At 42.5% G+C, this 839184-nt stretch overlaps 1 protein-coding gene across 1 annotated transcript; it reads right to left on the bottom strand.

Annotated features, from left to right (window-relative positions):
- Positions 1–230940: 230940 nt before the first annotated feature.
- ADGB (androglobin) lies at positions 230941–719913 on the bottom strand. The gene is made up of 33 exons (XM_082252536.1): positions 719827–719913; positions 618475–618546; positions 618176–618379; positions 590590–590729; positions 546570–546656; positions 540392–540582; positions 538509–538616; positions 490975–491069; positions 489545–489716; positions 474314–474404; positions 470997–471111; positions 447155–447203; positions 445912–446023; positions 428990–429053; positions 400841–400949; positions 399238–399373; positions 393536–393650; positions 385371–385544; positions 382263–382398; positions 379328–379459; positions 368058–368151; positions 364444–364575; positions 364200–364353; positions 352182–352369; positions 351426–351610; positions 347807–347970; positions 339048–339159; positions 278394–278593; positions 271311–271475; positions 271098–271200; positions 255755–255845; positions 251029–251212; positions 230941–231159 (listed from the first exon to the last, which is right to left on the bottom strand). Exons 2-33 carry the CDS (start codon positions 618505–618507, stop codon positions 230971–230973), a joined length of 4224 nt encoding a protein of 1407 aa, XP_082108662.1. The 5' UTR covers positions 618508–618546; positions 719827–719913; the 3' UTR covers positions 230941–230970.
- Positions 719914–839184: the final 119271 nt, after the last annotated feature.

Raw genomic sequence — 839184 nt, 5'->3', positions numbered from 1 at the left:
ATAATTTGTTCAGGAAACAGGCTTGTAATCCAAAGCACTCGTATATCAATGCAAATTTCACCATAGGAAATAATGGAAACTCAGAGGATTCCTTCCACAACCATTTTCATAAGTTCTTCAGTTTATATTCCATATAAAAAGATTATAGCAATGCAGAGATGTATAGTAACTAAGTAGAACTACTTCACCGAAAGGCGGTATCTGTACTTTCCTAGAGTAGAATTTTTTCTCCTACTTCCACTTTTACTTTACTAAATTTTTTTCGATGATTTCAATACTTCTACTCCAATATTTTTTTTTTGTGCTGCATAGTTACTAGTTACTATTATAAAAATTACCACTGCCAGAACAGTAGATGGCAGGTTTCATGAAGCTCAAAACGTGTATTATCAGCACATACGAAAATAAATGCTACTGTATGTATAAATAAAAGCTGCATTTGAAAAAAAAAAAACAATATGATGTTCAAACTTTTGACTTCTTTCTTTAATAACTACATAACACAGTACTTGTACTTTACTTTCAGTACTTGAGTAGCAATTTTTTTTTTAAAAACTACTGGTACTTTTACTTTCAGTACTTGAGTAGCAACATTTTTAAAAAAACTACTTGCAATACTTAAGTACAAAAAATGTTGAATACTTTAGTACTTCTATTCCAAGTCACTTTTTGATAGACCACTTCCACTTCTACTCAAAGTCACTTTTTGATCGAGCACTTGTACTTTTACTCAAGTATGGGTTTCGAGTACTTTATACAACTCTGTAGCAATGTGATAGTTGTGAAACCATAAAATGTCCATCCACAAATGGCAGCCTACACAAGGGGATTAGAAGCAAAATCCAGCAGGAGCTACAGAGTATAAAAGAGAAGAGAGGTGCCTCCTAAGTGTAGCAAAATGATTACATTGAAACACTTTACCACTGGAGGATTTTGCTGTCTTACGTCCAGGCCACTTTTGCGATTCGGCACTGTGCGAATTTAACTGACAATTGCGCGGTCATGCAACTCTGTACCCAAACAAAATTTACGTGCTTTTTTCCCCCACAAACAGAGCTTTCTTTTGGTGGTATTTGATCACCTGTGCGATTTTTACTTTTGCGCTATAAACAAAAAAGAGCGAAAATTTTGAAAAAATAACAATATTTTTCACATTTTTTTTATATAAAATTCCCCCCAAAAAAATGTAAAAAATCTAAATTTTTTATAATTTTTGGCCAATTTGTTTTCTGCTACATATTTTTGGTAAGAAAAAATCACAATAAGCATATTTTGATTGGTTTGCGCAAAAGTTATTGCGTTTACTAACTAAGGGAAAGATTTCTGTCATTTTGGTGTTTTTTAACGAGTAATGGCGGCAATCTGCGATTTTTTTTATGCGGGACTGCGACATTGCAGCGGACAGATCGGACCCTTGACTGACATTTTGACACTTTTGGGGGTACCAGTGACGTTACTACAGTAATCAGTGCTATAAATATGCACTGTTACTGTAAAAATGACACTGGCAGGGAAGGGGTTAATTTTATTGGAGAGGGAGGGTTAATGTATGCCTGGTGCTTACTGACAGTGTGGGGGGAGGTGACTGAGTGACACAGGGACAGATCGCAGGTTCAGCTATGCTGAACCCTGCAATCTGACCCTGCCTGTCACTTAGGAGAGTGTCACTCCACACTCGATTCCCCGACGATCGGGGAATAGCGGCGGTGATCACCGCCGCTCCTCCCTGGCCCGACTCCCGCTGTGACTGAAAACAGCGGGAGCGAGCCTCCGGCAGCGCGCGCGCACCGCCCACAAGGGGCGAAGTCCAGCGACGTAGGTCTACGTCGCTGGACGATAACGAGCCACATTGTTGCAGTAGCAGCAATGTGAGCGGGGCTAAAGTGGTTAATGAAGGTACAACATTTAGCAACTCACATGGTTGATGATTAAAAGAGGCAACATCTAAGTATGCAGGCATCTGGGTAAAGCTGTCCACATAGACCATCCTCCTCAGTCGTTACTGGAAAGACTACCCCTGCAGTAGAGGCAATCTGAAAGAGAGGCTTGAAGCGCTTGTGGAGCGCAGCTTGGAAGGGATGACGAATCTATGTGGACAGCTTTACCCCAGATGCCTGCATACTTAGATGTGCCTCTTTTAATCATCAACCATGTGAGTTGCTAAATGTTGTATCTTCATTAAATGTAAGCATATTGCTACACTTAGAGGCGCCTCTCTTCTCTTTTATACTCAGTTGTGACGCTACTTGTATATCAAGACATCGCTCGTTTATCAAGTCAAAATTTATCAAATAATTTTGCTTGTCTTCCAAAACGCTCTCAAACCAAGTTACTCTCAATTCAAGGTTTTACTGTAACTATGTTTGTTTGTATAAAGTATTTGACAACTTTTTACCCTAATGCATTCCCTGAATCAAAGTAAAAAATGTAAAAAAGCAGTTGTATAGCCTGCTCACCCAGCTTATAATATATACTATTTATTATAATTATATATTAGGAATTTCAAAAACAAATTACTTTACTTTTCTACATAGTCACCTTCCTTTGCGATACATTTTTCCCAGGGTCGTACCAACTTTTTGTTGCTATCAGGAAAACACCTCCTGCCCTCACCATTTCCAGCAAAATATAAAAGTGCAGACATTTTTTAGAGACCTCTTGTAGTTAGTTACCTAAGTCCTACCTCGATCCAGCACTGTGCCCGAGTGAAGCAGCTCTGCTCTCTTTTCCTATCCTCATTGGCTCCTACTACTGTCAATCAAATCCTGTGAGGAGGAAGCAGGCTGAGCTGTGCTGAGGGTGTCTGTGGACATACACAGCCCAGCTTGGGAGCAAGTGTCCTGGTGTAACACCATAGGAAGCGGCTTCCTATGGTGGCACACAGAGAAGAGGAGGTGCTGATGGGGTGTCGGAGGGGGGGCAGAAGAGGAGATATACCATTGCACAGGGCAGGAAAGTAAAACAAATCTGTTATTTTAGAGAAAAAGTGTAGCCTGTACAACCGTTTTAATGTAGCAAAGGTAGCAGAATGCTAAGGGTATGTCCAGTTAAAAAAGTTAGAACTTTTTTCTGAGCTTACTGATATCCAGAGCTCAGTTAGCGAGATTTCCCCTTAATTTATGTTCTGTGGACATGGTTTCACCTGACAGGAAGTGAGGGAAAATCTGCAATGGCAACATCGAAATAAATAAATACATTTAAAAAAGGGGTAAGAATAGAACCCCACGCAGCTTTTTATTTCTGTTGCAAATTTTTTTTTTCACGTTCCGTCTTGTCAGTGGAATAGGAAGTAAAGGAAATCTCTCTAATAGAGTTCTGGATAGCATTAAAACCAAGTACAACCCCCCCCCCCCCCCCCCACCTGTATCCTAAACTAAACACTTTAAGTATAGCATTATTTGTACTACCAGCAAAAATTTTGCTTGTTTTTTTTTTAACCATATAAAATTTGTACATAACAGAATTTTAAGAAATTTAAGATAACTTAATGAGTTTAAAGAAATTAACTTTCATCTAAAAATAATGAGTCCATTTTAATTCCATGAAAAACATTGAGGTCATTTAAACATTTCTTTCTTACATGACGAATGATAACATATTACTATTATTAACACACTGACCAAGAAAATCTGTTGAATTCCATTTTTAAAATGTCAGTTTCAACTATTTTTAGTAAATGTTGACTCTTAAGCCATACAGTATTAGCATGTTACCATGGTAACCATGGGCAGCATTTTTGTACCGTGCTCAATTTTAGTAACAGTTTGATGGTGTGCAAAAGTTAGTTTAAATAGCTGAAAAATTATCTAGTTTACTACGTAAAATTAACAAAAGACCACAACACATTTATTCTGCGGTAACCAAAGTTTAACCTTTTGTGTCTCTAGACCTTTTTCTGCCTAAATCCCCGTGAGTGTTTATTTTTTTTAGCAATGTCTTGGTTTAGCACATTATACCTCTTTTGCATAGTACACAGGGTGACAAAATGGGACGAAAAATACCACTTAAGAAGTGAACGTATGATAATCTGATAGTTGGTAAAGAGCTTTCGAGAGCCGTTCATGACAGTTCATGCAAAATTATGAAGCATGGAAAATGTTCTCATACGATACCACAACAAGCGATTTTTGTTTAATCAGGACAGTCAAGTCACCAAGACCACGCATGCTCAGAAACGTAAGAATATAATACAATACATACAAAAATCATTTACAAAGTTGTATTCTGTCATACGAGAATTTTTGTAACTTTAGTAACCTTCTATATGAGACTAGCATGCAAAAAAAAAAAAAGGACAATCGTTATTTCGATATTCTCATTGTGTGTACGAGGCTTTAGTGTTTTTAGTCTGCCCTAAAGTATATTTATTGCTGGCTGCAATCCTATGAAGTTATCTATAAAAACATTGGAAGCCTTGGGGCTGATTGTTTCAGCCCCTGGGCTTAGAGCTGGATGTCACAGACAGCTGGCAGTTCCAGACTACAGAATTGCATGCGATACCTGGACTAATATATACTATGAAACACCCTGTTTTCCTAAGTAATGTGATATGCTGTGTAAAATTAAACTCGACCCCAACCAAAATCAAATATCACTAATAATTGCCAAAGAAACATTCCTAATCAGAGATATATATTTATTTATATATTTATTGTTGCACCAGTTCAGTGTTACATGCTAATACTTTGAGTTAACCACTTAAGCCCCGGAGGATTTTCCTGCTAAACGACCAGGGGGTATTTTGCGATTCGGCACTGCGTGACTTTAACGGACAATTGCGCGGTCGTGCGAGGCTGTACCTAAACGAATTTGACGTCCTTTTTTTCCTACAAACAGAGCTTTCTTTTGGTGGTATTTGATCACCCGTGCGATTTTTACTTTTTGCGCTATAAACAAAAAAGTGCGTACATTTTGCAAAAATAACAATATTTTTCACTTTTTTTATATGAAATTCCCCAAAAAAAAATGTAAAAATCAAAATTTTTTAACATTTTCGGCCAATTTGTTTTATGCTACCTATGTTTGGTAAAAAAAATCGCAAAAAGCGTATTTTGATTGGTTTGCGCAAAAGTTATCGCGTTTACTAACAAAGGGAAAGATTTTTGTCATTTTTGTTGTTTTTTTTTTTAACGTGTAATGGCGGCGATCTGCGATTTTTTTTTGCGGTACTGCGACATTGCGGCGGACAGATCGGACCCTTGACTGACATTTTTGACACTTTTGGGGTTACCAGTGACATTTCTACAGTAATCAGTGCTATACATATGCACTGTTACTGTAAAAATACACTGGTAGTGAAGGGGTTAACTTTATTTGGGAGGGAGGGGCTGTGTGTATCCCTAGGGGCGTGCTTTATACTGTGATTGGCTGTGGCTTGAGCTGTAAGGACACTGATCAACGGATCTACATACTAGATCCGTGTGATCAGTGTCTTTACAGCGAGGAGAATGACAGGTGGCTTGTTTACACAAGCTGCCTGACATTCTCCCTCTCCCCCGCCGATCGCCGAGTGACCGGCGGACATCGGGTCCGCTGGTCACACGCGCGGGGGGGTCCGTGACCGCGCGGGAGCGGGAGCGCGCCTCCGCGGGCGCGTTCTCGCTCCCCAGAGCCTCACAGGCGAGCGACGTAGACCTACGTCACTCTGCCTGTGAGGGGCTGACTGCCGCAGTAAATATACTGTGAGCAGTCGGCAAGCGGTTAAATCAGTATTGTGTTGCATGTCAATACTTTGCGTTATTATCTAGTATTTCGTAGGGACTACTAGCGTTGGGTGTGTGTTTGATAGGTTTTTATCATCAACCACAATTTTCTACAAAGAAACATTCCTAGTGAGAATGTTGGGGCTGCTTCTGCAATATAGGTGAACTAAACCTTATAGTAACTATATACTTATTTATAGCACTGTCCCTTTAAATACTCTTATACATACATTATTCAAAATAATTGCAAAATGTGTTTATATAAAGTGCAATCTTTAAAGTGCAGAAGTGCCAAGTGAAAAAAAAAACTCTTCAAAGAGCAAAGGTGTTCTTCAAAGTGCTCCACGGTACTGTGCTCCCTTCATGTGTTCCCACTCATCAGCAATAACTGGAGCCAGGCATTTAACAGTTTGTCCGTCCCAATTATTCTGATCTAATATGACTGATCCACAGTATATCTCTCCTCCTCCACTCCTCCATGTCCTTGCTAGGGTCAATTTGTTGTTGCCATGCCATACAATAGCAAGGAAATCTCCATAGTGTTATACTGTTTATTGTATTAAAAAATATATACAAAAATACACTTACAATGGTGCAGTAAGACAGAGCTTGTGTGTCCAACTTTTTCCGCTGCCTTGGCGTGCGTTCCCCCAGCCAGAATCTTTGTAATAGAATGTCCTCGCTTGAAGCATTTCGCCCCTCCCACTGGGTGTCATCAGAAGTTCCAGACTTTACCCCCCACTGGGACCCATAGGCTGATGAGACCAGGTGCTGCTTTGAAACAGCACTTTGACTATTTCCTACATTTTTCTGGCTTCAATTGAATTTTTTTTCACAACCATGTTCCTGGCTACATGCACTACATAGATATCAGTTGCATTTGTTTTTACCTAGGCCATATTTCCTAACTGTTGTTGGCTGCAATGAATTATTTCCTAGCCTATCATTGTCTACATTATCTACACTGCATCAATAACCAGCACAGGTGTTTTTTACAGGGTATATTTCCTGTAAAAAAGTGCCTTTTTTGTAAGAACAGTGTAATTTTCCTGGGAAATGTGCATTAGGGATGGACGAACATCAGACGGGGCGGTTTGCAAATGCGACCCGCAAACTTTCTCAAATGTTCGCGAACCGCAAGTTTGCGGCAGACCCCATTCACTTCAATGGCAGGCGAACATTAAAAACCTCCAGGTCATATTTGCAGCCACAAAATACTTACTAGCTGTGCACACATAGCCCCACAACATAGACACTGACATACCAGAAGTATTGCTATTGGAAAAGTTTTTTTTCCAGCCAAACATTTTTTTTTTTTTTTTTTCTAAATCAGCCAGAACTGACAGCAACCGGTAAATACATGTCAAATACATATAGGGTCCATTCACACGTCTGTAAAGTGGGTCCGCATCCGTTACACAATTTAGCGGAACGTTTACAGACCCATTGATTTTCAATGCCAGTCTGAAAAATTAGGCATTCACAGGATAAAGAAGTAAGTGTAGGCCAGTACTGGCCCCAAAATTTGCCAACAGGCGTTCACCTGACAGCAAAGAACTTTGTATTCTGTGGCTGGAGGTACATTAGGCATTCACAGGATTTAGAAGTAAGTGTCGGCCAGTACAGACCCCAAAAATTAGCCAACAGGCGTTCACCTGACAGCAAAGAACTTTGTATTCTGTGGCTGGAGGTACATTAGGCATTCACAGGATACAGAAGTAAGTGTCGGCCAGTACAGACCCCAAAAATTAGACAACAGGCGTTCACCTGACAGCAAAGAACTTTGTATTCTGTGGCTGGAGGTACATTAGGCCAGTGTTTCTCAACTTCGGTCCTCAGCGCACACTAACAGGCCAGATTTTAAGTATTATCTTGGGGAGATGCAGACTAGAATACTGCAATCACTGAGCAGCAAATTATATCACCTGTGATGTACTTCAGTTTTCTTGCAAACCTGGCCTGTTAGTGTGCCCTGAGGACCGGAGTTGAGAAACACTGCATTAGACATTCACAGGATACAGAAGTAAGTGTCAGCCAGTACAGGCCCCAAAAATTAGCCCACAGGCATTCACCTGACAGCAAAGAACTTTGTATTCTGTGGCTGGAGGTACATTAGGCATTAACAGGATACAGAAGTAAGTGTCGGCCAGTACAGGCCCCATAAATTAGCCCACAGGCATTGTATTCTATAGCTGGAGGTTGGTGCGTGGAGCAGGGACAGACTGTATAGTGACACAAGTCACTAGCTTATAGGTCCACAAAAGTCTTTTGTCAGTGTAGGGAAAGGTTGCTGTGTGGAGCTGGGACAGACTGTAGCAATTAGGCATTCAACGGACATAAAAGGCCTTTTATGCCACTGTATTTACCTAAGACAAGGACCATGAATCGTTATGGGTGGTGGCGGATATTTGTGGCCTGTCATGAGGAATTTGAATCAAACATGGTTTACTGGTCACATGTGTTGAATTCCTCCGAGATCCATGACTAATTCATTTTATGTTTTATATTTTATGCATTTTTACCTTTTTTGTTAATTTTTTTTAGTGGTAATGCACTAGGTCGGTGCGCCCCTCTTTTTGCTATCCTAGCCCGCCAACTACTGCCATATAAACTGGTGGACTCTGAGGCCTTTTCGAAAATTTGTGGCCATTGGAACACCACTATGGAAGGTCCCAGGAAGGAAATATTTCTCGCAGAAGAGCATCCCAGAGCTATATGGCCATGTTCAGCGTCAAGTGAATGTATCTCTGGCACACAGTGTCGGTGCCAAGATACATCTGACCACAGACACGTGGTCAAGCAAACACAGGCAGGGAAGGTATATAACTTTTACTGCCCACTGGGTGACCTTCTGACGGCCGTCAAGCATGTAACCCGTGGCACCCGTGTAGATTTGGTTTTACCACCACGGATTGCATGCAGGCCTGCCTCTTCTTCTCCTCCTCCTACTCCATCCTCCCTCTCCTCCTCGGCTGACTCCTCCTTTTCCGCTGATACCGTCTCTTCCGCTGCACCGCCCAAGATCCCCAGAACCTATTCGGCATGCGAGGTGAGACGTTGCCATGCTGTGATGCGTCTGTTGTGCCTGGAAGCCAAGAGCCACACTGGTTCTGCACTCCTTTCAGCTTTGCATTCACAGGCAGATCAGTGGCTAACACCGCTCAATTTTTTACAGCTGGTATGGTAAAGTGGTGTGTGACAGCGGTGCCAATCTGCTGAGCGCGCTGAAACAGGGCAAAATTACACACGTGCCATGCATGGCACACATTCTGAACTTGGTCGTGCAGAGATTAGTTGTCAAATACCCTGGGGTCCAGCACGTCTTGCAGCAGGCCAGGAAAATCTCAGGCCATTTCAGAAGATCTTACACAGCCACGGCTCGCCTTGCTGACATTCAGCGGCGACACAACCTGCCCGTCAGATGTCTTATTTGTGACTGGCCGATGCAATGGAACTCAACCTTGTATATGCTTGATAGGCTGCTCCAGCAGAAACGTTCAGTTAACGACTACCTGTACGAACTCTGCGGTAGGACAGGTTCTGGGGAGCTTGGTTTTTTTTTCACCGCGCCAGTGGCTGCTCATGCACGAGGCATGCAGACTTCTGCGGCCATTTGATGAGATCACCAAACTGGTCAGTCACAGCCAGGGCGCCATCAGCGACATCGTAAATGCCAGTTCACACTGATGCAATCACAGAGATCGCATTAAATTCGGAGCGCACTGCTCCTAAAATTACATGCGATGTCTGAATTTGCACTGCAATCGCAGTGAACACGCACAGGACCCTTTTTTTGGTCTGCAGCAGAATCGGATCGCATGGTGGTTCACACCAGTACGATCTGATTATGTGCGAACTGTCAGATCGCACTGCGATATGTGATCTGACCTGGGGGTGTCGTTAACTTTGAATTGACACCCCCAGCATATCGCATATGGCAGTGTGAACTGCCTGTGCTACGGATGCAGATATATTTGCAGTGTTCACGCATCGCATCAGTGTGAACCGGCACTGACAATCTGTCCCTGCTCCCCACAGCAAACCTCTCCCTACACTGACAAAAGACAGAATATAGACACTTAGACAGTACACCTATAACATTCCTTAAAAGGACTTTTGTGGACCTATTACCGAGCAATTCGTGTCACTGACAATCTATCCCTGCTCCACACAGCAAACCTCTCCCTACACTGACAAAAGGCAGAATGTAAAATGGCAGCCAGGTCAGGTCTATTTATAAGGTAGGGGTTATGTCCATGTGCTGAAATGTCTCAATTGGCTGTCCTTTACCACCTGATGGATGTGTCATGGGTCAAAGTTCTTCACAATGTAAAAGGATATGGCGGCCGTGAACATCGCCATATGTTCGCATGATCGGCGGACAGCGAATGAGCAAAGTTCGCCGCGAACCGACCGCCGAGCGAACCACAAGGCCATCTCTAATGTGCATCAACACAGAAGTTTTCCTTTGGATGAGCATGCAAAGAGGTAATTTAGAGGCAGGAGATTGAGGAATAGCATGCAAAGAGGTAATTTAGAGGCAGGAGATTGAGGAATAGCATGCAAAGAGGTAATTTAGAGGCAGGAGATTGAGGAATAGCATGCAAAGAGGTAATTTACAGGCAGGAGATTGAGGAAGGCAGTGGCAGAGCATTGTCACTCCCATATAACAAAATGCCCAGACAAGGATCTTTATATCAGTATTAGCTGCTGGCAAAGCTTATATGACATTTAGAGGTTGGATTTACATTTTTTATTGGTTGGGTGTGCCCTGCCTGTGTGCATTGGTTGGGTGTGCCCTGCTTTTGTGCACAGATTTGTACACCCAAAAATCATTTTGGAGAGATATCTGTCTGCAAAAAAATATTGCTAGCTCCTCAATTGTCAATACCTTAGATGCTTTTTCTATTAAAGAAGTTGTAAAGGTTTTTTTTATGATTAAAATAACAAACAAGGTATACCTGCTCAGTGCAATGATTTTGGAGTCCCCCAGTACTCTCTGCTCCTTCTTTTCTATGTTTACCCCATAGCAAGCCACTTACTTGGGGGCAAACGTGCATGCTCGCCAGGGGAGGACTGGGCCAGGGGGCAGGGGGGGCGATTTCCCCTGGGCCGCTCTGATGCCCCGTAAAAAGGCTACACCGCTTCTGCTACAGACATGCCTAAAAGATTCCTGGTGAAGAGAAGTAAAAAGCCCCTGCTGCTGACCTACCGAGTGCAGGTTGAAGACAACGACAGAGCGTAGCCCCCCCCCCCCCCCCCAGCATGGATGGTGTAAATTGTGTCTGAGCAGAGGCCGGTTTAATGCCCAACTTGAGACTCTCCTTCCCCCATCAGCCCCAACCAAGCTGTCCCAGCTCCCCCCAACTATCCCCTGCTGGCCAGGTTGGGAACCAGGATTCAGCCAGTGAGTAGAGAGTATCGGAGCGGAGCTTCAGCCTGGAATGAGGGTCAGGAGGAGGACAGGAGAGTGAGAAGGGGGCCCAGTGGCTGCACCATGGGCCTCTGGTTTGTACTTGCCCCCTGGGCTGAAAGTTGCCAGTCTGCCCCTGATTCTCGCTGATGAGCCAGGTTGTGTGCATCCATAGACAAACACTGTGTGGCTCAACCCTGCCCACTGCCTCCTCCTCACATGATTTGACTGACAGAAGCGAATGGCTAAATCTGTGAGAGAGGGGAATGAAGTGAAGATGAGCACAGCACTAGAGCAATACAGGACTCAGGTAAGTGTTTAAGGGGGGTGGGGGGGTTTGGGCACTGCTATTGGAAGGTTTTTTTTACCTTAATGCAGAGAATGTATTAGGTTAACAAATATGTTTTTTCATTTGCAACCACTTTAATTAAGGACATTGTCCCTTGTTTTTGCATTTTTTGAATTACATCGATAACATTCACAGCACCCCCTATCCCTATAGCTAAAATAAAAAGTAGGCATACACTGGTACTGTATACTCTGCAGTACCATCATTCTCATGGACAGGTTTCTGCCTTATCTATCTTGTTTCAGAGACTGCTGACCTCTCACTCCCTGGTTAAGAAGACCTAATCTGGTTCTCTCTGTGCTTCACAAACTGCCTTTTTCTAACATTAGAGACATTTCTCATTTCACTCTCACTGACAAGGTAAGATTCCTTGCAGCCATCACCTCTGCAATGCCTGTGTCTGAGCTGGCTGTCTTATTTTGCAAGAAACACACTTTTTTTTATTTTTGAATAGGGACAAAGTACTGTTTAGGACTAGGACTGCCTTTTTTAAAGGTAGTATCCCATTTGCATTATAACCCCCTGCCTGTGCTTGCTTCACCAGGACAGGAACAGCATTTTGATTAAAAAAAAAAAGAGAAACATTTTAATAGGAAACAAAACATTACTGTAAAGAATAAAATAATTGTATATATCAGCCACAAATACAATAAACCGTATCTCACAAAAGTGAGTACAACCCTAACATTTTTGTAAATATTTTATTTGATCTTTTCATGTGACAACACTGAAGAAATAACACTTTGCCTCAATGTAAAATAATGAGTGTACAGCTTGTATAACAGTGTAAATTTGCTGTCCCCTCAAAATAACTCAACACACGCCATTATTGTCTAAACCGCTGGCAACAAAAGTGAGTGCAACCCTAAGTGAAAATGTCCCAATTGTGGCCAAATAGCCATTTTCCATCCCCGGTGTCATGTGACTCATTAGTGTTACAAGGTCTCAGGTTTGAATGGGGAGCAGGTATGTTAAATTTGGTGTTATCGCACTCACTCTCTCATACTGGTCACTGGAGGTTCAACATGGCACCTCATGGCAAAGAACTCTCTGAAGATCTGAAAAAAAGAATTGTTGCTCTACATAAAGATTGCCTAGGGCCCTAGGCTATAGAAAGATTGTAAAGACCCTGAAACTGAGCTGCAGCCGGGTGGCAAAGACCATACAGTGGTTTAACAAGACAGGTTCCACTCAGAACAGGCCTCGCCACGGTCAACCAAAGAAGTTGGGTGTACGTGCTCTCAACACACAGCCATTCAGGTCTAAACCACTGGCAAAAAAAAAGTGAGTACACCCCCAAGTTGGGCCCAAAATGTCAAAATTTTGTGTGGCCACCATTATTTTCCAGCACTGCTTTATCCCTCTTGGGCATGGAGTTCACCAGAGATTCACAGGTTGCCACTGGAGTCCTTTTACACTCCTCCATGATGACATCATGGAGCTGGTGGATGTTAGAGACCTTGCACTCCTCTACCTTCCATTTGAGGATGCCTCACAGATGCTCAATAGGGTTTAGGTCTGGATGCATGCTTGGCCAGTGAATCACCTTTACCCTCAGGTTCTTTAGCAAGGCAATGGTCGTCTTAGGGATGTGTTTGGGGTCGTTATGTTGGAATACTACCCTGCGGCCCAGTCCCTGAAGGGAGAGGATCATGCTCTGCTTCAGTATGTCACAGTACATGTTGGCCTTCATGGTTCCCTCAGTGAACTGTAGTAAGACACACTTGTCATTGTGCTCCTCACCTGGGTGCCGCCACACATACTTGACACCATCTGAACTAAGTATGTTTATCTTGGTCTCATCAGACCAAAGGACAGGGTTCCAGTAATCCATGTCTTTAGTCTGCTTGTCTTTAGTAACCTGTTTGCAGGCTTTCTTGTGCATCATCTTTAGAAGAGGCTTCCTTCTGGGACGACAGCCATGCAGACCAATTTGATACAGTGTGCGGCATATGGTCTGAGCACTGACAGGCTGACATTTTCACTTAGGGGTGTACTCACTTTTGCTGCCAGCAGTTTAAACATTAATGGCTGTGTGTTGAGAGCACAGGCACATAACTACTTTGGTCGACCATGGCAAGGCCTGTTCTGAGTGGAACCTGTCCTGTTAAACCACTGTATGGTCTTGGCAACTGTGCTGCAGCTTAGTTTCAGGGTCTTGGCAAACTTCTTATAGCCTAGGCCATCTTTATGTAGAGCAACAATTCTTTTTTTCAGATCCTCAGAGAGTTTTTTGCTATGAGGTGTCATTTTGAACTTTCCAGTGACCAGTATGAGAGAATGAGAGCTCTACATAAAGATGTCCTAGGGCCCTAGGCTATAATAAGATTGTAAAGACCCTGAAACTGAGCTGCAGCAGGGTGGCCAAGACCATACAGTGGTTTAACAAGACAGGTTCCACTCAGAACAGGCCTCACCACGGTCAACCATAGAAGATGGGTGTACGTGCTCTCAATACACAGCTATCAATGTCTAAACCACTGGCAAAAAGAAGTGAGTACACCCCTAAGTGAAAATGTCCAAGTTGGGCCCAAAAATGTCAATAGTTTGTGCGGCCACCAATATTTTCCGGCACTGCTTTATCCCTCTTGGGCATGTAGTTCACCAGAGATTCACAGGTTGCCACTGGAGTCCTTTTCCACTCGTCCATGACGACATCACGGAGCTGGTGAATGTTAGATACCTTGCACTCCTCTACCTTCCATTTGAGGATGCCCCTCAGATGCTCAATAGGGTTTAGGTCTGGAAGCATGCTTGGCCAGTGCATCACCTTTACCCTCAGGTTCTTTAGCAAGGCAATGGTCGTCTTAGGGATGTGTTTGGGGTCGTTATGTTGAAATACTACCCTGCGGCCCAGTCCCTGAAGGGAGGGGATCATGCTCTGCTTCAGTATGTCACAGTACATGTTGGCCTTCATGGTTCCCTCAGTGAACTGTAGAAAGACACACTTGTCTTTGTACTCCTCACCTGGTTGCCGCCACACATGCTTGACACCATCTGAACTGAGTAAGTTTATCTTGGTCTCATCAGACCAAAGGACGTGGTTCCAGTAATCCATGTCTTTAGTCTGCTTGTCTTTAGTAACCTGTTTGCAGGCTTTCTTGTGCATCACCTTTAGAAGAGGATTCCTTCTGGGACGACAGCCATGCAGACCAATTTGATGCAGTGTGCGGCATATGGTCTGAGCACTGACAGGCTGACATTTTCACTTAGGGGTGTACTCCCTTTTGCTGCCAGCAGTTTAAACATTAATGGCTGTGTGTTGAGAGCACAGGCACTTAACTGCTTTGGTCGACCACGGCGAGGCCTGTTCTGAGTGGAACCTGTCCTGTTAAACCACAGTATGGTCTTGGCCACTGTGCTGCAGCTTAGTTTCAGGGTCTTGGCAAACTTCTTATAGCCTAGGCCATCTTTATGTAGAGCAACAATTCTTTTTTTCAGATCCTCAGAGAGTTTTTTGCTATGAGGTGTAATTTTGAACTTCCAGTGACCAGTATGAGAGAATGAGAGTGATAACACCAAATTTAACACACCTGCTCCCGATTCAAATCTGAGACCTTGTAACACTAATGAGTCACATGACACCGGGGAGGGGAAATGGCTAAATAGGCCCAATATGGACATTTTAAATTAGGGATGTACTTACTTTTGTTGCCAGCAGTTTAGACATGAATGGCTGTGTGATTAATTATTTTGAGGGGACAGCAAATTTACACTGTTATACAAGTCGTACACTAACTACTTTTCATTGTAGCAAAGTGTCATTTCTTCAGTGTTGTCACATGAAAAGATATAATAAAATATTTAAAAAAATGTGAGGGGTGCACTCACTTTTGTGAGATACTGTACACAACCTACAGGCCACATCTCCTTGCAGGAATGAGGAATTCATATTTGGACCTTTCTTACTGTATGAAATGGCATTACCATTTTGCAGTTGCCAGGAGTAGTTCCATTGACAACAGGATGAGCCTGTTCACTGGTTCACTTTGTAGAAACTTCTGACAGATGGAAATTTAGAGTTGTTAGTTACATAGCCCATGAACTGATGAACATCAGTATTGCTGTAGGATCGTGACATTAGTAGATTCCTGGACACTTAACCACTTCCCGACCACCCGCTGCCTTTTTACTGCGGCAGGGTGGCTCTCCTGCGCAAACCGACGTAGACCTATGTTAGTCGCGCGCGGGAAGCTAGGGGGCGAGCGCGCGCCGCCGCCGGCGCGCTCCTGCCCCCACTTGGCAGCGGGGAAGCCGATGCACAGGTCAGGCGGCTACGATTACCGCCTGACACCCGAGATCGCTCCCTGCTGAGAGAGAAGGACAGTCGGCTGTTGTAAAGACAGCCGACCGTTCTCCTCCCTGAAATGATCACCGAGCTCATGTGATCCTTCTATATAGGATCACATGTCTCTATGGTCATTTCACAAGCCACGCCCCCCCAAAGTAAGAATTACTCACCTAGGCTCACATTTAACCCATTGATCACCAATAGAGTTAACCCCTTCCCTGCCAGTGTCATTATTACAGTAACAGTGTCAAAAATGTCATTTTGCAATCCCGCAAAAAATCACAGATCGCCGCCATTACTAGTAAAAAAAAACAATAAAAATGACATAAATCTTTCCCGTAGTTAGTAGACGCGATAACCTTTGCGCAAACCAATCAGAATACGCCTATTGCAATTTTTTTTACCAAAAATATGTAGCAGAAAACAAATTGGCCTAAAATGTTAAAAAATTTTGATTTTTAAATTTTTTAGAGAATGTCATATAGCAAAATGTGAAAAATATTGTTTTTTTTCAAAATTGTCGCTCTTTTTTTGTTTATAGTGCAAAAATTGCACAGGTGATCAAATACCACCAAAAGAAAGCTCTATTTGTGTGAAAAAAAGGACATCAGTTTTATTTGGGTACAGCGTCGCACGACCGCGCAATTGTCCGTTAAATCAACGCAGTGCCGAATCGCATTAAGGGGGCAAATCCTTCCGGTCTTAAAGTGGTTAAAGAAAGTTTTGCCTTGTTGCTGTCTATAGTAGACTGAGATGTTACTTGATGTTCACTACATAAAGGGAAATCTATGTTACGGTAGTTGTCACTATATCTTCAGTACATAGTAGTTGTCTGTTGGTCTCAATAAATATACATATAAACAATAAATGCAGACTACTAAACCAGGGGTAGGCATATTTTGAGAGGTGGAGATCTACCTGAACAGTATGAAAGAAATTAAAGATCACCAGGGTGTGGAGCTCTTTTTTTTTTTTAAAGAGAGAATAATTAGTAAGGTCCCAATAAAAAGTAAGGACAGACCAAAGGAAACTGTATAAAACAAACGTTCAGTTACAAGTTTACATAGTTAATCTACTTGAAAAAAAGACACAAACTATCCAGTTCAACCAACATAGAAAAAAATAACAGTAAAAAAAAAACAAAAAAAAAACACAAACAGAACTAGAAAATTGCCATATATACAATCCTACACCCACAGTTGATCCAAAGAAAGGCAAAAAACCCCCCAATAAAGCGTTATCCAATTTTCTCCAGTGGGGAAATAAATTCCTTCCTGATCCCCAACAGGCAATCGGATATTCCCTGGATCAACTCTACCTATAAATATTAGTATCCCGTTATATTATGTGCATTTAGGAAAAAATTCAAGCCTTTCTTAAAGCAATCTACTGAGCTGGCCAGAACCAGCTCTTGAGGGAGTCTATTCCACAGTTTCATAGCTCTTACTGTGAAGAAGCCTTTCTGTATTTGGAGATTAGGTTTCTTTTCCACCAGGCCTAAAGAGTGCCCCTTGTTCTCTGTGATGGCCATAAGGTGAATAACTCTTCACTGCATTCACTATATGAAACACCTATGTATTTATACATGTTGATCATATCCCCCTTAATCTCTTCTTCTTAGAATACATTTAGTTCCTTTATGTTTTCCTCATAGCTGAGCTCCTCCATGCCTTTTATCAGTTTGGTTGCTCTTCTCTGCACTTTGTCCAGTTCCCCGATATCCTTTTTGTGAATTGGTGCCCAAAACTGAACTGCATATTCCAGATGAGATCTTACCAATGATTTGTACAGGGGCAAATTTATCTCTCTCTCTCTTTGCAGTCCATACCTCTCCTAATACAAGAAAGGACTTTGCTCACTTTGTAATCCCCAGCTTAGCACTGCATGCTACTTTTAAGCTTACGATCTACCAGAACACCCAGATCCTTCTCCACCATTGATTCCCCCAGTTGTACTCCCCCTAGTAGGTATGATGCATGCATATTTTATCCCCCAAGTGCATAACTCTACATTTTTCAACATTAAACTCTTAATTTGCAACACAGTTGCCTGATTAAATAGTGCACTAAGGTCGGCCTGTAAGTTTGAGACATCCTGTAAAGACGTTATACCACTGCATAGTTTGCACTGCAAATACTGAAATGGTACTTTTAATTCCAGACACTATATCATTTAAAAATATATTAAAAGCAAGGGCCCCAACACTGAACCTTGGGCTATACCACTAATACCCTATACCATTCAAAGTATGAATAAATATTATCCACTATTCTATGAATACGATCTTTGAGACAGTTTTCTATCCATTTACAAACTGATTTTTACAAGCCTGTAGATTTTACCATATATATTAGCCATGTGTGGGGAACTGTGTCAAATGCTTTAGTGAAATCCAAGTAAACCACATCCTATAGGAGGACAGTCCCCTACCCCAAACACATAATAGACAATCCCTGTAGATACCTCCATAGAGGACAGACAACACCCCATCTTACCGAATTTCCCCCTAAGGAAGACGTGTTATCCTGTCTCGGCACGCGTAGGGGAGCGGCGAGGAGGGTGAAGGCACACAGACACTTATGAGGAGGAATTAGTCAGGGGGCAGATAGTATATGTGCGGCTCTGGGGCAACATTATTACACCACTGCTTGATATAGCCTGGTGAGCTGGAAGCACCAGGAGTATGTGAGTACTTAATTTTGAACACGTTTTTAATAAACTTTTTAATGGCCTAAGCACTATTGGAGCTTTTTTTTTTTACCTAAATGCACCTTGATGCTATCCACTGACAGGGAGATTGCTATTTGGAAGGGCTTAAAAGCCGGGAAATCGAAACCTATCAGACTGAGCCCTGGAGAGGCTCACAGGTGCAGTTTGACCTAACTTAAATGTGGGGTCACATACCTTGAGTTGAGGATACACTCATAAGGGGGGGGGGGGGGGGGGAGCATGTGTGAGGTGGCACCACGTTTTTTTGGAGCACTCAAAAAAATAGAGTTATTGGAAGAAGGATCTTTCATGGAATGTGATTTACTGAAGGATTAGCAATTGCAGCATGCACAATTTAACACTTTACTCCTTTCAGTCAATAAACAGTCTAGGGGATGTAGTTTTTTTTTGTTGTTGTTTTATTTAATTATGGATGGGAGAAGGGAAGAGTGGGGTACTCCAAAATTAAAGTATTCACAATGGATGAGGAGTCTCACTAATGATGCAGCCAGGCTGCAGATTCACCTTACCACTAGATGAATTTGGGTTATGTCTCTGTATAAATTACTTTTTTGGGTAGATTATCTTCAGAATACACTCCTAGTATCCCCTTTCATTCAACAGACTGACACCCATTCTCTGACTATCCCACACCAGGGTGGCCCCTCTCAGGTCAGGCCCCTAGACACGATCCCCTGTACTCATGATACCGTTTTTCAAGAGTCTCCAGTGTCTCTACCCCTCCAGTCAGTTCTCCTGGACCTCTGGGTTCAGTTCCTTTCCTCTGGTCCTTTGGTCCTCAGGCCGACTGCCTATGACCACGTGCCACTGCTAGAGAGGAGGAGGCAGCCGCCACCCTCCCTCCGGGACTCTGCTCACCAGCCAAAGACCCAGCAGCACATGTGCTCCTGGCTTTTATACAGTATCGCATAATGCACCGAGACAGCCAGTCTCTACCAATCACCGGGACTGTATCAAAGCCTGTGTACCCATTGGTCTGGTTTCCTCCCACTGTCCAAAATGCCTCCCTATTGGACCAGTGTGAAACACTATCTAGACCCAATGAATCACACACTGAGCACACTGAGCAGACCTACTCACAGATCCTGCTAACTGGTAGGCAGAAAGCAATATAGATTTGCCTGCTGCTCCTCTGATAGGTAGACAGAGCCAAAAACTTTACTCTCTCACTAGCAACTACCTAGGAGGGTGCTACAGTACCATTTCCAATGGTTGTTTGTAACATGGGAACCTTCTTATCACCTGCCGTAGCCCTCCCTTCAACTTTCCCCATTCCATCTACCAATAGGGACTGACCCCTGTCTGACCCATTATAATCAAATTCACCCTCCCCTCAATCCTAGTTTAAATATTCCTCCAGTCTTCCCATAAACCTTTCCCCCAGCACAGCAGACCCCTTCCATTTAGGTGGAAACCATCACTGTAAAAATGTAAACTTTATCTGCCTTAAAAGCTAGTTTCAGTGAGAAATTCACTTAAATTTACAATTTTCATGTCTGGAGAATAATTGGTCACCCCCACAAGTCTGATGCAGAAGTCTATAATGAAGGCAGAACAACTGGCACTGCAGGCTTTCTTGCTCAACTAGTTTCAGGCCTAGCCATCTGGTCTGAGTTTTAGCCTGGTTGGCAGGTTTGAGTTTTGGCCAGCATCAGTAGGACAATGTACAGGGGTCAGTAGTACGTAAGGCAGAGTACCAGGATCAGTAGGATGTATTGTGGAGTGCAGGGGTCAGCAATATGTAGGACAGTGTACAGGAGTCAGCAGTATGTGGTGCAGTGTACAGGGGTCAGTAGTATGTAAGCCAGTGTACAGGGGTCAGATGTATGTAAGGCAGAGTACAGAGGTTAGTAATATGTAGCACTGGGTACAGAGGTCAGTGGTATGTAGAGCAGGGTACAGGGGTCGGTAGTATGTAGAGAAGAGTGCAGGGGAAAGTAGTATGTGGAGATATGTAAAGGGGTCATTAGTATGTAGGACAGAATTCAGGGGTCAGTGTCAGTAGTATGTGTAAAGAGGTCATTAGTATGTAGGGCAGAATGCAGAGTAGTTTCTTTGGTAGTGTACAGGGTTCAGATAATTTTAGGGGAGAGTACAGGGGCCAATAATACTGTATGTGGGGCAAAGTACAAGGTTTAGTTTTATGTGGGGCAGTGTACAGGGTTCAGTAGTGTGCAGGGCAGTTTACAGTAATCAGTAGTCGTCAAGCAGTGTATAGCGGTCATTTATTTTTAGAGTACAATACAGGAGTCAGTAGTTTGGTGGGCAGAATACAGAGGTCAGGAATATGCATGGCAAACTACAGGGGTTAGTAGTATATAGGATATAGAGGTCAATTCATTAAGGTTTACTGCATGCGATAACGTTGTCTTGTGACTCATTTGCATACATTTTGGGGTGTGTTAAATTAGGTCCAATTCACACACACACACACAAAATACCGATTATGCGGATTATTTACTGCAACATGGGAGGGTGGGTGATTTCTGGCAGGGGGGCTCTGCCCTCACCCCAAAGCATCTTGTCCCCATGTTGATGGAGACAAGGGTCTCATCCCCAGAGCCCTGGGCTGTGGTTGTTTTTTTTTTTTTTTATTTTAAATTTTATTATTATTATTAAGGCTGGGAATTACAAACACTGCATAACAACAATAAGAATAATTTCATGCAATTTTTATACATAAGCAGTCTTATATTCATATATTTATCCTGAAAAATATAACACAAATAGCCGTTAGAGAAAAAAGATCATATTAACCTATCCCATGCACCTTTATTAATAAAGTGAAAAAAACTAAAAAGGAGGGGGAAAAAAAAGGGGGAACCCCTCCCAGACCCCCCAGCGGGGCCACCATTGAAGTAACTAGCTACAAACCTATACGTTGCTCTAACCACTCAATAAAGCGGACCCTTCCTCGGTTGATAAATACCTTTCGCACCCCCCCCCCCCATATTGATACATAATTCTCATACTGGTGTCTTGAGGACCAAACCACATCCTCCATCTTACTGATGGCTTCCACTTTGTGCACCCAACTTGCCTCTGAAGGGGGGGGGGTCATCTGCTTCCAATATAAGGGTATACAAGACTTAGCCACACTGAGGAGATGGCTAATAATACCTTTTTGGAAAACCGACGCCGGTAAATCCTAGACATTTAATAAAAAAAAGGCTGGATCATTTGGGATCGCATATTCGATGAATATCTGCGTAATCCTACGGACTTCTGACCAAAAAATGTGTCAACCGAGGGCAAGCCCAAAAGATGTGTAGCATTGTCCCTTCTGCACTATTGCATCGCGAACAGTGATCCGATACTTCCGGGTAGCATTTATGAAGCTTCGCAGGTGTATAGTACCATCTAGATAAGATCTTAAAACTTGTTTCCTGTAATTTAATACACCTCGAAGTCTTCAATGCTAATCCGAGCATATTCTTGATCTCCCATTTACGTACCCAAGGTAGAGCCGGTTGTATCTGGGGATTGACTAGTAATCCGTACATAAAAGACAGGGTTCTCGACTTCGGGCCCTTCTTAGTACAGTATGCCTCAAAAGTCATCAAGGGACGGTGATAATAGTTTGGAGGTAATAACGATCTAAGGAAATGGCGAAGTTGCAGTGCCTGCCACAGGGCTAAAGCATAGGGTCCCTGAGGATCCATAAGCTCAGATATAATCGGGCCATTGATCCCTCAACAGGAAGTGCGTTGCCTGGAAGACGCCAGCTCTACGCAGGGCCAGGAAATGGCTGGATGTTAAACCCGGCTCAAATTTAGGATTGCCTAAGATTGGGTAGAGTGGGGATTCCCTCGAGAAGAGCTTATGATTCACTCGAGATGACTCACATGATCTCAATGTTGCACCTATCACGGGGTGTGCCTTCAGAGCCAGGGGCAACTCCCCAAATACCCATTCAATGCCACGGAGGTCTGGGCCTGTTCTATTTGAATGGACAATTTGTTAGTGTAGTGACAACCCCAATCCACCACTCTGCCAAGGTGTACGGCTTGATAATAGTGATGGACGAACATTGGGCTGGGGCGGTTCGCGAACGCCAGCCGCAAATTTTCTCAAAACTCCATGAACGGCGAGCTCGCGGCGGGCCCCATTGATTTTAATGGGAGGCGAACTTTAAAAACCTTTAGGTCATATTTGCAGCCACAAAAGACATACTAGCTGTGCACAAATAGTCCCAGCACATGGACAATGTCATAACAGAAGTATTGCAATTGAAAAAGTTGCCCTAAATGTTTTGTTTTTTTTTACAGCAAAAAATATATATTTTTTTAAAATAAATCAGCCAGAACTGACAGCAGCCGGTAAATACATTGTCTAATACATATAGGGTCCATTCACACATCTGTAAAATGGGTCCGCATCCATTCCACAATTTGGGGGAACCTTTACAGACCCATTGTTTTTCATTTCCAGTCTGAAAAATTAGGCATTCACAGGATAAAGAAGTGTCGGCCATTCCAGGCCCCAAAAATTAGCCCACATGCGTTTACCTGACAGCTAAGAACGTAGTATTCAGTGGCTTAAGGTACATTAGGCATTCACAGGTAACAGAAGTAAGTGTCGGCCATAAAAGGCACCAAAAAATAGCCCACATGGGTTTACCTGACAGCTAAGAATGTAGTATTCTATGGCTGAAGGTACATTAGGCATTCACACAGTATACAGAAGTAAGTGTCGGCCTGTATAGGCTGCAAAAATTAGCTCACATGGTTTGAACTGACAGCAAAAAAACGTAGTATTTGGTGGCTTGAGGTATATTAGGCATTCACAGAAAAAATAATTGTCGGCCCTGAAAGGCCCCAAAAATTTGCCATTCAATGGACATGAAATGCCTTTTATGCCGCTGTATGTAGTCAAGGACCAGGAATTGTTGTGGGTGGAGGAATTTCGATGAAACCTGGTCTACTGGTCACATGTGTTGAATTCCTCAGAGATCCATGCCTCATTCATTTTTATAAATGTGAGGTTGTCTACACTGTCATGAGCTAGGCGAGTGCGCTTATCGGTCACGATCCCCCCTGCTGCGCTGAACGTCCTTTCGGACAGGACACTGGATGGAGGGCAAGCCAACATTTCCATTGCAAATTGTGCAAGCTCTGGCCAGAGGTCAAGCCTGCCCACCCAGTAGTCCAGGGGTTCATCACTCCTCAGAGCGTCCACATCGGCCGTTAACCCGATGTAGTCGGAAACCTTTCGGTCTAGGCGTTCCCTCATGCTGGATCGGGAGTACAGCTGTCGATGGTTCGGCTGAAAGAAGGATCTCATATCTGAAGTGACCAAGGCATTTTCCAACCGCCCTCTTCTTGCAGGCGCTGTTGGATTGCTACCCGCAACCATCTCTGTGACTGGAAATTCTTCTGCCAGCACACGGAAAAGCAGAATGCAGCATTTCCCGCAGCAAGGCCTGGAAGTGCTGCATTCTGACCGCCCTCTGTGACTGTGGTAACATTTCCGCCATTTTGTGTTTGTACCGGGGGTCTAAGTACGTTGCCACCCACTACTGGTCCTTGGCCTTTATGCGTTTTATACGGGGGTCCCCCTTAAAACACTGCAGCATGTAGGCCCCCATTCCCACTAAACTGGAAGGGGTATAGTGGCCTGCTTCCAGCTCATCATCCAGGATAAGGTCGTCCTCGTTCTCCTCCCCCCCATCCACGGATAACACAAGGGATCCCAGAAAGGTTTAAAGCATGCTCTTCTTGCTCCTCCTCATCCCCCCAGCACCATCCTCCTCTTCCTCTAACTCCTCTTCAGACTCCTGCTGTTGATTTGTCTCAGATGGAGTAGCACCCCCTGGGAATTCATTCAACATTGCGACTTCCTGATCTTCCTGCTCCTCGACGGCTTGATCAATGACACGCTCCAGAAAGAAGGCGTAAGGTATGATGTCATTTATGGCGCACTGGCCGTGACTGACTAGTTTGGTGATCTCATCGAATGGCTGCAGAAGTCTGCATGTCCCCCGCATGAGCAGCCACTGGCGAGGTGAAAAAAACCCAAGCTCCCCAGAACCTGTCCTGGCTCCGAGTTCGAACAGGTAGTCATTAACTGCACGTTTCTGCTGGAGCAGCCTATCGAGCATATGCAACGTTGAGGTCCATCGCGTCGGGCAGTCACAAATAAGACGCCTGAGGGGCAGGTTGTGTCGCCGCTGAATCTCAGCAAGGCGAGCCATGGCTGTGTAAGATCTTCGGAAATGGCCCGAGATTTTCCTGGCCTGCCGCAAAACGTCCTGGACCCCAGGGTATTTGGCAAAGAATCGCTGCACCACCAAGTTCAGGACGTGTGCCATGCATGGCACGTGTGTTTTTTTGCCCTGTTTCAGCACGCTCAGCAGATTGGCACCGTTGCTGCACACCACTTTACCAACTGACAAATTCAGCTGTGTCAGCCACTGATATGCTTGTTAACGCAAAGATGAAAGGAGTGCAGGACCAGTGTGGCTCTTGGCTTCCAGGCACAACAGACGCAGCACAGCATGGCAAGCAACGTCTCACCTGGCATGTGGAATAGGTTCTGGGGATCTTGGGCGGCGCAGGAGAAGAGACGGTAGCAGTGGAAGAGGAGGAGTCAGCCGAGGAGGAGAGGGAGAATGGAGGAGGAGGAGAAGAAGAGGCAGGCCTGCTTGCAATCCGTGGCGGTACAACTAAATCTACATGGGTGCCACGGGTTGCATGCTTAATGGCCGTCAGAAGGTTCACCCAGTGGGCAGTAAAAGTGATATACCTTTCTTGCCCGTGCTTGCTAGACCATGTGTCTGTGTAGATAACACCCCGCTTCAATCTGTGGTATTGGGGGGCCACAGGTTTATCACACCAGTTCTACAAATAATTGGCCAGTATCTGTTGTCAATGTGAGTAGCACAGTTAACACAGCAAAAGAGGCCAACTTTTTGCAGGACTAAAATACAATCTTAGAAAAGTATACTGTTAAATAACACCCCGCTTCAATATGTGCTATTGGGGGGCCACAGGTCTATCACACCAGTTTTTTAAAAAATTGGCCAGTGATTTTGGCACTGTGTGTATCAGACTTAACTCAGCAGAAGAGGCAATATTGTTGCAGGACACAAATACACTTATGAAAGTATACTCAGATTACACCCCACGTCAATATGTGGTATTGGGGGGCCACTGGTTTATCACACCAGTTGTTCAAAAAATTTGGCCAGTGAGTTTGGCACTGTGTGTACCAGACTTAACTCAGCAGAAGAGGCAATATTGTTGCAGGACACAAATACACTTATAAAAGTATACTCAGATAGGCTCCAAAAATTAGCTCACATGGTTTGAACTGACAGCAAAAAACTTAGTTTTTGATGGCTATAGGTACAGTAGGCGTTCACAGTATACACAAGTTGGTGGCGGGCTGTTTAGGCCGCAAACATGAGCTCACATGGGTTGAACTGACAGTAAAGAACGTAGTATATGATTGCTAGAGGTACAGTAGGCGTTCACAGTATACACAAGTTGGTGGCGGGCTGTTTAGGCTGCAAACATGAGCTCACATGGGTTAAACTGACAGTAAAGAACATAGTATATGATGGCTAGAGGTACAGTAGGCGTTCATAGTATACACAAGTTGGTGGCGGGCTGTTTAGGCCGCAAACATGGGCTCACATGGGTTAAACTGACAGTAAAGAACATAGTATATGATGGCTAGAGGTACAGTAGGCGTTCATAGTATACACAAGTTGGTGGCGGGCTGTTTAGGCCGCAAACATGAGCTCACATGGGTTGAACTGACACCTTTTTTTTACGCTCCAACATTTGAGCAACAGAAGCCTGCCTTTTTCCAGAAAAATGTGACGACGGCATCATGGAAGGTGGAGTGTTGGACAACTGTGAGAAGACAGGAGAAGGAGAAGGGGGAGGAGAAGGAGAAGAGGCTGGATGGTGCGAGCATGGAGTGTGGCTTTTTGGGTTCTGACAGTTTTGCTCCCACTGGGCTTGGTAATGGGATTTCAGGTACCTTCTTAAGGCGGTTGTCCCTAGGTGAGTGTTGGGCTTACCGCGACTTATGAGTTGACAGCAAAGGCTGCAGATGGCAACACTGGTGTCAGCAAAGGACACATTAATAAAAGCCCACACTGCGGAGCCATGTGCCAGCATCCTGGGAGCGCCAGATGTGACTGTACATGGTTGATGGCTCGCTCCTGATACATTTGCAGTCTGCTTTCTACCTCTTCTGCAATGCAAGTTCTGCCTGCCTCTCCTCCCTATCTGCCGGTCCGTCAGTCTGCCAGTTCTACAAATAATTGGCCAGTAACTGTTGTCACTGTGTGTAGCAGAGTTAACACAGCAAAAGAGGCCAAATGTTTGCAGGACTAAAATACAATCTTAGAAAAGTATACTGTTAAATAACACCTCAATTCAATATGTGGCATTGGGGGGGGCACAGGTTTATTACACCAGTTCTACAAATAATTGGCCAGTATCTGTTGTCACTGTGTGTAGCAGAGTTAACACAGCAAAAGAGGCCAAATGTTTGCAGGACTAAAATACACTCTTAGAAAATTATACTGTTAAATAACACCCCACTTCAATATGTGGCATTGGTGTAGCACACCAGTTCAAAAAATTGGCCAGTGAGTTTGGCGCAGTCTGTACCAGACTTCACTCAGCAAACTAGGCAATATTGTTGCATGACACAAATACACTTGAAAAAGTTTACTCAGAAAACACCCCACTTCAATATGTGACATGGGGGGGGGGGGGGGGGGGCAATTGGTCTATCACACCAGTTATAATACATTATAAGTGCTTTTGTCACTGTGTGTAGTGTTGCTGCAGAAACGCTCAGTATCACCACCACACCTGTCACAATGCTGCACAGTGCACAATAATAGTATTAATCCAATATAATATGCTTTCTACAAAGTATATTATACTGTGGATTAACCCCCCCCCCCCCCTTTTAGTGCACTGCACAGCAATACCAAAAAATTTGCAGCCCTTTACATGACTTTTGTGGACATTGACAAAGCGATTTCTGTGCGACTGCAGACGATATCTAACTGGCCCTAAAGCAACCACAGGATACCTGGCCCGCATGTTAAAGAGACTGTAATAGACCCTAAAATGACATTGGAGCATTTTAAATGACTTTTGTGGTTATTGACAAAGCGATTTCTGTGCGACTGCAGCCGATATCTAACTGTCCCTAAAGCAACCACAGGATACCTGGCCCTCACGTTAAAGAGACTGTAATAGACCCTAAAACGACATTGGAGCATTTTAAATGACTTTTGTGGACATTGACCAAGCGATTTCTGTGCGACTGCAGCCAATATCTAACTGTCCCTAAAGCAACCACTGGATACCTGGCCCTCATGTTAAAAGAGACTGTAATAGACCCTAAAACGACATTGGAGCATTTTAAATGACTTTTGTGGACATTGACAAAGCGATTTCTGTGCGACTGCAGCCGATCTCTAACTGCCCCTACAGCAACCACAGGATACCTCTCCCTAAGCTCTAAAGATACTAGACCTATACCGAAATACCAGCCCTGAGAAGGACTCTTGTGGACATTGACAGTGCGATTTGTGACTGCAGCCGATCTCTAACTGCCCCTAAAGCAACCACAGGATACCTGTCCCTAACCTGAAAAGAGACTGTAGAAGGCCTATACCGAAATACCAGCCCTGGAAAGGACTTTTGTGGATCTTCACAGCGCTATATGTGTCTAGCAAACTCTCCCTGATGAGCACAGCAGACCTCTCCCTACACTGGCAGAAAACGGAATGTGAAATGGCCGCCAGGTCGGGTCTATTTATAGGGTAGGGGGACTGTCCATGTGCTGGAATGTTTCAATTGGCTGTCCCGTTCCACCTGACGGCTGTGTCATGGGTCAAAGTTCTCCCCAATGTAAACAAATATGGCCGCCGCGAACGACGCCATGTGTCCGAACATTTGGCGGGTAGCGAACAAGCAAAGTTCGCCGAGAAACGACCGCCGGGTGAACCGCAAGGCCATCTCTACTTGGTAATACTTTCTGACATCTGGCAGGGCGATCCCTCCCCATCTCCTAGGTAAGGTCAGCCAATGTCTTGATATCCTTGGCTTCCCATGAGGCCAGATGAACTTGATCAAGAAGGTATTTACCTGATTGGAAAACTTCAAAGGTATCTGTACCGGTAACATTTGAAATAAATATGAAAATTTTGGTAAAATACACATCTTTAATAGGTTGCACCTCCCGAACCAGGAGTGCAATCCCCTTTGCCATTTCTCTAACAATATCCGTGTCTGGGCAAGGAGTGGAGGGAAATTAAGTGCAACCAGGTGACTCAGGTTAGAGGGTATATTAGTGCCTAGATAACGTATCGCCTGAACCTCCCATTTATATTTAAAACTCTTTTGGAACTGGGCTGTGGTTGTGACGGTCGGCGGGTAGGGGACTAAGACCTAATTTAGAATATGCAATTCAGTTTTGGGCACCAGTTCACAAAAAAAGATATTGGGGAACTGGGGAGAGCGCAGAGAAGCGCACCCAAACTGATAAAAGGCAAGATTAGCTGAACTGAATGTATGAATGAAAGAGCAGATTAATGACTTCAATACAGGGTACTTTCACCCTCTTCCTGCCCAGGCCAATTTTCAGCTTTCAGCGCTGTCGCACTTTAAATGACAGTTGCGTGGTCATGCAACACTGTACCCAATTAAAATTGTTATCATTTTGTTCACGCAAATTCTTTGGTGAAAATTCACAATGAGTGAAAGGAGTCCACAAACTATGGGATCTATCTAAAAATTGGTCAATCCTCTCGATCTCATTTCTTGAGGCCTGAAAACAGGACAGTACATATACCCACCAAATGACCCCTTTTTAGAAAGAAGACAGTCCAAGGTATTTAGTAAGAGGCAGGGTGAGTTTTTTAAAGTTGTAATTTTTTTCAGAATGTTTTAGAAAAGAAGAAATTACAAGTAGTGTTCCCCCGATGGTCCCACACTCACCAAAAAGCAATCCTCTCTAGGGGTCTCAGGCCTTGAAACAATATGATGGTGTACGGGTCTCTTCCTCCGGATCCTTGCTCATCAGGTTTGTGTTGTTACCATGGAAAGAGAATACTAGGGATGATCGAACGGTTCGGGTCCACCATTGGTTCGGCCCGAACATTGGGTGTTCGAGGTTCGGCCGAATTTAGAACTTTTTGCCCAAAAAGTTCGGAATTCGGCAACCAGAACCGCCCAAAATGCAATGCTTCAGGAAATGGGCTTTAAAAGCCCGTGATTGGATCAGAACCATTAGCAAAAGCCAATTGAGGGGGCAGGAGAATGCTAGGAATGTGATTGGAGTGACTAGGGGGTCCCTAGACCAATCATTAGTGAATACGCCCCCCAGTATATAAGATCGCCCCCGCCATATTCCTAGCATTGTTATACTGGACATGGAAGAGAGTGGAAGCAGTTCTGTTAATTTTACTTTAAAAGTGTCATTTAGCATTTATTAGTGTGAGGAAAGGGATATCTAGTGTAGTTAGAGTGCTCCTTTACACTTAAGTTAGCTTCAAAAATTTAGTTTCTGTAGGGAAAGTGTTAAGTGTCAGGGGACCGTAGTGTAGTGTAGGGTTAACTGGCAGTGACTGCTATGGCAGGGTGACAAAACCCCTCCATAGCAGGGTGACCGCTATAGAGAAATGATCATTTCTCTGAATAGCTTCATCACACCCATATGGCTTCTCACCAGCCAAGCATTTTTTATGCTGCAGGGGCTGCCACTGCCAGTGCTTTTTTGAGGACATGTTTGATGTCAGACATGACATCTGAACATGTGTATAGGGGGTATATATAGACATATATGTCAGAATATATACCCCTAGACATATATAGGTGTGATAGTAGCAGAAATAAATGTTTGCGCTAATGAAATCATTTACAGTAATATATTTCTGCTACTATCACACCTATATATGTCTAGGGGTATATATTCAGACATATATGTGTATATATACCACCTATACACATGTTCCAAAAATGCCAAAAAAACGCTAGCGTCAAAAAAAAAAATGCCCAGGTGTGTTTTTGCTGGCATTTTTTGGGGGGTTTTGGAGGCAGGCAAAACATCTGAACTTGTGCACAGTACCACTATACACAAGTTCAGATGTTTTTCCTGACTGCAAAGATCCCAAAAAAATGCCTTCTATTAAACCGGCAAGTTGTTACAGGAGCGAAGCAAACCCCCTGTCAGAAATTTTTCTAATACAAACAATCCTTTTTTTTTCTGGTTCTGGACATGCTACAGAGCTGAAACTTCACAGGTACACCTTTTAGACCCCCCAGACACAAAATCACACAAAAGAAAGTTCATAAAAATTGTCATTTTTGATAAAAAAGCCAATTATTGAAAAATTAAAAAAAAAAAAAAAAAAAGATTTTTTGATTTTTTGGATTTGGTATCTGGGGGGTCTAAAAGGTGTGCATGTGAAGTTTTAGCTCTGTAGCATGTCCAGAACCATAAACAAAAAGATTGTTTGTATTAGAAAACTTTCAGATCTGATTTTTCACCAATATGGCTTCTCTGCTGTAACACCTTGCCGGTTTCAAAGCAGGCATTTTTTTTGGGTTCTTTGCAGTCAGGAAAAACATCTGAACTTGTGTATAGTGGTACTGTGCACAAGTTCAGATGTTTTGCCTGCCTCCAAAACCCCCAAAAAATGCCAGCAAAATCACACACGGGAATTTTTTTTTTGACGCTAGCGTTTTTTTTGGCATTTTTTGGGGTTCTTTTGAGGCAGGAAAAACATCTGAACTTGTGTATAGTGGTATATATACACACACATACATATATTTATATACACACCTAGAAATATATGCTTGCGCTAATGAAATCATTTACAGTAATATGTTTCTGCTACTATCACACCTATATATGTCTAGGTGTGTATATAAATATATGTATGTGTGTATATATACCACTATACACAAGTTCAGATGTTTTGCCTGCCTCAAAAGAACCCCAAAAAATGCCAAAAAAAACGCTAGTGTCAAAAAAAAATAAATGCCCAGGTGTGTTTTTGCTGGTATTTTTGGGGGGTTTTGGAGGCAGGCAAAACATCTGAACTTGTGCACAGTACCACTATACACAAGTTCAGATGTTTTTCCTGACTGCAAAGAACCCAAAAAAATGCCTGCTTTGAAACCGGCAAGGTGTTACAGCAGAGAAGCCATATTGGTGAAAAATCAGATCTGAAAGTTTTCTAATACAAACAATCTTTTTTTTTTCTGGTTCTGGACATGCTACAGAGCTGAAACTTCACATGCACACATTTTAGACCCCCCAGATACCAAATCCAAGTAAAAATAAAAAAATCTCTCTTTTTTTTTTTTTAATTTTTCAATAATTGGCTTTTTTTTTATCAAAAATGACAATTTTTAAGAACTTTCTTTTGTGTGATTTTGTGTCTGGGGGGTCTAAAAGGTGTACCTGTGAAGTTTCAGCTCTGTAGCATGTCCAGAACCAGAAAAAAAGATCATATAGGTGTTAAAGTTAAAGGAGGGTCCTGACCCACATCCCTGTTCTACTGAAAATTTATCTTTTTTTTTTCATGGTTCTGGACATGCTACAGAGCTGAAACTTCACATGCACACCCTTTAGACCCCCCAGATACTAAATCCAAAGTCAAAATCAAAAAAATCTCTCTTTTTTTTTATTTTTTCAATAATTGGCTTTTTTATCAAAAATTACAATTTTTAAGAACTTTTTTTGTGTGATTAATAGTTAATGGGGCATGACCCAGAACCCTAGGCACTTTTTAGGGGCATTTATTGGGTTTTGGGGCTTCAAAATAGTGTTATTTGATTACCGAAGTTCGGGTCCCATTGATTTCAATGGGGTTCTGAAATTCGGGCTGAACTTTCGGGAAGTTCGGATGTTCTGGCCGAACCAAACTTTTTAAAAGTTCGATTATCCTTAGAGAATACCAATAGCCCATAGTGTACCAGTAAAATATAGTTTATTTAAATAACATATCCACTTGTTAATCAACAGCGATGTGTTTTGTCAGAATGACGTCATCAGGCCGCTCCTGATGACATCATTCTGACGAAACGTGTAGGGCGGATTCTAGAGCATCATTGCGTCACTTCCAGTAACTTCCGGTTACAGGCTGTGGAACGCACGGAACCCAGATATCCTGTATACGGAGCACAGAACATTGAACATCGCTGTTTGATTAGTAAGTGGATGTGTTATTTAAACAAACTATATTTTACTGATACACTATGGCCTATTGGTATTGTCTTTCAATGGTAACACCACAAACCTGATGAGCATGGATCTGTAGGGAGAGGCCCGGACACCATCATATTAGTTCAAGTCCTGAGATGCCCTAGAGGGGATTGCTATTTGGTGAGTGTGGAACCATCGGGGGAGCACTACTTGAGCACTGGCAAGCACTGAATATGTCCTGAAGAGCATTTGTCACTTTATACTGTCAACATAGGAGGACTATTAATATTACTGGTTGACAACTTATAAGTGATATTTGTAACTGATTGATCACTGTACACACGGATATAAGTCTGAAACACTGTGAAGAGCACTTGTCACTTTTTTTTATTATTTTTTTGTTATTCAATATTTATTTATTTTTATATATATCCTTGTTTATATTTAGAGTACTTGTCACTTATATTTGATGGAAATGTATACATTTTATTTTATTTTTATGTATAATTTTTATCAACTATCTTTGCACTAATTTATTTATCAACATTGTATATCGAAACTATGGATTCAGAGAACTCTTAAAAGAATTATGGTTTTAAACACAGCTTACTTATATAACCAAATCTAAGCACACAATCACTTTATAGAGATCAAACACAAATATAATTTTACACCCATAGACCTTTGGAGCATTGGATATTTTTATTAGGAAAGATTTTAGGTACCATCAAAGACTTTTTAGATCATATCTTTGTTAGATTAATATTTACAGTATATTGTGTACTAATTGTAGCACAGTTGTGAGGATACCAACCATCAGCTTAGAGCAGCGCCAAAACCCACCAATTTCTGATTTTATTACCTACTTCCCTTAGAGTAAGGAGACAGGTGGGCAGCATTTCCATTTTTTATTTATTTATTTATTTTTTATTTGTTTAATGCCACTGCCATATGCGATATGCAGGGGGTGTCAATTGAAAGGTAACGACACCCCAAGTTGCGATCGCATATCGCAGTGCGATCTGCAAGTTCCCACAGAATTGGATCGCACTAGTGTGAACCAATATGCGATCCGATTCTGCTGCGGATAAAAAAAAGCCTCATGTGTGAGTTTATTGCGGATGCGGTGCGAATTCAGCCATACAGAGCGTATGGCTGAAATTCGCACCGCACATGAGATCGCATGTAATTTAGGAGCAGTGCGCTCCGAATTACATGCGATCTCTGCAATCGCACAAATGTGAAACGGTCGAAATTTGCTGTCCCTTCAAAATAACTCAACGCACAGCCATTCATGTCAGAACTGCTGGCGACATTAGTGAGTATACCCCTAAGTTAAAATGTCCAAATTGGGCCCAATTCGCCATTTTCCCTGCCCGGTGTCATGTGACTCGTTATTGTTACAAGGTCTCAGGTGTGAATGGGGAGCAGGTGTGTTAAATTTGTTGTTATCTCTCTCACTCTCTCATACTGGTCACTGGAAGTTCAACATGGCACCTCATGGCAAAAAACTCTCTGAGGATCTGAAAAAAAGAAGTGTTGCTCTACATAAAGATGGCCTAGGCTATAAGAAGATTGCCTGAAGACCCTGAAACTGAGCTGCAGCACGGTGGCCAAGACCATACAGCCGTTTAACAGGACAGGTTCCACTCAGAACAGGCCTCGCCATGGTCAACCAAAGAGGTTGAGTGCATGTGCTCAGCGTCATATCCAGAGGTTGTCTTTGGGAAATAGACATATATGAGTGCTGCCAGCATTGCTGCAAAGGTTGAAGGGGTGGGGGGGTCAGCCTGTCAGTGCTCAGACCACACGCTGCACACTGCATCAAATTGGTCTGCATGGCTGTCGTCCCAGAAGGCAGCCCCTTCTAAAGATGATGCACACGAAAGCCCGCAAACAGTTTGCTGAAGGCAAGCAGACTAAAGACATGCATTACTGGACCATGTCCTGTGGTCTGATGAGACCAAGATAAACTTATTTGGTTCAGATGGTGTCAAGCATGTGTGGTGGCAACCAGATGAGGAGTACAAAGCAAATGTTTCTTGCCTACAGTCAGGCATGGTGGTGGGAGTGTTCTGGTTTGGGGCTGCATGAGTGCTGCCAGCACTGGGGAGCTACAGTTCATTGTGGGAACCATGAATGCCAACATGTACTGTGACATACTGAAGCAAAGCATGATCCCTCCCTTCAGAGACTGGCAGGACAGTATTCCAACATGATAACGACCCCAAACACACCTCCAAGACAACCACTGCCTTGCTAAAGAAGCTGAGGGTAAACGTGATGGACTGGCCAAGCATTTCTCCAGACCTAAACCCTATTGAGAATCTGTGGGGCATCCTCAAACTGAAGGTGGAGGAGTGCAAGACCTCTAACATTCGCCAGCTCCGTGATGTTGTCATGGAGGAGTGGAAGAGGACTCCAGTGGCAACCTGTGAAGCTCTGGGGAACTCCATGCCGAAGAGGGTTAAGGCAGTCCTGGAAAAAAATGGTGGCAACACAAAATATTGACATTTTTGGGCCCAATTTGTACTAACTTTTGTTGCCAGCAGTTAAGACATTAATGGCTGTGTGGTGAGTTATTTTGCGAGGACAGCACATTTAGACTGTTATACAAGCTGTACACTCACTACTTTACATTGTGGCAAAGTGTAATTTCTTTCAGTGTTGTCACATGAAAAGGTATAATAAAATATTTACAAATATGTGAGGGGTGTACTCACTTTTGTTAGATACTGTATATGCATATTTTGTTTGGTAATAAACCAAGTGACACATATCAAAAGACTACGGTTTTACCAGTTCTCTTTTTTTTAAACCTATTTTTGTTTTGCAGATGACACACGTCTTTCATTTGGCATAAGAGGGCAATTATGTATTTTGACACAAAGTATACAGTTACAAGCTTAAGGCAATAAGTTGTCAAAATGCATTCATAGAGATGTCAGATTTCTAAAAGTGATATTTTTCCTGTCATTTCTCACAAAAATAACACCATTATGATTTGTTTTAAACAATCATTTTGGAAATTTTTTTATAAAGTTTAACATTTTAAACCATTCTTTTCTTCTACTTTGTGTTCATAAATGCTGGCAAACCAAGGAAATTAGCTCTTTCCATTTGATAATAACTATTAGCTATCCATTACCTTCTATATGTATGAAATGTCATTGTTGCAGTCCATACAACAAAAAGCACGTAGGGAAATTCTGCAGGGATAAAAAAAGTTTATTAGAAATAAATCCCTTTTTCTAGAAATACATTGAACATCATCTGTTCAAGTTAAGTGAGCATATTCGTTTTTAATTTTTTTTTTTTTCCTTTAACAGGGTGACATCACATTACTTAGGCTTCATGTAAACAGGCTTCATGTAAACACGGAACAAGATTTGAAAAAAAGGCATGTGAAAATAAAAGGGATTTTGTTTTAGCTCCTCAACACAACTCTTTAAGCCCTAACACCTAAGCTGGTCCTACTGAACTCCTACCCTAGCTTCTTAAAGCATTAGTAAGGCCTGCTTTGTGATTTTTACCTACAGGTAAGCTAAGGCTAAGGATATGGCTTACCTGTATGTAAAATGAATAACTCCTAAACGTGCACCATTTAGGAGATATTTACCTGGATGAAGCTGGTGGCATCACCTGTGCATGCGCCCTGAAGGTTTGGCATACCTTGCCGGAACTTCAAAGCTTCGTGTCGGAACTGAGGGCTCCTGCACACATGCCCGAGAGTGACGTCATCCCAGCTCCAGCCAATCACACAGCCAGAGTGCGCAAACCCGGAAGAAAGCCTGGGGAAGATGTCATCCCTCTCAGTGGTGACAGCGCGCTGTGGGAGGGCTTTGTTCCAAGGTAAGCATTTCATAATGTGCTAATAAGCAATGCGTACTAGCACATTAGGCAATTGCCTTACATGACCTCTAAACTAGCCTCTAAACTAGGCCCTAACACAAAAGGTACCCCTTTTTCGATATACTCACTTCATTCTGCACAAGGCACAGTCTGGCCATGACTTCATTTGGATGTTGGTGGCAAAAAGAAGAAGCTCTGTGTTAGCACCAAGTTACAGCTTAGAGCCTACACAGGGCTCTGGACCCTCAGCCTCCATGAGAGAGTTTTGGGTGCCAGAACAGTCAGCATGCACCAGTGCTGTCAAGTGCTGTCATTTGGGAGTAAAGAGATGAGCAGTTTTCTCCTGATATCTAAAAGCACCAGGTATTTCTTTCCACTACTGGTAGCTGAACTGACTGACCGGGAGTACGTGCAGCTGGGAAGGGCACGGTAGAGGATTGGGAACATTTTGCCCAGGCAATAAACACAACTTTCTGGTTCTTTCATTGTAGAGATAGATTTCTATAGGCTAAAAAAAAATATGTTTATATGTCATCTAAATAAGGTTCTAATTAATGTGCCAGCATTACACATAACCCTTATCATTAACCTTTCCCTAAGAAAATAGCTTCTAGTGGTAGTCGGGTAAAGGAGCGCCCAAAATCAGCAATAAGAATCCCACTTAGATCAAAAGATCGTCGTTTTATTTGTAGCAGAACATGTTAAATCCAACACGTTTTGGGGGAACAGAGACTACCCCTTCTTCAGGGCGTAAATGTTGCCGTTCGCATCTGCAACTGACAGCATACCAATGATCATTGGCTCCAGTGAAAATGAAATACAGCTGGTGGGTGGGGTTTGGATCTGACAGATGAGTAGGCCATTTATGCCCTGAAGAAGGGGTAGTCTCTGTTCCCCCCGAAACGTGTTGACTTTAACATGTTCTGCTACAGATAAAACGACGATCTTTTGATCTAAGTGGGATTCTTCTTGCTGATTTTGGGCGCTCCTTTAACTGACTACCCACCCGCAGACCCTCTATCGAGTAGGTCAGTCCAGCGCAGCCATCAACTTTTAAAAAAAACTAAGAAAATAGCAGAAATCTTCCAACTTCAAAGGAGAAGTGTGGGAATATAAAAAAAAACATACTTAGGTTGCACTTACCTGCTGCAGCATTGGTCTAATTCTGAAATGTGTCTCCCCTGGTTCTAAGCCCAAGAACTGAGCTCCCTGCTATTGCCCTCCAGTGCTCCCTGGATTTCCAGGCTGGATTGAGGACAGGAGTGGCTGGCTCAGGTCTAAAATGGGAGATCCCCCAAATAAAGATCTCCTCTGGAAGAGCAACAGTCAAACCTATTATATTATTTATATATTTTGAACAATTTTCAACGTTTATTTCCTGTTTATAATAAAATCATGCAATACAAGGTTCACCCATGGCACTGGTGTCACAGATCATTATGGATTTTCTAAAAAAAAAAAAAAGAGCCAGGATAGTGATTACTTTTATTACCAATATTATTAACATTATATCTCCTTTTTTAGTATATCTCCTTTTTTAATGTCCCGTATTAATCAAATGGCAAAGGGTCCAATGCTTTGGGTCATGCTTCCACATACACCCCTATGTGCACAATTCTAATATTCCATTTAAGGACTGTTAGAACTGTGCATGTCCTCCACTGCCAGGTTGTGAGGGTCAAAAGGGCTTCTGGTTGCAACTTTACAGAAGACCAACAGTGTGGCCTTTTAAATGGCTTTTTTCACTTCTGCAAAATGACAGAGGACAAACAGTATACAGTGCCAACATTCCATTAAAGTGGAGTGAAAATGCCTCAACTGCAACACTGAGTTGAGAGGGTGTAACATACTGAGGGCCACCACATTTTACATTGCATACTGTAGATTGCAAAACTCTGGACCACCACATTCTATATGATGCAATATACACCGCGTACTTTAAAGTGGAAGTAAACTTCCTCTACTGACTTTTAGCTACAGGTAAGCCTATAAAAATGCTTACTAATAGGTAGTGTAAATATCTCCTAAACGTGGACCGTTTAGGAAATATTTACATTACATGCAGCCAGTGACGTGACTGGCGCATGCTCTCTGAAGGAACCCAGAAGCAAGACGGATGAAGATGAAAGCGGCTGCAGCACTGGAACAGCTTTGTTTCAAAGTAAGTTTCACATATTGTGCTAGTATGTGATGTATACTAGCACATTATAACTTTACCTTGCAGGGGAAAAAAAAGAAAAAGAAAAAAAAATGTCCAGCGGTAAACAACCGCTTTAAACCAGTGGTCTCCGAACTGCAGCCCGGGGACCAGGTGCGGCCCTTTGCTTGCCATTATCTGGCCCTTGGAGCGCTATTCCTCCTACTGACATCAACAATGGGACAGTATCCCATCCACTGACACCAATAGTGGGTCACTTATCTTTCCCCTCATACCAACAATTGGCACTATTCCTCCCACTAATACCAACAATGGAGCTCTATTTAATCCAATTAAAGCTAGGGCATTTTCAACTCACTGGCCACAGTCCACCCTCTGAATGATTGATTACTGTTTGTTACATACTTTGGGCTATCACACTTCATACACTATGGGGTTGATTAATAGAGTTAATAAAGTTATGCTGATTTCCATCATCCAGTCATGTGCTAACAAAAATGCCTAACTTTTCCTTGCACCTGATTGTGAATGTTTTACAAGTGCAGCTTCACCACATTCACTAAGATCTGGAGAAATTAATACAACTGAGCTTGCAAAGTGCATAGTCTAAAATTAATTAGTGATCCTGCGAGCTAATACCGGACGGTATTACTGCTAAATCTACTTAGTAAGGAGCAGCACACAAGAGGGTTCCCATTCCCACCTGATTGCCATCACATCTAATCTATGCAAAATGCTGTATGTTTGGTGCACATGAGCACCCAATGCATGTGAGTACATTACTACCCTTTTAATAAAGAAACACTGTTTGAAAGATATAAGAACTATTGTGGCCCCCCTATTTCTTTCATGTGATTCCGCATGGTTAAATGAGGGACATCCACTAAGGAGAAATATCCCCCTGAAAAGCTGTTATACCATCAACTCCGCGAAGGGCGACCCTGAGAGGGTAACTTGTGCAGTGAGACCTTGCTTAGCGGCTTGGTCACATGACTAGGGTATAAAAGATGATTTTGTCTCTGTGAACTGCTTGACCAACCTCTCCCTTATTTCTTTACCCAAGTAAAACACTGGACACCATAATTGGAGTTTAATGGCCAAAGCAGCCTTTTATTAAACCAAATTGTATAAATAACATATATAAATCATACAAGCAACAGTAAGTACATTCTGAAATTTGGAGCCCCCAAGGTCCTTGTAGGCACCACTACTTCACGTACCTGCTTAACCAAACTTAGGCCTCCAGACGCAAAACACCGACTCGGAGACAACACCACTATTGGCAGGTACAAACCAGACAAACCACAGGGAGCCGTACCGAAGACGGGTCCCTACCAATTTTTATTTATCACATAAAGCACATACAAGGACCTTGTACCCCGCCAGCTTCCTTTGACATACCACCCAGGAAAACAGCCCAAAATCACACAAGAACGTAACCACCAAACAAAAAGGGGAGGGAGGGTGCAAAGTTGTTTCAACGTTGTCTCTCTCATGACTAAGGACCTCTCCAGGACCCTCCTAGTGTTTGACCCCTAAAGCCCCACCTATTCCCTACGCTCCACCAATCCAGTAAGTTTCCCTTACTATTTCCTTTTTCCCTCCTTAAATTGCCATTTCAAACCCCCTTTTAACCCTGTCATATCGGCCCTCCGTCTAGGTTTTTCTTTCCTTACTCCGGGCCTTGCTGGAGAGGAGGTGAGAACACAGACACACAGGTTGTTTGCGGTGGAGGTCGCTATAGAAGTTTTCTATGGATGCACATCTCTAATGGAATTTTTTGTATATAAAAATACCATAGCACTGGAAATTGGCACCCGGCACTCTATTCACTATTTATCTTTATCTTTCTGATCATTGTTTTTATGTGCAATATTCATTTACATTTATTAGTTTTATAATAATTTAAAAAACACTGTTAATGATATTAGCATAGTTTAGAAACACTATTAACAGATAATGCACTTTACTATTTATATATTATTTGTTTTATTTTTGTTTTGATCAAATGCACATTTATTAGACACTTATTGATTATATATTCATAAAGCACTTTATGTTGCACGGCATATTTTGTTATTCTTAAAGTGCATAGTCTATTTGCCTTAAGTAAATCAACCCAACTATGTTCCATTTCTAGAACCATATGCTGCTTTCCAAAAAGAAAAATAACCAAAACAATTCTAGATGTCCATATCAAAAATACGCAATAAAAGACTATATTTTCTGCAAATGGATATAATAAACCACCAAAAAAAATAATAGCATGATGATCAATATGTTTTTGTAGGTATATAAGGCTGTCCTCCTTATCCTCTTGTCACTGCTTGGTCAATGACTGACCGAAAACAAGCACCTCTCTCAGCATTTCACTGGCCGAGTAATTTTTAAAGACCAGTCTAAAAGCCTGAGATGAGAAATTTCTTGGTACCCATAACTAATTTGCTTCCTTGATTAATATTCAAACCTAGGCTCTAAAAAATGAAAGAATGAAACTTAGTGACTGTCATGGGTTACAAGAAATTGAACACACTTTTCATACTTTGGGCCCTTAGTCTTGAAGCAAGAATTTGCGTCTTCAAAAATAACTGCACATTTTTCTATCCTGAAAGGATTTTTTGCCAATGTGATTTTGCCTTATACGTTGGATGTGATCAGTTTGTAGTTTATTTTCAAGTTAATTTCAGACCTAACTTCAAGTATTGCAGTTATCTCAGAACTTTGCCTGGAGGAAGTTGAACATAGTAACAGAACAAAAAGCTAGAACAATGACACCACCCGTGGTGCCAAAGCTGTGAGCGGCACAGATGTTCCACAACCAAATGTTTTTAAATAGAATCTCTTTTGTGGTATTAGAGAGCAATCTTTTCAAGCCTGGATAACTTCCTGTGGTTGAGCACATTTAAAAAATGATCAGTGGTTCGAAAACATCTGTGTTCATTATAGTTTACTTGGCTATTATTTTTTACTGTACCATAATGGCTGAAGACCTGAAGTAAAGGATGTAATTGTTCTATTACTTGAGATCACATATAAAAGATTAGTTCAAGTTAAACAAGTTCACTCTTGAATAAAAACGGGACCCCGGACACATAAGCAAAACAGTAATGGTAACCAAGTACCTGCTTTTGATAGTAATGATTAGTAAAATTTTCCGGAATTTTTATTACATTTTTAAAATTTATTTTGTAATGCTGAAGATGTTTCACTGCTCATCCAAACAGCTTCTTCATTGCTAATTGAGTGTTAAGAATTTGCCCTGACATTTATTGAAATAGATGACTTAATCACCTTAACTCAATTACCATCACCTGCAACACTGAGTTGAGAGAGTAATAGCAAACAAATGGGATATTTATAAAGTTTTCACAGAACTATTCGTCCTGTGAAACTAAATGTAAATTAGTTTTGCATGAATGAGGCTTTTCATTTAAACAGAATAGAGTAAATCAAGAAAATACTGCTTTATCACCACTAGATGGAGCTGACAATAATAGTAAATACAGTATTCCTTATAAATATCGGCCCCCCTCTAATGGTCATAATGTAGTATTTTTCAATTTATTCTGTATAAATGAAAAACATTGGACCTAAAAAGTAAATAATCAAATTGTTTTTGCCACCATTCACACAGAACGTGTACATGCAGTTTCACATGATGAAAAGCTCTGTTTTTTTATAATTATACCCAAAGAGTCATAAGGCATAAAAAATTAAAAAGACATCTCATTTCTGGTTTGTGGCTACCCAGACTGGGATTTGTGGTAAAGCTGAACCCAGGAATTCAGCCACTTTCTAAAATGTGCTGGCTAGCTATAGGTTAAGTCTAAGAAAGTGCATGCCACTTCGTGGACTTATCTATTTTATTTTCAACTGAAATTACTACTGAGCACTAGGAGTACAGCCATCGCTATACTACCAGTGCTTTGGTAGGAGCGATGCTGCTTTCTCACACAGCAGCTTCTCTGCCCATTCCTCCCTTCTGCTGTCCATTCCCAGAAGGCTTTGTTGTTCAAATAACACAACGAGCTCCATAGGCGAGGATGGGCAGAGTGGCGGCAGATGATACTGTATCTGCAAGAGCTGGGACCTGAAGATCCTGCATCAGAGTACTGAAAGTATGGTGGTAGCTATGCTTTATGAACCTTGCTTTGTGCACTGGTGCTCAGTCATGTTGGAACATGAAGGGGCCATCCCCAAACTGTTCCCACAAAGTTGGGAGCATGAAATTGTCCAAAATGTCTTGGTATGCTGGCGCCCATAGAGTTCCCTTCCCTGGAACTAAAAGGCCAAGCCCAACCCCTGAAAAACAACTCCACACCATAATCCCCCCTCCACCAAATGATTTGGACCAGTGCACAAAGCCAGGTCTATAAAGGCATGAATTGAGCGAGTTTGGGGTGGAGGAATTTGACTGGTCTGCACAGAGTTCTGACCTAAACCCAATAGGACACCTTTGGGATGAATTAGAGCAGAGACATGAGTTGGGCCTTTTTATCCAACATCAGTGCCTGACCTCAAAAATGCGTATCTGGAAGAATAATCAAAAATTCCCATAGGCACACTCCTAAACTTTGTGCACAGCCTTCCCAGAAGAGCAGAAGCTGTTATAGCTGCAAAGGTTGAGCCAACTCAATATTGAACCCTACGGAATAAGACTGGGATGCCATTAGAGTTCATGTGCGTGTAAAGGCAATATATTGTATATCTCAGATGTTCAGGGTTACAGTTCTGAGCAGCAGGGCTGTTGCAGAAAATCAATAGATAATAGGTGGTGCCTTAAGGAGGGATAGTGCAATATGACTTTCAATCGATATTACTATAGAGTCAGGCAATGTGTCACAAAAGGTTAATATCCCAGTCACCAACTCCACAGTATTCATAATAGCAGGTCTCCTTCAGTTATGGACAGGGGCCCCCTTTCATATGAGAAAGATTTCAGGTAGACTTCTGCAGAAATTAGACAATGGTACCTCTGCAATGATGCAGTAACTTTTAGCTAGGCTTGGCAGCATTACAGCAGAAATCGGAAGGTCTGGATCTCTGGTGGCTCTGGTACTAAGCCTCAGGATGATCCCTGGTTCCAGTGGACAGTGGCCAGTGTTGGGGGTAACGAGTTACAAAGTAACGGATTACAGTAACTACATTACTTTTTTTGGTAACGAAGTAATGTAACTAGTTACAATACTAATATTGGTAACTACACTACTTTACTAGGCTATAGGAGGTAACTACACTACTTTACTAGGCTATAGGAACGCGTTTTCCTGCGTTACCCAAGCCATACAATACAATCGTTTTTTTCGAAGAATAGAGAGGGATGAAGTTTATGACTTTTTGTTGCACTTTATGTTTTATTCTGTTTTTTCAGGTTTTGTTCTCATGTTTCCCAAAGCCTGTGTTTATACAATAAACTCTATGCAGAAAGAGTGTAATGTATCTTCTTCTACACGGTCAATTAAGAAAGAGGAAGGTAAAGTAATAAGTAGTGAAGTTACTTTTCAAATGCAGTAACTAGTAAAGTAATCTCGTTACAATTTACAGAAGTAACTAGTAACTAGTTAAATTTTTTGAGTAACTATCCCAACACTGACTGTGGCACAGAGAGGACTTGGCAAATTGCAGCAGCTTTAGAACACCTGCCATGTTTTTATTGCTGTCTGTGTCCCCGTTAAGGAGATTTTTGCCTATAGTTCTACTTTAAGGCACACTTAATATTGTATTTCCCTGTGTCTGATCAGTAGATCAAATGAAGTTCCTTTTGGCTGGGACCACAATTCCCAAAGTACAATGCTCTCAACTGGAGATATCCACAAAACTCCATCTTGTGGCAGAAAAAGTGAACTTCTATCAAGAAATGTAAACTATGATACATTAATAAACCTGCACATTTAAGTTACAATGAACCTTGTTACATTTGCAGTAGGTGACTTGATACAGGGGGTCAGAAGCATTATTCAGTTGTATACACCTATTACACAAATTACATTATATGATAATTGCATTTAAAGAATATGTAAACCCAGATTTTTGTATTCCTGATATGTACCTGCTGTACAATGTACTTTTATGAAAAAGTATCCTTTTCTCTTTGTATTGCTTCCGGTGTGTGAAATCCCCAGTGATTCTGCCAGTCTCTCTGCTTTCCTATCAAACACTAGGCAGGATAGCATGGCATGGTCAGTTCTCTAGCTGTACTTGGAGTTAATCCAATTAATCCAAGCTGGCACCCCCCCCCCCGCATTGCCACTCACTGGGAGGATCAGTGTACTGTTGTTCCTCCTCCCGCAATTTGTTGTTCCTCCTCCCCCATTTCTCTGAGCTTCTGAAGCAGCTGAGAACAGAGGGTATGTGATCACTTATAAAAAAAGGGAAAAAAGGTATCTATGATGTGTGTGTGTATATATAGTGCTCAGCATGAATGAGTACACCCCTTTTGAAAAGTAAGATTTTAAATAATATCTTAAACAACACAAGAAAAAATTTGGAAATTTTGACAAAACGGAATGCTATAGCACATTTGTTTAGCTCATTACATGAAAGTAAGGTTACTATTATAACTTAGATGACAAAATCTTCAGTCTTACTCAAATTACTTAATCCAAAAAAGAAAACACCCCACAACAGAAATTACTACATCTAGTATTTTGTATGACCTCCATGATTTGTAAGGACAGCACCAAGTCATCTAGGTATGGAATGAACAAGTTGGCGACATACTACAACATCTATCTTTTTCCATTTTTCAAGAACAACCTCTTTTAGAGCCCAGATGCTGGATTGAGAGTGATGCTCAACTTGCCTCTTCAGAATTCTCGATAGGTGTACGATTGGGTTCAGATCAGGACAGAGGCGTAACTAGAACCTTCAGGGCCCCGGTACAAGAATCCATGAAGGGCCCCCTGGCCGGGGCCCTTTCCTTAAAGCCTGGGGCTCTTCCCACTGATCCTGGGGCCCTTTACTCCCGTTGCGGGGCCCTTTATTATGGTCCTGCATCGGGACCCTTTCACAAGTTCTGCAGTGGGCCCCCCTCTTGCCATCTTGGGGTCTCCCCACAGTGGTGAAATGCCAGGGCCCAGTCGCAAGTTTGACCTTTGCGATCCTAGAAGTTCACCCACTGGTGTCAGTAGTTTTTATTTTTTGGTATTTTAATTTGTATTATTTTTTATCATTTTATTTTATTTTTTACAATGTCACTGACTATGACTCTGTCCATTCAGAAAAGGAAGGATCTGGTAAATAACATATTTACCGACCCCTTCCTGGTTCTCTACTGTGACACATCCCCTGCAGCAGCCGGCAGAAGAGGGGAGGGAGGAAGCCGGCAGCACAGCATGGTAGGGGGGGGGGGATCAGTGGAGCACACAGGGGGCCGGGGTAGCCTGCAGCTACAGGAGGAAAAAGGAGGACAGTGATTTCTCTACATGCTACCCCCACCGCCCCTCCTATGCAGGTGTACAGGGGAGCCACACAGACCCCCTGGAGCATGGGACCCGGTTGCAATTGCAACCCCTGTAGTTACGCCCCTGGATCAGGAGACATACAATACTTGGCCACTGAATCACTTTCACCCTGTTCTTCTTTAGAAATGCAACAGTGGTCTTAATGCCCATTCACACTACCGCGACTTGTCAGGCAACTGGTCAGCCTGACAAGTGGCGGTCCATGCAGTGCTACGGGAACCATTCTAATAGGAGAGACTCAAGTCGCTCCGACTTAGAAAATAGTTCCTGTACTACTTCTGGGCGACATCGGAGCGACTTGCATTGACATTCTTTATGTGAAGTCCGTGCAAGTCACGCCAAAGTCGCGGTGCACGCGACTTCACAGGTCGCCCCCGAAGTCGTGCCGCAGTAGTGTGAACCGGCACTTAGCTGTGTGTTTTGAATCACTGTCATGTTAGAAAAGTGCACGATGAACAAGGGCACAGAGTAATGGTAGCATCTTCTCTTTCAATATAGAGCAGTGCATCTGTGAATTCATGATACCATCAATAAAATGCAGCTCTCTGACACCAGCAGCACTCATGCAGCCCCACAAAAGGATACTGCCATCACTATGTTTCACTGTGGGCACCATGCATTTTTCTTTGTACTCCTCACCTTTGCCACACTATTCAATTTTGAAGCCATCAGTTCCCCAGAACTTTTATCCTGGTCTCATCACTCCAAAGTATAGAGTCCCAGTAGTCTTCTTTTTCAGCATGGGCTCTGTCAAATTCTAGGTGGGCATGGGCTTTATAAGAGGCTTCCTTCATGGACGACACCCATGCATGCCATTCCTCTGCAGTGTATGCCGTATTGTGTCACGGGAAACAATCACCGCAGTTTGGCTTTCTTCTTCTTTAGCTAACTGCAGTGAACTTGCATGGCGATTTTCTTTTTCTTCAACCTTTTTTTTTGCAATTGTATTTTTACTGAAAAAATGTTATAAACAAGTAAAAAAAAAAATCCCAAAGGGACATTTCAAACAACAATGGAAAGATACAGTAACAAGAACAAATGAGACTCCAAAGAGCCTAAGCATTGCATATAATAGTAAAATGAATGAGAAGAAAAGATAAAGGTGAGAAAAAGGAAGATTAAAGAAAGCGAGAATAAAACCTGTAACAGTATGACCTGAGGGTTATTAGGGCTAGACAATGGAAAGCCACAAGCTACACATAGGAAGCTAAGCCATGGGATGCGGGGAGCGATTAGTGTGAAGAGGAGGTAGGGTTCCCTGAGGCCTCTATCAATTTGGGCCTGAAGGAGAACCAAAGGTGGAGGAGTCCCAAGCATCCCATGTCTTAGTAAAATGAGGGATGGCATCCCCCACCAATGCCGTCATATATTCCATTCTGCGTATAGCAGCAATCACCTTCAGTAATTGGGTTAGATTGGGCGGGGAAGTAGATAACCAATGTAGGGGTATTAACCTCTTAGCTGCCAGTAAAATAAAGGAAGCAAGTTTCTTCAACCCTTCTCATCAGAAGATGCTCCTGTCGAGGAGTTAACTTCCATTGACGGCCTGGATGTCTCTGTGAGATGGTTGCAGTTCCATCTTAGTTGCATTTTTGTACCACTTTTGCTACAGTATTCTGACTGATAAGTAAAGCTTTACTGATCTTCTTGTAACCTTCACCTTTCTTGTGTAAAGGAATTACAGTATTTTTTTTCTCAGGCCTTGTGACATTTCTTTTCCATGTGGTGCCATTGCTCACAGCATGAAATGGGAAAGGACTTTCTTTGTTAACCACTTCCCCTTCGAAAGATTTATCCCTCTTCATGACCAAGCCATTTTTTTAGATACGACACTGAGTTATTTTAGCTAACAATTGCGCAGTCGTGTGACAATGTACTGAAACAAAATGAATGTCCTTTTTCCCCACAAATAGAGCTTTTTTTTGGTTGTATTTGATCGCGTCTGCGGTTTTTATTTTTTGCGCTATGAACAAAAAAATACTAGACAATTTTGAATAAAGAAATTATATTTTTTGCTTTCTGCTAGAAAACATATCCAATAAAAAAAAAAAAAAATATTTAAAAATCTAATTTCTTCACCAGTTTAGGCCAATATGTATTCTGCTACATATTTTTGGTAACAAAAATCCCAATAAGCGTATATTGATTGGCTTGCACAAAAGTTATAGCATCTACAGTCTATGGGATATTATTATTTATTTATTTTTTATTTATTTATTTTTTTCTAGCAATGGTGGCGATCAGCGAATTATAGTGGGTCTGCGATGTTGCTGCAGAGCAGACAGTTGGGACACTAACTGACACTTTTGAAAATTTTTGGGTACCATTGACACTAATACAGTGATCAGTGCTAAAAATATGCACTGTCTCTGTACTAATGACACTGGCTGGGAAGGGGTTAAACATCAGGGGGAGATGAAATGGTTAACTGTGTGCCTACCCAGTGTTTTCTAGCTGTGTGGGAGGTGCTTTTACTAGGGGAAGGCATTGATCCATGTTCCTGCTTTGCTGGAACACAGGATCAATGCCTTTCCTACTGACAGAACGATGATCTACCTTGTGTACATAGGCAGAACTTTGCCTGGGTCCCACCAGCATTGCGCACTCATACCCGATACCTGGAAGTGCAGGATCATGTGTATATATGTGATTCTGCACAGCGCGGCCGCTCTGTAGTAAAACTGTTATAGGGCGGTCTGCAAGTGGTAAGGTAACGCACTTTGATAATTGACTGGCTGCTGGACACCTTGGAGATATTTGAGAGATTACACCTACTTAAGTTACCTACCTTGGAGATTATTAGGGTACATACTGGTACATAGGGTAATAGGGTACATACCAGTACTGTATTCCCACACATCCAGCCAGCGCTTTAAATGGTGTTGCCTCGGAAGGGAGGAAGTCTTATACGGCGAGTATAGTCCAAATTTATGTTTTAACTTGAAAATTAGGGGGTCGTCTTATACGTCCAGTCGTCTTATACACCGACAAATACGGTATGTAGTGAGTCTAAGACAAAGTCTTTAAAGCTGGCCGTACATTCATCATTTTTTTTCGGAAAACTAAACAGATTCCTAATGACATTGGCTGGGAAGGGGTTAAACATCAGGGGAGATGAAATGGTTAACTGTGTGCCTACCCAGTGTTTTCTATCTGTGTGGGAGGTGCTTTTACTAGGGGAAGGCATTGATCCATGTTCCTGCTTTGCTGGAACACAGGATCAATGACTTTCCTACTGACAGAACGATGATCTACCTTGTGTACATAGGCAGGACTTCATTCTGCCTTTGTAACGAATGATCAGCGTGGGTCCCACCAGCATTGCACACTCATACTCGATACCTGGAAGTGCAGGATCACATGTATATACGTGATCCTGCACAGCGCGGCCGTTCTGTAGTAAAACTGTTATAGGGCGGTCTGCAAGTGGTAAGGTAACGCACTTTAATAATTGACTGGCTGCTGGACACCTTAATGAATAGTTACACTCACCTGTAGTTAAATTATTGTTATTAGGATTTTGTTGTCTAAAATTTAGCTTTGCTCCTAAGACTTTCATTGGGGTGTAATCATTTTTACAACATGATCTTGAATTCATTTGTTAGGAAAAATACTTTGTTGTTGTTATTTTACAAGGTGAGGGTTTATATATACATTAAGAATTGTGGTTCTGTCGATTCTAATGACATTGTAACAAAATTCAAGACCTCTTGCAGCGAGGTCTCTAGTTTTCACTCAAGATTTGCACAACTTTTACATATTTTCCTATAAGATTCTATTAGAAAAATGGGTGTATTTTGAATGAAAGTTGTGTGTATCTTGGCTGAACACGTTGATACACAGATCCTTAAAGCGTAGTAGTACATTATATTAAACTTACTAGCACATTATATTAAACTTACCTGAAAATGACACTTTCCAGCTATGCGAAGCCATTGCTGGAGGCAGCGTCCATCTCTACCTGGTCCTCCTTCTGGGTTTGCAGCTCCGGCTCTGTCACTGACCAGAGCCGTGGTGACGTCACTCCCGTGCATGCCAGTCACGGCACACTGCTCTATAGAAACGGCACGGATGGCCGCTCCTTCAGAGGGCATGCGCCATTGACATAACTGGCTGCTAGCTCAGTAACTATCTCCTAAATGGTGCATGTTTAGGAGATTAGGAGATTTAAGCCTTAATATAGGCTTATCTATAGCTAAAACTTAAAGATGGAAGTTTACTTCCTCTTTAAATCTTGCACATTTGTATAGTTTTAATGTGAGTATAAAAATGTTCAAAAGGTATTACTGTGGGGCATCCTAAAAATGTGCTGCCTATCTTTTAACACTCATTAGCTTACTTAGCCACAGGACACAATTTGTAACAATCAGGGTATGTATCATTATTTCTGTAAGATAATTACCTTCAGGAAGCTATTAGTTAGCTTTAAAGATCCTTTAGATTGAAAGTGTTGTGATATCGTTAGGAAACTATTTAATTACCTCTAATAACGTATTTGTACTGGAAAAGTATTAACTTGCTTAAAGGGGGGGCCATTTACTACAGCGGTGAATGACAAGGTTCCAGTATATTATTTGTTTGTTGGTGTATAATTTATTTTTTGTGCAGTTCTTTTATATTCACTTAATACATGAGCACTACTCACACCCACAACCACCTAATTGTGTTGGGGGCAAATTCACTAATTATTAATTTATCTGAATAGTACATAAATTATTTTAGCCAGTGTTATTGACCACAAGTCAGGAAAAGATTGGCAGCAAAAATGTACCATATTTTCTAGCATATAAGATGACTTTTTAACCTTAAAACATCCCCCAAAAATGGGGGGGTCGTCTTATACGCAGAGTATAAAAATCTCCAAGGTAAGTAAGTAGGTGTAATCTCTCAAAGCGCTGGCTGGAAGTGCAGGAATACTGTACCGGTATGTACCCTTTTACCCTATGTAGCGGTATGTACCCTATTAATCTCCAAGGTAAGTACCGTAAGTAGGTGTAATCTCTCAAATATCTCCAAGGTAAGTAAGTAGGTGTAATCTTTCAAAGCGCTGGCTGGATGTGAGGGAATACTGTACCGGTATGTACCGTAGCTTTGGCTACATACAGTATACCGCGCTGAGCCAATCACAGTAAGCGATGTATTCTATTATTGAATACAAAGCCAGCTCAGATTGGCTGAGTCAGAGCGAGTAACATCAGACCGCCTCTCTGACTGCGCTAAACCGAGCAGGCTTTGTATTCAATAATAGAATACATCGCTCACCGTGATTGGCTCAGCGCAGTATACTGTAGGGAAGCCGAAGTTACGGTACATACCGGTACAGTATTCCCGCACATCCAGCCAGTGCAGATTACACCTACTTACTTACCTTGGAGATATTTGAGAGATTACACCTACTTACGGTACTTACCTTGGAGATTATTAGGGTACATACCAGCACATAGGGTAATAGGGTACATACCGGTACTGTATTTCCGCACATCCAGCCAGCGCTTTAAATGGTGTTGCCTCGGAAGGGGGATAGACTTATACGGCGAGTATAGTCCAAATGTATGTTTTAACTTGAAAATTAGGGGGTCGTCTTATACGCCCAGTCGTCTTATACACTGGCAAATACGGTATGTAGTAACTTGAGTCTAAGACCAAGTCTTTAAAGCTGGCTGTACATTGATCATTTTTTTCTGAAAGCTAAACGGATTCCTTATTCACACAAACGTGATGAATGGGGAGATCCTCCCCCCTGCACTGATGTTTTCTGACAGCAGGATTGAACGAAAACTCACCAGTAGTCCCAATCGGGAGAAGTCGATCATTAGATCAACTCCTCTCTAACGTGATTGGCCATAGATGGATTGAAATTTGCCCTGTCCTTGTTGAACTTGCTGAATTTTGATCAATCTTTAGATCATGTCCCACTGCAGATTCATTGAAGCATTCAACAGGTGGAAGGAAGGAATAGGGGAACCCTCTACACATTGGACAATATTTTTTGTCCGGTACCACATCCTATGTAGAAGCAAAAGAAAAAATACCTAATTTGAAAACTCAGGACTTTGATAGTACCACAAGAAGTATATTAAAATATCCAAAAAATGTTATTTCTACAAATGTTAGGCAGTATTATTATATTAAAAATCTTGAATAGTGCATATAATAATCCTATACAAATAAAGCTATATCATATATCACATCATGCTTTCATCATCCTTTCCACACTGCAGATTCAGTTGCTTACATCATCTAGCTAGCAGCACAATATTCAGAGGTATCAAACCCAAAAACAAAAATGTAATTTCCTGACAGACACTATGGCAGCATATGTTTGGGTAGCTCTAGCCTTGCTCCTACCCCATAGGACCCCAGTCCCATAAATTTTAAGGCTGATCCAGAGGCTGCGTTCCTTTTTTGTCCTCCTCACTGATAGGACCAATTTTATTTGAAGTTTTCCTACCTTTTGGAAATGTCAGCAGCCAGGTCTTGTGTGGGTGATGTGTGGGGAATGTAAGGAGCATCCTGTGGCATCCAGAAGTCTTCCAGGAAGGCTTGAGTGGTCACCGAGTCCCCAGCTATCAGTGGGGTGGTGTTTTGCATACATATGCAGAGGAGTGATGCCTGGAGAGTGGGCCCAGCCATTGGCAGGCATTTTCATTGGCCCGGGAGCCCTGCTATCAGCAGGTGGTTGTTAAGTATGCCCAGCGTGAATGCAGCAGCTGTGTTCCTGCCTTTGGGTTTGGGTCACCCTGCGGGTGTATTGATTGCCCTGCAGAGGAGGTCTAGAATACATTAATATGTTTACATTGAAGTCAGCACCAGATGCCATGCAGGCTGTTACAGGGTAACTCCACTTGTGATAAAAAAAAATGCTCTGGGTAATCAATGTAAATTGCAGCATTTTATCAAAGTTTCAGACAATCAGCTATCTTTGTTTTTTTTTCTATCCTGAATAGATAACAGCATGGTTTGTTTTCTGTATGGCAGGGTCCGTTTCATTAGTCACCTGTTGGAATCAGGTGCTCCGATGATGTGAGATGCTGCAGTGTCAGTATTCCTTTAGCAGTGTTTAACCCTTTAGGGGGGGGGGGGGTCAGTATTCCTTTAGTAACATGCTTTATGTCTTAGGGTGTCTCTCACTCTGGATGGAGAAGCAACAGAGACACCTTTGGACAGCAACATGGTAGGTTTAGGTAAACTAGCAGATTTAGATGGACTTAACAAATGAAACAGTTTTTTATTTTTTTTTTACTTTTGGGTTAAATGTTTTATATAAATGAATAAAAGCTGACCATTGTTACATAGTTAGTCAGGTTGAAAAAAGTCCATCTAGCTCAATCAATAAAAAATAATAAAAAAAAAAAGAAAACTCAACCATGCAATCCCATATACACAATCCTTTACCCACAGTTGATCCAGAGGAAGGCGAAAAAACTCCAGCAAAGCATGATCCATATTGCTACAGCAGGGGAAAAAGTTCCTTCCTGATCCCCTGAGAGGCAATCAGATATTCCCAGGATCAACTTTATCTATAAACATTAGCACCCAGTTATATTATGTACACCTAGGAAAGAATCCAGTCCTTTTTTAAAAAGAAATCTACTGAGCTGGCCAGAACCACCTCTGGAAGTAGTCTATTCCACTTTTTCGGAAGAAGGAAGCAGAGTGGAAGCAGAGTGGGCGGAGCAACTACCGGCAGCGAGGGAGCTGTGGTGGAAGACGGACACGTGTGGCGGGGAGCCGCACTAGGGAGCCGCAGGGAGCCGCACCAGAATACCGGGAAACCGGGTGCGGGGACCGAGTCAGAGAGCGGCGGTGGAGGAGACAGTCCGTTCTCAGTGTCAGAGAGTGGCGGTGGAGGTCGGAATCCGCCACACCATACTGAGGAGAGGAGGAGAAAAAGTGTTCCAGGAGCAGAGGAGGAGGAGGAGGAGACCGTCCATGCTCAGTGAGGAGGAGGAGACCATCCATTCTCAGTGTGTGTGGCAGCAGCTGTGAGTAAGGCAGCAGCTGCAAACAAGGAGAGGGAGAAAGCTGTGTGACTGTGCTCTGTGAACCAATAGCTGTGTGACTGTGCTGCTACTGATTGCTGTGTGACTGTCTCTGCGACTGAGTACCTGGGAAGACTGGTGAGTATCTTTGCGACTGGTGAGTATCTTTGCGACCGGTGAATCTCTTGCGACTGGTGAGTATCTTTGCGACTGGTGAGTATCTTGCGACTGGCGAGTATCTTTGCGACTGGTGAGTATCTCTGCGACTGGTGAGTATCTTTGCGACTGGTGAGTATCTTTGCGACTGGTGATTATCTCTGCGACTGATGAGTATCTTTGCGACTGGTGAGTATCTTGCGACTGGTGAGTATCTTGCGAGTGGTGAGAATCTTTGCGACTGGTGAGTATCTTTGCAACTGGTGAGTATCTTAGCGACTGGTGAGTACCCCAGGTTTAGTACCAGGGGAGATAGAGGTAGTGTAGGTAAGGAAAAGCAGGTCGTTAACATTATCCCCATAGAGTAGTGGGTAATAATGTCCGACAGGATTGCGGATGCCACTCAGTGCACTTCTTGCGCCATGTATGAGTTCCTTGATGAACCAATCGAGGGCGAATACTGCTGTGCAAGATGTGAGCGAATTGTTGCTCTAGAAGACCAGGTCCTGGATCTAGAAAACACAGTGGCAACACTGCGTTGCATCAACAACCTGGAAAGGAGCTTGGACATTACCCATCAGGCACTGGCAGGGGCCAGCATAGAGGAGGGAGGAGTAGAGGAGACACAAGCATCAGTGGTACGCAGCTGGATGACCGTTAGGAAGGGTAGTGGAAAGAGTGTCAGAAAGGCCAGTCCTGAGTTGGTAAACCCTAAAAATTAGCCAATTTGCAGGTTGACGGGGATATCAGCTCAGGGGTGGCAGAGCTGGAGCAGGCGCCCTCCCCCAGCTGCCAGGGGAGTGGCGGCTCCAGGAAGAAGGGGGGCCATGACTCAGGAAAGGTTAGACAGGTTGTGGTAGTTGGGGACTCAATCATCAAGAGGACAGAGAGGGCAATCTGTCAAAAAGATCTCGGTAGCCGAACAGTATGTTGTTTACCTGGCGCCCGAGTTCGGCACATCGCAGATCTGGCAGACAGATTATTGTGCGGGGCTGGGGATGACCCAGCGGTCATGGTGCATGTGGGCACTAATGACAAAGTAAAAGGAAGGTGGAGGATCCTAAAGAACGATTTCAGGGACTTAGGTAATAGATTGAGGAATAGGACCTCCAAGGTGGTTTTCTCTGAAATACTGCCTGTACCTCGAGCCACACAGGAGAGGCAGAAGGAGATCAGGGAACTTAACAAGTGGCTGAGGAATTGGTGTAGGAAGGAGGGGTTTGGGTTCCTGGAGAACTGGGCTGACTTCTCAGTCGGCTACCGGCTCTTTAGTAAGGATGGGCTGCACCTTAATGGGGACGGTACAGCTCTTTTGGGGAGAAAGATGGCCACCAAGTTAGAGGGGCTTTTAAACTAGGTGACGGGGGGGGGTGGGCTCAGAAGTAGAGTCAGTCAGGAGGGAGCAAAGGACTGAAGGCAGTTGTAGAGTCAGCAGCGACAGTAGGTCCATAACGTCAATTGGCTGGTCTGTGCGGGAAAACCTCAGACCAAACAGGAATAAACCTAACCACCAATCATGTTTAACTTCCGTAAAACTAAGGGGGGTATATGCTAATGCCAGGAGCCTAGCTAATAAAATGGATGAGTTGGAAATAGTACATGAGGATGACATAGACCTTGTGGGAATAACGGAGACTTGGTTCGACCCCTCACATGGCTGGCTGACCAATATCCAAGGGTATTCGGTGTACCGGAAGGACAGGGTAGGAAAAAGAGGGGGAGGGGTATGTCTCTATGTCAAGAACAATGTAAAGGTGATAGAGAGGAGTGACATTACGGAAGGGATGAGCATGGATTTAGAATCTGTGTGGGTAGAACTCCATAGGGAAGGAGAAAAGGGAAAAGTAATTGTGGGGGTTTGCTATAGGCCACCTAAACAAGGGGAGGAGGTAGAGCTGGAATTTTTAGCACTATTGGGTAAAGTGGCAAAACTGGGATCAGTCATCATATTGGGGGACTTCAATTATCCCGACATTGTCTGGGAAGAAGGGACTACACACTCACAGAAGGCCTGTCTATTTACGGAAACCTTACAGGATAATTACATGTCACAGTTGGTGGACTCTCCGACTAGAGAAAACGCAGTCCTCGATCTATTGATCACTAATGACCCAGACCTAATCTCTGAGGTAGGAGTCCAGGACTACCTGGGCTCTAACGACCACAGGATGATCACATTTAGTGTAAATAACAATATAACAAGGCAAGTGGGGAACATAAGAACCCTAAACTTCAGAAGGGCAAACTTTCCAAAATTGTACTCATGGATGGAAAGGGTAAACTGCGACCAAACCCTGGGTTCACTGACCACAGAGGAAAAATGGGAATGCTTTAGGAACATATTAAGCAAATGCATCTTGCAGTGCATTCCTATGGGAAATAAATTTAGAAGAGACAAAGCCAAACCTGGCTGGCTAAACCGTAGCGTTAAAAAACTTATTAGGGGAAAAAAATTGGCCTTCAAGAAATATAAATCAGAGGGCACAGTATCGGCTTTCGAGCAATACAAGGAGGCAAATAAGAAAAGTAAACACGAAATCAAGATGGCTAAAATCAACTTTGAGAGACAAATAGCGGAGGATAGTAAAAAAAACCCAAAGAAATTCTTTAAATATATCAACAGAAAAAAAACTAGGGCAGAGCATATTGCACACATAATTAACGACGATGGGAGATGGTTACAGAGGACACTGAAAAAGCAACCGTGCTGAATGCTTTTTTCTCGTCAGTCTTTACACAGGAAACGGAGGGGTACACTGACCATGACTGTATGGTTAGTAGTAATACACAGGACTTGCCACTATGGCTAACAGAGGGTGAAATCAGGGAAAGGCTGGATAAACTTAACACGAACAAATCACCAGGCCCGGATGGCGTACATCCGAGAGTACTCAAGGAACTCAGTAAGGTTTTATCTAGACCACTGTTCCTGATCTTTGCTGACAGTATTAGGACAGGAGATGTAGCAGGGGATTGGAGGAAAGCTAACGTGATTCCGATATTCAAAAAGGGGCAGAGGCATATCCCGGGAAATTATAGGCCTGTCAGTTTGACATCAATAGTATGTAAACTTCTGGAGGGGATGATAAGGGACTATATCGTAGAGTTTGCTAAAGACAACAACATCATCAGCAGTAATCAGCACGGGTTTACAAATGGGCGTTCTTGTCAAACCAATCTCTTAACATTCTATGAGGAGGTGAGCTGTGAGATAGATAGGGGGAGACCAGTGGATGTGGTGTACCTGGATTTTGCTAAGGTGTTTGATACAGTTCCCCACAAACGCTTAATTTATTAAATAAGGTCTGCAGGTATCGACAGCAGGGTTTGCTCTTGGATACGGAACTGGCTAAAAGGGCATGTCCAAAGGGTGGTAATACACAGCGCATACTCAGACTGGTCTGAGGTAGTAAGCGGGGTCCCCCAAGGCTCAGTTCTGGGACCAACCTTGTTCAATTTATTCATAAACAGCATTGAGGTCGGGATCAGTAATTCGATATCAGTTTTTGCAGATGACACAAAATTGGCCAGGGCAATAACTGCACAGCATGAAGCAGATATCCTACAGAATGACCTGGAAAAAATAACGGAGTGGGCAACGACATGGCAAATGAGGTTTAACGTGGAGAAGTGTAAGGTTTTGCACTCGGGGACTAAAAACATAAAAACACAATACACGTTAGGAGGGGAACCCTTGGGGGAATCAGAAATGGAGAAAGATCTGGGAGTCTTGGTTGATGATAGATTAGGCAATAGCATGCAATGTCAAGCAGCAGCTGCCAAAGCCAGCAGAATATTAGCATGCATAAAGAAAGGGATGTATTCCAGAGATAAGACTATAATCCTTCCACTTTATAAAACTCTGGTCTGACCGCATCTGGAGTATTCTGTCCCGTTCTGGTCGCCAGTCCTCAGGAGGGATGTGTTGGAGCTGGAGAGAGTCCAGAGAAGGGCAACTAAACTGATTAGGGGATTGGAGGACCTTAATTATGAAGAGCGTCTGCAATCGCTTGATTTATTCTCCCTGGAAAAGAGACGCCTGAAGAGGGACATGATAGCAATTTATAAATATCTCAATGGGGATCTCCTTAGAAAAAAAGCTGTTCAGCCGAAGGGATTGCATGAGGACACGAGGGAATACAATGCGATTAGAGGAGAAGCGTTTTAACCTCAGGCAACGTGGGGGGTTCTTTACTGTTAGGGCTACAAGATTGTGGAATTCTCTACCACAAGAGGTGGTTTCTGTGGGAAGTATGGTGGCTTTCAAAAGACTCTTAGACGTACATCTCAAGGATCAGAACATTCAGGGCTATGTGAAAAGATTACAGCCACACACACCTACACAGGTTGAACTGGATGGACTATTGTCTTTATTCAACCTCACCTACTATGTAACTATGCAACTTACTGTGATGAAACCTTTCCAGAGACAAAATCTCTTTTCCTGTAGATGTAAAGAGTGCCCCCTTGTCCTCTGTGACGACCTGAAAGTGAATAACTCAAAACCAAGTTCACTATATGGATCCCTTATATATGTATACGTGTTTACCATATACCCCCCTTACTCTCCTCTACTCAATAAGAATAAATTCAGTTCCTCTAATCTTTTCTCATAGCTGAGCTCCTCCATGCCTCTTATCAGTTTGGTTGCCCTTCTCTGCACTTTCTCCAGTTCCCCAATATCCTTTTGAGAACTGGTGACCAAAACTGACCTGCATATTCCAGATGAAGTCTTACTAATGATTTGTACAGGGGCAACATATCTCTATCTCTGGAGTCCATGCCTCTGTTAATACAAGGAAGGACTTTGCTTGCTTTGGAAACTGCAGCTTGGGATTGCATGCTATGATTAGGCTTATGATCCACCAGAACACCCAGATCATTCTCCACTATGGATTCCCCCAGTTGTACTCCTCCTAGTATGTATGATGCATGCATATTTTTAGCCCCCAAGTGCATAACTTTACATTTATCAACTTTAAACCTCATCTACCACATAGCTGCCCAATGAAAAAGTGCATTGAGGTCGGCTTGTAAGTTGGAGACATCCTGTAAGGAAGTTATTCCACTGCATAGCTTGTTGTCATCTGCAAAGACTGACATGGTACTTTAAATCAGAGACCCTATATAATTTAAAAAGGTGTTAAAAGTAAGGGTCCCAACACTGAACCTTGGGGTACACCACTGATAACCTTATACCATTCAGAGTAAGAATCATTAACAACTACTCTCTGAATTCTATCTTTTAGCCAGTGTTCTATCCATTTACAAACTGATCTTTCCAAGCCTGTAGACTTTACCTTACACATTAGCCATGTGTGGGGAACTGTCAAATGCTTTTGCAAAATCCAAGTATACTATGTACATAGCCACCCCTCTGTCCAAGGTTTTACTTACCTCCTCATAAAAAGAAATCAGGTTTGTTTGACAACTTCTGTCTTTCATGAATCCATGCTGTCTGTTGCCTAAAATATTTTTTCTCCAGCAAGAATTTATCTATGTGGTCTTTTATTAAACTCCAGTATCTTCCTGACTTTAGAAGTTAAACTAACAGGTCTATAGTTACTTGGTAAAGACTTTGCTCCCTTTTTAAATATAGGCACCACATTGGCCCTACGCCTGTCCAGTGGTACTATTCCAGTCCTTAAGGAGTCCCTTAAAATTAGAAACAAGGGCTTTGAAAGGACAGAGCTCAATACTTTTAGGATCCGTGGGTGGATGCCATCTGGTCCAGGTGCTTTATCCACCTTTATTCTGTCTAAATATTTCTGGACCATATCTCTTTTGAGCCATTGTGGATCATTTGGGGCTGTGTCAATACCATACCCATTGTGGTAATGAGCTCCCCCATGCTACTTGGTATACACAGAGCTGAAGAAATGATTTAATAAATTTGCATTCTCTTTGTTCCCAGTCACCCACTCCAGAATTTTTTGGAAAGGGCCTACATGCTCAAACCTGAACTTTTTACTATTAAAAAGTGTACAAAAAAATAAACACACTAGACAGTTTTTGACAAGTCCTTTATTCAAAAAAGAAAAAAAATAGTGTCCAATGTAAATCCATCATCAATCACACTGCCTGCCGCACCTGACGACCCTAAAAACGAAAAAGTTCTTATATAGGGAATGGGCGGAATTACACCAGTTATGTCACCGGGTGGTCTGGCCCCCTCCTGACATCACAGACTGGTGCATGCTGGGTTAGTCATTAGGGGCGGGGCCACCAGGTGACGTCAACCGTGTGGCCCTGCTAATTCCCTATATAAGAACTGTCAAACCGTGAACAGGCAGACCGCGGGAAGTGTTAAACGGGAGCAGAATTTTATTTTTATTTTTTTTGGGCACGCAGCCTGACAGGTCTGGAAAGGGGAGGGGACAAGCAAGCACCCCCCCTCCTGAACCATGCCAGGCCACGTGCCCTCAATATAAGGAGGGTGCTCTTGGGCAGAGAGGGCTCTGTCCCCCCTTCATCCCATAGCACCTTGTCCCCATGTTGATGGAGACAAAGGTCTCTTCCCGACAACCCTGGCTGTGGCTGTCGGGGTCTGCGGGTGGGGGGCTTATTTTAATCAGATGCAACCCCCCCATGTGAATGGGTATCAGGTACATCGTACCCCTACCCATTCACCAAAAAAGTGTACCAAAAATTAAACACACAAGTCCTTTATTCAAAAATAAAAAAATAGTTAATCCATCGTTAATCACGCTGCCCACCGAACCCCCCGACCCGAAAAAAAAAAAAAAAAAGAAAGCTCCGCTCTCGTTTAACACTTCCTGCGGTCTGCCTATTCGCGGTTTGACAGTTCTTATATAGGGAATGAGCTAAGTCACACCGTTGACGTCACCTGTCGGCCCCACCCCTAATGACTGACCCAGGGGCGTCACTGACCCAGCATGCACCAGTCTGTAATGTCCCAAGGGGGCGGGACCACCCAGTGACATCACCTTTTTATTTTTTAGGGTCGGCGGGTGCGGTGGGCAGCGTGATTGATGATGGATTTACATCGGTGGACACTATTTTTTTTTTTTAATAAAGGACTTGTCAAAAACTGTCTTGTGTGTTTTATTTTTTGTACACTTTTTTGGTGAATGGGTAGGGGTACGATGTACCTGATACTTACAAATTCTGGGTGGACCCTCTGAACACTGCTACACCTTTTCCAGCAAACTATGCAATGAAATACAGATATATTTAATTCACACATATATTGCAATACATGTTTAGGCTGACCAACTGCGTCAAAGTAATCCCTCTTTTGGTCAGTCCTACACTGCTTTGCCACTGCAAATGCTAAGGTGGACACCATGCCAACATGGGGCATAAAGACCCAAGGTGGGGGAGAGCAATTAGGTACAGATCTGGTCACTGACCTGCGTTACAACAAAGAAAAGATATACCTGTGCTCAAATCCCAATAGCTTGTTCATGTATTTGAACTATCTGGTACTAAAGCTGTGTGACTACATAGTAACACTACAAATTCTGGATGGTCCCTCTTCACACTGCTACACCCTTTCCAGAAAACTATGCAATGAAAAACAGGGATATTTAGTTCACATATATTGCAATACATGTTTAAGCTGACCAACTACTTCAAAGTAATCCCTCTGGCTAGTTCAACACTGCCTTGCCACTACAAATGCTAAGGTGGACACCATGCCAACAGGTCAGTGACCAGATCTGAACCTAATTGCTCTCCCCCACCTTGGGTCTTTGTGCTGGAAAGGGTGTAGCAGTGTGCAGAGGGTCCATCTAGAATTTGTAGTGTTAATATGTGGTCACATCCTTTTACATAGTTACATCGTTACATAGTTACATAGTTTGTGGGGTTGAAAAAATACATCAATCCATCCAGTTCAACCTATGATGTGTGTGTGTTTGCTGTTAACCGTACATTGTATACCCCTTTATGTTGTGGTCTTTAAGGTGCCCATCTAATAGTTTTTTTAAACTATCGATGCTCCCTGCTGATACCACTGCTTGTGGAAGAGAATTCCACATCCTTATTGCTCTGACAGTAAAGAACCCCCTACGTATTTTAAGGTTAAACCGTTTTTCCTCTAGTTTTAGTGAGTGGCCACGTGTCTTATTGTATTCCCTTTCCCTAAAATGTTTGTTCCTTATGCTAGGGTCCTCTCCAGTACAGTATTTGTAGATTGATATCATATCCCCTCTCAAGCGTCTCTTCTCCAGAGAGAATAAGTTCAATGCCTGTAGTCTTTCCTCATAGCTGAGATCCTCCATTCCCCTAATTATTTTTGTTGCTCTTCTCTGGACTCTCTCCAGTTCCAGCACATCCTTCCTGAGGACCGGTGCCCAGAACTGGACAGAATACTCCAGATGTGGCCGGACCAGAGTCTTGTAAAGTGGAAAAATAATCTCTTTATTTCTGGAGTGAATCCCCTTTTTTATACATGCCAGTATTCTGTTGGCTTTGCTTGCACCGGCTTGGCATTCCATGCCACTGCCAAGCCTGTTGTCCACTAGTACCCCCAGGTCCTTTTCCCTCTTAGATTTACCCAGAGGTTCCCCCCCTAGTGAGTAGCTTGCTTTCGTGTTTCTGACACCTAAGTGCATTACTTTACATTTTTCAACATTAAACCTCATCTGCCATTTAGTTGCCCACCCCATTATTTTGTTCAGGTCCGCTTGTAATGTTTCCACATCCTGCATAGAAGATATTGGCATGCTTAATTTAGTATCATCCGCAAATACCGAGATTGTGCTGGTTTTCCCCTCCTCTATATCGTTTATGAATAAATTAAACAGTATTGACCCAAGGACAGAACCTTGGGGGACCCCAATTTCCACACCCGCCCAATCCGAGTGCTCCCCATTTATCACCACCCTCTGAACTCTCCCCTGGAGCCAGTTCTCTATCCAGGCACTCACCCTATGGTCCATACCTACTTTCCTTAGTTTGTACATTAAGCGTTTGTGGGGAGCTGTGTCAAATTCCAAATATGGGGATGTGTGGCGCGCTTTCAGAAGAAGAAAATTAAATAAATAAATAATTGCTGTGATTAAATTATATGGTGAATAAATATTGTGTTGTGTTCTCTCAATTCCTTATCCTCGTGATTTGTAAAAATTTATAATAAAAAAAGGCTGAAATAAGGTACAATCAATCTTCAAGGTGTTAAAACCCAATAATATAAACTATAATCCAATAAATATATTATAGTTTATATTATTGGGTTTTAACACCTTGAAGATTGATTGTACCTTATTTCAGCCTTTTTTTATTATAAATTTTTACAAATCACGAGGATAAGGAATTGAGAGAACACAACACAATATTTATTCACCATATAATTTAATCACAGCAATTATTTATTTATTTAATTTTCTTCTTCTGAAAGCGCGCCACACATCCCCATATTTAGATTTCACTAACTGGGTTCTGGTACCAGTCCAGTGGTGCAGCAGTCGGAAGGGATCAAAATCACCTCCTTTGATAGCGCAGGAACCACCTACACATATACATGTGTCAAATTCCAGATACACCACATCCACAGGCCTTCCTTTATCTAGATGGCAACTCACTTCATCGTAGAAGGTTAATAGATTGGTCTGGCAAGAACGATTTTTCATGAATCCACGCTGATTACTACTAATAATACCATTACTAAAGTCTTGTATATAGTCCCTTAACATCCCCTCCAAAATCTTGCAGACTACAGATGTTAGGCTGATCGGTCTATAGTTACCCGGGATATATCTCGGCCCTTTTTTAAATATTGGTACCACGTTGGCTTTTTTCCAATCAGCTTGCACCATACCCGTCTGTAGACTATCCTTAAAGATCAAGAATAATGGTCTGGCTATCACCTGGCATTCCTTAAGCACCTGATATTTCAAATACATGAACAAGCTATTGGGATTTGAGCACAGGTATATCTTTTCTTTGTACCTGATACTTATTCACATAGGGGGAGCCGGGATCTGGGCGCCCCTTTGTTAAATAAGGCTTCCAGGTTCCGATAAGCCCCCCACCCGAAGACCCCGAAGACCCCAACAACCACAGCCCAGGGTTGTTGGGAAGAGGTCCTTGTCCCCATCAACAAGGGGATAAGGTGCTCTGGGGTTGGGGGGGAGACCCCCCACTGCCCCGGAGCACTCCCCCAAGTTTAGGGCATGTGGCCTTGTATGGTTCAGGAGGGGAGGGTGGCTGCTCGCTGATCCCCTCCCCTTTTCTGACCTGCCAGGCTGAGTGCCCGGATAAGGATCTGGTACTAATTTTAGGGGGGTCGCATGCATTTTTCTTTTAAACCTGGGGTTCCTCTTAAAACCCATACCAGATCTGAAGGGCCTTGTATAGACTTGGGGGAGGGGGACCCTACGTCATTTTTTGCTTTTATTTTTTATTAGCCGGGATTCGGTAATTATAAACGCAAGTCATTTTAAATGAGATTTGACTTTTTTTTTTCTTTAGAAATGTCATTTTTGCTGTAGCATGTTTAATGCATGCTATAGATACGCCACTTTACAGGCACATTAAGGGGACCCCCCACCCCCTTTAACCAGTACTTTTTTTTTTCAGCTGTCCCCACTGACAGCCCATCCGTAGTAATAAGCTTTGCATGGTCTGAGATTACCAAGTCCAGCAGAGCAGAGCATCATTCCTAGTTGTAAGCACCACTGTCAGTGGCAAATGGTTTGGCTTACCTTAATAAATGTCACATTTGCTGGAAAGCTTGGTCTGTTAAAGGAAGCTTTAAAAAAACACAGACCTACCTACAGGATCAACAGGAAAACAGGCAATAAAATTAATTATTGGTTTTGGGTTTATCTGCACTTTAACCTGGTGAACTGGCTAAACTAAAGCAGTATTTAACCCAAAACCAATGCATATTACCAATCATTAGATGTGGTGGCTGCATTAGATTATTTTTCTTAGGCTTTTTTCACTCTATTTTCACCTGGTGATCAGGCCAGTAACACACCTCCTGTATTAGAGTACCAACACTCTGGATGAACGAGCACAGGGGGCATCTTTGGACAGAAGCATTGTTACTCTGGGGGCAGGTGAGTGTTAGGTGTACTAGCAGATTTGGATACACTAACAATTTGAAACCTCACACTCCAGCTCACACTTTATAAGCATTTACAGCAAAGAGTTTGTTTTTCCTTTTGTGATAAAGGTTTTATATAAATACACAGTGTAGTATCTTATTAGAAAAGACCACCCCTCTTTCCTCCAATTCAACACTCACAATTAATTGTTTGCACAATCACCATAAATAATAACTTTCATAGATTTCAAAATAGCCATTCCTCCATTAGATTAATCCACGTTCTGGATGTCCACAAAAGTTATTCTATATAACTATAAGATATAGAAGATGGGCAAAGAAATGTCGTACTGTACAGGCCAAAACAAGGAGCAAGGGGTGTTGTAAAACCATAATATTTATTGGTAACAAAAGATAAAAAGAGTTCATACAAACATTTATGTCTCAATATATAATAACAAAAGTGGTGCAGATACAGTTCACTGTGTGTTAGATACGCATCAGGAATGAATGCTGATACAGAGGGTACTTACTTCCCATAGGCATGCACTATGGGAAGTACTATAATGGATAATATGTCATACTATGCACAATGTATAAATGTTATTGTCTCTTTATAGATGAGTGCTGTGTGGTTTTCATGAACCCTAATGAAGCAAATGTTGGCAAAATGCGTTTGTACATGAGGCCTCCCTCATCTTCCGTGACTTTTCTGGGTCCCTTGGATGCTTCATAGTGTGAGTCGAACCCAGCATTAGGGTTCCAGTCACTAGGGAAGGAGCCTAAGCAAACAAGCTCCTTCACCACCAGGGCCTTCCATCACCTATGCCAAGTCACCACCCTGTCCTGACTGGCTAGGTGCTTTTGCACTCGACATTAGTACTGCAGTCCAATGCCAATATAGCCTCCCCTTTTTAGCTTTGATCTCTGTGCGTTAGATCTCTTTCCGGTATCTTCTCTTGTCTTGTCCCTTGGTGCGATCCCTGTTCTTGTGATACACCAAGTGACGTGTGGCGTACGTAGCTCCGCCCTACGCATTTCGTCATTAGACATCTACTGGAGCCTCCAGTAGATGTCTGATGACGAAACGCATAGGGCGGAGCTGTGTACGCCACACGTCACTTCTGGTCTTAGTGGTTTGGAGCCGTGGAACGCGGAAGCGTCCCGGCGTCCTGCATACAGCTGATGTGATCGGTCCGAATGTTAGTTATCTACACTTGCTATTGTACTTCTAAATGCATACTAAGCTATTGGGGTCCCTTGTTCTTTCTGCTTGAGCACCACAGATCTGAATATCCGAGGGAGGCAGCTCCCGGTGGCTGAAGGAACCCCAGATTGAACCTTTCTCCCTCTGTGGCTATAGAGGAGGATTGGGTGAGAGTGTTACCTATTGGTTTCACCTTTTCAGGCACCTCACTCACTACACCTTGTTTTAAATCACCCATTCACTATTTTATTACACTTGGAAGGTGTTTTTTATTTTGTATACTGTCAATGATATTTTAACCACTGTTGGTTCACTACAATTGTATTGTCTGTACACTTTCCACTGGTACTGCCACAGGCAATAAATAACTATGATATTTTATGAACTTCCTATTTATTGAATGTATTTATATGAGCAGTCACTTATATTATTTATTTAATTTGCACTGTGCACTTTGTTTCTGGGGGGTGCATGTCAACCCACCCCCTGCACCAACTCTTTCAGCACTTCACCTACCATTGCGTTATTTGTTTTTAGTGCACACACATTTGTGTGGGGGCCATCATCCCCCTTTTTCCTGGAGAAACTGCTCAAACAGGTAGCGCTGTATACAAACTCCCCTTTTCTTATAATTATTCTGGCTACAAAAAATGCATTAGGGCTTATTATAAGGGGATGTCTTATTTGTCTTCCTTCCCCCTCTCCCTCCCTGTCAGCTCAGGAGTCAGCATCTCTGTAATCCCTAAAATAAACTCAAGTTAAAGTCCTTGTAAAATCCTTTAATCTGCTTTGTAAAGAGATTATTATTCCAGTGTGTGTCTTTATGTAACATTGTAGAAAATACCTTATTTACAGCGTCGCTGGGCGCTCACATGACCCGCCGGAGCTTTTCTTTCCTGCTCCACGCACTGCCACAATAAATGCCCAGATCCCCGCTGACGTCAGCCCCGCTCCGTGCACTGCAGAGGGGGGTGGGGGGGGGGGGGCGCTGACATCAGCTGGAAGGAGAGGAGGAGAGCTCCGGGCCGGGCACATGAGCACCCGGCGGTGCTATAAATAATGTATTTTCTACAATCATGTTACCTAAAGACACACACTGGACATTATATAATCCTTTTACAGCGTGGGTTACATGATTTTACAAGGACTTTAACTAGAGCTTATTTCAGGGTAGGGCTTATATTGCAGTCATCCAAGAAAAAGGAGATAGGCCTTATTTTTTAGGTAGGTCTTATTTTCGGGGAAACAATGTAGTAATTACCTTAAAGTGTTTGTAAAGTCTCCTTTTTTTTCTATTAAAATAACAAACATGTTATACATACATGCTCTGTGAAGTGGTTTTGCACAGAGCAGTCCATGACCCCCTCTTCACGGGCCCCCGGCTGGAGCTCCTCGCCCCTCCCTTCTGTTGAGTGCCCCCACCGCAAGCAACTTGCTATGTGAGTGCCTGAGCTAAGCCACAGCTCCGTGTATCCATTCAGAGACAGAGCTGCAGTTTGGCCCCACCCCCTCTCTCCTCATAGGCTAACTGAGTTTGATTGACAGCAAAAAAGTATTCCCTGTGTAGAGACAGGGAGGAAAGAGGCTATTTTGGTGACAAAGAATGGCAATTGGGATAAAAAATAAAATAGTATGTTACTTTATTTATCTCAATGGATACATTTATCAATAACATGTTTCCCCGGTTAGGGAGATACCAGAACCACATCCACTGTGCATGTTAAACATGCTAACATGAAGACTAAAAACATTACACTATACAACATAGATAAACAGAACCGTCCGGACGCCAGGTGATCCTAACACACAGGAAATTACCACGGCAAGTTGCCATATCCTAATTGCCTAAAATGTATGTATAAGGTAATATTCCTGTATGTGAGCCCCTGGAAGCTCGAGCTAAGGGATAGGACAGAGATGTCTATAGGAGGACTATCGAACCAGAAGATGCTGTTGTCTATTAGTGAGGGTGTAATAACCCTATGGTAACTGCAAAGTCCAATGGATAAGCCTATGTCTATATATAAAGTAACATAGGTGTATTGGGGAATTCCCTAGATGCTGTATAATCCAATTACTATGTGGATCCGCAGTCCATAATTCCGGTATCACAATGACCAATCCCTCTGAAACAGGGACTCAAAAGAGAAAGGTTTGTCTGCCCATATAAACCGCAAAAGCACTGTGACAGATGAATGTCCGTGTGGATCTACTTTACCCCCCTTATGGAGCCAACAAGCCGCAGATCACTGCCACGATCCCTACCGCAGTAATTTAGATGATATACATTCAGACTCCTGCTTTGCATTCCTTATTATTACTCCAGGATAACCCTTTATGCACAGCAGCTGTTTCTCCTGGGCAATCCATGACTGGTCACCGGCTTATCCATCTCTCCGCATAGCTCGCCACCTTGCTGGGGATATAATGAGTGGCGTCTCGGGCGTTGATGACCTCAATGCATTTCGCAGTGAGTTTGATTGACAGCAGCAGGAGCCAATAGCATGGCTGCTGTATCTCAGCCAATCAGGAGGGAAAGTCCAGGACAACCAAGGTATTTGTGGACATTGCTGGATCGAGAGGGGGCTCAGATAAGTATTAGGGGGGCTGAAGGGGGCTACTGTACACAGAAGGTTTTTTATCCTAATGCATAGAATGCATTAAGATAAAAAAACCTTCTGACTTTACAACCACAATAATTGGGTAAGAAAGTCCTTTTGATTCCATTAGTCCATTAAGCAATGGCATAAGTCCACATGCCTGGAACCCCCGATTGGGTTCCCACAAGGAGGATTTCAGAAGAAATAAAAAAGACATCCTGTCAGAGCTCCTATTCTCTTCCTATGCATGGAGCAGAATTGAACTCTTGCCCAAGAGGTAGTATCCCTTTTAACTCTACTCCCCTGTTGAGCTTGCTAACCCTTTCACTGCATCATGGTAGCATACTATAATATTAGCAGGAGCACACTTTTCATATGGGAGGGGACAGGGCCCTATCCAAATGATGGCAGTGAAACCAGGTAGAGCTAAGATGTACACCTAAGCTGGCCATAGATAAGAAGTTTTTATTTTGTTCCGCTCACTGTACAAAAAAGAACAGCTGATGTGCTGATGACACCGCCTCTTGGAATTTTCGGGATGGCGGTCATACAAATTTATCTGCTTGTCAATGCTGGAATCATTTCTGTGGAATTTTGTGATTCATCTGTTGGCTGCACATCCATGATGCGAATCTCCCATTCCACCAGATCCCAAAGGTGCTCTATTGGATTGAGATCTGGTGACTGTGGAGGCCATTGGAGTACTGGGAACTCATTCTCATTGTCATGTTCAGGAAACCAGTTTGATCTGATTTGTGCTTTGTGACATGGTGCATTATCCTGCTGGAAGTAGCCATCAGACGATGGGAACACTGTAGTCATAAAGGCAGCCCTAAAAATTTCAACTTGCCTGCTTGCATTAGCAAAAAAGACTCCCCATTGGGCGAGTGGAAATAAGCTAGGGCAAGAGTTCCGGCTCACCTTGGGCTCACCTTGGGCGAAGGGCAGGTCCACTCAGCTCTGGGCAGGGGGCGGGTCGGCTTGGCTCAGGTGGGGAGACGGGCAGGCCAGCTCAGCCCGGAGGGGGGGCAGGTCTGAGCGGGTCCGGGCAGCTTGGGCGGGGGGGGGGGGGGCTTTCTGTTGTTGTATGTGTCCAGGTATTCCTGCAGTTCCAGCACACTGAACTTTAGCTTTTCTAAATGTCCACAGTAAAACAGCTGAAAGGAAAACAAATCTTTACTAGTTCTGCATTGAAACATTCCAACAGACTGTGTTTACTGGCTGCACAGGCCTATCATGTCATCCTGGCAAATAACATTCCATAACATACTGAAAACCAAAAAGCTTCTATCATCTAGACACCTGACAAACAGTCCCATACTGAGTGGCAGGCCCGGATTGGCTAATCGGGAGCACCGGGAGAATTCCCGGTGGGCTGGTCAGTTTTTTTGGCCACTAGGGCCGTTGTCATGGCCAAGGGCGGACTGACCAAGTTGCCTGGGGGGCCTCACGCAGGGTGGCAATTTCCCCGATCTGATCCCCCAGGACACCGCAGCAGCACCTTTAGCGTGCACTAGACTGGTTGCTAAGATGGCCAGCCGCCTGGCGTCTAACAACCAGTGACGTGTAGAGAAGAGGACCCAGAATGCACGGCGAAGGAGGATCTTCCTCGTCCTCCTCTGTGTCTATTGGAATGTGTGGCATGTGGCTCCACCCACCTCCTCCCTGCATCTTCACTGTGCGGCCGACAGGGGCGGGGACTGCCGGTGGGAGGAGCGAAGGAGGAGAAGGCGGCACCCAGGGACAGCTAGCAGCTTTTTTTAATGCAGGAATAATGGCTTTTTTTTTCAGCCAGGACCTTCGGAGCTGCCTCCTTGCATTGCCGCCTACTACAGTCACTTATAATCACAGAAGCCCAGCTTCTGTGTTTTATAAGTGACAACAATCTCGGCAGCACAATCAAAACCCTCCCTGCTCTTCCTGCATATTCAACAGAGGAGGGGGCGTGGCAGGATGAGCAGGGGACGTGGCACGACGAGAAGGGGGCGGGGCACATAGCTCTTGCCTCGAGCCTACAGTATCACAAGAAGCCCATGGCATTAGCCTGACCTGACCTGTAAGTTACAGTCTATTCTTTTCTGTGGGGCAGAGGACAGGGAGGGGAGCCCTGTACTGCACTGGGCAGGGAGGAGAGAAAAGATCTGTAATGGGAGGGAGGGGGCAGAAATTTTGGAGAGAGCTCTGTACTGGGGGGGGGGGGGGGGGAGGGAGGGTTGACCTGTGAGATATGCACACCTGCCCTCTGTACAGAGCATAAGCTGTCCAACACAAACCTGGCAATTTTTCAGAAATAACATAAAGAACAATATTATATATTACTTTGCAGTGAAGTGACAGTGCTAACCTACATACACATATATATGTATATACTCAAGATCCTAAATAATCTTCCAAAAAGCATGTATAATAGTGAAACAGAAAACATACTATAATATCCTTAATATGCAAAATCAATAAATATAATGTGTGAGAAATAGAACGGCCATCTGTAGATCAGCAACTGTGTGTCAGAAAGCCCTTACAAAACACCTCCATGTGCAATGAAATTTTAACCCATTACAGGTTATATTGTGCCTTTTGTATGTTTGTTTATAGTCAGGTGTGGTTCCACTCAAGATGTATGCTCCTCTTCCGCTGAAAAACACTCCGCTGGGGAATGAGTACGCAAGGTATGAAAGAATAGGCTTTTAGCATAGTTGGTCTTAAAAATGAGGTATTTTAAAAATATTAAAAACACTTACATTTGCAGTACTTGCCAAAACGCATGTAAAAAAACAGTCCTTGGGGACTATAAATCTCCTCACCGCGATACTTCTGTGGGCACGGAAGTATCTAGGTGAGGAAGAGATTTACCACCCCAAAGGACTGTTTTTTTACATGCGTTTTGGCAAGTACTGCACTCCTGAACCCTGACATCTGTAGGTAGTGCGATCCTGAACCCTGACCTCTGTAGGTAGTGCGATCCTGAACCCTGACCTCTGTAGGTAGTGCGATCCTTAACCCTGACCTCTGTAGGTAGTGCGATCCTGAATCCTGACCTCTGTAGGTAGTGCGATCCTGAACCGTGAACTCTGTACGTAGTGCAATTCTGAACCCTGTAGGTAGTGCAATCCTGAGCCATGCACTCTACACATAGCACACTCCTGAACTCTACCCTCTGTAGGTAGTGCAATCCTGAACCGTGCATTCTATATGTAGCGCACTCGTGAACCTTACCCTCTGTAGGTAGTGCGATCTTGAACCGTGCACTCTATACGTAGTGCACTCCTGAACCCTGTAGATAGTGCAGTCCTGCGCCATGCACTCATCACATAGCGCTCTCCTGAACCCTGCCTTCTGTACGTAGTGCAATCCTGAACCTCGCACTCTGAATGCAATGTACTCCTAAACACTGCACTCTGCACGTAGTGCACTCTGTACGGAGCACAATCCGGAACCCTGCACTTTGTACATAGCACAATCCTGAACCTTGCACTCTGTATTCAGTGCACTCCTGAATCTGCACTCTGAATGTAACGTACTCCTGAACCCTGCACTCTGTATATAGCACAATTCTGAACCCTGCACTCTTTATCTAGCACAATTCTGAACCCTGTACTGAAAATTCAATGCACTCCGGAACCCTGAACTCTGTACACTGCACACTATATACAAAGCACACTCCTGAACTCTGCACTCTGTGCTTAGTGCACTCCTCAACTCTGTACAAAGCACAATCACACTCCTCAACTCTGCACTCTGTAGGTAGTGCACTCCTCAACCCTGCAATCTGTACATAGCGCACCGCTGAATTCTGCACTTTGTACGTAGCACATTCCTCAACTCTGCACTGTTTACAATGCACTGCTCAAACTTGCACTTTATGTGTAATACATTTCTCAACTCTGCATTCTGTACATAACGTCCCCCTAAACTCTGCACTTTGTGCATAATAAGCTGCTAAACTCTGTATGTATCACACTTCCCTCTTTCCCTCTCTCTCTCCTTCCCTCTTTCTTTCACCCCTCCTTCTCTCACTCCCTGAATGAATTACAAGGCTGTAGAGAACAGTGCGCCATTGCAAACTTATATTCTGAGGTTTTAATATTATTATTTTAATATAGTCAGTCGTGAACTTAAGTGGGCCGGTCTAAGGCATGAAACTCCAGGGCTGAAAATTAGTCCCACTCCGGCCCTGCTGAGTGGTGAGTTTTACCAAGTGTTAATCATACACATTTACATAACACATGCATTACTGACTAATCTCTCACCTTTCATTTTATTCTATAGTTTGTAAAAAAAAAAAAAATTCTGTAAAAAGAGTCTGTATATGGCGCACTTCTCAACCCTGCACTCGGTACGCAGTGCACCCCTCAACCCAGCACTCGGTAGGTAGCACATCTATTAACCATGTACTCTGTACATAGCGCACCTCTCAACCCTGCACTCGGTACATAGTGCACCTCTCAACCCTGCACTCTGTACGTAGCGCACCCTGCAACCCTGCACTCGGTACATAGCGCACCTCTCAACCCTGCAGTCTGTACATGGCGCACCTCTCAACCCTGCACTCTAGCGCATATTTACCTAACAAGGCAGTAATGATGTGTACAGTGCCTATAGTAGCCAATCATATTTTATTCTTATTTTATTTATCACTGTCAGATCAATGAATGCTTTATGTTGGTATTGTTAAAGTTGTTGTTGGTAATATTTATTTTTGCAACTTAATTCTGCATAAAACATTTAACAGTGTCATTTCATGAGATAAATTACGAGGGCATGTTTGGGGACGGAATTAGGGGCAGACAGGGAAGGGGTTGGGTGGGGCAACTGGTGGCGAGTAACTTTTAAAGCGGAGTTCCACCCTATTTTTTAACTTTACACCACCAGTTAGATGAAAACATCCTGAAAAAGAATTGGATAATTATTATTATTTTTTCTTTCACTCACCTTATTTTTAATGAAAATTAACTTACCTTCCTTCCACTTCCTCCTTATGCGGCCATGGCCCTCAATGTCACTTCCTCCTTTGCATTGACTCCTGGGAGATGAGCGTCATCAATCCCAGGAGTCAATGCGCCTGCATCAGTGTCCCTCGTCACTTCCGGCGCAGGCGCGTCATTCCCTGCTGAATGAATTAGAACAGCTTTTGGGCATGCGCAGAACCAGCTGCGGGATGACGCGCCTGAACCAGAAGTGACGAGCATGGCATTCTGGGACTCTGACATCCAGGAAGAGGGACACGAAGAGGGACACTAAGGCTTCAGCTGCCCACACCGCAGATGGCAGCGCTGGAAAGAAATTTTCAAGGTACGTTTTTCTTCTTACAGGTACAGTTCAGAGGCTATCGTTGCTTAAATGCACTAGCCCTGACTGTCCTAGGGGTATTTTTATAAAAAAAAAAAAAAAATTTGGCCGGAACTCCGCTTTAAGGCCTGGCTATAACTCAGGACTTGACATTTTTTGCCCTGATAAAGGGATGGACATGGTCAGCAACAATACTCAGGCAGGCCGTCGTGTTTAAACGATACTCAATTGGTATTAAAGGGCCCAAAGTGTGCCAAGAAAATATCCCCCACACCATTACATCACCACCCCCAGCCTGAACCATTGACACAAAGCAGGATGGATCCATGCTTTCATGTAGTTTATTCCAAATTCTGAATGTCGCTGCTGAAATTCAGACTCATCAGACCAGACATCGTTTTTCCAATCTTCTATTGTCCAATTTTGGTCTTTTTTTTTTTTTTTTTAGCTTCAGTTTCCTGTCCTCATCTGACAAGAGGATCTTCTGCTGCTATAGCCCATCTGCTTCAGGGTTTGATGTGTTGTGCTTTCAGAGATGGTATTCTGCATACCCAGAGGTGTACCTTGGGTCTCCAGCGCCCTTGGAGAGAAGCTGTATCGGCGCCCCCCCCCCCCCCCCCATCATTAAAGAGTTAGATATTCTGTTGTTTGTCTTTTTACATCAATTTCTATTAATTTTTCTCCACAGTGTAGTAAAACTGATACCAAGTTTGTTAAGGTGGAAAGATACTCACATAAATGACAGTAAAATCCACATATGGATACTGCTATAGTCTTCCACTCTTCGGGCGGACATGATGACGTCACCATTAGGCTCCATTCTGCATGTTTCGTCAGCACAGATGTTTTCAATGGGCACAAACATAGTGGTGAAGAGGGACAAGGGCTCTATAAAGGCTGACAACAACAATGCTTGACATAGAAAGGGCAATGAAACCGGCTATACTATAAAACTGCAAAGGCTTTATCAAAAGCGGCAACAAATTTACTTTATTTTATAATGTACAAAACACACTACAATACAATACAAAGTTTACATGCCAGTCAATACTGTATACTGTATACTGTTCATAATATTTTATTATTTTATGTATTATTTGTGGCCCTCATGATGGGCCCTTTAGACTCGCAAAACATATTTTTTTATGAAATAAAAATCTAGATCTGGAGTAGTTTTTATTTGAGAGGTGATGTGTTGTGACATTGATAGCTGGTAAATGATAGTTGACCTGCTCTGACATGTATGCCATAATGTCATTTTCTCACATACTGACTCTGATGAAAGATTTGCATTGACGGTGATGTATTCTTTTATAGTTAGGTTCTCCCAGTGATTTGAGTTGATATATTCTCATAACATCATGTTTAATGACAGAGTCATATTCTGGCAGTGCTGTGCACTTAAAAAGTAGCCTTAATTTATTATACTGACACATTTTTTTGAATGTGTCCACCCACGTGTGATATTTTAGAGATGTGTTGAGTCTGGAGGGCTGAGCCAGACCCTCCGTTTTTACTCTGTTATAGTTATTCTTCAATGTTGTTTTAAACCCAAAAGCAATGTGGTGGCTGATTTAGTTTTATTTTTTAAGCTTTCTTTCCTTTATTTTCATCTGGTGATTAAGCCAGCGAGCCTGTTGTTTTTCAACAGAACAAGCTGTCCTTCAAATGTAGCAGTTAAAGTGCTGAGATAAGCCATTTACCACTGATCAGCTTTTTTGTTTTATTCATGTAAAACCTTTATCCCAAAAAAAAAAAAAAAGTTGCTGTAACTGCTTGGGTAACTGCAGTGTGAGTGTAATTTGGCATTCATTTGTAAGTGTATCTAAATCTGCTAGTCTATCTAACACTCCCCTCCCCTAGACTCACAATGCTGCTGTTAAAAGGTCTAATAAAGGGTGTATGTTACTGGCCAGATCACCAGCTGAAAACAGAAGGCGAAAGCCCAAAAAAAGAAAACTAATACAGCCACCACATCTAAATATATTTAAGCTACAATATATTACATTTTGGTTTTAAGTTGTAATGCAGCTTTAGGTTACCTCTACCTCCCTAACCCCCCCCCCCCCCAAACACGTACATGTCCATGCTACTGTCAGTTCCATGCTGTGTGGTCCATGGGGGGCAAACTCTTCCAGATAATTCTTTCGTTCTTCTGCACATGTGCAAAATCCTATTTAGTCCTATGGAAAGGCCATCTATCACTCTGACACATGCACAGAAGAGCCTTAAGCCCCGTACACACGTACTGATCGTCGGCCGAATGATCGGCCGTCTTTTGTCCAGGACTGTCGTGTCTGTTGAAAACTGCAAAAGACTGCACACAAATTTTGTCGGCCAACAACAGCCGACTGCAGAAGTGATGTCATGTGATGGTTAACTTTCCTTGTCTTTTTTCTTTTCTGAGCATGCCCAGTCTTGCTAATCTGCTGTCTGTCGGCCGAAATCTGTACTGACTGGCGAACAATCGGCCGTTCTGGTGTTGGCCAACAAAAATTTTAATGCCTGCACGACAGATTCTGTTCGGCCGAAAATGCGCTGTCGACTGTCGGAAGCATCATACTAACAAGCCTACAATCGGCCGATCGGTCGTTGGCCGAATATTTACGGCCGACAATCGGTACGTGTATACGGGGCTTTAGACTATGCAACACAGATCTGGAAGGAGCACGGACCATTGAGTTTAAGACTTTGAGGGTGGGTGGAGTTAACCTAATGTATATTTATACAAAAGTCTAATTATCCATTAATTATTAGATTTCAACTGAATTCACTACAAAAGACATAATTTTGCCCCTGTAGAAATCATAAGTAAGACCTCATCTGAAATATGCAGTTCAGTTTTGGGCACCAGTTCTTAAAAAGGATATCGGGGAAACGGGGAAAGTGCAGAGAAGTGCAACCAAACCGATAAGAGGCATGGAGGAGCTCCGCTATGAGAAAAGTTTAGAGGAACTGAATTTATTCTCTATTGAGAAGAAGAGATTAAGGGGGGATATGATCAACATGTATTAATACATAAGTGGTCCATATAGTGAACTTGGAGCAAAGGTATTTACTTTCAGGTCATTAGGGAGGACAAGGGGGAACTCTTTAAGTCTAGAGGAAAGAGATTTAATCTCCAAATATGGAAAGACTTCTTCACAGTAAGAGAAAATGTGGCTTTGACTTCCTCAAGAAATAGTTCTGGCCAGCTCAGTATATTGTCTTGAATAAGATCTGCTGGATGAATTTCTAAATGTATAAAATATAGCTGGATACTACCATTTATAAGTTTATGGTTCATAAATGTTCTTGTTTGCTGTCCTCTGGATCAACTGTGGGTATAGGGTTCTGTATATGAAGGTTTTCTATTTATTTATTTATTTATTTTATTTTTTTCCAAACAAATTTTATTGTTTTTTATCAACATGTACAAAGGTAATGGTACAAACATTATATACAAACAAATACATTTTGATGGCCTATTCCACCACTAGAAGACAATCATCTCCTTTGTACTTTTATTTATGTTGCTACATAAAAGATTCAAAACAGAAAAAACAACAACTGGTGATAACTGTTTATAATAATGTAAGCATTTCTTTGAGCGATCAGAATGAAACAAATTAGCTTTGCTATCTTCGTGTGGTTTGAAGTAGGGCATGAGGGAATTGGACACTTGGGAGTCTTACTATAGTAATGTGTAGGTTGTAATCTTCCTCTTTCTGTTTAATTACAGGTCTCTATGTCCACACTTTAGACATTTAATGGTATTAGTGTAGGGGAGCATATGAGGCTCGGATTAGTGAGTAATCGGATGCTTGTGTAATCCATATGTGAGATTGCGACAAGAATTTACTGTAACGGTCGTTGCTTCCATGAGATAGTATCATGGATGGGGGGAGGGGGGAGAAAAAAAAGGGGGGGGGGGTTTGGGAGCAGAGTTAATGACATCGATCTCAGTTGTATTGAGCGGGTCCATATATGAGTGGGGGCTTTACATAGTTACATAGTAGATGCGGTTGAAAAGACAATAGTCCATCCAGTTCGACCTGGGTAGGTGTGTGTGGACATAATCATTTCCCATACTCCTGAATGTTTTAATTCTTGAGATGTACGTCCAAATGTCTTTTAAAAGTAGCCATACTCCCTGCAGCTACTACCATTTGTGGTAGAGAGTTCCACAATCGTATAGCCCTTACTGTAAAAAACCTCCTGCGTAGCCTGAGGTTAAATCGCTTTTACTCTAATCGCATTGTATGGCCTCGTGTCCTCTTACATTCCTTGTGACTGAATAGTTTTTTTTTCTATGCTTAGATCACTGTTGAGGTATTTGTAAATCGCTATCATGTCCCCTCTCAGGCGTCTCTTCTCTAGGGAGAATAAATCAAGCGCTTGTAAGCGCTCTTCATAATTAGGGTCTTTCATTCCCCTAATTCGTTTAGTTGCCCTTCTCTGGACTCTCTCCAGCTCCAACACATCCCTTCTGAGGACTGGCGGCCCGAACTGGACAGAGTACATAAAAAGGGTCCTGCACGAGTTTGGTTTGAATGCAATGCGAATTCAGCCATACAATCTGTATGGCTGAATTCGCATTGCACAGACATTGCGAGTGATTTGCACTGCGGTGCGAATCACATGCAATGTCTTCCATCACAAAAATGTGAACTGAACATTATACTGCTATAAAGTGATTGTAAAGCCTCAAGGTTTTTCATCTTAATGCATTCTATGCATTAACTACTTGCCGACCGCCGCAAGTAAATATACTGCAGCGGTCAGCCCCGGCCAGGCAAAGTGACGTATATATACGTCACTAGCCTGTCACCGGCTTGTGAGCCAATAGCGGGCGAGAGAGCGCCCGCTGAGGCGCGCGCCCAGCGCGGCTCGTTCACCAAGCAGTCAGTGCGTGTGACCGGTGGACCCGATGTCCGCCGGTCACTCGCCGATCGTCGGTAGAGCGGGAGAAAGGCAGGCGGCTAATGTAAACAAGCCGCCTGTCATTCTCCCCTGTGTAAAAATGGAGATCAGACGGTTCTACTATGTAGAACCATTGATCTCTGTTTTTACAATAGTAGACATGTCCCATCACAGTTAGAAACACGCCCCTAGGACACACTTAACCCCTCCCTCTCCAATACAGTTAACCCCTTCCCTGCCAGTGTCATTTTTACAGTAACAGTGCACATGTATAGCACTGATTACTGCAGTAATGTCACTGGTAACCCCAAAAGTGTCAAAAATGTCAGTCAAGGGTCCAATCTGTCCGCCGCAATTTCGCAGTACCGCAAAAAAAATCGCAGATCGCCGCCATTACTCGTTAAAAAAAAAACACCAAAAATGACAAAAATCTTTCCCTTTGTTAGTAAACGCGATAACTTTTGCGCAAACCAATCAAAATACGCTTTTTGCAATTTTTTTTACCAAACATATGTAGCATAAAACAAATTGGCCGAAAATGTTAAAAAATTTTGATTTTTACATTTTTTGGGGGGAATTTCATATAAAAAATGTGAAAAATATTGTTATTTTTGCAAAATTTACGCTCTTTTTTTGTTTATAGCGCATGATCAAAAAATCGCACAGGTGATCAAATACCACCAGAAGAAAGCTCTGTTTGTGGGAAAAAAAGGACGTCAAATTAGTTTAGGTACAACGTCGCACGACCGCGCAATTGTCCGTTAAAGTCACGCAGTAAAAAATCGCAAAAAACCCCCTGGTCAGGAAGGGGGTAAAATCTTCCGGGGCTTAAGTGGTTAAGGTGAAAAACCTTCTGCGCTGCATCTCCCCCCAGACTCCCCCTTTTTTCTTACCTGGGCCCGGATCTGATCCAGCTATGTGCATGTGCTCCAGCTGCTGTCTTTCTCCTTATTGGACAGATTAATCAAATCCAGTGACACGGGAGTGGGGGGTCGGGCCAAGTCCCACTATCTGTGTCAATAGATTCATCAGCGAGAGTCGGGAGTCTGTCCGCAAGGGCGCCCCAGGGCTTTCCGTGGGGGCACCCAATAAAGAGGAGGGGCCCAGAGCACCGGAAGGGCACCCCAGAAGAAGAGGATAGGGGCTGCTCTTTGCAAAATGATTGAACAGAGCAGGTAAGTATAGGCATGTTTGTTATTTTTATTGAAAAAAAAATGAGAGTCTACAACCACTTTAATGACAATCTCAGAAGATATGACAAAAAAAAAACAGACATTTTTAGCAGATTAATAAAAGTAACTGCATAGTTTAAGGAATAATGACCATGCGGAAGTGTTTTTTAGAGATTCTGTTCATGTATGTATACATTACATCTTCATACGATTCTGCAGGAACATGTGGGAGTCATTTCTCAAATTATAGGCCTGTCTATCACTGCACACTACAATCTGTTAAGAAAATAGAACATATAGTTTTCTTGTCTTCTCAAACAAGTCTTTACATTATCTTTTTAACTAATTACAGATTTCTTTTAGAATGTAATGGCTCATCTTAGGTGAAATATTGATAGTTTTCATTGTATATTGTAGGTATAGGGATAGAATGCAATCTAATCCAGGAATGTATGGTTTATAACTGGCAATAAACTCAGTGTTTGAGTCATCCAATGTCAAAGTAGTTGGAAATATTCCCGTGAAATTAACAGACATAAGCTTTTTAACAAAGCACACATGACAGGGGGAAAATATGACTTTGAAAATGTCTGATGTTGAATGGTGTTTCAAAAAGGAAAGAAAAGGAAAATAGGACTTTGAAGGTAGCCACTTGTAATACCATACGGAAACACAAGTACTCAATTAATAAAATGTATACATTTATTGTGACAACATTAAAAATGTATTAACACCAAATCATGAAATTACATGTGTGGAAAATACAAAACAATATCTCCCCAATCAGGATGAATGTATAACACGGAAATCTGTTAGAATGCCCGTTTCAAACTAGTAAATGCAGATATTCCCCCGTATAAACAGCACCTGTGATAATCTGACTAACCCTTCTTTCCCTGTTTCCATGTAATGTGTGCTAATTGATGTATGTATTTTACATTAATTATACTGTATCTCCTAGTAACACCAAATCACGAAAAGACATGTGTGGAAAATACAAAACAATATCTCCCCAATCAGGATGAATGTATAACAGGGAAATCTGTTAGAATTCCCGTTTCAAACTAGTAAACGCAGATTCTGCGATGATCTAGAGAACATCCGGGTCACACAGGTATCTCAAGTTGCAAAAGCCAATGGATCGTTACGCGTCTCGCTTATAGCTTCCTCAGGAGATCCTGTTGGTACTAGGAGATACAGTATAATTAATGTAAAATACATACATCAATTAGCACACATTACATGGAAACAGGAAAAGAAAGAAGGGTTAGTCAGATTATCACAGGTGCTGTTTATACGGGGGAATATCTGCATTTATTAGTTTGAAACGGGCATTCTAACAGATTTCCGTGTTATACATTCATCCTGATTGGGGAGATATTGTTTTGTATTTTCTCAGACATGTCTTTTCATGATTTGGTTTTAATACATTTTTAATGTTTTCACAATAAATTTATACATTTTATTAATTGAGTACTTGTGTTTCCGTATGGTATTACCAGTGGCTACCTTCAAAGTCCTATTTTTCTTTTCTTTCCTTTTTGCATCTTTTTACATCGTAAAAGTTGCCATTTACCTAAGTGGAAGGAGAATATACCCCATAGTCAATTTTGTAGGTTGCGTAGGAACTGTACAGAAGTTTCAGAGTACCTGGTGCAGGCTGATATATTGAAGAGAAGATTTTTAGATAAAGGTTATCGTGAGAAGCATATTGATGAGGCCATTGATAGGTACGCTACGGATGGTGAGAGTAGAAGGATTAAGGGTAAAAGTGAAGAACCCTTTAATACTTTGTTCATCACTAGGTTTAACAATCAACATTGGGCAGTTAAAAGGGCCATTCAAAAACATTGGCCCATTCTTATGCAAGATTCTGCCCTATGTAGAGCACTTCCCATTAAACCTAAGGTAGTTTTTAAGCGGGCTAGAAGTGTCCGAAATATTGTGGCACCTAGCCAAATTAAAAACAAGAAACAACAGTCAGTAAATAGTATCCCTCAGCTCCTTAATATGGTGGGTTCCTATAGATGCAGACTCAGGAGGTGCATGACCTGCAACTTCATGCACCATGGGAAGAAGTACTTTACTGGTAAAGATGGGCGGACATTCAATATTCAACAGTTTATCTGTTGCAGCACGCGATTTGTTGTTTATGGTCTGCGGTGCCCATGTGGATTATTCTAAGTGGGCAGAACAGTGAGAGCTATGAGAACCAGATTTGGCGAACACCGCCGGTTCATCGAACAAAAGAAAGATAAACATAGTGTTCCCCGGCATTTTTGACAAGTACATGGGGATAGCACAGAGGGGTTAGAGTTATTTGGTATTGAAGCCATCCCTATGACATTATCAGAAGGTGAAAGATTTTTGCGTCTATGCATGCGCGAAACGTATTGGATATTCACGCTTAACTCTATGTCCCCCAATGGCTTGAATGAGGAACTGGAGGTTGGCACCCTGATTTGAAGTCTCATGTTTATATACCCTTAAGGTTAACGGTTTGTCAGCATATATATTCTCTTCTATTTTTGATGTTATTACATATACATGTGTGCATGTGTGACCATTTATATGCACCCAGTCAATTCTTGCAGATGCGTGTTGAGATACACATGCGTACATGTATGGTTGGTGGGCGTCACACACACATATATATATATGTTTTTATATATTATATTATACATATATATATATTTTTTTTTACTTTTTTTTTTTTTGTTTAAATAGTTTTGTTTTTGGTTTGGGTTCCACAGTGTCATGTACTTTTTATATATATGTGTATATGTATTTTTATGGTATTTATTGTATTATGAATTTAGTCATTAATTTCTATCAAAATTGTACAATTTATGGATACATATTAATGTTTTGATATGATTGCCCTTGATTATAGGCTTGTTATTGCTATGTCCCTTTAAGAAACTATGAGGGGAGGAGCCGCTATATTACTATATATATGAGGGCATAAGATTGTTTGGGGTGTTGAGACCTGAAGAAGGAGGCCCCGCCTCCGAAACGTTGTCTTTAGCAACCCCATGAATGTCATGTCCTGGGTCCTGATCGGGGATCCCCCCTCTGTGTAACCGCACTGTCGGCTACAGTATCCGGCTCTTGCAGAGCGTGCAGCGAGCGGCTGGACCGTGTGCAGGCGCACCGCATTGAGCTACCTTGAGTCATCCGAGGTGGTTGCCTTAGCTGGACGTTATCCACTTATCAGTGCGTGAACGAACAGCTGAGCCGCCGGCAAGGAGGAGAGATCATTTCCATGCATGACACTATACTTGTTTGTGAGTACCTGTTTTTATGGCTCTAATTATTTTCATTAAATGGTGTTACACTAGGGCGGTGTGCGCTCTCTTTCTTTTGTTTTCTGCCTAGTTTCACTGCCTCATATCCCATGGAGGATTAAGAGAGCTGCCACGCTTTTACTCATGTGTTTCACCACTGGCCAAACTACAAGGTTTCCCAACTTGAGAATTAATCTCCAGGATCTGCGCAGGGACTGGTAATGTGTTTCTCTTTTGCATTTTTTTTCTAATAACTTTGAAATTTACAGAAATTTTACATCTCTTGCTCCAACCTTATTTTTCAAATTTTTGATAGGGTGGAGGAAGGTGTCAGGGTATTTTTTTTTATAAAAACCACATAAATACTATAGAGCAGGGGTCCTCAAACGTTTTAAACAGGGGGCCAGTTCACTGTCCCACGGACACTGTTGGGGGCCAGACTATAGTTTGAAAAAAATATGAACGAATTGCTATGCACATGTTTTATTTGTAGTGCACAAAAAACAGGAAAAACAATACAATATTTAAAACCATGGCCTCAGGAACTAATGTGCAAGCAGTGCCATGGGGTTTTCACACCCCGGGCCGGTAAAGCCATGACCCGATGTTCCACAGCGGGTGATCGCAGGACTCCGGGGTCAGTGGGACTGGGGGGGGGGGGGGGGGGTAAGATTACCTAACAGATTTTCAGTAAAGTTGAACTTACACTTACCTGTGGACATGGTACAGGGGGGAGATGGTTAGAGGCTGTGGACATGGTACAGGGGGGAGATGGTTAGAGGCTGTGGACATGGTACAGGGGGGAGATGGTTAGAGGCTGTGGACATGGTACAGGGGGGGAGATGGTTAGAGGCTGTGGACATGGTACAGGGGGGGAGATGGTTAGAGGCTGTGGACATGGTACAGGGGGGTGATGGTTAGAGGCTGTGGACATGGTACAGGGGGGAGATGGTTAGAGGCTGTGGACATGGTACAGGGGTTGTCACAGTCTGTGGACATGGTACAGGGGGAGATGGTTAGAGGCTGCGGACATGGTACAGGGGGGAGATGGTTAGAGGCTGTGGACATGGTACAGGGGGGAGATGGTTAGAGGCTGTGGACATGGTACAGGGGTGGAGATGTCTGAGGCTGCGGACATGGTACAGGGGGGAGATGGTTAGAGGCTGCGGGCATGGTACAGGGGTGGAGATGTCTGAGGCTGCGGACATGGTACAGGGGTGGAGATGTCTGAGGCTGCGGACATGGTACAGGGGGGAGATGTCTCAGGCTGCGGACATGGTACAGGGGGGAGATGTCTCAGGCTGTGGACATGGTACAGGGGGGAGATGTTTCAGGCTGCGGACATGGTACAGGGGGCTGCGGACATGGTACAGGTGGGAGATGTCTGAGGCTGCGGACATGGTACAGGGGGGAGATGTCTGAGGCTGCGGACATGGTACAGGGGGGAGATGTCTGAGTCTGCGGACATGGTACAGGGGGGAGATGTCTGAGGCTGCGGACATGGTACAGGGGATAGATGTCTGAGGCTGAGGACATGGTACAGGGGGGAGATGTCTCAGGCTGCGGGCATGGTACATGGGGGAAAAAAGTGCAGCGCTAATAAATACTAGCAATATAAACGTGTATATATATAAACCAAGAAAGGTAAATACAAATAAATAGCAAAATGAATAAAAGTGAACATCAAATCAACAGTCCCATATGTGAAGTGAAAAAAACAGTCCACAACGGTGATAATTGAAGTGCTCACTGGATCCCAACACCAACAAGATATAGAGATATAATGTGCTCACCAGAACGATAGGACTCAAAATGCCATATAGCATATGAGTCAAATCAGCTTGTTGTACAATGGATGGATAATCTGAAAGGGATGACTGAGGTCACTGATGTTGAGGTGAAGAGGTAATAGCAGATATGAACCGTCACACCAGAGAGGCTCTCACTCCGTCAGATGGCCAGAAAGGAACCAAAAAACAAGGGAGCACAAAATAGTGTAACACTGCTAAAATTTTAATTAAATAAAAATACACCAAATTGCACTTACAAACATCTCGTGGTAAAGAGCGTATACAGATGCAAAGGTAGGCTGTCAGCAGCGTGGCCTTGACGCGTTTCAGCATAAATGCTTTTTTCAAAAGATAGTGCCACTTTTTGAAAAAAGCATTTATGCTGAAACGCGTCAAGGCCACGCTGCTGACAGCCTACCTTTGCATCTGTATACGCTCTTTACCACGAGATGTTTGTAAGTGCAATTTGGTGTATTTTTATTTAATTAAAATTTTAGCAGTGTTACACTATTTTGTGCTCCCTTGTTTTTTGGTTCCTTTCTGGCCATCTGACGGAGTGAGAGCCTCTCTGGTGTGACGGTTCATATCTGCTATTACCTCTTCACCTCAACATCAGTGACCTCAGTCATCCCTTTCAGATTATCCATCCATTGTACAACAAGCTGATTTGACTCATATGCTATATGGCATTTTGAGTCCTATCGTTCTGGTGAGCACATTATATCTCTATATCTTGTTGGTGTTGGGATCCAGTGAGCACTTCAATTATCACCGTTGTGGACTGTTTTTTTCACTTCACATATGGGACTGTTGATTTGATGTTCACTTTTATTCATTTTGCTATTTATTTGTATTTACCTTTCTTGGTTTATATATATACACGTTTATATTGCTAGTATTTATTAGCGCTGCACTTTTTTCCACATTTTGCTATTCACAATTTTCTTGTCAGTTGTTTGGTGTAGCAGCTTTTTTATGGTTAGCGCAATATTTTTTGCTTTTCACTTTATGGTACATGGGGGAGATGTCTCAGGCTGCGGACATGGTACAGGGGGGAGATGTCTGAGGCTGTGGACATGGTACAGGGGGAAGATGTCTGAGGCTGCGGACATGGTACAGGGGGGAGAGGTCTGAGGCTGCGGACATGGTACAGGGGGGAGATGTCTGAGGCTGCGAACATGGTACAGGGGGGAGATGTCTGAGACTGCGGACATGGTACAGGGGGGAGATGTCTGAGGCTGCGGACATGGTACAGGGGGGAGATGTCTGAGGCTGCGGACATGGTACAGGGGGGAGATGTCTCAGGCTGCGGGCATGGTACATGGGGGAGATGTCTCAGGCTGCGGACATGGTACAGGGGGGAGATGTCTGAGGCTGTGGACATGGTACAGGGGGAAGATGTCTGAGGCTGCGGACATGGTACAGGGGGGAGAGGTCTGAGGCTGCGGACATGGTACAGGGGGGAGATGTCTGAGCCTGCGGACATGGTACAGGGGGAGATGGTCAGAGGCTGCGGGCATGGTACAGGGGGAGATGGTCAGAGGCTGCGGACATGGTACAGGGGGAGGTGGTCAGAGGCAGTGGAAGGGTCTTACCTGGCCGTGATGAGAGGCACGCGCCACTGCTGGGCCACTGCAGTTCTTTACTTTATATTTAAAAATGGCGCCCCGCCGGCGCCATTACGTCACTGCTGACAGAGAGGAGGCGGGACCGATTACTTGCCGAGAGGAGACAGGACGGAGAGGAGGTGGGGCGGAGGCGGGACGAAGTGCTTAGCTGGGAGGAGGCGGGACGGAGAGAAGACATCCTCGGGTCTGAGAGGAGGCGGGGCGGAGGCGGGACAAACTGCTTAGCTGGGAGGAGGCGGGACAGAGGTCGAGCATAATTGTAATAATGCAGAGCTGGCTGATTACATTTTTTCTCTACCTCCGTTCCATCTCCTCCCAGCTAAGCAATCCGTCCCGCCTCCTCTCAGACCCAAGGATGTCTTCTCTCCGTCCCGCCTCCTCTCAGCTAAGGAGCCGATTTCCTGCACTCACAGAAAAAAAAGCAGAGAGCGGCCGTTTAGATTATAGGTTAGGCAGTCTCGGCGGGCCGGGTTCCGGACCCTGGCGGGCCGTAGTTTGAAGACCCCTGCTATAGAGTTTACAGCAGAATTAAAGCAGGAGGAGAAGATCAGGAATGTCTGTTTCAAACAGCACCTAGGATTCGAGTGGTTAAAAATGAATTGCCTTCTGATATGCTTCAACGAATAACGCTACACCTACTATGTATACATGTATGCAGGGCTGCTGTTAGAAATCAAGGGGCTCCATACAGCCTACCGCACAGGGCCCCCTTCCCCTGGCCGAGAGTGACTGAGGACATACATTTATCAGTCCCTTTCTCTGTAGCCTCAACTGCACAGATTGAATAAATAGGAATAGGAAACGCTCTGAGGCTTCCTGCTGATTCACAAACTGAAGCATAGTGAACACACTAGACAATTTTTTGGATATTGTTTTCCAAGATATCTAGGACCAGCACTTTATTACGATTTTGCATGAATTTTTTGATCCCTGATTTTGAGATTATTTGCACAGAATGTAATTTGCACATTATAATTTGCACAATATTGTGATTTTGCACATGATTAATTTGAATGGATATGTTTACCCACACATTAATATAAGGATAATATGTTTATAGCACAATATAAAGTACAGTTTTTAGTATTTAATATGCACTTATTCTGTTGGTGATTTGATATTACTACTAATACACCCATGGTATCGGAAAGTAGGAATAATTAAGGCAGCTTCATTACCCAATATTTTATCTTAATTTCTAATAGTAAACACAGTTTACTATGCTTCAGTGATGAATGGACACACGATCTCTCACTGTATTCATTCAGGAATGGAAGGGCCAGTAAATTTTATTTACTGGCCTTCTTCCCCGCTCTCCATCCTGAAACATCCCCCTGTGTGTGCCCGCAGCAGCAGCCTAGAGGAAAGGAGGGAAGCTTGTAGGGCTGCTGGGGAAAGGAGCACACAGGGGGGCCTTGACAGAAGATGGAAGGGGCCCCCTTTAGTGCAGCCAGAGGGGTAAAGAAGAGAAGAAGCTGGCAGCACTGCAGGGGGAGGCAGAGGTTCAGTGTCTGCAATAAAGCAGTACAGCCAGACCTCCTGCTCAGCAGGTGCCTGAGCCCCCCTTTGGCACTGATGGGTCCCGGGCCCAGTACAGGAGAGCTGGCTGTATTGCCTTATCAGCAGCCCTGCATGTATGTATACAATTATGATTTTCAATTATCTTTTGCATGTTTGACATTGTTTTGTTATTGTTATTGTTTTGTAATAAAACGTTTTTGGAACAAAAAATAAAAAATACAATTAACTGCCTACCCCACACTTTCCCCCTTTTCCTGCTACAACATAATCACTTACAGGACCACCCTTCTATTCCTTCATGACTTTTCACAATTCAAATCCAGAACTATACTGCCACTTAACTCTTCCCCACACTTTTCTTCTACCTGCTCCCGCGTGCTCCTTGATTTTTTATCGAAGTCCCATTGGATAATTTCATAGATCTCTTCTAAAAATACAAGAAAAAAATGAGCCTCTGGTAGATGTAAGGAACAGATCCATCCCTATCCACAGGAGATAAAACACTCTTTATTTACTGTATGTAAAGCTCAAACATATTTGCATGTATGTGCATGTGTATATACAGTATAATGACGGTGTCAGCGGAGCAATGGACGGTGTCAGTAGGGCAGTTGAAAGTGTCAGTAGTTTTTATTTCTATTATTTTTTTTACTATTTTTTTAGTAGTCTGTTAGGGGGTTTGGTAAACTATCAGGAGGTCTAAACAGGGGGAATCTGCACCACATAGGGTGATTAGGCATACCTGGGCACACCTGGCACACCCTGTGCGCACGCCTATACTGTACCTCCAACAACATGCTTTCTCCACTATGTGCATTTGGTTGAAAACTCAGTGGTACTATACTTACATTGCTCCAATTGTGAGAATTGGTAATTGTGAAAATCATTTTGGTTTGCAAAGCGGTTAGGAAGTTAATGTTGGATAAACTGTAGCATATAAAAACGTCACAAAAGTTTTGATTACCCCTGGACATGAAAGGGTTCGTATAATACCTTGCATTCCTGTCATTAAGGTCTTTGTTCAGGCACTTCCTGTTATAAGGTGACAACACTCCACCCCTGACCTCAATATGTGTTCCTGTGCTGTCAATCTGTTACTAGGGCTTCCAACTAAGACTATAAATGCCCGTTTTAATACACATTATGCAGGGGTAGTTCATTCCTGTGGCAGTTAGGAAACCAATCATTAAAAAAATGCTAAGCAACCCTCGCTAGTATGCATGTATGTAGCCAAGAAGGGAGGTTACAGTAAATCAACAGTGCTGATATGAAACAGATGATACAAACAGGTCAAATGATTTTTTTTTTTTTTTTAATTAAAAAAATATTCATGATACACAGTGCTTTAGCAAGCTACAGTAGATGTCACCAATTTGGGAGGGGAGAACGTTATTAGATATAGTGCCTCCACGGTGCTTGTCAAATGTCCCCTGAAGAGCGATCCATCATAGATCACTGTTCAGAGGGCAACACAAGTGTAAATGAGGCCTGGCAGACTATACAACTACGTTTGCGACCTGACTTTTCCTTTTTGCAGTAAAGAAACAATGTCAGGTGACTTCTCTGCCCCCAACTTGTGATTGCACAGTGAAAGTACAACAGCTGTTCACCCCTAGACATGTGCGGTAAGTTTCGTTCCGAATAAATATTCAGACAAATTTTTCGTTATTTAGAGATTCGGATATGTCCAAATATCCGAATTCAGTATAAACAAAGTTTAACAATGCTCCAAATAACTAAACGAAATTTGCCTGAATTTCCGGAATTCAAATCGAATTTTACATCGAATTTCATTCGAATTGGAACTGTAAACCTGTTTTTGAAATCAAAGACCGTGTGTAGTATTAGAGTAACATTTCGAAATAATGCTGTTTTTGTTAAGCCAAAGATGATTTAAAGAGGCATTGTAATCATTTGATGAAGTTTTGTTTACTTTGCCACATTCGGATAAAAAAAATATAAAAATGTTCAATTCAACTGATACAAAATGTATCGCTTCTAACGTATTGAATCGGAAAAAAAAAAAAAATTAGTAAATTCAATGAACATTCGAAAAAGACAAAAAACCGAATTCTGAATATGAATTCCGAATACGAATCCCGACTACAAATTGAACGAATCAACCAAGTTTAATGAACCAAAATAACTAGATTAACAGATCTAAATGAAACAAAACAAAATAATTTTTTTCGTCATGCACATGTCCCCACTTCTCACACTGCACCCTCCTCCTGTCAGCGTGTTGCCTGTCAGCACATGTGCCCTTAGTTGTGTTCCTCCCTGTCTCAGTTCTGCTATACATGCAAGAGCCTAATACCAAAAGTCAAGCCCAGGTACTCCCAGGGCTGGCCCAAGACGTTGTGCTGCCTGGGTCCAAGAGTAAAATGCTACCCCCCCCCCAAAAAAAAAAAATCACACCCAACAAAAGCCCCCCCCCCCACATCCATTATTTTATGTAAGTATAACATTTAGAAAATATTATATGTATTGTTATCTTCTTCTATAACTCACCACTGGACCGGTCCACCAAACACCCACTGACTGTCCTCAGTCCTCATATCACTACTGTGTCTGCCACTGCCCTAGAAGATCCAGCCTGCCCTGCGTGAGATGGAGTGCGCTGATGTGTGACGTCATTGCGCACAGCACGATCACATGAGGGACGTTCCCTGGAGGAGACACTCCGCCTTCTCATACTCATCAGTTTGCGCTACAGGTGGCAGCATGAGATGGGGAAATGCCAACCATAACACACCACAAACTGATGACACACAAAACTGCTGGAAAACAAATTTTGGGAGCCAATTTGCTGCCCCTCTCCAAGTTCTGCCTGGGACCAATGGACCCAATGGGACCCATGGTAGGGCCGGCCCTGGGTACTCCCTCTAGATTAATTTAAAAATTATTTAAACTTTTGTAGCACTACTCCCTTGGGAGCTGCTGGTTACGGGTTCCCCTGGGTTACCATTAGCAACAGCACAACAGTTCAACATTTTCCAAGTGATTTTGGCTCAGTCAAGAAACAGTCCAGGAGTTTTAGTCTTTGTGTTTTTATTGAGAACTTGGATGGGAGAAGGGAATGAGTGTGATAACTATGCACAATTAGCTGGGACGACTGAATAATGCTGAGTGCGGCTAGGCCGCTGCTTCACCTTGTCAGTAGCAGTGAAGTAGTAAGGTGAGGTAAACTGTACTGTACTGCAGAACAATCTTCAGGGCCCTTCCTGGCATCCCCTTTGTTCCTATTCTTCAGGGTCAACTACACGGCACCCCCTTTACCGTTACACTTCCTGTGTGAGCTAGCTCCTTGATCCCCCTAACTTCTCTGGAGTGGTCCCCCTTCCTGGGCCAAACCCTTTGGCAAGTCCCTCAGTACTCACAGACACTGTTTTTCCCAAGAGACTCTGCCAGCGACTCCACCGTCAGCACTCTGGATCCTCTGCAGCACAGCTCCACACCCGGTTCACAAGGCCGACTGCCTAAGACCACTTTCCTCTCAAACTGCAGGAGGAGAGACAGCCATCCACCTCCTCCTGGGACTCTGCTTCCTGCCAAAGACACCCTGTCACATGTCCCCTCCGTATTTATGGTCAATCCCAGGATGCATTGCAGGAATGCCCTCCCACTGGGACTGCCATAAAACATGATGTGTCACTGGCTAGGTATCCTCTACTGTCCAACAAGCTCCATTATTGGATAGAGTATGGACACTCCCTCAGACCCAGTGAATCCCACCTGGAAATGTGACAGGCAAACTAACAGATCAGACTCCCCTGATTAGCAGAAGCAGCAAATAAATGCTTTTTCCTAGCACCTACCTAGGAGGGTGTTACACTTGTGTTTTTTTTTTTTTTTTCTTTCCTGGCTGAAGTTTAGCTTTACAATAAAGTAAAAAAATATAAAGACATGCTAGAGAAATTTTAGTGAAATTGTGTTTAGAATGACCTATTTTGATACATTTGAAATAGCAGAAATTAGAAACATCCTGTAGCTTTCAGTATTCAGAACATTAAATAATACGATTTCAGAAGACTGCTTTAGCTTACAGTTCTGTCCACTCACACGTCTTTTGTATGCTAAGCACCTCCACATTTCCCTCCTGACCTCTTCTGACATACTTTGATGGGTTTGGAATCTTTGAACTTTGAAAAATAGATAGCAGGAAATTTACAGTGAAATGAAATGAAACGCTCTAGAGCACAGCATGCTATGCGTTTTGCTGGAAGAAATACACGCCATTCCTCTAACTTTTATAATTGCTGCCTTCTTAAGTCGAAGTATACATTTACATAGAAATTGAAAGCGATGTCTGATAAGCCCACCTGGCCTGCCCATGTTCCTGATCTTCAGTAAAACATTAGCTTTTAGCTTCTGCTTGTTTATGTTATAAAAATGATATAAGAAGTGCATTTACCTTTTATGTCATTTATTAAATGCATTTGCACAATCATTAAGCAGACTCTGTTTTGTACATTGCTACAAGCACATTGTTACATTCCTTAGTGCTTTGGCAAATCCGACGGCAGGGTGGTAATGTAGGACCTTTATTGTAAAGAATATAGAAGTGAAGCCAGAAAAATGTAATCCAAATATTATATATATACATATATTTTTTAGCAGAGACCCTAGGGAATAAAATAGCGGTCATTGCAACTTTTTATGTCTCACGGTAATTGCGCAGAAATTTTTCAAATGCGTTTTTTTGGGGGAAAAAACAGTTTTATGAATTAAATAAAAAAAACTAAAACACTAAAAGTTAGCCCAATTTCATTGCATAATGTGAAAGATGATGGTACGCCGAGTAAATCGATACCTAACATGTCGCGCTTTACAATTGCGCACACTTGTGGAATGACGACACATTTTGGTACTTAAAAATCTTCATAGGCAACGCTTTAAACCTTTCCACAGGTTACCAGTTTATAGTTACAGAGGAGGTTTTGGGCCAGAATTGTTGCTCTAGCTCTAACGTTTAACACAGTTTACATATGTGGCCGCAACATACGCATGCATTCACTTCTGCATGCGAGCAGGCGGAGACAGGGGCACTTTAATTTTTTTTATTGTTTATTTTATTTTTATTTTTTTATTTTTACACTTTTCCTTTCCTTTCCTTTTTTTTTTTTTGATCACTGTAAACATCCCTTGTAATAGGGATAGTGCATGATAGGTCCTCTTTATGGAGACATCTGGGGTCAATAGGACCTCAGATCTCTCCTACAGGCTGGAAAGCCTGAGATAAAAAAAAAAAAAAAAAACGATCTCGGCTATCCAGCCAAGATCACGGCAGTATTGACAAATGCCAGGCCGAGCGCGACATTATGACGTTATTACGCCTCCGAGAGTCATAGAGACTGTCGGGAACCATCTTGTCCTCGGCAGTCTCTATGGTGTACTTCCATCGCTGGCTGATTCCTTCTCCGGCTCACAGATCACACTGACGAGCCGGTAGAAGCACTGGAGGGCGGCAGGAGGGGGAATGTCCCCTCCTGCCGCCTGTAAAAACGATCGAGCAGCTGAACAGCTGCTATGATTGTACTTACAGTGCAGGGAATCAGCAGCTAAAAAAATTATATCTGAATGAAATGCATGGCGGGTCATGGTACCTGCCGTGCATGTATGGGGCCGTGGCAAGACAAAAAAATAAATAAAAAATTTGTATAGAATATAACTATTTCTATTGGATAAATTATAAAAGTAAGGAGTGTAACAACTGTCAAAAATGACATGATAGCAATTTTTAAATATCTCAATGGGGATCTAGGCTTAGAAGAAAAGCTATTCAGTCTCAGGGATTGCATGAGGACTCGGGGGCATACAATGCGATTGGAGGAGAAGCGTTTTAACCTCAGGCAACGTGGGGGGTTCTTTACTGTTAGGGCTACAAGATTGTGGAATTCTCTACCACAAGAGGTGGTTTCTGCAGGTAATATGGTGGCTTTCAAAAGACTTCTAGACGTACAGTGGGTACGGAAAGTATTCAGACCCACCTTAAATTTTTCACTCTGTTATATTGCAGCCATTTGCTAAAATCATTTAAGTTCATTCTTTTTCCTCATGAATGTACACATAGCACCCCATACTGACAGAAAAACACAGAATTGTTGACATTGTTGCAGATTTATTAAAAAAGAAAAACTGAAATATCACATGGTCCTAAGTATTCAGACCCTTTGCTGTGACACTCATATATTTAACTCAGGTGCTTTCCATTTCTTCTGATCATCCTTGAGATGGTTCTACACCTTCATTTGAGTCCAGCTGTGTTTGATTATACTGATTGGACTTGATTAGGAAAGCCACACACCTGTCTATATAAGACCTTCCAGATCACAATGCATGTCAGGGCAAATGAGAATCATGAGGTCAAAGGAACTGCCTGAAGAGCTCAGAGACAGAATTGTGGCAAGGCACAGATCTGGCCAAGGTTACAAAAAGATTTCTGCTGCACTTAAGGTTCCTAAGAGCACAGTGGCCTCCATAATCCTCAAATGGCGTTTGGGACGACCAGAACCCTTCCTAGAGCTGGCCGTCCGGCCAAACTGAGCTATCGGGGGAGAAGAGCCTTGGTGAGAGAGGTAAAGAAGAACCCAAAGATCACTGTGGCTGAGCTCCAGAGATGCAGTCAGGAGATGGGAGAAAGTTGTAGAAAGTCAACCATCACTGCAGCCCTCCACCAGTCAGGGCTTTATGGCAGAGTGGCCCGACGGAAGCCTCTCCTCAGTGTAAGACACATGAAAGCCCGCATGGAGTTTGCTAAAAAAAACACCTGAAGGACTCCAAGATGGTGAGAAATAAGATTCTCTGGTCTGATGAGACCAAAATAGAACTTTTTGGCCTTAATTCTAAGCGGTATGTGTGGAGAAAACCAGGCACTGCTCATCACCTGTCCAATACAGTCCCAACAGTGAAGCATGGTGGTGGCAGCATCATGCTGTGGGGGTGTTTTTCAGCTGCAGGGACAGGACGACTGGTTGCAATCGAGGGAAAGATGAATGCGGCCAAGTACAGGGATATCCTGGACAAAAACCTTCTCCAGAGTGCTCTGGACCTCAGACTGGGCCGAAGGTTTACCTTCCAACAAGACAATGACCCTAAGCACACAGCTAAAATAACGAAGGAGTGGCTTCACAACAACTCCGTGACTGTTCTTGAATGGCCCAGCCAGAGCCCTGACTTAAACCCAATTGAGCATCTCTGCAGAGACCTAAAAATGGCTGTCCACCAACGTTTACCATCCAACCTGACAGAACTGGAGAGGATCTGCAAGGAGGAATGGCAGAGGATCCCCAAATCCAGGTGTGAAAGACTTGTTGCATCTTTCCCAAAAAGACTCCTGGCTGTATTAGATCAAAAGGGGGCTTCTACTAAATACTGAGCAAAGGGTCTGAATACTTAGGACCATGTGATATTTCAGTTTTTCTTTTTTAATAAATCTGCAACAATGTCAACAATTCTGTGTTTTTCTGTCAGTATGGGGTGCTATGTGTACATTCATGAGGAAGAAGAATGAACTTAAATGATTTTAGCAAATGGCTGCAATATAACAAAGAGTGAAAAATTTAAGGGGGTCTGAATACTTTCCGTACCCACTGTACATCTCAAGGATCAGAACATTCAGGGGTATGCAAGATGATTACAGCCACACACACCAACACAGGTTGAACTGGATGGACTGTTGTCTTTATTCAACATCACCTACTATGTAACTATGTAACTATGACTTAGTACTTGGTGGAGAAACCCTTGTTGGCAAGCACATAGGTAGGACTTTGCTTGTTAGTGACCAGGTTTGCACACATCTCAGGAGGGATTTTGGTCCACTCTTCTTTACAGATATTCTCTAAATCCTTAAGGTTTCTTGGCTGTTGCTTGGCAACTCAAAGTTTCAGCTCCCTCCAAAAGTGTTCTATAGGATTAAGGTCTGGAGACTGGATAGGCCACTCCATGAGCTTAAAGTGCTTCTTCTTAAAGCCATTTCTTTGTTGCCTTGGCGGTATGTTTTGGGTCATGCTGGAAGACCCATCCACAACCCATCTTCAGTGTTCTCCCTCCTCGAGTTGCTAAGTGACAGCCAAGAAACCTTAGGGATTTGGATAAGATCTGTAAAGAAGAGTGGACCAAAATCCCTCCTGAGATGTGTGCAAACCTGGTCACCAACTACAAGAAACATCTTACCTCTGTGCTTGCCAACAAGGATTTCTCCACCAAGTACTAAAGCCCCGTACACACGTACCGATCGTCGGCCGTCCGATCGGCCGTCTTTTGCCCCCGGGCTGTCGTGACCGCTGAAAAGTGCAAAAGACTGCACACAAATTTTGTCCGCCGACTGCAGAAGTGATGTCATGTGATGGTTAACTTTCCCTGTGTTTTTTCTTTTCTGAGCATGCCCAGTCTTGCAAATCTGCTGTCTGTCGGCCGAATTCTGTACTGACTGGCGAACAAAATTTTAATGCTTGCACGACAGATTCTGTTCGGCCGAAAGTGCGCTGTCGGCTGTCGGAAGCATCATACTAACAAGCCGAAGATCGGCCGATCGGTCGTCGGCCGAATCTTTTAGGCCGACAATCTGCACGTGTGTACGGGCCTTATGTCATGTTTTGCTTGTGGATAAAATATTTATTTTACTCACTGAACTGCAAATCAATTTATAACATTTGTATCAATTTGTATCATGTTTTTTTTTTTTTTTTTTTGGATTTGTGGTTGATATAATTTCTCTATCTCTATCATTTAAAATGCACCTATGATAACAATTACAGACCCTTAATTTCTTTGTAATTGCCTCTGTGCCCCTGTACTGAGTGGGTCCAATGGGAGTGGTTTCATAATTATCAATCAACTGGGCCTGCATCTCTTTAGACATGTTTCTATTGGGAGTAATGGGCCATACACACTATAAGATTTTCTGAAGACTTATTCCTTTAGTGTCGGTTCACACTAAAGCGGCACGACTTCGCACCGCGACTTTGGCACGACTTGCACGGACTTCATAAAATGAATGTCTATGCAAGTCGCTCCAGGTCGCCCCGAAGTAGTACAGGACCCTTTTTCTAAGTGTCGCTCCTATTAGAACAGTTCCTGTAGCAGTCAATGGACCGCTACGGTGCGTGACTTGTCAGGCTGACCAAGTCGCCTGACAAGTCGTACTAGTGTGAATGTAGACTTAGACTTACCAAAACCATATAATATGAGGTCAAACCTAAACACTTTCAATTTGTATGCAATCTGGCAGGCCCTTGCACTACATAGAAAAGGTAAATCTAAAGGAAATCTAACCACAAAAGTTGGATAGTGTGTATCCAGCTTAACTCACCAAAAATGTAATTTTTGTTGCTGGCCTGAAATCTGACTTAGGCAGACTTCTGGGAAAATTGGTGAGCCAATCACACAAGCAGGAAATGATGTTCCTGGGGTGTGGTCAGCAGTGTTAAGAAAAGTAATTAGTTATAGTTACTAGTTACTTCTCACAAAAATTAACTGAGTTAGTAACTAAGTTACATCATTAAAAAAGTAACTAATTACCAGGGAAAGTAACTATTGCGTTACTTTAAAAAAAATAATCAAATATGTCAAATAACTTGTATGCCCCCAATATTAAATGTTAGATGAATGAAATGGACACTAAATAGAATAAATTCTTATTTGAAAACATTGTACACTAATCTACACTATTCAATGTTGTACTACTCTGCCTCTGGTTGGTTGGCAAACGATGGAAATTATGTGTCCTGTCCCACCCAAGCAACAGTGCAAAATGGGAGTTGTTTCCTGGTGTGACGCTTCATGTGTGTAGTTATGACAAGTCTATGGCGCTGGCACACTGATACATGTCCTCCCTAGGATGGAGGCAAAGATACTCACATTTCCAATGGTCCCTCTGGTGCTGGCATAAGCTCCTCTGTGGCAGTTTTCAGGCCTCTTTAGTGGTGAGTTTGGAATCACATCACTACTGCGCATGCGTGGGAGCTAGTCATCCCGGTACACAGGATCAGGCCAGTCGCTGTAAGCTTGTGCAGCTCAGCTTACATTTCAGGGATCGCTGTGATAAGGTAGGTAGGTGTCATTTATTGCAGACGACACTTTGCATGCCTTTTCTGCAATGAATGCCTGCCTGCTCACAATGACTTACAAAGGAACTTTATTTCTGCTTTAAGAATTAGTAAACTGATATATTATTTTTTGTTTTGGGGTACATTAGGGAAACCACTGCACATTTTATACACAAACCAAATAAAACAAGGAAGAAACAGGGATACTCATTTAATACTAATCAGAATAATATAGGCAGCTCTAAAATAAAGAAATGCTCTGATGAAGAATCCCAGTAAAATCTTCTGGTGGGAACCCACCACTTCAATAAGCATAAGGCCCCTTTCACGCGAACGATCTAATCAGATCCTCCTGACAGTTTTTTAGGTGGACCTGATCGGATTCTTCCATGCATCCCTATAGGACAGCGCATGTCAGAGGTGACATGTCCGCTGACACCTGCTGCCATCCGCATCCAATCCTGTCCGTGAAATCTGGATGGATGGAAACCCTATTTTCCATCCGTCCAGCGTATGGGATTGGATGAGAATGGACAGGCATTACCCACCATCATTTCCCGCCAGCAGTACCCACCAGCATTACCCGCCAGCATTACCCACCAGCATTACCCACCAGCAATAACCACCAGCATTACCCACCAGCAGTAACCACCAGCATTACCCACAAGCATTACCCACCAGCAGTAACCACCAGCAGTAACTGCCAGCATTACCCACCAACACTACCCATCAGCAGTACCCACCAACACTACCCGCCAGCATAACCTGCCAGCATAACCCACCAGCAGTATCCGCCAGCTGTAATCACCAGCAGTAACCGCCAACATTACCCACCAGCAGTAACCACCAGCAGTAACTGCCAGCTTTACCAGCCAGCACCACCCACCAGCAATAACGACCAGCCCAGCAGTAACCACCAGCTTTACCCGCCAGCAGTAACTGCCAGCATTACCCACCAGCAGTTACCACCAGCAGTAACTGCCAACAGTACCTGCCAGCAGTAACCGCACCAGCAGTAACCGCCAGCAGTCTGCAAAATAAGTAGAAAAGGTATGTGCATTAGCGTGTGTAAATTGCTGCAATATGTTTTTTAATAGCTAGTTGTGTTTTGTCATAATATGTCATGTCCTTGTTCATACATGTATGAATAAGGACATGACATTTTCTGAATGCCACTGCAACTAGCCCCCAGCACATAATTGTAAATATCCCAGCATGTACAGTGTTTCTGACTCCTACCACAATGACCACTTAATCACTGAAATGGTCATGGTGGTTAGAGTGTTCCTTTAATATAGAAACAAAATTCCAGGGGGTCTCCACTAAGCAGACGCGGGATAACCCCAAGACCAGGCAGTGATAACGCCAAACCACCGTGTGGTGACAGGCCGTCACAACCGCAGTGTGGAGACTCCAAGGAATAGAAAATTGGGGGCTAGTGGGATTTTAATGGTGCCGTAAATATCAGTTTACAAAGACAATCATATAAAAGAAATAGAAATTTATTATTTAATTACAATAGACATTTAAAAACACTGACAAAGGAGTCCCAAGGTCTATACAGAGAATACATTAGTGCAAAAAAAAAGAAACATTACAAAGGATGGATCATGGAGAAGTGGATATTTCAAAGAACCAGAGAATCCGGTAGGCTGGTAGCAAAGAAGATCCATGTCCATCCGAGAGACTTTACATGTTTCGCGGTATTAGAGCCGCTTCTTCAGAAGTTTGTTGTGTAAAGAAATATATATGCTATAATCATGGATGAAACAAAAAAGCGTCAGTAACATGAACATTTAATACATTACATTTCAACTCATTGATTCCACAAAAGAGCCACCACCAGTATCAAACTCCATCCCATGCCATGTAACCACAGATGAAAATCAGATAGAGAGAGCCCCCAGGCGAGTGCGGTGGCATGCAAAAATAGACCAGCCCCATATTGGACAGGAAATTGTTATAAATGTAGAACAGGAGAAATTAAGAATAAGTATCAATGTAAAATGATAAAAAAGCCCACCTGTAGGCTATTTAGAGGAGATTAATAAGTCCTCTATATATGCACATATCCTCTTAATGTTTATAGTGATTTCATAAGGATGACCAATAACATGATGGAATTAGTCAGATGGTCATACCCTATACCTAAAAAAGAGATATGAAATATGAAAAAACAGACATAGGGGTATATGTGATAAAAATATAGCGTACTTGGAATCATAATATACTCCTACCATAAGTACAGCCTGTAATAGACCTGGAAGATGGATATAGGAAATGCCTTGGCAAATGGTCAGAAGAGCAGGTCAGAGGGCCATCAGCTAAGAATGTTGTCCAGACAAATAGCATATTATGATGGTAATCTGAGACAGTGAAAAACTCTCTGCAGAGTAAAGGCCCATTCAGTATGTATTATAACCTCCTCCTTAGGATCACAGCTCCCAGCAGAGAGGCTAGATAAATAGAGGACAGAAAAAAGGTAAGAGGTAAATATTTGTCCAATAGTGATCAAAATCCATACAGGAATAAGGAGGATTCCAAAGTTAAGGGTCAAAAGGCAAAGGGATAGAGACCATTACCTGATGTCTGGACACCGCTGAAAGATGGCCGCCTGTATCTGTCACCTTGCTGGAACAGCGTCTTAAATTGCACCACAATCCGGGCAGCATCCAATCCCGAAGGACCGGAAGTGATGCACCGGACCCATTGTCAAAGGATGCATGCGCAATGATGCGCGTACGTGCTGTGCGTCACTCAGCCGAGCCGGAGCGGAGCTCCACAGCCAGACGAACCAGGGGCTGGTCTATTTTTGCATGCCACCGCACTCGCCTGGGGGACCTTCTGATACGGCTGGGGGCTCTCTCTATCTGATTTTCATCTGTGGTTATATGGCATGGGATGGAGTTTGATACTGGTGGTGGCTCTTTTGTGGAATCAATGAGTTGAAATGTAATGTATTAAATGTTCATGTTACTGACGCTTTTTTGTTTCAACCATGATTATAGTATATATATTTCTTTACACAACAAACTTCTGAAGAAGCGGCTCTAATACCGCGAAACATGTAAAGTCTCTCGGATAGACATGGATCTTCTTTGCTACCAGCCTACCGGATTCTCTGGTTCTTTGAAATATCGTGGCATTGTTTTGTTACTTAAATACCTTAATTATAGTATATATTTTATATGCGGCCTGAGAAAATTTCTCTTCACTCAATGTGGCCCAGAGAAGCCAAAAGGTTGGACACCCATGATTTAAATAGAAGAAATATACTAACTCACTAAGTCAGTGGGGTCGCTGCAGCATATGTATTAATACAAAAGAAAAAAGATGACTAGAATACCGGTCAAAGGGAAGCTGCCTTCAAAGGAAACATGTGGTGTATCAAAAACAACCAAGTTTATTTAAATAAATGCAAAATATCTTTATAAATGTCAAATATTGAATGAAAACAGTATCAAAAATCACACACATATAAAAATACAATTTTTCCACCAATAAATAATACAAGTTGCCTTTCATTGTTGGAAGAAGGGTATTTGTATATGAGTGTGATTTTTTCATATTTTTTTCTTTAAATATTTTACATTTATAAAGACATTTTGTATTTTCTTAAAGTACAACTAACTTTTTAGTTTTAGTTTTAGATAGGGTGGAGAGGTATTGGAACACCTAATATATTTTGACTGCTGTCTGTGCCCTCATTAGGGAGATTCACCCTCTCTATTTGTCCTGTTTACCATTATCATTGAAAGTGAAATGAAAAGAAAATCCTCCCACTTCCTGTTTTGGCAACAGGATAATATGTAAAGGTAAATTTCCCCAATGGGACCAAGATGGCAAAAAAATATTAATATTAAAAATACTGATAGGGGTTCTAACCCTCCTACTCTATCCAAAATGAAAAAAACTGAAAATTGTTATCAGATTCTGGATATTACTTTAAAATTTATCTCTGGGGGTAGACGGAATATCACTATTTCTGGTAAAAAGAAGACACAAAAGGGCCCTTGCAGGAAAGTGTTGCAATCTTCAACATCCTTCTGTCTGAAGTAGTTGCTGTCAGAAGAACTCGTTTTATTGCGAGGAACTTCAATGGAAATAAAACCATTGGAGCAAAGAGTGCCACCACAGAGTGCTTTCAGATTCAAGCCTAAGTCCCACAGAGGGAACAAGGATTTCCTTTGAGGTTGTTTTGGATTGGGACCAGAACAGTCCGAGATTATATCTGCCCCTTCCTAATCTTAGACAGAGAATAAATCATACTCTGACACATTCGTCAAAATAGTTTGTTCTAATTTATTAGTTCCTCTTTTGTCTTTATAAAGACTCAAGAAAGTAATTTCCTGGAAATAGTCGTATATAATACGTATAAGTTGGTGATTGGATGATTGGAGTATCTATGTGTCTATGTTTTCCTTCCAGGACATGACAAGGTCTTATTTTGGGTGTAGTGTCCCTGTTCAGGCGCCATCTTGCTTCCACGAAGGGAGGGGTGATTTAGCTGCTGCATTTTGAATAAGGTAGTAAATCTCAGCAGTAACATATATATATATATATATATATATATATATATATATATACATAAGGTATGCACCATAAGGTGAAATAGGCATTTCACTAATATAACCATTATTACATCCATTACAAGGTCATATATAGACTGTCGCCTGCAAGAAGCATCTGGTCACTGGCTTTTCCACCCATTTGCAGCCTGTGAAAGAGAAGGTAGAGATCTGTACCTTAAATGAAGTTGTATGCCAGACCAACCTCTAGCACTGACTGTAAAATGTCCAGGGTATTGGCTAAAGCAGGGGACACAGGAGAGAAATCTTTTGTTGAACAAACAAAGCAAACTACTTTCATATGCTCTCATATGTAGTGTTTATGGATGATCTTCTGGTCTTCACAAAGGTCTGAACAACCTCAGATGTGAATCCCTGCACATCTAGTTTTGCCTATTCTATAGCCAGGCTAATAAAATAGTCTCATTAGATTGGAGTGCTGTCACTCACCTTGCCATAAAAGATTTAATTTAACCAGAAATGGGTTTGGTGGTGTTGGTGACATCTGGGGGAGCAGTGAAAGCCAAGGCCTTCTCAGAAGGTGGAAAGAACCTGTATGGCATTGACTTGTTCTGTCCAAATTTTCAGAAGCACCTTTATATTCAAGGAAACCAGAGAGAGACAAAGATCAAATGGAAAATTCCATGGTACTGTGAATCTTGAGAGAGTCTTTGCATTGGTATCCTGTTGCAAAGCTGTGTGTTCAGTGGAGTCTCCCTGAAAACTACTGCTGGAAAGCCTCATTGTGCCAATATTGGTTTGAGGCACTTGTTGAAAAATATTCTGCCTAACCAAACCGATAGTTATTTTGCTTTCCTGGCAAGAAGACCGTTAACTGGCTGTAAGTGGCTCTCTGCCCAGTGAAAAGTTTCTGTTGCAAGATGTAACAGGAACAGGCTTCTGGTCTCCCCTTGGCAAGCAATGTAGGCTACTGCTGTCTTGTTGTCAATCAACTTCACTCAGGCCCCCTTGAAGAAGATCCTGAAAGGCTTGTAGTACTAGAAAATGCTTCCTTCCATTCCAGATAATTGGGGAGTCTGCTTTCCACCGCACTCCAATGGCCTTGCACCGGTTTCTTCAGATTGTGGACTCCACGGAAACTGGGATCTGCCATCAGAATTATCCTATCTCCTGGGCTAAGAGGCATAAGTGGCGATGTCCAAAATTACAGTTCTTGCTGAATTTGTATAGGCACAAAGATGTTTTGGCCCACAGACAGCCCAGCTCATAAACTAAAGATGTCAAAATGAAACACCCTTCAAGAGATTCCTGGGGCTGTGCCAGTTCTGTAAAAGGCAGACACATATAATGGAAGTGACATCTGGCCACCGCAAATTCCATTTGTCTCTGCTGCTCGCCATTGATCGGTACATGGAAGTATGAGTTAGCAGGTCAATTGACACTAACTGGTCCTCCAGCCGAACTATCCCTGTGACTGTCTCATTGAACTCCATATTGAACCTCTTGGTGTGTATGTACACATTAGATTCCTTCAGACTGAAACAGGCTCCTGCCCTAGGTACTAGAAAAACTGGGGAGAAAAGCTCCCAGATGATTCCATGTCTCTGGCATCACTGGCATGATGGCCTTGTAGCAGTGTAAATTCCTAAATGTAATCTTGCAGACATTTTCTCTTCTGCGATCAGTCATAAATTAAATGGATTTAGTGGATAAATTTCTCCATTGTACCCTCGCATAACTGGTCTTTGAATATTGTTGTCCAAACCCTCCAGAAGGAGGCTACAATCTTCAACTTCACTCAGGCCTCCTGGCCCCAACTGGAAGAGACTATTTGGGCGCACCGTCAAAAGGCTTTCCAGCCATCTTAGCAACTTGCTCTAGACTTGATTTTATGTAAAAAAAAAACTTTGAGGCACCTCCACTGTGATCTGTCAAATCTACAGCCTGTCCTAAAAGATTTGGCCTCCTGCACCCTTCTGAAGTTCAATAGACTTGAGTGAAAGATGGCTTCTTTCTATTACTAGTCTGTGGCCACAGTTCAGACTTTTTCTCCTGTCATTCACTTAATTGCGTTGTTTAGCGTTTGATCAAACAATAACCTCCCATTATAGGAAATGTTGAAGGCTTGTGTGGTAGTTCCATTTGCCTTCCAGTGGAGTAACCACAATGCTCTCATGGCTGTGACTGAGTGTGCCAGCACTTGTACTAAGTCTATTAAAGCACCACCAAAAGTCAGCTGCCAGGTTCATCTCCTCCAGAAACTGTGCCAAATCTTGCAGTTCCCAGTCTTGAATTTATTGCCATTTCTAAGCAGTTTATATATCAAAGTTAACGCTGTTGCTGGTTGACAGGCAAAACCTGTCACTGTATATATTCTCTACAAGTCTGATGGCCAGATCACCACAATTTCTGAGTTTCAGATATGTTTCTGCATGAGTGTTTCTGATGCATTCCTATGCGTTCATAATGCGTTTTGCCACTTTCCAGGTGTGTTCCATACAGAAACAATGTAAAATATTCTACTTTGTTGGCTGCACTAGAAAGTGCTGCACTGGTGTTAACTAGGTCATTGGAATCCAAATTAAACACTGTCCATGCATTCTTGAGGCAGAATAAAAATGTACTGGACTGCATCTGGTGTGAACAAGTCCACTTTCCCATCCATAGGATCTTCAACATTTTCCAAATTTTTCTTTGGGATTATTACAGTATTCTGTATTCTGTAAAGGCAACTGAGTTATTAAAAGGCAAAGACACTGTGTACACTTAAATGAATAAACATGCATCAGAGAGAACCTGTTACTGTATATTGGTCTTCTAATAAGGTTTCTGCCACCCTTCATCAACAAGCTTTTTACGCTCTGTCATTATGGGAAAAGAAGGCCCTTGGAAATATCTGCATGCTTTTTGCAGTGGTAGGGCATCTGCCCCCCAGTGCTAAATAAGTTAATGAGATTGAAATCAAAAGTATGTGCACCTGACCTTTCTTCATCTATCCTTCAACTCTTTTTTTTTTAATTTTGTGTTGCTTGTGGCGTAGATTTATGCAGCATTCTTTCTGCTATAACCTCCTCAATAGGGCTTAGCATTTTGCACATCCACATCCTTGTGAAGCAATATGTGCAATTTCTCTGCTGCTGCAGACTGCATGCAGGCCCAAAATGCACCCTGAGCTGGCCGAGGCATTTCTGATAATGCTAAGATAAACGAATGTGAGCCCCAGTCACATGGGGTGCTTAGGGAGCATGAAAGCTGCCCTGTAAAGGACCTTGTGGGAAGCGTATTGTCCTGGGCAGGAGAAGATGATCATTGGCGGGTCTTACTTTTTTTGGAGCATTTGTGTTTAGGGTTTCTGCTCCTCAAATAATGCAAAACATCATAATTTGCAGCCCTTGAGCACTCTTTAAAAACATGTCCCACATTGCCCCCTCCTACCTTTGCTAGTCCTGGCTCCCCAGCATAGCAGGGGAGCCAGGACAGCACATCACATCTAGAGGCAGACAGGAGACACAGTCATAATCTGAGAAAAAAACAGACGGTCCAATCTCCAGGAACACACACAGCAGGGAGCAACAGCAACACATCTTTACCTAGCAGGACGGCAGAGAGAGAGGGAGAGGAGTCCTTTTCTCTGCAGACTTCTAAGACTGTTTACGCCATTGCTTGGTGCCTGGCAGGTACTGTCCCATGCTGCCCCATCTCTCTGCCCCCGTGACATCCTCCACAGCTGCTCTCAGACTGAAAATAAAGCCAGGAGAGCAGTGCGGTGAGCATATAAGACCGGAAAAACCCCCCAAGGGAGAGGCAATGACGACATTACAGAGCTTTTATAATACCACACCTGTACAATATTAATGCGGTTTAGGCATCATTTGCCCGTGGCCCGGCACACAGTTTTTAGGAAGGTTTACTTCCAGCATTTTGGGTCTTCCAACTCCATGAGAGGCTGAACATGGTTTGGCGGAGGGGGGGGGGGGATATACTTGCAGCAAATATAGTACTTACCAACTGCAATCAACAGGTGGCCTGGAGCATGACCAAAAAAGAACCCTTCAGTTGGGGGAGGGGCTGTCTTTTATTTAGCTAGGAAGAGGTGGTCCTGTGGGCTCCAGAGGAGGTGAGTGCTGATGTAAGCTAGGCCAGGAAGGAAAGTTTTGCCTTTTGTTACACTTCCAAGCAGCTTTTCTCAATTTTTTCAACACACAGGAAACCTTGAAATATTTTTGCAATCTCAGGAAACCCCTGTTAAATTTTCAAAATCGACATCTCATGATACATTAGTGTGATGGTCAGTGGGAAGAATGCTTCTTACACTTTTGGCCACTGGGAAGAATTACCCTCTTATTGATTGCTAAAAAGATCAAGGATGTCAGTGGAAAGATATCTCAAAAATAATTGTGAAAAAGCAAAGTATCCCCTCTACTAATGACATATGTTCTAACAAGGGATTAGACCATTGTTTGGAGTGATTGGGAGTTTTTTTGCAGCAAATGTTTATGTATGTACATGCATATGCTTGTATATTCACAAAAAAGAAGTCTCTAAAAATCTGGCGGAATGGCAGGAAAAATAAAAAGAAGAAGACACAGTCCCAATTTAAGTGGTGATATTTATTTGAATTAAAGAATCAAAGTGCTCCACTCGTGCGCTTCCTAGAATTCTTGTGCTTCAGGTGATCACCCAATTGTGCTCCACCCGATAAAAATTATAATTTATGGTAGAGTTTTAGAGATATAATGTAGTAAGATATATTTGATTGCCATCATCCCTATTATAGGTACCTAGAAAGGGGTTTGGTTCCTCAGGCCAAAGGGGAAAAAGTGGGATTTTGTAGGCAAATTGGTAATGTAAAATATATATAGATTTATTAGAAAATTGTATACATCAAACAAAAGTAAAAATTAAGAAAGAAAGTAGGTATAATACATGATCATGTAGGTACTGTACAATCAACATTATGAACCATTTTACTTAAGACTCGGAGTGGTGATTCCCGGTTGTAGAACTGGGGTTCCGACGCGTTTCGGAATTTATGTAATAGCCTTTATCAAGGAAAAATCACCAAACTCTATGAAGTGAAAAGTGAAGAAAATTGCAAAAAAGTAGTGACTGTTGTGCTAAACAAGTATGTTACTATATAATAATCACATCGTTTTTTCTGGTTGTGTACCTAAAATGAGGTGATTGTCCCCATAAAAAATGGTGGGAGGGGTTTGTAGTCTGCAGTTCCCGAGGTTGCTACTGGATCCTGAGCAGGTCAGTCTGGAAGGTAAGTGAGGTGTTAAGGCAAGCAAATTGCCAATTGTATGTGATCATTAAATAAATGAAGGATCAAGTAATGTAACCCACGGATGGTGTGTTCAGATAGGTGGGGGTCGGTGCTGTGAAGTATACATATATATATATATATATATATATATATCACTCTCATGCCCCAGATTTCCGGTCTTCTGAAAGATAGAAGAGGGAATATATATGTATGACCAAGGTGGAAAACTGGAGCAAAAACCTCAAGTGTCCAGTTTGAAAAGGGCCAGGTAACCTGCATCAGAGCATATTGTTTTATTTTAATTTTCAAAGGGGGATGCCTTCATATCAAAATTACAATTGAGGATTCCCCATGAATTCTTACTTGTTTGGTAAGGTCCTCAGTTGTGGAAGGAGAATCCCTTGTGTGTATCTGCAATGAAATATTGGCTTAGGTAAGAATGACAGTGTCAGTAATATCTGCTTGGTGCAGTAGGTGGCGCTGTGCGAGTTCTTACTTTGGCACGAATAGTCTTTGGGTTTCAATCACAATTCGGGAGGGGCCTCCAAGTCCTTGAGGAGGAGGGGAGGAAGAGAGGTGTCCAGGTCCTTGAAGGTGAGATGTCCAGGCCGACCGCTGGGGATGTGCACTCCTCACCGGCTGGTAGGGAGTGACGTCCTATGGATCCCCGGCGTCCTTTTTATACCCATCGCGCATGCGGGGTGCCACGCTGCGTGATGCTGGAGAGTCCAGAGTCTCGGCCGCGTGCGCCAGGTGGCTGCGCATGCAGCATGTCAGTCCAGTGCCGTGGCTGGTACTTAGAGGAAGCCGCCGACACTGAGTTGAGCTAGTGTGTCCCAGTGATGAACTGGGGAGGCTGCCAAAGGTGCAGATGTGGAATAATAGCTCAGTAAAGCCCCCAGGGATGGGGGCTTACCGTGCCGAGTGCAAAACTGGGTGAACAAGCGGACAGGGTGCTCCTCCCATGGGGTGTGAACCATCTCTGCAGGGTCAGGACACAATCACAATTATTCATTATTAAATATCACAATATAGAATATAAAATATCAACGGAAAGTAAATAATGCTTTATAAATCATATATAAGGAGAATACCTCCTATTTTGACAGCAATTTATACTGAAAGGGGGGGGGGAGGAAACAGGAGGTCATGGGTGTTGGATGGATAGGGGAGACAGGAAAAAGGTTTTGATGCCCGCAAAGAGATGCGGTTTTGCATAAAAAGAAGGAGGGGGGAGGGGGTTTTGGGGGGTGAAAGAGACTTTCTGCACAAGAGAGAAGAGAAGAGAAGAAGATCTTGTGTGTGAGGGATTTCTTTCATGGAACTTGTTAGTCCGTTTTCCCTGAGGAAAAGCCTTCCAAGAATGCACGGTAGCTTTCATTTTCATTAAGACCGGGGAAAAGAGGTTGCGCTGAGGCGTTTGATCCAATGCATTTCCCGTTGTAGTAGAGTCTTATTCCAATCTCCCCCACGTGGGGGGATATAGACTCTGTCAAGTACTGAGAATATTACTTTAGGCATTTTATTTCCGTGTGTGTGGGTGACATGTCTTCCCAAAGGAAGATGAAAATTGCCTATAGTCATTGTTTGCATATGTTTATTGACCCTGCGGCCAAATTCCTGATGCGTCTTGCCTATGTAGAAGGCTCCGCATTGGCATTCCATCATGTACACTACTCCTTTAGTTCGACAATTTGCGAAGTGCATAGGTTAAAAAATTTCCCCATTGGGGAGTATTTTGGAAGTACTCTTAGGGATCACTTGACATTGCATGCAACTTCCACAAGGGAAGGTGCCTTTCTGTTTACAGGGATCTTTGTTGTAACATTCCTTAAACTCACTGTGTACTAATGAGTTCTGGATGGAACCTGCTTTCTTATAAGTTATAAGTGGTCTTGGTGGTACAAGATTTTTGAGAAGATCATCTTCGGTTAATATGGACCAGTTGTTTTCCAGTATCTTTTTAACTTGTCGGTGTTGATTTGTGAATCTAAGGATTACCCTAGTCACTTCGGAGCTTTCTTTTAAAGGTTTTTTGGGTGGTTTATACAGTAAGTCCTGGCGGTCCAGGGTTCTAACACGGTTAAATGCTCGTTTCAGGCAGGATTTAGTATAACCTCTTTCCAATAGGCGTTTTGTGAGAGCATCAGCATCTCTCTGAAAGTCCTCATATTTGGTGCTATTGCGCTTAATGCGTAAAAATTTACTATATGGGATGGATTGTTTGAGTGATGCTGGAGGAAAACTCTTAGCGTGCAAAATTGTATTACCAGCAGTTGTTTTTCTAAAGAGTTTGGTGTGGAGTCTGCCCAGATGGTCTTTTTCAATGCTTGTATCAAGGAAGGTGACCTGTGGGGTACTGTGTGAACTGGTAAAGTACAGATTATAGTTGTTATTATTCATTTTCTTTATGCATTCTTTGATGAGGATTTCAGGGCCATTCCAGACAATAAATAGATCATCTATATATCTCTGCCAGAGTAGTATGTGTCTGCAGAGATATGCGTTCTCCTCTAGTGCTAAGAACTCCTGCTCCCATACTCCAAGATAGAGGTTTGCGTACGATGGGGCACAACTTGTCCCCATCGCCACACCACAGATCTGTAAATAATGTGAACCAGCGAATGAGAAGTAATTGTGGGTTAATATAAATTCAAGCATCTTTATTATAAAGTTGTTAAATTTGATGTCATGAAGACTTTCTTGGCTGAGAACTTGTTTGACTGCAACGTCAATAGTTATAAGGTATGCATTGGTCGGAATGTCCATTCCCTCTATAATTTGTAGGAAATGGATAGTGTCCTTGATATAGGAAGAAAGATTTTGAACGTGCGGCTTCAGGTACGCATCAATCACTTGGCTGATTGCCTCAGTGATGTTGCCGTTACCAGACACTATAGGTCTTCCTGGGGGGTCTTCAAGGTTTTTGTGTACTTTAGGGAGTGCGTACAGAGTTGGTGTCCGGGGGTGTGATATCCGGATAAATTCCCAAAGTGGTTTGGAAATAATCCCTTCATTCAAGGCTCTATCTACCTATAGATAGAATTCTTCATTGTATCTTTGGATTAGGATAGGTGAGATTTTTTGATAGCATGCAGAATTCTCAAGAATCCTGTGGCACATTGTTTTGTATTGTTCTTTATCCATGACGACAATGTTGCCACCTTTATCAGATGGTTTGATTACAATGTCGTCATTTTGTTTGAGGTTCTTGAGGGCTTTACGTTGTTCCGGAGTCAAATTGTCAATGCGTTGGTCGTCCTTCATTTTTTTTCAATATCCTTAGTGGTTTGTCTAATGAAGAGAGCTATAGCAGGGTTTTGATTTAGGGATGGAAATTTTTGTGATTTCTTTTTGAATGTCCTGGCTTGGCTTTGTGAATTGTGATGGTTCTGCCTCACTGTCATCTTCAGAGGATGTTTCATCCCAGGGGTCATCTGGGTCATCTAGTCCTCCCTCTTCAAGGAGGAGGTTTAAGTCCCTTATGGCCCTGTATTCTGTGGCTGTTAAATTTGTTTCTGGTGTTTTCCTGGTTAGATTTTTTTGTCATATAAACACTTGAATAGTAGTTTCCGAGCAAAAAGGCTGAGGTCTTTTATTGTTTCGAATTTATCGATTTTGCAATTTGGACAAAACGGTAAGCCTAGGGAGAGGACTTCTTTTTCCCCTTTAGTTAAAGTATAGGATGAGAGATTGATGATGGACATCCCTGCTAGTTGTCTGGTAGTGTTTGTGATTTCGGTGGTGCTTTGACTTTCCCTAAAAAAGGTTTGCATTTAACACTAGGTTCTTGCTCTCTCCTTCTGGATCTTGTAAAGATGTCATGGTTTCTTACGGTTGTGTTTGTGCCCTCTGCACCTTCCAAGCCACTACTATCATTCGGTTGATTTTCTGGGTTGTTATGGTCACCCCTTTTAGATTTGTGTGTAGCTTGTGGCTCCCTGTTTTGTTGTTTTTGAAAAGGTCCTCGTCTCCTGGCTGTTGATTCCTCGGTACCAGAGGCGTTGGAGAAGGAGGAGGAATCGGATGAATAGGGGTTTGTAGTTTTGTTGCCATGAACTTGTCTGGATCTTATTTTCCTGATGTTGTTCCACTGGCCACTGGGAAGAATTACCCTCTTATTGATTGCTAAAAAGATCAAGGATGTCAGTGGAAAGATATCTCAAAAATAATTGTGAAAAAGTAAAGTATCCCCACTACTAATGACATACAGTGGGTACGGAAAGTATTCAGACCCCCTTAAATTTTTCACTCTTTGTTATATTGCAGCCATTTGCTAAAATCATTTAGGTTCATTCTTCTTTCTCATGAATGTACACATAGCACCCCATACTGACAGAAAAACACAGAATTGTTGACATTGTTGCAGATTTATTAAAAAAGAAAAACTGAAATATCACATGGTCCTAAGTATTCAGACCCTTTGCTGTGACACTCATATATTTAACTTGGGTGCTTTCCATTTCTTCTGATCATCCTTGAGATGGTTCTACACCTTCATTTGAGTCCAGCTGTGTTTGATTATACTGATTGGACTTGATTAGGAAAGCCACACACCTGTCTATATAAGACCTTCCAGATCACAATGCATGTCAGAGCAAATGAGAATCATGAGGTCAAAGGAACTGCCTGAAGAGCTCAGAGACAGAATTGTGGCAAGGCACAGATCTAGCCAAGGTTACAAAAAGATTTCTGCTGCACTTAAGGTTCCTAAGAGCACAGTGGCCTCCATAATCCTCAAATGGAAGACGTTTGGGACGACCAGAACCCTTGCTAGAGCTGGCCGTCCGGCCAAACTGAGCTATCGGGGGAGAAGAGCCTTGGTGAGAGAGGTAAAGAAGAACCCAAAGATCACTGTGGCTGAGCTCCAGAGATGCAGTCAGGAGATGGGAGAAAGTTGTAGAAAGTCAACCATCACTGCAGCCCTCCCCCAGTCGGGGCTTTATGGCAGAGTGGCCCGACGGAAGCCTCTCCTCAGTGTAAGACACATGAAAGCCCGCATGGAGTTTGATAAAAAACACCTGAAGGACTCCAAGATGGTGAGAAATAGGATTCTCTGGTCTGATGAGACCAAAATAGAACTTTTTGGCCTTAATTCTAAGCGGTATGTGTGGAGAAAACAAGGCACTGCTCATCACCTGTCCAATACAGTCCCAACAGTGAAGCATGGTGGTGGCAGCATCATGCTGTGGGGGTGTTTTTCAGCTGCAGGGACAGGACGACTGGTTGCAATCGAGGGAAAGATGAATGCGGCCAAGTACAGGGATATCCTGGACAAAAACCTTCTCCAGAGTGCTCTGGACCTCAGACTGGGCCGAAGGTTTACCTTCCAACAAGACAATGACCCTAAGCACACAGCTAAAATAACGAAGGAGTGGCTTCACAACAACTCCGTGACTGTTCTTGAATGGCCCAGCCAGAGCCCTGACTTAAACCCAATTGAGCATCTCTGGAGAGACCTAAAAATGGCTGTCCACCAACGTTTACCATCCAATCTGACAGAACTGGAGAGGATCTGCAAGGAGGAATGGCAGAGGATCCCCAAATCCAGGTGTGAAAGACATTTGTGCATCTTTCCCCAAAAGACTCCTGGCTGTATTAGATCAAAAGGGGGCTTCTACTAAATACTGAGCAAAGGATCTGAATACTTTGGACCATGTGATATTTCAGTTTTTCTTTTTTAATAAATCTGCAACAATGTCAACAATTCTGTGTTTTTCTGTCAGTATGGGGTGCTATGTGTACATTCATGAGGAAGAAGAATGAACCTAAATGATTTTAGCAAATGGCTGCAATATAACAAAGAGTGAAAAATTTAAGGGGGTCTGAATACTTTCGGTACCCACTGTATGTTCTATCAAGGGATTAGACCATTGTTTGGAGTGATTGGGAGTTTTTTTGCAGCAAATGTTTATGTATGTACATGTATATGCTTGTATATGCTTGTATATTCACAAAAAAGAAGTCTCTAAAAATCTGGCGGAATGGCAGGAGAAAAAAAAGAAGAAGACACAGTCCCAATTTAAGTGGTGATATTTATTTGAATTAAAGAATCAAAGTGGACCACTCGTGCGCTTCCTAGAATTCTTGTGCTTGAGGTGATCACCCAATTGTGCTCCACCCGATAAAAATTATAATTTAGCCTCTTACCAGATATTAAGACCTCGTTACAAGGTCTGATTGTGCCTTGGTGAGAACACTACTCATTCAGGATAAAGCAGCATGGCTCCAATCGAGAACCACTTGGAATTTCAGATAGCGGTATACATACAATCTCAGTGCATGCTTCCTTGACCACCTTCCACAGCGAGGCTAGAGCAACATAATCGCAACGTATGGAGCAAGGTTTTCCTGCAACTCTAAATGTGTACAGAGAATGTGCCAAGAAGTGAAAAGAGTGAAAGTGAAAAGAATATGTTGCTCTAGCCTCGCTATGGAAGGTGGTCTAGGAAGCACTAAGAGTTTATACCGCTATCTGAAATTAACAGAGTTTCTTGGTTGTAGCCATGCTACTTTATACTGAATGAGGGGTGTTTTCACCAAGGCAGAGTCAGACCTTATAATGAGGTGTTAATATCTCGTAAAAGGCTAAATTATTATTTTTCTCGGGTGGAGCACAATTGGGTGATCACCTGAAGCACAATTCTAGAAAGCGCACGAGTGGAACACTTTGATTCTTTAACCACTTCCGAATCCGTCCACCGCATATAAACTGAGGCAGGGCGGCCCGACTGCGTATATGTACGTAATTTTGTTCAGGGGTTCTCGGTTGCCCGCGTGCCCTGCTGGAGTGCTGACTGCTGGAGTTCTGATCCCGCTGTGATAAGACACAGCGGGAGCCAATCAGCGGGTCCGGGGGCCCCGCTATCATGCAGGGGAATGACAGAACGGCAGTCTGCCTATACAAACAAGACAGTTGGCTGAAACACAGATCTCTCTTTTCCTCTAGCACATCCATCCCCCACACAGTTAGAAAGCATTCCCTGGGAGCACACTTAACCCCCTGATCACCCATAGTGTTATCCCGTTCCCTGCCAGTGTCATTTATAGAGTAACCGTGTATCTTTTTTAGCACTGATCACTGTTTTGGTGTCACTGGTCTCCAAAAAGTGTAATTTAGTGTCAGATTTGTCCGCTGCAATTTTTACAGTCCCTCTAAAAATTACTGCTCGCCGCCATTACTAGTAAAAACAATAAAAAAAAATCTATCCCAGTTTGTAGATGCTTTAACGTTTGTGCAAACCAATAAAAATACACTTATTAGGATTTTTTTAATCAAAAATATGTAGCAGAATACATATTGGCCTAAATTGTGGAAAAAATTTGATTTTTAAAAAAATATATATATATTTTTCAAAATTGTCGGCCTTTTTTAGTTTATAGCGCAAAAAATTAAAATCACAGAGTCGATCAAACACCACCAAAAGAAAGCTCTATTTGTGGGCAAACAAAAGACAATAAATTTATTTGGGTACAGCACTGCACGACTGCGCAATTGTCAGTTAAAACAACACAGTGCCGTATGGCAAAAAATGGCCTGGTCAAATGGCCAGGTACAACCTTCTGGAGCTGAAGTGGTTAATTCATATAAATATCACCACTTGTATTGGGACAGTTTTTTCTTCTTTTTTTTTCTTTTTGCTTGACATTGGCACATGGACTTCATGATTTATTTGATATATTGTATCCCTATTTATGAATTATAAGACACCTTATGAATTGCAGAAATATTGTTATACTGTATGTTTATATACTTTGATACTTTACATTTTTTTTATTCTATTTATTTGATGATTTATTTGTTATATTTCTTACTCATGAATTGGAAGGTCTTTTTATTTTTTACTATTTGTGCCCCCATTGGAAGATTTCCCATCTATTACTTTTCTGGGGACAACCCAAAATTTGGGTTTTTCTTTCACTTTCACTTTTAATGATAATGGTAAACAGGACAAATAGAGTGGATGAAGCTCCCTAATGGGGGTGAAGAAAACAATTCAAATATGACAGGTGTTATAATCCACTTCCACTCTATCCAAAACTAAAATGAAGGTTTTCCTTTAGTTATACATTAAGTAAATAAACCCCAATGACTTCCATATTTCCTATTTCCATATTTAGGTTTCTATGCATTACTGTTGAGAGAATTGATCCAAAAAGGCAATGACTACTCAAAATTGGCTATTATAGTTTTACATTACTTATATACTGCTTGCCTGGACCACTACTTACATACTGCGTGCATGTAAATATTTATTTCCTTCTGTGAATTGAGTTTAACACTTTTTCATGCAGTATTTACTGAGCATTTTCAGCTTTTTGCGGTAAATACCGCAAAATGGCAAAGTGAATTGACAGTTCCAGGATGGCATGCAATATTTAGGGAAAATGTGTCCGGAGACCTAAATACTGCATGCGCACTGCTTTAGTGAATGGAGCCCAATATCTCCTAACTTTACCAAGACACTCCACAAAGGAGGAACGCTAATGACAGGATGGTCTACTACTCTACTACTTTGATCAACAGTTCTGTTCTCAGAAGGACTTTTAAGTGAACAATTGTCATGTTGGTGGTGGACTGGCCTTCCACATAGACAAATTGTACAAAATAGGACTTTCTCATAATGTTTTAATCTAATCACTTTTCCAGGTGTACATTATAAAAGAAATTGTGTGTGGGAACTCAACACAAAGCATTTTCCTATGCTTTTTAAGGAGAAAAAAAGGTGTAAGCTTATAAAATAAACGTTATGAAAATGAGCAAACTACTGTGGATATTCACAAAGCAAACCAGATTGGATGTATCATCATCAGCATAATAAATTGTAACCCTTTGAATATCTTTTCTTTATGGTTCAAAACTGTTCGCAACAATTTCGACAATAATTTGTAACTAGGCAAAGGCAGCCACTGCAGAAAGTAATAAAAGGCTTTCTGTAATTGTGAGAGTATAATGGTTGTGAATTAAAAGCCAATTAGGAGCATTAATTGTATAGAATTATTAAGATGGTAATATTTTTCCCTCCACTTATTTTTTTTTGCTGTATTGTTAACAGTCATTGTAAAATGTATTTTATAAGGATAGATGAAAAGTTGTTTTGTATAAAAATCAAGTAAATCCAAACATGACAAAAATGTCATATAAAATAAAAGTCCTGCGAGCTACTAAATGAACAATGTTGTCCCAAAGGTTGTATTCAACTAAGCCACTTCCTTCATTCTCATAGAGGTGCCAAATAAATTCAGTTCTTAATAGTACCTTGCTAAGATATTTAAAGTAATAGAAAAAAAATATATTTTTTATACTGTATTTTAATAAACCAAAGTGCTCAATACACGAAAATCAACATGGATTAAATCCAATACCGGTGTAACAAAAAATGTATTTTGATCTGTGCAAAGCAATAGTTCTTGCAGTAAAATAATATGTAAAGTGATAATAAACAGATGGGAATGCAATCTCCCATTAACAGCTGCTATATCCAACCAGTGCTTCTTTCTCCCTACTGGTGCTCAGAACGAGTGCTCCACTTTTCATTAGTGCCCAAAATCAATCACCATGTCACTGCCAAGTGCTCCCTCCTCTAGGAATAATCTCACCTGAGGGAGTGTGATCTCTACACTTAAGTGAGATCAATGCACGCATTTTAGCCTTCACCGGCTTAGAAATCCCTTACTGCTGCTTCCTCACACATGGCTCATGATGATCCGTGATATCCAAAGTGCATGTAGAAAAAACAACTAATTGCGCTTATATCCTCCATAAAACTTTTACCAAATAAATAAATGCAGGTTACTCACAATGCTTAGGTGCTTCCAGCACACAAAGCTATGACATGCATTTCCTAAAAACCAATGTTTTGAATATGCCGCTCTCTCCACACAAGCCTTGCAGACAACGATCAGATTCACAGCCCCACGCTAAATACAGATGTCTCTACCATCCACTGGGGGCCTTGCACTGGTGCTTTCCAAGAGGGACAAGGAGGTAGTGCACTTTTATACAAATAAAAAAGGGGGTTAGACCGCGCTCAAATTACTGTGCAAAACAAACCGTGATTAATAAATACAAAATTGGCTGTGAGCCTCTCTTATTAATCAAAAGTGCTCTGTGCTACAGTTCAATTCCTATGTGAACAACTTTTTCTTTTATCTTCAATGCTGAATCACCAGTGCATAGAAAAAATGGAGTGTAGCCTGCACCAGGTGTCCTTCACCAGACCTTCAAGTCACACTAGCTGTTTACCAGATCACATTGACCCCTATTACAGGCGGTCAAATAAGGCATCAGTGACCAGGAACAGCACTCCTTCTCAGAATTCTTCTCATCAGATATATACAGATGTAGATGGCACCAGGCAAAGGTTAAATATACAGGAGACACAACAAGAAACCAGTAGTGGGATTCAAAAATTTTAGTAACCAGTTCCGACTTTCAATGCACAGTGACCAGCGTGCCCCCTTTCAATGCAGAATGACCAGCGCGTCCCCTTTCAATGCACAGTGACAAACGTGCCCCCCTTCAATGTACAGTGACCAGCGTGCCCCCTTTCAATGCACAGTGACCAGAGTGCCCCCTTTCAATGCACAGTGACCAGCGTGCCCCCTTTCAAAGCACAGTGACCAGCATGCCCCCTTTCAAAGCACAGTGACCAGCGCGCCCCCTTTCAATGCACAGTGACCAGTGTGCCCCCTTTCAATGCACAGTGACCAGCGTGCCCCCTTTAAATGCACAGAGACCAGCGTGTCCCCTTTCAATGCAGAGATCATCGTGCTCATGCCCCCCTTTCAAAGCAGAGACCAGCGTGTGGCGTGCCCCCTTCAATGCAGAGATCATCATTTGTGCCCCCCTCAATGCAGAGATCATCATTCATGCCCCCTTTCAATGCAGAGACCAGCGTGCGGTATCACGGCGTGCCCCCTTCAATGCAGAGAGAGACCACCATACTGCGTGCCCCCTTCAATGCAAATATCATCATTCCTGCCCCTTTCAATGCAGAGACCACCATGCTGCGCGCCCCCTTTCAATGCAGAGACCAGGCCATCGTGCTGCGTGCGTGCCCCCTTCAATGCAGACATCATCGTGCCCCCTTCAATGCAGAGTGAACAGCGTGCCAACTTTCCAAGCCCCCAGACCAGGCCAGCGTGCTGCGTGCGTGTCCCCTTCAATGGAGACATCATCGTTCGTGCCCCCTTCAATGCAGAGTGAACAGCGTGCCAACTTGCCAAGCCCCCAGACCAGTGACTTACCTGTTGTAGACTTGTAGGCAGCGGCTTCTGCTCTTCAGTCCCCGTGTCTCCTCTAGTCCTCCCGCGTCCCGCCTCCTCCTGGCCAATGGCATTGGCCGAGGAGGAGGAGGATCCGTGTGACAATAGCGAATTTTCATTCGCTATTGTCACACAATGGGTGGGCTCGGGGCGCACACTGCTTTGCGCCTCCGGTCCACCCTTTCCTTTCCTACTAGTGCCAATAGGCGGGGAGTCGGGGACTGTCTGGGAGGCGGCGACCTGCAGGAGAAATGGGTGCCGTCACTGGTTGCTAGACGCTAAGCGGCTCTAGCCTAGCAACCAGTGACTGTGTTGGCTCCGGCCGCCTCCCTGCAGAGAGACAGCGCCGACAGGGGAGGGAGCAGCAGAGCGGTCATCAGGAGAGTGTTTTTTTCCAGATCATGGTCAAACTCAAACTCACAGTTCTGCGAGCTTGGAAAAAGTTAGTAACCGGTTCAATGGAACCGTTGCGAACCGGCTGAATCCCACCACTGCAAGAAACTCCTCATGGTGTAGTATGGTAAAATCCCATAAAGCGATGATAGATCAGGGGGCACTGTTCCACATTCCACCTGCGTTCCAGGGACCGGAAATGACGTATGGCGTTCCCATGTCCCACTTTTATTGTTTGCTGTGCCATAATGGTGCCCTTTATTAGGATTGCCCATGAAAAGTGTGCCAAGGGGATTAGGGAATGTGTACCTGGGAACAACTGGGTATGTGTAATGAAAGCAGTGAGACAGCTGTGCATGAGGAGAGTGTTAATGGCCTATCAGACTGCATATGTAGTGACATACTACTGTATCATAAATCTAGAAACAGTGTTGGTTGCTATGATTATTCTTTGAGGAGAAAAAACGGAGACTTTTAAAGTGGTTTGACTGCCCCGATCCAGAGAGTTAAGTATTTCTTTTGTACTTTTTGTTACTTTTGTGGGTTTTTTTTAAGTTTAAGAACTTGTTGCAAAGAGTTAGAACCTTTGTCCAATTGCAAAATTTGGCAGTTTGGAGGAGGGTTATGGTCCCACTTCCCATCACTAAAGAAAAAGCTCCTCAACCAAGGATGTGTTTGCCATCATCCCGTTTAAATCTACAAAGAATATTCCTCTATTTTCTGGGATTGTAAAGGGCAACTTGTTCTCTTACTAAGGCGAAAGGATACTAACATTTTCAATGTTTTCATTTATTGGAGTTACATATTCTAAAAAATCCCTTGGATATAAATCATAAAAACCATATACAGACAAATTAAAATGAAAAAAAACAAAGGAAAGAAAAGAAAAACCATACAAAACTTGTGTCAATGCTCATATGACAACTAGCCCAATATGGTAATTCCATTTATTTGTAGTTGACATTCATCCTTGTTGCACATCCTGGTACAATAAATGCTATAAAGTGCTGGAAATTCCAATGTGTTTCAAACATTCAATTTTTTCTTCTTCAGTGATGATTTATCACTCTGTAAGCATAAATGGCCATTAATAAATATGCATCAATTTTTGTTGAATGGTATTCACTCATAACACACAAAAATACTTACATCATGTAAAACATTTAGGTCATATCACCTATTGAAAAAATGAATAAAAAGCACACCGTGGAAACAGATTATACATATTCCTTACTTGGTGGTAATAGTGGTGGGTATAATACTAGCACAGAAGGCAGCACTGCACAAGTAGGAATCACCCCATTGATCATGAAAAAACTTAACAAGACACATATAAAACTGAAAGACAAAACAAAAGAATTTAATCCCACCACACAAGAAACCCAAGGTTTTTTAGGGAAACAAAACACAAAACAAGCACAGAAATAACAGAAAGGGATAGAACCTTATGTAATAAGAACAATGGAGAAGGGGAATTAATCATTATTAATCTCCCCTCCCATCAACTTACAGAGGATGAAAGGCAGGTGCTATAATTGGGAGTATCCTTTTGCCCCTCGATAAATTTGAGACGGTAAAAGATATAAATCTTTTTATGTAAAGTATGTATACAAAGCAGACCACGGAGAAGGATGAAATTGGAGCCAACCGGCAAGGATGTATATTGTCACCCTACTTCTTTAACCTATATGCAGAGTACATCATGTGAAATGCCAGGATTGAAGAATCACAAGCCAGAAGTAAGATCGCAGGCAGAAAGCAAATCAACAACCTGAGTTATGCAGACAATACCACACTAATGGTAGAAAGTGAAGAATAACTAAAGAGTCTCCTAACGAAGGTGAAAGAGGAGAGTGCAAAAGCTGGCCTGAAATTGAACATTAAGAAAACTAAGATCATGGCAACCGGTCCCATCATTCCTTGGCAAATAGAAGGAGAAGAAATGGAAACAGTGACAGATTTTATCTTCCTAGGCTTCAAGATCATGGCAGACAGTGACTGTAGTCATGGAATTATAAGACGATTGCTTAGTGGGAGGAAAGCAATTGCAAACATAGACAACATTATAAAAAGCAGAGACATCACCCTACCAACAAAGTGCCGTATAGTCAAAGCTATGGTATTCTCAGTAGTAACCTATGGCTGATAAAATTGGACCATAAGGAAGGCTGAACGCCAAAGAATTAATGCTTTTGAACTATGGTGTTGGAGAAGATTTTTGAAAGTCCCTTGGATGGCAAGAAGATCAAACCAGTCAATCTTAAATTAAATCTGTGACGGGAGTCACTTTGGGCGCGGGTTGACCAGGAAACGGGGGGGCACTAGGAATATGGTTTGGATTGCTCCAAATGGGACAGTGATATTCAGGAAGGATGTCTCTCTTGAAATATGAAGATTTTATTCCCTGTACATTGTGAGGTCTCTGACCAAGAAGTACAACTCCTAATATGGCCATTCCAGGAAGTTTAATGTGGAGACCGACTGTCTAACGTTGTTGCTTTTGTCTGAATAAGTAAATTGTGATATTCTTGTCTGAGGTGGCTTTCCATTCACCTATTGTTAAGTGTGCTAACAAACTCACCTCTTGTCTGCTAAGAGATGTAGGGACACTCAGAGTAATGTGTATCGGGGGCTCCTTATGTAACCATTGTGTGATGTTGGGGGCTGGATTTGGGTCATTGTTCATGTAGTGACTGCATTACTTCTAACGTGTATATAAAGCGTGTATTCCTTTTCAATAAAGAGTCTGATTCCTGCCTGACCCTCAATACAGTGGAGTGTCCGGTAGCTGCCTTTGTGTTCAGGAATGAAATGTCCTAAACGACTGTAACCCCTTTCATACCCGGGGTGTCGTTACAAAATCAACCCTGAATATTCACTGGAAGGACAGGTCCTGAAGCTGAAACTCAAATACTTTGGCCCCCTAATGCAAAGAGAGGACTCATTGGAAAAGACCCTGATGCTGAAAAACATGGAAGGAAAAAGGAGACGAGGACGTCAGAAAACAAGAAGGATAGATAGCCTCATCGAAACAATGAACATTGTGGAGGACAGAAAAGCCATTCTTGCTATGGTTCATGAGGTCATGAAGAATTGGACACGACTAAACGACCGAACAACAACAACAAAACCTCTTCTGGGTTTTAGGAATTTATATAATTACACCCCACTGAAGTATAAGGACTCTCTCCTGGATGAATAACTTCTTAAAGCCAAGCCACTCGTTGGCTGTTATTTCTTTCCAGAAAGATTGTAACTCATGCTCTTGGTAACTGGCTGCTTTGGGCAAAGCAGTGGGGAGTAGGAAATAACACAGTACACAACTTATTTTTATTTGGTACTTTTGGTCTATTGTAATATACAATATGTTGGTACTTGTCCTTTAAACATGTTAAGCATACTTTCACACTATGCACTTAATTCTAGGACAACTATACATGCAATGTCCTGGCTGCTTTTTGTTATGTTGCTTATCTCGTTCCTTTTTATCCATTGTGCAAATAAAAAACACAATATAAATAATTGAATTAGCAAAATGCATGGTTCTGGTTGAAGTTTGGTTTTAAGTGTTTTTCCAGACAATCACATCATTAAAATGATCAGATCTGCTTTAATTATAATTTGTACCCACAGGGGTATATGTACTGTACTAATAATTCAGAAATAATGCATTATACCTTCTTACTATAAGGACTGTTACCAGTTAAGCATCTTAAATTCCTTGAAATGCCTGCCTTCCCATTGTGTTTGGCGCATTCTCCTTTTCTCAGCAATTAATCCAAAAATGTGTGACTTCCTGCAGCATAAAGTACACAGCTGTCATTTACAATGAGTATATGAATGCCTTTTTATTAAAATAACTCGTGCTGAGAAAAATATGGAGGCTGGCATTACTTTCTGGTCAGTAATTAAAAAATGATTAAAGCCATTAGATCAGCATTGCAGCTAGACAAGGCAAATACCACATTCAGGAGGAGTTAGCAATTGCAGCCCACATCATTTTTCCAGCACAGGTTTCTTATAAAGGGTTGTCCTATCACAAACCTGCTAGGAGAAATAATTAGCCACTGCACAAGCCATTTTTGTATAAATAGAGTAGTTTACTGTATACTGTGCATGCATTCCTAATGAAATGAACAGCATAAATAATATGAAAAATTCTATTACATATTCTGCTCGTTTACAGTGTCTAGAAAAAATTCCCACATTAAAGGTATAACTCAGACATTGTAACACGAATTAGTATAAAGAATAGCTTTAATACACAGATTTAAGAGTAACAATCCGTTTTCAGGTAGTTAATGTGGAGGGCTTTGTTCTGTTTGCATACTCTTGTCAATACATCAATAGAAACTGTACAACAGATGGTACTCAGACAGTGCTCTTAGGCATGGACAGCCTCCAAAGCCTCTCAGGAAGGGTTACTTTTCTGCACGTATTGATCTCCTTGTTCTTTTTTTTTTTTTTTTTTTGATGTTGCGATTTTTGGAAGGTCTAATTAGCAGATTTTATTTGTTTATAATTGAATTTTCAGGGTATAGATTTAGGCAACTTGAAATAAATGAAGGTCTACCTTATTACAGAGAAGATGAATAGATGTTTTTCACCTACAGTTCACATGAAAAATAGAGCTCTCTCTGTTCAAAACTTTTTACACAACGATATTACACTGATATTCACCAAACATTCACTGCAGGTGAATCTCCTAGTTGCATGTGTTTTAAATGACATTGATTTCTTCACCAAAAGTGAATTTTTGGTGAAAGCCACACTCCCTGCTTTATAAATATGCCCCAAAGTGAACTATTGGTATTTAACAAATGTAAGGTGCTTGCCAGAAGAGTCATAGCAAGTAAAACGGGAACCCAGATAGAGTTACATCAAATGTAGTCGATATTATGAAATTAGTATCAAATATCAAAGGCAAGAGACAAAATTATTAACACAACAGCCATAGGCAAATGACAGCTTGGGTATTCTTATGCACTTTTATTATTGCAATGAAGTTTAACACATGAGGGTTGATTGCCTTACTCAAACAATGACAACCACAATCAAGTCATGGAATAGGACCTTTGTTTTTCATAACACCTCATCTAATCAATTGTACCCTCATACTCCTTGGTGGAAGAACCACAATCTTCCACACTTAGGCTCCCAAAGCCAGTCATTTGGGCGTCAAAGGGCATTAGGGTTTCGGTGGATTTGTTTGATTTTAATACATTTCTGCAGTTTCCTACAATACACACTCGCTACTCTTTCACCGGCTGGTACTTTTTTTGTTTACTGTAGCTTCATCATGCTTGTACTTCTCAATTTGATAGCACTAGAACCACTCTCTCTGTCATAAGGTTGAAATCCCTTTTGGGTTCTGAGTCCCTGTCTAAAGCACACTGAAACATCTACAAGGCATAATCCTTCCCATCTAACATTACTCAAATTCAGACAGAAATGGTCACAAGATCTCGTCTCTCTGGACAATGAGGACTGAGACGAAGTCTAGGATTATCCATTTAAACTATTGATTTCAGCCAGGGACAGGCGCACACACATTTAAAATAGTTAATCGCAGTTACCTCACATCAGCACGGCTCTCTGTTAATCGTTATGATGCTTGCTGTAGGGGCCCCTCTGCCCCTGCTGATTTCAAACATGTTTTTTGATTCCGCATTGCAAAATCAGTCTACTGGACTTCGATTCTATAATGTGTTACTAACCGAACTAGCATTGCGGTTTAGGTATGGAAAAGCTATTGTCCTTTAATGGATTGCTCAAGCCCCCCTACCTTGGATAGATGTATATCACTGATAAATTCTGTATTACCTCTTTATAAAGCTATATAGCAGTAGGGGATGTCCCACTAAATTTGATAAAATATGGTCACCATGGCTGGCGACCTCAAACTAGCTGTCCTACCCTGATATTCCCTCCTTCTGATGGGTATGCTTCCTTTAAATGGCTCTTTGTTTGGTCTGAGTGATATCAGGAACCCTTTTTCAGGTTTATCCTGTCCCTCTTTATGGTTCGTTATTTGACCTGATTTCATACCATTCCTTCATGCTATTGAGTGCAGTTTCTTGCTCTCTACCTATACGAAGGCTTGAGTCTGTTTTCAATTTTATATATTACTTTAGCTGGCCTCTAAGAATTATCTTGAGCTGTTTCTACCTATGATGTCATGCAGAGCTAAATGTGGTGGATTAGGAAGCAGAGCACTGCAACATACTTGCTTCATGCACAGTTAGTTCTGGTGTTTTGTATTCTTTTTTTGTACTTCCTTCTTAGTTTTTGTTTTTTATAACATTGTATTAAACTCAAAAAAAAAAAAGCATACTTAATCTTTTTGATCATGTTTCATGTTACATTTACATTAAATGTAACTTGAAACATGGTCACATTCCTTAACCTTCCACCCTCAATCTGACCCACACTTACCTCAATTGAAGGGCTCTTCTCACTTCCGCCTTCTGTTTGAAATTTGGCATGGCTGTGCGTGGCTCCTTTCCACAAAGCAACATCATTTATTACCGGAGAGCCTGTAAGTCACATTTTGCTAAAGGAATCATAGACCTCAAGAGAGCAAAGTGCAGCGGTGTCACCATACTTGTCCATTGCTTACAACATACTTACTCAAGCTCAGTAATTGAAGGTCTATATCTTGGTTTGGACCTGAAGCTGGGGAAAGAGTTTGTAAGAGTCTGTGCATTGCATTTGCGATCCACTAGTTGCATTTGCATGGCTCTGCAGGCTCCAATTCAAAAGTTCAGTTTGTTATTAATGTAGGTGCATTTATTACATTTTTGCAAAAAGTGGAATTTGCCTTTAAAGTTCAACTTGCTGCTTTGAACTCATTAATATGAAAAAGTCCTAACAATAATTAAAATATGAAAAAATAGCTTTTGAAATGCCTAAAAGCATAAAAACAATTTAGAAATGTTATTTTTTAGTCATAAACATAATAAAGAAAATTTACAAAACACTTTATATATTGCTCTTTAAAGTTCTAAGAACAAACATGTTTTTTTGTTTGGTCACCCGACAACACTTACCCTTCAAATCTAGTTTGAATATACCAATATCATACACCGCTAGTAAACACTTCTATGCTCCTTCAATTCATTTAAATATATCTCTGGGCCATTCTGAGTTACTACAGCTGAGCAACACTGAATTCTACAGTCACCAGAGAAATGGTCACATCCTTGAAACTGACCACTTCCTTGTACAAAGCCATATCTTGCAAGTGGTGCTGCCCTAATTAAATTAGAGTAACCATTTACATATAAGCAAACTCGATATCTTTCGGGTGGCTTGACTGTAGTGGAATTAACTGAATTTAGTTTAAAATGTTTAAGCGATGATGGGGTTGTTTTTTCATGCTCTCCTATTGAGGTCTCTGGGATCTATGTCATATCAAAAGGTGCATGGGCCCCCTGGACAATCATGAGTTTTCTTATGTCATGCATTTTCCCTCAATAGTCGAAATGTGACAACTTGCACACGTGTGAACATGAGAGGAGAGGACTTTAAGTATGCAGGAAGCAGCACTAGTTATGTACTCTGATGTGGGATAGATGGTGAGATTTTGTGCTACAAACTCCTTCTAGTCAATACTCTGTACTGCAGCATAGTTACATAGCAGCTGCATTCATGAGTGCTGACTTTAGTCAGTGTCTGATCAAAAGTGCCTGTTACTCTTGTGTGGCTGTTTTCACTTGTTTTGATTTATTTTCTTATGACTCAGCCTTCTCTGTGATTTTACGTTTATTTGCCACTTGCTCTGACTCATTACTTGTTTTCTGACCTTGTTACGTGGCATCTACCCTGATTTCCAGTCTGCATAACTTAAGTACTGACACACATTTTTTTCATGCACCTGGTTCTTTTAAAGAGTCAGTTGTCACACATTGATGGCACAGAGAATTCACTGCACCCCATCACATAATTGCCTCTTCTCCTCACCTTCCGGTGTCCCCACTACAATGATTTTGTTATTTACCTCCAGCGCCTCCCTGTACTGCTCCTTTCCTCTGATTCCAGCACCCAGTGATACTGCTTACTTCCCTCTGTTTCCAGTGCCTCTCTGTGCTGCTCTAGACAGTGGAGGCAAAATTAAAAAAAATCTCAACCAAACACCAATGTCAGGACCCACGGGACTGAAGATAATGCCATCCTGAACTTCAACTATTGTGATATCTTGACACATTTAAGAACATCAAGTTAGGACCATGCAAATGATCTCAGTGATTATATTGCCTAATTTCTTAGATACCCTTTCAGTATATTCCATTGCGTACTATGTTATAGCACGTAGTAATTTATGTTTTGCAGTGTAGAATAAATTATATATGAGAGAATCCCAATAAAGCTTAGTATAGTACATTCTATTTACATCATGTTTTAGGCCTAGCTATAGCACTCCTCTGTGAAGTTTTCACACATGATCCTACCTCCAGCCCTGCATCTTATTGGCTGAGGAGGATTTGCATTGGGTGTGGGACTAAATTTATTCTTCTACACTCTAAGGGTGTGTGATATTGGGGGCTGCTTTGAACTGCACTGTTATAACTTAGCAAACAGATCTATTCTGTTCTACACCCTTCTTCAGAAAAGCTGTTTTTTTCTGAAGAAGGGTTTACGTTGAACTTGAAATGTATTAAAAGAAGGTGTTTGAGGAATTTAAGCATTAGGCTGGTCATACATGATACATTTTCTTGTACATTTTTCCTTTAGATTTACAAAAACCATATAATATGAGGTCAAAACAACTTTCAATTGTATCACTATATAGTTTAAGGTAAATCTAAAGGAAAACTATACAAGAACATTGAACATGTATGACCAGCCTTAGACTTGAGTAAGGTCACTTGTAGCAGTAGCGAGTGCTAACTGTGCTGAGAAGGCAGGAGGAGACCAACTTTGGGGAGGATGCTCTTTTTTATGTGAGAGTCTTCACTTCCATTCCAATTGCATACATGGCTTTAAACTGACAGTTACCAAACCTGTAACACTTCACCCGTTGAAGCACTAGGACTGATTATCAATAAATGCAACAAATGATGACAGGAACCTTGAAGAAGGAAGAGTAGGGGAGAAAATAGCAGGATATTAGAACTGAAAGTTTTACTGACTCTGAAAATGTTGTCCAGCAAGCAAAAGTAAGACTGGATCTTTCTAGGCATTATTAGGTGCTGTGAGGGAAGGATAATTTTACAAAATATTTAGAATTCCACTACTAGTTAAGCTTGTATAAACATCATGCCTAAAATCAACCTTGAAAATTTGTGTAGCGCATAAAACTGGTTTTAGACAACCTGTTACAGAACCTTCTACTTCTCTTCATTGATATTATACTCTATACCAGTCTTCCTCAACCTTTTTACTCTTAACACTTGAAATCATTCTGAGGTCTCAGGAAACCTTTGACAAAAAATATTACATCAACAGGTCGTGGTACATCCCCATGCAAGTTGTAGAATGTTTTCAATTAAATTAAAAAGAAAATGGCTTAACTAGGGTATTTGACATCCAGAGAATGTTATTTTATAACATGCCCCTGCTCTCTGCAGCAATAATAATTAAATTAAACAAATAATTCTGGCCAGAAAAGAAACACAAACTGTGAAAGTTATAATGTCCTCTTATATTGGTGCTCAATGGAAAGATGCCCCCTCACATTGGCGGCCAATGGAGAAAAGCCCCCTACACTGATCAGTTTAGAAGTGACACTTTACATTGGATGTCAGTAAGAAATTGTCCACTTACAGTGGTGGTCTTTATAGGTGGAAGATCAATCTGATACTGCTTACTGCTTGAAGAAACCCTAGCAAACTCTGGAGGAACCCTAGGTTCCACGGAACCCTGATTGGAAAAGCCTGCTGTATACTGTGGTTCAGGTGTTGAGGAGGATACCTGCCTGATAAGCTCTATTGATAGTCTATTATCTTACACATTACATATTTCCTATAATATATGGAGGGTGAGTACAGCTTTTATTTTCCATCTTTGGTCAAAAAATGAAATATTGTGTCATCAAGAGAAAGTCAAACTCCTTCTAGTTAATTAACTAAGCAGCATTAGTACAATAATATTAGCAAGATTTTTTAAAAATTGTTATGCTACTCTGCTTATAACAATGTAAAGGTAATTACTTTGCCTGGAAGTTAGCCTTTTTTATCATAATAAAAAAAAAAGAATAAAATACACTAGAGACAACTTTCCATCGCTAACCATTTGAATTTTGTGGTTTAAAAGAAACTTACTCTGCTTGTTTTGTTGAGAAGTAATTACTACAATATAACCTAATTTCTATTAAATTTATAGAAAAAAACTAATACATGTTTTCATTCAAACCTTCTTTCTCTGCTGTCTAATAATCTATTGCAATTGTCTTTTTTTTCTTCTGCTTTAGCTGAAATACAATTCAAACATAATTTAATTTGCATATAAATTACAAGTGCTCATACAACATAATTATCACTCACAACCAAAAAAGTCCCTTATGGTTGAGTATTAAACGTGAAACACAGTAACAAGCAAATCTGAAATTACCAATTAAATTGAAGTTTTTTGCTAAAAATTACCAATTGCAGACGCTTGTTTTATAGGAATTGCTATTAAAAGACATCAGCCCACCTACTTTCCTTCACCCAGCTGCATATTCAAATCGTGTTCAAAGACTTTCTATTTAAAGCAGATCTTCACTGCATCTGAGCACCAAAAACACTATTTACTTCATTTTTAATATTCAAAGCAAACTCACCCATCCATCCATGCTTTATTTTGGTGAGAAGTATCTTTCAAAAACACCCCCTAGCATTTATGGTAGTGGCCATCTTGAGTAAGGGCAAATGATTAATGTAGCATTTACTTCCTGGAATCCATCTAGCTCACGCATGCATGCAAGGAGAGTGTGCTTAGCCGAGAAAACGCCTCCTTCTCTCCTCTCCTCCTGAAGACTCCTGGGATGTATGAAATCATTTGTCTAGGCAGGAAACCAGGAAGTAAGAAATGTAGGAAAAAAAAGTTTAAAATAAATAATTATGATATACTTTCCTATCTATTTACTAATTCTAGCAGTATGAGGATTAAACATATTTAATATTGATTGGGAGAGTAAAGTTCCACTTTAAATACACTTTTTTTTTTCAGTGTCACATTTGCTAATAGCCTGAATTTTGAAGAAAAGCACAAATGTTGTATTTGAAAAGATTTTCCAGCTATATGTCTGATTCCACAATCAAAATATGAATTTCTATAAGAATTTAAAAAACTAGCTTTGCATACAGAAGGGACATCTCATGCATAAAATACAAGTGCTTAAAACTGTTTTATTTAAAATAGCTGAACACACCTTGAAGCTTGTGTCAGTGTTCTGGATTGTGCTTTTTATTGTTTGACTATATAAATCTATATAAATGGCATTGGTTTAAATCTAGTTTATTTTTGCTGAGAAGTCGAAAATTCAAAGACATTTATTCTTGTTTTGATTTTTTTAATTTCAACTTTTTTGCCTGTATAATTTGAGGCTAATAAAGATGAGATTGTAGTATTTTTCTACCGGTATTATTATTCACCACATTTTTTTATATAATATTATTTTGAAAATGATATAGGTATATCAAAACATACTGTTTTTATGCTCTCAATTACTTTTCTATGAACAGTATTCACTTTAGTACCATTGAGTGAGATTAAAGTGGTATTAAACAAAAAACAAAAATGTAATATATTTCAGCTTACCAATCATTAGATGTAGTGACTGCATCAGTTTTCTTTTCTTTGGCTATTTTCCCTCTGTTTTTAACTGGTGATCTGGCGACCATCCTGTGGGACACTCTGAATGAATGAGCATAGGAGGCACAGCAGACAGCAGCATTGTCAGTCTGGGGAAAAGAGTACTGTTAAATTTATTAGGGGACTTAGATACACTACCAAAGTGAAGCCAAACTCCAGCTAGCACTTTATAATCAGTTACAGCCAACTATTTTTAACTTTTGGGATAATGATTTTGAATGAATACATAAAAGCTGATCATTCTAATCAATCCTGCCAGCATTAGGTGGTTTGTCTCATCCCCGTAAATTGATACATTCTGCTGGAGAGCTTGAACTTATGAAAAACAGACTTGCCACCTGGATTACCAGATGAAAATAAAAGAAAGAAAGCCTTTCACTTTGAACATTCTTTCGGGTTTTTGTATGTCAGATGTTAGCTGCCTAGATATTTAAATTCCTAGCGCTGATTTTTATTACTCTATTTGCAATATAATAAATGTTTGCTTTTGTGTTTAATACCACTTTAATTCTGTTAACCACTTGCCGACCGCTGCACGAGTATTTACTGCAGCAGTCAGCCCCTCCTGGGCAAAGTGATGTAGATCTACGCCGCTCGCCCAGGAGCCTGTAGGGGCCGAGCGCGCGCCGCCGAAGGCGCGCTCCCACCCCCGCTCGTTCACTGAGATCCCCGCGTGTGTGACCGGCGGCTCCGGCACCCGCCGGCCACTCGCGATTTCCCGCAGGAGAGGGATGTAAGAACAGAGGCTATGCGATCGTCCTATGTAGGATCGTATGTCTCTGTGGTTACATCACAAGCCACGCCCCCCACAGTTAGAATCATGCCCCTAGGGACACACTTAACCCCTTGATCACCAATAAAGTTAACCCCTTCCCTGCCAGTGTCATTTTTACAGTAACAGTGCATATTTATAGCACTGATTACTGTAGTAATGTCACTGGTACTCTCAAAAGTGTCAAAAATGTCAGTCAGGGGACCAATCTGTCCGCCGCAATGTTGCAGTCCCGCAAAAAAAAAATCGCAGATCACCGCTATTACTTGTTTAAAAAAAAACAATAAAAATGACATAAATCTTTCCCCTAGTTAGTAAACGCAATAACTTTTGCGCAAACCAATCAAAATACGCTTATTGCGATTTTTTTTACCAAAAATATGTAGCAGAAAACAAATTGGCCTAAAATGTTAAAAAATTTTGATTTTTACATTTTCTTTTTTTGAGAATTTCATATAAAAAAATGTGAAAAATATTGTTATTTTTTTTAAATTGTCACTCTTTTTTTGTTTATAGCGCAAAAAATAAAAATCGCACAGGTGATCAAATGCCACCAAAAGAAAGCTCTGTTTGTGGGAAAAAAAGGACGTCAATTTAATTTGGGTACAGCGTCGCACAGCCACGCAATTGTCCGTTAAAATCACGCAGTGCCGAATCGGAAAATAGGGCCTGGTCTTTGAGCAGCCAAATCCTCCGGGGCTTAAGTAGTTAAAGAACTCAAGCTTTTAAAATTCTTTTTTTTTTAATTGTCAGTGACTGGTTGCCACTCAGAAGCACAATGTCTGGGGTTCATCTTTAACCTGTGTCTGCCCATGGCAGTCTTAGTTAGTTGATTATGTCTCTCTATCCAGCTGTTACAGTCTTGGTCTGTGCTTGTGTGTCTGTGCCTTTAAGCGCTATTCTTTGTCAATGAGATATCCACTCCAATGTACCTGTGTTTACTACAGCCTTTGACAGTTACTAGTCAGTATCTGTGAACAGTTAATAGGATTACACATGACTGACGTCCATCAGGTTCTGTACAACCCACGTTTTAGTCCATACAGAGGTCTGACCGTGACTACCAGGGTGCATGGGATATTGCAGCACTAGTTAACTGCAGCTTTAAAGTCATGTTGCTAGGAAACATATTAAAGCCTAAACTTAGTTACATTTTTGATTAAATCAGCACAAGGATTTTGGATTTCAATTAAAACAGCAGCCAGTAGCACAAGGGACCATTCTCAGTGAATGAAAGTACAGTCAATTATGCCAAATTATTATTATACTTTTTTTCTTTACTAAACTTAGGCTTTAATGTATTTTTACTAAACTTAAATTTGTGCAAACTAACTACAAGCTTACTTTTAGAGGGAACAATAAAACAAATGACAAATATGCATGCCCCAACTTTGCTGGCTACCCTGGCTTGGTGGCTGAACATAAATTAGCCAAAATGTAATTCTAACAAGACTATACTAAAACATTTAGCTGAGGTCAACTTTAACAATGATCAGTCCCATTCAGCAAACAGGACTTTGGGCAATAAGCAAGCAAAGGAAAACAACATGTCGAAGTTGGTCCTGGCCCAATGATAGTTGATTTCAATCCCTGCGAAATGTTTCTATTTGGTGCTTTTTATTGAGGTTTTTTAAGTTCCCCCAGGTAAATAAACAACAATCCTACACAGCTACTATAATTACGAATGTCTTTTGCCTGAAAAATTAGGTAGTGTTTTAACATGCTGAATGTAGCTTATTTGAAAAATCTTCTTTCATGTTGTGATTTCTGCCTGTCTGCTGGTCATCTCTTTCCATAACTTCCTGGATTCCCTGCATCCTTTGCCCACTTATTTACTTTATTTTTTATTTTTAAGGACTGTATATTCTATGGTATATTGCTGCTTGTAAGCTGCGATTCCTGTATTGACTTCAACCTTTTGTTACCACCACTGTAGTTCAGAAGGCAGGCTCTGTGAAATGTGTGACAAAGCAGTGCCTTCCCACTGTACTGTACGTGTTACAGAATTCCAGGAAGTAAATGTGTGGGAATATTCACAAAGTAAGCTTCAAAATCGTTCAGATCAATTTACTTTCTGACCACAGATACTGTCAGGTACGTGACAGATACACTATATCTGTATTTCAATAATATACATACATATATAGATGACCAATAACATATTTTCCATTTTTTCAAAGCTTTGGCAATTTTAAAGGAGAAAAAAGGATCCGCGCTTGTGGACGGTGAGCAGAGGCTGCAGCCTACCTCAAAATATGGCCAAAAAGGCTATATCAGAATATGTGGGTAAGGTGAGGTAAAGTGGCGCTGCCTAATTATAGGTGGTCTCAATAAATATGGTTGGGTTAAAGTGCAGGGGTGCAAATTAATAAAGTACCAGTGTAAAGGTAATATCAAAATTTAGATATAAATTGGTGAGGGTGTCTCTAAAGTGGTTTTGTGCAAAGTGCATAAATATGGTGTGTGCTGATCTCAAAAAAATATATAAATATAAAAATATAAATATAAATATAAAAACACACTTAATATAACATAAGCTAAAATATTTTAGCTTATGTTATATTAAGTGTGTTTTTATATTTATAAATTTTTTGAGATCAGCACACACCATATTTATGCACTTTGCACCAAACCACTTTAGAGACACCCTCACCAATTTATATCTAAATTTTGATATTACCTTTACACTGGTACTTTATTAATTTGCACCCCTGCACTTTAACCCAACCATATTTATTGAGACCACCTATAATTAGGCAGCGCCACTTTACCTCACCTTACCCACACAATTTTAAACTGAAAACAGCTAACAAAAGAGCCTCTCATGTACTGTACATTGTGCTGTGTGAATTTCTGTTACATTGAAAAACTCTGTTTACTGTCGATAATGTTGTTCATCCCAAATACTGAATAAAAACCTATTGAAATTACACACAAACATTTTTTTTTTTATGTTGTTGCCATAAAGGTATATGAGGATGGTATATAAAGCTACCTGTCAGAGTCATAGTTACATAGTTACATAGTTACATAGTAGGTGAGGTTGAATAAAGACAATAGTCCATCTAGTTCAACCTGTGTAGGTATGTGTGGCTGTAATCATCTCCCATACCCCTGAATGTTCTGATCCTTGAGATGTAAGTCTAAGAGTCTTTTGAAAGCCACCATACTACCCGCAGAAACCACCTCTTGTGGTAGAGAATTCCACAATCTTGTTGCCCTAACAGTAAAGAACCCCCCGCGTTGCCTGAGGTTAAAACGCTTCTCCTCTAATCGCATTGTATGCCCTCGAGTCCTCATGCAATCCCTTCGAATGAACAGCTTTTTTTCTAAGCTGGGATCCCCATTAAGATATTTATAAATTGCTATCATGTCCCCCCTCAGACGTCTCTTCTCCAGGGAGAATAAATCGAGCGATTGTAGACGCTCTTCATAGTCAAGGTCCTCCAATCCCCTAATTAGTTTAGTTGCCCTTCTCTGGACTCTCTCCAGCTCCAACACATCCCTCCTGAGGACTGGCGACCAGAACTGGACGGAATACTCCAGATGCGGTCGGACCAGAGTTTTATATAGTGGAAGGATTATAGTCTTATCTCTGGAATGCATCCCTTTCTTTATGCATGCTAATATTCTGTTGGCTTTGGAAGCTGCCGCTTGACATTGCATGCTGTTTCCTAATCTATCATCAACCAAGACTCCCAGATCCTTCTCCATTTTTGATTCCCCCAAGGGCTCCCCTCCTAACGTGTATTGTGTTTTTATGTTTTTAGTCCCCAAGTGCAAAACCTTACACTTCTCCACGTTAAACCTCATTTGCCATGTCGTTGCCCACTCTGTTATTTTGTCCAGGTCATTCTGCAGGATATCTGCTTCATGTTGTGAAGTTATTGCCCTGCCCAATTTTGTGTCATCTGCAAAAACTGATATCGAACTACTGATCCCGACCTCAATGTTGTTTATGAATAAATTGAACAAGGTTGGTCCCAAGACTGAGCCTTGGGGGACCCCGCTTACCACCTCAGACCAGTCTGAGTATGCGCTGTTTATTACTACCCTTTGGACACGCCTTTTTAGCCAGTTCCGTATCCAAGAGCAAACCCTGCTATCGATACCTGCAGACCTTATTTTATAAATTAAGCGCTTGTGGGGAACTGTATCAAACGCCTTAGCGAAATCCAAGTACACCACATCCACTGGTCTCCCCCTATCTAGCTCACAGCTCACCTCCTCGTAGAATGTTAGGAGATTGGTTTGACAAGAACGCCCATTTGTAAACCCGTGCTGATTACTGCTGATGATGTTGTTGTCCTTAGCAAACTCTACAATATAGTCCCTTATCATCCCCTCCAGAAGTTTACATACTACTGATGTCAAACTGACAGGCCTATAATTTCCCGGGATATGCCTCTGGCCCTTTTTGAATATTGGAATCACGTTAGCTTTCTTCCAATCCCCTGGTACATCTCCTGTCCTAATACTGTCAGCAAAGATCAGGAACAGTGGTCTCGATATAACTTTACTGAGTTCCTTGAGTACTCTCGGATGTATGCCATCCGGTCCTGGTGATTTGTTTGTGTTAAGTTTATCCAGCCTTTCCCTGATTTCCCCCTCTGTTAGCCATGGTGGCAAGTCCTGTTTATTACTACTAACCATACAGTCATGGTCAGTGTACCCCTCCTTTTCCTGTGTAAAGACTGACGAGAAAAAAAGCATTTAGCACGGTTGCTTTTTCAGTGTCCTCTGTAACCATCCTCCCATCATTGTTAATTATGTGTGCAATATGCTCTGCCTTAGTTTTTTTGCTGTTGATATATTTAAAGAATTTCTTTGGGTTTTTTTTACTATCCTCCGCTATTTGTCTCTCAAAGTTGATTTTAGCCATCTTGATTTCTTGTTTACTTTTCTTATTTGCCTCCTTGTATTGCTCGAAAGCCGATACTGTGCCCTCTGATTTATACTTCTTGAAGGCCAATTTTTTCCCCCTAATAAGTTTTTTGACGCTACAGTTTAGCCAGCCAGGTTTGGCTTTGTCTCTTCTAAATTTATTTCCCATAGGAATGCACTGCAAGATGCCTTTGCCTAATATGTTCCTAAAGCATTCCCATTTTTCCTCTGTGGTCAGGGATCCCAGGGTTTGGTCCCAGTTTACCCTTTCCATCATTGAGTACAATTTTGGAAAGTTTGCCCTTCTGAAGTTTAGGGTTCTTATGTTCCCCACTTGTCTTGTTATGTTGTTATTTACACTAAATGTGATCATCCTGTGATCGCTAGAGCCCAGGTTGTCCTGGACTCCTACCTCCGAGATTATGTCTGGGTCATTAGTGAGCAATAGATCCAGGACTGCGTTTTCTCTGGTAGGGGAATCCACCAACTGTGACATGTAATTATCCAGTAAGGTTTCCGTGAATAGGCGGGCCTTCTGTGAGTGTGCAGTCCTTTAAAAAAAATTGGAATATGTACTTTGAACAGCCTAACTTGATAAACACTTATATTAGCAATTAGTGCAGAAAATTCTCATATTAAAAAGGGTTATTTTCCCCACCTTGCAAGTTTATACAGAGGTAAAGGTTATTGTAAGTACTTATATATCCTAAATGGATTTCTAATGAACAACCACACAGTTTAAAGCCGTAATAAAACCCCCCCTTGTCCTCCTACCTTTCCCGCCCCCTCATTCCCCTCCTCCCCACCCCCTTCCTTGGTGGGGGGTTACCTGCTACCATGGCGGCCATGGCCCCCCAGACTGGGCCCAAATTCACTTAATTGAACAAGCGGGGCTTGGCAACCCCTGAGAAATGGTCCAGACTGCTCTCTGACCTCAAACGCCAATGGGCACGAGTGGCGTTCCTCCAGGAAACGCACTTCAAACTTGGAAAGGTCCCTAAATTGTGTAATCGAGATTACCCGTGGGGTTATCATGCCCCTTCGCCTGTGTCAAAGTCTAAAGGGGTTAGTATTCTCTTGGCTAGACAGGTTCCATGGACTCTTGTGGAGGAGAGGGCGGACCCCATTGGTAGATATCTCCTTCTAAAAGTGATAATTGGCACTACCACGGTCACGATTGTGAATACATACTTCCCAAATTCGGACCAGTTGCCCTTGCTGAGGTCACTGGTCCCCATCGATTTGGAGTTCCGTGAGGGTCTCCTCTTGATAGGGGGGGGGGGATTTTAACTTGACCCCGGAGCCGGAGTTGGATATATCCCGTGGCAGGTCGCACATCTCCTACTCATATCTGAAGAAACTGAAGTCGGAATTACTTTTGCTAAACGTGGTTGACCACTGGAGAATTACGTACCCCGCAGACCGAGACTACACGATTTTCTCCCCAGTGCACAATACCTACTCGAGGATAGATCTCTTGCTGATACAACATAAGGACCTATCCTCGGTTGTTAACACTCCGATTGACCATATTTCATTCTCTGACCTCATGCTGCAGTTGGGGCGCGACCATTCCACACAAGCGACGTGGAAACTGAGTGAGTCCCTACTGCAGAACCCAGATGTGCGAGGGGAGCTGACACAGACTCTGGCTGACTTTTTCCATGAAAATGTAGATTCCACCCGTAGCTCTGCTTCTGTTTGGGAGGCGCACAAGTGTGTCGTTCTGGGCGTCGCGTGTCGTTGGGAGGCGCACAAGTGTGTCGGAGCCCGACTAAAGAGGGACAGGACTAAGGAGGTTAAGGATCTTTTAGAGCAAATGCATTCCCTTAGTGTGTTACATAAGCGGTCCTTAGCGCGGTCCCACCTGTTGGCCCTGCAAAAAGTCAGGGAGGAACTGAGTGCCCTCCTATATCGGAAGGCCTCTCAGAGACTGGCCTGGGTGAGGCCCCACATCTATGAGTTTTCCAACAAGCCGGGGACAATACTGGCCAGGGCTCTGTGGGGACAGAGGAAACACACCTTCATCCCCTACATTGACACTTGGGGTGGACACAGGGTTCATACTTCTGTGGCCATTTCTTCGGAGTTCAGTGCATTTTATAGGGGCCTATATAATCTCCATCTAGACCTGTCCCCTGAAGCTCTGGCTGCTAAGCTTCTGGCCGCAGAGGGATATGTGCAGGAATCCTCTCCCTGGGGAACTGAGACGATCTATGGAGACTGAGCTAACTGTCGAAGAGTTCCATCTCACCCTAGCCCAGACCAAACCTCATAAGGCACCTGACGGGTTTACCATCGCCTATTACAGGACCTTTGCCTCGACCCTCACCCCACACTTCCTCTCGACCTACAACGCCCTATGCGAAGGTGGCGACTTACCTGTTGACTCTCTCAGAGCCTACATTACACTTATCCATAAAGAAGGGAAGAACCCAGCGCAGTATGGTAACTATCACCCCATCACATTATTGAATGTGAACCTGAAACTCTTTGCTAAAATCCTGGCGAACAGAATCTTACCACACCTTACCCGCTTTATCCACCTGGATCAGGTGGGGTTCATTCTGTTTGGGAGGCGCACAAGTGTGTTGTGGTTCGGGAGGTGCAGTGCCCTGAAAATGTTCTTCCTGTAGCAAGGTTTCCAGGCCTATGGCCTGATGTGGGTCTGCCATTAGTACTGGTAATCTCTCCAGCCTATGTGAGCTGTGACCCTGGGTGTGACTACTGAAGCAGCGACAACTCCGGCATTTTTGTTTGTGGTTTTTATTGGAATAAAGGGGATAGTAGAAGGGAATGAGTGGGATACTCCTTCAGGCTTAAACTAATTACAATTGGGACTTTACTTCTGAAATGCCCATTGGCGCTTCCTTGACGCCAGCCGGCGCCAGCCAACGCTCACTGACACTGAGAACAGAGAAGTGCTGAATCCTCGACTCATAGTCCAGAAGATCCAAGACTGAGAACTGTAGAACTCCTGACACTGTTGTACTGTGAAAGTCACTGAATACTTTCCCCCCCCTGGCACAGCTTGAGGTAGTATGTAGTAGAACTCTGTATAACTGTCACTGTAACTGGCACGCTCTGTACAATTCAGGGCCCAAATTGCAGGTGCCCCCTTTGACCTTGAACTCTTCAGGGTCCACTGACTATGTACCCCCTCTGTAGCTTCAGGGTCCTCAACCTAGGTACCCCCTTTACAGCTAGCTGACACTGGATCCCAGAACCTCTTCCGGAGTGGTCCCCTCTAACTTCAGGCAGACCCCCAGGGGCAATCCTTAGTACTCACGACCTGTGTAGGCTTTCCTGGGACTGGACCCCTCTCTCTCTGCAGGCTCTCGGCACACCGGATCCCCTCAGCTCATCTCAGCACTCTCTGGACACTCAAGCGACACCCTGAGACATCCACCTTCCTCAGACAGGAGGAGAGAAAGCCGCACTCTCCTTCCTGGGACTCTGCGCCCGCCAAAGACACTGTGCCATGCACTCCCCCCCAAACTTATACCCACTCCCAGAATCCTTTGCAGCATAATCTGCCTTCTGGGGTAGTTACAAGCTGGGATGTGTCCCCCTGATTGGGCTTCCCAAAGTGCCCTATAAGAATCCTCTCACAGGAGCCAGTGGGGATACTTCTCCCCTCAGCAGGCACATCTGGAAGCCCTGACACCCTAGCTAAATAAATCACAGCCCTGCTGTTAGGCAGACAAGGCCCACTATAGTTTTACCTAGCACCTACCTGTAGGGTGCTACATTCCCCGGTGTTATACGTCCTCCAGGCCATCCTGATCCGTATCCCACTCCCAATTTTTAAACAGTAACGGTCCCTATTTCGGACCTTTGTATGGTCACATAAGGCCCCCAGGATAAAACTGCAGCTTTTGTCAATGCTGAAGGCGAGGGGGGGGGGGGTGTGGGCCTTCCTGACCGCTTCGATATTACCGAGCGGTACATCTTTCCAGGGTGCTTGATTGCCATTGCCACAGGGAAGAGGGTGGCAATGGAAAGGGAGGACGTTGATGGGCCGCTCCAGTCCACTCCCTGGCTACAGTGCTCTGTGTCCGAAACCCTGCAGCAAAACCCTCTGGCGGGCACCATGGTGTCGGTGGTCCGGGTGGTCTTTCGCACTACGGACATTGCGCCTCTTCCCCCTTTTCCGCTGACCCCCATTGTGGGGAACCCTGATTTTGCCCCTGGCCTTCCCGGCGGGGGCTTGAGGAGATTGGGCCATCAAGAGAGATCCCTCTTGGGCGACTTCTGGCCGAGGGGGGACTTGCCCTCTCCGGCGGTCTTGTCTCGACTTTCGGATCCACCTCTCGACCCGCTACAAGTTAACCAACTGCGACACTTTCTTCAGACTTTTCTGAAACTAGGATACGCTCCCCGCCCGACTACGGCCGTTGAAAGACTCTGCTTGATAGGTAAACCACTCAGACATACGCTATCTCTAATGTACTCTTATTTGGTGGCTTCGATGCAGGACGCCGAACTCCCATTCATACGTAAAACGATGGGAAGCTGACTTGGGTATGACTTTCACTTCCCCACATTTGGAAAATATATTCCTTATGGCTCACAAATCCTCAACCAGTATCAGGTGGTAGGCTATGAAGTTCTCACCAGGTGGTACAGAGTCCCCTACTTGCTCCATAAATTTGATGCATCCATCTCGGACAAATTCTGGCGATGTGATTCTGAAGTGGGCACTATGTACCATACTTTCTGGTCCTATCCCGCGTTGGGCTCTTTTTGGAGAGAGGTGACAGACACAATTCAACAACTGATGGCTGTTGACGTATGACAGAACCCCGCGGCATGTCTGCTCAACCTGACGGGGAGACCCTTGCGGAAATACAAAAAGTCTCTGACCCTACAATTACTCAATGCGGCTAAAGCTTTTATACCCGGGCTGTGGAGACAAACTCTCCCGCCATCTCGTGTCCTGTGGTATGCCAAGATTAAAGAGTTTCTTTGTATGGAAGAATTGATTGCCACTATTAATAACACGGAGGAGCAGTGTGGGTATAGGTTGATGCCATGGTTACATTTCACTTGCACTGACGCCTACCTATAGGCGGTTGAAGGCTCCTAAATAATCTCCCAGGCACCGGCTCTCGTCTGTAACTCAGTCTTCTTCTTGTTCATTTGCTGCTAAGTTTCCCCTTTCCCCCCTCTTCTTCTCTCTCCCTTTCCCCCTTCCTCCTTCTGCCCCTCCCCCCCCCCCCCACCCTTCTTTTCCTACCTTCTTTCCCTTCCCTCACTCCCTCTGACATTCCGCAATTTCAATACCAGACTCAGGTGTCCTCTTTCTTCTTGTTTCTTCCTCTTTTTTTGTGAGATGACAGGTCTAATGAGGCAACAGGTGGAAACGCCCCCGGGCCCCCGTCTATGTTACTTCTTAGTTAACTCTCAGTTTATTGCGCTTAATGCATGGCATTTCTCTTAAAAATTTCAACATAATGTGCAAAATTTTTTATACAGACGGTGATCAGATGTGTACTCTACCCATAATGGGCTGTTGTTGTTGGCTCTCATTTTTATTATTTTCCTATTGTTCACCGCTGCTTTTTATACATACTGTTTATATTTTTGTTGAAAAAAATAAAAAGCCGTAATAAACCCCAAAACAAAAATATGATCTATCGCAGCTTATTAGTCCTTAAATGTGGTGGCTGCATTCATTTTCTTTATCAGCCCTTTTCCCTTCATTTTAACCTGGTGATCTCACCAGTAACACACTCCCTATCATGGGGTGTCTCTACTCTAGATGGAAGAGTAATGGAGACACCCTTTGACAGTAGGTACAGCACCTGGTATTCCCAGGCAGTCTCATATCCAGGTACTAACCTGGCCCGACCCTGCTTAGCCTCTGAGAACAGATGAGATTGGGCGCATTCAGGGAGATGTGATCGTAGGATGTGGCCATAGGATGTGGCCGTAGAATGTGGCCGTGGGACAGTAGCCTTGCCAATCTGGGGAGAGGGTAATGTTAGATGCACTAGCAGAGGGACTTGACTAACCAATTAAAGCCCAACTCCAACTAATAATTTTCAAGGAGTTCAAGCAACAGTGTTTCTTTCTTTTGGGATATCTGTTTTATAAAAATGAAAAACAGCTGACCATTGTAAGCACCCATGGCAGTAGTCATCTCAGCCCTATAGCTGCCACTTTTACTGGACAGCTGGTCTTTTAAAAGAAGACAGACTTACTGGCCAGACTAATAGGTGAAAATAAAGGAAAACAGGCCACAACAGTATACGGTAAACCCAACAGAAAATGAATGCAGTCAATACAAATTTGTTTTGGGGTTTAGTACTACTTTCATTTAAACCAGCGACCTGGTTTTACGTATCTACTGACGTAGAATTACCATATAGTTAAATCTGCCCTTTACTTTTTTTTTGACAATCTTCAGATAAGAAATAACAAACAGAAAATACATTTTTCATCTCTATGACAACCACATGGACAGGTAAGCGGTGTACAGTACTGTTGTCATGGAAACTAATATTTGAGAATATGGACATGCTAAAATCTCAAATTAATTCACATAATTTATTTAATGAGGTCTGATTTTAGAACACACGCAAAAGTTGACATTTAACACCCGTCATTCTTATGACTTTTCCAGCAATTTGTGGAGTTTCCAACTCTTCTGTGTAAATATCGCTTTCATAAATGTGGTTGACTGCACTTATAAGCATGAATAAAGCTGAAGTGTACAACAGTGGTCCAGGATATAGCAAGATTGCACAGCTGCTGAAGAATCCATATTTGTCTTTACATGTTAATGTACATTGACTGTAAGTTTATGGTGTGCAGTCAGGGCTTTTTGCAAAACAAAATGTGCTAATATATCTAAAATGTAGAGTGCGGTCACCTTTAACAACTGTCACATACCTGGCAGAGACAAAACTGATGACAGTGCTCTCCCTTACACCCCCTGTCTTGTTTGTCCCCTGAGATTGATGACAGGGTAGGACAGTCCTGTCCAGCAGAAGAACTGAATCTTCTGATGATGAAGAAGCTGAAGAGCAGAGCTTGCAAAAGCAGGAGGCAGGAATGGGGTCAGACAGGCAGAAGTTGGCAACGGGTGGGCAGCAGAGGTAAAGATTCAGAAGATGAGAGCATAAACATGAGCCAGGCAGAAGTTAGTATCACATGGGCAGAAGATAAGCAGAATGAATAGAAAAGGTGCGGAGTCAAAAAGCAAGCCAGAGGTCAGGTACTAGAAGGATCGAGATTAGGCATAGTCAGAGGGCAAACCAAGTATACCACAGGAACAAGCAGGGTCTGGTCACGGGTCACAGGAGCTGACGACCACTCAGAAATGATATTGAGTCTGCGGTGCTTCAAATAGGCCTCTGAACACCAAAGTCAATTCAACTCATGAGCACTCGAATGCTCATGAGCATGAAATCAATTTTCCTGACAGCAACTTGCTAACAATAGATTGTAAGCGCACAACTTTTTTTGCGGCCTAATAAAAGGTGTTAATGTCTCCATAAATGTACATATTAGAACAAAAGAGCTAAACTGATTATTATCAGATAAAGGAACGTATAAAAAACTAAGAGACCCCATGAACAAATTAAAAGCTAAACTAATAAAACTAGTGAAAAAAGCCGTAAAGAAGGCATACTTGATAAGAAAGAAACAAAATATCTAGTACTGGAAGCACCCAAGACCCCCATTATATATTAGGTACCAAAAATCCACAAAGATGAAAAAAAAAAAAACCTTGGTAGACCCATAACTAGTGGAATCGACTCAATATTTGCCAGGGTAGGGGAATATTTGAACCACTGTCTTCAACCAATCGCACACATTTATCCATCATTCATTAAGGATAGCAGGGACCTCATTAACACAATAAAAGATATACCAGCTAACAAACACAGCATACTGGCCAGCATTGATGTTATTTCTGTTTATACCAATATCAGACAAAAGGATGCTCTAAGTCTAAAGGCAGTTGAATGGGCTCTGAAAAAGAAGACTAAATTCAAATTAAAACAAAAACAAATAGACTTTATGTTGAACATATTAGAATTGGCCATGGGGGGAAATTATTTCTTGCATGAAAAACAGTATTATGAACAGAAACAGGGTGTGGCACTAGGAGTCAAATATGTTCCCATAGTAGCCAATATATTTATGAGCAAGTGGGAAGCAGAAGAAATATACTCAAAAGCCAGACCGGAACTAAAGATGTACAAAAGTTACATAGACGATGTATTTATGTATATTATGGGAGGGACCAGAAGAAACTTTAAAAATATTTTATTAGAAAAAAATATAAACAAATATAACATCTCTTATATGGCCAACTATTACAAAGAGATAGTAAATTACTTAGATTTGGAAATATATATACAAAACAACAAGCTGGGCACAATCACATATTTTAAAGAAACAGACCAGTTCTATTATACAGAGCAAGTAAGTAGAGACGTGTTTTTTATTTTTTTTAAAAAATGCCTTTACAACCTTTTTAAGTTGGATTCATTGTATAACAAAATATGCGTAGTAGTGGTATTCCTGAAGAAGCCCACACTGTCCAGTAATGACCTGTCAGTTTTTTAGGTGGACCTGATTGGACCACCCATTGCCCTCTTTGGAGCGGCAGATTTCAACAGACATGTTTCCATTGACACCAGCTGACATCTGATCTGATTCTTTCTGCTAAAAACAGATGGATGGGGGATCCATTCCCCATCTGTCTGGCAGATCAGATAGAAATGGACATGTGGTCCATTTCCATACAACTTCCCACAGAGGAAGGTGGGTTGTGTCTGTGTCCACTCTGCATAAACGGAGCAGACACTGATCTGTTATCCGCCTGCTCAGCGGAGATTAGTGGATGGAGTCCACCCATCTGAAAGGGGCCTAACACTGACACGCCTGGAACACATTGCCTATTAAACAGACACTGTCCTAAAAGGAAAGTTGGGTTAGATAAATAGGAGGGGAGATGTCAAATCAATACAGACATACAGTACAGGGTTAGAACATTCTCAATTACTGGCATGGGCAATGTCAGACAGCAGCACAATAGAAAAAAATCTTGAATAGAGAGCAACATATCTGCGAGTATCACTCTCTGGCTAAGCCACTGGCTAGTGAAGAAATGAACTAAAGTCCTGGCATCTTTGGGGCCCTTTTCCTCTGTCAGTATTTAGTTTACCTTTTTCAGTGGTGAGTTCACTCTGTCAACAGAGAGCACTTGTAGCCCACAGAGTAAAATAACAACACCGTCTCTTCTTGGCAGAATTCCTCTAGGAAGTAATTAACAGCAAACAGTGGGCAATTGGATTTTCAGTAATGGCCAATAGGGCTCTCATCACAATTGAACTCTGATGATGTCCCTCTGGGTGCAGATGGTTCCTCATCAGATGTTCCCTTGGACAAAATGGATGAGGATTTAGGCTAGCTTCTGGGTGAAGTCAGGTGAAAGGTGGCCTGCTATATCCCGGGCCTCCTTATCAAGCCTGTAACTTATTGGTGTTCCTCTTTTTGTGGCTCTGCCATGTATGGCTGTGTTACCCAAGATCTCTGTGAACAATCACTCTGCAGCTTCGTTCTCAGCACAGTAGCAGTTGGCCCTTTAACAGTAGAGGCAGCTCCCTCCGCACAGAACATCACATGGCCTTATGCCCCATACACACATGCAGATTATCTGCAGACTTTTGTCTGCAGACTTACCAAAACCATATAATATGAGGTCAAACCTAAACATTTTCAATTTGTATGCAATCCGGCAGGCCCTTGCACTACATAGAAAAGGTAAGTCTGCAGACAAAAGTCTGCAGATAATCTGCACGTGTGTATGGGGCATTAGACTCTCTAGCACAACTCAGTCCTGGACAGCTGCCACCCACCCCCCCATGTGCAGCTCACCTCCACCATGTGGGCTCAGCCTGCCTTCTGCAGCTCTGAGCCTGCACACAGCAGCACCCTGCCCAGCCTTCTTAGGTCCTCCTCTGGTCCCCTTCCTCCCTGCACTGTCCATCATTGCTGGGAGCAATGATAGGTTACCAAGGTGCAACATCCTACCTGGTGGCCTAAAGAGGCAGTTTGCCTGGCACCACAGTTTCATCATTGGATACATATATATTATTATATTAAGTCATTACCTTAGATAAAACTAAAACCAGGAAATTCATTTAACAATATTAATTACAATAAAGTAGCCATTCTCAGCTGGGTTCCTGCAGAGGTTGCTAAGGGTTCATTGAGCTCTGGTTTATTGACTTCTTATCAGATGGTGCTGCATAGTACTGGGGTCCGCTGCATTCAGACTGTCACTGAAGGGGGGCATTTTTCCCTGTGGCCACCAATATTATAGGCATTTTTCCCACTGACTTGCAATGACTGAGTTTTATTATGGGTTCTTTGAGACCTGAAAACTTTTTAAATGTTCCTCTGGGGTTAAAAGGTTGAAAAAGGCTGCTATTTATCCACAACATTTTCAGCAGCTGCTCTGACCAATTAGCTTTGTGATATATTAAGTTTCTGGATTGCCTTCCAAATTTGTAAAACTTAGAAGAAGCTGTTGTCACCAGTTTTAGTAGCATTTAACCAGTTTACATCCTGCGTGGTCAGAGGACTGTAAGATGGGAAAACTGACATCATGATCATCAAAACTTAACAGTCTGCAGAAATTTCTCTTTGAGAAGGACAGAACCTGAAATTAAAACCTGAGACTGCTATTTTCTCTAAAAAAAAACAACATTAAAAACATACAAATCTAATAACTGATTAGATATCTAAAAATAAAAAAATAGCATAGCATATAATATTAAAAGTCCCAATATTATAGTCCCAATGTGATAATACAATAAAGTGTCAGTGCTGCTTGTGAACTCCTTATGATGGAGATTCCTGCGGACGAAACAGGTTGAAACATGTTGAAGCTTGGTATACATAGCCATGACATAATTTCCGCTGACGTAATTTCCGGGTGGGGACTCACACCTCATTTCTGGTCGTGGAGTGGGAGGCGTTCATTATCCCCCCATGTTGATACATGCCCACGCCATGACACTACCACCACCATGCTTCACTGATGAGGTGGTATGCTTTGGATCATGAGCAGTTCCTTTCCTTCTCCATACTCTTCTCTTCCCATCACTCTGGTACAAGTTGATCTTGGTCTCATCTGTCCATAGGATGTTGTTCCAGAACTGTGAAGGCTTTTTTAGATGTTGTTTGGCAAACTCTAATCTGGTCTTCCTGTTTTTGAGGCTCACCAATGGTTTACATCTTGTGGTGAACCCTCTGTATTCACTCTGGTGAAGTCTTCTCTTGATTGTTGACTTTGACACACATACACCTACCTCCTGGAGAGTGTTCTGGATCTGGCCAACTGTTGTGAAGGGTGTTTTCTTCACCAGGGAAAGAATTCTTCAGTCATCCATCACAGTTGTTTTCCGTGGTCTTCCGGGTGTTTTGGTGTTGCTGAGCTCACCGGTGCGTTCTTTCTTTTTAAGGATGTTCCAAATAGTTGATTTGGCCACACCTAATGTTTTTGCTATCTCTCTGATGGGTTTGTTTTGTTTTTTTCAGCCTAATGATGGCTTGCTTCACTGATAGTGACATCTCTTTGGATCCCATATTAAGAGTTGACAGCAACAGATTCCAAATGCAAATAGCACACTTGAAATAAACTCTGGACCTTTTATCTGCTCCTTGTAAATAGGATAATGAGGGAATAACACACACCTGGCCAAGGAACAGCTGAGCAGCCAATTGTCCCATTACTTTTGGTCCCTTAAAGAGTGGGAGGCATATATACAAACTGTTGTAATTCCTACACCTTTCACCTGATTTGGATGTAAATACCCTCACATTTAAGCTGAAAGTCTGCAGTTAAAGCACATCTTGTTTGTTTCATTTCAAATCCATTGTGGTGGTGTATAGAGCCAAAAAGATTCAAATTGTGTCAATGTCCCAATATTTATGGACCTGACTGTATCTGGTCTCCCACAGTACAAAGAACATGGGAATGCAATTATTTAGTAAATATAAACTGCTAAGTACTTCTTCTCAGCATTATATAGCTTGTGTCTGGTTAAAGCTTGCAGGAGGAGCTTTCATTCTCCTCTGACTGACCTATGAGGCTGTAGGACCCCTGACCTTCGGTCTGGAGAGTGCTCATTGGCCCTGTGCTGCTCACATGCACCCCCCCAAAAAAAAAACTCCTCTCTAGCAATACACCAAACTAAGCATGTGCAGAGTGACTCCAAGGGCTCTGTACTATTATCAGGTGAATTGGGGGTAGTGGAAGAAGGGGAGGATCAGAGTAGACAGGATCAAACAGCCTTTTTACACAATGGGGAGAACTAACCGCTTAGGTTCTACAGTGAGTATAACAAGCATGCTTTACTGCATATACAGACTGATTTTACTGTTGTGGGTTTAGTAACACTTCAAGTTGTACCACTTTTATACACTATTTCAAATACTTTAAGAACTGTGTATCCAAGGTGCAAAACAATTTCTTATTTCATGTTTGCTATTTTCTCTAGTCTGTCATTTGTCAGTTAAGTAAATGTTATTTTTCATTCTTTTTATTGAGTGAATGTGTGTTATTTCACTGTGTTTGAAGACCTGAATCATATATAAAATCCTAAAAACTGGGTTCTCCAATAATATATTGGGTGGATTTTTATATGTAATTATTTAAATAGCATATGAAGGCCCCAATAATTGTGTTATTGCAAATTAACTTAGGATAAACAGTGCCAGACAATTGTGGATCTTTTCCAGATCTAATTAATACATTCTGAGATCAAGCACCATAGTGTTACAATGGTTTCAGCGACGTGGGCTTGTGTTGCTTTCAGTTATAACAGAGTGGCTGGATTTGACTTAATGCTGCTGTTGAAATAATAACTAATTAATGAAATTGCAATGTTTTTGTACTGAGTTTATGTGGGTTACAGGCAAGGTGTGGCATGTACAGGGTACATTTAAAGGATTAAATTGTCATGAGATTCATGTTGGGAGTTTAATGTGTAAGAACTGTCCAAGCTCAAAAATTAACCACTTAAGCCCCGGAAGATTTTACCCCCATTCCGACCAGGGGGTATTTTACGACTCGGCACTGCGTGACTTTAACTGACAATTGTGCGGTCATGCAATGTGGTACCCAAACGAAATTTACGTCCTTTTTTTCCCACAAACAGAGCTTTCTTTTGGTGGTATTTGATCACCTCTGCGCTTTTTATTTTTTGCGATATTAATAAAAAAAGAGCGAAAATTTTGCAAAAAAATGACATTTTCAACTTTGTCTTTTAAAAAATATCCAATATACTCAATTTATGTATTTTTTTTTGGCCAAAATATATTTAGCTACATGTCTTTGACAAAAAAAAATTCAATGAGCGTATTTTTATTGGTTTGCGCAAAAGTTATAGCGTCTACAAACTATGGTGTAAATACAGAAATTTACGCAGCTTTAATTTTTGACTGCCTATCTTATTTCATGAAGTGCTAAAATGGCAGGGCAGTACAAAACCCCCCCAAACTACCACTTTTTGGAAAGTAGACATCCTAAGGAATGTTCTGAGAGGCATGTTGAGCTCATTGAATATTTCATTTTTTTGTCACAGGTGTTTGAAAAATGACTAAAAATTTTTTTTTTTTTTTTTTTTTACACAAAGTTGTCATTGAAATGATATATTGCTCACACATGCCATGGGTATATGTGTAATTACACCCCAAAATATATTCTGCTGCTTCTCCTGAGTACAGGGATACCACATATGTGGGACTTTTTGGGAGCCTAGCTGTGTACGGGACCACAAAAACAAATCCCCACCATCAGAATTTCAAAGGGCGTACATTTTTCATTGCATTTTCTCACTACCTCTAACGGTTTAGGAGGCCCTGAAATGTCAAGATACCACAAAACCCCCCCAAATGACCCCATTTTGGAAAGTAGACACCCCAAGCTGTTTGCTAAGAGGCATGGTGAGTCCATGGAATATTTTATATTTTACCACAAGTTTTGGGAATATTACTATTTTTTTTTTTTATTTTTTTTTTTTACACAACGTTGTCACTAAAAGATAAAATTCTCACACATGACATGGGTATATGTGGAATTACACCCCAAAATACATTCTGCCACTTCTCCTGAGTATGGGGATGCCCCATGTGTGAGACTTTTTGGGAGCCTAGCTGTGTACAGGACCGCGAAAACCAATCAACACTCCCAGGTTTTCTAATGGCGTAAATTGTGCATGTCACCTCTGCACTACCTGTCACAGTTTCGGAGGCCCTAAAATTCCAAGATAGCACAAACCCCCCCCAAATGACCCCATTTTGGAAAGTAGACACCCCAAGCTATTTGCTGAGAGGCATGGTGAGTCCATGGAATATTTTATATTCTGCCACAAGTTCCGGGAAATACATATATATATATATTTTTTTTTTTTTTTTTTCACAAAGTTGTCAGTAAATGAAATATTGCTCACACATGCCATGGGTATATGTGAAATGACACCTCAAAATACATTCTGCTGCTTCTCCTGAGTACAGGGATACCCCATGTGTGAGACTTTTTTGCAGTCTAGCCGAGTACAGGTCCCCGAAAACCAGTCCCCGCTTTCAGGCTTTCCAAGGGCGTAAATTGTTGATTTCACTCCTGACTACCTATCACAGTTTCAGAGGCCCTAAAATTCCAAGATAGCACAAAACCCCCCCAAATGACCCCATTTTGGAAAGTAGACACCCCAAGCTATTTGCTGAGAGGCATGGTGAGTCCATGGAATATTTTATATTTTGCCACAAGTTCCGGGAAATATATATATATATATATATATATTTTTTTTTTCACAAAGTTGTCAGTAAATGAAATATTGCTCACACATGCCATGGGTATATGTGAAATGACACCCCAAAATACATTCTGCTGCTTCTCCTGAGTACAGGGATACCCCATGTGTGAGACTTTTTTGCAGTCTAGCCGAGTACAGGTCCCCGAAAACCAGTCCCCACTTTCAGGCTTTCCAAGGGCGTAAATTGTTGATTTCACTCCTGACTACCTATCACAGTTTCGGAGGCCCTAAAATTCCAAGATAGCACAAAACCCCCCCAAATGACCCCATTTTGGAAAGTAGACACCCCAAGCTATTTGCTGAGAGGCATGGTGAGTCCATGGAATATTTTATATTTTGCCACAAGTTCCGGGAAATATATATATATATATATATATATTTTTTTTTTTTACACAAAGTTGTCAGTAAATGATATATTGCTCACACATGCCATGGGTATATGTGAACTGACACCCCAAAATACATTCTGCTGCTTCTCCTGAGTATAGGGATACCCCATGTGTGAGACTTTTTTGCAGTCTAGCCGAGTACAGGACCCCGAAAACCAATCATCGCCTTCAGGCTTTCCAAGGGCGTAAATTGTTGATTTCACTCCTGACTACCTATCACAGTTTTGGAGGCCATGAAATGCCAAGACAGCACAACCCCCCCCCAAATGACCCCTTTTCGGAAAGTAGACACCCTGAGCTATTTGCAGAGAGGCATGTTGAGTGTTTTGCAGATCTCACTTTTTGTCACAAAGTTTTGGAAATTGAAAAAAGAGGAAAAAAAATGCATTTTCCTGTTTTTTCTTCATTTTCCAAAAAAAATTAGAGCTGCAAAATACTCACCATGCCTCTCAGCAAATAGATTGGAGTGTCTACTTTGCAAAATGGGGTCATTTGGGGGGGGGTTTGTGCAATCTTGGCTTTTTATGGACTTCAAAACTGTGATAGGTAGTAAGGAGTGAGATCAACAATTTACGCCCTTAGAAAGCCTAAAGGTGCGCATTGGTTTTCCGGGTCCTGTACGCGGCTAGACTGGCAAAAAGTCTCACACATGGGGTATCATTGTACTCAGGAGAAGCAGCAGAATGTATTTTGGGGTGTCATTTCACATATACCCATGGCCTGTGTGAGCAATATATCATTTACTGACAACTTTGTGTAAAAAAATTAAAAAAAATAAAAAAAATTTTTTTCCTCGAAACTTGTGGCAAAATATAAACTATTCCATGGACTCACCATACTTCTCAGCCAGTAGCTTGGAGTGTCTACTTTGCAAAATGGGGTCATTTGGGGGGGTTTTGTGCCATCTTGAAATTTCAGGGCCTCTGAAACTGTGACAGGTAGTCAGGGGTAAAATCAGCAATTTACGCCATTAGAAAACCTGAAGATGTGGATTGGTTTTCGGGGGCGCGTACACAGCTAGGCTCCCAAAAAGTCTCACACATGTGGTATCCCTGTACTCAGGAGAAGCAAAAGAATGTATTTTGGGGTGTCATTTCACATATTCCCATGGCATGCATGAGCAATATATCATTTAGTGACAACTTTCTGTAAAAAAACAACAAAAAAAAAAAAAAAATAATTTTCCCGAAACTTGTGGCAAAATATAAAATACTCCATGGACTCACCATGCCTCTCAGAAAAAAGCTTTGGGTGTCTACTTTTCAAAAAGGGGTCATTAGGGGGGTGTTTGAACAGTTCCGGTATTTTATACTCAATCTTATCCACACATCACCCACTCTTCTAACCACTTGAAAACCAAGCCTTTTCTGTGCCTTTTTGTTTACATGAAAAAATATTTTTTTTTTACTAGAAAATTACTTTGAACCCCCAAACATTATATATTTTTTTAAAGCAGAGGCCCTATAGAATAAAATGGTGGATGTTGCAAATTTTTTTGTCACACGGTATTTGCGCACAGATTTTCCAAACGCAATTTTTGCGAAAAAAATACATTTTTTTTTAATTTATTGCACAAATACACTATATAATTCCAATTTTTTTGGTAAAATTTAAAAGATGATCTTATGCCGAGTTCATAGACACCTAACATGACATGCTTTAAAAATTGCACATGCCTGCGCAGCGACAAAAACGTATGTACATTTTTGAAAACCTTTAAAAGTCTCTACAGGTTACCACTTTAGACTTACAGAGGAGGTCTACTGCAAGAATTACTGCACTCGATCTGGCGATCGCGGCGATACCTCACATGCATGCTGCAATTGTGGTTTACATATGACACTAGACCACCGCTTGCGTGCGCCATTGCGCGCAAGCACCGGGGGTAAGGGGGGGGGCTCAATTTTTTTTTTTTTTTTTTCTTTTTTCTTTTGCTTTTTTATGTTATTTTGACACCTTTCCTTTAATTTTTTTTTTTTAAATCATTTTTATTGTTATCATAGTGAATTTAAATATCCCCTATGATAGCAATCTGTAGTGACAGGTACTCTTTTTTAAAAAAATTGGGGTCTTTTAGACTCTAGATCTCTCCTCTGACCTTAACGCATCTGACCACACCAAAATTGGTGTGATAAAATACTTTCTCAATTTCCCAATGGCCCTGTTTATTTCTGGCGAAACAGAAGTCATAAAATGCTCGTAGCCTCCGGCATCTTAGGCCATAGAGATGATTGGAGCCATTCTCATCTCCAATTAGCTCTATGGTTAGATAATTGAACCACCGGCTGCACTCTCGGGTTAACCGGTGGGACAGGAGAGCCCGAGAAAAACCATGGAAGGCTGCGGAAGGCGGCGGTGGGGGGGGGGGAGGCCCCTCCCACTGCATGTAAAAGCAGTCTAGCGGCCAATTACCTGCTAGAATTGCTTTTACATGTAAGCCGACCGCTGGCTGTAAAAAACGATACCAAGATGATGCCTAAATCTGCAGGCATCATCCTGGTATAACCACTCAAAGTCCAGCAACGTACCAGTACATTGCTGGTCCTTGTTTGGCATATAGGTTTTTTTTTTTTTCATGCAGCCTGTGGGCTGAACGGAAAAAAAGAGAACCTATCAGAAATCAGCACAGGAATAATGCGTAGTATTACTCATCATTAACCGCCCAAACAACCACCCACTGAATTTAATGATGGGTATACACGACACTATCCACGTATACCAAAATAGGATTTTAACTGCAGTGCTGAAATCAGAAAATCACCACAGCTGCTATCAGCAAAGGTATCCATATATGCTGAGCGCAAACGCTGTTTGTGTCAGAATATATAAAATCAATGCGTGGTAGCCGACGAGGGACCTGCAAGAGAAACAGGTCACAAAAGAATGAAAAAACAAACAAAGGACATTGAAAAAAAGTATAGTAGGAAGGAGTAGAAGGACATATAAAATGACTGACAAAAACAGTTTTTGGATCTTCATCATTAACCGCCCAAACAACCACCCACTGAATTTAATGATGGGTATACACGGCGCTATCCACGTATACCAAAATAGGATTTTAACTGCAGTGCTGAAATCAGAAAATCACCACAGCTGCTATCAGCAAAGGTATCCATATATGCTGAGCGCAAACGCTGTTTGTGTCAGAATATATAAAATCAATGCGTGGTAGCCGACGAGGGACCTGCAAGAGAAACAGGTCACAAAAGAATGAAAAAACAAACAAAGGACATTGAAAAAAAGTATAGTAGGAAGGAGTAGAAGGACATATAAAATGACTGACAACAACAGTTTTTGGATCTTCATCATTAACCGCCCAAACAACCACCCACTGAATTTAATGATGGGTATACACGGCGCTATCCACGTATACCAAAATAGGATTTTAACTGCAGTGCTGAAATCAGAAAATCACCACAGCTGCTATCAGCAAAGGTATCCATATATGCTGAGCGCAAACGCTGTTTGTGTCAGAATATATAAAATCAATGCGTGGTAGCCGACGAGGGACCTGCAAGAGAAACAGGTCACAAAAGAATGAAAAAACAAACAAAGGACATTGAAAAAAAGTATAGTAGGAAGGAGTAGAAGGACATATAAAATGACTGACAACAACAGTTTTTGGATCTTCATCATTAACCACCCAAACAACCACCCACTGAATTTAATGATGGGTATACACGGCGCTATCCACGTATACCAAAATAGGATTTTAACTGCAGTGCTGAAATCAGAAAATCACCACAGCTGCTATCAGCAAAGGTATCCATATATGCTGAGCGCAAACGCTGTTTGTGTCAGAATATATAAAATCAATGCGTGGTAGCTGACGAGGGACCTGCAAGAGAAACAGGTCACAAAAGAATGAAAAAACAAACAAAGGACATTGAAAAAAAGTATAGTAGGAAGGAGTAGAAGGACATATAAAATTACTGACACCACAACAGTTTTTGGATCCTTTTATTTTTCTTTCTAACTGTTCCTTTACTTCTTGATTTGGGAGGGACTGCGATCATCTGCGATCTTCTCTTCCAGCTTGGGTCTCTCAAAATGTCGATGGACATCCAACATCCTTCGAGACCCTGTGTTTATGTGCCCTACACTGTGTCGTGCTGTACCCTACGCTAATAATCCACTAGTGTATGGTAGCGCTCGAAACATTCCCCGATGCAGAGACCAGGTTGGTCAGGACATTTGGGACAATAATAACGGGTGTCACGCCTAAATCCGCGCTTGCTACAGACACGACATCTTCTTTGGGGCCATCTTTGGGTAGGGGTACTCGGGAGGACATGTGAAAAATGCCTCTCATGCAGCCGGCTCACTGCATCTGGAAGGGGAAGTTGGGCAGGCATGCCTCCTGGGTACAGGTAGGCAAGGATGATCTCTTCCTGGAATTCCCGGAAAGATCCAGTTCGTCCTGACGCCCTGTATAGGACAAAGGCGTTCAGCATAGCCAATTGGTATAGGTAAACAGACACTTTTTTGTACCAGCGTCTGGCTTTACGGGCAACTAAATACGGCGCCAAAAGCTGGTCGTTAAGGTCCACCCCTCCCATGTTAAGGTTATATGCGTGGACACAGAGGGGTTTCTCCATAACGCCAGTTGCCGTAGGAATTTGGATCGTCGTGTCTGGGTGAAGGGAGGACAGAACATAAACATCCCGTGTATCCTTCCACTTCACCGCAAGTAATTTGTCCGTTTTCAAGCAGGCTCTCGCCCCCCGACTAAGACGGGAATCTACAAGCCGTTGGGGGAAGCCCCGGCGATTAGGTCGCACGGTGCCACATGCGCCAATTTGTAAATCGAGAAGGTGACTAAATAGTGGCACGCTTGTATAAAAGTTGTCCACGTACAAATGGTACCCCTTTCCGGATAAGGGTGACACCAAGTCCCAAACGATCTTACCGCTGCTCCCTATGTAGTCTGGGCAGTTGGGGGGCTCCACACAGCTATCTTTTCCCTCATAGACCCGGAAACTAACTGTATAGCCTGTGGCCCTGTCACACAATTTATACAGTTTGACCCCGTACTTGGCACGCTTGCTGGGGAGGTACTGTTTCATAGCAAGGCGGCCAGTAAATTTAATCAGGGACTCGTCAACGCAGACAACTTGTTCGGGGGTAAACAAGGCTGCAAACCGCTGATTGAAGTGGTCTATGAGGGGCCGAATTTTGTGGAGCCGATCGTATGCAGGGTCTCCCCGAGGACGACAGAGTTCATTGTCGCTGAAATGCATAAATCGCAGAATTTGCTCGTATCTCGTCCTGGACATAGAGGCAGAGTACATGCGCATATGGTGAACTGGGCTAGTGGACCAATATAGCCGCTATTCACTCTGTTTAGTTATGCCCATGTGAAGGGAAAGGCCCAGAAAGATCTTAAATTCGGAAACCGTTATAGGTTTCCAGCCGAATTGTCTGGCAAGGTGTGAATTTGGGTTGGCGGCGATGAACTGTTGTGCATATAAATTTGATTGATCCACAATAGATCTGTAAAGATCTTCCGTGAAGAACAGCTCAAAAAAGTTCAGGGGCGTAAAACCAGCTGTCTCCACGTGGATTCCAGGTTGGGCGGTGAATGGGGGAAGTACTGGCGCTGTAGTATCAGTGGGTTGCCAATTAGGAAATGCCAGCGCATCAGGGAGGGCACTATGGGCTCTACGGGCCTGTCTTCGAATACGCGGTGGCCGCGGGCCACTACTTGTGCTAGCCACCGCACCAGCTTCAACTGCACTTAGGGGACTCGCCACGTCACCAGGTCTTACTGCAGTGCTGGTTGTACTAGGTCCAGGTTGTACTAGGCCGCTGGCGCTTGCCAGGTCGCCAGAAGGATGAGCGGCACTAGTACCCACACTCTGCTCCATACGAGCACCCTGCGATTCCTGCATCACAACAACTTCAGAATGGGGTCGGGTACGCCTGGGTCTAACAGGGACCCATCTGTCGTCGGAGCTATCTGTCAGGGAGCCGCTGCCGTCATCAGGTTCATATACTGACACTAATTCGGTCATTGTAGCTTCCCCTTCGCTATCAGATGACTCGGTCAGCATATAACTGAGAAGCTCTTCATCCCTGTACGAACGTTTGGTCATTTTGGTAACTAAATTTACTCGTACAGTGATGCGACTCACAGGTAATAAAAGCACCTGGTTGTCGAAGATTATTTCAAGCGCTACAAAAAAAACTGCTAATGCTAGCAGGGATCAGGCCTGACTCTGCTAACACAGCGGTTTTGTGTCTTGTGTTTTTTTGCAAGTGACAGTAATCTATTGATTACTACACTTGCCTGGGTGAAAGGGTTAAACGCAGGTGCTGGCCGGAATCAGTACTGATCGTGCAAACACCGCGTTTTGGGAACCCTAAACTATGGGGGCGCTAGTATAGTTCTGATCAGATCAGATATTGATCTGTTCAAACACTATACTAGAAATGGAAGTGTAGGTGCGTGCGTGCGTGCGTGTGTGGCAATCAAGGGGTTACTTCTAAACTATGCGCTGGGGATCTGGGGGGGGTGGCGGGGACCCTAAACCTCCTTTGGGAAAGAAACTAGCTAGCTAGCGCAACCTCAAGTCACAATGACACCAATACAAAATACAGTAAAAACAGTATATTATGTGTGTATTAGTGCTAATGTGACAGAGGGTGTAGGGGTTAACGGGATGTGATCAGGGGGGGATCAGGGGTTTAAATCTTTATTGGAAGGGACTGGCGGGTATCCTAAGGATAAAAGGAACGGTGGCAAGCGCTAAACCTGGTCACAAGTCACACTTATACGGGTATATAGAAAATGCTATATACTGTATACAGTGTGCGTTGTGGCAGGGGGTGTAGGGGTGATCAGGAGGGGATCAGGGGATTAAATCTTTTTTGGGCGGGTGGCGGGGACCCTAAACCTCCTTGGGACACAAACTTAGTCGCCTGCGCTAATTCTGATCACAATCACACTAATACAAAAATACAAAAACACCGTATATTACGTTTGTATTAGTGCTGATGTGACAGAGGGTGTAGGGGTTACCTAGCGGTGATCAGGGGGGGATCAGGTGGGATCAGGGGCTTAAATCTTTATTAGGGGGGGGTGGCGGGTAATTCAAGTGGAAAAAGGGGGGTCGCAAGCGCTAGACCTGACCACAAATCACACTTATACGGGTATATAGCAAAATGCTATATACTGTATACGGTGTGTGTTATGGCAGGGGGTGTAGGGGTGATCAGGGGGGGGTCAGGGGCTTAAATCTTTATTGGGCGGGTGGCGGGGACCCTAAACCTTCTTGGGACAGAAACTTAGTCGCCTGCGCTAATTCTGATCACAATGACACTAATACAAAAATACAATAACACCGTATATTGCGTTTGTATTAGTGCTGATGTGACAGAGGGTGTAGGGGTTAACGGCGGTGATCAGGGGGGGGTCAGGGGAGATCAGTGGGTTAAATCTTTATTAGGGGGGGGTGGGGGGTAATTTGAGTGGAAAAGGGGGGGTCGCAAGGGCTACACCTGTTCACAAATCACACTTATACAGGTATATAGGTATATGCTATATGCTGTATATAGTGTGTGTTGTGTCAGGTGCTGTAGGGGTTAATTGGGGGGGCGATCGGGGGTGAAATGTGCCTATCTAACTGTGTGTGGGTGTGCTTGGTGCAGTACTCACAGTAAGATGTGCTCTCCTCTCACGCTGGATCCAAAAAGACCGTTGTGGGGGGAGGGCACATCTCCTCTAAGCCTGTGTTTACATTTCACAGGCTTAGAGGATGATCTGATTGGGCAGGACCGATCAACAGGTCCAGACCAAAAATGATTGGCCTGGACCTGATGACTGATCGGTTCTGAACCCAATCGAGTCATCATCGGCGGCGGGGACGCGCGGGAGCGCGCACAGGGCCGGCAAATTGTGCTGACGTAGGCCTACGTCAGTTTGCCTGGCCGGGGCTGAGTGCCGACGTAGATCGTCGTGCGCCGGTCGTAAAGTGGTTAAAGAGCTACCACTAGAAGAATATAAAGCATGTTAACCTCCTTAGCGGTAATCCCGAGCGTGACTCGGGGTTTGTTTTTCATATCAGGAGCGGTAACCCCGAGTCACGCTCTGGGTGGATTGCAGAGAGTGCAGCGGTGTTCTCTTACCTTATCCTGGCGATCCAGCGATGATCTCTCATTGCTGTGACCGCCAGCCGAGAGTCCCGCCGCTCCTCCGTCGGTCTCCGTCGCTCTGATCACTTCCTAGTTCCGTTCCCTGCAGCAGCAATGCTGCATGGGAGCGGAACTAGGGAGGGAAATTCAAAAAAAAAAAAAAAAAACGTTGCACAAAACACAAAACACATTTTATATTATATATATATATATATGCATATATATGCATATATATATATATATATATATGCATATATATATATATATATATATATATATATATATATATATATGCATATATATATATATATATATATATATATATATATATATATGCATATATATATATATATATATATATGCATATATATATGTATATATATATATATGTATATATATATATATATATATATATATACACCGGTATATATATATATGCATATATATATATATATATATATGTATGTATATATATATATATATATATATATATATATGTATATATATATATATATATATATATATATATATATATATATATATATATATATATATATATATATATATGCACACACACATATATCTATATATAATATATAATGCATGAATTATAATCTAATCAATAATATAATTTTATTATATATATTATATATTAAATAATAAAATAATATTATTGATTCGATTATAATTCACGTGTTTGTGTTTCAAATTTATCACATCTGGGATGTCTACTAGACTCTTTTTTGGTCTTGTTTTGGTCAGGTTTAAGTCAGTAATTACTAAGAATTGTAGGCCTATAATACATAACGCCAAATTTCCATGAAAAGAATTGTACCGCTTTTGGTATGTAATTCCTGACATAATACATAATCATGCCGCCAGGGAGGTTAAACCCCCCCCCCCCCCCCCCACAGGGGACATAGTATTTGTTTCCACCTAAATCTATGCATGGATTGCTGAGGGGAGCTACAGTGCATACAGAAAGTATTCACAGCATTTCACTTTTTCCACATTTTGTTATGTTACAGCCTTATTTCAAAATGGATTAAATTCATTATTTTCCTCAAGTTCTACAAACAATACCCCATGATGAAAGAAGTTTGTTTGAAATCTTTGCAAATTTATTAAAAATAAAAAATCTCATGTACATAAGTATTCACAGCCTTTGCTAAATACTTTGTTGAAGCACCTTTGGCATCAATTACAGCCTCAAGTCTTTTTGAGTATGATGCTACAAGCTTGGCACACCTTTTTATTGGCAGTTTCTCCTATTATTCTTTGCAGAACCTCTCAAGCTCCATCAGGTTGGATGGGGAATGTCGGTGCACAGCCATTTTCAGATTATTCCAGAGATGTTTAATCAGGTTCAAGTCTGGGCTCTGGCTGGGCCATTCAAGGACATTCACAGAGTTGCCCCATAGCCATTCCTTTGTTATCTTGGTTGTGTGCTTAGGGTCACTGTCCTGTTGGATGATGAACCTTCACCCCAATCTGAGGTTCAGAGCGCTCTGGTGCAGGTTTTCATCAAGGATGTCTCTGTAAATTGCTGCATTCATCTTTCCCTCAATCCTGACTAGTCTCATAGTTCCTGCCGCTGAATAACATCCCCACGGCATGATGCTGCCACCACCATGCTTCAACCATAGGGATGGTATTGGCCCGGTAATGTGCGGTGCCTGGTTTCCTCCAGACATGACGCTTGCCATTCAGGCCAAAGAGTTCAATCTTCTTCTCATCAGACCAAAGAGCTTTGTTTCTCATGGTCTGAGGGTTCTTCAGGTGTCTTTTGTCAAACTCCAGATGGGCTGTCATCTGCCTTTTACTGAGAAGTGGATTCCGTCTGGTCACTCTACTATACAGGCCTGATTGGCATTGGCATCCGCAAGTAGGGGCAAGGGGGGGAAATGCCCCCCCTGGAATCTCAACTTTCCCTTTAAAGTGGTTGTTAAGCCACATTATACCATCCTGTCTGGAATGTTTAATAATCCTGTGTGCCCCTGTGTCTGTGTATGTGTTTTAAAAAAAATAAGGCGTTCTTTACCAGTTTTCAGAGCGCCGCTCGCGTGACCCGTCGGCTCTCTCCTCTCCCCATCTGACAGCTGCCTGCAGCGGGTGGGGCCAAGGATTACTTGCTGTCATCAGTTGGGAGAAGGAGAGGAGGGGGAGAGGGGCGGAGGCGTCCGGTCACGTGAGTGGCGATTAGCGCTCTGAAAACTTGTAAAGAATGGCTTATTTTTATAAAACACAGACACAGGGGCACACAGGATTTTTAAACAGACTGTAGGCAGGATATAAAACTTTAAATAAAACTGGCATGGAGGGAGGGGGGAGAGGGCACAGAGGAGGACAGGTGAGCTGCGGATGATGGAGGCACATAAACTGACCACGGTGTCAGGACTCAGAAGTCATGGTATACCGTGGTCAGTTTACAGAGGGGAGGACATAGCCAGGTTCTTTGTCACCTCCCTGACTAAGACTCTTCTCCTCTGATCGCTCAGTTCATCCTGGTCCTGGTGGTTACAAACTTCTTCCATTTATGGATGATGAAGGCCACTCATTGGAACCTTCAAACCTTCAATGCTGCAGAGATTTTTCTGTACCCTTCCCCATATCTGTGTCTCAATACAATCCTGCCTTGGAGGTCTACAGACAATTCCTTGAACTTCATGGCTTGGTTTGTGCTCTGACATGTACTGTTAGCTGTGGGTCACTATATAGACAGGTGTGTGCCTTTCCAAATAGTGTCCAATCAACTGAATTTACCACAGGTGGACTCCAATCAAGTTGTAGAAACATTTAAGGATGATCAGTGGAAACAGGATGCACCTGAGTTCAATTTTGAGTGTGATGGCAAAGACTGCGAATACTTATGTACATGATTTGTTTCCTTTTTTTAAAATAAATTTGCAAAGATTTTAAACAATTTTCTTTTAACATTGTTGTCATTATGGGATATTGTTTGTATAATTTGAAGGAAAAAAAATGAACTGAATCAATTTAGGAATAAGGCTGTAACATAACAAAATGTGGAAAAAGTGAAGCACTGGGAATACTTTCTCGATGCACTGTATTTATAGGGCCTATTTATGAACCAGTCACACACATTTGTGCAAACTGGACACACTTTCCCTGTTTTTTTCTGTAGTTGTTGAATTTCTATGCTCTTCAGCTCCATCTAGTGGTAAAAAAGTAGTTTTGTTTTGTAAAAAACCTTAATGAGAGAATGTGCTGCATTTTGGCCTCTAGATGGAGCTGACAATCATAGGATTTAATCAATTAATGATTTCAGTAAATTGGCTGAACATGTATACAGTCATTTGTTCAACAAATGTTTTATACATTTATCCTTAAGTGGTTTGGGAAACAATTAAATCAGTGGGTCTGGTTCCACTTTAAGATAAACAGTGCAGTTGCAGTTGTAGATATCTTCACGATCTGATCATTAAATTATGAAATCAAGCAGCATAGCACTGTACAGCACAGTACATGAAAACATTTTCTGCTACTCTACCTTATCCTGACTGTAGTCAGTTAAATCACCTATGAATACACAAAATATACAGATATTACTTTTTCTTTTATTTGGCAGGCTGTGAGAAATAATTTAATAAACAGCATTTCCACCTACTCATATTGACAGCTGTTATTCTTCTAACACACACATTTACCTTTCTTTTATACACATTTATTCTATTAAATATTGGTTTAAAAACAAAGCGATCTTCTGCCAGGCAAAGAAAAAAAATAAATCTAAATAGCGACTTGAAAGTGAAAAGTTTCATTCTCACTATCTGTAGTCCAGAAAGTTTTCCCAAACGAGAATGTATTTGGAAGGATGGCATTTTTCATTTTCCGCCCCATTAAATCCTGCACATGCAGCTGTGCTGAGTCAGAAGGAGACAAAGATAGGGAGGCTGACAGGTGATTTCATAGGACTGCATTCCTAAACAGTTTCCAAAAATGTAAGCATGGATGACAACCAAAGGGAAAAACATCTCATGCCTCTTCCATGTCTTGATGAGTCTTTCCAAAAAAAAATATATAAAGGTGCTGAATTTGGTATCCGCTATTATTAACTGTCTCACACAAAGTGACAGATACTTGGCTATATATCAGTGCAGAGCTGGTATAGTGCCTAGGTATGTATTGAGTAATGGCCTATATTTATTATAGTTTGTGTTTATAAAGTAAAGAAAATCTCTAAAGGCTAAGTTCATATTTTCATATAAAAAAAATGTGAACCTCTTTGCAGCCTTCTTTTTATGGGACGATATCCCAAAAAAAAGAAGCGATTCTCATTGGTCAGCATGGTCATGTATCCGTGATGACCAATGGCAGCTCCTTAGTGCTTGCATTGTCATGGTACACAGCCTCTGCGACTTTGCAGTGAAACTTGCACGTGCTATACTGGCTGGCATGGGTACCAGGAGAAGCTAATTATGACAGAGAAATTCAGCAAGCGGGGCAGGCCCTACCATGGGTCCCGATGGGTCCATTGCACCCAGGCAGCACTTGGAGAGGGGTAGCAAATTGACTCCCAAGATTTTTTTTTTCAGCAGTTTTGTGTGTCATCAGTTTGCGGCATATTACGGGCGGCATTTCCCCATACCCGAATGCCGCCTGTAGTGCAAACTGATGAGAATGAGGAGGAGGAGGGTTTCCTCCGGTCCCTCACATGATCCTGGTGTGCGCAATGACGTCAGACATCACCGAACACCATCTTACGCAGAGCAGGCTGGATCTTCTAGGGTGGTGGACGTGGCAGACACAGGAGTGACAGGAGGACTGAGGACAGACAGCAGATGTTTGGTGGACCCGTCTGGTGGTGAGTTATGGAAAAAGATAACAGCATATATAATATTTTCTAAATTTTATGTTTATATAAAATAATATGTGGGGGCCTTTTGTTGGGTGCTATTTTTTTTTGGCGGGGGCAGCATTTTATTCTTGGTCCCAGGCAGAACAATGTCTTGGGCTAGCCCTGGCAGCAAGGAATAGGGGGTGGGTCCTCAGAACGTTGCCACTAAGCCCTAAATGAGCTTTAAGTTTATATTGGCTAAATTAATTCCAGGTGCACTGAAACAAAAAGGCGCAGGCAAACAAACTTTACATTCCGGCAAAACTCTATAACTTTTTTTTTTTGGTTAGAGTAATGTCCCTTTCAAATTATAGTTACATAGTTAGGTTGAAAAAAGACACAAGTCCATCTAGCTCAACCAATTAAAAAAACACAACCATACAATCCCATATACACAATCCTATATCCATAGTTGATCCAGAGGAAGGCAAAACAAACAGGGCGTTTAAAGTAGCTGTAAAGTCTCAAGGTTTTTCACCTTAATGCAGAGGTGTCAAACCTCAATTTCATTGCGGGCTGCATCAGCATTATGGTTGTTCTCAAAGGGCTGGTTAGATCTGTAGGATTAGATGTCCAGAGCAATTGCAACCCCTGTAGTTACGCCCCTTATTGGGCTGTATAGACTCACATCCCCCAGCCCTACACATAGAGGTTCTTCTGTTTTTTTCCTGTGTATTGGCACCAAGTTTTGGTACCTTGTATGTTCCTTACAGCTGCGGGTGTTTAATTATTTTATGGTCCACTATAGAGCACCTGAATATTTGCTCTAGAACCTTCTAGACGGTTTCGACTAGTGCCAATTTTAACCACTTGCCGACTGCCTAACGCCGATCTACGTCGGCAGTCAGCCCCTCACAGACAAAGTGACGTAGGGCTACGTCACTAGCTTGTGAGGGTCTAGGGAGCGAGCGCGCGCCCCCGGAGGCGTGGTCACGGACCCCCCGCGCGTGTGACCGGCGGACCCGATGTCCGCCGGTCACTCTGCGATCGGCGGGGGAGAGGGAGACAGTCAGGCGGCTTGTGTAAACAAGCTGCCTGTCATTCTCCCCCGTGTATGAAGGATGATCATACGGTTCTACTATGTAGAACCGTTGATCACTCTTCATACATCTGAAGCCACAGCCAATCACAGTAGAAAGCACGCCCCTAGGGACACACATAGCCCCTCCCTTTCAAAAAAAGTTAACCCCTTCACTGCCAGTGTATTTTTACAGTAACAGTGCATATGTATAGCACTGATTACTGTAGAAATGTCACTGGTAACCCCAAAAGTGTCAAAAATGTCAGTCAAGGGTCCGATCTGTCCTCCGCAATGTCGCAGTACCGCAAAAAAAATCGCAGATCGCCGCCATTACGCGTTAAAAAAAAACAACAACAAAAATGACAAAAATCTTTCCCTTTGTTAGTAAACGCGATAACTTTTGCGCAAACAAATCAAAATACGCTTTTTGCGATTTTTTTTACCAAACATAGGTAGCATAAAACAAATTAGCCTAAAATGTTAAAAAATTTTGATTTTTACATTTTTTTGGGGGGGGAATTTCATATAAAAAATTGTAAAAAATATTGTTATTTTTGCAAAATTGACGCTCTTTTTTTGTTTATAGCGCATGATCAAAAAATCGCACAGGTGATCAAATACCACCAAAAGAAAGCTCTGTTTGTGGGAAAAAAAGGACGCCAAATTCGTTTAGATACAGCGTCGCACGACCGCGCAATTGTCCGTTAAAGTCACGCAGTGCCGAATCGCAAAATACCCCCTGATCGTTTAGCAGCCAAATCCTCCGGGGCTTAAGTGGTTAAAGCAACCAGTCTTATGACAGATAACTATTACAAGTACTAATTGTCCCATTTAATATTTTATTGCTAGTATACCACCTAGTAATTATTTTTTACAATGAAATAAATGTATTTTTACATTTTGTATATATTTTTTTTTTAGTACAACACTACAAAAAAAAAATTATAAAGAAAAACAAACTTCCACTTAAAAAAATATTATCACAATAAACAGTAAGCCTCGGTTCACACTGGGGCGACCTGTGAGGCGACCTGGTCGCCTCACAGGTCGCCGCAGGTCGCCTCCCATAGGGAAGCTGCGGACCCGTTCTGATAGGAGCGACACAAGTCGCTCCGACTCAGAAAAAGGGTCCGGAGCTTCTTTGGGGCGACCAGGAGGCGACCGCCATAGACTTCAATGTTACGAAGTCCGTGGCGGCCGCTCCGAGGTAGCGGCGCGCTGCTCGCACCGCGACCTCGGAGGTCGCGGTGCAAAGTAGCGTCGCCCCAGTGTGAATGGGGGCTAAAAAAGGGATTAAATAAATCTGTATACATTTTTTTAGGTAATTAGGATAATTTAGTGGTTGCACAGAAAATAATCTTTAATGAAATGGGTTTGTTACATTGACTTGTATACAGACAGACTAATCTTATTAGTGAACTGCTGACTTTCGAAGCTCTCTTTTCTTGGAACAGATGGAGAAAAGCAAAGAGTAATAAGCATGTGAAGTGTGGTAATTCACAGAAAACAAATCTCACTTTTCTTAAAAAGCCTGTATATATACGAATCTAAGAGCAGCAAACCCCAACAGATTTTTACTTCCAGAAGACTTTATTATAATCTATACTTAAGAATTTTATTTCTGGGTATAATTTTATGTTTGGCTGTTAGTTAAAGATCTCCAAGCTTCAAGGATCGTATGTCTGTAACTAATGTGCTTAACAAAAGAAAATATGTTTTTATAAGTAAAGGCCATTGATGTACGAAGACCAAGTACAGTAAAACCTTGGTTTGAGAGTAACTTGGTTTAAGAGCGCTTTGCAAGACAAGCAAAATTTTCAAATAAATTTTGACTTGGTTTACAAGCGATGTCTTGATATACAAGTAGCTTCAAGTCACAGCTGAGTATAAAAGAGAAGAGAGGCGCCTCTAAGTGTAGCAATATGGTTACATTTAATGAAGGTACAACATTTAGCAACTCACATGGTTGATGATTGGAACAGGCACATCTAAGTATGCAGGCATCCAGGTTAAAGCTGTCCACATAAACCATCCTCTGCACCGCCATCTACGTCATCCCTTCCATGCTGCCCCTCGCTTTTAGATCCCTTTACTGCAGGGTGGTCTTCCCGGTCAGGATTACAGACTGGCAGCCGGCGGTGCAGAAGATAGTCCATGTGGAAAGCTTTACCCCGGATGCCTGCATACTTAGATGTGCCTGTTTTATTCATCAACCATGTGAGTTGCTAAATGTTGTACCTTCATTAAATGGAACCATATTGCTACACTTAGAGGCGCCTTTCTTCTCTTTGATACTCTGTAGCTCCTACTGGATATTGCTTCTTATCCCCTTGTGGAAGGGGCTATTTGTGGATGGACATTTTATGGTTATATAACCTATCGCAATGCTATAATCTTTTTATATGGACTATAAACTGAAGGACTTATGAATAAATGGTTGTGGAACGAATCATCTGAGTTTCCATTATTTCTTATGGGGAAATTTGCTTTGATATAAGAGTGCTTTGGATTACAAGCATGCTTCCGGAACGAATTATGCTCGCAATCCAAGGTTTTACTGTAATTGTTTTAACTTCCATAGATTGAAATAATATGTTACATGTATTTACAGCATATATAAAGGGAATGTACAGCTGTGTAGGACTTAATTTCTTTCTTCCTTTATCATGGTTAGTACTAAATAAAAAAAATATTTAAAAAAATATTGTTTTTTTTATAGTCAGGCAAATTATAAATACCATATATTCAGGTTATGCAGTAAGTATAATGCCTCATACACACGCAACGATTATCGGCCAACCGGTCATCCGACTTTTGTCCAGAGTGGTGTTTTGTTGGTTGGAATGTGCCTAGACTGCACACGAATTTTCTCGGCCAACAAAAATCTACTTCAGAAGTGATGTCATGTGCTCGTTTACTTTCCGTGTGTTTTTTCTTCTCTGAGCATGCCCAGTCATGCTCATCAGATTTTTGTCTGCCGAAATCTGTACTGACTGACGGAAAATCGGCCGTTGTGTTGGCGGCCAACAAAAATTTTATAGCCTGCACACCAGATTTTATTCGGCCGAAAAGTCGGAGTCGGTTGTCGAAAGCATCATACTAACAAGTCGAAAATCGGCCGATCGGACGTTGGCCAAAAATTCCCGGCCAATAATCGATGCGTGTGTACGAGGCATAACTCTAGTTTCCTTTTCATATGTGAAGCCTTGTATCATTCTCAGCTATGCTGCAAGAAGCTGGCTGCTTACACAACTCTGGAAGTTATTACAGCACTTACTTTATCCCTAGCCATACGGCTTAGTCCAAATTAATTTTTGTTGTGCTTTATTTTTAGCTAACTCATAGTTATCTGGGATTTATTGTAATGTATTAAATAATTTATTTGTAAAAAAAAAACTTTTTTTTGTATGTGTGCATACACAAAAGTTTTAAAATATGAATTGAAAAAAAAAACATATTTAAATACAATTATTATAGTCAAACTTGAAGCTGAATCTGTTTTTTTTTTTTTTTTTACACCTGTTAATGGTAAGAATAAACAATTTTAGAGTGTATGTCTGGCCAATTGGGAAGTGTTAGAACAACTTTGTATATTCTGCTAAGACAAAATGATCGTGGCTAATGTTCTGGCTATAATAGTTTTTGTCTTTGGTCTGTCTAGTACTCTTGTAAGTCAAGCATCCATAGAATTTGGTTGCCATGAAAGGATTCAGTGTGGCATGGACCTAACACAGACAGGACTTTTCTGATATCTGGGGCTCCCTTGGATCCCCACTTTGTCTTGTACTGACAATGTTTTATTAGAAAGGAAGTGAGGGAAGCTCTCCCTGCTTTGTGACACTGTTGACTAGATAGGAGAAGAAGGTTTATCTCTGTACTGGAGCCACTGATAGCAGTAAAAAAACAACTGGAGATCCAATCCTTTGCCATTCTATTCAAAAACTAGAAAAACATTTCTGGCTAAACTTACACTTGTAAGTTGTATTGCCTTGATCAGGACCATTGACAGTGTTTTTGCATGATATTGTGGTACTGAGTGCTAAAATAATAACGTGCACTTCTCATTATTGATCTCTTAGATTGTAAGCTTGAATATGCACGGCCCTCTGATTTCACTTATATTGAATTGTATTGTAATGGTACTGTCTGCTGTCATTTTGTGTAAAGTGCTGCGAAAACTGTATAAACTCTGTATAATACATAATATAACATTCTGGTTACAATGTGCATGTTTAGTAGGCATTAAAATACAATGCCAGGTAAAATATGTGTTTATAGATGTCCTTTTTTTATATACTGTCCTTGTATTACTATAGCTGTCCTTTATGGAAATGTATTAAACGAGAAGTTCACCTTTTCCACCTGTCCCAAAGGAAGAAGCCCCCTGGTGGCAAGGGAGTTAAAAAAAAGCACACATAGGGGCCTGGATCTGCGCAAAAAATCTTAAATAATAGGCTTTTGCAAGGCCGCCTGGGAGAGATTTTACCGTGGCTAACAATTCCATATGTGATATAGGGGCCTCTAAGGAAAAGCTAGAAGGCCTGGGGAAGAAAGGTATTCGTCAATTGCCGAGCGCTTTCGTGCAACCTCTGTCAGAGGCACCTGAGTCCAGGCTGTAAAAAGCCGCATAGTAGTCATGAAATAGTGTCGCCCTAGCCAGTATTCTTCCACATTTGTTGCCGTGCTCATAATACTTGTGAGCCACATAGCGTAACCGATGATTGATTTGTCTATCCAAAAGTGTAGCAAAAAGCGTTTGCAACTCTGTCAAGGGGCGAAGTGCTTCGGGGTCGGCCCTATGCTTATGTTCCAATTCTGCCAGTTGAAGTGCAGTAAGAACTCGCTGGAAGTCTATCACTCTTCTCTTCCTGCACGACGAGTACGGTGTGGGTCTCTGGGCCTACCTTGAAAGTCTTGGGAGGGGGTGGACATGGCCTTTTGGCTTAGTTCGCCCTCTCTCATGGGGGTCTCCCTTCGGGGGAGCCCCACCCAGTACTTGGGGTGGGCTGTTTCGGCAGTCCCCCTGGAGAACGGGGTTTGCCAGGTCTCGGCCAGGCAAACCATAGGAAGTACCTCAGTCCCTGTCAGGAGTCTTGCGCCCCGGGGGATCAAGGTATAGGTCCAACCTCTTCGGAGGCCAGACCATTTCGCACACCCTGTGCAGTTTTTGTGTGTTCACGTTTGCGTGTGTGCACTTTTTTATGCACCGGGTGCTAAGTCTTTTTTGAGTGTGATTTCACACGCTTCGGGCTAAAAAGAAAAAAAAAAAAAAAAAAAAAAAAAGAACTCGCTGGAAGTCTGCCTGTCTCTCCTTCTTCACCCTAGATCCTCAAGCAATGAGGGAGCCTCGAACAACTACCTTGTGACCCTCCCACAGTACGCCCTCGTTCACCTCACCGTTTGCGTTATCAGTGAAATAACGAGTCAAAGTTTCCTCCACTCCCGAGACCACCCTAGAGTCGTCCAAGAGGTTTTCATTAAGTCTCTACGACCAAAGTTGTGGCAGTGTAAGTCGTAGGGTCACTGGTGCGTGGTCGGAAATGGTGATCTGTTGAATGGTGGAGTCAGTCAACAGGTTTAGGGTGTCCTGGTCCACAAACAATAAGTCTATTATTGTGTACACTTCATGAACACTTGAATAATAGCTGTAATCTCTTTCAGGGGCATGCATTGCCCTCTAGCAGTCAACCAAGGCGTAGCTTTGGAGGGACCTGCGAAAATGTTGTAGAAAGGCATAGGAGTGTGTTGAGTGCCCTGCTGAGGTGTCTAAAAAGGGATCTGGGCAGGGCCGGAATGGCCTACCAGGATACCGGGAAATTTCCCTGCCCTGGGGCTGACCGACATCAGCGGCGATGGCCCAACATGTACACTGCGCATGCGCCGCCGCCGCTTGGTAAAGCCCTATGCACTTGGCCATTCTCGGGCAGACGCTGCATGCGCAATGACATGTGGCACCTCGGAGATGGGTAAGTAAGACCCCTGCACAGCCTCTACGTATCCTGCACCATGCCCTCAGCCCTGCACCATGTCCTCAGCCCTGCATCTCCTGCACCATGCCCTCAGCCCTGCATCTCCTGCACCATGCTCGCAGCACTGCATCTCCTGCACCATGCCTGCAGCCCTGCATCTCCTGCACCATGCCCTCATACCTGCATCTGCTGCACCATGCCCTCAGCCCTGCATCTCCTGCACCATGACCTCAGCCCTGCATCTCCTGCACCATGCCCACAGCCTTTGCCTCTCCTGCACTATGCCTGCAGCCCCTGCATCTCCTGCATCATGCCCGCTGTCCCTGCATCTCCTGCACCATGTCTGCAGCCCCATGCATCTCTTGGACCATGCCCTCAGCGGCTCAGCTTCTTCCTCTCCTGTGCAATGCCCGCAGCCTCTGCGTCTCCTGTACCATCCCCGCAGCCCCTGCATTTCCTGTACCATGTTCGCAGCCTCTGACATGTCCACCTGTACCATGTCTGCAGCCCCTGAATCTCCTGTACCATGTCCGCAGCCTCTTCATCTCTTGTACCATGCCCACAGCCCCTGCATCTCCTGTACCATGCCTGCAGCCTTTTGCATCTCCTGTACCATGCCCACAGCCTTTGCATCTCCTGTACCATGCCCGCAGCCCCTGCATCTCCTTCACTATGCCCACAGCCCCTACATCTTCTGTACCATGCCCGCAGCCCTGCATCTCCTGTACCATGTCCACAGCCTCTGGCATGTCCTCCTGTACCATGTCTGCAGCCCCTGTATCTCCTGTACCATGTCTGCAGCCTCTTCATCTCTTGTACCATGCCCACAGCCCCTGCATCTTCTGTACAATGCCCACAGCCCCTGCATCTCCTGTATCATGCCTACAGACCCTGCATCTCCTGCACCATGCCCGCAGCCCCTGCATCTCCTGTACCATGTCCGCAGCATCTGGCATGTCCTCCTGTACCATGCCTGCAGCCCCTGCATCTCCTGCACCATGCCCACAGCCCCTGCATCTCATGTGCCATGCACACAGCCCCTGCATCCCCTGTATAATGCTCACAGACTCTGCATCTCCTGTACAATATCCGCAGCCTCTGACATCTCCTGTACCATGTCAGGATTGATAGAAAAGACACAAAAAACATTAAAACAGGAAAAAAAAACATAAATACAAACACACTAATTCAATATTCGACAGAGGAGACCAAGGACCGCGGCATGTACCCCCCAGTCCCCAAATCAACTCCATGCCTGACCCCAATAGCCCCCCACCAGACGATTGGCCATCGAGATGAGGCATGATGCCCAAAAGAGGGCTAATACCTAAAACAGGTAATCCTATGTGGGGAAACTTGATTTAACACGAGAAGTAAGGTGCATCGCAGTCCCCGCAAAATACTTTCGCTAATCGTCACACCTAGGAACCTTGAAAGGGCAACGTGGTGGTCAGTGCTCACACTGTCTCTCTCTTAACAGTCAGGTGGAGGAGAAGACATCTAGGGAGGTCCATGCCCAGCTTTAGGCAGTTGCGTCAGAGAGAATGACAGTAGGCACCCACTGCAATGTAGACCAGTAGCCGGTATCGTTCTCTTGCTGTTGATAAACCGGTAGTGAGAAGAGGTTGGAGGGACAGTCAACGAACCTCAGTTCCAAGGGGTCCGGGGCGGTTAAGTGGTGCCATTGTGGTTCCCGGGGGAGGCAGCTGAAGAGGGGCATTTACGACCCTGCAAGCTTCATTTGGCTCGGGCTGGGAGCCATGGGTTGGATGCTGACGGGAGTTGTATATTTGTATCCTGCCGGCAGTCTATAAAACCCACAGGGTCGAGATCCTGCTTGGACAGAAATTTAGGAAGATCATCCTTAGCACGTAGGATAGCTGATTTGCCATCTCTCTCTGCCTGGAGTCTAAAAGGGAACCCACACCGATATGTGATGCCCACCTCCCTCAGGGCCTCCAGAAAAGGCTGGAGGGCCCGTCGTTGTGTTAAAGTGTGGCGTGACAGGTCCATCAAAGTCAAAGAAAGGGCGTTTGTGCATACATTGCATGATCTGTTCCGTGACCTTATATATGCAACATCCTGGGATGGGGGTCTAAGCGCCATGTGTGCTCTATCAATCTCCAATAATTCGGAGGAGGAGAGCTCCAGGATCTCCCTAAAAATGCCTTGCAGGGTGGGGACTATATCCTTGGCCGACGTTCCCTCTGGTAACCCCCTTATGCATATGTTAGAACGTGGACTACGATTCTCGTAGTCATCGAGTTGACATAAGGGCCTCCGTTCTCTGGTCCTGGGCTATACATTTGTCCCGAAGCTGAGCTATGGCTGGGAGAGTATCCTCAACCTTCTGTTTTTGGGTCTCCAGCCTGGTGCCTAGCTCAGAGATGTCAGCCTGTAGCTGTTCAATATCTTGTTTAAAGACAGTCTCTACCCTGCATATGAAGCGTTCCAGATCATCCCTGGTGGGGAGGGCCCAGATATGTTGCTTTAAGTCCCGGTCCCCCATGAGCTCTAAAACACTCAAGCCCTGGTCCTGTGAGACTGTTGAGCCAGGAGAGTTTGGAGGGACTGTGTCACTCACCAGTCTCGGCGATATGATGGAAGAAGCCAGGGGCTGTGGTGGAAGTGCAATCCACGGGAGCTGTGTCTCTGCCGCTGTTCCGGCCGGGCGCCATCTTTGAGGCCTCGCCATGCGGCCGCTGTCCAAAAAAGGAGCTTATAAGGGCCCTAATTGACTTTGCAGGGCCTCGAGGCCGCGAGTGGGCTTTCCGACGACATCACGTTGGGGGCCCGGAGAAGTCGCTGTGGATCCCGGTGTGCGCTGTTAAGGCTATTGTTTGCGAGGAACTGTGGAACCGTGCGTCCTCCCTTACTCATGTCCAAGCCATGCCCCGTTCTCATAATGTTTTAAATAGTACAGTTAGAATTGTTAAAAATTTTAACAAACATTTACAGTTTAAAATATAAATTTCAGATTCATTTTTTCATAAAGTATTGAGATAGTTTAAGAAAAGACACCATCCATCAAGATTAAAGCCCAAAAGTTTCAACTATATGAAAATACAGTATAAATAGGTAAAAATGAAATTTGTGTCCTCAAAACTTCTTAATGAGCCAAATGACTGCAAAAAAGATTTGAAAAGGTGTGAATAAATTACAGTACACACAGAAAAATGCAAGAGCTAGTCCTGCAGTTGATGCACTTTACTGGCACCACCATAAGACCAAGGCAATTTTTTGTATAAAAGTTTCAAATGTTTATTGGTCCATATATTTAAAAAGGACAGAAAAAAAACTTTAAAACCATAAATTTTGACATATGGGTCCTCAATAAGGCCCTTATACAGCACCTCCAAAAAAGGTGGTATGATATGGGTTACAAACTCAAAGAAGGTGTCTGTATATTGGGTCACCTCCGCTGATTAACCCATTTTGTTTTGGTGCATTCTGCTGAATACAATGAGAATTTATTAGATATACTTATTAGTACATTTTCATGTATATTTTTAAACTTTTACATCTTTAAACATTATCATAGTATATTGTAATTGGTTACTTTCCATGCAAGGGGTGTAGCATTACCCGAACTTACAGCAAGAGCGGCAGAGATTGTCAATTGTCACAAACAGCACGTCTGCTACCCAAATTACTTCTGGCGTGTGGACGGACATATCTTTTTCTGGCAGCATCAGAGGTAACCACGTTTAGCTTATCGCGTTAGATCCTTCTGTAACATATGTAACATGTGCGACTCACATGCCTTATGCTATATTTTTCAGTTTTTTTGTCCAGAGGCCTGCTACAAGCCTTGACTATGTTGAATGGAAGGATGTTTCTGTCATCTGAGCTCTGTGAAGGTACATGGCAAATTAGGTGGAAAAATCTTCTTATTTAATACCATGAAGAGACCCAATATTTGATCAATCATTTTTTTGTTGCAGATTTAGTGATCAAATATATAATTTAATTTTTTTTACTTTTTTTACTTTTTTACATTTTGGGGAATGTTAGATCGCCAATCTTATGATAATTTCTTCATCCCCTTGTAATGGGATCACTAAGCTACCCTCAGGCACCGCCGTATTCAAATTGGGGGGAACACTTCGCCCCTATGTCCGCCCCCCAGATGTGCTGATTGTGACCATTGACAATCTCTGCCGCTCTTGCTGTAAGTTCAGGGAATGCTACTTATTGAGCACACCCCTCGCATGAAAAGTAACCAATTAAAAATATTGTTATAATGTTCAAAGATGTGAAAGTTACAAAATATATATGAAAATATACTAATATGTATATGTAATAAATTCTCATTGTATTCAGCAGAATGTGATATCCTCCAATATTGGTCTTGAAGAAGCTACGCACTAAAGCGAAACACGTTGACCAGCAGAGGTGACCCAATATACAGACAACTTCTTTGGGTTTGTAACCCTTATTGTACCAACTTTTGGAACGTGCTGTATAAGGGCCTTATTGAGGACCAGTATGTCACAATGTATGGTTTAAGTTTTCTTTTTGTCTTTTGGATGCTATGTAGGCGTCATTTTTAAATATATGTACCAATTAACATTTGATACTTTTATACAAAACATTGCCTTGGTCTCGTTGGTGCCAGTAAAGTCTATCAACTGCAGGAGTTATTCTTGAATTTTTCTGTGTATACTGTACTTTGTGGGAGATGGCACGGGTAGAGGTCATCCTTTGTGTGAATAAATTAGCTCCAATAAGGGAAACTGGATTAATATACTACTCTGCATTACTTATACATAGAAAGATAGCCCTATAGATAATATCTCTCCTTTCTGGCTACCAACTACCTTTGCAACTGGGTCATTTAAGATACTGAGCCGCCTCATAAGTGGGGACTTGAACATTACAATGGCAGGCTTTCACTCAGTTGGGCCTTGAATAATTACTTAAAGGACTCCTGACTAACATTTTATTGTCTAAAGGTAGAATAATTTATGGAAACATCAGAATCTAATAATTTATTTCAAGTCCCAGAGGGCAAGGGTTCCTAAATGTCTGGGCTCCAACCCAACATTCTACAGCCCATGGCCTGCAGGCAAAGGACCCTTTGGACTTGCTCAGCATTTCTGTTAAAGAATGGTCCAACTTACTATTGACAAACTCTCTAGAGATTGGCCATCCAACAAACACCCAAGCTACATTTCTGATATTAAGAAAAAGTGTTTAGTGGTAAAAGTGAATAAACAACAATAAAATGTGAACACTGCATTATAAATGGACAACACATTAATATAAAGTCTAAAAAGGTGTTAAAGTGAAAAAAAATGTATATACAAGTCCAATCTTGAATGAAAATCAACAATAAAGAACCGATATAGTAAAAAATATAGATTTAAATGCACAATTCCCTGATAGGATCAGCAATAGGGATTGACCGATTATCGGCAAGGCCGATATATCGAGGGCTGATATTGACTTTTGCCGATATATATGTATCGGTCCCGGAACTGGCCGATATTGCCGATATTCCAAGTATTGCTCATGTAAGGGTAAAATGATCTCACATATCATAATTCCGTTTACAAATGTTATTGAATTTGCCACTCACATATGTACAAATTAAAGATATAAGCAATTCCACATTAGCAGATCTGCTGGCAGATCGGTATCTCACACCCACTTGCCATAAGTGATACCCGGCTGATACCGCTCCGTTCGGCATCCACTCAATACTTACTTATGGCAAGTTGGTGAGAGATACCGATCTGCCAGCAGATCTGCTAATGTGGAATTGCTTATATCTTTAATTTGTACATATGTGAGTGGCATATTCAATAACATTTGTAAACGGTATTATACTATGTGACATTATTTTAACCTTACATGAGCATCACCACCTAATAGTTGGAGGAGAAGACTAGTCCCAGGACCCTGACATAGGATGTACAAAATATTGGTCCATATCGGCCAATACCAATATGCAATGGCCAAAATATCGGTATCGGCAACATAAAAACGATATCGGTCGAGCCCTAATCAGCAACATAAACGTATTGGTGAAAGTACATAGTTCAGTGCACAGATGTGAAAAGTGAAGAAGTGATCCAGTACAGTGCTCCAGAATCATCCACCACACCCCTGTGAAATGGACACTCACCGGAAAAGCTGGCTGCCGTTACAGCAGCAAACACGCACTCAGTGTTGATCTGCCATCTGTTGTGGAGAAGGCTGTTCAGCAACTTGCACCATCCAGATGTAGCTGTGGAAAATAAAGCTCACCAGGAGCCAGATGAAGTCTCCATAGTGTAGTCTTTATTGGGTGTGTATGTTAAAAGCCAAAATAAAATGAATCATAAAACTATATGACAATGGGTGCCACTACCGACTCCGTATCGGACAGTGGCTTGACATCCGCACTAGTGTCTCCCCCCAGACAGATTTCATCCAAAAGGACATTATCAAGGGGTTCTTGAAGATTGTATATACATTTTTTTGTTCACTTTTTTGGACATTATTATAATGTGTTATCTATTTATAACCCGGTATTCACATATTATTGCTGTTAAGCCCCGGTTCACACTTCTACGAGTGCCGGGTTCGCATGTAATGTCGGAGCGCACTGCTCCGACATTACATGCGATCAGCTGTGCGGTGCGAGTTTAGCCATACAGTTTGTATGGCTAAATTCGCATCGCACCCGGAGCAAACACGCACAGGAGGCATTTTTGCAGCCGCATCAGGATCGGATCGCACAGCGGTTCACACTTGTGTGATCCGCTCCTGTGCGAACTGCAAGATCGCACTGCGATATGCGATCAAACTGGGGGTGTCGTTAAGATTACATTGATACCCCCAGCGTATCGCATATGGCAGTGTGAACTTCCGGGGGTGCGTGTGCGATGCGGGAACAGGCTGCGAATTCGCAGCCTTCCTGCATCGCATAAATGTGAACCGAGCCTCATTCACTTTTGGCATTACACAATTTTTCTTAAGATTATTTATGAGTTTGGTATATTACTTATCTATGTCAGCTGCCACCCCACAACAGCGCAGAGATACACCTTTTTTATTTCTGTTATATTTATGACATAGCACCCTGGGTCTTACTCAACAGAGGCTGGCAGATGAGGGAACAAACTCTCGGGCACAACAATCTGACAGAGACTTTAACAAAACAACAAAACAAAAAGTGCTTAAAATGGTATTAAACCTGATATACAGCCGTATACTTTTGAACTTACACTGTTTGATGACCTTTCTCTACCGAAGTATCCATTTATATTATTTGTCTTTAGTTATACAGTAAATCCAGTTATTTTTCATTTCGTTCTCCAAGAATCACATCCTGTGTTGTACATTTTCACAGAAATGAAGAACCCAACATGTTTGCAGAAAGATACATTTGTGTCTCTTACAGTTGCAAGATGTATCCTTGTGTCCTTTAGAGTCGGTTCACACTACTCCGACTCAAAGTCGCCCCGACTTTGGGCGACTAATGAAGTCGCCTGTGCAGCACGACTTCAGCGTGGCTTGCAACGACTTCTCATAATAGAAGTCAATGCAGGTCACTCCGACTTTGCCAAAAAATAGTGCAGGAACCTTTTTCTAAGTCAGAGCGACTTGAGTCGGTCTGATTAGAACGGTTCCATTGCACAGCATTGGAAGCTACTTGTTAGGCGACCAAGTTAGTGTGAACCGGCTCTTATGCTGACCTAAAGTGAACAATTTTCCCACTGAATTTTCTATAGAGACCATTTATATATTTATAAAAGGTGATCAAACCATTATATCATGTCATATTATACAGTAAAACCTTGGTTTGAGAGCGCTTTGCAAGACAAGCACATGTTTTTAATAAATTTTGACTTGATATACAAGCGATATCTTGATATACAAGTAGCGTCAGGCATAAAAAAGAAGAGAGGAGCCTCTAAAGTGTAGCAATATGGTTACATTTAATGAAGGTTCAATATTTAGCAACTATATAACAAAAAGTGCAGCGCTATCAAATATGGATTATGAAGAAGATATCGAGGAGAGCAGTCCACAGGTGAAAATTATGGTGAAGCATGCACAAGATATAAACATTCAGTGCTCTTCAATGTGCTGGTAATCCTCCACCCAGTCTCATTAGCCTCTCACCTCACACTTAGCCCCTGTGTCACCAGACGGGCTAGTAAGACAAACTTTCTCCAAGGATATCACCAATATAGATCAAATCAGTATTCCTCTTCATCAGAAGATAAGGCTCACAGGTAACAGATCACAGGTCCATAAAGCGGGTCACAGGTCCATAGGAAAACAAAGGTCCGGACATAGTGCATTACCGCAATAAATTACTTTATTGAACATAGCATAAAATCATAAAAATTACCTTGTAAAGCACTATACAAGTGCATGTGATGAGCAGATTGTATTACACACAGCGGTCTCGACCGCAATGGATGGCGGGTGACGTCACCGGCCCCTCCCCCTTCGCACGCGTTACGTCCCACTGCACGGGACTTCCTCAGCCTGGCTGAGGAAGTCCCGTGCAGTGGGACGTAACGCGTGCGAAGGGGGAGGGGCCGGTGACGTCACCCGCCATCCATTGCGGTCGAGACCGCTGTGTGTAATACAATCTGCTCATCACATGCACTTGTATAGTGCTTTACAAGGTAATTTTTATGATTTTATGCTATGTTCAATAAAGTAATTTATTGCGGTAATGCACTATGTCCGGACCTTTGTTTTCCTATGGACCTGTGACCCGCTTTATGGACCTGTGATCTGTTACCTGTGAGCCTTATCTTCTGATGAAGAGGAATACTGATTTGATCTATATTGGTGATATCCTTGGAGAAAGTTTGTCTTACTAGCCCGTCTGGTGACACAGGGGCTAAGTGTGAGGTGAGAGGCTAATGAGACTGGGTGGAGGATTACCAGCACATTGAAGAGCACTGAATGTTTATATCTTGTGCATGCTTCACCATAATTTTCACCTGTGGACTGCTCTCCTCGATATCTTCTTCATAATCCATATTTGATAGCGCTGCACTTTTTGTTATATATTTGTTATTGGGACTTTTGGTTTATTGATCCTTTAGTGCATAGCAGCTTTCTATTATATTATTTTATACAGTTGCGCTGAATTTGTATCTATTAATATTTAGCAACTCACATGGTTGATGATTAAAACAGGCACATCTAAGTATGCAGGCATCCGGGGTAAAGCTGTCCACATAGACCATCCTCTGCACAGCCATCTTCATCATCCCTTCCCCGCTGCCCTCCACGAGTGATTCGAAGCCTCACTTTCAGATCACTCTACTGCAGGCTATTCTTCCCGGCCATGATTGCAGACTGACAGTGGTGAGAGCTGGTGGTTCAGAAGATGGTCTATGTGGACAGCTTTACCCCAGATGCCTGCATACTTAGATGTGCCTATTTTAATCATCAACCATGTGAGTTGCTAAATGTTGAACCTTCATTAAATGTAACCATATTGCTACAATTAGAGGCGCCTCTCATCTCTCTTATATTCTGTAGCTCTGCTAGATTTTGCTTCTAATCTTCTTGGGAAGGCTGCATATTGTGGATGGACATTTTATGGTTACACAACCTATCACATTGCTATAATCTTTTTATATAGACTATAAACTGAATGAGTTGTGGAACGAATCATCTGAGTTTCCATTATTTCTTATGGGGAAATTCGCTTTGATATAAGAGTGCTTTGGATTACAAGCGTGTGTCCAGAACGAATTATGCTCACAATCCAAGGTTTTACTGTATATATCTTTCATAAGCTCAATTTTACATTTAGGACATCTTTGTAAACTTGTGCACGAAACTGAGAACCAAATTTTGGATGCTTTGTAGAGGAGCAAAACTCTCCATTCTCTATATCACATACATATACTTTAGGCATTAAAATATCTTGCTTGCTTTATAAATTGTAGATTTGCACGGTATACAGTTACAAGTTCATACAAGTCTTTGGTCTACAGAAATGCTCTGATCTTTGACCATAACCAATTTGTCTAATTCCCCCCTCATTCTTTATATTGTATGTTGCCTGCTTATTAGATTGTATGTTTCCTGCTTGTAATTTTATATTTATTTACACTAAACCCTCTTTACAAAAAATATTATATCCACAGACACACATCCAAATTTTTTGCTTACATCTTTACATAAAAAAAAAAAAAAGAAACCTGATTTTTTTTTTTTTTTTTTTACAAAATCTTTCATAAATTCATGTTCGCTGTTACAAATAATATTTTTTTCTATCACATATTCTTGTGATCCCCTAGCAACCCCTCAGTGTAGATTCACACCAGATGCGGTGGGACTGCACTGGGCAGCTATTCCAACACAGTGCCACTGCATGGACAAGGCAACATGTCTAGTCTTCTATATACCCGGTTCACACTACTGCACTGCAGTGGTATGCGGGCATAGTGCAGTAAAAAAAAGTACTGCATGTTGTACATTTTATCAGCGCAGCACAGGGCGAGGCAATCCACTGCGTCACACCACGCGACCGGTAATTGAAAGTTATATCTCAATAAAGTTCATAAAAAAAAAAAAAACAAGAAAGGAGACAGTGTAATCCACCAAGCTGAGCACATCATCACTGCGCTGATCTCAGCTAGATCGCACTGCACACCAGGCACCTCACTGCAGTGCAGTGGCTGGTGTAAACCCGCCCTCAGTATTTTTTCTACTATTGATGGGTTAGGCAGCCAGTTCTCTAGTTTTTGGGGGGAAGACCTCGATCCCTTTTAAAAAAAAGGTACCACATTTTCTTTACTTACAGTGCTACTAAACCCACAATAGTAAAATCAGTCTGTGTATGCAGTAAAGCATTCTTGTAACATAACCTGTGGAACCTAAGGGGTTAATCCTCTGCATTGTGTAAAAAGGCTATTTGTTTCTGTCTTCTCTGACCCTCCCCTTCTTCCACAGTCCCCACTCCATCTCCTGATACAACAGAACCTTGGGGGCACTCTGCACATTCTCAGTTTGGAGTGTACTGCTAGAAACTTTTTTTTTTTTTTTTGGAGGGTGCATGTGATCAGCACAGGGCCAATCAGCACTGTCCAGACAGAAAGTCAGGGGTCATGCAGCCTCACAGGAAAATTGGTGGAGAATGAAATCCCCTCCTACAAGCTTTAACCAGCGCTCAGCCAGACACTGATAGATATTAGAAGACTGCTATATACTGCTGATGAGAAAAGGCATTTAGCTATTTACATTTACTAAAAGTATTGCATTTCCATGTTCTGTGTACTGTGGGAGACCAGATATAGTGAATGCAGAGTCCTGGAGTCAGTAACACTTTAAATTCTTTGAAACCATTGCTAGTCATTAGCGAGAATCTAGAAGGTAATAATTAAACTTGTCTCTTTGTAAACAATGTGGTGCAGTCATTTATTTACATTTATTTTGTCTAATTGTTTCTGGACCCTTTGAAAATTGAAGCCACTGCGCCACTTTTGAAATTGTGTAAATGCCATCCTCTTTTTGTATGTCCGTACATTCACCATGTTTCCAGTGATCAACTCCTGTTTTCTACAAGGCCTACATGCACAGACTTTGTCAATTTTCATATTGAATGTATTTGTTTTCCAGTCTGACAGTTCTTTGTTTTTAAACCATAAAAGTGTACCTTTGGATTTATCTTTTATATACAAATTTCTCTTTTTTTTTAACCTATACCATATACAGTATCTCACAAAAGTGAGTACACCCCTCACATTTTTGTAAATATTTTATTATATCTTTTCATGTGACAACACTGAAGAAATTACACTTTGCTACAATGTAAAGTAGTGATTGTACAGCTTGTATAAGTGCCGGTTCACACTAGGTCGCTCCAACTTCTGGGGCGACCTGTAAAGTCGCGTGCACCGCGACTTCGGCACGACTTGCACAGACTTCATATAATGAATGTCTATGCAAGTCGCTCCGAGGTCGCCCTGAAGTAGTACAGGACCCTTTTTCTAAGTTGGAGCGACTTGTGTCGCTCCTATTAGAACGGACAAGTCGCGGTAGTGTGAATTGACACTTACAGTGTAAATTAGCTGCCCCTCAAAATAACTCAACACACAGCCATTAAAGTCTAAACCGCTGGCAACAAAAGTGAGTACACCCCTAAGTGAACATGTCCAAATTGAGCCTAATTAGCCATTTCCCCTCCCTGGTGTCATGTGACTAGTTAGTGTTACAAGGTCTCAGGTGTGAATGGGGAGTAGGTGTGTTAAATATGGTGTTATTGCTCTCACTCTCTCATACTGGTCACTAGAAGTTCAACATGGCACCTCATGGGAAAGAACTCTCTGAGATTCCAGTGGCAACCTGTGAAGCTCTGGTGAATGCCATGCCCAAGAGGGTAAGGCAGTACTGGAAAATAATGGTGGTCACACAAAATATTGACACTTTGGGCCCAATCCAGACATTTTCACTTAGGGGGTGCACTCACTTTTGTTTCCAGCGGTTTAGACATTAACCGGTTGCCGACCGCCGCAAGTACATATACTGCGGCGGTCAGCCCCAGCCAGGCAAAGTGACGTATGGGTACATCATTTGCCTGTCACTTGCTTGTGAGCCAATAGCGGGCGAGTGCGCGGCCGCAGAGGCGCGCGCCCGCCCTGGCTTGTTCCCTAGGAAGTCCGTACGTGTCACTCGGCGATCGCCGGTGGAGAGGGAGAAAGGCGGGCAGCTAATGTAAACAAGCCGCCTGTCATTCTCCCCTGTGTAGGAATAGTGATCATAGGGTTCTACTATGTAGGACCGTTGATCACTGTTCCTACACCAGTAGCCATGTCCAATCAGCACGTCCCTAGGGACACACTTAACCCCTCCTTCCCCAATAAAGTTAACCCCTTCCCTGCCAGTGTCATTTTGCAGTAACAGTGCATATATATAGCACTGATTACTGTATTAATGTCCCTGGTAACCCCAAAAGTGTCAAAAATGTCAGTCAAGGGTCCGATCTGTCCGCCGCAATGTCGCAGTACCGCAAAAAAAATCGCAGATCGCCGCCATTACGCGTTAAAAAAACCTACCAAAAATGACAAAAATCTTTCCCTTAGTTAGTAAACGCAATAACTTTTGCGCAAACCAATCAAAATACGCTTTTTGCGATTTTTTTTACCAAACATATGTAGCATAAAACAAATTGGCCTAAAATGTTAAAAAATTTTGATTTTTACATTTTTTTTGGAGAATTTCATATAAAAAATGTGAAAAATATTGTTATTTTTGCAAAATTGACACTCTTTTTTTGTTTATAGCGTAAAAAGTAAAAATCGCACAGGTGATCAAATACCACCAAAAGAAAGCTCTGTTTGTGGGAAAAAAAGGACGTCAAATTCGTTTAGGTACAGTGTCGCACGTCCGGGCAATTGTCCGTTAAGGTCACGCAGTGCCGAATCGCAAGAAAAACCCTGGTGGTAAAATCTTCCGGGGCTTTAGTGGTTAATGGCTGTATGTTGAGTTATTTTGTGAGAACAGTACATTTACACTGTTATACAAGCTGTACACTCACTACTTTACATTGTAGCAAAGTGTCATTTCCTCAGTGTTGTCACATGAAAAGATATAATAAAATATTTACAAAAATGTAAGGGGTGTACTCACTTTTGTGAGATACTGTAAATCCTGGCATACTCAGTAGCAACCTAACCATGAAATTTAAGATTGGTCCAGGCCAACAGTTGAAGTTTAAAGCCATGTACAGTACTGTGGAAGGGTTTATATGTCAGGGAATTTTTTTTATTTATATGCGGCCTAGCGTTGAACAGACCCATAACAGAGTAATTCTTTTTACTGTACATTTCACAATCAAGTAGTCCCATAGATAAACGGAGTTTTCTTTTGTTCCCTATAAACGGTTACGCAAATCTTTGCACCGTGTGATAGATAAACCTGGATGACTAGTGCATAACTAGTGACGAATAAGTCATCATAATCCAGTAATCTGGATGTTATTGCACAAACAAGAGAAGAAAGCAGGTCAAAGACTTCACCTTTCTTTAATCCTCTTATTGTCTGAGGTAATTACTGGACTACTCTTCCTTGCATGCCTTGGCCCTGTTATACCATGAGTAAGAGAATTGCATCATTTTGAAAGAAACCCTGTGAGAATGCAAATTTTTAGGTTTTCCTCAGTTTTAAAGGTGCAGGCCTTGGGGCTGTCATACTGATGCTGTCTTTGCTACCTAGAGACTAATTGAAAATAAAACTGAATGCAGTCAGTGATGTCAGAAAATCTGAAAATATGTACTGTATGCTTGTTTCAGGTAAGTGACTAGGTGTTCCCTTCCCACACAGTGGTGTACCTACAGCCATAGCAGGCTCCCGCGTGGTCAAGGACCGTCCCGCGCGTGTGACCGGCGGACCCGATGTCTGCCGGTTACTCAGCAATCGTCGGGGGAGAGGGAGAAAGGCAGGCGGCTTGTGTAAACAAGCCGCCTGTCATTCTCCCCTGTGTAGAAACAATGATCATACAGTTCTACTATGTAGGACCGTTGATCATTGTTCCTACAGCTCAAGCCACAGCCAATCAAAGTTAGAATCATGCCCCTAGGGACACACACAGCCCCTCCCTCTCAAATAAAGTTAACCCCTTCACTGCCAGTGTAATTTTACAGTAACAGTGCATATGTATAGCACTGATTACTTTAGAAATGTCACTGGTAACCCCAAAAGTGTCAAAAATGTCAGTCAAGGGTCCGATCTGTCCGCCGCAATGTCTCAGTACTGCAAAAAAAATCGCAGATCGCCACCAATACGCGGTAAAAAAAAAAAACAACAAAAATTACAAAAATATTTCCCTTTGTTAGTAAACGCGATAACTTTTGCGCAAACCAATTAGGTACAGCATCGCACGACCGCGCAATTGTCCATTAAAGTCATGCAGTGCCGAATTGCAAAATACCCCCTGGTCTTTCAGCAGCCAAATCCTCCGGGGCTTAAGTGGTTAAAGCTGAATTCCAAGTATGGCTTTCTTTGCATAGTGACACTGATTCACTTTGGACCCAAGTAAGTAAGCACATGTCATTCCTGTGGGATCCCCGTGGATGTTACAGTCACTGTAGTAGTCTCTGCTACTACAGTGATGGCCTCAATTGTCAGGGTCCAGTGCCAAGTGGCTGTCCTGCAGTACAGTGAACATGGGGGGGGGGGGGGGGGGGCACTCACTTGGTAAGTCGGCCATTACAGAATTTTTCTCAATGAATGTAAAACTTTCCCGATTTAACAAAGTGGAGAAGTGGGGTGGTAACGCCACAAACTCCACCTTGTCTGATCAGAGGACACTTTGAATTCTTTATGAAAAATGGAAGGTATTCTGTGAATGGTGTCAGTAAATTACCCACTCTGAGGATGCAGTGGAAAGAAACTCTTTGCCATATTTTTCTGCTCAGAGCCCAGCGCTCCTGGAGTAATACGTCACAGAGGATGTTTTCTGATCTCCTGTTACTGTTCATCCTGACATATGCCATGATGGTCCCTGGATATACAGTTGAGCCAGAGATAAATGGTATGGGGGGGGTTAGTATTTTACTGTTCTTGTACTTATGTTTTTCGTATAGCATGAAGAATATTTTTTAAAGTGGAGTTCCGTCCCCCCCCCCCCCCCCCCAAAAAAAAAAAAAAAAACTGTAGCTGCTGACTTTTAATATTAGGACACTTACCTGTCCTGGAGTCCAGCGATGTTGGCACCGCAGCCGATGTTTTCATCGGCTGTCAGGTGCTGCAACCTCAGTCTGCATTCCAACCAGGCCATGCCCCCCAGCATGTTTTGCTCCACCACTGGCAACTAGGCTTGGGGGGCAAAGCAAAGTCCAATGGGGCGTGACCTGGTTGGGGTGCAGGCTGAGGTTGCCACTCTCACACTGATCATAGGGCCATATGGGCTTTGCTATTAAACTGCAGAAAACTTTATTCAGGGAAAACACATAGAGCATACCATAGATACAGCTACAAACTTATAAACACTGCCATCTATTGGTTGAAAAATATATCTCTACTAAATACAAATGTACAGTAGTTGTCACACAAGATCCAATTCTGTATTCTAACACATACAAATATTGGTCCAAGCTTGACCAATGTAATTATGCAATAAAGTTTGTATTTGGAGTTCAACTTGAACAGATGGTGACACTGATATAAAAGTCCTTTTTTGGGTGCTTTGTTATGGGATAACAATGCTCATCCTATCTTTCACAACCTCCTGCCTGAAAATGATCCTGTCACTCACCTTCCTAAAGGAGATGTAGCACCCTCCTAAGTAAGTGCTAGGTAAAATATATTTGTGACCTTGTTTTGCTTATCAGGAGGGTCTTATCTGTCAGTTAGCCTGTCACATGTTTCCAGGTGTGTCCTGTTGAGGCTGGAGAGTCTCCCCACTGCATCCAATGAGGGACCTTGTTGGATAGTGGAGGAAACCTAGCCATTAGCACACCAGGGTTTATGACTGTCCCAGTGAGTGGGCATTGCTGCAATGCATCCTGGGATTGGGAATAAATCTGAGGGGAGCATGTGACAGGGTGGTGTTTGGGCGGGAAGCCAGGTCCCAGGAGGAGGGTGATGGCTGTCTCTACTCCTGTCGCTGAGGAAGGTGGTCCAGGCAGTCGGCCTCGGGGCCAGGGGTTGAGCTGTGCTGCAGAGGATCCAGTGTGTGCTGACCAAGTGGAGCTGCTGGGCAGAATTCTTCTGGAAAAACAGTATCGTGAGTACTTAAGCACCTGCCCAGGGGTCTGTCTAAGAGAGGGGACCACTCCAGAAAGATCAAGGGGATCAAGGAGCCAGCTACCCGGTGTGTTATAGTAAAGGGGGTGCCAAGTTGTGAAGCCCTGAAGATTAGGGGTTAAAGGGGGCGCCAGAAAGCGCCCTGAAGTTGCTCAGCAGTGCAGTCTGCTATTAAAGTCAGCTACCGGTGAAATACAGTAAGCGGCCTAGCAGTAACTAGCTCAAACAACGTTAATCGGCATTTAACCAGCGTTAATCAGCATTTATTAGATCGTCCCTGCTTATTGTGCATAGTTTAGTTCTGTTGGATTATCCCACTCATCCCTTCTTCTATCCAAGTTCCTAATAAAAACCAAAGAAACTGGACTGATCCTTGTCTGAGGTAAAATCACTTGGAAACATGTCTGAATGTTCTACTGTTGCTAATGGTAACCCAGGGGAACCCACACACAGCAGCTCCCTTGGGAGTAGTGCTACAGAAAAAACAAGCTTTTTTTGCTGATGCACATTGTCCAGGAATACAATACTGTTTTTAAAAGCAAAATCCCTTAAAAAAAAAAGTGCAAAAAGCAACAATTAAGAAATATGCTTTTGAAGAAAGACACGCAGTTACAGTATTTGACAGCAAAGTGCATGGACTTAGGGACAGGCTGTGAAAAAAAAATGAAAGCAAGCAAAATAGGAAATAGGTCCTTTTAACCGCTTGCCGACCGCCGCAAGTACATATACTGCGGCGGTCAGCCCCGGCCAGGCAAAGTGACGTATGGGTACGTCACTAGCCTTTGAGCCAATAGGGGGCGAGCGCTCCCGCCCCGGCTCGTTCACGGACACTTCCGTGCGTGTGACCTCGCGATCGCGACGGGTCACTCGCGATCGTCCACCGTGAAGGGAGAAAGGCAGGCGGCTAATGTAAACAAAGCCATCTGTCATTCTTCCCTGTGTAAAAGCACTGATCTAACGGTCCTGCTATGTAGGACCGTTGATCTGTGCTGTTACACACACAGCCATATCCCTGCACAGTTAGAAACACGCCCCTAGGGACACACTTAACCCCTCCCTCTCCAATAAAGTTAACTCCTTCCCTGCCAGTGTCATTTTCTACAGTAACAGTGCATATGTATAGCACTGATTACTGTAGTAATGTCACTGGTACCCCCAAAAGTGTCAAAAATGTCAGTCAAGGGTCCGATCTGTCCGCCACAATGTCGCAGTCCAGCAAAAAAAAAAAAAAAAATCAGATCGCCGCCATTAGTCGTTAAAAAAAAAAAACAACAAAAATGACAAAAATCTTTCCCTTAGTTAGTAAACGCAATAACTTTTGCGCAAACCAATCAAAATACGCTTATTGTGATTTTTTTTACCAAACATATGTAGCAGAAAACAAATTGGCCAAAAATGTTAAAAAATTTCGATTTTTACATTTTTTTGGGGGGAATTTCATATAAAAGAATGTGAAAAATATTGTTATTTTTGCAAAATTGTCGCTCTTTTTTTGTTTATAGCGCATGATCAAAAAATCGCACAGGTGATCAAATACCACCAAAAGAAAGCTCTGTTTGTGGGAAAAAAAGGACATCAAATTCGTTTAGGTACAGCGTTGCACCTCCGCGCAATTGTCTGTTAAAGTCACGCAGTGCCGAATCGCAAAATACCCCCTGGTCTGGAAGGGGGTAAAATCTTCCAGGGCTTAAGTGGTTAAAAGCATACATTCAGCTTGTTATGAGTGTAGACAGTACATGTGGAAAGGCTGCAAGGAGGCTGAAGGACACACATCAGCAGCATCAACATGCAAAAAACTCTTCGTTCCTCCACCCCTTCATTTCTCAATATGCACACAAATTTGCTACCTAAAGGACATTCAGTCAAGGGCTTACATCATCTTTAACAGACCAGTGCCTACAAGTCCTGCACTAATCTGTCTCTATGCACTTTATCTACAGCACACTCTATGCTTTCCTTATCACAGTTAAGCACATTGTCAATATGGCTACTGGAAACATTGCCTTTTTATAACAAGGTGCCTGTGCAGTGCTAGGTCACTTCCCTGCATGGACGTCTACCCACACATGCACATTTGATGTATTTCCTGAATTTTGAAGATTTTCTGTTGTGAAATACATTGAAAACACATATGCAGGTAAATGCAGATGCAAAGAAGTATTGGTGTTTGCAAAAGTAAGGCCGCATACAGCCATTCGTTTGTATAGCAGGTTGTATGCGGCACCTGCAGCTCCCCAGGCAGAGAAAAGCACTGGGAAATCTACGTTAGGCACATACTGTCTATAAATGTTTGTGTTCCAATATCTATGTAGTGTGAGGGTTTATCTAAACAATTCATTCAGTTTTCTTCAGTCAGATAGGCCCTCACACTAGATAGTTATTAGTTATTCTAAAGGATATTATAAAATCACACCATAACATGCTTTGCAATTTATACAGTATCTAAACCCGATTATCAAAATCTTACATAAGCTTTACCAGGTTAATTTCACTTCAAAGTTGTTTTTAATCCTTTTATATTTGCACCTTTCATTAATAAAATACCTGGCAATCCTGCCATCCTGCTATCCCACACTCCAAACACATGCCGGTAGGCTCATTTGCTACAATCTAAATCGGCCCCAGTGTTTGTATAAATATCCAAAAACAAAATGCCGTAAAGGATGGGTCACACGCCTACGTAATATTCAAAAACAAGGACAGAAAAAGATGGGGTTTTGTAGGCTCAAATGAGGTGGTCAAATTATCCAACGCCACACAGTGATAAAATTAAAATACATGTTTATTAATTTAGTTAGCATAAAAAGCATGAAACAACATGCCTAAAGGACACACATACATATAACAGATATAAAAATAAAATTGAAGAACAAAAGGTAGGTAACCGGATAGTGGGATCTCAGTCAAAAAAGATGGATATGGTCCCTGTACAGCCTTGTATAAATATTATTAAGGCCCTGTTCCCACCTGAACGTTTTTCAGCTTGTAAAACGCTCATCTCTTAAGTCTCAAAATGCCCAACAAGCAAAATCCCATTCATTTCAATGGCCCCTGTCCACATATGAGCGTTTTGCCGCCTGAAGCAAAACGCTTGAAGCTCAAAAAAGTACATGAGCTTCTTTTCTTTAGCAGATTACAAGCGTTTTTGTTAGATGTCAATGCCTGTCTCCAAACACCTGCAAAAAAGGCCTGAAAAAACGCCCAAACAAAATTCCTTAAAAACGCCCCAAAAAAAAAGGCCTGAAAAACGCCCCAAAAAAAGGCCTGAAAATGATACGCTCAGGTGTGAAGGGAGTCTAAGGGACCTTAGATTGTAAGCTCCTTGAGGGCAGGGACTGATGTGTATGTACAATATATATATAAAGCGCTGCGTAAATTGACAGCACTATATAAGTACCTGAAATAAATACATAAAGAACCCTGTTCAAGCACTTGATATTATCGGATGACAACAGTCACCCTATTGTGCTCCGGTGTTGTCAATCATGGACCTCTGGTGGAAACTACAAACACATTGATGATAACTACCTATCTAGCATGTTGCAATGACCTAATCGTGAAAATTATATTGACGAGATATGCACTTTATGACTGTATAACTTCTCTAGAGAAAAAATTGTGACCTCTTCAACTGTATTTTTGAGTGATGATACTAACTGATGCATTTATGAACACTGAAGAATAGAATTCAGTCATGCTGAACCTGCAATGTCATGTTTTTAATGGGTATAACTTCCCTCCCCATGTTATAACATGATAATTTTCCCAAAAAAGTCCATTAAAATAAAAAAAATAAAAAAATACCAACCCGCCTGCTTGATAAATGTTATACAGTAGGTGACACTAGGATGCTGCTTACAAGCATTCACAAATGAATTCCCTGCTTCTTTTGTACTTTAGTTTGCTGCTATTGGCAATTCTGGTGTGGTCTGGGATCAAGTTCAGGTAGCCCATATAAAGTATACCATTTTTTTTTTTTTTGTACTTTAGTAGACTAAGCCTTTTCTGGCACTTTTTGTTTACAAGTTTAAATCAGTATTTTTTTGCTAGAAAATTACTTATAATTAGGGAATAAAATGGTGATTGTTGTTTTATGTCACACGGTATTTGTGCAGTGGTTTTTCAAATTACATTTTTGGGGAAAAAAATACACTTTAAAAAATGTAAAATAAAGACAAATCATTATATATACACACATATATATATATATATATATATATATATATAACCCATTTTTTTGTAAAATATGAAACATGATGTTACACGGAGTAAATAGATACCGAACATGTCATGCTTTAAAACTGCGCACACTTGTAGAATGGTGACAAACTACGGTACATAAAAATATCCATAAGCCATAGGCGTGCGCACAGGGTGTGCTGGTTGTGCCTGGGCACACCCTAATAAACTGTGCTTCTGTTTGTGAATGAAGAGAAAGCCCCTCAGCTCAGAGCACTTCCCATTCATCCACTACCCAGTGCAGCTGAGGCTGCAAAGAAAGGGGCCATTAAAAGAAATTGTAAAAAAAAATACTGAAATAATTATAAAAAGAGTGTAAAAATAATAAAAAAAATAAAAAAAACTGCTGACACTGCTCTACTGAAACTATCTTCTACCCTACTGACACAGTCTATGTTTGAATACATTTTAAAATAAGGGTGTGTGTATCTATATATCTATATATATATATATATATATGGAAAAACACAGTGTACATTAATGGCTGTGTGTTGATAAAGACCACAAACACACCTCCAAGAAGACCACTGCCTTGCTAAAGAAGCTGAGGGTAAAGGTGATGGCCAAGCATGTCTCTAGACCTAAACCCTATTGAGCATCTCTGGGGCATCTTCAAATGGAAGGTGGAGGAGCGTAAAGTGTCTAACGTCCACCAGCCCCGTGATGTCGACATGGAGGAGTAGAAGAGAACTCCAGGGGCAACCTGTGAAGCTCTGGTGAACTCCATGCCCAAGAGGGTTAAGGCAGTGCTGGAAAATAATGGTAGCCACACAAAATATTGACTGTTTGGGCCCAATTTGGACATTTCCACTTAGGGGTGTACTCACTTTTGTTTAGACATTAATGGCTGTCTGTTGAGTTATTTTGAGGGGACCACAAATTTACACTGTTATACAAGCTTTACACTCATAGCTTTGCATTGTAGCAAAGTGTCCTTTCTTCAGTGTTGTCACATGAAAAGATTTAATAAAATATTTACAAAAATGTGAGGGGTGTACTCACTTTTGTGAGATACTTTACACACACACACACACACACGCATGTGTGTTTGAGCTTTGGGGTGCACACTCTAATGCAATAGGCTGTGCACACCTATGCCATAGGTGACAATTTAAACGTTTTTACAGGTTACCTGTTTAGGGTTTCAGAGGAAGTCCAGCACTAGACTTATTGCTCTCGCTCTAACGTTCACGGTAATACCTTACATGTGTGGTGTGAACGCTGTTTACATATGCGTGCATGACCTATGTATGCATCCACTTCTGTGCGCAAGCTAGAAGGGATAGGGACGTTTGAAAATGTTTTTCTTATTTTTATTTATTTTATTTTTTATTTTTACACTGTCCCTTTCATTTTTTGGTATAATTTTTATTCCTATTACAAGGAATGTATATGTACATTGTAATAGATATAAGGATGAAGTCCTCTTTATGGAGAGGTCTGGGGTCAAAAAGACCTTTAAAAGCAAAAGATCCCAAAAAAATAATAAAAAAAATGGATCTTTTGCTTTAAAAAAAAATATATATATATACTCCCACCCTGGACCGAAAGTGATACCATGACGTTTCTCCAGTTCTCCAAGGCCATAGAGGCTATTAAAGATGATTTAATAGGCTACACCATCGTATAGTTTCTCGGGCGCGCTGGTGGAAACGGTAAGCCTGACAGACACTGGCGAGCCGCGGGAGAGGGGACGTCCCCTCCTTCTGCCCTTCTGCTTCTGAATCTGTTCCAGTGGCTCAGGAGCCACTCGGAACACTTTCATGAGAAAGCCAGCCACCGGCTGAAGAAAAAGATAGCTTCAGCCAAAACCTCAGTAAACCAAAACTAGCAAACCGCAACGTATATACATTATGTTATGTGGTCGGCAACTGGTTAAAGGCTAAATCCAGGCCATTGAAAAATTATAAAAATTGTGCATCCCCGCTAATGCATAGTATTCTGATTATTTTGTCAAGTGGAGGATGTAACCCCTAACCCTTTCCCCACACACTGGTCCTGGTTATCGTAGCGGGTCTAAAATAGCTTCTCCTTTTTGTCCAACTGGTGCCACGGTCTCTAAGTGACATCCATCACTTCAAATTCAGGACCAGCGCCGGTTCTGCACTTTATATGGTGATGCTTGAGTGCCAGTCAACATTCTGGGGCGGGAAAGGAGGACTGATGCACCAGCTGTTGCAGGACCATAGAGTAGGCTGAGTTTTACTCTTTTAGGGCATCCCCTAGACAAAATGAGTAATATCCTGTGCATAAGATAAGGGGGTAATTTTTATAACTTGGTAAGGGCCCAGTGTTTCATTTTAGGACCACTAAGTTTAGCAGATTATTATATTTTTGGGAATACTCTACTGGACGGATATTTGAAACTTATTTGAACTGTACAGATACTCCGCACATAAAAGCAATCAAAGAACCATTCTTTTTCATTCTTGGATTCATTACCCTGATAGACAGTGCACAATTTTTTTTTTATTTTTGTAACAATAGAGGAATTGGACTATGTAAATCCCATATGTTGTTCAGAAAAAAATAAATAAAATCAAATGCTTTATAAAGTGGCATTTATTATCATTACATTTTTTTGTATTTTTATTCCCGATACTTTATCCAAAACACAAAAAAATGGTTGCTGGAATCCATTGTATATTTAAAATATTCCCCTTTTAAATTATATCTCTAAAAAACCAACAGGTTTTCTAGGAAGAGATAGGGCTTTTGTTTTCTGCAATGTACAGGACCAACTATGTCCTTATCACACTAAATTCACTTGCCTGCATTAGCCTTCTTTCCTTAAAAGATTACATGAGGGGACTCTTTCATTTTCCAGTGCCAAACGATAGCGGGTTTGAAGACTACTGTGGGAAATCGTTCATTGTGCGAGGGCTTGCTAACATCTCCTCCTGGCACATCAGCGGTGTATTTCTTTTGCTGATTAAAAATTAAGGTCCAATCATGTTTAAACAGTGTTTTCAAACGATAAATTGCCTCAGTGATTAGCAGATACACTAAGGGTTCATTCACATGCAGGTAGAGTATAGTATTTACATATAAGGAGGAGGTTTGTTAAAAAGAGTTTTAAATTAGTGTTTTAGCAATGAATTGACTGTGAATACATGTTATTTTATCGCCCTCTTGTGGCGATTTCTCAATAAGGAAATGGAAGTAAAAATGCAGCTTTATTGCATGGAATGCTTTGGACTTTTTTTTTTTTTTTAACAGGGAACATTTAACATTTTTTGATATATTAATGTTCTATGTCATACTTGTTGAGACCACTGAAGTGTAACTATAAGTGACCAAGACAGATATAAGGATGATATACTCACTCTTCATTTTTCATCTTTAGTCTACTCACTCTTCTTCTATTCTTTATTTTCAAGACAGTCACTAAAACCCTTTGGCTTCCTATGAACATTTTAACTGGAAAGAGACATGTACAGTAAAAATATCAAAATTTTTCTTCAACTTTTTTTTGCTGTAATGAAGTAATGAAAGTAGACAAACTATAAAATGTATTTGTGATTTATTTTCCCAGTATGTTGGCCCTCATAGGACGTGCATTGGCTGCTAATGTTAAAGTTGTTCCTTAAAATTAAAGTTTATGTCCAGCCAAAACATCTTTTTCAGTTTTGTATAGTACAATAAAACCTTGGATTGCCAGCATAATTTGTTACGGAAACATGCTTGTAATCCAAATCACTCTTATATCAAAGCAAATTTCCCCATAAGAAATAATGAAAACTCAGATGATTCGTTCCACAACCATTTATTCATAAGTCCTTCAGTTTATAGTCCATATAAAAAGATTATAGCAATATGATAGGTTGTGTAGCTATAAAATGTCTATTTACTAATGACAGCCTCCACAAGGGGATTAGAAGCAAAATCCAGCAGGAGCTAGTGTATAAGAGAGAAGAGAGGGGCCTCTAAGTGTAGCAAGATGGTTACATTTAATGAAGGTTCAACATTTGGCAACTCACATGGTTGATGATTAAAAGAGGCACATCTAAGTATGCAGGCATCCAGGGTAAAGCTGTCCACACAGACTATTCTCCTCACCACCAGCAGTCTGCAGTTGTGACCGGGAAGACTACCCTGAAGTAGAGCGATCTAAAAGCAAGGCTTGATGCGCTCCTTGTGCACAGTGTGGAAGGGATGACGTTGATGGCTGCGCTAGTTTCAGGGTCTTGGCAATCTTCTTATAGCTTAGGCCATCTTTATGTAGAGCAACAATTCTTTTTTTTCAGATCATCAGACAGTTCTTTGCCATGAGGTGCCATGCTGAACTTCCAGTGACAAGTATGACCTCCCCATTAACATCTGAGACATTGTAACACTAACGAGTCACATGGTCACCGGGGAGGGAAAATGGCTAATTGGGCCCAATTTGGACATTTTTGCTTAGGGGTGTACTCACTTTTGTTGCCAGCGGTTTCGACATTAATGGCTGTGTTTTGAGTTATTTTGAGGGGACTGCAAATTTACACTGGTATACAAGCTGTACACTCACTTCTTTACATTGTAGCAAAGTGTCATTTCCTCAGTGTTGTCACCTGAAAAGGTATAATAAAATATTTACAAAAATGTGGGGGGTGTACTCACTTTTGTGAGATACTGTATATATATATATATAGTAGCTCAGGAAAAACTGGATGACAGACGCAGCTTCATATCTGATTAGCCATTGGGTTATGCTCCTCCTATCAGGAATAGGACACTAGGCAGGAAAAAGCTTTCACCACGCCTAGGGGGCTGTCCCTGCAGGCATAACCCCACACACTCTGCTACAGCCCTTAGTTTCATTGCAAGCAGTGTTTAGAAGACAACCCCATTAGAGGGGCACGTGCTGCGTCTGTCAATGAACTTCAGAGAAAAGGATTTTACGGTAATTCAAAAATCCAGTTTTCTCTATCATTCATTGACAGGCGCAGCTTCATATCTTCTTAGCCATTGGGACGTCCCAAAGCAGTATTATCAAGAGGGGAGGGAAAACAACGCAAAGAAGAACAGAATTCCCCAAAGGCCTAATGTATCCAACCAGGTAACAAGGAGCTTAACCAGGAACAACTGGAGCTCACCTAGAAAAAACATACACCCTCAAAGAGAAAAAAAAATCTTTTAAAAAGCAGCCTGCAAAACCTTGCGGCCAAAAGAGGCATTAAAAGATGCCAACACATCTACCTCATAGAATTTTATAAATGTGTGCATAGACGACCAAGTTGCCGCCTTGCAAACTTGCATCACTGACGCCTGATGGTGAAAAGCCCAAGAGGAACTCAGTGCTCTAGTAGAATGCGCCTTTACTGGGAAAGGAGGAACCTAACCCTTCAATGAGTAAGCCTGAACCACTGTCTGCAACTGGATATGGTCGCAGCAGACGCAGCCAATCCTTTCCGAGGCCCTTCGGTAAGGACAAAAAGAGAGTCTGATTTCCTGAAAGATTCAGTAGCCACCAGGTAAACTCTAATTGCCCGACCCACATCCAAAGAATGCAAAGCAATTTCCTTGGCATGCTTCGGCTTATGACTGAGTGAAGGCAGCACAATGTCTTCATTTAAATTGAAATCAGAGATCACCTTAGGAAGAAACGACTGATTAGGTTGAAGTACCACTTTATCTCTGTAGACCACCAGATAAGATGAACGGCAAGACAACGCCGCCAGTTCAGACACCCTGTGGGCAGAAGTGATAGCCACCAAAAAGGCAACCTTCTGAGATAATGTAAGCAGGGGAATCTCCCTAATGTTCTCAAAGGGAGGTTTTTGAAGAACCGATAACACCAAATTCAGATCTCGTGGAGGTAACGGGGATCACCTCGGAGGTGCCATATGACGCACCCCCTGAATAAAAGTACAAATTAGGGTATGCATAGCTAAAGGGTGTTGGAAAAACACAGCCAAACCTGACACTTGGCCTTTGATAGCGCCCAAAGCCAAACGCTGTTAAACCCCATTTTGAAGAAACGTCAAAACCCTAGCGAGGGTGCACTTTCAACGATTCACACCATGAAATGTACGATTTTCACGTACAATGGTAGATCTTCCTGGAAGTGGACTTCCTAGCCTTCAACAGTGTAGGAATTACAGAGTCAGAAAGACCTCTAACCTTCAATACCAGGCTTTCAACAGCCACACCATTAAAGCCAGCAACTGAAAAGCAGGATGGAAGATCGAGACAGCAATTCTTCCCTGAGAGGAAACCTCCAAGGAACATCGGCGGCCAACTTTACCAAGACCGGCGAGGCCAGTCTGGGGCCACTAGAATGACCGGAATCCTTTCCACCTCTATTCTGCGCAGCAGCTTCGGCAGGAGTTTCAGCGGAGAGAACACATAGATCAGCCGATACTGACCCCATGGAGCTAGCAGTGTGTCTGTGGCATCAGCCAGAGGATCCCTTGACCTGACCACAAACCTCTGAACCTTCTTGTTGAGTCAAGAAGCAAACACCACCAGACACACAGAAGGTGAAACACGTCCTGGTGCAGGGACCACTCCCCCTGATCCAACACCTGACCACTCAGGTACTCCGTTTGCCAGTTCTCCCCGCCTGGGATGTGCACAGCAGACAGAGCTGGGACAAACTTCTGCATCCAATCCAGAATCTCTACCACCTCCTCGGCCCTCAAGACACTCTTGGTGCCCCCTTGATAATTGATGTACGCCACGGCCGTGGCATTGTCCGATTGAATCTGGACCAGGCAACCTTGCAGACGAGCCATCCAATGACTCAGGCAAAGCTTTATCGCTCTGAGCTCCAAGATATTTATCAGTAAGTTGGACTCTTCCACCGTCCAGGACCCCTGGGTGCAGAGTTTTCCCAACACTCCTCCCCAGCCTGACAGGCTGGCGTCCGTGATACTCACCGTCCAATACAACATCAGGAAGGACTTGCCTTGGCGAAGTGCTGACGAGCGAAGCCACCACAGAAGAGCAGACTTTGTGTTGCGACTCAACTGAATCAAAGTATCCAAGGATTTTGGATCCTTGTTCCATTTTACGAGAATCTCCTTTTGTAAGGGTCTCGTGTGGAACTCTTATAGTAATTATATTATATGTTGTGAAGTCAGAATTAGATGACTTCACAACATAATATCTGGCACTTACCCCAGAGAGTACAACCTACGACAGCATCCATATCCCTGTTCAAGCTGTATACATGCCGCTAGCATTATAGTGGTATGTAGGGTGAAGCTATATCACATTTTTATTTATATCTCTAGAATTGTCACCCTTCTATACATTCTATTTTTTCATCATTCCTATACCTTTGCAATGTTGCGGGATGTAGGAGGGAAGCACTATAGCCTTTGTCAAAGACCCTACTAGATGATTACATACTTTACATCAATTATCTTTTTTTTTTTTTTTGTAATTTAGCTTCCATACTCCCACATTCATCGGTGAGGCATTTAGGGTCTCTTTATCCTCTGTCCTTCCATCTGCACTTGGTGGTGATCATAGTGTCGGTCTGGGAATTTTAGGCCTCTGTATCCCCACATGTAAACATTATATTTATATATGTTTTTGTATTTTCTAGGTGTATTAGCATTGCATTGTTATTATTATTGAACATCTGCCCCCGAAGAAGCAGTGGAGAGGACTGCAAAACATGTCGGGCGCTAGTGTGGGATAGCCTCTTGGCGTTCTGGATTTGTATAGTATTGATGATTCTACAATGTAATTTGCTGTATCATTGTGATGTGATTTTAATGATGCACATATATGGTTTTATTTTAATAACATAATAAAAGATTTGATTGTTTTTTACATGGTGTACTATCGAGTCACATAATATATTTATATGGTACCACTAAAGTCCCCTAGAGCCCTCACCTTTCTTTATTCCTTCTCAGAGCCTTTAATCCCTTTTCTGGTCTTTTTTCTCTCTGGGAACCCTACTGTGCCTCCTGTGTGTACGTTGGGTCCCCGGTTTCTTGTTCACTTTTAATCTTTTGCCGTTTCATGGCTAGTTTTAGCCATAGATTCGATAGTCTATGTCTTTAGGTTTAGAGGAGAGCTGATCTGGGGCTCTCCTGACAGGGGGGTCTGCACTGGTAATCAGATCATTGATTACCAGTGCAGACCCTCAGAGGTGGGTGCCACTAGAACCACCAGGGATGCCCACCCATGACCCCAGGGATGCCCACCCATGACCCCAGGGATGCCCACCATGGCCACCAGGGATGGCAATCAGGGCTCAGGGAGCTCGCCAGTGCCCTCCCCATCAGTGCTGCCCACCAGTGCCCTCCCCATCAGTGCTGCCCACCAGTGCCCATCATTGCCATCTATCAGTGCCACCCACCAGTGCCCATTATTGCCCACCAGTGCCGCCTATCAGTGCCCATTAGTGCCCATCAGTGCCGCCCATCAGTGCCGATCAGTGCCTCCTATCAGTGCACATCAGTGCCACCTATCAGTGGCCTTCAGTGCAGCCTATCAGTGCCCATCAATGCCGCCTTACAGTGCCCAGCAGTGCCACCTATCAGTGCCCACCAATGCTGCATATCAGTGCCACATATCAGTGCTGCATTTCAGTGCTACCTATCAGTGCCACATATTAGTGCCACCCCATCAGTGCCACCCCATCAGTGCCTCCTCATCAGTGCCTATCAGTGCTCATCAGTGCAGAAAAAAAAACGTATCTATTTACAAAATTGTATAACATAAACAAAAAAACATTTTTTTTTTTTTCAAACTTTTCGGTCTTTTTTTTTTATTTGTTTAGCAAAACAAAAAAAACCTTGCTGTGATCAAATACCACCAAAAGAAAGCTCTATTTGTGGGGGGAAAAAATTACATAAATTTGATTTAGGTACAGTGTTGCATGACCGCGCAATTGCCATTCAAAATGCAACTGCGCTAAAAGCTGAACATTGGCCTGGGCAGGAAGGGGGTGAAAGTACCCATGTATTGAAGTGGTTAAAACTCATGATATATTAGTGTGATGGTCAGTTGGATTAATGCTCCTTACATTTGTGGACATTGGAAGAGAGGCAGAAATTGCTCATTGCTCAAGAAACCCTAGCAACCTCTGGAGGAACCCTAGGGTTCCACAGAACCCTGGTTGAGAACCACTGATTTAACCATTTTACCACCAGAGGATTTTGCTGTCTTACGTCCAGGCCACTTTTTTGCGATTTGGTACTGTGCAAATTTAACTGACAATTGCGCGGTCATGCAACGCCGTACCCAAACAAAATTTATGTCCTTTTTTTTCCCACAAACAGAGCTTTCTTTTGGTGGTATTTGATCACCTGTGCAATTTTTATTTTTTGCGCTATAAACAAAAAAATAGCGACAATTTTGAAAAAATAACAATATTTTTCACATTCTATTATATAAAATTCCCCCCCCCCCCCCCCAAAAAAAAAATGTAAAAATCAAAATTTTTTATCATTTTAGGCCAATTTGTTTTCTGCTACATATTTTTGGTAAAAAAAAAAATCGCAATAAGCGTATTTTGATTGGTTTGCGCAAAAGTTATTGCGTCTACTAACTAAGGGAAAGATTTCTGTCATTTTTGGTGTTTTTTTTTTTAACAAGTAATGGCGGCGATCTGCGATTTTTTTTGCGGGACTGTGACATTGCGTCAGACAGATCAGATCCTTGACTGACATTTTTGACACTTTTGGGGGTATCATTGACATTACTACAGTAATCAGTGCTATAAATATGCACTGTTACTGTAAAATGACACTGGCAGGGAAGGGGTTAATTTTTATTGGAGAGGAGGGAGGGGTTAATGTATGCCTGGTGCTTACTGACGTGTGTGGGGGGAGGTGACTGAGTGACACAGGGACAGATCGCAGGTTCAGCTATGCTGAACCCTGCAATCTGACCCTGTCTGTCACTTAGGAGATCCGCCCGCTTGTGTTTACACAAGCGGGCGGATCTCCACACTCGATTCCAAACTCGACGATCGGGGAAGAGCGGCGGTGATCACCGCCGCTCCTCCCCTGGCTTCTCCCCTGGCCCGACTCCTGCTGTAACTGAATACAGCGGGAGCGAGCCTCCGGCGGTGCGCGCGCACCGCCGAGAGAGGGGAATGTCTGGTGAAGTAGGTCTACGTCGCCAGAAGATAACGAACCACTTTGCCGCAGTACAGTCAATGTGACTGGTCGGCAAGTGGTTAAAGTGACAGCTACAGACTGGCATTTGTATGTTGTTATTGTTTTATTTAATTCTCCAATATTTATTCATTTTCAGTATAGATAAATGTTGTGATTTTCATTACAAACATCCTGATCATTACCACATTGACTAGTGTGAATGTGTTAAATGTCATTTATCGAGAAGCTGTAATAGTTTGTTACTACATGTATTTGATATGCAGGGAAGAATGGAATTCTTGCTCCAGAACCACATTCTCCATCTGTTAAGTGCAAAGCAAGATGTGAGTCATAGTTTTCCCTTCTTCTCCTTGTAAATGTCATTGATTATGTGCAGAGCTAATTATGTCATGACAAGTTAAATGGAATCAAAAAGACAGTTCACCCTCAGTCCTCACCCACAGGAACAAGTTAAAAAAGAAGACCTTTTCAAAACATATACGCACAATATTATATTTTCCTATATTAATACTTAGGAACTTTAAAGTTTATCATATAAACTTTCTGTGTGGATGAGCAAAGATTGATCTAGTTAATTTAAACATACATTTCAGCAGTCTCTAAGGCAGTGGGATAGTTTTACAATCTCTGAGTACTAGAGTTTGGCTTTGGTTCAGTTTATCTGAGTCCACTAGACTGGCATAGACTAAAGTAATTAGACTTCCAGGGTCCAGGAGAGCTAAAACACATTTACTGCCTCCTTCAAGACATATATCAGCTAGCCTGTAACAATCGTAAATAACTGCGATCAAACAAAGTCATCTGCCTAACAGCGTTACATTCTAAAGCACCCAGGTCTTCCCTTATGCTTCCCGGGAGAAGCACACTGAGGTTACATGCTTCCCAGCTGAAGCTTAATGAGCTAATTCTATGGTCTCCTGCATTCTCATGGTAGCTGCCTCTTTGAGGCTCCTCTCACACTATCCATTCGTTGGACGGATTCCGTTTTTCTCAGCGGGGGATCGAGCTGCCGATCCCCCGCTGAGCAGGAGGATGACAGCTGTCAGTTCCCCATGCATCTCTATGGGGGAAATCGGATGGGAATGGACCGTCGGTCCATTCTCATCCGGTCCCATCCGATCTGATCCGCTGGACGGATGGAAAATAGGGTTTCCATCCGTCCAGATTTGACGTATCGGATCGGATCGGGTGTCAGTGGACATGTCGCCGCTGACATCCGATGCCCCATAGGAATGCATGGGGGGACCGTTAAGATCCGCCAAAAAAACGAACAGGCGGATCTGAACGGTCCGCCTGTGTGATAGGGGCCTGAGGCCCCTTTCACACATACGGTCCGTTCAGTTCATCAGTACAGTCACGTCAAAATGTATCAGTTTTCCATCCATTTTTTATCCATTTTTCATCCGTTTTTCATCCATTTTTCATCCGTTTTTCGTCAGTTGTCATCCGTTTTTCGTCAGTTGTTATCCGTTTTTCATCCGTTTTTCGTCAGTTGTCATCCGTTTTTCGTCAGTTATCCGCTTTTCATCCGTTTTTCGTCAGTTTTTATCCATTTTTCATCCGTTTTTCGTCAGTTGTTATCCGTTTTTCATCCGTTTTTCGTCAGTTGTTATCCGTTTTTCATCCGTTTTTCGTCAGTTTTTATCCATTTTTCATCCGTTGTCATCTGTTTTTCATCTGTTATCATCCGTTTTCATCCGTTTTTTATCCGTTGTCACCCGTTTTTCGTCCAAACCGTTTTTTTTGAGGGATGAAAAATAGGGCATTCATCCGTTCAAAAAAACGGACATTGACGGAAGCGGATGAAAATGGATGTTAACTGATGATCATCCGTTTTTACATAGAGATACATTGATGTCCGTTTTTCATCCGTCAACGGATGGATGAAAAACGGACAAATGGACAGCATGTGTGAAAGGGGCCTTAGGTTCTTGTTTTCCCAAAAAACAGGCCTTCCTGTTGCTAGAGGAGATCACATCTTTTAACCTGGGCTTGCCGCATGAGGTTGAAGGTGGGGAGAGTAGGCTCTAAGCTGCTAGGTTTTATTCAACCATCTTGACCAACTGGTCCGCCAGCCACAGCTGCCACAGAGGACAATGGACTTTTAGAAACCTGACACCTGTGTGGCAAGCTTTCTGCTTGCTTTTTACTGACAAGCAAGCAGTATCCCAATACACGTTTCTTAATTTTTTTCCCAAGTGAACCAATCAAGACTCTGAACCTAGGAGAAGACGGGAGAACGTGGAAGCTCTGGTATTGAGGGAAAGCCTGGATGTTGCATAGAGGGGAGTGGTTTTGCAAGGTAGGTGTGCCATAACATGCAAATATGATGTGAGTACTTGTACATTATGGCAAAAGCTTCTGGGGCTCCCACTTTCTTTTGCAGTTTAGTTGCTGTTTTAGGGTTTCCTTAGCCTCTTTTGTTTTTAAACACTTAATAGCGAAGTTTTCTATTGCATGAGTACAGCAAATGCACACAAAAATTCTTCACTCCCAAAGGGACTAACCCTAACACACCAAGAACCCTAATTTTTTAGATACTTGAACAGGTACTCTTTTCTTGGACAGACTCAAGAGACCTAATAAGACCAAAATACGTTTCTACCTTCTTTCTTGTGATGTCTCTCATTGGAGCTTTAGCTACAGTATAACTATAGCTTGGGGGAACAAAACTATTTTAGCACCCGCCTAGGTAGGTAGCTGCTAGGCAAAAGCATCTATTGCTCCTTCTGCTTATCAGGGGAGTCTGATCACATGTTTACAGGTGCGATTCACTGGGTCTGAGGGAGTGTCCCCACTGTATCCAATGAGGGAGCTTGTTGGACAGTGTAGGAAACCCGGCCAGTGACACATTGGCTTTTGTGGGAATCCCAGTGGGAGGGCATTCTTGCAGAGGATCCAGTGAAGCTGACGGTGGAGCTGCTGACAGAGTGTCCGTGAGTACTAAGGGACTTGCCAAAGGGTCGGCCCAGGAAGGGGGACCACTCCAACAGAGTCAGGGGATCAAGGGGCCAGCTCACACAGAGAGTTACAGTAAAGGGGGTGCCGTGTAGAGAACCCTGAAGAATAGGGACAGAGGGGGTACCAGGAACCCACATGGAAGAGAAATACAGTTGAAATATATTAAAAAAAAACGTTTTTTCCTAAATATATTGGAAATGTATTTTTCTTCCATATGGGAAGGGCCCTGAAGAGTGTTCTACAGTGCAGTGCAGCTTATCTAAATACTTATTCACTGAATAGTCAAGGTGAAGCAGCGGCCTTGCCGCATTCAGTTATTCAGCAGTTCCAGCAAATTGTGCATAGTTATTCAAATTGGAGTATCCCACTCATCCCTTCTCCTATCCAAGTTCTCAAATAAAACTACAAAAAAACAAAACCCCTAGACTGTTTTCTGACTGAGCCAAGTACTTAGAACATGCTTTATTCTCAAGTTGTTGCTAAGGGTAACCCAGGGGAATCCGTAACCAGCAGCTCCCAATGGAGTAGTGCTACACTATATTGATATTGAGACAACATTGGCAGCTGACCAGCATTCACTGCATTTTGCCAAGAGTAGTTTTACACTGTACATGATCATAAGCACTGTAGTGCATTGTATTTGAAAACACACAGATTAAAGAATGGAACAAATGTGAATAAAAACTTTGCAAAAAGGCAATTCATTTTCTTAAGGCCTGATGATTATGACATTTACTGTTGTAGTTGCAGTTCTAATTCTTTTCCTTGCAAGATTAAGGTCCCTTTCACAAATTACAGTGATACTAAAGCAGGGGAGGACTGGGCCAGGGGGCAGGGGGGCAATTGCCCCCCGGGCCACTCTTATGCCCCTTAAAAAGGCTGCACCGCTTCTGCCACAGACATGCCTAAATGATACCTGGTGAAGAGAAGTAAAAAGTCTCCACCACTGACCTACTGAGTGCGGGATGAAGACAAGGACAGAGCGCAGGGCTCCCCCCAGCGTGGATGGTGTAAACTGTGTCTGAACAGTGGCCAGTTCCATGCCCCACTGGAGACTCTCCTCCCCCAGCCAGCCCAGATTGAGCTGTCCCAGCTCCCCCCAACCGCCCCCTGCTGGCCAGGTCAGGAACCCGGATTTGGCCAGTGGGTAGAGAGTACCTGGAGTGGAGCTTCAGCCTGAAATGGGGATCAGGAGGAGGCCAGGAAGAGGGATAGTGGGACTGGGGCCAATTTGCTGCACCGTGGGCATCTGGTTTTTACTTGCCCCCTGGGCCGAAGGTTGCCAGTCTGTCCCTGTACTAAAGTCTCTGTTTTTTTAGTTAAAAATAGCAAACATGGTATACTTACCTGTTCTGTGAATTGTTTTTGCACAGAGCAATCCCAATCCTCCTCTTCTCGGGTACCTCGTCGGCTCTCCTGGCCCCTCCCTCCTGTTCAGTGCCCCATAGCAAAAAGCTTGCTATGGGGGCACCTGAGCCGAACCACAGCTTCCTGTGTCCATTTAGACATGAAGCTTTGGCACGGCCCTGCCCCTTTCTCTCCTCATTGGCTGACTGACTCTGACTGACAGCAGCAAGAGCCAATGGCACCACAGTGCTGTCTCAAGCCAATGAGGAGGGGAGTCCCAGGCAGCCGAGACACTCCTGAAACATCGCTGGATCTAGATGGACCTCGGGTAAGTATTAGCTGGGCTGCTTCACACAAAAGCCTTTTATTTTAATGCATAGAATGCATTAAGATACAAAAAAACCTTCTGACTTTACAACCACTTTAAAGCTGATTCATATTGCACAGTTAGGTTGCAAAACCAGATGGTTGAGGCATGTTTTTAGCCTGCCTCAGTCGTCTGTCAAAACCTGGTAAATGCTGCTGTACAGCCCCATACACATTGAGCGGCAAAAATAGGACACGTCACATTCGGCAGGTGCTACCACCTGCCACTGTGGCCCATGGAGGTGAATAGAGACACAACTGTGGCATGGTGAAAAAGGATTACAGTGTAAAATCCCTCGTCAAATAGGCATGCAGGAGGCAGCATATCCCCTCCCTACTGCTGACAACGTGATCCACCATGAATCGCAAGTCAGCAGCTAGGCCCATGTGAAAGAGGCCTAACTACTAGGCCTCTGACTTGCAAAGCTTTTATTCTTTATGATTGTTACAGGAGTATGTCTTTCAAAAATACATTATGTATTGTGTGTTTGCTTTTATTTCTCCTTACAATTGTAGTATTTCATAGTTAACAATGTATTTGGATTGTAAGCAGCACAAATTGTTTTATTTTCTCATCTTATCTCAGTTTCTACAAAATGCTCTTCAGTTAATCTTGTGTAGCTGGTGAATAACACATTTTTCAGACTGGGCTGTGGCTCCCCAAGTAACCAAGATAGTTACACAGAAATCTGTTGCCATCTGGGAGCTACGGGCGGCTGTCTGGAGGCAGGTTTGACATTACTGTGGGCAGAGCGATGATGTCCGCAAGAGCAATTTGGCAACACCCACTGTTCGCTGCGGCACTCTATACGCACCGCATTACTACTCTCGTTGGGGCACCCAAAAGTGTTCCAGGCTGCTAAAGTGTTCGGGTTTGACTTGAATAAAAGGTGTCAACCCTAAAGTGACCTGATGTCTATAGTTTTATTACTCTGTAGATATGCACTAAATATTGGTGTATGTTGTCCAAAAAGTCTTTCACAAAAACAAGTAGAAAAAAGTTTTAATTTCTATGCTGTAGTACCAAAGGCGATGTAACCTTCACATAAGAGACCTCTTCTGTTACTGCTTGGGATGACCTAAATTACATTTTGGAAAATATAAACAGTACTTTGAATCAAAGAAAAATCTTTACTAAGTCCCGGTTCACATTTGTACGATGCGGGAATGCTGCGAATATACAGCGTGTTCCTGCATTGCATCTGCACCCCTGGCAGTTCACACTGCCATATGCGATACGCAGGGGGTGTCAATTAAAAGTTAATGACACCCCCAGTTGAGATTGCATATCGCAGTGCGATCTGCAAGTTCGCACAGAATCGGATCGCACTAGTGTGAACCACCATGCGATCCGATTCTGCTGCGGATTAAAAAAAAGGGTCATGTGTGTGTTTAGTGCGATTGTGGTGCGAATTCAGCCATACAAACTGTATGGCTGAAATTTGCACCGCTCACAGATCGCATGTAATTTAGGAGCAGTGCGCTCCAAATTACATGCGATCTCTGTGATCGCACTAATGTGAACCGGCACTTAAAGCAGTATTTAAAGTGATTGTAAACAATCACCTGTAAAGGCAAAACATTTGTGTATGTATATATATATATATATATATATATATATATATATATATTAAAAACCTTATAAATACAGTTTTCCACATTCCCTCTGTTCTCAGCTGCATAAGAGCTGGGGGGAGGAGAAACAGCATTACATTGAGCTTCCAAGTGAATGGCTGTGCAGGGGAGGCATGTCAGGACAAGTCTGATCATTGGAGGAGAGCAGGCTGGGTTCCCAGAATAGCTAGAGAACTGACCAAAGTGTGTTCTCCTGCTTAGTGTGGTCAGTTTTATTAGGAAAGCAGAGTGACTGGTAGTAACACCAGGGCTTCCAAACAAAGGAAGCAATACAAGGAGAGCAGGATACTTTTTCATACAAGTACATGGTACAGCAGGCACATATCAGGAATATGAAATGTTAGAGTAACAAATGCTTTAACTCCCCCCCCATGTTTTTTTCCCTTTTATCTTTTTTGCTGGGTTACCTTCAATATACAGTACCTACTTTTCCACACAGCACTGTTTGCGTGATATAGCCTTGGTCCCATGTCACCATCTCGGTCTTCTTCAGCTGACTGCCTCTTCTGGGTTCAGGCAGCCAGCTCTCAATGATGTGCTGGCCTGGGTTTGCCCTCCAGCCCAGTCCTAGCCACTCTGTGTCCCTGGTCCTGCAGCCTTCTGGGGGAAGTGACGTAGGTATCCCAGGCAAGTACCGGACCAAGAGCACATCCTTCTGGCCTCGGCCAGAATGGCATCGGGGGGCAGGGACCGGAATAGAAGTAAAAAACACACGCGATTGTGGAGGGGTTTGAAAGGTACAAACTCCATTTTTTGACTTAAGTTCTGCTTTAACCACTTAAGCCCCGGAAGATTTTACCCCCTTCCTGACAAGGGTTTTTTTTGTGATTTTTTACTGCGTGACTTTAACGGGCAATTGCGCGGTTGTGCGATGCTGTACCTAAACGAATTTGACGTCCTTTTTTTCCCACAAACAGAGCTTTCTTTTGGTGGTATTTGATCACCTGTGCGATTTTTTGATCATGCGCTATAAACAAAAAAAGAGCGTCAATTTTGCAAAAATAATATTTTTCACATTTTTTTTATATGAAATTCCCCCAAAAAAAATGTAAAAATCTAAATTTCTTAACATTTTCGGCCAATTTGTTGTAGGCTACATATGTTTGGTAAAAAAAAATCGCAAAAAGCGTATTTTGATTGGTTTGCTAACAAAGGGAAAGATTTTTGTCATTTTTGGTGTTTTTTTTTAACGAGTAATGGCGGCAATCTGCGATTTTTTTTGCGGGACTGCGACATTGCGGCGGACAGATCGGACCCTTGACTGACATTTTTGACACTTTTGGGGTTACCAGTGACATTACTGCAGTAATTAGTGCTATACATATGCACTGTTACTGTAAAAATGACACTGGCAGGGAAGGGGTTAACTGTATTGAGGAGGGAGGGGTTAAGTGTGTCCTAGGGGCGTGTTTCTAACTGTGATGGGACATGGCTACTAGTGTAAAAACAGAGATCAATGATCCTACATAGTAGAACTGTCTGATCTCCATTTTTACACAGGGGAGAATGACAGGCGGCTTGTTTACATTAGCCGCCTGCCTTTCTCCCTTCCCGCCGAACGATCGCGAGTGACCGGCGGACATCCACACTGACTTCTTAGGGAATGAGCCGGGGCAGGTACGGGCCTCAGCGGGCGCGCGCGCGCTCGCCCGCTATTGGCCCACAAGCCGGTGACAGGCTAGTGACGTACCGGTACGTCACTTTGCCTGGCCGGGGCTGACCGCCGCAGTATATGTACTTGCGGCGGTCGGCAAGTGGTTAAGAAAGCTTAGACAAGCTGCACAAGAAGTAGGGGGAAACAATTCAAAGTTATGTGAACAGGTTAGAATGTCAAATTTTAATTCTTGTGGCTATGGCACAAGAAAAAAAAAATCAAACTATTGAGAAATGTACCTCTCAGTAACTCATATTGAGAGAGATGGCTTAGCGAACCATATCTAGCATTTATTACTTTGCAAGAGATTGCAGAGTGTTGAATTGTCTGAGTTTCCGGCTTTGATAACAAAGAGTCTGCATCAGTTAATGCAATCTTCAAACCTGCTTACAATAAGAGAAAACCGAAAAGCAACTGATCCGTTAGAGCTACCCTACAGCTGTTATCGTACGTGTGAAATAAGTAATTTTTTTAGCTATTTCCCACAGCACAGTTAGTCAATTTGTAGCAATTTACCACAGCAAAATCGCTGACAATCACCAACCACTAATATCAGATAATGCTATGAAGTAAAGCACAGGTTAGTGCATATAGGAGCTATGTGTGATTCTGAATGACTTGTTGCACTTACCTAGTTATGATTCATTACACAGATTTCCTAGTACTGATTGAAAAGAACAACTTAAAACCAAAAAAACTGATTTACACGCATGGTTCTGATACCCAACTACAGCTAACAAAAACATGATTGTTCAAGCAAAAGGGCGTAAATCTTCCAAGTGGAATAAGTGAATATGGGGTAATTGGGATTGGCATTGTGCAGTGTCATTAAAAAGTCATTTGTCTAGGAACTGATAAGGAAGTGGAGAATATAGCTTTCTCGTGTGCTTTATTGGTTGACCCAGATGGACTTGTGTCTTTTTTCAACCTGACTAACTATGCTATCTTGTGGGCAAAAAACAAAAAAACAAAAACAAAGCCAGAACTTCACTGCGCTTACAAGTTCAAATCCAAGTTGCCAAGTATTTTGGCTCTCCCCTCTAAGGTTACTGTAAATTTCCAAAAGGTTGATGAGGAGAGAAGTTTCATGGTTATCAATACTATGTAAACTTGGAATGCCATTACAAGACCAGGGTCCTCTAAAAGTGGTATAAATTGATGCTCCAGAAGGATAGTCCTAACAAAATATTTCCTTCTTATGAATTTGGGCCATATACTGTGCAGGAGGAAATGGAAAATCATGTTTTGGGGCTAATCTACAGGGAAGCATAATGCTTCTTTGGTAAATAAGTTTGTTGTGCTAATGGACCAAGCAGTAGAAGATGAATAACAAGCTGTATTGAGCAATATCATGCTTACGTAGATACACCATATTAGAGCCAAAAAAAGGTAATGGGCAATCAAGCCCCCTTCATTCCTCAAATATCTTCTGTAGGGAGTAGGGACAAGACTTTAAAAATTTATTTTAGTGTGAAATTTGTATTTTTTCTACACTCCATGATAATGTTATATGTAGTTCACATTATATTTAGGGAAAGAAGGGATGTCGTATTTCTTGGTTAGCAATGTGTTAAATTGTGAGTAGTAAAAATTGCTACACCACATTGTGTGCAAAGTGTGGTTCATTTGGTTTATGCTGAATAGGTTTGAGGTGCACATCCCAATGTGTTGTTTATAGGGTCTGGTGTATGCTGGATGTGTTTTGTAATGGAATTTATGCTTCAAAATGTTAAGTGATATGGGGTCAATACTGCAGAGTGTTGAGTGTAATGGAGTGCATGCTGTGGAGTGCTGAGAGCAAAGGGGGGCATAATGTGGTGTGCTGAGTGTATTTTGGGTGTTAAAAAAAATATATAAATATCCGCGCATACGTCAGCATACAACATAAATTGCTAAGCAGCTATGCACTCAGGTTAAAATACAAAAACCAGCAATAGAAACACACAGTAGTTAGTGCAGCGCTAAAAATTATCATAAAAAGTCCATTAATAAAATCTATAGGATAGAAAACTAAAAAAACTGAGTGTACAATCCCAGCTGGAGATCCGTGAAGCAGGAGTGAAAAGATAATAAACTCAGGTGCTCTGAATGTGTCCACCACCACCACATGAATTATGCCTCGTACACACGCAACGATTATCGGCCGACCGATCGGCCGTCTTTTGTCCAGTGTTGTTGTGTTGGTTGAAATGTGCTCTAGACTGCACACTGATTTTTTTGGCCAACAACAACCAACTTCAGAAGTGATGTCATGTGCTGGTTTACTTTCAGTGTGTTTTTTCTTCTCTGAGCATGCCCAGTCTTGCTCATCTGATTTTTGTCTGCCGAAATCTGTACTGACTGATGAACAATCGGCCGTTCTGTTGACGGCCAACAAAAATTTTATAGCATGCACACCAGATTTTGTTCGGCCGAAAAGTCGCAGTCGGTTGTCGGAAGCATCATACTAACAAGCCGACAATCGGCCGATCGGACGTTGGCCGAAAATTCACGGCCAACAATCGTTGCGTGTGTACGAGGCATTAGCCTCTCACTTGAAAGAAAAAAATCAAATGCACATATCTCCACTCAGCAGCCTTCATATACGGGTCCACTACTCCAACAGGATAACAGCCAGACAGTAATCTCCACAGTGTCAATTATAGGATGAAAACAACACCATAGTGTGATATTGCTAAAGACAACTTTATTGCAAATAGTTAAAAAGCCTCTTACACTTTTGCAGTTAGAACAAGCAGGTATCAATACAGTTGTAGCGTAGCGTGTCTCCTCTTCCGACACTGCTACATCCGGGTTGACGGCGGGTGATGTCAGCGACTCCTATCTCCGCACGCGTATCGTCCCCAAGGGGCAGGGACTTCGTCAGTGGTCAACTTCCTCGTTCGCGGTGTGTATCCGGATGTGTCTATGCGTTCCAACTGCCGGATGTGCGTTCCAAAGTTTGCGGAAATTACGTAATTACACTCTATGCGTTTAGTCAGAGTGACTTCATCAGGGTCAGCGTCAATCACGCCATCTCCGCAGTCTAATATAGTCAGTGGGTTACCAGGCAGCCGGACAAAGCGCTGAGCCTAATTAGTAATCAGCCAATCATTAAATACTTAGCCCAGTGGTCAAAAGTTGCCGGGCAAATAATACAGAGTGTATTTGTGTCTCAGAAAAAACGGCCAATAGAAAAATTATCTGTGAGTGAAAATGGTTGCTAGGTAGATGTTGTACACTTGAGTTGCAGCTCAATGCGTAGTGGGTGAGGACAAATATGGATATAAATCGTAATAATATATATGTCAAGTGCATGATATAAAATTTAGACGTACATGTATATATAAAAAGGTTATTTGTCAGCACATTAATTAAATAGAAAGATCAAGACGAGTTGATATTAAAATTAACATTATATTATTTAAATATGTGTATATTTAATATATGTACATATAGTATACACCTATTTACAAGCATAGGGCTAAATGATCCCATGACCACCCTATTGTCGATATACACCTTGATTCTGGACTATCCAATAGTTCCCAATATAACGTAATAATTAGTGGTCTATTTAATAGATTCCTCATTCAATCTTAATTTGTCCCCTATCACTGCTAACTGCCACCAATGGTCTACATGATCATTTCGATATGCATTATTAATCAGTATATATAACTTTTTGTGTCTAATGTCCCATTTTTTAACATTTTGCCTAACAGGACATTTTATATATAAAACATTTTCTTAATGAATTTATTAATCTTTATTCTTTTTTAATCTCTGTATTATGACTATGATGTCACATTATATTATTGTTTACTTCAGGTGGTTACCAGACCACAGGAATGCCTATTTTCTATTTTTTCCATTTCCTTACACCAGATAACCTTAATTATATATATACGCTCACGGTGCTATGTTATTGATACATACCGTTTACACATAGATTTCCCAATTTTACTACATTTTATTACCCATTCACAATAATTAATGTATCTACCATTTTATTTGGTTAATTTAAATAATCGAATGTTCATTTTAATATCAACTCGTCTTGATCTTTCTATTTAATTAATTTGCTGACAAATAAATTTTTTATATATACATGTACTTCTACATTTTATATCATGCACTTGACATATATATTATTACGATTTATATCCATATTTGTCCTCACCCAGTACGCATTGAGCTGCAACTCAAGTGTACAACATCTATCTAGCAACCATTTTCACTCAAAGATAATTTTTCTATTGGCTGTTTTTTTCTGAGACACAAATACACTCTGTATTATTTACCCGGCAACTTCTGACCACCGGGCTAAGTATTTAATGATTGGCTGATTACCAATTAGGCTCAGCGCTTTGTCCGGTTGCCTGGTAACCCACTGACTATATTAGACTGCGGAGATGGCGTGATTGACGCTTCTCCTGATGATGTCACTCTGACGAAACGCGTAGAGCGTAATTAGTCATTTCTGTGATCTTTGGAGCGCACATCCAGCGGTTGAAACGCTTAGCATTCCGGATACACACCGCGAACAAGGAAGTTGCAGTTCCTATCCCAGTATATGCTAATTTACTTGTTTTTAAATGTGAGTATCGTTTCTATTTTGAATAAAATAAGAAGTTTTTACAATACTTCACTATAAGTGTTCTTCTTCTCATATATGGTCCGGACCTTGCTGCAATATATATGATGGGATGCTGACATGATACGAGGTATACCAATTGTATAGAGTACTCCATATACCAGGGAAATATGACCCATTAAATACCATCAAGGCTACCAGCACCAGGGCTCTGCCAGACACAGGGAATCCCTAATCACAACATGCTGATTACCCCTGTAGGGGTACCTAGTTCCAGTGAGTGCGGGCATAATTGAGAGGGGAGCATTTGTTTCCTCACCAGCATACTCAATTTGGATCACCCCGAGATTCACTCATCAATGTTTCTTTGGATTCTTTCACCAACCACTTATGGACTTTTATAGCTAATTTAACAAGTTTTTTACAGTCACTTTGTTTCACTCATCTGGCTGCCCCACAGTGCAATTCTTTGCACAGGCATTGGGCCAAGCCGCACCTAGTCACTTTATTGGTATTTAATAAATTTGAGCTTATTCACATATTTTGTTCACTCACTGCTAGTGAGACCGTTCTACTCATTGATATTTATTTAACCCACCTTGGATAGTTTTATTAATTTATTTCACGATATTCACCCACTACTGAGCACTTTATATTTATATTTATTTATGATTATTTTATTTATGCTGTTTGATTTGTTTATGCAATTTATATTTGACAATTTTTATCTATTTATATTTGATGATCAATACGTTATATATTTATTATCCTCTACATACTAGCACTTATTACACTTTTTACACTACAACCACATATTTAAATGTATTGATCACAATCAATGTAACCACATCAAGGCACACATACTTCTTTAGAGTACCCCTTTATACAGAGGCAGCGCCATTTACCTCACCCCCCCCCCCATTTATACTCTTCATACACCTTTTGGGGTGTATTTCTGAGGTAGGCAGCAGCCTTACATTTGTTCCTTAGCGTGGATCTTCCCAACCCTCTGACAGTACGACAGAGTGAGTGCGATAACACCAAATTTAACACACCTGCTCCCCATTAACACCTGAGAACTTGTAACACTAACAAGTCACATGACACTGGGGAGGGAAAATGGCTGATTGGGTCTAATTTGGACATTTTCACATATGGGTGTACTCACTTTTGTTGTAAGCGGTTTAGACATTAATGGCTGTGTGTTGAGTTATTTTGAGGGAACAGAAAATTTACACTGTTATACAAGCTTTACACTCACTACTTTACATTGTAAAAAGTGTAATTTCTTCAGTGTTGTCACATGAAAAGATATAATAAAATATTTACAAAAATGTGAGGGGTGTACTCACTTTTGTGATATACTTATATATATATATATATATATATATATATATATATATATATATATATATATATAAATATGTTTATACACATACAGTACATACATACAATACTATACCCAAATATCCACAGTACAGTTTACCAGTGGGAGGCAAAAAACAAAGCATGATCCAATTTGCTCCAGCAGGGGAAAAAATCCTTCCAGGTCCCCCGAGAGGCTATCGGATATTCCCTGGATCACCTTTACCTCTAAATATTAGCATCCAGTTATATTGTGTGTATCTAGGAAAGAATCCAGGCTTTTCTTAAACCAATCGACTGAGTTGGCCAGAACCAGCTCTTGAGGGAGTTTATTCCTTATGTTCACAGCTCTTACTGTGACGAAGCCTTTCCATATTTATAAAAGGAAATCTCTTTTCCTCCAGACGTAAAGAGTGCCCACTTGTCCTCTGTGATGAAATACGGTAATATACTACACTCGGAATGTTCACTGCTGTTCTTTTTCTATTTGCCTAGATATACTTCAGTTTCTTCAGAGGTGCTACATCTGGTGCATTGACATCAGTGGGAAGTTATCCTGAATACTCCGATTGGACTATATGAAATTTTAGCTGTTATGCGTAGACATTTATGTACACATGATGCTTTAGCACCATATACCTCATTACTAGGGTTGAGCGAACCCGGACTTTAGGGTTTTTGGTACCCAGACCCGAACCCGAACATTTTACTGTATGTTCGGTATCGAGTTTGGTGTTAGGCAATTTAATGTTGCGTTAAAAAATGCTGCAGGGCAGCCAATCAACAAGCGTTTAAAGCGGAGTTCCACCCTAGTTATACATTTTTTTACAAAAATACCCCCGGGACAGTCAGGGCTAGCACATTCCACAATGGCTAGCCTCTGATCTGTCCCGGGTTGCACTTACCTTTCAGGAGAAATACTTACCTTGAAATTGTCTTCTCCAGCGCTGCCATCTCAGGTGTGGGCAGCTTGAAGCCAGCGCGATCCTCTTCCGCGTCCTCTTCGGTCCTCTTCCTCCTTCTTCGGTCCCACGATGCACTGCACCGGCCCCGACGTCACTTGCGGGTCGCGCGCGTCATCCCTCCACAGCTTCTGGGCATGCCCAGAAGCTGTTTAGAAGGGAATGACGCGCGCGCCCCGGAACTGACGTCGGGGCCGGTGCAGGCGCAATGATTCCTGGGAGCGATGACGTTCAGCTCCCAGGAATCATTGCAAAAGCCAGGAAGTGACGAATCGCCGTGGCCGCCGAGGGGAGGAAGAAGGAAGTAAGGTGAGTATATTTTCTCTAAAAGGTAAGTGAAAAAAAAAAAAAAATTGCGATTATCCATTTGTTTTTCAGGTGACCGGGAGCGAGAAGATGGAGGTAAGTATAAATTTCGGGTGGAACTCCGCTTTAACTCGAGTGCCCTTAGAAGCCATCACAGCCATGCCTACTAATGGCATGGCTGTGGTTGGCCAGTGCAGCATGTGACCCAGCCTCTATATAAGTTGGAGTCATGTAGCGCCGCACGTCACTCTCCTCTATCTAGTGTAGGGGAAGGCTGCGGCTGCTGCTTTGAGGGAGAGAATAGGAGTGGACAGAATTAGAGTTGAGCGGACACCTGGATGCTTTATTCTTTAATCAGAACTCAGTCAGCGTGCGATCTACATAGATTTTGTTGTGTGGGTGCAGTGCACATAAAATTACTTTTATTTGTCTGTTAGTTAGGTGCGGCGGGCCTTGCTTGGTGCATCTGTGATAAAAACAAGCTTGAAATACTTCAAGAATTCTCAGGCTTTGAAAAAACACCCTTTTTTGGCAATACCCTCCAACCGCGGCCTCTGCAGCATTATTCAGTGTGCATTTTAAGCTATATAGCTATAATTTTCCGAGTTTTTAAAAACACCCTTTTTGGGATAAAACCCACAATTTTATAGCCCTTGCTGCATCTGTACGTGTAGAATTAAAGCGTTATATACTGCTATCATATTGTGTTAGTAAAAAAACACCCTTTTTGGGCAAAATACACAATTTTACAGCCCTTGCTTGGTGCATCTGTGATAAAAACAAGCTTGAAATACTTCAAGAATTTTTATGCTTTGAAAAAACACCCATTTCTGGCAATACCCTCTATCTGGGGCCTCTGCCGCATTATTCAGTGTGCATTTTAAGCTATATAGCTATAATTTTCTGGGTTTTTAAAAACACCCCTTTTGGGCTAAAATCCACAATTTTAGAGCCCTTGCTACATCTGTCCATATGAGATACACCCTTTAGATACTGTTGTTCTATTCTGCTATTCAAAAAAACACCCATTTGGGGCAAGATCCTAAATTTGAGAAATATGAGGAGAACGTCAAAAAAGGGACGTGGCCCTGGTCATGGTGCTGCTAGTGGAGCTCCTGTTGCAAGGAGAGGACGTGGTCGATCTGTGCCAGCTACACGCAGAAGTGAAACACCTTCCTCAGGTGCGAGTAGGCGACAGAACCTGCAACAGTATTTGGTCGGGCCTACTGCGGCTCTATTAATGTTGAGGCCAGAACAAGTACAGGCGATAGTAGATTGGGTTGCTGACAGTGCCTCCAGTTCCGTCACATTGTCTCCCATCAAGTCTTCTGCTGAAAGATCAGAGTTGGCACCTGCAGCTGATGTCCATCAGTCTTTCACCTCACCCCCTTGCAAATCAGCCAAGCAGTCTGAGCCCCAAGTCATGCAGCAGTCTCTTCTGCTTTTTGATGACTCTGTTAGCAGGATTTCCCAGGGCCATCCACCTAGCCCTGCCCCAAAATTTGAAGAGATTGAGTGCACCGATGCCCAACCACTTATGTTTCAAGATGAGTACATGGGAGAACAATCGCAGCACGTCTCGGATGATAACGAAACACAGGTGCCAACTGCTGCGGCTTTCGGGATTGTGCAGACTGATAAGGAGGGCAGGGGTGAAGATGATGTGGAAGATGATGAGGTCCTTGACCCCACATGGAATCAATGTCATGCAGCTGACCTGTGTAGTTCGGAGGAAGAGGCAGTGGTCGCCACCAGCACACCAGAAGAGGGAGCAGGGTGCAAAAGCGGAGCGGCCGTCCACTAGACAGTACGCCTGCTACTGCCCAACGCAGCAAGGGACCGAGCACACCAAAGCCAGCTCCAAGGAGTTCCCCAGCGTGACAGTTCTTCAGACAATGTGCTGATGACAAGACACGAGTGGTTGGCACGCTGTGCAATCAGAGCCTGAAGTGAGGCATAAACGTTCTCAACCTGAGCACAACCTGCATGACCAGGCATCCAAGTGCAAAGCACGAGCTGCAGTGGAGTAGACACCTCAAAAACCAAGAAAGGTCTCTGGCTCCTCCTGCTTCCTCTTCTGCTGCAGTCTCGGCCTTTTCATCCACCTCTGTAGTGACAGTGGCACCGCTGCCACCCCGCAAACAGAGGATCTGTCAGCAACACCACTACCTGGGTCACCAACCATCTCCACAATGTCCCATGGAAGCGTTTAGCTCTCTATCTCTCAAACACTGGAGCGGAAGAGGAAGTACCCCCCTACCCACCCACGATCCCTGGCCCTGAATGCCAGCATTTCAAAATTCCTGGCTGGCATTTCAAAATTCCTGGCATTGAAATGCTGTCATTCCGTCTGGTGGAGACGCAGAGTTTTAAAAGCCTTATGGCGGTGGCTGTCCCACAGTACGTCATGCCCAGCCGCCACTACTTCTTCAGGCGAGCCATCCCTACACAACCAAGTGGGGGACAAAATCAGGTGTGCACTGCGCAACGCCATCTGTGGCAAGGTCCACCTAACTACGGATACGTGGACCAGTAAGCACGGTCAGGGACATTATACCTTCCTAACAGCACACTGGGTAAATGCAGTGGCGGCTGGGCCTGAGGCGGATAGCAGTTTGGCGCATGTCCTTCCACCACCGAGGATTGCAGGGCGCTTCAGTTTGCCTCCTGTTGCTAACTCCTCCTACTCCACTTCCTCATCCTCTACCACCTCCTCATCCGGTCAGCGTAACACCTTCACCACCAACTTCAGCACAGCCAGGGGTAAATGACAGTAGGAAGTTTTAAAACTTGCCTGTTTGGGGGAAAAACCCCACACTGTGCAGGAGTTGTAGAGGGGCATTGAACAACAGACCGATGAGTGGTTGGTGCCAGTGAGCTTCAAGCCCGGCCTGGTGGTGTGCGATAATGGGCGAAATCTCGTAGCAGCTCTGGGCATAGTTGGTTTGATGCACATCCCTTGCCTGGCGCATGTGCTGAATTTGGTGGTGCAGAGGTTCCTTAAAAATTACCCCGATATATCAGAGCTGCTGCAGAAAGTGCGGGCTGTCTGTGTGCACTTTCGGAGTTCTCACCCTGCTGCTGCTCGCCTGTCAGCACTGCAGCGTAACTTCGGCCTTCCCGCTCACAGCCTCATATGTGACATGCCCACAAGGTGGAACTCCACCTTGCATATGCTGGCCAGACTGTGCGAGCAGCAGCAGGCGATAGTGGAGTCATAGCTACAGCACGTACGCGTGAGTCACTCTGCGGAACAGCACCACTCCACCACCAAAAACTGGGCCTCCATGCGCGACCTGTGTGCCTTGTTGCACTGTTTCGAGTACTCCACCAACATGGCCAGTGCCGATGACGCCGTTCTCACCGTTACTATCCCACTTCTATGCCTCCTTGAAAAAATGATTTGGGCGATGATGGAAGAGGATGTGGCACAGGAGGAGGAGGAGGAGGAGAAGGAGGGATAATTTACAAGGATTTCAGGGCAGTCATTCACAAGTGGCTCCGAGGGTGGGTTCCTGCACCCACAAATGCCAGGTACACAATTGTCCAGCAAGGGCACAGTTATGGAGGATGACGAGGTGGAGGATGAGGAGGAGGAGATGGAGGAGGAGGAACCATGTACACAGCAGGGTGGCACCCAGACCATCTCATGGCCATCACTGGTGCATGGCTGGGGGGATACAGAGGACACAGACGATACACCTCCCACAGAGGACAGCTTTTCGTTTGCCTCTGGGCAGCCTGGCACACATGAACGATTAAATGCTGCAGTGTCTCCGCAAGGACCGCCAAGTTTCCCACGTTATAACTGTGCTGATTACTGGGTGGCCACGCTGCTGGATCCCCGTTACAAGGACAACGTACCGTCCTTAATTCCCTCACTGGAGCGTGATTGTAAGATGCGCGAGTAAAAGTACACGCTGGTAAAAGCTGGTGGCATTCCCACCTGGCAGCGGGGGCACAGTGGAAGCACAAGGTGAAGGCAGAGGAGGAGGAAGAGGTAGCCAACACAGCCGGGGCACCGCCAGCACCTCAGAAGGCAGGGTTAGCATGACCAAAATGTGGAAAAGCTTTGTCAACATGCCACAACAACCAGCACCACCAGCTGACATGGAACATCTTAGCAGGAGGCAGCATTTCGCCAACATGGTGGAGCAGTATGTGTGCACACGCCTAGATGTACTGAATGACGGGTCTGCCCCCTTCAACTTCTGGGTCTCCAAATTGGGCACAGTGGCCTGAGCTTGCCCTTTACGCCTTGGAGGGTCTGGCCTGCCCTGCAGCCAGTGTATTATCTGAACGTGCATTTATCACAGATAAGCGCAGCCGCCTGTCCAGAGCCAATGTGGGCAAGCTCACATTCATTAAAATGAACCAGGCATGGATCTCACGGGACTTGTCCGTACCTTGTGCAGAATAGACAAGTATACCGGCCTTACCCAGCCATTGTTGTATTTTTGATCTTTCTCACTCTTTTGGGGTATACCCTAATTAAAAAAAAAATGTAATTAAAAACAAAAACCAGTGTTGGCTACCTCGTCCTCCTCCACCGCCACTTCCACCTACACCGCCACATCCACTGCCACCTCAACCTCCTACTCCATATGGACCTCGTCCTCCTAGATCAAGATTATTATTTTTTATTTTTATGTATTTTATGTTATTTTAAGTTATTTCCACGTTTGTTTGCAGAGCACTTGCCATGCTCTTAACAACATTTTGCTGCCATTTGCAGCCCTCTAGCCCTTTCCATTACTTTTTAAGAGCCATATTAGTGCTCAAAAGTTTGGGTCCCCATTGACTTCAATGGGGTTTGGGTTCGGGGTCAAGTTCAGGTTAAGTTCGGGTCCCGAACTCAAACTTTTATGCGAAGTTCGGCCGAACCCGTCAAACCCGAACATCCAGGTGTCCACTCAACTCTACTCATTACTACTGTATACATACATACTAGTTACTGCTACAATTACTATTTGCAGCTTCTTACAAATGTAAGCTAAAACAGAACAAAATAAAAAATTCTTAGTTATTTTCAGCTTCCTTTCGAACACTTAAATGTATGATTAGCAGACATGCAATCCATTTACAAAACCTGTGTTTATTATTATGAAAGGCAACCTGCTAAGCTCAGTGCCTCCAACCACTGCTTACTTAGAGCTCATGTACTCCCAGCTAATTAAATTGTGGCTGTGTCTCAAGGGATGAACTTGGCTATGTTTGCTGTCTCTAAGATTGCCAGCAGTTTCCACATCATGCAAACTTGTGGTGAATCTCTATTTATATAGACGCTATTGCATCATGTTTAAAACAAGCATTTAATGAAGACAATCCATATTTACTTTAGTAATAAACTAGAAAAGTACATTATATACTTGGCAAAATGCACAGTATATGGGAAATTGAATTAAGATGTACTGGCAGGAATGTTAATATCTACTCAAATGTATTAAGTTTAACCTTGTTACAAACAATTTTAAATAGCTGCACCGCTAATGCATAAATAGATACTCTACTAATATAATTATATGGCTAACATGCAATGGAAACCTTATTGGGTCATCGACACTGTATGCAGGTAATATACTGTAATACATACACTAACCTTCTGTTTTTGGTCCCCACTGTAAAATAGGTTTTTTACCCGTGGAATCTGCCAGTAGATGTTTTGTTTTTTTTTACTTTCTTTAATAGGCTGACAAAGAATAAGGTAGTGGTAGCAGGACAGGTTGTTTTTAATTAATGGAAAGCTCGACTTTCATTACAAAAATTTGCATAGCAAATGGAAATGTTACACAAGCCATTTTGTTATTGAATATTAAAAATAGTTTTTCCATTTTATTCTGCAACCACTGTATTTGGTGTGGTGACTTTTTTAGACATCCCCTGCAATAGGAATTTCATTTTGGTGACACCCTTAAAGGAGTTGTAAATTTAGAAGGTTTTTTTTTTTTATCTTAATGCATTCTTTGCATTAAGATAAAAAAAACTTCTGGGTGTAGCAGGCTCCCCAGCACCCCCTTATACTTACCTGAGGTCCTTTTTTGTCCAGCGATGTTCACGAGTCTCTCGGCTGTCTCCTTCATGATTGGCTGGCACACAGCCATGTCGCAATTGGCTCCCGTGGCTGTCAAAGTAAGTTAGCCAATCAGGAGAGAGAGGGGGCAGGGCCAAACTGCAGCTCCATGTCTGAATGGACACACGGAGCTGCAGCTCGGCTTGGGTGGCCCCATAGCAAGCTGCTTGCTGTGGGGGGCACTCAAAAGGAGGGAGGGGCTAGGAGCAGAGAAGAGGGACTGAGAAGAGGATGCGGGCTGCTCTTTGTAAAACCAACTGCACAGAGGAGATAAGTATAATATGTTTGTTTAAAAAAAAAAAAAAAAAAACACGAGACTTTACAATAATTTAAAGGCTTGTCTATTAACCACTTGCCGACCAGCCGCTGTAGTTTTACAGCGGCAGGTAGGCTCTATTACACTAAATGATGTACCTGTATGCTACTTCATGTAACAGATAGTGGGGGCGCACGTGCGATGTCTGCCGGGCACCCACGATCGCTCCCCATGGAGTGAGATTGGCGGTCTGCTGATGTAAACAAGGCAGACTGCTATTCTGTCAGAGATGAACACAGGGATCCTGTGTTCCTCCTATTTAGGAACACAGGTCTCAGTGTTCATCCAGTGAGTACAAACCGCACACAGTTAGAAAGCACTCCCTAGGAGCCCCTGGTCTTAACCCCTTCCCTAGCAGTGCCATTAGTACAGTAACAGTGCATATTTTTAGCACTGATTACTGTATTAGTGTCACTGGTCCCCTCAAAAGTGTCAGTTAGGTGTCCGATCTTTCCACCCAAATGTTGCAGTCCCGCTAAAAATTGCTGATCGATGCCATTACTAGTAAAAAAAATAATAAAAATTACATAAATCTATCCCCTAGTTAGTACACACAATACCTTTTGTACAAACCAATCAATATACATTTATTGGGATTTTTTTTTACCAAAAATATGTGGCAAAATACATATTGTCCTAAATTGATGAAAAAAATCGATTTAATAATTTTTTTTTTATTGGGAATGTTTGATAGCAGAAAGTAAAAAATATTTTTTCTTTCTTTTTCAGAATTGTCACTCTAGTTTTGTTTATAGCACAAACAATAAAAACTGCAGAAGTGATCAAATACCACCAAAAGAAATCTCTATTTGTGGGAAAAAAAGAACATCGATTTTATTTGGGTACAGTGTCACACGACACAATTGTCAGTTAAAGTAACGCGATGCCATATAGCAAAAAATGGCCTGGTCGTCGTAAATCCTTCCAGTCCTTAATTGGTTAAAGGGGGACAGACATATTACAGCTTTCCGCATTACAACAGTGAGTGCATCAGGTGGTTATAATAGAGGCTGACCCTCCTGTTCAGTAGAATCAGTCTGGAAAGGACATAGTGAAACAAACAGCAATTTATCTAGAGCAGAAAAAAGGAAGGAATTTGCAACAAAGTTTTTTTTTTTTACTTTGTTAAGGCCCATCTCCAGCTAACAGCTTTTAAGCAGCTACAACAAATGTATTTATTTTTTATTTTTTGCTCTGGAATTGGTGTGAAAAACGTGCCTGTCATTTAGCAGTACTTACAATCACTAATTGGATTTAAATTTGACTTTTGACTTTTGTTTGAATGGTGATACAGGAAGCAGAAACAAGGTAGACAGCACAAGTGCTAGAAAGTACACGTCTTTCCCTCTGTGAATTTGGGTGCTCTTATTCTGCAGGGGATTACACATTAGGATGAATACAGTAAACCTTTTACAGTACCTCACAAAAGTGAGTACACCCCTCACATTTTTGTAAATATTTTATAATATCTTTTCATGTGACAACACTGAAGAAATGGCACTTTGCTACAATGTAAAGTAGTGAGTGTACAGCCTGTATAATAGTGTAAATTTGCTGTCCCCTCAAAATAACTCAACACGCAGCCATTAATGTCTAAACCACTGGCAGCAAAAGTGAGTACACCCCCAAGTGACAATGTGAAAATTGGGCCCTATTAGCCATTTTCCCTCCCTGGTGTCATGTGACTTGTTAATGTTACAAAGTCTCAGGTGTGAATGGGGAGCAGGTGTGTTGAATTTGGTGTTATCGCTCTCACTCTTTCATGCTGGTCACTGGAAGTTCAACATGGCACCTCATGGCAAAGAACTCTCTGAGCGTCCAAAAAAAGATTTATTGCTCTACATAAAGAGGGCCTAGGCTATAAGAAGATTGCCAAGACCCTGAAACTGAGCTGTAGCACGGTGGCCAAGACCATACAGCAGTTTAACAGGACAGGTTCCACTCAGAACAGGCCTTGCCATGGTCGACTAAAGGAGTTGATTGCACGTGCTTAGCGTCATATCCAGTGGTTGTCTTTGGAAATTAGATGTATGAGTGCTGCCAGCATTGCTGCGGAGGTTGAAGGGGTGGGGATCAGCCTGTCAGTGCTCAGATCATACACTGCACACTGCATCAAAATAACCTGCATGGCTGTCCTAGAAGGAAGCCTCTTCTAAAGATGATGCACAAGAAAGCCTGCAAAAAGTTTGCTGAAGACAAGCAGACTAAGGACATGGATTACTGGAACCATGTCCTGTGGTCTGATGAGACCAAGATAAACTTTTTCGGTTCAGATGGTGTCAAGCGTGTGTGGCAGAACCCAGGTGAGGAGTACAAGGACAATTGTGTCTTGCCTACAGCCAAGCATGGTGGTGAGAGTGTCATTGTCTGGGGCAACATGAGTGCTGCCGGCACTGGGGAACTACAATTCATTGAGGGAACCATGAATGCCAACATGTACTGTGACATACTGAAGCAGAGCATGATCCCCTCCTTTCGGAGAATGGGCCGCAGGGCAGTATTCCAACATGATAACGACCCCAAACACATCTCCAAGACAACCACTGCCTTACTAAAGAAGCTGAGGGTAAAGGTGATGGACTGGCCAAGCATGTCTCCAGACCTAAACCCTACTGAGCATCTGTGGGGCATCCTCAAATGAAAGGTGGGTGAGCACAAGGTCTCTAACATCCACCAGCTCCATGATGTCATCATGGAGGAGTGGAAGAGGACTCCAATGGCAACCTGTGAAGCTCTGGTGAACTCCATGCCCAAGAGGGTTTTGGTTGTGTGGGAAAATAATGGTGACCACACAAAATATTGACACTTTGGGCCCAATTTGGACATTGTCACTTAGGGGTGTACTCACTTTTTTTGCCAGCGGTTTAGACATTAATGGCTGTGTGTTGAGTTATTTTAATGGGACAGCAAATTTACACTGTTATACAAGCTGTACACTCACTACTATACATTGTAGCAAAAAGTCATTTCTTCAGTGTTGTCACATTAAAAGATAGAATAAAATATTTACAAAAATGTACAAAGTATATACAGTATCTCACAAAAGTGAGTACACCACTCACATTTTTGTAAATATGTGTATCTGTATATGGATATATACACACACTATGCAATGGAAATTGAACAACTAGCATATGTAAAATATGTGAGAAAACACCAATTGAAATAAAGTGCTTAATCTACTTACAGTAGTTGTCTACAGTTCATTACTGAACTAAAAATGCGACTAGCACAATATATATTTATGTTGGTTTAATACAAACTGACTCAAGCATGCTATAAAATTTTCATTTAACACATAAATTTCTTTGTATAATATTAGATGAGATCCTTTACTGAGAGAAATAAGGAGGCTTCTACGGCTGATTTTCATCTTAGTTATATTCATATAAGTTCATATTAGTTACCTGACTGGTATGGCTTCAGTACTTTCTGAGACTCCATCTCAAAACAAGCATTGCATATTTTACTTTGTTTTAGCTCAGTCATTCAAAAATAACTAACACCACTGGATCAGCATGATGATTAGGCAGGTAGTATTTTCAGTAGAGGTCAGCAATGACAGCCTCTATATTTCTTTAGCACAAAAAATGATTAAAACGACAATTTTTGTAAAGGTAATACAAAAATATATTTTAATTTAAATGGGCATTCTAAAGAATATTTATTCTGTATCTTGTTTGTGATGCTATTACAGCGTCTTAAAGTTTCCACTCAACACTGATTTCAATAGTAGAGCTGTGAACAGACTACATCCTACAAATTGTAGAAAAATTTAAGCAGGCACCCACGACAATGAGCAAAACCCCAACTGTGGTATTACACACTTAATGATTACTAAAAGAGTATGTGAAGGCATAATGTTAGAAAATAAATACAGTATATAATGAACACTCTTTAGGGCTGATACACACCATTGAGGTGTATTCCATAATGTGGTGCCATTTATTTTGAATGGCACCCTAATGCAATATAGCATTGCACCTCCAATGTACATGCATCACAGCCTACCACAATGCACAATAATGCATTCCATGACTATATGATGCACTTCAAAAAAAAAAGTTTGGGTGCATTGCCAGCCCATTCATTTGGATGAGCTGCGTTAAAACTAGAAAGCCAAGATGTAATCGGACCCTTTCAGCTTTAAAGATTTCACTGTCCAAAATTACAGAATCAAATTGCCAAAGAGGTATTGTTAAACATTTAAGGGTAATTAAAACAAAAATGCTTTGTTAGGTTTTAAATAGAGTAGGGGAGTGTTAAAACTAGCTTTCTTTTTCTTTTTTTGGGTTCTGTGTCCAGTAAGGGGGGATTTCCCTTAAGGTTCTGTCCTGGAGACACATTAGGACAAACAAAATCTCTCTAAAGAGTGGGAAAATGCCCTCTTGGATGTCACAGGAACAGTTGCCCCTACTGGAAAATCCCCCCTCTATTCCTATTCCATGACAATGATACCATTTTAGATTTCCGATCCCTTTATCTCCAACTGTAAGTCGTCACTAGTACTAATAAAGACTTTCAACAGTAGGGACAAAGTCAATAATCAAGTCAGACAGGGCTTTACTCACTCTAAAATTAAAGAAATAAATGTTTTGCCTTTAAATATATTTTAAAATGTCTAGGTTTACTTTCACTTTAAATCATTAGTTTGGGTCAAGCTGGCCCAAACAAACTATTTCCTTCACTAACACGTGCGCCCACTGGGCATGCTGTATAAACTGTATGTAGATTTCTCTGATGGGCTCAGTCGTAGAGTTGGGATAATGACATCAGAATCTCCTGCTCGGCAAATCAGAGGAAGCTGTGTATTTAATGATAGAATACAAAGCTGCCTATGAATGGCTGAGTGCCGCCCAGCCCAACACTATTTTGCTCTGTATGCGAGAAAGGAAGGTCTTGTCCCACACCCGTAACACAGTTGAGGCTACATATAGTTCATACAGAGCGCCCAGTGGGCACACATGTTAGTGAAGGAAATAGTTTGTTTGGACCAGGTTGGCCCAAACAAACTATTTAAAGTGAAAGTAAACCTGGGCATCAACTTTAAAATAACGTTTTTCTAATTTTGGACTTTAAAGTGGAAATGGTATGGAAATAGCATAGGGGCTGCTATTGATGATCTACTTCTAAAAGTGCTGGCTACCTGTAATTCTCTGGCGTCAATACAGGAATTATTGAAGCCAATGCATCAGTATAATAGTCTTGCAACCAGCATTTTCAGTAGACATGATCAGCAATGGCAGCCTCCATAATGTTCTCATGACAGGTTTCCTTTAGCTTTTAGAGTGGAGAAGGGTTAGGTCCTCTGTCAACTTTTTTGAGGTATTTTCTTCCTGTCCTAGTAACACTTATTACCCCCCATTGTTTTCACTGGTGTCACAGAGATAGAAAGTGGGGTGAAGAAGTTTTCCCCACTTTTTCTATTGATAACTATAAAAATTTTGGCTGGAGTTAAATTATAAATCATATATATAAATATATATTTAGGAAAAGAGAGGCAATAGAAAAGCTATTTCTTCTTTTTAGCACTTTTTGCGCTTTTTCTTTTCTGCGCTGATGGACTTTTCTCTTTTTCTGCAGTAGCAACAGCATCGCCAGCTGTCTGATTTTCTTGCTTTTTTTTCTCGGCTTCCAACAATTTCTTTCGATATTGCTCCCGGGCACTGAGAATACTCTCACGGGCATGATCAAGTGACATCTGCAAGAAAATTAGATTTTATTTTACTTTTATTGGATAACACACATTTAAATTAAATGGGTTTTTGGACATGATTTAACTCTAGCAATAAGGAGTACTGATAACCTACAGGCTAGTGTGAAAGGAATATACATACAGAGACATTCGACAGGCCAGTGGAGGGGTTCATGAGGATGAAGCTTCCTATAAGTGAATGATCCCTGGTATATAAAAAAACACCCTGGTTTTACCATCACACTTAAAACATTTGCACCCACTACTTCCTACAACTAATATGCCAAAGCTGATGACAATAAATATATAACTTGAAAATCAGTGATCATGCACAAGATCATTACAGGGCTTTAGCAACGGGTTTTGATCCTAAGGTCAGTCACAACCACTCCATGTGAGAACCAGCAACAGTCTTACTGCTCAGATGGAATGAGCTGCAGATTTAAAAAAAAAAAATGTTTTGTACTCCAGATGCTGTATGTTTGTGTCACAAATCCTCATGAAGAGACCCCTAAGTCTGTTTCCCCTGATGAAGCCTGAAGGTCAAACCTGGGTTGGGAAACAGTAGGGCCTCTGATGAGGCTTTTTATATGCTCTTAAAGTTGTGGCTATTGTGAGTGCAATAAACTGCTATTTGTTTTACATTGTGTTTCAGTCTTCCCTAGTTGCCCTAGCCTACTTTGCAGCCTGTGCATAGTTACATAGTTTGTGAGGTTAAAAAAAGACATAAGTCCATCCAGTTCAACCTATGATATGTGTGTGTGTTTGCTGTTAACCGACTACCGTACATTGTATACCCCTGTATGTTGTGGTCTTTAAGGTGCCCATCTAATAGTTTTTTGAAACTATCGATGCTCCCTGCTTGTGGAAGCGAATTCCACATCCTTACTGCTCTGACAGTGAAGAACCCCTTACGTATTTTAAGGTTAAACAGTTTTCCTCTAGTTTTAGTGAGTGGCCACGTGTCTTATTGTATTCCCTTTCTCTGAAAAGTTTGTTCCTTATGCTAGGGTCGCCAGTACAGTATTTGTACATTGATATCATATCCCCCCTCAAGCGTCTCTTCTCCAGAGAGAATAAGTTCAGTGCTTGTAGTCTTTCCTCATAGCTGATGTCCTCCATTCCCGTAATTATTTTTGTTGCCCTTCTCTGGACTCTCTCCAGTGCAAGCACATCCTTCCTGAGGACCGGTTCCCAGAACTAGACAGCATAGTCCAGTTCTGGAGTGAATCCCCTTTTTTATACATGCCAGTATTCTGTTGGCTTTGCTTGCAGCGGCTTGGCATTGCATGCCACTGCCAAGCCTGTTGTCCACTAGTACCCCCAGGTCCTTTTCCATCTTAGATTCACCCAGAGGTTTCCCCCCTAGTGAGTAGCTTGCTTTCATGTTTCTGATGCCCAAGTGTATTACTTTACATTTTTTAACATTAAACCTCATCTGTCATGTAGTTGCCCACCCCGTTTTTGTGTTCAGGTCCGCTTGTAAGGTTTCCACATCCTGCATAGAAGATATTGGCATGCTTAGTTTAGTATCATCTGCAAATACCGAGATTGCGCTAGATATCCCTCCTCTAGATCATTTATGAATAAATTAAACAGGATTGGTCCCAGGACAGAACTTTGGGGGACCCCACTTTCCACACCCGCCCAATCCGAGTACTCCCCATTAATCACCACCCTCTGGACTCTCTCCTGGAGCCAGTTTTCTATCCAGGTACTCACCCTATGGTCCATACATACGTTCCTTAGTTTGTACAGTAAGCATTTGTGGAGAAAGGTGTCAAATGCCTTTGCAAAGTCCAGATACACCACATTCACAGGCTTTTCTTTATCTAGGTGGCAGCTCACTTCATCGTAGAAGGTTAATAGATTGGTCTGGCAAGAATGATTTTTCATGAATCCATGTTGATTATTACTAATAATACCATTTTCATTCCTAAAGTCTTGTATGTGGTCCCTTAACATCCCCTCCAAAATCTTCCAGACTACTGACCGGACTATAGTTACCCGGGATATATCTCAGCCCTTTTTTAAATATTGGTACCACGTTGCCTTTTTTCCAATCAGCTGGCACCATACCCATCTGTAGACTATCCTTAAAGATCAAGAATAATGGTATGGCGATCATCTGGCTGAGCTCTTTAAGAACCCTCGGGTGCAAGCCATCCGGTCCAGGTGATTTATTTATGTTGTTTCTCTAGTTTAGTTCTAAGTCTATCTTCTGTTAGCCATGGCGGTACTTCCTGAGGTGTATTATTTAGTTTAGCATTACAAGTTGGGTTAGTGTAACCCCCCAATTATTTTGTGAAGACTGAAGAGAAGAAATTATTTAACACTTTCGCCTTCTCTCTGTCCTCTGTGGCCAGATTTCCTTTGTCGTCTTTTATGGGACCAATGTGTTCTGGCCTCACTTTCTTACTGTTTATATACTTAAAGAATTTCTTGGGGTTTTTTTTACTCTCTTCCGCTATATGTCTCTCGTGTTCTATTTTAGCCGCCTTGATTTTTGCCTTTACATTTCTTATTACACTCTTTGTAATGCTTGAATGCTGCCAATGACCCCTCAGCCTTGTATTTTTTGAAGGCCTTTTCTTTAGTATTAATATGCATTTTTATGTTGGAGTTTAGCCACCCAGGGTTTAGTTTTGCTCTTTTAAATGTATTTCCCTTTGGAATGCACTGGCCAATCCCTTTGTTTAGTATGCTCTTGAAGCACTCCCATTTTGCATACTGTTTGCCTTGTGGAACAGAGGAGGTGAACGTTCTGGGTCAAGTGGTTGGGAGCGAGAAGCAACATCTACGCAAATCTGTAAATCACAGGTGAGAACAATACGCAACACATTTGTGTGTTTTTGAAGGTACAATCCACAGCTATGTATTGAGAACAGATTTCTGACAAAAAAAAGCATCTGGAGAAAAATGTTTCTTTTTAATATGGAGCTTATTCCATGTGAGCAATAAGATCGTTGCTGGTTCTTCTGTTTAAGCAGTGGTTGTAACTGAATTGAGACCAATTACTGAAGCTTTGTAATGATCTTTTGTGTTCTCACACAAACTCTTTTAGTAATGTAGGCAAGCCCTGGACCTGTCCCACCAATATATACACTTTATAGCCATTTCTTTGAGGTTCTTACATAAACTCTACCAGTTATCTATTACCATAATTGCCACAATGTAAATAATTAAAGTTTAAAAGTTGCCCAAGCATTTTTTTTTTATAATAGAGTAGTGAGAGATTAGAACCTTTGTCAGATTTTTTATGTTATCCTGGATTCTATTACTGGGATTCCTCCTCACTTTGTCACGGTGACAATGGCTTCACCAGAAATGAAGCAAGAGAAAATCTGCAAATGCAACATAAGCTGCAATAAAAAGGTGATGGGGTTCTAGCCTTCCTCAACCAAAAAAGCATTTTCGTTTTACTCTCTTCCTGTGGTGCATTGTAGTAACACATTACATGCTTCAGCATCTTCTGGTATTATTCATTTTGAATGACATCCCAATGTATTAAGGTAATCTGTCTCCAACATTGTTGTAAAATATATTACATGTACATTTTTGTGTCACTTCATGTGCTTTGACAGCCTCTTCACCAACCACTATATAGTTTGAGGACCTCCCAAAAAATTCCAATAAATTAACATCGAACCAGAAGGGGGCTTACACAATATATTGGTGGGTTTAAAGGAGACTGTAAAATCAGAAGTGTATGGTGAGCTTAAGTTTTTATCTCAGAAAACCATGATGCAATAACCTGATCATAACATATTAGCTGAAAAAAATAAAAGTGGTTAAATTAGTAAAGTGTGCCAGAATTGTGACATGTGACTGTCCAAGTCTGAAGTTCTGTGGAGCATAATTCCAATTCCTGATCAGGGCAAACCAGATAAATTGCTAGAAGATTGTCATGTATTATTTACCCCAAAACAACTTGGATTACAAATCAGCATAGTATGCGTTCAAAAACCCAATCTCCCTTTATCTGCTTTGCCAAGGGCCACATCATTCGGGTTTCTTTTTAAGAGGAACCAAACTCTGAAAGCTATACCCCAAAACATAGTAGGCAGAGGGTAATGGGCTAGTCAACAGTATTGCTCTGTAATATATATTTCCTCATTGCGTACTTATCATGCATTGCTCCTTGTGTGGAGGTGGCCATCTTGGTAGATGTGCCTCTGCCTCATATCAGAGCCTCCAAGAAAGAATAATGAGCAGCATTTTGGTGATATGACCAAATCTCACCCCAATTTTTGCAAGACTAGCAGTCAAAGGCAGAAATACAGTTAGGAGGCAGTAGGCTGAGGAGTGCCTAGGCACTTTCACATGCCAAGGAACAACTTCTATTTTGCAGGCAGGATTCTGGTCAAAGGGTATATTTTTGGAGTACTTCTTGGGTGCAATTACCATTTATAAATGTTCCTGGATAACACAGCAAATCTAGTTCAAGCACACTTTAAAATTAATGAAGGCGAGTGCGCATGCGCGCGGCGCCGGATCAGGACATGCACTGACCGCGCTCCGCACAACCCGCCGTCTTCATAGCTAAAATGAGGCGATCAGACCGGAAAGAAGAGTCACAGAACGGCAGCGGCTTGCGGGGGAACGGAGGATGCACAGGAGGAACACCGGAGCGGGCAAGAAAAAGTCTTCCACGCCGGCACAGCCCTCCAACAAGCAGCGCCTGTCCTCTCCTCGCCTGCCACAGCACACGCAGCAATCCAAGATGGCCACGACCCGCGGCTCGGCGGCACGAGGAGGCCCGCTCCCAGCCAAGTCTAACATCGCTAAACCACCAGCCTCGCCAACATTGGGGACGGTTACCTCATCCCCCCACCGCACAGGACACCCTTCGCCAGCAGTCTCCAGGACGGAGGAGGTAGGAGATCCCTTCTCATCCCAGTCCCAAGGGGCCAGCACCCGGTCCCCACAGGCTGCATCCCAAGTCTTCTCCCCATATCAGGCCTCACTTGATGGGGAAGTGGAGGGGGCATTGTCACCATCATCCTCTATGGACAGACAAATGGCAGACATAGCAGAATTAGCTCTCAGCCAAGGCAGCTCTGCAGCTTTCCCTCCCCCCCAGCCCTCATACTCAGGGGACTCTGTGCTCATAGCCAGATTCTCGGCCTTGCTACAGCAGGAACTCTCTAAGGCCTGTGCCACCATTGCTGCAGGGATGAAGGGGGACTTCCAAGAAATTGGGGGCAGACTTGATTCCATTGAATCCAAAATGGATGGGACAGTTCAGAGAGTCAACCAAAATCACAGGCTAATAGTCACACTCCAGGATCAATTAGTTGATGCCCAGGCTAAAATTGAGGATCTTGAAAACAGATCTCGCAGATATAACTTTCGAATCAGAGGACTTCCTGAGTCAGTCACTGATCTGGAACCAGCTATCCATACACTGATGACTGACCTCATCCCCGAAATTTCCCCGCACCACCTAGAGCTTGATCGTTTCCATCGGGCCCTGACAGCACCACGCTCGGATGGGTTACCACGGGATATCATTGTGAAACCCCATTTCTACAGGATCAAGGAAAAGGTCATGGCAGCTGCCCGCTACCGCAATGATGTCACCCTATTAGATCATCCAGTGCAGATATTCGCCGACATATCCCAGGCGACTATACAAAAAAGGCGCACTCTGAAACCACTACTGACTCATCTGATAAATCGCCAGATCAAGTACCGCTGGTCCTACCCGTTCAGACTGTCTTTCTCATTTAAGGGTAGATCCTACTCATTCTCCAATTTTCATGAAGGCGAAGATGTCCTTCTGGAGCTGGGAATTATTTCACGAGAGCCCCCCCTGGCCAGATCCCCGCGGGACTCCCCGGAAGAGCCATCCCGACCTCTGTCACCTTTGTGGTCACAGCCGGCCAAGAGGGGTAACACTAAACAACGCACCCCGACGTGAAATGCTGCGGCTCACCTGCTCCACTTCATTCTACTTCTTTTTTGACGAGGGGCCAACCTGTTTTGTTCGTTCACGCCTTCACTTATATTTTACATTTAGTTTTTTGGCCGAACTCTACCTGTAGACTGTGCTAAGCAGACGCTGGTCTGCCGGCTCCCACTACACCAAAAATTTTCTTTTTTTTTTTTGATGCAAGCCTTAGCTGAGAACCCGGATTCCAGAACTCGAGGGTTCCTATTGTTTATGACAGCCGTTCCAGGTTTATTATGCTGTCTCTTGTTGTTCGCACTTCAGAGGTCTCCGGACTCTGCTGTTCAGACACGGACGCTATTACCTCCCCACCACGGGGAATACAAGGTTGCAGTATCTGTTGGGATGGGAATGTTGGGGGGGGGTTTTTCCCTCTGGCTGCCGGTCGGCCATGCTGTGGTTGGTCGGTGGCGGAGGGTTATCAGGGGATCTGCGGGACTCCCATTAGTTTGACTGGTGATTCGGGAAGTTATGGTTTCACTATGTTTTTTCTCTTACAGTGACATGGTTCTATGGCATGGATTGAAGCGAGCCGGGTTGCTTCCGCATGCCACTTTCTGCGACCTTGCTCGCTGCTATGTGCAGGGAACAACCTCGCGAATATACATGGGGTGCTGGACCCCACAACCAGCTTACACTGCATAAATTGTTGGTACTACTAGCATACCCTACGCCCCCCCTTCCCGCCATATGGGCGGCGGGGGGGAAGGCGGGGGACCTTTTGTTCTTTTGTGTTCTTTTTTTTACTTTACTGTCTTTCTTCTAACCCCTTTTTCTTTTTCCCTTCTGACATGGCGACTACTCGACATCCGGGCCCCGATGGCTCATTCCCGGAGGTGGGGAGGAGAGGCGGCTCATCCATCATGACATTCAGGCGAGTACAACCTACCGAACCACAATGACGAACCCCTTGCCAAGTAACTTTAAAATTCTGACACATAATGTCCAGGGCCTTAGCGCACCGGTGAAGCGAACAAAGGCTTTTCAGTTCTACCATAAACAGGGAATCGATGTCCTCCTATTGCAGGAGACCCACTTCCCTCGCACTTCAGCACCCAAAAAACTTAGCGCCGAATTTCCCATCTGTTACATGTCCAATAGCGAAGAAACGGGGGGTGGCGGTCTGTATAGCCAAGAGGGTCCCGTTCACACCTAAAGAGGTGATCAGAGACAGGGAGGGAAGATACCTCATGGTCCAGGGCAGGATAAATGAGCACCACGTAACCTTTGTCTCCTACTATGCTCCGAACGTGGGGCAAATTCAATTCTTCCAGGAAATGCTGAGCGTGGTGATGCCGCGTGCGACGGGACATGTAGTGTTTGGGGGTGACAGTAATGTCCCCTTGGACCAGGTCATGGATAGGTCGGACGCCTTGCGTGCCTCTCTGAAACATGCCCCGCGTCTGGGGGTTAAATTGGCTAGATTGTTGCACTCCACAGGATTGGTGGACGTGTGGAGGAATGATCATCCCACGACGCGCGATTTCACCCACTACTCTCATGCGCATAAGACGTATGCCCGTATAGACCACCTCTTTGCATTGTCGGCTCTCCTTCCGTTTGTACTAAAGACACGAATCATTCCCACCCCGTGGTCTGACCACTCCCCCGTAGTGATGACCGTCTCTGACTTGTGGACTAAACCTAAATTTTCCGCCTGGAGGCTCAACGCCTCCCTACTGAATGACCCCCTTATACTTAAGGAAGTAACCGATTGCTTACATCAATATTTTCTGGACAACCCATCGACTGATACATCCCCGGCCATGGTATGGGCGGCGCATAAAGCGACGATTAGAGGCAAGCTTATCCAGATTGCCTCCCGAAAAAAAAAGGGAACGCGACGGGGAGATACTGCGTCAGGATGCGGAGCTGAGGGACCTCCTAAGGGAGCAGAAGAGACATCCGGGGGTGGATATCAGACACAAAATTGACGCGGCACGGGTGGCCCTTAATTTTAGCTTGACCACTAAAGCGGAAAAGTCCATTCGCTGGTCGAGAAATCGCTATTACACACTTGGCGATAAACCGCACACACTTTTGGCTCGCAAACTGGCCCCGAGACTCTATTCCCCAGCACTACCAAAACTGAGGCTTCGGTCTCGTCTCCGGTCACAGGACCCCAAATTAGTGGTCAACGAATTTTATCACTTTTACACAAAGCTCTATTCCCAACCGCAGCCGCTCGGACAGTCCGCGGTAGCGGCCTTTTTTCAGGGATATCTCCCTCCCTAGCCTTTCCTCCCCCCATATGGAGATTATGGACAGGGAGTTCTCTACCACAGAAATATTGGCAGCAATCAAATCCATCAACCCTAATAAAGCGCCGGGACCGGACGGTTTCTCTGGCCATTATTATAAGAAGTTTCACGAGACCCTGACCCCCCATCTCTGCTCCTACTTTAATTCTATTAGAACAGGGACCCCCATCCCGACATATGAAAATAATGCGTATATCCATGTGCTGCCGAAACCGGGCAAGGACCATTGGGACTGTCTCAACTACAGGCCGATATCGCTCATCAACGTTGACCTTAAAATTATGGCGAAGGTGCTGGCAACTAGGCTCAACACTTTTTTGGCGGAATATATCCATCCTGACCAGGCCGGCTTTGTGCAGGGCCGACAGGCGCCCGACCAGACCCGGCGTGCAATAGACGTGATTTCAGCCCTCCAATCTAACTGGGATAACGTAGGCCCCAGAAAGGACATGCTACTATCCCTCGATCTTCATAAGGCCTTTGATTCCCTGTCCTGGGAATATCTTTTACAGACACTGGAGCGCTTTGGCTTTGGACAACATTTTTTATCTCTAGTCCGCATGTTATATAGTGACCCAGTTGCGAAACTGTCTATTAAGGGTTACGGATCCCCTTTTCCTGCACATTAGGAGGGGCACTAGACAGGGGTGTCCTTTATCCCCGCTCTTATTTATCTTAGCCCTGGAACCATTGGCCATTAAATTGCGATCCAACCCGGACATTAAGGGCTTACATTGTGGGGGGGTGGAGCATAAGTGCGCCCTATTTGCGGAGGACATCTTGATGTACCTTTCGGCCCCACTGATTTCTATCCCCAATTTACTTAAGGACATGGCGGAGTTTGCGTCCATCTCAGGTCTCCAAATAAACCCCTCCAAATCTCGGGCTCTGAATCTAACACTAGATAGTACTACCCTATCTGCCCTCAGTGACAACTTTCCCTTTGCATGGCAAGAGAGGTCACTGCCATACCTTGGAATTCATCTCACGGCCTCAATAACTACCCTTTATGCTTGTAACTACCCACCTTTATACAAAAAACTACGGGAAGATCTTGCTACGTGGTCTGCTAGCCCCCAGTCATAGTTCGGTAGGTTGAATTCTGTGAAAATGAACATATTGCCTAGATTATTGTATCTGTTTCGCACTCTACCCATAATGCTTAACATGACCGATTTTAAGGATTTTCAGGGGTCGGTCATCCGGTTTATATGGGGGGACAAGAGGCCCAGAGTCAATAGACGGACTCTTTATACCCCTAAACTCAGAGGGGGACTGGGGGTCCCGGAACTGAGCAAGTATTACCATGCCGCTCAGTTGGCCCAACTGGTACGCTTCCACTCCCGGGACCCTCTCCCGATTTTGATGCACATGGAGGCGGCCCACTTGGGGGTTCCGGTCCACCACGCGTTGTGGTTAAGAGCTAGGGACAGACCGGGGGTGCTCTGTCCTGCCCTCTCCCACTCCCTGGGGGTTTGGGATAGGCTGTCGGGCAGGCGCTCCTTTAAGTCCCTCCATGCTCCGCTGGCGCCCCTACTGGGCAACCCTTTGTTTCCGCCGGGTCTGACCCCGGCAATGTTTGACTGGTGGACAAACAAGGGGTTTCTCAGGTTGGCGGATTTATGCGACCACCGAGGACTATTTACCAGGTCCGAACTGCAGGAGAAGTATTCCCTCCCTGAGGGGGAGTACTTTCGCTACGCCCAGATCTCCCATTTCGCAGCCTCCCTTAGGCGAAAAAGCGATATCACTACCTCCACACCAATGGAGTATCTTTGCCGCACACTAGACAAGCAAAAAAGCTACATATCTATGATTTATAATATACTCCACAGAGATGACAGTAAACTGCCATACATGTTACCCTGGGAGGAGGATCTGGGAGAGTCTCTGGAAAGGGCGGAATGGAGTGCTTTAGCACAGTTTAACTCTAGATCCATACTTAATACTTCCTTGATAGAAGCAAACTTTAAGGTGTTTTTGCGTTGGTACATGGTTCCGGTCAGGTTGGCAGCGACGGTGAGCACTGCATCCCCCAATTGTTTTCGGGGATGTGGCCAGGCGGGTACGGTGCTCCACACGTGGTGGACTTGCCCGAAAGTCCACCGATTTTGGATCCGAGTTTACAATTTTGTTTACTCCTTGACTCAAGTCAATTTAACTAAAGACCCCCAAAATGCCCTTCTGGGTAAACCAGTGGAGGGAACAACTAAGCCCGCTAAGCGCCTCATTGCCTTTGTGTTCACGGCCGCTAAAATAGCCATAGCCTGCTCATGGCGAACCCCCGTGGTGCCATTTGAGCTCTTGAAAGCCAAACTGACCTGGATCATGTTAAATGAACGGATGGTGGCAATATTGAATGATAGGATGCGCATGTTTGATAAAACTTGGGACCCCTGGATAAGGTAGCTGGCGGGCCCCTCATAGGGGTGATCGGGTGCCTTGGTAGCCTTGGATGAGTTGTTGTTGGGGGAATTTCCCCCGGTGGGGTGGGCGGGGCCTGGGTGTCGACCCTCGACCCTCTATTTTCTCCATAGCCGCTGATGTCTCTTTCTCCTCTCTCACTCTTCCATTCCTGCTGCCCTCCCCTGCTGTTTCCTCCTTTTCCCCCAGTCTGGTCCCTTTCCTTCTATCTATTTTTTCTCTTTTTTCTTAATTTCTGGTATTTTTTTTTTTTGACAGTGCACGGACGACAGGCTGTGCCCCCCACTAGTGGAGGGTTTGATATAGGGGTCGGGGTTGGGGTTCGTCCCCTCTGGGAGGGCGCAGTAAGTTCTCGTAGGGGCGCCATTGGGGGGTCGGGCCCGGACCGTCGGTCCTGTAGGGTGTAATAGCGGGGGCGCTGTCTGTCTGTCTATGTGTCGCTATGCTTTCACACTGTTGGTTGGATGCCTAACTTAAGTTTACATTTTAGGTTACAGTCTTATTGACTACCCATTTTGCTTTTGTGTTTTTCTGCATTGGCACCAATGTATGTCTTGTTTTCTGAGATATTTACTGTATACATAAGAAGTAACTGAGCCATGTTGGCTCCTAGTGCACTGTTAACACTTTCTTTCCAAAAAACTTCAATAAAAACATTGAAACATAAAATTAATGAAGGCAAAAGTAAGACAGCAATTAAAAAAGGGAAAATTCTGTCTGAAAAGTTAAAAGCTGAGGCACAAGCACTTTATAACTACAGTATCTCACCAAAGTGAGTACACCCCTCACATTTTTGTAAATATTTTATTCTATCTTTTCATGTAACAACACTGAATAAATTACACTTTGCTACAATGTAAAGTAGTGAGTGCACAGCTTGTATAACAGTGTAAATTTGCTGACCCCTCAAAATAACTCAACACGCAGTCATTAATGTCTAAACCACTGGCAACAAAAGTGAATACAGCCCTAAGCTAAAATGTCAAAATTGGGCCCAAAGTGTCAATATTTTGTGTGGTCACCATTATTTTCCAGCACTGCCTTAACCCTCTTGGGCATGGAGTTCACCAGAGCTACACAGGTTGCCATTGGAGTCCTCTTCCACTCCTCCATGATGACATCACGGAGCTAGTGGATGTTAGAGACCTTGCTCTCCTCCACCTTCCATTTGAGGATGCCCTACAGATGCTCAATAGGGTTTAGGTCTGGAGACATGCTTGGCCAGTCCATCACCTTTACCCTCAGCTTCTTTAGCAAGACAGTGGTCATCTTGGAGGTGTGCTTGGGGTCGTTATCATGTTGGAATACTGCCCTGCGGCCCAGTCTCTAAAGGGAGGGGATCATGCTCGGCTCCAGTATGTCACAGTACATGTTGGAGTTATTGGTACCATCAATGAACTGTAGCTCCCCAGTGCCAGCAGCACTAATGCAGCCCCAGACCATGAAACTCCCACAACAATGCTTGACTGTAGGCAAGACACACTTGTCTTTGTATTCCTCACCTAGTTGCCTCTACACATGCTTGACACCATGTCAACCAAAGAAGTTTATCTTGGTCTCATCAGACCACAGGACATGGTTCCAGTAATCCATGTCCTTAGTCTGCTTGTCTTCAGCAAACTGTTTGCGGGCTTTCCTGTGCATCATCTTTAGAAGACGCTTCCTTCTGGGACGACAGCCATGCAAACCAATTTGATGCAGTGTGTGGCGTATGGTCTGAGCACTGACAGGCTGACCCCCCACCCCTTTAACCGCTGCAGCAATGCTGGCAGCACTCATACGTCTATTTCCCAAAGATAACCTCTGGGTATGACGCTGAGCATGTGCACTCAACTCCTGTGGTCGACCTTGGCGAATTCTGTTCTGATGGAACCTGTCTTGTTAAACCGCTGTTTCAGGGTCTTTGTAATCTTCTTATAGCCTATTTCTTTTTTTTTTATATTTTATTTATTCATTCAAGAAAGAGAAAAACAAAAACAAAAAGAAACTGACATTTCACATCAAATAATTACACCACTAGATAGTCATCAACAATCAGTCATGTCTCTCTCAGAAACAAAAGCAAAAGATAGGCATATAAACGCTCAAAAATAGTATATCTATATCAGCAGGATATTAAAGTATTGCCCTTCATTATGCAATCTGACATACCAAACATTCAAAAGTAATAAAACAAGTTATATAATTCCTGCATTGATAATATTGTTCATTTTGCCTTCCTTTTTCTCCCTTCTTTTCTTTTTTCCCTTCCCCCTCCCTCTCTTTCCTCTCCCCTTCTCCCTCCTCCTTCCCTCCCCTTTATAAAAAAAAGCAAAGAGAGAAAAAAGAGGAGACACCCCTGAACCCCATTTAATGGGGAAGGGGGTTATAGATATGTATATTGTTATTCTCCCATTTACCGGCCCTATAGATTTCAGACTTGAGCCTTCCCCTGACTAAGCATGTTTTATCCTCTCTCTGAAAAGATAAAGGAGTTCCAAGGGCCCCAAGTCTTTTCATACATTCCTTTTTTGTGTAGTCTTGTGAATCGTAAATCTTCCATTTTGTTAGTATCTTCAATTTTACATATACAGTCCCTAATAGTAGGTGGTAACTGAGATTTCCATCTCATTGGAATGCATGATTTAGCTGCATTTAATATATGATATACAACTGACGTTTTATATCCTCTCAGAGGGGGTATCCAAAACATGCAATAGAAACAGAGCTGGGTCCATTGGGATCTCAAGGTCCTTAAATTCATGTGCCAGTTCTCGGACAGCCTCCCAAAATTCTCTTAGTTTGGGGCAAGACCAAAAAATATGTAAGAGTGTTCCCAACTCCTCTCCACATCTCCAACAGCTATCTGAGACATGTGAATAGTATTTATGCAGAAGAGAGGGGACACGGTACCATCTTAACAAAATGTTATAATTGGTTTCTTGGGTTTTGGTACAAATAGGAATTTTCAATGCAAGATTATACATAGCCTGCTCCTGTTTCTGTGTAAATGTACGGTTCAAATCCCTTTCCCACTTATCTAAGCATGATAACCGTGCATTTTCTGAGTGGAACCTGTCCTGGTAAACTGCTGGTAAACCTGAACCGGTCCTGGTAAATTGCTGTATGGTCTTGGCCTCTGTGCTGCAGCTCTGTTCCAGGGTCTTGGCAATCTTCTTATAGCCTAGGCCATCTTTATGTAGAGCAACAATTATTTTTTCAGATCTTCAGCCATGAGGTGCCATGTTGAATTTCCAGTGACCAGTATGAGAGACTGAGAGCGATTACACCAAATTTAACGCACCTGCTCCCCATTCACACCTGAGACCTTGCAACACGAATGTGTCACATGACATTGGGGACGGAAAATGGCTAATTGGGCCCAATTTACATTACATTGATTGTAAATCGATTGATACAATTAAATTACATTGTAGAAAAGTGTAATTTCTTCAGTGTTGTCACATGAAAACATATAATAAAATATTTACAAAAATGTGAGGGGTCTACTCACTTTTGTGAGATACTGTGTATATATATATATATATATATATATATATATATATATATATATATAGTTTTGCCTTTTTTGTAAAAATATAGAAAATATGTTAACACGTTTATTTTTTTTACTATTTTTTCTCAATAAAATCAAAGGAAATAAAAATATATGTAACAATTGTTACCAAAGTTAAAGCCCTATCTGTCCTAAAAAACACAAAGTATAAGACAGTAAGGTAGACTACAAATGCTAAAAGGTATATTGTACAGTATGTGTAGAACTAATACATCGCACAAAATGAATATTCTGGGATTCAAAGAGATTTAGGCAACAAAAAAGGTCTGGGACTCAAGTGGTTACAAAACCAAATGCTCACCGAGCATATCAGAGTGGTGCACCATGAGCCATCTGATGTCACATTGCTTTACATGTGTATGGTTTAATTCTGCATTTCTTTACACATATTGTGTTTTTTTTTTTTTTTTTTTAATTGAATTATCAACCTTTATATTTATCACATGCTTATGGTGGATGTTTTTGTACAATTTTATATTTCATTTTATTTTGTAGGGGGCCCTGTATTATTATTTAAGTACAGTGGGTACGGAAAGTATTCAGACCCCCTTAAATTTTTCACTCTTTGTTATATTGCAGCCATTTGCTAAAATCATTTAGGTTCATTCTTCTTCCTCAAAAATGTACACATAGCACCCCATGCTGACAGAAAAACACAGAATTGTTGACATTGTTGCAGATTTATTAAAAAAGAAAAACTGAAATATCACATGGTCCTAAGTATTCAGACCCTTTGCTCAGTATTTAGTAGAAGCCCCCTTTTGATCTAATACAGCCAGGAGTCTTTTTGGGAAAGATGCAACAAGTCTTTCACACCTGGATTTGGGGATCCTCTGCCATTCCTCCTTGCAGATCCTCTCCAGTTCTGTCAGGTTGGATGGTAAACGTTGGTGGACAGCCATTTTTAGGTCTCTCCAGAGATGCTCAATTGGGTTTAAGTCAGGGCTCTGGCTGGGCCATTCAAGAACAGTCACGGAGTTGTTGTGAAGCCACTCCTTCGTTATTTTAGCTGTGTGCTTAAGGTCATTGTCTTGTTGGAAGGTAAACCTTCGGCCCAGTCTGAGGTCCAGAGCACTCTGGAGAAGGTTTTTGTCCAGGATATCCCTGTACTTGGCCGCATTCATCTTTCCCTCGATTGCAACCAGTCGTCCTGTCCCTGCAGCTGAAAAACACCCCCACAGCATGATGGTGCCACCACCATGCTTCACTGTTGGGACTGTATTGGACAGGTGATGAGCAGTGCATGGTTTTCTCCACACATACCGCTTAGAATTAAGGCCAAAAAGTTCTATTTTGGTCTCATCAGACCAGAGAATCTTATTTCTCACCATCTTGGAGTCCTTCAGGTGTTTTTTAGCAAACTCCATGCGGGCTTTCATGTGTCTTACACTGAGGAGAGGCTTCCGTCGGGCCACTCTGCCATAAAGCCCCGACTGGTGGAGGGCTGCAGTGATGGTTGACTTTCTACAACTTTCTCCCATCTCCTGACTGCATCTCTGGAGCTCAGCCACAGTGATCTTTGGGTTCTTCTTTACCTCTCTCACCAAGGCTCTTCTCCCCCGATAGCTCAGTTTGGCCGAACGGCCAGCTCTAGGAAGGGTTCTGGTCGTCCCAAACGTCTTCCATTTGAGGATTATGGAGGCCACTGTGCTCTTAGGAACCTTAAGTTCAGCAGAAATCTTTTTGTAACCTTGGCCAGATCTGTGCCTTGCCACAATTCTGTCTCTGAGCTCTTCAGGCAGTTCCTTTGACCTCATGATTCTCATTTGCTCTGACATGCATTGTGATCTGGAAGGTCTTATATAGACAGGTGTGTGGCTTTCCTAATCAAGTCCAATCAGTATAATCAAACACAGCTGGACTCAAATGAGGGTGTAGAACCATCTCAAGGATGATCAGAAGAAATGGAAAGCACCTGAGTTAAATATATGAGTGTCACAGCAAAGGGTCTAAATACTTAGGACCATGTGATATTTCAGTTTTTCTTTTCTAATAAATCTGCAACAATGTCAACAATTCTGTGTTTTTCTGTCAGTATGGGGTGCTATGTGTACATTCATGAGGAAGAAGAATGAACTTAAATGATTTTAGCAAATGGCTGCAATATAACAAAGAGTGAAAAATTTAAGGGGGTCTGAATACTTTCCGTACCCACTGTATATATTGTAGCATTTCAGGTATTTAAACAGCTGTTAAATGAATGCCTATGGATAAACTTCCAGTGCAGAAACATTTTGGTTTATTCTCCAAATAAAGAGGCTCCCAATTTTTCAGTTGAAACCGATGCTTAAGCTTTCCTCCACAGCCTTCCAAAAAGTAATTTGACAGCTACACAGACACTACACAGCTCTATTACTGCTTGTCAAGAACTTGAAGGTTCATGATGAAGCAGCTCTGGAACTCCGAGAGGGCACTTGGGAGTTGTTTGTAAGCTGGGCTGCTATTTTGCTGTACAGGACATGGCTGTGCACGGATGGACCATGGAGCAGCTGCCCCAGCTGTCTTACTATAGTTACATATAGTTACACAGGTGATGTAAACCATGTATCTGTTGCAGCAGTAATGACAATTGTAGAGCATTTAAAAATGTAATGTTAAAGTTAAACTTCAAGCATAAAAACTTAATTTAAATATATTGCTCAATCACCTCAAGTTATTTAAATCCAATTTTTGTGCACTACATACCTTTGCAAAAAAATTGCAGTGACATCATTACTGTGATGCATAACCTATATAGAAGAGCACACCTGTGGGAGTCTCCCAGTAGGTGCACACAGTACAGACTGCCTGCAGAGAACTACAGGAAGGCAGATACTAAGTAATTCTAATCCTTACATATGCATTTACCAGGGCTTAACAAATATGGTATCGCAGTATCGTCAGCACTAGCACCATTTGGCTCTATTTAAAAAGACATACACTAAGCATGGCCCTCTGCTGTTAGATCAGTTAGTAAAGGAGAGTAGTAGAAGCAGGTGAGATAAAGAAAACTGCTCCACCAGCAGTTTACCTGATGTGATCCTACAAAACTCTTTGCAGGATTTAAATTTGCTGTTCTTTTTTTCTTGTTTTTTTTTTTTTCCTTTTAGTTAGTGGTTTATACTTTGCAAAAATTAGCAGAAAAACAGCTTTAAAGAAAAATTAAGTGTTGACAAATCAGGCAGTCAAAATGACAATATTGAGTACGATAATCTGCAGGTCTAATTACAAGCTCAAAAGCTAACCCATGGTATGTATGTGAGCCGCTCAGGCTGCTAGAAAGTGTAGTCCTGTGTCTGCTGCTGTCTGGCTGGGAAGGAGCCCCCCCAAGCTCCAGAAATTGACGGAAAAGAGCAGAAGATCCTGGGAGCCGCACATCAGAACAAGGCCTGCTGTGTGTAGACAAGTGGCAGTCTCAGCCTGGACCCCCACCAGGCCACACACAGCTGGTCTTGTTCTGAAGTGCGGCTCTCAGGATCTTCTGCTCTTATCTGCAACCTCAAAAGCTGATCTAAAAAAAGAAAAACTCCAGACCACCATGCCAATACAGAGCTGGGTAATCGGATTTCTTGATCCTCCATTTTAGTGTGGCATTTGCATATTAGTAGCCTGTATATCAAACCTCCCGACCAAGCTTATCCTAGCCTGCATCTTCTGCTATGGCACCAGGATATGCATGTAGAAAGACCTTAGCAGACCTCTAACATCATAGCTCATAATTAGACCTAAATCATTGAAAGAACTGAGTATAGTGTTTACTGTCTCTACCCTCCTACCTACTATGCCCAATACTAAATTACAGGTATAGTTTAGGACGATAAATTTATTAAAATATATGCATTTAAATTCCAACAGTTTTTAAATAATTCTAGTAAAGTCGTTGTAAAACACTCTGCAACCAGAGTTTTATTTGATTTTTCTTTTTTTACTTTCAATAGGCCTTTATTGAGTTTTGTAAGAAAAAACAAGCATGTGAGCATAGAAAAGCAACAATGCTTAAATATTCAGAAAACCAACATTGTAGCAGTAATGCACATACAAAATCAGAACAAACATTTGAAACCTCCCAACAAAATGGAGGTTCTTGAGCAAACATAGATAAACTAGAGAAAACACAGTCAAGAATCGGTGTATGATGACCATAAATGTGGATAAAGATACTGAAGAAAAATTAAAAGGTAGGTAGGAAGTATGTAGGTTTACCTTTAAGTCGCAATGGACTAACATTAGTAATCAAGTAAAACAGGATTCATGATACCACTCTAACCAATGTTTCCAGATGGTTAAGGCTAAATGATATTTCCCATTGGAAGTAGCAAAGAGCAGTTCGTAGTTGGCATGAACATGTGTCGTTCATATAGAATGTTAGGCTCGTTCCAGTGTTTGGTTAATGTAAGGCGAGCCGCTAGAAAAATAGGACTCACCAAATTTCTAAGGTTAGGAGGAACCATGTCAATGTCCAATGAGAATAGTGCCAAGCCTGGGGTCATAGGGATGGTTAACTGCGCTACTTGGGTTATAAGATCAAAAACTGGAGGCCATATTTTTCTTTTTTAAACTTCACCAAATAGGTTTTGAGATTAAACTGTATTATATGCATTTCTCTGTTTTCTGTGCTAAATAGAGTGGGGGGGATTTACCAAAACTGGAGCGTGCAAAATCTGGTGAAGCTCTGCATAAAAACCAATCAGCTTCCAGGTTTTATTTTCAAAGCTTAAAGCAGAGTTCCACCCAAAAGTGGAACTTACACTTATCTGACTCCTCACCCACTCCGGTGCCACATTTGGCACCTTTCGGGAGGGGGGGGGGGACCTGTTTTTGACAGGTACCTTGTCCCCACATTCGTCGGACCTCACAGAGGCGAGATACGTCAGCAGTTCAGCCCTCTCCTCCCCCCTTCTCCTTCCCTGACCTTTCAGGAGGGGGGGGGGGGGGATGAGGGGGTAGTGGCTACCTGTTTTTGACAGGTACCCTGTCCCCACATTCGTCGGACCTTGCTGAGGCGAGATACATCAGCAATTCGGGCCCCCTCCTCCCCCCTTTTCCTTTCCTTGCTGCTGGGCCAGTAAGAAAGAGTAGCGCATGCGCAGTAGGGAACCGACTGTGAACCTGCAAGGCTTCACTGCCGGGTTCCCTTACTGGCAATAGCGACGGCAGCACCTGACAGCCAATGGAAACATCGTATGGGGTGCCGACATCGCTGGATTCCAGGACAGGTAAGTGTCCTATTATTTTTTGGAGGGGGGGCAGAATCCCGCTTTAATTGAACAAGCTGAAGTTAGAAGCTAATTAGCTGCCATGCACAGCTGCACCAGATTCTAAGTACCTCAGTTTTAGTAATGGGTCATACACACTATACAATTGTCTTTAGATTTTCTTCCTTTAGATTTACCAAAACCATATAATATGAGGTCAACCTAAACACTTTCAATTTGTATGCAGTCAGTCAGGCCCTTGCACTACATAGTTGAAGGTAAATCTAAGAGAATCTAACAACAAAAGTTGTATAGTGTGTATCCAGCATAAATCTCCACCAGTGTGTACAAACCAGAAAAGAGCAGATAGAAATAAATAATTAAAATTTTTGTTTTTAGTTTTTAGTGTTCCTTGTTTTGGAGCTTTTCTTTACCAATTAACATTGATTTGTCATAAAATATCCAAATGTTAGCCTAGGAGGTTAATTGAAATACATTGTACGTTACCTGTAACTCTTCGTACATTTGCAGCACTTTCTGCTTCAGCAAATTTCGTGCATTTTTCTCTTGATCCCTGTGCTGTAAAACCTCTTCCCTTAGCTGCCTGAATTGTCGGATCTCCTCTGCTTTTTGCAATGCTTGCTGCTCAATGACACACTCATCTCTTAAAGTTGGTTCTGGCTTTGTTTTTCTGAAATAGGAGAAGGAATTTAATTTTGTACAGAATGTAATAAAACAATGCTTACACAAACAGCCAGACATATTGCAAATGAAACAGCAAGATCCATGAGGGTGGAGAGAACCTTGGCTATCACCTATTACAAATGTACTGTAGTAGGCTATAGTAGTAGTCTGCAGAAAGTATAAAAGGAGTTCTGATGTTTTAGGCTTCACTGACTCTATATACACTCATTGGCCACTTAATTAGGTACACCTGTTCAATTGCTTGGTAACACAAATTTCTAATCAGCCAATCACATGGCAGCAACCTAGGCATTTAGACATGGCGAAGACAACTTTCTGAAGTTCAAACTGAGCATCAGAATGGCGAAGAAAGGGGTTTTTAGTGACTTTGAACATGATATGGTGGTTGGTACCAGAGGGGCTGGCCTAAGTATTTCAAAAACTTCTGATCTACTGGGATTTTCACACAGAACCATGACTAAGGTTTACAGGGAATGGTCCATAAAAGAGAAAATATCCAGTGAGCGGCAGTTTTGTGGACGAAATGCCTTGTTGATGTCAGTGGTCAAAGAAGAATGGGCAGACTGGTTGTATGTTTCAGGTCTGTAATGCCCTAACTAGTGAAGCCAGGATCTACATGACTCAAACGATTGATGGCTCTTCCCCTGTATCTTTCATAACCAGTCAGGCATGCCCCCCCCCCTATAATTCTACATAGCATTCTTTCATAAAAAAACTATGAGGTAGTGAGGTAGTGAGGTAGTGTGGAGGCTGCAATACTGACTTCTCTTCTCAAAACACTAGCTATACAACCTGGTTGTCCAGCTGAGCCAATAGCTTAACTGCTTTGTGCTTGGAAAAAGTATGCAAACCAGGCGTTTATGGACCTTTCTTATTGGTATGCTGAGACACTTGTAAAAAGTATGCAGACCGGCCATGTACAGACATTTCTGATTGGCATGCTTACTCAAGGTTGGTGAAGCTGAGGACAGTCAAGCAATTGGCATTTTCAAAAAGATTTTATCATTGAATGCCTATGTATTTCTCTTAGTACAGGTTCCCTTTCATGTAATTAATATTACAAAGTGTGTTAATTCTTTAGAAACATTGAGGGGGATTAACAAAGAGTGGTGCAAGCACAAGCTTTCATGACTCTTCTAAACATAAAAACATGGAGTGATCTGTTCTCTGTATTGCCGTGTCTGTGACAGGCAGCACAGAGAACAGAGACCAGGATCTGTATGCTCTGATCTCTCTGACGTCCCTGCCCCCACCCAAATCAGAGCAAGAGGTTAGAAGGAGGCTTGTTAACCCTTCAAGCTCTGCTCGTGTAGGGCGACCACTGCACAGGCAGAGAGAGGGACATGAGCTGTCTACTGACAGCTTACATCCTTACAGGTCATACCAAGTTGGAATCTGTGGCGCAAGCCACTTTTGACAGTTTCCTGCTCCATTATAATGATGCAGAGAGTTTAGTTATTTCCCCAGCTTGTCTTTAGTAAAGTTTGAAAATAAATATGTACATTGAACATCCATATGTATTGATCACTATATACACTTTGCTTCCTTCTTACCAGTGCAGTACAGCTATGATACCTTCATACAGGGCTTTTTCTCTCATAAAATAGGTGCAGGGACTACACCACGACCCCTCAAAACCCCCTCCCCCCACACACACATCTTCCAAACTGCATCAAATAGTGGGTGTGGTCAAGTTTCACTGACAGTGAGAGGGTCTTAAAGGGGTATTAAATACCAGTAGTGCATTACATACAGACTGCAGAGTTCAGGGGTGCGCACACACAGAGTGCAGAGTTCAGCCTTCTTCCACAGCTGCTTGCCTGTGCAGTCCCTAACCACATCTCACTGTAACCCCTCCCCAGCTCTGACCTTTGCATGCAACCCCCCTCCAGACTGCCCGCATATCCCCCCCTTCCTTTAAAGCTCTACCATCTTCCACCTTACTTGCTGAAGCACCCAGCCGGCTCTTATTCCTCCCCCCACACAGTAGGTAGCTCCACCTCTCTCACCTGCAGGGAGATCATCCAGTGGAGGTGTTGGTATCCACACTGCATCCTGGGCACCTGCATCTCCCTTGTCCCCATTCTGCACTCAGTGGGAGCCATTAAGGTGATCAGATCTATGGCAGCCATTAGGAGACAAGCTGTCACTTGTAAGCACAAAAGCTGGATTTCTGTGAAGTGATGAGCAGGGAGCAGAAGGCCAAAGTCAGAGGTGGTGGAACTAAGTTCCACAAAGTTCCAGCTGAAAAATGTCCTACCTTTATAATTATTTTATCTCACTACAGGTCTACTAGACACAGTGTGTGTTTCCAACCAAGAGACTTACAAGGCTCCTGGAAGTTGAAGACCATTGGATCTTTTTCCTAGGCTTAAGATAACACGATGGAGCTTGGATTTAGTCATTCTTTCATGATAAAAAGTTGTTTTTAACCCAGATAATACTGTGAGTTAATTATACTAACCTGTGACCTAGTGATTTTTGTAAAGTGGGATTTTTAATTATAGCTCCACGTTTTTGGTTTCTTAGGGTGAGTACTATTTGCACACTGCATTTATAGCTGAAGTCCTGGCATAAAAAAAAAAAAAGTTGTTCCTGCAGTGGGGCTGTTAACTACTCATTTTTGTCTAGGGGAGAGATGAAGGGAGATATACTTACCTGATGCTAAAATTCTCCCCATACAAGACTGGTCCCTGTAGCTCCTGCACCCCCGCGCTCTAGCAAGTCCAAGCACAATATTTTCTACGCACACATTCAAGAAAATGGCAATTCAGTAATGCTGGATGCTGTAAGAACCATAGACTGGAAACCATGGATGATCAAAGTAAAGTAAATATCATCACACCAAGGATTCCTCAAAAGGGATTTATTTTTGTGGTCACATGATAAACATACAGCAAAGTTTTGGATCCACTTAGGGTCCCTTCGTCAGGCAAGTGTCATCCGCACTCTAGCAGTCTTGAGTGATGGACAGTTCCTGACGTCATCAAGCCAAGCACAGGCTCCAAAGACCTGTCCTGGACATGAGGATGAAAGGAACAGCAATGGAGCAGAGGATCAGATGAGTATACGCCATTCTACCATAGCCTGGACAAAACAAGCTCCTAACTCTTGCAGTGTGGGCAAAGCCCCACTGCAAGGGAAACCTTTTTTTTGCTTGGAGTGGGCTTTAACTACCTACATTCTTTCCCCTTTCTAGGTCTGAGAATATCCGTTTTTAGAATACTTATTACTAGGGATGCACTGATACCATTTTTTTTTTACAACGATTAAGAGTACCGATACTTTTTTTTAGTGCTGTCCGATACCAATTACCGATACCTACCCCAACTATCTTGTTTAGACTTCAGCTGTCAGCAATGGTACAAAGCATTGCAAAGTTATTGACAAATTAAATACATTTTTTTTTTTTACATTTTGCACTTTTTTCATTGTGAAACGTGTAAATATATGTTAAAGGTGTAAAAATATTAACGAACAAAGCAAACAAAAAAAAAGTTTTACTACTTTATAAAAAAGAAGTGAACAAAAAAAATCAGCAGGGAAATAATAATTAAATGGAGGAGAATAAGGAGTTAATTAGGGCTGATTAGAGTATACTTAAGGGTTAATAAAGGGTTAAAAAGAGGTACATTTTATAAAAAAAACACTCAAAAAAATGTTTTTTTACTTGACAGGTTGCTTTAAACTGACTTTATCTGCAGATCAAAGTTCCTCCCTTTGATCTGTAAATGAAGAAACACAAAGATACAAAAATGAACAATAATTATTTTTATCTTAGTGTTTAAGACCCCATTCACACTAGCACGACTTGTCAGGCAACTTGGTCGCCTGACAAGTCGCGGTGGGTCGCTCGCCATTGATTAGCACAGGACCCGTTCTAATAGGGGCGACACAAGTCGCTCCGATTTAGAAAAAGGGTCCTGTACTACTTTGGGGCGACCTGGAGGTGACTTGCATTGACTTCAATGATATGAAGTCCGTGCAAGTCGCGCCGCGACTTCACAGGTCGCCCCATCAAGTCGTGTCGCCCCTGTCTGAACGGGGTCTTAGCGGCTGCGCAATGTTATTGATAAACATTGCCCGGCTGCTTTTTTTTTTAACAGCTCCAATTGCAGGACTTCTTTAACACTTTAGCTCTCAACAGGAGACACCCACTGACAGCTGAACAAAGTCATCAGTTGTTAAGGACGCAGTGGCCCCGCTCCTCAACAACTGATAATCGTCGGCTTTTCTTTTTGCATTTCAGCTGTCAGTGGGGAAATCCCGCTGACTGCTGAAAGAACCAAGCCTGAAAATATAATTTTCTGGTATCGGTGCATTTGCACGAGTACCGATACTGGTGAAAATGCTTAGTATCATCACCAATACCAAATACTGGTATCAGTATCGGTGCAATCGTACTTATCACAGCTCTGTAGCAGTAGATTTATCAGTTGTTACCATTCTTAGGATGAAAAACACAAAGCCAAAGATCATAAATTACTGTTTTTTTATTTAAGGTGTATATATAATTTATATAACTTACCTGATAAAAGGTGTTAAATCAAAGTGTTCTTGTTTATTGAGAGCAAGTGGATTTGACAACACATTCTCCTGTGCTTTTGAAATCGGCAGCACTGCAAATAATTTAAAGTAGAATATTTTACAATGTTTGACACTTGACACAAGGTACTAAAAAATAAAAGGTTTTAAACAATTATAGACTGCTAATAATATTATTCCACACATTTATTAAATTGATTATATATTATAAATTATTATATAGAAATGTAAAAGTTTGCAAGTCTGGTACCCCAGGGCATCATAACACATGGGTACTAAGGTAAGAGGGACATTTATAATGGAAAGCAGATAACTCATTCTTCTGTACTATGCAGATTGCGGCCTGTATTTTACAGGACATTCATAAAATACAGGCTATGGTTGGTAATGTGACTTTGACATGTTGCTGTGCTTTTTAAATGTGTTCTTTTTAGGAAGTGGTATGATCACGATAACCCCATAGAAATTCTTTCATTTTTGGATCAGCCTTGTTTTATTGTTTTTAGTCAAATTTTTTTTTACTTAACTCACCCCTAAGAGTTGATTTACTTCATGCAGAGCTGAATGTGAACTCACATTTTGTGTTGATAGCACAGTTACTATTTGCTTTACTAGGTGTCCCAAAACTTCTACCCAGAGCAGCTATTGTTGAGCAGATGAACAATCTTATTTTATACAACAGCAGCACATGATGTATTCTTTGCAAAATTCATTTTCACCACATTCAACAAGCTATGGGGCAAATTCCCTTGCAAAGGGAACTTAGCCTTGGGGGGCATGTTTTGAGGTGGACTTTAGCAGATGTGTTCCTGTGGAGCTCCTGTCATTCTTTCACCATCCTCGGCTGCCTGTTCTTTCTGAGCCCACTCTGCTCTCTCTGCCCTGTCACGGGAGCTTCCCCTGCTTCTCAACGTTCCACCGATGCCTTCCAAACAGCGCTCAGCTGCCTCTCAGCCTCACACAGGGCCATCCACGGCCATGGCTTTTGCTGTAGCTCCACGTGCTGATGCCATCTTAATCAAGCAGCTCCAGGCACTGCTTACAGTCACGGAGGAAGGTGCACCTTCATCAGCCTCTGCCCCCTCACTGTCTCAGCCTCCAGTGGGTGATACCAGTGTCATTTTAGCTGCTAATGAAAGCAGCAAGACGTCACTTTTAGTCAGAATCCATCACCTAGCAGAGGAGTCTAATCTCATCCGTAATGATCTGGATAAAATCAGAGGCTGCCTCTCAGAGTCTGAGGCCCTGGTCTTGGCGGTGGAGGATCGCACAGGACAGCATGCAGGCAGGATCTCTGAGCTACAACAAACAGTAAAATTCCTGGACGCCACCGAAAATCATTTGAGGCGCAACAATGTCAGAGCCCTGGGTATTCCTGAGGGTGCAGAAAGGGACTGCCCGGCAGACTTTGCAGAAGCCTTGCTTAAAGAGCTTTTAGGCTTTGAAGAGGTCTCCCCCACGTATGGAGTTGAGTGAGCTCATCGAGTACCGATGGACTGCCCCATTGCAGGGGCTCCCCCTCGCCCTTAACTTATGGAGACCGTGATTGTATACTTTCCGAGGCCAGGAAGTACCAGAACCTGCGACACAACAATGCGTTTATCATGGTTTTCCCCAATTTCTCAGCAGAAATAATCGCCAGATCTTTACAGATGTTCGTCGCCAACTACGAGACCGCAACATCAAGTATGGGATGCTCTATCAGATCTGCCTCCGGGTCCAGCACAAAGGCACTACAAAATTCTTTGATATACCAGAGGAAGCGGATACCTGGCTTAACATGTTGCAATAAATAAATCTGCTCCTTTGTCAGTGATGCTGAAAGTCAGTTCTTTAAAGTTTGTTCTCCTGTATATGGAAAGGTACTGTTATGTTTTGCTTTTTTTTTTTCTTGTTCTTTCTTACCATTACCAACTGTCCTACAGATGTCCTAATTTCGACCTGTGGATGCCAAATACTTAGCCCCCTATTGTGCTGGAGGACTTAGAACTCAGCCGGGAAGCCCAGGTGTCATCTGCTCACCTAGGTAAGAGGGCTATACCACTGCTTAGCAGTCTGAGACATAGCCTGGCAAGGTACCCTACCCTATTTTCTCTTGTGCCAGTTTTGCCCTCATCCCTCTCTAGCCACAAGCTCTTATCCATTAGGGAGCAGTCGATAAGTAACTCTATACTGACAGTATGCAAGAAATCTCTACCCCCACTCCCACTGGCTCTCCTTGGTGAAAAAAGAAGGTTGCTACTAGAAATGTAGAACTGGTCCCTACTTGGACCACACTGTTAAAGCAATTACACTATTGTTATGGGATCTAAACTGAACTACTTGACTGTTGGAAAATATGGTCAGTAGGGTGTTTCTAATTGTGTTAACTGTAGGAATATGTGCTTCAAGCTTACTGTGATTATTTGGATATTTTCTGACTCATTATAATATCCTGTAGTCAGGGTCCTCAAAGGACTTACCCTTTTTTTCTCCCTTGGGACAACTACTCCGCTTCCATGTTGTTCTCCTGTTTTGGTCACTTCTATCCTTTTTAAGTCATGACCTTAAAACTAATCTCATGGAAAGTTAGGGGTCTCAATGACAAGTTTAAGAGGGCACTACAGCTCAAGTATCTGAACCGTCACAGACCCCACGTGTTGTTCCTCCAAGAAACACACTTGGTAGGCAACAAACTCCTGGCACTACATAGGCTGTCCAACAATCTTTCCATGCTACCTATTCAGACTATACCAGGAGTGTTGCTACCCTCCTGAATAAATCTCTAGCTTATAAAATGCTACACATTATCACTGACCCACAAGAAAGATATATTGTTTTGTTATTAGAAATTAAAGTGTTGGTTATTGCTTTTGTAGGTAGGCAACAAACTCCTGGCACTACAAAGGCCATCCAATAGTCTTTAGACACCACCTATTCAGACTATGCCAAAGGTGTGGCTATCCTCCTGAATAAATCTCTAGCTATCACTAGAAAGATATATTGTTTTGTTATTAGAAATTAAAGCGTTGTTTATTGCTTTTGTCAATGTGTATACCCACCCCCTCCCTTTAACCAAAAGGTCCTGTACACCATATATTATTAATATTATTATACAGGATTTATATAGCGCCAACAGTTTGTGCAGTGCTTTACAACATGAGGGCAGACAACACAGTTACAATACAAATCAATACAGGAGGAATCAAAGGGCCCTGCTTGTTAGAGCTTACCATATCTGATAAATTGGCACCTTTCAATTTTTCACTCCCTCATGGACCCCAGCTTGATTCTTCCAATCTTGCACCTTGAGGGTGCATCCCCCTGATTTACCGCAATGTGCTCAGGCCACATTACACAGATTACACAGAGCTCTTTCGTTAGAAACACCCAAGGGTCAGGGCATATTCCGGTTTCTCCTCTACACACAAATCTGGTTCTCGTATTGATCTGACTGTTGGTAATACACGTGCTATAGCAATGATGGCTCAGCTGCACCCCCAATGGTGTGGGACGCTTTTAAAGCATATATACGTGGAGAGTATACAATATCTCACAAAAATGAGTACACTCCTCACATTTTTGTAAATATTTTATTACATCTTTTCATGTGACAACACTGAAGAAATGACACTTTGCTACAATGTAAAGTAGTGAGTGTACAGCTTGTATAACAGTGTCAATCTGCTGTCCCCTCAGAATAACTCAACACAGCCATTAATGTCTAAACCACTGGTAACAAAAGTGAGTACACCCCTAGGTGAACATGCCCAAATTGGGCCAAATTAGCCATTTTCCCTCCCTGGTGTCATGTGACTTGTTAGTGTTACAAGGTCTCAGGTGTGAATGGGGAGCAAGTGTGTTACATTTGGTGTTAATCGCTCTTATTCTCCCATACTGGTCACTGGAAGTTCAACATGGCACCTCATGGCAAAGAACTCTCTTAGGATCTGAAAAAAAAGAATTGTTGCTCTACATAAAGATGGCCTAGGCTATAAGAAGATTGCCATGACCCTGAAACTGAGCTGAAGCACGGTGGCCAAAACCATACAGTGGTTTAACTGGACAGGTTCCACTCAGAACAGGCCTCGCCATGGTCGACCAAAGAAGTTGAGTGCACATGCTCAGCATCATATCCAGAGGTTGTCTTTGGGAAATAGACGTATGAGTGCTGCCAGAATTGCTGCAGAGGTTGAAGGGGTGGGGGGTCAGTATGTCAGTGTTTAGACCATACACCCCACACTGCATCAAATTGGTCTGCATGGCTGTCGTCCCAGAAAAGCCTCTTCTAAAGATGATGCACAAGAAAGCCTGCAAACAAAACAAGAAGACTAAGGACATGGATTACTGGAACCATGTCCTGTGGTCTGATGAGACCAAGGTAAATTAATTTGGTACAGATAGTGTCAAGCATGTGTGGTGGCAACCAGGTGAGGAGTACAAAGACAAGTGTGTCTTGCCTACAGTCAAGCATGGTGGTGGGAGTGTCACAGTCCGGGACTGCATGAGTGCTGCCAGCACTGGGGAGCTACAGTTCATTGAGGGAACCATAAATGCCAACATGTACTGTGACATACTGAAGCAGAGCATGATCCCCTCCCTGCAAAGAATGGGCCGCAAAGCATTATTCCAACATGATAACCCCAAACACACCTCCAAGATTACCACTGCCTTGCTAAAGAAGCTGAGGGTAAAGGTGATGGACTGGCCAAGTATGTCTCCAGACCTAAACCCTATTGAGCATCTGTGGAGCATCCTCAAACAGAAGGTGGAGGAGCGCAAGGTCTCTAACATCCACCAGCTCTGTGATGTTGTCATGGAGGAGTGGAAGAGGAATCCAGTGGCAACCTGTAAAGCTCTGGTGAACTCCATGCCCAAGAGGGTTAATGCAGTGCTGGAAAATAATGCTGGCCGCACAAAATATTGACAATTTGGGCCCAATTTGTACATTGTCACTTGGGGGTGTATTCACTTTTCACACCTCAGATCACCCCTACTCCACAATGTACACAGACTATACTGAAACTTAGACAAGAACTAAGGCTACTTTTGTTAAATAAACAGGAATATCATCTGAAGGTCCTTAAAGCTAAAGAATATGGTCTGGGAAATAGGGTGGGGCGCTGATTAGCTAAAAAAGTGAAGGCTAAACAACTTGGTAATAACATAGAAGCACTTCTTCACCCTCACACACATAACAGGTTAACAAACCCTAGAGATATTGCCAACGCTTTTGCACATTATTATCAGTCATTATATGATCTTCAAAAGGATACAATTATTCCCCAAACTACTACAGAGATTATTTCAAACTATTTGGCAAAGATTTCGTTACCTAATCTTACAAATGTTATTGCTTAAATTCCACTTCCACTGTGTGTAGCATATCGATTGAATGGATTGGCCACTATAGAATAATTTCAAAGTGCATATGGCCACCTTTTAGCTATTAGAAACTGACAGAAGCTGGACGTTAGAGTCTTTGAGAATAAATTACTATAAACTAAAGTTTGTCTTGGTTTCTACATGTTCTCACTGCCCATCTTAGGCAGGAAGAAATTTGCACCATTTCCCCATCAACACCGACAGTGCTGACAGAGGAAATCCTCCTGCCAAGCAATTGTCTGCTCCTGGTGGGCAGGGGCGGGTAGGGGAAGCCGTCCCTGCCGGGAGAAGACAGTGATTATTGCTAGCGGCTATAGCAGTCGCTTGCGATAATCGCAAGTGAATCAGGCAGGCTGGGTATACCCTAGTTGATCTATCGACAAAAGATCTGAACATACGTAGCTATAATTCACCATTGGCATCAGAGAGTGGATAGATGTGTATTCACAATCCAACTATTTTACAATACTTCAGGCCTAATCAGGGATTCTGGGGTTAATTTACTAAAGTTCAAATTTATTTTTTTTTTGTATTATTTTTTTTGATTTTTTAAAAGAGTAAGATACAAAGCAGAGCCTAATGGGCATACCCAGGTTCAAAACATAGACATGAACACAGCTAAGAACAAACAATAACACTAATGCCTAAACTATCACAAAAAAAAAAAAAAAACACCTGAAAACATTAGTGTGCTCCAGAAAACCTTGTGGACACCTGCAAAATGTCAGGAAAAAAAAAAAGGAAGGGTGTGGCCCATACTGTATGTTTCACTCATATCACAAATTCAGGGTATAGGCTACTTAGTCAGAAAGAATTAGATCAAAACATTTTAAATTTTTGGTATTTAACTCCCACTAAACCATCCAAATTTTACCCCTTAGCTCCAGCATTATGTTGGAGAGAGTGTGGTGAACAAGGGACGCTATTCCATATACTTTGGGAGTGTAAATCGATTAGAGCATTTTGGAATAAAAATATTCTCTATGATCTCAGAAGTTGTGGAAAAAAACATAATTCCAAGTCCTGAGATGGTGATCTTGCATCTAAATGTCCATGAGATACCTATAAAGTACATCTTTTATTAGCGGCAAAACTTTTAATCACAAGAAGATGGAAATCTCAGGAGATACCATCTCCATCTGATATTGTTATATTACTTAATCAGCAATGTAAGATGGAAAAAAATGGCTACTATAAGTTCAGCGAAGAAAATATTTGTAGCTAGATGGTATCCATGGTTAAATAATCTAAGATGTATGGTAACAATGGATTAGATATGGTACGTGTGTTTGGCTAGCAGTAATGAATTTATTGATCATGAGGTAAAACGTGAATGTGCTATGGGGAACAGGTCTCTTCTTTATTATAAGATTGATGTTTAGTGACGATAGATTGAAGATAATGAGCAAATATATATATGTGGAAACCCCATTGGTTGACTGTTAAACCAAGTTGGATGGAAGGTTCCCCCTTTTCTATTTCTCTCCCCGTCACTTTCTCCCTCTCCCCCCCCCCCTTTTTTTTTTTGTTTTGTTAGTTTGCTTGTAGGTAAAATGCCATGATCAATAATTTTATTGCAACATTTTGTGTTGATACTTCGTTGTTTTGTTTTTCTATGTGTATTATTATTTTGTGGAAAATTACAATAAAAGAGATATTGAAAGAGAAAACATGGTCTATCTAGCACAATACTAGACAAAGAGATGTACACATAGGATGCAGTTATGTCCATTTTTAGGAATAGTTAGTGTTAGGCTTTACTATTACTTTATTATCACTGAAGCATTGTTATGTGTCAGTGGAATTCCTCCACTTCTGTCTCTACCCAATGTTCATTATAATGGAAAATTGTTATCATACTTACCGTAATTTTCCTTTCCTGGCCTATCCTCACGTCAGCACACAATGGGTTAACACCTCCTCTGGAGCCCACAGGACCACCTCTTCCTAGCTAAATAAAAGACAGCCCCTCCCCCAGCTGAAGTGTTCGATAACCTAGCCTGCGACAGGCCACTAGGGAGGGAGTCTTGTGCTGACGTGAGGATAGGCCAGGAAAGGAAAATTACGGTAAGTATGATAACAATTTTCCATTTTCCTGGCCTACCTCACGTCAGCACACAATGGGATATACCCAAGCTTAATATAGGGCGGGATAGAACACATGAAAAGAGACACTCAAAGAAAAGTTGTTAAAGCCAAAAAGAATGAATCCCTCTAGTCCCAAACTTGCTGATCGCACATCTCGTTTGTAGGGTTGAAGGCCGCACAAGAATTTCAAGCTAGCTGCCTTACAATGACCTTCCAAGAAATCCTGGCACAATTGCCCCAAAGGCTACCGCCCCTCTTGTCAAATAAGCTTGTAACTATTTCAGAGCAGAAAAGCGTACTTCCAGCATGCCAATGTAATCACCCTAGAAGTCCATCAGTGGATGACTCTTGAGGACCTGATGGCTAAATGAGAAGAATTGTCCACTTTCCTCTTTGACCAAGTACACAGCAACTTGCCCATGTGTAAGGAACTGAAGTCTTTCTGCTGTGCATCCAGTGACTCTTGTGTGAAACTCAAAGGGACTACTTCCCAGTTTTGCTGGAAACTGGATCTCACTTTAAAATTGAACTCTGGAGATAAACTTAGTATCACTCTTTCTGGTAAAAAAGGAAGGACACAAAGGGCCCCTGCAGGAAAAGTGTTGCAATTGTCAAACCTCCTTCTGTCTGAAGTAGTTACTGGCAGAAGAACTTGTTTTTCTGTAAAGGAATTTTGATGGAATTGAAATTATTGGAGCAACGGGCGCCCTAGTGCTCTCAGATCCAAGCCTAAGTCCTACAGATGGAACAAGGATCTCCTTCAAGGTATGTATACTGTAGATTGTCTCCTGCAAAAGCATCTGGTAACTGGCTCTTCCACCAGTTTGAAGCCTGTGAAAGATAAGGTAAAGAATTGTACCTTAAATGGAGTTGTATGCCAGACCAACCTCTAGCGCTGACTGTAAAATGCCCAGGATATTGGCTAGAGCAGGGAACACAGGAGCGAAAGCTCTTGCTGAGCAAACAAAACAAACATTTCATATCCTCTCATATGTAGTATTTAGGGTCAGTACTCTGGACCCCCAAGGTCTGAGCAAGCTTGGATGAGAATCCCTGCACCTCTAGTCTGGCCTATTCTATAGCCAGGCTGTTAAAGTAGTCCCATTGGATTAGGTTGCTGTCACTGACCTTGCCAAAAAGATTTAATTTGACCAGAAATGGGTTTGGTGGTGCTGATGACATCTGGGGAACAGTCTAAGTCAAGGCCTTCTCGGTAGGTGGAAGTGACTTATATGGCATGGACTTGTCCTGTCCAAATTTTTAGAAGCATATATATATATTCAAGGACATCAGCAAGAGACAAAGATCAAACACAAAATTCCATGGCACTGTGAACCTATCTTATATGACAGAGCCTTTGCATTGGTATCCTGTTGCAAATGTCCGAAGCTGCATGTTCAATGGAGTCTCCCTGTGAACTACTGCTGGAAAGCCTTATTTGCCAATATTGGTTTGAGGCACTTGTTGAAAAATCTTTTGCCTAACCAAACCACTGGTTGATTTTGCTTTCCTGGCAAGAAGGCCACCGTTAACGAACTGTTAGTGGTTCTCTGCCCAGCAAAATTATTCTGTTGCAAGATGTAACAGGAAAAGGCTTCTGGCGTCCCCTGGGAAGAATCTAGGCTACTGCTGTCTTGTTGTCAACCAACTTCACTCAGGCCCCTTTAAAGTAGATACTGAAAGGCTTGCAATGCTAGAAAAGGTTACCTTCAGTTCCAGATAATTGGGGAGTCTGCATTCCATTGGTTTATTCAGATTGTGTACTCCTCAGCCCCAAAGGCTGGGATCTGCCATCAGAATCATCCTATCTCCTGGGCTGAGAGGCATGCCCTGAAAGTACAGTAGCGATGTCCAAATTTTCAGTTCTTGCTGAATTTGTATAGGCACAAAGATTTTCTGATCCATAGACAGCCCAGCTTATAGACTAAAGAAGGTAAATTAAAAATGACCTCATGTGCCACCTGGCCCAAGGTACCACCGCTGCCAACAAGATTTTCAAACGATTCTTGGGGCTGTGCCACTTCTGTAAAGGGCAAAGACCTGAACTGGAAGGGACATCTGGCCACCGCAATTTCCACATGCCTCTGGAGCGCGGCCTTGATCTGCACCTGAGAGTATGAGTCGGCAGGTCAATTAACACTAACTGGTCTTCCAGCTGAACTATCCCTGTGACTGTCTGCATGGCCTCTATCTTGAGCCTCTTGGTGTGTGTGTGTTTGTGTGTACACACATTCGATTCCTTAAAACTGAAAACGACCAGAAGGCTCCTGCCTTAAGTACTAGAAAAACCAAGGAGAAAAGCACCCAAAAGGATTCTATGTCTTTGGCATCCCTGGCATGATGGTCTTGTAGCAGTATAAATTCTTAAACACAATCTTGCAAACCAAAAATTCTCTCTTTTGAGATCTGTTGGTCATAAATGAAATTGATTCAGTGGTCAATGTTGGAATCTTCCATTGTACTCCCACTTAACTGTCTTCTGGACCCACCGGTCTTTAAGGATTGTTGTCCAAACCCTCCAGAAGGAAGCTACAATCATCAACTTCACTCAGGCCTCCTGGCCCCAACTGGGAAAGACTATCTGAGCCCACCTTCAAAAAGGCATTTCAGCCATCTTAGCAACTTGCGCTGGACTTTCATTAAAGAGTAACTGAGACACCTCCACTGTGATCTGTTAAATCTACGGCCTGTCCTATAAGACTTGGTCACCTGCACCCTTCTGAAATTCAATAGGCTTGAGTCAATGATGGCTGCCTTCTCATACTAGTCTGTGGCCACATTCCCGTCTTTTCTTCCGGTCATTCACTTAATTGCGTTGTTCAGTGTTTGCCCAAACAACTTCCCACTATAGAATGTGTTGAAGGCTTGTGTGGACTTTATATCTGCCCTCCAGTGAGGTAATCACAATGCTCTCATGGGTGTGGCAGAGTGTGCCAGGCTTGTACTAAGTCTATCCACGCATCAACCAGAAGCCATCTGCCAGGTTCAACTCTTCCAGAAACCGTGCCAAACCTTGCTGGTTGACAGGAAAAACGGTCACTGTATAGATTCTCTACAAGCATGATTGCCAGATCACCACAACTTCTGCATTCCAGATGTGTTTCTGCATAAGTGTTTTTGATGCAGTCCAATGCGTTCTCAATGCGTTTTGCCACTTTCCAGATGTGTTCAATACAGAAACAATGTAACATTTTTTATTTTGTTGCCTGCACTAGAATGCACTGCACTGGTGTGAACTAGGTACTGGAATCGGAAATTAAACACTGTCCATGCCTTCTTGCAGCAGAATAAAAATGTATTGGATTGCATCGGATATGAACAAGTCCACTTTGCCATCAATAGGATCTTCAATAATTTCCCAATTTCTCTCTGGGATTAAAGTCTTCTAAAAAGGCAACTGAGTTATAAAAAGGCAAAAACACTTGATGTGCAAGACGTTAGAAGGCAGCATCCACTCCTGAAAGCGCAGTGCATAAACATGCATCAGCCATCCTATTTGGATAAAGCTTAGAGAACCTGTTACTGCAAGTTGGTCTTCTGAGGGGGTTTCTGCCATCCTTCCTTAACGAGCGTTTTACGCTGTGTCATAAGAAAAGAAGGCCCTTGGAAATATCTGCATGCTTTTGTAGTGGTAGGGCATCTGCAGCATACCTTCTGCTATAGCCTCCTCAATAGGGCTTAGAAGTTTGCACATCCACATCCTTGTGAGGCAATTTGTGCATTCTCATTTCTCTGCCACTGCAGCTGCATGCAGGCCCACAATGCACCCTGAGCTGGCCGTGACATTTCCTATCATGCTGACAAACGCATAGGAGCCATTGCCACTTGGGGTGCTTGGGGAGCATGAAAGCCGACCTGTGGAGGACTCCATTGGATGTGGCTTGTCCTGGGCAGGAGAAGATCGTTGGCGGGTCTTATGTTTTTTGGAGCATTTGCTTTCAGGGTCTCTGCTCCCACAATCATGCAAAACTTCTTTCTTTGCAGTCCTTGAGCACTCTTTTAAAAATATGTCCCACGTTGCCCCCTCCTACCTTTGCTAGTCTTCAGTGCCACTAACAGGTGTGGCAAGCTCATATTTGCACAAAATATATAGAGCAAAATCATATATTACCTCTCACCAAAAACATGTACGCTGTTTCTTTAAGACTCATTTGCCTTCATCCACTTACTTCAGAAGCAGCAGCAGGTGAGCCCAAGCAACACTTCCCGAGGCAGACAGCAGACATATTCAGAGTCTAAAGCCCCGTACACACGTACCGATGGTCGGCTTACAAATGTTCCTCTTTTCTCCCCGGGATGTCGGTGTCTGCTGAAAAGTGCAAAGACAGCACAAGGACAGCACAAGAATTTTGTCCGCCGACTGCAGAAGTGATGTCATGTAATGGTTAACTTTCCCTGTGTTTTCTATTTTCTGAGCATGCCCAGTCTTGCAAATCTGCGGTCTGTCGGCCGAATTGTGTACTGACAGGCGAACAATCGTCCGTTCTGGTGTCGGCATACAAATATTTTCATGTTTGCACGAAAGACTTTTGTCCGCGGATTGTGCGCAGACATCTGTCGGAGGCACCATACTAACACGCGTACAATCGGCAGATCCTTCGTCCACCGACGTTTGTATGCCGACGATCGGTACGTGTGTACGGGCCTTAATGGGCCATACACACTATACAATTGTCCCTAGATTTTTTCCCCCCAGATTTACCAAAACCATATAATAGGAGATCAATCTAAACACTTTCACTTTGTATGCAATCAGGCAGGCCCATGCACTACATAGTTGAAGGTAAATCTAAAGGAAATCCAAAAAGTTGTACAGTGTGTATCCAGCTTAAGACAAAACCAGTCAGACCGTCAAAACCCACAGGGGTACACAGCATAACACAGGAGCCAGGACAGCACAGCCAGAGGGAGACAGGATCTGAGACAAAACCAGTCAGACCGTCAAACCCACCGGAATACACAGCATAGCACAGCCAGACCGGATCTGAGTCAAAACCAGTCAGACCGTCAAACCCACTGGTATACACAGCATAGCACAGCACAGCCAGAGGCAGACAGGATCTGAGACAAAACCAGTCAGACAGTCCCATCTCTTGGAACATACTGCAGCAGTGAGCAACAGCAACAAGTCCTTACCTGGCAGGACTGCAGAGAGAGAGGGAGAGAAATCCATTCCCCTGCAGACCTCCAAGTGTGTTTACGCCATTGTTTGGCGCCTGGCGGATACCATCCTGTGCTGCCCATCTCCCTGTTCGCTGTGGCATCATTCACAGCCGCTCTCAGACTGAAAATAAAGCCGGGAGAGCAGTGTGGTGCACTACATATACAAGACAGGAAAGAAAAAAAAACTCAAGGGAGAGGTAATGATGACATTGCAGAGCTTTTATAATACCACACCTGTACAATATCAATGCTCTTTAAGCATAATTTTGCCCGCAGCCCGGCACACAGGGCACACAGTTTTTAGAAAGATTTACTTTCAACATTCTGGGTCTCCCAGCACCATGAGAGGCTGAACATGGAGGGGTAGGTTCGGCAGGGGGGGATATCCTTGCAGAAAAGCACTTACCAACCGCAATACACAGGTGGCCTGGAGCATGACCAAAAAAGAAGAACACTTCAGCTGGGGGAGGGGCTGTCTTTTATTTAGCTAGGAAGAGGTGGTCCTGTGGGCTCCAGAGGAGGTGTTAACCCATTGTGTGCTGACGTGAGGTAGGCCAGGAAAGTGATATACCTTAAAATTACAAACACTTTAACAGAAAAATATGATAGATTAGAGATAACCAAAACCAAAAAAAATATTTACTGCATAAAAGATTTTCCCTGGAAACATCTGTAAGTCAATAACATCTGTACATCTTATGTGGATAGCAACAAATCAAATGGATAGTTTTCACTAATTGTATACAATTATATAAATAGCAAAAAATGTCATGTTAAAAATCATCCCAACAATGAGTCACAGTCTTTAAAAAATCGATATAAGAGCTGTGTTGTCCTGTGACAAATTCCATTGATTTCCTTGCAGTCTTCAAAGCTGCAGAGGCCAGAAAATCCCCTTATACCAGGAGACAATCTAAACTACGAAATGTGTTCTTTTCAGGTTCAAGAAAATTACATTTCCACACATTTTTAGGCAGCCCAAGTCACAAGAATGTATATCTGCATTTAGGCAGGTATAAAAAAAAAAAAGAAAAAAGAATAAAAGGTCATAATAGCCTTTACCAGCTATGGACAATTAATATCATAGGGTAATAAGGACACATTGTGAATTATGTAGACATAAAGATCCATTAATAGGCACTTGCCCGTTCCCCTATATTAATCCATTGCAAAAAGTAAAAAAAAAAAATTAAAATGGGAAGAAAAAATTCAATTGGGAGAAAAAGAGTTAGTGACAATACTTTCCCTTGACTTCCGTGGTGTAGAGGGTGACATTAGCATCCTTTTGGTTCAGACAGTGTCCCGGGTAAAGCAGCATAGCTAATATCTCATGACATGACACAACACATTGCAGTACCATATTCTTACTCAGTTGGGCTACTCTCTATTCCTCAGGTAAACACCCAAAGTTGCTAACATTACGAAATTGTAGCAAAAAATGAGATCACCTTGGGGTGTATACCTTCCGAAAAAGGGTCATTTTGAGGGTCTTCCTCATACAGTCCAGTTTTTCTTTTTTTTTTTTCTGACATGACAAAAAGTAAAGCCCCGTACACACGTACCGATCGTCGGCCGAACGATCGGCCGTCTTTTGTCCAGGGCTGTCCTGTCCGCTGAAAAGTGCAAAAGACTGCACACGAATTTTGTAGGCCAACAACAGCCGACTGCAGAAGTGTTGTCATGTGATGGTTAACTTTCCGTGTCTTTTTTCTTCTCTGAGCATGCCCAGTCTTGCAAATCTGCTGATTGTCGACCGAAATCTGTACTGACTGACGCACAATCGGCCATTCTGTTGTCGGCCTACAAAAATTTTAATGCCTGCACGACAGATTCTGTTCGGCCGAAAATGCGCTGTCAGCTGTCGGAAGAATCATACTAACAAGCCTACAATCGGCCGATCGGTCGGCGGCCGAATATTTGCGGCCGACAATCGGTACGTGTGTACGGGGCTTAAGGGAAACTGTTTTTTTTTTTCAAGATGTTTGTTCTTTTTTCCATTATATGGTATAAAAAACAGTGGTTTTTAAATATCACCAAAAGAAAGCTCCATCTAATATAAAATTGGGTATACTACTGCATGGCCAAGTAGATGTCAATCAAGCTATGACAGCACTGAAAACTCAAATGGTTAAACCAGTTATAACAGAAATAGAAGGGCAACCACTGCTGACAATCTTCTGAAAATGCTAGTTGCCATTTTATTCTGGCCCGCTGGCTCCAATGCTTTTTGAGAAAATTACCTGGTATAGGTATTCTGATAAAGATATGTGAAGTCTCAGTCTGAATACTTATTTTAGGCCAAAGTTTCAAGGCAAATGGATCTGAACAGCAGTAAGCAAATCAGCATTTTCAGATGTAAGCAAAGTCAACATTTAATGGTTTTTCCCTTTTACATTACTGTTACCAGATCCTTATTACATGTTTACTTTTAGCTACATTGATGCAAAAAAGTAGTGCAGTGATGGCGAACCTTGGCACCCCAGATGTTTTGGAACTACATTTCTCATGATGCTCAACTACACTGCAGAGTGCATGAGCATCATGGGAAATGTAGTTCCAAAACATCTGGGGTGCCAAGGTTCGCCATCACTGTTATAGGGCCATGTGGAAGTAACAAAAAAATACTGGAGGACTTTAGAAACAAATGGAAAAAAGCACACATTTGAAGCCTGTTTATAATTGCTGGTAATATGGGGTGGTGTAGGGCTTACCTTCCTCTACAGTAACATTTTGGCTGTCCTGAACATCTTCTGCAGCTTCAGTGCTGGGTTTCTGTATGTATTTGTTCACATACTGTAAGCGTGACTGCAAGGCCTGCATATACAGTGAGGTTTGATTATTTAATGATGAAAGAAGCATACTTTATTAAACAGAACATCTTCTAAAACTATTATAGCCATTTTTGGATCTTAATGAGAGGTTACCTTGACAGCACGACCTGGCTCTGCTGCCTCCCATGCTTGTTTCATGGCTTTTATTTCATCTATGCGCTCTGTGTCTTTCTTGACTTCCAGGGTCTCTGCCTCACTTGTCTCACTGACCAGTCTCAGGGTCCAGAATGGCTTGTTAGTGTCAATCTGCTGTTGAATCTACAACATTTTTAAAATATTTTAATTACAAATAAACCTATTTTACTTAGTAACACAGTCAGTCAGTCTGTCTGTCCAAAAAAATAAAAAAAGATATTCTTGGGGGAGATCTCTATGCTTAAAAGCAAAACTTTTCAATCTTGGCTTTTTAAGTTTTTTTTTTGTTTTGTTCTGGATAGAATGAGAAAGGGCTAGGGCCACTGTCAAGTTGTGAGTTTTTATTTATTTTTAGAAATGTTTAGCAAATGATCACAAATGGAAAACCCAACATTTTTCCCTGCAAATGTCTAATGCAGAAAATCAAATTAAAACAAACATCTTAATTCAAAAGAAAAACTTTACTCTTGGCATCTGAAACGTATAATATGGGTAGAAAGTGAATGTTAAAGTAGAACTATAGGCACAATTTTTTTTTCATTTTGGATAGAGCAAGGGAAGGTTATAACCACTATCAGATTTTATTTTTGCCTATTGAGTAGATTTCTCTTCACTTCTTGTCCCATAGAAAAACAGGAAGTGAGAGGAAATCTCTGCAAATCCAGGGAATTACCTGGGGACCCCCAGGTCACCAGAACTAGTGTACCCAATGGAAGATTTCCCCTCTATTACTTTTCTGGAGACAACCCAAAAATTTCTTTCTCGTTCAATAATAATGGTAAACAGGACAAAAAGAGAGGACGAATCTCCTTAACAGGGGGGCAGACAGTAATAAAAACTGTCAAGTGCTCTAATCCCTCTCCACTGCGTCCATAACAAAAAAAAACTTTTGCCTTTTGTCAACCGCAATACGTATATATGTTGCGGTTTGCAAGTGGTTTACTGGGATTATGGCTGAAGATATTAGCCATAACCCCGTTATCGTTTATTGCAGCCAACGACTGAGTTTCTCATGAAACCATTCCGAGTGGCTCATGAGCTGCTGGAATGGTTTCCAAAGTGGCGGGGGGGGGGGGACATTCCCCCCATCCTGCCACTCGCAGGTATCTTGGGCTTACTATTTCTGCCAGTTCACTCAAGAAATGATCTGATGGTGCAGCCAGCTGCTCCTATAGGCCATGGGTGCTCAACCTGTGGCTCTCCAGCTGTTGCAGAACTACATATCCCATAAGGCATTGCAAGGCTGACAGGTAGAAGCATGACTTCCAAAAGCAGAGGCATGATGGGACTTGTAGTTCCGCAACAGCTGGAGAGCCACAGGTTGAGCACCCATGCTATAGGCGATCAAAGAGTAGATACTCGTTGATCAACTCTATGGCCTTGGAGGACCAAGGAGACATCATGACGTCACTTCCGGTCAAGGCTACAAGTGAATTTTTAATTTTGTTTTTTTTTTGTATTATTTTTTTTAAGCAAAAGATAAAAAAAAAAAAATATTTTTTTGATCTTTTGCTTTTAAAGGTAAAGAAGAGATCTGGGGTCTTTTTGACCCCAGATCTCTCCATAAAGAGGACCTGTCATCCCTATTTCTATTACAAGGGATGTTTACATTCCTTGTAACAGGAATAACAGTGTTAAAAAAATAAATAAAGCGACAGTGTAAAAATAAAAAGTAAAATAAATATAAAAAAAAAAAAAGAAAAGCACCCCCATCCCTCCGTTCTCTCGCGCATATGTAAACGGTATTGGCACCACAAGGTAAGGTATTGCGGTGAACATTAGAGCTAGAGGAAAAATTCTAGTGCTTGGCGTGCGCAATTTTAAAGCGTGACATGTTAAGTATCTATTTACTCGGCGTAACATCATCTTTCACATTATAAAAAAAATTGGGGTACATATTGCATTTTGTTTTTTTTTTTTATTTGGTAAAGTGTATTTAAAAAAAAAAAAAATGCTGCACAAATACCATGTGACATACAAAACTGCAACAACCACTATTTTATTCCCTAGGGTCTCTGCTACACAAATACATATATAATGTTTAGGGGTTATAAGTAAACAAAAAGTGCCAAAAAAAGCCTGGTCAGCAAGCGAGTAATTATGCACCGCATCCTAAGGTTACTCTTGTTATCTGAAATATCGTGTATAGTACTTGCCTAACCTTGTAAAATGTGTCACTTGACTGTTACTGATTATACATATATTACATCATATGTTTATGTATAATCATTATGTGATTACACATATATACTAAACTAGCATTTATATAGCACTTAATAACAAGGAATAAAGTCTGTGTTAACTGTGGTAGAATTATATTATATTGTAATGTGATGCAATAATTCTTTTACAACACTTGGTGGCAGCATTTGCTTAAACAGTATATGCATGCAAATAATTTTAAGCATTATCAAATACCTACAAAAAATGTGCAATACAAGCAGAGCTGATTTAAGTCTAGCCCCTAATAACTTCAATCAAAAAACCTGAATGATAACATAATAATTATTTTTTATAATGATAGGTTAGGATATCACTTTTAACTGTATATCAACCTGCCCCCAAAGAAACAAAATGATTGCAGAAATGTCCAAGAGGGCAAGTTAGTTTTTAGGGATGAGCAACTTCCCAAGTTCAGTTTGCAGGATGTTTGGTAAACCCAACATGAAGTCAATGAACCCATTCAGTTTGCAGGATGTTCGGTAAACCCAGCATGAAGTCAGTGCACCCCACTACCACTGAAGTTTTTGTGAGACAAATCTTGTATTTTTTTTTTTTTAACCATCTTAACAGAAAAAAGGCAAGCTTTGGTTAAAAAAGGACATAGGGAACAGGACCCTGCTATAAGGGACATGTATCAATGCAAGAAAAAATAAAAAAAGTCAATACCGTACAGTGGAGAGAAGGTCTTTTATTGCAGCTAAGAGGGCAATATTGAAAACATACAAATTCTTTAAATAACATGCTTGGGTGGATGGTGTTACTAAACCCACAACAGAAAAAAACAGTCTGTATATGCAGTAAAGCATGTTTGTATACTCACTATGGAACCTAAGGGGTTAATCCCCCTCATTGTGTAAAAAAAAAAGGCTCCTTGAGCCTGTCTTCTCTGATTCTCATCTCTTCCACTCTCCCCAATTCATCCACTGATTACAGAGTCTTGGGGGCACTCTACACATGCTCAGTTTGGTGTGAGAGGTTTTTTTTTTTGGTAGGGTGCATGTGATTGGCACAGGTCCAATCAGTACTCTCCAGACAGAGTGTCAGGGTTCATGCAGCCTCATAGGACAGTCAGAGGCGAATGAAAGCTTTAACAAGTGCTTTGCCAGACATTGATAGAAGTCACAAGACTGCTATATAGCAGTTTATATTTAGTAATATAATTGCATTTCCATGTTCTGCAGTCACAATGTGATTTAAATCCACATCAATCATAATGACCCGTAACCTGGCAATCTTTACACATCACACTACTGATACTTAATGACAGATCCTAGGGTAAATAGACAGACGGGGACTTAATTTCTAAACTTCTACAAACATAGAAGTCTAAAACACTGATATGGTCTGTATAAATGCACAGGCGGTTTCAGCTTTGTTGGCCAGACCACGCAGGTGGTGCAGGCAGGCATTAGCAAACATAGGTGCAAAATCCCTACATTTGAGTGTTCATCTCCTGTTGCAAGAAATTTTGCAGAAGCAGGACTTAATTCATCCCAGTGAAACTTCAAAGTTATTAAATAAATGACAAAGGCCGAGAGAGGAGGTCATTTCCCTGGCAAACTCTCTCAGAGAAAGGCCTAAAGTCTTTGATGTTGTATGTAAACTTTTAGTCTTTTTATGATTTTATTGGTGTTTTTCCAACTTTGACAGCTGTTGTTATCTGAAAAAATTACTTGATTCATTTTATTTCCTTGGTTTTCCTTTTTATTCAACATTTGCATATACTTTGTCACTAGTTGGTATTCATTTGTTATTTATTTGTTATATTGCATTTTTACTACATTTCAGTGTTGATAATTCCTCTTCTTCTTCAAGAGTCACTCTACAAGTTTCTCTAACAATTCCACAGCCAAAAATGTGTTGCCAATGTAAATGGTCACTAAAGCTGGATACACACTATACAACTTTTGTTGTTAGATTTCCTTAAAGGGCCATACACACTATAAGATTTTCTGAAGACTTTTTCCTTTAGACTTACCAAAACCATATAATATGAGGTCAAAACTAAACACTTTCAATTTGTATGCAATCTGGCAGGCTCTTGCACTACATAGAAAAGGTAAATCTGAAGGAAATCTAACCACAAAAGTTGGATAGTGTGTATCCAGCTTTAGATTCACTTTCAACTATGTAGTGCAAGGGCCTGGCTGATTGCATACAAATTGAAAGTGTTTAGATTTGACCTCATATTATATGGTTTTGGTAAATCTAAAGGAAAAAATCTAAAGACAATTGTATAATGTGTATGGCCCATTAGACACTCTGTGAAAAAGGTACTGTCCTATAATACCACTGTTAGCTTTAAGGCCAAATTGTTATTTAAAGGAATTGTGTATTTTCAATGCTGTTCTTAAAGTCGCATGAAAAGACCTTCTCTCTGCTGTACGGTATTTTTAAAAAATTAGGTCTGTATTGGTACATGTCCCCCAGCCATGGCAGTACCCAGTTTTCAATGCCTTGCTTACAGTAGTTTGCCTATTGGGCCTAAAATGACCAGAATCCACCAACAAAATTCACCCCCATAGACTACATTAGGATTTGCCAGTAAATTTGAGTTTCCCGAATTGAAAACAAGATTCCCCAAACCCTTTGCAAATCAAACCCAGGCATAGTTACATAGTTGCATAATTAGTCTGTTTGAGCAAAGACACAAGTCCATCTAGTTCAACCAACAACCAACGGTAGATTCACCCTTCGCTATTCTACCTATCACCATTATATTATCAGAATTATTTTATCTATTCAGAGTATGGGATCCCATTGTTCTATCCAGGTGCAAGGATTTTTTTCTACACAGGCGAAGGAGTATTTTACTGCCCCCTTCATCCCGGCCCCTTAAGTTACCCGCCTAAGCAGCCTTATGCTGGTGCTGGCTCTGCTTGAACCTGATAACATCTCACAGCAGCTATGCTTGATTGTTCATCTATGATCATCAGAACCTGTATGTAACCAACCTTTGTTACTATGTTTGATATCCATGTGATACAATTTTCCCAAATTGGATCTATTTGTATGTATACTTTTGTGGATACTATTGAATAAACATTGGACTAGCGCGACTTGTCAGGCGACTTGTCAGCCTGACAAGTCGCGCTCGGTCGCTCGCCATTGATTAGCACAGGACCCATACTACTTTGGGGCGACCTGGAGGCGACTTGCATTGACTTCAATTATATGAAGTCCGTGCTAGTCGCGCCGAAGTCGCGGTGCACGCTATGCACCGCGACTTCACAGGTCGCCCCACAAAGTCGGATCGCGCCAGTCTGAATGGGCTGTTATACTACTCATACTTTTGTTTATGAACCCATATGTTTCTAGGTTTTATTTTACCCATTGTTAGTTGTCCTCCTCATTTAAAGTCCCAAACTCTTTTTTCCTCTTCCCTATCCTTGATTACCTTTGCATTAATTTCCCACAACGATCCAGACACCAAGAAACACACTCTTCCCAGTGATACCCTTTCTGCAGTGGGGTGGCACCTGAATAAAAAATGGCACCTGTTCACATTTCATCCTCCATGCCCCCCTCACCCATTTTGTTCATCTCCCATAATGACCCTGAAACCAACAAACACATTATTCCCAGTGGTACCCTATAGGGTGCCACCTGACTATAAATTGACACCAGATCACATTTCACAGCGGAGGCAACAGGGCTCACAGTAGAAGATGTCACACTGCTGGCACATGATGGTGGCCTCCTTCAGGCTCTTTTTGTACAGCTGCTGCCGGAGGGCGGCCGCTTTGCTTTGCCGGTAGGGTTCGATGACACCCTTCAGGACCTGGTTCTTATTGCAGCTGCGAAACCTCCACTCGTCCAGGAGGGGGGAGAAGTGACACTGCGGGCAGGCCAGGCACTGGTGGAGAAGAGGGGGAGAAGGGCCCGGGGGGAAGTGGCGGTGAGGTTGGTGCAGGGCAGGCAAGGTTGGGGGGGAAGACCCACACTCTGTTCAGGGATTTCTGGCATGGGGTGGTTGGCAGGTTGGTGAAGGCAAAGGCGTATTCTACTGCCCCCCCCATTGTGGCCAGCTGACTGAGTTGCGTTATGCCGGCGCCCTGGTTATATCCAAAATTTGACTGGTTAATGACTGAAACAAAAACAAGCTTAATGTTAGTTTTTAAATTACTATTACTAGAAATGTAACGAAATAACGGATAGATAAAAAAGATGGATTGGTGTTTTATAGGCCTGTGGGGTAAGCCTATGGCCCCTTTCACACGGCTCCGTTCCGTTGACGGAGTCGCTCTGCTCAGCGGGGGATCAATCCGCCGATCCCCGCTGAGCAGGCAGATGACAGCTCTGTCTCCGTGCTGTGTGCGGAGACGGAGGTGTCAGATCCCCGCTATCCTCTATGGGGGAATCAGATGAGAACGGACCGCCTGTCCATTCTCATCCGATCCACCAGACGGATGGAAAATAGGGTCGGATCGGATGTCAGCGGACATGCCTCCACTGACATCCTCTACACCTATAGAGATGCATAGGGCATCTGTTCAGATCCGCCTGAAAAACTGACAGGCGGATCTGAACAGTACGCATGTGTGAAAGGGGCCTATGTCTTTATAAAGATTACACCTCCACATTTACACAATGAGCATAGCAATAGTTCTACATATAATAGCTGCTATGTTAGTAGTAACAGGGTGCTGTCAAACTGGAAGTGGGAACTTGCATTTTAAAATAAATAAAAAGAAAGACTGTGGATTGGATTGGATTCACCAATCAGAGTTTTTAAAGATGAAAATCAAATCTCCATCAATGTCCTGATTTAAGTCAGATGAGCTTGTATGCGTCAATTCATTTATCTTTGTTATTTACCTGAGATTCTGGTCTGAATGTGGGAGTTGCTTGAAGCCTCTCTCTGTCTTTTTCCCTCTCTTTGGCAGATTTTTCCTTTTCAGGTTTCTCTGTTATTTTGTCTTTTCCCTTTCTGGCAGTTTTTGGTGTGCTTGCTGGTTTCTGGTTTTCTGAGCTGATGTATATCTCTGATGCAGTTTCTTCTTGCTTATCTGGATATACTAGGAAAATTGATAATCTTAGTTGAAAACATGGAACAATTAAAATAATTAAAGGCATCATATACACTATGGTTTCAAAAGTATTGGGACACCTGCCTTTACAGGCACATGAACTTTATTGGCATCCCAGTCTTAGTCCGTACGATTCAGTTTTGAGTTGGCTCACCCTTTGCAGCCTTAACAGCTTCAACTCTTCTGGGAAGGCTGTCCACAAGGTTTAGGAGTGTGTTTATGAGAATATTTGACCATTATTCCAGAAGCGCATTTGTGAGGTCGGGCACTGATGTTGGACGAGAAGGCCTGGCTCACAGTCTCCACTCTAATTCTTCCTAAAGGCCATTCAAGTTCCTCCACCCTAAACTCGCTCATACATGTCTTTATGGACCTTGCTTTATGCACTCATGCGCAGTCATGTTGGAACAGGAAGGGGCCACCCCCAAATTGTTCCCACAAAGTTGGGAGCATGAAATTATCCAAACTGTCTTTGTATGCTGATACCTTAAGTGTTCCCTTCACTTGAACGAAGGGGCCAAGTCCAACCCCTGAAAATTAACCCCACAACATAATCCTCCCTCCACCAAATAAGTTGAACCAGTGCACAAAGCATGGTCCATAAAGACATGGATGAGCGAGTTTGGGATGGGGGAACTTGACCCAAGTATACATGTTCTACCTGTGCTTGCATGGGTCTCTTTATTTTTTTGCATGGGTTTCCTCCTACACTTCACAGACATGCTTGTAGGTTAATAAACGCCTGTCTAAATTGTTTTGTAGAAGAGAAGAAACTTATGTTTACATGACACATGTAAATATATTACCAATCAGCAATGTTTAATTTAAAAAAAAATCAGTTAGGCCCCATTCACACCTCAGCGTTTTGTAGCTTGAAGCTCGAAGCTCCAAAACGCCAGAGGAGAAAAAAAAATCAATTTTTCTCTATGGAGATGGTTCCCATCTCCACTCTAAGTCACCTAAAGTTCAATGCCTGAAGCTCAAAAAAGTTCTGGAGCTTTTTTTGTAGCTCGAATAGAGCAGATTTGAGCGTTTTGGAGCGCTTTTGTTCCTATAGAAATAGATGAAAACGTATCATTTGCGTGTTTTTTGTGCACATTTTCGCATTTTGACACGCGTATTTGCATGATTTTCTGCTCAAATGAAAACATTTACAAAGTAAAATGGTAATGAATAAATGAATATTAATAATAATATATTAATAAATAAATGTAAAATAAATACAGAAATCTCAAAAATCATCTTAAGTAATAAGTAAATAAAATAAATGAATAATATGTAATAATACATACATAATAATTAACCCCTAGCCTTAAAAAAGTATGAATGAATTATTAGTATTATTATTATTATTAATAATAATAATAATAATAATAATAATAATAATAATAATACATAAACACCTAACCCCAAAAAAAATTACTATTACTAGAATAATAATGTATTTTATTATTTATTTATTTTGTGTTTGGGTTAGGGTGTTAAGCTATTTATTATTATTATTATATTTTATTTTTTTTAAGGGTTAGAGGTTTAAGTTAGGGGTTAATTATTTATTTATTATTACTTAGTACTCATTTATTGAATGTATTTATTATTATTATTATTATTAATATTATTATTATTATTATTAGTAGTAGTAGTAGTAGTAGTAGTAGTATTACCCTAACAAAAAAAAAAAAAATAAATAATATAAAACCCTAACCCCTAATCCTAACCCGGGATCAGTAGTTCGTTATCAGTTTTTGCAGATGACACAAAATTGGCCAGGGCAATAACTGCACAGCATGAAGCAGATATCCTACAGAATGACCTGGACAAAATTACGGAGTGGGCAACGACATGGCAAATGAGGTTTAATGTGGAGAAGTGTAAGGTTTTGCACTTGGGGACCAAAAACATAAAAACACAATACACGTTAGGAGGGGAACCCTTGGGGGAATCAAAAATGGAGAAGGATCTGGGAGTCTTAGTTGATGATAGATTAGGCAACAGCATGCAATGCCAAGCGGCAGCTTCCAAAGCCAACAGAATATTAGCATGCATAAAGAAAGGGATGTATTCCAGAGATAAGACTATAATCCTTCCACTTTATAAAACTCTGGTCCGACCGCATCTGGAGTATTCTGTCCAGTTCTGGTCGCCAGTCCTCAGGAGGGATGTGTTGGAGCTGGAGAAAGTCCAGAGAAGGGCAACTAAACTGATTAGGGGGTTGGAGGACCTTACCTATGAAGAGCGGCTGCAATCGCTCGATTTATTTTCCCTGGAGAAAAGACGTCTGAGAGGGGACATGATAGCAATTTATAAATATCTTAATGGGGATCTCAGCTTAGAAGAAAAGCTGTTCATTCGAAGGAATTGCATGAGGACTCGAGGGCATACAATGCGATTAGAGGAGAAGCGTTTTAACCTCAGGCAACGTGGGGGGTTCTTTACTGTTAGGGCTACAAGATTGTGGAATTGTCTACCACAAGAGGTGGTTTCTGCGGGTAGTATGGTGACTTTCAAAAGACTCTTAGACTTACATCTCAAGGATCAGGAGATTGAGGGCTATGTTAGATGATTACAGTCACACACACCTACACAGGTTGAACTGGATGGACTATTGTCTTTATTCAACCTCACCTACTATGTAACTATGTAACCTAACCTTAATTCTAACCCCTTACCCTAATGGAAAAAAAATAAAAATAAATTAATAATAATAGAAAAGAAATAAAAGCTGATGGAAAAGCTAAAAAAGCTGAAATGTCTAGCAATAAATGATGCAACAGATAATAGTTTTCTCTATCGGCTAATAAAAATATGGCAAAGCTCAAAAACGCTGTATAAAAATGCGCAAGTTGCACATACAAACGTGCCAAAATCGTGCATAAAAACGTTTATAGATGCTACACTCAGGTGTGAGTGCAGCCTGAAGGTTGAAATTTTCTAATTGCTGTAGATTTGGTATCTAAAAGCAAGTGCAGTGTTTTTTTTTTTTTTTCACTTTAGCTTTTGTAAAGATCAGCTCCACCAAATGTCCTTTGCTGCTTTGTCAGCTGCCATAGTGACTGCATTTAAATGTTTGTGGAATACTTTTATCACAGCTGCGCTGCTTTATTTTACAGTTCATTATAATGGATTTTGGTCCTAAATTATGTCTTAAATCTTTCTGAAAAAAAAAAAAAAACGTTTAGAATAGAATACCATGTTTCTTAAGAAAAACCTATAAGCTTTAACATTTTTTTTTTTTTTTTTTTTTTAGATATCCAGTATATAGAAAAGGTTCAGCTTTTCAGGTAACACATATTATCAACATTTGTTCATGTTTAAAAATGTTACATATATTGTAAGGCACTGGCTGACAGGATTGTGAATGATGTATATGTGATGCCAAGGTTTCTCACCAACACATGGTAAGGGGCTCCAAGGTTGATGACATAAGGAGTAAAAACTAGAATTCTTACAATCTTATTAGTCCTCCTATGGTTCCTGAAGCCCAGAAGCTTTACTGAAATTTGGGTGGGAATAAGACTCTATTCCTGGGACCAGATATTACCAGGTAGACAGACCTTGTCATTAGTCTCAGCAGTGCACAAGGCCACAGGCTTTTATACATGTGAATTGACTGATGCTCGGGGCTCTATTTCTCTGACGCTCTCTCTCTCACAGAACACTAAAGAAGCATGTGTTCTACCTGTTTATTTTAGTGAATTAATTAAGGGGGGCCGTGCTGGTCAGGAACTAACCTGAACTTAGTTGTTTGGATGAGCATATATTTTGCTTATTTATAATACAGACTTGCCATACAAAGCCCTTCTGTATTAAAACTGTTTGTTTGCTACCTTGCTGATGAAAAGTACAGGACAAACCTGCATCAAATGTTCCTGGGTGCCCCTCTCTCATGCATTGTTAACCAATGCTACTACCAATTGAGCCTTTCCCCTTGCAACTTGATACTGATGGATGATGCTTAGATCTATCTTGTCAACTTTTACAGGAGTTGTGGCACATGAGAAGCTGCTTAGAAGCTGATGCGCTTGCACATTCTATAATGGAGAAGCTCAAAGGGCTATTTGATTTACAACCTCAGAATGCCAAGGAGTATCCTAAACCCATAGGAGAAATTCTAGCAAGGCTTAGGATTTTCATGGCCCATGAAGTTTTGCATGTATTAATTTGGGAATATGACCCTTGAAAACCTGTGAGGTCCCAGATAGATGATTTGTTGCACTTTACAAACCTTTAGATATAGCTGGAGATGTTCAGTTCTGCTCATATTGTAGAGCGAGTAGCCTGAAACATTAGGGTATTGCTGGATAAGATACAGTGGCGCATTTGGCATAAAGACCCCAAGAGTGTTAATGAGCTGGTGTCCCTTGAGGAGCAGCATCTCTTGGAAATGTTCTTCAAACCAGCAACCCCTAGTAACAGAAAAACATCAACTTTGGATAAGGCTGTTTATTCCAAGGAAAGGGGTGACATACTCATGGGTATAAAAGGCTTCATTATTGTTACAAATGCGTTAACTAAAGCTTTAACTTCTGTAGCAGGGAGTCTGTCCCTGAAAGGATAGACTTCCATCTATCCTTGAAAAAGCCATGGCTTACTGTATCATGTTAGAAACAGAACAAGAAACAGAGCAAGAGTGTAAAATGAATGCACCTGTCAGAGGAAAAGCCAGAGAAGATGGGCACTAAGACATGGTACGCTTGCCAATATCCAGCATTGTTGTGCCTGACTGCGCAGGAATTCACACCGATGTAATGGAAATAAGCCGGCGCACGTTCGTTTGCGGTGCACGGATGTTCGTTCACATTCTCATTCTTGACTATGTCATCCAGTATCCAGAAAAGTCCCCTTTCAGAAACATGTCCTCTAAGGTTAAAGTCAAAGAGCTGTTCCACACTATGAGTAACAGAGTTTATATCCAGTCTTTTAAAATCAGAACTTTTAATCTTGAAGAGTATTAGTTTTGGTGCCTACTTTAGAGAGTACATTTCCCTATGAGATCAGACAGAATCAATGATCTCAGTTACCAGGTACAGTATATCTGCCCAGAAAGATAAAGCCCCTCCAAATATATCCTGTTTACCTAATAAAACTCTTAATTTCAGCAGGAAGTGACCCTAAATTATTACTACCAAATAGTATATCAGAGGTTAGGATGTCCGAGACCTTGTCTGATTCTCAGATTCATGAGAGTTTTTGCAGAAAAATGGATAGGTGACTTCAGAATTAGCTAATATAATTTACAATGACATTTTGACTGACCCTTAAGTCAACGTAAAGTTAAAACTTTACTGGCTCAGAGAAAAGCCATTTCAGAAGCCATTGGGGTCACAGAAGCATCTAACAACGAGTGGTTAAATGCCATGTTGCTCATTTCTAAGTTGAATAGTAGCCTGAGATTCTGCAATGACTTCAGGAAACACAGCAAAGCTTCCATATTTGATACGTTTTCCATGCCCTGGGTTGATAAGTTGATAGAAAGGTTGGGTCCTGCCAGATACATTACCATCTCGATCTTACTAAGGAGCATTGTCAGGTTCCCTTTACAGATAGGGCAAAGGAAAAAGGATTTGCGACAGCAGATGGGCTTCTGCATTTGGTCCTCCTCTTTGAATTTCATGGGGCCCAAAGAATTAATGACCACATTCTAAACTTCCAGAAAGCATATGCTTTGGCATATCTAGAGGATATTGTAATTTTTAGCCCTGGCTGGAATTCCCACTTAGAGAAAGTCTTGAGGTATTATATTTTAGGTAGACAGTTCTGAATGATTACAGACCATTCTCCAGTACCGGGGATGGCTTGGAGCACAGGGAAGCAAGGGCCTCAAGATTGTTTCTGGCTCTGTGGGACCTAAATTTAATGTGGAACATAGTCCAGGGACCCAGCAAGGAAATATTGACTGCATCCACTTTAAGTTGGCAAAATGTCCCATAGGTCTGAGCAAAGGGGGAGGGTATGGAAGGTACTTGCTGGTATAATTGTGGATTACCTATGAGCTAGCTTTCTCACCTACACATAGATGAGGGGCTCCAGAGTTGATTACTGACATTGATAAAACAAACTTGTGTTTTCAGAATCTTAAGTACTGTTCTGGGTTCTGGAGCTCAGAGGCTTTGTAGAGCTTTGGGTGGGAATAAGCCTCCTTTCCTGAGTCCACATTTACCTGGTAGCCAGGCCTCATTAGTCTCGACAAGGAGGCACCCCAATAAGAGACTGATGTGCCCTATGTATACTGGACAGAAAACCGTCAAGAGACCTATTGGGAATCCAAATAGTCTCAAGTGGTAAGTGGGGAGCAACCGCAGCCAATATTACACCATAAAAGAAAAATGTAAGGGGCCATAGTGTACCCCTAGGAACGGCTGCACAAAGGGATGCTCAAACCAACTTAATGAAATTTTCAAAAAACTTTATTGAAGATCAAATGACACATTGTCTAAAAATACCCCAGCATAGGGGAACAGTACAAGAATTACAAAATGGTGCAGAGGTTATTAACCAAAAACACACACGACACATAAAAACAATGACTCACACTCACAAGGCCGGCCACACATTCACACCGGAAGTTCTGACCTGCAGACATATGGGCGTGCCGCATATATTCCTAGGACGGAATTTGTGAATGTTGCTGGCCCATAAGTCTGCTGGTCGGCATGCCACAATTGAATAATGTGACCTTTTGTAGTGAATGACTAATTAGACTTCATAGAAATGCACGTAAATCATGGACATCATGCAGTATACTCCTAAATGGTCAACTCAGTGCTGCTTTGCCAGCATGGAAGTGATTCTAGAGTCCGCATGGCAGACAATCATGTAAATAGGGAGTGCTGGCAGACCATTCAGTCAGACTAAACCATGACACTTCTACTCATAAATAATTCAAATGTTTGAGAGCTCTTGATTTCCAGTGAAACTCCACTGTGGGGAAAGAAGGTATCCGAAGGAATGTGTGCGTGCCAAATGGAATAGGCTGTGTATAAAGCCAGTCCTGCAGAGTGGACACCAACTGATGTCCTTACAAATTTCGTCCTAGGAATATATGCGGCACGCCCATATGTCTGCAGGTCAGAACTTCCGGTGTGAATGTGTGGCCGGCCTTGTGAGTGTGAGTCATTGTTTTTATGTGTCGTGTGTGTTTTTGGTTAATAACCTCTGCACCATTTTGTAATTCTTGTACTGTTCCCCTATGCTGGGGTATTTTTAGACAATGTGTCATTTGATCTTCAATAAAGTTTTTTGAAAATTTCATTAAGTTGGTTTGAGCATCCCTTTGTGCAGCCGTTCCTAGGGGTACACTATGGCCCCTTACATTTTTCTCATTATTAGTCTCAGCTGTCCACCGGCTTTTACAGATGTGCTCAGTGCTCACATTCTTCTGATAGGCCCTGAGTTTAGTTAGATGCTCTGATGAGCAGATGTGTTGTTTGTTTTAGGCTATTTTACGCTATGGATTTGCGGTACAGGGCCTTCTTGCATTGAGACTGTGTTTGTTTGCTGCCTTGCTAGATAAGAGTGCAGGCAACCTGCTTGAGATGTTCCTGGGTGTCCCTGTGTTGGGCATGGTTTACCACTACCAGTTCAACCTGCCCCCTTTCATATACAAAGTATATATATATATATATATATATATATATATATGTATATATATATATATATATATATATATATATATATATATATATATATATATATATATGTATATATATATATATATATATATATATATATATATATATATGTATATATATATATATATATATATATATATATATATATATATATATATACAGTATATAGAGTGTGTACACTGCTGATTCTTTTCTGTTACTTATAAAGTCTGTCTTTTCAAAAACAACAGAATATCTGCAGTTGCTGATAATTTTAAACACATCAAAAATGCACTTAATAGCCAGAGATCATGTCAACTTCCCTTAGGTTGCAAGTGACATAATGAAGATCTGAATACTGCATTTTTCTTTATCGTTTGGCAAGAAAAGGTTACTTTTTCAAAAAAAAAAAATGTAATGTTATTTGTGAGGCTAAACACATGCCATTTTGATTCATGTGAAGTTTTTAATAATCTCCTTTGATTGCTTGAGGGAGCACAATATAGATAATGGTTACAACTCTGGAGAAAAGTATGATATTAAACAACTCTGCCTACAGGTGGCCACAGGTAGTGCAATTCTTGCTAGTGATGGAATCAGTTCAGATCAAACTATGGCTAAAGTAGGGGTAGGGGTGAGACTAGTTCACATGCAGAATTATTAGCGGTAATCAGGCCATGTACTATACACCAGCAAGAGATAACATGCATTTCCTCTGACAAAAGTCATTATAATTGATAATAGAGAGTTATAAGTTACAGGTTTTTGTCCACAGTACAACTAAGCTTTGTTCAGAAGGTAGGCCATATTTTATGAGGTCTACTAACAAGTTGGTGTTTACACTGATGATAATCAAACTTTAATTTTATTATTGGGTGTCAAAAGATTACACAGCTTTGTCCCCCTTCCTGGAGTTGACTTCTCTAAAATACCGTGTATGCTTTTTTTTTTTTTTTTTTTTATATCCCTGCAAGATTACTGTAATGTATGGAATAGCTCTTGAGCAACTTAATGTAACTGGACATTTCACTTTTTAAACACCATTTTTAGTCACAGTTTTGTGGAAGAAAAATCAGTTCTGACGTTTTAATGTATTATAATATGAGGGCTTTTCAAAAAGTTTCCGCACTTTTTTTTAAACTCTATTAAATATAAAAAAGTGCAGAAACATTTTGAAGACCCCTCATACATACTTTCGACTTCTCGGGCTCATCGTTACATCATCAAGAAACATAACTTAAAAATGTCGTCACAACCACAGCAGTCATATTTTCAACTTTTTACATTTCTAGTTATAAGAAATTATAAGCACATCTAGTATATTCATAATAGTATATTCATAATTGTAAGAGTGAACGTGACTTGAATATCATAATTTCCATGAGGACAAAAAATAGCAATTTTTAATCTTCAGAGTTTCAGCTAGAAAAAAAATCACAATTTTTTTTTTACAATCAGGATTATAAGAAAAACACCACTTTAGACATTTACAGTCTCCTTATGGGACCGAAAGCATTTTTTTAAAAAATCATAATTCACAAAAAAAGTTATAATTGTGATTTTGGAGTGTTATACTGACAATTTTGTCATTGAACATACCAAATCATATTTATGTTTCAAAGCAATTATTTTTTTTTCTTTTAACAATGTGAAAACAATCACTTTAACTTTACTGCAATGCCTATGTGCATATTTTTTTTCCATTGGCTAAGATCAGCTATAAAAAAAAAATATACTGTATACACAGTATATAGATAATTTACTGATTACTGAATTAGTGTCACTGGTGACTTCAGTTAGTGTGAGAGACAGTTAATGGCAGTTAGAGACAGTCCCAGATAGGTTTAGGGTACCCGCCATAGATCCCCTAATAAAGATTTAACCCCCTGATCACCCCCAGTTAACCCCTATATTGCCCTGTCACAGAGTCACTATTATATTGTACAGATCTTTTTTCTGATCACTGTATTAGTGTCACAGGTGACCTCAGTTAGCGTTAACGTTAGTTAGCCTCAGTACAGGACAGCGTCAGATTTCCTGCCGCATATTTAGTAATAAATTCTAACCCTTTTATTGCCAGTGACACACACACATACACACACACTAAACACCTCCATTACTAGTATAGTGTTTGAACAGATCAATAACTTTGATCTGATTAAAACTATACTAGCATCACCAATAGTTTAGTATAGTGTTCCTAAAACGCAGCATTAGCGGGATCAGCCCGACACCTACCAGCACCTGCGTTTTGCCCCTCCGCCCATCACCCAAATCACCAGGCCCGGATGGCGTACATCCGAGAGTACTCAAGGAACTCATTAAGGTTATATCCAGACCACTGTTCCTGATCTTTGCGGACAGTATTAGGACAGGAGATGTACCAGGGGAGTGGAGGAAAGCTAACGTGATTCCGATATTCAAAAAGGGTCAGAGGCATATACCGGGAAATTATAGGCCTGTCAGTCTGACATCAGTAGTATGTAAACTTCTGGAGGGGATGATAAGGGACTATATCGTAGAGTTTGCTAAGGACAACAGCATCATCAGTAGTAACCAGCACGGGTTTACAAATGGGCGTTCTTGTCAAACCAATCTCTTAACATTCTACGAGGAGGTGAGCTGTGAGCTAGATAGGGGCAGACCAGTGGATGTGGTGTACCTAGATTTTGCTAAGGCGTTTGATACAGTTCCCCATAAGCGCTTAATTTATAAATTAAGGTCTGCAGGTATCGACAGCAGGGTTTGCTCTTGGATACGGAACTGGCTAAAAGGGCGTGTCCAAAGGGTGGTAATAAACAGCGCGTACTCAGACTGGTCTGAGGTAGTAAGCGGGGTCCCCCAAGGCTCAGTCCTTGGACCAACCTTGTTCAATTTATTCATAAACAGCATTGAGGACGGGATCAGTAGTTCAATATCAGTTTTTGCAGATGACACAAAATTAGGCAGGGCAATAACAGCAAAGCATGAAGCAGATATCCTACAGAATGACCTGGACAAAATAACGGAGTGGGCAAAGACATGGCAAATGAGGTTTAACGTGGAGAAATGTAAGGTTTTACACTTGGGGACTAGAAACATAAAAGCACAATACACGTTAGGAGGGGAACCCTTGGGAGAATCAAAAATGGAGAAGGATCTGGGAGTCTTGGTTGATGATAGACTAGGCAACAGCATGCAATGTCAAGCGGCAGCTGCCAAGGCTAGCAGAATATTAGCATGCATAAAGAAAGGGATGTATTCCAGAGATAAGACTATAATCCTTCCACTATATAAAACTCTGGTCCGACCTCATCTGGAGTATTCGGTCCAGTTCTGGTCACCAGTCCTCAGAAGGGATGTGTTGGAGCTGGAGAGAGTCCAGAGAAGGGCAACTAAACTAATTAGGGGATTGGAGGACCTTGATTATGAGGAGCGTCTGCAATCGCTTGATTTATTCTCCCTGGAGAAGAGACGCCTGAGGGGGGACATGATAGCAATTTTTAAATGTCTAAATGGGGATCTAGGCTTAGAAAAAAAGCTGTTCAGTCGAAGGGATTGCATGAGAACTCGGGGGCATACAATGCGATTAGAGGAGAAGCGTTTTAACCTCAGGCAACGTGGGGGGTTCTTTACTGTTAGGGCTACAAGATTGTGGAATTCTCTACCACATGAGGTGGTTTCTGCGGGTAGTATGGTGGCTTTCAAAAGACTCTTAGACGTACATCTCAAGGATCAGAACATTCAGGGGTATGCAAGATGATTACAGCCACACACATCTACACAGGTTGAACTGGATGGACTTTTGTCTTTATTCAACCTCACCAACTATGTAACTATGTAACTATGTAACCCAAGGAATTGTCAGCAGATTACTGTCACTTCCGATACACAGCACACTAAACCGCAGCGCTAGCAGAGTCAGGCCTGAACTCTGCTAGCGCTAGCAGTTACATTTTTTGGTAGTGATTATACAGTCCTTGACAACCAGGTGCTTTTTTACTTGTGAGTCACACTAGGTACCTATAAATTTATTGGCCAAAATGTCCAAACAGAGGTACACTAGTGAAGAGGCCTACACGAAACTGAGCATGACAGATGAGAGCGATGGGGAAGCCTCACTGTCAGAATCAGGCTCAGCAATTGAACCTGTAGAGAGCAGCGGCACCCTGACAGATAGCTCTGATGACAGAGTAGTGGTCCCTGCTAATGCATACCTGACCCTGTTCTTCTGTTGCTGAGGTGCAACAATCGCAGGGTTCTTGTATGCAGCAGAGTGTCGGTACTAGTGCCGCTCAATCTTCTGGTGAACTGTCAAGCACCAGCGGCCTAGTACATCCTGGTCATAGTCAAACCAGCACTGCAGTAACACTTGGTGACGTGGCGAGTTCTTTAAGTGCAGTTCAAGCTGGTGCGTTGGCTAGCACAAGTAGTGTCCCGCAACCATCAATAATTTAAAGACAGGCCCATACAGTCCATAGTGCCCTGCCTGATTGCTTGAAAATCCTGATTGGGAGCCCACCACTTCTGCAGCGCCTGTACTTCCCCCATTCACTTGCCAACTCGGAATATAGGTGGAAACAGACGATTTTATTCCCCTTGGTTTTTATGAGCTGTTTTTCGCAGAAGATCTGTACAGATCTATTGTGGACCAATAGATTTATATGCCGATCAATTCATCACTGCAAATCCAAATTTGACCCTTGCCAGAGAATGTGCATGGAAACGTATTACTGTTTCCTAATTTAAAACCTTTCAGTGCCTATCCCTCCTCACGGGCATTACTAAAAAGAGTGAGTTGCGATCATATTGGTCCACTGACCCAATTCATTATATGCCTGTGTTCTCTGCTGCCATAGCCAGGACTAGATACGATCAAACCCTGCAGTTCATGCACTTCACTGAAAATGAACTCTGTCATCCTCGGGGACACCCTGGAAATGACCGGCAAAATTCAGCCCCTCGTAAATCACTTCAACCAAAAGTTTGCAGCCTTGTATATGCCCCAACAAGTTGTCTGCGCTGATGAGTCCCTAATTAAATTTTCTAGCTGCCTTGCTATCAAACAGTTTTTCCCCAGCAAGCGTGCCAGATATGGGGTCAAGATGTATAAGCTCTGTGACAGGGCAACAGGCTATACATGTAGTTTCTGTATTTATGAGGGAAAAGATAGCAATGTGAAGCCCCCCAAATGCCCAGACTACATAAGGGAGCAGCGGCAAGATTGTTTGGGACTTGGTGTCACCCTTATTCGGAAAGCGGTACCATTTATACGTGGACAATTATTACACAAGCGTACCACTTTTTATTAACCTTTTCGATTTTGGAATTGGCACATGTGGCACCATGCAACCTAATTACCGGGGCTTTTCCCAATGGCTTGTAGATTCTCAAATTAGACGAGGGAAGAGAGCCTGCTTGAAGTGTAATAAATTGCTTGCAGTGAAGTGGCGGGACACACTGAATGTTTTTGTTCTGTCCTCCATTCACGCAGATAACGACAGTCCAAATTGCAACGGCGACTGGTGTTGTTGAGAAGTCCCTCTGTGTCCAATACAACCTTAACATGGGAGGGGTGGACTTCAACGTCCAGATGATGGCGCCGTGCCAGGCCAGACGCTGGTACAAAAAAGTGACTGTAAATTTATTCCAATTGGCTCTGCTAAATGCTTATGTGCTATACAAAGCATAAGGAAGAAGTGGATCCTTCCTAATATTCCAGGAAGAGATCCTCACAGCCCTTCTGTATCCAGAAGGTGCTGTGGCCCAAATTTACAATCCAGATGCAGTGAGCCGGTTGCATGAGAGGCAATTTCCGGATGTCCTCTCTAGTACCCCTACCCAAAGAGCACCCCAAAGAAGATGTAGTGTCTGTAGAAAACATGGATATAGGCATGACACGTGCTTTTTTTGTCCCTCCTGTCCTGGCCAACCTGGTCTCTGCATTGGGGACTGTTTCCGTCGCTACCAAACACTAGTAGAGTATTAGTAAAGGCTTTTTGTTTTTTTGTTTTTTTTTTAAACAAAGTTGTCAGGTAAATTATATATTGCTCAAACATGCTATAGCTATATGTGAAATAACACCCCAAAATACAGTACACCACATGGGTGGTACAGGGATACCACATGTGTGAGACTTTTTGGCAGTCTAGCCGCGTACAGGACCCCGAAAAACAATCCCCACCTCTAGGCTTTCTAAGGGCGTAAATTGTTGATTTCCCTCTTCACTACCTATCACAGTTTCGGAGGCCATAAAATGCCAAGATACCACAAACCCCCCCCCCAAATTACCCCTTTTCGAAAAGTAGACACCCCAAGGTATTTGCTAAGAAGCATGGTGAGTATTTTTCAGCTCAGGTGATTGTTTTTTGGGGTCCTGTATGTGAATAGACTGCCAAAAAGTCACACAGATAGGGTATCCCCATACTCAGGAGAAGCAGCAGAATGTATTTTGGGGTGTAATTCTACATATACCATGGCATGCGTGAGCAATATATAATTTCAATGACGACTTTGTACAAAACAATGTTTTTATTTTGTTTGTCATTTTCCAAACATCTGTAACAAAAAAATAAATATTCAATGGGCTCAACGTGCCTCTCAGGGAATTCCTTGGGGTGTCTACTTTCCAAAAAGGGGTAATTTTTTTTTTTTTGTACTGCCCTGCCATTTTAGCACTTCAAGAAATGAGATAGGCAGTCAGAAAGAAATGTAATTTTTTCTCAAAATTTTTGGTCTTTTTAGTTTATATTACAAAAAAATAAACGAAGTGATCAAATACCACCAAAAGTAAGCTCTATTTGTGGGAAAAAAGGACATAAATTTTGTTTGGGTACAGCAGTTTAAGTCACGCCGTACCAAATTGCAAAAGATGACCTGGTCATTAAGGGGGTAAACCTTCCGGTCCAGAAGCGATTAAGTGACAATTGCGCGGTCGTGCGACACTGTACCCAAATAAAATATATGTCCCTTTTTTCCCTACAAATAGAGCTTTCTTTTGGTGGTATTTAATGACCTCTGCAATTTTTATTTTTTGCGCTATAAACAAAAAAGTGTGACAATTCTGAAAAAACAAAACAAAAAAGAAACAATATTTTTTACTTTCTGCTATAAAACATTTCAAATAAAAAAAATGTAAAAATCAAATTTTTCAATCATCATTTTAGGCCAATATGTATTCTGCTATATATTTTTGGTAAAAAAAATACCAATACATGTATATTAATTGGTTTGTGCAAAAGTTATCCCGTCTACATACTAGAGGAAAGATTTATGTCATTTTTATTTTATTTTTTTACTAGTAATGGCAGTGATCAGTGATTTTTAGTGGGGCTGCAACATTGCGGCGGACAGATCGCACACTTAACTGACACTTTTGACACTTTTGGGGGGGACCAGTGACATTACTACAGTAATCAGTACTAAAAATATGCACTGTTACTGTACTAATGACACTGGCAGGGAAGGGAAGGGGTTAACACCAGTGTATACATTGGTAGACCGTTCTGTCTCCTTGGGTGTGATCGCGGGTGCCCGGTGGACTTTGCATCTGCCAGACCCACTGATTGACTATCCCTGTGGCCAATTGGCGTGTGAGCACGCCCCCACTGACTGCTGTCTCACGAAGCAACGTACAGGTATGTCGTTTCACTGGACAGAGCCAACCTGCCGCAGTAAAAGTACAGCGGCTGGTCGGTAGGTAATTAAATAAGGGTGTTACATGTAACATGTTAGCAAAGATAAATGTAACCGTTAAGTTGGCGTGCCCCCAGCCAAAATTAGCTATACAGCTAGGATGTAGCCAGCCTGGGCTTTGTTTATATTATCTGTGTTTGTTGAGTTTTTCCTTGGCCCAGGGAAATCATTGCTTCTGCTTGCTGCTAAGTGTTCTCCAGTAGTCTGAGTGAGAGGTTACAATGTATTGGGTTATGAATATTTATTCTGCCTCGGCCCATTGCTTGGAGATTTTTTCCAGTAATGTGTGCTGGGGAAGAGGATAAATATTGGAGTGACCTTTTTGAAGGTCCTTGCCTCTCAGAATGTTGTCTGAAGATGACGTATCTACAAGTGGGTCCTTGCCTCCTAAACTTTGCCTGGTGAGGATGTGAGTACAGAGCTCCTGCCCTGTGTCACCTTTACCTAGAGGAAGAAGCCAAAGAGAATAGGGGCTTTATTCTCCTACCTGACTGTCTGTGACTAGAGTATTCAAACTTCCCTGTGGCAGAGACTGAAACTGTCCTAAACCTGACTAGTGGCAGAGGTAAAAAGATTCTAGAGAATCTAACCTTGCCTGGGGCAGAAGCTTAGGGAAAAGGAAGATAGCTGCCCACCTAGAGCATGTTCTGGGGAGTCTGATATTCAACTATCTAAGGTACCTGTGACTGTAGTACTACTACTTTTTAGAGTCATCGGTCCAAATTGGTTATTAGGAGGCTGCTACTGAATTAATGGAGCCATCAACAACTTTGTTGGTTGGTGGTTTTTTTTTTTTTTTTTTCTTTGCTATCTTTTGTGGGTATTTTGTGCCCTAACCCACTCTTCACATGTTACTGAGCAAATACATTTTTCAATGCTAGAAAGCCTGAAGCCTGGCTGTCACTTCTATAGGGTTGATATGTTGCTGGGTGCAGCTACATTGCCAGTCACCATTGGAAAAGCAGGAGTGTTCGTTAAAATTCAGCAGTCCTTTTGGGGGTAATGCTACTGTACATATACATGAAGACTTTCTATACAAGAAAAAGTAAAAAATCTATTACAGGGCCAGAGCCCAGCCAGCATATAATTCTAGACAAATCTGTGTTGATTATACCAGTAATATCCAAGTTCTGGTTTTCCTTCTCTTCTATAGGTCAACCTAACATTTAAAAATAGGTGTGAACTAAAATACTTTAACACATAAATCAGACGGACCACTTTTTGGAAACATAAAAAAATAAGTAATAGTATGCAACCCTCCAAAATATTTAAATTCTATTTTTCTAACTTAAAGATGTAATGCTAATTTTTGTAAAAAATATTTTCATTAACAGAGACTTACATGTGTTTTATTATCATTCATTGTTTTTAAAATCTTTTTTTATATATATAAGGTAAGAAATCTTACAAAATGAATGTACAGGGAAAGGAAATATCCACACACGCCTTATGCAGAAATCTCTCGGGGTTTATTCCAGCAAGTTCAAATAACAACCTTGAGAACAAATACAGCTAGCAATTTCCTTTTGTAAGACAATAGCTGTACAGTTATTTTATCTTATTATTCTGAGATAACAAATTGCTCCTACATGCATTGTGTTGATTAAACCATTATATGTTGTTTTTTTAAAGTAAGCCTGTCATAAGAGCAATATAGGTGTTGCAGCTGCTGAATATGCTAATTGTCTAGCATTCTATGTCAATTCAGTAAGTCAAAGAAAAGCTCAGGAAAGTCGGAAAAAAGTCAGCAATCCTGAACCGCATACTTATTTCTAGGTACATTTTTGAAGAAAAAAGAACAGCATGACAGCGAGGCAATTAGAATTAAAGAAGGGTCAGTACGTGCTTTTATGGTTATTTTAAAGTAGAACCATGGTGTAAAAAATTATACCAGGAAGGCTTTTATTGCAGAAAGATCTCTTCCTTAATACATGCTTCTTACCTACCTACTACCCATGTTTCTTTATATGATACAGTTGCAAATACACAGCCTAGCAAGGGAGGGAGAGAGATTGTGTACATTGCAAAACTGGGGGTAGGGGAGGGGATTTAAGTGCAACACAGTTAGGTTTCATTTAAGCAGCTAAAGACACATGTAAGGTGCAATAACTACTTTAAAAACATAATAATAAACTTGAATTTTAGTTATATGCTCCATTACTCATATTGTACATTTACATTTCCTTTGACTGCCACTGGCCTTCCACTTAAAGTAGAACTATAGGCAAAACTTTTTTTTTTCATTTTGGATAGAGTAAGTGGGGGTTATAACCCCTGTCACGTTTTTTTTTTTGCCATCTGTGTCCCATTGCGGAGGCTTCCCTTCACTTCCTGTCCCAAACCCAAACAAGAAATCCCTGAAAATTAAGGGAAATCCTTGGGGACCCCCAGGTCACCAGAACTAGTGTCCCCATTGGAAGATTTCCCATCTATTACTTTTCTGGTGAGAACCCAATATTTGGGTAATTTCTTTTACTTTCACTTTCAATATTATTGGTAAACAGAACAAATAGAAAGGCTGAATCTCCTTAAAGCGTTTGTTAACCTAAAAAAAACCCCCAAAAATTCCTTTAAAGCATTTTATACAGCACAGTGCTTGTAACACCTGAAAAACCGAGCTGATCCTGCCACTTTCTGCCCTCCCCTGTAAACTGACCACAGTATATCATGGCTGCTGAGCCCTGACACCGTGGTCAGTTTATGTGCCTCCGTCAGCCTCTGCTAACTGCAGCTGTCCTGTGTCTCCCACTGTCCTCCTCCCCCCTCCCCTCCCTGCCTGATAGCTCTGTGTTAGGGCCCGCCGCCCCCTCCTCCCCCTCTTGCTGCTGAAATAATACTAAGTGTCCTGTTTGTGTGCTTTATTAAAAAAAAACATTCTATAACAGATTTTTTAGCCCCGCTTGGCGGTCATGTGACCGGCCAGCTCTCTCCTCCTCCCCTCTCCTCCTCCCACGCCGAGCAGCACTATTAAATCAGGTATAGATAAAGCGGGTTTACAAGCTTAATAAAGCGGGTTTACAACCACTTTAATGGGGGCACAGACAGCAGTAAAAACTGACAGGTGTTCTAATCCTTCTCCACTCTATCCAAAACTAAAAAAAAAGTTTTGCCTTTAGTTATTCTTAAAGGGAGAAGTAAAATTCCCCATAAGAGACTATTTTTTAATAGACCTAAATCCAAAACAAATCATACACTAGTATAATTCCCATACAAACATTCATATGACCAATTGTAAGAAAATTCTCAGCACATCTGATGACTTGACGATACTCATACTTCAAAATTTTGTTTGTCTTTACCATTCGATTTTGAAATGAATGTAACTGCCCAAATAAATCACATCCACTGTAAGACATTCATTCTAGAAACATTTTTCATCCTGCTCCTTCAAATTTTCTAATCACTGCAGTCAAAAACAAACATGGTTTTGGCCCAACTAATAGTTAGAAAACATCAAACATTTGTTTAAGGAAAAATTTCACACAATATTCAATATAGTGTATGGACAGCTTAAAGTGATACTAAACCTACATTTTTTTTTTGTAATGAAAATAAAAATAATGTCAGTGATAGTAAAGGTAGAAGTGTACTGTAACTGTACAGGGATATTGCACAGAGCGGTGGATTATCTCCCCTTTTTTGGTCCCCGCCAGCATTGTTTCTTCCTCCTTCCTGCGGGTGCCCCTTCAGCAAGCCATGTACTGAGGGGGCACTGCTGCAGGCACACTTCCGAGCTGAGCTGAGCTGTGTGTGTGTCTAAGGTGTGGCTACGCCCTCACTCCCTCCTCACATGATTTGACTGACAGCAGCGGGAGCCTATGGCGAGACCAGGAAGAGGGAGCAGTGGCTTTGCAGACAGGACAGTGCTGGACTCATGTAAGGCACCTTTCACAGTTGTATGACTCCAAAGTTGCGCCGACTTTGGAGTGCAACTTTGATGCAACTTTGGATGGGTGCAACTTGGATATGACTTGGCTTTGACTAGTTTTAATGGACAACTGTTGCACACAAGTTGCATTGTATAACATTCATGCGACTTATGAGGGTTAACATTGAAGTCTATGGCCCTCAAGTTGAAAGTCAGACCAAAGTAGTGCATGAACTACTTTGAAGTTGCTGCAACTTTAAGTTGCGCATATATGAATGGTTATCATTGGAAAACATTGGGAACGATATGTCGTGCAACTCTGATGTCCAAAGTTGCATGACAAGTTGCACAAGTGTGAAAGGGCCCCAACTGTTTAGGGTGGGGGGGACACAAGAAGTGGTGGGACCTTAATTATCTTAAGGCAGGGAATGCAAAAGGTAAAAAAAACATTTTAACTTTAGAACCACGGTAAGGGTCCTTTCACACGGCCGCTCCGTGTGTCCGCAAATCATCCCATCCGTTTGCGGATGATTTGCGGACATAATGTAAGTGAATGGCACTGCGGATGTCAGCGGAATACCATCCGCTGACATCCGATTTTCCTCCTTTCAGTTCTGTTCCGTTTTTACCCTATTTTTTCATCCGTGTAAAAAACAGAAAGGAAGGAAAATCGGATGTCAGCGGTATCATCCGCTGACATCCGCAGTGCCATATACTTACATTATGTCCGCAAATCATCCGCAAACGGATGGGATGATATGCGGGCACACGGAGCGGATGACACAAATGTCATCCGCTCCGTGGAAAAAAAAAGTCCTGCAGCGGACCTTTCACACGGAGCGGCCGTGTGAAAGAAGCCTTAGGCTCTAAAATGTAGCTCTTTTGATCCATATTTCTAAACAACTCCGTGTGTGGTTTACAGTGTGAGAGACTACAAAGCACAGAATCACACACTGTACAGGAGCAATGGCAAAAAACTGCTGATTTTAACTGCAATAGATTGTGTAAATTGCACATTTCAGTTCACAAAAAAAGAGATCTAGTGCAATACCTTCAGACACCAAATAATTATGAAAAAAGTATCAAAAAGTACTCATAAAAGGCATAAAAACATCCTATCTTACACTTGCCCTTTCAAGATGTGATAGGTACAAGTCTGCTAACAATTTTTCGAGTGTCATGCTCTCTTCCTCAAAGCGCAAACATTTTTTATATTAAACTGATGTATGAAGGTGTTGCACTAAGCCAGTGCGCTCTCTCTTTTTTAGTATTAGTCATTTTAGTATTAAAGATTTCCTGGATGAAATTAGCAAGGCTATGAAGTATTCCCGGCAGGGGCTGACTGGCAACTTTCGGCCCATGGTGCAGTGACTCGGCCCCCCTCCCACCCTCCCTCTTCCTGGCCTCCTCCTGATCCCCATTCCAATCTGAAGCTCCACTCAAGGTACTCTCTACTCACTGGCCATGTTCGGGTTCCCAACCTGGCCAGCAGGGGGCGGTTGGGGGGAGCTGGGACAACTTGGTTGGGGCTGACTGGGGGACGAGAGTCTCCAGTAGGATATGGAACTGGCCTCCACTCAGACGCAGTTTACACCATCCATGCTGGGGGGAGGCCTGAGCTCTGTCCCTGTCTTCAGCCCACACTCAGTAGGTCAGTGGCAGGGACCTTTTACTTCTCTTCACCAGGAATCCTTTAGGCATGTCTTTGGCAGTAGCGGTGCAGCCTTTTTATAGGGCATCAGAGTGGCCCAGGGGGCAATTGTACCCCTGCCCCCTGGCCCAGTCCTCCCCTGATTTCCGGACATCATAGGAATTGGAGAAAAATATTAGATAAAGGATTTATGAATAGCACTTTTGCAATTTTTTAGGATAGAATGCATTGTTCAGTTCATGATTTTAGTTGTTGTTCGGAACTGCTCTTTTCTTTCACAGCATGCACTGGTAATCTTATTTAACATGCAATCAAACATAGGAATGGGTGCCCTATATGTATATTTTAGCCCTATAGTCAACATTCGATATCGCAACTAGATTGCAAATCTGTATACACTCTTAGCCCTGACATTTAGCTTACAGTAATAAAAATGCATTAAGTGTAAATGGCACTGTAGGTGGCACTGTTTCATTACCTTTTTCAATAATGTCAGAATACCCAGAAAAAAAGTTCACCTACAGTTCTTTCTGCCAGTTCATATAATTATACTGAGAGCACAGTACAGATCATATTATCATACAATTGCTGTAAATATTGCATAAGTAGGTGAATCAATGCAAAGCTTACAATCAAGAAAGTAAAAATATGTTAATTTGTAACTTGAGTTGTGTTCACAGGTTCTTATAATAAATCTCTCGTGTTATAAAAGGCATTTATTTTATTCAGTGCCAGGTTCTACATTTGACCAGGTTGTTTCATCCGGAGTAGGCACTGACAAAGTAACATTTGTGACAGAAATGGTAACAATGTAAAAGCTGAAAGATGTGAATTATCATTAACTACAAAAAAAGGGTTCCCATTACAGAATGGACAAAGTTGGGTGTATTACAATATATTACTAGTATATTACAGTATTGAAGAATTGTTTTCTTTGGTAAGATGTGCAGAAGAGCAGTGTGAGCATGACAGCAGGCAGTATGTGCAGGAGAGGAGTGTAGATGGTATGACAGTGTGCATTATGTGTAGGAAAGGAGTGTAGATGGTATAACGGTGTGCATTATGTGTAGGAAAGGAGTGTAGATGGTATAACGGTGTGCATTATGTGTAGGAAAGGAGTGTAGATGGTATGACAGTGTGCATTATGTGTAGGAAAGGAGTGTAGATGGTATGACAGTGTGCATTATGTGTAGGAAAGGAGTGTAGATGGTATGACAGTGTGCATTATGTGTAGGAAAAGAGTGTGGAGGGTATGACCGTGTGAAGTATATGCAGTGGCGTAGTGTGGGTTGTCAGCACCCGGGGCAAGGTAAGTAATTTGCACCCCCTACACAAATTTTCTAGACCACTATACTGACACCAACACTGACCTAGCTGACCACTACACAGACCTACCTTATTCCTACACTGACCTACCTGATTACTATACTGACAGCTACACTGACCTATCTTATTCCTACACTAACCTACCTTATTCTTGCACTAACCAACCTGATCACTACACTGACCTACCTAATTTCTATACTGACATCTACACGGACCTTCCTGACCACTACACAGACCTACCTGACCACTACACAAACCTACCTGACAATTACACTGACCACTACACAGATCTACCTGTTACCTGCACTAACCTACCTGATCACTATACTGACACCTACAGAGACCTATCGGACCACTACAGAGACCTACTTGACCACTACACAGACCTACCTGACCACTACACTGGCCAACCTAATTACTATACTGACAATTACACAAAAATAAATGAATGGGCTGCCTACATGCAGAACACAGGTAACAATGTTTTAAAGCTAGCCTCATATCCTTCACATTACAATCCTGTCATTACAATAGGGTTCTCAGTCCCCCCTGCACATCACATGCCTGTCCTCAGCCCACCTTCATATCTCCCTCCTCCTCTCACATCCTTGTCACCACCCCTCCCCCTTTACATTCCTATCCTTATGCCCCTTTATATCATGCCCCTCCTCCTTCACATGTATGTCCTCAGCCCCCCTCTGCATTCCTGTCCTTAGCCCCCTTTATATCACCTCACTTCCGCCTTTACATTCCTGTCCTCATCCCCAGTACCCCTTTACATTCCTGTCCTCATCCCCAGTACCCCTTTACATTCCTGTCCTCATCCATTACCCCTTTACATTCCTGTCCTCATCCCCAGTACCCTTTACATTCCTGTCCTCATCCCCAGTACCCCTTTACATTCCTGTCCTCATCCACTTCCCCTTTACATTCTTGTCCTCATCCCCAATACCCCTTTACATTCCTAGAGAAAAAAAGGATCCGCGCTTGTGGACGGTGGGCAGAGGCTACAGCCTACCTCAAAATATGGCCAAAAAGGCTATATCAGAATATGTGGGCAAGGTGAGGTAAAGTGGCGCTGCCTAATTATAGGTGATCTCAATAAATATGGTTGGTTTAAAGTGCAAGGGTACAAATTAATAAAGTACCAGTGTAAAGGTAATATCAAAATTTATATATAAATTGGTGAGTGTGTCTCTAAGGCTACATTCACACCTGAGCGTAGCGTTTTTCGCGCGTTTTTTACCGCGATTTTTGCGGCGTTTTTTACCGCGATTTTACCGCGATTTTTACCGCGATTTTTGTGCAGGCGTTTTTAGATTGAATAGAGATCAATGGAAAACGCCTGTAATCTGCCCAAAAAGAAGCTCATGTACTTTTTTGAGCGTTGGGCGTTTTGTATACAGCGTCAAAACGCTCAGATGTGAACAGGGGCCATTGAAATGAATAGGATTTGTCTTGTTGGGCGTTTTGAGAGCTGATCCTAGAGCAGAAAAACGCCCCAAAAACGCCCCAAAACGCCTACATGTGAACGGAGCCTTAAGTGGTTTGGTGCAAAGTGCATAAATATTGTGTGTGCTGATCTCAAAAAAATATATAAATATAAAAATAAAAATATAAATATAAAAACACACTTAATATAACAACATAAGCTAAAATATGGATAAAGTGCATTCACATTTATAAATAAACACAATCTTAAATAGTGCTCATGCAGTGGATAATCCAAAAACAATTCAACAGTCTATTAAGTTGCTGGGTGAGTCCGTGATTGAAAAAACCAATATGAAATAATTGATAGCCGATGGTTATTCAGGTGAAAATAAGGTGCTTGCAGTGCTTTTGGGGGTGATGTGGGTGATGGGCAAAAACACACAGGTGCACCCCTCCAATTGCTCCCACACTCACCGGAGGTATGTACCCCTGCAGGGGTAACAAGCCTTATTGCAGCGTGGTCTTTATGCGACTCCTATGGAAGGGGGGAGGGGATAGCCCCCTTTTTAATACCAGGTGATAGGATCTTCTCTCCTCCTAACTGGACACACTCTCCAGCTACAACCACAGCACTCTCTCCACACATCTTATCGCTGAGCTACAACAATATGGCCGCCAGACATGAGTCCTTCCTTAGTGTAGGCAAGCTGTCAAGTCTGGCGGCCATATTGTTGTAGCTCAGCGATAAGATGTGTGGAGAGAGTGCTGTGGTTGTAGCTGGAGAGTGTGTCCAGTGAGGAGGAGAGAAGATCCTATCACCTGGTATTAAAAAGGGGGCTATCCCCTCCCCCCTTCCATAGGAGTCGCATAAAGACCACGCTGCAATAAGGCTTGTTACCCCTGCAGGGGTACATACCTCCGGTGAGTGCGGGAGCAATTGGAGGGGTGCACCTGTGTGTTTTTGCCCATCACCCACATCACCCCCAAAAGCACTGCAAGCACCTTATTTTCACCTGAATAACCATCGGCTATCAATTATTTCATATTGGTTTTTTCAATCACGGACTCACCCAGCAACTTAATAGACTGTTGATTTGTTTTTGGATTATCCACTGCATGAGCACTATTTAAGATTGTGTTTATTTATAAATGTGAATGCACTTTATCCATATTTTAGCTTATGTTATATTAAGTGTGTTTTTATATTTATATTTTTATTTTTATATTTATATATTTTTTGAGATCAGCACACCCTTTACATTCCTGTCCTCATCCCCAGTACCCCTTTACATCCCTGTCCTCATCCACTACCCCTTTACATTCCTGTCCTCATCCACTACCCCTTTACATTCCTGTCCTCATCCACTACATCTTTACATTCCTGTCCTCATCCCCAGTACCCCTTAACATTCCTGCCCTCATCCCCAGTACCCCTTTACATTCCTGTCCTCATCCACTACCCCTTTACATTCCTGTCCTCATCCCCAGTACCCCTTTACATTCCTGTTCTGATCCCCAGTACCCCTTTACATTCCTGTCCTCATCCCCAGTACCCTTTAACATTCCTGTCCTCATCCCCAGTACCCATTTATATTCCTGTCCTCATCCCCCAGTACCCCTTTACATTCCTGTCCTCATCCCCAGGTCCCCTTTACATTCCTCTCCTCATCCCCTGTACCCATTTACATTCCTGTCCTCATCCCCACTACCCCTTTACAATTCTGTCCCCCACTACCCCTTTACATTCCTGTTCCCCACTACCCCTTTACATTCCTGTCCCCCACTACCCCTTCACTACCCCTTTACATTCCTTTCCCCCACTACCCCTTTACATTCCTGTCCCCCACTACCCCTTTACATTTCTGTCTCCCCAGTACCCCTTTACATTCCTGCCCCCCTACCCCTTCTCTACCCTGTTACATTCCTGTCCCCCAGTACCCCTTTACATTCCTGTCCCCCACTACCCCTTTACTACCCCTTTACATTCCTGTCCCCCAGTACCCCTTTACATTCCTGTCCTCATCCCCATTACCCCTTTACATTCCTGCCCCCCCCCACTACCCCTTTACATTCCTGTCCCCAGTACCCCTTTACATTCCTGTCCCCCACTACCCCTTTACATTCCTGTCCCCCTCTACCCCTTTACATTCATGTCCTAATCCCCAGTACCTCTTTACATTCCTGTCCTTCACTACCCCTTTACATTCCTGTCCCCCACTACCCCTTTACATTCCTTTCCCCCACTACCCCTTTACATTCATGTCCTCATCCCCAGTACCTCTTTACATTCCTGTCCCTCACTACCCCTTTACATTCCTGTCCCTCACTACCCCTTTACATTCCTGTCCCCTAGTACCCCTTTACATTCCTGTCCCCCCAGTACTCTTTTACATTCCTGTCCCAAAACTACCCCTACATTCCTGTCCCCCACTACCCCTTTACATTCCTGTCCCCCACTACCCCTTTACATTCCTGTCCTCATCCCCCATACCCCTTTACATTCCTGTCCTCATCCCCAGTACCCCTTTACATTCCTGTCCCCCAGTACCCCTTTAGATTCCTTTCCGCCCCTACCCCTTTACATTCCTGTCCCACAGTACCCTTTTACATTCCTGTCCCCCACTACCCCTTTACATTCCTGTCCCCCAGTACCCCTTTACATTCCTGTCCCCCCTACCTCTTTACATTCTTGTCCCCCACTACCCCTACATTCCTGTGCTCAGCTTTACCCCATCTTCAGATTCCTGTCCTCAGCCCTCCGCCCCCCCCATCTTCAGATTCCTATCCTCAGCCCTCCGCTCCCCCCTCCCATCTTCAGATTCCTGTCCTCATCCCCCCCATCTTCAGATTCCAGTTCTCACCCCCCCATCTTCAGATTCCTATCCTCAACCCCCCCATCTTCAGATTATTTCTGTTCTCACCCCCCCCATCTCCAGATTCCTGTTCTCAGCCCCCCATCTTCAGACTCCTATCATCAGCCCCCCCCCCCATCTTCGGATTCCTGTTCTCACCCCCCCATCTTCAGATTCCTGTTCTCACCTTCCTGTTCTCACCCCTCCCCCCCATCTCCAGATTCCTGTTCTCAGCCCCCCCCATCTTCAGATTCCTGTTCTCAGCCCCCCCCATCTTTAGATTCCTATCCTCAGCCCCCCCATCTTCAGATTCCTGTTCTCACCCCCCCCCAATCTTCAGATTCCTGTTCTCACCCCTCCCCCCATCTCCAGATTCCTGTTCTCAGCCCCCCCCCCATCTTCAGATTCCTGCTCTCACACCCCATCTTCAGATTCCTGTCCTCAGCCCTCCCCCCCATCTTTAGATTTCTGTCCTCAGCCCTCCCCTCATCTTTAGCTCCCTGTCCTCAGCTCCCCCTTCACAGCACCATCAGCTTCCTCCATGATACTCACAGAGGAGGCAGCAGCTGGACAGCTCCGCATGGACGGCAGCAAGCATGAAGCTGACATCAGAAGCAGGGCAGCTCTGGAAGGAGGGCGGGATCTGCACAACTTTTCTAGGTAACCAGCTTGTGATTGGTTGCTAGCAACCAATCACCTGCGGGTTAACTTGAAGTCCTGCCTTCCATCCGGAGCTGTACTGGCTCTGATATCAGCCTCCTGCCGCCCGCTGTTCAGGATGGCTGAGCAGATGGCTGAGCGGGCTCCTAAATGGCAGCGGCGGCCGCAGGATGCGCCCCCCAGATTTTGAGCCTGGCGCAGCTGGCCCCCCCCAGCACCCCCAACGCTACGCCACTGAGTATATGTAGGAGAGGAGTGTAGATGGTATGACAGTGTGCAGTATATGTAGGAGAAGAGTGTAGATAGTATGACCGTGTGCAGTATGTGCAGGAGAGAAGATTAGATGGTATTACAATGGGCAGTATGTGCAGGAGAGAAGTGTAGATGGTATGACAGTGTGCAGTATGTGTAGGAAATGAGTGTGGAAGGTATAACAGTGTGCAGTATGTGCAGGAGAGAAGATGAGATGGTATTACAATGGGCAGTATGTACAGGAGAGGAGTGTAGATGGTATGACATTGTGCACTATGTGCACGAGAGAAGATTAGATGGTATTACAATGGGCAGTATGTGCAGGAGAGGAGTGTAGATGGTATGACAGTGTGCAGTATGTGTAGGAAATGAGTGTGGAGGGTATGACAGTGTGCAGTATATGCAGGAGAGAAGTTTAGATGGTATTACAGTGGGCAGTATGAGGGTATGAAAACTGGCAGCATGTACAGGAAAGCAGTGTGGAGGGTATGACAGCCAGCAATATGTGCAGCAGAGGAGTGTGGAGGGTATCACAAAGCTATAAGTGCAGGAAAGGGATGTGTAGCATATGTCAGTGGGTGGTATGTGCAGCATAACAGAGGTGAGGGTATGATAAAACACAGCTCCAAAAAAAAATTAAGGAACACTTTTTAATCAGAGTATAGAATCAAGTCAATCAAGTCAATTCAACTCCAGGGATATTGATCTGATCTATTAAGTAGCAGAGGGGGTTGTTAATCTGTTTCAGCTGCTTTGGTGTTAATGAAATTAACAAGTGCACTAGATGGGCAACAATGAGAAACAAAGCCCCTAGGGGTCGATCGTTGCAATTTTTTTTTTTTTTTGCCACATGATATTTGCGCAGTGGTTTTGCCAACGCATTTATTTTTTGAAAAAAAAACACAATATATACCCCAATTTTTTTCTATAATATTAATAAAAGAGGATGTTACGCTAAGGAAATACATACCTAACATGTCACCCTTTAAAATTGACAAAGGAGACAAACTATGGGACTTGAAAATCTCCATAGGCGACACTTTAAATGCCTTTACAGGTTATCTATTTAGAGTTAACGAGGAGGTCTAGCGCTAGAATTATTGCTCTCACTCTAACATGTGCGGTGATGCTCACATGTGTGGTGCGAATATTGTTTACATTTGCGTGTGCGACTTATGTATCTATTTGCTTCTGCGTTCCAGCACGGAGGGTTGGGGGGAGGGGGGCGCTTTACATTTTTTTTTCTTGTTTATTTTACTTTTTTATTCACTGTCCCTTTAATTCAATTTTTTTTATCACTTTTATTCCTATTACAAGGAACATAAACATCACTTGTAATAGAAATAAGGATGACAGGTCCTCTTTATGGAGAGATCTGGGGTCAAAGAGACCCAAAATCTCTCCTTTACTTTCAAAAGCAAAAAATAAAAAAAAGCTATCTAATATACAGTTGTATTCAAAATTATTCAACCCCCCCAATGCTGTAAAGGGTTTTAGGAAATTTAGTGTACATTTGTAATTGTATTCAGAATGAAATCATACAAGGACTTCTTAAAGAACCATATGCAACTAAAATGACATCAATTGGTTTTGTAATACAGTAGTAAATGTTTCTTTTGTGAATTCTTCATTGTCACAATTATTCAACCCCTTAAAGACTACCACTCTGAAGAACAGAGGTTCATTGAAGTGTTTTCAATCAGGTATTGAAAACACCTGTGGATGTCAGGGAGCAGCAATAAAGCCTAATAATCACCAATTAGGCAGCTTTAAAATGACTGTGATACTCAGCTCCTTCTAGACATTTTCTGGTGTGGTTACAAACATGGTGAAGTCAAGAGAATGGTCCAGGAAGACAAGAGAAGAAGTGATTACTCTTCACAGGAAGGGCAATGGCTATAAGAAGATTGCAAAGATGTTAAACATACCAAGAAACACCATAGGAAGCATCATTCGCAAATTCAAGGCAAAGGGCACTGTTGAAACGCTACCTGGTCGTGGCAGAAAGAAGATGCTGACTTTGACTGCTGTGTGCTACCTGAAGCGTAGAGTGGAGAAAAGTCCCCGTGTGACTGCTGAGGAACTGAGAAAAGATTTGTCAGATGTGGGTACTGAAGTTTCTGCTCAGACAATACAGCGCACACTGCATAATGAAGGCCTCCATGCCAGAACTCCCAAGCGCACCCCCTTGCTGTCTCCAAAGAATAAGAAACGTCAACTGCAGTATGCCAAAAGTCATGTGGACAAACCACAGAAGTTTTGGGATAGTGTTCTGTGCACTGATGAAACAAAATTAGAACTGTTTGGGCCCATGGTTTAACGCTATGTTTGGAGGAGGAAGAACAAGGCCTATGAAGAAAAGAACACCTTGCCTACTGTGAAGCATGGCGGGGGGTCAATCATGCTTTGGGGCTGTTTTGCTTCTGCAGGTACAGGGAAGCTTCAGCTTGTGCAAGGTACCATGAATTCTCTTCAGTACCAGGAGATATTGGATGACAATGTGATGCAGTCCGTCACAAACCTGAGGCTTGGGAGACGTTGGACCTTTCAACAGGACAATGATCCCAAGCATACCTCCAAGTCTACTAGAGCATGGTTGCAGATTAAAGGCTGGAACATTTTTGAGTGGCCATCACAGTCATCAGACTTAAATCTGATTGAGAACCTCTGGTGGGACTTAAAGAAAGCAGTTGCAGTGCACAAGCCTAAGAATGTGACTGAACTGGAGGCTTTTGCCCATGACGAATGGGCGAAGATACCCGTAGATCGCTGCAAGACACTTTTGTCAAGCTATGCTTCACGTTTAAAAGCTGTTATAACTGTAAAAGGATGTTGTACTAAGTACTAAGATTGAATGTCACTTGGGGGTTGAATAAAACTGATAATGATGTGAGCACAGAAAATACATTTGTGGTTATTTCATTATAAATGTTATGTTATATTTGTCTGACCTACACTTGCCTCTTTGATTTAATTGTAAGCAGGATGACTGAATGATCAAAATCAATGTCAAACTGGCCAAAACAATCAATTTCAGTGGGGGTTGAATAATTTTGAATAGAACTGAATATATGCATAATAAATGTGGGTTTTAAATACTGTATTATTGATATTGGAAACTGCACTTCTTTTTTTATGTTGTATTCTGCTTGCACCTCTGCTTCAGTCTGGCCACAGCGCAGGTGTACTGCAGAATACCCGCGGTTTTCATGTGCATTACCTGTGGTTTCTCATAAACTTCTACCATGTCCTACATTTTTTGGTGCATTTTCTGAAAGCACACCAAAAATGAGGGACATAATAGAAGTCTATAGCAAACCACAGGAAACGCACATGAAAACCGCGGGTATCCTTTGCTACACCTGCGCTGCGGCCAGACTGAAGCAGATGTGCAAGCGAAGTACAACATAAAAAACAAAGTGCAGTTTCCATTATCAATAATACAGTATTTAACCACTTTCTGAACCGGAAGGATTTGCCCCCTTAATGACCAGGCCATTTTTTATGATTCGGCATTGCGTTACTTTATAAGAAAAAATGGTGATAAACCAAAAATGAACTGCGCAAAGTGGATATTATTTACAAAGTAACTTTGTAAATTCTTGGATGATAAATAAATAAATAACAAATAAATTAGTGAGTATGTAACTTGTGGGAATCTCTTCCACACTTGCGAGCAGCAAACAAAAAACGTGTAAAACGTGATATATGTGAAAAATAGGGATGGATATTGCGCTCAACAATAGTGCTCACAATAAAGTGCTAATATGCATAAATATAAAATATAAAAGCTGATATATGATCTAAAATTGCTAAAACCATTTATAGCTCAAACTACAAAAATGGATAAAAGCAGAAAACCAGCTGATACATATATAAATAAATAAATAAATAAATAAATGAAGAGTCCTTAAAGTGCTTGAATCAAAGTGATAAATAGTTCATCTCAGCAGTGAAAACAGCGTGGACTTGGTGAAATGATGGAAAGCCTTCACCTCAAAGAACCTTCACCCAGTGCTCTGATTAGGTACTTCTTACCAGAAAGATATGACCCCTTAATAAGCTCCAAGTCATCCCTGTCACTGTCTTCTCACAAACAAATGAATGAGACCAGGCATTGTAGGGAACTCCGACTATGGGGACATCCAAAATGCAAATAGAAAGAAGACTCCAATGGTGTAGTATGCCAATATAACAACAATTTAATGTCAAAATTGCACTTACTCCATTAAACTTGAATTTCCGCCTTCTATAGCAAAAAACAACAACGATGGGTTAGGTGTTTTTTATTAGAATACCCTTTTCTTTGGCTCTCTTTACCAATTTTTCAAGTTTACATTTCAAACTGTGAGTAGGGTTATTTTTCAATTGTTTGTATGTGACTTGATCGCCTACCAGCCTATCAAGCAGGAACTTGATAGGAGTTGATAGGAGATAAAGAGAGCCAAAGAAAAGGGTATTCTAACAAAAAAGGAGGCACAATACCTCGTACCCAAGGCACCAAGACTACCTACAATTTATCAGCTGCCAAAAGTCCACAAATATAAAACAAAGCCCCCTGGGAGGCCTATTATAAGTGGAATAGATTCCATATTTTCCTGCATAGGGGAATATGTGGATCACTTTTTGCAGCCGATAGTACCACTTTATCCATCCCACCTCAAAGACAGCAAACATTTAATCAATTTATTAGAGAAAGTAGAAGTACAATCAGATACGTTTTTGGTTACAATCGATATCGAATCCTTGTACACCTGCTTGAAACAAAACGATGTACTAAATACCACTATTGCTGCTTTGAATACTAAAACCAACATAAAACCGCCCCAAAAAAAGTTTATTTGTGATGCCCTAAGTTTAGCTATGGGAAACAATTATTTTTGGCATGACGGTTGTTATTATAATCAGGTTAGAGTTGTGGCAATTGGTGCTAAATATGCCCCGAGTGCAGCCAATATCCTCCTTGGACAGTGGGAAGAACAAGAGATCTTTAAGAACGTCAATCCTTCTCTTGTCCTGAACAAGAGATTTATTGACGATTTGCTAATATTATGGAACGGATCAGAAGATTCCCTGAAGCAATTCCTTGATAAAATTAACAGGAATCAGTACGGTCTGGTTTTCACGGCTGCATGGGACAAGGCGTCCGTAAACTTTTTAGACCTGACTTTGGTGAAACAGGGTGGATCTATTTCTACTATGAGCTATTTCAAAGAAACAGATAGAAATAGCTATATTCCCACCAAAAGCTGTTACCACCCCAAATGGTTGGGCGCCATACCCAAAGGGCAATACATGCGTATTAAACGAAATTGCAAAAATGATGAAGATTATCTTGCCCAATCAAACCTTTTAACATCAAGGTTTGTTGAAAAGGGATACAAACTTGAAGATGTTATAAAAACAAGAGATTTAGTATATCAGATGCCAAGGAGTGAGTTATTGAAAACCAAAATTAAGGATACAGAGAATAAGGGTGATATGGCTTTTTTAACAGATTTTAATAGGAATTATAAATAAGTTGAAGCAATTGTGAAGAAACACTGGCCCATTTTAAAGAAAGACAAAACTTTGAGTAAAATTTTACCTGATAAACCGTGTTTTATTTATCGGAAGGCCCCAAATTTAAGGCATATGTTGGCTCCCAATATACCTGACCCCCCAAAGAGAAAACCTACCTTCTTGGATGTAAAAGGTTTTTTTCCATGTGGCAGATGCAATGCCTGCCAAATGACAAAAAAGAACCCTAGGAAAATTACCATTTTTCAATCTAAAGCTACAGGTCAAAAATTCAAAATTAATAGACTCATTTCATGTAGATCCACGCATGTAACCTACCTAATTAGTTGCCCCTGCGGGTTACAGTGTATAGGTAGGACAACCTGCCAACTGTCTGTCAGGATAAATGAACATGTTGGAAATGTGAAGAGAGGCTTTCCAAAACACAGCCTCTCTAACCATTTCCGTTTGTACCACAATAGGGACCCTTCTTTGATGTCCTTTTGTGGTATAGACGCAGTTGACAATCACTGGAGAGGGGGAAACATGACCCAAAAAGTCTCTATGAATGAGACCCAGTGGATTTACAAAATGAATACTATACAACCTTTAGGTATGAATATCGATATTGATTTGAATTGTTTTATTTCTCATTTTTAAATTAATTTTAGCGGATTCGTATCATCATCTTTTAACTATATATTTTAATGATTATTTAAACTACTTCAGAAATTAAGTTATTGTGATAAAATAATATATTAATTACAAGATATCAATTTTAGTATAAACAATATTTTAAAATTATTTTGATTGATCCATCAATAAAGATATACATTTTATTAATCCATTGTAAACAGCATCCCATCACTTAGAATTATCTATGTATTAATTTGGAATCAATATTGGGCAAATAGCAATTTATTGCACATCGCGGTCCTAATAGGCTGAATGCTTGGCCGTAAGATGCGGTTTTTTACCCATATTCTCCTTTAAAATGACCCCGGGAGGCATCCTTAGCAAAAGAAGAACCTATCAATCTGCAATAGAATGGGCGGTTCGTGCACCGGAGGATCGTGATTGGATGCTGGAGAGTTGTGTAGTCTCTATATTAAGTCTAAGGAAATGTACGGTCACATGACCCCTGATGACGTCAGCACGGCCTGACGAAACGTGCGTCGGGAGCGTGAGACCATAGAGTTCCAGGTTGGCGGAACGCTGGCGTGGAGCGGCGTTCCATTCACCTAACCCATCGTTGTTGTTTTTTGCTATAGAAGGCGGAAATTGAAGTTTAATGGAGTAAGTGCAAATTTAACATTAAATTGTTGTTATATTGGCATACTACACCATTGGAGTCTTCTTTCTATTTGCATTTTGGATGTCCCCATAATCGGAGTTCCCTACAATGCCTGGTCTCATTCATTTGTTTGTGAGAAGACAGTGACAGGGATGACTTGGAGTTTATATGGATATCAATGCTGATTATGACCCCCTGTAATTAAGGGGTCATATCTTTCTGGTAAGAAGTACCTAATCAGAGCACTGGGTGAAGGTTCTTTGAGGTGAAGGCTTTCCATCATTTCACCAAGTCCACGCTGTTTTCACTGCTGAGATGAACTATTTATCACTTTGATTCAAGCACTTTAAGGACTCTTCATTTATTTATTTATATATGTATCAGCTGGTTTTCTGCTTTTATCCATTTTTGTAGTTTGAGCTATAAATGGTTTTAGCAATTTTAGATCATATATCAGCTTTTATATTTTATATTTATGCATATTAGCACTTTATTGTGAGCGCTATTGTTGAGCGCAATATCCACCCCTATTTTTCACACTGCGTTACTTTAACTGACAACTGCACAGTCTGCCCAAATAAAATTGACATCTTTTTTTTCCCCATAAACAGGGCTTTCCGTTGGTGGTATTTGATCACCTCTGCAGTTTTTTGATTATGTACTATAAATAAAAAAACACAACAATTTTGAAAAAAAAAAAAAAAGCAATATTTTTCACTTTCTGCTATATAACATTCCCAATAAAAAAAAACATGAAAAAATCTAATTTTCATAATCATTTTTGGTTAATTTCTATTTTGCCACATATTTTTGGTAAAAAAAATCCCAATAAATGTATTTTGATTGGTTTGTGCAAAAGCGTGCCAGCCAGCAGCTCCCAGGACCCGTGGCTCTCACCTCCCAGCAAGCACTTTGTATGCCTGATCACGTCATCGGTTGGCAAGATGCGGTCGGGAGGCCCACACAGCTTCTCGAGCGCATGTGGCAGCGGGAAATTAGTTTAGCCGTCCCTTCTGTCACAGCTAAATGGAAACTTTTTTTATAGGATTGCTGTAAGTTGGGGTTGTTTTGCCGTGGCACACCTGGGGACTCTTCATGGCACGCCAGGGTGCCGCGGCACTCTGGTTGAGAAACCCTGCTCTAGTGGACCCTGTGCTCACTGCCTGGCACTGTGGAGCACAATTGGCATTTGCCATTGAACACGAGAATTGGAAGCTCCACCACTGGCGCCCTGTGCTTTTCATAGATGAAAGCAGGTTTACCCTGAGCACATGTGACAGACGTGGAAGGGTCTGTAGAAGGAGTGGAGAACGTTATGCTGCCTGTAACATCATTCAGCAGGACTGGTTTGGTGGTGGGTCAGTGATGGTCTTGGGAGGCATATCCATGGAGAGATGCGCAGACCTCTACAGGCTAGACAATGGCACCCTAACAGCCATTAGGTATCGGGATGAAATCCTTGGACCCATTGTCAGACGCTTTGCTGATGCAGTGGGTCCTGGGTTCCTCCTTCTGCATGACAATGCCTGGCCTCATGTGGCAAGAGTATGCAGCCAGTTCCTGGAGGATGAAGGAATTAATACCGTTGAATGGACCTCATGCTCACCTGACCCTAATCCAATAGAACACCTCTGGGACATTATGTTTCAGTTCTGACAGTACACGAGGGCCATGAACCCTGACGATGCAGGTGCTCCTATGCTCCCAATGCTGGTTACCAGGCTCGATCAACAAGATCACCTTTTGTGTCAGTTTGCTCAGGAGTTGCAGACGTTGCTTGCACGCACAGCACACCTCGCTCCTGGTGCTGCTAGGCCAGTGGTTCCTCCTGTTGCACCTGCTGCTGCTCCTGTTGCCACTCCTGCAGCTGGAGTTGCTGTTACCAGAGGGATGTCTGGTTCTGTCCCCATCCCACAGCGCTATGGGGGTGTTGTAACTTCCTAAACTAAGTGGGCATTTATTATGAGATGGTTCCTCAGGCGTTTCCTTCTGAAAGGGCCAAGGTGGCGTTCCCAATTTCGTTGCTCTCGGACAAGGCCTTGGCCTGGGTGAATTCCTTATGGGAGAATGATAATCCTGCGATACTCAATTACCCGAGTTTTGTTGCCCCCTTTCATAGGGTATTCAATATGCCTGCTCGCTCTGCCTCTGCTGGTGAGCTGCTCCTGTCCATTTAACAGGGTATATGAGCCGTTGCCGAGTATGCCATCAAATTTCGTACCCTGGCAGCAGAGGTGGGCTGGAATAATGAGGCTCTGGTGGCTGTCTTCCCTCATGGTCTCTCCAATGCAATGAAAGACGAGATTGCGGCCAAGGATCTCCCTGACGAGCTTGAGGCTCTCATTCCTTTCCTGATTTTGATCGATACCAGGCTCAGGGAGAGATCATCATTTCGGGAGCGCCTGCAGAGACCTCTCACCAGATTGGCTTCCACGTTTTGTTTCCCACCCATTCCTCCCTCACCTCCCAGGGATGGTGCATCTTGCTGTGAACCCATGAAGCTGGGGTTTACTTGCCTTTCGGAGGCTGAGCGGGCCTTTAGGAGGAGGGAGGGTCGGTGCCTGTATTGCGGTCTTGGTGGGCATTTCCTGAAATTTTGTCCAACCCATCCTGGAAAGGCTCGCACCTAAGGTCCTGTCGTGGGCAGATCTTAGGTGAAATTTTCTCATCCCCGGTTTCCTGTAAAGATAAACCGCTAATCACAGTTGTCCTCTCCTGGTTACTCAGGCGTTGGTAGACTCAGGTGAAGGCGGTTATTTTATTGACAGTGTGTTTGCTACTGATAATTCCATACCCTTGCAGCCTCGTGTTTCTCCACTAGTTATCGAGGCAATTGATGGCAGACCTCTGCAACCGGCACAGGTTACCAACGAGCCTGTTCCGGTTGATAGGGCGATAGGGGCTGTACACAGGGAGTCGACCTGTTTCCAAGTTATTTCGTCCCCACATTACTCTGTTTTGTGGTACCCATGGCTTTAGAAACACAATTCGACCTTTGATTAGCAGTCGGTCGAGATCCTCTCTTGGTCTCCACCGTGTGGCGCAGTTTGTATCCATGGGCCTGTTAGGGTACTTTGGACCTCCTCAGATTCAGTGTTGCCTACTGAATATCGTGATTATCAAGATGTATTTAACAAGGTGCGTGCTGGTATTCCTCCTCATCGTCCGTACGATTGTGCCATACACTTGCAACCTGGTGCCACTACCCATCGTGGCAGGGTTTATCCTCTCTCGGTTGCGAAGAATAAGGCCATGGAGGAGTATGTTGTGAGTGCGAATTCGCAAGTCCTTTTCTCCAGCAGGCTTTGTAAAGAAAAAAGGGGGTGAGTTGAGACCTTGCATTGATTATAGGGGCCTCAATCGCATCACGGTCAAGAATGCATACCCAATTCCGTTGATTACTGATTTGTTTGACCACCTCAAGGGAGCAATAGTCTTTACCAAGCTTCACCTAAAGGCCATGTATAACCTCATAAGGACCAAGGAGGGCGAGGAATGGAAGACCACGTTTAATTCCAGAAGCGGTCATTACGAATCTCTGGTGATGCCCTTTGGCTTGTGCAGTGCACCCGCTGTCTTCCAGGAGTTCATCAATGATGTCTTGATATGTTGCGTGTAGTGATGGACGAACATCTGCCTGGGTGGTTCGTGAACAGTTCATGCGAACTCGCTCAAATGTTCGCGAACCGCAGGTTCGCGACGAGCACCATTCATTTTAATGGCAGGCGAACATGAAAAACCTCCAGTTCATATTTGCAGCCACAAAATACTTACTAGATGTGCACACATAGTCCCACAACATGGACACTGACATACCAGAAGTATTGCTATTGGAAAAGTTGCCATAAAATGTTTTATTTTTTTTTTCCAGCAAAAAAAAAATATATTTTTTTCTAAATCAGCCAGAACTGACATCAGTCGGTAAATACATGTCAAATACATATAGGGTCCAATCACACGTCTGTAAAATGGGTCCGCATTAGTTCCACAATTTAGCGGAACGTTTACAGACCCATTGATTTTCAATTCCAGTCTGAAAAATTAGGCATTTACAGGATAAAGCAGTAAGTGTCGGCCAGTACAGGCACCAAAAATTAGCCAACAGGCGTTCGCCTGACAGCAAAGAACTTTGTATTCTGTGCCTGGAGGAACATTAGGCATTCACAGGATTACAGAAGTAAGTGTTGGCCAGTACAGGCACCAATAATTTGCCAACAGGCAAAGAACTTTGTATTCTGTGGCTGGAGGTTGCTGTGTGGAGCAGGGACAGAATGTTAGTGACACAAATAGCTAGCTAATAGGTCCACAAAAGTCTTTTGTCAGTGTAGGCAGAGGTTGCTGTGTGGAGCAGGGACAGACTGTATAGTGACACAAATCGCTAGCTAATAGGTCCACAAAAGTCTTTTGTCAGTGTAGGGAGAGGTTGCTGTGTGGAGCAGGAACAGACTGTAGCAATAAGGCATTCAACGGACATAAAAGGCCTTTTATGCCTCTGTATTTACCTAAGACAGGGACCATGATATGTTATGGGTGGTGGCGGATATTTGTGGCCTGTCATGGGGAATTTGAATCAACCATGGTCTACTGGTCACATGTGTTGAATTCCTTTGAGATGCATGCCTCATTCACTTTTAGAAATGTGAGGTAGTCAACACTGTCGTGAGCTAGGCGAGTGAGATTATCGGTCACGATCCCCCCTGCTGCACTGAACGTCCTTTCGGACAGGACACTGGATGAGGGGCAAGCCAACAGTTCCATTGCAAATTATGCAAGCTCTGGCCAGAGGTCAAGCCTGCCCACCCAGTAGTCCAGGGGTTCATCACTTCTCATAGCGTCCACATTGGCCGTTAACCCAATGTAGTCGGACACCTGTCGGTCTATGCGTTCCCTGATGCTGGAGTCTTTGCAGTAAACGCATAAGTCGCGGTAAGCCCAACACTCACCTAGGGAAGATCCGCTAGACGGATGAAAAATAGGGTTTCCATCCGTCCAGATTTATCGGATCGGATGCCAGCGCCAGCGGACATGTCTCCCCTGACATACGATGCCCCATAGACATACATGGGGGGGACCGTTCAGATCCGCCAAAAAAAACCGGACAGTCGGATCTGAACGGTCCGTCTGTGTGAAAGGGTCCTAAGATGGCACCTGGACTCCCATCACCGAGCCCAGTGGGAGCAACGCCATCAGAACCCACAAAGCCACACTCCAGGCTCTCACCGTCCAGCCTCTTCTCCTTCTCCTCTCTCCTCACAATTGTCCTCCACTCCACCTTCAAAATTTCTGCAGTACCCAAATACATTATTATGAAATTATATTGTTATATAACACCCCGCTTCAAATCCACTATAATATGCTTTCTATATTAGAAAGTATATTATAAGTGTATTACAGCCCTATATACTGCACACCAAACAATAGTACACCTATACCACTCCTTAAAAGGACTTTTGTAGACCTATTACCTAGCGATTTGTGTCACTAACAGTCTGTCCCTGCTCCACACAGCAACCTCTCACCAGTCACAATGCTGCACAATACAAATCCACTATAATATGCTTTCTATATTAGAAAGTTTATTATAAGTGTATTACATCCCTGTATACTGCACACCAAACAATAGTACACCTATACCAGTCCTTAAAATGACTTTTGTGGACCTATTACCTAGCGATTTGTGTCACTAACAGTCTGTCCCTGCTCCACACAGCAACCTCTCCCTACACTGACAAAAACACCTATACCAGTCCTTAAAAGGACTTTTGTGGACCTATTAGCTAGCGATTTGTGTCACTAACAGTCTGTCCTTGCTCCACACAGCAACCTCTCACCAGTCACAATGCTGCACAATACAATCCACTATAATATACTTTTTATATTAGAAAGTATATGATAAGTGTATTACACCCCTGTATACTGCACACCAAACAATAGTACACCTATACCAGTCCTTAAAAGGACTTCTGTGGACCTATTATCTAGCAATTTGTGTCACTAACAGTCTGTCCCTGTTCCACACAGCAACCTCTCCCTACACTGACAAAAGACAGAATATAGGCCAAACAATAGGTCCACAAAAGTCCTTTGGTATAGGTGTACTATTACCTAGCGATTTGTGTCACTAACAGTCTGTCCCTGCTCCACACAGCAACCTCTCCCTACACTGACAAAAGACAGAATATAGGCCAAACAAAAGTACACCTATACCAGTGCTTAAAAGGACTTTTGTAGACCTATTACCTAGCGATTTGTGTCACTAACAGTCTGTCCCTGCTCCACACAGCAACCTCTCCCTACACTGACAAAAACACTTATACCAGTCCTTAAAAGGACTTTTGTGGACCTATTTGTTAGTGATTTTTTGTCACTAACAGTCCGTCCCTGCTCCACACAGCAAACCTCTCCCTACACTGGCAAAAGGCAGAATGTATAATGGCAGCCAGATCAGGGCTATTTTTAAGGTAGGGGGTATGTCCATGTGCTGAAATGTCTCAATTGGCTGTCCTGTACCACCTGATGGATGTGTCGTGGGTCAAAATTCTTCACAATGTAAACCAATAACTACCTGGATGTCAGATGGGTGCTGCAACGTTTACGTGAGAATGGGCTTTTCTGTAAGCTTGAGAAATGTGAATTCCACCTGTCTCAGGTTGCCTTCTTGGGCTACATCATTTCTGCTGAAGGGTTCTCCATGGCCCCTCAGAAGGTTTCTTCTGTTCTACAATGGCCTAGCCCCAGTGGTCTCTGTTCCATTTAGAATTTCCTTGGGTTTGCCAACTACCATCGGAAATTTATCAGGAACTTTTCCTCTTTGACCAAACCTACCTCAGATCTGACCAAGAAGGGAAGCGATTGCCACAATCTGAAGCCTGCTTCCATCCAAGCTTTCGAGGCCTTCAAGCCTGTCTTTGCTTTGGCTCCCCTTCTGTCTCATCCCAATCCTGGTTTGCCCTTTGTCCTAGAGGTGGACGCGTCTGAAATGGGAGTAGGCACCCTCCTGTCTCAGTGTCTGGCACCTGATGGACCCTTACTTCCGTATGGGTTCTACACCAAGAAGCTGTCTCCAGCTGAATGAAATTATGAGATTAGCGACAGAGAGCTCTTGGCCATTATCCTGGCTCTCAAAGAGTGGAGACACTTGCTCGAAGGTTCTGTGGTTCCAGTTCTCATTCTCACCTATCATAAGAATCTGACGTATCTCTCAGAGGCCAAGAGGCTCACACCTCGTCAGGCCAGAAGGGCCTTATTCCTATCTCGTTTTAACTATGTAGTCTCCTATTTGCCTGGCTCCAAGAATGTTAAGGCTGATGCCTTGTCTCGCTAGTATTCTGAGTTGTCCAGGGAGGACTCTGTGCCAACACCGGTCATACCTTCAGATCATATCCTTGCTGCCACCCGCACCAACTTAACCTCTCCTCTTGGGGAACAGAACTTGGCTGCCCAACCTGAGAGACCTGCTGGCAAATGTTTTGTACCAGAGGGGTTGCACATCAGACTGTTGTGCACGTACCACAATTCCAGGACTGCCGGTAATCCTGGTAAGAACCAGATGTCCTGGGCAATTTCCCATCAGTTCTGATGGCCATCTCTCCGCACTGATGTTGCTGCGTATGTGGCTGCTTGCTCAGCCTGTGCCCCGAATAAATCTCCTCAGCACATTCCCTTGGGCCTACTGCATCCCATTCCCAATGGGGAGCTTCCCTGGTCTCACATGGCCATGGATTTTATTGTGGAACTTCCCGTGTCTTGAGGTTACACGGTTATCCTCTGGTGGTCGGCTGGTTCTCCAAAATATGCCACTGTGTTCCATCAGCTGCCTACCGCTCAGGAGCTTGCCTCGGTGTTTGCAAGGGAGGTCTTCCATTTACACGGGTTACCTAAGGAGACTGTCTTGGACTGTGGGAGCCAGTTTGTCTCCAGGTTCTGGCATGCCTTTTGCTCCCAGTTGGGTATTCGACTCTCCTTTTCCTCGGCCTAGCATACGCAGTCCAATGGTGCCGCTGAGTGTTCCAACCAAGCTGTGGAGCAATTTCTCTGCTGCTATATCTCTGACCATCAGGACAATTGGGTTGATCTGCTACCCTGGGTGGAGTTTGCCAGGAACTCTTCCATCAACTCGTCTTCTGGAATGTCTCCATTCATAGCCAATTATGGGTTTCAACCCCTTGTGTTGCCCGAGTCTTTCTCGCCACAGGACATCCTGGCTGTGGAGGATCATTTTCGTGCCCTCTTGGGTGCATATTCAAGAGTCTATACGGGTCTCTGCACAGTGTCACAAGCTCCAGGCAGACCGGAGACATTTATCTGCGCTTTCGTACCATGTCAGGGAGAGGGTGTGGTTGTTGACCCGTAATCTCAACCTCATTGTGCCCACTCCAAAACTGGCACCCAGTATAGTTGGGCCTTTATCGCATCCTCCATAAGGTGAACCTGGTGGCCTATGCCTTTGGGCTTCCCCCTGGCATGCGTATCTCTAATGTCTTTCACATGTCACTTTTGAAACCACTGGTTTGCAATTGCTATACTTCTTCTCTTCCTCACCCTCGTCCCATTCCTGTGGGCAATCATGAGGAGTATGAGGTAAGCAGCATCTTGGATTCTCATCTGTTCCGAGGTCCGGTTCGGTTCCTGGTGAACTGGAAGGGTTATGTTCCTGAGGAGCGCTCCTGGGTTTCCTCTGCTCATGTTCATGCTCCCTTGCCCTCCTGTTGGCAGCCATCTTGGACATATGCAGACTGCTGCCTCTTAACCACTCTACTACCGCTCACGGTAATAGTACTGCGGCAGAGTGGCTCGTTCCCGTCCAGTCACGTAGTATTAACGTGACTGGACTCCTCCCCTTCTGGGCGGCGCTTGCGCGCCGCCGGAGGCTCGCTCCCGCTGTTTTCATTCACAGCGGGAGTCGGGCCAGGGGAGGAGCAGCGGCGATCGCCGCTGCTCTTACCCGATCGTCGGGGATCGAGTCTGGAGATCCGCCCGCTGTGTTCTCCATAGTGACAGGGAGTGACAGATCGGACTGTTCAGCATAGCTGGACATCCGATCTGTCCATGAATCACATAGTCACCTCCCCCCCTACACGTCAGTAAGCACCAGGCATACATTAACCCCTCCCTCTCCAATAAAATTAACCCCTTCCCTGCCAGTGTCATTTTTACAGTAACAGTGCATATATATAGCACTGATTACTGCAGTAATGTCACTGGTACCCCCAAAAGTGTCAAAAATGTCAGTCAGGGGTCCGGTCTGTCCGCCGCAATGTCGCAGTCCCGCAAAAAAAATCGCAGATCGCCGCCATTACGCGTTAAAAAAAAAACACCAAAAATGACAGAAATCTTTCCCTTTGTTAGTAAACGCAATAACTTTTGCGCAAACCAATCAAAATACGCTTATTGCGATTTTTTTTACCAAACATATGTAGCATAAAACAAATTGGCCAAAAACTTTTAAAAAAATTGGTTTTTACATCTTTTTTGGGGGGAATTCCTATAAAAAAATGTGAAAAATATTGTTATTTTTTCAAAATAAACGCTCTTTTTTTGTTTATAGCGCAAAAAGTAAAAATCGCACAGGTGATCAAATACCACCAAAAGAAAGCTCTGTTTGTGGGAGAAAAAGGACGTAAATTTCGTTTGGGTACGGCGTCGCACGACCGCGCAATTGTCAGTTGAAGTCGCACAGCGCCGAATCGCAAAAAGTGGCCTGGACGGAAGACAGCAAAATCCTCCGGTTGTAAAGTGGTTAAAGACTCTGATTACATCATCACTTGCCTGCTGCCTGGACGTTGCTCAGTGATGATGCTGCACACCTGATTATATCTATCACCTGATGGGTTGCAGTCCTTGCCCTTGCATTTGTGCTCCAAGGTGCATCTCTGCTAGCAGTCTTCTGTACTCCGTGTTCCTGGGTGTATGACCTGGCTTGGCTGACGACTCTCCTGGCTCTTGACCCCGCATCGGCAGATGACCCAGCATTGCCAGACGACCCGGCATCAGCAGACGACCCGCTTCTGGACTCAACCCCTTCTGGACTTTACTTGCATCCCTGTGTGGTCTGGTTTCCTGGCACCCTGACAGTGGGTGGTGTGTGTTGTGAGGTGGCTGGGGTGAAATGCATTCACTCTGTGTAAGGAATGAGTATAACTTTGGGGTGGGGAGTGGGTAGGATGGGGATGTGCTATGACCACTCTGAGCAGGTGCACGATGGGGATGTGCCGTGAGTACTCTGAGTACTGTATGTGCGTGCACTAATTTGGGAGAATAGTATGTGCTGGACATGTAGGGCAGGGTGGGGAAAAAAGATGTGTTGTAAATCTGCTGTGGCAAAGGGGTGATGTGCTCTGAGGGGTGCTCATTCCATGTCCCTTGCCTCCTGTGCCCCCTTCGCCTCTCCTGCCCACACAGTGTTGGGGATTGGGATCTGTTGGAGCTGGGCAGATGCAGTAGCACAAAAGTACACAGGATAGAGGAACAGGGCCCAGGAAACACAGTTCTTGTCTCTCTTGTCTGGCCACCCCCTGGCTGCTTTCTACTCCTGGAGTGGCGCCTCTGATTTGCAATCAGCTACTGCTGAGATTGATGCCAGTTTCAGAAGTTGTCACTGTAAGAAAAGGCTTTTTCTTGGGAGGCTGGTGTCTAGGGGGTCCCTTAGGGCTGCAGCTACTACTCATGGTAAGGGCTGTGATCTACCTCGTCACCTGCCATGCATGCTCTGAGGCCTTAGGTACAAGTGAGTTGCAGTGTAAGGGAACGGGTATAGACAGCTTCATCTTTATCCCAACACCCATACAAATAAAATCCACCTCCCTGCATCCCTTCTTTCTGTAATCTTCCGGTACCTATGGTACCCTTGTTCCCATATTTCTCCTCTCTTTGCATCCCATCTTGTATAACAAAGGACGCATACACCTTTAAGACCGGATGACATCACTGCCGAGCGCCGCTGTGAGCGGCTATTTCAATCGCCGGTTTGCTCTCACTCATCGCTCGTTCAAACCCACATGTTCATCGCACCTACGCCTGAGAAGTCGGAGCTGCTGACATACCTTCCTTGCTGAACTAAAGCCGGAAACCTCGCTGGTGATCCGTATCTCGCTACGGGATCACCCTTCTCCAATGGACACTGTTATTCCTAACCTATCTAAGTGATAAGTACCCCGCAGGGGATTCTTACTAACCAATCTCCTACTGTCATCTACTGCAATTACCAAGACTATCTGTATCTATCTATTCACTATCATCTGCATAAGACTGTTAGCTCTTGGTACTACCTTGAACTATCCTTGCACTAGGTTACTCTGTCTAAAGTATACTCCATCTGTGTCCTCTTACCATCTGCACTATACTTGACATCAGAACCTATCTGCTTACCATCACCTGCAACTCTCCTATACTACTTCTAGTGCTCACCATACAATAGCCTGTCTCTCATATATATCCTCATATACTCTATCCCTCCATTAAATATCTATTAATATATATATATAGTATATAACAGGCTGTACACGGTGATGAAGTCCTGAGAGTTGGATATGTTGTTCAACAGATTCTCTACAAGGCTACTGAGTGTAATAATTCTGCAGCTGTAAATCCATCCACAAACAAAAACGCATGAGCGTTACAGATTGAACGAGCCTTTAAAAAAAATATGGATTCAGCAGAATTATCCACTCATGTACTACAATTAAAACAGCAAGTAGATGCATTGATCCATGCGCTTACAGAGGTAAAAAATGACAATCAAACCTTGAGACAGCAGCTTGGCCGTCTCACACAGCCTCCTGCTGCTCAGCCCCGTGAGCAAATTCCGTGAATTTAAAAACGCATGTCAATTGTTTTTTTTGTTAAAACCTCTAACCTACACCACTGACCAAATTAAGGTTTGTACCATCATCTCCTATTTAACGGGTGAACCCCGGGCCTGGGCAGATGCTCTCTTTGAAAAGGATGATCCACTCCTTAATTCTTATCCCTTATTTCTAGCACAACTTGCTACTTTATATGAAGACCCCAACAAGCAGAGTACCGCTGACACCCAGTTACGGGCCCTAAAACAAGTAAGGAGACCTGTTGAAGATTTCGTGGTGAATTTTAAAAGATGGTCCCCTGATTCAGGGTGGAACGACACATCTTTGCGAACGCAGTTTAGACTCGGCCTATCTGAGGCCGTTAAAGACGAGCTCGCCCGAGCAGATTTACTTGGCACTCTAGAGGGACTGATCCAGACCAGTATCAATATTGACAGACGACTACGAGAAAGAAAGGCTGAGAAGATGGGCTAATCCATTTTCCAGTCCTTCTCGGATGTTGCCTGCTGACCCTACTCCTATGGAAGTAGGAATGATACGTCCACCTCTGACCCTTTCTGAACGTGCCAGGAGGAAAACCGAACATCTTTGCATGTACTGCGCATCCCTGAATCATCTGGTAAACGACTGTCCTCTTGTCCGCAGAAAAGAGGGTGAGTGTTCAAATGTCTTGCTAGGGGGACTCACAACTTCCTTTTCTAATCCTTATCTTTTTGTTCAATTAACATTGCAGTGGGACCAAACTAGGATCACCACCAAGGCTATGATTGACACAGGATCTTGTGGAAACTACATTGACATTTGTTTTGTCTCCCTTAATAAAATACCTATTGTTTCAAAACCCAAACCTGTCTCCGTTAGTTTTATTAACGGTACCCCTTTATCCTCTGGTCCTATCACCAGTCAGACACAGGCACTTCTTGTAACTGCTGACGAGTCTCATGTGGAGACCACCACCTTTGATGTATTAACTTCGCCACATTTTCCAATCATTTTGGGACTTCCCTGGTTACATATACATCAACCAATCATCGATTGGAAAACAAGAACGTTAGCCTTCTCTTCTCACTATTGCGAGACGACGTGTAACCTCCCCACACATGATAGGATCCTGTCTGTACTGCCAGATGACATTATTCCTAAGTGTTATCAAGATTTATTGGAGGTTTTCCTTGAGAAAAACGCTCAAATGCTACCTCCTCATAGGGACTATGATTGTTGTATCGATCTGCTCCCTAATAGCAAGTTGCCTTACGGACATGTATATCCTCTCTCACAGGATGAACTCTCTCACCTTAAGGAGTATCTGGATGAAAACTTGGCAAAAGGATTCATCCGACCTTCTACTTCCTCCACTGCTGCTGGGCTCTTCTTTGTCCGCAATAAGGACTCTAGCCTTAGGCCTATCATTGATTTCAGACAATTAAATGCCATCACAATAAAGGATCGTTATCCTTTACCCCTTATTCCTGAACTTATCGAACAGGTGCGTGGGACTTCTTTCTTTTCAAAATTGGACCTAAAAGGGGCATACAATTTAATTCGAATCCGTAAAGGGGATGAATGGAAGACGGCATTCAGAACCAGATACGGACTGTTCGAGTACCTTGTAATGCCATTTGGGCTATGTAATGCCCCCGCAGCCTTCCAACGGTTTATAAACGAGATATTCCGAGACTTGCTTGATGTTTGTGTGGTAGTATATTTGGACGATATACTTATCTATTCTCATTCCTTACCTGAGCACATAAAACATGTGAGACTTGTGTTGTCAAGACTACTTGCACATAACTTATATGTTAAATCAAAGAAATGTTTGTTTCATAAAGACGAGGTACTATTCCTAGGATATATTATATCTAAAAGTGGAATTAAAATGGACATGAGCAAAATATCCTGCATTCTGGATTGGCCTGTGCCAACCACCCACAAAGCATTACAAAGGTTCCTAGGATTCTCTAATTACTATAGGAAATTCATTAAAATCTTCTCTGCGATTGTGAAACCTCTCACACAACTTACAAGCACGAAGAGACCATTTAATTGGACAATAGAAGCAAATGGAGCATTCTCTCTGCTGAAATCAAACTTTACTACTGCCCCCATACTATGCCATCCAGACCCATCCCTTCAATACATCTTGGAGGTAGATGCGTCTAATATGGCAGTAGGAGCAGTTCTCTCACAACGACCAACAAACACCTCACCTCTTCACCCAGTTGCTTTCTTTTCAAAGTCAATAAGTAGCCCCGAGGTGAACTACCCAGTAGGTGAGAAGGAGTTATTAGCAATAAAATTGGCATTAGAAAATTGGAGACATCTACTTGAGGGCACTCAATTGCCAATTCTGATATATACTGATCACAAAAACCTCCAATACCTTCAGACTAATAGAACTCTTTCCCACCGGCAGGTACGGTGGTCGTTATTCTTTCTGAGATTTAATTTTTTAGTAACTTACACGCCCGCAGACAAAAATAAAAAAGCGGATGCACTCTCACGACTAGCCGAGAAAGATTGCACTGAGGTTCCCTCAGTTCCTATAATACCACTTGAACGTATTATCGGAGTCGTTCACTCACTGAAGGAGGAGATTTTGCACAGCATAGGGTTGGATTCACCTCCACCACAACTAACTACTGACGCAGAAGGCTTCCTCTACTACAACGATAAATTATACATACCCCCTACTATGCGAACCAAGATCCTAGAATTGTCGCATGATGTACCTATGGCAGGACATATGGGTATGACTAAAACTCTCAATCTACTCACTAGGCAATTTTGGTGGCCAGACATGAAGACAATCGTAAAAAAGTTCGTTTCATCTTGTGATATCTGTGCTAGGTCTAAAATTGACAACACAAAACCATCAGGATTGCTTTGTAGTTTACCGATAACCCAGGTTCCGTGGGAAGGTGTATCCTTAGACTTCATAGTGGAACTACCACCTTCCAAAGGATTCAACACCATCTTGGTATCAGTGGACCATCTGACCAAGATGGCACATTTCACCCCTATCCGAAAACTACCTTCATCCAAACAAACAGCGGAATTACTTGTGAAACATGTCTTTAAGTTACATGGTATTCTAAAAACACTGCTGTCTGACCGTGGTTCACAATTCATCTCAAAGTTTTGGCTAGCTCTATGTCAGATACTGCGAATAGAGCGTAACCTCACTTCTCCATACCACCCTCAGACCAACGGACAGACAGAGAGAGTTAACCAGTGCATTGAACAGTACCTGCGTTGCTATACTTCGTATCTACAGGACGATTGGGCAGATCTCCTCCCACTGGCGGAATTCGCCTATAACAACGCTACTCATAGCACTACTAAGCAAAGTCCGTTTTACCTGAATTATGGGTTTCATCCCACACTCCTTCCTCCACGTATCTTACCATCAAGTATTCCAGTAGCATCTGATTATCTTGCCCAGATAAAGGATTCTCTGGGATTACTCAACAATACCATATCTCATGCTCATAGCCAACAAAAAAAATACTACGACCTCCGTAGGAAACCCTCTCCCCAATATGCCATTGGGGATCTTGTTTGGCTTTCTACAAAAAATCTGAGACTAAAGATCCCTAGTAAAAAACTTGGACCTCTATTTCTGGGACCTTTTCCAATAGAGAAGCTTATTGGAAAAGCTGCAGTACAACTCACATTGCCAGCAGACCTCAAGATACATCCTGTCTTCCATGTGTCTCTACTGAAGCCCCATGTTCCTAACCAAGGAATAAGGCCTACTATCTCACCTCCACCTCCTGTACAAGTGGAGGGTGGAGAAGAATTTGAGATAAAAGAAATTTTGGATTCCCGTTTCAATAGAAGAAGACTCCAGTATCTTGTACGATGGAAGAATTATGGGCCCCAAGATGACACCTGGCTGGATACCTCCGATATCCATGCCCCTAGACTGATTCGCAATTTCCACTCGAAATATCCGGAAAAACCAGTTCTAGAGGCCTTCCGGAGCCGGCCTTAAGGGGGGGGGGTACTGTAATGTTCCGGTACCTATGGTACCCTTGTTCCCATATTTCTCCTCTCTTTGCGTCCCATCTTGTATAACAAAGGACGCATACACCTTTAAGACCGGATGACATCACTGCCGAGCGCCGCTGTGAGCGGCTATTTCAATCGCCGGTTTGCTCTCACTCATCGCTCGTTCAAACCCACATGTTCATCGCACCTACGCCTGAGAAGTCGGAGCTGCTGACATACCTTCCTTGCTGAACTAAAGCCGGAAACCTCGCTGGTGATCCGTATCTCGCTACGGGATCACCCTTCTCCAATGGACACTGTTATTCCTAACCTATCTAAGTGATAAGTACCCCGCAGGGGATTCTTACTAACCAATCTCCTACTGTCAATAAGTGTAATAATTCTGCAGCTGTAAATCCATCCACAAACAAAAATGCATGAACGTTACACTTTCATGCCATGCTGGCTCTCTTGCATGTCAACCCACATCACCACTCCCAGGCTTCCTACCGCACACATTTTGGGCTCCCATTTTATAGAAGACTGGACTTGTGCAGCAGGGGGTCTGGGAAAGGTGGTACCAGAGTGGGGATGCAAGAAAGTCAGCTTTGTTTTGTATGGGTTCGGGAACGAATGTGCAGGGAATGCAGGCATCACAGTTGATGTGTTTCTAGGAACAGCTTCCTGCTAGGGGCAGAGATGGGTGCCACTCTGGATTTGCACTCCACTTCTATAACTGCGGTACTTCCCCAGTGTTTCTGTTGGGAATCAGCCTGTCTCCCCTCCAGCCAGCCAGTGAGATTAGCTAAAGCTGGCCAGAGAGCCCAGTGCCCAGGTCTTCTTCTTACTGTGGAAGTTCAGGGGGATGAACAATGATAGTGTGAGCTGCTGGGACTGAGGGGGCTGGAGTTTTAAGTCTATTTTTGGGGCTGTCAAGAGTGGTGGACTTATTGGGGTTTAGGGCTGAATGAACCAGGCAGGAAGAAAGTGGCAGGCACAAACTATGTTTCCAGGACTATTCCATCGGAATTTGTATAGGACAGGATTGGGCAATAAAAGAGAATAGATAAGAGAGCGACAGGGGGAGACGAGAGGGACATGACCTATGCTCTAAGGTTAGTAAGTGGGTTTGTAGACAATGCACAGTGCATTGTAAGGTGCAGCAGAGCAGGACTAGGCTGTAAATTGCATGCACTGCCCATCACATGATATGAGCAGGAACAGACATAGAAGGGATTCACCTACTCTATGCATTAAATTAGCCCTGTAGACTGAGGACTACAAAGGCCAGTTACACAACTGTCAGGGCCGGATTAAGAGCATCATGGGCTTGGTGCTAAGGATTTTGAAGGGCCTTAAGGGCCGTGCCTTGGCATGCACCCAGAGGAGGAAGGGTGCAGCCATGCATGCCTAATTCAACATGGGATGCTGTCTCTGAAGCCCATAAACACATCCATGCATCGCCAACTGTCCCTCCTTGCCCTGCTGTGTGGGGAGGTTCTGAGGGAGCTGCATGGGGAAGCGAGCATAGAAGCCAGACTTCTGTGTTTACAAGTGACAGAAGAGCGGTAACAGTGAATATGGCCAACCCGGGGCCTATATAAAAGGTAGGGGCCTGGAGCTGCAGCTCCAATAGCCCCTACGTTAATCTGGCCCTGACAACTGGCTGCCCTGCACAAGGATGATAACTTTTCTTAGGAAAAGGTAATGCAGGGTCAGGGTCAATATTGAACCTACAATTATGACTGGATCTATGGTAAGCAACATGATGGCTAATGCACCTTTGATGCAGTTACGCATATGTTGTAGTTCCCAATCTCCCCTCAACCCCTCTGCAAGTCTTTTACTATGATGACCCAGCTCCAGCAAAACATCGCCAACTACACCACACAGAATATTAATTGTGTACTACACCCTCTCCTATTCAATCCAATTCACATTTGTATTCCACCCAAGCACGGTGATCCAGTATTCTGCTCACCAAGGGGATGAATTACAAAAAAGGGAGAAAAGGAACAAAATTGTTTTACTGGGCAACATCTGCGATATTTCCTTCTGTCTTATAAAACAGTTCCGAAGTGTATCCTTGATGACGCACTTCTTCAGCACTTCACAATTAATACATTTGAATATGTCTGTGAGCCAGAACTACAAACATTAGTCATGAACAAATCTGTTTGCAAATCAGATGCACTGGAGAAGAATTGTACGGTTTTCCCGACTTTATCAATGAGTTTGTTCAATCTTTGGTTGAACATGCAATACATGCTATAACATTGCGACGGACAAATCTGACACTAAGAGGGTTATTTATTAAAACTGGAGAGTGCAAAGTCTGGTGCAGCTCTGCATAGAAACCAATCAGCTTCCAGGTTTTATTACCAAAGCCTAATTGAAGAAGCTGAAGTTAGAAACTGATTGGCTACCATACACAGCTGCACTAGATTCTGAGTCTGAGTGCACCAGGTTTAGTAAATCTCCCCCCAATGTGACAGTTTTTGGGGACCAGTGACACCAATACAGTGATCAGTGCTAAATAATATGCACTGGTATTGTATAAATGACACTGGCAGGGAAAGGGTTAACATCAGGGGCGATCAAGGGGTTAAGTGCACTCCTAAGGAATGTTTTCAAACTGTGGGGGTAGTGGACTGACTGCAGTAAGAGAGAGATCAGTGTTCCTGATTACTAGGAACACACGATCTCTCCCTTCCTGTCTGACAGAACAGCCATCTGCCTTGTTTACATAGGCAGATGGCTGTTCTGTCAGTCTCCTTGATAATCGCGGAAAGCTGGAGGTGATCACGGCACCGTTCCCGCGGACTGGCTCCCGCTGTGTCTAATCACAGTGGGAGCGCGGCTCCGGCAGCGCGCGCACGGCTCCTAGAGCCTTAAAGCAAAATCACGTATATATATGTGATTTTGCGCTTAAAGGCCACCCTGCCGCAGTATTGTGGGTGGTTCTTAAGTGGTTAAAGCAGGGTTAGGTTATAAAAATATCCCAAGCTTTTTGGCCCAAAATCAAAATGCTATATGTGGCAATAAACTAACACTGCACATCACCCTGAACACACTATCCACACTGTGAAATATGGTGGTGGCAACATCAAGTTGTGTGGGGATGCTCCCATTCAGCTGGGACAGGGAAGCTAGTCAGAGTTGATGGGAAGATTGATGGAACCAAATACAGGACAATCTTTGAAGAAAACCTGTTAGAGTCTGCAAAAGACTTCAGACTGGGGCAGAGGTTTACCTTCCAGCAGGACAACAACCCCAAACATACAGCCAAAGGTACAATGGAATGGCAAGATCATGGGTGTCCAACCTTTTGGCTTCTCTGGGCCACATTGCATGTAGAGAAATTTTCTCGAGCCTCATATAAAATTTATATTATATAGTTAAGGTATATAAGTATTAAAACGCCGCTGCCCCCTTCCCGCGCTGCCGCGCCCCCCCAGCACTAATTTACCACAACTAGAGTATGATCCCTTCCAAGGCAGCCTCTGCCTATAGTTAGTTGGAAGCCGCTGTGGCCGTGCCCCCCCACCCAACTTCCTTCCTCCTCAGCAAAAAATAAATAAAAATTGTCAGGGGGCAGTGGGCCGCATTGCCTGCGGCCCCCGGGCCGCAGGTTGGACATGCCTGGTATAGATCAAAGCATTTCATGTGTTAGAATGGCCCAGTCAAAGTACAGACCTAAATCCAGTTGAGAATCTGTGGCAAGACTTGAAAATTGCTGTTCACAGACGCTCCCCATCCAATCTGACAGAGCTTCAACTATTTTGCAAAAAAGAATGGGCAAAAATGTCACTCTCTAGAAGTGCAAAGCTGGTAGAGACATACCCAAAAAGACTTGCAGCTGTAATTGCAGCGAAAGATGGTTCTACAAAGTATTGACTCAGGGGGGCTGAGTACAAATGCACTCCACACTTTTGAGATATTAAGTTGTAAAAGATTTTGAAAACCATGTATCATTTTCCTTCCACTTCACAATTATGTGCCACTTTGTGTTGGTCTATCAAATAAAATCCTAATAAAAGACATTTACATTTTTGGTTGTAACGTGACAAAATGTGGAAAATTTCAAGGGTGTGAATATTTTTTTCAAGGCACTGTAGATGAGGTAAGTGCTCCCAGAGAGGAAAAAAGGCATAGCTTAGAGCACACTGATCCCACGGCGCTATCAAGACATCCACCATCAAATCCCTTACCCTAGACATGAATCTGTCTAGCTTCTTGTTGAAACAAGATGCTATAAGCTCCACATGGAGCATCTACCTGCCAGTTCTCCACCTCAGGAATATGCACTATAACATGAAGCTCTGCCCAAGACAGAATAAACTCTACTTCCATCTTCATTGCAACACTCCCATGAAGTATTGTCAGACAAATCCCTTGAAACTCCAGGATGCCAATCGGAAATTTGGATTTCTTTACCAATCAACAACCTTGACAAGACACATGATCCAGAACTACACCCCAACCCAGAAGACTGGCGTTCATCACAACCATCCTCCAATGTATATGAAAAATAAACCTTACCCTCCGACAATGCCAAGGGCAGAAACCACCATGACAGAGACATCAATTCAAGCACTCACATGCAGCTCTGTAGAGAAGTTAGATGTCAGGATTCAATTTGATTCTGGTAGAAAGATCTCCAGCATAAGGCCAAAGTGCTTCAAGTGATGTGATCCAATCAAAGATAACTACTCAAAGTTCAGGATCCATCCAAAGTCCTCCAAAGTCCACATCATAATTGACAGATTGTAGTCCAGGGCTGGTGGTTTTACTTCCAAAGCAATAAATTTCCCAGACATCTAATGACTGAAAAGCCTCTTAGATTAAGAAGACCCAGAATTTGTGCAAGGACCTTTTGTGAATGTTCTTATGACTGATGCAAGGCTGAAGGGAAGGAAGGACCACAAACTAACAGTGGTTGTTCCTCACGCAAAGTGAAGAAATTGCTAATGATTAGGAAAGTTGGGAATGTGTAAATATGCATCCTTTATGTCGATGTATACTAATAAGTCTCTGTGATCAAGGGAGACAATAACTGACCAAGCAGATTCATTCTGAAATTTTTAAAGATATACAAAGGCACTGAAGCCTTTAAATCCAAGATGGTGAAAGCCTTTTCTTGGTTCTCAGAACTGTAAACAGGTTTAAATAAACGTTTGAAGTAAACGAAAAACAAAAAAAAAATCCTGTGCGCTGCCACCACACTTAAATCAACCTAATTAGAAGCAGCTGCAAACACTAAATGTGTTCCCACATTCGCCAGAAGCTGAAAAACTAAAATGTGTTGTGCTACTTCTAAAAATAAATATATGCACCAACCAAAACTGGAAATTGAAATCCATTGTAATTATCAATCAACGATTCAGAAATCAAAAAGTTGAGAAATAAATCAATATCAGTAAAGAATATATGTGCTCCACCTAAAACTAAAAAGTGAAAAAACTTCCACAAATTGTTATAACTCAATCTTCCATATACACACAAATGATGATCCAATGATGATTGCAATCAATAAAAAAAACAAATACAGTGGAACCTTGGTTTACGAGTATAATTGGTTCCAGCAGCTTGCTTGTAATCCAAAACACTCGTATATCAAAGCAAGTTTTCCCATAGGAAAGCATTGAAACTCAGATGATTCGTTCCACAAGCATTTAATGTTATAAATAAAAAGATATGCTGTATTATATATAAAGTACATAACTGTACAGTATAAGTATGCCATATCCTCTGTTAGATAACATTATGTGCCCCTGTGTCTGTATTGTATATAACAGCCGATTTATAGTGTATTACAGCGTGTCTGGCTCTGTGTGACTCATCAGCCCTGCTCTGTTGCTCTCCTCCCCCTCCTCCTCAGATGACGTCAGGAGGAGTGATCGGCCCCTCCCGCCGGGGAGAACAGACAGGACGGAGAGCTGAGAGTGACAGAGGGACAGGAATCGTACAAAGTAAGTGCAGGGAAACACTCTAAAACAGTATATAGGCATCTTTATATACAGTAGAAGCACTGGGACACATAATGTTATGTGACAGAGGGGCATTAACAGAGGGGATGGCATGCTTTTAGTGGATAAAACTGCTCGTATATCAAGACAGTGCTCGTAAACCAGGACAGATTTTTAAAAAAAATGTTGCTCGTCTTTCAAAATGCTCGTAAACAAAGGCACTCGTAAACCAAGGTTCCACTGTATATACTTCACCCTAAACTGAGTTTAGAATAAATAATGTATGAAACATACAAAAAAGCAGTCAAGAGCATATAATCTGTGTGGAAGATTTGTTTCACTTTTTAGTTTTGGGTGGATCTAACTTGACCACCAGAGAAATAAACAACATATATACCGCAACTCACTGGACTATATTAAATTATAATTTTTTTAATTTATCAAAATAGAAGTAAACAAATGCAAAATTGTATAATTCAAATGGTACCAAAACCCCAACACACACACCTAAAAACATGCATCCACCTTTCTCTCATAACAAACATATACCGGTACTTTTTTTTATATCCATATGATTTGTATGCATATGCAGAATACCTTGACCATATAAATATGTATGTAAATAATCCCAGGTAAGTTCTTATGCATGTAGACTCCAGTCCACCCATCTAGAAATAATATCACTATCAGATATTAGAGAAGTTTAGATACACAAAGGTATGTGGTGAATGAAGGACAGATTATTGGTTAACTCATACTGGTAAAACCCCCTTATTGAAGATCAGGGGTAATGTGGTCCAGAGGAGGGTAAATGTTCACTGACTATATGAGATCATTTTGGCTTCACAGGCACATAGGTACCTCTTGTATTAAGTCAGGCAGAGTATGTGTGTGAACATAAATGACGCCTCCCTGGCACACCAGTAAATGTTCCACGTTACACATAAAGCATATTCCGTCACCACCTTGGATATACAGTATCTCACAAAAGTGAGTACACCCCTCACATTTTTGTAAATATTTTATTATATATTTTCATGTGACAACACTGAAGAAATGACACTTTTGCTACAATGTAAAGTAGTGAGTGTACAGCTTGTATAACAGTGTGTCCCCTCAAAATAGCTCAAAACACAGCCATTAATGTCCAAACTGCTGGCAACAAAACTGAGTACACCCCTAAGTGAAAATGTCCAATTAGCTATTTTCCCTCTCCAGTGCCATGTGACTCGTTAGTGTTACAAGGTCTCATGGGGGGGAATGGGGAGCAGGTGTGTCAAGTTTGGTGTTCTCACACTCTCATACTGGTCACAGGAATTTCAACATTGCACCTCATGGCAAAGAACTCTCTGAGGATCTGAAAAAAGTATTGTTGCTCTACGTAAAGGTGGCATAGGCTATAAGAAGATTGCCAAGACCTAAAAACTGAGCTGCAGCACGTTGGCCAAGACCATACAGCAGTTTAACAGGACAGGTTACACTCAGAACAGGCCTCGCCATGGTTGACCAAAGGAGTTGAGTGCATATGCACAGCGTCATATCCAGAAGTTGTCTTTGGGAAATAGACGATGGGTGCTGCCAGCATTGCTTCAGAGGTTAAAGGGGTGGGGGGTCAGCCTGTCAGTGCTCAGACCATACACTGCATCAAATTGGTCTGCATGGCTGTCACCCCAGAGGGAAGCCTCTTTTAGAGATGATGCACAAGAAAGCCTGCAAACAGTTTGCTGAAGACAAGCAGACTAAGGACATGGATTACTGGAACCATGTCCTTTGGTCCGATGAGACCAAGATAAACTTATCTGGTTCATATGGTGTCAAGAGTGTGTGGCGGCAACCAGGTGAGTAGTACAAAGACAAGCGAGTCTTGCCTACAGTCAAGCATGGTGGTGGGAGTGTCATGGTCTGGGGCTGCATGAATGCTGCCGCCACTGGGGAGCTACAATTCATTGAGGGAACTATAAATGCCAACATGTATTGTGACATACTAAAGCAGAGCATGATCCCCTCCCTTCAGAGACTGGGCCGCAGGGCAGTATGCCAACATGATAACAACCCCAAACACCTCAAAGATGACCACTGCCTTGCTAAAGAAGCTGAGAATAAAGGTGATAGACTGGCCAAGCATGTCTACAGACCTAAACCCTATTGAGTATCTGTGGGCCATCCTAAAACTGAAGGTGGAGGAGCGCAAGGTCTCTAACATCCACCAGCTCTGTGATGTTGTCATGGAGGAGTGGAAGAGGACTCCAGTGGCAACCTGTGAAGCTCTGGTGAATTCCATGCCCAAGATGGTTAAGGCAGTGCTGGAAAATAATGGTTGCCATGCAAAATATTGACACTTTGGGCCCAATTGGGACATTTTCACTTAGGGGTGTACTCACTTTTGTGGCCAGTGGTTTAGACATTAATGGTTGTGTGTTGAGTTATTTTGAGTGGACAGCAAATTTACACTGTTATACAAGCTGTACACTCACTACTTTACATTGTAGCAAAGTGTCATTTCTTCAGTGTTGTCACATGAAAAGATATAATAACATATTTACAAATATGTGAGGGGTGTACTCACTTTTGTGAGATACTGTAGGTCCTCAATACCTTAAGTGTCCATATATGTCAAAAGACCAAATTGTCATGGAATGTTCAAGATAAAAGTCCATGATTGCCATAGAGGGGAGGCTCCTTGATTACAAATGTCCCAGGCCAGAATAGATCACCAAAGCCAAAAGAGAGAGAGAGAGAGAGAGAGAGAGAGAGAGAGAGAGAGAGAGAGAGAGAGAGGGTAGATGCTGGCTAAGCCTGACTGCTTTCGCTGGTCAGGCTGTAGCAGCCTGTGTCAGGCTTATCCAGCATCTACCCTCTCTCTCTCTTTAGGCTTTGGTGATCCATTCTGGCCTGGGATGTTTATACTCAAAATGGCCCCCCAACTTCTTCCCCCCACTGCCGGGCCACTCTCAAAGTGCAGCGCCACATGCAATCCTCAGTGGTTCAAGTATCAGAGAAAAATAATGCACCCCAATCTGTAATCCAGTTGATAACTTATCCTTCATTATATAATTTTACATCCAAATACTTAGAGAAATGTTTTATGGTATTTTTTTTACTCTAATGTTAAATTCCTAAGTGCCATATTCTTTTTCTTGACTTAACCACTTGCCGACCAGTCACTGGGACTGTACTGCGGCAAAGTGGCATGATTCTGTCCAGCGACGTAGACCTACGTCGCTGGACTCCTCCCCTTGTGGGCGTTGCTCGCGCGTCGCCAGAGGCTCGCTCCCGCTGTTTTCAGTCACAGCGGGAGTCGGGCCAGGGGAGGAGCAGCTGCGATCGCCGCTGCTCTTCCCCGATCGTCGGGGAATCGAGTTTGGAGATCCGCCCGCTTGTGTAAACAAAGCGGGCGGATCTCCTAAGTGACAAACAGTGACAGATTGCAGGGTTCAGCATAGCTGAACATGCGATCTGTCCCTGTGTCACTCAGTCATCTCCCCCCACACACGTTAGTAAGCACCAGGCATACATTAACCCCTCCCTCTCCAATAAAATTAACCCCTTCCCTGCCAGTGTCATTTTTACAGTAACAGTGCATATTTATAGCACTGATTACTGTAGAAATGTCACTGGTACCCCCAAAAGTGTCAAAAATGTCAGTCAAGGGTCCGATCTGTCTGCCGCAATGTCGCAGTCCCGCAAAAAAAATTGCAGATCACCGCCATTACTCGTTAAAAAAAAAAACACCAAAAATGACAGAAATCTTTCCCTTAGTTAGTAAACGCAATAACTTTTGCGCAAACCAATCAAAATTCGCTTATTGTGATTTTTTTTACCAAACATAGGTAGCAGAAAACAAATTGGCCAAAAATTTTAAAAAATTTTGATTTTTACATTTTTTTGGGGGGAATTTCATATAAAAAAATGTGAAAAATATTGTTATTTTTTCAAAATTACGCTCTTTTTTTGTTTATCGCGCAAAAAGTAAAAATCGCACAGGTGATAAAATGCCACCAAAAGAAAGCTCTGTTTGTGGGGAAAAAAAGGACATAAATTTAGTTTGGGTACAGCGTCGCACAACTGCGCAATTGTCAGTTAAAGTCGCACAGTGCCGAATCGCAAAAAGTGGCCTGGACGTAAGACAGCAAAATCCTCCGGTGGTAAATTGGTTAAAAAGGCCCTCAGTAAACATAACACAGCCTATAGACATAACATTGCCTCCTAAAGGTTTAGTCCTCCCAGTTCAGTCTACTGTTTTATATGAGTTTGACATGCCTGAATTAATGTTATTTTTAAGCCGGTCATACGTGGATTGAAATTGGACTGGTTCAGCAGGGACTTGGCGAATTCTGGACCTGGCCACTGTGGTTGCAGAAACGTCGATTTAGATTAGGTAGGAGATTGAAAAACTCCACCCTCAGCTTTTCTATCTATAGCAGATATTATTTGAACTTTGCCTTTAAGGAGTTCAACTTATGTAACTATGTAAAACTTTAGCTATCAAACATTTATGTCAACATTGAGAGATTTTTTTAGTGAAATCATACACGCACAAAAAAAATATAAAACTTTACCTTTCATTTCCTGTTTTTCCATTTCTTTAAGGGATTGAACAAAGGCGGCCTGGCTCTCTGTAAGCATCCAACTTTTATATAATACCGCAGCTTGTATAATGTACTTGTGTGCCTGCAGAAATACGAGGAATCAAAGATAACTCAAACTTTTAAGTTATTTTATTTGAGAAAGAAATCATTGCACATTTGTGAGATTTTAAAAAGATATCTATATATTACCAAAAGTAAAAAGTAATGGGACGCCTGTCTTTACAAGCACATGAACTTTAATGGCATCCCAGTCAGTCTGTAGGGTTCAGTATTAAGTTGGCCCACCCTTTGCAGCTATAACAGCTTCAACTCTTCTGAGAAGGCTGTCCACAAGGTTTAGTGTGGAGTGTGTCTATGGGAATGTTGGACCATTCTTCCAAAAGCGCATTTAGTTACATAGTTACATAGCAGTTAAGGTTGAATAAAGACAACAGTCCATCCAGTTCAACCTGTACAGGTGTGTGTGTGTGTCAGTGGTGTGAACATTTCCCATAACCCTGAATGTTGTGACCTGTGAGATGCACGTCCAAGAGTCTTTTAAAAGTAGCCATACTCCCCGCAGCTACCACCAATTGTGGAAGAGAGTTGCACATTCTCACTGCCCTTACAGTGAAGAACCCCTTACACGGCTTAAGGTAAACCCGTCTCTCCTCTAATCTCATTGTGCGGCCATCTGTCCTCTTGCACTCCTTGAGACTAGTTTTTTTTGCTATGCTGAGATCACCATTGAGGTATTTGTAAATCGTTATTATTTCCCCTCTCAGGCGTCGCCTCTCCAAGGAGAATAAATTAAGCGCTTGTAATCGCTGCTCATAATTAGGGTGCTTCAATCCCCTAATTAGTTTAGTTTCACTTCTTTGGACTCTCTCCAGATCCAGCACATCCTTTCTGAGGATTGGTGGCCAGAACTGGACAGAATACTCCAGATGTGAGCAGACCAGGGTTTTATAAAGTAGCAGGATTATAGCTTTATCTCTGGAATATATCCCCTTCCTTATGCATGCTAATATTCTGCCGGCTTTGGCAGCTGCAGTTTGACATTGCATGCTATTGCTTAGTCCATCTTCTACTAGAACCCCCAAATCCTTCTCCATCCTGGGTTTGCCCAGAGGTTCCCCCCTAGAGCATAATTTGCGTTTATGTTTTTTGCCCCCAAGAGCAATGCCTTACATTTCTCCACATTAAACCTCATTTGCCATGCAGTTGCCCACTCTGTTATTTCGTTCAGGTCATTTTGTAAGATTTGTGAGGTCAGGCGCTGATGTTGGAGGAGAAGGTCTGGCTCTAATTCATCCCAAAGGTGTTCTATCAGGTTGAGGTCAGAACTCTGTGCAGGCCAGTCAAATTCCTCCATCCCAAACTCGCTCACCCATGTCTTTATGGACCTCGCTTTATGCACTGGTCCAAATAATTTGGTGGAGGGGGGATTATTGTGTGAGGTGGTTTTTCAGGGGTTGGTCTTGGTCCCTTTGTTCCAGTGAACAACAACAGTTCCAGTGAACAGAAATGCGCTCCTGGAAGAATGGTCAAACATTCCCATAGACACACTCCTAAACCTTACGGACAGCCTTCCAAGAAGAGTTGAAGCTGCTATATTTGGGCCACCTCAATATTGAAACCTATGGGCTAGGATTGGGATGCCATTAAAGTTCACGTGCATGTAAAGGCAGGCGCCCCACCAATACTTTTGGTAATATAGTGTATATATATATATATATATATATATATACAGTATATGTAGCACCCTCCTAGACAGCTGCTAGGGAAAGGCATTTGTTTGCTCTTCTGCTTATCAGGGAGCAGGATTTCTAGTTTTGCCTGTTACATGTGTCCAGGTGTGATTCACTTGGTCTGAGGGAGTGTCCCCACTGTATCCAATAGGGGAGCCTGTTGGACAGTGGAGGAAACCCAGCCAGTGACACACAGGCTTTTGTGGCTGTCCCAGTAGGAAGGGCACAACTGCAGTGCATCCTGGGATTGGTCATAGAAGCCAGGGGCACATGTGACAGGGCAACTTTGGGCGGGAAGCCAGGTCCCAGGAGGAGGGTGACGGCTGTCTCTTCTCCTGTCAGTGTGGAAAGTGGTCACAGGCAGTCGGCCTAGTGGACCAAAAGTGGGGTGCTGAGCCAGGAGGTCCAAGATACCGATTGTGGAGCAGTGGCAGAGCGACCTGAGGAAAAACAGTGTCCGTGAGTACCAGGGAGCTTGCCCGGGGTGTGCCCAGGAAGGGGACCACTCCAGGGAGAGTCAGTGGACAGGGGCTAGCCCACACAGTGAGTAAGAAAGGTGGTACCAAGTTAGACCCTGAAGAGAAACCTAAAGTACAGTCCATCTTTTAAATCTTCACCTCAGTGGCACAGTGATTAGCGGCCTTGCCGCACAGACCGCATGCTAGACGTCCTCAAGTTTGTGCATAGTTACTAAGTTGGAGTATCCTACTCATCCCTTCTCCCATCCCAGTTCCAAATAAAATACAAAAAGCAACTCCTCTGGACTGTTTATTGACTGAGCCAAGTGTTAAAGTACTAAGATTTCACAGACTGTTGCTATGGGTAACCTATAGGAATCCATTATCAGCAGCTCCCAAGGGGGCAGTCCTACATATATATATATATATATATATATATATATATATATATATATATATATATATATATATATATATATATATATATATATATATATGTGTGTGTGTGTGTAAACCTGAAGGTTGTTGATTTATCCTGGCTATTCATTCTACTAGGACAATCCTCTTAGTACATAAAGTTTCAGAATCGACATTCTGTACATATAAGCCAGTATTACATTGCAACACCTTTGATGTTCTATTTTTCTTCAACAAGTGTATACTATTTTATAGGAAATCTGACAGAAATATTTAGGTTACAATTGCTTACTTGGCTGTCATGCATGTATTCAATATATTCACTGGTATTGACTACACTTGACTTCACTTGTTTCATTGTTGTTCTAAATCTATAGGTTGACTATTGAAGCCAAAATCTGCCAGGAAATTAGCATTTTTAAAATAAGGTAAGTTATGCCATGTCACATTACATATTTTTCTTAGTACGGGTTTCCTTTAAAGAAAATCTGTTGCAAAATAAAAGGTCTGTTGAAAAAAAAAAAAAGGCAGTTTATAAAATAATTGTTATAATACCTATTAGCCCTTATTACTTATTACTGATGACTGCATTCCTGTGACACCTGGCTGCTAAATCACTGCATGGGAAAACTAGCAACATGGAAGCCAGCAGGGCAGCCACAGTCTGCAGCAGAGGACCATCCAAAAACACATGAAATTGTTAGATGCCAAAGATAACAGTGGTTGGTGTAGCTATACAAGAGAGTAAGACTGGTGTCACTTGTGGTAGGACTGCTAAGTTTAATTACTCTGGTTTTACAGACTGCTTAAAAAAGCATAGCAACAGGGTAACTTTAAGTCCATTACAGAGCTGACTACAAAGTATTTGAAACAATTACAGCCTACAGACAAAGCATAATGTACCCTATAATTAATTCTCCATACCACACAGAATAGTTTTAGCTTTCACAGTTGACTGCAATCTAAACTATGTAAACCCATACATTGCTTGCCCCTTTATGCAGTAATTGACTGTGCTGGGTCCCAATCACTTTAATGCTTTAGATGTGGCTATTCAAGTAAAACGGTTAACACTTGATTGCTCTTCTAGTATAATTGGACCCAGTCTTATATTTTTATAATCTTTATAATCTGTCCAATTGGATGATGTTGTTAAACTATCAGGCATAACTTCCATTGCACTGTGCATTAATTCACATTTAATAAGATCATGGTCATTACAGAAAAGAAAGGCTTATACCCAATAACTGAAATCTGAAAGCTGATTCATATTATGTCAATCCATTTCAAGGTTTCTATTCAGTATTAGAAGCCATTACCATAACAGCCCAGTTTCTTTAACAAAGTAATTGCAATCAATAATAGGCATAAAAATTATTTCATAGTGTTTCATTACCAAAAGAAAAAAGTTCACACATAATGTTGAGAGGTCATTTAAAAAGTTTTTAGGTTGCAAAGATAATGCAATAACTGAGTCAAAGTTTTACTTGATAACAGCTTAGTTTTACCATTACTCTCTTTATTTAGCTTGGTTTTGACAGTGTCAAAGCATTATATATGGAATTATATAATAAATGTAAAAAAACTCTCGCACTGTCACTATATGTGAGAATGGATAAATAAATCCGATACATAATAAATATAAGGTTGCTGCTAACACTCAAATGCTAATGCTTACATACTACTGTATGTAAATACAGTAGTAGATATTAGTGTTGCGCTACCCTTAAAGAACTGATTGGGTAAAGTACCTATAATCTATAAAGTGCAAATTCTATGAAAGTTTTAAGAGCTCTGTCAAAGTGTTTAAAAAATGCAATATATTGCAGCACATCCTAACACAATTCATCAACATATTTATATAAAGTGCAATAGTGTAGAACATCCATAAAATGCACTGTGCAACAGTGCAAGACTGCAATGAATATTCTATGTTCAAAACAATCAATCAATACCATCAAATAAAAGGAAGTCCTTAATAAACATTCAGGTATGTCCCTTCACACCTGTGAAGTGCAACGTGCAAAAATGCAATCTTCAATGAACAAACTATAAAAATCCATCGATGAAGAATTTGTGAGCAAATCTATAATGAGCATTTAAGTTACAGTGGGGGAGATTTACTAAACCTGGTGCACTCAGAATCTGGTGCAGCTGTGTATGGTAGCCAATCAGTTTCTTACTTCACCTTCTTCAATTAGGCTTTGGCAATAAAACCTGGAAGCTGATTGGTTTCTATGCAGAGGTGCACCAGACTTTGCACTCTTCAGTTTTAATGAATAACCCCCACTGTTACATAGTTAGTCAGGTTGAAAAAAGTCCATCTGGCTCAACCAATAAAAAATAAAAAACAGTAAAGAAAACCCAACCATACAATCCCATGTACACAATCCTATACCCGCAGTTGATCCAGAGGAGTCTATCCCTTCACCAGTGTAGGTAGCTGGCACCACTGTGCTCTCTAACTTCTCACCTCAATTAAACTTGAAATCAGCATATATAGTATTAGTACATCCTTGGAATAGCCATAATCTTTTTCCACCACTAGATGTCCTCAGCGCGTTTGTTTCCAATACTATGTCAGTCGTATCACTGGCTGATGTTCTCAGAGACCCTTGGGATCACTTGTCACCATATGTTAGCAGATAGGGGTGTAAAAGGATACTCTCATAGTGTAGTATAATCAAACCATTTATTAAATCAATGCAGAAAACACTCACAACTGTAGTTAAAAACGTCTGGCGATAGCTCACAGGCTTCCTGCCTGTAGCAGTACAAACGTCACCTGCGGTAAACTCCGTCTATGCCCTACGTGTTACGTCAGGATCACGTGACTTCTTCAGGGGATTTCATCAGTTGTGAGTGTTTGCTGCACTGATTTAATAAATGGTTTGAATATACTACACTATGAGAGTATCCTTTTACACCCCTATCTACTAACATATGGTGACAAGTGATCCGAACGACCTCTGAGAACATCAGCCAGCGATAGGGCTGACATAGTATTGGCAACAAGAGCGCTGAGGACATCTAGTGGTGAAAAAAGATTATGGCTAATCCAAGGAAGTACTAATACTATTAATTGAGATGAGAAGTTAGAGAGCACAGTGGTGCCAGCTACCTACACTGGTGAAGGGATACATAGTATGTTCTATGAAAATTGCATATTTGCACTCTGCACTTCCTAGATATGAAGGGACACACCTGGATGTTTATTAAACTCCCTGGCGGTATGATTATGTCTGGAAGTTTATACCAAAAGCGGTACAATTATTTGCATGGAAATTTGGTGTTATGTATTATAGGCCTACAATTCTTAGTAATTACTGACTTAAACCTGACCAAAACAAGACTCTAGTAGACATCCCAGATATGATAAATTTTGAAACACAAAATCATGAATTATAATCTCATAAATAATGTCATTTTATTCAATAATGCAGTAAATAAGGAAATTTGTCAAAGAAAGAAAATTCAATACACATGCTGCGTGTGATAAATCTTGAAACAAGGAACTACACAAAGTCCGACGTCACAATCAGGACAATGGAACCTGGTTTCCTTTCGGACTTTCTTTCCATTTCTATCGCGTTTTGAGCAGCAAACAACACACATCCTGGTCGGTGCTGCCTTTTTTGCAGTTGGCGGGATATAGTCTGCAAAGTGACGGCCGGTCAGACGCTCTGGGTTGGCCACGTCAACAGCGCGACGTCCAGGTCTATTTACAACTCCTGATGGTGTCTGGTGCTTTACAAAAATCTGCTCAGCCACCTTCCAGACAAACTCGGAATGAGCAAGAGGCTTGTCACTGTTGGCTTTGTGCAGGATGTAAGCGTTTTTAGCATAGAGGGATAGAAGGTCATGGCCTGATCGGCTCTGTCGACACCTCCCATTGTTTTGTTATAGTCAATCACGACCTGTGGTTTCAGCACATCTTTCCCACATTTTGTGTGGACCATGGCAGTGGAGGTAGTGTGCACAGTGCTCATGAGACACACATCCTTCTTGTCTCGCCATCTCATTGCCATCATCTTACCCTTCTGCCAGGCAACCATTTCTCCGGTTTTTAGTTTTTTTTTGGCAAACAAAGATGGCATGTCTCGTCGGTTAGGCCCAACGGTACCATATGCGTCAGTTCTATTTTGTAGCAAAACATCATATAGTTCCGGGGACGTATAGAAGTTGTCCGTGGTTACACAATATCCCTGGTTCAGCAATGGCTCCAGAAGTGTAAGGACGGATGATGTGGCCATCCCATAGCCGCTGTACCTGGGGTTGAATTTAGTGCCTTTGCCGGTGTAAATTACCGAATTCCATATGTACCCTGTGGATGACTCGCAGAGCATATATGATTTGATGCCAAACCGCGCTCTTTCGGATGCGATGTACTGAATCCAGCTTAGGCGACCCTTGTAGGCCATCAAACTCTCATCCACGCTGACGTCCCTTTCTGGCACGTAGGTCCGCTGGAAATTGGCCACAATAATTTTCCATACCTCCCAGATTTTTTTCAGTTTGGGCGCAGGATGCGTGGCCTCATCAAACTCCTCATTGTTCGTGAAGTGGAAATACTTCATAATCAGGGAGAAGCGATACTCGGACATCACGGTGCCAAAGAACAGAGTGGCCAGTAACCTGTTGGTGGTCCAGTACCATTTCTGGAACGGTTTCCCCACCAACCCCTGAAGAAAGAGGAGTCCCATAAACAGCCACATGTCCTCTTTCGTCACCGGTTCCCACTTTCTGCTTCGGGAAAGCATGGCATGCAGCGTAGCGGATTGCTGCTCTTGGTAGCGATTCGTCTCCGTGACAATTTCAATTACCTCCTCAGTGAGGAATAATTGCAGGTATGCCAGAGGATTGTCACGCAATCTTGGGGGCGCTACCTGGTCCGCATCGCAATCAATAGCGCACCAAGTGCGCACATCGCTCAGGTCAGGTGCAGGGTCATCGCCGTTGTCACTTGCCAGATCCGTGTCAGTGTCAGACGACAAATCACCGCATGACTCGCTATCGCTCACTTCCGCGAGCACCTCAGGGTCGCTGTCGCTTTTATTTTAGTTTCACTTTTCAAAACTCCCGCCCAGTTCCGCTCCCGTGCGCCGCCTCTGCTCGCAGGAAATGGAACCAGGAAGTCAGACGCCGGTCACCCGGCGATCGGAGCGAAGGACATCGCTGGATCGCCGGGACAAGGTAAGTGCATTGACTCTGGGAGCTAATGGGGCTCCGCTGGCACTCTGCAATACTACCCTGAGCGTGACTCGGGGTTACCGCTCCTGATAGAAAAAATCAACCCCGAGTCATGCTCGGGATCACCGCCAGGGAGGTTAAGGACTTACTCACTTTTGTTTGATGTTATTGATTGATTGTTTTGCACATAGAATATTTGTTGCAGTCTTGAACTTTTGCACGATGCATTTTATGGATGTTCTACACTATTGCACTTTATATAAATATGTTGATGAATTATGTTAGGATGTGCTGCAATATATTTATTGAGTATGTATTTCTACAACTTATTTTTTAAACACTTTGACAGAGCACTTAATACTTTATAGATTATAGGTACTTTATCCAATCGATTATTTAAGGGTAATGCACACTAATATCTACTATTTATATATGGAATTATAACTTAATATATTTTTTTAAAAGGTATCCATACTTTGCCATAGGTATAACTGGGGCTGTATGGTCAAATATTCCATCTCTTATTAGAACAGGGACAAAAAAGTTACCCTTTTCCTCCAGGCTGGGGTTTGGATATGAGGCTAGCAACCCCTTCTTGTAAAAATCATTAGTATTTTATTGAATTTATGCACATTGACAATTTACTATGTTTTTTCCGCTGCAAAAAGTGCGTGTCTACAAAGTACAGTATTTATACAGGAAATAAAAATGATTTTCTCTGCAATATCAACTTACTTTCTGCAGTTAAAAAAATGTTTTTGTTAAGTTTCAGATAGAGAGTAGTCTTAAGAAATATGCCGGGCTTCTATTCATTTCTGGGGCTCCCAAATCTTTTTCCTTGCCCTCCACTGCTGTGATTATTACTACTATGGTTTAATTAATTCAGGATGAAGTGGTCAAAATCAACAGAGTAAACAGCGCCATCAATTCTCACCGGCTGTGGGGTGGGTGTTTTCCCTTCATTGCTTTCATTCTCTTCTGTATGTTGTGTTGCAGCTGTACTGCCAGGTCTTGATGAAGGCTTGCTGTTTCTCTGGCTTCCACCTGAGCCATTCCTCCCTTTCTTTGTTCCATTTGACAAAACCTGGCTTTTGCTTGCTGTTATAAGAGATATTAGTTTATAAAAATGTCAGTATGTGGGGAGAAGTTGGCAGTTTGAGCAATCAACATCACTCCCATGTCTAAAAGTGCTGGACTCTGGAGCACAGACATTCTTTACACAGGATATCAAGGACATTGTATGTATGTAAAGGGTTCTATAGGAATTAATTTACGTCTGAGGTCTTCTATAGCAGTCACGAATTCCTAAGCAAGCTGCTTAGTAAGATTTAAAGTGGTTGTAAATGCATTCTTTGCATTAAGGTAAGAAAACTTTACAATAGCAGCAATCCCACACCCACCTCCCTTAAACACTTACCTGAGTCCTGTATGAATCCAGCGCTGTACCTGGCTTCAGTTTTCCTCTCCCCTCTTCCTTCTCTCACAAGCCTCACTGCCAGTCAAATCATTTGAGGAAGGAAAGGGGGGGGGGGTGATCTGGGCTGTGTGTGTGTCTACAGATGCACACAGCCTGGCTCAGGAGTGAGCCAACACTTCTGCACCATAGCAAGAGGTTTGCTATGGGGCAGACACAGAAGAGGAGAAGCATGGAGCACTGGTGGGGGACTCCAGAAGAGGGGGTTTGGGGCCGCTCTGTGCAATAGCACAGAGCAGAATAGTATAACATGTTTATTTTAAGAAAAAAAAAAGGCCTTTACAATCACTTTAAATTTGATTATGACTAAACTTTTAGGGCACTTACACCCTGATCAATTTTTGATCAGCTTTTCTGTTAATAAAATCAGAAGAAAAATGCATCCTTTTAAATCCTTTGGAACTCTTCACAGCGGTCAGTTGCGTTTAAGTTACATTTTTAGTTGCTTTCACAATGCTCATTTGCAAAAATGCAGAAACATCCGCTTTTTTAACTGAAAAACTGATCACTGTGAAAAGGCCCCTAATCAGGCATTTATGTTATTTTTAGTTTATTTGATGGCTGCATTATACAGTATTTGTTTGAAGGTTATATAAATCTAAATACTAAGCTCCTCTGATATGTTCATTTTTGCTTGGTTAAATTTACCACTTTAAGTGTTTTATTAAACATGTTCGATAAGTGAAAAAATACTTGCCGATTCGTTCAGAAATCTTGTGGGCTGATAACTTCCTTTACTTTCTGCCATTCAGAGGCACAACTAGAACCCTGCAATCTTAGATATTTTAAATTATACTATTCTATTTTTTCTTGCTTCTCAGTCCCGATAAAGAGGGAGTTTGAACATTTGAAATACTTTAGCTTTTTGTTTTGTCATGACAAATAAAATTTTTAGTGGACTTATCCAAGCTTTGTGGTGCTTTCATTCTTTTAATATTCTACAATCCTAATGTTTGCCATTTTTAATATCAACATTCAGCATTGGAAAGGAGAAGGCATTGCACAGTGCTATGAATCAAAAAAAGTAAAGCTTCCAGATAGGAGACAGGGCACAGAGATAACTTCATGCATGGAGTTGCTTCTCTTTCATTAAATAATGATGCTTTGTTTATGTTCTAAAGCTTAGACTGCAGTGGAAAAAAGCAAATGTTAAAGTTCTGGATATGGTATCTGCATAAGCAATTTAGTTGAACTGAATTATACATTTTTGCAGGGCTTTTTTTTTCTCAGGGAATAGGTGCCGGAACTCACTCTGCCCAGTCAACTCTCCACCTCCAACCCCGTTGTTGTAGTAAGTGGCGTCAAATCTGCCTAGCCCCGAAAGGCACATAGTACCGCACTTAGGGGCACAAAACACACAGGGCTCAGAAAAGTGTACTCTGAAGTGATGAGGTGTGTGTATCACACAGGGCACAAAAAAAATCAGCACAATCGACAGTACTTGCATATTTCCCCCAATGTAACTATATATTGCTCACCTCTGTGCCCCCTATTCAAACCTCATCTCTGCAACCCATGTCAACAGCTCAACCGATCCACAGCTCACATCTTCCTTCCCCTGTCCATAGCTCACCTCTTCTTTTCCCCGTTTGCAGCTCACCAATTCTTTCCCCCCCCACCCCGTCCGCAGCCTGCTTCTCCCTCTCCCCGTCCACAGCTCACCACTTCTACCCCCCCCCCATCGTCCGCAGCTCACCTCCCCCCCCCGTCTACAAATTACCACTTCTTCCCCCTGTTTGCAGCTTACCACTTCTTCCGCCTGTCCGCAGTACACATCTTCTTCCCCCATCCCTCCTTAATTCTGCACCCCTGTCTACAGTTTACCTTAGCACCCCCCACAACTCACCTTTGTACCACCTGTCAACAACTCAACTCTGCACCCCCTTATCCACAGCTTATACCTCCAGCCCACAACTAAAGCTTGTCTCTACCCCCCTTCCACATTTCACATTTGCACCCCCATCTACAGATTACCCCAATCCACAGCTCTCATCTCTTTAACCCTCCAACATTCACCTCTTCACCCCCTGTCACCTCTAAACAACCTGCCAACCCCCCCCCCCCTTTCCAGCTCTTGCCAATGTACCGCCTGCCCCACCTCCCCACTGCACGGCTCTTGCTTTGCACAACCTCTCCCCCTTTCCAGCTATCACAACTTTGCCCCCCTCTCTTTACAAATTCACCCCACTGCGGTTCACAGCTGTCACCTCCCCCACAGCTGCCTCTCTGCACAACCACTCACCTCCCTTCTCCATTTCCCTTCAAAGTTTTCACTCATCTCCTCTCAACAGCTTGTGGTGCAGCTGTCACTGATCCATTAAGAGCACGTGGGCTTTTTTCCAACATAGTGCAGTCCCACCCCCGCCCCACCTGTCAGACCTGTGTTACAGGGCAAAGTTTTAAAACACTTCACTCGGCTCTGAGCTGCACAGATTTGACAGGCGAGGCAGGGCAGGGTGGGATGAGAGCCGCAGGGCAGAACAAGAGCAGCAGGGCTGGGCAGATCGAGAGCAGCAGAGCGGAGCTGAGTGGGGCAAGAGCCGCAGGGCTGGGCGAAACAGGAGCCACTGGGCGGGATGAAAGGGATGAAAGCCGTGGCTCCCAAAGCTTCAGAAAAGAAAAAAAAAGCAGCGGTCGCAGTGTGGGGATTCGGGGCACCCACTGACACATGCACTGCTCTACACATGTCCTGAGTGCCTGGCAATAGGACACAGAAGCTGGTGGAGGAAACAAGTGGAGGAAAACTTCCTCCACTGCCTTCTGTGTTCAGTGACAGGATGAGAGGACAGCGCAGCCAGAGGTGGCGGAACGCCGTTCCACGACATTCCGGCAGAAAAAAAGCCCTGCATTTTTGGCAGGTAAAACACAGTTTGTAGATATTTTTCAACTATGTATTTAGCTGTTTGCCTGCACTTATTAACATTAAATATATATTTCTTTAACTACAGATATTCACAGAATGTATTTTTTTTTCAGTTAAAACATTTTTCACAACTCATAACCACAAATGAATAAATTACACATTTAAATATCGATTTGCATATTGTACAGAAATAGAAGCTGGTAGAAAATTACTTACAATAAGAACTTAAAGGTCTTTCATTGGGTAAAAAACAAAACGCCGGAATCACTGCTTGACCTTTGCCGGTGACACTTACAACTTCTTCATCATTATCAAAGATCTGTACCTTGATGAATACATCTGACTTTGAGGTTTGTACGTGAACTGTTGCAATATGCTCTATTGCTGCTTTTACGGTGTACCTTTTATCACAAGGGCAGAACAAAGAATTAATTAAGTTACAGAAGCAGCACAGACAGGAAGTGTCCTTTTGACAGATTTTGACAGGAGATTTATGGCTTTGTACAAAGAATGAATAACCTATGTGTTGAGAATTTTATCTAAAGATGAAACAGAATACTTTGCATAATTGTCTAGTCTAAACTGAAAGTATTCTTGTATAAATCTCTTCAATACAAAAAAGACAAAGTTCAGTAAAAAAATATGACATTGAAAAATAAGAAAAAAGAGTACATGGCTGGCCCGGCCTGATATCAGCATTTCCAACTCTCATCACATCACATCTTCACTTCATTTTGTTGATAACAAAAAGTCTTATGCAAAAAAGAGTTCTTATCTTTCTGTGCAGTAACCCATTGCAACCAATCAGCATCTAGAAATTGGCATTTAAAAATAAGTACAGAATATATTGAAATAATTGCAGAGACAAAGTGGCTGCTTGTAACTAAATCCCATGTGAGGAGTTAGGATATTTAAAATTTTCATGTGGTAGTTCCCAGGCATTCATCTAATGAAAATTCCATTTAGACTTACCTAAATATCACATCTTTTCTTTGAGGTATATAGTAGTCTCTGATTTCTCTTGTAGAAAAAGAATTGTTTACCATGTCGCGGGACAGTGATGGTAAAGGGCAACAGGCACCAATAAGCCTTAGTCTCCATTTCCCAGCTGATAAAGCAAACTCCCCAGTATGCGCCTCTGCCATGAATGTGTATCCCTTCTGTAACATGAACATAAACACTGTATTACTCTAAAGACAAAAATAATAGTATTACTGAGTGTTTTTTAAATATAGTATACTTACGCAGGTAGAATGAAAAAAATGCTGTTAGGAAAATCACTTATTTACTTTAAACTGGTAAAATGCTTTAGGTGGAAGCACTAAAGGACTTTGTGATGACATATGATGTGGATCGATATATTATTAAGCTTATGATCTACCAGAACACCCATATCCTTCTCCGCTATGGATTCCCCCAGTTCTACTCCCCATAGTATGTATGATTCATGCATATTCTTAGCCCCAAAGTGCATAACTTTACATTTATTAACATTAAACCTCATTTGCCACATAGTTGCCCAATAAAACAGTGCCCTGAGGTCGGCATATAAGTTGGAGACATCCTGTAAGGAAGTTATTCCACTGCAAAGCTTGGTGTCATCTGCAAAGACTGAAATGGTACTTTTAATCCCAGACCCTATATCATTTATAAAGATGTTAAAAAGTAAGGGTCCCAGCACTGAACCTTGGGGTACACCACTGATAACCTTAGACCATTCTGAGTAAGAATCATTAACCATTACGCTATGAATTCTATCTTTTAGCCAGTTTTCTATCCATTTACAAACTGATCTTTCCAAGCCTATAGACTTTACCTTACACATTAGCCGTGTGTGGGGAACTGTGTCAAACGCTTTTGCAAAATCCAAGTCCGAGTCCCCAGCTACCCCTCTATCCAAGGTTTTACTTACCTCCTCATAAAAAGAAATCAGGTTTGTTTGACAACTTATGTCTTTAATGAATCCATGCTGTCTGTTGCTTAAAATATTTTTTTCCAGCAAGAACTCATCTATGTGGTCTTATATTATACTCTCCAGTATCTTCCCGACTATAGAAGTTAAACTAACAGGTCTATAGTTACTTGGCAAAGACTTTGATCCCTTTTTAATGGCCTTTTGGCCCCATGCCAATCCAGTGGTACTATTCCAGTCCTTAACGAGTCCCTAAAAATTAGAAACAAAGGCTTTGAAATTACAGAGCTTAATTCTTTTAGAATGCGTGGGTGGATGCTATCTGGTCTAGGTGCTTTATCCGCCTTTATTCTGTCAAAATTTTTCTGGACCATATCACTTTTGAGCCATTGTGGATCATTTGGGGCTGTGTCAATACCATCCTCATTATGGACATGAGCTCCCCTATGCTCCTTTGTACACACAGAGCTAAAGAAAGAATTTAACACATTTGCCTTCTCTTGGTCCCCAGCACTGGCGTCACTAGGGGAGTGCGGGGAGGGCGGTCCGCACCGGGTGACACCCGCCAGAGGGGTGACACCACCTAAGCCTAAGAGTCCCAACATTCCTGAAATGCCCGCAGCGTGTGCGGGTAGCGGGTTGTCTACACGCCGGGATGTCTCTCCAGCTGCCTGCAGTCTTCTCTGTCACTGTGTGTACGGAGTACGGACTCGGAGTTCACTCACTGAATCCGCCCCTCCTCTTCTTGCTGTGATCATGTTTACTTCCTGACTGAGTGTAGAGGAGGAGGGGGGAGGAGGCACACCACACCACGCTGCTTGAATGGCATTCAGACTCGTCAGGATAAGAGAAGCTGGGACGAGACAAATTGCAGGTAACCCTTCCACTGCTGGCACATTATCACTGGAAGGGATCATCCATGTTCTTTTTAACTTCAAAAAAATTGAACTTCAACAGTATTTTACGTTTTAGGAGAGTGCTGCTGTAATATGTCATCTACTATGCCTCCAGTCTCTTGTATACTACAGAAGCATGTCTGCAATCTCCAACACCCCCTGTATAATGTCCGCAATCTCCAACACCCCCTGTATAATGTCCGCAATCTCCAACACCCCCTGTATAATGTCCGCAATCTCCAACACCCCCTGTATAATGTCCGCAATCTCCAACACCCCCTGTATAATGTCCGCAATCTCCAACACCCCTGTATAATGTCCGCAATCTCCAACACCCTCTGTATAATGTCCGCAATCTCCAACACCCCTGTATAATGTCCGCAATCTCCAACACCCCTGTATAATGTCCGCAATCTCCAACACCCCCTGTATAATGTCTGCAATCTACAACACCCCTGTATAATGTCTGCAATCTACAACACCCCTGTATAATGTCTGCAATCTCCAACACCCCTGTATAATGTCCGCAATCTACAACACCCCTGTATAATGTCCGCAATCTCCAACACCCCTGTATAATGTCCGCAATCTCCAACACCCCTGTATAATGTCCGCAATCTCCAACACCCCCTGTATAATGTCCGCAATCTCCAACACCCCTGTATAATGTCCGCAATCTCCAACACCCTCTGTATAATGTCCGCAATCTCCAACACCCCCTGTATAATGTCCGCAATCTCCAACACCCCTGTATAATGTCCGCAATCTCCAACACCCCTGTATAATGTCCGCAATCTCCAACACCCCTGTATAATGTCTGCAATCTCCAACACCCCTGTATAATGTCCGCAATCTCCAACACCCCTGTATAATGTCCGCAATCTCCAACACCCCTGTATAATGTCCGCAATCTCCAACACCCCTGTATAATGTCCGCAATCTCCAACACCCCCTGTATAATGTCCGCAATCTCCAACACCCCCTGTATAATGTCCGCAATCTCCAACACCCTCTGTATAATGTCCGCAATCTCCAACACCCCTGTATAATGTCCGCAATCTCCAACACCCCTGTATAATGTCCGCAATCTCCAACACCCCTGTATAATGTCCGCAATCTCCAACACCCCTGTATAATGTCTGCAATCTCCAACACCCCTGTATAATGTCCGCAATCTCCAACACCCCTGTATAATGTCCGCAATCTCCAACACCCCCTGTATAATGTCTGCAATCTACAACACCCCTGTATAATGTCTGCAATCTCCAACACCCCTGTATAATGTCCGCAATCTACAACACCCCTGTATAATGTCCGCAATCTCCAACACCCCTGTATAATGTCCGCAATCTCCAACACCCCTGTATAATGTCCGCAATCTCCAACACCCCTGTATAATGTCCGCAATCTCCAACACCCTCTGTATAATGTCCGCAATCTCCAACACCCCCTGTATAATGTCCGCAATCTCCAACACCCCTGTATAATGTCCGCAATCTCCAACACCCCTGTATAATGTCCGCAATCTCCAACACCCCTGTATAATGTCTGCAATCTCCAACACCCCTGTATAATGTCCGCAATCTCCAACACCCCTGTATAATGTCCGCAATCTCCAACACCCCTGTATAATGTCCGCAATCTCCAACACCCCTGTATAATGTCCGCAATCTCCAACACCCCCTGTATAATGTCCGCAATCTCCAACACCCCTGTATAATGTCCGCAATCTCCAACACCCTCTGTATAATGTCCGCAATCTCCAACACCCCCTGTATAATGTCCGCAATCTCCAACACCCCTGTATAATGTCCGCAATCTCCAACACCCCTGTATAATGTCCGCAATCTCCAACACCCCTGTATAATGTCTGCAATCTCCAACACCCCTGTATAATGTCCGCAATCTCCAACACCCCTGTATAATGTCCGCAATCTCCAACACCCCCTGTATAATGTCCGCAATCTCCAACACCCCCTGTATAATGTCCGCAATCTCCAACACCCCTGTATAATGTCCGCAATCTCCAACACCCCTGTATAATGTCCGCAATCTCCAACACCCCCTGTATAATGTCCGCAATCTCCAACACCCCTGTATAATGTCCGCAATCTCCAACACCCCTGTATAATGTCCGCAATCTCCAACACCTCTGTATAATGTCCGCAATCTCCAACACCCCTGTATAATGTCCGCAATCTCCAACACCCTCTGTATAATGTCCGCAATCTCCAACACCCCTGTATAATGTCCGCAATCTCCAACACCCCCTGTATAATGTCCGCAATCTCCAACACCCTCTGTATAATGTCCGCAATCTCCAACACCCTCTGTATAATGTCCGCAATCTCCAACACCCTCTGTATAATGTCCGCAATCTCCAACACCCTCTGTATAATGTCCGCAATCTCCAACACCCCCTGTATAATGTCCGCAATCTCCAACACCCCTGTATAATGTCCGCAATCTCCAACACCCCTGTATAATGTCCGCAATCTCCAACACCCCTGTATAATGTCCGCAATCTCCAACACCCCTGTATAATGTCCGCAATCTCCAACACCCTCTGTATAATGTCCGCAATCTCCAACACCCCTGTATAATGTCCGCAATCTCCAACACCCCCTGTATAATGTCCGCAATCTCCAACACCCCCTGTATAATGTCCGCAATCTCCAACACCCTCTGTATAATGTCCGCAATCTCCAACACCCTCTGTATAATGTCCGCAATCTCCAACACCCCTGTATAATGTCCGCAATCTCCAACACCCTCTGTATAATGTCCGCAATCTCCAACACCCCTGTATAATGTCCGCAATCTCCAACACCCCCTGTATAATGTCCGCAATCTCCAACACCCTCTGTATAATGTCCGCAATCTCCAACACCCCCTGTATAATGTCCGCAATCTCCAACACCCCTGTATAATGTCCGCAATCTCCAACACCCCTGTATAATGTCCGCAATCTCCAACACCCCTGTATAATGTCCGCAATCTCCAACACCCCTGTATAATGTCCGCAATCTCCAACACCCCTGTATAATGTCCGCAATCTCCAACACCCTCTGTATAATGTCCGCAATCTCCAACACCCCTGTATAATGTCCGCAATCTCCAACACCCCCTGTATAATGTCCGCAATCTCCAACATCCCCTGTATAATGTCCGCAATCTCCAACACCCTCTGTATAATGTCCGCAATCTCCAACACCCTCTGTATAATGTCCGCAATCTCCAACACCCCCTGTATAATGTCCGCAATCTCCAACACCCCCTGTATAATGTCCGCAATCTCCAACACCCTCTGTATAATGTCCGCAATCTCCAACACCCCTGTATAATGTCCGCAATCTCCAACACCCTCTGTATAATGTCCGCAATCTCCAACACCCCCTGTATATTGTCCGCAATCTCCAACACCCCCTGTATAATGTCCGCAGTCTCTGACCGTCTCCTGTATAATGTCCGCAGTCTCTGACCGTCTCCTGTATAATGTCTCCGCAGTCTCTGACCGTCTCCTGAAAAATGTTTGCTGGGTCTGGCAGGATGGCCTGTCAGCCATTATCCGTTACTGCTCCTAGGGACTGAGCCATTAGGAAGTGCCTAACATGCTATCCTGTATGCCTTATTGACCGTCGCAACCTGCTTCAAAAAACACCAACGCTGAGCTGCTGCCAGGCCCGAATATAGGGGGGGGGGGTGACACCATGTTTTACCGCACCAGGTGACACCAACCCTAGTGACGCCACTGGTCCCCAGTCACCCACTCCAGATTATTTTGTAAAGGGCCTACATGCTCAAACCGGACCTTTTTACTAATTATATATTTGAAGAAGTTTTGGGGGTTTGTCCTACGATCTTTTGCAATCTGTCGTTCATTTAGAATTTTTGCATCCTTGATTTCCTTTTTACATATTCTGTTATATTCTTTGTAACAATTAAACAATGATAGTGTTCCTAAATTTTTATACTTTATTAAAAGCACTTTTCTTATTATTTTTAGCTTTTTTAACTTTGGCTGTGAGCAACATAGGTTTTATTTTTAGCCTTTTAAACTTGTGGAGTGGAACTTTACTTATAACAACTTGATAAATAAGTATGTTCTTTAACAAGGAACATACATTCCACATTATTACTTATGTTACCAAAATGAGTGTGTGCTGTAAATTGCCTCCAGCCTTGTACCTGTTTATTCTTGCTTGGGCTGTCATTTTGCTGAAGCCCAGAGCCCCTCAGCACCAGTAAATCTTTAGGCTTTCATCAGATCGGAAAATTGACCGAAAAATGGAGAGCACCTGAACATGTGCAGACCAGGGTGAGACAGTGTATTACTGGATTTTAAAGAGTATAGACATGTATTTGATCTAGCAGGACTTCATTTTCAGACAAAAGTTTCAGTTCCAAGGCAAATTAGTAAATGAAAATACTAAACACTGCAACAATATATTTGGTTCTATGTGCACCACAAGGACCCTGCCAACCTACTATTCTACAACTATAGAAATAATAGACTAAATACAAAGTCAAAGCCATGAATATTAATACAATATTCAGGGAAGGTAGGTAGGAAACTCTTCTGTGTCTCACCTCAGTCTGATTTTGACCTACACACAACCTGCTAACAACCTCTAAGGCCCCCAGCCCATTACCTGAAGCCAACATTTGGTAAGCAACCCTCTGCCTGTCCATATCCTTCAAGCTGTAACCCCTTGTGTGCCTAAACCACTACAAAGCCCAGTTATGTAGGCCTTGCTCTTATGTTTCTTGGCTTTTTGCTCCAACCTTTTTTTATTTTGTTGGTACTGCTTGAAAGGGAAACTGTATCAGTTTTGGATCTATTTAATTTTAAAAGTGTATAAAGGTGGAACTAAACACTTCTATTCTTTACAGCCAAGGAAGCTGCCATCTTAGCTTCTGATTTTTAACTCTTGCACTCTATCTAAAAGGTAAACAAAAATGACTGGAGTTAGACTTAAAATGACTGTAAATATATGGGATCAGGGTTAGAGAGTGCTATAAACGTTGCTCCATTGTTGCAACATTGTCAGGTATCAATTGCTGTTTTTGCCATGCTGGGGAGATTAACTCTCACTGCAGATCTTGGTGGACAATGTCACCAGACCAGACGATAGGAAATTCAAACTTTTAGAGTTTTCACTGGAGCAGGGGGTGAGGGGAAAATATTCCAATGGACACCTCTCATGGTGACAACTGTCTAAGGGGGATTTGTCCTCACTTAGGAGAGATCTTCTCTTACTTCTTGTTGTGTCTCTTGAACAGGAAGTGAAGGGACATCTCCCTGATGGAACACACACACACAAATAAAAAAAACTTAACTTAACTATTACCAGCTCTAAAACTATGGTTCATAGTTTTACAATGCACTATAAAGTACTCAGCAAAAAGATGATCAGAAAAAGGAAAGTAATCAGCAAAAGATACACTATATTACCAAAAGTATTGGGATGCCTGCATTTATACGCACATGAACTTTATTGGCATTCCAGTCTTAATCCGTAGGGTTCAATATTGTGTTGGCCCACCCTTTGCAGCTAAACCAACTTCAACTCTTCTGGGAAGGCTGTCCAGAAGGTTTAGGAGTGTGTTTATGGGAATGTTTGACCATTCTTCCAGGAAGGCATGTGTGAGGCCTGGCTCACAGTCTCTGCTCTAATTCATCCCAAAGGTTTTCTGTTGGGTTGAGGACTCTTTGCAGGCCAGTAAAGTTCCTACACCCCAAACTTGCTCATCCATGTCTTTATGGACCTTGCTTTGTGCACTGGTCCAAATCATTTGGTGGAGGGGGGATTATGGTGTGGGGTTGTTTTCCAGGGGTTGGGCTTGCCCCTTTAGTTCCGGTGAAGGGAACTCTTAAGGTTTCAGCATACCAAAGACATTTTGGACGATTTCATGCTCCGAACGCTGTGGGAACAGTTTGGGGGTGGCCCCTTCCTGTTCCAACATAACTGTTCACTAGTGCACAAAGCAAGGTCCATAAAGACATGGATAAGTGGGTTTTTGGGTGAAAGAACTTGACTGGCCTGCACAGAGTCTTAAGCTCAACCCAACAGAACAACTTTGGGATGAATCAGAGCGGAGACTGCGAGCCAGGCCTTCTTGTACACATCAGTGCCTCACAAATGCGCTTCTGGAAGAACGGTCAAACATTCCCATAGACACACTCCTTAACCGTGTGTACAGCCTTCCCAGACAACTTGAATCTGTTATAGCTTATAGCTGTTGGTGGGCAAAATCAATATTAAACCCTGCAGACTAAGACTTGGATGCCATTTAAGTTAATGTGCGTGTAAAGGCAGGTGTCCCAATACATCTGGTAATATAGTGTAAATGTGGATGCGTATTTGTATTAAAAAGGCATGTATTTGCAGTGCTAAATTAGTTCATTTAGACTCTGGTGAATAAAACTCCACACAAATTCCAGGCAAATTAACTTTACAGAACAAATTATAATTACTTTTACCTTACTTAAAAAATCTGAAGGTACATTTCCCACCATCTACAGAAAAGCAACGTGTGCTTTCCGCAGGATAGAAACTTTAGGGTGCCTTGTTTCTTTTGCTAAAAACTACGGGTGAATAAATGTAATGTATTCACCACAGGGAATTCTTAGATATTCCTTTACTCAGTGTCGGCAGAGAGTGACAGCTTTTGAAAGTACATGCATTTACTATTCTATGCTTTTAAATAAAACAATGCTGATGTTTATCCAACACTTTTAAATAAAAAGAAGAATGATTGTGTTTTATCTCAAATTCAAAAGCCCAGCACCAGCTAAAATTTAGAGCCGCTTTCAGGATTTTATCCCTGCTTCTCCCTATTGAGTAGATTTCTTTCAGGACACAGAGTAACAGAAATTTTCTCCAGCATGGGCATAGACAAAAGGCAAAATATTTTAGTAGAGTGAGGGTTTTTATTGATGCCGGTGTCTTCCTGTTCTGGTGAGAACTGGACACTCACCCATATAGTGGCAGGAAGTGAGGGAAAGCAATGAAAACGTGACAGCAATAGACACTCTAAAATATAAAACATAATATCTTTTTTATTTTTTAAGAAAATCAAGTTTCAAAAAGAACTTAAATATAATGATGAATTCAAAAGATGGGTGGAATGGTAATATTTTGCAATTTTATTGGTCTTCTAGCTGAAGAATATATTTCTCCTGAAACAATAATTTCTGGGAAATTCAAGATGTATATATTTTTTTAAATGTACATGTATGTAAAAGAAAACTGTATTTTATGTACAATTTGTAATTACAAATATATACATAGGGCAGTCATATTTGTTTATTATATAAATTGGTTCTGCTTCCTATTTGTTGTACTTCGCAATGGTTGTGCCCTCTGATCCTCTTATCCTGCTGAAAAGTCTTGCTTTTTCCACCAGCCAATGCCTGGCTCATGAAAAACAACAGACTCTTTGTAACCTCTAATGATGTGAAACATCTACAATGATATGATAGACAGAGCGCAGGTCCTTTTTTTACCAAAGCTTTAGGTCATACGAGGTAGCTTGAGAGCAATGTTTTTTTAGCTTCATGGGAAGAAAGACATACTTTTTTTTACTCAAAATATTTTATGTGCTTGGGTGATGTCATTATGTGTAATACTGAGCTGTAAGAAGTGTGAATTTTAATAATAGGTCCAGTTTTAAAATACTTTTCTAAAATACGCAAGATTTAGATAAATAAACGGTAGCGTCTACTTTTTCTATCCTGCTTCTGTGGAAAATGACAGGTGACCTTTCAGAATGCGATACAGTAAGGCTCACTTAAAGTGTATGTCCAGCCAAAACTTTGTTTTTTTTAGTTTTTATTAGGGAGGGGAAAGATAAGAACTCCTGTTGGTTTTTACTGTTATTGGAGACTCATTGGGTAGATTTAACCTCACTTCCTGTTCTGCTGACAAAAGTTTTACCAGACAAAATGTAAGTGAAAATCTGCAACAGGGAAAAATAAATAAATAAACAAAAACTGGCCTTCTCGCTACTTACATTTTTATTTATGTCTGTGTTACTGTTAGTCCCCGTTCACACAGGGGAGACCTGTGAGGCGACCTGGTCGCCTCACAGGTCACCGTAGGTCACTTTCCATAGGGAAGCTGCGGACCCGTTCTAATAGGAGCGACACAAGTCGCTCCGACTTAGAAAAAGGGTCCGGAGCTTCTTTGGGGCGACCCGGGGCAACCGTCATAGACTTCAATGTTATGAAGTCAGTGCCGGCCGCTCCGAGGTTGCGGCGCGCTGCTCGCACCGCGACCTCGGAGGTCGTCTGGGGAAGTCGGATCGCCCCAGTGTGAACGGGGCCTTAGAGAGTTCCCCTCACTTCTTGTCTTAAAAAATGTTAGCACAGCAGGTTGTGAGAGTAAATCTATCTAATGGTTGCTTCACACTTATTATCCGATGAATGTGCGATTAGATTAAAAGGATCACATCAGCAAACAATCGAATAGCCATAATTTCCCTTCGATTTAGACTCCCTTTAGATCGGATTTAAATCAAACTCAGTTGACCAGGGTGGAACATTTTCAATTGTTTTTCATCAGTCAGAAGCCCTGAGATACTATGTTCATGAATACAATTGTATTTCAAGCCATCAGAATATGAGATTCATAAAAATAAAATCAGCGCTATTAAAATAAAATAAGAATAAGAAAAAGCCACAGGCAATACGTATATAAATACAACACACCAGTAAAAAAAAAAAAAAAATGATTGCAGCGCTCAATACATAAATAGTGAAATATAATAAGTGTCCCCAAATGGTCAAATAATTAAAGTCATTCTTTCTACCAAAGTGAACATCACTCCTCAGTCTCCAGTGAAGCAATATTGGATCCAGGTGTCCTGCTTGAACCTTCACCATAAAAATGGATAATAACCGGCGTGATAGTCCTTCACCGTATAGTAAAAATGCACACTCACCACAAGAATATGCTGTCTAGATATAGAACAGGGATAAACACTTGTTACATGGTATCCATACTGACCTGGTAAAGTGGAGGAGACTGGTTGAACCAGACCACCTATGGAGAGAGGGAGAGACCTTGATAGATACCATGTAACAAGTGTTTATCGCGGTTCTATATCTAGACAGCATATCCTTGTGGTGAGTGCGCATTTTTACTATATGGCGAAGGACTATCCCGGCAGGTGTTATCCATTTTTTTATGGTGAAGGTTCAAGTAGGACACCTGGATCCTATATTGCTTCACTGGAGACTGAGGAGTGATGTTCACTTTTTATTAGAAAGAGTGATGTTATCCATTTTTTATTAGTGAAGGTTCAAGCAGGAAACCTGGATCTTATATTGCTTCACAGTAAACTGAGGAGAATATGAGGTTACATAGTGGAAACAGAGAAGCAATCGTATTTTAACTATTATTCAAAATGCACTTTCCTGTGAGTGCCATATTGGTTGAAAGGGTTGTTGACTCTAGAGCGTTCTATCAGTGGGGCTTGATCGAAAAAAAAAAAAAAAATCGACCATCAAAGTGTGCATAGGTGTGCGCAGCCTATTGCATTAGGGTGTGCACCCCAAAGTTTAAATACACATGCATGTGTTTGCCTACATGTATATGGCCCCGGTACATTACTCTCCCTGCTGGCAAAGTGAAATAGAAGTGTGTGGCACTTCTCTTATGGCAGAGCAGGTCCGAGGGAGATCTTTCCCATCTCCTCACTGGCAAACAGAGCGATAATGCTAATGTGCCCTAGGTGATTAGGGTGTGCCCAGGCACACCCTGTGCGCACGCCTATGGAAGTGTGTATGGCCACCATTAGGGAGCCCTAGATAGCAGTATACCTCTGACAGGGGTTCGAATCCTTCTATTCAAAACAAGAAAACGTTTTGGAACAATATACACTTTAATGACAAACTTTAGTATATATATTAATTGGTTGCATTTTCAAAATTCTCCCTTCTGCATGCTGCTGGTGGGTTGCTAATGGCTAATCCACAATGCTGTTTGTACCATATTACTGAACAAACACATTAACCTTATAAACAGAGCATTTCTAATTGGTTTCCATGTAAACTGTTCCACCGAGGCAGTAACAAGTAAATAATTCAGTGCATTCTATCAAAAGAGCTGTTCTCCTCTGGCACTATAGAAATAAACAATAATAATAATGCCATATGAATTTCTACTGATCACTCACCTTGTTTTTGGTATAATGGTGAGGTACTACTTTGTTAAACAGCCAGGGGATTTCCTCCAGTGTATCATTGTTTACAACATGGAGTGCACAGACCGGGATGCTAGTATACATCTTGGGAACAACAAGCATATCTTCTGAGACATGAAATACTTCCCTAGAAAAAAAAAAAAGAACAGTTCCTTCTTACAAACAAAATACTATATTACCATCTAAATAAATGTGATACTATAGTGCTCTATTTTACCTGAACACCACAAACCATGAATTTGCAGGCTGATCCGTGTAGGGAACTGTATAATCAGTGAATGTTATCCTGTATTGCTCATCTTCATAGCAGGGATAATCATGTGAAGCAGGGCTGTGTCTGAGCAAGTACCTATAAAATAATATTTGCTATAATTAGATATGGAATACATACTGTTCGGGTTTTCCTTGATTCTATCACTGAAGGGAGGAGGGAGGCAACTGTAGCAGATATGTACAGGTAACCTTAATTGTCCACATTTCATTCCCACATCAGCCTCTGCAACTTTCCTGTTACATGTGAATCTTCAATATTTCTAATAGTCAAAGCCCCTGCACTCGTTCCTGAAGCTTGCCTACCTGCACATTCCTGTTGACCAATATGGATGCCCATCATAGTAATGGACCAATATGGAAGTGTGAAGGCGGGGATTTTTCACAAGCTCCGAAACTAGCATTGAAACATTGCCAATTAGACCGCCATTAAATTCAGCCATGACAGGAAGATTTTGGCGATTGCTGCGGATACCTCTAGGTGCTGCTTCATATCTTTCTATGCAGTAGCTGAGTCTCTTTAGGAAAACATTGCCACTGTTTTTTTAGACCTGGATTTTTCAGGCAGGCCACATACTTTGAGCAGTTAGACCAAAAGGGAACAGAGCTTCTCAAACAGAAGGTGCAGAACCTGGCCTCCTCAACATTTTGCACATTGATGGATTATGGATAAATCTTCATTACTACTACTAGTACCTCTAGTATGTAGCTGCATTCCTGAAAAGCACTTTGGGGCTGGTAAACACAATCATGACTGCTTGTACACTGCTAATACTGAAATCTTTGCTGAAGGACATATTCCACTTTCTGATAATTATATGGTTAAATATGGTAATTACTTTCCTGTTCTAAGAAGCAGGATTTTTTTTTATCAATAAACTCTTATAAGTACTCTTGTAAGTGTCAGTGGCTGCAGGAGCTGAAACAGGCAAAGAAAGTAGCCTGTAGTTGCCTTTTTAGCTCTCTGTAATAGATTAATTAAATAGTAACACTACAATCAGAATTATGTAGGCTCCGATGTGTACAGTTGTTAGATTTTTACACTTGTTTTGAGAAGCTCATTAAGAACCCTAATTGTAATGAAAAATGTTTTGCGGTATCAACATAAAGTAAAAAAATAATATACATCTCATAACTGTTAATAAACATTCATAAATAATCCAATAAAGTCCATCAGAAAAAAGAAGTGCTCTTGTGCAAAAGGTTCATTTATACTTGCAACATAAAACAAAAATCCATATTTCCATCTGGATAACAAAATCTTCACACCCAAAAGTGCACACCCAACTGTCAAGCCACTTACCAGCTACTCTGACCCCAAGATGAGGGTCTGGCTGCACTTTATTCCAGTATCCCCATGGGATGGATGGATATCGGGAGCCAAGTTTTCAGGATGGGTTACCATTGTTTTGTTGATACGCAATTATAAATTAACTTTTGCACAAGAGCGCTTCTCTTCTTCTTTTTTCTGATGGACTTTATTGGCTTATTTATGAATGTTTTTTTAAGACATTCTTACGTATTTACAGTTTTTTGATATATAAGAATTTATTACTTGATTAAACTTATGCACTTTATATTGATTGCGCAACATGTTTTTCATTGTAATTAATATGTATATGTGGACATTTTGTGCGTGCAACCGTCACTGAGAAACTATTCTTTTTTTTTATTTGAACACTTTTTGTGCAACTTTTTTTGGTATATTAAGAACCCGAATAGGCTCTTTCATATATATATATATATATATATATATATATATATATATATATATATATATATATATATAAAATAAATCTTTAAAAAACAAGGGATATGACATAAGTTTCTCATTTGGTTCTTTTGGTTTTGCGTACTTGTTGCAAATTTTTTGCACCAAATATAAAAATTGGTCTTGATTTAAAAAAAATGTAATAAAAAAGTGTAGAGCATGTTCACTTCAAAACTGATATTTTACTTAACCGGTTGCCGACCGCCGCACGACTATATACTGCGGCGGTCAGCCCCGGCCAGGCAGAGTGACGTATCGGTACGTCACTCGCCTGTCACTGACTTGCGAGCCTATCGCGGGCGGGCGCGCGCCTGCCGAGGCGCGCGCCCGCCGCGGCTCTTTCACAGACAAGTCAGTGCGTGTGACCGGCGGACTCGATGTCCGCCAGTCACACTACGATCGCTCCTGTGAAGGGAGAAAGACAGAGCAGCTTGTGTAAACAAGCTGCCTGTCAGTTCTCCCTGTGTAAAAGTGAAGATCTGTCCGTTCTACTATGTAGAACGGTTGATCTTTGCTTTTACACCAATAGGAATGTCCCTACACAGTTAGAATCACGCCCCTAGGACACACTTAACCCCTCCCTGTCCAATAAAGTTAACCCCTTCCCTGCCAGTGTCATTTTTGCAGTAACAGTGCATATGTATAGCACTGATTACTGCAGTAATGTCACTGGTACCCCCAAAAGTGTCAAAAATGTCAGTCAAGGGTCCGATCTGTCCGCCGCAATGTCGCAGTACCGAAAAAAAATCGCAGATCGCCGCCATTACGCGTTAAAAAAAAAAACACCAAAAATGACAAAAATCTTTCCCTTTGTTAGTAAACGCGATAACTTTTGCGCAAAACCAATCAAAATACGCTTTTTGCGATTTTTTTTACCAAACATAGGTAGCATAAAACAAATTGGCCGAAAAATGTTAAAAAATTTTGATTTTTACTTTTTTTTTTGGGGAATTTCATATAAAAAAAATGTGAAAAATATTGTTATTTTTGCAAAATTTATGCTCTTTTTTTGTTTATAGCGCGTGATCAAAAAATCGCACAGGTGTTCAAATACCACCAAAAGAAAGCTCTGTTTGTGGGAAAAAAAGGACGTCAAATTTGTTTAGGTACAGCGTCGCACGACCGCGCAATTGTCCGTTAAATTCACGCAGTAAAAAATCGCAAAAAAAACCCTGGTCCTTTAGCAGCCAAATCCTCCGGGGCTTAAGTGGTTAATATAGTGAATTAGGTGAAATAATGTGAAAATTTACTTGGAAAAAAATTCCCAATGATGTGCAGGGGAAATTGAAAAACAACATTATTTTTGCTTGCAAATGATTGTACGACTGATATTAGCAAAGCTTCACCTTATTCACTAAGCTAAGTGAATTTACTTTTTGTGGAGTACATTTTTAGTTAACTTAGTGAATGCAGGAAAGTTGTACTGACATCTATCATCAAGTTAGAATCCTGGGATTTTTTTTCTTGCAACTGTGGTTATTCTTTGTAAAGCAAAATTCTTTTTTGTTTCATAAAGGTTAATTTTTAAATTGAACATGCTCTGCTCATTTAATAAGTCTGATCTATTGGTTTAGTAAATCTGAGTCACTGTACAAAATTAAATAGATATTTTTACATGTGCCTGATCTTGAAGTGCTTATTTTATACAGTATATTTGACAAATATGTAGTATTGATTTTTTTCCATTATCTACTTTGCATAGCATTTAACTGTCCTTTGAATGCAATATCTACAATGCTCATGTTAACAACCACACACATATCCAGCAAATCTGTTCAATTCATATATACCTCAGAAGGCCAATACCATAGTGTTCAGCATTTGATTCAACGGCAATAGAAATTCTGTCCAAGGTTGTCTTAGCCATTGTATTTTCTTTGGTTCCTATATTTTGAACAAAAACAGGAAGCAAACCAGTTGCATTGCTTTAGTAAATGAATCAGACAGAAGGATTGCTAATTTTGCTGCAGATGCTCAACTGACTTAGGTATCCTTATCCATTTTAGAGTGCAATCCTGTATAATTTTATAAAAGGATTAGTAATTTTATGATAACCAGATATGGGTATAGCAGTCTATACACATTTAGGTATGCCCTAGTTCTTTTAGCCAAAATGTTGATTTTGAGTGGATTCATTAAAAAAAGAAAAAAAAAAAAGCCATAACATTTTAGGACCTCCCCACCTTGGTGTGCTAGCCAGGCATTAGAAACAGAAAACATACAAACATGAAATCAAGAAAAATATCACAACCCCTATAAAATGACTGCACCACACAAGTAATATATAAATATTAAAAACATCCTAGATTACATCTGATTGTGTTGCTTGTTCCATGATTGTGGAAAAAAAACAGTTTTATGAATTAAAAAAAAGAAAACACTAACGTTAGCCCAATTATGTTGTATAATGTGAAAGATGATGTTGCACTGGGTAAATAGATACCTAATATGCCCCGCTTTAAAACTGCACATACTCGTGGAATGGCGCCAAACTTCCGATACTTAAAAATCTTCATAGGCGACGCTTTAGAATTTTTTCCAGGTTACCTGTTTAGAGTTACAGAGGAGGTCTTGAACTAGAATTATTGCTCTCGCTCTAACGTTCGCGGCAATACCTCACATGTTTGGATTTAATGCCATTTACATATGTGGGCGCAACGTACGTATGCGTTCACTTCTGCGTGGGCAGGGGAACTTTACATTTCTTTTTTATTGTTTATTTTATTTTTATCTTTTAATTTTTACACTTTCCCTTTATTTTTTCTCTCCTACAGATCTCTCCTACAGACTGGGAAGCTGTACAGCCGCTATGATTGTTCTTATGGTGAGGAGAATCGCCGGCTAAAAAAATTATATCTGAATGATGCCTGCAGCTGCAGGCATCATTCAGATATCGCCACTCAAAGCCCAGGATGTCAAATGACGTCCAGCGGTATGGAAGTGGTTAAAGAAGATTGTATGGTAAGTAATATTCACTCCAGTTCACGGGACAAGAGTATATGAGCTTGGATAACAGACATTTAGATTGCACCCAAGGTGAAAAAGGTACTTTTAGTCCAGGTTCACATCTATGCGGTTGCGGTTGATGAGGTTTTCAGGTTTGTGCATCTGTTTTGTATTTTTAAAAGCATATTTTTGATGCATTTTTGCATGCAGTTTTAATGTATTTTGCATTTTTTTTTTTTTTTTTTTCTGTTTAAACACAAAGTTTATAGCTGGTTGCTAAGTAGCAGGCTGAGAAGCTGGCTGCCATGTCCTTAACAACTTTCAGGTCTGGTATGGATTTGTAGGGGAACCCCAAGCAAAAACAAAAAAGAATTGACACCAGACCCTTTACTCGAGCATGCAGCCCAGCAGGTCAGGAAAGGAAGGGGACGAATAAACGCCATACCAGGCCACATGCCCTCAACATGGGGGGGGGGGGTGCTTTCTCCCACCCCACAGCACCTTTTCCCCATGTTAATGGGAACAACGGCCTCTCCCCTAAAACCCTAGGCTGTGGTTGTTGGGGTCTGTGGGCAGGGGGCTTATCAGAATATCGAAGCCCCTTTTAACAAGGGGGCCCCCAGATCCAAGCCCCCCCATGTGAATGAGTAAGGGGCACATAGTACTCCTACCCATTAACCAAAAAAGTGTAAAAGTGAATATAAACAGTACAAGAGTATCTGACAATTCCTTTATTAAAAAATAAAAACACAATGTCCCTCGATGTAGATCCATCGTCATTCACGAAGCCTGCCACACAGCTGGTGACTCAGCAGTTGTTAAGGATGTGGCAGCCAGCTTCACAGCCTGCTCCCTAGCAACCAGCTATACACATTGTGGTAAAGTTTTTAAAAAAAACGCAAAATGCAATTAAAACGCAACACTTGCGTTTTTGGTGCCGCTCCACTGAAGTCAAACATGAAAAATGCAAACTGCTGTGGGAAAAGTCCCTGACCCTTTCTAAAAATGCATCGGCTGAAAGACGCATAGATGTGAACGTGTACGATAGGAAACCATGTTAAATGGATTGTAGTAAATTTTTGCAAACTGCAAAATGCACTAAAAATTGCATAGGTGTGAACGTAGGATTAGTGTGCCTTACATGCACTTAATTCAGGTTTTCAGACCTGGAAGCAGATGGATTCTCATCTGATTCGTCTCAGGGCTAGATATGATTGATTTATGGATACTTTGAATGAATTTGAGTTACAAGTCACAATCTGATTTTGATTTTTTTTGCTCATCTGTGCAAATAATTCTGAATGATGTTTGCTATATCTGCTGAGTTCAAAGACATTTTCAGAAAAAAAAAACACCTTTTTTCTTTTTGCATTTAAACCTTAGTAATGCATTTAAAGTCCTGTTGCTTGGAAACTGAATTTAGTCTACCTGTCTTACAAGTAAACACCTCTCATGTCTCATCTGTCAATGCTTCCAAGCACTATGAGACTACTTTTCAGATCTTATACTTAATTGCTAGGCTCTTGCTGTGCCACATCATATTAAGAGGAGAACAGATAAATCTGACAATTTATAGAAAGCTGTGTATGGCAGAGAGATGCCACTTCTGATAAACTGACATGAATAATCCAAGGAAACAGCAGAATGTGGGATAAAATATTGGGAAAGTGATGCATTGTTATGTATCTGTAATCAGTCATGTTCTGACAAGCCCAAACTGCCCTCAAAACTTCCATTCATACCCTAAGTGAGTGTCCACATGTATGCATTAAGACTCAATCTAGGTTTCTCGGTGAAGGTAAAGGTATGTTTAATCTCTCTTCTGAATTAAGCTTTATTGAGGATGGGTATAGCATGGGTATTTCTGCATATATGCTGTTCTTCACTGTCTGTAACACACATGTCCCATGGCAATGGTAAATTATGCCCTTTATGAATCTGTAAGGGCTCATTCACACCTCTGGGCTGTGTTAAGGCTGCAACACACTGCCAAACAATATTTTCAAGGCAACGCATGGGCTGAAATGATGATTCCTATGAAATTTATGTGTTGGGGTTTCATTAGGAATTAATGGTACCTCAGTGCACTGCACAGTGGCATGCGGTACCATACAATGCATTAGTATGCATTATAACAAAGCATTTTACTGTCCATTGACATAATATATAGGTGTGAAGCCAGTTAAAGGTTTTATCGGTTTTCTTTGTCAAAATTATACGTTTTTGTAAAATGATGTTTTTAACTATGTACAGTATGTAAGATCTTTGTTTTACAATAATTTTTAAATATACAGAAAACCCAGGTCATTGGGTTTAAACCAGGATTCCCAGAGAACTATAAGTTTTCTAAAAGGAGAATACAGCAGTAGCTATTTGACTTTTTTCTTATACAGGATAACTAAAGGGGAGAAGGAAAATGGGGGAAGGTGTGTCATTGCTCTAACTCATTCCCTTGTGTGGAGAAATTAACACAATATGGGCCTGGTACATAGATGGAGGCTACGCCATGTGGGCTTTATCATTAGAAAATAGGCCATTGAGTTTAGGAGCAAGCTCTGAAGCATACATCTTGTACCACACTTCAGGAATACCATCTGGGCCCTGTGTTTTGTGATTAGGAAAAGAACGTATGGTCGCTTCAATTTCTTCAACTGTTATTTCCTTATCGAGGTCCGCAATCTCACTGGTCGAGTGAGTGGGCAGCTGTAGGGCTTCAAAAAAACTTACGGAGAGCGGTATCCAATACGTTAGGAATTTGACTATACAATCGAATATAATAATCTTTCAATTCTCTTAAAATGAGGTCAGGATCAGAAATCATAGTACAATCAGAAAAGTTATTTTCAGAGATTACTGTCTGACTTGGCTACCGTGCACAGCTGCATCTGATTTTGTGCTGTCCAGTTTTAGTAACTCCACTCCTTTGAGTCCGCAACTAAGTAAGCAAGCAACTTGCTTATCCCCCGACTTGAAAACTCTACTAGCCAGGGAATTGAGATCCAGATGTGTAGCAGAAGTAAGATGGAGAGACAAATCATGCCTTGCCTGTGGAAGTTAGCTGAAATTGTCTAGAGTCATCGCACAATAGTCCAAGTGCTGAACTTGGGAGGAAAGTTTAGATCTATCTGTCTTTATGGAAGAGATATATTCCCTTTGCATGTTGGCCTTAAAAGCATCCTATACCATAGATACATAGGCAGAACCCTAATTAAGCCCCCAGCATTGTGCCAGTTTAAGAGAAATAAGTTCCCCAACCTTTTGGTTCTGTATCCATTTAGGCACAAGCTGCCAGCAACTTAGGTGTCTAGTATCTCTGAAGGCAATATGTAGCTCTAGGGGAGCATGATTGAAAAGACCCAAAGACAAATAGGATGCCTCCTTCACAGCTGATAAAGATTTTTGAGTGGCAGACAAAAAGGAGTAAGCTCTGGCTGATGGGTGTTTCCACCACCAAAGTTCTGTAAATCCAAAGGCCTGGGTCCAATGGAGCAGATCTGGCAAATAGGCCCTAAGGGGGTTGGAGTTCAGCTGTGGATTCAAAATTGTGTTAAAATCCTCATCTATGCAAACCCTAAAGAATTGCAGGGGGGGGGGCAAGTTTTTTATATACAGTATACAGGACCCTCTGGTTAAAGGGAGGAGGAATATACATATTTAGAAAAGCATACACCACTGCTTTAATTTCTAGAATAAGGATACTATATCTCCCCTCTGGGTCAGTAACTAGATGAAGAACCTTATATGCTATTTGTTTAAGAGAATGGCAACTCCCCTTGTTTAGCTTGAATATGTAGCATGGAATGCTTGCTATACCCAGGGACAACGAAGGGCTAGGATGTTATTTGCCATAAGGTGTGTTTCCCGTGTGCCCATTAATAAATTGTGAAATAGGGAAAATTACCTTTGCTCAAAATACTTCTAATTATCCTCCTTTATGGGTCTACACATTAGGTACTATTACTATTGACAGCAGACAGTACACCTTTTTCATTGCCTGCTACACATATCATTTACTACTCCCTAAACGTGATTCACAAGTGGGATATCCTGTGATTGAAAACAAAATTAACCTGTTGCCACCCACATAGTAATAGCAGCAAAAGGGTGGGCTTTAACATCCACACATGCATCACTGGGCAGCCAATGTTTTTGTGCTGAAAGTGTTCTCACTGCATTCTCCGAGCACAGAAACCGAGCTGTCAAAGACAGCTCTCGGTCTGAACTAACCATTGGTAGCCAGTAGGACCAGCTTCCAATTATGTGACTATTATGACAGCCAATCACAGTGGTGACATGATTGTCAATCCTTCCCACCTCCTGGGCATTCAAAATTTTCAAAGGGATGCTGGGGCGGTGGGAATGGGGTTAAAACATTAATCATAAACAAGTATTCCTCAAACTGTTCCCATCTAACCATTATTATCTTCCCTAAGCAGCACTTGTTAAACATCACTTGATTTAGCCTCACCCATGCTTATTTCACATCTCAGCTGTGACATGTTTGAGGCCCTTTTTGAATGGGCTTTCTGATCAGGTCAGCCTGTCAGTTTTGTAGATTGACCTGGTCGGACGCTTCATGCAGGCCTATGGGCAGGCATGTGTACAATAACACAAATGTGTCCAAGTCCTGTGTCCTTTTTTTTCTGGTACTAAATCAGACAGATCAAATGTAGCCTAATGTAACCAGACACAAATCCGTTTACATCTGGCAGCCCATAGATCCAACACATAGGTCCACCATGGTCACCTGAATGAGCACTCAGCAGGGCATCTTCTCATTGATCCTCTGCTGAATGGGCATCCTCATTTTCAACATGTCTGGCTGCTATGGGTAAAATACACAGATCAATCCTCAGACACTTATCCATGAGGTATAAAGTCTCCCTATTGTAGGGCTTGAGGCTTTTGCATGTATGTATGTAAAGTGCACTTTTTCAAGTTAATTTTATTGTGTTACTATCCTATATTCATTATACTGCAAACAGTCCAGACAATTGAAATAACTCGGAGATGTCTATACATAATTTTTTGTATGCTTGAGCTTAGAAGCATATCCAATTGTTCCAGAATACTATGCAATGTGGTCTATTTCTTTTTTGTAATTCCTTTTTTTAGTAAAAGGTTGCGATACAAACAGGGGAAATGCCAAAACATGAGATGACAGGGTACATAGCACACAATGTTAAAGATAACATATCAGGTTGACCACAAAACATCAAGATTTAGCAAATAACAAAAAATATAATTGCATAGGACCCATAAAGTACGATAGTGTACACCTCTCAGAGATGCCATTAACAAGGTCATTAAACATGGCAATTGACAACCAAATGAGGACGTATTAAATTGGCTGGCGACAGGCGAGTCAACTGGCTGACGGAACCCCTTTACAATTGGAGGTAAATAAGTTTTTTGAAAGAGAGGTATTGGTTGATACAGGTTATGAAATTAGGAGCGGGGTGATCATAAAGATCTCAAGGGATGTAAATACTGTATATGGAATTTGAAAAGGATCTTATAGTGATAATGAACAGGGTATGAATGAAAGAGAAAAAGAAATGCAGGGAAAAAAGGAAGAAGGGAGAAAGAAGCAGAATAAAGTGTGGAGTGGCTCCCCGACCTCGACCCCCCGTGTCCCCCTGCCACTCAGCCAGACTTCAAAATTTCCTGTAGGTAGTCATCCGTAAGGGTAAAATATTTCCACGGCCCCAATTTTTCATGCAAGAGACTCTCATGATTGTATGGAGTGGCTGACATATCCTTCATGTCCCTGAGTTCATTGACCTTGGAGAACCAAAGAGACCTCATGGGTGGAACAGCTGATCTCCAGCAAAGAGGTATACAGGCCTTGGCTGCATTAAAGAGATGAATAGTAAGGGATGTCTGTGACAGGAGTCACTTTGGGCATGGGGGTTGTGGATCCCAGATTCCTTTAAAGAGGTTGGGAGGCACCATGTCCAGCCTTGTGTGGCTTTCTTATGTTTAAGTCACCCTGCATCTTTTATGGATGCAGGGTGACCGGGAGGGTGGTGTACACTGAGAATATGGTTTGGACTATTTCAAATGGGACAGTATATGCATTACCCATATCTCTCAGGAAATATGGAGATCTACCTTATTCCTGTAAACTGTAAGGCACAGGAAGTGCAACTCCTAATTTGGGCATCCAGGAAATAGGAGAGACGCCGTGTCTGCTAATTCAATGTGTATTAGCTGCAGAGAGAGGGGGGGGGGATTGTTTCCAGCAGCCCCTCCTAAAGAATGCCTACTGATTAACTAAGTGCTTTTGTCTAAAATAGGACAGTATGTTAATTGGGTCTGAGACTATTGATAAGCATGTTAATGAGCTCACCTGGCTGACTACAAAGGGAGGTAATTACACAGTCATTGTTCATGTGGTATTCTCAAAGTATATATAAATGCTGTGTTTCTTTCAATAAAGCAGAAGAGAGTTACTCTTGATCGAACCTCACTACAGAGCCTTATCTCGTACTTGGGGGGGGGGGAATTAATGATGGGCTTCATGTATGGCGGATTGAAGTGGTCGATAGCTGTCCTGGTGTTCGGGAGCGGATTATCCTAGACGACTGTAACCCCTGTTATACTTGGGGTGACGTTACAATGTCTTATATTTTTTGATGGGCCTTCGAGTGAGGTGGAGCAGGCATGCCACAGGGTCGTCTGTTAAGTCTACCTTGGTTAAGTGCTTGATGGTGTCGGTTACTGCTCGCCAGAATGGTTTAATTTGTGGACATTCCCAAAAGATATGGTACAAGGTCCCCCGATCAAGATCACACCGCCAACATGTGTCTGGGACTTGTGGGAAGAAAGGATGTAAAATTTAGGGCACCCTATACTACCTCGTGAGGATCTTGTAGCCTGTTTCCTGCACCTTGGTGGCTATCGAGGATTTTTGTGCAAAATGGAGGATCTTCTCTTTTTGGGCTCTGTAAATTTGGTGTTTAGGTCAGACTCCCAGTGCACCAGGAATGGAGGGGAAAAGTCTGGGGGTGGGTTGATTAAGGCAGCATAAATGATGGAGAGACTATGGCGGATCGGTGCCCTTCTATGAAATATATACTCTCTATTTCCGTCAATTGGCGAAAAATACCTGGAGGACGAAGACATTTGTGGAGAAAATGTCGAAGTTGAAGACCACTCCAGAAGTCCAATGGGGGATTAGCCCCCCTAGTCAAAATTTCTGTGGATAGTTTTCCATCGTTCCCAAGAAAATCCCAAAAGTGTAATCAGCCCTCAGGGATCAAACCAAGGAACCACGTACCCTCTAGGCCAGGAGGAAAATCTGGGTTGCCCAAAATGGGCACCATCAGGGAGCGATGAGGGGAGACTGCGGTATAAAGGAAAGTCTCCCTAACAACCGCAAGCATGCTGCCTAAAGTGGGGAGGCTACTGAGTTCCTTTGGGATAGGTACCGTAGTCCATGGCCAGCTTTTCCCTGTGTTGCCAGAGTCCACCATTTCCATGACTACCCATCTTTTGGCCTCGGCATGACAATACCAGTCGATCAGTCTGGTTAAATGGGCTGCTCTAAAGTAGGCTTTCACATTCGGTAGCCCCAGACCCCCCTAGACTTCGGTAGATATAGGAGCTGGAGTTAAATGAGCGGTATTCGATGTGACCAAATAAATTCCCAGAACAAGGCGTCCAAGTGTTTAAAAAAGAGGGATGGGAGACGCACGGAGAGGGCCTGCATCAAGTACAAAATTTTGGGAAGGACAGTTATTTTGAGAGCGCTGCACCTACCAAACCATGTAAGGGTGAGAGAGTTCCAGTGGGTTAGATCATTCTCAACTTGCGAAAGAAGGGGTTCAAAATTAGCCTTGTACAAGGCCTCTGGATCGGATGTGATGTTCACTCCAAGGTATCGAATAGAGTCTGTTGCTAGCTGAAATTAGCAAATAGCCTGGAGTCCCTCCATTGTGGTGCGATCTAGAGAAATGGGGAGGGCAAAGGACTTACAGAAATCTATGTGGATAATTGACAATGCGGCCTAGCGTTGAAGGGCTTGCACTAGGCTAGAAAGAGATGTTAAGGGATTAGTCAATAAAAAGATCAAATCATCTGCCAAGGCAGCGACCTTGTGGGTTCCGGATGGCTTTTGGGAGCCTGTGACCTCTGCACCCCCCCCCTCCCCGGATAGTGCACAGGAAGGGCTCCAGGGTGAGGACAAGGATCAGAGGAGAAAGCAGGCATCCTTGATCAGTTCCGTTTGTGATCTCAAACAAATCCGAACGTGAATCATTAATGTTGACCGCTGCAGAGGGACGGGAGTAATGGGAAAGTATCCAGGACATCATGGAGGATCCCAGCCCTATGTGGGCCAGAATAGCCCGAATAGACTGCCAATTAACTCTATCAAAAGCCTTCTCCACATCTGTAGATAACAGGAGAATCTGGCTGCATGAATTAAGTTGAGGACCCGAATGGTATTATCGTGGGGTTCCCTTATGGGGACAAAACCCGCTTGGTCACTGTGGATCAGATAGTGAATATGTTGGAGAAGTCTGTTAGCCAAAATTCTTGCAAACAGTTTAAGATCCGCGTGCAGGGGAGCGATGGGACAGTAGATACCACACTGGGATGGGTCCTTATCCTCCTTGGGAGGCAGAGAGATATATGCTCTAAGGGAGTCAACTGGCCTGGGTTAACCATCCTTGATCGAGTTAAGGGCCGTAACTAAGTGGGGTGAAAGGATTTCGTAAAAAGTCTTGTAGTATATCGGGGTGAGACCGTCCGGCCCCGGGCCTTCTTGGGTTTGGAGTTTGCTAATGCCAGTCCAAATTCCTCCACCGTGATGGGTTCCTCAAGCTCCCTCCTTGTCTCAGGTGATAAGGATGATATGGTCTATTTCTTGCTGTGGTCTTCTTTAAGTCAGGGAGTTCTGATGTAAGGCAAGTGTAAGCACCAAAGTGCAACCTGAGACTTGGATCTGATGCTTTTAGTTCTATAAACCTTTGTGATTTATGTGACATTTGCACTCTGTATGTACCTTAGGTACAAGAAAACTCTACTTTTGTAAAAAAAAAAAAAAATTGTTTATAGCATAAAAAAATTCCACACAAGCCATTTTGTGATTTAATATTAAAAAATATGTTTCTATTTCAATTTGCAGCTGCTGTAATCTTCTAACAGTGTAAAAAAAAAAAAAAACCTAAAATAATGTAAAATATATAGTAACCTGGGGGCATGGCCATTTAAATGTAATTTCCTGCCTGTGTTTCTCGGAAGGCTGTACTAAGTAAAATTTTAGGCATCCTGTGTAATAGGAATTTAATTTTGTTAAGATACCTAAGGCTTGCTGGTCTACTAAGATTTCTTTATTATAACACTGACATTTGTTCTAATTAAGTAGCTATAATGAACACATACCCTCTCAAGTAGGAGTTAGTCTGGAATGGACATGGTAAAGCAAACAGCTATCACATAAAAAGGCAGGGATCTGCAGGAGTTTGTTAAAAATCTTGTAACATACATAGATCATGCAGGGGATTGTATTTTTTTTATAAACAAGATTGGAGTTACACATTAAAGCGCCATTAAACCTTAATTTTTTTCTATTAAAATAACGAACATGTTATATGTTATATGTTATACCTACCTGCTCTGTGCAATGGTTTTGTGACCCCATGGAAAGTGGCTTTTTCATGGGGGCACCCACGCATGCTTGCTCCTGAGCTCTCCTATCTGCATCTATTGACACAGAGTAGGCAGCTCGGTCCTGCCCCCCACTCGCTCGGCACAGCCTTTGATTCACAGCAAAGGGAGCCAATGGCTCGAGCTGCTATCAATCTGCAGAGGAAGGAGGGAAACAGCGACGAGAGCCGCAGCTCTTGTGCAAATCACTTGATCGGATAGAGCTCAGGTAAGTATAAAGGGGGGGCTGGGGGGGATTCTGCGGCACAGAAGGGTTTTCAACTTAATGCATAGAATGCATTAAGGTGAAAAACCTTAAGGCTTTAGACCCACTTTAAGAATGGCCTATTATCTGATTGATTTATTTATAATTTGAAGCACTGACCTGGAAGCTGATTTGGACCACATAAGTATTTCTTAAAAAATTGTAGAACCTCTTAAACTTTCTATTTCAACTCACCTGGTTTTCTGGCATTCCAACACTTCATAACAAACCGTTCTCTCCACCAACATTGCAGTTTAATTGCAGCAGTTTCCTCAACAGCTGTAGCTGTTCTATTTTGCCAAGAAGCAGGAATTTCCGATTTTGTATCTAAAATATACAGTACTATTCAAATTAATTTTTTTCAAGGAAATTAAATCTATTTATTGTATTGTTGAATCTTCAAAATTCAAACCAAACCTACACATTCCGTGGAATATTTTTTATTTTTTTTTACATTTGATCTTTTTTTCCGGTGCATTCACTTTTCACTTCTTACCAGTGTCTCTCCCTTTGACTCACACGCATTTTCTGCATAAATTTCCTTAAAGTAGATCTAAACTCAATCTCAAATAATCTTTAACATGCAATGCAGTTTCAAAAGTCATCTTCAATCTTTTTAAATCTTATTTACTAATCCTGCAATGAAGGTCCATACTTCCTGTTATAGGTTGACAATGTTGTCACCCTTCCAGTGAAGACTAAAAGCACAGGCATGGTCCATCATTTTCACCATTAAGAAAGGCCCCCTAAGCTATGATATGCAGTCACCACTGGAGCGTATGCATGTAGGGAGGAAGTGGCAGCACAGGTTAGAATAGATCAGCTGTGCTGAGATGCAAATACTGTGAAAACAGTATTTAAAAAAAACAAAAAAACATGGCATAAACATTGTTATGATACGTAGTGCTTTAGGAAACTGTCTTTTAATTAGGGTTTAAATTGACTTTATTAAGTATAATTTATGCAATAGGAGCAGTCTTCTATCTGAGTTTACTTTTCTGATTAAGAATGTTCTGACATACAGTCAGACAGAATATTGTTCTTACTACTAGTTTTCAGTCTCTCTGGTTTTACCCCCTAATGAACAGGCCATTTTTTGCGATACAGCACTGCGTTACTTTAACTGACAATTGCGTGATCGTGGGACATTGTACCCAAATAAAACTGATGTCCTTTTTTTCCCCACAAATAGAGCTTTCTTTGATCACCTCTGCAGTTTTTATTTTTTGCGCTATAAATAAAAAAAGAGCGACAATTCTGAAAAAAAAAAACAATATTTTTTACTTTCTGCTAAAAAAGCAGAACTTTTACTTTCCTGACCTCAGTATCTGAGGAAAGGGATTTAGGAGTAATTATTTCAGAAGACTTAAAGGTGGGAAGACAATGTAATAGAGCAGCACGAAATGCCAGCAGAATGCTTGGATGTATAGGGAGAGGTATAAGCAGTAGAAAGAGAGAAGTGCTTATGCCGCTGTACAGAACACTGGTGAGACCTAACTTGGAGTATAGTGCGCAGTACTGGAGGCCATATTTTCAGAAGGATATAGATACTCTAGAGAGAGTTCAGAGAAGAGCTACTAAACTAGTATATGGATTGCAGGAAAAAACTTACCAGGAAAGGTTAAAGGACCTTAACATGTATAGCTTGGAAGAAAGAAGAGACAGAGGGGATATGATAGAAACTTTTAAATACATAAAGGGAATCAACTCGGTAAAGGAGGAGAGCATATTTAAAAGAAGAAAAACTACCACAAGAGGACACAGTTTTAAATTAGAGGGGCAAAGGTTTAAAAGTAATATGAGGAAGTATTACTTTACTGAGAGAGTAGTGGATGCATGGAATAACCTTCCTGCAGAAGTGGTAGCTGTAAATACAGTGAAGGAGTTTAAGCATGCATGGGATAGGCACAAGGCTATCCTTCATATAAGATAGGGCCAGGGACTATTCATAGGATTCAGATATATTGGGCAGCCTAGATGGGCCAAATGGTTCTTATCTGCCGACACATTCTATGTTTCTATGTTTCTATGTAAAAAAACATCCCCAATTAAAAAATTAATTTTTTTTCATCATTTTAGGGCAATATGTATTCTGCCACATATTTTTGGTTAAAAAAAATCCCAATAAGTGTATATAGATTGGTTTGCGCAAAAGTTATCCCATGTTTATGTAATTTTTATTTATTTTTATTTTTTGTGCTAGTAATTGTACTAGTAATGGCGGCGATCAGCGATTTTTAGCAGGACTTCGACATTGCGGCGGACAGATCGGACACCTAACTGCCACTTTTGGGGGGACCAGTGACATTGCTACAGTAATCAGTGCTAAAAATATGCACTGTTACTGTACTAATGACACTGGTAGGGAAGGGTGTTAATACCAGGGGCGATCAAAGGGTAAATGTGTGCCTAGGGGATGCTTTCTAACTGTGTGGAGGATTTACTTACAGGATGAACACAGAAGCCTGAGTTCCTAAGTAGGAGGAACACAAGATCCCTGTGTTCATCACTGACAGAACAGCGGTCTGCAGTGTTTACTTCGGCAGACCCCTGTTGTGTCTCCATGGGGAGCGGACCCGCTGATTGGCTCACCCTCTAGCCAATCGGTGTGTATGTGCCCATGGTGGCACGCGCACGCCCCCACTAACTGCTACACGAAATGATGTACAGGTACATAGTTTCGCATGACAGAGCCGACCTGCCTCAGTATACCTATGGTGGCGGAACGGCAAGTGGTTAAGAATGTCCTGACATACAATCACACAGAAAATTGTTCTAACTACTAGTTTTCAGTCTTTTTCAGTTCCCTCTGATAATGATGGGATTGCATGCTAGGCTAGGGAACAATGAACAAATTATAAATAACTATAATGTTTTTTTATGATTTTTCCTAATATGTATTTGCTATTATTAATTGCCTGACAAGACATTTCCTATTCTTTTTTAGTGGCAGAAGCTGTCCCAACACAGATATATTGCTTTGCATTCTGTCTGAGTAATCATTTCCTTGATTGTGATACATTATTATATGTGATGTTTTGACAATACTTGATTAAGCATTATTAGAAGTTGTGTGGGAAATTGCAAACTGATTTAACCGGGGTTGGATTTAGTACACTTTAATAGATACCTTGCGTGGAATGAGATTCTGGCGACAAATTAGTGGAAAAATCCAATGTGCAGGCTCTGAATGCAAATACCAAGTCAAGCGTAATTTTGTTTCCCACAGCTTCGCTCATAAGTTTCCACAAAGCAATGTTGAAAACCTAAAATAAAGTCCAAGTAAGTATAAAACAACTTAGATAAACAGAGAAAGAATCTGTTATTTTTATAAAGCACTTATATTGAAGCCTATTTAAAAAGTAAGTGTATGGCCTCCCATTAGCCCCAAATACATTCTGTAATACCCCATACATAAGATGCTTGTTATTTTCAACTTTTTTACAGAGAGGCCCAGCCAAAGATGTGGCAGTGTGTGATTTGTTTCAGCATGGCTTCAATCACTTACCTGGTACAGGTACAGGATGGTGGCGGGTGACTGCCATTGAGAATAAGTCCTTGCCCCTGCAAGTTATGATTTGTGATTCATATTTTCTCTCAGTGAAAATACACTACTTCTTCTCCAGTGTTCTTTGCTTGGAGATCTGAGCTTAGGGCTTGTTCACACCCTACCTGCATGCAGTGGGGGCTGGTCATACAGGGCGCAGGGGCGCCGCCCCCACTATCCATGCGTCCGGCCCCCTAACCTACATGCAGGGCGCTGGACGCATAAAGTTCAATGGGGCTTTTTTTTTTTTTTTAGCCATGTGATTAGAGCCAGAGGCTCTCACAGGCTAAAAAAAAGAGGATGGGCTTGGGGCGCAGAGCAGTGCGCCCCGAGCCCACCCAGTTGTGTGACAATTGTGAATGAAAATTCACTATTGTCACACGGATCCTCCACCTGGCCAATCAGCAAGCTGGTTTTGAGACCCCGTTTTCCCGATTGGCCGAAAGGAGAAGCCATGCCATTGGGCATGGAGGAGGAGGGAGGAGACACAGAAGACGGGGAAGAAGCAGAAACTGCCGTTGCCTGCTGCTGCATCCAGGCACGGTGAGTGAGCGGGGGGGTCCTGCCTGTCCTGTCTGTCCTGCCTGTCCTGTCCGTCCTGCCTGTCCTGTCCATCCTGCCTGTCCTGTCTGTCCTCTCCTCTCTTGCTGTGGTCCACGTGGGGGGGGGGGGGGGGGGTGTGCAGCCTGGTGTGGTCGGGGGGGGGATGGTGTGGTCGGTCTGCTGCCCCGGCCCATGGAGCACCAGCCTCCACTGCCTGCATTAAAACTGATGGGGAAACCGCCCATATTTTAGACATCAATTTTCATGCGCGTCTCATGCAGTTTTTATGCACGTTGACATCAGCTTTCATGCACGTCAGTTATGTGCCCTGTTCACACCAATGTTGATGACACCTCAGTTTTTTTCCTGTGCAGAAAACTGCATACACATTGCAGATTCCTGCGCCGAAAAAATCCACACGTTGTGATGTGAACAAGGCACATTGAGAACAATTTTTTTTTTTGTGCCCTTGCAGAAGGTTTGCAGAAAAACTGACGTCTCTGCACCATGGTGTGAATGAGGCCTAACAGTCACACCTCTCAGAACAGTTTCCTCACACAGAGAAAGAGAAGGGGTGTGTCTGACTGGGTCTGTTAAGCTGGTAATACACTAAATAGAAATTTTACCGGTGTTCTGACGAAAACTCCAACTTCCCGAATTCTCCAATGACGTTACTTGCGGTGACTGTACACCAGGAATAATTGGAGATTTCGACCACTTAGTGTTTTCACACAACACCGGCAGCCTGTACACTCCGGTAGATGCTATAATTAGTGGAGATTGTTAGTCCGCCTGCTAGTTGTTGCCACCCTGTAGGCCTCCAGGTTTTTGGTTACTAGCGGGCGGATTAACAATCTCCACTAACTATAGCATCTAGTGGTCTGTAAAGGCTGCCGGTGTTGTGTGAAAACACCAAGTGGTCGAAATCTCCAATTATTTCTGGTGTACACTCACTGGAAGTTACCTCAATGGAGATCTCGGCAAGTTGGAGTTTTCGGCAGAACACTGGTCCCTACTTTTGATGAGTGTGTGGGCTCCTCCGCTGAACAGAAGTCAATTGTTTAATCAACTTCTGTTAAAACGACAGGTTGGAATTTTTTCCATTAATCAATATCGCAGCAAGTCCACTGCATCCATTGATCAATGTATTTTGAAAGTGGTTGGTTCTGTTGTCAGAATAGAATGTCCCAGCAGTTGGGGGAGAGGGGATTCCTCCATATACCTCCTTTTTGACTGATTAAAAAGAAAAAAAAAAACTATGTTTGACCAGGTTTAGATTATTAAGTGCATTCAGTCAAACTGTTGCCTACACAGATGCTCAGTGATATTGGGAAAACCTTTGCATCTACTGTAATAGGAAAGTGGAGGTAAGACAGTTAAAACAGAAGTTGGTATTACATTTTATGTTTAAGTTAATATTTAATTATGTGACTTTAGTTGGGCTTTCACTTTACATGGCCAGTTGTTCCCTTCATTACTAAATGTTCATGGGATGTTTGGAAAATGTTTTATCATGTGCTTGTAAAGACCTAAAATAAAGTTCAAAATTGACTGGGGAAAAACTGAAGTTACTTTTAAATTTCCTATAGGTTCAGTTCACATTGGTGAGAATCCACTGCGGATCGCATCGCACCCGACTCACAGGCAGTTCACACTGTCATATGCAAACTGCTGGGAGTGTCAATACAAAGTTAATGATATCCCCCAGATCAGTTCATATATCGCAGTGCGAACTGTCAATTCGGACAGGAATTGGATCACAGGGGTGTGAAAAGCCATGCAATCAGATTCCGGTGCAGACCAAAAAAAGGGTCCTGCACGAGTTTGGTTCGAATTCAATGCAAACTCAGCAATAAAATCTGTATGGCTGAATTTGCATCGCACAGTCATCGCATGTGATTTGCACAGCAGTGCGGTGCGAATCACATGCGATGTCTGACATCGCTTCAGTGTGAACCAGCCCTTACTCTTGACTTTAAAACAAAAGTCCACTGAGGAAACCTTCTTTGCAACAAATCATCAGAACAAAGGGAGCTAGAAAATTATTGAACCAAAAACAAATACTCCCTGTTTTCTGCCTTGGGTTGGAAACATTTTTGCATTTTTCCTGTGTTTACAAGGTTATAATAAAAAGACAAATATATTTACCTTAAAGTGTTCTTCGGTTTTTCCCGAGTGCTTTGATTTGGTTTTCCAAGGATAGTGTGCTAACTTCAACTCTTTAAAGGTGCCAGCTAGTTCATTTTCATTGCTAAAGTTATGCATCACATTTAATATAGCTTTTATTATACTCATTGCCATCCCCATAAAACGGTAGCTTTCCTGAAAAAAAAAAAAATACATATTTTTTTGAACAGTACATTTTCTGTACAATGACAAAGAAATAACAATACTCAGGCAGCATGCCAATGCAGAGATTGGCACTATAGCCTATATACCACTATACGGTATAAACAGTATAGGAATGTTTTTTTAATACAAGTCATGGCGGAGATCAGCAACTTATAGCGGGACCACGATATTGCAGTGGACATTCTGACACTAACTGACACTTTGGGAACCAGTGACACTAATTCAGGGATCAGTGCTAAAAATATGCACTGTCACTATACTAATGACACTGGCTGGGAAGAGGTTAAACATCTAGGGTGATCAAAGGGTTACATGTGTGACTAACTACTGTTTTTGTGTACTGTGTGTGGGGCTTTTACTAAGGGATATGATGGATTTTATTGCCTGCTTTGCAGGACGGCGTTCTGCATTGTTTACATATGCAGAGCTCCGCCCAGCCTCTCTCCTCAACGATCAGCGGGTGTCCGCGGACACCTATTGACCATGATCATTAAACTAGGTATTGATACTTTGGGCAGGTGACAAGTCCTGCTGTAAAATGAAATCAGCACCTATATAAAGTTGGTCAGCAGAGGGAAGAATGAAGTGCTCCAGAATTTCTTGGTAGAGGGCTGTGCTGACTTTGGACTTGATAAAACACAGTGGACCAACACCAGCAGATGACATGGCTCCCCAAATCATCACAGACTCTGGAAAATGTTGCATTTCATTTGGAAATCATTGTCCCAGAGTCTGGTGGATGAGTGGAGAGGCACAGAATCCAAGTTGCATGAGGTTCAGTGTGAAGTTTCCACAGTCAGTGATGATTTGGGGAGCCATGTCATCTGCTGGTGTTGGTCTACTGTGTTTTATCAAGTCCAAAGTCAGTGCAGCCCTCTACCAGGAAATTCTAGAGCACTTCATGGTTCCCTCTGCTGACCAGCTTTATGGAGATGCTGATTTCATTTTCCAGCAGGACGTGGCACCTGCCCACGCAGCCAAAAGTACCAATACCTGGTTTAATGATCATGGTATCACTGTGCTTCATTGGCCAGCAATAAATGCTTGAAATATATCACTCTGTGTGTAACACATCTATATAAAATATATGAGTTTCACTTTTTTAATAAATTATTAAAATAAATAACTTTTTGATGATATTCTAATTTTATGAGATGCAATTGTATATGTTTTTCTGGAGAAAAGGTAAATTGTGAATTAAAGCCACAATCAAAAATCAGTGCAGGGGACATAACTTACAGTCAGTAGAATGTGTCCCTTGTACTGATTCCTCTTCTGTTAGTAGAAATCCTCCTCCGTCAAGCCTTGCCCCTGTTGTAATCTTCTAGTGCAGTTTAAGGCAACTAAGAGGCTATCACAGGCACTTATCAGGAGAGCGGACTATTCCCATTCTTTTTTCACAGCTATACTATTCATAAAAAGCTGTACTACAGCTTCAATCAATGGAACAAAATCTAAGAATGGGAAACAGGCATATGATGGATAGCTCTGCCCTCTCTATTTCTAGATCATGTTCTATTCATAGAAGCTGTAGTACACTTTCTTTGAAGTTTGAAGCTGGGCAGGCCTTATATGTACCACAGCAAAGCTTTTTAGAAGAGGTCCTTTGGTGCACGCCTTTTATGCCTTAATAAGCATCCCTGGTTGTAGGCAGGTGCAGTCTGTGGTCTTCACTGCAGATAGCGCCAAACCGCATCGGCAATACAGAGGGAGATGAAGTCAAAATGAACAGGGTTCCTCTATGGTTTTCTGAGTCGCTGAGGCAGCCATTTGATTGGATGCTGGCCACTCATGTGACTTTGGTGACCATCTTAGGTGTGGCAGAGTCTATTTAAGACCCTGGCTCCTGGATTTTTGGTGCTCTATACGAGTGGGTAGTGTAAGGCAAAAGTACTCCGTCTGTTAGGGACAGTACTAGTGTTAGGGAAATATTCCTGACGAGGAGGGAAAGCATAGGGTCAGATCTCTTCTGGATACCTTTCTGATTGGACACAAGACAGCCAGGCTGCATTCTTCCCTCTCTCAACAGACGCTGTCGGTTCAGCTGAAACCTGCTTCTTCACGTTATCGGAAACTGTGAGTGTGCCCGGCTGGGTAGCCGTCCAACCGGGTTGTTGTGAACCGTTGCTGCCTTACTTCAATATAAGTTTTCTATTGCAACTGGCTGTGGAAGTTATTGCCGCCTCACCATGCTGCACCCACCTACATGGTGTTGTCACATTCGTTTTGCTTTCAGTTTTACTGCAAATAGGTGAACACTTTACCAGATCAACTGTGGGGTAACATTTGCAAAATTCACAAAGCCCACCAATTATCTTCACGATTTCTTACTGTCTTTTTTATTTTTTTATTTTATTTTTTGCAAATCAGGCCTAGCGTGTTAGATATTACTATTACATCGAATCTGACATACTCTCTCCATGTAACAGTGTAAAAGTGCTGTCACAGATCTATTGACGGTTTTTATCTGAGACATAACATTTCAGAGTGCTGAGCCCAGAACAAAATACAGGTGGTTTTGCTAATACATTAGTACAGTGCTGGCAACAGGTTGATGTCAAAGTAAATGACGACCAAGTAAAGGGATGAAGGGTAATATACTATATGATTTCCACTCTGAAGAAACGCCTTTACCAAAATATGATGGATCTGTGAGAACTGCAAAGGAGCAGCATGGAAGGAGCTAATTAGGAGAAAAGAAGGAACAATGAAAGGGTAAACAGATACTGGTGTAGCAGACATAGAGAGCAGAAGGTGAGGGCTGTAGTGGAGCTTCGCGATGACAGGCTGCAGGAGGTAAGTATTTGAAAGCAGCAAACATTATCAGAGACAATGCATAACTAAGAAGCAGATAGGTTTATCAGAGACTCACAATATCTTATTTATATCTTATTTTTACTGTTTATTATTCTACATAAGTGCCCAAAGAACACAAAACTAAAGTCTTATTTGGATTGCAGTGAATAAGGTAAAGCTCTGCAAAGTTAACAATGACATTTGCTAAGTGTCCCATCTCTATACAGTAATACCTAGGTTTGCAAGCATAATTTGTTCCGGAAGCATGCTTGTAATCCAAAGCACTTGTATATCAAAGCAAATTTCCCCATAAGAAATAATGGTAATCGTTCCACAAAAAAAATTTACAGTACACTCACAATGCTAAGGAGTCTGGTGCAATTCCAAAGCCACTGGTGTATATGTACTGTATAGTAAAGCCGCTGGTGCACAATACACAATTCTGTATATGGCCAGAGGTCCGTGGATGCTGGTGGCTCCCTGCGCTTCCATTAGAACATCAAGACACTCTGGAACTATTGACGACACTTCCGGGTGCTCTGAACGTGCTGGGAGTGTCTCCGAGTGTCTCTGAGTTCTGCAGGAAGCGCTGGGAGCCACCAGTGCTCCCCAGACCTCTGGCCACATACAGTACAGGATACTGTACAGCAGCAGCTTTGGAATTGCACCAGACTCCTTAACATTGTGAGATTGTGAGTGTAATTATTTTTTTTAACATTAAAACTACTGCTCATATGTTGCTTGTATATAAAGACTCGCAAATCAAGGCAACATTTTTAAAAAAAACGTTGCTTGTCTTATAAAACGCTCGTAAACCGCGTTACTTATAAACCAAGGTTTTACTGTGCGTATATATATATATATATATATATATATATATATATATATATATATGTGTATACATATATATATTTTTTTCTTTTGACAAAAGAGTAAAAAGCTTCTTTCTCTATTAAAGATTTCACATGATGTAAGTTCTCTGTGTAAATAAACATAATCAATATACTATACTGTTCATTACAAACACTGTATATTAAAATTTACTGTAGAGCATAGTGATCTCTAAAAAGGTCAGTAAACTTTTAATTAAGTCTCAATATTCTTTAAATGAAACTTTATATAAGTTTGAATATTTTTGAATGGATGTTCTAACCTATAGTACGTCAAAAAAATGTGACATATGACACAGAGCATTATGTATTTTTAAATGGGTAAACAATGCAGGAACAGTTTGCCTTCAGACCATATCTACTTGCTGACCAGCCACAGCACAACTACTGTGGCTGGAACCACGTACATGTACGTCATTTTACCTGTACTGGTTTAGGGGCACCCCCCTCACAACTGCTGTGTCCTTCAGACAGGGGTTTGCCAATCCCAGATCATGAGATCACATTCATAACAGCTGTGTTTCTTATGCTGTGATTAGCCCACAGCTATGACATGGTACCTGGGCCAACCACAGCACCCTGTATCATGTGATTAGCTGTAGCCAATCACAGGTCACTAGTGATCACAGCTGTCATGAATGTAAAAAAATATACAAAAAAAAAAATCCCTGAATACAGCCCCCCCCCCCCCCCCACAAAGTAGTACAGTTTCACTATGGTGACACTGAACTACTCTGATAAAGTATGTAAATAAAATAGTAAATAAATGATAACAACTGTTACAAAATGAAACAAAAATTATTACTTATTTTTTTTTAACCTACTTTCACCAATCAGTGTCCCTGATTCCCACCACATCAGTCAGATGATAACACTGTACAGCACTGGTGACAGTAGGTAAAAAAAAATTGTGAAAAAAAAACAAATTGTATTCAATTTCTTTATTTGCACATGTGAATGGCCTCAAGAAATGAGAGAGGCCGTCAGTAAATTTTACAAATTTTCAAATAAACAGTATACACCCCATGTGTAGACATTATAACTTTCACACTAACCAATAATATACACTTATTGGGATTTTTTTAGCAAAGACATGTAGCAGAATACATGTTGGTCTAAATTTATGCCGAAATTTGATTTTATTGGATATGTTTTATGACAGAAATTAGAAACTATTGTTTTTTTTATTTCAAAATGTTCTGCCTTTTTTTTTTTTTTTGTTTGTATTGCAAAACAATAAAACAAATAAAAAAAAACAAAAACAGTGGTGATCAAATGCCACCAAAAGAAAGCTCTATTTGTTTGAAACAATTGCTAAAAGTATAATTTGCGTACAGTATTGCATAACTGCACAATTGCTAGTTAAAGTAGCACAGTGCTGAATAGCAAAAAATGCCTTGGTTATGAAGGCTCAGAGACCAATAGATATAGCAGTAGAGAGGCTCCCACTGACCAGCTAGATAAGAACAGAAGGAGGTCTCCCTGGCAGATGACATGGGCTCATCTGAGGTGCAGAGTTTAAGTACTAACCGGTGTTCACCAGAGCACCTGATAGTGGTGATGGGTTTTGCTATGTGTTAGTACCAGGTCACGGTCCTTAGGATTGCCCCTTCAGAAATGGATCAAGTTGGGGTCCAGTAGCAGATATAGCAGGTAGGGATCAAGCAGAATAATAGACAGCTAACAAGTCAAAGGTCAGTAACAAGTGATTGCATGTTGGGGATCAAGCAGAAGTGTAGTTGAGAAACAAGCCAAGGGTCAGTAATGAGTGGTAGCGAAGATGCCCAAAATATGGAAGAAAAACAGGTATTAAAAAATATACAAATTTTATTGAAAACAGAATAGTAAAACCAGACACAGAAGTACAACATATCAGTGGTGTATCCCCATAGCGTAACACATCCTATGATGCGGTGGATCGACACATTTCGCCCACAACATGGGCTTCCTCAGGATATGGATGGGTTATATGATTTTCAAAATGTACACCCTGAATAAAAACAAATAAATATCTCAAACACCATACAAAGAGATCTTGAATAATGAGCTGGAAATTGGCTGTTTGGTCTACGCTGGGAAAATGGATGTAGAATCCCCTAAGGAGAGTCTTTACCCATGGAAGAATAGTGCCATTGGGCCAGTCTGTTGCGGCGTGGGCAGATGGACGATTGATTATCTTCTGATATGGGATTTTTTATATTGGATATGGACCTTCGGTTCATGTGGTGTTTAAAAATACTTTGACATCTGAGTTTACTTTTGCTCAATGTTTGATGGTACTATTCTTTCATGGGTAAAGACTCTCCTAAGGGGATTCTACATCCATTTTCCCTGCCTAGACCAAACAGCCAATTTCCAGCTCATTATTCAAGATCTCTTTGTATGGTGTTTGAGATATTTATTTGTTTTTATTCAGGGTGTATATTTTGAAAATCCTATAACACATCCGGATCCTGAGGAAGCCCATGTTGTGGGCAAAACGTGTCAATCCACTGCATTGTAGGATGTGTTATGCTATGTGGATACACCACTGAAATGTTATACTTCTATGTCTGATTTTACTATTCTGTGTTTAATAAAATTTGTACATTTTTTATGACCTGTTTTTCTTCCATATTTTGGGCACATTAAAATTCCCATTTTCCTCGTCTGCTTGGATTTGTCCCTATCCCCCTCCCCCCCTTTTTTTTGGAGGGGGGGGGGGTTCTTCCTCCTACAATCTACCCTTGCCTGTCAGAATTGGTCCACTTCTAGATTATTTTGAGTTTCAAGATAAGATCACTCAAGGAATTGTCTAGGGAGCTCTCCAGTATCCCAGATGGCTCAGCAAGAAGAGACACTGCCAGACACAGCAGAGGTTGCAGTTTTAGACCCACATTCTGACACTATAGCTCACATTGAAAGATTATAGACGTGGGTAGAGCATGCAAGGAAGGGTATGGAGGAGTGGGGGTCTCTCCTTTAAAAAAACAGTCTAAAGCCTCAATTGCTAGATGGAAAAAAATATTAACACGTTTTGTTTTTTAGGTATGATACAAATAAAGATTGTTTTAAATAAAAAAATATTTTATCAAAAGCCTTTAAAAAAGTGGATACGCCATCCCTTAAAATGCATGGAAACGCATTCTTACAAAGGGCTGAAAACCACTATAAATTTTAATGGACAGAGATACCTATTAGTAAAGGGCTTTTAGATGGCTGACAAACATGTTCCAGGCTCAACAAACATCGATGAATAGAAATACCCTCTGCAGGCCAATTGTGAATCCCAAATTGAGAATCATACTAACTGTTATCATCAAACAGGACTGATACTTTCCACAATCTGACAAGAGATTTGAATTTATAACTTGGGCACAAATGATTCAGCAAATTACAATTTGTCTACAAAGTATTAGATTTCAGCTTTCTTAAACTGATACACAGATCGTTTTGTTTATCTTAAGGTTACCCATGTGGCATGCGGCCATGACCCTGTGTGAAAACCTAAAAAAGGGTTTACACTATTCTTTGCAAGCAGTAAGATTGCTTCAAAGTTTGAAGTAAGAGTTATACTAATTACTTGGGGAAACAAAGGTTATTTTCCTCCAATTTCCAAATCTCTCATAAGAAGGATGATAATACACTTTCCCCAATACAAACTTGCACATGATGAAGCTTTGCATATATTTTTATACCAATGCCTTTCCTAGAACAATGACAATGGTCACCTTACACCAGGGGTCTTTAAACTATGACACTTCAGTTGTTCAGGAACTACAATTCCCATCATGCCTAGTCATGGCTGTGAATGTCAGAGTTTTACAATGCCTCATGGGATGTCTAGTTCCGCAACAGCTTGAGGGCCATAGTTTGAGGATTTCTGCCTTACACTAATACATTTTTAATCAGCAGAGTTGTTTCCTTTATCTATATGACATTTTTAAGTTAAACCCAGCAATAAAAGACCCACCCAAATAACCGCAGCAGTAATCAAGAACATTTGGCAATTTAGGTCAGTCTCTAAAAGTAGTCAGATCAATCAGTATCTGCTCTGAAGTGAAACATCAGTTTTGAATTAGCTGACTCTTTAAATTCAATATTTGGTGATCATCAGTGATCTTGTCTTAAGTTAGTGTGACCAAAGGTACAGCACAATAATGAACTATGTACTATTTCTTCATAAAACATTTGCATTGTTGTCTTTCCCTAAAACATAAAGTGAAATACAATAAAAAATACCATAAATCCTGTACAGTGACCTAGTAACTCTCTAGTTTCCATGGAAACATGTACCTTGTCAAGATATGGCATAATAGTTTCCTCATCACCAAAGACAAATGGCACTGTACTGCATAGGTGGATATGGTGCCCTAAGGGTGAACTTGCAGTGAAGTGTAAGACATGACGCCTACAATAAAAATATACAAATATTAGCTAATGAAACATTTTAAGGTTTTTCACTTACAACTTAAAACACATTGCTGTGAGGCAAAATATCTTGTTGTTCTATTAGTATTTTATTGTTATTCATAGGGGTTTATTTACTAAAGGAAAATAGACTGTGCACTTTACAAATGCAGATGCTTTAGGGATTGGTAAATAAGGGGAAGCTCTGTTGACTTCCATTACCCAATCATGTGCAAGCAAGATTGCTGTTTTTCTAATTTTTTTTTAGTTTCCTTGCATGTGATTGGGTATTCTTTGCAAAGTGAAGCTTCACCTCATTTACTAAGCTCGGGAACAACTGCACTTGCCAAGTGCACAGTATATTTGCCTTTAGTAAATCAACTTCATAGTGTTTGTATTATTTATTGTATAATTTTCACAGAAGCTGTTTTCATAGAAACTGCAGTTCTTACTTTAGCTTAAATGATAACTGCATTTTAAGCACATTTATTCTTATCAGGTACCCTTTGAAATGTCATAGTTACCTGTCTCCACTCTGCCCAGATCTTTGCTGGAACCACACAGCTACTGTTAAGAACATCCATCTCAAAGATGAGCCGCCTTTCTAAAGTAATGGGTAGAGCCTGGCTGGGAGAATTTTGAAGAAGACGCTGCAAGGTGCCGAACAGGCCCCAAAGCAAACATTGTGGTAGAGTGGGGACAAGTAAATATAAGACTTGAACAGGGTGGCTTTGGACCCTAATAGGGATAATGGTACTAAGTAGTGTTAACCTTTAGGTACATAGTAAGTACTATTATGTTACATTTTAATCACGTGAGCATATTAACAAACTATTGCTGAATATCACATATGAAATATAAATTAGCTTACAAGGTAATGCATTCTGCAACAATGCAATAACCCATAGCAGTAAGCAAGAATTATTTTACTGATTTGATTATTTTCTCTGGATTATTTTACTTAGCAAACAATCACTGCAGCTTGAATAGCCTTATCAAATATGAATGTGTAATCTGACAGGATGTATTTTCTACAATAATAAGTAATTTTCTGTACTAAGGTACTTCTTCAGGATAAATTGAAGGGTCTTCCGTCAGTATTCGGCTTCCTTGCAGTCATGAACATAGATATAAAATCCTAGCAGCCCCCCATACAAAGCTAGCCAACAACTTAGCTTGTACTGGAATCTCTCTTTATTGAGCAGTCACACAGAATTTATATACAGCATGGAACCCCCCTCCTCATCAAATTACCACACACAGGTCAGGAGTTGCCTGATTACATTATCATATGCAGTTGAAATTATATATAGAAATAGAATTAACATATCTGAAGAACAACCAACACAAACAGTATACTATTTCCACTCAGCAACTAACAGATGACAATTATTCAATCAACCTGAGCCAATTTACTAGCAGACAGTCGTCCTCACTCCTGAAATACAATACACATCATCTCAATACACATCTAAGCAATGCTTTGATTATTTAGGAGTCACAGACTTCATGTCAACAGGCTATAGGTCTCACAGTGTAAAGGGGATTAAATCTTCATATTTCTTGAGAGATATTGTTGATAAATATTACTCTCCCATTTGAAGTTATCCAAACCATTAAGTATATGTCTTTCACTTCCAGTGACGGTGAGTATCGTCGCATATCTTCCCCCCAAAGGTAGACTAACCAGGTACCAGAGCTCCAATCGGTCTGTGCCTGAGTTAGTCGGGTAACAAGTCCCAATGAGTCAATCCATCATGGCAGCTTTCTTGACAAAGTTCCTCATAGTTTGTAAGTTTGTCCTGGCAGGTTGCATGGAGCTCTCATAGCCGATCCGTTTGTGGAAGTCTGGTTTGGGCAGGCCAGACTGGGCTTCTTGGTCACCCTGTGTTTCTTATAGACACAGGGTGACTTAGACATAAGAGGGACCCAGGGGGCTGAGAGAGGGATTTTCCAACCCCTCTAAGGTAGGCTGTGTTCCACGGGCCCTCCCAATGTCTGCACCCACCCAGTACCCCAAACAAATTGTCAGGAAAACAGCGTTACTCACCCAGCCAACCTCTGCCTCTCTCGTAGAACATACCCGCTGCTGGGGATAAGCGTGGACTGGCCCTTCGCCCGGGAGTCCTTTCAGCCACCGGAGAGAAGACGGGGTGGTGGGGCTCACTTCGTCAGGCTGTTGGGGATCTGGGCTGACTGTCCAGCATCCCTACGATATAGAGGTGAAGACTGCAGTCTCATCCACTACCACAGGAACTCCATCTTTTGTACATTAAGGGCAGAGGCCAGCCACACTCTGCTCTGTTGCCAGCTCTTCTGCTGGGTTGGATGTCATCATTCTGGGGCACCGTCTGCTGCTGGGAAGGAGAGTCAGTTGCTCCATCTTCCTTACCCTCATCTGGCGGTTGGGACAACCTTTCCCTGTTTTTTTTCTCCTAGATGCACAGATCCTGGCTGGGGAGGGAAGACAGTTTCCTCCACTCTCACTGACTGTTGGGGAGGGAGGACAACAACCTCCTTTTCCTTCTCACCCTGGGCCTCCGGAACTGCCACAGGTGTGGGGCAGAGGTCGTTGACTCTCTGTCTGGGTGCCAGCGCTTCAGCTGGGTGAAGAGGCTTCACTTCATAAGCTTGTTGCTGGGGTGAGGGGCCAATTTCCCCAGCTTCCTGGAACTCTGTAGCTGTTGCGGGTGCTGGGCAAAGGTTGGTAGCACTCTGCCCTGTTGCCAGCACTTCTGCTGGGGACTCCACATAATTCGCTCCGACTGTTGGGGAGGGAGACTGGCTTCCTCCGCTACCAGGCTGTTCATCTCTCACTGGGGAGGAAGGATGACCACCTTCTTCTCTGAACTGTGCAGCTGCTGTTAGGTAGTGTTCACCAATTTCTCACCCTGGGCATCTTCTCTCAAAGTGGCTGAAGCTGCTGTTGCTGTTGCTGTTGGGCAGCGCTCAGTGATGTTAGGCCCTGATTCCAGCTGTTCTGCAGGAAAGTAAACTGAAAAGTCAGTGGCCTTGCACACATCTTCATCGATCACCAATTGTTGCAGGCTGAGGTCAGCAGCGCTGTGCCTGGATGCCCGCTTTTCTGCCGTAGGCTCACTAGGATGTTCCTCCTCAGCAGAAAAGTCTATTAAGTCCCCAGCCTCTGGAATTGCTGAAAGTCCAGGGCATTGGACCCAGTGCCAACACTTTGGCGGGTGATTTATCATCCATATCATCCTCCGATGGAAAGTCAATTAAATCTGTGATCCGTGGTTGGGGAATGAAGATGGCTTCCTCTTCTCCCATATCTTTATTCAGTGGCTGGACAGACGCATTCCTCCATCCAAGCTCATCCTGTGCAGAAACAGGTTCATCAAGGTGAGTCAGCACTTGCTGCATCCACCATAATACCTCTGCATCGAAGACCGTGGGTGCAGGTGAGCAAAGCACACTATTACTGTGCCATATTATTGATCCTTCAGTCAGGATTTCTGGACTGTTAGCTGGTACTTCTGGATATTCCCAGGCAAAGGGAGCCCAGGCCCGATGCTGAGCAGAGTCTAGCAGCTGTCTGTAGGCGATCTCCAGCTCCCATTCCTGATTGGCTAGAAATTCTAAATCTTCCAGTGCCCAGTCCACTTCCAAGACATTCAGCATCTGTTTATGTATTCCAAGATTTCCTCCAAACGCCACTCCAAATCGCTCCCGTGGTCGGGGTCCTCAGACAGCCTCTCTAATAACAGCCCCAGGCCGACATAGCAAAAGCCTTCCGTTGGGCTGTTGCCCACTGTCCATGGGCACACTTGGGTTACATACCAGTGGAGGGCTCTATAGCTCTCGTCCAACCGCATCTCTGCCTGGACCAGCCTGCTTAACTCCGCTTTCCATTCCTTGTGCGGTTGTCTCCCCAAAAACACCATTCACACTTCGTACTGCGACCAGCACCTTTCCTCGAAGGAGGGGAGGATTTTTCCCTGGTGTCGCTGCTCACAGGCTTGCACTTCCTCTTAGAGTTCCAAGCAGATTGAATCATGCCATCCTAGTAGGACCTTCTCTGACACTGGTCCCCTGTGCTGTATCCACAACTCTCGCAACCTCCTTCCGAATTCCTCTTCCATGGTGGCTGATATCTGTATACGCTATACGAACCTTGGATCCCAGTGGAGGTTTGGATATCCCAGACTGCAGAAAGCATCCCACCGCTTGCCACCAATGTAACGGAACCACAACCCACACCGTACTTGCGGACTTCTGTCAGTATACGGCTTCCTCCCAGTTGTGAACATAGCTTTCAGATTTTCCCAGCCGCCCCATACAAAGCTAGCGGACAACTTAGCTTGTACTGGAATCTCTCTTTATTGAACAGTCACACAGAATTTATACGCAGCATTGATCTCACCCTCCTGATCAGATTACCACACACAGGTCAGGGGTTGCCTGATTACATTATCATATGCAGATGAAATTGTATACAGAAATAGAATTAACATATCTAAAGAAAAACCAACACTAACAGTAAACTATTTCCACTCAGCAACTAACAGCTGACAATTATTTAATCAACCTGAGCCAATTAACTAGCAGACAGCCATCCTCGCTCCTGAAATTCAACACACATCATCCTAATACACATCTAAGCATTGTTATGATTATTTAAGATTCACAGACTTCATAGCAACAGGCTATAGGTCTCACAGTGTAAAGTGGGATTAAATCTTTATATTTCTCGAAAGATATTGTTGATAAATATAACTCTCCCATTTGAAGTTATCCAAACCATTAAGTATCTGTCTTTCACTCCCAGTGATGGTGAGTACCATCACAGGTACCTACAGCAATCTACATAGAACTGAAGAGACATGTGAGTATAGAGGAAATACGTGAACATATATGACATTTGTTGTTACAGATGTATCATTGCTTCTACAGCCATCTTTTTATATTCATATACTGTAAAACTTAGCTATCTTCTGCATAGATTTCAAGGTGGTTTTCACGTTTGGGAGAGTATAAACATTTATATATTAAAGAGGAGGGTTGGTTTTGGTCTAAAACTTAAGGAGTTAGCTCCTTTAAAACAAGTGAACTGCAGTACTGCACAAATAAATCTACAAACTATATATGTCACTTAATTCTAGTTAATGGCTGATATGCATCATATTAGTTTAACTTTATCCCTTTTTAAGGTGCCCATATACAGAGCACAACTGCTATCTTGTTCAAATTATACATAGGTAAACATGTGGAACTGTTCAGATGAGAACTGACCTCTGGGACATCAACAGGAACATTTTACTGAACTGTTGCCCGAACAGAGGGATTCAGCCTTCTTAATAGTTCTCTGGCTGCAAAACTATTGTTGACTGCTGATGCATTCACTAACTTAAGGGCGCAACAGTCATAGTGCGGTCTTCAGTGCCATGGAACTATACTAAAAATGAGAGATCCTGGAGGATTGCTTTTTCCCTAATGGGGAGATTTTTTCTCCATTTCTGTAAGAACCAGAAATGATGGGAAATCTCTCCTGCGGGGACACAGACAGATACATGTTTTTCAGAAGAATTTTATATATATATATAAAACACCCAGCGAGTCATGATACTAACCCAGGAGGAAGACTTATAACAGATGCCTTGGTTCCATAAGTATTTAGCTTCAACACAACTGGTCCATACAAGAGCCTTTTCCAAGAAAACTTTTCTGCTATTAGAAGACCTTTTTGTACTCCAGAATTCTGTTTCACTGTAAAAAAACAAATCTAAAAACATTAGGATACAAAAAAACTATAAACAACATTAATAATAATAAAAATACAAAGTTTTTTTCTTGTTTTGTGATACAATTGTGGAAGGTCACTTGTAGGACTTACAACAGTATTTTCTTTCTCTTAATCATGTGGCTCACTTTCACCGGGCTACATCATTTTAAATCTGAAGCCTCTCTTCACTTGCTGCTTTCAGGCACCTTTCTTAGTAATACTGCATGTGGTTCCAAATTTCGGCAAATTGCGTGATACTTGTTTGGGTAACTTTAATCTTAATGGCACCCTAAATGTAGTGCAATTCTGCTGTGTATGTTGCGTGACAGAATACGGCGCCAAAATGCGCGTTTACAAATCGCTCTTAGCTTGATGTCCATAATGGAGCAGGTGCTTCTTTTAGGGTGACAAACGTGCATAGGGCAAACTATTGAAAAGAAAGGACTGCTCTATGAATGACATGTGGAAATGCATGTAAGTTGCGCTTTTAAAATTGCAAGTGGGAACACTTGTTTCTGCAATGTAATATCTGAATGAGGCCTTTAGACCCGGTTCACACTAGGGCGACCTGTGAGGCGAGCTGGTCGCCTCACAGGTCGCCTCCCATAGGGAAGCTGCGGACCCCTTCTAATAGGAGCGACACAAGTCGCTCCGACCTAGAAAAAGGGTCCGGAGCTTCTTTGGGGCGATCAGGAGGCAACCGCCATAGACTTCAATGTTATGAAGTCCGTGGCGGCCGCTCCGAGGTCACGGCGCGCTGCTCGCACCGCGACCTCGGAGGTCGCCACCCGAAGTCGGATCGCGTGCATGTGAACGGGGGCTAAAAGACACATATATGCAGGTTTTTACTGTTTCACTAAAACACACACTATTACATTTACATATAATTATAGTATTTATGAATAAAGTGTAGTTTATATCTTTTAGATAGCTGATAGTTTGTATGTCTACTATCATGCAAAGTACAGAACCAATAGCACAATCTTTAAATTCCCTATGTCTTGTTAGAAAATATGTAGTATGGGTAGGCTTATGCAAACTTTTGAATATTTAAGGTGTATGTGAAAATAGCAAAAATGGTCTGGCCACCTGAGGTGCAAGGATTAAACTGCAAAATCAGTTTTACTATAAATCCTGGTATACCATGGTATTGACCATGTATCACAGTTAATTTATATCTATGTCACTGAGTTTTATTTATTTATTTATTTTTTCTTACACTGAGTTTTATGGTTTAGGTCATTATTAGATTGCACATGTGTATCTAAAACCCAATCTGATTTTAGTTTACTGCATCCAGGTGTAGGATGAAATCTGATTGCTCTGGCTTATTGCACTTCTTTGTATTTTGTTATACTTTATTAAATACGCCTGAAAGTATCATCTATGTTATATGTAGGTATGTCGTTCGGATTTCATTTTTAAGACTTATTTTTTGTTTTAATACTTACGATGTAAATCACCCCATCGTACCAGGGCTGAAAAGCTAACCAATATTTCTGTAGGCTTCACATTGTCCACAAATAGGAAATAAGATCCACAATCTCGATCATCTGTTGTCTGAAATATGCAAAGCAAGCATTTATTATTAATCTTAGCATTTAAAGCTTTTTACTTTATTGCTGCCACATGCATTTCATTGTTTAGAATAAACTTTACAAAGGCACAAAGTTCAACATAATATAGGTGCACAAATCAGAGACCGTTTTTCATTATTAATAAAGTACATAACATATTTATAAATCCAACACAAATGAAGTAGCAATACGATATGAATAAATTAACAGGTCATTTGCAATCTTTTCAGAAAAATTTAACAATCATAAAGTTTGTATGCCAATGACAAATAAACAATAAATTGTTTTATTAAAACATTTTTAGTATGTGAGTGTATGGACTATTCAAAACACAACATATAGTTAGTGTACATGGACACTTATATTTTGCGCCTGACATAGATTTGTAAAGGTCTTGGACTGCAGTGATTGAATCCTAAAATGAACTGTATGAAGCATGTTCCTTTTGTGTCTATTGTTGCTTTTGCCATGCATTACCTTTTCACTTTTACACCTCTGAACAAGTCAATTGCAAATGCAATGTGAATGCATCTGAAGCACATCTCAAATACAGTCCAATTTGTTGCACTTGCCTTGCTCCTAAATTAGATGCTTGGGTAAACTGACCCATACAGTTTCTTTTGAAAGAATAGGGTTTTTATTTTAAACATATTTTTTAATTTACACTGTTATTTCAAAACTATACAATAATAGGAATACTATCAATAATTGTCAGTTCACACAGTCGGATGACATGTAAAAAACAATGTTTCCCTATGAAAGCTGTCTTAACTGATAATACACAAGTCCCTGAACTACTTTAGTGCGAATTTTAATGCCACATGAGTATAAAAAGTCACATCAAAGTCGTATAAAATTGGGACTCCAAAGATGCACTGAAAGTTATGTGACTTTAGAGTCAGGTTAGTGTGAACCGAGCCTTAGTATTGGTTAAAGGCAACATAGAGAATGGGAATGGAACTGATGTACTAAAGGACAAAATTTCCACTGCAGTTTTTTTTCAAGAGACTCTTGATAATTTGAGAGCAGTTTTACTTTCCTCATATTTCTGATGAGGTATTTGTAGGAAAACCTAAAAGAAGGTAAAAATTAGTTCTACTAGTAAATCGACCCCTATATATGCATCTCTGCTCCTTTCCAGAAAACACAAGGATAGTAAGCCAGCACAGAACATCATTATGTGTTCAATATAGCCAATGACCACTATTTATGAGAAACATGGGTTGGTGGGGGGGGGGGGGGAGTCATTTAGAGTTTGTAAATAATATGGGAGTTTTATCAGGTAGGAGACAGTGAAAGATAACACTTTGTTTTTTCAATTATTTTAAATATCAGGGACCACAAGATCTTGCACATTCCATTAAATAAATTTACTATTACTCAGGTATTATTGTAAACACAAGCTGAAACCATAGAAACTCCCGCCTCTCCCTGACATAATCAGGGAGTAACCATGATGTACACCCAGATACATATACAGAAAAAAAAATGTTTCTCTGAGGTCCACTATGTTAATTAGAAGATGGGCTTTCTCCAGAGACCAAGTTCCTTTCCTCCGGACTGTTGTGCTAGACTCCTCTCTGGCCTGCAGGGTTGGTATCCATTGTGGGAATCTTCAAGATCAACAGAAGGAACGATTACCCCAACACAAAGGCGGTATTTTTTGAGCCTCCAGACTCAGGGATAACCCGGTCATGGGCATCAGGATACATGTGGTTGTAGGATTGAGCCATATTAGAAGGAACCAATCAAACCTCTGCAGAGTTTGAACAGTTTTATGGACATTGGTAGACAAGGTCTGTGCCAGCTCCCCCCCCCCCCCCCCCAAGACAATTATTCCCCTCTGGGGTGGCCCTGTGAATGGAGCAGAGCAAGTACAGGTAGTAGCACCTTGGTGAAGATGAGAGGTGCAGTGGACAGACTGAAGGAAATGGGAATGAATTGGTAGTGATATGTGTCCACAGCAAAATGCAGGTAGTGCTGTTGCGCTGGAAAGATGGGGATATGCAAGAAGGTTCAAGTAGGTATCCTTATGGACAAAGTCCCCCAGATGGAGGTAAGCAATTGATGACATTTTCCTTTAGATTCAAAATGAGGTGGATGCCCCATTTGCTTTAGAGGAAAACATTTTGAGTAGAAACCTTGAAACTCTGCTTTTCTGAGACCATTGGAGACATAGACATGAGACATAAGAGTTGTGTCAAAGTAGATTAGGCAGGTCATAGATTATGCAATCTTCTTTCCTTCCACCCACTGTGGAAAGAAAATTGCTCAATTACCTCCTGCAGTGCTATTGTTTTCTGCCAGTGAGAGCTCAGGGACTCTTTTCTGCCAGTAGAACACAATGATTAGCATTGCCGGCTATAACCAGCGGCACTAATCTTCGGGAAATGTACAACCAGGGTGCCCATACGTTGAAGGGTACAACCAGGGTGCCCATACATTACCTGGATCAAATTTCGGCCAGTCCCTGCTGGGACTTGTGTATAGCCAGCTTTAGAGGCTTGCTAGTCTTTGCAGGGATGTTGATAGATTTGACAACATAAAGTGGGCAGAAGTAGAGCCTAGAGTCTAGTTTGCAGTCCCAGGACATCACATTCTTCCCCCATGCATCTGAGATATTGTGTGCTTGAACCAGGTGGGTAGCAAAGGCTAATAGGCACCCCCTACTCAGAGAAGTAGAAACATTAGTGCAAGGAGGACATGCTTGTTGCTGTGCAGCTTTTGGAGTCCAAGACCAGCAGTGGAACTTGGATTGTTCTTGGACCTAGAGGAATGGACCTAGAGAAATTGAAGGAACATTTTTTAGCTACAGAGGCATATGATTTTCCTGGTAAAGGCTTAGCCTTTTTTTACTGGGGCAAAAAGTTGCTCTATACAAAAGAGGCTCCATTTACAAGTATACTGGAAATGTTTTAACCAAGCAAGGCATAGGAGCGGATGTGTCTCTTGGAGCTCCTGTTACTGATCTCAGCTGCAATCTTTCCACCGGTAGATTTATTGCTCATACTCACCCATATACAGCTAGAGAGTGTCCCAGGTACTCCTTGGAGTATTCTGATGGCCCCTCTTTCATGTTGACTCACAAGAACAAGTTAAAGCTGCAGCCCCAGGGTCCCAAATTGCGCCCAGCCTGCTCTCTCTCTCTCAGTGTACACCTTACAGCATAGAGAAGCCCAAGGACACTGTGAGTAAAGTGGGCAAGACCTCACCCTTTGCAGGGAAGGAGGCAGCACAGGATATGCTGTTTTATACTCAGAAGCATAAGCTCCCAAAGCATCAGAACTTATCAGCTAAGAGATCTAAAGGAGGAGGTATCCTTACTGAGACAAGATCTGCAAAAAATTAGAAAGCGTACCACAGCAGCAGAAAGCCATAGTAGTGATAAGGAAAACAAGCTGCTCCTCTTAATCTACAAAACCCAATCCACAACACAATTACCTAAGGTCAACAGTATAAAGAATGAGGACATTGAGATCTTCCCAGGGGTCTAGAGTCCCTACACTTCTGTAAATCTAACAAGCTTTATCCAACTTATAATTTTATGTATAAGGTATGGTGCAAAGCCTAGCTATTGCAGCAGTTGAAAGGTATAACTAGCTACATCCCAATATGATGCAACATAGTTCATCCTGAAAAAGCTAAACTTCAATATGCTTCAAAATGGCAGATGTGGGGTATTACTCATTTGTTCCATATTTTTAAAGATGGCGCCTTAGTCTCTTTCTCAAAATTAAAATATACATACCACCTCCCAAACTCTAATAAAACTCTCATAATTATGCTACCAACATTAGTGTGTGCTGTAAATTGCCTCCAGCATGGCTCCTGTTTCTTCTTGCTGGAGACAGCCCAGAGCAGTCACCTTTCCTTGTCCTTAACAACCTCCCGCCCACGCTATAGCCAAATGACAGCTACAGCGCGGCCTCTAATTCTCGGGAGGGCGTACAATGATGTCCTCCCGGTTCCCCGCTCCCCTCGCGGGTGCGCATCGGGAAAATTCTGTGTCGGTTATGTCCCTTGGACACAGAAATCACAGATCGTGGTAAATGGCCAATCACAGCGGCCACTTACCATGTGATCGGCCTGTCCAATGAGAGATGATCTCAAATGTAAACGTATGAGATCATCTTTCATTGTCAGCTCTCCTTCCTCACACAGAGATCACTTGTGAGGAAGGAGAGAAATCTGTGAGGCTGACCTGTTAGTCAATTTACCAAATAAAGTGCCCATCAGTGGCCAGTGTCACAGTGCCCAGTTTTTACAGTGCCTAGTGTCACAGTGCCTAACCAGTGGCACAGTGCCCAATCAGTGCCACAGTGCCTAATCAGTGTCACAGTGCCCATCAGTGTCACAGTGCCTGCCAGTGTCCCAGTGCCCAACAGTGTCACAGTGCCCATCAGTCATCAGTGCCACGTGTCATCAGTGCCTTCAGTGTCACCGTGCCATCATTGCCTACAGTGCCACCAGTGTCGTCAGTGCCAGAGTGTCATAATTGCCATCAGTGTCATGTGGCATCAGTGTCACCCTGCCTTAGTGTCACCGTGCCCATGTCATCAGTGTCACCGTGCCCATAGTGTCATCAGTGTCACCATGTGATCAGTGTCACATTGCCATCAGTGTCACACAGTCAAGGAAAATCTGCTGCCCTCTGCCAGAAAGTTGTCAATGGGAAGAAGGGTTAACCTTCCAACATGACAATGACACAAAGCACACAGCAAAAATGACCAGTGATTGAAGGAGAAAAAGGTGAATGTACTTGCATGGCCTAGTCAGAGCCCAGACTTAAACCCCATTGAAAATCTGTGTAATGACTTGAAGATTGCAGTCCACAAACGGTCACCATCAAATTTAACTGAACTTGAGCAGTTCTGCAAAGAAGAGTGGACAAATATTGCAGAGTCTAGATGTGCAAAGTTAGTAGAGACAAATCCTAACAGAATAAAGGCTGTAATTAAAGCAACATTTTTTTCTTTTTTTTTGACATGTTGGTATTATATATTTTACTTGGGTGTTATAGGTTGCACTAGTAAATGAAGCTGGATAAAACAAAAACTGTGTATGTCTTCATTTCAGGCTACAAAGCAACAAAATGTGATTATTTTAAAGTGGGGTGATTATTTTCTATACTCACTGTAAATGCCTTGATACATTCAATGAAAGTTCACAGTTCACAGGTGTATTTGATGCCTTTTGCAAACCACCAAAAAAACTAGGGGGTTCTCAAAGATTGGGAGGAATGAAGTATTGTGAGGAATGCTTGACAACAGAAGATAGGGCAAGATTATTTTGCTAGAGTATTTGACTGCGTTCCATTCCTTCAATGATTGCTGTGCGATAGGTTCTATTTAGGGCAGTCTAAAATTTGGGAGGTCAAAATCGGATTGTAATTTGGGATAGGGGAGCTTACATGATATTTAAGGAAAACCATATGGAAAATCCAAGGGTAGCATAAAGAGACAATAATATGTGGCAAACTCTTTCCCTAATTTGGGAACTCTAAGGCTGCATTCACACCTGAGCATTTTTCCGGTGGTTTTTTTTTTGCACGTTTTTATGCGCAATTGTTATACAGCGTATTTGAGCTTTGCCCATTTTTATTAGCCAATAGAGAAAACTATTATCTGTTGCATCATTTGTTGCTAGGTATTTCAGCTTTTTTTAGCTTTTCATTTAGCTTTTTTTTCTTTTTTTTTATTATTATTCATTTATTAAATTTTTTTTTTCTGTTAGGGTAAGGGGTTAGAGTAAAGGATAGGATAGGATTAGGAGTTGGGGTTAAGGTTATTTATTATTTATTTTTATTTTTCTTGTTAAGGTTAGGGTGTTAATACTACTAATACTACTACTAATACTAATAATAATAAATTATTCAACTTAAAAAAAAATACACAAATAAATAAAAATAATCATAAAAAAATGATAAATACATTCAATAAATGAATACTACATAATAATAAATAAATAATTAACCCCTAACGTTAACACCTAACCCTTAAAAAATGAATACATAACTAAACACCCAAACCCTAACACTAAATAAAGAAATTATTATTATTATTATTATTGTTTGTTTTTTTTTGTTTTTGTTTTTTGGAGGGGAGTTTTGGGTGTTTATTTATTATTATTTTATTAATAATAATAATAATAATAATAATAATAATAATAATAATAATAATAATAATAATCATTTATTTTAATTTTTTTAAGGTTAGGGGGCGATTATTTATTTATGTAATATTACATATTATTAATTTATTTTATTTATTTATGATGATTTTTAGTTACTTGTGTATTTATTTTACATTTATTTATTCATATAATATTACTGTTTTATTTTTTACATTTTTTTATTTGAGCAGCAAATCGTGAAAAACGCACAGCAAAATGCGCGAATGCGCACAAAAACACGCAAATAGCGGGTTTCCATTAATTTCTATAGGAATAAAAAGGAGCCAAAAACGCTCAAATCTACCTGAAAAAATCTGACAATAAAATGTTCCAGAGCTTTTTTGAGCTTCAGGTGTTCGGCTTCAGGTGACTTGGAGTGAACATGTGAACCAACTCCATAGAAAATAATAGATTCTCCTCCGACGTTTTGGAGCTTCGAGCTTCAAGCTACAAAACGCTGAGCCTAAGCCCACCAGACAACTTGCAGTGATATAGATAAGTGAAAAGATATGGGATGCCAGTCTAGGTCTTTGTGTGTTCAATATAAATTTTAGAATTTTTCTCTATTCAATATGGAGGATATGGCTGGGCATGGGAATAGGTAAAACTCTGAAGAAATAAAGGAGGCTGGATTATGAGGTCTCTATCTTGATTCTGACAGTGGACATTACCAAACCATTTAGTAAATTCCCTGTGTAAAAATGTGTAAAATATATATTTAAATAGTATATTTTTATATATATATATATATATATATATATATATATATATATATATATATATATATATATATATATATAAAGATATATATATATATATACAGTATATGTAGTAATTGAAGTCATTGTAAACTTTCAGTGTTTTAATTCTAAGCTGGATTGGATAGTCAATAAAAAAAAAACAAAATAAAACAAAAAACTAAATCTCACATCTATTGTTGAAGATTGTAATATTTACAGAATCTTTATCTTCTGCTGCCGATAAAAAAAAAAAAAAATTACCCAAGGTCAAGCAGGATATGATTAAACATAAAGTAATATTACATATTGATGCTACATTTATGTTTTACAATCTCTCCATAGATGATAATTTCTGAAGTGCTCTTCATTTGTAATTAATGTAAATGTCGGAAGGTGTTAAGTACAAACTTAAAATTGCATGCACAATAAGCAGTAAGTCAAGAGCCTACTTAACACTAAATAATTAATCCCGTGAATGCTTTGTGTCAACATTAAAGATGAAAGACTCAGAGGTCAAAAAGTTTGAGAAAGTCTCCTGAGCAACACTGTTTTCACTCTCAATTTTGTCCTCTTATCCCGTCCTTCATCACCTTGAATCAATAATTCAAACTATTTAGTTATTTATAGCCCTTTCATGCTATACTATTGTATTCACTCAACAGATGGAAAAGGAAACTGCCTACTTAACTTTACCAATTTTATTTAATTGAAATGGTAAAGTAAAAAGTAAAAATAAACTCTTAAAAAGAAAACGTAGCTTTCTAAAGCACTGTAAGTATAAAATGTTATTTCTTTAAAAAATACAATTTCCCCCTTTTTTGCTGATGTTTTCTCTCCCTGCTCTGTGCACTTCTAGTACATTCTTTGTTCTGTAGATGGGTGTGCACTCCAGCATTGTACTGTACATTGGCATAGTTGCTTATAGTCCAGCTCATAAACACGCAGGAAAGAATAAAACTAAGTAACTGTTGGCACCCTACAAAAGGAAGTGCCTGTAGACACACTTTGCTGGTAGGATCACCATCTAGAATTGAACACAAAGCAGAAAATATAAAGAAGGAAGAAAAGGGTTGGCACTACAGGAACGTGCAGACAAACGTTTGGCTTAAGTGCTTGGGTTTAGATAAATACAAAATAGACAGAAGCTGAGGCTTGGTATACCAGTTTCTCGTCCAGGACATTTATATGCCTAAGCCGAATAGAAAGCAGTCAAATTGGTACAATCTCTTTCTGACTGTAGCTGCAAGCTTTTTTTTACACCAACTGTTGCAATAGTTACCTGCAGATCCCACAATAAAATCATGGTGCACTTGGAGGTCTTCTTTTAGCATTAACTGGTCAGCTTTCAAAGTGGAATGATTGATTTCAAATCCTTTGGCAATCTATCTAAATCCCTTATCATACTCATAGGCGTCCAAAACCTTCTTGCTAAAGTGGTCTATGAATCTGATGACACCACGCATGTCAATAGCAAAGAGAACATGGGCCCCTAGATATCTGAAGGTTTAAAGCTCATCTCCAGGCAAAATCTGAATTAAGTAGGTAAAAGCATCACTTTTTATATTATGTACGTCACTAAATTATAATCGGCTTTCTCTTCTTTTTCTTCAAATAGGGCAGCATACAGTGTGTCCAATTCCATATGCAAGGGGCGTAACATTTGTGCCTTCTCTATGTGAACCTGGTGAATCGTCCTTTGAACGCCCCAACATATTTTCTTTGCAATCGTTCTGACTTAATCAATTGAGTGGAAAATGAAGTGGCAGCTGGTCTATGACAATTAAGCTGTTGCTAATATAATCAACAAATCTCGCGCTCACAACTATTAAAATCACTAAGGAGCTGCAGTTAGGGTTGAGCGAACACCTAGATGTCCGTGTTCGACGGGTTCGGCCGAACTTTAAAAAAAAGTCCGGGTCCGTGTCCCGGACTTTTACCAAACTTTTCCCGGACACCGAACCCCATTGAAGTCAATGGGGACCCGAACTTTAAGGCACTAAAATGGCTCTAAAACACCAAAGGAAAGGGCTAGAGTGCTGCAAATGGCAGCAAAACGTAATTAAGAGCATGGCAAGTGCTCTGCAAACAAATGTGGATAGGGAAATAACTTAAAACAACAAAAAAAAAACAGAAAAATAAAACAATGTTCTTCTTCATCTCTGAAGGACGAGGCCCATATGGAGTAGGAGGGAGGTTGAGGTGGTGGTGGATGTGGCGGTGACATAGGCGTGCGCACAGGGTGTGCTGGGTGTGCCTGGGCACACCCTAATCACCTAGGGCACATAGCATTGCCAGTGAGGAGATGGGAAAGATCTCCCTGGGACCTGCTCTGCTCTATTTCTCCTTGCCTACAGGTACATGGCCCCGATACATTACTCTCCCTGCTGGCAAACACATGCATGTGTATTTCAACTTTGGGGTGCACACCTTAATGCAATAGGCTGCGCACACCTATGGGCGGTGTAGGTGGAAGCGGCGGTGGAGGAGGACCAGGGCCGGATTAACAGCATCATGGGCTTGGTGCTGAGGATTTTGAAGGGCCTTAAGGGCCGTGCCTTGCCATGCACCCAGAGGAGGAAGGGTGCAGCCATGCATGCCTAATTCAACATGGGATGCTGTCTCTGAAGCCCATAAACACATCCATGCATCGCCAACTGTCCCTCCTTGTCCGGCCTTCACGCTGTGTGGGGAGGTTCTGAGGGTGCTGCCTGGGGAAGCGAGCATAGAAGCCAGACTTCTGTGTTTACAAGTGACAGAAGAGCGGTAACAGTGAATATGGCCAACCCGGGGCCTATATAAAAGGTAGGGGCCTGGAGCTGCAGCTCCAATAGCCCCTACATTAATCTGGCCCTGAGGAGGAGGACGAGGTAGCCAACACTGCTTCTTTTCAAAAATTTTAAATGAGGGTACACCCCAAAAGAGTGAGAAAGAGCAAAAATGGAACAATGGGTGGGTAAGGTCGGTATCCATTGCTATTCTGCATAAGGTACGGAAAAGTCCCGTGGGATCCATGCCTGGTTCATTTTAATGAACGTGAGCTTGTCCACATTGTCTCTGGACAGGCGGCTGCGCTTGTCTGTTATAACGCCCCCAGCCGTGCTAAATACCCGTTCAGATAATACACTGGCTGCAGGGCACGCCAGCACCTCCAAGGCGTAAAGGGCAAGCTCAAGCCATGTGCCCAATTTGGAGACCCAGAAGTTGAAGGGGGCAGACCCGTCATTCACTACATGTAGGCGTGTGCACACATACTGCTCCACCATGTTGGTAAAATGCTGCCTCCTGCTAAGACGTTCCATCTGAGCTGCTGGTGCTGCTGTTTGTTGTGGCGTGCTGACAAAGCTTTTCCACATTTCGGCCATGCTAACCCTGCCTTCTGAGGTGCTGGCGGTGCCCTGGTTGCGTTGGCGACCTCCTCCTCCTCCTCCTCTGCCTTGTGCTTCCACTGTGGCCCCGCTGTCAGATGGGAATGCCAGCAGCATGGCGTCTACCAGCGTGCGCTTGTACTCGCGCATCTTGCGATCGCGCTCCAGTGAGTGAATTAAGGACGGTACGTTGTCCTTGTAACGGGGATCCAGCAGCGTGGCCACCCAGTAATCAGCACAAGTTAGAATGTGGGCAACTCGGCGGTCGTTGTGGAGACACTGCAGCATGTAATCGCTCATGTGTGCCAGGCTGCCCAGAGGCAACGAAAGGCTGTCCTCTGTGGGAGGTGTATCGTCCGTGTCCTCTGTATCCCCCCAGCCACGCACCAGTGATGGCCATGAGCTGGCCTGGGTGCCACCCTGCTGTGAACATGGTTCCATCTCCTCCTCCAGCTCCTCCTCCTCCTCATCCTCCTCATCCTCCAGAACTGTGCCCCTGCTGGACAATTGCGTCCCTGGCGTTTGCGTGTGCAGGAACCCACCCTCGGAGCCCCTTGCGAATGACTGCCCTGAAAGCCTTGGAAATGTTACCTCTTCATCCTCCTCCTCCTCCTCATCCTGTGCCACATCCTCTTCCATCATCGCCCGAATTGTTTTTTCAAGGAGGCATAGAAGTGGGATAGTTAAGCTGAGAACGGCGTCATTGCCACTGGCCATGTTGGTGGAGTACTCAAAACAGCGCAACAAGGCACACAGGTCTCGCATGGAGGCCCAGTTAAATTAAATAGCGGAATAGAAAATATGATCCAAAAAAAGTGTATGTATATCACACGTACACAACCACACTGGGCCCCAATTACTATTGTTTGTACCCCTAAAAGGCTAGATGAGGAGTAGGGGGAGTATGGAACAGGCAGCACCCTCAAACCTTCAGAAGTATGAGATGAACCCCAACAACTTGGAAAGGTGGATCTCTCTCACACGTACCGACACAGACTATCCCGCAATTCAATTGATCCTCAAAGGTTTTTATTGAATAGCGGAATAGGAAATATGATCAAAAAAAGTGTATGTATCTCGCACGTACACAACCACACTAGGCCCCAATTACTATTGTTTGTACCCCTAAAAGGCTAGATGAGGAGTAGGGGGGGTATGGAACAGGCAGCACCCTCAAACCTTCAGAAGTATGAGATGAACCCCAACAACTTGGAAAGGTGGATCTCTCTCACACGTACCGACACAGACTATCCCCCAATTTAACTGATCCCCAAAGGTTTTTGATTAAATAGCGGAATAGAAAATATGATCCAAAAAAAGTGTATGTATATCACACGTACACAACCACACTAGGCCCCAATTACTATTGTTTGTACCCCTAAAAGGCTAGATGAGGAGTAGGGGGGGTATGGAACAGGCAGCACCCTCAAACCTTCAGAAGTATGAGATGAACCCCAACAACTTGGAAAGGTGGATCTCTCTCACACGTACCGACACAGACTATCCCCCAATTTAACTGATCCCCAAAGGTTTTTGATTAAATAGCGGAATAGAAAATATGATCCCAAAAAAGTGTATGTATATCACACGTACACAACCACACTGGGCCCCAATTATTATTGTTTGTACCCCTAAAAGGCTAGATGAGGAGTAGGGGGAGTATGGAACAGGCAGCACCCTCAAACCTTCAGAAGTATGAGATGAACCCCAACAACTTGGAAAGGTGGATCTCTCTCACACGTACCAACACAGACTATCCCCCAATTTAACTGATCCCCAAAGGTTTTTGATTAAATAGCGGAATAGAAAATATGATCCAAAAAAAGTGTATGTATATCACACGTACACAACCACACTAGGCCCCAATTACTATTGTTTGTACCCCTAAAAGGCTAGATGAGGAGTAGGGGGGGTATGGAACAGGCAGCACCCTCAAACCTTCAGAAGTATGAGATGAACCCCAACAACTTGGAAAGGTGGATCTCTCTCACACGTACCGACACAGACTATCCCCCAATTTAACTGATCCCCAAAGGTTTTTGATTAAATAGCGGAATAGAAAATATGATCCCAAAAAAGTGTATGTATATCACACGTACACAACCACACTGGGCCCCAATTACTATTGTTTGTACCCCTAAAAGGCTAGATGAGGAGTAGGGGGAGTATGGAACAGGCAGCACCCTCAAACCTTCAGAAGTATGAGATGAACCCCAACAACTTGGAAAGGTGGATCTCTCTCACACGTACCGACACAGACTATCCCCCAATTTAACTGATCCCCAAAGGTTTTTGATTAAATAGCGGAATAGAAAATATGATCCCAAAAAAGTGTATGTATATCACACGTACACAACCACACTGGGCCCCAATTACTATTGTTTGTACCCCTAAAAGGCTAGATGAGGAGTAGGGGGAGTATGGAACAGGCAGCACCCTCAAACCTTCAGAAGTATGAGATGAACCCCAACAACTTGGAAAGGTGGATCTCTCTCACACGTACCAACACAGACTATCCCCCAATTTAACTGATCCCCAAAGGTTTTTGATTAAATAGCGGAATAGAAAATATGATCCAAAAAAAGTGTATGTATATCACACGTACACAACCACACTAGGCCCCAATTACTATTGTTTGTACCCCTAAAAGGCTAGATGAGGAGTAGGGGGAGTATGGAACAGGCAGCACCCTCAAACCTTCAGAAGTATGAGATGAACCCCAACAACTTGGAAAGGTGGATCTCTCTCACACGTACCGACACAGACTATCCCGCAATTCAATTGATCCTCAAAGGTTTTTATTGAATAGCGGAATAGGAAATATGATCAAAAAAAGTGTATGTATCTCGCACGTACACAACCACACTAGGCCCCAATTACTATTGTTTGTACCCCTAAAAAGGCTAGATGAGGAGTAGGGGGGGTATGGAACAGGCAGCACCCTCAAACCTTCAGAAGTATGAGATGAACCCCAACAACTTGGAAAGGTGGATCTCTCTCACACGTACCGACACAGACTATCCCCCAATTTAACTGATCCCCAAAGGTTTTTGATTAAATAGCGGAATAGAAAATATGATCCAAAAAAAGTGTATGTATATCACACGTACACAACCACACTGGGCCCCAATTACTATTGTTTGTACCCCTAAAAGGCTAGATGAGGAGTAGGGGGAGTATGGAACAGGCAGCACCCTCAAACCTTCAGAAGTATGAGATGAACCCCAACAACTTGGAAAGGTGGATCTCTCTCACACGTACCGACACAGACTATCCCGCAATTCAATTGATCCTCAAAGGTTTTTATTGAATAGCGGAATAGGAAATATGATCAAAAAAAGTGTATGTATCTCGCACGTACACAACCACACTAGGCCCCAATTACTATTGTTTGTACCCCTAAAAGGCTAGATGAGGAGTAGGGGGGGTATGGAACAGGCAGCACCCTCAAACCTTCAGAAGTATGAGATGAACCCCAACAACTTGGAAAGGTGGATCTCTCTCACACGTACCGACACAGACTATCCCCCAATTTAACTGATCCCCAAAGGTTTTTGATTAAATAGCGGAATAGAAAATATGATCCCAAAAAAGTGTATGTATATCACACGTACACAACCACACTGGGCCCCAATTACTATTGTTTGTACCCCTAAAAGGCTAGATGAGGAGTAGGGGGAGTATGGAACAGGCAGCACCCTCAAACCTTCAGAAGTATGAGATGAACCCCAACAACTTGGAAAGGTGGATCTCTCTCACACGTACCAACACAGACTATCCCCCAATTTAACTGATCCCCAAAGGTTTTTGATTAAATAGCGGAATAGAAAATATGATCCAAAAAAAGTGTATGTATATCACACGTACACAACCACACTAGGCCCCAATTACTATTGTTTGTACCCCCAAAAGGCTAGATGAGGAGTAGGGGGGGTATGGAACAGGCAGCACCCTCAAACCTTCAGAAGTATGAGATGAACCCCAACAACTTGGAAAGGTGGATCTCTCTCACACGTACCGACACAGACTATCCCCCAATTTAACTGATCCCCAAAGGTTTTTGATTAAATAGCGGAATAGAAAATATGATCCCAAAAAAGTGTATGTATATCACACGTACACAACCACACTGGGCCCCAATTACTATTGTTTGTACCCCTAAAAGGCTAGATGAGGAGTAGGGGGAGTATGGAACAGGCAGCACCCTCAAACCTTCAGAAGTATGAGATGAACCCCAACAACTTGGAAAGGTGGATCTCTCTCACACGTACCAACACAGACTATCCCCCAATTTAACTGATCCCCAAAGGTTTTTGATTAAATAGCGGAATAGAAAATATGATCCAAAAAAAGTGTATGTATATCACACGTACACAACCACACTAGGCCCCAATTACTATTGTTTGTACCCCTAAAAGGCTAGGAGTAGGGGGGAGTATGGAACAGGCAGCACCCTCAAACCTTCAGAAGTATGAGATGAACCCCAACAACTTGGAAAGGTGGATCTCTCTCACACGTACCAACACAGACTATCCCCCAATTTAACTGATCCCCAAAGGTTTTTGATTAAATAGCGGAATAGAAAATATGATCCCAAAAAAGTGTATGTATATCACACGTACACAACCACACTAGGCCCCAATTACTATTGTTTGTACCCCTAAAAGGCTAGGAGTAGGGGGAGTATGGAACAGGCAGCACCCTCAAACCTTCAGAAGTATGAGATGAACCCCAACAACTTGGAAAGGTGGATCTCTCTCACACGTACCAACACAGACTATCCCCCAATTTAACTGATCCCCAAAGGTTTTTGATTAAATAGCGGAATAGAAAATATGATCCAAAAAAAGTGTATGTATATCACACGTACACAACCACACTAGGCCCCAATTACTATTGTTTGTACCCCTAAAAGGCTAGGAGTAGGGGGGAGTATGGAACAGGCAGCACCCTCAAACCTTCAGAAGTATGAGATGAACCCCAACAACTTGGAAAGGTGGATCTCTCTCACACGTACCAACACAGACTATCCCCCAATTTAACTGATCCCCAAAGGTTTTTGATTAAATAGCGGAATAGAAAATATGATCCCAAAAAAGTGTATGTATATCACACGTACACAACCACACTAGGCCCCAATTACTATTGTTTGTACCCCTAAAAGGCTAGGAGTAGGGGGAGTATGGAACAGGCAGCACCCTCAAACCTTCAGAAGTATGAGATGAACCCCAACAACTTGGAAAGGTGGATCTCTCTCACACGTACCAACACAGACTATCCCCCAATTTAACTGATCCCCAAAGGTTTTTGATTAAATAGCGGAATAGAAAATATGATCCCAAAAAAGTGTATGTATATCACACGTACACAACCACACTAGGCCCCAATTACTATTGTTTGTACCCCTAAAAGGCTAGGAGTAGGGGGAGTATGGAACAGGCAGCACCCTCAAACCTTCAGAAGTATGAGATGAACCCCAACAACTTGGAAAGGTGGATCTCTCTCACACGTACCAACACAGACTATCCCCCAATTTAACTGATCCCCAAAGGTTTTTGATTAAATAGCGGAATAGAAAATATGATCCCAAAAAAGTGTATGTATATCACACGTACACAACCACACTAGGCCCCAATTACTATTGTTTGTACCCCTAAAAGGCTAGATGAGGAGTAGGGGGAGTATGGAACAGGCAGCACCCTCAAACCTTCAGAAGTATGAGATTGTGTTCACTGTACCCCACAAAGATTGAGTTCACTGCACCCCACAATGATTGTGTTCACTGCACCCCACAAAGATTGTGTTCACTGCACCTCACAAAGATTGTGTTCACTGTACCCCCCAAAGATTGTGTTCACTGCACCCCACAAAGATTCTGTTCACTGTACCCCACAAAGATTGTGTTCACTGCACCCCAAAAAGATTGTGTTCACTGCACCCCAAAAAGGATGTTGTTCACTGCACCCCAAAAAGGATGTTGTTCACTCCACCCCAAAAAGATTGTGTTCACTGCACCCCACAAAGATTGTGTTCACTGCACCCCAAAAAGATTGTGTTCACTGCACCCCAAAAATGATTTTGTTCACTGCACCCCAAAAAGGATTTTGTTCACTGCACCCCAAAAAGGATGTTGTTCACTCCACCCCAAAAAGATTGTGTTCACTGCACCCCACAAAGGATTTTGTTCACTGCACCCCAAAAAGATTGTGTTCACTGCACCCCAAAAAGGATGTTGTTCACTGCACCCCAAAAAGGATTTTGTTCACTGCACCCCAAAAAGATTGTGTTCACTGCACCCCACAAAGGATTTTGTTCACTGCACCCCACAAAGATTGTGTTCACTGCACACCAAAAAGGATTGTGTTCACTGCACCCCAAAAAGATTTTGTTCACTGCACCCCAAAAAGATTGTGTTCACTGCAGCCCAAAAAGATTGTGTTCACTGCAGCCCAAAAAGATTGTGTTCACTGCAGCCCAAAAAGATTGTGTTCACTGCAGCCCAAAAAGATTGTGTTCACTGCAGCTCACACACAGAAAAATGGATGTGGATCACTGACACCTGCCTATCTCCAATCCCACACCACACAGCAATATCGATTGTAGTTTGTAGAACACAGTTTCCCTAAAATTCAGCAGACTCTGTCCCTAACAGGATTGAGAAGAGATCGTAGATCAGGATTGAGTGCAGATTCACCCCACCCCCCACACAGCAATATCGATTGTAGTTTGTAGAAGACACTGACCCTATAATTCAGCAGACTCTATCCCTAAAATGCCTACAACTCGCCCTGCCTAAACACTCCGACCTGTCCCTCAATTCTATCCGGACACAAATGGTTTTTTCCTGCCTATCTTTCCCTAATCAGCAGCCAGCACGTTGATGTGTGCTCTGTCCCTGAATCTAAGCAGCATAATGACGCCGCTGCGGCTGCCTCGAACTTATAAAGACTTGGTCACATGCTTCAGACGGCCAATCACAGCTACTGAGACATTTGCAGGCATGGCTGGGATGGCTTAAGGCACACCAGTTAAACGATTGTTGATTGGCTGTTGAAAGCCCGCCATGAAAAGAGCGCCAAAGCATGCAAAACCCGGAAATAAAACGACCGAACACGGATTTTTACCCGAACATACAGTAAAGTGTCCGTGTCCGTGTTCGGGTACAAAAAATCCAATTATTCGGTACGAACACGAATAATACAGTCCGTGTTCGCTCAACACTAGCTGCAGTACTTAAAGCTCAATCAAACTTTGTTAAAATAAAGATGAAAAAAAGACTGTACCACTCGGTACATAGTCTTTTTTTTTTTACTTGAATTAAAGTGGTTGTAAATAGTGTTGAGCGAACACGGACTGTATTATTCGTGTTCGTACCGAATAATTGGATTTTTTGTACCCGAACACGGACACGGACACTTTACTGTATGTTCGGGTAAAAATCCGTGTTCGGTCGTTTTATTTCCGGGTTTTGCATGCTTTGGCGCTCTTTTCATGGCGGGCTTTCAACAGCCAATCAACAATCGTTTAACTGGTGTGCCTTAAGCCATCCCAGCCATGCCTGCAAATGTCTCAGTAGCTGTGATTGGCCGTCTGAAGCATGTGACCAAGTCTTTATAAGTTCGAGGCAGCCGCAGCGGCGTCATTATGCTGCTTAGATTCAGGGACAGAGCACACATCAACGTGCTGGCTGCTGATTAGGGAAAGATAGGCAGGAAAAAACCATTTGTGTCCGGATAGAATTGAGGGACAGGTCGGAGTGTTTAGGCAGGGCGAGTTGTAGGCATTTTAGGGATAGAGTCTGCTGAATTATAGGGTCAGTGTCTTCTACAAACTACAATCGATATTGCTGTGTGGGGGGTGGGGTGAATCTGCACTCAATCCTGATCTACGATCTCTTCTCAATCCTGTTAGGGACAGAGTCTGCTGAATTTTAGGGAAACTGTGTTCTACAAACTACAATCGATATTGCTGTGTGGTGTGGGATTGGAGATAGGCAGGTGTCAGTGATCCACATCCATTTTTCTGTGTGTGAGCTGCAGTGAACACAATCTTTTTGGGCTGCAGTGAACACAATCTTTTTGGGCTGCAGTGAACACAATCTTTTTGGGCTGCAGTGAACACAATCTTTTTGGGCTGCAGTGAACACAATCTTTTTGGGGTGCAGTGAACAAAATCTTTTTGGGGTGCAGTGAACACAATCCTTTTTGGTGTGCAGTGAACACAATCTTTGTGGGGTGCAGTGAACAAAATCCTTTGTGGGGTGCAGTGAACACAATCTTTTTGGGGTGCAGTGAACAAAATCCTTTTTGGGGTGCAGTGAACAACATCCTTTTTGGGGTGCAGTGAACACAATCTTTTTGGGGTGCAGTGAACAAAATCCTTTGTGGGGTGCAGTGAACACAATCTTTTTGGGGTGGAGTGAACAACATCCTTTTTGGGGTGCAGTGAACAAAATCCTTTTTGGGGTGCAGTGAACAAAATCATTTTTGGGGTGCAGTGAACACAATCTTTTTGGGGTGCAGTGAACACAATCTTTGTGGGGTGCAGTGAACACAATCTTTTTGGGGTGGAGTGAACAACATCCTTTTTGGGGTGCAGTGAACAACATCCTTTTTGGGGTGCAGTGAACACAATCTTTTTGGGGTGCAGTGAACACAATCTTTGTGGGGTACAGTGAACAGAATCTTTGTGGGGTGCAGTGAACACAATCTTTGGGGGGTACAGTGAACACAATCTTTGTGAGGTGCAGTGAACACAATCTTTGTGGGGTGCAGTGAACACAATCATTGTGGGGTGCAGTGAACTCAATCTTTGTGGGGTACAGTGAACACAATCTCATACTTCTGAAGGTTTGAGGGTGCTGCCTGTTCCATACTCCCCCTACTCCTCATCTAGCCTTTTAGGGGTACAAACAATAGTAATTGGGGCCTAGTGTGGTTGTGTACGTGTGATATACATACACTTTTTTGGGATCATATTTTCTATTCCGCTATTTAATCAAAAACCTTTGGGGATCAGTTAAATTGGGGGATAGTCTGTGTTGGTACGTGTGAGAGAGATCCACCTTTCCAAGTTGTTGGGGTTCATCTCATACTTCTGAAGGTTTGAGGGTGCTGCCTGTTCCATACTCCCCCTACTCCTAGCCTTTTAGGGGTACAAACAATAGTAATTGGGGCCTAGTGTGGTTGTGTACGTGTGATATACATACACTTTTTTGGGATCATATTTTCTATTCCGCTATTTAATCAAAAACCTTTGGGGATCAGTTAAATTGGGGGATAGTCTGTGTTGGTACGTGTGAGAGAGATCCACCTTTCCAAGTTGTTGGGGTTCATCTCATACTTCTGAAGGTTTGAGGGTGCTGCCTGTTCCATACTCCCCCTACTCCTAGCCTTTTAGGGGTACAAACAATAGTAATTGGGGCCTAGTGTGGTTGTGTACGTGTGATATACATACACTTTTTTGGGATCATATTTTATATTCCGCTATTTAATCAAAAACCTTTGGGGATCAGTTAAATTGGGGGATAGTCTGTGTTGGTACGTGTGAGAGAGATCCACCTTTCCAAGTTGTTGGGGTTCATCTCATACTTCTGAAGGTTTGAGGGTGCTGCCTGTTCCATACTCCCCCCTACTCCTAGCCTTTTAGGGGTACAAACAATAGTAATTGGGGCCTAGTGTGGTTGTGTACGTGTGATATACATACACTTTTTTTGGATCATATTTTCTATTCCGCTATTTAATCAAAAACCTTTGGGGATCAGTTAAATTGGGGGATAGTCTGTGTTGGTACGTGTGAGAGAGATCCACCTTTCCAAGTTGTTGGGGTTCATCTCATACTTCTGAAGGTTTGAGGGTGCTGCCTGTTCCATACTCCCCCTACTCCTCATCTAGCCTTTTAGGGGTACAAACAATAGTAATTGGGGCCCAGTGTGGTTGTGTACGTGTGATATACATACACTTTTTTGGGATCATATTTTCTATTCCGCTATTTAATCAAAAACCTTTGGGGATCAGTTAAATTGGGGGATAGTCTGTGTCGGTACGTGTGAGAGAGATCCACCTTTCCAAGTTGTTGGGGTTCATCTCATACTTCTGAAGGTTTGAGGGTGCTGCCTGTTCCATACCCCCCCTACTCCTCATCTAGCCTTTTAGGGGTACAAACAATAGTAATTGGGGCCTAGTGTGGTTGTGTACGTGAGAGATACATACACTTTTTTTGATCATATTTCCTATTCCGCTATTCAATAAAAACCTTTGAGGATCAATTGAATTGCGGGATAGTCTGTGTCGGTACGTGTGAGAGAGATCCACCTTTCCAAGTTGTTGGGGTTCATCTCATACTTCTGAAGGTTTGAGGGTGCTGCCTGTTCCATACTCCCCCTACTCCTCATCTAGCCTTTTAGGGGTACAAACAATAGTAATTGGGGCCCAGTGTGGTTGTGTACGTGTGATATACATACACTTTTTTTGGATCATATTTTCTATTCCGCTATTTAATCAAAAACCTTTGGGGATCAGTTAAATTGGGGGATAGTCTGTGTCGGTACGTGTGAGAGAGATCCACCTTTCCAAGTTGTTGGGGTTCATCTCATACTTCTGAAGGTTTGAGGGTGCTGCCTGTTCCATACCCCCCCTACTCCTCATCTAGCCTTTTAGGGGTACAAACAATAGTAATTGGGGCCTAGTGTGGTTGTGTACGTGCGAGATACATACACTTTTTTTGATCATATTTCCTATTCCGCTATTCAATAAAAACCTTTGAGGATCAATTGAATTGCGGGATAGTCTGTGTCGGTACGTGTGAGAGAGATCCACCTTTCCAAGTTGTTGGGGTTCATCTCATACTTCTGAAGGTTTGAGGGTGCTGCCTGTTCCATACTCCCCCTACTCCTCATCTAGCCTTTTAGGGGTACAAACAATAGTAATTGGGGCCTAGTGTGGTTGTGTACGTGTGATATACATACACTTTTTTTGGATCATATTTTCTATTCCGCTATTTAATCAAAAACCTTTGGGGATCAGTTAAATTGGGGGATAGTCTGTGTTGGTACGTGTGAGAGAGATCCACCTTTCCAAGTTGTTGGGGTTCATCTCATACTTCTGAAGGTTTGAGGGTGCTGCCTGTTCCATACTCCCCCTACTCCTCATCTAGCCTTTTAGGGGTACAAACAATAGTAATTGGGGCCCAGTGTGGTTGTGTACGTGTGATATACATACACTTTTTTGGGATCATATTTTCTATTCCGCTATTTAATCAAAAACCTTTGGGGATCAGTTAAATTGGGGGATAGTCTGTGTCGGTACGTGTGAGAGAGATCCACCTTTCCAAGTTGTTGGGGTTCATCTCATACTTCTGAAGGTTTGAGGGTGCTGCCTGTTCCATACCCCCCCTACTCCTCATCTAGCCTTTTAGGGGTACAAACAATAGTAATTGGGGCCTAGTGTGGTTGTGTACGTGCGAGATACATACACTTTTTTTGATCATATTTCCTACTCCGCTATTCAATAAAAACCTTTGAGGATCAATTGAATTGCGGGATAGTCTGTGTCGGTACGTGTGAGAGAGATCCACCTTTCCAAGTTGTTGGGGTTCATCTCATACTTCTGAAGGTTTGAGGGTGCTGCCTGTTCCATACTCCCCCTACTCCTCATCTAGCCTTTTAGGGGTACAAACAATAGTAATTGGGGCCTAGTGTGGTTGTGTACGTGTGATATACATACACTTTTTTTGGATCATATTTTCTATTCCGCTATTTAATCAAAAACCTTTGGGGATCAGTTAAATTGGGGGATAGTCTGTGTTGGTACGTGTGAGAGAGATCCACCTTTCCAAGTTGTTGGGGTTCATCTCATACTTCTGAAGGTTTGAGGGTGCTGCCTGTTCCATACTCCCCCTACTCCTCATCTAGCCTTTTAGGGGTACAAACAATAGTAATTGGGGCCCAGTGTGGTTGTGTACGTGTGATATACATACACTTTTTTGGGATCATATTTTCTATTCCGCTATTTAATCAAAAACCTTTGGGGATCAGTTAAATTGGGGGATAGTCTGTGTCGGTACGTGTGAGAGAGATCCACCTTTCCAAGTTGTTGGGGTTCATCTCATACTTCTGAAGGTTTGAGGGTGCTGCCTGTTCCATACCCCCCCTACTCCTCATCTAGCCTTTTAGGGGTACAAACAATAGTAATTGGGGCCTAGTGTGGTTGTGTACGTGCGAGATACATACACTTTTTTTGATCATATTTCCTATTCCACTATTCAATAAAAACCTTTGAGGATCAATTCAATTGCGGGATAGTCTGTGTCGGTACGTGTGAGAGAGATCCACCTTTCCAAGTTGTTGGGGTTCATCTCATACTTCTGAAGGTTTGAGGGTGCTGCCTGTTCCATACTCCCCCTACTCCTCATCTAGCCTTTTAGGGGTACAAACAATAGTAATTGGGGCCTAGTGTGGTTGTGTACGTGTGATATACATACACTTTTTTTGGATCATATTTTCTATTCCGCTATTTAATCAAAAACCTTTGGGGATCAGTTAAATTGGGGGATAGTCTGTGTTGGTACGTGTGAGAGAGATCCACCTTTCCAAGTTGTTGGGGTTCATCTCATACTTCTGAAGGTTTGAGGGTGCTGCCTGTTCCATACTCCCCCTACTCCTCATCTAGCCTTTTAGGGGTACAAACAATAGTAATTGGGGCCCAGTGTGGTTGTGTACGTGTGATATACATACACTTTTTTGGGATCATATTTTCTATTCCGCTATTTAATCAAAAACCTTTGGGGATCAGTTAAATTGGGGGATAGTCTGTGTCGGTACGTGTGAGAGAGATCCACCTTTCCAAGTTGTTGGGGTTCATCTCATACTTCTGAAGGTTTGAGGGTGCTGCCTGTTCCATACCCCCCCTACTCCTCATCTAGCCTTTTAGGGGTACAAACAATAGTAATTGGGGCCTAGTGTGGTTGTGTACGTGTGATATACATACACTTTTTTTGGATCATATTTTCTATTCCGCTATTTAATCAAAAACCTTTGGGGATCAGTTAAATTGGGGGATAGTCTGTGTCGGTACGTGTGAGAGAGATCCACCTTTCCAAGTTGTTGGGGTTCATCTCATACTTCTGAAGGTTTGAGGGTGCTGCCTGTTCCATACCCCCCCTACTCCTCATCTAGCCTTTTAGGGGTACAAACAATAGTAATTGGGGCCTAGTGTGGTTGTGTACGTGCGAGATACATACACTTTTTTTGATCATATTTCCTATTCCGCTATTCAATAAAAACCTTTGAGGATCAATTGAATTGCGGGATAGTCTGTGTCGGTACGTGTGAGAGAGATCCACCTTTCCAAGTTGTTGGGGTTCATCTCATACTTCTGAAGGTTTGAGGGTGCTGCCTGTTCCATACTCCCCCTACTCCTCATCTAGCCTTTTAGGGGTACAAACAATAGTAATTGGGGCCCAGTGTGGTTGTGTACGTGTGATATACATACACTTTTTTTGGATCATATTTTCTATTCCGCTATTTAATTTAACTGGGCCTCCATGCGAGACCTGTGTGCCTTGTTGCGCTGTTTTGAGTACTCCACCAACATGGCCAGTGGCAATGACGCCGTTCTCAGCTTAACTATCCCACTTCTATGCCTCCTTGAAAAAACAATTCGGGCGATGATGGAAGAGGATGTGGCACAGGATGAGGAGGAGGAGGAGGATGAAGAGGTAACATTTCCAAGGCTTTCAGGGCAGTCATTCGCAAGGGGCTCCGAGGGTGGGTTCCTGCACACGCAAACGCCAGGGACGCAATTGTCCAGCAGGGGCACAGTTCTGGAGGATGAGGAGGATGAGGAGGAGGAGGAGCTGGAGGAGGAGATGGAACCATGTTCACAGCAGGGTGGCACCCAGGCCAGCTCATGGCCATCACTGGTGCGTGGCTGGGGGGATACAGAGGACACGGACAATACACCTCCCACAGAGGACAGCCTTTCGTTGCCTCTGGGCAGCCTGGCACACATGAGCGATTACATGCTGCAGTGTCTCCACAACGACCGCCGAGTTGCCCACATTCTAACTTGTGCTGATTACTGGGTGGCCACGCTGCTGGATCCCCGTTACAAGGACAACGTACCGTCCTTAATTCACTCACTGGAGCGCGATCGCAAGATGCCCGAGTACAAGCGCACGCTGGTAGACGCCATGCTGCTGGCATTCCCATCTGACAGCGGGGCCACAGTGGAAGCACAAGGCAGAGGAGGAGGAGGAGGAGGTCGCCAACGCAACCAGGGCACCGCCAGCACCTCAGAAGGCAGGGTTAGCATGGCCGAAATGTGGAAAAGCTTTGTCAGCACGCCACAACAAACAGCAGCACCAGCAGCTCAGATGGAACGTCTTAGCAGGAGGCAGCATTTTACCAACATGGTGGAGCAGTATGTGTGCACACGCCTACATGTAGTGAATGACGGGTCTGCCCCCTTCAACTTCTGGGTCTCCAAATTGGGCACATGGCTTGAGCTTGCCCTTTACGCCTTGGAGGTGCTGGCGTGCCCTGCAGCCAGTGTATTATCTGAACGGGTATTTAGCACGGCTGGGGGCGTTATAACAGACAAGCGCAGCCGCCTGTCCAGAGACAATGTGGACAAGCTCACGTTCATTAAAATGAACCAGGCATGGATCCCACGGGACTTTTCCGTACCTTATGCAGAATAGCAATGGATACCGACCTTACCCACCCATTGTTCCATTTTTGCTCTTTCTCACTCTTTTGGGGTGTACCCTCATTTAAAATTTTTGAAAAGAAGCAGTGTTGGCTACCTCGTCCTCCTCCTCAGGGCCAGATTAATGTAGGGGCTATTGGAGCTGCAGCTCCAGGCCCCTACCTTTTATATAGGCCCCGGGTTGGCCATATTCACTGTTACCGCTCTTCTGTCACTTGTAAACACAGAAGTCTGGCTTCTATGCTCGCTTCCCCAGGCAGCACCCTCAGAACCTCCCCACACAGCGTGAAGGCCGGACAAGGAGGGACAGTTGGCGATGCATGGATGTGTTTATGGGCTTCAGAGACAGCATCCCATGTTGAATTAGGCATGCATGGCTGCACCCTTCCTCCTCTGGGTGCATGGCAAGGCACGGCCCTTAAGGCCCTTCAAAATCCTCAGCACCAAGCCCATGATGCTGTTAATCCGGCCCTGGTCCTCCTCCACCGCCGCTTCCACCTACACCGCCCATAGGTGTGCGCAGCCTATTGCATTAAGGTGTGCACCCCAAAGTTGAAATACACATGCATGTGTTTGCCAGCAGGGAGAGTAATGTATCGGGGCCATGTACCTGTAGGCAAGGAGAAATAGAGCAGAGCAGGTCCCAGGGAGATCTTTCCCATCTCCTCACTGGCAATGCTATGTGCCCTAGGTGATTAGGGTGTGCCCAGGCACACCCAGCACACCCTGTGCGCACGCCTATGTCACCGCCACATCCACCACCACCTCAACCTCCCTCCTACTCCATATGGGCCTCGTCCTTCAGAGATGAAGAAGAACATTGTTTTATTTTTCTGTTTTTTTTTTGTTGTTTTAAGTTATTTCCCTATCCACATTTGTTTGCAGAGCACTTGCCATGCTCTTAATTACGTTTTGCTGCCATTTGCAGCACTCTAGCCCTTTCCTTTGGTGTTTTAGAGCCATTTTAGTGCCTTAAAGTTCGGGTCCCCATTGACTTCAATGGGGTTCGGTGTCCGGGAAAAGTTCGGTAAAAGTCCGGGACACGGACCCGGACTTTTTTTTAAAGTTCGGCCGAACCCGTCGAACACGGACATCTAGGTGTTCGCTCAACCCTAGTTGTAAACCCACTTTAATGACTTTTACCTATAGGTAAGCCTATATTAAGGCTTACCTATATGTGCTGTAAATATCTCCTAAACATGCACCGTTTAGGAGATATTTACAGTGCATGCAGCCAATGACGTCATCGGCGCATGCGCTCTGAAGAAACGGCCACCTGTGCCGTTTCTTCAGAGCCCTGTGCCGTGACTGGCGGCTCCCTCGAGCATGCACGGGAGTGACGTGACGTGACGCGGCTCAGCTCCGGCCAGTAATACAGCTGGAGCCCGCAGACCCGGAAGGTAAGGTAAGTGTCACATAATGTGCTAGTATGCAATGCATACTAGCACATTATGCATTTACTTTGCAGGGGGGGGGGAAGAAAAAAAAATGTAAGAGTTTACTTCCTCTTTAAACTGCTTCTGCCCTGCCCAGCTCTGTTTCTGCCTAGTTCTGCCCACTTCCTGCCTACATACCAGCATGATTCTGCAGGTCATCAAGTACTGGCAAGGACAGGGGTGCTCTTGATTTTTGTTCACTGGCCAAGGCACAATTTCCTCCTGTCCAAGTTTATCTCTATGCTTAGATATGTGCTAGTAATGTGCCTGTGCTGTCAGACTGCAGGCACAAAACAAATATGGAGTTTAATCACTCGGTATCTGACAGAGCATTGATGAAATAGATAAATCTGTCAATTAATTGTGGATGATTTATGAAAGTAGAGTGGTCATACCATGAATGATTTAATCATGCCAAGTAGACTTTGCTTTGCAAGTTAATTTTCTCTAGTGCTTAGTGAAAGAGGTAAAGCTCTACTGACTTCCATCATCCAATCATGTGGAAGCAAAATTAAGATTTTTTTTTTTTATTTTCCATGCATGTGATTTAGTATTCTTTGCAAGGTGAAATTTTACCAGATTCACTAAGTGCTGGGTAAAATTTCCTTGAAAAATTAACAGTCTATTTGCCTTTAGTAAAACAACAAAACCCATTGTCTTTCTCAACAATACAGGCTTTTGGGTTAAAATAAAGATAACACCTAAGGCCCCTTTCACACGATCGGACTGATTGGGTCCACCTGTCCATTTTTCAGGTGGACTCGATCGGACCACCCATTCTCCTCTATGGGGAGGCGGGTGTCTACTGATACCCGTCTGGCATCCGATCCGACAAGATACGCTGAAAACAGATGGATGGCGATACAGATGAAAAGTGACAGGCAGTCCATTTTCATCAGACTCCCCCCATAGAAGAGAGCAGGACTCTGATGGGTCTGCCTCTTCACAGTGAGCGGAGATAGACCAGTCATCCACCTGCTCAGCGGGAATCAGCGGATACGCCCCATGTAAAAGGGGTCTTAGGCCTTTTGCATACTGCAGCTTGAAAAAGCTAAGTACAGCTTTTTTACTGAGCTACAATACAGCCCATTAATTTTATTGTGCCTATGCACACAGGCGCGTAATGTGCCTATGCACACAGGCGCGAAAACAAACGCTGTGCATTCTTGGGTAAAAAGTTTTTTTTAAAAACAGCTTTTTTTAGTCAGTAATTTATGCCTCATGCGCGCAAATACCCGTGAACGCGCACAAAATGCGCAAATGCCCATTTACAAATTGTGCAGAAGAAGAACGTGAGATAAAGTTTTCGCGCACTTGCATGAAAATGCGCGCAAAATTGGGCAAACACATTTACGCGCAAGTACATAAAAAAAACGTCTGAAAAAGTAAATGCTCAAACAGGAGTATCATGTGCAACCCACAAAGGCCTGACGAGCCTTATATCCCAACCAACACCATAATACAGTGTCACCAGCCACAGGACTTAGCTTCTGAAGCATTAGAACCATACTGTTTTATAGTTTAGCATACATTAATATAATCTTACACATTTTTATATTCTTCAGAAATGATGCACATGTCTATAAACAATATACATATTTACCTTGAAATCAGATTTCTGGAATGTATATGGATATGTATTTGGCTTGTGGAAGATATATAACATCCTGTGAATCAAGTACAGAAAAAAAAAAATCATCTTTAATATAAGAAAACTTTGTAAGGTCATGGAAAATTACCTCTGACTATTTAATTCAGCTTGGCTCATACAAAAGCTGCTAATGTTGCACACAATACTTTACACCTTGGAAGCAGTGACAGAATTGGGACTCTTTCAAGTTAAATAATCAGTATACTGTCAGAATCTGCACATGAATAATTATTAAAGCTTTAATACTTAGAAGTGCCAATTACATGGCTTCCTCTTGAAGCTAAACATTGGAAGACCTAAAACTGTAGCATTGCCTCACTCTGCAAATTGCTTTATCTAAAAGAACAATTTATCATATTTCCTGAATCTTGATATATTCTTGCATGCATAAAAAAAGACCTATGTAGTATAAAGCATGTTGAGCTGGCTGACTCGATATCCTTACATGCTAGGTAAAATATTCAATTAAAACTATATTTTTTAAAACCATTTTGGAATGTGGTCCGGGTTATTGCAATTGATCCCCAAAATGCATACAAAACAAAATGTATTTCCCTGAATACTTATCCGCTAGCCAGCAATAAAATCAAATGACACCATACTGTATGCATTAAAACAGTGTCCATTTAGGAGCATAAAAGCACTGGATAAATTTGGGGTGGGTATGCCTGGCGGCAGCCCATTTCTCCTTAAAGCGTAGCTCCACTTTTGTTGAGAAAAAAGCATTCCCCTCTGGGTGATCTCTGTTAGGGATGATCGAACTTTTCAAAAGTTCGGTTCGACCAGAACACCCGAACTTCCCGAAAGTTCGGCCCGGATTTCAAAACCCTATTGAAATCAATGGGACCCGAACTTTGGTAATCAAAAAACACAATTTTGAAGCCATAAAACCCAACAAATGCCCCTAAAAAGTGCCTAGGGTTCTGGGTCATGCCCCAGGGACTATTAATCACACAAAAAAAAGTTCTTAAAGATTGTCATTTTTGATAGAGAGCCAGTTATTGAAAAAATTCTTGAAAAAAAAATGAGATTTCTTTGGATTTAGTGTCTGGGGGGTCTAAAAGTGTACCTGTGAAGTTTCAGCTCTGTAGCATGTCCAGAACCAGAAAAAAAAGTTTGTTTGTATTAGAATTGCAATAGAACAGGATAGTGGCTCCGCTATTTTCACACCTTGCCGGTTTAGTAGCAGGCGTTTTTTTGGGCATTTTTTGGGGGTCTTTGGAGGCAGGCATAACATCAGAACTTCTGTGTAGGGGTATATATACACACACACACATGTATGTATATATACACATACACATATATAGGTGTGAAAGTAGCAGAACACTATGCTTGCGCTAATGAAATAATTAACACCCATATGGCTTCTCTGCTATAACACCTATATATGTGTATGTGTATAAATACATATAAGTGTGTGTGTATATATACCCCTATACAGAATTTCAGATGTTTTGCCTGCCTCCAAAGACCCCCAAAAAATGCCCCAAAAAAATGCCTGCTGCAAAAACACACCTGGGCGTTTTTGTAGCTGGCTTTTTTTGGGCATTTTTTGGACGTCTTTGGAGGCAGGCATAACATGTGTACTTCTGTGTAGGGGTATATATACGCACACACATGTATGTATATATACACATACACATATAGGTGTGAAAGTAGCAGAAACCTATGCTTGCGCTAATGAAATAATTAACACCCATATGGCTTCTCTGCTATAACACCTATATATGTGTATGTGTATAAATACATATAAGTGTGTGTGTATATATACCCCTATACAGAAGTTCAGATGTTATGCCTGCCTCCAAAGACCCCCAAAAAATGCCCAAAAAAAACGCCTGCAACAACACACCTAGGCGTTTTTTTTGGCGCAGGCGTTTTTTTTGGGGGTCTTTGGAGGCAGGCATAACATCTGTACTTCTGTATAGGGGTATATATACACACACACACACTTATATGTATTTATACACATACACATATATAGGTGTTATAGCAGAGAAGCCACATGGGTGTTAATTATTTCATTAGCGCAAGCATAGTGTTCTGCTACTTTCACACCTATATATGTGTATTTGTATATATACATACATGTGTGTGTGTATATATACCCCTACACAGAAGTACAGATGTTATGCCTGCCTCCAAAGACGCCCAAAAAATGCCCAAAAAAACGCCAGCTACAAAAACGCCCAGGTGTGTTTTTGCAGCAGGCGGTTTTTTTGGGCATTTTTTGGGGGTCTTTGGAGGCAGGCAAAACATCTGAAATTCTGTATAGGGGTATATATACACACACACTTATATGTATTTATACACATACACATATATAGGTGTTATAGCAGAGAAGACATATGGGTGTTAATTATTTCATTAGCGCAAGCATAGTGTTCTGCTACTTTCACACCTATATATGTGTATGTGTATATATACATACATGTGTGTGTGTATATATATACCCCTACACAGAAGTACAGATGTTATGCCTGCCTCCAAAGTCGCCCAAAAAATGCCCAAAAAAACGCCAGCTACAAAAACGCCCAGGTGTGTTTTTGCAGCAGGCGGTTTTTTTGGGCATTTTTTGGGGGTCTTTGGAGGCAGGCAAAACATCTGAAATTCTGTATAGGGGTATATATACACACACACGTATATGTATTTATACACATACACATATATAGGTGTTATAGCAGAGAAGCCATATGGGTGTTAATTTTTTCATTAGCGCAAGCATAGTGTTCTGCTACTTTCACACCTATATATGTGTATGTGTATATATACATACATGTGTGTGTGTATATATATACCCCTACACAGAAGTACAGATGTTATGCCTGCCTCCAAAGAAGCCCAAAAAATGCCCAAAAAAACGCTAGCTACAAAAATGCCCAGGTGTGTTTTTGCAGCAGGCGTTTTTTTTGGGCATTTTTTGGGGGTCTTTGGAGGCAGGCAAAACATCTGAAATTCTGCATAGGGGTATATATACACACTTATATGTATTTATACACATACACATATATAGGTGTTATAGCAGAGAAGCCATATGGGTGTTAATTATTTCATTAGCGCAAGCATAGTGTTCTGCTACTTTCACACCTATATATGTGTATGTGTATATATACATACATGTGTGTGTGTGTATATATACCCCATACACAGAAGTACAGATGTTATGCCTGCCTCCAAAGACGCCCAAAAAATGCCCAAAAAAACGCCAGCTACAAAAACGCCCAGGTGTGTTTTTGCAGCAGGCATTTTTTGGGGGAATTTTTGGGGGGTCTTTGGAGGCAGGCAAAACATCTGAACTTCTGTATAGGGGTATATATACACATACACACACACACTTATATGTATTTATACACATACACATATATAGGTGTTATAGCAGAGAAGCCATATGGGTGTTAATTATTTCATTAGCGCAAGCATAGTGTTTTGCTACTTTCACACCTATATATGTGTATGTGTATATATACATACATGTGTGTGTGTATATATACCCCTACACAGAAGTACAGATGTTATGCCTGCCTCCAAAGACGCCCAAAAAATGCCCAAAAAAACGCCAGCTACAAAAACGCCCAGGTGTGTTTTTGCAGCAGGCGTTTTTTTTGGGCATTTTTTGGGGGTCTTTGGAGGCAGGCAAAACATCTGAAATTCTGTATAGGGGTATATATACACACACACTTATATGTATTTATACACATATATAGGTGTTATAGCAGAGAAGCCATATGGGTGTTAATTATTTCATTAGCGCAAGCATAGTGTTCTGCTACTTTCACACCTATATATGTGTATATATACATACATGTGTGTGTGTGTATATATACCCCTACACAGAAGTTCAGATGTCATGCCTGACTCCAAACATGTCCTCAAAAAAGCCCTATAATTGCCTGCAACAAAAAGCAGGGTGACAGGGGAGAAGCCACTATCCGGTTCTATAAGTGTTCTAAGAGAAACGATCTTTTCTCTATAGCGGTCACCCTGAAATGGAAGGGTTTTGTCACCCTGCCATAGCAGTCAGAGTCAGTTAACCCTACACTACACTACGGTCCCCTTACACTTAACACTTTCCCTACAGAAACTAGATTATTAAATCTAACTATAGTGGAAAAGAGTACCCTAACTACACTAGATATCCCTTTCCTCACACTAATAATTGCTAAATGACACTTTGAGAGCAGAAGTAACAGAACTGCTTCCACTCTATTCCACAGCCCTGTATTAAAATGGTAGAGATTTGGCGGGGCTATCTTATATACTGGGGGGCGTATTCACTAATGATTGGCCTCTGGACCCCCTAGTCACTCCAATCACATTCCTAGCATTCTCCTGTCCCCTCAATTGGCTTTTACTGATGGTTCTGGTCCAATCACGGGCTTTTAAAGCCCAGTTCCTGTCCCATTGCATTTTGGTCGGTTCTGGTTGCCGAATTCCGAACTTTTTCAGCAAAAAGTTCGGAATTCGGCCGAACCTCAAACAGTCAATGTTCGGGTCGAACCGATGGTCGACCCGAACCGTTCGATCATCCCTAATCTCTGTACACTGCAGGGATTTTAACAAACTTTGTTGCAGATTCCCACCTTTTGTTATTATGAAGAAATGATTATTTGTTCCTCTGTGCTGAGTGGGTCAAATGGGAGTGGTTTCACAATTATCTATCAGCTGTGGCAGCTGCAGAGCTCTAATGAGGAAAGCTGCTGGGCCTGCACACCTTTAGACGTGTTCCTATTGGGAGTATCTCACCAAAAATGATGTTTTTGTTGCAGGGGATGCCAGAAATCTGACTTGTATCTTAGGCAGACTTTTGGGAAAATTGGTGAGCCAATCACACAAGCAGGAAATTATGTTTCTGGGGTGTGGTCAGTACACTTTCTGTGTACGGAACACCTCCAGATAGCCATATTGCATTGTATTTTCAGAAAATTACAACAGCTGCAGACTGAAAAGGAAAGGTAATTTTTAATAACATCCAATTACAATATGATTTGTGTTGCAATTGTATACGCTATATTGTTTTTTCTTTATTTGCTAATTTTTTTACCCAAGAATGTGGAGTTACTCTTTAAAGATACAGGGACACACTAGAATCCCAATCCTGGTCGCCTCACAGGTCGCCGCAGGTCGCCTCCCATAGGGAAGCTACGGACCCGTTCTAATAGGAGCGACACAAGTCACTCCGACCTAGAAAAAGGGTCCAGAGCTTCTTTGGGGCGACCAGGAGGCGACCGCCATAGACTTCAATGTTATGAAGTCCGTGGCGGCAGCTCCGAGGTCGCGGCGCGCTGCTCGCACCGCGATCTCGGAGGTCGCCGCCTAAAGTAGCGTCGCGGTAGTGTGAACCGGCGCTCACATGGAAGGGCTTTGCGCAGAACAAACAAAACAAAATGTATTTCCCTGAACACTTACCAGGCCAGCTAGCCAGGCAAATTACATTGTTTACCAATTTACATGAGTCCATTGCTACATACTGTACCAACATGGAGTCTCATAGACTAAAGTTAGGAAGCATTATACAGAGAGGCCTTGATGGAGCAGTGTGGCTTTCACATATATTTACAAATGTTGCATAACTAAAACCCTATTTTATTGCAAATTGTTAGTGTAAATTTTTTTTTATACATTCTAGCTTGTAAATGTGCTGGGCAATATATTTTGTTTTTGTTTGCTCTGTGCAAAGCTCTTCCATGTGCACCCTAACCTAGCAGTTACTTAAAACTGGGCTGGTTTCCATTTTGTTTATATTGCTGAAATTGGCAAAAGAATACACTGGGCACCTTCAGCTGCCATTGTGCTTTGCTGTGCTTCTGGTGTGTTTCAGGAGGAATACCTACCCTTGATGTATCCAGTGCCAATGGTGCAGCTATGGTATTGTACGTTATTTCTGATTGCTGACTCTTTCAGCAATCACCCCTTTGCTGCATTTTCTATTTTTAATATTGTTTTTTTTTTTTTTTTAATGTATTTTGTGGTTGTTGGTTTTATCAGCTGCTTGGTTTCTTCCAGCTGCTGTTGCATCCATAGCAAACTCCTTTAGGTTGCTCAAAGCACAACATTCAATAGTTACTGACCATCTGTTGTTAGAGCTGCTGCTTGTTCATTTAAAGAAAAAAAAAGTGCAAGAACAGTTTTATTACGGCACTATACACTTCAGTATGAGATGGTGATCAGCGGGCCATCTTACTGAATGGGCATGCTGCCGGGGGGGCTCCACATGCCCAGCGGCACAGCCCCAGCCAAGCATCAGTCCTGATTTCCGTATGCATCCTGCCGCCAAACTTAGCAGGTGGCCAGTGCCTGTCGGTCCTGTGCTGCTGTCAGGTCACTTGGAGGGGAGCCCACAACTGTAGGAATGCCTGTCTGCCTCCACGGGAACAGGCACACACAGGACAGTCAAGTCTGACTCCCATCCATGTGTGTGTTCACCGGACCCAGCCGCCAAACTTGGAAGCTGTCATTAGCCTGGCACTGCTGTACCAATGAATATAGCCTTATCAATAATTAGCATTTTTATTCTCGTGGGTGATTGTGTAGGCAGGGCCCCAGTGCACTGCATTGCCCCAGGGCCCTTTAATGCTCTTAAGATGGCAATGGTGATCAGTGTTTGCAGCTGGCTTGATTGAAATAGTATTGGTCGTAGTAGCTTGCAGGATCCTTTGATAAGTGCAGCAAACAACCTTACTACTTCCTGCCCAGCCTATAGCAAAATGTCCAGTCAGGATAACTGATCCCCTATCCAGCTGTCATTTTGCTATAGGCCAGGCGAGGGATCAGTTATCCTGACTGGACATCATATGACATACAGCAGGATGCGCCACTAATGCGTGCCCCCGGGGGCGTGCACTGCGGCGATCTGGGATGACATATGTCCCTCAGACACAACCCATCCCCAATCAGGGTAAACAGTCAATGAAATTGAAAATTGGCTGTTTAAGACATGATCAGCTGTCCAAGATATCACTCCTATTTACCAACCACCGTTCATCCCATCCCCATAGTAAAAATAAAAGTTAGGCATACATGGGTTTGGCCTATTATCTGTGAACAAAACTGTCCTGCCGCTGGCCAATTTACACTGCTGTATCATCTGTGAGCTTTTAACCTGTCTGTACTCTCTGTCCCCAGTGCATTTCTCTCTCATTAAAAATCTCCTGCTGATGGACAACTTTACCTTGCTGTATCATCTGTGGTTTCTTAATTCTTAATGAGAGTTTAATAGAAATTGGCAAGTTACTGAGCAATTTCTATTTGCTGGTCAAAGGATGCAGAAAAGCATAATTTACAGTCAGATGTGCTCTGCCAGTTTATGTTGTTGCTGAGACTGACCATAAAAATGATCCTGCTCTGTAACACCATATAAGACTTTAACCTTCCTGGTGGTCTGATTATGTCCAGATTTCTGTGCTAAAAACCATACATTCTTTTGCATGGAAAAACTCACCTTCCACTGTGATTCCACGCCGTCCTCCCGCTGTCCTCCCGCTGTGTGCTCGGCCGATGTCGGCACCCGTCATCCGGTTCCCTTCCCTGCGAGCGTTGTGACGCAGGGGGTGAAACCTGCGGCAATTTAAAAAATGTAAGTACACTAAATGACATGACACAAAGCTATGAGCCTAATGGATTACACTGTATCATGCCATTTCACCACAGGATTGCGCCTGGTGACTTTTCCAGTGCCCTGCCTCTGCTTTTGCAGTTCTTTGTGCCTGGAAAATAGAGAACGACCATGGCATCCAAAAAGCGTTCTTTTCGCGCAAAAGTGCTTTTAGACGAACTGGAAAACAACGACAGCGAAACTGAGTTACTGAGCGATAGCGAATCGTGGGAAAATTCGTCATCAGGTACGGAAAGTGACAACAGCGACGATTCTGATGTCTCTTTCTGGCACATAGCTCTGTTGGAAATTCTGAAGAATCATTTGATATACTTCCCAAATTCCACAAGCTATGTGCCAGAAAGACATCAGAATCATCGCTGTCGTCACTTTCCGTACCTGATGACGAATTTTCCCACGAATAGCTACCACTTATTTCTTCAAGTAACTCCGTTTCGCTGTCGCTGTTTTCAAGTTCGTCTAAAACCAATTTTGCGCAAAAAGAACACTTTTTGGACGCCATGGTCGTTCAAAATCTTCCAGGAACAAAGCACTGGAAAAGCACAGGCAGGGCACTGGAAAAGTCACCAGGTACAATCCTGTGCTGAAATGGCATGATACAGTGTAATTTGTTAGGATCATAGCTTTGTATCATGTCATTTGTTTATTTACACTTTTGAATTTGCTGCCGGTTCCACCCCCCTGCGTCGCAACGCTCGCAGGGAAGGGAACTGGAAGGCAAGTGCCGGCAATCGTCCGTGCCCTGAGAAGCGATAGCGTGTGAGGATGTCAGGGAGGACGGCGGGGGAGCGCAGGGAAGGTGAGTAACATTCTGGGGTAATCCCGAGTGTTGCTTGGGGTTACCGCTTTTGGCACTGAAAGTTAACCCCGAGCCAAACTCAGGAATACCGCCAGGGGTTTAAGGCATCCCCCAAGCATTTTATTTAAAGGTTTTGTGCATTTTAATATTGTCTTTGAAGCTGCTTTAAAATGTCTTTTGTTTGGACAGTAGTTTGCCTATTAGCCCTAAAAACGCTCAGAATGTACGAACAAGATAATCAAACCCTGTGATAATCAAACCCAGGCTGATTCGCTTATCTCTAGTTATGAACTGCACAGGCAGCAGGATTTACACAATCCCCCCCCCCCCCCATCTCTGAGCCAGAATCTCAGCTTCAGGAATTAGACTATTATCTTGATAATGCTTGAACAAAGATGGATATGTCTTTCTGATTTGAAAAGCAGATGAAGGGCATTATCAAGGGCCATAAGGTGAATTCTGTGAGAGGCAATGAGTACCTATAAGTGTTACCCTTTCAAATTACTTGACATTCATGCATTTAACATAAAAAATATATTCCAAGACCGAAATTTAAAAAGCAGCTGATTTCAGCACTGTATTAGGCAAGCCTGAAAAGAGTCTGTTTTTAATGGATGCAATGAGTTAAAAAAAGGTCAGAGGCCCTTTTTTTTTTTTTTTTTAGCAGTACATCTACTATATCATAGTTGCCATTTTCCCAGGACATTCGTGGCATTCAGACCCATTTCCTGGGCTGACTGTGTCCCAGGACGAATCCCAGAAAATTGGCTTTCTCACAGACGGCAGCAGCTTCCGCCTGTAAAAACATGGCCATGAGCTGACTTTAGAACTGCTCCTGCACTGCTCAGGCTCAGGTAAGCTCAGCGGTTTGGGCTTGGGCAAAGTCAGCTTAGCTCGGTTGTTCGGCCTAACTCAGCCGTTCGGGCTTGGGAAAACTCTGCCTAGCTCGGCTGTTTGGGCTTGGGTGGGGGGTGCATGCACATGACATCATGGTGCTGCCCTGAATAAAGTAGGCACACCCCCTGGAGACACCAGTGAATGGAGCGGCTGGGCTGTGAGCGGAGGAGTGAGTCCAGGGATTGACCGAGACACGACAGGACTGAAGGTGATTATCACCCCCATCTTCTCTGTACACAAGTCCTCCTTATCGCTCTGTGCTGTCAACTTTGTCCTTAGTCTCTGACCATCTCTATAATCTCCACAATCTCTGACCCCATCTCTTGTAGTAGGTCTGCAGTCTCTTGTAGCATGTACGTACACTCTCTGACCATCTCCTGTAGCATATCAGGCACTCTCTGACCATCTCCTGTATCATGTCTGCACACTCTCTAACCATCTCCTGTAGCATGTCCGCACACTCTGAGACCATATCCTGTATCATGTCTGCACACTCTTTGACCATCTCCTGTAGCATATCTTCACAATCTCTGACCATTTCCTGTATCATGTCTGCACACTCTCTGACCATCTCCTGTAGCATGTCTGCACACTCTCTGACCATCTTCTGTATCACGTTCGTAGTCTCTGACCATCTCTTGTATCATGTCTGCAGTCTCTGACCATCTCCTGTATCACGTCTGCAGTCTCTGAACATCTCTTGTATCATGTCCGCAGTCTCTTACCATCTCTTGTATCATGTCTGCAGTCTCTCACCATCTTTTGTATCATGTTCGCAGTCTCTGACCATCTCCTGTATCACGTCTGCAGTCTCTGACCATCTGTTGTATCATGTCCGCAGTCTCTTACCATCTCTTGTATCATGTCCGCAGTCTCTGACCATCTCTTGTATCATGTTCGCAGTCTCTGACCATCTCCTGTAGCATATCAGGCACTCTCTGACCATCTCCTGTATCATGTCTGCACACTCTCTAACCATCTCCTGTAGCATGTCCGCACACTCTGAGACCATATCCTGTATCATGTCTGCACACTCTTTGACCATCTCCTGTAGCATATCTTCACACGAGATGGTCAAAGAGTATCTTTATCTGCTGATTTTTAAACTTTCTGGCATTCATATATTGCTATTGTGGTGTAGGATCTGGGCCAGCTGTCCCTCCATCCCTCTTTCTTTCCTTCCTTCACTCTACCTCCCTCCCTCTTTCTTTCCTTCTCCTTCCTTCCCTCCCTATCGCTCTTTTTTTTTTATTTCTCTCTCTCTCTTTCTTTCTTGCTCCCTCCATCCCTCTCTTCCTTCTCGCTCCATCCCTCTTTCATTTTAGACTCTATTTAACCACATCCTTTTAAGCCACACCCAATATTCAGCATAACTTAACCACTTCAGCCCCAGAAGGTTTTACCCCCTAATGACCAGGCCATTTTTTGCGATACAGCACTGAGTTATTTTAACTGACAATTGCGCGGTCGTGCAACGCTGTACTCAAATAAAATGTATATCCTTTTTTTTCCCACAAATAAAGCTTTCTTTTGGTGGTATTTGATCACCTCTGTGGTTTTTATTTTTTGCGGTATAAACAAAAAAACAGACAATTTTGAAAAAGAAAAAAAATATTTTTTACTTTCTGCTGTAAAACATATCCAATAAATAAAAAAAAAAAAAACATATCTTTACCAGTTTAGGCCAATTTGTATTCTGCTACATATTCCCATCAATGCATATATCACCCCCCCCCCCCCCATACAAAACCCACAATGCATATATTAATTGGTTTGCACAAAAGTTATAGCCTACTTACAAACTATGGGATAGTTTTAAAGACTTTTTATTTTTTTTATTGTTTTTATTAGTAATGGAGGAGATCAGCGATTTTTAGCAGGACTGCGACATTGCGGGCATTGGTGACATCGGTCCCCAAAAAGTGTCACTTCCCGTGTCAGATTTGTCCGCTTCAATTTTGCAGTCCCGCTACAAATCACTGATCGCCTCCATTACTAATAAAAACAATTAAAAAAATAAAAAGTCTTTAAATCTATTCCATAGTTTGTAAACGCTATAACTTGTGTGCAAACCAATTAATATACACTTTTTGGGATTATTTTTAACAAAAATATGTAGCAGAATACAAATTGGCCTAAACTGGTAAAGATATGTTTTTTTTTATTTTTTTATTGGATATGTTTTACAGCAGAAAGTAAAAAATATATATTTTTTTAATTCTTTCAGTGATCAGTGCTAAATAATATGCACTGTTATTGTATAAATGACACTGGCAGGGAAGGGGTTAACATCAGGGGTAATCAAGGGGTAAAGCGGAGTTCCACCCTAAAAACTATCTTTGCATGTCTGCTAGCCTAGATGAACCTGAAAAAGAATTGGATAATTAAACATTTTTTTTGTTTCACTTACCTTGTTTTTAATGAAAATATACTTACCTTCCTTCCTCTTCCTCCCTCTGCGGCCGCGGCCCACGACGTCACTTCCTCCTTGCATTGACTCCTGGGAGATGAGCGTCATCGATCCCAGGAGTCAATGCGCTTGCACCAGTGTCACTCGTCACTTCCGGTGCAGGCGCGCCATTCCCTGCTGAACAGCTTCTGGGCATGCCCAGAAGCTGTTCAGGGATGACGCGCCTGCACCGGAAGTGACGAGCAGGGCATTCTGGGACTCTGACGTCACCGAGAAGACACGAAGAGGACACGCTCCTACTTCAGCTGCCCACAGTTGAGATGGCAGCGCTGGACAAGACATTTTCAAGGTAAGTATTTCTTCTTACAGGTAAGGCAGGCTATAGTTGCTTAAATGCACTAGCTCTGACTGTCCAGGGGGTATTTTTAGCTTAAAAATTTTTTTTAGCCCGGAACTCTGCTTTAAGTGTGCTCCTAGGGAATGCTTTCTGTGTGGGAGGGTGGACTGACTGCAGGAGGAGAGAGATCGGTGTTCCTGATTAGTAGGAACACACAATCTCTCTCTTCCTGTCTGACAGAAGAGCCATCTGCCTTGCTTGCATAGGCAGACTGCCGTTTTGTCATTTTCCTGAATGATCCCGGATGACCAGCGGCCATCCTGCCTGCCAGACCTGGTGATTGGCTCCCGCTGTGTCTTATCACAACGGGAGTGTGGCTTCGGCGGCGCGCGCGCACCCCCTAGAGCACTTCAACAAAATCACGTACAGGTATGTGATTTTGCGCTTAAGGGCCGCCCTGCCACAGTATATGTACGTGGGGCTGTCCTTAAGTGGTTAAACCATGCTGCATTTTTCCACTCTGACTAGACCACACCTATATAAGAATGCCCTGCCCCTAATTAAAATAATACTCTGAATACAGACAAAAAAACTCCCTAATTTTTTTCAGAGAATGTTGGCAACTATGCTATATGTGTGTTGTGGTGCGCTGCAGTGCATTGAGGTGCCTTTCACAATAAATGGTACGGCATTACACAACACATTGAGCAGGGGTTGTTGATATATTTTATAACATAGTTACTTTATTGACCATTGCCACCACGCACCAGTGAGAACAGGCCTTTCGTTTTCCTATTAAATAATAATATTCATTCAACTCTTTCCTAAGAGGTCTTTAAAATTTACCATATTATTAAGTACCGTCAACTTGCATTAGAGTTGCATTGATTCTTCAAGGGCAGTTTTTATTTTTTTGCAACATATGCTGCATCCTGACACGGATACACAATACCTAAGCTTGGGAGTTTATAAAGACCCTAAAAATAGATGGCCGATTCAATCTAGCATCCCAAAGCAGCAGTTACTAAAAATTATTTTCTGACTGTGAATTCTATAAGAAAATTAATAACTTGTTCTAGTTACTATTTATTTAAAAAATACGTAAATTTAACATGTATTATTCCCATAAAGCCTGAGGGTAGGTAATTTTCAAGGTCAATTCTTTTCTTTTTTCTTTTTGTGTAAGATGAAAAAACCTGAACATGAAATAGAAAATAAAACCAAAGTTGGATACAGTACTTTCGTTGCTTAATTAAACAGATTAGTATTTCACATTGTTAGCGCTCTTCAAAAAGAGGTGAAGGATGTTTCTTCATTTCAGGTAGCATTACACATTTCTTTTCTCACTATGCTTTAATACTTTAGTTGCACCAATGCCATACAAATTAACACAATTTCATAAGTATTTGCTGCCATCAAAACTATGAGATATGTAATGCGTTATATTTTTCTTTGTGGTGTTAATTTATAAAAGATAAAAAAATAAAGAAAACGCTAAAATGTCAATTTTTGGATTGTATTTGTTTTGTTCAGCTTAAAAGATGAAAGCTATAGTGTGACTAAAGCGTCTGGAAGAAAATGTCTGTAAGGCCAACCAAGAGTATTTTAATTATGGATTGAGGTCAAGTAGTATGCTCCTGTGTTCTCTGCAACATTCAGTCATGTGACAATGTCCCGTGTACATATCTGCATAATAAAATGTGCACCCTTCTTTCAAAAAATCAGGCCTCCAATGGGATACTGTTGCTTAACCACTTTAAGGTCGGAAGGATTTGCCCCCTTAATGACCAGGCCACTTTTTTCAACTTGGCACTGCCTGACTTTAACTGACAATTGCACCGTCGTGCGGTGCTGTCCCCAAACAAAATTTATGTCTTTTTTTTTCCCACAAATAGAGCTTTCTTTTGGTGGTATTTGATCCCCTATGGGATTTTTATTTTTTGCGTTATACACAAAAAAAGAGCGACAATTCTGAAAAAAATAAATCAATATTTTTCACATTCTGCTATATTCCCCCCCCCCCCCAAAAAAAATTAAAAATTTACATTTTTTAGCATTTTAGGCCAATTTGTTTTCTGCTACATATTTTTGGTTAAAAAAAATCGCAATAAGCATATTTTGATTGGTTTGCACAAAAGTTATTGTGTCTACTAACTACAGTAATCAGTGCTAAAAATATGCACTGTTACTGTAATAATGACACTGGCAGGGAAGGGGTAAACATTGTGGGTGATCAAGGGGTTAAATGTGAGCCTAGGGGAGTGATTCTAACTGTGGGGGGGTGTGGCTTGTGGAATGACCATAGAGACCTGTAATCCTATACAGAAGGATCACAGGGGCTCTATGATCATTCCAGGGAGAAGAATGGTCAGCTGACAACAGCTGACTGTTCTCTCTCAGCGGGGAACGATCGCGGGTGTCAGGCGGCAATCGGAGCCACCTGCCCACTGCATCGGCTTCCCCACTGACGGGCGGGGGTAGGAGCGCGCTTGCCCTCTACCCTCCTGCTCGCAAGCACCGTACAGTTACGGCGATTCGCACAGGAGCGGCTGCCTGTACATCTGCGGCGGGCGGACATAAAGAGGTTAAAAGAGAGATATGGCCAAAGCTTTTTGGGTCAGGGTTACAGGAATGTACTTACTTTTGTATTCCTGTGACCCAGAATTAGTGGACAGAGGGATAAAGCCCCCTGTCAATCGACATCACAGAGTCGCTCCAGGCTCTAGAAGGATCCCGACAATAATGTTTGGATCCACCCAGATGCCTGGTCAACAGCTGGCTTAGCCTCCTATTGCCCTGCTGAGAGCCCGAGCCAGCTACACCTGCCCCCTCTCCAGCCCAGCGTACCAGTGAGCGCTGAAGTGGCACAGCAGAGTGCAGTGACTGACAGTCGCTGCTCTCTCCTCAGAGCAGACTGAGAACTGAGCGATAAGCGCCCATGTGATCGCTCAGTTTTTAGGCTTAAAGTCACCAGAGGACAGCTGCCGCATCACACCAGTGCTACAGCCTTGGAAGTGAGTATGTACTGTATGCTTGTTTTTTTAATCCTTTACTTTTCCTTAAAGTCTAACAGCTCCGGAGTTCCAGAGATAAATGGGGGAATTGAAAAGCAAGAGTGTGACTTCCTAAAGTATGTCTGTTATGAAAAAAACATCCTTCAATGTGAATATAGTAGCTTAGCTGTGTATGACTGTGATATTTCTAAGGCACAGCGGGAACAAGTATGCGGTAAAATATATTTTGAGAAAAGTCTATATTCCATGTCTTTATACTTGATCAAGGCCAGTAAGGCTCGGTTCACACACATAGGATGCGGGAACCAGAGTGATTCCAGTGCGGATTCCCATATCTCATCTCACTCACCCGCTGCGGGTGTCAATGTAAAGTTAATGACATCCCCAAATTGGTTCGCAGATCGCAGTGCAAATCGGACAGGAATCAGATCACATGTGAACACCCATGAGTTCCGATACCAGTGCAGACCAAAAAAAAGGGTCCTGCACTATTTAGGTCCGAATGAAATGTGAATTTGCATCGCACAGACATCGCATGTGATGTGCACAGCAATGTGGTGGGAATCACATGCGTTGTCTGTGATTGCACCAGTGTGCACCCAGTCTAACTGAAAATTGTGAAGCCATATTATCCTGATAATCGAATTATGGACAGGAAATTAGCATTTTCAAGAGGAAGAGAAGAGGTCAACAGTGGATGCCTCCATACTATCTTCCTTTTTTTTTTATTACAACGGTATGGACTAAAAAACAAAAAATTAATAGGCTTTTTTCAGGTTTTTTTTTTTAAATGATTGAATATGCATTGTTTGTAGTCTCATTTTCAGCTAGCAGAAAGAGTTTTAGGGTTAATTCACGCTATTTGCAGTGACAGACATTTTAACAATTGTTTCCCATGTGTCCCATTCACATTGCAACGCAGCCTAGTGCTGCGCTGCAGTATGCTGTGTTAAAATGCAGACATGCTGTATTTCATTGCAGCTCACCATGTTGAATTGCTTTGCAATGTAAGGCAACGCAGCACATCGCGCTGCCCTACACTGCGGTGAATGACGTGTACATTTTGTACATTTTGAATAAAGTTTATTAAAAAAAAAGGAGCTCTGTTATGCGCTGAATCACGCACCACACTGCCCCCTACCTATAAATTGTATATAAAAAAAACATAACATATCAGTTAAATATTAATCGTTTTTAACTAAAAACATGTGGGGGGGGGGGGGCTCATTTACAGGATTTTAGAGACATAATGAAAAAAAAAAAACACAGCCAGCGTGTCCAAGAGCAGAGCAGAGTTTTGACAGAAAAATGCTTGGCATGCCTAAACGTGTGTAAATACGTCTAAATGCACCTAAACTCTAGGCACGTTTAGTGCTTAAGCGTTAATAATTTTAAATGGTCAGAAATTATTCATCTGCCCAATGAAATGAATTAACGCCCAAGCTCCTGATGCGCCTAAATGCGTTACACTCGTTTTTTTCTGCCAAAACTCTGCTGCAAGGAGAAAAGGAGTCTAGAAGACTTAGCAAAACGTCCAAAAAAAGGAAAATGAGAAAAAAATTACATTTAACATAAAATTTTCCGGAAGCTACATTTGTGCATTCAGAATAATCTTTTTTTAGCTGAGGGTGTTTAAAAACCTACGGAGCCTTTGTTAATTGCGGGGGAAGAAAACAACAACCAGTAACCATACTTTTATCAGATTTACATGTATTATAGATTTGTGAATTTGGTTGACATCAGCAAAAATGAATACTGGCAATTAAAATAATTATAATGATGATAATAATAAAAATATTACTCACTGAAAACATTTGCAAAAGTCCGAAAAATCCATCCAAATTTGTTTTGGTACCTCCTTTACTTCCATGGAGCTTGACATGTCTGTTTGAATATCACCATCAACAATTTCACTTTCTATGAGAATAAGAGACGCAAAGTGAGAACATTCTGGTCTAAAGAAATGCAATGCTGCCTATGTTTAAAAAGGAAATACAGCATTAATGTCTGTTATCAACAATAAGGGATCATTTTTGGTAATCGGTCCTATTTCTAAGGTCTAGAAGTTCTGTTTCTCTAAATTCATAAACTTATTATAAGCTATTTGCTGTGAATGTCCAATTTAAAGTGGTAGTAAACTATGTTTATTTTTACCTACGGATAGGCTTATAATTAAAGCTTACCAGTAGGTTAAATGCAAATCTCCTATACATGCACCGTTTAGGTGATATTCCAGTGAGCAGCAGCCGGTGACATCAAAGGTGCACGCGCTCTGAAGGAACGGCATACCCATGGCTTTCCTTCAAAGCTTTGTGCCAGTGATGTCATCGCAGCTCCGCCATTCAAGCAGACGCAGCCTATGAACCCGGATGGAAGACCAGGTGAAGATAGAAGCCTGTGCTGCAGTGACAGCTTGCAGTGGAGGGCTTAGCTTTAAGGTAAGTCTTTCATAGCGTGCTAGTATGCAACGCATACAAGCACAACATGCCTTTACCTTGCAGGGAGTGTTTTTTTTCTTTGTCTATGTTTACTACAGGTTTCAGAAGTGCCTGCATGTTCACTGGGGATAAATCCCCTCAGTCCCTCTTCCAGGGCCACATCGGGCAACAAGAAGAAGTGAGGGAAAATCCTTTTTTGACAGTGCTTTAACAAAGAAGGTGTCTTCACTGGGGTGCCCAACAACAGGGACTGATGCAAATGGTTAGGTGTGCAGTATACAGAACCTCATGTATTTCAGTTCTATATAAATAAGGGATATTACAAATATTAGATACTTATCTGCTGAATGAAAACTGTGATACTTACCCAGTTTATGTTAGCAAATCATACCATTTATTCTCTGACTCACTATTCTGGAACAGAGTGAAATGGTTCACTGGACAGGGTGGGGAAGAATGATTAGATCCCCTATGTCACTGGCACTGACAGGCTGCTAATAATCATTTAGCTGTTATTTTATTAACTTGTTCTTTTCTAGTGAAAAACACATTTTAATACATTTCAAGACTTTTATATCTGATAATTATTTAAATCATATTAAAATGTTACCTGTCAAGTTGGTTGGTGTGAGTATTTTGTCTTGACTAGTAGAGGTTACCTGTAGACATTAAAAAGAGTTCCTTTAAAGGTTGTGCATGATTAAAGACTTGCAATTTCACTAGAAATCATGTACATTGGATGCATGGATCCCATAATGCATATCGGGGTTTAGGTTGCTCTTACGTTAGGGTTGAGACTTGCATAAGGAATGCGACATGAGGAGCTAGAACACACAACAGGTGGGCAGGAAACCCCACAACACCAGGTTGACAAGAACAAGATCAATATTTGTGGGATATTTATTTATCACTGTTAGAGCCGGTTCACACTACCGCGACCAGAAAGTCGCCCCATGAAGGAGCGACTTTTTAGCGTGACTTTGAAGAGACTTGTAAGTGACTTTGAAGAGACTTAAATGATAGGCGACTTTGTCTGTGGGGAATGCCTGGGTAATCTTTTTCTTCTTCCTGGAAAGTCTGATCACAGTCGCTTGAAAATAGATAAGGATCCGACTTAGAGGCGACTAACATTGAAGTCTATGTGCACAAGTCAGATAGAGGTCGCCTTGAAGTAGTACAGGAACCTTTTCTGAAGTCGGAGCGACTTCAGTAGTGCATATTATGACGGCTCTCCTTCGTTTACATTGAATTTGTAATGACAAGAGACTTGGGGCGACTTGAGGGCACACAAGTCGCGTCCCAAGTCGGAGTAGTGTGAATCGGCTCTTAGAGTACCTAAGACAAAAAAAGTCAGTGTCTGACTCAGTCCACTAAGCAACACCTCTAACTTAAGTTTCACTTTTGTGAAGACTTTCTTTTGAAAGTACATCCCTTCTAAAATTTTAGAACATAGTTACTGTAAGTTTAAAGTCTTGCTGGGCTGGAAAAATAGAGTGACAGATGGGCTAAAATACTTTTTACTGTGGAAAAATGCTAGTCCATGCTACCCCAAGCGCAACTCACAGAAGTGAGTCATGCAATAGCTGCTGGAAGGGAGGATCAGAAGCAGTTGCGGAACAACCATGGATGTAGAGGTCGCACTTGCAACTGGGCCCTGGCGTTCCACCTCTGTAGGGGGGGGGGGGGGGGCGCTGCAGGACTGTAAGGCTCAGTTCTCACTGCAGCACCCCAAAATCATGTGACCTGCTTGTGATTTCCTTGTGACCTCCTTTTGTGATATAACATTTCAGTTCATGGCACTCAAATCGCACTATAGTCCCAGAAGAGTAGTGCAGGAACATTTTTGTTTTGATGCTGCTACTTGAGTCGCATTAATTAGGATGGCACCCATTAAAATTAATATGTCTTGAATTGTCATGTGACTTTATTTGTTGCAGTGTAAACCAGGGCTTATAAAGGGCATCAAGATGGGAGCAAAGGGCCTTGGGATCAGTGAGAAGGGCCTCTGGCCCAGCAGGAAGAAGAAAGTACCCCAGGACCAGAGCAAAGGGCCCCAGGACTGACAAAAAAGGCCCCGGAGTGGGGGGGCTTGATATTTTCTTGCACCCTGAAGGTCCTAGATATGCCTCTGATCAGAAGTCCAACTTCTGTTCATCATCTTCAGTAGTATCAACAGTATCAGTATCAAAAAAGCTAGGCTTTGCTGATGTAAGCACAAACTGTTATTATTTAATTATAAAGCCCAGCAACATTTTTAGATCTTCAAGGCTACGTTTAAATGCAAATAGAGTGCCTTGAAAAAGTATTTATATCCTTTAAAATTACCCTTACTCTAATAACTAACTAAAATCTAGTGGAACCAATTGCCTTCAGAAGTCACCTAATTAGTAAATAGAGTCCACCTGTGTGTAATTTAATCTCAGTATGAATTCAGCTGTTCTGTGAAGCCCTCGGAGGTTTGTTTGGAGAACCTTAGTGAACAAACAGCTTAATGAAGGCCAAGGAATACACCAGACAGGTCAGGGATAAAGTTGTGGTTAAGTTTAAAGCAGGATTAGGTTATAAAAAAAAACATCTCACAGAGCACTCTTCAATTTATCATCCAAAAAAATGGAAAGAGTATGGCACAACTGCAAACCTACCAAGACATGGCAGTCCACCTAAACTGACAGGCGGGACAAGGAGAGTATTAATTAGAGAAGCAGCCAAGAGGCCCATGGTAACTCAGGAGGAGCTGCAGAGATCCACAGCTCAGGTGGGAGAATCTGTCCACAGGACACATATTAGTTGTGCACTCCACAAATCTGGTCTTTATGGAAGAGTGGCAAGAAGAAAGCCATTGTTGAAAGAAAACCATAAGAAGTCCTGTTTGTAGTTTGTGAGAAGCCATGTGGGAGACACAGCAAACATGTGGAAGAAAGTGCTCTGATCAGATGAAAAACAAATTAAACTTTTTGGCCTAAAAGCAAAACTATGTGTGGCAGAAAACTAACAGTGCACTTCACCCTGAACACACCATCCCCAACGTAAAACATGGTGGCAGCAGCATCATGTTGTGGGGATGCTTTTCTTCAGCAGGGACAGTCAAGTCAAATACAGGGCAATCTTAGAAGAAAACAACCCTGAACATACAGCCAGAGCTACAATGGAATGGTTTAGATCAGAGCATATTCATGTGTTAGAAAGGCCCAGTCAAAGTCCAGAGCTACATCCAATTGAGAATCTTTGCAAGACTTGAAAATTGCTGTTCACAGACCCTCTCCATCCAATCTGAGCTTGAGCTATTTTGCAAAGAAGAATGGGCAAAAATGGTAGAGACATAACCAAAAAGACTTGCAGCTGTAATTGCATCAAAAAGTGTTTCTACAAAGTATTGACTCAGGGGGGCTGAATACAAATGGAAGCCACACTTCAGATCACTTTGGATATTTATTTTTAAAATATTTTAAAAAGGATTTATCATTTTCCTTCAGCTTCACAATTATGTGCCACTTTGTATTGGTCTATCACATAAAATCCCAATAAAACACACTTACGTTTTTGGTTGTAACATGACAAGATGTGGACCATTTCAAGGGGTGTGAATACTTTTTCAAGGCACTGGAAATTTCAACATTCTTAAAGCAGTATTAAATGCAAAAGCGTACACTTGTTATATTGCAGCTTACCAATTCTTAGATGTGGTGGCTGCATTCGTTTTTCCTTTTCAGGCTTTATTTCCTTTATTTTAACCTGGTAATCTAGTCAGTAAGTCTCTTGTTTTTTCAACAGAATAAGCTGTCCTACAGATGTAGCAGTTAGAAGGATGAGACAAAAGATTTAACACAGATAGATGTGCTTGTAATGATCAGTTTTTATTTATTGATGTAAAAACCTTTATCCCAAAAGGAATAGAACTGCTGCTCTAACTGCTTATAATGTGTTAGCTGCAGTTCAGCTTTGATTTGTTTGTCTAAATCTGCTAGTGCAACTAACAATCCCCTACCCCCAGATTGACAATACTGCTGTCCAAAGGTTTCTCACTCTAATACAGGAGGTGTGTTCCTGGCAAGATCAACAGGTTCTAACAGAGAGAAAAAGCCCAAAAAAACGAAAGCTGCCACCACATCTCATCAATGGTAAACTGCAATATACTACATTTTTGGTTTTGGGCTAAATGCCTCTTTAAATTTAGTAAAAAAAAGTAAATTTTAACAATCTTATACTACAGACATCCAGGATTTTTGCTAATTCAGAAATAATTAGAACCACATATTTGCTGCCGTCTGTTTCCCCATTGGGGACATTTTGAGGAACCTCCTGTCCTGGAAACAAACAAGAAAAGGAAATCTCCCTAAATTAAAAATAGGCAATTTTACCTTTAAAAGTGGTCACCAGAACAGGTAATCTAATTGAGAGAGATGTCTCTAGATGTCCTAGTAAGCCGGGCAGAAAATTATGTGAAATTTCCCCCAGAAGTACACAGATTACAAAGAAAACCTGGCAGATCTTTTAACCTTTCTTCACTATTATGTACAGTATCTCGCAAAAGTAAGTACACCACTCACATTTTTGTAAATATTTTATTATATCTTTTCATGTGACAACACGGAAGATATTACACTTTGCTTCAATGTAAAGTAGTGAGTGTGCAGCTTGTATTACAGTGTAAATGTGCTGTCCCCTCAAAATAAATCAACACACAGCCATTATTGTCTAAATCGCTGGCAGCAAAAGTGGGTACACCCCTAAGTGGAAATGTCCAAATTGGGCCCAAAGTGTCAATATTAAGTGTGGCCACCATTATTTTCCAGCACTGCCCTAACCCTTTCGGGCATGGAGTTCTCACAGGTTGCCACTGGAGTTCTCTTCCACTCCTCCATGACGACATCATGGAGTTGGTGGATGTTAGAGACCGTGCGGTCCTCCACCTTCTGTTTGAGGTTGCCCCACAGATGTTCAATAGGGTTTAGGTCTGGAGACATGCTTGGCCAGTCCATCACCTTTACCCTCATCTTCTTTAGCAAGGCAGTGGTCGTCTTGGAGGTGTGTTTGTGGTTGTAATCATGTTGGAATACTGCCCTGCGGCCCAGTTTCTGAAGGGAGGGGATCATGCTCTGTTTCAGTATGTCACAGTACATGTTGGAATTCATGGTTCCCTCAATGAACTGTAGCTCCCCAGTGCTGGCAGCACTCATGCAGCCCCAGACCATGACACTCCCACCACCATGCTTTTTAGGCAAGACACCCTTGTCTTTGTGCTCCTCACCTGGTTGCCGCCACACACGCTTGACACCATCTGAACCAAATAAGTTTATCTTGGTCTCATCAGACCACAGGACATGGTTCCAGTAATCCATGTCCTTAGTCTGCTTGTCTTCAGCAAACTGTGTGCAGGCTTTCTTGTGCATCATCTTTAGAAGAGGCTTCCTTCTGGGGTGACAGCCATGCAGACCAATTTGATGCAGTGTGCGGTGTATGGTCTGAGCACTGACAGACTGACCCCCCAACTCCTTCAACCTCTGCAGCAATGCTGGCAGCACTCATACGTCTATTTCCCAAGGACAACCTCTGGATATGACACTGAGCACGTGCACTCAACTTCTTTGGTTGACCATGGCAAGGCCTGTTCTGAGTGGAACCTATCCTATTAAGCCGCTGTATGGTCTTGGCCACCGTGCTGCAGCTCAGTTTCAGGGTCTTGGCAATCTTCTTATAGCCTAGGCTATCTTTATGTAGAGCAACAAATCTTTTTTTCAGATCTTTAGAGAGTTCTTTGCCATGTGGTGCCATGTTGAACTTCCAGTGACCAGTATGAGAGAGTGAGAGCAAAAACACCATATTTAACATACCTGCTCCCCATTTACATCTGAGACCTTGTAACACTAATGATTCACATGACACCGGGGAGGGAAATGGCTAATTGGGCCCAATTTGGACATTTTGACTTAGGGGTGTACTCACTTTTGTTGCCAGCGGTTTAGACATTAATGGCTGTGTGTTGAGTTATTTTGAGGGGACAGCAAATTTACACTGTTATACAAGCTGTACACTCTTTTCTTTTCTCTTTTCTTTTTCTTCAGTGTTATTACATGAAAATATATAAAATATTTACAAAAATGTGAAGAGTGTACTCACTTTTGTGAGATACTGTATTTTCATAAGTTGTGCTATGTGTCGAAAAATGAATACCCCATCTCAAGAATTTGGTATGCCTGCTGCTTTAAAAGATAAAGAGGAGATCAGGAATTGTGATGTAGCATTGGGGAAAAGAACATCCCTGACAAGTTTCAACAGCACCCCGAAGAGCCTGCAGTGCCTTGGGACCTCTGTCCATGAGCTTTCTGGCACCCGGGCTGATAGGGCATTCCCTGAGAGGAAAAAGGCCTTACTGCTTAATTCTTTGGGCTCAGAAGGGTATCATATCATTACAACTCTGGGGGTAAATCCTGTATATCCTGCAAGACTACAGGCCCTGGAATGGAGTCAAAAGGGTATATGTCAAACAGGTTTCTCACTGATGCAGGTTGAGGGGCTCCAGAATGTGGATTCTGAGTGTAGAAAACTGCAAAAACATTTCTGGATTGGTAATTTCTGGATTGGGTTGAGGAGTTCAGAGACTTTGAAGAGCCTTTGGAGGGATGAAGCCTCTAACCCTATGTCCACATCTTATTGGAAACCAGAACGTGTAGGTATGGAAAGCCTTTTTTAGGCAAAGTGCTGCCTGTGGTTCAGGGCCCCTTCCCTTGACACAAGTTACTGCACGGGCAGTGTGTAAACATACACCGGAAGAGTGAGTTGTGGCCGCAAGGGGAGACAATCTGACCAGGCCAGTGCCTGAGAGAGATTTTAAGTTATTTTGTGTAGCTAGGCAAGAGCCTGTGCAGCACAAGGTGGGCAGAGTTATGACAGCCAGGAGGCTGACGAATTTATGTTCTATTGTGGTGGTGCTGATTTTGCAGGTTTTTACTGCTTTTTAATGTTAGGTATGACATAGATGATTAGATTTTCTTTCCTTCAACCACTGGTCAGTGTTGATAGGGGAATCTCTCCCATGTGCTATTGTGTTCCACTGGCGGGGGGGCGTGGACAGCCTTCACTGCTGGCAGAACACAATGATTATTGCTAGCAGCTATAGCTGATGGCAGCAATCGCATGCCAAAACTCTGACAGGCTGGTTGTACTAAAGTTAATCAATGGATCAACTTCAGTACAACCAGCCTGCCCATACATGGATTGAATCTTGGCCCGTCCATGCTGAACTGAATTGAGATTCAATCCATCTATGGCTGGCTTTATGGATTCACCCTCACTTTCTGTCCTGCTGACCACTTTTTTTTTACCAGACAGAAAGTAGGGGGATCTCTCTATTAGCAATGCAAGCAGAAATAAAATGCTTTTTATTAGTTGAGTAGGGGAGGGCTAGAAGACCTGTGTGATTTTTGTTGTTGTGCCCCTGTTGCAGATTTCCCTTCTATCCTAAATTAGAAAAAAAAAATGTTTTGGCTTAACAGACAATATGGAAGGAGACAAAGAGGTGCTCAATCTGTCTTTGTGTGTATGCAATAAAAATAATGAACTGCTAGGAATCTCTGCATCTCTGAGATATGACATTCACTTTCCCCAAGACTAGAAAAAATGTTTGCTAGAGGTATGCTATAATCTATTTAAAGTGCAGTTCCAACTGATACCAAGTTGTTTCCAAACAATATATTAATGTCAGACCAGTGTGCACTGTGCACAACACAATGTTGGTGGGATGTGTGGTGCAGTGCAGTGCTGCACTTTTCTACCACGCATTGGATGGCAACATACTGTATGTCAGTGCACTGCAACGCAATGCACTACTCCACGCTGCAGTGTGGAAACATACACTATATTATTAAAAGTATAGGGGCACCCGCCTTTACACGCACATGAACTTTAATAGCACCCCTGTTTTAGTCCGTAGGGTTCAAAATTGGGTTGGCCCACCCTTTGCAGCTAGAACAGCTTCAACTCTTCTGGGAAGGCTGTCCACAAGGTTTAGGATTGTGTCTATGGGAATGTTTGATCATTCTTCCAGAAGCGCATTTGTGAGATCAGCAAGGTCCATAAAGACATAGATGAGCGAGTTTGGGGTGGAGGAACTTGACTGGCCTGCCCAGAGTCCTGACCTCAACCCAATAGAATACCTTTGGGATGAATTAGTGCGGAGGCTGTGAGCCAGTCCTTTACGTCCAACATCACAAATGAGCTTCTGGAAGAATGGTCAAACATTCCCATAGACACACTCCTAAACCTTATGGGACAGCCTTCCCAGAAGAGTTGAAGCTGTTATAGCTGCAAAGGGTGGTCCAACTCAATATTGAATTCTACGGACTAAGACTGGGATGCCATTAAAGTTCATGAGCGTGTGAAGGCAGGGCCCCAATAGTTTTGGTAATATAGTGTAAATGTGGATGCGCATTTGTATTGAAAAGGCATGTATTTGCAGTGCTAAATTAGTTCATTTAGACTCTGGTAAATTGAACTCCACACAAATTCAAGGCAAATGAACTTTACAGAACAAATTATGGTTACTTTTATCTTACTTCCTCCTATCTAAGTGGATGCCCTATCGGGAGAAACGCGTCAGAGAGGAGGCGCCGCGTCATCACATCTAGACCTGGCAGCGGTCCGCACTGCAGGCGGACCCCGCCATACAGCTCCTCCGTGAGGGAACTCGCTATTATTGTCTTCACAACTGTAAGTGCAACCATTTGTTTTTAATAAATATCTACTGTTGGTAATGCACTATTGCGGTCCCCTCTGTTGTGTCCCCTATTATTGAGGTCAACCAGACTAAGGAGTTACAGCAGCCAATCAGAGTCTAGTCACCTTTGGCAGGATCTTCTTTCGTCAGGCTTTCTGACTGGGTCTGTTCCTCTTGGACACAAGCAACTACATCAGCCATCCTAGAGTCCAGTAACCCCCAGCAGGACCACTCATCACCATAGAACCAGGCTTCTTGTTTGGCTTTTGTCCGGTAAGAGTCTAGGGAGCACGAGTGTGTCAGAGTGCCTTCTGTATTTCTGGGAATTTTTCTACCTGGCTGCATGACCTTTGGAGCGGTCATATTCATATATGCCCACGTTTGAACTTCTGGTAAGAGGCCAAGCTGGTGGTGGGACTTTGCACCTTCCAATCACAGTTCACCTTTCCCCAAGCTGGAAGTTTATGTCACCATTTTTTGCACTTTATTTATGGACTTATAACATGGACGTTTATTGCACATTGGTGTATCACTAGTCACCTTCTGGACATTTTTTGTTTTACACGAATTGCATACGTTTTCATTTTTTTGCATTATTATTGCATTTTTGGTTTATTTGTTTGCATCATTTTGTATGTTGCACATATGCATTAGGGCAGCGCACCTGATTTCTTTACATATTCTACAACATACACTCTAAGGTAGCAGCACACCCTATATTGAATCAGCGCACTTTCCTACCCACCATAGGCAACATTCACACCTGAGTGTATCGTTTTTAGGGCGCTTTCTTTTTGGGTGTTTTTCAGGCATTTTTTTGGCATTTTTTTTCAGGCATTTTTTTGCAGGGGTTTGGAGGCAGGCATTGACATTAGTGATCGACCATTATTGTTTTTTTATTGCCGATACCGATATTTTGGTCATCGGATATCAGTATCGGCCGATATTGGCCAATATTTTTGGACATTTAAAATAATTTTTCTTTTTTCGTTTTCACAGGTACAGTTGTGGAGGGATTTGGGGGTCTAAAATACCCCAAACCCCTCCTCTGCACTTAAAAGCATTCAAAACATTCAAGTTTGGCTGTTTTGAATGTTGTCATTTTTTTAACCACTTAAGCCCCGGAGGATTTGGCTGCTAAAGGACCAGGGGTTTTTTTGCGATTTTTTACTGCGTGACTTTAACGGACAATTGCGCGGTCGTGCGACGCTGTACCTAAACGAATTTGACGTCCTTTTTTTCCCACAAACAGAGCTTTCTTTTGGTGGTATTTGATCACCTGTGCGATTTTTTGATCACGCGCTATAAACAAAAAAAGAGCGTAAATTTTGCAAAAATAACAATATTTTTCACATTTTTTTATATGAAATTCCCCAAAAAAAAAAGTAAAAATCAAAATGTTTTAACATTTTTCGGCCAATTTGTTTTATGCTACCTATGTTTGGTAAAAAAAATCGCAAAAAGCGTATTTTGATTGGTTTGCGCAAAAGTTATCGCGTTTACTAACAAAGAGAAAGATTTTTGTCATTTTTGGTGTTTTTTTTTTTAACGCGTAATGGCGGCGATCTGCGTTTTTGTTTTCGGTACTGCGACATTGCGGCGGACAGATCGGACCCTTGACTGACATTTTTGACACTTTTGGGGTTACCAGTGACATTACTGCAGTAATCAGTGCTATACATATGCACTGTTACTGCAAAAATGACACTGGCAGGGAAGGGGTTAACTTTATTGGACAGGGAGGGGTTAAGTGTGTCCTAGGGGCGTGCTTTCTACTGTGTAGGGACATTCCTATTGGTGTAAAAGCAAAGATCAACCGTTCTACATAGTAGAACGGTCAGATCTTTACTTTTACACAGGGAGAACTGACAGGCAGCTTGTTTACACAAGCTGCTCTGTCTTTCTCCCTTCACAGGAGCGATCGCAGTGTGACTGGCGGACATCGAGTCCGCCGGTCACACGCACTGACTTGCCTGTGAACGAGCCGCGGCGGGCGCGCGCCTCGGCGGGCGCGCGCCCGCCCGCGATAGGCTCGCAAGTCAGTGACAGGCGAGTGACGTACCGATACGTCACTCTGCCTGGCCGGGGCTGACCGCCGCAGTATATAGTCGTGCGGCGGTCGGCAACCGGTTAATCTGGTGCCAAATACCCGGAAGTGATGTCATGACATCACTTCCGGGTTTTTTTTACATGGAGACCCGATCAGAGTCGTATGCGGCTTTGATCAGGTCTTCTCTTCAATGGCCGTGGAGGTAGGATGCCCGGGTCTCCCAGGGTGGCGGAACACGGCGGGATGCCAAGCAGTGCACTCCCGCCAGGGGACGTCCCCTCCCGGCTCCTTGTAATGACAGCCGAATGGCTTCTCAGCCGCATCGGTTGTCATTACAAGACAGCCGACCGTTGGCTATGGACGCCGGTACCGGGGTGATGCCTCTAAGCTGCAGGCATCACTCTGGTACAGCACTTTCCTGGAATATCGGCAATATCGGTAACCTCAGGGGCCGATTCCAATATATCAGGGAAAGTGCATATCTCCCCCCCCCCATATATTGGCATTGCAGATAATCAGTCGATCCCTAATTGACATCTTACAAAAACGCTTGTAATCTGCCAAAAAAGAAGCTCATGCACCTTTTTGAGCTTCAGGCGTTTTGCTTCAGGCAACAAAATGCTCATATGTGAACAGGGGCCATTGAAATGAATGGGTGTTTTGGGACTTCAGAGATGAACGTTTTACGAGCAGAAAAACGCTCAGGTGTGAACAGGGCCTAATATAAGAACAGATATGAAGCAGAAGCATTGCTTCTGAAGGTACATTTTACACCATCTACAGAAAAGCAATGTGTGCTTTCCGCAGGAAGCTTCCGTAGAAGCTTTAGGGTGCCTTGTTTCTTTTGCTAAAAACTACGGGTGAATAAATGTAATGTATTCACCACAGGGAATTCTTAGATATTCCTTTACTCAGTGTCGGCAGAGAGTGACAGCTTTTGAAAGTACATGCATTTACTATTTTATACTTTTAAATAAAACAATGCTGATGTTTATCCAACACTTTTAAATAAAAAAGAAGAATGATTGTATTTTATCTCAAATTCAAAAGCCCAGCACCAGCTAAAACGTAGAGCCGCTTTCAGGATTTTATCCCTTGTCTCTCCCTATTGAGTAGATTTCTTGTCAGGACACAGAGTAACAGAAAAATTCTCCAGCATCGTCATAGACAAAGGCAAAATATTTTAGTAGAGTGAGGGTTTTTATTGATGCCAGTGTCTTCCTGTTCTGGTGAGAACTGCACACTCACCCATATAGTGGCAGGAAGTGAGGGATAGCAATAAAAACGTGACAGCAATAGACTGGGAAGCCATTAAAGTTCATGTGCGTGTCCCAATACTTTTGGTAATGTATTAGTGTGAAAAATTGCATGGGAAAATGGACGTTGATGGCACAACACAACCTTAAACAGGGCTACAATGAATTTAAAAATAAAAGCATTTTATTACAGTATCTTTAAAAGTACAATCAGTTACGATACAGATACAAGACATTAATAACCAAAATGGACCAGTGTCCTTAGCGTTGAATGCAATTGCCCAGAAGCCTATTGTAACCTTAGGTCCCTTGGCCAGGGACTTCCTATATACCAAATATGGTGGGCGCCCAACACAATGGCAGCGTGTCTGACACTCAAATAGATACTTTGGTAATGTATTGTAAATGAAGTATCACATTTCCCATTCATAGCAGTGCAAAACTGACAGCTTCCCCCATGCTATGGGCCTTTTAACATCATGTGCTGTGACAGTGACCTGTATTTTTTCACCCTTGACAAAAGCAGGTAATTGCAAGGGAACATAGACAACAATGTTTTTCTATGTGCCTTGTTCACACCACAACTTTATGTACATGTGCACAAATGCAAACTGTCTGCATTTTAACACAACACATTTGAATGCATGTAAATGCAACATAGCGCAAATAAAAGTAAATATACAACAAATAAATTATTAATAGTATTTTGTCCCTTCCAAGGACCTGCCACTTTACAATGGATGACATGAAAATGCATGCCAAATGTAAAGTGCAATGCACATAAAAATCTCGCTAAAATGCCCATCAACACCCATGCGTATTGTGCTGGGTTTAGAAGCAGTATGGGCTCCCTAAAGCCTCGTACACACGCAACGATTATCGGCCGACCGATCGTCCGACTTTTGTCCAAGTTGTGTTTTGTTGGCTGGAATGTGCCTAGACTGCACACGAATTTTCTCGGCCAACAAAATTCTACTTCATAAGTGATGTCATGTGTTGGTTTGTTTTCTTTGTGTTTTTTCTTCACTGAACATGCCCAGACTTGCTCATCAGATTTTTCCCTGTCGAAATCTGTACTGACTGCATGAAAATCAGCCGTTGTGTTGACGGCCAACAAAAATTTTATAGCCTGCACACCAGGATTTTTTTCGGCCGAAAAGTCGGAGTCGGTTGTCGGAAGCATCATACTAACAAGCCAAAAATCGGCAGATCGGACGTTGGCCGAAATTTCCCTGCCAATTTTCGACGCGTGTGTACGGGGCTTTAGGGCCCATTTACACTGGCCCGCACAGTAAAATGCTTACTTTTTTTTAAACTTTATTTAAAATGTTACATAGCACTGCTAAGTGGTGTCATGCGATGCCAAACAGTGCACTTAAGAAAAATGCAAACATGCTGCATTTTTCCACACTGCATCGCACATCACATCAGAGTTGTGGTTTGAACAGGGCACATAGAGGACATTGGTTTTCTATGTGCCCTAGCTGTGACCTGCGTTTAAAAAGTGCAGAAAAATGCAGGTTTTCCCACATAGTGGGAAAGAGCCCTAAAGGATGTCCACTTTCTATTTGTATTGCCGGGTGAGGCTGCTCCCTCATCACAATGCTGGAAAAAAAAAAAGATATGTCATTCCAACAAAAAACCTAGTTCTCTATGAAAATGAAACCTAAGAAAGAAAGAATGATCAGCAAAAAGGTAAAAACCCCCTTTGAGAAATGAAAATTTGCACCCTGAAGCTATCAATTTAATCAAAGAATATTACATATTTGTTTTTTTAATTAACTGAGTATTCTGTTTGAATCCAACAGTTTAATGAAAATTCAGAGTTCAGAGTTGAATTATATTACCAATTACGTAAAGATTAGCCTTCAGTGATATTAGAGAAATTAACAATTTTATGATATGATATTAAGCTCTCATATATAATTAATATGTGAAATAATGAGGAAGGAGCAGCTTGTCATTTACAAAACAGAGTGTCACCACGTATGAGTCACAAATTCGATACGGCACATGAGTCATCTCTAATTCCATCAGGCACTAAGAACATATTTGCATTTGCTGGATACATCAAATCATATCTCCATTTTGGAAAACATGGAAATCATATGGAGAAAGAGACACCTGACAATTCTGTAATAGCTCAGGATTGTAATGTACAGTAAGTTGTGCAGTAGGAATGATATCCCTTGTTGGTATAGAAAGGCAAAAGCATGGTTGCACAGAAAACGTCATGTAATAATTTTCTTGCATTTAGCCCCGGTTCACATATATGTAATGCGGGAACCAGCGCGATTGCAGTTCCGGCCCCCGCATCGCATGTCACCTGCCGGAGCTTCACACTGCCATCTGCAAACTGCTGCAGGTGTCAATGCAAAGTTAATGACACCCCCAGATCGGCTCGCAGATCGCAGTGCGGACTGCCAAATAGTGCAGGAATCAGATTGCATGAGTGTGAACACACATGTGATCCGCTTCCATTGCAGACCAAAAAAGGGATCCTGTGACATTTTAATGTGAATGCGATACAAATTCATCCATACAATCTGTATGGCTGAATTTGTATCGCACAGACATCGCATGTGATCTGCACAGCAGACACACAGTGCTCTGCAGCCTGGGGAGCAGATAGGTCATGTGTGTTAGAGCTAAAGGTTGGTGAAAAACTGCAAAACTGTGTTTGTGGAGACTGTCAAGTGGAAGGCTTTGACAGCCTGATAGTTAAGATTGCCCTTTGTGTAGTTCGTTCCGAGACATGGCTAGATTTTTGTTTTTAAAATTGTTGGACTATTTATTTTTGGAGTACTGTACAGCACCTGTATATAGCCTAAAGATAGTCCCAATAAACACATCACTGCTACTGTATTACCGGACTGGTAGCTGTATGTGAGTGCCGGTTCACATTTGTGCGATGCGGGAATGCTGCGAATATAGAGCGTGTTCACACATCGCACCCGCACCCCTGGCAGTTCACACTGCCATATGCGATACACTGGGGGTGTCAATTAAAAGTTAACGACACCCCAGATCAGATCGCATATCACAGTGCGATCTGAAAGTTCGCACAGAATCAGATCGCACTAGTGTGAACCACCATGCGATCCGATTCTGCTGCGGACCAAAAAAAGGGTCCTGTACGTGTTAAATGGGATTGCGGTGCAAATTCAGCCATACAAACTGTATGGCTTAATTTGCACCGCACAGAGATCGCATGTAATTTAGGAGCAGTGCGCTCCAAATTACATGCGATCTCTGTGATCGCACAAATGTGAACCGGCACTGAAAAGGTTGCTCACCCTTAGGCTCCTTTCACACTAGCGGACCGTTCAGATCCGGTGGTGGGCGGTTACATGTTTCGGAGCTCACGAAGGAGCCGAGCTCCGAAACATGTAACCGCCCACCACCCGCTCTATTGGACACCAGCCGCTGCGTCCACACCCTGCCTTCAGGAAATCTCATGCCGACCAGGCGGACGCATCTACAGGAAGCGGATCACCGGATGTCCTCATTGCAACCACTCAGCACAGCGGATAGGAAGACTCCAGACAGATCTTTGCTATGCCCATGTCACATTTACCAAATGTGAGTGCTTTTATACTTTTAACCTAATAAATACTCAGAGCCTACTGCACTTAGAGGCGCCTTGTCTTTTTATCTTTATCACTTTCAGAGCAGCTTCTCCTCTCCAGTGCTGCGAAGTGCAGTGTCTCACCTAAAGCCTGCTGTATTCCATGGAAGCGCCCATACAACAAACCCGTTCAGATCCGCCTGTCAGTTTTTCAGGCAGATCTCAATGGATGCCCCATGCATCTCTATGGGGCATCGGATGTCCACTGACATCCGATCCGGTCCGTCAAATCTGGACGGATGGAAACCCTATTTTCCATCCGTCCAGCGGATCGGATGGGATCAGATGAGAACACACAGGAGGTCCGTTCTCATCCGATTCCCTCATAGAGAACAGCTAGGACCTGACAGCTCTGTTTCCGTACACAGCGCGGAGACCGAGCTGCCATCCGCCTGCTCAGACAAGCTTAAACAGGTGAATCCTGATTACCAAGAGGGCAGGATATACCCCTGTTTTACTGGCATCACCCGACCCAGGAGGAGGGTGCAGTCTCGGCCCGCTTCTAGCGCTCAAAGTGACCGCAGTTCACCAACCACCTGTGAAAGTGAACGCCCTACCGAAAACCCATCCACCGACAGTGAAACTGGTACTTCCAGGAAGCTCTGAAACACCTACCACTGAAAGCAACGTGTCAGTTTTTCCCGGGGGTGGCGGGGTAGAAAACACTGAGAGGCCTCAAAACTCTGCGGCGCCTATCAAACCCGGAGCGGGTGACAGTGGTGGGACAGACGTGTCCAGTGATTAATCTTTTAACAAGGAATATCACAGAAGGGGAAATGCTTCTCCTGTCTAAGGGCCTATTCTTCTGCCCTACATCCTGGTTCAATCAATTCGACTTTGAAGTCGAGATGCTCAAATTTGAAAGGGTACTTAAAATCAAACAGTTTTTCTCTACACAACCCCAGACAGCGACAGCAATCAAGAGGGAACCGTTTAAGCTGAAGAACAAATTCATGCCTTTCAGACAGTACCAGTCCATTGAGAGTCACACAAGAACCGTGAAACACGATGTCTATACTGGGATCCATAAGAGGACTTTTATCAACCTTATTCCTGAAGAACTCTCAGCTTTGAAAACATTAAGGGATGACAAAAACACAATACCTGCTGATAAAGGTGGATCATCTGTTACTACGCAGAATATAGGGACAGTATGCTAATGATGTTGGCTGATAACACGAACTATGTACAACTTATCAATGACCCCATACACAGCACAAGAAATGCATTAAATCTCTGGTCGGCATTGGCTGATCGAATGGGTGGATCTCTTTGGATACCGCCTAATTCCTGAGAAATGAAAATCCACGTCTACCAGTGATCTACGGATTGCCTAAAATCCACAAGGGCACTATCTGCTTAAGTTTCGTCACATTGTGTCTGGTTCTGGGTCAATTGCTCAACCTCTGGCATAATGGATCAATTTCCATGTACAGCTGATGGTCAAGAACTTACCAGCCTATGTCAGGAACACAAGTGATTTATTGGATAAATTAGCAAGATTCTCTACTTTTGACAAGGATTGGCTACTAGCGACTATGGATATCTAATCCCTATACACCAGCATACCTAATGAGGCCGGTTTGGCAGCAGTAATATATTTTTTTTTCTAAATCGAAGGTCCAGAATCTCCCAGTTGATTTTTTGATTGAATGTCTGCACTTTATACTGGAAAATTGTTTCTTTGCGTTCGAGGGTAGAGAATATACCCAAATACGATGTACAGCTATGGGCAGCTCTGCAGCCCCCTCGTTCGCAAATTTATTTGTTGGTTATATGGAGGAATGTGATTTTTTTACAACATCTGCATTCTCTGAACATGGTAAATGCTGGTTAAGTTGTATCAAAGATATCTTTCTGATCTGGGATCGTAGTGAATCCGATTTCTCTGCTTGTGTTGATTGCTTGAATGGGATTTCCCCTGGCATTGTCTTCAATCCAGAGCTTTCTGCCCAAAGTATCACCTACCTTGATGTTAAAATGAAGAATATGCATGGGTCACCCAGCACCAAGATTTTTACAAAACCAACAGACAGGAACACCTTGCTCCATTATCGGAGTGCACCATTATTGGTTCACAAACATGGAAAGTCTTTAAGGGACTTACTTGTCCAAGCGGACCCTAGACCTAAATATGCTATAACAGTCACCAAGATATCACATAAACGGGGCTGTTACAAACGTCATAATTGCAATGTTTGCAATTCTTTAATAAGTATGCGGTGAAGCTTTTACACATCCATATAGCGGCAAGCCTTACAGAATAAGCAATTATGTCAATTGCAATACAGAATATTGTGAATACCTCCTAAAATGTCAATGCTAATTTGTGTATGTTGGGAAGACGATCGACCCCTTTAAACTGAGATTTCAAAGACATAGGAGTGACATTAGGACTGCCTTTGCCAAGGTAGCAAATTACATTCCCATTGACCTTTCCAAAACTGTGGCTGTTCATTTTGTTACAAAAACACCAGGTACATGAACTAAGATGTATGGTAATTGAGCACGTTGACCGTTCTGTAAGGGGAGGTAACCATGACTGTCTCCTCTTATGTAGGGAATCTTACTGGATTGACACATTGAATAAGGTACAGCCTAAGGGCCTCAACTCCAATTTGTCTTTTACCTGCTTCCTTGATGAAAGATAATTTTGGCATTTGGTACATTCAGGATCCCACATGTACATAGTGTGTGTGGACTATCTCTCTCATTGTCCTTTCCTGTTTACTCCCTAGTCCCCCCTTTCCCCAGCAAACCCTCCCCAAATCTCCTCTCCCAGCTCAAATCCTCTCTCCCTAAATCTCCTCTAACAGCTCAAATCCTCTCCCTCCCCAAATCTCCTCCCCCAGCTCAAATCCTCTCCCTCTCCAAATCTCCTCTTCTCTTCCTCCTTTTCTCCTATTTCTTTTTCTTTCCTTTCCCCTCTCAGTTTTTTCTCCTTCATAGTTACATAGTTACATAGTAGGTGAGGTTGAATAAAGACAATAGTCCATCCAGTTCAACCTGTGTAGGTGTGTGTGGCTGTAATCATCTCACATACCCCTGAATGTTCTGATCCTTGAGATGTACGTCTAAGAGTCTTTTGAAAGCCACCATACTTCCCGCAGAAACCACCTCTTGTGGTAGAGAATTCCACAATCTTGTAGCCCTAACAGTAAAGAACCCCACATGTTTCCTGAGGTTAAAACGCTTCTCCTCTAATCGCATTGTATGCCCTCGAGTCCTCATGCAATCCCTCCGATTGAATAGCTTTTTTTCCTTTTCTTTTTTTTTTGCCTTTTTTCTACTTTCTTTTTCTTCCTTCCCTTTTTCTCTTTGTTCCTTTCCACTCTTTTCCTTGTGTCTGCTTTTGTTTCTGTTCATGATTTTATTCTTTTATTCTTTTTTTTCATCTTTTTTGTTTTCTTCATTTTTTCATTTTTAATTTTTCTTTAATCTCTTATTATTTTTTATTTATTTATGTTCTATTTATTAATTTTTTTGTTTATTGTCATTTTTTATTTATTTTATTTTTTATTTAACATTCATTTCATTTTATTATTTTTATTTTTCGTTTTTTTTCACCTTACTCAAGTTTTAATTTGCGATTTTTGATTTTTGCTCTTTATTTTTCACCTGTTGCATTCTTTATTCTTTGTATAGGTCATTTGTCTTCTTCTCTGCTTTCTTCCCTTTTTTTTTTAGCCCCCCCCCTTTTCCCTTTTTTCCTCTTTTTTCTTGTTTTCTTTCCTTTTCATGTTCTCTCTATCTTTTTTTATCTTTATGGCTATTGTCACTTGAGTTCTCTCAATTTCTCTCTCTTTGGACAGCTGGCTCTGTTTTCTTATCATGCCTCCCCATTGCACAATGTTGCACAGCTCTTTCACACTTTCTCCTTATCACACTAGGTGGCACTGTCGTCCCATCTGACCGGTCCTATCTGATAGACTTTCCGTCAGCCACCGTGGCGTTTGCCATTGCTACGGCAACAGAGTGCGGACCACCTAAGTGTATTGGCCACATGGCACACGCGCCACAGCGTGTATGCTATTGGAGGCTTTGCTACACGCCTCCTTGTTGCCAAGCTACATGAGTATACAAAGTTCAGGAACTGTATGGCCCACAGCTCAGTTGGAAACACACAGTCTTTTGATTAAATGATCATTTTGGCTTTGCACAGTGACCAGCATTCCCTGGCACTTAATACTTGTTCCTTACTTAATACTTGTTTGCTAATTCTCTGGGTATCCATGTTGCATGGGTATTAGTTTGGGCATGAGTTTATACTGGGCATATTGGCGGGCCTGTGACATTTTGATGCCAGGGGGCAGGGCTTAGTCACAATTGTTTGCACTGATTGGTGGAATGAATGTTAAATACTTGTTTGTTTGCATTTCACATTGTCACTTGCCTGACGAAGAGGCCCTGCATGGCTCTGAAACGTTGCTGTATATTAAGTGACCACGGAATAAAGTTTTAGACCCTTTTAAGGAATCCTTGGTGTGCTGATGAGATTTCTTCACTATTGATGAAAAGGGGAAAATATTTCAGAGAGAGAAGAGGACAGACAAATACTGATCTATATCTCTTATTCACCTCCAGGCCCCAACCACCTGTACAATCCACATAGGAGAAGTGGTGGTCACAGTCAGCTCTCTAGAACATATGGCCCCCCAACAGTGTTTACATCAGGACCCAAAACTCTTTCCCTCTCCTTCAGGGTTGAGCACTGAAAGCAATGTCTCAAAAGCAGGAGTTTAGAGAGCCACCAGTTCAGACTGCCACTTCACCCACCTGCAAGTGATGAGCTATCTGATCTACTTCTATCTCAACCTCGAGACAATATTTTGAATCCCTGGCATCTTTGTGTGTGAATGGGGTGCATAAAGATATAGAAGCAATTTGGCAATCTGGTACCCACCTCGAGGACAAAGTCTCAACTGTCATGGCAGTATGACAGATGCCATTATGCAGTGCCTCACCAACATCAAACACAAGTGATCTCAGCAAGTTCAAAATCTATCCCTCATATGCCAAGATTACCTTGAGTATTTAAACAGGAGGAGTAGCATAAAAATCCAAGGTATCCTTCAAGCAACAGCAAACACAGATCTTAAGGCGATGGTACCAGGGATCAACAAAAGACAAACCTCCCTTTTACCCAATAAAAAATGATTGGGTGCACAGGATCAACGTACCTGCAGGTGAAGTGAGGTCTTTCCCCAGATATGTATTGTGCAGAATTTATATTTGCACACTCAAAGAATAAACAATACATAAGGCATTGTCCAAAGGTATTTTTTTTCAATGGAACTGAGATACAGCTTCTGCCAGACCTCTCTCTCTCAGAATGCCATTAACAAGATGACATCCCAAGCACCTACTGGATGCCATCTAACAATCTGGCCGCACATTTACCTAGGGCCACCCCTTCAGCCTACAAGTGGTGAAACATAAAGGAGGGGGAGGGGTGAAAAAAGTAGAGCAAACAGAATCTGGAGCACCTGTGAAGAGTAACAAATCACCTCTAGCTTCAGCTTGTTCATTTACGATTTGAAAATAAGAGCTAAAAGCTGACTGGTTGCCATGCACAGCTCCATCTTAGTAAATTACACCCTCCAACATGCAAGACAACTCCAGAGTCTGTTGTAGCTCACAGACTGGATATTCACAGAACCACTGTCTGTACCAGGACCACAGTGCATCCGCAGAACCCAGCAGTCTTGATTCAAACCTCGGGATCAGATCTCAGAACCCAGTAACCAATGAAGCCTGATAGAGCAGCAAGACAAGATGATGTAGCAGCATTCACTACGCAGTGTCCCAGATTCTTTATTGATCACTGTCAAAGCATTTTGGCACACAGGATGCCCCTGATGACTTTGGTTGTGACAAAACGTGTAGAGCGGAGCAACATCATGTCGCTATCAATCAAAACCAGAAGTACGTCACCATATCCCTGGAATTTGGATTTTCAATACAGCACTGTTTTTAGAGTTCTATGACCTGATGTGAGCTAATGTGGAATAAAAATCCCTGTATTTTTTCTTTTTCTGCAGCGTTTGCTAGAAAGGGCATACTGTATAGCAGTTTGCAGAGGGCTTTTCCAGTATTTCTAGTGCTAACATGTGGTCACACCTCTTTAGCACCTGATGGATTAGATACATGTAGAAGTTATTAAGATTTGAGCACAGGTATATCTTGGTCTCTGTCCGGTCATCGTGGGGCCGCAATAATCACCCGGCAGGTAAGTATGGATGGTCCGCAGGCTGCCCCGAGGTGTTCCAGGTAAGTACAGAGGAGGATGGTGAAGATTATCAGGAGATTGAATCAGGATGGTAGCAGAGCTTCAGCAGGACACGTCTGCTCACATCACGCACTGGCCACGCCCCCTGAGCACAGGTATATCTTACTTCAATTACAATAATGGATGACACATTAAAATGACCACCACTGAACAAAGCTTAGTTAAAGAATAACTTGCTGTTTGCACATTTTAAGCTTGACTGTTATTGTTTGGCACTGTTCTGTGGACCCTGCAACACCACTTACACTCAAGCAACCACATAGGTTTTGCCTAGTACAACAATCACATACATTCACCTCCATGTCCCCGAGGGTAAATCTTTTATAGCCCTTCCAAGACAATGAATTTGTGTATATTCCAAAGACAGCCCTATAGCAGGCTAAGACTTTAATACCAGAGGTGCTGATCTCTACTGCAATCACTCAATACAATCATATACTGTAGGTAACTCACTTCACTGCAGAGTGCAGAGCTGCTAACCCACATATAACGTACATCCTAATAGTGAAGTTTGCTCTGTAGAAGGGGTTTAATGTGCACAATCCTTTACCACCAAAACAGAGAGGCCTCTGCTCTTCAATCATTTTAAATTGTTATACATACTCAAAATATTCACTGCCCAGACTCACTATCAGTGTGTGGATGTACACCAAATTGATAGCATTCTCCTATATTGCTTGGAGAACTGGGGTTCCCTTTCCTGGGGAGGCTCCTAGAAACTACTCTGGTTTACACGATTGTTATACTTGTTGTTGCTCTGTCTGTATAAATACATACAAAATACATACAGATTTCTACAAGACTCCAAAATCTCCCTTTAACTGAATACATACCAACTATATCACTACTTTTTTTTATTATATTGTCGTCTATGATATTCCCTCTCTCACTTGCCATTGACACTCATACTACTATTAAAACAAATATTTTTCTGCTGCACCTTGTGTACCCCTGTTGTTGCCTACCTCTACCCCCTCTTAAGTTTGGACACCTGCTATCCCAACTTAATATCAGAAGGCTACATTTAGCCAACTCGTACCTATAAACCAAACACATAACTACCTTATCCACTACCTTTAAACCACTTACCCTACCCCTACAACCTACCCTTTTCTTTTTCATTCTTAACTAGCCCCCTCTTTACTATTCCCATCAGTACACCTCTTGCTATTATTCTTAACCCTTCTTCCCACCACCATTGCTCTCCTGCACCTGGTGTAGCTACAGTTCCCCCCCCCCCCCTCCCTCCCAATATCCAGGATTGAGCTCACTTCTCCTGATGTCAGGGACCTTACTATACCAGGGAGAAAAAAAATCAAATACCTAGGTGATCAGGTGAAAATCTGAAATTCCATGTCCCAAATTTACAAGAAGCACATTTTCACAAAGAGAAAGCTTACATATAGAAAGATGCCAAAGTTCACCATGCTTACCACAGCATGTCCTCAGACTTCAGCTAAAGGAGTTCTCATTGCACAAATGACCTTCATAAACCTTTAACAGTGCAGTGGTAGTGGCAGTGGCATATAGGTATAATAGTTCCCTGATTCAGGTTTCAACCATGGTGCTGCCCACTGCAGTCATACTTCACTTTTGTTAGGATTTGTGAAGATCAGTTGCATGAAAACATTAGTGTGTGTCCATACAGTTTATGAGGGGAGCAGGTTCGTCTGTTTTAAGTACACCCTCCTCCAATAAAATAATCCAATCATTCATTTTACAATAGAAATGAAAGAGAAAATGCCCGTGTGTGCGTGTGTATATACAGTATCTCACAAAAGTGCGTACACCCCTCACATTTTTGCAAATATTTTTTTTTATATCTTTTCATGTGACAACACTGAAGAAATTACACTTTGCTACAATGTAAAGTAGTGAGTGTACAGCTTGTATAACAGTGTAAATTTGCTGTCCCCTCAAAATAACTAACACAGCCATCAATGTCTAAACCTTACTGATTCTCCAGAATTAATACTTTCTGAGCCACTAGCTAGGAACAATTATGCAGATCCAAAGTTTTGACTTTCTTGTGACTGTATACCTGTTCTAGGACACGGACATAAAAGTATTGGTGCCAGGTCAATAACTGCAGTCTTTTTTCCTGTGAATCCTACTAAGGTCCTGTCTACATGGGGATACACAGGTGTTCCATGCATCCCCATGCATGCAGTCCCATTCTTGTCAATTGGGATGCAGCAGTGGCATGGACACGACCCCTAACCTGGTACATGACAAAGCACTTTAAGCAGATTGACTACAGGATCCCAGGAGGTGACAATGTCTGTTGTAGGATCCTAAAGACCAAACATAACGGGACTAAACTGGGATGAAGGAGGGGGCATGAACATGTAAAAATAAAGATTTAATCGTGAGGGGCAGCAATTTTTTTTTTTTTTGTGTATGTGTATGTGTTTCTCTCTAATATTTGAGTGTAACTTTTGGTCTGATGCATATCATACTCCACAAATATTCGAATACTATTTTCCTGTTACCTGATGATCTTCTCTAAAACCTACTTGTAAATTTTCTTTTACATCTGTACTGCTTTCCTGGACATTCTCTTCAGTCTCACTCACAGACACTAGACTGGACACTAGAAGGGAGCTTCTCCTGGAAGTGCCAATAATATTTCTAAGCAATAAAACAAACATCCCAAATTAGCTATATACAGTATTTGGTTATTATTTTTCATGTATTCCTTAAAGCTGAATTCCAGGTATGGCTATATTTGCAGGTGTCATACCTGGCCAATCCATGTGGAAGTTGTAAATCACTGTAGTAGGCACTGCTAAAACAGTGATTGTCCCGGGCTTCTGGGTCCTGTGCCAAGTGGTTATCTTACTGCTTAGTGAACACGGGAGGTTGTTTACTCAGGACTGGCCCATTCACAGAACACTTTGCATTTTTACAATCAATGCAAAGCCATCTCTGATTGGACAAGGTGGAGATCATAATGTCGCTGGCCTGTCTCTCCAGCTCATCCAATCAGAGCATGCTTTGCATGCATTAAGAAAATGCAACGTGCTCTCTGAATGGCGCCCATGCTGAATGAGTGACCTCTTGTGTATACTCTGCAGCAGGGCAGCTGCTCAGGACCCAGAGGCTAGCTTCAATTACCATAGTAGCAGTGCCTATTACAGTGATTTCCAGCTTCCATCAGGATCAGATACTATAGATATGGCACTTAAATACTTATATGAGGGGCAACAAAATGTCAAAAAGTCTGCACTACACTTTAAGAAGAGCAGCTAACAAGTGAAGGTAGTATACTCCCCTTAAACGTTTAAAAAAATCATATAAATTGCAGCATTCTAAATACCATAACATATAGGTGAATGAAATCAAATAATATGTGAATATCCGAAACAGTGATCACACTATGTATGCATCCGCTGGATGTCAAATTCATCAGACCAGCAAAATATAATAAATAAATAGATAACTAAATAAATAAACAGTCCAAAATAAAATTCATCAGAAAAAAATCCAAGTGAGAATTCTTCTGTGTTCTAGTTTGGCTGTATTGCACACTCACCAGAAGGACAGGCTGCTCACTTAAGTGCAATATATCAGCTGTTATTATTGACGATTCAAACCAGTCACATGAATTCTTTAGGAGCTGGAACTCCGGAGAAGAACATTTAGCATAATATTGCTAGATATCTGCTGTAGAACAATAGCAAGAGTACACATCATAAAAACCAGACCCATCCAGACACATAAAAACAAAGGAAAATTAGCCGCTTGGACTGACATCAATCGCCTCTACTATGTGCTCTAATGTGACGGCACTACACAAGTTCTACCCCACACACACGATAGTGCGTCCTCATAGCACATAGTGGTGGCAATCGATGTAAGTCCAAGCTGCTCATTTGCCTTTGTTTTTATGTGTCTGGATGAGTCTGTTTTTTATGATGTGTACTCTTGCTATTGTTCCTCATTAAACTAAGTACTACACTATATGGCTTTTTTCTATTTATTGCTTATGATGTATGCTGAACAACAAGCGAAGTGCTGCCCCCTGGAACATATATATAAAGACTGGAGATTTCCTCAGATTGATGTCTGCGTTTATTACCACCATACAAGCTATTTGTGCTGCATATTGATTTGGCAGCTAACAAGGCGCTGAGTGTGCATTGCATGCGGGTGGAAGCTGGTGTTTTCAAAGCACTTTATTCACGTAGCTGGAGTGGAGTGGATGTTATCTAGCAGTATTGCACTATATGTTCTTCTCTTGAGTTCAAGCTCCTAAAAAATTCATATGACTGGTTTAAATTGTCAGAAGTTGTTTCCAATATTAACGACTTGTATGCGTTTATGCTGGACTTAAGTGAGCAGCCTGTCCTTCTGGTGAGTGTGCAATATAGCCAGACTAGAACACAGAAGAATTCTCACTTGGATTTTTTTCTGATGAATTTTATTTTGGACTATTTCTTTATTTATTTATCTATTTTTTTATATTTCGCTGGTCTGAGGAATTTGACACCCAGCAGACGCATGCTTAATGTGATCACTGTTTTGATTATTCAAATTACTAAATTTCACATATTATTTGATTTTATTCACTTATTTTTTATGGTGTTTAGAGCGTCACAACATCAATACTTACTTTGGTTCAAGCTGGACCAATGTAGCTATGCAAAACTAGCCATACCCAGAATTCAACTACAACACGTTACAGTGATACATTCTTTTCCTGAAAAAGCAGTATCTATTAATAACAAAGCCATACATATTTATGGAAAAACTGCATTCTGTAATGTAACTCAATCTACATATAGGTGTACCAACATAAATAACTAAAACCAAAAGAGAAGTGTGCCTGCACTGATCTAGTTTGTAATGGCGCTTTTCCACTGCATGGAACCGTACCAGTTCGGCACCCTTTTGTGCTTTTCCACTGCTGGTACCGCATGGTATAGGGTCGGAACGGTTCGGTACGGTACGGTATAGGTTTGCTTTTCCACTGCATGGAACCGAACGGTACGGTACGGCTCTGAAAAAACAGTACCTACTCGATTGTGGTTCCAACAGGTACCAAACTGGTACCATATCCCACAATCCTTTGCATGCAGTCACTACTAGCCACTGATTGGTCAGAGAATCCCACCCACCTCGTTGTTATCCCACCCACTTAACTTAGTACTATTTTAGTGGAAAAGCAAACCTATACCGTACCGTACCGAACCGTTCCGACCCTATACCATGCGGTACCAGCAGTGGAAAAGCAAACCGGGCCAAGCAGGGCTGAGTAGAGCCGAGCCGGTACTAGCCGGTACTTGCAGTGGAAAAGTGCCATTAGAGAACAGTTGTTTGTATAAGGCTGGGTTCACACTGGTGCGAAAACAAACATTGCCTGTGATTCCCACCACATTGCTGTGCAGATCACATGTGATGTCTTTGCAATGCGAATTCAGCCATACAGTTTGTATGGCTGAATTCGTATCGCATTCGGGCAAAATGTTGCAGGACCCTTTTTTTGGTCCACACTGGAATCAGATTGCATGGGTGTTCACACCCATGCAATGCGATTCCTGTACCATTTCACAGATTGCACTGCAACCTGCGATACAATCTAGGGGTGTCATTAACTTTACACTGACACCCGCAGCTGTTCGCAGATGTCAGTGTGAACCACCTGCATTTCAGGTGCGATGTGGGAACTGGCACAGGGAAAGCAGTGTTTCCCGCATCGTACCAGTGTGAACCCAGCCTAAAAGAAGTGGAGTGCTGTAAACTGCTGCTATTATACTACCAATTGGTTTTATATATATATAAATATTTTTTTTTTCTCTACCCATATAATGCTTGTATTATTTATACATACCTTTCGGAGGGCACAGTAAGTGGATTTAGTCGAAAGTTTAGAAAAGGTGTGCTGATTTCTACAAACTGGTCAGGTTTCTTTTCTACTTGCACTGTCAATAAAAATAGAACAATTAATTCCTCAAAAAGCAAAAACAAATATAGATATTTTTTAGTTTTATTACATTTTTTTTGTTAAAGTACACACCTTTATCCTGTATAATAACAAAAGAGTGAAAAAAATATATATAATGCAGAAGAATGAAATTCATAGTGAAAAAAAAAAGCTATTGCTTGTTAGAACAATGAACAGGAAGCGACTTCTTCATCTTATTACACATGTATGAGAAACTCTTACAGGTCATCCCATCCAAACATAATATTTATTTATGGATAGATGCTAGTAGACTGAATAACACATCCGCTTCTTCTGTCTTTCAAGGACTCCCTCAACAAAAGTTCTCAAAATCATTGTATAAACTGGACAATATAAACTGAACAAAAGGTAAATTAGACTACATGGTCCTAGTAGGGATATTTTTTTAAACACTCTTTGTTTAGGAATGGGCTGCATCACATACATCATGAGGAAGAAGTTGTACAAGTCATTTTCATCAAAAAGAACAAAAGGGTTATCAAATAGACTTTTACATAGCATAATCAATGGACAAAAGGGAAAACAAAATTGCTCACTAACATATACATCACATAGTAATTTACATATACAAAAAAAAAAATGTTACTGATGAATATATGTAAAGGACGTGATTCAAATGTTGTGATGGCACCCAAATTTTCAAAATTGGAAATAGGGAGGAGTACACCTGAGGGAGTTCCACAGAGTAAAAGAAAAAATTGCAGGTGAGTCTGCAGATCTGGGGGGGAAGGGGGTGGGGGGCGAGGAGGGGGATAGCTCATCTCATGGGAAATTGGAATCGAAGGTGGAAGAGAAGAAAGGGTGAGGAAAAAAAGGGGGTAAGGGGTTGGAGAGGGGATAGAAGGACTAGTATTTTCTACAGACAAGGTAAGGAAAATCCTCCCATTGGACCCCCTGCCTAGTAAGGAGATTTAAAGGCAATGCTCACTTGGACAATGGACATTTATGTGTAGCGCTACCCCCGCAGGAGCCGCTTAAGTATGATTGGTTCCGTACTCTGCCTCTAAACCCCAAGAACAATCTCTGCCCCTCTGGCACACCTGGCAATAGTGTCAGTGCAAAGACCAATGAAAACACACGTTATGATAAAACACAGAAATATCTTTACTATAAGGTTTCTGTGTAAAAATAACAGACAGTAATAGTGTATTATTGAATGAATTTGCTGAAAAACAATTACTGAGATTAGAGCAATATAACTTGATGTATTATATCAGGCTGATTCTAGGGGATTCCACAACCGTAAATTACCCCAGAAGAAGAGGCAAACACTTAAACAACAATGAATCACAATTTAATAACTTTACACAAGCTTGATGACCTGACCTCTACTTAAATTAGCAATATGAGTCTAGGCAGGAGGAGAGCAGAAGAAGGACTTTCTCCTATGTCAGACTTCTCTCTTCTATCTCCGGACACCACAGGCCCAACTACAAACACTTTACCTAATTCAGTGCTTAGTGGCTTAACTCCCAGGTCAGACTACACTGCACATACACTACATATACAGAGCCCTGAGTATGTGTGTGCATGCCCATATGGCACCAGTAACGTCAGTCCCTTGGAAGAAGGATGAGGCTTTGTATCTTCGGCTAGCCACTTTAGTTGGTGCTTGGCAACGTGTAACTGTGGTATGCTGACAGAATCTGACACGGTGACTGCTTAACAAGACTTCAATAAGACCCAGGTTCTGGCAAGTGAGGGCAAAGTGATGTGAAGTAACTCTGTCTGTGTGCAGTATCTTTGTTTCCTGCAGATGTGCAATCCTGTGGTTAAGGCCCAAACTAATGTCCTGGAACAGGCAGGCTCTTCTGGTAATCTGACTGGTCACCTCACACTGGAATGCTTCACGGCCGTCGGTGCAGGTGCGCCAGGATATGCACCTGGGATCCCCCTCTCTCAAGCTGGATGTCCCCAACTGGCCGTGGATGCCTGAAACAACACGGTGGACTGACCCGGTGGGCAACACCTCTCCCCTGGGTCCAGTATCTTCTCCAGCCTCATGGAGACTGAATTCTCCTCAGCAGACAAGATGGTGTCCTTCATTCCTTCCTTGCCAAAGAATCCTGGGGTGTGTAGTCCTGTCCCCAGTGGTTAGAATGGAGCCACCTGTGTTGGGAACTACATGTCCCAGATTTCTTTGCAATACATTCATTTTTGACAGATTTAGACCTTCCCCATTTGTCTGAAGAACATCTTAATATTTTTGACATAATCAACACTATGTATTATGCGGAGACCTCTCAAACGTCTTCTCTGCTTTTGTCTATTGACACAGGTCCACTGGGGGTAGATGCAGCAGGTATTGAGCTATACAAGCTTTGTATTCATGTCCCTCAGCTTGGGTTTTCATTTCTGGTCTATTATTTAAATATTTCACTATCTAATGGCACACATCAAGGCTGTCCTTTGTCTCCTAATATGTTTAATCTATTTATAGAACCATTGGCGGAAAAAATTAGATCGTACCCTAAAATAACTGGATTTCCTTTTTTAGATCATACTCATGTTATCAATTTGTTTGCGGACAAAGTAATTTTGTCCCTTACAAATCCTATAACTTTGCTTCCACAGTCCTATAACTTTGCTACCACAGGTACATAAGGTATTGGAACAATTCAGTAGAGTATCATATTATAAGATTAACCACTCCTAAGTCCTTAATTGTAGACTTGGGTACCCACCCTGAGGATAGTAGGGTTTTACAATCACAATTCCAATTTCGTTTGAGCACTACGGGTATTTTATACCTGGGACTTACACTGACCAGCCCTTTCTCTTCCCTTATCTGTTCCAACTTTGGACTGCTTATATCTCAACTTAAAACGCAATTGACTACTATGGCCCATCATGAATTGATGTGGTCTAGCGGCTTGCAGCCCTTAAAATTACAATTCTTCCCCAAATACTGTATTTGTTTAGATATTACCATTGCCAGTTCCCGTCTCCTATTTTAGGAGACTCACTCAAATGCTTAAAAGTTTTGTATGGGAAGGGAAAAAATCCAGATGTTCGTATCTCACTCTAACAAAACATAAACTTGTAGGTGGAATGGGATATATTGATATACAGGTTTATTATTGAGCTGTTAGGCTGGATCAATTAAAATATTGGTTTTAATGTCACCTACTTGGGAACTTCGTTCACTGTTGTTGGGCGATGTTTGGAGACCTTGGGATATTAAATCACTACCTCCCTCTGTTGGGGTATCTCTCCTAGCATAGAGGAAGTTGATTAGTCAATCAACTATTTACCTGGCCTCTCCCAATTCCTCAAATACCTATTCAGATACTGGATAGTATGATCCCAATGTTGCATATAAAACCATTTGTAGTGTGTGGAGTAACCACGATACAACATCTTTTAGATAAATATGTTATTAAATCATGGTTAACTCTACAAACCACATTTCGGGTTACCTGCCTCGGCCCAATATACCTATATTAGGATAAATCATTTTTTCTCTACATATCCCATTCCTAACCTTGCCCTTCCTCCTCAGATTTGGGCTTTTTATTATGGAATACAAACTCAGCCTAAAGGTATATCAATTTGTATGGCCTTTTGCAGGGTAAACAGATACCGTTTAAGTCTCGTAGCATTACATTATGGGAAACTGACCTTCAGACAGTCTGAAACAATGGCAAACAGCCTTTAGGGCTGTTCATTCTTATTCTCATTGTGTTAATCACTGGGAAATGACATTTAAAATATCCCATAGGTGGTATTATACCCTGTGGAGAATTGTCAAGTTCTCCCCTGGCACACGTCCAAAGTGTTGGCGAGGCTGCAGCGGGCAAGGGACATTGCTGCATATATTGTGGAGCTGTCCTAACCTTACTAGTTATTGGAAGGGTATATTCCGCTTATTGGGATCTATTACTGAAATGCTAATACCTCCAAACCCTGGTTTAGCAATTCTTGAACTAGGTATAGACTCTTACCTAGAGATCGGTAGTAACCCATGTTACTTTTAGCTGCACGTAACAATATTCTTAAGAAATGGAAGTCTATTGAATCGCCTAATATTCCAGAAGTTATATATGCTGTGCAAGTGAATTATCAATATGAACGCCTGCTGGCATTGAATAGCTCTCGTTGCACCCAATTTGATAAGACCTCGTCGATATGGCCAAGAAATTCTTGAAATGCTTAAATCCTTGAATTTTTTGTCCAGGTAGCCTTCTCTTGTTCCTCTTTTTTTTTTTCCTTTTTTTTCTTTTTCTCTTTACATTCTTTCTTCTTATCAATAGGGTTTAAGTTTTGACACTACGTGGGGTTGGAAAGGCAACCAGGGGTTTGGATTTACTGTATAATATCCTCCTTTGGTTATCTAGTATGAATATTGCTGTATTATGGGCGCTCCGTGGGGTGGAGGGTGGATTGGGGGGGGGGGGGAGTACAGGCTCCCCAGGTCCCAGAGCTGTATACACTCACTGCAACATCACCCCCCCCCACAGAGATGAGAGGAGGGGGAACCATCCATCACCACACCATCCACAGTACCTGTAGTATGTCTGCAGTCTCTGACCATCTCCTGTAGTATGTATGCTGTCTTTGTCCATCTCCTGTAGTATGTATGCTGTCTCTGGCTATCTCCTGTAGTACGTCAGCAGTCTCTGACCATCTCCTGTAGTATATCTGCAGTCTCTGACCATCTCCTGTAATATTTTTTCAGTCTCTAACCAGCTCTTGTAGTATGTCTGCAGTCTCTGATAATTTTTTGCAGTATGTCTGTAGTCCTTTGCCATCTCCTGTAGTACATCTGTAGCCCTGACCCTCTCCTGTAGTATGTCTGCAGTCTTTGACCATCTCCTGTAGTATGTCTGCAGTCTCTGACCATCTCCTGTAATAAGTCTGCAATCTCAGGCTTCCCTTGCTTTGTGCACTGGTTCAAATTATTTGGTAGAGAGGGATTATGGTGTGGAGTTGTTTTTCAGGGGTTGGCCCCCTAGTTGCAGTGAAGGGAACCCTTAAGGCGTCAGCATACTGGGACATTTTGAACAATTTCTTTCACTAATTTTTGTTGCAAAAAACAATAACATAAAGCCAGTATGTGTATTAAGAACATCAATGTAGAGATGACTGACATTCACAATTAACACTGTAAACTTTGGAGTAGAATTGAGATTGTTTGAGTTAACTCAATTGCTTTAAGCAAGAAAATACTAAGCCAAAGGAAGATACAAAGAGAAGCGAAAATTAAAATATAAAAAAATTACAAAGTTAACATTCCCTGTGGAAATAGTGTCAACAATCTTCTCATCAAGCAAACTTGCTACTCGTATTCTATGATGCATAAATCTAATGTTCAGCTTCGGGCGCAGTTCTCGATACATAAGTACTAAAAGCATATATAAGAACCAACACACCAGTAAGTCAAAGATATTAGGAAGAAAAGTATGACAGAAAAGGAGAAAGTAGATAAGAATATAGAAAGGTCAGCAACACCCTCAATCAACCACTCCAGCCACTTAGGAATCAGTAATTCCTGGGATCAAAAAAATACCCATATGCTTCGCCAAAGGCTCCCAGATTGCCATTATCCAGGAGACATTCCTCTTGACCGCCCTAATAGAGACATTGGGTTGTTTCCAGGCCTTGGCTATGGTTAGTTTAGTTCACAAAAAGATAAAAGGAATTAGCATTTGAGTGTGTTTAGATACCATCGGGATGGGAAAGGTAAGAAGTGTCAAGGAGGGAGATTTGGGAACCAGGCAGCCAGTAACTTTTCGAGTTAGATTAAAGATCTTGTTCCAAAACCCTCTGATCTTCGGGCATTCAAACCACATGAACCATCGAGTCTAACATCTGGAAACCTCTAAAGCATTGGGAATGGGGAAAGGAAGAGGGAAACATTTTGGCTAACCTGGTTGGGACAAGATACCATCTTGTGAGCACCTTGAGATTTGCTTCTATTAGAGAAGAGTTACAAATACCTCTAAAAGATCACGAGAAAGATCTACTCCAGTCATCTATGTCCCAGTTTTTATGTAAGTCCATATCGCATGCTAACATATATGGGAGCTTAGTAAGATCTGTTGCCAATGACAAGTAGATTATTGAAATACCCCCCCTTTGCTCCATGGCCTTGCCACACCAAAGCTCATATTCCGTAAATTTTGGGGGATCAGGTTTACTTTTCCAAAGAGTAACTAAAAAATGCAAGATTTACGAGAACCTACATTTTTCGGTCGGCATTTCGAGTTTGTTGATGCAATGTCTAAGGGAAATTGGTCCTAGTGATGTGAAGTATTGGCCTAAGTGATACAATCCTTTATCCAGCCACCATCTGAGGGCCTTGATATCCATACCTGGAATGAAGTTAGGGTTGTGGAAAATATGAGCCAAAGGTTAGATAGCAGAGGGAAGATTTCTAAGACTTTACCACAGACAAATGGAGTGTGATAAGGTGGGAGACAAAACTGGGGGTCGATTCCTTGGTGAACACCAAAGAAGGAAATCCAAGGTAAAAGTAGGGACAGCCTGATGCTCTAATTGCACCCAATCAGGTTTTTCAAAGCACGAGTAAACAGTTGCCCCTGGCAATCTTAATGGGCTCTGAATAAAATCATTGAAGATGGACTCACGCTTTTGGGGTGGAATAAAAAGTGCTCCCAACATTTTTATGAAGTTCTGACCAAAACCCCAGCGATGCATGATCGAGAAAAGGTATGGCCAGGAAACTGAATCAAAGGCCTTCTGGAGATCAATTGATAAAAGTATACCCTCTTGGCGTCTGCCACCTGCCCAGCCTGATTGAAGAAGGGAAACAATATCAATCGCCCTCCTGATTTGATCAGGGCCTTGTCTACCAGGAATAAAACCAACTTAGTCCTTGTGGACATAAAGACCAATGAAGGAGGCTATACAATTCACTAGGATTTTGGTCAAAATCTTCATATTATTTATCAAGAAAATAGGTCTATAATTCCCCACATCGCCCGGGTCTTTATGGTTTGGGGATTACAGATAAGTAAGCAGAGTTTAGGTGTCTATCAAAAGGGTCTCCCTTCCTATTGGAATTAAAGAATCTAGATAAGTTTGGGGCCAAGAGAGTAGAAAACATTTTATAATACAGTACAGAGAAGCCATCCTGGCCAGGGGCAGAGCCTCGCTTCAGATTTTTAATGACTTGCAACACTTCTTTAGCCGAAATGGGGGCTTCTAGTCTATCCCGGTGACAATCCTCTATTGTTGAAATCAGTAGATCATCTAAAAATGAATTCATGTGGGTTGCCTCCCCTTCTACACCTGCACTATATAATAAGAAAGAAGTGGCGAAGAGATAAGAGAGAAAACATTTTGTTGAGAGCCATTCTTAGTTGAAGAAGTCCTATATCAGGTGTCGGCCAGGAAAAAATAGGTGTGTTAGTGGCGTAGGGTGATCAAGGAGGCCTTCGAACGCTTGTACTTGGTCCTGCTCCACACAGGGGTTATAGGGGCTCTGGGGTGTTGGATGCTTGGTAGATCCAGGTAGGAAGTTAGAGGAAGTTGAGGCAGGATCTTGCAAGATGAATTTAAAGTTCGATAGCAGCAGTTCTCTGTCCGGGAAACTGTAAAAGGAGTACGTTTTGTTTTTATAGGTAAACTTAAGTGCAAATGGAAAGGCCCACCAGTATTTAATGTCTCTTTCGGATAAGACAGTTAAAAGTGGCTTCAGGGATTTTCTCCTTTGGATAGTAGAGGGAGATAGGTCAGCAAAAATCTGCACCGTGTGACCCTGACAAGTCAGCTGAGTTTGAGAGCAAGATTTTTTCATGGTTTCCTCTTTTACTGCATAGAAATGGGGTTTGACCACCACATCCCTCAGTGAACCATCCTTTCTGGGGGGCCCTAAAGCTCTGTGAGCCCGGTCAGGTTCCAGTCTATGCGGGGGAATATTAGGAATCAAATCTTTGATGAACTCTTGAAATGCAGCTGGAATATCTGTCATTGACTCTGGTAGGCCTCTAGGTCTAAAGGTATATCTTCTCGATCTGTTCTCCAGCTCATCAATCCTTGAGAGAGCAGTTTCAAGCTTTTCCTGTAGAACTTGAATGTTATCTGTGTTCTGATTAGCTCTTGAGACTGTAGAGTGCAGTTTGTGCTCATTAGCTTCCATTCTGGATCCTATATTCTGAAAATCCGCCCTGACATCCCCTGTTATTTTAGCAGCTACTTGTGTCAACCCTTTGTCCAATAATTTGGATAGTTTGTTGAATAAATCAGTTTTAGTTGCAGATTCTGGCCTAGTCCCCCTGACCCAGTAACATGGACAGGGCAGACTGGAGTGATTCCCAGTGGAGACTGCATGTAATTCTCCATCGTATGCCCAATGAGCGGTTCTGTGGATGCAGGAGAGTGGATCATATGTTTCTGGTTACTCACATGCCCAAGTGGGGATAAAGAAGTGGAGTCCTGTGTCAGGGAGTGTCCCTGCTCTGTATCTCCTTCCTCCATAGGAGTGTGTGGCTGGGCCGCAGACGCCCTCTTAGAGTCGGCCAGGGCGTCACTAGATGAATAATGTGGCCGGAGGTCCCTCCGGACCGAACCTCCTGTTGTGCCGGTGGAGGATAGCTTCACCAGACTGATGCAGCTAAGGGCGCTAGTCCTGTGGGTTGTAATCGGCTGTGGGGTGCGCTGGACTGCCGGGATGGTGTGGAGCTCCCGGCTTAGGCAGCCATCTTGGATGCTACTGCACATGCGCTGCTGACATTTTGAACAATTTCATGCCACTAACTTTGTGGGAACAGTTTGGGGATGGCACCTTCCTGTTCCAACATGACTGCACACCAGTGCACAAAACAAGGTCCATAAAGACATGTATGAGCGAGCTTGGGATGGAGGAACTTGACTGGCCTGCACTTCAACCCAACAGAACACCTTTGGGATGAATTAGTGGAGACTGCGTGCCAGTCCTTTTCGTCCAACATCAGTGCCTGACCTCACAAATGCGCTTCTGGAATAAGGGTCAAACATTCCCATAGACACACTCCTAAACTCTGTGGACAGCCTTCCCAGAAGAGTTGAAACTGGTATGACTGCAAAGGGTGGGCCAACTTGCCATAAATTTCATTTGTTTGTCAAGGCAGGCGTCCCTATACTTTTGATAATATAATGTATTTTAGCTTCTACTTTCATTCCATTCAGTATTTTTTTTTAATAACAGTTTATACCAGGGGTGTCAAAATCAGTTTTATTCATTACAGGCCACATCAGCATTATTGTTGCCCTCAAAGGGCCGGTTGTATTTGTGAGACTAGATGTCTGGAGCACCCCACTCCCTTATATCAGATGTCAAGAGCCCCCTCAGCATCAGAATTCAAGAGTTCCCCACACTTTCTTACATCACACAGTGCACCCCCCTTGCCTTGTGCTGCTGCCAGGGAGAAGCTGGGGTGGAGCCGAGAAGCAGAAAGTGCAGGATCTGAAAGAGAACCAGAGGAAACCTGAAGTAAGCTGCCAAAGTCTGCTGAATGCTGAGACCAGGAGAGGCGGCGATGAGGTGTTTTGCGGCTGCACAAAGAGGCACAGGATTTTTAGGAGTTCTGTCCTCCTATCTGCTGCCCACTGGTGAGACGGGGATTAGGGTGGAGATGAGCCATTCCACGGCTGCAGGGCAGAGAAATTCTGTCCCCCTGCTGCCAACTCCTGAGACAAGGTGGAGGTGGAAATAAGGGGTTGCCGCAGCTTCAGGAGAGGTGCAAGGGCCACATGAAATGGCCTGGAGGGCCAGATTTGGCCTGCGGGCCTTGTGTTTGACACATGTGGTTTATACTGTCCACTTTCAGTTCACATGCATTTTAAATTGACAAATCTTTACCTGCTTCTACTTAGCAAAATACTAAAAGTAATAGGTCACATAGTGTGTAAAATACAGCACAAAATACATTGCCTAGAAATTGCTAAATTTAGTAAGCCATTTTTGTTCAAGATACAGCTCATTTATCTTGTAAATTACCAAAAACAACCTTGATGTAAAAGTTGGGATCTGTTATGGAATACAAAATTGATTGCCTTTTGCAAAGGCTGTTTTGTATGCCGGGTCTAAAATTTTCGAACTCTGTAGGTGGAACATATAAATTTCCAGATACAACAAATGGAACATGACAAATGAAGGCTGTGCAGATAAAATTGGGCTCTTTGTCGTGTCTTGTTATGATCAATGACATGTCCTTTTCAGTCACTGTAGAGAAATATATTAATGTTAAAATTTCCCTGGAAAGTAAATGTACTGTCCATTCGGCCAGATAATAACTTAATCTAAATAAATAACCAATCTCTAAAATCTTTAACTAAGTTTGTTGCTGAAAACATGGTAAACATTAGCAACAGTTAGGCATTAGGGTACTTACCTTTCAAATATATTTTTATTACAAATAAAAGCATAATGAAACATTTGTTTGTAACATTGTCTAAAGCAAACTAAATATATAAAGGGAACTGCGAACACTATACATGTAAGCTACAAACATTTTCCACACAATATCACTGTACAAATGAAAATTGTTTCCATATTTTCAAATACCTTGCTTCTCACCACCAGTGGTTCTGTGAGCTTGAGAGTTGTTGCAGCAATGGCAAGCTTTTATTTGAATGTGGTGATCACTCGCACTTTTATAGTAAATCAGTCCCTGTGTGTCTTGAATATAGTAGAAAGTAATAATATCCTCTTTTCCCATCCCAATTAAAGGTCTGGGGTAAGACTGATCCATTAACTAACAGGCCTGGGGTCGCATGTTTATGAATCCCCAAGTAGCAATTTTAATGAAGTTGTTATTTCCATAACAACTTTAGAAGGGGAGCACTGGAAATACTGCAAAAAAAGCTATGACCTGATAGCTTATTCTGTCAGTTATAGGTTTAGCTCTTATACAGTAGAATAAAAGAGGCTGCTAATTTTTTACTTTTAATAGATATTTATTGACGTTTTTTAGGTACAAAACATAGCGTAAAAAGAAAAAAAAATTCTAAATAAAGCGAGCGCTGGATAGAGTAGTGTGTATGGCAGTTGGCACAAAAAAAGGTGAATATACAACCTTCAAAAGACAATATAAAAAGAAATATGCGCAGCGCTAATAATTAATACATTTAGTGCTTCAACAAGTGAATGTCCAAACAAATAAAATAAACCCTCAAATAGTGACCAAAACATATTTTTAAATAAACATAAAGTCCATACAGTGAGCCCAAATTGAAATTGACAGTCAAATGACAGCTGAGTAATCCGCTGTGTTCGGAAAAAATTCCCCCGATAATGAAAATAGAGTGTCAGAACACTCAACAGACACTCAACAGACAGTAGCGAAGAGACAGCAGTAAAAACAAACGGTAATACACCTCAAGTGTAGTCAGATGCTTCTTCACAGTGATCTCCCTCCACCAATCTATGCACTCACCGGAGGATGAAATAAGATGAGTCTTGTATTGCTGTTAAGCAGTATGGTGGAGATGTGATTCGTTGTGATGATTCTATGGTCAATTTTCATAAGATATACAAGAGAGAACCGCCATTCCTACCACAAGGACACAGCCGCAGTGACGTCAGCATGTAGACCCCTTTGTTCCAATTTAACAGAAGGTTACGCTCAAACTGAAATACTCATCAGTAGGTCATAAGTCAATTCCAAGGAGGCAGAGAGGTGCCAACAACAAATACTCCCTGAGGGGGTGACCAGGGTACAACCAGGCTGGAACAGTTGCACCCTGGTCGTCCCTCAGAGAGTATTTGATGTTGGCTCCTATCTGCCTCCTCGGAATTGCCGTGTGACCTACTGACGAGTATATTAACCACTTGCCGACCGCCGCAAGTACATTTACTGCGGCAGTTAGCCCCTCCTGGGAAAAGTGACGTGTATATATACGTCACTCGCTCGCGGGCCAATAGGGGGCGAGTGTACGCCGCCGGAGGTGCACTCCCGCCCCAGCTCGTTCCCTGACATGTCCGCACGTGTGACCGGCGGACCCGATGTCTGCCGGTCACTCGCTATCGTCTGCTGCAGAGGGAGAAAGGCAGGCGGCTGATGTAAACAAAGCTGCCTATCATTCTCCCTGGTGTAACTGCAGAGATCATACGATCCTGCTATGTAGGATCGTATGTCTCTGTGGTTACATGAAAAGCCACACCCCTTTACAGTTAGAAGCACGCCCCTAGGGACACATTTAACCCCCTGCATCTCCAATAAAGTTAACCCCTTCCCTACCAGTGTCATTTTTACAGTAACAGTGCATATGTATAGCACTGATTACTGTAGTAAAGTCACTGGTACCCCCAAAAGTGTCAAAAATGTCAGTCAAGGGTCCGATCTGTCCGCTGCAATGTCGCAGTCCCGCAAAAAAAATTGCAGATCGCCGCCATTACTTGTTAAAAAAAAAACAATAAAAATGACAAAAATCTTTCCCTTAGTTAGTAAACGCAATAACTTTTGCGCAAACCAATCAAAATACGCTTATTGTGATTTTTTTTACCAAACATATGTAACAGAAAACAAATTGACCTAAAATGTTAAAAAATTTTGATTTTTACATTTTTTTGTGGAATTTCATATAAAAAAATGTGAAAAATATTGTTATTTTTTCAAAATTGTCGCTCTTTTTTTGTTTATAGCGCAAAAATTAAAAATCGCACAGGTGATCAAATGCCACCAAAAGAAAGCCCTGTTTGTGGGGAAAAAAAGGACGTCAATTTCATTTGGGTACAGTGTCGCACGATCGCGCAATTGTCGGTTAAAGTCACGCAGTGCCGAATCACAAAATACCCCCTGGTCTTTGAGCAGCCAAGTCCTCCGGAGCTTAAGTGGTTAATTATCATCACAACAAATCACATCTTCACCACACTGCTTAACAGCAATACAAGGCTCACCTTATTTAATCTTCCGGTGAGTGCATAGATTGGTGGAGGGAGATCACTGTGAAGAAGCATCTGACTACACTTGAGGTGTATTATCTTTTGTTTTCACAGCTGTCTCTTGGCTACTGTCTGGTGAATGGTCTGACACTCTCTATTTTCATTATTGGAGGAATTTCTTCCGAATACAGCAAATTACTAAGCTGTCATTTGACTGTCAATTTCCATTTGGGCTCACTATTTTGACTTTATGTTTATTCAAAATTATGTTATATGTTTTGATCACTATTTGAGGGTTTATTTTCTTTGTTTAGACATTCACCGGTTGAAGTACTAAATGTATTAATTATTAGCGCTGCACATATCTCTTTTTATATAGCGTAAAAAAAAATTTTGTAATTGGCAAGAAGGTATTAGACAGCTGGAATGTAGCTGCCGAGGATGTGATAACATCCAACAGTATAAATAGCAAACTAATTAACAAAACTTGTGACCTGCAAGTTAGTGTAGGTATCAATGAGCCATGTAACGTTGTCGCAGGCCGTAAAACAATAGGCAGAACAAAACACTGAATATGAATAAACAGCATGATCTGCAACAATAAAATAAGAAAGAAAGAAAAAGGAAAGAAGGATGTTCACAGTAGAAAGATGGGAAAGAGATGTTGGGTGAAGGGGAGGGGAGTGAGCATCAGGAATGCCCAAGACCAGCATCCCAAAGCTAGACTATTATAATGAAGTATAGCTCTCCAATGACAGTGATGTATGGGCATATTGTATTCACGGGGGTCCAAATCCGGGAGAATTTGTTTTGCGTGTCCTACAGGATACTGGTCAATTTCTTGTTAACAAAAAACCCATCGATCCACTGGTGAACTTCCCCAAAGGAAACAAGTTGTTTATTCCAGGCTTTGGCAATATACTGTTTTGCTGGTAACAAAATGTAAGTCACCAATTTAAATTGGGTTTTAGTAAAATTGGGGGGTTTAAGGTGTAATAAGACATACCAAGTGTCCTTGGGGAAAGGGCAATTGAACAATGTACTGTATGTATGAGCTTCGGGACCTTGGTACAAACGGCGTGAGCATGGGACATATCCACCAGGTAAGTAAAACGTTGCCCGGTGTTGCGCAGCCACGAATACACAGACCAGTATGGGAAGGCTGAAGATGGGCTACACATGATAGGACCGAGTACCATTTGGTAACTGTCTTGAATGCAGACGCAATAGTATTCACATTAATCGAGCAGGATGCTATTGTGGCACAGATTTGCAACAGTCTGCTCTATCCCTGGTGCTCCAGAGGTCTGTCTCCCACTTGGAAACGTAATCGTGATTGGTATGGTCATTGAATTTATTCAATTGAGAGTAGAGATCAGTGTAGGAGAAAGAGGTGTATGGTGGCATGTACGTTCAAATAGTGTTAGCTGACTCGTAAAGGCTTACTTAGTGAATATGGGGGAGAGCCAATGTTTTAATTGTAGAAATAGAAATAATTCAGAGGACAGGGCATGCTATTTTTCCCTAATTTCTTCCCAAGTATAGATGTTGCGGCCATTAAAAAAAGAGTGTGTGCAAAAAAATTTATGGAGGTGCCACCAAAGGAAGGCTCCAGGGAACTCCAGTCCCGGAGTAAACATTGGGTTACCCAGAAAGGGTTAGGGGGGTAAATGTGGCAAGAGCAGTTTACTAAAGTATTTGGTGGAATCCCAAATAGCAAGAGTATGCCTCATAAGAGGGCTACAGAAAAACGGGTCGAGATTTAGCTGGGAGCTAAGGAAGTGAGCAAACAGCAACTGGTTAGCAACAGAATGCCTCCAAATCTATCCACAGGGGAGCCTGTCGGGAGACAGGGAGGTCAAGGGGGTAGTTTGTATAGCTGCAAAATATTTAATGAAATTAGGGACTCCAAGACCACCCTGTCTTTTATCTGTGTTGTCTGTGTAAACATTGTATATGGGGAGACCCAAGTTTTTTATTGAACCATAGGAAATTAGATATGTGGTTTTGAAAGGATTTCAGTGCTTATGATGAGATGGGGACTGGGATAGTGAAGAACAAATATAACAGCTTTGGTAGTATTGTCATTTTGGTAGCATTGATCCTCCCTATTCAAGAGAGATGGTGGTGGGACCAGCTGGGGAGGTTGGGATCTGGTTGGCAGCGTTTAGGGCTTGATAAGAGCAGGTGAGGTTAATTCCTAAGTAATTAAGGTGGGGCTGCCAATTTTCTAAATGTGAAGCATTCGTACAACTTCATAATATTACCTTTGGCTTCATCTGTTATATTTACTTCTTTTTTTTGCTGTAGTTTCCATCGTGGAACAGGAGGTGTTTTTGGTGGAGCCCCCAGTGGACATGACCTAGTCCTAGACACAAGTACTGGATGATTGTAACTGTGAGATAATCCATAGTGTCTCAATTTCTCTGATGAGTCAGCCTAAAAAAAATCAACACCTTAATTTGCGTACATCACATGAGTACCAAATCTTTACATATGTACTGTATATACAGTAAATGGCACTGGATAAAGCACAGTTGGACCGTTTTTCTCATTAATGCCTGTGAACCGAGTCATCTTTGGTTATCCAGCACAACTGCACATTATTACCGTCATCTCCATCCTTCTACTGTATACAAACTTTACATTAGCCCCTTCACCTCCTCCCTCTGTGTATGAGCCATGCACTGTATCTAGTGCACCATTACTAAGCTCCATGTTTTAACCCCCTTAAAATCAGGATGTTTTTTTCATTTCCAAAACATTGTTGCAAAAGACTAGATCATCTTGGGGTGTCTAGGTTCCAAAATGGAGTAATTTTCTGGGTGTTTGTATTGTCTCAGCATTTTTTTTAATAGAAAGTAAGGATATATTTATTTAAATGTTGGTCTTTTTTCTTGTACTTTTTTAAATGTTGGTCTTTTCTTTGCTTGTACCGTGGTGTTGCCTGCAGCTAGAGGCATCACCCCGGTATCGGTGTCCATGGCCGACGGTCGGCTGACCTGTAATGACAACCGATGCGGCTGAGAAGCCACTCAGCTGTCATTACAAGGAGCGGGAGGGGACGTCCCCCCCCTCCCACCGCCTTCCGCGGCTCGCCCGGGTCTCCCGTCCCACCGGGAGACCCGGACATCCTACCTCTACTGCCGCCGCCGAAGAGAAGACCATGTAAAAAACCCGGAAGTGATGTCATAACATTACTTCTGGGTATTTGACGCCAATTTAAAAAAACTGACAGCATTCAAAACAGCTAAACTTGGCGTTTTGAATGCTTTTCGGTGCCGAGGAGTACCTTTAGAAAAATAAAAAATAAATTTTTTTTACATGTCCCAAAATATGGCAGATATCGGCTGATACCGATATCCGATGACCAAAATATCAGTATCGACATTAAAAAAACAATATTGGTCGATCACTAATTGCAACTATATGCTGATAAATGACATTTTGGGCCTATAATGACCATGCACTGAAATTAAATCATAACTGTAGCTTTTACGATTAAACTTATCCTATTTGATATCATACTAGAATATGTATGAATATGCAGCACTGTATTAGAAGTTATATACAGTATAAATGTATGGAGTATTTGTGCTTTTAAATACAAATTGGGCTCCGGTAAACAAATAAATAATTTATAAAAGTTCTACACAATCTTGTCTTATAACGGCTGAATGATTTCAAAAGTCCTCACCATCTGCCCAAGTATGGAAATCTTCTGTTCACTCAAATGGAGTGGTAAGTAGCTGGCATACACAACCATCTGGGGCACTGGCGTTACAGAAGCGGCTGTTAAAAAAAAAAAAAAGTTTATATATATACTTTATACAAAATCTTCATACACTTGTTTCATCCTAAAAGCTTTGAAGTACAAAAATGACCAGCTACAATAGATTCATACTAACTGAACAAATTAAAGTACCCAAAATAATATGTTAAATATAAGTAACTCACAAAAGTTTTCTGAGCCACTTAGTGCTGCAGTATTTGATACAAATGAGAACCAAACTGGTATTTGGAGACTTGTAGCTGCTTGTCCCAGTGACACAGCGGCTAAAGCCAAAGTAATTTAGGAATGTGTAAAAAAGATAATTGCATTTTTGTAGATAAACTCTCTAAGGAGGGTCATATAAAAAAGGCAATACATGCTTATTGTTAGGCTTTGATAATAACGAAATCCCCAAGGTTTATTTCACTATGTTCTATTTTCGTTGAGTTGGGAACAAAAGATATAATTGGGTCAAAGGCATTTTAGTTCAGGGAAAAAGGAAGGTACAGAATGTAACAGTTCCCTGTGGTCATCTGGTAAAATGAGAACTTGGGACAGGGTGAAAAAGTACAAGTAGGCTTACGTAGTAACAGGTTATGTGCAGTTTCTGTTCCTTTTTTAAAAAAAAATAAATTGCAGCAAGACCTGCATATTAGCTTTTCCTTAGCTGGGGGAAGGATAGTTTAATTCTTATTTAGTGAAGAGTTATAGCAGGCTGGGTCGATATTTCTATAATGGTTTTTTATACTTTGGAGCCCACATAATCAACAAACTACCAAAATAAAAATGAGAAAGACAGGTTCCCAAGTAAAAGAAAGTATTGTTTGGTATGGACAAAAAGCAACAGTTTCAGAATTCTATACTAAGAAAAGGAACAAAACATAGATGGATTATACTTGTGAATAGATCGATGCAAACCTAAGCATGATTACCTTATATTTTACTTGAGTTAGTTTAGTATAAAAAAAAAAAAAAAAGTAATTTCTGAAATGTTAATCTCTCTCAAATTTTCCAGTTTGAGCGGTGAAATATAAATTATATATTAACGTATTCGCGCTTCAGATGGTGAAAATTGATATAGTGAAATAATATATTAAAATTAATAAAAAATATTTTTTGTGAAAAAAATATAAATGACCTGTCTGAATGGAATAAATTCTTAAAGCAATTGTCATTTCAAAATAATTCCACCAGCAGGTAGGCCAAATGTTGGGCTATTCTAAGAGTTAGGCTCCATGTACACGGGACGCTGGAAATGGCCGTTTAGGAGCAGTTGGGCGTTTTTTTCAGAAGCCCCTGAACCCATCTACATTTTATCTTATCTGTCCATGTACACCAGGTCGTTTACAGTCATTTGCAGGCAGTTGCGTTCAGGGATTGTTTTTAGAACGCAATTATTTGCGTTCGAACGTGTGTTTCCCGGCGTTTCAAACGCACAAACGCGTCCGAACGCGCCTGAACGCGTCCAAACGCGTCTGAACGCGATGACCCGCGTTTAGCGTTCGCGTTTTTCCATTTTAAAGGGGAATAATTTTTTTGACCTCTAGGAACGCTTCTAAACGCAAACGCCCGCAAACGCCGCTAAACGCCCACTAAACGCGGGTACAAACGCGACCGAACGGACGTTTCAAACGTCCTAAAAATTCCAGCATTCAATGGGACTTTTAACAACGTCCCGTGTACATGGAGCCTTAGTTCAAAGCTTGGTCAGAAACAGGCAGATTTTCTTTCATTACATATATTTCTCTTGGTCAACAAGGTAATCCATTATAGCAGTAGTTTAAACATTTAGTAGCTTATAATGGGAAACAAAAAATATATTGACTCTGACTACCACAAACTAATGACAGCTCCCCAAGCTGTCATCAAGAATGTAAACAAAGGGGCATTGATAGTGGCTGATATCATCCTGTTACTCATTTACGTGGAGGGGCAATTTATGGAGGTTCCCTTATCTCAAAGGGGGCTTCCACATTCCGATAAGCCTATCTTCCAGGTCAGGTATGTGGGGAAGTAACTCCTGTTCTCATCAACAAGGGCCTGGGACCCCTTGCAGGTTTTTTTCTCTTGGAATGGATTTCTGCTTAAAATCTATAGCAGATCTGAAGGGTCTGATTGTGGATTTCTGGGGGGAATCCCACTGCATCTTTTATTTTTATTTTTTTTGCTTTTTTTTTCATTTTTAAAGTGTAAACTGCAGCAAGTGACATCTAAAAAGAAAATAATGTAATAACTGAAATTTCCCTGCTGACTTCTTTTGTTAAACAGCATGGGGACATTAAGGGTCTGGTATGTATTGTTGGGGTAGGTTTTCATGCTGTTTTTGCAAAAAAAAAAAATAAAGCCAGCAGGGAGATGTGAAGTACCTCAAATTAAATTACTTTTCTTCTTTTAAAAAGTAATTTTTGCTGCAGTACCTTCTACACTTGGACAGATTCTTAACAAAAAAGTGCAGCACTACTGGATTACCCTTAAAAATGATATATATTTTCATAAATATCTAAATGCAAATAACTGCAGTGAAATTTCCCAAATGATCATTCATGAATGGGGGTAAAAACCCCTCATCATCAAAAATATCTGATCCATGCTTATATATACATAAGTATATATGGGTAAAAGGGTAAGTGCCCTAAACCTGCCTGTGCAGGGGCGAATCTGTACAAGTTAGATATCTAAAGCTGGATACACACTATACAACGTTTGTTGTTAGATTTCCTTTAGATTTTCCTTCAACTATGTAGTACAAGAGCCTGTATGATTGCATACAAATTGAAAGTGTTTAGATTTGACCTCATATTATATGGTTTTGGTAAATCTAAAGGAAAAAATCTAAAGACGATTGTATAGTGTGTATGGCCCATGAGTGGAAAACCATCCTACTTTAGGTCTTACTGACCTGTGACCACATATAGGTCAAAAGGGAAAGGTGGGCACATGATGTGACTAGTGGCAGTGTTCACGAGGTCTTACAATATATAGCATAAGAATCCCACAGACACATAGAAGGAATTTCAAAATAAAGACTTTTTGTGCACTGCTGTTTAATAATTGGCAGGACTTTGCGAACATTTTCTCATTATTTACAGAGGTTACCACCACTATTCATCACAACTATTTGGTATCTCTAAAATGTTGCATGTGGATACATATATATGTATATATATATATATATATATATATATATATATATATATATATAAATATATTCCCTATAAAAGAGTTCTTCTGTGAGCTTGATATGTACAGTATTAAGAAAAGTGAGTAAACCCTTCACATTTTTGTAAATATTTTATTATATCTTTTCATGTGACAACACTGAAGAAATGACACTTTGCTACAATGTAAAGTAGTGAGTGTACAGCTTGTATAACAGTGGAAATGTTCTGCCCCCCTCAAAATAACTCAACACACAGCCATTAATGTCTAAACCACTGGCAACAAAAGTGAGTACACCCCTAAGTTAAAATGTCCAAATTGGGCCCAAAGCGTCAATATTTTGTGTGGTCACCATTATTTTTTAGCACTGCCTTAACCCTCTTGGGCATGGGGTTCACCGGAGCTTCACAGGTTGCCACTGGAATCCTCTTCCTCTCCTCCATGACGACATCAAGGAGCTATAGGATGTTAGAGACCTTGCACTCCTCCAACTTCTGTTTGAGGATGCCCCACAGATGTTTAATAGGGTTTAGGTCTGGAGACATGCTTGGCCAGTCCATCACCTTTGCCTTCAGCTTCTTTAGCAAGGCAGTGATCATCTTGGAGGTGTGTTTGGGGTCATTATCATGTTGGAATACTGGCCTGCGGCCTAGTCTCTGAAGGGAGGGGATAATGCTCTGCTTCAGTATGTCACAGTACATGTTGGCATTCATGTTTCCCTCAATGAACTGTAGCTTCCCCGTGCTGGCAGCACTCATGCAGCCCAAGACCATGACACTCCCACCACTATGCTTGACTGTAGGCAAGACACACTTGTCTTTGCACTCCTCACCTGGTTGCCACCACACACGCTTGACACTGTCTGAACCAAATATGTTTATCTTGGTCTCATCAGACCAAAGGACATGATTCCAGTAATCCATGTCCTTAGTCTGCTTGTCTTCAGAAAACTGGTTGTGGGCTTTCTTGTGCATCCTCTTTAGAAGAGGCTTCCTTCTGGGACAACAGCCATGCAGACCAATTTGATGCAGTGAGCGACGTATGGTCTGAGCACTGACAGGCTGACAGACCCCACCCCTTCAACCTCAGCAGCAATGCTGGCAGCACTCATAGGTCTATTTCCCAAAGACAACCTCTGGATATGACGATGAACACGTATACTCAACTTCTTTGGTCGACCATGGCGAAGCCTGTTCAGAGTGGAGCCTGTCCTATTAAACCACTGTATGGTCTTGGCAGCTCAGTTTCAGGGTCTTGGCAAACTTCTTGTAGCCTAGGCCATCTTTATGTTGAACAAAACTTATTTTTTTCCGATCCTAAGAGTTTTTTGCCATGAGATGCCATGTTGAACTTCCAGTGACCAAAATGAAAGAGTGAGAGTGATAACACCAAATTGAACACACCTGCTCCCTATTCACACCTCAGACCATGTAACAGTATTGAGTCACACATGACACCGGGGATGGAAAATGGCTAATTGGGCCCAATTGGGACTTTTTCACTTAGGGGTGTACTCATTTTTGTTGCCAGCGGTTTAGATATTAAATGGCTGTGTGTTGAGTTATTTTGAGGGGACAGCAAATTTTCACTGTTATACAACCAGTACACTCACTACTTTACATTGTAACAAAGTGTAATTTCTTCAGTCACATGAAAAGATATAATAAAATATTTACAAAAATGTGGGGGGTGTACTCACTTTTGTGAGATACTTTATATATAAGCATGGATCTAATATTTTTGATTGAGTGGTTTTCACCATCGTAAATTATCATTTTGGAAATTTCACTGCAGGTATTTGCATTTAGAGGTTTAGAAGAGTGGCAAAATATATTCTTTTTTTTGACTGAGAAGGGTACATTAGTGTCACCTAGGGTAGTGCCCTATGCATGGCTTTTTTTTTTTAAATGCCTTGCCTATTAGGCTTGCAAATGGCCCTATTGATTTTAAAGATTCTGCTCTCGTTGGCTTTAATAAGGCTTGGATTCGGCATCCTGGGACATTCAGTTCATCTCTACTTATAAGATTATAAAACAATCTTTATGCAAATGTCATGCTTACTCCACAATGACCATTATCTGTTGTTATAATAAACATGAACAATGGAATCTGCATTTTAAAAAAGAACAGAAATGTCCCCGGTTATAATCTTCCTGTATTGTAAACCAAGAAAATTATTTTGATAGTGTCAGGTTTTAAGCAATAGTATGACTAATAGTAAAATGTGAATTGTACTAAATAAATAAAAGGGATATTTTAGTTACAGGTGGAGTTTGATGAATTTAACTGTCTAACTGACTTCTATAGTTTTTGGTTCTTTTAACATCCACTTTGCAGTTAACTTCCCACTCCCCTCCTGGTGCATTTTCTTTAAAGCCAAAGTACATTTTAGTCTATATTAGCTAAATACATTCTAGGATCATCAAAATAACTAGTGTCTCAGCTCAATCGTGTCCCTGCCATCATGCTGTGGAAAAGTACCTCTGATTTCTGTGAAGAAGCAGTGGTATCTCTGCACAGATCTGGCACATCCCTTATAGAGTCAGAGCTATAGCAATGTAATCAGCAGAGCTCATGTTGTTTGCTGTTTGGAGAGCTATAGGTCTGATTCAGCAGGGGGCGAGTCAGATTCTGTAGAGAGATCCTTGCTCATACAAAGAGCACAGCTCCTTCGCTGCAGCATGCTGGCAAGAGATGGGCTTTTATACTCAAGCTGTGGATGATTTGTAACACATTTTGCACATCTTTTGTTTTGAAGCACTTGGAATGCATTTAGCCAATTTCAAGTTCAAGTTCAGTTGAGCTTTCATATAGAATACAAAAAGTAAAATCCAAAAGGAAGAGTCTTGTGGCCAAATCAAGTGTGGCACAGGAAACTCAGTTGCAGAGGTTATAATGTCACGGCCCTGACAGATACTGTATAAGAAACTGGTCAGTAGTTTAATTCTGCAGCATATGCTAAAACTGAAATATCCCTTTTGGGTAAAGCATTCAAATTTTTACTCTCTCCTTATAAACAATTATGTGTTGAAATCCTCCATTTATCTGTGGCCATGTGAAACAGAAAAACAGAAAAATAAAATTGTAGGAAATAAAGATAACTAAAGCATTGCAACATCTAAAATCAGTTTGTGGCTGTGTTCTTACTCGGGTAATGAAGCTACAATACAAAATATGCAACACTGTCTACCCAGTGACCTTTTTCTTGTTTGCGCATGATATATTGCTCTGTTAACATGTATCTATCCTGTTGAATGATTTGGCTACAAGTATGCCATCTGCCTTCTTCTTCCAAATATACACAGTGTACTGCCACTGGCATTGTGTCAATCTGTGTTTTGCCAATTGCTTAAGAAGCATCTGACAATACTGTTACCGCTGTTTTGAAAATCTTGTTGTGATACAGATGGCCACATTTGCATAATTTTGCATTGAAAGTATGTAATTCTGTATATGCATCAGATTCAGGCAACCCTATGCTTGAAAATTGTGAACATGTCTCATATGTTCAGGTTGTTTTATTGATAGTGATCCATATGGTAAAGCCTCAGGTGTTGGTGCTTTTTAAGCAGGGCTGGATTAACATAGGAGCTATTGCAGCTGCAGTTCCAAACCCCTACCTTAATAGAGGCCCAGCTGCCCAAAAAAGGAAAGGCCATGCGCGGAAAGTGCACGCCAATGCAGGGATCCTACACAAGCTTGGGGGCCCTGCCATTGTACAGGAGCACCCTTCATCCATGCAGCTGAGAAAAATGAAGCCCTCCTGCCAGGACTATTTTCACCATGACTGTAACCTGAAGGAGGAAGGGGAGCCAGTACTAGGGTCTCGAGCCCCCTAACTCAGCAAGGACTGAGGGTAAGAGGATGCTTTTTTTGCGTGCTAGAGAGTTGATGTATTCTTATTATCTCTGAATAGAGGATAGTGGAGCTAAAAATAAAAATCAAGCTCATGTGCTTTGGTCACTTAAAGGGTCAATCCATCTGAAAATGGATAGTTCAGATAGAGATGAGATGGCGTGCAGCCCCAGGAACTCAGTGCAGGAGTGTTGGGAGTTCTTCAACACCAGGCCCATAATGCTTTTCATTAGGGATGGGCCGAACACCCACCTGTTCGGTTTGCACAAGAACATCTCGAACAGGGAAAAAGTTCTAGCGAACATGCGAACTCTATTAAAGTCTATGGCAGGGCTCAAAATTTCAAGTCCTGAGCTACTAGCCATGCCTTAAGGGTTACTCGCCACCAGTTGCCCCACCTAACCCCTACCCTGCCCCGCCCCTAAATGTGCCCTCAAAAAAATATTTTATAAAATGACACTGTTAAATGTTTTTGCATGAATGCAGAAGTTGCACAAATAAGTATTAACAACAACAGTGTGCTTGTATGTGCGTTTTACCTGGATTTTAGGTGCACTTCTATTGAATTCTATTACACGCGTTTTCTGAAGCTGCATCAAAGATGCAGCATGCAGGACTTTAAAGCGCTTTCATGAAAAAGCACTTTGTAATAGAAATTCAATAGAAATGCACCTAAAATCAAGGTAAAACGCACATACAATCACACTGGCCAAACCACAGTTCACCAGTTATTAGGGATAAGAGAGTGAATAGGGGGGGGATCTGGGTTGTAATAATATATGTTAATGAAGATCAGAGTGAAGGACTGTAGAGAAAGTGCTAAGGCTGTATTTTGGGACAGGACAGGGTCAGCTAAATGGCTGCTTGGAATGCTCAGAAGCTCCTAGTGCGCCCCCCCTCATCACAGATATGGACACTGCCCACCCCTGCACATACCGACAGTGTTCTGTCTCTTCCTCTCCTCTCTCGCCTTCAATCATTTTCCACTCACAAAATGCGAGCAGGCGAGTGGAAAATTTGAGGGCTGATATACAATATTTAAAATTTTGACTCATTAGTCCAGAGCACCTGCTACCATTTTTCTGCACACCAGTTTCTATGTATTGTGCATAGTTGAGTCGCTTTGCCTTGTTTCCACGTAGAAGGTATAGCTTTTTTGGCCACAATTCTCCTATGAAAACCACTTTTGGCCAGACTTCTCTGGACAGTAGATGAGTGTACCTGGGTCCCACTGGTTTCCACCAGTTCTGTGCTGATGACACTGCTGGACATCTTCCAATGTTGAAGTGAAGTAAGCATGGTGTATCTTTTATCTGCTGCATTAAAGTGGTTCTAAAGGTTCAAGGCAAATCCTTTTCTGTCAGCAGCCCTCAGCTCCCCCTAATATTTACCTGAGCCCCACCGCAATCCAGAGATGTGCACAAGAACCTCGACTCTCCCTCCTCATGGGCTGGGACAGCAGCGGGAGCCATTGCCTCCCGCTTCTTTCAATCACAGCCAGTGAGCCAATGAAAAGAGAGTGGATGGGGCCAAACCACTGCTCTGTGCGTAAATGGACACACAGAGCAGCAATTCGGGAGCAGGCCTGCTTTGGTGCCCCCATTGTAAGCTGCTAGCTCTAAGGACACTCAGCAGGAGGGAGGGGCCAGAAGCACAAGCAGGGGACCCAAGGAGGATCAGGGCTGCACTGTTGCACAGATCAGGTAAGTATGACATGTTTGTTATTTTAATAAAACTGTGTCCTCAATGTTGCCCGTTTCTTTGTGGTTTTTCAAAAGAGCTTTAACAGCACATCTTGAAACCCCAGTCTGCTTTGAAGTCTTTGCCTAGGAGAGACTTTGCTGATGCAGTATACTTGTTTTGGGTTTTGTTGCTGTGCTCAGTCATGCCATGGTGTATGACCTGTGACATTAAACTGTCTTTTAAAACCTCACCTTAATAGCAGAGTTTGGCTGTTCCTCACCCAGTTTTAAGCCTCCTACACAGCTGTTTCTGTTTCGGTTAATAGCTGTGTCTCAACCTACTGATGACATTGATGATCATTACCCCCTGCTTGGTATAATTGGTTAATCATACACCTGACTCAAAATCTACAAAATCCCTGACTTTGTGCAAGTGTACAAAGTGTGCACTAATGGGCCATACACACTATAAAAACACAACAAATGGATGGGAATATAAGCGCTCCCCAGAACAAATGCAAGTGGGCACAAGAGTCACAAATGAAATGTCACAATGATGAATAGTCACAATGATAAAATGACTAGTTTAATATGAAACTGGCATGAATGCTGGTAAGCAGGATATGTCCAAAAGATAGGCAGTACCTGTAGTGGAAATCAGGGAGGCAGATGGAAACATCTCTCAAATCACCCAGATGGTGGAGAAGCCCAGGGAGCGACCACACATGAGGAGTGGAGGAGAGGGAGATCCGTGGCCTGAGGGTGGTGGGGAGAAGCACGGATCTGTGTGATTTGAGAGATGTTTCCATCTGCCTCCCTGATTTCCACCAAAGGTACTGCCTATCTTTTGGACATATCCTGCTTACCAGCATTCATGCCAGTTTCATATTAAACGAGTCATTTTATCATTGTGACCATTCATCATTGTGACTCCTGTGCCCACTTGCATTTGTTCTGGGGAGCGCTTATATTCCCATCCATTTGTTGTGTTTTTGTACTGTTCTCAGCTGGATCTAAGCATGGGACAGCTGCACCCCTGACATGGACTAACTGGCACCTTATACATGGCCGTCCATCCCATTTAGCTTGATACCACAGGTTTTTGGGTTTTCTGATCATCTAGTTACCAGCGTCAGGATTTTCTTGCGTATTTTCCATACACACTATAAGATTTTCTGAAGACTTTTTCCTTTAGACTTACCAAAACCATATAATATGAGGTCAAACCTAAACACTTTCAATTTGTATGCAATCTGGCAGGCCCTTGCACTACATAGAAAAGGTAAATCTGAAGGAAAAAGTCTTCAGAAAATCTTATAGTGTGTATGGCCCTTTAGAATTGATTCAGGTCTGAAGCCAAAAGGTTGTCACATCAAATATTGATTTGATTTAGGTTTTTCTTGTGTTTGCTCATTTTACATTTTTTAAATTGATAAAAATAAATAGTTAAAACATATAGTTTGGAAAGCATTCTTACGTTACAGCATTTCTTCACACCTGCCTAAAAATTTTGCACAGTAATGTAATTCATCATAGACAAGTTTAATAAAGTCCAAATGAATGCTATCACAACCAGTAACCTGTCAGAAGGGACAAAAAAAAAAAAAAAAAACTACACTGAGACAGAGACAAAGCCATTTAAACATGTCTCCCGAGGCAAAATCAGTTCTGTAATTACCCAAGAAGAAGGCTCTGTAGAGACCCAATCAGTACAATATTGGCATACCAGGAACCTATTTAAGCATCCATATGAGAGCTGTAGCCAAAGTGTCTTCCAGCACAAAGGTCACACAGATCCTTGTGATCAAGCCCTTTGTGGTGAAACATGTCAAGGAGGTGCCGGGTTTGGGCTGCTTAAATTAAACAAGCTGGAGAAGCTTAGATTCGAAGTGTGGATTTTATTCATTTATTCTTTTTGGTGATAAGCAAAGACGGGCTTCTTTGAGCAAGCACCTGATTAGCCCATATACTCTTGGCAATGGGCTACTCGGGTGCTTGAGAAGAAAAGAAGCCCATCTTTGCTTGTTACCACTGGAGCAGTGCTTGTAATGTTCTGGTACCTTTGGGTACCCTAATTACTCTTTCATAAGTGTATGCGCCCCACCATTCTCTTTTGGTAAGGTGCGCATACACCTTTAAGACTGATGCTGTCATCACTGAGCGCCGGACTGGATGGCTATTTAGATCGCCGGCTCTCACTCACATGTGTTCGTTCAAACTGCTTTGTGCCTTGATGCTAACCTGTCTTGAAGCTCTCATGCTTGCAAGCATACCTCGCTGTCGGAACCACGCTGCGCTGATCCCTGTATCCCGCTACCGGATCATCCGCTCTTGCCGAACCTCTCCTCTGCTACATTGCTATTAGTGATAAGTACCCCACAGGGGAAACCTCTATAACTTTCATACTAAAGCTTACACTATCTAGCTCTGCATACTAAGGACTATTACTACATCTGCATTATCTAAGATTGCTAGCTCTTGAGCCTACTACCACCTGTTCTTGCACTGGGTTGATCTCTCTTGTATGTCCACCTGCTACTCTGTCATCTGCTACCATACATGATTGCTAAACCTATCTGCATCCCATCTGCTACTATCTTACTTTCAAGAACATTTCCTTTCAAGTGTCTGTCATCTACCATCTCTACCCAACCTGTCTCTTCAGCCTATCATCACTGTGTTACTATATACATAAGTCACTCTAGGAAACATCTTATTGAGTGTGTGTATTTACTTGCTGAATTGAGATCATCCACACATGATGAGTCATTGAGAGTTGGGATTGGTGTCTCAGCGTTTCTCTACATGACTACTGAAGTGGAATATTTCTGCAGCTGAAAATCCACATCATACATAAAACGCAGGAGCGTTACAGTGCTGTGGGATCAAGATGTTACAACTAGGGACTTGTTCACAGAGGCACAATCAATTACATACCAAAACAACTAGAAATATATCCACTGAGACTCAATTATTACCCTAATGACAAAAGCAGAAAATTTCTCACAGAGAAACAACATGTCCTGTATGGACACATGCAGAAAACTTTCACAATTAAAAATCAATACTGAAATGACACCAGCAGTCAAAACAACACCCTGTTGCTAAGATTGCCTCTTACAGAGTAGTTCCCTATATGTAACATGCAAAATAGCAGACAGTGTGTAGCAATAAGTAATATGCAGAACAATGTACAGAACCCAGTGGTTAAAGCTTATATTCTTAAATCCATGAATGAAATTAAAAAGAAATTGTAAGCAGGAAAAACCATCAGTTTCAGTGGGAGGAAAAAAATGACCTAACATTGGCAAGTGGAAGTGGAAGGAAGAAAACCTTGAGTTGGTGGGTAGTGGGAGAAAGATTGCCATGATACTAATAATCTGTGTAAGACAAAATGTCTCAGCATCTGTTTTTAGGAATGGAAAAAAATTCCCTGACATCAGTGGTAGGTGGGAGTAAAAAATTGCCCTGGCTCTGGAGGTAATAATTCCCCATGTGTAAGTGTGTGTGTGGGGATGGGGGGGTTCTGTAGATTAGAGTGCTGAGGAGCTCTAGAGTGGAAGTGGGCTTAAATACACTGGAGTGGGGTGTGGGTTCTGAAGCTGAGGTGGACTGGGGTCCTTTGAGATCTGGGCAAACCATTCGAACACAGGGCCCCGCTGCCACTCTTCAGAACCCCCCCAGGATTTTGCAGGACAGCTCAACATGATGGCCAAATTGGGCAAACTACCACCACCTAGCTGGGTTGCCCATTTCACTCGGGAACTTACTTCCAAATTCTGAATATGAAAAGTGAAAAAGCAAGCAATGTGAAAACTGGAAAAGTAAGTAACTTAACAATTGAACAACAATGTCCACATTTTGTGGAATCGGTAGCTATGGTGCTCCTCTTTCCCTGTATCTCCAACTCTCATCAGGTGCACACCCACGAATACATCCCCACTCAGATGTTCTGCTTGTCAAGAAGAAATTAATGGGCGAAAGACTGATGCTGTCAGGTATGTTACCCCCACAAAGGGGTGAAAAATATCCACATGTTGACCATGTTGGAGGAAGGTGCCTTCATTAGACGCTGGCTCAGTCAGATGGCAGGATTGCAATGCACAGAAATAACTACCAAACATGAAGGGGACACTGTGCAGAAAATAAAATAGTAATTTAAGCCCATAGAGCAAGAAGTTACCTATCAAATTATGGGAAGGTAGTACACAATAGCCAACATTTCAGAAACAATGTCATAGCTCCCTACTTTTGACTGTATGGTAAGTACGCTGGAGGTAAAATTGAGTTGCATATATATTTTTAACCTCATTACTAAATAAGTAGAACAACAATGTGGCACTGATAAATGCAGACAATTTAAAGCTTTAAAGGTTATTGCACGCTCAACTTTTGGGTAGTGTTGGAGCTTGCCTTTCTTTCCAGTCCCCACACATTCTTACTGGCCCATCACCATGATTGCCTGCCTCATTGCCCATGGGGTTGGCAACGGGGTGTAAAAACTCAATCACAACAAAGAAGTCTTGGACCTTTACTGGTTAAGAATGGCCTGGCATTCAGACATTATAGCAGTTTAATTTAGTTTTTTAGTGATTTTTTTAGTGACAGTCACTTTTACACTACCAATTATACATTGACAAGAGGACTGTCTACTTCTAAAGTGGGAAATAAAGAAAACAGCTGTAATAGCCTGCCAGCTGCCAAATCAATCCTCTCTCCCTTATTGTCACATGGCAAGCTCTTATATATGGAGTTACGTTGCCAAGTAGTTTAAAAAATTGACAGTTCTTTCTGTGTGGAACTGTGGAGCTAAGTTTTGAAGGGAAAGGGCAAAGTATTGTATCCTCTACATCACAGCTGCTATAAGGTACAATTCCATATGTCTGATAGGTGTTCAGTCTGTCACTCAACTGAAACAATGATCTGTATACAAATTTACTATACCGCTAAAGGGATAAAAGAAGTGGGCATTTTAGTTTTCATTATGTGGTTTCCTTGGGCAGACTGTGGAATATGTATGGAGATTCTCACTCATAGCATTTCCATCTGTAGTTCACTAATGAATGATAAACTGAAGACAGTTTTATTCAGATGGCTCTGTACTATTTGCTGTGGTAGCTCTGCTCATTCATTAGTAGGAATTTCACATGCAGATACAAGTAACTGGGCATTATGGAAGTGTATTCTATCATTTAGAGACTATACTGTTACAACTTAAAGGTATGTCATTGAGTTTATGTTCTGGATACAAATAAATTGATAAACTTAAGGTGTTATAAATTTTTTCTTATTAACGTGAGGGTGTGGCTATGCGGCAGACCGGGGAAGTGATCGGGTGAGCGGCGACAGTTCCTCCATGTCTAGCACACTAGCATGGAGTTGGTGAGGACGTGGGGAACACCCCAAACCCCATATTTTACATGCGCTGTTGATGTTGGTTTTATGTGAGTGTGACTACTATTTTTTAACAATAAAATTGGAAGTTTTAAAACTGTATTGCACTAGTGGATTCCCCTTTGTTTTTCCCTATATGTAAATGCAAGAGGAGAAATCATTTAAGGAGGACCTTTAAAACTTACTAATGACATGGCTGTGATTGGCCAGTGCAGCATGTGACCCAGAGTCTATATAAGCTGGAGTCACATAGCGCCGCGCGTCACTCTGCTCAAACTATACTAGGGAGAGGTTCCTGATATTTCTGCTGAGGGAGAGATAGGAGATTACTGTAGGGTCAGGCTGGAGATTGCTTTGAGGGAAACCATAGGAACAATCTTCAATAATCATACAGCGATCTACATTGATTTGATTGTGTGGGGGTGCAGTGCACAATCTTTTTGCCCGGAGGGAGAGATAGTAGATTACTGTAGGGTCAGGCTGGAGATTGCTTTGAGGGAATGCATACATAGGAACAATCTTCTTTAATCAGACAGCGATCTACATTGAATGTATTGTGTGGGGGTGCAGTGCACAATCTTTATGCCCTGACCTAAGCCCAGTGAGGAGGAGAAAGGAGAAAAAAAAAAAACTTGTATCAGTCTGTTAGGTGGGCGGCTTGTGGTGCTTCACATTTAATGCAAGCTCAGTGCATATGTGTCTGCTTAATCTGCATTTAAAAAAGAAAAAAAATGTGTTCCTTCATATTTAACTTTGACATACAGTCTTTAGACAGACTGCTTTCTAACCTGCTCTTCAAAAAGCACCAATGTAAGGGGAAAATAATTATTTTCAGTATTTAGGGATAAAAAAATATTTTTCAGTTTTTCATTCAGATGGGTTTTTTTCTTTATTCAATAGCGGAATAGAACAACAGTATCCAACCTGTTAGGCGTGCGGTGTGTAGCGGCCATTTACTGCAAGCTGAGTGCATATGTGTCTGCTTAATCTGCCTTTAAAAAGGAAAAAAAAAATTTCCATCATATTTTACTGTGACTTACAGCGTTTAGACAGACACTGCATTTCAAATCTGCTATTCAACAAGCACCAATTAAGGGGACAATTATTTATCAGATTTTCATTCATACGTTACAGTGCGATACACCCATTGCATACTGTTGTATTCCGCTTTGCAATAAAAACCCATTTAGGGGCAAAAAAAGTTGATAGCGGCCCTGTCCGCATATGTTACAGTGAGATACACCTATTGCATACTGTTGTATTGCGCATTGCAATAAAAAAACAAATTTAGGGGCAAAATAAGTTGATTCCGGCCCTGTCTGCATATGTTACAGTGAGATACACCCATTGCATACTGTTGTATTGCGCATTGCAATAAAAAAAACCATTTAGGGGCAAAAAAAAGTTGATTGCGGCCCTGTCTGCATATGTTACAGTGAGATACACCCATTGCATTCTGTTGTATTGTGCATTGCAATAAAAAAAACCCATTTAGACAGAGTGTGCATGCACGGCTGCTCTGACATGGTGAATTAGCCAGAGAGCTTCGCGCTTCTCCGGTCTACAGAGGGCCCGGCACCGGCTTCAGTGCGCGCTACACCCCGCATTCAGCAGCATCGGCATCCCCTCAAATCAGCGGCCCCCCTTTGGATGTCGGCGGGTCACCGGAGAGAGGTCTCCCGCCGTCTACACTTCTCTTCCCCGGAGCGGGACCCGGCCAAGATGGCGACCGCGCCTTCCCTCTCCTCAGAGGAGCGCTGTACAAGGGAGGTAGGAGACACACTGGCTTGCCTTATGGATATTCCATCAGCCTCCCCAGACCCCTGGTCCTCCCCAGCGACCCCCGCTTATCACCCACAGCCCCCACTTGCCTCACCAGCATCCATGGAATCTCATCAGCAGATCCATGGAGCAGGCCCAAGAGATCTCGGGGTTGCAATCACCTGAGGCCCTGGCTTTGCAACACCAAATAGTCCTGAACTCTCCAGGACACTTCCCTGGCCTCTCACTTTTGATGGCCAACACTGCTTGCATCCAGACTCTACAAGATCAACTAGAAACAGCACTAAGTAAACTGGATGATCTTGAAAATAGAAGCAGACGCCTGAATTTCAGGATCAGGGGGATCCCTGAGACAATAACGGACATCCCAGACACGATCAAAGTTTTTATTAAGGATCTTATCTATGACCACTGCTTGGAAGTCGATCGGGCGCACAGAGCCCACCAACCACCCTGCAAAGATGGCCTCCCCAGGGACATTATTGTCAAGACACGCTTCTATGGGGTTAAGGAGGAGCTCATGAAAAAGAGTAGGGGTAGAGAGGATCTATCCATCCAAGGACATAAGATCCAACTCTTTGCTGACCTCTCCCCCTTAACTATACAGCGCCGCAGAGCATTGAAACCGCTTACACTGGTGTTATCTGCTAGAGCACTGAAATATTGGTGGTCCTTCCCCTTCAGGTTGAATTTCCAATTTCAGAACAAGACTCACAGCTTCTCCAACTTCTAGGAGGGTGAAGGCTTGCTCCTGCAACTGGGCATCACCAGGGACCCGTCGCCTGCTTCATCCACCTCAAGAAGGGAATCTTCCAAGCGACCCCCACCGATCAGCCCATTATCCTCAGTCTGGAACAAGCAACAGACGAAACGCCACCGTGATGTCAAGCCTCCATGATGTTTTTGATGATCCTCGGGAATCTTCTTCTTCTTGCCGTCGAAGTTCAACCTTCTTCGCCTGAAAGGGGTCAGCATTGATCCCTGCCTCCATTTGTGCCCCTTTTTGGAACTATTGTTTACTTTTTGATCGATATTTTTGTTATTTTTAATTGGACATTTCCTTTTACACTTTTTTCATCACCGACCATGTTTTTGATTTTGAGCTGGTCAGGTCCTCCCTTAAATGCTGGGACTACTGAGCATTGTTAAATGTTTGATGAGTTGCTGTAGGGTCCGCAGCTGCCTCCTTCCTCCCCTACCCCCTCCATGTGCCTATCCCCTCCCCTGGCCTCCTCTCCCCCCTCCCATCCGCCCCTTCCCCCTTAACCCACCCCCTCTTCCTCTTCCCTCTTTTACCTTTCCCTTCCCCTCTCCCCTTTCCCCAACTTCCCCCTAGAGCCCATTGGGAAGCTACCCACACCGTTTGACTAGGGGTGTTTCTAGTATTTTTTACTGTTTTCTTTCAGGAATGCTGGGCTGGAGCCCTATGGCTGGAGTGGCCTTAATGCGCCTCCTCCTGTCGGACGTAAGACATCTTCATCTTACATCCCTCAGGTATGTGCCCTGACTCGTTCAGGACGCATCTACACACATGATGGGGAACTGGGGGTTATGCCCACGGTCTCCTCATCACCCTGCAAGACCATGCTCTTGCAGTTTTCTCCTCCCTTAGCTGTCCTCTATCCCCTCTTTTTCTCCTTTTACTGCTTTTTTTTCTTCCTTCTAGCCTCCTGCGGTCCAGCCGGTCCACTACCGCACTTGCTCCACCTGTCGACGCTGTGACAAGACACCTCCTAGGGAACCCTCAGGTCACTGAATGGCCACTTGCAACTGCGTACCTCCTACCCACGCGACATGCAGCCTAACGCAAGTACCGTCTCCTCTTTACAGGTGGCATCGCACAACACACAGGGCTTGAATTCTCCTGTTAAACGTAGAAAGGCGTTTCAGCAATATCACTCCCAAGGAATGGGGGTCCTCCTGCTTCAGGAGACTCACTTTCCGGCGTCTTATCAACCGACATTTGTCCACCATAAATACCCCTTATTTTTTCTTGCCAATGCTCCCTCCAAACAGAAAGGGGTGGCTATATTTTTTCACAAAATCCCTTCCCTTCTTGCACCTACACACTGTTAGGGACCCCCAAGGTCGATACATTATGGTCAAAGGCCATCTACATGGTATCTTGTATACATTTATCTCATATTATGCACCTAACAAGGGACAGGCAAAATTCCTCTCCGAGATGCTTCTCCTCCTTTCTCCCCACTTCGTGTTGTCATTGGGGGGGGGGGGGGGCGGGGACTCTAACCTAGCCTTCGACTGCTCACTAGACAAATCTGTGTCCTCCTGTGGCAGGCACCGGCGGTCCTCTAAACAGAGCCTTCAAGTGGCCAGATCACTTCATGCCCTAGGCCTGATAGATATACTGTATGGCGCGAATTGAACCCTTCTACCCGAGATTACACCCATTTTTCAGCCCCACATAACTCGCTGGCACGAATTTACCAAATCTTTATCCCCACTACTGACATACCCTCTGCCCAGAAATCTAAAATCCGGGACGTCCCTTGGTTGGACCACTCTATGGTCACTCTGCAGCTCTCCTGCTCCTATCAGCACGGGGGTCCTGCTCCTTGGAGAATAAACGACTCCCTTCTGAGCGACCCTGCTAGATGCTCCATGATAGAATCTGCACTTCGCGACTACTTTACTCTTAACGATCTCCCCGACACCTCTCCCTCCACCCTCTGGGGGGCCCATAAAGCAGTCCTTTTGCTTAATCTGGCCCTCACCTCCTCACCTCAAGCTTGCACTGACAAGGGGCTCGATCTTATGCATTCCGGGATAAACTGGGCACAAAATTTACTTCAAAACTCTCCCCTAAGTTTAGGGCAATCTCCCTACCCAAAATTAAATCCCCCACTGGCGTTCTTACCAGCAATCCCAATTCCATCATGGACTCTTTTCACTCTTTCTATTCACAGCTTTATTCTGCCCCTACACCCCATAAGGGGGATACCCGTGATTCTTTCTTGGACAATGTACCGCTCCCCCGACTCACACCATCGCATAGATCCCTCCTTGAAGCCTCTATCAGCGAACAGGAAGTGCTAGATGTCATCAAGTCTCTTCGCCCAAACTCCACTCCGGGCCCGGCGGTTTTTACAATACTTACTACAAGGCTTTTGCGTCCATCCTATCTCCTTATCTGGTCAGGTTCTTCAACGCTCTTAGGGGCGGAGCCCAACTAGAAGATGCCTCTAACAAAGCTTACATTTCTGTTATCCCCAAACTGGGAAAGGATCCTTCTGAGGTGGGAAATTACAGACCAATTTCTCTCATTAATAACGAACTAAAGATTATGACGAAAATTTTAGCTAACCGCCTATCCAGCTTTATTGCCAAATACATACACAAAGATCAAGTGGGATTCATCCCGGGCAGGCAGGGACCTGACCGGGTAAGGAGGGTGGTGGACGCCATCTCTCTGCTGAACTCAGGGTGGGACGGAGGCCCATCTCAATCTGGTTTTCTACTATCCTTAGATCTACAAAAGGCTTTCGACTCCCTATCTTGGCCCTTTCTATTCCTCCGAAAAATGGGGATTTGGTCCCTCTTTTATAACTATACTCACGGCCCTTTACTCCCACCCAGTGGCTCAAGTTAGGATGCAGAGTTGCTACTCCGCAGACATTTCAATTTGCAGTGGAACGAGGCAGGGGTGCCCTCTTTCCCCACTCCTTTTTGCCATAGCCCTAGAGTCCCTGGCAACGGCTATCCATCTTCACCCTGATATCCATGGCCTACGGTGCGGGACAAGAGACCCACAAATGCGCTCTGTTCGCTCTTTGTCACCTCGCCCTTGATTTCACTTCCCAATATAGTCTCCCTTCTGGATGCTTTCGGTGAGGCTTCAGGCCTGCGAGTCAACATGAATAAATCGCTAGCACTCAACATCACCCTCCCTTCACCACTGGTGGAGCGCCTTAAGGATCATTTTCCCTTTTCCTGGCACTCGAACGCCATTCCTTACTTAGGAGTCTCCTTAACTCCTACAATAGACACACTTTACCCAGCCAACTACCCACCCATGATCCAAAAATTTAAACTGGATCTCTCTGATTGGTCACGTTGTCACATTTCCTGGTTAGGCAGGATCAATGCGGTCAAAATGAATCTCCTGCCGCATATTCTCTACTTGTTCCGCTCCTTCCTATCCCGGTGCTGAAATCTCACATCCAGAAACAAGGACACATTTTTAAGTTTATCTGGGGAAGGAAGGGTTATAGGATTAACAAACACACTCTCTTGCGCTCCCGGAAACAGGGGGGTCAGGGAGTTCCAGACCTCTGGAAATACTATCAAGCAGCACAATTTGCTCTATTTTCTATTATCTACTCCAGAGGGGTTATGCCTGACTGGTACTCCATGGAACGTCAAGCAGCTCCCCTAGACACTATTGATTATCTGATTTGGAGACCTGCTCACTCTCGTCCCCCAGTGATGGCCCCCTCCCTCTCTCACTCTTTCTCCATCTGTGATACAATACACAAGTCATTGAAGTTCACTTCCCCCTGGGCCCCCCTCATCCATATCTTTCATAATCCGGCCTTCCCTCCTGGTTAGAACATAGGGGCATTTAAATGGTGGACAGACAAAGGCCTATGCAGAATTGGCCACTTTTAGATAGCTCGGGTCCTCTAACACTCTCTCATTGTACCACTAAGTTGAAGATGTCACCTGTGGAGAGATTCCGTCCAACTCAAATTACGCATTTTCTTCACTCACTTAGGACCAGATCCCCTGAACCCCTGTGGGTAACCCCTTATGAACAGTGGTGTGCTCAAATTTTTGATGTCAATGGAGGAATCTCTCTCATTTATACTCTACTGAACGACGTTCAAACCAAACCTACTTACATGCTCAAATGGGAGCAAGACCTGAACCTAGACTGGGACCTCTTAGTCTGGCACGCAAACGTTGGGCGCTCTTTTCGGGTTTTGTTAACAACATAGGTCTCATGGAAGTTAATCTCAAGGTTCTCATGAGATGGTACATGGTGCCCACTAGACTGGCCACTATTTTTCTCTATTTTTCCCTCCACTTCCCCGACTTGTTTTCGAGGATGCAACCTGACTGGCACTCTTCTCCACAGCTTAAGTCGTTTTGGCAACGTATTTTTAAAATAATCTGACAGATTACTGGTCTCACCTTTCATCTGTCCCCGACTCACGCCCTGCTGTGCCAACGCATCCCCAAAGTCTCTAAAGACACCCAGGCTCTTATCTTCTACATCTTCCTCGGTGCCAAGATGATGATAGCCAAGTAGTGGAAGCTGCCATCAGTTTCACCTCATCTGGCTAAACGCAAAATCTCATGAATAATGGCACAGGAGAAGATGTTTAGTATTTTAGATGACTCCAAAAGAGAAGTTTGAAATGATTTGGGAACCCTGGGCGGCCTTTGTAAATGTTACTATTTGATAGCTTCCGATAATGGTCCGTGCGATGGACCTTTCTTCCATTTCCCCCTCTTTATTTTTTACCTCTCACATTGTCTTCAGGGGCAGGGCCACAGGGACTTTTTTCCTTTCTTTTCTTTTTCTCCCCTATTTCCTTTCTTCTCTTATCCCTTTCCTGTCTGTCTACTTCCTTTCCGTATCTCTGCCTTCTCCTTCTTCGTTTTGTTCTAAATTATTGGTTATAACGTGAAAAAGGAACTCCATGATACAAAACAAGTTTGCTCAGGGAGATAAAGGTTTAGTGGACTTTAAAGGCACATATTAAGTAGGCAAAAGACTACCATAAGTATAAAAAACATATATTCTTTTATTTAACCAAAGTTTTTTTTTAAAAAATAGAACAAAAGTTCAAGAAGCAAAACTATACAATGACATACATATTATTTGAAATAAGAACATTCATCATATCTATAGGTCAAAATATTAGATACACAGATATTGTAGTAATTACACTTTGTGAGTATTAGGATCGTGGTCTGAAGAGGTCGACGCGTTTCGCCTTAGCTTCTTCTGGACCTCAGACGCTAATATACAATTTTATCTCTTTTAGTAGAAACAGAAACATGCAATTAGTACAAAGCATTTTATGTTACATTTTATTCCTATATCTTTTATTAATTTGTTAATCAAAACAACACACCTCTCAAAATGCAGAAAAACCGTGTGATCCGTGGTCATCAGTATCAGTATATCATATTGATCATAGAGTAGTAAAAAATAGGCGGGAAGTGAAGAGGGAGAAAAAAGGCCCAAAAACTGGTGGAATGGGCCACCTATATATATGGGGCAAAGGGGAAACATATAAATCTCAAAAAGGTATTTCAATATCCTCAAATATTAGTAATGATTTATGTTATATTTACCTCAAATTCCCACACTGGAATCTATCGAGGATTCAGGTCGGGATCAGAGTAGTGATATGGAGGCTGCTATTGGCTGTATCACATGAAGGTCTAGTAAAAGAAGTAGTATATATATTTATTTGTTTCCATCTCATCCATTCAATAGAAATGGAGAGACAAAAACATAAAACCACAAGGTTCTATACTTATAAATATATCTCCAAATTAATTCATTTTACCTTTGTATCCTTCTGTCTAATCTTAGACCATATTGGGACCCAGTCCCCTTATAGCAGTAGATATTGATGTCTTGTAACGTTAGATGGAAAAATTCCCCCCAGATTTGTAGTGTATCCGCTAGGGTGTAATCAGATAATAGTAGATTATATTCACAAAAAGGGGGTATATATCTCAATTTAAATCCCTTATGTTAATGTATATATTCATATATACATATATTTTATTACTTACATAGTAGAGTATATTCCAGTGTAAAACAATGGTATTATGGATATTGCAGCTGAAATTGCTTGTGAATATAGTTCCCAGGGATAGAAAAGGTATAGTCATCTGATTCAAAAGGGGGCGACCTAAGACAATTTCAATAGAAAAGCATGTCTAGATTAGTTGGACTATATTGCCAAGATTGGGGTAGATAGTTTTAAAAAAGCTCAAAAAACTTACTGCGCCAAGAGCCTCCATCAGCCTGTTCGTATCCCGCCATGTCCTAGGTGTGTGTGTGTGTCGCATATATACCTGATCATTACCTAATGAATTGTGATCTGGTGTTTGTTTGTTGTCTCCGTGCACCGGAAGTGCGTCACTTTCCCGCCTTTGTCTCTTACCTTAGGACGCAACCGGAAGTGCGTCCTTTGTTTACATCCGGTCATGACGCTCGGCGGAAAGAGCACCCGCCGGAAGCGTCAATGAAGCCAGGAATGATCTGCGGAAGTGACGTGCGCTCACCAACAACCTCGTAAGAGGGTGGGTCATCGCCGCCCTGTCACTAAACGCAGATAGGTCCTTACTGGCTCAGAGTGCAAAATAAGATCGCTGTGACCAGTATAACAACGGCTTCTGCATAAAAGAGAGGGGTCAAATTATCATTATGTCATTTGCACTTTTATTGCATATTATAATCTATATATCCACTCTATTGAGAGAACATTTTATATTTGTTTATTCTGAGGCATATATAGTACTTTTAGTTATAACTTGCATATACATCATATATCAACATTTGAATTAATATTCTTTGAAAGGTATTTTTACATTATGAATATGGCTTGTATCTAGGACTCTTTACAGGAAGTCAAGGAGAAAGTCATTGCTACAAATACATCGTATAGTAAAAAACAATGAGAGGAAAGGAGAAAAAGGGAAATAAAAGAGATCGGATAACATCATAATTATTATGTCTCTTATCACCCCAAAAATCACTTTAGAAAAAGTTGTTTTTTTGGGGCTTATTTTATTTTATCTGTGAAGAAGGATTCCACATATGAGGGGGGGGGGGGGGTTTATTATTATTTCCTCAGGGGGGCCCTTCTAGAGAAGCCCCTTAAAGGAAAGGTTTGAAACTTAGTGCCTCATTTAGTCCTGGACTTATTGTAGCTTTTAACAAATAAATCCAACGTGCTTCGCGCTGTAGTATAATTTTATCAAATTCCCCCCCTCTCGGGTTTTCCAATATACGTTCTAAGGCTGCGAATTTCACTACTTTTGTATTATTTTTGTGATACACCCCCAGATGTCTTCCAATGGGTGTAGACAAAAGATTATTTTTTCCGTATCCTATATGGTCCTTGATACGGCGCCAGAAATTTCGTTTTGTTTTTCCTATATAGTATGCGCCACAGTCGCAGAACATAATATATACTATGCCTATTGTTTGACAGTCAACATAATGTTTTATAGAATGAAGTTGTCCATTAGGTAGATATAATGATTGGTTTTCGTAGATCCATTCGCAAAATTTGCACTTCCCACAGCGCCATGTACCTGGTATATCCTCGACTGGTTTATCTCTTTTATCATCAAAATGACTTCTGATGACTCTATCCCTGATTGACTTAACTTTTTTAAAAGTAATCTCTGGGTAATCGTTCACATATTTACTTAAAATACTATCATTTTTGAGCAGGTACCAATGTTGCTGTAGGATATTGCGAACTAAGTGATGTTGACGATGATATGGAGTGATAATACGTACCCTTCCCTCTTGATTTTTATCTTTTTTGTAAAAGAGAGTTTCCTCTCTCGTTTTTTGGAATGCCCTGTTATACGCTTTTCGTAATGTTGTGGTTGTATATCCCCTTGCTCGCAACCTGTTTCTAAGTTTGTTTGCTTCCAGACGAAACTGATCATCATTTGAGCATATTCGTCGAAGTCGCAGGTACTGCGAGTACGGTATACTTTGTACCAGTGATTTTGGATGGAAGCTATGTGCATGGAGCACAGTGTTTCCAGCTGTTGGTTTACGGTACAGAGTTGTCTCTACTTTTCCTGTTTCTGTGATGGATATTGTGATATCAAGAAAGGGAATAGATTTGTGACTCCATTGATTAGTAAATTTCAAGTTGAATTGGTTATTGTTTAAAGATTTGAGGAATTTCCGCAGGTCCTCCTCCGGCCCCGACCACAACATGAACACGTCATCTATGTAGCGGAGCCAGAGGAGGACATGCGGAAAAAATTGGGCTAGGCCTTCGTCTGAGAAAAGGGTTCGCTCCCACCCCCCCAGGTACAGGTTGGCATACGATGGGGCACAGGAGGTCCCCATCGCTACCCCCTGCACCTGGAGGTAGTGGGAGCGATCAAAGACGAAGGCGTTCCCTGTCAAAATAAAGGCCAAGGCCTCCAGAATGAAATCAATATAGCCCCTCTGTTTGAGGGGACGTTCATACAGAAATTCCTCTATCACAGACAGACCCCTGGTATGCGGTATGCTACTATATAAGGCCTCGATATCAACGGCCACCAAGACCGTGCCCGGTGGTACCACTAGGCCTTCTAAACGTTTGAGAAGGTCCGGAGTATCTTTTATGTATGATGGCAGAGAAGTAACATGTTCTCTAAGAATTAAATCTATGTACTGGCTGGTTGGCTCTGTGTATGATCCTATTCCTGATATTATCGGTCTACCCGGGGGTGATCTTAAATTTTTATGCGTTTTCGGTAACGCATAAAAAGTTGGAACTTTAGGATTTTTAACATATATCGCCTGGTAAGTATCCTTATCTATAAGGCCTCCAAATTGTGCTCTGAAGAGTAACTGAGCAAAATCTTTTTGTAGTGTATTTATCATTTCTGATTCTATCAGCCTGTACCATTCCCTGTTATTTAGAATATTCAAGCACATGTCTCTGTATTGTTCCACATCCATTACGACAATGTTGCCGCCTTTGTCGGCAGGTTTCACCACAATTTTGTCGTTGGTACTCAGAGACAACAGGGCTTGTTTTTGCTGTTGGGTAAGATTGTTTTTACTATTTTTTGGTATCTGAATAGCCTCAATTTGTTTTGTCACCTGCGTTATGAATGCTGCAATATTGGGATTCGTCTGTAGAGAGGGGAATTTTTCTGATTTCTTTTTCACTTTGTGAATTGGCAAATCTTTTCCTCTTAGGGTAGGTGTCTCTGTTGTATTGTCATTAGATGTTCTCATATTAGGGAGTTCTATTCCACTTGCTTGTGAGGACAAATCAGCGGTCTCATTTTCCTCAAGGAGATCCATGAGGTCTTTGAGAGCCCTGAAGTCCCTTACTTTGAAATCCTTCCACTGTTCTTTTAATATGTGGTCCTGTTTCCTCTTTTTTCTTTCCTCATCAAATAAATATTTGTAAGTTAATTTCCTTCCAAAAAGGTTTAGATCTTTGACAATTTCAAAGAGGTTCATCTCCTGAATTGGGCAGAAAGTAAGACCTAAGGAAAGAACTTCCTTTTCATTTTTCGTAAGGACATAAGATGATATATTTATTATATCTAGGCCTGTAGTTGGTTCAGTTTGATTGTGAATCTGTCTATCGTGCTTTGGTTTAATGTGAGATCTGTTTGTGGTTTGGATAGATCCAATTGACTGTTCATTAGATCTAAAAAACCATCATCCTCTAGTGGTTCGGCTGTGTGATTGTGTGTGTTGGGTGTAGTGGACATCGTTTTGGGGCGTACCGACCCATCCCCGTGAAATACGTGCATTAAGGTAGATGGAATTTGTGCATTTTGTGAAATAGGTGTAGCTTTTTTATTTGCATGTTCCATAGTGCGTTTTTTACCACCGCCTTGTGTATTACCATCACCCGATTTTGAGCGTTTACGTGTCTGTCGATATTTCCAGTGGTTACCGTGCAAAAAATGTGAATTGTGAGACATATTAGACGTGTTTGATGAGTCAGATTCATGGCCTCCTTTTTCAAAATCTCTATTTCTTATGTTTTGTTTAAACGTCCTAGGCCGTCTAAAACCCCCTACTGGCCACCTATATGCTATGTTGTTGTTAAAGGCTAGTTTGTCCCGGAGATACTTTTGTTCCTTTCTATCTACAATCTCTCCATTATATTTCTCCAAGAAAGTCTGGAGCGCATTATTGCGCACCAAATATTCTGGGAGTAACCGAATATCCTGGTTTTTGGAATAGATCGTTTTAATTTCATCATTTAACTCTAGCATTTCAGCCCTATATTGTTCCAATAATTGGGTAATCATCTGTTTTGAACATAATTTGAGGGTATTTTCCCAGTTTTGTCTAAATTCAGGTGATATTATTCTAAGGTTTGGAAAGATCTGCACTCTTAAGCCTATGGGGTTTAATCCCTCCTCATTATAGCGCTCAAAATATTTGATGTGCCAGTGGAGGTTTGATTTTTTGATCAAGTATTTTTTTAGTTTGAAAAAGAAGTCATTGATGTCTATATTACTCAGGCCTTCCTCCTTAGTACCTTTTTGTGCCTTTTGCATCAGTCCTTCCCAAGATGTGCCTAGATAGTCCGCCATTATATATGTGTGTGTATATAGTTTACACACACATATATAGAATATGTATATATATATACTTTTTGAGATTTCTTCACAATATATCTTTTTTACAACAAAGGTCTTCTCCGTTCTTATCAAAAAAGAAACAGAGTTGAAATAAGTGGGAAAGCTCTTGAAAAAATGGGTGGGTAACACCCTATATCTACTATAGAAAAGAGGGGGGTTTTTGGTTGAGCTGACCCTTGTGTGCCATAATCCTATTAATTAGAGAAAAAGGAACTCCATGATACAAAACAAGTTTGCTCAGGGAGATAAAGGTTTAGTGGACTTTAAAGGCACATATTAAGTAGGCAAAAGACTACCATAAGTATAAAAAACATATATTCTTTTATTTAACCAAAGTTTTTTTTAAAAAATAGAACAAAAGTTCAAGAAGCAAAACTATACAATGACATACATATTATTTGAAATAAGAACATTCATCATATCTATAGGTCAAAATATTAGATACACAGATATTGTAGTAATTACACTTTGTGAGTATTAGGATCGTGGTCTGAAGAGGTCGACGCGTTTCGCCTTAGCTTCTTCTGGACCTCAGACGCTAATATACAATTTTATCTCTTTTAGTAGAAACAGAAACATGCAATTAGTACAAAGCATTTTATGTTACATTTTATTCCTATATCTTTTATTAATTTGTTAATCAAAACAACACACCTCTCAAAATGCAGAAAAACCGTGTGATCCGTGGTCATCAGTATCAGTATATCATATTGATCATAGAGTAGTAAAAAATAGGCGGGAAGTGAAGAGGGAGAAAAAAGGCCCAAAAACTGGTGGAATGGGCCACCTATATATATGGGGCAAAGGGGAAACATATAAATCTCAAAAAGGTATTTCAATATCCTCAAATATTAGTAATGATTTATGTTATATTTACCTCAAATTCCCACAGTGGAATCTATCGAGGATTCAGGTCGGGATCAGATTAGTGATATGGAGGCTGCTATTGGCTGTATCACATGAAGGTCTAGTAAAAGAAGTAGTATATATATTTATTTGTTTCCATCTCATCCATTCAATAGAAATGGAGAGACAAAAACATAAAACCACAAGGTTCTATACTTATAAATATATCTCCAAATTAATTCATTTTACCTTTGTATCCTTCTGTCTAATCTTAGACCATATTGGGACCCAGTCCCCTTATAGCAGTAGATATTGATGTCTTGTAACGTTAGATGGAAAAATTCCCCCCAGATTTGTAGTGTATCCGCTAGGGTGTAATCAGATAATAGTAGATTATATTCACAAAAAGGGGGTATATATCTCAATTTAAATCCCTTATGTTAATGTATATATTCATATATACATATATTTTATTACTTACATAGTAGAGTATATTCCAGTGTAAAACAATGGTATTATGGATATTGCAGCTGAAATTGCTTGTGAATATAGTTCCCAGGGATAGAAAAGGTATAGTCATCTGATTCAAAAGGGGGCGACCTAAGACAATTTCAATAGAAAAGCATGTCTAGATTAGTTGGACTATATTGCCAAGATTGGGGTAGATAGTTTTAAAAAAGCTCAAAAAACTTACTGCGCCAAGAGCCTCCATCAGCCTGTTCGTATCCCGCCATGTCCTAGGTGTGTGTGTGTGTCGCATATATACCTGATCATTACCTAATGAATTGTGATCTGGTGTTTGTTTGTTGTCTCCGCGCACCGGAAGTGCGTCACTTTCCCGCCTTTGTCTCTTACCTTAGGACGCAACCGGAAGTGCGTCCTTTGTTTACATCCGGTCATGACGCTCGGCGGAAAGAGCACCCGCCGGAAGCGTCAATGAAGCCAGGAATGATCTGCGGAAGTGACGTGCGCTCACCAACAACCTCGTAAGAGGGTGGGTCATCGCCGCCCTGTCACTAAACGCAGATAGGTCCTTACTGGCTCAGAGTGCAAAATAAGATCGCTGTGACCAGTATAACAACGGCTTCTGCATAAAAGAGAGGGGTCAAATTATCATTATGTCATTTGCACTTTTATTGCATATTATAATCTATATATCCACTCTATTGAGAGAACATTTTATATTTGTTTATTCTGAGGCATATATAGTACTTTTAGTTATAACTTGCATATACATCATATATCAACATTTGAATTAATATTCTTTGAAAGGTATTTTTACATTATGAATATGGCTTGTATCTAGGACTCTTTACAGGAAGTCAAGGAGAAAGTCATTGCTACAAATACATCGTATAGTAAAAAACAATGAGAGGAAAGGAAAAAAAGGGAAATAAAAGAGATCGGATAACATCATAATTATTATGTCTCTTATCACCCCAAAAATCACTTTAGAAAAAGTTGTTTTTTTGGGGCTTATTTTATTTTATCTGTGAAGAAGGATTCCACATATGAGGGGGGGGGGGTTTATTATTATTTCCTCAGGGGGGCCCTTCTAGAGAAGCCCCTTAAAGGAAAGGTTTGAAACTTAGTGCCTCATTTAGTCCTGGACTTATTGTAGCTTTTAACAAATAAATCCAACGTGCTTCGCGCTGTAGTATAATTTTATCAAATTCCCCCCCTCTCGGGTTTTCCAATATACGTTCTAAGGCTGCGAATTTCACTACTTTTGTATTATTTTTGTGATACACCCCCAGATGTCTTCCAATGGGTGTAGACAAAAGATTATTTTTTCCGTATCCTATATGGTCCTTGATACGGCGCCAGAAATTTCGTTTTGTTTTTCCTATATAGTATGCGCCACAGTCGCAGAACATAATATATACTATGCCTATTGTTTGACAGTCAACATAATGTTTTATAGAATGAAGTTGTCCATTAGGTAGATATAATGATTGGTTTTCGTAGATCCATTCGCAAAATTTGCACTTCCCACAGCGCCATGTACCTGGTATATCCTCGACTGGTTTATCTCTTTTATCATCAAAATGACTTCTGATGACTCTATCCCTGATTGACTTAACTTTTTTAAAAGTAATCTCTGGGTAATCGTTCACATATTTACTTAAAATACTATCATTTTTGAGCAGGTACCAATGTTGCTGTAGGATATTGCGAACTAAGTGATGTTGACGATGATATGGAGTGATAATACGTACCCTTCCCTCTTGATTTTTATCTTTTTTGTAAAAGAGAGTTTCCTCTCTCGTTTTTTGGAATGCCCTGTTATACGCTTTTCGTAATGTTGTGGTTGTATATCCCCTTGCTCGCAACCTGTTTCTAAGTTTGTTTGCTTCCAGACGAAACTGATCATCATTTGAGCATATTCGTCGAAGTCGCAGGTACTGCGAGTACGGTATACTTTGTACCAGTGATTTTGGATGGAAGCTATGTGCATGGAGCACAGTGTTTCCAGCTGTTGGTTTACGGTACAGAGTTGTCTCTACTTTTCCTGTTTCTGTGATGGATATTGTGATATCAAGAAAGGGAATAGATTTGTGACTCCATTGATTAGTAAATTTCAAGTTGAATTGGTTATTGTTTAAAGATTTGAGGAATTTCCGCAGGTCCTCCTCCGGCCCCGACCACAACATGAACACGTCATCTATGTAGCGGAGCCAGAGGAGGACATGCGGAAAAAATTGGGCTAGGCCTTCGTCTGAGAAAAGGGTTCGCTCCCACCCCCCCAGGTACAGGTTGGCATACGATGGGGCACAGGAGGTCCCCATCGCTACCCCCTGCACCTGGAGGTAGTGGGAGCGATCAAAGACGAAGGCGTTCCCTGTCAAAATAAAGGCCAAGGCCTCCAGAATGAAATCAATATAGCCCCTCTGTTTGAGGGGACGTTCATACAGAAATTCCTCTATCACAGACAGACCCCTGGTATGCGGTATGCTACTATATAAGGCCTCGATATCAACGGCCACCAAGACCGTGCCCGGTGGTACCACTAGGCCTTCTAAACGTTTGAGAAGGTCCGGAGTATCTTTTATGTATGATGGCAGAGAAGTAACATGTTCTCTAAGAATTAAATCTATGTACTGGCTGGTTGGCTCTGTGTATGATCCTATTCCTGATATTATCGGTCTACCCGGGGGTGATCTTAAATTTTTATGCGTTTTCGGTAACGCATAAAAAGTTGGAACTTTAGGATTTTTAACATATATCGCCTGGTAAGTATCCTTATCTATAAGGCCTCCAAATTGTGCTCTGAAGAGTAACTGAGCAAAATCTTTTTGTAGTGTATTTATCATTTCTGATTCTATCAGCCTGTACCATTCCCTGTTATTTAGAATATTCAAGCACATGTCTCTGTATTGTTCCACATCCATTACGACAATGTTGCCGCCTTTGTCGGCAGGTTTCACCACAATTTTGTCGTTGGTACTCAGAGACAACAGGGCTTGTTTTTGCTGTTGGGTAAGATTGTTTTTACAATTTTTTGGTATCTGAATAGCCTCAATTTGTTTTGTCACCTGCGTTATGAATGCTGCAATATTGGGATTCGTCTGTAGAGAGGGGAATTTTTCTGATTTCTTTTTCACTTTGTGAATTGGCAAATCTTTTCCTCTTAGGGTAGGTGTCTCTGTTGTATTGTCATTAGATGTTCTCATATTAGGGAGTTCTATTCCACTTGCTTGTGAGGACAAATCAGCGGTCTCATTTTCCTCAAGGAGATCCATGAGGTCTTTGAGAGCCCTGAAGTCCCTTACTTTGAAATCCTTCCACTGTTCTTTTAATATGTGGTCCTGTTTCCTCTTTTTTCTTTCCTCATCAAATAAATATTTGTAAGTTAATTTCCTTCCAAAAAGGTTTAGATCTTTGACAATTTCAAAGAGGTTCATCTCCTGAATTGGGCAGAAAGTAAGACCTAAGGAAAGAACTTCCTTTTCATTTTTCGTAAGGACATAAGATGATATATTTATTATATCTAGGCCTGTAGTTGGTTCAGTTTGATTGTGAATCTGTCTATCGTGCTTTGGTTTAATGTGAGATCTGTTTGTGGTTTGGATAGATCCAATTGACTGTTCATTAGATCTAAAAAACCATCATCCTCTAGTGGTTCGGCTGTGTGATTGTGTGTGTTGGGTGTAGTGGACATCGTTTTGGGGCGTACCGACCCATCCCCGTGAAATACGTGCATTAAGGTAGATGGAATTTGTGCATTTTGTGAAATAGGTGTAGCTTTTTTATTTGCATGTTCCATAGTGCGTTTTTTACCGCCGCCTTGTGTATTACCATCACCCGATTTTGAGCGTTTACGTGTCTGTCGATATTTCCAGGCGCCGTATCAAGGACCATATAGGATACGGAAAAAATAATCTTTTGTCTACACCCATTGGAAGACATCTGGGGGTGTATCACAAAAATAATACAAAAGTAGTGAAATTCGCAGCCTTAGAACGTATATTGGAAAACCCGAGAGGGGGGGAATTTGATAAAATTATACTACAGCGCGAAGCACGTTGGATTTATTTGTTAAAAGCTACAATAAGTCCAGGACTAAATGAGGCACTAAGTTTCAAACCTTTCCTTTAAGGGGCTTCTCTAGAAGGGCCCCCCTGAGGAAATAATAATAAACCCCCCCCCCCCTCATATGTGGAATCCTTCTTCACAGATAAAATAAAATAAGCCCCAAAAAAACAACTTTTTCTAAAGTGATTTTTGGGGTGATAAGAGACATAATAATTATGATGTTATCCGATCTCTTTTATTTCCCTTTTTCTCCTTTCCTCTCATTGTTTTTTACTATACGATGTATTTGTAGCAATGACTTTCTCCTTGACTTCCTGTAAAGAGTCCTAGATACAAGCCATATTCATAATGTAAAAATACCTTTCAAAGAATATTAATTCAAATGTTGATATATGATGTATATGCAAGTTATAACTAAAAGTACTATATATGCCTCAGAATAAACAAATATAAAATGTTCTCTCAATAGAGTGGATATATAGATTATAATATGCAATAAAAGTGCAAATGACATAATGATAATTTGACCCCTCTCTTTTATGCAGAAGCCGTTGTTATACTGGTCACAGCGATCTTATTTTGCACTCTGAGCCAGTAAGGACCTATCTGCGTTTAGTGACAGGGCGGCGATGACCCACCCTCTTACGAGGTTGTTGGTGAGCGCACGTCACTTCCGCAGATCATTCCTGGCTTCATTGACGCTTCCGGCGGGTGCTCTTTCCGCCGAGCGTCATGACCGGATGTAAACAAAGGACGCACTTCCGGTTGCGTCCTAAGGTAAGAGACAAAGGCGGGAAAGTGACGCACTTCCGGTGCGCGGAGACAACAAACAAACACCAGATCACAATTCATTAGGTAATGATCAGGTATATATGCGACACACACACACACCTAGGACATGGCGGGATACGAACAGGCTGATGGAGGCTCTTGGCGCAGTAAGTTTTTTGAGCTTTTTTAAAACTATCTACCCCAATCTTGGCAATATAGTCCAACTAATCTAGACATGCTTTTCTATTGAAATTGTCTTAGGTCGCCCCCTTTTGAATCAGATGACTATACCTTTTCTATCCCTGGGAACTATATTCACAAGCAATTTCAGCTGCAATATCCATAATACCATTGTTTTACACTGGAATATACTCTACTATGTAAGTAATAAAATATATGTATATATGAATATATACATTAACATAAGGGATTTAAATTGAGATATATACCCCCTTTTTGTGAATATAATCTACTATTATCTGATTACACCCTAGCGGATACACTACAAATCTGGGGGGAATTTTTCCATCTAACGTTACAAGACATCAATATCTACTGCTATAAGGGGACTGGGTCCCAATATGGTCTAAGATTAGACAGAAGGATACAAAGGTAAAATGAATTAATTTGGAGATATATTTATAAGTATAGAACCTTGTGGTTTTATGTTTTTGTCTCTCCATTTCTATTGAATGGATGAGATGGAAACAAATAAATATATATACTACTTCTTTTACTAGACCTTCATGTGATACAGCCAATAGCAGCCTCCATATCACTACTCTGATCCCGACCTGAATCCTCGATAGATTCCAGTGTGGGAATTTGAGGTAAATATAACATAAATCATTACTAATATTTGAGGATATTGAAATACCTTTTTGAGATTTATATGTTTCCCCTTTGCCCCATATATATAGGTGGCCCATTCCACCAGTTTTTGGGCCTTTTTTCTCCCTCTTCACTTCCCGCCTATTTTTTACTACTCTATGATCAATATGATATACTGATACTGATGACCACGGATCACACGGTTTTTCTGCATTTTGAGAGGTGTGTTGTTTTGATTAACAAATTAATAAAAGATATAGGAATAAAATGTAACATAAAATGCTTTGTACTAATTGCATGTTTCTGTTTCTACTAAAAGAGATAAAATTGTATATTAGCGTCTGAGGTCCAGAAGAAGCTAAGGCGAAACGCGTCGACCTCTTCAGACCACGATCCTAATACTCACAAAGTGTAATTACTACAATATCTGTGTATCTAATATTTTGACCTATAGATATGATGAATGTTCTTATTTCAAATAATATGTATGTCATTGTATAGTTTTGCTTCTTGAACTTTTGTTCTATTTTTTAAAAAAAACTTTGGTTAAATAAAAGAATATATGTTTTTTATACTTATGGTAGTCTTTTGCCTACTTAATATGTGCCTTTAAAGTCCACTAAACCTTTATCTCCCTGAGCAAACTTGTTTTGTATCATGGAGTTCCTTTTTCTCTAATTAATAGGATTATGGCACACAAGGGTCAGCTCAACCAAAAACCCCCCTCTTTTCTATGGTTATAACGTGATTACAGCATTCTGCTAACGAACCCGAACAAGAGAGCTCCTAGGACAAGGTCCGGAGCCCTTCTTCTTGGTTCCGTTGGGTTTTGTTCGGAGTATTTTAACCTTATATTATTCAGGATTACTTCCAGACCCTCCTTGGGCTGGCTGATAGGCAATCTTCATGCTGTACACCTTTAGAGTGTAGATTACTTAGGTTACTCTAAGATTGCATAGTTGACATGTGGAGCGCCTCCCCTGAGACACAGTGTGTTCCCTTTTGGGGTGTCTTGGGAGTGGTGAGCTACTGTTAGGGGGGTGACCCCCCAAGGTTACTACACGGTGACCCTCTTCGGCGTTATACTCATTACAATGCCTGTTTTTTTCCATTTTTTTTTTTTACTCTTACTATGATTGCTGCCTTGACTACCACATGCCCACTTAACACTGCTGTTCTATGTTCTCCGACCATTGTTAATAGTTGGGTCGTTTTTCCATTGCTGTAACGTTTCTGTTGTTACATGTATTTGCTACTTTCTAATAAAAACCATTGAAAGAAAAAAACCCATTAAGGGGCAAAAAAAGTTGATTGCGGCCCTGTCTGCATATGTTACAGTGACATACACCCATTGCATACTGTTGTATTGCGCTTAGCAATAAAAAAACCCACTTAGGGGCAAAAAAAAGTTGATTGCGGCCCTGTCTGCATATGTTACAGTGAAATACACCCACTGCATACTGTTGTATTGCGCATTGCAATAAAAAAATCCAGTTAGGGGCAAAAAAAGTTGATTGTGGCCCTGTCTGCATATGTTACAGTGAAATACACCCATTGCATACTGTTGTATTGCGCTTTGCAATAAAAACCCATTTAGATGAGAAAAAGTAAATTGCGGCCCTGTCTGCATATGGTACAGTGAGATACACCCATTGCATACTGTTGTGTTGCGCACTGCAATAAAAATCCATTTAGGGGTCGTTTTTCCATTGCTGTAACGTTTCTGTTGTTACATGTATTTGCTACTTTCTAATAAAAACCATTGAAAGAAAAAAACCCATTAAGGGGCAAAAAAAGTTGATTGCGGCCCTGTCTGCATATGTTACAGTGACATAAACCCATTGCATACTATTGTATTGCGCATTGCAATAAAAAAAAACCATTTAGGGGCAAAAAAAGTTGATTGTGGCCCTGTCTGCCTATGTTACAGTGAAATACACCCATTGCATACTGTTGTATTTCGCACTGCAATAAAAACCCATTTAGGGGGAAAAAAAAATTGCGGGCTAGTCTGCATATTTTACTGTGAGATACACCCTTTCTATACTGTTGTTCTATTCCGCTATTCAATTAACACCCATTTAGGGAAAAAATATTAAATTGCAGCCTAGTCTGCATCTGTAGGTGTGAGATACACCCTTTTAGATACTGTTGTTCTATTCTGCTATTCAATAAACACCCATGTAGGGGAAAGAAATATATTAAATTGCGGCCTAGTCTGTATCTGTACATGTGAGATACACCCTTTGGATACTGTTGTTGTATTCTGCTATTCAATAAACACCCATTTAGGGACAGAAAGATATTAAATTGCGGCTTAGTCTGTATCTGTACGTGTGAGATACACCCTTTGGATACTGTTGTTCTATTCTGCTATTCAATAAACACTCATTTAGGGGAACATTAATAATTTTGCAGCGTTTGCTGATTATGTTACTGTGAGATACACACTTTAAATTTGTTTGGCGCATGTCCTTCCACTACCGAGGATTGCAGGGCACTTCAGTTTGCCTCCTGTTGCTAACTCCTCCTACTCCACTTCCTCATCCTCTACCGCCTCCGCATCCGGAGCAGTAATCATTTCCAAGGCTTTCAGGGCAGTCATTCACAAGTGGCTCCGAGGGTGGGTTCCTGCACCCACAAACACCAGGTACACAATTGTCAAGCAAGGGCACAGTTCTGGAGGATGACGAGGTGGAGGATGAGGAGGAGATGGAGGAGGAGGAACCATGTTCACAGCAGGGTGGCACCCAGATAACTGATAACAACAGATACTACACTTGATCTCCGAGGGTGGGTTCCTACACCCGTAAATGCCAGGTACACAATTGTCAAGCAGGGCACAGTTCTGGAGGATGACGAGGTGGAGGATGAGGAGGAGATGGAGGAGGAACCATGTTCACAGCAGGGTGACACCCAGATAACTGATAACAACAGATACTACACTTGATCACCGAGGGTGGGTTCCTGCACCCACAAATGCCAGGTACACAATTGTCAAGCAAGGGCACAGTTCTGGAGGATGACGAGGTGGAGGATGAGGAGGAGGAGGAGATGGAGGAGGAGGAACCATGTTCCCAGCAGGGTGGCACCCAGATAACTGATAACAACAGATACCACACTTGATCTTAGGCAAAAGGTCAAGACTCGAGAAGCGATGCTGGTGGCATTCCCACCTGACAGCGGGGGCACAGTGGAATCACAAGGCGAAGGCAGAGGAGGAGGAGGTCGCCAACGCAGCCAGGGCACCGCCAGCACCTCAGAAGGCAGGGTTAGCATGTATGAAATGTGGAAAAGCTTTGTCGGCACGCCACAACAACCAGGACCACCAGCTGTTTTTTTTTTAAGCCCCTGGTGTGTGAACACCCTCAGACTATCACCCGGTGGGTGCATAAAAAAGTGCACACCAAAAAAGTGAAACACAAAAAGTGCACAGGGTGTACACATGGTCCTTGACCCTGATCCCCTGGGGCGCAAGGTTCCTGACAGAGACTGGGGTACTTACACTGGCTAACCTGGCCAAAACCAGGCAGCCCTGTTCTTTAGGAGGTCTGCTGAAATAGACCACCCCAAGTACTAGGTGGGGCTCTCCCAAAGAGAGACCCCATGAGAGAGGGCGAACCAAGCCAGAAGGCCATATTCACCCCCTCCCAAGACTTTTAGGGACAGGCCCAAGGACCTACACCCTACTAATCCCGCTGTGCAAAATAAAGTGTACCGCCACAATAAAAAACACAAAACGTGAGACACACAACACATACAAGTGGGGAAAGGGATAGTGGAGAAATGCAAGGTTAGTGCCACGTTGCAATTCTATGGCAGGCCCTTCGGCCAGGAATAAAAAATTTTTCTGGTCCTGACTCCTGACCAAAAGGCCCAACCCTAGAGGCAGGTGTGAAAAATGTGTGTAGGAAGTGCAGTGTCCTTGGTGCCATACTCATAGTGTTGCCATCCACCGTGAATTATGGCACCCCTGGACTGCCACTCCAGGGGCACATACACCACAGGCTTTTCAGAATCCCGATCCCTGGCAAGACCAGTGCAGCCCCGTCCCTACCAGAAGGCCTCAGAACTTAGACAGCTTTGGGAGAGCCCGGCCCACAACCAGGGATACATACCTTTTCCAAGGCCAGACTCAACCCAGAAGGGAGAAACCCCCCCCCCCCGCGGCCATTACCGTTCCTTACCATATACCATATACAGTTCCTTACCGTTCCTTACATACTATACACGTACTGAATGACGGGTCTGCCCCCTTCAACTTCTGGGTCTCACAATTGGGCACATGGCCTGAGCTTGCCCTTTACGCCTTGGAGGTGCTGGCCTGCCCTGCAGCCAGTGTATTATCTGAACGTGTATTTAGCACGGCTGGGGGCTTTATCACAGACAAGCGCAGCCGCCTGTCCAGAGCCAATGTGGACAAGCTCACGTTCATTAAAATGTTTTTTATGTTATTTTAAGTTATTTGCCTATCCACATTTGTTTGCAGAGCACTTGCCATGCTATTAATATGATTTTGCTGCCATTTGCAGCCCTCTAGCCCTTTCCATGTTTGTTTTAGAGACATTTTAGTGCTCAAAAGTTTTGGGTCTCCATTGACCTCAATGGGGTTCGGGATCGGGGCAAAGTTCGGGTTAAGTCCGGTTCACGAACCCCGACTTTTTTTTCAAGTTCGGTCGAACCCGCCGAACCCAAACTTCCAGGTGTTTGCTGAACTCTACCAGAGAGTCATTACTGTGTGCATACTGTACATACTTTTTTTGTGATGTTAATGCTTCATACCTATATTTGCATACTTATTGCACGCAACCATGGAATTCAGCATGGTCATCAACAAAGAATTATGTTATAAGAAATGGTAATAGATACCAATGCAATGCATTACTATTTGCTTCTGCTGGGACTTAGTGATTGGTTTGGAAGTATGTGATTTTCAAATGTTTACCCTATTACAACTTTAAAAAGAGGTCATCATTCACACATGCCCAAGGCAGTGTGAACTATAAATAGACCTGCCTAGAAGACAGATACAATTTGTAAAGAATTTCAAGCTTGTATTGATATTTATTAAGTCATTTGGGTTTTCTCCTCATAACTGTTCCATGTATAAAATATTTATTGTAAACAATCATTTTTTTTTTACTTTTGCCATGATTGTGCCCAAATAAATGCCATATTCTGAATAATTGTATGCTTTTCTGTATTGAGTTTCCAAATAGTTCTGGATTGCATTGTGTAAAACTAAGTCTACGGTTTTTCTGTTTGTTGTTTTTGGTTGCTCAGTAAAAAAAATATCTATTGATCATGTAACATGATCTTTGATTAAAGAATAATTGGTTAGAGAAAATTCTAGAAACTGTGAATTCATAGTACAAAGGTTAAGGCTCTTAACATATGCAATTTATACAGTTAATTGTTATTGCTTGAATTATTTTTCCCATTATGGCGTGAGTGGGGCCTCATGTCCAAGTTTTGCCTTAGGCCTCACAAAGCCTAGAGCCGCCTCTGATCATGTTGGATATTCAGAACTTTTGTTGTTCACAACTAACTGTTGTGGTTATACTTAAAGTGTTAGCTTTTTGGAGCTTTTGGAGTCTAATTAACCATCACAGTTCCCATACTGGGAATGTATATGCAAACAGTATTTCTAAAGTTGTTCAGCAAAGTGATGGGTTTTCATGTGGAAGTGATTTGGGTGGCTGTAAAGTTGCCTGATCACTTCCACAGCCTGCTGAAGGTATCGCCCCCCTCACTTGACTGCTCCCGCAATTTATCCTGGGCTCCACTGTACTACCTGTGGACTCAGGACCAGCATGAGTTTTCTTCACCATCCTCTATATCTGATAGTGGGTACTACAGCAAGAAGCAGTGGCACGTAATTATGTGCCCATCAGACTCTGCGGCATTGTCTTGTGAGCCCAGGGTGGTGGTTGGGGCAGAGCCTTGACCTCCCGGGCTTACAGAAAGGTGGTAATTTAACCTGGAAGAGAAGCGTGGCATTACTGGATCACTGAGTCTGCAGCTTTCATGCATTAAAGTGCAGGGGGCGCATGATAGCAGCATTCATGCATTGACGTCAACGGCTGCAATAATAATCTTTAGCTTTACTAGTGGTAAGGGGCAGTGCTGTTGACCCTTGCACCCCCATCACTACCATGAGAACACACACACAGACACACAAACACACACACACACCTTGCACTGATGGTCAGTGGCAGGGCTCTAGAAGCTTCAGAGGCTTGCGTGCTGTTAGAAGTTTATTATATAGAACATTCTGCTCCTTCACCATCATTGCATCATTGCTTTACACAGTTTTACACACTCTAGATTGCATTTAGAAGTTAACCCCTTCCCAGTCAGTGAACAGTTTTATCACTGATCACTGTATTCGTGTCCCTAGCGACATCAGTGTCAGTTAGTGACCCTCCCACATAGTGTCTGTTAGCACCCGATTGTCTGCCACCCTATCACAGTCATATTATAAGTCGCTGATAATCGCATTACAGTATAGTGTTAATTGTGTTGTGTATAGTGCTGCGTAATTCCAGTATACATACAATAGTTTGTAGACGCTTTAGCTTTCGCAGAAGACAATTAATATACACTTGTTTTTTTTTTTTTTTTGTGCCAAAGACATGTAACAGAATACATTTTGGCATAAATTTATGAAGATTTTTTTTTTTATGTCATATGTTTTATAACAGAAAGTTGAAAATATCGGGGTGTGTTTTTTTTTTTTTTTTTTCAAAATGTTCAGTCTTTTTTCACTTATATAAAAAATAAATAAATAAATAAATAAATAAATAAATAAATAAATACCCAGTGGTGATCAAATACCACCAAAAAAAGCTCTATTTATGTGAAAAAATTTGTGTACAGTGTTGCATACCGCCACAATTACCAGTTCAAGCAGAGCAGTGCACTGCTGAATAGTAAAACATGCAGTGGTCTTGTAGGGGGGAAAACTTTCCGAAGCTCAAGTGGTTATTCCTGAATTTTATATTATTTTAAAAAAGTTATAAAGTTAAAAAACTATGGCCTCATGCAAACTGATTCAGTGTAAAAGCTGTTTCTCCTGACACAGCATTTTTTTCAAACCAGTTTAGGCGCGTTTAGCAGCGTTTGGATGTTTATTTATTCCATTGGCCAAAATGATAATTTATTCTGGCCATTGAAATGAATAAAACACTCAGTGCTAAACCCACCTAGCGCTTAGGTGCATTCAGACACGTTTAGCTACGTTTGGCAATCTTATGCCAAAAAGCTCCTCTCCTAAACACAATTCTTCTGCGTTCAGGAGAAGGAGCTTGGATGGTCTGTAAACTCTGCTGCTCTTAAACTCTTTGTAAAGTCTGGACATATAGGCTTTTATAGAGGTGCAATCAGGGGCTTAGTCAAAAAACGGCAATGGCCCCAAAAATGTCAGTTTAGGAGCAGCAGTGTGCATGAGCCTAAAGCTGGATACACACTATCCAACTTTTGTGGTTAGATTTCCTTCAGATTTACCTTTTCTATGTAGTGCAAGGGCCTGCCAGATTGCATACAAATTGAAAGTGTTTAGGTTCGACCTCATATTATATGGTTTTGGTAAGTCTAAAGGAAAAAGTCTTCAGAAAATCTTATAGTGTGTATGGCCCATAAGTCTTCAGTTAAAGACTAACAACCTTAGACCATTTGGAGTATGAATTACTGATAATTATCGATAACTACTGTCTGAATGCAGACTTCATATCCGTGTGTGTTGGATGCCTGTGTCCCTTGCAGTGTGTCCGCTCTGTCACTAGTGTGTCCCAGGAAAATAGTAGTGAAGTAGGGGAAGAAACCACGGGATGCAGGCATTTGACACACACAGAAAGGATTGACTGTCACTGAAGAAGTGATTGTCACTGAATTTTTTTTTTAATTCAGTGACAGTCACTTTAACTTACGCAGTGACGCAGTTACGCATCTGCAAGTAACCATATAAAACTACTTAGCAAATTCCAAATATACTACATCCAGAGCCACCCCTTTGTCTATGTTTCTGCTTACTTCTTTGCTGAAGAAAGTAGATTTGTTAAATATATGCATGCAGGGCCGGACTGGGTATGAAAACCAGCCCTGGAAAAAATTACATACCAGCCCCATAGCATTGCGTCGTCATACTAGCACAACGTTGATTTCTTGTTCATAAAAAGGTAAAATCATGCATTTTAAAGCACATTTCACCCCCCGGCCCCCTCCCTTTAATACAAAGCTGTTTCCCCCCCCCCCTCTACATTTGGGAGATCAGCATTGTGTTAGGGGGAGTGGGCCGCCCCCCCTAATACAATGCTGATTCCCCCCTTCCCCTAATACACTGCTGTCCCCCCCGACCCCCTCCCTTTAATACAATGCTGTTTCCCCCCTCCCCCCAACATTTGGGAGATCAGCATTGTATTAGAGGGAGGGGGCCGGGGGAAACGCCTTGTATTAGGGGGAGGGGAACAGTATTGTATTAGGGGCCCTAATACAATGCTTATCCCCCCCTCCCCCCTAATACAATGCTGACCCCCCAGCCCTCTCCCCCTAATACAATGCTGATCCCCCTCCCACCCCCCTAATATACTGCTGACCCCCCCTAATACAATGCTGATCCCCCCCTCCTCCTAATACACTGCTGACCAGTGACCCCCCCCTGGCCCCCTCCCCCTAATAAAATGCTGTTCTCCTCCTCCTAATGCAATCCTGATCCCCCTCTCCCCCTAATACAATCCTGATCCCCCCTCCCCCTAATACAATGCTGTTTCCCCCCTCCCCTTAATAAAATGATTACCCCCCGGCCCCCTCCCCCTAATACAATGCTGTTTCCCCCTTCCCCCTAAATTTGGGGGGGATCAGCATTGTATTAGGGGGAGGGGGCCCCGGGGGGGGGTGACAGATGAGCATTGTATGAGGGGGGGGGCAAGTGAAGTCAGGCCAGCATTGTATTAGGGGAAGGGGGGGTTAGCACTAGCTATTCAACACCACAGCTCAGCAACCCATGCATGGATTTATGTGGAAACAAGTGCTATGTCCCCCAGGGGGGGGGGGGGGGGGTTAACACGCTTTATGTTCTACTAGTGGTTGCTCTATATTTTAAGCTTGGGCAGTTCTTACATATTGAGAATATTGAAACTCTGCGCTGATGTTCTATTTGGGTGTGGATACGGAAATTGATAAATAAATATATAGATAGTAAAAATTAGGCTGCAGCCTCCCTAAATTATAGTCCAAAGGACCATATAGTGAATGTAAAATGAGGTAGGGTGATGGCGCTGCCCAAAATTAACTATGATGGTGGACAATACCAATAATAAGGGTAAAAATGCACTAAAAATCCACGTAATAGAAAAAAGAGCACTAAAATACAGCTTTATGATAAAATCTTAAAGGAGAAAAATTAAAAAGTGCAGATGTGCTAATTAGGTATATAAAAGTGATGTGTGCAAATATAAGTGGACAAGAATTCATTAGGTCTGAGACAGTGAGAACAATAAGTATAAATCAGATAAAATATACAAAGTGTAAAACCTGGATCATATAAGTGAACCTTATAAATAAATTAGTGATGTAAAAATACACATGATATGATATAAAACTGATAAACAATTAAAAGTGCTCTGTGCGTAGTGAAATGCCCCAAATAGAATCACACCCTGGGGCATAAAAGTGCAGTGACAAAAGTAAACACACACACTGACACACTGCCTGTAAGGCTCACCTGAGATCATGCTGCTCTCCTCTGCTGCTGTGCTGGGCTGGCCTGGCGCGTCTGTGTGGGAGTGGGAGGGATCGGCATCGGAGCCGTGACAGCCTCAGGCTCAGCCAGTCTGTTGATCCACCGCCGCACACGCCGCGCACTCCGCGCAGCCGCTCCCGCCGGATCCGGATGTGACGTCATGCCGCTCACAGCGGCTGACGTAGAAACAGTATATCGGCCGGTGTCGGGGCTGCTGCAGCGGCCATTATCACAGCGGCCGCGGCGCCGACCCCAATGCTTAAAGCGGCCGGCCCCAGGGCCAGCGGCCCACCGGGAAATTTCCCGGTATCCCGCTAGGCCAGTCCGGCCCTGTATGCATGACATCTTTAAAATTAAAAGATATTTCTATCTCAATGATTTCACATGTTTGCTAGCAAAGGATGACTGGTGAAAAACAGCAGATTTGGATCTATTCCCTGAGTAAAAACCTATCAAGAGTATGGAAAACAGTCTTCTGTCCATGCAACGGACAGTACAATTTGTGACAGATTCACATAACTGTTGGTAAGGTGCAAACTAATGTGTTGCAGAATTGCCTTCCAACCTGAAAGACGGCCTATTTACTTCCACTTTCCTAATCACTGATATGGCCATATTTCTTAATAAATGTGTCACAGCCACAGCATCAGAATGTAAAAGTGTTGCACATAAGAACTACCTGAAATTGGTTGCAAATTGCCAGAGTTTTAATAAATCTGGCACAAGATTTTTTAATATGAATATAATGCCAGAAACATTATGCAGATGCTTTACTGATTCACCCCTATTGTCTTTTATTCATGCTGTTCTGGGTAGCTGCTGCCCAAATAAAGTGAACAACATGCAGTACTTTTTAACCTAAATCACTGAAGAAATGTTATTGTTTTTAAAACGCCTAGAAAAACTGTACTTACTTTCTGAAGTGTCACAATTAAAGTCCTTTCTCCAAAAATCAAGCTACTGTAATTTATCACAGTTGCAAATTAAGTAAACAGCTACAACATACATCCATACAGCTGGCTCATTATACAGCAGCGGCCCATTTTTAAAAACCAACTGATTTCATATAAAGCACAGCTGTTGATTTAGACTCTTTTAAGAAGGAAATGTCCTTTTAGCTTTATAATAGGACATTGAAGACAAATGGGTTTGCTGGAAGTGCAATGCCATGCCAGAATATGTTACAGCAGCAGTCACTGCGGTTTCATTTTAAGTACTTAAATGTAAGCAACCACAGCTCCAGATGGTATGATGGCTTCAAATAATATGCAAACATAGTTCAATAACCAATTTACATGAGACAACCAGGGAAAAAAATGAAGTAAATTAAATACTTATTTGTAAGCTAATGCTAAATTCCATTTGTAGTCCTTAAACTAGACCTGTCTTTTTTTCACAGCTCTCATAGCTCATACAATCCTTAACTGCATGGGGGGAATTAAATGAGTTGTAAATTCGTCAAGGTTTTTAATGCATTAGGGTGAAAAACCTTCTTGGTTGCAGCTGCCCCCCCAGGCCCCCCGTTATTCTTACCTGAACCTGAACACTCCAGCGACGAGCATGAGCCCAGCAGCTCCAGCCGCTGTCTCAGGTCCTCATTGGATAGATTAATAGAAGCAGGAGCCATTGGTTCCCGCCGCTGTCAATCAAATCCAGTGACACTAGAGCGGGGGCCGGGGCCGAGTCCTGCTGTCTGTGTCAATAGACGCAGTGGCAGGACTCGTGAGCGTGCCTTCATGGGTGTCCCCATGGAAAGCGGTTCTCTGTGGGGGCACCCGATGAAGAGGAGGAGCCAGAAGCAACGTCGGGGCACCCCAGAAGAGGAGGATTGGGGCTGCTCTGTGCAAAGCCCTTGCCCAGAGCAGGTACATATAACATGTTTGTTATTTTTTTTATTTTTATTTTTAAAAGCTTTACAATCACTTTAAGGCGTCTTTTTTGATTTGTGCAGTGCAAAGGTCTATGATTCTGTCTCTTACTGGCAAGTCATTACAGTAAAGGCTTTAGTTTGCTCAGTACAATCTCCCTGCTAGAATTTAGAATGTGTTTGTCTATAAGAAGAGCATATCAGGACTTAATAAAATGAAAAGTTGTAATCCATATAAACATCTAAAAAACACAGATAAAATTATAAAAGAAGCTGTTTTCTCTACCAAAGGATTTTTATTCCTCTGCCTCCAGTTCTAAGATTTTCATAGCTCCACCACAGCATACAGCTTTGTCTGGCAGAGGAGTGGAATCAGATTTTTTACTGCTGCCCATTAGGTAAACTTACAGGTCTCCTCACCATCCCCACCATGTGACCGGACTGTAAAAAGTCAGGCAGGAGACTAATGAGCATATCTCTGTCACTGTGCTCTCGCCTTCTATCAGCATTTTACGTTCACTTCAGCACAACTGATTGGCCCCTTAAACTGCTCCCTACCCCTAAAGAAAAATAACAACCTATTGACTAGCTTTTGGCGTGGCCTTCTGGTGTGTCTCTGCCTCCAGGCGTACCTGCCCTAATGTATCCATTGCTTTTAATTGTCCAGCATGAAAGCTCTTAAATACCAGTAAGGTAAGAGGTAAGACCAGAGTATAAAAAGGGGCCTTAATGAGAGTGTGTGGCTTCAACAAACACAAGGTGGTATCAAAAAGTTTTGAGACTCTGTTTACAAGAAAGTACTTTATTTATCTACGTTTACACACTACCACCTTCAAAAATAGTCCCAAAGCGAAGCAACACAACGCTCCCAGTGTTCCTGACACTTCTAGTATGTGTCCTGGAAGTATTTTTGAAGCGTGTCAAGCAGCTTCTGTGATTAGTGCTGGAAACATCAACCTTTGAGCTGGATCTTCATCTTTGGGTAGAGGGCGAAGTCTGCAGGAGTCAAATCTGTAGGGTGGGGTGGGTGCGGAAATGAGATCATGTTGTTTCGGGTGAGAAACTCCCGTTTATTCTAACTTGCTGTCCATGATGAAACAGCAGATGTGGTAGCGAATGTGGTCAGAATAGCATGAGTTGCACAGCTCTCGATGTACACAGGACAATGTCTTTTGGTACACTGACTTATGTATGTCAGTGCTCCCTGTGACTGTGCATGCAGCCTTGTGCTTCCATCTGTTGGCCTGTTACAAAACTAGCCACAAAACTTTTTGATACCACCTTGTATTAGTAAATGCTGTGCAACCAAAACCTTGGTTTTTACACAAATTGTTTAGCTGGTAAGTGTGCTGGGAAATACATGTTGTTTAGTTTCAATAGGTGTACATATCCTGAAAGCTGCCTGTACCAAAAACAGACCTGAAAATTAATCTGCTGGTGTCTGCTAGTATATTGAAACCCATGGCTCCTAGCTGATAGAAACAGGCAGTTGCAGTTACTGAATCTGCACTACAGAGTTAATGTGCAAAAACATGCCATGTGGTAACTGAGCAAAAGAGGATAGTATATACACAGTGATAATATCCAATGTTCTGGCATGACAACTTTTATTAGCATATGCATTAAATTAGGTCTCTGGTCGATGACTTACATTCTTGCAGAGTACTTGATGACTCTGATGGAGATCGTGCAGAATGAGCAGCTGACCTTTTTTCTTCCTCTCCTTTCTTTTTCCCAGTGTCCTTTGAGTCCAATTTCTCTGTAAAATAAAATGAAATAGTAGCCAGAGGGAAAACTGAAAAAAAAATCCAGCAAGTAAACCAGATAAAATTATTATGGAGCACATAAATAGAAAGAACAATTACTTTGAGACTGCTGTTAAAAAGGACGATCTAGTGCAGGAAAGTTTTGCATTCTATATTTGTACCACAACGTATATGCATTATTTACAAAGCTTTTACATGATGTACTGTAACATATTATAAAAATGGCTTTTCAGTGGTAATAGCTATTACTTGACAATATTGATAAACTGACACAACAAGGGGCTCTAGTACAAAAGTTTAAAAATGGACAAGCCACTGCTGTACTGCCATGTGACCCATTTTATTTTTACCAAAGGGGCCCTTTACAGAAGAACTATCAATTATTTTCCCTGTTCAGTCTCCCACTTGACAAACCATATATAGGGCCTTCTCCCTTGTTGTTTGTTGCTTCCTTTAAGTCTGTTTTTCTACTGGGGAGACAAAGCAGGGGAATAATGAATGATAGTTCATTTTTATTCTCCAATACCTCCGTTCAAGTACATTTAGGCTGATTTGGCTGAGAATCTTTTTTTTTTTTTTTTTCCAATAATGAGAATCTTTACTCAAATAATTGTGTGAATTTTCATGTCATTTATCCAGTCATACATAAAGCAAATTCTTGATAACTTTGAATACCCAATCATGTGAAGAGGCTTTAAACATGATTAAACAATTAAGTGAATATTCACACAATTGTTGCAGTGAAGATGTTTAACTTTTTATGTAAATCAGGTAATGAATAGTAAGGATGATTACTTTAGCCGCACAAGAGCCACATTAAAACTTGTTCTCGAGTTGCCAAAGTTCTCAGACATCCAGATCAGCTTTAATGGCTTATGGCTTAATCTATTCTAGAATGGTCTATCCTCATGTGAGATGTATTTGGCAGCCAGATTGAAACAAATATTGGCCCCTTAATGTAAGCCTGTGTAGTAGGCTGTTCACCATACACCTCAATACAGCCCCAGAAGGAGGGTTGAGCAGAAGTTTGCCTTGAGTACCATCATCATCATCATGCTTGTAATGGCAAGCGCTTATTGATCAGTGCAGCACCGTGGTGACTAATCAGAAGCACATCAGTACGGTGTCCCAGAAGAAATATTTGCTTTTCTTTGTTCTGCATGGTCATGTGGTTGTGCTAACCAACTAGAGCTTGCCATTGCATTATGAAGGATACTTACTCTGGAGTTGTATATTGCAGTGTACAGACAGCTACACCAGCAGCACAGGGCATCATGGCCGCTATGTGCAGTGAGGTCCAGGAGGAGTAGTTTGGATATTTTGAACTACTTTGCCTTTTCATTTTTCATAAAAAGGTGAACTTACACTTTAAAGATCAGTTCTGAAGCCAGTAAGTCACAATGGCAGCTTCCATCTACCACTTATCATCCACTTTAAAATGTTATTGTTACAGTTAACTGGTAAAATCGACTAATGATCTATTTATCTTCTCCAGAAAACACTACACCTATACAAAATTCAGAACATTTTCACTGTGCCTTGTGTGGCACAGTTTTTGAGCTTTTGGTGGCAATACAATCAGGAATGGCAGGAAATGGTATTGAAAGAGAAGTATGGACAAACCATACCTCAGGTATGGTGCAGGAGTGCAATTGCCTTTGTGACTCAGAGTCAGCTGATAGTGGGCTACTGCCCAATAATAGCTGATGGGGCAAAGTCACGACAGGGCTTTTGCAGTGCATTAAATAGTTTAATTTAATTAATTTACCTTTATTGGGTTTTTCAGGTGGCCTTACAATGACAGGTATGGGAATCTCAGGTTTAGCCTCTGCTAGCTTGCTGTCTTTCTTATTTTCTTCATTCACAGCAGGTTTTGATTCCTGAGGTTCCTCAGCAGGTAGTGTGAATTCAGGAACTATTCTTTTTAAAAAATTCCAGACATCACTGATAAAATCATTTCTAAAATAATAAAAAAAATTTGAGATTTGAATCACAATAAAAATAATAGTTATTTCAACATCAGGAACTTAAAGTACCACTATAGGCAAAACTTTTATTTTTTTTTATTTTGGATAGAGTAAGGCTATGTTCACACTGATCCGACATGAAAGTTGTACAACTTCTGATCAGACTTTGCCCTGTGACATGTTACCATGTCTGACTTCCATGCGACTTCAATGAACAGGATTGGACTTTGACCCAACCATATCAGGCCTTTGGAGTCTGGTATGAATCTTGAGGAGGAACCCCATGCCAAATTAAAAAAAAAAAAAAAACGGCGTGGAGTCCCCCCCAAGACCATAGCAGACCTTTCGAGTGGGTATGGATTTTGAGAGGAAACCCCACAGCATAAAAATGAAAACAAAAAATATAACAGTGTGGGGTCCCTCCATTCATAATTCAAAATTCTTTATAGACCCTTATCCAAGCATGCAGGTCAGCAAAGGAGGGGAACGAGTGAGCGCCCCCACCCTCCTGGACCCTTCCAGGCTACATGCCCTCAACATAGGGAGTAGCTGCTTTGGGGCAGGAGGGGCTCTGCACCCCCCACCCCAAAGCACCCACTCCCTATGTTGATGGGGACAAGGGCCTCTTACTGACAACTGTGGGCGATGGTTGGGAAGGTCTGCAGGCAGGGGGCTTATTGGAATCTGAAAGGGGGCCCCCAGATCCTGGCTCCTCTCTATGAGTATGAGTATGGGGTATATTGTACCCCTACCTATTCATTCCTGAAAAAAGCAGTGTAGTGTGAATGAATCAACGTGGCAACAATGAGTCTTCTTTCTCTGGTTCTGCCACCAATTTGTTCTTCCTCCAGTGCTTTTCTTCCTCCAGTCTTCTCCCTCTGGTGCTGTGTTCTTCCTCCGGTGCTGTCTTCTCTTCCACTGCTGTCTTCTCTGCTGCTGCTATCTTCTCTGCCGCTGACTCGGTCCTCCTCTAATGCTGGATTCAGCCTTTGTGTCATCTCCGGTGTCTGCCAGTTCTTATATAGCCATAGGGCGTGGCCATCTGGTGATGTCACCATAAGACTCTGCCCCTTGTGATGTCACAAGGGGCCTGAGTCTCATGGTGACATTGCCGGATGGCCACGCCCTATTGCTATATAAGAACTGGCAGACATCGAAGATGACACAAAGGGGGGAACTAGTGTCGGAGAACTGGGTCGGCGGCGGAAAAGATAGCAGCGGCAGAGAAGACAGCAGTGGAAGAAAAGACTGCACCAGAGGGAGAAGACCGGAGGAAGAACACAGCACCAGAGGGAGAAGACTAGAGGAAGAACACAACACTGGAAGGGAGAGCAAATTGGTGGCTGAACCAGAGAAAGAAGACACATTGGAGCTATTACAGGGGATTCTTCACTTTTAATAAGGGACCTGTCAAAAACCATCTCTTGTTTTTATTTACACTACACTGCTTTTTTTTAGGGGTGAATGGGTAGGGGTACCCCATACTCATTCACATGGGTGGGGCCGGAATCTGGGGGCCCCTTGTTAAAATGGGCTTCCAGATTCCGATAAGCCCCCTGCCCATGGTTGTTGGGAAAAGCCCTTGTTCTTGTGAGACATGTGGCCTGGTATGGTTCAGGAGTGGTGGGGTTCCTCCTCAGAATCCATACCAGGACGAGAGGTTCTCGTATGGTCTTGGGGGGGACCCCACACTGATTTTTTAAATTTTGGCGTGGAGTTCCGCCTCAAGGTCCTCAGAGCACAAGTCGCATTCCACAAGTCGGATCAGTTAGGATGATGATCTCGACTTCCATTCAAATCAATGGACTGAAATCGTGCCCGAGCCAGACCAAAGTAGTGCAGCAAGCATTTTCAAAGTCGGACTGACACAAGTCAAATCAGTTAAGACGGCTCTAATAGGGAACCATAGATTTTGACATGTCATGCAACTTGTGCTCCGAAAGTCGGAGCACATGTCGAATCAGTGTGAACCGGCCCTAAGGGAGGACTATAACCTCTGTAATGTTTATTTCTGCCATCTGTGTCCCACTGGGGAGATTTATATTCACTTCCTGTCGCACTGTCAAAACAGGAAGTGAGAGGAAATCCCTGCAAATAAAGGAAATCTCGTGGGGCCCCCCAGGGTACCATAACTAGTGTCCCCATTGGAAGATTTCCCTCTATTGCTTTTCTGTAGACAACCTAAAATGTGGGATTTTCTATTACTTTCAATGATAATGGTAAACAGGACAAATAGAGAGGATGGATCTCTGTAACAGGAGCACCAACAGCAATAAACATTGACAGTTGACCTAATTCCTCTCCCCTCTACCTAAAACTAAAAAAAATGTTTTGTCTTTAGTTACAGTATCTCACAAAAGTGAGTACACCCCTCACATTTTGATAAATATTTTATTATATCTTTTCATGTGACAACACTGAAGAAATTGCACTTTTCTACAATGTAAAGTGATGAGTGTACAGCTTGTATAACAGTGTAAATTTGCTGTCCCTTCAAAATAACTCAACACACAGCCATTAATGTCTAAACCACTGGCAACAAAAGTGAGTACACCCCTAAGTGAAAATGTCCAAATTGGGCCCAATTAGCTATTTTCCCTCCCCGGTGACATGTGACTCATTAGTGTTACAAGGTCTCAAGTGTGAAGGGGGGGCAGGTGTGTTACATTTGGTGTTATCGCTCTCACTCTCTAATAATGGATGCTGGAAGTTCAACATGGTACCTCATGGTAAAGAACTCTCTGAGGATCTGAAAAAAAGAATTGTTGCTCTGCATAAAGATGGCATGGGCTATAAAAAGATTGCCATACCCTGAAACTGAGCGGCAGCATGGTGGCCAAGATCATACAGTGGTTTAACAGGCAGGTCCCACTCAGAACAGGCCTCGCCATGGTCGACCAAAGAAGTTGAGTGCATGTGCTCAGCATCATATCCAGAGGTTTTCCTTGGAAAATAGACGTGCTGCCAGCATTGCTGCAGAGGTTAAAGGGGTGGGGGGGGGCAGCCTGTCAGTGCTTAGACCATGCGCTGCACACTGCATCAAATTGGTCTTCATGGCTGTCGTCCCAGAAGGAAGCCTCTTCTCATAGGTGTGCACAGCCTATTGCATTAGGGTGTGCACCCCAAAGCTCAGACACATATGTGTGTCTTTATGTGTAAATATAGTGAAATTGTGCGTAGAGCAGTGGACAGTGTCAGTAGGGCAGAGATTGGTGTCAGGAGGGCAGAGATTGGTGTCAGTAGGGCAGAGATTGGTGTCAGTAGGGCAGTGGACGGTGTCAGTAGAGCAGTGGACAGTGTCAGTAGAGCAGAGATTGGTGTCAGTAGGTCAGTGGATGGTGTCAGTAGGGCAGAGATTGGTGTCAGTAGGGCAGTGGATGGTGTCTGTATTTTTTTTTTTTTTTATTATTATTTTTTACACTTTTTTTTTTTTTTTTTTACAATATTTTTAGGAGCCCCGTTAAGGGTCTTTGGTGAAATATCAGGGGGAATCTGCGCCTTATAGGGTGATAGGGTGTGCCCAGGCACACCTGGCACACCCTGCGCGCACGCCTATGCCTCTTCTAAAGATGATGCACAAGAAAGCCCATAAATGGTTTGCTGAAGACAAGCAGACTAAGGACATGGATTACTGGAACCATGTCCTGTGGTCTGATGAGACCAAGATAAACATTTTTGGTTCAGATGGTGTCAAGCGTGTGTAGTGGCAACCAGGTTAGGAGTACAAAGAAAAGTGTGTCTTGCCTACAGTCAAGCATGATGGTGAAAGTGTCATGGCCTGGGGCTACATGAGTGTTGCTGGCACCGGGGAACTACAATTCATTGAGGGAACCATGAATGCCTACATGTACTGTAACATACTGGAACAGAGCATGATCCCCTCCCTTCAGAGACTGGGTATAGCAACATGATAACAATCCCAAACACACCTCCAAGATGGCCACTGCCTTGCTAAAGAAGCTGAGGTTAAAGGTGATGGACTGGCCAAGCATGTCTCCAGACCTAAACCCTATTGAGCATCTGTGGGGCAACCTCAAATGGAAGGTGGAGGAGTACAATGTCTCTAACATCCACTAGCTTTGTGATGTCGTCATGGAGGAGTGGAAGAGGACTCCAGTGGCAACCTGTGAAACTCTGGTGAACTTCCTGCTCAAGAGGGTTAAGTCAGTGCCCGAAAATAATGGTGGCCACACAAAATATTGACACTCTGGGCCCAATGTGGACATTTTCATTTAGGGGTGTTCACTTTGGTTGCCAGCGGTTTAGACATTGATGGCTGTGTGCTGAGTTATTTTGAGAGGACAGCGAATTTACACTGTTATACAAGCTGTACACTCACTACTTTACATTGTAGCAAAGTATAATGTCCTCAGTGTTGTCACATGAAAAGGTATAATAAAATATTTACAAAAATTAGAGGGGTGTACTCACTTTTGTGAGATAATGTATACTTTAACTCTGAAAAAAAGTCAGCCTCAGGGCAAAGGACTTATCATCAGCATTGCTTGCGGTTCCCTGTAGCTGATCTTTTCCCATTACTCAGGAGCATAAATAAGGGAGTACATGGAGGGCAAACACCAAGACCTCCTGAGCGCCCAGGTATGGCACAAATGCAGCAGCTAAGCTTAAATGCCCCATCTGCCATATGTGCATTCTTAAGTTTTAAATGAACTGCACTAACCTGCCTCAAACAAGTACCAATCTGAGTCATATCCTTTTTTTTTCATGAACAGGCTAAGCCTAGGAGAGGTACTCAACCTTATGTACATTCATATTGCTCTATATATAGTGCACCATATGACTGAAATACCAATCATTCCAGTATAAATGATTCTATTAGGTTACTGATCACTGCACTCTGTACACTGAGCAGTATATGATATACTCCTGACCTCTGCATTCTAGGCTTAATATAAACTCCTGACCCCTAAATTCCTTATGCTACTGTATAATGTACAACAGTTACTATGTTAACCAATCAGAGCCTCCAACAAGAACAACAGTAAGCAGCACAATAGTGACATCAACAAACTTCCCAAGACCAGCAGCCAGTGCCTTAATCTCACACTGCAGATACACTGCTATGAGGTTGTAGGGAACCTCAAGTACCAGAAGGTGCACTACTATTTTTCAGGAGGAATTCCAGACAAAATATAATTTTTTTTTAGGGTACAACTAACATTCGTATAATTTCCCTATAAAATAGCAGATATTCACTTTTTGAATTCAGTTCTACCTTAATTCATACAAATGCATAAATACAGAATGTAAACTGTGTAGAATGAGTAACACATTTTAGGCATTAACTGAAAACACTTGTTTTGGAAATCCTCCTTTAAGATGCTCCTGTAAAAAAAACAATTTGGCAAATAAAAGAAGGGTTCCATTTTTGGAGCCACGCCTACTCTCTATTACTCGATGCTACTGTAGAAATGTTCAGTTCTAACATTCCATCTGGACTAGAGTAATAAAGGCACTCCTCACTCCCATTAACAGTGAGAGCTGCTGGATAAAAGAAGGGGCCTGGAAGAGGTTCTACTGCTCCGTCTTTCAGCAATGGCAAGTGAACACTGCAGCACAGGATACCCACTTGAGGGAGTGGATGCTACTGCATTGAGGATAGTACAAAATTCAAGGTGAGGCGGCAGTTTGGGCATAGTCAGAAGCTGTAGTAAATTGGTATGCTGCTCGTACTCTGTTAGGTGAAAAAGGTTTCTTCTGTTATTTAGTTTTAACCTCACTACTAGGGCCTGGCTTTCATTGACTTCTTTGATAATCTTCACTAACTGTCATCCCTTTGATAGTGCCCCTGTGGCCATTAAAAGCAATCTGATTGGACAGGTAGGTGAAAATTGGCAGAGGGTAGTCTTGAAGTCAGAAGTTATGCCCCATAATATAATGGCTTTGCTACAACCGCTTTAACTGTAGACAGAGCACAACAAGTGTGCAGTTTAATGATTGGTCCATTTTAATACTTACTGAAGAGGTATAACCTCTGGAAGCCACCCGGTTAGTGAATGCAAAACAGTGAATTCTCCTAGTTCTCGTTTTGCAAATCCATTGGTACTGCAGAATATACAAATAAAAATTGTGAATTTATTATTAGGGCATTGTGAAGCATCCAGAATAACATAACATAACAAATGATCCAATTTGATTTGGATTGATTTGTTTTTATTCTAGTGAACATAGCGTGAATATTCTAATAAGATCTTGTATTGGGGTTGAACTTGAGAGACCATTTGTTTAATTTGTATGCGCACGGCCCAACGTTGTATTCTGTGGCTGAAGGTACATTAGGCATTCACAGGATACAGAAGTAAGTGTCGCCCATTACAGGTCCCAAAAATTAGCCCACATATGTTTACCTGACAGCTAAGAACGTTGTATTCTGTGGCTGAAGGTACATTAGGAATTCAAAGGATACAGAAGTAAGTGTCGCCCATTACAGGCCCCAAAAATTAGCCCACATGCGTTTTCCTAAAAGCTAAGAACGTTGTATTCTGTGGCTGAAGGTACATTAGGCATTCACAGGATAAATGAGTAAGTGTCGGCCATTCCAGGCCCCAAAAATCAGCCCACATGCGTTTACCTGACAGCAAAGAGCGTTGTATTCTGTGACTGAAGGTACATTAGGCATTCACAGGATACAGAAGTAAGTGTTGCCCATTACAGGCCCCAAAAATTAGCCCACATACGTTCACCTGACAGCTAAGAAGGTTGTATTCTGTTGCTGAAGGTACATTAGGCATTCACAGGATACAGAAGTGTCGCCCATTACAGGCCCCAAAAATTATCCCACATGCGTTCACCTGACAGCTAAGAAAGTTGTATTCTGTGGCTTGAGGTACTTTAGGCATTCACAGGATACAGAAGTAAGTGTCGCCCATTACAGGCCCCAAAAATTAGCCCACATGCGTTTACCTAACAGCTAAGAAAGTTGTATTCTGTGGCTTGAGGTACATTAGGCATTCACAGGATACAGAAGTAAGTGTTGCCCGACAAGTAAGGCATTGACAGGAAAAATAATTGTCGGCCATGAAAGGCCCCAAAAATTAGGCATTCAATGGACATGAAATACCTTTTATGCCACTGTATTTACCGAAGACAAGGACCATGAATTGTTGTGGGTGGATGGCGGTCTGACGGATATTTGTGGCCTGTCATGAGGGATTTTAATCAAACAAGAGGCAATATTTTTGCAGGACACAAATACGCTGTTATAAAAGTATACTGTCAGATAACACCCCGCTTCAATCTGTGGTATTGGGGGGCCACTGGTCTATCACACCAGTTCTAAAAAAAATTGGCCAGTAACTGTTGTCACTGTGTGTGTAGCACAGTTAACGCAGCAAAAGAGGCAACATTGTTGCAGGACAAAAATACACTCTTATCAAAGTATACTGTTAGATAACACCCCACTTCAATCTGTGGTATTGGGGGGCCACTGGTCTATCACACCAGTTCTACAAAAAATTGGCCAGTATCTGTTGTTACTGTGTGTAGCACAGTTAACGCAGCAAAAGAAGCAACATTTTTGCAGGACAAAAATACACCCTTATAAAAGTATACTGTTAGATAACACCCCGCTTCAATATGTGGTATTGGGGGGCCACTGGTCTATCACACCAGTTATAATACTTTTTTAATAGTGCTTATGTCACTCTTTGTAGTTGTAGTATCGCTGCAGAAACACTCACCACACCAGTCACAATGCTGCACAGTGCACAATACAAATCCACTATAATATGCTTTCTATATTAGAAAGTATAGTATAAGTGTATTACACCCCTATATAGTGCACTGCACACCAAAGAATAGTACATCTATACCAAATACCAGTCCTTGAAAGGACTTTTGTGGTCCTATAACAGAGCGATCTGTGTCACTGACAATCTCTCCCTGCTCCCCACAGCAAACCTCTCCCTGACAAAAGAGACAATATAGATAGAGTACACCTATACCAAATACCAGTCCTTAAAAGTACTTTTGTGGACCTTTAACAGAGCGATTTGTGTCACTGGCAATCTGTCCCTGCTCCCATGCCCATCTTTTCCACTGGGCATGCCCGGCGGTTTGCCCGGGGGCCCCACTTGCCAAGGGGCCCCACATGGATGGTGGCATGTCCCTGGTGGTCTAGGGCCCCCCCCCCCCGTTATGTTGTCTGCCGGCCCGGGCCCCCCCTTATTGCTTTCCGCCCGCTGACGTTAGCAGAGCAGACCCAGGATGCACAGCGCCGCAGCGGAGGACTCGGAGGAGGATCCTCCTCCTCGCCGGCTCGTCCTCCTCTCCTCCGTCTCGACCCGACTGGCTCTGCCTCCGCCTCCATCCACCTCCTCCCATGTGCAGCTGAGCCGTTGTAAAGGTAAGGCTGCCACGGCCCACAGCCTGCCAGGCTGAATCTGATTGATTGAATGATTAATGATATATTATTTTTTTAACTCTCTCATGGCTGGCAATGATGATGATCGAATCGATGACACAAGAGACAGACAACTCTGTCCTGGAGGATATACCTTTCTATATATATTGGTCCCTGTAATATGTATATAGTAAGGTATATATCCTCCAGGTAGTAGTTGTACTCCCTTGTAGTATAGTGTTCCCTGTAATGTGTATATAGTCTATATACATATTACAGGGAACACTATATACTACAAGAGAGTACAACTACTACCTGGAGTATATACCCTACTATATACATATTACAGGGACCAATATACTGTATACTACAAGAGACAACTACCTGGAGTATATACCTTACTATATACATATTACAGGGAATCCTATATACTACAAGTGACTCTTGTAGTATATAGTGTTCCCTGTAATATGTATATAGTAAGGTATATACTCCAGGTAGTTGTACTCTCTTGTAGTATATATTGGTCCCTGTAATATGTATATAGTAAGGTATATACTCCAGGTAGTAATTGTACTCTCTTGTAGTATATAGTGTTCCCTGTAATGTGTATTCTCATGGGTGATTGTGTAGGCAGGGGGCCCCAGTGCACTGCATTGCCCAGGGGCCATACTGTAGCTGCTGACTTTTAGTATTAGGACACTTACCTTTCCTGGAGTCCAGCGAGGTCGGCACCGCAGCCGATGTTTCCATCAGCTGTCGGGTGCTGCCACTGCCATTGCCAGTCAGGGAACCCGGCAGTGAAGCCTTACGTCTTCACGGGCGGGTCCCTAATGCGCATACGCGAAGCACACTGCACATTTAGATAATTGGATTAGCTCGGCACTGGGGGAAGCAGGAGGGGGCCAAAATTCCGAGGGACAGCGCTGTGGCACCGTCTCCAGGAAGTGGGGAAGGGTACCTGTCAAAAGCAGGTACCCATTTCCCCCTCTCCCCTGAAAAGTGCCAAATGTGGCACTGGAGGGGGGGAGTAAGAAAATAAGCGGATGTTCCACTTTTGGGTGGAACTCCGCTTTAAATTAATGATTCTTTGTTCCTATTTACAAGCGCCAAGTGCCAATTTTTTTTCTTCTCCAATTCAATAGTTTTTGAAGCAGGAGCTTATCAACGTCATCTCTCTTTTTAGATATCTTTAATCTATATACTAATTTGTGTCTAACCGTGTCGCTTGACAAACGTCACCCTAGATGCGCAAACTTCATGCAATGCAAGCTGCGTACAATAGTGAGGCAATTAACTTTTAACATATCCTTTTAAAGATGTAGCCCCATAACAGATGTATCACCTGAAACTCATGAATCAGACCTTACAGCTGCATGCAGTCCTCTGACACATGTGACCCTAACGCATGCTAAGTAACAAGCGTAAACTTTTTTGCCATTAGGTTTCCCATTATTCATTTTGCTTTTACAATATGAATGTAGTAACATTTAAGCGAACCCTGTTTAATTTATAGAAAAGTCAGCATGTGGAAACATGCAGAAATAGAGTATACACAGCCCTTTTTAATGTTCAATAATTAAGGTATGTTTATAATGAAATAGCAGGTGCATCCAGAACAATTTCAATAAAATTATCCAGAAAGGTTATGTGTAAGATTTTTTCATCTTTTTTTGAATTACTAAATCAAGTTCCCTAGGTTTAATTTTTTTTGACAGCATATTAACTTTGTGCAGTGATTACATTAACCATAGTTACTGTTTATAAAAAGCCTTTTGAAAGAAGTTTCAGGGAACATAATCACGACAAAATTTTTACAGAGGAAAGAACTCTCCTCCAAACTACTATACAGTACATGCAATCTAATTACATAAGTATAAAGTAACAGTTTGAAGCTCATGGATTGTAAAAGAAAACTACTGTTGCTTTTTCAAGAGAGAAACTAAGCTTTAAGAAAACCTATCACCAAACTCTAACTGGACATGAAAAAAACAATTATTGAACAGCGACCTAATTCTCCTCATCCTCTCCACTATGTGCATATATTATCATATCATCACAATTAAATAGAGAGCTGTGAGACTGTGGGAAAAAGGGCAGGGCTACGGGCATAGGCGTGCACACAGGATGTGCCAGGGAACACCTTATTCCAGGGGTCAGCAAACTGTCAATTGAGGTCTACCCATCGATCGCAGGCAGCTGACAGGTAGACCGCGATCCTTCCTTGCTGACCTCCTGTATAGGAGGGGCAGCATTTACTGGAACCGATCCTTTGTATTTTTCTCCTGCAGCAACTGATTGCCAGCGGAAGGTAAAAGAGGAGAAGCAGGCATTTAGCGGCTGCGGAAGAAAAATACAGGGATTGGTTTTGACTAGATCACAGTCGACGGGGTGCCAACCCCCTGGATTAAGGTGTGCCCAGGCACACCATATGCCAATACCCCTGCTCTTTCTCTGCTGCAGGAGGGAAATACAGGGGATCAGTTCAAATATATGTCACTCCTGCTACCCCTCCTGTCCAGGTTCCACTTCCTTCTGCTGCCTGGGCCCCCCTGTGTGCTACCCTGGTCTCCTCCCCCCTTGCAGCGCCTCTGGCTTTCCCTCCTCTGCCCCCCTGCCAGCTGCTGGGGGGGAAAGTTTCAGAATAGAGAGCGGGGATGGGGCCAGTAAGCATGTCATTTACCGATCCCTTCCTTTTCTGAATGAGTACAGTAAGAGATCGGTACCTATCACTCACTGTGTTCATTCATATCTGATACATAGTAAATTGTGTTTACTTCATTTCAGTTTGAGAATGAACAGGAAGCCACTCAGCACAGAGCGCTCCCCATTCATTCACTTTCCAGTGCAGCGCAGGTTGCAGAGAAAGGGACTGGGGAATCTCTGCCCTCAGTACCTTTCTCTGTCTCAAAAGGGAGACATCAGAAGTCTGTTTAGTCTCCTGATATTTCACCAAAGCCCCCTAACGGAGGTTCCCAAAAAAAAAAAAATAATAATAATACTGTAAAAAATAATAAAAAAATAAGTAAATTTGTAAAAAAAATAAAATAAGATATAAAACAAAATGAATAAATAAAACTACTGACACCCCCCACTGACCTACCAATACCAACCTCTGCCCTACTGACACCGTCCACTGCTCTACTGACAGCATCCTCTGCCTTACTGACACATCCACTACTCTACTGACATCATCCACTGCTCTACTAACATGTATACATACACACACAAGCATATGGGTTTGAGCTTTGGGGTGCACACCCTAATGCAATAGGCTACGCATACCATACGGGTATAAACACAACAGTGGCTGCAGGTTCCAGGGCTGTTATCCTTAGCTTTGATTTACTACTAACTATTGTATTGTATTATTTGTATTAATAAAGCACTATTGATTTGATTTGGTATAAGAGGAGGAAAAGGTCTACTTCTCATTGCAAGAATTGTGGAGATTTGCTAAAGCTGGTCTTTTATTTAGGATGTTGTAAAACAGAGATATACCCTACTTGGCAGGTGTAGCAGAGGTGTAATATTGCCACGTATTAGCGTGGATTTACGTGGTTTCACCAGGGAACTCCCGTAGAGATCGACTAACTTGGATATAGGTATAAAATCAGTGTTCAGTAAACAGGCAGGGGTTTTATTACAATAATTAGGACACTTCAGAGTATACAGCAGTATAAAATTTGCTAGCAGCAGGGCAGTTTTAATCAGGGATAATAATTGTGCGGTGAATGTGGCTGATATAATGTGAGGTAATGTAGGTACACAATATTTATCTTAGACAATACAACTGTGCGCTGAAAACAAAAAGCAGTTCCAAGAAAAGATGGTATGTAACAATAGAATATCGCATTTTGAGCTTTCCAAACTTAAAAAAGGCCCTATCAACATCCTAAAAAAATCAAGAAACTCTTAGGTCCGGTTCACACTTATGCGAGTGCGGGAAGGCTGCAAATTCGCAGCCTGTTCCCGCATCGCACACGCACCCCCGGCAGTTCACACTGCCATATGCGTTACGCTGGGGGTGTCAATGTAATCTTAACGACACCCCCAGTTTGATCGCATATCGCAGTGCGATCGTGCAGTTTGCACAGGATCGGATCGCACAAGTGTGAACCGCTGTGCGATCCGATCCTGATGCGGCTTCCAAAAAGGGTCCCTGTGCGTGTTTGGTGCGGCTGCGGTGCGAATTTAGCCATACAAACTGTATGGCTAAACTCGCACCGCACAGCCGATCGCATGTAATGTCGGAGCAGTGCGCTCCGACATTACATGCGAACCCTGCACACGCACAAGTGTGAACCGAGGCTCAAAGGAAAAGAAAACCCCCAAAACTACCATTGAAACAAAAAGTCACACTTTTTTTTAAAGTAAAGCTTTGCAGCACAAAAAAGCAGTTCATCCAAAAACTGTCCAATCAACATCAACATACAATAAAAAACAATACACCCCAAAAATAAAAGAAAAAACAAAATACAGTGCCTTGCGAAAGTATTCAGCCCCCTTGAACTTTGCGACCTTTTGCCACATTTCAGGCTTCAAACATAAAGATATAAAACTGCAATTTTTTGTGAAGAATCAACAACAAGTGGGACACAATCTTGAAGTGGAACGAAATTTATTGGATATTTCAAACTTTAACAAAAAAAAAAACTCAAAAATTGGGCGTGCAAAATTATTCAGCCCCTTTACTTTCAGTGCAGCAAACTCTCTCCAGAAGTTCAGTGAGGATCTCTGAATGATCCAATGTTGACCTAAATGACTAATGATGATAAATAGAATCCACCTGTGTGTAATCAAGTCTCCGTATAAATGCACCTGCACTGTAATAGTCTCAGAGGTCCGTTTAAAGCGCAGAGAGCATCATGAAAAACAAGGAACACACCAGGCAGGTCCGAGATACTGTTGTGGAGACGTTTAAAGCCGGATTTGGATACACAAAAATTTCCCAAGCTTTAAACATCCCAAGGAGCACTGTGCAAGCGATAATATTGAAATGGAAGGAGTATCAGACCACTGCAAATCTACGAAGACCTGGCCGTCCCTCTAAACTTTCAGCTCATACAAGGAGAAGACTGATCAGAGATGCAGCCAAGAGGCCCATGATCACTCTGGATGAACTGCAGAGATCTACAGCTGAGGTGGGAGACTCTGTCCATAGGACAACAATCAGTCGTATACTGCACAAATCTGGCCTTTATGAAAGAGTGACAAGAAGAAAGCCATTTCTTAAAGATATACATAAAAAGTGTCGTTTAAAGTTTGCCACAAGCCACCTGGCAGACACACCAAACATGTGGAAGAAGGTGCTCTGGTCAGATGAAACCAAAATCAAACTTTTTGGCAACAATGCAAAACGTAATGTTTGGCGTAAAAGCAACACAGCTCATCACCCTGAATACACCATCCCCACTGTCAAACATGGTGGTGGCAGCATCATGGTTTGGGCATGCTTTTCTTCAGCAGGGACAGGGAAGATGGTTAAAATTGATGGGAAGATGGATGGAGCCAAATACAGGACCATTCTGGAAGAAAACCTGATGGAGTCTGCAAAAGACCTGAGACTAGGACGGAGATTTGTCTTCCAACAAGACAATGATCCAAAACATAAAGCAAAATCTACAATGGAATGGTTCACAAATAAATATATCCAGGTGTTAGAATGGCCAAGTCAAAGTCCAGACCTGAATCCAATCGAGAATCTGTGGAAAGAACTGAAAACTGCTGTTCACAAACGCTCCCGATCCAACCTCACTGAGCTCGAGCTGTTTTGCAAGGAGGAATGGGCAAAAATTTCAGTCTCTCGATGTGCAAAACTGATAGAGACATACCCCAAGCGACTTACAGCTGTAATCACAGCAAAAGGTGGCGCTACAAAGTATTAACTTAAGGGGCTGAATAATTTTGCACGCCCAATTTTTCAGTTTTTCATTTGTTAAAAAAGTTTGAAATATCCAATAAATTTTGTTCCACTTCATGATTGTGTCCCACTTGTTGTTGATTCTTCACAAAAAATTACAGTTTTATATCTTTATTTTTGAAGCCTGAAATGTGGCAAAAGGTCGCAAAGTTCAAGGGGGCCGAATACTTTCGCAAGGCACTGTATAACCGCGAAACAAAAGTCCACTTTTTTTAAGGGAAACCTAGCTAAAAAAAAAAAAAAATTACCCCCCCCCCCCTGCCCTTTCTATGAAAAGGACAAGAGTCAAAAGTGTCCCCTGACTCACATTAAACACAAAATAAAATTAAAGATAAAAAAAAAGCTCCAAATAACAATAATACAAATGAAAGGCAGCAAATTGGTTGATTGCGCAAAGAAAAAGCCCCCTTATCAGTTCTTCTATGCTTGTTGGTCATATTTCATTCAATTTTTTTATGTCATGTTATTTTAGCACAATGATACATAAATACACTGAAGTTAATTATAGGGTACACAAATGCAATATATCATCCACCTTTTTTTAAACTAGAAAAGATGAGGTTGTATTAAGTAAATTCTGTGTACAGAATGCCTCCAAGTAGCCATATTGCATTGGATGTTACAGAAAATGACAGCGCTGCAGACTGAAAGGGAAAGGTAATTTTTAATAAGATTTAAATACAATGACTGGTGTCACAATTGTATATGCTATATTATTTTTTTTATTTGCTATTTTTTTCCCCATGAAAGAGGAGTTACCCTTTAGCCACTTGCAGACAGCCCACTGTACATACACTGAGTTAGGGCGGCCGCTCTGTGCAAGATCACATACCCATGCGTGATCCGACACTCCCAGGTCTGGGGCACGCACGCACGCTGCTGCCGACCCGCTCCTGCTGTGATCACACACAGCTGGAGCCCAGCGACGGGTACCACAGACTCGATGTCTGCCAGCAGGCACCGATTATACAGTACAAAGGCAGAACGGTGATCTGCCTATGTAAACAAGGCAAATTGCAGTTCTGTCAGTGGGGAAGGTATTGATCCTGTGTTCCTGCAAAGCAGGAACATGGATCAATGCCTTCCCCTAGTCAAAGCACCTTCCACACAGTGAGAAAGCACAGGCTAGGCAACAGTTAACCCTTTGATTGCCCCTGATGTTAACCCATTCCCAGCCACTGTCATTAGTATAATGACAGTGCATATTTTTTAGCTGGTCACTGTATTAGTGTCACTGTTCCCCAAAAAGTGTCAGTTAGTGTCTGATTTGTCCGCCACAATATGGCAGTCCTGCTATAAGTCGCTGATTGCCACCATTACTAGCAAAAAAAAAGAAAAAATAAATAAATAAAAATATCCCATAGTTTGTAAACACTATAACTTTTGCGCAAGCCAATCAATATATATATGCTTATTGGGATATGTAGCAAAATACATATTGGACTAAATTGATGAAGAAATTATATTTTTTACATTTTTTTTATCGGACATGTTTTACAGCAGAAGAAAAATATCGTTTTTTTTTCTTTTTCAAAAATTGTCGGTCTTTTTTTGTTTATAGCGCAAAAAATAAAAACCGCAGAGGTGATCAAATAGTGCCAAAAGAAAGCTCTATGTGTGGGGGAAAAGGACAGTGTCGCACAACCACGCAACTGTTACTTAAAATAATGCAGTGCCTTATCGCAAAATATGGCCTGGTCATGAAGGGGGGGGAGTAAATCTTCCGGAGGTCAAGTGGTTAAAGGACTGAAAAGGAGAATAAATGACAAATTTACAGTGGCTTTACAATGTAAATATGTCTAAATATTACTGCTAGACTTGCTTTAGTTGGTGCACTCTGTTGTATCACAGCCATCTACAGGTTGCGAAGATAAACTGTGCTTATGGTATCATCTTCAACTAGAGGCACACAACTTTTTCATATTTACTTAATAATATCTTTAACTTCTTCCCACTCCACTGATTATGTACAGTGGCCTTTCCTCATTCTGAGTGGAGTTCCAGGAATGTCAGTGGCCGCTTGCGGCTGTGATCCTGTGATGGCTGTGATCCCAGGACACAGCCAAGACAGGATCGGGATGTGGGTGCTGTGATTGGCCCTCCCAAACACATGAAGGCTGTGACCAATCACAGCCTTCACAGTGTAGACTCTTACAGTTCTCTCCGCTGAGCTCAGTGAGAGTTCACTGCGGGGGGAGTGGGGGAATCTGCAAGATCTGTGACAGCTCTGAGTGTAAGGATGATTTTACACACAGATCTGTCACAGATCCTCATACACAAAGTACACCAAGCACCACTGTCCCTGTCCCCATACACATCTGTCACAGTGCCCCATAAACATCTGTACCAGTGCACAAAACATCTGTCAGCAATCCATCACATCTGTACGAGTGCACAAAACATCTGTCAGCAATCCATCACATCTGTACAAGTGCACAAAACATCTGTCAGCAACCCATCACATCTGTACAAGTGCACAAAACATCTGTCAGCAATCCATCACATCTGTACAAGTGCACAAAACATCTGTCAGCAATCAATCACATCTGTACCAGTGCACAAAACATCTGCAATAGTGCAATGATGTTCCATTGTGACATCAACATCTGTCAGTGTCCGCCAGTGGACGATCAACATCTGTCATAGTGTACAAGTGCACAAAAACATCTGTCAGTGTATCAGTCCCGGTTCACACTAGGGCGACCTGTGAGGCGACCTGGTCGCCTCACAGGTCGCCGCAGGTCGCCTCCCATAGGAAAGCTGCGGACCCGTTCTAATAGGAGCGACACAAGTCGCTCCGACTTAGAAGAAGGGTCCGGAGCTTCTTTGGGGCGACCAGGAGGCGACCGCCATAGACTTCAATGTTATGAAGTCCGTGGCACCCGCTCCGAGGTCGCGGCGCGTTGCTCGCACCGCGACCTCGGAGGTCACGGTGCGAAGTAGCGTCGCCCGTATGTGAACTGGGCCTCAGTGTCCCACCAATAAATAAACAAAAAAACATTTAAAGCACCCCCATACCCCGGTGCTCACGTGCAAAGGCAAACGCACACATTGGTCCTGTATGCATTCATAAAAAGCAATAGCACCACACATGTGAGGTATTGCCACGAACATCAGAGTAAGAGCAATATTTTCTGGCACCTGACCTTCTGTGTAATTCTAAAATGGTAACCAATAAAGGCTTATAAACCGTCGCCTATGGAGATATTTTAATTTCACAAGTGTGAGCAATTTTAAAGCGTGATATGTTTGGTATCTGTTTACTAAGCACAACACCATATTTTATGTTTTACCAAAAATGTGGCCATTATATTGTCTCTGTGTGCATTGAAATTCATTAAATTGTATTTATGCGTTAGTGTATAAAAATTGCTGCGAAAATACTATGTGACATAAAAATTTGCAAAACCCACCATTTTATTCTCTGGGGCCTCTTCTACAAAAAATATATAATGTTTTGGGGTTTTGAATAGTTTTCTAGCAAAAATACAGTTCAGCTCTGGAAGGTTCTACCCCCTTCCTGAGCAGGCCATTTTTTGCAATATAGCACTGCGTTACTTTAACTGAGAATTGCGCAGACATTCGACGCTACACCCAAAAAAATGTATGTCCTTTTTTTCCCCACAAATAGAGCATTCTTTTGGTGGTGTTTGATCACCTCTGCAGTTTTTATTTTGAAAAAAAAAAAAAACAATATTTTTTACTTTCTGCTATAAAACATATCCAATAAAAAAAACTTTAAAAATCTAATTTCTTTATAAATTTAGGCCAATATGTATTGTGCTACATATTTTTAGCAAAACAAAAAAATCCCAATAAGCGTATATTAATGGTTTGTGCAAAAGTTATAACGTCTACAAACTATGGGATTTAATTTTTTTTTACTAGTAATGGCAGTGATCAGCGATTTTAAGTGACACTTTTGGGGACCAGTGACACCAATTCAGTGATCAGTGCTAAAAAAAATTGACTGTCACTGTATAAATGGCACTGGCAGGGAAGGGGTTAACACCACGGGCAATCAGAGGGTTAAATGTGTTCCCTATGAGTGCTTTCTAACTTTAGGGTTTGGCTTTGTGCTTTGACTAAAGGAAAACAGAGATCCCTGTTTCTGCTGAAAAGCAAGATCTCCATATTTCTCTCTGGCAGAATGGCGGTCTGCATTGTTCAATTTCTCTGTGAACGATCACCGAGTTCTCAGCTGACATCGGACCCGCTGATTGGCTTCCGCTATGTTCAATCGCAACAGAAACAGGGCTCCGGCAAGCATGCGCTTGTGCCCAGGAGTCGAAGTGGAAAATGACGTACAGGTATGTGATTCTGCACTTAAGGGCTGCCCTGCCACAGTATATGTACGTGGGGTGGTCCTTAAGCGGTTATAGGGAATAATGCCTAAGGGTGCTCCTTGGAGGTTGTGCTTCTTTATGTGGCCAGGCTGTGAAAAAGTCTCATACATGTGGTATCGCCATACTCAGGATGAGTAGTAGAATGTGTTCTGGGGTGTAGTTGCAAGTATGTCTATGCCGTGTGTGAGAAATAACTTGTTAATATGACATTTTTGTGAAATAAACAAATAAAAATGAATTTCTTCATTTTCCAAAGAATTGTGAGAACTGTGGGAAAAAACGTCAACTTCAAAAAACTTGTCATGCCTCTTACTAAATACCTTGGACTGTCTACCTTCCAAAAAGGGGTAATTTGGGGAGGCATTTGTACTGTCTTGATATGTTAGGGCCTCAAAAAATGAGATAGGTCATCAGTACATCAGGTGTGATCAATTTTGAATTATTGGTACCATAGTTTGTGAACTCTATAACTTTCACACAGACCAAATAATATACACTGACTTGGGTTATTTTTTACCAAATAAATGTAGCAGTATATGTTTTGGTCAAAATGTATGAAGAAAATGTACTTATTTGCAAAATTTTTTAACAGAAACTAAGTAAAACACATTTTTTTTTCAGAATTTTTTGTCTTTTTCCATTTGTAACTCAAAAAATAAAAACCCCAGTGATGATTAAGTATTGAGCTAGTTAAAAAAGACATATTCTTTAATTACTAAAAAAGACCAAAAACAAGAATACCATATGTAGCGCCATGCCCACAGGAGGCGCATGGTGGATTGGGTTCTCTGTTCTTCTCGACTCTGAGAACAACCTCAGCCCCACTGACACACCAGGTTAAGTAAATGAATACTGCACTGCTACTGGGAACTCAAATATAGATGCCCTGCACACAACTAAGGTTCAGTATCAAAAAGCAAAAAACACCAGACTGGTTAGTGGTAAAGGATATATTGTAATGGGTTGAAGTACAGTAAATAGCAGTATGAAAATAAATGAGTAAATAAAGGATTAAGTCAATCACAGTAGTAGTAGAATGCAGTTTTATGCAGCTAAACTAGAGTAAGGCTGGTCATAGATGGGACAAATTTCTTTCCTGCAACCATGGGTTGCAAGAAAGAAATCACTTGATTCCCCTATCAACACAGTCAATGTTGATGTGGGAATCTCTCCTGCGGAGTCATTGTGTTCTCCCGGTGGTGGGCTGAGAAAGCCATCTCGGCTAGCGGCTATAACAACAATCGTATGTAAAATGCAACAGGTTGGTTGTACCCAAGTTGATCGATGGGTCAACTTGGGTACGTTCAGCCTGCCCATACCTGATTATAGTCTTGGCCCGTTCTTGCTGAAGTCTATAGCCAGCTTAAACCTGATAATTAGTATTGTAAAATATTAAAAACAGCGCTACCAGGCGTGTGAAAATACAAAATAGACATACATTACAAATCCATAATATAATAAAGTCCACTAGTGACAGAAATCTGAACCATTCAGTAATACTGATAATAATAATAAAGTGCACTAGTGACAAAAATCTAATATCATACAATCATATTAATGACAATAAATATTCTAAGGTGCCAAAAAATATATAAATAACAATAAATGTTCTAAAGTGCAAAAATGTGCAATAAGTGCCAAAGTGCTAAATCCAGTGCAGTCTAAAAAATATATACAATCCACTCAAATTAGATAAAGAGCTGAATACAGTGCTTGAAGTGCTCCACACAAGTGTCAAGTGCTTCCAAAGAGACCTTTTTGGGGATCCACTCACCAGACTTAGGATAAATCTGAGCCTTAAGTGTGCATCCAAACAGATAGCCAGTAGGGATGGATAGGGCAGCTGAGCCTCCAAATAAACCTCCAGCCTCAGACTTAGGATATAATACAGCCTCAGATCTGCAGTGGTTTTCCCCAGGATAACTAGTAGGGATGGATGAGCCTCCAATACACCTCCAGCCTCCTCTATAATTCCTCCTTGCTCAGATGCTCAAATAAAAGAGGTAAGGAGCCAAAGATAGTGATGCCGGTAAGGTGTTTATTGCATAAAAATTATATTAAAACTACTCACAAAAGTAAATCAGGTAACAGCGTTATATCACAATCGATAGTCACAGTAAGCCGTTCCACTTCCGGATACGCTGCCGGCGTGCATTCCACAGTGGTTTAGGAAGTGACGTCGTGTGACGATTGTCTGCCAGGAAGTACGTTAACGCATTTTGCCCACCTACAATGGGCGTTATCAAAGACAAAGACAGGATGTCTTTGATAACGCCCATTGTAGGCGGGCAAAACGCTTCGACGTACTTCCTGGCAGACAATCGTCACACGACGTCACTTCCTAAACCACAGTGGAACACACACTGGCAGCGTACCCGGAAGTAGATCGGCTTACGGTGACTATCGATTGTGATATAACGATGTTACCTGATTTACTTTTGTGAGTAGTTTTAATATAATTTTTATGCAATAAACACCTTACGGGCATCACTATCTTTGGCTCCTTTCACTGTTCTATTGGGTTTGAGGTCAGGCCAGTCAAGTTCCTCCACCCCAAACTCACTCATTCATGTCTCTATGAACCGTGCTTTCAAATTGAAAGTGTGTTTGTAACAAAAATTGTAGACAAAAAGTACCACATCCCTAATTCGTATGTTAAACACTGGGAAAGATATCCCAATAGAGAAACCCACAGCCGGAACCTGAGGTGTACAGGTAGGTGCTGGGGTGAAAGAAAAAGAAGAAAGAAAGAAAGAAGCAGAGGAAAAAAGGGGGAGACAAAGATAAGCAGAATGGAAGGGGAGGACCAGGAGGGACAGGGGAAAGTGGGACAAAAGGGAAGGAAAACAAGGAAGGGGGGAAAAAGAGGAAGGTGGAGGGAAAAAGGAAAAAAAGACGGGGAAAGAAAAAGAAAAAAGAAGAAAAAAGAGGAAGAAAGAAACAAAAGCGAGGTGACCCATGGGTCAAGAAGTAGACAGGAGGGCTGGTGGGACTTTAAAGGTACCAGGTATTCAAAATGATAAAGACATAGTTAAAAACATGAAATATTTATTGACATAACATATTTAAAAACAAAAACCGACAATACAACATTGGTACATATGATTCTGACATATACAAAAATGAATGTGTAAGACACAAGGCAAGAAATGATGGTAATAAATGGGTCCAATGCTGAACATCAAACCATTCCCGACATGTTTCGCGGGCAACAGTGCACCGCTTCTTCAGGGGAATAAAAACACATAAGTGTGCAATGCCTTTTAGTATCCTTATTTCGTGTCTACAATGGACACATTCACATAGCCAAAAAAATAAAAAAAGTTAGAAGCAGGAGGGCTCATGCAGAGCGGTCATGTTGGAACCCCCACGTGGGGTATTATTCTGCGTAGTAGTGGATGTGCTTTTTCTGAAAAGGGTAGTACCATAAAGTATAATACGGCCCAGATATAGGCTCTCAATTTTGTACCACTAAATCAGGGGAGGAAATGCCATCCATTCAACGCTTCCACGTGGGACCGCCGTGCAAATGAACGCCAACTCCTTGAGTTGGCATTCACTTGCACGGCGGTCCCACGTGGAAGCGTTGAATGGATGGCATTTCCTCCCCTGATTTAGTGGTACAAAATTGAGAGCCTATATCTGGGCCGTATTATACTTTATGGTACTACCCTTTTCAGAAAAAGCACATCCACTACTACGCAGAATAATACCCCACGTGGGGGTTCCAACATGACCGCTCTGCATGAGCCCTCCTGCTTCTAACTTTTTTTATTTTTTTGGCTATGTGAATGTGTCCATTGTAGACACGAAATAAGGATACTAAAAGGCATTGCACACTTATGTGTTTTTATTCCCCTGAAGAAGCGGTGCACTGTTGCCCGCGAAACATGTCGGGAATGGTTTGATGTTCAGCATTGGACCCATTTATTACCATCATTCATTTCTTGCCTGGTGTCTTACACATTCATTTTTGTATATGTCAGAATCATATGTACCAATGTTGTATTGTCGGTTTTTGTTTTTAAATATGTTATGTCAATAAATATTTCATGTTTTTAACTATGTCTTTATCATTTTGAATACCTGGTACCTTTAAAGTCCCACCAGCCCTCCTGTCTACTTCTTGACCCCTGGGTCACCTCGCTTTTGTTTCTTTCTTCCTCTTTTTTCTTCTTTTTTCTTTTCCTTTCCCCGTCTTTTTTTCCTTTTTCCCTCCACCTTCCTCTTTTTTCCCCCTTCCTTGTTTTCCTTCCCTTTTGTCCCACTTTCCCCTGTCCCTCCTGGTCATGAACCGTGCTTTGTGCACTGGTGCACAGTCATGTTGGAACAGGAAGGGGCCCTCCCCAAACTTTTCCTACAAAGTTGGAAGCATGAAATTGTCCAAAATGTCTTGGTATGCTGACGGCTTTAGAGTTCCCTTCACTGACACTAAGGAGCCAAGCCCGACCCCCTGAAAAACAACCCCACACCCTAATCCCCCCTCCACCAAATGATTTGGACCAGTGCACAAAGCAAGGTCAATAAAGACACCGACGAGCGAGTTTGGGGTGGAGGAACTTGACTGGTATGCGCCTCAACCCTATAAAACACCTTTGGGATGAATTAGCGTGGAGACTGCAAGCCAGGCCTTATCGTCCAGCTATGCAGCTATAACAGCTTCAACTCTTCCTAGAAGAGTTGAAGCTGTTATAGCTGCAAAGGGTGGGCCAACTCAATATTGAACCCTACGGAGTAAGACTGGGATGCCATTAAAGTTCATGTGCGTGTAAAGGCAGGTGTCCCAATACTTTTGGTAATAAAGAGTAAATAGCCCAAAGTAGAGGCATGGTAATCCAGTTGCTGCTTTTGACCATACTTTCACTTTTCACAGTGGAGTTTTGTTATGTTACCTACAACTCATGCACGTCTTTTGGAACATCTTTACAGGTGGCATAAGTTATCCATTTAATCTTTACTAAGACAGCTTCCTTTTTAAGAACACCTCTTCTTTTAACTATAAAAAAAAAAAACCATACACTCACTTCAGTCCCAAACCTTTACATGATATGCAGCTCCAAATGAAATCTCATTGTTTTTTTTTTATCTTCCTCACCAAATATCTACAGTCAAGATGTTTATTCCAGGTTTATCTTGCTCTTACATAGATGTAGGCTGACATTTCATGATCCTTATGTAGCTGCAGTACAATATGTCTGGATTGTCACTTGCATCACTGATTCTACTGAATGAATATACTCAACATGACACCATATGTTGGCACATGCAATAATACCAGTCATATTTAGAAGTTATCTCTTCCGGTCAGTGCCAAATCAAAGTCTGCAGACAAGACACGTTAATAACTATTTTCTAAGTATTAAATTAGCACTAAATATTACATTATATTTTAGAGACACACATTTCTACTTAAAGCTGAAGTCTAATGGGGAAAAACAGCTATCATAAAGGGGATGCCAAGAGCTAAATACCAGCAGTATTCTTCAATCCCTAAAAATGCTCTAATCTTTTTACACTGGCTGGGGTAACTTTTAACTGGTTCAGTTTGTTCATTAGAGGCTTTTGACTCCCCATCTTTGTGTATGGACAAAGGCAGATACTGGACTTCTTCCAGACCCACTGAGCTTTTTGTTTTGGATTGGTTAGTAACCCAGCCTTACAATTGGTATCTATAACTGCCTGGACCTTCTGTGGGAGGGAATTTCAGTCAAGACTAAAACTGACAACATTATCTAGCTATTATGCTTTGTCTGGCTTAAGAATGTGGTTCAAAATTCTATGGAGTGAGACCGAGTTGTAGGTTCGTGTTCAAGACAAAAGAGAGGACCTTGTATTAGTAAAGCCCTTCTGGTGCTGCAAAAGCTGCCTTTTCCTTTGCTCTGGTTGTTATGGGGACCTGCCAATACCCTTTAACAAGACTGAGGGTAGTAGTGTACCTGCTGGGAACCAACCTTTCCTTGAACTCACCCAACCCCCCGCTGATATAGGGTAAGTATCAAATGTAGATAGATCATTTAGAATCATGAAGTCATTGCAGAACCTCAGGCTGCTATCTGGCCTAGTTATAAGCACTATGGGACTTGACCATTCGCTCTTAGTTCCTCTATAACCCCATGGTTAACATTTTCTGTACCTCTTCTGAAATGGCTTTTCGCTAAGCTTCAGGTACCCAATAAGGTCCAAATTTTACTTTGGCATGAGACTTAGGGGTTAATTTACTAAAGCTAGAGAGAGCAAAATTAGTCACAAATCTGCAGAGAAACCAATCAGCTTCCAGGTTTTATTGCTAAAGCTTAATTAACCACTTGCCGCCCGCCCACCGTCAAATGACGGCGGAGCGGTGCGGCCATTGTTCTGGGCCGACGTCATATGACGACGGCCCATTCAGGCAGGGCAGGCTCGCAATCCTGTGTGCACCGCCCTGCACTGTCGGTGGCGGCGTGACCCCGAGACACAGTGCGTCACTCCCCAGGGGGGAAACAGCCAATGGGCATGGCTGTTTCCCACGTGATCGGCTGTGATCTAATCACACAGCCGATCACAATAGTACAGCCCAGAAGAAGACCGCGCATGTGCGATCATGTCGGTGGCGCTGTGTTCCCTAGGAACACAGCTAGTCACTGGCAGTAGTAAACAGCCAATGACAGTGGCTGTTTACCACGTGATCGGCTGTGAATCCATTCACAGCCGTTCACAAATGTAAATGCAGAGCAGTAACTCACTGTTACTAGCTCTTCTGCCCTCACACACAGTTTCCAGTGTGAGGAGAACAGAGCCAGAAACAGTGAGTTACTTATCTGTGTACCTGTCTGTAAAAGCACAAAAAAAACGTGTCCCCATACAGTCATCAGCCCCCCCCCCCCCCCATTGCACCTGTCACCCGTCACCTCATCAGTGCCCAGAAATTGCCACCCATAAAGTGCACCTGTCACCAGAATTCAAATCTGTAAAGAGAAGCGCACGCAACCTCGGGCAATAAAGCTTTAATAAAGGACAATAACACAGTATATTGGAATTGCACTCACACTTTTTCTTTAAGGCAATCACTTTACAGCATTCCAACAGGAGCTACTCGCTCCTCCCGTCCCTCCTGATGGTGACTCTGCGGTCTCCTCATCCGCGGCTACCACCGCTGTATCCCCGCTCTCCTTCACTTCCTGTGTTGCCTGGTCACCGGATGCCGGTTCCAGTGCGCCTGCGCACTATACCGACGTAATCGACGGCACCTCAGGAGAGCCTCAGCCAAAGCCGAAGCCACAAGTTGTTCGGAGCTACGAGGTGGGGGATTCAAGACACGGGTGCACTGCCTCTGCTGTTGCTACGGACAACGCGTTTCGGAGGCGAAGCCTCCTTCCTCAGGTCCCTGGTGCGCTTCTCTTTACAGATTTGAATTGTTTTGATCCACCCCCCCCCCCAGTGGAGTGAGAGAGGAGCAGCAGCAACCAGGACACTTCAGCTTAAAAGCATACAAACAAAGGAGGTGAACACATGGACAGCGCCAGGGGCTGGTGAAGTACTCCTCTTTGTACTTGTTGTTATATATCAGCATGTGCAGGATTCTTTTTACCTGTCACCAGAGACTGCCATCAGTAACGCCAGCGGTGCACCTGTCACCCATCGGGGACCATCGCCCATCACCTGTCACCCCATCAATCACCATCACCTGTCACCCCATCAGTCATTGTCATCTGTCACCCCATCAATCATCGTCACTTGTCACCCCATCAGTGATCGTCATCTGTCACCCCCATGAATCATCGTCACCTGTCACCCCATCAGTCATCATCTTCTGTCACCCCATCAGTCATCGTCACCTGTCACCCCAACAGTCATCGTCACCTGTTACCCCATCAATCATCGTCACCTGTCAACTCGGAGGAAGAATGGATCCCTCCTAAAAGGGCACGGCGCTCTGGAAACCAGGCAGCCACAAGGGATATACCCCAGGATCCTATGCCAGGCCCAGTACCAGCACTGCCACCAGCAGTACACCCTAGGATCCTATGCCCAGGCCCAGTACCAACACTGCCACCAGCGATACACCCCAGGAGCGAATGCGCTGTGGTATCACTCCCAATTTATTTCAAATCCCCCTACTACCAGCACTGGAGTGTCACATCCACCAAGAGCCAGGGCCACTACCCACCTCCCAGATGCTCTTGCCAACCCAAGATGGCTGCCCTCCAACTCGGGATCAGCAAGTATTCCCCCTTTCACCGCACAGCCAGGTGTGCAGGCCAATACAGAGAATTTTGCATTAATTGATTTTATCCAATAAAGGTGCATATATAATAATCTCACCAACAGGATATACTACAACACACTAGCAGCGCTAAGAGCATAAAAAATATATATATAAAAATGCAGTCCACTGGGATAAAGTCCATGTGCTCATATGATCATGCAGTGTGCCCAGAATATTCTCTCCTGACAATCCAAGGTCGTGAGTATGTTGGTGAATACACCGGACCCTCCACCTCACCAATGTGCTCCCCCAAATCAGAAACACTCACCAGAAGTCTGGTCAATAAGCGCCTGTAACATCAGCCTATCACAGGCTTAGAAATGATCTCCTCAGGAGTTAACCAGGAGCGCCGGCACTTGAACCGTCTCAATCAGATCAATTGACTGACAAATTCTTGGAAACGCCTGACAAACCGGAACTATTTATCGAATATATAGTGTAACCTGTCCGCACTGCTCCTCTCTATGTTGTCTCCTCCACCAGCATATGTCCCTTGAATACAGCAGGCTACTGTTGCTTCCTTGTACTACAGCAAGGGACATATGCTGGTGGAGGAGACAACATAGAGAGGAGCAGTGCGGACAGGTTACACTATATATTCGATAAATAGTTCCGGTTTGTCAGGCGTTTCCAAGAATTTGTCAGTCAATTGATCTGATTGAGACGGTTCAAGTGCCGGCGCTCCTGGTTAACTCCTGAGGAGATCATTTCTAAGCCTGTGATAGGCTGATGTTACAGGCGCTTATTGACCAGACTTCTGGTGAGTGTTTCTGATTTGGGGGAGCACATTGGTGAGGTGGAGGGTCCGGTGTATTCACCAACATACTCACGACCTTGGATTGTCAGGAGAGAATATTCTGGGCACACTGCATGATCATATGAGCACATGGACTTTATCCCAGTGGACTGCATTTTTATATATATATTTTTTATGCTCTTAGCGCTGCTAGTGTGTTGTAGTATATCCTGTTGGTGAGATTATTATATATGCACCTTTATTGTATGTCATTTCATTTATAGCAGCAGCTTTGTTAGATATATTGTTTGTATCAAACATTCATATATCTTTTATATAATAGATTTTAAGGTACTTGTTTGTTAGCGCCGGTTGAGCAGGTGTTTATAGTCCCTCGTAGTGCCCCGCCTACTTGCTCCTTTTTTTGGAAATTGATTTTATCCATTTATTTTTGCCCAACAATTTTCTGCAATTCACCGTGGACCAAACAAATCTCTTGCCCATTTCTTGTATCTTACTAGGGATGGAGACGCTTGCTTTACAGGCGGGTGTCTCACTCAAAGTCCCCATTTGCCTATAACATCTTTACTAAAGGGATGGGGGTGTGTGTTTCCCAGCTGATCACATTTAGTTTGCACCCCATGGTTTTTTATACAGCCATGCGTTTTTCATTGCCAGTCATGGATTGGAGCAGGTGAGGGAGGGTTGGGCGGTCTCCAATCCCATCTGTTTCCCATCCATCTATTAGCAAGCATGTACTTTCTTTTGTGAAGACACTTGGACACTCAGGTTGAGTAGTGTTATTTAGTGTTAGGTTCTGCAAGAAACGCAGGATGCCTTGTTGTTGGCCTTGCAGCTTCCGCATGCATTTGCAAATGTGTGTTAACTAAACTCCTGTTTTTAACTTATATTGTTAGACAGGTTTATTTTGGTTTGTTAGCAGACTGGTGGGTAAGTATTTCAAACCTTCATTTATCCCCTCTTGCTTTTCAATTGACCAAACAAATCTCTATGCCCAGCAGTTTATTGTAAACAACCCCCAATCATCTTATTCCCGTCCGTTTGAGTGGAGAGAGTTGACTTTGGAGGAGTTCAAAATGTTTTTGGGCCTCAGGAAAAAACATGGGGGTTACAAAAAAAAATGAAGGACATGCCTATTGGTCCACCCACCCAATACACCATATGCCCATATATTCTTCCCTAATGTCCAGGTATGAAATTATTATGCGCTTCCTTCATTTCAGTGACAACAGCCAGTGCCCCCCCCCCCCAAATCATCCACATTTTGACAAGTTATATAAAATTCGCCCCCTCATAAATTTTTTTCCCAAAGTTTTGCAGAACTTTACGTCCCTGATCAAAACGTATGTGTGGATGAGTCCCTGCTACACTTTACAGGCCGGCTAGGAATAAAGCAATATATTCCTAGCAAAAGGTCCAAATATGGGGTCACATTATACAAACTGTGTGAAAGAGCCACATGATATCTGTATGCGTTCCGCATATACGAAGGAAGAGATTCCCAGCTCGACCCCCCTGATTGCCCGGCCTACATGGGCACAAACGGAAAAGTTGTATGGGACCTGGCGTACCCAATGCTGAGGAAAGGTTGCCACATATACCTGGATAATTATTATACCAGCCTGCCCCTTTTCAAACATCTCTACCTTGAAAAAACCCTGGCCTGCGGAACCACCAGGAAGAACAGGAAGGGCTTCCCGCAATCTTTGGTGAATAATAAAATGAGAAAGGGGGTAATAGCAGCCTTGAGAAACAACGAAGTGCTGGCCTTGAGATGGAAGGATAATAGAAATGTGTATATGATGTCCACCAGCCATAACGACACCACAGTTGAGGTTCGAAGAAGAAGACGAGGTCCCATTCAAAAGCCAACGTGCATCCAGGATTACAATCTTTACATGGGGGTTGGATTTTAATGACCAAATGCTTCAGCCCTACTTAGCAACAAGGAAGTCCAATTCTGGTACAAGAAAGTTGCAATTTATTTACTTCAATTGGCCTTTTATAATGCTTATGTTATCTACGCCAAATCCACTGAAAGCCCCATTTCCTTCCTAAAATTCATTGAAGAAACTGTCATGACCCTCATCTACCAACAAGGACCCCCCCCCAGAAAACCTTCACTCCGACGCTGTTAGCCGACTTCATGAGCGCCACTTCCCAGACCACATTCTACCATCTGAAGCAAGCCGAAGACGCCAAAAAAGATGCCGTGTATGTAGCAAAAGGGGGTTTCATAAAGATACCAGCTACTATTATCCGGACTGTCCCTCCCAACCTGGCCTGTGCATTGGAGAATGCTTCAGACATTATCATACATCTATACATTACTAGCCCATATTTTAATAATTTCCCTGTTTTCCTCATATAACCATGCCACTGCCTTCCACATAAACTGACCCTGGCCTGTTTTTCCACTATGCCTCTGCCTACCGTTTGGACTGCTTTCACGTGAACTGACCCTGGCCTGTTTTACCGATTACGCTTCTTCCTACTGTTTGGATTGCTTCCCTGTGAACTGACCCTGGCCTGTTTTATCAACTACGCTTCTGCCTGCCGATTGGATTGCTTGCATGTGAACTGACCCTGGCCTGTTTTACCGACTATGCTTCTGCCTACCGCTTGAACTGATCTGTTGCCCTGCTACTGTAGTACACAGGGGTCTCACATATGTGAGGGGCTCCAGAGTTGTTTTTCCAGATGGAGAAAACCAATTTTTTGGTTCTCTCCGGGTTTCGTAAATTCCGGATTAGGGTCTGGAGTCCGGAGGCTTCAAAGAGATTTGGGTGGGAGAAGCCTCTACCCCTGTCCCCAGGTCTTACCTAACCAAGGCCCTCAGCTGACTTACTACCATCATGCCTCTGCCTGCTGCATGATATTAGCTGTAGCAAGAGGCAGTATGTTAATGAAGGGCTGGAGAGTGGTGCAATGATTGTCTGCAGTGTACCTGGACCAATATTATGGCTGTGCTGACCATGTCTTTGCCTAAAAAATTCCTTTGGACAAATGCTGCGGCTGTGCTGACAATATCCCAATATTGACTATAGACTATATTCCTGCCTGCTGTCTGGAAAATTGCTATTGTAGTCGCTAAGCATGTCCCTGCCTGCTGCCTGGACTAATGCTCTCCTCTGTGGACAACTGCACTACTAAAACCACAGGTAATACTTTTTTTTACACTTTCCTTTATATAATGTATTTTGTAGTGTAATTCCTGGTATGTACATGCTATGTGTTAGAAATATGAGGGGCCTTCAAAAATGATAAAAAATGGAAAAGAATCTGCGCTCGGACAGCAAAAAATTATGATATTAATGAGGATCACTGAAGATATATGTGAAGGCAGCCAACTAAATGATAGATTACAAATCACATAAGTATAGATAAAAAGGTGTAGTAGCGCCAAACACTAAACTGATATAACTAGATTTGTCAATGTGGAGTGTCCACAGAAAGTCCCAACAGTCCAAAAAAGATGAAGTAGTGGAGACCAATTCCCAGTTTCAGAGCCGTGTGGATGAAAAGAAGCCAACACCCTTCAAAAATGATAGGTTGTCAGGAAATTAGATGTGTATTTTATGTAATCAGAATGCCTGACGGTGCTACTTGAATGTTGGGCCTCTGTATGTGGTCAGGCTATGTAAAAGTCTCACACCTGTGGTATTGCCATACTTAGGAGGAGTAGCAGAATGTATTTTGGGGTGCAATTTTTGCTATATACATGCAACCACTTACCAACCGCCTAATGACTACATACCTCGGCCATTTAAAGCTAAATACTGGGGTTATGGCAGAAGATAGCTGCCATAACCCCGGTATTTTTTTTAAACGGCGGGCCGTCGGCTTTCAGATAGGGTGGTCCCAGTGGCGGATTCACTGCGGAATCACTGCGGAAGAGGTGCCCCTCCCGCCATGTCCCAGACGTTTTCCCAGCTTAACGGACCTGCCGGCAGCGGGGAAAACTATCCGGTCCCGGATCCTCAGAGACAGGAAGTCGAGTGAGGGTAAGATGGCCCTCACTCGACTGTATGGTCTTGGAGGACCGGAGCTACGTCAAAAGTCGTTGCCTAGCAACCGGTTTAAAGGGTCGTTGTTTTTTTTTTTTTTTCAACAATTTTTTTTTCTTTTTTAGTGTAGTCATGAGGTGTGAGGTCTTTTTGACCCCAGATCTCACAATAAAGAGGACCTGTCATACCTATTTCTATTACAAGGGATGTTTACATTCCTTGTAATAGGAATAAAAATGATCAAAACATTTTTTTTTTAAACTGTGTAAAAATGAAAAATTAATAAATAAAATAAATAGGAAAAAAAATTAAAGCGCCCTGTCCCCGTTAGCTTGCGCGCAGAAGTGAACGCATACGCAAGTCCCGCCCACATATGTAAACGGTGTTCAAACCACACATGTGAGGTATTGCCGCGATTGTTAGAGCGAAAGCAATAATTTGAGCCTTAGACCTCCTCTGTAACTCTAAGCTGGTAACCTGTAAAAATTTTTAAAATGTTGCCTATGGGGATTTTTAAGTACCAATGTTTGGCGCAATTCCGCGAGCGTGCACAATTTTGAAGCATGACATGTTGGGTATCTAATTACTCGGCGTAACATTATCTTTCACATTATGGAAAAAAATTGGGCAAAATTTACTGTTTCTTATTTTTAAATTCAAAAAAGTGAATTTTTTTCAAAAAAAATTGCATTTGGAAGACTGCTGCGCAAATATGGTGTGATAAAAAAATATTGCAACGATCTCCATTTTATTCTCTAGGGTCTCTGCTAAAAATAAATATATAATGTTTGGGGGTTCTAAGTAGTTTTCAAGCAAAAAAAAAATTATTTTAGCTTGTAAACACCAAGTGTCAAAAATAGGCCCAGTCTTAAAGTGGATAAATGGACAACTTTGTGTAAAGTGCTACTTGGATGTTGGGCCTCTGTATGTGGCTAGGCTAAAAGTCTTAGACATGTGGTATCGCCATACTCAGGAGGAATAGCAGAATGTATTTTGGGGTGCAATTTTTGCTATGTACATGCTATGTGTTAGAAATATTGCATAAATGGACAACTTTGTGTAAAAAAAATGTGTTTTCATTTTCTTTCCACATTTTCCAAAAACTTGTGGAAGAAAAATGACATATTCAAAAGACTCATTATACCTCAAAAATTATATGTTGGGCTGTTTCTTTCCAGAATGGGGTCATGTTATGGGGGTTTCCATTGTCCTGGTGCTCCAAGACCTTCAAAAGTGCGATAGGTTGTCAGTAAATTATATGTGTAATTTATGCTCCTAGAATGCCGGACGGTGCTACTTGGATGTTGGGCTTCTGTATGTGGCCAGGCTGTGAAAAAGTCTCACACATGTGGTATTGACATATTCAGGAGGAGTAGCAGAATGTATTTTGGGGTGCAATTCTTGCTATGTACATGCTATGTGTTAGAAATATTGCATAAATGGACAATTTTGTGTAAAAAAATAGTGCATTTTTATTTTCTTTCCACATTTTCCAAAAACTTGTGGAAAAAAATGACATGTTCAAAAGACTAATTTTGCCTCAAAAATTATACGTTGGGGTATTTGCTTTCCAAAATTGGGTCATTTTATGGGGGTTTCCGTTGTCCTGGTGCTCCAGGGCCTTCAAAAGTGTGATAGGTTGTCAGGAAATTATATGTGTAATTTATGCTCCTAGAATGCCTGAAGGTGCTACTTGGATGTTAGGCCTCTGTATGTGGCTAGGCTGTGAAAAAGTATCACACATGTGGTATCAACATACTCAGGAGGAGTAGTAGAATGTGTTTTGGGGTGTAGTTGCAAGTATACATATGCTGTGTGAGAGAAATAACATGTTAATACGACAATTTGGGAAAAAAAAAAAGAAAAAAAATCTTAATTTTACAAAGAATTGTGGGAAAAAATTACAACTTCAAAAAACTCACCATGCCCCTTATTAAATACCTTGGAATGTCTACTTTCCAAAAAGGGGTCATTTGGGGGGTATTTTTACTTTCCTGACTTTTTAGTGTCTCAAGAAATGAGATAGGCCTTCAGTACATCAAGTGTGATCAAGTGGGAACAATTTTAAATGATTAGCGCCATAGCTGTGGACTCTATAACTTTCACAAAGACCAAATAATATACACTTATTTGGGTTATTTTTAACAAAGATAAGTAGCAGTATACATTTTGGCCAAAATTTGTAAAGAAAAATTCCTAATTTGCAAAATTGTATGACAGAAACAAAGAAAAATGTGTTTTTTTCACAATATTTTCAGTCTTTTTTTATTTATAGCACAAAAAAAATAAAAAACCCAGTAGTGATTAAATACCATCAAAAGAAAGCTCTATTTGTGTGAAAAAAGGACACAAATTTTATATGGGTACAGTGTTGCATGACTAAGTAATTGTCAAGTGTGAGAGCGCTGAAAGCTGAAAATCGGTCTGGGCAGGAAGAGGGTGAAAGTGCACTGTAGGCAAGTGGTTAAACAAGCTGAGGTTAGAAGCTGATTGGTTCCTCTGCAGAATTGTGACTAATTTTGCCCTCTCTAGCTTTAGTAAATAAACCCCTTAGTCACAATGTTATGGTAAATTACATCTGCCATGTCATTTTGAAAAGACCTCTTGATTTTTCTGACTGTGGTGATTGTAGCCATGTTAATGCTCTTTCAATAACACAGCTAAGCACTGTCTGTGACACTTTTTCTTTTTTTAACAGTTACATTTATAGGACAAGCTTTTTTGGGAGTGGGGTCTACCCAAAGATTTTTCTGCAAGAATTCACTCACCTTCTGAGTAGCAGGCAAAGCCTCTGACATCCTGTTCTCTGGTATACTTTGGGGTCACTTTCTGCAGAGACAGCCTCCCTAATCTTCCAGACTTTTATTAGATTTAGCTTGAAGGGAATTTTTATTTCTCAGCTGGTATACATGGTAGTTGACATTACTGATTTTATCTCTGATCTCATAGGTTTGCTGCCATTTGCCAAAAATTAACTCTCTAAGGTCCCTTTCATATTTGTGCGACTTGTCTTGCGACTTGGGACTGCAAAGTTGCATGACAAGTTGTGATCCATGATTTCCAATGTCGTGATCCATGATTTTCACGTCATGTTCGTTGATTTGCAGCAGCACTTGGTTTTCTCACGGCCACCAGTGATTATTTTTGGAATTTACATGAACACTGGACTTCATTTGCACATTCATCTATTTAGTTTTTTTCTGGTGGAGTTGTTCACTGAAAACACATTATATTGATTTGCAAGAGAAACCAGAGACTTTGTTCACTCACATTTTCATTTGTTTTAAATTGTTCATATCTGTGCAACTTCAAGTCTCAGAGACTTCAAAGTAGTCCCTGCATTACTTTGGTTTGAATCTGATGCGTTTTGAGATCCATAGACCTCAAGATTACACAGGCATTGCTTTACGTCCAGTCAAAATTGCATGACTTTTAGGTCACACAAGTGTGAAGATGGCCTGAAGAAGGCACCAAAACTAAGACTTTATCTTCTGGGTTAAAGGTTCTGATTTTAGTAAAACATTTATAAACTCTGACCTGTGCCTCCTGGGATTGTTGCAATTTTTTCTAAACTATGGGAATGATTGCTGCTATCCTATCCTGGATCCTAGCAATGAATCCAGTGTGTGGCATTTCCCTTATGGAAGACATTAGGGTTGATTTACTAAAAGCAAATAGAATGTTCACTTTTCAAATGAATTCATCCCAAAGCTTAGTGAATTAAGTAAAACTCTAATGACTTCTTTCACTCAGTCATGTGCAAGCAAAAATGTTTTTTTTATTTTATTTTCCTTGCACAATATTGGATATTCTTTACAAAGTGAAATTTCACCACATTCATTAAACTTTGGGGAAAATTCTCTTTCACAGTGTAACCTCATTGGCAAAGTGAACAGCCAATTTGATTTTAGTAGTCATTAATTATGTAGTGTAAAAAAGTCTGGTGCGCTACTAAATTGCAATAAAATGAACAATGTCAATCATGCATACAAAATGATGTACAAACAATTTGAAACAATTTAAAACAAATGAAAATGTGAGTGAACAAAGTCTCTGGTTTCTCTTGCAAATCAATATAATGTGTTTTCAGTGAACAACTCCACCAGAAAAAAGCTAAATAGATGAATGTGCAAATGAAGTCCAGTGTTCATGTAAATTCCAAAAATAATCACTGGTGGCCGTGAGAAAACCAAGTGCTGCTTCAAATCAACGAACGTGACGTGAAAATCCCATCACCTGGTGAATTCACCGCTTACCACCTTGAAGTAGATTTAGGGCAGATAGACAGAATATGAGTCCAAAGGGACCTCTGTAGATAACCAAAGGGAGTGCTATGTTGGAATCCACACTATTTCATTTATACACCTTTGGTAGCAGCACACTCACATTTATCAGCGCACTTTTTCATTTATAGTCATTAATTATGCTAGCAGGAAGTTCTGTTTTTTTTCCCCAACTTTATCAACCACTTTATTTTTAGCATACCTATCAGGGTTCCATTGAACTGTTGTACCATCCCATCAGTTTGGGGGTGGTACACTGAAGTAGATAGTTGAGTAATTTTCGCCAAACCACAAGGTTCTTTGGTTATATTGGACATAAAGCAGTTCCTAGGTCTGCCAAAACTTGTTTAAGAGAATACCAGTCTGGGAAAACATGTAAAAGAGCTTATTCTCTGTAACCTCAGAAGATGGGTTTCTAAGAGAGATTGCTTCTTAATACCAGGCGGCATAGTCAAGGACTACCAATATGTGCTTCTGTTCCTTCGTGGACTTCAGCAGTGGCCATAACAGATCCATAGCAACTCAATAAAAGGGACAGTTATATGCAAAGACACCAGCAAACTTCAAAAATGTGGTTGGAGTGTAACAATTTAACACTCAGGGCAAGATTAACAATATTTCCCAACCGCTTTCTAAATTTTGGGTTAACACTGCCTAATGCTTCCTTTTAGTTTTTATACCCATAAATTGCCATTGTTTATCACCTTTAGATATTACCAAGCCTTTACTAAACTGGAATCCAGCAATTGTGGGGTCCCAGAATCTTTGATGGTCACTGGTATATCTATTATTTTTGAAACTGGGCAGTTTCCTGACTCCCCAACCATGAGTGCTAGTAGGAAGTTGTAAGGTACCTCTGACATACAGTAGACGTGTCACCATTCTCCTCAAGTTCAGAGAAAATAGTAACATAATTTATTTCAGACACATTTTCAGAACTGTTTTTTGCGCAGTAGGAAACAGGCTGTGAAGCCGCAAGGTAACTTTATCTATCCCAGTCATCCATCCACGCCGCTGCACCACCTGCGCCCCAAGCCTCATTTTGAAGTACCATCCACCGCACAGCCGGCTTCCACAGTGACCAGTGAGGAGCATTCTGCACCATGCTGTTTGTCCAGCAGATGGCCACACGTCCACTGATATTCATCTGGGACTGTCCTCCCCACTCAATGTGCTCATTTTTATTCTACTCAAATGTGAGTTGCTAATGCTTTTACTCTGCATTAAAATTGTAATGCAGTCTACTCTCAGAGGTGCCTCTCCTTTTTATATTCACTTGCAGCTCACTGGAGCCCTGATTTCTGTTCCTATTGATGGCAGCCCTAAGTTTCTGGACTACTTCGTTTTCTCTCTTATGGACTTATACATGGACTTTTAAACTGACTTCTTTGGGGCCTGCAGCCTATGTGCCTTTTAACTTTTGTTCCCTTACTAGAGATGCCAGCACCTGAAGCCGATTAAAGAATCGGTTCAAGTAAGGACATCAATGGATCCATGGACAGGTAAGTGTCCTTATATTAAAAGTCATCAGCTACAGTATTTGTAGCTGCTGACTTCATTTTTCTGGGGGAGCCTGGATCGCCTCTCTAATCACACCAATCACATCCATGACATGCTTATTATTCCACTAGGTGTCTCCACTGAGAGCACTGCAGTAGGGTAGTCTGTTATTTACAAGATGCTCCAATTTGTTTACCATTATGTCTATTCAACAGAGATATCTGTCTCTTTTATGGTCTGCCTACATCAGAGCACTAAGTTGTAAGGGAAGCAGGCTCAATTTGTAATGCTAGTGGTACACCAAGCAGGAGACAGGGACACCCATTATTAGACCATGCAGGTTTCTTCTGCATGTTTTTCCAGCAAGGCAGCAAACAGAGTTTTAGCGCAGGAGGGCTTTGTGCAATCAGTCAATGGCATACAGCAATCCTCTGCTTGTCCAAGTCACTAACTGAACTCAGGTCGGTTTCTGATTAAAAGGGTGCCTTTATGGGTTCCCTAGCACGAACAGGCAGGGCTTGTAGCTTTTGTATTGTTCTGTCAGCACTGAGCATCAGTCACCTTATAAATATCAAGGCCTGTGGACAACTGTGATTTCTACAAAGCCCCTGGGCTTCAGGACCCAGAAAGAAACTAATTGGTATTAGGATTGTAACACCTGTTTTCCTAAGTTCTTCAGGCGTGTCAGTTTTGGCGTGTGGGAGCAGTGATTATGCTTTTTAAGTTACTTACTCTTTTGTCTCATTTGGGATGTTTATAGTTGCTAATGCATGATTATGGGTAAATATGTTTGCCCATGGTACTATTATTATATTAAAGGTTGAGTCAAGCCTATCCAATGGTGCATACTATCCTAAATGATCTTTTAGGTTGGCATGATGTCTGCATGTGGATTTATTTGACAAGAAAGGCCAGGGTATAATCGCTACATTATCTCTTCTACGCCATTCTATGGTTAAGTAAGTATTGGTATTGTGTGGGGAACCTACTATATGGTATTTCATCTAGGATTTTGCAACCATGATATTTTTTCTGGTTCTATAGAGGGCCCATCTGGTCTACGCCAAGTCATACTATATTGGCATTTCTTATCTGTCGTTTATCGGTAGTCATTCTGCCATCTCACGTTGATATGTATGTCACGTTGTGGGCACAGCATACTGTGGTTTAAAATGTATAAAGGAATTGTATATTGCATTCTTAAGTTTTCTGTTTCTTTGAATAGGATACATCTCTTTGCTGCCAAGGTACAAGGTCCTGAGGAAGCAATTTAATATGAAATACGTCGCCCTCTTGGATGATTAGCAAAGATGGTTTAAATGTCGTATCACATGAAGTATACAGTGAGAGCAATTTTTCTGGTTTTTAAGAATTTGTTAAGATTTTGTAATAAATATTGATGTTTTATACTACTGACATATGGCCATTCCTTTTTTTGGTACCAGTTAAGTCCTAAATCACATTTTATTTTTGGAGCGACTCTAAGGATGTGGTATTATTTTGTAGCCTCTTTTTCTTGTTGTTGAAATTGCATAAGGAGTTGGAGATTTGGTTAGGATTAATGGTGTCCTCAATGCTAAGAAATATAGGCATATACTTATCCATTATGCCATACCCTCCGGAAGGCTTGTGACTTACCTCAAATTTATTATGCAGTAGGACAACTACTTCAAACATACAGCCAATGTAATTAAGAACTAATTTCAGCGTAAAGAGGAACAAGGAGTCCTGGAATTGATGGTTTGGCCCCCATAAAACCCTGATCTCAACATCATCGAGTCTGTCTGGGATTACATAAAGAGACAGAAAGATTTGAGACAGCCAACATCCACAGAAGATCTGAAGAATTGATGCTGTTATGAAAGCAAAGGGTAGTCACGCCATATATTGATTTGATTTGCATTGCTCTTCTGTTCATTTCCTTTCAATTTTTTCAATTTTTCCCAAATTGCCCGGACCATATCCACGGCATGAAAGGCAATTTCCTTTGGATGTTTAGGCCAATGTCTTCATTCAAATGAAAAGCAACATTTGGAAGGAACGATGGACAGGGCCGAAGAGCCACCTTATCTCTGTGAATCACCAGGTAAGGTGAACAACAGGATAACGCCGCCAGTTCCGAAACCCTGCGCACAGAGCTGATAGCCACCAAAAAGGCCACCTTCTGGGACAGCGTAAGCAGGGGAATCTCCCGAGGATTCTCAAAGGGCGGCTTGTGTAGGACCCAAAGCACCAAATTGAGGGCCTAAGGCGGCAGCGGAGCCCTCACTGGAGGAACCAGATGTCGGATACCCAGAAGAAAGGTACACACCAGGGAGTGTGTGGCTAAGAGTCATTGGAACAAGACCACCAAAGCCGACACCTGGCCCTTGATGGTACTCAAGGCCAGTTTCAGTCAAACCCCCCTCCCCCCTCCATTGATGGAAGGTAAAGATCCGAGCGACCAAGGAGCGAAGATGAACCCCAAGAGACTAACACCACGCAATGTACGTCTTCCACGTACAATTGTAGATCCTCCTAAAAGTAGATTTTCTGGCTTTTAACAGTGCAGGAATCACTGACTCAGATAAACCTCTATCTTTCAGCACCTGGGGTTCAACAGCCAAGCCGTCAAAGCCAGCGACTGTAAAGCAGGATGGAGAATCGGTCCTTAGGACAGCAGATTCTCCCTAAGAGGAAGCTTCCACGGAACGTCGGCGACCAGCTGCACCAGATTGGCCAGTCCAGAGCCACTAAGATGACCGGAATCCCTTCTGCCTCGATCCTGAGTAGAAGTCTTGGCAGAAGCTTGAGAGGAGGGAAGGCATAAATCAGATGATACTGACCCCGCTGGGCCACCAGCGCATCTATGGCTTCAGCCGGAGGATCCGGTGACCGAGCCACAAACCTCTGCACCTTTCTGTAGAGCCGAGATGCCAACAGATCCACCTCAGGGATGCCCCACCGGAGGCACAACTGATGAAACACCTCCAGATGAAGGGACTACTCCCCTTAGTACAACGCCTACCGACTGAGGTAATTCGCCTGCCAATTTTCCACCCCGGGAATGTGTACTGCGTAGAGGGCTGCAACGAACCGTTCTGCCCACCTTAGAATGCCGGCTACCTCCTGAGCCACCAGGATACTTCTTGTGCCCCTTGGTGATTGACATAAGCCATGGCATTGTCCGACTGAATGGGCACTGGACAACCCTGAAGACAATCCGCCCAGTGGTCCAGACACAGTCTGATTGCACGGAGTATCAAGACATTGATCAGTAGACTGGGCTCTTCCAGCGTCCAGATCCCCTGAGCAGAATGCTTGCCGAGGACGCCTCCCCAGCCCGACAGGCTGGCATCCAAGGTGATCACTGTCCAATACAAGGGGAGGAATGATTTGCCCAGCTGAAGTGCCAGAGAACGAAGCCACTATATCAGGGTCTCTTTCGTTTCCTGACTCTGAATCTGATTGTCCAGAGACTGCGGAGTCTTGTCCCATTTGGTCAGAATCTCCCTTTGCAGGGATCTCGTATGAAACTGTAAAAACGGAACCGCTTCGAAGGCCCATAAGGCCCAGCACCCGCATGCAAGTCTGGAAGGATAACCATCTGTTGGACAGCAGGAGACGAATTGCAGCCTGCAATTTCTGGAGTTTGTCCAGAGAAAGGAGCACTCTGGGTAAGGCCGAGTGCAGAGTCAGGCCCAGATAGTCCAGCTTTGTGGAGAGAACCAGGGCAGACTTCTGAAAATTCTGGATCCAGCCGAACTCAAGCAGTTCAGCGCCTTGAGGTCCAGGATTGAACACACTTTGCCTTCCTTCCTGGGAACTGTAAACAGGTTTGAGTAAAAACCCTAAAAACGTTCCAAAGTTGGAACCGGGACAATCACCCCTTGATGTAACAGGTCTTGTACTGTCCCAAACAGACCCTGTAAGCGGTCTGCGGACAGGCGCAATTTGGAAGGAAATAACCTTGCCAAAGGACAAGGGCGAAACTCCATCTTGTAGCTGGACCAAATTACTTTGTGGACCCACTTGTCTTGCACCAGGGAAGTCCACATGTCTGGAAAACATCAAAGATGTACCCCTATTCCTGGTACGGCTGCAGGAGCCTTGTCCATGAGTCTGGAGAAGCCCACTCTCGGCTTGCCAGACCAGGATCATTTGGATCCTCCAGAGGGGGCCCTGAAAGGCTTCGAGCCTGTGTCAGTCAACCGTTAGACTAAACAATTTCTTATGAGCCGCAAAGGAAGGCCCACATCTACCTCGAGGTTCCTTGCCCTTAGTAGCCTGCGGAAGAAAGGTATTCTTTCCCCCTGTGAGACCTTTTATGATGCTATCCAGGGTAGCTCCAAACAGGCAATCTCCTCAACCTCCCTGGCGGTATAATTGTTTCGGATTTTAGGTGCTGAAAGCGGTACCATTATTTTGCATGTAATTCTTAATGATGAGCAGCCCAAACCAACTATTTACATGTGATTTCTTTTTACTGTGCATTCTTCTTTATAACATCTCGGTTATGATAAAGTTTGAAACACAAAATCATAAATTATAATAGAATAAATAACTATAAAATAAGTTAAAGTATGTATGTATGTGTATATATATATATATATATATATATATATATATATATATATATATATATATATATTGTGGGAGATTAGCTCGGTGGCGGGTATGGATGACCCCTTGGGGGGGTGCGTTTACACAGGGAGATAGCCGAGAAGTGGTTGCAAACAACAGTTTGGTTTATTCTTGCAATTTACTTCACACAAGTGCAAGCCTCAAAAACATCAAAATAAAAATAAAACACAAAATAAATCCTTGCCACTGTGGGCGGCTACCTTCTCACATACAGGAACCTACCTACAGAGTCTGTCTCCAACCTACTGTTGGGCAAACTTTGCTGATCCTACAGCAGACACTCAATAGTCCATGTTTTTTCTTCACACAACAAATGTCCATTGAACATGTCCCTTTACTCTTCACATAGAACACATTCCTTTGTTTGTCTCTTCACATAGCAACCATTCCTTTGCTTGTCTCTTCACATAGCAAACAGTTCATTTATTTCTTTTCACATAGAAATAGTCCAGACCTCACCTTGAGTAGTCTTCACACTTTTTACCCTCCTCAGGGCACATCACTTCAGGAGGTCTTCTCCCATGCTCACACAGCGTAGGGAGGCACACATCTGACTGTCCTCCTCTACCCACACGGCGTCAGGAGGCAGCAATCCTTCTCCCATGCCCACACGGTGTCGGGAGGCACACATCTGACTGTCCTCCTCTCCCCAGCTCGCACAGCGTCAGGAGGCAGCCATCAATAGGACTTCCTTTGGACAAATTATAGAGGCCTTAACTTCCTCATTCCGAACAGCTGAAGGCCTTTCAACTTCCTTAAGCCATCCTGGCTACCTTTTCAGCCGACACCCTATAGTAATTGGTGAATTTTCTAAACCAGGTGGAAATGTATCTCCTGTCTGTGACTACATCCACAGATTTACCTGACTTCCTGTCACATACCTCCCCCCCTTCTTGTTTCAACCCTAGGGTTGGGACACAGTTTTCCAGGCACGCATGTGTCAGGTACTGCTCTTGACTCTCACTGATAAGCCTCTTAGTATCTTCAAGCTTCCGGATGAAACTGTTTCTGTCATCTTCATTGACAGATTTCTCAGAAATGCCACACAGTTTGTCTCTTATCTCATATACATCTTCTTCAACTGCATTTTTGCCATTTCACTCCTTCTCAAGTTTGTCCTGCATAACCGTCTGTCCTATCCACCATGGAGGTCCGTGATCCATAGGCAACTCAATTGTGCTAGTCTTAAAGTCTTCAACATTCTTGAGCCGCCTCTCTCTGCAATCAATAAATGATTTCCACAAAACTTTGAGAACCTCTGCTTCACTTGGCTTTGATCCAAGTAGGGACTCTTGACGTCCCTCTGTGACTTGAGTTGCCTCTCCATACAGCTGTACACAATCATTGACTCTTTGTTGTAAAAGGGAATGATCTTCTTTCTTGAGCTTAGCTTGCTCTAAGATGCTGTGCAGAAGGCCTTCCATTTGCGACAACAGGCTGTCACACATTTCTTCAAAGTGACCCCTGTTCATTTTTCCAGCGACATCATCACCTTTCCTTCCACCATCATATGGGTCAAAGGCAGTAGCTTCATTAATTAGCCGTAGACAGTTGAACCCAGCGATCTGGGTGGTATCCATTACAGACCTCCTCTCTGCATCAATGAAGGAGCATGGAACTGCAACACAGTCTATTACAGGTTTCTTCAATGCACTCTCTGCTATTGCATTACTTTTCCCTTGTAGCTCCTTTTCTTTATCTGAACTCCACATGGAATGTATCTCAAGATCACGCTCAAACTTCTGCCACCTGTCTTTCACCAGTTCCATTTTGGAAATATTCCCTGAAAGGCACTTATTCATTTGCTTCACGTTTTCACCAACAGCCTTAGTTTTCTCCACTAGGTGGCGTTTTTGAAGGAAATAATTATTCCAGAGGGGTGATTCAAACAACATGTCATCAAATTTCTGATGCTCACTCAGGACAGACCCCAAAACACTGATCCTTTTATAAACTGCATCAGGCACACTATCCCCTCTTTGGGACAGATCCTCTGTTGCCTGTAATTCCTCTTCAAGTTCCTGCAACGGAATCTTCATCTCTTCTACTTGCTGTTCTAAGGCTTGCTTAGACTTTTCTAGCTCCTGAACTCTTTTCCCAACATCATCCTTGGAACTGACCAAATCTTCCATTTCTGTACACAGCTGTTTGTTAACTCTTTCTAGTTCAACCTTACACTCTAGAGCTTCCTCCAAGGAGCGAGCCAAGAACAGGGCTTTGCTCTCTTTATCACGTGCCTCCGCTTCTGCGCGGTCGCGTTCTTTTGCATATTTTGCAGACACAGTCTTCTCCTCACCAATCATCTGATCAAACTTCTTTTTCACATCTTCAACATTTTCTAATGAACCAACGCTTTCTTCCATGCGTTTTTCATATCTCCTATCTGAGCTTGCAATGTTGCGACTTGCTCTGATAGGTTTTTCTTTGCTTCCCCCTCCTCTTTTAATTGCTCCAGGAAGCCATTTTTCTCATCTTCCATTTGTTTGAGTTTTGTGCTCAAACTCAGCCTTTGACACCTCTCTTCCTGTAAGAGTTCCTGAGTGTTTTGCAGCTGCGATTCCAAGATAGAGAAATCTTTGGCAATTTCTCTAGATTTACTGTCTGCTTGAGAAAGCTGATTTGTGACATTGTCCAACTCAACCTGCAGTTGGTTTGCCTTCTCTGATAGCTTAGCACACAATCGGTCACCTTCTGACACCTTGACTTGCGATTCCTGCAGCTGTGCCTCTACTTTTTTTCTCTTGTGTTCAGAATCTCCTTTTCCCTGCATAAGAGCCTTCACCTCATTGGCTAGCTTCTGGGAATGAGAATGTAATTCTGCCACACAGGCTTCTTTCTCCTTTAACTGCTGCTGGGCACGTTGGGCTTCATCTTTCCAGCTTTCACAGTCTGCACGTAATTCATCTACCACATTGCTCAAAGTGGTGAGCTCATACACAGTACTCAGTAATTTAGCCTCTCTATCATTTTTCTCCTTGTCGCTGAGAGACAATGTCGTTTTCAGAGCGACATTTTGTTCCTGCATCCTGCAGGTCTATTTTTGTAGCTTCCAAAGACTGAAGACTTTTTTCCAGCTGATTACGCAACTCCAACATTTCACCCATACTTTGCTCCTGCAAAGTCTTAACTTCAATTTCCTTCTCCATGAGGATGGTATCTTTCTCCATTACTGTATAGTCTCTCTGCGTTTTTGTAACTCGGAAAAAAGAAGAGCAGTGGATTCTTCCCACTGTAACACCTGAGCCTGCAAGTTTCTGTGCTCCATCCTAAGCAACTCCAGGGCGTGTTCCTTTTCTTCCATTTTCCGTTGCAAGGCATCCAACTAAGCCCTGAACACATACTCGGTTTCCTCCAAACCGATGGCCTCCATTTGCTGCTGGCGTCTCTGTTTCCAGCCTGCCATGCTCTCGTGGTGAGCCTTTTGTTGAGCTGCAAAGCTCCGCTGAAAATCCGCATTTGCCTGCTGTTGAGCTGCATTTGCCTCAGTGTTGCTAGGGACAACAACCTTTCTCTTTAGCAGATTCTGTTCAGGCATGGATGGGGCTCGTTCAGGCGGTAACATCCCCTCCATCCATAGAATCCAGTCTCTCATTTCAGCTATCTTTGCATCTTTCAGGCGTTTTGATCGCCCCATCTTCAATAACTCCACAATAAATTTTTCACAGTCCAGCAAAAAATTTTGAGACCACTGTCTCTTTAAAACTAGTAGTTTTTCTCTCTCTTGCAAGTTCTCTTCTCCTGCAGACACAGTTTGTGCAGTCTCATGCACCAGACACAACAAAGTCCATCAAAAATTTTGAGACCACTGTCTCTTTAAAACAAGTAGTTTTTTCTCTTTCAGGATTTCCTCTCCTGTACACATAGATTGTGCAATCTCATGCACCAGACAAAGTTCATAGAACATATGCACTTCTTTGCAGGGATCTCTGCTTCTGCCCAATGCATACCTCCGCCATATGTGGGAGATTAGCTCGGTGGCGGGTATGGATGACCCCTTGGGGGGGTGCGTTTACACAGGGAGATAGCCGCGAAGTGGTTGCAAACAACAGTTTGGTTTATTCTTGCAATTTACTTCACACAAGTGCAAGCCTCAAAAACATCAAAACAAAAATAAAACAAAATAAATCCTTGCCACTGTGGGCGGCTACCTTCTCACATACAGGAACCTACCTACGGAGTCTGTCTCCAACCTACTGTTGGGCAAACTTTGCTGATCCTACAGCAGACACTCAATAGTCCATGTTTTTTCTTCACACAACAAATGTCCATTGAACATGTCCCTTTACTCTTCACATAGAACACATTCCTTTGTTTGTCTCTTCATATAGCAACCATTCCTTTGCTTATCTCTTCACATAGCAAACAGTTCATTTATTTCTTTTCACATAGAAATAGACCAGACCTCACCTTGATTATCTTCACACTTTTTACCCTCCTCAGGGCACATCACTTCAGGAGGTCTTCTCCCATGCTCACACAGCGTCGGGAGGCACACATCTGACTGTCCTCCTCTACCCACACGGCGTCAGGAGGCAGCAATCCTTCTCCCATGCCCACACGGCATCGGGAGGCACACATCTGACTGTCCTCCTCTCCCCAGCTCACACAGCGTCAGGAGGCAGCCTTCAATAGAACTTCCTTTGGACAAATTATAGAGACCTTAACTTCCTCATTCTGAACAGCTGAAGGCCTTTCAACTTCCTTAAGCCATCCTGGCTAACTTTTCAGCCGACACCCTATAGTAATTGGTGAATTTTCTAAACCAGGTGGAAATGTATCTCCTGTCTGTGACTACATCCACAGATTTACCTGACTTCCTGTCACAATATATATATGTATGCATGTATTTTATATATATGTGTGTGTGTGTATACATATATATAGATATACGTGTAAAACTGCAGGAAAGGGCACTTGGGGGTAATGTCAATTTATTTTATTTTGTATTGTAATCAGTGTGTTTGTGTGTATAACTTTTTGAATTTGCCGCCGTTTCCACCCCCCTGCGAGTGTCACGTAGCAGGAGATGGAAGCCGGGGCTCACAAGCATCGGGCGGAAGATCCGGCCGCCACACACCGCCGGGATACATCGCTGGATCCCGGGGATAAGGTAAGTAACCCCTCTTTCAGGATCCAGCGATGCTCCTGGCGGTACCCCGAGTGTGGCTCGGGGTTACCGCTAATTGCACTGAAATTTAACCATGAGCCAAACTCGTGAATACCGCTAAGGAGGTTAAAGGGAAGGTCAATCAAGGCCTTTTTAGAAGTCTCGTCCACAGACCAGCATTTGAGCCAAAACATACGCCGAAGGACCACTGTCAAAACAGAGAGCCGAGCCACTAGGGAAGCTGCATCTAAAGAGGCATCACAGATAAACTGCAGCCCCTGGACCAGCTGGTCCACCAGCCTAGTAAAGGCAGGGGGGAGCTGTTCTCACTCCAGGTCATGGCATAATAGCTTAGTCCACTTGGTCAGAGTTTGGGACGCCAGGGCAATGACGAATACCGGCATAAGTGCCGAACCAGCCAGAGTGTACATATTGCTGGCCACAGCCTCCGCCTTCCTGTCAGCCAGATCCTTAAAGTCCGGGGACTCTTCACCCGGAATCACAGTTGCCTTGTTCAATCTGAAACCAGAGGGTCCACCACCGGTGGAACCGTCCACTTCTTAAGAAGGGACTCCTTGTAGGGGTAACACCTAGTAAAGTGCTTAAGGACCCCACGGGGACGCTTTGGTCGTCCCCACTCTTTAGCAACAATTCAGTCAAAATAGGCAGGGAAAGGAAACACCTTTGCCACTCTGGATGGCTTGTGATGCCAAATGGAACCTGCACCACCATCGCAGCTGCACCTGCATCCTCCATCTTCAATGTCTCACACATCGATACAATCAGTGCTTCCACCAGCGCCCTTTCGTGTGCGGTTGCACAAGTGGAGGAATCATCCTCACTATCAGAGGATTCCGGGCGCATGGTTGCAGACCCAGCATGGTGACCCACGTTTGTGGTGGCCAAATTAGATCTGATGAGACAGATGAGGCATGGGAAGTCGGGGGCACTTTTTGCTAGCCTCTCGCCCGAAGATGAGTGCATCGATGAATGTGTGGGACCCCGAGGGCCCCACAGCCTCAGAGAGGGGTTCAGGTGGGGAGATGTGCTCCAAAGACTCCATGAGTCACCAGGGGGACCCCACAAAAAGTGTAAAACGCTGCAAGGGACAACCCCCACCATGTTGGCAGCACCACTTGGTCTCCAGGCACAAGCACCAAGCGATCCTCAGCAGAGAGGGAGAGAACCCCACCAGACTCACCACCCAGGCCTCAAGGACAGACCCAGGCAGGACGGGGGCCCTGGCAGGAGCCCCCACTAGGTACAACCAACCTCCCCGCACAGTCGATCAATCCGTTTGCCGGCGGTGCCCCCATCGTCAGCATAGCGCCCTGCCCCACCCTATATGTGGAGGGGGTGACAGATGACAGAGGGAGGTGCCTGATGGGAAGGAGGGGAACCAGGGGTCCAACCATCCCAAGGATGGGCCCATGTCCACCCCAAAACCCTCCAGGGGGAGAGGGGGGACAACTACTCATCATACCAGGAACCAGACGAGTCCTGCTCCAGATTAAATCTGTTTTCCTCTAGACATAAAGTGTACCCCCTTGTCCTCTGTGATGACCTTAAATTGAATAACTCAACACCAAGTTCACTATATGGACCCCTTATGTATTTATACATGTTGATCATATCCCCCCTTAATCTTATCTTCTCAAGAGAGAATAAATTCAGCGCCTCTAATCTTTCCTCGTAGCTGAGCTCCTCCATGCCACTTATCAGTTTGGTTGCCCTTCTCTGCACTTTCTCCAGTTCCCCCGATATCCTTTTTGAGAACTGGTGCCCAACACTGAACTGCATATTCCAGATGAGGTCTTACTAATGATTTGTACAGGGGTAAAATGATATCTCTCTCTCTGGAGTCCATGCCTCTGTTAACCTTCTTAGCAGTATTCCCGAGCGTGGCTCGGGGTTAAATTTCAGAGCCAAAAGCGGTAACCCCGAGCCACACTCGGGGTACCGCCAGAAGCATCGCTGGATCCTGTAAGCAGGGTTACTTACCTTGTCACCGGGATCCAGCGATGTGTCCCGGTGGTGTCTAGCGGCGGTTCTTCCTCCTGATCCTCTCCGTGCCCCAGCTTCCATCTCCTGCGACGTGACGTTCGCAGGGGGGTGGAACCGGCGGCAAATTCAAATGTAAAACACACCAAACACACTGATACAGTTCAAAATAAAAAAATCACATTAGTTTGCCCCCCAGTGCCCTTTCCTGCAGTTTTACTGTACTTTTTATGTATATATATATATATACGTATATATATACATGTGTGTATATATACGTATATATATACATGTGTGTATATATATATATATACGTATATATATAATAAATGTATACAGTTGGTTTGGGCTGCTCATTCACAAGAATTACATGCAAAATAATGGTACCGCTTTCAGCACCTAAAATCCAAAAGAATCATACCGCCAGGGAGGTTAATACAAGAAAGGACTTTGCTTGCTTTGGAAACCGCAGCTTGGCATTACATGCTATTATTAGGCCTGTGATCTACCAGAACATCCAGATCCTTCTCCGCTATGGAGAAATTGAGAAATTGTTTTTTTTTCAAAATTGTCTGTATTTTTTTGTTTATAGCGCAAAAAATAAAAACCGCAGAGGTGATCAAATACCACCAAAAGAAAGCTCTATTTGTAGGAAAAAAGTAAAGCAATTTTATTTTTGGGTTCAGCATCGCATGACCGCGCAATTGTCAGTTAAAGCAACGCAGTGCTGTATTGCAAAAACTGGTCTGGTCAGGAAGGGAGTAAGACCTTCCGGGGGTTGAAGTGGTTAAACAAGAATACAAGGATATTAAAAATAGTTTAAGACAATATAAAATTGGACATACTCTATACTTGCAATCTTAATGATAGCTTTGGATAATAACATTGGCCACAGTTCAGCTTCACATATTGTTGCTGGGAGAAGCAACTTGCCATCTTCGCCAAATGGAAGAGTGTCATCCACTACAATCTTTCTCCAACACCCCTGTGAAAAAAAAACAACAGAAAGACGTAAAATAAAAAAATACATGCACACAAACAAAAACTGTGATTCAGAGCAAGTTATCCAACTCTCCTACACAAAACCCTCCCACTGCTTTCCTGCGGTGGGTCGGGTGAAATTATTGAAGGCTTAAATGAACAGAAGTCACCAAAATTGTAGCTTAGCACCCCGCATGCACACTTTGTGTGACAGCCACTAATAATCTGTACTAATTTGGAAGCCGGCGCAATTCACTTCCGACTTGGTTCCTTTCACTGGTATATCTATATATAAATATCATTGCCAAGTGAAGTTGCAACGTGCCATTTATTCTAAACAACTGCTCCAAAGCTTTAATTTGTCTTTGAAAACATCTGCATCATATATTATTAAAATTGGGCATACACAAATTTAATATGGCATGCCAACACAGAAGCAAAATGTCAGAAAAACAACTAAACAATAATGCTGGAGAGAGGTGGGTGGAAGACAATCTACTGTATCATTACATAAGGAAACTTTTCCTTATTTTCCAGCAATTTTGCACCATACATCCCTAATACTATATTTATGATAAAATATTTTGTCCAAATACCAATTTATTTTAGAATACTGCCCTGAATACTGTTAGGGGATCAACCCCTGTAGAAAAATGTCTTTTTAGGATTTGGTAATTGGTAAAATTACATAACAAGAGCTTTAAAGTGAATTTTTACATTCTTCTAGGATTTAAACATAATTTAACCCTTTATAATACGCTACATTAGTTGTTTTAAATCCACTCCTTCTTTCTCTATAACATGCAGTTTAGACATACTGTATCCTTATCTCTCCCCCCCCCCCCCCCCACTAAAGGATGCATATGGCTCACAGAATCATAAGTAAGGATGTGTTTTTGGTTTTGCCCAAACCTTGCTTGCTTGACCACAGCCAAACACCATAGGTAGTATCAGTTTTTCTTTCTCTATAGTATATGACAGCTTTCTGGCAATAGTTGTTAAAGAGGAGCTTCAGTCAGCTATAAAAAAATAAATAAAAGTCAGCAGCTACAAAAAGTGGAGCTGCTGACTTTTAAAAAACAGCTAGTCACTTGTCCCACGGTCCAGCAGTGAGCTCACCCCAACCAACTTCCTCCGTCCTTCCTCGGTGGCGCCGGCATCTTCACTATGGGCACCTGGCTGTGACAGCTTGTGGCTTCACAGCCGGTGCGCACACTGCGCATGCGCGAGTCACGAGTCGCATCCTGGATTGGTGGATGCAGTCTTCTGAGACCTGTCAGTATCCCAGAAGACAACAGGGGGTGGGAGAAAGGAGAACTTCCGTTGCGGAGCGCCGAACGGAAGTGGGAAGAGATAACTGTCAAAATCCGGTACCTCCTTCACCCCCCCCCCCCCCGCTCCTCAAAAGTGCCAAATCTGCAAGAGGAGCGGGGGACAATTCCTTAAAGCATAACTTTACCTTTTGGGTGGCGTTCCGCTTTAGAGAAGCAGCAGGGGCCGGAACTCACCACAATCTGTGATTACCAGCCTCATTCATTTTCTGGTCGGTAGTCCCTGGCCATGTATATAAAGGGGCAGCAACAGCACTGACATGGCTGTCCAAATATGGCAACATGGCCTTATGTGGGCAATGACATTAACCCGACCCAAAAGGCCCCGCATCTTTGTTTATTTTTAGCTGTGGGGACCAGGAGATGTCATTTGGAGATAAGCCAATGACAGGAAGTGATCATGTCGGGGGGACCTTTTTCTTTCAGCAGATGTTGTTCATGGTGATTGACATGAATCTGCATCACTGCACAAAGTTATTAACCAGTTTTGGACCGGAAGGATTTGCCCCCTTAATGACCAGGCAATTGTTTGCGAATCGGCGCTGCGTTACTTTAACGGAAAATTGCGCGGTCATGCGACGGTGTACCGAAATAAAATTGATGTCCTTTTTTTCACACAAATAGAGCTTTCTTTTGGAGGTATTTGATCACCTGCGCGATTTTTATTTTTTGCGCTATAAACAAAAAAAGAGCAACAATTCTGAAAAAAAATATATATATTTTTCACTTTCTGCTATATAACATTCCCAAAAAACAAAATTTAAAATCAAAATGATTCATCCTTTTAGGCCAATTTGTATTCTGCTACATATTTTTGGTACAAAAAATTGCAATAAGCGTATTTTGATTGTTTGGAAAAGTTACCGCGTCTACAAACTAGGGGAAAGACTTATGTCATTTTTATTGTTTTTTTTTTTTATTAGTAATGTCGGTGAGCTGCGATTTTTAGCGGGACTGCAACATTGCGGCGGACAGATCGGACCCCTAACTGACATTTTTGACACTTTTGGGGGGACCAGTGACATTAATACAGTAATCAGTGCTAAAATTATGCATTGTTACTGTAATAATGACATTGACAGGGAAGGGGTTAACACAGTGGGTGATCAAGGGGTTAAATGTAAGCCTAGGGGAGTGTTTTTAACTGTGGAGGGGAGGGGCTTTTGAAATTATCATAGAGACCTGTGATCCTATATAGAAGGATCACAGGCACTCTGTGATCATTCCAGAAAGAAGAACGGTCAGCTGTGTTTAAAACAGTGGGGCAGGAGCTCGCCGGCAGCGGCGCGCACTCGCCCCCTAGCACCAGGCGCGCAACCGACATAGTGCTACGTCGGCTCGTGCAGGAGGGGCTGCCTGCCGCAGTAAAACTGCGACGGGTGGTCCATAAGTGGTTATTGATGGATTTTTTAACTTAAGGAATTGGTAAAAACTCTGCAAGTGTGTGTAGCACTACCCTCGAAGGAGCAGCTTGGCAATATGTGTTCTCTGTTCTGCACCTCGACTCCAAGAACAACCTCAGCCCCTCAGACACACCTGGTTGAATGAAAGTCACTGCAGGCATTTTAACACCAATATGGATACCGTTAACATGACTGTAAGTTAGTGCCTTGAAATAGACAAAAGACTGTTTAGTGGTAAATAAACTCGCTGGGTACAATTCACTAAAGGTTATCACATGTGTTATGAGGGTCACACGACCACTTAATGCATGCGATAATAAAAGTGTAAATTCACTATTGCCTGTATGTTGTATTTAGCGCAAACTAGGTATTGACCAATTATCGACAACGCCAATATATTGAGGGCTGATATGCACTTTCCCCGATATATCGGAATCGGCCCCGGAGGTTACTGATATTGTCGATATTGTCGTGACGTTATTGCGTATTTTGCACCACACACCTCCGCGCACTGGGACAGCTTCTGCCATCTTAGGCCGCCTCCCTCAGCCTCGTCTGGAGTCTGGGACTCGGGACAGTGAGTGTACAGTGCAGTGTACAGTGCACAGTGTGTTTAACACAGCCGCCATACATACGCCCACCCACAGCTGCCCGGTGCCAGCCAGCCACCCACACACCCACAGGCCTGTACCAGCCAGCCAGCCACAGGCCCTGCCTATACCAGCTAGCCAGCCACAGGCCATTGGCCTGTACCAGCCAGCCACCCACCACACAGAGTGCCAGCCAGCCACCCACCCACCAAAAGGTGCCAGCCAGCCACCAACTACAGGGTGCCAGTCAGCCAGCCACCCACCATAGGGTGCCAGCCAGCCACCCACCAAAGGGTGCCAGCCACCCACCACAGGGTGCCAGCCAGCCACCCACCACAGGGTGCCAGCCAGCCACCCACCAAAGGGTGCCAGCCACCCACCACAGGGTGCCAGTCAGCCAGCCACCCACCCACCTACCACAGGGTGCCAGCCAGCCACCACAGGGTGCCAGCCAGCCAGACACCCACCACAGGGGGCCAGCCAGCCACCCACCAAAGGGTGCCAGCCAGCCACCCACCCACCACAGGGTGCCATCCAGCCACCCACCACAGGGTGCCATCCAGCCACCCACCAAAGGTTACCAGCCAGCCACCCACCAAAGGTTGCCAGCCAGCCACCCAACACAGAGTGCCAGCCAGCCACCCACCAAAGGGTGCCAGCCAGCCACCCACCGAAGGGTACTAGCCAGCAACCCACCACAGGGTGCCAGCCAGCCACCCACCACAGGGTGCCAGCCACCCACCAAAGGGTGCCAGCCAGCCACCCACCAGAGGGTGCCAGCCAGCCACTCACCAAAGGGTGCCAGCCAGCCACCCACCAAAGGGTGCCAGCCAGCCAGCCACCCACCACAGGGTGCCAGCCAGCCACCCACCAAAGGGTGCCAGCCACTCATCACCACAGGGTGCCAGCCAGACAGTTTTTTTAAGCCTATATTCAATTTCAGTAGTGCCTTTCAAATTTCAATGGAGATGGATGCAGATATAAAAATTAAAAGTGTGGTCTGTGACTATTTCTCATCTCCATCTCCAGGAAAAGCAGCAGTGTGCAACACGTGCACATACAATGTAAGCATGGGATCAATAACTGCAAAAAACAAAAATACGTCAAATCTTTGGGTCTATCTAAGAGTTCATCATGTTGAATTATATCATGCAGCACAGAAAAAACTAAATGAATCACAAGGTGAAACATCACTATCCCAGGCAACAATACAGATATGTTTCAGAAAAAAAAACAGGTCGCTAAAATTGGATGGAAGATCCCAACAGCTGGACAGAGTAATCACAGAGATGATGGTCACTGATAACCATCCATTTACAATGAAATTTAGAAAATATTGCCAGAGATTTGAGACAGTTAGAAGCACCACATCCCTAAACAAATGGTAACTACAACTGGAAGGGGCAAAGTGGGACTTTTAAGGTGCAAATGATGGAGAAAAATCAGAATTCTCAAAAAATCACATTTTATTGTACACAAAAGACTAGGACATAACAAACATCGATTAAAATGTTAAAAGCACAAAAATGTACTCAATAATGTCAACTCTACATGTTTCGCCATCTTCATAATAGCTTCTTCAGGAGTTTGATAAACATTTCTCGAGAGTGAACATTTCTAAATTACAAAAGAAAAAGAGTGAAAATAGAACAAGTACAATCAAAACATGGGGCATGTATCAACGGTCCTATATTGAATGCCCAAAAAATTCCATGATATCAGTAGATATAATATCAACAAAATATACCTTAAGAAGACCTAAACCCTTTTGTTTGCCGGGGGTGGAGATGACGTGGGTGCAAAGGCAAGGGTGGGTGGAGAGGAGGGGATTGAGAGACCTGACCCCATAACGTTAGCCCATAGAGGAGATGCAAGCAAAGCCAAGAGTAGCACACGAAAAAATGATGATGAAACTGCAATATAGGAATATAATTGGCATAAATACCTTATGAATGAATCAATGGAAATTATTTATTTATTTATTTATTTATTTCAGGTTCTTATATAGCGCTGTCAATTTACGCAGCGCTTTACATATACATTGCACATTCACATCAGTCCCTGCCCTCAAGGAGCTTACAACCTAAGGTCCCTAACTCACATTCATACACACATAGTAGGGACAGTTTTATACAGGATCCAATTAACCTACCAGCATGTCTTTTGAGTGTGGGAGGAAACCGGAGTACCCGGAGGAAACCCACGCAGGCACAGGGAGAACATGCAAACTCCAGGCAGGTAGTGTCGTGGTTGGGATTCGAACCAGCGACCCTCTTGCTGCTAGGTGAAAGTGCTAACCATTACACCACTGTGCCGTTTTAAACTAATGGTATAATTACCAATTACCAATTATAATTACCTATACCATTTTAAACTAATGGTATAATTACCAATTAGCTAAATGACATAGGAGTACCCTGGAAAGTGCCTTAATGGTAATGATGAGGAAATGGATATCCCACCAGATCAGGAAAGAGAGAAGGACTCCTTCAAAACTATTAAAATAGTTCCATGAGTATATCCTCCATAGGAAAAAATAGCCATGATAATATTTATTGAAAAAGATGTAAAATATAAACATGAATGCTATTTACCCTGGTAATCCAGTGTAATGCAAGTCCAGGTTCTTAGGGTATTGTGTAACAATCCCATAAGGATTTATCTGATTCCGAAGGATCTTTAAATGGTTTGCTCAGATGCAGAGCTGCATAGGAAACAAGGCAAAATATATATATAAAGGGGTATTTCAATAGCCATGTTAGATTAGTCAAAAGATAGAGCAAAAGCCAAAAAGGAAATTCCATTACCGCGTGTGTCTCCAAACAAGCGTCATATTCCCCGGTGGTCTAGTGGTATACTGACCATGTGCGCCGGCATTTAAACATCTCCTCCACTCCCTCGGCGTCTGACGTCACCGAGGGAGTGAGAGCGAGACATACCCCGCCGTCCAACTGGAGCCCAATGTTAAAGTGCGTCAATAGGACGCAACCGCGTCACATCATCAAACCGGAAACCGGAAGTCGAGGATGACAGCATCCGGTCCGGTTGCCATGTCCATAGCTGTCAGCAAGAAGATAAAGATGGAAAGATGCAAGCTGAATAGAGGGAAAAGACCCATCTAAGCAGAAAAAAGGTCCCAGAAAGACCAAACCAGACATTCAGAAGGAAATCAATATCTAGAGCAGATAGATCACTAAAAACTATAATCTAGCACGAATGCATTCAATTGGCACTATAATGGATTTAATGGGAACTACGTCACATACATAAATCCAAAACGAAATACTGTAATAAAGAAAAACAGTACGATCATTAATTGAATGTATTGACCAAATGATGATAAATGAATATCTTTTTAATCTTATTTTAAAGTATATTTAAAAGGGTTCCAGCCAAGGGCGGCATTGGGAATGGGGGGCGGTGTCTCTACTAACCAGGTCGGACCAAAAACCTGGAAAAAAGTGTAGGGCACCGCGGGTGCCCATATGGGCAACAAAATTGGGGCAGGAAAATTATACTCAACCCACCAAACCTCTCACAAAGATGGAAAACTCTCACCATTCCTGCCGAGCACCCATAATCACATCCACTTACCGGCAAGGATCAGGAATTAAGAATTTTTGATTAATTTCAAAGAGGATCCTCTGTTCAATTATAGTAGATGAACTACAACTGAAAAATACAAATAAAGTGTATGGTAGATACACATTAGCATGTAATGATACATAAGACAAAGAAAAGGGACTTGTGACATATGTACTAAGTCCAATTGATCAGTCCATTACCTGAAGGTAGGGCTGAAAATGAATCAGTTGACATTTTCCTAGCCAAGAAAGGGCTTGAAACTAATGGATTCATTTATACCAGGATATTGAGTGGCCGATAAATTGAATATCCATTTAGTTTCACGTTGTAGTAAATTTTTATCTACACTTCCTCCTCGTTCATTGAGTGGAATGTGTTCCAAAGCAAAAAAAGTCATCATTCTATCATTGAAGCTATGATAAAGACCCATATGGCGGCTAATGGGGCTTTCAAACTTTTTGTTTTTTACAAGTTTAACATGATCACGAATCCGATAGAAAAAAGGCCTTTTGGTTTTTCCAACGTAGAAGGCTTTACAACTACAGGACATTATGTATACAACTCCAAAAGTCTGGCAATTGGCGTAGAAGTTGGGTCTATATATTTTACCATTTGGGAGGATGATTTCACTGGTGTTAGACACATATTTGCAGAAGTAGCATCTTCTGCAAGAGTATGTGCCTGTCAGTGATTTTTTGGACTTCCCAGAAGGGGTATAGTGACTGTGAACCAATTGATCCCTTAATGATCGCGATCTTTTAAATGTTAACTGGGGACGATCCCCAATATGTTTGGATACCTTTTCATCAGCCTCCAAAAGGTACCAAAACTTTTTTAGAATTGATCGTACCTGGTCATGCTGGCCTGAGTAACGCGTGATTAGTCGTACCCCTCCAGCATTGTTTGTTCTTTTGGTGCCAAAAATTAAATTGTTTCTATCTAATTTTTTTGCCCTGTGGTAGGATCTTAGTTAATGAACCCGTCCAAATCATAAAAATGTCATCAATAAATCTTCTCCAGAGGAGCACACTGGAAAGGAAAATCTCCAGGTCATCCTTGGAGAAGAGGTCACGCTCCCACCCTCCCAGGTGCAGGTTGGCTATGGGGACCAAGTGTGCCCCTTCCTATGCCAACCTGCACCTGGGAGGGTGGGAGCGTGACCTCTTCTCCAGGGATGACCTGGAGATTTTCCTTTCCAGTGTGCTCCTCTGGAGAAGATTTATTGATGACATTTTTATGATTTGGACGGGTTCAGTAACTATGTTGTTGAGATTTTTTGAGGTTCTGAAAACCAATGATTTCAATCTCAAGTTTACCCATATGTATAACCAGAAATCCTTGAATTTTTTGGATATTACAATCTACATTAGTGATGATGGTACCCTAGGCTCCACCCTTTTCCGCAAAACTACTGCGGGCAACACAATTTTGAAAGCAGATAGTTCTCATCCCCAACCGCTCGTATCGAGTATACCCTATAGTCAATACCTTAGATTACGGCGAAATTGTACTAAATTGGAGGATTTTGAGAGAGAGGCCAAAAATCTACAAAGGCGGCTCTTATGTAGAGGCTACAGTAGGGCCTGTTTAAAAAGATCCTACCACAGGGCAAAAAAATTAGATAGAAACAATTTAATTTTTGGCACCAAAAGAACAAACAATGCTGGAGGGGTACGACTAATCACGCGTTACTCAGGCCAGCATGACCAGGTACGATCAATTCTAAAAAAGTTTTGGTACCTTTTGGAGGCTGATGAAAAGGTATCCAAACATATTGGGGATCGTCCCCATTTAACATTTAAAAGATCGCGATCATTAAGGGATCAATTGGTCCACAGTCACTATACCCCTTCTGGGAAGTCCAAAAAATCACTGACAGGCACATACTCTTGCAGAAGATGCAACTTCTGCAAATATGTGTCTAACACCAGTGAAATCATCCTCCCAAATGGTAAAATATATAGACCCAACTTCTACGCCAATTGCCAGACTGTTGGAGTTGTATACATAATGTCCTGTAGTTGTAAAGCCTTCTACGTTGGAAAAACCAAAAGGCCTTTTTTCAATCGGATTCGTGATCATGTTAAACTTGTAAAAAACAAAAAGTTTTAAGGCCCATTAGCCGCCATATGGGTCTTTATCATAGCTTCAATGATAGAATGATGACTTTTTTTGCTTTGGAACACATTCCACTCAATGAACGAGGAGGAAGTGTAGATAAAAATTTACTACAACGAGAAACTAAATAGATATTCAATTTATCGGCCACTCAATATCCTGGTATAAATGAATCCATTAGTTTCAAGCCCTTTCTTGGCTAGGAAAATGTCAACTGATTCATTTTCAGCCCTACCTTCGGGTAATGGACTGATCAATTGGACTTAGTACATATGTCACAAGTCCCTTTTCTTTGTCTTATGCATCATTACATGCTAATGTGTATCTACCATACACTTTATTTGTATTTTTCAGTTGTAGTTCATCTACTATAATTGAACAGAGGATCCTCTTTGAAATTAATCAAAAATTCTTAATTCCTGATCCTTGCCGGTAAGTGGATGTGATTATGGGTGCTCGGCCGGGATGGTGAGAGTTTTCCATCTTTGTGAGAGGTTTGGTGGGTTGAGTATAATTTTCCTGCCCCAATTTTGTTGCCCATATGGGCACCCGCGGTGCCCTACACTTTTTTCCAGGTTTTTGGTCAGACCTGGTTAGTAGAGACACCGCCCCCCATTCCCAATGCCGCCCTTGGCTGGAACCCTTTTAAATATACTTTAAAATAAGATTAAAAAGATATTCATTTATCATCATTTGGTCAATACATTCAATTAATGATCGTACTGTTTTTCTTTATTACAGTATTTCGTTTTGGATTTATGCATGTGACGTAGTTCTGTAATGTTCCGGTACCTTTGGTACCCTAAATTACACTTTCCACAAGTGTATGCGCCCTACCATTTACTTTTGGAAAAGTGCGCATACACCTTTAAGACTGGAGCTGTCATCACTCAGCGCCGGACTAGATGGCTATTTAAGGCGTCGGTTCTCACTCACATGTGTTCGTTCAAACACCCTTATCTGGATGCTAACCTTGCTTGAAGCTTCCATGCTTGCAAGCTTACTTAGCTGACGGAACCTCGCTGCGCTGATCCCTGTATCCCGCTACTGGATCATCCGCCTCTCCTGAACCACCCTTCGGCTGTATCGCTAATAGTGCTAAGTACCCCGCAGGGGAATTCTCTATAAACTTATACTAAGCTTACACTATCTAGCTCTGCATAGTAGAGACTGTTTATCACATCTGCATAAACTAGATTGCTAGCTCTTGAGACTACTGCTACTTTTCTGCACTGGGTTGATCTCTTTTGTATGTCCACCTGCTATTCTATCATCTGCTATCATACAACATTGCTAAACCTTCCTGCATCCATCTGCTACTGTCTCACCTTCAAGTGTCTATCACCTACCACCTCCACTCAACCTATCCCTCAACCTTCATCATTGTGTTACCACATGCATAAAGTCACTCTAAGAACCAGCTTGCTAATTGTGTGTATTTACTGGCTGAAATAAGACCTTCCACACATGATGAGTCATTGAGGTTGGGAATGGTATCTCAGCATATCTCTTACATGGCTACTGACGTGGAACTATTTCTGCAGCTGAAAATCCACACCATATAAAAACGCAGGAGCGTTACAGATTGAACGAACCTAAAAATGGATTCAGCAGAAATAGTTCCAGAAATAACCACTCAGGTGACACAATTAAAACAGCAAGTATCTGCGTTAATACACGCACTTGCTGAATTAAAAGAAGACAATCAGGCTCTGTCGCAGCAGGTAATTAGACTGACACAACTTACCTCTGCTCAGTCCCCTGAACCCAAGATAAATCCCCCTTTGGTATTTACAGGCGATCGTAAAAAATTTCGCGAATTTAAAAACGCATGTGAGTTACTTTTTTTGCTAAAACCTCGTACCTACCTTACTGATCACATTAAGGTTTGTACTATTATTTCTTACCTATCAAGCGATCCTCGAGCCTGGGCAGATTCTCTTTTTGAGAAAAACGACCAGCTTCTCAACTCCTATACCTTGTTCCTGGCAGAGCTCACTAGCCTATATGATGACCCCAATAGGCAGAGTACTGCTGATCTTCAGTTAAGATCCTTGAAACAAGGAAGGAGGCCTGTGGAAGACTTTGTCGCAGAGTTCAAGAGATGGACCCTTGATTCAGAATGGAATGATGCATCTCTGAAAACCCAATTTAGGCTTGGCCTATCAGGAGCCGTTAAGGACGAGCTCGCCCGAGCGGATCTGCCAAAAACCCTGGATGCATTAATACAACTCAGTATCACCATAGATAGAAGACTACGAGAAAGAAAGGCTGAAAAGATGGGAATGCCATTATCCGTTTCCTCTCGGAGTCTGGCCGTTCCTATGGAGGTAGGAACCATACGCCCACCGCTATCAACTATGGAAAAAGCCAAAAGACAAAATGAAAATCTCTGCTTGTACTGTGCATCCCCGGATCACAAGATAAACGTCTGTCCCCTAGTCAATAAAAAGAAGGGTGAGTGTTCACATGTCTCTCTAGGAGGATTGACAACTTCATTCACTAACCCCTACATTTCTTTTTTTTTGACATTACAGTGGGACCAGAACAGGATTACTACTAAGGCCATGATTGACACAGGATCTTGTGGAAATTATATGGATATATGTTTTGCTGCTTTAAATAAAATTCCTATTATTTCTAAACTCAAACCTGTCTCAGTAAGTCTTATTACCGGTGTTCCGTTATCCTCTGGTCCGATCACCGATCAGACACAAGCACTTCTAGTCACTATTAACGAGTCTCATAGGGAGACTTCTACCTTCGATTTAATACCATCATCCCACTTTCCCATTGTGTTGGGACTTCCCTGGTTGCACACACACCAACCAACCATAGATTGGAAGAAACGGTCCTTGACCTTCCCTTCTTGTTATTGCGAGGAAACATGTAACCTCCCGTTTTCAGGGAAGATTCTGTCTGTGGTGACAGATGAGATTGCACCACTATGTTATCAGGATCTTTCTGAGGTTTTTCTTGAGAAAAATGCTCAAGCATTACCTCCTCATCGAGACTATGATTGTAGCATTGATCTACTCCCAAATAGCAAATTGCCGTTCGGTCATGTTTATCCTCTTTCACAGGATGAACTTTCCCATCTCAAAACCTATTTGAATGAGAACTTGGAAAAAGGTTTTATTAGACCTTCCACTTCTTCCACAGCAGCAGGACACTTTTTTGTTCGCAATAAAGATTCAAGTCTCAGACCTATCATCGACTACAGGAAATTGAATGCTATCACAATAAAAGATCGCTATCCTCTACCGCTTATCCCTGAGCTCATTGAGCAGGTGCGTGGAGCTACCTATTTTTCAAAATTAGACCTGAAAGGAGCATACAATCTCATTCGAATCCGTGATGGACACGAGTGGAAGACTGCGTTCAGAACTAGATACGGATTGTTCGAATATCTTGTGATGCCATTCGGCCTATGCAATGCCCCTGCAGTTTTCCAACGATTTATAAACGATATTTTTAAAGACTTACTAGATGTCTGTGTTGTGGTATATCTGGACGATATACTTATATATTCACGGACCCTGTCTGAACACATAAGACATGTAAGACTTGTATTATCGAGATTGCTTGCACATAATCTTTATGTGAAGCTGAAGAAATGCTTGTTCCATAAAGATGAGGTACTCTTTCTAGGCTACATCATATCCAAAACAGGAATCGAGATGGACATGAGTAAAATATCCTGCATTCAGGATTGGCCTACACCAACTACACGCAAGGCGCTACAGCGATTCCTGGGATTTTCAAATTTCTACAGGAAGTTCATAAAAAACTTTTCTGCTATTGTGAGACCCCTCACACAGCTCACTAGCATAAAAATACCATTTAAATGGTCAGAAGAAGCAAATAAGGCTTTCCACTTGTTAAAGACAAGGTTTACTTCCGCTCCCATATTACGCCATCCAGACCCATCCCTCCAATACATTCTGGAGGTAGATGCGTCAAACCTGGCAGTAGGAGCAATACTCTCCCAACGACCTACCCCCACTTCACCACTTCATCCAGTCGCCTTTTTTTCTAAATCCCTGAGCAGTCCCGAGATAAATTACCCCGTGGGTGAGAAGGAACTGCTTGCTATAAAATTGGCTCTGGAGAATTGGCGACATTTACTCGAAGGCACCCAATTACCAATAATTATATACACCGACCATAAAAACCTCCAATATCTTCAGACTAGCAAAACTCTCTCGCATCGACAGGTACGATGGTCACTATTCTTTCTAAGGTTTAACTTCCTAGTGACCTACACACCTGCAGATAAGAACAAAAAGGCGGATGCACTATCACGACTAACTGAAGAAAACTACTTTGAAATTCCTTCCGTTCCTATAATACCTCACAAACGCATTATTGGAGTTGTCCGTTCCTTGAAGGAAGAGGTTCTGCATGGTATAAGGTTGGATTCACCCCCACCACAACTAACTACCGATGCAGAAGGCTTCCTCTACTACAACGACAAACTTTACATACCACCTACCCTACGCACCAAGATCTTGGAATTATCGCATGATGTGCCTATGGCAGGACATATGGGTATGACAAAGACTTTCAATTTGATTTCTCGGCAATTCTGGTGGCCTGACATGAAAACATCTATACAAAAATTCGTCTCTTCATGCAATGTCTGTGCCAGGTCCAAAATTGACACTACGAGACCATCCGGTCTACTATGCAGTCTACCAATACCCCAAACTCCATGGGAGGTTCTGTCATTGGACTTCATTGTAGAATTGCCTCCTTCCAAAGGATTTAATACCATCTTGATGTCAGTGGACCATCTGACAAAGATGGCACATTTCATTGATATTCGCAGACTACCTTCGTCCAAACAAACGGCAGAACTCCTGATGAAACATGTCTTCAGATTACATGGTATCCCAAAAACTCTTTTGTCTGACCGTGGATCCCAATTTATTTCTAAATTCTGGCAAGAACTATGTCACATACTACGGATTGAGCGGAAGCTCACTTCTCCTTACCATCCGCAGACCAACGGACAGACTGAAAGAGTCAACCAATGCATCGAGCAGTATTTACGTTGTTACACTTCTTACCAACAGGATGATTGGTTGGATCTTCTCCCCCTGGCAGAATTTACCTACAACAACGCAACTCACAGTACAACCAAGCAGAGTCCGTTCTACTTGAACTATGGGTTCCATCCCTCTATTCTCCCTCCATGCATCCTTCCTTCAAATAACCCAGTAGCCTCAGACTATCTTTCCCAAATAAAGGATTCTCTGGGTTTACTAAATACTACCATTGCACACGCTCACAGTCAACAAAAGAAGTACTATGATCTTCGTAGAAGAACTTCTCCACAGTATACTATCGGGGACCTAGTTTGGCTCTCAACAAAAAACTTGAGACTGAAGATCCCTAGCAAAAAGCTTGGACCTCTGTTCTTGGGACCTTTCCCAATCAAGAAACTTATTGGAAAAGCTGCAGTGCAGCTTACATTGCCAATGGACCTAAAAATATATCCCATTTTCCATGTGTCGCTACTAAAACCCCATGTTCCGGACCAAGGAATAAGGCCTAATATTCCACCTCCCCCTCCTGTACAAGTTGAAGGTGGAGAAGAATACGAGATAAAAGAGATTCTGGATTCTCGTATCTACAGAAGAAGACTTCAGTACTTGGTTAGATGGAAGAACTATGGGCCCCAAGACGACACCTGGCTAAACACCTCTGACATACATGCCCCTAGATTAATCCGCAATTTTCATGCGAGATACCCAGACAAACCAGCTCCAGAGGCCTTCAGGAGCAGGCCTTAAGGGGGGGGTATTGTAATGTTCCGGTACCTTTGGTACCCTAAATTACACTTTCCACAAGTGTATGCGCCCTACCATTTACTTTTGGAAAGGTGCGCATACACCTTTAAGACTGGAGCTGTCATCACTCAGCGCCGGACTAGATGGCTATTTAAGGCGTCGGTTCTCACTCACATGTGTTCGTTCAAACACCCTTATCTGGATGCTAACCTTGCTTGAAGCTTCCATGCTTGCAAGCTTACTTCGCTGACGGAACCTCGCTGCGCTGATCCCTGTATCCCGCTACTGGATCATCCGCCTCTCCTGAACCACCCTTCGGCTGTATCGCTAATAGTGCTAAGTACCCCGCAGGGGAATTCTCTATAAACTTATACTAAGCTTACACTATCTAGCTCTGCATAGTAGAGACTGTTTATCACATCTGCATAAACTAGATTGCTAGCTCTTGAGACTACTGCTACTTTTCTGCACTGGGTTGATCTCTTTTGTATGTCCACCTGCTATTCTATCATCTGCTATCATACAACATTGCTAAACCTTCCTGCATCCATCTGCTACTGTCTCACCTTCAAGTGTCTATCACCTACCACCTCCACTCAACCTATCCCTCAACCTTCATCATTGTGTTACCACATGCATAAAGTCACTCTAAGAACCAGCTTGCTAATTGTGTGTATTTACTGGCTGAAATAAGACCTTCCACACATGATGAGTCATTGAGGTTGGGAATGGTATCTCAGCATATCTCTTACATGGCTACTGACGTGGAACTATTTCTGCAGCTGAAAATCCACACCATATAAAAACGCAGGAGCGTTACAAGTTCCCATTAAATCCATTATAGTGCCAATTGAATGCATTCGTGCTAGATTATAGTTTTTAGTGATCTATCTGCTCTAGATATTGATTTCCTTCTGAATGTCTGGTTTGGTCTTTCTGGGACCTTTTTTCTGCTTAGATGGGTCTTTTCCTCTATTCAGCTTGCATCCTTCCATCTTTATCTTCTTGCTGACAGCTATGGACATGGCGACCGGACCGGATCTGTCATCCTCGACTTCCGGTTTCCGGTTTGATCATGTGACGCGGTCGCGTCCTATTGACGCACTTTAACATTGGGCTCCAGTTGGACGGCGGGGTATGTCTCGCTCTCACTCCCTCGGTGACGTCAGACGCCGAGGGAGTGGAGGAGATGTTTAAATGCCGGCGCAAATGGTCAGTATACCACTAGACCACCGGGGAATATGACGCTTGTTTGGAGACACACGCGGTAATGGAATTTCCTTTTTGGCTTTTGCTCTATCTTTTGACTAATCTAACATGGCTATTGAAATACCCCTTTATATATATTTTGCCTTGTTTCCTATGCAGCTCTGCATCGGAGCAAACCATTTAAAGATCCTTCGGAATCAGATAAATCCTTATGGGATTGTTACACAATACCCTAAGAACCTGGACTTGCATTACACTGGATTACCAGGGTAAATAGCATTCATGTTTATATTTTACATCTTTTTCAATAAATATTATCATGGCTATTTTTTCCTATGGAGGATATACTCATGGAACTCTTTTAATTGTTTTGAAGGAGTCCTTCTCTCTTTCCTGATCTGGTGGGATATCCATTTCCTCATCATTACCATTAAGGCACTTTCCAGGGTACTCCTATGTCATTTAGCTAATTGGTAATTATACCATTAGTTTAAAATTTGATAACTTCCATTGATTCATTCATAAGGTATTTATGCCAATTATATTCCTATATTGCAGTTTCATCATCATTTTTTCGTGTGCTACTCTTGGCTTGGCTTGCATCTCCTCTATGGGCTAACGTTATGGTGTCAGGTCTCTCAATCCCCTCCTCTCCACCCACCCTTGCCTTTGCACCCACGTCATCTCCACCCCCGGCAAACAAAAGGGTTCAGGTCTTCTTAAGGTATATTTTGTTGATATTATATCTACTGATATCATGGAATTTTTTGGGCATTCAATATAGGACTGTTGATACATGCCCCATGTTTTGATTGTACTTGTTCTATTTTCACTCTTTTTCTTTTGTAATTTAGAAATGTTCACTCTCGAGAAATGTCTATCAAACTCCTGAAGAAGCTATTATGAAGATGGCGAAACATGTAGAGTTGACATTATCGAGTGCATTTTTGTGCTTTTAACATTTTAATCGATGTTTGTTATGTCCTAGTCTTTTGTGTACAATAAAATGTGATTTTTTGAGAATTCAGATTTTTCTCCATCATTTGCATCCATTTACAATGGTGTCTGGCTCTGGATTTAAGCGGTTGATGTCCATAGTTGAGCCAAGGTACACACTGAATAGTGACAAGTATTATTGAACCGAAATGCTGGGAAAGATTCGCCAAAGGATCGTTGAGAAAGTGGAGGCTATGTTGAAACCAGAGCTGGCAACTCACTCTCATTCACGACTGACTGCTGGTCAGGACAAACAGAATCACTAATGAGTCTTAGATGCCACTTCGTTGACAGCAGATGGACAAGAAGGAATTTGGTGTTGAATATAAAAGTGATGCAAGGATCCCACACTGGGAAGTACATTAGAGAAAGGTTTCTAGACATGCTAGAAGAATGGGGAATCACCAAAGACCGAGTGATGTTTGTGCTTCGAGACAGCGGAGCGAACATGGTGAAAGGAATGAGACTTGCTGAAGACTTTGGCCTACCAAAAAACAACTTGATTAACGCGGTTCCTATACGATGGAACTCAACACTTCACATGCTGCAAAGAATGCTGGAACAGAAGCGAGCTCTTACCATATATTCAGGTGAATACGGAGGATATTCTTGTCCTTCTGCTGATCAGTGGGACATTGTAGCCAATGTCATTGAGACCCTCCTCCCCACAGAGGAAGTGACACTAGAGGTGAGTCATTACAACTCATCAGTGTCATCTGTCATGCCATGTGTGAGAGTGCTGAAGATGCTTCTTCAAGAGAATGAAGGATCCAAAACACGTGGCACTAAAACATGTAGGCAGGCCATGAAGGACAGCCTCACCAAACGTTTTGAGAAGCATGAAGAGAATACAAATGTTGTGCTTGCATGTCCTCGATTCAAGAACCATCCTTTCTCTTCTGATGATGTATTGGCCAAGGAAAAACAATGGCTGACTGAAGATATTTTTTTTTTTTGAAAATTTGTTTTTATTGAATTTTTGCACAAAAAAACAGACAAGACAATGCCACGCAGGGCAACAAGCATAAACAGTGACAACAGGTCAAACCCCTCCCATACCACCCCCCACCCACCCCCCCCCCCACTCCAGGCTCCATCCAGCACGTCAAGTGGAAAAACAAAGCATCCATCAGTAATAAAGATATCCCTCAAGACTGCTCCAATTATCCAGTAGTAAGGTCATAGAACATATAGATTAGTCCAGCATAGAGCCCACTAGCAGCAACCCCATGGCTTAGTCAAAAAATAGAGAGACTTCTATACATGCAGTAAGAGCACAATGAACAGGAAAATATCACCGACCGGCATGTCCACCCCCCTCCCCCCCCAGACAATCCCGAACAGTAGCACACAGAACACTAAAGCTGATCAACGGAGGTCGAGGCCGGAGAGTCTATCCATGTTTTCCATACTTTATCAAACTTGCGGGGACATCCCCTACTGAGATACGTGGCCTTATAGAGCGGAGTCACTTTATTAACCAAGCCTTTCCAGAAAAGGATCGTGGGAGCCAAGGGACTCTTCCAGTGTAAGAGCAGAGCCTTGCGCGCATAGAAAAGCAGCAAGCTGACCAGAGTACGAACGGCCCTCGCAGGGGCCAAGCCATCCACCAACCCCAAGAGGCAAACCTCCACGGAGCTGGGGACCGGAATCTTAACCACCTCCACAATACAAGCTAAGACGGATGCCCAATAGTCCTTGACCACCGGGCACCCCCAGAAGATGTGACTGAAGTCCGCCGGTGAATGGGAACAACGCCAGCACTCCGCCGAGGCCGTCTGATAAATACGTGCCAGCCTCGCCGGCGTGTAATAAATCCGATGCAGAAATTTAAATTGAATCAGACGGTCCCTCGCAGAGACCAGGTAGGCGAACGGTGAACTCCACATATCATCCCAGTCATCACCATCCAGGTCAGGCACCTCCTCCACCCAGCGTTCCCGACACCTACGTACAGCAGGTGGAGTGATAGCGAACAATTCCCTGTACAATTCTGAGAGAGGCTTCCGCATATCCGCCGCTTGTATCGCCGTTTCAAGAGCTGAAGCTTTAATCACAACCCGAGAGGAACCGAATTGTGCCACAAACGCATGGCGAAGTTGAAGATAGCGAAAAAAATACCCATTTGGAAGATCATAACGCGCCTTCAGGGCATCAAGGGTGCACAGCTCCCCACCAGAGACAATATCCCCCAGCAACTTCACCCCTTTAACGGCCCAGATGGTAGGATCAGGGATCGAGGCAAAATGAGGAAACTTGGGGTTCCACCACAATGGGGAGGCCGGGGAAACACCAGTGGCTCCTGGCTCCACCAGCACCTGCATCTGTTCCCAGGCTTTGATGGTAGAACGCATCGTTCCTGTCAGCTTAAATGTAGCCCTGGACCCTCGATGCAGTAAAAGGCGAAGACTCTCGTAGGAGCCCAAAACAGCCGCCTCCAGCACCGTGGCGGAGTCCCCATCGTCCCCTGCAAGCCAGCGTCGCGCCACCACCCCCTGCCCAGCCAGGAAATATTTATAAAGATCAGGTAAAGCCAATCCCCCCTGACCCCAGGGCTCCTGCAACACCTGCAGACCAATTCTAGGAGGAGAGGTACCCCAAATAAAGGAACCTATCAGGCCATGAACGCGGCGGAAGAAAGAACGCGGGACCCACACCGGGGAATTTCTAAGGAAATACAGAAAGACAGGGAGAAGTTTCATTTTCACCAAGTTAATGCGCCCCAGAACCGACAAAGGTAAGTCGCGCCACACCTCCGCCCTGCGTTTAAAGACCTCCAGCAGTGGGTTAAGATTCAGAGTAAGATAATCCGCCACCCTCGCCGACACCCTGACTCCCAGGTAGGTGAACTCCGTCACCCATTTCAATGGTAGCGCCCCATCAGCTGCAGCAATGGCACCAGGATCAATAGGGAGCATAGTGGATTTATCCCAATTTACCCTTAGGCCGGAAAACTTTGCAAAGGTGTCCAGGATATTGAATACTGCCCGCAGGGAAACATTGGGGTCCTTCAAAAATAAAAGCATATCATCCGCATAAAGTGCCAGGCACTCCTTAATGGAGCCCACTTCCAGAGCCCCCACCTCCGGAGATGCACGCAATGCAATAGCCAAGGGTTCAATCATCAGAGAGAACAAAAAGGGTGAAAGAGGGAAGCCCTGCCTAGTCCCCCTACCCACTGCAAAAAAGGGAGACAGGGAGGATCCAATCTTCAACGCCATACGCGGGGAGGAGTACAAGAGGGAAATCCACTTGCAAAATTTAGGACCAAACCCCATGCGCCTCAGCACCACCCCCATGTACCCCCAATCCACCGTGTCGAAGGCCTTGGCAATGTCCAAGGACACCACCACCCTAGTGCCAACCGAGGCATGAGACACCTGCAAATGAGTAAACAGACATCGAAGGTTGGTGTCCGTGGACTTGCCCGGCATAAACCCGGTCTGATCAATGTCCACCAGGGAAGGCAAGACCACCGCCAGCCTAGTAGCCAAGACCTTCGTGAGTATCTTGAGATCCACATTGAGTAAGGCAATGGGGCGGTAGGAGGAACACAGGGTGTGATCCTTCCCCGGCTTGGGCAGGAGAACAACATACGCCTCGAGCATGGAACCCGGCAGGGCCCCCTGATCGAAACACGCAGCATACAATGCCTGGAGCCTGGGAGCCAGGGAGTCTGAGTACTGCCGATACCATTCCACCGGGAACCCATCAGGGCCCGGCGATTTATTGGAGGGAAAGGATGAGATGGCTCTCTCTATTTCCTTCAACGTGATGTCATTGTCCAGCCACGCACTGTCCTCACCCTCCAAGACCGGAACCGGCAAGCCAGATAAAAGGCGCTCCAACTCCTCCAGGTCATATGCAGGCAGGGGGGAATAGGTGTCAGAGTAGTAATCCATAAAGACCCGGGAGATCTCCCCCAGGTCCCTAACCAGTTCCCCTGAACTAGACTTGATGCACGGAACACTTACCGAAGCCCTCTGATCTGCCACCAAAAAGGCCAAAAGCTTACCATTCTTGTCTCCCTTCTCAAAAAGTGACTCCGCTCTATGTTTAAGGCTGGCATGCGCAAAATCAGTATCCAACAAAGCCAAACGCCTCCTGGCCTCCTCCAGGGCCGCATAGGCCGCCGGTCCCGGAGTGGCCGAGTATTCATCTTCCAACCTACGGACCTCCAACAGAACAGCTTCTCTGTCAGCATTAGCCTCCCTATGAGATGCCTTAATCGCAGAGATGTAATGACCCCGCATAACCGCTTTGAAAGCATCCCACAGGACTACCCCTGCCATGGACGAGGCATTATCTTCCCAATATGTAGGCATCTGGGGCTCTACCAGCTGCATCACCTTGTCAGTTTGCAGCCAACCCGGCGAAAGGCCCCATGCACCCCTAGTTCTACCCGCTCCCACCCGCAGAGTCAGCAGCAGTGGGTTGTGATCAGAGAGGCCACCCGCCAAATATGTAGCATCCTGGACCAAAGCAAGACAAGGCCCATTAGCAAAAGCCAGATCTATCCTGGACGCCGTTCTGTGCACCCCAGACCAACAGGAGTAGCCACGTACCCCAGGGTTTTTCCAGCGCCACAGCTCCGTAAGCTGAGCCGCGGAAGACCAGGACACCAGTTCAGGAGACGACAGTCTACCCGGGTTAGAGGAGTCCAGCCCGCCGTCCAGAACAGCATTGAAATCCCCCGCCATAATTAGAGGAAGGTGCATATAAGGGGCCAAGGTCACCAGGAGATCCACCAGAATCTGAGAGTGGAACGGGGGAGGTAAGTAGACACTCACCAGTACCACCTGCCGGTGAAAAATCTCCAGGAGAACAATAACATACCGTCCGCCAGGATCCGTAATTACCTTTTGAATCGAGCAGGGTGCATTTCTACCCAGCAAAATAGACACCCCACGGGCATACGTGGAGTACGTGGCATTGAAGATCCTCTGAATCCAAGGCCTCTTCAAGGCAAGCACCCTGCTCCCATCCAAATGCGTCTCCTGGAGGAGGATAACATGCGGTTGAACAGATTTAATATACCTAAAAATGGCTGTGCGTTTCACCTTGTCATTGAGACCCCGCACATTCCATGACATGATTTTAAGTAGCTCAGCCATAGAACAGCAGAGGGACACATAGCAGGAGGGAGCCGGAGGACCAAGCACAGCACGAGGACCAACCCGATCCCCCAACTCCATCCAGACATTCAGCAATACAGACACATAAGTAAAAAAGAACAGTGACCACGGGATGGAGCCTGGAGCCAAAAACAAAAAAACATCCCTGCTGTGATACCCAAACCTGGAACAAAAAAAATGCAACAGGGTACCCAGCCTAATCCCAAAACCCAGCAAAAATTTTAAAGGCATGGCTGCAACATAAAAACCGCAGCCGGCGTTACTCGTGTCCACCAAAGGCAGCCCCAAAAAAGGGGGGGCCGTTAGATAGTCATTCCTCAAAAAAGGAAAAAAACCTAAAGGGAGGAAAAATAGAGTCAAAACAAAAAAGAAAAAATTGTTAGTTCAACAACGTGTAGCACACAGAGCTCCAATGACCTGTAGACCATTCCACAGCCCCAGGAATAGAAGCATGGATCCAGCCCAGGGCAACCCAGGAAACTTCAGGGCAGGATCAGCAATACAGGAACCATAGATGTCCCCCCATCAGCAATTGAGGAGGCAGACCGTGCGTAGACAGGAGCTGCAAATAGGGAGTACAGTGCAGCAGGGCCCCAAGAGCCCCATATCATCCAAGAGAGTAGGTGCAACAGAGGAAATTAAATGGATTCCAACCAGTCAGCAGCCTCCCCCGCCGAATTGAAGAAAAGGACAGATCCCTTGTAATCCACACGCAAGCGGCTCGGGTACATCATGCCATATTTCAGGCCCTTGGTTCTCAGGAGTTTGCGCACTTCAGTAAAGGATCTGCATTTCTTCTGCGTTTCCACAGAGAAGTCAGGAAATAACATTATCTTGCTGTTCTCAAACTGCAATTCCTCCTGTTTCCTGGCCTCAGAGAGGATACGATCCCTGTCACGGAAGTTCAAAAAGCGGACCAGAAACGGGCGCGGGGGGGGGGCCCCGGGTGGCCGAGGTCCCGTGGGAACCCTATGGGCCCTTTCCACCACATATGTCGGGGGAGGGGGAGGCAATTTGAGTAGATCACAAAAGAACTTCTCAGCAAACAATGTAGAATTAGATCCCTCAGCCTTCTCTGGCAAGCCGACCACCCTGATATTGTTGCGACGCTGTCGGTTCTCAGCATCCTCCATCTTGTCCGCCAAAGCATTCACCTGGGCCTGCATGGCAATGATTTGTGCCGAATGGGAAGCGGTAACATCCTCCACCTCAGACACCCGGCCCTCAGTCTCAGTCAGGCGCCCCCTGATTTTATCCAGATCATGGCGGATTAGGGTACATTCATAGGCCAGGTGGTCAATCCGGAGCATCAGGGCAGTTTTTGAGGCGTCTATAGCAGCCAGTATGGGAGCAGTAATATCCCCCCCTCCATGCGACCCCCCAGTCTGACCAACGGTCCCCGGCAGAGACCCCTCGGTACCTGAGTCCATAGGCTGTGCCAGAGGAGGGTCCCCGGCCCCCGCAGACATCTTTCCCGACTTCAAGAAGGCCTGGGCACCTGTGGCTGCAGAGGAAGAAGATGAGGCCTGGACCTGCAAGATGGCGGCGGCCGCTTTCGCGCCTCGCGGCGGGACCGCTCGTTTAGGCCGCGGGGTCGGTGCTGAAACCCGGGATTTTCTCCCCGGCATCCGTGCCCCACCTGTGCCCGATGCGGAGGAGGGCAAAACCGCCGCGATCCGAGGCACAGGGGCCGTGGATGGAGCCGGATAAGGTCAGGATGGTGGAGAGCTCTGCTAACACACGTCCGGCGCCGTCTACATCCCGGCCACGCCCCCTGACTGAAGATATTTAACAGGAGGTGCAGGAGGTTCCTGCTGAAAAGAAAATTCAAGAAGAACAGGTTTCCAATGTGGAAGAGCAGGAGAAAAATGTCCAAAAAGACAACGAACAGAAGAGAAACTTCATCGTGGTCGAATAGATGCCATGTTCAGTGTTTTATTGGGGCCTCATACGGAGGATTCTTCTGAGCCTGGATGATGAACTTCATCTCTATTTGAAGTAACCAGTAACTGACAGAAGAAGTGGTGATCCTCTTCAGTGGTGGAAAGAAAATGAGGCACGCTACAAAAGGCTTGCTTCTCATGCTAGAAAATACCTTTCTGCTCCTCCTTCCTTGGTACCAAGTGAGCGTGTTTTTAGTGAAGTGGCAGCAATTTATGAAAAAAACAGAAGCCGTTTAACTGGTAAACATGCTAAAATGTTATGCTTTCTGCACTATAATATTGTTCTACTTAACTGGGAGTATTGAAAGTGTAATAGTATGGTACTAGTGTCCACTCCACTTCAATATATTCCACTGTCTAGCTTTATTCTAGCTTTTTTTCTAGCAGTTTTGCACTGACTAGAAAAAAGCTAGACAGTGGAATGTATTGGAGTGAAGTGAACAGGGCCATCTTAACGCACGTGAACCCATGGGCCCCACGTGCGTAAGGGGGCCACTGTGGCTTCCCCCCTTCTGCCCTCTCAGTGACTGTAGAAGCAGCAGCTTAAATCTTCGCTTTCCTCAAATCCCCCCAGTACAAATACCCAACCCACCCCTGAAAAATATGACTCCTAGCACAAATACTGTACCCCTCAAATTTCCCCTCCAAGTACACATCCTTTCCCCCACTCATAATCCCCCCTCCCAGCAGAAATCCCCCCCAAATCCCCCCCCCCCCCAGCACAAATACCCTCCAATCATCCTCACTAGCAGAATCCCCCCCCCCATAAAAATGTCCCCTCCTAGCGCAAATACTCTCTACCATATCACTTCTTCTATTTCAGGGGCTACCGGTCCATAATACGCTATGAAGTAAAGTGTTGTTCCTGCTCACAGGAGTGGCAGAAGATCCTTCTAATGAACACAAGGTAATCTATGGCCATGCATTCAATAAACTTCCTCTAATGAAGAAGTATCGATCTGTTGCATAGATAACAGGTTCACATGTAGGCTGGTATATTTCTCTGGCAGCATGATGAAAAATCTGTAACATACAATGGCTATTAACCACTATGGGCAGTCCAGTGCCCCTCTACAAATCAAGTTATTGCAAGAAGTGTCTCATTTAATTGTAATGAATTGCCCCTGATAATGCTTCAACATGGCATCAAAAGTACATGGACAAACATCCAACAAAGGAACAAATCCATAGGGGTCTCTCACCCATCTATAATCAATCCCAGCAGCAATGTCCTGGAAGGGGGTATGATTCCAAAATAGGAGTTTTCCATTACCATATGCTGCAATAGTACAGCTCAGTGCTCCCCAGCAGTGGTATCAACCTTAACCCAGCATTTACCACCTGACTGGTTTACCACATGGTTTTGAAAGCTAATCCTGGATGCCTAAGAGGTGTCTTGGGTTTGAAGAGGTCCAGAGGACAGGTCTTTAATTTTGGCATTTATAGTCCAAGATAAACCAAACAGGGTGAGGGGAGGGGGCATAGTAGCTGCAGGACTGTTAAAGCATATCTAAAGCCAAAACATTTAGCTTTCTATAGAGTGTTACAACTCCTGTTAATTCGTTTTTTTTTTTTATTTAGAAATTGCGGTGAGCAAGTACAAAATCAAGTGTGCAAAATGTATAAAGCTGTTGCAGTTAGAATGGAAATGAGTTTAAAAAAGAGTTCCTTTTTCAGCAGAAACAATAACATGCATCCCCACAATGGGGATCGTTCCTTCTGCTCCAATCCTCACCGCTGTTAGGTTTTTAATGTGGGCTGTGCCCCTGCTGAGGGAAATCACCCTCTCTATTTGTCCTGGTGACTAGTGATGGGGACATTGGGGTTGACTAACTAAAGGCAAATAAACTGTTGACTTTGCAAGGTAAATTGCTCTTTCCCCAGAACTTAGTAAAGCTCTGCTGAATTCTTCCATTATCCAATATGCTGTTTTATTCCTTGCACGTAATTGGGTAATTTTTTCAAAGTGAAATTTCATCACATTCGCTAAGCTCTGGGGGAAATTTCCTTGCAAAGTACAACCTCTCTTGCAAAATGGATAGTCTAGTTTTCTTTAGTAAATCAGCCCTATTGTGTCCAGAATTAAGAAAAGTCAACTTTCTGATTTGCACATAAGCACACACAAAAATGTAATTTAAATTTATTGCTATGATTTATTTATGTAAAAAGCCTAGACCTCCTTTGTGAAAGCTTAATTATACAGGCGCTGCTGCAAGTAATCATGTTAAAGAGTACAGCTTTACTGGTGTAATCTGCTCAAGGTTGTTAGGATTGAAGAAACCTTTAATTAACCACTTACTGACTGCCCACCATGTTTTTACTGCGGCAGTGTGGTTCTATTGCGCGAATCGACGTACCTGTACATTGTTTCGTCCAGTAGCCACTAGATGGCACGATCGCACTGCAAGAGACGCGATTGTGCCACAATTGGCTAGCGGGGATGTCAATCAATGGGTCCTGCAGACCCGATCATTCCCGGGAGAGGTAGAACGGCGATCTGCCTATGTAAACAAGGCAGATTGCTGTTCTGTCAGGGAACACGGATCTCTGTGTTCATTCAGTGAGTCCAACCCCACACAGTTAGAAAGCACCCCCATAGGGACAAACCTAACCCCTTGATCGCCCCTGATGTTAAGCCCTTCCCTGCCAGTGTCATTATTGCAGTGACAGTGCATTTTATTTAGCACTGGTCAATGTAATAATGCCAATGGTCCCCAAAAAAGTGTCCAAAGTATCAGTTAGGTGTCTGATTTGTCCGCTGCAATGTCCCAGTCCTGCTAAAAATCGCTGATCGCCGCCATTACTAGTAAAACAAATAAAATGTATAAAAATGCTATAAAAATGTTGCATCATTTGTAGACGCGATAACTTTTGCACAAACCAATCAATATATGCTTATTGGGATTTTTTTTTACCAAAAATATGTAGCAGAAGACACATTGGCCTAAATTGATGGAAAATTTTGATTGTATACATTTTTATATTGGCTGTGTTTATAGCAGAAAATAAAAAATATTGTTGTTTTCTTCAAAATTGTCGCAATTTTTTTGTTTATAGCTTTTTGTTTAAAGAACAAAAAATAAAAACGGCAGAGGTGATCAAATACCACCAAAAGAAAGCTCTATTTGTGGGAAAAAAAGAACATCAATTTTTTTGGGTACTTAATCGCACGACTGCGCAATTGTCAGTTTAAATAAAGCAATGCTGTATTGCAAAAAATGGCCTGGTCGTTAGGGGGGTAAAACCTTCCGGGGCTGAAGTGGCTAATATTAAGCTAGTTATAATAATTATTAATAACATTTTCGGTTCATATTACTAAACTTATGAAAAAAAAAAACTGCTTACCATCCAGTACAGTTTCACAATGTATTTCCCATAGCTGTTGTAGAGTGGCATATGCCCTTTTACTGCTTTGCAAAGGGCATAAATGTGTTCCCATGGTTTCCATGCCAATGTTGGTGGTTCTGCTAACGCAACTTTATTATCTGTCAGATTTTCATTATATATTCTCCAGACAGCATTGACCTCACTAATTATCCATCTCATAAGCTGTCAAGAGAAGGAGGAGAACATAAATAAGAAAAAAAAGGGGGAAAAAAAAAAAAGGTTGTAAAAATATGTTTTCTTTAAAAACCATGACATACTTCACTCTCCATTAAATGTTCATTTGCTGACATTAAATCACAGGAGGCTTCATCCTTCACAACTAATGGAGTCTAAAAGAAAAATGGAAGAGACAGGGAATGATCTTCTGGTCATAAGGGTTAGTTTGCTATATCATACATACATTTTATCATTTGGAGCCAAAGTAGAAGGGGATGCATTACCATATAATTCTTTCTCAATTAACAGATGTGGGAAAAAAAGAAAAGTAACTTTTTTTTTTTTTTATATGACAGTGCAACAACGACAATGTAGTATGCTGACCAATAGCAACCAACCAGATTTTACCTTTCACCCAGTCAGAATAGTAAAAGTAAGGAAGTATAAATAATGGCTAGCTCCAATTTATTACTGCATTGTGCATACTGCTGCTTTAATAAAGCAAAACTCCAAAGCCAAAACCTCTTTTTAGGTTTCAGTAGCACAGGAAAAATAAGAACTGCTGAACTCTCAATACTTTCTGTGTCCCCAAAGAGGATATTTCTCTTCTGTTCCTGTTCTGACACAAATCATCTGGACAGGATGCAAGGAGCAATCTGCCTCATGGGGACACAGACAGCAATAAAATCCTTACAGTAGTTCTACACCTTCTTTACTTTACTAGAAAATGTATTTCTATTGCAGCCTGGCCCTTGGGCGCAAAAGATTTAAACGCTTTAAAAAAGCACTACCGTACAGCAGGTGGTGGCTTGGAGAGGGATTTACACTGTACAAACAATTTTTTGTGCTCTGGGTAGATGCTTCATGCCTTTCCCCAAAATTGTGCTGAAGGAGGGAGAGACAAAAAAGATAAGTGCACTAAAAACTGATAGCTCTGCAATCTACTTGGGTATAATAAAGAAATCAAATGTATCCAATTACTGTGTCATACATTATCCAAGTTATATTAATAAATAAGAGACCACAAACATTTTAATTTTTCCCAAAAATTCTAATGAAATTGCACTGTGTAGTCAACTTAAAGTGAAACCAATTTTTTTCCCATGAACTGCAATGCAGCAGATAGTGCTCCAGCTGCTTTTACTTACCTGTGTTGATTTACTAAAACTAAAAAGTGAACAATCTGGTGCAGCTGTGTATTGTAGTCAATCAGCTTATAACTTCAGCTTGTTCAATTAAAGTGTTACCAAACCCACAACAGTAAAAATCAGTGTGTATATGCAGTAAAGCATGCTTGGTATACCCACTGTGCAACCTAAGGAGTTAATTCTCTGCATTGTGTAAAAAGGCTGTTTGATCCTGTTCCTCCCCTTCTTCCACTGTCCCCAAACCATCTTCTGATAGAACAGAGCCTTGGAGGCAAGCTGCACATGCTCAGTTTGCTGTGTATTGCTAGAGAGTATTTTTTTTCTTGGTAGAGTGCATGTGATCAGCACAGGGCCAATCAGCACTGTCTAGACAGAGGGTCAGGTCTAGCAGCCTCATAGGACAATCAGGGGAGTATGAAAACTCAACCTACAAGCTTTAACCAGACACAGACTAACTTCTGATGAGAAAAGGTATTTGGCATTTATATTTACTAAAACTTTTGCATTTGCATGCCATGTGTACTGTGGGAAACCAGATATAGTGAATCCAGGGTCCTTGGTTTAGCAACATTTTAGAACTGAAAGCGTATTGGTTTCTATGCAGAGCTGCACCAGATGTTGCGCTCTCCAGTTTTAAAAAAATCAACCCCACCTCGTCTTCACTCCTACACTGTTCCATTTACTTGTGGAAAAGAGAGGAAACTTGAAATTGCAACTTGTATCTAACATGATGCTCAAGACTCTGCACCCATATGATAGAGCTTGGTAAAGAGAAAACATTAAAAAAAACACATACACTCCAATACCCACAATTTTTAGGATATCAACTTGAGAAAATAATGCATGGACTTTATGGTCAACTCAAGGATCATAATATGTGTATAAAATGTACAACTTTTATTAAACGCTGTAAATAAACCAATTAAAACATTTGCATAGTGATATCATTTTACATAGTTGTGGAAGGAAGAACTCTGTATAATACAGGAAAAGCCCAAGGGTTCAACCATCCTTTTAGTAATGCTCTACCTGTTTTGCGGTGGTCCGCTTCCTCAGGAACAAGTGAAGGTCAATAGCCACTCCTGATCTAGATTCATCTAGATGAAAGATGTGTGTGTGTATGTATATATATATATATATATATATATATATATAGTCAGGTCCATAAATATTGGGACATTGACACAATTCTAATCTATACACCACCACAATGGATTTGAAATGAAACAAACAAGATGTGCTTTAACTGCATACTTTCAGCTTTAATTTGAGGGTATTTACATCCAAATCAGGTGACCGGTGTAGGAATTACAACAGTTTGTATATGGGCCTCCCACTTTTTAAGGGACCAAAAGTAATGGGACAATTGGCTGCTCAGCTGTTCCATGGCCAGGTGTGTGTTATTCCCTCATTATCCCATTTACAAGGTGCAGATAAAAGGTCCAGAGTTCATTTCATTACCTTCTTGGGACACACTTTTTGCTGACATCATCTTTACATATAGTATAAAAGACAACTATATCTACAGATCAAGCAGAGATGAGAAAAGAGCATCCTACAGTCTGAAGACATGTAACTTCCCTATTCTTTTGATGCGTGTAACCATTCTATTTTTTTTCTGTTTCCTATGTTTTGCTTTACTTTAAGAAAATATACAACTTTACTGAAGTATTGTGACAGCTGAGAAGTCTTTTTCGAACATTGTGGTAAAGAATGCAGACCCGGATGAAGTATATTACTCTTTGACTCAAGTTAACGATATTGCTACCAGGGGTGAGTTTTTTTGTCTTTGTTTCTTGCCTCTTGACAGCCTGCAGTCCAGCAAGGAGAAGAAAAAAAAAACAAAACAAAAGACCCATCTTATAAAACTAGAAAATTAATACCCGCGCTGTGACGTTAAATGAAGTGAAGATAAATATATAAATAAATTGATAATATGTCCTGAAGCTGCTGCTCACTAGGTATAATACCAGTAAAAGTTAGAAATTCATAAAAGGCAGCGCTAACAGGTAAAAAACAACAATCTGTGTATACAATACTAGAAAAGTGCACGATGTGTTCCAGATAAATACAAATTCATCCAAAATAAAGTGCATATGTGGAGTACAATTTAAATGTCCATAAAACAATCAAACATATATTGGTGCAAAAAATTGATGAATAAAGTGCAGTCCAAATAGATGGTTCCCCCAGAGGAACTAAAGTGCTGAAGGGTGCTTAAATAATCCAAAAAAAGGTGCCCAAGTGCTCTCAAGAAGAAGGCCCCCTATGGGGATGCACTCACCAAATGGAGAGAAAAAGCACGCATTACGCTCACACTGTATGGACAGATGGATGGATCCTGCACAACCTCTTTAAGATGCCTTTTGCTTCCTCCTTTCCACTTACTCAGGTCCATATGTTATAAAGGAGAGAAGGAGCCATAATAGTGAAGCCCGTAGGTGTTTTATTAAAAGTGATTAAACAAAATGCTACTCACAAGCGTAAGGTTTTTAGAGCATGGGTTACATCTACAACAGTGTCATCCACTTCTGCATACGCTGCCGGCGTGTGTTCCACGGTGGTTAACAGGAAATGACGTTGTGCAATTCTCCGCTGCCCGGAAGTGCGTCGGCGCGTTTCGCCCGCCTTAATGGGCGTTATCAAAGGGCATTTTGTTTAATCACTTTTAATAAAACACCTACGGGCTTCACTATTATGACTCCTTCTCTTCTTTATAACATATGGACCTGAGTAAGTGGAAAGGAGGAAGCAAAAGGCATCTTAAAGAGGTTGTGCAGGATCCATCCATCTGTCCATACAGTTTGAGCGTAATGCGTCCTTTTTCTCTCCATTTGGTGAGTGCATCCCCATAGGGGGCCTTCTTCTTGAGAGCACTTGGGCACCTTTTTTTGGATTATTTAAGCACCCTTCAGCACTTTAGTTCCTCGGGGGGAACCATCTATTTGGACTGCACTTTATTCATCAATTTCTTGCACCAATATATGTTTGATTGTTTTATGGACATTTAAATTGTACTCCACATATGCACTTTATTTTGGATGAATTTGTATTTATCTGGAACACATAGTGCACTTTTCTAGTATTGTATACACAGATTGTTGTTTTTTACCTGTTAGCGCTGCCTTTTATGAATTTTTAAAAGACCCAGCTTGTACGAGGTTGTTTGACATTACCATTTGGATGGTATTGTTCAAGTATTTTTATAGTCTCTGCCAGAGGAAGCTGGTAGCCAGGACACGTGAGACGCTCTCACAGGATATCAGGTTAGAGGCCCGAGGATAGTGCTATAAACGGGACTAAGACTTCATATTATTTTTTAAAGCTCACCATTGCAGGTAACCTGGCAGATGTTCCCTTTGGATGAGGCAAGTTTGGAAGTTGGATTCTGAATTTTGAAGACGGAAGTCCAAGGACAAAAGAAAGAACAAAAGGCAAAAGAAAAAAGACACTACTCATCTCTTGTTTTTCTTTATGTTCACACTGGACTGTCATTTTTAACATGGGTGAGTGTGTTTGTTCATATAAGCAGATATAATGGAATTGTTAATATCTCAAGCTCAGAAGTACAAACATGTCCCTGTACTATCAGGAGTTGATACATTCCATATATGGAATACAGGCATGCAGCGGTTTATGGAACAATGTCAGAGTGTAGATAAGTTCTTTAAAGGAAAAACAACTAAGTTTATTGCTGCATGTAAATTATTGTTATCTTTTTATGAATATTTGAGCCCTGAAAATGAAAAGAAAATATGTGTCCTTACATGTGGTCATTCCAAACACATACAAGGGGCAGAACAAAGCTTAAAGCAGAATCCATTGACTGTGATTGTGAAAAGAACTGTATGCAAATTAGATAAATGGAAAATAACTTGGTGTTTAGTGTTTAAGGTTGCATGAAACAATAAGTTAATGATTTAGCAATTTTAAAAAAGATTCCAAACTTGGATTTGGTTATTAAATTAAAGGTAGTAGAGTTTCCAAATTTACTTGAGGCTACCCAGCAAATGTTGAAACGTAAATGCTTTGCACAACCTGAAGTTTCTAAAAGCCAACTGTTTAAAGTCTTTGCAATAAAGCATTTCTGGTAAAAGAACTCTGGTTGTGGGAGGAGTCTCTCAATGAATTGGCCAATCACAGTTCATGGGCCGGCCCCAGTCTGTGAATTTCACAAGAAAATCAGTCTCCAAACCATTTCTTTGTTTTTGCTATAATCAGGAAAGTCATATTAAAATGCAGCGTACATTTTTTTTTTGCAGATGTACAATCGAAATTTGTCAAAAACGATAAACTTGATAAACGAGAAAGTTACCAACAGTATAGTAGAAAAAAAAGTGTGACAGCTACGACTGACAGTAATATATTATCTTCTGCACTCTCTGAAAAGAATGTCACATTTAAGGCATACACTATCAGTCCTTACAGAGTTGCAAAGATCCAGTTACACAAACTAGCTAGCTATCCCATGACAGTTTTCATTTCTTCTGTGGCTCAGAGAATGACAGATTTTTGTGCCAACCCCTCGAGATACATGGAAAAGAGTCCATGGACAAAAAGAAAAAAAAAACTATTTAAAAGGTACTACTACCTAATAATGTAATTGTTTTAAGAAGATTTTGAGGCCTTGTCAACTTTTCATGTCATTGAGATTTTTGCAGACAAAGCATCTGTCTGAGTAAATCTGAATGAATTATGGAGGCTTACTGAGGATATAGGGCACATATTTAATAGTAGGAGAGGCCTTGTATACAATAGGTTGAAGATCTAAAGAAAGCCCTTATGAATTCAATATTTCTGATTAATGTAGATCTCCCTCAACCATTTTACATTCAATTGTATGTGGATGATTAGACAATATGATCAGTAAAATTGTGTTAGGAGTGTGCATTGGACAATGCTATAAGTCAGACACATTGTGGGTTTTGCACCGCTTATTTTGCTAACAACTTAGGTTACACTAAATGGTGTTTAATACAAAGAAAGGCAATGGGTGTTATTTCACCAAGTTTGGCTAGTGATTATTGGATTTTGAGGAGAAGGGCTTGTCAGTTGAGATGAGAGGTAAATGTTTCTTGACTCAAATGACACAGTGTGGGAGACAGAGCCACAGTTGTGTAATTGAACATTAAAGAGTCACTCCTTCACCTTTTAGTGGACATTTGTGAGGAATACAATTCCTGTGCCTATATAGATGGATCCAGATATTGGCACAATGGAGCTTATGTGATGGGATTTGCTGTTTGGATTCTAGATCAGCAACTTTTGTTACAATATAAGCTTCCTGGTTATAGGTCTGCACAAAGAGCTGAACCTGGGGCTGCCTTGTGTTTGTTTTGCAGTCAGAAGACAGAGCACTGAATATTTTTAGTGACAGTGCAAATGTGGTTCATTCACTTACATTGTACCTTTCTATATGGTACATGAGAGGCATGGTTGGTTCTAAAAAAAAAAATCTATTTCAAGTTTATTTCAGAAATAGAACCTTATAGGAAAGATCAAAATAAATCAGTGGTCCTTTTGCAAAATGAAAGCAATTGTGAGTGTAGTAGTCAAAAGAATATAAGAATCTAATAAGAATACTTTTTTTTACAAGATTTAATTTGGTCACTGAATATAGAGGGGGACCCTGAATTTTTATCTTAGTTAGAATTAGTGCAGACTGATAGTGGAGATAAAATAGTGTATATTGTAAAAATATTGAAGTTCAATTGGTTACTTATATTTCAACGATGTAGCTGAGTGTGGAGGTAATTGGCGCTGTCAAAATGGATTTGCACATTAAATGAATATATGAGGGGAGAGATATAGAATATGTATATATGTAGTATGCCAGTATATAGCAATATGTAATATAAGATACAATGCCCAATAAATACAATAAATATATAAAAATATAAATAAACCAATAAATTAATAAATAAGTGACTCAAATATTTCACAAATATGATGCATACGTATTCAATACTAAATATTAATATAATATTAAATAAATATTAAATTGGTGTAGATAAGTGAAAGTGAGCATGTGCATACAAATGGGTCTTATAGATGAATAGACCATATACGAGGTGACTGATAAATAGTTAAAAAATTGCATAAAGACTCATTAAATACTCAAAATTAATCAATAAAAGTGCTCAAAAAATGTTTTGATAGTGAATAGGTGAGCAAGTGAATAGGTAAAATTAAATATGGGCAATATACTCTAAATTTTCATTACATACAAGTGAAAAATAATCAAATGTAAAAGGACATCCAATCAAAAGTCCATAGAAAAGTAAAAAGTCCAAGGAGGGTGGAAAAAAGTGGGTCGCGAGGTGATCCGAGGAAATAGGGGTGAGGAAATCAGTGCTTCATTTTTGTTCGAAGAATGGGTAAACAACGCAGAATGGACTATAAGCCTAGAATGGTCCATATTGATCAATTAAAATTACTTAAGAAAAACATATACATTTTTTTTATAAGAATTTGATACTTGTTTTCATTTTCTCTCCTAGATATGTCTATCGTTTCTACAAAATTATTTTCTCTGTATTTTTTTAATTCTACTATGAACATGAGACAAGTACAACTAAACCTCTATTTGTCACTATTTTTTTGTTTTTGCTTTTGTCATTACTTCCTTTCTAATTGTTTTATCAAAGACTATCATTTTTTGGATGGACTTCATCATTTGCCTCATATGGACTTGTTTCATAAGAGACATTCTGATTGTTCGATCATTATGAGAGGGGAGTTGGGATGCTATTCTCATATATGATTTTTTTTTTATGAATTGTTTGACATAGGAGAATATGAGTGTTTAGAGCTTGAAAATATTTTACAAATTGTGTTGCTTATTCAGATAGAAGGGATTATACAGTTATGGAATATTATGTGTAAAATTTGCTGTATTAATCTTGATGGTAGCGACAAGATAGAAGGAAGTGACTCCGTGTTGACATTTAAATTTGATACTTTCTCCTATACGACCTTTGTTAGTCTAGTAGATCTTTGGAACATTTATATCACAGCTAATAATAATGATACAAGTTTAGTTTACAATTATAGTTGTTACCTCTAGGTTTCTTAATTATTTTTCAAGAACACGTATTAATATAGACTTTTAAACATAGAAATAATTTTATTTTACTAATTTTGTTAGAACACACACAACTTGGGAAAGTTGGATGGATACTGTGGGTTGCTATAACAAGGATGTACAAAAATTGTACATTTGAAGCATTATTACCAATTAGAGGATAGATTTATCTTATTTTAAAAAGAATAGATTTAGGATTTTTACATGACTTATGGATATATACTTCTATTGAGGAAGATGCTAATTATATCTAGATGAAAAAAGGTATAGTTAAAGTACATACAGGCTTGTGTGGAAGAGAAGGATCTGATTTAATGTTTTCAAACAGTTACTGTTGAACTAAATAACAGGGAATGTTAAAAAAAAGTTGTTTGCCGGTCATAGATAGATAGATAGAATATATAAAAATGAATATGGCAATTTAAAAATGGAGAGTTATGATTACTTATCGTATTTAGTGTGAAAGATAATGTATAAAGGCTTATATTGTATGAATCCTTTACGAATCATTTCGTTATAGAAATTTCCTGGGATGGAAGAGATTTTATTTATTAATTAATAATTTATATTACAGAGTAATATAATTTGACATATCAAATATATAATTTACCTCTTCCTTTCATTGAAGTAGGAAAATAGTTATATGATATGGTCAAAGATGTAAGAGTTTTACAAAAAGGTTAAACAAATTTAAAAAATTGAAGGAAGAAAATCTTTGATGATATTACATCATTTGGATGGAAAACGAAATAAAAGGAATAAATAATATAATGACTAATAGTCTCTTGATGAATGAAATAGTTACATTTTTTTACAGGAAAATCTCCAGGTTTTGGAGAAATGCTTATGTACATTATCTGACATATCCAATTGTATTATTGTTTATTGTATTGTTTGTTATCATTTGTATTGTAAAAAAATAAATAAAGATGATCAGAGACATTTCTTATTTAACATAAATGCACTTTATTAGTTGATTATAGTGCAATGAGGGGCAGAATTGTTAGAGATTTAGAGTTTAATATTATTTTAAATGATAAAAGTCTCTGAAATACATATGAATGTTCTAGAGAAATATGTTAGTTTTGAAGGTGACTTCAATATGTCTTTGTGCAGGACAGTGAAGCCATTTTGCTATGTATGTACATTTATTTTTGAATGAGTTATATGTCTTACTATACTGAAGACTCAAACCATATATTCAAGAGTGGGTGTTACTTTTATATTTAGAATTACTACCTTCTTGGGGCACACTTTTTTCTGACATCATCTTTACATATAGTATAAAAGACAACTATATCTACAAATCAAGCAGAGATGAGAAAAGAACATTCTACACTCTGAAGACAAGTAACATCTCTGTCTCCTTTTGACGTGTAAAAACCTTTCTGTTTTGTTCTGTTACATATGTTTTGCTTTATTTTTAGAAAATAAACAACTTTCCTGAAGTATCGTGACAGCTCAGAAGACTATTTCGAGCACTATACAATTTTGACAGTGTAGCTAGCTTAATCTATATCATTGTCATACATTTATTTAGTATTGCTATGTGTCTATCTACTATTATTATTTCTATATATTTGTATATACTGTATATTTTTTCCCATTAGCATGTTAACATATGTGTGGCCTCTCTCTGGATATTGCTATATAGGTTGTTCAGCTGTACATCCAAGTTACATCTAATATTGTGAATATCCCAGTACTACTACCCAATAGGTTAGACGAGTTAAGCCGTTGGGTGTGCCATTATATTTTGGATATTTATTTTTGGCCTTTATATAGTATCTCACGAAAGTGAGTACACCCCTCACATTTTTGTAAATATTTTATTATATCTTTTCATGTGACAACACTTAAGAAATGACACTTTGTTACAATGTAAAGTAGTGAGTGTACAGCTTGTATAACAGTGTGAATTTCCTGTCCCCTCAAATTGACTCAACACACATCCATTCATTTCTAAACCGCTGGCAACAAAAGTGAGTACACTCCTACGTGAAAATGTCCAAATTGGGCCCAATTAGCCATTTTCCCTCCCCGGTGTCATGTGACTCGTTAGTGTTACAAGGTCTCAGGTGTGAATGAGGAGCAGGTGTGTTAAATTTGGTGTTATCGCTCTCGCTCTCTTATACTGATCACTGGAAGTTCAACATGGCACCTCATGGCAAAGAACTCTCTGAGGATCTGAAAAAAGAATTGTTGCCCTACATAAAGATGGCCTAGGCTATAAGAAGATTTCCAAGACCCTGAAACTGTGCTGCAGCACAGTGGCCAAGACCATACAGTGGTTTAACAGGACAGGTTCCACTCAGAACAGGCCTCACCATGGTCGACCAAAGAAGTTGAGTGCACATGCTCAACGTCATATCCAGACGTGGTCCTTTGGAAGTATATGTATGAGTGCTGCGAGCATTGCTGCTGAGGTTGAAGGGGTGAGGGGTTCAGCCTGTCAGTGCTCAGATCATACACCGCACACTGCATCAAATTGGTCTGCTTGGCTGTAGTCCCAGAAGGAAGCCTCTTTTAATGACAATGCACATGAAATCCTGAAAACAGTTTGCTGAAGACAAGCAGACTAAGAAACCATGTCCTGTGGTCTGATGAGACTAAGATAAACCTATTTGGTTCAGGTGGTGTTAAGCGTGTGTGGTGGCAACCAGGTGAGGAGTTCAAAGACACACACTTGCCTACAGTCAAGCATGGTGGTGGGAGTGTCATGGTCTGGTGGTGCATGAGTGCTGCCAGCAGTGGGGAGCTACAGTTCATTGAGGGAACCGTGAATGCCAAAATGTTCTGTCACATACTAAAGCAGAGTATGATCCCCTCCCTTCGGAGACTGGGCCACAGGGCAGTATTCCAACATGATAATGACCCCCAAACACACCTCCAAGATGACCACTGCCTTTGCTAAAGAAGCTGAGGGTAAATTTGATGGACTGGCCATGCATGTCTCCGGACCTAAACCCTATTGAACATTTTTGGGACATTCTCAAACGGAAGGTGGAGGAGCGCAAGGTCTAACATCCACCAGCTCTGTGATGTCATCATGGAGGAGTGGAAGAGGACTCCAGTGGCAACCTGAGAAGCTCTGGTCAACTCCCTGCCTGAGAGGGTTAAGGCACTGGTGAAAAATAATGGTGGCCACACAAAATATTGACACTTTGGGCCCAATTTGGACAATTTTACTTAGGGGTGTACTCACTTTTGTTGCCAGTAGTTTATACATTAATAGCTGTTTGTTGAGTTATTTTGAGGGGCAGCAAATTTACACTGTATACAAGCTGTACACTCACTACTTTACATTGTAGCAAAGTGTGATTTCTTCAGTGTTGCCACATGAAAAGATATAATAAAACATTTACAAAAATGTGAGACACTGTATATACATCTTTCATCTTATGTATGGACTGTCCCTTCTGCACTGTGCTCCTCCGCTCCCACCCAGGGAAGCTTTTGCAGGTCGAGATACCATTTATGCAATGGAGATTTGTTTGTTCAATTTTATTGAGTATGGTACTACATTGTGTCATTATTATCATTTTTGATATGTATGATATTTGGATTTCATATCTTTTCATATTTGTATCTAGATAAAGAGTAAGATGTACTTGTTTCCAAGAAAGCAGATCGCCACAAAACATGTAGAGCATTAGTATAAGGATGGCGGAACCCTCTGAGTGATTATCATTTTGGATATTCACCATAAAGTTTTTCCTGTATTATACAGAGAGGGAGTTCTTCCTTCAACAAGTATGTAAAGTGTTATCAATATGCCATTGTTTTAATTGGCTTTATATGCAGTGTGTAATAAATGTTGTACATTTTTTATAAATATTGTGATCCTTGGGATGCCTATAAAGTCCATATATCCATTTCTCTAGTTGATATTCTAGTCAATAGGATGCAGCACCTGTACCTATTTTTATGATATTGGAACTCCATGGTGCCACCAAGTAGGGATCCACTCCTAAGCTTTTCAAATCCCAGAATTATTAGATATGTATTATCCCTCCCAACAATTGAATTGAGTGTTAGGAGACCAAAATAAATGTACCTATGTGTAGGCTGCTGCTTGGGCAAGGAACAGGTCTGAACAATACTTGTTATCTCTTCATATCATATTCCAGTTTTATGAAATCAGATTCTGCTTAGACAACTGGGAGAGGGTACTAGGAGGCAGTAATATATGCTAAGGAAAAAGAACCAAACTCAAACTCTAAAAACTCTATGCATACTGTAACATTTTTTTAACATTTAATGCCAGGAGACCTAAACTAACATATGTTAAAACTTACATTACTTTAAAAAAATAAAAATTAAAACTACAGTATACAGTATACAGTATATCACAAACGTAAAAATGTAACAACTAATTTCAGCAAAATTCATCCTTGCATTATGCTTTTAAAATAAACTAGGCAATGAATATGCAGATATTATTTACTCCTATTTAAATGAAGCATGAGTCTAAAGATTTCCCAATAAAAGTATATAGAGATATATATATATTTACATATTTGAAAAGTACATTTGAGACTTTAAACAAGTTATATCACAGCAATGGAGGCATGGGGTAAAGTACCTCCTAACCCCTTTTCACCCAGATATTTTCCTAAAAAAAGGTTTTCCTTTAAAAAAAAAAAGTTCTCCAAATATCCTTATTCCCTAAAAATAATGTATTATTTTATATTAGGCTAGGTACATCTCCTTGGTAACAAGTGAAACTAGACTTTAATCTTTTTAATCTCAAACATTGTGACAAAGAACATTTTATGAAACTAATTAAATCTAATTATTTGTGATTTTCCCTTTAGGTCGATTAACTATGTAATCATATAGCTCCCAAAAGTGTGAATTAATTTCTCATTTTACAATTATGATTACATATGCTGAAAAAAAAATACAATTTGCACATCTAAATTGCATAACCTAGAAAAAATCATTGGTCCAACAGCCAGAATTAGCCTTTTTTTGTACACCTATTATGTATGAAAGGGGATTGCTGCGGCCCATGAACATTTTTTTGTTTGCCATTAGCTTACATTATTAAGTTAGTGGTGCTACTCTTCTACCTTACTGTTCAATGTTCAATGTAAAGTAAACTATGCCAAACAAAATCGGACTTTAATTGTGCTATCAGAAAAATATAAGGATTCAAACGGACAAAATTCTCAGAAAAAGGTTTATTTTTTATGATACATGCATCAATAAAATTGCCTTTGAATAAAGGACACGAGAATATAAAAGCACATAAAATACATATCAAGAAAGGGTGTACTTTATTAACACATGTCCTATATAGAGTTCAAAGTTGATGCATTTTATGGATTGTGGGAGATTAGCGCACAGGGATCACCTTTTCCAGGAAAGTAAGGCCAGCATGCAGGTAATCTCTTTAAAGTCTGGTGGGTTGCCAGCTTTATTTAGCAGAGGTTTGCAAATATGCAAAAACAACAAAACAGTAAAATAAATGCTTGCCCTGCGGCGCTAAACTAAGCAACAGCTTTTCTCACTATACAGTGTGGGGCTGGTCCCCATCACCCACAAAAACAGATGGTAAAGCAAACCTTTTCTTTTGAAAGTCCAAACAGAGCTCCTCTCTCAGATTCCCTTCTGAGTCTCAGGCCAGAGCATTTCTATGCTCTCTTCCTGTTCATTTAAAGTCCACCTGAGCATGGACTCAGGTGACCCACAATCTCTGGACCGGAACCTAGCCTTTCACAGAGGCTGGGAAAACCCCGGGCCGAATTCAGGTTCAGTCTCTCACTACAGAACGTATGCGAGGTGAAATATAGCGATTATCTACTACCTCACCTCGCATACCGTCACATATCCTCCCCCTCTGCTCAAGCACCTGCGATTGAGTAATTGACCCAAGCATACAGTGCATGCGGGAGAGGGCATCCGCATTGTTTCGGAGCTTGCCCGGCCTATGCTCTACTGTAAATTTAAACGGCTGTAGAGCCAGGAACCATCTTTTCACATGGCCATTTTTCTCCCTGTTGTCACACATCCACTTTAGGGGAGCATGGTCAATGACCAACTTAAACGACCTCCCCAACAAGTAATACTTCAGGGAGTCCAAAGCCCACTTAATAGCAAGACATTCCTTCTCGACATTAGCATAGTTTTTTCATGCTTGTTCAGTTTTCGGCTCAGGTATACAACCGGGTGCTCCTCACCACCTCTGTTCTGGGATAGTACAGCACCTAGGCCCACCTCTGAGGTGTCTGTCTGTACCACAAACTCCTTTGTGAAGTCCGGGGTCACCAGCACCGGTAGTACACAAAGGGCCTGCTTTAACTTCTGAAACGACTCCTCCGCTTCAGGATTCCATTTGACCATGACCGACCCTCTACCGTTCGTTAGGTCGGTCAGAGGGGCGGCAATGGTGGCAGAGTTGGGTATAACTCTAGCGGCCCCACCATCTGCACAACCCCTAAACTGTGCACTCTGCACACCATGCACTCCTAAATCCTTCACGCTGTACACTCCTAAACTCTGCATTCTGTACACTACGCACTTCTGATCTTTGCACTCTGTACACCACGCACTCCTAAATCCTGCACTCTGTACACTGTGCACTTCTAAACTCTACACACTGTATGTAGCACATTCCTGAAACCCTGCGCAATTTATACCATGCACTTCTGATCGCCACACTCTGTACATAGCGCTCTCCTGACCTCTACACTCTGCACACCGCAAACTCCTAAATTCTACACTCTGTACACCACGCACTCAAACTCTTCACACTGTACACCGCTCACTCCTAAACCCTGCACTCTGTACACCACACACTCTTAACCACTTGCAGACCGCCCCACGCAGATTACTGTATTAATGTCACTGGTCCCCAAAAAGTGTCAAAAATGTCAGTTAGGGGTCCTATTTGTCCGCCAAAATGTCAAAGTCCCTTTAAAAAATCCCTGATCACCGCCATTACTAATAAAAAACAAAAATAAATAAAAAGTCCAAAAATCTATCCCGTAGTTTGTAAACGCTATAACTTTTGCGCAAACCAATTAAAATATGCTTTTTTGGATTTTTTTTATTGGGAATGTTTTATAGCAGAAAGTAATAAATATTGTGTTTTTTTTCAAAAATATCACTCTTTTTTTGTTTATAGCGCAAAATTTAAAAACCGCGGAGTTGATCAAATACCACCAAAAGAAAGCTCTATTTGTGGGGAAAAAAGGACATCAATTGTATTTAGGTACAGCGTCGCACAACGGCACAATTTGTTGTTAAAGTAACGCAGTGCCGAATCGCAAAAAATGGCCTGGTCATTAAGGGGGTAAAACTTTCCAGAGCTGAAGTGGTTAAACCCCACACTCTGTACTCCACACACTCCTAAACCCTGCACTCTGCGCACCCTAAATTCTGCGTTCTGCACGACCCACACTTCTGATCTCTGTACTCTGTACACCACGCACACCACGCATTCCTAAACTCTGCATTCTGTACACCACACACTCCCGATTTCTGCACTCTGTACACCATGCACTCCTAAACCCTGCACTCTGTACTTTGCACACTCCTAAACCTTGCCCTCTGTACTCTGTGCACTTCTAAACCCTCCACTTCTGTGTGAAGCACACTGCTGGTATTTAATGCCCCTTTAAGACCCTCCCACTCTTAGTGCAATTTGGCCACACCTACCATATGTTGCGCTATGCTATCCTGCCCTCCTCTTGGGGAAAAATTGAGGGGTGTGGTTGAGTTTCTGCACCTATTCTCTGAGAAAAATAGCCCTGCATACATATATAATAGTACAATGACTCAACGTGTTTTCATGAGATTGAACTTGTCAATAACATCTGTGGTTCCATCTCAGGGACATATACCAAAGCATGAATGCCACACAGGTTGGGAAAACATAAGAGGAAGCAAGCATGAGACACAATGGGGGAGATTTACTAAAGCTGGTACAGATTCTGGTGCAACTGTGCATAGTAACCAATGAGCTTTTAGGTTTTATTGTCAAAGCTTAATTGAACTGAATTCTGAAGTCAGAAGTTGATTGGTTACCATGCACAGCTGCACCAGATTCTGTGTGCACCAGCTTTTGTAAATCTCCCCCAATGACTCCATAAGTGAAATTTGTGTGTAGCACCGGTCAAATTGCCAGTTATACTCCATCAAGATAACTCAAGAATTTTCAGCCCAAAGGGGTCAACCCGTCTCTCCAGCATGTGGGGAGACCTGCAACAGTAGTACTCAGGTACCCTATTTGTGGAGTCCACAATCACCAGAACACCTAATATAGTTTGGGCCATCCCCTATATTTCCCAAAGAGGACCTTCTCAGAATGCCCAAAGGGTCCTTTCTGTAAGAGTGCCCACGTGTAAAGTGTGGTGCTTTCCAGAAATGCATGGTATTAAACCTACTTTGAGTTCAACAAATGCAATTGGTAATCAAAATCGCCACATGTCAAATGATCATTTGCTATGTAGCAATTTTGATATTCACTTACTTTTGTTATTTTATTATTTTGTTTATATCATTCATCCCTGACGAAGCCTCTTCTTTTGAGCTGGAACATGTTGGGTTTCAGGGTTATTTTGGGAATGTTTTGAGCACCTTTTAAGTTGTTATTCATCAGGGGGAGCACTACGCTTCCTAATTGTTGTAGTTAAGGGAAGGTCAGTGTAGGTTTTAATACCACCATTATAAACTGTAATTTTGAAAATTGAGGGAGCTCAGAGAAAAGTAATTACCTTTATTTCAGTAAGGATAGATCTGAGTGAGCTCAGATTTATTGTAACAGCTGGTAAGGATAGATTCCTCGGAATGCTCCCCGTTAGTATCAAGCCACGTTTGTAAAACTATATATATATATATATATATATATATATATATATATATATATATATATATATACACACAATATATATAGATTTTTTTATTGATTTTAAAAAATAGAATTTATATTTTAGGTCCAAGTGGTTAAGATGCTTGGTGATTGGAGTGCATCACCTCCACGTTGATATATAAAGTTTCACTTTAGCAAAGGTTTTGAATTACAAAGTAGAAGTCTCCCCTTACAGCAGAACTCCGTTCATATGTGTCATCAGTTTTAGGTGGAGTGGAGTGGAGTGGGGTTTCAGTTGGCTTTTGTGACCCAGTTGATAAGATCTTACCCCATTCCTGGACCAGCCATATCACGGATAGTACATGTGCATGTATCCCAGGAAACATTTTAATTTTCCTCCTACAATGTACCATCTTTACAAGAAGTATTAAGGAGGAATATATAAACAATTTAAGAGTAGAAAATACCATTCTAAAAGAGTATCTATACATAAAAAAGTGAAGATCTGATTTAATAGAGAACCTCTCTACCCTATTATTTTTGAATCTATACACTATTATTAGAGCTATACATGTATTTAGTACACTGAAATATCTACCCTTTGCTTCAAATTCCTCCTGGAAAAATAGCATATTTCCTGATATGTGACGGTACCTGGGCATGGCTATTCTAGTAATCTCTGCAGCGTAAGATCATCTAACACAAATCATGTTCACTGCTGCCTCTGATTTTGATTTAGATTGGTAATGTCACTACTGTAATGCTGATTGTTCTTCTGATGGCCTGCTCTGATGGCAGCTGTACCTGAGAACTTGCAGTGCAAGGATCTCCCATGTTCTGTAGACCTGTGCTTTCTTCACCTCTCTTGATGCATATTCATCATTATCAACAGCCATAAGGTGGCAACTCTGTCATTATTAAAAGCTTAAAGAGCTTTTAAGAGCAATATAGCCAAAGCTTTTTTGGCTATACTTCTCCTATGGATCACAGGAGTGCAGTTTGGTCTGAAATCCTGTGACCCGTTTTCAGCCGACAGCAGGCTAAAGTCTGCTGTTGGCTGACATCACTGAGCAAGTCCAGGCTCTAAAAAGATCCCGACCATATGGTCAGAATCCACCCATCAGCCTGGCCTGGCACCTGGCTCAGCCTCTCAGTGACCTGATGAGAGAGCCTGAGTCAGCCTCTCCTGCCCCTCCACAGCCCAACGCTCCAGTGAGTGCTGGAGGGGCAGAGCAGAGGGCCAGAGACTGGTGATCGGTGGTGTTTGATCGCTCAGTTCTCACTGCAGTTAAACACTCACTTGAGACAACTCACTTGAGACAACGGGGACAAATAGGTGAGTATAATTTTTTTTTATTTTTTATTTTTTTACAAAATCCATGTTTCTCTTTTAAAATGTAAAACATAAATTACTCGTGGGTAATTTGTATTACCAAGGGACAGGGCCAGATCTAGACTGATCTGAGAGTGAAGTAACAGTGTGACAGAGATGCTGGGAACCAGTATTTTCTGTTCACTCGGCGTGCTTATGTACCATGAGTCACAACCTTGAAGTAATGTGTATTGTGCAGAGATTTAGGAGTGAACAGGGAATGCTAGTATGTAATAGGTTGTCATTAGATTAGGATGAATAAACAGAACCTGTGCCCCTTTATATCAGCGGTACCTGTCAGAGTCCCCCCTTACATCTGGAGTCCTCATCAGAGTCCATCTTACATCAGCTCCCTCATCAGAGTCTTTCCTTACATTAAGGTCCTCATCTGAGTACCTCCTTACATCAGGTGTTCCCATCAGAGTGCTGCCTTACTTCAGGTGTTCCCATCAGAGTGTTCCCATCAGAGTGCCCCCTTACATCAGGTGACACCATCAGAGAGCCCCCTTACATCCACTGTTCCAAGAGTGACCACTTATATCAATTGCCCTATCAGAGTGACCCTTATACTGTATCAAATGTCCCCATTAGAGCCCCCCTTACATCATCTTCCTCATGGATCAGTGGATGTACTCTTACAGACCTGGGGGGGTGGGGGGGGGCAGCACCCCCTAGATCTAAGCTTGCCAAGAGACCACACATGTCTAAAGGGGTAGGTACAACCATGCAAAAAAGCCAAAAATAAGTGTAGATTCTACATCATGCTTTGTCCTCTTTAGATTAGACTTATATATGAACTCAGGTATAATTAAATATTATCTATATACAAGAGATATGAATTTTTACTTGAATCTTGGTGTACTTTGTGTATTTCTTCCAGATCTGTGCAGTATTCCAGCAGGAAACTTTGGACTTGTCTAGGGGTTTCCTGTAATAAAGGCATGTCACTGCTGCTCTCTCTCCTTGTGCAGGGTGACTGGTCTTGTATCTGCCCCCATCTGTATTTTTATGCAGGCAGTCTGTCAAGGGTGGAGCCTGCTGGGTTCCTTCCACAGCTCTGTCTGCACAGGCTATATACAGCACAGAGATGATATCACTACAACTTTTACAAGGTGGTAACTGGGTTTGCAAAGGCATTTACTGTACACAAAGTGGACTTATGTGCTTATTTAAAGAGGAAGTAAACCTTCCTACAAAAAATGAAAAACAAATCAAAAACCTGTAATTGCAAAGGCATATGGAGCTAGTATGCATCGCATACTAGCTTTTTATGAAATACTTAACTCAAAACTAAGCCCCCGCAGTGCTGCCCACTCAGCGACAGGACGGCCGACATTGATTGGCCGGAGGCGCGATTACATCACTACAGCGCATGCACGCAGGAGTCGCCGTCCACAGCACAGGGCTCTGAAGGAACGGCCACTCGTTGACGTTATCGGCTGCATGCACTGTAAATATCTCCTCAACGGTGCATGTTTAGGAGATATTTATAGCACCTATAGGTAAGCCTTAATATAGGCTTACCTATAGGTAAAAGTATTTAAAGTGGGTTTAAAACCACTTTAAATGAAACTTTTCCTACCCAGAGTTTAGATTTAAAGTATGATTTTTTTTTGTTCTTATGGCCTTCATACAGACTCCAAAAAAGATATGTGTGCTTACATCTGAAAAGCTGTTCCTTACACATGGCAGAATGTTTTTGACCCTGCGAAATACCTATGTGATTACCTAGCACTGCACTGTGTTAAAATAAACAACATCTTCACATTTACTCATACCGTTTTTGTCTCTTGTAAAGCTCAAGAACAGAATAAGATGGTACTACTGTCCCTTACAATGCCACAAGATCTTTCCTTCCATTATTGACACTTGATGGCATTGGCATACAGAATGTGGCGCCTACAACCACATACAGTGGTGTTGTCTTTCTATTACGGTAATCCATTCTGGGGCAAACTCCTTGCTATCTTCAATGAGTGTTTTCTTGATAAAACTTTCATCTTCCCACAACTCATGTTGCTTTCCATAATTCAATCACACAATACCATCACCATCTGGCAGTCTAATAGCAGTTAGATGAGTTATTCTGAAACACTTGAACTGATCGGATGTCCCCTCCTTAGCTGGTTGAGCCGTGGCCCAAAACACATTGTAAGAATGGAGCAACTCTTGGCATAAGACAATTAAGGGAAATCTTGTAAGCTATCCAAGATAATTTCCAGAGATTCCTTAAACTTTTTTTTCTCCATGGATCATGTGGAGCTCTGATGTGCAACCCTACACCCTTTCCCTTGATCCCTCAACCCTAAATACCCCTCCCCCTCCACCATTATATTTTTTTCCTCTCCTCCCATCTCCCCTTCCTACTCTCCCCTTTTCCTTCCTGTTCTCATTCTCCTTGATTTACTAATCATTATACCAATACTGCTCTTCAAAGAATGACTGGTTACAACACAAAAGAGCAAAAAGGGGGATTTATTAAACCTGGTGTACTCAGAATTTGGTGCAGTTGTGCTTGGTAGCAAACCTGGAAGCTGATTAGTTTCTTTGCCGAGTTGCACCAGATTTTGCACTCTCCAGGTTTAGTAATAGTAAATAACCCCAAAACGTCCTTAATAAATTTAGTCTTTGTTTATAATCTCTTGTATCATCTATTGAAAGCACATACCACCTTGAGACACATTGGCTCATTTTCTGTATTTTCAAGAGGGAACACCTGACAATCCTGGAAATGATATACAAGTTTGGCACAGGCTAAAGTGGCCCCTTTGCCAGCCTGATTTATTGGGTTCATGTGGGCTACATCTTCCTCTTCCAGCCATCTTGTGTGTTTGCTGTGATTGCTGCATCAATGTGATTTTTAATGTTCATGTGCCTGATAAGTGTTTTTGTTCACTTGCTTTAATCTACCTCTTGCCTGTTATGAAGAAGGTGCTTTGAAAAGCGTTGGGATATTCCCATTCCAGAAATTAAAAATTGATGGCTTATCTAATTAGGTCAAGAGTACACATTAGAATGTGGGGTAGTAGATAGAACATGGTGACATATTAGTAATATACAAGCGCATCTCATAAAATTAGAATATCATCAAAAAGTTAATTTATTTCAGTAATACAATTAAAAAAGTGAAATGCATATATTTTATATACAGTTAGGTCCCTATATATTTGGACACAGGCACAATTTTAGTTTTATTCAGGCATTTACCAAAACATATTCAAGCTATAGTTATATCATGAATATTGGCTGAAAGTGCACACTCTCTCAGGTTTAATTTGAGGATATGTACATCCAACTCGAAGGAAGTGTTTACGAATTACAGCTCTTAAGAATAGCCATCCCCCCTTTTTTCAAGGGACCAAAAGTAATTAGCCAATTGAATCAAATTCTGTTTTATGGCCAGGTGTGGGCTACTTCTTTGTTATTTCTTCATCAATTAAGCAGGTAAAAGGTCTGGAGTTGATCCTAATTATGGTATTTGCATTTGGAATCTATTGCTGTGAACCTTCATCATGCATTCAAAGGAGCTGTCCATGCAAGTGAAACAGGCCATTATTAGGCTTCAAAAACTAAACAAATCCATCAGAGAGATAGCAGCAACATTAGAAGTGGCCAAATCAACAATTTGGTACATTCTGAAGAAAGAAGAACGCACTGGTGAGCTTAGCAACATAAAAAGGCCTGGACGTCCAAGGAATACAACAGTGGTGGATGATCGCAGGATCTTCTCTATGGTAAAGAAAAACCCATTCACAACATCCAGACAAGTGAAGGACACTCTCCAGGAGGTGGGCATATTATTGTCAAAGTATAAAATCAAGGGAAGACTTTACGAGAGCAAATACAGAGGGTTTACCACAAGGTCCAAACCATTCATAAGCCTGAAGAATAGAAAAGCCAGATTAGACTTTGCCAAAAAACATCTAAAAAAGCCAGACCAGTTCTGGAAAAGCATTCTTTGGATGGATGAAACTAAGATTAATCTGTACCAGAATGACGGGAAGAAATAAAAGTGTGGAAAAGGTTCGGAACAGCTCACGATCCAAAGCACACAACATCATCTGTAAATGATGATGGAGGGAGTGTGATGGCATGGGCATGCATGGCTTCCAGTGGCACTGGGTCACTGGTGTTTATTGATGATGTGACAGAAGACAGAAGCAGCCTGATGAATTCAGCAATTGGACGGTGCTTCACAATACAGATGGACAATGATCCAAAACACACTGCAAAAGCAACCCAGGAGCTTTTGAAGTACAATAAGTGGAATAATCTGCAATGGAAGAGTCAATCACCTGATCTCAACCAAATTGAGCATGTATTTTACTTGCTGAAGGCAAAACTAAAGGCAGAAAGACCCACAAACAAATAACAACTAAAGACAGCTGCAGTTAGAGTCTGGTAAAGCATCAGAAAGGAGGAAACCCAGTCTTTGGTAATGTCCATGGGTTCCAGACCTCAGGCAGTCATTGCCATTAAAGGATTCTCAACAAAATATTAAAAGTAAACATTTGTTTTAAGATTATATTCATTTGTCCAATTACATTTGAGCCCCTGAAAATGAGGGGACTGTGTACAAAATGGTTGGAGTTCCTAAAACTTGTACTTGATATTTATGTTCAACCCCTTGAATGAAAGCTGAAAGTTTGCACTTCAAATTCATTTGGATTGTTTCATTTTAATTTTATTCTGGTGGCATACAGAACCAAAACTATGAAAAGTGTGCCTGTGTCCAAATATATATGGACCTAACTGTAGATGCGTTAAACACAGAGTGATATATTTTAAGCATTTCTTTTTATTTTGATGATTATGGCTTACAGCTAGTGAAAATCTAAAATTCGGTATCTCAGAAAATTAGAATATTACATAAGACCAATAAAAAAAAAGATTTTTAATACAGAAATGTTGGCTTACTGAAAAGTATGTTCATGTACAGTATAGTGGTATGCACTCAATACTTGGTTGAGGCTCCTTTTGCATGAATTACTGCATCAATGCGGCGTGGCATTAAGGCAATTAGCCTGTGGCACAGCTGAGGTGTTATGGAAGACCAGGTTTCTTTGATAGTGGCTTTCAGCTCATCTGCATTGTTGGGTCTGGTGTCTCTCACCTTCCTCTTGAAAATACCCACAGATTCTCTATGGGGTTAAGGTCAGACGAGTTTGCTGGCCAATTAAGCACAGTGATACCATGGTCATTAAACCAGGTAATGTTACTTTTGCAAGTGTGGGCAGGTACAAAGTCCTGCTGGAAAATGTAATCAGCATTTCTATAAAGCTGGTGAGTAGAGGGAAGCATGTGCTCTAGAAGTTCATGTTGAAGGCTTTGCTTACTTGGACTTGATAAAACACAGTAGACCAACACCAGCAGATAACACGGCTCCCCAAATCATCATGGATTGTGGAAAATGTTGCATTTTATTTGGAAATCAAGGTTCCAGAGTCTGGAGGAAGAGTGGAGAGGACAAGCACTGTTTTTTTTTTTTTTTTTTTTGTTTCATATACAATAAAACTGACATTCATTCTTTTAAATATGTTTGTGTTACATTTTACATGCCCTAAAAAAGTCCCACTTTGTGCACTTTAACAATATGTAGATGTTAATGGATGCTGGCATGATATGACACATCACTTCTGATACAGTCCTTGGAATGGCACTAGATGTACTTCTGTCTGCATATACAAGGTCTTAGAATAACTAGTGAAGGACAAAGACAACACAGAGAGAGTAAAAGAAAGAGTATAGCTTTCTCTGCATCTATGAATTGAATTAGTAGCTAGCCAGAGCTGAATATTGAGCTTGTTAGTAACCAAGAAGCTGCTCATTACAGTATACAGTATGTAACATGCAAATAACCACTAGATGTCATTATTCACTTTTACACCATTTAGGAGAAAACAGAACAGTTCCTAACCTCACAGTATCTGCAATTTTTATTTGCTTTTCAAAAACTATCATTTTGGTAATACTTTTTCAATGTTTTCTCTCTACCCTAAAAAGTAGTTGTAGCCTTTATGATATCTATTGAGCTGTGCAGCATATGTTTTGGTGATAACTAGAAGATAAGTAACTAATTAGAAGTAATAGTTTCAGGTAAACTTTGATAGGAATTCATTAGCTAAAAAATTAAAAATGTTGGGAGCATTGCCATGGGATGTGGCATTGGATATGAAAACACAGACTGTGTTCAATGTTCAGGAATGCGTGCGTCCCCATGCACATTACCGCAATCAGGGCTGGCCCAAGACATTATGCCGCCTGGGTCCAAAAATGAAGTGCTGCCCCTCAAAAAAAAAAATCACGCCCACCAAAAGGCCCACACAATTTTATTTTATATCATGATAATTAAAACTAAAATTAAATTAATCAGGAAGTCAGATTTATATGCAACAGCACCTTGTCTACATGCACAATTATATGACAAACTCCAGCATTATTTTATTTGTCTGAAGGTCTGACGTCATTGCGCACACCACAATCACATAAGGAACGTTCCCCAGAGGAGACTCTCCGCCTCCTCATACTCCTCAGTTTGCACTACGGGCGGCAGTATGAGATGGGGAAATGCTGTCCGTAATGCTCTGCAAGCTGATAACACACAAAACTGCTGGAAAAAAAAAATTTTGGGTATCAATTTGCTGCCCCTCAGAAAGTTTTGCTGGGGTCCAATGGACCCAGTGGGACCCATGGTAGGGCCGGCCCTGACCGGAATGCCTAGTACTGCATGCTACCTGCATTGGTGCAATACAGTGCCATTCATTTTGAATGGCACTCTAACGCATTTTGACGACAGACCTGCATCCTGCACAGGAACACGTGTTGTGGTGCACTGCCAGAAAGGTGCAGGTATGTTTTTGGCTGTTGAAGTGGATTTCCAGCCTAATGCAGCTTGCGTTAACACAAGAAAAAATGTGCAGGCATTAACGCAATGCACCTCAGCGGTTAGGGGTAAACCTTTGTGGGATATGGTTTCTACCTACTGAAAGCCAAATGTAGTCAAAGTGATCGTAAACGATCACCTTGTAAAACAATTCATTCAGTTTAAAATAGAAATGAAAGGCAAAACATTTGTGTATGGATCTTAAACATTATCAATACCTTGTAAAGGGGGTCACATTTCCTTTGTTCCCTCGGTTCTCAGCTGCATAAGACATAGGGGTAGGAGAAGCAACAGTGCACTGAGCTTGTCAGGACAAGTCTGATCATTGGAGGAGAGCAGGCTGAGTTCCCAGCATAGCTAGAGAACTGACCACACTATGCTCTCCTGCTTAGTGTGATCAGGTTTTAATAGGAGCTGAGGGACTCCAGGGATTGCATCGCATGCTAGCACATTATGACAGACTTAGCTGAAAAAGAAGCCCTCCATCGGTGCGCTGTCACCCCTGAAGGCGCTTCCATCTTCACCCGGTCTTCTTTCCCAGTTCATGGGCTTCGGCATTATATATGACCTGCGCGCGGGAGTCGCTATTTTTGGCATGGCTCTGAAGGAATGGCACGGGTATGCCATTCCTTCAGAGTGCATGTGTCTGTGATTTTACCGGCTGCATCTATTGTAAATATCTGCTAAACAGTGGACATTTAGGAGGTATTTACTGTACCTATAGGTAAGCTTTATTATAGGCTTACCTATAGGTAAACATTTTACATGGAAGTTTATGCCCACTTTAACCTCCCTGGCGGTATGATTCTGTCAGGAATTCTGTTCCAAAAGCGGTACAATTCTTTTCATGGAAATTTGGCGTTATGTATTATAGGCCTACAATTCTTAGTAATTACTGACTTAAACCTGACCAAAACAAGTCTCTAGTAGACATCCCAGATGTGATAAATTTGAAACACAAACAAGTGAATTATAATCGAATCAATAATATTATTTTATTATTTAATATATAATATATATAATAAAATTATATTATTGATTAGATTATAATTCATGCGTTATATATTATATATATATGTGTGTATATATATATATATATATATATATATATATGTGTGTGTGTGTGTATATATATATACATATAACGCATGAATTATAATCGAATCAATAATATAATTTTTATATATATATATATATATATATATATATATATATATATATATATATATATGTGTGTGTGTGTATATAGGTATATATATATATATATATATACATATGCATATATATATATATATATATATATATGTATATATATATATATATATATATATGCATATATATATGCATATATATATATGCATATATATATATATATATATATATATATATATATATATATATATATATATATATACATATATATATATATACATATATATATATGCATATATATATATGCATATATATAATATAAAATGTGTTATGTGTTTTGTGCAACGTTTTTTTTTTTTTTTTTTAATTTCCCTCCCTAGTTCCGCTCCCATGCAGCATTGCTGCTGCAGGGAACGGAACTAGGAAGTCCTCCTACCGACAGACGAGCGGCGGAGATCTCACTGGCGGTCACAGCAATGAGAGCTCATCGCTGGATCGCCAGGATAAGGTAAGAGAAGCTCCGCTGCGCTGTCTGCACGCTCTGCCCATTGACCCCGAGCGTGACTCGGGGATACCGCTAATAGCAGAAAATTCCTACCCCGAGTCACGCTCGGGGATACCGCTAAGGCGGTTAAGGACAAAGCTTCAGGAAGTCAAGCAAGCAAGTAGCATCTTCAGAAGACGAGCTTGCCAACTGCAGCCTTCATGCTTCTCTGCCCAACAGGTTTCCTTTAAAGTATACCCAAAGACAAAACTTTTTTAATTTTGGATAGAGTGGACAGGAATTAGAATAGTGGGCAGACATTACCATATACATGCTTTCCTTCCTCCCCAGTAGGGCCACATAATGATCATAGGTGTGTGCAGCCTATTGCATTAGGGTGTGCACCCCAAAGTTTAAATACACATGCATGTGTCAGAGGGAGATCTTTTCCATTTCCTCACTGGCAAACAGAGCTATAATGCTAATGTGCCCTAGGTGATTAGGGTGTGCCCAGGCACACCCAGCACACCCTGTGCACACACCTATGATAATGATTGCACTAAACTACACCACTTCAGTCAAAGTCCATGGGTTAGCTGAGAAATGAAAATATCAATTGAATACAGTACTATGTCTCATTGGCTTAGCCTTATTTTATCTCATTGGCTATTTAGAAAAGGTGGTAACTATGCTGTCTAACTTACACCTAACCACAAGATGAACTCTATAATTAATTTTTACAAAGACAGCAAAGAACAGAAATGCAGCTGAACTAAAGTAGGCTAAAGGGACATAACTATAGATTATGGGGTTCTATAGAAAACTTTTGATGGGAGGTCTCCCCCTCCCTTCCCTACTGTCAACAGACAGTAGGTAGGTAGCAGGAGAGCAGTAGGCATAGTATACTAGAGGTGTGGACTGAAGCTATCAGCAAAGAAGGGGCAGCAATGCAGAGAAATCACTTTTAGCCCTCGTTCACACCGAGGGCAGGTTTGAAATCATGCGAGTTCAGCTGAACTCGCATGATTTTAAACCCGCATTTCAGTGTGAGTTCGGGGGCGGTTTGACAGGCATCTGTGCAGGTTCATGCACAGATATCTATTGAAATTACTCCCGAAGTGACCAAAAGTAGTGCATGAACTACTTTTGGGAATCGGTGCGGTGCCGCACTGATTCGGACGGTGCCTTTGCCGGCAATAGGCTCCGATTTTGGCATGTGATTTGACATGTCAAATCGTCCCAATGTGAACAGGGGCTTAATGTGATTTTTCTAGCTAATCACCCAGTGCTCAGTAGCTCATCAATCTTTTTTAGCATCTCAGGTGTCAGTCCAGGCTCACACATATGCAATGCGGGAACCCTGCGAATACACTTCGGGTTCCCGCAATCGCATTCAACTCGCAGGCAGTTCACACTGCCATATGTGAATCGCTGGGGGTGGCAATACAAAGTTAACCACACCCCCAGATCAGTTTGCATAGCGCAGTGTGAACTGTCAGTTCGGACAGAAATCGGATCGCATAAGTGTGAACAAAAAAAAGGTCCAAAAAAAGGGTCCTGTGCGAGTTGTGTCCGAATGTGATGTGAATTCAGCCATACAATCTGTATGAATGAATTTGCATCGCACAGACATCACATGTGATTTGCAGAGCAGTGCGCTGCAAATCACATGCGATGTCTGTCATCGCATATATGTGAACAGGATCTTAGTGTAAATTCTGAGCCCTCCAACAATATTCAGAGCCTCAGCAAGCGTTAAAAGAGATGGTGTAGCAGTCAGTAAGACAAAAAAAGTTATAGTAACAATAATATTAAAAACCAAGAAATCACAGGCACTAAAATAAATAATAATATAGTCAAAAGCTGCTGTCACTATAATCCTGGTCAAGGAACATAAAAATGTTAGCACACAAATGCAGCGCTTAAGACCTCTTAAAAAGTCCAATATGCAAATGAAAAACAATATTCTAAAAAAGAGTCCATAAATGTGCAAAAATGCATGCAGGAGAAGTGTTGAGAAGAATCCACTACCGGAGGAAAGAGTTCACACTGGCCCCAAAAGATGGACTACTTGTGCAAGAGTAGTCAATACAGCTTAGGCATATCTCACTCCAACTCTCCACTGCTATGGCATCAGGGATCTTCAATAAAATGGCATATACCACCATATATAGACTCTCATAATAGATATACAGTATCTCACAAAAGTGAGTACACCCCTCAGATTTTTGTAAATATTTTATTATATATTTTCATCTGACAACACTGAAGAAATGACACTTTGCTACAATGTAAAGTAGTGAGTCTACAGCTTCTATAACAGTGTAAATTTGCTGTCCCCTGTGACATAACTCAACACACAGCCATTAATGTCTAAACCTCTGGCAACAAAAGTGTGTACACCCCTAAGTAAAAAAAGGCCAAATTGGGCCCAATTAGCCATTTTTCCCTCTCCCCGATGTCATGTAACTCGTTAGTGTTACAAGGTCTCAGGTTACAAGGCTCAGAGGAAGAGAGCGTGTCTCCCGAAACGCGTCAGCAGTCCAACGATAGGGACGAATACCTCCACATGTGGTGGACTCATTATATGCAATATATGTTATTCATGTCTGTGAGTATGTATTTGGCTTTTTTTTTTTTTTTCAAATTATATCTTTATTTCTTTAAGTTCAGTTACATATACAGTATATTCATTACATTTTAACTTTCAGGGTTATAATTACAAAACATTTATTCCCTTTAAAGGAACACTAGCCTTTCTTTGGCAATCTATTACCGAACCCAAAACTCCCATTTCGTTCCTTTTCCTTCTCTCCCCGTCTCCCCCCTGTCCCCCCAAAAAAAAAAAAAAAAAAAAGGAGAAAGAGAGTGCATAGGTCTCAACACTCCTATATTATTATATATCTATTTTCTGCACACAAGTTCTTGTCCTGTACTTAGAGATTACCTTTCTTCTGAATTAACATAATCTTTCCACTGTTTCCATTTCTTCTCATATTTGTCAGTTTGTTGATGAGCAGATAGAACCAATTTTTCTAAGTTATTTATTTCCTCAACTTTCCTTAGCCACATGTTTATGTTAGGTGGTTCAATCTCTTTCCATTTAAGAGGGATACATATCCTGGCTGCGTTCACCAGATGTGGTATAATGGATTTTTTATAATTTTGTATCGGTATGCTGGGGGTATGGAGCAGAAAGAGGGCAGGTTCTTTGGGAATATGACATTTCATAATTTCCTGTATTGTCCTCCAAATCTGTTCCCAAAACTTTTCTAATTTAGGACATTCCCAGAATATATGGAGCATTGTCCCTCTCTCTGTCCCACATCTCCAGCACAGATCTGTATTTGATATAGAAATTTTATTAATCTTAACCGGGGTATAATACCATCTGGAAAAAATTTTGTAATTCAGTTCTTGGATTCTAACGCACATTGAAGTTGAGAATACTGACTTAATTATTTGATTTTCCCGTTCTAGTGAGAAGATAATACCCATTTCCCTCTCCCATTCCCTCAAAAAAGGAAGTTTACGCCGTTCTACTGATGTCATTAGCAGAGAGTAGATTTTATATATAGTGTGTTCCAGAATTCCATTTTGGGTGCATAATTTTTCATAAGGTGTTACCTCTTTATCGCCCTGGGAGGGAACTTGCAATGTTCCCAAAAAATGGCGTAGTTGAAAGGCCCTCCATGGATCTAGGCCAAAGTGGCCTGAAACGTCTGTTAATTCCTCTATCGTTACCCAAGCTGTCTCTGTTAGGAAGTCAGATATTTGTATAATTCCTCTCTCTGCTAAGGCCTTAAATTTCCTGTCTTGATATCCTGTCTCATAGTGGGGGTTTCCCAATATTGGATACAATACGGAGTTCTCCCGTATTAATTTATCCTGTTTAAATATTTTTGCACATGTTTTGATCGTGTTTCCTATAATAGGATGTTTCTTTATTGATGCTGGTAGGATTTTATAACACCATGGGGCTCTTTTCAACGAGATCTCACATTGTGCCTGCTCTAAGTTTGGCCAGAGCTTATATTCTCTGTGTCGACACCAGTCAATCACTCTTCCCAGTTGGATGGCTTGGTAGTATTTCTTTATGTTCGGGACCGCCAGCCCCCCATCTGTTTTAGATTTAAGTAAATATTTTTTCCCTACTCTCGGACGTTTTGAATTCCAGATGAAATTCATTATCATAGTTTCAATCTGCAACAAGTATCGAGGTGGAATGTGGATGGGAAGTGCCCGAAAAATATACAGGAATTTTGGTATGACACTCATTTTGATTATGTTGCACCTTCCCATCCATGAGTGCATTCCTCCTCTCCACCCTTGCAGTAGTAGTTTTATAGATTTTAGTAAGGGAATAAAGTTCAGATTAAACAATTGCGATATTTTTGGTGTGATCGATGTCCCTAAGTATTTTAAGGCTATCTTAGTCCAATTCAATTTAAAATTTGCCCTTAACTGTTGTTGGAGTGTCCCTGTAAGTTCTATTCCCATTGTTTCGGATTTAATGAAGTTTATCTTCATATTAGATTGGGTTCCGTATCTCTCCAACTCGTGTAACAAGTTGGGGAGTGATATAGTTGGATTCGTGATCGAAAATAGGACGTCGTCGGCATACGCTGATATTTTATATTGATCCTTTCCCACGCTGATACCCGAAATATCCGGATTCATTCGGATTCTGCACAGGAAGGGTTCCAGTGATAATACAAACAGGAGCGGGGACAGGGGGCACCCCTGTCTCGTTCCGTTTGTAATTAAAAACTCTGTGGATAAGATTCCGTTTACCCTTACTTTTGCAGAAGGGACTGAATAGCTCTGTGTTATCCATTTTAACATTTTCTCACCTATCCCTATATAGCGGAGGACCGTAAACATATACTCCCACCTGACCCTGTCGAACGCTTTCTCTGCGTCGGTATTAAGCAAGACAGTTGGTATCTTATTTTGGTGTGTTATATGTAATAAGCTCAATAGCTTGGTCGTGTTGTCCCTTGCCTCTCGGGTTGGGACAAATCCGACCTGGTCCAAATGGATCAGCTTTGTCAGGTATTTCTGTAGTCTAACTGCCAAAATCTTTGTAAAAATTTTAAAATCAGTGTTCAACAGGGAAATTGGTCTGTAACTTTTGCACGAGGTAGGGTCTTTCCCTTCCTTAGGGATTACCGATATATGTGCATGTATGGTTTCTTTGGGGATTCTATTTTCTGCCCCCCAAAGTATTTGGCTTTTTAATAAAAATTCAAAGGTGTCCAAGGGTAATGCACCAGGTGTTTGCGCCTCCTTTTCTTTCTTTTCTATGCACTTCTGACTTAAGGTCTCAAGTGTGAATGGGGAGCAGTTGTGTTCAATTTGGTGTTATGGATCTCACTCTCTCATATTGGTCACTGGAAGTTCAGCATGCCACCGCATGGCAAAGAACACTAAAAAAAGTATTGTTGCTCTACATAAAGATGGCCTAGTCTATAAGATTGCCAAGACCCTGAAACTGAGCTGCAGCACAGTGGCCAAGACCATACAGCGGTTTAACAGGACAGGTTTCACTCAGAACAAGCCTCGCCATGGTCGACCAAACCTGTTGAGTGCATGTGCTCAGCGTCCTATCCAGAGGTTGTGTTTGGGAAATAGACGTAAGAGGCATTGCTGCAGAGGTTGAAGGGTGGGGGGGGGGGGGTTAGCCTGTCAGTGCTTAGACCATATGCCGCACACTGCATCAAACTGGTCTCCATGGCCGTCGTCCCAGAAGGAAGCCTCTTCTAAAGATGATGCACGAAAAAGCCCCCAACCAGTTTGCTAAAGACAAGCAGACTAAAGAAATGGTTTACTGAAACCATGTCCTGTGGTCTGATGAGTCCAAGATAAACGTATTTGGTACAGATGGTATCAAGCGTGTGAGCAGGTGAGTACAAAGAAAAGTGTGTCTTGCTTACAGTCAAGCATGGTGGTGGGAGTGTTATGGTCTGGGGCTGCCGGCACTGGGGAGATACAGTTCATTGAGGGAACCATGAATGCCAACATGTACAGTACTGTGACACTGAAGCAGAGCATGATCCCCTCCCTTCATAGACTGGCCCGCAGGGCAGTATTCCAACATGATAACGACCCCAAACACACCTCCAATACGACCACTGCCTTGCTAAAGAAGCTGAGGGTAAAGGTGATGGACTGGCCAAGCATGTCTCTAGACCTAAACCCTATTGAGCATCTGTGGGGCATCCTCAAACGTAAGGTGGAGGAGCGCAAGGTCTCTAACATCCACCAGCTCCATGATGTCATCATGGAGGAGTGGAAGAGGACTCCAGTGGCAACCTGTGAAGCTCTGGTGAACTCCATGCCCAAGAGGGTTAAGGCAGTGCTGGAAAATAATGGTGGCCACACAAAATATTGACACTTTGTGTCCAATTTGGACATTTTCACTTAGGGATGTACTCACTTTTATTGCCAGAGGTTTAGACATTAATGGCTGTGTGTTGAATTATTTGGAGGGGACAGCAAATTTGTGTACTCACTTTTGTTGCCAGAGGTTTAGACATTAATGGCTGTGTGTTGATTAATTTTGAGGGGACAGCAAATTTACACTGTTATACAAGCTGTACACTCACTACTTTACATTGTAGTAAAGTGTCATTTCTTCAGTGTTGTCACATGAAAAGATTTACAAAAATGTGAGGGGTGTACTCACTTTTGTAAGATACTGTATATAGGGACAAGCAGAAAAGAATCTCATTGCGCAGTATTACTCATAAGTAAAAATCTATTGGTAAGATCCAAAATACTCACAAACAGGACTCTTTTGGAATATTGTTTTGCTTTAACAATAATTATGTTCATCAAAATATTTTATATATGAAAATATTTTTAGTACTCCTGGCCTCAATTACTCTATAACCCTGTCCAAACTTTTCTAAACTATGTTTTTTTTTGTTTTTTTTTTTTTGCAAAAAATACAAACTGCTGTATGTTCTTAACAGAAGAGATGCTCTCATTTTATTACAACCTTAGAAAGGCTGTGTGAAGCATACAGGATTAAATTCAATTTTGGCCAGCATGACCAGAAGCTATGAGAGCAACACATCTACACTACAAAGACAGCTAAACAAACGCTCCTTACTGCACAGCCTGCAAAGGGAATCTTTGACTAGCTACAATAATTCCCAAGTCGCCTAATGTATAATCTGAGTCAGTTCTTCCTGATTGGAAATGTTACAGGGGGTGCAGGGTCAGGGTCAACAGCAAACTCAGCAATTCTCAATACAGTGATGGATATGTATTTACGCATAAACAGATATTTTTATGTTTAAATTGCCTCAACAACCCCCGCCCCCCCCCCAATGGGGCCCCATTTAACCTCAGGCCCCATAGCAGTCATGTGGACTGCTATTCCTATTGTTGCAGCACTGCATGAAAGTATGTAAGTCGAGTAGTTCTCTACAAAGGGATACATTTTTCTTTGGGGCTGGAGTTCAGCTTTATATGTGCGTAGGGATGGCTAACTACACCTACTCTTACATGTGAAGGGTGTAGAGCAGGGGTCTTCAAGCTATGGCCCTTCAGTTGTTCAGGAACTACAGTTCCCATCATGCCTAGTCATGTCTGTGAACGTCAGAGTTTTACAATGCCTCATGGGATGTGTAGTTCCACAACAGCTGAAGGGCCGTAGATTGAGGATCCCTGGTCTAAAACAAAGTGAAAAGTAACAAGAACTGTTGGAGTTCACACCTTAAAATAAGCCTGTAGTCAGGCTATAGACTTTCGAGTACTTTACTATTTTTAGCAATCAATAAGGCTACATTCACACCTGAGCGTAGCGTCTTTAAGCGTTTTATCGTGCATTTTTTAGCACCATTTTGGGCATGTTTTTATGCGCGACTTGTGCGTTTTTATACAGCGTTTTTGAACTTTGGCATTTTTTTATTAGCCAATAGAGAAAACTACCATCTGTTGCATCAATTGTTGTTAAGCATTTCAGCTTTTTTAGCTTTTCCATTAGCTTTTATTTTTTTTTTATTATTATTATTCATTTATTATTTTATTTCATTGGGGTAAGGGGTTAGAGTTAAGGTTAGGTTAGAGTTGGTATTAGTAGTTGGGGTTAGGGTTAGGATTAGAGGTTAGGGTTATATATTATATTTATATTATATAATATATTATATTTTTTTTGTTAGGTATTAATAATACTACTACTAACAATAATAATTAATGAATAAATACATGTAAAATAAATACGCAAATAAATAAAAATAATTAGTAATAAATACATTGTATGAGTACTAAGTAATAATACATAAATAAATTAATAAATAAATAACCCCTAACTTAAGCCTCTAAGCCTTAAAAAAAAAGAAAAAATAATAATAATAATAAATAGCTAAACACCCTAACCCTAACACAAAATAAATAAATAAATACATTTTTATTATAAATATAGTAATATTAATTTATTTATTTTTTGGGGTTGGGTGTTTATAATATAGTAATAGTAATTTATTTATTTTTTGGGGTTGGGTGTTTATATATTATTATTTTTTTATTATTATTATTATTATTATTAATAATAATAATAAAAATAATAATAATAATAATAATAATAATAATTTATTTATAATTTTTTTAAGGTTAGGGGTTCATTGTTATTAATGTATTATTACATATTATTCATTTTTTTAATGATGATTTTAGTTTTTTCTGTATTTATTTTACATTAACTTATTCATATATTATTACTATTTTATTTTTTACATTTTTTCATTTGAGCAGAAAATTGCACAAATACGTGCAACAAAACGTGCAAATGAGCACAAAAACGCGTGAATGATGCGTTTCCATTTATTTCTATGGCAATAAAAAACGCGCCAAAACACTCATGTCCATCCGATTCGAGCTACAAAAAAAGCTCCAGAACTTTTCTGAGCTTCAGGCATTTGGTTTCAGGCGACTTGAAGTGGAGATGTGAACCATCTTTATAGAAAATAATTGTTTTTTTTTTCTCCACCAGCGTTTTGGAGCTTTGAGCTTCAAGCTACAAAATGCTGAGGTGCCAATGGGGCCTAAATTAGCTTTAAAACAAGCCCTCACTGGCATCTATTGCTGCAGGCACAGTGGAAAAATTAATCCTCAAATTTAACAGCAAAAGCACTGAAGTTGTTTAAGTCAGCTCTCTCATCAGCTCAGCTCACTGTGCTCTGGCTACCTTATTACTAGCAAGTCCTGGCTGTCAATTGCCCAGAAAGAGCAGACAGAAGAATAGCAGCAGGGGGAGAGGGGCACGCCCTGTTACATGCACTTTGTGAACTTTGATAAAGTTTTTGGTATATGTAGCACATCCAAGGTAAACAAATTGTTAAGGTATCGGGAAAAATGAGCATGGACATTACTAGCAATTACTTGAAGAGACAAAAATTATTACTTCTTCCTCTAGAGAACAAATGGGAGTGTGAAATACTGGACACATCAAAGTGGAATGATGGTTTTGTTCCCATTAGTAAAGTAACATTAAATAGGAACATAAAAATATTCATTCTGATCCCAATATCCTTTTCAATAAAAAGCATTTTAAGTTAAATACGTAATTTAACCACTTCAAAACAGGGCACTTTCACCCCCCTTCCTGCCCAGGCCAATCTTCAGCTTTCGGCGCTGTCACACTTTAAATGACAATTGCGTGGTCATGCAATGCTGTACCTAAATGAAATTTTTACACAAATAGAGCTTTCTTTTGGTGGTATTTATTCACTACTGGGTTTTTTTATTTTTTATTACAAAAAAGGAAAAAGACAGGAAATTTTGAAAAAAAAAAAAATTGTATTTACTGTCAGTACATTTTGTATATAAGTAATTTTTCTCTTTCATAGATGTGGGCTGATGAGGCAGCACTGATGGGCACTGATAGGCTGCACTGATGGACACTGATGATATGGCACTTATAGGCACTGATGATGAGATGGCACTGAATGGCACTGATCAAGTGTCACTAATATGTCACACTGATGGGGATGAATAGGTGGCACTGATATGTGACACTGATGGTCACTGATAGGTGGCACTGATAGGCGGCACTGATGGTCACTGATACGCGGCACTGGTGAGTGGCACTGATGGGCAGTGGTGGGCGGCACTGATGGCTGGCACAGATGAGCAGGCACTGACTGGCATCACTAATGGGCACTGATTGAGGTCACTGGTGGGCACTGATTGGGGTCACTGATGGGCCCTGATTGGTGTCACTGATGGGAACTGATTTGTGTCACTGATGCTGGGGTTTTTGCTTTACTGTAATTAGGGCACTCATGACCAGTGCCCTGATTACATGTCCTGGACTCCCCTTTGAGGAGTAGCCGCTGATTGGCCCTCCTTGCCACACACTCTGACAGTGTGAGGCAAGGAGCACCGATAAACGGTACTTCTGCATTTATATGTTACCGGCTGTTATTGGACACAGCCGATAATATGGGTAAAGAGTCAAGTCATCGGCTCTTTACCAAGATCGGGGTCGTAGCGTGTCCTAGGAACAAGGCGTAGCCATGATCGCTACACTGCGTGCCCCCGTGGGCACATGAGAGCGGCCGTTCTGGGGCGCCGTCATATGACGTCCTCTCAGAACGAGAGCCACACCGTTCTGTCGTCATTTGACGGTGGGCGGGCGGTAAGTAGTTAAAGAGACAGCTTGACTGCAAATATTGCTAAAGTGTATGGGTAACAATAAATTGTGACCACATGGTCTGGCATGAATTAAGCAACCCGTGTAACCAAGTGCAGTCAGTTAAAGTGATTGTAAAGTCTTTTATTTTCTATTAAAATACCAAACATATTATACTTACCTGCTCTGTGCAGTTGGTTTTGCACATGGCAACGCAGATCCTTCTCTTCTCGGGTCCCTCTTTGGCTGTCCTGTCTCCCTTCTGTTGAGTGCCCCCACAGCAAGCGGCTTGCTATGGGGGCACCCGAGCCGAGCAGCAGCTCCATGTATGTATTGAGACATGGAGCTGCAGTTCGGCCCTGCCCCCTATCTCTCCTGATTTTTCTTTGATGGATAGCAGCGGGAGCTAATGGCTAAGCTTCTGTGTCTCAGCCAATCAGGAGAGAGAGTCCCGGATGGCTAAGGCACATGTGAACATCGCTGGATAGAGAGGGGGCTCAGGAAAGTATTAGAGGGGCTGAGGGGAGCTGCAGCACACAGAAGGCTTTTTATCCTAATGCAAAATGCATTAGGATAAAAAAAACGTCTGACTTTACAACCCCTTTAAATGTGATGTTTTAAATATAGGCGGACACTGATGGACTACGTTATCCTCTAAATTTATTTTTCTCCGATACCCCAGCATATCCACTGCATTAATCCCTAATTTTTTTAAACCTAGAAGTCCTCAAAGAGATTTAAGAATATATCTGGTGGTTTAGTGCCCCATCATCCATCGAAAACGAAATATTATTTTTAGTGGACTTCATGTTAAGCCGTATTTACGGCAAAGATTGTTTGAGTATTAATATCTAATTTGATATTAACTACTCCATCATTTAACATACATTTTTTGTGATTAAAAGGTTGTTCTAAGAAAATGTAAGAAAATAGTACATAAAAAACAATCTTCTAAATAATATTGATCACCAATAGAACATTGGATGAAACATTTTATTTTAGTAAGCAGTGCAATCAGCTATTCTCAAAACTGTATAATAGAAGGGGGTGGCTACAGGCACATCATTTTCAAGGGTATCAGCTGTCCTCTAATTGAGAACAAGCCCTGTAAATATATTGCTTAATGGTCTTTATTTATTTATTCACCCTTTCCCCTTTAGCTGTCCTCTTGATATTACCCTGCAATCACCCCTAGGGTAATCTATGGTGCTGACCAAGCTCATTTGAACAAATTTAGCCACACATCCAGTGAGTACTTTTAAATTATGGAAAATATGGACGATATTGAATGTCTGAAGCACACTGATAATAGTATTATGTTTAATATGTTCTTATTGCATTGTTAATACAGATTGTTGTTCCCCTTCTTCCTGAAGAAGTGGGGAATCTCACAAAGGTGTAGAGGAAATTAGGACCCCCATAACAATTCTAACTAGGGTAAAAGTTTGACATCAATTGAGGCCTCACAGCCTTGTTTGAACACTCAATATAAAAAATTGTTCAGGAGGATCCATTATTAGAGCGGGCTTTCAATTGCAATTTTTATGTGTGTATATTTAACCATTTAAGGACCACCCCTATGCAGATATACTGCGGCAGGGCGGCCCTCCTGCGCATATTCACATACATGTAGGTGATATGCCTTTAAGGCTCCAGGGGGCGCACGCACGCCCCTGGAGCCAAGCTCCCACTGGGATAAGACACAGCGGGAGCCGGACCGCGGGAGAGGCAGTCACGATCGCCGCTGGCCTTTCCGCGATCGTCGGCTAGAGAGGCAGGAGCTCCGTCTGCCTGTGTAAACAAGGCAAATGGCTCAGCTGTCACACAGGCAGAGGGAGATCCTGTGTCGCAGCTATGCTGCAACACAGATTTCTCTCTGCCTGCGATCGAGTCTCCCCCCCTACAGTTAGAAAGCATACCTTAGGAGCACACTTAACCCCTTGATCACCCCTAGTGTTAACCCCTTCCCTGCCAGTGTCATTATTACAGTAACAGTCCATATTATTTAGCACTCATTATTGTGGTAATGTCACTGGTCCCCCCAAAGTGTCAAAAATGTCAGTTAGGGGTCCAATCTGTCCGCCGCAATGTCACAGTTCCGCTAAAAATCGCTGATCGCCGCCAAACCAATCAAAATACGCCTATTGGGATTTTTTTACCAAAAATATGTAGCAGAATATAAATTTGCCTAAGATGATGAAAAAATTTGATTTTTATTTTTTTTATTGGGAATGTTAAATAGCAGAAAGTAAAAAATATTGTTTTTTTCCAGAATTGTCACTCTTTTTTTGTTTATAGCGCCAAAAATAAAAACCGCAGAGGTGATCAAATACCACCAAAAGAAAGCTCTATTTGTGGGAAAAAAGGACATCAATTGTATTTGGGTACAGCGTCATACGACTGTGCAATTGTAATTTAAACGAACACAGTGCCGCATTGCAAAAAATGGCCTGGTCATTAAGGGGGTAAAAACTTCCAGGGCTGAAGATATAATTTTTATTTGGTGAATAAAAAAACCAACAGAAATGTATTTGTCCAATTTAAAACTGAACACATTAAAGCTTTTAAATGCATCAAAGGGACACCACAATAGCTCTGAGACATATGGGTTTCTTTACTTATTCAATCTGTAGACAACATGTAATTAAATTAAGCAGATTCATTAAGAATTGACCCAAGGGCCAAACTAAATTACCATTTTTGGCGATGGAATAAAAGGGTTAAGAGCAATTTAGATAAAGCTTTCTGATAGCTTAGATTTTTTTCAACATTTAAGCTCAGTTAAGTAACATTTATTCCAATCAAACAATAAAAAGTGTGCTATCCTTGTGCTAGGTATAAGTTAATAAATCACATAAGAAACACACACAATAAAAGTGCATTATGGCCACAGTCCCCCTGTTTGCCTCTTATCTACCTACTCCTAAGTTTGACCCATGGTTATTGTAGCCATTATTTTGTTAGAGCATCTGGCTTGTACTTATCTTGTCACTCTGTTTACCAATTGTTACCTGTTTACTTTGTTCTCCAATGAAATGTTTGAACCAGAAAAAAAAAAAAAAAAGTGCATTAAACATACTGTATGATGAACTCATCCTATATTGACATATCTGTGCAAATAAAGTCCATATAAAATTTGAAAAAAAAAAAAAATATATATATAAGGTGGAAATAGATGCTTAGATTTTCTAAACTTCAATAGTCCCTCCTTCTTTGCCATGAAGGAATGATGATAACGTGCACCATCGAAGAAAGAGTGCTCCCAAAAGGAATCACCACAAACAATTAGATGAGCTCCTTACCAGCTGCTCTGATCCCCCAAGGAGACCATCAGATGCCTTGCTGCGTAGACGCCATACTGTATATACCACGATCTTGCATGCAAAGGTTCCATGATCTCCTAAGCCATGATACACTCCATGGAGGAAGTTAAAGTACAGAGGTAAATCTACATAGTGTAGCATTTCACAGACATGTTATAAAAATGATAAAATCCCACTTACACTTTTAAAGGAATTAAAGAACTACAAATTACCGTAGTAGGTAGCCCATACCCCTTGAAAATATTGAAATCAAATAACTAAGAAAGAAAAGATGGGGCTTTGTATAGGCTGGTGGAAAGAGGAGGATCACAATTATCACACAGTTATATTAAAAATAAACTCTTTATTATGCATATATATATAAAAAATATATATCATATAGACATATATCCAATAGAAAATATAAAAGAAAGAAAAACGCATGTGTAGAAATATATAATATATATATAATGCTGATACAGTGTATCACAAAGATGGTATGGTCTCTATGTAGCACAGTCTAGGGTCCCCAGAAAGCCGACGCGTTTTGCAAAAAGGCTTCCTGAGGGCCAGAGAGACCAAAGCGGACCGATATTTCCCGCTGTGACAGAGACCTGGGCAGACACATGCGTTGAGGGGCAGATCACCAGAGATGACATGCAGGAAAGGCGTGCGTTGGCTTAACTGCAATCATGCAGGTAAGGGAAAGGTTCCATTCAATGCCTTAAGTATCAACAGTGTACCCTCAACATATTTATGATAGGAAGATCCCTCTCGCCATTCTAGATTAATGTTGATGGGGCCTCCATCTAGCCCGCTGTATATATGAGGCAGGCAGTTCCCAGAGTGTATTCTATATATTCAAGTATATTGGCAACATCACAGGTATTGCCTCCCTGACCACCCAAGTAGAGGGCTTCTTACATCCACCAGCACCGCACGAACCTGCCTGAATTACAGAGCATGTTTTACAAGCAGGTCCAAGCAGTCAGGCTGACTTGCGGAATAATGTCACATGTGAGGCCCCTCCCAAGGCACGCATTTCCTTGTAACAAGCATCATCTGGGGATATAAGGCTCATATCCCCAGACCAAGCTGGTCACAGAGAAACTCTTTCTTCGGTGGTGCACGTTATCCTCAATCCTTCACAGCAGAGAAGAGGGACTTTTGAAGATTAGAAAATCAGAGTATCTTTTTGCACCTTATATTTATATTTTTTTATAACAGATTTTTTTACACCGGTATGTCAATTTAGGATGAGTTTATCATATGTTTTGTTTTTTTTGTTTAATATCTGTTTATTAAGGAAAAATGATTACAAACATAGAAGGCGTAATGACATTACAGGATATCTGTAGCAGGAATGAACACAAATGAACACAAGTTAATACAAAGGAAAATCCCCCGTAAACCAGCAGGGAAGTAATTTTCAAGGATGAGAGATATAAAACAGTACAAAGGTCTGGGTTCGGGGTAGCATTAGGGGGTTTGTATTGAGCAATCTGAGTTTTAAGAAGAGGAATAGAAGAAGGTTGAGGGACAGAGTGGAGATGGAGGTGAGGCGGGGATGAGAAGGAAAGGAGAGGGGGAGAAAAGGAAAGGGAGAAAGGAGAGCTGCTGGTGGCAAGTAGATTAGGCAACATAGAAAGTAGGATTACAGAAATCAAAAATCATCATTTTCAATAATACTCAGATCACAATGGTAGTGAAATTATTACATATTGGAGACAGAGTACAGGATTCATTGCCAGAATGGTTGGCTGATCGCTCTAGTACCAGTGGGCCATATTTTGGTGTAACGATTGATATTGCCTTTGGTTATATGAGTAAGTTCTTCTAATAGACAAACTTCCTCTATTTTTTGCATCCATTCTCTCAAAGTGGGTACAGCTGGTTGGCCCTAAAGGGCCTGGATAAGAGCCTTCGCTGTGTTCAAGAGATGAGGGGTGAGAGATCGTTTATATGGGCCGAATGGTTCAGCAGTGCCATGTAAAAGTCTAGTCCATGGATCTGAGGGAAGAGAGAGTTTAGCTATTTGGTTTATTAGTTTGATTACATCACACCAGTAGGGACGTATTAATGGGCATTTCCACCAGATATGGACGTGAGAGGCAATGTACCCACAACTCCTCCAGCATAATGGGGAGCTGGAAGGGAACATATTTTTTAACTTGAGTGGGGTGTAGTGCCATCTAGCTAAAAGTTTGTAGTTAGTCTCTGCCATTTCGGATGAAATTGAGGTATGTGAGAGAAGCAGGATTTTGTCCTTTTGCTTATCTGGGAGATCCCATTTATCAATAAAGTCTGGATAGGGAGGTCCTTGAAGCATGATGAGAGCTTTATAGAACTGTGAAACACAGTGAAGTGGAGGGTCCTTGTGACTAAACATGGCCTCGATAGGGTTAAAATCATGCAGGTCTCGCAGGGGATGAAGTAAAGAGTGAAGAAATTGAGTTAGTTGTTTGTATCTCCATTTGTCCAGGAATTAAATTGGTTTGGAGCCCATCAGGGATCGTAGAGGTTTGGGAGAGTTGGAATGAGTCACATGGTGTAGCAATAGAGGACCTTTCGGGGACCAAACTTTAAAACTGGTGTCCATGGAGCCGCTTAGGAAAAAGTTATGAGTTAGAAGGGGCATTAGTAGGGAATTGTAAGTCCAGGAGAATGTTTTGTACAGCGTATCCCAAATATCTAGTGAGGAGATAGTTAGAGGTGAGGTGGATGGGGAAAGAGCTCTTGTTGAATGAGGTATCCATGGAACAATGGTAAGATCTGTGCCACTTTAATTGGTTTCAAGTTGGACCCACAATTTAGCATTACCGGCATATTTCCAGTCAGATAAGCGAGATAAAATAATTGCAGCGCAATCAAAATAAAAGTTTCCATACAAACAATGGAATAATGGATAACATGCATTAATACGTATGTCAGAAATGAACCCCAATCAGTGTAAGTAGATCAATAAGACAATGTATATAAAGAGCAAATAAATATCAGTCCATAAGTAAATCCTAATGGAGGTATGCAGTCAAATGAAAGAAAGATATTCCCTGGAGTGCAGTCTAGGTGCCTTTATTCAAATGCGTGATGTTCAAAGTGCTCTTATGAACCCATCACCATGGCATGCATATGCGCTCACCTCCAGATCAAGACCCCGCAGGGTCAGACAGCATATATGATCAATAAAGTAGAAGTCAGTGATGACGAAACGCGTAAGGGCGTGAGTACGCGGTCGCCATAGCAGCGAGAGACGCCACGCTGTGAGTTCCGGCCTGCTGAGGTACCGAGCGGTCGGCGCATTGAGAACAGCGGTGGATTTACATTCTTCTATGCATTCGCAACGCCTGAATTTCTTTTGTGTTTGTGAGTAGCATTTTGATGGGAGCGGGGAACTTGATTTTATATTGTTTTTGCAATAAAGTGTATGGAATTAAACTATGTGTCCCCGTTATATGCTTTCACTTACATCACATGGTTGGCATGAGCTGATTGCTTTTGGAGATACAGAGTCCTTTGGGAGCCAAGCCGCAGCAGTGCACTTGTCCACAGGTGGAGATTCTATCTGTTATATACAGGCTTATACTGATTGTCTGTCTGGTGAGTGTCCATTCTGACGGGGTGGCACAGCTTGATGGTGGAGGCGCACTGATTTATACAGATATTTGCACATCTATTTCACCAATGTTTGACATCTGCACCTGAAATTGGACTTTTTATGTCTATCATTTGGTTGTGTCATTAGAACTGATTGCATGCGGTTCTCTGTGGGCATCATTATTTATTTATTATATCATATTTTTTATACGTTATATTAGTTATAGATAAACGAATAATGTAAAAGTGCGCTATTTCTTAAAAAAATATATAAGAAATTATATATACAATCTGTGGTTGATAGGATATTCAACAATATCAAAATAAAAATTAGGTACAGATGTTTTGTGACAAAACAAAAAACATTGAGTGATTCAACAGTCCAAAATAAAGAGTCTTTCTTCAAATGGTGATTACTGTGATGCAAAATATAAATGTGAAAGGAATCCAACCAAATCAATAGTGACTGTGATATCCCTCCACCTGGTGAATTTCCTCCTTACCCGGCGGAAAAAAGGTAAGAGCAATAAGTGAATCCAATTAATTCCAAACTATGCTTTTCATGTGATATCCACCTCCAATCTTGTGATAAAACACCGGTGTATGTAAAGGTAATGGACTCTTACCAAAATAAAGAACCATATACGTTTAGAAAAACACTGGTGTAGGAATGGCGCTGATTCCTTCTCCTTTAGATAGGGTAGACGGCTTTCCCAATTTATCCAGCAAGGGTGATTTGATCCACAGCAGGAACATGTAAATGAATGGAGGCTGATAGTGCATTACCCTTTATCAAATTTATTAGTAAAGAAATTGCACTTACATGAATAAGACAGTAGACAGGCTTGTAATCGGTCTTAGAGCTGAGGAAATGTTGTTATGGTACTCGCATCCGGCTGCAGCGCGGACCGCGAGTGACGTAGTGATGAAACGCCTCCTTGCTGACGCGTTTCGTCCAATAGGACTTTGACAGAGATAGGAGATGATCGCGCGCCGTCACATCCGCCTTTTTATGCAAGAAGGAAACAACTTCCCTTCCTGTGTTTTTTTTACAGAAAATACAAACAGTCCTATCCTGGTGTCCTTGTGTTGTACATTTAAAATGTTTAAATCATATAGTCCATCCCAGATGATTGGAGCAAGCCAGGGAGTAATAGCATTCAGACTAGCTTTCACCTACGCGTTTCAACTTTTTGAGAAGTCTTCCTCAGGGGGAATATCGATCCTACAGACTCCTTATGGACTCGACATACTAGACAGTCCTCCAAAGAAAATGCACCAAAATATAAAAGAAAAAACGATGTACAATGCATTGGCTGTATGCAGATGGAAGACCCCGGGACAACCCAACTGCACGAGTCCAAACCAGGGACCACAATGGCCAAGGCATTAAACAGATGGAGAGAATCCTTAAGGCGAGGCCCAGTTAGGGATCAGTGTGTCCACAGTCCAACAAAAAAACTTAGCCCCTAGAATGAAGGCTTGGTGACACAAAAGATAGCTGTAACCAATACTCCTTTCTCCACACTGTCACACAGCAAGCGTACCTCCCAGCTGAAGCAAGGGAAATTCCCTTTCCCTTGCTTCAGCTGGGAGGTATGCTTGCTGTGTGACAGTGTGGAGAAAGGAGTATTGGTTACAGCTAACTTTTGTGTCACCAAGCCTTCACTCTGAAGGCTAAGTTTGAGTGGGATTTGGACAACTATTTATTTAGTGGCCTTCTTGCTCCTTGTTTATAGCATATATGATCACTCAAACTGCAATCTTCAAAACCCCAGATAGGGCAACCATCAAAATCAGGGAAAATTATCTTTTGAACTAGGTGATGGTCTCCCTCTCCACTTGTTCCACTTCACACTTCTGTGTGCGAGCAAGTCCCATGAGTTTATCAAGCAGCAGGAATGTGATGTGTGCAGCTGCTCTCTTTTTTCTCGCACCAAGTTCAAAGAGTTTACCCCTCTTTTTGGCCCTATGAGCCTCCCATCGGAGAGATGGAGAATTATCTATGGAAGAGTTTTCCGCAAAGTATTGCTTCATAGTGGCAGATAATGCGGAAACAACTGCGGGACTAGAGAGGAGGGAATCATTGAGTTTCCAATTGTTGGTGCGGGCTGGTAGGGAGGGCATTGCCAAGCGAAATGACAAAGGGGCATGGTCTGAAATCGAAGCTCTGCCTATAGAGGCAGAACGCAGGAGAGGGAGCTAGAAATGGTGAATAAAAATGTTGTCAGTCCTCGAATAGGAATCATGGGTCTTAAAACAGTATGAATAGTCCTTCATTTTATGGTGTAGAAGGCGCCAAGCATTAATCAGCTGTAAGTCATGACATTTTTTCTTGATGAGAGACAGGCGTTTAAACAGGATTGCTGAGCGACCTTGGGAGGTGTTGAGGATGGGATCTAATGTCATGTTGATGTCCCCTGCAAGCGTAACAATTCCCTTGGCAAAGTCAACTAGCTTAGTTAAAATTTGTGACATGAAAATGGGCTGGTTGTGGTTCAGGCAGTAGACATTCACTAGGGTGCAATGGGTGTTGCCTATAGTTCCTTTAAGAAAAAGATAGAGACCATGATCATCTGCTAAAATATCAGAAAGTTGAAAAGATATGCTTTTGCTAAACCCAATGGTCACTCCTTTGGCTTTGTTAGTATCAGATAAACTATAGTACCAAGTGGGATAAGGGGAGGAAAGTTTAACATTAGTGGAGTGTGTTAAGTGGGTTTCTTGTAGGAAGGCAATGGAGCAAGAGGCTTTTTTTCATTCTCTCATTACCTGGTGGCGTTTTGTGGTGAAATTCAAGCCTCTAACATTGTATGAAAGAGCTGTTAGAGTGGCCATTGTGTCAGCAGAGCATAATTTTCCACCTTAGCCAGAATAGGAAGAGAAGTAGGAAAGAGGAGGAAAGGGAGGAAGATAAGAACAGAGGAGAGAGGAGAAGAACTTGAACGAGTAAAAAGCATGCAAAAAAAATGACGTTTGTGAGATATGGGTAAAATACACGCAGGGGGATGAGGAGGCCAAGCAGCTAGCATGGACACTACATGAGGTCCGGCTAAAGTAAAGCAGGTGCTGCCAGCACTCCACAACCTCAGAAGGGAGGGGGTGTGTGGTGTTGGTGAAAAACACATATGGCCCTGGGTCTGTATGACCCTCGTCAATGTGCCATCGTTCTAAAAACAATTGAGTGACATCTGGGGTTAACCTCTGGAATAACTGAAGAAAAAGAAAAACATAAAAAAATGTCAACAAAGGAACTTAGCTGTTAACAAGGAGCGGGTAGGAGACCTGTAAGGTGTTGTACCGAGATAATGAAATGATATGATATGACGTGACCTCCGTATCAAGGAAGGAAGGTGATAGAAAGTCATGAGACACCATAACAAATAGATGGTCGGCTTTGGTATGAGCAAAAAGATGAAGGTGCTGGATATTATCTCACCCATTTTTCTGAGAGGATCCCAGGGTCGCCGTACGCCTCTTTATGGATTTTGCACCACTGAGACTCCAAGGTCACAGAGAACACAGGGACATAATCGTGTTAGCCAGGGAGGTCTATCGGTGTTGTACCGTCCTGAAAGAAAGCTGAAAGATCTTCAGGGACCCTCACGGTGGAGGAGAGACCATTCTTAGTTGCAATGAGGCATGAAGGAAATCCCCATCTATAGGTGGCTCCATTGGCCCTCAGTTGTTCTAGGAGTGGGTGCCCGGCGGCATTCCAGGGTTTCCTTGGAAAGATCAGGGAAGATTTTGAGTGATGCACCATCATAATCGATAACTGGAGTGCCGCAAAGTTTAATCAAAATAGCATTCTTGTCTTCAAAATAGTGAAGGTGGCAGATGACATCTCTGGGCGGGTCTGTTAATAGGTTGCGTGGGCGTAGGGCATGGTGGATGCAATCGAATCTTAGGGTTTCGGTAGCTGGTTTACACAGCATTGAGTTAAGGATGTTCCTGACCATGTCCTCTAGGATTCTCTAGGATACACAGATCGTTTCTGAAATTTCTGTTTTCTAAAGGCCCGTACACACGTACCGATCGTCGGCATACAAACGTCGGTGGACGAAGGATCTGCCGATTGTACGCGTGTTAGTATGGTGCCTCCGACAGATGTCTGCGCACAATCCGCGGACAAAAGTCTTTCGTGCAAACATGAAAATATTTGTATGCCGACACCAGAACGGACGATTGTTCGCCTGTCAGTACACAATTCGGCCGACAGACCGCAGATTTGCAAGACTGGGCATGCTCAGAAAATAGAAAACACAGGGAAAGTTAACCATTACATGACATCACTTCTGCAGTCGGCGGACAAAATTCTTGTGCTGTCCTTGTGCTGTCTTTGCACTTTTCAGCAGACACCGACATCCCGGGGAGAAAAGAGGAACATTTGTAAGCCGACCATCGGTACGTGTGTACGGGGCTTAAGTCCTCCAGTTTATAGAGAGCCAAACGATGTGCGATTGCTAGTTGAGTGTCCTGCATATTAAAAAAGAATAGCGCACACATGCAAAAGAAATGACTATCAAATATGAAGACAATCCATAAATAAAAATGGGGATTTGGTCCCACCATATGGCCATATCGTGCTCAAGCCCACCACTACGTCAAAGTACCCCATTGTCAGTGGGTCTTACACTATCCATAAAAAAGGATGAATCCAGCCTCTCTAACCCTTGGAGACAACACTCCTTGCTAGGATAGATGTGCTAATGCACTACAAGGGACTCTTCCTATATCTACTTGCTAGTGGACACTGATAGAGTACAGGTGTGAGTGGGGGGTGGGGTGGGGTGCTCAACCCCAGAAGTCTGGTCAGACCGAATACATAATAAACAAGCAAAAAGTTGGGGGAGCAAACCCTGAACATGTATTTCTAGTTGAGTGTCCTGCAGTTCTTTATTGACTTCTTCCTATATGTCTTGGCGTTTCTCTGTTTCCTCCACTCTGGTCAGCAGATGATACATGTCTGATCCAGCAGGGGATGCAGGGTCCCCCAGGAGATCAGAGCAGAAGGAAGAGGTTGGTGAGCAACCGTGGGGGGGGGGGGGCAGCATGTGTGGATGGAGATCTTCCCTCTTTATAATTGTATTATTCTATTAAAGTGATCCTGTCATTGCATAAAAGTGTACATGAGCAAAAATTCCTACCGTTCCTGCTGTCCACGTTCCTAGACCACCTAGAAATCCTCCTCTGAAGTATGCTGGGAAACCCACACTTCTGAAAGTATCAGTCGCCAGTATTTGCTGCAGCTCTCACTTGTTCCACCCTCTTATACCCATTGCAGAATACAATACTGACATTAATATCAGAACATGGAACCATTCAGACCTGCAGCGAATTGAGAGCAACACTCCTGAAAGTGACATTTTTAGAGGGGATTTAGTAGAAGTTTTCTCAGCATTTATGCGGAGTTCAGCAGGAATGGTCAGTATGTATATTATGTATATTGACAGAGCAATTTTATAGAATAAATACTATCTTCTTATTTCAATCTGTAACCTAATATGACCATCAAAAATTACCAAACAATTCGGACTTTGCTACCTTGTAGCCTTGGTAACAGTAATCTGTGTACAAAAAGCCACTGAAATCTTTTTTCTTACTCATTTGATTGTCTCACAGCATAGAGCCTAACAAAAGAATTTAAACGTCCCTAGCATAGTGCTTATGCTTGCAGGTAGCCTTTCTTTTTCGATGATTTGCAGGCCATATTGACTACAGGTGTACTGGGAATGCAGTGTTTCGCTATTCTGCACCACTGGGTTTGATGGTGTAATTATAGCAGGCAGACCCTCTTACTCAGTCTCACTTAAAGCAGTTGTAAACCGCTGGTTGTTTTTTTTTTTTTTACCTGCAAGGTAAAGGCATAATATGCTAGTATACATCGCATACTAGCACATTATGTGAAACTTACGTGAAAACAAAGCACTCCAGCGATGCAACATAATCACTGAAGGCAGTGTGCATCTTCTCCTGGTCTTCCCTCCGGGTCCGTGGACTCTGGCTGTGTGACAGGCCGGAGCCGCAATGACGTCATGCGTGGGGGAGTCATCAATCACGGCACAGGTATCTGAAGGAACGGCATGGGTGGCCGTTTCTTCAGAGTGCATTCGCCGATGACATAATGTAATGTAAATATCTCCTAAAAGGTACACTTTTAGGAGATATTTACATCACCTATAGGTAAGCCTTATTATAGGCTTGCATATAGGTACAAATTATGCCTTAGGGTTTACGTCCTCTTTAGGAAGAAGTTACTGTATGGACCTTTATTCAGTCAAAGCATATTAAAAACCTGCAATGAGCTTTCACTTTATACACATACTGTTGTTTGTTAGAACTTAATGGCAAGTTGTGGCTACTTTTGCTGTAACACATTTTTATTTAAAATGTAACAAAGTTATAAAAAAAGGTTTCAGTTACAGTACCTCAAACAGTACATCACCAGAAAGTTGGACTAACAGACCCCACACTCTCACGCTTTCAACCAAATGTAAACTTCAGGAGCCTCTCACTCCCTCCCTCCTAAAGCAATTTTTTTCAGGCTGATCATAAGCACTGATCTAAAGGTTAGGTGCATGGCAGAAAGTATGCTATCTTCTATCATTTACGTTGTAGTAGAGATCTGTAGCTTACGCTTTCAGGGAGTATACTGGTTGGTCAATAGATGAGCAAGCTTAGGAAAAGTTGTAAAAAAAGATCAGAAAAGTGGGGAGGAGGGAAATGAATAGTGGAAGATTCAGGGAGGAAGGGAAAAAGTAGGATCTAGGTGGGGAACCAGGGGTGGATCCATACTATCCAATAGGGATGGGCTTAGGCGTGTTTGAATCCTAGTCCCAACCTACCTGAGCAATCCCGCCAGGAAGTCGTCACTGCACACAGCCAATCATAGACAGTGAGACATTTTCTGGCCCGCAGCTGCACATACACACAATGCTCATGATTGGCTGTGTGCAGTGACGGCTTCCTGGCAGGATTGGGACTAGGATCCGAACACGCCAGAGCCCATCCCTATTAACCACTTAAGCCCCGGAAGATTTTACCCCCTTCCTGACCAGGGGGTATTTTGCGATTCGGCAAAATGACTTTAACGGACAAATGTGCAGTCGTGCAACGCTGTACCTAAACAAATTTGGCGTCCTTTTTTTCCCACAAACAGAGCTTTCTTTTGGTGGTATTTGATCACCTGTGCGATTTTTTGATCACGCGCTATAAACAAAAAAAGAGCGTCAATTTTGCAAAAATTACAATATTTTTCACATTTTTTTATATGAAATTCCCCAAAAAAAAAAAGTAAAAATCAAAATTTTTTAACATTTTCGGCCAATTTGTTTTATGCTACATATGTTTGGTAAAAAAAATCACAAAAAGCGTATTTTGATTGGTTTGCGCAAAAGTTATCGCGTTTACTAACAAAGGGAAAGATTTTTGTCATTTTTGTTGTTTTTTTTTTTAACGCGTAATGGCGGCGATCTGCGATTTTTTTGCGGTACTGCGACATTGCGGCGGACAGATCGGACCCTTGACTGATATTTTTGACACTTTTGGGGTTACCAGTGACATTTCTACAGTAATCAGTGCTATATATATGCACTGTTACTGTAAAAATACACTGGCAGTGAAGGGGTTAACTTTATTTGAGAGGGAGGGGCTGTGTGTGTCCCTAGGGGCGTGATTCTAACTGTGATTGGCTGTGGCTTGAGGTGTAGTTACACTGATCAACGGTTCTACATAGTAGATCCGTATGATCAGTGTCTCTACACATGGAGAACTGACAGGCAGCTTGTTTACACAAGCTGCCTGCCTTTCTCCCTCTCCCCCGACGATCGCAGAGTGACCGGCGGACATCGGGTCCGCTGGTCACACGCGCGGGGGGGGGGTGCGTGCCTGCGCGGGAGCGGGAGCGCGCCGCCGGCGGCGCGCGCTCGCTCCCCAGACCCTCCCAGGCTAGTGACGTACCGCTACGTCACTCTGCCTGTGAGGGGCTGACCGCCGCCGTATATAGTCGGGCGGCGGTCGGCAAGTGGTTAACCAATATTCTCGCATAAACTGGCTTTTAGAATAGTTTTGTATATTAGAGGGCCAGTAAGGATCAGTCAAAGTCTCTATGAAAATATAGTTTTACCTACACAGTCCAGACTGATTCCAGGTTTGTTCTACTTTTACATGGAGTCTTTGAGGGTCGAAGCCATTTTTTAATTTACTAGGAACCAAGTAATTTTTTGCTTACGTGATCATTGGGTTTGCCACTAGCCGACCAGGAGTTGAACATTTACCACTGGCCGGCATGTTTGTTTTTTTTTCCTGTGATGTACTTCCTGGTTTACAGGTGCGCACAACCGCACCCCCCTGCTGCTTTTGCTGTGGTGGGACACAGCACAAGTTTGTCAGCAGGTTCGCAACCAATTATTTTGGCTGTGAACTTGCTGATGGCTGTGTTAGTAAACACACAACCCAGATCTGGCTGATTCTTCTCCCTGATTTCACTTACCCTTGAGGACTGCAATCAGGAAGAAAGGCCAGACATTCTGTGAGTAAAATCAGAACACATACACTTGTTAGGCACACAGTTAACTCCTAGATTGCCCTCCTGATCACACCTGTCACCCAGCTAGTGTCCTTAATACAGTGATAGCGTACAGTATTATCACTGATCACTGTATTAATGTCACTAGCGACGTCAAATATTGTCAGCACCAGCCCCTGATTGCCCACCACACCATCACAGTCACACTATAAGTTGCTGATCACTGCCATTACTAATATAGTGTCTGTCCGGATCAGTATACTGGTCACAGTCAGAACTATACTAGTGTCCCCAATAGTATAGTGTACCCAAAAACACAGTGTTAGCAGGATCAATGCCAATGCCAGCACTTGCATTTAGCCCCCCCAAACAAGTGCAGTATCAGTTTAAGTTTTTCTGATCATTGCCACCTCTGATACATTGTCCGCAAAATTGCAGTGTTAGCACTAGCAATTAAAGCTATCCGCCTGGAGAAAAAAAAATTAAAAGTCAGCAGCTACAAATACTGTAGCTGGTGACTTCTAATACATAGACACTGACCTGTACAGGAAGCCCGCGATATTAACACCCCAGCCAATTTTCACATCGGCTGCCGGGTGCTGCCACCGCCATTCTTTCTAAGGAAAACAGACAATGAAGCCTTTCGGCTTCACAGCCGGTTCCCTACTGCGCATGCGCGAAGTGCGCTGTGCATTCTCATAGTCTCGGCGGTGGGGGAAGGAAAAGGAGGACGGAACTTCCGGTGGACGGCGCCTCAGCGCTGTCTACCAGAATTAGGAAAGGGTACCTGTCAAAAACAGGTACCCTTTCCCCCCTCCCCCTAAAAGGTGCCAAATGTGGCACCGGAGGGGGGGAGTAAGCAAATGAGGGGAAATTCCACTTTTGGGTGGAACTCCACTTTAACTTTATTTCTAGTGCTCAAGCAATCCCTGATTTCTAGCCAGGAGCTCTTTTTCCTATAGTCGCCACTAGGTACCTGTAAAGTTAGTGCCCAAAAGGTCCAAAAAAAAAAAGTACACTAGTGAGGGGGGAGTACAGGATTCTGACTGAGCATGACAGAGCGAAGGAGAGGCGGAAATGTCAGAATCAGGCTAAGAATATGAACCTGTAGAACCCTCACAACTAGCTTGGATGATAGTGAAGAGGTCCCTGCTAAAATCAGGCATACCAGTCCAGACCCCATGTTGCTGAAGTGCTTGAAACACATAATTATGCTTCCCCCAATAGCTTGTTAAAACCCACTTAGAAAGGGGGAGAAAGCCTGCTTGTGGAATGAAGAACTACTTATGATAAAATGGAAGGACAACCGTAATGTTTTCATCCTGTCTTCTTTTCACCCAGACAAGGCAGACATGATGGTCCAAATTCACACAGCACCCAGTGCTGTTGAGAAGCCTGCATCCACTACTAAAATCTAAATATGGCAGGTGTAGATTTTACCATCCAAATTATAAAGCCCTATTTAGCCTCCTGCAGAGCTAGATACCGATACAAAAATAAATAAATAAATAAATGTCTATCTATTTATTTCAATTGGCTCTATTTATTTGTTTGTTATTTACTAAGCTACTGGAAGAACTGACTCGTTCTTTAAATTTCAGTAAGAGATCATCTCAGTTCTTTTGTATCCAGAAGGCGCTGTGGCCCAAAGCCCAAATCCCAAATCCAGATGCAGATAGGCTGCATGAGAGGCATTTTCCAGATGTCCTCCAACCCCAACACAAAGCTCACCCCAAAAAAGATGTTGGGGTCATTTTGCTAAAGATTACAGCATGTGATGACACGGTCATGTGACTCATTTGCATGAATTATCACATTTGTTAAAAAAAAGTAAATGTCCAATTCACAAAAAAAAAAAAAAAAAAGGATTATGCGGTATTTAAGGCAAAATTAGAAATGTGCCGGTAAATTTTACAAAAAACTATGTGGTGAGCTGTTAAGTCCAATTCACAAATGAAACAGAAAGTAAAAAAAAGATGCAATATTTATCACCAGGGTTTGCTGAAGAAGCTGCAGCAATGAACCACATAGTTCAACCTGACCTGTTGCATACTTCAGCAACTCCGAAGTTACTAAAATCCTATGCATTGCTTTATGTACCACCGCAAACTTTCCAAAATCCAGCTCACCAAATCATCTCAAAACAGGTAGTGCAGGGATGGTTCAGGAGTTAATAGAGAATGCTAGTATGTATTAGGCAGCTATTAGATAAGAATAAGCAAAACATGTGCCCCCTTAAATCAGATGTTCCTATCAGGTAGTGCATGGATGGTTCAGATGTTAATAGATAATGCTAGTGCGTATTAGGCAGTCATTAGATAAGAATAGGCAAAACCTGTGCCCCCTTAAATCAGATGTTCCTATCAGTGCCCCCCCTTAAATCAAGAGTCCTCATCAAGGTATATTTTACATCAGTTCCCCATCAGATTTTTTCCCTTAGGCTCCGTTCACATGTAGGCGTTTTTGGGCGTTTTTGGAGCGTTTTTCTGCTCACTGATCAGCTCTCAAAACGCCCAACAAGACAAATCCCATTCATTGCAATGACCCCTGTTCACATCTGAGCGTTTTGATGCCCTAAGGAAAACGCCCAACGCTCAAAAAAGTACTTGAGCTTCTTTTTGGGCAGATCACAGGCGTTTTGTCCCATAGACCTCAATGTAAAGTGATATTTGGCGTTTCACAGGCGTTTTACAAGCGTTTAGTTGCTCCTGATCAGCTCAAACAGCACAACTCTCCACCCAGCTCTCCACCCAGGTCTCCACCCCCTTGGCATGCCTCTGCTGTGAGCACATTTTCCTGAAACATGGAGAACAGCAGTTAGGCAGTTTTGGTGACCAGACCCTGCCATACCAAGGTGACCGTAGCCTGCTGCCATACCAGGGTGACCGTAATGTAGTTTAGGTGAACTGACTCTGCTATGCCAGGCTGACCAAACTCTTCCATGCCAAGGTGACCGTAACGAAGTTTAGGTGAACTGACTCTGCTATGCCAGGCTGACCAAACTCTTCCATGCCAAGGTGACCGTAAGGAAATTTAGGTGAACTGACTCTGCTATGCCAGGCTGACCAAACTCTTCCATGCCAAGGTGACCGTAACGAAGTTTAGGTGAAATGACTCTGCTATGCCAGGCTGACCAAACTCTTCCATGCCAAGGTGACCGTAACGAAGTTTAGGTGAACTGACTCTGCTATGCCAGGGTGACCAAACTCTTCCATGCCAAGGTGACCGTAACGAAGTTTAGGTGAACTGACTCTGCTATGCCAGGCTGACCAAACTCTTCCATGCCAAGGTGACCGTAATGTAGTTTAGGGTAAATTGACTCTGCTATGCCAAATGTAGATATATATATGGAATGAAAAAACACCATTTGAAGCCCTAAAACCCAATAAATGCCCCTAAAAAGTGCCTAGGGTTTTGGATCATGCCCCAGGGACTATGAATCAGGCAAAAAAAAGTTCTTAAAAATTGTCGTTTTTGATAGAGAGCCAATTATTGAAAAAAATAAAAAAAAAAATAAAAAAAAATAAAAAAAAAAGATTTCTTTGGATTTAGTTTTCATTTTAGTGTCTGGGGGGTCTAAAAAGTGTACCTGTGAAGTTTCAGCTCTGTAGCATGTCCAGAACCATAAAAAAAAAAAAGATCATGCAGAAGAGGAGGTCCCTGGGAGGTCCAATGCAGAGGAGGAGGTCCCTGGGAGGTTCCTTTGCAAATGTTGTAAAAAAAAAACACTCTGCTTTTCCATTGGTCACCAAAAACACCTGTTAAAAACGCCCAAAAAAACGCCTGTAAAACGCTTGCAAACGCTTGCAAAAACGACTATAAAAACGCCTGTAAAACGCCTGAAAAACGATAAACAAACGCCTGAAAAACGCCAATGCCTACATGTGAACGGAGCCTAACATCAAGATCCTCATCTGAGTGCCCCCTTGCATCAGGTGTCCTCAATAGAGTGTCCCCTTACATCAGATGCCTTCATCAGGGTGCCCCTTTACATCAATTGTCCCTATCAGAACACCCTGTACATCAATTTCTACCATCAAAGTGACATCAACTTCTTACATCAACTGCCTCCCTGACCTCATGTACTGTATATATTCTTAGGGACCTGGGAGGCACAACTGAAATCTGGAGCACATCCTAGCACCCTGGGCCTGTCTCAAAACCTCCTGAGAGTGGTTAAACTGTTCTCGAGACCCACACTATGAGACCTACAAATATCAAGACTTTACCTCTACTGAACCCATCTGCTACTCCATTCTCTTCCCCAACACATAAACACCAGGCATTAAATACTGCCACCAATAGCAATGATGAAGGAACACCAGTCACCACAAGGCACAGACATGTCAAATTGTTGGCTCCCGCTGCTGTCAATAAAACTCAGATAGCTAATCAGGAGAGAGGCGGGGCTGAATGGCAGCTTCATGTCTGAATGGATACACAAAGCTGCAGCTCAGCTCAGGTGCCTTCATATAAAGCTACTTGATGTGGAGGCAATCAACAAAAGGGAGGGGTCAGGAGCTCTAGCCAGGGACCTGAGAAGAGGGGGATCTGGTCTGCCCTGTGCAAAACCACTGCACAGAGCAGTTCAGTATAACATGTTTGTTATTATAATAGAAAAAAAAAACAACTAGACTTTACAATCACTTTAAAAAGCATAGTACATGACCTCAGCATTCCACCCAAGAAGAAATTAATTTGTTAATCAGATGGTTAGGTCCTCAGTTGTTAGAGTGTGTTAAAAGACATAAAACTGTTCCTATCCATGAATCAAACAAAGACCAAACTTAAGGGAGATCTGAAGTTATTGAGTTTGCCTTGTTCGAGAGACCACAGAACTTTCCAAAACTATTCAACAAAGACAATTAGAAGTGCCAGGAAATAAGCCATCGTCCTCTTAAGCTTGAAATTGCCAAGGAAGACCCACATCTACCAGGTCTTATGTACTTAGATGCTCCACAAGGTGTTTACCCAGCTGTAGCAAAAATTACTATACAATATTACAAAAGTAAAAGCAATGGCATCAAGTGTCCTTACCACCCTTTTCATTCTTTTCAAAGTTCACTGAAGACTTAGCCAGAGCTAAGAATGACCTGAGCTTCTCTGCTATCAGCTTGAGCATTTTTAGCCCTTCAACTAAAAGAAGAAAAATACTAACCACTAGGGATGAGCTTCGAGCTCGAGTCGAAGGTAAGTTAGATTTGAACATCGCCAATTCGACCGTTCGTCGAATGACAAACAAATGTGCTTCTTCACGGGAAATTCAAGTTCCCCATAATGCACTGCACGCGCGCAGCGCGTTATGTGATTGGCCATGCACCCTGACCTCATTTTTTGGCCAATCAAATGAACTCTGCCATGATTGGACTAAAGGCAGGCTGCCTTTAGCCAATCATGGCTCAGGGGCCAAGTACACACCCCACACTACATAAAGGCTGCTCGCGCAGCCACAGCATGTAGTGTCATTGTGCAGGCGATCAGACAGGGACAGGCACGCGTTTCAGGCAGGAAGAGAGTAGTTTTTTTTTGGAGTCAGACAGTGCAGAGAGACATTCCTAGCAGTGTAGGGAGGGACAGGTTCCTGTGTTAGGTAGGGATAGATTGATTTCTTTACATCATATCAGACAGTATAGTGCCAGTGAGTGAGTAGCAGTGTAGGGAGGGCCAAGGTTCCTGTGTGAGGTAGATACCAGTCACAGTATTGTTCATCGGTCAGTTATTGCAACATTCTAAAATATTCATAGACCTGTAGGAATAGAGATCACTGCTGATACCAGCCACAGTAACCTTTGCTCAGTTTTGGATCTTTCTATAGGGGTATCAGACCTGTAGGAATAGAGGTCACTGCTGATACCAGCCACAGTAACCTTTGCTCAGTTTTGGATCTTTCTATAGGGGTATCAGACCTGTAGGAATAGAGATCACTGCTGAAATCAGTCACAGTAACCTTTGCCTAGTTGTGGCTCTTTCAATAGGGGTCTCAAACCTGTAGGAATAGAGATCACTGCTGATATCAGCCACAGTAACCTTTGCTCACTTGTGGATCGTTCTATAGGGGTCTCAGACCTGTAGAAATAGAGATTACTGCAGATATCAGCCACAGTAACCTTTGCTCAGTTTTGGATCTTTCTATAGGGGTCTCAGACCTGTAGGAATAGAGATCACTGCAGAAATCAGCCACAGTAACCTTTGCTCAGTTGTGGATCTTTCTATAGGAGTCTTAGACCTGTAGGAAAAAGATCACTGCTGATATCAACCATAGTAACATTTGCTCAGTTGTGGATCTTTCTATAGAGGGTCTCAGACCTGTAGGAATAGAGATCACTGCAGAAATCAGCCACAGTAACATTTACTCAGTTGTGCATCTTGCTATAGGGATCACAGACCAGTAGGAATAGAGATCACTGCAGAAATCAGCCACAGTAACCTTTGTTCAGTTGTGGATCTTTCTATAGGAGTCTCAGACCTCTAGGAATAGAGATCTCTGCTATCAGCCACAGTAACCTTTGCCCAGTTGTGGATCTTTCTAGAGGGGTCTCAGACGTGTAGGAATAGAGATCACTGCAGAAATCAGCCACAGTAACCTTTGCCCAGTTGTGGATTTTTCTATAGGGGTCTCAGACCTGTAGGAATAGAGATCACTGCAGAGATCAGCCACAGTAACCTTTGCTCAGTTTTGAATTTTTCTATAGGGGTCTTAGACCTGTAGGAATAGAGATGCCAGGTCGTCATATGCCTTGTCAAGCATGTGGTGCCCAAGCGGCTGGTGTTCTGGCCATGCTTGATCCGCTTTAGACAGATGTTGCAAACAGCAACGCTGCGGTCTACTGCACATGCTCCTCCAGGAGCATGTCAGTAACAATATGATCGAATAGTTTAGGTGACTCCTCCGTGCATGATGGTGGGGCAACTGAAGGAGTAGCTGTGGAGAAGGAGCCTGTTGAATGGGCCACTTTGGCAGCTGCGTTGGAGGTAAACTACTGGGAGCGTGGGTGTCAGAGGAAGAGTAGGATGAGGATGGCTTATTGATCCACTCCACCAACTCTTCCACATGTTGTGGATGAATAGAATGGGCAGCACCAGAAATAAAGGACGGGCGTGCCCCGCCTGCAGAGGATGCACTATGTCGACTGTGACCACCACTTTTCATAATGGACATAGAGGCTGCTTGCCCTCTTTTCATGGCCTGTGAGCATCGGCCTCTCCATGTCGGCCTTTCGGACATGATGTGGATACAGACCAATATAGGGTATACGCAACTGACTAATAGATACTCAATGACCTGATATGATGTAATTAATAGCCCTATAGATGAGCTGTATAGTTATAGATGTACGCACGTAGACTTGGCTCCCTTTCACAAATTTGGGGAATGTGCTGCACCACAGTGGCAGGTCCCAAAAAGGCATTTCTTTTTGTGTAAGGCCATTACGGCTCTCTACCGTCATGTGGAAGGTAGTATTTTGGCCTTGTTGGACAAAGTGGTCAGCAGGAAGGTGCACATTACTGCTGATTCTTGGTCTAGCAGGCATGGACAGGGACGTTACATTTCTTTCACGGCGCACTGGGTACCTCTGCTGGCAGTTGGGAAGGATGCAGGACAGGGTTCGGTCTTGCAGCTTGTTTTGCTACCACGCCTCCAAAAAGCTGGTGCTGGTTCTGCCACATCTGGCTACTCCACCACCACCTCCTCCTCCTCCATGTCCTCTTCTGCTCAATTCTCCTCTGCAGCAGCGCTCCCTAAGCGTTCAAAGGGGCTCCGCAAGCAGTCAGACTAAAAGATGCCATGCTGTGCTTCAGTTGGTCTGTCTAGGGGATAGTAGTCACACAGGTGCAGAGATTCTGTCAGCTCTGCAGGGGCAGGCTCAGAGATGGTTGACGCCACGACAGCTTGAGCCAGGAATGGTTGTATGCGACAATGGCACCAACCTTCTCTCTGCCCTCTGACAGGGACACTTGACACATGTTCCATGATTGGCACATGTTCTGAATCTGGTGGTGCAGCATTTCTTGACCAGATACCTGGGCTTCCAAGATCTCCTGAGGCAGGCCAGGAAAGTCTGTGGTCATTTCCGCGGTTCGTTCAATGCCAGTGCTCACTTATCTGTCATTCAATGGGAATTCAACCTGCCCACCAACCGCCTCATTTGTGACATGCCCACCAGGTGGAACTCAACATTGGCAATGCTGCAGCGGCTGCACACGCAGCAGAGGGCCATCAATAAGTACCTGTGTGAGTATTGCATAAGGACAGGGTCAAGGGCGCTTGGCTTTTTTTCGCCACGCCAGTGGTTTTTGATTAAGGATGCATGCATCATCCTGTCACCATTTAAGGAGGCCACAAGAATAGTGAGCCGGGATGATGCATGCATCAGTGACACTATCCGGATAGTCTACCTGCTGGAGCACACGCTGCATGGAATCATGGACAGGGCACTTGAGGCAGAACAGCGGCAGGAAGAGGAGGACTTCCTTTCCTCACAAGGCCCCCTTTATGCAGATATCATTCCTGCAGGGCCACAAAACACACATGAGGAAGAGGAGGAGGAGGATGAGGATTTTGGCAGCATGGATGTAGAGGAAGAGGATAGCATACAGCAGTCTTCAAGGGATGGTTTTGATTCCCCAGAAACCACAGAAACCACAGGAGTTGTACGTGGTTGGGGAGAGGTTGCTCCTGCTGACAATGTCATCCTTAGTGACCCAGAGGACTTAGAAGCTCATGCCTCCTTCAACTTACGTTGCATGGGCTCCCTGATTCTGCAAAGCCAGCGAAAGGACCCGAGGATTTGTGCTATCAAGGAGAGGGATAATTACTGGTTGGCAACCCTTCTTGATCCACATTACAAGGGTAATGTTGCAGAAAAAAAAATTGTGTACTGCCTTTCCAGACACTGGGAGGTCAACATTCTCCGGACGTGTTTCTGAGGCATCGTTCAGCCAAAGGAGGAGCGGTGGAGAAGGCGGCCGGCTGACCTACGCCTTTAAACAGTTCTTTTGTCCTCAGCAGCACCCAGGGCTGTTAGGTTTAAGCAACCATCGCCAGTGTCTCCATCATATGGTGAATGATTATCTAGGCGCAAGAGCAGACTTGGAGACCTTTCCAGGTCCCATTCCTGCACCCAGCAAGAGTAACTGCGAGGCCTTGGTTACGGTGTTCAGGCACCACCTTCTGCAAAGGCCCAATTTTTGGCACTTGTATAGGACATGCAATTTCAAATTTGCATGGAATTCTTACCAGCAGGTCCCATTCCTGCACCCAGCAAGAGTAACTGTGAGGCCTTGGTTACGGTGTTCAGGCACCACAAACAGCAAAGGCCCAATTTTTGGCACTTGTATAGCACATGCGATTTCAAATTTGCATGGAATTCTTACCAGTAGGTCCAGTTCCTGCACCCAGCAAGAGTAACTGCGAGGCCTTGGTTACGGTGTTCAGGCACCACCTTCCGCAAAGGCCCAATTTTGGCACTTGTATAGAACATGCGATTTCAAATTTGCTTGGAATTCTTACCAGCAGATCCCGTTCTGGCACCCAGCAAGACCCAAACTCCTACTGCCTGATTCACCACAAACCACATACTCTCATAAAGTGTTGTATATTTAAAGGAAAGCTCTTTGAAGATCACAAGGAGTTTTTAAGGAACTAAGACATTTGCTTTAGATGTTGCACATCCACAGGCCCTTTGCGAGAGACTGCAATGTTACGTTTAAGTGTTTGGTATGCAAAAGCCACAGGAACATAACAGTCGTACATTAAGGCCCCTTTAAATGAGGCTCTATGTCTACTTTAGATCTTACAACTGTGTCAGATCATGGAGGGGAGAGCAGTGAGCGGTCATCTCCTACAATAATACCTAAATATAGTGATCACAAAGGACTTTCAGTGAAAACCAGTGTTAAAACATGTCTGTTGAAAGTGTTTCTTCAGGGACAATCATAGGAATCTGTACAGATGTAGGCTGTTTTTAATGACCAAAGCAGTCATTTGCCAATTTAGAGTTCCTTGACATGTTCAATGTAAGGGGAGAATGACTGTCCTATATCTTGCACACATGTACAGGGGAATTAATGATTTCAGACATAACAGGGACTGAAGAAATTCATCTTCCTACACTTACTGAATTTAATTAAATACAAATGATAGAGAAAATATCCCTACATGTTATATGCATGTCTGTAAAGTTTCAAAATACGTCTACATACCCTCATTGGAAGATAATCAAAAAATCATGCTTTCTATAAGAAGAGACATTCCAAGAGTCCACAAGGTACAAGAGCAGGGCTTAGGTGATCTTGGTAATGACTCTTGTGCTCAAAGGAGCAAACTAGCTTGGGTCATTAATAGCACTCCCCCTTCCAGTAAGAAGCTGAGTTTACTCAGTGTGTGCACTTGTAAAGCTATTGTTGAGAGAATCCAAGTCATCCCCTTCATCTCTTAAAACTTGTGTTACTGGAGCTCAAAATAGATACCCACTCCTTCAATTAGACTTGAGGCTTCAATGATTCCGTCTACATCATAGAATCATCTTACAGCAACATCAGTGAAACAACATCTCAAACTTCTAAAGATGGAAACAAGCCTAAATCTTGAAAGGTGTCCAGGAATCTACTAATGGCAAGATCCTGCATGACGATACTGATGTTCATCAGTTTATAGACTGTGTAACTAGCAACACTATGTCACCCCTAATTCAGTAGATACTACTGAGTTGCTCACAGTGAGCCATCTGCAACCTCAGGCTAGTCCTTCCATCAGGGGAACTACACTTGTCAACTACAAACCACTGATGTCATTTGAAGTTGAGAATCCTGGAAAGAGCCCCAAGGACTTTGATTCCTCATTACTGAAAAGCCAACTTGACCTAAGATGCACTTCAGTTGCATATCTAGCAGCAAAGATCCAAGGTGAAATGGCTGACAGTTTGAGCAACACACAACACCAATCTTGTTGGTAGTATGCAGCCTAAAAAAATAATTCAAGTCTTCTTCTACCCTAGTCTTCAGACAAGAACATTCTGCACTTCACAGGTTGAAAACACAGCTTCTGGAGGATGGAATTATCTGGAGACTTTTACACTCCAGTTTCACAGTGGTTAGGCATGTTTTGATTTACCCTCAAGGAGATTTCCATCTAAGGGCCCTATCTCACATGTTTACATACACAAAATCACACACATACAAGGGCTAGCTTGGGCAGGAGCCAATCAACCTACCAGCATGTCTTTGGAGCATGGAAGGAAACTGGAATACACAGAGGAAACCTATGCAAGCACAGAGAGAACATTAAAAATGTATGCTGATAGGGCCCTGGGAAGTTATCATAACAAGGATCCTGGTGTTGCAAGGCAGAAGTGTTAAGTACTAAATCACTGTGCTGCCCAATACATCTACTCAGTTATGTAGTGAACTGTTTATTGCGTAAATACACAATGGAATTTTAGGCGTCGTTAATATTGTGTCATAACTATGTTGTCACTGCTGTCATATGTGTTAGTGATAGGTTGTATATTTGGAAGAAAACCATAATTGTCATGGTAAATAGTGATGTACAGTAAACCCCCGTTATATTGCGGTTCAGTTTTCGCGGTCCCGGTATTTTGCGTTTTTTTTTTTTCTGTAAGACCTATTTATATTATTTTACTAATTAAATCATTGTTCATTAAATATTTTTGTGTTTTCCATTGCTCTTGCTCTGTCTCTCAGTATCTTTTATGTGTTTAAATGTGTTTCACTTCAACTTTTTCATTTCCTAAGATCAATCCCTAACCCACAGAGGTATAATCGTCAGCTCACAATATTGGAAGAGTATTGTAGTGATTCAGGGAACATATCTTATATGTTGGCAAAAATATACTCTCTGATAAATACCCCCAAAGTAGAATACCAATTATCTTATATTGATAAATGGGAAAGGGAATTATCGTGCGTCTTGCCCACTGAGCAGAGACAACAGATGATTAGTCTTTCCTTTAAATCGTCTATATGTACTAAATTTCAGGAATTAAACTTTAAAATCTTGACAAGGTGGTATTATACACCATATAAATTACATAAAATAGCGATAAATAATTCTGATAGATATTGGCGATGCTCAGTGGAAGAGGGAACATTAATACACATTTTCTGGTGGTGCCCTAAATTATCAGACTACTGGGGAAAAGTCAGAGAGATAATGCAAAAATTTTCAGAATTTGAGATCCCGGAAGATCCGGGGTTCTTCCTTTTACAATTGAGCGGGATACCAGGGAAGAAATATAGGAGATCCTTATTATGCCATATGGCAAATGCAGCCAGAGCCTGTATCCCTCTTAAATGGAAAAAACAGGAACCCCCAACAATCAACTGTTGGATATGTAAAATAGAAGAAATAAATAGAATGGAAGATCTGGTCCTGACAGGCCAACATAAAAGGGAAAAATATATAGAAACATGGGGAGCTTGGAACAGGTTTCTAATACTGAATCAGGGGATAGATAGGATGGAGGAGGACATATTAAATTCTTGAGGACTATAATAAATAAATAAAAAGATAACACGGAAGGGAGGAGGGAATATTTTTTTTTAATTTCCTTTTTTTTTTTTGGGGTTGTTTTGAGTTATAGAATAAAGAATAAAGAAGGAAGGGTGGGAGGAATATTGCTGGAATTAGTGGTAGAATAAATAGAAGATGTAGGAACTAAGTGTTTAAGGGATATGTTGTTCAAATTGTTTTGATGTTCTTATGTTTTCTTCTTTTGATGGAATATGTTACCTCACCCGAAAAACTTCAATAAAAATTATATTTGAAAAAATAAATAAATGTGTTTCTATTTTTTTAAAAGTGTGTTTAAAGACCTTAAAATGATTTTAAAAGTACAGTGACAGTTATAAAAACATGCCTAGAGTGTATTTGAGTAGGGTATTTCTATTTCGCGGATTTTCACTTATTGCGGGTGGGTCTGGAACGCAACCCCCATAATGGAGGGGGGGTTTACTGTATATTAAATCACACTTTACAGTCTCTATCCCCAGCTACACTCACTCTATGAAGCAGTGTAAGAAGTCAGTGTAGAGCTCACCCAAGCACAATGACAAAAATGGAGACCCTATTAGTGACCCTGCTTGAACAGAATAGGAAACGTAGGTAAGGAAGGTGCTTTCTTGGCCAAAAGTTGCAGGTCTCAGAGAAATTAGGAGTTAATGGCGTGCAGAAGCTAGGTGTCACATGTACTCTTTTTTTTACGAAGTGCATCTCATAAATATATAGGATAAATACTGTATACAGTATCTCTTTTATATGACACGCTTTCTTCCAGAACCACCTCTACTGTTTATATGATTTTTTGCTGCAGGTCCTTTGAGGACACAACAGGGAGACTATGGGCACCATCATAGCCTGGGCCCCCTTGCACCCTTACCACCTACCATCCTTCACAGACCTTCTCTTCTCAATTCCAAAACCATGTTCTGCAGTATGATAGTCTACCCAGAGATACCAGTTCACTGCCAATCTATTTTTTATAACAATATATACCACCTACCTCTCATCAGTACTCTCATTATGAAAAGGTAAACCCCCCCCCCACAGTGGAAAAGTTTACAATACCATTGTTTTATAATGTTATTCATTTTTAGATCATTAAACACTTTCACGATACAAATTTTCAGTGTTTGGTCACATTAGGTTCATATTACTTTTTCTTAAAACGATTTATATGTAACCACTAAAAGGATATGGGTCAGATGTAGGTTACCATATTTGCACATTAGTATCTACAGTAAAGCTGAGAGATTACCGGAATGTAAACGCAGCCACGGAATTCTTTGCTGGCAAGAATCTGATCGTTAACCACAGGAGAAAAGGATATACACATGTACACAAATGTATGTATTCTGTCAGAAGTAGTGTGTCCAGATCTGTGCCTATCCAGAACCTTTTATGACACAGATCAATGTACAAGCAAGTGATCCGATGAATTCCTTCGTATTAGCGACAACATCCTCTCTGCACAAGTTTAAGGTGGGTCCAATGCCCATAGTGATGATGCATTTAGATCAGGGAATTTTCATGATCTAGATGTATGATCATTGTGGCGCATGTAACATTCTTTTAGGTGTAGGAAGTCCAAAAGTTCATACACTTTTTGACAATCAAGCTTTTATATTTGGCTTGAATGGAGAAACAAAAAAACATACACAATTTGCCTATTTAAAGTTTTATTACAGATTATAACAAAGCAGTGTAATGCCAACAATGCCAAAGAACAATAACTTTTTCGTGGAAGAATTTCAAGGGAATGACTGGTTTGTGGATCTCAGATCACTGAACCTAACATTTGGAAGGACATTGATATAAACAATGTTAACACTGCTGTTAATTTCTTTTTGTAAATTACAGTAAGAAGTCCGAAAGTGCACTCCACTATTCACCTTGTATGGCTAAGGTGGTAGTTAAAGAGGAGCTCCAGTCATAATTGTGTTTATGAAAAGTCAGCAGCTACAAAAACTGTAGCTGCTGCATTTTAATAAACAGACACTCACCTGCCTGATCCAGCATTGTGCCCACCCATGCTATTTTTTCCACCTGCCTTTGGTCCCTGGTGCCGGCATCCTAACTGTGGGCACCCAGCTGTGACAGCTAGCCAGTTGCCGGGTGCAGCTTTGGAAGCCAAGCTGTGCATTTTGAATTGTCCAAGAGTCTTCTGGGACCTGTCCCAGAAGACTGCGGGGAGAGAGGGGGGGAAGGAGAACTTCAAAACTTTTGATCTGCTCTGATCCTCCCCTTCTTTTGCTGTCTTCAATCCATCTTCTAGTAGTACAAAGTCTTGGAGGCACTCTGCACATGCTCAGTTTGGTGTGTATTGATAGAGAGTTTTTTTTTTTTTGGGGGGGGGGTGCATGTGATTAGCATAGGGGCAATCAGCACTGTCCAGACAGAGGATCAGGGGTCCTGCAACCTCATAGGACAGTCAGAGGAGAATGCTACAAGCTTTAACCAGTGCTCGGCTGGACACTGATAGAAGTCATAAGACTGCTGTATACAGCTGATGAGAAAAGGTATTTAGCAGTTTATCTTTACTAAAATAATTGCATTACCATGTTGTATGTACTGTGGGAGACCAGATATAGTGATTGTTGGGTCCTGGGTTTAGTAACACTTTAAATATTGATTCTCTTAGTTTATAATAGGACTTTCTGTCATATTTCAAGTTGTCAGTAAAAAATGTGATCTGTCAGGAAGTTTTTTATGTTTTGTCAGTTGAAAGAAAAAAAGCTTTGGGGTTGACAACCCTGATCTTTTCCTATAGAACTTTTGAGGTTTGCTGCTAAATCCTGTTGGTTGTAGAAATTCCAAGATGTTATTGTTGAAACAAAGAGGTAAAGGAATCAACAGTTGCAAGTCCCTTTGTTTATTAGTAGCAATCTGCTCGAATTTATCTTTTATGTTTATGTCCACACACTGCAGGACAAAATCAGGAGGTGGAGCTCTTTTAGATCCAGGTCCTGTTCCATATGGCAGATTACTTCCAAAAAGTTCAAATCCCCCAGACGAGGTGTGATCTGTCATTAATCTGCAGCAGTTATGGAAAGCCACTTAGATAATTAGGAATGGAACTTTTGCCAGTTTTCAATTAAATAAAAACTTGCGTGGGTGGTGCACATAGATCTAAAACTGGTCTATCTTCCTTATGTAATGTGGCACACACCACCCATGACATTTTGATGCACCATTAACGCAAAAACCTTAACCCCCCCCCCTTCTTTAAATCTGCATACAGTCCACAGAAGCATCTGGTTCTGCTCTGTTATGTCACTGATGCCTACCTAGAGCTGCAGTTTGAGTCTCTTGTTGGAGTTTGTTTTGGTTAATGCACAAGGTTGGTGTTCTTTCATACAGTTCTACAAAAATTTGAGCCGTATCCAAAAAGTACAGACAGAAAAGAAAAGAAAAGATAGACAGATGTGCGCAGCCTATTGCATTAGGGTGTGCACCTCAGAGCACAAACATACATGCGTGTGTATCAGCAAAGCAGTGGATGGTGTCAGTGTTTATTATTTTTTTATTTTATTTTTTACAATTTTATTCTTTAATTATTTTTTACAATATTATTTTTTATTTTACAATTATTTTACAATTTTACAACTTCTTTAGGAGCCTCATTTGGGAGCTTTAGTGAAATATCAAGGGTCTAAACAGAGAGAAAGTGACTGAGAACAGAGCTTCCCCAGCCCCCTTCTCTACAGCATCAGCTGCACTGGACAGTGAATGAATGGGGAAGTGCTCTTTGCTGAGCTGCATCCTGTTCATTCACAAACAGAACCATAGTAAGCATAGTTTACTATGCTTCCGTTATGAATAAACACAGGAGCGATCGGTACAGATCATTCACTCATCCATCCTGAAACACCCCCGTAGCAGCTGGTGGGAGAGGAGATAAGGTAAGCTGGCAGCACTGCAGGGGGGAGACAGGGGACATGAGAAAGCAGGAGGAATTGGCACAGCCCAGGCACACCCAGCACTCCCTGTGCACGCGCCTATAAGTGAGAAAGAGGCAGATAAACAAGCATAAGGGTAAAAAAAGACAGAGAGAAAAAACAGAGAGAAAGAAGTACAAAGATCTACACATACATATTAAATAATATTTACATGCAGACTCATTATGGGTTTAAAAATAAATGCTCCTCAGGAGACACACTTTTCTTTTCTTAATTTGGCCTGCACAATGCTGCATTTATTATGTATGTAAAGTATGCATGCAGTTGTAGAGCTTATACATCTACAGAAAAAGTTTCTGACAGTACAGCAAACAAAAAAAAAAAACCTGTGACACCATCTGTGACATGATTGGGTATATCTAATATCAACATCAGATTCTCCTCTTCTCCTTTTTCTTTCTAGTCTTCCTCAACAAAAAGAAAATCTTAAATATATAATTTTCTTCTTGCTCGCCCATTTCTTAATGTTATGCCTAGTATACACAATCAGAAAATCACATAATCTGATCTTTAGTACACAGCTCTCGAGAGCTAATCCTGACAGTTACATAGTCTGGTTGAAAAAAGACACAAGTCCATCCAGTTCACCCAACAATATTTAAAGGGACAAGCATGTAATTTTTTCTCTTACTATACCAGATCAAACGAGTTTTGTTTAACCACTTGCCTACAGTGCACTTTCACCCCCTTCCTGCCCAGACCGATTTTCAGCTTTCAGCGCTCTCACACTTTGACTGAGAATTACTCAGTCATGCAACACTGTACCCATACAAAAATTGTGTCCTTTTTTTCACACAAATAGAGCTTTCTTTTGATGGTATTTGATCAATACTGGGTTTTTTATTTTTTGTGCTATAAATAAAAAAAGACTGAAAATATCGTTAAAAAAAGCATTTTTCTTTGTTTCTGTCATAAAATTTTGCAAATTAGTCATTTTTCTTCACAAATTTTGGCCAAAATTTATACTGCTACTTATCTTTGGTAAAAAAAAAACCCAAATAAGTGTATATTATTTGGTCTTTGTGAAAGTTATAGAGTCCACAAGTTATGGTGCTATTCATTGAAAATTGATCACACTTGATCACACCTGATGTACTGAAGGCCTATCTCATTTCTTGAGACACTAAAAGGTCAGGAAAGTACAAATACCCCCCAAATGACCCCTTTTTGGAAAGTAGACATTCCAAGGTATTTAATAAGGGGCATGATGAGTTTTTTTAAGTTGTAATTTTTTCCCACAATGCTTTGCAAAATGAAGATTTTTTTTTTTTTATTTTTTTTTTTTTACAAATTGCCGTATTAACAGGTTATTTCTCTCACACAGCACATGTATACTTGCAACTACACCCCAAAACACATTCTACTACTCCTCCTGAGTATGGCGATACCACATGTGTGAGACTTTTTCACAGCCTGGCCACATACAGAGGCCTAACATCCAAGTAGCAGCGTCCGGCATTCTAGGAGCACAAATTACACATATCATTTCCTGACAACCTATCGTACTTTTGAAGGCCCTGGAGCACCAGGACAATGGAAACCCCCATAAAATGACCCCATTTTGGAAAGCAAACAGCCCAACGTATAATTTATGAGGCATAATGAGTCTTTTGAATATGTCATTTTTTTCCACAAGTTTTTGGGAAATGTGGAAAGAAAATGAAAACACATTTTTTTTACACAAAGCTGTCCATTTATGCAATATTTCTAACACATCGCATGTACATAGCAAAACTTGCACCCCAAAATACATTCTGCTATTCCTCCTGAGTATGGCGATACCACATGTGTAACACTTTTTCACAGCCTGGCCACATACATAGGCCTCACATCCAAGTAGCGCTTTACACAAAGTTGTCCATTTATCCACTTTAAGACTGGGCCTATTTTTGACACTTGGTGTTTACAAGCTAAAATCATTTTTTTTTGCTAGAAAACTACTTTGAACCCCCAAACATTATATATTTTTTTTTTAGCAGAGACCCTAGAAAATAAAATGGAGATCGTTGCAATATTTTTTATCACACCATATTTGCGCAGCAGTCTTCCAAATGCGATTTTTTTGAAAAAAATTCACTTTTTTGAACTAAAAAATAAGAAAACAGTAAATTTAGCCCAATTTTTTTCCATAATGTGAAAGATAATGTTACGCCGAGTAATTAGATACCCAACATGTCATGCTTCAAAATTGCGCATGCTCACAGAATGGCGCCAAACATTGGTACTTAAAAATCCCCATAGGCAACATTTTAAAAATTTCTGCAGGTTACTAGCTTAGAGTTACAGAGGAGGTCTAGGGCTCAAATTATTGTACTCGCTCTAACGATCGCGGCGATACCTCACATGTATGGTTTGAACACCGTTTACATATGTGGGCGGGACTTGCGTATGCGTTTGCTTCTGCGCGCGAGCTAACGGGGACAGGGCGCTTTAATTTTTTTTTTTTTTCCTATTTATTTTATTTATTATTTTTTTATTTTTACACAGTTTAAAAAAAAAAAATTTTTGATCATTTTTATTCCTATTACAAGGAATGTAAACATCCCTTGTAATAGAAATAGGCATGACAGGTCCTCTTTATTGTGAGATCTGGGGTCAAAAAGACCTCACACCTCACAACTACACTAAAAAGGAAAAAAAAAAAAAAATTGTTGAAAGAGGAAAAAAAAAAAGCAAAAAAAAAAAGCGGCCCTTTAAACCGGTTGCTAGGCAACGTCTTTTGACGTAGCTCCGGTCCTCCAAGACCATAGAGTTGAGTGAGGGCCATCTTGCCCTCACTCGACTTCCTGTCTCTGAGGATCCGGGACCGGATAGTTTTCCCCGCTGCCGGCGGGTCCGGTAAGCTGGGAAAACGTCTGGGACGCGGCAGGAGGGGGGGGGCACCTCTTCCCCTGCACCGTAAGGGTAATTCCGCGGCAAATCCGCCACTGGGACCACCCTTATCTGAAAGCCGACCGCCCGCCGTTTCAAAAAATACCGGGGTTATGGGGGCTATCTGCTGCCATAACCCCAGTATTTAGCTTTTAATGGCCGACGCATATAGTCGTTAGGCGGTCAGTAAGTGATTGCATGTATATGGCAAACAGGTGACGATGACTGACGGGGTGACAGGTGACGATGACTGATGGGGTGACAGGTGACGATGACTGATGGGGTGACAGGTGACGATGACTGATGGGGTGACAGGTGACGATGATTGATGAGGTGACAGGCGATGATGATTGATGAGGTGACAGGTGACGATGATTGATGGGGTGACAGGTGACGATGATTGATGGGGTGACAGATGACAATTACTGACGGGGTGACATGTGACGATGATTGATGGGGTGACAAGTGACGATCACTGATGGGGTGTCAAGTGACGATGACTGATGGGGTGACAGGTGACGATGACTGATGGGGTGACAGGTGACGTGATTGATGGGGTGACAGGTGACGGGCGATGGTCACTGATGAGTGACAGGTGACGGGCGATGGTGCACGGCGGTACTGATGGCAGTCTCTGGTGACAGGTGCACTTTAGGCTACATTCACATGTGAGCGTAGCGATTGCGGGCAGAATCACTGCGATTCTGCCCGTGATCCAGAAATCATTGCAAATTGCGGGGCGCCTGTGCGTTGCCTGTGATTTGCAATAGCACCCCAAACGCTGTGCGATGTTGCTGCGATTTCCGCCTGCCGATTTGCGGTAACATCGCGCAAACAACGCATGACGCTCCAAAGAAACTCTTGTACCTTTTTTGGGCGTCATGCGATGTTTGCGCGATGTTACCGTGATTCGGCAGGCGGAAATGGCGGCAACATCGCACAGCGTTTGGGGTGCTATTGCAAATCAGGGGCAACGCACAGGCGTCCCGCGATTTGCAATGATTTATGGATCGCGGGCAGAATCGCTGTGATTCTGCCCGCGATCGCTGCGCTCACATGTGAACGTTATGGGTGTCAATTTCTGGGCACTGATGAGGTGACTGTTGGGTGACAGGTGACATTGGGGGGGGCTAAGGACTGTGTGGGGACATTTATTTTTGTGATTTTTACTTTGTGACATGTGTACAGAGCAGTAACTCACTATTTCTAGCTCTTCTCCCCTCATACTGGAAACTGTATGAGGAGAGAAGAGCTAGTAACAGTCAGTTACTGCTCTGTGTTTACATTTTGTGATCGGCTGTGAATGGATTCACAGCCGATCACATAGTAAACAGTCACTGTCAGTGACTGTTTACTACCGCCGGTGACAGCTGTGTTCCTACGGAACACAGTGCCACCGACATGACCGCGCTGCGCGCTCCCGATCGCGCATGCGCGGTCATCTGGTGGGCGCCTTCATTGTGATCGGCTGTGTCATTGGAACACAGCCGATCACGTGGGAAACAGCCACGCCCATTGGCTGTTTCCCCCCTGCCGGTGACGGGGGGTGTCCCGGGGACACCCCGACACCGGCAGTGCAGGGCGGCGCGCACGCGATCGCGCGCCTGCCCTGCTTAAAGTGCCGCCGTCATATGACGGCGGCCCAGGATAATGGTCGCTCCGCTCCGCCGTCATATGACGGCGGGCGGGCGGCAAGCGGTTAATCAGTGCAGAATTTGTATAAGAAAAAAAAAAATCAGAAGATCAAGACCTCACATTCTCGGAAACAAAAGAATACATTATAATACAACACAATACATTACATGTGAAGATAATATAGTGCTAATAAGTAAACCGCGCTCTCAGACACTATTTTTTATGTGCTAATAATATTGTCCATCAACACCAGTGAACTAAAATTGGTGACGTAGATGTGAAAATTCCAACTCCTCCAAAAAATTGTGAGCTGTGATGAGTGATCTTCCACCACCGATTTTTGAGATGCCTACTCACCAGTAGAGTTGAGCGGACACCTGGATGTCCGTGTTCGGCGGGTTCGGCCGAACTTGAAAGAAAAGTCCGGGTCCGTGTCCCGGACTTTTTCCGAACTTTACCCGGACACAGAACCCCATAAAAATCAATGGGGACCCGAACTTTCAGGCACTAAAATGGCTCTAAAAAAACAATGGAAAGGGCTAGAGTGCTGCAAATGGCAGCAAAATGTAGTTAAGAGCATGGCAAGTGCTCTTCAAACAAATGTGGATAGGGAAATAACTTAAAACAACAACAAAAAAACAAAAAATAAAACAACTTTCTTCATCTGTGAAGGACGAGGCCCATATGGAGTAGGAGGGAGGTTGAGGTGGCGGTGGATGTGGTGGTGTAGGTGGAAGCGGCGGTGGAGGGGGACGAGGTAGCCAACACTGCTTTTTTTTAGTCATTTTAAATTAGGGTACACCCCAAAAGAGTGAGAAAGATCAAAAATATAACAATGGCTGGGTAAGGTCGGTATCCATCTCTATTCTGCACAAGGTACGGAAAAGTCCTGTGGGATCCATGCCTGGTTCATTTTAATGAATGTGAGCTTGTCCACATTGTCTCTGGACAGGCGGCTGCGCTTGTCTGCGATAACGCCCCCAGCCATGCTAAATACACGTTCAGATAATACACTGGCTGCAGGGCACGCCAGCACCTCCAAGGCATAAAGGGCAAGCTCAGGCCATGTGCCCAATTTGGAGACCCAGAAGTTGAAGGGGGCAGACCCGTCATTCACTACATGTAGGCGTGTGCACACATACTGCTCCACCATGTTGGTGAAATGCTGCCTCCTGCTAAGACGTTCCATATGAGCTGCTGGTGCTGCTGTTTGTTGTGGCGTGCTGACAAAGCTTTACCACATTTCGGCCATGCTAACCCTGCCTTCTGAGGTGCTGGCGGTGCCCTGGTTGCGTTGGCGACCTCTTCCTCCTCCTCCTCTGCCTTGGCCTTGTGCTTCCAATGTGGCCCCGCTGTCAGGTGGGAATGCCAGCAGCATCGCATCTACCAGCGTGCGCTTGTACTCGCGCATCTTGCGATCACGCTCCAGTGAGTGAATTAAGGACGGTACGTTGTCCTTGTAACGGGGATCCAGCAGCGTGGCCACCCAGTAATCAGCACAAGTTAGAATGTGGGCAACTCGGCGGTCGTTGTGGAGACACTGCAGCATGTAATCGCTCATGTGTGCCAGGCTGCCCAGAGGCAACGAAAGGCTGTCCTCTGTGGGAGGTGTATCGTCTGTGTCCTCTGTATCCCCCCAGCCATGCACCAGTGATAGCCATGAGCTGGCCTGGGTGCCACCCTGCTGTGAACATGGTTCCATCTCCTCCTCCATCTCCTCCTCCTCATCCTCCAGAACTGTGCCCCTGCTGGACAATTGTGTCCCTGGCGTTTGTGGGTGCAGGAACCCACCCTCGGAGCCACTTGTGAATGACTGCCCTGAAAGCCTTGGAAATGATCCCTCTTCCTCCTCCTCCTCCTCCTCCTCCTGTGCCACATCCTCTTCCATCATCGCCCGAATCGTTTTTTGAAGGAAGCATAGAAGTGGGATAGTTAAGCTGACAACGGCGTCATCGGCACTGGCCATGTTGGTGGGGTACTCAAAACAGCGCAACAAGGCACACAGGTCTCGCATGGAGGCCCAGTTATTGGTGGTGAAGTGGTGCTGTTCCGCAGAGCGACTCACGCGTGCGTGCTGCAGCTGAAACTCAACTATGGCCTGCTGCTGCTCGCACAGTCTTTCCGGCATGTGCAAGGTGGAGTTCGACCTTGTGGGCACGTCACATATGAGGCGGTGAGCGGGAAGGCCGAAGTTACGCTGCAATGCTGACAGGCGAGCAGCAGCAGGGTGAGAACGCCGAAAGTGCGCACAGACGGCCCGCACTTTCTGCAGCAGCTCTGACATATCGGGGTAATTTTTAAGGAACCTCTGCACCACCAAATTCAGCACATGCGCCAGGCAAGGGATGTGGGTCAAACCGGCTAGGCCCAGAGCTGCTATGAGATTTCGCCCGTTATCGCACACCACCAGGCCGGGCTTGAGGCTCGCTGGCAGCAACCACTCATCGGTCTGCTGTTCCATGCTCCTCCACAACTCCTGCGCGGTGTGTGGTTTTTCCCCCAAACAGGCAAATTTTAAAACTGTCTGCTGTCGTTTACCCCTGGCTGTGCTGAAGTTGGTGGTGAAGGTGTTACGCTGACCGGATGAGGAGGCGGTAGAGGATGAGGAAGTGGAGTAGGAGGAGTTAAGAACAGGAGGCAAACTGAAGCGCCCTGCAATCCTCGGTGGTGGAAGGAAATGCGCCAAATTGCTATCCGCCTCAGGCCCAGCCGCCACTGCATTTACCCAGTGTGCCGTTAGGGAGATATAACGCCCCTGACGGTGCTTACTGGTCCACGTGATCTTTTCACTCCTCAGTACATCTGCACTATTTATATCTGTATGTATCTTTATCATTACTGTACATTTTGCCCAATATTTCACATTCATTTGTGTATATAATGCATGTGTATGTATTTATATATATAGTGTATATATATTTTTTAATTATGCTAGATGGCTATCTATCTTGCCACAGATGGCATTGCGCAGTGCACACCTGATTTTTTCCCCCACTTGGTTGTGCAGGGAAGGGATGGTTTGCCTGGAAAAGTAGTGGCAGCTGGGCACGACGTACTGTGGGACAGCCACCGACATAAGGCTTTTAAAACTGTGCGTCTCCACCAGACGGAATGACAGCATTTCAAAGGCCAAGAATTTTGAAATGCTGGCATTCAGGGCCAGGGATCGCGGGTGGGTAGGGGGGGTACTTCCTCTTCCTCTGAAGTGTTTGGGAGATGGAAAGCTGAACGCTTCCACGGGACATTGTGGAGATGGTTGGTGACCCAGGTGGTGGTGTTGCTGACAGATCCTCTGTTTGCGGGGTGGCAGGTGCCGGTATCACTACAGAGGTGGATGAAGAGGCCGAGACTGCAGCAGAAGAGGTTTTGAAGGTATCTACTCCACTGCAGCTCGTACTTTGCACTTAGATGCCTGATCATGCAGGTTGTGCTCAGGTTGAGAAGGTTTATGCCTCACTTAAGGCTCTGATTGCACAGGGTGCAAACCACTCGTTTCCTGTCATCAGCACATTGTCTGAAGAACTTCCACGCTAGAGAACTCCTTTGAGCTGGCTTTGGTGCGCTCGGTCCCTTGCTGCGTTGGGCAGTAGCAGGCGTAGTGTCTAGGGCACGGCCGCTCCGCTTCTGCACCCTGCTCCCTCTTCTGCTGTGCTGGTGGCTCTGTGCGACCACCGCCTCTTCCTCCAAACTACTCAGGTCACCTGCATGAACTTCATTCCATGTGGGGTCGAGGACCTCATAGTCCTCCACATCATCTTCCACCCAGTCTTCACCCCTGCCCTCCTTGTCGGTCTCCACAATTCTGAGTGCCGCAGCAGTTGGCACCTGCGTTTCGTCACCATCTGAGACGTGCTGCGATGGTCCTTCCATGTACTCATCTTGAGAAATAAGTGGTTGGGCATCGCTGCACTCAATCTCTTCCACTTCTGGGGCAGGGCTAGGTGGATGGCCCTGGGAAACCCTGCTGACAGAGTCATCAAAAAGAAGAAGAGACTGCTGCATGACTTGGGGCTCAGACTGCTTGCCTGATTTACATGGGGGTGAGGTGAAAGACGGTTGGACATCGGCTGCAGGTGCCAACTCTGACCTTTCTGCAGTAGACTGGGTGGGAGACAATGTGAAGGAACTGGAGGCACTGTCAGCAACCCAATCTACTATCGCCTGTAATTGTTCTTGCCTCAACACTTGTAGAGGCGCATGATGCCCTACCAAATACTGCTGCAGGTTCTGTCGCCTACTCACACTTGAGAAAGGTGTTTCACTTGTGCGTGTAGCTGGCACAGATCGACCACGTCCTCTCCTTGCAACAGGAGCTCTACCAGCAGCATCATGACCCAGGCCACGGCCCCTATTTGACGGTCTCCTCATATTTCTGTAATTTATGATCTTGCCCTAGAAAGGTGTTTAATGAATAGCGGAACAAAACAACAACAGTATCGCACGGGTGTATCTCACAGTCAAATATGCAAACTATGCCGCAATTAAATTTTTTTTACCCCAAAAGGGTGTTTATTAAATAGCGGAATAGAAAAACAGTATACAAATACAGCGGGTGTATCTAACAGTCAAATATGCAAAGTATGCCGCAATTTAATTTTTTCACCCCAAAAGGGTGTATATTGAATAGCGGAATAGAAATTTTTTTATAAAACGGTGTATCTCACACGTACAAACACAGACTAGGACCCGATTACAATTTTTTTGTACCCTAAAGGGTGGATGAGGAAGAGGAGTAGGAGGAGTTCGGAACAGGAGGCAAACTGAAGCGCCCTGCAATCCTCAGCGGTGGAAGGAGATGCGCCAAACAAATTTAAAAGGTGTATGTCACACGTAACGATACAGACTATGCCGCAATTTAATTTTTTTCACCCCAAAAGGGTGTATATTGAATAGCGGAATAGAAAAAAGTATATAAAAAGGTGTATCTCACACGTACAAACACAGACTAGGCCCAGATTACAATTTTTTGTACTCTAAAGGCAGGATGAGGATGAGGAAGAGGAGTAGGAGGAGTTCGGAACAGGAGGCAAACTGAACCGCCCTGCAATCCTTGGCGGTGGAAGATTCGCCCAAAAAATTTGAAAGGTGTATCTCACACGTATCGATACAGACTATGCCGCAATTTAATTTTTTTCCCCCCAAAAGGGTGTATATTGAATAGCGGAATAGAAAAAAGTATATAAAATTGATGATTTTTTAATAGCACATGTGAACACAGCAGTGTCTTATGTTTTATGTCACGGTCAGCAGCAGGCTATGAAGGGAAAAAAAAAATTCCCCTTTAAATTTGTAATTTGTAAATAGCAGATTAGTACAGACTATGCCGCAATTTAATTTTTTTAACCCCAAAAGGGTGTTTATTGAATAGCGGAATAGAAAAAAGTATATAATAAGGTGTATCTCACACGTACAAACACAGACTATGCCGCAATTTAATTTTTTTTACCCCAAAAGGGTGTATATTGAATAGCGGAATAGAAAAAAGTATATAAAAAGGTGTATCTCACACGTACAAACACAGACTAGGCCCCGTTTACAATTTTTTGTACCCTAAAGGCAGGATGAGGATGAGGAAGAGGAGTAGGAGGAGCTCGGAACAGGAGGCAAACTGAACCGCCCTGCAATCCTCGGCGGTGGAAGATGCGCCCAAAAAATTTGAAAGGTGTATCTCACACGTATCGATACAGACTATGCCGCAATTTAATTTTTTTTAACCGAAAAGGGTGTAGATTGAATAGCGGAATAGAAAATAGTATATAAAAAGGTGTATCTCACACGTACAAACACAGACTAGGCCCGGATTACAATTTTTTGTACCCTAAAGGCAGGATGAGGATGAGGAAGAGGAGTAGGAGGAGTTCGAAACAGGTGGCAAACTGAAGCGCCCTGCAATCCTTGTCGGTCTCCACAATTCTGAGTGCCGCAGCAGTTGGCACCTGCGTTTCGTCATCATCGGAGACGTGCTGCGATGGTCCTTCCATGTACTCATCTTGAGAAATAAGTGGTTGGGTATCGCTGCACTCAATCTCTTCCACTTCTGGGGCAGGGCTAGGTGGATGGCCCTGGGAAACCCTGCTGACAGAGTCATCAAAAAGAAGAAGAGACTGCTGCATGACTTGGGGCTCAGACTGCTTGCCTGATTTACATGGGGGTGAGGTGAAAGACGGTTGGACATCGGCTGCAGGTGCCAACTCTGACCTTTCTGCAGTAGACTGGGTGGGAGACAATGTGAAGGAACTGGAGGCACTGTCAGCAACCCAATCTACTATCGCCTGTACTTGTTCTTGCCTCAACACTTGTAGAGGCGCATGATGCCCTACCAAATACTGCTGCAGGTTCTGTCGCCTACTCACACTTGAGAAAGGTGTTTCACTTGTGCGTGTAGCTGACACAGATCGACCACGTCCTCTCCTTGCAACAGGAGCTCTACCAGCAGCATCACGACCCAGGCCACGGCCCCCTATTTGACGGTCTCCTCATATTTCTGTAATTTATGATCTTGCCCTAGAAAGGTGTTTAATGAATAGCGGAACAAAACAACAACAGTATCGCACGGGTGTATCTCACAGTCAAATATGCAAACTATGCCGCAATTAAATTTTTTTTACCCCAAAAGGGTGTTTATTAAATAGCGGAATAGAAAAACAGTATACAAATACAACGGGTGTATCTCACAGTCAAATATGCAAAGTATGCCGCAATTTAATTTTTTCACCCCAAAAGGGTGTATATTGAATAGCGGAATAGAAAATTTTTTATAAAACGGTGTATCTCACACGTACAAACACAGACTAGGACCCGATTACAATTTTTTTGTACCCTAAAGGGAGGATGAGGAAGAGGAGTAGGAGGAGTTCGGAACAGGAGGCAAACTGAAGCGCCCTGCAATCCTCAGCGGTGGAAGGAGATGCGCCAAACAAATTTAAAAGGTGTATGTCACACGTAACGATACAGACTATGCCGCAATTTAATTTTTTTCACCCCAAAAGGGTGTATATTGAATAGCGGAATAGAAAAAAGTATACAAAAAGGTGTATCTCACACGTACAAACACAGACTAGGCCCAGATTACAATTTTTTGTACTCTAAAGGCAGGAAGAGGATGAGGAAGAGGAGTAGGAGGAGTTCGGAACAGGAGGCAAACTGAAGCGCCCTGCAATCCTTGGCGGTGGAAGATTCGCCCAAAAAATTTGAAAGGTGTATCTCACACGTATCGATACAGACTATGCCGCAATTTAATTTTTTTCACCCCAAAAGGGTGTATATTGAATAGCGGAATAGAAAAAAGTATATAAAATTGATGATTTTTTAATAGCACATGTGAACACAGCAGTGTCTTATGTTTTATGTCACGGTCAGCAGCAGGCTATGAAGGGAAAAAAAAAATTCCCCTTTAAATTTGTAATTTGTAAATAGCAGATTAGTACAGACTATGCCGCAATTTAATTTTTTTTACCCCAAAAGGGTGTTTATTGAATAGCGGAATAGAAAAAAGTATATAAAAAGGTGTATCTCACACGTACAAACACAGACTATGCCGCAATTTAATTTTTTTTACCCCAAAAGGGTGTATATTGAATAGCGGAATAGAAAAAAGTATATAAAATTGGTGATTTTTTAATAGCACATGTGAACACAGCAGTGTCTTATGTTTTATGTCATGGTCAGCAGCAGGCTATGAAGGGAAAAAAAATAAATTCCCCTTTAACTTTGTAATTTTTAAATAGCAGATTAGAACAGCACTCTGTAGTAAAATATAGCTGAACGCTGCACACAACAGACTGATAAAAATATATTTTTTTCTCCCTCCTCCTCCTCGTCCTCAGTGGGCTCAAGTGAGGGCAAAAAGATCGTTCACTGCACCACCCCCCACACAGAAAAATCGATGTAGATCGCTAACGGACGATTGTTCTGTCCTGTGTCTCCTAATCTCTCCCTGCCTAATCTTTCCAGCCTGTCTGTCAGGGTTCTAGTCATACCCGCCAGACGGCTAGGCGTGGCCACCCCACTGGTGCCTTTCAGAGGTATTGAACCTGTGTCCTTCTGGCTTCCCAGTCTGCAAACTAGCCTCTGAGCCACTTCAGGACTTTGGAGAACTCCTGTTTATTCCTGTATTGCCTGCAGCACTAGGGGGCTGGATTTCACCAGAGGCTCAGACCTGTCAGTAACTCTCCAGCTGTATTTGATACCTAATTAACAAGGTATAAGACACTGCCCCTCCCTAAGGGCAGTGTCAGTTCATTGATTCTGGTTTCCTGGTTTGGTTCCTGTTGTTTGAGTTCCTGCATTCCTGTTTGTTTCTGGCATCTGACCCCTGGCTTCACCTGACGGTTCTCCTGCTCTAGTCCTTGCCTGTATTTGGACCTGGTTATCCTGAACAGCCCCCATGCACAAACTCACAGGCCAGGTGGTTTCTTACCTGGTCACCCTGGTCTGTGTTTGTTTGCAAGGGTGAGCATAAATCTCTGCCTGAATGGCTCCCAACAAAGGTAAGCCCTGACAGAATGAACTGACCAAACATGGAGTCAGCAGAGATGTGCAAGATGCTAACCCTGCAAGTGTCCAGCCTGGCCCAGACTGTTTCAGAGCTGCAGCGTGAAATTCTGTTACTTAAAGGCACAGTACGCCCAGTCTCAGAACCTGCATATTCAGAGCCGTTTGTTGTCATGCCTGAGAGATTCGATGGTAGTCGTGCTTCTTTCCAGTGCTTTAAGGTGGACTGCGAAATTTTATTTGCCTTAAAGCCTCGGACATATGCCAGTGACTTTATCAAGGTCCGTGCAGCTATCAATCTGCTGTCTGGATGGATCAAGACATGGGCACACCAGATGTTGCTTGCTCAGAATCCTGTCCTTGACAGCTGGGTGTCCTTCTTGACTGCATTGGACTCGCAGTGTAAGACCTCTAGAAAACCGTCTACTCCAAGGTCAGGTTTCAGAGAATCCAAGATACCCAGAGACAGGGAATACCAACACCACACGTCAATGTTGCCATCTTGTGAACCTGTTCATAGAGAAACTCCAGAGGTTTCCCATGTTCCTGCCGACTCTGAAGAACCCATGGAGATAGGTCTCATAAAGATAAAGACCAAATTGACACCTGATGAAAGAGACCGGAGGAGAGGCCGTGGTCTCTGCTTTTACTGTGGAGAAAGAGGGCACTTTATCTCTCTGTGCCCTACGCGCCCTCCTAGACCTCGGGCTCTCCATTTGGGTCCTGTTCAGTTATACCCAGTCAGCAATACACCTCTGTCTGTGAATTGCCAACATTGTTGTCACACAAGTTCATGTTCGTCTATGGCCAAAGGTACTCAGACCACTGTGATTGAAACCACCAATGTCCTTCAGGTACCTGATAACGTGACCTCTGTGACACTTCTGTCTAAAGCCCCAGAAGAGGCAACGCTGTCTCCTAAAGATGCAGTTCTTATTAGTACCAACACTACTTCAAGCCTGCTCGAAGAAGATATACCACCAGACTGTACCTATGCTTCCGATGGTACTGTAGTCTGCAAAAAAGACTTGCGTTTATTTGAGGAGGCATTGCGTGCCAGACGCTCCACTCCTGCTGAGGAAAATGTTCACGCCCGGCGGGCGTCCCTAAAGGGGGGGTACTGTCAGGGTTCTAGTCATACCCGCCAGACGGCTAGGCGTGGTCACCCCACTGGTGCCTTTCAGAGGTATTGAACCTGTGTCCTTCTGGCTTCCCAGTCTGCAAACTAGCCTCTGAGCCACTTCAGGACTTTGGAGAACTCCTGTTTATTCCTGTATTGCCTGCAGCACTAGGGGGCTGGATTTCACCAGAGGCTCAGACCTGTCAGTAACTCTCCAGCTGTATTTGATACCTAATTAACAAGGTATAAGACACTGCCCCTCCCTAAGGGCAGTGTCAGTTCATTGATTCTGGTTTCCTGGTTTGGTTCCTGTTGTTTGAGTTCCTGCATTCCTGTTTGTTTCCGGCATCTGACCCCTGGCTTCACCTGACGGTTCTCCTGCTCTAGTCCTTGCCTGTATTTGGACCTGGTTATCCTGAACAGCCCCCGTGCACAAACTCACAGGCCAGGTGGCTTCTTACCTGGTCACCCTGGTCTGTGTTTGTTTGCAAGGGTGAGCATAAATCTCTGCCTGAATGACTCCCAACAAAGGTAAGCCTTGACACTGTCCCTAAAATACTCAAATATCTTTCCCTGCCTACACTCCGACCTGTCCCTGCATTCTTTTCGGGCACAATGTTGTTTTACCCTGTCTGTCGCTAATCAGCAGCAGCCAGCCCCATTCTGTGTGCTCTCTCCCTACACTACAGCAGACTGGCGCACTGCGTGCTGTGTCTCGAGCTTATAAAGACCTGGGTCACATGCTTCAGTTGGCCAATCACAGCCATGCCATTAGTAGACATGGTTGTGATGGCTTCTTTGGCACACCAGTTAAACGCTTGTTGATTGGCTGTTGAAACCCCACCGTTAAAAGCGCGCCATTACATACAAAACAGGAAATAAAATTACCGAACACGGATTTTAAACCCGAACATACAGTAAAGTTTTCGGGTCCGTTTCCGAGTAGCAAAAATCCAATTATCCGGTATGGACCCGAATAATACAGTCCGTGTTTGCTCAACACTACTCACCAGAAAAAAAATAATTTAAGCATATCCAACCAATGAGGTCTCCCCAACACATTACATCACTTCCCAAGTTGCATTCTGTCGTGCGAGAATTTTTGTAACTTTAGTAACCTCTATATTTTCAATATGAGACTAACATGCAACAAAAAACAGACAATCAATTGTCCATCATGTGTACGAGGCATAAGAAGACCTGCTGAAAAGTCATCTCCTCACTATCTCACAAACCTATTTTGCTCAGTGTATTCTGGCAAAGCATAGCTTAGTAGATTCTTGAAAATTAAGAGATTTTGGATGGGAAAGCCTTTATGGAACACCTAAACTGATTAATATGTAAAGTCATGTAAACACATACATTTTCCATTTAAATGCAAAACAAAGACTTCAGATCAATTTCTCTCGTGTTGAAATAAACAAATGCAGGATTACAATATAAATTAGAGTTTAAAGAATAAGTTCATAAAAAAATTCACATATTTTTGCAGGTAAAAAAGTGTGCATTTTGTTTTGATTTATTTGGAGCCTGTAGAGCATTGCACCAGCGATCAGCAGATCACACACACACACAGAACTGAGGCTGTCAATCAGCTGGAGCAATCCCCCCCCCCCTCCGACACCATTTTTCTCTTGGTGTCAGGAGAAATTTTTAGAAGTGCATCATGCAGAAAGCAGGGGAACGAAGCAGCAGACAGAAAGGACACTTAGTGCTCTTGACTGAGACAAGTATACACTAGTAGAGTGATATACTTTGCTCATATTTCAAGTCTGAGGTTTACAACCACTTTAAGCACACCCATTGGTTTCTGGTTTCATATCTAAGGACGTGTTCAAGGTAAAGTACCAGTGCCATTGAATCAGAAATTTTCAGGTAGATTTTAGGGTTGGCTAGAAGAAAGTCGCCATCCACCATCTTGTGGTCTGATGAACAAGGATATTAAAGAAGACCTCATACCAACATGGAAGTAGTGTTTTTATTTAACTTTAAATTTTTTTTAACCACTTAAGCCCCGGAAGATTTTACCCTCTTCCTGACCAGGGGTTTTTTTGCGATTTTTTACTGTGTGACTTTAATGGACAATTGCGTGGTCGTGCGACACTGTACCTAAACAAATTTGACGTCCTTTTTTTCCCACAAACAGAGCTTTCTTTTGGTGGTATTTGATCACCTGTGCGATTTTTTGATCATGCGCTATAAACAAATAAAGAGCGTCAATTTTGCAAAAATAACAATATTTTTCAAATTATTTAATATGAAATTCCAAAAAAGAAATGAAAAAATCTAAATTTTTTAAAATTTTCAGCCAATTTGTTTTATGCTACATATGTTTGGTAAAAAAAAAATCGCAAAAAGCGTATTTTGATTGGTTTGCGCAAAAGTTATCGCGTTTACTAACAAAGGGAAAGATTTTTGTAATTTTTGTTGTTTTTTTTTTAACGCGTAATGGCGGCGATCTGTGATTTTTTTTGCGGTACTGTGACATTGCGGCGGACAGATCGGACCCTTGACTGACATTTTTGACACTTTTGGGGTTACCAGTGACATTACTGCAGTAATCAGTGCTATACATATGCACTGTTACTGTAAAAATGACACTGGCAGGGAAGGGGTTAACTGTATTGGAGAGGGAGGGGTTAAGTGTGTCCTAGGGGCGTGTTTCTAACTGTGATGGGACATGGCTACTAGTGTAAAAACAGAGATCAATGGTCCTACATAGTAGAACCATCTGATCTCCATTTTTACACAGGGAAGAATGACAGGCGGCTTGTTTACATTAGCCGCCTGCCTTTCTCCCTTCCCGGCGAACGATCGCGAGTGACCGGCGGACATCGGGTCTGCCGGTCACACGCACTGACTTGTTAGGGAACGAGCAGGGGCGGGCGCGCGCCTCAGCGGGCGCGCGCTCGCCCGCTATTGGCTCACAAGCCAGTGAAAGGCTAGTGACGTACCGGTACATCACTTTGCCTGGCCGGGGCTGACCGCCGCAGTATATGTACTTGCGGCGGTCGGCAAGTAGTTAAAATGATGGAATGTTTTTACAGATAGCTTACTGCTCATTGGTATTGCAGATGTTGGCCTTCAATAGGCTGATGAAATAAGCAATAAAAATAACAATGTGATATAGCTGTGTAACGTGCTATGTGTAGAGATAAGATTTTTTTTTTTTTTAATTAACACAAATATTGCTAGTTTATATATAAAGGCCTTGGGAATTATTTTATTTTTTTGTTTCACTTTACTATACAATAGCAGCAAAATAATACTATGCTAGCTGAAAAAAAGTTATTGACTTTTCTACCAGTCAGTGACATCACTAATTCTATTTTCCATTATGTTTGTTGGATACCAAAAAAGCTAAATTTTCTACTTAGCACCCCAGAAGCAGCCATAACTCAATATAAGGCAAAGTAAACCTCTGTGCTTAAAGATCCCTAACAAGATATTGCCGGCTGCAAGCCATAAAAATGAAATCTCTGCTGGAAGACAGGCATCAGTGAGGACTCAGTTTGATGCACTTCAGACCACATGGATCTTTGGCTGTAACTGACTTAACAAAGCATTACAACAATGAACAGCTGCTCCTCTGATCTCATACCACACAATGAGCCAAAAACATATAAAGGATAAAACAGGATACAAATAGAAAAGAAATAATTGAGAAAATTATTAAAAACAATGTGAAAAAAACAATAAAACAAAGCCAAAATAAAGCATAAGCAGTATCAAGTAATCCTTCCTTTCATATAAAAGTAAATACACAAATAGATCCAAATAATAATAATCATCACCATCATCATAACAGCTGTTCACATAGAAATTAAAAATTAACAATTCATGCATAAACCAATGATTCATTTATGTGAAAAAACATACGTCCCATCTGAGATTTAACCCTTGGGGAATCCTAGTTTGCTTGGAAAAATCTAAAAAGCATGGTATTTCCAGGCTTTCCACTTAGCGGATACAGTGTGTTTTAAACTCATGCAAGCCTGGCTTATGCTAGGCCAACAAGTTTTGCTTTAGATTTGATCTGTAAGATCAATGCACATCTCTGTTCACGTATTCATATTGGGGTGTGTTACTGTTGATTCTGAATGACACCCCAAGCTAGATTTACAGTGTAAACAAATGAATTTGACCTTCAGCATATCAAAAAACACATGGACTGTACATTATGGGGCACTGCACAGGCAATAAATAGTGCAGGTATAATTTTTTGTGTTCTGTGGCTCATTGAAGTAGCTGAAAACCATAACTAAATAACTCTAATGCCTGGTTCACACTATGAGGTTTTTTTTTTTTAGTTTAGCCCATTGGGCTGAACGAAAAAAAACTGAGGAGCTCAGGAGGAGGTTGCTTACTAACTATTGATGTTTGTACAGTGATCTCCCCACTGAGCCCCCCGCCAGTCAGCCACTGGCTGCAAGCGCTCACCAGATGCCAATCGGCAGATGTTTTTCTGGAATGCCCATACTACAGGAGCCGTACATTCGGTTGGCTTTTGTCGGACAGGCTGGTGTAGACACAGGTCGTATGTCGGCCGGTTCCTGTTGAACCGGCCAATATCGGACAATATTCCACCTGTGTGCACCAGGCATTTGTTTAATCACCACCCACCATATAGTAAAATAACAGGTGCAAGGTGTCTCTCTTCTTCTGGGACGATGTCATATGATGTCGTCCCACTCTTGCTATGCTTGTGTGGCCATGAAGGCGTGCAGTGGTCGACAGCGTGCTGCGTCCCTGGGACGTCCCAATGACGTGACTCTTTACCCATGTGATCAGCTGTGCCCAAACACAGCTGATCACATGTAAACAAGGAAATGCCGGGTTTTGGCTTTTCCTTACAGGGGAGACCTGCACAGATAATCAGAGCACTGATTATTAATGCCCTGATTATCAGTGCAGCCCCAACAGTGCCCAGCAGTGATGCCAGTCAGTGTCCAGGAGTGATGCCAGTCAGTGCCCAGCAGTGATGCCAATCAGTACCCACCAGTGGTGCCGATCTGTGCCCATTAGTGGTGCCGATCGGTGCCCATCAGTGATGCCAGTCAGTGATGCCTTTTAGTGCCTATCAATGCCTGCTCATCAGTGCGCCTATCAGTCCTGTCTATCAGTTTCCATCAGTGCCACCTATCAGTGCTGCCTATCAGTGCCCATCAGTGCTGCATTTAGTGCCTCCCCATCAGTGCCACCTCATCAGTGCCCTTCAATGCTGTCTCATCAGTGCCAATCAGTGCAGCCTAACAGTGCCGATTAGTGCAGCCTCATCAGCGCACATCAGTGAAGGAGAAAATTTACTTATTTACAAATTTTTATAACAAAAACTATGAAAAACTTTTTTTATTTCTCAAAATTTTCGGTCTTTGTTGTTTTTTTTTTAGCAAAAGATAAAAAAAAAAAAAAAACAGTGGTAAATTAAATAACACCAAAATAAAGCTTTATCTGTCTCAAAAAAAAAAGATACAAATTTAATTTGGGTGCAGCGCTGCATGACCGCACAATTGTCATTCAAAGTGCAACAGCGCTGAAAGCTGAAAATTGGCCTGGGCAGGAAGGGGGTTAAAGTGTCCAGTATTGAAGTTGTTAATAAAACATTGAATCATGAGCAATAGCCATTTTTATAACAAAACACTATTTTCATTTTTTTCCATTCTTTGCTGCACCTCAGTAATGCTGATCTCTTGCAGCATTTTCCTTTTACTCTCTGTTTTCATGCTTGCAAACCAGTAATGGCTGCATGGCAAGTTGCCTGATGACAACAGTGGACAATTCCTGTGTAACGTGTGTTGAAATGGCCATCCAAAGCCTGTTTAACAGGGTAACAAAAGCAGGAGTACAGTTGGAAAACATATACAGAGTGCTGTCAGCCTATCACAGGAAGTGTCTGAACAAGGACTGTTATGGCCGGATCACTAGATATTTCATTTTTTGGGGTTTAAATATACTTTGAAAATACTCTCTGGAATAAAAATTATCCCCTCCCATCCCTCCCTTCTACCCCTTTAATACTATAAAAAAAAAAAAAATGCCCTTTCTAACTTACCTAAAGCCGTGATTACGTGACCCTGCTGCACCAAGACTACTCTTCTGATTACTTTCTGGAAGGGTCCTTCTTTGGGTGTCTATATCACTGCCTGTGAGGCGTGAACATTTCCAATTGGATGGCTGCCGCCAAAGTCCTCTCAGGGGGGAAAAGAGGGCAACGTCATCAAAAGAGGACAGCGAGGGAGGCGACGTTCTTGAGGTGTCATCCCAGTGATGGATCAGCTGTCCCCCAAAGTGGAATTGGTGGCAGTGAGCGATTTCGATGGGGGACTTAGTTGAGTATATCTGCCTTCACCAAATAAGGGGAAAAAAACACTAGGAGGATGGATTAGAGGGGGGCAGGAGGGAGGTAGGGTAAAGGTTTTTGCCCCTAATGGGGCTTTAAGGCTACATTCCCAATAAATAGACTTCCTTAACAAAATGCATCTCAATGCCCCTCAAAAAACACAGAGTAAAACATGAAAGGGTATGAATGGAGCCTAAAGGCTGGCCATAGACTGGTTGATCGAAAAAAAAAAGAACGGTTTCCTCCATTCAAACAAGCCAGGTGGATGGAGGAACCCTCCCCACTGTGCCATTGTATTCTGACAGCAAAACTCCTCTGCTGTTAGAATACACTAATCAGTGGCTGCAGCCACTGATCAGCAAAAGTTTTCCAACAGTCCCGTTTGACAGAAGTTATGTAAGAACGGTCATAGATGGCCCGAAAATGTCGAACCATCGTTTGCCAGCTTACAGATCTACCTGATACGGATATTATGTAAATAATTTGGATAGACATCCTTTGGTAGGTTATGAAAGCTCAACAAACTTTGAATTTTCTTATAGCCCTCAACCCTCACTGAAACTGCCAATATGATTTGAGTGATTGACCCACTAACAACTAGGATTTAAAAATATATATTTCTGTACTTTTTTACTAGATTTTTAACAGGATGGGATTTTTTCCTATGCTTCTGTAATGGTTCTACTAATGGAACCCAGGATAGGAGATGAGAAATAAATAAGAGCGTGCCAGGTTTCCAATGACATGCTGTCCCATTTACACTGAGAAAGTAAAGCAGCTTGACTAAATTGGTTACCCCTAGAAACCAATCACTTTCTTCCTTCACTTCTCTAACCTTCTCTTTAAAAATTAAAGTATGAAGCTGAGAGTGGTTTCAGGCATGTTCACTTATGAAAGAACTATGACAATAAATGCTCACTTGAAGAGTATAAGAACTTTATGAATAGAAATAAACTGACAATGAAATAACAAGTAAACGAAATGTCTAACGGAAATGTCTTAATTTAATCTGTTTTGTATGCTGTAGACAGCCTGATTTAATACAGTGTCAGAATGAATGGACAGACAATGTATTCGGAATGTCAAAGAGGCAAAGCGATTTGCAGGACACCCATAAAGTTAATAACCCAGTATGGTTTGAAAAATTGCAGTGGAGAGGAATTGCAATTCTTTTGTCTAAAAGCAAATACATCCAAGTATGAATGGCAGTGTCCGCCCACACACTTCAGCCTTGAGAGATACAGTTCAATAATTTCACAATTCAAAAATCCAGAAGCAATACAAACCATTATTGTAACTATTCTGGCTCTATAATTCACAGAACAATATAAATATGAATTAGCCACTTAAGGACCTTGAGTATATAGGGTACACCCCAAAATGTAATCTAAATCCTTTGGATGTCAAAGTCTTTCCCTCCATCATGCCTTCTATGCTTAGTCTTCATTATTAAATATGTTGTATCAATATTATTGCTACAATATACTTAGGCATTCTTTTATAGATAGATTAAAGGATCTGTGGTGCAAGCAAGTGTGAAAAACAATTAAATACAAAAAAAAAAACTTTTAATAACCCTAATCAGCCATAATTATCTCCTTGTTCATATTGTACCATTTGCTTTTTTTTTTTTGTTTTGTTGCTGATTTTTGTAATGTCGCAACAAGGCCCCTCTTACTAATATGTTTTGGTGTGATTGTACAGGGCAAATCACAGAATACAATGTAAACTTTTTAAACACTGATCAACTTGGGTTTTGTTATGTCCTTTTAATTTTAGATTGCTTTATAAGAAAGTCATATTTCAACCTAATTTCTAAAAATTATATGTGCATATACAGTATCTCACAAAAGTGAGTACACCCCTCACAGTTTTGTAAATATTTTATTATAACTTTTCATGTGACAACACTGAAGAAATTACACTATACACTGCTACAATGTAAAGTAGTGAGTGCACAGCTTGTATAACATTGTAAATTTTCTGTCCCCTCAAAATAACTCAACACGCAGCTAATAATGTCTAAATGGCTGGCAGCAAAAGTGAGAATACCCCTAAGTGAAAATGTCCAAATTGGGCCCAATTAGCCATTTTCCCTCCCCGGTGTCATGTGACTCATTAGTGTTACAAGGTCTCAGGTGTGAATGGGGAGCAGGAGTGTTAAATTTGCTGTTATCACTCTCACTCTCTCATACTGATCACTTGAAGTTCAACATGGCCCCTCATGGCAAAGAACTCTCTAGGGATGTGAAAAAAAGAATTGTTGCTCTACATAAAGATGGCCAAGGCTATAAGAAGATTGCCAAGACCCTGAAACTGAGCTGCAGCATGGTGGCCAAGACCATACAGTGGTTTAACAGGACAGGTTCCGCTCCGAACAGGCCTCGCCATGGTCGACCAAAGAAGTTGAGTGCACATGATCAACTTCATATCCAGACGTTGTCCTTTGGAAGTAGATGTATGAGTGCTACCAGCATTGCTGCTGAGGTTGAAGGGGTGGGGGGTCCGTCTGTCAGTGCTCAGACCATACGTTGCACACTGCATCAAATTGGTCTGCATGGCTGTCATCCCAGAAGGAAAACTCTTCTAAAGATGATGCACAAGAAAGCCAGCAAACAGTTTGCTGAAGACAAGCAGACTAAGAACATGGATTACTGGAACCATGTCCTGTGGTCTGATGAGACCAAGATAAACTTATTTGGTTCAGATGGTGTCAAGTGTGTGTGGCGGTAACCAGGTCAGGAGTACAAAGACAAGTGTGTCTTGCCTACAGGCAAGCATGGTGGTGGGAGTGTCATGGTCTGGGGCTGCATGAGTGCTGCCAGCACTGGGGAGCTACAGTTTATTGAGGGAATAATGAATGCCAACATGTACGGTGACATACTGAAGCAGAGCATGATCCCCTCCCTTCGGAGACTGGGCCACAGGGCAGTATTCCAACATGATAACGGCCCAAAACACACCTCCAAGAGGACCACTGTCATGCTAAAGAAGCTGAGGGTAAAGGTGATGGACTGTCCAAGCATGTGGAGGAGTGCAAGGCCTCTAATATTCACCAGATCCGTGATGTTATCATGGAGGAGTGGAAGAGGACTCCAGTGGTAACCTGTAATGCTCTGGTGAACTCCATGTCCAAGAGGGTTAAGGCAGTGCTGGAAATGATTTGTGGCAACATTTGACACTTTGGGCCCAATTTGGACATTTTATCTTAGGGGTGTACTCACTTTTGTGAGCTACTGAATAATATATATATATATATATATATATATATATATATATATACACAGCTGCAAGAAAAAGTATGTGAACCCTTGGGAATGATATGGATTTCTGCACAAATTGGTCATAAAATGTGATCTGATCATCATGATCTAAGTCATAACAATAGACAATCACAGTCTGCTTAAACTAATAACACACAAAGAATGAAATGTTGCCATTTTTTAATTGAACACACCATGTAAACATTCACAGTGCAGGTGGAAAAAGTATGTGAACCCTTGGATTTAATAACTAGTTGAACCTCCTTTGGCAGCAATAACTTCAACCAAACGTTTCCTGTAGTTGCAGATCAGACGTGCACAACGGTCAGGAGTAATTCTTGACCATTCCTCTTTACAGAACTGTTACAGTTCAGCAATATTCTTGGGATGTCTGGTGTGAATCGCTTTCATGCTACAGCATCTCAATAGGGTTGAGGTCAGGACTCTGACGGGGTCACTTCAGAAGGCCTATTTTCTTTTGTTTAAGCCATTCTGTTGTTAATTTACTTCCATGCTTTGGGTAATTGTCCTGTTGCAACACCCATCTTCTGTTGGGCTTCAGCTGGCCTTAAGATGAAGATGGCCTTAAGTTCTCCTGCAAAATGTCTTGATAAACTTGGGAATTCATTTTTCTTTTGATGATAGCAATCCGTCCAGGCCCTGATGCAGCAAAGCAGCCCCAAACCATGATGCCTCCCCCACCATATTTTACAGTTGGGATGAGGTTTTGATGTTGGTGTGCTGTGCCTCTTTTTCGCCACACATAGTGTTGTGTGTTTCTTCCAAACAACTCAACTTTGGTTTCATCTGTGCACAGAATATTTTGCCAGTCCTGCTGTGGAACATCCAGGTGCTCTTGTGCAAACTGTAAACGTGCATCAATGTTTTGTTTGGACAGCAGTGGCTTCCTCTGTGGTATCCTCCCATGAAATCTATTCTTGTTTAGTGTTTTACGTATTGTAGATTCGCTATGCATCTTTACAGGACGGCCACTCCTAGGGAGAGTAGCAGCAGTGCTTAACTTTCTCCATTTATAGACATTTGTCTTACCATGGACTGATGAACAGCAAGGCTTTTGGAGATACTTTTATAACCTTTTCCAGCTTTATGCAAGTTAACCATTCTTAATCGTAGGTCTTCTGAGAGCTCTTTTGTGCGAGGCATCATTCACATCAGGCAATTCTTCTTGTGAAAAGCAAACCCAGAACTGGTGTGTGTTTTTATAGGGCAGGGCAGCTGTAACCAACACCTCCAATCTCATCTCATTGATTGGACTCCAGTTGGCCCGACATCTCACTCCAATTAGCTCTTGGAGATGTCATTAGTCTAGGGGTCCACATACTTTTTCCACCTGCACTGTGAATGTTTACATGTTGTGTTCAATAAAAACATGGCAACATTTCATTCTTTGTGTGTTATTAGTTTAAGCAGACTGTGATTGTCTATTGTTGTGACTTAGATGATGATCAGATAGCATTTTATGACCAATTTGTGCAGAAATCCATATCATTCCAAAGGGTTCACATACTTTTTCTTGCAGCTGTATATATACGTATATATACTGTATATATATATATATATATAGATATATTTACCTTAATGCATTCCCTGCATTAAGGCAAAAAAAGTGTCTGACTGCTTGTTGTGCCACCAACCCTTCCAAACACTTACCTGATTCCACCACCAATCAAGCACTGACCCATCTGCAGCACTGCTGCTCCCTCTTTTTAGTTTCACATGAGACTCTTAGAGCAGTTGGAGCCATTCGTAAGGAGCCCGTTTACAATATCAGCTTGGAAAAATTGATGAATGAATCATAAGGGTGTTATGATTAGACACTGTTATCTGTGGTAAACACTTTAACATTTTTATCTCCTTGTGCTCGCTGTGCTATATATGCTTTTATTTCTTGATTACGACAATAACGATTTTGGCATCCTTCCTGGGTGTGCAGCCATTCATTCATTGATCTCTGAGACAAACCGGACAGGCACCTCTGCTTTGGAAACAAGCTAGACTTGCAGCACTCACACCTTGAGCAGTGTTCCCTCATTATTGGACTAGTACAATATCAGCTTGTGGTAAAGTGTGCTTACACACAGTGCAGTATGTTTTGGTGCCATGCAATGCACCTAGGTACAGGAGACTCTGAGAGCAGTTGGAGCCATTCCCTTCTACTGCTGTCAGTCAAATCCTGTGAGAAGGGGAAGGTGGCGTGTCCGAGCTGTGCTTTGTGTGTGTCTATGGACTTACACAGCCTGGCTCAAGAGCACAAAGGAAGAAGGAGGAACAGAGAGCACGGGTAAGGGACTTCCAAATTGGAGGTAAGGGAACACTATTTGCAATACCATTGCACAGAGCAGGTAAGTATAACATCTTTTTAATTTTTTTAACAAAAAAAAAAAAAATAGTTTTTAGTATCGCTTAAAAGGGGAATTACATTTTTGTTAAAAAAAAAAATAATAATAATATAGCATATAAAAATGCCACACAAGCCATATCGTAATTTAATGTTATCTATAAAATGATTGTCCCTTTTCACTCTGAAGCTGCTATATATTTTCTAAAACTCTCACAAAATTCAATGCAGTTTGGAAACCTGGAAGCGTTCTGTACACTGCTGGTATACAGAATGTTCATATAAATGTAATATCCTGCTTGTGTGATTGGCTCACTAATTTTATGAGATTTCTGCACAAAAAAAATACAAAAAACATTTCATGCATCCTTAGCAATAGGAATTTTTTTTTTTTTTTAATTTCTCCTTAAAGGTTAACTACTTCTAAGTGGATGCAGACACTGTAGCTTTCCTCATAAAAACACTGAAAGTGCAACAGTTGATGATAATGAATGCAGACCATTCCTTTCAGCTGGCTGTCTTGCAAGGGCATAGTGGAACAAAGCAGCTTTTTTTGTCAGAATACAAAAAAGTTTGTTCAATTTCTTGCAATGTTGACAGATCACCGAGAGATGACTGTTTTTTTTCTCAAAAAGTGGAGTTACATTTCAAGAAAAAAAAAGGTTTACTAGATTCAAACATAAGGAGCCCGTTTACAATATCAGCTTGGAAAAATGAATGATTGAATCAAAAGGGTGTTATGATTAGGCGCTATTATCTGTGTTAAACAAGGTAACATTTTTATCTCCTTGTGCTCGCTGTGCTGTATATGCTTTTATTTGTTGATTACTACAATAAAGATTTTGGCATCCTTCTGGAGTGTGCAGCCATTCATCCATTAATCTCTGAGACAAACCGGACGGGCACCTCTGCTTTGGAAGCAACGCTAGACTTGAAGCACTCACACCTTGAGCAGTGTCTTCTCATCATTAGACTAGTACAATATCAGCTTGTGGTAAAAGTGTGTTTACACATAGTGCAGTAGGTTGTGGTGCCCTCCAATGCACCTAGGCAGCAGAGCACCACAACACAGGGAAGGGCATTTTTGCGTTGCAGTGGGTTGTGTTAAAAAAAATAGTGCATGTCCATTTTTCAGTACATTAAGTTGGGCTCCCAGTTGTTTTAAAAAATAAATCTCTGCCCTAATACAGCATGCCTTGGCTTAACCCATATGTAGCGATGGGTCAAGAGGGAATACTTCTCTAACTGCTCAAAAAAATACATACGCCTGCAGCTCTGTTCTCTCAATTTTACCATTAATAAAATACATTTAGGCTTATTCAATTACCCATGTGCAACATGCAATAGCCTGCAGCAACATCACCTTTCTGATTTCAGAAAATAAATATGACACTATTGAATTTTATATATCATTGTTGCTCTCAGTGTTGGTTTCACTGCTGGAAGCCTTTCCATTGGCTTTATTGACAAGTTTATAAGACTCCTGATGAGAAATTAGCATCATCTTCCAAACAGGAAAATATTCCAGGCAAAATGACAGGGAGCAGAAAAAGAAAACATGTTGCAAAAGTGATATTTTTCAAAATTAAAATAAAATAACACCTTTAAAATGCATTTATAACAAGTTTTTTGAAGTTTATGCACACACGGATTTTACAGGCATTTATTATATTTGCCTAGCGTAATTTTTCCAGCACTTTCCTACGTTCAGGTTTGTAAAATATGTCAGAAAGAAGAATTTACATTTACAAGAGTATGGCTACATACTTGTATGGAAGGCTGCACACAGCATGTGCGTCTCCCTGGGCACGGGAAAGTGTCGGGAAATGATGATAGGCATATAAAATTCCCGTAAAATCCCTGTGTGCATGAATCCTATAATGTTTGAGTATTATATGGAAAGGTGAAGAGACATCTGTTGTTTTTCTTTTGCATTCTATGTGCCATCAGGGAGATTTCTTTTAACTTTCTGGCCCCAGAGATACACCAGGATAAGAAGGATAAGTCCTTCTTAGACAGCTGTCATCAGAACAGGTGTCCTTAGCAGAAGATTCCCCCTTACCTTGTGACACAGTAACAACTGTAAAATTGTAATTTCCTATAACTTTCTATATCTATGCCAGCAGTACAAACTCAAATGGCTAGACTTTCCAGACAGCCATAATGCAGGAATTCTATCGGGAGGTGAGCTTTAATTTGAATAGCGGTAGGCCTGTGGATGTCGTGTATGAAGATTTTGCTAAGGCATTTGATACAGTACCCCACAAACAATTAATTTACAAGTTAGGGTCTTTCGGCATTGAACACATGATATGTTCCAGGATAGAAAACAGATCGCAGGAGTGTGTCCAGAGAGGTGAATAATACCATATTTTCTGAATGATCTGGAGTGGTGAGCGGAGTGCCCCAGGGCTCTATCCTGGATTAATTCTGTTTAACTTGTTCATAAATGATATAGAGGTTGGAATAAGTAGTTCAATCTCAGTGTTTCTTAACGATACAAAACCAAGTAGGGCAATAACTTCACAAAAGGATATAGCAACTTTACAAAAAGTCCTAGTTAAAATCGAGGGGTGGGCAGCAATATGGGTGATGATGTTCAATGTAAGAAAATGCTAAGTAATGCTCTTGGGAGATAAAAAATATGCATGCAAGTGAGCATGCTTGGGGAGCACCTTTGGGAGAAACGAGGATCTAAAAGGATCTGGGGTTTCTAGTAAATCACAGACACAGAAATAGCATGCAATGCCAAGCTACAGCAAGCAAGACCAGCAGACTATTAGCATGCATTAAACCACTTGCCGACTCATCAGCCCCTCATGGGCAAAGTGACGTAGTACTACGTCAATCGCCCAGGAGCCTGTAGGGGGCGAGCGCGTGCCCTCCTGCCCCCACTCATTCACTGAGGTCCCCGCGCGAGTGACCGATGTCCGCCGGCCACTCGCGATCTCCCGGTGGAGAGGGAGAAAGGCAGGTGGCTGATGTAAACAAAGCCGCCTGTCATTCTCCCTGGTGTAACAGCAGAGATCATACGATCCTGCTATGTAGGATCGTATGTCTCTGTGGTTACATCAAAAGCCACACCCCTCTACAGTTAGAAGCACGCCCCTAGGGACACACTTAACCCCTTGATCTCTAGTAAAGTTAACCCCTTCCCTGCCAGTGTCATTTTTACAGTAACAGTGCATATGTATTGCACTGATTACTATAGTAATGTCACTGGTACTCCCAAAAGTGTCAAAAATGTTAGTCAGGGGTCCGATCTGTCTTACTGCAATGTCACAGTCCCGAAAAAAAAAATTGCAGATCGCCGCCATTACTAGTTTTAAAAAAAAAAAAACAATAAAAATGACATAAATCTTTCCCTTAGTTAGTAAACGCAATAACTTTTGCGAAAAAAACAATCAAAATACGCCCATTGCGATTTTTTTTACCAAAAATATGTAGCAGAAAACAAATTGGCCTAAAATAATAAACAAATTAGATTTTTGGGGGGGAATTTCATATAAAAAAATGACGCCCTTTTTTTGTTTATAGCGCAAAAAGTAAAAATCGCACAGATGATCAAATACCACCAAAAGAGCTCCGTTTGTGGGAAAAAAAGGACATCAATTTCATTTGGGTACAGCGTCGCACGGCCACGCAATTGTCCGTTAAAGTCACGCAGTGCCGAATCGCAAAATAGGCCCTGGTCTTTGAGCAGCCAAATTCTCCGGGGCTTAAGTGGTTAAAATGGTATTTACTGAAGAGATAAAATTATAATTCTACCACTGTGAATCAGCCGAATCTTGAGTATGCCATCCAGTTCTGGTCACCACTCCTCAGGAAGAATGTACTTGAATTAAAGATAGTCCAGAGGAGGGCAACAAAGCTAATAGGGGGCTGGAGGACCTCATTTATGAGGAACGATTACAAATGTTAAATCAATTATCCTTGAAGAAGAGATGCTTAAGAGGGAACATGATTGCAATATAAAACTTCTGTGGACTCTAGCACTTGCAGGAAACTTTTTAGGCCCTAGGCACACTGTGTATTTGCCCAGCTCATCTGATTGCTTTTTCTTCTGGCAGGATAAAAAAAAGCATTAAAAATGTGCCTAAAGCCATTTTTTGTAAATGCATTTAGGTGATGTTAGGCGTGTCAGGCATTTGGGCCTTTATTTATTTCATTGGCCAGAATAAAAATGTATTCTGTTCACTGAAATGAATGATGGTGTTTTTTCTGCCAAAACGCTCCTCTACTGAACGCGCTGACTCTGAGTTTTTTTGTCTGCCTCTAAACACTCTTGCTTCTAAATGCCTGTAAACACCTAGGTGTGAGGTGAGTCAGGTTAACACGAAGGGATGTTTAGAGTCAAACGCCTTTAAACGTGGGATGTTTGGTGCCCAATGTGGAAGGAGTCTTAATATTAGGTCTCTAAAGAAGACCCACAATGAAGACACACAATGATGTTGGACGAGAAACAGTTCATTCTTAAACTGCATTAGGGGTTCTTTACTTTTAGGGTGGTTAAGATGTGTAACTCCCTTCCACAGTTGGTGGAGTCAGCGGAGAGAATAGATAAGTAATTTTTTTAGATGTGTGATTAGCGAACACAATGTACAGAGATATGGAAAACAGTAGTCACACACACTCACTCACTCTCAGGGTAAACTGGATGGACTGGTGTCTTTATTCAGCTTTACCAACTATGTAGCTATGTAATTATGATTATATTCCTTCAGCACTCTATCTAAAACTACAAAAAAAAGATATAAATATATATAAAATATATAGATACACTATGGTGAAGGGCACTGTGAACATTGATCTTTTTATATTCAGCTTGTCTGCATTTGCACTATATCTGCAGAAATGGAGAAAGAATAGGAAATGCATCGCTTCCCTTTCTTCTGATTCCCCTGGGTTATTTAACAAAATGAGTAGATATTCATTTAATAATATTAATTTTAAAACGTTAACGTTCACTTAATTTTGTGAAAAAGGTGCAGACGTGTTCACTTTGAATACCAAATTATTTGATAAAGAAAAAAAAAAAAAAAAGGTTTTTTGGTTGCACGTGACTGAATGAACTTTCACCTTCCACTGTCAACAACAGTTTTGCAAAGTTACAATTTTTTACTTTAGTAAATAAACACAAATGTTTTCACTGTTGAGAACTATAAATTACTTAATCAATTCCTGCATTCCCCCCTACTCAAACTCTACAAACACAAGCATTAAAGTGGTTGTAAACCCTCACATATATCCAGTGAATGACTGGCCTTAGGTGATACAGTGATGAAACAAATCCTCCTATATTAGTTGTACCCATTTATCTGCATTCCTCTGTTCAAAGAATTGATAAAGATTGCCTGAGCTGTCAGAAAAAAGGGGCAGAGAGCTGAAGTTACACTCTGCAGAGCTCAGTGAGGAGAGCTCTGAGAGCTGATTGGATGGAAGGGACGCACCCCCTTCACACAGCACACAGGAACAGAGCTGAGGCTGTCGATCAGCTGAAGTTCCCTCCTCTGTCACCTTTTTTTTCTTGGTGTCAGGAAAATTTGTCAGAAGCAACGCATGCAGGTAGCAGAGGAACAAAACAGCAGACAGAAATGACACTTAGTGCTCTGGATAGAGAAAAGTACACGCTATAGAGGGATATTCTTTGTTCATATTTCATGTCTGAGATTTACAACCACTTTAATGACACACCACACATCTGCAAAGGGGAAGCGCCTTTTTAGTGCATTGTGGGAAAGCACACAATGTTCCTGCAATGCACTGGAGTAAATTAAGCCTAACGTTTATACCGGTCAGCAGCTTTATTTATATTTTGGTAACTCCAGAAAATCATTTTAAAATATGCAATTTAGGTTCATTATGGGTTTTTAACATCAACAGTTCTTACCGTGTTTGTTATAAACTCTTGAGGACGCTTCCAGCAATGAACTTTTAAATTAGCCGGCAATTCAATCTTTCCTTCAGGATCATCAAAGAAATGCTGAAAAAAAGGGTATAATTACTGTGGGGGAAATATGTATATATATTTAGACAAAGAATATGCTCTGCACGAGGGCATATCATAGCTCAGGGTCTTAATTTATACAGACTTAGAATACTTGCATAAGCAAAATCATTCTATTCTGTTTTCATTTAATCTTTCCTCATACTGAAGTTTCAGATTATATTACTGTATATTTTTAGCAGCTTAAAAGATTTATCATGCTTTATCAGTGGTGTAGCAGTAAAAGCTTGAACAGCTACCTAGCAAGATAATAAAGACTAACCCATATATTTAGAACTAATTTATATGTTTCCTAATAAATAGTTACCGTCCTTGGATATCTACTCTCACAAATAATTTAACTGCAGATTTCACAATTTATTTACTGTCCAACATTGAAGAAATGTGTTTGAAATATAATAATTTTCTACTACCTCAGTGATCCTTACACTGTATCATAGAAACCACATGTGGCTCAAAGCCAGAAACATATCCCTAATTTTTTAGTGTGCTTAGTGCCCATGGGTGCAAAGGGGGATGGAGCCAACTTTGCACTCAATGCACACACTGGGGATTCTATTTGGGAAGAGGCACTTTGAGCTGAAGCCACACCTGTTGCTTGAGACTGCAGTTGTCAAAGGTGATCTGATCTGTCAATCAGGATTTGTGAGTGGAGTCCAAAAAAGCCCAGAAATCAAGTCAACAAAAATGAGGTTTGAAGAGTGGAAGCAGCAGGGAGCTGTTGAAATCTAACGGGGGTTAGTGTGCAGGAGGCCATGTTGTTGTGTTGCATTTTAAATAGACCACCTTTACACTATGACTTTCTGTTTTGGAGGATATGCTAAAGAAGCACCCTCCTAGATAGGTGCTAGGTTAAAAGCATTGTTGCTCCATTCTGCTTATCAGGGGACTCTGATCTGTTAGTTATGCCTGTTACATGAGTCCAGGTGTGAGTCATTTGGTCTGAGGGAGTGTCCCCACTGTATCCAATATGGGAGTCTGTTGGACAGTGGAGGAAACCTGGCCAGTGGCAAATGGGCTTTTGTGGCAGTCCCAGTGGGAAGGCACCGCTGCAGTGCATCCTGGGATTGACCATAAAAGCCAAGGGCACATGTGACAGGGCGTCTTTGGAGGAAAGCAGAGTCCCAGGAGGAGAGTGACGGCTGTCTCTCCTCCTGCTGTCTGAGGAATGTGGTCACTGGCAGTCGGCCTAGTGAGCCAGGTGTGGAGCTGAGCCTAAAGGATCCTGGAAAGCTGACGGTGGAGTTGCAGGCAGAGTCCTCTGGGAAAAACAGTGTCCGTGAGTACCAGGGGGCTTGCTAAGGGGTCCCCCTAGGAAAGGGAACCACTCCAGGGAAGTCAGAGGATACACGGTAAGCTCACACAGTTAGCAAGAGTAAAAGGGGGTGCCAAACGTGACCCTGAAGAGTAAGGGCAAAGGGGGTACCAAGTGGGGCCCTGAAGAGTGATTCACAGTATAGTTTGCTTATCTTATACTTCACTACTGTGGCAAGGTGAAGCAGTGGCCTTGCCGCATTCAACATAGCTAGAAGTCCTCAAGTTGTGCATAGTTCATCTAGTTGGAGTATCCCACTCATCCCTTCTCTCATCCCAAGTTCTACAATAAACAACAAAAAACAAATTCCCTAGACTGTTTTCTGACTGAGCCAAGAAACTGAAGTACTAAGGATTTGCATGTTGTTGCTATGGGTAACCCAGGGCAAACCGCTTCAAGCAGCTCCCAAGGGAGTAGTGCTACACTAATGTAAAAGGAACAGTACAATTCCACCACGTATGGGTCAAAGCCTATAGTTCTATACCTTGAAGAGCTGGTCAAGCAATTTAGAATCTTTCTTATATAAAAGTCCACAGTTTACAGGAGATTGATTATTTCCTCATTTAAAGATATCCTTGGATTTCCTGGCTATGAAGGCTGTAAACCTAGTTCAGATATCATCTAGATTGATAAAGCACTCAGTAACAGGCTTTGGTCTCTATTTCATTCGCAGGGAACATGGTTTTTGGCAAGGCACTAGAGTTTCTGGGGCATATACAGTCTCACACCTCAAGACAGAAATCATCAGCAGCTGCCAATTCATTGAAACAAGAGGCCCAGAGACCAGGAAGTGAAATCCTATTGACCAAGCCGATAGGATTTCTGATCTTCTGAGAAGGTGTGCCTACTCTGACTGCTCCAAAGGAAGGAAGATTATCTCTTATTGCAGCAGTCTGGGCAGACAAGGTGACGAATGCCTGATTCCAAGAAGCATTCCTAAGCAGCTACAATTTTTATTTTCAAAAGGCTTTCTCTACCTATCTTTGCAAAAATCATTGGGATGTAGGATCCAGAACAGCAAACATGTCTTCAAAAAATATGTGAAAGAGCTTCTCTAGTCAAGAGCCGTGGTTCCAGTTCAATTTTGAGATGAATAAGATTGAGTATACTCTCTGATTTTTCTAGTAAGAACGGCATTGGGAGGTTTTAATTTTGAAATAACTAAATACGTTCAACAAGATCCCATTTTTGAATAGAATCACTTGAAATTATTATTTTAGGTAATGAAGCCAGGTGTTTGGATAGACACTGTAGATCTAACAGATGCCTACCTTCACATTCCCATGTCAGTATGTTGATGATTTACTGATCCTAGCCAGCTCACCCCAGATGATTCGATCTCACAAGAAAGTGGTGCTTGGCAAAATAAAATAGATTCATCTAGTTGGTGAGTTTAAACAAGAATCAGTGGCTCCCAACTCAGTCCCTAGTCTATCTGTGGGTTCACCTGAACACAAATCTTGGAGGAGTATTTCATCTGAAGAAAAAGAAAACTCAAGCTTGGATCAAAACCTTGAGAGTCATTTAATCATAATTTATGTCAGTCAGAAGATGCATGATGATTTTAGGTCCTCTCACTTCGATCATTCCAGTGGTGCCCTGGGACGGTTGGCATTGTTGCATTTTTCAGTACACCTGCTCCATCAGTGGAAACACTGAGACTTAACCCACAATATTTTGCTCCGGGGATAAAGTCTGTAAATCACTGACTTTGTGGATGAGGGAGAATAATCTCTCACAAGGAGCCTAGAATCTCTATCATATTTACTAGAGATGGCAGTTTCAGCGGTTGGGGGTCACAGTGTGAAAATTTAGTATAGACTAAAAATGCAGCGCTCATAGAATAACATATGGTGTAAATGAATATATGAAAGTCCACTTCAAGCTGTAGAAATGAGTTGTATAGTCCACTGACAACACCCTTAAGGTGTGACAATCCATCTATGAAATGACAGGGACAGTGAAGACCTCCACCACACACAAAGTAGCCTGCTGGCCTCTTACCAGATGGGTATGACCACCGCTCTCACAATGGTCACACAACGCTTGTTGCTATAAAGCTTGATAATCGACCCTGAAAGCCTTCCAATAGGTGCTCCCAATTCAAATGTCGGATCCCAAAGTAGAAGTAGCCAGGCACAGTCACTCCCAAAAGTTAAAAAACAGGGGGAAAACCATGGTGAAGTACGTTTTCACAGGTGTATGTTTATTGAAAGTAAAATGCACTCACCAGATACATCATCATAAAACAGCCTTGAATCAATAAAACCATTGTAGAAGTAAAGCACTTCCAGCTTGTGACTTCGAACCGTGCTGAAGCTCCGCCAATTTAGTAGCCCAGAAAAGAAAAAGCCAGCACTAATCTAGTGAACCTCGCAATTTTAATGAGGTCATATTGCAACAATGACTGATCTTTTCACCCTGAGAAAGGAGTCTGTCGCTGCCCCGAAACTTTGGTGGTATATTATGAGTGGTTTTGCTACCTGTATACTGGTTGAATGTTATACATAAAGACATAGTCTGCTAGACAGTATAATTACTATGCCAAGTTAGCTTAAAATTGAGTTCGGTACCACTAGACTGGGATTACCTCATAAATCAACAAAGTCAGTGCATATAAGTATCAACTGCAATGTTATGAAAAGGGAAGTAGTTATGACAAAGAGTTTGCACATATGCAGAGTGATGTGGAAATTCTGAATGGAGAAAGGTGTTTTTTCAACCTTCTTTGGGTTTTGGCATTCCTGAAATTGGTTTCAGAGTTTGGAGATTTCAAAGAGTTATGAGAGGGAAAAAATCTCCAAACCAGTGTCCAGGTCTTGCAGGAGACTGGCAGGCTGTGAGTGCAGGTGTACACAGCCTTTATAATGAAGGACAAGAGTATCGTTCATGGTTCCCGTTAAGAGACAGGAGTGCTCTGCTCAGGAGACAGCACTCCATGCTGTAGGAGAGATTCCTTGGCCATAGCACTGAGGGAGTCAAGATGGCTAAGCAAGTCTGGAGGACTGGGAAAGCTAAGAAGACTAGGCGAGTTCAGAGGAAAGAGGGAATCTTGCAGTCTCAGAGGAGTGAGAGAGTGTGGGGTGCCAGGATAGCTCCTATTGAGTAGGCCTGTGAAGCAGGGTGCTGGAGTTACATTGTAAAAGGCTGAGAACATAGTCAGGTTGCCTACATGTGCATTGGATAATGTGACAAACAGCCCCTGTCAGTTATTGATGGAGTGTATCTGCCACATCTGCCACATGTTTTGTGTTTCTTAAGGTAAATAGGTGGCAATGAGAGGTCTGTAAGCAGCAAGGGGTTAAGCACTGTCTACACCTTGCTATAATTTTTATTCTCTGGGTTAGTCAATGCTGGTGCTGAGAAAGGAGACAAGCAGGCTGTGAGGAAACATGTCTGCAGGACTGGAGCAGACAAGTGAGGTCTATTTATTGACCAGGAGGCTAAAAACTGTTTGCTGGACTTTAGTTTTTGGGACTGGGTTTCTTACCCCCTGCGCAGGGATCCTTTTTGTTTGCAGTACATGCTGACCAATAAACACAGGCAGGAAGCCCTTCAACTTTACATAGGGCTTGGATTACCTCTCTGTGAGCTCTCCACTTGAAGCTGAACCCCACAAAAGTTAGCGGCTGACCCAGGCTGAGGGGGAAAGATTTAATGTGTGTTCTTCAGTTCCTGGGGATTTTGGATCCAGCCTACTCACCAGTGATATAAATATGGAAGGGTTCAGGGAATTCTCACTTGTTTGGATTGACCACATCAAAGATTACATGCCATAGCTGCTGAGGACTGCTGTGCCTTGCAGTATGTCGAAGGCACCAGAGTTTCGGAGAACAACAACCTGGAGAACGCCAAAATGGATTATTACTTTTCTGAGGTATGCCTAGGCAGCCAGTTAGAGGTAGTTAGGGACATGTTACCTGTTGGTAAAGGGGTAAGTAAAGCTTTCACTAAAGTTGCATCACCTGTTCAGAACCTGATCTGAAGTTATTCAAGGGGTGCGTGGGGCTCTGGCATAGCAAAAGAACCAGGGCCTGTAAAACACATGTGGGGTATGAAGCTCAGCTGCTACAAAAGGTTTACTCAGCAAGTCAAGCATGAGAAGCAGTATAGTTGCTATGGGTAAGACACAACCAGTGGTTAGGAGTGGTAACTGGTAAAGGTGACAGGTAGCGAGGGAGTTGATGGTCTGGCTTCCTCCTTAGTGAATGGTTTTCAGTAGCAACTGGAACTGAACCCATGTTACAGAGTTCCACAGCCTGCTCAGATGGTACGGGCAGATAGGAGTTAACAAGTGCATGCATGAGGTCCACACTAGGTGCACGGCGGAACCCCATTCTGTTACTGGGAGTAAGGTAACAGCGGTACACTGGACTGGTGGAGAGGGCACAGGCTCAGAAGCGTCCCTCCTAATATACATTACGCAAGGGGTGTAGTGACAGCACTTTCAGAGGAACTCTGTATTTTTTTACTGCACACAGTGAAAAGCTCATCTCTAAATCGGGAAACTGCCTTAATGTTAGACTTTCCCCTGACTACAGTCCCCCCTATGGTCCCGGGCATTGATGAACGCGTTTACGGTGAAAGATACCCCCACATACAGGGTGAGCAGGCCCCACTAACAAGAGAGCCAGGAGAGCTGAGAGACAGTCTGAGGAACCAGGGAATAGCCAAGGATAAGGTTTTTTTTTTTTTGTTACCTGTTTTTGGTTATGAAAATCTCCTGCGAAGGCAACTGTTCTTTTTTTTAATTTTACTTTAGTCTGTTAATAATAATAATAATAAAGCCTGTATACCAAAGTTTTGGACTGGCATGAACTCACTACAAACACTTTTATAATTGAGCTAACAATTCCTCAATCCCTTTAGAATCACAACACACACAAACACACACTGTTGGGTGACAGATCATTTTACCCAGGCTGTTTACTAATCCACCTGCATGCCATGTATGCAGATGTGGGAAACTCTGGGCCACAAACAGTTGTGACCCAAGGTTGTTAAGAAACTGAAGATACAAGACCCACTGCCCTCTGCAAAAACCTAAGTAGTGCTTAGTAAACACTCACTTACTATGTTTTAGCTTTAGTATATCTATGGGCTATACAGTATCTCACAAAAGTGAGTACACCCCTCACATTTTTGTAAATATTTTATTATATCTTTTCATGTGATAACACTGAAGAAATGACACTTTGCTACAACGTAAAGTAGTGAGTGTACAGCTTGTATAACAGTGTAAATTTGCTGTCCCCTCAAAATAATTCATCACACAGCCATTAATGTCTAAACCGCTGGTAACAAAAGTGAGTACACCCCTAAGTGAAAATGTCCAAATCAGGCCCAAAGTGTCAATATTTTGTGTGGCCACCATTATTTTCCAGCACTGCCCCATGAGAATGATCTGCTTGTTCCTACACCGACTTGTGCCAATTTAAATGTAAGTGTGCGATTATAATAAATTTGTCATGATTACTTCTTTTCACTGACAAGGCGCCCTTTGTCTATTGTTGCATACTTGTTCCTGAGGGATTCCATACCTCTCACAGGAGCTGCCGGTTGCTTTCATTTCATCTTTGAACACACTCCCACAGTGCGTTTGGCCATCATATCAACAGAAATTCCCCTTTTTTTGGACTCATGCCAGTTTATGCATTTGATACTAATGTTTTTAATGTTTTTCATTTTTATGTACCATGTCTTTGTTTCATTCCAGGTTATTCTATATTATTCTAATCAACTAATCATTTATTTGTATGCACCAGTGAGCGCTGATCCACCAACTTCGGCTGGTGTTGCTTTGTTTGTGTATAAGAAGATCAAACCAGTCAATCCTGAAGGAAATCAACCCTGAATATTTACTGGAAGGGCAAATCCTGAAGCTGAAACTCAAATACTTTGGCAACCTAATGCGAAGAGAGGACTCATTGGAAAAGACCTTGATGCTGGGAAACAGGGAAGGAAAAAGGAGAAGAGGATGACAGAAAACAAGATGGATAGATAGCTTCATCGAAACAATGAACATGAAGCAAGCTCCGGGAGGCAATGGAGGAGAGAAAAGCCTGGCATGCTATGGTTCACGAGGTCACAAAGAGTCGGACATGATTAAATGACTGAACAATAACAAGCCTATAGTAAGGCTTAGCTATAAGTACAGTAAATATCTTCTAAACATGCACCTTTTAGGAGATATTTACTTGATGTAGCCAGTGACGTCAATGGCGCATGCGCTCTGAAGGAATGGCATACTGTGTTAATCCTTCAGGGTCCTGTGCCGTAAACGGGGTCTCCTGTGGGCGTGCGCAGTAGTGACGTCATCGTGTCTCTGGCCACTCACACAGCCAGAGTCGGCGAACCTGGAAAGAATCCATGATAGATCCAGTGTCCAGCTGGTGATCGCTGCAGCACCCACAACTGATGTACCTATATCTTCGGACTGCTGTGCAAGATCTTTGGTGTGCTGGGGAATATGTATGCATTCGCAATAGATCCAGTGTCCAGCTGGTGATCGCTGCAGCACCCACAACTGATGTGCCTATATCTTCGGACTGCTGTGCAAGATACTTGGTGTTCTGGCAAATATGTATGTATCCGTGAAAGATCCAGTGTCCAGCTAGTGATTGCTGCAGCACCCACAACTGATGTGCCTATATCTTCAGATTGCTGTGCAAGATCCTTAGTGTGCTGGCGAATATGTATGTACCCGGAAAGAAGACTGGGTAAAGATGGAAGCGTTTTCAGTGGTCACAGAGGAGGGCTTCGTTCTAAGGTACGTTTCACATAATGTGCTAGTATGCGGGATTTAATGGCAGGAACATTCTGCCTGGTATGTATGATGTAAATTCAGAAAGCAGAAGACATTGCAACATATGGCCCATGCTGTGTATACCGAAAGGGATACATAAGGATAAGAGCAGATTTTCTAATTTTCTAATCAGCCAGGTGGGGTGCTCTCTATGAATATCAGCATCTCACCCTTTGTCTAAAGGTACCTTAAAGTGTTTGTTACCCCAGCACTTCATATTCCTTATATATGCCTGCTGTACCATGTACTTGTATGAAAAAGTATCCTGTTCTCTTTGTATTGCTTCCTCTGTGTGAAATCCCTGGTGCTCCTGCCAGTCCCGCTGTTTCCTATTAAAACCTTGCCACACTAAGCAGGAGAACACACTGTGGTCAGTTCTCCTAGTAATGCTAGGAACTCAGCCTGCTCTCCTCCAAAGATCAGACTTCTCCTGACCACTCCCACCTCCTGCACAGCCATTCACTGGGAAGTTCAGTGTACTGTTGCTTCTCTTACCCCCAGCTCCTATGCAGAGGGAATGTATTTACAAAGAAGAGAAAAAAAGTATGTATAATGTTTTTTTTTATATATATACAGTTTATATATATGTTTTTTTTTTATATATATACAGTATATATCTATGCACAAATGTTTTGCCTTTCATTTCAATTTTAAACTAAATAGGTTGTTTTACAAGGTGACCATTTACAATCATCTTAATGAATAAAGAAAGGTACTGTATATTAAGTGTATAACCTTAGTATACAGATCTAAAGACAAATCAAAATTTGGCCAGTTCAACAAGGATCAGCCAAATTTTGATCCACGTGTGGACATCCCTGGTCAACAGAAGTGAATCTTTACATTGACTTCTGTTAAACAGTAATGTTGGAAAGCTTTTCTCAGTCAGCGACTGCAAGAGAGTCCCATCAGAATACAATGTCTAAGCGGGGAAAACTTCTTCAGCCAACTTGCTTATTTGGATGGAGGGATAGGTTTGTTTTTTTTTTTTTCATTCAGCCTGCTGGATGTACAAAAACAAAAAAAAAGATCCATTTAGAGACAGGCTTTGCAGACCCCTTGAACTCTTTTTGCTATAATGATGTAGTCAGTGGTTTAGAACTTATAATCATGAACCACGAATTACTGTATAGCTAAAAGTAATAATTTCTTACACTGTACTTACAAGTGCTGGACCTTTTCCACCTTTCTCCTTCTCTTTACTGGGTTTTCCTGTATCCCATTTCTCAGAGTTTATATCCGCTTCATTCCACTCTGGCCATATAGAAAATCTTCCTTTTTTAAACTCGATTGATGCAGTCACTGTGCTAGTGACTGATGCCATGCTAGAAAGAAGAATTAACAGCTTGATTAGCAACAAATAACATCTAGTCTTAAAGTTTGCTATGAATACTTGATTATTTACCATTTTGTTTATTACATTTGCTGATATAAGGCACAGTAAGACCACTACAAAGTGAATTTTAAGCTGCTTTACTTGTATACACAATTATATAAATACCCCTAGAAAGTACAATACTTATATTAAAAAGTATATAATAATATAAAAAATATATATATATTTTTTTAAAATTAAAGGCATTATAGCACCAACAATTTATGCAGCACTTTACATATGTATTGTAATTTCAAAACAGTACCTGCCCTCAAAGGAGCTCACAATCTAAGGTCAGCAACTCAAAATCCTACATACACATGCCAGGGCCAATTTAGGGCCATTTAATTTATGTTTAAAGAATTCATGGGAGGCAAAACTTTTTTTAAATTTTGGATAGAATGGAGAGGGATTAGAACACCTGTCAATACTTATTGCTGTCTGTGCCCCTGTTAAGGAGATTCACTCTCTCTATTTGCCCTTTTTACCATGATCATTGAAAGAGAAAGTAAAAGAAAATACCACAAATGTGGGTCGTCTCCAGAAAAGTATTAGAGGAGAAATCTTCCAATGGGGGACACTAGTTTTGGTGACCTGGGGGTCCCCAAGGATTTCTTTTTTTTTTGCAGGGATTACCTCTCTCTTCCTGTTTGGCTTTACAGGAAATCTCCACATTGGGACACAGATGGCAAAAAAAAAGAAATCCGACAGGGGTTATAACTAGTGATCGACCAATATCGTTTTTTTATTGCCGATACCGATATTTTGGTCATCGCATGTATCGGCCGATATTGGTCGATACTTTCGTACGTTAAATTTTTTTTTTTTTTTTTTACAGGTGCTTTTGTAGGAGGGATCTGGCTAGTGTAAAGGACCCCAAACCCCTCCTCTGCACCTAAAAGCATTCAAAACGCCAAGTTTGGCTAGTTTGAATGCTGTAATTTTTTTTTAATTTGGCGCCAAGTACCCGGAAGTGATGTCATGACATCACTTCCGGGTTTTTACACGGAGACCCGATCAGAGCTGAATGCGGCTTTGATCGGGTCTTCTCTTCAGCGGCCGTGCAGGATGGTTGCCCGGGTCTCCCGGTGGGACGGGAGACCCGGGCGAGCCGTGGGAGGCAGGGACACCCCTCCCGCTCCTTGTAATGACACTTGAGCGGCTTCTCAGCCGTATCAGTTGTCATTACAAGACAGCCGACCGTCAGCTATGGATGCCGGAACCGGGTAGATGCCTCTAGCTGCAGGCATCACTCTGGTACATGCACTTTCCCGAAATATCGGCAATATCGGTAACCTCAGGGGTCAATTCCGATATATCGGGTAAAGTGCAGAGTGGCCCTCGATATATCGGCTTTGCCGATAATCGGTCGATCCCTAGTTATAACACACCCTTGCTCTAGCCATAATGAAAAAAAAAAGCTTTGCTTATAGTTCTACTTCAATGCCAGACTTTGCTACAGCAGCAAAAAATTATCAAAATTTCCGCAAGAACTGTCTGAGTTTATGCGGCTTAAAACAATCAATGCGATTCCCTGCCCTGGAAATTACAATTTGAATCTTTATGGCTGCCGTGGGAAAATGCAGACTACAGATCTATTATGTAACTTTGTCGAAATCCTACTAACCATTTTCAAAGGTTTTATCTGTACAAAAGAAAGTCTTAAAATGTATTAAATAATTATAACAGGGTCAAACGAACATATTTAATCTGAAATACACTTTACTATATCTTTTGAACCACTCACAGAATCACTCCCACAGTCATGTAATTTTACATTCAGCAAGACAACTGTCACTATATAATTATATCATTAGTATGCCTTCAACATACAGCATGAGATTGGTTATTTAGACTTCACATAGGTGCTGTTTTCTTCTTGGCAGAGCAGTTATGCTACACGACTACAATTATTAGTTGTACACAATCATCCTGAAAACATTAATTCTTGGAGGAAATTTAGGTTTTCAGATTTAAGAATGCTGCCTTTGTCCTCCCATCTGTTGTTGTAGGATATAACAGTGACTGACAGCATGTCAGCCTCTCAATCTGGCATTCTTGACACCTTTGTATTTATTTTCATTTTCAAAATGGCATCCCTGTTGTGATCCATATTAAATTGTGGAAAACTGAAAATCCTTGAAGGGTCGACAGAATTTTACATACAAGCTTATATAATGAGATCAAAAAGTATACTATGTTCATTTTGCTGTGCTCTGCAACCACTGTTTAGCTATTCCCCACATAAACGTTAATATATTTACAACCCAGGAATGTCTCCAATAAAATATACCATATACAATAAGTCCTTTCAATAAATTAAACCTATGGCCCGCTCTTATAATTTCTCCCCTGGACTTTGTAAAATCTGTAATCTAATTTCTATGGGGGTTTTTTTCAGGGATCTTCTGAATCTAGTCTTTTAAAACATCCTGACACATCTTGATTGAACTTTTGATTATATACAGTGGGTACGGAAAGTATTCAGACCCCCTTAAATTTTTCACTCTTTGTTATATTGCAGCCATTTGCTAAAATCATTTAAGTTCATTCTTCTTCCTCATGAATGTACACATAGCACCCCATACTGACAGAAAAACACAGAATTGTTGACATTGTTGCAGATTTATTAAAAAAGAAAAACTGAAATATCACATGGTCCTAAGTATTCAGACCCTTTGCTCAGTATTTAGTAGAAGCCCCCTTTTGATCTAATACAGCCAGGAGTCTTTTTGGGAAAGATGCAACAAGTCTTTCACACCTGGATTTGGGGATCCTCTGCCATTCCTCCTTGCAGATCCTCTCCAGTTCTGTCAGGTTGGATGGTAAACGTTGGTGGACAGCCATTTTTAGGTCTCTCCAGAGATGCTCAATTGGGTTTAAGTCAGGGCTCTGGCTGGGCCATTCAAGAACAGTCAGGGAGTTGTTGTGAAGCCACTCCTTCGTTATTTTAGCTGTGTGCTTAGGGTCATTGTCTTGTTGGAAGGTAAACCTTCGGCCCAGTCTGAGGTCCAGAGCACTCTGGAGAAGGTTTTTGTCCAGGATATCCCTGTACTTGGCCGCATTCATCTTTCTCTCAAATGGAACCAGTCGTCCTGTCCCTGCAGCTGAAAAACACCCCCACAGCATGATGCTGCCACCACCATGCTTCACTGTTGGGACTGTATTGGACAGGTGATGAGCAGTGCCTGGTTTTCTCCACACATACCGCTTAGAATTAAGGCGAAAAAGTTCTATTTTGGTCTCATCAGACCAGAGAATCTTATTTCTCACCATCTTGGAGTCCTTCAGGTGTTCTTTAGCAAACTCCATGCGGGCTTTCATGTGTCTTACACTGAGGAGAGGCTTCCGTCGGGCCACTCTGCCATAAAGCCCCGACTGGTGGAGGGCTGCAGTGATGGTTGACTTTCTACAACTTTGTCCCATCTCCTGACTGCATCTCTGGAGCTCAGCCACAGTGATCCTTGGGTTCTTCTTTACCTCTCTCACCAAGGCTCTTCTCCCCCGATAGCTCAGTTTGGCCAGACGGCCAGCTCTAGGAAGGGTTCTGGTCGTCCCAAACGTCTTCCATTTGAGGATTATGGAGGCCACTGTGCTCTTAGGAACCTTAAGTGCAGCAGAAATCTTTTTGTAACCTTGGCCAGATCTGTGCCTTGCCACAATTCTGTCTCTGAGCTCTTCAGGCAGTTCCTTTGACCTCATGATTCTCAATTGCTCTGACATGCATTGTGATCTGGAAGGTCTTATATAGACAGGTGTGTGGCTTTCCTAATCAAGTCCAATCAGTATAATCAAACACAGCTGGACTCAAATGAAGGTGTAGAATAATCTCAAGGATGATCAGAAGAAATGGAAAGCACCTGAGTTAAATATATGAGTGTCACAGCAAAGGGTCTGAATACTTAGGACCATGTGATATTTCAGTTTTTATTTTTTAATAAATCTGCAACAATGTCAACAATTCTGTGTTTTTCTGTCAGTATGGAGTGCTATGTGTACATTCATGAGGAAGAAGAATGAACTTAAATGATTTTAGCAAATGGCTGCAATATAACAAAGAGTGAAAAATTTAAGAGGGTCTGAATACTTTCCGTACCCACTGTATATATATTTTTTATGAAATTATGTAGCAATCAAAACATAAAATGATGATTTTGATTTAAAGTGAGGAGATAAGACTGAAATTATTGCTGTAGCTTTGTCCCATTTTTTGTTCTATTTCAGTTTGATTGCAAATAAAATTTCACATATCGAAAAGGGGCATTTGACCAATACAAGTCTAGTTTTAATTTCAAAATCGATGGTCAATGGTTGGTTGATTTTTTTGTTTCTGGTGATTATTTTGAGTTGTATTTGCAGTTCCCAATGCATTTTAAATGGTAAAAATTGACCCAAAACATGCCATGTTTATGGCCAGTCTAAGTGCCTCAACAGTTTAAACAAGCAGACCCACATTTTGTTACGCCCCCCCATGAAGGAAAGCTGATTATGGTACTACTTAAGGGCAGTCTCACAGCATATGGCAGTTGGTGATGACTTTAGGGGACTTGTATGACTGACCATTGGCCATTGGTAAACCATTGGTAAATGTGTGTGCCATATTTAAAAGACTGTTTATAACACTTAGGCTGGGTTCACACTTAAAGCGATGTGGTTGGCAGAAGGGGTCCAGTGCATCTCTGTTCTCCATTTCAAGGACGAATCAGTCCCAAATTTTTGCCTGAATTCGGACCTGAAATGGAGCCAAAGATGCACAGGACCTTTGTGCAATCCGCTCCGCAGCAGCCCCAGAAATGTGTGAACCGGCTCCATTGAGAGCCAGTCACAATCTCCTGTCATGCGAATTGGATGCACAGTGCTCTAGATGGTGGTCTGAGGAGGCCTGTAATGCTGCACAGTGTTCTGGACGGTGGTCTGAGGAGGCCTGTAATGCACACAATGCTCTGGACATGGATAGTCTGAAGATGAGGCCTGTAATGCATTGCACACAGTGCTCTGGACAGTGATTTCAGGAGGCCTGTAATGCTGTACAGTGCTTTGGATAGTGGTTGTAATGCTACAAAGTGCTCTTGATGGTGGTCTGAGGAGGCCTGTAATGCTGCACAGTGCTCTGGATAGTGGTATGAGACTATAAGAGGCCTATAATGCTGCACAGTGCTCTGGATGGTGATCTGAGTGGCCTGTAATGCTACACAGTGCTCTGGATGGTAGTCTGAGGAGGCCTATAATGCTGCACAGTACTCTGGATGGTTGTATGAGACTATAAGAGGCTTGTAATGCTGTACAGTGCTCTGGATGGGAGTATGAGAGAGGCTTGTAATGCTGCACAGTGCTCTGGATGGTGGTCAGAGGGGAGGTCTGTAATGCATAGTGCTCTGGGATGGTGATCTGACTGAGAAGCCTGTAATGCTACACAGTCCTGGATGGTGGGCCAGGTGTGAGGGATATTCTGTAATGCACAAAGTGCTCTGGATGGACAGTGGTATAAGGGGAAGCCTGTAATTGTAATGTACACACTCACAGTGCTCTCTGCTTTGGACAGTCGTCATGGAGGAGGCCTGTAATGCACAGTGCTGCTTTGGACGGTCGTCTGAGGACTCAAAGGCCTGTAATGATGTCTGCACAGTCTGCTAACTGCTACTAAGCAAAGCAGCCTACAGACTTGTTTTAAATAGAAGGGAGTGTCGCGCTCAACCATGTATTAAAGTGCTAGTGCAGATAATAAATTGAACATTAGTTCATAAACCCATAATTAAAACATCAATCAAAAAAATCAATAAAAACATCAATCTGTGCTCGGCATTATAAAGTGCAAAACAGTCCATATGCAGCATCAAGGAACAAAAGTCCACATTTCATTGGTGTCGCTAAATAAATATAGCAGAGACTTGATATTGGTGCAGAATAAGCCTTCACCTCCACACTTCACCCAGTGATCTAGTAAGGTACTCCTTACCGGAAATAATTTATAATGCCGAGCACAGATTGATGTTTTTATTGATTTTTTGATTGATGTTTTAATTATGGGTTTATGAACTAATGTTCAATTTATTATCTGCACTAGCACTTTAATACATGGTTGAGCGCGACACTCCCTTCTATTTAAAATTATTTAGCACCACTGCTTTTTTGTTGCTGCTCACAATAAGGAAGAAATTCCTCAAAATTAATTAATTATTTAATTAATTATTTATTTAATTTATTTATTTACCACATATATATATATATATATATTTTTCACATTATCACGGTTGAACCATTTGCGCAGTTTTTTGGTTTCACCAAAACCTTTTTGTATTGAGCCTACAGACTTGAGTCACTTGCTTGCTGGGAGTGAAGCAGACGGAGCTCAGTGGAAACCTGAAATTCATGAGGGTAAACGTCACTGCCTCATAATTTCGTTTCGTTTTTGTTCGTTAATGAAAACGTTATTGATTTTCGTCATAGTTTTTGTCAGTGGACGAAAATGTGGTATACTTTTCGTTTAGTTTTTGTCACCGTAAAAAGGCCGCTGACGAAAATTTTGATGAAAATGTTTTCATTAATGACCACTTAGTTTTCGAAATACTTGCAATGGGACTTCCCTTATTAACCACTTTACTACCAGTCACGTAACCTCTACGTCATCAGACTTTGCGGGGTTATACCGGGATGATGCCTCTAGCTAGAGGCATCATCCCGGTACCGTTGTTTGAAGCCGACGGTCGGCTTTCCGTCGGTAACGATCGATGCGGCTCGGGAGCCGCTCGATCGTTACCCGGGGGGGCGGGAGGGGACGTCCCCCCCCTCCCGCCGCCTTCCGCGGCTTTGCTCGGGGCTACCGTCCCACCGGGAGCCCCGAGCACCCAGCCGGCACGTCCGCCGGCTGGATGGAGTCCCGATGAATGCCGGAAACGGCATCGATCGGGTCTCCGATGACGTAACCCGGAGGCGGCGTCCATGACGTCACGTCCGGGTTACTGTGCTGCAAAAGGCGGCAGATTTGAAAAACGGCTGTATGCAAAAATGCCGTTTTCGGCGTTTTGCATACAGGGAAGTGTAGTGGAGGGGTCTAGGGTCTTTTAGACCCTCGATCCCTCCATAAAGAGTACCTGTCACGACATATTGCTGTCACCAGGGATGTTTACATTGCTTGTGACAGCAATAAAAGTGATCAGATTTTTTTTTTTTTAAAAACCTGTAATAAAGTTTAAAAAAAAAGAAAAAATAAATAGGAAAAAAAAAAAAAAAAAAATTTAGCCGTCCCCGTCACCGTTAGCTCGCGCACAAAAAAAAACGTATACGCAAGTCGAGCCGCAAATGAAATCGCTGTTCAAACCACACATGTGAGGTATCGCCGCGATCGCCAGAGCGTGGGCAATAATTAAAAAAAAAGAGCTACACTCTAACTCTAAACTGGTAACCGTTAAATAAATTTAAAGCGTCGCAGATTGAGATCTCTATTGACCGTAGTTTGTCGCCATCCCACGGGGGGGCGCAATTTTAAACCGTAACATGTTTGGTATCTATTTACTCGGCGTGACATCATCTTTCACAATATACAAAAAAAATGGGCTAACTTTACTGTTTAGTATTTTTTAAATGCAGTGAAATGTGATTTTTCAAATTTTTTCCAAAAAAATGGCGTTTTAAAGACCGCTGCGCAAATACCGCGTGACAAAAAATTTTGCAATGACTGACATTTTATTCTCCAGAGTCTTTGCTAAAAAAATATATATAATGTTTGGGGGTTCTAAGTAGTTTTCTAGGAAAAAATACTGGTTTTAACTTGTGAACAAAAAGTGTCCGAAATAGGGCTGGGGCTAAAGTGGTTAAAAACTGTTATATTTTACAGCAGCATTTTGATAGCACTAACTCCACAGTTACATACCACAAACCATAAATATTAAATGAGACATTTCACTAGTCTCAACCAAAGCACCCACATGGTAAGGCTTTGACAGAAACCGCTAGACATTCCGCTAGTCTCACCCTAAGCACCAACATGGAGGGCTTTGATAGAAAGCTATTTTCTGACTCATGTGCCACATACTAGTTCCAGGGCAGTAAACAGGTTTAGCTTTACTGCTCCACAACTAGTTTGTAAGAAAAGGAAAAGGCGCCTCTGAGTGCAGCTAGTGATATTTTATTTCACACACAAAATTAGCAAACTTACAGGATAGATTATATGTATCCTCATGGCTCGGGGATCTTCCTGATCCTGCGACTTGTCCTTCTTAAAGCTGTCCGGCAGCAGGAAGATGCCCTCAGTGCTAGCGTGGTGCATTTGCATGGTAGTGGAAGTCCATCCATCCCCCTTTTCCTTCTTCCCTCATCAAATTCAAGCTGGAGAACTGTTTTCCCAGCAGAAACGCCCAACAAATTTCCCTTTCACAACTAGCTTGTAGCACACAATATGGCTGGGTGTATTTGAATGCCAATGTCATAAACAGTGTCCCTGGATTCCTCAATGGCCCTGGCAATGGGCATCTTTGGTCAATGTACAGACAAAATAAAAGAAATGTATTTTGTCATTTGGTATCTGTAAGCATATAAAGTAATGTGACAGCATGTTGTCACCACCGATCAAAAATACCGCATGCTGTCATGGAGAGATAATATTATTATATACTATTTCCAAAAAAATTAAACAGCCCAGACTGACAATTCTCATTAGAAATGCTTTTGGAGTTGGGTACATAAGAAGATGCTCCCTGTCAGACCTCATGAATGTCAAACAGGCATTGCTTTTATGTAATATATTACAGACAGAAGTTCACTACTTCTAATTAAAGTGGTGCAGAAGTTTCAGGCCTTTACCTGGTATTGTAACGTGGCTATTAAAATTCCAATGGCATATTTACAGGGAAAATGTTTGTTAGCATCCACAACAAGTTAAAGAAAGCTACAAATAGACTAGGTTTTAGGTCAATCAATACATCTATGAGGAACAGCAATCCACATGACAGGGCTAAGGATATGTGTTTACTGCGAAGTACTAGGTTGTTTCGTCAGACATTGTAACCTTCAAATAAAGCAATAAAAAAGCAATAAAACAAGGGCAATGATAATAAGATTAGCAGCACTAAATATCACATAATTATAGGCCACATCAATACAGAAGAACTTTGAATTTAGGAAAAACAAAAAAAGGTTGAAAAAATAGATACAGGATACAGTACTAAATCATGATTATTATACATACACTGTAATTGTGTGGAGGTAACCAAGAGTGAAATGCTGTCAAGAGGATGTTATTAGAAGGCGAAGATGTCAATGAATGATTTAGTGCATGCTGAAACATAAAAACACATTTTTGTCTGCTTTGCATTATTCTCTCTTTGTTTTCTACAATATCACTTCAGTTTGTGTATACTGAAATTTTAATCTAACATTCAGGAAAAAGCATTGATCAATGAGTTTTTGAGAGGCACAAAGTAAAAAGTGTCTACTACGGGCGAGGGTTTTATCTGCAGGGCTGCCATTGGGGGGGGGGGGGGGGAGCCCATACACATGTAGAGGGCCCAGGCGACCCAAGGGGCCTGTCAACCCGGCAGGGTCAGGAGAAGGCAGGGGCGCGAGGAGCACCTGCCCTTGGTGCATTCTTTTCATGTGGGTGCAGGGGCGCTGCGAGGCCCTGGGGAATGTTGGTAGTCAAGCCCGGGGGACCCAGGCCTAAAGCTGTGTAAGGGGCCCCAAATTTTACGATGGCTGCCCTGTTCATGGGCAAGGAAGTCACTAAAGTTATTGATATTTTTTCGATGGATGTGCCTGAAATAGTGCATGCAACATGCAAGTTGGATTCAGCAGCCAGCAAAACATACTGAATTATGCATTAACCATAGAGAACAACTTTTTCTGAAGATGACATTTTCTTACTCCACACACTACCAAAGTATGTCTGGTATCTGTAATGAACTCATTATTGCCTCACCGGCCTCTTTATAGGCATGCATCTACTTGGCGTCAGTTTGAAATCAATTTGAGACTGAGTTTGTTGGCAGGTGCAATTGACCTGCTGCAAACTTCCTTCGTACCTGCATTTTACTTGCTTCAAATAGGCTTTTCATTCTTACAGACTTGTATAAGAATGCAAAACAAGTCTGACATGAACAAAATTCATATGACCTGAACAACCTATCTATCATGAACAAACACCAAACATTGTTTACCCTAATACATTCCTTGTATTAAGGTAAAAAATATGTAGGCATCAGTATCCCCCCCCCCCCCCATTTCTTTTACATACCTGAGTCCTCATTCAATCCAGCCCTGTGCCCATCTGCAGCTGTTCTCTACCCTCAATTCCTGGTCTCACAGGCTTTGCTATGGCAGCGGGTACCATTAGGGCTGAGTCCCGCTGTCTGTGTCAATAGCGAGGCTAAGGAGCGAGCCTGCACGATGCCCCCAAAAAAGCGGCTTTATTCAGGGGCACTCACCAGAGAGGAGGAGCCAGGAGCACTGGAGGGGGACTCCAGAAGGTTTTTTTTTTTTTGAAGAGCATTTACAATCACTTTAATACCTCCCTGGACTTTTTAATTAACTTACTGATAAGGCTCATGTCTTTGTAATGCACCCATTAGTGTCTGCCTTGTAGGCAGGTGCGATTTATCCCCCCCCCCCCCCTGCAGTTGACTGTTTTGCTGGCCACTGTACAGATGGAATGGAGGATGAGAGTAGTTTTATTCCTCTGAAGCCCCTGAAGGTGTCATAAGGGAAGCAGCTGTCTGATTGGATGATGCAACTCTGTTACATAGTTACATAGTAGTTGAGGTTGAATAAAGACAATAGTCCATCCAGTTCAACCTGTGTAGGTGTACCTGTGAAAGTAGCCATACTTCCCGCAGTAACTACCTCTTGTGTAAGAGAATTCCACAATCTTGTAGCCCTAACAGTAATGAACCCTCTGCGTTGCCTGAGGTTAAAACGCTTCTCCTCTAATCTCATTGTATGTCCTCGCGTCTTCATGCAATCCTTGCGACTGAATAGTTTTTTTTCTATGCTGAGATTACCATTGAGGTATTTGTAAATTGCTATCATGTCCCCTCTCAGGCGTCTCTTCTGTAGGGAGAATAAATCAAGCGATTGTAAACGCTCTTCATAATTAAGGTTTTCCAATCCCCTAATTAGTTTAGTTGCCCTCTCTGGACTCTCTCCAGCTCAAACACATCCCTCCTGAGGACTGGAGACCAGAACTAGACAGAGTACTCCAGATGAGGTCGGACCAGAGTTTTATAAAGTGGTAGGTTTATAGTTTTATCTCTGGAATACATCCCCTTCTTTATGCATGCTAATATTCTGCCGGCTTTGGCAGCTGCAGCTTGACATTGCATGCTATTGCTTAGTCTATCCTCTACTAAGACTCCCAGATCTTTCTCCATTTTTGATTCCCCCACAGTTTCCCCCCTAAAGTGTATTGTGCTTTTATGTTTTTAATCCCAAAGTGCAAAACCTTACACTTCTCCACATTAAACCTCATTTGCCATGTAGTTGCCCACTCTGTTATTTTGTTCAGGTCATTCTGTAGGATATCTGCTTCATGCTGTGCAGTTATTGCCCTGGCCAATTTTATGTCATCTGCAAAAACTGATATAGAACTACTGATCCTGTCCTCTATGCTGTTTATGGATAAATTGAACAAGGTTGGTCCCAGGACTGAGCCTTGGGGTACCCCTCTTACCACCCCAGACCAGTCTGAGTAGGCGCTATTTATTACCACCCTTTAGACACGCCCTTTTTAACCAGTTCCGTATCCAAGAGCAAACCTTGTGGTCAATACCTGCAGACCTTATTTTATAAATTAAGCGCTTGTGGGGAACTGTATAAAACGCCTTAGCAAAATCCAGGTACACCACATCCACTGGTCTGCCCCTATCTAGCTCACAGCTCACCTCCTCGTAGAATGCAACACTGGATGACCTCCGAGGCCGTCTTTAGTGATGGCAATGCTAATAAATAGCACTGTCCCACTGCAGTTGGTGCGCATTTGCGAAGTGAACAGAGTAGAGACATGATCCCTGCTGTTTAGCAAAAGGGAAAGGTTCCAGCCGAGGAGGGACAGAACAGGGATACCGCAACTGGCTCCACTATCTGGGACGCTAGAGGTGGGACAAAGACTTTTCTATCAGTCTTCTAAGTGCACCTACACCGCTGCTTTGACTATCAGCCACCCCCCTTCACTCAGATGCTGCTTCAGTAACATAAACATTATGAAAATGATACCTCTAGTGCTGGGACTGTGTGAAAGTACCGCCAATGTTGCTGAGAACTGTTGTACCAAGTCGCCTGTGTTATCAAGACTCTGATGTCATAGCATTTTGGGACTGTTAAGTTAGCACCTTCCAGCTGCCCTCCGCATGTTATTTATTACTTCTAATTAACCAAATATTGCCACTTTAGTCCCCTTTCACATTTGTGTGATTTGTCCTGCCACTTTGGACTGCAAAGTCGCATGACAAGTCGTACTCCATGATTTCCAATGAGTACCATTCATAACTGTGCGACTTGAAGTTGCAACAACCTCAAAGTAATCCCTGCAATACTTTGGTCTGACTTTGATGTGTTTTGAGATCCATAGACATAGGCATTGCTTCAGGGCCGGTTCACAATAGAGTGATGGAAGACATTGCATGTAATTTGCACCGCACTGCTATGCAAATCACATGCGATGTCTTTGCGATGCAAATTCAGCCATACAGATTGCATGGCTGAATTTGCATCACATTCAGACCAAAGTCGTGCAGGACCCTTTTTTTGGTCCGCACCAGAATCGGATCACATGGGTGTTCACACTCATGCAATCCAATTCCTGTCCGAGTTCGCACTGCGATATGCAAACTAATCTGGGGGTGTCAATAACTTTGTATTGACACTCCAAGCAGTTTACATATTGCAGTGTGAGCTGCCTGAGAGTCGGGTGCGATGTGGGAACCCACAGTGGATTCACAGAGTTCGCACGAGTGTGAACTGGGACTCAAGTCCAGTCAAAAACACAGCAAAAAATTGCGTTAAAATTGCGGCAAAATCGTGCGACTTTTAAGTCGTACAAGTGTGAAAGGGGCCTTACCTGGTCTCTGCTTGTCTATAGGCCCCTTTCACACTTGTGCAACCTAAATGGTGTGCAATCTTGCCGCGATTTTACCGCAACTTTTTTTGCCACGATTTTGACTGGACTTGAAGCAATGCCGATGTCTATGGACCTCAAAACACATCAAAGTCGGACCAAAGCCGTGCAGGGACTACTTTGAAGCCAATGCAACTTTAAGTCTCACAGATATGAATGATACTCATTGGAAATTGTGGAGTGCGACTTGCGGTCCCAAGTCGCAGGACAAGTCGCACAAGTGTCAAAGGGGCCTTGCTCCAACTTGGGTACCAATAAACTGGCTCCGCCCACACCCTGGTCTCTGTCACGCACTTGTTGGTATAGCACTGGCCTCTGTAATATAATCATTAATGTCTACTTGGTCTGTGTAATACACTTATTGTTGCAGCACTGGTCTCTATAATGAACTAATTGATAAAACCCTTGTCCCTGTAATGCACTACTGTTACAGCTCTGAGCTCTGTGATGCACTTATCAATGCCACCCTGTTCTCTGTACTACACACTAATGCAACCCTGGTCACTGCAATTAAGTTTTTAATATCTGCTTGGTCTCTGAAACACTTATCAATATCTCCCTAGTTTCTGTTTTGCACTCAATGATGCATCACTGGTCTTTTTTAGGGCGCTCAGTAATGCCTCCTTGGTCTCAGTCAGTGTTGGGGTAGTTACTCAAAAAATGTAACTAGTTACTAGTTAGTAGTTACTTCTGTAAATTGTAATGAGATTACTTTACTAGTTACTGCATTTGAAAAGTAACTTCACTACTTATTATTTTACCTTCCTCTTTCTTAATTGACCGTGTAGAAGAAAATACATGACACTTTTTCTGCATAGAGTTTATTGTATAAACACAGCCTTTGGGAAACATGAGAACAAAACCTGAAAAAACTGAATAAAACATAAAGTGCAACAAAAAGTCATAAACTTCATCCCTCTCTATTCTTCGAAATAACAATTGTATCGCACGGCTTGGGTAACGCAGGAAAGCACATTCCTATAGCCTAGTAAAATAGTGTAGTTACCTCCTATAGCCTAGTAAAGTAGTGTAGTTACCAATATTAGTATTGTAACTAGTTACTTTACTTAGTTACCAAAAAAAGTAATGTAGTTACTGTAATCAGTTACTTTGTAACTAGTTACCCCCAACACTGGTCTCAGTAATACACCATTTGTAATAATACACCTCACCCATTGCATAGACCTGGTCTCTGTAATGTACTCATTACACATCAGTACGGCCCTGGTCTGTGTAATGTACTCATTACACATCAGTACGGCCCTGGTCTGTGTAATGTACTCATTATACATCAGTACGGCCCTGGTCTGTGTAATGTACTCATTACACATCAGTACGGCCCTGGTCTCTGTAATGTACTCATTACACATCAGTACGGCCCTGATCTCTGTAATGTACTCATTACACATCAGTACGGCCCCGGACTCTGTAATGTACTCATTACACATCAGTACGGCCCGGTCTGTGTAATGTACTCATTACACATCAGTATGGCCCTGGTCTCTGTAATGTACTCATTACACATCAGTACGGCCCTGGTCTCTGTAATGTACTCATTACACATCAGTACGGCCCTGGTCTCTGTAATGTACTCATTACTAGAGTTGAGCGGACACCTGGATGTCCGTGTTCGGCGGGTTCGGCCGAACTTGAAAAAAAAGTCCGGGCCCGTGTCTTTTTCCGAACTTTACCCGGACACCGAACCCCATTGAAGTCAATGGGGACCCGAACTTTCAGGCACTAAAATGGCTCTAAAACACAAATGGAAAGGGCTAGAGTGCTGCAAATGGCAGCAAAACGTAGTTAAGAGCATGGCAAATGTGGATAGGGGAATAACTTAAAACAACAAAAAAAAAAAACAGAAAAATAAAACAATTTTCTTCATCTGTGAAGGACGAGGCCCATATGGAGTAGGAGGGAGGTTGAGGTGGTGGTGGATGTGGCGGTGTAAGTGGAAGCGGCGGTGGAGAGGGACGAGGTAGCCAACACTGCTTTTTTTCAGTCATTTTAAATTTGGGTACACCCCAAAAGAGTGAGAAAGATCAAAAATATAACAATGGCTGGGTAAGGTCGGTATCCATCTCTATTCTGCACAAGGTACGGAAAAGTCCTGTGGGATCCATGCCTAGTTCATTTTAATGAACGTGAGCTTGTCCACATTGTCTCTGGACAGGCGGCTGCGCTTGTCTGTGATAACGCCCCCAGCCATGCTAAATACACGTTCAGATAATACACTGGCTGCAGGGCACGCCAGCACCTCCAAGGCGTAAAGGGCAAGCTCAGGCCATGTGCCCAATTTGGAGACCCAGAAGTTGAAAGGGGCAGACCCGTCATTCACTACATGTAGGCGTGTGCACACATAGTGCTCCACCATGTTGGTGAAATGCTGCCTCCTGCTAAGACGTTCCATATGAGCTGCTGGTGCTGCTGTTTGTTGTGGCGTGCTCACAAAGCTTTTCCACATTTCGGCCATGCTAACCCTGCCTTCTGAGGTGCTGGCGGTGCCCTGGTTGCGTTGGCGACCTCTTCCTCCTCCTCCTCCTCCTCTGCCTTGTGCTTCCACTGTGGCCTCGCTGTCAGGTGGGAATGCCAGCAGCATTGCGTCTACCAGCGTGCGCTGGTACTCGCGCATCTTGCGATCGCGCTCCAGTGAGTGAATTAAGGACGGTACGTTGTCCTTGTAACGGGGATCCAGCAACGTGGCCACCCAGTAATCAGCACAAGTTAGAATGTGGGCAACTCGGCGGTCGTTGTGGAGACACTGCAGCATGTATTCGCTCATGTGTGCCAGGCTGCCCAGAGGCAACGAAAGGCTGTCCTCTGTGGGAGGTGTATCGTCTGTGTCCTCTGTATCCCCCCAGCCACGCACCAGTGATGGCCATGAGCTGGCCTGGGTGCCACCCTGCTGTGAACATGGTTCCATCTCTTCCTCCATCTCCTCCTCCTCATCCTCCAGAACTGTGCCCCTGCTGGACAATTGTGTCCCTGGCGTTTGTGGGTGCAGGAACCCACCCTCGGAGCCCCTTGCGAATGACTGCCCTGAAAGCCTTGGAAATGTTACCTCTTCATCCTCCTCCTCCTCCTCATCCTGTGCCACATCCTCTTCCACCATCGCCCGAATTGTTTTTTGAAGGAGGCATAGAAGTGGGATAGTTAAGCTGACAACGGCGTCATCGGCACTGGCCATGTTGGTGGAGTACTCAAAACAGCGCAACAAGGCACACAGGTCTCGCATGGAGGCCCAGTTATTGGTGGTGAAGTGGTGCTGTTCCGCAGAGCGACTCACGCGTGCGTGCTGCAGCTGAAACTCCACTATGGCCTGCTGCTGCTCGCACAGTCTTTCCAGCATGTGCAAGGTGGAGTTCCACCTTGTGGGCACGTCACATATGAGGCGGTGAGCGGGAAGGCCGAAGTTACGCTGCAGCGCTGACAGGCGAGCAGCAGCAGGGGGAGAATGCCAAAAGTGCGCACAGACGGCCCGCACTTTCTGCAGCAGCTCTGACATATCGGGGTAATTTTTAAGGAACCTCTGCACCACCAAATTCAGCACATGCGCCAGGCAAGGGATGTGCGGCAAACCGGCTAGGCCCAGAGCTGCTATGAGATTTCGCCCGTTATCGCACACCACCAGGCCGGGCTTGAGGCTCGCTGGCAGCAACCACTCATTTGTCTGCTGTTCCATGCTCCTCCACAACTCCTGCGCGGTGTGTGGTTTTTCCCCCAAACAGGCAAGTTTTAAAACTGCCTGCTGTCATTTACCCCTGGCTGCGCTGAAGTTGGTGGTGAAGGTGTTACGTTGACCGGATGAGGAGGCGGTAGAGGATGAGGAAGCGGAGTAGGAGGAGTTAGGAACAGGAGGCAAACTGAAGCGCCCTGCAATCCTTAGTGGTGGAAGGACATGCGCCAAATTGCTATCCGCCTCAGGCCCATCCGTCACTACATTTACCCAGTGTGCCATTAGGGAGATATAACGCCCCTGACCGTGCGTACTGGACCACGTATCGGTAGTTAGGTGGACCTTGGCACAGATGGCATTGCGCAGTGCACACCTGATTTTTTCCCCCACTTGGTTGTGCAGGGAAGGGATGGCTTGCCTGGAAAAGTAGTGGCGGCTTGGCACGACGTACTGTGGGACAGCTACCGACATAAGGCTTTTAAAATTGTGCGTCTCCACCAGACGGAATGACAGCATTTCAAAGGCCAAGAATTTTGAAATGCTGGCATTCAGGGCCAGGGATCGCGGGTGGGTAGGGGGGTACTTCCTCTTCCTCTGAAATGTTTGGGAGATGGAAAGCTGAACGCTTCCACGGGACATTGTGGAGATGGTTGGTGACCCAGGTGGTGGTGTTGCTGACAGATCCTCTGTTTGCGGGGTGGCAGGTGCCGGTATCACTACAGAGGTGGATGAAGAGGCCGAGACTGCAGCAGAAGAGGAAGCAGGAGGAGCCAGAGACCTTTCTTGGTTTTGAAGGTGTCTACTCCACTGCAGCTCGTGCTTTGCACTTAGATGCCTGATCATGCAGGTTGTGCTCAGGTTGAGAAGGTTTATGCCTCGCTTCAGGCTCTGATTGCACAGGGTGCAAACCACTCGTTTCCTGTCATCAGCACATTGTCTGAAGAACTTCCACGCTAGAGAACTCCTTTGAGCTGGCTTTGGTGCGCTTGGTCCCTTGCTGCGTTGGGCAGTAGCAGGCGTAGTGTCTAGGGCACGGCCGCTCCGCTTCTGCACCCTGCTCCCTCTTCTGCTGTGCTGGTGGCTCTGTGCAACCACCGCCTCTTCCTCCAAACTACTCAGGTAACCTGCATGACCTTCATTCCATGTGGGGTCGAGGACCTCATCGTCCTCCACATCATCTTCCACCCAGTCTTCACCCCTGCCCTCCTTGTCGGTCTCCACAATTCTGAGTGCCGCAGCAGTTGGCACCTGCGTTTCGTCATCATCGGAAACGTGCTGCGATGGTCCTTCCATGTACTCATCTTGAGAAATAAGTGGTTGGGCATCGCTGCACTCAATCTCTTCCACTTCTGGGGCAGGGCTAGGTGGATGGCCCTGGGAAACCCTGCTGACAGAGTCATCAAAAAGAAGAAGAGACTGCTGCATGACTTGGGGCTCAGACTGCTTGCCTGATTTGCAAGGGGGTGAGGTGAAAGACGGTTGGACATCGGCTGCAGGTGCCAACTCTGACCTTTCTGCAGACTGGGTGGGAGACAATGTGAAGGAACTGGAGGCACTGTCTGCAGCAAACCAATCTACTATCGCCTCTACTTGTTCTGGCCTCATCACTTCTAGAGGCGCATGATGCCCTACCAAATACTGCTGCAGGTTCTGTCACCTACTCACACTTGAGGAAGGTATTTCACTTGTGCGTGTAGCTGGCACAGATCGACCACATCCTCTCCTTGCAACAGGAGCTCTACCAGCAGCACCACGACCCAGGCCACGGCCCCTATTTGACGGTCTCCTCATATTTCTGTAATTTATGATCTTGCCCTAGAAAGGGGTTTATTGAATAGCGGAACAAAACAACAACAGTATCGCACGGGTGTATCTCACAGTCAAATACTGTATGCAAACTATGCCGCAATTTAATTTTTTTTACCCCAAAAGGGTGTTTATTAAATAGCGGAATAGAAAAACAGTATACAAATACAACGGGTGTATCTCACAGTCAAATATGCAAAGTATGCCGCAATTTAATTTTTTAGGGAAGGAGATGCGCCAAACAAATTTAAAAGGTGTATCTCACACGTACCGATACAGACTATGCCGTAATTTAAAAAAGGGTGTATATTTACTCCAAAAGGGTGTATATTGAATAGCGGAATAGAAAAAATGTATAAAACAGTGTATCTCACACGTACAAACACAGACTAGGCCCCGATTACAATTTTTTGTACCCTAAAGGCAGGATGAGGATGAGGAAGAGGAGTAGGAGGAGTTCGGAACAGGAGGCAAACTGAAGCGCCCTGTAATCCTCGGCGGTGAAAGGAGATGCGCCAAACAAATTTAAAAAGGTGTATCTCACACGTACCGATACAGACTATGCCGTAATTTAATTTTTTACACTCAAAAAGGGTGTATATTGAATAGCGGAATAGAAAAAATGTTATAAAACGGTGTATCTCACACGTACAAACACAGACTAGGCCCCGATTACAATTTTTTGTACCCTAAAGACAGGATGAGGATGAGGAGTAGGAGGAGTTCGGAACAGGAGGCAAACTGAAGCACCCTGCAATCCTCGGCGGTGGAAGATGCGCCCCAAAAATTTGGAAGGTGTATCTCACACGTACCGATACAGACTTTGCCGCAATTTAATTCTTTTTACCCCAAAGGGTGTAGATTGAATAGCGGAATAGAAAATATGATATCAAAAGGTGTATCTCACAAGTACAGACCCAGACTAGGCCCCGATTACTATTTTTTGTACCCTAAAGGCAGGATGAGGATGAGGAGTAGGAGGAGTTCGGTACAGGCAGGAGGCAAACTGAAGCACCCTGCAATCCTCGGCGGTGGAAGATGCGCCCCAAAAATTGGAAAGGTGTATCTCACACGTACCGATACAGACTATGCCGCAATTTAATTCTTTTTACCCCAAGGGTGTAGATTGAATAGCGGAATAGAAAATATGATATCAAAAGGTGTATCTCACAAGTACAGACCCAGACTAGGCCCCGATTACTATTTTTTGTACCCTAAAGGCAGGATGAGGAGTAGGAGGAGTTCGGAACAGGCAGGAGGCAAACTGAAGCACCCTGCAATCCTCGGCGGTGGAAGATGCGCCCCAAAAATTAGAAAGGTGTATCTCACACGTACCGATACAGACTATGCCGCAATTTAATTATTTTTACCCCAAGGGTGTAGATTGAATAGCGGAATAGAAAATATGATATCAAAAGGTGTATCTATCTCACACGTACAAACCCAGACTAGGCCCCAATTACTATTTTTTGTACCCTAAAGGCAGGATGAGGAGTAGGAGGAGTTCGGAACAGGCAGGAGGCAAACTGAAACACCCTGCAATCCTCGGCGGTGTAAGATGCGCCCAAAAAATTGGAAAGGTGTATCTCACACGTACCGATACAGACTATGCCGCAATTTAATTCTTTTTACCCCAAGGGTGTAGATTGAATAGCGGAATAGAAAATATGATATCAAAAGGTGTATCTATCTCACACGTACAGACCCAGACTAGGCCCCGATTACTATTTTTTGTACCCTAAAGGCAGGATGAGGAGTAGGAGGATTTTGGAACAGGAGGCAAACTGAAGCACCCTGCAATCCTCGGCGGTGTAAGATGCGCCCCAAAAATTTGGAAGGTGTATCTCACACGTACCGATACAGACTATGCCGCAATTTAATTATTTTTACCCCAAAGGGTGTAGATTGAATAGCGGAATAAAAAATATGATATCAAAAGGTGTATCTATCTCACACGTACAGACCCAGACTAGGCCCCGATTACTATTTTTTGTACCCTAAAGGCAGGATGAGGAGTAGGAGGAGTTCGGAACAGGCGGGAGGCAAACTGAAGCACCCTGCAATCCTCGGCGGTGGAAGATGCGCCCCAAAAATTGGAAAGGTGTATCTCACACGTACCGATACAGACTATGCCGCAATTTAATTCTTTTTACCCCAAGGGTGTAGATTGAATAGCGGAATAGAAAATATGATATCAAAAGGTGTATCTATCTCACACGTACAGACCCAGACTAGGCCCTGATTACTATTTTTTGTACCCTAAAGGCAGGATGAGGAGTAGGAGGAGTTCGGTACAGGCAGGAGGCAAACTGAAGCACCCTGCAATCCTCGGCGGTGGAAGATGCGCCCCAAAAATTGGAAAGGTGTATCTCACACGTACCGATACAGACTATGCCGCAATTTAATTATTTTTACCCCAAGGGTGTAGATTGAATAGCGGAATAGAAAATATGATATCAAAAGGTGTATCTATCTCACACGTACAAACCCAGACTAGGCCCCAATTACTATTTTTTGTACCCTAAAGGCAGGATGAGGAGTAGGAGGAGTTCGGAACAGGCAGGAGGCAAACTGAAACACCCTGCAATCCTCGGCGGTGTAAGATGCACCCAAAAAATTGGAAAGGTGTATCTCACACGTACCGATACAGACTATGCCGCAATTTAATTCTTTTTACCCCAAGGGTGTAGATTGAATAGCGGAATAGAAAATATGATATCAAAAGGTGTATCTATCTCACACGTACAGACCCAGACTAGGCCCCGATTACTATTTTTTGTACCCTAAAGGCAGGATGAGGAGTAGGAGGATTTTGGAACAGGAGGCAAACTGAAGCACCCTGCAATCCTCGGCGGTGTAAGATGCGCCCCAAAAATTTGGAAGGTGTATCTCACACGTACCGATACAGACTATGCCGCAATTTAATTATTTTTACCCCAAAGGGTGTAGATTGAATAGCGGAATAAAAAATATGATATCAAAAGGTGTATCTATCTCACACGTACAGACCCAGACTAGGCCCCGATTACTATTTTTTGTACCCTAAAGGCAGGATGAGGAGTAGGAGGAGTTCGGAACAGGCGGGAGGCAAACTGAAGCACCCTGCAATCCTCGGCGGTGGAAGATGCGCCCCAAAAATTGGAAAGGTGTATCTCACACGTACCGATACAGACTATGCCACAATTTAATTCTCTTTACTCCAAAGGGTGTAGATTGAATAGCGGAATAGAAAATATGATATAAAATTGGTGATTTTTCAATAGCACATGTGAACACAGCAGTGTCTTATGTCACAGTCAGCACTGCAGCAAACAGGCTATGAAGGGGGAAAAAAATAAAATCCCTTTTAACTTGTAATAAAATAGATGAACGCTGCACACAACTGACTGATAAAAATAGATTTTTTTTCTCCCTCCTCCTCCTCCTCCGTGGGCTCAAGTGAGGGCAAAAAGATTGTTCACTGCACCACCCCCCACACAGCAAAATCGATGTAGACTGACCCTGCCTAATCTCCAGCCTGGCCCTAATATGCTCAATAAGATCGTTCACTGCACCACCCCCCACACAGCAAAATCGATGTAGACTGACCCTGCCTAATCTCCAGCCTGGCCCTAATATGCTCAATAAGATCGTTCACTGCACCACCCCCCACACAGCAAAATCGATCTAGACTGTCCCTGCCTAATCTCCAGCCTGGCCCTAATATGCTCAATAAGATCGTTCACTGCACCACCCCCCACACAGCTAAATCGATGTAGACTGACCCTGCCTAATCTCCAGCCTGGCCCTAAAATGCTCTAATAACTTTCCCTGCCTGCACTCCGACCTGTCCCTGCATTCTTTTCGGACACAATTTTTCACAGAATCACTGTCTGTCCCTAATCAGCAGCCAGCACGTATGATGTGTGCTCTGTCCCTAAACGACAGCAGAATGACGCGGCGCGCTGGGGCTCTCGAACTTATAAAGACATGGTCACATGCTTCAAATGGCCAATCACAGCTACTAATACATTAGTAGGCATGGCTGGGATGGCTTAAGGCACACCAGTTAAACGCTTGTTGATTGGCTGTTGAAAGCCCGCCATTAAAAGCGCGCCATTACATACAAAACAGGAAATAAAATGACCGAACACGGATTTTAAACCCGAACATACAGTAAAGTTTTCGGGTCCGTGTTCGGGTAACAAAAATCCAATTATTCGGTACGAACACGAATAATACAGTCCATGTTCGCTCAACACTACTCATTACACATCAGTACGGCCCTGCTCTGTTTAATGTACTCATTACACATCAGTTCGGCCCTGGTCTCTTTAATGTACTCATTACACATCAGTATGGCCCCGGTCTCTGTAATGTACTCATTACACATCAGTACGGCCCTGGTCTCTATAATGTACTCATCACACATCAGTACGGCCCTGGTGTCTGTAATGTACTCATTACACATCAGTACGGCCCTGGTCTCTGTAATGTACTCATTACACATCAGTACGGCTCTGGTCTCTGTAATGTACTCATTACACATCAGTACGGCCCTGGTCTCTGTAATGTACTCATTACACATCAGTACGGCCCTGGTCTCTGTAATGTACTCATTACTGTAAGAATATTTAATAATAAATATCTTGCGCTCGTACTTATGTCAGAATATTTATACTGCTCTGAATATAGCAGTGTATTTATTTATGGTTAATAAGCAAAGATCTGTGAAAAAGGAGAGTCTTCACCTATTGCCATAAATCAATGTTGTGAATTCTTTTTAATTGATTAATTTCTTTTTAAAAGCATATACCAATCTTAGTGAGTACAGTCTACAGTGTGGAATATATATAAAAATATTTATTCTCAAGACATGCAAACACAATATATGATCAAACAAGAAGTGACACAAAAATAACTCTACATAAAAATACTAACTTCAAATAATCAATGCAATGTGATGTTTAGCTCAATAATGAAAGTGAAAGTAAAACAAAGTGAAACTAAAACAAAGTGAAAGTGAAACCAAAGTAAAAGCAAGATTACCATTTCTTCCCAGGTATAGTATAAGCCATAAACTAATGTTCTATATAAACAGACTACAATGGTCTGCGAATCACATAGCCCAAAGTCATTCCACTGCAGAAGGAATGAGAATAAGCCATGCAAAACGGAAGACTTAAAATTGCAAATAATGCACTGAATCTGATATTAATAAAAATGTATAAAAACAAAAATCAGCTTTTTAGAGAAAAATATACCATGGCTTATACGGCTGGGATTGTAATCTCATTACCCTTAAATATGCAATATAAAACATATAAGGAAGGAATAAACAATTGTTGAATAAAATCAAATAACATAGCAAGGCATATTTACCACACTTATGGCTGCTAGCTTCAAATCGTTACCAGAGTCCTAAGATGGATGCCTTTCTTAAGATGGTGGCTTCCCTTCAAGTTTCAGATGAATGATGTGGATAAATATGGAGTATGTCTGGATGAGTCTGTTAAGGAATCTAATAGCGTGTGTGGTGTAAGTGTGAGGTGTGTTGTCAGTAGTGTAAAGTGTGATGTCCTCTCTCTCATCTGGGTTGGTCTTTTATATGGTAAGAACAAAGAGCTATAAAAATTACCATAAGTAAAACCCAGAGGGATGAAACATTATCCCAATTGGTTGGGATATTCTATACCTAAACTGATGAGATCATAGACACCTCTTTTGATAATTAACCCCATACTTGGATAATAAAGTTAAATGATTTCTCTATATGTGAGATTAATCATATAACACAACATAAAACTTTGTCTAGACTCCCAGTACATACATAAATGTCCACCTGTATCTCCATAATTCACCTGGGCAAGTAATGCCATTCCAATAATTATATTATTTAACACAATATAATATTTTTATATGGGAATTTCTCAAATTATCTCAAGACTGCACCTGGTATTTCGCCTCCAGAGGGCAGTATCGTACCGTTCATTAGATTTAATATTTAACATAATTTGAAACAATTACCCATCATGTTCTTATCTGATGACCTCTCTGACCTCTGGCTAGTGAATAGCCATTACTTCTTTGACCATGTCTTACACTGTCAATTAAGATGTCTGGCCTGTAGGATTTACAACACCTTGAGCACTTAGACTAGACTTCTCTGAAATGAGGCAACTAGTGACGAGATACATATGTCCTTACACTTATTAGAAAAAGAATTCTAAGTAAGATTATTACTGAGAATATAAACCCAAAATGTGATACAATATTCCTAAATATATATGTATATGCCTTACATAATATAATAACATAATTATAGCTAATATCTTCTCACATATAATAATGTATCTATGAAGACGTATATGGTTCATCTTTAAATGTCTGCTAGAATATACTGGGGTATTGTCCATTGTTATATACTTATAGACAGACTGAGATATCCCCCCTTAACATAGCGTCAGACTGACTAGGTTTTATCTGATCGAGATGTTAAAAGAAATCTTATTTACGATTACATAGAAATACAAAGATCTCTGTTGAAACCATAGACCCTTTGTAAGCCTGTGAGAGACATTTTGTTTAACAAATATATATGAACTTTGTTTCACCTTAAAAACAAGATGGACGCCATCCTGTTCAGAATCTCTTATATGCATAATATGAAATATACATGGCTTTTAAAATCATTTTTCTTTTTACCTATTATTATTTTAATAACCCCCAACAGCCCCGACATATCCCCCCCCTTTCTTCCCAGTAGACAAGTGAGCAACTTAGGCCTATCTGGAAAGAAAGCTTTTTAAGGAGTAGTGGAAAAAAAAAATGTCTTGTTCTCTTTTTGTAAGAGAATAGTTCATATTGGGAATTGTTCATAACTTTTAAGTAAAGCGCTAAAAAAAAATTGAGAAAAAAAATCAGTTCAAAATGTCAGTTCGTAGCGACTTTGGTGGTATTAGCTATGTCACAAACTGTTCTTTATTAGTCTCTTTGAATTCTGATCTCCTGGTAAAGAAACACAAATGTTCCTTGAAATCTGCATCTCCAGTTCAAAGTCTTAATGGAGACAGAAATTAACTGCTGCAATGGCATTGGCAACTACCATTCAAAGCGCAGTAAAACAATGTTGGCAATCAGGAATCTGAGAAATCTGTTTGGACATTCAACCTTGGATGTTGGTTGGATAATGAATGGTTTCAGCATGGTCTAGAGTGTCATACACCCAGACTGAGGTTTGCTCATATGTGCAATGCACCATTCTCACATCTCCTTCAACTTAAAACAGGAGGTAGTGCGATTCCTCTTAATGGATTTCCTCGGATCAAATGCACAAAGATCTGTGGAAACAAATCTTCCTCTCCGTCAACAAGAATCCGGGGCGTCTCGCAGCTTGATTCCTAAAGAGGGATCCGATTCAATGAGGGGTTCCGTCCTGAGCTGTGCTCTAGGGAGAGATGACCCATCCGATCGCTGTGTCTTTTGGCAAACATCATCGTCTGTACCAATCAACGACCTGGCATGGAAGGTTAATCTCTTCCTATTGGATGAAGCATACAGTATGAATATACATTCTTATCAATTGACATTTCAATGCGATGTTGATACCCTAAGCTTTCTCAGAGTTCTCTTTTAATCCACCGTGTGATCAGCCCTTTTATATGAGCACCACGGAAGGTGAGACTACATATGCGACCTTTCCTAGGGCGACTGACTTCTGGGGCTTATTAACATGGGAATATTTATCGCCATGGATACTACACATTGGACAATAATACAATGATCTAATATTTTGTTTAAAATTTACCTACTACTTAGGAAAAAAAAATATGATATCTCCCCCTATGGGGCATCAATGCAATTTATTGGAGGCAATAAAACTACCTGGCATTGAGGATTCCTTCTTGGTTACCGTATACAACCTTTAACCTCTTGACTTCATTACGTCATTAGGGTTTGATCCTCCTTGGTATCACCGTCATTGGCGATTTTTCAAAATGTGCTCGCTTTAAGCGACCTGTTTGAGTCAGAGGGATGAAGTGACCACTGAAAAATAGGAGGGTAGTTAGTATCTAACAACCAAGATCCCCCCCTGACAGGGATTTCAGGATCCTCAATGCTGTGACCTGGGATAAAAGGGTGTTAGAACCTCTGCATCCTATACTTCTATTCAGTGTATCGCTTTGATTCCTGCCACTTGGGCATTTAAGGATTTTATGGCCTTTGGCTGGCTACAGGATTTGTTCCTAGAGATGGATTTTATTTTAGTTCTGGGCTGCAGTGCCCTGAGTGAACCAATTGATCAGCTGTTCCAACTTGGCTTCTATTCTGCTGAAAACTTTACAGAGTTAAATTATTGGCTCCGCCTCCTGCGGTGCCTATGTCTCTCGGGTTCAGACATATGGGACAGATCCCCATCAGAACCAGTTACTCGGTTCTGGCGTGAGGTCTGGGCCTTAATGGCTCTTGATTTTCCCGAGGATTTTGGGGAACCCTAGGATGGGGCAAATCCCTATTTATTTGCGGTTGTCCCCCCCCCTTGTTAATGGGATGTCCGGGATCCTCCTAAAGGTATCCGGTGTCCCCTTTGGGGCCTAGGTGGCATATCTTGCTCCTTTTCCAAACTTTTTATTTTTTTGTGCATGGGCAATGCATCAAAGCACAGGGATTTAAATCCCAAATGATTGTACTCAGGCTCCTTCATTGAAGGGTGTTAGGCACTTTTGAGTACAGCAGAAAAGATTTAATGGCTTTGGTGCTGTGTACATTTTAAATTGTAGATAACAGCTCTAGCAGCAGTAAGGTTTTTGTATGGGCTGACTTTTAAATTACATCCTGCAGGCACAACACAGACAGTTGTTTTCATAGGCCTCAAGATGATCAATAATGTTTAAGGACCTTTTCATGACAAAAATCAGGACAGTACTCTTTTTAAAACTTTGTTTTTAAATTCTGGAGGTGCATGGTGTCTTTTTAGGGGTGCTAGTCTTTTTGCAGTGACCTGATATGACTCATACCTATTTATGCATGGCTGCCCAATTTCTGCCCTCCTATATTAGGAATATGGCTGGGGTAGGACATGGACTCTTTGCCTGACTCCCCCCCCTTGTCTGGGTCATAACCAACAGACTGGGAGTCATATCTGGGTCTATGAATAATTATTTCATAATTAAAATGCAGGACTAATTAAGCATTACCCTTATGCATTTACACCATGACCTTATGGAACTCTGCTATGTATTTACTGATGAGTTCCTGTCATGAATTTAACAGTTACATTTTTATTTATTTTTTTTTTATTTTCCACTGCTGGTTACTCGGCAACTTTTTGCTAGAAAAACATTTTTCCTTGCTCAAAACTTCCTAATTATTGCATTATTCATTTACATTTCACTTTCACATGGTTACTTTCATTACAGCTTCCTTGATAAAATTTCTGCCACAGTTCTACTTTATTTTGCAGTTTTTCACGCTACATTCTCTTAACTTATGTGTCCCAATAGAGGTTACTTTCACCTGCTCAAGGAGGTTCCTAATCTCATTCTCTCATTTATTTGGAGTGGAGATTGAAACTTTACTAAACTCCTTTTTGCTGAGCCTTCTGGTGCAGTTCCTCATAAAGATACAGTAAGATTAGCCATGACCAAAAAATATGTAATTACACTTCCTGACGTCTTTTGGTGTTAGATAAGCTTATTGGTGAGTTCATACATACAGGTTGTCCTCTACCCATGTCAGATGCCCTTTATTGGCCCGACTTTCTGAGGATTTTGATATATGACTCTAACCAGCATTTACATATTCCACCATTTCAGACTCAGAGAGGTGTTTCCACACATTTATGATCTGTGCCAAATCTACTGGGGTTGTGGCAATACCACTAGGGACTCACACCTTGCCAGAGTTGGCAGCGTGAACATTACCTGCTGTAAACATTTTTAAGGCATTTCTATTACATTCATAATTAATAAAAAAAAAATCCAAAAAATTTTTTTTTTCAAAGTTATTGATTATGTCACCTGATCAATATGTATGATTGGCATATGTAAGAAATCAATAATTATCTCGCTGGGGCCTCCATGATATGTAAGAATATTTAATAATAAATATCTTGCGCTCGTACTTATGTCAGAATATTTATACTGCTCTGAATATAGCAGTGTATTTATTTATGGTTAATAAGCAAAGATCTGTGAAAAAGGAGAGTCTTCACCTATTGCCATAAATCAATGTTGTGAATTCTTTTTAATTGATTAATTTCTTTTTAAAAGCATATACCAATCTTAGTGAGTACAGTCTACAGTGTGGAATATATATAAAAATATTTATTCTCAAGACATGCAAACACAATATATGATCAAACAAGAAGTGACACAAAAATAACTCTACATAAAAATACTAACTTCAAATAATCAATGCAATGTGATGTTTAGCTCAATAATGAAAGTGAAAGTAAAACAAAGTGAAACTAAAACAAAGTGAAAGTGAAACCAAAGTAAAAGCAAGATTACCATTTCTTCCCAGGTATAGTATAAGCCATAAACTAATGTTCTATATAAACAGACTACAATGGTCTGCGAATCACATAGCCCAAAGTCATTCCACTGCAGAAGGAATGAGAATAAGCCATGCAAAACGGAAGACTTAAAATTGCAAATAATGCACTGAATCTGATATTAATAAAAATGTATAAAAACAAAAATCAGCTTTTTAGAGAAAAATATACCATGGCTTATACGGCTGGGATTGTAATCTCATTACCCTTAAATATGCAATATAAAACATATAAGGAAGGAATAAACAATTGTTGAATAAAATCAAATAACATAGCAAGGCATATTTACCACACTTATGGCTGCTAGCTTCAAATCGTTACCAGAGTCCTAAGATGGATGCCTTTCTTAAGATGGTGGCTTCCCTTCAAGTTTCAGATGAATGATGTGGATAAATATGGAGTATGTCTGGATGAGTCTGTTAAGGAATCTAATAGCGTGTGTGGTGTAAGTGTGAGGTGTGTTGTCAGTAGTGTAAAGTGTGATGTCCTCTCTCTCATCTGGGTTGGTCTTTTATATGGTAAGAACAAAGAGCTATAAAAATTACCATAAGTAAAACCCAGAGGGATGAAACATTATCCCAATTGGTTGGGATATTCTATACCTAAACTGATGAGATCATAGACACCTCTTTTGATAATTAACCCCATACTTGGATAATAAAGTTAAATGATTTCTCTATATGTGAGATTAATCATATAACACAACATAAAACTTTGTCTAGACTCCCAGTACATACATAAATGTCCACCTGTATCTCCATAATTCACCTGGGCAAGTAATGCCATTCCAATAATTATATTATTTAACACAATATAATATTTTTATATGGGAATTTCTCAAATTATCTCAAGACTGCACCTGGTATTTCGCCTCCAGAGGGCAGTATCGTACCGTTCATTAGATTTAATATTTAACATAATTTGAAACAATTACCCATCATGTTCTTATCTGATGACCTCTCTGACCTCTGGCTAGTGAATAGCCATTACTTCTTTGACCATGTCTTACACTGTCAATTAAGATGTCTGGCCTGTAGGATTTACAACACCTTGAGCACTTAGACTAGACTTCTCTGAAATGAGGCAACTAGTGACGAGATACATATGTCCTTACACTTATTAGAAAAAGAATTCTAAGTAAGATTATTACTGAGAATATAAACCCAAAATGTGATACAATATTCCTAAATATATATGTATATGCCTTACATAATATAATAACATAATTATAGCTAATATCTTCTCACATATAATAATGTATCTATGAAGACGTATATGGTTCATCTTTAAATGTCTGCTAGAATATACTGGGGTATTGTCCATTGTTATATACTTATAGACAGACTGAGATATCCCCCCTTAACATAGCGTCAGACTGACTAGGTTTTATCTGATCGAGATGTTAAAAGAAATCTTATTTACGATTACATAGAAATACAAAGATCTCTGTTGAAACCATAGACCCTTTGTAAGCCTGTGAGAGACATTTTGTTTAACAAATATATATGAACTTTGTTTCACCTTAAAAACAAGATGGACGCCATCCTGTTCAGAATCTCTTATATGCATAATATGAAATATACATGGCTTTTAAAATCATTTTTCTTTTTACCTATTATTATTTTAATAACCCCCAACAGCCCCGACATTACACATCAGTACGGCCCCGATCTCTGTAATGTACTCATTGATACAGTACTGGTCTCTGTGGTGCAATCTATACAGCCATGGTCTCTATCATACACAATCAGTGGTACAGACCCAGTCACTGTAATGTACACATTTATGTGTTCCTAGTCTCTTTAATACACTCATTATTACAGTCCCAGGTCTCTGTAATGAACTCATGAATGCCTCCTTGGTGTCTGTAACACACTGGGGTTGATTTACTGAAGGAAATTAGACTGTGCACTGAAAAGTGCAGTTGCCCTCTGCAAATGCAGTTGCTCCAGTGCTTAGTAAATGAGTAGCTTAGTAAATCCTCTCTGCACAGAGACCAGGAAGAAGCGTCTCCCCTACAAGATGGACGTCCTGACTTATTTCCTTTCAACAAGGACTGGTCACAGGGACCTTGTCAACCCAGGATGATTGGGCTCCATATTCTTAGGCAGTCAATGGTACCACACTGGAGAAGAAGTTACCTTGGACAACAAGGGGATTTTTCCAAGGATATTTCCATCCAGGGTCCTTGTATGCACTGGTGTGGAGAGGGATATAGTGCACCCTGGTGGTTATGGGATAACACTGCATAAATATATTGATCAATTTGATTGGAAAGTGGTGAATTGTTCCTTGAAAAAGACATAATTTATCCGTTGAAACACGTTGGAATTCCAGTGTTAATTCAGCTGGAATCACCACGTTCCAAGTCATAGGTTTATGGTTTTAGCTTAATGCAACCCTTTTACAATGTCCCATATGGTTTCATATTGTTAAGTGTAACCTTTTCAGGCTTCGAATAGTCTCTTTTTATGGTTTTTGTATTCAATAAAATGTATCATATTATACTACCAGTAGTCCTTTGCTAGCCACAACATTGTCTACACAACCCCCCCCCCCCCCCCAGAGAGGATCAACAATTTTTGTAGTAAATGAGGTAATGCTTCACTTTGCAAAGAGTACCCAAATCACATGCAAGGAAAATAAAAAAAGAAGTCAACAATGTTTAATGTTTCTGCTAATTTACTAAGCTCTGGAGCAACTGCACTTGCAGAGTGTAACTGCACTTTGCAAAGTGCACAGTCTTTTTCGTTTAGTAACTCAGCCCTTATAATTGCTGTTATACATCTAGTAGACCCAGCATCAAGCATAAGGTAAGACAGGTGTTTCCTGTACGTTAGAACCAGCATTACCATCCACACACTATGCAGTTTTACAGACAGAAGATTTAAGAATTATACACTTAATTCTGGTACTCAGAACGAGTACTTTAACCACTTAAGTACTGGAAGGATTTGCCTCTTAATGACCAGGCCATTTGTTGCGATTCAGCGCTACGTTATTTTAATGGGCAATTGCACGGTCGTGCGAGGTTGTACCAAAATATTCAGCCACAACATGTGGAAGAGTTGGTGGAGTGGATCAATAAGCCGTCCTCATCCTCCTCGTCCTCTGACACCCACGCTCACCCTAGTTTGCCATCCACTGCAGCTGCCAAAGCGGCCCTTTCCACAGGCTCCTTCTCTACAGCTACTCCTTTCACCCCACCATCATGCACAGAGGAGTCATCAAAACTACTCAATCATAGTGTCAGGGACATGCTGCTGGAGGATGCGCAGCAACTTGAAAGCTGTTATGTTGGTTCCCAGGTTGATGAAGGGAATAACGTGAGCCTAGAGAGAGGGGGTGACAATGACGGACAAGAAACCAGCAGTCATGTTGCCACAGCTGAAGTATATTGCCAAGTTTGCTCCAGTGACGAGGAGGGAGGGGATGATGAGGTCACTAACTGTACATGGGTGCCTGAGAGGATAGAGGAGGAAGAGGAGGAGGGGGGGATGAGGAGGACGCACAACTCCAATGAGGCAGGATGTGCTCCAGGGGCCGCCATAGGAGTAGCCAACCTATTGCGTCACAGCACAGAGCTCCACAGGTGCAGGGTGCTGCAAACTCCCCGCGGACTCACAAAAGTTCATTAGTGTGGGCTTTTTTCAGCACCTGTGCAGTAGACCACAGTGTTGCTGTTTGCAACATCTGTCTAAAGCGGATCAAGCGTGGCCAGAACACCAGCCACTTGGGCACCACATGCTTGACAAGGCATATGACGACCTGCCATGCAGTCCATTGGCAACAGCACCTGAAAGAGGCACCAGATCAAAACAAGCATACATCTGGGATCTCTAACCCTACTATAACTCATGCCTTCTCAAATACCAGCATTGAGAGAGATGATGGTATAGCAATGTGGCACAGATACTTGCACCCAATCTGCTAGCAGTACACCACCGCTTGATTTGAGCAGCAGGCAAATTTCACTACCCCAGTATTTGAACCGTAGAAAGAAATACTGTCCCAGCCATCCACATGCTCAGCATCTTAATGCTAGCTTGGCAAAATTGCTAGCATTACAGTTGCTGCCTTTTCAGCTGGTAGACTCGGCTCCCTTTCGCGAATTTGTGGAATGTGCTGCACCACAGTGGCAGGTCCCAAAAAGGCATTTCTTTTTGCGTAAGGCCATTCTGGCTCTCTACCGTCATGTGGAAGGTAGTATTTTGGCCTCATTGGACAAAGCGGTCAGCAGGAAGGTGCACATTACTGCTGACTCTTGGTCCAGCAGGCATGGACAGGGATGTTACATTTCTTTCACGGCGCACTGGGTACCTCTGCTGGCAGCTGGGAAGGATGCAGGACAGGGTTCGGTGTTGCAGCTTTTTTTGCCACCATGCCTCCAAAAACCTGGTGATAGTTCTGCCACATCTGGCTACTCCACCACCTCCTCCTCCTCCATGTCCTCTTCTGCTCAATTGTCCTCTGAAGCAGCAGTGCTCCCTAAGCGTTCAAGGGGCTACACAAGCAGTCAGGCTAAAAGATGCCATGCTATGCTTCAGTTGGTCTGTCCAGGGAATAGGAGTCACACCAGTGCAGAGATTCTGTCAGCTCTGCAGGGGCAGGCTCAGAGATGGTTGACACCACGACAAATTGAGCCAGGAATGGTTGTATGTGACAATGGCACCAACCTTCTCTCCGCCCTCTGACAGGGACACTTGACACATGTTCCATGCTTGGCACATGTCCTGAATCTGGTGGTGCATAATTTCTTGAGCAGATACCCAGGCTTCCAAGATCTCCTGAGGCAGGCCAGAAAAGTCTGTGGCCATTTCCGCCGTTCCTTCAATGCCAGTGCTCGCTTATCTGACATTCAAGGGGAATTCAACCTGCCCACCAACCGCCTCATTTGTGACATGCCCACCAGGTGGAACTCAACGTTGGCAATGCTGCAGCAGCTGCACTCACAGCAGAGGGCCATCAATGAGTACCTGTGTGAGTACGGCACAAGGACAGGGTCAGGGGAGCTTGGCTTTTTTTCGCCATGCCAGTGGCTTTTGATAAAGGATGCATGCATTGTCCTGTCACCATTTGAGGAGGCCACAAGGATGGTGAGCCAGGACGATGCATGCATCAGTAACACTATCCTGCTAGTCTACTTGCTGGAGCACACACTGCATGGAATCATGGACAGGGCACTTGAGGCAACAGCGGCAGGAAGAGGAGGACTTCCTTTCCTCACAAGGCCCCCTTTATGCAGATATCATTCCTGCAGGGCCACAAAACACACAAGAGGAGGAGGAGGATGAGGATGAGGATTTCGGCAGCATGGATGTAGAGGATAGCATACAGCAGTCTTCAAGGGATGGTTTTGATTCCCCAGAAACCCCAGGAGTTGTATGTGGTTGGGGAGAGGTTGCTCCTGCTGGCAATGTCATGCTTAGTGACCCAGAGGACTCGGAATCTCATGCCTCTTCCAACTTACGTTGCATGGGCTCCCTGATTCTGCAAAGCCTGCGAAAGGACCCGAGGATTCGTGCTATCAAGGAGATGGATAATTACTGGTTTGCAACCGTTCTTGATCCACGTTACAAGGGTAAAGTTGCAGAGCTCATCCTGCCTTCGAAGAGGGAGCAGAGGATGAAACATCTTGAGGAGGCCTTGAAAAAAACGTGTCTACCGCCTTTCCAGACACTGGGAGGTCAACATTCTCTGGACGTGTTTCTGAGTCATCGTTCAGCCAAAGGAGGAGCCATGGAGAAGGCGGCCGGCTGACTGATGCCTTTAAACAGTTATTGTGTCCTCAGCAGCACCCAGGGCTGTTAGGTTTAAGCAACCATCGGCAGCGTCTCCATCATATAGTGCATGGTTATCTGAGCATCCACTGGGTTACTGGGTCTTGAGGATGAACCACTGGCCAGAACTAGCTAAATATGCAATGAAGCTACTGGCCTGTCCTGCTTCCAGCATGCTTTCCGAACGTACTTTCAGTGCTGCTGGAGGTTTTGTGACGAACAAAAGAGTGCGTCTGTCCACAGACTCTGTTGACCAGCTGACTTTTATTAAAATGAACCAGTCCTGGATCAACAAGAGCTATCAAGCCCCTGATGCTGATGTAACTGATTGAATTTGCTAGGGGTCTGCCATCCCTTGAAGACTGCATATGCTGCCTATCCTATTCCCCTACCTTGATTCTGCAAGCTTCCAACAATGTTTTTGGTTTAGGTCACTCACTACCAACCCCCAAGGCCTAATTTTTCTGCACTTGTATGACAGGTGCAAACAATTTAAATGTCGTATGTAATTTTTAACAGCAGGCCCTGTCCCTGTGCCCTGCTAACTGTGAAGAGTTACGGTTTACAGGCACCAACAACACCAAAGGCCCAATATTTTTGCACCTGTATGACAAGTACATGCAATTTCGAATTTGTATATAATTCTTACCAGCAGGTTCCGTTCCTGCACCCAGCAAGAGTCTCTGCGAGGGCTTGGTTATGGAGTTCAGGCACCACCAACAGCAAATGCCCAATTTTTGACACCTGTATAGCTCATGCAATTTCATATTTGTATGTAATTCTTACCAGCAGGTCCCGTTCCTGCGTCCAGCAAGAGTAACTGCGAGGGGTTGCGATGTTCAGGCACCACCAACACCAAAGGCCCAAGTTTTCTGCACCTGTATGACAAGTTCATGTGATTTCAATTTTGTATATAATTTCTAATGGCAGGGCCTGTCCCTGTGCCCAGCAAGAGTAACTGTGAGGGGTTGGGGTGTTCAGGCACCACCAACAACCAAGGCCCAATTTTTCTGCACCTGTATGACAAGTACATGCGATTTTAAAATTTGTATGGAATTTTTAGCAGTAGGGCCCGTTCCTGCGCACAGCAAGAGTAACTGTGAGAGGTTACGGTGTTCAGGCACCACCAACAACCAAGGCCCAATTTTCTCTGCACCTGTATGACAAGTACATTTGTTTTGAAATTTGTATGTATATTTGTATATGACATTTTTTGCTTTAGAAATGTCAGTATTGCTGCAGCCAGCTACTTACATTGTAGAGATGCACTACTTTACAGGCACATTCAGGGGACCTCCCAGGCACGACATTTGAAGGAATTTTTCATTTTTATAGTTTCACTTTAAGCCTCATTAAAATCAGTAAATCATTGCTCCTTTAAAAACGATTGTTTTTTAAAAACTTTTTTTTCATTGCTACATGTTCCCCAGGTCAGTACCCGGACCCCCATATACTTTTTTTGGGGCAATTACTTGCATTTAAGCCTTCAAAATGAGGCCATTTGATTTTCGAAGTTCGACTCCCATAAGGCGCTTTTCCACTGCATGGTACGGCTCGGTTTGGCTCAGTTTGGCGCTTTTCCACTGCATGGTACCGCGTGGTACGTGTTAGAACGGTTCGGTATGGATACAGCGGCACTTTTCCACTACATGGTACGGCTCAATACGGCTCACTTAAACAGTACCACCTCGGTTGAGATTCTAAGTGGGCCGTAACTATACCATATCCCACAATCCTTTGCATGCAGCCTTAATTGTTTGTCACTACTAGCCACTGACTGGTCAGAGAATGTTTGTAATCCCACCCACTTACTACTTTAGTGAAAAAGCAAACCGAGCCGAGTAGAGCCTATACAGTGCTGAAATGTGCCGACTCGTACCACGCAGTGGAAAAGCAAACTGAGCCGAGCTGGGCTAAGCAGTGCCGAGTGGAGCCGAGCAGTGGAAAAGTGCCAATAGACTTCAATGGGGTTCGTTTGTTCGAACAAACTATTTCTCTGTTCACGGTGTTCTGGTGCTTCGGCTCATCACTGTCCGTTCTCATCCAATCCCATCCGATCCACTGGACAGATGGAAAACAGGGTTTCCATCCATCCAGATTTGACAGATCGGATGTCAGTGGACATGTCTCCGCTGACATTCGATGCCCCATAGAGATGCATGGGGCATCCGTTCAGATCCGCCTGAAAAACGGACAGGCGGATCTGAACGGTTCGCCTGTGTGAAAGGGGCCTTAGTCTTTAAGAGGTTAAACTGCCCTCACTTACAGGCAAAAGTACATTCCTTTGATCTTAACCACTTGCCGACCGCCGCACGACTATCTATGTCGGCGGTCAGCCCCTCACAGGCAAACTAACGTAGGGCTACGTTGCTTGCTTGTGAGGGTCTAGGGAGCGAGCGCGCGCCCCCGGAGGCGCGCTCCCGCTCCCACGTGGTCACGGACCCCCCCGCGCGTGTGACCAGCGGACCCGATGTCCGCCGGCCACTCGGCGATCGGCGGGGGAGAGGGAGAATGTCAGGCAGCTTGTGTAAACAAACTGCCTGTCATTCTCCTCGCTGCAAAGACACTGATAAAACGGATCTAGTATGTAGATCCGTTGATCAGTGTCCTTACAGCTAGAGCCACAGCCAATCACAGTAGAAACCACGCCCCTAGGGACACACACAGCCCCTCCTTTCCAAATAAAGTTAACCCCTTCACTACCAGTGTATTTTTACAGTAACAGTGCATATATATAGCACTGATTACTGTAGAAATGTCACTGGTAACCCCAAAAGTGTCAAAAATGTCAGTCAAGGGTCCGATCTGTCCACCGCAATGTCGCAGTACCGCAAAAAAAATCGCAGATCGCCGCCATTACGCGTTAAAAAAAAAAACAACAAAAATGACAAAAATCTTTCCCTTTGTTAGTAAACGCGATAACTTTTGCGCAAACCAATCAAAATACGCTTTTTGCGATTTTTTTTACCAAACATAGGTAGCATAAAACAAATTGGCCGAAAATTTTTAAAAATTTTGATTTTTACATTTTTTTTGGGGGAATTTCATTTAAAAAAATGTGAAAAATATTGCTATTTTTGCAAAATTGACGCTCTTTTTTTGTTTATAGCACGTGATCAAAAAATCGCACAGGTGATCAAATACCACCAAAAGAAAGCTCTGTTTGTGGGAAAAAAAGGACGTCAAATTCGTTTAGGTACAGCGTCGCACGACCGCGCAATTGTGCGTTAAATTCACGCAGTGCCGAATCGCAAAATACCCCCTGGTCGGAATGGGGGTAAAATCTTCCGGGGCTTAAGTGGTTAAAGAAGGAAATGATACATTGTAAAACATTGTGTTTATAGTTATCTAGCAGCCTTAACAATGTTGATAAACATGGAGGCTCTTTTTTTTTACAGCTGTGAGTGAGCAGAGAACAGCTCTGTAAGAATAGAGGACATGCCATTTTACGATTGTGAAGGGGGGTGAATCAAGATTGCGATTTTGTAACGAATAATCATGCAGCTCTAACATGTATATACAGTAGGTGCAAGAATTCCACAAAACAGCAGGCATTCATCTCTTTATATAATATACAGGATACAAAACCACAATGAAATCAGTATTGCATGCTTTATAGCGGTTGTTATTATTCCACACACGCACTACTCAAGGAAAAAAAATGTTCCACTTTAGCTGTTAATTGAAAGTGTGGTAATAATATTTTAAGAAGCAAATTAGAAATTGCAGCTTGCAACATTTAGAGTGAAAAAGATCCCTGCCAAGTTTTAGTTATGATAAATGATTTGGTAGATAATTAGATTTTTTCTAGAATTTAGTTCATAAAAAAACTCATGGTACGTTGTTTTTTATGAACTTTATACATGTGAATGAATTTATGCATAATCAATTTTAAATTTAAATTATTTTACTATTGGAGTTTTTTGCACTATAGATGGTTCACTCTACTGCACCTTATACTAATGAGATGATGAATATAATTTGTTCTACTATTGTCTGTAGGTGTTTTAAAATTGTCCTAGTCAACCGATTTGTTACAGGAGGTATATTGATGATCTCTTCATGGTGTGGGAGGGCAATCTATCTAGCTTCGAACTGTTTCAAGATAAACGAAATAATAACAACAAAAATATTGTCCTTACATGGAACACTGGTATGGAACATATGGTGTTCATGGACTCAATTTTAAAAAAGGCAATCGGTTCAGGACACAGAGCTATTTTAGACCAACAGATAGAAACGGATACATCCCCTTGGATAGTTGCCACCATAGAACATGGTTGTGCAACATTCCAAGGGGACAGTTTGTCCATTTAAGGAGGAACTGTTCCTCAGAGACTGATTATGTGTCCCAATCCCAAGTTTTTGCAGAAATATTTTTACAGAAAGGATATCAGAAGGAGGTCTTAGATGAGGAAATTGAGAAAGTTAGGAATATGGATAGACCTGCTTTAGTTTCTGGCTTGAAGAAAATAGGGAGAACAAACATGAATATTCAAAAATGCCTTAGATCCTACAGGGAAAGAGCAGAAAATGGTCCTCTCTGTTTTCCCGAAATCAATGACAGGTTGACATTGTCTGTGACTGTTCATATTTAATTGCTCGAGGAGCGATTACATACGGTTAGGGGCAGATGAGCAGCCCTAAACACAGACAGTTTACGTCTGTGGCTTCTATATGTCCCTAACTCCAGGTAGACATTCCATGTGCTATTACATATGAACAGCTGTGGAGCCTGTCAGCCCTTCAATAATTTGTACAGGCTGAGCTGATTCACCCTTGGCCTGCTACAAAACTACACTGATCTGGGCAGTGTAAGGCCCTGGATAGCCATGAGAATGAGGCCTAAAGCGTTGGAATGCATTTTTAAATTAGTCTGCACTTTACACTGCATTTTTTTACACTTTATTTCCTTTTTTACTTTAATTACCATGCACTGCAGTGTGCTGCAATGTTTTGCTGTAACAGGTCACCACCTGCTACATACAAATGCAACTTATCCTTTTTTTTTCAGGCCACAGTAATGCAGCACATTGGTGTGAACTGATCCCATAGAAAAACAAGATTTTTTTTACTTACCAAAAAATCTGTTTCTTGAAGTTCATTAACCACTTGCCGTCTGCTCACGTTGAGCCTACTGCGGCAAAGTGGTTCGTTATCGTCTGACGACATAGACGAGTAATGGAGGCGATCTGCGACTTTTTTTGCGGGACTGCGACATTGCGGCGGACAGATCGGACCCTTGACTGACATTTTTGACACTTTTGGGGTTACCAGTGACATTACTACAGTAATCAGTGCTATACATATGCACTGTTACTGTAAAAATGACACTGGCAGGGAAGGAGTTAACTTTATTTGAGAAGGAGGGGTTAAGTGTGTCCCTAGGGGCGTGCTTCTAACTGTGATTGGATGTGGCTTGTGGTGTAAGAACAGAGATCAACGGTCCTACATAGCAGAACCATATGATCTCCATTCTTACACAGGGGAGAATGACAGGCGGCTGTGTTTACATTAGCCGCCTGCCTTTCTCCCGCTGTAACGGACAATCGCGAGTGCACACGCGCGGGGGGGTCCGTGAGCGGGGGTGGGAGCGCCACCTCGCCCCCTAGAGCCGCGCTCGCCCCCTAGAGCCTCAAAGGCTAGCGACGTAGTACTACGTCGCTTTGCCTGTGAGGGGCTGACTGTCGCAGTAAATATACTGACGTGTTAAAGTGGTTAAAGGGATAGTTCACCTTTACCAAAAAATGCCTATGCAGATAAGGGACGTCTGTAGATAAAAACAAACTATGCAGCTCTGGCTAAAGCTGGATAATGACCTTGCTATAAATGTAGAACATTTATGTACCTCCCAAAGCCTGACTGACATACTCCCAGGACATTACTAAGATTTTGCTAAGTGAGGCCTAGTTGTTATTGCTTACATCCTCCATCACAAGAGTGAGCTCTCAAACTCTGAACACCCCACATACTGCATCAGGGGGGAGAAAGAACATGTGAGGGGATTTGAATCAGATTAAAAGCTCACTCCTGAGATGGAGGAGGTGAGCAGTAAGGACTAGACCTCACTTAGCAATTTCCTGGGAGTATTCTAGTCAGGCTTTAGGGGGTATGGGCTACACCTATAGCAACGATATTATTGAACTTTAAACAACAAAAGAAAGAGTGCACCGACCTTGTGCATTACCAACATAACCATATTTATTATGAAAGATAAAGCATAATATACTCACAAACGTATAGCAAGCATAGGCATGTACTAAGGGGTACCAACAAGACCACCTCGGGCCCACAGTGCTCAGCCAGTGGTGTGAGAAGCCTTGTTAGCACCCAAAGGCTAAATTGTTTAAAGGGTCAAGCCCTCTTTCTTTAGAGGCAGACATTTTTGGCTCTGAGGAAGAGGGCTTGACCCTTGAAACGTGTTAGCCTTTGGATGCTACGGAGGCTTCCCACACCACTGGCTGAGCACTGTGGACCTCGAGGTGGTCTTGAGTTTTTGAATATAATAGATTTTATTTTTCAAAATAAATATGGTTATGTTGGTAATGCATTAGGTCAGAGAGTTCTTTCTTTTGTTGTTGTTTCTAGTACTTGTAAGGAATCCTACAAGTCCTGTGAGGGCAGCAAGACCTTTGGCATCACACGTACTGGTTGGGCAAGCAGAGAAAGAGAGAGAGAGAGAAATGTACACATTCTTAGCCCCACAACTGAGCACAGGAGATATCTTTATTAGTTTTATATTATTCAACCTTAGTCAGAGCTGCACAGCTTGTTTTTATCTACAAACACCCCTTACCTGCATGGGCAGTTATACTGCTTCCTACAAGAGGATTTGGACACTGTAAGGGGGATTTACTAAAGCTGGTGCACTCAGAATTTGGGTACCATATACAGCTGCCCAAATCAGCTTCTAGCTTCAGCTTGTTCAGTTAAGCTTTGGCAACAAAACCTGGAAGCTGATTGGTTTCTATGCAGAGATGCACCAGATTTTGCACTCTCTACCTTTAGTAAATAACCCTCTGTGTCTTTAATAAAGAAATATATTTTTTGGTAAATACAGAATCACGATTTGCTTTACTGCTCAATAAAGGACATATTTAGTTATTATTATAGTAATGGTACATCCAAAATCAGTCCAACTGAGGGGTGGGTTATACATCAAATAAAATGCTAACAGGCCCAAATAATAATAAGAACCGAGCTTCCTGAAGGGCCTTACCCCTGAAACTTCCATCAGATGAGGCTTGACTATCCAACTAGTAAAATTTAGATATTGTATGAACATAGAACCAGTTGGCAGCCTTGCACATCTGGGAATCAGTTGCCCGATGAGTAAAATCCCAAGGAGCCCTCACAGATCTAACAGAGTGTGTTTTGACAGGAAAAGGTGAAACCTTGCCCTTAAAGCCATTAGCTTGAACAATAATCTGTTTGAGCCACGAGAAATGATGGAATGAGAAGCTGGTTCTCCTTTATGGTGGATTATCAGGAATTAAAAAAATGAGTCAGTTCTTCTAATGGAAGTAGTAGCTGGGAGGTAAACCAGAAGAACGCAAACTACATCTAAGCAGGAAAGGAATTTCCTTCTGGCGTACAGGAGCTGGACACATAGAAGAACAAAGTCCCGGTTGAGGTGAAAGGCTGAAATCACCTTTGGAAGGAAGGAGGCTCTAGGCCTCTGCATCTCTTTTTCCTTAGGTAGGACCAGAAAAGGATCTTTATTGTACAAGGCCGCCACCTTAAACACAAGCCTCACAGAGGTAAAGACAGAAAAGGAATTCAACCGCATAAACAACAGTAAACAGAGGAATAGCCATAATTGGTGAAAATGTGGTTTTTAAAGAGCTAACATAACTAAATTTAAATTCCACAGTTACAGGAGGTTGTACTTGAGGAGCTATATGAGAGCCATCCTGTACAAAACCCAATAAATGGAGGACTTAATGGCCCTTGGAATAAGATCACAAGGGCTGAGATTTAGCCTTTGATGATAATTAAAGCAGCGCACCACCCAAAAGGGGAAGCTCTGCTTGTTTGCCACCTCAGGAAGCTGTGAACTCAGCCAGAAGTTTTGCCCCCCTTCTCCTTCCCCAGATGCCGGGCCATTCACAAAGCACCGCGTGCTTGGCGCATGCGCAGTAGGGAAGCGGCTGTGAAGCCGCAGGGCTTCATTGCCAGTTTCCCTTAGCCGGCTCTAAGTGGTTAGAAAATTAGATTATCCCAAAAAAATTGAAGAAATGCTTTCCCAGTGTTCAGAGCTGGATTCTTGAGCCAGCTACAGACAATCTATTTTTAGATGTCAGGTGACTGAACCGATTTGTTCCACAACAATAGAATGTTGTGTTGAAGGGGTCTGTAGTGGAACGGGACAAATGGAACTACCTCAAAGGAGGCCACCATAAAGCCTAGAACTTTCATGCAAAGCCACAGATTTGGAACGCTCCTGAACTGGAGTTAAATTCTGGGAAAAGAGAGACAGCAGTTTTCTTTGGCCTGGGTTGTGTCCAGGATATGACCCAGATATTCCAACCGTGTTGGTTCCTTTTTAGGGTCTGGACTTTCTGCTTCACATTGTTAGTGAAAATGTGAGCTAACTCTTTCCTTAATTAGGAGGTTGTCTAATTATCTCACAATAGGAGTACTCTTGGAGCTAGCACTGGGGCCAGAAACTCAGTGAACACTCAGGGTCAGGGCTGCTGTTAGAAATCGCGGGGCCCTGTACAGACTACCTGGCAGGGCCCCCCCACGAAAATATTAAATATATATTTAGCTAAAATTACAACAAAATCACTATTAGCAGACACAAATATAACATAACTCGCATAATTCCTGCTAAATCTAAAAAAAAAAACTATGTTAAATAAAAAAGAACATGAGATGAGAAAAATATACAGGCTGAGCAGTTGGGGCTCAGTGATCAGAGAGACAGAGAGAGAGAGAAACAAAGTTACAATTTACAAATAAACTACTGAGCAGAGATAAGTGCTGGGAGGGAGGGGGGCCCACACAGGGAGGGGGATTAGTGAGGGACGAATGTCTCTTTCTCAACACATAAAAGCTGATGGCAGGGAGAGGGACAGATCAGATTCAGGTGCTGGAGGAAGATTTCTGTATTTGTTGTCCATCACTAATCCCCCTCTCTGTGTGGGCCCCCCTGTGTGCTTGGGCCCCCTACAAGAGGGCTGGTGGTCCCCCCCTATCAGCGGCCCTGCTCAGGGTGCAGGTGACAGGCCAACAAAAGGTCTACAAACTGATAGTGTCCACAGCAAAAAGGAGATAGTGTAGATGTGCCAGAAAAATAGGTGCATGCAAGTACTCACTCTTGATGTCCACTAAGGTTAGAAAGTTTGTCTAGACCCCTTTATCACCCAAGCCACCCCAAATAAAAATAAAAAAAAATTAAAAATAACTTTAAAAAAAATAAAAAGCTCATTCACACAGGTTCTCTGGCCCATTCACTATAAATGAGGTGTGTTCAGGCAGCTGGATCTCCAAACTACGGCCGTCCAACTGTTGCAGAACTACACTTACCATGAGGCATTGGGGTTGATTTACTAAAATTTGGGAGTGTAAAATGTGGTGCAGCTGTGCATGGTAGCCACTCAGCTTCTAACTTCAGCTTGTTCAATTACCAAAGCTGGAAGCTGACTGGTTTCTATGTAGAGCTGCACCAGATTTTACACTCTCCAGTATTAGTAAATCAACCCCAAAGTAAAACTCTGACATTCACAATCACAGACATGACTAGGCATGATGGGAATTGTAGCTCCTGAACAACTTGGAGGGCCATAGTTTGGAGACCCCTGCTCTATGGGAATACAATAGCGCAACAGCTTCAGCCACATTAATAATAATAATTTTTAAAAAATACCGATTCACACTGTACAGGTCACAGTGTCCATGAGAATGAGCCCCAAAACCTTATTCACACACCACTAATACTTATTTTAGTGCCGGTTCACACTTCCGCGTTATACGGAGATCGCATGTAATTCGGAGCGCACTGCTCCTAATTACATGCGATCTGATGTGCGGATGCGAGTTCAGCCATACACTTTGTATGGCTGAATTCGCACTGTTTCCGCACCAAACACGCACATGAAGCTTTTTTTGAGCCGCAGTAGAATCGGATCGCACATCGGATTCTGTGCCTATTTGCAGATCGCACTGCGATCTGCACTGGGGGTGTCGTTGACTTTTAATTGACACCCCCTGCGTATCGCATATGGCAGTGTGAACTGCCATATGTGCGGATGCGATGCGGGAACACGCTGCATATTCGCAGCGTTCCCGCATCGCAGAAGTGTGAACCAGCACTTAGTGTATTCCTAGCAAAAACATTGTTATGATATTTTCAGGGGGGTGTACAGGGCCCCCCGATTTCTAACAGCAGCCCTGGGTGCAGATTGATAGGCAGAAGTAGGGCAGAGGCAGGGAGCAGATCTCTTGCTTGTACCCGGTTGTACCCATTTCTAGGCATCTGAGATGCTTCTGTCTGGGTGTCTACAAACGTCAGTAGAGGTCCCCCTATTTTAGAAAGTGCATCCTCTCACGTGTAAAACCATGCTTCTAGATTGTTGTGTTCAGCATGCCATGCAGGATGCACTGCAAGCGCAACAAGTGTTTTTTTTTTTTTTGACATTCCATAAAATTCCACAATTATGAGCACATTCGCACCCTACACAAATGTGAATGCGTGCTCATATCAATGATCATGCACATAAGAAAAAAATGTAGCCATGCTACATTTATAGTAAATAAAAGATCAATAAAATATTATTGGAAAAAATATATAATAACAATAATATAATAAAATATATAATAATGAAAATATAAAAAAAAAATAAAAGCGAATCAGCTCTCTCTGTAACATAAAGCATAGAGTAGGATAGGTGCCATGAACGGGCACAATAATAAACCATGGTACACCGGATCCCCTCCTCTCCCTCCCCCGGTTGTTATACTCACTCTCTCGGAGTTTGACCCATCGCAGAGCCCAGGCGGTGGGCAGAATCCTTCTTCTTGCCTTGTTTGGAGGACATCTCGGCGGCTCCGTGGATCTCCGACACTCCTGATCGCTCTCTGTACCGCAATCACGCAACACCGGGAACACCGCGTCCTCTGGTTGCTAGGAGACGGCTGTTACGCGCCTCCTGTGTATGTGTGCTGAGGATCGGGAACGCGCTTCGGCCTTTGTGTGATCACATGATCCAACAGACTTTGTTTCCGAAGTGTATATAACAGTATAATGATTTGTTATTAGTGTCCCCCGATGTTGGTCTCATCTGTACTTCCTACTGTTAAAGGAAATCTGTCTTGAGATGACATGTAGGCTGCTGCTGAAATGTCAAGCCAGTGTCATACCTTATTTAACCACTTCAGGCCCGGAAAGGTTTACCCCCCTTCATGTCCAGGCCATTTTGTGCATTATTTTAACTGGCAATTGTGCTGTCGTGCGACGCTGTACCCAAATAAAATTGATGTCCTTTTTTTTTCTCCCCACAAGTAGAGCTTTCTTTTGATGGTATGTGATCACCTTTGCGGGTTTCATTTTTTGCGCTATAAACAAAAAGAAAAAGACCAACAGTTTTGAAAAAAATTAGGTCAATGTGTATTCTGCTACATGGTTTTGGTAAAAAAAAATCCTAATAAGTGTATATTGATTGGTTTGCGCAAAAGTTTTAGCATCTACAAACTATGGGACAGATTGATGGAATTTTTATTCATTTTTACTAGTAATGGCTGCGATCAGCCATTTATAGCGGGACTGCGACATTGCGGTGGATAAATCGGACACTGACACTTTTTGGGGACCAATGACACCAATACAGTGATAAGTAATAAAAAATTATGCACTGCCACTGTACTAATGACAACTGGCAGGGAAGAGGTTAACATCAGGGGTGATCAGAGGGTTAAATGCATTCCTAGGGAGTGCTTTCTAACTGTGTGGGGGGTGCTCGTATTGTGGGAGACAGAGATTTGTGTTCCTGCCTAGCAGACCCTTGTTACAGAATGGCAATCTGCCTTGTTTACATAGGCAGACCGCCGTTCTGCCTCTGTCGAGAACAACCGGTGGGTCTCAGTGGCAATCAACAATTTATAGCGGGACTGCGACATTGCAGTGGCTAAATCGGACACGAAGTTACACTTTTTGGGGACCAATGATGCCAATACAGTGATCAGTGCTAAAATAATATGCACTGCCAGTGCCTATACTAATGACAACTGGCAGGGCAGGGGTTAACATCAGGGGTGATCAAGGGGTTAAATGCACTCCTTGGGAGTGCTTTCTAACTGTGTGGGGGTGCTCAGAGATTCGTGTTCCTGCCTAGCAGACCCTTGTTACAGAATGGCAATCTGCCTTGTTTACATAGCAATCGGTGGGTCCCGGCGGACATCGGGTCTGCCGTGCCCGCTGAATGGCTCCTGCTGTGTCCAATCACAGCAGGAGAAGGTGCACGTGTGCGCCACAACCTGGAAGTGAAGAAGATGTACAGGTACGTGATTTCGCCTGTAGGAGCCGCCGCCACGCAGTACATATACTTGGGGCGGTCAGCTAGCGGTTAAATAGTTGAAGATCAGGCGTTTTCTGGCACTTTTTGTTTACATGTGAAAAACATTTATTTTTTGTTTGCTAGAAATTTAGTTAGAACCCCCAAACAATATATTTTAAAGCAAAGGCCCTAGAGAACAAATTGGCGGGTTTTGCAATTTTTTATGTCACATGGTATTTTCAAACGCAGGTTTTTGGGGGAAAAAATACACTTTTTCAAATTTTAATCCAAAAAAACACAATACTTATCCCAATTTTTTGTAAAATATAAAAGATGATGTTACGTCACGTAAATAGATACCAAACATGTTGTGCTTTAAAATTGGGCTTGCCCGCACAACGGCGACAAACGACGTTAAATTTTACTATCTATAGGCAGTGCTTTAAAGCCTTTACAGGTTACCACTTTAGATGTAAAGAGGAGGTCTAGTACTAGAATTGCTGCCCATGATATGACGTTTGCGGTGATACCTGACATGTGTGGGACATTCGCGGTTTGCGTGTCTTCAGGACTGACGAACGCGTTTGCCTTTTGCGCAAGCAGGGGGGACGGAGGCACTTTAAATTTTTCTTTAATTATTATTTTATACCATTTTTTTTATTTTTACACTATCTCTTTACTTTTTTTCTTTTTTTAGCACTTTTATTGCTGTCACAAGGCACCCCTGTGACAGCAATAGGCACATGACAGGTATTCTTTATGGAGGGATATCATTTGCGGGTGGGGGGACATCCCCTCTCACTGCTTGTAATAACAGCCCAGCAGATGCTTAGCCGCATCGATTGTTATCAGGAGAGAGCTGACAGTCGGCTCTAAAAAAACGCTACCGGGGTGATGCCTGCAGTTGCAGACATCACTCCAGTATAACCATTTGAAGTCAAATGACCTACAGGTACATGATTTGATGGCAAGTGGTTAAGTAGGAATGAACTCCCATGCATACTTTGTACCTATAGGTAAGCCTATAATAAGCCCTACCTATAGGTACTGTAAATATCTCCTAAAGGTGCGCTGTTTAGGAGATATTTACTGTAGATGCAGCCGGTGATGTCACCGGCGCATGCGCCGTTCCTTCAGAGTTTTGTCCTGTAAATGGCGACCTCAGAAGGAAGACTCAGAAGGAAGAACAGTTGAAGATGGAAGCGCCTACAGCAGGGACAGTGTGGCGCTGGAAGGTTTCATTCTAAGGTTCTAAGCTTGTCTGAGCTTCCATAAATAGGGGGGGGTAGAGCTGAAGTTACACTCTGCAGAGCTCAGTAAGGAGAGGTCTGAGAGCTGATTGGAGGGAAGAGACACCCCCATCCCCCTTCACACAGCCCACAGGAATAGAGGTAAGGCTGTCACTCCCTCCCTTGTCACTATTTTTCTCTTGGTGTCAAGAAAACTTGTCACAAGTGATTCAAGCTGATAGCAGAGGAACAAAGCAGCAGATAGAAATGACACTATCACACTTCTGTGACTTAAAAGACGTGCAATTTTGCCACAATTTTTTGATGCAATTTTGACTGGACTCGAAGCAATGCATGTCTAATCTTGAGGGCTATGGACCTCAAAATGCATCAAAATTGGAAAAAAGTAGTGCAGGGGCTACTTTAAAGTCGCACAGATATGAATGGTAATCATTGGAAATCAAGGAGTACGACTTGTCATGCGACTTTGAAGTCCCAAGTCGCACAAGTGTGAAAGGGGCCTAAGTGTTCTGGATTGAGTACACACCCCCCCTCCAAAAATTAAAAGTCAGCAGCTACAAATACTGTAGCTGTTGACTTTTAATATTAGGACACTTGCCTGTCCTGGAGTCCAGCAATGTCGGCACCACAGCCGATGTTTCCATCAGCTGTCGGGTGCTGCCGCCACTATTGCCGGTAGGGGAACCCAGCAGTGAAGCCTTGCGGCTTCACAGGCGGGTCCCAACTGCGCATGCGCGAAGCGCGCTGCGCATTCGGATTAGCTCGGCGGCGGGGGGGGGAGGGTTGTGTAGGAGGAAGGGGGCCAAACTTCACCGCGGTGCCGTTTCCAGGAAGTGGGTAAGGGTACCTGTCAAAAACAGGTACCCGTTCCCCCCTCTCCCCTGAAAGGTGCCAAATGTGCACCAGAGTGGGGGAAGAAACAAATGAGCGGAAGTTCCACATTTGGGTGGAACTCCGCTTTTAAGAGGGATTTGCTTTGTTTATATTTCATGTCTAAACTTTACTACCAATTTAGGGCTCTGTTGACATTTGAGCGATTTGCAGCTTGTAAACCGCTCAGCTCTGAAGCCCCAAAACGCTCAACAAGTAAAATTCCTTTTATTTCAATGGCCTCTGTTTACATATGAGTATTCTGTCGCCTAAAGCAAAACACCTAAAGCTGAAAAAAGTACATGGTCTTCTTTTTGGCAGATTACAAATGTTTTTGTCCCCAAAGACTTCAATATGAACGCCTGACTTGCGCTCATAAAATGCTCATACAGTAATCCCCCGCTCCATCGCGGTTCAGTTTTTGCGGTCCCGGTAATTCGCGCTATTTTAATTAGGACCCATTAATTCGGATATCGGGGCCCCGGTAATTCGCGCTATTCTAATTAGGACCCATTAATTCGGATATCGCGGTAATATTTCGCCATTTCGCGGTTATGTAGCGGTGAATCAGAGAATCAGAGCGAGGCTGTGGTGGAACGCATGCCTCGCTCGTGGACCGCACCGAGCGCGGTGACGTTAGAGGGGGCGGTAACGCGATTCGGAGCATGTGCAGATGTGCTCCGTGCTCCTTTGCCAACCACAAGCAAGAATGCCCGCAAGAATGCCACCCAAACGCCCATCATCTAAGGCTAAGGCTTCTGGTGAGCCAAAACAGAAGAGGAAGTTCCTTACAATTCAGGAGAAGGTGAAACTTCTTGATATGATAAAGGAAGGACAGAGTTATGCTGCTGTAGCCCGCCATTATGGTATGAATGAGTCAACGATTCGATACATCAAAAAGGATGACAAGAATATCAGGGCAACTGCTGCACTGTCCATAAACCAAGCTGCAAAAAGAGTTGTTTCTTCCCGCAATAAAACCATTGTTAGGATGGAACCTGCATTGGCCATTTGGATCCAAGATTGCAGAAAAAAAAGCATCACATTGGATGGTAACATCATCAGGACTCAGGCAAAGAAGCTGTACGACACTTTTGCCAATCAAGGAGGCTCTGAAGAAGGCTCTGCCACAGCCGAACAGTCAGACAACGACAATCCTGATCAGCCTTCTACTTCTAGTACAGGTACATCTTCATCAGGAGACTTTTCTGCCAGCAAGGGGTGGTTTGACCGCTTCCAGAAACGCTATCAGTTGAAGAGTGTTTCATTGCAAGGTGAAGCTGCATCTGCCGACAAAGAAGCTGCTGAAAGGTACACCAATGAGACCTTCAAGAGTTTCATCGAGGAGGGTGGGTACAAACCAGAGCAAGTCTTTAATATGGATGAGACCGGCTTGTTCTGGAAGAGAATGCCCAAACGGACCTACATCATGAAGGAGGAAGCCCGAGCCCCTGGATTCAAGGCTTATAAGGACAGAGTAACCTTGGTTATGTGTGGAAATGCTGCTGGGTTTATGATCAAGCCAGCCCTGATCTACAAGGCCAAGAACCCCAGAGCATTGAAGCATAAAAACAAAAACCAGCTACCAGTCTATTGGATGCATAACCCTAAGGCTTGGATGACTAAACGCCTCACAACTGAGTGGTTCCATAATTGTTTCATCCCAGCCGTCAAGGTCTACCTTGCCGAACTTGGCCTTGATTTTAAAGTGCTTCTGCTGATGGATAATGCAGGAGGCCACGACATGGATCTATCGTATGAAGGAGTGCAAGTTGAGTTCCTTCCACCCAACACCACGTCTTTAATTCAGCCTATGGACCAGGGTGTGATACGAGCATTCAAGGCGCTGTACACTCGCAACTCCTTGAATCATCTTGTTGAATCCATGAACAATGATGATAATTTCAATTTGAAGAACTACTGGCGTAATTACACCATTGCAACTTGTCTGGAGAACATACAAAAGGCCCTCAAGGAGATGAAGAAGGAGACCCTGCATGCCTGTTGGAAGAAGCTTTGGCCAGAAATTATTCATGAATATGAAGGGTTCTCTCCTGACGAAGTTCATCATTCAGCTGTGGACAAATCAATTAGGCTGGCGAAGTTGCTAGGAGGTGAAGGTTTTCAGGATATGACCCAGGACGATGTCAATGACCTAATTGAAACCCATTCAGCTCCACTAGCCGATGAGGATCTGACAGAACTCACCAAGTCAGTGAGTGAGGAGGAAATGGAGGAACATGAGGGGGAGGAAGAAGATGAAGGTTTGTCAATTGAGCGCCTTGGCAGGGTCATGCGTACGGCCAATGACCTGAAACAGATGTTAGCTGATTGGGATCCTGACATGGTTCGTTCACTGCAGTTCCAAAACAGCATTGATGGAGCCATTCAGGTGTACAAGAACCTCCTCGCCCAAAAGAAGAAACACGCCCAGCAACTGCCTATAACTATGTTCTTCACAAAACAGAAGAAGGCCACATCCACCCCAAGTACCTCCACAGGCACCTCTGATGTAGAAGTGGAGGTCATGGAGCAGCAAGAAGATGACCCACCTACACCAAAAGAAGCGCCTGCTGAACCTGCGCCTTCAAAAGGACAGTAGCTGCTCTTATTTGCTGCTTATCGTCATCTTCTTTTCTGCTGAGTACAGTACAGTGCTGTATGTACAGTACTGTACAAATACTGTACAGTACTCTTTTATTTACTACTGTACAGTATACAGTACTGTACTTTTAGCACAATAGTTTTGTTTTTTTACAATGCTCTTGCTCTCTCTCTATCTTTTATGTGTTTTTATTGCTTAAAAGTTTGTTTAACCTGGCTAGCGGTATCCCCGAGCGTGACTCGGGGTAGGAATTTTCTGCTATTAGCGGTATCCCCGAGTCACGCTCGGGGTGAATGGCAGAGCTGTGCAGACAGCGCAGCGGAGCGTCTCTTACCTTCTCCTGGCGATCCAGCGATGAGCTCTCATTGCTGTGACCGCCAGCCGAGATCTCCGCCGCTCGTCTGTCGGTAGGAGGACTTCCTAGTTCCGTTCCCTGCAGCAGCAATGCTGCATGGGAGCGGAACTAGGGAGGGAAATTAAAAAAAAAAAAAAAAAACGTTGCACAAAACACATAACACATTTTATATTATATATATGCATATATATATATGCATATATATATATATATATATATATATATATATATGCATATATATATATATATATATATATATATATATATATATATATATATATATGCATATATATATATGCATATATATATATATATATATATATATATATATATATATGCATATATATATATATATATATATATACATATATATATATATATATATATATATACATATATATATATATATATATGTATATATATATATATATATATATATATGTATATATATATATATATATATATATACCTATATACACACACACACACACATATATATATATATATATATATATATATATATATATATATATATATATATAAAAAATTATATTATTGATTCGATTATAATTCATGCGTATATATACACACACACACATATATATATATATCTATATACACATATATATATATATACACACATATATATATAATATATAACGCATGAATTATAATCTAATCAATAATATAATTTTATTATATATATTATATATTAAATAGTAAAATAATATTATTGATTCGATTATAATTCACTTGTTTGTGTTTATTTATCACATCTGGGATGTCTACTAGAGACTTGTTTTGGTCAGGTTTCAGTCAGTAATTACTAAGAATTGTAGGCCTATAATACATAACGCCAAATTTCCATGAAAAGAATTGTACCGCTTTTGGAACAGAATTCCTGACAGAATCATACCGCCAGGGAGGTTAAAGACCATTAAATGCTATTAAAAAGTTAACAAAACATGCCTAGGGCGTATTTAAATAGGGTCTTTCTATTTTGCGGATTTTCACTTTACGCGGGTGGGGCCGGAACGTAACCCCAGCGATGGAGGGGGGATTACTGTATACTGTAGCAGCTCTCTACCCCTAACTTCCTCCCCTAGTGCTTTCTATTGGCTAAACAAAAATGCCTGAAGCTGTAAAACGCTTGTGATTCACTTCTACAACGCTTTAAAAAAAGCCTGTAGAAAGCTTTAAAAAAGCTTAAAAAAGCACCCGAAAAACGCCAGTAAGTCAATACGCTCAGGTGTGAGTGGAGGAAAAATCGGAACTAAAGGTACCGGTATGTAAAAAATTGCAAACAGACAGGCTCTTTATTGCAGAAGAGGCATAAAAGGTATTTTCTGCAATAAAGAAAACTTACTTGCGATTTGCAATCTCCTTCAGAATGCACTACACATTTTCAGTGGTGTGCTACCTAGCAATGAATTCCAGAATGTTGGAACAAAATTAAGTATTTTTTACTCACCAAAGCAAAACGTTTTTTTTTATTTGTTTTTTCATCTGTGTCCCGTTGGGGAGATTTCCCCTCACTTCCTGTCCTATAGCCGCAACAGGAAGTGGGAGGAAAGCTCTCCAAAATGAGGAAATTCCTGGCTGTCACCAGAGTCACCAGGTTAGCATTCCCACCTTGGAGTACTGGCGTCCCAAAACAGCAAGGATACTGTCTGCATGGAGTTATTTATTTTGTTATTACAGGTACTTATATAGATCCATCTGCATGTTCTCCCTGTGCTTGTGTAGGTTTCCTACCACACTCCAGAGACATGCTGGCAGGTTAATTGGCCCTAGTAGGTGTATGTAGGCATGTGATGTAGGAACCTTAAAGAGGAACTTCACTCTCTCAATCAACATTGACTATTTTTAATCATGATTGTGCTAAGATCAGTAAATACAGTATCTCACAAAAGTGAGTACACCCCTCACATTTTTGTAAATATTTTATTATATCTTTTCATGTGACAACACTGAAGAAATTACACTTTGCTACAATGGAAAGTAGTGAGTGTACAGCTTGTATAACAGTGTAAATTTGCTGTCCCCTCAAAATAACTCAACACAGAGCCATTAATGTCTAAACCACTGGCAACAAAAGTGGATACACCCCTAAATAAAATGTCCAAATTGGGCCCAATTAGCCATTTTCCCTCCCCGGTGTCATGTGACTCGTTAGTGTTACAAGGTCTCAGGTATGAATGGGAAGCAGGTGTGTTAAATTTGCTGTTATCGCTCTCACTCTCTCATACTGGTTGCTGAAAGTTCAACGTGGCACCTCATTGCAAAGAACTCTCTGAGGATCTGAAAAAAACAATTGTTGCTCTACATAAAGATGGCCTAGGCAATAAGAAGATTTCCAAGACCCTGAAACTGAGCTGCAGCACGGTTGCCAAGACCATACAGCTGTTTAATAGGACAGGTTCCACTCAGAACAGGCCTCGCCATGGTCGACCAAGGAAGTTGAGTGCATGTGCTCAGCGTCATATCCAGAGGTTGTCTTTGGAAAATAGACGTATGAGTGCTGCCAGCATTACTGTAGAGGTTGAAGGGGGGGTCAGCATGTCAGTGCTCAGACCATACGCTGCACACTGCATTAAATTGGTCTGCATGGCTGTCGTACAAGAAGAAAGCCCTTTCTAAAGATGATGCACAAGAAAGCCCTCAAACAGTTTGCTGAAGACAAGCAAACTAAGGACATGGATTACTGGAACCATGTCCTGTGGTCTGATAAGACCAAGATAAACTTATTTGTTCAGATGCTGTTAAGCGTGTGTGGCGGCAACCAGGTGAGGAGTGCAAAGACAAGTGTGTCCTGCCGACAGTCAAGCATGGTGGTGGGAGTGTCATGGCCTGGGAAACTACAGTTCATTTAGGGAACCATGAATGCCAACATGTACTGTGACATACTGAAGCAGAGCATGATCCCCTCCCTTTGGAGACTGAGCTGCAGGGCAGTATTCCAACATGATAATGACCCCAAACACACCTCCAAGATAACCACTGCCTTGCTAAAGAAGCTGAGGGTAAAGGTGATGGACTGTCCAAGCATGTCTCCAGACCTAAACCCTATTGAGCATCCGTGGGGAATCTTCAAACGGAACGTGGAGGAGAGCAAGATCTCTAACATCCACCAGCTCTGTGATGTCATCATGGAGGAGTGGAAGAGGACTCCTGGTGATGCTGACTCCTGGTGTCTCAGTGCTGCTTTGCTGAACTTCACAGGAAAGTGTTGACAGTGGACAGTGCAGTCCCTAGTCAGTCTTATATAGGAGGAGGAGCAGACCTAGGCTATGGGTCTGTGTGTTTCTATTGATGTGCACAGTGTAGGGAGACACCACTCTAGTCCCTACATGCACAATTGGCTCCTTAGGATGCACCAAGGAAAAGGAGCCACCCCGCAACAGGAACCCTGGGGCAGTGATCATGGCACTGGCTTAAACTGGAAAAAGACAAGAAATAAAAGATAAAAAAGCTGCATACTCAGTAAATAATAAAATCAGCAACTGAATGTGCTTATTATAACTTTAAATTGTAAGCTCCTTGGGAATGTTGTAAATGTAAAGAGTGTTAATTGACAGCACTATATAAATAGCTATTATAAATATAGAGAGAACATTTTTCTACTGGTCCACACTCAGGGGAGGACTGGGCCAGGGGGCGGGGGGGGGGGGCAATTGCCCCCTGGGCTGCTCTGATGCCCTGTAAAAAGGCTGCATTGCCTCTGCCACAGACATGCCTAAAGGATTCCTGGTGAAGAGAAGCAAAAAGTCCCTGCCACTGACCTACTGAGTGCGGGATGAAGACAAGGATAAAGCACAGGCCTCCCCCCTCAAGCATGGATGGTGTAAACTGTGTCTGAGCAGAGGCCGGTTCCATGCCCCACTAGAGACTCTTCTGCCCCAACCAAGCTGTCCCTGCTCCCCCAACCTCCCCCTTCTGGCCAGGTCAGGAACCCGGATTCAACCCATAAGTAGAAAGAATCTGGAGCAGCATTCAGTTTGGAATGGGGGTCAGGAGGAGGATTGGAAGAGTGGTAGGGGGCCGAGTCGCTGTACCATGGGCCTCTGGTTTGTACTTTTCCCCTTGGCCGAAAGTTGCCAGTCTGCTCCTGTCCACACTATGTAGGGAAATACAGTATCTCTGATTTTTACTTCAACTACTAGCAGTGTTATTTCAATCTTGGTATACATCAGATTGTTAAAACTATGCACGTTAGAATGTGCCATTATTCGACACCATTAGAAATTACGTAGAGCCTACTTGACAGGTCTCCTACCACCAGTGGCAGGGACGACCCTACCATGGGTCCTGCTGGGCTCATTGAACCCAGGCGGAACTTTGAGAGGGGCGGCAAATTGACACCCAGCAAGATTTCTTTTTTGTGATGAGGGAAGTCTGTGATGGGGATCTGTGATGGGGGGGGGGGGGGAACCTGTGATGAGATGGCCTGTGATGGAGGGAGACTGTAATATGGAGTTTGTGGTTTAGAATTGAACATAGTGGTGTGTCATATCATTTTGCATATAGACAATCTAGACAAGGTGCTTTTGCATGTAAATCTGACTTCCTGATAATGAATATGGGGGCCTTTTGGTGGGTGTGATTTTTTTTTGGAGGGGGGGGTGGGGGCAGCATTTCATTCTTGGACCTAGGCAGCACAATCTTGGTTGTACATTACATAGCTCTGATTGCTGAACTCTATTCACTGTACCATGCACCACACAGTCATGATCTCTCTAATATATGTATTAATTAAATCCTTGCAAGTAGCTTGGGTTAAATAATGTGATCAGAAAAGAAATGTATATAATGTTATGAATCGTTCACACACTACACACTCTCAAATACATGTGCTTTAAAAAGTTAAAAGATCAATCCGTGCCGCATTTTACCTTGATCAAAAACACGTAAAACCACCAATGTGAGAAATGTCCCTAAAATTTCCAAAATCAATGATCTAAATAATGCTATGTATCAAAAGACAATTGCATCAAATAAATATAAAATATTAATATTTTTTTTTAGTAACTAAATACATTTTTTACTATTTTATATTTATTTGATGCAATGTTCTTTTGCTATAAAAGCATTATTTAGATCATTGATTTTGGAAATTTTAGGGACATTTCTCACATTGGTGGTTTTATGTGTTCTTGATCAAGGTAAAATGCGGCACTGGTTGATTTTTTTACTTTTTAAAGCACATGTATTTGAGAGTGTGTAGTGTGTGAACGATTCATAACATTACCGTATATACTCGAGTATAAGCCGAGTTTTTCAGCACATTTTTTTGTGCTGAAAACGTCCCCCTCGGCTTATACTCGAGTCAAGGAAAAAAATGTCCTCTCCGACGGGTTTAAGGTTTAAAAATGGCGCCGCCCGTCGCATACATGTTACCCCGCACGCGCCGCCGCCGCTCGTGTAATTTCGGCTATTCCCGGCGCCGCTTGGGAGAGGCCGGGAATAGCCGAAAGTATACGAGCGGCGGCGGCGCGTGCGCAATGACGTGTCGGCGCCGGGCGGCGCCATTTTTAAAATGAAGGCGCCTCTGGAACAGGTAAGTGAAACAGCTTCACTACCTGCCATGGGCTGCGGGCACACTACGAGGGATGCAGTGCTGCGGGCATGGTCCACATGTACCATGCCCACAGCACTGCATCTCCTGTAGTATGCCCACAACCCCGGATCCTCTAGTACCATGCCAGTACCCTGCATTCTCCTGCACCATGCCAGTACCCTGCAATCTCCTGCACCATGCCAGTACCCTGCAATCTCCTGCACCATGCCAGTACCCTGCAATCTCCTGCACCATGCCAGTACCCTGCAATCTCCTGCACCATGCCAGTACCCTGCAATCTCCTGCACCATGCCAGTACCCTGCATTCTCCTGCACCATGCCAGTACCCTGCATTCTCCTGTACCATGCCAGTACCCTGCATTCTCCTGCACCATGCCAGTACCCTGCATTCTCCTGTACTATGCCAGTACCCTGCATTCTCCTGTACCATGCCAGTACCCTGCATTCTCCTGCACCATGCCAGTACCCTGCATTCTCCTGTACCATGCCAGTACCCTGCATTCTCCTGCACCATGCCAGTCACCCTGCATTCTCCTGCACCATGCCAGTCACCCTGCATTCTCCTGCACCATGCCAGTACCCTGCATTCTCACCCTAGGCTTATACTCGAGTCAATGATTTTTCCCATCTTTTTGTGGTAAAAGTAGGGGTCTCGGCTTATACTCGGGTCGGCTTATACTCGAGTATATACGGTATATACATTTATTTTCTGATCACATTATTTAACCCAAGCTGCTCGCAAGGATTTAATTAATACATACATTGCAGAGATCATGACTGTATGATGCACGGTACAGTGAATATAGTTCAGCAATCAGAGCTATGTAATGTACAAACAGTGCATACTTTAAAGTTTAGGGTTCAGCTCTATGTAATGTACATTGTACAACACAGCATATAAAGAGCAGCTCCTAAGGACTATATAATGTACAGCATAGGATATAGAGTACAGTTGTCAGGACTCTCTAGTTTATATTTTTTTATTACAAACTTTTATTGAAATAATAATTACATTTACAATACATTTACAATACAATACAATAACATTTCAAACAGGAAAAAACATCATATGTACAATGTAATGTAAATAAATAAGCAATCTTTGGTATGGTCATACATGTTATATCATTAGGTTATGATGAATATATCAATTTGTTATAGAACAGCATATCTATTGTACAATATAAAACAACAATAAGTGAGAGAAAAGGAAAAAAAAAAAAAAGGAGGAAGTAATGGGTAAGAATATTTCATTAGAGAAAGAGAACAAAGCTAGGGTGTAATATGGATCTGTATGGGCATGTAGTCTATGCATTGGTGAATTTTTGTAAATAAACTATGGATTCCATTTAAGATCAAAACATTTTTTGTATTATTCATTGTGTGAAAGATATTTTCCATGAGTCTAATTTGTTCGATTCTTGATATAATCTGTGAGAATAGTACAGAATTTTTCTTCCGATGGAAATCAATAGTCCAAAGTGTAGCAACACATATAGTGTGGATCAATTGCATAAGGGGAGATTGTATTTCTGGAATATTATAAAATAAAAGGCAGTTGAGATGAGAAAGTGTAATGTCTTTACAAGCTGACTTATTATTAAGAGTGAATACCTCCTTCCATGTAGGAGAAAGCTTGTTGCAGCCCCAGAATATATGTAAAAGAGCACCTGGGGATGCACAGCCCCTAAAGCAGTCTGGAGAGGCATTCGGAAAGAATGTGTTTAATTGGGCTGGTGTATAATAACACCTAGTGAATGTTTCACAGCTGTCTCTCTGACGTTCAGAGACTTAGTGCACTTTTATCCGGTTGGTCCACATTGTAGACCACTATTTTCCCCCATTTTTGCATATAGGAAAGTTTATCAACATGAAGAGAGGTATTCAAGTCAACATATACGAGTGAGATAAGACCCTTTCCTCTGGGATTTTTAAAGCAAATGTGTTCAAATGTGGACATCTTAGAACTAGAGGGTTTAGGACAGGCATGTCTTTGCCCGAACCGTAGGCAATGCGGCCCACTGGCAGCGGAACTCCAGACAGTCTCCCATCCAGGGGCGATTCAAGGGGGGGGGCAAAAGGGCAATTCCTCCCCCCAAGAAAATATTAGAGACTCAATAAATACAAAAATATGTGCAGCGCTAGAAGAAAAAAATTCCCAACAAAATAAATTGTCCAATCGCAGGAAACATTCCACAAGTAACGTAAACAATTGATGGTGAGAAAGAGTCCAATATATAATGTTACTTGTGGAATGTTTCCTGCGATTGGACAATTTATTTTGTTGGGAATTTTTTTCTTCTAGCGCTGCACATATTTTTGTATTTATTGATTTATCACCCTCCTTAGTTCAGTGATTGATGTCAGCTGCTTACATTTTTTAAGTTAGCGCAATAATCTCTATTTTATTCTGTTTGTACAAATATTAGAGACTCTCCCTCCTGCTCTAGGATGGCAGGTCGGTAAACCCAGATAGTGGGTTCCCGACCCGCCATCCCCAAACATCACCGTAAATAACAGAGCCGGCACTATAGGAAGCAGAGCCGATGCTTCATGTATAGCGCTGGCTCCTGTCACAGGCAGAGTGATACCAAATGCACTCCGCTTCCACCTGTGACAGGAGCCGGCCAGCGCTATACAGGAAGCATCGGCTCTGCTTCCTCCAGCGCGGCTCCTGTTTCATGCTGATCATGCTCAGGAATGGTGGGTCGGGAACCCACCAACAGTACCCAGCAACAGTAACAGCCAGCAATAACTGGCAGCAGTAACAGCCAGCAATACCCACTAGCAGTAACAGCCAGCAATATACACCAGCATTACCCACCAGAAGTACCCGCCAGAAGTACCTGCCAGAAGTACCCACCAACACTACCCGCTGGGATTACCCACTAGCAGTAGCCGCCAGCAGTAATCACCAGCAGCAACAGCCAGCATTACCCACCAGCAGTAATCGCCAGCAGCAACCTCCAGCATTACCCACCAGCAGTAACCGCCAGCAGTACCTGCCAGCACTACCTGCCAGCAGTAACCGCCAGCACTACCCACCAGCAGTAACTACCAGCAGTAACCACCAGAATTACCCACCAGCAGTAACCTCCAGCAGTAACCGCCAGCACTACCCACCAGCAGTAACCGCCAGCACTACCCACCAGCAGTAACTACCAGCAGTAACCACCAGAATTACCCACCAGCAGTAACCTCCAGCAGTAACCGCCAGCACTACCCACCAGCAGTAACCACCAGCAGTAACCACCAGAATTACCCACCAGCAGTAACCTCCAGCAGTAACCGCCAGCACTACCCACCAGCAGCAACCACCAGCAGTAACCACCAGAATTACCCACCAGCAGTAACCTCCAGCAGTAACCGCCAGCACTACCCACCAGCAGTAACCACCAGCAGTAACCACCAGCATTACCCGCCAGCAGTAACCACCAGCAATAACCACACCAGCAGTACCCGCCAGCAGTAACCCCCAGCAGTTTGCAAAATGAGTAGAAATGAGTAGAGCATTAGCGTGTGTAAATTGTTGCAATATGTTTTTTAATAAATAGTTGTGTTTTGTCATAATATGTCATGTCCTTGTTCATACATGTATGAATAAGGACATGACATTTTCTGGCTGCCTAAGTCATATGTGCTAGGGGTGCAACTAGCACATAACTGTAAATATCCCAGCATGTGCAGTGTTTCTGACTCCTACCACCATGACCACTTTAAATCACTAAAGTGGTCATATTGGTTAGAGTGTTCCTTTAATATCTCCCAGAAGAAGAAAACCTCTGTATTCTGATTGCATTTCATTTGATCATCCTCTAGTTGTGTTAAATTAGTATGTTTAGTGCGGGGGGCGCAGTGGCGCGGAAAGGGGGCACAGTGGTGTGGGAAGGGCGCGGTGGCGGTTTATTACCTTATATACCTTAACTATAGTATATATTTTATATGCGGCCCGAGAAAATTTCTCTACACTCAATGTGGCCCAAAGAAGCCAAAAGGTTGGACACCCATGGTCTAAAGGCTTAGAAAAAATCAAAAACTGACTAAAATACCATTTTCAGAGAGTAGTGAGGTATGTGAGTAGTAGTGTGAGTAATGAGGTTTAATTTTATTAAATGTAAAGTTATGCACTATTAAACTAAATAAAAAAAGGGTGCTTGTCCCATACACATCAATCTGTAGGAAATTCTTTAAAAAAATCCTAGTGCACATATAAGATGAATTAGTGAAAATGTTCCATATATAAATCCACGATTTCTTCCATGTAAATAAATGATACAAAAAAAAAAAGGAAACTTAAAATAAAATAAAATAAAATAAATAAACATTGTAGTGAATCAATAAGTTCATAAATCAGCATGCGTTAGCCAATCTACATATGCATAAAAGACAAAGAAATATTTAGGTGACTGTTTTATTCTTCCACACTCCAAGAAAATTGTGCTCCACCATGTGCCAACAACTACTACACTCTTCAGAGCAATACGGCCAACCAGCAGCCAAAATGCCCCTTTTCCATCCAATCTCAGGGATATTCCCAAGTCACCCTCTGGTCTTCTTCCTCTGCTTTTCCACTGTTCTCATAGCCAAGGTATATGGAATATGTAGAGAATAAAAGAAGATCTCACTGATAGAAGTATCATATAGTGTAGTTGAACTACAGGGGGATATGATCAACATGTATAAATACAGTTCATAAGCGGTCCATATAATGAACTTGGTGTAGAGTTGTTAACGTTCAGATCATTATGGAGGACAAGAGGATACTCTTTACTCTGGAGAAAAATAGATTTAATCTTCACATACAGAAAGGCTTCTTTAGAGTAAGAGCTAGGAAAATGTAAAATAGACTCCCTAAAACACTGGTCCTGCCTGATCAGTAGATTGGTTTTAAGCAGAGCTGGTTTCATTCCTAAATGTTCTAAAAACATAACTGGATACTAATTTTTAGAGCTAATAATGCCAGGGGTAGTTGATCCAGGGAATATCCAATTGCCTCATGGGGGATCAGGAATAAAAATGTTTTATTTTTGCCTTCCTCTGGATTAACTGTGGGTATAGGAGGTTTTCTATTTGTGTGTGTTTTTTCATTTTATTGGTCGAACTAGATTTACTAATGTCTTTTTTCAACCTGGCTGACTATGTAATTATGTTAGTTTGTTTTCTCTACAACAGTCATCAACCCTGCAGCTCCTTACTAGGTGAGAAACCTAGGTGACACATAGACACTGTTGATGCATACTTTTTTAAGCAGGAATGCCTGCAAGCCTTTTTACATTGACACTATCTTCAAATAGGTATTTCTTTCTATATATGTAATTGAAATTTCTAGAATTTTTAAAACCAATTTGCATGTTTTTCATCATGACAAAGCAAAGAAAACCATACCTATTAACTCTCATACATTTTTACCTATTTGTGCTTTTTTTTCTCACAACTGCAATGCCTTCATAATTAATGTTGCAAAATTGTGCCTTTAAAATGAAACTGTATAACTTAACAACACACGCAGAGACACATGCAGATATACAGCAGTTGTCTATTAGGTGTATGCGCATCTAGCAACAACACATCATTTATTATTTTGTTGCTTATGTGCAATTTTGAACTGGAGTACCTGGAACCCAGCAGGGGCAATGAGAAAGGTCCAAGCTGCAAAAGCACAGGGTCAACCTCTCAGTACAGGTATCTTGTAAGTCAAATATTAGAATCTGACCCAAGAAAAGAGACCCAAGGTTAGGATGTTTGGACAGTGGAAACTTTAAATGATAACTTTACAACTGTGAAGATAATGATTTTTTTGTACTAACTGTAAATCTTTTTCTCTGTGTGCATTGGAAGACACAGCTCTGTCTTCGCACTAGGACACTAGGTAAAACTAAAAGCAAAAGGCAGCCCAGGAGGCAACCTCTGCTGGTGGCCAGAAAAACCCAGGCCGAGGACCAACTCAGTTAAATGGCATACCAGCACAAACATAAACCAAACAAAGTCAGAGGGCTGACTCTTTGTCTTCCAATGAACAAAGAGAAAACAAATTTACAGTGTACAAAAATCCTATTTTCTCTTTTGTTTATTGTAGGGCACATCTCTGCTTTAGATTAAAAAACATCCCACAACAGGGCATGCAAAAATAAAATGGAAACCCAGGCATCAGTGGATGCTACAACATCCACTTTGTAAAATTTGTTGAACATATAACCTGGGGACCAAGTGGCCACCTTAAAAACCTTGTGCACACGCATGTGCAGGAGTGGACTTTTGTGTATGTGGAATAGCAAGCGCACGGGTGTGTACACATGTATGCAGGTATGTACGCATATGCTCCCACCTAGAAGTAGGAGGGTGATGTTTCCTTTTCTTTTTCACCCCCTCAGATTCTACTCCAATGGCACCTTGTAAAAACATTCTCCCATGATGGGGCACACATGGACATGCATCTAGGAAACATAGCGCAATTCGTGCATACATACACAGGTGCACATGTGTATTTCATCCTTTTCCTATTTCATTTTGTATATAACCTTTTTTGCAATATATTTTCCCTCCTAACCTATGCCCCCTTCTCATTTCATAGAGCTGCAATCGTTTTCCCCTAAATAGGGCATAAATTTCTTCCAACACATCTCTACACAACCTATCTCAATTAACCTCCCGGGAAACTGAGTCCACCCCCACATCTGCCAAACCTAAACCACACCCACCTGTCAAGCTCAAAGTCCAGTCTGCCTCCTGAAATATGTGACAGTGCACATCTTCTGAGAGGAACAAATTCCTTTCTTGCAGTTTACAGAAGGGAATTGCTAGGAAGGCAATGGTAATGTAGCATTCCCAAGATGAAATTGTAAGGGCAGGGCTACATCACTAGTGCCTCATTAGACCAGGAAATGGAAAAACAGTAATTGTAAACAAATGTAAAAAATGTTTGTTTAATTAGTAAATATAAGATGATTTTAAATCAGCATGTAAAGCTGATTTTGGGGAAAGGAGGGAAAGGTCTGTTTTAGGGTCACATGGTGACAAATGTTGGCAGCCTGGAGGGACAACGTGCATAACCCCCTGAATGGCAGTGCAGACAAGTAGCAGTGACACCAGAAGATGCTGAAATTAGACCATAACTGCTGACACCTGACCCTTAATTGTGCTTAAGGTCAACTGCTTGTAGGCAAGTTGCCTACAGAATTGTTATACAGTGGCTGGCCCAGGCTGGGGGAAGGAGTTAATGTGCGCACTGCTGTTCCCGGGCTTTTTGGATCCAGCCTACCCAGCTATGATATAAATAAAGAGGAAGGGTGGGTTCCGGGGCCAGTAGCCTGCTCAAGAGAGGGATGGTGTGACTGCTGTTGAGGGGAACAGCTGTGCCTAGCAGTCTGTTGAACGCACCTGGAGTCCTGAGAACTTCCAGTCTTGGAGAGCACAAAAAATGGACTACTACTTTGTCAAGGTATGCCTGGGCAGTCTATTAGAGGGAGAGATAGTTAGGGAACACTTTTATGTGTTTTTTCATTTTGGAATGTATTGCTGAAGTATTTCTGTAAAAAGTTGCACCAACTGTTCTAAGCCCCAGCCTGCTTCTTCACCCTTGCCCCTGATGGTGGGGATGGACTTGCAGCAGACTGGAACCAGGTCGCGGCCCCCCAGGTAGGCCCAGCTGAGAATGTGGAGACCGCTGGCGTGTGCAGGGTAAACAGGAGACTATAAGGAGATCCAAGAGACAAGCCGAGGTCAGGACAGGCAGCAGACAAACGTAGACGGAGAAACAAAGCCGGGTCGGTACACAGGAGATCAGATACAATAGCCAAGGGATACACAGATGGGAGCTCAGAGAACAGGGATGTTGCTCAAGCAAGGAACAGTGCACTGAGCCTGTGTATATATAGGGAAGCAAACAAGGAGGTGACCCAGGAAGTAATTGACAGAAACAGGATATAACCCACAGTGGAGCAGGCGACGCCCATAGGAAACAGAGAAGCCCAAACACCACATGTGAAGGGAGGCAAACAGAAGCACTGCAGCAAGGAGGTAAGAATATACAGACAAAACTATAGGCTAACTTGTGACAGTACTCCCCCCCCCCCCTCTTACGGGGCCTCCCCACTCGTTTGGGCCCAGCCCTGAGAGGAAACTTCTGATGAAAAAGTTTCACCAAACGAGGTGCAGAAACATCAGTGGAAGGAATCCAACATCTCTCCTCAGGACCATATCCTTTCCAGTCCACTAGATACAAGAGCCTCCCCCTGGAGAATTTGGAATCCAAGATTTGCTTGATTTCGTACTGATCCGAAGTACTGGCTATTGGAGAAGGACGACGAATAGGACGAGAAAACCTATTGATGATGTATGGTCTCAGGAGAGAAACATGGAAAACATTGGGGATTTTTAGATGTGACGGGAGACGGAGCTTAAAAGCGACAGGGTTAACCTGGCAGAGGATTGTAAAGGGACCAATGAAACGGGCAGCAAACTTCATAGAGGGTACCCTGAGACGGATATTCTTGGTAGAGAGCCAAACTTTATCACCAGGGAGAATTTTGGGGCTCGCACGGCGATGACGATCTGCAGCTACCTTGTAGCTGGAAGCCGCCATATGTAAATTCTTGGAAACATCTGCCCAGATAGAATTGAGAGACCGTTGCACCTCTGTGGCCGCCGGTACTTCAGCAGAGATCGGAACAGGAAATGGTACTGAAGGATGGCGGCCAAATACTGTGAAGAAGAGAGACTCACCAGTGCTGGCATTAGCATGGTTATTGAGGGCAAATTCTGCCCAGGGTAAAAGGTCTACCCAATCATCCTGATGTGCAGAAATGAAGGCACGAAGATACCGTTCCACATTCTGGTTAACCCTTTCCGTTTGACCATTTGACTGCGGATGAAAAGCTGAGGAGAAATCCAACTTGATTCCAAATGACGTGGCCAGGGCTCTCCAGAAGTGGGCCGTAAACTGAACTCCTCTATCTGAGACAATGTGTGAGGGCATACCATGGAGATGAAAGATTTCCCTAATGAAGATGGAAGCCAAAGTGACAGCAGAGGGTAGGCCTGGAAGTGGAGTTAAGTGACACATTTTAGAAAAAGTGTCCACCACCACCCAGATAACGGTGGAGCCCGCTGATGGGGGTAGTTCAGATATAAAGTCCATAGAAATGCAGCGCCACGGTACATCTGGAACAGGTAGAGGTAACAGGAGACCTGCTGGAGCTGAAGTAGAAGACTTAGACTGCACGCAAATGGAGCAAGCCTGGACATATTCCTCAACATCCTTCCGGAGTGAGGGCCACCAGTAGTAACGCAGCAGGAAGGCACAGGTGCGTTGCACACCAGGATGTCCAGAGAGTTTGGAATCATGTGCCCATTTGAGAAGCTTGGGGCGAAGGGAGGGCCTCAAAAAAGTCTTTCCGGGAGGGATACGTGGAGACTGAAGGTGAGTGGAGGCCAGAAAACAATTGGCAGGAATAATATGTTCAGGTTCAATATGACACTCTGAGTCAGCAACGTCAAATGATCTGGACAAGGCATCCGCACAAGCATTCTTGGAGCCGGGCCGGAAGGTGATGTCAAAATTAAACCTGGCAAAAAAGAGAGCCCATCGTGCTTGCCTGGGATTTAAACGTCGGGCGGACTGCAGATATTGGAGGTTCTTATGATCGGTATAGATCAGAATACGATGAGGAGACCCCTCCAGTGGATGTCGCCATTCTTGCAGTGCCAGCTTGATAGCCAGAAGCTCCCGATCCCCGATGGTGTAATTTTTCTCTGCATCAGAAAACTTCTTCGAGAAAAAGGCACAGGGGCGGAGCTTACTGTCATGCCTTTGGAGAAGGATGGCCCCCACTCCCAAGGACGAGGCATCTACTTCCAAGAAGAAAGGCTGAAGAATGTCAGGACGTTTGAGAATAGATGCTGATAGGAAGGCCGATTTGAGCTTGTGGAAAGCCTTGACAGCTTCAGGAGGCCAGGTTTTGGCATTGGCACCCTTCCGGGTCAAGGAGGTAATGGGTGCCACCAGAGAGGAGTAATCAGGGATGAACTGGCGATAGAAATTGGTGAATCCCAAGAACCGTTGCGTTGCTTTTAGACCAGAAGGCTGAGGCCAGTTGGAGATGGCCTGAAGTTTGGCAGGATCCATAAGCAGCCCTTTATCTGTGACTATGTAGCCTAGGAAAGGAACTTGGGTTTGCTCGAAGAGGCACTTCTCCAACTTCACATACAGGCGGTGGTCCCGAAGACGTTGAAGAACCGTACAAACATGCTGGCGATGAGTGTTCAAATCTGGAGAAAAGATGAGTATGTCATCCAGATACACGATGACACAAACATGTAGGAGATCAGAAAAAATTTAATTAACAAAGTTTTGGAAGACAGCTGGGGCGTTACACAAGCCAAAAGGCATTACGAGATATTCATAGTGCCCATCTCTGGTGTTAAAAGCGGTTTTCCATTCATCCCCATCTCGAATCCTAATCAAATTGTATGCTCCACGGAGGTCCAACTTGGTGAAAATATGAGCATCTCGTAACCTGTCAAAAAGTTCGGAAATCAAGGGTAACGGGTACCGATTCTTAATGGTGATGGCATTGAGACCTCTATAATCAATGCAGGGCCGGAGTGTACCATCCTTTTTCTCCACAAAGAAGAACCCAGCCCCAGCAGGAGAATTGGATTTACCTATAAATCCTTTCTGCAGATTTTCCTGGATGTACTTGGACATGGCTTGGGTCTCCAGGATGGAGAGAGGGTAGACTCTACCTCGGGGTGGTGAAGCCTCGGGTTGGAGGTCAATTGCACAGTCGTAGGGACGATGAGGAGGCAAACTGTCAGCAGCTTTTTTGCAAAAGACATCTCGGAAGGCCAGATACTGCCGAGGAAGGATTGAAGAGGTAGAGACCTCAGCCACAGGTACACGGAGAGGTGGAGACACCTTAGGGAGACAGGTCTGAGGGCATTGCGACCCCCAAGATAACACTTGGCCAGAGTTCCAATCCAGATAAGGTGAGTGTTTCTTCAACCATGGAAGTCCAAGAATGATGGGACTAGAAGACTTGGGAAGTATCAGGAAGGAGACTTCCTCCCGATGAAGGACACCGACATGCATGGTGATGGAGGCTGTTCTGAAGCGTAGGGGTCTGAAGGCCAAGGTAGAGCCATCCACTGCCGAAACAGCTAGAGGCATAGCCAGGGGAACTAGAGGAATGCCCAGTTCAGTGGCCAAAGACTGCTCAATGAAATTCCCGGCTGCTCCAGAGTCTACATATGGAGAAACTTGATAAGAATTTAGGGCCCAATGAATAGAGACAAATCGAGGGTAGGTGGCAGAGTTCAGATTCTGGTCTAGATCGCTTCCCTCTGAGCGAGCTAGACCCGAGAGTTTCCCGGACGGACGGGGCAGGATTTTATCATATGACCACCAGCTCCGCAGTAAAGACACAGGCCGAGTCTCAGGCGACGGGACCTCTCTTGTGGAGCGAGGCATGTCTGACCTAATTGCATGGGTTCTTCAGAAGCCAATACTGCGGGAGAGATGGGTTGTTCCGGAATGTTCTGGACAACAGGAGCAAGGTGACCCAGTGGGGGGTGACGTGACACAGTCCTTTCCAGATCTCGCTCCTGGAAGCGGACATCAATTTGGATGCTAAGGGAAATCAAGCCATCCAATACGATCTGCAAGACCTTGCCAAAATGTTGCAGTAAGAGCCTCCTTGTTCCATGCCAGTTCCGAAGCCAGGGTGCGAAACTGAACTGCATATTGACCAACAGTCATGTTTCCTTGACGAAGACGAAGAAGGGCTCCAGAAGCAGATGAGGCCCTGCCAGGCACATCAAAGGTATTACGGAAAGCTTGTAGGAAGGCAGAGAGACTGGAAACGGTAGGATCTTGACGCTCCCACAGCGGCGAGGCCCAAGCCAACGCTGGTCCCGACAGGAGTGAAATCATGTACGCCACCTTGGAACGATCAGTAGGAAAGTAATGGCCTGCTAGCTAGAAGTGGATTGAGCACTGATTGATGAATCCCCGACAAGCTTTGGGGTCCCCAGAGAAGTGAGATGGCGGAGGCAGCTGGAGTTTTGCAGGACTGACCTCTGCTGGAGGGACTGCGGAAGCGGAAGCAACAGGGGCGGACACAGGAGCTGGAACGGAGGAAGCGGGAGTAGGAACAATCTGCAGCTGATCCAAACGGGAAGAAAGAGCCTGCAGACACTGCATAATCTGTTCTTGATAAGCCTGCTGAACGTTAACTCTCTGTTCCAAACTCTGAAGTTGATCCTGAAGTGGCTGCGGTGTCTCCGACGAGCTCATGGCTTGAGCAAACTGTCAACGGGTCTGTGGTAGTGAGCCCTTATAGATCCCCAGCTCAGGATTCCCCAGGGCGCGGAGTCTAAGCCCCAGCCTGCTTCTTCACCCTTGCCCCTGATGGTGGGGATGGACTTGCAGCAGACTGGAACCAGGTCGCGGCCCCCAGGTAGGCCCAGCTGAGAATGTGGAGACTGCTGGCGTGTGCAGGGTAAACAGGTGACTATAAGGAGATCCAAGAGACAAGCCGAGGTCAGGACAGGCAGCAGACAAACCTAGACGGAGTAACAAAGCCGGGTCGGTACACAGGAGATCAGATACAATAGCCAAGGGATACACAGATGGGAGCTCAGAGAACAGGGATTTTGCTCAAGCAAGGAACAGTGCACTGAGCCTGTGTATATATAGGGAAGCAAACAGGGAGGTGACCCAGGAAGTAATTGACAGAAACAGGATATAACCCACAGTGGAGCAGGCGACGCCCATAGGAAACAGAGAAGCCCAAACACCACATGTGAAGGGAGGCAAACAGAAACACTGCAGCAAGGAGGTAAGAATATACAGACAAAACTATAGGCTAACTTGTGACAGTATGATGGTTCTGGTATATGAAAGAACTAGGGTCAGTAAAGCACATATGGAGTATGAAGCACAGCCTCTACAGAAAGTTTACTCAGCAGGTCAAGCAAGAGAGGTGATGCAGTGGCTATGGGTAACCAAGAACTAGTGCATGGTACATTGCAGTCAGTCAAGGTGCCAGAAATAGGTGAAGGGTCCACCAGTAGCGAGGGGGTCATTGATCTGGCTCCCTTCCCAGCTGTTGTTCTCCCGTAGGAACTGGGGCTGAGCCTGTGTTACGGAGACCCTTAGCCTGCCCAGATGGTATAGGAGAGAAGGAGTTAGCAAGTGCATGAGGTGCACACTATGTGCATAGATGGACCCCATTCTGTCACTGGTAGTGAGGTGACAGAGGTACACTGGACTGGTGGAGAGGGCACAGGCTGTGCAGTGTCCTTCCTAAATCCAACATACATCAGGCAACAGTGTGTAGCAATGTGGGGCAGCACTTTTCAGAGGAATCTGTATTTTATTAGTGCACATAGTGATACGGCTCATCTCTAAGTCAAAGAACTGCCTTAATGTTTGATGCTCACGTGACTGCGGTCACCACCTGGTCCCAGGAATTGATGAGCGCGTGCATGCCAAAAGGTACCCCCATGTGCAGGGCGAGTGGTTCCACTCTGCACTGGAGAAAAGTCAGGAGGGCAACTGAGAAATAAGAAGGGCATACCCCTAGGGACTCCAAGTGAAAAAAGTGTTTAAAGTACAAAGATAAATCCTATTAGATATGGCATTGTGAGCCTTAAGCATAGTGTGGATGACTGCATCCAATAACACTCTATTCCCTCAGCACTTGGCTTTTAACAGCCAAGCTGTTAAAGCCAGTAGCTGTAAAGTAGTGTGATAAATGTGCTCTTCAGACTATAGGTCTTATTGAAGGGGTAGACACCAAGGAGCAACCACTAAGTAAGCTTGTTATGGCAAAAGAGAGAGTGTCTTCTGGAAATCCAGGGGAGTTTGGGTTATCTGGATTTCGTTGGCATTTATGGTGATGTAGCCCTGCCCTTATAAGTGGATTTGGTTGGTATGAATGAGGGATATGTCAAATGGTAATCAAATGTTTACATACATGATCAAAATGGTATAAATATATATTGAAATATATACTGTTTAACACTTTCCTCTTTGGTGTTACAGTGCCACATAAATACTGTACATACAATAAACATTGATTATATTTTCACTGCACAAGAGTGCAGTCTAGAATTTTCTACAAGAGATAGTGAAGAACAGCGTGTGCCGATATAGTGCTTTATCTAATGGTCCAAGATGGTTATGGTCTGGAGAATGAGACAGACACTGGAATCACAGCTAAGCTTTATTACCTAAGTCTCTCCCCTCCTGCTGAGTCTTACTGGGAACCAGTAGTATTGCATGACAAGTGACTTGATCTCTCTTGCACTGTGATAAATTTACATTTATTTTTCTGCTACTAATGTTGAGTTTCTGTAAACGCATGCAGTCTGCTGCTGTTTGCTTTGTTTTGAAGCTAATTCCTGTGCACACAGACACCGCTTAATTAATGTAAACTAATGTGGGATGAGTCTGTATTGATGCCAACATCTACTTCACTTCCTAATTTTCCACAAACTTATTATTTAACTATTGGAGTCTGTGGATTGGAGATTGGTTGTTGTCAGAACACTTGGAAACCTTGCCATTGGGATAAAATATAGTTTGGGAGAGTTGTTTTGGGGCATTGGTATCAATGCAGGTGTAGGGATCTGCTGCCATCTACTGTCTGTTTTTGTTTATGGCTGTGCTGTGAGTTATTTATGCACATAATTTCCTGTTTCTGTGGGACTGAGTTAAAAACCCCAGAAGGAGAAAGTGATGAGAGAAAGGGAGAGAGAGAGGAACCGAGCCACATGATCTTCCATGAACAGGATCTGTTGCTGCTGTTGTATTTCACCCAGACCAAAAGAAGAGACTACTATGCAAGTATTCCTATGTTCTAAAAGTTTAACTGCAGCTCCTCATAGTTACTTAAGTGTGTATCTGCATCCCTGCGACAAAGTATCTCTGTCTCCTATATTATCCACCATGCAAAGTGCCAAATAGCTAGGTATGTGCTACTGTATGTGCGTAGTGGGCACCTTCCTGTAAATTAGTAGATGAACCTGTTAATTGCAATAGAGTTTACATGCAGCTTCTGTTATTCTAGTTAACCCTGTCCTTTCTGGTCTTGGAGTCCATTGCTAGTTTTAGCTCAGAGCTCAAAAACTGGCATACGCTAGAGCCAGGTTAAGCATCTGATGGCCACTTCTGGTAGTTAGAGGTCAGTTGCATGACAGAATAGATGCTACTAGGGACTAAGTGCACAGCACATAGGCCCTGAGTGAAACATAGAAAATAATAGACACTGCGTAGCCTACTAGCATGGGGAATGCCAAAAGCAAGTGCTGTCTTGGCAGTCAGAGAAGAAAAGTTTCTTCTGAATGTGAAAGCCCCACAGAGGTGTCAGCTCCTCCCGTGGCGTTGTAGTGCAATAATGAAACCACTGGGAAAATGCAATTAATTTGGGATCTGTGTGTTACAACAGATAAATCAAGCTTATGTCATCCTGGGCATCTTCCTCTTTATGGGCTAGATTTTAGCAAAGTGTGCCAACTTTATCCAACATTAAAACAAGTGAACTAGAAGATGAAAGAGGGGATAAGAGGGGAAAGGTAATGTTATATTTTTAGGTTTTAGGATAGTTTCAAGGGTGAAAAGTGCACACTTTATGCCTTTATTCTAAGTAAGTTGTTTGTAAAGTCTGTGTTGTGTCTCACTTATTTGGCAGCCTGCTTACCTCTCTTCTGAATAAAGAGTGTATGTGGTACTCTGCACTACGAATATACTGTTATCTGTTTGTATTTTAAATAGTTACTATAACTTTTTCTTTGTGGTCTTACAGGAAAAATTGTGAAGATATGTTGGGTTAATTATTGTGATGCTAAGTAATATGATTTAATAACAGGGCATTAAAGTTTTAACAACACACTGCTCTATACCTGTGCACTTTACAAAAAATCCCTATCAGCTGTTGTATTAGACACTTCCAGGGGTCCAAAACATGTACACTAAAACTATACAATGCTATGATGTTCAAGTGTATCATATAGATATTTCTTATAAATAGCGATGGGCGAATGGTTCGGGCTGAGCATCGGTTTGGCCCCCGAATGGCTCCCATTCAGGTGTTTGCCAAACGCTTGAATTTGTGGGTCGCTTGCCGGAATGTTCGCCCACCGAGTGCCCCATAATGCACTGCAATGGATGAGTCATCAGTTGTCAGTGGGTTCCCAAGCTGAGTGAAAAAAAAAAAACATTGCCAGCAATACAAAAGTGTAAAAAATAAATGGCATGGTGTTCCCCCCTAATCCATACCAGGCCCTTTTGCTCTGATATGGATTTTAAGGGGAATCCCATGGCAAAATGTACAAAAATAAAAATGGCGTGGGTCCAAGGGCCTCTTTCCCACAACCCTGGGCGGTGGTTGTAAGGGTCTGCGGCAGAGAGCTTATCAGAATCTAGTAGCCCCCTATAACAAGGTGCCCCCAGATCCCATCCACCCCCTATGTTAATGAGTATGGGGTACATAGAACCCCTACTCATTCATCAAAAAAAAGTAAAAGAGAAATAAAAACACACACACAGTTTTTGACAACTCTTTTATTAAAAATAAAAAACAATGTCTTCCAATGTAGATCCATTGCCAATTACGACGTCCGCCGCACCGCTGAACCCGGAAAAAAAAGCTCCCTGCCTGACGAAGGCTCCCTGCCGACGGCCTGTCCTGCCGTCTGACAGTTCTAGAATAGGTAAGGGACGGAGCCGCTTAGTGACATCCCCTGGTGGCACTGCCCCATGTGACGTCACAGACTGTTGCATGCTGGGTCGGTGACATCACAAGGGGCGGTGCCACAAGGTGACCTTGCCAGGTAACCCCGTCAATTACCTATTTAAGAATTGTCACAGCGCAGAGCATACAGGCGGCGGTAGCCTTCATCACGAGCAGAGCTTTTTTGTTTTGTTTTCAGGTCAGACGGTGGGACGGGCATTGTAAATGATGATGGATCCACACCAAGGGAAATTGTTTTTCTATTTTTAATAAAGGAATTGTCAAAAACTGTGTGTGTGTGTCTTTATTTCTTTTTGACACATTTTTTTGAAGAATGAGTAGGGGGTATAATGAACCCCATACACATTCGCAAGGGGGGGCAGGATCTGGGGGGCCCACTTGTTGAAGGTGGCTTCCAGATTCCCATAAGCCCCCTGACCGCAGACCTCCACAGCCACTGCCACCGCCCAGGGATGTGGGGAAGAGGTCCTTGTTCGCATCAGCATGGGTGCTTTACACCACCCCCCATGTTGAGAGCATGTGTCCTGTATGGCTCAGAAAGGGGGGGGCACCTGCTCGTTCCCCCCCCTTTCCTGGCCTGCCAGGCTGCATGCTCTGATAAGGGTCTGGTATAGATTTTGGGGGGGTGAACCCCAGGCCATTTTTAAAAAAAGTATGGCGTGAGGGTTCACCTCAAAAATCATACCAGATCCACGACCTATATATATATATATATATATATATATATATATATATATATATATATATATATATGTGTGTGTGTGTGTGTATACATATATATATATATATATATATATATATATATATATATATATATATATATATATATATATATATTTGCTGGCTCTGCCTCATGCCATCAGACTACGGGTCAACTCCGCCCCTCTGACCCCCATAGGACATGCCTGAAATAGCATAAAAGGCAGGCAGTACCTGGTGGAGGTGTTCTTTTTTCGACCTCGCCCCGGACACCTTGAAAAAAAAAAAAAATGTTATCCTTCCTTGTGACCTTCCCAGGTTCAGCCTCTCTCCTGGGCAAAAAGACCCCCTCTTATGGGCTGTAAATCTCCCTCGATGGTGGGTTCACCTTGGTGCTGGGGGTAAGTTACATTGCAGTATAAATTGCTGCATTTCACACTGATACCATTACTTGACAGTTAAAACTGCCACAGATGCCGTATTTCAGTGGAGGTTCTTTCCTCGCTTTTGTTACAGTATGAATGATGAAGCTGGCGATTTTTTTGCTGTATTTTTCTCCCCTTAAACATGCTTTCTGGCTCTTGTAGTTCGCTAGAGATGGTGGTTTTGCATGCTCCAGTGTGGGGGGAGGGGGCCAGCCCAGGGTTCCTCTTAACACTGTGTTGCTTTTAATCAGTGGAGGCAGTCTGCAGGTGCAGCTGGCTTCCTTTTCCTCTGTGGCCAATACACTATGTGTTACTGGGTCTCTGCTGCCCTCACTGTGAGTACATGCACATCCTGGTCTACTTTGCCTGTGTTGAAGCTTGGGGGTATTTTTGCCTAAAGCTGCCGCCAGCCTTAACCACTTTAGCCCCAGCCCTATTTCGGACACTTTTTGTTCACAAGTTAAAACCAGTATTTTTTCCTAGAAAACTACTTAGAACCCCCAAACATTATATATATTTTTTTAGCAAAGACTCTGGAGAATAAAATGTCGGTCATTGCAAAATTTTTTGTCACGCGGTATTTGCGCAGCGGTCTTTAAAACGCCATTTTTTTGGAAAAAATTTGAAAAATCACATTTCACTGCATTTAAAAAATACTAAACAGTAAAGTTAGCCCATTTTTTTTGTATATTGTGAAAGATGATGTCACGCCGAGTAAATAGATACCAAACATGTTACGGTTTAAAATTGCGCCCCCCCGTGGGATGGCGACAAACTACGGTCAATAGAGATCTCAATCTGCGACGCTTTAAATTTATTTAACGGTTACCAGTTTAGAGTTAGAGTGTAGCTCTTTTTTTTTAATTATTGCCCACGCTCTGGCGATCGCGGCGATACCTCACATGTGTGGTTTGAACAGCGATTTCATTTGCGGCTCGACTTGCGTATACGTTTTTTTTTGTGCGCGAGCTAACGGTGACGGGGACGGCTAAATTTTTTTTTTTTTTTTTTTCCTATTTATTTTTTCTTTTTTTTTAAACTTTATTACAGTTTTTTTTAAAAAAAAAAATCTGATCACTTTTATTGCTGTCACAAGCAATGTAAACATCCCTGGTGACAGCAATATGTCGTGACAGGTACACTTTATGGAGGGATCGAGGGTCTAAAAGACCCTAGACCCCTCCACTACACTTCCCTGTATGCAAAACGCCGAAAACGGCATTTTTGCATACAGCCGTTTTTCAAATCTGCCGCCTTTTGCAGCACAGTAACCCGAACGTGACGTCATGGACGCCGCCTCCGGGTTACGTCATCGGAGACCCGATCGATGCCGTTTCCGGCATTCATCGGGACTCCATCCAGCCGGCGGACGTGCCGGCTGGGTGCTCGGGGCTCCCGGTGGGACGGTAGCCCCGAGCAAAGCCGCGGAAGGCGGCGGGAGGGGGGGGACGTCCCCTCCCGCCCCCCCGGGTAACGATCGAGCGGCTCCCGAGCCGCATCGATCGTTACCGACGGAAAGCCGACCGTCGGCTTCAAACAACGGTACCGGGATGATGCCTCTAGCTAGAGGCATCATCCCGGTATAACCACTCAAAGTCAGCCGACGTAGAGGTTACGTGACTGGTAGTAAAGTGGTTAAAGCACTGAAGATTTTTTGGGAAGGAATGTGTTTTTGTTTTTCTTTGGAAAAAAAAAAAAGAGAGCAATGTATGTGGCCAGGACAGAAAAGATTTTCGTCAGTTGTAATTGACACACCTCAAATCAATTAACCAGGAGACGCCTCTCACATGCAGCTAAAAAATCCTCAACCAACATACTGAAAAGAACAATTCATCACAATACTTCTATTGAAAGAAGATTTAGATAAACAAACTAACCTGGGAGGACTGGTAAGTATCTTAGCGACTGGTGAGTACCCCAGGTTTAGTACCAGATAGGAGTAGAGTAGGTAAGGAATTGTAGGTTGTTACTAATTATCCCCATAGAGTAGAGGGTAATATTGTCCAACAGGATTGGGGATGCCACTCAGTGCACTTCTTGCTGCATGTATGCGTTCCTTGATGAACCAATCAAGGGCGAATACTGCTGTGCAAGATGTGTGCGACTTGTTTCTCTGGAAACCCAGATCCTTGATCTAGAAAATATAGTGGCAACACTGCGTAGCATCAACAACCTGGAAAGGAGCTTGGACATTACCCATCAGGCGCTGGCAGGGGCTGGCATAGAGGAGGGAGGAGTAGAGGAGACGCAGGCATCAGAGGTAGGCAGTTGGGTGACTTTTAGGAAGGGTAGAGGGATGAGTGCCAGGGAGGCCAGTCCTGAGTTGGTACACCCTAACAAATTTGCCAAGGTGCAGGTTGAGGGGGACATCAGCTCAGGGGTGGCAGTGCTGGAGCAGGCGCCCTCCCCCAGCTGCCAGGGGAGTGGCAGCTTCTCCAGGAAGAAGGGGGGGGCCAAGATTCAGGAAAGGGTAAACAGGTTGTGGTAGTGGGGGACTCAATTATCAAGAGGACAGAGAGGGCAATCTGTCGAAACGATTGCGGTAGCCGGACAGTATGTTGTTTACCGGGCGCTCGAGTTCGGATCGGGTAGACAGATTATTGGGTGGGGCTGGGGATGACCCAGCGGTCATGGTGCATGTGGGCACTAATGACCAAGTAAGAGGAAGGTGGAGGATCCTAAAGAACGATTTCAGGGACTTAGGGAATAGATTGAGGAATAGGACCTCCAAGGTGGTTTTCTCTGAAATACTGCCGGTACCTCGAGCCGCACAGGAGAGGCAGAAGGAAATTAGGGAACTTAACAAGTGGCTGAGGAATTGGTGTAGGAAGGAGGGGTTTGGGTTCCTGGAGAACTGGGCTGACTTCTCAGTCGGCTACCGGCTCTTTAGTAAGGAAGGGCTGCACCTTAATGGGGATGGTACAGCTCTTTTGGGGAGAAAGATGGCCACCAAGTTGGAGGGGCTTTTAAACTAGGAGACGGGGGGGAGGGCTCAGAAGTAGAGTCAGTCAGGAGGGAGCAAAGGACAGAAGGCAGTATTAGAGTCAACAGCGACAGTAGTTCCATAACGTCAATGGGGGGGTCTGTGCGGGAAAACCTCAGATCGAACAGGAATAAAAATAATCACCATTCACTATCAACTTACACAAAACTGAGAGGGGTATATGCTAATGCCAGGAGCCTAACTAATAAAATGGATGAGTTGGAAATGTTAGTACATGAGGAGGACATAAACCTTGTGGGAATAACGGAAACTTGGTTCGACCCCTCACATGACTGCCGGGCCAATATCCAAGGGTATTCGGTGTACCGGAAGGACATGGCAGGAAAAAGAGGGGGAGGGGTATGTCTCTACGTCAAGAACAATGTAAGGGTGATAGAGAGGAGTGATATTACGGAAGGGATGAGTATGGAGTTAGAATCCGTATGGGTAGAACTCCACAGGGAAGAAGAAAAGAGAAAAGTAATTGTGGGGGTTTGCTATAGGCCACCCAACCAAAGGGAGGAGGTAGAGCTGGAATTTATATCACTATTGGGAAAAGTGGCAAAACTGGGATCAGTCATCGTATTGGGGGACTTCAATTATCCCGACATTGACTGGGAAAAGGGGACTACACACTCACAGAAGGCCCAGACCTAATCTCGGAGGTAGGAGTCACAGACAACCTGGGCTCTAGCGATCACAGGATGATCACATTTAGCGTAAATAACAATATAACAAGGCAAGTGGTGAACTTAAGAACCCTAAACTTCAGAAGGGCAAACTTTCCCAAATTGTGCTCCATGATGGAAAGGGTAAACTGGGACCAAACCCTAGGAACACTGACCACGGAAGAAAAATAGGATTGCTTTAGGAACATATTAAACAAATGCATCTCGCAGTGCATTCCTATGGGAAATAAATTTAGAAGAGACAAAGCAAAACCTGGCTGGCTAAACCGTAATGTTAAAAAACGTATTAAGGGAAAAAAATTGGCCTTCAAGAATTATAAATCAAAGGGCACAGTATCGGCTTTCAAGCAATACAAGGAGGCAAATAAGAAATGTAAATACGAAATCAAAATGGCTAAAATCAGCTTTGAGAGACAAATAGCGGAGGATAGTAAAAAGAACCCAAAGAAATTCTTTAAATATATCAACAGCAGAAAAACTAGGGCAGAGCATATTGCACACATAATTGACGATGATGGGAGGATGGTTACAGAGGACACCTAAAGGCAACCGTGCTAAACGTCTTTTTCTCGTCAGTTTTTACTCAGGAAAAGGAGGGGTACACTGACCATGACTGTGTGGTTAGTAGTAATACACAGGACTTTCCGCTATGGCTAACAGAGGGTGAAATTAGGGAAAGGCTGGATAAAATTAACACAAATAAATCACCAGGCCCGGATGGCATACATCCGAGAGTACTCAAAGAACTTAGTAAGTCTATGTCTAGACCACTGTTCCTGATCTTTGCTGACAGTATTATGACAGGAAATGTACCAGGGGATTGGAGGAAAGCTAACGTGATACCGATATTCAAAAAAGGGCAGAGGCATGTCCCAGGAAATTATAGGCCTGTCAGTCTGACATCGATAGTATGTAGAATTCTGGAGGGGATGATAAGGGACTATATTGTAGAGTTTGCTAAAGACAACAACATCATCAGCAGTAACCAGCATGGGTTTACAAATGGGCGTTCTTGTCAAACCAATCTCTTAACATTCTACGAGGAGGTGAGCTGTGAGCTAGATAGGGGGAGACCAGTGGATGTGGTGTACCTGGATTTCGCTAAGGCGTTTGATACAGTTCCCCACAAGCGCTTAATTTCTAAAATAAGGTCTGCAGGCATCGACCGCAAGGTTTGCTCTTGGATACGGAACTGGCTAAAAGGGCGTGTCCAAAGGGTGGTAATAGCGCATACTCAGACTGGTCTGAGGTGGTAAGTGGGGTCCCCCAAGGGTCAGTCCTGGGACCAACCCTGTTCAATTTATTCATAAATAGCATTGAAGACGGGATCAGTAGCTCTATATCAGTTTTTGCAGACGACACAAAATTGGGCAGGGCAATAACTGCACAGCATGAAGCAGATATCCTACAGAATGACCTGGACAAAATAAAAGAGTGGGCAACGACATGGCAAATGAGGTTTAATGTGGAGAAGTGTAAGGTTTCGCACTTGGGGACTAAAAACATAAAAGCACAATACACTTTAGGGGGGGAACCTTTGGGGGAATCAAAAATGAAGAAGGATCTGGGAGTCCTGGTAAAGGATAGACTAAGTGTGCGGCCGCAGGCCGGTATTTGTGGGAGGAGCTAGCGGGCTTTATAGCGCCGCCCCTCCCCTTGACCGGCCTGCTGCCTCGGATCGTCACTCGGCTTGGTCAGGTGTTCTGGGTGATCACCTGACGTCGGCCGAATACCGCCTCCTCGTGGACCGGACGTCCGGTCGGGTGCTGTACCAGGAAGCGCTGCGTGTGGCGCGGATCTCGGCTGTTCCTGAGCAACCTCTGACGGTGCTGTGTCTCACCCTCCGCTGCCATCCAGCCCAGCTTCTCTGCCGTGTCTACCAGCTTCGCCACTGCTTCTCCTGCTGTTCAGTAGGGGATCAGGTACTTGTAATCATGGGGGGGGGAGGGGGGGAGGAGGCATCTTCCTGCACACACTGCCTGCCTCTGTGGGCCACGGCTATTTTTTCACACTCAGTCCTGCACACACTGCCTGCCTTCCAGAAGGCCACGGCTACCCCTGTACACAGGCTCATGCACACACTGCCTGCCTTCCAGAAAGGCCACGGCTACCCCCGTACACAGGCTCTTGCACACACTGCCTGCCTTACTAGGCCACGGCTACCTGTTTTATGTTCTCCTGCTCTCTTATCGGCCTCTGTCAGGTTGGGTACATCATCCCATGTTCCCCTGCTTGTCCCTGCTTGTCCATGGCTGCCTTGGTTGGGGGGGGGTCGCCCGGCCTTTTCAGAGTGAGGGGGCGGGGGGGGGTTTTGGTACCTAAGGGTTGGTGGGGGGGGGGGTCTCTTTGCATTGTGGGCATGTGGGTTTTTTCATTCCAGGTACAGGTATGTATCTCTAGTGGGGGGTCACGCACCCCCCCCCTTTTTTGACCGTTTGCCTTTTTCCCTTCAGGTTCTCTCCATGTCTTTCAATGCCGGCACCAGGTACTACTTCAGGTTCAGGTTCCTTCATGTACCTCACGGCTCAGCTTATTTAATTTTCACAGACGCTTCTCTAGGCATCGCCCGTAGACACTTAAACCTGGTCTGTCACTTGGCCCCACACTTTTAGTCACCTTGTCTGGCTGCCCGGTGGCCACCCCCTTTCTTGTACACTTCAGGCCCGTATACTCCTCATGTTATTCACCTGCGGTTGTTTTTTGGTTCCTGTGCTCCGTCACGGCTTCATCACCTCTGTGCACTTACCGCACTTCATGTCGTCTGTCCTTCTCGTTACTCTGTTGTGGCTCTCCAGCTGTGTTGTTCTGTCATGTATTGCCCCCTCCTCCCTGGTAGGGCTAGTCCACTGGCTGTTAGGGTTTCAGGTGCTGGCCCTAGTTCCCCCCCCCCTTCATAGCCGGTCCCGCGAGGCCAACCCCCCAATCTCGTCGGAGATTATTTCGCCCCACGGGCCAAACCAAAGCTAGCGCCTCGCTCCACCCTTCTCATGGGGTTTATAGTTAGGGCCTCACCTGTCACGGCCACACGTTTGATTCTTTTACTGTCACCGAGAGGCCATCTTTCCCGCCACCACGTCAGTGGCTCACGCCCCTCGCCCAAATCATAGGTAGAGCCTCTCACCGGCCGCTTGGCATCTAGCAGGGCCTCACCTGTCACGGGGTAGTTAAGTTTTTCGCCTCTGGGCTCTAGCTAGCCAGCCAGTGGTTCTCCTATACGTTACGGTCATTAATCGGTCTTGGGCGTTCTACTTTTTCTGTTTCCTTCTACAGCGGGCCTCAAGGAGCCACCCTGGAAGATGGATTTTCCTCCCCCTCCACGCCAGCCAGGATCGGCACCCCTGTCAGGTCCGGTACCCCCAGGGGTCGTCGGGTTCCTTCTCCGCTGGGCTCTTACGGGTCTTGGACTATTCCGAAGATCTCAGCGGTCCTACGCCAGAAGGGTATCTCGTTCCCGGCCACTGCAAGGAAAGCGGAGCTGTTCAGATTGATGATGGAACATCCAGAAGATCCGGGACTGGGCACCAGCTCTCAGGGCTGTTCGTCTGCCATACAAGGAACCCTGGACTCCATCCTATCTTCCCTACAGTCCATCGGCGATAGACTGACTAAGCTGGAGGACGCCAGTCCGGCTCAAGGGGGTCCCCCTCCTTCCTTGCCGGTCCCGACCCCAGTTCCCGCTAGTGATCAGGGTAGGCCCCCAGTTCCCATCTTGCCTTCTTCCACGGTTTCTCCTATTATCACCCCGGCCCACTTGGTCCCCGCGGCTCTCCGCAAGGATATCTTGGAGGGGAAGGATGTCAACCTAGTGGCTCTCCTCATTGCCTCCCAGGACATGGTCAAAAGTAAGGTCTACAATTACGGTGATTTGTCCGTAGTCATGAAGGCCAGGGACCCCAGGCTTAATAAGAAGCTCACTATCCCCGAGTTTGTCCTGGCCTTCGGCATCTACAGGGACGTTTTGTGTTCCGTTTACCCGCAGCGACGGGAAGAGTTAGATCTTTACTTGCATAAGATAGTGGATTTAGGGCACAAATACGGGGGTTTTACCTTCTTCGACTTTCATAAGTCAGTCTCGGCCAAGGCGGCGGCAGCCTTGGCTCAATTCAATGTTCGTGTGGATTGGAGTCTACTGGATACCGAGCTCTTCTGCAGGCACTTCGCAGGCTTGGCACCTCCCTCCTGTGCCACATGCTCCTCCTATTCACATTCTGCCAGCCTTTGCCCCATGGAGGCTGTATCCTCCCCGGCCGGGGTCCCAGGGGGGGGGGGTGCTGGCAGGTCAGAGCAGCGTGGCCTTAGGGATAAGCTGGGTCGTCCCATAGTGTTCTTAGGTAAAGCCCAGGTTTGCAATAATTTCAATGGGGGGGCGTGCAGCTTCAGTGCTTGCAGGCTGCTCCATGTCTGCTCCATCTGTTTCAGGGCTCACACGAAATCCATGTGTCCATCCAAGATGTACCCTAAACAATGACTAACCGGGGTCAAGGTCGAGGTGCTGGAGTTTTACCTGCAGGCTCATCCGTCTCCACACCTGGTGGAGTATCTGATTCAGGGGTTCTTGGGTGGGTTCCACACGGGGCTGGTGTCTCTTCCCACGGGGACTCTGGAATGTCCCAATTTACTGTCGGCCACGGAGGACCCGGAGTCGGTAGATCTACTACTTGAGAAGGAAGTGCAGGAGGGGTTCATGTTAGGCCCCTTCCCGGCCCCCCCCTTCTCCTCTTGGCGTACCAACCCGATCGGTATTGCCACAAGCAAATTCACCAATAAAAAACGCTTGATTATCGACATGTCGGCTCCTCATTCTTCCACCAACCCCAGCCTTAATTCCCTTATTCCTTCGGCCGAGTTCTCACTCCACTATGCTACCGTGGACAATGCCATCCAGGCCATTTTAGGGGCTGGCAGGGCTGCCTGGCTCAGTAAAACGGATATTGCCAATGCCTTCAAGCTGCTGCCTATTCACCCCTCCTTATGGCACATCCACGGTGTAAAGTGGAGGGAGAAATATTATTTCGCTTCCAGGCTGACTTTTGGGTCTAAAAGCAGCCCCAAGATTTTTGATACCTTTGCTGAGACGCTCTGCTGGCTTCTTCTGAATGTCTCCAGGTGCCCCTCGGTGTTGCACTACCTTGATGATTTTCTGTTGGTCGAGGATAGCAACTGCACGCCGGTCAGTCTAAGTAGTACCTTGGCCTTATTTTCCACCTTAGGGGTTCCCCTGTCACCAGGCAAAACGGTCGGTCCGGTCACCAGGCTGGATTTCTTGGGGATTACCCTGGATTCTGTCTCCATGCAGTCCAGCCTCCCTGTGGACAAACTTGAACGTATTCGTGGGGTGGTAGGCAGGTTCCTGGAACTAGGGTCTTTTTCCAGGAAGGAGTTGCAGTCCTTGATCGGGTCATTAAACTTTGCCATGCGAATCATCCCCCAGGGCAGGTCCTTTATCTCTCGGTTGCTGCGGCTGTTGCCAGGTCTTCCGGAGGGTGTCATCTCCCACTTGGATCCCCCTGCCAGGGCGGACCTGGGTATGTGGGTTGAGTTCCTGGAAAGCTGGAACGGTATCTCCATGTTCATCCCGCCCATCTCTGCCCAGTCCCCTGTGTTTTGGACGGATGCGGCCGCCAGTACCGGATTCGCAGCCATCTTCGGGGACTCATGGTTCAGGGATAGTTGGCCGGCTGAGTCTCTAGCCTTACCTGCTTTCCGGGAGACCTCAGCGCTGTTTGAATTATACCCTATTGTGGCAGCTGCTGTCACCTGGGGTAGGTACTGGTCAGGGAAGGCAGTCAAATGTTTCAGTGATAACATGGCTGCTTGTGATATCATCAACAAAGGCCGTTCATCGTCCCTGACTATTATGAGGCTGGTCCGCAGGCTGACCTTGGTAGCTGCCACTTACCAGTTTTTTCTTTTCTGTGAGCACATTCCGGGTCATACCAACTTAGCCGCTGACGCTCTTTCCCGCTCCAAATTGCAGGTTTTCTTCACTCTCCACCCGACGGCCGACAGATGTCCCACGCGGACCCCGGAGTTCAAGGATCTGCTCCTGGACTAGCCCGCATCATGGCGCATGGACGGGAATTTGGCCCGTATGGCTCTGTCATCCAGCACCAGGAAGGCTTATGACCGAGCCTTGGCCATCTTCCAAAGGTTTTTAGTGGAATTTGGGTTGGATGACCAGTCAGTGCAGACCATGGTCGCCTTCGCTGCTTTTTGCCACCTCCAACTCAAGCTATCTGTCAGTACTATTAAACTATATCTGGCGGGTGTTCAACACCACGTTCTGACGCACCATCCAAACTCCTTGCCTTTCCTCCGGGCATATCCTCTGAAGAGCCTCCTGAAGGGCATTGGCAGGTTGGATCACCATTCCCCCATCAGGCGGCTGCCGATAGATGGGGAGAAATTTAGGGCCCTCTCCAACTTACTGGACACGTCGCCCTTTGAGCCATACACGAATGCTGTGGTCAAAGCGGCAATGTATCTGGCTTTCTACGGTTTTCTCAGACCCGGGGAGTTTTCGTTAGCTTCCGCAGCTGAGGGGCGTTTGTGTCTCCTCAAGCGAGATCTCGTCAAATGGGGGGATCATTATGTTTTGACCCTGCAGAGCTCCAAGACCAGGCAGGTGGGCCACCCCGTTACCATCCCGTTTTACCCGTCTGGGAATCTTTGGTGCCCGGTCAGAGTGTTGGATGTTTTCGTGGCTCAGACCCTGAGCAGTCCCAGCCATGCACCGCTCTTTGCGCTCCTGGACGTTCCCCTCACTACGTCCAAATTCATTTTTTACATACGTTCTCTTTGCATCAGACTGGGGTGGGACCCGGCAGCGCACTCTGGCCATTCCTTCCGGATAGGAGCAGCTACGGCTGCTTCAGGGAATAATACGCCAGGCCATATCATTAAAAGGCTTGGTAGGTGGGAGTCGGACGCCTTCCAAGTGTATATACCGCACCCAGAGAAGGAATTGAGATTGGCTTTTCGCAAGCTTGTGTCCTAGATATTTTGAATAAAGTGTGTTGTTTTGCTTACTCTTTTTGCCCTCTTTATTTACAGGCTACCCCCCTTACGTCGGTTCAGGCACACCACACCGACTGTCCTTACCAGGGGGTGACGTCTTTTAGTATTGACCACAAGCAATAGCATGCAATGTCAAGCGGCAGCTGCCAAAGCCAGCAGAATATTAGCATGCATAAAGAAAGGGATGTATTCCAGAGATAAAACTATAATCCTACCACTTTATAAAACTCTGGTCCGACCACATCTGGAGTATTCTGTCCAGTTCTGGTCGCTGGTCCTCAGGAGGGATGTGTTGGAGCTGGAGAAGGTCCAGAGAAGGGCAACTAAACTAATTAGGGGATTGGAGGACCTTAATTATGAAGAGCAATCACTTGATTTATTCTCCCTGGAGAAGAGACGCCTGAGAGGGGACATGATAGCAATTTATAAATATCTCAATGGTGATCTCAGCATAGAAAAAAAGCTATTCAGTCGGAAGGACTGCATGAGGACTAGAGGGCATACAATGTGTCTGGAGGAGAAGCATTTTTTTTTTTCAATTATACATTTTATTAAGGTTTAGTAAAAAGGTTGTACATTTACAGAACATTCCAGTGGTGGGATTCAGCCGGTTCGCACCGGTTCCATAGAACCGGTTGCTAACTTTCTGCAAGTTTGCAGAACCGGCTGAATCCCTCTGCGCGTCTGAGGATGCGCAGGACAATTGAATGTCCCGCGCTCGGGCAGACGTGGCGGCCGGGGGGCGGAGCAGTACGCCCGACCCGCCCATTCTGTGACAATAGCGATTGAGAATTCGCTATTGTCACATGATCCTCCTCCTGGCCAATCAGGGAGCGGGTCCTCCCGCTTCCTGATTGGCTGAAAGGCAAACACCGTGCCATTGGACGAGGAGGAGGCGCCGCAGGAGGACTCGGAGACGCGGGGAGCCGACTGCGAGACCATCCGTGAGGTAAGTGCATGGGTCTCGCGGGGATCGCTGGCACTCTGCAATTGGGGGCAATGTTGTGGCTGGCGCTCTGCAATTGGGGGCAATGTTGTGGCTTGCACTCTGCAATCATTGGGGGCAATGCTGTGGCTGGCGCTCTGCAATTGGGGGCAATGCTGTGGCTGGCACTCTGCAATCATTGGGGGCAATGCTGTGGCTGGCGCTCTGCAATTGGGGGCAATGCTGTGGCTGGCACTCTGCAATTCGGGGCAATGTTGTGGCTGGCGCTCTGCAATTGGGGGCAATGTTGTGGCTGGCACTCTGCAATTGGGGGCAATGTTGTGGCTGGCACTCTGCAATTGGGGGCAATGTTGTGGCTGGCGCTCTGCAATTGGTGGCAATGTTGTTGCTGGCGCTCTGCAATTGGGGGCAATGTTGTGGCTGGCGCTCTGCAATTGGGGGCAATGTTGTGGCTGGCACTCTGCAATCATTGGGGGCAATGCTGTGGCTGGCGCTCTGCAATTGGGGGCAATGCTGTGGCTGGCACTCTGCAATCATTGGGGGCAATGCTGTGGCTGGCACTCTGCAATCATTGGGGGCAATGCTGTGGCTGGCACTCTGCAATCATTGGGGGCAATGCTGTGGCTGGCACTCTGCAATCATTGGGGGCAATGCTGTGGCTGGCACTCTGCAATGATTGGGGGCAATGCTGTGGCTGGCACTCTGCAATGATTGGGGGCAATGCTGTGGTCACTGTGCATTAAAAGGGGGGCACGCTGGTCTCTCTGCATTGAAAGGGGGGCACGCTGGTCACTGTGCATTAAAGGGGGCATGTACACTGGTCACTGCATTGAAAGGGGGCACGCTGGTCACTGCATTGAAAGGGGGCATGCTGGTCTCTCTGCATTGAAAGGGGGCACGCTGGTCACTGTGCATTGAAAGGGGGCACGCTGGTCACTGTGCATTGAAAGGGGGCACGCTGGTCACTGTGCATTGAAGGGGGCATGTACACTGGTCACTGTGCATTGAAAGGGGGCACGCTGGTCACTGTGCATTGAAGAGGGCATGTACACTGGTCACTGTGCATTGAAAGGGGTCACACTGGTCACTGTGCATTGAAAGGGGGCACGCTGGTCACTGTGCATTGAAAGGGGGCACGCTGGTCACTGTGCATTGAAGGGGGCATGTACACTGGTCACTGTGCATTGAAAGGGGGCACGCTGGTCACTGTGCATTGAAAGGGGGCATGTACACTGGTCACTGTGCATTGAAAGGGGGCATGTACACTGTTCACTGTGCATTGAAGGGGGCATGTACACTGGTCACTGTGCATTGAAGGGGCATGTACACTGGTCACTGTGCATTGAAAGGGGGCACGCTGGTCACTGTGCATTAAAAGGGGGAACGCTGGTCTCTCTGCATTGAAAGGGGGAACGCTGGTCACTGTGCATTGAAAGGGGGCACGCTGGTCATTCTGCATTAAAAGGGGGCACGCTGGTCATTCTGCTGGGAAAGTCGGAACTGGTTACTAAAATTTTTGAATCCCACCACTGGGTGGAGCATACCATAGATACTTATAGTTCAACAAGAAAAAAGAGAAAAGGAAAACAGAAGGAGGAAGAGATATGATTCTTATTTCATTATTACCAGCATCTTTCCACCCCAATAATCTCCTCTCAGTTTTCCCTTAAATCAGATCAAACCGTACCTCCACCTCTACTATATTCTGCATTCCATCTTTCAAACAACCTTTACCTTCCCTATCTATTATATCTTTATATAAAAGAAAATAACCCCAAAAAGGAAAAAAAAAAAAAAAGACAAAAAAAAAGAAAAGCCTTAACTCCCAACTCTCCTGCATAGTTCTCCCGGTATCCACCCAACTATCCCTCTTATTTATTTACACCTTCATTCTAATCTGAATGTCCCTTCTTAAGAAGGGCTTTGCCATCTTCCAAAAGGATAAACAGATTCCAAACATCCCACGTAGCAGTATATTGTGTCCTCTTGTGTTGTGCAGTCATAACCAAATCCTCCATGTTATTTATTTCCTCTATTCTATGAATCCATCCAGCTATCGTTGGTGGTGTTTGTTTTTTCCAACTAAGGGGTATACATGCTCTAGCCGCGTTTGCAAGATGACATATCACAGATTTTCTATATTTTTTCACTGGGATATTATTTGCTTGTAAGAGAAAAAAAGCCGGATCTTCCGGTATCTCTGCTTCTGTAAACCTTTGCATAATCTCTCTGACTTTTGTCCAGTAATCAGCTTTCTTTTATTTCATGGCTTGGGGGATGCATCCTGGATTGGTGCTTATCCTTGACATTATACTGCGGTAAAGGATTGCTTCTGCGGCATCTGATGTTTGAGACCTTGGAGCTGTGTTCCCTGATTCTTTTGAGAGATATATGTGTTTTGACCCTGTAGGGTCGCGTTATTAAGGTGAGAGGCAGAGATTGCTTGGTGGAGGGAAGCTGCAAGCACGGAAGTCACATTTACTGTGTGTTTTTTCACCGAACCACAAGTGGACTACCTTTCCTTTCTTGCATATCTTCAAACTATGGACTGTCTCTCGCAATACTTATATCAATATCATTGTGCATTTTTATGTTGATTTTTGTCTCTGTGGGATATCTATCAGAGGATTTTAGACTGCGCTGCACTACTATTTTATAAAATGCTGGAGTTGCCTGTATCTCCAGATATCTCACAGTGAGGAGCCGTACCTACCTCATAGTTCTAATGGGTGTTCCCATTAAGAACGGCAAAGGACATTCCCATTAAGAATGTCCTTTAATCTCAAACAGTCTGAGGTGGTCCATTATAAATACATCTTTTTCTCCTTCTCTGGTGGGAAGTAGTTTGTACCTGAAAGAGACATTAAAGGGCTATTATATTGACATGGCATGCTTTTATGAAGGTTGTCCCAAGTTCTTAAGGTCTCTGTTGTAATGGAGACTAAGTCCTTAGATGAACCGCTATATTGCCTTGGCAGCCAGATTGTCTGGCCCAAAGGTGATCCACGTATAATTTCTTCCAATTGTACCAATTTTTTATAGGGAATGCCATGTACACAAGCTATTATTCTTACCAGCACTGCTGCTTTATGGTACTTTTCAAAATCTGGGAGAGACAAACCTCCTGTTGATTTAGGTCTAACCACTTTCTTATAAGGGCCTCTATGTTTCCATATGAATCTCTTCATTAATGATCTATGCATCTTAAAATATGCCCCTGGAATATTTATCGGGAGAGCCTGTAAAATGTACAGAGCTTTAGGAAAGGTCACCATTTTTTATTTTATTTATATTTCTTTATTATTTTCCAAAATTATTAAATTTAACATCCACTTCTTCATCATTACATTCATAAATTCATCATTAAAAAACACCACAGGATAAATACAAACCTACTATTAATTCATTTTATCCTATATCCCCCCCCCCCCTTTCCACCTCTCTCCCTCCCATGTGTCCCTAATTTCCTTCTCCCAAGGCAGTATATTCCTGCGTTCTTTTAAACTCGCTTTATCCAGAGTATTGTACCATCTAGAAATACATTTATAGTTCATTTCCGCCGTGTTAATGTCCACAGCGGAACTATGAACCAGCTTCAGACTCTTTTCTAATTGAAAACTCTCACACCCTCCCCCCCCCACATGTCCCCAATTCCCTTTCCCATTTTTCAATGAATGAGGGTACTGCCGGCTCCATCGCCGCTACCATAATTCTATATATATTTGAGATGTTATTCATTACCTTCTCTGAGACACACATTTGTTCAAAGGGGAGTAACTCTTCTTCTCTTAATGGCTGTGGTAATGATGCTACAAAGTGCTTTAACTGGCAGTATCTCCACTCATCTACTGTACTTTCCAATTCATTTTTTGTTGTAACTCTAATAAGGTGCCTACTTTCCCTTTCACCAAAATATCCTTTAATCGTGCATCTTCCTCTCCAATCCAATTCCCATAAACCTTACCCACTCCTGGTGGAAAAAAATGTGTGTCCCGCAATGGGATTAATGGTGAATTATATTTCCATTTTTCTTTTTTATGTATTACATCCCAAATTTTAAGTGCCTGGCGTGTGATTATATGTGTATTTGAATTTAATTTTCTATACTGTGGAGGGATCCACATAATTTTCCCTAAATGTGTATTACTCATAGTGTATTCTAAATTTACCCAACATTTTTCACTCTTTTTTTTACCCCATTCCCATTCCAACACCCGTGAGAGTACTGAGGCTTGATAATTTTTCTAAAATCTGGGACTGCTAGTCCTCCTTGTATTTTACTTTTACATAATACTGCATATAGAATTCTGGGTTTTTTATTTATCCAGATAAACCTTGTTATTAACGACTTCAGCATCTTAAAAAATGTCTGGGGAACTGGAATTGGAATCATTTGAAACTTATAAGATATCTTTGGGAGCATAGCCATTTTTACAATATTTATTCTTCCTATCCACGACAGGGCCGTGTTGTTATCCTATTCATTTCTGATCTTATTTAGTTTAATAGTGGTATATAATTTACTTTGTACATTTTATCTGGGGTAGATGGTAATTTAATTCTTAAGTATTTCAATTCAGATTTTCTCAAAACACAACAAACACACAAAAGGGAATTCACATTTTAGTCCCTCTTCCTCCTGTTTACTCATTTTGATACTCAAGATCTCTGATTTTGAAGGGTTAATTTTAAAATTAGATAGATTTTCGTAACATTTCAAGATTTTCATTACATTAGGCAAGGTTATCCTAGGGTTAGAGACGTAGAGCAACACATCGTCTGCAAAAGCTGCTACTTTATGCTCTACCTCTCCAACCATCACCCCCCCCCCCCACATCCAGGCTCCCCCTTATTGTTGCCAGGAGGGGTTCCAACGATAATACAAACAATATCGGCGATAGAGGGCACCCCTGTCTTGTTCCATTATACATTACAAATGGTTCTGATAATATCCCGTTGATCTTTACTTTCGCTGTAGGGTGTCTATATATTGTTTTTATCCAGGCCATCATCCTCAGGCCTATTCCTAATTCCTCTAAGGTTAACTCTGTCCCTTATTAATTCCTCGTTAATTCTCCAGGAGCTCATTTTAGGTTAATCTCTTGATATTTTCATCATCATTGTGACAGGGGCATGATCTGACCAGGTTCTTACCTCCACCCTTGTCCCGATCACCCTTTCTATCCATCTATGCTCAGTCATTATATGGTCAATCCTTGAGTATGTCCCATGTACAGCTGAGCAGAATATAAAATCCCGTTCTTTCAGGTGTAATATTCTCCAGATGTCTGATAATTGACATTTAAATAATATTTTCCTAATCATCCTTAGCTGGGCATTTCTGCTCCTCTGGACATGTGAAGTACTGTCTATTTCTTGGTCTAAACAAAAGTTAAGATCCCCGGTCATAATCACCCCCCCTTTCCTAAAATCCATATATTTCCCCAATACCTTCTCTAAATAGCCCTTCGGATTCTTTATTGGGGCAATAAACATTAGCTAGAGTAACCTCCTCGTCAAATAGCTTCCCTTCAAAAAGAGGAATCTCCCATCTGGGTCCATCATCCTCTCTTCCAAGGAGAACCCCTCTTGCCAGCCCAATGGCAACTCCTTTTGATTTTTTACTTCCAGAATCCGCGTAATACCATATAGGGTGCTCTCGAGAATATAACCTAATATTCGACGAATGGGTTATTTGGGTCTCCTGGAGAAAAAATATATCTGCAGCCAGGTATTTAACTTCCCTTAAGATTTTATGTCTCTTTTCCAGAGAGTTCATGACCCTAACATTATATGTAACAAAGGTTACTGCTGTCATCTCTTTGTTATACTTTCCTCTCTATTTCTCCCCTCCTCTCTCTCAATCCCATCTCCTCTTCCTCCTACTTCTCCACTACAAGTCTGACACACTGTACCGGGACATGTTCCTTGGGCATGGGACACATCTAACAGGACGCTGAAAAGAACACTGCAAAACAACAGGGACAACCACTTTTCTATAAAGCTTGTTCCCATTTCCCCACCAACCATCGTTCCCCCCCCCCCCCGTCTCCGGTGGTATTACCCCCTGGGATATAATTCCCTAACCTAATAGGGCCCATTAGTCGAATATCTTCCTCCCACCTAAATTCAACTTTTATCCCTGAGGTCGGGCTCTGACTTTGCTCGCCTAGCACACCCGTCTCCTCCGAAGAACGGGCTCAGAGCGGCTTGAATCCCTGGGGTCCCACCCGGATTATTTCACTTTTTTTGGTTGCAAAAAGGAGATTCTTGGAGAAGGAGAAGAGAGTCTATTTCTAATAAATGATGCCTAAGGGTGCCATGTGTTTGTGGAACATTGTGCAAATAGCTATAATTCCATAAGTCTATAATTTTAATGGTAGGTTTATTTTAACAGTGAGAGACAGAATAACAACAAAAATATCCAGAAAAACGCATTTAAGAAAGTAATAAATTGATTTGCATTTTGAGTGAAATAAGTATTTGATCCCCTATCATTCAGTAAGATTTCTGGCTCCCAGGTGTCTTCTATGCAACTACATTATCTTCAGGACACTCTCTAGCATCCTCTTGACTGACCCCCGTCCACTGACTCTTCTAACTGAAGGGATGGTCCTCTCAGGACAGGTCCCATTACACAGATCTGTACTCTCCAGCTGAAAGACCCCGAGCACACGTGCCCTTGGCATTTATACAATATCGCAGCATGCACTGAGGCACTTTCCCCTGCCAATCACCAGGGCAGTCAAATATGCCTCCCTATTGGACCAGTGTAAAACACTTCAGACAAACTGAGCTGCCCCTGAGCACCACTAGCAGATTCTGCTCTCTGGTAGGCAGAGAACAATATAGATTTACCTGGCAATCTTTCTGGTAAGAAGAAAAGATACAAAATGATACTCTTTCTCTAGCATCTACCTAGGAGGGTGCTACATACATACAGCAAATAAAATGGCTATAGGTATTGTTATATCAGAGGCGTAACTAGGACCTTCAGGGCCCCGGTGCAAGAAACCATGAATGGCCCCACGGACCCCTGGCCGGGGCCCTTCCCTTCAAGCCTGGGGCTCTTCCCACTGATCCTGGGGCCCTTTACTCTCATTGCGGTGCCCTTTATTATGGTCCAGCAGCAGGATCCTTTCACAATTTCTGCAGTGGGCCCCCTTCCTGCCATCTTGGGACCTCCCCATGGTGGTGGAATGGCAGGGCCCGGTCGCAAGTGTGACCTTTGCGATGCTGGAAGTTCACCCACTGGTGTCAGTAGTTTTTCTTTTTTGGTATTTTAATTGTATTATTTTTTATCATTTTATTTTATTTTTTTACAGTGTCACTGACTATGACTCTGTCAATTCAGAAAAGGAAGGAGCTGGTAAAGCATACAGAGGAACCAATCTGCACCATTTACCTCCTGCAGCTACAGGAGGAAAAAGAAGGACAGTGATTTCTCTACATGCTGCCCCCGCCGCCCCTCTTATCCAGGTGTACAAGGGAGCTGCACAGGTCCCCTGGAGCATGGGGCCTGGTTGCAATTGCAACCCCTGTAGTTACGCCCCTGTGTTATATACTGTACTTTAACTGATATATTTTTCCTGCAATAGTACTGAAAATTGGAGAAGTTCAAACCATTCTCCTGCTCAGGGCTTCGATTCTTTGTAATTCATTTCTGGCTGGTGGGGAACACGAGGATCCAACTTTTTTGCTATGAAGATGAAATCAGGCAAGCACATTAATTATGTATATTAAAATGCACAAGTTTAATGCGTTTATTTGTTTTTCAGTTTCACAGTCTCTTTACCAAAAGACAGCTCTAGACCACTGACCTGTGAAGGCAAATTAAAATTATTAAATTAAAATAATGCTGATTTTCACTGGTGCGTTGTATCATACTGTTCGTTATTGATAACGTTTCAAAATGTGTTACCTTGACTAGAAGAGTCACTATTTTGTACTCCCCACTGCCTAATTTTCACACCACAGTAGTTGCTCTGCAAAAATAAAAGGAAGCAAGGACCAGCTCACACTGAAAGTTTTTCTTTTCTTTCAATTCAACCTAGTTCGTTGAACAAAAAAAGACTGACCGATCCTTGTACCAACACAACCGATGTTGGTGTGGCGATTTCCCTTGCTGTTCTATTGTATTCTGACAGGAGACTCTTCCTCATACCAGAGTACAATGATCAGCGCTCACAGCCATTGGCAGCAAACGTTGATCGGATGCTGGTTTTCCAGCATATCCCTTGGACAACAGCCTGTTGTTAGACTGGCTTCTGTTGGACGGACTGCTGTACACACTGATCCAAAGTGGGCTGGTTCCTGCTGAACCGGATAATTTTCAGACAGTGTGTACCCAACTTTACCTGCAATTTGGATTTATTTAGAAGAGCTTGTTCTTTAATTCTTTGTCATATGATTGTCACATGCTGTAGGCATGTTCCTTTTTTTTTTTTTTACAATAGTGTATACAGGTTACATAGTTACATAGTAGGTGAGGTTGAATAAAGACAATAGTCCATCCAGTTCAACCTGTGTAGGTGTGTGTGGCTGTAATCATCTCACATAGCCCTGAATGTTCTGATCCTTGAGATGTACGTCTAAGAGTCTTTTGAAAGCCACCATACTTCCCGCAGAAACCACCTCGTGTGGTAGAGAATTCCACAATCTTGTAGCCCTAACAGTAAAGAACCCCCCACGTTGCCTGAGGTTAAAACGCTTCTCCTCTAATCGCATTGTATGCCCTCGAGTCCTCATGCAATCCCTTCGACTGAATAGCTGTTTTTCTACAGCACCTATTTTATGAGGTGCATCTCATAAAATTAGAAGATCATCAATAAGTTACATTTTTTCAGTAATTCAAATCAAAAAGTGAAGCTCATTAACACTGCTCATAAACATTAAAGGAATACTTTTTAATCAGAATATAGCATCAAGTCAATTAAACTCCTGGGATATTGATCTGCTCAGTTAATTAGCAGAGGGGGTTGTTAATCAGTTTCAGCTGCTTTGGTGTTAATGCAATTAACAACAGGTGCACTAGATGGACAACAATGAGACGACCACCAAAACAGGAATGGTTTACAGGTGAAGGTCACTAACATTTTTTTCCCTACTCATCTTTTCTGACTGTTTTTCACTAGTTTTGCATTTGGCTAGGGTCAGTATCACTACTGGTAGCATGAGGCGATACACTATAGGGCAGTCCAACTCCTCCAGGATGGCACATCAAAACGTGACATTGCCAGAAGGTTTGCTGTGTCTCCCAGCACAGTCTCAAGAGCATTGAGGGGGTTCCAGGAGACAGACAGTTACTCTAGAAGAGCTGGACAGGGCTGTAGAAGGTCCTTAACCCATCAGCAGGACCGGTATCTGCTCCTTTGTGCAAGGAGGAACAGGATGAGCACTGCCAGAGCCCTATAAAATTACTTCCAGCAGGTCATCGGTGTAAATGTCTCTGACCAAACAATTTAGAAACAGGCTTCATGATGGTGGCATTAGGGCCTGATGTCCTCTAGTGGGCCCTGTGCTCACTGCCTGGCAGTGTGGAGCTTGATTGGCATTTGCCACTGAACACCAGAATTGGCAGGTCTGCCACTGGCACTCTGTGCTTTTCACAGATGAGAGCAGGTTCACCCTGAGCACATGTGACAGATGTGAAAGGGTCTGGAGAAGCTGTGGAGAACATTATGCTGCCTGTAACATTGTTCAGCAAGACCGGTTTGGTGGTGGATCAGTGATGGTCTGGGGAGGCATATCCATGGAGGGATGCACAGATTTCTACAGGCTAGACAATGTCCCCCTGACTGCCATTAGGTATTGGGATGAAATCCTTGGACACATTGTCAGATCCTACGCTGGTGCCGTGGGACCTAGGTTACTCCTGGTGCACGACAATGACCAGCCTCATGTGGCAAGAGTATGCAGCAAGTTCCTGGAGGATAAAGGAATTGATACCTTTGAATGTCCCCCACCCTCACCTGACCTAAATCCAATAAAACACCTCTGGGATATTATGATTCGGGCCATCCACCAACAACAGGTTGCACCCCTGTCTGTTTAGGAGTTCAGTGATGCCCTGGTCTAGATCTGGGAGGAAATACCCCAGGACACCATGTGTCCCCTCATTAGGAGTATGCCCCCAACGTTGTCAGGCATGCATACAAGCACGTGGGGGCCATACAAACTACTGCACACCATTTTGAGTTGCTGCAATGAAATTTCAGCAAAATGGACTAGCCTGCTGCCTTATTTTTGCACTTTGATTTTCAAGGGGGCCTTTGAATTCAGCCGTCTGTAGGTTAATCATTCATTTTCATTTCCAACAAACTATGTGGCATCCTTTCATTCCTAACACATTAACCAGTCTATATCAGTATAGGTATACAGCATGATATTTTTCCCCATTGAGACCTGATGTGTTTTCAAAGGGTTCCTTTAATTTTTTCGAGGAAAAAAGCTTTACACACAGAGTGATATATTTAAAGCATTTCTTTCTTTTAATTTTGATGTTTATGACTTACAGCTAGTAAAAACCCAAAATTCAGTATCTCAGAAAATAGAGTATTTTATAAGACCTATAAAAAAAGATTTCTAATACAGAAATGCTGGCTTACTGAAAAATATTTCCATGTACAGTATAGTATGCACTAAATACTTGGTCAGGGCTCCTTTTACATGAATTACCGCATCAATGCAGCGTGGCATAAAGGCGATCAGCCTGTGGCACTGCTAAAGGTGTTATAGAAGCCCAGGTTGCTTTGATAGTGGCCTTCATCTCGTCTGCATTGTTGGGTCTGGTGTCTCCCATCTTCCTCTTGACAATACCCCACAGATTCTTTATGGGGTTTAGGTCGGGTGAGTTTACTGGCCAATCAAGCACAGTGATACCATGGTCATTAAACCAGGTATTGATACTTTTGGCAGTGTGGGCATGTGCCAAGTCCTGTTGGAAAATGAAATAATAATCTCCATAAAGCTGACCAGCAGGGAAGCATGAAGTGCTCTAGAATTTCCTGGTACAGGGCTGCGCTAACTTTGGACTTGATAAAACACAGTGGACCAACACCAGCAGATGAGATGGTCCCCTTGAAGATGAGAGACACCAGGCCCAACAATGCAAAGGAGCTGAAGGCTGCTATCAAAGCAATCTGGGATTTCATAACACGTCAGCAGTGCCATAGGCTGATTTCTTCCATGCCACACTGCATTGATGTAGTAATTCATGCAAAAGAAGCCCCGACCAAGTATTGAGTGCATACTATACTGTACATAGACATACTTTTCAGTAAGGCAACATTTCTGTATTAAAAATCCTTTTTTTCTATTGGTCTTATGTAATATTCTAATTTTCTGAGATACTGAACTTTATGGGCTGTAAGCCATAATCATCAAAATTAAAAGAAAGAAATGCTTGAAAAATATCACACTGTGTGTAACACATCTATATAAAATATTTGAGTTTCACTTTTTGAATTGAATTATTGAAATAAATTAACTTTTTGATGATATTGATATATGATGATATTCTAATTTTAGGAGATGCACCATTATAACAGTTTGAGTGCAAAAGAATAAATGCATGAGAATATGTGGACACTTTGTGCATATTTTTGAGTCCTAATGACTGAAGCAAACCTGCTTACTCTTTTAAATGTCTCATTATTTTTCGTGCACATTTTGAGTTTATTTACACTTTAGTTATCAGCAATTTTCTTGACTACCAATGTCTGCAGTATTTTCTCAATGTGTCATTTAGAAAACATTTCAATACTCTCAATAGAGACATTTCTTATAAAATGTTCAATCCCTGTTTCAGGAGTGTTGTGGATGTAGTATTTTTGCTTAGGAAGGGGTTTAAGCTAAAGTTTAATTTTTTTTTTTTGTTCAGCACAAGGTACTGTACTTACATTGCTTACATTGAATGAGAAGTGTTCATTGTGCTGGTGCCTGCTCTCTTTGCTTAACCACTTCCATACCGGGCCAATTCTGGCACTCCGCTCCTACATGTATAAATCATAATCTTTTGCTAGAAAATTACTCAGAACCCCCAAACACTATATATGTTTTTTTTTTTTTTTCTTTTTTTCTTTTTTAGCAGAGACCCTAGAGAATAAAGTGGTGGTGGTTGCAACTTTTTATGTCACGTGGTATTTGAGCAGCAATTTTTTAAACTTTATTTTTTTGGAAAAAAAAAAACTGTTTTGTGAACTAAAAACGAAACACTTAAGTTAGCACAATTTTTCTGAATAATGTGAAAGATGATGTTATGCCGAGTAAATAAATACCTAACATGTCACACTTTAAAATTGCGTACACTCGTGGAATGGCGACAAACTACGGTACCTAAAAATCTCTATAGGCAACGATTTCAAACATTTTACAGGCTACCTGTTTAGAGTTACAGAGGAGGTCTTGGGCTAGAATTATTGCTCTCGCTCTAATGTTCGAGGCTATACCTCACATGTGGGGATTGAACGTCGTTTACATATATGAACGTGACATACGTATGCGAGCACGCGGGGACAGGAACATTTTTTTATTTATTTATTTTTACACTTTCCCTTTAAACATTTTTTTATCACTTTTATTCCTATTACAAGGAATGTAAACATCCCTTGTAATTGGAATAGTGCATGACAGGTCAATAAGACCCCAGATCTCTCCTCCAGGCTGGAAAGCGTGAGATAAAAAAAAAAAAACGATTTCGGCTTTCCAGCCGAGATCACAGTAGTACTGTATGTACAACTGCCAGGCCAGACATGACGTCATAACGCTGCGCCTGGGCCTCCAAGAGTCATAGAGACTGCTGGAGACCATCTGGTCCTCGGTATTCTCTACAGTGTACTTCGCCTGCTGGCAGATTCCTTCTCCCTGGCTTGCTAATCACACAGGCGAGCCAGTAAAAGCACCAGAGGGCGGCGGGGGGGACGTCCCCTCCTGGCGCCTGTCATAACAATCAAGCGGCTGAACAGCCACTATAATTGTTCTTATGGTGAAGGGAATCACTGGCTGAAAAAAAAATTATATCTGAATGATGGCTGTAGCTGCACCCATCATTCAGATATCTCGAACTGAAAGCCCAGTTACACTAGGATTTATTCAAACAGTATGCTCAGCAGTTAAGAGGCAAGGCGTTTAAACTTTATTTTAGCATACGGATGCTGTTAAATTTGGTGGGGGCAACTATGCTTCAACAACCTCTGGTACATTTCTCATTATCATATAAATATTTCACGTTAGTATGCAATATTTACAAGTCAATAAAAAAACATTTTAACCCCATCACAAAAAAATAAATGTTCTCACATTTTCCTTGGGAAGCTGGTCTAAAAAAAAGTATTTTAGAGAGAATATTTTTCAATCAGTATTTTCTCTGGTGTATACAGATGTTCCAGTTGCTGCATAACAGAAATCAAGGTGTGTGTAAAGCCATTTTTCTTGGTCATCACTGTCATTGGGATAGAAAGTTATGAAAACAAAAATCCTCATATTCACGATTTACATGGAAACAGGGAGCCTGATTTACTAAAGCCCAACAGATTGCCCTTTTGCAAGTGCAGTTGCTCTAGAGCAGTGATGGCGGACCTAGGCACCCCAGATGTTTTGGAACTACATTTCCCATGATGTTCAACTACACTGCAGAGTGCATAAGCATCATGAGAAATGTAGTTCAAAAACATCTGGGGTGCCAAGGTATGCCATCACTGCTCTAGAGCATTACAAATGAGGAAGAGCTCTGCTGTGTTTAACATCCAATCATTTTCCCTTGAATGTGAGCGGGTATTTTGTGCAGTTTTGTTTTCACTTTAATAAATCTTATCCAAAAGCGACAATTGTTTTGGTGAAAAATGTCTAAGGGTGGATTTCCCCTCAATTTCAAGATTTTTACAATCCCAAAAACTTGGGTTGCTGTGTAAAATCTACATAAATGCAGAATGCAATTATTTGCAAATATTTGCTAATATTAACCAAAACCAATTTATTCACAAATATAACACATATCAAATGTTTAAACTGAGAAAATTTACCATTTTAGGAAAAAATTAGATTTTTGACTTACCGTAAAATCCATTTCTCTGATGTTCATTGATGGACATAGCACTTCATTTTCTTGACCGTAGGGTTATACTGCTCCCTACAGGAGTAGGACACTAGGCAGAGAAAAAAGCTTGAGCTCGCCTTTGGGGCAGTCCCTGGGAGTATGCTCCCACTTCCTGCTATAGGTATTCAGTTTTGTAACAAGTAATGTCAGAAGAAACAAACCTAATCCATAGAGGGGCGGGTGCTGTGTCCATCGATGAACATCAGAGAAATTGATTTTACAGTTAGTCAAAAATCACATTTTCTCTTTCGTTCATTGACAGACACAGCACTTCATCGTCATGTGTGTGCAGACGATCAAGTGGCCGCCTTGCAATCCTGCCTCACTGACACCTGGTGATGGAAGGCCCAGGAAGCACTAAGCGCCCAGGTAGAGTGCGCCTTGACAGGGAAAGGAGGAACTTAACGCTTAATAGAATAAGCCTGAACCACGGTCTGTCTGATCCATCTGGAAATGGTTGAAGAGACAGCCAGCCCTTTCCGAGGTCCATCCATGATGACAAATAGTAAGTCTGACTTCCGAAAAGACTCCGTAGCTGCTAGATACACCCTTATTGCCTGAACCACATCTAAGGAGTGCAAAGCAACTTCCTTAGGATGCTTAGGCTTGGGACACAGGGAGGGCAACACAATGTCTTGATTAAGATGAAAATCAGAGACAACCTTTGGAAGGAACGACGGACATGGGCGAAGAACCACCTTATCCCTGTGAACCACCAGGTAAGGTGAACGACAAGTTCAGACACCCACTAAAAAAAGCCACCTTCTGAGACAAGGCAAGTAGGGGAATCTCCCTAATATTTTCAAAAGGAGGATTTTGGAGAACTGTCATCAAATTGAGGTCCCACGGTGGCAATGGAGACCGCACTAGGGGAACCAAGCGACTCACGCTCTGTAGAAAGGTACACACCAAGTAGTGTGAGGCCAACAGATGTTGAAAGAAAACCGCCGGAGACCTGGCCCTTGATGGTACCCAAGGCCAGGGGCTGCTCAACCCCTTGTTGGAAGAAAGCCAAGATCCAAGTCACCGAAAAGGATTGAGGATGAACTTGGAGGGATTCACACCATGCAATGTACTTCTTTCACGTACGATGGTAGATCTTCTCAGAAGTAGATTTTCTAGCTTTTAACTGCGTAGGAATCACTGAGTCAGACAACCCTCTAACCTTCAGAGCCTGGATTTCAACAGCCAAGCCATCAAAGCCAGCGACTGTAAAGCAGGAAGAAATATTGGCCCTTGGGACAGCAGATCTTCCCTCAGAGCAAGTCACCAAGGAGCATTTGTGACCAGTCGTACCAGATAGGCATACCAAGACCGGCAAGGCCAGTCTGGAGCCATTAGGATGACCGGAATCCGTTCTGCCTCTATCCTGCGTAGGAGTCATGGCAGAAGCTGAAGCGGAGGAAAGGCATATATAAGAGGATACTGACTCCAAAGAGCTACTTGCGCATCTGTAGCATCGGCTAGAGGATCCCAAGACCATACCACAAACCTCTGAACTATTCTGTTGAGGCAAGAGGCCAACAGAACCACCTTGGGAGTACCCCACCGGAGACACAACTGATGGAACACCTCCAGATGAAGTGACCATTCTCATTGGTCTAACCCCTGTCAACTGAGATAATCCACTTGCCAACTTTCCATCCCTGGAATGTGTACAGCAGAGAGGGCTGGAACAATCATTCTGCCCGCCTTAGAATGTCAGCTACTTCCCGAGGCGCCAGGACACTTTTTGTGCCCCCTTGGTGATTGACCGGCATTGTCCGATTGAATCCGTACAGGACACGCCTGGAAACTACGTGTCCAATGATCCAGACAAAGTCTGATCGCTCGGAGCTCCAGTACATTGATTGGTAGCCTGGACTCTTGCAGAGACCAGACCCCCGGGGCACACTTCGTGCCGAGGACGCCTCCCCACCCAGATACGCTGGCATCTGTGGTGATAACCATCCAGTACAGGGGAAGAAATGATTTTCCCTGTTCTCACAGAAACAAAATAATAGAAAAGGAGGAAAAAATTAAATTTAAAAAGAAAAAATTGCCAGGACCAGGGATCCCAGGAGGGAACTACGTCCTTACTCTTGAGTAGGCAAAAAAACTGAAAACCTATAGCAGAAAGTGGGAGTATACTCCCAGGGACTGCCCCATAGGCGTGCTCAAGCTTTTTTCTACTCCTGTAAGGGGCAGTATGATCCTACGGTCAAGAAGATGAAGTGCTGTGTCCGTTAATAAACGAAAGAGAAATAAGGTTATTTTGAAATTGATGGCAGCAACACGTCTCACAAAAGTTGGGACAGGCCCATGTTTGTAGCATCCCTTCTTTTAACAACACTGCAAATGTCTTGGGGAACGAACAAGACCTGGAGTTTTGGGAGAGGAGCGTTGTCCCATTCTTATCTGAGCATATATGCTGCACTAAAACCTGGATATATCTTTCAGCATTGATGGTGCCTTTCCAGATGTGCAAGCTGACGATTCCGTGCACACTAATGCAAGCTTTTGAACTGAGCGTAGTGTCCCAATCTACTGTAGGCAGCAGTATAACCCGATTGTTTAAAGTGCATCTAAATCCAAAAGCAAGAATTGAATATATTACAGCTTACCGATCCTTAAATATGGTGGCTGCATTAGTTTTCCTTTTGAATCTTTTTTTTTTTCACCTGGCCCATGTTATTTTCAACTTCCTTTAACAGACCAGGCTGTTTAGCACAAGTGGCAGTTATATTACAATTTTGTGTTGGTGTTTAGATGCACATTAAAATAACGATAATTCATTCAAAAATGTATTTATGCAAAAATAATTTTCAGACATTACCTAGCAATTATACAGTATTCAACTAGCAGAATAGAGTCGCCAATCCAATCCATTTATGTGATTCAGTAAATGTGATCAACAGATAAAAGCAGCAATGTTCTTATACCTTGGAGGTTGAAGTAATTACGGATTGTACCAATTTATTCAGAAAATTCATGAAGGTGAAGACCTGATTTGAAAAATCTCCATCTGTAATTCAACCAGCAATGTATCTTTTAAAGGATAGAAAAACTGAATTTTTGTAAAATCATACCTGTAAAATTCCTTTCTCCGAGTCCTCCAACAGTGGCCGCCTCCTCTAAGTCATCACTATTGGGTATTGTCCACCTATCCGTAGGAATAGCTAGGCATATAGACTTAGTCAAAAGACAAAAGGCATTAGCATATACACACCCACGGGGGCTGTCCCATCTGGTCAATACCCCCCCTGCATCACCACTCCCAACTCAGTTTTGGTAGTATAGCAGTAGGTAAGAAGAACCCCAAAAGAGGGGCGGGGGCGGCGACTGTCGGAGGACTCAGAGAAAGGAATTTTACAGGTAAGATTTTACAAAAATTCCGTTTTCTCTTACGTCCTCCGACAGTCGCCGCCTCCTCTAAGGCTGGCCATACACTATACAATTTTCTTGTTCAACTTTCCTTTAGATTTACCAAAACCATGTAATATAGGTTCAAACCTAAACACTTTCAATTTGTATTCAATCAGGCATGCCCTTGCACTACATAGTTTAAGGTAAATCTAAAGGAAATTGAATAAGAAAATTGTATAGTGTATGGCCAGCCTAAGTCATCACTATTGGGATGTCCCAAAGCAGTATAGACATGAGGGGTGGGAGACGCAACCGTAGAAAAGGCAACGCAGTACCCACATCAGAGAAAGGAATCTTACATGCACCGTAAGAACCAACTGGGCAACAGAAAAAACAATGCTCAACAGGAGCAACAGCCCAGGAAAGCAAATGCCAACAGCTAGGGACCCAGAGAAAAATTCAAGGGTCCATCATGGCACTGCGGCCAAAAGAAGCATCAGCTGATGCCAGAACGTCTACTTTGTAGAACTTGGAAAATGTGTGCACCGACGACCAAGTCGCCGCCTTGCACACCTGGGTCACCGAAGCCCGATGCCAACAGGCCCAGGAAGTACTCAAAGACCTGGTAGAGTGCGCCTTAACAGGGAAGGGCGGAACCTGTTCCTTCAAGGCATAGGCCTGCTCAATGGTCTGTCTGATCCACTTGGCAATAGTCGCTGCCGATGCAGCCATGCCCTTCCGAGGTCCCTCAGGAAGGACAAAGAGAGAGTCCACCTTCCGAAAGGATTCCGTAGACTTCAGGTAGACCCTGATCGCCCTGACAACATCCAAGGAATGCAAGGCAATCTCCTTTGGATGTTTAGGCTTCGTACAAAGCGAAGGCAAGACAATTTCCTCATTAAGGTGGAAATCAGTGATCACCTTGGGAAGAAAGGACGGGGGTGTTTTCAACACCACCTTATCTTTGTGAATAATCAAGTAAGGGGAGCGGCAAGACAACGCCGCCAGCTCCGACACTCTGCGAGCTGAAGTGATCGCCACAAGAAAGGCAATCTTTTTCGACAGCAGAGGCAACGAAATCTCCCTGATATTTTCAAAAGGAGCACGCTGCAATGCGGACAGGACCAAGTTCAAGTCCCATGGAGGTAAAGGCTCCTTCCTAGGAGGAGCCAAATGTCGCACACCTTGAATGAATGTGCGCACCAAGGAATGAGACGCCACAGGGCGTTTGAAAAGGACCGCCAGTGCTGACACCTGGCCCTTTATAGTGGCCAGCGCCAGACTGGAGGAAAGCCAAGATTCGCGACACCGAGTAAGAATGAGGGGAGAACCCCCTAGACTCACACCAGGCGAAATAGGCTTTCCAGGTACGGTAATAGATCTTACCAGAAGAAGATTTCCTAGCCTTGATCAGGGTAGGGATAACCTCAGAAGATAGACCCTTGTCCCTCAAGACCTGGGTCTCAACAGCCAGGCCGTTAAAGCCAGCGACTGTAAAGCAGGATGGAAGATCGGACCTTAAGACAGGAGATCTTCCCGCAGAGGCAGACGCCAGGGAGGCGCCACTGCCAGGTGAACAACGTCGGCGTACTAAGACCGGCGAGGCCAGTCTGGCGCCACCAGAATCACCATGTGCGGTTCCGAGACCAATCTGCAAAGGAACCGGGATAGTAACTGAATTGGAAGAAAGGCGTACATCAGACGATACTGATGCCAAGGGGCCACCAACGCATCCGAGGCGTCCGCCAACGGATCGCGTGTTCTTGCCACGAACCTTTCCACCTTTTGATTTAGCCGGGATGCGAACAGATCCACGTCTGGGGATCCCCACTTCGCACACAGCATCTGAAAGACCTCCGGGTGTAGGGACCATTCCCCCTGGTCCAGGGTCTGACGGCTCAGATAGTCGGCCTGACAATTTTCCACACCCGGAATGTGAACTGCCGAGATCGCCGGGACATGCGTCTCGGCCCAAGACAGAATGTCGGTCACCTCCCGGGCCGCTCGAGCACTCCTGGTGCCCCCTTGGTGGTTGATGTAAGCCACCGCGGTAGCATTGTCCGTCTGAACGCGAACAGGCAGGCCCTGGAGACGGTCCGACCACTGGAAGAGACAGAGTTTTATCGCTCGTAGTTCCAGCACATTTATCGGGAGGGAGGATTCCCCCTCCGACCAAGTGCCCTGGGCAGACAGGGTGCCCAGGACTCCACCCCAGCCCGACAGGCTGGCATCCGTGGTAACCACTGTCCACACCAACGGGCGGAAGGACTTGCCTTCTGCCACCGACGGGGACTGGATCCACCACAGAAGAGCCAATCTGGTCCGGCGACTCAAGGAGACCTCCAGATCCAAGGACTGAGGAAGTCTGTCCCACCTGCCAGGATCTCCGTCTGGAGAGCCCGTGTGTGGAACTGGGCAAAGGGGATCGCCTCGAAGGCCGACACCATCAAACCCAGGCCCCGCATGCAGGCCCTAAGTGACGAGGACGGATTGTCCCTGAGAGATCGGATTTCGTCCCGCAAAGTCTGGAGCTTGTCCTCCGGCAAGAACACCTTTGCCTGAGCAGAGTCCAGAACCATTCCCAGATAGGGAAGGCGAAGCGATGGAGACAACGCTGATTTTTGAACGTTGATGGTCCACCCGAAGTCCTGGAGCGTCTGTACCGTGATGGACAGATCGCGCACAAGGTCCTGACTGGCGCGCGATCTCAGAAGCAGATCGTCCAGGTACCCCAGGACCGCAATGCCCTGGGCCCACAGTAGGCCCAGAACCGGTGCCAACACCTTGGTAAACACCCTGGGTGCCGAAGCGAGACCGAACGGTAACGCCACAAACTGGTAGTGGTCCTCCGCGATAGCGAACCGAAGGTACCGCTGATGACCCTCGAAAATGGGGATGTGCAGGTACGCATCCTTCAGGTCTATAGAAGCCAGGAATTCTCCTGGACTCAAGGAGGCCACAACCGAACGGAGAGACTCCATTCGAAACTTCCAAACACGCACGAAGCGGTTCAGCGCTTTCAGGTCCAGAATAGGACGCACTTTGCCCTCCTTCCTGGGCACAGTGAACAGATTCGAATAAAACCCCCGAAACCTGTCCCGATGAGGCACCGGGACAATCACCCCCTGAGCAAGCATGTCCTGCACCGCATGATGCAAGTCCTGCAGACGCCCCGGAAGCAGCTGGAGATTGGAGGGAAAGAATCTGTCCGCCGGCCTGAAGAGGAATTCGATCTTGTAGCCCGATCGAACGATTTCCTGGACCCACCTGTCCGAAATCCGGAGCAGCCAAGGTTGGAGGAAACCGCGCAAACGTCCCCCCACCCCAGAAATGGGTGAGGGCGCCCCTTCAAGCAGAGGCGGAATGTCCCGCCGAACCGGCAGTGCCGGTCTTCTGCTTACCCGCCCAGGGTTTCTTCTGGTTGCCCTGGGCCTTGAAGGGCTTGCCCTTGGATTGGTTCCGAAAGGCACGAAAGGACCCCTGAGTAGATCTAGGCGCAGAACCCCGCTTGCCACGGAAGGACTGGTTCTGGGGTAGCATAATGCTCTTACCCCCCGTTACGCCCTTCACCAGGGTATCCAACGCCTCGCCAAAAAGGCGAGAGCCAGCATAGGGAAAATCAGCAACAGTTTTCCGCGAGGACTGGTCGGCCGACCAGCTCTTCAGCCATATCAGTCGCCGGTTAAGTACCGCGACACTCGAGAGGCGAGCCACCAAGGGGGCCTCATTCAGGGCTGCATCACACAGATACAGGACTCCTTGATGGATCTGGTCCACCATTTCCAGTCGTGCAGGCGGCACGTCATCAGACACTAGGTTGCTTCTAAGCATCTTAATCCAATCAGCCACCGCCTGAGCCACCATAACGGATGCGAAGACCGGTTTCAGCAACGAACCCGCCACCGTATAGGAATGGCGGGCTAGAGACTCCAACCGCCGGTCCGTGGGATCCCGAAAAACCGGGGTATCCTCAGTAGGAACCAAGGTAGCCTTGTTCAGCACGGCCACAGTGTGATCTACCTGTGAAGGCACACACCATCGCGATTCCGTAGCCGGCGCAAAAGGATAAAGCAATTTGAACCGACTAGGAACCAGGAATGGACGTTTCAACGTGCGCCACATTTCATTAACAGTGTAATGGAACTCCGCTGGGCAGGGAAAAACCTGCGCGGACTTGCGGGTCCTGTGCGTCCCAAATGAGGACACAACGCCCGGAGGACAGGGCTCATCCTCTAAATGTAAGGTTTCCTTAATAGAAACAATCAACTCATCAATGGTCGCCCGTTCTTCGGGTGACCCTGGGGAGGATGTATCAACACCCTCCACCTCAGCCTCCCCCTCAGACCCCGGGGGGTCCAAGGATGAGCGGGACCCTGAAAAGGGCACGCTTGCAGCAGCAGCCATATCCCCATCTGAATCAGAAGAGAGAGACAGCCTTGGCCGTTTTCTCGCAGCCCGTTCAGACATCAGCATTTTCATATTTGCCACTAAAGTCGCAACCACAGCAGCCAGATCAGGTCGCAGCGGGACCACAGGAGAACTGGGGCCCCCCACTAAAGCTGGAGGAAACTTGCTTTCCTGAGAATCCATGGCTCAAGATAAGAAAAAATTACAGTGCAAAAAGTAATGTACTGTCCCCTTAAATTGCGCAGCCCACCGCTACTGTGACAGCTATGAAGAACCCAAAAAGGAGAAAGAAAACTGAGCCAGAAGCAGTATGCAGAAGAAGACAGAGAGAGA

The sequence above is a fragment of the Pelophylax lessonae genome (assembly GCF_965119305.1).
Source record: "Pelophylax lessonae genome assembly, chromosome: 3".
In the NCBI taxonomy this organism is placed as follows: domain Eukaryota; kingdom Metazoa; phylum Chordata; class Amphibia; order Anura; family Ranidae; genus Pelophylax; species Pelophylax lessonae.
The sequence above is the reverse complement of the archived record's forward strand: the minus strand, read 5'-3'. Positions and strand labels throughout refer to the sequence as shown.

Excerpts from the sequence above, each read along its gene's own strand:
- ADGB (XM_082252536.1), bottom strand. The coding sequence starts at position 618,507 with ATGTCAGCAAATGAACATTTAATGGAGAGTGAA. Across the intron at positions 446,024-447,154 it reads CACACCAACCAACTTGACAG|AAAGTGAAATTGTTGATGGT; the intron begins GTAACATTTTAA and ends TTATTCTCATAG. Across the intron at positions 364,354-364,443 it reads TCATGGTTTGTGGTGTTCAG|GGAAGTATTTCATGTCTCAG; the intron begins GTAAAATAGAGC and ends TTTTTTTTCTAG.